Source organism: Tamandua tetradactyla, chromosome 22 (assembly GCF_023851605.1).
Source record: "Tamandua tetradactyla isolate mTamTet1 chromosome 22, mTamTet1.pri, whole genome shotgun sequence".
Taxonomy (NCBI): Eukaryota; Metazoa; Chordata; class Mammalia; order Pilosa; family Myrmecophagidae; genus Tamandua; species Tamandua tetradactyla.
This window is the reverse complement of record NC_135348.1, coordinates 1,104,450-2,257,882: the sequence shown is the minus strand read 5'-3', so window position 1 is coordinate 2,257,882 and position 1,153,433 is coordinate 1,104,450. Positions and strand designations below refer to the sequence as shown.

The 1,153,433-nt window shown below is 37.1% G+C and overlaps 3 protein-coding genes, 4 long non-coding RNA genes, 2 other non-coding genes and 8 pseudogenes across 13 annotated transcripts; 10 read left to right on the top strand and 7 right to left on the bottom strand.

Annotated features, from left to right (window-relative positions):
* Nucleotides 1-62,940: 62,940 nt before the first annotated feature.
* Nucleotides 62,941-75,518, bottom strand: LOC143665956 (uncharacterized; annotated as a pseudogene).
* An 82,463-nt stretch (nt 75,519-157,981) lies between these two features.
* Nucleotides 157,982-162,896, bottom strand: LOC143666012 (putative ATP-dependent RNA helicase Pl10; annotated as a pseudogene).
* A 23,101-nt stretch (nt 162,897-185,997) lies between these two features.
* Nucleotides 185,998-188,761, bottom strand: TKTL2 (transketolase like 2). The gene is given in 8 exon segments (XM_077139553.1): nt 185,998-186,086; nt 186,708-187,822; nt 187,824-187,998; nt 188,001-188,047; nt 188,049-188,265; nt 188,268-188,414; nt 188,417-188,532; nt 188,649-188,761. Coding segments are annotated over 8 exon segments (2,019 nt in total).
* Nucleotides 188,762-203,954: 15,193 nt separating this feature from the next.
* On the top strand, nt 203,955-238,134 carry TMA16 (translation machinery associated 16 homolog). 2 transcript variants are annotated; one of them, XM_077139617.1, is made up of 8 exons: nt 203,968-204,069; nt 210,798-210,959; nt 217,649-217,761; nt 228,575-228,612; nt 229,760-229,844; nt 231,096-231,244; nt 234,608-234,650; nt 236,131-238,134. In XM_077139617.1, the coding sequence occupies exons 2-8, from the start codon at nt 210,954-210,956 to the stop codon at nt 236,306-236,308; spliced, it is 612 nt and encodes a 203-aa protein (XP_076995732.1). In that variant the 5' UTR covers nt 203,968-204,069; nt 210,798-210,953; the 3' UTR covers nt 236,309-238,134. The 2 variants fall into 2 exon arrangements, with proteins under 2 accessions (XP_076995733.1, XP_076995732.1); XM_077139618.1 differs by lacking the exon at nt 210,798-210,959 and having other exon boundaries at nt 203,955-204,069.
* A 3,680-nt stretch (nt 238,135-241,814) lies between these two features.
* Nucleotides 241,815-1,136,792, bottom strand: MARCHF1 (membrane associated ring-CH-type finger 1). 4 transcript variants are annotated; one of them, XM_077139613.1, is made up of 10 exons: nt 1,136,615-1,136,792; nt 840,816-840,892; nt 737,232-737,440; nt 588,306-588,454; nt 428,746-428,796; nt 341,299-341,378; nt 340,257-341,018; nt 310,798-310,978; nt 262,093-262,240; nt 241,815-246,163 (listed from the first exon to the last, which is right to left on the bottom strand). In XM_077139613.1, exons 4-10 carry the CDS (start codon nt 588,414-588,416, stop codon nt 245,865-245,867), a joined length of 1,632 nt encoding a protein of 543 aa, XP_076995728.1. In that variant the 5' UTR covers nt 588,417-588,454; nt 737,232-737,440; nt 840,816-840,892; nt 1,136,615-1,136,792; the 3' UTR covers nt 241,815-245,864. The 4 variants fall into 4 exon arrangements, with proteins under 4 accessions (XP_076995728.1, XP_076995729.1, XP_076995730.1 ...); XM_077139614.1 differs by lacking the exon at nt 1,136,615-1,136,792 and adding an exon at nt 1,136,398-1,136,471; XM_077139615.1 differs by lacking the exon at nt 1,136,615-1,136,792 and adding an exon at nt 864,710-864,782.
* Nucleotides 248,959-249,367, top strand: LOC143666183 (calmodulin pseudogene; annotated as a pseudogene).
* Nucleotides 274,181-299,368, top strand: LOC143666184 (uncharacterized). The gene is made up of 4 exons (XR_013167448.1): nt 274,181-274,466; nt 291,553-291,883; nt 293,049-293,214; nt 298,803-299,368. It is a non-coding gene; the product is annotated as an uncharacterized LOC143666184 (long non-coding RNA).
* LOC143666185 (uncharacterized) lies at nt 341,616-381,937 on the top strand. Its single transcript, XR_013167449.1, has 3 exons — nt 341,616-341,651; nt 381,454-381,564; nt 381,664-381,937. It is a non-coding gene; the product is annotated as an uncharacterized LOC143666185 (long non-coding RNA).
* TRNAN-GUU (transfer RNA asparagine (anticodon GUU)) lies at nt 358,764-358,834 on the top strand. The gene has a single exon. It is a non-coding gene; the product is annotated as a tRNA-Asn (tRNA).
* On the bottom strand, nt 501,073-501,810 carry LOC143665911 (thiopurine S-methyltransferase pseudogene; annotated as a pseudogene).
* LOC143665954 (F-box only protein 38-like) lies at nt 624,013-633,393 on the bottom strand (annotated as a pseudogene).
* On the bottom strand, nt 697,993-698,069 carry TRNAS-GCU (transfer RNA serine (anticodon GCU)). The gene has a single exon. It is a non-coding gene; the product is annotated as a tRNA-Ser (tRNA).
* On the top strand, nt 756,355-757,325 carry LOC143665953 (small ribosomal subunit protein eS25 pseudogene; annotated as a pseudogene).
* On the top strand, nt 954,657-961,463 carry LOC143665952 (etoposide-induced protein 2.4 homolog pseudogene; annotated as a pseudogene).
* LOC143666180 (uncharacterized) lies at nt 1,031,990-1,036,305 on the top strand. The gene is made up of 3 exons (XR_013167447.1): nt 1,031,990-1,032,220; nt 1,035,388-1,035,701; nt 1,036,110-1,036,305. It is a non-coding gene; the product is annotated as an uncharacterized LOC143666180 (long non-coding RNA).
* LOC143666179 (uncharacterized) lies at nt 1,052,636-1,062,866 on the top strand. The gene is made up of 3 exons (XR_013167446.1): nt 1,052,636-1,052,741; nt 1,054,234-1,054,373; nt 1,062,675-1,062,866. It is a non-coding gene; the product is annotated as an uncharacterized LOC143666179 (long non-coding RNA).
* Nucleotides 1,136,793-1,139,522: 2,730 nt separating the features above from the next.
* Nucleotides 1,139,523-1,140,097, top strand: LOC143666011 (large ribosomal subunit protein uL6 pseudogene; annotated as a pseudogene).
* Nucleotides 1,140,098-1,153,433: the final 13,336 nt, after the last annotated feature.

Genomic DNA, 1,153,433 nt, shown 5'->3' with positions numbered 1-1,153,433 from the left:
CTAGGGAGAGGAGGGAGGAAGAGAGGAAGAGACAGAGGGTGAGGGAGAGGGAAACAATTGGTTCTGTATCTCAGTAGAACCCTGACTAGTGCACTCCCCCAGTAACAATCCTGCTGATGAACATACTGAGAAGAGTGCAGTGAATGATTGGAATTCAAAAGTAGAGTAGAAAAAAATGGACCTGGAATTTAGTAGAGCATGTTTCTCTAACTACTCTTAATTTTCAAAGAAGTCTTTTCTATTCTTATACTTTAAGTTTCCTGATGAATTTATAATTGTTTTTGCATAATTAAAAATCCTGGTTGGGATTTTGACAGGAATTGCTTCAAATGCAAAAGTAATTCAGGTAAATTACTAAAAGGAATATTGCAGTTTTTACATTAATTTAATCTTCAGCAACCTTTCTCTCTCCAAACAGATATCACCAGGTGAGGCTGCAGCATGGCTCTGGAAGAAGCCCCATGGTTTGATTTGGTGATTGGGTGTTCTCCCTGCTCAGTTCATTCCAGTCAGTTGCTGCAAAGTTGGTTGAAGCTCCCTTCTGTCCGCTAGCTCATCTCACTTTCATTCATTTCTACTTTAGGGGGTTAAAAGTTTAGTAAAAAGAGGGTGGGCCATGGTGGCTCAGCAGGTGGAATTCTCGCCTGCCATGCTGGAGACCCAGGTTCAATTTCCAGTGCCTGCCCATGCAAGAAAAAAAAAGTTTAGTAGAAAGGAAAGATGGCATGTCTATGCGGTGTTGTTTGGCGTCGCTCAGCCCTACCAGTCTTTGATGGGAATGACGCAGGATCTCATTCCTTGTTGTTTCAAATAAAGGGTGGTTTATTAGAATCTCACAGGATCTAATCATTTACTTTCAGAAAATTCTTTAAGAAGTTTGATATTAAGAGATTTACATACACCAATTCTTGAAGATTTCCCTCAATGTGATCCAAATTTCACAGTATTTGGGGAAAAAACTCTCCACAGTCTATATAATTGGGGTTGTGCAAGTTTCCTGATTTCATCTTAGCTTAGGCCTGTGTTTACCATGTTTTACTGATATTGCTGAACTTGATTGCTAATATTTCATTCTTCGGATTTGTCATACTTATATTCATAAATTCTGTTTTAATTTTGTTTCATTTTTCTTTCAACACTGTTATGTAAAATTATTATATTATGTAATAAAAGCATTTTATTTTAAGTCACAATGTTCTTTTGTAACATATGAATTATATTATTAACATACTGATTAATTAATTTGTGGTAACACTTTCCATCTTTTCTATAATGGGTCCCTTTAGGTTGTATAAAACCATACAAGCTAAGAAGCTAAAAATTGCTAGTACCAACACTGTTCCTTGGACCTGTGTGAGCCAGCAGGATAGAACGGCTCAGATCCTTTATGAAGATTACTTCTAAGGCCCTAGAAAAACTGTCTGTTCACAGATTAAGAATTCTAGTCATACAGATCCCAAACAGCCAATCATAAATGCAAGTAAGTTGAAGAAAAATCAGTCACTTCAGCAAAGACTTGGTTGGAATTACCCAAGGCACATCAGTCAGCGGGTAAGCATCAAGTAAACAAGACTGACAGCCACTTGGCTGACCTTGAAAGGTTTTACGTGTAGTTTTGGCATGATGTGCACCCCATAGCTACTCCAAACTGGAATTTCCCAGATCACCATGAACAAGATCTTTAGTTACTGGTCTCTCTGGTCCTAATGAGAGGCTGGTACCTGGGAATACATGTCCTGTGTTTACCTGCAGCATTTTGGGAGTGTATGGTATTGCTGTAATCTCGGCACTGATACTGATGTCAAGCAGATGCATTGTTTGCAGGCCAAATTTTTTCTTTTTTTGTTTCTTTGTTAAAAATAGAGATTTTTTTCTTTGTCTCTATATCACAAAGGTGATACTTATTTCTCATTGGACTTTTAACAGATCTTTATGATTGAGATTAGCTCCTTTGATTTCTGGGCTTTAGTCTCATCTCGGGTTCATTTTAGCAAATTGGTGGCAAAAAAAGTGTACTCAAGTCAAACTTTCTTCCTCAGTCATAGAAAAATAAGTGAAAAAAGAGGCCCTTTTAAAGTGCTCTTGTTATTTCTCCAGTTTTGACTTGCATTGATTTACTTTTGTCCATACAAACTGTTAGCAGGAAGGTCACAAAGAACCCTTGACTTCTTTAAGTGTGGTAATAGCCTCTCGATAGAAACATGGGGCTAATACAGATATTTCATCATTTGGGGATTTTTGACTAATAGGAGGAATCAAGTGCTGTGTTTCAAGAAAGATCTCTCGTTGAGTTGATTGGTTTCTTGAAATAAGATGTTAATCATGAAATTGATAGATTTACACATGATTTTACTCCCATTAGTTTATTGTAAAATAACAGAAACGGAAAATGTCCAGTTCAATCAACATAATCCCCCATCTATTCCTAAGCATCATGACTGAAAGGAGATGCATGTATGTCACAAAATCCCTTTACTGTTTTCTGTGCCTGGAGGGAAGAGGAGACTAGATGCCTTGACCTCTCTTCAGAAAATGGAGACCAGCCACAATGTTAGCATAAAAAAGGGAAAAAATGAAGTGGGCCAGAAGAAAATGTAGGGAAGCATTTTCAAGGCCTTGTGTTAGGCAATGGTTTCTTAGACTTTACACAAAAGCACAAGGAACAAAAGAAAAAATAGATAAATGAAACCTCATCAAAATTAAAAACTTTTGTCCTTCAAAGAATTTTATCATGGAAGTAAAACAATAACCTACACAGTGGGAGAAAATATTTGGAAACCATATAGCTGATAAAGGATTAATATCCAGAATATGTAAAGAAGTCTTTCAGCTTAACAAAAAAAAAGACAAACAATTTTTAAAAATGAGCAAAATAGTTGAACAGACATTTCTCCAAAAACAATATACAAATGGCCAAAAAGCATGTGCAAAGATGTTCAACATTATTAGTCATTATGGAAATGCAAATCAAAACCACAGTGAGATACCATTTCACACCCATAAAAATGGCTGATATTAGAAACATGGTGTGCTGGTCTGAAAGGCTTATGTACCCTAGAAAAGCCATCGGTTAATCCTAATCAATCTTGTGGTAGCAATCATTTCTTTTAATCCCTATTCAATAATGTAGGTTGGGAACTTGATTAGGTGAAAACTAAGAAAAATGACTCACCCACTTGTGGGTATTAACCTTTCATTAGAGGGAAGTGTGATTCCATCCATTCCAGGTGGGTCTTGATTAGTTTACTGAAATCCTTTAAAAGAGGAGGCATTTTGGAGAAAGCTTGTGAATGTCCGGAGAGCAAGAGCAGAGTCATGAAAACTACATAGTCCACTGAGCCAGCCACCTTTGGAGATGAAGAACACCCCCTTTTCATGAAGCAAGAGGCCTGGAGAGGAAGCTAAAAGACATCACCATGTTCCCCATGTGCTTTTCCAGTTGAGAGAAACCCTGAACTTCATCACCCTTTCTTGAGTGAAGGTAACTTCTTGTTGGGGCCTTAATTTAGACATTTTTATAGACTTGCTTTAATTGGGACATTTTCTTGGCCTTAGAACTCTAAACCAGCAACTCATTAAATTCCTCTTTTTAAAAGCAATTCTGTTTCTGGTATATCACATTTTGGCAACTAGCAAACTAGAACACATGCAAAATAACAAGTGTTGAAGAAGGTGCAGAGAAATAGGCACATAATAGACACATTCATTGCATGACGTGATGTAAACTGGTGCTGCTGTTGTGGAAGATGGTTTGGTGGCTTCTCAGAAAACAAAGTATAGAAATGCCATATGACCAGGCAATCCCACTCTTAGGAACATACCCAAAAGAATAGAAAGCTTGGACTTGAACAGACATTTACACACAGAAATCCATTTCAGCATTGTTTACAATGGCCAAAAGATGGAAGTAATCCAAGTGTCCATCGACTGATGAATGGATAAATAAAATGTGGTATATACAATACAATGGAATATTATTCAGCCATCTAAAGGAATGAAACCCTGATTCATGCAACAACATGGATGAATCTTGAAGACATCATGTTGAGTGAAATAAACCAGACACGAATATTGTACGATCACTGATTTGAAACTATTAGAATAAGCAAACACATAGAGTGAGAATCTAGAAGATAAGTTACCAGGGGGTAGGGTAAGGATAGGGAATGGGAAGTGAAGGCTGAAAATGTACAGGGTTCCTATTTGGAGTGATGGGAATGTTTTGGCAATGGATGACGGTGGTGGTAACACAGCACTGTGAATGTAGTTATCAGCACTGAAATGTATAACTGAATGTGGGGAAAAGGACTGCTAGATTTTATATATGGTAACAGAAGAATTTTTTCTAAAAATCCACGCAATTACACTACACAAAGAGTTAAAAGTCCTAAGTTAAACCATGGACTTTAATTAATAGTACAAATATAAAAATGTGCTATCATTAATTATAACAAATGTTCCACACCAATGTGAGGTATCGAGGGTGGGGTGGTGTATGGGAATCCATGTTTTATGCATGGCTGTTCTGTAAACTCACAACTTCTCTAATAAAAAAAAGGAAGTGGGTCCATTTTTCTATTAAAAAAAAAAACAAAACACAAAAAACATCCAGACTGAGAGGTATGAGTAAGGGCCAGTGGAAAAAGGAAGCCAGGAAGGTGGCTAATTAGAGTAGCTCAACGTTAGCCTTACTCCACGGAAAAGTTAGAGAAGGGACAGGAAGGCAAATGAGGTGGCAATTTGGGAGTGCAGCTGACCTGGAAGAGCCTTCGGCACCACATGCAGCAGCCTTGGTTGCAGAGACCAAAGAACTGAGAGGCAGAAAGCTGGAGCTTGGTGTGGAGGCACAGAGCCACGGAGCCCACGGGAATGCACAGACAGGAGTTCAGGATTAGGAAATAAGTCAGGTCACGTTCCTTGGGCACACTACTTTCACCAGCACAGCCCCATGACTGGCAACTCACTCCACACCCCGTGCACCTGAATCCCGTCACTCACTCCCATTCCTCGTGCTCCAAGTGCTCCCACCCCACCAGCCCCCAATGTATGTACGTACCTGACCCAAATCCCCACCCCAAGTGCAGCCCAACCCAACTCTCCTGCACACCTCTTGAGCACTACCTTCCCCTCCCTTTCCCTTCAGGCCATTGCCAGTGCATAAAGGTTGTGGGCACTAGCCTCCACACCTAGGCTACCCCTGCCCCCCAACTGTAGTGTGCACAGCCTCACCCTGAGCTCTGCACATCCATTTACAGCACTCCCAGGCCAACTCATGTGCATGGTTCCCCAGTCATGCCATTCAGTTCTGGGAACCACACTTTATAGCAGTCCTAGAATCACGCATGCACATAGCTCTCAGCCTCACTTCGGAGCTCTGAGAAAGTGCCAATCTATGCAGCTGGGTCACATCTGCCCCCAATCCATGAAGGCATAATGCTGACCTGATGCCACAGCTCTCCACATGTGCACAAAGGGCCCCTTGCCTTAGACCAGCACACACCAGGCCAGTGTACCTTCCCTGGCTGCTGGGCACCCGTGTTCACAAGCACCAGCATAACATCCCCAACTGCACCCATACCTGACCTGAAACAAATCACCGTACTGAGTGCTCCACCCCGTGCCCTGCTCCCTGCTGTACAACCATCCCACAAGCACAAGACCTTAGACTACTGAAAGAAATCAACTCCCAAAGCAAATCAATCAAGATATTTACATGCGAAGAACACGGCAGAAGATCATTAAGCATATCACAATGCAGACAGATATAGCCCTGCGTAATGACCAAATTGAAACACCAGAGGAGACACAGATGTTGGAACAACAAATCAAAGATGTTCATATAATGCTACTTAATAAAATAAGTGGGATAGCAAATAACATAAAAGCGATCAGGAAGACAGTAGAAGAACATAAAGAGGAAATTGAAAGAATAAATAGAAAAATAGTGGAAATTTCAAAGATTAAAGATTCTGTTGACCAAACAAAAAACATACTAAAGCCACACAGCATCAGATTTGAAGAGACAGAAGAAAGAATAAGTGATATAGGGGACAGGATAATTGACTTCAAAGACTCAAAGCAGCAAATGGCAAAAAAAAAAAAAAAAAAAATGGAAAAAATTGAACTGGATCTCAGGGAAACGATAGGCAAAACAAAGCATACAAATATAAGAATCATTGGTGTCCCAGAAGGAGAAGAGAAGAAAGAGTAAAGGGCTAGGAAGAGTAATTGAGGATATAATGAGGGAAAACTTCCCAACTCTCATATAGGACACAAATACATGTGTCAAAGAAGCCTAACAGACTACAAACAGAATAAATTGAAATAGGCCTTCCCCAAGGCATGTACTAATCAGTCTGTCAAATGTTGAAGAAAAGCAGAAAATCCTGAAACAGCAAGAGAAAACAATCTACTACATACAAGGGAAATCAAATAAGACTGAGTTCAGACTACTTAACTAGCACCCTGTAAGAGGGAAGCCAGTGGTATGATATATTAAAGATCCTGAAAGAGAAAGACTTCCAGCCAAGAATTCTGTATCCAGTCAAATTAACCTTCAAAATTGAGGTACAGATTAAAACTTTGACAGACAAAGAAGTACTGAAAGAATTTGTCAACAAGAGACCAGACCTACAAGAAATACTAAAAGGAGATCTGCCAGCTGAAAAAAAAAGACAGGAGAGGGACGTCTGGAGGAGGGCACAGAATTGAAGAATACCACTAAGGGTAATTTAAAGAGTACAAAGAGAAAGAGGGAAAGGAATATATGGATCTGACAAATAAAATTAAAAAGATGAGACGGTTGAATTAAGAAATGCTTTTTTAGTAATAACTTTGAAAGTTAACAGACTGAACTTACCAATTAAAAGATACCGATTGGCAAAATGGATTAAGAAACATAATCCAGCTGTATGCTGCTTATAAGAGACTCGTCTTCAACACAAGGATACAAATAGATTGAAAGTCCAAGGATGGAAAAAGATTTTCCATGCAAGCTATAACCAAAAGAAAGCAGGAGTAGTCATACTAATACCAGACAAAATAGACTTCAAATGTAAAGACATCATAAGAGACAAAGAGGAATACTATATACTAATTAAAGGGTCAATTCACCAAGAATATATAAGTTATAAATGTTTATGCTCCCAATCAAGGAACTCCAAAGTACATGAGATAGACATTGGCAAAACTGAAGGGACTAATGTTTCGACAATAATAGTAAAAGACGTCAATACACCACTCTCCTCTACAGATAGAACAACCAGACAGAAGATCAACAGGGAAATAGAGAAGTTTAATAACTTGATAAATGAATTAGACCTAACAGACATATACAGTCATTGCACCCCAAACCACAAGGTTATACATTTTTCTCTAGTGCTCATGGAACATTCTCCAGAATAGATTATATGCTGGGGCACAAAACAGGTCCTTATAAATTTAAAAATATTGAAATTATTCAAAGCACTTTCTCTGATCACAATGGGATGAAGCTGGATCTCAATAACCACCAAAGAGTGAGAAAATTCACAAATCACATGGAGATTAAATACACACTCTTAAACAACCAGTCAATCAAAGAAGAAATTGGCAGAGAAATCAGTGGCTATGTGGAGAAGAATGAAAATGAGAATAAAACTTATCAGAACATATGGAATATGGCAAAGGCTGTGCTGAGAGAGAAATTTACTGCCCTAAATGCCTATATTAACAAACAAGAAAGAGCAAAATTCAAGGACTTAATAACAAACCTGGAGGACCTTGAGAAAGAACAGCAAACTAACTCCAAAGCAAATAGAAGAGAAGTAACAAAGATTAAAGCAGAGATGAATGAATGGAAGAAAAAAGAACAATAGAAAGAATCAATAAAAGCAAAAGTTGGTTCTTTGAGAAAAGCAATAAAATCGATGGGCCACTAGCAAGACTGACAAAGAAAAAAAGAGAGAGGATGCAAATAAATCAGAAATGAAAAGGGGTACATTACCGCAGACCCTGAAGAAATAAAAGAAATCATAAGAGAAAACTATGAACAACTATACGCCAACAAACTAGACAACTTAGATGAAATGGACAAGTTCCTGGGGACACGCAAACAAGCTACACAGACTCAGGAAGAAATAGAAGATCTCAACAAACCAATCACAAGTAAAGAGATTCAATCAGTCATCAAAAATCTTCCTACAAAGAAAAGCCCAGGGCCAGATGGTGTTACAGGGGAATTTTATCAAACATTCCAGAAAGAACTAACACCAATCCTGCTTAAACATTTCCAAAAAAATAGAGGAAAAAGGAACTCTACCTAACTCATTTTATAAACCTAGTATTTTAATATCAAAACTGGGCAAAGATGCAATAAAAAAGGCCAATTTCCCTAATGAACATAGATGCAAAAATTCTCAATAAAATGTTAGCAAATCGAATCCAACAACACATTAAAAGAATTATGCACCATGACCAAGTGGAGTTCATACCAGGAATGCCAGGGTTCAGTGCAATAAAATCAATTAATGTAATATAGCACATTAACAAATCAAAAGGGAAAAATCACGTGAACATCTTGATTGAGGCTGAAAAAGCATTCAGCATCCTTTTCTGATAAAAACACTCCAAAAGATAGGAATCAAAGATAACTACCTCCATATGATAAGGGGAATATATGAAAACCAATAGCCAGCATCGTACTCAATGGAGAGAGACTGAAATCTTTCCCCCTAAGATCAGAAACAAGACAAGGATGTCCACTGCCACCACTGTTACTCAACATTGTGCTAGAAGTTCCAGCTGGAGCAATCAGGCAGGGCAAAGGGATAAAAGGCATCCAAATTGGAAAAGAAGAAGTAAAACCCTCATTATTTGCAGATGATATGATAGTATACTTGGAAGATTCTAGGAAATCTACAGCAAAGTTAACTGAGCTAATAAATTCAGCAATATGGTGGGACATAAAATTAATGTGCAAAAATTTGTAACATTTCTATACACAAGCAATGACCTAACTGAGGAGTCAGTTAAGGAAAAAATTCCATTCAAAATAGCAGCTAAGAGAATCAAATACTTAGGAATGAACTTAACTAGGGATGTAAAGGACTTGCACACAGAAAACTACATAACATTGCTAAAAGAAATCAAAGGAGATCTAAATAGGTGGAAAGACATTCCCTGCTCATGGATAGGAAGGCTAAATATAGGTAAGATGTCAATTCTCCCCAAATTGATCGACAGATTCAACATTGTACCAATCAAAATTCCAACAACCTACTTTGGAGATTTGGAAAAGCTGACTACCAAATGCATCTGGAAGGGAGAGAGGCCCCAAATAGTTAAAAAGCATCTTAAAAAAGAAGAATGAAGTGGGAAGATTAGCACTCCCTGACTTTCAAACCTATTATAAAGCCACAGTGGTCAAAGCATCATGGTACTGGCACAAAGATAAAAGCACTGACCAATGGAATCAAATTGAGAGTGCAGAAATAGACCACCAAATCTATGGTCAACTGATTTTGACAAGGCCCCTAAATCCTCTGAACTGAGACAAAATAGTCTTTTCAATAATTGGGCATGGAAGCACTGGATATCAATAGCCAAGAAAATGAAAGAGGACCCTATCTTACACCCTACACAAAAATGAGCTCAAAGTGGGTCAAACCCCTAAATATAAGAACTAACACCATAAAGCTTCTGTAAGACAATGTAAGGAAACATCTTCAACATCCAGTAATAGGAGATAGCTCACTAAACTTTACAGCCAAAGCACAAGAAACAAAAGGAAAAATATATAAATGGGAACTTGTCAAAATCAAATGCTTCTGCACCTCAAAAGACTGTCAAAAAGGTGAAGCGGCAGCCAACTCAATGGGAGAAAATATTTGGAAATCACATATCAGACAAAGGTTTGAGTTCCTGTATATACAAAGAAATCATACAACTCAACAACAAAAGAATAAACAATCCAATTATAAAATGGGCTAAAGATATGAATAGGCATTTTTCTGAAGAGTAAATACATATGGCTCTAAAGCACATGAAGAGATGCTCATTTTCACTGGCTATAAGGGAAATGCAGATTAAGACTACAATGAGATACCACCTCACACCTATAAAGATGGCTGCTATTAAACAGTCAGGAAACTATAAATGTTGGAGAAGATGTGGAGAAACTGGGACACTTACGCACTGCTGATGGGAATGTATAATGGTGCAGCCACTATGGAAGACTGTTTGATGGTTCCTTAGGAAACTAAATATGAAGTTGCCCTATGACCCAGCAATAGCACTACTTGGTATATACCCAGAAGAGCTGAAAGCAACGATGCAAACAGACATTTGCACATCAGTGTTCGTGGCAGCATTATTCACAATTCCCAAAAGATGGAAACAAACCAAATGCCTATCAACAGACGAGTGGATCAACAAAATGCGGTATATACATACAATGGAATATTATGCAGCAGTAAGACAAAATGAAATCCTGAAGCACATAACAAGATGGATGAGCCTTGAGGACATAATGCTGAGTGAAGTTAGCCAGACACAAAAGGATAGATACTGTATGATTCCACTTTTATGACCGGCATAAAGGTATATTCATAGGCTTATAATACAGAATATAGGGGACTTAGCGATACATAGAAGCTAGAGATGGGTGAACCGTTAGCTAATGAGGTTGAACTCCAGTGTAAGGGAATAGATAAGAGTGAAGGTGAGTCTATAAATAATATTACCATATTTCAGAGGAACAAGATTGAAAGGGGTTGTATAGACCTATGTGTCCCACTGATTCACACTAGAAATATGAATGAGTTCTCATAAGCATTACTTCAAAGATATGATTCTTGTATAAAGAGTGTTTAAGTTCACGGTATGGGGGAAAACTGCCATTGCATGTTGTGAGTTCTGTTCAAAAGGAAACCATCAGCACTACCACAGCAACAGCAGAGGTAAATAATGGGAGAGGGACAAGAATTAAGAGGAGGTTTAGATTTCCTATCTGGTTTTCTGTCTCTTGGGAACAATGAAATTATCTAAAATAGAGAATGTTGATGGACTGTGGACTTTGGACCTTCTACATGATGCCCGATGATTTGAGGTAGCTGAAGGATGCACTGACAGAGAAGTAGATTCGTGAACGATGGTGTATACTTATGAATGAACGTTGTGCTGGTACAAAAAGTAACAATGTCATGAGGCATGCAACAATGTGAATGAACATGTGGGACATTTGGTGAGACAAAATAAGACAGAAACAAAAAAATAATGATATGGTAACCTTTAGAAAATGCTTATAAGAAAACAGGAGCCTAGATTGTAAGCTTTTAAAGCAGACACATTGTCTGGAGTGGTGATTATTATTTCTGGATTTTGAGAGGCTGTTTTATATCTATAACCTGATATTCAGAGATAAGAACAAAGGTGAACAGGTTGGGGTTAAAGTAACTTAGAACATAGGGGTAAGGAAGACAGTGTCTATATTTCAGAACCACACATACTCTTTGAGACCAATGGAAGAAAGGTTTATTTGGTCTGGAACTGAAATTTTCTGTAGCGCATAATCTAATTCAACCTATTAATATAGATCATTTGAACAACTGAAACACAGGGAGCCCAGAATAAGAAACAAGCCCTTAAATCCTATATAGACTATTGTAACACCTGGAAAAATCCTAGAATATATTAAACAGATAATCAAAAAGTAATGGCAAAGTCCCATGAGGGAGTGGAGAATCAAAATGGAACTATTAAACCTTACCATCAGGGAATCCCCTGATATTCTGTCAGACTTTAGGGACACCCAAATCAATAAGCCATGCCCTCAATCATGAGGCTTACTTTTGTGAAATTTATGTAGGTTACAGAGAAGCTTAGACTACTTATAGGCATGCCTAAGAGTTACTTCTGGAGGACCTCTGTTGTTGCTCACATATGGCCTCGGTCTCTCTAAGCCCAACTCTGCCAGTGAAATCATGTCCTCCCCCCCTACACGGGACATGGCATCCAGGGGTGAAAATCTCCCTGATGACATGGGAGATGACTCCCAGGAATGAACCCAGACCTGGCACCGTGGGATCAAAAATTCCATCCTGACCAAAAGGGGAAAAACAAGTTTAACTAATAAAGTATCAGTGACAGAGAGAGTTCAAATAGAGTCGAGAGGCTGCTCTGGAGGTTGCTCTTACACAAGCTTCAGGTAGACCTTGCTACCTATCATAACCTGCCAACCCCCAACCAGGACCATTCCAGCCAATCCTAAAGAACACCTAGGGTAATATGTAAGATTCCACAAGGGTTCGGGGCACTAGAGTAACTTTCCAGAAACCAACAGCCTGCAGATGGGTCTCTGATCCAGATTAGTCCTGAAATATACCTAGCCCAGACTCTCCAGAATATCAGATAGTTCCATCTCTCTACTCTGTATTAGTGATAGGCCCTTCCAATACCAAAAATTTAGAATTGCCATACCCCAAACAACCCTAAAGAGAGGGATGGAAAGATCAAAGGTGATGGTGGAATTATACAGAGAAGATAGGATTTAACAAATGAATATGAATGTTGAATCATTAAATTGATATCTATTTTAGTCTCCAGTTTTTTAGAGCAGCTAGAAGCAAAAACTTAAAATTGTGAAATTGTAACCCATGTCAAAGTCTGAAACATGTTCTACAACTAATTGTGGTGCTGTACTTCGAAAGTTATAGCTTTTTTTTTAAATGTTCTTTTTCACAAAAAAAAGAAGGAAAAAAAGTTGATTGTGATGATAAAAAAGTATTTAAGCCCTCTAGCCTCCTATATTCTGGAGCAGCTAGAAGGAAAAATATGAGAGGTTCGCATGGCAGCCCATGACAAACTCTGGGATCTGTCCTGTAACCACTTGTCAAAGAGTGTTTTGAAAACTATTGCTTTTTTTATTTCTTTGCTTTGTAAATGGTTTAAAAAAAACCATACAAGCCATCTAGATCAATACCCTTAAAGGGGGTGTTCATTTGTTTTTTACAAGTTTTCATACTTGTCTAGCTTTATGCTATTTAAATTTTATAACTCTATCCCAGTCACATTTTTAAAAATAACTACTTTTTAAAAATACATTCATGCAAATATATATATATATATATATATATATATATATATATATACATGTGTATGTGTGTTCTTACAATTTAAAAATTCTCTCTATCTGTTATATCATCCCCCTACCTAATGTTGAATGTGTTTTGTATCTTCTTTATTCTATACCAACCACTAGAAAGGACTTTTTCCATCTCAAAGGACCAAAATCTTAGCTTTGTTTGCATGAATTGACTTTTTTGCTGTTAAAGTATAAAATATTTCATAATATGGACATACAACTGAATGAATTTTCATGACATGAACACGTAATCACATCTGAGAGCAAGCTGACCTCATTTTAGTTACTTCATCCACCTTTTACTGTAATCACTATTTTGTCTTCTACCATAATAGATTAATTTTATGTATGTTTTAACTTTTTATAAATAGAGTAACAAGTTTCACTCTTTATGTCTGCCTCTATATCCACATTAGATTTGTGAGATTCATCTACCTCAGAAGATATAGTAGGGCTTTATTCATTTTCATTGATATTGTATTCCATTGAGTGAATAAAGAGCAATTTATTTATTCTATGGAGAGGGCACTCCCAAATCTGGGTTTGTCACTCAGGTCAGTCAAAGAGTCACACCAAATGGAGCTGAGGAGGAAAAAAGTCTTATTTACACTGATGAGCGGGCAGAGGAGATTTCTTTTCCAAATCTGCCCCCCCCCAAGTGATTTTTCAATTGGCTTTTACACCTGTCAGAGATAGAGAGAGATCATCACATCTTAGTTAAAAGGTAACAGAGGTCTAGATACCTTCAGTAGTTTTTTTTTTAATCTTAGTTATTTTGTGTTTCCTTTAGGATTTTCATCCTCTGTAACACCTGTGAAAGACGCCTCCAGGTTGGATAGATGGAGGCTTATTCATATCTGGGGGATCTGGGATATTAGATGAAAGCCCACTGAAATCTGGGTGCAGACTGCATTTACATATTGCTCCTTTGTAAGACTAACAACTCTCTTCACAGCATGCTTCCAGCTTTAAAGTGACATTCAAAATCTGTTTTAAAGTATACATTTCAAGGCTACTGTATTAGTCAGGGTTCTCTAGAGAAACAGAACCAACAGGACATATCTGTAAATATGAGATTTATAAAAGTGTCTCATGCAAATGTGGAAATGAAAGAGTCCAAAATCCATACAGCAGGCTGTGAAGCTGGCGGCTCCAACGAAGGGTCTGGATGAACTCCACAGGAGAGGCTCGCTGGTTGAAGAAGCAGTGAAAGAATTTCTCTCTCTCCTAAAAAGTCTTTGCTGATTGGATGATCTCGTTGCAGGAGACACACCTTAGTTGATTACAAATAGAATCAGCCACAGATGCAATCAACTGACTGATGATTTAATACACTAGTGTAACCAAGAAATAAGGATCTAAGGGATGATTTTGATTACTGAACCATTATACAGATGTTCTTTTTTGCTTTCTGGGATATTGAAGTAGACAGAGGGGAATACCTGGAAGCCCTAAACTACAATTAAGATGCCCTGATTTCTGAAATGATTGCAAAGGCCCTTACCTTGTGCCTTTATGGCTATAAAGGCTGTTACAGGTCATTCTCTTGGAGGGCAAAGACCCTAGTGCTAATGAAATCAGCCGTTAACTAGCTTCAGCCCCAGACGTGTAGATGACATCAGCTGGACTCTGCTATTGAAAGATACCTTGTCCTCCCTTTTAGCTCACACATTTAGTACTGAAGTGCTAGCTCTACCTCCCCTCCTTTCAATTTATGTTCTCCAATTGAAATGATAATGATAACACTGTCTCTTTTTCTGCTTTGAACTAACTATCCAAAATGACCCCTTCTCCCCTTGCTAAAATCCTTAAAAACATTGAATCCCCTAAGCTCAGGGAGACAAATTTTGGGCCTCTAGGCCATTTGCTCTCCTACTACGTGCTGAGTAATAAACTGTTTCTCTCTTCGAAACCCTGGTGTCTCAAAATTGGTTATTGAGCATGTCAGGCAGAAGAATCCATGCCCTTTGTCCAGTAATACCAGCCTTCTGGCTTATCGACCAGCCATGAGATATCCTTGCAGCAATGGTTAGGCCAGTGTTTGCCTGACCAGACAACTGGGCATCATCACTTCGCCAGGTTGACGCCAAAACCCAACCATCACAGCTACTATTACAATTTCGAGCTTGCTTACAGTTTTAAGCTTACATTTAAAAATTTACTTCTAGAAACCTACAACCTCCAGATGGCCCAGATAAGACCTGAAACCTAGAGGGTCCAGCCTCTCCAGAACACCAGCTAGTTCCATCTCCCTACCCCATATTAAGTGATAGACCCTTCCAATATCAAAAATTTAAAATGGCCACAGCCCAAACACCCCTAAAAAGAAGGATGGAAAGATCAAAGGTGATGGTGGCGTTATACAGTGAAGATAGGATTTAACAAATGAATATGAATGCTGAATCATTAAATTGATATCTCTTTTAGTCTCCAGTATCTGAGAGCAACTAGAAGTAAAAACCTAAATTGTGGAATTGTAACCCATGGCAAACTCTGAAATATGTTCTGTAACTAATTGTGGTGCTATGCTTTGAAATTTATTGCTTTTTTGTATATATGTTATTTTTCACAAAAAAAAAGAAGGAAAAAATGTCAATTGTGATCATTAAAATACATTTATTCCTTCTAGCCTCCTATATTCCGGAGCAGGTAGAAGGAAAAATCTGAGAGGATCGTATGGTAGCCCATGACAAACTCTGGGTCTGTCCTGTAACTACTTGTTGAAGAGTGCTTTGAAAACTATTGCTTTTTTATTTATTTTCTTTATATATATGTTACATTATACAACAAAAATCTTAAAAAAAAAAGTGATGTAGGTAGAAAGAAGTGTTTTATTCTGAAGATGCTGATAATAACAAAGGTTATTACCCAAAAGGTTTTGGGTAAACAAAAGGTTTTGGGTAAGACTGTGGCAAAGTAGTGATCACAAAATAATTACATTTCTGGAACCAAGAAGGGTGGATGAAATAAGCAACCTTACAAAACCAGTAAGAACATGTTTAGAGAAGCTAGAGGTCTTGAAAGTCAAGGCAAAAGGGAATGAGATAGTGAAAGAATAACTGGTCATACTAAATGTACAGAAGTCCTGTGGATTTAAAAATATATTTGACCATGTATGGACTATCTGTGTGTGAAGATTTCACAATAAAAATACTTTAAAAAAATAAAGTTACTGTTACAATTCCCCCCTTAAAACAATCTCTATTTCCAATCTTGGGAATTCAGCTGTCACTCATTCTGGCTACTTCCGGCGAAATTGGGGCGACATAGCTAGAGAGGGTCATTTGGTGAAATCTCTGACTCATGACTTCCAGGTATTGTTGATTTCCTTCCTGGGAGAATGAATTGCTCTTGCCAAGGATTTCTGTAAGATGAAAAGGGTTTCTTACATGTTTGAGTTATAACTGGAGTACATAGAGACAAAGGCATTTTACAAAAATAGGAATAGATGCAATATTCAAGAGATTTCAAGCAGTTTGAAGAGTCATACCCATGGCCCTATTTCTGAAGGTAGCCAACGGAACAGATCAGGGAAATTAAAATTATTACACAAGTTCCCCTTTGTGAGGCAATGAGGATCTCTAAGGCCATTCTATTTTTGTAATACTGCCTTGTGCATTAAAGCCATTTCTGCATTTACTGGAGTCACACTGTGATAACTACCATTTAATGCATTCCCTTTGGAAATTACTTTTTAACTCTTATAGGTGGGCTAAATATTGCAGCTACGTGATTATCAGATTTATTGTGTTCCACTAGGGGTGACTTAATATATTTCAGGTTTCAGATTGTAGTCAGTCCTATACCAATCACTAGCTAATAAATGATGATTTGCTTATAATTTGAAAGGGGTAATTGTCTTATTTTCAGATCAAGGAAGGGATGTGTGGCAGGAATGATTTTTCTGTCCCCAACAAGGTGGAACCTTCTGGCTCAGTGTCCCCTATCTTGGATAAGCTAAACTATTTTATTCTAGAGTTGGACATGTACACTATTATTCTTTCAGTAATTTTTTTTCCTACATGTGCACTATTATTCTTTCAGTAATTTTTTTCCTTTTTTTTTATCTAACTGATAGGAATAACAGTGCCATTTCACTAGGGATTTTGGCAGGGAAAGCAAGACGAGACAATGTTCTGGCTGGGTTAAGTTTCCTAGCCAGTGACAAGATTGTCTCTGGTGCTGTTATTGGTGCTTAACATGCTGTATTTCTCCTGCATTTCAATTATTAATGACTTAAGAGCTATCTAGTCTGTCCCCTGTAATGGGGATATCCACCACAGCAAGCTAGAGATGTTAGAGATAAGCTGCCCACAAACCCAGCAGTTAGACTGGTTCGTAGATGCAGCATACCAATGGGCCTCTTGCAAGAAGAGATTACTTTCCCGGATTGCTACTAAAGGGCACATTAAAGTAAAAAAAAAAGATGACAAGGAACATCACAACCAATTTGGCTATGAAGATTTCTTTTTAGACAAATAATTTAGGCTGTCCAGAGGCTCACAAGCATACTTACGTCCTGGACTATAAGGAGGATTTACTGCCACCACAGCTTGCCAGCTGACAGAAGGGTATTTTCTCTCCTGGAATGGGGTTGCAGCTTGGCTTTGGTATGGTGAGTTCCAGGGCTGTATTCCCTGCAACTTAAGAAAAATATAGGTAACAAGTAGCATTAAATGAGACCTAACCCATTTAGGACGTTGATGAACCTGGGATGCTGGTCCTTTCAGGTGCAGAGCCGGACTTAACCTTCAGGCTGATAATGGTATAAGGAGGTCCCCATGGGGAATTTAAGGTGATTGTAAGCATAGCTATTAATTTCAGTTAAAGTAGCTCTCAAGGACTTTTGCATATTGAATTGTAGCCAATTCTGACCTGGGAGGCTTGTTACCTACATATTCAATATTTAGAAATGGCCTTCTACATATAATTTTAAAAGGTTCAAACTTAACCCACTTCGACATGCTATTCTTATTCTCAGGAAGGCAACAGGTAGAGCATTATTCTATTTTAAATGATTTTAGCGAGGCTGTCTTTTAGAGTTCAGTTAATCACTCTGTTTCTCCTGCAGACTGTGGCTTGTAAGCAGAATGCAGGCACCAGTCGAGGCTGAAGAGTCTTGAAACACCTTTAATAATCTTGCTATGAAAGCTGGTCCATTATTGCTTTGAATAGAAGCAGAAGTCCAAATTTTAGGAATAATTTCTTGAAATAACCATTTTGCAACTTCTCGGGCCTCTTCAGTCTGACAAGGAAAAAGCTTTTAACTATTTAGTAAAAGTGTCCAAAAATACGAGCAAAGTTTCCAGGGACTTCTAGTTTTTCTGTAAAACCTATTTGCCAGTCATTTTCACCGGCTCAGCCTTTTTATTATCCATGGATAGATGGCCTTAGCAGTGGATGGCTAATTCCTTGGGATGCATTATTGCATTTAACAATTATAAGATTAGACCTATATGCTTCATGTCTCTGTTGGCTGCAGTGAACAGGCCATGCTCCTTTTAAACTGTTCTGTGTACATGCAAAATGGCAAAAGCATATCTTAAGTCTGTGTGGGCAGGTGACTCTGCCTTGTGCTCAGCTGGAGGGCTCTTAAGAGGGCACTTCGCCTCCACTCTTTGAGCTGAAGTTCCAGGCAGGGAAGGCAGTTTTTGCAACTGATTATCTTGCTTTCTGTATACCTCAGTCATGGAACTACTGCCATCAGTGAATACTCCAGGTCTGGGTCTGCTCGTGGCACACCCGTTAGCCCTGGTCTACTTGGATAGACTTTGTCGAACAGCTAAACACAGTCAGGTTTGGGGCAAGTCCACTCAGACCCCTTTTTAATTTCTGGAAGAAGGGTGGGAGGATTGAGCCCATTTATAGTTTTTAGGATGACACTCAGACTGTCCGGGAGCACTGCCTGATAGAGGCTTAGCCTCTCCATTGTGAGCCACTCTCCCCTTGTGTTTTAATACAGTAAGGACATAATGGGGAGCTCAGAGTAAACTCTTATGCTTCTTGTAAGGATTCACAAGTGGCCACCAAGCTCCTCAGACAAGCAGGCCATCCTTGGGCTACAGTGTCAAGCTGTTTTCCCAAATAAGCCACTGGTCATGGACTTCCTCCAAATGCTGCCCAAGCACCCTGAAGACCCTGTCCTGCTTCTCATGGAAAGACAGGTCAAATTCTTTCATGGGGCCAGGGAGCCCAAGGCCAGAGCTGACATCACTTTGCCTTTAAACTTTGAGAGGTGATTGTGCATTCCTGTGTCCATTCTAAGGGATCTTTGTCATTTCCTTTCAGAGGCACTAGATATAGGGATTTGGCTATTAATTCAAAATTTGGTATTGACAATCGACAGTGACCGCCATGCCTAATAATTCTGAGTTCCTTTTTGTTCTTTGACGTGGCTAATTACCAAAGGGTCTAGCCTCTAAAAAGCCATTGGTGGAGCTTTACTCCCTGAAGATTTCAGAACAAGACTTGTCCACAAAGAGTTAGAACATTTTTTAAAACTTGTGGTAATACAGTCCAACAATATTGTTGTTTTAGTCCTGGTGTCAGGTTCTTCTTATTTGAATGCCAAGAGTTTTTATGAGTTTTTATGTAACGGTATGCAATAAAAGGTGTCCTTTAAATCTAAACCATAAATATTGGTGAAGAGACTATATGGCATAGATACTATAGGGTGTATATCTTCTGCTATTTGATTTATACCTCTTAGATCTTGCACAAATCCATAATCTTGAGTTCCTGGCTTTAGCACTTGGTAACATGGGGCTGTTTTTAATTTTAATTAAGTTAAAATAAAAATAATTAAAATTAAATAAATAAATAAAAATTTTTTTTAAATAAAATAAAAAGCCCTGATTGACAGGACTTTCTTAGTCCCTATTCTAAAATCCTTCTAATTAGCAGCAAGATACTGACCCTGGCTTCCCCGCTTGACTGGGTATTGCTTTAAATGTGGTGAAACAAAGTTGAGAGCTGTCTTACCTTGATTTGCAAATCTCTGGCTCACCCTGGGGGTCTTATGGCCCACACCTCATTAGGGACTTGTTTCTCGGTGTTTTCGGGCACTTCAAATCTCCTGGTGCTGTCTTGTTAAGCCCAATATCACTGCTTGCAAAACAAGTGCTGTAACCTGTAAGTTCACTCTGCCAGGCAAGAGAGAGAGAGAGAGAATTTAGATAGTAAATTCCAGAGAAGAAGGGGGCATCTGGCATGTAAAGGAATTTGTGGATTAATTGATTTACCCTAATTTGACATTGCATGGCTGCAGGAAGCACAGATCATTAGTGAGTCCAGACACACCCACAACAGGAACAGAGTCCTTTGAAATGCAGTTAACTTTCTGGTTTAAAACTGAATGAATTGCATCTGTATCAACCAGGAAATTCACTACCTTCCTACCCCCTTGGAATGAGGCTCCAGGGTCTTTGTGCACGACGGGGATGGTTTTCTGATGGGTGGAAAGTGCCCCCAGCCCTTGAATTGCTAGAGTCCCTTTGGTTTCCTTTTGCATTAAGCTGGGACATTCCCATTTCCAATGTCCTTTCCCCTTGCAACATGCACACTGCTGGGGGCCCAGTGGTTTTCTTGGGATCCCAGCAGTTTTGCCTTCATAGATTCCTTTTGCTGCTGAAAGGTTTACCCAGAACTGCTCCTAAGAGATTAGCATTCAGGTTTGCTTTATATGCAATGGCTTTCTTTTTTGTCCTTTTCTTGAGCTGCATCACAATTACAGAACAATTTAAACACAATTTTTCACTAGCACTGAAATTGGTAACCTAAGTACACCTTCAACTTTCTGCAATTTCCGACAAATGTCAGGACCACTCTGGCAGATAAAGGACTGATTTACCCTGCACCAGTTTATTAAGTATTCTGGGCTTGTATTAGTAAACTTATGGTAAGCCTTGAATAATTGCTTTTAAAACTGATTTTCATCTGGCTTTTGCCCAAAAGCTTTGTCTTTGCTTATTTTTTTTAGGCACACCATTTCTTGGTTCCACAATTATGCATTCTTTATAGTGATCTAATTTTGTCCTTGTTCATTTGGGTTCCAACAGGGGTTTTACTTGTCAAACAGATTTCCAGGGGCATGTACTGGACTTTCTGGTTTATTATTGCTTAAACAATCAGTATAATCATGAGCTTTTTCAATTACAATTCTCCTTTCTTCTGAGGTTAATAGCATGTTGAATAAAATGTGTATATCAGCCCAATTAGGATTATGCATTGCAAAAATGAAATTAAATAAGTTTTCTATTTTCCTGGGATCCTCTTGACAGATGGGAACTCAGCTTCTCCAATTGTAGAGATCTGAGGTAGGAAAAGGAGAATACACGTACATATATCCCCCGTCACCTATTCCAGCTGGCACTTGTCAGAGAGGGAAGGAACTGTCCCTGCCTTTGTGCTCCAGAGGTAGAGATACTTTGCCTGAAATGCTCATCACTGTGGATGTGAAGTGGGAAGGCCATTTCAGGGGAATTCAGAGGTGTGAGGGGCCCATCCTCAGCCTTCTGAAAGGTGCCAGAGAGTGAAGAAGAGGGAAGTGGTGAAGTCATAGACTCTGGGGGGAAGGGAAAGGGGAGAGCAAAAATGGCAGACTCTAGCAGGAAGGGGAGCCTGCAAGCCAGAAGCCTGGACCTAGAAATCTTAGCTACTAATTTCTTCACCTACAGTTCAAGAGCCTCACTCACCTGTGGGCTGGGAATCTTAGGCAGCCCTTTCCTGCTACAGGTGCTAGGGTCCTCCTATATTTCCTCTGAAGTTGTAAGTCCTAGAGCTTTCAAGGAGGGGATTGGGGCTTTGGCTGGTGGGTAAAATGCCATGCCCAAAATATGCTCTCTATAGCATCTCATTCTGAGCTGGGACCATAAAACACTGCAATATTGAATTTCATTCCATTTATTCATTATCTGACAAAATAAATCTAGCTGCAAAACATTATATTCTATTGATCTCTGGCTTGGCCACTTGTTGCCATCCCTTAATTCATACTGAAACAAAATGCATCCACAAATTTTTCATGATTTTTTTTGTCATGGGCTTGTACATGAATTGCTTCCAGTGCTTAAGAATGCAATTTAAAGGATTATAACCAATAAATTAGGATTTAACAGATGATTTTGATTACTGAGTCATTACATGGATATTCCTTTCTGCTTTCTGACAAATTGGAGTAGATAAATGGAAATACCTCAACTCTCTAAATTGTAATCCAGCTGCCTTGATCTCTGATACTGATTGTATAGCCCATGTCTTCTGCCCCTGTCATTGTAAAAGCCTTGTGACTAACCTTCCTTTGTACCCAGTTACCCAGGTTTTCAACTTTATGGTCTTGTAATCACTAAAGACAGTCCCTAATATTAATTAATGAAGGATCTTGGGTCAGCCCAGAAATAAACTACCCCAAGTCCAAAGTTCTCTTGATAACCAAGAGTAGATCTAACCAAACTGGGCCTGTCTGACATGCATAGCAGCTTAGACTGTAGCCTACAAGTCATCTCTACCTGATTTTAATACTAAAAATCATACCCGTCATCATATAAAGGCTGCCATTTTCTTATATAGGTTCTGTGATATTTAATCAATCTGTGCATGTTCAGTTACTAGCTCCCCTCTAATTACATCATCTGAGGTCACTTTTTCTCTAATAAATGGGCCCATCTTTTTCTCTAAAAAATCCATGAAAACTACCGTAGTTCAGAGATTTGGGGCCAATAGGCCATCTGCTTTCCTGTTGTGCACCTAGTAATAAACTCTTTGTCTCTTTGAAACCCTGAGTCTCAGGAATTGGTTACTGAGCACATCAGGCAAAAAAATCCACTGCCTTTGTTTGATAATGGATAATCTTTCTTAATTTCCTTAGATTCTCACTCATGAGAAAATTTCTTTCCCAACTTTGTCGCTTTTTAAATACTCTTTAGATAACTTTTGAGACAAAACAGGACAAGACAATACACAATTCAAAGACTAACAAGACCGAGAAGCAAACCTAGGTCACCAAGTCTCAAATTGGCTTTTCTTTATGCTCGGGGCTGCACCCTCCAAAAAACAGTTTTAGCAAAAAGTTATGTGCCACTGAGCACCCAAATCCAAATCTAAACCTAGGTGACAAACCCAGTAAGCTCCCTTTTTGCCAAGGGCCACTGCCTTCCAAAAACAAATTTCCAAGAGCAGTCTTCTGCTACCACTTTGGCAGGAGTTTACGTGTAATTTAACACCAAATCATATTTGGCCCATACAAACACATGGGTATACGTGCTATCAGCATAGAGGACATCAGCACTCATTCACCAAACCTGTTTTCCCCCTTGGCCAACCACAATTGAGGTCCTAGCTAGCCAGGGCAAGAAACTTTCTCATCCAGCTCTTGGAGAAAGATTTCTCAGTCAGCCATAGAGCTAAGACTCCTAAGTGTCTTACCTCAGGGGTCCAGGAATCCACCAGGCAGCACATCATTCAGGCATTATGCCTCACACTGGGTGCCGAACTGTGGGTGGGGCACTCCCAGATCTGGGTTCTCACTGGAAGTAGCCAATGAATGTCATACCAAATGGGGCTGAGGAGGGAAAAAAAGGTTTATTTACATAGACAGAAAGGCAGGGGGCAGATTTCTTTCCCAAATCTACCTCCCTGGAGTGATTTTTCAATTGACTCTTACACATGTCAGAGACAAAGAGAGAGAATCAGTTAACAGAGATCTGGAGAACTTCAGTAGTGTTTTTTTTTTTCCTACTTCCTTTAGGATTTATATCCTCTGTAACACCTGGGAAAGCTGCCCCCCAAGTCCGGGGTAAGGGTGGAGGTTTATTCAAATCTGGGAGGTCTTGAAATAGATGAAAGTGCATTTGCATTCTGGGTACAGACTCTACATTTTCATGTGCTCTTTTGGGAGACTAAGAGCTCTCATTCACAGCAGGCTTCCAGCTTTAGAGTTACATTTAAAGGTGCTTTAAAGGTTACATTTAAAGACTACTATCACACTTTCCAGCTTGCTTGCAGTTTTAAAATTGCATTTTAAAAGTTGCTGCTACAATTCAGTTAATGGCTATTTGGGTTTTGGTTATTCCAAACTGTGTTGCTATTAATAGCTTTAGTTGGTCTTTTGATGACTATAAGTATACATTTCTATTGCATACGTAACTAGTGATAGATTTGTTGGATCATAGGATATACTCATGATTAGCTTTCATTGGCATTGCCATAGAATTTCCTAAAGTGTTTTTACAATTTTGCACTCCCACCAGCAGTGTAGAGTTCCAGTCGGCCCAGTTGCTTGTCTTCAACTGATACTGTCAGGCTTTGCATTTTTTGTTTGCTTGTTTTTATTTTTTATTTTTAATTTTAAACACTGCTAGAGTATTCAGTGTTTAAAGAGATACTACATTGTGCTTTTAATTTATCTTTTCCTGATGGCTTAATGGGGTTGCGTAACTTTTCATATAGTTTTTGATCATTTACATGTCTTTCTCTGTAAGAAGTTTATTCAAGTTTTTCTTTCCATTCTTCTATTCGGTGGTCTGCCTTTTGTTATAAATTAGTTGTTCTTTATATATTCCTGATGTGAATATTTTCGGAGAGATATATATCATATTACTTATATATCACATAAATCTCTTATTTGTGGTATGTCTTTTCATTCTTATTTAATGGAAGTTCTTACTTTAAATTAAGTTGAATTTATTATTCTTCTTTATGAATATTTTTGACCTTGCCTTAAGGTCACAAGATTTTACATTTTCATCTACAGCCTTTCTTTTTCTAAAAATTTTAATCTAGATACAGGAAATTTATTTTAAAATATTTAGATTAATTGCATTTTATTACATTGTAAAGAAGGATTTTATAAAGCTTAACAGTAGCTAACTTTTCTTAGGTAAAGAAGGATTTTATAAAGCTTAACAGTAGCTAACTTTTCTTATGTAAAGAAGGATTTTATAAAACTTAACAGTAGCTAACTTTTCTTATGTAAAGAAGGATTTTATAAAACTTAGCAGTAGCTAACTTTTCTTGCCTAATTTAGCTATTTACATGTATTTTAGCTTCTGAATGATAGAAATATCTAGCAAAAGGATTTGTGTCATTTTATATTCACTACTATGCATTTGGTATGAGTTAAGGATTGTAAAGGAAAGAGTTATGGGCCCCATCAGGCTAAGAAAAACAACTCGGGACCTTCCAGGGTGGTTATCTGCCTCTCCCAACCCCCATGACTCCTTGCACCAGAAATGCTTGTTGTGAAAATGATCATTACCTGCTTCTTACATGAAGCAGCACCTGTGACCCATGCTCGACCCCCACCCCCTTCCTCCTCCCCCTTAAAAAGCTTCCCCAAACCCAGGCTAGGGGCTCTCTGTTCCTGCATGTTCAGTGAGCCCCACGCATGTGTGGTAAATAAACCCCTTGCGTGTTGCATGAGAGAATGTCTCTTGGAGTCCTCCTTTGTATGGCAAAACTCTCGAATTCTTACAACATCAGATGAAGGGTTACAGCAGTCTGAATACATCCTTTACTTTTGTGTCTTTAGAGAAAGATTTAAATTATGTATTTTAAACACAGAAGCTGAGCTGAGCTGAGTGCATGTTGCTGAAGTTTACCCATCCTGCTTCAAATCACTTCTTAACTCCAAGCCTCTGAACTTTAAACTCAACTAATTATCAGTCAACAGAGGTTAAGAACTTGGTAAAAGCCAGGTTTGTGGTCTAAAGAAATCAGATTATTTCTCTTGCCATCCAATGCTCTTTCAGTGGCCAAACCACGTAGTGCAAAGAAATAGCTTACTTTGTATGGGCAAAAACATTGAGACACCATCCCACTTTTACTTTACAAAACAATTAAGAATGTATTGTCACAAAAACGACTAAGACCCACTGTAACTAACTTTGGGAACCGTGATTTTCCACCTACACAAGAAGCCAAGGTCTTTTGCTTGTGATTGCCGCCTTATCCTTACATCCCACTGGCTGGTTTGTTCTCCTTTTGTAAGGCTCTTCACCTTCCAGCAGGTCGTGGCCCCTGGGCAAATCCCTTGTGACGCAACAGCGTAACCAGAGCAAATCACTACAAGTCTTTAACAGAATATACCAATCTACTTCAGGAATCTTGTTTTTTTAAAAATGTAAACAAGGACGAAAATATAGATGAGTCCTCTAATTAACCAAATCCTGTTTTCTGCGCATTCCAGTTTTGGCTTTTCTTTAACTTTGACTACACAATACTCTGGCATTACTATGTTGTGTACAGCCCCGAAGGATGTAATTTTACTTTTGTGTCTTTAGAGAAAGGTTTAAATTATGTATTTTAAACACAGAAGCTGAGCTGAGTGCATGTTGCTGAAGTTTACCCATCCTACTTCAAATCACTTCTTAATTCCAAGCCTCTGAACTTTAAACTCAACTAGTTATCAGTCAACAGAGGTGAAGAACTTGGTAAAAGCCAGGTTTGTGGTCTAAAGAAATCAGATTATTTCTCTTGCCATCCAATGCTCTTTCAGTGGCCAAACCACCTAGTGCAAAGAAATAGCTTACTTTGTATGGGCAAAAACATTGAGACACCATCCCACTTTTACTTTACAAAATGATTTATGCCAACATGACATAAAATGGTCCCTCAGACAATGAACAAAAGGGACATCTTAAATTATTTCAGTGTAGTTTTAAAAGTCACCATTTAAAGTCCCTTAACAGCAGACCTGTGGTTCTGGCTGCCTGGTTTATAATCTAATTGTTACAGAAGGATAAAGCTATAAAATAAAGCCCTAAAGTCCTTCCTTGATTTGTCTTTTACATGAAGATCTAAGATTCTCCTGGAATTGTTTTTAATGTATTGTGCATCACATAAATATACACATCCATGAAAACGAATCTTTCCCCCATCTGAATATTTCATTGACCTAGCACTATTTATCTGAAAACCATACTTTCCCGCAGTTCTACAGTACTGTCATTGCCATGATCAAATTGAACAGATATGCGTTCATCTGATTCTAGACTGTCCATTCCGTTCCATCGAGCTATTTATCCATCATTACACCAATACCATATTGAAGCTTTAAGTTCTTCACCTTTGTCTTCACTTTACTTAGTCTTATCTCTTGGCATTTCTATATAAAATCTTACAGTTTCCACACCAGAATATCATAAGAAGATATTTTGTTACGTTATTATAAATGATGAATAGGGTTGCATAAAATCTATGGTTCCATTTTGGTATAAGTGATCTCATTACAATATTACAATTTCAAATTCATAAATATTTACTTCAGGTGTCTCTAATTTCTCTCAGCAATGGTTTGTAATTTTCAATGTAGCAGTTTTTACATCTTCTTTTTGATATATTCCTAAGTATTTGGTTCTTTTGGATATTACTGAATTTACTAATTGTAAAATTATAAGCATTATATTTTTATTGCTTCTGCTGGTATATAAAGATATATTTTAATATTGACCTTCTAACCAGTAAACACACTAATTTCCCTTATAAATTCTAATGATTTACATGTCACTGCTTTGGACTTTCTATAGATACCATCAGGTAATCCGCAAATATTGATGATTTTATTTCTTCCTGCTCATTTCTCATACATTTTTTGACATAAATATAGTTTGTATTAGAGATGTTATAGGGCTGCAGGAAAATCAGGCAGAAAGTACAAAGTTTACATATATTCCCAAATTATTAATATTTTGCATAAGTGTGGTTACATTGTTAGGATTGCTGAAAGAATATTATTATGATTGTACTATTAAGTATAGTCTATTTTACATTAGGCTTTACTCTTTGTGTTGTACAGTACAATGTTTTTTTTAAGTTTTATTCTAGTAACATTTATGCAACCTAAATTTCTCCCTTTTAAGCACATTCAAATATAAAATTCAGTGCTGTTATCTTCACAATGTGCTACCATCATAACTATCTATTACTAACATTTTTTCATCTCCCTAAATGAAACTTCTGTGTCAGTTAGCATTAACTCCACATTCCTTACCACATACCTCATGCCCTGGTAACCTATATTCTAAATTCTTACTTTAAGAATTTGCTTATTTTGCAAATGCTAAATTTTAGATGCAAATGTTCAAAAAAATGCTCATGGTGATGCTTATACAATTATGTGATAATATTGTGAGCCATTGATTATATACCATGTATAGAATGTTTCTATGTTTGTGTGTAAAGGTTTACAATAAAAATATTTTTTTAAATTTTCCTTATTTTAATTATTTCATATCATACAGTATTTGTCCTTTTGTGTCTGGCTTATTTCACTCGACATGATGTCTTCAAGTTTCATCCATGTTGTAGCATGTATCAGAATTTCATTCTTTTTGGCAGCTAAATAATATTTCAGCGTATGCATATACCACATTTTGTTTATCCATTCATTGGTTGATGGATACGTGGGTTATTTCCATCTTTTGGCAATTGTGAGTAATGCCATTATAGATATCATTGTGGAAACAACCATTCAAACCCCTGCTTTCAAATCTTTTGGTTATATATCTAGAAGAGGGATTGCCAGATCATATGATAATTCAGTATTGAACTTTCTGAGAAACTGTCAAACCACCTTCTGCAATGGCTGCATTATTTTAATTTCTATTAACAATGGATGAGAGTCCCTATTTCTCCACATCCTCTCCAATGCTTGTTATCTTCCACTTTTTAATAGTAGCCACTCAAGTGGGGATGAAATAGTATTTCATTGTGGTTTTGATTCGCATTTCCCTAATGGCCAATGATGTGGAGCAATTTTTTCATGCTTTTTGGTCATTTGCATATCTTCTTTGGAGAAATATCTATTCACATATTTTGCCCACTTTTAAATTGGGTTGTTTGCCTTTTTGTTGTTGTATTGTAGTATTTCTTTCTAGATTCTGACATCAAACCCTTATAAAATATGTGGTTACCAAATATTTTCTCCCATTCTACAGGCGGTCTTTGTAATTTCATGAGGAAGTCCTTTGATGCAGAAAAGTTTTTAATTTTGATGTTGTCCCATTTGTTTATTTTTTCTTTGGTTGCCCTTTTGATATAAGGGCTGAGAAACCATTGCCTGACACACATTTCTGAAGAAGCTTAGCTGCATTTTCTTCTTGGAGTTTTATAGCTTTGGTTCTTATTTAGGTCTTTGAGCCATTTGAATTGACTTTTGTAAATGGTGTGAAGTAGGGGTCCACTCTCATTCTTTGGCATGTAGAGATCTAGTTTTCCCAGTATCATTTGTTGCCAAGAACATTCTTTCTCAATTGAGTGAATAAGGCACACTTGACACAAATCAGTAGGCCATAAACATGAAGCTTGATTTCTTAACTCTCAATTCAATTCCATTGGTCTATATATCCATCCTTGGTCCAGTACCATGCTGTTTTGATTATTGCAGCTCTATAATAAGTTTTAAAGTTGGTAAATATGAGTTTTCCAGGTTTGTTCTTCTTTTTAAAGATGGTTTTGAAAATTTGGGGCCCTTACCTTCCATATAAATTTGAGGATTGTCTTTTCCATTTCTGGAAAGTAGACTATGAAAAGTTTGATTGTGATTGTATTGTATCTGTAAATAGCTTTGGGTAGAATTGTCATTCTAACAATATTTAGTCTTCTAGTCCATGGACACAGAATGTCTTTCCATTTATTTAGATCGTCTTTGATTTCTTTTAGCAATCTTTTGTAGTTTTTTGAGTACAAGTGTTTTACATCCTTTGTTAGATTTAGCCCTAGATATTTGATTCTTTTAGTTACCACTGTAAATGGAATTTTTCTTGATTTCTTCTTCAAATTGTTCATTACTAGTGTACAGAAACACTACTGATTTTGAGGTGTTAACATGTACCCCCCCCACTTCGTTGAATTTATTTATTAGCTCTAATATAAATTAATTAATGAAAATTAATTGAGATTGTGTATATAAGGAACCTAACACATTCTATGACACATGTGAAACCTGTGATCAATGGTGGCAACTATTATATTATCGTTGTTGCTAAAAGCTGTAAAGATTAAGTGAGATACAGTGTGGAGAGCTAATTGGGCACCTTAGCTTCGAAGTGCTAAAACTAGAGTTACCACTTTATTACCAAGATAGAATTAGCACCCTTACCACATCCACTATTAAGATTGCCTCAGCACTTCCAAACTTCTAATGGTCAGAACTGAACAGGTTATTCTAATGAGTGGGGTGTGTATACGTGTGTTCTAGTTTGCTAGCTGCCAGAATGCAATATACCAGAAATGGAATGGCTTTTTAAAAGGGGAATTTAATAAGTTGCTAGTGTATAGTTCTAAGGCCAAAAAAATGCCCCAGTTAAAGCAAGTCTATAGAAATGTCCAATCTAAGGCATCCAGGGAAAGATATCTTGGTTCCAGAAGGCCAATGAAGTTCAGGGCCTTTCTCTCTTTCAAGTGAGAAGGCTCATGGTGAACACAGTCAGGGTTTCTCTCTCATCTGGAAGGGCACATGGCAAGCACAGCATCATCTGCTAGCTTTAGCTCCTGGCTTCCTGTTTCATGAAGCTCCTCAGGAGGCATTTTCCTTCTTCATCTCCAAAGGTTGCTGGCTCGTGGACTCTCTGCTTCGTGGTCCTACAGCATTCTCTGCTCTCTCCGCATCTCCTATTCTCCAAAATGCTTCCTCTTTTATAGGACTCCAATAAACCAATCAAGACCCATCCAAATGGGTGGAGACATGTCATCACCTAATCCAGTTTAACAACCACTCTTGACTAAATCACATCATCCAGGGAGATGATCTGATCACAGTTTCAAACATACAGTATTGAATAGGGATTATGCTACCTTTATGAAATGGGATTTTGATTAAAACGTGGCTTTTCTAGGGAGCATACGTCCTTTCAAACCAGCACAATGGGACAACAGAATTGCTGAATATTTCCACACTGCCCTTCTCATTTATAAACGTACCTTCTCGAAATGCATTTTACTTTATTTGCTTTTAAGTCCAGATACGAAAACAAAATCTCATGTGCTTACCATCTCAAAAATACTACCTGGACTTTTCTCCAAAAGAAAAAAACTGTTCTAAACTGACTAAGCATATGTTCTCACCAAAAAATAACAAAACTACAACTATTATTCAGTAATGTGAAAGCCCCTGCATTTTCTGCTCTTTAGCATCTTCAACCTGTTGGTGGTAATATTGCCTGAACTCCAGTGCTTTCCATGCCTTTTATTTAATGACCTAGGTTCTTCATTTCCTGAACAGGAATAAACTCTCATGAATGAATTTTACCCATTAAGACACACTGAATTATTTCCCACAAAACAGCTAGAGTCAGTATCAGAGAGAAACACAAAAGACTTCTTTGTCTTTCATGCTGTGAAAATGAATGTGGTATTTGTTTCCCACATGTTACAAAGGGATTAACTCTTCAATGCCCCAGAAGGCACAGAAATGGACTGCAAGATGGGAGAAATAGTTTGTTTTTCTGTATTCCATCTACCCATCTTGGTAATCTGATTTAAGTTACTCCTTGGTAATATGTCATATGATTTTCTTACCAGTATAATGAGATTAATCAGAAATATGAATAATGGGGGAAATTAAGATGAACTAAGCATTTTAAAAATTGTTGCTCTAATTAATTGTCGAAAAAACTTAATGTGGTGTTAAATACCTTTTAGAGATGAGAAAACTGAGGCTGATAAAACTGAATTATTTATGCATGTCAACAGCTGGCTAGTAGCATTTGAAACTGAGTTGTCTGAGATCAAAGTCACTGTTCTCCCTTCATTCCACCCAAATGTTGTTTTGTTTTGTTTTGTTTTTTAATCTGGCATTTCTTTGGCCTAAATAAACTAGCTGCCTTATCCACTTCTGCCTCTCCAGGGAGTAACTAGATTCCCTGAGTATTACAGGCAGACAGTGAATAATCTTTAAGACTACCCCAATGGTGTGCTCATTGGAGCAAGTGTAACTTCCAAGCCAAAGAAGCAAACTAAGCTCCATTTCGTAAGGAATGATATTCAGCTGATTTGCTGGTTCCTGGGCATGTGAATCTTGATTTCTAGTAAGTTGGGGCCTAATACCTATCTTAATATCTGAGGGGATTCCTTATTTTACACGTTTAAAAATGACAACATAAAAGATTCATCAATGCCATGCCAGAGACCCAGGTTCGATTCCCGGAGCCTGCCCATGCCAAAAAAAATCAATCAATAAATAATTTATCAAGTAGAATTCTCGCCTGCCATGGGGGAGACCTGGGTTTGATTCCCAGCCATGCACTTTCCAAAGCAAACAAACAAAAGAAACCAGCAACTACATGGTGATGAGTATTAAATACAGACTGCAGGCACCCATGGAACTCTTGTGGATTACAAGAGTTTGTGCATTTTTAATTCACAGACACCATTCATTGTTGACTAGGTTAAATGACTTTACACAATCCCACTGAATCATAGAAAAAGTTATTCATAAATAAGAAAGAACAGTTTATGATGGAACACTATTAAAGAAGTTCTAAAATAAAATATAAAAAAAAACAAAGAACAACAACAAAAAAATTCAATAAACGGTGCTGCAGTAATGGAATATTCACATGGGAAAAACATAAAATGTGACCCCGCCATAAGCAAAAAAAAAAAAAAAAAAGATTTATCATGATGAGCAGGGTGCCAGGCTATAAATTTAGGTCCCATCATTCTAGTTTTATTTGACACTCACAGATAAGGAGCAACTCCCCTTAAGAATGATAATCTGCGATGGAAGTTTCTTACCTTGTGGGCTAGGAAAGATGCACTAGGATATGTCTAGTCTAGATACCTATTTTTAATATATGAGGTTGCTCTTTTAAAAAATATTTTTACGATGAATGAAATATAAAGTTATATGGAACAAATAGAAGAGGTACGCAATGGTGTTCAACTAATATTCATGTTGATTGCATATAGGTGAAAAAGATTTGAGGTGCTTTTCTGTATTATTTGAATTCTTTATAACAGATATGTATTCTATAACAAATAATTATTTTATAATAATGGCTAATAATTATTTTATAATTACAACAAATAATTAGTTTATAATTATTATTTTATAATAATAATTGTTTTATAGCAAATAATTATTTTTACATAACCAGTATAAGGTAAACCCTATCACAACAATATAAATGAGGTCCACAGTATTCAATATGATAAAATGTGTGTCCTGTTATGAAATAGTAAGTAAAGAAAAATTTATCAGTTAGACTGCATAAATAGATAAACATGAAGACATAGAATATGCACAAATGGCCTTACCTTGGACAGAGAAAGTTCTGTCTCAAATACTCACTAAGCAGTCACTTCCAAATAACCCCCCCCACACCCAAAAGGACATTAGCGTATTCCCATTTCAGAATGGAAGCTGGATAAATGCTGGGGGCCAGGTGACAGCCACAGAATATTCAACCTTATAGCAGGACAGGTTACTGAAGTATTTTGCTGTATTTATAAAGCTTAAATAATAATTCCTTTTAGATGACTGAGGATAATTGATAAATGCCAATTTAATTTGCAGACCTCCTCCACCTCCCTGCTCCTCTGAAGAGTGTCTCTATTAACTCATGTTGTGCATTCCCTCTCCCTAAGAGATGGTTAAGAAGCAAGCCAGACAGACTAAGTTGTCCTACACAACAAAGGGCTGACATAGACAGGGGAGGAGAAGGAGAGATGGAACATCATACACGTGGGTTTAGATGTATGTTTGGTAGGGGTGAGGGTGCTGAGTAGCTAACACCTACGAGTTCCCAAGTACCACCATGTGAGAGTGTATGTCTATGTCTGTATGTGTGTGCAGGGAAGAAACAAATGAGTTTTGAGGAAAAATGTTGTTGGTTAGAAATTGATTGCCTTTAACCTTCTTGAATGAGCTCAACTAAATGCTATTTCCTTCTAATTACCTTTGGATTTGCTGGACTGTATCTCTTTGAATATCTCTCCGGGCAGAGCCCATGTCCTTTGGGTTTCAAGCTTATACACAGTTTAGAATTTAATAAAAATAAAAGACAACACTATTCTGGTGTTTCTTGTATTTAAAAGTAAATAGTGATATGTAGCTATAGGAAACAGCTCTCTCTATTCTGGCTTTCTTTGGATTCTCTTCTTTAGTCGTCTTTTTTTACTGATAGTCTATGATGACTGCAATTCATGAGAACAGTCGTTTCCACATTTTAGGACTTTTGGCTAATTCCAGAGGCTCTGTTCTTCTCTTGTAGTAGAATACACTTATTAGCCCCCTTCCTGTAGCATTGGTTATGGCTCATAGTTTGCTGCTGCAATCATCAATGCAAGACCAAGGAGGCCAGTCAGCTTTAAAGAGACAGTGATATCCATGAGGGCTAAGAAAGCATGACACTGTCAAAGCGTAAGGGCTGTTCCTTGCAGAGGACAGAGATGCCAGAAGAGGGCACTTCAATGACACTTCTTATTGAAAACCAATAAACTATTTACTGTTTTTTAAAATACTTTTAATGTTGTGTTTCTCTAGAAGCATGAACTTCACTCTCCAATTTAACTTCAGTTGATGGTCATGTGGGAATCTTTAGTTGAAAATCTGCATTTGGGTTTGGACTCTCATTTACAACAATAGAATTAACATAACGACTCTAATAGATGGTTCTGTTCATAAGAAACATGTAAGGTACAGATATATTGAGTTCCATTGCTTTTAAAAAGATTTGACTTGGAGAATTTGTACTGTCCATAGAAGAACAAAAATACATTTCTCAGTTCCTATATTAACGAATTGTTCTCAGGTGGTTTTCCTAGAAATGAATTTTTTGGCATTTCATAAAATAAACATTAAATCTCCGTTATTGCATTACCTTATTTGTTTTTCTTTTGAGGCAAATGAGTTACCAATAGGGTTTTGAAAGTGCATACTCACAAATGAGTAACATGTCTAACATTTCAATTATATATTTAATGACTGAAAGTAAAGCATCTAGTTCAAAAGTTCAACAGGACATAAATAAATCATTTGCTTACCACAAGTTTTCTGGTTCACTGTGAATGATTTTTGTCTGTTTGAAAAAAGGGAGCATCAGCTATTACTCTATTACAGTTTTCTTACACCTTTCATCTTGAATTGGTCTTGTGAATTCACTCTTTCTCTTAAAAACAGTCCTGCTGGCTTTAGTTCTCTTCTTTGGCTTAACAGTTTAAAGGAGGTTTTTAAATAAGGAGGTCACTTATCACCCTAGCGACCTGGTTTGAAGGAAGTGATATGTCCTGTACTATAATAAAGCAAAGCCATCATCTGGAAGATTTATTATAGCTGGCCACTTTTTATTTACCGGTCAAGTTGTCCTTGGAAAAAATGAATAATTTCAGGTCTTGAAGAAGGTATCATAAGTATTTCCTAAAAGCACGATATGTAATTGCAACCTAAGTTAATTCTTCTCAGAAGAGCACAGTACCAAGTAACTATTAGGTTACATGAGGTATCTATTTTTTGGCAAAATTGAGTAACTCAAGATACTCAGGTTAATGTGAAAAGGCATAACTTGACAACTTATAGAAGTTGCAAATGGAACGATAGTGTTGCAATCTCCTTGTAGACATGTCTAAAGAAAACAAGAGCTCACATAAGCTTTCCAAACACGTTCACAAATAACCCAAAGACAAATGTTCTTCTCTGCCCTGTGCCTCATTGCGATATCGTGTCCAGGTATGTGTGGTGTTTGCCTTGCAATGAGGTCTCCAACTGAGGTATTAATAATTCTTCCGTTTATCTCTTCTCTGCAATTTCCAGATCAAGATTGGAACCAAAAATTTTATACACTTCTGCACCCCACAGTTACCAAAAATTAGGAAGACCAAACAAATGTATTAATTAAAAGACAGAAACATTTCTCAGCATTGTACATTGCTTCTATTATTACTGTTTTTCCATCACACTCTCTTTTGGGGGGGAGTCTCTGTGATGACAGGCGATAACTCTGCCTGCTGAGCCACCATGGCCCAGCCATTCTCTCTCTCTTTTTTTTAACACTGCAAAATATTTTTTCTGAAACTTTTGAGAATAAATTGCAGGCATGACGCTCTTTTACCTCAAAATACCTCAGATACATTTCTTAAAAACAGTGACATTCTCCAACATAACTGCAATAATGATCAAAATCAATAAAGAACATTGATACAGTTAAATTATTCAATCCATAAACTTTATACAGATTTTTCCAATTGACCTGCTATATATTTTTTCTGATATAGGATTCAAGGATTACATTGCATTTAGATGTTGCTTTAGTCACCTTTACTCTATTACAGTTTCTCAGGTTTTTTTTTTTTTTTTGCTTGTTTGTTTTTGATCTTGACATTTTGTTAAGTATAGGTCAATGGCCTGCAGTTTGGTTTTAGATGGAGACACCTCTTGATTAGAATCATGTTACACTGTTTGGGGCAGGTATGTCACAGAAGTGATGCGGTATCTTAATGCTTTATATCAGGAAGCATGAGAGTGTCAGTTTATCCCATTTCCGGCCACTTAACTATGATGGGGTCTACCAGATTTCTCTTCTATAAACTTCTGTTTCCAACTGCAGTTGGTGAGTGACTTATGGGGGCACCCTCTGAGTCTCCCCTGTTTTTTTTTTGCCACTAATTTTCATATCCAGTAATGATACTTTCCTAAAACAATTATTATTGTGAATGGACACTTAGGTTGTTCACACTGCATTAGTTTTGGTTATTTGCTGTGATGAACAGGGCTGCTGTGAACATTTTCTCTGATAAATCTCCTGGTGCACAAGTGCAGGGATTTTTCAAGGGTACACCATTTTTCAACTTTAGAAAAGCTGCCACATTGCTTTCAAGAAAGACTTGACTGCTTTCCACGATCAACCAGTGTAAAAGAATTTATTTTCTACCACTTCCTTGAAAGCAAATTTATTGTCAGACTTTTTATTTTTGCCAATTTGATGGTTATAAGATGGTATCACGTTTTCATTTGCATGTCCTTGTTTGCTAACAAGTTAGAACTTTTTGTTTTTAGCTTTGTTTCCTTGTGTGAGTGTGCTTTTGTGCTCATGTGTATTTATTTTTTCAAAAACAAACCTGATTACTGAATTCTCTTCTCAGGTCTATAGTTTTTTGTTTGTTTATTTGTTTGTTTTTTAGGTCTATAGTTTTTAAATCTTCCTTTATTGTAGGATTTCAGGCTGAAAAAATGAAAAAAAGAAAAAAGAAAATTTCAGGTAGAAGAAAGAGGTATTTTGGTCTTGTGACAGTCATATTATTGCAATGCTAGCAGATAACAGCTCTCCGGTGTTCTTATATGTAAATCATCCCAAAATGATAATTGTCCAATTTCCTCTACTCTAAGGAAAGCATTATGTTACAGCAGAATCTTCACTGAATTTCAACAGTGTTTCATTTTTGGCCAAATGTTACATGGACTCTAAACCATAATTTTACCTAAATAGGTTCATTACTGATAGAATAAATTGGAAAAAGTAACTATGGTAGACTCTTAAGGTTTAAGTTTATTAGCGTGAAGTTTAAGAGTGAGTGCTCATGTTCTAGCTTCCTGACAACGACATTTTGATTGTTTTTATGTCATAAAGTAAGAATGTCAGGAGAAAAGATTCAGAAGAATCCAAGAACACATTAAACTCACATATGGCATAGCCAGCATTCTCTCCAATTGGAAGCTCAATTATGCAAGCTCTGAATGTAAGGCTTGTGTGCTCGTTTGAAAGGATTATGTACCCTAGAAAAGCCATGTTTTAATCCTGATCCAGTCTTGTGGAATCAGCTGTTTCTTTTAATCCCTATCCAGCACTGCAGGTTGGGAACTTGATTAGATTATCTCCACAGAGATGTGACATGTCCAAGGTATTAACCTTGGATTAGAGGGAGATGTGCTGCACCCACTACAGGTGAGTCTTGGTTGGTTTAATGGAGTCCTTTAAAAGAGGAAACATTTTGGGGAAAGATTCAGAGCCGCTAGAACCATGAGAGCCCACGCAGCCAGAAACCTTTAGAGATGAAGAAGGAATATGCCTCTGGAGGCTCTTCATGAAAAAAGAAGCCTGGAGAAAAGCCAGCAGAAGTCACCATGTTTGCCATTTGCCTTTCCAGTTGAGAGAGAAACCCTGAACTCCATCGGCCTTTCTTGAGTGATGGTAACTTCTTGTTGGTGCCTTAATTTGGACATTTTTATAGACTTGCTTTAATTGGAACATTTTCTCGGCCTTGGAACTGTAAACTACCAACTTAATAAATTCCCCAGTTCTGTTTCCAGCATATTGCATTCCAGCAGCTAGCAAACTAGACCAGCCTAATACTCACTTTCTACCCCCACTTCCACCTCCCTCTTCCACCTGCTCAGTTTTCTTTTCTTCCATGTGATGATGTCTTTCCAATGTATGACCCTCCCAGTCTCTTGGTTAAAATTTAAAATATTGTCTGATGACCCTCAAGTACTTCTCCAAGGACTATAAATCCATATAGTTTTCCAGGAGCTTGATTTGATGATTTATTTATCTATATATGTATCTATATCTACAATCTATCTATCTATCTATACCAAAGTATGAAATCTGTTACTTATTGACCCAGGAATTTTGTTTCAAGGAATTTTCTAGTAAAGAAACAATCATGAATGTCCACACAATTAGCTATAGACTATTAATGGAAAATTATACATAATAACAAAAAAGTGGAAATTATCAAAATATCCAGTAATAGGGATTTTTAAAGTTAAGTTTGATACATCAATATAGTAGAATATTATGCAGACAATTAAAGGATATTGAAATGACAATAAAATATTCTGTGATATTACTACATGAACAGTGTCACAAAAAGAATATAGCCTGATATTTTGAATTAATAATGAAAAAAAACTCTGTACACATAAATGCAAAGCAAAACAGCAATAACTAGATGGATATATGCCCAAAGGCAAACAGTGACAAAATATTTGGTACAATTTGTATATACTCATGTACTAGTCTTTCATTTTCTAGCATTACTTAAGTAATTAAAAAGAACACTGCTATTTTAAATTAGTTTGTAAATATAAGTAACAGAAGATACAACTGTCATGGATATTTACATTTTACAAGAGTCAACACCAAAAAAAATTTCTACACTTTATTTAGAAAGCAATTGTTAAGAGAAAGCTTCCATCCCATTCAACCTTTCCTTCAATAAATAAAGAAAACAAGATTTGACATACTAGACTACTTCAGAAAAAATGCCAGGTCTTATTATAGGGCATATAGATGGGATTGCTGCATGCTAAGCTAAGAATATTTGATACATTTTTATCAATATACCAGGGTCACAGTAGTCATTTGTTTTTTTGTTTGTTTGTTAATTTGAGGTTCAAAGAGTTATACGTAGAGGGGGAAATAAAATTTTCAAATAGAATAAAAAAGAGATCAAGTTAAGCAATTAAATTTTAGGCAAGCACAGAAAGCCAGACAATCAAATTATAAAAATACAATAGAAGAATATAATAAAATTATCAAAATGTTATAGAATGTTGAGAATAAGATATTAAGTTGTCAAATTAAAAGGAAACACCAACATGATGAGAGAAGAAAAGGCTTCAGATGCAGAGAGAAGAGAAGTAAAGAAAAGAGCAGGAATTCTCCCTCTAAAGTTAGATTTGATAACTGGTTGTTATCAAATATTTGCCTTCTGAGGCCATAAGCTTATTTGTCCAATGGATTTTATGTCATTGAATCTCTTTTTAACCTATTGCCCCATCTTCTTTCAGTTCTCTTGTAGTTTTCCATATGTTCATTGTACTTTTTAGCATGGCTTGTCTGATTTTTATGTACTTTCATTGCCTATGTTTCCCAAGACAAAAAGAAATGGTAAACATAAACTCTGAGACCTGAAAACTTGGGAAATGTGGCCCCTCAGAATAAATGTCTCATTATAAAATACTCATAAATGTCTTAAGTCCAAAATTAATTACAGTTCTGGGTTTTTGAACCTGCTGAAAATTATAGGAGAGCAACATTACCTTTGAAGGCAAAAGTACAATTATTAGTTATACTGGCAGGAGAATTTACCACTGAGTTTGTCTTAGTGGACAAAGGTCAATTAATTTTAAAAGTCTATCCTTTTTGCATAACACTGAAATACCCGCTAAATAACAAACAAGATAGAATGCTATTCATTACACACATAGGAAAACTGACTTATTTTATCCATTGCCTCAGGAAATAAAGAAAATGAAATTTGACATACTAGACCACTGCAGAAAAATTGTCAAATCCTATTATAAGATATGTAGATGGAATATGCTGCAAGCATGGCTAAGAATTATATTTATCACACCCTCATCAAAGCGCTCCCTGTGCAGTTGACACTTGTAGGAGATTCAGTGTAATGGCTCACCCTTCATTCCCACTGGCCACCTCTGACTGCCCTGAGGCAGCAAGTACAAAAAGTTAGCAGGTGTGTTAAAACAAAAAGATGGCCAGCAGCACTGGGCTGAAGCAGCGTTGGTATAAGACCCTTCTAATACTTTGGAGGTCAGCAGAACAACTTAAATAAACCCCTGTGCCAGGCAGTTAATTCTAGACTAAGAGAGGAATTGGAGACAGTAAAAACTATTCAATGGAGAATCTTTGATCTGAAGGAGAGTGGATGAGAGATGGCATGACTGAAAGGGCATATAGAATCAAAAGATAAGTTTTTTAATTGAGAGAAATTATAACAAGTTGCCATGATGATTGATATTTTTAATAGAGACGGGGAAGTCATGCAGGAGAAAGAGGGAAGAATTATTGAGAAAATTTCCTTGAGTAGATGAGAGAAAATGGGCTGCAATGCATAAGTGGGGGGTTGGTCTTAGACAGAAACTCATCTATAGGAACAGAAGGGAAAGCAAATCATATATGAACCAGATCAGGACTGACTGCATAATTTGTGGTCCAAGTATAAGCTGAAAATCTAGAGCCTATGCCAGGAACACAGAAGTCAGTCTCGGGTTCCCATGGGGTTGCCACCCCAAACCATGGTGGATGGGAGACCCTCAAGACTTCTGACCTTCTCTCAGGGATGTGGTCAGTTCTTGGATCAGGGGGTGAGCTAGAGGTTTCCCTGCCTAATTGCCTGCCAGATGAGCTGTGGTGCTGCCAGCTCCCAAGATGCCATAGAGCATGAGACCAACCCTAACCAACCCCGCACTGACACCCAGGTCCCCTGCCTGGGGAAGAGAGCAGCCTGGAACAGGACAAACCCAACACAACTCATAGCCCCAGGTGGAGGTGGAGGGGTGTGTGTGTGTGTGTGTGTGTGTGTGTGTATGTGTATGTAGGGATGAGTGATAGAGAACCTGTTGAGACAGGTAGGAAAGCTGTGGGAGGCAGAAACCACAAGCCAAAGTTCAAGCCCCCGGGACATGGTCCATTGCTCTGCTGGACTTCACTTACAGGGCACAAATTCAAAGATAAAGCTACTGTAAAATGAGGACCACAGAGCATTAAAGCACACATGCAGGTCTTTCTGGGTGGGACCCTCAGTGACGGCATGGTTTCACAACTATGGAGCAAGTTCTGGCCCAAATGGAGAGGTGAGTGGATGGATTAGTAGGAGATTTTGTTTGTTTTTTTTTTTCCTCTCTCAGTGGAATAAGGTCATCAAGAGAAACAGAAGTGGAGAAAAGACGGTTTCAGAAGAGAGAAGAAAACCAAAAATTCACTTAGGAAGAGGAGAAGAGAGAGGAAATGAACAGGGAAATGTTTTTAGATTGCTGGGCATCCCTCAGGGTTCATGAAAGTTTAGCAGTCATGAATTTAAAGAGAGACCACGCAGAAGATTGGTGTAAGTGTGTGTGTGTGTGTATGTATTTTCCCACATTCAGCAGTACTGATATAGCAGGGAGTATGTGCAGAGTTGGCTTTTTCCCCTCCAGGTCAAGTGTGATGAAGCAAAAGAAGGCACAAGAGTCAACCTTGTACATAAAGGAGCAATCACAATGTTCAACCATGGCAAAAATTATAAATAGCCTTGTAAGTTCCAGAATCTTTGTGCCAGGTAGTTTACGTTCATTTTCTCATCTAATCTTCAAAACGTTATTTGCTTTTATTTTAATTTATTATACCCAACCAGTATTTACTGAGAACCTATTTTGTGCCAGGCACTTTTCTTTAGCTGTGGCATATTCACAGAGAAGGTTTATTCTCTCATGGAGCAGGAAAAACACAATAATCATAAATAAATGAGCAGGATAATTTCAGGTAGTGGAAAGTACTTTGAAAACTATTATTGGGTAAGAAAGTGGAGATGGGCTGAGGTGGGAGAGGACATTAACTTGAATGATTAGAGTCTTTCCGAGAGGACAACTGAGCTGAAAGTACACGTGCGTGAAGGTAACTGTGAGCAGAGGATCAAGAGGTGTCCTATTCACAGAGGCAGCTGGAATGCAGCTAATCAGATGGGCACCATACACAGCTATTCTTTGTCTAAAATAGTCTATGTGAATGGCTCTCCTACAGATGGGCAGTGCACAATCTGTGCACACATGCGTTAGGATTCTACAGGAAAATAGAACCCACAGGAAATATCTGTAAATATCACGAGATTTTTTATAAAAATTGTCTCAGGCTAAATGTGGGCATGCAGAAGTCCAAATCCCATAAGGCAGGCTGCAAGCTGGGAACTCTGGTGAAGCTTTTTGATGAATTCCCGAGGAGAAGATGGCTGGCTGAAGTAGAGATGGAAATTCCCCCTTTCGACTGCTAAAATCATCACTTCTTCTTTCTTTTTTTTCCACTTTTTTTTTTTTTTTTTTTTTGGCATAGGTCTCCGGCATGGCAGGCAAGAACTCTGCCTGCTGAGCCACTGCGGACACTGCCCACTGCTTCTTTTTTTAAAGCCTTCAACTGATTGAATGAGCCATCTCTCATTGCCCAAGGCAAGATCCTTAACTGATTGCAGATGCAACCGGCATGAAAACAATCAACCTACCAATTATTTAAGTCCATGAAATGTCTTCACAGTAAAAATCAGACCAGTGCTTGCTTGAGTGAACAATTAGACACCATCACCTGGCCAAGGTGACACATGAATCTAACCATCACCACACAATACTAAATTAAAGCAATAGGTGTTATTCCTGAATTCTCACCATTTGCAAACACGTGCATAATTACTATATGATATATTTTAAAAATCACCACAAAATATATATAAGCATCATTGGATGCTAATTTCCATTTCTGCAAGTATGGGAGAAAGCTTTTCACCTAATGAGTTTAAGATAATCGTTTCTGTTTCTGACTGGTACCTATTTTTCTCTTCTTTTGATGTGGAGCTGGGCTGATTCTTTTGTGTGCACTCCACTGTTCTTCTTCCACACCTGTCTGCTTGAATGCCATTTACTTCTAGCAGAGATCTTGTTAAATTCTCTTTAGAAAATGACTGATATAAACTCTAGTCATTACCTATTGCATTGCTGTGATGCTTTGACTCCACTACATCCTGTGACATGTTTTCAGTGTGACATATGAACTGTCTATGTGCAAGTTCCTTGGCTGGCTGGTGGTCTCTGCTCTGAGTACCCTCTGCTCTTTGGGCAGATTCCCCAGATTCCGCTCTCTTCTTTCTAAGTTGTTGCCATGAGAAGACATTTTATTCTCTCCTCCATCATGTTGAAATGCAGCATAAAGAATAATTTTCTTTTTGTATCAGCACTGAAAAATAATCTCTATTGGGTAAAAACAAAAGTAGCTTAATACTTAAAATCCAATAGTCTATACTCTAAATAATATCTTCTCAAGGATTTTCCTGGCTGATCATTCATTGGTCCTTGTGTCACTAAGTGATATATCTATGAAAATGGTGCTGATGAATAACCATTGGAGATCAAATGTGGGATAGATAGATTCTAGTTTGTGGGAAGGATTAATGAAAAGAGTGGTAGGAAGGTTAGATCGTCAAGGATGAGGCATTAGAGTTGCGCTGTGAATGAAAATCCTGTTACCCACAGAAGGCAGCGGCACACTTCAGAGGAAACTAGTTCTGACCTCTTTCTTCCTCCACATCCACCGTCCCCTTTGAGCAGAGACGCCACAGTGTAGTGATGTGATGCACAATTTCTTTCCACCGTCCCCTTTGAGCAGAGACGCCATAGTGTAGTGATGTGATGCACAATTTCTTCCCTCCCTGCCATTTTGGATCCATCTGATTTAATTTCCACTCATGTGTTTTCATAGCCAATCTAAGCAGGACTCAGAGGATTAGAAAGTCAGCATAGATTCTACGCTGGTTTGAAAGGATGTTTGTACCCTAGAGAAGCCATGTTTAATCTTAATCCCATTTTGTAAGGGCAGCCGTTTCTTCTAATCCCTATTCAGTACTATATATTTGAAACTGTAATTGCATCATCTCCCTGGAGACATGACTCAGTCAAGAGTGGTTGTTAAGATGGATTGGGTGGAGATGTTGGGTGGGTCTTGATTAGTTTATGGGACTCTTATAAAAGAGGAAACATTTTGGAGAAAATGAGAGATTTGGAGAGAGCAGAACGGTATAGCCACAAGAAGCAGAGAGTCCATAGCCAGCAACCTTTGGAGATGAAGAAGGAAAATGCCTCCCTGGGAGCTTATGAAGGGAAGCCAGGAGAGAAAGCTAGCAGATGACGCCATGTTCGCCATGTGCCCTTCCAGCTGAGAGAGAAGCCCTGACTGTGTTCACCATGCGACTTCTCACTTGAGAGAGAAACCCTGAACTTCATCGGCCTTCTTGAACCAAGGTATCTTTTTCTGGATGCCTTAGGTTGGACATTTTTATACACTTGCTTTAATTGGGACATTCTCTTGGCCTTAGAACTGTAAACTAGCAACTCATTAAATTCTCCTTTTTAGAAGCCATTCTGTTTCTGGTACATTGCATTGTGGCAGCTAGCAAACTAGAACAGATTTACCAAAACCTACACATGGCAAAGTGAAAAGAACAATGGACTAGGCTAGGAGTCAGAAGATCTGAGTTCTAGTTCTGTTGCCAATACTTACAAGCAAATTAGTAAACATTGTTGACTTTCACTACCGCCTTCTGGGCAGGGAATTCTGCACCTACCCCTCTAGGGTTCTGAAGACCAAAGAAGAATGTAAGTGAAAATGGTTTGTACACCAGAAAAAAATACTTTATAGGCCTAAAAAAATTGTTATAAAGGTAGTTTTTCTGGTTGTTTCTCTGTAATACATTTATTTTAAGTTTATGGTTTGTAAGAATTCGAGAGTTTTGCCATGCAAAGGAGGACTCCAAGAGACATTCTCTCATGCAACACGCAAGGGGTTTATTTACCACACATGCGTGGGGCTCACTGAACATGCAGGAACAGAGAGCCCCTAGCCTGGGTTTGGGGAAGCTTTTTAAGGGGGAGGAGGAGGGGGGTGGGGGTCGAGCATGGGTCACAGGTGCTGCTTCATGCAAGAAGCAGGTAATGATCATTTTCACAACAAGCATTTCTGGTGCAAGGAGTCATGGGGGTTGGGAGAGGCAGATAACCACCCCGGAAGGTCCCGAGTTGTTTTTCTTAGCCTGATGGGGCCCATAACTCTTTCCTTTACAATCCTTAACTCACACCAAATGCATAGTAGTGAATATAAAATGACACAAATCCTTTTGCTAGATATTTCTATCATTCAGAAGCTAAAATACATGTAAATAGCTAAATTAGGCAAGAAAAGTTAGCTACTGCTAAGTTTTATAAAATCCTTCTTTACATAAGAAAAGTTAGCTACTGTTAAGCTTTATAAAATCCTTCTTTACCTAAGAAAAGTTAGCTACTGTTAAGCTTTATAAAATCCTTCTTTACCTAAGAAAAGTTAGCTACTGTTAAGCTTTATAAAATCCTTCTTTACAGGTTAAGAAAGGTCAGAAATGGAAACAAGTGAAATAATATCTCCAGTTGAAGATAGCATTATGGAACATTCAAATGTAATACTGTTCTACGCCAGCAAAAAGAGTTTGCCATACACAATTTATGACTCCTTAGGAGACAAGATTAAAGATATTCAAATAATTGATCTTTTTATGAATGTGAGTTATAAGAAATTGAACTGCCCTAATGACTTAAAGCCTACCTCCTGACCAGACTACACACACATGGGAAAGGACATTATGGTCTTGTAAACTACTGAGGTCATGTACCTACTCTGAAAAAAACACCAAAGTGGAAGAAATCTTATTGTCTTTTTATATATATATATATTGGAAGATAGGAGGTTTCACTTTTAAAATGACTGAAATTGAAAAGTTCAACAAAAAAAATTGATATGGAGAAAGGGCTTTAGAATGATGAGGATGTTAACAGTCTTTAAAAACAAAAAGAAAGAAAGAAAGAATTCATTTTAGAAGTGAAATGGCCCCATTCAGTACAGTGAAGGTCAGAACTTCCAAACTGCAAGCACTGTTGGAGAATCAGCAGACAGAGGGAGCAGAGAACCAAGTGTCATCCTTAGGTTCCCCTAAGTTTCACCTCTCTTTTGTTCTGTACTATTCCCACCACCATTAATAGGTTGGACCCCAAGGTTTTCTTCTTAGCACACAAGTACCTTGATTCTTCTCACCCTAAATTAAGTCTAAGCTGACATCTGAGTTAAATGTGGGGTTTCAGAAGCAGCTATCCCCACCGTGCTGTGCATCCTTGCATTGGTGGTCATTTCTCCCCTGACCCACCTATCATTACTGCTTTGCCCAACAGGTCGTCATGTGTTTATATCTTAAACCTCTTCAGAGAATACATGCTGCATCCTAACCATCTTCACAGAATACTTCCTTCACTTTCTTGATGTAGTAAAATATCTTCCCTTCCCCAAAGCATCCCTTTCCCTATAGCCACCTGAAGCCGAAGCTCTCTGAGTTGCATATCAAATACGCTAAAATATCAAAGAATGTGGTATTTTTATTCTCAGCAAGATTAAAAGCCAGAAAGGGTTTTGGACAGAGAAGTAACATGTTTTGGTGAAACCTTTGGGCAAGACATCTGGGTGTTGTAGGGGAAAAGAGAGAAAGCAAAAAGGCTATTTAGGAAGCTATTGAAAAACCCAGTTGATTGAGAACGGTGTCTTAGACTAGAATGTCAGTGATAAAGGCGGTGAGAAGTGGGGAAACACTGACCATTTTTCAAACATAGACCTGTCAGGATCTGCTTTGGTTGGGTGGGGATGTGAGAGAAGAAGAAGAATCAAATATGACTTCAAGTTTTGTTGTTATGTGTGTATGTGTGTCTTCCCCTGAGTAGCTGGGGGAACGACAGTCCCATTTATTGAAAAGGAAAAGATTATTGGAAAGGGTTGAGTAGGATGGTGAGTAGTGCCCTACTTTGGACACTGAAATTTAAGTGCCAATTACATGTGTCAGGAATCAGAAAATAAAACTTGACATACAAAATGGATTCTGTGACATGGGGGCCTCTTCAGCTTCTCTCTCTCAGCAACTCTTCTAATAGGACCTGATGTGACAGCAAGATAATGAGCGCAAACGTGCTGACACCCCACCCACCAGAGGCCAGACCGGATAACCATGAGTGTGAAGTCATGATCTGCACCAGCCTGATATCTCCTGGTGATATCTGCAGCCTCATGCCACCCCCGCCCCTCTTGGTGTGGTTTTTCCTCTAAAACCACAAGCTGCCAGAAAGAGAGCTGGAGCCATTTTCCTTTCTCTTTCCCTTGCAGGTTTCACTGGCTCCCATCTGCCTGCTCGCCCTTTGCTTTCTCTCTGTTTCTTTCTCTTTAGCAATAAACGATTAAGCTTTAACTTGCAGTCTCATATGGAATCCTTTAGCAACCCCGTGCCTAACAATACATCCAGGTGGGGGTGTCAGAAGGTATCTGAAGTTTCAAGTCTGGAGACAAGGGGATAGGTTGGATCTGAATAAATAAATTTAGGAATTTCCTACACATAGGTGGTATTTAAAGCTTTGAGATTAGCGATCACTCAGAGAATTAAGATTAGCAATTGAAGGACCACACACATAGAGAAGATCTGGTGGAACACAAAGCAGCCAAAGAAGGAGAAGCAAATGAAGCTGAAGGGGATTCAGGAGAATAGTATTTTGAGGACAAGAGAAGAAAGAACTTCAAGAAACAGAAAAATCATCAAATAATCCTGATAAAGCAAGATAGAGATGAAGTAATAGATATTTCAAGGAAATATTTTAGTTTTGAAGAGTTTTCAGTGTGGACAGATCCTATATTTAATTCAGAACTCTTGCATTCAAATTAAATTTTCACACTTAATTCATACGTTTAGGAGACAGTAATTGAGAAGTCAGTATTTTCCCAGTTACCAAAGAACTCACTATTGGGGATTGAATCATGTCCCCGTACAAAAGGCATGTTTGGGTCCCAACCTTTGGTCCTGTAATGTAAACCCATTTGTAAATAGGACTTTTGAAAAGTCTTATTAACTCTGGGGGAGTTAATAAGGAAGCTTTCTGCCACCCCCACCTCCTATTATGTGCCATTCCACATCCTGGAGGAGGTGTCAAGTTTAATGAGAAGGGTCTTCCAGGTCTTAAAGCTGGAACCCGCGAACAAGCAGTCCCAAATGCCTCTCAGAACAGGAATTTCCAGTGGTAGAGCCCCTCCCCCTAAGGTGGATAAAATCCACATTCAAACAGGATAATTTTGTCTCTCTTTTCCAGCTCACCATGGGGCTGCCATCTATCAATCCCGATGGAACAATCTTTGGCCACCCAGGAGACCAGCGGTGATGGGACTTCTCCTGCTCTTTTGGACTAGGTAGGTGAAAGAGATGTGTCTTTTCTGCACTGTTTATTCTGTATAATAAAAGGATCATTTGCTGAAAGTTTCTATTGTGCCCTGAACTACTACTGTAATAATTTGACCCACATCAAAGAAATCCACAGATTTACCAGTGAGCCAGAAGATAAGAACTCGGGAGGAAGCAAACCGTCTACCCTCTGAAACTGTGAGCCAAATTCTTGTTAAGCTAGCTCATGGTACATACAGTGTTTGGTTAGTAGGTGAAAACTAAAACACACATGTTAGATAAGAACGTATCTAACAATAGTCAACAATAACCAGAAGATAACATAATTAGGAATAAACAAAATAAGAGCATTACAGGACCTGAATGAAAACAACTTGCAAACTTTACCAAAGGATATTGTGGTAGGAAAAATAACAGGTTCCTCCCGCAAGATGTCCACATTTAACTCTTGAAACCTGTGAATAAATGAACTTAAATGGTAAAGGGGATTTTGCGGATATGATTAAGTTAAGGATCTTGAGAGAGGGAGATGATTCTGGATTGTTGGAGTGACCCAACATAATCACAAGTGCCCCTACAGGAAGGAGCAGTAGAGCAGGAGGGTCAGAGCCAGAGAAGGACATGTGATGACAGAAGCAGCGGCTGCGGGATGTGGGGACACTACAGAATTCAGGCAGCTTCAGGAAGCCGGAAAAGCTGAGGAAGCAGATTCTCCCCTAGAGGCTCCAGGAAGAGCATGGTCCACTCAATCCATTGTTTTTTTCAGACCCATTTTTTATTTCTGACCTCAAGAAATGTGACAAGATAAATGTGTGACGTCTTAGGTCACTACGATTATGGTAATTTTTAATGGCAGCAATAGGAAATTAACAAGGGTTTTTACAGACGTGAATCTCTGGGAAGAAATCCTTTATCACACAGAGAAATTTATCTGTTAGGCATGGAAACATTTCTAGAAAGATTCCTAAATGGGTTGACTTTAGAACAGCATTAGGGAACAATTTACTTCACATTTTACTCTCCTGTGGTGTTGGAATCTTCTGTTTTTTTAATTAACCACATGCCTGTATTTCTTTCAGTAATTTTTTTTAACATGCCCTGGATGGAGTGAAATTGAATCACTTTATTGCCAATCATTGCCTAAGGCAGCTTCTTCCAGCACTAGTAGGTCAGATTCTCTCTACTATGGGGATGGACAAACAGGCTTCAGCCAGAAGTGCGTGAGCAGATTGTTTTGTGCTGACGCTCTTAAAGATAAACAGTTCTGCCTTACATCCTAGTAAGAAAACACACAGAACAGAGCACAGAATCACAGAGAAAATATAAGGACTTTTTCCAAGATTTTGCCAGATACCCTGAAATTCATAAAATAAGTCATCATCAAATAATAGTGTTCTCTTACGTGTAGAAATTCTAATGACTTTGAGGCAAATTTCCTGGCCAGCCTCATAGAAAAAGAATTGAAATAAGACAAAAAAAGAGTTATATAAATGTTCAGAAGTGATAGCTCAAAGGAACTGGCATTTTGAGAAACCTGCTGTTATTCCGTGTGTCGTATTTTGCCAGAATGATAAATAGGTGATGTGTGAAAGGGCATAAATGTGATTGTTTAACAAGCAACATGTTTTGCTTGATGCAAATCACTGAGACGCAAATCCTTTTGGTAAACCTTCAGCATGTCCACTTTATTATAAAATGACGCCACTGGCAAAATTCATAACCAATAAATGATCTGAGAAGAAGAGGGTGCAGTCCACAGGGTTTTCCTATTTTGGAACGCTAAAAGACTTTGCAAAATTGACAATATTTGCTTATTCTAATAGATGGCTGTTTTTGCCTTTCTCAACCATGCACTATTCTGATTGTGTCCCACCCCCCCACCCCCCAGCCCACCCCCCCATTCCCATCCCCCCCAGCCCACCCCCCACCCCTCCCCCCACACCATTAGGCTAAAAGGTGCCTACTTTCTCAGAAGGCTTCCCGAATAGGATTTCCTTTGCAACTGAACTTTAATGTTTTCTTCTGGTCACCTCACTTTGCTCCATACAACAAATTTTATAATTTGGTATAAGGTTTCAGTCTTATTTGGAGACATTACATATCGATACCAATTCAGCCACTACCATCAGTATTTCCAAATCACCACTTAAAAAAAAAAATTCCAAAGTCTGAACAATATTTCTAATAGACAAACATAATTTTGACATTTTACCCTTACAAATTAAAATAACCTTCTTCCTTGACCGAGAAGTTTTTTCGTATTTTATGAATTTGGACTAAAGAGCTAGATACATTTATTTTTTTAAATTTGAAGAAATCATTTGAATAAAAGTAATGCATACTTCTCTACTTTTTCCCAGAACTTAAATGTGGAAAGTACACTCTTCGGAAACTTAAAGGGACTATTATAACCAAAAATATCTTTATTTTTTCCGTTTTAATGTTAATCTTGTCTATTTTCCAAAAAGTGTTCATTTAAGGCCAAGAATTTAAAAAGTTTTGAAATAGCATTTAAATATTGATAGGTATTAACAAAACCTGAATATGTAATTCAGAAAATAGATATTGCATAATGATAGTGCTTTGTCCCTTAAAGGATTATAGTTTATTCTATTTTTACTCCTTAATTCCAAGAGGAATTAGTTAGGAAATAAAATAAATAAATAAATAAAATAAATTTTATTTATTTTAAATAAATAAAAAAAACTGACATCATGTTTACTCGGCAGAGTTTTTCTTTTTCTTTTTTTTTTTAAGTGTAACAACAAATAAATGCAAACATTCTTAACTTCTGATCATTCCATTGTTCATATATAATCAGTAATTCACGATATTATCACATAGTTCATATTCATCCTCATGATCATTTCTTAGAAAATTTGCATCTATTCAGAAAAAATAAAAAGAAAACAGAAAAAAATTCATACATACCATACCCTCCTTTTCACTGATCACTAGCATTTCAATCTAAATTTATTTTAACATTTCCCCCTATTATTTTTTTTTAATTCCATATGTTTTACTCGTCTGTTGATAAGGTAGATATAAGGAGCATCAGACACCAAGTTTTCACAATCACGCAGTCACATTGTGAAAGCTATATCATTGGAACACAGCTCTACGTTTTCAGGCAGTTCCCTCCAGCTTTTCCATTATATCTTAACTAACAAGGTGAATCTATTTAATGCGTAAGAATAACCTCCAGGATAACCTCTCCACTCTGTTTGGAATCTCTCAACCATTGACACTTTGTTTTGTCTCATTTCGCTCTTTCCCCTTTTGATCAAGAAGGTTTTCTCAATCCCTTGATTCTGAGTCTCAGCTCATTCTAGGATTTCTGTCCCACGTGGCCAGGACAGTCCACACCCCTGGGAGTCATGTCCCATGTAGACAGGGGGAGGTGGTAAGTTTGCTTGTTGTGTTGGCTGGAGAGAGAGGCCACATCTGAGCAACAAAAGAGGTTCTCTTGGGGGTGGCTCTTAGGCCTAATTTTAAGTAGGTTTGACCTAACCTTCATGGGGTTGAGTTTCATATGAACAAACCCCAAATTGGGGGCTCAGCCTACAGCTTTGGTTGTCTGCACAACTTGTGAGAATATCAAGAATTAAACTTGGGGAAGTTGAATTTTTCCCCTTTCTCACCATTCCCCAAAGGGGAGTTTGCAAATACTTTTTTTATTTTTATTAATTAAAGAAAAAAAAGAAATTAACACAACATTTATAAATCATTCCATTCTACATATGCAATCAGTAATTCTTAACATCATCACATAGATGCATGATCGTCATTTCTTAGTACATTTGCATCGATTTAGGAAAAGAACTAGCACAACAACAGAAAAGATATAGAATGTTAATATAGAGAAAAAAATAAAAATAATAAAAAAAGACACAAACAAACAAACAAACAAAAAAACTATAGCTCAGATGCAGCTTCAGTGTTTTAACATAATTACATTACAATTAGGTATTATTGTGCTGTCCATTTTTGAGTTTTTGTATCTAGTCCTGTTGCACAGTCTGTATCCCTTCAGCTCCAATTACCCACTATCTTACAAAAATACTTTTATATCCACTGTTCAGATAACTCTGGGATTTATTGGGGCATCACTCTGGACAAACCAACAAAATCTCATGCCCTACTCAGGGTTCCATGTACTTATAGTGTTCAATTAAGCTGTCTATATAAGTTATATTAAGAAATCAATTTGGCAGAGTTTTTTTTTTTTTTTTTTTAAAGAGAGAGGGAGGAAGGGAAGGAAAGACAGAGAGAAGGAAGGAAGGATGGAAGGAAGGAAGGGAGGAAGAAAGGGAAACATCTTTAAACATTTTCTTGTTTTATTATATTTTGTTTGTTTGTTTGTTTCTTACATGGGCTGGGGCCGGGAATCGAACCGGGGTCCTCCGGCATAGCAGGCAAGCACTTTTGCCCGCTGAGCCACCGTGGCCCGCCCAATTTGGCAGAGTTTTTCAATGCCATTTGTTTCACTTTATGGATTTGCCTTTGCAAAACTGGCATCTGTACTTTGCATGTAATTAAAATGTGCTATCTCCAAGAAGGTTGAGGCTGTGCCGTCCATACAATTCACCCACAACACTTAACTCTCAGAATTCCACACTTTCCTACTCAACAATATTAATAAACAGAAACACAGAACATTAAAAAATAGCCAATATATCACTTGTCATAAAATAATACTAAGCATGGATTAAAATATAAATATATATATATATATATATTTTAGCATGGGCAGTTCCCAGGAATTGAACCTGGTTCTCCAGCATGGCAGGTGAGAATTTTCCCACTGAGCCACCATTGCACTGTCCTTAAAAATATTTATTATTAATAAATCTTCATACACATATTTTTATACATAGTGTACAATCAGTGGCTCACAATATCATCACGTAGTTGGGTATTCATCACCAAGATCATTTTTGGAACATTTGCATCACTCCAAAAAAAGAAAGGAAAAGAAAAAGAAAAACTCATACATTCACGCCACCTACCCCTTCCTCTCATTGACCACTAATGTTTCCATCTACCCAATTTACTTCATCTAATGATGGATGCTTTAAAATAGATGAACATGGTTTTAAATTTAGCATTTTCCTCGACGTTATCATGCTAATGTGATCTTTAATTCTTCCAGGCTAAAGTTTAACTAATAAATCTAATTACTACAGCGTTGTGTAAGATGTGCTACTTTCTTGCTGTGCTCATTTTAAATAGTGGGATCTGTTATTGCAGTGTGGTTTGAAATTTATTGCTTTTTTGTATATATGCTATTTTTCACAAAAAAAGAAAAAAGTCAGTTGTGATGATGCACAGCTATATGATGTTACTGAGAACCATCGATTGTACACTTTGGCTGATTACATGGTATGTGAATATATAATACATGAAATAACAGAATATTAACTACAGTAGCCATTTGAGCTTCTTCTACTCCGTGTCTTTATGGAATGAGAGTGCTATGCTGTGTAAAGTTTATCTCACTAAGCATAATTCATCCCGTAAACAAAACAGAGTGGGACTGACAGCTTCGAGTTCTTCACACTAAGAAAATGGTGAAAAACTCTAAGTTAGCTATAATCACTTCCATTTTGGCCCACCTTCATTTTCTGTGTTTTGTGCTCAATCCTGCCTGTCCCCATGATGCAGCATGGGGTGGGGTTCAATCTAGTCTTTATGACAGCTCCAAATAGGCATGGGGTGACCAATCTAAAGTGAGAGCAGGCATTATTGTGTCCAAGGTTCATTCAATATACTTTCTGCAGCTGAGAGCTGTCTTTCAATGTGAAAAAGAGAGAGAAATAAGCCTGGCGAAAAAAGCTCCAATATGTTGTCTTGAATGAAACATATTGTCTCTCTTCAACCAGAGAGCAGCATTGAAGCTACTTGACCATTTACTTTAACCTTCGATGTTTTCCTTTGAAGGTTTTGAAAAATATTGTTTCTAATCTACTGCATTAAATCCTTCATTTTATTAAGCACAAAAATTTGTTAAGCTTAAGATTCTTTATCAAAATCTTAATCATATTGACCTTTATTAATTAATTTACTCACTCAAAATATAACAAAGATTGTCTTAATGCCCACTGCATGGAAAACATTGTGCTAGCCAGCAGGGACTCAGAGTTAAATTTTCTCTACTAGAGGGTGACTTGAGCTGAACCTTTGCAACTGGTGTGGGAGCTTCTTTTCTGCAATTTGGTTGAGCAGACATTTCAGTATGGACAAGTCTCACTTTGCATGGCTCTGATATGTATGAATTTTATTTACTACGATTTAGCTAAAATAGCCCTAATTTCTCAGCAATACAGTTCAAATTTCAGTTACCATGATATATTAACTATGAGTAATTGCATCAAGTACAAATTCTGCAGCTAGCTCTTCAGCCCACAATCTACTATGTAAGTAACAGATATGCATCATGGTTAGTAATGGATCATATCACTTCTTTTAAAGTCTGTTGGTGATTGGTCACTGAGCACCTGTTACTCAGCTTATGCCCAGACAACAAAAAGTGTGGTTGTGTTTTCTCCCTGTCTCCAAGCATTATTCCATCTAAAAATTTGCAAATAGGTAATTGAGAGAGGGAATTGGCCAACAAAAATAAAAATGCAGCAAAGAAACCAGAAGTGATTGTATTGGGAATGAAATTCAAATCAAACGAAAATGGAGTTAAACAGCACAGTTCCTTCTGATTGTGGAATATTGAAATGGCCACAGTTTAAGAGACTCTTGATGTGTAGCCAGAGGAACTTAGTAAAGGTGAATTTATTGACATAAAAATAAAGAAAGTGGTTGTGATGAAATGGATGAAATGTCCCAGAAGGATTTTGGAGTTGACAATGAACTTCTCAAAAGAAACTTTCAAAGATACTTTATGATATTGAAAGCACAAATGATAAAATGTTGGAAACTTGATCCAAATTTACAAGGGAGTATGACAATTTGTGAAGGTGTAGAAAGATGCTCACTCTTCATCATCACACAATATATTTTGTGAGGTCAAGGCATGCACTGTGCAAATTAATACTTGATAAGTTTTTTCCCAAAGAAATGATGTACTTTGATTCTCAATGTTCCTAATGTTTTTCAATTACAATGTACTAAATAAATGAATAAATATTAGTTTAGGTACTTTTTTTTCATTTTCCTAGACATTTATAATGAATGCGAAGAGAGTTTGTAATGTTTTGACAAATATTTTTAAAGACCACAGAACAGCTGTACTTTTCCCATTGATTATTTTTTTGTTTTGTTTTGTTTTAAGATTTTATTGTGGCAACATATACAAAACAAAATTTCCCATTTTAATCACTTTCATGTGTATACACAATTCAGAGATACTAATTATGTCTACACTTTTATGCTACTATTACCACCATCTATTACCAAAACGTTTTCATCATCCCAAATGGAAACTTTGCACCCATTCAGGAAAGCTCCCCATTCCCAAACACGACCACCAACTCCAGCCCCTGGTAATCTATCTGCATTCTACTTTCTGAGTTTGCTTATTCTAGGTGTTCTACTTTGCTAGCTACTGGAATGCGATATACCGGAAATGGAATGGCTTTTAAAAAGGGGAATTTAGTAAGTTGCATGTTTATAATTCTAAGGCCATGAAAATGTCCCAATTAAAGCAGTATATAAAAGTGTCCAAATTAAGGCACCAACAAGGGGTTACCTTCCCTCAAGAAAGGCTAATGATATTCAGGGTTTCTTTCTCAACTGGAAAGGCACATGGTGAACATGGCTACATCTGCCGGCTTTCTCTCCAGTCTTCTTCTTTCATGAATCTTCCCCAGGGACGTTCTCCTTCTTCATCTCCAAAGGTCTCTGGTTGTGTCGGCTTTCATGGTTTTTGTGGTTCTTTCGTGGCCCTTGGCTTCTGGTGGCCTTCTCTAAAATGTTTCCTCTTTAAAAGGATTCCAGTAAACTAATCAAGACCCACCTGGAATGGGTGGAGTCACATCTCCTTCTAATCCAAAATTAATACTCACAATTGGGCGAATCACAGCTCTGTGGAGATAATTGAATCAAATTTCCAATTTACAAGGCTGGATGGGGATTAAAAGAAATGGCTGTTCCCACAAGATTGGATTATGATTAAGGCATGGCTTTTCTAGGGTGCATAAATCCTTTCAAACCAGCACACTAGGAATTTAATATATATGCAATCATATAATATCTGTCTTTTGTGTCTGGCTTATTTCACTACAAATGATATCTTCAAGATTCATCCATGTTGTACCATGTACCAGCACTTTGTTTCTTTTTTACAGCTGAATTATATTCCATAATATGTAATAGACCACATTTTATTTATCCAATTATGTGTTGATGGACATTGGGTTGTTTCTGCTTTTTGGCTAGTACAAATAATGCTGCTGTTTACATCAGTGTACAAACATCTATTTGAATCCCTCTTTTCTTTTCTTTTTTTTTAATATTTTGACTGAGATATCTTTAGGCACCACACAATCCATCCAAAGTATACAGTCAGTGACTCACAATATTATCACATAGTTGTGCATTTGTCACAATGATCTCCTTTAGAATGTTTGCATCACTCCAGAAAAAGAAATAGAAAGACAAAAGACAAAATCCCTTACATCCCATACCCCTTACCCTTCCCTCTCATTGACCACTAGTTTGCAATCTACTCAAATTTTTTACCCCTTATCCCCCCACCACATTATTTTTTTATTTTGCCCCTATTTATCATTTCCATCGATTACTGAGATTGCTTTGCATGGTTTCGTGGAGCTGGCGCCATCATTGTTACAACCCTGCACTATAGTGCACTGTGAGACCACGTACATCTCTCACTTCCTTCCTGGACCCAGGGGACTGGCCCAGGACAGGTTTAAGTACTGACCATCAAACTCAGAAATCACACTTTTTTTTCAGTGACTAAGTTTTGTTCTTTCACAAGATGCTTTTTAGCCTTTCTACAAAAACAGCTTAATTGGGTGGGCTCACCATTTTGGTAGTCATGGCAGAACATGTCCAAACTTTAGTAGAATAGAGCTTAATTATTTTTTCCAGGTGATTCTTCAGTTCCTATGTATATAATGATACTGAGGGTACACATTTTAGCCACTCTCTATCATTCCCAGTCACAACTAAATCTTTAGTAGTGGACATTCCTCTAGGTGAGAGCCTTATTTCATAAAATATCTAATATAAGAAAGTGATGAAATGATATTAAGATGTCCTGGAAACCCAGCTATCATTACAGAAGACTTCCAGTATCAATTATAAATTGATTCAAGGTCCCAGGGCAAAATGATCATGATTCTAAAATGTGGTATTAATGTAACAGAATATATCATCTGTTAGAAAGAATGCTGTTGTGATTTCTCATGACTTGAATGCACATTGGTATCAAACTCTAAGCATTTTTGAAACTTTTTGGTCACCACTTAAATATACCTTCTCATTTACCAATGCCAAAAGACCAAAAATAAATTCATTCCCATGTAATTTATTTATCTACATACTTTTTGAGTTACCCTTCATAAAAAGGAACAGGAGCAGTGCATTTCTTTTCTCTAGCTGAAAGATATTCACAGAATTCAACTACTGGCATTTCCAGAGATGTGCCACTCATCACTATTTTACTGAGACAGTCACATTTATTTGTTTGATTTTGAATGTGTGTTTGGCTGTGTAGCCTTGGGGAAGATTACATAAAAACAATTTCCAATTGTGTGTTAATGACAGAGGTCACATATTTTAACTTGTGTGGTCTTGCAGCTCGTTGCTATAGTTTGAAGGCCAGGAAATGAGTTGTACCAGATGACAGTTGCATAAATGGATAAACAAGGCCAGAGCAGTTCAGCAAAGCACTGAATTACCAGTGAAAGGATAATAAAGAAAGCCTCAACCATCCAGCTTCAATTTTTCAAAATTAGCAGCTTAAAAGAATACAAGGTCTCAGGTTTTCTCTCATTTAATATGTAGTTAGGAAGTCCTTTCCCCCCATATCCTTACCATGCATTGTAGATAATAAAATATAGAACACAAATAAATGAACTGTACTTTAGATAATCCTTCTGATGCTAATACTTTCCCAGTATTGAAGAGCATAGAAACATTTTGGATGAGGTTACTGAACACCAGCTGAAGTACACAATGAAAAGAACGAAAAATCTGTCTAAAATTTGTTTTCATAGGCAATGTATATTGAATAAGCATTCTAATTTTTTAATTAAGCAAAAAATAATTGAAAGCCTTTGTTTGGGGCAAGCCACACAGTGGCTCAGTGGAAGAGTTCTCACCTGCCCTGCTGGAGACCCGGGTTTGATTCCCAGTGCTTGCCCATGCAAAAAAAAAAAAAAGGAAAGAAAGAAAAAGAAAAAGACTTTGCCAAATTCTTAAAATTTTACAGATCCTTTTGTTAACAACAGTTTATGGCATAAATAAAGGAAAGACTCTGTGGTAAAGGGAGGAACGAATAAGAGAAGCTAAAATCTAGGCCCACCTCTGCCACTAATTAGAATTCTTGGGAAAGAAATGGAATTATACTTAATTGAGGATCTACTCTATGCCAGGAATTTTCTGGCCCTTTGCTCAAACATCTCCACTTAGTCCTCACAATAATCCTGTGAGATTGTTATCTTTATGTTTCTGTACAATTTCAATTAGAAACTCAAGGCCTCCTTACTCACCCAGCTAATAAGAAGCAAACCTGGAATTTAAAAACTCAAGATGCTTGTTATCCTCTAAAATCTGTGTGCCCCTCTTCCCCAATCTGTTAATTGGCATTCCCTCTCAAATAATCCAGAATGGAATGGTTTCCTTTTCCTTGCAATCAAATTTAACATAGAAATCCAGAATTTCTTCCTTTGGCATTGAAGAAGCTCCTAAATCCCACTCTTGCTCATTCTGACACATTAGGCTGTCACCCATATTGCATTAGTTAGGGTTCTCTAAAGAAACAGAATCAGCAGGAAATATTCATAAATATAACATTTATAAAAGTGTCTCATGTAACCATGGGAAAATACAGTCCAAAATCTGCAGGGCAGGCTGTGAAGCCGACGACTCCGATGGAGGGTCTGGACGAGCTCCACAGGAGAGGCTCACCCGCCAAAGTAGGAAGAGAACCTGTCTCTTCTGAATCCTCCTTAAAAGGCTTCCGGTGATTAGACTAAGCATCACTCATTGCAGAAGACACTTCCCTTGGCTGATTACAAATGGAATCAGCTGTGGATGCAGCCAACCTGATCATGATCTAATTCTATGAAATGTCCTCATCGCAACAGACAGGACAGCACTTGCCCAACCAGACAAACAAGTACCACCACCTGGCCAAGTTGACACATGAACCTGACCATGAAACATATTTTATGGTTAAACATTAAAATAACTGTTTTTTGTGTTTTTATTTTACAATAAGAAAAAAAGGTATCTTAATATCTGCTCCAGGGTGTTAATAAGAGGGTCATTTAAGATAATCAACAGAAAAAAAAAGGGTTTTGAAGATACAAATGCAGTAGAAAAACTGAGGTCATAAGAACAACAAAAAATTAGCTTTCCAAACTTAGAAACTACTTCAGAAGAATGTGCAACTATGTATTTATCCCATTCAAAGGAAAAAAAACATAATGAAAAAGCAGGAAATCATCTGCTGAGAGAAAATACGTCTTCAAAGAATCGCAGTCTTCTGCCTGGTCAGAAAAAAGGAAATACAAGGACACCAGGCAATGGACATTTTGTGAGCGGACATTTGAAAAGATGTTCGTGTCAGAGGAATCCATACTGAATTATTCTTTTTTGGTATTTAAGAGACATACTTCATGTCCTTTTAGAAGAATGCCTGTTAGTTCGATTTACCTCTAAAAGGTTTGAATTGTATTAATTCATGGGAATCATGAGGGGTTACACATTTAAGTGCCAAACCGGGTAGAAAAGTGGTGGCTGAAAAGATAGATTAAACTAAGGCACAGTTTGCCAATGCTCATTCTCTACAACCCTGGGGAAAAAGGCAGGAGTATAAACAAAGACATTTTGGAGATACAGCAAACTATCCCCTGTCTTAAAGATTCACAATATCTGTTAGCATATTAAATGGGTATCCTGCAATCAAGAAATTTGTCTTGTTTTGATCTAACTTTCTCTAACTCGATTTGACCATTGGGAACATTTTATAAACCATTTCTTAATATCCCCAGCTATGCTAGTGCTTTTCACAGAGCACAGTTCACAGGCTCTGAGGGTTCACCGAAGATTTTTGAAAAACAGTGACACTCGCTACCTCAAAGGACCATATTTTGGGAAGTATAGATTTAAAGTCAGCACTGAAGATTCAAATTCTCCCAAGTCCCATTTAAGAGTTTGTAGAGAGGCAACAGAGACATGCATTAAATCAGTCGTGAAGCAATGCTCTCTATAAAGCAGCTTGCTTCAGAGTTTAGTGTATGGCAACAGCCACAATTCAAGGTTTTGGTTAATGGGGATTAACAAACACAGCTGGAAGCTTATGTTAATCATTCAAAAAGGGTAATCTGTGAAAATAGCTTTAAAATTGCTTTTCATTCCCTGCATTTTGGGATTGTGCCTACTTGGAGGGAAATGGATTACACGTTCATCCTGGGGGGAGTAAAATTGACATAATCCTTTTTTTTATATAAGAAAATTGTTCTTTTTTCTTATGAAATCTCCACCATTATTGCACATTACTCTAAGCCTTTTAGCATACTTACATGGGTCAGCGTTCAATGTGGACAGCGACTATCTCACAAGAAACATACTGTAATGCACAAATACATTCAGCTGGTTAAATCCCAACAGCTTGGTAGCAAAGTGCAGCAAAAATGTCCTTATATTAAATAAGAACTCCAGTAACTCTGAATGTCTTTAATAAATGTAAAGAAATCTACTACAGTCCAGAGATAGGCATTTTTAGACTTCAAAGACTGGCTGCCAGACACGCAGTGAAATATCAGACCTGGAGCCAATGAAAAGCACGAGCCTGAAAAAGAATGGATTTTTCCAAATGTGCAAAATTATTTCATGCAGATGTTTAGCATAGTATGATTTGACAGGTTTATAGTGATAGACAAAATAGCACAGATAAACTATAAGATTATTTATACCTTTAGCATGTAAAGAACACAAATTTTGTGACTGGCAGCAAGAAATGCTATGAGAGTTCCTGAGTTAAGTTATCCTATGCTTTTCGTTCCCCCAGTGTCAATCACTGCCAGCGCAAATAGTAACACAGAGTAAAAACAGTGATCAATTGTTTGGGACTCAGAAAATACTTGACAGGTAATAAAACTAAATGCTATTAAATGACAAAACATTTAGAGGCTTCATTTAAACTCACTGTTCATTATAAAATTACAAGAATGTTTGCATACCAATATGTACGCATACAGACTGTAAACACAGAAACCTTTCATTAAGGAAAGGAGAGTTTACTATAATTTAGTCTTTCAAAAAAATACTACAAGTTATTGATAACAGAATTTCTCTTTTACTTTCTTAAGTCTAATTCTCTTGGAAATTAAACCAATGTTTCCACTCTCTAGAGCTAAAGTTCAGCCGTGGTCACCCTAAGAAATATACCTGTTTCTCTGTTAATCAGAAATATAAATCAAGGGGCACATACTGCCATTTTCTTCCCAGGCTGAAGGTTTCAGCTGCATTATATTTTACAAGAAAACCAAAGACTTGCAGTTGGACCTGCATGTCGTAGCTGAAGTTTAATGCGGGCAGTGAAGGGAAGCAATGTTGATGCAAACGAAGACCAGCCCAGTTGTCCTTACCCGACCTAAAATCGTTTTCCTCTCGGGTTTTCAGTAGTGTTTCTGGTCAGATTACCTCCGCCAAACCTGGATGAAGCAGAATGTGACTGGAACCACTGTTGAAGAGTGAATCCACTTGGGCAAATGGTTTTGACCCTTCAACCTGTTGTGTATGGGATGATACTAACGTGAAGAAAATTATCCAGCACAGATGTCCACTCAGTCACTGCAGAGGTATTTTCATCACTGACCCCATCCCATGACTCATCACTTCATTCTTTCACCCCACCCCCACCCCAACTCCAAGAACAATTGCAGAAGGACAAACTTCTTTGAGATCGCCTAGTTGTATGTCCATCTGCTGCCACAGGATGAAACAGCTTCTGAATGAAGGGGGTGTTCAGTTCTCTGATGCAACAGGGATGTAACACAATCCATTTTCTTCTGCAGGATATTGCATGAGTTTCCTATTGATAGTCCAAAATTGGTCAAATCTGTCCTTTTGTCCATCCCATACAGAGGTGCTTCTGATCTGTTTTCTCCCATTTCATTGATGACGTGACTTTTACACTTTAAAGCATCAACTTTTTCATACAAGACATGAAATGAGTTTCAATTGTATCCTGAGATGGACAGTGCAGAAATTTCTTTTCTGGAAAACTCTTAAAATGTACTGTGATGTCCCAAGGAAGAGGAGAATTTGGTGCAGATTGGATATGGCCATCTAAGTGGTTGGTGTGCCTTCATAGTCGAACCATATCTCACTAACGTCTTCTTGTCTCATAACCTTCTCAAAGCGCTGTTTTCACTTTGTTAGTTACCAATGTCAGATAACTTACTCTTGGTAAAAGCAAATAATAGGGTTCTACTTCTCTTCCTGTTATCTTAACCTGGTACAATGCAAAGTAAGTTGGAATTCATCCAAACCACACATCTTGAAGAACGTTTATGTCATTTGTCACTTTTCTGATGGTTAAAGCAATACATATAAGCTAAATTCTTTATTTAACAAAAGTAAAACCAAAGTGCCAATTGCTTTTCAGGCTTCCACAAGTATTGGAAACAACCGGGTCCCAGGCACTGGAGGACAGGTTTGCTAACACCCTCGACATAATACTTTTTTTATTTAATTAAATGAATTATGTTCAATCAAATCTACTGCTTGTGCAATCATTTCCCCAAACTAAATATTAAAAGCATAAATTCCCATGGATGTGAGGGTTGTTCAGTGGCAAAATTCTCACCTGCCATGCGGGAAACCCAGGTTTGATTCTCAGCCCATGCAGTTCCCAAACAAACAAACAAAAGTAACCAACAAAAACAAATTGAACAATAGTGCTGCCATAATGGGATACTCAGATGGAAAAAAGAATGAAATGTGACCCTGCCAAAAAAAAAAAGAGCATAAATTCCCTTTGTGTTGGTGAGTGCTGTTTTCCTAATGGTTTAGTTTTCAGAATGAGAACTGGAACCATCTTTGTTAGGGTTCTCTAGAGAAGCAGAACCAACAGGAGAGATCTGTAAATATGAGGTTTAATATAAAGGCATCCCACACAACCGTGGGAATGAAAAGGGTCCAAAATCCGTAGGATAAATAGGCTGTGAAGCTGGTGGCTCTGATGAAGGGTCAAGATGAATTCCACATGAGAGACATGCTGGCTGAAGAAGCAGTGGAAAAGTCTCTCTCTCCTTAAAAGCCTTCAACTGATTGGATTATCTCATTGTGGGAGACACGCCTTAGATGATGGCAAATGTAACAAGCCACAGATGCAATTAATCAACTAATTAACACACCAGTCTTCCAGATTATCAGCCAGCCATAAAATATCCTTGCAGCAATGGTCAGGCCAGTGCTTGCCTGACCAGACAACTGGGCATCATCACTTGGCCAAGTTGACACCAGAACCTACCCATCACACCATCCATTCCTACATTCAACCTGGACACCAAAGTCTGAAATGACTACCACCCAAACAGCTATAATAAGTAACTTTGTTATTCTGCTGCCTTCATTAGCATTACTTTATTTTTCCTGTAGCCTTTTAACCAGGCAAAGGGTCTTCTTGTTCCTTAGGGGAACTTCCTGTTCATTGTGGGAACTCCCATCAACTTTTCAGTGGAAAGCATCAGCAGTTATTAGAGCCTTAAGAGTATTTGAAACCCTTGCTTCAGCATCCTTGCTTTGCTCTTTCCACCACCCAATCCCAGTCTAATCTTGTGCACTGAGAGACGGGCTTTAAGCCCAATTTCCAATTCTCAATAAATTCTGACTTTTCTTTCCCCACTCCTAGACACTGCCAAAGCTCTGTGTAGACAGTGCTTTTCCTTACTGCTGTAAGCAAGACACTCAGCTTTGCCTCACCTATATGTTGTTCTGGTTATATTTGAGAACTGATGATTAACAAGAGCTGGCTACAGTATCACCCATTCAAGTTGTCTTGGATTGAGGTTTCTTCAAGCCCAAAGAGAATGTTTTTACTTGGATGTTCTGATGTAAATTATTAGTGATCAAAAGTGTGTCCATGGTTCTTGGGGATACCCACAAGCTACAGCCAGGTTGTGGCAGGAGCTGAGGCCAGAGAAGTGGTCAGCAGCCAATATCAGATGGGCCTGATTCACATTATGGAGTTTGAAATGCATCCTAAAAGCAAAGAGAAATTGATTAAAGGGTTTAAACTGAAGGAGGAAACAAAAATTCCACACACCCCATCAACCCATAGACAATTAATTTCAGTTTGAAATTTCACTTCAGTATGCCATTCATGCCTGCATGTCTGGAGAAAAACCTTTCCCTAAACCTTGCTCTCAGGAAAATTGAATTATTATATTTGTCCTTTATAACATGGACAAAGTGAAAATAAGCCTCCACAGATGTTAAATGTGGCTCTGGTAGTTTTAGTGAAAATGAAGCCACCAGTATGAAAAGATGCATGTAAACATTTTGGGGAAAAAATGTCTTGTGAAATGCGAGAAAAATAAATATTTAGAAATTAATATTGTCTTACATAAAATGTAATTTATACACACATATATGAATAAGTGAATACATTATATAGGATAATAACATATGTGAGTGTTTTACCTCCATCAGCAAAAGATTACATATCCATGTACTCCAGAAACGTATGTGGAGGGATCTTGTGTTTGGGAAAATAGGGGAGCAGGGAATCTACATAAATTCAGGTAAAACTGTTGATGGGCAGGTAGATGGAAGGTCCCTTATGTCATTATACTTCATATGATCTTCCTCATGAAGCTTTCTCCCAAATCTAGAGTTGTGAGGAAAACAATTCAACTGAGTCTAATACAGCTTAAGTCAGTCTGTTTAGGTTTACCTTAGTTTCTTCTTAGTAACCGCCAAGCTCTCCTGATTGTCCTGCCCCTCCCCTCCCCCACTGCCCTCATCCCTAAATTGAATCTGGACAGTTGTTTTGAATGCCTGGAATGACACCATGACACTGAGGGAGGAGTCCTGGCTTGTGCCAGCCCTCCGGGTGCTGTGGTGCTGCCTGTGGAAGCCCGAGTGGCCCAGTCTTGTCCCCGGCGGTTCTGCTAGAATTGCCAAGTGGAATGAGAGCTCCACACTTCCTGAGTTTAATTAGTGACCTCGGGTCCCTCCCTAATATTTAGCCTCAGGACACCGCAGGCCTGTAGGCGTTGGGATGTGCATTTTCTCAGGGGCAGTCCCAGTTGGGAATTAGACAACAATCTAATGTATGCCTTTGCTCTGAACCAAAGATTTAAGAATTGCTGCTTGTCTACAAGCAATGAAATAGCCAAAAGATGGACATCAAGAGGAGAGGCCCAGACTAAACATACACTTAGTTAATTATATCTTTAATTTCATAATAATAAAAAAATTACCCTCAGTAAATTTAAAAATACTTTTATTAAATGGAATCATAGATATGCTATGATTACCAGGGTCAATCTATTCATGAAAGGAAATTCTCATTACCAAGATAGATGCCAGTAAGGGTCATACTGTTGAAAGAAGCAGCATCAGAAAACAAGTAGGTAATAATCTCCTGAAGGCAGGGAACAAATTTTGAATATTAGTTTTCAAAATACTGCTGGGATGCAGTGGCAGCCCCAGAACATCTAGTGATGCTGCTCTCATTTATTCAACATGCAGTTTAGCTGCAAAGAGATTTACAGAGACATGTAACTAGGTGTGAATCCTCTTGACCTACTGATGACTTTGACGTCAATTAGAACCGAGGAGATTCTTGAGATTCTCTTTGGCTTAAGCTACAGAGAATCGTGTTGGTGGTTTCAATTGAAAGAATAAATTTATATGCAATGTCATATAAATCAGTATGCTCACAAATATGCTTCAAAGGAACGTGATGAGGGCTTCACCTCCACTCCAGAAGGTTTAAGAATGTATCCATGTTCTACTGTCAGGTCTTCTGGAATGGAAGAACATTCGGTGTTGGTCTAAAGTAGAATACTTCCATGGATAGCTTTCGTAAAGTGATCTACTTTGGTTTCCAAGAAAGCCTCAGTATTTCAGCATATGAAATGCTATTAAATTTATATTCCAGGAAACTCAAGTGTTTCTGACAATTTTTAATGTGATTGAATATTATTTCCTGATGATATAAAATTTCCTGATGATTTTGTGACTTAAAAGCATTAAATTAGGTTCAAAATCAGAGTGACTCTTTAAATTTGGTTACTCTTAGAGTAGATGGGGTTCTAGTTTCAAAGACGGTTCCAACTCAAGGGATGAGGCTCTAAAGATGAAGTTCAACGTTACTCTGTCCTGACATACATATCCAATCTAATTGTCTTCAAAATTTCATCTTTTTGCTTTCCCCCAAATCCCCAAGTTTATTTCTTCACTTTCAATAATGTAAGCCTAGAATATAGAGAAACGGGTGTCTTAGGTTAATGTAATTAGGAAGGTGAGAAGTTCACCGATGTGTTAAGATTGAAAGTTATCTTTACCCCATAAATTTCAAATGAACACTTGGCAAGAAACAAGTGAGAATATGCACTTCATACACAAACTTTTGGGTATAAAATATATCTTTCATGGAAAAAAATAGTGCCTGGCACATAATAAGTGTGCAATAAATGTTTGTTGAATAAATGAATGCAAAAATTATCTATGTAGATTGATCCTAACTTGTGGAAGGCATAGTCTAATGAATTTTAGCCTTTCTTGACATGTTTATCTTTGACTGTCGACTCTTGGTAAAATTCTAATGGAACCTACACTATAATTTATTAAAATGATCAAGCTTTAAGTGGATCACTCTTGTAATCTAGCAGTAATGACATCCCATAATTAACAAGATCTTTTCTATGATTTTTTTTGTTTTTGTTTTTGTTTTTTTTTGCATGGCCAGGCACCAGGAATCGAACCCAGGTTTCTGGCATGGCAGTCAAGAACTCTGCCTGCTGAGCCACCGTGGCCTGTCCATTTTTGTTTTTATTCCTAAACAACATAATAATCATTTGATGAGGAATTGATCCTTAATCAAACAGAAAGATAAAACAGATTTGATAATTTAAAAATTAAGCTCATTGAACCCTTAATGGAAATATGGACTCAGTGAATGGTGGAAGCTGAAATCCAGTTTCCAAAGAGTTTCTTTGATCTCTTCACTTTAGTAGAAGCAACAAAACAGGCAAAGTAAATATTAAACTTGTTACAGAATCAAAAAATTACTATACAAGGAGTGCAAGGAGTCTACAGCAATGTTTCTGGACAGAAGCTTCTCTTACATCAAGTTTCAATGAAGACAGAGTCAGCCTAATTCAGGAGTGTATTGAATCAGCATGACTCTATGCCTTATTCAGGTCACTGAAGAGACTGGATTTGTATGCTTTTGGGGAAGATCAACTGGAAATTAACTATTGAGTGTTGAAAATGGCTTACATTACAAGCTTCTGTTTAAAATGTAGAAGAAAATAAGGATCCATAAAGTAAGGCATAAGTAGGTAAAATAAGGGGTACATGAGACCAGAAGTGATCAACAGTAAATTTCAGTTGAAGCAAAAGAAAAAAAATACTTTTTCTGAGATAGATATATTCTGTATAAAAAATGAAGAGCTTAAGTTTGGAACTCATTTAGGGAGCAAAATGAATTAAAAACAATACAAACAAAAAACTAGTATCCAGAAGAACTACAGTTGTGAATTTGACCATTGGTCTTTGAATTTCTCCATTCCTGATAACTGAACTAATGATAAGTTATCCATTTCCTCACAAGTAGACAAAAAGATATGGAAATAAAGGATTTATGGACCTTGGCTAGTTATGAGCAAAACAAACTCTGGTCTACATTTAACTCTATCAGAGTCTTAACAACCATCTGAACTGATACAACTTTGCATAACATTTCTATCTCCTGATTTGATAAGTCAGCTTTGTGAATGTTGGCAAATTTGGTTTGAGATTAGTATTTTAGAAATATTCTTTTAATAATCCTTTTTCTCTTTTTTATGATAGCAAAAAGGAAATTAGTGAAAAAGCAGTGAATTTAAAGATAATACAAATCTGTAAGGAACCTGAATATTTGAAATAGTTTGGAGTTAATTTCACATCAGAAAGGAAACTCAAAGAACTATCCTTAAAATTGAAACTACATTAAAGCACACACTTTAGAATTGTAGAAATACTTTCACATCCTTGCTCTATTACTTAAAAGTTGGGCAAATTTGTACAAGTGATTCATTCGCACTGAGCCTCATTATAAAATGGAATGTTGATACCTAGCTTGTCTGGAGATAATATGGAGAGAATGCATTTAATATCATCATTATAAAAATAGTCCCTCATAAACTCTGTATTATATGCAGTAGCTTTTATGTTTTCGACGTTCTGATAAAGAGAAAGCTTTAGTTATTTGAAAAATATAACTAAACCCCAACAAACTTAAAAAATAACCAAAGGCAGTGTGTTATACATCTCACAATAGAAGATTATTTAGACCCACGTTGTATAAATTTCTATCTCGTGTGCTAATAATGTTTTGTACAACTCCATAAATGATTCTGCCTTTTTAAAACCTTACAAGACTTATCAGTGTTTAATGGAACTTTAGTGGACCAAGGCAAACAGTCTAGAAAATGAATAAGACACACAAAAAATGCTGTTGTCACCTGAGTCTTGAAGGGGTGAGGGGAGGGAGAAGAAATGGGAATGAATGCCTTTATGAACAGAGCTCCCTAACAGGAGACCTTGGTAGGGGAACACAACCAACCTGCAGCGACCCTACAGGGAACATTCCAGAGCAATAAGCACCCCAATTCAAATTTTCCTAAGTCCTCCTTTCTCCTGCAGTGTGTCCCATGGACTGAACTCAACAGGAATCTGAAGGCAAGGGACCCCATGGCACAGTCCAAACCAGTCAGTGCCCTGGGCATTACACAAAACAAAGGAAGTTAAGGAGAGGATCTAGAAAGACATGAACCATATTCACTGCAATTGTAACATTTCATTATTTTATCCTCTAAATCCCAACTTTTCAGTAATAAAACATCTTAACTTTTAGACTTAGCAAAATTTACCTTGTGCTTCCCTGAAATAATGTGTTCTCCTAAAAGGTCCTATATGTACATACTTATTTTCATAAGCAAAATAAACAGTCTTTAAAAGTATTATCCATTTGAACAATGTTATTGGTTATACATAGGTAATTATTCCAAAGGGGTGATCAGTTTCTCAGAATGAAGACAATTTGTGTATGCTTGTGGCACCTTTCCTCCCAAATTACTTAAAAGAAAAGCAAAATAAAATATGTGTTCTTTTATTCTTGACTTAAAGATTTGTACATCATACTTTTTAATATTTTTAGGTGATTTAATTATTCATATCCAAATTTATCTAAAAAAATGCATTGCTATAAAATAGACCATGAATGAGAAAATGAACATTTTTTGATCATTTATAAATTTACATGTACAATTTTAAAAGAAATGGAATCACACTATGGAATTTTTTATAAACTGTCTCATTAATATATTATGAGCATTTTTTTTCTGTAGCATTATATAGAATTCAAAAAAACCTCTTTAATGGGTGAACATATTACTTAATCTGACTTTTTTGTAGTTTATTTAATCATCTATGATTGAACACTTAGGTTTTTTTCCTTCCATCCTTCCTTCTTTGTTTTTTTGGTCTCTCTCTCTCTTTCTCTCTCTCTATCTCACCTATTAATATATGCCATGCTAATGCTCCTTATATGTGATTCTGTTTAAACATTTCTTTTTTCCTTAAAAGTTACCATTTCTGATGCTCTTCATTCATTTCAGTACTATTTCCACTTGAAGTAATTTTTTTTCTGCCTGCAGGATTTCCTTTGACATTTCTTGTTGTGTACATTTGGTGGACTGGATTCTTTTACCTTTTGTATGTTCCTAAAATTCTTTATTTCACCGTCGTTTATGAACGATATTTTGTCTAGGCATAGATTTCTAATTTGGTAGGTTTTTTTGTTTTCAGAACACCTGAAATGTTGCTCCATTGTTTTCTCACTTGTGATGTTTCTAATGAGAAATCTGCTGTCACCCTTTATCTTTGTTCCTCCAATATAGCATGTTGTTTTCCTCTGGCTGCTTTTAACACTTTTTCTTTATCATTAGTTTTGAACAATTTGTTTATGATGACTCCTTGATGGGCTTTTTTTCATGTTTGTGTGTGTGTGTGTGTATGTGTGTGTAATGGAGCTCATTGTTCTTGGATCTGTGAGTGTTTAGTTTTCATCAAATTTGGAAAATTTTCAGTTATTATTTCTTTACATATATATATATGATTTTTTTTCTATTTTGCTCCTGCATTCTCCTTCAAGGACACCAATTACAAGAATATTAGTTTGCCTGAAGCTTTTCCTTGGTTCACTGATGTGGTTATTTTTTTTTTAATTATTAACATTTTTTTCTATTTTTTATTGTGCATCAATTCTAAATATTATGTTTTCAATTTAAACTTTTACCATATCATTAATCATTAATTTGATACCATATTTTCTTTTTCTTCTAACGCAGTGTAATTCTCATTTCTATCAGTTCAGTTTGGGTCTATTTTACATCCCCCATACCTCGTTTTAACTTTTTGAATGTCTAGAGTTATGGTCATAATAAATACTTTAATATCTTTGACAGCTAATTCTAACATCTTTGCCAGCTCTGTATTAACTTTAATTAGTTAATTTCCTACTCATTATGGATCATATTTTCCTTCTTTGTATGCCCAATAATCTTTGGGTACCAGAAATTGTGTATTTCACCTTCTTGGTTCTTAATATTACTTATTCCTATAAGTATTTTTGAACTTTATTTGGGAATACAGTGAAATTGCTTGGAAACATATTAATTGGGTCTTGAAGCTTTTATGATATGTTAGGAAGGATCAAAGCAGCATTTAGTCTAGGGCTAATTATTCCCCACTACTAAGACAAGACTTTTCTGAATACTCCACTCAATGTACCATGAATGATTGTTACCCGACAAAGGCTGTGGATTCATTTGCCCGATGTGCTCAATAACAAACTCCTGAGACACAGGGGTTTCAGAAAGAGTTTATTACTAGGTGCATAATAGGAGAGCAGATGGCCTAGGGGCCCAAAACCTGTCTCCCCAAGTTTACAGGGTTCAAGGTTTTTAAGGATTTAGTAAGGGGAGGTGAGGTCATTTTGAACAGCAAGTTCTAAGCAGAAAAAGAGGCAGTGTTATTATTGTCATTTCAATAAGAGAAGATGAGCTGGAAGGAGAGGAGGCAGAGCTGTCACTTCAATCTGAAAGGTGTGAGCCAAAAGGAAGGGAGACACGGTATCTTTCAATAGCAGTGTCTAGCTGATATAATTTTCAAATGTCTGGGGCTGAGGCTACTTAATGGCTAACTTCAAATTCTTCATTAGCGTTAGGGCATTTGCCTTATGAGAAAATGACCAGATTGTGGGTAACAGCTCTTATACTCCCAAAGGCACAAGATAAGGGCTGTTGCAATCTCAGATATCAGGGCAGCTGAATTATAGTTTAGGGCTTTCAAGTACTGTCTACTCCAATATCCCAGAAAGCAAGAAGGAATTTGATTCAGTCGTCAAAATCATCCCTCAAATCCTCATTTCTCAATTACGTTATAAGGTTTTCCAGGCTGGCTGGTAAGAGCAAGCCTATTTCCAGCTCTGTATGAGCACTGATCATTGTACCCGCTAATCCTCTAATAGTTCTTTCCTCAATCTTGGAGAGTTTCCCCACGTGCCTGCACTGATCAATATTGTGCAGAGCTCTAGAATTCATCCCTATGCGGCTCTCTCCTTTCCCACACTCCGTCCTGAAAATTCTAGCCTCCCTCATCATCCTGGACTCTCAGCTTTGTCTCCCCAACTACAGAGGGTCTGCCAGTCCCCATCTGGGTTTATTACCCCTGGGGCCCAGCCTGGAAACTTTCTCAAGACAGTAAGCTGGAGCTATTAATGGGTTTGCTTCACTTGTTTCTTGTTTCTTAGGGATCACTATCTTTCTTTGCCTTATGTCCAAAGTTATGAAAACCATTATATCATATATTTTGCCAATTTTTTTTATTGTTATTTCAATTGGGAGGGGAAATCTGGTCACTGCTCTTCCATTATGGCAAAAAGCTAAAGTCTGATGGTTTTTTTAAAACTAGGATCTTGTTGCTTACCTTTTCCATTGTTACAGTGGGTGATTTTGTTTTGCACTCTCCTCTTCTTTGCTGACAGAGGCACTGGGACTTCTTGGTTTCTCTTTATTGTTTTCTATCCCACTTTTCTGTTAACTCTCAACTCTTTTTTTTTTTCCCATGGGCAGGCACCGGGAATCGAACCCGGGTCCTCTGGCACGGCAGGCAAGTGTTCTTGCCTGCTGAGCCACCGTGGCCCACCCAACTCTCAACTTTTTATCCCTGTTTTTTCTCTTGAGAGTGTCCAATCTCGATTGGGTACTGTGGTATTGTCTTGTGTTTTTGGAATTTCCATTTGTATAATTTTATTTTCTTTCTCTGTATTTCTGTTCTTTTGTTGTGTTTTCATTAAGCAGTCTGATTGGGCATTCTATGCTACTTATTAAATACCACACATTGAAATGTGCAGAAATCATAGTCTACTAACAAATAAATCAAACTTCAGGAAATGTTAGCATATTTGATCAAATATCACATTTCTTGTTCACCCCCTCCTCCATAAAATACAAAAAGTACAAAAGTACAAGGAAAATAACTTTGGCCTAAGTATGAAAATGGGCCTGGCTGGGATTGAAAGTGAGGATTTACAATGCACTTGATTATTCTTAAATGGGCACAGGGAGTAGGCAGGCCACTAGCTGGGAACACAGGACAGTTTCCGAGAATCAGAGCACAACTCCTCAGAGCCATTCAAATTTGATTCTGCTGATGGAAAACCTTCCTTTTAATTTTACAGTTATCTTGTTCTTATAATTAAGCCAGTAGGTGTCAAGGAGGGAAGAATAAGATCAGTTCTTTTATGCTCCAGAAACAGGGTTCCCATTGTGACATTTTCTCCAGATTAAGATGAGGCTGCAGGAGCAATGCACTTGAGATGTATGCACATGGGTGCTTGTGGGGTGGGTTATTATCAGTATGCATATGGCAATTATTTTTGAAAGAAAATTTTCCGATGTGAAAAAAACATTAATTCTATTTTATAGCCACCAAAACATTGAATTTGGTAATTATTGTCAATGGCATTTTAGGTAATTCTCAAGCACATTTTTAAGATTTAAACTTAGGTTTTTACCTGAGCTTCAAGCTTTCTTGTTTTCTACTCTAAGCAGCTGCTAGTTATTTTGTGGTTAATGTAAAACTTATAAAAGCATTCTTTTCCCAGTATTTCTTCACTTTGGACGGCATTACTCAGAGTAATCAGAAAATAATTACTTTAAAAGCTGTATTTCTGGATTCCAGTCCACACCACAGTACAGGACTATGAACACTTATCCTTAAGAAAAACCCACAAGTTATTCTTATTCAACTTAAATTTTCTTATTCTATTCAACTTAAATTTTGAGAATTAGTCTCCAAAGTTATGAGAAAACACAAATATTAATTTTGCAGGCCAAATATAACTTTTAAATGGTAAAACTGCAGAAAGCAAGCAATATTTCTTATAGCAAAATAAACAACAGTAAATTCAGCACTATTTGCTCAACTCTGATAAAGACATACTTGTTTCCAGTTTTGAGATCTACTCTCAGAAGTTAGCTTATTCATTCTTTAAAGCTCAGCCATCAGCACTGGCTGTATTCACTAACGATGATAAGTACAATTCACTGGATTAATTTAGTCATTCTCTATATTGAGCCGTCTCACCTACAGCTGTTTCTTCCTTTTAGAAAACCATCGCTGTCAGCCTGAGGCTCTCTCTGTAACCTCCATCACATTAAACCACTTTGGCTAATAAAATAGCCTTAAATAAAGACTCTCAAAAAGCTATGAATACATATTTTTTCCTCATTAAAATACACAACATAATAATTTTCAGTAGCACAGATTTTCATTTAAAATATAAAATAAATTGGTTCTGTCAAGAATAAGTCACTTTCTTAGATGTGGAAAGAGTGATTTTTAAAAGTTAACTTGATGGATTTTCATTATATTAATTTGAAAGTCTCAACTTAAAATAAGTATATACATACATATTATATATATATATATATATTTTAATAAGTATATTCTTAACAAACCTTTCAAAAATGAGCTCTGGGGTGCATGAGTGGGTTCAGTGGTAGAATGCTCACCTTCCATGCAGGAGACTGAGGTTTTGTTTCCTAACATGCACCCCCAAAAACAGAGCTCTGCTCCTAATAACTTTATCACAGTCAAGACAGCTGTCTCAGGGCAATTTACTCAAGCTGTCTGGCTGACTTCACTCACCTTTATACTGGGAATAGAAGAACTTGACGTCGTAGTGGACTTTGTGATGCATACACCAACCCCTCCACCCCACTATAGATCTTGTCTTTAGGTCCAAAGCACTCATTTCCCAGCTGCTGGAGATGTTAGCTGCAGTATGATTACACCTGAGTCTCTCTGCAGAAAATGCTCTTGGCTAATCCAAGCTTATACCTTTTCCTAAGTACAACCCGATGCAATGACTGCTGCAGTGTGGCACAAAGTCTCCAACCTCTTTCCTCAATGGAAACAAATCTGAAGACTCACTGCAATCCCACAGCTGTCTATGAGATTTGTGAGGTCTTTATGGCAACTACATTGCAGTTTAACTTCTCCGTCCTCTGACTCACCCTTCTGTCTTCATTCACATGCAGGTATTCTTTCTAAGAGTACTTCCTGCTGCACATGGATCTTCATCTGTTTTCTGGGAATCCTGATCTAAGACAGATATCTTGTAATAGCTGTGAAGATTTACAGAGATACTCTGGCCTTTCAATGGTTGCTCATTTAAAATACTAAAATATTTATAACTTAAGATGGATCATAGACCTAAAAGTAAGTTCTAAACCTAAAAGAAAACCTTTGTGACCATGGATTACATAAATATTTCTTGGATATAATACTAAAAGCAAATCCATAAAAGAAAAAATTAATAAATAGGGCTCCATAAAATTTTTAATTTGACTCTTCAAGGCACTGTTTAGAGAATGAAAAGACAAGTCACACACTGGAAGACAATCTTTGCAAAGCACATATGTGATAAAAATCTTGTCTCCAGAATCTATAAAGAACTTTAAAACTCAATAACAAGGAAACCAACAACTAAAAATGGGCAGAAAATTTGAAGAGATATTTCATCAATGAAGATATATAGTAGGGAAACAAAAATTAAAACCCCAATGAGGTATGATTGCATAATTATTAAAATGGCTAAATTGAAAAGACTGATCTCACTAAGTGGAGCTCAAACACACTGTAACCATTTTGGAAAACAGTTTGGAGTTTTTTTAAAAGTCGAGCATATAGGGACAGGCCACGGTGGCTCAGCAGGCAGAGTTCTCATCTGCCATGCCACAGACCCATTCCCGGAGCCTGCCCATGCAAAAAAAAAAAAAAGAAGTCAAGCATATATTATGATGCCTCAATAAATTCCAGAGTGATTTGGGCAGTGAATAAAGAAGCATTTGAAAGTCCCCTTGGGGAAGTGGGGAGAAAGGAAGAAACATTCAACTTTCCAATTTGGAAACGTGAACAAGGCTGAACTTCTTTAAATCACGGTTTTCTCACTTAAAAAATGAAATTAATAATGCCTAACTCAAAGTTTGCTGAGTGAACATATAGTTTTATATAAATGGAGATTCTGTCTCATAGTAGGCACAAAATAGACATTGTTGATAATCCAAGTGCAAGCTTTTTCTCTGGAAAGTCAATATGGTCTATGATTTGTTGTATTAGTTAGGGTTCTCTAGAGAAACAGAATCAACAGGGAACACTTGCAAATATAAAATTTATAAAAGTGTCTCATGTGACAGCAGAAACAGAGTCCAAGATCCACAGCGCAGGCTGTGAAGCTGATGACTCTGATGGAGGGTCTGGATGAACTCCACAGGAGAGGCTCACCAGCCAAAGCAGGAATGGAAATCTGTCTCCTCTGAGTCCTCCTTAAAAGGCTTCCCGTGATTAGATTTAGCATCACTAATTGTAGAAGACACTCCCATTTGGTTGATTACAAATGGAATCAGCTGTGGATGCAGCTGACGTGATCATGACCTAATCCTATGAAATGTCCTCATTGCAACGGACAGGCCAGTACTTGCCCAATCAGATAAAAAGGTACCACAACTTGGCCAAGTTGACATATGTCCCTAACCATGACATTTGTGTATGTTGATTTCTTCTGACTGTATCTATTAGTCAAGATAATAAATGCTAGATAAAATATGCAAGATAATAAATGCTAGATAATGCTATGGTAGCCAGTGAAACTTAAGACTCAATAGCTTAGAACAACGAAAGTTAACTTTCAAAGTCTCATGCAAAAACTTTGAGAGATCCATCTTAGGATGTCTCTGGCATCTTCACACATATCCTATCAGGTCTCTGCAGAAATGGAAGGGAAAAGATTCAAGTAGAAGACTATATTTAAATGCTCAGCTCAAAAGTAATTCACATTAGTTTCCTTCATATTTCACTGGCCAGAATTAGTCACATGGCCTGACTAACTGCAAGAGCTGGAAAGTGTTTTCCTCCATGTACTTAAGGAGAGGGGAGCTGGGTAGAGCTGAGCCCTAATAGCATACCACCAGATTTATTTTAAAGTGCCTGAAATGTCATTTTAAATACTTAGAACTATACTTAGCAGCATAAACTAAAGTCTACATGACTTACATCCTCTAGCACTTAATAAACACTGGAAACCTAAAAAGAAATTGTTTCTTGATTAAAATATGAGTTTAAAACAATCTGTACCTGGTAGATAGAGATGCTGCTTTCCTTTGCCACTATTTACCTATTTCTGGTCATCTTTCAGAGAACATATGGATCCATCTGCTTCTATTTCCATTGCTAATACTTGAGACCATCCTTACCATCTCTTATTAGGAATTCTGTAAGCATACCTAATGGATCACCTTGCTTCCACTTTTGCCCCTAAAACTCCTATACATTGCAGCCATGGTGAATTTTTAAAAATCCAAATCAGATCGTTTCCCCTCCTTGGTTGAAATCTTCCTTCCCATTCCATCACACTCAGATTAAAATACAGATTCTTTACTTTGGTCTATAGAATGCTTCATGTATTTTCAAGCACATCCTCTTGTACTCTTGCCTGGTCCTTCCTCCAGCTCCCCACCTGGTATACTTGAGCACGCACTTGCACACGCGTGGGCACACACATACAAGTGTGCCTCTCAAATGACTGGCTTCTAGCCACAGTTTAAGCTACAGAAATTAATAAATTGAAGTTGAAGTTACAGAAATCAATTAAGTACATTGATTTACATATCTAAAATAGATAATATTGTGGCATTAGGATCTTTACTTCCACTGAGGTTTAACACGGAGAAAAGGCTTATGTATACGTAATTAATTCATTGAGTTGAAATTTGAAAAAGACTGGTAACATCGCTTTCCTATTGCTACTTATAAATAAAGGAATGTTATGTCAATGTAGGTTTATATTCGGCAATTCTTGCAATATGCCTCCCTGGAAACTTTATCGATAACACTAGAATATCGATGGCTTTAATTGTGTCACTTACCTTGTCTTACAAAGTAGCATTTTTATTTTATTGGTAATTTCTAAAGAGTTCCTTTATCACATGTAAAATCTCTGGTTAAAATATATCTGTGCTGTTTGGTTTCTGTTTTACCTATTATAATCCGAAGCATATTTCCTTGCTGGCAAATTTATTGGGCAAGACTATTAAAAAGAATTCTCAGGAGAACTCTTTGATGCATTTGGAAATTTTCTCTAAGAATGCTGCAGACTTTGCAAACAAAATCTGTTTTGGCATAATCGGCTATCTTTTTCTAAAACAGAACGTAAAATAGTTTTTCCAAATCACATATAGTTTAATAATCATGGGGCATAAATACATTATAGATCTCAGTAAACTCACTTCTTCCAGGAAGTTTTCCCTAACTTCCCCAATTCTGATTAACAGGGAGCATGTTTATATCATAACATTTGTCACACTGCCTATTTATTAATTGTCTCTCCCACTACATTGTAAGTATCCTGAGGTCAGAAAATATGTCTTCTTCATTACTGTATAATGCTTATCTAAATAGTTACTCATAGTAGATGCACCAGTAGAATGGTTTATGTAACAGGATATACATAACAGGTTAGCTGCCACTTTATACGACATTGAGTAAAGGTGACATCAACAATGTACGGTCTAAGTAATTTCCTTTTGTCACATATAGCCATGATATTTCCTTTCTTCAATATCTGATAAGCAATTTCTCTCTCTATTCATTTACAAATGTATTTTTAGTTAACATTTTGTTGTCTAGGCTTCTCTATGGTTTGTAAGTTCTTGGAACCTAGAAACTGGTCTTGTCTTATGCACTTTGTATCCATAAAGCACATACATTTACTGAATGGTATATATAATTGCTTCTTAATAAATATCAGGTTATTACTAGGCTGGATGGACACTAACCATGCACAACAGACTTAGGACGAAGTATACTCTTGGATAGAGTTTAGAGGGGAACAAGAAAGCAAACTGACAAGCTATCACAGCTTTTATCTAAAACTTCACCTGAAAATAGAGAAGCGAGGCCATTTTCTATACATGCAAGGTCCAAACTCCATGGCCATTGAATTAGCAAGAAAGCTTAGACCTAAATTTAATTCAGCTTTTTCTTTCATGTACCTATTTATTTTTATTGTAGGCTTGGATTTATCCAGAGCAAAAGAAGGAGCTCTTTTATGTGAATTTTTGGCAAACACAAGTGTGAATGGTGAAAATGACTGATCTACTATCTATGGCATAGAATTGCAAGAACCATTCGGTAAAAACACAACCAAATGCTGCAGAAAAGGAGCTAATCTCAGGAGAACATTCATTTTATAAAAATGAATATGAAAACTGAAGAAAATGATTCCCAATATGAATCACAGTTTTGAAGTACAGATTTTGTCCCATGAAAAGCTGATTCATTTCCATTACCATGGTGACCTAAAGAGAACATAAAATTGCCATGGACTAATGGTTTCACTTAGGGGTCAATTTTCAAAATAATAGGCTTGTGTTCCTCTTTGTCCCTTACACTTGGTGCATTTACCAATGGTATGACGTCACATTTTAGGATGTGTTGGGTCATTTTTCATCAGGAGGTGCCATGTCCAGGAAAGTGAAACAAATTGTATACCTCTGACAACTGCAAATTGTATACCTCTGACAACTGTCCACAAAGTGACCAGTGAATACAAAAACCATTTCAACTAAGTGCTTTTGCCTTGACTTTGAAAAAACGTACCATAGGTTGCTAGAGGTTCATCAAAATCTATTGTCTTCTTTCTGGCAGAAGGATAGCAGAAGGGAGGGCGATGGTGGCTCAGTGGCAGAGTTCTCACCTGCCATGCCGGAGACCTGGGTTCGATTCCCGGTGCCTGCCCATGCACAAAAAAAAAAAAAAAGGATAGCACAAAAGAAAGTCATACTGCTGACTTCAACATGTGCCTTGTGCTACTCTAGAAGGAAGAAATAATCTTGTTCTTTAAACCACACTGAATTTGGGAGGTCTATTTGTTACTGTAGCTTGGTACAAATATCGATCTCAGACTTGGCATAGAGATAAATGTGTGTGTGTGTGAATGTAAGTGTGTATATTCTCATATCATATATAAGCATAAATTGGGAAAGATATAATTATTAAGACCGTGAATTGTAAGATCAAAAAAAAAATAGAGGAAACAATTCATCTTCACAATGATGCATAAACATCAGGGATAACAAAAAGTATGTTACACTTTTACCTTCTGCTTAGCAAAACTAATACACTATTAAATTAAGAAATTTGTGAATTCAACTGTAAATTCTCTACTATGTCATGCATCTTTCTCAAATTTAGTGCTTTTGCCATTCTTTGGAGCTCTCGATTTTCTTACTTATGTAGATCCATCATATTATGGCAACTGGCCAATATGAGATTACTAAACTTTACCTTACAAGGCTCAAATCACACCATTTTGATATATTAACAGCTCCAAATGAGCACATTTGTCATGAGGTGCTCATAATAACAATAATGATATTGATAATGTTAAGAACAGCTGTCATTTATTGAGTGCTTGCTATTTACATGCATATTACATTGAATTAAATCCTCACACCAAGTTTGAGGTTGAATCTTAGTATCTGCAGTTTACAGATGGGAAAGTAAGACTGAGAAAGAGTCACATAGTTTCCCAAAGCCACACCAAAAGGGACTCAGGCTTTAACTCCAGTGTTTATGTTTTAGTCTCACCACTGCATCATCTCAGAGAGCTGAATACCCAAATTCAAGCACTTGGCAAATTTTCCTTGGGTGTTCCTAATATGCAGACAATTACATGCATTAGCAAAAGACTGAGACAACTCTGTGCTGCTAAGCCAGAGCTAGGAACTGAAGTCTTTATCTTTCCATAAATATCTTCTGAATCAATCGTACAATCTCATACATTTAAAGTGAGGCAAAAATTGCTTTCAAGGCTAAAAATGTGAGAAATGTCACATTTTTCTTGGTTCTTGATTCCTCTATATCTACAATGGAACCCATGTCTGATATTATATTCAGTCTTGTTTATGCAGTAATCCAAAACTTTATCTTCAGCCCCTGCTTCCAACCTGGATTTCATAACACAATTTCAAATGTGTGCAGGACAATTACATTTGGAATTTATATTAAAATCTCAAACTCAATAAGTTTTAAAGCACACGCACAATTTTCCTTCAGAAATTGAGTGCTGATCCTGACATTGATATCCCCAGTGGAGGGATTGATTCCTCACTGCTTTGTATTCCTATGCAACTTGGTTGGCACCATGTGTATATTACCTTATAAATAATTTCGTGAATTGTAACAATTTTATGCATAATCTTCCCCCAATTACTTGCATACTATTTATGTATGAGTCCTTTGTTTAGAAGAAGTTGATTTTGAAAATTCAAAGTTAAGTGATCTGTTTATTTAACCACAAATTTGCTCTAAGAGATGGTGACCCACGAACTGGGTAGTAACTGTAGCTTCATATTCATCCTTGTGACTCTTAAAAGATCTGGTGCAGTGCAATGAACTTAAATGTGTCAAGGCAAATATCTACAGAGCAATGAATCACATATAAATACATTAACCAAGAACTCTAGTCAATAGATAAAATAAATTCTGAAGCAACAAAGGACTATAATCTGAAGCTAAAGTTCACAAAATTTGATACCCAGTGGCAGTGAATAAGTGAAATGTATCATATGTTAGGATTCAGAGGAACTTTCACCTACAATATTAAGATGATGAGTAAGCATCTGCCCACAACATAATCTACAAAAAGAACCTGTAATCTTGGAAACTGTGACATTTTAAAAGCATGATACTTCGTAAGGACAGGAGTTTTTGGAGATTGATAAGAAATAGTGAAAATGAGAACAATTCAATAAGTATTAGTCAGTGTTAGCTCAGAATATGCAGATGTTAGACATTTGACAGAAATGAGTATTTAAATCATTTATAGAAAAATGTTCTCTGACAAAGAGGACCAAGGACAATTCTCGAGGCTCAATCAGGTAAGATATTCCTTTCTTTTTGTTCAACTTTCTGATTTCTCCTGTAGTTTACCACATATGTTAATGTTGAGAATCAGGTAGTGTAGCTATCAGGTTTGAGTATTACAATCTTGAGCATTGAAGTATTACAATTGCAGTCCTCTATTGTAATAAATACATTAACATACACAGAGGAAGCCTGGTGCAGCTTGGACTGTGGAGTCAGAATTTATGTGGAATAGTAATTTCATCACTAAAATAACAGTACTTGAGCAAATCATTTGATCTCTCTGGTTGTCACTTTCATCCTACAAAATTAAGACACGAAGTTAATGACATATATTGATTTTAAAAAATGAAATCTAAATGCTCTGAAATCTGGGACAAGAAAAGACAATGTTCTCAAGTTGGACTATTTCCACCCACCAGTCAGGATGTTTTCTGGCAGCCACATCTGGAGTGTGACGAGGATATTCAAAGGGAAAACTAAAATTCCTCTGAAGAATTGTTCTTAAAAGGTTCGACCCATTTATTTCCTGTTTACATGTACTTAATTTGAGCCTATATTCAGAGAATGTATTTATTCAAATTATATCTAAAATATTAATCTATCCAGTGGTTACTAGACAGACACCATTTCTAACAACACAGCAAATATCCACCTGATTCTCAAACACAAAAAGAGATAGCACATGCCAAATGATAACTGCCAAAATTATGGTCTCGTTCTCCTTCCATACACTTCTCTTGAAAACAAGAATGGAAGATCCCATTTGCTTTGAATACAGTCAAGAAATCTAGTTCTGGATGTGACTTAATATGGAACCCAGGTCTATTTTAGGATTCTCGTTAGGTTTAGGTATATTCCTTGAATCTATTGTACTCTAGAAAAAAATCTAAATTTCCATGGATTTCAAAAATAATGACTATATGAAATTGAGGTATACCGCATTGATTTTCTCTATTTTACAACACTTTTCAACTAATTGAATGATTTAGATATCTCACATGATTAGTTCATTTCCCTAGGCTATAGCCCACAGATAGCAGCAATGACTGGGCTAAAATAAGGAACAGAAAGAGGTAGGAAGATAAACTATAAATTAAGGGGAAGTCGTGGAATTTATAAACAACTCCCTAAAAAAATCTACTAAAGAAAAGATTCCCTAAGCAAATGCTTTCTTTTTGATGAGCAAGGGCAATTTGACTATATTTATAGCTATTGCAAGTGGCAAAAGGATACCTCTACTCAATTTTTAAAAAATATTTTTATTGAGAAATCTTCACACACACACACACACACACAGCCCATACATGGCATACAATCAATGACTCACAGTATCATCATATAGTTGTGTATTCATCACTGTGATCAGTTTTAGAAAATTTGTACTCCAGAAAAAGAAATAAAAAAAAAAAAGAAAGAACTCATACATCCCGTACCTCTTATCCCTCCCTCTCATTGTTCCCTACTATTTCAGTTTACCCATTTTTCACTCTTTATTCCTCTCCCCTATAATTTATTTATTTTTTACTCTTTTTTTTTAATTCATCTGTCCATACCCTGGATAAAAGGAGCATCAGACACACGTTTCCACAATCACACAGTCACATTGTAAAAGCTTTATCATTATACAGTCATCTTTAAGAATCAAGGCTACTGGAACACAGCCCAACAGTTTCAGATACTTCCAACAGCCACTCCAATATGCCATAAATTAAAAAGGGATATCTGTATAATGTATAAGAATACCTCTATGATAACTTAGTTTCCCCTTTGCAGGAATAAATTTCATAGAAATGAACCCCAAGGTTGAGGGCTCAACCTAATGATTTGGTTGTCCCCACGGCTTGGAGAATATCAGGAATTCTCCAAATAAGGAAGTTGAATATTTCCTCCTTTCTCCCCATTCCCCCAAGGGGATTTTGCAAATACTTCTAATCCCCTGCCCAGATTACTCTGCATTTATCAGGACAATCCTATACAAACCAACAAGATCTCACTCCCTATTCAAAGTTCCATGTAATTATGTTGTTGGAATAAACTGACCATACAAGGTAGATTAGATAGTGTGCTACCAAAAATATAAATTTTACACCAAATATAGATCTCTTCCTTTGATCGCACACAGAAGTTAAAGTTTTAAAATGCACTCAATATCATCCTTTACCTTTTAGTCTGCTTTACCTTAGTCCTACCCAGATCAGCTTCATTCATATCTCTAGTTGAAGTCTGATCACTGTTTTAGTGTTTGTAACACTTGCTCTAGGGGGTAATGTTGGCTTTCACAGCTACAGAACTCTAGCTCTGAGTTTCAGCTATCACAAAAATACTTCAAATTCCAGGGAATTACTAGGTTATACACAAACAGCTCAGCATCTCTGACTTTAAAAATAACAGCTACAACTCCAGAATGGATGTGACTGCTGTAAGAGTTTACAATCTAGGAATGTTTACAATAGGCCTGCACCTGGTCACCTACTCTCTCGAATTCAATTCTCAGAGCTTGCATGTTATTTTAAGTCCACGTTAGTAAGGCATAATAATATCTGTCTCTCTGTTTCTGGCTTTTTTCATTCAACGTTTTTCATTCAAGCTCCATTCACCTAGTTGCATGTGCCAAGACTTCATTTCTTCTTGTAGCCAATCAATAGTCCATTGTATGTATACACCACAATCTCCCTTCCATTCTTCAGTCCCCCTTCAATTGCAAATCATGAGCACTGCCTCCATAAACACCAGTGTCAAATGTCCATTCCTGTCTCTGCTCTCAGTTCCTCCAAGTATACACCTAGCTACAGGGTTGTAGGATCATATGGTAACCCTATCCCTAGCTGCCTGTGGAGCCATTACATCATCCTCCAAAGAGGCTACACCTCTCTATTTCCCAGCCAACAGTAAATAGGTACATCTCTCTCCATATTTTTTCCAGCACTCATATCTCTCTGTTCATTTTAAAACAGTTTTATTCATACAGCGTACAGTCCAACCTAAGTAAAAAATAAATGGTCCCTGGTATAATCACATAACCATGCCTTTATCACCACAATTTATAAGGACATTTCCATTTCTTCTTCAAAAATCCCATGCCCCTCCCCTAAGCCCCTGTTTATTTGGCTTTGGCATATTGTCTTTGTTACATTCAATGGAAGCATATTAAAATGTTACTGATAATTATAGACCCCAGAATGCATTGATTATATTTTTCCCATAGACCTTCCCATTTTCAATGCCTTAAAATGGTGACATTCATTTGTTTTCCCTCACACAAAAACATTCTTATATTTGTACATTTAATCACCATCAATGTTCACTCTAAGCATTGCTAAGTTATACCATCTCAGCCTTTCTCCTCTATCTTTCCTTCTAGTGTCATACTTGCCTCCAGCCCTCCTCTCTCAACCATACACACACAGTAGCTTCATTCAGTGTACTTATATTATTGTGCTACCCTCAGATAGTATTGTGCTGTTTATTTCTGGAGCTTTACAACTAGTCCTGTTGAACATTCTGTACTCATTCAACATCAAATGACCAATATCTACCCTCTTTCTATCTCCTGATAACCTGTGTTCTCAATTTTAACTCACTAAATTCACTCATTAATGTCAGCTCATATTAGCAAGATCATACAGTATCTGTCCTTCTGTTTCTGGTTAATTTTACTCACCATAATGTCCTCAAGGTTTATCCACATTGTTACATGCTTCATGACTTTATTCTGTCTTACAGCTGTGCAACATTCCATCTATATGTGTATACCACCAATTTTGCTAGCCACTTGTCCTTGATGGACACTTGAGCTGTTTCCATCTCTTGGCAATTATGAATACTGTTCTATAAACATTGGTGTACAAATTTGTGTCCTTGCCTTCATTTCCTCCAAATATACACCTAGTAATGAGATTTCTGGATCATATAGCAATTCTATATTTAGCTTCTTGGGGAATCATCAAACTGCCTTCCAGAGCAGTTGTACCATTCTACGTTCCCACCAACAGTGGATAAATGTGCCTTTTGTAGGTGTGAGATGATATCTCATTGCAGTTTTGATATGTATTTCTCCAATAGCCAGTGAAATTGAGCATCTTTTCATGTTTTTGAGCCATTTGTAGTTCCTCTTCTGACAAGTGTCTGTCTATGTCTTTTGTCCATTTTTTAAATTGGGTTGTTTTTGTCTTTTTGTAGGTGAGTTGTGAGATCACTTTGTATATTCTAGATATTAAACCCTTACCTGAAATGTGATTTCCAAATATTGTCTCCCATTGCATAGGCTGCCTTTTTGCTTTCCTGACAAAGTTCTTTGATGCACAAAAGTGTTCAGTTTTAAAGAGGTCCTATTTATCTGGCTCTTCTTTTATTGCTGGCACTTTCAGTATGAGGTCTAGGAAACCACTGCCTTTCACAAGATCTTTAAGATATTTTCCCACATTTTCTTCTAAATGTTTAATAGTCTTAGTGACTGATGTATAGATCTTTGATCCATTTTGAGTTCATTTTGTATAAGGTGTGAAATATGGATACACTTTCATTCTTTTGGATGTGGATATCCAGTTCTCCAAGCAACATTTGTTGAAGAGGCTACTTTGTCCCAGTTGAGTTGACTTGACAGCCTTATCAAAGATCAGTTGGCTGTAGACGTGAGTATTTTTGACAGATTAATAATATCTTTCATGAAGACTCTTTTATGGGACATTAAATTTAGAATTCCATATAGTGAGTCACAAGGAGTGTTTGAACAAAAATGTCCATGCTTTAATACTTTTAATATTTTAATATTTATATATGTATTAAATCAACACTAGCAAATGCTGTTAGAAAACATTTAACGAAAATCAATATTGAATTATTACTTCCCTTCCTTTAGGAAGAAAGTTTTTAAAAAATGTTCAACAAGGAAATGTTAATAAATTTCTGTACATATACTTAGGAAAAAATTATGCATGTTTGTCCTAACCTTTGTCCAGAAAGAGTTTAAGACAACTTCATCAACTTCGTTAGGCATTTCTGTCAACAGAGTAAGTTTGGAATTTTGGGTCTCTGTGATAACTCAAGTACCCATCTTTATTATAAAAAAAGAAAATTGAAAACCAAATAAGGTTTCAACCAAATTATTTCTGTATTTGAAGATGTCCACCTGCTCACAATCTCTTGTTCTCATATGTGTGGGTGGTATCAGTGGGACACTGATGAGAATAATGCCAACAGCAAACTAAGTAAAGACAGAGTGTCCTTTCAGATAAAAGGATGGAAGGATGCCAGAAAAGACATGAACAAAGAAAAGAAGGTACTCAAATAAAACCACAGAAGAAAGAAGCTTATGAACATTTTGATTTAACATTTGTAATTGGTAGATACTATTTAGGGGTTATTTGTTCACTGATTCATTCATTCAACATTATTGACTATTAAGCAATGCTCTGGCTTCTGATTATATTGTTAGATGAAAGATAATGAGTTTTGAACTGCATGTCCCTTTCGTCCACGTATCCCTGGGCAGAAGGAATGGGACATGCTTGGAGAGCAGTCTATGGATGTGGTGGTAGGGAGGAGGGAATTAGATGGTGTGCTTTCTGTCCACAGCAACTAGGCTTTCCCTGCCTCACTGGAAGCAATGTGGCACATCAACCCATCTTCAACACTCTGAGTAGTTTCCTCTTTGCTCATATTTCATCCTTCTATAATTTTACTTTAGCTTCCTTTCTGTTTTAGGATCCTTTATATACCACATAGATTCAAGTATATTCTAAACTTGAATAATACAAGTTTTAATAGGCTTGGATTTTTCACTATGGACCAGAATTTTAAATGTGAGCAGATGCCACAGTCTTTGCCGAAAAACATTCTGTAAGATTTCTGCAGTTATTATTGAGCTAAGTGTCTTTTGAAACTAGATTGCAGAGCCTTCAATATACGGGAACTGCTTATGCACAATACCAAATGTGATTCAGCTATTGATTGAGGAGTAAACAATATCGGTGATATTTATTCATAGTCACTAAATCTAAAATAAGAATTTCTTAAAACAAAAGAACACATGAATAAAAGTTATAGTGTTGTCTGATCCTATTTAACACTTCAAAGGCATGGAAATAAGCATTCTCAAATGGCAGTATATGGCTGTCTGAAAACCAGAATTCTAGATGTATCACTTGTGGTAGGAAACTTATTGGATTCTCAGCAATGTCCACATCCTGACCCCTGGAACCGGTGCCCATGTTACCTTACCTGCAGATGTGATTGTGTTACAGACTTTGAGATGGGAAGAGTATTCTGGATTATCTGGTGGGCCCAATCTAATCATTATGGCTTCTTAAAAGTGAGAATCTTTTCTGGCTGTGGTCAAAGTGAGAGATGCAACAAGAGAGAAGGATCAGAGAGGTGCCATATGAGGACTGACCTGCAGTTTCTGACTGCAAAGATGTGGGAAGGGGAGTCCAGTTTCAAAACGGAGGTAAACCACCACCAGGTCATCCCAGTGACCAGTCATCACCACCACCGAGGTGGGGGAGGGGAGCACCATGGGCTAAAGGAACCAGCACAGTCAAGAAAACTGTTTGTTTGCTTTGAGTTTTGAAACTACAGGTGATAGTTTAAGAGAACATTTTGAGACATGGAGCACATTTTGTGATGATGGGAAACTCCCAAACAAAACATCCCGGAGGATTTGGTTCTGTGACTTACTCAGGTGTGGAAGAGGTGGATGCAGCAATGTGTGCTCAACCACACAAGGTTGGCGGGTGTGTGGTAGGACCAGAGAAAGCTGTTTCTACAGAGGATTCTGTAAGGCCTGGTGTCTTACATCTCACAGTGAAGAAAATTTCTGTTGGGTATTAAAGAAAATACAGAAGAATATGATTTGAGAGACTACTTTGAAAAGTATGACAGGATTGAAACAATAGACGTTATGGAAGACATGCAGAGTAGATAAAAGAGAGGATACTTTGGATGATCATGATGCAGTTGATAAAATTGTTGTTTGGAAATGCCGCACTATTAATGGGAACACTTGTGAAGAGATGCAGTCTGCTGAGTCCCAAAGAAGTGGTGGAGGTGGGCCTGGCAGCTTTCTGGAACATGGAGGGAACTTGGAGGTGGTGGAGGGAACTTTGGCTGTGGCAGAACTTGGAGGAACGAGGAGGCTAGGGTGGTGGAGGTTGTGGCAGCAGAGGTAGTTATGGAGGAGGTGATGGTGGATATAATGGATTTTGAGGTGATGGTGGATATAATGGATTTGGAGGTCATGGTGTATATTTTGGATTTGGAGGTCATGGTGAATATAATGGATTTGGAGGTCATGGTGGATACAGTGGATTTGGAGGTCATGGTGGATATTATGGATTTGGAGTTATGGTGGATGTTATGGATTTGGAGGTCATGGTGGATATAATGGATTTCGAGGTTATGGTGGATATAACGGATTTGGAGGTCATGGTGTATATTATGGATTTGGAGGTCATGGTGTATATTATGGATTTGGAGGTCATGGTGTATATTATGGATTTGGAGGTCATGGTGTATATTATGGATTTGGAGGTCATGGTGTATATTATGGATTTGGAGGTCATGGTGTATATTATGGATTTGGAGGTCATGGTGTATATTATGGATTTGGAGGTCATGGTGGATATAATGGATTTGGAGGTGATGGTGGATATAATGGATTTGGAGGTGATGGTGGATATAATGGATTTCGAGGTCATGGTGGATATAACAGATTTGGAGGTCATGGTGGATATAACAGATTTGGAGGTCATGGTGGATATAATGGATTTGGAGGTGATGGTGGATATAACGGATTTGGAGGTCATGGTGTATATTATGGATTTGGAGGTGATGGTGGATATAATGGATTTGGAGGTGATGGTGGATATAATGGATTTGGAGGTGATGGTGGCAGCTATGGGAGGGGTCCTGGTTATAGTAGTCGAGGGGGCTATGGTGGTGGTGGACCAGGATATGGAAACTGAGGTGGTGGTTATGGTGGTGGTGGTGGAGGAAATGATGGTTACCACGGAGGAGGAAATTTTGGTGGTGGTAACTATGATGATGGTGGGAATCATCATAGTTTTGGAAATTGTAGTGGACAACAGCAATCAGATGATGGACCGAGGAAAGAGGGCCGTTTTGTGGGAAGAAGCTCGGGCAGTCCCTATGGTGGTGGTTATGGATCTGCTGGTGGAGGTGGTGGATATGGTAGCAGAAGGTTCTAAAAGCTCAACAGAAAATGGCTACAGTTCTCAGCAGGAGAGAAAGTGAGGAGTTGTCCGGAAAGCTGCAGGTTACTTTGAGACAGTCATCCCAAATGCATTCGAGGAATTGTGAAAATCCACTACAGAAGAAACGATGATCCATCATCAGAAAAGTTACTGCAGCTAAAACAGGAAACCCTTCTTGTTCAGGACTGTCACAGCCACATTTTCACAAAGCGCAGCTGTTGATGAACGCAATGCAGTGTCAACAAGATGGACATTCCTGAGGTCTTTTATCTATTGTAGCTCTTTCTTTTTCTTTTTCGTTACATCAGGTATATTGCCCTGTGAACTGTGGTAGAGGTACCAGGAATAAAAAATTAAGAATTTTTTAATTTTTGAAAAAAGAAAGAAAGGGCGGGCCACGGTGGCTCATCAGGCAGAGTTCTCACGTGCCATGCCGGAGACTCGGTTCAATTCCCGGTGCCTGCCCATGCAAAAAAAAAGAAAGAAAGAAAGGGAGGGAAGGAGGAAAGAAAGAAGGGAGAAGTAGGAAAGTAGGAAGGGGATCAGGAGCCAAGGAATGCAGGTGGTCCTATAAATGGAAGAGGCAAGGTAAGGAACTCTTCCCATAGAACCTACAGAAAGGAATGCACCCCTGACAAACTCTTAATTTTAGCCCAGCAAGACCTGTGTCAGAATTCCAACTTACAGAACTATAAGAGAAATCTGAGTTAAGTCACAGAATTTGGGGGAATTTGTTGCATCAACAACAGAAAGCTAATGCATCATTTGCACCATAAAGCATGTTCTTTTCTTTTTTGCTTTTTGATACATTGCACAGAGAATAATCCATGTTGATTTCATATTAGAATTATGTGAATCATTGCAAAAAGAGGCCTAATTATAAGAAAATAACTTTTTTTTATTTCGATTTTGAAGTAGATGTTCACAGGAAGTTGGAAAGAAATATAAAAGGAGGTTCCAGGCACCATTCAACCCTCATCCCACAGAGCTGACTTCTCGCATAAGTGTAGTACAATATCAAAACCAGGAAATTCATATTGTGGCAATCCACAGTTTATTCAGCTTTCATGAGTTATGCCTGCGCTTACTTGTGTGAATGTGTTCGTATACAGTTCTATGAAATTTTATCACACGTAACTATTGCCACAGTCAAGATACAGAACTATTCCATCACCACAAGGACCCCTCCGTCCCCTTTTGCAGCAATCTCTCACCCCAAGCCACATCCTTTTCCTCTGAAATTGAATGATGGCATTATGATCACACTACAGTCATTTCTTCTACAACTGGCTGATATTTATTTCAGCATATCTGTTTACTTTGGACCAGACGTTATTCTTTTGCAAAAAAACGCAATGCTACTCTGGAGGTTGCTCTTATGCAAGTTTCATTTAGACTTTGCTACCTATCATAACCTGCCAACCCCCAACCAGGACCATTCCAGCTAATCCTAAAGAACACCTAGGGCAATACGTAAGATTCCACAAGGGTTCCAGGCACTAGAGTAACTTCCCAGAAACCTACAACCTCCAGATGGGTCCCTGGTCCAGATAAGTCCTGAAACCAAGCCCAGCCTCTTCAGAACATCAGATAGTTCCCTCTCCCTACCCCATATTAGTGACAGACCCTTCCAATATCAAAAATTTAGGATTGCCATAGCCCAAACAACCCCAAAGAGAGGTATGGAAAGATCAAAGGTGATGGTGGAATTATACAAAGAAGATAGGACTTAACAAATAAATATGAATGCTGAATCATTAAACTGATATCTCTTTTAATCTCCAGTATTTTAGAGCAGCTAGAAGTAAAAACCTAAAATAGTGCATTTGTAAGCTATGTCAAAATCTGAAATATGTTCTACAACTAATTGTGGTTCTGTGCTTTGAAATTCATAGCTTTTTTGTATATATGATATTGTTCACAAAAAAAAAAGAAGGAAAAAAAGTCAATTGTGATGATGAAAAAAAAAGTATTTAAGCCCTCTAGCCTCCTTTATTCTGGAGCAACTAGAAGGAAAAATATGAAAGGATTGTGTGGTAGCCCATGACAAACTCTGGGATCTATCCCGTAACACTTTTGAAGAGTGCTTTGAAAACTATTGCTTTTTTATTTCTTTGCTTTGTATATATGTTATACTATATAATAAAAGAGTTAAAAAAAAGTTAGAATGGGCATAGCCCAAATACACCTATACAGTGTGAGAAAGATCAGAGTTGATGGTGGAGTTATACAGAGAACATTGGGTTTAACAAATGAGTACTGAATCATTTTACTGTTATTTCTTTTACCCTCCAGTATCTTTGAGCAGCTAGAAATAAAAACCTAATATGTGAAATTGTAACTCATATCAAACTGTGAAATCTGTTCAACAATTATTTGTTGCAATGTACTTTGAAGTGTATTGCTTTTAGGTATATATGTTATTTAAAGAGAAGGAGTATAACAGAGAAGATAGAACTTAACAAATGAGTATGACTGCTGAATCAATATACTGACATTTCCGTTGGTCGCCAGTGTCTTGGGGGCACTAGAAGGAAAAACCTGAAATTGTGGAACAGTAACCCATACCAAACTGTGAAATTTGTTCCATAACTACTTGTTAAAATGTACGTTGAAATTTATTGCTTTTTAATATATATTTCACAACAAAAAAGTTAAAGAAAAATGTAACCCCACTTCTCATTTATCATAGGTGCTCAAATGCAAATGCATAAAAAGTAGTAAGTGAATGGTTTTTTGAACATACAATGTACAGAGATATAATTTGTACCAAGTACAAGAAAAAGGTGGGGGATGAAGGGGATAGAAACAGTGAAGTGTATGCTATTGAAGACAAGTTGGGATCAAATAAAATGTGTTTCTTGTAGATTTAGGATGTTAAATTTTAACCCTGTGGTAACTACAAAAAAAATACATGGAAAATGTATTCAGAAAGAAATGAGAAAAGATTTTAAATGGTACAATATAACAAAATAAGTAAATATGGAAGTAGGCATTAATGGGAGAATTGAAGGTCATTCCTTTCTATAACAGCGTGACATTCAATCATAGGTGCACACCACCATTTGCTGTTCTACTTCTTAGTGCATCCCTTGGCCACCTCCAACCATTGGGCCTCGTGTATAATGCCCAAAGTCAACCGCCCATCAGTGCTCTCCGTTTTAGACAAGTTCATTGTTCCCAAGGGAAAAACAACCAATAAACACATCCTCACTAAATAGAAAATCCAAACCTCTCTCCAACTCTTGGCCCTCCCCCAATTATTTACCCTTGGTGTTGCTGTGGCATAGTTGATGTTTTCCTATTAAACAAAGGTCACAACATGCAACAGGATCTACCCCCATGTCCCAATGTTATACACTCTTTGTACAAGATTCACACCTTTGAAGTAGTTCGTGTAAGAACTTATTTATTTGTAATGTTAATCGATGGGACACATGGGTCTATACCACCCCTTTCAATCACGTTCACCTTCAATATGGTATTATTATTTATAGGCCCACTAATGAATTGCCTTCACTTCTACTATTTCCTTACATTTAATTTCAACTTCATTAGCTAACATTCACCAATTTCTAGCTTCTGTGTATCTCTAGATCCCCTTATTAGATATTAAAAGCCTCTAATGTTACCTTTACCATGGTCATAAAAGCGAAATCATACAGTATCTATTTTTTGTGTCTGACTTATTTCATTCATCATTATGTCCTCAAGGCTCATCCATCTCGTCATGGCTTCAGTATGTCACTTCATCTTACTGCTGCATAATATTCCATCATATGTATCTATTAGTTTGTTAATCCACTTATCTATTGATGAGTACTTGGATTGTTGCCATCTTTTGGCAATTGTGAATAGTGCTGCTATGAACATCTGTATGCAAATGCCTGTTTGTGTCACTGCTTTCAGCTCTTCTGGGTATATATTGAATAGTGGCATTGCCAGGTCATAGGGCAACTTGATATTTAGTTTTCAGAGGAACTGCCAGACTGTCTTTTTTAGTGGCTGTACCATTAAACATCCCATCAGCAGTGCATAAGTGTCCCAGTTTCTCCACATCCTCTCAACGTTTGTAGTTTCCTGTTTAGTTAATAGCACCATTCTTATAGGTGTGAGTTGGTATTTCACTGTAGCCTTGATCTGCATTTCCCTTATAACCAATGAAAATGAGCATCTCTTCATGTGCTTTTTAGCCATCTGGATTTGCCCCTCTGAAAAAGGGTGTTTGCATCTTTAGCTTATTTTGTAATTGGGATCTTTGTTCTTTTGTTGACGAGTTGTATGATTTTTTATGTATATAGGATATCAAATGTTTATCTGATATGTGATTTCCAAATACTTTCTCCCATTGAGATAGCTACCTCTTCACCTTTTTGACAAAGTGTTTTGAGGCTCAAAAGCATTTGATTTTGAGGAGTCCCCATTCATCTATTTTTTCTTTCATTGCTTGTGCTTTGGGTGTAAAGGAAAGGAAGCTTTCCTCCTTTCCTTTAGGAAGCTAAAGGAAGCTACCTTCTATGAATAGGTTTTGAAGATATTTCCCTATTTCCCTTCGAGGAGTTTTATGACACTGATTTTTATATTTTTAGGTGATTAATCCACTTTGAGTTTTTGCATAGTTTGTAAGGTAAGGGTCCGCTTTTTTTCTTTTGGTTATTGATATCCAATTCTACCATGCCCATTTATTGAAGACCATTTTGTCCTAGTTCAGTGAATTTGGGGGCCTTGTCGAAGATCAATTGACCATAGATTTGGTGGTCTATTTCTGTGCTCTCAGTCTGATTCCATTGGTCAATACTTCTGTCTTTGTGCCAGTACCATGCTGTTTTGACCACTGTGGCTTTAAAATAAGCTTTGAAATCAGGAAGTGTTAATCCTCCCACTTCCTTCTTCTTTTCTGGATATTTTTAGCTATTCAGGGTCTCTCTCTTCCAAATGGATTTGGTAATTAGCTTTTCCAAGTCTTCAAAACAGTTGTTGGAATTCTGATTCGTACTGTGTTGAATCTGTAGATCAATTTGGATAGAATTGACATCTAAACTACATTTAACCTTCCTATCCATGATCAGGGTTTATCTTTCCACCTATTTAGATCTTCTTTGATTTCTTTTAGCAATGTTATGTAGTTTTTTCTGTGTATAAGTCCTTTGCATCCCTAATTCAGTTCTTTTCTAGAGTCTTGATTCTTTTGGTTGCTATTTTGAATGGAATTTTTTCTTTAATTGACTCCTCAGTTAGGTCATTGCTTGTGTATAGAAACATTACTAATTTTTGCACATTAATTTTATATTCTGCTGACTTGCTGTATTTATTTATTAGCTCAAGTAACTTTGTTGTAGGTTTTTCAGAATTTTTCTAAGTATGGTATCATGTCACCTGCAAATAATGAAAGTTTTTACTTCTTCCTTTCTGATATGAATAACTTTTATTTATTTTTCTTATTTGATTAATATAGCTAGAACTTCTACTACAATGATGAAAAATAGTGGTGACAGAGGACATCCTTATCTTGTTTCCAATTTTAGGGGAGAACTTTCAGGTTCTCACCATTGAGTATGATGCAGTCTATGGGTTTCTCATATGTGGCCTTTATCATATTGAGGAAGTTACCTTTTATTCCTACCTTTTGAATTGCTTTTATCAGAAAAAGGGTTTTGAATTTTGTCAAATGCTTTTTCAGCATCAATCAGGATGGTCATGTGATATTTCCCTTTTGATTTGTTAATGTGCTGTATTATGTTAATTGATTTTCTTGTATTGAACCATCCTTGCATTCCTGGTATAAACCCCACTTGGTCATGGTGTATAACTCTTTTAATTTGTCATTGGATTCAATCTGCTAGCATTTTGTTGAGAATTTTTGCATCTCTGTTCATTAGGGAGATTGGCCTGTAGCTTTCCTTTCTCATAGCATCTTTACCCAGTTTTTGGTATTAGAGTGATGTTAGCTTCATAAAATGAATTAGGTAGTCTTCCTTTTTTCTTAATTTTTTGGAAGAGTTTGAGCAGGGTTGATGTTCTTTCTGGAATGTTTGATAAAATTCCCCTGTGAAGTCATCTGGCCCAGGCCTTTTTTTATTTAGGAAGATTTTTCAGGACTGATTGAATCTCTTTACCTGTGATTGGTTTGTTAAGATCTTCTATTTCTTCTTGAGTCAGTGTAGCTTTTTCATGTATTTATAGGAATGTTTCCATTTCATCTAAGTTGTCTAGTTTGTTGGTCTATAGTTGTTCATAATATCCTCCTATGATTTTTCATTTCTTCAGGGTCTGTGGTAATGACCCCCCTCTCATTTCTGATTTTGTTTATTTGTATCATCTCTCTTTTTCTCTTAGTCAGCCTTACTAAGGGTCTATCAATTTTGTTGATTTTCTCAAAGAACCAACTTTTGGTTTTATTGATTCTTTCTATTGTTCTTTTGTTCTCCCATTTAATTCTGTTTTAATCTTTGTTGTTTCTCTTCTGCTGTTTGCTTTGGGTTAGTTTGCTGTTCTGTCTCTAGTTCCTCCAGGTGAACAGTTAAGTCCTCAATTTTTGTTCTTTCTTATTTTTAAATATAGGCATTTAGGGCAATAAATTTCTCTCTCACCACTGCCTTTGCTGCATCCCATATGTACTAATATGTCATATTCTCAGTTTCATTAGTCTCCAGATAATTACTGATTTTTTTCTTTGACTCACTGGTTATTTAAGAGTGTGTTATTTAATCTCCATATATTTGTGAATATTTTTGTTCTTTGGTGTTTATTGAGATCCAGCTTCATTCCATTGTGATCAGAGAAAGTGTTTTGAATAACGCTTATCTTTTTAAATTTATAAAGACCTGTTTTGTGTCCTAGCATATGAACTATCCTGGAGAATTTTCCATAAGCACTAGAGAAGAATGTATATCCTGGTATATTCAAGTGTAATGACCCATATATGTCTGTCAGGTCTAATTCATTTACCAAATTGTTTAAGTTCTCTATTTCCTTGTTGATCTTCTACCCAGTTGTTTTATCTATAGAGATACAACCAGGGAGTAGTGTATTGAAGTCTCCTGCTATTACCATTGAAATGTCTATCCCTCCATTCACATTTGCCAATGTTTGCCTCATGTACTGTGGAGCACCTTGATTGGGAGCATAAACATTTATGACTATTATTTCTTCTCAGTGCAGTGCTCTTTTTATTAGTATGTAGTGTCCTTCTTTGCCTTTATGATATCTTTACACTTAAAGTCTATTTTGTCTTATATTAATATAGCTATGCTTGCTTTCTTTTGGCTACAGTTTGCATGAAACATCTTTTTCCATTCTTCCCCTTTCAATCTATTTGCATCCTTGTATCTAAGATGAGCCTCTTATAAACAGCTTATAACTAGGTGATATTTCTTAATCTATTCTGCCAATCTGTATCTTTTAATTGATACGTTTAGTCCATTAACATTCAACATTATTACTGTAAAGGCATTTCTTTGATCCACCATTTTATCCTTTGGATTTTATTTGTCAGATCTATACATTCTTTTCCCTCTTTATCTTTGTATCCTTTAAGTTACCCTTACTGATATTCTTCAATTCTGTGCCCTCCTCCATAACTCCCTCTCTTGTTTTGTTTTTGTCAGCCAACAGAATTCTCTTTATTATTTCTTGTAGGGCCAGTCTCTTTTTGATGAATTCTCTCAGCATTTGTTTGTCTGTGAAATTTTAGTCTCTCCCTCACTTCCTTACTTTTTCTTTCTTTCTTTTTCTTTTTCTTTTTTTTGCATGGGCAGGCACCAAGAATCGAACCCAGGTCTCTAGTCTGGCAGGTGAAAACCCTGCCTGCTGAGCCACCATGGCCCACCTTCTCCCTCACTTTTGAAAGACAATTTGGCTGGGTACAGAATTCTTGGCTGGAAGTCTTTCTCTTTTAAGATCTTGAATATATCATACCACTGCCTTCTTGCCTCCATGGTGTCTGCTGAGTGGTCTGAACTCAGTTTTATGTGGTTTCCCTTGTATGTAGTAGATCATTTTTCTCTTGCCATGTTCAGAATTTTCTGCTTCTCTTCAATATTTGACAGACTGATTAGTATGTGTCTTGGAGTAGGCCTATTTAGATTTATTCTATTTAGGATTTGTTGGGTTTCTTTGATTTGCGTATTTATGTCTTTTATAAGGGTTGAGAAGTTTCCCCAATTATCTCTTCAATTAATCTCCTTCTCCTTCTGGAGCACCAATGATTCTTACATTTGTGTGCTTTGTTTTGGCCATCATTTCCTTGAGATCCAATTCAAAATTTTCCTTTTTTTTTTTGCCATGTGCTCTTTTGGGTGTTTGAAATCAATTGTCCTGTCCTCTAGTTCATTTATTCTTTCTTCTGCCTCTTCAAATCTGCTGTTGTGTGTCTCTAGTATATTTTTGATTTGGTCTACAGAATTTTTAATCTCTGATATTTGCTATTTTTTAATTTATTCTTTCAAATTCTTCTTTATGCTCTTCTACTGTCTTCTTGATATCCTTTGTCATTAGCCAAACCACTGATTTTATTTAGTAGAGTTATATGAACATCTTTGATTAGTTGTTCCAAAGTTTGTATCCCCTCTGGTGTTTTAATTTGGTCATTAGGCTGGGCTATATCTGTCTTCATCATCATATGCTTTGTGATTTTCTATTGCCTTTGAAGCATGTAATTAACTTGATACGGTTACTTTAGAATTTGATCTCCTTCAGTATTTTAAAGCTTTGTATATGTGGGATGGTGTGGAGTAGGACATGAGGGACAGGGCACAGTGGTGCAGTGATGGGTTGCAACACAGGGACAGGCACAGGTCAGGGGTGCTACACTGGTATCCAAGAAAGTGGGATATGGGCTTGTGGGAGGGTACTGTGGGAACCACGGGTGTGGAGTGCAGCTTGGGCAAGCCTTGGAGTGAAGAAGCAGAGTGCAACATGAGAGAGACAGAGGCAGGGCATGGTGAGAGGTGGATCAGGAGTGTTGTATAGATGCATTGGGGTTGGTGCACAGATAGGTTGCGGGTCAGTGCACAGAGTACGGGGGTCATGGGTATCAGGTTACAGGGTTTGGGACAAAGAGGTTGGTGTGCAAGGCAGGTAGGGTGTGGGTGCATACCTGTACAAGAGGAAGGGGTCCAAGGGAACCAGGATGCAAATGTCTGCATGTGCAGTGGGCAGGACACAGGTCATGGGGGTTGTAGGGCATGTATGCATGTACATGGGGCATGTCGGTGGCCAGGGCAGAGGTGCATGTGTGCACAAAGCAAGGGCTGTGTGTCATGGATGCACGTGTGAGCATCTACTGGGTGGGGGCTAGGGTGCTTATGCTGGGGGTCTGAGAAAGGGTGCACTTGTGCACAGGGAAGGGGACCAGGGTGTTGTAGTGTGCATGCACAGGCCAGGGGGGCATGGTGCAGGGGTCGAGGGGTCAGTGCAGGCAGTATGCAGGTATGCACATGTGCATGTCTGGGGGGTTGGGGTGCTGGTCTGTTGGTCTGTGTGTCAGCACAGCCAGGAGGGTGGCATGGGTGCGCATGTATACAAGTGGTGGGTGGGGTGTAGCAGTCACAGGGTTGGGGCACAGATGCATGGGTTTTGGGGTAGGCAGAATGCAGATATGCACATGTGTGGATCTGGGGGCGGGCCCCTGGTGTGCAGGTCTGCAGAACTCAGGGCAGGTAAGAGTGGGGTTGAGTGGTTGCATGGGCTAGGGTGGATGTGGCCCTGATGTATGGGTGAGCACTTGTGCAGAGTTGGGGTATGGGGTGGGGGTGTGTGCATGTATGGGGTGGGGCAGGGTGCAGGGATCAAGGGATCAGGGTGTGGATGAGTGGGTGTCAGGGTAGGCAGAACGGAGCATGTGCTCATGAGGATCTAGATGGTGAGGCCCTGGGGTGTGTATGCGCAGAGCTCATGGGATGTAGGGCAAGTGTAGCACAGTTGCTTGGGTGAGTGCCTGCAGGGGGCAGGGTGGGAGTGAGGTACTGGGCACAGGGTCACGGGTCCTGGAGTGGGGTGCATTTAAGCAGTGAGACTTGGCTGACTTCCTAGTCCTTGTCTCCCTGTCCATGCACTCCTGAGCACTCTGGTACAACCTGAGGATTCTGGGCCTCCTTTTGGAAAGGGGCGCATTGGCCTGTTTGCACCAGCTGTTAGTCTTCAGTTCTCTGAGTCTCAATTTCCAGCTTTTCAACCAGTGTTCCCTTGTGTGCTGTAGAAGACCCTCTCAGATAATTTGCACTCTGGAATCGCTGTCCCAGTCCTTTTTCTGTCACTTCTCTAGCTGTTTCTTGCAGCAGGGGTGAACTCGAACAATCCTAGTCCATCAACTTAAAAGAAAGTACTCTTAAAACCACCAGTGGGTCAAAGAAGAAATCACAAGGGAAAATAGGAAATATCTTGAAGCAAATGAAAGCAAAAATACATTTGTAAACATATAGGCTGCAGCAAAGGCATTGCTGAGTGGGAAATTTATAACTCTAAATACTTACATTAAAAAAAGAAAAGACCTAGCCTCAAAACCAGAGGATCTAGAAAAAGAAAAACAAACTAAACCCAAAGTGAGTAGAAGGAAATAATTAAAGGATGGTATGAAGATATATGAGATAGAGAATTTAAAAGCTGTTACACTAATATAGCTTTAAAGTTGAAAAATACCTAGATGATGGAAGTCTGGTATAGAGGAAATATCACAGGCTTTGAAATCAGGCCCTACAGGCAGAAGTCAGGATAGAACTAGCTTCTATCTCTATCGGGAGACTTGGGAAAATCACTATATATCCTTGCTCCCAGGCTTCTGTATTTATAAGTAGAGGCTGCCTTGATAAGTTACTATGGACCTGTGGATGATGTATATAAAGAGATGAAATATTTTCCATTTCTTTGCGCTTTTATGAGATTAAATGTAATAATGTTTAGCATATTATTGATGTTTAATGGCTAATATAGGTCATTATTACCAAATAAGGCCTACTGTGAAAGGCTGCAGACATGCAGTTCTTATTGAAAGCCTTCGGTCAACAGTAAAGACCATGATTATGCTTTGGGAAAAACAATTGAACACTAAATAAATAAATGAAAAATTCTCATTGGACAGAGAGTAATGGAGTCACTGAAATTTGGAAACGAAGATAGCTTATGCCTGTGTCAAGTTTCTAACTTCTCAAATAATTTTCAGATCAGTTTTTAAAGGGAACTTAACCAGTAGGAATTAAGCTTTCACTTTGTGCCCAGCATCAATATAATAGATGGGATGCAGTTAAAAACACCTATATACTATTATTATTTCCCTTAAGTTACTCTCAGATGCATTCACAGAAGATATAATAAAGACATGTTAAACTCTAAAAAACAATACGATAAAGAAGTAGCATGATGAGGTATATTCAGATGTGAAAGGAAGCCAGGAAAGCAGGAGACCAGTTCAGGCTTAGGTAGTCAGTGAAAAGGGTGAAGAGATGAGCCCTGAAGTTGGGTGAGACATGGGGATATGGATGTAGATAAAGGAGGTAAAGAAAGGTAAACCACGAGCAAAGCTGGTGTGGAAAGAAGGAGCGCTGTGGGTGTAGGGAAGGTGAGAAGAGGAAGGGAGGTGTGAGCAGGTCAGAGGGGAATATCAGGGACAGGGCTACTGGTTGGGGTAGGGTCAGATGGCGAGCGTTTCAGTGTTGACGTTACCTGTCTGTTTTAGATCTGGTTAGTAGTTAGAAACAACTATTTTGAAATCAGATATGAATTTCAATTCTTGTTCTGACATTAATTGGCCCCATGACTTTTGGAGTGTAGGTTCACCTCTCTGACCTTCTGTTTCCTCATCTGTAACATGTGAAAAATAATTTCTTACGTTATTTGAATAAAAGGGTGCTGTACATAACAGTGCCCACTTTATTCCCAGAACAGTTCATTTAAAAGGTGCTTATGATGAAACTTTCTTAGTTTTCCAGAGTGCTATGAGAAATGCTGCTCAGTGGGTTGGCTTAAAAGAATTTATGGTCTCACTGTTTCGGAGGTTAGATGGTGTCCTTCCTACTCAGCTGGCTAGCAGGCTTTGTGGTTCCTTGGCTTTCCCATCATGTAGCCAAGACCTCTTCTTTCTCTTCCTGCTTCTGGCACCTCCTCATGGCACTTCTCTGTGTGAACCTCCTCTGCCCATAAAGGACTTCAGGAATTCAGATTAAAGCCCACCTTCATTAGTTAAGCCACACCTTCACTAAAATAGCATCTTCAAGAGATCCTTTTAACCCCAGAGATGTGGCTAAGACCAAGATCATGTCCAAACACAATTCAATCCACCACTGAAGCTAAGGACCACAAAGGATAAATCGCATGTATCATTTCACAGCACAAGCTTGGAAAGCAATAAAGCAAATGACATAAGAAAATCCTTAGAGTTGGGTAACTGGCCTTCAGTCTCCTGACTCTCAGCCCTGTGTTCTTCTATTAAATCACATTCACTGTTCCAATTGTATAACATCCTTAATGCACAGCAAGTAATTTGGAAACCACTAAGCAAATAGGAAATTATTGAAATTTCTATAGAACAGGTGGCTAGAACTATGTGATGCTATGTATCATCTTCATATAATATAATTCCATATTATTAATGGCATAAGTAAAGAATCAAAAGCAAAATAAGAACGTGAGCCGGAAAGATTACAAAATAGTTTGATTTATGCAACTTTGTCCTAACGATAGATAAGCAACATAATTAGATAACCCAATTTATGATAGAGAATGGATATTTGAGAGAGAACTTTCAAGCCATTTGAGCTGAAATAAGAATTTCAAGGTTAAGGGTTGCATTTGTGATGTCAGCATCCAGGCCATGTCTACGGGAACTGAGGAAGTCATTTGTTTCACAGTGACAAATTGCAAGACCTTGAAAGATAGGCTTTATTGTATTGAGACTTACGTGGCTTAGAGAAAAATTTCTTTCATTCAAGGATTAAATCCTTTTCATGTTCATGGGACGTCAAATTTTAAAAACCAAGTTATACATACATCAGCACTAACAGGATGATTACTATATAGGATAAATAAACACAAAAACAGCATGATTTCTAACTTAAACCATATAGACAGAAGTCTTGAACTGAAATAACTGTGTAATGAAGTAGAACATGAAATGGCATAAAATAATAAAGTACAAAGGCCTTCTTAGGAGGAAAAAGTCTTTTGGGGGGTTCTGAAAAAATTCAGGGGATCAAGACATTGTTAAGAAAGTTCCTAATGAGTAGGCTTTGAAAGATGGATGAAATTGCCACAGGTACATATTATAGGAAGAAGCACAGCTGCAGGAAATGCATGCAAAGCCCAGCTGGGTTTGCACAAAAAAGATGAAGTTGGAAACACACTGTGCTGCCCAGACTGAGGTCGAGTTACCCAGACTGACCTCAGAGTTAGGAGAAATGAGGGAGCCTTTAGAGCCAAGACTGGATGGGAGAGTCAGAGCTGGATTGTGATGAGCACTGTGACAGGTTGAGCTGTGTGTACCCCAGAAAGGTCATGTTCTTAAAACTAATCCATTTCCTTGGATGTGGAGCCATTGTAAGTAGGATGCAGCCCACCTCTTTCAGGATGGGTTTTTATCCTCTTATGAGTCCTTTATCAGAGACCACATAGCAAAGAGCCCCAGAGGAGCTCAGAGAGAGAAACCCACAGAAGCTCAGAGAGAAAAGCCACAGCTGGAGCAGCCAGAAAGGGAAAGCAACGACACCCAGGAGAGAAAGGCCAGCAGACACCACCATCAGCTTCCCATGTGACAGAGCAGTCCCGGATTGTCAGCAACCTTTCTTCAGGAAAAAGGTGTCCTCCTGTTATGTCTTAACTAGGGCATTTGCACTGCCTCAGAACTATAAACTTGTAAGTTAATAAATTCCCATTGCTAAAGCCAACCCATTTCTGGTAGATCGCATTTCATCAGCTTTAGAAAACTAAAACAAGCATTATCCAAACGTGGAAGGAACATTCACCAGTAGGATAAGCAAAAGTCTAAAAAGTGTGATGGCAGGTGCACTCTTTCTGCCCAGCCATCTGCCCTGCTCTTGTCCATGGCCAAACCATGTCCATAACCTTTACCTTTTTAGCACAGGACTGTCAGTAAGACCTTCCCAAACTTTCTCGTATCTAGTACACTGCACTGGACTCAGCCACAGAAATGTGCATCAGATCTCCAAATCCTTCTCTCCATCTACCCCTAATTGTTCTGTACGCAGCAAGCATTCTTAAAGATTTTTGTGTGAAATCGTCTGTTTATTCCTTTGATTCAGTGTCCCAAAAGTTTTTTCTCCGCTTTTTAGTTTAATTCTTTGGTTGTTTTTTGTTTTTGTTATATTTTATTTATTTGGTTGTGTGCTCTTTTTTCTTCCCCTTAAAGTTCAGGAAGAAGGTTAAAAAGAATAATAACACCTTACTCTGCCGTCTTTCCTGCAAGTCACATATCTTCTTTTTTGATTAAACTCCATAGAGGTCTCAGAAACATTCTCAGTATGCCTGTGGCTAATATTTAATTTTATCAGCTTCAGAGCATAAAAGAAAATTTCCTTCTCAGAGTATTATGGGTTATAGAATGAAGGGCTCCTAGAGTTTCTAAATTAAATTCTATCAAACTTTCCTTTCTCCCTCTTCATCAGGTTATAGCTTTTTAATAGATTGTCTAATTAGTCCAGGAATAAATTATACTAACAGATAACAAAGATCAGTTTAACAGCCTTAAGTTCTCCTGTTCTGATCACATCACAATTTAAAATACCCTAATTTCCATAGGAAATAAAGGTCTTAACAAAACTTCTCACCTTAGGGTGGCATTCTCTCCTCGAAATAAACAAAACCCCTTGAAATAAAAACTAATTCTGTTTCATTCAATCCGGTAGCATTTTCCAACGTTTTTATGATTTCCCAAATAGTGGGGAAATCTCTTGGTAACAACCTCAGCAACTGCGTATAAGAAAAATATTTTGACTAATCTAAATTCCTTGAGGTAAAATTCTCAGTGGAAAGACTGAGAAATTCTACAGCTGCCATTGCTAACACTGTTGTGTTGTATGAGGAATTATAATATGGTACTGCTAAGAGACTCCATACAGAAAAGCACCCAGTTTAGCTTTTTTATTGTGTTGCTGAAATCAAAAGAAATCTTATACCTTTCAATAGTTGACCACAGCTAATTATTAAAGAGACAAAACTAAAACCCAGACTTCCTGATTGTGTACTTTTTACTTCATCATTCAAAACTCATAAAAGTATGCACAGCCTCTTCCCTGGTGAATTTCTCCAAAAGACTAAACACGACCAACTTTTTTAAAAGCCAAAAATTTAAAAATAATATATACAACAAACCACGGCAACTGGTTTGCTGAAGTGGGAAGGGAGAAGAGGGGGATTTATTTTTATTGTATATTTGTTTTGCACCATTTGAGTTGTGTGTTAGATGATTTTAATTATTTTCTTAAGCAGCCTTTCACTAAGATAGATATATTTAAACTACAAAACAGAGACAGAATGTGTGTGTATAAATACATGTGTATAAATAGATGGAGGGTGAAATCATATACTGCATGCTTATTATGTGCTGAGATCACTATATGCCTTATCTTACTCAGTTCTCCGAGGAACACTGGGAGATTTATGTATGTTTAGTGGTGGTAGAATTAGATCAGCTGACCTGCGATTCTTTCATCCCTAATTAACTGTGGGACACCACTGGGGAAATAAAAAAAAAGCCAGGTGACCCCATGCAGTCTAGTTGTCAACATGTTGGTTGAAACTCTGAGTAAGTAGATTAATAGTATTTGCCAGGAGGAGGATCTTTATGCAGTGTTTTTAACAGAATGTCTCTCAGCTAAGTGTAACATGTAGTAAATAAAAGCCCCTGTGTTCATTTACCAAGTGCTTTTTTAATGGGGATAATATTAATATTAATAATACTTAGCTTCTACGGTTGTTGTAAGAATATGTATATATTAGAACAATACCTCAAATTAATTCTAAGTGCTACAATATTAGCTATTACTATTCTCAGTGTTACGTTTAAGGGCCAAAAAGAGGAGCGTTTTGCAGAAGCTCAAATAGCCAGTGACAGAGCCCAAATTCCAATTCTGCTCTTTCCAAAATAATATGCTGCAATAATAAAAAAAAAACAGCTCTATCTTGAAAAATTTTGTAGACTTTTTAAATTAAAATCACGCTTTACACTCTGATCCCAGAGTAAAAACATTTCTATGAGTCAATAGCAGTGCTTTATGTAATGTATTGAGGATTTTATTTCCGTTTTTTTTTTACCAAATTCTGATTTCAGAACTGAATTCTGGCACATTCACCTTTATATTACTATTTCCTAATATAGAGAGTATTAAGCAATGGTTTTGAAAAAGGTTTAAAAAACATTTGGTAAGTGAACACTAATAAGAAAACAGATCCTATAACGTGTAAAGTGTGTAACTTTTTCTAATTCTTCAATACGTGACTTTTATCTATTTGATTATGTGCAGTCATATTTGAGCATATCTTTGGTAGAAAATTGGCAAAAGTCTTAATGATATTTAGTGGCAAATAAAAAGAAAAGACCTTACTCAATTTGCACTTCCTTTAACCATTACATTCTACTTTGCAAATGCCACTTGCAGCTCCCAGGGTAGTTGCTCGGGTTTATCACATTACTTGATTAAAGAACATGTTATCTAAGGTCCAATAAGCATACTGTGGAGTGAGTTCCTTCATAGTGCTTGTGAGAACACAGCTCAGGCACAACAGAAATTTTCGGCAAACGACCGCATTATGACCTACACAACACAAAGTGTCCAAGTGACCAAGGAAAGAGACCCCATCATAAACAGTTTCTCAGGGAGGCCAACCTCATGGATCAAAGTCAATGGACGGCAGCTCTGCAAGCCTCACTTCATGTCAGAGCAGAGAGATGCCTGAACTCTCTGAGGGCAGGGTATTTAAACAATTCTGGGCGAAGAAACCCGACAGCTGAGAATTTCCGTCCTCATATGCAGCGGGGGCTACTGGGGCTGGGTTCCTAGGTTTGGTCAGGCCTTTTCATTAGACCTTACAATTCTCCAGGGCTGTGAAATGGAAACACACTGAAACATTTGCCCATAACAGTAAAGGAGGTAGGGGTAGGGGAGGGCTGGGAAAAGGTCACTTGGTTTGTCTACCACTTCCCTAGCATGTAGCTGCCCAGAAATAAAAGTTCTAGAACCCCTTAGCTATATCACTATGGTTTGACCAAGGCTGTGACTCTCCTCTAAGACAACGAAATGAAAATAAGCCTGCAGATTCCTTTCTTTATAGAAAACATTCTCAGCAAGAGGAAAGTAAAACGGGACAAATAATTACATCATCTCACTGATTTGAAACAATTAGAAAAAGCAAACTCACAGAAGCAGAATCTAAAATATAGATGACCAGGAGATGGGGCAGGGGGTGGGGATAAGGAATAGGGAGTTAAGGCTTAAAATGTACAATGTTCCTATTTGGAGATGTTTTGGTGATGGTAGCACAGCATTGTGAATGCAAACAGCATTGAAATATATGTATCTGAACATGATTAAAGGGGAAATGTTAGATTGTATATACAGTAACAGAATAAAAATTTTATAAAAATTCATGGAACTACACTACACAACAGTGAGTCCTAAATTAGATTAAATCAGGGACTTTGATTAATAGTAAATTAATCTTAAAAATGCACGATCCGTGTAGTTGGTATATGGGAATTCTGTATTTTGTGCATGATTGTTCTGTAAGCTCACGGCTTCTCTAATGAAAAAAAGTGCTAAAAAAGAGAGAGAGAGAGAATATCAAGACATTGATAAAGCAGGTCTTATTAACATTATTCAAGTATTCTAAAACTTGCTTACAGCAACTTTCTGTTTTATGTTAAACTGTACAGACACCAAACACACAAGATACCCCAAATATTATAGACTTTTAAACATTAAAAATATGAGACTGCTGACTTTTTATTATCAATGCAGGAAAAGCTGGAGGAAGGAGGTGGTGAGGATGTCAGTGAAGTCAAGCTAATATGAGATATTTCACGGCTGTAGTCAGGATTGCTGTCACTATTGCAGAACATTTCTCTTTTGCAAATTATTCACCAGGTCCTCAAATCCAGTAAGCTGTGAGAGTGCTCAGGGGCTTTGACATGCAAAAATCCATTTTTACATTACCCTTATATCTAGGATTCTGCTTTTTTGGTTTAACTATTGCACTTAGCCTACAGTTTCCCATTTAGAAAGATGTGCTTAGTGGATAATCAAAATATAAACTAACTCCATGATTAGCAAGTATAAGCAGACTCCCATAAGTAGCATAACACGTCAACTACTTTAAAGAAACAAGGTTTAAAAAAACTGTTAGAAACTCCACTAGTCCAGTTCTCAAATGTCCCAATATTGAACCATAACCTGAGTATCAAAGAGAACACTTTGGTTTAAATTTCTGAGTTTTCAGGGACTGGAAATATTTTTTAAATATCCCCAACTCTCTTTAGTTTATTAATCATGTCTGGTTAGTGTACGTATCTGGTTGTGTAATTAATTACATTTTACCTGCTTATTAGGGCTTATGGAAGATGGGCTATTACAGAAAAAAGTCAAGTAAAAAATGAAGAACTTTGATTTATTGGGTCAATCTTTTGGTGATAGAATCTTTTTTGAAAGGTAAACTTTCAGCCGCCCATAAGCCTTCATAGCACATAACTAATATTTTTTTGGATTACAGTGACATAAGCTCACTTATTGTATGAACATGAAAAGGAAGATTTTCTCTAACAAAACCCATCATAACATATCCAGAAAATATTTGGATAGCTATTTGTAGTAGGATATGCACATCTTGTTTTGCTAATTTGAGCGCAAGTTCATGTACAAGTGCTATATCAAGTATTTATAGAAGACACTGTTTTATAAATATTAAAATTAATGAGAAAAATATTCTGAAATTTGGATATGCACAGGATTTGTCACAGGTCTGTGAAAATTCCAGTATTAAATGTTGAGTGGACAGAGAATCTCATGATATAGATTTCTGATAATGTTCACAGTCAAGTTTATTTTACTTTTCAGTTAGTAGTTGGATGATAGGAAGACAAACAGTATTGAAAAATTATAGAATGATAGCAGGTTCTTTGACACACACACATAAACATACTCAAACCCCATAAATCTTTCCTGTCTGCCACATGTAAAAAGCAGGCGTTCTTAACCTGAAGTCCAATATCATGAATGGAAAACATTTTTATATTTACTTTGCCTTAGATTCTAATTAAAGTTTAGCATGAATCCCAATTATTAATGTAGGGTGTAAAGAGAAAACAAAATCAAAATAAAAAGACAAAACCAAAATCAAAATAGAAACACCATAGTAATGTTAGCACCTATTAACTATAGATACCTTCATATCATGTTATAGCTGTTACAAATACTGTTTATGCTTTTACCACTTTTGCAATATTATAGTTATTATTACTACTATGATTATTATTTGATCCAATAATTAAAAAGCACACACATTACTGCATCACACATTTATTTTTAAATATTTTGATTACTGTATCTCAATATGATTCATTCCCATTGTGAACCTTATGTATTTTATTTTGTGCATTTAAAAACATTATTCTGAGGGCGGGCAATGGTGGCTCAGTGGCAGAGTTCCTGCCTGCCATGCCGGAGACCCAGATTCAATTCCTGAAAGTTGCCCATGCAAAAGAAAAAGAAAGCAACCTTATTCTGAGATGGAATCCATAGGCATCTACAGATTGCAAAGGGGTCCATATATAGTAGACTGAAAAATGCCCCCCCTAAAGATGACCATGCTCTGATTCTGACAACCAGTGAGTGTTTTATCACCTTACAAGGCAAAAGGAACTTTGCAGATGTGTTAAATCAATGATTTCCACGAAGGGAGGTTATCCTGGATTACCCAGATGGCAGCAATATAATCACAAGGGTCTGTGGAAGAGCGAGGTAAAAGTGCCAGTTATAAAAAGGAGACGTGATGACAGAAGCAAAGGTTGGAGTGATGCTCCTTGAAGATGAAGAGGCCACAAGCCAAGGAACACAGGCAACATGGAGGGTCTGGGAAAGGCAAGGAAATAAATTATTCCTTGGAGCTTCCAGAAAAGAGCACAACATTGTGACACCTTGTTCTTAGGCCAGGGAGCCTCATTTCAGAATTCTGACCTCCAGAACTACAAGATAAGTTTGCACTGTTTTAAGTCACTCAATTTGAGGTAATTTCTAGCAGTAGCAGTAGGAAACTAATGCACAATTGGGTCAAAAAGTGAAGAACACCCGTGGGTATTACTGGCAGCTTGCACACTGGCAATGTCAATCCTCCTATGACTTTCAAGAAGCGACATCAGTGTTCTCACCCAGGAACATGGGCTTGATTAAACGTACTATTACTAAGAAGGAGTGTTTTTCTTTATTTGTTTTCCTCAAAACATTGAATACTAAAACCTTTTTAAGGTTTCAGTGCATTTATATTGGCTTTATATTAAAAAAAAAAAGAATAGAAGTGTTTGTTATTTGACGAATAATGACTTTTCAAATCTCAAACACTGTATCTAAGACCAAACATTTATACAAATGGCATTCTCTATCCAAAGGTGATATCTTGTATTTCTTTTACAAAAAGTAATTTAGAACATCTTTTTTTTTATTTTTTTATTTTTTATTTTTTATTTTTTTATTAATTAACGGAAAAAAAAGAAATTAACCCAACATTTAGAAATCATACCATTCTACATATGCAATCAGTAATTCTTAACATCATCACATAGATGCATGATCATCGTTTCTTAGTATATTTGCATCAGTTCAGAAGAACTAGCAACACAACAGAAAAAGATATAGAATGTTAATATAGAGAAAAAAAATAAAAGTAATAATAATAGTAAAAAAAAAAGACAAACAAACAACCATACAAGCAAAACAAAAAAAAAAACCCAAACACCAAAAAACAAACAAACAAAAAAAAAGCCTATAGCTCAGATGCAGCTTCATTCAGTGTTTTAACATGATTACATTACAATTAGGTATTATCGTGCTGTCCATTTTTGAGTTTTTGTATCTAGTCCTGTTGCACAGTCTGTATCCCTTCAGCTCCAATTACCCATTATCTTACCCTGTTTCTAACTCCTGCTGGACTCTGTTATCAAGGACATATTCCAAGTTTATTCTCAAATGCCGGTTCACATGAGTGGGACCACACAGTATTTGTCCTTTAGTTTTTGGCTAGACTCACTCAGCATAATGTTCTCTAGGTCCATCCATGTTATTACATGTTTCATAAGTTTATCCTGTCTTAAAGCTGCATAATATTCCATCGTATGTATATACCACAGTTTGTTTAGCCACTCTTCTGTTGATGGACATTTTGGCTGTTTCCATCTCTTTGCAATTGTAAATAATGCTGCTATAAACATTGGTGTGCAAATGTCCATTTATGTCTTTGTCCTTAAGTCCTTTGAGTAGATACCTAGCAATGGTATTGCTGGGTCGTATGGCAATTCTATATTCAGCTTTTTGAGGAACCACCAAACTGCCTTCCACAGTGGTTGCACCATTTGACATTCCCACCAACAGTGGATAAGTGTGCCTCTTTCTCCGCATCCTCTCCAGCACTTGTCATTTTCTGTTTTGTTGATAATGGCCATTCTGATGGGTGTGAGATGATATCTCATTGTGGTTTTGATTTGCATTTCTCTAATGGCCAGGGACATTGAGCATCTCTTCATGTGCCTTTTGGCCATTTGTATTTCCTCTTCTGAGAGGTGTCTGTTCAAGTCTTTTTCCCATTTTGTAATTGGGTTGACTGTCTTTTTGTTGTTGAGTTGAACAATCTCTTTATAAATTCTGGATACTAGATCTTTATCTGATATGTCATCTCCAAATATTGTCTCCCATTGTGTAGGCTGTCTTTCTACTTTCTTGATGAAGTTCTTTGATGCACAAAAGTGTTTAATTTTGAGGAGCTCCCATTTATTTATTTCCTTCTTCAGTGTTCTTGCTTTAGGTTTAAGGTACGTAAAACCACCTCCAATTGTAAGTTTCATAAGATATCTCCCTACATTTTCCTCTAACTGTTTTATGGTCTTAGACCTAATGTTTAGATCTTTGATCCATTTTGAGTTAACTTTTGTATAGGGTGTGAGATATGGGTCTTCTTTCATTCTTTTGCATATGGATATCCAGTTCTCTAGGCACCATTTATTGAAGAGACTGTTCTGTCCCAGGTGAATTGGCTTGACTGGCTTATCAAAGATCAAATGTCCATAGATGAGAGGGTCTATATCTGAGCACTCTATTCGATTCCATTGGTCGATATATCTATCTTTATGCCAATACCATGCTGTTTTGACCACTGTGGCTTCATAATATGCCTTAAAGTCAGGCAGCACGAGACATCCAGCTTCGTTTTTTTCCCTCAAGATACTTTTTAGCAATTTGGGGCACCTTGCCCTTCCAGATAAATTTGCTTATTGGTTTTTCTATTTCTGAAAACTAAGTTGTTGGGATTTTGATTGGTATTGCATTGAATCCGTAAATCAATTTAGGTAGGATTGACATCTTAACTATATTTAGTCTTCCAATCCATGAACACGGTATGCCCTTCCATCTATTTAGGTCTTCTGTGCTTTCTTTTAACAGTTTTTTTGTAGTTTTCTTTATGTAGGTTTTTTGTCTCTTTAGTTAAATTTATTCCTAGGTATTTTATTCTTTTAGTTGCAAATGTAAATGGGATTCGTTTCTTGATTTCCCCCTCAGCTTGTTCATTACTAGTGTATAGAAATGCTACCGATTTTTGAATGTTGATCTTGTAACCTGCTACTTTGCTGTACTCATTTATTAGCTCTAGTAGTTTTGTTGTGGATTTTTCCGGGTTTTCGACATATAGTATCATAGCATCTGCAAACACTGATAGTTTTACTTCTTCCTTTCCAATTTTGATGCCTTGTATTTCTTTTTCTTGTCTAGAAACCTCCAACACAATGTTGAATAATAGTGGTGATAGTGGACATCCTTGTCTTGTTCCTGATCTTAGGGGGAATTTTTTCAATTTTCCCCATTGAGGATGATATTAGCTGTGGGTTTTTCATATATTCCCTCTATCATTTTAAGGAAGTTCCCTTGTATTCCTATCTTTTGAAGTGTTTTCAACAGGAAAGGATGTTGAATCTTGTCAAATGCCTTCTCTGCATCAATTGAGATGATCATGTGATTTTTCTGCTTTGATTTGTTGATGTGGTGTATTACATTAATTGATTTTCTTATGTTGAACCACCCTTGCATACCTGGGATGAATCCTACTTGGTCATGATGTATAATTCTTTTAATGTGTTGTTGGATACGATTTGCTAGAATTTTATTGAGGATTTTTGCATCTGTATTCATTAGAGAGATTGGTCTGTAGTTTTCTTTTTTAGTAATATCTTTGCCTGGTTTTGGTATGAGGGTGATGTTGGCTTCATAGAATGAATTAGGTAGTTTTCCTTTCTACTTCGATTTTTTTGAAGAGTTTGAGGAGAGTTGGTACTAATTCTTTTTGGAATGTTTGATAGAATTCACATGTGAAGCCGTCTGGTCCTGGACTTTTCTTTTGAGGAAGCTTTTGAATGATTAATTCAATTTCTTTACTTGTGATTGGTTTGTTGAGGTCATCTATTTCTTCTTGAGTTAAAGTTGGTTGTTCATGTCTTTTCAGGAACCCATCCATTTCATCTAAATTGTTGTATTTATTAGCATAAAGTTGTTCATAGTATCCTGTGATTACCTTCTTTATTTCTGTGAGGTCAGTAGTTATGTCTCCTCTTCCATTTCTGATCTTATTTATTTGCATCCTCTCTCTTCTTCTTTTTGTCAGTCTTGCTAAGGGCCCATCAATCTTATTGATTTTCTCATAGAACCAACTTCTGGTCTTATTGATTTTCTCTATTGTTTTCATGTTTTCAATTTCATTTATTTCTGCTCTAATCTTTGTTATTTCTTTCCTTTTGCTTGCTTTGGGATTAGTTTGCTGTTCTTTCTCCAGTTCTTCCAAGTGGACAGTTAATTCCTGCATTTTTGCCTTTTCTTCTTTTTTGATATAGGCATTTAGGGCAATAAATTTCCCTCTTAGCACTGCCTTTGCTGCATCCCATAAGTTTTGATATGTTGTGTTTTCATTTTCTTTCGCCTCAAGGTATTTACTAATTTCTCTTGCAATTTCTTCTTTGACCCACTCGTTGTTTAAGAATGTGTTGTTGAGCCTCCATGTATTTGTGAATTTTCTGACACTCCGCCTATTATTGATTTCCAGCTTCATTCCTTTATGATCCGAGAAAGTGTTGTGTATGATTTCAATCTTTTTAAATTTGTTAAGACTTGCTTTGTGACCCAGCATATGGTCTATCTTTGAGAATGATCCATGAGCACTTGAGAAAAAGGTGTATCCTGCTGTTGTGGGATGTAATGTACTATAAATGTCTGTTAAGTCTAGCTCATTTATAGTAATATTCAGATTCTCTATTTCTTTATTGATCCTCTGTCTAGATGTTCTGTCCATTGATGAGAGTGGGGAATTGAAGTCTCCAACTATTATGGTATTTGTGTCTATTTCCCTTTTCAGTGTTTGCAGTGTATTCCTCACGTATTTTGAGGCATTCTGGTTCAGTGCGTAAATATTTATGATTGTTATGTCTTCTTGTTTAATTGTTCCTTTTATTAGTAGATAGTGTCCTTCTTTGTCTCTTTTAACTGTTTTACATTTGAAGTCTAATTTGTTGCATATTAGTATAGCCACTCCTGCTCTTTTCTGGTTGTTATTTGCACGAAATATCTTTTCCCAACCTTTCACTTTCAACCTATGTTTATCTTTGGGTCTAAGATGTGTTTCCTGTAGACAGCATATAGAAGGATCCTGTTTTTTAATTCATTCTGCCAGTCTATGTCTTTTGATTGGGGAATTCAGTCCATTAACATTTAGTGTTATTACTGTTTCGATAATATTTTCCTCTACCATTTTTCCTTTTGTATTATATATATCATATCTGACTTTCCTTCTTTCTACACTCTTCTCCATACCTCTCTCTTCTGTCTTTTCATATCTGACTCTAGTGCTCCCTTTAGTATTTCTTGCAGAGTTGGTCTCTTGGTCACAAATTCTCTCAGTGACTTTTTGTCTATAAATGTTTTAATTTCTCCCTCATTTTTGAAGGACAATTTTGCTGGATATAGGAGTCTTGGTTGGCAGTTTTTCTCTTTTAGTAATTTAAATATATCATCCCACCATCTTCTGGCTTCCATGGTTTCTACTGAGAAATCTACACATAGTCTTATTGGGTTTCCCTTGTATGTGATGGATTGTTTTTCTCTTGCTGCTTTCAAGATCCTCTCTTTCTCTTTGACCTCTGACATTCTAACTAGTAAGTGTCTTGGAGAATGCCTATTTGGGTCTAATCTCTTTGGGGTGCGCTGCACTTCTTGGATCTGTAATTTTAGGTCTTTCATAAGAGTTGGGAAATTTTCAGTGATAATTTCTTCCATTAGTTTTTCTCCTCCTTTTCCCTTCTCTTCTCCTTCTGGGACACCCACAACACGTATATTTGTGCAGTTCATATTGTCCTTGAGTTCCCTGATACCCTGTTCAAATTTTTCCATTCTTTTCCCGATAGTTTCTGTTTCTTTTTGGAATTCAGATGTTCCATCCTCCAAATCACTAATTCTATCTTCTGTCTGTTTAAATCTATCCTTGTAGGTATCCATTGTTTTTTCCATCTTTTCTAGTTTATCCTTCACTTCCATAAGTTCTGTGATTTGTTTTTTCAGTTTTTCTATTTCTTCTTTTTGTTTAGCCCATGTCTTCTTCATGTCCTCCCTCAATTTATCGATTTCATTTTTGAAGAGGTTTTCCATTTCTGTTCGTATATTCAGCATTAGTTTTCTCAGCTCCTGTATCTCATTTGAACTATTGGTTTGATCCTTTGACTGGGCCATATTCTCAATTTTCTGAGCATGATCTGTTATGTTCTGCTGGCGTCTGGGCATTTAGTCAGATTTCCCTGGGTGTTGGACCCAACAGGTTGAAAGATTTTTCTGTGAAATCTCTGGGTTCTGTTTTTCTTATACTGCCCAGTAGGTGGCTCTCGTGGCACACGTTTGTCTGCGGGTCCCACCAGTAAAAGGTGCTGTGGGTCCTTTAACTTTGGAAAACTCTAGCCGTGGGGGAGGTTCGCCAGCCGAAAGCGACTTGGAAGAGTGCCAGCTGGCCCGGGGGTCTGAACGTGGGGAAGGTAGCTGGCCGCTGCAGCCTGGAAGAGCGCCGGTCCGAATTTCCTAGTTGGCCCGGGGCACCAAGCGTGGCGGGAGGGCGCCAGCCGCCACGGCCCGGGAGAGTGCACGTTCCCAGCCGGACCGGGGAGTCACGTGTTTGGAAGAGACCCCCCCGGTCACCATTATCTGCGACCTGGGGATTTCCGATCCAATTCTCTCAGTTGGTCCAGGGAGCCATGCATGGTGGGGACGCCAGCTGCCGCGGCTTGAGGGGACCACCTGCCCAGTTCTGCCAGCTGGTCCAGGAAGGAGGAGGGAGGGACTCCGGCCGCTTGCCGCCCCGCCCGGGGAAGCCTACGCCCCTCGGCGATCTCACCGGAGCGGGTTCTCCCAGCCAGTCAGCCGTTCTAGGATGGGGTACACTGTCTTCTTGATCTCTGTCGTGGCTCCGGGAGCTGTTCTGTATCGTTTCTACTCCCCTAGTAGCTGTTATTGACTAATCCAAAATCGTGTTCATTGACTGGAAACTGTTCTGGACCAATCTCTTTCTCTAATGCCGAGGCATTGGCGCCCATGGTACAGATGGAGGCGAATTTGGGGACTGTCATTAGGATTTCCATTCACCCAGCACCATCTTCCACCCAATCACAGCGGCGGACGCGGGAGGAGGGAGCCCCGCCGCTCGCTCTCGCCGCAGGCCCGGCGGGCCCGAGCCGTCGCCGCGCGCCCCCGGACCGAGCCCTCTCTGCCGCCGAAGGGTCACCGCCGCCGCCGCCGCATGCACTCGGGCTCTCCCGGCCTTGGCCTCCGGCCCCGGCTTCTCACCCGCGCAGGGTGCAGCCGCTGTCTCGGGGCCCACGCCGGCCCAAGAAGCCGCCGCCGCACACCCCACCCTCAATTTTGAACATCTTGATAGTCATTTGAATATACTCATGCGGCATATTGGTCTGAGTCATGGAGTATGAACACTGAAAGTGGCATCGGAGATCAAGCAATGCCTTTATTTTTACAGATTAAAAAACAAATATTCCTGCTAGCCTCCAATGTCCTGGAGCAGCTAGAAGGAAAAATCTGAGAGGATGGTATGGTAGCCCATGACAAACTCTGGGATCTGTCCTGTAGCTACTTGTTGAAGCGTTCTTTGAAAATTATTGCTTTTCCTTTCTTTGTTTGTTATATTATACAATTTAAAAAATGGAAAAGAAAACAACAATGCAAGGAGGTTAGGAGGCTTGCATAACTTTGTTAGCACAAGCAAAGCTGGAAAGATGTGTTTTCTGCCTTTGAATCCCATATTCATTCCATTATATCACCTTGGTTTATCTTCAAATCAATTCTGTCCTATTTATTCAGACAGTTATGTGTCAGATATTGTGCTGTGTATTGGAGACAGAAGAATAAAAGATAATAAGTACTTTAACGGAGAAAGAAATAAGTAAATAAATAAATGGCATTCGAGATCAATATGTAATAGAAATAGTGAGATACAAAGAGAGAAAAAGTCAGCTCAATTCAGGAGGACCACTGGAGTAAAAAGTTTTTACTCCCTAACTCAGAACCATGTCAGCTCTGGCTCTGTGTTGTCATTTAATCAACAAGAATTTGGATCATGTCATCGTCATAAAGAACATCTTTCTAAATTGGTGAAATCATGCTAACCGAATGTGGATAAGAGGAAATGCAAATGTTAAAGATGCTTTGGTCAGGCACATAAATGCTAGAAGATGAAATATATATCCATGGGGAACACAATGTTCTGTTTCTTCATTGAAATTTCTGGGGGTAGGAGAGGCAAAGTGGTTTTCAACATACCATGATGTCATTTCTTTAATGAAATACATGTGACTGGACTGTATCTTACAATCTTTACTGCTGAAAGATGATAATGCTTAGTATTTAGAATTGTTATACCCCAAAACTATAGAAAAATACACTCTTTTCATATGTATGTGTGACAATTCATCTGGTTACACCATATTGTCAGCTATTTAAATATACATAATATTTACTGAGTGATCTAAAAGCTTGTCAGCTTTTAATGGAACCTAGAAAGAAAATGACTCTCTAGGTGATAGAAACTGAAATTTAAGCAGTTCTGCCATTTTCATTCCTAAGATAAAGCAGATCGGGTGTTGCTGAAGTGCTTGATACAGGCCACAGTGGGCTTTGATAGAACACATCAAAAAAAAATCTCTTAGAATTCTGGAGCAAATTTAAGTTAATTTGGGAAAACAATTCTCCTTTTGAGACAGAGTTTTTGCTTGAGACAGTGGGAGACACTAAGAACTGAGATGCTCATTATGAGCTAAGCATTATGAGATCAACAAATTCAAACTGTAAATTGCACATGGTAGCACTCCACATTGAACTGGAATATAGCTATTTGGAGTATCTTCTGAAGGCACAATGAAGGTACGTAAACACGTTGTTCACACTTCTACTGATCCTATTATTTTCCTCAACTCACACCTTTGTGAGATAGCTTCATGAGACGTTCCTATGACCAACTGGTTGGGGAAAAAATAATTGGAGTCAGATTAATCCAATGTGCATTTATAGAATGTTATACCCCAAAACTATAGAAAAATACACTCTTTTCATATGTACATGTGACAATTCATCTGGTTACACCATATTGTCAGCTGTTTAAAACATCTCAAAAATACAGAATCAAAGAATAAAAACCAAATACAGGGTGGTGCGACGGTGGCTCAGTGGCAGAATTTTCGCCTGCCATGCCGAAGACTCGGATTTAATTTCCGGTGCTTGCCCATGCAAAAAACCAAAACAAAACAAAACAAAAAAATCAAATCAAATATGGCATAATTTTGACTAATATGGTATTAAGTTAAAAATAAATAACAGAACATATCTGGAAAAATATTTGGAAATTAAAAATTACATGATATCAAAATTTTAGCTAAGGCAATGCTCAGAGAGAAATTTATAGTTTTAAATGCTTATATGAGACAAGCATTTAATATAAAAAACATTACACATTTAATATAAAAGATACAAAATCAATGATCTAAGCTTCCATCTTAAGAAGCTAATTAAAATAATACCAAGTTAAAAAATACAGCATAAGAACAGAAATTAAAAAACAAAAGCAGGAAATCAATGGAAGATATAAGCAATAGGAAAAAAAATGAAATGAAAAGTCAGTTCTTTGAAAAGATTTAAAAAATTGATAAATCTCTAGTAACCTTGATTAACAAAAGAGAGATGATACAAATACAAATATCTAAAATGAAAGAAGAGACATAATTACAAATCCTAGAGATATTAAAAGGAAAATAATGGTATATTATAGGAAGGTAATAATTTAATGCCAATAAATTTGACAATTCAGAGGAAATGAAAAACTTCCTTGAAAACAATAACAAAATGGATACCAAAAAAGTGGAAAATTAAGTATATAAATTAAAGAAATTTAATTTATAATTTGATATGCTTCTACAAAGGAAATCTCAGGCCCAGACTGATTTGTTGATGAATCATATCAGATATTTAAGCAATAAACAATACAAGTCTTGAACAACTTATTTTATGGGGCCAGCATAACCACAATATGGAAACAGACAAATGTATTTTTAAAAATGTATAGATTAATATTCCTAATGAACACAGATGCACATATCCTTTGAAAGTAGCAAATTGAATCCAGCAATACATAAAAAGGATAATATTTAATAACCAGTTTGAGTTTATCCCAAGAATACAAGGTTGATTTAACATTAGAAACTCAATCCATGTAATTCTCTACATTATCAGAATAAAAGAAAAAATATGATCATTGTATTAGTTCATTTACCTACTGGAATGCAATATACCAGAAATGGAATGGCTTTTAAAAAGAGACTTTAATAAGTTGCAAAGTTTGCAGCTACAGCCTATAAAAATGCTCAAACTAAGGCATCCAGTAAAAGATACCCTAATTCAAGGAGGGCTGATGGACCACCTCTGTCAATTGGGAAGGCATGTAGCTGGCACTTGCTGGTCCCTTGCTCCTGGGCTCCACTGCTTTCAGCCTCTGTTCCTGTGGGGGTTCCTCACTTCGCTTCTCTGGGGCTGGCTTTCATCTCTTGGCTTCCCTTGGCTCTCTCCAGGTTCTGGCTTGCTTACCATCTCATGGTGACATCTGCTGGGTTCCAAGCATCTCCAAACATCCGTGTCTCTGTTCCCTGCCTATCAGCTCTGCTTTGAAGTTTCTATTGGCTCTCTGTTAGCTCTGGCTCTCTCCAAATGTTTCCTCTTTTAAGGGATTCCAGTAAACTAATCAAGACCCACCTGGAATGGGTGGAGTCACATCTCCATCTAATTAAAGGGTCCCACCCACAATTGGGCATGTCACATCTCTGTGAAGTAATCTAATAAAAAGTTTCAACCCTACAATATTGAATCAGGATTAAAAGAAACAGCTGCTACCACAAGATTCGTTCAAAATTAAAACTTGGCTTTTCTTGGGTACATAAATTGATTCAAACTGGCACAATCATCTTCCCCAAATTCAAGGGAGACACTGACAAAATTCATCATCCACTAATAATAAAAGCTCCCATGGAGTAGAAAAAAGCTCCCTGATATCATAAAAATGATCTACAAAGAACTTGCAGCTAACATCATATTAACAGTAAAATGTTAACTTTTTCTTTTCCCCTAAATTTCAGATCAAGGCTAGGATGTTCAGTCTCACCACTTCTGTTCATTATTGTTCTGGAGTTCACAGGCTGTACAATACAATAAGAAATAACAAATAAAACATATAAATATCAGAAGAAGAAGATGTGAAACTCTCAAATAGCATGATGTGTAGATAGAAAATGCTTTGGAATCTACAAAAAAAATATTATCTTAACTGTATTAGTTTGTTAAGTTGCCAGAATGCAATAAGCCAGAAATGAAATGACTTTTAAAAAGGGAGTTTAATAAGTTATATGTTTACAGTTCTAAGGCTGTGGAAATGTTCAAATTAAGGCACCAACAAGATTACCTTCATTCAAGAAAGGATGATGCTATCCAGAACATCTCTATCAGCTGGGAAGGCACATGTTTGTCCTTATTCCTGGTTCCATTGCTTACAGCTTCTGATGTCAGTGGTTTCCTCTCTAAGAGTCAGTGGGCCTTCACTTAGCTGCTCTGGAACAAAACCCTGGGTTTCATCTCTTATCTTAGCATCTTCCAGAGCCAGAAATTTCTTCTCTTCAGGTTCTGGTTATTTCTTTGAGTCCTTGCTTACCTCTGGGCTATTTCTGTCTCGATCTCCAGATGTCTACATCAGCTCTCTCTGTCTGTCAGTAGTCCAAGCATCTGTGTTTCTTAAAAATGTTTCCCCTTTTAAAGTACTCTAGTAAACTAATCAAGACAAACCTTAAATGGGTGGAGTCACATCTCCATCTACTCAAAAGGTCACACCCACAGTTGGGCATGCCACATCTCTCTGGTGATAGTCTAATCAAAAGTTTCTGCTCTACAATATTGAATCAGTACTAAAAGAAACAGCTGCCCCCACATGATTGAGTCAAGATTAAAACGTGGCTTTTCTGGGGTACATAATATTTTCAAACTGGCACAGAATTTATTAGCAAATTTAGCAAGACTTCATGGTCTTAGTCTGCCAGAGCTGCTATGACAAATACTACATAACTTGGCTTATACAAACAACAATTTATTATCTCATAGTTTCAGAGACTAGGAAGTCCAAAATCAAGGTATTGGAAAGGCCATGCTTTCACTGCGAAGTTTGTATCATTCTGGTGCTGGTTTGCCACAATCCTTGGGGCTCTTTGGCTTGCCTTTCTCTCTGCTTTCACTTGGAGATCTCTCTCTCTTCTCAGTCAGAAGTTGTCTGACCTCCAACTTCTCCCTATGGCCTTCTCTGACTTCTAGATTCTCTTTATAAAGTCTCCAATAATATATCTTAAGGCCTACCCTGATTTTAGAAGACCCTATGGACAAATGAGTCCTTAGCTAGCAATGCAACTTGAAAGGGTTCTGTTTACAAATGGGTTTACACACCCAGGAACATGGATTCAGATTAAGAGCTTGCCTTAATCTAAGGGTAGTACATAATCCAATCTACCACACAAGGTAATCATAAGTAACTGGAAATGAAATGTTAAAATCTATACCACTTATATTAGCATCACGAAAGTGTCAAATGACTAGGAGTGAATCTAGCATAGTGGTTCTCAACTGGAAATGATTTGGCCATTACAGGGGCATTTGACAATATCTAGAGATCTCTTTAGTGTCACAAATAAGGGGTGCTTCTGGCATCTATTGGGTAGAGACTAGGAACACTGCTAAATGTTCTACCATGGATAGATAGTACCTGTGCCAGTTTGAAACTGTTGTGTATCCCAGAAAACACATGTTCTTTCATTCTGATTCAATATTGTTTATGGTGGGAACTTTTGCTTAGGTGATTTCCACGGAGATGTGAATGACTCAATTGTGGGTGGGACCTGTTGATTAAGTGGCTTCCATGGAAATGTGTCTCCACCCATTCAAAGTGGGGTCACTTACTGGAGTCCTTTAAGAGGGAGCCATTTTGGAAAAAGCTTTAGAGCTGACACAGGCAGAGACAATGGGAGATGAAAAAAGAAAATGCCCCTGGGGAAGCTGTTTGAAATGAGAAGCCAAAAACTTGCGCAGATGCCAGCCACAGGTCTTCCCAGCTGACAGAGGGGTTCCAGATCCACTGCCCTTTATTGAGTCAAGATATCTTTCCCTGGGTGTCTTAGTTTGAATATTTTTATAGCCATAGAAGTGTAAACCTGCAACTGAATAGATTCCCTTTATAAACGCCATCCCATTTCTGGTATACTGCATTTCAGCAACATTAAAAAACCAAAACAGCACCCAACGGCAATGATTTGTCCAGTCTAAAATGTCAGTAATGCCAAGGTTGAGAAACTCTGATGCAGCATAAGATGTGCAACATCTCTACACAAAAAAACTTAAATGACACAGCTGAAAGAAACTTACAAAAAAAGAAATAAGTGGAAAGATAATGATTCATGGATTATTATGACGCACACTCTCTCTAAACTGATTATAGATTCACCATAATTCCTGTTTAAATTACATCAAGCTTAGAGGGAATCTCATTCGAAAATTTGTATTGGTCATAGAGGACTTAATATAACTAAAATCATTTTGAAAAAAGAGAATACAATTAGAGACATACTGCTTGATTTCAAGACTTACTTCAAAGCTATAGTATTAGTGTTATTGAATAGATATTAATCACTAGAACCAAATATAGCATCGAGAAATAGACCCTTGTATATATGTTCAACAAAGATTCCAAATTCATTCAATAAACAAAGGAAACTCTTTTTTAAAAATATTGCTGTATCAAAGCTGAATGTATGGGGAAACAATAAAACAAAACAAAGCAAAAAATAAAAACCTCACTTTTCTTTTATCCCACACCAAGCACAAAAATAACTTTGATACGTAAAATACACTTAAGGATTAAATCCAGAAACATAAATCTTCCAGGTAGAAGCAGGAGGATATCTCTGAGAACTCAAAATAGGCAAAATCGTTGCACAGGACACAAACAGGACCAACCACAAACTTAAAAATGAATCAAATTCCATAAAGACTAAACATTTCTCTTCTTCAAAAGATACTATTAATAAAATGAATAGACAAAGCCACAGACAGGAAAAAATTATTTGTAACACATTTATCTGACAAAGGACTTGTTACTGATAATATATACAGAACTCCTACAGCTCAACAGTGAAAAGAGGAATAACCCAATTTTTAAAAGGAGACAAAGATTTGAGCAGACATTTAACAGAAGATATGCTAATGGACGTTAAAAATATGAAGAGTTACTAACTTCTTTAGCCATCAGGGATCAGCAAATTAAATGCACAATGAGATAGCATTTCATACTCACTAAAATGACTAAAATCAAAAGGACTAATTGCACTGCCTATTGGCAAAGATAGGGAGCAATTAGTCATGCCACCTCAGATTTCCTTGGAGAACTATCCCCTCATTCTCAGTCTGTGTATGTCAGGTGGAGTGGAATACACCCACAGACTTCAGTGACAGGCAGAAGACTTGACATGGACAAGTAGAACCCCAGTACCTGATTAAGAAATGTTATCTTACCTACATTGGCCCAATTAAAATCAGCCCTGAGACTTTGTAGTTCTTGGGAAAGAAATGTTTTCTTTTATGCTTTGGCACCTAAACTGGTAAAATATAAACCTGGAACATTTGTTGGATTGTGATCTTTGCCCTGAGAGAGTCTTTATGAAAAGAAAGCTACTTTAGAGGTATGAGGAGTCAAGAGATAGAAAGACAAAACACTATGGTACTGAATCCAGTCATGTCTAAAACTTGCTTTAACCCTGGACTTGTTAGTTAAGAGAGTCAATACATTTTCCTTTTCTTCAAGCTGGTTTGAGTTCTATTTTTCATTTGCAACTGAAAGCATCTTGATTGAAACAGAGCTAAACCAGATTCCATTCCTTTTTTGCCAGTAAATAAAAACAATCTGGAATATATGATAGAATCCATTCATTTGAATGCAAGTCTTGGCAGGGAAACAAGGAGGTGGAGTTAATTTTGTCCTCTGCTATGTAAGTATAATATTTCAAAAATTTTCTTCTAAAAAGATCTGACACACTATCATAGGCTGTACCAATTTTAGCTGATACTTCACCTCTGGAGAAAAATCAATGATGATAATGAGCTTCCTCCCTTCATTAAACTACGAAGTCACCAGCAGGACCACGAGAGATAAAAATCCATTGTCTAAAGTAAATGAGAAGGAGAATGGTGGTGTATATTACTTTTTGTTTTCAGACAGTAAAATAAAAATATAATGAAGTGACTCTTGCAACTGGCCAAATGAAATTGCTGGATTTAGAAAAGGCCAATTCAGCAAAAGTCTGAAAATGTTTGTGGATGGCAAACAGATAGGGGCTACTCACAATTTAAAAGGGAATAATTATCAATAAAATAGTTACTAAATGAATATGAATTTTGTGTTTACTGTCTATCATACAGGCATTTTGAAAATGAGGAATACATGAGACAATCAGAATATTTAAATTAGCCTGTCAACAACTTTCACAACTTTCAGAACAAAAATACAATAAAAATAAACAATGATGCTATCTTTGGAATAAATTTTAAAAGGAAAAAGCAAAGTAGGCCAAAATTTTAATACTAAGACCTAATAACTGTCTTCAGTTCTTTATATTTCATCACTGTTAAAATCTGAAATTTCCTTTATTCTGTTCTCAAAGCAAGTATGATGGATTTTAATAATAGCTGCATTTCTTGAAAACCTGTATCAGTCACTATACAATACTCTTCAAATGTATGATTATATTAATCCTTACAATAACTCCATGCTGGTTTGAGAGTGTTGTGGACCCCAGAAAAGCCATGTCCTTTAATCCTGATTCACTATCACAGACCAGAAACCCTTTCGGTTAGATTATCTCCACAGAGACGTGCCCAATTGCAGGTGTGGCCTTTTGATTAGATGGAGATGTGATTCCTCCTATTCAAGTGGGTCTTGAATAGTTTACAAGAGTCCTTTAAAAGGGAAAACATTTTGAAGAAAACTCAGATACAGACTCTTGGAAAACAGTTGCTTCAGAGCTGACAGAGATGCTTGGAGTGTGGGCTGAGAAATCAGATGCCTAAACAAGGATGTTTGGAGCCCAGCAGACGCTGCCATGTGCCTTCCATGAGATGCTCAGCAAGCCAGAACCCAGAGCTGTGTCCTGGAGAAACTGAGTGAGGGCCCACAGATGTTTAGAGCAGAAACCACTGGCATCAGAAGCTGGAAGCAATGGAATGGAGACCAAGGACCAGCAGATGCCAGTAACATGCCTTTTCATGTGACAGACATCAGCCCTTCTTGAGTCAAGTTATCTTTCTCTAGGTGCCTTAGTTTGAGCATTTTCATAGCCTTAGAACTGTAAACTGGCAACTTAATAAATTCCCTTTTTAAAAGCCATTCCATTTCTGCTATATTGTATTCTGGCAGCTTTAACAAACTAATACACCATGTTATAGATTTTAGCATGGTCACTGTAAAAAGAGGAAACTGAGAATTAGAAAAGTCAAATAAATACCTTGTCACAGGCTACACAGCATAAATGGGATTTGGTCTGTCTGATATCAGGCCCTGGACTCTTAATCAATATCCCATAAACAATTCAAAAGAGCAGGAAAAAATTTTGAACTAATTCTAGGCTCAAAGAGTGAAGTAAAAGATCCCTAAAGTTATAAACTACAGAAATAAAATACAGGGTTAGAGAAAGCCTAAAGGGTTAGTGTTCACATTTCTGTAACTGGTTTTAGCTCAGTTTTGCCAGATCGCTCTCTCTCAGGAAATATAACCTGCATACATAAAATTTTTAAAATTCAAATGCTGATGTGTTTTACAAACCCATTGGAAGAAAGAAAGTTCAAATTCTACTTTAAACAGTTTTTAAAATCCAAATTCCTCAAAGTCTGAAACAAAAAATAAACCTATTGAATTATTGAATGATAATCTTGGAGAATGTTTGGTACAGCCATAGATTAGGCAATGTAAGTGGGGAATATTGACCTTCTTAATAAGATGGCACACCCCAAAGCCACAGACTTAAAAATAAACATATTTGATTGCATTTTTAAATTCAAAAACATGTATTTTTTTCTGTGTGCCCAGCGCTGTACTCCTTTTAACATCATATATACTGTAAGCATTTTTAATGTAGAATCACTCCTCTTAATTCATAAAAAGAGGTCAACTCTAGAAAATGAGAAGTAAAATATATAAAGAAGCAATTCACAGAAGATAAGATTCAAATTGTCTACAAACACATAAAAATATCTTCAATGTCTCTAGTAGTAAGGGAAATAAAAAATACAACCACAATGGACGAGCTTAATTAATCAGATGGGCAACACCTAAAAGAGTGGTGACAACAACTGCTGGCAATGTTTCAGAGAAACAAGCAGAGACGGTGCCTTATTAAAATAATTTTAGAAAGCAACCTGTTCACAGCTACTACTAATACAAGACACATACCTTTTGACTTGGCAGCTTCATTTATTCTAATCCTGCCTACAGAAATAAAAAAACACCTTTACATGAAAGTGCATATACAAAGCTGTTTTTGTAGCATGGAAGCATCTGTTTGTCCTTCACTTGAGGGTTGCTGAATAAACTATGGCTAAACGTGCTTTAGACTATCATGAAAATACAAAAAGTTATTTTATATCCACTGACCTGAACCTATGCTCCTACTATACTGTTAATGAATAGAGCAAGTTTGAATATAATGGAAGAGAATGGTTTCATCTCAGTTAAGACAAAACCAAATTTTTAAAAATTTGGTTATATATCCAAATAAAAAGACTCAAGAGAAGGCCATTTGTTTGAGAACAGGGAAAGGAGTGAAAGAGGGAAAGGATATAAAACCAGGCTGTGAACATGGTTACCACAGGGACATGAGTCAAGAAATGGCTTGGAAAGTGTGAGGTCATTAATTTTTTACTAATAAAGCTTTGTATTCTTTTTCTTATTAAAATAAGCATGCATTACCTTTTGTAATTTTAAAATCTAAAATAGAAAGACAAAAAAACAAAACAAAACTGAAGCTGCCTAAATGGAATAAGGACCACTGTAATGTTGAAAAATCCCACATGATATGAAGCTACAGTAGAGTAAGTAAAATCTATGTGGCTACAGAGTGAGTCATAGAAATGGCTACAGGGAACTTGCAGATTCAAAAATTATGGAATTAAAAAATATATATGGAATTCTACATCAGCTCACCTCCAGCTTAATTCAGTCGGAGGCCTCCTCAATAAAGCAAAGAGTTTTGACATCCTTAGGAAGAGACAGATAGCACAAGGAAGAGGAAAACTAATGAAGCAAAGTTGTGAAGCAATATCAAGGGAGCAAAAGCTTTAGAAAGGGGGAGGGACAGTTCTTCAATGGCAGTTAAGAAGATGGGCTCTTCAGCCTTTATGCTTCAACAGTAATAACTACTTGACACATGGTGCTTATTGTTTGCTAGACACCATTCTGCTAGACACCAATTTAATTCTTTTAGTCCTCCAACAACTGTCTGAAGTAGGACCCCTTATTTTCATTTGGCAGATGAAGTAACTACAGGGCAGAGACCTTAGTTGCCTGTGGTCTGAAAGCTTGTCAGAGGTGGAATGAAATTTGAACCCAGGCAGCCTAGTCAGTTAAGATCTCTCAATGAATTTCTTCTTTCTACACTTGAAGTGTATGATACCTTCAAGTCTAAAAGGTTTTCTTTGTGTGTGGAACATGCTCTTCTCAGCTTATATTACCCTGCCCCTTCTCATTCTTTTCCTGCCTTGACCAACCCCGAACCTCTATTATTTTTCACAATACCTTAAGCAACATTTCCAAAACACTTTTGCACATAAACATGCTATCGTATTAGGTTAAATTTCATGAAACTGCTAATATTTGACCAATTTTTAACATATAAAATGGTAACTTCAATCTAACATTTGTCTGTGTTCGTGAACATTATTTCTGGATATATCTCCCTCAGTGTCCAGATATTTTTATTTATCTCTGAATCTCTAAAATATAGCAGGGCATCTTGTGCATAGTGTATACCTATTTGATGATTACCAAATGATAGAAATAAGTGATGATGCCGAGAAGTTCTGAAGTAGAGAAGCAGATCAGTTAATTAAAAAAAAAAAAGAAAAAGCATTGCTCTAGTTTGCTAGCTCCCAGAATGCAACACACCAGAGACGGATTGGCTTTTAATAAAAGGGGAATTTATTTTGTTGGTTCTTCAGAAGAAAGGCAGCTAACATTAAACTGAGGTACTTTCTTACGTGGGACAGCACAGGGTAATCTCTGCTGGCCTTCTCTCCAGGCCTCTGGGTTCCAACAACTTTCCCCAGGGTGATTTCTTTCTGCATCTCCAAAGGTCTGGGCTGAGCTGCGAGTGCTGAGATGAGGTATGCTGAGCTGCTTGGGTTGTACTATGCTGAGTCTCTCATTTAAGCACCAACCAATTAAATCAATCATTCACTGCAGCAGGCACATCTCTTAGCCAACTGCAGATGTAATCAACAACAGATGAGGTTCACATACCATTGGCTCATATCCACAGCAATAGAACTAGGCACCTTCACCTAGCCCAGTTGATACCTGAACCTAACTACCACAAGCAAAATCCTTTGAGGGAATGAAAATTGAGGGTACAGGAATCAGTGTATAATTTAGCCAATCTCTGAAGAACAGGCCTCAATATTGCTTATAAAATATATCTTTTATTGCAGTCAGCATTAGAGGCACCCCTGAGTCTGTTCATTAACTGCTAACTGCTACATTTCCCTATTCATTCTAAAATATATACTCAAGCTGAAGGACATAAATTCAGAAGAAGCAGAAATTCTAAGTGATTGGGAAATATGTAATTGTGCAATTTGGTTAAAGTTGCTCTTTAAAAATGAAAAATGAGAGATTGCCGAAGATCGCCGAGCTGCTGCAGACGAGCACTTCCAGCTCTGCAAGAAATTTGGCTTCCTAAAAGATATATTGCAGACAATGACTTTTTGCAAGATTCCCAGTGAGGATGGACCAGACACTCTCACTGGGGCAAAATCCGGAAGAATATGACATCAGCAGAAATTACCTCCAAGGCTAGCAGTGGTGGAAATCCTTCACTAGTATATGGAACCCATGGCATTCTCAGAATTCCAGTCAACCAGAATTCTCACTTCACCCTGTGGCCCCAATGCCTCATCAAAAAATAATAAATGACACACAGAAAACCCAGAGAAGGTAAGAGGAAGTCATTGAAGTGGGAAGCTGGAAGAAATGTGAAATCCAGAAAAGAAGGATCAGCAGCAGCTCCGTGTGCCTTGTTATCTGTCAGAAGAGCCCAAGCTCTCTGCTAACCAGTCTTCAGAGAAGGTAACATCCTGTTGATGCCTTAATTGAGACATTTTCATGGCCTTACAATTGTAAACTTGTAAACTAATTAATCCTCATTGTCAAAAGCATTTCCATTAATGGTATATCTCATTTTGTCAGCTTTATTAAACCAAAACAATCACAAACATTAGAAATCCAATAGAAAAATGGGCAAAAATCATCAATGGGAAAATAACCAATGAAAAAAATTTAAAAGATTAACAGATTTTGAATCAAATAAATGAAAATTAAAACCATAATGTGCTCACTGACATTTTACATCCAGCAGATTAACAAAAAATTTAGAAAGTTGTATTGAGAATGTGGAATAATATAAATTCTTATATACTGTTGATGCTAATGTAAATTGATAGAATCACATTGGAAGACAATTTGGAAGAATCTAGAAAAGTTGGAGGTATGCATAAATTAATGCCTAGCAATACTACTCAATGACCATAATAGCCGTAAATACATAAAAGTAATAAGGACAAAAAATAAATCTGTAAATATTTGAAATTGTTATCAAGAGGAAATTGAATAAATAAATTGTTGGATAATAAATTTACAATGGAATTAATGTATAATGAAAGTGAGCACAAACACCCATGCTAATGAAAAAAAAAGTGAGTCAAGAAAGCATATATAAACTCAACAGGAAACTTTAACCCACACACATTATAAAGCTAATACAAAAAGCAAAGGAATCATAAAGGCAGAAGATAGTTACCTATGCTCTGGGAAAGATCAGGAAAGACGTGTGAATATTGTGATTGCTGTATCTTAAGATGAGTGTTGGGCAGGCATTTGTTCATTTTATTGTACTTTATACACAATGTACTTATGTATACCTCCTTTTTCAATGATAAAGTATTTTATTTAAAAAAGAAAAATGATGTGGGTCTTGGTCTTATGAATGCTTGAAAAGAGCACTTAAGATCAAAGAGAGTTGCTAATGAAAGGAAAGCTTTCAGTAGAAGGCTTTGAGGATGAAGGCAATGCCATAGAGCAGTGTTTCATCATTTACTGAATTCAATATGGTAGCGCAATAGTCTTAAAAAATAATGGATGAAGCTAAATTAAGGCATTTTAAAGATAAATGTAAAACAACACCAACTACTATAATTCATTAGTTTTATGGGGAGAGAAATGCATTTTTTTTGTATTATACTAAATATACTAAAAATAAGTGCAAAGCTGGGAAGAGTCAAGAATGAAAAGGACTATTATGGACTTGGAGGCATTTTGAGTTCTTAGATTTGTGAATAAATCCTACATCATTATGTCACAGGCTCTCCTGGATTATCTGGACTCATATATCTGAGTTCAAAACTATTTTGTACCTTCTTCTTTAACTTTCTTTTTTTAATTTCAATTATAACTTCATTCTTCTCTTTATATCTCAAAGTTTTTAAAAAGTCCATTCTTCCTTTCTGAAACCCACTCCAACTTTCAGTGCTCTTGACTTACTTTCATCTCTAACGTTTTTCTAGCATTCTTTCTCCATTAATTTCTATGTCGAAGGTCTGCCTCTGTCTCCACTAATATTTAAATCCTTTTTCTGAGGCTGTTACCTTTTCAACCCACTGATTTATTAGTTGTAAAAATTCTCAAAACAATTTCATTCTCAGTCTTTTATTCTCTGATTTCATTTTCTTGCCACTCATTCCATCTGTACTGACTCTAATCTGCTTCCTCCTTCATCTTGTAACTGCATATGTTTTTAGAAGTTTCCAGAAAAAGGAGGGATAGCTAATACAGTCAGACCCCAGAGAATATGTGAAATGATGGAATCAATGACATGAGGTACACTTAGGCTTTCCAAGCGAAGCATAGTGGAAACTGTGGGACATCACTGGGAGGACGGAATGAGAAAAGGACATGGCCAAGGCATGTTCTTGAAAAAATATTGACAGTCAACCTCTGAAGACATATTGGGAAACAATGTTGTAGAATGACCTAATTTTTGTGGCACTCAGCAAACTGAAGACTAAAGAGTTCAATGTCGTAACTGAAAATTCACAGACTACTTTACATCAAACAACAAAGGGAGGGCAGGCCACGGTGACTCAGTGGCAGTCACCATGCCAAGCCAGAGACCTAGGTTTGATTCCCAGTGCCTGCCCATGCAAAAAAAAAAAAAAAAAAAAACAAAGGGAAGTCATTATCACGGTAACTGACATGACAGTGTGGTATCTCCTATAATAAAATATCCATGTGTGGTGGCCATGCCCTTACTGCATAATCTTAGATAGTCTGGTTCGGTGGGTGTAAGGGAAAGTAGAAAAGAGAAAGGAGAATAAGAGCCACGTGGAGCACATGAACAGTGGCTATTAGCCTAAAGTTTCCTGAAGCTAAGAATCCACATCTAAAAACTATTTTCTTTGCCAATTTTCACTGTAGTACCTCTAAATCAGGGTGAATTTTTTTCTCAAGATCCCTGAATTTCTTAAGTTTCCTGGCCTACCAAGTGGTAATCTTCCTTACCGTCAGTTTTCCTGAGAAGGCTTTAATATTAGCCACCAATATTACTTTCATAACAACTGAAATTATGACTCACAGCATTATACTGTTATTCCTTAACATCATCAGGCAAAGCTCAGCCAGGAAACTGATAAATATTTGAAAACACAACAGAATTCTCAAAAGAGTTTGATCAGTGATTTTCCTGAGGTTATAACATATTATAGGATGGGCCACAGTGACTCAGCAGGCAGAGTTCTTGCCTGCCATGCTGGAGACCTGGGTTTGATTCCCAGTGCCTGTCCATGTCAAAAAACAACAACAACAACAAAAAACCCACATATTATGGACACTGAGGGCATTGATAAATCTCTAGGAACTTCTTTAGAGCATGCAATTTCTGAAATATTGATTTTAATAACATTTTACCTGTTCAAATTTGGCTTAGTGAAGACTGAGCATCTCTTCTGATTTAATAACTCTTTCCATGTAACTCTTAGACTAGAAATACATCAAACAGGCATATTTCTAGCATCTTTTTCTTTTTGTATGCTGTATGGCAGGGTCACATTTCATTATTTTTCCATGTGAGTATCCCGTTATTGCAGCACCATTTGTTGAAATTTTGGCTTTTGTTTGTTTTGCTTGTTTGTTTGACCCAATTGAATCTGGGTCTCCTGCATAACAGGCGAGACTTCTACCACTGAACTACCCTTGCACCACCACCCCCAGCATCTCTTTTTTTTAAGATGAAATATATGTGTACATTATTTTCTAGAGGTTATCTCAAAATAGTTTTAGGCTTAAAAGACATCCTGACAAAGAGTTCAAGGTTTTTTTTTAATTACAGATCCACAGACACAAATACGTATAAATAAGTTATAGCTTCAGTTGCACATTTAAAAAACATTTTACTGTATTTTATATATATATAAATATATATATACATATACATACAAAGCAAAGAAAGAAAAAAGCAATCGTTTTCAAAACACTTTTCAACAAGTAGTTATAGGGCAGAACCCAGAGTTTGTCATGGGCTACCTTACCATCCTCCCTTTCCTTGTAGCTGCTCCAGAATGTAGAAGACTAGAAGCAATAAATATTTTTTATCACTACAATCAATTTTTTTTTTGAATGGGCAGACACTGAGACTCAGACCCATGTCTCCAGCATGGCAGGTGAGAACTCTGCCACTGAGCCACCATGGCCTGCCCCACAATTGATTTTTTTTCTTTTTTATGAAAAATAACATATATACAAAAAAGCAATAAATTTCAAAGCATAGCACAACAGTTAGTTGTAGATCAGATTTCAGAGTTTGGTATAGGTTACAATTCCACTATCTTAGGTTTTACTTCTAGCTGCTCTAACACACTGGAGACTAAAAGAAATTTCAATTTAATGATTCAGCAATTATATTCATTTGTTAAAACCTATCTTCTCTGTATAACTCCACCATCACCTTTGATCTTTCTATCCCTCTCTTTAGGGGTATTTGAGCTATTCCATTCTAACTTTTTCATGTTGGAAGGGGCTATCAATAAAATGGGATAAGGAGATAGAACTATGCTGATGTTCTGGAGAGGCTGGGCCCTCTAGATTTCAGGACTTATCTGGACCAAGGGCCCATCTGGATGTTGTAGGATTCTGGAAGGTTACCCTAGTGTATGGAAACTCCATAGAATCTTATATATTGCCCTGGGTGCTCTTTAGGATTGGGTAGAATGGTTTTCATTGGGATTTGGCAAGTTATGATAGGTAGCAATGTCTATCAATTGTACAATTTTAGCCACATGTCAAGCCACACAAGACACAAAGAAACAAGAAGCTCACTGGTTCAGATATGAAAGAGATGTTCTGTTTGCTGGTGGGCACCAAATTCTTGATTAGATCACAAAATAGACAAACACACGAAAGACTAGCACACCAGGTTCACTATAATCTTGACTTAAGAGAGAATATATCACATATAATCAGTTCTAAAGCCAATTTTATCAGAGTGCAACCAATCCAGTATCACAGAGGTCTAGAGTTCATTTAACGCTGTACTGTTATGGTCTTGAAATTCTCAATACTTATTTAACCTGGGAGTCCACATTTTTATTGTGCAGTGAGACTCTCAAAATATGAACTCAGTCCCCACTATTTTTTTTTCATGATGTTTTGGCAATGTTCAGGCATTTATTCTAGTATATAAACTGGAGAATCAATCTGTTTTATTCTCTTCCCCCATAGTCCCACAAACTCTTTCCATCCTGGAACATAGTGTGTTTTGATGTCTATTCAAGTATGTTTTATCAGCTTCAAAGAAGTTTTATAGTTTTCCTACATATAGAGTGTATATCTTTATTTTTAAAGAAGCTATTTATTCTTTATCCATATAATCTCTTTACAAATTGCCACTTGAATAACAAACAAAATGCTTCCAAGAGCTTGGTATAAAAAAGTTTCCAAAACTAAGATTTAATATAGTAGAAAGGGTGGAAAGAAAGCAGAAAGAATGCAATTGCTTACAGTCTTTCAAATTCAAGTTTAATGTGAACAGAAAAGCAAGCAAACAAACAGAATACTGGGTTGGAACAGGATGATCTTTGTGGGATGTCTTCATACCTTTGGACAACAATTTGTTATCTCTCCCTAAGATCCTGGCACAAATGGGCCCCTGGTTAAAAAAACAGTTGTCTTGAAATTTTTTTCTTCACAAATGCTAGAATACTTACATTTATATCTTTCTTTTTTTAGAATGTAACTTCTGTCACCATATTAACGTTGCCTTTTTAAATAAATTGTTATATCACACTTTTAAATATCCAACGGACTTAAAATGATATGTCAAAGTTGATGAGAGAGAGAAATTAATTCTGACTAAATGAAGCTGGTTGTTTAAAGTACCAGACACCATGCCCTCAATTGTAATTGGAGGACATTGTGCCCTGCAACTGTACATATAATTTTTCTGCATTAAGAGAGCAGTTTTTACCTACTTTGTTGAAATTAGCATCTAAAAGAAGAGAAGGTATTGGGTCAAAAGGAAATGTAAGGTTTAAAACAGGTATATTAATGATGTCTCCTAAATGCACTATTTATAGAGTAGAATCCACAACATGCTAATCTAAATCTAGTAAGTACATAGTAGTAATGTGCACCATCAGAGATAACAACACATATCACAGATAAACAAAGCAGTGGTCTAACAGTGACTGTGAGCAGAAGTCTAAAACCCAAATGATAAAATGCATTTGGTGTGCATTATCCAGAAATGTTGACACAAGGCAAGAAAAACGTGTCCTGTACATCTAAACAAATAGAATAAGTATTAACCAATCTATTGTTCTGACAAAAATAAACACAGAACTTTTAACTTATTCTGCCTTGAAATCAAAGAAAGTATAATTCATACTAAAGACAGAAATGAATGAGAGCCTTCATCAGTTTCCTTCTTCTTAATGAAGAGGCTGAAAATGCAGAGGGTTTTCCAAAGCTGAAGGATATTTCTCTGTATGCTTTTCATAAATCTTGAATATTCCATTTCAAAAACGTATAGATAGGTAAAGCATAGAGACTTGTTAGGACTTAATGACTAAATCTATTGCCATCTTCAGTATTTCTTAATGTTATTTACTTTGCTAGTCTCAGTAAAGTCTTTTCTTTGATTGTCTCAGCAATAAAGCTTTGACAATAGTGTGAGGGGATGAAAGGAAGAATTTGTTAAATAAATTTGTCATACTCCCAATCCATAAAATATCTTGAATTCAGAACATACCCATAGAGTACAAAGTAACTTTCTAATTTTAAGCTTTACCTTTACCAAAAAAACATGCGTAAGGCAAGGTAAAACACAATGATTTACCACTAGTTCATGGTGACTTCATTGAAGGAAATAAAGCCAGAATTGGTATTTTGAAATATTCCTTTGTTTGGCACTTTGAAAGTTTCATAACTGTCAAAACATGGTAATAACATTAAGGATGGGTGAAAAGTATGCCTTTCATTTGAAAAGTAGAAGAGAGGGTAATTATGAAAGAGAATATTGAGAAGGATGACAGAGGTATTCTCAGGCAGATCAATTTTAGGAAGAAAAGCAAGGATCTGAAGATCTGGAAATAGATGTGCTTAACATCTTCCATGCCTACATTTCCCTTGGAAAGTCTTCAGGATGCCCCAGGATATATTTACTCACTTTCAAGATTGTGAATTTAACTTGCTAAAATTACTTTAATAAGAACTCTTTAGTTTAATTTCCTAAAGAACTGTTAGTAATGTGATTTCTCTAAAATAGAAGATTTAAAAGGTAATATAGTCCAGATGTTATTGGATCAGGATGTAGTTGAATTTTATGCTAAGCTATAGAATTAAGTTATAAAATTGAGTCATATTCATATACTTAAATATTAGCAGAGGTGTCCAGTAATGTTGATTCAGGCAATGAGAATCACCCTTCCGAACAGAAGATAGAGACAGAAAATATTTTTAAAATCTATTTAAAAGCACCAGAAAGCTTACAAATAATTATCAATTTCTTAGCCATTATATAGGAAAACATACAAATCCAAAGAGATGAGTGCAGCATTTGGGGTCATTTTCCTGCTGGGAGCATTTGGAGGTTCTAGATTAGGATTCCTGTGGGACTAGGTGCCAGTGTGTGAATGCGGGGTTCAGTCAATACACCCTCCAAGCTTTTTCTTGAAAATCTGAATACCTACATCTTAGAAGTGGGTAGCATTGCTGATATGCATTAAACAGGGTCCAAATAGGAGGAATACACTAGGTTCATGGAATGGAAGATTCAATTTTGTAAAAATATTGGTCCTCCTCAATTTGTTTTTTAGTATCAATGTAATCAAAATCAAAATCCCAGAAATTTTTCTGGAAATTGCCAATCATTATCTAAAATATATATGGAAAGTCAAAGGACCAAGAATGGCCAAGACAATCTTAAAGAGAACAAAAAGTGGAAAAAATGGAGAACTTAAACTACTGAATATTAAGACTTATAAAATAATGGTTATTAGGACAATGTAGCATATATGCAAGAACAGACAAATAGACCAATGAGAAATAAATAAGAAATAAGTACACACATATACAGTCAACAGATTTATGAGAAGGGTAATACTCTGTGAGGGAACAGATGGTATTTTTTGTAAATGGTGCTATGCCAATTGTGTCAGTAAGGAGTAAAAACTGTGTTTTGACTCCGACCTAACACCACAGAAAAGGATCAATTCCAGATGAATTGTAGATCTATATGTGAAAGATTAAAAATATAAAGTTTGCAGAAGAAAACAAAGGAGAATATCTTCAGTAATCCTGGCAAAAGCAAAGACTTTTTTAACATGACATAAAAAGTGCTAACCAGAGAGGGAAAAAATGATAAATAGAGCTACACTAAAATGAACACTTCTCTACATCAAGACACTCTTATGGAAGAGGAAATGGTAGTATACAAAGTAGAATAAGGTATTTGAAGTACATATCTCCAACAAAGTGTGTATATCCAGAATATATAAAGTACTCATAAAAATCAGTAATATAAAGCCAAACAACCTAATAGAAAAAGTAGAGAAACTTAAACACTTGAACATGCACTTTCACATGACCAATAAACATATGAAGATGCCCACCTTCATTAGTAATTCAAGAAATGCAAATTTAAGCCATAGCAATACCATTTAATGCCCAAAAAAAAAAAAACTAAAATAAAAAAGATAGATGAAACCAAGCATTGATGGGAATGTATTGTAACTTGTACTCTCATACTGTGATGGTAGGAACATAATTAGTATAACCACGATGGAGAGGGTTACAAGTTTTAGCAAATAAAAACGCGGGATGCCTAACCCATGTATCTATGGCCAGCTGATATTTGATAAGAGTGTCAAGTACATAATTTGGAAAAAGAATGGACTCTTCCACAAATGGTGCTGGCAAAATTGGATATCCACTTGAAAAAGAATGAAGTTGGAATCCTACTCACATTATAGGCAAAAATGAATTCTAAATAGATCACAGAAATAAACATGAGTCAAAACCATAAAAGTCTGAGAAGAAAACAGAGAGGGAACATTGAAAACCTTGAATCTGGTAGTGATTTCATATATATAACACCAAAATCATGTAAACAATAGACAAAATGGATTTAGTCTAAATTTAGCCTTTTGTATACATCAAAGGACACTATGAATAAAGTGAAAAGACAATCTACAGAATGATAAAAAATAATTATGAACCATATATTTGATAAGGATTTAATATACACAATATATAAAGAACAGCTACAATGCAACAACATAAAGACAAATACCTTTTTAAAAGCAGGCAAAGGAACTTGAATAGATGTTTCTCTGAAGAAGATACACAAATGGCCAATAAGCATGTGAAAAGATACTCAACATCATTGCTCATTAAAGGGCTGCAAATCAAAACCACAGTGACATATTACTTCATATCCATTAGGATGATTATTATTAAAAACAAACAACAACTTGTTCATAGCAGCATCACATGTAATAACCTCAAAATGGAAACCATCCATGTATCAAAAACAATTTAATGGACAATACTCTCAAACTGGAAGCAATCCAAATTGTACCAACAATTTAATGGATAAATGCATTTTAGAATATTCTTGATCTGAAATACTATGTAGCAGTGAAAATTAATGAACATTAAGTACCTATAACAATATGAAAAATTCTATAAACACTGTGTTGAGCAAACGAAGTATATATTCTTTATTCTATTTATATAAAGTTAAAAAAAAAGGTACACTATCATGTTTGAAGTTAAAATAGGAGGAGGTAAAGGCACAACTGCTTCTGTATGAAACTGTGCTTTGCACAGGTACCATGATTCAGCTCCTTCATTGAAACTGACCAGGAGAAACCTGACCATTATCCAATTCCTAGGCTTTTAGGTCAGCTGCAGGTCAGAGTTCCTGCAGCTGTCTTTGGGACAGTAGTCTTTGGGAACTGGTTAGCACTGGTTGGGGCTGGGATAAATGGTTGTAAGGGGTTTGTTTGCAAGCAGATCATAGGGAGGTCAAGTAGTATCTGGTTACAACAGAGTCTGGTTGCAATGGCTTCAACCCTCCCACCCCTTATTTTTGTTCACTCCTCAATATTGGGGGATATGGGGTGATGACCATTCTGTCTTCTTCCAGATGGGAAGGGAAACAGATATTATGGGGCAGAGGAATGGAATTGTTCTGCTTCTAGCTGAAGATATTCATGAGTTCCTGGTTTTCATTCTTGAGGAACTGGTATCCCCGAATTCAGGGCTCAATCAGCTTAGGCACAATTCAGAGGCTTTAAATATCTGAGAAATAAACTTTCTTCTCATTCAAAGTCCTTCCCCACCCCCACCCCCGAAGATGGAACTCTGACCTGCAGCTGGCTGCATGCACTTGCAGAGAAGCATCAAAGTAAACAATGTAACTGTTGATGTCCATCTTTGCTAGTTGAAGCTCCTTTGCTTCTGTGTCCTGATGAGCCGTGGCTGATAGCTGCATCCAGCCAGGCAGTCAGGCATCTCATGTGTTCTCCTCTTGGTCCTGCTCTTGGTTGTAGGAGGCCTTGTAGACAATCTGAACCAGCCAGGAAACATCTGCTCCTGGACCTTTCGTCACTTGAAATTAAATTGAAGGGTATCAACTAGATTTGACTACCCTGTATTCCTCCCTCGAGACAGCTTTAAGACAACAGTTTCTCACCCAGAGATATTGGGGGATATCTTGGAAACTCATGCCCAACTGCGTTCTCAGGATCCAAGGAAGCAAAGCTGGTCACAGAATAGATTGCCCGTAAGAGAAGCACCAAAATGGGAATGAACTGCTCACATTTTCACGCCTGTTACATTTTCTTATTCTAAAATTAGTATTTATGCTAAATAAAAATCTATCTAAATCAGAAACACAACTCAGGGGAAAAATCAAGTATTAATGAGACAGAGGTATAATGGAATTTAGAAACAAATTTAAATAAATAGACAAGTAACATTTTCTCTTTGAGAGTAAATTCCTTACCTGTAAAAATGGAGATAGTGAGAAAATGTATATTTCAAGATTATTAAAATAAATATTTCAAGATTATTCAGAAAATTATATGAGATGCATAATTTTAAATTCAAGCTTCTCAAAATACTATGGGACTCTGCATAAGTTATGAATGCATAAACTTTCTGCATTTTAGCATTCTCATCTCTAAATGCTAGTAGAGTAAGAGTGATCATTTGTGTAAATTTCTTTAAAAACACTTAAATATGAATACCGTGATATATACACATGTGTAGATTTATGCTTGTTTATGTGTGTGCTTATCAGTTAGTTTTTGTCTACATGCTTGAGATGCTTAGTTAGCTTCTGAAGTACACTAATCAGGAATCCACACAGGATTTGTTAATCAATACATGATTGTTAAAATAATTTTTCATTGGTGAAGTATGTTGTGTTCACAGTGAATAAAAAAGTATTTGCAAAATCTCCTTGGGGGAATAGTGATAAAGAGGGAAAATTCAACTTCCCTATTTGGAGAAGGCCTAGTATTCTTACAAGCAGTGGAGACAGCAAAATCAATAGGCCAAACCCTCAATCTTAGGGTTTGTTCCTATGAAACTTATCCCTGCAAAGGATAGGCTAAGCCTGCTTAAAAATTAGGTCTAAGAGTGACGCCCAGAGAACCTCTTTTGTTGCTCAGATGTGGCCTCTCTCTTTCAGGCAACACAGCAATCAAACTCACTGCCCTCCCTCTCTCTACATGGGATATGACTCTCAGGGGTATATACCTCCCTGGCAATGTGGGACAGAAATCCTAGAAGGAGCTGGCATTTAGCATCAAGGGATTGAGAAAACCTTCTCAACTAAAAGGGCGAAGAGAGAAATGAGACAAAATAAAGCGTCAGTGGCTGAGAGATTTCAAATAGAGTTGAGAGGTTATCCTGGAGGTTATACTTACATATCATATAGATAACTCCTTTTTAGTTTAAAGTGTATTAGAGAGACTGGAGGGAAGTGCCTGAAACTGTAGAGCTGTGTCCCAGCAGCCATGCTACTTTTGGATGATTGTATAAATGACACAGTTTTCGTAAACTGACTGTGTGATTGTGAAAACCTTGTTCTGATGCTCCTTTTATCTATGGTATGGAAAGATGAGTAAAAAATATGGATTAAAAAGTGAATAATGGACTTCTTTCCGGAGGGGGCCAAGATGGTGGCTTAGTAAGGTATGCGTGTCTTTGTTCCTCCTCCAGAGCAATTACTAGGTGACCAGAAACAGGGCAGAACAGCTCCCGGGGCCACGGCAGGGAACGGACACACAGCGTACCACAGTCTGGACTGACTACACTGACTGCGAGACTCTGCTGTGATGAGATCCCCGAGCAGCGCGCGCTTCCCTGGGCTGTGGCGGCTGGCAGCCTGAGCTCCTCCCTTCCTCCTTCCTGGACTGGCTGAGAGTCTCGGAGAGGCAAGTTTCCCAAGCCGCAGCAGCGGGTGTCCCTCTTTCGCAGGCGGCTTCCCAGACTGGCTATGAGTCTCGGATCAGTGGGCTCCCCAAGCCATGGCGGCCGGCAACCGGCGCCCCTCCCCCATGGGCGGCTTCCCGGTCTGGCGGCGGGTCGCTGATCGGAGAGCTCCCCAGGTCGCGGCGGCCGGCGACCGGTGCCCCTCACCCATGGGCGGCTTCCCGGTCTGGCGGCGGGTCGCCGATCGGAGAGCTCCCCAGGTCGCGGCGGCCGGCGACCGGTGCCCCTCACCCACAGGTGGCTTCCTGGTCCGGTGGTGAGTTCCCTGGGCCCCAGCGGCCAGCGACCAGCACCCCTCCCTCATAGGTGGCTGCCTGGAGGGAGAGGAGGGAGTTTCCGACAGTGGCAGGGACTGGGTCCAACCAAACACCAACAGTGGCATTAATAAAGGAGCCACAGCATCTTTTGCTGGTGGGACCCGCAGACAGACAAGCGCCACCTACTGGGGAGGATAAAAAAACAGAGTCCAGAGACTTCACAGGAAAATCTTTCAACCTGCTGGGACTCACACTCAGGGAACTCTGATTAAATGTCCAGATGCTAGCAAAAAAATAACAAATCACAACAGGAAAATTGAAGATATGGCTCAGTCAAAGGAACAAAGCAATAGTTCAAATGAGATACAGGAGCTGAGACAACTAATTCTGAATATACGAACAGAAATGGAAAACCTCTTCAAAAACCAAATCAATAATTGAGGGAGGACATGAAGAAGGCAAGGGATGAACAAAAAGAAGAAATGGAAAGTCTGAAAAAACAAATCACAGAACTTATGGGAATGAAAGATACAGTAGAAGAGATGAAAAAAACAATGGAAACCTACAATGGTAGATTTCAAGAGACAGAGGTTAGAATTAGTGAACTGGAGGATGGAACATCTGAAATCCAAAAAGAAACAGAAACTATAGGGAAAAGAAAGGAAAAATTTGAGCAGGGGCTCAGGGAACTCAATGATAATATGAAGCGCACAAATATACATGTTGTGGGTGTCCCAGAAGGAGAAGAGAAGGGAAAAGGAGGAGAAAAACTAATGGAAGAAATTATCACTGAAAATTTCCCAACTCTTATGAAAGACCTGAAATTACAGATCAAAGAAGTGCAGCACACCCCAAAGAGAATAGATCCAAATAGGTGTTCTCCAAGACACTTACTAGTTAGAATGTCAGAGGTCAAAGAGAAAGAGAGGATCTTGAAAGCAGCAAGAGAAAAACAATCCATCACATACAAGGGAAACCCAATAAGACTATGTGTAGATTTCTCAGCAGAAACCATGGAGGCAAGAAGACAGTGGGATGATATATTTAAATTACTAAAAGAGAAAAACTGCCAAACAAGAATTCTATATCCAGCAAAATTGTTCTTCAAAATGGGGGAGAAATTAAAACATTTTCAGACAACAAGTCACTGAGAGAATTTGTGACCAAGGGACCAGCTCTGCAAGAAACACTCAAGGGAGCACTAGAGTCAGATATGAAAAGACAGAAGAGAGAGGTGTGGAGAAGAGTGTAGAAAGAAGGAAAATTAGATATGATATATACAATACAAAAGGCAAAATGGTAGAGGAAAGTATTACCCAAACAGTAATAACACTGAATGTTAATGGACTGAATTCCCCAATCAAAAGACATAGACTGGCAGAATGGATTAAAAAGCAGGATCCTTCTATATGCTGTCTATAGGAAACACATCTTAGACCCAAAGACAAACATAGGTTGAAAGTGAAAGGTTGGGAAAAGGTATTTCATGCAAATAATAACCAGAAAAGAGCAGGAGTAGCTATACTAATATCCAACAAATTAGACTTCAAATGTAAAACAGTTAAAAGAGACAAAGAAGGCTACTATCTACTAATAAAATGAACAATTAAACAAGAAAATATAACAATCATAAATATTTACACACCGAATCAGAATGCCCCAAAATACGTGAGGAATACACTGCAATTACTGAAAAGGGAAATAGACACATCTACCATAATAGTTGGAGACTTCAATTCCCCACTCTCATCAATGGACAGAACATCTAGATAGAGGATCAATAAAGAAACAGATAATTTGAATATTACAATAAATTAGCTAGACTTAACAGACATTTATAGGACATTACATCCCACAACAGCAGGATGCAACTTTTTCTCAAGTGCTCATGGATCATTCTCAAAGATAGACCATATGCTGGGTCCCAAAGCAAGTCTCAACAAATTTAAAAAGATTGAAATCATACACAACACTTTCTCAGATCATAAAGGAATGAAGTTGGAAATCAACAATAGGCAGAGTGCCAGAAAATTCACAAATACATGGAGGCACAACAACACACTCTTAAACAACCAGTGGGTCAAGGAAGAAATATACAAGAGAAATTAGTAAATATCTCGAGGCGAATGAGAATGAAAGCACAACATATCAAAACCTATGGGATGCAGCAAAGGCAGTGCTAAGAGGGAAATTTATTGCCCTAAATGCCTATATCAGAAAAGAAGAAAGGGCAAAAATTCGGGAATTAACTGTCCACTTGGAAGAACTGGAGAAAGAACAGCAAACTAATCCCAAAGCAAGCAAAAGGAAAGAAATAACAAAGATTAGAGCAGAAATAAATGAAATTGCAAACATGAAAACAATAGAGAAAATCAATAAGACCAGAAGTTGGTTCTATGAGAAAATCAACAAGATTGATGGGCCCTTAGCAAGATTGACAAAAAGAAGAAGAGAGAGGATGCAAATAAATAAGATCAGAAATGGAAGAGGAGACATAACCACTGACCTCACAGAAATAAAGGAGGTAATAACAGGATACTATGAACAACTCTATGCTAATAAATACAACAATGTAGATGAAATGGACAAGTTCCTAGAAAGGCATGAACAACCAACTTTGACTCAAGAAGAAATAGATGACTTCAACAAATCAATCACAAGTAAAGAAATTGAATCAGTCATTCAAAAGCTTCTCAGAAAGAAAAGTCCAGGACCAGACGGCTTCACATGTGAATTCTACCAAACATTTCAGAAAGAATTAGTACCAACCCTGCTCAAACTCTTCAAAAAAATTGAAGTGGAGGGAAAGCTACCTAATTCATTCTATGAAGCCAACATCACCCTCATACCAAAACCAGGCAAAGATATTACAAAAAAAGAAAACTACAGACCAATCTCTCTAATGAATATAGATGCAAAACTCCTCAACAAAATTCTAGCAAATTGAATCCAGCAACACATTAAAAGAATTATACATCATGACCAAGTAGGATTCATCCCAGGTATGCAAGGATGGTTCAACATAAGAAAATCAATTAATGTAATACACCATATCAACAAATCAAAGCAGAAAAATCACATGATCATCTCAATTGATGCAAAGAAGGCATTTGACAAGATTCAACATCCTTTCCTGTTGAAAACACTTCAAAGGATAGGAATACAAGGGAACTTCCTTAAAACGATAGAGGGAATATATGAAAAACCCACAGCTAATATCATCCTCAATGGGGAAAATTTGAAAACTTTCCCCCTAAGATCAGGAACAAGACAAGGATGTCCATTATCACCACTATTATTCAACATCGTGTTGGAGGTTCTAGCCAGAGCAATTAGACAAGAAAAAGAAATACAAGGCATCAAAATTGGAAAGGAAGAAGTAAAACTATCACTGTTTGCAGATGATATGATACTATACGTTGAAAACCCTGAAAAATCCACAGCAAAAGTACTAGAGCTAATAAATGAGTACAGCAAAGTAGCAGGTTACAAGATCAACATTCAAAAATCGGTAGTGTTTCTATACACTAGCAATGAACAAGCTGAGGGGGAAATCAAGAAAGGAATTCCATTTACAATTGCAACTAAAAGAATAAAATACTTAGGAATAAATTTAACTAAAGAGACAAAAGACCTATACAAAGAAAACTACAAAAAACTGTTAAAAAGAAATCACAGAAGACCTAAATAGATGGAAGGGTGTTGGGGACCAGAGGCTAACCTAAGATAGTGATTGAGCCAACATGGCCACCCTGGCTAATGCAATGGCATCTATATAGTACAACAAGGTTCTTCACGGAAATAGGTTCCCGCCAGGACCTTCCCGCCAGCGCGAACTCCCCACCAATTATCTAACCAGCCCTTCCCGCCGGCGCGAACTCCCTCCTATCATAGTGCCCCACATACCCTACTCCCTCCCCAAGCCGGTATATATACACCCGGCTTGCTTAATAAAATTTGCAGCTTGATCAGAATCCTGTCTTGCTGTCCTTCTTGCGTCTCTCTGTCCCATAGCCATTCTTCCCTCAGCAGGTGGTGGACCCCGTTGACTGTCCTGCGGGTCAGGACAATTGGCGCCCAGCGTGAGGCTCGACCGCTAGCTGAGAGATAGAAGCGTCGCGCACCGAAAAATGAGGAGGGCCCTCCCATAACCCCGGACTGCCACAGAAGTAACTCACCTGTGAACGCAGCCCAGGCGCCACTGCCTCGCGCCGACGGACGAACGAAGAGAAGAGCGAAGGATCACGCAGTAAGTCACTTTCATTTTCATTTAAAAAATTCACTATGGGACAGGAATCTAGTACACATGAGCTTTACGTGAGACAATTAAAAGAAACCCTCAAGACGCAAGGAGCGAGAGTTAAGAAAAAGGACCTTAGAAATTTCTTTCAGTTTGTCTATCAAACCTGTCCATGGTTCCCTGCTGACGGGACCATAGACCAAAAATGCTGATCGAGAGTAGGAGATTGTTTAAAGGACTATTATAAAATTTTCGGGCCGGAAAAGGTACCAGTTACAGCCTTCAATTATTGGAACTTAATCAATGAGGCCATAAAAACTTCCCCTTCAGACCCTAAAATACTAGAGCTTTGTAGAGAGGGAGAAAATGCCTTAAAAGATGCATGTCCCCTCTCCAGACCCCACTCAGAATGTAATTCTGTAACTGCAAAATAATCACCTCCTTAACTCCCTGCAAACCGCCAGTCAGGCGCTCTCTTCTCTCTCTAATGACTAACCAAAATAAGCCCTCTAACCCCCACTGTGCCCACTACACTTTTCCGGTCCTCCGTAGCCAGCAAAAGGCAAGGTCAGAAACTTCCGAGCCTCAGTCTGAACAGGAAAGCAGTGAGGGGGAAGGGAGCGAGAAAGCTAATGATGAGGATGAAATAAAATCCAAATGTAGCCGCGAGCGTAGCTGCGAGCGGGAGGAAGCACCCCAAATCAATAAATACAAAAGGATTAATCTAAAATATTTAAAAGAACTAAGAAAAGCCGTGCATGATTATGGAGCAACTGCCCCTTTTATTCTGGCTTTGCTAGACAATATTAGCGAAAAGGAACTTACTCCAAATGATTGGTCACAGCTCGCCAGAGCCACCCTATCAGGTGGCGATTTCCTGCTATGGAAAGCGGATTATGAGGAGCAGTGTAAAAGGTATGCTGAAAGCAACATCTCAAAAGACAGCACAAAATCTTGGTCATTAAAAAAGCTTCTAGGGTCAAGTCCTTATCATCTTAATTCTACCCAAGCAAAATACCCCCGAGGACTTGGTCTCCAGGTGCAGTCCGCCGCCATTAAAGCATGGAGGCTACTTCCCCAAAAGGGGGCTCTCACCTCCTCTTTATCGAAAATAGTTCAGGGCCCCAATAAGCCGTATACTGACTTCCTCAGTCGGCTACAGACCGCAGCCCAGTGTATTCTTGGTGATCAGGAAAGCGAAAGCGATTTTATCAAACATCTCGCTTATGAAAATGCTAACACCGCCTGTCAAGCGGCAATCTGCCCTTTTCGTAATACTGACCTCTCCAATTATATTAAACTTTGTGACGGAATAAATCCTAATACTCTAGCAACATTAACTGTCTTACAAAATAGCCCTGAAAACAACGGCCCCATCTGTTTTAATTGTAACAAATCGGGTCATTATTCAAAAAATTGCCCCCTACGCATTATTTTTGAATAATGGAATATGGAATAAAGCCTAAACTAAGTGCTGAGGGTTTGTAAAAATAGAAATTATGGTTAAAATCAAGAAAGATTTAATGAGTCTAAAATGATAATGTTTTCTTGAACTTTTAGCCTGTTCTAATGAAAAGATATAAAATTTCTAAATAATTAGTTAGAAAGCAGAGTCTGTGTTTTATCAAAATAACTTATGTTAACTTTTATCATGTTGTTATCTGTATAAAAAGTACTGATTTTCTCCTGGGTATCATTATACTGGCAAAAAGTGCTTCTTTTCTTGCCCTAAACCAGGTGGCTTAATCTATTAATCTAAGTACTATTACTATAAATGAATCTATTACTGGCTAAATCATATTCAAATCATATAAATACCTATATTCCTTTAAGCCAAAATATCTTAAGACTTTGTCCAATCTTTATATAAACTACATATGTATAAGCTAAATTTATCCTAAAATAACCATGGCTTATATTGGAAGCAGATCAGATTTGAGGGTTGAATGCAAGGAAAAAATATACTTGTGGAGTCTTTTTTGTTCACCTGATGTTGCCATTACATGCAACTGATATTGCTATCACATGACCTTGGTAAGAAATAGTTAAAATGTACACTCTAGCTGGGAGGACTGGCTATCCCCCCAGAAGGAGGTGTACTTTAATAAAAATATCTAGGTCCAGGAAGCTCCTCTTGGTCCCTAGCCAGTTCCCAGAGGACCCAACTGGGCCCGGTCATGTAAGCAAATCAGAATTTGGCTACTATTGTGATAAAATACCATAAAAACTGCATGCAATAAATTTAAAATTAGCAAAAATGCACAACCAATTATAAAAAATCCACATTCCTGCATTCCTTTTAAATCAATCCAATGAATTCAACTAAAAAAAAAATCTGGTCATTTGCTATGGGTACACGTCGCTATTGACACTCTGCATTCATTTTTGCTACCTGCCACTTTAGGGATTCCTAATTATATATTACAAAACTTGTTTGATATTTTACAAGGAGATTCTGATTTATTAAGCAAAAGGCAGTTAACAGCTGCAGCTGAACGAGAGTTACAATTAATTGAACAATGCATTCAAAAAGGACAGCTTGTTCAAATAAATCTAAAAAATCCTGTTGATTTTATTATTTTCTTTACCTTGCAATCTCCCACAGGCCTATTTTAGATCTATTTGAACACAATTCACCACAGTCCTCTGGAAAGATCCATTGGATAACACTTGGTGAGGACCAGATCCGGTCCTGATATGGGGCAGAGAATCAGTGTATATATATATTCTAGGGAATTTGATTCAGACAAATGGTTACCAGAGCGATTAACAAAACAAATAGACAATAACAATCTGTCCAGGGCAAAAAGGTTGCCCTGAGAAAAGGCATTTTTCTCTCGTTCTTTCTCCAGCACAGCTGAAGCTACTAATAAACCAGCAAGCCCTGCTATAACCTATTCAACGACGGCTAAGCTGACAGATGACTGAAGTCTAAGAATCCATCTACTGGTGTTGCTGGTCTAGGCACCGGTATCGCCTCAATCACCCTCCAACAACAAAGCCTCTCCAGCCTAAGAGCTGCAATAGACGAGGACTTAACCCGTATTGAAACTTCCATCACCCACCTTGAAAAGTCCCTTACGTCCCTATCAGAAATAGTTCTCCAAAATAGAAGAGGGCTAGACCTGCTCTTCCTTAAACAAGGAGGGCTTTGTGCAGCATTAGGCGAGGAATGTTGCTTTTATGCTGGTCATTCTGGCTTAATTAGAGATTCAATGACCAAACTTAGGGAAGGAATTGCAAACCGCAAACATGAGCGGGAAGCCCAAGGAGGCTCCTCCTGGGGACTCAACGGAATCCTCCCTTACCTTCTCCCTATATTAGGCCCCTTAATAACCCTACTCCTTATAATATCTATTGCACCTGCTATTATAAGAAAAATACTGCAGCTTGTAAAGGATCAAGTTAATTCAGCCCTAGGGAGGCCCATTCAGGTGCATTACCAAAGGCTCCATCTCCAGGACCAGGGCGTAACCCTGGAAGGCCAAGAAAACATCTACCCTCTGTAAATCCCCCCCCTCCTACGGGAGCAGCATACCACTCGAAAGTATGCTTCTAGCTTATGCTATGATTGGTATCGCTGGGTGCAAGGCAAAGCACTGCAAAGAAGGGCCAGTACAATCAAAGGCCGTTTTCGAGCTCCTTGAGAAGTATGCCTCATTTGCATAGGGGTTCGCTCTGCAAAAATTCCCCTCCCCAGAAAAACAGAGCCACAAACAACTTGGGGAATAAGGCCTCTACTTCCCCCAGCAAAGGTTAATGCCAAAAGAATGCTTAATCAGCATCCTTCCTCCACCCTTTTGAAAAACAACGGGAGGAGATGTTGGGGACCAGAGGCTAACCTAAGATAGCGATTGAGCCAACATGGCCACCCCGGCTAATGCAATGGCATCTATATAGTACAACAAGGTTCTTCACGGAAATAGGTTCCCGCCGGGACCTTCCCGCTGGCACGAACTCCCCACCAATTATCTAACCAGCCCTTCCCGCCGGCGCAAACTCCCTCCTATCACAATGCCCCACATACCCTACTCCCTCCCCAAGCCGGTATATATACACCCGGCTTGCTTAATAAAATTTGCAGCTTGATCAGAATCCTGTCTTGCTGTCCTTCTTGCGTCTCGCTGTCCCATAGCCATTCTTCCCTCAGCAGGTGGCGGACCCCGTTGACTGTCCTGCGGGTCAGGACAGAAGGGCATACCGTGTTCATGGATTAGAAGACTAAATATAGTTAAGATGTCAATTCTACCTAAATTGATTTACAGATTCAACACAATACCAATCAAAATCCCAACAACTTAAGAAAAACCAATAAGCAAATTCATCTGGAAGGGCAGGGTGCCCCGAATCACTAAAAGTATCTTGAGGAAAAAAAACGAAGCTGGAGGTCTCACGCTGCCTGACTTTAAGGCATATTATGAAGCCATTGTGGTCAAAACAACATGGTACTGGCATAAAGATAGATATATCGACCAATGGAATCGAATAGAGTGCTCAGATATAGACCCTCTCATCTATGGACATTTGATCTTTGATAAGGCAGTCAAGCCAATTCACCTGGGACAGAACAGTCTCTTCAATAAATGGTGCCTAGAGAACTGGATATCCATATGCAAAAGAAGGAAAAAGGACCCGTATCTCACACCCTATACAAAAGTTAACTCAAAATGGATCAAAGATCTAAACATTAGGTCTAAGACCATAAAACATTTAGAGGAAAATGTAGGGAGATATCTTATGAATCTTACAATTAGAGGCGGTTTTATGGACCTTAAACCTAAAGCAAGAGCACTGAAGAAAGAAAGAAATAAATGGGAGCTCCTCAAAATTAAACACTTTTGTGCATCAAAGAACTTCATCAAGAAAGTAGAAAGACAGCCTACACAATGGGAGACAATATTTGGAAACGACATATCAGATAAAGGTCTAGTATCCAGAATTTGTAAAGAGATTGTTCAACTCAACAACAAAAAGACAGCCAACCCAATTACAAAATGGGAAAAAGACTTGAACAGACACCTCTCAGAAGAGGAAATACAAATGGCCAAAAGGCACATGAAGAGATGCTCAATGTCCCTGGCCATTAGAGAAATGCAAATCAAAACCACAATGAGATATCATCTCACACCCACCAGAATGGCCATTATCAACAAAACAGAAAATGACAAGTGCTGGAGAGGATGTGGAGAAAGAGGCACACTTATCCACTGTTGGTGGGAATGTCAAATGGTGCAACCACTGTGGAAGGCAGTTTGGTGATTCCTCAAAAAGCTGAATATAGAATTGCCATATGACCCAGCAATGCCATCGCTAGGTATCTACTCAGAGGACTTAAGGGCAAAGACACAAACGGGCATTTGCAGACCAATGTTTATAGCAGCATTATTTACAATTGCAAAGAGATGGAAACAGCCAAAACGTCCATCAACAGACGAGTGGCTAAACAAACTGTGGTATATACATACGATGGAATATTATGCAGCTTTAAGACAGAATAAACTTATGAAGCATGTAATAACATGGATGGATCTAGAGAACATTATGCTGAGTGAGACTAGCCAAAAACTAAAGGACAAATACTGTATGGTCCCACTGATGTGAACCGACAGTAGAGAATAAACTTGGAATATGTCATTGGTAACAGAGACCATCAGGAGACAGAAATAGGGTAAGATAATGGGTAATTGGAGCTGAAGGGATACAGACTGTGCAACAAGACTGGATAAAAAAACTCAGAAATGGACAGCACAATACTACCTAATTGTAATGTAATTATGTAAAATACTGAATGAAGCTGAATCTGAGGTATAGTTTTTTTTTTGTTTTTTTTCTTTTTTTCTCTCTATTATCGTTTCATTTTTTTTCTGTTGTCTTTCTATTTCTTTTTCTAAATCGATGCAAATGTACTAAGAAACGATGAATATGCATCTATGTGCTGATATCAAGAATTACTCATTGTATATGTGGAATGGAATGATTTCTAAATGTTGTTAGTTAATTTTTTTAATTAATAAAAAAAGTGAATAATGGGGGAACAAATGTTAAAATAAATTGGGTAGAGGGAAATACTAGTGGTCAATGAGAAGGAGGTGTAAGAGGTATGGTAAGTATGAGTTTTTTCTTTTTTCTTTTTATTTCTTTTTCTGGAGTGATGTAAATGTTCTGAAAAATGATCTTGGTGATGAATATACAACTGTATGATGATATCATTAGCCATTGATTGTACACCATGTATGGAATGTTCATATGTTAAGAATGTTTGTATTGTATGTTGATTGGTTTTATTAATAAAAATTTTTAAAATATTTAGATATGGGCATTTGTATCAAAAAATACTCCAAAATGGTTAACAGTGATTACATGTAGGAAGTGCTTACATAGGGGTGGGGAGATTTTACAATTCTATTCAACCCATCCTTGAGATTGTATGTCTATATGTGCGCATGAATGGATGTATTCCTTTCACTCAAACACTATAATTTTATTTTTAATATATAAATAAAAGCCAAATCAGTATGACAGAAAAAAAGTAATATGTTGTATTCAAGATATTTGTTTGACTAGATATAATATGCATCCTTCTCTCCCTTTGAAGTCATAAGATTTAAGAACGAATTTAGAAAAACCAGAATTCTATTATTTTTTGTGTGGACAGCTGCACTTTTTATTTTAATAAAATCAGAACATGTACAGCACATGCAGTGCTAGCATCTGAACTAAAACAATAAACAATTACTACAGCTGCAGTGACTTGAGGTTCATTCCTTACATTCAGCAAGCTTAAATACATTCTTACATGATTTTTTAAAATCTTATTTATTAACTGAAAATATTGCTTGCTGATAAAACTTGCTCAGATGCTACTGCTGAAGGTACAAGCCACTGATTATGCCAATACAACAAAGATAACCATGCATTTGAGGATTGCAATGTGCCAGACATTTGCTGAAAAAAAATGCACACGATTAAATAAAGCTCAAGCAATAAACATCTAGATATTTCATATCAGAGTTTTGAAATGTTTCATTAGTATCTTAAGACAAGTGTATCAAAACCTTGGCATGTTTTCATTTCAAGTCACTAATTTTGTTTTTACCAACATCAGAAAGTTATAGCTATACTGCCAATGCTGATTCTGTTTAATTTGACTTAGGGGTTTTTTTTGTTTTTTTTTTACATATACAATCAGTAATTCTTAATATCATCACATAGTTGCATATTTATCATTTCTTAGTACATTTGCATCGATTTAGAAAAAGAAATAAAAAGACAACAGAAAAAGAAATAGAACGATAATAGAGAGAAAAATCAAAACAAAACTATATGTCACATGCAGCTTCATTCAATATTTTAACATAATTACATTACAATTAGGTAGTATTGTGCTGTCCATTTCTGAGTTTTTGTATCCAGTCCTGTTGCACAGGCTGTATCCCTTCAGCTCCAATTACCCATTATCTTACCCTATTTCTGTCTCCTGATGGTCTCTGTTACCAATGACATATTCCAAGTTTATTCTTGAATGTCGGTTCACATCAGTGGGACCATACAGTATTTGTCCTTTAGTTTTTGGCTAGTCTCACTCAGCATAATGTTCTCAAGGTCCATCCATGTTGTTACATAGTTCATAAGTTTATTCTGTCTTAAAGCTGCATAATATTCCATCGTATGTATATACCACAGTTTGTTTAGCCACTCATCTGTTGTTGGACATTTTGGCTGTTTCCATCTCTTTGCAATTGTAAATAATGCTGCTATAAACATTGGTGTGCAAATGTCCATTTGTGTCTTTGCCCTTAATTGACTTAAGGTTTTAATATGACTTAGCATTAAAAGCTCATACTACCCTGAAATATATAATTTCATGAATACAATGACATTCAACATTAAAGTGCCAGTGTTTTTACACTGTCTTGTGGTCAAGTTTATTTAAATTTTCAAAGAATCACTTTTAGGCTTACAAAAATAAATATCTGTCAAAATGTTCAACAAATATTACATAAACTAGCAGCAAAATCATCTAGAAGCAATCATGTACAAATAGTTTTCTTCTCAACTATCATTCCCAAATAAACTTATCTGAAATAAATTTTAGAATCTAGTCCCATTTCCTTCCTAGACAAGCTGCATTCTGCAATCTCCAAGAGACAAAATAAGACTGGAAGTTTAAGGACACACACACAAGATACATACGTATAATTGTCCAAATTCTCTGAATGTGCAATAAAAGAAATACTCTGTAAAAAGTTAAGGGCATTTACTTTGCATAGAATTTATGCTATATGAATGTCTCAACAAAATCTGCTGATTCTAAATAAATAAACAGAAAGATTTAATTTCTTTAAGAGAAAATGTGAAGAGAGAGGTATAGCTATTCAAAGTTGGTAGGGTAGCAAAATGGGGCAGCTCCTCCAAAGGGTAATGTAGTGGATCTACAGGAGGCTAGTTTATAGGGTCACACATGATTAGGCAATCCCATTGCTGGAAATATTCTTGAAAGAACTGAAAACAAGGACTTGAATAGACATTTGCACACTGATGTTTATGGCAACATTATTCATGATACCTAACGGCTGGAGGTGGCTGTTGCACCTTGACTGAGCAGAAGAAGGGTGAGCTGTGGTGCATACATAGGATGGAACACGTGTGGCTACAGAAAGGAACAAAGTCAGCAGTCATGCAATGAAGTGAATGAACCTTAAGGACATTAGGTTGACCAAACAAGTCAGAAATAAAACAACAAATATTGTGCAGCATGTTTTAGAAAATACTTATAAGAAAACAGGGGACTAGATAGTAACTTCTTACAGAAGTCACATATATTCCTGAGCTTTAAGTGTTATTTCTAAATTCTGAGATGCTCTGCTATGTGTATAACCTGTTTTTTTTCCTGGAACTTTGAGTACCTGTGTGAAACCTAAGACTCAGAATTAGAGTTCTGAAAGTAAGCATTCCTACATGCAGCAATTGTTAAAAAAAAAAAAAAAAAAAAAAAGCCACAAGAGAGATCAGGCTTCAATTAAAGATAAGAATGAAGACGATCTGGTTGAGACTAAGGTAAATCAGAATATAGGTCAAAGGAGATATTGTCTGTATATCAGAACTTCATGTAATATATGACACAAAAGGAAGACATTTATTTTGTCCAACACCTAAATTTTCTGTAGCACACAATCTAACTTAACCTGTCTGGCCAGTTCAGTTAAATAACCTAAATACTTGAAGCCTAAAATTGGAAACAAGGCCTTGAAATTCTGTGTAGTGTAATGTAATACCTGGATACATTCCAGAGTATGTTGGGCAGATAATACAAAAGTACCAACAAAGTTATTTGAGGGGACTGGAGAAAAAATATGGGACTATTAAACTCCCTTACCTGGGAAATCCCTAATACTCTCTCAAACATTAGGGACTCTGAAGTTAATAGGCCAAACCCCTGATCTTGAGGCTTGCTCTTATAAAACTTTGTTCTGTAACAGAGAAGCTAAGCCTACCTATAATTATGCCTAAGAGTTACTTCCAGAGAACCTCCTCTTTTGCTCAGATGTGGCCTCTCTCTCTTTAAGCCCAACTCTGTAAAGAAAATCATTACCCTTACTTCCTGCATGGGACATTAAGTCCACAGATGTAAGTCTCCATGGCAACGTGGGACATGACTCCCAGGGATGAGCCTGGTTCTGGCACTGTGGAATCAACAAAATGTGGGAAATAAATGCAACAAAATAAGGTATCAGTGGCTAAGTTTTCAAATAGAGTCAAGAGGCTATTCTGGAGGTTATTCTTATGTGAGCTTCAGTGAGATATCACTAATTGCCATGGTACGCCAAGCCCCAACCAATAATATACCTGTAAACCTTAAAGAATACCCAGAGCTCTCTCTGAGACTCTATGAGTGTTTCACTCACTAAATTTATTTCTCAGAAACCTGAATCCTCCATATGGCTCCTATGCCAGATAAACCCTGAAACCCAGAGTTAAAGTCTCTCCAAGAGCATCAACCAGTTGCATCCCTCTATCCCATAGATATTCCAACACCCTTTTACAACATCAAGAAGTGAAAATGCTCAATGCTCAAATATCCCTAAAGACTGGGAGAATGATTAAAGAAGAAGGAGAAGTTGCAATAGAGAAGATAGGATTTAACAAATGAGTATGCCTTCATTACATTGATATTTCTTTTAGTCTCCAGTGTCTTACAGCAGCTAGAAGAAATTACCTGAAATTGAGGATCTGTAATCCATACCATATGTTGAAATTTGTTCTATAACTACTTGTCAAAATGTACTCTGAAATGTATTGCTATTTTTAATTTTAAAATGTTAAAGAAAAAGTTATGGCCCAATGTACAAAAACATAAATCTAGACTAATTGAAATAGCACATAATAAAGGACCTCAATACTGTCAAGTGCGCCTACTTAATAAAAGTTTTAGAGCAAGGCACAAGGCATCAGTACACTTCAAAATCGATAGCACTTTAGGAAATTTCTGCCATCTTCCTATGCCACCGTAAAAAGATTGAGTGTTTTGATTACCACATTGTGGCCACAAAATCAGTACAGAATTCAAAGTGGCAGAGGCATTTTAATGGTCAAAAGTACTCACCTTTGGCCAGATTTAACATAAGCAGACTAAAAATACAATGGAAACTTATGCAACTAAAACTGCACTGTATAGCAGAATTGACACTTGGTGCAGTTATGTACATATTTCCAACGTGCATGATCTCAAAGGTTTCAGTTTCTATTCTTCCAGAGCCACTTTCACAAAGTCTACAGTAAGCCGGCTAAGTACCTGAACAGAGTAACGTGAATCAGCATTTAAAATAAAGCCTGCTGCATAATTCATCCTATTCACATCCTCATGACCAAAAACTTAAAGACTAGCGTGCATTATTAGACAAAAATATCCAGGGTCTTAATAAGTTATCAGACCTTTAAACTTTCCCTGTCACTTAGCTAGTTCATAATTAATGATCTGCCTTACTAAACACTGAAAGAGGAATTACTGTATTTACTTGCAATGAACTTTGAAAACAGTGCTTTGAATACATACATGTATTCAAACATCACCTCATCATGACTGGAATGACTTGTTTAAACTATCAGGAAAGAAAAAAAAAACTATCAGGTTCTAAATATCTATCCACGATAGAGTGAGCAAATAGAACTTTAACTTAATACAGTTTGCCATATTAGAAACTAATTCCATTAATATGCTTCAAGGCATTTGTTGTTTTCCCCCAATCTACAAGTACAAAAAAGCCTTAATGCTGCCTAACACTTAAGTTTTCTCCTTATAGTATTTATGGATGAATCAGTTATTCCTACTAAGCTGTATCACACCTGTGTGCCAAGGTTTGATTTTAGTCCAAGTTCAGTGAATTGATCTTGTCAAAACAACTGATACCTTGAGCATTACTGAGCCAACAGGACATTAAAACAAAAAGTAGTCTAAAGTTAAAGGCACAACATATCCACAAATGATCCTCAGTCACAAAATTATAAACGCCATTTGGGATGGGGATAGGCAGGAGAGAAGCTAATCCAAACTACAATAATGAAATCTTCAAACTACCTTCTGAACAGGGCTTCTGATTGTTTCTTTCTTATTGTGACTTTGAGATCCCTTAAAAAAAAATTCAGTGGAGACTCAAAGCTGGTAATATACTGTGAATTTTTGAAGCTATACTGCATGTAGGATGGCTAAATTACATGTGGTTTCCATATTAGATTGTTTAGCAGGGTAACCCACTGTAAAGCAGGTTGACTTGCTCCACCAGTTAAACCCCTGGGAATTATAATTTCCTCCATATCCATCACTGTTGTAAAAGTCTCCATAGCCTCATCCACCAAACCCTCTGCTGCTTCCATATCCGCCCCCATCACTGTGCTTGTTGCTTGCATGGCTGCTAATAAAGCTAGAACTGCTGGCACCATTTCTTTGTCAACAGTCTCTGGCACCAAATCCTCCATTGAATCTTCTACTCTAGAACGTCCATGATTACCACCTTTGTAGTGGCATTCATAAGCCATATTCTCTAACGAGGATAGCACTTCTTATTTAGTGCTAACAAGAAGATCCAACAAATTCTTGGTGATATTTATGCTCTTTTCATTAAAGAATGAGGTGGCAAGGTCAAGGTTTCCTACAAGGTTGCAGTATAACCAATGTAATGTACATATTCTTCAATATCACCTGGCAAGTCAAAATTAACTCAATTTGACATTGTTACCTATCCTAACCTGCCAAATCCCAACCAGGACCATTCCAGCCAATCCTGAAGAATACCCAGGGCAATATAAGATTCCACAAGGATTCCATTCACTAGTGTAACTTTCCAGAAACCTAAAAACTCCAGATGGGTCCCTGGACCAGATAAGTCCTGAAACCTAGAGGACCCAACCTCTCCGGAACATTAGATAGTTCCATCTCCCTACCCTGTATTAGTGACAGACCCTTCCAATGTGAAAAAGTTAGAAATGCCATAGCCCAAGCACCCCTAAACGGAGGGATAGAAAGATCAAAGGTGGTGGTGGAGTTATACAGAGAAGGTAGGATTTAAGAAATGAATATGAATGCTGAATCATTAAATTGATATCTCTTTTGGTCTCCAGTATCTTAGAGCAGCTACAAGTAAAAACTTAAAATTGTGGAATTATCACACTCTGAAATATGGCCTACAACTAATTGTGGTGCTGTGCTTTCAAGTTTATTGCTTTTTTGTATTATGTTATTTTTCACATAAAAAAAGTCAATTGTGGTGATAAAAAAATATTTTAAGCTTTCTAGCCTCCTATATTCTAGAGCAGCTAGAAGGAAAAATCTGGAAGGATCATATGGTAGCCCATTGCAAACTCTAGGATGTGTCCTATAACTACTTGTTGAAGAGTGCTTTGAAAACCACTGCTTTTTTATTTCTTTGCCTTATATATATGTTATATCATACAATAAAAAAGTTACAAAAATTGATAACATGTTTCACATGTGAGATGTTCTCTTGTTGCTACTGCTATAGCCACTAGAATTGGGCTTTTTTCTAAGTGGCAGTGGCAAAGGGCCTCTTCTCTATTTCTCTGACATTGTTCTCCATGGATATTGGTACAAACATATCCTTCATAGTACAAGAAATCCTCAAGAGATCTGTACATTTCGTGGTCTCCACAAACACAAAGGTCCGTGAATCCTTGCCTGTTGCATTTAAAGGGTCAAGTAGAAATGGCTGTCTGTCTGATTTTTTTCACCCACACTACCATGTGATGTTCTCAGAGGTAGAGCCCACTTTTCCTCAGCCAGAAAGATATATTCATCTGCACTGGTTTGAAGCTGCTGTGTACCAAAAACGCTATGTTCTTTTAATCCAATCTTGTGGAGACAGACAAATTTTGGGGTAGGTGATCTTGATTAGGTCCTTCATATGGAGATGTGACCCCACCCATTCCAGGTGGGTCTTAATCTTTTCCTGGAGCTCTATATGAAAGAGAACTCAGAGCCAACACAGACAGCAGAGATGAAACCAGACACACGATTGGAGAATCAGAAAGGAAATGCCTCAGCAGAAACCAGAAGGATACACAGGAGCTAAGAGAGCCATTTGAAACCAGAAGCCAGGAGAGAAGGCCAGCAGATGTTGCCCTGTGCCTTTCCATGTGACAGAGAAACCCCAGATGCAACCAGCCTTTCCTGAGTGATGGTATCCTCTCGATGCTTTAATCTGGACATTTTCAGGGCCTCAGAACTGTAAATTTTTAATCTAATAAATCCTTTTTGTAAAATCCAATCCATTTCTGGTACATTGCATTCCAGCAGCATTAGCAAACTGAATCATTATCCAAGAAGTCATGAGCAAGCATCTGTATTTCCTTAGCAAAAGCAGCACTAAATATCCTAGTGCAGCAAACCCTTATGGTGACAGGGTATCTTATTCAACCATTCACCATTCCTGAGGTTCAAACCTCATATCCAACATCCAATTAGCTTCATCCAAGACCAAGCACTTGTAGCAATCTAATCCAATCTTTTCTTCTTCCATCATATCCACTAGATATCCGGTAATGGCTACCTAAGAGTGGCATCCACATTCAAAATCTTGAATTTGTTGTACGATATTAGCAGCATAACCATAAACTACACAAGGGGAAACTCAAGGTTGGTATGAAAATTTTCTGGCTTCTTTATAGATCTGTACTGCTAATTCTCTTGTTGGTGTCAACACCAACGAGACAGGCTATTTATTGCAGTGCCCATATTTTCCATTTTCCTTCATGGCTCTCAAAGCATCTCCTGGATCATCTAAGTAAATTTGGCTCAGGATGGGCAAGGGAAATGCTGCAGTTTTTCCAGACTGTGTTTGGCACAAGCCATCAAGTGTATTTTTTCTTTGATAATAGGAATAGCATACTTTTGCACAGGAGTTGGGCAAGTATAAGAAGTAAGCTCAATGTTTCCCATGATGATTTTTCCCATCTGGACACTGCTGAAACTTTCAACATGTAGAGGACAGCTGTTGTCTGTTGGCTCAACTGGAATGTCCTGTAGAAGTTAACTCCAGGGTTGTGTCCAGAAGAGTTCCTACTTCAAGCATTCGCTTGGTAGGAATGGTTTTAACCAATACCTTCATCAGATGTTCACACCAGAGGCCCAATGTGTTCAAATATGCCAAAGCCAATTCTGTCCTTATGGCTGCCAATACTATCGTAATCACTCCAATCACAATCACCAAACCTTCCCTGAGACCCACTCCCACGATCACTTAAGAAACTAGACTTCCCTCTTGTACCCCTACAAGACCCAAAACTGCTGTATGCATCCTTCGCTTTGCTAGAACTACATCCAGAACCGTCTTCACGGCAGAATCCTCAGGCAGCCTCTCTTCTCCTTAAGGAAGGAGGGCCATAGCGTCCTTCGCTGGCTGTCCTTCCTCCACTCTGATCATGTGAAATGTTCAGGTCCAGGCTAGCAAACTGCTGGCCCAGCCGGAGGGCATTTTCCAACCCCCTGAAAGGCTCCGGATCTCGGCCTCTTCCACCACTGACCGAGCGTGTCTGAAGGCCGCCCTCTCACACGAGGACCATGGCCTGGAGGGCGGGGCGCTGCCACAGCCTTTTTCGTCAGTGCTGAGACGTGAGCGCTCCCCTCCCACCTGCTAGGACTTCTGCCCCGACGCCTGTCCCTTCGCTTAGTCCTAACCAGACCAGATTTCCTGGTAGGGCCCGCCCCCAGCCTGCTGCGCACGCAGGGCGCCAAGCGCAGCCATGTTCTACTGGGCGTCCCTCCGTCAGCTTCCGGTCGCCCCCCTGCGGCGTTGTGTTCTGGGAATCTCGCGAGATCTGACTGGTTTCCCGCGCTCTCCGCTGGGAACGCCCCGAATGAACGTCAACGTCGGCGTCCTCGCGCCTCTCCTCCTTTCTCTCTAGGGCTCTCCCTGCCCCTGCTTTCTCCTTCCAGCGCCCTGTGTCGGGTGTTTCGTTGTTCTCATCAGCCCTCGCTCTCCCGGCTGTAGCTTTCCCAAGTCAGAGGTAGGCCACGCGAGGCCCAGGCCGACGGGACGGGGCCAGGCAGAGGCAGGGTCAAGCGTGGCCCATGTGTGGCCGGGACCCGCGCTGGGACGGAGCGCGGCGTTTGGAGGGGCAGGGAAGGAAAAGGGGGGAAGACGTAGGAGGAGGGTGCCTGGGTGACTGATGTGGGTAGAGGTGAGCAGAGGCCTGTCCTTTTGGAGGAGCAGCCCTCCCAGTCCAGAGGCTATGTGGTTCTCTCCACCTTCCCGGAGTAGTCCTGAGCCACGTGGTTGGGTTCTTCCTTTCAGGGTGTCATCGCCTCCAGAACTGGTCTTTGGGGTACATTGTAGGACAGTGTTCCTGGTTCTTTCATCAGGCAGTGTGCTCATTTCCCGGTGAGCAGAGATGTCAATAGGATGACACCGGGATTTCGAGGAAAGAAAGAGCGTTTTGGGAGGTAGCCACTGAAGTCCACAAGAGATAAAGCTCAACTCTGTCTCCTTGAGCTGGAAGTGTAGAGGATTTTTATATGAATTTGAAGGGGTTGGTATGAGGATAGGATGAGATGATGTAGGTCTAGAGGCAGGGCTCAGTGGAGAGTACACAGTCAAAGACCGTGCCTGCTCATATATGGAATGATCACAAATGGCAGCCTTAGCGTGATGAGGGCTGGATGGATATTTTCGTATTATAATTAGGTATAGGTGACTTTAGGTCAGAATTTTGTTGCTTTCTGCATGTGTGGGTAGAAGTAGCCAGAATTTCCTGGGTTTTTTTTCCATTTTGAACTGGCCAATAAGGTAGAATTAAAAATAAACAGAAAATGGGTAGGATGCAGTCCTACTGACGGAGGGTGACTCTTAGGCACACTACCAGGGCATGGCCATCGTGGGGACTGGTTTAGGAGGCAGGACAAGGGGGTTTTAGGCAGTTAGATTTCTAAGCAGGGTACCTTCTGATTATGTCATCAGCCAGCCTTAGTGGTAGGTATGAATGTTGTACTGGCTGTTAAATATTTTGAACTTTGTTTCACTTATGCCCATCTTAGAGTAAACTTTTTTCCATAATTTTTGGCAAAGTGGTTGATGATATGGAGTGCAGAGTTCTCTGAGCAAAAATCTTACTTTTTAAGCATTGATCAATATTATAGCATTGATTAAAATATTAAGCTGAACGCATTTTAATCACTGAAAGCGGATTGGGTTTTCATGATTTAAAGTATCTATAGGCCTCTTTTACCTAAAATGAAACGGGGAATTCTGAGATCTGTCCAATTTTCTGTTCAGAGACATGCTAAGGTTATGCACATTGAATGCTGTTTAAAGAGATAGAAATAAAGTTCTGTTTTAATCTCATTACAAATCATTTTTATTTAAAGCACTTGTTACAAAAATATTATTTCAATGCATATTGTACAGCATATTATTTCTTCTCAGTAGGGCTGGTTTGATTAAGGTGTCTCGATTTGTGTATAATCACAAAATGGTTTTTTTGTCCATTGAATGCTAACATCTGTACTCTGTTGAATCCTTTTGATAACTTTTTATTATATTTAAGCTCCTTAATGTTGTCTCCAATTTCTTAATATTTTCAGTCAGTAAAAAACTTTCATTTTTGTATTAAAACATAGCAACACGTTCTTTAAAGTTATAATCTCAAAGTTCTCCCTCTGACCCTAGTGGTTTAGTTGAGAATGCTTTCATTCATCCCCTTCTCTCACATCCTTCCTTTATCCCTCTTCCCGATCAGTGGTTTCTCCAAATAGGAGATTACTCATCCTTCCGTGTTGAACATCATTGCTGATCTAACTTATTTCCATGAACTCAGCAAGGTGTTAAGCTCATTTGATTATATATTTAATAGGAAGTAGCTCTAGCAGTTGGCGATTCATTTCTAGGTTAGATTACACCTTTTTGCTGTCCCCCGATAACAGGCATCACACAGAATTTCTCCGATGCATGTACATTTTTACTCCTCCTTTAGTTTGTCAGGCCTGCAGCTGCCAATCTTGTTACCACTTTTACCTTAGTTCCCCAGCTGCTAAAATAAATACCATACAATTGGTTGACTTAAACAATGGGAGAATTTATCGGCTCATAGTTTGAGGATCAAAGAAGTCCAAACTCAATGAGTCAGCAAGGAAATGATTTCTCCTCAAAGACTTTATGGTGTTCTGGAACTGAATGCTAGAGATCCACGGTCCTTAGCTTTTCTTACTTATAGTGACATCTTTTTCTTTTGGGTTTCCTTGACTTTAAGCTTCTAACTGTTCTCCACAACTTCTCCTTCTGGGCACAATTTCCTTTGCATATAAGGATTTCAGTAATATTGATTTAAGGTTCATTCTCGTTCAGTTTGGACATACCTTAACTAGTAGCATCTTCAAAGTCCTATTTTCAAATGGGTTCACATCCACAGCACCAAGAATTTTGTGGTAACATAATTAATCCCCCTACAACTTTATAGTCATATATAGAGGTGTTCTTAGGGCTTGGATCTCCAGGGGACAGTCCTTATACCCTCCATCTGGCTATACCATCACCCTCGTCACTCCCCAATGCTCTACCCAGTGTTTGTAAACTTTTTTCTTAACAGCTACATAGTAAGTATTTTAGGCTTTGTAGATCATATAGTGTCTGTCACGACTAATCAGCTCTACCACTGTAGCTCCAAAACAATCACAGACATTATATAAATATACAAGCATGGCTGTGTGTATTACTGTGTGCCAACTGTGTAAGCAATTCTTTTAGGGATCCCCTACCTCACCAGGGTCAGAAGAGAATTAGTTCAGTGCCCCTCCCTTCTTCTATGAGAAAGCAGGAAGAGGTAGTTTTTCCTCTAGTAACAGTACACTCTTCCCACCTTTCACAGAGTGCCCCAGCACATCCTTGAATTTCATGATACTAAAGGCCACCAAAAAAGCTCAGTATTTCTCAGTTCTCCAAAGCAGACCTTCCTGAGTTGGCCACAGAGAATTTAATGATTCCTTCACAGTGCAGTAAGGTTTGGGATAATTAAATCTCATCAGCATCTCGTATTATTCTATTTATATAATTTAAATACAGAATCATTCAGCCTTTTATTTTTTCTTAAAAAAAAAATTTCTCCCCACTGTGTCCCTCAATTGAACTTCCAAGTAGCTTAGAAGCAATGATGTGTTTAAATGAAGTCAAATAAAGCAAAAGTTCACTGTTTTAATTTCTTCTTTTATCATCTTTAATAGTCATAGAAATAAGGAAATGACCTGGGAGCCATACACCTTCTAAATGCCCAGTGCCACTCTAAGTCAACTGCCTGCAGCCTTTACTGGTGCAGCCACAGGCATGGCAGCTGCTAATGTCACAGCTGTCCTTGTAATATCATCAGACTCCTTTGAAAGTCTAAAAGATCTTCTAAGCAAACTAATGAAAATAACACCAGAGTTAAACCAGTGATCATGGTGTTTATTAAAATTTTAGCAGCCAGGGGTTAGAATCAGCCAGGACAAGGTTCACCTAAGATTCCATGGACAATAAGAGTTAAGACGAGGTTTAGAGTTCCTATTTGGCGAGGGTGTGTTTATTGGTTTTCTGTTTCTTGGGAACAATGAAATTATCTAAAATTGAGAATGTTGATGGACTGTAGACTTTGGGCCTCTACATGATGCCCAATGAATGCAGGTGGCTGAAGGATGCACTGAAAGAGAAGTAGACTGGCGAACGATGGTGTATACTTATGAATGAAGATTGTGCTGCTACAAAAAGGAACCATGTCATGAGACGCACAACGATGTGAAGGAACATGTGGGACATTTGGTAGACAAAAAAAAGCCAGAAACAAAAAAGCATCAATGGTATGGTCACTTTTAGAAAATGCTTCTAAGAAAACAGGGGCCTAGATCATAAGCTTTTAGAGCAGACATATTAAGCCTGGAGTAGTGATTATTATTTCTGGATTTTGAGAGGCTGTTATATATATATATATATATATATAAGCTGATATTTAGAGATAAGAATGAAGCCAAACAGGTTGGGGTTAAAGTAATTCAGAACATAGGAATAAGGAAGACATTGGCTATATTTTAGAATCACATACTCTTTGAGACCAATGTAAGAAAGGTTTATTTGATGTGAAACTGAAATTTTCTGTAGTGCATAATCTAATTCAACCTATCTGTATAGCCTATCTGAACAATTGAAATACAGGAAGTACAGAAAAAGAAAGAGGTCCTTTAATCCTGTATAGATTATTGTAATGCCTGAAAGACATCCTAAGGTATATTAAGCAGATAATCAAAAAGTACTGGCAAAGTCCTGTGAGGGAGGGGAGGAACAATATGGAACTATTAAACCTTACCATCAGGGAATCCCCTGATACTGTGTCAAACTTTAGGGATATCCAAATCAATAGGCCATGTCCTTGATCATGAGGCTTACTCTTATGAAGCTTATGTAGGTAGTAGAGAAGCTTAGACTACCTATAGGCATGCCTAGGAGTTACTTCTAGAGGACCTCTTTTGTTGCTCATATGTGGCTTCAGTCTCTCTGAGCCCAGCTCTGCAAGTGAAATCATTGCCTTCCCCGCTACATGGGACATGACATTCAGGGGTGAAAGTCTCCCTGGTGATGTGGGAGATGACTCCCAGGGATGAATCCAGACCTGGCACTGTGGGATCAACAATTACATCCTGAACAAAAGGGGGAAAAGAAGTGTAATTAATAAAGTACCACTGGCAGAGAGAGTTCAAATTGGGTTGAGAGGCTACTCTGGAGGTTGCTCTTACACAAGCTTCAGGTAGACCTTGCTACCTATCATAACCTGCCAACCCCCATCCAGGACCATTCCAGCCAATCCTAAAGAACATCTAAGGCAATATGTACGATTCCACAAGGGTTCCAGGCACTAGAGTAACTTTCCAGAAACCTACAACCTCCAGATGGGTCCCTGGTCCAGATAAGTCCTGAAACCAAGCCCAGCCTCTCCAGAACATCAGATAGTTCCATCTCCCTACCCCATATTAGTGACAGATCCTTCCAGTAGCAAATATTTAGAATTGCCATAGCCCAAACAACCCTAAAGAGAGGTATGGAAAGATCAAAGGTGATGGCGGAATTACACATAGAAGATAGGACTTAACAAATGAATATGAATGCTTAATCATTAAATTGATATCTCTTTAATTTCCAGTATTTTAGAGCAGCTAGAAGTAAAAACCTAAAATTCTGAAATTGTAACCCGTGTGAAAGTCTGAACTATGTTCTACAACTAATTGTGGTGCTGTGCTTTGAAATTTATAGCTGTTTTGTATATATGTTGTTTTTCACACAAAAAAAGAAGGACAAAAAGTTGATTGTGATGACAAAAATTTATTTAAGCCTTCTAGCCTCCTATATTCTGGAGCAGCTGGAAGGAAAAATATGAGAGGGTTGTATGGTAGCCCTTGACAAACTCTGAGATCTGTCCTGTAACCACTTGTTGAAGAGTGCTTTGAAAACTATTTCTTTTTTATTTCTTTTCTATGTATATATGTTATACTATACAATAAAAAATGTTAAAAAAAAAGATTCCATGGACAATTAAAAGATCTTGGTATAGACTCTCAAGGCTAGAGAACATTCAATATAACAGAATTGAATTCGATTCCATCTTCACGGAAGAATTGTAGACATGAAATAAGAAGTTACCTCCTATTTCTTCTCTCTAGAGTTGATGTCCACTGCTTGATGCCCCAAGGGCTAGAACCTTATAAGAGAGATTCTAAAGGGCCTCCTCATCCTCCTTCAAACAAGGATATTGTAATAGTCAGAATTCTCTAGAGAAAGAGAACCAACAGGAAATACCTTGTAAATTTAAGATTTATAAAAGTGTCTCATGTAACTGTGGGAATGCAAGAGTCTAAAATCTGTAGGGCAGGCTGTGAGACTGACAAATCTAATGAGAGGTCTCAACTAACTCCTCAGGAAAGACTTACTGGCTGAAGAAGCAGTGAAAATGCTTTCTTCTCCCTTAAAAGTCTTCAACTAACTGGATCAAATCCACCTGATTGGATTATCTCATTTGCGGAAGACATGCCCTTAACTGATCATAGATATAATCAGCTACAGATAAAATCAACTGACTATGATTTAATAAACTAGCCTTCTGGTTATCAACCAGCCATGAAATATTCCTGCAGTAAGTTAGGCCAGTGCGTGCCTGACCAGACAACTAAGCAACATCACCTGGCCAAGTTGACACTAGAGCCTAAACAATCACAGATATATTCTAATGATCTCTGAAGATACCATTTATGTAAAATGAGATAATATGAAAATAAAACCCTGATCTACTGCAAAGGTGCTATGCATGTGTGTTTGCATACATACCATTTTGCATTCTGTGCTGGTCTGAAAGGATGTATGGACGCTAGAAAAGCTATGTTTTAGTCAAAATCCCATTTCATAAAGGCAGAATAATCCCTATTCAATACTGTATGTTTGAATCTGTAATTAATCATCTCCCTGGAGATGTAACCTAATCAAGAGTGGTTGTTAAACTGGATTAGGTGATGACATGTCTTCACCCTTTGGGTGGGTCTTGATTGGTTTATTAGAATCCTATGAAAGAGGAAACATTGGAAAATGGGAGGTTTAGAGAGAGCAAAGAATGACATAGCCACAAGAAGCAGAGTTCACCAGCCAGCGAACTTTGGAGATGAAGAAGGAAAATGCCTCCTGGGGAGCTTCATGAAACAGGAAGCGAGGAGAGAAAGCTAGTAGGTGATGCCGTGTTCACCATGTGCCCTTCCAGCTGAGAGAGGAACTCTGAACTTCATCAGCCTTCTTGAACCAAGGTATCTTTACCTGGATGCCTTAGATTGGACATTTCTATAGACTTGCTTTAATTGCAACATTTTCTCAGCCTTAGAACTGTAAACTAGCTACTCATTAAATTCCCCTTTTTAAAAGCCAGTCTGCTTTTGGTGTATTGCATTCAGGCAGCTAGCAAACTAGAACAGATTCCAAATTCAACAATAAAAGTTGAAGCCCTTCCCCAGTGGGCACACCCCAGACAAGTAGGGTGAAAACTTTTTTCTAAATGTTCTACAATTGTCCTATATCAACTTTTTATTTAAAAAAACAACAATTCTTGGAAAAGAGGAGGAGTGACATCATCAACATAGTGACATATTCAGCTACTGATAACCTCTCCTTAGAGATGCAGTGGGAGAAAAGTACTATTCCCACTTGTACAGAATTCTAGAGAAATGAGTAGACTGGAGAATGACTCTACAAAAGCTGACTCAAAGAGAAAGAAAACTATCAGGTAGGAAACTTCCACTCTGAACTGGCTGGTCCTCCTTCCTCTCCCTCACTCAGTCTCACACATCTGAAGCTCACAGAGATGGCAGCTGGGACCCTTCCTGCCACCCACCAGGGACATATGAAACCTCTTACAGTAGTGAGACAGTTCCCCACCTACATCCAGACACAGACCCATGCCCATGGAGGCCATGGCAGGACTTACGTCATAGGGGAGGGCAGAACACAAAAGAACAGCAAGGAGGAATTTTACAAAATAGGGGGCTAGAGAGGGGACCAGAAAATCTTCCTAAAACCAGCAAGCAGCCTGGCTGAGGCTACCCAAATCAAGTATTTGGGGTTCCAGGGGACAGGGAAAGACATTTCAAGGCGCAGGTCAGTGAGAGACAAAGAGTCTGGGAAAACATGTACAGAAACTGTTTCCAGACCTGGGTCCTGGTGTTGCTCACTCACCTGTAAGGGAAATAGCAGTGGGAGGACGGATCCTTGCCTGAGAGAAGGCAGCAGACTGGGCAACTGGAAGAATCCTCAGCCGCAAGTAAAGTGGGGAAGGCAGCCCCACATTCAGCCAGATACTGGCTGGCAAACTGAGGGCATAAGAACTTCATAGCTCAGCCCTGCCTGGCCAGCCTGGGCTTGGAGGCATCTCAGCCTCACCTTGTCCCGCACTGCCTAGGCTTGGAGGCAGCCTCTGAAGATGATTCAGTCCCTGAGCATCGCCATCTGCTGGGCAGACCAGAAAGTGCAGGAGAATTACGGGGCTTACAGAGTCCAGCTTCTAACGCAGGTGCACTCAGAGCTGGTCTACACACCTTGCACAGGTACTCAGCCCTGCCTTGGCTGGGAAACACAGACAATACAATTGTCAAATTCACACCCCGATACAAACATAGGGTTTCCTGGATGGCAAAAAAAAAAACAAACCCAAACAAACAAAACAGATCATTCCTGGGCTGGCTGTGACAGGTAGAGCAGAAATTCTCAGTCCTGTGCAATCGGAGGCCTTTCCACATGCCTGGGACATATCAGACACATTTTGCATACGGGCGAGGTCTCAGGGGTATAGTGCCCACTCACTACCCCGTGGAGCAAGCAGCTAACAGCACGCGTGGAAAGCAGTGACCATGGCTGGACTGTAGCCTGTTTGGGGCCCAGGCCAGCACGCTGCTGCAGTCAGGAAGAGCCAGTGCTCTAGGGAAGAGGTGACCCAAGAGCACCATCTGCTGAGAAAACAGAGAAAGTGCACACTGGCAAACTGCTTTTCCTGACCATCACAAACCCAAGAAAATACAAAATCTTAGGTGAGCGAGGAAAATCAACTTTCAAAATAATCTTACCAAAATAACCAAATGCCTATAAATCATCAGAAAATCACAAGCATACGAAAATGCAAGAGGAGCTGGTCAAGCCAAATGACAAATCAAAAAGCCAGAAGAGACACTGAATTTGGAACTATTCAAAGAAGAACATAAAAATCTCCAAAATAATTTCAATATGTTGGATAAATGTGTAAAGGTATCAAGAAGACACTAGAAAAGCATAAAGCAGAATTTGAAACAGTAAATAGAAAAATAGCAGATCTTATGGAAGATTAAAAATAAACTAAAGACACACAACAGCAGATTTGAAGAAGCAGAAGAAAGAATAAGTGAATAGAGGACTGGACAATTGAATGCAAATGCACAAAAAAGATGGAAAAATTGTAATTGGATCTTAGAGAAATGATGGACAATGCAAAGAACGCAAATGTAACAATCATTGGTGTCTCAGAAGGAGAAGGGAGGTGTAAAGGGGTAGGAAGAGTATTTGAAAAGAAAATTGTGGAAAACTTCCTAACCCTTACAAAAGACAAATATGCAAGTTGAAGAAACCCAACGAACTCCAAATAGAAAAAATCCAAATAGATTCACACCAAGACACATATTAGATTGGCAAATACTGAAGAGAAGGAGAAAATCCTGATAGCAGCAAATGGAAAACGATTCATCACATACAAGGGAGGCCACATAAGACCAAGTACTGACTATCAACGGCCACCACGGAAGTGAGAAGGCGGTGAAAAGAGAAAAATTGTCAGCCAAAAATTCTTTATCCAGCATAGCTGCCCTTCAAGAGTGAGGGAGAGTGTAAAATCTTCACAGACAAATAAATCAAGAGAGAATTTTTAGTAAGAGACCTGTCCTTCAAGAAGTACTAAAGGGAGTTGTGTCAGCTGAAAAAAAAAAAAAAGACAGGAGAGAGAGTTTTGGAGAAGGGCACAGAATTGAAGAACTCTGCTGGTTTGAAATTGTTATGTACCCCAGAAAAGCCATATTTTCTATCCTGATCTAATCTTTGGGGATAGCCATTTTCTATAATCTTGATTCAGTATTATAAGATGGAATCTTTGATTAGATTGTCCCATGTAGATGGACCCACTCAATTGTAGGTGTAACATTTGACTAGATTACTTCCATGGAGATGTGACATGCCCAATTGCTGTTGTGACCTTTTTATTAGATGTAGATTTGGTTTCACCCATTCAAGGTGGTTCTTCATTGGTTTACTGAAGTCCTTTAAAAGGGGAGAGATTTTAGATGATGCTTAGATGCTTAGAGAACAGTTGCCAGAGAGCCAACATAGGCATAGATAATTGGGGATGCTTAAAGTGCCAACAGAGAGAGCAGATGTCTAGATATGGATGTTTAGAGATGCGGGGCTCAGCAGATATGCCATGTGCCTTCCTATGAGATGCTAAACAAGCCAGAACCAGAGTTTTGTCCTAGAGGAGCTAAGTGAAGTCCCCCAGATGCTTAGAGAGGAAACCACTGGCTTCAGAAACTGGAAGCAATGGAACTGGAAACAAAGACTAGCAGACAAAAGCCATGTGCTTTCCCATGTGACAAACATCAGCTTTTCTTGAGTCAAGGCATCTTTTCCTGGATGCCTTAGTTTGGACATTTTTATGGTTTGTATTAACTAGAGTTCTTGAGAGAAACAGAATCAGCAGGAGATATCTGAAATAGAAAATTTATAAAAGTGTCTCACATAACCATGGGGGTGTAAAGTACAAGGTCTGAAGGGCAGGCCCTGAGCTGGTAGCTCCAATGAAGCTCCACCACCTGGCCAAGTTGACATATGAACCTGACCATGGCATGGCCTTAGAACTGTAAACTTGTAATTTAATAAATTCTTTTTTGAAAGCCATTCCATTTCTGACATCTTGCATTCTGGCAGCATTTAGCAAACTAAGAAGGGTATGAGTAAGGTAATTTAAAAGATATAAAGAGAGAGGGGGAAAAATAGATCATCTTAGACCCAAGGATACAAATAGATTGAAAGTGAAAGGATAGAAAAATATATTCCATGCAATCTTTAACCAAAAGAAAGCAAGAGAAGCTATACTAATATCAGACAAAATAGACTTTAAATGCAAAGGTGTCATAAGACACCAGGAAATACACTATAGGTTAATAAAAGGGAAACTTTACCAAGAAGAAATAACAGTCATTCAAGGAGCTCCAAAGTACATGAGGCAAACATTAGCAAAACTGAAGGGAGCACAAGATGTTTCTGCAATCACAGTGGGAGACTTCAATACACCACTCTCATGTATAGGTTGAAGAACAAGACAGTTGATCAATAAGGAAATAGGTAACCAAAACAATGTGATAAATGAATTAATACTAACAGGGATATATAGATTGCTGTATCCCAAAATGTCATCATATACATTCTATTCTATTGCTCATGAAACATTGTCCAGATAGATCATATGCTGGAGCAAAAAAGAGGTTGTATTAAATTTTAAAAGATTGAAATTATTGAAAGCACATCCTCTGACCATAATGAAATGGAGCTGGAAATCAATAACCACCAAAGAAATAGATCTTTCACATATATATGGAGGTTAAACAACGTACTCTTAAACAATCAATTGGGCAAAGAATAAATTGCAATAGAAATCGGTTAATGAAGACAAGAATACAATATGTCAAAACTTGTGGGATGCAATGAAGGCAGTGCCGAGAGGGAAATTTATAGCTCTGAACACATGCATTAAAAAGGAAGAAAGAGCTAAAAACCAAAGACCTAACTGAACAACTGATGAAGTTGGAGGAAAAATAGCAATCTAGCCCTAAGAAAAGTAGAGGAAAAGAAATAACAAAGATTGAAGCAGAAATAAAAGATCTGGAGGAAAAAAGAACAATAGAGAGAATCGATAAAACCAAAAATGGTTCTTTGAGAAGATTGACAAGATTGACAAATCCTTAGCTAGACTGACAAAAAGAGACTAACAAAGGCTAGCTAGACTAGCAAAGAAAGACGATGCAAATAAGCAAAGTCAGAACAAGTAGGAGATCATTACTATGGATCCTGAAGATACAAAAAAAATCCTAAGAGGATACTATGAACCACAGTATGCCAAACAAACTAGATAACTTAGAAGAAATGGATAGTTTCCTAGCAACACATGAACATCCCACACTGACTCAAGAAGAAATAGAAGACCTCAACAAACCAATCACAAGTGAGAGATTGAATTAGTCAATAAAAACCTTTCTACAAGGGAAAACCCAGAGCCAGATGGCTTTACAGCAAAATTTTACCTAAAAATTTCAGAAAGAATTAATATCATTCCTGCTCAAACTCTTCCAGAAATCTGAAGAAAAGGGAACACTACTTAACTCTTTTTTTCATTTTTTAATATTTTTTATTAATTTTTAAATTAAAAAAAAATAAAACAACAAAAGCGAACGTTCTTATCATCATTCCATTCTACATATACAATCAGTAATTCACAATATCATCACATAATTGCATATTCATTATCATGATCATTTCTTAGAACATTTGCATCAATTCAGAAAAAGAAATAAAAAAACAGAAAAAAATTCATACATACCATATCCCCTACATTGATCCTTTCATTGATCACTAGCACTTCAATCTAAATTTATTTTAACATCTGTTTCCCCTATTATTTATTTTTATTCCATATGTTTTACTCATCTGTTGATAAGGTAGACAAAAGGAGCATCAGACACAAGGTTTTCACAATCACACAGTCACACTGTGAAAGACATATCATTATACAAACATCTTCAAGAAGCAGGGACACCGGAACACAGCTCCACACATTCAGGCAGTTCCCTCCAGCATCTCCATTACATCTTGACTAACAAGATGATATCTATTTAATGAATAAGAATAACCTCCAGGACAACCTCCTGACTCTGTTTGGAATCTCTCAACCATTGATACTATATATTGTTTCATTTCGCTCTTCCCCCTTTTGGTCAAGAAGGTTTTCTCAATCCCTTGATGCCGAGTCTCAGCTCATTCTAGGGGTTTTCTCAATCCCTTGATGTTGAGTCCCAGTTCATTCTAGGATTTCTGTCCCACGTTGCCAGGAAGGTCCACATCCCTGGGAGACATGTCGTACGTAGACAGGGGGAAGGCAGTGAGTTTGCTTGTTGTGTTGGCTGGAGAGAGACGCCACATCTGAGCAACAAAAGAGTTTCTCTTGGGGATGACTCTTAGGCTGAATTTTAAGTAGGCTTGACCTATCCTTTGTGGGCTTAAGTTTCATATAAACAAACCCCAAGACTGGGGGCTCAGCCTGTAGCTTTGATTGTCCACACTGCTTGTGAGAATATCAAGAATTCAACCTGGGGAAGTTGAATTTTCCCCCTTTCTCACCATTCCCCCAAGGGGACTTTGTATATACTTTTTTATTCACTTACTTAACTCTTTTTTATAAGGCTAACATCACTCGAATACCAAAACCAGATAATGTTACTACAAGAAAGGGAAACTACAGTCCAATCTTCCTATTGAATATAGATGCAAAAATTCTCAACAAAAGGCCTGCAAATGGAATCTAAGACATATTAAAAGAAATATACACCATGACCAAGTGGGGCTCATTCTAGGCATACAAGTGTACTTCAACACACACAAAAAAATCAATGTACTATAACACATTAACAAATTGAAAGGGAAAAATCAGATAATCATCTTGATTGATGCTGAAAAAACATTTGACAAAATTCAGCATTCTTTTCTGATGAAAACACTTCAAAAGGCAGGAATCATAGGAAATGTCCTCAGTATGATAAAGGGCATATAAGAAAAACCCACAGCCAGCATCATAATCAATGGCAAGAGACTGAAAGTCTTCCCCCTAAGATAGGGAACAAGACAAGGATGCTCTCGTAGTTAGATTCAGTTGTCAACTTAGCCAGGTGAAGGTACCTAGTTCTGTTGCTGTGAACATGAGCCAATGGTATGTCAACCTCATCTGTTGCTGATTACATCTGCAGTGGGTTAGGAGGCATGCCTGCTGTAATGAATGATGTTTAATTGGCTGGTGCTTAAATGAGAGACTCAATGTAGCACAGCCCAAGCAGCTCAGCATATCTGAGCTCAGCACTCGCAGCTCAGCCCAGGCCTTTCGAGGTACAGAAAGAAATCACCTTGGGGAAAGTTGTTGGAACCCAGAGGCCTGGAGAGAAGGCCAGCAGAGATCGCACTGTGTCTTCCCATGTAAGAAAGAACCTTGGCTGAAAGTTAGCGGCCTTTCCTCTGAAGAACTAATGAAATAAATCCCCTTTTATTAAAAGTCAATCTGTCTCTGATGTGTTGCATTCTGGTAGCTAGCAAACTAGAACAGATGCTCATTGTCACCACTATTATTCAACTTTGTGCTAGTAATTCTAGCTAGACCAATCAGGCAAGAAAAAGAAATAAACGGCATCCAAATTAGGAAGGAAGTATTAAAACTTCTGTTATTTGCAGATGACATGAGCCTATATTTGGAAAATCCTGAGAAATCCTCAACAAGGCTACTTGAGCTAATAAAGAACTTCAGCAAAGCGGTGGGATATAAGATTAATACACAAAAATCAGTAGTGTTTCTATACACTAGTAATGACATAACTGAGGAGGCAATTAAGAAAAAAGATCATTCACAATAGCAACTAAAAGAATCAAGTATCTTGAAATAATCAAGGATGTAAAGGACCTCTACACAGAAAACTAGCAAACATTGCTAAAAGAGACCAAAGAAAACTTAAATAGGTGGAAAGACATTCTGTGTTCATGGATAGAAGGGTAAATGCCATGAAGATGTGAATACTACCCAAGTTGTTCTACAGATTCAGTGCAATACCAATAAAAAATTCAACAACCTACTTTACAGGCTACATAAAGTTAGTCACTAAATGTATTTGGAAGGAAAAGAGGCCTCAAATTGTCAAAAACATCCTTAAAAAGAAGAATGAAGTGGAAGGACTTACATTTTCTGAATTCAAAGCTTACTATAAGGCCACAGTGTTCAAATCAGCATGGTATTGGTACAAAGATAGGGGCTGGTAGACCTGGATATCCATTGCCAAAGGAGTGGAAGTGGACTACTACCTCACTCTCTACAAAAACTAACTTAAAATGAATCAAAGACCTAAACTGAAGACCCAGTACCATAAAAGTCCTAGAAGAAAATATAGGGAAACATCTTCAAGACATAATAGTACTAGGTAACTTCATAGACCTTACTTCCAAAGCACAAGCGATGACAGAAAAAAATAGATAAGTGGGAACTCCTCAAAATCAAATGCATCTGTGCCCCAAAGGACTTTGTCAAAAAGTTGAAGAGGCAGACAACTGGATGGGAGAAAATATTTGGAAACCATATCAGATAAGGTTTAATATCTAGAATGTATAAAGAAAGCCTACGACTTAACAACAAAAGAACAAAGAACCCAATTATAAAATGGGTAAAATATATGAATTAACATTTTTCCAAAGAGGAAATACAAATGGCTAAAATACACATAAAAAGATGTTCATCTTCATTAGCTATTAGGAAATGCAAATCATAACCACAATTAGAAATCATCTCACACCCTTAAGAACGGCTGCCATTGAACAAACAGTAAACTACAAATGTTGGAGAGGATGTGGAAAACTTGGAACACTTATTCACTGCTGGTGGAGATACATAATGGTACAGCCATTGTGGAAGACAAGCTGGAGAATTCTCAGAAAACTATCAAGTTCTCTTAGGACCCAGCAATTCCACTACTCAGTATAAATACAGAAGATCTGAAAGCAGTGACTTGAACATAATATGCACATTGATGTTCATAGCAGCATTATTCACAGTTGCCAAAAGATGAAAACAATCCATGTATCCATCAACAGATGAGTGGTGATGAATATACACACAATGTGGTATATTCCTATGAAGGAATAAAAAGAAGGGAGGTCCTGAAACATATGACAACATGGATGAACCTTGTGTGACATATGCCAAGATAGATGCTAAATGACTTAATTAATATGAACCCCCTAACAAATGTAAACTCAGACTCCTACAAAGTATAATATAAGGGACTAGAGTTAGACAGAAGCTAGAGAAGAGGGAGTGGTTACCTAATATGTAAACTTTACTTGTGCCTTTCCAGCTGAGAGAGAAACCCCAAACAATATCAGCCTTCTTGAGCCAAGGTATCTTTCCCTGGATGTCTTAGTTTGGACATTTTATAGTTTTGCCTTAATTTAGACATTTTCACAACTTTAGAACTGTAAACTTGCAACTTAATAAACTCCCCTCCTTTTTTTTGGTTTCCAGAGCAATTTTTTCATTACATTCTATTCAATATGCCATCAACAATTCTCCTGTGTGTATAGACATTGAGAGGATTTAACAAGGTCTTCATTTAATAGGTCTGAATTCATTTTTGCCACATGGTGTTGCACACTGTCATCTGGTGAACCAGATTTCTTTTTAACAGATCTTAGTTTTTAAAAAGTCATAGAAAAAATTAGAAAAAGAAGAAAAATCAGAACAAGAAGTCCTAGATACTGTGCGTTTTGTGTAAACTGGTGGATAGCAAGTTAGTTCTCTCTTTTGATTTATAAGCCTCGACTTCACCGCAGAATAAAGGATGTAGACCAAAGAAAGCATAATTGGTCACTCATACACAACAGTATTGTTTCTATAATTTGAAGCTTTCTGAATGATCAGTTCAGGCCTGACGCAACTGTAGAAAGATTACTTAATGAATAGACTATAGATGGAAATTGTACAAAGTGTGTTTAGCTTTGATCATTAATATCTTAAACCAGTACATTACTAGTTGTTATTTGAAGTCAAAAACCTGTTTTGAATTCTCTAGAAGATGGCCTGTGTACATGACCATGCCCTGTAGTGTCAGATATCAACAGAAACTGGCTTTAGGAAAGATTCACAAACATTAAAAACAATGGCTTTGATCTTCATTTGAAGTATATGGTAGGGGAAAAGTGTGCTGTAATTAAATATACATGCTTTAATTAGATATAGATATGCAGTGATGCTGGCAAGGTTGAAAGCTACTCCTAATGTTGATAGCTATAAAAACTAGTTTGTACATGATGAGACAATGAGGGAAAAGAACAATTCCTTTGAAACAAATTTAAAAAAATGTTCACAGTGGTTCGTTTTGACAGCATTCATTTTACAGATTTGGAGCACCCTAGGGCCCTCTTTATAGTCTAAAGAAAACAAACATTTACATTATTCATGACTTGTACTAAATTTAAAAGGATTAATGGTACACTTACCCCTTAGACAGGTTAAACTGTCCTGGGGTATACAGTTTTAACAGCATCATTGAAGTTGTTTGCAAAAGGAATAGAGAATTGAAAAAATAGATACTATTCTTAGGAATGGAAAAGTTTTCATTTGGACTTTATTTAACAGGAATATATTATTGGGACCACAATTAAACTAGGTTAATAACTAGAGGATAAACTAGGTGAATAACTAGAGGAGGATAAGGGTTAGGGGGGTGTTTTGGGTTTCCTCTTTGGTGCGGATATGTCACTTTTCTCTTTGGAGCAATAAAAATTGTCTGAAATTGAGAGTGATAATGATATACAACTAAGTGAAGATTCTTAGTGAAATATACCATTCAAATATACGTTTGAAATATTCCAGCAAATGCCATTCATTAAATCAAAATTGGCAGGGGGAGGGGAGTGCCCCACAAACACAGATCTATTTGAGCAAGCTGACCGGTACACATCACAGCTTTAAAAATGAAGGATATATACTATATGTTACAATACAAGGACATCTATTTTTTTGCTTGCTTAGTGATCATGCTCCTTGGTGGTGTTAACAGGTCTGGTGGCACTTGCTTTCTTTTTCTGCGCAGGTTTTAAAATCTGAAAAGAACACCTCAGCGTTTCATCCACACTCATCAAAGCACCGGCAGTCGTCAAACTCTCCACAATAATTGGTGCAGAAAACAGAGTGACCAACTGCCTCTTAGCAAAAAAAGTTCATATCCATCTTCAATCACCTGATGGATGGGCTCTAAATATAAGATCCAAATCATGATTATTGGAGAAATTTTGCAACCACTTTTGCACCAAATGTGAAGGACATTCCTTGATTATTTTCTCCCCAGCCTAAGACATCTTAATCTTTTTTACATTCATCATAAAATCCATAAAGTCTACTGATGCTGGCATTACCTGTGATTTCCTCAGAGAGGACAAAAAGTCTCAGAATATTTGATTTTGTAGGCTAACAGGAGGCAGATAATCTCCAATGACTGCTTCTTCAAAACCCCCGTACTCACAAAGTCAAAGCAAATCATAGTATTGCCCATGGATATCACCACATATTTTGAGTGGTGCTGCAAGTTCTAATAGGGTAGGCTAACTGAGAAAGATCTCAGGAGACGTGAAGCTGAATCCTCTGATTTCATTCTCCTGTAGCTGGGCATTCTTTCCAGCAGCCGTGGATGGTGCTGTGGGTGCTGAGTTTATCTATATCCTTCCCTCCTGCAGCAGCGCCCAGGGACCCTTCCCCACACCAGGAACACAGAGGCAGCTGTGGCAGTAGCCCTGCTCCCTGCTTCCTCCTTCTCTCCCTGCTGGAAACATCAAATTCACTTTTTAAAAGCTGTTCCATTTTTGGTATATTGCATTGCAGCAGCTTAGAAACTAAAACAAGTGGTATATGTGAAATATACCATATCCAATATCCATAGTATATATATATGCCATGGACTTTATTTAACAGGAATATATCGCTAGGACCACAATTAAACTAGGTTAATAACTAGAGGATAAACTAGGTGAATAACTAGAGGAGGATAAGGGTTAGGGGGGTGTTTTGGGTTTCCTCTTTGGTGTGGATTTGTCACTTTTCTCTTTGGAGCAATAAAAATTGTCTGAAATTGAGAGTGATAATGATATACAACTAAGTGAGGATTCTGTGAGACATTGACTGTTTATTTGGGATAGAATTTATGCTATATGAACATGTCTCAACAAAATCTGCAGATTCTAAATAACTAAACAGGAAGATTTAAGTGCTAGAGAAACTGTGAAGAGAGAAGCATACCTATTCAATGTTGGTAGGGTAGCAAAATGGGGCAGCCCCTCCAGAGGTTAATGTAGTAGATCTACAGGAGGCTAAATATAGGGTTGCCAAATGATTAGGCAATTCCATTACTGAGAATAGTCTTGAAAGAACTGAAAGCAAGGACTCAGACATTTCTGCACTGATGTTTTATGGCAACATTATTCAAGATACCTAATGGCTGGAGGTGGCTGTTGCATGTTGACTGAGCAGAAGATGGGTGAGCTATGGTGCATCCATATGATGGAATATTGTGCAGCTACAGGAAGGAACAAAGTCAGGAGACAAACAATGAGGCGAATGAACCTTGAAAACATTATGTTGAGCAAAATGAGCCAGAAACAAAAGGACAAATATTGCATAGTCTCTTTTAGAAAATACTTATAAGAAAGTTGGGGCCTAAATTGCAAGCTCTTACAGCAGCCACATTTGTCCCAGAGCTTTAAGTGTTACTTCTAAATTCTGAAATGCTCTGCTATGTGTGCATAAGCTGGTCTTTTCCTGGAACTTTGGGTACCCGGGTGAAACCTAAGACTCAGAATCAGAGCTCTGTAGCTCTGAAAGTCAGCACATCTACATGAAGCAACTGTTAAAGAAGCCAAAAAAAAAAAAAAAAAAAAAAGACATCAGGCTTCAACTAGAGATAAGAACCAAGCTGATCTGGTTGGGGCTAAGGTAAATCAGAAAACAGGGTAAAAGATGATCTTGTATTTTAGAACTTCACGTACTGTATGAGACCAAAGAAAAAGGTGTTTATTTTGTCCCAAACTTAAATTTTCTATAGCACGTAATCTAACTTCACCTGTCTGGCCAGTTCATATAAACAACTTAAATACATGAAGCCTAGAATTGGGAATGAGATCTTAAAACTTTGATTAGCATAATGTAAAACCTGGCTTCGTTCCAGAGTATGTTGGGCAGATAATTAAAAAGTATTGGCAAAGTCCCTCGGGGAATTGGAGGAAAAATAGGGATCTATTAAATCCCCACACACACCTGAGAACTCCCTGATACTCTCTCAAACTTTAGGGGCTCCCAAGTTAATAGGTCAAACCCTTGATCCTGAGGCTTGCTCTTAGAAAACTTAGTTCTGTAATGGGGAAACTAAGCCTAGCTATAATTATTCCTAAAAATCACTTCCAGAGAACCTCTTTCTTTTGTTACTCAGATGTGGCTTCTCTCTGTCTCTAAGCCGAAAACCACATTACCCTCCCCTTCTACTTGGGACATGATTTCCAGGGGTGTGAGTCTCCCTGGCAATGTGGGACATGACTCCCAGGGATGAGCCTAATGCTAGCAACATGGGATCAACCATGCCTACCTGACTAAAAAGGGGAAAAGGAACATAACAAAATAAGGTATCAGTGGCTGAGAGATTTCAAATAGAGTTGAGAGGCTATTCTGGAGGTAATTTTTTTTTTTTAGATAGACACAATTTTATGATTTTTGTAATCTTAAGCAATTTACAGGAAGAGTGTTAACTCATTTGTCCCATAAAACCAATGCAGGACATTTAGAAAGCATCAGCTCTGGGAAATTTAATTGTAGTCTTAAAAATCTAGAATGCACTAGCATTATTTTCATTCAGTAAAATCATGGACAAGATACAGGGCTATTTTTAGACCAATATTAACTCATCTAAAGTTTATCAGAAATAATTGCTGTATTTTGTCATATAAATTATTAACTTCTGTTTATGCATGCTTCAGCTTGAAACTGCTAATTTCCATGGTATGCCAAGACCAACCATCAGTATTCCCAAACACCCTAAAAAATGCCCAGGGCTCTATCTGAAGATCTATAAAATTCACTCACTATGTTTATTTTCCAAAAACTTAAAACTTCCAGATTGTTCCTATGCCAGATAAACCCTGAAACCCAGTTACCAAACTTTCCAAGAACATTAACTAGTTGTAACCCCCTACCCCATAATATTGATACTCCTTTTCATCACGAAGAAGTTAGAACAGTCATTATCCAAATATCCCTGAAGATTGGGAGAAGGATCAGGTGAGACAGAGGAGTTGTAACAGAGAAGATAGGATTTAACAAATGATTGTGACTACTGAATTATTATATTGATATTTCTTGTTAGTCTCTATTGCGTTACAAAAGCTAGAAGGAAATACCTGAAATTGTGGATCTGCAACCTGTACCATACATTGTAATTTGCTCTATAACTACTTGTTAAACTATATTTTGAAATTTATCATTTTTCTGCATATATGTTATATTTCACAATAAAAATGCTAAAATTAAATAAATAATTCTTAAATCTTTTAAAAGCATTTCGCAAAAAAGGAAACCAGCTCACAGAAAGAGGGCTGTAATAGAATGGGCATGTCCCAATTTCTCCTGATTTCTAGGTTAGTATTCTTTGGTCTCTTCCATACCTTGTAGAACAACAATTCCTGAGATAAACTGGTTATGGCTCCATAGAATCCTGATGACAACTTAATGAGAGCAATGAAAATAAGGAATTCATCATGTGACATAACAGACATAGGGTAATTGTAAATTTGGTTTTGAATTTGGGCCTATCTTTAATTTATATGACTGATCCTTTTTTCTTGTACTTCAGCCACATGATTTATATACTCATAACTGCAAGTAAGGAATCTGCTTAAGGAATGACTTTCCAGGACATACGTTGTTTTCTAGGTATTCCCAGGCCTTTTTCTACGTTTTCTGTCTGGGGACATGTCTCTCTTTGCTTCTGGATTACATAGAACCATCTTCTTCATTTAGAATTATATCAGGGAGAAACCAAATCACACATATACAGCAGAAACTGAATAAAGCAACTGATTTTTAAATGCTTTATTAATACTGACTTTAACTGGTATCCTTAATAAATGAATACAGTCAACTTAACAGTCTGATCTGAAAAGGTCAGAGCAGGATGTTCATTAAAACTACATCATCACAAACTTTGGTACCCAGGGCTTAGGATCAATTAGGACAAGTCATCTAAGACTTGAAAAAAATGAAACATTTCTGAAACCTTATAAAAGTTAGTGTGCAGACTAGAACTCGTTATATTTTCATCTTTTTATACAGCAGTCACTGCAAGCAGTGCAGTATATCATAAGGGATTTTGCTGCTGCTCTCTCTGAAGTCTTTAAACTGTAGAGAAGAAATGAAAGCAAACATTAGAGGAAATTCCAAAATAACTGTAACCAAACTTAGGTGGGAAGTTGATGGTGGAGTGAGTTGCTACACAGTGTGACATGGGAACACAGCCTCAGGCACGACAAAAAACGTTCAGCAAATGACTGCTTTATTTACACGGCACGAAGGGTCCAAAAGAGCAGGGGCAGAGATCCTATTGTGGCCAGAATAAGCCAAAAGTGCTCGGGTCATGGTCGATGATGGGTGGCAAGTCCATATACCCCACTTTGCATTGGAGCCGAAAGCCCCTGTGCTGCTTGAGTGTGGGGGATCTATCCATTCTGGGGTGCGGGAGGGGAAACCCAGCTACTGAGAATTCCTTCCCCAATAAAAGCATCTGGGCTGCTTGTTCCTGGTTTCCGGTTTTAAGTTCTGGTCAGGCCTTTTCATCACAACCAACATCTCCACCAGGCTGTGGAATGGAAACAGCCTGAAGCATCCTCCAACAATAGAAAGGAGGTGGAAAGTGGGGTAGGGGAGGGCTGGGAGATGGCACCTGAGCGTGTGCCCGTGACTTCCCCAGCAGCTGATGGAAGGATGGCATTATATGAAAGCTTGGACTGAGAGAAATAGTATGCATCATAGTGGTAGTGCTTCGAAATCTGGATATTGAAGCCTACAGTTACATTTACATTTTCTTTGCTTACAAGGAAATTACATGCATTTAATAAATTGTTACCTCTATGCTGAATTCCAACTCAGTCAGTTATTTGTAGTCTTAACCGAAAACTGTATTAGGTAGTTGTTCTGTTTGCTATTCTGATACTTAAAATTTTGCATCTTACTTTAATGATTCAAAAATGAGAGTGACATTTGTATGCGCAGTCAACAGAAAGGTAGTTAATTTGAATTTCTGAATTAGGATGAAGAAGGTGTTAACTGGCTTTCTTTTTGAAAATAAAAAAGCAAATATAGATTTAAAAGATAGTTTTCTAACACCAAGCACGGATGTAATGTAAAGATACCAGTGTTTTCAGACTAAAGGCAACCGAAAGACTTTTTAAGAAATCAGCCATCTTTGTTCATTAAAGTACCTTTCACGGCTGCTATGATATGTCTGGGACTAATTCCAAACATATCCAGCAATTCACTTGGTGCTCTAGTTTGCTAGCTGCCGGAATGCAACATACCAGAAACAGAATGGCTTTTAAAAAGGGGAATTTAATAAATTGCTAATTTACAGTTCTAAAGCCGAGAAAAACGTCCCAATTAAACAAGTCTATAGAAATGTCCAATCAAGGGCATCCAGGGAAAAATACCTTGCTTCAAGAAGGCCAAAAAAGTTCAGGGTTTCTCTCTCATCTGGAAAGGCACATGGTGAACACAGTATCATCTGCTAGCTTCTCCTGGCTTCCTGTTTCATGAAGCGCCCCGGCAGGCATTTTCTTTCTTTATCTCCAAAGGTTGCTGGCTGGCAAACTCTGCTTCTCGTGGCTATGTCATTCTGCGCTGCTCTCTCTGAATCTCTCTCATTCTCCAAAATGTTTCATCTTTTATAGGACTCCAGAAACTTATCAAGACCCACCCAAATGAGTGGAGACATGCTTCTCCTGATGCAGCTTAACCACCACACCTGATGAAATCACATCTCCAGGGAGATTATCTGATTACAGATTCAAACATACAGTATTGAATAGGGATTATTCTGCCTTTATAAATGGGATTTAGATTAAAACATGGCTTTTCTAGGGGACATACATCCTTTCAAACCAGCACACTTGGTTTCCCACTTCGAGGCACACCTGACACTGCCAACTGATGAACAAGGATGCCTGGCTCCCCAGAGACAGCTGCACATACAGCTTCTCGGCAGCGATGCTCTACTGTGATAACCCAGCTATCTGTGGTTCTTGCATTGGGGATGATGGTAGCAGCATCCTGGGGTTTAATGGTAAATGGGTTGATGACACAGACAGAAGTACCTTGCCTAGAAAGATCACCAGCGGCTGCCAAGGCTTCGTACAGAGTAACTCCAGCTCTGATAACTGTGACTTCATCATAGACACTGTGACAGACAGCCTCGGCCTGTCCAATCTCAAAGTTTTCTCGTGGTGTGTAAAGAACTGCAGTTTCTGGTTTGCTCATCCGAATGAAACACATTCCCTTAGTATTGGCAGCCAGATAAACAGCTTGCTCTGTTAAGACTGCATCACTTGGATAGAAAACCATATGATTGGGAATGCTTCAGAATATGGCCAGATCCTCTAGGGCCATTTGGGAGGGCCCATCTTCACCAATGGATACCCCACAGTGGGAACCAATGAGGTTGATGTTGATTTGAGAGATGGATCCCATCCTGATCTGATCAAACGCTCGGGTCAAAAAGGCAGCGAAGGTACTAGCAAAAGCAATGGTAAGACCACGAGTGGCACAGCCCAGTGCCACACTTACCATGTTTTGCTCAGCAATAAAACACTCAATGAACCGCTCAGGGTGTCCTTTCTTGAATATCTCAGAAAAGGTAGAATTCTTTGGATCACCACCCAGGATAATAACTCTTTCATTTGTGTGGCCCAGTTTAGCCAGCGCTAAACCACAAGCTTTCTGAGTAGCTATTTTCTCACAAACTTTGTAAGCAGGTGGTGAGGTCATTTTTATATTCATGATGCTGATTTGTGGTGAGTCTTCAACAGTCGGTATGAGACTCCTGCTGGTCTGGATGTGGCTTTTCCTTAATTTGATAATTGCATCAGCCCTTTCTTGCGGCATTGGCTTTCCATGCCAATTTTCCACAGCCTCAATGTTTGGAATACCCCGGCCCTTGAAGGTCTTGGCAACTACAGCAGTAGGCTTGTTCTTCACGAAAGTTGCTTGCCAAAGCGCTTGGCACAAGTTCCACGTCATGGCCACCCACTACGTAAGTGTTCCCTCCAGAGGCTTCCAAGCACTTCTGGTAGATGTCTGTGCAATGCCCAAGTGGTGCAGCACCACTTTGCCCCAAGCGGTTCACATCAAAGATCGCCACAATACTGTCCAAACTGTAGGGGGACCCAAACGCCAAAGCCTCCGGACAGAACCTTCTGAGGATTCCCCATCTCCCATGAGGCAGAACACCCGGCATGGCTTTGTGGAAGTACTTGCCAGTACAAGCCATTCCACACGCAGCTCCTCGTCCTTGCCCAAGAGATCCTGTGGCCACATCAACAAACGACAATCTAGGGGTGGGACGTCCCTCCAAGGCACAGTCAGTTCTCCTCAAGCTTGGCAGGTCTGATTCGCGGATGTCGCCCGCCTCTGTCCACGCGGCAGAGAGGACTGGGGCAGCATGGCCTCGGAGAGAATGAATCTGTCGTGGTCTGGGTGTCCTGGCTCTGTCTGCTTAGACTTCATCATGTGGAAAACCAGAACAGACATGATCTGGGCCGCGCAGCAGCAAGAGGTGGGGTGACCGGAGTTGGAGGCACATGTGGCCCTGGCAGAATGGATCGCAGGCGGTCGGCCACGTCTCTCAGCATCTGTAGGGTCACCGGAGCAGGCCTGGCGTCTTCGGCCAGAGCTGCACTCCTGTCGGTACTCGCGGAGCAGATGCCCGCGAAGCAGCCACTTCACGTCACCACGTCTGCCCCTGCCCACCTTTTGGTGCTCAGCAACCGCACAGGGTAAGAGAAACCACGCGACCCCGGCCCCACCGCGCGCCACCGCGCCAGCTCTGTGCCCACCGCCCCCTCCACGCCCTGCCAAGTTTGCGCACCACCTCACCCCTATGTGTCCCGCCCCCTGCGCGTCCTGCCCCCTCTGTGCTCCGCCCCTCTGTGCCCCGCCCCGCCCCCATGTTCCCAGCCCCCCGCGCGCCTGGCCCCCTCCGCTTGCCGCCCCTCCCCTATGTGCCCCGCCCCATGTGTCCCGCCCCCTCTGTGCTCCGCCCCTCTGTGCCCCGCCCCCTGCGCGCCCCAGCCCCTCTGTGCACCGCTCCTCTGTGCCACTCCCCCTGCACCGCCCTCTGCACGCCCCGCCCCCATGTTCCCAGCCCCCCGCGCGCCCCGCCCCCTCCGCTTGCCGCCCCTCCCCTATGTGCCCCGCACTCATGTGCCCCGCCCCTGCGCGCCCCGCCCCCTGTGCGTTCGGCCCCTCTGCAACATCGAGTGGGTTTTATTGTAGATTTTGCCACTTACATGTTAAATATTTGGATAAAGTCGATAAAGTTCTGAAATAGAAAGAATTCAACTTATTTATATCTCTCCTCATGCTATACATTTAAAAGAGGACATTTTTTATATCCTTGTGTTATATAGGAAGCTGTTCTGTGAAGTTGTTTCTTTTTCATGCTCTACGTCAGAGAATACTCACTCTTTATGGCAGACCATAAATAGACAGGATCCAGAGTCACTTTCAATCTAACCAGTACAACAAAGCCATCCCAAGAGATGGTCTCAGAGCAGCTGAAAATTCTGAATATCAGACTATATGCAATGACTTATTTATTCAAAAGTTAAAGGAAGAACGAATCTAAGAGCATTAAATGGCAGAATATCTGAACTTAAAATTTCCCAATATATCTTAAAATATTGTGACTACAAGTGGTTGTTAAAACAAAAGTAGTTTAATTAAATTTGTGCCATTGAGCTCTTCTGGTGGGTAAGGGTTATATGTCTTTAAAACAAAAGAGCAAGCAAAAAAAAAAAAAATTAATGCCTGAGTCCCACTCCAGATAAACTGAATCTATATCTCTGGGCGTAGTGTCTGGGAAGCTATATCATGCATAAAATAAAGGATTACTATACACCACGCTATCACCAACACCTAGCATTGGTGTAGAGCATTTGTTACAATTGATGATAGCACATTTTTGTGATTGTACAATTAAGCAACTAATTAATCTTTGGGGCACAGATGCAACCCCTTCAGAACCGTGGGGTGGTTCAGACTCTCCCCAATCCCTGGGGAATACGCTCCACCCTCTCTGAAGACTGGGTGGCAATACTCTTCCTGAACAATGGGGCAGCCAAGCTCTCTGCTTGGTCAAACTTATTCTAGAACTTTAGAATAGCTCATGTTTAAGTGATCACATTTTCTCAGCGTTCCTTCGTCTGCTTCCTGCCCTGGATATGTGGCATTGCTCTTAAGCTTGCGCTGCTGATGTAATTGTTTCATGTCCAGAAGAAAACTTCCTTTCCAAGGTTTCCAGAATCTTGATCTGTTCTGTTTGTATTTATGCTGATTTTTCTCCGCAGCTGCTACGAATTTTAAAGTTCTCTCCCTTTCTGAGTATCCTGTTTTCCTTACTTTTTCAGTTCTGGAACCCTCCTCTCTTACAGCAGTTCAGTTTGACCTCCTTTTTTATTTTTAATTTTCAGTTTCTCCCCATTTAGGCTATCTCACCCCGGGGAGCCAGATTGGGTCAATCCAAAAAGGTGGGTCACTCCAGAAAAGTCTGTTTGCATTTAGGAGGTCCAACCAACAGGAACTGGATCGGGCAAGCACAGCACTTTCCAACAGCTGTTTAACCACAGTCTCTCTCTCGGTGTCTCTTTTCCTCCTGGGAGCCCTTTTGTATGCAGCACTCCTCAATGGCTTGTCTTCTGCCCCAGATCTCTTTCGACTTGGGTCCCTGTACCTGCATGTGCATGGGGGTCTATCGCTGCTGTCCCCAGTGGGAGGTAGGAGGGATGTGGGCCGCTACCTCTGAGCAACAGCCCAAGCTGCAAAGTACCAAGTGAGGGAGATGGGTTGGACTTGCAGCCCCGGGCAGCAGAAGTTTCCTACTTGATATTTTCTTCTTTCTTCAATTCAGTATTTGTGCAGTACTTCCTCCAGTCTCTACTACTGTCCAGAATCCTAAGCTTGTTTTTTTTTTTTTCGTTGAATCTCTGGGAAGGTTTTTTTTCAGAGGAATTCTTACATCACTATGTTGATGACACATTTATAGGTAAAATATTTTATAAACTATTTTCTCATAAGTACCACTATTATATCTATTAGGTTTTAGTGGATGATTGTGAAAACTTTGTGGCAGACACATCTTTTAACCAGGGTATAAACAGATGAGTTAAAAAATAAGGACAATAAATAAATAAATAAATAATGGGGAAGGGAATGAAGGGTAAAAAATATTGTGTAGACTGCAATACTAGTGGTCAGTAAGAGGGAGGGGTAACGTATGGGATGTATAGGGTTTTTCTTTTTTCTTTTTATTTCTTTTTCTGGAGTGATACAGATGTCTTAAAAATTATCATGGTGTTGAATACACAACTATGTGATGATATTGTGAGTCATTAATTATATACTTTGGATGGATTGTATGTGCATGAAGAGATCTCAAAAAAATTTTCTTTAAGGAGAACACATAATGAAGTGTGACCCCTGCCATACACCGTACGAAAAAAAGAGAGAGAGAGAGAGCACATTAAACACAAACAGACAGACAGACACTTTAATGGAGTATTATGTCCTTCCCTACCCAGCCAAATTCAATCTCATCTGAGATTTTATTTGGGGGAGCGCAAGATTTTATCAGCTTCGTTGAATTAAAAATAATGAACACTAAAGGCAGCCATTTTAAGTGTACATCACCACCACAATCAAGATATGAACAAGTTTCTTATTTCCGTCACTTCAAAGCATTGCATCACACTCTTTGCCATTCAGTTGCTCCTACCCCATGTCCCAGGCCATCACTGACTAAATCACTTTCTGTCTCTGAGGCTCTGTTTTTTGTTTGTTTTTTAGGCTTCTTTTCCTGTGTTTCAATTTGAATAGTTTCTATTGCTTTGTCTGCAAGTTCACTAATCTTATTGTTTTTTCAGTGTCTAATCTGCTCTGTGCCCATTCTTTGAATTTTTCATTTCAAATATTATACTTGTCATATCTAGAAATTTGATTTAGCTCTTTTTAATATCTTTTTCTACTCATAATATTCATTTTTATTTTAAATACTCCTAAATATATATAAAACCTGTTCTAAGTCTTTGCGTGCTAAGTCAGTGTTCTTAATCTTTCAGAGTATGCCTCTATCGATTGACTTTTCTTCTGGTTATGAGTAACATTGTCCTGCTTTTTCAAATATCTAGTAATTTTTTATTAAATGCTGGACATTATTTTGAGCTTGTTGGATTTTATTTTGTTGTGTGCTTCTAAAGAGTGCTAGAATTTGTTCTTTCAGACAGTTGAGTTACCTATGAATTGGTTTGGTCCTTTAAAGGCTTTTAAGTTTGTTAAGGAAAATCTGGTATATGTTTTATTCTAATGTTTAAATCCACTACAAAAGGCAAAACTTCTTTGGGGTCAGGCCCCTTCATTCTGGCTGGTCAGAAATTAAATGTTTATCACCTTGTGGGAGATCTGGGAACTCTTTTATTTTCTGCTCCCCACTTAATCCTTTTCCTGGCTTCATAGAAGTTGCTTTTACACTTACCCCTTTGCAGATTTCTGGAGGTCCCCGCAAAATTCCAGCCAACTCAGTCCCCTTGAATTCTAGTCTTTCCCCCTTATCTCAGTGAGACTGGCCAGCTCTGCATAAGATGCTCTTCCCAGAGGTCCTATTTGGAAAGTGTCTCCAGACAGAAAACCAAGATTGTCACAGGGCTCACCTTATTGTTTTTCTACTCTCAAGGACCTCAGTCCTGCAAGCCTGTTTTTAATGTATGAACACTGTTGCCTTCTATAGTTTGTCTAGTTTTGTAGTTGTTATAGCTGGAGGGTAAGTTTCATTCCAGTTTTCCCAGCATAGCTGCAGAATGGTATTTTAAAATGCTTTAAAGATCATAATATTATACAGGGCAAATATTCCCAAATAATTACAGCCCAAACTGCACTCTGTATTGTCCATACCTCTCTGGTTCATATCTTTAAATTATCTCTCTGATCCCAGAGCACTTTGGAATTTGGGATTCCTAGCTATGCCAATTATTGCTAATCTTGTTGGTATCATTAAAAAAATATGTTCTCCAAAGCATGGTCTAATGAAATCTTAGTTGTTAAGAAGTATTAAAAACCACCGTTATTGGTTAGTTGAATTTTTCAGAGAGACTTTATACTATTCTGTTAACCACAAAAACCTTTTGCACTTGAATGATTCTAAACTAAACTCTCTAAAACATATCAAATACCCATTTTTCTTCTTATAAAGTGTGCATTGAGCATTGACATTCTTTTTGATGACTCATGGTCATCATTTAAATACTGGATATTATATCTGTTGAAATTTAATAAAATAAATCAAAATAACTATTGAGAATGGTGACTGAGGAAGGTTATTCTAGCATCTTTGAACAGAACAAATTTTCCATTTTTACTACTATAATATAGTATTTTAAAAATATATATGTATGTGTTAACAAAGAGACACAAAAAAGTGTCCCAGGCAAGATTTTAGTTCATTTTTTTCCTTCACATAAAAGTTCATAAGATGGGGTGGGCCACAGTGGCTCAGCAGGCAAGAATGCTTGCCTGCCATGCCAGAGGACCTAGGTTCCATTCCTGGTGCCTGCCCATGTAAAAAAAAAAAAAAAAAATTAAAAAAAAAAAAGTTCATAAGATGGTGGGAGGCCCAGGCTTCTCAGGCAGCTCCTGCTCACATGGTTTTATAGGGTTCCAGATCTCTTCCACCTTGTTGCCCTGCCATCACTTTAAGGTATTGCCTTCATCTGCAAGATTGAAGCTGGAGATCATCCTGTCCACATTCACCCCACCACAGGAACAAATAAATAAAGGATACAAAGGGAATATCAATTTCTTTATCAGGAAGTGACATAGACACTGTCATTTTTACTTCTCATTCCATTCATGAGAATTTACGTACCAATCTACCAAGGAAGATTGGGAAACACAGCAATGTGGCATTGCTGTGCTAAAACTTAAGGGGATTAAAACTAAAATAAAAAGAAATGTCAAGACTGGTGGACAATTCACAATCTCTACACATATCATTTTAATGTTGCTTTAACTTGTTTTGACTGTGCTGTGTAGACACATAACCTTTTAACACTGTTTATTTATAGTATTTTCAAGTTTGAAATGGTTCATCTTCAGAGCAATGCTTTGCATGCTTAGGAACCAAAGTAGATTTTTCATTAAATAGTAATAATGTATTCATTTCTTTATTGTATACTTATTAGGTAACGCCCTGGTGCAATGCTGTACCAGAGAATCAAAGATGGCTCTTGTCCTCAGGATACTTGACTTAAATCTCATAGGAAAGACAAGATAGGCCCGTACAAGGATGCAGTAAATGCCCATGGGTGCTGACTGCAGTACAAGGTCAAAGGGTCATGAGATGACCCTCCATGCTAGTGAGTAGCCTTTGACCTAAGCTTTGTAGAATGGGCAGAATTTTGGCTAGTATAAATATGAGAAAAAGTCAATAAACAAAAGGGAGCAGAAAAGAATAATTTCTCATCTGATAGCACGTGACTATTCACACTGAGAAATAGTGACAGCCGAAACAGGAAGCTGGGTTTTGAAAAAGCTTTGAACCAGAGCCAAAGGGGTTATTTTGGGGTTTTGTTTTGTTCCCTTGCTCTTTGGTTGAGGCTGAAGTGCAGCAGAAAGATTTATCATTGCCCAAGTGTCTTGCTTATAGTAGTGTTTTCTAAAATTGTCTTGGTAGTTTTAAGAAAGATAGGTGGAATTGGGGGAGAAATAAAGGGAAGATTGCAATACTGCAGAAATCAGATAATGAAGGATTGACCCTGGGAGATCTCTGTCTGTTAGTGCCATGAAAATGACAACACGGTGTACTGAACGTTAAAACTAATGCAAGGTAGGCCATGGTGGCTCAGTGGCAGAGCTCTTGCCTGCCATGCTGGAAATCCGGGTTTAATTTCCAGTGCCTGGCCATACAAACAAAAAAACAACTAATGCAAGTGCAACTACTTGAAAAAATACAGAAAAAGAAGTAGGGAAAAGCAAGCTGTGGATATACTTTGGCAAGGGTTGTAGATTGTGCCTCAAACCCAGTTTGGACATCGTCTTGGTCTTGGTTTTCACTTTGGTCAGTATGAGCCCGTTGTAAACAAGACCTCTTTAAGATGTTACTTCAGTTAAAGTGTGGCCCAATCAGGTTAGACTCTCATCTTTATAAGGCAGGTTGGACTGGAGTCTTTATAAGCAGAGTAAAAGTCAGATGAAGAGAAAAGCCATGGGGAGCAGCAAGAGGCTGGAAGCCAGTGGAACCTGAAAGAGAAAGAAGGAGATGTGGTCATGTGCACTGGCATGTGACAGGAGGCCAAGATGAAATATCCCCAGCAGTCAGGCCAGACGCCACCGTCTTCAGAGAGAAAGCATCACCTTGCGAATGCCCTGATTTTGAACGTCTTCTTGGCTTAAAACGGTGTATCAATAAATTCCTATTATTTAAGACAACCTATTGTATAATATTTGTTTTAGTAACTAGCAAACTAAGACATGTGGATTAGGACATGTTATCCTAAAACAAAACAAGAAAAAGAATCTTGGGCAGGCCAAGGTGGCTCAGCAGGCAAGAATGCTTGCCTGCAATGCCAGAGGACCTGGGTTCGATTCCTGGTGCCTGCCCATGTAAAAAAAAAAAAAAAAAAGAATCTTCACAAAAAACCCACAAATTTCCTATTTCAAAGCTTCCTCTTTTTGACAGCATTCTTCAAAGAGAAATACACTCTTGCAGCCCAAACTTGCTGACCAACACTCACAATTTGGCTTGCCTTAACATATCTCTAATGACGCTACAATCTTTGATGAATTTAATCATAATTTTTTGTAAATCTTCTTTTTTTTATCGGAAAAAAATTATCAAAGTAATATATTATGTTGAGAAATTCAAATGCCATAGAAGAATGGCATGAGAAGTCTTTTCCTGAGCTGCACTCACCCCAGTCCTAACCTCCTAAGTTGTAGTCACTGTTAACAATTCATGGGTATACTTCTGGATATTTTAATGAACAAATAAGCATACAAACATGTATCCCTTCTACAATGTTTTATTATAAGTGGGATTTATTATGTACACAGTTTTGTAACTCACAGTTTGACTTAACAGGCCTATAACATTTTCTACATAGGTATATATAGATCTAACTCATTTTGTTAAAACAGTAGCAAATAATTTTTTTCAATATATTTAAACAGTTCCGTACTAAAAGAGATTTTAATTTTTTTCTCAGCAAAAAATGTCACATATAGGTAAAAAAAAAAATCACCAACTTACATCAGATGTAACGTAAAGCTAATTTTATTAATATACCTAGAGCTCCTTAAAATAATTAGGGCAAAATGATAAAGTAGCACAAGCTGCTCCAGAATCAATTCTGAAAAACTACAGAAACAAGAAGGAATTGGCTGTTGGAAGCAAACTTTCCATTGTGAGAAAACCCTGGGGAGGGTGATGAGAGTACTGAGAGTGGGAGGCAGGAAAAGAACAGTGGTTGTCTGGGGAGGAGGATGTCTGTGGCAGCTGGGGATGCTCTGGAGAGGCTTTAATTTCAGCTCTTGTCTCTGTAACTTCACTTTAGAAGTAGAAACACCAATGCTAGGAAACATCAGAGAAGATTGAAACCCACTTAAAGTAAAGAGCTGATGAAAGCAGGTGCAGGGTGATGGATGCCCTCGGACATTCACCCCTCAAGCTTTCCTATCAGCTGAAGTTCTTGGGTGCTAGAGCCCTCTCGTCTGCAGCTTAACCTTTCCATTCTCCTTAAGCCCTCCAAGAAGGGTTCAGCTGAGGGTGTGGCTTTCCAGTATACACTGCAGGACAAGATAGGTGATCCCATTAGTAAGATATGATACTACAGTCTCAAAGAAAAAATACACGTGAGCAGCCGAACTACTACAAAATAAACCAAATAAAAAACTTGAACAACACGTCAGGCAAAGCAGATTTAGGGAACATATGGACAGTAATTTAAAATAAGCATAATATGTACTCCAAAGAATTGAGAGAGGATAAGAGTTGGTAATGAAGCAAAAGGATAGGAAGTTATTAAAAAGTGTGAAATACTATATATTAACAATAAAAGAGTTGAAATAAAGACCATAATAGATGGAAAATATATCAGGATGACTACATTGAAGAACAAAATAATAACCTGGAGGACCAAATTAGGACCTTCCCCTAGAAGATAGCAGAAATGAATAAATAGATCATAGATATAAAGAAAGAGTAAAAGTTAGGGGGATAAGATTATCGATATTCACATAATACAAATCCTAGAAGTTAACAGGAAAGGACCATTGAGTACCAAAGATATTTAAGGAAGACACATTACAGTGAAACTGGGGAACAGCAAAGATAAATAGAAATTATTAAAAGCATCTGGAAAGAAAGTAAACCACATAGTAATGGAAAAAAAATCAGATCTATATAGGACTTCTTAACAGTAATACTGGATTCAAGAAGACAATAGGCTTATATATTTGTGCTTTTTTAATTTTTAAGACTTTTTTCTATGCAATATAACTGTCTTAGTTTGCCAGAGCTGCTATGACAAATACTACACACCTTGTTGGCTTAACCAACAAGAATTTATTGTCTTATATTTTTGGAAGCTGGAAGTCTAACATCAAGGAATTGGCAGGACTTGCTTTCTCCTGGAATCCATAGCGTTCCCCAATTCTCCTTCACACAGTGATGTTTCCCTCCTTGTATTTGCTCCTTTGGTTCCCACTGACTTCGGCTTCTACTTCCGTGTCCGATTTCCTTTGTTTTTCAAGACTTCAGCCATTTTGGATGAAGGTCCATCCTCATTTAGTATGACCACACCTTAACTAACAGTAGTATTTATTTTTTTATTCGTTCTATTTTCAAAGGTACTATTTACAAATGGGTTTACCCAGCTATGAAAACAGATGAAGGCTTGAATATCTTTTGTGGGGAACATGAGTCAATCCTCAACAATAACATACAAACATAGAGGTGCATAAAACATAAATGTGAAGCATAATGAATTTGAATTTTAAAAATGGACTTATACTGCATTTTTCCTTTGTGGAGTGATTCTTTTATATTACCCATATTGTTTAGTATAGCTGCGGTTTGTTCATTTCATTCTATATAGAATTTACCATGACGTATTTTTCTATTTTACCATTAATGAACCAATTGGGTTTTTTCTCCAGTGTAGGGTATTATGAACAACACTCCTGTGAATGCTCCCGAATATTTATGCAATCTGAGGAACATGTGCTGGAGTTCCTCGAGGGTACATACACACCATGGGCTACAGGATGTTTACATTTCAAGTTTCTAAATAATACCAACCTGTTTTTTGAAGTGGTCAAGTAAAAGCTTTCTTTCTGAGATCAGGAGTAAGACAATGACATTACCACTACTTATAATCCATATTTTTATAGAAAGTGCTGTTCTATCCCTATTTATGTGTATGTATAAAATTTAAAAGAATGTGGGGCTCTCCCTGCTACATGGGGCATGACTCCCAGGGGTGTAAATCTCCCTGGCAACATGGAACAGAACCCCAGGGGATGAGCCCAGACCAGCATCAAGGACTGAAAAAGACTTTTTGACCATAAGAGGGAAGAGAGAAATAAGACAAAATAAATTCTCAGTGGCTGAGAGATTTCAAACCAAGTCGAGAGTTACCCTGGAGGTTATTCTTATGCATTATATAGCCATCCCTTTTTAGTTTATGATATATTGGAGTAGCTAGACGGAAGTTTCTGAAATTTTTAAACTGTGTTCCAGTAGCCTTGAATCTTGAAGAGGATTGATTGTTTAACTATATAGTTTTCACAATGTGCCTGTGTGATTGTGAAAACCTTGTGTCTAATGCTCCTTTTATCCAGGTTTGGACAGAAAAGTGAAAAATAAGGACAAAAATATATAAATAATTGGGGGGGGGATAAAGGGTAAAAAAAATGAGTAGATTGAAATACTAGGGGTCAATGAGAGGGAGGTGTTAGGGGTATAGAATGTATGAGTTTTTTCTTTTTATCTCTTTATCTGGAGTGATGCAAGTGTTCTAAAAAATGATCATGGTGTTAAATACACAACCCTGATGATAATGTGAGCCATTGATTGTATACTTTGGATGGACTGTGTATGTGTGAAGATATCTCAAAAAATATATTTAAAAATTCCCCACAATTATTAATGGCAAAAAAAAAAACAAAGCAAAACAAACAAACAAACGGGAATGTGGGCCTATAGCTTTCTTAAGAGAAGATATTTGATTAACCTTTTAAAATATTAATTATGAGACTCTTTGGGCTTTCTGTTCCTTCCTGTGTTGGCTTTGGTAGTTGTTTTTTTTTTTTTTAAATGGGCAGGCACCGGGAATCGAACCCGGGTCCTCTGGCATCGCAGGCAAGCATTCCTGCCTGCTGAGCCACCATGGCCCGCCCGGTTTTGGTAGTTTTTATAAATATTTCTACTCTTTGTTCTTTTCTACCTTCTTCTTTACATGAATTTCTTTCGCTGTTCTTTCTCTAAGCTCTTGATATAAATAATTAGCTCATTAACTTTCAGCCTACTTTCTATTTCTAATATTAAGATCTAAGGCACTAACGTTTATACTTAACGGTGCTATTTACTATTTTATATGCATCACATAAATTTGGACATATATTCTTTTGGTTATTGTTTGGTTGTAAATATTTTTTTATTTCAATTATGGTTTTTCTTTAACCCATTTACAAGTGTAATTCATAAATTCTAAGTATATGGGTACTGTTTACTATCTCCTTGTTTTCGATTGTTGTTAATTTAATTGCATTGTGGTCATAGAACATATTCTGTAGGATTTCAGTCATTTCAAATTTGTGAGAATTGCTGTCTGGCCAAATACATTATCAATATTTATAACTATTCCATATATGTTTGAAAATATAGGTATTATTCCAAGACTGGAATATATAGAGCTCTATGTAGAGCTGCCAAATTCTGTTTTGGTCAAGACTTCTAAATCATTGATGATGTTTTGTCTGCTTGTCTTTCAATTACTGAAAAAAGCTCTTCTACTTCTTGAATTACGATCAGTTTTTCTTTATTTTAGAATTTTGATTATATATATAAATTTAAAGTGGAAACTTTTAGCATTATGAAGCAATAACTTTTTCTATCTCCAGTAATACTTTTTGACTTGTCTGTTTTGTATAAGATTAATATATTGATATCAGCATTCTTTGGGTATTTGCTTACCCTACCTGGTTCCATCTTTTTATGTTCAATTTTTCAGTTTCTTTATAGTTCAGATGTGTGTCTCTTAATGATTACCATTGGATTTTTTAAAAATCCAGTCTGACATATTTGTTTTTAAATTGGGGCACTTAACCTATTATCATCATTTTATTTGGGATCAAATCTACCATTTTATATTTATACAAATATAAACATATTTATATAAATATATTTATATAAATATATATTATTTATATGTTTGTAAAAATATATATTATATTTATATATATTTGTATAAATCTACCAATTTATATTAATGCCTTATTTTTCTGTCATGGCAAATGCCACACAATGAGTTGGCCTAAAAACAGGAATTTACTGGCTCGCAGTTTCAGAGGCTAGAAGGCCTGCTTGCTCCAAGGACTGGTAGAATCTGGCTGTCTGGCCATTCTTGGGCTCCTTGGCTTTCCCACCATAAGGTAAGGTTTTCTTTTCTTTCTCTTCCAAGTTCTTTTGATTTTTCAGTTTCTGCAACTCAATGTGCCTCTCTTTCCATGAAGTCTCCTGGAAAAGGATTAAAGCCAATCTTACTCACTTGGGCCACAATTTAGCTAAAAATAACATCTTCAAAAGGTTCTATTGATACGAATGAAGCTGATATGGATAGGACTAAGGTATACTAGAAGACTGGGTAAAGGATGATATCATCCATATTTTAAAGCCTCAATTTTGGGTGAGACTAAAGGTTGATTTGTTTATTCTGTACAAAGTTTACTTTTGGTTAGTGCATTTCCTAATTTAACTTTTAAGTCAGTTTAGTTGAACAGCATAAGTACATGGAATTTCAAATAGGGCATGAGATTTTCTTGGTTTGTCCAGGTTAGTTTGATGCCCTGATAAATCCCAGAGAATCAGAGCAGTGAATAAAGGCATATTTGCAAAGTCCCCTTGGGAGACCAGGGATGAGGGAGGAAATATTCAACTTCCCCAGTTGGAGTATTTCTAATACTTTTGCAAGCAGTGGGGACAACCAAAGCAATAGGCCAAGCCCTCGAGCTTGGGTTCCTCTCCCATGAAACTTATTCCTGTAAAGGACAGGGTAAGTCTACTTAAAATTATGCCTAGGAGTCACCCCAAGAGAACCTTTTTGTTGCTCAGATGTGGCCTCTCTCGCTAAGCCAACTCAGCACATGAACTCACTGCCCTCCCTTCTAATTGGGACATGATTCCCAAGGGTGTAAATTTCCCTGGCAACCTGGGACAGAACTCCCGGATTAAGCCAGGACAGGCATGAAGAGTCTGAGAAAGCCTTCTTGACCAAAAGGAGGAAGAGAGAAATGAAGCAATGTAAAGTTTCAGAGGCCGAGAGATTTCAGAGTCCTGAGGTTATGCTGGAGGTTATTCTTATGGATATCCCTTTTTAGTTTATGGTGTATTGGCGTGGCTAGAGGGAAGTACTTGAAACTGTTGAGCTGTTTTCCAGTAGCCTAGAATCTTGAAGACGATTATATAAAGCTATAACGTTTACAATGTGACTGTATGATTGTGCTAACTTTGTGTCTGATGCTCCTTATATTCAGGATATGGACAGATGAGTGAAATATACGATTAAAAATAAATAAACAAATAACAGAGGAAAAGGGGTAAAATATTACGTAGATGGAAACACTAGTAGTAAGTGGGAGGGTGGGGTAAGGTGTTTGGTATGTGTGAGTTATTTTTTTTTTTCTTTTTCTGTAGTGACGCACATGTTCTAAAAAGTGATCATGGTGATGAATACAAAACTATGTGACGATATTGTGAGCCACTGATTGTGCACCATGCACAGAAAGAATGTGTGAAGGTTTTTCTCAATAAAAACATTTTAAAAAAAGAGTCAATAAAAAAAGTTCTGTTTCCAATGTGTGATCACCCACAGGAAAGGATTAAGAACATGTTTTTTTCCTGTGGTACATAAGTCAACCTACCACAACTACTATCCTATGTTTCTTTTTTCCTTTGCTTTGGATTAACTGGAGTATTTCTTTTTTTTTTAATAACTCTATACTTTTTTGTACTGTTTTCTATTTTTAGTGGTCACCCTCAAAATCACATGTATGATTTTGTCAATATCCAATGTTAATCAATACTTAACATACAACACACATGTATAACAGTGTGCACATGTTGAAGCATAGGAAAACATCGTTAAAAGGATACAGAACAAACGCACGGGGTCACTTGGGGACAGCGGTTGAATTGAAGGAGTGGGGACATTAACTCTGCTTATCACCGTGGTACATGTACATATTAAATGATGCTCAAGTATCTTTCATATTATTGCTGTTTCAGGATATAAGTGTTTCAGGATATATAACTTGTTGACATTGGCAGTCTTAAATTTAGGAACAGGGTAGGTGCAGGTAGAGATTTGCGATGAGTAGAGCAATTAGGAACAGCTATAATGAGAAATGCAATGCTCCTGGAGCTGCAGAACAACTCAGGAGGCTGATGTGCACCGGGCCAGACCCGAGAGATGGGTCGGGAGAGCGAAAGGTGGCTTCCCGGGAAGCGACGGGTCCCTGGCTCCGGAGCTGGGGCGCAAATACGCCGGCCACAGGGCGCGGCGCTCCTTCGCAGGTCCACGCGGCGCGCCCAGGCCGCTCCTCTTCCGCCGGGCCCGCCAGCACGCGAGCCGAACCAGAGCAGGGCTCGGCGGACGCAGCGCCCCCGAGGCTCCGACCGCTGCCCTAAGGCCTCTGCCCCGTGCGAGCGCAAAGGCGCGTCCCGCGGTGAGAAGAAGCCAGAAAATCGGGATTGACAGGCGGCTTCACGGGGGAGGAGAGCAAGACCGAGGCGGGGCCGCCCGGGCCGCGGGGACCGGGGCAGGACGGCGGAGCTGGGGGTCACCGGCCGCCCGGGGCAGGACGGCGGAGCTGGGGGTCACCGGCCGCCCGGGGCAGGACGGCGGAGCTGGGGGTCACCGGCAGCCCGGGGCAGGACGGCGGAGCTGGGGGTCACCGGCCGCCCGGGGCAGGACGGCGGAGCTGGGGGTCACCGGCCGCCCGGGGCAGGACGGCGGAGCTGGGGGTCACCGGCCGCCCGGGGCAGGACGGCGGAGCTGGGGGTCACCGGCCGCCCGGGGCAGGACGGCGGAGCTGGGGGTCACCGGCCGCCCGGGGCAGGACGGCCGAGCTGAGGGTCACCGGCCGCCCGCGGCAGGACGGCGGAGCTGGGGGTCACCGGCCGCCCGGGGCAGGACGGCGGAGCTGGGGGTCACCGGCCGCCCGGGGCAGGACGGCGGAGCTGGGGGTCACCGGCCGCCCGGGGCAGGACGGCGGAGCTGGGGGTCACCGGCCGCCCGGGGCAGGACGGCGGAGCTGGGGGTCACCGGCCGCACGGGGCAGGACGGCCGAGCTGAGGGTCACCGGCCGCCCGCGGCAGGACGGCGGAGCTGAGGGTCACCGGCCGCCCGGGGCAGGACGGCGGAGCTGGGGGTCACCGGCCGCACGGGGCAGGACGGCGGAGCTGAGGGTCACCGGCCGCCCGGGGCAGGACGGCGGAGTTGAGGGTCACCGGCCTCCCGGGGCAGGACGGCGGAGCTGGGGGTCACCGGCCGCACGGGGCTGCCCGCAGGCACAACGCCGGCACCGCGGCGCGGGAGCTCGTCTCAGGCCGCCCCTCTTCGGGCTCTTCTGTGGAGCCGCGGACCCCCGCGGACGCCACAGCTCCTTCCCGGCCCGGCGCGAGCAGCTGGAGAGGCCGCCCAAAGTTCGGCCTCGCGCTCAGCGTCGGCCACGCCCCCTCCCGCCCCGCGCCCCGACACTGCGGCTCGGCGCGCCAGGACGTGATGCGGAAGAAAAAGACAAGGTCTCGGTTTCCCGGGACATTTCAGAGCCGCGCACCAGCCCCTCCTTTTCCGGTGGGCCGCACGCCTTTTCCGGTGGGCCGCACGTGTCTTTGGACCGGAGCTTCTCCCGGAGAAGTACCCGCTGTAGTCGCTGCGGCCGCCCCCGCTGGAGCGCGGAGGCCCACCAGGACGCGGGGACGTCACCATGGTGGGTGCCCTTTCTGCCCCCTCGAGCCCGCCCGGCTCCCGGGAAGGCCTCTGTCGGGCAGGTAGGGATGGAGGGCGCGGTTCCGGGAAGCTGGCGTCGGCTGGCTCGGAAGAGGCCCCGCGTGGGTGAGGGGAGATGCGAATGCCTTTGGGGGCCTGGCGGCGGCTTCGGCCGGGCCGGGCCGGGCGTCCCGGAGGTGAGGCCAGGCCCTCGGGCCGCACCGCAAAGCTCCGCGACGGAACCGTGACGTGCTGGCTCCGTGCTGAGCCTCCTAGGCCGCCTCCTGACTCTCCTCCCTCGGGGGACCCCGCGCTCGGCCTGCTCGTACCCACCGCGGTCGCTCTGCGATGTTGGGGGAGGCTGGAGAGCGAGCCCTTCACCGCGGCGCGTGCAGGCCGGGCGCCGCCTCCTCGCCCCCGCCACCCCCCGGCCTCACTGGGTCCGGCCGCCGAGCTCCCGTCCCCGCCGTGCTCTGAAACGGGTCTGGTTTTATTAAAAACTGAGTAGACGCAACCGAGATTTAGAAAACATATTTAAGTTGTAAGAGGAGCTATTGTAGGAGCTTTCGTCATGATCGTTTTAAAGAAGTAGAACATAACGTAGCTTTTGAGAACGTTTGCGTGTCCCTCCTTGATTTTGTGACCTTCGGTAGCCCCTGAGAGGTGCACAGCATCAGAATCTTGGGTTTACAATTCTCTGGGTTTTCCTTGTAGGTCTACCACAAATTTGTATCCTAAAACAGTACATCGATTTTTTGCTTTTTTTCACTTGTTCCTTAGAATTGCACTTCTTGTATAGGAACATGTTTTGCAAGTATCCAGTTTTCTTATCAATTTTCGGTCAGCACAACAAGAAAATAAAAACAAGGTTTAAAGTTTGGTGGAAAGTTGTATTTTGACCATGTTTTTTATACTTTTTCTCTTTCTTTTCTTCCCTTTTCATTGCATGCCGGTCATTGTCTTTTGTATTTATCTACGGTCTGCTTTTTTTGCTTTAAGATTATACACACTTTTGTAAAGTCAGTGTGTTTGTTTTATCACCATGCTTGTGTGATTTACACCCCTTTAAAATACAGTTTTCTCTCTCAACCTTTTCATTTTCAGAGTAGAACGTTGGAATAGTTACATGGGATTGTCTGTGGGGGGTCAGTTGGCATTTAGCTGTAGTCCTAGATTATCAGAACTTCACTTTTTTTCAGGCTGCTTGTTAGTAATACAGTGCTTTAGCATAAGACTGAAAAGAATGGTTTAAAAACCTCTTCTTATTGGCACATTTCTTGCCCTGTCGTTATTCCGGTATAGCATCACCAGTGCTTCTTCCACATCTTCCCTCTGATTTGGCGCTGGCGGTTTTTATTTTGTCTCAGCTACTCTAAACTTACTACAGTATGGCTCAGAATGTGAGCTGTGGAGTCCCAGAGGACTGTTTGGCACCTGTGTTTGCTAAACTGTGATTTTGGAGAAATTACTTCACCTAATTCTCAGTTGCCCCATCTGTTAAATTGAGATAAGGATAGTACCTGCTTCTTAGAATTGTTGTGGAAGTTAAATGTGAAGTGTCTAGTCCCTTGTCTGGCACTTAGTGTTACTTGTTGTTCTGAACCTTAGTAATAGTAGTAAGTAGTAACAGGGCACAGCTTGTACTTGTTTGCTTTTGTTACTTTGTTCATTTATTTTCTCTTTAAATCTTTCCTGGAATTTCGCAAGTTCATATATATATATATTTATCTTAATATCACAACTATGTGAAATCTTTTAAAATCTTTTTAAAATAATCCATCCCACTGACCGTTTCTTTATTTTGCGTTTAACATTTTTTTTGTAGTGCTTTTAAGTTGGTGTGTACTCATGGCTGTACACCTTTTTACTTAAGCCTCTTGTTGTAGAGTCTAAGTGTTGTGCTTTTTTTCTCCTTAGCTGGATTATAAACCATTAGAAAGCGGGCTGGCATCCTCCTTAGACCTATCCTTCCACATCACTGAGCATTATCTGCATCGGACTGCCTACATATTCTTTAATGTCAGGGATTGTGTTCTCTTGGGCTCACATCTATAAATGTGAACTAAAACAACGAATGAGTTTAAAGAGATTACATATTAGTAAAAATTTGCACTTGAAAGGTGTAAGGCCTGGTCTCGTAGCCTTTGGCTGGAAGGCCCCCACCCGAACTAAAACCGTGAACATCTGGGCATACAGCTGTTCAAACTCAGCCAATTAGGACCTGCCCTGACAGAGACCCCCCCTACACACGGCCCGTGACTATACCCACTGCACATGGCCTGTGGCTATACCCACTGCACACGCCCCCTGGCCATGGGCCATAGCTATGCCCACTGCACACGGCTGTAGTTATGCCCCCCTGCCAAGGCCCATAGCTATGCCCATGGCCCTAAAGCGAGTGAAACTCCTAACCTACCACAGGAGGCCCCGTAGGCATTGTCAGCACCCCCCTAGCTAGCCTATATCTAACCCTGCCGCTCCTGGGCGGGGTCGCGACTTCCCCGGCCCGCACCCTGAGTACCCAGACCCGGGACCTCGCCCTGGGACAATAAAATTTTAAACTCGGACTCAGTTTCTCTGATTTTTCAGTTGGCTACCATCTAAAACCTGACAAAAAGTAGTAAATACAAGGAAAAACATTAATGAAACTACCTAGTGTACCAACCTTTTTAAGAGTAATGTTAATATGTGCAGGGTCTTTTAAAAAATTGAGTAAAAGATAATATTCCTGAAGAGTATATTAGTTTCCTGCTGTTGCCACAGATTTAATTCCTTAAAGTAATATATATTTATTATCTTAACATTTCTGAATGTCAAATGTCTGAAATTGGGCCTTGCTAAAATAAAATCAGGGTGTTGACAGATTTGTGTTCATTAAGAGGATTTAGTGGGGTATGTTTTCTATGTCTTTTCCAATTTGTAGTGTCAGCTGCTTTCCTTGGCTCGAGGCCTCTTCCTGCTTCTCAAAACCAGCAGTGTCACATCTTCAGATCTCTCAGTGACTCCGCCTCTGTCATCACATTTCCTTCTGTCAAAATGACTCATGTCTTTCTTACGAGGACACTTGTGATTACATTGGGTTAACGCAGATAATCCAGGATGAACATCCGATCTTTAATTTAATTATAACCACAAAGTCCCTTTTGCCATGTAAGATAGCATGTTCTTAGGTTCCAGTAAATCTCTGACATCTTTGGGAAGGCTTTAATTCTGCCTACCACGTAAAGTAAGACTTCTTCCAAATTTGTTATCTATCTCCCAATTCACCTTCTCAGAAATAACCGTCATTAGTTTCTTAGCTGTCCATTCAGAGGTATGCATGGCCTCTACCCAGCTATTTTGTATTGTTAGCACACTACATTAGTTTCTTAGCTGTCCATTCAGAGGTATGCATGTCCTCTACCCAGCTTTTTTGTATTGTTAGCACACTATACACACACTACTGTGCCCCTTCCTTTTTTCTTTTACTTGATCTTAAAGAGGAACCCATATAAATATGTACAGATTTACCTTCTACTTTTTTAACGGCTGATATTCCATTGTTTGCTTTTACTTTAATCTATTTAGCCAGACCCTTGATGGATATTTAAGCTATTTCCATTCTTGTGCTGCTTATGAACACTGCTGCATTGGGGAATTTCATGTATTTTTTGTATATATATACACATATGTCTGTAGAATAAATTACTAGTAGAGTTCTTTGGTCAGAAGAATGTATAGTTTTTATCTTGTTAGGAACTATCAAATTGTCCAGTAGAAAGATTATCATAATTTGTATCCCACTGATAAATGAGACTTCTAATTCACCCACACTTTCACTAATGTATTAATAATTCTTTATTCTTTCACAGTAACATTCTGTTTTATTGAAGTTTTAATTTGCATTTCTTTTGAGTTAGACCACATATATCTTTTTAATCTTAAAAATGATTTGTGTTTACTATTCCTGTGACCTGGTTCTCTTTTTCATGTTTTTAATACTACATTGTTGAGCTCTTATTTTCATTGATTTTACAAGAACTTTTTTTACATTAAGGAATTTACTCTTTTTTTATGTGTTGCAAAGATTTTTTTCTGTTTTTCTCTTTTGTCTTGATCTATGATATGTTTGGCATTCCGGAAATTAAACATTTTTATGTAACTAGGTATATTTTATATCTTCTGGGTTTTATGTAGTGCTTAGAAAGAGGTTTCTCACTTTGAGATTCATATACAAAATAAAAAAACTGGATTTTTTTAAGACTGGAATGATACACCAACTTTTAAAAAGACTAATATGCTTTTAATTTTATTTACAAATCTTTGAATGCTTGGAATATTTTACTTAATGCTAATCTAAAACTTCTTGGTAGGGAAGTATTTAATTGGGAGACTGGCATTTTGGGAACAGCGTTGTATTTTGCCTAATTCATGTGCTTGTTCTCCCTTTTCCGTGTTTTGAGTGTGGGGAAGGTATATAGGATTGTGGAGTTACTGAGATTGTCCTGGGTCACTATAATTGATTTTGCATTTTATGTATATCTGTGAGCTGGGCTTTCTTTTCCTTCATCTTTTGAGTTCAAGGCAGCAGGTAGGTACAGTTTAGCTTTATCTTTGCTTACTTGAGTTACAGTTCAGGTATGCTTTTGTTATCTAAAGAGTGAATTATCAAATACCATTCTTTATCTTATTTTCCTACTTAACTGTGTGTGCATTTTAATATTTTTTTGCTAATATCTGCTATGTGTTCAACTCTCTGAACGCCTAAATGTATCTTTGGGGAGCAAATGCTTAAAGAGGGGGATTCTGAAAAGGAAGTAGAAGAATGTTAAATACAGATTTTTTTTTTCTGATTCGCCCTTCAAGTTGGTTCTCTGCCCAGATAATGGGGAAGAGACTCACTCCCGCTTGCTTTATCACATGGCTCCTTTGTTTGGACTAGTGCTATTATATTCTGTTACTAATACATGTTGGGTTGCATCTTTTTAACCTAGTCTAGGACCTAATTACCATTTGAGGCAAAATATTTAAGTGAGAAAAAGCATTGGATTTCTAGAGGATCCAAGTTAGGTTTGAATTCTGGGTCTGTCACTTAAAAGGTATGTGGGTTGTAAGTTACTGAACCCCTTTGAACTTTTTCTTTCATCTGCAGGAGGAGAATAACTGCTAGTTCTGGGTATTTGTCTTAACAAAATCTTGACCTAAACCTGATCCTAGTAGTTTAAGCAGATGTTAGTCTTCATCCTTCCATTGCCCCATTCCTGTTTCTGATTATTGCTTTTTGCAGAGCAGCGCAGTGCTGTCTTAGTTTTCTAGGGCTGCTGTAACAAAGTACCACAACTGGTTGTCTTAAAACAATTTATTATCTGATGGCTCTGCTGACCGGAAGTCCAAAATTAGGGTGATAGCAGGCCATGCTCCCTCTGAAATCTCTAGGGAAGAACCTCTTCCATGCCCCATTGGTTTATTGATGCATTTGCCTACATCTTCTCATGGGTGTCTATTCTGTTTTTTCCCTGTTTGGATTTTTTCCTTATGACCACACTAGTCATATTGGGGCCCTCTCTCATACAGTTTGGCCTCATTTGAGCTAATCATTGTTCAAAGATCCTATTTCCAAATAGGACCACATTTGTGGGATTGGGACTTGTTCTCAAACATGTTTTTCTCAAACGTGTCTTTTTGAGGCACACATTTCAACCCATAGCAAGTGCAACGTATAAGCGTTAACTTTGGAGTAAGAACTGGGCTTAATTTTTGTGCAAACAGAATAATGAAGCTGATGGCCCAATTTAAAAGTTACTTAATCCTTTTTGGCCTCAGTATGTTCCCATTTTAGAGTTTCCTTATTTTGTAGGGTTGGAGTGGGAAATACATGACCCTTCTTTGGTAAATACTTGGTAAGTAGCTAATGTTTTCTATGATAAAGTTCATTTGGATTTCTAGAAACTGACAAATGTTATTCCTAATTTAAATACTTAAGAAATTTGGGATTTATTTATTCATTTATTTTAATAGTTTTTAAAAACTTTCGGTAGGTATGTGTTTGTCAGGGGTAGTGATGATTGTTGGTGAATTGCCTCACACACAACAGTGCATTCTTTCTTGCTTTATAATTGTTTGTTAACATAAAGATTGCCTATTGCAGGGACCGGGGGGCACAGTGTTTGTTCATCTAACTGTTTATTTAGGTAATTTATCAACTTGCTCCTTTTCAGTGGCAGGCCAACAGAGTAGAAGATTGGTTTCTCCAAGCACAATTAATTTGAATAGAAATAAGCTTGTCTTGTCAAACTGATATGAGCTACAGTTTTTTGTTTTGTTTTGTTTTAGTTCTTACAAAAGCATGAGCAAGGAGAGGGATAAACAGTAATATGTGCTAGAATTCTAGTGGCGAGCTGTCAGTAACATGGTACAAATCGGGGACAGAAATCAATTATTGAGTACAAGTTGGAAAAAATATAGACTGTTTTGTGAGTGAACAAGCAACAGTCTTTCAAAGTGTCTTTTTCAAAGCTTTTTTCAATTGAAAATGAAGTTTTATTTTATAAAAATGAGATAAATGTGTAGATTTTTTTATCATGGAATGTTAGCACAGATATTGATCAGACAACCAACCTCTTTATTTCATTATCACCTCCCATCGAAGGTGTATCACAACAGAGGCATGTTCTTAATCTTAAACCGCGTCCCTGCGGGTGTGAACCTGTTGTAAATAAGACCTTTAAAAGATATTGTTTTTAATTAAAGTGTGGCCAACTGAATCAAGGTGGACATTAATCTGTATTCCTGGAGGCCTAATAAAGAAAACCTGAAAGTCACAGAAGCAGAAAGGAGAGAACATCATCATGTGATGGGCAAACTAAGATACATCCTTTCAAGGATATCCAATTGTTATCATAATTAATGGCTGTAAGTTAATTAGTTTTTATAACTTGGCTTGTGAAAATGTGTTGGAAATTAGGACCTAAAAAACTTAGCATTGTCCTAAAGAACCCTCCCATGACATTACGTGTAGTTCTTATCAAGGCAGTGTGTTCACTACCACGGGTTTAGAATTCTTCCTAAAATGAAGTTATTAGTACTTTCAGAATTGAGATTGTTTTAACACAATATGTTCTTTGCTTATGAGTATCCCATAATCTAAGCTTGGTGAGGCAAACATGAATAACATGAGAATGTCAATTTCATTAGGTTAAAAATTAGCTGTTCCTTCCCTTACCCCCTACCTGGTGTATCTGCATTTCCTAGAAAAGTGCCTTTTATATAGTACGTGCTCATTAAGTATCTGTACTTCATCTGAGCTTAGTCCTAAGCCCTTTTCTTTTCTTACTCTTATATAGTAGGGAGTTTTATCATCTCTGGAGGGTTTAAAGTTCCATTTATATTTATAACCCAGACATATCCAAAATTCTCATCTTTAGGTCATACTTTTTCCTAAGTGCCATAACCATGTATTACTTTACTTACCTCATATCTCTACCTGCCTCTTAAGGTCGAGACTGACATCTTAAACTAATGTCTTAAAGTCAATTCTTGGTGCTTCTTGCCCCATGTTTTTTGATGTAATCCCTAAAGATTGTAAGCAAGAGATATCTTTAATGCTAGTTTTCTGACTGCAATATTTTTGTGGTGTTAGTTACTTTTCAGACTACCAGGCATCGTTATTCTAAGCAGTCTGTTTGTTATGCCTATGAAAGGAAATGCTATTTTCACTACATTTTTGAAAATTAGATTTAGTGCTTTTTAAAACATAGATCTTAGTAGAAAAAGTGCGCTTTATATCCTGCCTCCACCCAGTTACATTATATGTGTACACTCTGCGCTGTTTCCATTGGTGCACTGCAGTGTAGACTTGGGGGAATCCCTGACTGATGGAGATGGACTGCTGTTTTTAGTTAGGAAATACTTAACTTGCCCAGACTGCTTAGTAGATTAATATTTTTATTCATAAGAATTTTACTTCAGTTTTCCCTTGTCGAAGCATTTGTTTTTATTTTGTTTTAATATGTTGAAAAGCATGAAAGGTATTTTGAAATTTAATAAATTTTGTTATACATATTTCAGCCTCATGGTAGATTTATATCCTCCCTTGAGGTAACCATTTCTTGAATAAATTATTATGAGGAATCATAAGCCACAGTTGAGTCAGAATTTAAGTACAATTTGTTTGTGTATTTTCTTTGTACTAAGTCTTAGTGGCTCTTTTACTGAGATTTTTCATACTCAAAGGGTATCAAACTATTTCTTTTTTTAAAGAAAATTTTTAAAGAAAAATTCAGACCCTTGGGCATACTGCTGAAACATCACAGCTATGCAATTTCAGTTGTTAAGTTTTAGCAGCTTCGGAGAGCATCCTTTTTCTTGGGAATTTTGTGTCCTTTGTTTTATTTCTTTAAAATGAAACATTTTAAAAATAAAAGCATTTTAGTTGTTATATGATATATAGACTCATGCTATGTTTGCAAAGAACACATCTTTGCTTTTTTTCTTGGTCCTGCATTAGTAATTATCTATTCCTGCATAGTAAGTTATCTCAAAACTTGCACCTTAAAGTAACGACATTTATTTTCACACAGTTTGTTACTCAGGAATCAGGTGTGTCTTTTCTGAGTCCTCTACTGTAGAGTTTATCACAAGTGTGCAGTCAAGGTTTTGAATAGGGCTATGGTCTTATTTCATCAATCAACCTGGGGAAGATTGGGGTAGGGGAGTTGATAGAAGGATCCACTCCCAAGCGTATTCACATGGTCACATCATTTTTGGTGGGATTCAGTTCCTTGTAGACTGTTGGGCTGAGGGTCTCAGTTCTTTACTAGCTGTTGGAGGGCCTCCCTCAGTTATTTGCCACATGGGCCTCTCCATAGGCAGTTAACAACAGTGGCAGCTGATTTCCACTGAAGTCAGCCAAGTAAGAGAAGAAAGGGTAAGCAAAATGGAAATCAAGCACCTTTCATAACCTGATTTTAGAAGTGACATCTCATCACATTTGCCAAATGCTATTCTTTAAAAGGAAATCATAGGTCCAGCCACATTATAAAGGAGGCGATTCCACAAGGGTATGACTATCAGGAGGTGGAGTTCTTTGGGGCCATCCATCTTGTCAGGCTGCTGTGACAGGTATGAAATAGTGGGTTGACTTAAACAATAGGGATTTATTGGCTCCCAGTTTTGAGGCTAGAAGTCCAAAATCAAGATATTGGCAAGGTTTGTTTTTCTTGCTTGGTTCTGGCTGCCGATAATCTTTGACATACCTTGGCTTGTGTGCTGGTTTGAAAGGTTGTTTGTCCCCTAGAAAAGCCATGTTTTAATCAAAATCTCATTTGTAAAGGCAGAATAATCACTATTCGATACTGGGTGTTTGAATCTGTTATCACATAATCTTCCTGGAGATGTGATTTAATCAAGAGTGGTTGTTAAACTGGATTAGGTAGAGGCATGTCTCCACCCATTTGGGTGAGTCTTGATTAGTTTCTGGAGTCCTATAAAAGAGGAAACATTTTGGAGAATGAAGGAGATTTGGAGAGAGCAGAGAGCGCTGTAGCACCATGAAGTAGAGAGTCCACGAGCCAGTGACCTTTGGAGATGAAGAAGGAAAATGCCTCCCAGGGAGCTTCATGAAGCCAGAAGCCAGAAGAGAAAGCGAGCAGATGACGCCGCGTCCGCCATATGCCCTTCCAGATGAGAGAGGAACCCTGACTGTGTTTGCCACGTGCCCTTCCACTTGAGAAAGAAACCTTGAACTTCTTCAGCCTTCATGAATCAAGGTAGCTTTCCCTGGATGCCTTAGATTGGACATTTCTGTTGACTTGTTGTAATGGACATTTTCTCGGCCTTAGAACTGTAAACTAGCAACTTATTAAATTCTCCTTTTTGAGAACCATTCTGTTTCTGGTATATTGCATTCCAGCAGCTAGCAAGCTAGGACAGCTTGTATTTCTACCTTTCATCACATAGTATTATACTCTGCTTTCATCTGTTCTTCTGGTTTTCACTGACTTCTGGCTTATTGCTTCTTTGTGATTTTCTCTAATTTCTGGCTTCTGTTTTCCTCTCTATGTAAGTCCTCCATTATGATGGATTAAGACATCTTCATGAGGTCTTATTTACAATGGGCTCATGACTATAGGAATGTAGATTAAAATTTAGAACATGGTTTTGTTGGGGTACATAATTCAGTCTACACACCATCTTATTACCTTTTTATCGTGGTAGCATATACAACTCAATATTTTCCATTTTTACCACCGTTTTTAATTACATTCACAGTGTGTGCTACCATGGGAACTTTTTGTTTTGTTCTTATATTCATGTATTTTTGCTAATAATATGCAATTATGGAATTTTTATATAATAATAGCTAACATTTCATAAGTTTATTTCATTTAATTGCTACAACTATAGTGATTATCCTCATTTTCTGGATGAGGATACTAATGAATAGATTGATTAAAAAACTTGTCTATCCTAATATGCAAGATTGGGTCAACATAAGAAAATAATGTAATACACCACATTAACAGAAGGGATAGAACCACATGATCCTTTCAGTTAATGCAGAAAAGGCATTTAGCACAACATCCACTCTTTTTTTTCAGTGGTTAAATTTGTCTACTATACAAACTTGATTCATATTTGCTAAGTAGAATTTATACTCACAAAAAATCCTTATCGTACTTTGCCTTTCCCCCCAACCACACACGCTTGCATGCACACACATACACACATATTCACGTGAAGAGATGTATAAAAGAATACACATGGTATGTTTTATGATAGTTTTGCTTTTTATTCCCCTATCTATACCTGTAACCACCTTGTAGTAGCATCTGGAATTTCAGATATCTCTCATTAAGTTTTTAAGACATCAGAAGAGGATTCAGTGAATGCTTGTTGAGAAATGAGTTTGTTGATAAATGAGGAGTTGATGGTCATTTTCATTAATTCTACCTGGAGAGTTTTACAGTGGATGTGACTTTGAATAGTTTTGTATCAAAGGACAAATAAAAAGATGCATTTTGTACGCATAGTAACAAGTGAAGGTCAAGAAGTTAAGAAACAGCAAGAGGTATCTGGGAATTGTGAGAAGTTCAGTGAGGATGGGATGAAGGATCTTTTAATGCTGGAGAAGTAGGTTGGGGATAGATTTTTTTCCCATGCTGAGGTCTTAGGACCTAGCTGTGAACCAGCAGAGTTCGGTTTGTGTAGTAAAAGAACTGGCAGGGAGAACCTAAACACCATCCTAATCATGGTGGCCTTTTTGAGGATTAGGTTTGTTGGAGAAATAGCTGTCTCCTGATATTTTCCATCTGTTTCTTCTGTAGAAATGGATCTTTTTCAATAGAAATTATATTTCCTAGTCTTACTTGCATAGCTATATGGCTAAATTTTGGTCAGTGGGATATGAGAAGTAATATGTACAACTTTCCGATCATGCTCTTAAAGGAGAGGGGCATATTTTCCAATATCTCTTACCTGTTTCTCACTGGCTGGAGTGTAGACCTCATACTAAGCCCTCTTGGATTATGTGAATAAAGTTTGTATCTAAGGATAATAGACCACAGGATGCAAGTAACCTGGGACCCTAAAAGCTTTGCGGAGCAGAAACTCCAGCTCCAACTTTTTACTTGAAATAGAGCTTAACTTTGTCTTGTTTCAGCCACTCTTATTTGGGTTTTTGTTACAGGAACCAGATTTGATTCCTAAATAATAGAGATCAGATAAGATTTAGAAAATAATTTTGTAGGATAAAGAGCAAGCAAAGTTTCTGGTTTAGAGAACTGAGTGAATTGTGACCTAGTTAACTGACGTAAAGCTTGAGTGGGGGAATAATTTGTTCCCTTTTCGATATGCTAATTTTGAGGGGTCTACTGTTACCTCCTCTATTCCAAATTTGCACAGGCTATGAGACTACTTTTAATTTTGTGTGATTGGCTACTTACTCTGCTCCACACGTAACCTCTACAATCAGGCTCCCAGTGACATCCTGTATTCTTTCTACCCTCTTAATCTTCTTAATTGTAATACAGATTTCCAGTCCTGAGTCTCCTTTCATCTGCACTCTCTGTACCAACTTTGAAGATGGACCAGATGAAAAACTGATGTTATTGACTCCTTCTGTGCCTTTCTTTGCTGTTTGATATCATTGGAGGGTAGTTCTGAATTTATATTTCCTGCTATGACCGTAGAAATGAAGCCTGTTAGAATTATTTAGCAAGTCTGGCTCATTTGTCCTGATTCATATATAGTGTTTTAGGCACAGTGTATTTCTGTTATTATTGTTTTAAAATTTTATTTGTAAAAATATTTTTATTGACAAATCTTCACACATATAGTCCATTCATGGTATCAATCAGTGACTCACAATATTGTCACATAGTTGTGTATTCATCACCATGATCATTTTTAGAACATTTGTATCACTCCAAGAAAAAAAAAAAGAAAAAATTCATACATCTCATACCCCTTACCCCCTCCTTTGACCACTAGTATTTCAATCTACCCAATTTATTTTACCCTCTATCCCCTCTATTATTTTTTTACTCATCGGTCCATACTCTGGATAAAAAGAGCACCAGACACAAAGTTTTCATAATCACAAGGGCACAGTGTAAACAGTGTAAAAGCTATATCATTACACAACCTCTTTAAGACTCAGGGCTACCAGAACACTGCTCAACCATTACAAGTACTTCCCTCCAGCCACTCCGATACACTGTAAAGTAAAAAGAGATGCATAAAAGTAACCTCCAGGATAACCTCTTCACTCTGAAACCTCCCAGCCATTGAAACTTTATTTGGTCTCGTTTATCTCTTCCCCCCTTTGGTCAAGAAGGTTTTCTCAATCCCATGATGCGGGGTCCCGTCTCTTCATGGGAGTTCTGACCTATGTTGCTAGGAAGATATATACCCCTGAAAGCCATGTTCCATGTAGTGGGGAGGGCAGTGAGTTCACCTCCCAAGTTAGCTTAGAGAGAGAGGCCACATCTGAGCAATAGAAGAGGTTCTCTGGGGAATGACTCTTAGGCATAATTATAAATAGGCTTGGCCTATCCTTTGCAGGAATAAGTTTCATAGGGGCAAACCCCAAGATTGAGGGCTCAGCCTATTGATTTTATTGTTCCCACCGCTTGTAAGAATATCAGGAATTCTCCAAATGAGAAGGTTGAATATTTCCTTCTTTCTCCCCAGTCCTCCAAAGAAATTTTGCAAATACTTCTTTATCACTGCCCAGATTACTCTGGGATCTGTTGGTGCATCACACTAACCTGGACAAACCCGCAAGATCTCACTGTTTAAGATTTCATGTACTTATGGTGTTCAACTAAACTGACCATACAAGTTAAATCAGGTAATGCACTACCCAAAATAAATTTTTCACCAAATAAACATCTTTCCCTTTGGTCTTACACAGAAGTAGAAGTTTTAAGGTCTGGATGGTATCATCCTTAACCCTGTGTTCTGATGTACCCTAGTCTGTGCAGGTCTGCTTCATTCATTCATGGCTCTAGTTGAAGTCTGATCCCTTTCTGAAAGTAATTTTGTAACAGGAATCACTTTTGAATCTGATTGTATGTTTCATGTGTTTTTCTAAATTTTAGCCTAAAGCATCAAAGGGAAAAGGTACAGGACGGGAAAAAAAAGTCATTCACCCATACAGTAGAAAAGCAGCTCAAATTACAAGAGAGGCCCATAAACAAGAAAAAAAGGAAAAGTAAGTATATTTTCATCATGCATTAATGAAAAGCCCATTTATACACTTATCCTTCAAACAGATATCCTTTATCAATTTAATATTTCCTTCCTTTGTCCTTAATATTTTTGAGTATTCTTTAAGCACTGAGGATAAGACAGTAAACAAAGATTCTGCTTTTGAAGAATTTACATAAAACAGATAAATTTAAATAACAGATTGTGATAAGTATGATGGGATGGAGAGTGAGAGAGAGGTGCTGGATTATAAAGGATGTTCATAAAGGGCCTCTCTGAGGAAGTTATATTTTAGTACAGAGGTGAAAGATGTGAGGGAGAATTAGCTGTGCAGATACATATATAAGCTAAAATGCCTATTAGACATATAGGAGGAGATAATGAATGGACATTTGAATATGTTGAGTCTAGCATTAGGGATGTAGACACAAATTTGGGAGGTATCTGGGATTATAAGCCATGAGAGTTTGTGAGATCACCTAAGGGGTATATGTAGATAGAAAAAAGAAGGAACCAAGGATTGAGTCTGGTGACCCTCCAGCATTTAGAGGTTGAGGAAAAGAGGAGAATCCAACAGGTAAAACTCAGAAAGAATGGCCAATATGTTGGAAGAAATAGAAGATAGTATTTCAAAAGGTAGGGATCAACCTATGTCTGTTGATTGATAATAAGCACTAAAAGTTCATTATTTGATTTATTAAAATGGAAATCATTAGTGACCATGAGGGAGTTTTACTGGAGTGATAAAAAGTGAATACAGCCATAAGATTGCCTTCATGTGTACCAGTTTAATTCCCTTATTTCCTTTATGGTATATATTGTTATTTTCTTAGTGTTTGGGGATTACAGTTAACATCTTAAACCCAAACAGTATAATTTGGAATAATGTCAATTTTATTTCAATAGTGTACAAAAATTTTGCTACATTATAGCTTCATTCCCACCCTCTCTTTTGTAATATTGTCATACAGATTATATCTACATTATGAGTGCATCAACACTTTTATATTTATTGCCTTATGCAGTTGTCTTTTAAATTAGGAGAAGAAAAGTTTTACAAACAAAAATACATTTATACTCTTTTACATTTATCTATGTAGTTATCTTTACTGGTACTCTTTATTTCATGTACTCTTGAGTTAACTGTTCAGCGTCCTTTCATTTCAGCCTGAAGGATTCCCTTTTGTATTTCTTGTAGAACTGGTCTGAAATTCATATTAGTTTTATTTATCTTGCTTCTTCATTTTTGAAGGTTAATTTTGCTGAATATGTAATTCTTAGTTGAAGGTCTTTTTCTGTACTTCCTTGTTTCTGTTGTTGAAGGGTTTCTTATATGTGATGAGTCACTTTACTTTTGATTCCTTCTTTGTCTTTCTCTTTTGACAGTTTGACTGTGATTTGCTAGATATGGATCTCTTTGAGTTTATCCTGCCTATAGTTTGTTGATTCCTTGATTTCTTAGATGTATTCATCAGATTGGGAAGTTTTTGGTCATTATTTCTTCAAATAGCCTTTCTGCTTTTTTTTCTCTCTTCTGTCCTTCATATACTCCCATTTTGCTTGTGTTGGTGTGCTTGATGGTATCCCAGAGGTTTTTTTCACGTTCTTTGCATTTTTCTTCATTCTTTTTTTTGTTTTTGCTTATACTGGGTAATTTCAGTTGATCTGTGTTCTAGTTTGCTAGTTGCCGAAATACGATATACCAGAAATGGAATGACTTAAAAGAGGGAATTTATTAAGTTGCAAGTTACAGTTGTAAGGCCATGAAAATGTACCCATTAAAGCAGGTCTATAAAAATGTCCAAATTAAGGCACCAACAAGAAGTTACTGTCACTCAAGAAAGGCTGATGAAGTTCAGGATTACTCTGTCATCTGGAAAGGCACATAGCAAGCATGTAGGTGTCTGCTAGCTTTTTCTCCAGGCTTCTTGCTTGATGGGCTCCCCCAGGGGCATTTTCTTTTTTCATGTGCAGAGGTCTCTGGCTACATGAGCTCTTGTGGTTCTTGTTGCTTTGATGGATCTCCTCTCTCCAAAAACATTTCCTATTTTAAAGGATTCCAGTAAACTGATCAAGACCTACCTGGAATGAGTGGAGTTATATCTCCCTCTAATCTGAGATTAATACTCACAATTGGGCGAGTCACATCTCCGTGGAGATAATCTAATAAAAATTTCAACCTACGTTATTGAATAGGGATTAAAAGAAACAGTGCTCGTAGAAGATTGGATTAGGATTAAAATGGGACTGTTCTAGGGTACATAATCTTCTTGAACCAGCACAATCTGTTACCAAATTTGCGGTTCATTCTTCTGCTAGTTAAAAATCTGCTGTTGAAGCTCTAGTGAATTTTTCATTTCTGTTATTTTACTTCTCAACTTCAGAATTCCTATTTGGTTCAATTTTGTAATTTCTGTTTCTTTATAGATATTCTGTGTTGGGTGAAATATCATTTTCATACTGAATTTTAACTCTTTTGATTTTCTTTAGTTCTTTGAGCGTATTTACAATAGCTAATTTAAAGTTTGTTCAGTAAATCCAGCATCTGGTCTTCTTCAGAAATAGTTTCTATTGTATGCTATTTTTTCCCAAGGATGGGATTTCTTTGCTTGTCACATAACTTTTTGTTGAAAACTGGGCATTTTGAATACTTAAGTGTGCAGTTCCTCCCAGGGCTTGTTTTTTGTTGCTATTTGTTAGCTTAGTGATTTTTAGTCTGTATTCTTTGTTGATATGTGGCCTTTGAAGTTTCTTCTTCATTAATGGTTAGCAAATGATTGGATACAGATTTCCTTAAATGCTTTTAATGAATAAGTCTCCCAGGCTCTGCTGAGGGGCTTTGTGTGTTAATGGCATGCTATACTGCTACAGTATGCAATTTAAATCTGCCTTCACCTCATTGGAGCTTCAGGATCAGCCAGAGGTGAGAAATTAGGGTCATCTCAGGTCTTTCTTTGGTGGGAATACAGCCCTAGATGTGCACATGGCATTCTAGATTTCCAAGAATATGTTGGACTTTTCAAAGTCTTTTATATACTGTCTGTTGCTCAGATTTCTCTTTTAAGTACTTCGGTTAGTCCCTTTTTAGCCCCAAATAGTAATGTCACCTTAGGCAGCAGCCTTATGTTAAGTAGTTGCCATTGATGGTTTATAAGAAATGCCCTGGGATATGGCTGTTTGCATAGAATGAGCTGTGAGTCTGGTAGAATTAAATATAAGATCTGAGAATGGAGCTTTTCAGCAAGCTGTAATTACCAGACAAGTCAAATAGTGACAGTTCCCTAGAGATTAGACTTTTCAGGAGCTCAAAATTTGTTCATCCATAGTGGCTGCTAGGATGATGGTGTTTTACAGCTCCCTTGAGGAGCAAGTTTTCAAGCCTGCCTCAAAGGGGTGTGGGATTGAAGCAAATTAAAACACCACAGAGCTCACTGTTCTTACTGAGTTTCAGCCATTTTTCTTGAGTAAATGCTGTTTGGATTGCTGTAAGCCTTTGATTAATTTCCAGAATTCTGGAAAAGTTCATCATGACAATTTTTTTTAGTTTTTTATTGCTTTTATGGAAAGATTTTTTTTTTTTTTTTTTTTTTTTAAAGGAAAGACAGAGAGAAGGAAGGAAGGATAGAAGGAAGGAAGGAAGGAAGAAAGGGAAACATCTTTAAACATTTTCTTGTTTTATTGTTTCTCCGTTTTTGTTACATGGGCTGGGGCCGGGAATCGAACCGAGGTCCTCCGGCATAGCAGGCAAGCACTTTGCCCGCTGAGCCACCGCGGCCCACCCTATGGAAAGATTTTTAATGCTGTTATGTAAGGTGGGGTTTTTTTGAGGTCCTTGTTGTGCCATTCCAGAAGTGTGCCTGCATTCCCGAAGTGAAGAGTCATGGGAAAATATTCTTTTCAAGAATGTGAAGATACATAACATCCCGTCTTTTCTTCTCTTCCTGCCTCTTGGTCTCCTTTCTCTGTTCAGCCGCCCAGATTTTGCGGTTTGCTGATTCTCCCTTCCATCTTTGGCCTATGCAAATTCCCAGGAACTAGTGCAGAAACTCATAAAAATTACTTAAAATGAAGTTATGAAGACAAAATAATCATTTTGACTATTTTAGAAGTCTTACCATTTCAGTGAATCACTTAGGTTAGATGCATTTTCATTGCAGTTGCTAGAACCTAGCACTTTCATTGTTATATATTGATTCCTTATCTAAGACTTAAAACCATAATCTGGTCAAGTTCAGTTGTTTCATAATGAATTGACCTAAAGTTTTTCATAAGAGAATAGTTAAATGCTGTGACTGCATAGTTATATTTCTCCCTCCCTTCCTCTCTTTTTATTATAGATTTATTGTAATGATAGCAGTACTCCTGTAAAACAGTATTTTTCAAACTTCAGGCATTTTTGTATAACTTTTATGATTTTTGGTGTATATTTTTAACATAATATATTACTTCAGTGACTTTGCAGTTTCTATTGTCACTTATACGAGTATTTCACAAGCTTTAGTTGTACATGACATATACCTGTAAATTTTGTTAAAACACCTTTTGAACCTTACCCCTAGAGGTTTCAACCATTTATTGGGTCTGGGGCCGGTCCCAATTTTTTACATTTCTTTCATGTTTCTAGGTAGTGCTGATGTGTTACTGTTGGTACAAGGCCCATACTTTGAGAACCACTGATATATACAGTTATTTACTGAATATTGTTCTTTTAAAAAAAATTCCTCCTTAAATATTTTTTAAAAGGAGACATTTTATCTTTGCTAAAACCAGGTAAGTGCTATTGCCTGCCCTGAAGGCCCTGAGTTTGGGGGCATGCTTACTTTATCTTGGGTGAAAAGATTTGGCAAGGTTTTGAAGATTTCTAAAATAAACTAACACTAAACTGGGTTTTCTCCTTAGTGAAATCAGAAAGGATAGAAAAAAAAGTTGGAAAAAAGTATCATTTGATTAAAGATTATTTAATTATGTGCTCATAAAATACTTAAAAATCGTCTTACTACTACCAGTGGTACATTGTAAGTATTTGTGAACATGAGCCTCGAATATGTTGTCAAGTATATTTGAAATTTTATGCATTATTTTACAGAATCAGCTTTATAAAAAAAGAATTGTAGAAGGATAAAACAGAATAACATGCTAGTTTCATATATAACTTGTGCAAAGAAACGTCTACTGGTCAAAGCTCTATTTTAACATTACGAGGTTGCAAGTTATCTTTTTCAACTTAATGATTTTTTTGCTTGGGCACTGTTCTAAATAGATAGAGCTTTCTCCTTTTTTATTCTTTATTTTTAAGAAGTCACCACCCCAAAAAGTACATGAGAAGATGCTCAATATCATTAATCATTATGGAAATACAAATCAAGATATACCCATTATTGGGAGGCTACTATTAAAAAAATAAAAATTAACAAAGGTTAGAATGTAGAGAAACAGGAACATTCGTTGTTGATAGGAATGTAAAATGGTTCAACTGCTATGGAAAACTGGTGATTCTCAGAAAGTTAAGTATAGAATTACCTTATGACCTGGCAGTTCCACTTCTAGGTATATACTCCCCAAATTTGAAAACAGGGCCTCAAACAGATACTTGCACACTGATGTTTGTGGCAGTATTATTCATAATTGCCAAAAGATGGAAGCAACTCAAGTGTCTATCAACAGACAAATGGATTAACAAAATATGGCATATACATACAATGGAATATTTTTCAGCCATAAAAAGAAATGACATTCTGATACATGCAACAACATGTAGGTATTGTTGAATATTAAATACTGAATACTGAAAATATCATATTGAGTGAAATAGAAAAGAACAAATGTTGTATGATCTCATTGCTGTGAAACAATTATAATAAACAAGCTCATAGAGTCAGAAACTAGAGTATAGGTTACGGGGGCCTGGGGTAGGAGAGGGAGATGAGTTAGTTTTTAATTGTTACAGAGTTTCTGTTTGGGGTGACAGAAGAAATTTGGTAATGGATAGTGGTTATGGTAACACAACATTATGAACGCAAGTAACACTGCTGATTTATATATCTGAATGTGATTAAAAGGGGGAAATTTTAGGTGGTATTTATGTTGCTAGAACAACAAATTAAAAAAAAATAATAAAACAGCATTCATAGGACTATAGAACCCAAACAGTGAACCCTAATGTAAACTATGTACTGTAGCTAATAGTACATTCTAATAATATTCTGTCATTAGTTGTAACAAAGATACAATGTAAAATGTTAAAAATAGGAGGGAGGGCGGGCAACAGTGGCTCAGTGGCAGTGTTCTCACCTGCCGTGCCAGAGACCTGGGCTTACTTCCTGGATCCTGCCCATGTCAAAAAAAAAAAAAAAAAACCGGCGGGTAATAGGAACTCTATTTTGAGCATGATATTTTTGTAAATCTATACCTTCTTTAATAAAAATAGATTTAAGAAAAGTTATTTTCATAAGTCATAGCCCCAGAACCAAACAAAGATAACAGTTTTAGTATTGTCTGCCATATTTTATGGCTGTGAAACATAGGCTTAAGCTTGCATACATGTTGTTTTGTGTAGTAGCATCAATGTCTATGACTTGATTTTACATTTAAGTGGGAGCGTAGTCAAATATCCTCTTGAAATGTTCTTGATCTCCCTATGCTAAAGCCATGCTTTCAGTAAGACAGAAATGCTTAGTCACATATTTTCAACATATGATTGTTAACAAGATACCCAGGCAGTTGGTACAACTATAGGCAAAGTGATAGAAAAGGGCCATGAAAATGTCCAAATTAAGGCGTCAACAAGAGGTTACCTTCATTCAAGAAAACCTGATGCCTTCCAGAGCACCTCTGTCAGCCGGGAAGGCACATGGCTGGCATTTGCTGGTCCCTTACTCCTGGGCTCCATTGCTTTCAGCCTCTCTTTCCTGTGGTTTCCTCTCTAGACATCTGTGGGCCCTCACTTAGTTCCTGTAGGACACACCTTTGGATTCGTGCTTGCTTTGCATCTCATGGGAAGGTACATGCAACGTCTTCCGGCTTCTGCTCGTATCTGGGCATCTGCTCTCTCTTTTGGCATTCTAAGCATCTCCAAACATCCGTGTGTCTGTTAGCTCTGAAGCAGCAGTTCTCTGAGCTTTTGCATCTGAGGTTTCTTCAAAAAGTTCCCCCTATTAAAGGACTCCAGTATATAATCAAGGCCACACCCAAAATTAAATACACCACATTTTCCTGGAGATAATCTATTCAAAAGGGTTTCCACCCTACAATACTGAATCAGGATTAAAGGACATGGGTTTTCGGGTTACACAATTCACAATACTAGCACAGGGACTTAATGTTAACTTGAAATACCTCTGATTTCTTAGAAATTGCTGTGCAATTTATTATTTAGCAGCTAAGTAATAAATATTCATATATTATCTGACAGTTTTTGTGGCTCAGGAATCTGGGTGCCACTTAGCTGGGTACTTTTAGCTTAGGGTGATTACAAACTGCTTCTGAATGCACTCATATAGTTGTTGGTAGACTTCAGGTCGTGGCAGGTTGTTGGCTGAAGACATTAGTTCCTTGCTATGTGACCTCTCTGTTGAGCTATTCAAAACATGATAGCTTGCTTTCCTCAAATAAGGAATCTGAGACAGAGGGAGAGAGAGTGGGTAAGACAAAAGACAGTCTTTTTGTAACTTAATTTTGGAAAGACATCTATCACTGTTTCCCTATTTAATTTGTTAGAAGTAAGTCACTAGGTCCAGCCATGCTCAAGGAAGACAAAGACATGAATATCAAGCTACCATCTTTTGGTAGTGTCTGCCTGCCAAAGATACATTATCTGCAGTCCTCAAAAACAGGGTGATTGTCTAAGGAACAAAAGTAACTGGGCAATATGGACTGCCCAGTCTCCAAACTTTCCTACAGAACCCAGGATTCTTTGTACTACTTCTTAGGGTTCCTTTTTGGGGGGAAGAACTGGGGAAAAGGTCAGAGAGAATGTTTGTTAGGGAACTGTACCTCTGATATGTGGTAGAGGATACAAAACCTGACCTGCTGGATTAATCAGGTAACTCATAGGGATGGACTCCACTTATTCTACTTAAAGGCGCTGCAAGAGTTAACAGTAGCTACACTAAAAGATGAATTCAAACATGCTCATCATCAGCATTTGAAAACTCTGAAATACTGTTTCTGTTAATGTTAAAAGAAACTAATACACCGATGATTAGCACATTCCATGTAATGTACAATTTGCAGGGAGAAAATGGGTATTTTATATGAATGACTTAACTGATGTTATGATTTTTTTGTTACCATGGCAGCATATTATTGCTATGCAGTGTCATCTCTCGTCCTGAGTATGTGGCAAAGAACTCTAGATGCCAAATGAAAATGACTTATTACAAAAAATTAACAAAGAGAAACTGAACATAATGGGTAAATATCTAGAAAACCCTACCTCTGAGAATTAATCTCATTGATATTACCTCACTTAAACATTATCTGTAAAAATCACGTTTACCCATTATCTATCTTAGTAAGAATTTTACATTTTTATATTTAGTTACAGTTTAAAGTGATTCTCAAATTTATCTACTTTTCTTCATCCCAGCTATCGATACTGTTTTTGGTTAGGCTCCCATTGAAGCCATTCAGAGTTACTGTTAGTGACTTTGAACTATATGCTTTCTAGAAATGGGTTCTTCTCAAAGCCATTCTCCACCTTGTATGAAATGTTCTTTGTTTTTTTAAAATCAACTTTGAAGTGCAATTAACATAAAAAAAGATCCATTTTTAAATGTACAGTTTTTGAGTCTTGATGATTATATACATTGGTATAGCCATCATAATCAATATATAGAACATTTCTCTTTCTCAATAGATTCTCTTGTGCATCTTCCCACACCTAGCCTCAGGCGGCCACTGATTTGGTCTTTATTTTGGTAGATAAAATATATCTTTCCTAATGTTCATATGATTCCATCATATGTATATAGTCTTTTGGGCTAACTTCTTCCACTTAAAATGTTTTTGAAATTTATGCTATTTCATGTTTTGTTCCTCCTTTTGATTGCTGAATAGCATTCCATTGTATTGCTATGCACTTTGTTTATCCATTTACCTGCTGATGGTTATTTGGATTATTTCCAATTTGGGCTATTTTCAGGAAATGGCAAACTAAGGGGCCAGCCATTTGTTTTTATGTAAAAAGAAAGTTTTATAAAATTTTACATTGCCAAAAAGATAGTGCCATTTTATATTTCCATCACCAGTATGTGAAAGTTGTTTTCCATCCTCCAACATGTGCTATTGTCAGTCTTTTTAATTTCAGCCACTGTGGTAGGTGTAGTGATGTCTCAGTATGGTTTGAATTTGCATATCCTGATGAGTAATGAGATTGAGCATCTTTTTATGTGTTTATTGGCCATTTGTATGTTTGTGAATCTGTTCTGATCTTTTGCCCTTTTGGTATTGGGTTTTTTGTCTGTTATTGACTAGTATGAGCTGTTTGTATGTTCTGGATACAAGTCCTTTGTTATTTATATTGCAATATTTTCTCCCATTCTGTGACCAAAAACTTGATAACAAAAACCTCATTTTATTAGTTTTGTTTTCTGATTGTTTAAAGTGGGCATAAACCTTGTCAGCTTACTCCTTTATGGTTAGAAGCCATGTGCATTTCCCCTTTATACAAAACCTTGTTCTTAGTTAAAATATTTTTCTTTTCCTGTTCCCGTGGGTCCTGTCCTATTTTTGTCTTGAATGACTTTTCTACATGTTCAGGTTGCAGCTTTCTGAGTGCATCCTCTGGAAAACCTTCCTGAATCCTAAGAAGTCCTGTAGTTACCTTTTTTTAAATATACTCATTTGTCTCTGTATACTTCCTGTGTTCTTAACCACCGTCCAGCTCATAACCTTTGTTAGGGAAAAGACAGTGGGTCTCTTGTTTACCGCCTTTGTTAGGGAAAAGACAGTGGGTCTCTTGTTTACCGCCTTTGTTAGGGAAAAGACAGTGGATCTCTTGTTTACCGCCTTTGTTAGGGAAAAGGCAGTGGGTCTCTTGTTTACCGCCTTTGTTAGGGAAAAGGCAGTGGGTCTCTTGTTTACCGCCTTTGTTAGGGAAAAGGCAGTGGATCTCTTGTTTACCGCCTTTGTTAGGGAAAAGGCAGTGGGTCTCTTGTTTACCGCTTTTGTTAGGGAAAAGACAGTGGATCTCTTGTTTACCGCTTTATCTCTGAGAACTAGCATCAAGTCTGACAGAAATGAGATATCCAGAGGTGTCTTCTGAATGAGTTAGTATATAGAATTTAAAATATCAACAATTGGAAGCATATCTTAACCAGTCTATTATCTGAGAATAAATGAGTTTTTTCTTATGTTACACCATTCGTTTCAATCCTGAAAAGGAATCGTTCTATTTTGTTTCTTGTTGAAGTTTAAAAAAATAACAGTAATGCATTTTGGTCTTGGTGATAGCATTCAGTCTTTTAAAAGGTATTCATTACTCTTTTTGCCTATTATATATATTTCATCATTACATAAAACACCTGAATGTTCATTTTAATCCCATCAGTATTTCATTTGTGCTCTCAAAATTTTTTTCCTATAGGCTTTGTTTAATCGTAAAAGAGCCTAAAAAAAGTTTATAATAACATTTTCTTTCAGTGATTTAAAATAGAAGCATGATTTTAAATGTTTCCATGTTAACAAAGTTAATTTTCTATATGCATTTTGGGTCTTTGAATTATAATTCTTTGGGCAGTTTTTCCTTTCATTGTTATGACTGATTTTTAAAAATTGTTTTAGAAATTTTCTAATACTTATATACTTTATCTTTTAAGATTAAAGAATGAAAAGGCCTTGCGTCTCAACATTATTGGTAAGTAGGTGAGAGTAGAGTGAATCTCAGTGAATTTTCTTTGCCTGATTTGACTAAGACAAAACCAAAACAAGAAAAGCAATTGTTAACTTTTAGAATAGACAGTGTTAATAATTTCTAGCTCATTTTTCTAGAAACTGTTCAGTTTATATTTTCATATGTGTGTGTGTAAATATATATACATTATACATATATATATATATATATATATATATATATATATAAAGCTTAATATCTAGCTCCCTAACTGTAGTATGTCTAAGCATTTATGGAAACAATAATTCATGCTTAATGATGTGTGTACACACATCCTCAATCTGGGTCTCTGTGTCATGAGCCCCTTCTTTTTGTTTTTAAACTTATTGTTAATTTTTATTGATGGTCATCTCAAAAGGACTGAGATATTTGAAATAATGACTGTTAGGCATTGTTACTAAAATTAAAGGTATTTGGACTCATATTTCTGATGCTTTGCCAGATAATAGAAAAGTATTTCTTAATGAAATATCAGCATGCTGGGTAGGGCTATTTCTTGATCTCAATATTGGAGAATATAATTGGAAGAGATCCTAATGACCTGATTATTCATAAGGATGGGATTTATAAGCTGTTTGGTAATATATCCCGATACTCCTTATATAATGTCTATCAGTATCTACCAACTTCTTGGCCCTGGGCAGTCTGTTTAAACTGCCTCATCTGTAAAACGGTGATAGTAATAGAACTGATCTCCATAGGATTGTAAAACTCTTAATGTAATGTCTGCTGCTTAGTAAGTGTTTAGCAAATATCATTTTTATCATTAGCAATCAAGTTTTTTATTTTATACAGGTCCTGTTTTTTGCTTTTTAAATACTTTGTATTCTGTTAAAGTGTTCTTTAATTTTTTTTCTGCATATTGGATAAGAGATATATTTACAGAAGAGCATCCCTCCCACCCCAGTTTCTTCCTTAAATTAAGATGTGACAATTTAATTTCTGCCAGAATGGTTTTATTAGCTTTGAGTATACACAAGGCTTTATATTAAACATTGAAATAAATTTTATTGCTGTTTTAAACATATTAATGTTGAAAATTATAATGAATACTTCTTTACTTAAATGATGACTCATGGTGTTTTAAAACTGTCTTGGTACTTGTTTATAGGTGAAAAACTACAGTGGTTTCACAGTCACCTTGATCCCCAAAAAGTAGAATATTCAAAGAAAGATGCTTGTGAATTAATTGAAAGGTAAATACTGAACATACTATAAAGAATCAGAAAGGGGAATGCTTCAACATAATTTTTTTGGGGGGTGGGGGGGTGGGGCATGGTCTGGGAATGGAACCCATGTTCTTGCATGTAAGGCAGACGTTCTACCACTGAACCACCCGTGCCCCCTCAGTGTGATTTCTTTTAAGAGGTGGAGTCCTGCTCTAGATTTATAGAAGAGCAAATGGGCTTTGTTACCAGATAAACTTTATATTTATATCCTGGCTTAGCACTTTGGTATATTTGTTAATTTTCTGGGTTTCAGAGTGGTTGTTAGCCTAGTTTTATGGGATCAGGAAAGGCTTTCTGGAGGAAATATCATTTAAAGTGATACCTGAAGGGTAAGAATTAACAGAGGGAAAAAAATCATTAAATAGGCCCAGAGGTAAGAAAAGAAGATGACAAATTTAGTGAAGTACTAGACACTTACTATCACAAATAACAAGTTCCAGGAGGAAAATGTGGCAAGTGCAGTTAGCAGCAACCGGCTCATGAAAGATCCCAGTTTTCAGGTTACAAGTTGGGACTTTATCCTGTAGGAGATGGGAACCATGGGAGGCTTTTACAGCAAGCACCTGAAGTGATCATATTTGAAGTTTAGAAGGGTCACAGGAGTGAGATTGAGGAGAGTATGCTGAAGCAGCGATGCCCTTGGCTAGGAGACTGTTGAGAATTGATAACAATCCAGGCAGGGGGTGATGATGGCCTCTGCTTGGTTATGTATGGTGAAGAGAAATGGACATGTTCCAGAGATATTAAAAAGGTGAAAGTCTCAAACTTTAGTGATGATTTATATGTGGAAGAAAAGGGAGAGAGAGGTGTCAAGGAAAACACCTACATTTCTGGCTTGGGCAACCAGGTCATACCATTTCCTGACATGGGGAGTTCAAGAGATAGAGAAGGTTTGGTGGGTAACGGGTGGGAGCAGGGGTTTTAACAAGTTCTGTTTTCATGTGGTAAGGATGAACACTAAGGAACACCCAGATAGAGATGTCCAGTAGGTAACTGAAGTGAGAGTCTGGGACTTAACAGATACTTTGTTAGCAGGTTGTGATTTGGTCCTTGAGGTTATAGAAATGGTTGAATTATCTAGGGCAGGGGTAAAGAGGTCTGAGGACTTGGGAAACTCAGAGGAATATAAAATTTAGAGTAGCAAGCATGTCTTAAATGAAGTAATACAGGCCAAATGTACAGACATCCTAACTAAAATAATTTTCTTTACTTTTTCAGGTATTTAAATCGATTCAGCAATGAACTAGAGCAGATTGAGTTACATAACAGCATCAGAGACAGGCAGGGAAGGCGGCACCATGCCCGGGAGACAGTCATCACACAGACGATGGCGCGTGAACGGCAGCAGTATGAAGGATACGGTTTTGGTGTGTTCACTGGGAGTTTCTTTTTTTCTTTCTAGAATGTGTAGCACCTTCTGTTTCAAATTTGTAATTCATTTCAAAGGTTTAGTTTCATTTCTTCTATTGTTTTAGCTTGATTTTCTTCCTTTGATTTCATTTCCTTTGTATTTGGGATAATTTTTGAATTCATTGTTCTTTTACCTATGTTCCCCAATTGTGTGACAGTGACATCTTATTTTTCTACTGGGAGAGTAAATTTTCCCTCTCCCTTAAAGTCCATACCTAATTTGCTTCATTATAGGGTTATAATTTGCCCATTTCCAACTACGCGTAAGTTTCTTTAGAATGGGTGCTGTATCCCTCTCATCTTTGTAGTTTTTGTAGTACCTAGCTATACTTGTAGTCGTTTTTGAGAAACTATAGAAGTGGAATTCTCATTTACCTTAGATTACCCTCCAAGTGCCAGCTGTTTCTTAATATTGTAGCATGTCTTACACATAATTTCTAAAGACAGAGATGTTATTAGCTTGCTAACACTGAAGAAAAGCACTTAGGAGGAGGAGGTATTTAAGACTTATAGAGACCACAACTGGTAACCACCCAAAGACTACATATAGTGTGCAAATAGTATTTGATTAGCTTACCAATGATTGTAAAATTTTTAAATCAGTTGTTAGTATAAAAATTATCTGTTGATTTCACACAAAAAAAATGCAGACTTCTGGCTCCTCTTAAAAAATCAGACAGTGTAACCACATAATCTGATAGAGTAGAGTAGCAGCTGCCTGAGTTTCCAAATTTCGGTAATACTGAATTGTACAATGCTATGTTTCATGAAAGGAAATATCCTGTGGGTAACACTAGGAACCCTGAAGTAGATGCCAGTGTCTTTTAATCTTGCCTAAGAAGTGGACTTCTTAGATGAAAAATCTGTAGAGAATAAATAGCTTTAGAAGTGAATCTGGACTCAAATCCTTATGGTTTACAGCTTAACAGAGGGCAAGTTACTTAACACCTCTGGACCTTGTTTTTATTCATTTTTAAAATAGTGATAAACTGTATACCTATTTCTCTGCATTGTTTAAAAGTTAAATGAGATTACATTTATGAAAGTGCCTAGCATAATTCCTAGTTTAGGAGGATGTGGGAAGGGGTAGATAAATTCAACCAGTGCTGTGCTCTTTTTTTTTATGATTATGTTTTTATTGTGTACTAATAAAAATGTGTAATTATAACAAAGTACAGAAGAATTTTTTGTTACCTACAATTAAAAATTAAAGTAAAATAAATTTTTGAAAGGGAGTGAGTCATAGCCTTGTCTTGTATTTTTCCTACTCCAGCACCGGGGGGTGCAAAATTTGTCTGTGTTTCTTGTCTCCATTTTCTTGGAATCCACTTCAGTTAGGCACTTAACTAAAAGTACTTGTCACTGGTAATCTTCAAGTTGCTAAGACAAGTAGTTGCTATACTGGATATTTAGTCTCTTTTTCTCAACCAGTCTGTAGCCATTTGATATTGATGATCACTCTTTTTCTTGTCACAGTTTTTATTTTTGAATGAAGGCCTCTCCTAGTGACCTCTCCTAGTTTTCTTCCTAGTCACTGGCCATGACTTTTTGTTTCCTGTGTTTAATCCTCCTTGTCTTTACAAACTAAATGTTGGCCAAGTCTCTGTCCTTTGGTTGTTCTCTTTTATATTTATACTCATTCCTGAGGTAACCTCATCCAATCTCATAAAGTTTTAAATACCATCAAAATCTCATAACTTGTCCCCAGAACCCCAGACTTGCATTGTCAAACTTGGGTTTCTCAAAATCTCTGCTTGGCAATGTTAATAGGTTTCTCAAACTCAGCATGTCTCAGAGTCCTGCTTTTTTCCTAAAACTTGTTCTTCCTACAAGTTCCTTGTTTTTTTTTTTTTTTTTTTTTTTTTTTTTTTTTTTTTTTTAAGGAAAGACAGAGAGAAGGAAGGAAGGATAGAAGGAAGGAAGGAAGGAAGAAAGGGAAACATTTTTAAACATTTTCTTGTTTTATTGTATTCTGTTTCTCCGTTTTTGTTACATGGGCTGGGGCCGGGAATCGAACCGAGGTCCTCCGGCATAGCAGGCAAGCACTTTGCCCGCTGAGCCACCGCGGCCCGCCCAAGTTCCTTGTTTTTAGTCAGTGGTGTCATCACTTGCCTAGTGAATTATGCCAGGCTCCACCGTTTCACACTCCACATCTAATTCATCCGCAAAATATATTTAGAATTTGATGACTTCTCCCGTAACCACCACTTCCAGTCCTTCTCTTGTTGAAGCCACCATATCTCAGCTGTACCAAGGTAACAGCAACTGTGCTTCTAGTCTTTCCTCTTAAAGTTGCTTAAACATGTAGCAGACAAGAAATTGGTAGTAATTAACAGATCATATCCAAGATCAAGCATTTTTTGGTGACAGAACCACTATACTACAGTGCTTCTTGCAGAGTCAGAGTTGTGGTAAAATGTTTGAGAACTGTGACAGGTTCCCCAGCATATAAAAAATGTAAGTAAGTTGTTTGTCACCTGAATATCAACCTTGCCTCCCCACTGGTGATATAATTATTTATTTTCTTAGGATTCCTTTTAAAAATTTTTGTTTAATTTGTACCTTTTAAACACCTGGCCTCTCATATTCTTATTTTCTAAAACTGTTGTAAAACTTAGTTTACAGTTGTATCACATTTTTCTCTATCTTTTTCATTAATTGATACTTCATTTTATTTAATATTTTATTGCATTGACCAGAATTTTTGCAACAGTGTTCCAATTTTTATTAAAAATGCCTTTTGTTCCACCAGTAATTATGATAGTTTCTAATCATGGTAAAGAACTATCATACACCTTATTAAGAATGGGCTTAAATTTTATTGAGCTCTTTTTGGCATCTATTGATTATAGCTTTTAATTTTTCTTTTTAATCTTTTGAATTATGTGATTTTCTAATATTAAATCCTCCTGACATTCTTCAGTTAAATTTTACCTTGCCACGGTGGTGTATATGTTTGAAAAATTTGTATTTTTCAACAAGGAAAATATAAAACATCCTGGCATATTTGAAGGGATTGATGGTTAAAAATTTGCCAGATGCTTTTTATAGTTTGAAAGGACAGGGCTTATTTTATTGATAGGATTGTTTTATTTTTAGATTCAATACTAGATTCACTACTAGAATTCCTCTTAAGTCACCATTTTATGCTGAGTTATTTATGCTTACAAAACTTGCTTTTACTTTGAAATTTTGTTTGCTTTGAGTATTCTTGCTGTCTATTATTTGTTGTATCTGAGATAATGAATGAGAATAATTACTATGCAATGACGTAATTTAGAAAGCATTGCCTAATGGATATAAATTATTTTCTTTCCCAGAGATCCCAGACATTGTAGATGCAAGTAATTTGAAAACTTTTAGGTGAGTCTCTCACTTTTGTTATTCCCTGCATATAAAAATGCATGAAACGTAAACTTTCTACCCTTTTGAATTTAAGCATTAGAGCTAAAAGAAAAAATGAGGCTTCTTTCAATATTTTCTCTTTTTTTTCAGAGAAAGTAAGAATTTCCACAACTTTTTATTTGAAACAACGAAGGGACACTGAAATGATAGTGACACAGTACACCTTTCATGTATTTTTCGAAATATTTTAAAACACTTTAAAATATCTTACTAATATTATTCTAAATAACTTGATTGTACTTATTCCTCCCCGATTCCTACTTTTAAAAGGATAAAATGTTAACGGATTGGTTGATTTTAGAGTCATGTCTCCTGAATTGTTTCACAGCACCCTCTTGTGGGGAACAGGATGTTTAGTAGTGAGTGATACCAGAGAAGGGGTTCGTTCCTTCAGTGGCCTCTCTGATTCTGTTCTTTGCTGACCAGGGAGACTGCTGAGCAGAATTTCAGTTTTTGCGTTTTTCAGGCATAGATTCTCTGTCTTTAGAAAATAATCTTTATTAATGTGAGTAATTGGTCTGCAGCAATTAATGGGTCTGACTATTACGTTAATTGAATTTAGATAAATTTAGAACTAGAGTCATATTCTTTGGAACCCTTAAGCTTATTTTATAGTATTTTTAAACTTCTGAATTCAGAGAAACAATTTATATAACTATAATAGAACTTATCTATCATGTTTAAAATGCAGTTTTAGCTCGTGTACAACTTGGGCTTAAAATTTTTTTTATACCTTAAATACTTTTTGCCCGTAACATTGTTAAATCATATATATATGAATGTCCCTTATTCAATGTAATTGAATGTAAGTTCTGCCTCCCTCAAAGCCAGAAGCCAGAGAAGAGATTAAAATAAACTCTGTTAGTATTGCTGATTAGAGTTCAGTTCTTTGAACAATCTTCGCATTGCTTCCAAAGTATTTAAACATAAAGACTGGCACAGAAAATACAGAGGTTGAAAAACAGGAAGATTTTATTATAAGAATAAAATTGTTCGATAACTGAAACTTAGCTGTGATGGGGAAAAAAATAACCTTTTCTGAGCATATATTCCTCCTTTGGAGTTTCTCGATTCCTTATGGCCTGATAGAGGCAGATACTCATATAGAGGGCGTAACAGAGTCGAGTAGAGCCACCCTGTGGCTTCTGCCTAATACCTTTTTGTGTTGCTTTTAAAGTTTTGGCTATGTTTTATTCTCTGTGTGGTTACTGCTAGTGTAGATTAAGGAGAATGTACTGTATGGAATATGGAAAAAGCAAGCCTCGGTTCTTGGGAAGTAATTTTTTTAAGTATGTTATTTCTTTCTAGTGCTCTTGAATCCACTATCAATGTATCAACTTTCTTCTACATTCAGAGATTTGAACATTGATAGTTTCCTGCTTCTCCGTCTAACTCCCCACTTTCTTCCTGAACACTCTGTACTCTTTCTTTTATCTAGGGAATGGGATATTGATCTGAAGAAACTGCCAAACATTAAAATGAGAAAAATCTGTGCTAAAGATGCAGCTCCCAAGAAGTGCAAGAGGAAAAATGTTACAACTGTAGATAAACATTTAGAGGAATTGCAGCTAAACGGTGAAACAGACTCGGATGAGGAAATGACTGCAGTGGCCTAATTGTCTTTGAGTTTAAAATTAATAATCTAAGAGCTTCAGGTTATACTCACTGAAGATTTTAAACATTGCCTAGCTACAGGAATTTGCTTTAGATCATTCTCTTACATGAAGAGAATCCCGTTTGTAGTTTCAAAAGTGATGTTATGGGGCAGTCCACAGTGGTTCATTGGTAGAGTTCTCACCTGCCATGCTGGAGACCCAGGTTTGATTCCCGGTGCCTGCCTGCCCATGTATTTAAAAACACACAAACAAACAAATAAACAAAAAACAGCTCCCAGAACAAAGATCTGGAGCCATTAAAAATGATGCTGTGGTTTTCTCTTAAAAAACAAGATTGCTTTATCATTTATACTATCATGCTAAGGTGGATATGAAGTGATCTGCAAAACACATTTAACCTGAATTTCCAGGACGATGTGATATGAATAAGGACAAAACGTTCTAATTCTTTACCTCATGTTTACTGACAACTGCCTAATCTCACAGTTTGGGGCATGGAAGGCATTCTCTTTCTAAAAGGGTCCTGTGGATACTTCTCCAGCTGTTTTGATGGCAAAGCTGTCTTTCAGAATAGAGTCACACTAATCCTATTGAATATCAAACCCATTTTCTTTTGCTATAATATAGGGAAGAATTTGACGTGAAATTCTTAAAGGCTGTTGGATTTTACATTAATCATATTTGCCATCTTCTGAGCCAGAGTTTATTGGTTAAAAAAAATCATTTGTATCCCATACATAATCTCTTACCTTCTGTGCCCGTTCAAAGGATGTATGCACCTTAGAAAAGCCATGTTTTAATCCTAATCCCATTTTGTGGGAGCAGTGGTTTCTTCTAATCCCTGTTCAGCACTATCTGTTGGAAACTTATTAAGTTATCTCCACAGAGATGTGACTCAATGAACTGGGTAGATAGAGACATCTACACCCATTCTATGTGGATCTTGATTGGTTTACTGGAACCCTATAAAAGAGAAACATTTTGGAGAAAATAAGAGCTGAGAGAGCAGAATGATGTAGCCATGAGAAGCAGAGGGTCCACCAGTCAGTGACCTTTGGAGATGAAGAAGGAACATGTCTCCCGGAGAGCTTCATGCAACAGGAAGCCAGGAGAAGAAGCCAGCAGATGACTCTGTGTTCACCATGTGCGCTTCCAGATGAGAGAGGAACCCTGACTCTGTTTGCCATGTGCCTTCTCACTTGAGAGGAAAACGCTGAACTTCGTTGGCCTTCTTGAACCAAGCTGTCCTTACCTGAATGCCTTAGATTGGACATTTCTATAGACTTGTTTTAATTGGGACATTTTCTCAGCCTTAGAACTGTAAACTAGCAACTTATTAAATTCCCCTTGTTAAAAGCCATTCCATTTCTGATATATTGCATTTTGGCAGCTAGTAAACTAGAACATCTTCTAAGGAGATAATTTCAGGATAGATCCTTTTGATTATGTATTGTTTTCTGCTTCCTCATTGTGAAAAATAGGTTTTGTTTGTGGAAACATAGCAAAATTGGTTAACATAAATGACCTATATCTTTAATGGTAGAGTTTTGTTTTTTCCTCCAAGAGGTAGGTTAAGTTGACATACAAGTCAGTGTTTCAAGTGTCAGAAAAAACATGAATGGAATAGAATGTTCTTCCTGGAGCTCATTAAATGCAACATATCTTTTAGTCTATTTTCTAAAAGAACAATGGAATCATATTTGAGTATTTTCAAGAGAAGAAAAAAGTGTTGTATGAAGTTAACTAGATGTCAACTGTCTTTATTAATAGTCTAAAGTGTTAAAACTTATTTATGAAAAATTAAATTTATTTACACATTTTCAGTTCCTAAGGTTCCAATTATTTAATTCTCAGTGATGTAGCTGATGCTGATTTGCCTCTAGTAATTTGTGTAAAAGTATGATCTTGTTATTATGCGAGTTCAGCTCTCTTTAATCATTGGAAATTTTCCTTTTTTGTTGGTTCATATTTAGTCTCAAAATGACTGTAAAAACTAAGTCATAAGTTACGGTAAAGTGAATAAGTACTGTTTTATCTGGTCTGATATTAAAAAGCCATCCTGTTAAATGAATAATTTATGGAAAAGGGAAATAGTCTTCCCCCTCAAGCTGGTTTTCTCTGTATTTCGAAGCAGAAAACCTAATAAGCTATACTCTGGACACCAGAATAGTTCAATATTTGCTGAGTGAATGAATTTACATTTTCCATTTAGGGTTATACTAATCAATGTCATGTCACTCCTGGCTGGCACCTCTGGGTTTCAGTACTTACCTTTCCTAGGAACCCATCTGGAGGTTGTAGGCTTCTGGAAAGTAGTCATTGCATGGAATCTTTGTAGAATCTCAGATAAAGCCCTAGATGTTCTTTAGGGTTGGCAGGAATGGTCTTGATTGGGGTTTAGCACAGCACGATAAATAACAGTATCTAGCTGAAGTACCTACGAGTAGCCTCCACAGCAGCCTTTCTACTGTTACTTGAACTCAGCCACTGATAACCTTTTTTGTTACAATTCTTTTCCCCTCCTCAGTCTTTTTTGTTTCCATCCTATCTGGCACTCTCATGGTCTTACTAGGATCCTTATTAGCACCTGAAACTCCTATTGTAAACTTGGTATTGAACATTCCATTTTCCTTGCAATATCACTTACCTTTTTCCACTGCTTGCTGAAGTTCTACAATTCTTTGACCTTCCTTTTTTGCTATGCATCGTCTCTTAAGATTGTTAGCCCACAGTTGCTTCCTTCCATATGTAACCGAGAAATCAGGATTTAAGGGATGATTTTGATTACTGAATCATCATATAGATACTCCTTTTTGCTTTCTGGTATATTGGGGTAGACAAAGGGAAATACCTGAAATCTCTAAATTGTGATCCAGTTGCCTTGATCTCTGATAATGATTGGATAGCCTTTATCTTCTGCCCCTGTGGCTGTAAAAACTTTGTGACTAACCTTCATTTGTACCCAGTTATCCAGTTTTTCAGCTTTAGAGTCTTGTAATCACTAAAGGCAGCCCCAAATGTCTATTAATTAAGGGTTTTGAGTCAACGTAGAACTAACCCACCCCAAGTCCAAAGTTATTTATAATCGAGACTGGATCTAACCAAAATGACTGGATTTGCCTGACGTGCACAGTAGCTTAGATTTAAACCTGCAAATCACCTGTACCTCATTCTGCCATTTTCTTTCATCCATTCTGTGACTAAGCATGTCATCAGTCTGCACATGCTCAGTAATCAGATCACCTCTGATTGCATCATCTGGGGCCACTGTGTTCATAACCTAAACCCTGCCCATCTTTTTCTTTAATAAATCTATCAGAATTACTGCAGTTCAGGGAGACAGATTTTGGGCTGATAGGAAGTCTGCTCGACTGTTTCGCCAAGTAATAAAACTCTTTGAAGCCCTGCTCTCTCAGGAGTTGGTTATTGAAGGCATCGGGCAAAAGAATCCACAGCCTTTGCCTGGAAACACATGCCCTCAGTTCCTTTTCCTGCTGACATGTAGGATTCCTCTTTCAAAACCCAGATCAGTTAAAACTCAGTTGTCTACTGTTTTCATGCCTGTTTCCAAGCAGCTAAACATAACTGGAGAATGTCAAACAGACTTTAAAATTCCTATTTACAGATATCAAGTGGATTCCCAATACTGCTTAGCTGCCTTACTATATTGCCTTTCTAACTTCGTTTCAAGCTTTGAGGTGGTTATTAGACTCCTTTTTCTTACTTGATAGCTCCACTTAAATATTAGCTTTTGAACCCTCAACTTTCAGCTGTTGACCTTTTATGTATAATTGAGACAGAAACTCGTAATGGATGTCATATCTTTTCTCCTTTCAAAGGTAAATCCAGAACCTGTGTTCTGGATCCTACTGTCTTGTTTTATCAGTGACTTTCATTGTTTCCAGGTTTTCCCCACAACTTTTCAGGCCAGAAACCTGCTATCATCCTTGATCTCTCTTCCATGCCATTCCCCCAATCTAATTAGATAATATTTCTGGTTCTATTTCCAAGATAAGCTACAGATCAGACCATGTCAGGCCATCTCCACTTTTTACTCTCCTAAGCCAGCGTGTTTTGCCTGTTCAAACAGTAAAGGTAGTTGCTTCCTAACAGGACTTCCTGCCACCAATTTTGTTGCTCTTTAATAAATTCTCAGAGTAGCACATGAATTTTAAAAATGTACATAGAAATATGTCACTACTTTGCTCAAATCCTTACAATATCTTCCCATCACATTTTGAATGTGATTCATTTTCTATGTCATGTCCAAAGAGGCTTTAAATGATCCGATTCCTGACTACCTCTCCAACCTCAGCTTGTGCCCACTCGCCCTCCAGACTCATTGGCTGGCTGCGTGTTCCTGCAAGGAGCCAAACTACTATTTGTAATGGAGCAATTCTGTGTTGGCACCTTCATGACCTTGCATGTATCCACCCTCAGACCAGGCTTGGTTGCACAGTGCTGTACCTCTGCTCTTCCTGGAACACGAGACCATGGGAGACTTGTGAGGAACCGCCTCAAGGACTCTCCTCATTTGCTTCTATACTCTCCAGGGAGGATGTAGTGAGACAGTTTCTCATCACTCTGAAACTTTTTTGAGTGTGAAGCTTTCCATCTTGCTTCCCTTAAGAGTACGGCTATAGGCTATGAAACTGTCTAGCTACAGCTTGAAATCGGCTCCTCAGAACAGGGTGCCTACCACTTGTGTTGCATCAACCTGTCATCTGGTTCCTTCTGGTGTCATTTTGTGAGAAAAGACATGCATGGAGCTAGCATATTGGTTCATCATTCTTTTGTGTCTAAATAAGAAACTGGCTGAATCTTGCTAGGCATTTCCCACTCAGGACTTTGGAGCTTGCCGTTCCCTCTGCCTGCATTGCTAGTCCCCTGAGTTTTGCAAGACTGACATTTTTTCTCATCCTTCAGGTCTCAGCTTTAAAATAGTCTCTTTATCTAAAGCATCTCTACCCCTACATCCTTTCTATGTTCTGTGGTAATCTCTATTACAGTACCCAGTGTATGACCATGATTAGTGATTTTGGAGTGTTTGCTGTAATTTCAGGAGATGGGATAAGGTTATAAGAATTCAGACATCCAGTTTGGGCAGGAGAATGAATTTATACAATTAGTGGTCTAATAGAAAGTCTAATAGGAACTATGGGCCAGGCAGTCTATTCAACCCTGCATTTTGGATTAGAAATTGGGGCTTTGATAAGAGACATTTTTTTTTATTCTTATCACCAAAACTCTTAGATTAAAACTGAATTCCACTGTCTTTTAATTTTATTATCCATGAAATTATCTAAATCTAGTCTTTTATTACCTCCCAGTAGGAAAAATGCCTTTCTATCCTTACTTTTCTATATCCAAATGTATTGATGAGAAAATCTTCCTCTGGATCCCACTGTGATTTTTCTTAATTTTTTAAAACAGGTTTTGAAAATCTGTATAGATTATTTCCATTTGTTAATTCATTTATTTATTCCTTTCCACAATATCAAGGGTTAGTCAACATATATTTGCCTTAAAATAATTATGCATATGTTCAAACCCTGCTTAAAAATGCAGATCATTATAAAATCTTTAATCAATTGATTCAACAATACTCAATTCTGTTCAAATCCTACATATAGAAATCTGCAGAAATCCCAGTAATTTAGGCAAAAAGTATAGAAACAACAACAAAGGCTTGGATCACTTTTTTTAATATACAAAGTTTCACAGATGAATATTTTCCTTAATTTGTCTTAGTACACGTTATCCACAAAACATTGTTAATGCAAGAGAATCAGGTAAAACCAGAACAGTTACAAATGCCCAATCTCAAAAATTGTACAGTCAAAATAATTTTTCCTTGTTTGTTTTAATGTAATGTTCACTTTCAAAATGGGCTTTCTTCAGTTGTAGAGGAAACACTGCAGCCCAAAATAACAGTACTTCCTTTCAGCTGTATTGATATGTAAAATAGCACCATTGGGCTGACTTAAGAAAAAAGGTTTTCATCTTTCTTAATTAAGATGTAAGCTTTACACAATTATTATATAACGACTATGATAACAATAATAATGACAAATTTTAAGAACTCCACTTTGTTCCAAAATATAAACTGGCAAGGAAAGGTAAACTATGTTTTTGTGGATAGAATAATCTTCCCTGCCTCCATTATAATTTCTCATAGTGATGTCATTGCTCTAATGAGCTAATTTTCTAGCCAAAGAATAGCTGTTTTGGGGGTATTTAAGGACCTTTTGCAAAAGAAGATAAAACAAAACTGAGGCCATCTCCCTGGGACCATCACATATAACATGCAGCTCAAGCTCAGAGTGAGATTTAACTAGGTGGGATATTTTGAAAGACTCCCTTAATATATACCTGCAGCTTCTCTAGGCCTCTTGGGTTGATGGGATCATTTTTGTTTTGTACTTAAGCTTAATTTTCTTTTGGACGAAACTTTAAAAAATACTGGAATTTTCATTCCTTTCCAATTTAACCATTGACAGTAAAAGTGACAGCTTTTAGTTAAAAAATTTGAAGCCTAAATGTCTGTGGTATGTGGTATTGGTAATATCACAGGTTCATGATTGTAAAAAGCCAAGGTTTTTAATAACTGGAAGTTCATTCTTCAATCCAGTTCTTTGTTTCAATTACATTTTATTTCTTAGAAGAGCAGGTAAACCTGCCCCCAGCAAGTTATTCCTGAGAGCAATTTTTCTTTTTTGAGGGTTATATCCAATCCATAAAAGCACTGCTAAAAAACCACATTATTTCATTGTTTAAAAGGGCAAAATGTACTATTGCCACACAAAATGTAAAATCCTAATGAAACACCAGGTTTTAAATGTATGCAGTGCTTTCAGATTGTTTGAACCACAAAAAAACCATGGCAGGACATTAAAAAAGAAAAAGAAAAGATTTAAATTCAGGAGTTTAGCAGGGATTTTAAAAGGTCAGAAGAATAGCAGAAGCAAATTGACTTTTAATCTGTTAGGGAGCTTGTGCTAATTTTCTCATTTTGGTAAAGTCAAAACCCATTAAAGTTGATTTTCAGAATTTAGGTGTAGTTTTAAAACCCCTGTTATCTGTTATTAATATAGTAATGATACCTTGCCTTTCTTTCTAGAGATGTTTTCTTAGTGTTAAGAAATAACACTGTTACAAATGAAGCCTTGTTTTAGCCAGTCATCCCCCACTGCTATACACTTGGCCATCCTGCTTAGATTCATACACAATTGAAACAGTATTTTGGTGGTAATTAGGTATATAATCCTTTTCCCTCCATCAAACAAAAAAGTCAACATTTCCTTGCTGGTGTCGAGATTTTTTTTCCCAATAAACTCTGTAAACGACCTGTGGACATTGCTAATGCACAGGAAGAATAGATTAGTAAAAAGCTTTCTTATTCATGAATGTTACTTACCTAAAACCTTGGAAACAGAAACTTAAGAGAAAGAGAGTACAAAGTTTAGTTTTCTAAAGCTTCATCTATTTTTTAAAACACCACTTATTGTGTCTTTATTTGTGCAGAAAGTTTGGTCCAGTTTAATTACATCTGTTTTGTTCTGCCTCTGCCTTTATCCCACACCCCTTCAGCAAGTTTTAAGAAAGATATCTTTTAAACCTTTTGTTTCCTGACTGACTGAAAACGTTAAGATTTTTCTTGTGTATATACATGAGTACACAAGCACACCACACACACAAAATTAACATTGTTTACCTTTTCTTTATTTCTAGAAATTGGGACCATTTGGACTCAGTGTCAGCCACTACCAATATTAACACTGTCTTTCTCTTCACTAAAAGGCTTTTTTTTTCTTTTTTCCTATGATAATCTGTGAAGAACAAACACACTGTTAATTACAAAGTGCATCAATGTGATACCCAGACTTGTACAATGCGATGCCCATGCTTTGGTTTTCATGGCCGTCATGTTGCCTTCTCACAATAATAAATATGGTAGCTAACAAAAATAAATCACATTATCTTGTTGATGTACAGCATCTTTCTTGGACAGGCTACTCTATCTGTGATCATTAATCTAGCTCACTGCAATAACATTCTCACTTCAGTTTTACATGAATATGCAAAAAACACTCATCAACTGAACTGGAAAAACTCAAACAACTCAATTCATCACTTATTGTAGAGTTAGTGAAATGTTTTTGCTTTCCAACTGAGAAAGAGAAATTCTGTCAGCTTTTAACAGGGAACGCATAGATGCTTGGTCGGAACCACCAAGCTGATACTTCTTCAAGTGGGGAAAAAATAGCTCATGACCTTATACATTTGATTTAATAACAAAAATATTTATTTTGTCTCTAAGTGCTTGACAGTAGCAAAAAAATTAATATCAGATCTTTGCCACAGGCAGACAGCTTTACCTTTCTATACTTCCTACTTTTGTTTTTTACCCTTCGGAGGAGTTGTAACTCTGTTTAAACCTTCACACTGGGTAGTTGATTAGTGCTTTGTGAAATCATAACATTTGTGAGACTTTGAATAAAATAATGAATTAAACTGCTTTTTAGAAACATTCAGTTGTTAAATGAAGCAGAGACTTAGTCTTTAATTTTGGGGCTGTACTGTCCAGTATGTTAGTTCAAGTTGAGATGTACTGTATGGATAAAATACTGGATTTTGAAGATAGTTCAAATAAAAAAGACAGAAAATGTCTCAATAGTTTTTATCTTGACAACAGGTTTATAGGATAATTTGAGTTTATAGGGTTCAATCAAATATCAAAATTAATTTCACCTGTTTATTTTCATTTTTTCTTTATGGGAATACCGGAAAACTTAAGAGTACATATATGAGCCACCTTTGTTGCATATTACATTTCTATTAGACCAGATAAAATGTAATCCCCAATAGTTGCTTTTAGCTTCTGTGGATATTTAACAGGGCTAATTAAATCCCTAAATTCTCTGAAAATCTTTTCTTCATAATTTAAACATAATTCCAAGTATTAATGTCGTCAAACATGTATTGTAACTATTTTAAAAACATGCATCTTTCAAAACATGTAGACCCAACTATAGCCATAAGAATCTGTTCGTGGTCAAAGTATGAATACCAAAATCTGCATCCTCCAAGTTTGCTTCTACTGTGACTTAGAGATAATGCAGAAGACTTTAAGCTTTAAACCAAATGTGTTTGTTATTTGCAGATGAGACAGTTAACATATAAGGCCTTACATTGCAGCTCAGGTCTGTATTCTTCAACTCTGCCACCCCACCCCACCCCCACATGAAGAGCATCTCATGTCCTCTTACTCTAGTCACTGCCTAAAAGATTTCTCGCCCCAGTGATTCTTAATTGTGTTAGAAGTCATTCTCCAGCAAACACTTCACATTTCCACATCACACTTCAGACTCTGCTTCATGGGATCCTGGTCATTTGGTGTTCCTTCTCCTTCCCTTTTTGAGCAAAGTAAGGAAGATGAGTCAGTAGGAGAAAGAAGAGGAGATGAGGGCAGTGAAAACTTCAGGATCACTTCTGTCCTCTGTAGTGGCTGAAGGCTACAAACATTCTTCCGTGTAGAAACTCCCATCTGATTCCATCAAACTGGCATAACCTCAGGAGGGCTGCCCTCCGCAGATAGCAGCGAATCTGTGCCTGTTTGTGATACGGGCACCACAACAGAATCCTTGATGTCCGTGCTCACATTACATGAGAAATTCTTCTCCAGTTTTTTGGCAGTATCTGGGCAATTTTGTACAAAGATCACTCGGTTGTAGGCCTTTAACCTGCGCCACAACTGCACGTAGACTTTACACTGCACGTACATGAAGACGAGACCTCCTGTGAAGCCGATGGCCACCACAACCAGTTTTGTCCAAAATGGCCATTCAAGGACACCTTTCAAATGAAAAAGAGAGAATGTTATCACCAACTTATCATCAATGGGTTTGGTAGTTCCTTCTGGGCTCCTTCAAAAGGCTGCTTCAACCTTCGAGTTGGAGTAAATTTTTCTTAAATTTCCTAAATGCTGTACTCTAAAGATCAAATTCTTCAGTGTGTTTGTGCAGCTCTAAAATAAAATATGAAGGAAAAACAAAGCACTGGTCTAGATGCAAGACACACTTAAAGCAAGTTTTACTTTTGGTTGTATTTTCTTTGTGTATTATAAACATTTATTTAACTTACTGCAGTTTGAAGTAAAAAAGTGTCCAAGATATGTGTTCAGTAATAATCATTAAAATGTTTGCAATGTAGACCTTGCTTGCCTGTTTTAATAGAGAAGGAATATATTATTAATAACTAGTACAAATTATAATCTGGATATATTTAGAATGTATGAGGAAATTCTCTCACTTCTGTAATGATTTATTCCCACTCCCTCAGCCCCCAGGGTGAAGTACCTACTATGATGATCAGATACTACATTAAACTCTAATTTACTTTCCCATTTATTTCTCTAGCTGAATCTTAAATTTAGTATATACATGCTTCTCAAGAATGTCTGGACTCTAAACTGTTCTAGAAGTGAGATCTCAACCCCAGAACAACACAATATTTGAAAATAATAATTATTCCTTTTTTTCTTTTTACTATTTACTGTGTGGCAGGTGCTGGTCTAAACTATATATATAATGTGTGTGTGTGTGTGTATTCACTTCAGCCTCACAACAACTCGGTGAGTTTAACAAATAAGACCCGCATTTAACAAATAAAATATATTGACACATTGTTGAAGGAGGATGCCTGGTAGGAGATGGGGGATTTGCGGCAGGCATTCTGGAGCCCACTGTTTTAACGAGGCTTTATGGCATCACACACACGCAAACACACACAGTTTTATTTGCCCAGTTGCAGTTCAGTATTTTACAATACCGTTACCCTCAAATGCATTTCCTATTTTCCTATGTTTTTATATGAATGGCAATAATTACTGTAATTCCAAAGTAAAGTGTTAGAGTTATGAAATAATGTTAAAAGTTTGTTTAAAAAAAATCAAATCCAAATCCAAATAATTTCTTGGACAAAAGTAGCACTCAAGATAATCCCATCTTTGTGAATTCTAAATTAAAACAGAAACCATCTTTCATCACTGAGCTAAGAAAAATTCAGTAGAGCTCCTGGAATATAACATTTTAGAATGACACTTTCCCATGATCCAGTCATGAACCTAATCAGGCAGAAAATAAGCAATCATTTCATCAGATGGAATTAGAGTTGTGTTGCATTTATACTGAGTGTAGTTGAAATTGTGTAATATGTGTAGGAACATCTGCCGGTAGGTGTGCTAGTCTTTATAACAGCATCTGATTTGGATAGGGTATTGGGTGTGTCTACATATTAATACAACCTGCTGTAATCAAGAAATTAGAATTATAAGCACATATTCTAAATTTTAAATAAGGGCAGTAGCACTATATTTGTATATTTGAATATGAATATATTTATAGTTTAGAAAGTACATTCACTTACATAAGCTTATTTGATCTCGTGAAGTTTATTTTGAGTAGCGTTAGGTAAAGAGATAAGTTTTCAGTGAACCTGATTTTTGCATGGCACTTAGGGTTGACAATCAGTATATGAACTCAATACGTTCTAAGTTTGATTATTGTGTAACCACTGCTTATTTGGCAGTGTCTTGATATTCCTGTGATAAGACGGAGAAATGGGAGCTGGTGTCAAGGTCAAATTTATATACAGTAAAGGGTTTATTTTCCAAAAATTAGGAAAGATAGTGAGCATACAATACAGAGTGAAAGAGTCATGATTTAAAATCCTTTTAAGATGGTGAAGTAATGGGTACATATATGGGTTTGAGGCTTCCCACTAATCTTAAAAAAAGTGATCTAAATAAAAGTCTTTATTTCTTTGTATAATCAAATCTGAAATTTAATCGTCCATCTTGGTCATCTAACCTCTTGTAAATTTTATCCCGAAAGGCCTGTCATCCCAGGCTCTAATACATGTTCAGATTTTGGAATTTGCTTTTCCCTCTGCTTAGAGTGCCACCCTCTTTACTGTATAATAAACTGTTCATCCTTTAGGATAACTCTAGGGCGAGAGAGAAATGCCAGCGTCTGGCATAAGGTGGATAAGCCATAGCATTATTCATGTCCTAATTGTTGGCAGCACTCCTGCTAACCGCTGCCTTAGCTTTGTACTCTTGAACACCACAGTCTCCATCAACCTTGGAAGTTGGCACATGAGACAATCTCTTTGTTATCTGGGCCCAGAGGAAGCAAATGCTTTTTCGAAATACTGCAAATTGCCTGCATAGTAGTCCAGGGGAAATGCTATTCAATGAACTAATTAAATGCTATTGTTGGGAGTAAAACAGAATAACTATGTACATGCAAACTTAGTGACCAAATCAGGAGAGATACTGGAAAACTTAACCTATAAGGTTTCATACCTCTTCCAGCCTAAGTCACTATTCTAGTGACTCTATAATCAATCAATATATTATGTTCCTTTATATCATACAGAACAAAGATCAAATATATATTTACTTAACAGAAGATGCTATTTTTAGAAAACAGATTGACAAGAAAAATGAAGAACTTTTGATTTTAGAAATTCTAGAGTATAACAATGGATAATATCAGAGTAGGGAGTCGAGCGGCTGTGTAACTGCGGGCAGACTGGTTACACTTGCACATTTTGACAAGGATGGTGATGGAACTTTAACAACAAAGGAACTGGGAAGTGTCATGAAGTCTGTTGGTAAGAATCCCACGTAAGCACAGTTACAGGTGATGACTATTGAAATGGATGCTGATGCTAATAGCACGTATTGACTTTCCGGAATTCCTGACAATGACATGAAGAAAAGGGAAAGACAGACAGTGAAGGAGAAATTCGACAGGCATTCTGTGTGTTGGATACGGATGGCAGTGATGACATTAGTGCGTCAGAGCTTCACCATGTGATGACAAACCTTGGAGAGAAGTTAACATGAAGGGATCAGGGAAGGAGACAGGATAGTGATGGTCCAGTAAACTATGAGGAGTGTGAACAGATGATGACAGCAAGGTGAAGACTCTAAAGAATGTGTTAAATTTCTTAGATGAATTGTTCATTTGCCTTTCTTTGTTTGTAACTTATCTGCAAAAGTCAAAAGAATATGCATGTATAGTAATTAGGACTTCATTCCTCCATGTTTTCTTCCCTTATCTTACTCTCATTGTCTTGGAAACTTATTTTAGGAAATTGATCAAGTAACATGTTGCATGTGGCTTACTCTGGATTTATCTAAACCCTTCTGCATACCTAAACTTACATGGAGTTGGTCAAAAGAGAGGACATCTGGGTTATGCCTTTTTTGAAAGTAGTTTTCTTTAGGAACTGTCATGTTATTGCTGAAGTGTGGAGTTGTAACTGTGTGGGCTCTGAACAATCAGCAATCTGTACATAAAATTGCACTACTGCAAAATGCATGTGTTATCCAGGTACTCATACACTATTTCTGTACCGTTGGCCCTGAACCAGAAACATTTTTTTATAAATTACTTGCTTTTTAAACTTTGGTTAGCCACCTAAAGAAAATCTTCTTATGGCACAATTGCCTCAAATCCTTTCCAAGTTGTAATGTTTGTTTTCCAGTTTAAAAATTAGTTAAAAAAAAAAAGTGGACTATATCAGATATTTATCTTCCTTCAGTTTTCTTTTCTTGCTAATTAGTCATACAGATCTTTCGTTGGCCCCTTTCTCCTACAAATGCCTTTGATTCTAAGGATAGGGACTTAACAATGAATGCTACCTGGGATTGATTTCTTTGAACAGATGTATTTGTGACCATCAGTTAATAATGGTACGCTAGTCTGTATTCCAGTACTCTACAGAAACATTTTCACTTAAGGACAGAAAAATACAGGAATGATTACAGAAAATTGTGGTATAAAAATGCTTTGTATTTATTCACAAGTTTTCTAAATCACTTATGATAGGCAATCAATCAAAAAGTAATACCTTGAAAATAGTAATGGAAATTTTTACACACGAGTGCAGCTTCCTTTTACTTCTGTCCCGCTCTAGCAGTACCTGTTCCTCCTCTAAATGTTTCATTGTATTTTTCATAATGGGCCAAATATTCCATAGCAGATTAAATTTAACATATTCTAGGTATCCCTACATTTATTTTTTTTTTATTTTGGAACAATATTTTGGGGTATTTCTTAAGATCCATGTTTTATGGGAAAAAATCTTATTAGAAAATGTAACATGGATAAACTAAATATTTGATTAATTCTTATTTTTTCTGGTTTCCAGCAAAAGAGCAGAATTCAAAATTCAGAGTTCAAAGAGCTTTGGAGACTATCTAGTTCAATTCTCTTCTCTCCTCCCCGTTTTGGTCCACATAGCTATTTAATACCAAAGCTGAAACTATTTTCCAATAATCTTGACCTAGTAACATTTGATAAGTATTGAAGTCTGATATTGTGTATTGCATAGAAATAGCAATTAACAGTCTTTCTATTAAAAAACACTTTTGATAAAAGTCCTAATAAATGATTTTAGGAGGCGTCTTGAAGAATAACCAGGAACAGAAAATGATTCTAATATCCACAGAGAAGTAGTGGCATACATTTATAAATGGCTGGGCTGTTTTAGGACATTCTTCTGTAACATAGTGACATCAAAAGGTAATCTAAAAAAGAAAAATTGATTTCTTCTTGTGGAGTCCTTGCATTTGGAACCAATACGGGCTTTTTGAAGCTCCTACATTGGTTCTGTCTGATCTATGCAAGGAGAACACTCATCTGCCACACTGACTCAGAGTAGACCAGAGGTCCTCAAGAGGGGGTGGTTTTGTCCTCCAGGGGACAAATGATAATGTCTGGAGACACTGCTTGTTGTCATAACTGAGGGATAGTAACTACATTGTGAAATACAGCCTCCTCGCTACAAATAATTATCCATTAAAAAAAAGGTCAATAGTATTAAGGTTGAAAACTTCTGTTATAGAAGAAATCTATAAGTCTCTTTAATATGGAAATTTATCAGGGAGGATGCAATATAAAATTAGATATCTTGGAGTTCTTCAAACTGGGAAGAATTTTCCCCATCACCTATTATATTAGTGTTATTTCTATGTTTTTTAGAAAGCTTTTAACCATGGACAAGCTGTAAATAAAGTATGCTTCAGCTCCCATTTTGAGAGAAAGCCCATGGATTCCATCCAAGCTTCCCTTCCCTTTGGTAAACCAAACTACCAGCTATTCCTCATAAGCGCCCAGAGACTTTATTTCTGAGCCTTTGTTCATAATATTACTTCTCTCTGGATTTTCTTTCCCTACTTCTGTGTTCTCATACCCTATCTGTCCCACAAAATCTGAGATGTAACCTACAGCTGAAAATAAACTTTCCCACTCTTCTGCTTTTTTAAAAAAAAAAAAGTTATTTTTATTTTACCATGCCATAATTTTGACAACACAGAATTTGTGTCTGACTGATCTTTATGTTCCACAGCGCCTTGCTCTGATATTTCAAGGATGAATGAAAGCTTTTGAAGTGCCAGCTTTGATTATTTTGCATGCCTTTTAGATATGATCTCAGGTGACAGCCTTATTTCACTTTGTCAGCCAAGCTTGTCTTTTCTTGGTGAACGGTTTGAAGCAGACTCCACTTTTTCCCCAACTCTCTTTCAGCAATAGTGACCAGAACCCATAATATACCTTGGAGTCTGGGTCAGGAGAGGCCAGCTGCCATTTTCTCTGCCAATTCTGAAGACTCAGTCCAATCTCTTTACTTTCTTTTACAAGGTATCTCTGAATTCATTTCATCTTCCCAAGTCAACCCTTCCCTCATAGGTTCCTGGGACGTCAAAGCTTCCACTAAATACCTGGACAAAGCTGGAGTGCAGAGTATCCTCTGACCCCACATCCAAAAGTCATTTGTGAACAAACCTATTGCTCACATGACCATCTTCTAAGAGACAGCCTGCTACTTCTCTTGTCCTTTAAGTGGATACGATTTTTGTTTTTTATAAAATAAATTATTATAGATGGATTATAAGATTTTATCTTGGAAATCTCACTATAAGGACCTCGAGATGAGATGCTAAAATGGGACTAGATTTTTCAAGAATATTTTCAGTGGTAAGGTGTACTTGCCTCCTCTAATCAAGACTTAGCAAATTTGTTTCTCCTCATTTTTATTGGGCTAGGCAGTCTCTAAACTGTCTTCTATAAAGAGGAAAGAATGTACACAATAAAGGGTGGAGGTAAAAAAGAGAAGGTACAAAATCTTGCTTACCTGGGGATGATGCATTTAACCTAAGGAATTTTAAACCATCACTGATGCATTTTTGAAGTTGTAGCCTGCACTTAGAAATGCCATGAGCACAAACTGACTTTCCTTGCCAGTTCAGAACAGGAATTTAGAAAGTTCACTTTGAGCCACATCAAATATCTGTTCATTTCTCTGAAGCATAAGGATCCATCGCTACCTCTATCTTTATGTTCAGAATATCTCTGCAGGTGTTTCTGTGGTTAAGGAATATACTGTCCGCTCATTTTTTACTCCTCAAGCATTAACAGGAATTGGAGGAGCAGATATTCTGTTCATCACTGTTTTCTAAGGAAATGGGAACCTTTTCTCATCCCCCAAATAATGTGATAATTCAGTCCCTTTCCATATTATGATGCCAGTCCCACAAAAATGGCAAGAAATTCTCAAACAATCTCAATGTTTGATTACTAGAACAAATTTTCCCAGGCCTTCATTTTATTACTGCATGGAGGCGATGTGGCACTTAAGGCCTGCAGTAATGGTTCATGTCCTTCCAAAGCAGTTAGCATGCTAATAGTTTTTCCAGGAAGGACTTCAGATGGTCTGTACATTTGTCCTGTGATATAATATTGAAGACTTCATACATTAGAATTAGAAGAATTAAAATGCTATGTTACATCTGCTCAAAATCCTAGTGATCCATAACCACGGAAATCAGCCGACAATTTGTAGGTAAATTTATATTTAAAGAGGGAGGGAAAGCACTTTAGACAAAGACAAGCAGAAGGACCTCGCCACTCATCCTAGACAGAGACCTGGGAGTCTGAGTCTGGGCAAAGACTTTTCTAGCAAGCCAGGGAGGAAAACTGAGGTGTCCAAGTCAAAGCAGCTATTTATAGACAAATGAAAAGGGCAAAGGAAAGTAAAAAGTAAGTGACCTTATCACATGAAGAAGAAACTACGCCAGTCATTACTTTCCACATTGGGCTGGTCAGAAGGCAGGGGTTGGGGCTATCGGCATTTGCCCCTCAGGAACCTGAGACAGAAGCATTGTCTGTGAACAGGACCACTGCAGTGGACTGTCCCATCTCCTTGACAGTCATGATTTCCTCATGAAAATCCTCTCCTTTCTGGTTAAGAAATTTCTTTGCAGTACACACCTCCAATCGGTTTTCCCTTATTATGGCTAATGATCTTACAAGGGCCATTTTCCTGGGCAAAATCCCCACTTACTTTTGAGGTTATGGATTTTATTTGTAAGAATCAGCTTCTTTAGTCTCCATATCTTTATCCATCCTAACTCAGATAGTTACTTCATTTCCTTAAAGCATCAGGCCATTGTCTGTGCCTCTTAGATCTTAGTTTCCCTGTCCCTGGTAGCTTGTTGCAGTAATGGCCCCCAGTTGACTTGTATCTCCCTGTTACCATGCTCTTGGCCGGTCCCCTCCTACACTGAGTCCGGCCTTGGCTGTGCATCTTACTTTGGCCAATGGGACAATTGCAAATATGACACAAGCAGAGACTTTTGCCTGTTGTGGTTTGCTCTTTCTTGGCTGGTCTCTTAAACACTGTGCCTACCATCTGAAGAAGTCAGGGTCAGCCCCAATGACCCAACCCCTATGTGGAGAGTAATGAATGGCTGAGTTTCTTCTTTATGTGAAAAAGTCACTTGCCATTATTACTTTCATTTGCCCTTTTCATTTATTCCATAAATAACTGCTTTGACTTGGACACCTCAGTTTTCCTCCCTGGCTTGCTAGAAAAGTCATTGCTCAGATTCAGACTCCCAGGGTTCTATCTAGGATGAGCTGTGAAGTTCATCTGCTTTTCATTCCTATCTTCATTATACTAGATAGTGAAAATCACACAGCTCAGTCTCTCAACATCCTAGCCATGCCCACTGCCAGACATGTGAAGGAGGCCATGCTTGATCCTCCACCTGCCAGCCGATGTGCCAGCGGTCTTCAGACGCATGAGTGATGTCTGCAGAGATCAGCTAAACTGGCCCAGAACAGATGACATGCCCAACTGACTGGCAGAATTGGGAGCTAAAATGAATGGTTGTAGTTTTAAGTCACTACATTTTGGGATATTTGGGATATTTTTTGTACAGCAAAAGCTGATACATCACCTTAAAATGGAGGTAATAATAGTATCTACCCCATAGAGTTGCTAGGGTGGATTAAATGAACTCATAGTGCCTGACACAGAAGATGCTGTATATAAATAAGTGTAAGCCATTGTTGTTGTTTCCTGAGTGACCTGATGTTGCATATCTTTGGTGATTGAGTAGTAGATTAACAGCAAAACTTCCACTGACACCTACCACCAGGAGCTTTCTAACTTCACTGGGCTTCAACCCTTGGGTGTTCCACTTTTACTCCAAGCAATGAAAACATCCAGGATCCAGGAGGGGAGAAATCCAGTGAACTGTGAGGCTAGCCACCAGCATTCAGCATTGCACTTCTTCACCCTTTAGCCCTAGGCATCTCTTGTGGTTTTAGTTCTCTTCATCATCAGAGAACCTCAGAAGCCCCACCAAAAAAATAAGTTGAGTTGTCCATAGATACCTAAGTAGCAACTGTATGTACTGTGTCTGTTAGAAAACATTGATGCCAAACTTTCAGACTATGATGACAAAGGTTTTCTTGTGTGCTGGCTTGCATCCACTGCCCCCTTTCACCTCATTTCCTTTCTGGCTATATTGTTTCCCGGAAAATGTATTTCCTTTGGTTATAGAATAGGTGCCTCTACACTGGAGGTGCACCGGCTGGGTCACCTGTAACATCTCACTTTTCTGTTTACTCCTTTAATTGAACTGGGTGAACTACAAAGTCCCAAGTGGGTATTTGCAGTTCAGCTGGCGATCAGGTAAATGACTCATTTCTTATTTATCTATTTGATATCTAAGATTCTTTCCAGCTTTTAAATGTGAATTCTGGGAGCATTCTGCATTTCTTACATAGAAGATCATGTGAGGGGAAACACCCAGAGTGTGTCTAAAAGTCTTTTAAATTAGCAAACATAAAAGATGATATCATCCATATCTTAAAAACTTCAACTTCTGTGAGAGACTAAAGGGAGAGATGTTTATTTGGTACAGAATTTAAATTTTGGATAGTGCATTTCTTAATTTAACTTGTTGTCAGTTTAACTGAACACCATAAGTACAGGGAATCTTGAATAGGGCATGAGATTGTGTTGGTTTGTCCAGGTTAGTGTGATGCCCCAATAAATCCTAGAGTGAATTGGATAGTGAACAAAGAAGTATTTGCAGGGTCCCCTTAGGGGACTGGGGAGAAAGGGGGAAAGATTCAACTTCTCCATCTGGAAAATTTCTGATACTCTCGCAAGCAGTGGGGAAACCAAGTCAATACGTCAAGCCCCCGATCTTGGGGTTCACCCCTATGAAACTTACTCCTGCAAAGGATAGGCTAAGCCTTCTTAAAATTAGGCCCAAGAGTCACCCCTTGAGAACCTCTTTTGTTGCTCAGATGTGGCCTCTCTTTCTAAGCTGACATGGCAAGTGAACCCACTGCCCTCCTCCTCCACGTGGGACTCTCAGGGGTGTAAACCTCCCTGGCAATATGGGACAGAAATCCTAGGATGAGTTGGGAACCAGCATCAAGGGATTGAGAAAACCTTCTTGACCAAAAGAGGGAAGAGAGAAATGAGACAAACTAAAGTGTCAGTGGCTGAGAGATTTCAAAATAGGGTCAAGAGGCTATCCTGGAGGACATTCTTATGCATTAGATAGATATCCCTTTTCAGTTTACGGTGTATTTGAGTGGCTAAAGGGAAGTACCTGAAACTGTAGAGCTGTGTTCCAGTAGGCTTGTTTCTTGAAGATGATTGCATGAAGAAATAATGTTTACAATGTGACTGTGTGATTGTGAAAACCTTGTGTCTGATGGTCCCTTTATCCTGGGGTATGGACAGATAAGTAAAAAATATGGATAAAAATAAATAATAGGGGGAACAAAGGTCAAAATATATTAGGTAGATGGAAATACTAGTGGTCAATGAGAGGGAGGGGTAAGGGGTATGTTATGTATTAGTTTTTTCTTTTTTGTTTTTATTTCTTTTTCTGGAGTGATGCAAATGTTCTAACAAATGATCATGGTGATGAATACACAACTATGTGATGATATTGTGAGCCACTGATTGTACACCAAGTATAGAATGTTTGTATGTTAAGAATGTTTGTGTTTGTAGGTTGTTTCATCAATAAAAATATTTAGAAAAATAATAATAAATTACCAGACAGAAGAAGAGAACCTGCCACATTTAATAGCTGCAAGGACCATATGTATATAGGAATAGCCTCTCATTGGTAGGTTGGAATGATTTTGGCTGGGTTAAGAACCCAGATTATGCAGAGTTATAAAATGCATCTACAAAACGGTGTATATGTAAGGGATGGGATGTTTTCCCCCTTTATTTTTATCCAGGTCACCTCTCCAGTTGGATAAATGATTAAATAAAACTTCACATATTTATGATCTTTTCCTCAACCTGTTTTAATGATAATATTAACAATGAGTAAGCATGTATGATGTGTGTGCATTTTTTATATAAATGCATTATTTCAATGTATCTGATACAAAGTCAAGGTTGTGGTGTCTTTGAAAACTGAATGAGAGCGAGAACCTTAAGAGGACACTCAATCCAGCTTTCTTAGTTTTACAAAGGACGAAACCGAGCTTCAGAATGATTAAATATTTTATTCAGGAAACTAACTGGCAACCAAGCAGAACTAGAACCCTGGCCTTCCAAACCACTGTTCATTATATTTGGGTTGTTACTACTAACAGCCCATGTAATTCCTTTCTAAAGAAATGTTTAAATAATATTGCTGAAAAGGCAAATATTATTTGGATTGCAAGGGAGTGATCTGTAACACCTATCCCAAGCAGAGGTTAACAGCTAACAAGTACTGCACGGCCGTAGTTCTGATCTGCTGAAGAGTCAGCCACAGCTAGCAAAAATTTCTGAACATCTATTAATACCAGGTGCTTTCCAAAAATTGAGGCACAGCCCCTGCTCTGAAGGAGCTGACACAGTCACAAGGGAGTCAGGCATGAAAACAAAATCAATTTGCTATGCTTGTGGTGTATGCATTTAAATAATCCTGGGGCAACTTTAGCATTTGCAGCTATAGTCTCTTTATAGGTAGTATAAATGGTTATTTTTTGTTTTGTTTTTAATACCTAAGTCTTACACTTATAGAATACGTGAAGATAAGGCAGGAAGAAGAATTCTTTTCTCCAAATTAGAGTTGGCAATGAGGATACTTTTCGGAGCTAAAATTTCAAGATACACACACACACACACACACACACACACACACACACACACACACACATATATATATGGGTTTTTTTTCTTTCACCACAGGGGACAGAGAGAAAGCGAATAAGGTGTGAGAGCTATTCTGGGGCATCATGCATATTTAATTTAAAAGAGCAACCATTTTAACACATATGAAGGATATTTTCCCCTTTCTATATTGTCATTACAGTTCAACTGATTTTGAGCTGTAATATATTCAGTCTTTATATCCAACCTCAATGCAGGTTGAAGCAGTACGATTTGTTCCTCCTCAAAGATTTTTGAAGGTTTTTAAGATCTTAAAATTTTAAGATTTTCAAATATCCTGGCTTCAATTATACAGTCTTTTCAGCAACTTCAGTAAGTACATGATCAGGGCTCATAGTCCCCCAGGGTCAAAAGGAGATTAAAATAATAACAATTCATACAAATGCTCACACCCACCTTAAATGTGTACTTTGGGAAATAAGGTTTTAAATACAATTTGAACATAAACCTTAGCAAGTAAGTACTGATTATACCCTTTACGAAAGACACTGTGGAAGGGGCGGTTTCCATTTGAAATCAGGAGCTGGCCTCCTGCAAGTGGCTCTTCTCTGTAGCCCCAGCCACTGGGTCTTCATAAATATCTTGCTTCCTAATTTAAAGGCTCTGAACACCAAAGATAAGACAACTCATTTTCAGTTGTCCGTAAGGAGTTGAAAATACATATTTTTAAATTATACAGATTTCAAAAAATCTGTTCCTGGAATATCATTCATGCTTTTCTACCGAGAAATCTGACTGAAGGAGAAGCCAGGGGGACGCTGTGACCTGGAATCCTTCACCCACCCAGAACTCAGAAGGAAACATTGTGAAGAACGATCCTAAAAGAAAAACAAAAAGGTGGGGAAGCTTGAGGATGAGGTGCTCACACTTCATCGTTCCTTCTTTTACATCGGCTGGACTACTTGCCATCGCCCAGGGTTATGCTGGTGAGAAAGTTGGGGTCCCAGCCTGCTCTGAGCTCACAGTCTCTTGGGAGAGATGGACAATCAAATATGCAATTGCAATAATGTCTGGTAAGTCACGCTAGAGCAGAGCTTTTCAACGTGGCTGCGTGCTAGAATAACCTAAGGGGCTCCAATCCAGCTAATTAAATCTAAGTCTCTGGAGGGATAAAGAAACTCCATAAGTAATTCTAAAATGTGATTAAAGCTGAGAATCGCTGTCAGAGGATAAGCTGGATGCCATGGGAGCATCCGTTAGGGCGTGGTTTGCACGCTTCTGTGGGCATCACAATCAGCCAGAGACTTATTAAAGCACAGGTCGTTGGGCCCCACTCCCAGAGTCTCTGATTCAGTAGGTGGGCATTGGGAGGTAGGGGAGGCTGAGAATTTGCATTTCTCACAGGTTTCCAGGTGATGCACTCACACTTTGAGAAACAGTAGTGGGAACAATTATTGCAGTTCAGGTGGCTGCACTAATTTTCCCAGAAGGATCGAAACTTAAGATAAATGCTAAAGGTGTGTGAGAATATATGAGTGTGTAAGTGTGCATGTGGCAGTGGCGGATGGAAGAAGCTGGCAGGAAGTGTTTCACATGGAGGGAAAAGCTGAGCAAGTTAGGCTTGGGGAGCTGAATTCAGCATGTTTGGCTATGCCAGGTTATGGAGGGCAGCAGGGTTCTATTAAAGAGTTTGGGTCACATTCTAATTGCAATGAATAAATGGGGACAGGATGTGATCAGATTTTTGTTTTTGTACATTTTATATGATTATGGTATTACACGTGTTGACGAAGGGCAAAACTGGAGAAAGATCCATTAGGTGGCTGTTGCAGGTCTCAAGTGAAAGAAGAGATAGCTTTGTGGGTGGATGTTGACAGTGGGGAAGGAGAGAAGGCGACAGAACCCAGACAGGAGACAAATGCAATAGGACTTAGAGTTCAGGTGAGAGCGGGAAAGGGAGGAGATCAAGGATGAGGGCTGGATTTCTTGACTGGTTTACTGGATGCAAAATGGCATTCCCATGGGTGTATCACAGGAGTGGGAGCGGGGATGGGTGATGAGTTTGGACAAAATGGCGTTCCCATGGGTGTATCACAGGAGTGGGAGCAGGGATGGGTGATGAGTTTGGACAAAATGGCATTCCCATGGGCATATCACAGAGTGGGAGCGGGAATGGATGATGAGTTTGGACACACTAAGAATTGGGGTGCTTGAAAGACCTTCACATGGAGAAGTTAAGGAGGCAGCGGGATGCATGGTTGGAATGTGGCATGAACTGGAGATAAATTGCAGAGAGACGGCAGCAAAGGTATGAGAATACCCAGGGGAACCAGAGAATTAGTAGGGAGAATGGGGGGGAAATGGAGGGAAGCATGGGGCCATGTGTCTTATGGGTTCTGGAGAAGTTATGCTGGCTAAAGTTGAGATAGTCATGTCCATTGTAGGATGAATGATCACTATTCACTCATATCCCTCACAAGTGAGGTTAAGAAAAACCAATGTGAGGGAATTCAGACCTAAGATGGGACCTTGCTGTTTCTAATTTCGTCTAGTGGAGGTGCTCTTAATCTTCCCCTCCCACATGGCAAGAGGAAAGCAGCAACCCTCCATTCTCCAGGAGCCAAACCAGGTCCAGATGACCACTGGGAGAGGGTGAGGTTACATCACGTCAGGGCAAATTTTTGGTTCTCAAACTCTGAATTCTAAGTTAGTTAAAAATCTGAAGTCTCTGGCTATCAGGTGTGCCCTTGATTGTTAGATACACCTGAGTATCTAACTTTGGGTGTAGTGAGGTGTGTGTGGTGGAGGAGATGCATCCTTGGCTTTCCATATACGTGATTGCAGCAGTGGTGGTACACTTTCTCTTACTTGACTTGGGCCATTACCTATACCGATAGGGAAATGCCTTTTTTTTTTTTTTTTTGGTTAAAGGTCCTACTCTCAGGGAACTTCTTAAATAGAGATATAATAAGACATTTTCAAATCAACCATCTGAGGAGAAATGCAGAGTGTAGTTAGCATAATGCAGTTAGAGATAAATGGTATATAAATGAGTTAATACTGAATCAAAACCAACCAACCAACCCCAACTCTTTATGTACTGTTCTAGCATTTAGATGTCAAGCAGCAGTACTTTCACTCTCTTTCAGAAGAAGATCAGCAGCTCTGTGGCCATAAACCACAGTGCATCTGGTGAGTCCCTACAGACCCTTTAGTCATCTGGCCCCACTCTACTTCTGCAGTGCCGAGTGAGCACCTGCAAGAGTGTGCTGCTGCCCCTGCCAGGGCAGGCAGGAGGGTGGAACATCCTCCCCTTTACATTTAGGAAATAAGGCAAATAAGGCAGTCACAAAAAACGTTTTCCCTCTTCTTTCCCTCCTTCACGACGTCCTTCCATCTCTCTCTTTCTCTCTGTTTATGGGGGACATTTCTCAACACTACACATTTACAGTATAGTCCTTTGAACAATTTCTCCTTTCAAATAGACTAATGGTTTCAATTTTCTTCCTTCCTTCCGTCATCCTTCCTTCCTCCCCCATCTCCTTTTCTCTTTCCCTCTCCTGCTCCCCTTTCTTTCTTTCCTATTTCTCACAGTTTTACCAGCTCATAAAGCCTGTGAGAAATAGAACTGGGTACCTTCAGAAATGGAAATAAATACTATTTTACGGCTGTTGTGCTTCCCATTTTTGCTTCAGGTTTACATGATCTATCCATTTTCAGTGTTAGAATATGCCCTAATGATTTTTTAACCGTCTTCCTTGGTAAGCTTGACACCATCCTTAACAATCAAACTTAGCAAGGCTAAAATTTTAAACCATAGTATTTATCTGCTTTATCCAATTATATAGTACCAATTGGTAACTTATAAGACATTCTCTACTAGAGTGCCTTCTTATTCACGGTTTCAAGGAAGCAAAGACTAGCGTGAGTCAGCTAAAATAAAGCACACTCCATGTCACAAATATTTGCCTTTTCACAATAGGCAGAACCTGATACTTACACAGAAAACCTGAAGTGGTGTGTGACATCTATCTATCTGTCCCCACCCCGTTTTACCTCACCTTGATAAACCTGCATCTCAGCTTGGGGACCCCACATCACATTCAGTGCCCTGTCGTCAGAATATTAATCAATCACACAATTGGAGGAGATGCAAGTGCCAGTACTGGGAATGACTTTGCCAGCGTACATGAAGACCTCAACTGGCGAAAGGGCTTCCCTGTCCACCTCCAGATTAGACTCCAAGAGAGAACAAGAGGAAAAGTCAGACGGGTAGTTACCATTGTCATTGCCTTGTTTGATCTCCTCGGCCGTCCGATCTATTAACACATACAAAGACCAGACCACGCAGGTGATGGCAATCACGTGGAAAGTGACAGAGCAGAATATCTTCCTCCTTTCGCTTGTGGTCATCTGTAGCTTTTCCCACTGCAATCAGAAAAGAGCCACACAGAACCGAATGGTTAATGCGGAACTTTCTGTCCCCTTCGATTCTCAGGCACAGGACATGAATGAAAGGGAAACCTATGTTTACAATTTGCAAACATTCAGATAAATCTTCATGTCTGGAAAGATATGACATTTTAGCCAACAGCATTGCATGTAACTGAAATATACCAAAAAGAATTTAAAAAAAATCTCCTTCTTTCCGAACAACGTAAAGTCATTTCTGCCTTGCCAGGCCATAGTTTCCTTATTTGTAATGAGAAGCTTTAAACTGTTTAACTTTTAGAAATGATTTCCTTTCATGTTTCTGCTTTGTGGTACTAGTTAATAAGTAATAAAAGGTAACATTTTCTTCTTGGGTTAATGCATAACCTGACACAGTACTGCATTCCTAAAAGTATACTTTAACCAGTATTTGAATGGCTAACTGATATTTGGAAGAGAAAGTCAACATTTTCTGTTCACAACTCTTCCAGAAAAACACGTTATCAATGCAGCTATGGGAGAAAACTCTGAAAGCTCCTTTTAGAGAAATCCTGCCTTGCTGCTGCCACCAGGATTGTAAGTACTGTCACATTTATTGTCCGTTAATCACACTTATCAAGGAGTTGAGAGCGTGGGAGAGGAAGAGGGACACAGGTTTTATAGTCATAGTTTAAGGTTATGTAAGAAAATCCATTATTGGCTTTGAAGAAAGAGCCTCTCATGAGAAATATTAATGCCCTTGCAACTACCACATCAATTTATTTCTGCATTAAGTCACGTTAGGAATTGTGACTTTATTTTTCTTTGTATTACTTCCACTGGGAAATGAAATAATAATTACCCTACTAGAGGTAAATGATGTGCCAAGCTTTTAGTAATCCACAATTTTTTTTTATTATTATGCTTTTGCTAAAGATAGATCTTTACAACTTCAGAAGCACTCTCTCTTTGCCCCCCCTCCCCCAACATGCACACAACTCAGTACACAGCTCAGTTAAAGAGAAATTCTGGTGCTGCCACCAGCTTGGAGACATGGTGAAGTTGCTGAATGTCTCTGGCCTCACGTGCCTCATCTTGATAAGGAAACACATTACGGCAGAGGCCCTGACAGAGAGGTTTTAGAAAGAAGACAGCCATTCTTCACTTTCTCCTGTATTCACAGACTGATTCCATCGCGCCGGGACTGTGCCCCGCCTTCCTTATACTCCTGTGAGCCGACATCTACTGGGATATTGAGATTTTGCATTCCTGATACAGGAAATGCTCCTTCTTCCTTCCCTTCATGTTCTCGTCTCTACTGCCTGGAATTCATAATTAGCAGTTGGAGTGTCAACAGCCATATTGTAATCATGAGGAAAAACTAGAGAACTGGAGGGACCTCAGGCCTGCCAGAAACTGACCACATTTGTTGTGTGTGTGGAAAATACAGCCCTGTCTGATTCAGCCATCGCTTCTCACGTCTCTGCCACTGCTGTCAAATGAAATTTCTGACAAAAGAATCAAATGGATAGTTCCTAATTTCTCTTCCCTATCATTTTATTTGTCAGAGAACAGAATACCTGAAGTCTGATTTTGATGCTGCAGAGAGCTTCTTAAAAAAATTTAGATTAAAAAATATTTTATTTACAACATTTTCAGTTCTTCTCCTCCTAAAAGCCAGTTGGCACATGGTTTTGCTTATAGCAGTCTGTTTAAACTACTTAATTCGAAGTTCACGTTGAACTTTTTTTCCCATCAAATTATATTTTATATATTATTCCAAGTAAATGATGGAGAAGCTTAGCAGTGTGGTTAGGTAATAAATAGATGCTCCCATTTAGACTTTATTTTGAATTAATCAATATTGAATTGAGAAGAGTTTACTATATGTTATCTTGGCTTTTGCCAAAACTTCATATCATGCCTGTGGAAGATGGATTTTTTTAAAAAAAAATCAGTTTTGATAATGAGTTATTGTGATGTTAATCTGAGTAATCTATATAATTAAATAATATCATACGGAATGGCATTCGTGATTTAATAAAATTTCCTCAGTATTCAATATGGTCAAATAAAAAATGCAGATGGTGTAGAGAAGCTGTTGGTTTTACATGTTCAAATTCCCCAAATGCCCCAAAGTGGATGAATGGAAGGTTCATACCAAATCAACCCTCATTCGTCAATCTGGCTTGAACAAAACAACTTAAAACGTGGAACCTTTTACATCGAAGGTGGAATCTGATGAAATGGCTGGAAACCCTTTTTCAAAACTAATGAGCCTCAAAGAGAAAAATATCAGTGGGGCTGAAAGCGGTTGTACCAAATCATGTGTGAAGATTTCTTCCAGCTCCAGACAGTAGAAGGTCTAACGCAGTCACCTCTAAATATCAGAGGCATTTTAAGGAGCCGTGAAGGGAAGGGGCCATCGAGCGTTTGCACTCCCTTTATAAATCCTCACAATTCCGAAATCCACGGCAGCGCACAAATCAACTCGACGCAGCAGCGCCCTCTTCCGCGAGCTGGCAGTACAGCATTCAGTACGTGGCGCCAGCAAGCTGTCTTTTAAATTGTTCATTCATATCCTTATATTTTCAGCTTTATTTACAAAGTTTGGATAGATTTTGCGAGCCTCAATAGCGACGAAAAGAGGGCGAGGGCAAGGATAGACATTTTAAACAGTGACTCCCACTCTGATGAACAAAGCTGTGACAGAAGTGCCTTAATACGTGCACTGGTAAAATTCAATACCAGTTCCGCAAAGATTTTGTGGTAGAAAAGTGGTAATCTGCACGAATGCGTGGAACATTTACGTTTCCTTGCCAAGTTTTGTAAAATGATATTTGGCTATTGAACATTATGTGGAGAATCGAAAAGTATCTAAACAGCAATTCTTTTTTTAATTAAAAAAAATTTTTTTTAAATGCCAACATACAAACCCGAACATTCTTACCATATGATCATTCCATTCTTGGTATATAATCATTAACTCACAATATCATCACATAGTTATATAGTCATCACCATGATCATTTCTTAGAACATTTGGATCAATTCAGAAAAAAAAATAAAAAGAAAAAAACTCATACATACCATACCCCTTACCACTCCCTTTCATTGATCACTAGTATTTCAATCTACTAAATTTATTTTGACATTTGTTCCCCCTATTATTTATTTTTAATCCATATGTTCTACTCATCTGTTGACAAGGTAGATAAAAGAAGCATCAGACACAAGGTTTTCACAATCACACAGTTACATTGGAAAAGCTATATCATACAATCATCTTCAAGAAACCCGGCTACTGGAACACAGCTCCACATTTTCAGGCAGTTCCCTCCAGCCTCTCCATTATACCTTAACTAAAAAGAGGATATCTATATAGTGTGTAAGAATAACCTCCAGGATAACCTCTTGATTCTGTTTGGAATCTCTCAGCCGTTGACATTTTATTTTGTCTCATTTCTCTCTTCCCACTTTCGGTCGAGGTTTTCTCAATCCCTTGATGCTGAGTCCCAGCTCATTCTGATTTCTGTCCCACATTGCAAGAGAGGTTTACATCCCTGGAAGTCATGTCCCAGGTAGACAGGGGGAAAGCAGTGAGTTTACCTGTTGTGTTGGCTGAGAGAGAGAGGCCACATCTGAGCAACAAAAAAGGTTCTCTGGGGGTGACTCTTAGGCCTAGTTTTAAGTAGCCTTAGCCTATCCTTCGTATCTAAACAGCAATTTTGAAGTAGGTCAAAACCACAGGCTATGGGATCTCTGGGTGCGTAGCCTCTAGAAGGGGCTGTGAGAAAACAGAGCCTCAGTGGGGCTGCTTTTCTGGCTGAGTTGATCTAATGCAGTACTTTTCTAAGCGTTCTGCCTGACCAAGCAGTGTCAGTATCGCTTGAGCGATTGTTAGAGACGCAAAATTCTAGGGCTCCAACGTTAACGTGACTTTATCTTGGCTTCTTTTCACAGGGCACTCAGAGAACACAAATGCTTGCCCATTCGTTCCCTGTCACTGGGGCAGCCTCGCTTTTTTTTTTTTTTTCAGGCAGTGGGTTAGATTTTTTCTTTAAACTTTTTTTATTGTATAGTATAACATATATACAAAACAAAGAAATAAAAAAACAATAGTTTTCAAAGCACTCTTCAACAAGTAGCTTCAGATCAGATCCCAGAGTGTGTCATGGGCTGTTATATGATCCTCTCAGATTCTTCCTTCTAGTTGCTCTGGAATATAGGAGGCTGGAAGGCTTAAATGTTTTTTTTATCATCACAATTGACTTTTTCCTTTTTTGTGTGTGTGAAAAATAACATATATACAAAAAAAGCAATAAATTTCAAAGCACAGCACCACAATTAGTTGTAGAACATATTTCAGACTTTGACCTAGGTTACAATTCCACAATTTTTTTTACTTCTAGCTGCTTGGGGCAGCCTCGCTTTTGCCTTGCTACCAGCAGGAGCCGCTGCCTTTCCTGTTAGATTGTGCACACCTGAGTCAAACAGACCGCAAGTCCTGCAGTTTCAAGGAGATACTCTGCAGCTGGTGGAAGCGACAAGAAAGCAGCTTTTCCCCCTCTTCCCCAAAGAAAGGGGGAGGGGATCCACTGCAGAACATCACTAAGTTTCTTTTTACGACTCTTTCCACTGCTGACCTCTCTCGTCTGCCTGCCCCAGATGGGTCTTCAAGTTCTTTTACAGTGAATGTGCGCTAAAAGCGGCAAGAGCAGAGACACAGAATCTCAGAGGCTTGCTTCCCGCTTGATGATCTGCAGGTCTTTGGTGACATTTTAATGTTTTTTTTGGCCTTTGATCGCTTGCTGAAAACCCTTAACCATAAAAAGAATTGAACATAATGCCATTGTTCACTCAAAATTATAAAAATAAATTATTCTGAAAGAGACTTTTAAATTGCAGTATACATTGATGAAAGCACTTCTTTTCTGTGAATTTTTGTTTGTTCCAGCCAAATCAAACTGTGTATTACAGTAATTTAACCTATTTGCATTTGTAGTCTTCCTAAGATACAATTTAAACATATTGCATAATAAGAATTAAAAAAAAAACTTTGTGCCAGCATGAACAAAGGACGTTTATTTGCACAGTATCAAAGTGCCTGAGGTAGGGCTACTTTACCCAATCCAGTTCGTCCTCTGCTTGGCACTGACCACCCCGAGTGACAGCTAACAGCCACCACAAGGGGCGCCAGTCCCCAAGGTAACCAGTACGGCCGGTGGCTCTGTGGACTGGCCGGCTGCCAGGCTCCCGCCGCTCCCGTCACTAACCAGGCCTAAATGCAAAGCATCGTTGCAACGGTGACAATTTTTCTGACCCTGCTTACCCTATTATGGTGGGGTTTCACCGCATCCAAGTGAAAATAGTACCTGGGAAAGCAGGTGGAACGTTGATTACTTTATCTATATGCCTTGGTAAGATATATTCTGCCAATAAGCCCTGCAAAAGTTCTTGAGCTTGCCATATGGGTGCATTGTTTATTGGTCTGGTGCAGTGGTTTTCAAACAGTGTCCTCCAGCAGGATCATCATCACCCACACTAGAAATGCAAGATTTGGGGCCCTATTGCAAACTTTCTATATCAACACCTCGGTGGGGCGGCCCAGAAGTGTGCGTTTTAACAAGCGCTCAGGGGATTGCAATGTGAGCTAAAGCTGGAGAGCCACTATTTAACAGAGTGGTGCTATTTAACAGAGTAGAGTCATGAACTAATGAGTAACTGTGGGAAGGGTAATCAACAAACCATTTGGTGATCTGGCTGTGATGGAAGTGTTTCAGGGTGAATGAGAAGATCACAAATCAGTGAATTTGTTCAAAATTAAATCAGCTGGTTTGGAGTTAGCATAATAATCACTGAATCAAACTGTTACATTTTCATTTCACTTTTGAAATTTGTTGTTTGCTGACATGAATGTTTAGTATAATCTAACTATATTAGCTACAACCTCAAATACTCTGGGAGAGAAACAAACAATAGCCTTTTAACAGGGACCTTACTGAATACCTAACTGCATAAATACTCCTAGGATAAATAACTTCCCTCTTACAACCCACTGAAGATCACCAGAAGAAAAGAGTGACCGCATCAGACCTTTAGTGAAATTTACCACAAATCTGATGATGAGATTAGAAAACCATAAAACCCTATACTGATGTGTAGATGCTGAGCAGTTAGTTAAGTTCACTGATTAGTTAATGCACTCACTATGGGACCCAAATCAGAGGCATGAATGATGCAAACTTGCCCTTCAACAGAATTACAAATAATCATGCACATGGACCTGCAAGCTTTCTTAGAAAGAACGAGTTAAATTTCAAATATTATGTCTTTAAATATTGAATCTATAGTATTTCCTGGAAAATCTTTTTCCCTCCTGTTCTCTCTTCCACTTTTTGTACACAGTGATCTAATTATTTGGCATCGTTTATGCATGGCCCAATGCTAAAGGACCATATATATATATATATATATATTTTTTTTTTTTTTTTACATGGGCAGGCACCGGGAATCGAACCTGGGTCCTCTGGCATGGCAGGCAAGCATTCTTGCCTGCTGAGCCACTGTGGCCCACCCTGACCTTTATATATTTTTGTTTGAGTGCAACTCCTCTGTTTCTCCTGATAACGGGACAAGAGAAAATGATCTTGCACTGAGGCAGGGGCTAGAGTCTACATCCAATGAAACTGCAAACAGAAAGGGTAAGAAAATGAGCCATGTTTCCTAAAGAGCCTGCTAGATCTTCTACTGAAGTATAAACATAAGATTAATTAATACCTACCGTCTTGGGACGGTGTGGTACATGCTGATTTAGTCAGAGGAAGTTGTCACTGATGTGTAGACTCTGATATCCAGGTTAGGGTAAAGATAATACTGCATGCAATCAGCAGTCTTACTGAAAATGATTTATAAACTTTCCCACAAAGGATGTTTAGGAACCTGAAGTATATGGCTTAATTTAGCTGCCATTCAGTTTGTATTCAAAACTACTGATGAAAGGGGCACTCTCTGAATAGAGATGAATCATAAAAATAATTCACTTGTGGGATTCCTTTGTAGTTAGTAGTTTTCATCCTTGGCTGTCTAACAGAATCGCCTGGGGAGTGAAATACATTCCCATCGTACACGCCTTGCTGAATCAACTACTGAGGGTGAACATGTAGTTTCACGGTGTACTCTGCGCCAAATGAGATAGTGTAATTTTAAAAAATGGGAGATCTGGGTTCAAATTCTGGCTCTGCTGCTGATTACTGTGAGTCCTGGACTGAGTTATGTTAGTTCTCTGTGTTTAAGTTTCCTTATCTATAAACTGGTGATCGGAATAGGATCTACTTCTTAGGGTGGCGTTTAAGTGGGTTGATACATGTCAGTTCAGAACAAGTACTGGGCACTTAGTAAATAGCGAGTGACCATTATTGATGATCCTAACTTGGAGATTGCAGCACCACCTCCGTTTGGCTTTGGGTGCTCTTACCGTCTACATTAATGCCCCATGCTGATACCATCACTGAGGGGGTGAGGAAGGGATGTGCTGAGATTCGTCCACATAGAATTAAACCAACTGAAGCCTCCCGTCTATTTTCTAAACACAAACAGCAGCAAACTGCATCTCAAAGCAAGCAAATGCAGTCTCTTAAAACTGTCTGAACACATAGGAAGGGTAAGGGGATGAGCTGTGTACACAGACAAGGTGGAATCATTTAAAAGTCTACATGTGATGAGAGCTTCCTTACTGCTAAGATTTTTTTTTTTTTTTGCAATCACAGCTTGCAATATATGGCCCTGTAACTTTTCACTCTTTCTGTCTAAAAATTCAGTTCAAAATGTTATGTTAAGGCCTCATGTTTCCCAGAGAAATGTTGCTCTGGGTCACAGGCTTCATACAAGGTTAAAAAGAACCGAAGCTTTCAAAAAAACTGAGAACATTAATATGAGTACAAAGGCTATAAGCATGTCTTCTCTGAGCAATGTAAAAGGGACGGGCAGTCTGATCCCTGGCAGATATCCCCCGAAACGTGCCCCACGGTTCCCATTCTGATCATCTTATTGATTACAAAATCCCAGAAGGTCCCTGAGTGTGGATAAGGGAAAGAAATGTGTCTTTACACGCAAAAGGTCATTAATTTGGATTTTATATTCTGTGACTTTTAAAGTTTGCCCTTCTAAAAAAATCTGAGGCCAGCTGATGCTCTAATACTTTACCAAGAAGAGTTTACATTGCTTTACAGTATTCCGAATAGCATGTGCAATGGTACAGCATGCCCAGTAGGGGAACGGCCAGTGAGTAGAAAAGGAGAGGATTTATAGCAGGGTTAATGCAACTTCTAACAAAAATCCAAGCATTATTAAAACATTTTCAAGCTAAAAGAAAAGGTGTACTTATTCAAGCAGTAGTAGTAAAAGTACATTACTTGTGTGTAATGTGCGAACACAAAGTGCTTTGAAGTTTATTGCTTCCCTTCATCTTAATAATTGTCCTAAGAAATCATTATATTCTCTTCTCAATTCCTCTTCCTCCTTTCTCCATACCTTCCTGCCCTGCCAGATTGCCTTGCCTCCAATTTAACAGCAGCAGCGTGTGTGTGTGTGTGTGTGTGTGTGTGTGTGTGTGTGTGTGTGTGTGTGTGGCTATAAAGGGAATTCCATGTCTTTTTCCAAACCAGAAACCTCACCGGCCCTTCCCTTCATCTTTCCTTATTTCTTTTCCTGACCAAGTATAACATTTCCCTAACCTCTGGCATCTGGTCCTTCCTTTCTCCTTGGAGATCTAGATTTATCACTGATCTCCACACCCTCCTTTATGGGCCCTCCTTCCCTCTCCATAATTTCTGTTTCATCTTTTTTACACACTCCAGTTTCTCCCAAATATTTTGTTTTCTCAAAACATCACTCTAGGTCCAGTTATGCTGCCCAGTAATAGCCCATTTTATTGCTATTCTTTTCATTTTCAAAATGAGTGTCTCCACTTCGTAAAGTCTACTTTTCTTCTGAAACCCACTGCATCCTAATTTCTGCCTCTACCATCTGTCTCAGGCTCTGCTGTCATCACCAATGATTTCACATTTAGCCAATGAAATTAGTCCGTGTTCTCTATTCTCTGTGACATCAGTGGACCGTTCGAAACTCTGTTCTCCTTGGCTTTCGCTTCTCATTTCTCTTCCTCTCTCTCCTCCCTCGTCTTCTCTGTGGGCTCCCCTCCTTATCATGCCTTGCTTTTCTTTTCTCCCTCTGCCATGCCCAGATCCACGCATGAACTGAGACATGATCTTATTCTTTCATTCCCTCCACATTTTAATAGTGTTTCTTTCTCCTTGACCATGCGGGGAGGCCACCTATGTAAGGTAAAAGAGAAAACCACACAGCTCATGTCATACGTGAAAGAAAAAAGAAACCATTTTGTTAAATCATCTTGCAAGTGGTTAGTACAGACTTGTGCATTGCCTTAGCTTTAACTTCTAGCTTTGTTGAATGATAAATCAAACCTTGATTTCTCTGCTTTCCTTCGGGCCCCTTTGCACTGGTCTCTAGTTTGTTCATAAGAGCCATGCACTTCTCTTTTAGTTAACATGGCAACCCAGAACTACCCCGAGTCCTTTCTCAACAAATGTTCTCAGCCATCTCAGACCGTAAGTCACAAATCACACCTCAGCATAATCGGAAAGAGCCTTAAGACATGAGAGGGCCTCATTTTTGTTTTCTTTTATATTCTTTCGAATGAGGATGCTAAAACTTTGGCAGGGATCTTACCAGTATCCTACCCCTAAATGTGGCAAATTCTGGTCTGAAATCTATCGTTCTCTTCACGACATCTTTGGGAGAGTAAGATGATTACTTGCAAACGTTTCTAATGATTTATAAGTGAGAACAGAGAGAGGTAGAAGCATTTAATAAATTTTCTCATTTCCTAAAATTGTAAGCTCGGTAAGTGACAGAGGCAGGGCTAACAGTCACTGGAGGCTCTGCTTCCCTTCCATGTCCACCCCTCTGCTCTGGCAGGACGGATGCTCACGTCCACCGGCGTCCACAGGCAGCTTCATTTCTCACTGGCTCTGTGATCCCTGCCATATTGGCTGGTGAATCTTCTTTAATCAAAAAAGCACACCACTCCTGCTTTCCAGTTTTGGATCGATTATAAATTTTCACTTTTGATATTTTAATTATTTACAGCTAACATGACAGGCGTTATCTTGTAACTAAACTTTCATGACTTCCAAGGGTTTTTGGAATGCATTGGTCATCACCACAAAGACTCATGGGTGCCATGAGCAGGTCTAAGAACCAGAAAGAAAAACGGAAATAAGAGAGGGAGGGTGAAAAGGCAAGGGACAGAGAGATAGAAAGTGGTTTATCTGGCGAGGTTGACCAGAAAGGACCCTGCCACTGGAGGGCAGCACTGTCTACCCTGTGCTACTCATTATTTGGTATATGCTAAAAGTTTTGAGAAAAATATACTGTGAAAACATGTTTCAATGAGCTCATCACCTTGGTTTACAGGGCGAGGGACAAGTTATGGAGGACTGTGACTCGGTGGTCCTGTCGGAGACAAACTGCTGCGGGGATTGGTGGGCATGGCCTGCTGGAAATCGTTTGAGTGAAAAGAATCTGGATGCCAAGAGAATGTAGAAGCTGTTGGAGAAAGCCAGGGAGACAGTAGAGCTGGGACAGGAGCAAGGGGCTTGGGTGCTCAGTAGGCTGGGTCAGGCTGCAAGAAGCCCCCTGGTCAGAGAGCAATGGAGGGAAATGACTGAGAACTGAGACTCCTGAGACAGCATAATCTGGATTTGTCTCTCTTCAGGAGAGCACAGCTGTATGCTGTGAGGCAAGTAACCCAACCTCCTTCATCCTCCACTGCCTCCCTGGTAAAATGGGATAGCCATGCCATCCCATATCCACTGGGGGCTGAATAAGATGCTCAGGAAACTGCAAATAGGATGATCCAAATTGTTGTGTTGATGGGCTGGGAAGAATTTATTAGAAACAGCATGTGAGAATATCAGCTTTACAGACAGCAATATCTAAAAAATATTGTGGACAATAACTCCAAGTTTGCTAAAATATTTGTATAAAACAGATTAGTTATATTTTATTCAGTCAGGATTAAAAATCAGGATTAAAAATGTCCCTCTCTATAACCATATGTACACCACATTAAATGCATATGATTCCGATGCTAGATTATTGCAATAGTTTTTCTTATAAACTTTTTTTCTTGGTCTGCCTCTGTTTTCCTTAAAGAATTCATGAAAGATGGAATTTCCTACAAGTTTTGAACAAGGTATTTGCAATATAGGAAAACATTTGCTGAGAAAACTTACCCACTAGAGGGTGCAATGATATCACACATGAACAAGATAAGTGCGAAAGAAAAAGGAAAAAAAGGAAAAATATCTAACCTTATAGTTTTGCCTTGAGTGGAGATTAAAAAATTGAGACCTGAGGCCATCCGTGTTGCAATCACTTGGGTAGCGGTCGGAATCACAGATCCTTAGGCTCGTTCCCAGGTTCACAGAAACAGAATATGTGTAGGAACCTAGGGACATGCATTTCTAACAAGCACCCTGCTGACTTCTATGGACTGTGACGTTTGAGAATGACTTCTCTAAGAAAGTAAAAGTTTAGGGAAACATTTTAGAGAGGCCCTGTAATGTCTAAGACTTTTTCACAGGACTGAAAACATTTCCACTCTCCCCACCCTGCCAAACACACACATCCACTGAACTCTAGGACGGTTAATACTGTGCTAAAAGAAAACAAATTACTTCAAGACTTAAAATTAATAGATGCATTTAATCCAAGTTTCTTGAAACATTTAATGAAAATTTGTTTATCCATTTTCTCTTGCAGGTGATCATGAAAAATATTTTTTTCACAATGGAAAAAGAAGTCAGTCTGTTACTGCTTCAGGCCTGTGGAACCAACAGAAAGCACACAGCGCTGTGTCTATGGAGAGTGGGCTATGATTTCATACATAAAGAATCTGGATATTTCATAAGGCAGCACAGTCCGTCTTCCCTACAGATGCACGCCTTGCCAGGACTTCTGGAATCATCCCTGCCACGCTCGGTTCTTCCCAGAACCCCGTTTTCCACTCTCTACCTGCTGCCCATGCAGGCTTAGCAAAACCACAGACACTGCAAAGGTTAGAACTGAGAGACTTGAAAAGATCTGATTTTAACACCTCATTTTCTAGATGAAGAAACTGAAGCTCAGCGAGCGGAACTGCTCTGCCGAGGGTAATGCAGTAAGTTATTATTAGATTCATTCAGAAGCTACTTATTGAAGCATTGCAATGTGTCAGATAATTGTTCCAGGTACCGGGGAATAAGATGGCCAAGATTCCTGCTTATGAGTTTACATGAGGGCCACAGTTGTGTACTTTACTGTGTTTGTTAGAATAGGGGTTATATGGTTGCCCATCAGTAAGAGATAATGGGCTTTGACTTGAGAAATGCTTCTATCCCTTTCCCAATTGCCTTTTATTATTTGGACATGTATATGTTGAGTTGTGTGTATAAATAGGAATATATATATATATATAACATATATTTCTAGAATAGTCATCTTTTCAGAATATTCTGTTGGGTGTAGAGATGGTGTTTTAGTCATCTTTGCAACCCTGCAGAGTGTCTTACACTTTGTAGGCATTAAACAAATGTTAGTTAAATAAAAATTTTTTTGGCCTAGCATTTTGTGGTAAGGCTGAACATTAATGGATCTTTTTATTGAAGGTTCTCAGGAAGATACAGAGAGTATGAAAGCTAAAAAGAACAACAAATTGATGTCGATCAGTAAATTTTCTTACAGTTATACTCTGTTTGCTAGCATTTACCCAAACTTATCAGTATAGAAAAATCTGACCTTTATTAATTTAACCAATCGTTGATTTAATAAAAAGTATTCTAGGTTCAGAGCACATATAAAAATAAATAGTTTATGTGGGGGAGATAACTTACAAATTTTGAAATACAAAACAAAGAGTACTTTAGAAAGAAGAATGATTAATTCTCACAAAAATGGGAGAAAGAGCTTCGTGGAGGGGGTGTAACTAAAGGGGCACTTTCACAGAAGAAGAAATCTGCAGGTCAGAGAAGGGGAGTGGGTTGCAAATCTGCCAGAGGGAACAACATGAGAAAGGTCATGAGGCGTCCATGACAAATCAGCTAACATTCACCAAGCACCAGGCACCGTGTTACGGCTTTGATGTGTATCAATCCCCTGAATGCTCAAAGCCACCCTCTAATAAAGAGTCTGAGCCGTTTTTCATGTTTGACTTCTGACAGTTTTCAAGTTCCACCGTTCCCCCTATGCCCCACATCGGAGCAAGCTGATAAGAAAGCTCTGGCACTCGTTTATTTTGGGGCTCTGGCTGGACGTGCTAACCACACAGTTCCTCACCCTGGGGGCGAACCCTCACCCAAGCCAGCACGACACCGAGCTGGCTGCTTTCCAGGCCAGCATCAGACCTGCGTAGGGAGCTGCCCTGCCCTCCCCAGAGCACCTCATTAGGGGAATAATAAACATTTCCAGTGCCTATGGGTCATCACTCTCAACAGCAGAGACAAATTTTGGGTGGTGTGAACACCAGCAGCACACCCAAAAGACAAGGCAATTTTCATCCCATCGTGCGGGTGAGGTCGCTGAGTTACACGGAGCTGGTGAGTGGCGGATTTGGGATTCAAACACAGGGAAAATGCAAAAGGTGCATGGGGAATGCAAAACCTCTTGCAGCTCTCACAAATGGCGTGTAATATGTATATAAAATAGTACCCATTTGAAAAGCAGGGAATTTTGTCATGCAGGTGGCAGCAAAGGCAAAGAGAAGTTTCTCCATGACACCTATTATTCTACATGTCGGCAGCAAGCCCTGGTCTTCTGTAGCCTACTGTCAGTGCTTATTTGCAAATAAACTCTCACATCCTATTTCCAACCCTCCTAAAAGTTCACATCTAGACACTGCATGTGATATTACTGAACTGAGATTTTTTTACTTGCAGAAACTTGAGCCACATAAAAATTTGAAATAAATCTGATAAAATAAATGTATAATCTACTCCAGCTTAAATGCAGACAGTGAATTTTTAATCTCCTTAAATATTGATTCAGGTTGTGGCTATATAATCCTTTAAAACAAGTAGTGTTTTCATTTATTTTAATATAATTTTAATCAGTAGTTTTGTATCAAGCTTGATCAATTGACTCAATACATTACATTTACATTTGTTTTTGGCATGTTACACATTCAGTCTTTGTTAAGAGTTTTGTCCTAAAACTGAGCATTTTCTCTCTTTTAAAAGCAGAGTTCTTTGAAGTTTCTAGGAGCATATAAATTATGAGCAAAATGTTGTATAAATGTTTCTGAAGAGAAGTTTATAATTATCACTGGATTCTCAGTGGTTTGATACTCTTTCCAGATAAAAAGCACTTGCTTTAAATTGCTCTCTCTTGAATTGATTTAATAGCAACTGTTTTAGTTTGCAAGCTGCCGGAATGTGATATACCTTCACTCAAGAAAGGCCAATGAAGTTCAGGGTTTCTCTCTCAGCTGGAAGGGTACATGGTGAAGTCCGCTAGCTTTCTCTCCTGGCTTCTTGTTTCATGAAGCTCCCCTGGGGGCATTTTCCTTTGGTGTCTCCAAAGGTCTCTGGCTGCATGGGCTCTGTGTCTTTTTCCAAAATGGTTCCCTCTTAAAGGAGTCCAGTAAGCAACCCCACCTTGAGTGGGTGGAGACACATCTCCATGGAAACCATCTCATCAAAAGTTACCACTCACAGGGCCTCTTTTGTTGCTCAGATGTGGCCTCTCTCTCCAGCCAACACAATGAGCAGTCTCACCACCCTACCCCTCTCTACATGGGACATGACTCCCAAGGGTGTGGACCTTCCTGGCAACGTGGGCCAGAGATCTTGGAATGAGCTGAGACTCAGCATCAAGGAATTGAGAAAAACCCTAGAATGAGCTGAGACTTAGCATCAAGGGATTGAGAGAACCTTCTAGACCAAAAGGGGGAAGAGGGAAATGAGACAAAGTGTCAATGGCTGAGAGATTCCAAACAGAGTTGAGAGGTTATCCTGGAGGTTATTCTTATGCATCAAGTAGATATCATCTTGTTATTCAAGATGTAATGGAGAGGTTGGAGGGAACTGCCTGAAAATGTGGAGCTGTGTTCCAGTAGCCATGTTTCTTGAGGATGATTGAATAATGATACAGCTGTCACAATGTGACTGTGTGATTGTGAAAACCTTGTGTCTGATGCTCCTTTTATCTACGTTGTCAACAAAGGAGTAGAACATATGGAATAAAAATAAATAATAGGGGGAACAAATGCTAAAATAAATTTAGTTTGAAATGCTAGTGATCAGTGAAAGCGAGGGGTAAGGGGTATGATAGGTATAATCTTTTTTTTTCTTTCCTGTGTTCATTTTATTTCTTTTTCTATTGTATTTTTATTTCTTTTTCTGAATTAATGCAAATGTTCTAAGACATAATGAATATGCAACTAAGTGATGATATTGTGAATTACTGATTATGTATGTTGATGTTTTATTTTGTTTCTTAATTTTTTAATAAATAAATAAATAAAAAAAAAAGTTACCGCTCACAATTGGGTGGGTCACATCTCCAAGGAAACAATCAAAGAGATTCCACCCAACAATATTGAATGAGGGTTAAAGGATATGGCTTTTCTGGGGTACATAATACTTTCAAACCAGCACAGCAACATATCAACTTCTTGCAAAATAAGGAAGCACTGGTGCAGGACAAGGTTGGAGGTAGATGTACTCTCCACTGGTTGGGATGAAACTTATTCATGGTCTTGCCATGTTTGGAAACAAAGAACAACTCCGCGACCACAACTGGCCACATTTCCTTAATTGTAGTACTTAGGAAGGATTCCAAATCCCAAATGCTGATTCTCAGCTTACTGGGTGGTAGGAGAGAATGTATAAAATGTGTAAACTCAGTCATGTTTACATAGAAATGTCCAACCTTGTTCCGATTTTGCTAAGGAAGGCAACTGTGTCCCTTCCTACCACCTCCAAGAATAGCTTTCCTTCCATTAGGGAGAAGCTGGTTGGGACGAAGAAAAGTTTCAGGGGAGTTAAGAATCTCTTTCCATTTCAGAGGGCACGAGAAAGATTTATCCTTGGCCTTTAGGAGCCCTTGCAAGGGAGCCTGTTTTGTGCAATGATACCTTAGATCTGATTGCTGCTTTTCTGTGAGGAATTTCTTGAGAAACCTTGAGATACTTGTTCACATTCCAGAAGAGATTTCACTAAAAATGGATCAGGAAGGTTTAACATTCCCATTTGTGTATCTATATTATATCAGAGATCAGAAAAGATTTCTTGTACTTGAACTACATGTATGATAAAAGGTGGAAAGAGGAGAGGAAGAACTTTGGGTTATATGAAAATACATGGACTTCTATGGGGCACTGAAGAAATTTCAGTCTCAGCACCTGCCCTTCATTCTCAGTGGAAGGGGAGGAGGTGGTAAAGAGTGGGCATGACTAGGTGATGACAAGGGTTGGTTATCATCCTAAGGGGTGGAGATTTGGAACATGGTTTTGACCCAAAGGGCTTAAAGTTTCGGAAGAAGTAGAAAATGTTTTTTCCAGTTTTTCTTTAGAGAATTTGTTCAAATGAAACTTATCGGGGCCTAATTAGCATAGAAAGCAAGGCCAAAAGGGATATGAATCTAAGTTGCCTTCTTAGTGAAAAAATGGGAAATGTTTGTGTTCCCTTGAGGTAGATGAGTTGGGGAGGAGGTGGGGAGGAGCTGGAGAGAAGATGGACAGTTCTGGCCTTCATGATGGGATTCTTTTCCTGCTACTGAACTCACGAAACCCTTGAGGTGAGTGGATTTAGGGACAAAATCTATAAAGTGACTGATCTTTGAGATCAGATTTAAATAGACAGAAGAGGGACAACCTGTCCCAATAGAATGTGGAAACAGAGAGACAGAAAAAGTTATAGGTACTCGTACAAAGCAGGTGAGGAATGTGGATTTCCCAGGCAATTGAATTGGAGTTTGGATCAAGTTTAAGCAAATCTCCAAGGAGTAAGTTAGAAATGCATCTGGGTATCTGCAGTTTGAGAAAGGCCTTTCTTGCAGCTGTGTGAAGAATGAAATGGAGAGAAGGTGACCAGCTAGTAGCCCCTGCATTAGTCCAGAAGGGGAGATAACTGAGGTGGTGGCAGTGGGTCTTACTAAATATGACATCTACTTGAGAGAACATGGGTGTTCTCATGGGCAAACTTGCTTTACTTCCTGTCTTCAGCCTAAGCATGTATTTTTAACTGCATCACACCCCATTTACTTCCTTCTTTCTTATCTATGAGGACAAAATGTTCCTCTGAAGTTCAGATTAATCCTATGACCCTTGATTGCATCTTTTCCTTTATTTTAACCTCTCCCTGTCTATAATCCTCTTCCATGAAAACCTGTTTCTGTGTCTCTCACAGCTTTTATTTTCCAATCTTATTCTTTTTATGAAATACATGTTCATTGTAGAAAATCTATAAAATCTAGAAAAATAAAGCTAGCAAAATCATTCATAATCCCACCTGCGATACATATCTTTAATCTTCTTAATATTATACATACAAATACATTAGGATGCTAACATGTAGACTATTTTCAAATGGAAATTTAATTCTTGTGTGTCATTATTTCTTTGGAGCACCAAAGGGATGGGGGGGGGAGTTGAAAACAAGGAGAGTAGGAAGGAAGGTTCCCTTTGAACTGGGACGAGGCCAGAGGATGGACCGAGGAGATGAAAATCCCCATTTGGAGAAAGGATGATGATAATGAGAAGCTGTCCTGGCAGAAAGAGGCCCCACTACTCAGGAAGAGTATGGAAAATGGATCTAACAAAGCATCTGAAATGAATCTAACAAATGACCACTGTGAAGGACATTGTTTGAAAGACAGGAGCTGCACAGGGTCTGAGTCGCTGCTCAAAGACCATTCAGGCTTTTCCCAAGAACCTCTGTCTGCACTTGGATCCTTTTCCTTTCATTCCTCCCATCAGTGGCGCCCAAGGGACTTCAATTCATGTGCAACCATCAATTCGCCCATTGGTTACCGAGCGAGAATGTCCCTGTCTGTGACACAATGCTTTTCTTAGTACCTATCTCCGTAATCAGTGCGGACACTCCTGTTTTTTGAATGCCCAGGATGTTTCATGTGCACAGGAGGTAGGACAGCCTTGGACATCTTGTGGAATGGTGGTGGAGAAGCCGTCTGCTCTACAATCAGTGAGGACAGGCAAGAAGGCAGAATCGGGCACTTGTGACACTCTGCCCCAAACCGATTGCTGTTTACGTAGTTGTTAAGAGCAACTTTGTTGAAGTAATGACATATAATAAAAGGTGTAACGTTTGATAAACTTCAATATATGTTCTATGCCTGTGAAACCATTGCCACAATCAAGAAAACAAACATATCACCTTCTCCTCCCCCCAATTTCCACATGCCCTGTTGTCACCTTTCCCTGCCAGCCTTTGCCATTCCTCATCCACAGGTATTTTCTAGACTTCTGTATAAATGGAATCGCACAGTATGTACTCTTTTTTTTTTTTTTTTTGGTCTAAATTCTTTCACTCAGCAGAATTATCTTGAGATTCATCCATGTTGTAGCACATAACAATATTCATTCTTTCACTGTCTAGTGTTCCATTGTATGGCTATGCCACAGTTTATCTGTTCACCTGCTGTTGAACATTTGGGTTGTTTCTAGTTTGGGCTATCAAAAATAAAGCTACTATGAACATTCATGTACAAGTCTTTGTATGGACATATGTTTTCACTAGTGTTGGCATAAATACCTAGGAGTGGGGTGGCTGGGTTATGTGGTAGGAGCACGTTTAACATTTTAAGAAACTGCCAAACTGTTTTCCCAAAGTGGCTGTAATATTTAATATTCCCACCAGCGTATGAGACTTCTAGTTCCTCCATAACTGCCCCAACTCTTGCAATGATCCATCTTCTGAATTTTAGCCACTCTAATAGTTGTGTAGTGGTAGCTCTCTGTGGTTTTAATTTACATTTTTCTAATGACTAATGGTAATGATCTTTTTTTTTTACAGTCCTATGTTTTATCTTTTAATTTTTGTTATTGTAGCATATATACAGCTGAAATGCCCTTCCTAAACACATTCATATATGTAATCCAGTGCTGTTAATTACAATCACAATGTTGTGCCACCATCATTACCATACATTTTCAAAACCTTACATCAACCTAAATAAAAATCTTGTACAAATTAAGCATTAACTCCACATTCCTTACCCATAAACCAGCCTCTGGTAACCTATACTTTGGATTTTCATTCTATGGGTTTGCTTATATAATTAGTTCATATCAATGAGATCATACTATATCTGTTATTTTGTGTTTGGCTTATTTCACTCAGCATAATGTCTTCAGAGTTCATCCATGTTGTCACATGAACCAGAACGTCATTCCTTTTTATTGATGAATAATATTCCATTGTATGTATACACCATATTTTGTTCATCCATTAATCAGTGATGGACACAAAGGCTGCTTCCATCTTTTGGAAATTGTGAATAATGCCATTATGAAGGTCAGTGTGCAAATATCTGTTTGGCTGCCTGCTTTCAATTCTTCTGGACACATACCTAGTGGCAAGATTACTGGGTCATATGGCAATTCTACATTTAGCTTTCTGAGGAACTGCCAAAGTGTCTTTCATGACAGCTGCACTACTTTACACTTCTAATTTTCTATTTTCTTAATAGCAGCCTGTCTAAAGAGAGTGAAATTGTATCTCAGGTTGGTTTTGATTTGCATGTCCATAATATCTAATGCTGTTGAGCATCTTTCCATGTAGTTTTTTAGCCATCCATATATCTTCTTTGGAGAAATGGCTATATAAGTATTTTTCCCATTTTTAAATTGGGTTGTTTGTCCTTTTATTTTTGAGTTGTAGGATTTCTTTATGTATTCTGGATATTAAACCCTTATCATACATGTGGTTTCCAAATATTTTCTCCCTTTGGTTAAGTTATCTTTTCACTTTTGTGGCAAAGTCCTTTGATGCACAAACATTTTTGGTGTTGGGGAAGTCCCATTTATCTATTTTTCTTTTCATTGCTTGTGTTTTGTATGTAGTTTAAGAAAGCAGAGCCTAACGGAAGATCCTGACAATACTTCCCTACATTTTCTTCAAGGAATTTTGTATTCCTCATTCTTCTATTTAAGTCTTTGAGTCATTTTGAGTTAATTTTTGTATATGCTGTAAGATAGGTCCTCCTTCAGTTTTTTGCATATAGATATCCAATTCTCCAAGCATCATTTGTTGAAGCGAATACTCTTTCTCAATTTAGTAGACTTGGTAGCCTTGTCAAAAAACAATTGGCAATTTATTACTTTTTTGTATATATGTTATTTTGCATATATTTTGCAATATAAAAATCAATTGACCATAGATGTGATAGTATATTTCCGAACTCTCAAATCTATTCCATTGTTCTATATAACTATCCTTGAGCCAATACCACACTTTTTTTATTAATTAAAAAAATTAACTAACACAACATTTAGAAATCATTCCATTCTATATATACAATCAGTAATTCTTAATATCATCACATAGATGCATATTCATCATTTCTTAGTACATTTTCATCGATTTAGAAAAAGAAATAGAAAGACAACAGAAAAAGAAATAAAACGATAATAGAGAGAAAAAATAAAAAAATATACATATAAAAAAAAAACTATACCTCAGATGTAGCTTCATTCAGTGTTTCAACATAATTACATTACAATTAGGTAGTATTGTGCCGTCCATTTCTGAGTTTTTGTATCCAGTCTTGTTGCACAGTCTGTATCCCTTCAGCTCCAATTACCCATTATCTTACTCTATTTCTATCTCCTGATGGTCTCTGTTACCAATGACATATTCCAAGTTTATTCTCTACTGTCGGTTCACATCAGTGGGACCATACAGTATTTGTCCTTTAGTTTTTGGCTAGTCTCACTCAGCATAGTGCTCTCTAGGTCCATCCATGTTATTACATGCTTCATAAGTTTATTCTGTCTTAAAGCTGCACAATATTCCACCATATGTATATACCACAGTTTGTTTAGCCACTCATCTATTGATGGACATTTTGGCTGTTTCCATCTCTTTGCAATTGTAAATAATGCTGCTATAAACACTGGTCTGCAAATGCCCGTTTGTGTCTTTGCCCTTAAGTCCTCTGAGTAGATACCTAGCAATGGTATTTCTGGGTCGTATGGCAATTCTATATTCAGCTTTTTGAGGAACCGCCAAACTGCCTTCCACAGTGGTTGCACCATTTGACATTCCCCCCAACAGTGGATAAGTGTGCCTCTTTCTCCGCATCCTCTCCAGCACTTGTCATTTTCTGTTTTGTTGATAATGGCCATTCTGGTGGGTGTGAGATGATATCTCATTGTGGTTTTGATTTGCATTTCTCTAATGGCCAGGGACATTGAGCATCTCTTCATGTGCCTTTTGGCCATTTGTATTTCCTCTTCTGAGAGGTGTCTGTTCAAGTCTTTTTCCCATTTTGTAATTGGGTTGGCTGTCTTTTTGTTGTTGAGTTGAACAATCGCTTTATAAATTCTGGATACTAGACCTTTATCTGATATGTCGTTTCCAAATATTGTCTCCCATTGTGTAGGCTGTCTTTCTACTTTCTTGATGAAGTTCTTTGATGCACAAAAGTGTTTAATTTTGAGGAGCTCCCATTTATTTCTTTCTTTCTTCAGTGCTCTTGCTTTAGGTTTAAGGTCCATAAAACTGCCTCCAATTTTAAGATTCATAAGATATCTCCCTACGTTTTCCTCTACCTGTTTTATGGTCTTAGACCTAATGTTTAGATCTTTGATCCATTTTGAGTTAACTTTTGTATAGGGTGTGAGATACGGGTCCTCTTTCATTCTTTTGCATATGGATATCCAGTTCTCTAGGCACCATTTATTGAAGAGACTGTTCTGTCCCAGGTGAGTTGGCTTGACTGCCTTATCAAATATCAAATGTCCATAGATGAGAGGGTCTATATCTGAGCACTCTATTCGATTCCATTGGTCGATATATCTATCTGTATGCCAGTACCATGCTGTTTTGACCACTGTGGCTTCATAATATGCCTTAAAATCAGGCAGCATGAGACCTCCAGCTTCGTTTTTTTTCCTCAAGATACTTTTATCAATTCGGGGCACCCTGCCCTTCCAGATGAATTTGCTTATTGGTTTTTCTATTTCTGAAAAATAAGTTGTTGGGATTTTGATTGGTATTGCGTTGAATCTGTAAATCAACTTAGGTAGAACTGACATCTTAACTATATTTAATCTTCCAATCCATGAACACGGTATGCCCTTCCATCTATTTAGGTCTTCTGTGATTTCTTTTAACAGTTTTTTGTAGTTTTCTTTGTATAGCTCTTTTGTCTCTTTAGTTAAATTTGTTCCTAAGTATTTTATTCTTTTAGTTGCAATTGTAAATGGAATTTGTTTCTTGATCTCCCCCTCAGCTTGTTCATTGCTAGTGTATAGAAACACTACCGATTTTTGAATGTTGATCTTGTAACCTGCTACTTTGCTGTACTCATTTATTAGCTCTAGTAGTTTTGCTGTGGATTTTTCAGGGTTTTCGACGTATAGTATCATATCGTCTGTAAACAGTGATAGTTTTACTTCTTCCTTTCCAATTTTGATGGCTTGTATTTCTTTTTCTTGTCTAATTGCTCTGGTTAGAACCTCCAACATGATGTTGAATAATAGTGGTGATAATGGACATCCTTGTCTTGTTCCTGATCTTAGGGGGAAAGTTTTCAATTTTTCCCCATTGAGGATGATATTAGCTGTGGGTTTTTCATATATTCCCTCTATCATTTTAAGGAGGTTCCCTTGTATTCCTATTCTTTGAAGTGTTTTCAACAGGAAAGGATGTTGAATCTTGTCAAATGCCTTCTCTGCATCAATTGAGATGATCATGTGATTTTTCTGCTTTGATTTGTTGATATGGTGTATTACATTAATTGATTTTCTTATGTTGAACCATCCTTGCATACCTGGGATGAATCCTACTTGGTCATGATGTATAATTCTTTTAATGTGTTGCTGGATTCAATTTGCTAGAATTTTGTTGAGGATTTTTGCATCTATATTCATTAGAGAGATTGGTCTGTGGTTTTCTTTTTTGGTAATATCTTTGCCTGGTTTTGGTATGAGGGTGATGTTGGCTTCATAGAATGAATTAGGTAGCTTTCCCTCCACTTCAATTTTTTTGAAAAGTTTGAGCAGGGTTGGTACTAATTCTTCTGGAATGTTTGGTAGAATTCACATGTGAAGCCGTCTGGTCCTGGACTTTTATTTTTAGGAAGCTTTTGAATGACTGATTCAATTTCTTTACTTGTGATTGGTTTGTTGAGGTCATCTATTTCTTCTTGAGTCAAAGTTGGTTGTTCATGCCTTTCTAGGAACTTGTCCATTTCATCTACATTGTTGTATTTATTAGCATAAAGTTGTTCATAGTATCCTGTTATTACCTCCTTTATTTCTGTGAGGTCAGTGGTTATGTCTCCTCTTCCATTTCTGATCTTATTTATTTGCATCCTCTCTCTTCTTCTTTTTGTCAATCTTGCTAAGGGCCCATCAATCTTGTTGATTTTCTCATAGAACCAACTTCTGGTCTTATTGATTTTCTCTATTGTTTTCATGTTCTCAATTTCATTTATTTCTGCTCTAATCTTTGTTATTTCTTTCCTTTTGCTTGCTTTGGGGTTAGTTTGCTGTTCTTTCTCCAGTTCTTCCAAGTGGACAATTAATTCCTGAATTTTTGCCCTTTCTTCTTTTTTGATATAGGCATTTAGGGCAATAAATTTCCCTCTTAGCACTGCCTTTGCTGTGTCCCACAGGTTTTGATATGTTGTGCTTTCATTCTCATTCGCCTCGAGATATTTACTAATTTCTCTTGTAATTTCTTCCTTGACCAACTCGTTGTTTAAGAGTGTGTTGTTGAGCCTCCACGTATTTGTGGATTTTCTGGCACTCTGCCTATTATTGATTTCCAACTTCATTCCTTTATGATCTGAGAAAGTGTTTTGTATGATTTCAATCTTTTTCAATTTGTTGAGACTTTCTTTGTGACCCAGCATATGGTCTATCTTTGAGAATGATCCATGAGCACTTGAGAAAACGGTGTATCCTGCTGTTGTGGGTGTCATGTCCTATAAATGTAGGTTAAGTCTAGCTCATTTATTGTAATATTCGAATTCTCTGTTTCTTTATTGATCCTCTGTCTAGATGTTCTGTCCATTGATGAGAGTGGGGAATTGAAGTCTCCAACTATTATGGTAGATGTGTCTATTTCCCTTTTCAGTAATTGCAGTGTATTCCTCACGTATTTTGGGGCATTCTGATTTGGTGCGTAAATATTTATGATTGTTATGTCTTCTTGTTTAATTGTTCCTTTTATTAGTAGATAGTGTCCTTCTTTGTCTCTTTTAACTGTTTTACATTTGAAGTCTAATTTGTTGGATATTAGTATAGCTACTCCTGCTCTTTTCTGGTTGTTATTTGCATGAAATATCTTTTCCCAACCTTTCACTTTCAACCTATGTTTGTCTTTGGGTCTAAGATGTGTTTCCTATAGACAGCATATAGAAGGATCCTGTTTTTTAATCCATTCTACCAGTCTATGTCTTTTGATTGGAGAATTCAGTCCATTAACATTTAGTGTTATTACTGCTTGGGTAATACTTTCCTCTACCATTTTGCCTTTTGTATTATATATATCATATCTGATTTTCCTTCTTTCTACACTCTTCTCCACACCTCTCTCTTCTGTCTTTTCGTATCTGACTTTAGTGCTCCCTTTAGTATTTCTTTCAGAGCTGGTCTCTTGGTCACAAATTCTCTCAGTGACTTTTTGTCTGAAAATGTTTTAATTTCCCCCTCATTTTTGAAGGACAATTTTGCTGGATATAGAATTCTTGGTTGGTAGTTTTTCTCTTTTAGTAATTTAAATATACCATCCACTGTCTTCTTGCCTCCATGGTTTCTGCTGAGAAATCTACACATAGTCTTATTGGGTTTCCCTTGTATGTGATGGATTGTTTTTCTCTTGCTGCTTTCAAGATCCTCTCTTTCTCTTTGACCTCTGACATTTAACTAGTAAGTGTCTTGGAGAACGCCTATTTGGATCTATTCTCTTTGGGGTGCGCTGCACTTCTTGGATCTGTAGTTTTAGGTCTTTCATAAGAGTTGGGAAATTTTCAGTGATAATTTCTTCCATTAGTTTTTCTCCTCCTTTTCCCTTCTCTTCTCCTTCTGGGACACCCACAACACGTATATTTGTGTGCTTCATATTATCATTCAATTCCATGAGCCCCTGCTCAAAATTTTCCATTCTTTTCCGTATAGTTCCTGTTTCTTTTTGGATTTCAGATGTTCCATCCTCCAGTTCACTAATTCTAACCTCTGTCTCTTGAAATCTACCATTGTAGGTTTCCATTGTTTTTTTCTTCTCTTCTACTGTATCTTTCATTCCCATAAGTTCTGTGATTTGTTTTTTCAGACTTTCCATTTCTTCTTTTTGTTCATCCCTTGCGTTCTTCATGTCATCCCTCAATTTATTGATTTGGTTTTTGAAGAGGTTTTCCATTCTGTTCGTATATTCAGAATTAGTTGTCTCTGCTCCTGTATCTCATTTGAACTATTGGTTTGTTCCTTTGACTGGGCCATATCTTCAATTTTCCTGGTGTGATTTGTTATTTTTTGCTGGCGTCTGGACATTTAATCAGATTTCCCTGGTGTGAGACCCAGCAGGTTGAAAGACTTTCCTGTGATGTCTCTAGGCTCTGTTTTTTTTATCCTGCCCAGTATGTGATGCTTGTCTGTGTGCAGGTCCCACCAGCAAAAGATGTTGTGGCTCCTTTATTAATGCCACTATTGGTGTTTGGTTGAACCCAGTCCCTGGCACTGTCGGAAGCTCCCTCCTCTCTCTCCGGGCAGCCACGTGTGGGGGAGGGGCACCGGCTGCCCGCCGCTGTGGCTTGGGGAGCTCGCTGATCCGAGACTTGCCGCCAGACTGGGAAGCCGCCTGTGTGGGAGGGGCGCCGGTCACCGGCTGCCGCGGCTTGGGGAACTTGCTGATCTGAGACTCTCAGCCGTTCGGGAAGGAGGGAGGGAGGGGTGTCGGCCACCAGCCGCCGTGGCCCGGGGAAGCGCACGCCGCTCGGGGAGCTCACCACAGCGGAGTCTCGCAGTCGGTCCAGCCAGTCCAGACTGGGGTATGCTGTGTGTCCGGTCCCTGCCGTGTCCCCGTGAGCTGTTCTGCACTGTTTCTGGTCACCTAGTAGTTGCTCTGGAGGAGGAACTACGACGTGCGTACCTTACTAAGCCGCCATCTTGGCCCTCTCAATAATCTTCTTTTTAAAGTTTTTTTTTATTGTATAATATAACATATATACAAAGCAAAGAAAGAAAAAAGCAATAGTTTTCAGACACTCTTCAACAAATAGAGAACAGATCCCAGAGTTTCTCATAGGCTACCATACAATCGTTTCAGATTTTTCCCTCTAGCTGCTCCAGAATATAAGCAACTAGAAGGAATAAATAATTTTTTAACATCGCTATTAGCTTTTTTTGTGAAAAATAACATGTATACAAAAAAGCAATAAATTTCAAAACACAGCGCAACAATTAGCTGTAGAGCAGATTGCAGAGTTTGGTGTGGGTTATAATTCCACACTTTTAGGTTTTTCATTCTAGCGGCTCTAGGATATTGGAAACTAAAAGAAATATCAACTTAATGATCCAGCAATCATATTCATTTGTTATAATTCCACCAGGTTTTAATGCAATTCTTTTAATGCAATTCTTTTCTATCCATATATCTTTTTAGTGAAGTACTTGTTAAAATTTCTTGTCCATTTTTATTTATTGGGCTGTTTATTTTCTTATTATTGAGTTTTCAGAGTTCTTTATATATTCTGAATAAAAGTCCTTTATCAGATACATGATATTTTTTCCCATTTTGTCGGTTGTCATTTCATTATCTTAACAGTAATTTTGGAAGAGCAGATGCTTTTAATCTTGACAAAGTTCTATATATAAATTTGTTCTTGATCTTGATTTTGGAGTCACATCTAAATAACTTTACATAATGCAAAGTCATAAAGACTTGCTCCTATGTTTTCTTCTAGAAGTGCTACTGTTTCAGGTTTAAGATTTAGAGGACCCATTCTGAGATCCTTTTTGTATAGGAGTGATTTATGGATAGAAGTTTATTTTTCATATTTATTAAAATGGCTTTCCTTTTTCTAGTGATTTGCTTTTGTACCTTTATTAAAATTTATTTTCTGTATATGTGCAGGTCTATTTCTGGACACTCTATTCTAGTCCATTGATTTATTTGTCAGTCTTGACCCAAAACTGTACTACCTTATTATTGTTGTATAGTAACTCTTTAAGTCAGGTAGCATTATTCCTTAAATTCTAAACTTTTTTTCAATGTTGATTTGGCTAGTCTAGTTCCTTTGAATTTCCAAATGAATTTTATAATTAGCTTGGCAATTTCTAAAATAAAAAATGCGTGCTAGGATTTTGATTGGGATTGTGTTGAATCTATATATCAATCTGGGGGAAAACTGACCTCTTCACAGTATTGAGTCTTCCCATGAACACAGTAGATCTCTCCATTTACTTAGGCCTTCCTTTATCTCTAATCAATATTTCGTAGGTTTCAATGTTTAGGTTTTGCACACCTTTTGTCAGATTTATCCTAAAGCATTTAATACTTTCTCTTTAAGGTAAGTTATTAGAAATGAAATATAAGGGAGAAATTGTATGACATATTTAAGGCTTTTACTATACATAGTCAAATTGTCCTTTACGAAAATTATATCAGATTATCTCACTGCTAGCATATTTTAAATGCCTATTAAAAAGGGTAAAATTGGTGCTAGACTGTTCATTGAATATTCATTTTTTTGATTACTTATAATGCAGAATTTTGCATATATGTACTTATTGATCATTTTGTATTTCTTTGTGAATTACATTTATTCTCATCTCAATTGATTTTTTTAAACTTTTTTTTTGTGTAATATAACATGTATACAAAGCAAAAAAATACAAAAGCAATAGTTTTCAAAGCACTCTTCAAGAAGTAGTTTACAGGACAGATCCCAGAGTTTGTCATGTCATCACAATTGCTTTTTTTTTTCACATCTCAATTGATTTTTAAGAACTCTTTTATGTGTATCTCCAATAAATAAACTCCATCCCTTGGTTCTGCACTCCACCTGTTGCTAATGGTTTGCTTACTACTTTGTAGGCAACATTTTGGAAAGCATATTCTACTTCTTCCCAAATATCAACTCTTTCTCACTTTACATTGAAATTTATCTGAAATTCAGCTCTCAGGAGCATTACTCTACTGAAACTGCTCTTGCCAAAATTACCGATGACCTCCTAATCTTGTATTTATGTCTCAGCCCTGTCAATCTTCTTTCAACCTTTGGTTAAGAGGGTCACTCCTGCTGGGGCTTTGCCCCTTTCTGGTTGCTGCTGCTCCGTATCATTCTCCACTGGCTCCTCTTCTCCACCTGTCCTTTCATTCTGGTCCCCAGCACTCCGTCTTCATCCCCATTCCCATCTTACTCGTCAGCTGATTCATCTGAGCCTAAGGCTTTCACCACCAGTGACATCCTTATGACTTCTTCTCACACTTCTCTCTGGGTCCACACCCAACCCATCTCAGACCTTCTATACCTGATGGGCCCACAGACATCTCAAATTTAATGTCTCCCAACTGAACTGCATGCCATAGCTCCCCAGACTTGCTCATCTGCACAGATATTCTTCCCCAGTTGGTAATTAAACTGTTCACCTACTCACTCAAGCCAGATAGCTGAGAGCCATTGTGGAGGGCTCCCCCTATCTCATCCCTCACCGTCAGCTCTTGCAGAAGCTCAGTAAAGAGAACCTGCCAAGCCTTCCTCTCTGTCCCTTCCGCTGCTCCTTTAATTGAGGTCGGTCAGTTTCTAGCTTGAATTTTGTGCCCAGATCTCTCACCTGGATAATTTATTTTCCACGTATTCTTGTAGATTGATCTTTCAAAAACACACATATGTTAATTCCTTATTTATTACCCTTAAGCATTTTCCCATTTTCTTCTGGATGAAGCACTTGCTATCTATTGACCCTCATCTCTTGGCTATTTTAATATTAATACTTACAGCTGCCAAATTAGTACTGTTATTAATTTAACTCTCACAACCTTTATTTGATGTAAGTTCTACTATTACTTCCATTTTAGATGAGGCGCAGGTGATTCAGAACCTCACCTGAGGACAAGGACAAGCCACAAAGACAGCCGTTTTCATGGTCATGAACTGCTCAGACCTCTGTGCATTTAAACCAGCCAGTTCCTTACCTAGGATGTCCTCGGTTCTCCACATCTCAATGGAAAACATCTACTCACCATTCACAATCAACTTCAACTGCCTCCTCCCCTGAGAAGCCTTTCCTAATCCACCCAGGCAACAGGGCCACCCTCTACTTCGAACCACAGAGGCAGCACAGGGCAGCGGTTAAAACCATGGACTTGAACATGACTTTGATTTTTGACCCAGTGCCAGCTCCACCAGGTAAAAACTGTGAGACCTCAGTTAAATTATTTAACCACTTTACCTCTCCGTTTTCTCATTTGTGACACAGTGATAAGAACATCTATTTCTAATTTCTTCTGAAGATTAACTGGCATTATGTACATAACAAAGCACTCGGCACACGAAAGCACTCAGTAAATTCTGGACGATTATTATCACCATTAATATTGTGTTAGTTGTTTGTGTAAAGATCTAAACCTACACCAAATTCACTTTACGAATACCCAAGAGGAAAATTTCTCTAAGAACTTAGTGACTCTATCTCATGTGCATATGCTGGAATGTTTTTATTTAAATTCTATAATTCATTTAATTAACCATGCTTCCCTCTTTGTTTTGGCCATAAAAGGTCTTGGAAGCAAACTGCTGTTCCCACCTAACTACTGTCTGGGACCCATGGAGCTCTTCTTCCTTACATTTGCCTTTCGATTTTATTTCACTCACTCACGTTCACCACAACCCTTTATGCATTTGACTCACTTTGGGGATGTACACCTGTCAACAGGTTCACATCCTTTCCACATTATATGCAGTGCTAGTGATTTTTGAAGGGTATAACAGAAAAGGGCTGAGCTACGCAAACCTAATAGAATCTGGAGCCTGACTGACATCTGAATGCCTGATCTGTCAAATCACGATAATGGAAAGAAAATCATGTCAATTCTTCAATAGTGGTTGTGGTAATTTGCACTGTTTTATGTGGATAAAATTCTTTAGTTTATTGAAATATACTTGGAAGCTGAAGGGAGCTGAGGTGTGTTTTATCTAACAAATATGCAACAAGAAAATGCTCTGAGCCATGAATATACAAAAACTTCATTTATAGCCACGGGATTGTATTTTCTAACTTCTGGGAATCAAGAAACATAAGAGTAAGGAAGCCTTTTTTTTTGGGTGTAAATACCTGAATCTCTAACTGGAAACCCAGACCAACCATACTGAATGAGTGAATAAAAATTATTTTATTGTGTAAATTAAATGTAGCCTGTAAGTGTGTGGCCAAGATTAGGTTCTAAAATGAAGTCTTTAAATCCTCAAACCTCAGTAAATAGCATAACCTAACCCAATTTTCTTGTTAATAGTGAGCTAATAAGAAGAAAAGTCAAACAATCTTCATGATCTTGTCCCTGGAATTTCTCTTTAGACCAGCCCCCAGCAGCCGGGTCTCTGGGGAGTCCCTGACCCCAGTGTGCCAGCATCTGAGTGAACCCATGCCCGACACTGACAGAGCTTTGTTGTAGAGTGAGCCCCTGATGGAGAAAGCTCTCAGATCTAGACTTTGACTCTTCAGAAGGGGAAAAATACAACAGGTAGGTGAAATTTAAGCCCAGGAAATTCTCTCTTTTAAGTGATTTAATTCCACTAAAACCACAAGAAAGCTGTTGATTACAATCAACTGACACAGAAATTAGTCAAAGTATGCCAACATTGTTATCAGAGCTTCAAAAATGTAACAGCCTGTAGTAAACAGGCTCATGTTTCCTGGGAATGCAGAGGCAGAACATAAGTGCTACAACACTATTGTAACTTTGATGCCTTAATATACCCCTTATCCCTCAAGTCAAATTCTTTCCTTATAATACCACAATATCTAACAGAAAAAAAAAAAGTAATAACTTTGAGCATACAGGGGGCATATTTTGCCCTGTATATTAGAAGAGATGATTGTGATTTAAGGTTTGCAACGTTCGAAATGGTTTTCTAGCCGGGAGGAAACAGTGAAGTGGGTTGCCTTGACAACATGGGTTAGTTGCATGAAGAAATCCATGGCAAGGCAGGATGTTATCGTAGGTGAGGATTGCAAGCCATCCACCAAATTAGGTTAACAGAAAACTAATCCCACGGCAAGGCAGTGTTCTTGACCTGTGACATGATAGCTCCCACTTCTTTATCATAACCTTGTTCAAAAAACAAATGAAACATCTAAGTGGGCGAGACACTCGGTCAAGAAAGAGGATAAGCAGCAAGTGTGATGCTCTCCCCTGAGTCTCCTGCCCATACCTCCAACCCGCCGTATGACGGGATTCCAGGAGTTCCTGTATAGTCTATGAAAGTCGGTCCCACCGAGAAAGCTGTATCTTACCCTGATTCTGCTGATTTCTCCAGTAGTTTCCCACAAAGCTTCTCTGTGGGGGAATATTGCATGCCCAGATTGTATGTTCTTAAACCATGAGTGTAAATAAGGATGAGTATGGCAAAGGTAGTTATTAATTGACTAAAAACAAAACCTGTTAATAAATGTACCCTCTAGTCTGATTATCCTGATAGGGCTGAGGAGAGATTCATCAGTGAAAAACATCAGGCCTCAAAAACAAAGTCTGCTATTGAAAACCTATGCTACTGAACAGCTTATTTTCTTTCTCTTGCAAGTGCCTCTTTGTGGCACGGAGTACACAGTCGTGGAGCTCTGCTTCTAAAAATCAGCATAAAATAACTTACAATGAGAGCTTGGAGTCTCCTCTCACGGATGGTGCTTTTTTAAAAAGTAAGCAGAGCTGTGCTTTTCCTTGGCTTAAGGAGCAATAGGGGTTTCTTTTTTGACATAGTCTCACGTGATTTATCTGATATTATCAGAGACGGCCCCTGAGAGAAGGAGGCATACTGCATGGCAGAACTGTCCGACACTTTTGTATGTCCTGGCTTCAAGACTGTGGAAATGGATCGGGACTGGAGGGACATTTGTTGGGGGCACAGGACCGCCTCTGTATTCAAGTTGAGAAACAGCTGTCCACACCTCTGTGGGTTCAGATGGGAGTAATGGGCAGAAAATGGCACGGCCAACACGTACAGGGCCAAGGAAACCTAGCAGAGTGTGCCACTGAGTGTGCAGGCTCCGGGCAAAGAAAACTGCTGCTCCCAGTGGCATTTATTTTCTTTCTCCTGGGCAGTAGACAGGATGCCTAACAGATGGACCCAACAACTGCGTTAACGTCCAGTGTTATCCATCTGGCTCTGTGCCTGGTGGAGACCTAAGCCATCAGTCCTAGCTTCTCTGAAACAGTCTAAAGTGTGCCAGTGGATGAACGGAAACTTTGGTTTCAGAAGTGACAGACAGACACACATGGCATCCACCATGACTCACTGACTATTTAACAGAAAAAAAGGCAAGCCATTTGGGGAAGTATGCCAAAGACGTTGTCATGGACAGCTTCTGAGTCAATTCTAAAGATTAGGATTTCTTATTTTAACTAGGATAAGACTACAGAAAATCCAAGCAAATATAAAAGCCATACTTGACGGTCTTAGTTAAGACCTTTGACCTTGTTAATTGACAAGAGTAACCAACATCCTTTTCATGGACCGCAGGAATCAAATTTAATCCAAGAAGACAGAATTCTTTATCCCAACGACTTCTTTTCTCACCTAACTGGTCCACGTACTGCAACTGCTCTTAGGGCAATCTCATGTGGGAGTTATAATAGGGTGAATTACATGCATCTGTCTTGTGGTCACATAGAAGAAAACCTGCAATTTCAGAGAAAAAGTAGGCGTATTTGAAATAGTCTGCAGCTGGGGAAAAGCTAAGAACATGACACAGGAGGAAACCCCGCATTCTGTTCCTCATTTTGCCACAAACGTGTAATTTTGGCAAGAAGCTGAATAATCTTTGGGTCTCTGTTTTTTTCCCCTTTACAAAATAAGAAGGTTGGATTTAGTGGTTTCTAACATTTATTCTTCAGGAGTCTAGAATTATGAGAACAGAAAGTACATTAGGTCCTCCTTTCATTACATCTCTCACCAGTCCAACCAGAGTATTTCAACTTTTACCTCTTTCTTTCTTTACTTAATATTTTATAAATAATATTTCTATTTTGGAAAAATTTCAGATTTAAGGAACCAATGATACCAAAGATTATCAAAGATAATAAAGGATTTCATCAGTTTTCCATTCATGACCTTTGAAACTTTAGCTAGATTCTATTCTCTGATGAAAGATTATTTCAGTACCTTTCAAAGAATTTAGCAAGTGTGGGAGAGATGTAAAAGGCAATCTAGTACCAAATTTGGACTTTCTTTTTAATTTCATTGAAATGATTGAAAGATCTGAATAAGGAGCGATTTTCTCCCCACCTGAGCCAGTGCTCTGCAAGGTGTAGTCCGGCATTGGCATTGCACGGGAGCTCGTTAGAGATGCACACCTTTACGCGACAACGCTTCCTGATGCCAAACTTGAGTTGTAACACCCTCCCCAGACATTGCACGTCAAAGTGTTTCTTTAAATAATTTTATTATGTGTATGAATCCATATCCTGTAGAGAATGTGGGGTTTTTTGTAATTTTAAAATATTACAAAAATGGTATCCCACAGCTTGCTTGTGACTCAATAGTCCATTTTCTGAGATGTCTTCCCATCGTCCCTGTAGGGAAAGTTCATTTTAACAGCCATATAGAATTTCACCCTATGACAATCTCCTGCTTTACTTCTCTGCAATCTTTCGTACCATTACCCAGAGGCAATTGCTTTCAAATGTGTTAGATGATGTTTCTGATCTTTGCCTCCCTATTTATATAATATGCTTCTACAACTATTGAAAACTCATTGATATTGCTCATCATCTATTGATCTCCTATTATTGTTGATGATAGTTTAATGTTTAGCTTCATTCTTTCACAACCACATTCCCTCCCAATATAAATATATAGCTATTTTAGTTATATCAATATAAACAATTATATTATAAACTATATAAAATTATATTCATTCAAGAAATCAAATGTTACTCTGGAGCAGCATTTTTCACAATGTAATATAGGGATTGTTGGATGTCTCTAAATCCCTTTCATTTATGGTCATTTCAATGTGGTCAAACTTTAATAATAGCTCCAAAAGATTCTTGGACAGTGGGATTTACCAGAGGCTACATAATGCATGATGTCATAACAGACCGAATGCCAAAGCAGATAGGAAATTTCAGCTGTTTTCTGTTAAGCCAAATATTAAAGAGACTTGCCAAAACGAAAAACAGTGTAATTCTTCTCATTACGCATTTTTTGTCTTGGCAAGTATAATTTTTCACGAAAAGTGTTACTTAGGTTAAGAAGAAAAAGGTTTATTGTTGTTACTCTTAAAGAATTAATAACCACATATTTAAAACTTTCTCAATTTGGAAAGGAATGTCATCAATGATGATAGATTCAACCCGCAAACCAAAGCTCATTTAGGTCCTCAGTAAATTTTAAGACTGTAAAAAGGCTCTTGGGGCTAAAAAGTTTCAGAATTGCTGCTCCAGAGTAATACTTCACTTTATAAATAAATTTGTTGCATTTTAAAGATAATTCTAGATTAATGATTTACTTAGGTTGTTCCTATCTTAATTTTTTCTACATTCTTCACTGCATCTATTCAAAGCCCCTCAATTCAAATTGCTTTTTCCCTCCAGAAACCTCTCACCCTGAGGCCTCCATTTTATTCCGCAATTTGAGTTGGTTAGTCTCTACGTCTACATATTTTTTCTCCAGCTCTAGTCCTCTATACTCTTCTTTACTGTTACCCAGGGGCAATCATTTTCAAAAAGTTTAGAAATATCTGGCACACAGCTCTCATCCTGGAGGTTCCTTTTGATTCTGCTATGTGGTCTTTTTTGCTTCTCCAATCCAAAATTTTTTCTTTGTTGTGTCCCTTATTTTTCTCATATACTCCCTTAAATATTTTCCTAAGAGTACATGAGAGGTAAGTTTTCAGAATCCCTGCATTGTCTGAAAATCGTTATTCTACCATTACATTTTGTAGGTATATTTTCTGAGTTTTAAATTTGTGGTTTAATATTCTCTCAGCATATTCATGTTATGTCATGGTCTCTTAAACCTTGACAGCATTACTGTTGAGAAGACCAGTATAATTTTGATTAGAATTAAACTCATCAAAGTCCTTCAAAAACTTTTAGAATTCACTGGTTGTTTTTATTTATTCTTGGTATTCTGAACTGTTACCATAATATACCTTATCTAAGTATTTATTTGCACTGGATATTCATGCCCTTCATTTTTCAGAATTGCTTTGGGGATAATTTTTTGTGCCGTTTTCTCTATTCTCTGTATCTGGATATTTTGAGACTTTATTTTTAGTATTGTTTCATTGATTTTGTCTTCTTACCCTATTTTCTGGAATATTTGGCTCAACCCTCTTTTCACGTCTTCCACTGAATGCTTTTTATTAGTTACTTGATTTCTAAGAGACTTAAAAAACAAAGCTACTTTCTACTTTTTCTTAACTGATGAATATACAATATAAATATGTAGCCAATTAAGTTCTCTTTATCTGATATCAGCATCCTGGTAGCTTCCTAAAATACGCTGGAGAGTTATTCTTTTCCTCTGCAACGTAAAGAGCACTGGGTTGTATATTGTAAGATACAAGTCCTGACACCCCACAGCCTAAACAATACCTACATCGTTTTTTTGAAAGATAAAGATGACCTGTGTGGCAGGAATTCTTAAGTTGTATTGACTCTGGTTGGAACGCATCCACTGAGCTAAGGTCAACTTGGGCTAAGCTGACAGCTTAGTTTCTGCTATTTCCCCAGAGTCACCTGATAACTATCTTTGACTCAGAAATTTGAGTGAGGAGGCACCTGAGGAAAAGACAAAATGTGGTCAACGAGGAAAGGTGGGCAGATTTTTTTTCTTACAAAGTAGAGATAAATCCTTGTGCCTGATCTGTTTAGGCTTGAGTCTGCCCATTAATGGTCTTTGGGAACACCTTTCTGGTGACCGGGTTTTGGACCACAGACCTTCTTCAGGGGCTCTGTGGCTGGGTCAGAGGTCATACTGAGGACAGTCGCCAGCCAGCCCCTCTCTGCTGGGGTGACTCGGGGTAGAGATCCTTATCCAGGAGGCTGAGATCATCTTTCCTAGGTAAGGCATATGTTTGCACATACTAATCTATGCTTGTCAACAGGCATGGTGGTCCAGAGAGGGCCAGAGGCTCCCAGACATGCCTGCCGGACATCACAAAGCTGCGAATGCCATGGTGAATTCCAAACACAGGCAGCAGCCAGTCAAAGTCGTCTGGTACCAGAAGGCCCAAGTGTATCAAGAGCATCCCATCTGATTTCCAAGGCTGCATCTGCAGCAGCTGCAGGGTCGTCTCCTCCGCTGAAACCATCTGGCTTGGTACTCCTGGTGATAGCTGCTCCTGAGGTATTTTGCTGCTCCCAGTCGAGGCAATGATTCTTAAAGCAGATTCACTGCTGGCTCCTCAAGGTTGAGAACTGTAGAGACTGTGCGGCTCTGACCAGCACGTCTTGCTTTGATGACATGAAATCCATTGGAAGTGCAACAGTCCAACCGCCTGGGCACTCCTGAGTCGCTCCGCAATGCCTCCACTCACTCTATGCTTTTTATACCTTTTCTATTTTGGAATCCTAAACAAAATCGAATTTTAAAAGTGTATGTGGTTGTTGTTGGTAGTTATACTGTTATAACAGATTTGGAAAAGAGTTGTAATTTCCATAGACACTTCTTTTTTTTTTTAAATTGGCCAAACATAACAACATACAAATATGAACATTCTTAACATATGAACATTCCGTTCTTGGTATATAATCAATAAGTCACAATGTCATCACATAGTTGTATATTCATCACCATGAGCATAACTTAGAATATTTGTATCACTCCAGAAAAAGAAATAAAAAGAGAAAAGAAAAAAACTCATACATACCATACCCCTTACCCCACCCTCTCACTGACTACTAATATTTCCATCTACCCAACACATTTTAACCTTTGTTTGACTATTTTTTTCTAACACCCCTTACCACTCCCTTTCATTGATCACATAGACATTTCTTAACTTAAAAATTCATGGACCATAAAAAAAATACTGGAAAGTTGAAATGAAAGCCACTTAAGATTTATATATAATAGTTAATATTTATTTGCATTATGTTCCAGGCATGATGCTAAGTGCTTTTAATGCATTATTTCAGTCACTCCTACTAACAAACTATGAGGAGGTACATATTTTTATTATCTCCATTTCACACATGGAGAAACAGAGGCACAGAGTAATGATGTAAATTTCCCAGGTCCATAAAGCTATGCCATGAGACTACTTTAAAGGGCCTAAAGCCTGGCAGGGCTCTAGAGTTCAAGCTCTTAATCATTATACCAGTCAAATATAGAAAAGAAAACAAAAACAAGAAACACTACACTATTGAATCACATTGTATTATAAGTCTCTGCAAATATTTCAGTGAATCTGTACAAATTATTTATTACTATATAACATGTTCCTATGCAAATTACTGCTTGGCACACTTAGCACACTCCATTAGGAAGTAAGCACAAAATAAATTTTATTCAAATCTGCCAGACAAGGCTAATTGTTTTCTTAACATTGTTTATGAACTCTCGAAATGTTTCAGTATGTTAAACATTTTCCTTTCTTAATGTTGCTTAATTATTAATTTGCTGAGGAGTTTCTTAAGGATAAATTAGGGTGCAAATTTAAACAGCACAACCGCCATGTGCAAGACCATAATGCTGAATCACTGGCCTACAAATTAATCAATGCACTGCACCCCTGCAATCATCCAATGCTCCAGAAATAGTCAGCTCTTTGAATATGTGCATGTTACTCGCTTGTTGGCTTTACAGTGGATTCAATGCTAAATATGGTTTAGTAAAAACAGAAGAGCTAACTTGCTATAGTGTTGACCGTGGAGAGTTGGGAGACACAATATATCACCACTTCATAAGACTTCAAAGTTTACAAAGTACTTTTCCTTCCCTAATTTTATTCCTCAATACAATCCTGAAAAGTTGGCAAAGTAGGTATCATTATCAACTCCCAACCTCCTCCCCCCCCACTTTTTTTTATGGATAAGAAACTGTCTCAGGTCACAGGCTCACCTAAAGCTACAGACCAAATAAATATATTGAGGTTTTGAAACGAGTTTTTCTGGACCCTGAGTCTTGGTTCTTACCAGTGCCTTATACTGTATCTCAAGAGGCAAACACTTGGATACACGGATATTCCTACCCTGCAGAGAGCTTACACTCTTGGCCTGTGGGCTGAATCTAGTCTACAGACCTGTTTTATTTTGCCAGAATCGTTCTTGAATTTGAATTAGTTTACTACTATTCAAAAAAGTGGGAGACATCAAATTAAATTTAGAATTTTGGTTTTACTTGAAAAATTAGTTGATTTGGCAAAAGTCAACTACAGTTGAGTAGCTGGTTCTCCCTTTAGATCAAGCATGCATTTCAGAATGCCATGCTCCCCACCACTCCTTATCATACTTTCAGTACTACTAATTATCATAGAACATAGAGTTCTATTAATTAAATGGTTCAAAAATGAAACAACAATTAAGGGGGAAACATCTTATATTTGATGTCAATATTTGAATCATCATAGATGTTTCTTCACTTAATATTTATGGGACATTCAGCTCTTTGCAGATGAGATTAGTAATTTTCTTCAGCCAACTTGGACAGGCTTATCTTTTTGCATTTTCCCATCCCTGCTTCCCTATACTTATCCAACAACCTTCTCACCTTAACTTTATTAAATTGTTCCCACAATGGAACAGAAAGGCAGCTGTAAAACTGAGGATCTCTTCACTTAATATTCCCACAATTTTTCTTGAGTTGTAATTTTTTTTTTGCATGGGCAGGCACCGGGAATTGAACCCGGGTCTCCAGCATGGCAGGTGAGAACTCTGCCTGTTGAGCCACTGTGGCCCACCTTTGAGTTATGATTTAATAGTTGGAATTATATTAACTCCGTGTGGAGTTACTAGAAATTGCATCCCATCATGTTTTCAAGTCTATTCCAAAATATTGACTAACTCATTGTTTTCAAATGCTCCACCTCCAACCCTAACCCACAATTCTCTGAAGTCAGGGGGATCCTCCTTCTTCCCCACTATAACCACAGTGCCTGGGACAGTGCCTGCAACATAGCAGGTGCTCAATAAATACTTGTTGAGTGAATGAATAAAGTGGGACTACTGAATCATGACATGGATATTACAAGAACCTTCTCCACATGATCTTCTGCTCCATATTCTATACTTGAATAGAGTCCAAAAGGAGACAACCACCATCTCTTACAGAATAAGCCATTTCCTAGATTCAAGAAAAAGATCTAGCTCTAAAATTTGTTACTTTTTTTCTGATAAAAATATTTAATCAAATATCAACTTTTGTATTAAATTAGCTCTCAATAGTATTTTATACATGGACTACATAATGAAGAGTAGTATGTACAGAAAACCGAGCCTTAAAGTAATGGAAAATCCTCAGGCACAATAAAGGGAATTGCTCCACCTTAATCCTATACTTGTTTTCTGCACTGTGCCAAATTAAGAAATGATATGAGGCCATAAGTGGTGGATCACAGGGGAGGCAAGAAGAAAAGAATCTTTTGATGAATCCCTCAAGAAACATAGGAAATTTGGGAGAAGCTGGCTGGTGGAAGATTAGTTCTTTTTGAAGGAAAATCTTCCAGCCATCTAATTTAATATATTGCTGATGATCTCTCACTCCATGTTGGTGCATGCATAATGTACACAAATACCATCAGTCCAGGTGGACCGTATCAGAAGTCTTCCCCATTTCTCCCTTACCTGTCAATCCAATGAAAAAAGAAATTTATTTGGGCTAAAATAATCTGCTTTAAGAAAAGCCATGTTGATTTTCAATGCTTTATGGTCATACGGTTCAAAAATGAAACAACAATTAAGGGGGAAACTTATCTAATATTTGAGGCCAATTTATCTGAGCAATCAGAATAATGAATTAAAATACCCAGCTGAAGTGAGAATGTAGAAATGGAATAGACATTTGGCAGCTCCTCAGGAAGCTAAGTGTAGAACTGCCACGTGATCCAGCAATCCTAACACTAGGTTTATACTCAGAAGAGTTGAAAGCAGGGAAGCAAACAGAACCTTGCACATCGATATTCATAGCAGCATTTTTCAGTTGCCAAAAAACAGAAACAACCCATGGGTGCATTAGCCAATGAATGGATACACAAAATGTGGCACATTCATATGATGGACTGTTATTCACTGTAAGAAAGTATGAAGTCTTGGTACATGTGTGAACATGGATGGACCTTGAGGACATTATGTTGAGTCAAATAAACAGACACAAAAGGAGAAATATTGTATGGTCTTACTCACATGACCTAATTATAATGAGCAAATCATGGTGTTAAAGGTGTAGTACAGGTTACCAGTAGGTAGAATGAGGGCAGAGAATGCGGAGCTGATGCTTCATTTGTGCAGAATGTTTAATAAGGTTGATTGTAATATTAAAGGTTGGGAAATGGATAGAAGCAGCACATTATGGGGAGTGTAATTAACAGCGCTGAATTATGGGTATGATTGTGGTTGAAAGTGGAAGTTTAGGGTTGTGTATGTCACTAGAAGTAAAGCTAGAGGATAAAACATGGTACTATATAACATAGTGAGCCCTGTGGTGGGTGATGACTTTCGTTAATAGTACAAATATGAGAATGTTCTTCCATGAACTAGAACAAATGTGTAAGAGGGTAGCTTAAGGAAAAAGTACAACTAATGCAAACTATGGAATATGGTTAACAGTAACATTGTAATTATATTGTAATATTCTTTGTTACCTATTGCAAAAAAGTTATCATACCAATGCCCAAGTGTCAATGATAACGGAATAAAACCAGCATGGGTTATTTTCTTTCTGGAGTAATGAAAATGTTCTCAAATTGATTGTGGTGGTGAACACATAACTCTGTGATTATACCAAGAGGCATTGATGGTCCACTTTGGATGGATTGCATAACGTGTGAATAAAACTGTTTTTAAAAAACAAAAAAAAAACCGAAACAAAACAAAACAAAACAAAACATACCAGCTGAGAGAAAAACATCTTTAGCTAGGGGAAAATTTAAATATGAAAGCAGTTTAAAACCCTATCATAAGATGGTGTTTGGGGAAAATCTTCATTACAATCTGTGTGTGTATGTTTCTGCACATAATGTTTTGATGTTTTTATGCTTTCCATATGCACCACTGTAATGTTGATTCAATAGTTGTTAACCATAGTTGGTGTTTCAAATATCAGAATACACGTTACATAAAAGAAAGTTCCAATTTGCTTGCCCCTACTCCTTGATCAAATAAAAGTGAATTTGCTCAAGGATGGAAATGTATCTTGATAAAGACCTCAATAGCAAATGTAATGTAAGGTAAGTGTTTCTTTTCATGTCTAGAATAGTTACACAATGACATTTTTACCAAGCTAGTGAGGTTATGCTCTTCAAGCAACAACTTTCCAAGAGAGAAACAAAGCTAAAGTAGTGCATAATGAAATCTACTGATAAGAAAGTATAGAGATATGTTCTGTCTCTATTACAGCCAACACTGATCATTCAGGCATTGCTGATTTAAATCTCCTTGGTGACACCCTTAAATCCTGCTCCTTATTCCCAATTCTCTCCCCGCAGTATCCTGCATGTCCAAGTGGTAAGTCATATTTTCTCAATTAGCCTAGGTTAAGTGAAGCATGGAGAACAAACGGGAAAAGACAGTCATTTTGCTGTGTATTTGCAGTTCTTCAGACGTACGTTTAGATATGGTGGGTCTCACAGTTAGAGGCTAAACGTCTCTTTGAACTCCCTGTACCATTTCTTCTGGAGTCAAAGGAACGGAAATGGAGTCACATATGCTTTCTGAAGGCAGGTGTTTTGTTCTATCTTGCTCACTACTGTACATGGCTGGCTGTACAAGCTTAGCAATGCTTAGTGCAGGATGTAAAGTGAATGGATGAACTGAATGGCATTGGACCCTTCCATGCATAACAATTCAGAACGCAGGCTGCTGACTCTGTGCACTCAAATCTGCTAAGAGAGAGGGCTCTGTGGATGGAAACTTCACAAAAGAATAATCTCTTCTACTGCTACCCAGAGAAGAATATTTTTGGACCTAATTTGAACAAACTATTCCATAATACTCATCCCAGATGGCTACACATGAAGATTTAAAAAACTAATTGACCTAATATTGTTTCCTTTAAAGAGAAAAAGATGAAAACCATGTGATAAATCCTAAGTATCTATTAGAATAAAGCAGGAGACACTTGTATTTTCTGTCTCATAATTATTTGACACAGGGCATGTTGAAATTGTTATCTACTCACTCTGAAATATTATGTTAATTGAAATATTAGTTTCACTTCCAAGGGCATGAATGTATTATGGCAACAAAACAAATTAAAAACAACAACCAACAAAAAGCAAAACAAGAAAAATATTTTAGAGGAAAGGGTAATCTTCCAGTCAAATCGAAATACTTTTCTTTTAATGATCCTTTGTAAACTTTTGCAGTTTACTCATTGTGTCCTTCAGCTAAACAGCCTGTTAGAACTCCTCCTTCCCAATGAATGAAGTAGTGAGAAGGTAAAAGGACAGAGGAATTTGCTGTGGAAAACGTACATGGCTCCTTTGGACAATGAGTTTGAAAACCTTTCATTTCCTGAGAATGTCCTTGTTTCAGTTTGCTAAAGCTGTAAGAATGCAATATACAAGAAATGGATGAGCTTTTATGGATGTAGTAAAATTACAATGTAGTAAGTTACAATTCTAAGGCCATGAAATTGTCCAAATAAAGGCATCAGCAAGAGGCTACCTTCTCAGAGGAAAGGCAGCAGGCATCTGTCAGTTAGGAAGGCAAGTGGCTGGAGTCAGCTGCTCCTTGCTCCCAGTTCATTGCTTTCGGCTTCTGATTCCAGTGGCTTTCTCTGTGTCTGTGGGTCCTCACTTAGCTTCTCTGAAACAAACTCTGGATTTCATTCCTTAGCTTAGCATATCCAAATGTCTGCATCTTGGTTTCATTTCTCTGCTCTCCATGTCGGTTCTGAGCTCTGTCTATGTTTTCTGCCTTTAATTCTCTTCATATAGGGCCCCGGTAAAGGGATTAAGGCCCACTGTGAATGGGCGGGTCACATCTCCATCTAATCAAAAGGTCCCACCCACAACTGGGTGGGCTGCATCTCCATGGAAACAACCTAATCAAAAGGTCCCACCCAAAGAACAGGCCTACCCCCTCAAGATTGGATTAGGATGATAAGAACGCGGCTTTTCTGGGGAACATAATTTCAACCAGCACAGTCTTAAGTCACTTAAACTGCCTGTAGGGTTCATATAATAATGGAACTGAAACTGAATTCAAGAAGATGAGAGAACCAGTGTGCACTGTGAATGATAGCAAAATACACAGTTTTTGAAAGAACTATGGATAAAGCCTTGTCTGGCTCACACTAGGGCAGAGATTGTCCTTACTTCCAGGCTGTTATTTTTATGAAGAAATAAACAGCAAACCTACTTCCCAGAACTGGGTTCTGATTATAGAGGAATAGCCTGCAGACATCAAAATTTCATTTGTAGAGTATCCTGAATAAAACTGAGAACTGGGAAGAATGCCAATGAGGACTCCAGGAACCCTAGATACGTGCTACAATGTACATGCCCACTAAAGCTCTTGCCAAGAATGAAAAAAGAATCTAACAGAAGCTTGTTCAAAACTGATTTTGTTTTTTGTAAATCCATTTCTAAGACTTCTAATTTGTTGTTGTGGTTTGAAGCAGTAAGGAACAAAATGATATAAAATGTGAAATAAGGGATATAAGAGCAGCAGAAATGCTTCTCTGCCCTGAGAGACAACTGGAATTAGATACACAGCCTTATATATGCATTTGAAGCCATTGACACTGCTAATGTATTTCAGCCAGAAAAATAATTGATGTGTATATAATGATGCAACTTACTTATTAGGAAAAGACATTGGGTAACATATCTATGTTTAAGAAGGAAGGTTTTAGAAAAGAACTTGTTTTGACAGATTTTCATCAGAAGTGGTTTAAATGAAACTAAAACGTTGATATTTAAAAGAAAAGCTGTTTAGGCTCTGGCACAGGGTGATGAGCCTAAGCTTTAGAATCAGGTAGCTTTGGGGGTATGTGAAACTGAGAAGGTTTGAAATTGAATCTTATTTTCCTCATCTATAGAATGGGCTTTAAATACCTACCTATAATGGGGTTATAATAAGGATTAAATGAATTAAGTGATATGTTCAAAGATGTGGCATGTAAAAAAATCCAGTCTGTGCTGGTTGCATTAATGAAATAGAAAACTGTCCATAAGGATCTGGGATCCAGTTTGAATTTTTCCTTAAGTGTAGTTAGTGTGCCTTAAGTTAGTGCTTTAAGGGTGCAGGAAGATGCTATGCAGGAATCTGACCTCATTCCCTGCCCTGTCCAGTTTTAGGGCTACAACTGACAAGACCTGATTAGGAGACAGTCTCTATAACTTTCGGGTAGTTAGTCTTTGGTAACCTTGACTTTTCTGAGTAATGGATGCTACATCAAATTAAGGAGAGGAAGGAATTAGCATGGTATGCCCCAATACAGCTCTTTATTCTTTAAAAACAGGTATTTTAATTAAAGCATTATAAGTCATTATGGTAGAAATGTGGAAATACCAAAATGATTAGGCCTGCTTATCTGACATTTGTGTACATAGAGATTATATTTCATGAACTCTTCATTATTCATTGATTTTGGTCCACAAAATGACAAGTGCACATTTCAACCTTATAATTCCTAAAGTGAAGTTAATTGATAGGCTGCCTAATTTTATTTGTAGAAATATGAGCGATGCATAGAATTGATATTTTGAATTTTATATTTGTTCTGCAGTTTGTTTTTTTTGGGGAGGGGGTGCATGGCCTGGGAATAGAACCCGAGTCTCCCACATGGAAGGCGAATGTTCTCCCACTGAACCACCCTGCACCCTGTTAAATAGTTTTTGTGTGGAAAGTTATATAAATAAATATTTAAGATGAGGACATAAATACAATTATAAGTAGTATTTGCTGTCCTCCTAGGCGTGGCTTCATATCCATCAGCTGTTTTCTCCCATTCAGGAGTGATTCAAGTCTGAAGCCCAAGAAATTCTTCAGCTTCAGAACAGGAGATTGGTTGTTTTCCTCACCAGTATCATTTGCATTACTGAGGGGTCCTCTGCTTTCGTGACTGTTTGGCTTTCCTGGCTCTTGAGGATTATTTCTGACTCTAGGGACTTCAACAGATTAATGGAGATTTTATTGCATATTTACTGAGCTTGGAGATGATGAAGTTTGCTTTTACTTGACTTTATTTTAACTTTAAATATTTTCTTTTTGAAATATTAGGATTCCTTGATGAAATTACTAACTGTAGATTTTGGTGTAGTAATAGTAGCAATTAATGAAATAAGGTTTTACTGATATCTTTAGAGACTATTAAACCCCAAGTTTTGTCAGACTGAGAAAAGTTGTACTCTTTTTCTTTGAGAAGCCATTTTATCTAAACAGAGTCTGTGGTCTCCATTGGCTAATGGTAAAAACACAGACTCATTAGCTAAATTAATCGTTTCATGTCTTTGGTCTTTAGAGCATAATAAACTGTGATGGAATTACTGAATTGAGAGCAATTAGTAGGATGCACTTCTATATATTCTGACCAAATGCTATACCTGGCATTCTTATTAACCACTAAAGAACTACCAAAAGAAAACTGTTAATGAATCTTAGTGCTATCAAAAGAAACCATCTAGAGCACTTTAAAAATGCTTTCGAACCTGAAAAGTCATTATGGATACTGCTGTTTGAATGTTATTCTAGGGCACCTCGCTTTTAAAGGGGAAACTGAGAATTTGAAATACTTTTCCAAGGTTTTAAGCCCATGAATCATTATACCATAGACTCATGTGTTAGACCAGAGTTGAAAATTTAGATTCCTGCTCCAAGACCATCCTCTTCAGAGATGACACAAGTTCTCAGTATCAGAAAGAGACGGACGGGTTAGGGATGTGGGAAATTTGGAAGCAAATGACCTTTGAATGTGGGCCAGAAAAGCCAGATTTGGCTTTTCAAACAAATTCAGCTGTGTGGTGTTTTATGTGAAATTATCAGATGTTTAAGTGTTGGTAACTAATTCAAATTTTAAGCCCTGTGGGTCGAATAAAAATGCATCTGTGGGCTATCAGTAAGCAACCTCGGGAATTAGATTCTAACACCTCCCACAGATATATAAGTGCTATTAAAAATGAAAGATGTTGACATCCTGTCCTTCATCAACATTTATGATCAATCAAAGGAAATGTCTTTAAAAAGAAACTAGCATGCTTCGTTAACAGTTAGTAGTGGTTACTAGGTTGTAGCAACAGATTCATTATTATGATTAAGAAGAGATTATTTACTGACTTTCTCTGGTTCACAAATAAGTTAATCAAGAAAAAAAGCATTTCCTTATAGAGTTGTAAATTGTTAGGAATGGATTATAAAGGAGAGGTCAAAGTTGTATGTCAGGAATGCTTCTACGTTAGCTGAAGGTAGAAGAGAATGATCTTTCAAAACCCTTCCCAGCATCAAATTTTGTCTATTATACAAAAAAAAGAGGACGGTGAAAAAAAATGAGTATTTTTCTATCACAGATTATTACTATTGAATTGCAATATTATGCAAGGCAATGTTGAAGTGAAAATTTTATATGGCTGTAGGGGGAAAAACATGGAGAAATATACAGAAGCTTTGAAATAATTTGTAGTTTCCTGAGGGATTAGAAGAGAAATTTACGGAATCTTGGAGCACAATGTGTCATTTAGCCACTTTAGACAGCACACAGCATCTGTTCAGTGGATAAAACAAAGGGCGAGGAACAAGGGTCCATCTCTATTCCTGGCTCTGGTTACTCTGGGACCCAGAGGAACAGAAAGTGTCACCTTTTGGTGCTCAGCTTACTCCATTGTAAAAAAAAGACAATGCATATTTCAGAGGCACTCTGTGCATAATTTTTTTTATCTATAAAATATCTGTAGAATTTTAAGATCAAGGTTACTACAAAAGCAGCTCAATTCTCCCTCTTCATAATTTACAGAATTCATGAAGAATTACAATAGCTAACCACCAACCAGATGCCTTTTAGAAAAATCTTGTTTGTTTTTCATTTCTGCTTACCCTGTAACCTATCCAAGCAACGTTCTCTTTATCCACTTCTGTGCTGTATTAAATTTCCATGAAAAAGCAGCTTTAGGCAGATTCATTATTTAAATACCTGTGTCCATACTCTCCCTTGGAAATTGAGGGACCCATATTGGTAAGGCTGCAGTTGTGCAAAAAGATAAGTTACATGCAAAAATCTTTGGGTCCAGCTGTCAGGTATGAAATAAATAAAGCTCATTGTCTGTGTTTGAATTGTTTACAACTTATCCTTTGTTAGCTTTCAGTGGGATATGAATTCTAGATTTGCCTTACATTCTTACAGTTATTTTAAAAACATATACCATAAAAGGCGAATTTGAGGTAAAGTTACAAATAAAAATACTTACCTTTCTCTTACAGCTTATGGGGACAAAAGTACTACTTCTTTCCACCTATCCTAATTATACATGAGTCATCAAACCAAATAGCCAAATAAAAGCAAACATAGAAATAGTCCACATCTTCTAGAACAAATAATTTTGATACCTAAAGCCTGGCCTTCAAGAAATCTGGAGCTCATTTGGTTTAGTGCAACCTATCAGCTTCGTGGGACCTGACCTCAGCAATTAAAATGTTCTATCAATGCAGAACCAACTCAATTGCATAGAATTACAAGTATATTTTACATCCCTGATATGTATATTTGTGTGTGTGTAATTGCGGAAAGTGATATAAAAATCAGAGAGGCTAGAATATAAAGCAGAGAAGAAAGGAAGGGTTATCTGCAAAGACTTGGCTATATTTTACACCTTGAACTTGACAAAGGGCATACACCTTTTGTGGGTATTAGCACATTAGCAGAAATGCTGGGGAAAGAAATGGAATTTTAAAACAAGCCTGTCTTGCAAGTTCTCTCTTCAAGACCGATCCCAGCAGCTACTGTACCTTGCGGAGGGGTTTGAGCTTGGTCTCCATTATGAAGTCATACTTGCAGAGTTCACAGCAGCGTGTGTCCGAACTCTTGATCCACTGGTGGAGGCAGGACTGGTGGACAAAGCGCAGGGTCCCCGTGCAGCGACACGGTGTGATGAGGGGGCTCTCCTCATCCCCTTCGCAGTGGCAGATCCTGGGAAAGAACACAGCAGCCAGTATGAGACCTTAAAGAGAGCATTTCTCACTGGTGGATTTCCACCATCTCCTACACACGCTGTGTTAGAAACTGCAGCCTAAGATTTAGAATGCACGGCCACTGCACTCCAACTTTGATCCTAGAACCAAACTTAGGATCAGTATTAATACGCTTTCACTTGTGGGGTTGATTGCCAGACTCTAGGCATGTGATAAGGCATTGGATGCTGGCACATCAAAAATGTACTGTCAGTTCACTCCTTCACAGAAATCAGTTTTAACGACATGACTCTTGAGCTATGCTTTCAGTTGAATCTACCTGTTGGGTCAATGTCTATGGGCATAAGCTTGCTTCCATATACAAAAGTTATGATTTATAAGAATTCTAGGGAATGTTGTATCTTGATACCTTCATTGTGCTATTTTTTGATGCTATACGGTTATGGTATACAACCTAGTAAATATGATATCATAGCAATGTGGAAGAGTTCTGAAAATGTTTAAGGTGCTATGCAAACAGTCAAGTGAATGCAGAAATTCTCAGCCTTAAAATATTACAAAGATGTTCCTAGGTAGATTTACACATAGTTGCTCCCAATGAATGGCCCTAAACTGCCAATAATTATCATAGTTAAAAAGTAAAAAATGACTGATTAAGCAAAGTTCAGATATAGTAAATCCTACTGTTTGAAAATATTAATTGCACTGGCTCCCAATGAATTCAGAGTTCAACTAGTTTCTGAATTACTATGAATCCTAGTTTCATAGACTTATAATCTATGATGGCTTCATTATTCTTATATTCAAGTTATTTGAAATAATTATTTTTCTTCTTTAGATGAGGTAAGCCTTTCTTACTTCTAAGTCATTAATTCAAATTTTAGCCCTTCAATAGTTCTTTTAATTTAACCAGCTGTTAGTAGTTGGTAATAAATTTAATGAGAAAAATTGTTTTAAACCTGTTAGAAATAAGAATGTATTATTATTTCAAGCAATTAAAAAACTGTATGTTTACTTTTTCCTTGAGCTAAATCATAATGACAGGTAGGAGAATGTATAAATTGTTATTACTATTTCCTTTTAGCTCTATATGCCCTATTCTCCAGAAGCATGAGTTTTATTTATCTATATGTCTATCTATATCTAATCTATAGCTATATATCTATATATCTATATCTATATCTATATCTATATCTAATCTATATCTATATCTATATCTATATCTATATCTATATCTATATATCAGCTGTCTCTCCAGGGGACATGATATGGCTTGCCAGGCTGTGACTGCAATAAGATACAGGAATTGAAACTTAATGCTCCCCACCCTCAAAATAAAGAAGTAGTATGACATAGTATACTAGTATTTTGAATGTCGTCTCTTAAGTAAAAATAAAATAAGTAAAAAGAAACACTGACTTCTAAAATTCTTGGGGTTGGGAGTGAGGGGGTGGAAGCATAGGAAAGTTCAAAAATCAGTGCCGCCCATTTTCCTGGATTGAGTTAGAAGGTAGCAGTGTTGGATATAGCAGCATATATAGGAGTTCACCGTGGTGGGAAAAAACTAAAAATGATCTGAGCACCTATTCATTTAATATAAAAGCTTTAAACATCTCCTCTCCACAAATCTGTAGGTTGTAAGGCTCTTACTTACTTTTTGTAAGTATATACTTTTTGTAAGGTTGGGGCTCACTATACTTTGTATGACACACAATTGCCAATACAGAGTTGGTCATGTGATAGTTGCACAGTAGATGCTTATTAAATAAATGAATTATTCAGTCAACAAACTATGACTTAGCATAAAAGCATTCAGTGGAGAAGCTGATCTACTCTTCTATAGCATTTCATTTTCTTATGATATTTACTTTTGCAATCACTAAAATCTAATGAACTATAGAAAATAAGAGGTTGACTTTGCTTAAGCCTTGAACCTCTTGTCTCACTGCCTTCACCCAAAAATTGTCTCTTAGACTGAGGAGTCAGTAAACTATGGCTCAATTCTGCTTGCTGTATGTTTTATAAATAAAGTTTTATTGGAACATAGCCACACCCATTATTTGCATATTATCTAGGGAGGTTTTTCGATAGAACAGCAGAACTGAGTGATTGCTGCAACAGCCTTCAGACACTAAAATATTCTCTATCTGGTCCTTTACGGAGGAAGGTTGCAGATTCTTGCCTTAAAGAATACATGGTGACTCCAAAATGAAAAACAACAAATTTTACAAAATAAATCAAGTACCAACAATTTGAAGTAAGGGTTATATAGAGAAGCGCAGAATTAAAATGAAAGTCCCTGCTGACCTCATGTTGAAGCATGCTGCTTCAGTGAAGATTCTGCAGAGTCTAGGGGCAACATTTTTCATTCAAAAAAGAAAAATTTGCACAGTTTATGTTATCTGATAATTTATCACTAAAAAAATGATCATGTCAAATGCTGAACAGCTGCCAAAAAAGATTCTAAGACTGATTTTTTTTTTGCTCACATGAAAAAAAATAACTTATTCATAAGCAGCTGTAAACAAAGACCTAGCTGTTTACCAATTTTAGTCCAAACTGACCCACTTACTGATTTCAGTACAAATTCTTATGACTTACAAGTTCCTTTCAAAAATTTTCTGCTAGTACTTTACCTGAAGCAACAGCAGCAATATCGTTTCCTCTTAAAATTAAGGCTATTTCCCATAGGGAAAATAAAAAATTTAGCTCATTTTCATTTCCATTGCACACGATTTATTTTTACGTTTTTAGCATTTTGAACTTTTTCTATATTATACAACTTATGATGCACCCCAAGAGTCTTTTTCAAGCCTCGTCGAGATAGTTCTAAATGATGTTAAAAGCTGCATATTGACTTCAAAAATCTATTAGAAATAAAAATGTGGAAGTGCCATTACAGAATTAATTCCTAAATTGATAAGACTTTCATGCAAACCACAATTGCTGAATTATAAATGATAACACAGTAATGAGAACATAACCATGTTTTTTTTTTCCAACAGAATAATTGTCTAGGCAAAATGATTTTAACAACAAAATAAAATTGTATCGTAAAATGTTCATAATTTTGTATTTTTATCTGGTGGGAAATTAAGGCTTGAGAATTGAGTGATTTTGTAAAATCCTGGGTAGTTCACACTGGTGTCACCCAGTGACAGGAACAAGCTGAAATTACATCTTACCGGAATCTTAATATTTAACAGGCTGCTTGAAGTAATCAGAATAGGTTGAGAGGTCCATGATCTATGACTTGAATGAAGGGGCCCTTCCCCATAATTTCTGGCTTTCTGTCCATAGCAGATCACAAAATGCTATGTAGCAAATTAGATTTTGGACTTTTGTGCCTGTGTGTGTGTGTGTGTGTGTGTGTGTGTGTGTGTGCATGTGTTTAAAATCCCTTCCTTTCCTTAAGTTTCCATTTTAATAAAAGTAAGATTTTTTTTTGGCCTTATGAATCCTAAAATATCCATCACTACGCCCTTCGTGTCAAAGCTTCTTATATTTGGCAGAATAATGTCTTTGTTAAGTTTCTTATAATTAATCATTAATAACCCTCTTTGTGGGGGCCAAAGTGACTACGTAACTTTGGAATTTTTTTTCCCATTCATAATTCATCACATTTTCTTAGCTTCTGTTACATGCAAAGATCTGACAGCAACAGCATCCGCATGTAGGGTGAATTAATTGGCAAGGAGAGAAAAGAACCTGCAGGCAAGAACCCTATTTGGGCAACTATTGTAAATATCCAGGTGAACTGAGTAATGGCCTCCACAAGGATTCGTCCATTTGCAAACAGGGTCTTTGAAGATGTTCTTAGTTCAGGGGAGGCCAAAGTAAATCAGAGTGGGCCTTCATCCAATACGACTGGAATCCATATAAGCAGAGAATATCTGGACCCAAGTGGAGACAGATGGAAGAGAGATGTCCACGGCTGGCCAGCAAGCCACCACCCCAACGCTACTGATTTCAGAGAATGCATGACCCCGCTGATACCTTGGTTAGGACGTCTAGCCTCCAAAACTGTAAGATGGTAAATTCCTGTCTTCAAGCCAGCCAGTATGTGGTAACTGTTAGAGCAGCTGGTAGTATAATAAGATGCCAGGTAATAAGAGTTTGTGCCACTGTGGTGACAACGGAATTGACGGGGAGACTCTCGGCTGGCAGAGCCTGCACATCCCTCTAGACCCTTGCCTGCCTTCTGGGACTAGCTGGGGCAAGAAGGCACATTTACAACAAGATGTGACTCCAAAATGCAGGCATCCCTGCAGTCCTCAGACAGCATCTCAAGTGCAAGTCTGCCTGCTCTCTTCTCCCACATTCCATGCCATTTGCTCTTTCTCTTTTGGCAATCTTTCTAATATCATCCCCTCCTTTCCCTAGCTACCTTCTTCTTCATGGCCCTCTCTAACTAAATACTCTTTTTTTTAAAAAAATATTTTTACTGACAAAACAACATACAAACACAGACATTCTTAACAGAACATTCCATACTTGGTGTACAAGCAATGGCTCACAATATCATCACATAGTTGTGGATTCGTTACCATGATTATTTCTTAGAACATTTGCATCACTCCAGAAAAAGAAATAAAAAAGAAAAAACCCATACATACCATACCCCTTACCCCTCCCTGTCAGTGACCACTTACATTTCCATTTACCCAATATCTTAACTAAATACTCTGTAAGCACAACAATTATGGCTACTCTTATGGTTTGGTTGACTTAATTTGAATTTTAATCTTTACTCAAAACTAATCAGTGTGTTTCAGATGTTCCTAGGATTCACTTTACTAAGCTGAAAAATGATAGAAAATATTTTTTGGCAGGATCCATATCAAAAGGTATTAAGCAGGAGGTGAGAAATTAGTGCTTGAATGAAGTACTGAAGAGATATAATTTTCTTTTTTTGGATAAATATAGTGTAATAGTGAAAGGATAGCAGGGTACAGAAAGTTTTATTTTTATTGTTTTTAATTTTTTTTGCATGGGCAGGCACCGGGAATTGCATGGCAGGCAAGAAGTTTGCCTGCTGAGCCAGAAAGTTTTATTTTTAATGTCATTTTTATTTAAACCAGAAAATGCACTTGATCATGAGCAGAAGCAAAGATGCCACAGAGGAGTAGACATTTAAAAAAAAAATTAAAAAAACTTCAGCAAGAGAATGCCCAGCTGTTAAATGAAGATCTTCAAGAAAGCAATCGAATATGGAGAAAGAAAGCACATTAGAGGAACGGCTTTGGACAAGTAGAAGAACCAGAGGAGAGGAATAGACACCTTTTTTTTGTGGGCAAGCAGGCAGAGGAAAAATGATAAGTGAAGATTTAAAAAAAAGGTGGTAAAAGCAGAGGAAAGTACAATAGCTGGGATCTGGGTGTCTTAATCCGCTTAATTAAGGAGACAAAATATCTGCTAAACAGGATGGAGGAAGGCAAAGGGTGAAGGTCTTATAGAGAGTGTAAACAATGAGGAAAAGCCACTTGGAGAATGTGATGGGACGTTAACCAAGAATATAAGAGCAGCCATCAGATGAGCACCCTGGAGATGGCACAGCACAGACTTACAGTAGACACTGCACCACTGCTTTGTGCTGGGCAGGGCCCAGTGGTTGGAGAGTGGCCCTACGTCTGACAGCACAAAGAACAGTCTGGAGATTGCTATGCCAGAAACAGGAAGGGCAAAGGAGGGAAGGATTTTGTTGCAGTGGATAATGCAGCACGAAAACAGCTGTTCGTAGGGTTTAGACTAGCTAGCGGGGAGGAAAAGTGAAACCCTGAAGTGGTTTATGCATTGGGAGAAAAGGGTGAGCTTGGGAAACCAGAAGCCGCAGTTATGGTGAAAACTGATGCTGAAGATTAGGGGAAGTGGGACAAGCACTGTCTCTGGGTAAAATATCCATATCCTTCATGGGTGAGTTCATACTCCTTCTGGTATTCCGCCTTTCTTCAAGCCAAAGTTATAGAAAAAATACTATATAGAATTATTTGGTGTGGGGGATTAAGAAGGGAATCAAATCTTGATTACATCCTTGCTTTCTGTCACTTACCAGGGGTGTGCCCTAGGAGAAGTTCTCAGCTTACTTATTTGAATAATGTGGTTAAAAATGCCTCTTGGGGCATCATGAAGATTAACTGAAATAAAGGAGTGCTATGTCTGGCATATGGTAGGCAATCAAATATTTATTAATTTTATTATGGCTATTCCTGGGACCATGGGCTTACTACAACTTTCACTGCTAGTAAAACTAATTAGGTTTACCTGTGGCATTGCTTTCAGTGTACCTCGCTGAATGGTTTTACCTATTTATTTTTGCATGAGCAGGCACCAGGAAATGAACCTGGGTCTCCAGCATGGGAGGCAAGAATTCTGCCACTGAGTCACCATCGCACCACCCTTGCTGAATGGTTTTAGCAGCCAGTTTGCTAGTTGGTTAGAGCAAATGCTTATAAGGCTAAGGTCATGAATTTCAATTCCATACAGGGGAATTAGCTGCTGAAATACTTGAAGTCCCAAGTCAGTTATGTCACAGAAATGTCTCAAAGAAAGCAAGGCGAGGCAGATTATATTGCATGGAGTAGAAATGGGATTGAATTCAGCTTCATTCCTCTCTATGCTGGATAACCTCAGACAAGTTTTAGTGCATTGGTTTTCTCATGCATAAAAACTTATATGGCTCTTGTGAAGCTCAGAAAAGAAAAGATACAGGAAAAAATATTGTGAACTACAACCATTAAGTAAAAGTAAGACATCATTGCCAATGGGTAAATACTAGATAACATCAGTAAAAATTGCTCCTAGGTATTATGCACTCAGTTAGGACCTGCTTTTATAAAAGCTACTCAGTTTTTCACATCTGCTTTACAGTTTACAGATTCTGTCATGCTTTACACCAAAGGACTGTGATGTAAAAAAGGAAGCTATTTTCTCCATCTGCCTTACTACCGTGATTGCTTTTTAAACTAAGCTTTTAAGAACCATCTTTATATTAAAATTAAAGGATTTCTTTTCTAGTTCTTTATGATTCTTGATGCCGTTTTACATTGTCTACTAACCCCTGCCTCTTGAAACTTCTCCCTTCTGGCTTATGTTACACAGCTCTTACTAACATCCTTAAGTTGCACAAATGGAATCAGAAGGGAATATAAAATGATTGTAGAGATTGGAATAGTTGTGAGTACTTATGGAGGAGAGATATGTTAGGATTCTGGAGCCTGGGAAGGTAAGACATGATAAGGGAATAAGATAGAATTCAGTATATCTAAATTTATGGCAAAGCCTCTTCTGCCATATTGGAACATTCTAGGTCAAGAAGCTATGTTTTAAAATACGAGGATAGTAACTTTGGGACAAATACCAAGCAATACAGCTTTCTACATTTAACAGACTGGAGGGAAGAAAGGTAGGGCAGGGTAAATGAAGTGACAGCAGTCTTCAAGTATGTGAAAGTTTATTGGGTAGAAGAGCCACTGGTCTTGTTTTCTTCCACAGCTAGATCCAATGAGTGGAAATTATGGGAAACAGATTTCCATGTAATATAAAGCAAAAATAAGAATTTTCCAAATGGAGCTTCATCATTGAAAGTATGCAGCATAGGTAGAGTGATTATTTTGGCAGGCATAGTGTAAAAGGAACTCAAGCAAGGGTAATTAAAATCCATGGCCTCGAATTTCTTTTCCCATGTTGAAAATCTGTTAATCTTCCATTCTGATGGGTTGATTATCGCCCCTCTAATATCTTGGTCAGCATTTCCTCTGGCTTATACTGGGAGTTTTGTGCTTGACTTTTGAGTTTTCCTCTCTCTGCCACTACCTTGGTGATGTAATCTAGGCCTACAGCTTTAAGTATTACTTCTAGACTTGTGATTTAAAATATTCATCTGCAGAACCAATCTCTGCCTCTCCAAGAGCAAAAAATTTGGGCCGATCCTTTAAATGGGGTATTTCCAATGGGACACTCACAACTTCCTTCATCTCACCATCTACACAACAGCTTTCCTTCCCAAGACCTCATCCCGTAAGTGGTAGTGTCACTGTTCCATTCTCTCAGCTGAACAGCGTGCCTTTTTCTTCGAACCTTCCATGTACTTCAAGCTCAATGTAAAAACTGTCATCAGTATGACAGTATTTTTCTTACCTCAACGTTTTTCATATCTTCCTCCTTTTTATCACATTGCCATCTCTCTAGTAGTTTTGAATTGCCAACAGATACATAATTCTGCTTTACGATCTTCCTCTTTCTAAATCATTCTTAAACATACAGCTATTCAGATTCTCCTAAAATGCTGTCCCACTTACAGAGAACTCTTATCACCCATTAAATAAAGGCTAAATTGCTTAACCTGTTTTTTTCATATGACCTTCCATAGTTTGAATATACCTTAGTTGTTCTGCTTTATATTTCTTACTAATCCCCAACATAGCAAGTCACAGAATTGAACCAGCTGATAAGCTGTGGATTTTGCCACAACAAAATTACTGCTATGCCAGGACATTAATTTGCCTTGGCCGAGAGCGCAGCTTAGAGTTCTTAGGTGTGTGCTGCCCTGTGACCACAGGAGACACATAAATGTGATGTTCTGTGTGTCCCACGACATGAAAAATGTTGTGAAACACTGATGCGTGCAGTTAGCATCAGAATCATAGTTCTGATTATGACTCATTGATAAATAATCTCTCATGTTTCAAGTTCCTCATCAAGGAGATGGGAAAATAGCAATGTCTACATTATAAGATTGTTAATGAGGAATCGATGAATTAAGCACTTGATAAAGGTTGGTATTTTTTGGGGGTGGTGATGGATGGTCCGGGAATCAAACCCAGGTCTCCTGCATGAAAGGGGAGCATTCTCCTACTGAGCCACCCGTGCACCCGATAAAAGTTAGTATTTTGGGGGGGGCAGGGGGTGCATGGTCTGGGAATGGAACCCGAGTCTCCTGCATGAAAGGCGAGCTTTTTACCACTGAACCACCCGTGCACCTGATAAAGGTTAGTATTTTTCAAATTATTCAGATGGTTATTTACACAGTCATTCACCATTTTACTGTTTGCCTTTAGGGATTTCCTCATACTGGCAGTATACTCCCTCACTTGATAACTCATTTAACTTTAAGTAATCCTAAGCATCCCACTATTAATGAAACAGGTTCCAGTTCTTTCTCAACTGCAACACTCTTTCCCTTTTCTGGCTCTGTTGCTTCACGGTGGCTCAGCAGGTAAGAGTGCTTGCCTGCCATACCCGAGGACCCAGGTTCGATTCCCGGTGCCTGCCCATGAAAAAACAAACAAACAAAAACTATAGAACACAAAGCCGGTCTTTGCTGTTTGTTAATTGTTCCATCAATGCCGGTTTTGATATCATGAGCTGAATACATTCCTATTGATTAATTTTAGTGAGCAGGATCTTCATTGCACATAAAGAAGAGCCCTGACGGTAGGAGTAATTTAAGCAATGAGAGTGTTAAAAAGACAGGGTAAAAATGGTTACTAGGTTGGGAAGGCTAAACTGTCAGCGTTTATCTAAGCATGTAAGGAGCGTAGATAAAAGAAGCTGGTTTAGTGAGTTGATTTAGCAATTCTCAGAACCGCTACCAATTAACAGTGTTTTGTTTATGTTTTGGGAAAATTCACTTATAGTGAAAGTGAAAAATGTGTTACTGTTTCATATATGATGCTCTCGTTACTTTGAATTTGAGGAACTATGCTGAGGTGTACCAATTTTATACAGAGGAAGCCAGGCAAACTGCTATGCAGTAGAAAGGAGAAGTAACTCTTAATAAGCAGAGAAGAAGCTAGGCAGTATTGATACGATTTTTACTAACAGCTGTTCCCACTAACTCTTACTGGTTTGGAGCCAGTACACATTTTTGGAATTAAAGTGAAACAGCCTCATACACCAGAGTGCTAAGATTTCCTTAACAGCAATGAAGATAAGAATTATAAGCTACCATTCAGCCTAAGATTAAAACTGTCTTGAAAGTGCTACATAAAAATACAAATAGGATTTCAGGACTTCAGAATAAAAACCATTTTCTAAAAAGCTAATGCAATTTTTGTAATCACAAGATTGGTCATTCTGAATCTACCTACAAACTCCTTAACATTTCCAGACGGAGGACAGTTTTCATGCATGAATACTATTTTTAAAGTGTTTTGTTTTCTGCAAGGAATATTTTCAACCCCAAAAGCCTGGTCCATAGCATGGCTTCCTGAGTTTAATTTCACGCCCTAATTTGTCACCACAGACTTGCTCTAAACCCCAGACCATCTGCACAGAGTTGCTAGGATCAAGCATAGGTACTGTCCATGGCTCCTCACTCGATTCCTCGGGCTGAGCCAGTCGCACCTAAACAGCTGGTTTTCTCCCCATCAGATACCACACCGATGGAAAGCAGTGGAAAAGAAGATAATGTTCCTCTGGCTGTGTAATCACATGCCGAGAAAGGAAGCCAAAGAGGCCAAGCCTTATTTCAATGTATGGACATTTTGTTGTGTGAGCTACAATGAATTGGACAGTTTTTATTTGGATTGCTCCACTTGGGGTCCTCCTGGCAGGAGTTCAAAGGCTGATCAGTGTTGGGGGATAACAAAGGGGTTCTCTAGCCTTGTCCAACCTAATGTTCGGTCTCCCAATGGGCTGGGCCCTCTCTGAGGACTTTCTTCAATATCTTCATTGTTTTGTGGAACACATTTGATTTTTCCCCCACTCCGTGTTGGCATGAATAGTCCCCAGGCGACCCAACCCAGAGTGAACCCTGCAATAGAATCGATCTTCCTCATTAATCTTAGAATGAGTTCAAACTGTCCAAATCTAGGTCAGGAGAGATCAAGACCTGGTTTGTATCTTTTAGCTTAACTCTACTCCTGGTAGCCATCATGTTGCTGCACCATCAACTCTCCATGACAGAACACAAACTCTGTTTGGCTAAAGGAATAGATTTTCCACAACGACATTTACCTTTCTAGATCTCACTTTATAACTTGGGTGATGTTTAGATGAGTGAATAGATAATAAATATGAATGATTAACCCCAATGTAATGAGGTTCTTTATATTTTCACATATGCCTTAGACACTTATTATATACCAGCTTTGAGATCTTTTTCAGTTTGTTTGTATGATTGACTTAAAAGTATACAAGGGCTGTTTCTAAATAGGTATTCTTAAAATTATTGGGCCCGATTTTTATTAGTTGCATACAAACTCACTTGTCTTGACTATGTATATTTAACTAAAGAAATCTATTTGGTCATGTACAGGCTTGGGCTTTTGTAGATACCTGATAACAGAACTATCTGAAAAATAATCCAGTTATGACTACTCAGTCTTTTTTTCTTGCATGTGACAGAGTACTTAATTCGAATTGATTTTGTGATGGCTCTTTCTTTGTGGCTGCTAAATGTCTGATTCCTTGTAACCTCATTCTCAGTCATAACTTCTTTCCATTTTGGTCCATTCATTAATCTTGCCAGAGTAAGCATTGCATCAAAAGAAATCTCAGGTTGCCACAGATAATTGACAAAGCAGATAATTTATTTATAGATAGCCAGGAATGCACTGAAATACAAATATGCTTTTGCATATGAAGTCTTCTGCACATATAAGTAAATGTGCTGACAAAACATTGATGTTTTGCATCAGTTCTAGCAACTTCCAATGAAGAACGGCCAATCTGTTATTCAATATTCACTCAATTACATTCACTCTTTCATTTGTTTACTTACATAATTCATTGTTTATGTACTATTTGCCTGACTATACAAGCTGTAGTGATAATATAAAGATGAATAAGTCCCAGTCTTTGCCCTTTAAGGAGCATATACTGTGGCAGTTTATACATTGGACAAATGCACAGATAATTGGAATACAAGGCAAAATGTGGTATGTGCCATATCACGTGCTGCTATGTACATGGGAAGGAAAAAAATCTAATACATACAGGAAGATTAAGGCGTAATGAAAGATGTGGTATATGAACTGGGATTGAAGCAAGGGAAGATTTTGATACAGGGAGGTGGGAATTGGTAAGATACTCCAGGTATAGAAAATATTGTCAGCGATTGCTTAGAATTAGGATTGACCAGGTAATCAGGTAACAGTATGTGGTCAAGTCTAACAGGAACATGAAAGTTTGGATAGGATTGACAATGGCCATGCTGAACAACAAATTAAGTTTACTGGGGGCTTTAAACACCCTCTTTTCCCCAAAGCAACACACACACACACACACACACACACACACACACAGCCTTAACTGCATTTGGTCAGCATGGGAACCCACTAAAGAATTTGAGTAGGTAAGATTATTAGAAAGCTTAATCTGGACATTTCTCAGATGGATTAGAGAGAAAAAGACAAAAGAGAATATTATAATAGCCAATAGCAATAAGAATAAAACTAGTGCAATCTTTGTGAGAATTGAAAAAAGAGAAAGCAAGTGATTCTGCAAAAGTAGAGTTGGTAGAATTTAGGCATCAATTTTGGAAGAGGGAAGGTGGATACACTGCAGGAGATTGGAGTGAAGGGTTTTACTTAAAATTTTATTTAAAGCCCATCAGGACAGCTGTTAAAGAACTAATCCGTTTACAGGGCATCTGGGCATTTGTTTGTCATCACAACCACCACCTGGAAACTATAATGTTCATAAATTATTTTTTAACATGGTTACACTGTATGAGGACAGCTATTTTAAAAGCAGCAGGAAGTAGTTTCAGCTTTTTCAGAGATGCTACTATACTGCATTTAAGATATTTCAATTACTTATTGTATTTGAAAGATATTTTTTCCAACTAGCAGAATTACAAATAAAAATAATAGTGGGGTTCCTTACTTCCTTCTTCTAATTTACCTTTTCCTAATGTATAGGGAATCCAGAATGGTTCTTATGCCATTTGATTAGCCCAATCATTTGTTTCATTCATAGGGACAGGAAGAGTAATTTTGTGTGACCAAATGAAATGCCTTATTAAAATAAAATTGCATGGGCGGGCCGCGGTGGCTCAGCGGGCAAAGTGCTTGCCTGCTATGCCGGAGGACCTCGGTTCGATTCCCGGCCCCAGCCCATGTAACAAAAACGGAGAAACAGAATACAATAAAAACAAGAAAATGTTTAAAAATGTTTCCCTTCCTTCCTTCCTTCCTTCCTTCTATCCTTCCTTCCTTCTCTCTGTCTTTCCTTTAAAAAAAAAAAAAAAAAAAAAAAAAAAAAAAAAAAAAATTGCAAAACTTTAATATTTTGTTCAGAATCCTGATAGAATAAGATTTCTACTTAGAAAACAATACTAATTTTTTTTTTCTGACAGGTTCCATTCTTTATAAACTATGTATATGAACTTTAGGTCTTGTCATTAAGAGACATAACTGAAAACATGATATGATTGTAATCTAAAAATTAGATGCATAGGAAAAGATTAGAAAGATTTATGTGAAAATCTAAAATAGTGATGATCTCTACAAGTAATTAAATTTATATTGAGAGTATTTTTCTCTATTTTTAATATTCTTTACGATAATCACAAATTACTGTAATAATCTCTAAAGGAAATGTTAAACTTAAAATTATATAATGATTTAAAATTAGTTTTCCAATTCTACTTCATGTTCTTTTCCCTTTTTCTTCAGTGAGTTAATAAATTCATGAATAAATCTGATACGTTGCTATATATGAAGAATTTGGACAAGGGCTACGAAATGTCACCAGCAAGTGATTTGCTTTCCCTTTCTTCCTGTCCAGTTTTAAGAGCAACTGTTGTTACAAATTCAGAAATCCATAGCTGTTCTTAGAAGATTTCTACTTACCTTGCAGGTGGTAACCCTATTAGTGGGAGTCTCCATTGTATATCCCAATCTATTTATTCTTTGGAAGGTCAGAAAAGTATTAGGAAGAGTTTGGTCCTCCCCACCTCCACATACACCAAGGTCAGGAATACATTTTTTATTTGAATCCTGTGTATAAAACAAGGTGTTTCATGTCAACTATGATATGCGTTTATGATCTATGCAACTGTGCTTATTACAACATTCTATTTAAATACATCTGGGATTTTGCTGCAGCTTCTTAGAAGATAAAAATGATTACCCTGTTATCTTCTAGGTAAAGGATATCTCTTCGACTGTATCACTAGTATTTCAACTTCCTGGACTTGTGGGTGTGGTTGAATTTTCTCAGCATTTGCCACTGTCTATGGAGCCTTCCTCAATAGCTGTCCTTCATTTCGTCTCCGCCTTTTCATCACTTTTTGATCTGATCTTTTTCCTTTTTTGGCCAGAATTTTTCACTATGAAATCATTCTAAGTGATAAATTGGTATCTTTTCCCCTCCACACCCAATATGCATGAGATGCATTAATTATGCATGCCAGATATAATCATGGGCTCTATCTCTTCCCTGTCATCTTTGCCTTTCTGTTATGTCTCTGAAACAGCTGTCTTTATTTGAAGATAGAAGCAATAAAAATTTAAAAACATATAACCTTACCATGGTGCTTAACGAGAGGTAGAATATTTTTGATGTTTTTTTTTTTTCATGCACACAAAGTACAAAAGTAAAAGATGCACTAGGAAACATGGCTTGCAAATATTATATTTTATCTCAAGTATATTACACTAGTCATGCTATAAGATAAAATAAGGAGTATCTTGCTGCGATGACAAATTCCTATTTTGTTTTAGTTCTTGGATGATTTATGGCTGATCTATAATATGAAACCATAGAAATATTGCTTAACTTTTTTGATATTGATAGAGAATGCGTCTTTTATTTTTTTATGCCTAGATAAAAAGAGATGATAAAATTCTGGGTTTAATGTTTAGAAATTGCTTGAGTGTTACTATATAACAAAAGTTACTTTCATTTTCATGTTACATTTTAATTCCACAGAGCATCTTTTGTGTGGATGCTATCTAAAGAAATGCAGAGTGAATATAAACTGCAAAAAGCTTTAGTTTCATTCATAGGCCCAAAGAACATTGCCTTTTGTTTAATTATAACAGCTTTAAGTTGTATATAAGATTATATATCAATCACATATATATGCACACACATAGAATAATAAATATAATACATGGTTTTCAAACTATCGTTTATCTGTATCTCTATCTAATCTAGTTCATATCTCAATGAGCTGGTCCCATAGATGCAGACTCTGCTGATTCCTGCATTTGGCCTCTTAATGGCATTTGATGAAAGTAGGGAATAGTTGCAAATGGAACTGAAGAAATTTGTCTTCATGGCTACAGCATGTTGTGAGAATTATATTAAAAATTAATCTGCATGTTAACTCATCACTGGCTTACTTATGAAGAAGCTACAGAACGAAACATACTTGGGAGCCCAATTTTTTCCCAGAGTAGAATTTGGACTGTGATGCTTCCCCAGGGATTTTGGTGGGTATGTCTGGGAGAGCAAGTGAGGAACTGGCGTGAGTGCCTCCAGACCTGGGGTATCAAACTGTGGGTGAATTTTGTCACACAACTTCTGCGCTTGGGACTGTGGATCAGGTGGTGGAGAGAAAGAAGCATGATCTCTTCTACCCTTTTTTGAGGTTCTTTCTGAGTAACATTAAGATAACTTTACCCCTCTCTTTTCTCTTCTTCACAAATGACATTATATTGCATGTAGTAGATTGTGGGAAATGATTTTAAAATATGTAAGCCAAGTTAACTTTCCTAGTGAAAAATCTGTGTATTGCTTATAAAGTCAATAAGTTCTGGAATAGTACCTTTCATTTGATTAAAATGGAAAATGAAACAAAACAAAATAAAATGAAGCATGATATAATTTTAAAAATCATCCTTTTAACAATGCACAAATTATTATTGTCATCATCAAAGAAAATTATGTGGTTACACAAGAGAGGACTGGTCTTGAACCATTAACTGTTAAGAGAAAATTCAGGCTGCCTGTGGATACAGGTCCTTGCTTCCTGGACACTTGGTTGTCTTGGAGTTGGAGAAGCCATCCTTCCAAGCCAATCTTGATGTACCCCTTAGCTTCATTATAGGACCCTTATCCTGCCCTCTGCCCATCCTCAGTTGCAAAGCACTTGTACTACCACTGAAGGAACATATGAAATGCAGGCAGCCAAGGATGTCTGTCATCCACTGCATTTTACAATGTCCTCGTTGTAAGGACCCATGAAAGAAATTTTTTTCAGTCAGTCTTCATTACCAGGAAAAGCTGTATTTCCTCTAAACAATTGGTTTGCTGTGATTTCTGTTAGTCTTTTTGCTTTCATCACTGTGCATTTGAGAATTAAACTTGGAGTATGCCTCTGTATATGCATTTTCATGGATTTAGTATTTTTTAACCCTTATGTGGTAGTTAGATTCAGTTGTCAACTTGGCCAGGTGAAGCCACCTAGTTCTGTTGCTGTGGACATGAGCCCATGGTACGTGAACCTCATCTGTTGCTAATTACATCTACAGTCAGCTAGGAGGCGTGCCTGCTGCAATGAACGATGTTTGACTTAATTGGCTGGTGCTTAAATGAGAGAGCTCAACGTAGCACAGCCCAAGTAGCTCAGCATACCTCATCTCAGCCCTCACAGCTCAGCCCAGGCCTTTGGAGATACAGAAAGAAATCACCCCTGGGAAAGTTGTTAGAACCCAGGGGCCTGGAGAGAAGGCCAGCAGAGATCACCCTGTGCCTTCCCATTTAAGAAAGAGCCTCAGTGGAAAGTTAGCTGCCTTTCCTCTGAAGAACTAATGAAATAAATCCCCTTTTATTAAAAGCCAATCTGTCTCTGGTGTGTTGCATTCTGGCAGCTAGCAAACTAGAACACCTTATTTTCATGTGCCCTGATTTCCTTAATAACTTATTTTGTCCTTTCAGATTACATATCTAAAACAACTTAAAAAACGAATGGGAAGGCAGCAAGTACAAATGTGTGTCAGAGTTTAATTTGCTTTATGTTTTACTGTCCCTCACACAGACTTGCACTAGGCTCCCTTTCCTTGTACTTGACATCATCTGGTCTCTATTGCACTGCGGCACAAATACACCATTACAACTGCCTGTTTTCCTACTGTAGTTTCTGCTTCGGTCATTTGCAAACTTAGTGTGCATCAGACTCACCTAGGAGGCCAGTCGAAACCCAGATGGGAAGTGTCTCTCACCCCACCCCCACCCCCAGATTTTCTGATTCAATAGGACTAGGTTGGGACCCAATCATTTGCATATTTAGCAAATTCTCAGCTGATGCAGATGCTACTGGCGCAGGCACTGCCGTTTAATAACCATAGGCTTTTAAAATTATTATTATTATTTTAATTTTTAAATTCTTAATAGTGTCATTTTAAAGTGAACTATATTCTCCATACCAACTAGATGAGAAATTTTGAGGTTTAATCCAAAATAAAAGCTTCTAAAAACAATTCTCCACCCGTAAGTTCCTCACGTTTGACAACAGCTGTCCCAAATTTAGTCTCAGGAGCTGAGAGGAACTATTTGCACCACCAAGTTCCATTCAAGTGTGTCCAGATGACAGAAGTGCTGCCAAGTTGGACCTGCTGCCCTAGTATGGCTTTTAATACATACATAGCTTCTGGAAGTCAATTTGTTCACCTGAGATTGGGCTAAGTGTCAGTGCTTCTCAACCCTGACCGCTCATTAACATCATCTGAGAGGCTTTTAAAGTGTCCTTATGCTTGGGCCACAGTGGCGCAGTGGCAGAGTTCTCGCCTGCCATGCCGGAGACCTGGGTTTGGTTCCTGGTGCCCGCCCATGCAAAGGGGGAAAAAAGTCTCCGTTCTTCCACTTCCAGCAGCAGTGCACGGGCCCTGACAGCAGTCTTTGTTTGTTTTTTAACTTGCCAGGTGAGTCTCAGATGCAGCCAATGCCAAGAACCACTGAGTAAGGTGACCTCTCAGATCCTTTTTACCGCTTTTGTGGTAGCATTTTAAGGCTTTGGAATGCTGATTGGAGCCAGGATTCCTAAGATGCTTGGGGCATTTTGTAGGACAGAGCTTTGATTTTCAATCCTGTCATTTTTTTTCCCCTTCAATTAACCTTTATTTTCTATACTGTTACCATCTTAAACTATGGCAAAATACTTTAATTTTGCTATTCCCTCGCAGAGTTGTGATCTAGCTCAGCTCAAACAGTCTCCAAAATAAAGACATGAGCATTTGTTAAGTGGGACTCAGAAGGGCCAAACGAGAACAAGGTCATGCACATTAGGCAGAATATAGAGAGGTTTGGATTATTATTTGTTGGGCAAACTTGAGGGAAAGAAGAAATGTAAAGTGTAATGTCTAAAGTAAAATGCATCTCCAAGAAACTTCCCCAAACACAGGAACTTCTGTCTTAAGGCGTGTTCAGTTCTGCCTAAACCTGGAAGTGAAGGAAGGGGAACTAGTAAACTCCTGGAGTCTTCCTCATATCTGACAGCGGTGGTGATGAGAAAATGAGGCTGCACAGAAGACTTTCACAGTGCTGCCCCAGACAAAAGACAATCCACTGAGCCTGCTGCTGGGGCATTTTAATTTCTGAACCAAATTAGATACTGGTATTTAAATTTACCCATGTCTGGGGACCATTGCAGAAGATTGTAAATGAATCTAAAACTACTCTGCAATGGTTATAAGGAAACTGAGAACCTAAATGGAGGAAATGTTCAAGCTATTAATCAATGCTCAGATGTAAATCATAATTTAGTAGCAACAAGCACTGTACCCAATATTTTTCAGTTTATAAACGCATGCCAGTTTTCTGTTTGCATAAATATATAGGGACCTGAATTTAATACACACACATGGCTTTCAAAATGAATTCCTATGAGAGAAAAGACAGGTGTTTCATTGTTTTGTTTTGCTTGAGACAGAAAAGGGAATTGCATGTTGACAATCACATATAAGTTCATTAAAGGTAGCATGTAATTAAAATAACGGTAATCCTGTACACATATTGTTCTTAAATTAAGAAGTAGCTGAACTCTATATAATTAATATTCCTTCTTATCCAGCATTTTGCACTTCATTATGATTGAATACATATATTATATATATATTATGATTGAATATATATAGGCAGGCACTAGAAATCAAACCCAGGTCTCCGGCTTGGCAGGTGAGAATTCTGCCACTGAGCCACCGTCGTACTGCCCTGATTGAATATTTTTAAAACTTAGAAATTACCAAAGAACAGATAACAGTAGTACAATATAAGCAAACTTAGAATATGCAAACACTGATATAGAGCTGAAGGAGCATCATATTTAAATCTACTTTTGCCTGAAATTTTCTGAAGTTGGGAGATTTCCTGACTGATATTCAAATCTACTTTAGTATGAGTTTGTAAGCAGGAAAATGTCTCTGTGCTTTTTTGAAAGCATGGCTTGTTAAATAACCAGCCTATAGGACACATGCTACTTCAAAAATCAGAGCAGCTTGTTTAGCCAAATTAAAACATAATTAATCTATCCACTTGGGCTGATCATGTAAGATAATTTACCAGTTAAGATAATCAGTATTATTGATGACACTGTCATTCCATTCTTGGAAAGATTCTCTCTCAAATTAAAGAGAGGGGAAACAATGCAAAACACCTATTAAGAACAGGGCAGCATACTTTTAATAGATATAAATAAAAGACAATAAAAATGCCAAGTCTACAAGCATTTCAAGTTATTTTTTTCCTGTTTCATGTATATATTTATATATCAGTGTCAATTCATTATTTTTGTTCATTCAAACAAAATGAAAATATAAACCACTGAGATAAATGCTGATAGACTGTGAAATAATATCAAATAACATTACACATTAAAATGTAGTGTGATAAATGCTTTTCTTTGTTGCAGAAACTCTTATTTTGTGAAATAAAGTAGCATACTATCTGAATTTTTACTGACGACTGAAATGAAGAAATTTGTTCACTTCAAGGAAAGAAATTAGTTCTTAATCATATCACAATAGGAATGCATCCATAGCGCATCCCATTTTCCCCATTTTATGATCATATAAATGAACAGAGGGCCATTTTACCTTTCCGCGTCTGACCACTACAAGTACAGAGAAATCAAAAGCTGAAAGGCAGACCTTGTGGTTTTGAGTAATCCCAGGCATTTTACTTCCTCCAGGTTCCCAAATATGTACCTCCCGATATTTCCCACCAACTCAACTGTTATTAAAGTGAACAGGAGAAAGAGGGCTATTAATTCCCACAAGACTCAGCCAAATAAGGGCAGAGCATGAGGAAGAGAACAGATTTGCAAACTTTGATAAGAATCTGCTACCTGGGGCTTGCAGAAACAAGAACGCTTGCCTGCCGTGCCAGAGGACCCGGGTTCGATTCCCGGTGCCTGTCCATGTTAAAAAAAAAAAAGATCTGCTCTCTGGTGGGAATGAATGCTTCCAATTAGGTCATTTAGAGTGACCTTTCTCAATTGTATATTGAAGACTGAACAGTTCGTCTGTTACCCATGGAATGGATTTTGACAGTCCTTTTTTTGTAAAGAAAAAAGTAATAAAGAGAAGTAAAGGAATAAGTAACAAAAGCCATAAAATATTTACTAGTGAGTGGACATAAATCTAGGATAGATAGATAGAAAATAAAGAACCTTCTGATAACCAGAGACTCTGAAAGGAAAGAGCTGCCGCAGGAAATAATATGTCCGAGGAAGATGTGGATAATGTGTGCCCATATTCTAAGGTTGTTCATAGAGCAGAAGGGATGATGACCGAGACGGTACATGAATATCTATGAATCCAGTTTCCCCAATGATTAAAATAATTGCCTGAAAGCATAAGGCAAGGAGAAGCATAAGGGTTTTCCTCTAATTAAGTATTGAGGGCATACTATGCTCTGAAATGTTACATTACTTTGAAAATCTGATTTATAAAAGATGTTTTCCTTAGTTTTTAAATTTCAAGTTTACCTGGGGATTCCTACATAAAAATGTGAAACAGGTATTTCATGATGACAATCACTTAGATCCGTGTTCACCTGCTTCCCTTGGTTGTTTCTTCATCTGTAAATTACATCTCCTGCAGTGTGCAATCACCAAGACTTATGGTTATGAACCTCAGCAGAACTGCCAGCAATGTTTGGCTATCTTGCTATGTGTAGCACTGCCTTAGCAAAAGTAAATACAGGACGCCCAGTTAAATTTGATTTTCAGATAAACAATGAGTACTTTTTTAGAGTAAGTATGCCTCAATGAAAATAATATGGTGTTTACCCGAAATTCAAATTTAACTGGGTATTTGACCCTGCAACCAAACACTCACTCTGAGAAAGATGATCTTGCATTTATTATAACCTACAAGCCTACATACATCCACACCTATCATTTCCTCTTTTACTTGTATTGCAAAGAAAGACATACCTATTTTCCCTGCCATGAGCAACCCTTCCACATTGTGCTTTGGATTACATCCTTTTTTATCTTTTTTGTGAGACTTTAAAGAATAAACTATCTTCTTAATTTTCTGCATCTTCACCTTCTCTCTCTAAGCTCAAAGGTCCTCTAAATTAAACAACAAAAAAACCTTGAATTCATCTCTCCCTCCACTTTTAAGCTCACTCTTTCCTTCACACACACTCCTGCGTTTTCATCTTGCCTCTTAGATGAGTCTGCTTTTTCTTGTTGTGAGCTTCTTTTCTCTTTTAGGCCATGAAATGTTGGTACCTGCAGGGTTCTTTGGACCTTATCTTCTCAGTAGAGCCTACCCATAATCTCAACAACCTCTACGCTCAAAACTATCTAACCCTTATCTAAAATCTAGATAACTCTTCTAAATTCTAGATCCTTCTATAACTGTCTCCTGGATATTTGACTTGCCCCTCAAACTATCAGGTCTAAGACTAAACTCATATTCTTCTTCTAAATCTGTCTCTCAAGCAATGTTTTCAATCATAAATAGGATTGTAAATCTACCTAGTTTTCTAAATCAAAAGCCTGAGAGCAGATACATATATAATATATCAAATCTTGTGTGGTTTACTTTCAAAGTAGTTTAAAAGTCCATCCACTTGTTTTATTTTTACAGCCACCAACACCTCTTCCTTGGGACACAGTGATGGCTTCCTGTTGGTTTCCTTTTGCTTTGATCTTGCCCCCTCCCATCTATTTTCCATCAGACCCTGAGTAATCTCCTAAAACACAAACCGATTATGTTATTTTCCTGCTTAAAAGCTTGCAGACCCCCTTGTCATCAGGACAGAAGTTCAAATTCCTAGCTCTGGTTGATAAGGAGCTCCATGATTGGCCGTCATTCCCCTTCATTCTCTCTGCTCTGGCCTCACTGAAATCCTTTGATACCTATCTCACTCATCTCTGGGTGTTCACACAGGCCATTTCCTTTGCCCGGTACAGATTATCTCATCACTGTGCTTGACCTATTCCTACTTCTCCTTTGAACTTCTATATAATTATCACTTCCTCAGAAGTAAAAATAAGCCGGCTCTGTTCTATAAGATGCAAGGTGTTCCTTTAGCTTCATTCAGGGATTTATTTTATTTTTATTACAACTGACTTTAATTACTGCTGTTACCTATGGAAATACAGGCTCATGAGGGATAGGACCATTACTGTCATTTCTACTCTATTTTCATCTTCTAGGACTGCCTCGTACGAATGAGTACGCAGGTATGATAATAGGAGTTGGAAGAGCCCGTTTTAAACACAATTCTCCTAGGAGCTCAGGGGTATCACCTAGAAATGATCTAAATTAATATTCCAAAGGCTAACACTTTGTAAAAAGTGTGATTATACTGCTTTTGAAAAGTAGTTTCTGGCTATGAACTTTTTGAGCTTTGGGAAATTTTATCTTCCCATTTACAGTTATTGCAACTTGCAAGAGTAAAATAGCTGAAATATAGATTATCTTTGCCATTTTATCATCCAATTTCTCCTCAAAAATATTTCTTAATGAAGAAATGAGAATATGCCTAGTGGTATGAATAATAGAATATAAAATATATCCTCAAACTCATCACTTAACTCAAGCTAGAATTAGAATATTACTAAGAGCCATCATTCACCTTTAGGCCCTCCCCTTTTAAAGGCATCATGAGGGGATTTAATGTCCCTTATTATTTTTTTTTAACCCTGCACCACCCAATACCCAATATTGTCCTTATGGTTTTTGCAAGTCTCTCTATGTAGCATTCAGTGATCAGGATAGGCATTCCTAAAATGCTGTCTGAACACTTGTTAAATGCAAGAATTATTCTGAGAACCATATAAGAGGCCACAAAACAGGTGTAAGAAATGATTTCTGTCTGCAAGGAGCTTACTCTGTAGGGAAAAGAGAATTAACACACACCCAACCATTAGAAAGTAATTGAACACTAAAAATATCTGGTATTGTCTATAAAGGTGATAAGAATTCCAAGCAACAGAGGATCACTGTGCACCAGAAGAGTTTCAAAAACTTCTTGGAGGAGAAAAATTGAGGTGAGTATTGGAACCTACGTAAATATGGAAAGCTGGTGATTGGGAGAAAGTCACCCGGGGAGCGACAATAGTAGCCACTGGTGGTGTAGTTGAGAGCTACCGATATGTTTTGTTTTGCTCCCCTGCTCACAATGCTTGTCTTACTTCTTCTTGTGTTGGTACTGCTCTTTACACTGTTGTAATGTCCCTTTCCCAGTTCAGATGATTCTGGTGGGGTTTCCAGTGGTTGCATTTTAAACCTAACCTTCCCTCCCGAGGAGCTGGTCCAAGCACAGTGCCCCACTGCCCCAGGGAGAGCAGCTGGCCCAAAGATGGGTATGTGACCTTAGGCAGCCTACTTATAATCCTTCCCAATCCCATGTATAAACGCATGGGGTGAAAAAGAGTAAAATACTCTTTTCTATTAGAGCACTGCTGGGTAAAATACAACCTGAAGCTACTTCAGTCCACACTGTCTCTTCCCTCTACCATAGAAAGTACGATTGTCTGTGGTTGAGAGAATGAAGACAACACAAACAGGAGAGAGAGAGAGAGAGAGAGAGAGAGGGAGGGAGGGAGAGAGGGAGGGAGGGAGGGAGAGAGAGAGAGAGAGAGAGAGAGAGAGAGAGAGAGAGATCCACACTGAGACTCTGCAATCCCTCAGGCCATCTGTATTCCTGGATTTCCTATTTCTGAGGTTAGTACATCTTTTTATTGCTTGAACTCATGTCTGTCATCTATAGCCTGGAAGAGTTTTGACCAAACAGGTGGTAGGCTGCAGGGTGGGTGTGGGAGGAGAAACGAAGAGGGGAGAAGTCCCGAAATGGGACAGTGGCAACAAGAAAGAAAGGACACATGGGAAGCAATGTCTGGCAGAAGGAATGACTGGATTTGGTTGGAGACTGGTTACCTATAACGGAAAAGAAAAAGATTCAAAGATGTGGAAATCAGGGGAATTTGTGGAGCTGCTGACAAGAAATGAGGGTAGTTGGGTTGAGGAAGTGGTATCAGAGGAAAGCAAGAGCTAAACCGTGGCATCCAAGTTCCTGATAAAGTTGGGATTTTGTCAGCCGATGGTTTTAGTTACATGACTGTCAATCCACTGGTCTGACTGTTCAAATGCAGAAAAGTCATCTAGTTATACTTTAGGTCAGCATTCAAGTGAATATAACAGAAAACTAGACACATCCATAATAATCAGCTTCCCAAACTCATCCTTTCCCCTTTCTCTCCTGCCTCAAGCACAAGGAGAATTGTGGATAGGGCTGTGGTTCTCAAAGCGTCGTGTCCACATCTGCAGCATCAGCATCACCTGGGAACATTTTAGAAATGCAGGTTCATGGGCACTACCCTAGTCTAAGGAAATCAGAAACTCTGGGGGTGGGGCCCAGCGATCTCTGCTTCAAGAGGCCCTGCAGTTGGTGGTGGAGCCCACTGGGGTTCGACAACCACTGGTGCTGAGCCTTTTTTACATGTTGGCTCTAAAGCAGATGATATAACCCACCACTTAGTGCCGTCGTTTCACGTGAGAAAGTGGCTCCCTGAGAAAATACACTTTCCTACAGTCTGTCTATTCCGACACTGTGTGTTCCAAAGCACTGTTCCAGGCACTCTGGGTACTTCAGCAAACAAATCTGACACAGTCATTCACACAAATAACCAAAGGCCAGCAAGGAAAAACTGTATGGAAGTGATAGCCAGGGGACCTGGGTACTGGTTAGGGGAAGAAGGTGTCCCTAAATAAACGACCTTCATGCCAAGATACGAAGAATAACCTTGAGTTTGTCTAGTGAAAAGCAGATGGGGGCAGGGTGAAGGCTGCCGGGTCTGGAGGAGGGGTGGGTCTGGCCACTTTTAGGGAACTGAAAACAGACCAGCATGAGAACGTCATTGTCAAGCATGGGTCCTGAAGCTGGAGACACAGAGCTGATAGGGCGCGTCACACAGGGACTCGTACATCATATTCAAGAGTTTGAACTTTCCACGAAGGGCGATTAAGAACTGCTTGAAGAGTTTTGATGAAGGGCTAATATGATAAGATTCATTTTTTAAATGTAATTTTTATAAGTACTGGCCAAGCCTTTCCCAAAATACACAACTGTGGGTATAATAGCACACTGATTTAAATTCCTTCTAAGCTATAGTTGGTAAGGGAGAAGCTTTCCGTGAATAAAGCTTTGAATGGGGTGGGAAAGAAGGAATAGAGCCCATCAGGGGACAAATGCCAGGAACAGAAAAGGGGAAAGGGCTTAGGAGCTTCTGCTTTTGTGGTTGTGGCTGAGTCTGGTCCTGCCGATGCACGTCTGAAGCAACAGGCGGGTGAACTAACAGGCAACTGCTAAGTCTCTCATGGGTCATTTTCCTTTCTGACACAGGGGACCCTGGTGCACAAACTCTGTCCGTTCAGAAGCTTTTCCCCCATATATGATCTCATTTGGAGATTCACTTTCCAAGCAATCACTGTCACCTCTCTGAGAATGATTCCCAAGTCCATGTGTCTTCCCCTGGCCCAGAGAAGATTTTACATTTCTAATGTCTTAGTTCTGCTTCCCTGTGTGTTTCCAAAGCATATGAACTGCAATGTCAGGTTGCATATAATTCAGTAATGATTGAAAAATTATCCAGATGCAGCCCTGGCTGTTCTCCTGTGTTTCTATTTCATGACTCATATCGTCTACCTGACCGGTAACCCTTGCATGTCACTTTGACCACAAATAGTCTGCCTGCAACTGAACTCACCATCTCTCCCCCAAACCAACTTGCCTCCAACCTCTCCTGCTTCTTTCAGTAACATTGGCATTTACTGTCTCCTTAGTTCCATGTTCTGGAGTCAGTCTTGACTCCCCTGTCTTATGCTCTTACTGCATCCAAGCACTAAGATAGCTCCTATTCACCTGATGGAATGCCAATGCAATGTGTTCCCCTCTTTCCTTGCTCACTGTCATACTTGCCCAACATACCTCAGTGTAGAATATTTCCACCTTAGCACAACTTATTCTCTTAAATTCAGGTTCTTTTCCTGGTATAACCTCAGAGACACAGGTGACTACTCTGCTTATGCCATCTTTCATCAAGCCTATTTCACTATTTCATTTAGCAATGGTTTTTCCACCTTATTTTTTTTTTGCAGTGGATTTTTAAAAGACATACTGTGTAGAACCTCATAATATTAGCGTGCAGAAAAAGTTCATAATCTGACCACTATATAAAAGAGATACTCATCAAACTTTTCCAGTTGAAGATGGACTGGACATTGGAACAGTTTGAAAACACTGATGTACAGAATAGAGTTCAATTCCTTACATATCTTGGAATGATATGTAAGTTTTCTTCACAGTGTTTAAAAACAAACAAACAAACTTTGTTCTTATTAACCTATAAAAATCTTCCAACCTAGTCCCCCAAGTCCATGCAAAGCTCTCAAATGCACCATTCTCATTCTCTTATGAGATAACAGAATTATCTCTGATAACAGAAATTCTCCAGCCTCGAATGCCTACAGTTGCATCTCTGTCAATCTAAATTCTCCTTTTCTCAACCCGATTCTCACCTCTTCTTCACTGACTTATGGACAGTGCCTGCTCTCGGCAACTTTTCTTTCTTCAAATTCCTGTAGTATTTCTGGTTATTTACCACTGCTCTCACACTCAACGTGCACTGTTTTGAACTTCTGTCTTCTCAGGAGTGAGCACAAGCTCTCCCACTTGTGAATAAGCCACTGAAGGGGAGAATCAAGTCTTTCCCCACTTTTTATGCCAAGTATCTAGTGTAATGTGCTGCACATAGTATTAGCTTAGTTCATATATTTTGATAATACCCCACAGCAGGAAATAACACCTGTAGGCCCATTTATTTAATTTTCATTGATAGAAGCCTTAGGTTAAGTATCCTTTCCTTAAAAGCGTTCCTCCAGGGAAGAGCTTTTAAATTAGGAGAAACAGTCCACTATGACTTTAATTGCAAACATTGCTTTTTCTACAATAACCATTAAACCCCTTACTAGCTTCTTTGACTTCCATTAACTTATGTTGGGATTAAATTTGGGGAATGACAACAGATGGCTGCAAATGGGGAATTCTTAGTCTAGACCAGGAGCAGTGCTTTAGGCCATCCCCTTTTATGCAGAGACATACTTAAATCATGTTCAAAAGATTACAAGAAATATCCATTAAAATATGAATCCAATGGTGTCACTTTCCTTTTAAATTCTTTTTAAATCCCAATGCCTTCCGGATAGAGTTCAAATTCTTTCCCACAGTTAACATGGCCCTGTGTGGTTTGATCACCTCTTCATCCTCCACTCATCCCCTCACTCATTTCACTGGCCACAATACTAACTTTTAGTTCCCTGGATTGCCAAGCCCCTTCTCTCTTCCTGGTTTTACATTGAACACTTTCTTGCTTCTTTCCTTGATCAAGTCCTGTCATCTTTGAGTCTTTGTCTGTTTGTCATTTCCTCAGAGAGTTGTTCTCTGTTCTCCTAGAATAGGTCAGGCCACCTTGTTACATGCTCTGATATTCCTATTACAATTGTAATTATATATTAAATGTGAAATAATTTGTTTTGTGCCTGAACTCCCCATTACACTATAAGCTCCACAGTGTCAGATTATACAAGGCTTATGCGTTACAGTATTTTCAATGCCTGGGATAATTCCTGATACATATTAGATACTCAATGAATAGCAGTTTTTGAGTGACTAAATGAACATTTTATGAATGACCATTTTATAAAACTTTCAGAGATATAATCCATTCTAAATTATTCACATCCAGAGCTTATTTCTCCTACCTGTCCTGCCCCCAGCAGACGTGGATCACCTTCTCTGAGTCACATGATTCACATGAAACATGCACAGATGTTTTATAAAGAATCTTCGACATTCATAAAGACAAACCAAAATAACTAAGCATCGTGCAACAAAACACTTCACTTGCTTGCAAACATAATCCAACCAAATGAAATGATTGTGTGTAATATGATATAACATGAAGATTTAAAAGTATTTGTTTTGCTTGCAAAGTTTCACTTATGCATATTAGCATGGCTATGGCTATAATTCTTTTAAACATTAAGTTCCTTTGAAAATGTATGCTGTCAGGTAAAGAGTGCAAGAAAGCAGGTCTGAAATTTCTAAATGTTGAAACCATTTAGTATATGATTATCAGTAAAGTTAATCCGGTCTTCTTCCCTAAAAGCTCCAGAAATCCCACTGATACGTTCATGACCTGTTTCTGGGCCCTTTCAGGCTTGACTCACCTGCTGAGTCAGACAAATGGAGAACAAATTAGCACCAACTGCAGAGGACACTTACATGACATAAAAACCTGACCTTGAATAACCCAAACCTTGAATATCTCTCTGTCAGGGTGAAGACCAGTTGACAAAATTTACATGGAAGGATCTGAGGTTTCATACATGCCCGCTCAGAGTTCCTCCATATTCTTTTTAAAAATATGCTATGCAGTGGAGGGAAGGCCACATTTCATTCTTTTCCATGTGAATATCCTGTGATCACAGCAGCATTTATTGACTCTTTTTTTTTTTTTTTTTGGTGTGCATGGGCTGGGAATTGAACCTGGGACTCTACCCTTGCACACATACTCTTCCACTATTCTTGTCTTAACTCGAATGCATACAAAACCCAACTGGTGTGTCAGTCCATTTGCCGGGATAAATCATTATTCCCATTAAAAGGAAGAGAAGGGGGAATCTAGCTCTATTCTGTAACAGTATTCAAAACCCAGGGGTACCTTAGCATTGCTCTTTCCATACCCACTTTGTTCTATCAATAAATACTATGTTTGGGGGGGGGTTGTTCATGTCAAACACACACCTAGCTCACAGTAGGAAGAAATATATTTGGATTGCACAAAGTCTTTTTCAACAGTAACTGACCTGCATGCTTCTAAATTATGAGGCCCTTCATCGTGGGTGGTCAGAGGCTTTTGAACAGAGTTATTCACCTGGGTCCTTGCATCATCCACAAGCTTTCCAACCTCCGGAACTGCCAGGATTTCAGCGCTGGAATCTCTCTGTGAAAATTTTTTCTCGATAGTTTCGTTTTGCCTAAGACTAGGCAAGAATTGAGGGTTTCTGCGGCGGTATCTGCTTGTGTTTTCCTCATGATTCCTTGAGGGTCTCTGGATCTCAAAGGATCCTCTAGGGAGGGGAAGTCTGCATTCTTGGTACCTTGTGCCTTTTCCTCTTTGGTGAGTTAAAGAGCAATTCTCACATCCAATCAGCTCTTGCTGCTTATTACCCTGGGCTTCCAAATCAACAAGTTCAATTCCATTAGGAGTGGAAGACCCATCCATGTTTCCACATGGTTTATTGTTTCTCCTCCTTCTTCGTGAGAGTCTGAATTTAACTTGAGCTCTTCTTCTAGCCTGAATCCAATGACTCTCATCTGTGGATGATGAATCTGAAGAGTCTGTGCAAAGCTCATTCCATGTGGGGCTTGAGACTTGGAGATGAAAATCATTTTTTCTTCCTTTTATTTGCTCTTCTGCATGTTCATATCTCTCAGAAGTCCTTTTCCTCCTCCTAGGCCTCTGCTTTAGTGGTTTCTTACCAGACTCCTTCCTAGCAGTGCTCAGCACCACGACAGGGGTACAAGGTTCACCTGCTTCTTCTGACATGTCATGCAAGATGGCAGATCTAGACACAGCAGTAGGCAAAGGATGGGAAATGGGAATGGAGAGGAAAGCCAAATAAAAAACAGAAAGAGAGAGAGATGAAAATGATAGCATGGATCAGAAGTTGGTAAACAAAGATTGACTGAAGAAAACACAATAAAGGAAAAAAATGAAGCCAGTAAAAATTGCCTAGGGACAATGTAAAGCAGAAGCAAGCGCTATACCTTCTCACAATACAAACCAAGAACACAAAGCACTGGTCTAAAGGCAAGATTGAATAGGATCATTTGCTTAGCACTTACCTGCAGATGTCCTGAGTAGATGGACAGACAGACAACCTTGACTGGCTCCTGGGAGCTGTCCCTGTTGTTGGACTGCTTGCCTGGAGAAACAAGTTAGATAATTTGGCATCTTGGTTAAGGTAATACATGGTTGATATCTTGCTTTTTTTCCACATATTTAAAAAATTACAGCAAATGTGGCTGCCGGTCATGTTGCTTGTAACGCAGCTCACAGAATACAGGAAGTTAGAGGGTTTGGTTCGCAAAAGTAAAACCTATTTGAGGAACTTGAACAGCTGAGATGCTGTGTTACTTTGCTGTTGCTTCATTTATGAGAGAGGAAGATGATTCCACAAGTTTCTATTCTACTTACTGTAAGTATTTGAATGGAATGGCTCAATTTGTAGACATAAAAGTTACTATGACATAAAAGATTAAAGTGCTATTAAATGACAAGTATGATAATTATGTGAGAAGCCTAAATAATCAAATAGCCATTAGATTGCTAGATATTGCCTGGAGTTAATGTCAAGTCAGGTCAAGATCACATGAGGTAATATATTTGAAAATATTTTATAATATTTAAAACCCATGGTTATTACTATTATTATTTAGTCATTCGAATTAATCAAATCTATCCATCACAACACTATTGACCTTTTCTATCTTTGATGAAAGGTCAGAGCTGAAAATAAGAGCACTGGAAATAATTCATACTATTAACACAAATTTTAATACAATTCACCAGCCTCTACCTTGGAAACAGCTCTTTTTCCCTCTATTGACTTCTCTCACCTTTTGCGTTTAAGTTTGGATGATGATGTTAATAATAACCTAAAACCTAAAAGGTGTTGGGAATTTACCGAGTCAGACTTCTTCCTGTGCCTTACTGTCACTTTAATCCTTACAATATCTCACAAGTGGTAAATGGTAGGTAACCAACACTTTTGAGTGAATATTATGTGTCAATCATTGTTTTAAGCACTTTTTTATTCATTCATTAATATTTACAAGAAACTTATATGGTAATGTTATAATTATTTCTGTGTTATTGAGGTTACTGAGCAATCAAAGCTGCTTAATGGTAAGTGGCAGAGAGGAAATTTGAGCCAGGAATCTGGCTCCACTGTCTGTTTTCTTCTTGACCCGATAATACAACTTCTTCTTAAGTCGAGGACTTGACATAAAGAGAGCATCTGGAATTATTCAGGTGGGGTGAAAGCAACTGCAAGTGCTGTTAGGAAGGCAGTTGAGCTCAGGCAGAGAAAAGACGCAAGGACAAGAGCGGAGGTCGGAGAGGAAAGAAGATTCTACACTTTGGCTTTGAAGATGGAGGAAAGGGCCTGAATATAGCTGGGAAAAAGTTCTCCCCTACTTCCTTAGGAATGCAACCCTGCCAAAACTCTGATTTTAGGACTTTTGACCTCCAGAACTGGAAGATAATAAAAACAGCCACCAAATTTGTGGAATTTGTTACAGAAGCTGTAGGAGATACATGCTGGAGGTGACACTTCAGCTAATACTAAGAGGCAAATAGGAGCTATTAAAGAAGTGATTTAAAATATTTCAGGTAGAGCAAACAGTTGGCCGAGTAGGAAGGATGGCGCTCTTGATATGCTCCCATACACTCACATATACCTGCACAATGGGGTTTCTACTTTTGTGTTTAACATTTGTATCAAAACTCACTTTCTTTAAGAATTTGTTTTTAGAGATGAACTTCATTGAACTCGGCATCCTTTGATCGTATATGTAGCCAATTTTTATGAAGTCCAAATTTTTTTGTCTCTGAGCATCAAGCCGTAAGTTTTGTAACACTGTGCACTTCTTATTCCGTGTGTACTCATAGTGGTGTGCAGGGGATTTCACACGGAGTAGAAACAGAGTAAAGGTTACCTAAATCCACTAATCACCTTCTGTTTTATTTTGCTAAGACTGCAGGAATGCAATGCAGCAGAGACGGATTGGCTTTTACAAAGGGGATTTATTTAGTTACAAATTTACAGTCCCTCAGAGGAAAGGAAACAGGATTTCATCTAGGTTTTCCAGTCACATGGAAAGGCACATGACAACGTTTGCTGGCCCTCTCTCCTGGCTTCTGGGTTCAAATGGTTTTCTCCAGGGCATTTCCTCTCTGCATCTCCAACCATCTGGGTCTGAGCCAGCTCTGAGCTCTAAGCTATGTTGTGCTGGGCTGTGCTGAGCTCCTTCTCTCTCTTTTGACTCTCCTTTTACTCCTCCAGCTAATCAATTTAAATGTCACTCATGGTGGAAGGCACTCTCCTTAGCTGAGCCTAGATGTGATCAGCTAGATGAGTTTTATAGGCTGATGATTTAAGTCCACAGCAACAGACAACTGGGCCAAGTTGACACCTGAATCTAACTACTACACCCTCTTCTTTTTTGGCATGGGCAGGCACTGGAAATCGAACCCAGGTCTCTGGCATGGCAGGTGAGAACTCTGCCACTGCGCCACCATTGCCCACCCCACACCCTCTTTTTGTTCTCCTTTTATTTTCTTTAATTTTTTATTTGTAACTTTATACAATTAATAACAGCTGTATTTATGCTCTTTTTTTTCGCATGGGCAGGTACCAGGAATCGAATCTGGGTCTCCAGCATGGCAGGTGAGAACTCTGCCACTGCACCACCATTGCCTGCCCCCATCCTCTTTTCTATTTTTTAAAAAAGCAAATGTTGTTTCCCCAAAGTGGCTTCAAATCATGGAGAATATTATTATGAATGCAAATCATGCTATGTTGAGCATCTTAATGGATAGCCGTGTCTACTTAATTTTATGTCAAAGCCACTTCTAAGAGGTCGCACAGAAGAGATGCTGAAAATGGACATAATAATAGAACAAATTCTCTAAATGTACAGGTCAAAATGGGAAAATGACTTATCAGTGGATGAAATCACAGAACTTTCAAAACATGCAGCTTTCCTTTGAGGCCTGTTTTGCCTGAATCAAAAAGTGTGTATGCCTATAACCCTTAAGGATTTTGAAGGGGACAGAAATCATTCCTTGTTACCTATTAAGACATTTTAATTGGCTTATGTCCAATGTTAGTTCATATGTGTGCAGTTTGCCGATGAGTTATTGTGGCAGATGCTGTGAGCCCTATCCCTACCTCGGTCCTTCTCTGGCCCTTCTCTAAGTTTGCTTGCAGTCCTACTGCACCCTCTCAGGTCTGCGTCTCTTTGCTTCTCTCGCCTAGGACTTTTCTGGTACCATGTTGTGCTATGTTTGAAATTGTTATGTACCCCAGAAAAGCCGGTTCTTCTAATCCAATCTTGTGGGGCAGATCTATTGTTGGGTGAGATCTTTTGATCAGGTTGTTTCCATGGAAATGTGACCCCACCCATTCAAAGTGAGTCTTAATCCACTCACTGGAGTCCTTTGAGAGAGGGACATTTTGGAAAGAACACAGACATTTGGTGATGTGAACAGAAATACCCCAGAATACGCCAGAAGCTAAGAATCATTTGAACCAGAAGCCAGGAGAGAAGGACAGCAGAGATTGCCATGTGACTTCTCATGTGACACAGAAACCCTGGACTCGATTGGCCTTTCTTGCTGAAGTCTTAATTTGAACATTTTCATGGCCTTAGAACTGTACATTTGTAACCTAAAAAAATCCCCATTGAACATGAAAAATTTAGAACAGCCATAGTCCAAATACCCCTAAGGGGTAGGATAGAAAGATCGAAGGTGATGGTGGAGTTATACAGAGAAGGTGGGGTTTAACAAACAAGTATGCTGGCTGAATCATTGTATTGATATTTCCTTTAGCCTCCAGTATCTTAGAGCAACTAGGAGTAAAAACCTTAAATTGTGGAATTGTAACCCATCCAAACTCTGAAATCTGTTCTACAAGTAATCGTTGTGCTGTGCTTTGAAATTTATTGTTTTTTAGTATATACATTATTTTCACACACACACACAAAGTGATGATAAGAAATATATGTATTCCTTCTTGCCTCCAATGTTCTGGAGCAGTTAAAAGGAAAAGCCTGAGATGATGGTATAGTAGCCTATGGCAAACTTTGGGATCTGTCCTGTAACTACTTGTTGAAAAGTGCTTTGAAAACTATTGCTTTTTTCTTTCTTTGCTTTGTATATAAGTTATATTATACAATAAAAAAATTCCCCATTGAAAAGTCAGCCCCTTTCTGGTATATTGCATTCCGACAACTTCAGCAAACTGAAACATGTGCTTTTATTTGCCTGTACATTGGCACAAATCTGGAAGTCTGGAGTAAGTAAATAACCTTTGGGGACAGTCATGGGACTGCAGTCATGGATAATTGCCCCAGCTTCTCCAGTACCCAGAGGGACAATTTTTAAAAAAATATTTTTATTAATAAAACAACATAAAAACATACAAACATTATTAACATACAAACATTCTGTACATGACATACAATCAATAGCTCACAATATCATCACCTAGCTGTGTATTCATCACCATGACCATTTTTTTAAACACTTGCATCACTCCAGAAAAAGAAAGAAAAAAGAAAAAACTCATACATACCATACCTCTTACCCCTCCCTCTCATTGACCACTAGTATTTCCATCTAGCCAATTTATTTTAACCTTTGTTCCGCTATTATTTGTTTATTTTTTAATTCATAATTTTTACTCATCTGTCCATACCCTAGTTGAAAGGACCATCACACACAAGGTTTTCACAATCACACAGTCACACTGTAAAAGCTATATCATCACACAATCATCTCAAGAAACAAGGCTATTGGAACACAGTTCTACAGTTCAGGTACTTCCCTCCAGCCTCTCCAATATACCACAAACTGTAAAAGGGATATCTATAGAATGCATAAGAATAACATCCAGGATAACCTCTCCACTCTGTTTGAAATCTCTAGCTATTGACACTTTATTTTGTCTCATTTCTCTCTTCCCCCTTTTCGTCAAGACAGTTTTCTCAATCTCTTGATGCTGGGCCCTGCCTCATCCTGGGATTTCTGTCCCATGTTGCCAGGGAGGTTTACACCCCTTGGAGTCATGTCCCACGTAGAAGAGGACCAGAGGGAGAATTCTGAGGTGACTTCAGGGGGCTTCCCAGAGGGTCCCAAGAAGCATCAAGGCCCAGTTGTCCCTGACTCATTAACACATCCTGTCTTGGCTTTTCCCTTTTCTCTGCCTTATTTTTCCCACTCCCTCTTTGTGCTTCCTGAGCTCACCTCCCCAAATAAACTACCTATGCCAGTTTAATTCTGTTGTGCACCCCCGAACAGCCATGTCCTTTAATCCTCATTCAGTATTGCTGAGTGGGATCTTTTTTATTGTTTCCATGAGATGTGACCCACCCAGTTGAGGGTAGTAACTTTTGGTTAGATGGTTTCCATGGAAACCTGTCTCCACCCATCCAAGGTGGGGTTGCTTACAGGAGTCCTTTAAGGGGAACCATTTTGGAAAATACTTAAGAACCAACAGAGTCCACACAGCCAGAGACCTTTGGAGATGGGGAAGGAAGGCGCCTCTTATGAAATGAGAAGAGTTAGGTAGCAGATATCTCCATGTACCCTCCCAGCTGAGAGATGTGTCCAGAAGCCAGAAAGCCCAGCAAATGCCATCCAGGTAACTTCTCTGCTGACAGAGGGGGTCCAGACAGCATCAGCCTTTCTGGAGTGAAGGTAACCTTTTGTTAGTGCCTTAATTTGGGCATTTCCACTGCCTCAGAACAGTAAACTTGCAACTTAAGAAATTCCCCTTTCAAAAGCCTTTCCATTTCTGGAAAGGCTATTGGAACACAGTTCTACAGTTCAGGTACTTCCCTCCAGCCTCTCCAATACACCATAAACTGTAAAAGGGGTATCTATAGAATGCATAAGAATAACATCCAGGATAACAGAGTGGAGAGGTTTTGACAAACTAAAATACTACCTATGCCCATGGAAAATGGCAACTATGTTATGACTGGGTTTAATTTGACCAACTGTGTCTTGTTTAGGAAAACACACTGGAAAAAACTGAACCCTGGCTTGTGTCATATTTGATTCACTTTCTAAGTAAATGTGAATTAAGGGTCTATGATGTAACAGATATCATGCAGGGTGCTGGGAATGAACAGGCATCCTGAAGGAGAGTCCTGTTTTGTGTAAGAGAGTCAGAAATAAACAGGCAAGTTTGATACAACTCAGTATATCCTGAAAGAGTCCAGTAAGGGAGCTCTGATGAAGGAAGGACACCTAACTTTAGAGTAAAGCAAGGATTTCAGGTGTGTTAGAAGAAATGACATGTGACTTAGAAGGGAAGTCCTAGTAAAGTAGGGCAGGGCAGCCAAGATATGGAGAGGAAAAAGTGCACAAAGGAAAGAGAACATGCCTTGGGAACTACAGACCATTTTGTGATGATTGGAGGGAAGGGTATGAGAGAGAGAGAGGAAGTAGTTGGAAAATCAGGTTAAAGTAGACAGAATGGTCTTTTATGCTATATTGAAAAGTATAGATTGTGACAAATGAAGATAAAGTCATTGATAGATATTCAGCAGCAAATGGAAATGATTATACTTGGGCTCTAGAAAGCCCACTTTGGCAGTAGAGAACTGGAAGATCTAGGACTGACTAAGTAGGGAAAAGAATTAAGATTCAATATATCTAGGATGCACTGGAGATGGAGAAAAAGGTAGACACAATCCCAGCTGGGTGTTTTATTTTTAAATGTGAAAAATATATATTTTTTAATCAGCTGAAAGAACTAACATGGGAAATATCCAGGAGAATTTAATAAATCTTTAATAAAGATAAGTGGATGCAGTGTGAGTTGAAATGCATTGCTTTTTCATATATATGTTATTTTTCACAAAAAAAATAAAAAATAAATAAGTGGGAGAAGGGGCACATGTACCCTAAACAGATATTGAAACACAGTAAATCTTCACAAAGTAAAAGAATATGAAGGGGGTGCAAATAAAGAAACACATCATTGGAATAGAACTGAGAGTCTAGAAATAGATAATCCAGCTATATTACAGATCAGTTGAAAAAGGCTAAATTGTTAAATAAACGGTGTATGGAAATGTGACTACTCATTTGGAAGAACATAAAGCTGGATTTTTACCTTGCTGCTTAAATTAAAGTAAATTTTAGCCGATGAAATGCTTAAATATAGTAAATTAAACCATAACAATATGAGAAGGAAAGATAATTAATTATGTTTATAATATTGTAGAAGGGGAGCTCTTTCTTATGATGACCTATAACCCTCCCCAAATTTAATACAGTAAAAGACTAATAAATATGAATTTGAAAACTTTTAATTTATAAATAAGAAACACATACACTCACACAAAAACATGCTCCCCAAACAAAAACTCAAAGCCATAGATAATGTCATATTTTGTAATACAAATGATAGTCAAACAGCTAATTTCTCTAGTATTCAGAACTCTCTCACAGATGAAGAAAAAAAAGTTGATTGATCTTATAGAAAAAAGAGTAAAACATACAGACAACTAGGTTACATAAAAGGAATTACACATTGCCATAAGCCATGTTTAAGCAGATGTTCAATCTCAATAAGCAAACAAACACAAATTCACTTGAGGATGGTATCTACTTTCACTTATCAGATAATGCACATTAAAAAAAGATTGGTAGCAAACAATATAGTCGAAGTACGGGAACCAAGTTCAGCTGTATTTTGTGGACATAAATGTAAACTAGTAAAACACATTTGGAGGGCAATATGGTAAATTCTATTAAAGTAGAAAGTGCCTATGCTATTTAAGTCAGAAAGTCCATTCATAGGAATTAAATTTGCTAAAACTATTGCATTTTCCAAAAGACATACTTACAAGAAGGCTTATTATAGAATTGTTTGTAGTAGCAGGAAAGTAGAAACAATCCAAGTGTTCATTAATATGTACAATAAAACATGAAAGGCATTAAAAGGAATGAGCTACATCAAACACCCTCACACACACACATTTACTGACACAAACATTTATATGATATATTTTAAAAATGTATCACTTTTCAAAACCACTGTGATAAAAATATCACTTTCCAAAACCACTATTATCTCATTGGGTAAATAATATTTTTATGATGCATTTTAGTGCATGCACAGGAAAACTCTAGAGGGGTATTCATCTAGCAGTCATTATCTTTGTGAGATGGGATCTTGCATCTTAAACACAGAAAAATATTTTTAATCATATTGAGGATTATGTCATAAATCACAGTTGCTCATATCAAGAATCTAGATTTGCACTTTTTCTTCTCAGTATTTAAGTGATAGCATTTGCTTCTTTAACCACTTTGAATCATACTCCCTCCTTCAATTAAATGCAGTCAATAATAAAACTTACATAGAACTTTTAAGAGCATAACATGAACTCTTTCATTTATAACAGCTTTGTAGAAAGTTAATAGGACAGTAATGTTGACATATTAAAATACTTCTTATGCATTCATGTTGTCTCAATAGTTTCAATGATATTCGCTCTTTCAGGGGAAAAATACATAATAGTTTAGGTCAGTGATTCCCAGTCTTGGCAAAAGGTTACCTCTGACACTAAATTCACTGAAGACTAGGGTCCAGGGTGGAAGTAATCTTTAAAAGCTGCCCAAAGGACTCTAATGTGGATCCAGAGTTAAGAATCACTGGCTTTGACAAAGGAGAGACTCTCTATTGAAGCTGTTTATTCCCCAGAAAAATATGCTTTTGAATCTACTCCATTCCTGTGGCTGTAAACCCACTGCAGATAAGATTTTTTGATGAGGCTACTTCAGTTAAGATAGCCTCATTCAGGATAAGACTTAATCTTCTTACTGGAGTATGCCGGTTTGAAAGGATGTATGGACCCTAGAAAAGCCATGTTTTAATCAAAATCCCATTCTGTAAAGGCAGAATAATCCCTACTCAATACTGTATGCTTGAAACTGTAATCAGATCATCTCCCTGGAGGTGTGATTTAATCAAGAGTGGTTGTTAAGCTGGATGAGGTGATGACATGTCTCCACCCATTTGGGTGGGTATTGATAAGTTTCTGGAGTCCTATAAAAGAGGAACATTTTGGAGAATGATGGAGATTCGAGAGAGCAGAGTATGCTGCAGCATCACAAAACAGAGAGTCCACCAGCCAGTTACCTTTGGAGATGAAGAAAGAAAATGCCTCCTAGGGAGCTTCATGAAACAGGAAGCCAGGAGAAGAAGCTAGCAGATGATGCTGTGTTTGCCCTGTGCCCTTTCAGATAAGAGAGGAACCCTGATCGTGTTCACCATGTGCCTTTCCACTCGAGAGAGAAACCCTGAACTTCATCGGCCTTCTTGAACCAAGGTATCTTTCCCTGGATGCCTTTGATTGGACATTTCTATAGACTTGTTTTAATTGGGACATTTTCTCAGCCTTAGAACTGTAAACTAGCAACTTATTCAATTCCCCTTTTTAAAAGCCATTCTGTTTCTGGTATACTGCATTCCGGCAGCTAGCAAACTAGAACATGGAGTCCTTCATAAATGGAATGAATACAGAGTGAGAGAGACAGAGAGACAGAGAGAGACAGAGAGAGAGAGAGGGAGAAGCCATGGCAGCCAGAACCTGAAAATCAAAAACATGGAGGGGAAGGAAGAGGCCAGCAGATCCCAGCATACGCCTTGCCATGTGGCAGAGGAGCCAGGGATTGCCAGCAGCTGGTTTGGGGAAGAAAGCATCTCCTTGATGATGATGCCTTGATTTGGACATTCTCATGGCTTCCAACTGTAAGCTAGTAAATTCCCATTTTTTAAAGCCAATGCATTTCAGATATTTTAGTTTCCTACTTTGCTTAAAGTGGATAACATGAAAGATTGGCTGCTGATGACCCTTGGCTCCTCTGTCACACGGTGTGCTGGTTTGAAAGGATGATGTGCCCTAGAAAAGCCATGTTTTAATCCTGACCCATCCTGTGGAGGCAGTCCTTTCTTCTAACCTCTATTCAGCACTGTAAGTTGCAACCTTGATTAGATTATCTCCACAGAGATGTGACTCTCCCAATTGTGTGTATTAACCTTTATTAGAGGGAGATGTGACTCCACCATTCCAGGTTGGTCTTGATTAGTTTACTGGAATCCTTTAAAAAAGGAAACATTTTGGAAAAAAACAAAAGAGCCATGCAAACCATGAGAGCTCAAGCGGCCAGAGACCTTTGGAGATAAAGAAGGAAAACACCCCTGGGGGAGCTTCATGAAACAAGAAGCCTAGAGAGAAAGCTAGCAGATGTTACCATGTTCGCCATGTGCCTTTCCAGTTGAGAGAGTAACCCTGACCTTCATTGGCCTTTCTTGAGTGAAGGTCGCCTCTTATTGGACCCTTAATTTGGACATTTGTATACACTTGCTTTAATTGGGACATTTTCACAGCCTTATAGAACTGTAAACTTGCTTCTTAGTAAATTACCCCCTTTAAAAGCCGTTCTTTTTCTGGTGTATCACATCTCAGCAGCTAGCAAACAAGAACACATGGCAAGGCATATGGTCTTTCTCTTCTCTTTGGCCCTGAAAACCAAAAATGGGTCATAAGGGTAGAGACTTGGGTGACTGAAAGAAGAGAGCTGGTTGTCAGATCCACCAGCCACGGACAGTTTAGCAACAGGTCTGTTTAAAACCTGGAGGACTGAACTCCAGAGGTCCCTGGCCCAGTGTCTTCAGAAAATTGAAAGGAAATGGGAAGAAACCTTGAAAGACTGAATTTGATTCGGTTCTGAACTGATACAGACTAGGCTCCTTTTTAGGAAAGATCAAACATTTCTCTCCATCAGCTGTAATGGCGGCTCAAGGGGAAGGGGAGGACTGAAATTACTTTTAGAAAATCATGTGTTTCCCCTCCTCTATTGTGCAAAATTTACCCCATTACGTTGTGAGACTCGTGGGATTCCTATGAAACGGTGTAGCAAGAATCTGCATCATAGGCTGGTTGCAAAATCTAGATGAAGCAGCAAGTGCTCTTGAAGCAGAGAGCACTCTGTGGGATAAAAATTGTGCCCAAAGGAACACGTAGGCCAGAGAACGTGGAAGTCTTCCACAAAAAAGTGGAAGAGAATGGCATGGCCGGTTGTCTTAATGCCCTTTTAGGCACACCAAGTTTTGGAAGAAATTAAACATCTTTTCAAAAAGGGAAAGACAAATCTATCTTTGGTAATTTACATCATTAAGGGAGTAACTTAGAGCAAGGCTGCACTCACTGAGCAGAACAGAAAGAGCAACTACAGCTAGTGGTGCAAAATCTAGTCTGACTTAAGAGGTCCTAGAAAGTCAATGAGTGAAGCCCTACTGGTCTGCAGTGAGGGAAAGCTCGGAGAACACAGTTTCCTATCAAAACTGACAGTTGAGAACAGAGATGGAACAATGATTGTCAGCAAGGAGGACATGGCAGGGAATTTGGTTTGAGGTACTAGCCCATTTCATCTGCTGCTTTTCAATGGAAACAGTCATCCACTCTTATTGATACAGACCATATCCAAGATAAGCTTTGTGTGTACTCAAGATTGAGCCACAGGGATCAGTGGAAGCTAGGAGTAGTGCTGAGAGCAGGAACTATTTTCTGGGGGAATGAACAGGAACCGTTCCGTGAAGGACTTGAGAACTCCTCATAGTACCCATTTATTTAGCAAAGTGTAGGCATTCTAGGAGCCAGAGAGAGAAACAGATTCAGCAAGTTGTATCTACTACCCTCTGTCCCATTTCCTCAGTCCACTTCTAATTGCAGCAGCAGCTGTAGCAAACTGTTCCTTGTGGGAGGTGACTAACCTCATGGTAACAATGTCCCAACTCAACTGGGGACCACATAGTTTCCACTTTCTACTCCTGAACCCACGGAAACTCATATTCTTGCACATGTGAAGCTGGAATGTGAGGGTGTCCACACCTCTAGAGGCAACTCTCAATAAAAATGGGGGCCAGGACCTTGTGGACGAAGTGTCCATCCTCCTATCCCTATCAAGCACAACTTTGAAAAATATTCTTGATAATTCTCAGGAGTCCTATCAAATTCAAGTCCTTCTTTGCTGATCTCAGAAAGTACCCTTAAATTGACTTTTCCACCTTGCCTGCCTCATTCTCCCTATTCTCTCATTTCTGACTCCTTGGACAACTCCCCCAACATACCACCTGCACTAAAATTCTTGTGTCAGGTTCAACTTTAGTGGGAAAACAAGCATCATTGGTGCCAGAAATGATGATAGAACACAGACCCACAAGATAGGATTAAGAACTGGGTCACTTACGGTTGGGCGTAACAAGTAACCCTTTGTTGGTAGTGAGCTGGGGCAGTGATTAAGCCTAGCAAGCTGGAGTATCACAGTTACTGGCTTGGATGAGGTATAGGTAGATGGAGAAGCATGCAGTAGACCTAAAAATTGTACAGTATGGGGCCATAGTAATTATGAAGTGAAGTTAACCAGACTTTAACTTGGAAAGCTTCTCTGAAAGAGAATGCTTAGCCAACTATCAACTGAGGCCACTCTGTGAAAGACTGGGTGCAAAGTGTACCCTGAATTATAGTAGTATTATCCACAGGCAACCCTTAATCAAAAGGGGGTAAGGCTGAAGAAAACTGTGCCTGGTTCCAGGTAGTCAATTCTTCATGCTTCTTGGGAAATCCTGGAGTCAAGGTCGAGTTGCACAGCAGTTGACCTCTACTTCACCCTTCTATTGGATTCTCTTCCTTTTCTGTCTCACTTTCCCTTTTCCCTCATGCCTGCTGCCCAGGGATCATTTCCAAAGCAAATCTCCTGCACAAACTTTCATCTCAGGCTCTGTTGCTGTGAGAAAATAAATGCAGACACAGGTTTAAGGTGAGCTGTGCAGGCAGGAGGCCAGGGCTGGAGCTGCACATCTGAAGAGAAAATGATTGGCTGTTGTTGCTAATGCACCTGCTGGCTCAGCCACCTCCCACAACCCTCAGGGTGCGTGATATCCCCGTCGCTTGTGCACCCTAGTTTCGGGTTCTGCCCTATCTAACTTCTCTGCAAGCAGATCTTTCTTCCAGGCCCTGGCCTTTCCCTCCATCAGATGCAATCTTCTCTCTGTCCGCCTTGTCCCCCATCGATCTCTTTTTCAATCTGATTCCCACAGAGGTTTGAGATTTAACTTGCCAAGGTGCGAGCCCCAATCATTTCCTTCTCTTTTCAAACAGAAATAAAGGCATCAATGGTTCTTCCCTGCTTAATGAATCAAGTACAAAGGAACCAGCTTGGGGCTTTAGGGTCTCTGTGTTCTAGATCCCACCTGCTTTTCTGATACAAATTTCAGTCCCTCTTCCTAGTAACTCTTGGAATCCAGCAAAATCTAACTTCTTTGCTAGTTTCAAACATGCCCCATACTTTTGGTTTCTATGCCTCGGCTCTATAGAGGAACCATAAGAGCAAAGTCTTGGAATTTCCCTCAAGGCTTAGTCAATTTCTCAAGCTCTATGCACATGTATGTATGTATTTATTTATTTAACTCCAAGACCTCTTTTTTCAGTTTCGTTTGCGGTATCGACCTTGCTGTAGCATGTATTTTGTCCTCGGTGTGATTGTGTAATCCCATGTAGGCTGCTGCAGTGCCCTACAGTTAATCTTCTTTTTACCTCCCTACCAGACTGAGGAAAGAGGCCATGCCTAACTCTGTTTGGAAATCCTCAAACATTTTCGCAGCGTGTCTTTCATGTAGCAGGTTGCTGAGAAAGAGTGGTGGGGTTGAATTGAGCTTGTTGATAGTTGAACTGACACTGGTAAATTGAGCTTGTTGGTAGTGAATTGACGCTGGTAAATCCCATCCTGATCACAGCAGAGATAGAGATGACAACAATCACAGTGAAATAAAGAAGAAAGAGCTCCATTCTGTTCTGTCCTGGGACAGAATAAATGAACGTGAGGCCAAAATTGTATATTACCTTCAAGACCCTTTCCTTGGAATATCTAGGAATCAAAAAGTCTATCAAATGACAGATGCATCTTTTGTTTTCTTTTAGACATAAAAGAGTTGGTGCTATTTAGGAAATGATATAACTATATTTGGCAGAGCAGAGTATGTCTTTCGATGGTTTTGAAGCTGGCAGGGATTATTTAAAATGAAAACAGTAATTGAGGATAAAAACGAATTCAAATATTTTAAATGCATGGCCTTATTCAGCAGCAATGTATTGTTTTAATTAGTTAGTTGGTACATTATGAGAGCTTGGTAATTTGTTCATCTCTTTAATAGGTGCAAGATTGAAATGGGGGTTGGGCAGGGAAAATTAACAATTGGCTGGATGAGCAGAATAATATGTTCTTTGAAATGAAGCATTCTTTGTAATGGATGTTTATTTCAAATGGTTACATTGTACAGTGCATTCAAATGGGAAAAACAAACAGGAGGCCAGCTGCACTAATTTTATCAAAGTTATTTATATCAGCAGCATAATTAACGGCAGTAATTTTAAATTAGGTTTTCTGAGAATCCATTTTTGGCAACACAAGGCAACTTGTCTCTATGGCAGCTAGGCCATGATTGTATTCTGGGGGTAATGCTAACTATTGCCAATTGGCCTTGGCATTCTGAAAATTAATTATTGCTTCAAAAAACTCTGAGACAAACAACAAAGCTGTTGTTTCCTGCTGCCTTGATCAGTTTAGATCTGCTCCACTAAAAGAGCCTGGTGGATAATTTCCATGCATAACAAAGAATAACCACTCATAATCATTCACAAATGGCTTCTCTTATTTAGTAATACATTAATAATACACTATGAAGAATGGTTCAAAAATTCAGATAGCACATGACATCATGTAAGCTTTTTTTTTTTTTTTGGCAGAGCTCCCATTCATTTCAGCAGCAGTTCATAAATAACATAATATATTGAAGAAATAAGTATTAAATGAAATATTGAACATAAATAGGCCAAAAAACAGATTTAAAAAAATGACTCTTTTAAATGAAAAAACTATATTTAGATGTTACATTTACATAGTTTCAGGGCTACAAGAGACCATAGAAAGGTGACCTGGTCTAACTCCCATTTGACTCTATTGTGCCATTTCCAATATTTCCAAAATGCCCCTGCTAGGATATTTACTAACCAAGGAAATTTATTAAATTCTGAAGCTACCTTTGAATTTTTAGAGTGCTCTAACTGTATCATATTAGTATTATATTGAAATCTGTTTCTCTGTGGTTTCCAGCACTAGTGGTAGATTTATATCCTGAAGCCACACGTTTACTTAATATCTGGGTCTTTCATCTACATTATAACCCTTTAATATTTATTGATCTTCACATATATTCCAATATTTTTCTCTATCCTTGATCCTCTTCCTACCTTGTGCAAGTTTGGAGTATACATTTGGAGCAATGAGTGTTTCATTTTACAAGATACATAAGAAATAAGTAATAAGTCTGTAAAGGAAAGTTCAGAAAGTGATGGGCTTTCAATTTCAGGATAAGTAGCGCTCTATCTTATTTGAAACAATCACTGAAGGGTTCTAATTAGGAGATAGAATGATGACAAGTCCTTTGAAATGATTCATCTATTTAAATATGCAATTAAAGAAAATCTCATTTACAACACACAAAGAAGTATAAAATAAATATTAGTTCATTTTACAAAGGCTCTCCACTGAAAACTACTGAACACTGCTGAGAGAAATTTAAAAAGACTGAAATGACTTGGGAGATGTACCACGTTCATGTATTGAAGACTCCATGTGGCTAAGATGTCAGTTCTTACGCGGTTTTGTCTACAAATTCAATGCAATCCTAGTTTTACAATTCCAGATTTCTTTTGTAGATATTGACAAGTTGAATCAAGAAATGATATGGAAATGCAATTGACCTAGAATAAACAGGAAATATTGAAAAAGAAGAACAAAGTTGGAAGATTTACACTACCTGATTTAAAGACTTACTATAAATATCCACACTATTAATATAGATATCAAGATAAGTTTTCTAGGTGAAAAGATTGACATATGGGTCAATGGGACATTACAGATGTCCAGAAAAAGACATTCACAAAAATGATCAATTGACATATGACAAAGATGTCAGGTCAAGGCAATTCAGTGAGGGAAAGACTTTCCAACAGCTGATGCTGGAAGAACGGGCTATCCACATGGAAGAAAACGAACCTCAACACCCTTACCTTAAAAAAATATTTAAGAAAGGGCTCATATATCTAAACACAAAACTAAAATTATAAAACTTCTAGAAGAAAACTTAGGAGAAAACTTTTGTGATCTTGGAACAGCAAAGATTTTCTAGAGACCACACAAAAAAGCACAAACCAAAAAGTAAAATGTTGGCAAATTCGACTTTGTGAAAATTTTTAAAATTGTTCTAAGAAATGCACTACAAAAAGAAGAAAATGCAAGGTACAATTAGATAAAAAATCTGTACCCAGAATATGTAAAAAAAACACTTATGTTGTTAAACTCAATAACAGATAAACCAACAACAATGGGGAAAAGGTTTGAGCAGCCATTTTACAAAAAAAATCAGGAAGTTCATATTAAACCACAATGACAGACCACTAAATATCCATTAGATTGGCTACAATTAAAAAAGACTGACAGTATCAAGTGTTGGCAAGAATGTGGAACATTTTTAAAAATGTTTATGTGGCAATAGCATGCAAAATGGACTGTGGTGGGTGGAGACAGACTGGAGTCATACAAGCAAAGACAACTGCTACGTTCCAGGTGAGAGATAGTTAATGTCTGATAGAGTATGATCAAGGGAATGCAGATCAAAGTAGGAAGGACAAAAAAGAGGGAAAGGAGAGAAAAAGAAAAAGACAAAAGAAGGAAAAACAGCGAAGTGGGGAACGGAAAAGTAGTTGGAAAGGGAAAACTGAGAGGAGGTCAAAAAGAAGAAAGACATACATAAAAGCTTAGGAAGGACAGAAGGAAAGGGAAAAAAGGAAGGAATTTTATATTCAAATACACCTTTTGTTGTAGAGAGCAATCTGGGTATCTACAGTTTTGAAAACTTGATGCATTCTATTCATGATTCCATAGTTTTGTAGAAAATCGAATTATTTAATTCAGCTACTTTGCAAGTTACTGTTGAAAGCTGGGCCTTCTGAGACGTGAGGCATTTTAGTACTAGAAAATAGGTTAAAGAGCTTGAGATTGTCTCCCTGAAGATACAAAAACTGATACTCATGCCTAATTTCAACTCTGAAAAATAGCAAAAAATCATGAGAAAGAAGTTTTTTTCTGAATGCACCAAAAAAGGGCACATTTTAAATATAGAGCAAAAGAGACATGCATGAAAATTCAAACACATAACACAATGAATTTCAGGGCTTTCTTACATATGTGGCCAGGATGCCTACTGGTTTTAGAAGGTTAAAGGGACAGTAACAAAAAAAAAAAAGAAGTTAAATAATTTAAAAATCAAAGTCTCTCTGTATGTCTCTTCTGCATCTGGCTCAAGAAAGAACTTAAGGTAACTTCCAAAAATACAAGCAATACAAGGTAAATATTATTAAAAATGTATGCAAGAAGGAGTGCAAGGGTAACTCAGTGGTAGAGTTCTCGCCTGTTATGTGGGAGACCTGGGTTTGATTCCCAGCCTATGCACTTCCCAAAACAAAAAAGCAAAGAAAGAAAGAAAAAATAAACAAACAAAAATTCAACAAATGGTGCTGCAATAACAGGATACTCACATGGTAAAAGAATGAGATATGACCCCCACTATACAGCACACAAAAAAAGAACGAAGGAAAAAGAAAAAATGAATGCAAAAAGAAAATAGGACAAAGAGAAAAAAAACAGAAAAGATGATGTACCTTAGGTAAATTCGCCAGAAGAGTAACCCACATTTGGTCCTAAGTCTTCCAGTTCCTGATACAAAGAATTATATGATTCATACTGTCCATGATTAAAGACCAACTAAATGATTAGGAGAAGCACACCTGATGATACTGAGGCCAAACAGAAATGTCACCCTGGGTCATCACTTAAGAGAAACGGCAATGAAAAATATGTTCAGCAAGGCCTTCAAAATGATACAGCAGCGAGCTTCAAACGCATGACCATTATTATTTCCCAATGGTATAAAGTCAAAGTAAAATTCAGTGTGGCAGGAGAAAGATTTAATTGCATATAAGTATTTTCAGCCCTCCTTTTTTTTTTTTATTCTGCACTGCCTGTGTACTGGCTGTTGTCATGCTATTTGGATTGGTAGACAGTGATACCTAAGGGAGAAAAAGAGGTAGGATAGATTTCTCTACAGAGGAAAAGTGTGGAAAGGAAATAAAATCTACTAAAGAAGAGGAGTAGGGACAAAATGATAAGAGGCCGAGAGCAGTTTTAAGAGTTTTGTGTATGCAATAAAGATGAACAACTGTTACAGTGAGAGAAGACTTAGGGGACAGAGATCAGGAAAGGATAACTTGAGGAATTTTTACTGCGTGTTCTGTGACATAATTCCAACATCAATCCCACCACCTGACCCCAATCCATGCACTTCCCCAAGAAAACCTTCAGAAAGAGCCATATTGTTCATCAGTGCTTTTGGAAAGTGGAGTTGTATTTCTTTTTTTTGGTATGCTGGGGTCACATTTCATTCTTTTTCCGTGTAAGTATACCGTTATTGCAGCACCATTCATTAAGCTTTTTGTTTGTTTTTGTTGGTTTCTTTTGGTTGGTTTTTGTTTTGGGAAGTGGATGGGCCAAGAATTGAACCTGGGTCTCCCGTGTGGCAGGTGAGAATTCCACCACTGTACTACCCTTGCACCCCAGAGTTGTATTTCTTTTGAATGAAAATACACTTTCCTAATTTTGTAATCAGATATGACTTAAGTTGGGACCAAGAAAGCCTGGTTTTATTTAGGTCATCTCAATGAAAAGAGGCCCTATTAAGAATGCAAAATATGGAATCTAAAATACAAAATTCTTTGCTATTTGACTTCACTCAAGAATCAATTTAGAGTACCTGAAAGGAAACCTAGAGACCAGATAATTTGTAAATACTGTATCTTCCAACAGGGTGGTTGATCTTTAAATGAGTTGAGAATTCTATTTTCAGTCATATGTTTCCATTGAAGCTATTCCACATTGCTAGCTAAGGATGAAGTCAGATGAGATTAGGCAAGGAAAGGCATTTTCTTGTGAATATTGAGGATCCTTTCAAGGGTATGTCAGAATAAAAAACAGCAAACAATTGCAAGGAAACAGGTCACAGATGTACATATAGGTAGGACCTTGAGCTGCCAGAAGAAAGTTTTGAGGCATGCTCAAGTGCCCAGGTAAAAGGACAGTTACTATCTCAAATTTCAACACTGTGGACCATAGTGAAAATGCTAACCTAATAAAATTTTAAAGCATGTCCAATTATATTTTTAATCTGTTCACCCAAAAAATCTCAGCAAACCATTCACAGACTATTTAACCATCCTGAGCTGTCACCTTCCATTATATCCACCAATTTAAACATAACCAAGTTCATAGCACAAGTAACTGCCAACCAAATAAACAAGATTCCTATATAAGATTATTGATGCTTTATGATGTCATAGCAAAAGTATTCTTGATTTTAGAATTGTTTACTTGTAGATCTTTAGGGTAATAATTTAATAATAGGGTCTGTTGTCTGTTATGGCAACCTTTGTTTATTAAAATCATATTAGCTATATCAAGGAGAATTTTTTTTTTCTATTTAAAATGCCAGAGGAGTACAAATGGGCAATAAGACAGGAGAATGTAAAAAAGACTTCAATATTCATCTGTTTTTGTAACCAGTAAATCAGCGATATAGGGGATGATTTTGATTGCTGAATCATTATGTAAATGTTCCTTTTCGCCTGCTGGCAAACTGGAGTAGACAGGGAAATACCTGAAATCTCTGAACTGTAATCCAGCTGCCTTGATCTCTGATAATGGTTGGACAGTCCTTGTCTTCTGCTTCTGGGATTGTAAAAACCTTGTGACTAAGCTTCATCTGTGCCGAGTTATCCAGTTTTTCAACTTTAGAGTCTTGTAATCACTAAAGACAGCCCCTCATGTGTGCTGATGAACGGTCTTGGGTCCGTCCAGAACTAACCCACTCCAAGTGCAAACTTATCTTGATGACCAAGACTGGATCTAACCAAAGTGGGCGCACGTGACACATACAGTAGCTTAGACTTTAATCCACAAGTCACCTGTACCCCAATCCGCCATTTTCTCTCCTACACTTGGTAACTAAAAGCATGTGATCAATCAGTGCATGCTCAATAATGAGATTACCTCTACATCATCGGGGCCACTGTGCTCATTATCCTAACCCCTGCCACCTTTTTCCTAATAATACTACCCAAATCACTGCAGTTCGGGGAGACAGACTTTGGGCTGTGAGGTCATCTGCTCTCCTACTATGTGCCTAGTAATAAACTCTCTCTCTGAAATCCTGGTGTCTCAGTAATTCGTTATTGAGCACGTCAGGCAGAAGACTCCATGGCTTTTATCCTGGAACTTTTCACATCTCCTTCTTTGATAATTTCTGCTCTTATAGTTTTAATGTAAAATTTCATTATATGTCAACCTATAAGTATAATCTCTGTTGTCCCTTATGTCATTTTTAACACCTGGCAAGTATAATGCCACATCCTAATGTTATACTATGTTATTTTGGCGTTTCCTACATGCTAATTTCTAAAGAGTATTTCTGAATACCTAAACTGTTTTATCATCAAATCTGTCAATGATAGTTTAGCTATCAGAGGGTATAAGGAAGCCAGATAATAAGCCTATTTAGGGGGGATGAAAGAAAATAACTGAAGTTATTAAAATTTCTGTAATTTAGTTGGCATAAATGATAAAGTGTAAGAAAATGATGATTGTTTAGAATGTTGCTAAAGGAAATTAACCATTGTGATATTAATAAATTAGGGGTCTTGGGATGTATTCCTTCTGGAAACTAATGGTCTACTCTGTATAATTACTCTACAATTAAACTAGATCAGAGGCTCCTAAGAAAATATTAATTCCTTAAACTAATCTGGAATTGATAATAAATTTGGGTAATTTCGTTAAGTGCAAAGCAAATATTTACTTGCTAGAAATAGGGTGTTCTATTCGTGGGTCCCAAGAGAAGTAGGACTGTTGTTAAGAAACAACATTGTATGGTCAGATGGATAGTTTTAGGACTCCAAAGGAATTCCAGAAGGCAGTTTTCTAGTCTAGGCCGTTTCTCTCTCTTTGATTCCCATCTATTCTCCTTTCTTCCATGTTGACAGCTTTCTCCTCTGCATGTTGGTGTTAGGGATTAGTTGGGGATCATGTTGCTATATTTCTGTGGGTCTGAGCTCTGCTCTCCCCCAAAACCCCTGTGTATCCATGGAGTGCTATATAAGTATTTATTGCCTTACAATTGGTATCATTATTAAACAGTCTACTGAGAGAAACTGGATTAAGAATAAGAAAAAAAATCCTTAACTCAGGGCTAAGAACTCATTGAAATACTGTATTATTCCCACATTTCCTTAAAAAATGGTTTATTGTTAAAAATGACAGCATCAGAGGACAAGAAAGTTTTATGTGAGTAAATGTTCCCAAATATTGACATCGAAACAGTCAATCAAAAGGGAAAACAGCCAGTTTCTCTTCCTGTAACTCCCCAGGGGAGGTTCTGAATAATTAGCAATGATTTACACTTCTTTAAGCACTCTTCCTTTTTTTGGTATGCAAATATTTTGACTTTTGAACCTAAGCTTTTCATTACTTTGAATAACAGAAAGCAATGGTCTGAGGAAATTATATATATTTTTAGCAAATAGGTTGGGGTAGAGATGGGACTAACGAAGAGGAGAAAAGTGTAAGAGTAGAAATGACCAGGTTATTGTGCAGTGGTTTTCCTATACTCTCAAAATTCAAACGTGTTTTTCTCACAAAGAGTCAAAAGCACTCTCACAAGTAATACCACTCATACTTCAAAAAGTTTTCAAAATTACAAAGTTTTTAATGTAGCAGGCAGCCCCTGTTTGCCCAAGCCATTTTCTCTCACAGCAGCAGGCCCCTGTTTACTCCGGCTATTTCCCCTTTGAGAAGTCTCCCAGGCCCCAGGAATAGGTGAAACTGCATAAACAGGATACTCGCCCTGGGAACATTTGAAACTGCACGTAGGCAGGCTAAGAAAAATTTCTGCAGAGACCCCACCCCTTCTGTACATAGGTATATAGCCAAGCGCTTCCCTTAAAACCCAGCGATAACCCCTGTTAGGGGCTCAGACTTTCAGAGGCTACTCAGCTGAGCCCTCTGGCCATAGACGAATAAAACCTACTTCCTGAAACTTTGGAGCCTGGACCCCAGTTCTGTTTCCTCGTCAAGTTCCTGGAAGCTTGCAGCCTTGTTCCTGGTTTTGCACAACTATTGCATTCACAAGGCTAATTTCCATATGATCTTCAATACCATGTTATCATAAGTATGTTTTAACGATTTTTAGGTAAAATTTTACTTTCTGAGAAATATCCTGCAAACTTACGCTCTCCCCCAAAACTGAAGCAAATTCAGGAAGCTGTTTGATAGGCCTGGACCAACAGGAAAGAATATTACTTCGTGAAGTTTTGCTATTAACAAGAAATAAAAGTTGGGATTTCCCACTTTACATTAAGGATCCTTATTTCTTTATTAATCATTTAATTAATGAAAGTATTTTCCAATTGCCTTGAAAGGAAAATTGTTTTTCTAAGTCTGCAACACAGGAAATTGAGACGAAGTCAGGTTTTACCTGCATAGAGATGCTAGTTTCTAAATATTAGTTATAATAATTAGAAAAACAGAATTTCAATTCTGGACATCGACTCTATTGTCCCTTATGCACAGGATCTTCTAAGAATTAGGAGCACTGTGTTCAGCTGATCGACATTATAGATTTTGTTAAGTCAGCAATTTTAAGGCAACGCTAATGTGTCTAAAACATTTGAAGAAGTTTGGTACATGAAACTAGGCAGGTTAGACATTTTTGTATCTCTTTTGGTTAATTATGAAGATTTTATTTGCTGTGTTGTTCTGTAGTCTATAGCAGGGATCATGCAGACTACACTCTGTGAGCCAAATCCATCCTGCTCCCTGTTTCTATAAATAACAGCTGATTGAAACACCATCAAGTTCATTCATTTCCACATTGTCTGAGGCTCCTTTCCCACTGTAATGTTATAGTTAAATAGTTGTGGCATAGTATGTATGTGGCCCACAAAACTCAAAAGAGTCACTATTTCGCCCTCTACAGAAAAGGTTTCCTGAACGCTGATCAATAGTAAAGGTAAAAATTCATGGATAAAGGCAACATGGCCTTGCCCAATGCCAGGGATCAATACAAACTGGGGGAAAGAAAATATGTAATGTTACAGGGAAAAACAAGAAGACTAAAGAGATTTAACTCATCACAAAGAAGAAGAAAGGGAAGAAATACATAAAAAGAATATACATTAAAACTACAATTCTAGCATTAAATACAACTCAAAGAAGAATAGATGAGAGAGGCAAAAAGAATATCAGAGTTCAGATGTTTGGACAAAGCAAAGGAAACTTGCAAGTTATAAAAAACTTGCACCAAACTTGTACAATTATAACAATTAAAAGAATCCCTTTCCACCCTCTTTTGCAGTTACGCCTCTGGAGTATTGTTTCAGCTACTGCTTTTGGGGAAAATTATAAAAGGACAGGGAGCTGCTGGCTGCCTAATTTCCCAATGTGACTATATTTTCAGCTTTCCTCAAATCATCAAGGTTGTAGAAGACAAACAGTGCTGTTTAAGTTGAATGCATAGCACAAGATCCAAACCTCATGTGATTCATTTTTCTAGAATATGCTGAACTTAGCCTCATTTCTGGTAAATTATGTACCTGGTTCAGCACATTCTCAAGAATGAGTTTTTCTTTGAGCACAGTATGTTCCATTAGACTGGATATTCCATTAAAATGGATAATTCTTTCCAATGAAATACGCTTATGAGACCTCACATTGACTTGCATCATACAAAAAATAAAAAACTTTCCTGGAGTATTTTTGGAATTTAACTACTCTAAGCATAATTTCCTTTAAACCCACAACTGTGCCTAATGCTACAATGAAAGAGAAATTTATGGGCAGAGGGTTATAAATCAAAACACATGGCACAAAGGAAAGGGATGCTGGGGAAAAAATGGTGATAATCTGTTTTTTTTTGTCTCCAAATCTACCCATCGGGGAGACAGATCTGGTGAAATTTTAAATAGATTTCTCAGGATGGAAATAGCAGCTACGACGCTGAATCTAAGCCTCCCTGGTCCCTGCACCTGAGACTGGCCAGGTCTCATCGCTGCTTAGTTTCATGTCAGTTTAAAGTACATGATGGAAAAAGAACATGGTGTTTTCCTTCAAGCACATCCAAGTGGAGTCCCCTGTGACACAGTGTGCTTCTGTCCCTGAACTGCCTAATGGCAATACTTTAGATTCTACCTTGAGAAACCAGAGGGCAGATGTGAAGATAAGGGGGAAATGGGTAACTGATTAAGTATAAGCCACTTTCGATTATTAGAGATAAAGAATGCACTCCAGTTCACCTTTACTTCTTCCTCCTCCTCTTCTTTTTCTCCGTCTCCTTCTCTTTCTTCTCTGTTCTATGCTGTAGGGCAGGGGTCACATTTCATTCTTTTTCCATGTGAGTATCCCCTTACTGCAGCACCATTTGCTGAATTTTTGTTTGGTTGATTTTTCGTTTGTTTGCTTGTTTGTTTGGAAAGTGCATGGACTGGGAATCAAACTTGAGTCTCCCGCATGGCAGGGGAGAATTCTACCACTGAACTACCCTCGCACCCCCAATTCACTTTTACTTACTGTGAGAAGATTTGAACAAGTACGCAAGCCAGGAGGCTTTCATAAAGCAGAGGAATTAACAGTCCTTTGGTAGATCTTTAGGGTGAGTGATCTGATTAGTGGAAGACATGGGTAGGGATTAAGGCTTGCATGCTAGAGTGAAAAGAATGAGTAAGTGTAGAAGGAAAAAGCCATGACGTGATTTTATAAATATATTGGGTATCATCTTTTGATACCTAATGAAGTTAAAAAACATACATGCTGAAATGTCCATTTTAAGATAACTAAACATAATTATTTAAATCCTTTCAAGTGTATTAAACCAAGAAAACTGATCAAAAAAGGGGAAAACGGAGAACAAAGCCATTTACTAAATTTAATGTTAGAAATAGCAATTATCTGTACAATGGGAATGATTAAAATATTCCGAAAATACGAGAACTATACGGCACAAGCTTTGGAGTCAGACAAATGGGTATCTGAGTTTCTGCTCTGTCATCCCCCCCCACATGGTTCTCAAGACCCCCAGAAGTTACTGAATTTCACTGAGTCTTAGTTTTTACATCTGTAAAATAAATGTAATACTGCCTGCACCATATGTGGCTTGATAGCTTAAATGAACTCAGATGTAAAATGTCTAGCGCACTTACAATGCTAGCTCCCATCTTTCTTAAAATGTTGATGGATTCCAAATTCCGTAAAGGTATAATCTAATGCCAACTGCATGTTTTATTCACTTATCATTTAATCTGAAAACAGGTATAGCCACTAATTTCACAGCAAATCATTCATTTTCTTCAGAGCACTTATCGCTTCTGAAATTGCACTATTTGGGTGTCCTGTTTGTCTTCCACCCTAGAATGTCCATGAGACTCTGCCCCTGGGCCTGGAACAGTGTGACATACTGTAGTAATAGAAGTAGACATGAATGCTAGACTTATTAGTGTACCAGGCATTTAAAAGTAGTTATGAATTTAATCTTCACAATGACCTTGAGGTGGAGCTTCTATATCCCTACTGTATCAAGGGGAAACTGAGGCAGACAGACATGATGGGACTTCTCTAAGGTCATACAGATAACCTGGGATTTGAACCCAGTGTAGTTCCAGACCCAGTGATAATGCCACACTGCCTTAATACATATCTACTGAATAAATGGATAAATGAAAGAATGGCTTATATTAGAGTTGATAATTTTTACGTCTGTATACTTATCACATCTCCTTATTGTACATTTATCATTTTTTTTTCTTCAATACACCCAAACACAATAGGATCTAAGGGTTCAACAGCTTCTTAAACAGACGTTCAAACAATTCTCATACTTTCAGCCACATCCTTGTTCCTTCATCCAAAGGTCACAGTTTACCTTTTGGGGATTCCTAGTTGTAAACTGAGTGGTTTTCCCCTGCAACCTTAGGTGTCAACTTTCTTGACTCTCCCTTTTCAATTCCCACATTTCCATCTGCTTTTCAAATACTACAAGATTTTTAGTGCCCTTTCCTATTCTTTTGTTTTTATATCTTTATGCCTTTAAAAATCCCCTTTAGTTTTATTGTAGTTGTATTTATTTTTTTTATTGACAAAACATAACTACATACAAACACAAACATTCTTAACATATGAACATTCCATTTTTGGTGACTCACAATATTGTCACATAGTTGTATATTCATCACCATGATCATTTCTTATGTAGTTGTATTTCAAAGGAAAATAGAGGTTAGTAGATGGGATTTGCCCTATCATCAACATAAAATCTGAAATCCATCTTTGACTCCTTTCTCTTTATATTTTCTTCTACATCCAAGCAGACATCAAGTTCTACTACTTTTTTCTCCTTAATATCTCCAAATTCTACTCTCAGTTCTGTGTTCCTAGTTCTTTCAACTTAGTTTAAGGCGTTAAAGTAAAAAACATCATCAGTCTCCTAATTGAATTTTCTTTCATTGATACCCTACTTCTCTAAAGACTAAGTCATGGCTTTTTATTATGGCCAATCATGCTTTATGATCTGCCTCTGGCCATTTTTATAGCACCTCCCCTTCTCTCCCCTTTTATTCTTTATTCATTCTGAACTATTTGTCAACTCATGAATCCTGGCTTCTAGGCTTTTATACATGTTGTTCCCTCTTTTTAGAATGTTCTATAGCCATCTGCAGATGGAGAATGCTACTCAGCCTCAGGCACTTGCTCATCTAGAAACTTACCCCTAATATACACTTTTTACTTGTAACTGACATTATCTGAAATAGCAATTCTCCCCTAATTTAAAGATTTTAATTGCTTCTCATTGTATTTAGAATAAAACCCAAAGTCTTTCCTATGGCTGACAAAGTCGCTCATAAAGTATATCTTTGTGACATCATGTCCTACAGGTCTCCCATTACTCACCATAAGCCAATCACACTCATTTCCTTTCTATTTCTCTAACACACTAACTTCTTTCCCGGAAAAGTGAATTTGCATTTCCTCTTCCATCTTTCTGGGACACTTATTCTACTCTTGGCAGGGTAGGTACCTTCTACTCAACATTTGGTTTCATCTCATGGACCTCCTTAATTGCTCTATTTAAATTAGCTCCGTTCTCCTGTTACTCTCTGGCATATAACCTTGCTTATTTCCTGTATAGTACTCATCACAAATTTTACCCATGAGGGCAGAAACCTTGCTTGTCCCTAAGTATTCCAGAAGCGTCTAGAAATGTTGCACTCTCTAATCAGAGGGGGAGGACCTAGATAACCACACATGTGTACACGTTTCTAAGTAGTCTTTTCTTGCCCAAATTTTACTCTGCAACTTATCTGAAATCCAAATTTGTTAATTTAACAAACATTCAACAAATATTTATTGAGCTCTGATTATGTTCAAGAACTGTTCTAGAAACTAGGATATAACAGCAAAATATAGTACCCTTGTAGAGTTTATGTATTAGTGGGAAGAAGGAGGAAAAGAAAATATATTATATGACTATCAGGTAGTAATAAGAATTCTTTAAAAAATTTTTCTTATTGTGAAGTGTAACATTTATACAAAGAAAAGAAAGAAAAAGCAATAATTTTCAAAGTAAACTTCAACAAATACAGAACAGATTTCAGAGTTTGTTATGGGTTATCATTCCACCTATTTCAGATTTTTCCTTCTAGCTACTCCAAAACATGGAGGTTAGGAAAAATATCAGTATAGTGATTCAGCAGTCATACTGGTCTGTTAAACCCTATTTTCTCTGTTATAACTCTTCCTTCTCCCTTGATCCTTCTTAGGGGTCTTTAGCAATGCCCATTCTGACTTTTTCATGTTGAGAAGGGTATGAACACTGAAGGATTGGGGAATGTACTTAGTTGGTAATCTCAGAGAGGTTGGTCCCTCTGGGTTATCTGGTTTAGGAACCCTCAGGAAATTATAGGCTCCAGGAAAGCAAATTTATGCATGAAACTTTTATAGAGTCTCAGTTCAAGCCTAGGTGTTTTTTTTTTTCTTTTTTTTCCTTCACTTTTTAAATATTTTTATTGAGAAATCTTCACACATATATAGTCAATAAATGGTATACAATCAGTGGCTCACAATATCATCAAATAATTGTGTATTCATCAATATGTTCATTTTTAGAACATTTGCATCACTCTAGAAAAAAGAAATAAAAAGAAAAAAACTCATACATCCCATACCCCCTACGCCTCCCTCTCATTGACCACTAGTATTTCAGTCTACCCAATTTTTTTATCCTTTATCCCCCCTATTATTTATTTATTTTTTTATCTATATATTTTTTACTCATCTGTCCATACCCTGGATAAAAAGAACATCAGACACAAGGTTTTCACAATTGTAAAGACTATTTGGTTATATGATCATCTTCAGGAATTAAAGCTATTGGAATATAACTCAACAGTTTCAGGTACTTCCCTCCTGCCACTCCAAATTCAGCATAAACTAAAAAGGGATATCTATATAATGCATAAGAACAACTCCAGAATAACCTCTCAACTCTGTCTGAAATCTCTCAGCCAATGATATTTTATGTTGTCTCACTTCTCTCTTCCCTCTTTTGGTTAAGAAGACTTTCTCAATCCCATGATACTGGATCCCAGCTCACACTGGAAGTCATGTCCCACATTGCCAAAGAGATTTTACAGTCCTGAAAGTCATGTCCCATGTAGGGGGGAGAGCAAGTTGGCTTAGAGAGAGAGGCCACATCTGAGCAACGAAAGAGGTTCTCTGGGGATGACTCTTAGGCATATTTATAAGTAGATTTAGCTCCTCCTTTGCAGGAATAAGTTTCATAGGGGCAAACTCCAAGATCAAGGGCTCAGCCTGTTGAATTGGTTATCTCCACTGCTTGCAAGAATATCAGGAAGTTGGATATTTCATCCTTTCTTTCCAGACCCTCAAGGGAACTTTGCAATTACTTTTTTATTCTCTAACCAAATTACTCTGGGATATATCATGGCATCACACTAACCTGTCAAAACCACCAGGATCTCATGCCCTATTCAAGATTCCACGTACTTAGGGTGTTCAAATAAACCCATCATACAAATTAAATTAGATAATGCACTACTCAAAATATAAATTTTAAATATACCTTCCTTTGGGCTCACACAGACGTTGAAGTTTTAAAATATGGCCTATTTCATCTTTTACCCTGTGTTCTGAATACTATAGTCTTATTCAAATCAGTGTCATTGAAGTCTGATGACTTTTTCAACTTTTTAAACAATTGCTGTATGGGGTAATGCTAACTTACATAGTTTCAGTGCTGAAACTCAGAGTCTCAGGTGTCACATAATTACCTGAAGTTTCAGGGACAACCAGGTTATACTCAAGTAGGTCAGTATCTCAGAATTTATAAATAACAGTTACAATTCCTGAATATATGTGACTTCTGTAAGAGCTTACACTCTAGAATCCTTTATAATAGGACCCAACCTGATAACCCATTATAGTTTACAATATAGTTAGTCCATATGACTGAGGCATAATAATATTTGTCTTTTTGTTTCTGCTATTTCATTCAACATACTCTCCTTAAGTTTCATTCACCTAGTTGCATGCCTCACAACTTCATTCCTTCTTGTGGCCACTCAGGAGTCCATTGTATGTATACACTATAGTACCACCTTCCCTTTCTCAGTCATCGTACCCTCAGGTCCTCCGACCATAATGAGTATTCTTAAGAAAAATTAATAGGGCAACTGGATGGAGAGTCATTGGGCAGGGGAGTTTCCATTAGACAAAGTGTTCAGGGAAGGTCTCTGTAGGGGTAAACTAAATGAGGGGGTGAGCCATGCACTGGAAAGGAGCAGCTTGGCAGAGAGAATGGTAAATGCTGTTATAAAGGACCTGAATCATTTGAGGATCAGCAAAGAGATGAGTGTAACCGAAGCAGAGTAAGTGAGAGGCAAGTGACAAGAGCAAGTAATAGGGAATGTGGTCAGAGGAACAACTGGCAGCCAGATTATATAGAACTTGAAGGTTATGTTAAAAACATTGATACTTTCCCCCTTGAATTTGATGGGAACCCACTGGAAGGTTTTGTGCATCGCCATGACACAGTCAGGTTTATACTTGAAAGTTCAGCTCTGTTGGGGGCAGAATAGTGTTTAGGGAGATAGAAGTGGAAATACGGAGACTTGGCATGAGGTTATTGCATTTGTAGTAAGAGACATGGAAACCGTGTCTTGGGTGGCAGTGAGAGAGGAAGTGAAAAGAAGTTGGATTAGGATATATGTTGAAGATGTAATTTAGTCACATAATTTTCTGATGAATGGATTATTGGATAGTTTGGACATTGGATAGGAGAAAATAAGAGGAGAGATGGTAGACATCATGATTTTGGTTCTGAGGAACTAGATGAGTAGAGTAAATTGCTTTTTTTTTTTAAAGATAAAGAACATTGAGAGATACATCAGGATTTGCTTTGGATATGTGGGAGTGGATTTTAGAGTTTGATCTCGGAAATATTAAGTTTGAGATGCCTATTGGATATCCAAGTGCAGATGATAAAATAAACAGTTGGCTACATGGGCTGGAGTTATAAATTTGGGAGTCACATTATTTGAAATCATGTTTTCATGAGCTGGAGTGAGATAACGTAGGAATAAAATATTTAGAGAGAAGAGAGGCAGGGATTTAGCCCTGGGACTCTCTGATATTTGGAGCTTAGTAAAATGAAGAGGACAAGTCAAAGAGATGTAGAAAAAGTGGCCGGATGGGTGGGAGAAGTGTAAACAGAGTGTGAGTGCTTCAATTTCCTTGGTTGCTCAAGCAAATACCATGCAATGGACTGGTTTAAACAATGGAAATTTAATGGCTCTTTGAGTTTAGGGGAAAAGTCCAAATCAAGGCATCATTAGGGTGATGTTTCCTCCCCAAAGTCTGTGGTATTCTGGGGCTGGTGGCTGGTGATCATTAATCCTGGGCTCTTGGTCATATGGCAGTGTAGTGATGGCCTCTCCTGACCTTTCCCTTCTCTTCAATTCTGTTAAATGTTCAGCTCAGGTTCTTCCTCTGAGGCTTTCTCTCTCTCATCTGAATTTCATTCTGCTTATAAAGGACTCCAGTAATAAGATTCAGAGCCATCGTATTTGAGTTGGGCTGCATCTTTATTAAAAGTAACATCTTTAAGAGATCCTACTTACAGTGGGTTCACCCCCACAGGAATGGGTTAAGTCTGAGAATATGTTTTCCTGGGGTACACAGAAGTCCAAATCACCATAGCAGGGCTTTAGAAATCAAGTGTAAAGGACATTTCAAGAATGATGGGGAAAACATCTTGTTAAATACTCCTGGAACTCTGATTATTTGGATGTTGGAGTTACTGAACTGATTCTCAAAGTTTCTGATTTTTAAAATTTTCTCTCTGTTTTTTGGAGGTTATTTCTGCAAGTTTTCCTTAATTTTTTCTGAAGTTTTAAATCAATTTTTATTTCTGCTCTCATATTTGTAATCTGAGGACTCTTTTCTACTCATGAAATCTTCCATTTTGAAAGTTACTTTTTTTTTGGCTTCAGAGATGCAATATCTTTCTCTCTATGGAGTATTATACTTCAAACAAAATTGCCCTTTCTGCTCCTTTAAATTGTCTCTGCTTTCTTTAAGTCTATTTGTTTTAGTCTCTCTCTCTTTCTCTCCCCTCAAACACCTGGCAATCCCTGGACATTGGTTCATATTTAAGAATGAGTCACTATATAGCTGATTAGAAATTCTGTGTATATATCTGGTGCTTATTAACAAGTGGCTTTCACACTTGAGACCATAGGGTGTTCATGCTGGACTATTTTTGGGGGGGAATTTTCTACTCTCAGTATCAGCAACTCTTTTCTTTATGTGGTCTGTTTCCTGGAAAAATATTCCTCCAATCTCTTGCTTTGGGGTATATAGTGACACCAACTTTCTGGGACAAAAAAGGGGGAAAAGGAATTGGTGACTCCTTACCACACATCATGCAGGCTTTCATTTAATCTGATTTCAGTCCAGTAACCCTGCCTTCAGCTAAGTTTCTGTTCCTAAATCCAGAATCCTTGTGTATCACCCTTTCAGTGAATACACAGTTTGCATTCTGCCAAGGTTGGTGTGGGTCAGTCATCCAGACACATGGGGTTTGGGAGAAGATTTGGCAGAACTTTCTTTTCTTACACATAGTTTCAATCTGGTTTCCTTTTTTCCCTAGCCCAATCTGAATGCTATTTTCAGAGTACCGCTCACATCTCATTTCCTGAGCTTCCTGGCCTTCTGTGGCATGTATAAATCAGCTTCCTCTTGCTTCCTAACAACTAGCACAGTTTTCGGTTTTCTCTGTTGCACTGCTGAGTTACCACTCACCTATATGCCAAGTTACTCCTCACTTTTCCAACTTCCAATATTTTGTTGCTATTGTCTCCTCTCCACATTTCTTTGTCTTTTTGTGTTTACACTTACAAATTTCTTTTGGATATCATTTTTGTGGGCTTTCAAGAAAGGACATGTGCAAACACATGAATCTTCCAAGTTTAAGCAGAAATCCAGTTTTCTCTTCAGGTGTGTTTGGGCTTCTATTAAATTACTTCATTGAGTTTAAAAAACACATTTACTATACTTTTTGTGTCTAGAATTTTTAACTTTTCCCAAATCCATTTGTACATTTTGCATGGTGTCATGATATTGTCTTACTTTTGGATCCAGTTTTATGCCCTTAATTATTTTAAACATACTTATTTAAAAATCTGTGTAGGTTTGTTCAAATCCTTGAAGTTCTTCGGGACTTAATTTTGCTGTTTGTTGGTACTGTCTATCCTTCCTTAAGTGAATTTTACTCTGGGTCCTTTTTTAAATTAAGTTTGAATGCTAAGCTTATCTTCATCAGGATGTAATTTGTGGGGAGCCTGCACATTCTTTAATGGAAGAATGTCCACTCAAAGGAGATCGTATTTGTTTTGCCAGAGGCTACTGACCTGGAAAAAATGTTTCTCAATGTGGGGATTTCTAGGACATGTATTAGATACAAATTTGAGTCCCTAACCTGAATATAGTACAGACAAGTGATTAAATTTCCCAAAGAAATTGTTTCTCTTGTATACACAGAATTCAGATGGAAAAGATAAGCTTCCTTGTCCTCTCCTTGTGTGGGTGCTTGGACTTTTGTTCCTCATGGGCACTTCCACAGAGACTGCAGCCTGTGAAGGAGTCTAGCTTTATGCAGGGTATTTAACTATCCCTTTGTCTTGTCTTCTGTTTTGAGTAGGCACCATAACCCACACCACTAGATGATCACCATTGACTAACCCAACGGAGGCAGCTACACTGTCAACTCAGTCTAATTTCTCTGGTTTTATGGCTCCCTTTTCATTTATGACTCCTAGAGATTTCCCTAAAAATATTGTAATGCAGCTAAGTATTTGTAAGTTTGTGATGTTTATGCGGAATTTCTAAACTTTTTAATTAGGTGTGATTTCAGACCATCTAGTCTGCAGCATTGCCTGTCCCTGTTTCAGTAATGCTGAAAAGAGAGGTGATTATTCCCACTTTACAGGGAAGGAAGCCAAAACTTGTGGAGGCTAGGTGACTATCCTGAGAGCAAGCTGAAACTGGCAGAAGCAGGATCATCTCTCTCCCAGCCTAGAGCTCTCTCCAAAAACACGGTGTCCCTAACTAGCTCCTACCTCTAAAACCTGATGATTTCAACATACACAGACTCGTGCTGACATTGATGAGTTTGTGTTCAGAAATAAGGAGCAGTACATAAACATTAAGAGAAACTGAAATTCCTGAGGTTTTCGTATTTAGTGACTTGGTTTATCTTCCACTCATTTTTTATCTCTTCTAACCTCTTGTTACTAGATTGCTCATCAGAACTTTGGACTAGGAACACAGCAAGGTCACAACTTCACTGTGTTTGTCAAAAAAGGGTAGTAAAAAAAGAGAAAAAAAAAGGACAAAAATACTAAGCAGCTGGCAAATGCAATCAGCTGTGATAGATGAATTTGCATTAGCTAACTGGGTTGGACAATGCAAAATAAATCAACAGAATAGTCTCACTACCTTATTTTTAATAGAGAAGAAAATCCAAAGGCACTTATGATGCTGTAAAAATCTGACAAAAATTAAAAAAAATAAATCTGACAAAAGTATTTGTTTAATAAACTAAACAATAAGGGGTTGAAAGCAGTGAACTTGTGCTATGCCATTTCATTTGCGTCTTCCTGGGAGGAAAGTAAATGATTCCCTGTATTTAAATCTCACAGCATATGCGGAAATTTTAATGCACACGTATATAATTCAGTAATTTCCAGATGTATATATATGATGAAGGTAATTAAAATAGATGTTTTGAATATATTGACTGATTCATATTTGTTAATAATATATACATTCTATAACAATGACTTTCAAAAATTCTTTTAAGACAAGTGAAGCACGTTTTCCAAATGCAATATTGCGAAGGACCCTCTGCCTCCACCTGCCCCTATATTTAACACGGAGGAAGGTAAACATGTTCTCTTCAAAGAGGGTGGGGGGATTTCCTCACCGTCCTGGTTGGTCTGTGCAGCATCCCCAAGGACCTGAGACATAGCTATGAACAAACAAAATTCCGCATGAGATCATTTGAACCTAAAAATCTTTTAAATTCCTCACGTGATGGAATAAAGGCATGTTCTACCTGCAGGGGCGACTTATCTTTAGACAAAGTGGGTGCAGGGCCCAGGGCTTATGATACTTTTAGGGACCCTCAAAACTATTCTGATTTTAATTTCTTTTAAAATCAGAAAAAAAGAATGAAATAAGAGTGACTGCATAAAAGCAAATCAAGAGTACATTGTATTTGTCTTTACACCAACAGTCATAAAATATCATTTTAAACATTATTGTTTTGAAGGTGCCTAAGGCCTACAAAATTCTTAATGTGGCTCTATTTGTTTCATTATTTATTGGACACAATGCTCTGGCATTGACCCCAACAATTGCAGAAAATTCAGCAGAATTAAAAAGGACGGATTCTGCCTATATGTTTCAGAAAACAGAAAAACTTCCATCATAGTATTTAGGGATTATGGATTGAAAGAACAATATGGATACAAATAACGATTATTAAAAATTGCTTAGAAAGATCATGGAGGAAACAATTGTGGAGAGAAGCCCAAGATGCTGCCAAAAAGTGGAATATTATTCTGGGTGAGGACTTCATTGGTTGGAGTATCTTGTTAAGACAAGAAGATGCTGTGTCACAAGGTGACTAAAAGGAAACACCCAGTCTCTCTATCTCAAAGAAATCTTCTGCAAAGGACTTTGGCAGGCAATAAGATGACATGATGTTCTTTATTCTTCCATAAACACTATAATTTACATGCATTAGGACAATTTTGAACATTTGTGATAAAAACATTCAGTGTTCCCTTGAAGTTACTCCTTGAGAGTGTGCAAAATTTAAAGAAAAATCCCTATTAAATGAGCCAGGCTTGTGCTTGGTTATTATTATGCTGGAATGTGAATTCCTGACCTTTCTCCATTCCTTTTACCCTTTGTCATGATGTTTTTGGTGCCATGAAAAAAGTAGAAAACTGACAATTGTCCAGCCCTGCCTGAGCCAGAATAAATCTGTTACAAACTTGCAACAATACTTCTTCATTTTATTATAAATTCATCTAAAATATATTAAACCACTTTTTAACAAGTAAAGGTTGCCAGTTTGGCTACTCCATTGAGCGTACCATGAACTCTCTCAGAGGTGAGGGGTTTTCGGTGCAAACTGAGGAGGTCTCTCTCTGACCAGTGGGTGTGACACGGGCAGCTGCTCTCACGCCCACTCAGGCAAACTTCTCATGCTTATGCTGCCTGCACACGGGATCACTAAAATGGCACATAGTAATTTAAAAATATCTCATTGATTTTACTATTAAGCACTTATACACATCATCATTACAAAATTTGAAAACAAGTATCAATAAAAGGCCCAAATCATTAATATCTCTGCTTTTACCTAGTTTGAAAGAAAAGAACTAGGTTAACCAGAGTATCTGAACAATTTGTTCATGTGTCCTCTAAGAACCATAAAATGGGTCATTCTATATTGTCAGTTTGATAAAGTTTTAGCCATTATAACACACAAATTTATGGTATTTTTTTCTATCATGTGAGCTTCATCTTGTGATTCCGAAATTGATTTTGGAGAAAGAGTTGAGCATCAAAAATTGTGTTTACTGTTTGGGTTCTTCATTTTGTTGCTCTCTTTTAATCTTTTCTCTTTTCAGTCGCAAAAAAAAAAAAAATTCTCAGAATTTGTGTTGGTGTCTTTTTTTTTTGTATGCTGTGTGCTGGAGCCACATTTCATTATTTTTCCATGTGAGTGTCCCATTATTGCAGCATCATTTGTTGAGGTTTTTTTGTTTGCTTTTTGCTTTTTGTTTGTTTATGGGAAGTGCATGGGCTCATAAGCAAACCCACGTCTCCTGCATGGCAGACGAGAATTCTGCCACTGAACTACCCGTGCACCCCTGCTGCTGTTTTTAAATTTTGCAGCAACAGCTATAATTTCAGGATTTTATTATTCCATAATTTGTCAAGGAACACATGTTCAGATTTTAGACCATTGGCACCGCTATAAAAGGCAACATATTTTAAATAGCAACAGTCCATTCTTCCCATCTTCTCGCTATACTCTCAATGAATGGATTGCACATCTATCATGTCTTCATTGTAAAGTTTATTCGCAGGAAACAGTCGGATCAGAGGGAAGATGTTGCAAGAGAAAAGTTTCAGAATCTTCATTTTTGGGCTGGGCCCATAGACTGTAAGGTTCTGCTTTATACTTCCTCTTTCTAATCACCATTTCATGTTCCTATTTAAAAACACAACCTAAAATCATTTAAAATTCAGGGGTGCAAAGGGTAGTTCAGTGGTAGAATTCTCGCTTGCCATGCAGGAGACCCCGGTTCAATTCCTGGCCCATGTACTTCCCAAAAACAAACAAGCAAGCAAAACAAAGAAAGAAAAAAACAAACAAAAATTCAACAAATAGTGTTGCCCTAACTCATATGGAAAAATAATGAAATGTGACCTCGGGCAGACAGCATAAAAAAAAAAAACATTTAAAATTTAACTCTTAAATAGGTAGAATGAAATGACAGTAAACCCACAAACTCTGAATTTTTGATGTTTTTGTACTATACAACTAGACCTTAAGTTTTTTGAGAGAAAGGACCATTTTTAGCTTGTATCTTAACACTACTTTGAACATCGTCTTTGTTTAATTGACATTTGATGGCTGAAATAATACAGGGAAAGTTTTATAAAGAAAATATTTGTTGGAGACGATCTTTTAGTTTTCCAAAACCAAAAGTCTGCTAGGTGCAAAATACTTTTAAGAAAATCATTGTGTTCGTTTTATTTCTTTTTCTATTGTCTTTTTATTTCTTTTTCTGAATTAATGCAAATGTTCTAAGAAATGATGAAGATGCAACTAAGTGATGATATTGTGAATTACTGATTATGTAGGTTGTTTTATTTTGTTTCTTTATTTTTTAATTAATAAATAAACTTAAAAAAAAGAAAATCATGCAGCTTGGATACCTGCAGACATTCTGACGAAAAGCACCTGGTGACGTTCCTAAACGCTAGGGGGCGAGTTGAAGCTGCACTGGAGAGCGAGGTATCTCATAAACTGTTCGCCCTGCTTACTGGGATGAGACTGCAGGGCTAGGAACATCGAACTTATCAACAAGAGAAAAGTATTACATTTTCCAATCATTAGACACATATAACTTCTTTCCTGTGCTCTAGGATTTGACAACCAAAAACACACAAAAACAAATTAGAAGATGCTGAAAATAGTTCTACTGATCGAACATGTGAGTCAGTCATAGAAACTTTTAGGGACATCACAATACACACAATCTTCAAACAAGATTGGCATTATGTGAGAAGCCCCTGCAACAGTGAAATATTCCTGAGGATATCTCTGTCAGTTTCAGAATATTTTCATGCAATTTCACTATTGTATGAGATTCCTTACTATAAACTTTGTTATATTTGATGGAAAAGTATAACATTTGATGTCCCTGCTTTCTCAAAACTTATTTTGAAAAGTCTTATATTGCTAGAAATGTATACACAATCTCTACTCCAATCCAGTGGAATATTTCTAGTTATAAACAATTTTGCACTGTAGAGATTGAACTATGCTATTTATTTGATACAAAAATATGACCAGCTGATTATGATATTTTTATATCAGATGGTCTATCAGTCATGTGTAAACAATGTAAAAAACATGTGTAAAACAATCATGATTGGCGAAATTTTACCATTTTATGGGTGTATTCAAAACACTCAGATTTCACAACTTCATTGCCAGCTTGGCAATGAACTATTGAAATACATTTACAAAATTGCTAAGATCCTAATTTCACTGAGGCATTGTTATAAGTGCTAGCAACAGAAAACAGAAGAGGTATGTAGAAAGGACCTACCCTCAAGAAGGATTACAGTCTTGTAAGTGAAGGAGATACGCAAATAATAGATTAAAACGCTGTTTGATAACATATGCGATGATGGAAAGTAGAACAGTGGAGCAAATAATTCTAAGAAGGATGAAGAGGGGATACAGTGGAAGGGGCAATGAAAGGGCACAGCAGGTGACCACTGAGGTTGTCTTTAAAATGACCAGGACCTCACTGAGTATACGTGCATGGAAGTGGAACTGGAGGCGGGCAAAGAGCAGAACAGGCTTATTGCTGTTGAAAATGGTGTCAGCAAGTGGCTGGTTGGGGAAGCTAGAGTAAGCAGAATCATAAAATAAGTTGAAAGCATAAATATAGCCTGCGGCTATGCAAGGCAAAACCCAAACATATCAGAAGCAAGATTTCTTTATATCACTTCTCTCTAATCATGTCCCCACAGTTGACAGTACACTGCAGGAATTATATATGATACTGGGAGAACCCTGAAGGTGACTTCTTTGTACTAGTGTGAAATACAGAAAAATCTACAAAATAACTACAAAGCTCAATGAATTATCACAAAATGAGGCAAGACACGAAATAGAATCTTGTCCCCATTCCAGAAAGCAACCTTGAGACCCCATCTTAATCACTGCTCCCTTTCTGCCTTCAAACAGAACCACATTCTGTCTTCTATGGTACTTAATTCTCTTTCTTTTTAAAAATAGTTTACATGTCCATACATGCAGTTCTTATAGGTGATACAGCTTTTCCTGTTTTTAAACTTTACATAAATGGAATCTCACAGTATGTATTACTTAATAATTTGCTTCTGTCTCCCAATAACATGTTTGAGATTCATTTAAATTTTTGGATGAATAAATAGTTCATTCATTTTTCATTGCTGTATAATGTTCCATTGCATGAACATGTCATAATTTATTTCTCTATTTTATTTTTAATGGATACTTGGGTTGTTTTAAGTTGTGCTATTACAAGTTATGGACCTCTGAAGATTGTTGTATGTATCTTGGCACAAATGTGCACACAGTTCTATTGAATATAAAAATGAGTAGAAATGCTGGGTGATAAGATATGTATATCTCTGACTTTAGGAGGTAATGCCAACATTGGTAGTTTCAGTCATCCTTCTCACCCCTCCTGTTCATATCCTCTCCAGTACTTAATATTTTCAATCATTGAAGTTTTACCTATTCTAGTATTTGTATAATAGCATCTCATTATGCTTTAAATTTCCATTTGTCTAATTACTAATGAGACTTAACATCTTTCACATGTTCATTGACTGTTCATGCCTTTGCTTACCATTTTACTATTAGTTTGTCAGGCTTTTTTTTTCCTTATTGAGTCATAGTTCATTAAACCTCCTGGATATAAACCCCTGCTATGTCTGCTGAAAATATCTTCTATTATGTACGTTGTCTTTTCACTGTTTTGATGGTTATTGATGGTGTCTTTTTTCTTTTTTCTTTTTTTTCGCATGGGCAGGCACCGGATTCGAACCCAGGTCTCTGGCATGGCAGATGAGAACCCTACCACTGAGTCACTGTGGCCCGCCCAGATGGTGTCTTTTGATGAGAAGAATTTCTTGATTTTAATGTAGTTCAAGTAATCTTTTCTTTTAAGGTTAGTGCTTTCTGTGTCGTACGTAACAGTCCTAAGTTACTAAAGAAGTTCTCTCATGTTTCTACATTCTAGAAGTGAAGAAAAGGAATGAAGGGCCACATTTCTCAAAATCCTCTCCCCTCCTCACCTCCGCGAGGTGAGAGACCCTTGGAAGGAATTTGGAACGTAGGAAAGGAAAAGAAGTCATTGCTCCCCAGAGGCATTTGCATCTGGATGTGTGGGACACCTGAGATTCACAGTGGCTTCCTGGTGCACTCTTAAGATCCTCTATGTCAGGGGTGCCACGGTGGCGCAGTGGCAGAGTTCTCACTTGCCGTGCCGGAGACCTGGGTTCGATTTCCAGAGCCTGCCCATGCAAAAAAAAAATTTTAATAAAAATTCCTCTATTTCACTTCTGCAGCCTGTGAGAGTTTGTGGGAGTTTCTGAGAATTTCTTGAGAATTATAGCTGCTATTGGCAAGCCTTTGAGACACTCTACTTTGGCACTTCAGGGTGAGTACAGTGCTCTTCAGTGGTAACTTCTCAGTTCTCAGACCTGCCTGGGGTGAGATATGCCTCCAATTCCTGTATTAAAATACTCTACATCAGGAATACATAAAATTGCTTTCTCTTTTTCTGATGGAGCCCTGATTTGACTCTAGTGTTATTGTCATTTCTCTTTGTATGCCTAGTTATACTGTAGGACACTACTTGAAAGATTGTTTTCTAGTAATAGTTTGGGGCTCAGTGCTCAGGCCAGCACCTGGTGTGTCTAGCAATCTAAGACCTCTTTAATCCTGTTCCAGGGACTAAAATGATTCTAAATGAGTTGCAGGCACTGTGAGAGGGTCTACGTTCATCTGACACTTACTCCTCAGTGGCAGCCCTGAAAGGTCCCCAAAGCACTGGAGTGCTACCAGGCCCATAACTGGACAAGTCCTGGACTCCTGCTTTGGCTGCTCAGGCTCTCAACTGCTTGGCCCCTTCTGCAATTGGCGAACAACTAGTGCAAAGTCATTCTGGATGCCAGGCTTCCTTCTTTAGATTTTCACCCCCTCACGGATCTTAGCCTGCTCATTTGTCACCGTCATGTTAATTCTCCAGAGCTTTCAAGGAGATGATTTTTGTAATATTTTCAGCTTGTCTAATTATCATTAGTGAAAATAATGATCCAAATTACTTAGTCTGCTATGACAAGAGACAGAATTCACCATAAATAACTTCTTTTAAAGTTTTTTGTTTAATGTCATTCATTAACCGCAAATCTCTCAACATACATAAGAATAAATCTTAATTGGGGGAAAGAGATTTACATTAAAAAATAAAGTTTAAAAGAAATGGGACAGCCCATGCACTTCCCCAAAAAACAAACAAACAAGCAAAACAAACAAACAAAAAATTCAACAAATAGTGCTGTAATAATGGGCTATTCGCATGGAAAAAAATTGAAATGTGACCCCACCATACAAAAAAAAAAGAAGAAATGGGGCAAGTATTTTATTATTTTAGTGTGCTGAGGACTTTGCTAAGTCAGACATAAAAACTAGAAAGCAGAAAGGAAAAAAGAGAAATTCTATTACATAAAATCTTAATATTTTTGTACATTAAAAAAATAACAAAGTTAAAGCACTGAGAACAACTATTTTGTATGTGTGGTAAATTGAATTACGTACCCTGATTTAGACATGTTCTTAATCTTAATCCATTTTCCCATGGGTGTGAACGCATTGTAACTACAACCTCCTAAATGTGCTATTTTTAGTTGAGGTGTGGCAGTCAAATGAGAGTAGGTTTTAATCTGGATTACTCGAGGTCTTTTAAAAAGAACGCAGAAATCACAGAAGCCATAAAGGAGAGGACATCTCCAAGTGCTTGGAAGCAGAGATACAAGCTGAGGAACCTCAAAAATTGCTGGCAGCCAGCTCCAGATGCTACAGAGTCCTGTACAAAGCAAGCCTTGCTAATGTCTGATTTTGGACTTTTTAGCCTCAAAACTGTGAGGCATTAAATTTCTACTGTTTAAGCTAGTCCATTGTGTGCTATTTGTTACAGCAGGCTGGCAAACTAAGATTGTCTGTATATAAGGGAAAAGTTATTTATATCTGTCATCTTTTATTCCTTAATTACACTTTTACTTTTGTTTCTTTTACATTGTTTTACTTTACCTATTTCCCTTTCAGTTTTTTTGGCCTTACCTTATTGTCTCTATAGTGTTACACTTATATGTTATAGAGTCAAAGACTACTTGCCTACCACTGAGAATGTGGAATAATTTTCTAAAAAACATATTCATTAATTCAATGAATATTTATCGAATATCCACCATCAGTCATACAATGTATTAGAAGCTGGGAATACACTGGTTAACAAGGAAGACAGACATTCTTTTTCTGGTAGTAAATCACTAAAGAGGTTCTTTTTTCCTTTTGAATCTCCAGGAATTTCCCTTTTGTGTTGTCTAGTACCTGGAAATTATGAGTTTGTGTTTATTTCTGTTTACTAATCTTTGCATTACAGGAGAACTAGGCAGACCTAGTATAAACCAAAGGAAAAGCTCTGGGATTATCCTTGGCTTCATCCCTTCTGGGTTTACTTGTTTGCTGGTTCAGTCCTTTTCCCTTGCATGTCCCTGGATAGTTTGTAGAAGGTGCAGCTCCTTGCCCAGTTCCCTGCTTAGCCGTGGATGGATAAGGACCTTCTCCTAGATCTACAGCCGTTTCAGTCTGCTAGCTGCCAGAGTGCAATACACCTAAACGGAATGCCTCTTAAAAGGGGGGATTTAATAAATTGTTAGTGTACAGTTCTAAGGCCGAGAAAATATCTGAACTAGAGCAAGTCTATAGAAATGTCCAATCTAAGGCATCCAGGGAAAGATACCTCGGTTCAAGAAGGCCGATGAAGTTCTCTCAAGTGAGAAGGCACATGGCAGACACAGTCACAGCTTCTCTCTTGGCTGGAAGGGCACATGGCAAGCGAAGTGTCATCTGCTAGCTTTCTCTCCTGGCTTTCTGTTTTATGAAGCTCCCTGGGAGGCATTTTCCTTCTTCATCTCCAAAGCACTGACTGATGGACTCTCTGCTTCATGGTGCTGCAGCATTCTCTGCTCTCTGTGAATCTCCAGCTTTCTCCAAAATGTTTCCTCTTTTATAGATTCCAGAAAACTAATAAAGACCCATCTGAATGGGTGGAGACACGCCTCCCCTAATCCAGTTTAACCACCACTCTTGATTGGGTTACATCTCCAGGGAGATGATCTAATTACATACAGTATTGAATACGGGATTATTCTGCCTTTACAAAATGGGGTTTTTATTAAAACATGGCTTTTCAAGGGTACATACATCCTTTCAAACCACCACAACAGCCTAGCCTTTTAAAGGGATGATGTCAGTGAGAAAGCATAACCATCATTTCTTATTGTTACAAAATTCCAAGGACTGAAATGATTGGAAATGAGACGTAGACCCTGTGAGGCAATTCTTTTCTCTATCTAGTGCTATGCCTGTTTCTCGATGACCTGCCTTTTTATTTTCTGGGAAATACAATTTATCAACAAGATGTATAGTGGCTAGAAGTGATTGAGGGTGTGTGAATCAGCCCTCTGACTACTTCAAAAAGCAGAATACAGTAGAGGGATAGCTGGCGAGAGGTACTTTAGAAGAGACTTCATATATTGATGGAGGGATCTGGTAGAAGCAGAATCTGTGAGTCATCTTATCTCCTTTCAGCAAGAGCATCGTGCAAGTGTGCCACCAATTGCATTTTCTTTTAGCATGGCTCTATTATGTTGATGATACTGGTTTTTGGTTTTACTTTTTTCTGTCTTTGTAGGTATTCACTTGTAAGTGGTGACAGGCTGGGTGATAGTGGAGCCTAACTCAATGTCATTATTTCTTTATGGTTAAGTTTCAGTTCTTTTTAAATCTGATTTTCTCATATGCATTTTATTGGTATTATAAGTAAGTGTATTGGGATTTAAGTATATATATGTAGATATGTAAAACTCAGAATGGTACTAATCAGGTAGGTCATGACACACTTTCATTCTCTAGATAATTACATATTTATACGAAATCCTTATAGCTATTTAGTTTGAAAGAACACAGGTGCTATTTTCTTCTAAAAATAAAATGAGAGCAGGAAATACTCTTCTAAAAATCATCTCAACAGATATTTAAAACTTTTATTTTCTATCCTTTTAAAAATTACTTTTTCCTGTATTTCAAAAGGAATTAAAGTTTATTGTTCAGATAAAGAAAAGAAGAAAATAACTCATCAGTTTTCTACCACATAGTATTACAATGGCTCTATAGACATTGATTTGTTTAGTCCACCATTATTTATTCAAAATTAAAAGGACAACTCAAGGTCTAATAACCTAACTTCAAATCCTGACCTTGCCATTTATTAGACATGTGGTATTGGGCAAGTTTTTTTTTTTTTTTAAATATTTTTATTGACAAAACAACATACAAACAAAAACATTCTTAACATACGAACATTCCATACTTGGTGTATAACCAGTGGCTCACAATATCATCACATAGTTGTATATTCATCGTCATGATCATTTCTTAGAACATTTTGTATCACTCAAGAAAAAGAAGTAAAAAGAAAAAATTCATACATACCATACCCCCACGTACCCCTCCCTCTCATTGACCACTAGTATTTCCATTTACCCAATTTATTTTAACCTTTGTTCCCCCTATTTTTTTTCTATACCCCTTACTACTCCCTTTCATTGATCACTAGTATTTCAATCTACTCAATTTATTTTAGCATTTGTTCCCCCTATTATTTATTTATTTTTTTGTCCATATTTTTTACTTATCTATCCATACCATAGATAAAAGGAGCATCAGACACAAGGTTTTGACAATCACACAGTCACATTGCAAAAGCTATATCATTATACAATCATTTTCAAGAAACATGGCTACTGGAACACAGCTCTACAGTTTCAGGCACTTCCCTCTAACCACTCTAATACACCTTAAACTAAAAAGAGGGTATCTATATAATGCATAAGGATAACCTCTCAACTCTGTTTGAAATCTCTTAGCCACTGACACTTTATTTTGTCTCATTTCTTTCTTCCCCCTTTTGGTCGAGAAGGTTTTCCCAATCCTTTGATGCTGAGTCCCAGCTCATTCTAGAATTTCTGTCCCACATTGCCAGGGAGGTTCACATCCCTGGGAGTTATGTCCCATGCAGAGAGGAAAGGCAGTGAGTTTGCATGCTGTGTTGGCTGTGAGAGAGAGAGAGAGAGAGAGAGAGGCCTAATTTAAAGTAGGCTTAGCCTATCCTTTGCTGGGATAAGTTTCATAGGAACAAACCCCAAGACTGAGAGCTCGGCCTATTGATTTGGTTGTTCCCAATGCTTGCAAGAATTTCAGGAATTCTCCAAATGGGGAAGTTGAATTTTCCCCATTTCTTCCTATTCCCCCAAGGGGACTTTTGGGCAAGTTTCTTAGCTTCTTGGTGCCTTTATTACTTCATCTTTAAAATGGAGATAATATTACCTACTTCATAGGGGTAGTAATTGAGATACTACATCTTCAGTTGTTTAAAAGTGCCAGGTACATGCACACAAAAGTACTTAGTAAATGCTTGCTATTGTTATTTGTAATTTCCTTTTTAAAATTGAGCTACTTAACATCCTGTTTAATAACACTTTTTTAAATTTAATAATATAACATAGTCAGTTTAAGTAATTAAATATTTCCTACAACATAATATAATGGCTCCAAAATACATATTTTATTTTTTTAATTCGTAATTTATTTAACTTTTCTGTACTTTGTTTTTAATGTTTCACTATTAATACTATTATATTAGATTCCTATTGCTGCTGTAACAAATTTCACAGACTTAGTAGCTCAAAAACCAAATTTATTTCCTTATAGTTCTGAAGGTTAGAAATAAAAAAATCAAGGTATTGACAGAGCTGCATTCCTCCTGGAAACTCCAGGGGGGAATATTTCCTTCTTTTTTCAGCTTCTAGAGGCCACTTGCATTCCTTGGTTTATGACCTTTTCCCCATTTGCATCTTTAAAGTACATCCCTCCAAACTCTGGTTCCATTGTCTGCTGACCTTTCCTGACATTGACCCTCTCGAATCTCTCTTATAAGTAACCTTGTGATTACATTGGATAATCCAGGTCAATCTCATCATCTCAACATTCTTAATTTAATCCCACCTGCGATGTCCCTTTTGCTACGTAAAGTAATACAATCATAGGTTCCAAGAATGAGGACATTAACATCTTTGGGGGACCATAATTCAGCCCACAACAAACCCTTAACACAAAAACAACATGTAAACAAAAGTGACAGGAAGAGCTGTAGATGAAAAGCCATGGGGCTGATCAACTGCCCTTGGACAGGCATGCTTCTCCGGACTTCCCCTTTCCAAACATCTAGAACTGTTCCAGCAGAACCTAAATGAACAGTCTCTGACCATCTAGAACTGTTCCAGCAGAACCTAAGTGAACGGTCTCTGGCCTAGGGGGACCTGACCAATGGGGTCACTTGGAGGAGAGTCAGCAAATGGGGGCCATCAACAGTCGCTTCAGTGCTTGGAGCTTCCTGCCTTGGTGCTCGTCTCCTTCTGACTTTCAGCTTTTCTCTAGTAACCCTGACCAAACAGAGTAACTGATATCCCCAGGAACTCAAATCAAATACCAGACCTCTGAGTAGGACAACTATTGTAAAAGAGAGTTTTAAATTGAACAACTTAAACCATTGGAAGCAGAATATTAAAGTAGACTGTTCCAGTTTTTCAGCTGCTAAAACAAATACCATCTAGCTGGTTGGCTTAAACAATGGGGATTTATCTGATCATGGGTTTGAAGCTATGAGAATTCCAAAACCGAAGTATAGTGCTGGAGAATGAATTAGTAATTTGAAAAGTAATAAAGACAAAAGATCTAGAAAAATACACGTAAAATGTGATAATAAATATAAAAGTCACAAGATTCAAGAGAGACGGAAGACCTCAAGTTGAAAGAGACCCTAGAGTACTTAACAGGAGGGAGAAGGTGACAATAATACCTAATACATTTAGTGAAATTTAAGAATATTAAAGACAACAGTGAGAATCTTCTAAAAGCCTTCAGAGAGAAATAGCCAATCACTTGTATAGAAACAAGAATCAAATTGTCACATATGTCAATAAGAATATGGAGTAATAATTTTCAAGTATTATCCAGCTAAATAATTCTTCAAATGTGAGGGCATAAAATATTCTCAGGCATACAAGATTTTAGAACTTCTGCTGAGGTCATGCAATGAAATACTCTTGCAGGGAATATTCAAATGATAAAAGAAAAAAAAAAATCCAGAGATGCTGAAAGTATCAGGGGGAAAGGGATAGTTAAATTCCTCAATAACATTTTGTAAGATAAAGAGAGAGAATTGCTAGGATTGTTTTAAAATAAAGCAGAAAGTTTATCCATAACAACTAACAATTAAGTTCTAGAAAATATTAATATATTATAAAGGATACTCAAGGCATATATTTTTGTGCTAAAGTAGTGGTTTTATTAAAGGAAAGATGTGGCTATTAATATGTTTAAGAATTAGAAGATTAAATAAAGTTAGTATAGTTCTTCAGCAGAGAACCATAAAAGCAAAAAAAACTAATGTAGAACTTTAAAATTAGAATAATTAAACTAGGTCTAAAAAGGAAAGAAGAAAAAGAGATAGAAACAATAAGGAATATATAACTAAAAATAAAGACTGAATTGAAAAATATTCAATAACATTTTCTGCATCATGTGAGAAAAGAGGGATGTTTTATACCAGTAATAAGAAAGCATACTATCATAAATTTTCATGCATTTATAACCCAAGCTCAAAATATATGTCAAAATCTTTCCGTTAGAAATAGGTAAAGTAAAAATTGTCATTTGAGATTTTAGACTCCCCTCTCAGAAACTGGCACTAAGTAGACAAGACTCAGCAAGCCAATTGCCACATAGAACTATTCTCTGCAGCAAACTTTTAAAGATATAAATCAGAGCATGTCATTCCCCTACCGAAATTCTTCTACAGCTTCCCCTTGTTGTTAGAATAAACGGCAGAGGGTTCCAAGGTCTGTCCATGATTTGGCTCATGATGGTACCTTGTTCTTTTCCTTAGTCGTTAATGTTACAGCCAAACTGGCCTCCTACTGCTACTTACTAAGGGGATGCTGTTCTAGTTTGCTAGCTGCCGGAATGCAACATACCAGGAATGGAGTGGCTTTTCAAAAGGGGAATTGAATAAGTTGCAAGTTTCCAATTCTAAGGCTGAGAAAATGTCCCAATTAAACAAGTCTATAGAAATGTCCAACCAAAGGCATCCAGGGAAAGATACCTTGGTTCAAGAAGGTCGATGAAGTTCAGGGTTTCTCTCTGAAGTGAGAAGGCACATGGCGAACACAGAGTTCCTCTCTCATCTGGAAGGGCATATGGTGAACATGGCATCATCTGCTAGCTTTCTCTCCTGGCTTCCTATTTCATGAAGCTCCCGGGAGGCATTTTCCTTCTTCATCTCCAAGGGTCGCTGGCTGGTGAACTCTGCTTCTCATGGCTATGTCATTATTCTCTGCTCTCTCTGAATCTCTTTCATTCTCCAAAATGTTTCCTCTTTTATAGGACTCCAGAAATTTATCAAGACTCACCCAAATGGGTGGAGACATGTTGTCACCTAATCCAGTTTAACAAGCACTCTTGATTAAATCACATTTCCAGGGAGATGATTTAATTACCGATTCAAACATAAAGTATTGAATAGGGATTATTCTCCCTTTACAAAAGGGATTTAGATTAAAACGTGGCTTTTCTAGGGGACATACATCCTTTCAAACCAGCACAGATGCCAAACTCCTTCTTGTCTTAGAATCTTTGAGTTTACTGTTGCTTGATACATCAGTCTTTCACTGATGGTTGGTTGGTGCCTTTGTATCATGCAGATCTCTCCTTAAAGATCTCTTCCCCAGAAAGGTCTTTTCTAGTCAAGCTATATATAAACAAAGAAACAAAAAAAAATTCCCTATGATTCTCCCTCTAATCTTCCATGCCAACACTTTATTTCCTCAGCACCACTTAACATGATCTGATACTATTTTGTTTATATCTTTCCTTGTCTATTGCCTGATTTTCCCACTAATGTGAAAGTTCGATCAGGGACTGACTCTCACCCACTGCACACAGCCAACATCTAGCAGAGCGCCTGATGCACACCGGGCCAACATACAATCTTCTTGAGAGGGTAACCTGATGGGGGGGAATCATGCCCTTTGGTGTCAATGGTGTCTAGGTTTGAATCCCAACTCTCCAACTTGCCAACAGTGTAACTGTGAACAGGCCACTGAAATTCTCCTGGCTAAGGACGCTTGTATGTTAAGATTTATTAATAAAAAAAAAAAAAAATTCTCCTGGCCTCAGTTTCCTCATCTTTAATGTTGTGTGTGTGTGTCGTTTAATAACTTACTTAAGTGGTAAGATTGAACTGATTTTTGAATTAATTCATGTGAAAAATGCCAGAAGGGTGCTAGCATTTAACAGAGAAATTGGTAATGGTAATGAATTAGACTGGGTTCTCGATTCTTTTTCCCAAGCCTAGCTGCCCTTGATACAGAATTACTAGTACAACTCTAAACTGAAAATACCACAGATGAAATTCCATGGTTCCCTGCCCTTCTTTATTTCTTACAGTAAAACATGGGTGTTACATTCAGGTCAGAAAACCACTTGAATTTTATTTTGATTATTATGACAATGTTATCAAGCTTGCCAGATTAAAGCAATCACCATTTCATATTGTTTCTGCACTCAGGAAAAGCGGATGGTGTGCATTATGATTAAATAACACAGAATCTGCTCTGCCACTTGCATAGAATTAATTTTGGTATAGCTTCCATTTCATTAAAGGAGCACTTTAAAACAGGTCAAGTATAACCAAGACTAAATTGAAAATGCATTATTCTATTTTGGTAAGCCCTCAAAGCTGATACATATTTAATGCAATTTTACAAGGAAGTTCAAATGTCAGGCAGACTCCTTTAAGGAAACAAATGTCTTAAGTCTCACACTAGGCAATTCTAGAATAAACACTCAATATATTTCCTCCACTATCCTGAAAACATTTCCTGGGCAGAATATAAGCCATTTGTGTGAGTTATGTGAAATAAAACTGACAGCAGTACATTGAGTACTGTTCTCTTCATTGTCTCTGTTTCTTAGGGACTTACAGTATGTTTTCAAGAATACCTGGTATTATTCCATGTTTTCTTGCTAGGTATTGAATTCTTGGGATTATGAGGGTTTAACGAATATAGGTTCTTGTGTTACTGTTTATTCATATATTAGTGATGCATTTTACCAAGTTGTTCAGTCAGTTAGACAACCATGGTAATTTTAAACATTTTCTAGTGTAAAGGCAGCTCTTTGTAGGGAAAACCACTTTCTCCTGTAGTAAACAGTGCTTAAAAATGAACATTTTATTTATATAAATGTCCTGATGTTTCAAAAAAAGAGTGCATGGACTTATATAAGTCATGAACTTTGGGCATCTGCGTTTGGCATAATGGTCAAAGGCCTGGGCAGGAGAACGAAGGGTTCTGTGGACTTGGAAGTTGTGACCATCGATGCACTTTATGCATCGGATCAACTGAAGGAGAGAGAGTTGAAATCGCTTCCTTTTTGCCAGAGTGCTTTGGGAGAATCTGAAATGAGAATTTGTAGGCTCCATGTTTGAACTTGTACCAAGAGTTTCAAGAGATCAACTAGATTTTCTAGAATATTTTGCTAGACTTGAAGATGCCCCAATCTCATCCTTTTCCAGAAGAAAATCTCTGGAGGTATATTCTGATATGCTCATTTTTTCTGCAGTCTTAATCGCTCTGCCTGTAGCCTACTACACTCAGAAAATCCAAGGACACTGCAAACCCATTTCCCCTGCTCCTGTATTCTCTTTAGCAGCAAATGACAGTACATGGATGACCATACACAGTTATCCTGCTAATAAACACAGAACCCTGGAAGTAGTCTTAGGATCCTCCCTGATTTAGCCCCCAAACTCCAGCATCTTCAAACCCTAACATTTTTACCTTTTAAAATATATCTCATATTAATCTCCACTTCTTAATATGAAATTCCTCATTTCACTTGGATCAATAGAAATTGGCTTTTAGCTGTTCTCTAACTTCTAGCCAGCAGTTTTCTAAACTGCTCATCTTACTTCTTCTGAGTATTTTCTAAGACTCAGATCTTCTTATGTTACTTTCCTTCAGTGTGTTCCATAACTTGCATAATAAAAGTCTAATTATTACTTAGTCCAAGGATCTTAAGTGATCTGGCTCCCCTTACTCACTGGTTTCAGGTTTGTCAAACTACTAGAAGTTCCAGAACATACCAAGCTCTCTTATTTTTTTCTATAGCGTTGCACACACTGTCTTTATCTTCTTTCTTTACCTATTATTTTCTCTTTAAAAGCTCACCTCAGGCTGAAAGCCTTTCTGGATGCCACAGCCTAACCTGGACTTCTCTTGTTTGTGTCACTATTATATCCTCCTTATGTCACTGACATAAAATTCAGGACCCTTCCTCAGAAAGTCGAAACTGCTCGAACATTTGTTAAATCTAACAATCTTTTCTCAATTGCAATCCTCCCTAAACTCTGAAAATTTGGCTTTCCAGAATACCTGCTCTTTTTGAGACTATCCTTTTTAGTATTCTGTGGCTCAGCATTCTCCAAGTTCGCGCCTATCTCTCCTGTCACTTTTTGTGTTCTTCTGGGGTCCTCATCATCCGCCCTCTGTGTAACTAGTAGTGTTTCTTGTGACTCTGTCTTTAGGACTCTTTCTTTCTTTTTTTGCATATATTAACTCCCATTTCTTTGGGTTACATCTTGAACCTCCATTCTCAGTCTAAAACTGTGCTACAAATTGTCCCACGACTTACAAAAGCTTACCATTACATATTGATGGCCAGAATGACTCATTATAGTGTAAATTTCATGGCTCACAGTTGTATTCCTAATATCTGGCACTCTATGTGATATATATTAAGTGCTCAGTATATATTTGCTAAATAATTAAAGAAAACGGGCTGTTAAATGGGACTATTTCCATCTCTACACTGCACCTATTAAAGGGACATCCTCATGTTTTAAAGCATCACCATATTTTAAAGGACTATGCAAAGCCTGTCTATGTGAAAACTTGCTAAGGAATGGCTATAAAATTGGTTTTGTGGTTTCTCTAGACCATTAATCATCTTCAGGCTATGTAAAGGAGGCAAGATTGAAGGAAGTGTTATTAGGTGTGGCTAGGGGATGATACTTTTACCCATCTCAAGTCACACAAGGAAGGCTTTAGGAAAACCACTGGAGAAGTTTGTCAAACTGTCAGATACAGTTGTGTAGGCTATACACTGAACATCCTGGGTATTCCATTCACATTACAAACACTGCACATTGTTCTATTAAAATAATTTTCAGTCAAGTGGGGGTAAAATATTTTCTTTTAATAAAATCAGTATATTTTGACAATTATGGCAGATGGAAATATAGTGTCTTAAGTGTGTCTTAAGTGGTACCTTTTTTTTTTTTGACTTTGCAAATGTACCATACGAACTGGTGGTAGGCATATGTTTGATATTTTAGCAGCTGCACGGATTACTACTGTTTGTTTTACATCTAGAAAAAGTTTACGGCAAGAGACTGAATCTGGGTGGTAGAACTGAATGAGGAGAGAAAACCAGAGTGGGGACAAAATGTACGACTACTTACATGGAGCAAGGGTGGTCTCCTGCAAAGAAGCCGTCCTGCCAGGGCAAAGTGGACTCAGTGGAAAATGTCTGTATGCATGAGCTCTATTTATGAGGGCTGTGCAGCAAAGTACTCCAAAACTAGTGGCTTAAAACAATGACTGTATTTATTTTGCTCACAAATCTGCAATCTGGACAGGGCTCAGCAAGGATAGCTCATCTTGGCTCCATTTAGCATCAGCTGGGGAGTATTGCAGCCTGGAGGCAGGAATCATGTATGGCTCACTCACTCACATTATCTATGCATGGGCTAGAACGACTAACAGTAGGAGGGAAGGGGCTGGTATAGCTGAGCCTCCTTGGGCTTCTATCTCTACTTCTACATGTCCTTTCCATGGGATCTTCAGGGAAGCCAGTATTCTTACATAACTCAAGACTCTCAAAGTGTGAGAACGGACAGAGAGATAACAAGACAGGGGTTGTATCACCTTTGATGACCTACCCTCTAGGGTTCATGGACTTCTTTTCTGGATAGAGGAGTGTCGATGCCACATTGTAAAAGAGCATGTGGTATGGGGCAGTGCAGCTGGTAAAGGAGCTCCGGAAGAATCATGAGCTGTCAGACGGAAAGCACATTGCCCATGTAAAGGAGCATTTCAGTGTGGGCATTCTTTAAAAAACCTGCTAGAGAGGCTGGCATTTGGGGATCTGTCAACACCAGATATAAGAGCATCACCATTTATTCTCTTTACCAGGCCAGAAATCTCTTAATAAGATTCATTTCTTCTTTTTATGTCATCCATCATTTCTCATCTTTTAACCAAGAACTCTTCTTTACTCCCACTCTTTATCAAGTACTTTTGTATTTGCTCAACAAAAGGAAAAACAACCCAATTAAAAAAGGGCAAAAGACTTCTTCTCTCCAAAGAAGATACATAAATGGCCAGAAAGCAGGTGAAATGATGCTGAACATCATTAGCCACCACAGAAATGTAGATCAACTGCTTTTCCTAACACACTGGCACCAATTGTTGAATTAAAACTGAACTATGACAAACTCCATTTGTATAACTGCTTCTAGGAAGGCAATTCCATAAGAACAGATGTCAGAAAATTATTTCGATTAAGCTATGTTCCAATGGTGTTACAAATATTTTGTATCCAAAGGCAAAAGTTATATACAATTAATTGCTATAGTTGAAATAACTAATAATAAACCAGAATTGGTCTTTTCTATAACTAAAAGTGGAGTGCAAAATAATGATAATATTCCGTTATGATAAAGTATTTCTTAAAATTATTTAAAAAACGTAATATCACTCCATACATATTAGAATGGATGCTACTATTAACAACTTGAAAATAACAAGTGTTGAAGAGAATGTGGAGAAATAGGGACACACACTCAATTGCTGATGGCAATGTAAAATGGTACAGCCACTGTGGAAGACATGTTTTAAGTTTCCTCAGAAAGTTAAGTATAGACACACCACATGACCTAGCAATCCCACTACTAGGTACATACGCAAAAGAATTGAAAGCAGGGATTCAAACAGATATTTGCACACCAATGTTTTGCACAGCTTTATTCACAATTGCCAAAAGATGCTATTGGCTTTTCAGCTTATAGATTTTGTCTAAATGTTTAGATGGCAGGCACAAAAGTAACTTTAGTATTTTGTTTCCTTCTTACTTTAACAAAATTATCTTTAAATATTGACATGTTACCAGTCAGGACATCAAGAAAACTCTTATGGAACTGAAATAGTTTGGTTGTTTTTCTAGCTGTGCTGGTTTGAAAGGAAGTATGCCCCCTAGAAAAGCCATGTTTAATCCAAACATTTCATAAACGTAGAATAATCTCTATTCAATATTGTATGTTTGAAACTGTAATCAGATCATCTCCCTGGATGATGTGATTTAGTCAAGAATGGTTGTTAAACTGGATTAGGGGATGACATGTCTCCACTTATTTGGGTGGGTCTTGATTGGTTTATTGGAGTCCTATAAAAAGAGGAAATATTTTGGAGAATAAGAGATTCAGAGAGAGCAACACTACGAAGCAGAAAGTCCACCAGCCAGTGACCTTTGGAGATGAAGAAGGAAAATGTCTCCTGGGGAGCTTCATGAAACAGGAAGCCAGGAGAGAAAGTAGCAGATGATGCCTTGGTTGCCATGTGCCCTTCCAATCAAGAGAGAAACTGTGAATGTGTTCGCCATGTGCCCTTCAAGCTGAGAGAAAAACATTGAACGTCGCTGGCCTTCTTGAACCAAGGTATCTTTCCCCGGATGCCTTAAATTGGACATATCTATAGACTTGTCTAATTGGGACATCTCCTCAGCCTTAGAACTATAAACTAGCAACTCATTAAACTAGCAACTCATTAAATTACCCCTTTTAAAAGCCATTCCATTTCTGGTGTTTTGCATTCCGGCAGCTAGCAAACTAGAACACAAGCCCTTCAAATTCAATGCGTGTTTCAAGAGATAAGAAGCAGTATTCATTTCATCCTGGCACAGAAGACAGATAGAACAAGTACAAAAGATAAACCTGATAAGTAAATTTTTTAAAAGTGTAGTTTATTGTACTTACATCAGAAAAAATTTTCCTTCTAACAAACTGAAGACCTGTGCTGAGCAAAATGTAATTTTATTATTCTAGTTTCATTTTTTGAAGGTAAAAATAAAGACTCATTAACTTTGATTGAGAATTTAAGTACGTTGTTGTGGGAAAATATTATGTTTATGGATTTTAGTTATAGTGAATGTAGAGTTCCTTTCTATGGTGGCAAGAAAAGTGTATTACTATAATTTCCCCCTTTCCTCATTTTAGCAGAAAAATGAGAAGGAAAATAATGTAAGTGGTTATTGAATTTCAACTTCAATTGGTGCTGTTTACATATTTCTATTTCTTCATAGAGCTTTGGTTGTAAATTTCAATGAAATGAGAATTAAATGAGGGAATACATGATGTGTCTCTGTAGTAATTAGTGGGATAGAGAGTTGACAATTATCCAGTTAATCTGATCAATAAAGGCAGCCAAATTGGGTAGTTTAAGTTGCAAAGTGGATTTATTTTTGCCTAGTCAATCCAAGTTGATTCTGCACATTAATTACATTAACAACACAGCTGCCAGCATTTTCCTCATCACAGGATACATGGAAAGAACTAAAAAAGGGGTGATAAAAGACATAGAAAGGAAAGAAATGTTAGATGATAGCAGTAAGCTAATAACAAGCAAATGTAGCTCTAAGAAGCAAAAAGCAAGACTTAATTGTAACATGCAAAAAAGGAGGAAAAAAGACAAGGCCATGGAAAAATATTCAAATAGATAATTAATGTCTAATAATGTAAGAAACAAAAGAAAATGAGAGGCAGTGATAGGAGAGGTTTGTGTAATTCTATAGAAACCATGTCAACATATCTTTTGTTTAAATTAGGTAAAGATGATCAAAAACTCTGATTTCATTGGCTTTTAATGACTCAAAAAATGCTTTTTATTTACTTGAACCATTTGAATTAAAGTGTGTCCAAGTCTCTAACTGACCATTCTTTACAGCTCATGGAACTAAATGCAGACTATTGTCATAAGATGGGAAATCTGCAAAATAAAATTATTTCCTAAAACAAAATCATAGGTGAAAAATGTAAGGGCAAACTTTCAGCAAAAAATCAGCAAGCTTTCATGTTAGAAAATATGAATTTGAATAAATTTTGTTTAGCTTGTTGAACTCAAAGATATACAAAGAAAAGATACACCAATTTCATTTCAGATCAAATTTCCTTGCATTTTTGGTTGAAGAAATGCAGAGGGAAAAAATTTATGTTTGCTGTGTATTAACAAAAAACACCATTCATCCCTCTTACTTTGAGCAACACCCTCTGTTTCCCTGCTCCTTAACCCTGCCGAATCCCCTAAATACTATTCTTCAATGGATGGTTAGGATTTGAATGCATGCTCATATTTCATCAGAGATTCATTATACCGAAATATGTTGATAAATCTGAAAATATATGCAACATCTGCAAAAAATGAGAAAATAGGTTGAATGAAATCAGTCTCATTAAAAACAAATTCCTTCCTCTGGAAAAAAACATCTGCGTTTTCCTTGTTTTTTTTTTTTTTGTTTCTGTTCTGTATCATATGGTCAGGGGCAAGGAGTGCTTTATAACCCCGGCACTGCAAAATCACCTGTTACTCGTTTGCTTTTAGAGTTATTGTGGGAACCCAACACTGGCCTACTTCAGCTTTATGATTCGGCTTGGCAAAACAACTCCCAACATTCCCATGCAACAACAAGCACAATTAAAACTATGCCACTGATCCTGGAGCGCCCATTCACGGTCAACAATCCCTACTCTTCACTATTTCATCTTCTTTCTTTCTTTTTTTTTTTTAAATCTCTGAAGCCTTGTGTTGTTGAACACATTGAGCTTAAAAGACCAAATTCAGAAGCACATCACATTTGTTCTAGAAATGGTCATGCAACCTTTGTGTCAGCATTCCATCAGGGCCTCCTTCTCTCGCAATTAGAATTATCTTCCTAGATCACCAGGAGACATGGTGGCCACCGTTCCTCTTACAGGGATGGCAACTAACCGTGGGAGCGAACCTTCCAATGCTAACTCACGTGGTTCTGCATTTAATGAGATTCTTCAAAACAAAGCAAAGCCATCTCCAAAATACAGTGCTATACAACTGGATCATTTGAAAACAAGTCGTTTTTCTTTGTTTCAGATATTCAAACTAACAGGACAAAATATCCTGCATCTGATTATTGTCTTTAATGACTGCCCAATGTATGATTTTCAACACTTCTATCTTAAAAGAAATAAAACACTTCAATGGTATTAACATTCTAACACTCCATTAAGGAAATTCAGAGTCTTAAAGAAGGATAGCAAAGAATTGTGATACAGGAAATCTTAAGATTGTAGGTCACATGGTATTTTCCTCAATTAGCTCACGATGGTGTAAAAATGTCAACAATTAAGCTGAATTTCAAGCCAGATACCCCATCCTCTCCAAGTCAATGTCTTAAAGGGCAGAAAATTCCAAGGATCTACTGCCAGAGGGAGATGTTAGCACAATACAATTTTGTTAAGGGCAGTGGGGAGGTGGGAGGGTCAGTTTTATTGTCAGCATGGCTCCTGAGCTTTTTCTGCCATGAAGCTCTGGACTCTCCCTGCTGGCAGTAACCTGTCCCCAGCTTTGTGATCCCAAGCTTAGAACTCAATTCTGCCTTGACCTAATAAGACCATGCTAACTTGGCAGTGTTCTTATATGCATGCCATTTGTGCTTGGTTGCTAGAATACAAAACAGGACCTGGAAGGGAGGAGGAGCTGCCTTGGGCACTCTGGGGCAATTTAAGTGCTGTACAATGAAACCTGTTCTAGGCGCACTTGTATGAATTAATTTAATCACAAAATTTTTTGTTGAATGTAGTAATTAGGTATTTATGACTATATTGTCATTTCTGACAACATCTAAAAATAGAAAATCTTTCTAAACTACATCAAAAGGAAAATCGTTTTTTATGCCATAATAAAATCTGAAAAAAAAATGCTTAGGACTGCTATCTCTTCACAGGTCTTACAGGAAGTCTGAGATTCAACTGTAGCCCAGCCAGGTTTTGAGAGAAGAAGAGTAAAGGACAAGATCTGAGACAGGACACCAGACTTCCCACAATTGCATGTAGCTCCATTCCAAAAGACCCCCACATTGAAGCTGGCAAACTCCCAGTGAGGGTGAAATGAAAGCAGGCCCTGGCACAGCTGCCTCTGATTCTTGAGGCGTATCTGCTGGTCCTCCTGAACCATCACTTACCAACCCACTTTTCAGAGTAACCCCTGCCTAACTGATGTGGAGAAGTTTCTAGACACTTCTGTGTCCCTTTCGTTCAGCTGCTCGCCTCCTTATACTTATTCATAGGAGGCTTGCGGCATCTACATTTCTGCTTCCTTTCTCTTTGCAGCACTTGCTAAAGCCAGATCTGATTGGTTCAGGTAACCCAGGATGCTAAGCCTCCATTTTTAGACCAAGCATGATTTGCAACAGAGTGTGTTTTCTTTAATCAGACCCTTTAGCCAGTTTTCCCCAAACTAGATTGGCCCATGTCATCTCACCCCAACCTCAGTCACTCTATTAAGCCCACCTTCCCCAGATGGTTTCCAATCCCAGACCCCATTTCGCTTGGGGAGACTGATTTGAGGCATGCCTCTAGACTCGTTGGTTGATTATGCAATAAACTCTTTTCCCAAAATCCTGATGATTCAGTATTGGTTTCTGGGCACATTGGGTATATGAGTCCGCTTGGGTGGTAACACCCTTAACCCTGATGTCTGGCTCTCAGGTTCTTGCTGGATGTACATCTGGGAAAGAAATTGAAAGAGAAATAGCACTCAAATAATTTGAACTGAATTTGGCCTTTAAACACCAAAGGGCAAACAGCAGAACTTCTGATTGGGTGCTGCAGTCAAGAGCCAGCTGGTCACAGAACTTTCTACTCAGTGGGGCCTGGGACAGTTACTTCCACTCTCAAAAATAATGTTATTCCTCAAAAGAGCCTTGCAATGCCAAAATGCTAAGATTCTGAGCTAACTGTCCCTATTACCCATATTTGAGTACTGCTTATGACAGGATCCTTCCCCTAAATCTATCAAGAACAGTTACAGATCTGACTTTCCTTCCTAGCATTGTCTTAAGTTTCACTCACATGATCAATATACTGGATTAATTTTCCTTTACATTTCCTCTTGAAAAGCAAACCATTTAACCCTAAAGAACACCTAGGGTTCTATCAGGAACTCTACAGAAATTCGAAGCACTATGATTCATAGGTTATTTTCCAGAAACCTACAACCTCCAGATGAGCTCCTGGACCAGATAAGTCCTGAAACCCAGAGGGACCAGCCTCTCCAGAACATCCACTAGTTCTATCTCCCTATCCATATTATCGACAACCTCTTCCAATATGAAAAAGCTAGAATGAGCACAGCCCAAACACCCCTAAAGAGTTGGAGAAAGATCAAAGGAGAAGGTGGGGTTATAACAGAGAAGATAGGATTTAACAAACAAATATGATTGCTGAATCATTATATTGATATTTCTCTTAGTCTCCAGTGTCTTAGAGCAGCTAGAAGGAAAAACGTAAAGTTGTAGAATTGTAACACATACCAAACTCTGAAATCTGTTCCATAATTAATTGTTGCAATGGGCTTTTAAATTTATTGTGTTTTGGATATGTGTTCTTTTTCACAATAAAAATAAAGTAAAAGGGAAAAAAAGAAAGGAAGGAAGGAAGGAAAAAAAGCAACCCACTAAACTGTAGCCAAAGAACAACAGACACTCAGAGCATTGGTTGAAGTTTAGAATTGACTGCTACATACCTCTCAGTTTTGCTCTCTTAAGTCCTGGTAACCATGTAGTTCACTCTTTTTAAGTAATAATTATACAGGTCAAAACTCCCACAGTCAGATTTGGGTTGATTTTTACTGTCTGTTGGGGTTTAGATTATAAATCGCTGGTTACCATCACTAGCGCTTTATCTGCCAGCGTCTTTGAGCAACCTCTATAAGACATTCTAAATTTAGCTCAAGAAGAAGAAGAAGACGAGAAAAGGCCTAAGCTACATAGACATCTCCCGTACCTTGTGAAAGCAGCACCTCACTTTCCCCACACACTCATCCATGCATGATGGGTCTTGTGCAGAACTGAGGCTCTGCTTGAGAGAAGAACTTACAGTCCCAAAGCCTTTACTCTCCCCCACAAAAGAAAGCTGGCTTTCGGAAATAGATGTGGAACCAAAGAATTTCCAGGGAGCTGAGTTCTGAAGACCAACCACAAACCTCTTGCTTCTCCAAGTCTTAAGAATCCATTCCACCTGTATTTCAGACATTGAAAAATATTTCTCGAACTCCAGAACTGTGAGTTCCTCTATCACTTCCCGAAGCACTTACACATCACTCAGCAAGCCTTCTACTACCAGATGGAAAATCTTCACAAAGTCAGGGTCTTTCTCTAGAAGTTCTAAGACTGGGCACTTTCAGAAGGTTGGAACATGTGTGGACTTGGTGGGTGATTGGGGCTGCATGTGAGGAAAGCCCTCCCTCCCGCTGTTGAGCTGCATGAAGGTCAAGTTAACCAGGGTGGCATGTGCCTCCTGGTCCTCACAAAGCTGTCAGCAGTGACCTGGTATCTAGCTCTGCACGTGTCCTACTTGTCCTTGACCAATGTCCCATTCTCTTCTGCTTCTGGGATGTGTCTCAAGCATGCTCCAGCAGGAGGTTGGTCAATTCTGTGTAATACAGGCTGGGCATTGGGGTAAAAGTGTTTTTCTTTAGTTATTGGTCTCGATTTTCCTTCAACTTCTTCTAATAAAATAGATCTTGTCCAGGCTGAAGTTAGGGGTGCTGGTGACCAGCTCCTTCTTGGCCAGAAACTACCTCGGCTGCCTCCCTAGTGGTGAGTGTAGCTGGTGTGGGGCTCGTGGCCTCTGTGGAATCCTCAGCTTCCCCGGGGAAGAGGCCTGGGCCTCCGCTTTCCTGCCCTTCAGTACTTCTTGTCATGAGAAAATTCTCTCAAGTTAAGTAAAGCTGAATGGGGGGTATTGGGACTTAAGAATTTGCCGATTGACTTTAAAAATACTATCTATTGTACAGATTGGAATTATTTTTCTAGCTGTGAAATTTAGACTCCATTCAATATTTCTTCTGTATATTTTCTAGATTAGCAATATGTGATAGAATTTTCTGTGATGATAGAAATGTCCTCAGCTATGCTGTCCAATATGACAACCACTAAGCACTTACAACTATTGAACATTTGAAATATGACAGCGCAACTGAAGACTGATTTTTATATTTTATTTAATTTCAATTAACTTAAAATTTAAATTTAAATAGCTACCTATAGCTAACGGCTACCATACTGGATAGTGTAGTTCTACAATTAGTAACTAGCCACTCAATACTGTAAATTCACCTTACAAAACCTTCCCCCCATTTATCTCTCAGAGCAAATCTTTTTCATCTTGATATGAGGGACCTAGGTTCTTGGAGAATGATTTGCCCCATTACCTATGGATGGGTAAAAACTCTCCACATTATTGGACAGGTGTAAAAGAATGTGGTCTCAAACTCATTTCACAAGTCTATTAATTTATGGTTAACTTCAAAAAAAGAAAGTTAACTTGGAATGTTCCATTTGTTATGTGTCGAGTTAGCCACTCTCAGGGTTTCCTAGGATCTACGCTCTCTCCATCGGCTGGTTGGCTTAACCTGCTTCCTAAGCTTTCTGGGAGCCTGTCCCTGGCTGGGCAATGGGTCAGGAGATCTGAGCTGCCCACAGTGCTGGTGATAAACCATAGTTCTTCAAGAAAGGAGGCCCAGAGCACTGGACCTTAATGTCCAAAGTAATCTCAGGTTCCTAGTGTCTAATTCATAAGCTAACCTGCAGCCTTGCTTCTGAATCTCAGCCCTTAAAATACAGACTTTCTTGGTAACTAACTCTATTTTCAGCTGAAATACTTTGTCCCTGGCCTGAAAGTTATCTTCTTTTTAAGGGATGATCAGAGTGACAACAGAATTATGCCACTGATTGGCATGTGATTAAACATTGAAAGAAGACTGTATCTGCCTATTGTTGAAGGAGATAAAGTAGTATTCTGAGCTTCTTAATGGGCTTTCTGTTCAGAGTTTTAGGCACTGAAAAGAGTTAAGGGAGATGTTAAAAGCAGCCCTTAGAAATCCAAAAGCCAAATTTCCTTGCTTTAGAGATGAAGCCCTTTCCTCAAATGGGAAGGCTGAACAAACTGAATATGCTACTAAGGTTCAGAGAAACCATGAAATAAAGACTAAGTAATTTAAGGATCATATAACAGAAAGAAAAGGGGGAATACATGTTTCACAGACTTCCATATCTTTATTTATTTTTATTACTTGCCAGAATAAGCATAAAACCTCAGACAATTTAGTTACTACAAAAGCTAGCATTACAGTATCTGGAGCATGGTCTCAGCAGGGAGTTCTCCTTATTACGTCAGGTGTGGTTATAGAATTCATCTCCGACCAACAGCAAGAGACTCTTCTGGGCCTCAAAATGCTTTGGCTGTAGCCAAGGCTGACCATGCTGCTATACCCCCAGCTTCCAAATACATGTTTTACCCTTGTTCTGGAGACAACATGGGGGAGTTACCAGAGCCTGTCCTCCATAGAATTTTTTTAAAAAACTGGCAGTTGTCTAGAGATGATAAAATCCAGAGGAATGCGTAACAATCTTAGAATATACATTTCATAATGGTCTTATGTTAGTAGCTCCAGTAGCTTTGAATCTGAAGCATCTATAGTAATGCCTTACATATAATAAAAAGGTCTTCTATTTTATTCAGTGTGTGAATGAATAAATCATAGACACTTTTAAAAACTTTTTTTGTATAATATAACACATATACAAAGCAAAAAAAGAAAAAAGCAACAATTTTCAAAGCACTTTTCAATAAGTAGTTATAGGACAGATCCCAAAGTTTGTCATGAGGTATACCATACCATCCTCTCAGATTTTTCCTTCTAGCTGCTCCAGAATATAGGAGGTTAGAAGGAATAAGTATGTTTTTATCATCACAATGTTTTTTCCTTTTTTGTGAAAAATAATGTATATACAAAAAAAGCAATAAATTTCAAAGCACAGCACAATTCGTTGTAGAACTCATTTCAGTTTGGCAAGGGTAGCAATTCCACAATTTTAATCTTAGCTGCTCTAAGATACTGGAGACTAGAAGAAATATCAATTTAATTATTCAGCAATCATATTCATTTGTTAAACCCTGACTTCTCTATAACGCCACCATCACCTTTGATCTTTCTATATCACTCTTTAGGGGTATTTGGGCTGTGGCCACTCTAAACTTTTCATGTTGGAAGGGACTGTCAATAATATGGGGTGGGGAGCTGGAACTATCTGACGTTCTTGAGGCTGGGCTCTTTAGGTTTCAGGATTTATCTGGCCCAGGGACCCATCTGGAGGTTGTAGGTTTCTTGAAAGTTACCCTAGTGCATGCAGCCTTTGCAGAATCTTATATATTGACCTAGGTGTTCTTTAGGATTGGCTGGGATGGCTTTGGTTGGGGTTTGGAAAGTTATAAAGGTAGCAATGTCTAGCTGTAGCTTGAGTACTTGTGTAAGAGTGACCTCCAGAGCAGCTTCTCAACTCTATTTGAGCTCTTTTAGCCATTGATACTATATTAGTTACATTTCTTTCCCCACTTTTGGTCAGGATGGCATTGTCAATCCCACAGTGCCAGGGCTGGACTCCTCCCTGGGCATCATCTCCCATGCCACCAGGGAGACATTCACCCCTGGATGTCATGTCCCACGTAAGGGGGAGGGCAATGATTTCACTTGCAGAGTTGGGCTTAGAGAGTGAGGCCACATCTGAGCAACAAAAATGGTCCTCCAGAAGTAACTCTTAGGCATACCTACAAGTAAGCTAAGCTTCTCTGCTACATACATAAGCTTCATAAAAGTAAGTTTCAAGATCAAGGGCTTGTCCTATTGATTTGCGTGTCCCTAATGTTTGACACAGTATCAGGGGTTTCCCCAGTGGTAAAGTTTAAGAGTTCCATATTTTTTCTTCCCACTATCAAGGGATTCTGCTAATATTTTTTTATTATCTGCTTAATATATTCTAGGATGTATCCAGGCATTACATTAAGCCATTCAGGATTAAAGGCCCTCATTCTTATTCTGGGCTCCCTGTGTTTCAATGGTTCAAATGAGCTATCCAGAGAGGTTGAGTTAGATTATGTCCTACAGAAAATTTAAGTTCCAGACAAAATAAACCTTTCTTCCTTTGGTCTCAAAGAGCAGGTATGGTTTTAAAATACAGACAATGTCTTCCTTATCCCTCTGTTCTGGATTACCTTAATCCAGACCTGACTAGCTTCATTCTTGTCTCTAAATTCAGGTTATACATATATAAAATACCCTCTCAAAATCCAGAAATAATAATTACTACCCCAGACTAAATGTGTTTGCTGTAAGAGCTTAAAAATCTAGGCCCCTGTTTTCTTGTAAGCATTTTCTAAAGGAGACCATCCAATAATTGTTCTTTTGTTTCTGGCTTATTTTGTCTCACCAAATGTCCTCCAGGTTCATTCACATTATTGCATGCCTCACGACTTTGTTCCTTTTTGTAGCTGGACAATACTGATCATACACCATTGTTTACCAATCTACTACTTGGTCAGTGCATACTTCAGCCAGCTGCACTCATTAAGCAACATGTATAATGCCCAAAGTCCACAGGCCATCAACACTCTATTTTAGATAATTTCATTGTTCTCAAGAGAAACACACCTTCACCAAATAGGAGATCTAAACCTCCCTTTAACTCTTGTCCTTTCCCCCACTATTTACCCCTTATGTGTCTGTAATACTACTGATGTGTTCCTGTTAAACACAGCCCATAGCATGCAATACCAGTTTACCCACCGTACCCTGTACTTAAATACTCTTTGTACATGAATCATACCTTTGAAGTAGTTCTTGCAAGAAATTATTTATATTTCTGGTGTTAATCAGTGGGACACATAGGTCTATATAACCCCTTTCGATCATGTTCACCTTCAATATGGTAATATTACTTATAGACCTACAAGAGAACTGCCTTCACTTCTATCTATTTCCTTACATTTAAGTTCAACCTCATTAGCTAATTGTTCACCCATCTCTACTTCTGTTTATCTCTAAGACCCTTATATTCTGTATTTGAAGGCTCCAATTTTACCTTTACCATGGTCATAAAAGTGGAGTCATACAGTATCTATCCTTTTGTGTCTGGCTTATTTCACTCAGCATTATGTCCTCAAGGCTTATCCATCTTGTCATGTGTTTCAGGACATCATTTCATCTTACTGCTGCATAATATTCCAGAATATGTATACATCACCTTTTGTTAATCCACTCATCGGTTGATGGGCATTTGGAGTTTTTCCATCTTTTGGCAATTGTAAATAATGCTGCTATGAACATTGGTGTGCAAATGTCTGTGTCACTACTTTCAGCTCTTCTGGATATATACCAAGTAGTGCTATTGCTGGGTCATAGGGCAACTCGATATTTAGTTTCCTAAGGAACCATCAAACTATCTTCCATAGAGGTGCACCATTATACATTCTCAACAGAATGCATAAGTGTACCGGTTTCTCCACATCCTGTCCAATTTGTGGCTTCCTGTTTGTTTAGCAGCAGCCATTCTTATAGGTGTGAGGTGGTATCTCATTGAAGTCTTGATCTGCATTTCCCTTATAGCAATGAAAATGAGCATCTCTTCATGTGCTTTAGAGCCATGTGTATTCACTCTTCAGAAAAATGCCTATTCACATCTTAAGCCCATTTTATAATTGGATTGTTTTTTCTTTTGTTGTTGAGTTGTATAATTTCTTTGTATATATAGGAAATCAAGCCTCTGTCTGATATGTGATTTCCAAATATTTTCTCCCATTGAGTTGGCTGTCTTGTCACCTTTTTGACAAAGTCTTTTGAGGTGCAGGAGCATTTGATTTTGAGGAGTATCTATTTTTTCTTTTGTTGCTTGTGCTTTGGGTGTCAAATTTAGGAAGCTACCTCATATTACTAGGTCTTGAAGATGTTTCCCTACATTTTCTTCTAGAAGTTTGTGGTACTAGTTCTTATATTTAGATTTTGATCCACTTTGAGCTAATTTTTGTATAGGGTGTAAGGTAAGGGTCCTCTTTCATTCTTTTGGTTATTGGCATCCAGTTCTTCCACGCCCATTTATTGAAAAGACTATTTTGTCATTTCTGCACTCTTGATTTGATTCCATTGGTCAATCTTCTATCTTTGTGCCAGTACCATGCTGTTTTGACCACTGCGGCTTTATAGTAAGTTTTAAAGTTGGGAAGTGTTAATCCTCCCACTTCATTTTTCTTTTTGGGGATGCTTTTAGCTATTGGGGTCTCTTTCCCTTCCAGATGAATTTGGTAATGAGTATTTCCAAGTCTTCAAAGTACGCAGTTGGAATTTTGATTGGTACTGTGTTGAATCTGTAGATCAATTTGGGTAGAATTGACATCTTAACTATATTTAACCTTCTTATCCATGAGCAGGGAATGTCTTTTCACCTATTTAGTATCTTCTTTGATTTCTCTTAGCAATGCTATTTAGTTTTCTCGGTACAAGTTCTTAATGTCCCTAGTTAAGTTCATTCCTAGGTACTTGATTCTTTTAGTTGCTATTTTGAATGGACTTTTTTCCTTAACTGACTTCTCAGTTAGGTCATTGTTTGGGTGTAGAAATGTTCCTTATTCTTGCACATTAATTTTACATCCCGCCACCTTGCTGAATTTATTAGCTCGAGTAACTTTGTTGTAGATTTCTCAGGATTTTCATGTCATCTGCAGATAATGAGAGTTTTACTTCTTCCTTTCCAGTTTGGATGCCTTTCATTTCTTTGTCCTGTCTGACTGCTTTAGACAGAACTTCTAGTACAGTGTTGAATAATAGCAGTGATAAAGGGCATCCTTGTCTCATTTCTGATCTTAGGGGGAAAGCTTTCAGTGTCTTTCTGCTGAGTACAATACTGCCTATCTGTTTTTCATATATGCCCTTTATCATATTGAGGAATTTATCTTTGATGCTTATCTCTTGAAGTATTTTTATCAAAAAGGATGTTGGATTTTGTCCAATGCTTTTTCAGCACCAGGTTGAGATGATCATGTGATTTTTCCTTTTCAGTTTGTTAATGTGCTATATTTCATTAATTGATTTTCTTGTGTTGAACCATTCTTGCATTCCTGGTATAAACCCCCTTTGTTGTGGTGTATAATCCCTTTAATGTGTCGTTGGATTTAACGTGCTAGTATTTTGTTGAGAATTTTTGCATCTATGTTCATTAGGAAGATTGGCCTGTAGTTTTCCTTTCTTATAGCATCTTTCCCTGGTTTTGGTATTAAAATGATATTAGCCTCATAAAATGAGTTAGATAGTGTTTCTTTTAAAGATCCTCAATTTTTTTTGGAAAAGTTTAAGCAGGATTGGTGTCAGTTCTTTTTGGAATGTTTGATAAAATTCCTCTGTGAAGCCATCTGGCCCCTGGCTTTTCTTTGTAGGAAGACTTTTGACGATTGATTAAATCTCTTTACTTGTGATTGGTTTGTTGAGATCTTCTATTTCTTCTTGAGTCAGTGTAGCTTGTCTGTGTGGTTCCAAGAATTTGTCCATTTCATCTAAGTTGTCTAGTGCATTGGCATATTTCATAGTATTGTCTTAGGATTTCTTTTCTTTCTTCAGGGTCTGTGGTAATGCTCCACTTCTCATTTCTGATTTTGTTTATTTGCATCCTCTCTTTTTCATCTTTGTCAGTCTTGTTGGTCCATCTATTTTATTGATTTTCTCAAAGAACCAACTTTTGGTTTTACTGATTCTTTCTATTTCTCTTTTGTTTCCCACTCACTCAACTCTGCTTTAATCTTTGTTATTTCTCTTCTTCTATTTGTTTGCGGTTAGTTTGCTGTTCTTTCACAAGTTCCTCTAGGTGAGCAGTTAAGAACCTCAATTTTTGCTCCTTCATGTTTTAACATAGGCATTTAGAGTAATAAATTTCTCTCTCAACACAACCTTTGCTGCATCCCATATGTTCTGATAGATTGCATTCTCATTTTCATCATCTGCAGGTAGCTTCTGATTTCTCTAGCAATTTCTTCTTTGACCCACTGGTGGTTTCAGAGTGTGTTATTTAATCTCCATATATTTGTGAAAATATTGATCACAATAAGCTTCTTTCCATCGTGATCAGAGAAAGTGTTTTGAGTGATTTCAATGTTTTTAAATTTATAAAGACCTGTTTTGTGCCCCAGCATATATCTATCCTGGAGAATGTTCCATGAGCACTAGAGAAGAATGTATATTCTTGTTGTTTTGGGGTGTAATGATTTATATATGTTTGATAGGTCTAACTCATTTTTCAAGTTTTTAACTTCCCTATTTCCTTGTTGATCTGCTGTCTGATTGTTCTATCTATAGAGAAGAGTGGTGTACTGAAGTCTCTTACTATTATTATTGAAACATCTATCACTCCCTTCAGTTTTGCCAATGTCTGTCTCATGTACTTTGGAGTCCCTTGCTTGGGAGCATAAACATTTATGATTGTTATTTCTTCTTGGTGAATTGTCCTTTTTATTAATATATAGTATCCTTCTTTGTCTCTAATGATATCTTTACATTTAAACTCTATTTTGTCTGTTATTAGTATAGCTACTCCTGCTTTCTTTTGGTTACAACTTGTATGGAACATCTTTTACCATCCTTTCACTTTCACTCTATTTGTTTCCTTGTGTCTAAAAGGAGTCTCCCATAAGCGGCATATAGCTGGGTTACTTTTCTTAATCCATTATGCCAATCTGTATCTTTTAATTGGTAAGTTAGTCTGTTAGCATTCAAAGTTATTACTGAAAAGGCGTTTCTTGAATCCACCATCTTATCTTTTGGATTATATTAATCAAATCTATATATTCTTTTCCCTTTTTATCCCTTAAGTTATCCTTACTAGTACTCTTGAATTTTGTGCCATCCTCCAGACCTCCCTCTCCTGTCTTCTTTTGTCAACTGGCCGAACTCCCTTTAGTATTTCTTGTAGGGCCAGTCTCTTGTTGACAAATTCCTTCAGTATTTGTTTATCTGTGAAAATTTTAATCTCTCTCTCAGTTTTGAATGACAATTTGTCTGGGTACAGAATTCTTGGCTGGAAGTCTTTCTCCTTCAGGATCTTAAATATATCATACCACTCACTGCCTTCTCACCTCCATGGTGCCAGTTGAGTAGTCTCAACTCAGTCTTATGGGGTTACCCTTGCATGTAGCAGATTGTTTTTCTCTTGCTGCTTTCAGGATTTTCTGCTTCTTGTCAACATTTGAAAGACTGATTAGTATGTGTCTTGGGGAAGGCCTACTTGGATTTATTCTATTTGAAGTTCATTGAGTTCTGACATGCACATTTATGTCCTTTGTAAGGGTTGGGAAGTTTTCCCCCATTATATCCTCAACTACTCTTCCTAGCCCTTTACTCTTCTTTTCTCCTCTGGGACACCAATGATTCTTATATTGTTGTGCTTTGTTTTGTCCATCATTTCCCTGAGATCCAATTCAAGTTTTCCATCTTTTTTCTCATTTACTGTTTTGAGTGTTGAAATCAGTTGTCCTGTCCTCTAGTGTACTTATTCTTTCTTCTGCCTTTTCAGATCTGCTGTTGTGTGTCTCCAGTATGTCTTTTATTTGGTCTATAATATCTTTAATCTCTGTGATATCTGATATTTTTCTATTTATTCTTTCAGATTCCTCTTTATGCTCTTCTAGTATCTTCTTGATCTCCTGATGTCATTAGACATCCCTTACTTATTTAGTAGAGTTATATGAACATCTTTGATTAGTTGTTCCAATGTCTGCATCCCCTCTGGTGTTTTAATTTGGTCATTAGGCAGGGCTATATCTGTCTGCATTGTGATATGCTTAGTGATCTTCTGCTGTCTTCCTGGTATGTAAATATCTTGATTGGTTTACTTTGGAAGTTGATTTCCTTCAATAGTCTAAAGCCTTGTACTTGCAGGATGGATGTGGAGCAGGATGCAGGGCACCATGTGGGGAACACAGTAGTATGGTGACGCGTTGCAACACAGATATAGGTGCAAGTTGGGGATGTTATGCTGGTGCCAGTGGGAGTGGGAGCCCAGTAGCGGGGAGATGTGGATGTGCGGGTGCACAGTTTTGGGGGGCGGGGTCCTGGTGTGGATTAGTCTAGGGTCCGGGGCCTTTTGTACACATGTGCAGAGCTCAGGGCAGTGGGTCGGTGTTGTGCTTGCATGGACTGGGGGCAGATGTGGACTGGCTGCACAGGCCACGCTTGCCCAGAGCTGGGGGGCATGACTGTGGGCCATGCACATGTGCAGATCCGGGAGGGCCGTAAATGGATATACCCGTGCACAGAGCTCAGGGAGGGCAGGGTGGGGTTGCATGACTGTATGGACTGGGGGCAGGTGTAGCCTGGGTATGGAGGTAAGCGCCTCAGCCTTTATGCACTGGTGACCACCCACAGGGACAGGGACACAGAGGTGGGGCTCAGGAGGGGTGAGGCGAGATGGCAGTTGTGCAGGAGAGGTGGGCTGGGCTGGGCCAGGTGTATCCGCACTTGGAGCAGGGGTATGGGGTAGGTACGTGAGCAAGGGGTGGCGGGGCGGGGGCGTTTGGAGTGTGAGGGGGCAGGTGACTGGGTTTAGGTATGTGGGGTTAGGAGTGAGCCATGGGTCCTGGGGCTGTGCTGGTGAGGGTAGCACATTAAAGGAAAGGGACTTGGATTACTTCCTGCTCCCTGTCTCCCAATACGCGCACTCCTGAGGGTTCTGCGCTTCCACACTAGGCTGTGTGCACCAGGTGAATGGTCTCCAGTTCTCCCAATCACAGACACTTTTAAATCTTGTTTTGCTAAGATAGAGTATCAGGCCGACTTACCAAAAGAAACATACAAGCAAAATTCATCATCATGCTAAAGACAGATTCTTTTTGCATATCTCTCTATAGATTTGTAAAGATACGATTCTTGTCTTTGTAAACTTTTCATTTGAGGAAAACCACGTATTTTTCCCTACTGGTGTGAACACACACACACACTTACAAGAACCTGAAAAAAGGTCAGGTTTTTTTCTGGACTTGTTGAAGTACTCTAGACAATCTAGAAATCTGGACCTTCTAAAGACAAAAATAGCATTCCGCTTCTCAAAATAGCTGTAGTGAAGAGCCTTCACTACAGTGTTCTTTCTTTCTTCGTTTTTTCTCCTTCCTGCCTTCCTTTCTCTCTCCCCATTTCCAATTTTCGATCCTTTATGGGCTTATACTTTTGAAACGTACAATACAAATGATCATTTAATGAGATATTGCATAATATCAAATCGCTATTAAAGCTTCTAAATACTATTTTAGGCCAGATTCTCTAGATACAGGCTGAGACAAGAATTCTTGTCCACATGATCGATTAGGGCAATGATGTTTTTTGGGGGGAGGTGCATGGTCCGGGAATCGAACCTGTGTCTCCCGCACGAAAGGCCAACGTCCTACCACTGAACCACCCAGGGGCCCAGGACAGTGCTTTCAGCAGAACAGCAAAGAGGACAGAGAAGTGCAGGGCAGGAGGTACAAAGCTAGGCAGAATGTTGGCTCAGCTGATCCAAGAGAAGTCCTGGCACACAAATTGCACCAAGTAGTAATTCTGTTTTGAAGCAAGGGGTCAGGCTTTCATATCCCCCAATCAAGCAGCAACTGCTGACCTGCTAGAGTAGGGGAATGTAGTCTCTTGGATGAGAAAGTTTCTGCTTTGCCAAAGGCAATCGCCTGGAGAAAGGAGCAGCTGTGAATTGTCAGCCAACACTCACAGCATCTGAGTGATGGGATCATCATCCTGTAACAGGGATCTGGAAGGGGAAACTGCAGCATCCACTACAGCTGATGTCTTGGATTCTCGAGATCCACTTATGATCACAGTAAGTTCAATCGACCCCAACATAGCTTCTCAAGGATTCTGATTGGCACATTTTCTGGCAAAATGTACAAGAGGAGATTAAGTGGGATGAAGTATAGCCTGCATTGCCCCATATCTGTCCAGAGGTCATAGCAGACACTCATCATCTCCCTCGTCCACCAATCATTCTAGACTCCGCCCACTTCTGTCATAGCAGACACTCATCATCTCCCCCGCCCACCAATCATTCTAGATTCCGTCCACTTTTGTCATAGCAGACACTCATCATCTCCCCCGCCCACCAATCATTCTAGACTCCGCCCACTTCTGTCATAGCAGACACTCATCATCTCCCCTGCCCACCAATCATTCTAGACTCCGCCCACTTCTGTTAACACTTCTGCTGGTCTAAATGGCTTACCAGAGACACCCGGGTCCCTGGTTCTCATACCCTAAGCAGGTGACTGCTGCTATAGTTCTCCACTTACCAGCATGATTGTGCCAGGGAAAGGGACGCCCTACGCTATCTTTTGAGGGCCAAACATATATCTCCCCATCATCATTATGTAGCACTAACTCATGTGTTCAGAGTCAGTTACCTCTGGTAGAATCATAACCACTTTCTTCATTTGCTAAACTACTAGCATGAGGAGCTCAAAGTGGCCAGGCAGCAGCTGTAGTGTTCAGTTTAGTGGGACTCTTTTTCTGTAAGTGCCATCTCTGTCAGCCAGAACTTCTAGACCCACATGGCCTAAAGTCATGGGACTGGGAAGCACAAATTCCCCAAGAGGGTTACTGGGAGTGACGGTGAGCATGGTCACTATTTGTTCATCCCTTATTTCCAGGCTTATGTTTTCTATTTATAAGCTGCGCAGCACTATTTAATGGCTTTTGATGTTAAAAATCTACTGCGTGCTGTTGGATAGTGCTTCATTCTCCCAGGAAGTCTTTCCTAGCCAGCACCTCTAATGCACCTTCAAAACGCAATTGCTGTGACCGGCTGGAACATCTGACTGATAGTGTGTCAAGACCAGTGCATCTCATGGTCATATATCAAGGGATACACCTTTTTCTGTTACAAAGTTAAGTCTCTGGATTTAAGCAGAACCCTGTGTTACTAGAGCAGATGTTCTGTGATTCTTCAGATGTTGGTGCTTGCAGAGGTTTGTGGCATGAGGGCAGGGGGGTGAAACTCTCATCCTAGACACATAAATGTAAATGGGTACCAAAAAATTCAGTAATCAAGACCACTAATATTTTAAAATAATATTAAAAAAATTGAAATTAATGCAAAAATCCATGATGATGAGAATATCAACCACATAAATACATTGCAGAATCATTATTATAGATTCCTCCTTTCGCCCCAGGCTCCAGTATGGCTGACATTGCAGTGGTCCCCTCTAATCTACTTGAATTCTGTTATGCTGGGGACACAACATCAGTCTCTGCTGCTGACAGATCAGGTACTCAGTGGTGGAGTTAGCTACAGCAGCCTTGGTAAGAGGGAGACCACAGTACTGACATCCATGAAAAGCCCCCTTTTCTGCCACCTTGGCTACTTCATTTGTGGTCCCTCATACAAGGAATGAGAGGTGGCGCTCGAACAGGGACTTCTTCGTCTCCTCCTCTTCAGCCGTCGCTCGACAAGGTAAGGGCCCCCGCTCTCTTCGGCTAAGAGCCCCTCTAACCTTTTGCTTGCCGTAACGTTTCTCTGCGCTGTACGGTGTCTTACCCTGCTAGTTTTTTTCCCTTAACCGGAAGAACTCAACCCCCACCCTCCTTCGGCTCGCTGCTATAACTCACCTCCTATTGGATTCGCTTAGCCCTACCAATTACCACTGCTAAGCTACAGCCTTTATTCAAATTATTGCAGGTCAAAGGGCAACTCCCAAACATACTTGCACTTTCCATTCGACTTGACTCAGGAGCAAAACAAGCCATCATGACTGTAAATGAGCTACTTGGGGAATGTCAGCTCCACGGATTTCAGCCTAATCTCCCTTTAAAAGCTCTAGTGCTAGACACATATCTCACTCCTACCGGAGTGCTTTGGCAGGAAGGCCCCTTGCTATGGGCTCACCGAGCCAAAAGCAAACTCAGAAAAATCTGCCCACACATTCGTATGTGGATCAGCCTTGCTATGGACCTAATCAACCTGGCCATCCATACCTTCGGCCGCCAACCTAATACAATCATCTGGCCACTAGGGGTGAAACAAACTAATTTCCTCATCCAACACAATGCAGACATGCAAATTTTATTAGAAATGTTCTCTGGGGACTTTGATAATCACCTCCCCAACCACCGACTCTTACAAGGCATTGCACACATACCATTGCAGTGCCCATATCACCCATTCCCCTCAACTGCTCCATTCTCAAACGCCACCACCGTTTTCACAGATGCATCCAAAACAAAATTTGCACTCATTGTTTTCCATTGCAAACGGGAGGAGCCCGAACATTTCATACATTTTCACCAGCACTCAGTACAAGTGGGCGAAATTCTCGCAGTAGAACAAGCGCTTAGGCTATATCAGCACCAACCACTAAACATCTTCACGGATAGTTTATACACCTTTCAAGTTTGCCGCGTAATTGCGCTAGCAACCTTCTTCCCTAATAACGATTTGCCCATCAACCGTGCTCTAGTCAGACTAAAATGCCTGTTAGAGCGCCGCCAAGCGCCTTGGTTCATTGCACACATTCGCAGCCACTCCGGCCTCCTCGGACCGCTTGTGGCTGGCAATGAAGCAGCTGATAGAGCAGTCTCTGTCTCAGCTGCCAACACACTCGGTGATTCCATTAATACAGCCAAACAACTCCACTCCAGCTTCCACTTTTCAGCCAACTCCCTACATCATCTTTGTGGTCTGCCCAAGGAAACCTGTAAACATATAGTTCACAGCTGCGCCACTTGCGCACCTTTTGTGCCACTCGGGCCTCTGCAGCCACAAGGAGTCAATCCCCGTGGCCTCAAACCCAATGCTAGATGGCAAATGGATGTTACCCACATCTCTTCCTTCGGGCGTCTTAAGTATCTGCATGTCATTATAGACACCTATTCGAGCATGTGCTATGCTGTCCCCCTACCGGGAGAAACTGCCAAACATTGCATCAAGGCACTTCGCCAAGGAATTCTCTTTATGGGAATTCCCTGGGACATAAAGACAGACAGTGGCCCTGCCTACCGCAGTGCCTCCTTCTCAGCCTTCCTGCGCCTTTATAACATCACCTACCACTTTGGAATCCCTTATAACCTGCAGGGACAGGCTATGGTAGAATCTTTAAATCGCAGGTTAAAAATCCAAATTGAAAAGGAAAGGGATAATCTCCCCCAGGCCTCACCAGGCGACCTGATCACAGCTGCCCTAATACACCTCAACCTACTCACATTTGATAAGGAAGGACTATCTCCCCTGCATAAACACTGGGGACCTTCGTACAGGCCTTCCCTGGTCCCTTCAGTTCACTGGCGTGACCCAGCCACCAATACGTGGCAAGGGCCCGCCCCTCTCCTTGCCCAGGGGCGCGGTTTTGCTTGTGTCTTTCCAGAGAATGGACCGCAGCCGATCTGGATCCCCGGAAGGAACATCCGTCCGGTCACGGCGACCAAGCAGACGCCACCGATGCAGAATGTGAGCCCTGAAGAAGAAGTTGGAGAAAATGCACCTTAAACAGCCCTCAGAAAAGAGAAACTCACAACCGTCACTGCCGTCATCGACCCCCAGACGCCTGCGCCCGCGGGCAAGGTGCCTGGTTTGGCAAATGACGCAAGCAGTCCTTGAAGAAGACGACCGGAAAATAGCCCTCAAGCTCAAAAAAGGCAACTCCTCCGCCTATATGACGGAGCTCGAGAGCGTTGCGGTAACCCCTCCCCTAGCTTAAAGCAAATTCTTCTAATAATGCTTATGCTTCTCCCCACAGCATCCGCAGCAGCACCCAGAGAACTTTGGGTGGCAGTGCAGAACCCCCCTGGAGTCCTTTTCATCACCCCCGATAGCCCCCTTTTTCCCTCATTACAGCTTAACGACTGCTCACTCCGCCTCCCTTGTAACCCCTATCTTCTGCCCAGTCCAGCCCCACTTAATGTCTCTCTTTCTCCGCCCCACTCAGCGCTCCTTTTCATTCTCAAGGACGAGGACTCCCAGGTGGATATCTGCCCTCCTTCCTTCCCTAATTGCCTTTTTTTACAGGGAATTACCATTGTGGACTACGTCAAAAACAAAACGTGTGATTCCAAAACGTGTCGAACGTGTACTTATAAAACGTGTCCTTACTCCTGCTATTTAGCCTACACCCTTGATGCTACTTGGTGGTACCCGGAAAACCTCACGGCTAAACACCCACCCCTGCTACACCACGATTTTGCCACGTGCAAGCACGCTGTTCCGCCAACTAATCCCTGTCCTATACCCCACTGGACTAAAACGACCACTTTCGATTCCCTCCCACTTAGCCATTTCACCTGGTATCGCTGTCACTACCCTCTCCCTTATAATCAAAATCCTTCCTTCTCCCTCTATTCTTCATATGCTGCTAACGAATCGGATCTTGCAGGTTTCGGCTTACCCGCATTTGTTGACAACTACTTATGTGGCAAATATGCCTGCCTCGACCTCCGCCCCCTCTCCGGCGTCAAGCCGCTCAGATTAGGTACCGCCTATGCCACCCCTACTTGCGCCCGGAAAAACAGGCAGCAACCGAGCGGCCCAATCTATAGCCCCTTGCTTATATCTGCTATCAACATCTCCGCTGCAGTTCATCTCGCCCCGCCCTTCTTCTTCTATCTTTGCCCCAACATAACTCTCCTTCAAAACTGTGTTCTCGCTAACTTTTGGAACGTTTCCTATCCTTATGCGTTTATTGTGTTGCAGCCCCGTCTGATATGGATCCCCCTGAACGCCTCCACCTGGGTAGCCCCGCAACTCCCCTATCCTTTCAGAACCGAAGAGCTGTCCTCATTCTTCCGCCGCAAGCGAGACTTGGGAATTTCTGCCGCGATCGCTGCCGCTGTCGTCGTATCTCTAGCCGCCGCTACTACAGCTGCTGTCGCCCTCACCCGAACCTCCACCACCGCGGAAGTCATCAACAACCTCACTCGTACCGCTGCCGGTGCACTTGGCAGTCAAGAGGACCTAAACCTTCTAATGCACCACTCCGTCTTCAATCTACAGCAGCAGATGGACCTAATTGCCCAAGACATCGAAGCCCTCTACGACATAGCTTCTTCCACGTGTGATGGACGGTACCCCTTTTCCAGCCTCTGTGTTACCCCTGTCCTCGTTAATCACTCCCAACCCCGCCTCACTTTGCGTGACTGGATATTTACAGCTTATAATGAATCTTTTTGGAATCATACCCACCAACTCCAAGCTCACATACTTGCTCTAGAAAAAACAATTATCCCTAAAGTCTCTGCCTCCATTCTCTCTGACCTAACGAAAAAATTCTCTCCTTTCTTCAAACCCTCTAACCTCATCTTCTATGGAATCCTATTACTTGCCCTAACTGTCGTTCTTATTATATTCAAATGCATATATAAACAACTCTCCCATCATAGACAACAAACTAAACTTCTTGCTCTAGCAGCTCTCGAACTTCAAAACCCCTTCGCAGACGCAGGCCATCGCCAACAGGCACGGGTATGGTTAGCGAGTGTTGCCCACCCTGAGGACTGATCACCCTTTGGGAGCGTGGCTCATGCATATGCTGGCTCATCCGCATGAGCCCCACGGGCGCCCGCGGGCCGCCTGCACCTGCAGCCGGCCTCGCCTCTCCCCTTTTTCTTTTTTGCTCTCTCTTCCTCTCCTATTAAACAAAAGGGAGGAATTGCTGCATATATTCAAAAACTGTCTCCTCTTATTTGCCTTGACATGCCCTGACATGTCCAAACATCTCTCGATCTTGCAAGCCCTGCTAATCTAACCCTCCACCTAGCAACTGCTGACCTCACATCGCACCACTGTCTTCTCACTCTCCGATTGGCCCAACCTTCATCCTCTCGCTCTCTGCCTAGCAACATCTTCAAGCTATTTCATTGGACCATGTTCACACCCCCTTAACTAATCCACATACTCCATACTAGCCGTCCGTCAAAGTTTCCCCGCCTATGTTACCGCCCCTTCACCAACCCTATATATACCCTGTGCTTCCCCCTCTCGGAGCCTAGCCTGTAAGCCTTGCCAGCCAGCTAGGTTCCGCGAGCCACCCCTGCAATAAACTGCTGCAAGTATTTCTTTGCTCTCGGTTTATTGTGCTCGCGCGCCCTCCAGACCTTCGAGCCCCGTGGTTTCGGCTGACGCCGCTCTCCAGCAGAACCGCATCTGAGGACGAGACCCCAGTGCGGTCGGGCAAGGCAAGCCCCACGCCGCAACAAGAGGGCTTAGGACAGAGGCTGGCTAAAATTCGTTAGATGATTCATCCTTTCCAATGGATTGTTGAGAGCCTCTTCTGCAATGGATGCTCTCTGGTGTGCATTACAGGGCAATTCAAATATCTTCACATGTTACTCATCCATGGTGAAAAGGCCACCATTTGATTTAGGGAAATTCTCTGTAGAGGGAAGCAACTGTTGAGTTATCTGACAAAATTCAGAGAATATGGGAGATGGCTGCATGTGATGACATAGAGGCTTCTGGGTCGGGCATCAACCACATCTATTACAACCACTTTCAATTTCTGATTTTTACCTTGTATTGGTAACAATGAGTTCATAGACTGGCATGGTCCATGGATCACTGCTCCAAAAGTCCATAGATCCCATGTTAACAACATATATTCTATAGCCTAATAAAATAAAATAGGCTCTATTCATTCATTCAACAAATATTTATTGAGTGCATACTACTGACCAGTCACTTTTCTAGGGGCTGAGGAATTTCCCTGAACAATGAAAGTTATTGCCCTCATAGAGCTCGAATTAAACAAACAAGAAAATATATACCTGCTTATATTATAAAATCCTTGAAGAAACATAAATCAGGAAAGGAGATGAGTCTTCACCAATAAGGAAATATTTGAGTAGAAATGTAAAAGAAGCAAGGACGTCAATCATGCACATATCTGGGGAATGAGCATTCTGGGCAGCAGATACACGGAGGGCAGATGCCTTGAAGCAAAAGCCCATGTTGGGGGAACAGTGAAGACAAGGGTGATAAGAAATACAATTAGAGAGATAGTGCAGGGCCCGAATATGGCTTATTGGCCAATGCAAGGATTTATGTTTACTCTCAGTGATATAGGAAACCACTGGAGAGTTTAAACAGCAATAAGACACTATCTGACTTACATTTGCAAAGGATCCTTTTGGTTATTTTGTGAAAAACAGACTTAAAAGGATATAAGCATGGTAGTTTCCATCTTATCACCATTTAATTTTTCAGTCTGTTGCCTACAGAAACCTGATGGCTCAGATAAATGACAGTAGACCACAACAAATAAAACCAAGCAGCTCTATTCGCAGCTACTGTTCTGGATATGCATCTTTACTAGGACAGATCAACACAATTTCTGATACATGGTATGAGGCTATTGATCTAGTAATGTATTCTTTTCAATACTCATCTAAATGAGTATCAAAGCAGTTTCATTCATCTACCATGAACATCAGTACACATTCACGGTCCTGCTCCAGGTATGGTCTGGAGGTGACCATTGTCTGGCCACTGTCAAACATCAGATTAGTTTGACGCTATTATGTTAATCAGATCTAAGGGTCATATTCTGAGTGACTTATTAGTACATGAGTGCTTCAGAGGGTAGGAGAAAACTACAAACATTCAAGGGCTGAACACATCAGTGAAATTTTTAAAGGTCTTGTCTGGTACATGCCATATACATTCCCTCCAAAGGGAAGGACACATTTTGCCTCTTATCTTACTATGAAGAAAGACCCAGAGTACTTGGTAGTACTCTTTGGGTTTTAAACTACACTTTGGGATGATACTCAGACCCATTTATCAGATGGCTCAGAAAGCGGCCAATTTTGAGTGGCGTCTAGAATAAGAGAAGCCTCTGCAGTAGTTTCAGGCTGCATTACAAGTGGTCCTGATGTCCGAGTCATAAGAAATGGCAAATTCCATCGTACTAGAGATATGATAGTGGATAAGAATGCAAAATAAATTCTCTGGTAAGCCCCAAATAGATCAAGGGCATGGTTTCACTGCAAAACTCATTCACAGCTTGGAAAGAAGTTCCTGGAGTGTTACTTGGCCCTAGGAAGACGGAAGGCCTGCCTGGACTTGGATAGAGGCGGCCCATGGCTGGAGCGTTTCCTGAAGATCTTAGCATATCACATATCGTGTGTCTGGTAGGCTGAGCAGCAATTCATCGAACAACGTGACTTGCCCATCATGAGAAGTTGGGGTTGCTGTTCCACAATGAGGGCAGCAAGAAATATTTTAAAACTTGAGCGACCCAATGTAGCATCTTTTCATTTACCCACACCAAGGTTTGAGTTCAAACAGGTGATTACAGCAATCACATCTCATTAAGGGCATGGTAATCAGTAACGATGGTCAGAGACACCTTCCCAGCTAGCCAGTCCATCAAGAGGGAGGGGAGTTTAGAATGTGCGGTAGGAGCAGGAGATGATGAAACAGTCATTGCTTTGGCAGCTGCAGTTGTAAGTACTCGTTCTACTACCTTATGTCTTTCAAGTTTTCTACAGAAATTGTGACTGATCATCATGTTTAAGAAAGCACGACAGGACAGAATGAGTTCATATGAGAGATGAGAGGATCTGAGTGTTTAGAAGATGCTATCAGTGTTGCATGAAAATTCTTTCTGGTCCCTTTTACTATTTCAGGGCATGCCTCCCTCAGCTCCTGAATGCCTTTATTCATAAATTCTTGGAATGGTGATTCTCTTGGGAAAACTGCCTTTTGGCTTGTTGGACAGCTTTACCTGTAGGTAAGAAGAAGCTTTCTCCCTGACAGCTCCTGAACCAGTGAATGGCTGGTACGGGGGCATGAGAGCCTTAAACTTTGCTTTAAGTTGGTATAATTTGAAGTACATTTTATATTACAGAGTTCCTCTATAGGATCAGGGGAACTCCCCCCCACCCCAAACACACTCTTTTCTTGGCTTTTTCCCCTTCTTTGTCCTGCTTCTCCCACTCCTTTAATGATGTCTCGTGGGAGAACCTTCATGGCAAAATCATTGCAAAAGATCACAGAATCTGCTTCAGGGGAACCTGACCTAACACAGAGTCCTATTATACATTTCTCTGGAAAATAAGAGTAAGATATTTGAGTGTGGAATTCCTGGGAGAGGCCTGGGCTGGAGAGATCTATTTGAGAATTGTTAGCTTATTAATTATATATAAAGCCATGAGACTAGATAAGATCATGTAAGGAGTGAATGTATATAAAGATAAAGGCTCAGAACTTAAGGAAGGCTCAGAAATTCTCAATCTTCTATCACCACATTTAATAATTCATCTAAATTTGTGCCCATCTACTCAGCTTTGTCTCAGGACAGACTTTGCCTTGTTTCTGTAAAGATTCTCAAATTCATTCATCTTATTTCCAGCTCTTTCCTAATTATACATCCCACTTTACTTTATCAACCTATCAAATGTGCCTTGGAGGGGTGTATAGTCTGAGGGTATGACTGATTTATTGTTCCTTGTTTAAGTAAACCGAGATGGAGCTCTCAATAAACCAGGACATTAAACACCTGTTCAGAGATGCAGATGTCTGGCTCAGTTCACTTAAAAGCAATATCAATACATTATACATTTTTGGGAATACTTTCACCTTGACCTTGCCAGAAAATACTTTGGAATCTTAAAAAAATACATGGTAAAATAAGAAGAGATGCAGATTTATGGAAGTGAAATTAAAGTTGATCAAAAGAAAACAACTCATTAAAATGCCATGATATTTATATCTTTTCATGATACATGTCAAAGGTAATAGTGCATCCTCAAAAAGTATTCAAATTATATTATTTATATCATGCAACTCCATTTTTGCAGAATTTACTAGGGTACACAGAAAAGAAAAAATATTTGGTAAACTATATACCATCTCTCCCTTAACATTATATATATTTCGAGGTAGAGGTCAATTGAACAATTTAGAACAATTTAGCTGAAACTTTGTCAAATAAATGAAGTCTAGGAAATATAATAGGAAAAAATGGAAATGGACTGAAGTATTTTTCTGCTAGGGTAATGGTTTTAGAATTTTTTCATAAATAGATTATATCTTGTGAGCTGCTTCCTACATAGACCAAAAAACAGAAAGTGTTTTATTGAAAGAAAACCCGAAATATTGATTTGAATTGAAAGTACAAGGCTTTCCTTCCTCTTGACAAGATGCTTTTGGAAAGCTTTCTTGTGAAATATGTAATATATACTGTTTTTTGTTGAATGTAACAATACCCGACCCTAGAAGAAATAAAAGAAAGATCAAGTTTGGCCAACTTTGCATCTTGGAGAATTTATTTGTGAGCCACAGGCATTTTAAAAAGCACCAAAAAGCCACCAAAATAAAAAGTAGTTTGCCCAGAAATATTAAGTGGTAGATAATTGAATGCTGCCTTATACATGATCAAGGTATTTTGAGAATCCTAAGTAAATTGTTTTAAACCTGTATAACTTCTCTGTAGCTTTCATATCAACTTTAATATGGTCAAAGCACAGCAACCTTATCAGAATAAGACACAGTAAAGGAAATCATATGTCTAACTGCCTCATATTGACTAAAACAAACTAGAAATATAAAACATTGAAAACTTTCTAAAGTTGTAATGACCAAAATATTCAAAATATATGAAAATTGAATAACATAAGGTACAACAATTTAAATTAAAAGTGAAAACCAAGGGGGACAAGTTTTATTGTTCACTGATAGTTTAACATTTGTATTTCTTCCATGTTTGGATATTTCATATTCACAATAGTAAGATCTTATTATTAATTATCATCCTGAATAGTAAAAATAATACTGTTCTGTTTCATACATGTTCACTAAGCAAAAGTCTTAAGGATATTTGATGGGTTCTTAATTTATCTTTTTGTTTCCAAGCCAGATCACATTAGGCTATAGAGAATGTATTATTCAAAGTATCCCAACTCAAAGCCCCCTAAGAAACTATGTTATATGCCTTCCTCCTTAAAATCTATGTTTTCTAGCTTCCATGTCTTATACTGATATTTTTCAAAACATACTTATCCAACAGTTGATCAAGTCATATCCATTTTTCAAACCAAGGTTTACAAACCGCTGTTCCAAAAAAACCTTCTCTGATGCTGTCCTGTCCTCACCAAACTGGCATTTTGTCTATACTGCTTTTTTTTGAGTAATCTGTCATGGGTCCCCCAAACCCCCAGATTCAGTGATTCACTAGGAGTAAGAATTACAGGACTCAGCATATAGTCACACTCATGGCTGTGATTTCTTACAGTGAAAGAATACAAAACAACATCAGCAAAAGGAAAAGGTGTAAGGATGAAGTCCAGGAGAAACTGGGTATAAGCTTCCAAGAGTTCACTTCCAGGAGCCACACATGATGTGTTCAACTCTTGCAAAACGAGCTGAACAAAACACAGGAGGCATCGTCTACTAGGGAAGCTTATTAGACGTTATGTAGGCACCCTCTGCCTAGCATGTACCAGAATTCCAGACTCCCAGAAGGACAGCAGGTGTTTAGGATAAGCCATATTGTTTGCACACATGGTTCAGACACAGGGAGACATGCTTATCAGTTAAAGTGGTGAGACTGGAATCTATGTTCCCAGATTCCAGCAGCCAATGGCCAACCTTGCAAGCAGGCTTTTCTAAGGATAAGAATCTTAGCCTACTATGATAACTCTTTTCTGCACAGATGATTATACAATTCCATTTTGTTTGTATATCCACCTTTTCTCAACACCTTGATTGGAAGCTTGCTAAGGGCTGGCTAGGAATGTTTTCCTCACTTCATCATTACCAATGTAGGACAAGATATCTGATATATAGGAGACATTCCACAGATACTGATGACTAGGAAGCCTGCTGATACACTAAGGAACTGGAAGAAGGATGAAGGAAAGCAGACTTTACAGTACGGAGGACCATTCTGCCATTGCATCCTGGGTAGAGTCCTTTATGCTACCTGCAGTTATCCTGTATTGTGAGACAGGGGATGAAACAAACTAGAAAAATGACACAAATATCCACAATGAGCAACACTGCTCTTGTGCTACTACGGTTTATCATTGCTAAATGTAAATGATACTTTTCAAGGAAACAGGAATATGCAGTAATTTTTTTCCCAGTAACTTACATCACATCACTAGCATTTTACTTAATCCTGTCAGCTCTTATCTATTTTTATTCCATTAATAAATTTATTCTTATTACACTAATAAGATAATTCACGTATGTTTCAGATTCATTTGTTTCCAAGAATATTTACTGACCACAGACTTGGTGTTGTCAGTATGATATAAATATTAAGAGACCCCATAGCAGAATAGCTAATGCTTACAAAGTGCTTGACACTGTTCTAAGCACCATCCCAGAGTTAGGCAGTGTTATAATTCCCCTATTACACATGGGGATACTCAGGAAGTTAAATAACTTGCCTTAGCAGTTATCTATGCTCTTAACCTCTCTGCTACTGTTCTCCAGCCTTGAAAAGCTCTCAAACTTCTTTTGACATAAAAACAATTTGTTTTGGCAAAATTAAAGAAAAAAGCATCCATGTTCCATTTTTAATATTTTTCTTCTCCAATACGTTGAAAGTTTAAAAACTCAGCATTTACTAGACTTTGCCATTTCAGACTTGGTATGTTATATTAGTGTAGAATTAATCACCTACGGATTCATGAAAAAGTAATGAGGACTCAACAAGGTATTTAGCATTTGTGATTGTCATTCTAGACAGAAATAAAAAAGAAGTTATGTTGGTTTAAAGAAAATAGACTTAAACCCACTGGAATCTGTTTATCCCTAAGGGTGCTTATCAGTTGGATTTTTGCCATTGTACAATTAGCATAACTTTTTAAGGGGAATACTTTTTATTTCTTTCTAAATAGAATGCATTTTTATAATTAGTTTTCTCTCTCACAGGGATAAAATTAATACATATCAGAAACTGGAAGAAGAATTCATAGAAGAAAAACGACACCCCTGATTTTCTTAGTTTATAGAGAATTAATTAAGTAGGCTGCATTATGATATCAAACTCAAACTGCAGAAATGTTGAAATAATTTCACCCGTGGAACATACTGGTAATACTGGCATGACCAAAGAAAGATCAGGACTATTTATAAGTTTCCAGGTTGCTATTTATTCAACATTAATGTTCCAGTTCAGAATGAGAACATTGTTGGGCTGTTGGCAGGGCTCTTCATTGTGCAGCTGAGATGACAGGCATTTGAAAAGCATTGTTTAATTTTCAACTACTTAAGAAAATATCCTTAAGGGGGCTGCCAGCATCGTCATCCCTAGATCACAGAAGGAGGCAACCATGTCTCAACCTGGTTAGGTGAATGTTCACATAAATAGGAAGTGAAAGCAGCAACTTAAACTCAGATACACACTCTCAGAGTACATATGGTGGGTGGGGGAGGTCACATTTCATCATTTTTCTCATGTGAGTATCCCATTATTGCAGCACTATTTGTTGAATTTTTGTTTGTTTGTTGGGAAGTGCATGGACCAGGAATCGAACCCGGGTCTCCTGCAAATAATGTAGCAAATATTGACACACGTCTGGCCATGCCTTGCAAATAGAAGCACTGAATCCTTTTGTTCTGTACTATCATTTCGAGGATGCTCAGCCTAGAAAGGTAGAGACATGGTCTCTCCCTGGAGCAGCAGGAAGACACACTTTCTGTTCACTATAAAATGTTAGAGTTCCTTAGGCTCAGGGTTTGCACCTGTAAACCAAACACCTGCGTGTGCAGACGTCACTTGGCCATCTTGGCATTGCCCTTGGTACTAGGCTTGGGAAATCAGCATAAGAAAATGCTGATTCTCTGGCTATGCCTGTTTAGCTACGAGTAACAAAGTCTTTCATTTCTAAAAACAGAGCCAACAAAACAAAACAAACCCTCCCTAAATTGGAGGTAGACGCAGGTACTGTAGTGCCTTATATTACTCTTTTGTATTATTTCAAGGAAAATAATACAAAAATACAAATACAAAATTAAGTCCAGGGTCTTGAACGGGTCCTGGTAAGTAGGGGACCCTGAAATTACGATTTTATTGATGGCAAATCCATGTTGGTCCTAACTATATGTATATATGTATGTTTCATATATGTATATGCATATATATATGTCAAATATGTTTCTTATTAGAGAAACACCTCTTAATTTTTGGCAATGAGGCCATTTTTTGTTTTCTAGGTAAAATTAAAATCCATAGGGTATCATTTCCAAGGGAAAATTCTTTATAACTCTAGTGATTTACTTAGATTTATAGATAGTCTGGGGGTTATTTTTTTACTCATCCACTGACAGTGTAACTTAAATATAACCAAACTCAAGTCTTGGTGATGTGAACTATTAAATTCCAGTAGATTTAGGCCTAAACTCCTGAAAAATTGAATTCATGGGAATTGTATGACTGCTGACGTAGTTCCAACTCTGATATACGATGGCTTTATGATATTTGAAATGAGAGCAAAAGTCATACTTCGCATTGTACTCTGAGAGTAGCAAATTATCTTCTGTACAGCATTGGAAAGGAAAAACATAGCTTAAACCTTTCTGTTGTATAAAATAGTGTCTTTTTAACACAGGATATGCTTCAAAGAGGTAAAACTCTTACCAAACCACATTTGTATATTGCTTACACGTAATAATAGGCTAAACATTATAAAACATTTACTTGAACTCATTATATATGGAATTCAAAAAACAGTTAAGAAAATGAATATATTTTACCTACTTTTGAAATGTTACTTGATCGACTTGCAGATCGTCCGGGGGATTTCTCATTCTGGAAAAACAAAATCAGAAGCACCAATTAAAAATATGACAATATGGTTTACTTCTGGGAAAAGAAAGCACTGCAAAGACAGAACTCATGAATGCTCTCTACACCGTTTTTGTTGCTAGACATACTAATTGCTTATACAGGATGGGCTTTATCATACCAAACTGTTCTCTAATATCTATCAGCGTCCTTTTGAAAATATTTCCATTAACATCAGGGTTTTGTCAGTATCCTAATACATATGTCATGGAAATGCTTGTTTCTCTACAAGAATGGGTACAATTCCTTTGAAAATAAAATTATCCAGGGAGAAGACAGCCCATTATTTCCCTTTTGCTTCTGCTGCCAGGAAATTATGAGCAAATTTTGGTTCTAAATGGCAGTAAATATTCCAACCCAGGTATCTGGTACATACATCTAACTTATTATCTTCTAATATACATTTTATTTGTCTTGTCTATTCTTTTCCATACTTTTAAAATGATATATTTTAGCAATTTGTAAACTTAATTCTTGCCTCTTAAAGAATTTCCAATATAGTAGGAGAGAAATGAGTAAAAAGCTTCGGAGTTGATAACTTTAAAAAGGTCATGGAATTTTAGATTAAAAAGGGACCTTAAACAGCTGAGCTCAGTCTATTGAAGGTCAGAGACATTCTTTGTTTCTGGCAATCAGAGGGTTAACGTCCAAGTCAGAGCCAGCCCTGGGGCCTTTTGATTACTAGTTCACTCACTCTGCACCCTCCACACTGACAGTTATCTGCTGGTGGCCACCTGACTGGTAAATCAGAATTTACTGGCATTGGGTTTCTCATATGTAGGAATTGCTCAGAGTGCACTTCTCATTTTTTGCAGATAAATGTTGGGAGAAATCCTTTCTGGAAAATCCCAAAGCTATTGCGAACGATGTGAATTACAAGCTGATGAAACTCAAGTAGAAAGATTCTCTCTTCCTGGATATTTGAACTCAGTCCCCAAAATGGACCTGAGGAGAAAATTGCAGTGCATCTTGACAAGAGATCATTTTTGAGAAATAAGTTGTTATAAAAACCTGTGGGTCTGAAATGGCTCCCTGAGGACAGCTGGAGATGCTTTCAGTCACAGGATATGGCAAATGTGTTCTTGCGGAAAAACAATAGTTCCATTCACTGCTCACGGCCACTGTGTCCTGCGCGAACAGGCTCATATTGCAGCTGAGAGGAGCTTTCCCTTTATGTGCAGCACGCATCCCACACATCCTCTGATGTCAGGGTGGAGCATGTTATTACAGCCCAACATCAGTCACAACTATGCGATTGGTCACACCGCATCACTGTCCTGGAATCCAGCTGCAGATTAATGTGTGTGCCACCGAAAGGCATCCTTCCCTGATTACCTTCCTCTGGTGTCGGAGAGAGGTGCTTTTCTGTCGACATCTCAACTCCTCTTCTAGACACTAGCAAACAAATCAATCTTCCCTTCTCAGTGGAATCCAGGATTTTGACACATTATTTGTGTAGAACAGAGTTAAATAAGTACATGATGTAATAAGCTCTGGGGGGAGATATTTGCATCGTGGTTGTTCTATTATGTTTTCTTTATTTACATGGTATTTGAGAACATGATTAAAGAACTAGTTTTGAAAGATGCTGCTGAAGGAAACAAGAGGCACTGCAGGGAATTTAATTTGGCACCAGATTATTTCTTTTTACTTCGACCCAAATAAGATTTTGTGGTGATTTTAGGTAAAATAAGCAGGGTCAGGTACCTTCCACAATTGTGAATGAGTTCAACATAAGGGTTCAATAAACAGATATTCCCCATTGCCTTTAACAGTATCCTCCACTCTGATAGGAAGGAGGCATCTGCCTGGTATATTTACTCCCTTCTAACGTGAAATCTATGGGCTCCATTTCTTCCTAATACAAAGTCAGGCATTAAAAGAAATAAATTAACTTAGGCTGAGGTGACGTTTATTGCCATGACCAAGTCCTCTATTGTTTCTATTCCAGAGCATGGGAAAGGCAGGTAGATCAGATAAAGAGATAACATGTGGAGGCCAAGTGGCATTTACTTTTGCTGTACTGACTGTGCTGGGCTGCAGAGTGACTTGCTATCAGACACACGAACTCTGGCAGGAATATGTTGTTTGACATTCCTGAACTTCAAGTTCCTCATTGTAAAATGAGGGAGAATAATATTTTGGGGGTTGTTATAAGAATCAGATGAGTTATATGTGCAAACTTCTGTGGTTTGCAGTGTTGTAATATTTCCATTATTATTCACTGGTAGAGGAATCACCCAGGGGCTTCCTCAAAAATCATGATGACCATCAACACAGGTTACTAGACTCATAATTTTGACATGAGCATCTTAGCTTTTCTATCCTGAAATTGTGCCTCTATAGCAGATTAGATTTGGGCATATGAAATCTAAGAATGAAAAATCAAGTTTTTCTCTACCCAGGGGAAATTAATGAACTTTAGTCTGCCTTGACTTTGAAGCAAAGCACCAAAATGTTCTTCCATCCTGGAAACCTCCAAAGCAATCTGTCCACCAATTTACAACTAATTAATTGGGTGGCTTGTCCCATTACTATTGCTATGACATATTCTTCTTTGCAGATTAGTAAAACATGGTTGTCATACCTTATTAAAATCAATTTATAATTTTTCACCTTAAAGTAACTAGCAGCTGTCTCAAGAATCTAGCATCACTTATTGCTACCCAAATTACAGTGCCTTGTAGGTCAATAAAAGTTGAAATGAACTAGAGTTCCTGGCATTCTGCATGGAGTATGGCAGCATCAAACAACAAAGTCAAATCTCAGCAGAAAATTCACAATATGCAGGGGAGAAACTTCTAGTTTCCTAAATGTAGTTTAGTATTATCAGGAAGTCTCTAATACATGGTTTGATATGAATATCTTTCATATTATTATTACTATATATTATATTATTATGATTATTATTATTGTTTTCCTGATTTGATTTTATTAAACAAGCCTGGATTTTGATTATCAGCAGGTAAAAAAATGACTGCCGAACAAGAAAATCATTTCCATATCTGTTTTAACATATAACGTTCTACTTTAAGAAAAGAGACATCTTTTTTTATAACAGAATGGTTTGTGCTGAAGAATACACAATTACATCTGGATAACTAGGTATCTGCATGTAAAATTCTGTTTATTACACTATTGATCAGAACAGGGCAGTAAAGAAACTTGAAGGGTTCTCTTTTTAGGTAAATGGAAGGGAAACCAAATATTCTTGAGTATGGCAGCCAGAATAAGAAAATCTCACACAGACCACTAATGGGATGCTACTCTGTAATTTTTTTTCTTAAATTTTTCTAAGTTATAAGGCAAGAGTATTTGAAGGGAGAAAAAAGGAGGTCATGTGGAGGGTGTCTGAAGACTTTTGAATATAAGATAGAACTATTTTGCTAGGGTAATTAAACTTGAGGATAAATAAAAGTCTCTTTAAAATGTGACAATTTTTAAAACAAAAATAGGAAAACGGGGAAAGAAATTGAATAATACCATAAAATCCTGATTTAACATATAAAAAAATTCCCATGTCCATTAAATACATATCACTCATTTCCAGCATCAATGGAACATTTAAAAATTGTTTGAACTCAAATTTCACTGAAATTTTCAAGTAGAGACTTCTACAAGGCATTTTTTTCTGATATTGAGCCAACCAAAATATTTATAATTATAAATTCCTTTGTTATTAAATAATAATAAAGCAAAATAAAAGAGCCTAATAAAAGAAAATAATAAAATATGAAAGCTGAAACTAACTAAATGAATGTGAATAAGAAGGATAAAAAATACTTTCTTAAAGCAGGTGAATTATGAAATCATTATGAGACTACTTAGGGAAAAGAAAGAGCACAACATACAAGAAATTAGAAAGGAGACAACCAAAAACAAAGAAATGATTCAACATTATAAAAGAATGCTACGTGCAACATGATTGCAACAAATTTGAAAACCCAAAAGAAATGAATGGTATCCTAGCACAATGAAAATTCCCAGAAATCATTCAAGAAAAAGAGGAAAAGTTGTAAAGACAATTATCATAGAAAAGAGTGGAAAAGTGAATAAAGTTCATATGCCCCTAACACGGCATAAAGACATGATGGCTTCAAACTGAGTTGTACTAACTTTTATAGAACACCTAATTCTGATTTTATTTATGCTTTTCTTAACTATAGAAACATCAATTTCCCTAATTCATATAATAAAGCCTGCAAAAATGAAATTTGAAACGTTAAGGTAGTACAAGAAGAAGAAAAGAGGAGGAGGAAGGAAAGGAGGAGGATGGGGAAGGAAGAGAGGAAAAAAAGAAGACAACAAAGAAAGAAGGAAAGAAGCAATGAAAGGCAAACTGTGCTCTAGCCTCATTTAGGATTATAAAAATTCTTCAAAAAATTAACATATAACAAAATAGCATGCACAAAGAATAAATAGAATTTATTCCAGGTATATCCTTGTTAGGAAGTCTATTAAATTAATTCATTAGATTAATACATTGAAAAAGAGGTATATTATGATCACAAAATCAATTGCTGAAAAATTATTTGTCCAATCTCAGAAGTCTTATTCTAATGTAAGCTTTAAGTAAATTAAGTGATAACAACATATCAAAATTTATGGGATGTATCAAAGGCAGTGTTAAGAGGGAAACTTATTGCCTTAAATGACTATATATAAAAAAAAAAAGCAAAAATCGAGGAATTAACTGTCCACTTGGAAGAAGGAGAGAAAGAATGGCAAACTAACCCCAAAGAAAGCAAAAGGAAAGAAATAATGAAGATTAGAGCAGAAATAAATGAAATTGAGAATATGAAAACAATCGAGAAAATCAACAAAACCAGAAGTTGGTTCTATGAGAAAATCAGTAAGATTGATGGACCCTTAGCAAGGTTGACAAAAAGCAGAAGAGAGAGGATGCAAATAAAATCAGAAATGGACAAGGAGACATAACCAGCAGAAATAAAGGAGGTAATGAGGGGATACTATGAACAACTTGATGCTAATAAACTAGACAATGTAGATGAAATGGACAACTTCCCAGAAATGCATGAACAACCAATATTGAGTAGAGAAGAAATGGACAACCTCAACAAACCAATCACAAGTACAGAAATTGAATTAGTCACTAAGAAGCTCCCACCCCAAAAAAGTCCAGGACCAGATGGCTTCACGTATGAATTCTACCAAACATTCAAGAAAGAATTAGTACCAATCCTGCTTAAACCCTTCAAAAAAACTGAAGAGGAGGGAAGGCTACCTAAATCATTCTGTGAAGGCAACATCACTCTCATACCAAAGCCAGACAAAGAAATTACAAGAAAAGGAAACTACAGACCAATCTCTCTAATGAATATAGAAGCAAAAATCCTCAACAAAATTCTTGCAAATTGAATTCAGCAGCACATTAAAAGAATTATACATCACAACTAAGTAGGATTCATCCCAGGTAGGCAAGGATGGTTCAACATGAGAAAAATCAATTAATGTAATACATTATATCAACAAATCAAAGCAGAAAAATCACATGACCATCTCAATTGATGCAGAAAAGGTATCTGACAAAATTCAACATCCTTTCCTGTTGAAAACACTTCAAAGGATAGGAATAGAAGGGAACTTCCTCAATATGATAAAGGGAATATATGAAAAACCCATAGCTAACAGCTTCCTCAATGGGGAAAAACTGAAAACTTTCCTCCTAAGATCAGTACAAGACAAGGATGTCCACTATCACCATTGTTATTCAACACTATGTTGGAAGTTCTGGCCAGAGCAATTAGACAAGAAAAAGAAATATAAGACATCAAAATTGGAAAGGAAGAAGTAAAACTCTCACTGTTTGCAGATGGCATGATGCTATATGTCGAAAACCCCGAAAAATTCACAGCAAAACTACTAGAGCTAATAAATGAGTAAGCAAAGTGGCAGGTTACAAAATCAACACTCAAAAATCTGTAGTGTTTCCATACACTAGTAATGAAAAAACTGAGGGGGAAATCAAGAAAACAATTCCATTTACAATTGCAACCAAAAAAATAAAATATCTAGGAATAACTTTAACTAAGGATACAAAAGACCTATACAAAGAAAATTATAAGAAACTGCTAAAAGAAATCACAGAAGATCTAAATAAATGGAAGGGCATACTGTGTTCATGGATTGGAAGACTAAATATAGTGAAGAAGTCAATTCTACCCAAATTGATTTATAGATTCAATGTAATACCAATTAAAATCCCAAAAACTTACTTTTCAGAAAGAGGAAAACTAATAACCAAATTTATCTGGAAGGGCAGGATGCCCTGAACAGCTGTAAATATCCTGCGAAAGAAAGATGAAGTTGGAGGTCTCACACTATCTGACTTTAAGGTGTATTACTAAGCTACAGTGGTCAAAACAGCATGATACTGACACAAAGTTAGATATACTGACCAATGGAATTGAATAGAGTGTTCAGATATAGACCTTCTCATCTATTGGACAATTGATCTTTGATAAGGCAGTCAAGCCAACTCACCTGGGATAGAACAGTTTCTTCAATAAATGGTGCCTACAGAACTGGATATCCACATGCAAAAGAATGAAAGAGGATCCATTTCTCACACCCTATACAAAAATTAACTCAAAATGGATCAAAGACTTAAACATCAGATCTAAGACCATAAAACTTTTAGAAGAACATGTAGGGAAATATCTTATAAATCCTACAATAAGAGGTGTTTCCTAGATCTTACACTCAAAGCACAAGCATTGAAGAAATACATAAATAAATGGGAACTTCCCAAAATTAAACACTTTCGTGCATCAAAGAACTTTGTCAAGAAAGTAAAAAGACAACTTACACAATGGGAGACAATATTTGGAAATGATATATCAGATAAAGGTTTAGTATCCAGAATATATAAAGAGATTGTTCAACTCAACAACAAAAAAACAAACAGCCCAATTACAAAATGGGCAAAAGACATGAACAGACACTTCTCAGAAGAGGAAATACAAATGGCTAAAAGGCACATGAAAAGATGCTCAACTTGCGTGGCTATTAGGGAAATGCAAATTGAAACCACAATAAGATATCATTTCACACCCACCAGAATGGCCATTATCAATAAAACAGAAAACAACAAGTGCTGGAGAGGATGTGGAGAAAGAGGCACACTCATCCACTGTTGGTGGGAATGTCAAATGGTACAACCGCAGTGGAAGGCAGTTTGGCAGTTCCTCAGGAAGCTAAATATAGAATTGCCATATGACCCTGCAATATCATTGCTAGGTATCTACTCAGGGGACATGAGGGCAAGGACACAAATGGACATTTGCACACCAATGTTTATAGCAGCATTATTTACAATTGTCAAGAGACAGAAACAGCCAAGAACATCAACAGACAAGTGGCTAAACATGTGGTGCATACATATGATAGAATGTTATGCAGCTGTAAGACAGAATAAAGTTTTGAAGTATATAACAACATGGATAGACCTTGAGGACATTATGCTGTGTGAGATTAGCCAGAAACAAAAGGAAAATACTGTATGGTCTCATTGATATGAACTAACATTAGGAATGAACTTGGAGAATTTCAGTTAAGAACCGAGACCATCAGGAGATAGAAATAGGGTAGCAATTAGGTAATTGGAGCTGAAGGGATACAGACTGTGCAACAGGATTGAATATAAAAATTCAGAAACGTATAGCATAACCCTATCTAATTGTAATACATTAATGTTAGAACACTGAATGAAGCTGAATGTGAGAACGATAAAGGGAGGAGGCTGGGGGCACAAATGAAATCAGAAGGAAAGATAAATGATAAACACTGAGATGGTATAATCTAGGAATGCCTAATGTACAATGATAATGACTAAATGTACAAATTAAAAAATGTTTTTGCATGAGGAAGAAAAAAGGAATGTCAATATTGCAGGGTGTAGAAAATAGATGGTAATTCATATTTTAAAACTTTAACTTATATGTGAGAGTAAAGCAAAAAAATGTTTATTTGGTACAAAATTTATATCTTGACTAATACATTTCCTAATATAACTTATGTGGACAGTTTAATTGAACACCATAAGTACATGGAACCTTGAGTACGGCATGAGATTTTGTAGGTTTGTCCAGACTGATGCTTTAATAAATTTCTGAGTGATTTGACAGTGAATAAAAAAAAGTATTTGCAAAGTTCCCTAAGGGGAATGGTGAGAAAGCTTCAATCCCCATTTGGAGAAGGCCTAATATTCTTGCAAGCAATGAGGACAACAACATCAGTAGGCTGAGCCCCCAATCTTGGGGTTTGTTCATATGAAAATTATCCCCACAAAGGATGGGCTAAGCCTACTTAAAATTAGGCCGAAGAGTCACCCCCAGAAAACCTCTTGTTGCTCAGATGTGGTCTCTCTCTCTCAGCCAACACGACAAGCAAACTCACCGCTTTCCCCCTCTCTACCTGGGACAGGACTCCCAGGGGTGTAAACCTTCTTGGCAACGTGGGACAGAAATCCTAGAATGAGCTGGGACTCAGTGTCAAGGGATTGAGAAAAATTTCTCAACCAGAAGGGGGAAGACAGAAATGAGACAAAATAAAGTGTCAGTGGCTGAGAGATTTCAAACAGAGTTGAGAGGTTATCCTGGAGGTTACTCTTACACATTAAACAGATATCACCTTTTTAGTTAAAGTTTGTTGGAGAGGCTGGAGGGAAGTGCCTGAAAATGTAGAGCTGTGTTCCAGTAGCCATGTTTCTTGAAGATGATTGTATAATGATATAGCTTTCACAGTGTGACTGTGTGATTGTGAAAACCTATGTCTGATGCTTCTTTTATCTGGGGTATGGCCAGATGAATAAAACATATGGTTTAAAAATAAACAAATAATAGGGGGAACAAATGTTAAAATAAATTTAGTAGATTGAAATGCTCATGATTAATGAAAGGGAGTGGTAAGTGGTATAGAAAAAATAGGGGAAACAAAGTCTAAAATGTAGATGGAAATACTAGCAGTCAATGAGAGGGAGGGATAAGGGGTATGGTATGTATGAGGTTTTTTCTTTTTATTTCTTTTTCTGAATTGATGCAAATGTTCTAAGAAATGATCATGGTGATGAATATACAACTACATGATAAAACAAACAAACAAACTATAATGCAGCACTGCTGCACACCTACCAGAATGGCTCAAATTAAGAAGAGAATATCATTTCCTTTTTTCTTATTATTTCTTTTTCTGGAGTGATGCAAGTGTTCTAAAAATGATCTAGGAATGCCTAGGGTGTATACTGATAGTGACTAAAAGTACAAATTTAAAAAATGTCTTTTGTATGAGGAAGAACAAAAGAATGTCATTACTACAGGGTGCTGAAAATAGATGCTAATTAATATTTTAAAATTTCAACTTATGTGTGAGACTAAAGCAAAAAATGTTTATTTGGTACAAAATTAAAAATAAATAAATAAAAATGATCATGGTGATGAATATACAACTATGTGATGATATTGTGAGCCATCGATTGTACACTGTGGATGGACTGTATATGTGTGAAGACGTAAAAAAATACAGTGATAAAGACAATATTCTAAAAACCAATACCAAATATTATTCTAAATGGTAAAATACTGAAATTATTTTAATTTAAAAAAATCTGTCAGTGATCCTTGCTCTTGCTATTATTATTCAACTTGCCTAAAAGTTTCTAATAAATATAATAACAAGAAAATAAAATATTTGGTGGGGAAAGGCCACTGAAAAACAAACAGTAAAGCAATTTTCTCTTTGATGATATGCTATTAGAGAAATTCCAAGTGTGTCACTGTTAAAAAACAAAAACAAAGAAATCCCCAAACTCTTACAATTAATGAGATATCAGTAAGGCAGCCAGACACAGGATCATGACACCATGACAGAGTCTATCAGATGTCCTAATCTATTCATCGCGTCTGTATTAATAGAAGAGTACCTGCGTATGCATCATCTGAGTCACGTTGTACCTTCCAGTATCACTTGCAGTTAGAAGTTGCCTTATGTCCAAATTCTATTCAATGAAATATGCCCAGAACTAATGAGTGTCAATGTTTTGCCTCTTCCATAAATTCTCCCACAAAATTCCTTCTACTCCCTTTCTCTATCGTTCTGTGAGGGAACAGTGACTCCCAGAGCAAGGGTATGGGAGTCCTTGAATTGCCACCTGATAAAGACGACTTTGCCAACTTGGAACATAGACCTGAACTGTTAAGTACAAATACTGCACAGTTAATAACTCTTTCTCCTTTAGCAGTAAGTATCTAGCAATGTAATAATAGCATTAAAAAACCCCTACAAAATGGGAAAAACTTTTAATAAGAAAACATAAAATCTTGCTCAAAAATACAAACTATAAAATCTTATTGAGGAGTATAAATCATGATCTGAACAGATGAAAATATAATGTTTTGATGGGGAGATTGTTTCATAAAATGTCTTTCACAAACTGAAATATAAATAGAATGTAGAGCCAGTTAAGTCTTCAATGGGATTTATTGCTTCTTTTCCAGTGAAGTAAAAAAGATGGACAATATGATCTTAAAGAGCACATATAGAAAAAGAAATGCCTGAAAACAGCCAAGAAAATAATGAAAGAAAAAAAAAGGGAGATCTATTATGCTGGGCAATACACAGATTTACAGTTGCTGTGATTTCATAAATATGGCATTGGCATTGGAATTGACTGAAGGATCAGTGACATCTAGAATAGAAAATCCAGAAATACTCCATGAATTTCATATATAACATAATTGGGATTTCAATTCATGATTGAAAGGATAGTTGGCATAATATCATTGCCAGACAATTGACTATCCATTTGAAAGGAAAAGCAGGGCCCCTATCACACAGCATATACAAAAATAGACTCTAGATGGAATGAAGTCTTAAGTGCTTAAAGATACATATTTATTTTAAATAAATCTAAATGATAAATTCAATCTTTGGGTAAGAAAGATCTACATAACCTAGACAAGACCCAGAAGCCATGAGTCATTGTTATATTTGACTATATTTTGTTTGGAAAAAAATACAAAAAAAAAAAATTAAGTGAACAAGAACAGATTTAGGAAAAAATGCAGTAAAAAGACAAAATAATTTAATTTCCCTAATATACAAAGAGGCTGTGTGTATTCAAACACAAACACAAAAATAAATAAGCAAACGATAGGGAAGGAATTCATGAAGAAGAGGAATTGCAGACTGCCAATAAATACATGACAAGATGATTAAAATCAAAGGTAATCAGGAAAATGCAAATTAAAGTAACAATGAGACATTCAATTATTCCCCAAACCCCGGAAAAATTTAAGAGTGATAACTTCTGCTGTTGGTGGGAAAATGAAGAAAAAGTGCATTGCTAGTGCAAGTGTGAATTTTTGCAGTATCTTTTGAATAAACATCTGGCAGCATCTGTTAAAATTAAAAATACCATTTTATGCAGTAATCTCACTCTTGGGAATCTATCCCAGCAAAATAAAAGCAGTCGTTGAAGGATATGTGAATAAGTTTACCTAATACAGCTCTGTTTTTAATTGGAAAAAATAAACCAGACCCTGACAATAAAGATGTGCCAGTTGTTAAGTCAATGTCTCAGCTTCAAATGCACCCTTTGAAGCTCTGCTCTGGGTTTAGTACTCTGCAAATCAGGCTACATGTCTGTTTTGTCACCTGGCTCCCTATTAAGCTCTGCTAGGCAGAGCACTACAGGGAGACTGGAAAACTGAAAAAGGAAAAAAGGATTTGCTCCTCTCTGTTTGCTTCCTCTTGGCTTCTTATCTGCTTTTTGAGCCTGCATCTTCCAATAAATACTTCTTCTCCCTCATAGCTCAGTTCCTTCTTGTAGCAGCATCCGAGTACACTGTGCAGTTTTTCTCACCCGAAAAACAGATTCATTGCAATTCTTAGAGACTTTAGCACTAATTGGCCAGTCTCTTGCTCAGTGGTCTGAGTCTCAGGCCCAAAGACCACTTCTCTAAGTTCACAGACAGAGAAATCACTCCTCCCATGAGGCCCTCCCACCAAACTTTTAATAATTTCAAGCTCTTTCCTTTGTTCATCCAGACTTGGGAGGAAGGCTGCTTCCTTCAAGTCCAACATCCACAATAGCTTAGGGTTCTGTTTTTTTTGCCTTTTCTGTTACATAGTTAATTATCTTTTATAGCCAGGTAAAAAGTCTTTTTATTCTCTAGGTTTAATACAGTATGGTTGCTGTCTCTTGACTAATAAAAAATGCCCATTAATAGAGAAATGGTAAAATAATTTTTAGTAGGGGCACAGTTTGGAATATTACGCTGTCATGAAAAAGTAATGAATTGGACCTCTGCCATTTGATTTAAAGGGATTTCCACAATAAAAGGGAAATAGGGAGAAATTCTTTAATATGACTCTTTGTGTATGAAACATGCAATTCCAAAACTTTTATAAATGTATATGTGTGCATATAAGCTTGGAGAAGGCATGGAAAGATACACATAAATATGTAACATGAGTTTCCGGAGGAGCCAGCAAGCAGGAGGATGTTCCAGTGAATGGGGGTGGGGGGGGTGGGGAAGGAGAGGAAATAAGGGAAAAAGAATTAAAAAAAAAAACAAACTTCTTTGAACAGCCTGTTGGGTACTTGCCTGTCTAAATTATATATGGGAGTGATGAGTGTGGTAGTTTGAAGCTTTGCATCCCAGAAAAGATCGTGTTCTTTCAACCCATTCCTGTGGGTAGAGGCCTATTGTCAGGGGGAAGCTTCGATTAGGTTATTTCAATTGAGTCATCACCCACCTCTTCCAAAGTGGGTCTTTATCCTTCTTACTGGAGTCCTTTATAAGAGGAAAAAACAGGCAAAGAAACTAAGAGATGAAATTCAGAGATGTACCCAGGGAACCTGAGAGATGGAATAACCAGAAGCTGAAAGTAACAAAACCCAGGAGAGGAGGACAAGCAATTGCTGGCTAACAGCCTTCCCATGTGACAGAGGGGTCCTTCGGAGAAGGCATTGTCCTATTGATGCCTTAACGGGCATTTTCATGGCCTTTGAACTGTAAATTTGTAAGCTAATAAATCCCTATTGTAAAAACCAATCCTTTCCCGGTATATGCATTCTGGCAGTTTTAGCAAACAGAAACAATGAGCATATGAAAAAATGAGAATACATATATGAAGTTATGGTAATGTCTATGATATATTTATTTAGGGAGAAAAGAACTCTGTAGAATAAAGTATAATTTCATTTCTGTAAAAACAAATGAGCAAAGCCCCTATATATATATATATATATGCTTGGGTATTTACTTACATATTAATGAGTGATCCCCCAAATATGCTTCTCCAATATTCTTATTGAATATTCAGCAATCTATTCACACTGGTTACCTTTAGTCCCTCAGTGTGGTTGGACTGAAAGGGAGCTGGCACCTTTGTGGGGAGATTCTAGATTTTTCTTTAAGCATCTTTGTGTTGTGTGGTTTTACTTGTTGTAACAACTATGTCTTTTTAGTTGTTAAGATATCAACTTAAGAAACTTAAAGGACATCTAATTAAGAAAATTAAAGAAACATAAACAGCAAAGTTAGTCTTACACCGAAAGCATATGTATCAAAAGGGTGCAGGTGTGGGTATGTAATTAATAAGAACTGCAAGAAAATACAGTTTTTATAGTCCCCAAGGCAATACAGTGTCTGGACATAAAGGCACCGAATGCTTCATTAATTAGGATGGGTGGAAAAATCACAGTAATTGGTGTTAGAACACTTGGATTCAAATCCCAGCTTCTAATGCAACCATAAGAAAACCATATACCTTTTATGGAACTGGCTAGCTGAATTTACAAAATGGGTAAAAGAACATCTGCATGGTTACCTTACAGAGCTGCTGTAAGAAGCAACCACAGTAACTGTTGTAATAGTATATTCCAAACAGTAAAGCATCATCTAGGCATGAACTAGTATTACTAGGATTGTTAAACTTGGACTTGCTGGAATTAAATAAAGAAGAAGAGTAGTGAGGACACCTACTTATAAAGCAATCACATTAATTTAATCCACAATACAATATTTTCTGAAAACTTCTAATTTTATTGAAAAGTTATCTAAGAAAACAAATTTAATGGAAGAACTTGCTGATCTTTTTGTTTAATTCCACTATCACTATGGAAAGTCTAGTATTTGAAAAAAGAAAACAAATAAGGTACATCTGTACAACTCTTAGGATTTTCTCAAAGTGCAAGTCTAATAGCTTCACAAGTGTTACCATTGGGCGGGCCACGGTGGCTCAACAGGCAGAGTTCTTACCTGAGAAGCTGGAGGCCTGGGTTCTATTCCCAGTGCCTGTTCATGCAAAAAAAAAAAAAAGAAAAAAGTGCTAGCATTATGAAGACTAACCTGTAAAATGAAGAAAGTCGTCACAACCAGCCATCAGAATTTGGAAACTGAAAGCGATTAATTATGATAATGAATAAAAGCTTTATTTGTATATAGATAGCCCAAACAATTGCTATTTGGAAATAAAGAATATAAAAATCATCTGATAGAAATCTCCCACACCTCCCTAAATATCTTGCGCAAAAACATGCCCTTGCTCTACACACATCTAAAAGAAGGACTGTTTACTGATAAATAACATGCCATTCTGTAAAAAGGTAACAATTGTGAACTAAACACAAACACTGAGGAAAAGAGTTCTGTTCACATAACTTTATATGCACAAAGGGACAGGATCCACGGCACATTGCATGGTTGCTAAAATGCAAAAGGTGACTTTCACTTCATTGCTTGTGTGGAAAGGTAATTATTGCTATTTTTCCTTTTTACAGTATATAAAGCCAGGTCAGCATAAGTTTTAGTGTACAACTGGTGGAACCTTTGTAAGAGCGCTATAGAAACAATTTTATTCGTTCCCACAATACAGCTCTATATGACTTTCTTTGAATAGAAACAAGAAGCTAGCCATGCCTTTTATATGCTAAGACTATGCATGTGATTTACAAAAGTTCTTGTTTTTGTTATTGATCTGCATATAAAATTATTCTTTGGTCATTAACTTTTTAAAATGCCATTTTATTAAGATATATTCACACACCATAGAAATCATCTGCAGTATACAATCAATGGCTCATGATTTCATTACACACTCCTGCATTCATTACTGTGATCAATTTTAGAACATTTTCATTACTCCAGAGAAAGAAATAAAAAGAAAAGAGAAAATCCCAAACAACCCATATATCTTATTTTCATTATTACTATTATTATTTTTATTTTGCATGGGCAGGCACCTATTATTATTTTTTTAACAGTTTTATCACACATCACACAATCCATCCTAAGTTTACAATCAGTGGTTCTTGGTATAAACACATAGCTAGGCATTCACCACTAAGTTCATATGAGAACACTGTTACCACTTATATCCCTCTATTATTGGGATTTAGCTTTAGTATAATGCTTTTGTTACCATTAATGCAAGAATTTTACAATGTTACTGTTAACTATAGACCTTAGTTTACATTAATTGTACTTTTTCCTCATATACTGCTCTATAGTTAACATCTTGTAATAGTGACATACATTTCTTGTAGTTTTTCAATATTTATACAATGAACCACCATTGTTGTGCACTCTAGGTTTTGCTAGGTTATACAGTCCCAGTTTTTACCCTCCACCTTTCCTTCTGGTGACATACACAACTCTAGCCCTTCTCTTTCAACCATACTCATACAAAGCTTTGCTAATTACACTTACAAGTATTGTGCTACCATCACACAGTATGGTACTACCCATTTCCAAACCTTTACAAACAACCTTATTGAACTCTCCTTAAATATCAATTGCCCAATCTCTACCCTCTTTCTATCTCCTGATGACCTGTGCTTTCATCATTTAACTCTGAGAGCTTGCTAATTACAGTTAATTCATATTAGTGAGACCATACAATATCTGTCCTTTCATTTCTGGCTTATTTTACTCAACATGATGTCCTCAAGGTTCATTTACATCGCTGCATGCCTCATGACTTCATTCCTTTCTGCAGCCATATAATATTCCATTACTTTGGTCATATACTTTTTCCTACAATAATCGTTCTTAAGATCACCAAAATAAAAATCTGTCTGAGTTTCCTTTCTTTAAGTGTGTTTTTTTTTTTTCAAAATCCAAAATATAAAGTTAGGTCTTCCTTTTTCAAAATTCAAAGTATAAAGACCCATTTCTTAAAAATTTACTGTTTCTCATACAGTTCTGGAACTTTCACTGATTTTTAGACTTTTTTTTTTCTGTTTTGGAGTCTCAGAGTTTAAGTAATAATTAAAGATATCACAAGTTCACTTGAGAGTCCAATGTTATTTTCATAGGCATGCTAGACATTTCTATTCGCCCTTCGAGGTCCATGTTTCTCTCTTCTCCACATTGTTCTATGCCCAGACGACACATCTCATCCCAGCTCCTTTGCTCTCTGACTTCCACTTCATTCCATCAGTGCAGAATGAGAGTAAGAGATTATAGGAAAGAAGGAACATGACCTCAGAGTAATTATCCCTTTTTGGAAGCATCCCTACAGGTTGATGGTGTCTCTCAACTGGAGGCCTCAGCACTTGTTAGGTAGCCCTTTCCACAGAGCCCTCTGTCTCTGGGTCCTGGAAAATGTTCCTCCTCTTTGCCTCTTCAGAACTGTGGGTGGTAACTATTCTCTGCCTTTTGCAGCCATCACTGAGCTCATCCCTTGTGTTGTCTATATACTCCATTCACACTCTTTGTAAATAGACCCTTTATTAAACACCCCCAATTTCTATAATTTGGAAGTACCATCTGTTTCTTTCTAGACGCTGATGGATAAAAGTTATCTTTAGTATGCTGCCGGTATCCTTATTTTATTATTATTTGTTTTTGCTACTGCTTATCAAATTAAGAGCTTAGAAGGTTATTTCTTCGAGACATGGTCATAATTATCAACAACAGACTAGAGCTGTTTGAAAGTCTACCAAATAGTTTTCAAAATACATTTTTGCATAAGAGTTATGCTGTTTCTTTTATGGGCTTAATTTGTCTGGATATACATGTTATTAAAACCACTTTCATGACTACATTTTTTAAAGACATTGTCAGGAAATATTTAGCCCACATTTTTTTAAAACAAATTGTGGAATAGGAGTTAAGAAATCTAAAACTTTCATAGCATATATGCAACAACACATGAAAAAATAGTGCATGTGTTTCTGTGCATGTGTGTGTGCAATGGCTTTTGTATGAGAAAACAGAAAGTTGGTGATCTGTGACAAACTGAATAATCCATCCTTTACCTAAAGGCATATATTTAAATATATCAAACATTATAGAACCCAAACAAAATGTATATTTATGCAAATTTATGGTTCCTGCAAAGGTCAGTAATTCTTCCTTCTGTGTTTTGGAAGAACCACACTTCTATATGATGTAGCTACTTCAAAGCTTGTTTGCCACGTTCTCATGCCTGATACCTCCTAGTCTTGTCCTTCAAGACATTACTCAACTCTTCTCCATCTTCCCTTCTGTCAATAATGTAAAGAAACACAATAAAATGTTATCCTTCAATGTATAATTTTTGGCTTTGTAACATAACTGAAAATACGAAAATTTCCTAGTTGTATAAGTAGACACAATGACCTAGATATACATCAAACTGTCATCCAAAGAAAATCCACATTACTCAAGTTTCAGACCTTTCCCTCATTGTCATTTACTTATGGTCCATGTTTTACAATCTCTCTTATGTTTTAATATTGGCCTACCAGGGAGTCTGGAGCTATGAACCTTAAGGCAGCATTTCATGGAGCTTTTTCTTAGGAAGACAGACTGAAAGTCAATGCACCAAAGTAATGAATTATGAAAAAATCACAGCAGGATTGTTTCTAAATTATTAATCCTATTGCTTCTACAGTATCTTTAATATACTCATTCTCCATCCTTTTTTTCCTATCTCACTCTATTGTCACAGAGTAACTATCTTTTTTTAAACAAACATAAATGTGAACCCACATTTCAGTAAAGAACTTCAGGATTCTTGTCTAATATTATTAAATTTAATTATTGGACAAACATAGAGGTAGAAAAATGAATGAGCTTAAGAACCCATAGAAAAATCACCTTTAATTCTTACACTCGTACTGTCTCTTAAATGAGTAAATGAATAAGAATGGCACTGGCAATAATTAAATTTAATAATATTAGACAAGAATTCTGAAGTTCTTGCCTGAAATGTGGGTTCACATTTATGTTTGTTAAAAAAAAGGTATGTAAAAAAATGTTTAACATATAGTAACATTTATTACTATATGTTAAATAAATGTAGTATTGCCCTTAATAAATAGTAAATTATCCAAATTGCTTGGATTCAAATTCAAGCTACAACCCTTCTAGTACAACTTTGGTCAAATTATCCTCTTTCAATTTCTGTTTATGCATCTAAAGAATACTGATAATATAGTCATCTCAAAGCTTTGTGAGAATTAAATAAGATAATGGAGCTAAAGTGTTTAGCACGGAACATAAGAGCTAAACAGATGGTTTTATAATTAATCTTATGTTTTATACGGTAACTTTAAATCTTATCTACATACAACCTGTATTTCATTATCTTAGAGGAAAATTCTGATAGAAGCGCTGGATGCATTTATTAGAAATGTGGGAAAATTAGTTTCAGAAATATATTATGAAGCATATCTTCATAAAATTAAAACATTGCCTTCAAAAGATTTTGAATCAGAGACCTAATCTCAAAACTGAAAGAACTAGGGCAGTGCAACAGTGGCTTAGTGGCAGAATTCTTGCCTGCCATGCCAGAGACCTGGGTTTGATTCCTAGTGCTTGCCCATGCAAAAAAAAAAACCCAGAAAGAACTAGAGAAAGAAGAGCAAATTAAACCCAAAGCAAGCAGAAGAAAGGAAATAGCAAAAATTGTGGTGGAGATAAGTGAAATAGAGAACAACAACAAAAAATAATACAACTAAGAGAACTGCCAAAACCAAAAGTTGATTTCTTTGAAAGGATCAATAAAACTGATAATTTTTTTTTAGTTAGATTAATGAAGAAAAAAAGACGCAGGATATGAATAACTAAAATCAGAAATGAAAATGGGGCCATTACTCACAGCCCCACTGAAATAAAAGGACTATAAGACAATACTCTGAGCAACTGTATAGAAAAAAATTAGATAACAGATGAAAAGACAAATTCTGTGAAATACACAAATTACCTACACTGACTAAAGAAGAAATCAACAAACAAATAACTAGTAAGCAGATAGATCAGTAATCAAAAACCTCCCAACAAAGAAAAGCTCAGGACCAGATGTCTCAGGAAAATTTTACCAAACATTCCAAGAATTAATACCAATCTCTCAAACTGTTCCATAAAATTAAGAGGAGGGAACATTCCCTATCTCATTCTATGAGGCCAATAACATCCTCATATCAAAGCCAGATAAAGAGACCACAAGGAAAAGAAATTACAGACCAATATCTCATGAATATAGATGCAAAATATTTCATGAATATAGATGCAAAATTTCTCAACAAAATACTACCAAACAGAATCTAGCAATACACTAAAAGAATTACACACCATGATCAAGTGTAATTCATTCTGGGCATGCAAGGGTTGTTTAACATAAGAAGATCAATTAATGTTATGCATCACATTAATAAGGTGAGGGGGGAAAAGCCACACGATCATCTTAATTGATGAAGAAAAGGCAATTGACAAAATCCAGTACCCCATCTGGATAAAGACACTGAGAAAACTAGGAAGAGAATGAAATTTCCTCAACATGATAAAGTGCATCTGTGGTGGTTTCAAGCTCCATGCACCGCAGATAACAGCATGTACTTATATTTAACCCTTTTTTGTGGGTATAAATCCATTGTAAGTAGGACTTTTTGATGAAGTTATGTTAGTTAAGTTGTGACCCACCTCAATCAGAATGGATCATAACCCCTTTACTGGAGTCCTTTATAAGAGTTAAAGAAAAAATGCCCCCAGAAGTAAGAAACTGAAATCAATGAAACCCAGAAGAATGAAGAGACCAGCAGATGCCACCATGTGTCTTGCCATGTCACAGAGGAGTCAAGGATTGCCAGCAGCCAGCTGCAGAATGCCACTATTTTTGTGAAGATAGTATTGCCTTGAGGGTGCATTGCTTTGTCCTTTCTTTTAGCCTCAAAAAATCATAAGCTAATAAATTCCCATTGTTCAAGCCAACCCATTTCATGATATTTCCTTAATTAGCCTAGGAAACTAAAACAGATTTTGGTACCAGAAGAGTGGTATGACTTTGTAGAAATGGCTTTGGAATTGGGTAAAAGATAGAGGCTGAAAGAATTTTGAGGTGCTGGATAGAAAAGGCCTAGATTTCTTTAAAGTGACTGTTGGTAGAGATATGGATGTTAAAGGTGCTTCCAATGAGGCCTTAGAAGAAAATGATGAATGTGTTACTGGAAACTGGAGGAAAGAGGATCCTTGTTTTAAAACAGCAGAAAATTTGGTGAAATTGAGTTCTGATGTCCAATGGAGAGCAGAACTTGGAAGCAATGAAATTGGATATTTAGTTGAGGAGATTTAAAACTAAATGGAAACTGCAGCCTCATTTCTCCTTGTAGCTTGTAGTGACATGTGAGAGGAAAGCGTTAAGCTGAGAACTGAACTCCTGGGTACAGAGAAACCAGAAATCGATGGGTCTGGAAATTCTGAGCTTCTGGAAAGTGAGTTCCCAGAGAATAGTGTTCCATGTGAGGGTTTATTTGAACAAAGATCCAGTCAGCTATTTCAGTGTAATTCAGGATTAGAGGTGTAGTTATTTTGGAAAGATCCACTGAGAGTTCTTCTGTTTGACGGTTTGGAATCCTGTGTGTTACATGCAAAACTAACAAGGCTTTTTTTTGCATAATTTATATGAAACAAAACAAAACAAAACACTACCAGCCTGGACGAAAAGAAACAGAGAAGGCACAAGTTGAAGGAAGGTATCACTTTGAGGGTAGAAGCAAGGAAACTGAGGTCTGGACCAAAAAGTTTTCATGGGCCAGGAGAGTGGGCCCACCCATGTATGTGGGAAGGATGGATCTGCCTCAGCACTTCGAGAGGATGAACCTTCTGCTCTATTGTTCAGGAAGTGTACTGCCATCCCAGTTCTCAGAGAGGGCAGAAGCTGTGTCCCAGGATTGTGGAGAGTCTGGCTGCCACCCCTGGGCTCTGAGAGGGTGGAGTCTGTACCCCTGAATTCCCAGAGTACCTAGCTGCCACCTTATTGTAGAGATGGTGGACCTTCACCCAGGTGTCCAGTGGGAGCACAGCCCCTGGACAAACACTCGGAGGGGACAGGGCTGTTGCTTCATCAGGCCTGGAGGGCAAAATACCCTTCCACTGATGACACTCAGAGCATGAAATCAAATGACGTATTCCCTGGAGGATTTCAGAATTGTTTGGGGCCCACGACCCTTTTTTTCCTTCCAATTTCTCCCTTCTGGAATGGAAATGTTTATCCTTTGCCCTTTCCTTCATTGTATAGCCCAGAAGCAGACTATTTGTTCTCTAGATTTCACAGGTTCAGAGACAGAGGTTAATATTGCTCCAGGGTAGACCTCATTCACGAAGCAATTCTGATGGGCATTATTTCCAAAAGGACTTAGGACCTTGGGATATTGTGCTGGAATGAATCTATTTTGCATAAAGAAAGAAGATGTCTTTTCGGGTCTTGAAGGAGAGGTGTGGTGATTTGGAGCTCTACATATTCTAGAAAAAACATGTCCTTAATCTTAATCTATTCCTGTGAGTATAAACTCATTGTAAGTAGGACATTTTATGAGATTATTTCAGTTAATTTGTGTCCCACAACAATCGGAATGGGTCACAATCCTATTACTGTAGTCCTTTATAGGAAAATGAAATTCAGACAGAGAAAAAAAAACCATCAGAAGGAAGAAACTGATATCACTGAAACCTGGAAGAAATGGTAGAGACCAGGAGATGCCACCATGTTCCTTGCCAAATGGCAAAGAAAGCCAAGGATTGCCAGCAGTAAGTCTCAGAACCCCATAGGAACTTTCCTTTAACTTCAAAACTTTAAGTTAATAAATTTCCATTCTTTAAGACAACCCATCTCATGGTATTTGCATAAGTAGCCTGGGAAACTAAAACAGCATCTATGAAAAAGCCACTGCTAACATCACATTTAATGCTGAAAGATAATTTTCCCTCAAGACCAGGAGCAAGATTGTTCCTGATTGTTATTCAACACTGTCCTGGAAGTTCTACCCAGAGAAATCATGCAAGAAAGATAAAATCCATGCACACTGGAAAGGAAGAAGTAAAACTTTCCCTAATCCAGATGATATGATCGCATATACAGAAAATCCTTAAAAATCCACAACAAAGCTCCTAGAGCTAATAAGTGAATTCACAAAAGTAGCAGGGCACAAGATCAACACTCAGAAATCTGCAGTATTTCTATATGCTAGCAATGAACAATTGGAAGAAGAAATCAAGGGAAAAACCTCTATTTACAATAGCCACTACAATAATCAAATATCTAGGAATAAATCTAACCAAACACGTAAAGCACTTGTACACAGAAAACTCAAAGCTTTAGTGAAAGAAATCAAAGAAGAGATAAGTGAATGGAAGGGTATTCCACGTTCATGGATTAGAAGATTCAGTATCATCAAGATGTCACTTTTACCCAAAACAATTTGCAGATTTAGTGAAATCCCAATGAAATTTCTAACAACCTTCTTTTCAGAAATGCAAAAGTCCATCCTCAAATTTTATGGAAGAATCAGAAGCCCCAACTTGAAAAAGAAGAACAAAGTTAGGAGACCCACACTTCCCAATCTTAAATCTTATTACAAAGCCACAAGAATCAAAATGACATGGAAATGGCACAATGAAAAGCCTACAGAATAATGAAATGAAATTGAGAGCTCAGAAATCAATCCTCACATTTGGGGTTAATTTGTTTTTGACAGCAGGACTAAGAGTACTTAATTGGGAAAGAATAATATCTTCACAAATGGTGCTGGTAAAACTGGCTGTCCATTCACAAAAGATGAAGGAAGACCCCTAATGCACACCATACTGAAAAAACAACTCAAAATGGATCGAAAGCCTAAATATAAGAATTAGAACTATCAAACTTCTAGAAGGAAACAGAGGAGTATATCTTCAGGATATTTTGCTAGGGAATGGTTTCTTAGACTTTACACCCAAAGCACAAGCAACAAAAGAAGAAAATAGATAAATAGGACCTCATAAAAATAAAAAGAAATTTGTTCCTCAAAGGAATTTATCATGAAAGTAAAAAGACAAGGCAGTGCAATGGTGGCTGGGTGGTGCAATGGTGGCTCAATGACAGAATTCTCACCTGCCATGCTGGTGACCCAGGTTTGATTCCCAGAGCCTGCCCATGCCACAAAAAAGGGCACTAAAATGTACATCAAATGTTTTGTTATCAACAGCTCAATAATAATAATAAATAAAGACTACAAAAACTTAAAAAACAAAAAGACAACCTGCAGATTGGAGAATCACATATCTCATAAAGTATTGTGCTGGTTGAATCTGTGACGTACCTCAGAAAAGCCTCTGCTCTTTTAATCAATCCCTATGGGAGCAGACTTACTGTCAGTGGGATATTTTGCTTAGGTTGTTTCCATGAAGATGTGACCCAGCCCATTCACAGTAGGTCTTAATTCTCTTGCTAGAATGGCTGATGAGAGGATAAAAGGTAGAGATATTTTGGAGAAAGAGCTCAGAGCTGAAAGAAGCTAAGAGAGGAAGAGAAGTCCGGAGACATTTTGGAGAGAAAGACCAGCAGACAGGTGCCTTCCCATGTGACAGAGGAACCCTAGATGTCAGCAACCCTTCCTCTAGGAAGGTATCTTCCTCTTGATGCCTTAATTTGGACATAAGAACTGTAAATTTGTAACCCACAAACCCCCATTGAAAAGGCCAAACCATTTCTGGTATGTCACTTTCCAACAGCTTTAGCAACTGAAACAGATTTTGGTACCAGAGAAGTGGGGTGCTGCAATTTGCAAATACCAAAAATCCTGAAATGGCTTTATAAATGGATAAGGGGAAGATTCTGGAAGGTGAGGAGCTTGATAGGAAAGGCTTTGAAGAGACTGTAGGTAGAAATATGGACTCTAAAGACAGTTCCAATGAGGCTTTAGACAGAAATAATGAATGCGTGATTGAAAACTGGAAGGAAGGTGACCATTGTTTTAAAGTGCAGAAAAATGTGGCAAAATTGAGACAGGTATTGGATGGAAGGGAGAATGTGAAAGCAATGAGCTAAGATGATTAGCTGAAGAGATTTCCAAATTAAAGGTGAAAATTCAGCCTGGCTTCTCCTTGTAGCTTATAGCAAAATGCACGAGGAAAGGGACAAGCTGAGAACTGAACTCTTGGTTTCAAAGAAACAAGAAACTAATGTCTTCGAAAACTCTGAGTTTCGAGAATGTGAGTCCCCAGAGACTAGAGCCCCATGTGAGAATGTAACCAGTTAGCCATGTCAAAACAAGCTACGATTGGAAATGGAGGTATCCAGAAAGGATTTGTGGAAAGTCCTGTTGTCTGGTAATTGAGACCCCTGTATCCTACGTGCTAAATCGACAAGTTTTTGTGAGAGCTGAAATAATGGAACCACTGCCAGTTGGACTAAAAGGGACAGAAAAGGTACAGATTGAATGAAAGATTAGTTTAAAGGGAGAACCACTGAAGCTAAGGCCTGAAGCGAAGGTACCTTAGGCCAGGAGTGCGGACCCGCCATGCACATGGAAAGAGTAAATTTTCCCTGGAGTATGAAGAAGGTGGACTTCTGCTTCATTGTTCAGGAAGACTGTTGTGGCCTCAGGCCTCAGAGAGGGTGGAGCACATTTACTGGGTATAGGGAGAGCCTGGCCTTGACCCCACTGTTCAAATAGGGGTGAGCCTATGCCCTGGAGATGGCAGATAGTTCAGGTGCCACCCAGATGCTTGATGATAGTTGAATGGAGAACGAGATGGTCTCCCCAATGCTCCCTAATCTTGCAACCCTCACCTGAGTGTTTGGAGGTAGCAGGGCCACTGTGTAAGCCCTTGGAGAGGGTGGGACTGCTGCTCTCTCTCAAGCTCTGAGGATGAAACATCATTTTATAACCGATTCTCAGACCTCAAAATCTACTAGAGTTTGCTCTGCAGGTTTTTTGGAACTATTTAAGTTCAAAAACAGTCCCCTGTTTTCCCTTCAATTTCTCCCTTTGGCAATGGGAACATTTGTTATATGACTGTCCCTCTTATGAATATTGGCAGCGGATCACTTGTTCTAAGTTTTACAGGTCCACAGCTGTGACTGATTTTGATAAAATTTTGTACTTATTCATTGTTACTGACATGATTTAAGCTTTTGTGATATTGTGATGAAATAAATGTATTTTGCATACATAGAAAACATGCCTTTTTGGGGTCCAGAGGGTGAAGCGTACTGGTTTGAATTTGTTATGTACCTCAGAAAAGCCTATGTTTTCTTAGTAGGTGTCTGTGCAGATCTATTTTGTTGGGACCTTTTACTTAGGTTGTTTCCATGGAGAAGAGACCCAACCCATTTAAGTTGGGTCTTAATTCTCTTGCTAGAGTCTTTTATGAGAGGACTTAGAACTATAAATTTGTAACCTGGTAAAACCCCTTTGAAATAGTCAACCCATTTCTGGTATATTGCATTCCAGCAGCTTTAGCAAATCAAAACAAAGATTAGTACCTAGTATATATAAAGAAATCCTTCAGCTTAGCAACAAAAAGACAAACAACCCAATTAGGAAATGGGCAAAAGACTTGAACAGTCATCTCTCCAAAGAAGATACACACATGACCCAAAGGCACATGAAAAGATGCTCAACATCATTAGCCATCAGGGAAATCAAATTAAAATGACAATGAGATACCGTTTTCACACCCATTAGAATGGTTGCTATTAAAAAAACAATAACCAACAAGTGTTGGAGAGGAAGTGGAGAAATAGGAATAGTCATTCATTGCTGGTGGGAATGTAAAATGGTGCCGCCACTGTGGAAGACCATTTGACAGTTCCTCAGAAAGCTAAATATAGAACTACCATATGACCTGGCAATTCCAATACTAGGTATGAACCCAAAAGAATATTTGCACACCAATGGTCATAATGGCATTATTCACAGTTGCCAAAAGATGGAAGCAACCCAAGTGTCCATCACACCATGAATGGATAAACAAAATGTGCTATATACGTTCAATGGAATATTATTCAGCCATAAACAGGAAGGAAGCCTTGAGACATGCAACGGCATGGATGAGCTCTGAAGACATTATGTTAAGTGAAATAATCCAGGCACAAAAGGATGAATATTGTATGATCTCGCTGATTTGAAACAATTAGATTAAGCAAACTCATAGAGTCAGAATCTAGAATATAGGTTACAAGGAGATGGGATGGGTGCTGGGAATAAGAAAGTTAAGGCTTCAAATGTACAGAATTATTATTAAGAATGATGGAGATGTTTTGGTGTGGAGGATAGCAGCACAACACTATAAACATAATTAACAGCACTGAAATGTTTATTTGAATGTGGTTTAAGGGCAAATGTTGGGTTTATATAGGGTAAAAGGGTAAAGCTTTTTAAAAATGTCATGGAATTGCACAACACAAGCAGTGTACCCTAAGTTAAACCTAGGTCACTTCTAGAAAAATTTTAATAAGTTGGCAATATCATAATAACAACTAGGAGGAAATGTATGCATCATAAAGAGGTGGGAATAACTGACTTTTGATTACTAAATATGAATCTAATAATAAATATATAATCAGCACAATAATAATAGTAATAATAATAATAATAATAATAATAATAATAATAATAATAAATATAAGAAAGAATTTGCAGCCAGATAGTACCATTTCAATCCTAGATCAGTTGATCACTCACTTTGTTTGTATCTTTGGGCCATTCTCTTTACAATGTTTCATTTTATTCTTTCATTCAGTGTTTAAAGATTAGAAACGATATAGGTACAGGGCTCAGTAGGGTTTCTGGCACATATTTCAGTGAAGAGTGATAGTGCCAAGAAGTGGCTTGAAAGGAGGAAGCTTTAGTCACTTAGCTTCAGTGAGCTCTCTGAATTCCCACTGCACATGGCGTAGAAGCCATCCAAACAAACACACAATCTAAGTGAACACACTCTTCCTGCTATGCGAAATTCAGCTTTTAGAGAGAATTCCTTAGTCCACAGTTCCAACTATATTGTTGTCCTCAAACTTCTTTTATACAGAAATTCTGAAGACTCACTGTCCATAAATTGCTGTTCCTTCTAATGAAATTGACTGTAATTTTACCCTTAGCTGACAAAGTCTTTTTCAAGGGAAGGGACTGTATTTTAATTATATTTTTATTCTCTTTAAATCCAACACAAAACCTGTCTGGTACATCATCAGTGTTTAATAAACTACCTAGAATGATTTAATAATTCTATTTTCTCATTTCAGAGATATATAAGCATAAAGATTCTCGAGAACAAGAGGCAACCAGTAGAATATGTTGTGTTTCAATCATGGCTAATAAAATATGCCTTTATTTTAATGGTATTTATAATTGAAAAATAGAAGGCCACCTGCTCTTAAAATGTGGCTAAATTATGAAGTCTCAAATACAGAGCAACACTGGATTTACTTTAAATTTAGTACATTATATTTGGGATTTCATATATAATGTTATCAGGGCTTCCATATGGTAACTGCTGTTTATGTGATGTTGGTAATAGCATTGGATCAATCAGGAAAGTAATCATTATCAGAACTAGGATAATAAGCTGAACTTTAAAAAGGGGTAGAAAGTACATTGGCCTAATACCAGCTTGAAAGACTGCCTGTTCTAGTTTTATAAGCTACGTATACTGTGTCTACTATAGCTGACCCTTCCCCAGCAAAAGCATTATCTTTAATATATCTGAGCTTCCTTAGGTTTATAAAGAGTTTTTTATGATTTCAGTCATAAGATATGCAAATTTTAAGGAGCTGAACTTTAACCTCAGTGGAAATCACAAATATCGAAGATATGCATGCATAACTGAACAAAAAGAACAGTAATTAATGACCATTAATTAAAGATGTTTGAATTTCTCATAATATAAATACTCTCTGAAAATCAAAAAGGTAATATAATAGGGACTGGCTTATCTGTTGGAAGTTCTCTACTTCAAGATCAAAAGTTCCAAAGCACTTTATGGTATGCATAAAAAATAAAACTTAGAAGTCTCCATTTATAATAAGATAGTCTGAGAAACAATTTTGTTTCTAAAATTTTTGACATATAAAAAATGCAAAATACAGACTTTTCATGAAGGCATATAAGAAGATGAATATTTATTGTCATCAAAATATTGGTTTTTGGGCGGGCCATGGTGGCTCAGCAGGCAGGAATGCTTGCCTGCGATGCCAGAGGACCCGGGTTCGATTCGCGGTGCCTGCCCATGTAAAAAAAATATATACATATATTGGTTTTCAAAATAAAGCACTGTTAGTAAGCTATTTTTATCACCAGGGTTTATGTAACTGGTTTTCTGAATGTCTTTATGAAAAGACAAAATTGAACTTTTTTGATGGCTTTGTACTTGAAGGCAGTTCTAAGAGTCTTCTCAAATCTGTTAAATGTGACTCAATTTATGTAAAAACCTAACATCCAATATACGTAATAATTTGGCTTTAATCTTAAATTTTTTATTTGTCTCAAAGTTCAAGATGCTCAATTTTATAATGTTTATTTGCACAGAGTAAATTGCAATTTGCTTTCATAGTAATAACAGGGAGTCATTTCATGGTACTTCCAGATGATAATATTGATTCTTCTAAGATGTTAGTGCTAGACAGAATCCTATATTAAAATCGAATTAAAATTAGACAAACTCCAAACCATAAAAATCTGTTATTTCTAAGTAAATGCAAACAGAAAGCGCTCTTAAACACGTATACGGAATTTATCATGATAAAGGATTATTTATAGATTCTCTTTGCATATGGAATCCAAATGCTCTTTCATTTGCTTTTACAGTGTTGTTGATTGTCCTGTGCTAGGGCAGCTCCACTTCCAAAGTCAGTTCCTAGAGGACCTGGGGGCAGCTGGAAAATGTGAGGTGCAGTCATGTACAGGAGAGCACCCCCTAACATTCGGAAAGTGCACAGACCTGCCTAAGTTTGAGTTGGTTGTTTAGCAGTAACTCTAGGTTTAGAAGCTTTTACAAATCTAGGAGGAGTTTATCCAGAGTTATTTCAAATGGACAAATTAGAAAATCTTTTCATAGAAGTTAATAGTCACATAAGCATAAATTTTGTAAATTAAAAACATAAGTTGTGTTTTTAGAAATATTATGTGTCCTATGGTGGTGTAACATTGGTATAAATAAATATATTGCTATTATTTATTTATTTTAAATATCTTAAAAAATGGATAACAATTATAGTGGCACAAAAGAAGAAAACACAGACAGGTAAAAGTATGATAAGAAGAAAGAACTAAAGAGAATTTTCACTTGTAAGAGATAATCCAGTTCCATCAATAAGTGATTTATAAACTTAATTTAAAAATAAATTCTCTAACTTTGCTATGGTCTTTGTTGTGAGTTAGTATAGAACAGCATGGAAGAGCACAGTATCCTTGCTCTATCATTTATTGATTAATTGTGTAATCCTGGGTAACTTAATCTCTCTGTTCCTGCTTCTTCAATTTTAAAAGGAAAATAATAATGGTACTTATTACGTACTTGTGAGAATGAAATTACATATTTTATGACAAAATTTTAACCTTTAGCTAATAACTGCTTTATTATTATTATTAAACTATGAAGTTTTAGAATGGACTCATTTTAATTTTCATAGTATCCATCTGATCTTCTAACCTTGTTGTTATATAAAATACATGATGGGAAATATCAACTACCACTTCTCTTTAACTTTTAAGATATCACAGATTTTTCTTGTGTAGAATTTTATATTTTATGAAATCATAATTTTAAAAGTAATACTTTTTGTAGAACTATGTTGGCATAAGAAAGTAAAGCATCCTCAAATGCCATATCTTAGAGTTACCTTTTGCTTTCTAGCCCTTTACTTTTACAGATAAAACTGCGATTTGCATAGGTGAAGTGATTCATTCAAGGTCCCAGTTAATTTTTGACATGCCCCAGTTTCTGTCCCATTCATTCAGCTGAACTTCCCCAACATTCGCTGTCATTCATTTACTGATTCTTTCAACAAATAAGTATTGAGCATCTTTTATGTGCCAGATTTTCAGCTATATCTCTCTGTTGCTTGTTGTTGACAATGTAGTGAGTGACAAAACAAATTTAAAAGATATAAAATAATAAAAATATATAATACATACAAATTCTGTAGAGGCTGAAGCATATTTAAAAAATGATCAGTACTATTAGTCAACTTGAAATTTACAAAAGCAGTAAATCATGATAAGTGTTTTCAAGATAATGTACACTATTTCTCATTTACCTTCTCAAAGAAAATAGAGTACCAAGTAAAACAATGTCCACATTTCAACGAGTTGTAATCACTTTATTACTTTTCTATGCAACAATAGTAATGCTCTATTTTTGAATCTAGCACATGATTTCCCTATACTTTAGCTTTCACCTGGGTAAGCCATGGGAGACTGTCTTATAGACTGTTTGCTAGGGAAAAGTTGTTCAGGAGAACTAATATATGTTCACGGGCTGAGTCATAAGCATTTCCTGCCAACCCAAACAAAAAATTGGTACGCTGGTTCTCATTTCAAGTTTGATATTAAGAAAGCTGATTGTTATTCAGGATTTGCATCCACATTGGCTTAAGAAAACCTACCCATAGCATACAGAAAACAGCCTTATCACTCTTCCATTGTAATAGTATGCCCTTTAAGTCATTTTGCTATTTGTTAAATGCTCTGTTTTCTTTCTTACTCATCCATAGTGTCTGTGTTGTATCTGCTAATTGTGCCTCAAAGAGTTCTTAGCATCACTCACCAATACAAATCAATTTTTAAAATTGCTTCTTTCTCTCCCGATTGTCCCTATCACATTAACCATTATAATGAGACTTCTTTGCTGATTCCTTCTTTTTTCCAACCTCTAAATGTTTGAGTCCCCTAGCCTTGGCCCTTAGATTTCTTTTCTGTCTATCCTCGCTCCTTGAATCAACTGTAGCAGCTCCATTGCTTTAAGAATACTCAGTATGATAATGTCTTCTGAATTCTTAACTCCTGGTTTTATCTCTCCCTTTGAATTCCAGACTCATCTTTTGAATTGCCTTCTCATCATCTCCAACTGCCTACATACTTCAACATAGATATCAAGTAGGAAAGTCAAATTTACCTTTTCAAATCTAAAATGATTCCTATAATGGTGAGGAGGACAATAGAAACTAAATTAACATAGGACCTGTCCTAGATAACTGCACTTGAAAGGAGAGAGCACTGTTCACACCTTTCATACAGCACTTAGTTTTTTATTAAAGGAAGAAATTTCAACATTGAATTTAATTATGTTGAGAAAAAAAAACATGAGGTGTAGTTCTCTATGATCCAACACACCAATCCATGAAAGTAATCCATTTTCTTCATGAAAACTAGGATTATTATTGAAAAGGTAAATCATGCCATTCAGCATTCAGGGTCCTGTGAGCATTAACCATTGCAATGCTGCACAATCATAATGTGAAAAGACAGCCGTTTCTGGCCAACATGGACAAGATTTACTCTCTTGCTTGAAATTACTAAAAAAAAAAAAAGAAAAAAAGAAAAAAAAAAGAAACAACAGACAAAAAAACACACGTAATGGTTTTCCAGACTTAGATGGTGAGCGTCAAAGGACAGTGATTCTGAACAAGATAAACGAGGTTCCAGGCTATAGCACAAGGAAAGAGAAGCCAAGTTGAGACTGGGGGGCCTGACTTGAGGGGATGGTACAGGGAGTCCAAGGAAACTAAGGAGGCTAGAATTTACAGAGTGAATATCAGAGAGGAGAGAGTAGTACAACCAAGAACTCTCTAAAATCAGTAAGAGGTTCCCCTCAAATATTCAGCACAGTACTGATCAACCCATTCATTTAAGGAAACCATATGAGAAAGTCACACAAGTGAATTAGTGCAAACAGTGCCTAGATATTACCCGGATCCAGGAACGCTATTTGTTACCAATAGCCACATTGGATTACCTTTTAATTCACTGAGCACTGATTAGAGTACTAAAACATCTAGCCTAATAAGGGAAAAAATAACCCTTGAATAAATTCTGCTCTGCTCTAGCTTAATAAAACCTATAAGCAAGACCCAAAAGGGTAAAACGGTTTCCATGGAACTTAACCATATTTCAGAGCAAAGCCCAACAACAATTTTAGGAATAACAAAATAACTAGTATCCAATAAGATAAAATTTATAATGCCTGACAGCCAATAAAAAACTGCTAGGTAGACAAAGAAGCAGGAAAATACAACCTATACTGAAGAAAAGAATCAACTGGTTAAAACTGACACAGAAATTACACAAATGATATAATTGGTAGACAAGAACATTGAGACTGTTGTTATAACTTTTTCCATATGTTCAAGAAGCTAGAGGTATGGCTAAACTTAAATGTCATGAAGGTGGTAAAAAGAAAGACTCAAACTTCAAAACATGCAAATACAAAGTTTGAGATAAAAATTATACTGAATGGAATAAGCAGCAGATTCAATTTGCAGAAGAAAAAATTAAGAACTTGAAGATTAAGCAACAGAAACTCTCCAAAATGAAATACAGACAGAAGAAGGATGAACAAAAATGAAAAGAACATCAGTGAATTGTGGGACAACTTCAAGCAGGCAAACCTAAAATATAACTGGAATTCCCAGAGAATGAGGAGAGAGAGGGATAGTAGAAAAGTATTCTACAAATTTGAAAAAATGATAAACACTGATCCAAAAAGCACAACTAACTTTAAGGATGAAAAATATGAATAAACAACACCAAGGAATATCATAATGCAATTGTTTAAAACTATTGATAAAGAGAAAGTTTTAAAAGTAGCCAAGGGAAACCATGCATGTTAAATACAAAGAAACAAAGATAAGAATGACAGCAGATTTCTTGTGGGAAACAATGCAAGCTAGAATAAAATAGATGCTTACATAATACAGACTTTCTATTAGGGTTGCCTGTAGTTTTGAAAATGGATAATGGTGATTGTAATTAACAATACCCAATTACATATTTCAATTGCGGTCAAAAGGGGAAATTTTAAGTTGTATATATATATATTACTAGAATAAAAATTTAAAACAAAAATTAATGAAGGAAATGTTCTAAGAAATGATGAATATGCAACTATGTGATGATATTGAGAATTACTGATTATATATGTAGAACGGAATGATATGTTAATGTTTTTGTTTGTTCTTAATTTTTTAAATTAATAAATAAATAAATTTAAAAATTAAAAAAAATTAATGAAGGAAAAAAAATCTCAACATAAAATTTTTACCCAGTGACTATATTGTTCATAAATAAAGGTAATAAAGACTTTTTCATATAGACACAAGCTGAAATAATTCATCAACAGTAGAATTGCACTATAAGAAATGTTAAAGGAAGTCTTCCAAACAGAAGGAAAATGATTCCATATTAAAACCTGGATCTACACAAAAGAATAAGAAAACCAGAAATGGTGACTAGTCTTAAGAACTTAATCCATCCCTCAAACCATGTTAAAAATGCATTCAAAATGGATCATAGATATTAATGTTAAACAACAACCATAAAGCTTCTAGAAAAAAACTAGGAGATGCTGTAGTCTTAGGAAATATTTCTTAGATCTGATAAAAGGCATGACCCATAAAAGAAAATACATTGAATAAATTCAGTTCATCAAAATTGAGAACTTCTGTTTTTCAAAAGACACTATTAAAAAAAAGGAAAACACTGGATGAAAATATTTGCAAATCACATATCAGATCAATAACTTATATCCAGGATATATAAGGCCTTACAATTTTCATAGTACCTTGTTTATAATAGCCAAAAAACCTGGAAACATCCTAAATAGTCTCCAAAGGGTAAACTGATAAACAACTGTGGACTATCCACTGATGGTAATAAATAATTTCTATTTATTACCAAGTAGTAATCCACTGAATGAATTACTACTTGGTAATAAATAGAAATGAACTACTGATGCATATAACAACATGGATGGATCTCAAATTATTATGCTGAATAAAGAAGGCAGACCAAAAAAAGAGTACAATTGATACGACTCCATTTATATGAAATCCTACAGCATTCAAACTAATCTATAGGTATAGAAAGCAATTTCGTAGTTGCCGGGTGGTGGGCGGCATGAGGAGAGAAGTTACAAAGGGATTTGAGAAAGTCCTTTGAGTGAAGGATATGTTCATTTTCTTGGTTGCAGGGATGATTTCACAGTGGTGTGTGTATATATATATATATACATATATATAAATTTATTAAAGTATATGTACTTAAACATTTGCAATTTATAGTCTGTTAACTATGTCTCAATAAAGCCCAAAAATAAATTGTCATATCACATTATTCCTCTTATCAAAACCTTCCCAATACTTTCAGAACAAAGTTTAAAGTTCCTTTTATGAATTAAAAAGTCCTACATATTGTCTGACCCCTATTGCTGTTTCACCTCTGTTATCGTCATTCTTTGCATCTTAGTTAACTCCATCTATTGTGCCAAACATGTTCCTAATCAGGAGCAGCTTCTATTCTCTCAGTTGCATGAATCTTCTCGACAAACCTTGCTCTCTCAAAAGCCATCCCATCAGAAAAGCCTTCCCTAACCATGTTTTTTATAATCGCTCTGCCCCCATCACTTGTCACTCTTGATCCGGATTCATTCATTCCCATGTCTCCTATAACCCTCTGGGATTGTAAGAGATTACTTGTTTATCATTGATTTTCCCCTTAAGAACGTAAGAGCTATGACAGTGGAGAACTTGCTTGTTTTGTTCAGCTCTATTTCCACATCACTTGGCACAAGTACCCAACACATATTCTGCATTTGATAAAGATGTAGTGATAGATTAACCAGATAAATGCCAAACTATTATTTTCCTACAGGGTATTGCACAGGAACAGCTTTTATCACTTTAAAATTTTCCCTCCATTTATTGTCTTTTGTTGATAGGTTGCAGTGATATATTTGGAAGCATTTAAATCTTACAAAAATTAGATACTTACTTCCCCCAACTGACCCTTTTCCAGAGTGCAAAGTAGCTTGCTGAAGTGGGTACCTATGCCTAAAACTTATAGGGTTAAAAAAAAACAATATAGGATACTTGTAAAAAAAATAAGAGCTGTAAACATATCAAGAGTAAATGATACTAAATTATATCACATCTAAGAAGTATAATAAAAAATTCCAAAGTACTTATCCAGCATGCTTTTATTCTACTATAGTCAATAAATAGCTATTATGTACCTATGAGTCAGAAACTACTTTTTTAATTAAAAATAAAAGTCTTACACAAAACATTATGTATTTTGTCTAAACTTGATAAAACCCCACAGACTTTTTCAATTTTCTCCCTTAGTGTACAAAAGTGAAAGTCCTAATAAATTCATGCTGGATCTAAAAGTTGAGGTGCCTATGACAGACAGACACATCACACCTAATGTGTGTGAAGTTAGAGGTAGAAAGGAGCTGCGTGAAACCACACCCTGGGAGCTGGAGCACGAGACAGAGCATCTGTGTTCACGCAGAGCAGGAGCTGCGTGAAGCCACACCCTGGGAGCTGGAGCACAAGACAGAGCATCTGTGTTCACGCAGAGCAGGAGCTGCGTGAAACCACACCCTGGGAGCTGGAGCACGAGACAGAGCATCTGTGTTCACGCAGAGCAAAGTCCAATGTGCAATGTCACGTTCGTTTGTTTGCCAGGACCAATGCAGAGTCCTGGTGTCTAAGTGTCCTCTAATCAGACGCCTCCTGTGCTTAATGCTCATTCTTTCAAGTCACTCTCAGCATTCACAGCTTTCTTCACCTGCTTTTGGAAGCAGTTTAGACTTCCTGGTGCTCTGAATGTTGGATGCATGGAAAACGACACAGTAGGGATATACGCGCATCTGAAATCAGCAGGCTGATCTGCTCCATAGACCTGATTGTGAACATTTAAAAATGCTAACAAAAGTTCAGTTCTACCTAGGCAATATATAAAATTCCACAAGGGTTCCAGGCACTAGAGTAACTTTCCAGAAACCTACAACCTCCAGATGGGTCCCTGGTCCGGATATGTCCTGAAACCTAGAGGGCGCAGCCTCTCCAGAACATCAGATAGTTCCATCTTCCTACCCCATGTTAGTGTCAGCCCCTTCCAACATGAAAAAGTTAGAATGGCCATAGCCAAAATACCCCTAAAGAGAGGGATGGAAAGATCAAAGATGATGGTGGAGTTATACAGAGAAGACAGGATTTAACAAATGAATATGAATGATGAATCATTAAATTGATATCTCTTTTAGTCTCCAGTATCTTAGAGCAGCTAGAAGTAAAAACCTAAAATTGTGGAATTGTAACCCATGTCAAAGTCTGAAATATGCTCTAGAACTAATTGTGGTGCGGTGCTTTGAAATTTATAGCTTTTTTGCATATATTTATTGTTCACAAAAAGAGAAGGAAAAGAAGTCAATTGTGATGATAAAAATAATTTAAGCCCCCTAACCTCCTATATTTGGAGCAGCTAGAAGGAAAAATATGGAAGGATCATATAGGAGCCCATGATAAGCTCTGGGATCTGCCCTGTAACCACTTGTTGAAGAGTGTTTTGAAAAGTATTGCTCTTTTTATTTCTTTGCTTTGTTTATATGTTATACTATACAAAAAAAAAAGTTACAAAAAAAAAAAGAAAGCTCAGTCCTGCTTCTTGTTGCTTCACAAAAGGCTTGAGGAGAACTGAGTCTCTCTTAAAATTGGCCTTAATTAGTACCATCCACAGAAAAATGCTGAGGACACACTGCCATCTGCTTTTAGGCTCTTGAGGCAAAAGTGAGTCTTTCTCAGTTGATGATAAATTTTTGCTACAAAGAACCAAGCCTTCTTTGGGATAATTTAAACTACTTGGCAAAACAAAACTGGACACTTATGAGCGTGGGATTGTGTTTTACTCATGACTTATCAGATCCCCAAAGAAATTCAGCATCAGGGAGCTTTTGCATACTTTTCGTAAGAATATTTCCATCCTTTTTATTGCCTCTTAGGCAATAAGACTTTGAGAGTTTACATTTTTAGGTAGTAAAGCTTCTTTAACTTGAGTACTATTGCATTATTAGCCACCTAGTGCATCAGTATTAGATATCAAAACATACCCAGATGCAGGAGACCCGGGTTTGACTCCCGGATCATGCACGCCCCCCCGAAAAAAAACAAAAACAAAACCATACCCAGAATGTCTTTACATAACCTTTTATAAGGGGCTATTTTTTTTTTATTGAAAATGATGTTTTAAGAGATGCTTTATGCCAGGTGGCTGACACTCTCCTGAACAGCAGTTCTCACAAACGTAAATCAGTACAGAGGTTTCTTCATTCATTTCTGTTCAGAATTTAGCCTGAGTAAAAACACTTCACTGCCATAAAGACAAAAACCAAAGCCGACGGATGGCTCCCCACAAAAAACTTCATTAAAATTGTAAAAACTGAAGCATATTTTAAAGTACAAATTACTTCCGACCTCATAAATATTCTGATTACCTAATCTGTGCCTTCTCCCTACTTGGTTTCTAATTGAAGTTTCAATAACTGCTGACAAAACCATGAATGATAAAAAGGAGATCTATTTTCCATGAGTCCATTGGTTGAAGTTTCAGAAGACTTTTTACTTTCTGGCAAATGCTTTTCAGGCTAGTAATATTTGCCCCATGGAAGAAAAAATGTGTATGTCACAGAAATCAAGAATCCTTCATGCAATACTAGCCCAGATACAATCTTATGGCATTTGGGTTTTCATTTCTTCACCCTAACATGTTTACACTTAGAATAAAAATGTGTTCATATCTCTGAAATATCTCATAACTTTACAACAGAGTGAATGTCAATAGATTTTATACTCCTTCTCCACGTAATACATTTTAGAAACATACTCGTAGCACTGCTATTGAATCAGACCCTATCCCACTGAAATACAGGGCAACCTGTCAAGTCATAAATTGACACCACAGACTAGTTCAATGTCATTGTTGGATAAGTGATCATTCACAAATTGTGGAGGCAGATTCTTATATAGGAGAATATTCAATGATTAAAAGGGCATTTCTATTCCTGACATTTATGTCAGGCAGAGTTGCAAAATTGTATGTGTGGTAAAGAAGATGGAAGGGTGATTTCAAAGTACATCATACTTTAGTTACAGAGCACTAAACTTAAATGTCATGCACTAAAAAAATCATCAAAATCTTTTTAAAGAGCATTATTCAGTATTTAACAACTAAAATGGTGCAAGAGATAATCATGCAAAATTAGCTAACATGAAATTCATAATAAATTCTCAGGAGGAATTAATTTTCTCTTAGGAAAAATTTTCAGTATATTTAATCACTCAAACTTCTTTTATGTGCTAATTTCCACAGATAATTTTTCCTTCATACTTTCCTGTTAAGATTAAAGTACATTTTCTCTAAAATATGGCCACAATCATCACATAAGGACTATTTCACAAAACTTATTCTATGGCAAAAAACTTGTGCTCATGATGCATCTTGCAGTGGAGTTAAATTCCCTCTGAGATGGCATTATTCAGAGTACCTGACTAACGAGCAACAACAAAACGAACAAAACAACACCTTTTCTCTTGTCACAACCACATTTTACCATTTACATGCTGATATCTACATTTTCTGACCTTTATAGGCAGGCTGCATCAGTGAACTAAACTTTATGCAGTTATCTAAATCGAGAGACTCACTGATAAGATTAGACATCAATTAGGGGCTAAGAACACTCAAACAGTTTTAGCCCCTAATAAAGACAGACCACATAGTAAAAGTCACTAACTTGACTGCCCACCTTCCTCTCACTGCCTGCTAGGCTACTGTTTTCTCACCTAAGTGCTATGATTGACCGGGACATAAACTGGTCATGGAACAGAAACCCTGAAAATAATATTAGCACTCTGGGACTTAAAATTTGGTCTCAAATTTGTCCCCAGACTTTAGCTTCTATTTTTCATAGTAGAGAGTTTGTTGTGATGTCTTGCTCCAAAAGCTCTGATATATTGGGGGCAGGGGTGGTGTTCCAGATTTGAATTGAACTATATCAGGGGTATATAGTTGATGTATGTCCCCTAGAAAAGCCAAGTTTTAATTAAATCCCGTATCACAAAGGCAGAATAATCCCTATTCAATACTGTATGTTTGAAACTGTAATCAGATCATCTCCCTGGAGATATGATTGAATCAAGAGTGATTGTTCAGCTAGATTAGGTGACGACATGTCTCCACCCATTTGGGCAGTCTTCATAAGTTTCTGGAGTCCTATAGAAGAGGAAACATTTTGGAGAATGAGAGATCTGAGAGAGGGCAGAGCAGAATGACATAGCCACAAGAAGCAGAGTCCACCAGCCAGCGACCTTTGGAGATGAAGAAGGAAAATACCTCCCGGGGAGCTTCATGAAACAGGAGAAGAAGCTAGCAGATGATGCCACGTTTGCCATGTGCCTTTCCAGATGAGAGAGGAACTCTGACCGTGTTCACCATGTGCCTTCTCACTTGAGAGAGAAACCCTGAACTTCATCGGCCTTCTTGAACCAAGGTATCTTTCCCTGGATGCCTTTGATTGGACATTTCTATAGACTTGTTTTAATTGGGACATTTTCTCAGCCTTGGAACTGTAAACTAGCAACTCATTAAATTTCCCCTTTTAAAAGCCATTCTTTTTCTGGTATATTGCATTCTGGCAGCTAGCAAAGCAGAAGAGGGGGTGATTTAGGTATGACCCAGAAGGTCTGTCCAACTGGTAAAAACACAATCGCTAAAGCTCTATTAGCGTGAAGGGGGATAGAGGATCCTGGGAAATAGGCAGCATTTTTTTTTTCACAAATGACAAACCAGCATCCGAGTCTCAAAGGCATGAGTGCTGACAAACAAAAAAAGCTGTCTGGTACTCAGGTACGTACCCTTTCTATATCCCATACCTCATGTCTAAGCCCAAGAAAATTAAAAGTATAAAATACATTAGTATCAAGAGAATCTTAAACTTTTGACACTGAAAGTGACTATCATTCTTTCAATCGATTCTTTCAATTACAGGAGCCCAACCAAATGACAATTTGTTATCTGTACTGTCCATATCTATCAGTGACTCAATTTTCTCTCCTTTCGAGCTTCATGGGCTTTATGCATCTCTCAAGTTACAGCTCTCAGTTTATTCCATTAAAGTTATTTATGTTTCCATTTCCTCTGTTCATATGAAATGTCCTTTGAGGCAGGGCATGTTTATCATCCACCATTACATGCTTTAGTGCCAGTAAAGGTTTTGGCACACATAATCCCTTATATCCATATTAATTGTCGAAAGCCATGGCAGTTGCTGAGATTTATTTTACTTGTAAACTCCCAAATTAACCTGCCACAGTTTCATTTATACGGGCCAAAGAAATAAGACTCATGGGTCAGAAAAGGGACAGTTTATTATTCATATCAATAATAGGATGCAGTGGATCAGTATTTTCACCCACTGTCTGGGGCCCAGTTCCCACTGGGCAGTGCAGAGAGCCAGGTGGTGCATGCACATTCAGTGGGTTGTGTCGCAGGAGAGAGACTGTGAAGTTAGGGAACCCCATTCTTTTATAATGGGCACTAAGCATTTAGTGCCTTCTCTTTGTTCTAGACGGAGGCACTATCTCTATCTTCCAAGGCATTTCTCCATACAAACATCTTTTAAAGACAGTATGGGGGGGCGGTAAAGTGGTGGCTCAGTGGCAGAATTCTCACCTGCCATGCCAGAGACCCAGGTTCATGTCCAGAGCCTACCCATGTTAAAAAATAAAAGAAAGATAGTACAGGGGGTGCAAGGGTAGTTCAGTGGTAGAATTCTCACCTGCCATGCAGGAGACCTGGGTTTGATTCCCGGCCCATGCACTTCCCAAACAAAGAAGCCAACAAAAACAGACAAACAAACAAACAATTCAACTAATGGTGCCTAAATAACTGTATACTCACAAGGAAAAAGAATGAAATGTGACCCCATCATATGGCATACAAAAAAAAAAAGAAAGAAAGAAAAAGCGATAGTAAAAAATACAGGCAAACAGTGCCTCTTCTAGCAAGATGTGCATCAGTGTGAGAAACTCATGGAGAATTGTCCTAACAAAACTTCTTGTAATGCATTTCAGTTGTCTTCACTGGGTAGATGAAGAGTAGAATGAAGAAAGCTCTAAGGCAGAGGGTTCACACGAAGTCATGCACATTGCTATTTAGAGACACCAGAGGATACACGGTGACATGTCCTCTTTCCATGCCACCTGCTGCAAAGAAGAGGCCTTGTGCTTTCTACGAACAGCTGTCAGTGTGGACCTCTTTTCTCTTCACCCTTGAACCTTTCATGCTGCATGTTGGCTTGTGAACTTAATTCTCTATTGGCTGCTTCTTGTCTCTGTTGCTCTTTTATCCAACACTCCTCACAGGAAATAGAGTGTGATGCAAAATGCACTGTCCTAGGGCTCAGCGGATCTGGGTTCCCAACTCAATTCTTGCACATATTCATTATATGACACGGGCAACTCATTCAACATCTTTGATTCTCAGTTTTCTGGTATGTAAAATGAGGAGGTCAGATCTCCAGTCCAGTTCTGTGACTTTATTATTCTTTTACTTGGGTTTCATGGTTGACTTGCTCATGATTGGCAGTTGCGTGTGTGTGTGTGTGTGTGTGTGTGTGAGTATACTCTCCAGTATACTATATTTCTTCTCATTCTTCTTCCTTACGCTTGCTAAGTCAAACAAACATGGCAGTCAACTGACCAATACCGAACGGGATTAGCATTCTACATCAGAGGGATTAAGTACTGTGACCTTAAATAGGAACGGTGGATACAGAGAAAACCAGGGCTATAATTTCAGCCACAGTTCAACTGCACCGATTCCTGCCTTCCATGTAAACTATTTCAGTTCTTTCAGGTGGGATAAAAAGAGAGGAAAAGAAGTATAAAAGAGAATCTGCAGTAATTACAACCCCTTCTAATTATACGGAACTACATAGCTTACTAAACATTTTGCTTGCATTATCCCATTCAATCCTGAAAACAGCCTAAGTTAAATAGGATTACATTAAAGTCAAGGAGGAGATATAATTTGCTGATCGCATCCAATTACTAAGTGCCAGAGGAGGGACTGGAATCACAATTATACACAACTTTCCTGCTAGGAATCTAGTTATTTTCTAGGTGCATCAAAAGGATGGGATGTAGGGGAAGAGTCTGATTCTCTCTGTGGCAAGCAGGGAAATAATGCAGTGATTCTTAAACTTTACTAAAAATCAAAATCAGTTGGAAATAACTATTAAAAATTCAGATTCCCAGGACTGTAATGCCAAAGATTCTGAATCCATAGCTCTAAGGTATCTAGAAACCTGTACTAAAAGAAAAAAAAAATCCCAGGTGGTTTTGCTATAGGTCAGCTCCGAACTGGCTTTTAGAAAAATACTATGTAGCTGCGTGGGTGCTTCTAACAAGCCTAAGATGGGGAAGAAGGAAAGAAGGGCAGAGAAAAGAAAAGGGGAAACAAAAGAAGACGAAAGGACCACATGTGTGCTCTCGGGAGGTGAAGAGTGTAGCTGAGAAGATATGCAGGGTGGTAACTACCTGAAGAGTAAATTTCTGGCACTTCTGGAATCTCTCAATGCTGACAGTGCTATTGGTTCAGTGTTTTTCATTGCTTCAACAGTTCGTACCTATTGGCTAGAATTAGAGTCTTCAAATGGATGAAAATATAAAACTGGCATTTGGAGGACCAAAGCATTTTCTTTTTTTTTTTCTTACAGGCAGGCTCTGGGAATCGAACCCGGGTCTCCAGCATGGCAGGTGAGAACTCTGCCACTGAGCCACGGTTGCCTGCCCTATTTTCTTGATTTTTAGGGTGGAATGTGATGAAATTTTCCAAGTGAAGCTAATATAAGAAAAGTGCATACTCGTAAAATAAATGATTTCTGTACTCATGAAATTAAAGAAACACATGTGCTTTAGACATTTGCTATGCACTCTGTTTAGAACTATAAAGTATATATTTACTCCAGAACGAGTCCTCAAATAATCAGAGTTATGTTTAGTCTAATATAGATGCTTCTGGACTCCCATACCCCATTTTCTAAACTGAAGTACATGTATCGCTGATCCTAGTGACTTCTTTTCCTGGAATGTAGAGAGAATCAGAACTCGCCATACATGCAGGAATGAGTGCTGGGGAGGGAGCAGGCTTTCCCGAGTCGCTCTGGGCCAGGATTGACGGAGTCTTAACCTGGAGGAGGGAAAACTCTCTCCACAGTTTGGGTAAAGGAAGCAGTGGGGCTCGGCCTAGAAAAGAGACAATAGGATTAAGGAGGAGCCTCATTAATGGGGAGAAAAATCGAGTCTTGCAAAAAGACAGTAGGCAGGGGACAATGGAGAAAGGTGGCCCCCCCTTTGGGAATATTTACGGCCAATGCACTCTTTGAAAAATATACAATCATCCAATTTAAAGTTGTACATTTCTTCCCTAACAATACCTAATCCCAAACGCTCCATAATATACGCTAATGCCTGATATTCGCTCTGCTTTTGGAACTAAGAAAAGGGCCTATTTCTTCCTTTGTATTGAAGCAGATTAAGGAGAATTTCAGCTGGTCGTGAGTTAGCAAATGATCTCCCCTTTCATTCTTTTCCAGTCAGCTTTCCACTGCCTGATTATGCTACTGACATTTCCAGTAATGTCTTTGGGACTGTTAATGTAGCATTAGCTCCTTGGGAACCCCTTGTGAGAAATGCTCATTTACTCCATTATGCCTGGTGAACATTGCACTGTACTCAGAAAAACAGATGGGAATAGTTTGGATTGGATAGCTCCGCTAGTGAAAATTCAGGACTAATAAAGTCAAGGTCAGAAGAGTGTTCTTTATGGTAATCAGGGAGCAGTTAACTTAAAAAGAGACATAATTTTTCAGAGGAAGTGATTAAAAATGCACCCTGGTGAATGATCACTGTCATCAGGAAACCCAGGTAAGCAAAGGGAGATGTTTAATTTGTCCACTAGCAGTCCCTTTAGTCCACAATGACAGGTAATGCCCGTGGGTGCTTCTAACAAGCCTAAGATGGGGAAGGAAAGAAGGGCAGAGAAAAGAAAAGGGGAAACAAAAGAAGAAGATGAAAGGACCACATGTGTGCTCTCGGGAGGTGAAGAGTGTAGCTGAGAAGACATGCAGGGTGGTAACTGTCTGAAGAGTGAATTTCTGGCACTTCTGGAATCTCTCAATGCTGACAGTGCTATGGTGACTTATTATTACTCAGAAAGGAACAGAGGAACTCCTCAGGGTTTATCCAGATGTCACAATGTCATCACTCACGGGTCAGTAGGGGCATACGCTCTGTTCCAGCTAAAAATGGCTTTCTGAAAGATATGGGCTCTGATCAGTATCCAGAAAATGAGAGTTAAACATGTGAACCAAAGATAAAATTATCTTCTTGTGCATAATTAAACACATGCTTACAATGAAGAAGGTAAGTGAAAGGATGCAATTGTTGAAATTCAGTGTTCAGCTCATTAGAGTGTAAAGTCAGAAGGACTGGTTCCCCTACCTGACCTGCGTGGGACAGCATGAGCTATTCCTGGAAGATGAATCAGACGGGTGAGCCCTGTTCCTCACTTAAAGATTTCTTATTTACATATCTCTAGTGTACTTATTTTTCATTGTACTTCTTTTGATAAGATTTCAGTGTGAAGAAGTCCAGTAACATAAAGGAGGTGTTATGGGTGATAAACTGTATGTTCAATTGGTTTTGTCCTTGACTCTCTTTTCTTTTACCTAACTGTTTACACTCATGACAGACACATCCCTAGCCACTTAACATGTATGACATATATAGTCATTCTTAACATATATGACTAAACCAGACATTATATCAAAGATAATCTGGCACTTTAACCTAAAGAGGAAAGGTAGATTTTAAGAAATAACTATTTGAATTCTCACTATATTGCTATTCTACGTGCATTTTAAAAGCACATGCTCATGCAGATTCTTCTGTTCTTAATACTGGAAAATAAAGCATTTGCTTTAAACATTAATCTGGATTCCATTTAGAAGGACCATTGTGGAACAGGACATAGGAGGGCAATCTTGAGTCTAGAAGGAAAGAAGGTCAGAAATAGACTCCGAATATTACAACACTGAGCATTCACTAGGGTCAAAACAAACATTTTATGTGGTCAAAGCAGCCAGAACGATCTATTTCACCGCTCCCAACCATCCCACTGGTTCTCACCCACTGTCCAATTCGCAAATGAGAAGAGCAGTGTGGAACAGAATTGCCAAGCATCTGTATGGGTATCTGAGCCAAACGAACAAATGACGGTACATGAAAGAGATGTAATATTGAGCCTCTTAATACTGTGGCTGATGGTGGTAATGTATAAAGAAATGGGGCAGTAATTACCTAAACCTAATGCTTCCCTGTTTAAATAGATTCAAATACAATAAGGAACAATGGAAAGATGTTATTCCATCTTCCACATAGTGATGCTAAATTATTTGCTGAAATTGGTAGTTTCTCAAACTTTAAAAAGTAAAACAAACAAGCACCCAAAACTTGGTACTGAAATACACATTTGTGACTCAACCTAGATTCTCAATGACACACACTATGGTTCTACCTGCCGCTTTGGCTGAGTGTGTGCAATAAATCACCTTAATGTTGGTGAGAAGAAAAGTATTCCAAAATGAATTGTTCCATAAATATCAATCTAAATTTGAAAAACTACTCTCATTTTCACATCAGTTTCAATTTCAAGAGCAGGCACTGCAGCAGTTCTCAAAGTCATTGCACTTAGCTTATTTATAGGAAGCAGTGGTCAATTTATTAGTATGAATTTTTTTTTCAAGGCAAGAAGTTTTCAGAGATCCATTAGCTGACTTTTTACAGCAATTTTATTTGCATTATCAAACCAGAGTCTTTTTTTCCTAGCCTATTTAGTCACTATGAAATCCAAAATAAATCTTCCTGATGCTTCCCTTATAAACTCAGAGGAAATAGACTATGTTCTGTAGTGTTTAGGGTAAGAGTTTTCATATTTTAGGTGTAGAGTTATAATATAAACCCACACATTCCATGGATGACAGGGAGTAATAACGTGCTGTTCATCAGATTACAATGGATTTCTTGTATAATGGACGTTTTCTCAGGTCTCTGTCCAGACAACAGCCAGCACCATGTGTTGATATGTACCTGTTTTGTGGAATCAGAATTTTCAGTTACTTAAGCTCTCTGACACTCATGTGATGCATCTGTAAAGTGGAAAGAAAAATACCTAATTTGCTGGTGATATTATCATGAGATCCAAATGAATAAGATGTGAAAGTGCTTAGAATAACACCTGGCAAAAAAAGAGCATTTCTTTCCTCCTTTGAATGGGCATTGTTTACATTATCGTTGAAAGAACAGAGCGAGCCATAAATTGGCACTGGATATTTATTTTGCACTAAAAGTAAGTCATATTTATCACTTTGTGTATGTGTATATATATTTATGCTGCCTCATTTCACAAAGGATTGAGATAACTTATAGAAAACATAAAAAACATAATAAAATTGAAGCAGTATTAATAAACCAAAGATATAAAACTGCAAAGATAACGTGCACATTATGAATGATAGAGTTTAAACTCCAATACTTTTATTTTTGTACTAAATAGAACTGTAAAGTTGCCTCTGAGTTCTCAAGTGACCAAATCAAAAGAAAATCAAAACCAGTCTCAAACTGTAGGGTACCTGTTTTAAAAACACAGCTGTCTCATAACAGAAAAGAAAATTTTCATAATAGTACCAAAAAGTGTCTCACGGCTTGTTCTTAAAGGGACGCAGTAATGAATTTCGTTAGTGTTGGTGACAATGTAGTGGGCATGTACTCAATGCACAATGCACTCAACCACATTTTTACGAAAACAAGAAGCAGAGGTCTTGATGAAGCTACGATGCAAACACCAGGAACCCACTCCTGCTACAGGCAGAGACACTGCCTCCTGATTCGCGGCTCTCAAACAGCGTCACGCTGACCCTTTTCATTTCACCTCTTCTGCTCACACTGTACAAGGATCTCAGCAAAATTTACACTTTCAAATTGCTCATCCCAGCGACACCCCATAAGAAAAATTCCAGAAGCTAGTAATGTAAAAGTGAGCGAGCGTCCTGCATGGGTAATACTGTCTTTTTTTGTCCTAGGCATTCTAGGGGGTTCTTTTCATCTTATAGAAGCTGAGTGGTTGTGAGGCTGGAGAAGTTCGGTAACGTACCTTCTTGTTTCTTCCCCTTCTTTTTCTTTACTTTTGTTTTGTTTTGAAACATATCCCTCGATGATATACTATTTGACTGAGGCTCTGGGCCCTAAGAAGCATGAGCTAAGACAACTGGCCTCCATCTCATGCACTGACCCACTAGAAATGTCACTAGACCTCACGGGCCTCCATCTTCATCGTTGCACATCAGCAGTTGGTGGGCTTGGGGACTGAGGCCACTTACTCAGAGACCAAAAATTAATTGAAAGCACAAATCCAGAGAGGAAATAAAACAATGGAGCTGGTCTCTGACCTTGAGGACATTTACATAGCTGGGAGAACTTATCAACACTTTCCAACACTGCAGCTTGCTGTGCTAAAGAACACAAAATGCAGGGCCTGCCAATATTTTGAAACCCAATAGCATAACATAAAATTCTCAACATTAAAGGATTGCTTTCTCAGCATCAGGATGAAACAGAAATATTTCCCTCACCTCCTTTCAGGGACTATAAAAAAAATTGTCTTTCATGAAGCGTGGCACTTAGAAGAAGGAAAAATACTCTTCCCCGAGAGTTTGCAACAATCGTCAACTTGAATTCACATTATCTGGCTGGACCAAAATACCTCAAGCTGAGAATTTATTTTAAAGTGATCTCAAAGCTGGTAGTGCCCTGAGGTACTGGCAGAAGCAAATATAAATTTTCTGTGATGGAACCTACTTTTAAGTCTCAAAACAATTCCTACAGGTAAAGTTCCAAGATTTATGAGCTCACAGCCAAATTTCAAAACACATATATAAAAAAAGTATTGTATGTGACAGCCAGCAAAATAACTAACAGCTGAATTTGAAATGTAAAGGCTCCAAATTCTGGAAATCTAAGAAAAGAATACATTTAAAGTATTTAATGAAATAAATGAAAGTAGTAATATATGAGTCGAGAAGAAAGGGCCATTAAAATTATCATGCAGATTATTTTTTTGTATGCTGTATGGCAGGAGTCACATTACATTCTTTTTTCCATGTGAGTAAGAGGCAGCACCATCTGCTGAATTTTTGTTTGTTTGGTTTATTGTTCGTTGTTTGGGAAGTGCATGGGCCGGGAATCGAACCCAGGTCTCCTGCATAGCAGGCGAGAATTCTACCACCGAACTAACTTTGCAGTATCATGCAGATTTTAAGAGGAAGCAAATTGAATTTGTAGAAATAAAATAATATAATAATTGAAATTACAAACTTGAGGTTAGGTGTAACAATAAATGAGATGCTGCTGGTAAGAGAATTAGTGGGCTAAAAGATAACGTAGAAGGATTTATGCAGAGAAGCAAATATATAGAAAATACAACAGAAAGGTTAAAGATTTTGATGACTGCACGAGAAGGTCTAACATATATCTAAACAGATTTTCAAAGCGAAGAGAAGTGAGAATGGGGCAAAGGCTATATTTGTCTATTAAGGTCCTTTACATTTACATATATGCTTTAGAATCATTTTGTCAACCTCTACAAAAGAACTTGCTAGCATTACTAATATTTTTGCTTTGAATCTATAAATCACATTGGGCAGAATTGATGTATTTGTAATTTTGTGTCTTTAACCTATGAATGTGGTATATCTCCTGATGTATTTAAACCTTTTTTTTTTCTGTGTCATCGTAGTTTTCAGTGTACTGATCTTGTACATTATTTTGCTTAATTTATTCAAGTATTTTATGTCTTTTGATATTATTATAAATGATAGTGGTGGTTTAATTTCACTTTTCAATTACCTATGAGAATAAAGAAATAGAATATTTTTGTGTGTGCATATTGAGTTTGTAGTGATCCTTTTAAATTCACTTATTAGTTCTAACTTTCTATTTGGGGATTCCTTAGAATTCTCTATGCAAATGACCAGACATCTTTGAGTAAAATCAGTTTTGCTTGTTCTTTTCCAATGTGTGTGGTTTTTATTCCTTTTTCCTGCCTTCCTCCTCTGACAGGGATCTCGAGAAAAATGCTGAGTAGAAGTGGTCATCCTCGCTTTTTACTACATCTTAGGGGGGAGTTCAGTCTTTCAGAATTACATACAATGGTAGCCATAGGTATTTGTAGGCTGCTTTTATTTAATTGGAGGCTCTGTTTTTTATTCTTAGTTGGCTGAGAATTTTTACCGTGAATAATAATTACATTTTTTGGAGTGCTTTCTCTGAATCTGTAAGTTGATGAAATGCAGTAGTTATGCAGTTTCTCCAGCCAAGCAGGAACACTTAAAAGTAACTAACTCCAAATATTGTCTGTTCTTCCTCCATTTCATTCCTCTTGTCCCCTTTCCTGCTTCTTGTGATTGAATTGTCTCAGGCTCTTCTGCTTTCTAGGGATCCTACACCAAAACACCTTATACCATTAAAGACACCGAATCAAGGGTTAAAAGTATATCTAGAATGCAAACTTAATATACAGATAGCTTTACTGTTTAGTTCTCTCAAACTATTTTAGGAAGAAATAGTTTCAAGCAAGTTCTTCCAGAGAATACAAAGGACCATTCTGTATCTCATTTTATGAAGTTAAACATAACCTTTATACTCAAGCTAAAATATTTGAGAGAAAATTAAAAGACAGTAGAAATTTATGAATATAATGCAAAATTATAAACAAGATATTACTAACCCAAATCCATTAATATAGAAGAAGATAATAAAATTGGCAATTAGCATTTATCTCTGGTATATAAGAGGAAGTTAAATTTAGAAAGACAATTCACGTATTTCATAAAATTCAAGGAGAAAATAATATATTTATCCAAACAGATGTAGAAAACTTGGTAAAAATTTCTTTGCAAAATAGGCAGGCAGTGAAGGTGATTTCCTTTATCTGATACAAGAAGAGCCACAAAAAAAGACACAGAGAATACTTATCTCATGTTAATAATGTAACACTAAGAACATTCTCTTCAAGATTAAGAACAAATGCAGGTGTCAGCAGTCACAAATCCCATGTAACGTTGTCTTAGAGTCTGAGCTATGCAATAAGGCATGAAATAAAAAAGCAAAGCGCTTAAGGACTAGAGAGAAAAAAAATCAAGCAGTCATTTTTTGCAGGGGATGCAATTTTATGAGAAAAAATCAAAAGGATCTACTAACAAATTATTACAATTAATAAAAATCTTTAGAAAGTGCCTGGATATAAAATCAGTATACAATAACAAAATACAATTTTATGTTCTAGCAAAAAAGAAAAATAATACATAATCCCAGAATTGTTCTAACATCAGATAAGCAAGAGATTAGAAAAATTAGAAAGCTTTATCGAAAGACATTTAAATAAACAGAGAAATATTCTTAATATTCATATTTGAAAGGCACAATATTGACAGATGTCATTTCTTCTCAAGTTGACTTGTTTAACATAATTCCAACAAATGTTTCTAACACAAGTGTGTGTGTCTGTGTGTGTGTGTGTTTGCATGCACATATGCATGTAAGTTGAGAAACTGATTCTAAGATATGGATGGAAGGGAAAGGACATTAAATAACCAAAGCAGTCTCAAAGTAGGAAAACTAGATGGGAGGATTTATATTCATAGATACCAAGAATTGTTATCAAACAATAGTAATTAGAATTAGGCGAGAGCCAAAGGAATTGAAATCAGGGACTTGAACAAATTTTTGCACACCAACGTTTATAGGGGCATTATTCACAATTGCCAAAAAATAAAAGCAACCCAAGTATCCATCAACTGTGGAATGGATAAACTCTGGTACATACACACAATGGAATATTATTCAGCCATAAAAAGGAGTGAAGTCTTGAATTGTGGAGCCACATGGATGAGCCTTGAGGACATTATGCTGAGTGCAAGAAGCCAGGCACAAAAGGACAAATATTGTATGAACTCACTGATATAAAATAATGTGTTTGAATAAGCAAATTCATAGAGTTAGAATCTAGAATATTGATTACCAGGGATTGGATTGGGGGTAGAGAATAAGGAGTTAATGCTTAATTTGTACAGAATTTCTCTTTAGGGTGATTGTAAAGTTTTGGATATGTAGGTGGTGATGAGAGCACATTATTGTGAATATAATTAACAGTGCTGTATTATATATGTGAAGGGGGTTAAAAGAGGAAATTTTTATATACGTTACTAGAATAAAAATTAAAAGATCAAACATAGGGCTATGTAACACAGTGACTCTTATTGTGAATGATGGACTATAGTTAATAGTATAAGTATAAAAATGTCCTTTCATGGGGGTACACAGGTGGTTCAGTGGTAGAATGCTCACCTTCCATTCAGGAGACCCAGGTTCGATTCCCAGACCATGAACCCCCCCCAAAAAAAGTTCTCTTATGAATTATAACAAATATACCACGCTAATAAGGTGATGCTAATACGGTGCTATATTTTAAAAATTAGGTGAGATTAGTAAACTGATAGGAGGAATTATCTTTGGTAGTAAATAGGCAGCCCATACATATATACAGACACATAGGGAGAAATAATCCATGCCAGAGACTGTGGATCCTGGGATTAATATTTTCAGTAAATGGGGCTGCAATAATTTGTCATCCATTTCGAAAAACTACAATATTGGACTCACTCAAAAATCAATCCAAAGTAGATTGGGCAAAGTGGATTATACATCTAAACGTGGAAGAAAAAAAAATAATAAAATGTTAGAAGTCAATATGGGAAAGTAATTTCATGATTCTGAATAGGGAAAGGTTGCCTAAATGATACTCCCAAATAGAAAATGTGAAAAAAGATTCGATCCTGGTTTATATTAAGTTAAAGATTTCTGTCCAATGGGAGAGACCATAAAGACATCATAAGAATGCTGGGTGATACAGAATATAACATAAATTCTGCAGTCAAACTATTTGGATTTGATATTTGGCTCCACCTTTTAGTAACTATGAGAACTTTCTTTATCCTCAAATATTTTTTTGGTCATCTCAATTTCTTCATCTTCAAATATTTGTTGGATCAAGATAAGTGCTATGTAAATGTTAAGCATTATTATTTCAGAAGGGAGACAAATCACAAGTGTGGACACAATGTTTTCAGAACATGTAACTTGTGACATATGATTAATATACAGAATATAGACAGCATTCCTAAAATAAATGAAAGACAAAATACTGCCTATAAAATACGGCAAAAAAAAAATAGCCTAAATAGGCACTTCAAAGAAGAAAAAATCACAAAACTGTTCAATAAACATGTGAAAACTGTTCAACTTCATTTATAATCATAAACTATAAATGAAATCTGCAAGATAATCTCATACTCCTACTAAATTGGCAGCAATTAAAGTGTGTGACAATATAAAATCTTGGCAAGAATGGACTGCAATCCCAAGTCGTCTGCTAATCGGAATTTAAATTGCTACACCCATTTTGCAAAATGAGTTTGCATTACCAATAAAGCTGAAGAATGGAGTACTTCATGGCAGGGTTCTTTCACAAGGATGGTGAGTATGTGAGCTCTAATCCAGTCATTCTTTTAAATATGTACACATATATACATATATATGTAAATGTATGCATACACATGTGCATACATATGACATAAATATTCTTTTGCATCGATTTACTATTTAATAAAAGCAAATAAAATAAAATAAAGTGACTCATTTGAACTAGATGTCCTCTCAGATTTCTTCCTGTATAAGAATACTACGATTTTTATTTTTAAAATTTAGCATTTCATGTATTTAATGTCTGGGGAAATGCCTTTTCACTGAGTCAGCTGTTGTTTTCTTCTCTGCTTTTAATTATCACAGTTCCATTTTCACAGAAGGTTGTTGATGTAGAAAGAAAGAAGAAGTTGCTATAAATGCCTTGGAAAGACCTGGGAATGGGGTGGGGGGTGGAGGGACGCCTAGACAGGATCTGTTGGGGCTTGACTCATGTACCTCACAAAAGATATGCTCAAACCTTAAACTGCATTCCAGTTGGTCTGAACCAATTTATCAACAGGACCTTTGAAGATGTCATTATTTGTTAAGGCATGGGCAAATGAATGAGGTTGGGCCTTCACCCAGAATGGCTGAAGTCCTTATCAGCAAAGGAAATTGAAGATGAAGGTAGAAACTAGAAGTCAGTAGACACCAGAGGAGTGAACACAAAAAGAGAGAGATCACCAAGGAGGGAGGCAGAGACACGGACCAAGGAACCCAAGAGGATTGTGGCAAGCCAGCACCAGGACATTATAACCCCCAGGAGAAAGTACAGCCTGTCAAAACTTATTTTGGATTTCTAGTCTCCCAAACTGCGAGACTCTTAACTATTGTTTAAGCCAACCAGTGTGTGGGATTTGTCATAGTAGTCATGGAAAGCTAGGACAGGATCTTACCCTTTAACTCTGAGCCTTACCAGCTCATGCTGGAATGCCATGACTGGAAGGTTTACACTCAAGAGCTGCAAGACTGTTTTGCTAGGGCCTCTGTAAGACACAGGGAACAGTGCTTTCATGCTCAGAGATGAAGGGTGTTCTAGTTTGCTAGCTGCTGGGATGCATCACACCAGAGATGGATTGGCTTTTAATAAAGGGGGATTTATTTTGTTAATTCTTCAGAGGAAAGGCAGCTAACTTTCAACTGAGGTTCTTTCTTATAGAACAGGGTGATCTCTGTTGGCCTTCTCTACAGGCCTATGGGTTCCAACAACTTTCCCCAGGGTGATTTCTTTCTGCATCTCCAAAGGCCTGGGCTGAGCTGCGAGTGCTGTGCTATGTTGAGCTCTCTTATTTAAGCACCAGCCAATTAAATCAAACAGCATTCATTGCAGCAGGCATGCCTCCTAGCTGGCTGCAGATGTAATCAGCAATAGATGAGGTTCACATGCCATCAGCTCATGTCCACAGCAACAGAACTAGGTACCTTCACCTGGCCAAGTTGACCCCTGAATCTAACTACCACAAAGGGTGTCAAAGACAGAGTGATCAAGACAGTCTTCTCATTCTATTATGTTTGTGATACAGCAAGGACTCTAGGGAAGGCAATACTATTAGGATTTATGTTTAGGAGTTATGTTTGCTGTTTTGGGAACATTGAGCAATATCACCTCGGCATGAATAATGATGATGCTGTGTCAGTGCCAGTTCTAATGGCAGTGGTGTCAGAACAGCAGACATCTCCAAGGGGGTCTGGCGCAGAAGAAGGTAAGATCATATGTGAGCAAACAAAAGACATGTCCAAGGACTTCCAGAAATAACCAGATGTCTCAGTTAAGACTTTTTCAGTTGTAACAGATTTTAAAAACCCAGTCCAAACTAGCTTAAGCAAAGAGGGAATTCACTGACTCATAACAGGAAGAGCCAGATGTCAGGCTGCTTTCAGGTAGAACTGCATTCATAAGATCAAAATTCTCATCAGGACCAGGTTGCTCCCCTTTATTTGCTGAGCTCTGCTTTTCTCCAGGTGTGGTTTCTTGGGTTCTATATAACAATTGCTATATAGAACAATTGTTTCAGATTGCTCCAGCCTTACACTCTTCTTGGTTTAAATCCAGCACAAAAAGGAGCCTCCCTCCCTCCCTGTAAACCAGTATCGTTTCCCACATTACACAGGGTTTGGGTTGTGGGCATCAGTCCTATAGCCAGAGGTGGAACCCCTTTCAGATGACCTGGATCAAGAGTGTAAGAAAGGTTTATCAAAAAAATAGTATCAGTGGTGCTTCTGGAAGAAAACAGAATAGGAAGTTTGGAGGGAAGTAATAAATATCTATTTTACAGGGTGAGATATTTTTTTGGAGGGGGGGAGTTAGAAGGGATCATATATAAGTGAAAAAACTAGTTATTATTGATAATACATCACCAATAAGACTCAGAAGTTGACAAGGTCTGGATCACTCAGATTACTGGTTGCAATCTGGTCATAATTTGGGGGAAAGTTAAATCAACCCTTTACCCACCATTTGACCACCACCCAAACCCAGGTCATCTCAAGAACTCAATACATAAAATTCCACAGAGTTTTATTGCTGTTATTTAAACCTATATTACTTTGCTCCCAGATGAAATGTAAATGTGCCATTTTCTATATTCATAGGAACAAAAATTAGATTTTAAGATGCATTGAAATTACTTTTCTATACAAGAAGGACAGAGAAAGTGAGATAAGACACTGGGTCCTCAGAGAAACCTAAAAAGGAAGCACCATTAAAGAGGGGTGGGAGGGAGGAAAGGATGCACAAAAGGGAAGCAAAGATCCCCAGGGTTATGGCTACAATTTTGCCTCTAATCTCACAATCTCTTTTAGTTTTAGACGAGTGGTTCTCAACCAGCATGATGTCCCCCCTAGGGACATTTGGGAATGGCTGAAGACATTTTTGGTTTTCCCAGCTGAGGTGGGGGCAGGTGTTGTAGCCTTACTACTGGTGTACAGTGGGAAGAAGCCAGAGATGCTGCTAAGTATATTACAATGCACAGAAAAACTCCTCACAACAAAGAATTATTTGACCTAATATATCAACAGTGTTGCTGTTGAGAAACCCTGGGTTTAGACTTATAACCACATTTTTGGCTCAACAAAGTAGACTGAGATGGCTGCTCTCTCCTGTCCAGCTGGTAGCAGTCAGGAAGTCAGATATTACAGCTAACGGAGTTTTTCTTCCTTCACATATGCTACTACATAGACTCACGGTCAGTGTGATTTAGATTTCTCACAGCTCACAAAGCCAGCTACACAAGACTACTTAAAAAGTGTCGGTTGGCAGGCATCACTTAAAGTAGATGCTGCATGTTGAGACCTGACAATGATGGGGCTTATATTTTTCTCTGTATATTTAATTTCCCAATTTAACACCAGCAATGAGGACAACTGTCTTGCCATGTCTGACATTATTATTTTGGGCAGATAATGCAGAAAGAAATAAAAAGTGAACCACAGTGCAAAGATCCAATTTTCCTCCTGAAAGGGAAGGACTCAAGAGGTGAATCAATTTGTTCAACTAAGCCATGTACTCTTGGACTATTAGGCCTTCTGAGAGAGAAAATAAAATTACTGAAAGAAGCAGGGAGGCAACGCTATATTTCTGTTATAACAAGGGAACTAGCAGAGAGTTTAGAACCTTGATTGAGAAGCAAGCAAGCTTCAAAATTTTGTTATTGAATGAGAGGTTCCCTGGAGCACAGGAAACTGCACGAAGGTGCTCATGGGCTTTGCCTTCTAGAAAAGTAAAATGTGATTATCAGCGGTGCATTCTCAGTTGATTCCAAATTACTGGGCCTTTGTACCTACTATCCACAGATATATTGGTGGCAACCTTAGACCTACTTCCAGCAAAAGCAGTGGAAAAAGTTATATTCTATGTGTAATCTGACCTTGCCCTGTGTATATAACAATTGCCTAAGTGATTCGGGTTGTTTTTCATTTTAAGGCCTCTTGTGATTATTTTATATAGGCTTAAATATTACTTAACACATATAGTTTTTCATATTGAGTTTACAAAATACCTTCCCATATTTTATGCTTAGACTATCAAACAATCGTATTCAAGATGGAATAGTGAGGCACAGAACCGAAAAGTGCCTCATCCAAAAGCTGGTAAAGCCAACCCTCAGCCTTCTTTCCACTACACCAATATTGCTTCTGCTCTTAGAAAAATAATTGATGTAAAAGAAAGTTAACGAAAAAGTGAGCAGGGAAAATTAGTCTGGAGTCTACTACTAATTTTCAGGTGTTCTAAGAAAAAGAAAGTGAAATTTCAATAAAATGCTTTGTGTTCAGATGTCTAAAATAAAAGAACTGCTTATATTCTAATTCCTAAGTTATATTTGTTTAGGATTCTGATATTTTGTGATACGTCTGAAGACAAAGTTATCAGAAATACCTCAAATGAAAAAAACCCACTAATTCCAGTATCTGACAAGAAAAAGAAATGGAGATGATTTTCTAATAAGCTTTAAATTCCTTTCATCAGAGACTAAAAGACAATAGCTAAGATAATGGAGAGGAAATGGGCTGCCTACCTTTGATGTGCTGGGGGCTTATATCGATTTAAGATCATACTTAAGATAAAAATGGAAATTTATAGTTGTCACAATACCTTTTCCTTAAGTTCAAACCTCCCTAAAATCCAAATTTTGTCTTGTTCTATGAGGACTTTGTTAAATCAGAAACACTTACAAATTTAACTTGTTGGGAGTGGAGAATTCCTGATATTCTCACAAGCAGTGGGGACAACCAAAACAATAGGCTGACCCCTCAATCTTGGGGTTTGTTCATATGAAACTCAACCCCACAGAGGATAGATTGAACCTACTTAAAGTTAAGCCTAAGAGTCACCACCAGAGAACCTCTTTTGTTGCTCAGATGTGGCCTCTCTCTCTCAGCCAACAAGACAAGTAAATTCACTGCCATCCCCCTCTCTACACGGGACATGACTCCCAGGGGTGTGGACCTTCCTGGCAACGTGGGACAGAAATCCTAGAATGAGCGGGGACTCAACACCAAAGGACTGAGAAAACCTTCCTGACCAAAAGGAGGAGAGAGAAATGAGACAGAAACGAAGTGTCAATGGCTGAGAGATGCCCAACAGAGTCGAGAGGTTATTCTTATGCATTATATAGATATCACCTTTTTAGTTAAGGTATAATGGAGAGGCTGAAGGGAACTGCCTGAAACTGTAAAGCTGCATTCCAGTAGCCATGTTTCTTGAAGATGATTGTATAATGATATAGCTTTTGCAGTGTGACTGTGTGATTGTGAAAACCTTGTGTCTGTTGCTCCTTTTATCTACCTTATCGACAGATGAGTAAAACATATGGATTAAAAATAAATAAATAATAGGGGGAACAAATGCTAAAATAAATTTAGTAGATTGAAATGCTGGTGACCGTGAGTGGGAGGGGCAAGGGGTATAGTATGTATGAATTTTTTTTTTCTTTTTATTTCTTTTCCTGAATTGATGCAAATGTTCTGAGAGGTGATCGTGGTGATGAAGATACAGTTATGTGATGCTATTATGAGCTATTGATTATATACCAAGAATGGAATGATCATATGGTAAGAATGTTTGTGCTTGTATATTGTTATGCTTAAAAAAAAAAGCATATAGATAGTTCACACAATTCTGCATGGTGTGAGAATGTCCAAATGCCCCTGAACTGCACACTTCAAATTGGTTAGTTGTTTTATATGTGAATTTTACAACAAGCTGAGTGGCCTCCAAATCATGGTAAGTTTGCACCTAGTAAAATTCATGCATGGAAATAAATCAGTTATTGATGTTCAAAAAAAAATTTTTTTTTAACTTGTAGGGCATTGGGGGGGGTATCATCATATCAACTGTCAAACACACAATCATTAACCCACTTCCTGGAACTAAGATCACGTGTGCAACCTTCAGTTTCCACGGTTGCTTCTCTCAGCCCTGTCCTTCTAGATTCTTAGTGGCTGACTCTATTTACCTGGTTTATTTCTCAACATTACCAAGTACAAACCTGCTCTCATTGTGGTGATTGCCTACCACACTAAAGGCACACATTTAACCCTTAGGGAATTCTCACACTGCTCTTCTCTCAACATCCACTCGCCTGCCCCTCAACCCGTGAAAAACCCTTCCCTTCCATCACTCCATATTCTATACCTCGAGTCATGTTCCCATCCTCCCTCTTTCTTAGAGAGTTCTCTGCTTTACTTCTACTAACTTCCTTACCTGTTCTGCACAAGTGTATTAAATTGTGTCGCACGCAATTTATTATCAACTAGTATCTATCTAATTGCTCTCTGGGTATTTGTTGTTTCCTTAAAGCCATAGTGAACTATTTAAAAATAAAAGCCACGAGCTTTAGTTCTGTAAGATTTTCCACAAATTCTAATAGTGCATTTCAAATATTTATTCACTCTATCTACCTGTTTTTGTTTCTCAGAATTGCCAAATATAAACCTGTTCTCATTGTAGCGTTCACTTTCCATACCAAAGAAATTACCCTAGGTAATTACCACACTGCTCTTCTCTCAACATCTGCTCCCCTGTCCCCCAAGGTGTGAAAAACTTTTCTCTTCCATCCCTCCATACTCTATGCCTCCAAGTCATAATCCCATCCTGTCTCTTCCTTATACGGTTCTCTGCTTCATTATGTTATTAACTGCTAATAGTGGAGACCTCTAAGGAATAAGATAGAATTGTGGGGATATACACTCTTAGCAATTCTAAACTATTTTAAGTGTTAACTACAAACATATAAGATGCTCTTTTCTTTTTTTTGCATGGGCAGGCACCGGGGATCAAACCTGGGTCTCCGGCATGGCAGGTGAGAACTCTGCCTGCTGAGCCACTGTGGCTGGCCCCATAAGATGCTTTTAATGAAGAAAATAACTAAAACTAAATGAATAAACACTTGCTAGCCTGACATGAAGCACTAGGAAGCTAGGACAAAACCAAGAACTTTTTGGTTTGAACATTTTTAATTCAAACACTAAAGAATATTAGCATATAGTTACTGCCAGTGTATTTCTGAATAAACTGCAGAGAAAATGGAGACATAATGAACATTATCATGCTGACTGGGCTGAATCCAGCAGGTCATTGGACTTCCCTGCCTATCCCTATTTGGAGTCTCATAACAACGACGTTTATTTTGCCTCCTAGGAAAGGCAGTGTAGACAAAGCTGAAGAGAATATTACTTAAGAAGATAAATGCTATTGTGTCTGTTAATAAATTCAGAAACAGCAAAGCACTGAAAAGGGAAAGTGAAACAGAAACATCACCTCATTCAGCTCTGCCTGCACGGCTGTAGCAACAGCTATTTTAAAGGAATTAAAAGTTTTGCTGACCAACGTGATTGTGGATTGTCTGCATTTAATTTTACATCTGAATCTAGGATCCTTTTGGCTTCAGGATAAGAGAAGAGGTGAGTAGATGCTAGATGGGGGAACTGGAATGCAGTACCTCCTCGTGCTCTCAGAAAAGGAGCTCCTTCACAGTGAAAAAGGTAGAGTCCGGGGTCTTAAAAGGATTAGAGTTTTCGTGAAATAAGCCAGACCCCAAAGGACAAATAGGGTATGATGTCACTGACTTGAAACAATTAGAGTATGCACGCTCATAACATACGAATCTAGAATCTAGATTCCTAGGGGACAGGCGGGGATTGGAAATGGGAAGTTCAGACTTAAAACGTGCAGGGTTCCTATCCGGAAGATGGAAATGCTTGATGGATGGTGGTGATGGTACACAGTAACATGAACGTAATTAACAGGACTGATGGATTTGTCTGGATGTGATTAACAGGGGACATGTCAGATTGTATGGATGGTAATCAGGATAGATTTTTATTTTAAATCCGTGAAAATACACTAAACAGTGAACCATAAGTTAAACGATGGAGTTTAAATAATATTGCAATTATAAAAATGTGTTACCAACTGTAACAAATGTTCCACACCAACGCAAGCTGTTGATGGTGGGGTGTTATACAGGCATCCTGTATGTTTTGCATGATTTTTCTGTAAACCCATAACTTCTCTAATTAAAAAAAAGAGAAGAGAATTAAGAGACTAAACAAAACAATAAAAAAAGTGTTAGAGTGCTATTTCAGAATAATCACTCCTATACTAAAACTTATTATTTGGCTGGTGACTTTTTTTTTCCGTTTAGTTATAGTGAAAAAGGTATGATGAAATTCTAGAGATGTTTAAATAAAGAATCAATAAAGTTAGAGTTATATTCATGTCCTTATTCAGTATTTTTATCTTCCTATTCATTTTCTTTTATTTTCGCATTTTCTCTTTTTAGAAAACACATATATATTCAGGGCCAGTTTTCCTGGGCTAGCCACCTGGCTAGGGGATGAAGGATGTTTTTTCCATGGTCACCCAGTAAACTGGGAGAAGAATGCCAATTACCTTTAGTAGATAAATTGTTACACTTGAAGGACAGAGGTCTAAGTTGCAATTTAATTCATTCAGTGACCATTTTATACCTAGGCTAATAGGCATGCTGTGAGTTTTATGAGCTAAGACTGAATGAATGATGGAATGCTTTCCACCTGGGCACCTTAGAAGACATATCACATGATCTGAGCTAGGATTTGACCTTCTCAATTTCCTTTTTTTCACCACTCACAACCTGAAATTTTCTAAAGATGGATACCTCTTGTTTTTCCTTCCAACATTAAGCATATTAAATAGCATTATAACTGATAACTGATGATAATAGAAACATTTCACACACTGCCTTTCTCTTATAAATTTTAGAAGAAGCAAATAAAAGATTTTGAAATGTTAGGAAAGGCTTCCTATATACATTTACTAGTTATAGCTTTAAAATAACTAAAGTAAAATTAAATCAAGTAATAAGTTATGTAAAATGCTATTTTCTTTGTTTTATATATTTTTAAAGTTATCTTGTATGTGTCATAGTCATTTAATTTGTTCCTACTAAGTAAAACTATTCATGCAGACTGTTCAAAGTGTAAAGTTATGCAAGGGTAAGGGGTTTACTTATTATTCTTAAAATATTAAAAATGAATTGGGGGGGTGCAAGGGTAGCTCAGTGGTAGAATTCTCACCTGCCATGTGGGAGATGTGGGTTTGATTTCTGGTACATACACCACAAAAAGTGGTAACCAGGTAAGTTCTTTTTATCACTGGAGCATGCTGTCATTACTTTATGGAAGCTTAATTTCTGAAGCTATGTGACTTTTTTGAAATTAATAATATACATATATAAATCAGTATTTAATCAAGCAAATATTTCCTTTAATTTAATCTCCCTAGAGTTTAATCTAAATTTGCTCTAGATACATTTAATACTAGTTTATAAGCTTTTTCTCAGTCTGGTCAATAAATGATTAAAAGAATTTTAAGGTTAATGATCTCATGAAATGATCAATCATTCTCAGTTACAATCTGCCAACAGGGTTTCTCATTTTGCTGAAAGCAAATGATTTCTTGATAATGATCACAAGAAGCACATCTGTGTGCTGGCTGAAAAGTTAATTAAAATGTGATTCCAGCTGGTAGTCCAGTTGGGAATGTCACTATTCGATTTAATCTACAATGAGCTGAAATGAACTTTGCATAATCAAAGGATATAATGCAGTGGCACCATGGAGATGCAAGTTACTCAGTATTGCACATGTTACTTTAAATTATTTTTTTCCCTTTTCTCTCCCTTTCCTTTAAGTTTTCTTCTTGTTTTTTTTTTCTTTCGTAAAAGCTAGAAACCTAGGGAAAAAGAATTTCCTTATGATTTTCTCAATGAGGGTACATTTCTCTTACATGAGTTTTGCCTGGCTGCACATATATCCCTATTTTCCACCTTCACTTTCAGAATGCTTGGCAGAACTGACAGGAGCACAAATATGTTCTTTTACATTGAAAGAACATTGAAGCTGCCGGTTTCCATTTCCATTTTTCTGATACCATGTGTATTATATTCCTACTGCTGTGGCAGTAAGTCATCACACATATGGTGGCTTAGAACAACACAAATTTATTATCTCACCGTTCTAGAGGTCAGAAGTTGAAAATGAATCTTCTTGGGGTACAATCAGCATGCCAGGAAAGCTACATTCCTTTTGGAAGCTCGAGAGTATAATCCATTTCCTTGCTTATTCCAGCTGCTGAGGCTGTCCACATCCCTTGGTTTGTGGCTCCCTTCAACGTTAGCGATGGATGGTCCAGTCTTTCTCCCAGTGCCACTCCTTTGATTCTGATTCTTCTGCCTCCTCCTTCTCCATGTAAAGACGCTGATGAGTCCATTGGCCCCACCGAGACAACCAAAGATAATCTCTGTATTTTAAGGTCAACCGATTAGCAATTTTAATTCCGTCTATAACCTTAATCCCCTTTTGCTACATAACATACTATAGTCACAGGTTTCAGGGATTAGAACATGGATATCTTTGAGTGGTGGGGTGCATGATTATGCATATCACACCAAGTCACTTTATTCTAGCCTTATGCCTGAGTAGAGAATAATGTACTCTTACCTTCCCCTCATAGTGGGTTGTGCAATTATTTTTTCTGTTTGGCTTGGCTGATGTTTTCCAGTTTTTAACATGTTTTACATATGCTGACCAGTGCTACTGGTTACAGTTCAAAAATGCTACGTTTGTTTGTTTACCCTGGGGATAAACAACTAGAGATACAACCTGCATTAAAAGGTGTTTCCCCTAGGTATTATTGCAAAGTAGAACTGAGTACAGATTAAATTCCATTTCTTTGCATGGAAGAGCAAAAGTCTTTTTTAAACCTAACTCTAGAAATTCAATTTTGGTCTTTTATGGCACACTCAATTTTTCAAGCTTCTAATTTAGTTATTATGGGTTGGCCAATATTCGGTCTTATAAATTTACTTTCCTTATTCTATTTCTTTTGAAAGTGGAAAACTATTTGGTCTTCATCAAGCATACATCCATGAAACTTAAGTAGGCAGGAAGTTATATCAGGCTTCTTGAGATGGTAGCGTCACAATTACTAACCCACAGAAAATGTCTAAAAATGTGTCTGTGTATACTTTACAAATAAAGTGTCAATGCAAGCTGAAATCATTTGCATTTATGACACAGTCATTTTAAAAATACGAAGATATAAAAAAGTTCTAATGCTGGTAAGATGTTTATCCATCAGAATTTAATCACAGACGCAGAACCACTAGGACATACATTTATATCTGAAGGGATTTGTTACAGGAATTTGACCTTACACAATTGTGTGACCTGGTTAAACTGTCTCTGTTTTCTGTGTTTGATGCTGGAGGTTGAAGTCTGTAGGGCAGGAAGAGGAGAAACAAAGATGAAGGTAAAGTGGATAGAGGAAGGATAACCTGTAAGCCCCAAGCATGAGACAAGGTCCAAGAGAACAGACTGGCATCCACATCAGTGTTTGCTGTTTCTGATCTTGAAGATACTGGTGTCTTGCAGAAGCCCCTTTCCACGGAGCAGAGCATACACCTGGCCCAGGTGTCAGAGATAACAAAGGATGATCCCATGAGATGAGCCAGGAGGTAAATGAGAACTTGTGTGAATGATAGAATGGCTGCTGCTTCACTTCTGCCCTCCAGGACTCATATTATCATCTCACGCCCTAACTGGAAACACACTGTGCAAGGACTTCGGGGACCTGTTGAGCTTTCTGGGAAATTTCGGAGAAAGTAGCCGAGTTGACATATTCCAAAGCTGCCACATATAGTTGGGGAACATTTAGAGCTAATAAAATATGTATCTCCGGCAATTCTCCAACCATCAAAAACCACACCTTGTAACCTTGTTCATCCCCTTTCCCTTTCTCCACACCCAACTGGGGTATTGAGATTGTCTAGTCACATTTTGGGGTACTGAGTTTGCCTGTTTTTTGAAATATACAGAATATTTTTTCTTTGGAATAAAAAAAACACTTCTTAATAAAGCCTTGATGTTTTTCTTGTTTCTTTCTCAAAGTACTGTCAGATGTCTTTTCAAGTAAAAGAATAATTTATTCTGTTTTGGCAATGGGAAATGAGGGATCAGGACAAGAATTGAGGTTTTCTATGTTTACGAAAATGTCATACTTTTAACTAACTAAATGGACTAGAAAATTGAGGTGTCTATCTGTATAATGCCATGTTTTTACTTAAAAAGCTTCTCTTGCTGAATTTTATTACTCCAAAAAAGGATTTCTTCTTTGCATTATTCAGATATTTCCATTTACTCATTATTTCATTTCACATTTGTTTGTTAGATCTATATGATAAATGCACAAGCATTTTATGAATCTAACCACCATAAAAATCTGCTCTAAGAGTTGGTGAATAGAAGTATTGCTTATACTACAGCTTAAGGAAATTGACATATGGTGAAGAGGAGAATTTCAGCAATTATCTATACCATGCATTTAAGGCAAAAATTGCATTATTTGGGGTACTTTATCCTCACAATTGCCCTAATTTTCCAAATTACTTTATGTGCACAGGAAGTCGAAAAGAAGTGTACATAAAATTCAATCTAAATAGAAATATGAAAATTTATATATTCCAAATTCTTTAGAAAAAAGTTCATCCTTTAAGTTCTACCATTGTAAATATATACATAATGACTTAAAATTATTCAAAGAACACATTCACTCTATTTCATCATTTCAAAATTTAAATAATTTTTCTAAGACTTGGTGAACATGTGAAATCTTGATGCAGTTTAATCTTTGTGCATTTGAGTGTGTGTGTGTGTGTGTGTGTATGATTTTACTGTTTTGGATTTACATTTATTGCTGTACTCTTCCCTGATGTTCATTATGAATATGATAGTAAGAGTAGGGCCATATGGTAGTATAAATGGCCATTTTCTAAGCTTATTCTCCTCTTCTCTTCATTATCAAGTCATCACACATCTCCCTGCTGCACATAAAAAGGCTCTAATCACATTGAAGCATTCTGGGGACAGCACAAATGCAGAGGCAAAATACAAGTAGTATGCTCATGTCACTGGGATCGTAAAATGGGTTTATGTCATTCTGAGAACAATTTTAGCATTTATTCTTTTCTATATGTAGTAAAAGAGAAACCTTAAATGAGAAAACTTTATAGTTCCTGTTTCACTATAAATCAGCCAGGACGTAGATCTCCTCTGGGATCTGCACTGCAGATCTTTACAGTATATTCCACCCATGATGAGCTTGAGAACAGAATTCAAGGGAGGCCCTGCCCTGGAGAGGAATATGTGCTCGTGACCTGTTCTGTTTGCTTACTTCCATACCTGTTAAGATGCTGTTCTCCATTCATTGTTCAGGAACATATTCATTGTCAAGACTGAAGCATTCTTATCTTGTCCAGGGGTTGAATCACCCCTACTCATCCCCATTTAATATAATTAGTTCTATTTGCCATGACTTGCCCAAAATGAGTTTCTTTGGAGCATGAATTTATAATCTACAATATTCCCTGCAATTCCATGCAAGATTGTGTAGCTATGTATAGATGCTCATTTCTGTGGGGATAAGGAAAATCTTCATAGGATTCTCACTAGGGACGATAACCAGACCAGGTGTTCTGGTTTGCTAGCTGCTAGAATGCAACATACCAGATGTGGATTGGCTTTCAATAAAAGGGAACTTACTTAGTTAATGCATAGTTCTTCAGAGGAAAGGCAGCTAACTTTCAACTGAGGTTCTTCCTTATGTGGGAAGGCACAGGATGGTCTCTGCTGGCCTTCTCTCCAGGCCTCTGGGTTCCAACAACTTTCCCCAGGGTGATTTCTTTCTGCATCTCCAAAAGCCTGGCCTGAGCTGTGAGTGCTGAGAAGAGGTATGCTGAGCTACTTGGGCTGTGCTACGTTGAGCTCTCTCATTTAAGCACCAGCCAATTAAATCAAATATAATTCATTGCAGCAGGCACGCCTCCTAGCTGACTGCAGATGTAATCAACAACAGATGAGCTTCACATGCCATTGACTAATGTCCACAGCAATAGAACTAGGCACCCTCCCCTGGCCAAGTTGACAACTGAATCTGACTACCACACCAGGTTTAAGCATCACTGTTTTAGAGGGTTTTGGAATGACTTTTACCCTCTAGCATTCTATTCTCCCCTCAAAATAACAGTAAAAAAGAGGAGTATTTCATCAACAACCTTGCATTTGACAGTGGAAACTTTTAGGGGGCATATTGTACTAGGGAGTAAGGGAAACTATGATTTCAAAGGTTCTGATGGCTCAAGATTTGTATTTAATGAGTCACACTGTCACACTGACAGTGAATTATTTAGTTCCAAACATTTCTCTCTCTATTCCACTGTGTATTAACTTAGGAAGTAAATTAAATAAAAGAAAAACACTAAAATCTGTTAGTAACCATCATTTTCTGATGATACAGCTAAAAGACTGAAAAGTCTTATATTGATTTCTCCATCTTCTTTGAAATTTCTTGATTTTCATTTCTTATGAGGAACTGAACACCATCCCAGGTCTACACCAGTTCAGGCAGGTAAAGATCAAATGCCAGTCAGTGTCCAGATCCTCCCCTCCCCTGCCCCCTCTCCACCCCTTTCCCCTTCCTTTACCTATATATGTTTATAAATACACATATGTATATTTTTTGCTCGTGCATGATTCAACCCACTGAAACTTACATTCATTCACAAAGTTATTAAGGGCTTCCACTCTGCAAGTTGCCCTCCCAGCTACATGGGACATGACATCCAGGGGTGAAAGTCTTTCCGGCGGCATGGGAGATGAGTATGGCCCGGGTACCATGGGGTCAGCAATTCCATCCTGACCAAAAGGGGGAAAAAGTGTAACTAATAAAGTATCAGTGGCTGGTAGAGTTCAAACAGAGTTGAGAGGCTACTCTGGATGTCACTCTTATGCAAGCTTCAGTTGACGTTGCTACCTATCATAACTGGTCAAACCCCAACCAAAACTGTTCCAGCCAACTCCAAGGAACACCTAGGGCATTATATATGATTCCACAGGGGTTCCATGCACTAGGGTAACTTTCCAGTAGCCTACAACCTCCAGATGGGTCCCTGTACCAGATAAGTCCTGAAACCTAGAGGGCCCAGCCTCTCCAGAGCATCAGCTAGTCCTGTCTTCCTACCCCATATTAGTGACAGGCCCTTCCAACATGAAAAAGTTAGAATGGGCTTAGTCCAAATACCCCTAAAGAGTGGGTAGAAAGTTCAAAGGTGATGGTGGAGTTATACACAGAAGATAGTGTTTAATAAACGAGTATGATGGCTGAATTGTATTGATACTTCCTTTAGTCTCCAGTATCTTAGAGAAGCTAGGAGTAAAAACCTAAAATTAGGGAACTGTAACCCATCCAAACTCTGAAATCTGTTCTACAACAAATTGTGCTGTGCTTTGAAATTTATTGTTTTTTAAGTATATATATGCTATTTTCCACAAAAAAAGGAAAAAAAAGTGATGATAAAAAATATACATATTCCTTCTAGCCTCCTGAATTCTGGAGTAGCTAGAAGGAAAAATCTGAGAGGATGGTATAGTGGCCCATGACAAACTCTGGGATCTGTCCTGTAACTACTTGTTGAAAAGTACTTTGAAGTGTATTGCTTTTTTCTTTTTTTGCTTTGTATGTATGTTATATTATACAATAAAAAAAAATTTTTTTTAAGTTATTAAGGGCTTATGAAGAACTCTGTATTTTTCCAGCACTTTAAATGCAATAAAGGTTAGGAAGAAGACTCATTAATTATAGCTAATTTACCATATATGAAGACTTAGGGAAAGAGAGAAACATAGTATAACATTCAAGTTATTTGATAGTAGATAGAAGTGCGATTCAATAAGGTAATAACATAGGAAAATATGTTGAGGAGTAGAAAGCACACATGCAAATTCCTGAAAATATCTGCAGGGGCTGAAATGTTTATATCACTGCACTAAATTAAGAGTTGAAGTTATTTGGATTTGCTAATCCTTTGGAGAAGAGGCACACATGTCCTTAGAAGAATGTAATAAAACACTACAGCCATTTTTTTATTTATTATTTTGAGAAAATTTGTCTTACAATTCACCCATTGGTATTAGAGAAATACCCTTCTCTGAATATCACGTTTGTCAAGGTCTCAAGTTCCCTGGTAATAACTGTAGTGACATAATACATTAAATGTTATGAGTCCAAGTCCATTGCCTTATCATTATATTTCATGCATTTGTCCTTTAGATGCCATAGGAAGTAAAAAGTGGAGTTACCAGTAAGAATACAACAATACTGATATTTATACATACCCAAGTCAGTATCTTTACTAGAGATCTTTATTTCTTCATGTGGCTTCAGTCACTTGTCTAGTGTCATCTACTTTTAACTTGAAGAACTCCCTTTGGCATTTCTTGTACGGCTGCTCTACAGTAACAACATCTCTCAGCTTTTGTTTATCTGGGAATGTCTTAATATCCTTCTCTCATTTTTGGAAAGCAGTCTTGCTGGATGTAGAATTCTTGGTCGGAAATTTTTTGCCATTAGGACTTAAAATATGTTGGCCCACTGCCTTCTTGCCTCCGTGGTTTCTGATGAGAAATGGGCACTTAATCTTACTGAGATGCCCTTGCATATGGTATGTTGCTCCTCTCTTGTGGCTTTCAAAACTCTCCCTTTATCTTTGGAATGAGACAGTTTGATTAGAACATGGTGTGGGTCTATTTGTGTTTGTCCTATTTAGAGTACACTGAGCATATTGGATGTATATATTCCCACTTTTCATTAAATTTGGGAATGTTTTCAGCCATTGAATATTCACTGGGAATATTCATTCATTGGGAATGTTTTCAGCCACTGAATATTCTTGCTGCCTTCTCTCTTTATCTTCATCTCGTTTCTCACAAGGTATACGTTGGTATACTTGATGGTATCCCAGAGCTTTCTCAAGCACTGTTTACTTTTCTTCATTCTTTCTTTGTTCTGCTCCTTAGACTGGATGAGTTCAACAGTCTTTTCTTCAAGTTAATTGATTCTTTCTTCTTCCAGCTTCAATCTGCTGTTGAACTTTTCTACGGAATTTTAAATTTCTGTTATTACTGTTGTTATTAGCTCTGTTTGATTTCTTTTCACAATTTCCATCTCTCTATGGATGAGAATATCATTGTACTGTTTTCCTTTAGTTGTCTATTTTTGTTTGTTTGTTTAGGTCTTTAAACATATTTAAGACACTTTTTAAAAATTCTTATCTTTTGTATGCTTATATGTTGTTTTATCAATAAAAATATTTTTTAAAGATCTTGTCTGGAATGTCCCAGGTCTGATCCTAGTCAGTGATGCTTTCTAATGCTTTTATCTTTTCCTTCGCCTGGGCCATCATCTCCCATTTTTTGTGTTTTGTAATCTTTTGTTGAAACCTGGACACTTGATATTTTAACATGCTATCTCTGGAATTTATGCTATGAAATGTCTATTTCTTAAGCTTGCACCCAGTTTTAGTGTCAGACAGAGCTTTCCTTGGATTCCAGGAGCTAATAATAATAATAATGAAGTAAAAAGAAACTACCTTTCACAGTCTTTGCAGATTTACACGTGCAAGTGCTGTCCTTCAGAGCTTACCCATAAAATGAGTTTAGAGAATAGCTCCAGACCAAAGCACAGGGGTTTCTGGGTTCCTTTCTGTACAGTGTTTTGTCTTGGGCAGGCATTTTTGTCCCTAGGAATTCCCCCATTTTCATGATTCCCAATGTCTCCTCTTCCTTACAAAACAGTTTCCTTATGGTTCTGGGCACACTATATGTCCTATAGCCAGTAATTTCTTGACCCAAACAGCCGCTTGACTCTTCCCCCCCAGTCTTGTATAGAATAGCTCTGAAAGTAGCCTTCTACATGCAGGACAAGTTCTGGAACAGCAAGTTCCTTAAGCCACAGTCAATCAGACTGGATCAGACATCCATGCCCTCAGTATGTGCAGGAGGGTTCCCCTGCTCTTCAAAAACTGACCAGGGAGCACAGGTTGTGTGCTGAGATGGTAAGGGAGGGGTCAGCCAAGACACTGTGGAGTCCACTGCCTTTTTCTTGATTTGACGTTCACGCTATTATTTCTGTCTTTAACTGTATTCTGAAGCTTTGAGAAACATGCTTCTGCCGGTTCTCATTGTTTGTTCAAAGCTTCTCTCAGGGGATAGAGCCTGAAACTTTTTATTCTGTGGTCTTGATCAAGGTTTTCCAGAATGAAAATACTCTTTAATGGTGTACTACTGTATATTGCTTCCCAAACCCTGTGTTCAGTGAGGTCTATAGTCACCGTATTGTGAGTAGCACAAAACATTGTGGGAGTATTCTTCCAGTATTCAAAAGCTGTTCTACAATTAACCAAGAAGACTCTTATTTCATTGACTATTGATGAATGAGTGAAGTTCCAACATATATCTTCAATGTATCACTTTCATCTTACTTTTACTTAAATGAAAATATCAACCAATGATCATGTCAAAACAACCCTTGTCAATTGCAGTCATAGGTTGGTATGAATATAATATAGTGTATAAATTAATAAATGTGGTTTTTTTCTCACACAAATTACGAATTTTTAATAAAACACACCATTTTTTATAACATGAACTAAATCATCAAAACCTATTAAATATTAGGAAGTGCCATTAAAGAGTAGTATTTGATTTCATGTCAGTGTTAATGAAAAACAGATTTTTATCTAAGCTTTCATAGTAAATAATTATGAGTCTAGATTCACCATATTTCTCAAGACTATCATTTAAACAAGATCAACCTAGAGGAAACAAAAACCTTCCAAACTCAGGAAAAAGCTCAACTGTAAAATTTGTAAAATTTTTACAGTTTAGGAAAAACATATGGTTCCATATAAGTTAATTCACTTAACTAAACTTTTAAAGTTATTTCTTAATGATCTTACATATAAAATTATTACATAAAGAGAGAAAATGTGAAAAGGGGTGCATAAGGAGTATTTACAGTAAAAATTATTATTTGGTATAATTTCTTGATTACTTTCTTTTTACCTTGCACCATATTAAAATATAAATACTCAGTGTCAATTTTTCTCTCATATTCCTTTGTTATATGCCTTGTATTTCTGTATCCCCAAAATACATGCTCATGGTAAAATTTTTTATAATTTGTAAGTAAAGCAGACAAATATAGTCTGCTTATATCCCTAATTACACTCTCCTAAAAGACAGTCACTTTAAACATTTTATGTGTTTTTCTCTAAAACATATATATATGCACTTTTTGGACAAGTGTCTGTGATGTGATTGGCAAATGATTTTTTTAGTCTTTCATTATATTTTCATGCCTAGGCATGATTTTCAATTGCTCAAAAACACGTTGATGTGCTAGACTTTATGTGCAAACAGATATAACTTTTCAAATATGTAGTCAATTCCCCAATTTTTATGACATTCTTCAAAAGCGTCAACCTTCTCAAGACAATGAATATTGTGTTTTGTACCAAACAGCCTTTTACTTTCAGTGTCTGGAATATGAAATGGTGGGTCTCTGTGTTTAGTTGGAGCATAAGAAACGACAAACGCAAGGTACTGGAATCCTTTTCTTGTTAAGGACAACATTACATCAACGTGGCATTCTCGATCACCTGGATTAATAGCAACTAAGGCTCCCCCACTCCAAATCCTGTCAAGTTTGCCAACATTAACTCTGGAAATACAAAAAGTGCTGCAACAGTACAATGAAATGTTCCCTGAAAGACTCAAATATTTTGGCTCCAGGAATTTTGGCAATTAGTTCTACTGAGTAGGAAAGATTCTGCTCTGTAAAAAATTCTCAAATCCCAAGTTCACTGCTCTCCACACCAAGTATGCTGTGCCCCCTGTCTGCAAACCATCTCATCGCAACTGCTTTTCCCCAAAGAAGAAAAATTATCCTGAGTCCACTCTTGCCATTAAGAAAAGTATCCAAATGCTTCTTTAATAGCAATGTCCTTGTTCTTGGTGAAATGGAAAGTTGCGGCTCACCCACTTTTCTTACGATTTTTCCAGAGTTAGTACTCGGTTTTTCTGTACTTCTTTATTAGGGCACTCATTAATTTCAAATAAAGTTCTCGTATCATTCATAGTTTTGTTGACACGTTCGCCTGGCAAGCATTTATCTTCAAGCCTCTGTAGCCACCCAGTGCCTGCCCAACAAATGTGTTTTGTGAAAATCAACTAGCTGCATGGAATTAACAATAGAGTATTGCATACTTTATTATTACTTGTAAATTGTGTGTTATACACAACTGCTTCAGACTTGGAAGCAATGGCTTTGCCACTAATGCCATCCAAGTGGCAACATGTTGTGGCTAGTTGGCTGTATCTAGAAATGACAATAAATAAACAGGGACTATTCCATAGTTCTGCAATCATACTCTTACACTGATAAATTGGGAGCAAATAAGATGAGTAAATAACACTAAGAAAATGATATTATTCATAAGGCAGTTTATTGATTTTACTTAATTCTATTGTGTTGCACAAAGCTTGTCTCAAGTCTAATTAAATGGATTAGTTACTTCTCAGAACAGGGACCAAAGGGCATACTTCATGTTTATACAGAATTTCCAGTTGTCGTACATTTTTACATATCATCTCACTCATCCATATAAACATTTATGAATTGATAGGACAGGTATTATTATCCTGGAGACACAGCTGAGGAAACTGAGGCTCAGAGGACTGAGTTCTGTTCAGTGTTGCACAGCTCTTCCACAGCAGAATTTCCAGTGGACTTACCATTGAAGACAGGCTCAGCCTTTCCAAAAAGATTCTCCTTTTCAGTAAAACCGCTGACTCTCTTGAGTGAAGCCTTCTTTCACTCTCCCAGCTATGAGAAATACAGTGACTAAAATGGTAATAGCAAATGAGATTGGCGAAGTGAGGTCTGCAGTGTATTTCAGGGAAAGACTTTTTTTTCTTTTCTGTGTTCTGAATTTTGAATGACAGGTTGAAGATTGCTTTCTGTCTTAATGTATGCTGTGAGTTTCTTTTTACGATTATCAATGAGTTCTCACATGAGTATGCAATCATAATAAGAGTCAAACTCCAACAATTTCCTGACAAGTTATAAAACAATAAATATCCTTAAATGGATATCACAGAATATATATTTTTATACCAGAAGCATGACATCCATAAATCATCTAAGTATTACTCTTAAGATCTTTATTCACTTGGAGAAACTAGAGGAAAAATGCATAAAGTGTTACCTAGAGTAAACAACTGTAAATTTGGAGAAAGTGAAAGACTCAGAATTCTTATAATGCTTATGTAAATTAGAGAATAGGATATTCATATACCCCAATTCCTTTCCTCTCACATTTGGCCTTTCCCTGTACTTCAAAAAGTCTGAGAACTTAGCCCATGGTATTAAAAATAAAATATTAGTGGCTTCCCAGGAAATATAATTTTCAAGTATACAATCTTATTGCAAGTCTGTTCTAGTTTGCTAGCTGCCAGAATGTGATAAACCAGAAATGGAATGGTTTTTAAAAAGAGGAATTTACTAAGTTGCTAGTTTACAGTTCTAAGGCCAAGAAAATGTCTCAATTAAAACAAGTCTAGGGCAGGCCACGGTGGCTCAGCAGGTAAGAATGCTTGCCTGCCAAGCCCGAGGACCCGGGTTCAATTCCAGGTGCCTGCCCATGTAAAAAAAAAAAAAAAAAAAAAATTAAAACAGGTCTATAGAAATGTCCAATCAAAGGCATTCAGGGAAAGATACTTTGGTTCAAGAAGGCCAATGAAGTTCAGAATTTCTCTCTCAAGTGAGAAGGCACATGGTAAACACGGCCAGGGTTCCTCTCTCATCTGGAAGGGTGCATGGCAAACACAGCCTCATCTACGAGCTTTCTCTCCTGGTTTTCTGTTTCATGAAGCTCCCCAGGAGGCATTTTCCTTCTTCATCTCCAAGGGTCGCTGGCTGGTGGACTCTGCTTCTCTTGGCTATGTCATTCTTCTCTGCTCTTTCTGAATCTCTCATTCTCTAAAATGTTTCCTCTTTTATATGACTCCAGAAACTAATCAAGACCCACCCAAATGGATGGAGACACGCCTCTACCTAATCCAGTTTAACAACCACTCTTGACTAAATCACATCTCCAGGGAGATGATCTGATTACAGTTTCAAGCATACAGTATTGAATAGGGATTAAAGGAAACAGCTGCCTTTACAAAATGGGATTAGGATTAAAACATGGCTTTTCTACGGTACAAACATCATTTCAGACCAGCACAAGGTCCATTATATTTGCTGTTATATTTCAAAATGAGCCCTGGAGAGAAGGTATTGGGTCTAAATTTTAGAAATGCAATCTGATCAAACAAGTTAGAGTTCAAGGAAGAAGGAGTCAGATGGAACCTGTCTCTTCCCTTTTTTTTTCTTCATTGGAGAAGTGATGGGTTTATAGAACAATCATGCGTAGAATACAGGTTTCCCATATACCCCCTGTTATTAAGACCTTGTAGTGGTGTGGAGCATCTGTGACAATTGATGATGACGTTTTTTAATACTATTAACTACAGTCCATGGGTTAATTTAGGGTTCACTTTCTGTAGTATAGTTCCACGGATTTTTTTTTTTCTTCCTGGGCAGGCATCACCATGGATTTTTTAATTTAATTTTATTTTTGTATGCTATATGCCCAGGGTCACATTTCATTTTTTTTCCATGTGAGTATCCCATTATTACAGCACCATTTGTTGAATTTTTGTTTATTTGTTTTTTCTTTCTTTCTTTGCTTGTTTTTGGGAAGTGCTTGGGCTGGAAATCGAACCAGGATCTCACGTATGGCAGGTGAGAATTCTGCCACTGAGCCACTGTTGCACCACCCTCAAACACAAGTTTTTATTCCTAATGATTAACATTGATTTTAAGAGGCCAGTTTAAATGCACCAGACTCTCGGGTTGCTTCTGACCTTCCTATGGCCCTATGTGTCCCCATTTCAGGAGGAATTAGCTTGCTTGTGAGCACATCGTGTATCACTGAATAAGTCGCGCTCCTAAGAAGTGTCACATTAGTTCTACTCATGTAGACTGAGGATATTTCGCATTCGAAGCTGAGGGCAAACAGTTTCCCTGGGGGCAGATGAAATTGCCCTCCCACAATTTCATGCGTTTTCTTTGCACAACACAGTCCTTCAGAACACAATAGAAATTACACACGTTGTTCTGGTTTGCTAGCTGCCGGAATGCAACACACCAGAGACGGATTGGCTTTTAATAAAAGGGGATTTATTTTGTTGGTTCTTCAGAGGAAAGGCAGCTAACTTTCCACTGAGGTTCTTTCTTACGTGGAAGGCACAGGATGGTCTCTGCTGGTCTTCACTCCAAGCCCCTGGGTTCCAACAACCTTCCCTGGGGTGATTTCTTTCTGCATCTCCAAAGGCCTGGGCTGAGCTGCCAGTGCCAGATGAGGAATGCTGAGATGCTAGGCTGTGCTACATTGTGTTCTCTCTTTTAAGCACCAGCCAATTAAGTCAAACGTCACTCATTGCAGCAGACACGCCTCCTAGCTGACTGCAGATGTAATTAGCAATAGATGAGATTCACGTACCATTGGTTTGTGTCTGCAGCAACAGAAATAGGTATGCTCACCTGGCCAAGTTGACAACTGGATCTAACTAACACACACGTAATGGTAAAAAAGGCCCTCACAGAAACAATGAAACATTTGCTTCATTTTCCAGAACTAGTGGATGACTTACCTTTTGTTAACAAAAGGAAACTCCTTTGATGTTACAGAATCTTTGCTTTCAAGCATTGATTTTATGAAACATCAGAGCTTTCTCTCTCTCTTTGCACCTACCATAAAATTGTTGCAGCTTTTATCCTATGTAAAAAATGTAGTGTTTCTCAGAAATTTTCCTAACTTTGCACAGTTCTAGTCAATGTGTACATTGTTATCATTAGCATAAAAACAATAATTACCGTATGCCGGGAATTATCATATGCAATTGTTCACTATCTCATTTAATCCTCAAGACAAATAAATCTTCAGGGTACACGCTGTTGTGTATTTTTCAGACAAGGACACAGTTGTGGAGAAATCAAATATCTTGCCCAAGGGTGCAGAGCCTGCCGGGGTGCAATACTGCTTGATTCTACAGTGTCCTTCGAAATTTCACTCATTGCATCAGGGGAGGAAAGGCGAACTTTCAAAAGTTCAAACAGAACTTTTGAAAAATAACTTATGAAAATGGAATTAATTTGTGTTCTGCCTTGTTATCAACAGATAACATACATTTCAACTGACTTCAGCCGCAATGCTGCCATTTTTGACCTAAGCTGTTTTGGGGGGGCCTGTATATTCTGATCTCAGCTTTTTAACAGAAGGTCACCATGGGCTAGTGGAAACATGTAAGTGCAAAATTGGGAGATTTTATCTGTTCCCTCAAGTTCACATTATACAATTTTCTTGTACTTCTTTTTATTTCACGCTGCTATACCTGAAGCACTCTTTTCGTTAAAAAAAAAAAAAGAAATGTAATTTTCTGGAAGGTTTAAGTGATACTTTCATTGACTATGACTGTACAAGTGCCAAATCATCTCCATTTAACAGGAAGACAATTTGGGATCTTTTTCTTGTTTGGTTCAGTTTCAGTTTGGGTATGGCTGGCCAGATTTACTTAGAAAGAGTACATTTATTTAAAGAAATAACCTGCTTTATTAAACCAGCTTAAAATGAGCTATGACATTTATTAAAAGATTTAAATCTTAAGGCAAATTTTAAAAATCAAATGCTAAAGTTTGAATTCTTTGATAAGTGAAAATTGAACTAAAATTTATTCTTCTAATATATCTAGGAGTTTGAAAGATCCACGAAAATTTTGCAATGAGTCATTTTGGACTACATTTTTTCCCCTTAATTTCACTATTTTTATTTTCAATTTAAGGTCTACCTTCCTAGATCTGAGATCCTTGCTCAGACTGTTAAGTCACAATAAACTGTCAGAAACTCAAACCTACTCCTTTCCAGAAAGAATCATGCTGTCTTTTAAAATATTCACCTTATTATTTTAAAAGAGTGGACCATTTTTTTTGTTTGAGATAGTCCAAATGTTTCAAATAAACAGAAACATGATTTAGGTCTCTGAGTTTTAATATCAATTCTCCAGAAGCCCTAATTTCTTTCTCCACTTGAAACAAAAGAAGAGAATTCCCATACAGTTTCTCTCACTGCAAAGAAAGGAAGCACCTGACTGCTCTGATTTCCTCTCCCACAGGTTTATTAGCTTAATGAATTCCCTTAAAAATTATAATATATGGAATAAAATTTCATTAGATTTGTTTTAAAAAACTCTTTAAAATAGTTTCACTGGTTACATTTTCTCATATTAAAAAAAATCATTATTGTCATTACAAAGAGTTTATATTCCCCCCTGTTGAAAACACTGAGTACAACCTTAATAAGTTACATGCAGAGATACTTAAAAATTGGTTTATTACAAGGTTTTAAACATATTGCAAATATAATTCAAATTAGGTGAGAAGTACAGGTGATTTTTACTCAAATTTTAAATGGAAAGACAAAAAAGAAAAGTGCTGCCAAACAGGAAAGGTCAATCGGTTGCCCTAAATTCAAAACTTCAGGGAAAAAAACTTTGAAATATTAACACAATGTGTTGCATTAACACAATGCAACAGCAGACAGCCTTTTCTCTTAGGAAATGGATGGGCAATTAGTGTTTTGCAGGAGCTTGAATAGACTTCAAAGACTGAATGAGTCATCTGCAATTCGTGCTTTAGAATTTTACTGAGCGTAGCCTTTTGCACTTTGTAGTATTGTTCTGAAAACTCATCTTTCTGTAAAAACAAATTGAATCTCATTTCTTTGGTTTGAGTTCTGGCAGACAGGTAACAAAGCGAGGACTTCAAATCAATAATCATTCTTCCTACAGGAATGGAATTGTATTTCCTTTACTTTCTATTTCTTTAAGTCATTGGCTCTTCAATTATTATTAGAGCATTATCTCTTAAATAATCTAGACTCCTCAGTGACTAACAAAATGCTGAGACTATTTAGTGTGTTATGCCCAATCACATGCCACGTGAATAAATGCAGCCAACAATAATGCTTATTCTTCTTCACTTACCAAAAACACTTAATAGAGACAAGTCCTCTGTGTTCTTTAAAAAGCAGGCCAAAGTATTTCAACAAGTGACTTCTATAGTTATATGTAAATTTATATGTTAAATGTACTTATTTAATTTTTTTACAATTAAAATGAGTAAGAAAACACATTTCTGATCTAGGCATGCTTATATGTCTACCCAAGATTAAGGAAAACAAATAACCAGAAAGGCAAGGTAATCAGAAAGTTATCCCTTAGATTAGGAAAAGCAGAATAATAACATAATAGATTCCTTACATTGAATATTTGCCATGGGTCTGAGCCTATGCTAAAACGTCTTATATATATTATCTCAGTTAATCTTCACAATAAGTCTATGAGGTTGTTTCATCCTTTTTTTCTTTTTCTTTTTTTGTTTTTTTGCTGCATGGTCTGGGAATCACACCCAGGTCTCCCACATGGAAGGTGAGCATCCTACCACTGAACCAGTCGTGCACCACACCTTCTTTTCAAAACGAGGAAACTAAGAATTAGAGAATGTAAGTTATTTGCCAAAGTGGTGCCATATGGCCAGTTAGGTCTAAGCTAAAGTTCAACCTGGTCTGTCTGATTCTAAAGATCATGTTCTTATATCACTTTTGACACGACCTGCCCCAGTGAAGGCAACGTGGCTGCCGTGAGCATGTACAGTAAGCCATTTCTTCTAGTATGGCCTCTGGATTTGAGATGTTAGCAAGAGCTGGAACAGACGTAATTTTAGACGTATAATAGCACCACAACAGCCTGAAATTGCATATGCAGTACAACACAGACTGCCTTAAGCATAAACTTCAGCAAAAATCTGAGTTCAAAGGAAGCAGTGATATTGGTACATAATACAGCATACCTTACACAATAAATTTTTCCTCACTGAAAACACACACGCATGCACACACACACACACAATAGTAATGGGGTTTTGTAGACATCTTGAGAAAGTTCCAGAATTAGATCTTTATTTATCTGTCTTATTTGTGGAGCAAAAGGAACGACATTCCATTCGGCAGAGATACTTTCTAGGAGCAAAGAACTAATAAACCACCTGGACAAAATCCATGGAGAAGGACTGGAGAGAAAGCACACTCCAATATCCATACGAGATATTAAGAAGGCAAAAAGTTTTCTTGATTGCTTCTATCAGGTAGTTATGGTCTTTTGCAGAAGGAAATGAAACTTCTCAGCCTTAAAGAGTGATTGAAAAAAGTTGCACTAAGAAATAAGGTAGTTTCCACTTAGATATTTTTTAATTAAGTGAATTAAATGATGCTATAATATTTGCATATTATATTGCAAAACATATTTTATAGATATGCATTTATTCTGTTATATTTTAATAGTTAAAAGTGACTGAATCTTATACTAATCTCTGTCTTTTCAGTCATTTCTTTCCTAGGTAAAGCCTAAATCAGTACTCCTCTAAATTTAGTGCAGTGGTTCCCAACTAAGGAATATTTCGAGTAAGTAGAGGCATGGATGCCACGAAACATCATAGTGCATAGGACAGCATTCCGCAACAGGAATTATCTGGTTCAAAATGTCAAAAGTGCTGACACTATTACTATAACTATTAAATTATTATTACTACAGTACTACCCTAATTTCTAGTAACAGAAGATTCTCCTGGGAGCTTATTACAAATACAAGTCCTGGGTACTGCCTGCAGCAATTCTGATCAGAAGGGTGCAAATGGAATTCAGGAATCAGCATCTAGGTTATTTTTCTAAGCTCACACTCTGAAAAACATTGAATCAAGTACTCAGCCAATTCAATCAAAGACAAAAAAATACCACTTGATGGCCATTACCTCACTTATAAGAATCCGGGGCACCGTGGGATTGCCAATGCCTTCCTGACCAAATAAGGGAAAAGAAATGTACCAAAATAAGGTATCAGGGGCTAAGGGAGTCCAGATAGAGTCAAGAGGCTATTCTAGAGGCTACTCTTCTGCAAGTTTCAGCTAGATAATTGCTAATTGCCATGATTTGCCAACCCCCAACCAACATTATTCCTGCTAGCCCTAAAGAACACCTAGGGCTTTATCTGAGATCCTACAAAAGTTATACGCACTAAGTTTACTTTTCAGAAACCTAAAACCTTCAGGTGGTTCCTAGACCAGATAAGTCCTGAAACCCAGAGGGGCAGCTCCAAGAATATTAACTGGTTCCATATCCTTATCCCATATTGTTGACACCCCTTTTCAACATGAAGAAAGTTTGAATGGGTATGCTCAAATATCCCTAAAGATTGGGGAAGGATCAAAGGAGAAGGAGGAGTTATAACAGAGAAGTTAGGATTTCACAAATGAACGTGATTACCAAATCATTATATTGATATTTTTTTTTAGTCTCCTATGTCTTGGAGCAGGAAGAAAAAAAATTGTGGAACTTTGAAACCTGTTCTATAATTACTTGTTAAAATGTACTTTGAAATTTATTGCTTTTTTTGTATATATGTTACATTTCACAATAAAATCGTTAAAAAAAAAGAATGTTGCTTAAAGACAGTTAACCATTTCACTAGGGCTAGTCATGCAACTAGAAATTAAAGTCAGATTTCTTGTATTACATCTGAAAATGAAGCTGTCAGTCAGGAAAAGAGGCACGTCCGTGAGTTAGTCAGAACTGGAGAATCCTAGTTTCCACCCTAGACCAACGAACCCACAATCCGCATTTTCACACGATCCGTGGCTTTTATGGTTGCTCAGCTTTAGATGAAATAACAGACGTAAAACATGTAAATACAGCGTCTCTGACATTCAATCGCTGTTATAGGTGGTGACAGTAGGGATGGCAAGGGTGACAGTATAACCCAGACAGTAGAGAGAAACTGAAGATGGGAAATAATTTGATGAGAAACTTCCTAAGGAGAGAGAGGTGGGAATGGATTCCGAGGTTATTCGTTTTCTGTTTTTGTGCTTCAAATGACTCAAAGCCTATTGAACTCAAAACACCCACTTATTATTTTACAGTTCTGTAGGTACGGGTAGTTTTTCTGCTCGATGTATCCATCACAAGACTGAAAAGTAGGTGCTAGCCAGCCTGGGTTCTCATTTGGAGGCGCTGAGGACTCCTTAGTTCATTCTTCTTGTTGGTAGAATTAGGTTCTTTGTAGCTGTGGGACTCAGGTCCCTGTTGACTATCAGCAGGGGCCACTTGCCACATGGTCCCATAATTTCCCATCAGCAACAGTTCACTGAATTCTCATGCTGTGCATCTCTGAATTTCTGCTCTGCCATTAGCTGAAGAACAGAAGAAGTCCCTGCTTTTGAAGGGTTCCTGTGATCAGGTTAGGACACCCTTTCTTTAAGTCAACTGTGTTGTATAATATAACCCGTGAGTAGAAGCCATCACGTCCACAACTGTGCGGATTGTACTGGGACATCTTAGGAACCCCAGAGGACATCTTAGCATCCGTCCTCCCACCCAGAGCTGCCGAAGCGGTCAGCCTAAAATGGAAGGGTAATTCCTGTGGTATAAGGGCAGAGAGAGGAAGGGAGGAGTGCTGGGGCATTTGTAAACCTGGAGGCAGAGGACGTCTAAACACAACTACTTTCTTTGCCAAGTAAGTATTTGTTTTGCTAAAACTGAATGGGAAAGTTTCCATTTCAAAGCTGGAAGGAGAGTGGAACGGTTTTGAAACAGCTGCTATCACGAGGGAGAGTCTAACAATGGAGAAATGTCGCTGATGGCAGGGAGGTCCCAGCAGAGGACGGGATGCGTCTTAAAAGAGCAGAGGTGTTTTACACAGGGTGGGGCAGCATGGACTGGAAGCCCTCTGATAGACAGGAGGAGGTGGGGGAAGGAGCAGCTTCCGCTTGAGAGAAATGCAAAGACATAGAAGGGAGCCTGTTTTCTCTCCACTCAGGTAAATACCTGGAGGAGAGATTTGCTGACATTTTTTAATGTGGAATGAATATGAAGTAAAGAGCACTGCATATCCTTTGAGCTCCAGGATTTTAAATAGGTGGATGGTACCACTGAATCAATTTTTTGCAAGGATTTTAAAAGCCCATAAATTCATCATTTCTCATGGGACTATAAGATGAATGCTGTGGTTACTTTACTAATAATGAAGGTTCTCTTCAAAGAGACATGATAACGATGGCCAAATGATATAGAATAGAGGGGCAATTCTTTTATCATCCCTCATATTTTATTACAGAAAGGAGATTGTGAAGCATTAGACTGACAGAAACCCTGGGTGATGCCTCGTTTGTCTTACTTCTCACAGGTTCCTCGGCCTTGGGAGAATGCTCTTTGTCCTTGACAGTCCACGCTCAGATGCACTTGGCTTCATCTTGGAGAGAGAAGGAAAGTTAATTTCCTGTCCACCCCACCCTCCTTTACTATCAGGGACTCCACATTAATGGTGTGCTGGCTCAGTTTAGTTGATGCTCGGCTTTTGTTTATGCATAATAATTTTAGAAAACATTAAACAGGATCCCTTTATACAATTTTTTTAAAAATCTTTAAAGCCGTCTTGAGGAAAACCAGGTTTTCTGAAGAACATGCTCATCATTTCCAAAAAGAGATGTCTTTAGTTAAAAATAATAAAAACCCCATGTTGCACAAGAGTTAGATAGTTCTAGTTACTTGGTCAATGGGCAAGACAGTCACAGCACTTAAGGTCTTCAGTTCCAATTTTTTGGTAAACTGGCATTTACTCTCAATTTACTCAGCACTCAAGTGCTGAGTAACCTTCCCCCAAGGTTGACACATTCTCTGCTGGCAGACTGGCTGTTCATCCTCTTTGCCATCTTGTGGCTCGGGGTTTTCTGGGTCTGTCAGTGCTGACACTGAGGTGGCCTTGGGTCTCCTTGATTTTTCTCGTGTGTCCTCTCTAGCCTGTCTTTTGGACACAGGGCACCTGTGCAATCGTGCTGCATAACTCCTATCCACATTCTGCCTCACTGGCCCACCTTGTTCTCCTGCTCCCCAGCTGGAGGCACCTCCACCACTTCTTGCACAGAAGGGTGGAGACACCAAGGCTGATGCCTATAAGGTCTCCACAGGGAGTGAAGTGGGAACCGTGGCCTGGAGTCAGGCCAGCTCCACTAGGCCTGGCTTTCGGAGCATTCCCCATCTAATAATTCTGCTGGTTATTGCGCAGAGGACCCCAACTGTATCCTCTAAAAGGGTTACAGACTGCAGTGTATTTACAGCACTGCATGGAAGTCCCATCACGACCTAAACCATTTGCTGCTTCTGCCCTTTCTCCTCCTACAGCAAACTGCAGTTTCTCTTTCTCCTAATCTGCAAGGTACTTCCTGGGGTTATTCTTCTTTGTGGCAGTCTGGTATACAAATACCTCTTCCCTGGTGCCATTTCTGTTGATAAAACATATTGGTTTCTTACACTGAAATTTTACTGTTCCCAGAACTGTCCTTCTGATGACTGGCATGTTTTGTCCCTGCCAGGTTTAGAGTCTGCCCACGGCAGCAGTGAACGGGCTTAGAGCTCTCAGGGGTCCACTCTCAGTTCTACATGGCATTCTTTTAATGTAATCTTTAAAAAGCTATACTTGAGTATCAGTAAAAAATGAAGGTGGGTTTAAACTATGCAGGTCTATTATGGTTTCATGCAGAATGATATTCTCCCATAGGTTTGAATTTCTGGCAAGATACTCTTAAAAGAGGTTGTAAGATGTTTAGCATAGATTTTTTTTTTTTTAGCATAGATTTTTAAGAAAATGCCATCATTTGAGGATGCGTTAGAAAGGAATAGCAAGACAAAGATTCTATATATCTGTTTCCCTTGAGATATGAGCATGAATGTATTTACAATAAAACCATGCTTAATGCCATGGCTGGTACATCTCTAGACATAGAAAACAGGCCAGCTATGATGGCATGATGCTTTTCACAAAAGCGTCATACCTGGTTTTGCTGCCTTGCCTTAAAGCCAAATATTTTTTGAGTTCTGTTAAAGTTGGCTTAAGCTTGCAAATACACAGCAAAATGAAATGAATGTTTTCGGATCCTCCTACAATTTACATGTTTGTTTAGATGTGAGCCAAGAAAAACACTGTTATGGAGGAAGATAAAGCTGACCGGCAAATACGAATAAAACAATGTTTATTGTTTTCCATAAATGTTCGCCATATGCTAGGCATTCTGGCAGCCGTCACTGAATTTTCTCCATTTGATGAGACAGTTATTATTATCCCTATTTACGGAAGAGCAAACCGAGACTCAGAAATTTGGGGCCACCTTTCGTAGTCTAGAAGGAGATTTGGGATTTGAATCCAGAGTCAGCGTCTTTACTTTCCCCTTAAAAAAGAAAAATCACATGCCACTCCTTTGCTGAAGTCGTTCATGGTTTCTCCTGTCACTAAATCCACCTGAAGTTGTCACTACCTCTTATCTGGAAGGTTCCCAGCTAGCTCTTACTTCATTTCTACCACTTGTCCCTTACTCGCTCAGTTTTAACTCCTGCTTTTCAGCTTTTGCATTGCTTTTCTCTCTTCCTACATTCTATCCCCATAAATAGCAACATGGTGCACTTCCTTACTCTTTTATATTTTTGCTGAAGTGTTAACTTTTCAGATGGGTCTTAACCCTCTCTTTTCTTGCCTTGATTCACATTTCCTCAAAGCACGTGTTACCTTATTATATTATTGAAGCACGTATTGCTGCTTATGTATTAGTTCATTTGCTCATTATCTGTAGCCGCATTTTCTGCATGAACAGAATTTTGTTTGTTCGGTGTTGTGTCTTCTGTGGCTAGGACAGAGCCCCATCATGGAATACTCGTTCCAATATTATGGAGACAACATATAAACTATTAACATTTTGCATCAAAGGAAAACCTTGTGGTATAGCTGATAGTTCCAGTGCAGAAAGATTCCACAGAAATTTGTTGCCAACACAGTTCAGAAGGGTTTTATTGAGCATATATTATTTTCAGAGAGGAATTAAAGGGCTCAGTTTCCTGATTTTAATACAATAACAGGAAGGGCAAGAGTCAGATCAATATCAAGAAAAATGCTTAATTTTAGACAAGCCAGAATATTTCCAAGGGGAAAATTTATCTGAGATGAATGGAGAGGAAAAAAGGTAAAAAAAAAAAAAAAAAGAAAAAAGGAGACTAGAAACATGAGGTTCTTTTGAGCAGCCTGTGCTAACTGACAAGAAGAGGGAGGAAATTTTCAGATGACCTAAGGCACTGTAAGCATCTGCAGGTGTCCAGAGAATGTCAGGTAGAAGCTCAGTAAGAAGATCATGTGAGGAAATGACCAGGCCACAGTGCTAAGAATTTCCTGTAAAGGATGCGATTTGGGGTTGCAGTTCCAGTTAAGAAGAGTCTGACAGGCCATGGACTTGAAGTGATAATGGGGTAGAACGAGAAAAAAGGAAACAAAAATTTATTTAGATCCAACTACTAGTCAGATGCTTCTTTCAACCTCACATACACGTCTTTAAATTATTACAGACACCACCAGAAGATATTAGTTGATACCACTATTTAACTTTTATAAAGAAGGAAGTTGATCAGAAAAAGCTGAGGAACTTGCTCAAGTTATTAACTTGCTTAGTTCTCTGTGCTCAAGTCCAAGTCTGCCTCTCTCCAGTGTCCATTTACTCTCTCTTAGACACACACACATAATCTCTCTCTCTTATTCGTTTTTTCTGATAGTTTAGATAATTAGGATTTAATGCAGTTCCATATGCCCAACAAAGACAATTTTTTTAAACCATGTATAAAAGAAAAAGCACAAATGCTCCAGTAGTGTTTAGCTTTTCCTTTTATTGAAATATTTGGTGTGTTTTCCTTCTGTAATAATTGTTCTCATGTCTTTTCCTCTATGAGGGTTATCTGTCTGTTAGAGTTGACAGAGTTCCTTATCTACCACCATATCACTTAGCGCATTGTTTTATGCACAGCAGATACTCAAATTATTTTCTGTGAAAAATAGAGTTAAAATTTTATGAACAACATAATATATGGCGGTATCTTGCAAGTTGTCACCATTGCTGTAAAGATGATTATTCTTGGTCATGGGATTTAGAATACCTAAAATAGACTTGAATTGAAAATATATGTCCTCTATTAACATACAGATCAGATGAGTAATTTTGAGAAGATAAAACAATTCATGCCTATTTTTCTACTCCCAAAATAGAATGGCTTTGTGCTTTCTTTACAAGTTCTTTCAAACTCCTTTGCTTTTTAATTCAAAATCTTTCAAATGAAATAATTTATAATTCATACTTAAGGAGAAAGGACATAGACTTTCAATCCAAGTGATTCAAGTCAGAAAGCATTTTGTGATTATCTGCATCTGGGTCAAGGCACTGCCTTGTCAGAAGCTTTGGTCAATGAATCAGGTCTGTAAGTTGCATGCTAATCTCCAGGAAGATAAGGTTGTGCCTTCCCTGAAGATGAATGGGTCTTTCAAATGCTAGCTCTGCAGTTGGAGAATATAAACTCCACAAAAAGATATTTTCATTTGCTAATGACAGACCATTTCACTCATTTTTTTTTTTCTGTGATGAATGGGCTAGCTCCATAAATTTAAAAATTGTGTGAAATTACATTTCTCTTTATAGCTCAGATGTCCACCTTGCAACATTTTAAAGTCTTTTGCGGCTTTTAAGGATGTTTCTGGGTTATACTTTGTGACTTCTGTAGTAATGCTGTACATGCTCATTGTAGAAAAACTACCATATGGGAAATCATAAACTAATTCTTTAAGAAATCAATTTTCTTAGGCCAAAGTGACCATCACCAAGAAATCAAAAATATGGAATTAACAGAAGAGCCCTAAGATTTATTTGGGGAGCTCCTGTTTATTTGTTTTGTGAGTTTTTATTTTCATTTTCTAAAAAACTTTCAGGGGTATGAAGATACCAGTGAAAGAAGCAAGGCTATGCAAACAGTCTTGTTTCCTGTATTCCTGTCAGTTTTATTGAGACATAATTTAAACACAATAAAATTCACCAATTTTAAATAAGAACACTTTGAAGACTTTTGAGAAATGTATACAGTTGGGTAACCACGAGCACAGTCTTAATTCTGAATGTTTCCATCAACCCATAAAGTTTCCGAATGTCCCTTTGCAGTCAACCCTCTCCCTCTAACCTAGCAAGGTAGGTAACCACTGAGCCTCATTTAGTTACCATAGTTTTGCTTTCACCAGACTGTCCATATTAGTGGAATCACAAGTGTTCTTTTGTATATGGCTCCTTTCCCTTAGCATCAAGTACCACTGAGATTTATCCATGTGTGCTGCATAGTGGTTTGAAGTGGTATGTCCCCCCAGAAGATGTTCTTAAATATTCTCCTTTATTGTGGGTGTGCACCCATTGTAAGTAGGAGCTTTTGATGAGGCTACTTCAGTCAGGGTGTAAACTACATTATTCAGGAGGGGGTCTCGATCCTATCATTGTATTCTTTTATAAATGGAATGAATAGAGAGAGAGAGAGAGAGAGAGAGAGAGAGAGAGAGAGAGAGAGAGAGAGAGAGAGAGAGAGAGAGAGAGAAGCTGAAACCAACGAAACCCAGAAGAGAAGGGAAAGTATACCAGGCGCCATGATGTGCCTTGTCTTGTGGCAGAGGAGCCAAAGATCACCTGCAACCAGTTTTCACAAATAAAATAACACCTTGATGATGCCTCGATTTGGACATTTTCTCGGCCTCAAACTGTAAGCTAATACACTTTCATTATTTAAGCCAACCCATTTCATGGTATCTGCTTTCAGCAGCCTAGGAAACTAAAACACTGAATTCATCAGTAGTTCACTCTTTTTTTTTTGGTAAACAGGATGCCCTTGTATGGATATACGAGGATTTGCTTATGCATTTATCATCTGATGGAAATTTTGGTTGTTATAGTATTTAGTCATTATAAATAAAGGTACTATGAGTATATTAACTGCTTTGTGTGCACACATATTTTTATTTCATTTGGGTAAATACTTGGGAGTGGAATGGCTGTATTATATGGGAAATGTATGTTTGACTTCATAAGAACTGCCGAACTGTTTAACATGTTCACTAATGTTTAGTATTATCAGCCTTTATTTAAGTCATTTTGGTAGGTGTGAAATGGTAGCTTACTGCAGTTTTCATTTGTTTTGCCCTAAAGAGTGATGATGTTGAGCATCTTTTCATGCATTTATTTACCATCTATATCTTTTCTTTATTTAAGGGACTGCTCAATCTTTTGCTATTTGGGGAGTTGTTTGTCTTCTTACATCAGTTATTTTTACGGCAGAGAAAGCAACATTAGTTTTGCCTGGGAAGACTGACTTTTACATGTCTGCAGCCCACCGTAGTCTGTGACTGAAGCAATGACATCTGGTCAGTGAGCTCCAAAGAACTAGTGTAGTTCTGAGAATTAGAGTCTTGAACAGATAAAATAATAGAATTCCTTCATATGGCTCTTTAAATATATATCTAATTATCTCCTTAAACCTACTATTTTCTCTACGGAACTAGAACCCAGGAACCCAGAAACAGTGTTTTTCTCTGTTTTGTGCCATGTCACATGTGGTACTGGGGTGTAGTTTTCAATGCAAAATGCTCTTGGTCTACTGGTGGTACTTCAGCAGCTCATTCTGTGGCTTGTAGCTTTGTCCACCTTAAAATGGTGATTTCTGACTATCTTAATGATTTCTTATAAGCAAAAGCAGTTATCCATTTCACAGAACTAAAGACTAGGCAACTATAAATGTAGTAGAGTACTACATATATGATGCAATAACCTTTGACTACTTTGTTCACTGTGCAATTTTAAGAGCCTACACAATATGTGACATATATAAGATGCTCAAATAGTCATTGAATGAATATTGAAAGGAGAAAAAAATCACATCAAATCAAGAATACAGAAATTTAGCTGTCCTGAGTGTTAATTCTGCTTCAAATACTTCCTTACCATGCAAAAGGGATTTGGTATTTATCAACGCGTCCCATTATTTACAAAAATTTTATTTAAAATACACTGCCTGACAGGGTCTTAAGGTCTTAGACGAGATTCAAGTCGTAACATAATGAAATATATGTAGTACTCTACTACATTTATAGTTGCCTAGTCTTTAGTTCTGTGAAATGGATAACTGCTTTTGCTTATAAGAAATCATTAAGATAGTCAGAAATCACCATTTTAAGGTGGACAAAGCTACAAGCCACAGAATGAGCTGCTGAAGTACCACCAGTAGACCAAGAGCATTTTGCATTGAAAACTACACCCCAGTACCACATGTGACATGGCACAAAACAGAGAAAAACACTGTTTCTGGGTTCCTGGGTTCTAGTTCCGTAGAGAAAATAGTAGGTTTAAGGAGATAATTAGATATATATTTAAAGAGCCATATGAAGGAATTCTATGAACTTCAGAGCCAGATATGTCTGGGTCTAAATTCACCCAGCTATATCCACCATCAAAGCAATGCCTCCAGCCTCAGCGCTCTCTGCAATAAAATAGGCGTGATCCTGCATTATTAAGTGGAATAATGTGCAAAAATCACAGAGACAAACTCCTGGCACATTGTGGATACTGAGTATTCCTGATAAACAGTAGCTCTAATACTGATAAAAGCCTTTCACAAATTCTCTAGAGCACTTCAGTGATCCTGGAATTGGGCTCCAGGTGTTTATAACTAAGAATGCTCCTCTTCCCCCCTTAAAAGTATCTTATAAATGAACAGTATGCTTACATGCTAGCTTAAATTAGTAAACTTAACCCATAATGGAAGTGAAAGTCTGTATAAATGTTAGAAAATATTATAAAGTCACTGTCTTTTTAAAATTTGAAATTATTTTAAGAAATAATTTTCATCAGTCATGTAATCTTCATTCTCTTGGCAAACACTGGATGTCATATTGGATGGTCAACATAGTTCATGCCCCAGTGCTTTATTGCAACTTATATATAGTTGTTCTCAAAGAGAGAAGCGCTGCTGAAAGGGGAAAATGATGACACAGCCCTCAGTGCAAGCTTCTGATCCACACTATCTCACCTTTGCAGAAACTGAGCACCAACCCTTGTTCTCCTAGCCTTGGGTGAGGGGGTTAAATATAGGTAGGGAAATAGATTATGGTTGATAGCTGCAGTTCTACCTGAACAGTGTTCCTTTCCCAGTATTTTGATAAACAATTCTTTTCCTAAAGGAAATAATACATTTTAGGGGAGCTGACATCACTCTTCCATCCCTGAAATAAGGACCCATAACCCTAGCTTGGCCAGTCAGAGTTTCCCACTCATCAGACATACAGATTAGTTTGGGTGGGACATATACCCCAAGCTGGACCAGACAGAGCGATCCATGGATTGACCTGTGTTACCTTTCTTCAGAAATAGGTTCTCTTCCTATTGGAACTGGTTGGCTGATGTGAGTTTTCATCTACCAGCACATGAAGTAAGTTTATCTGAGAGCTGTAAACAGACATGGATTTGGCTATCCCTGTACTTTTAGGTAACGAGTAAATAAAATCTCCTTTTCCCCTGTTTTTCCCCTTCAGCTAGTTTTTTATCTTAGGCTTGGTTGAGCTATATTTCAGTCACTTGGAACCATAAGGAATTAGAGGGCTGCATGTAATAAATTGGGTATATGTTACTTAAGTCAAGATGGAGGGGAGCCATGGTAAACTGTCAGTTTTTAGCTGGGAAACTGTCAGTCTTACATTGTGTAGCAAAGTATGTGTTAAATTGTTGCCTGTTTACTTATGGTTCAGAATGTGTACCTACAGAGGCTTGAGGTTTGGGGAAAGTTGAAGAAAAATACTAGGACTTCAGAATGATTTAGCTACTTCTTGTAGTTTTCCATTAATGTTAGACAAAAGGAACAAACAAATTTAAGCGAGCTTAACTAAGAATGAGAGAGGAAAGAGAACTGTCTAAGAGGATGTTTCTGCCTAGAGGCCTGCCTTCTATGATGGTTGCCACCCCCCTCACCCTGAAAAATTAACAGCCTCATTGGATTTGAGAGCCTGATTTCTTCTCCCCCAAACTGAAGTTATTATGAGCAAGGAAGGGTAATAGGAAACACAGTGGAAGAATGAGGCTGAAGCAAAAGCCATGGAATTGAGAGGAAAGTTCTATTTCTAAACTTCACCATAATGTCTTCTGTCATTCACTCCCTACCTGACAAAAACAAAAATTATGGCTATTGTACAGCTCCATCCCCTGACCGAAACCTCCAAGTGAGAAGCCAGTTAATGCTGCATAATTAACACAGCACTTCGTGTAGGTGGTACAGGCTTTAGTGAAAGCAGTGGAGGCGAGGGTTACAGGTTGAGCAGAGCATCAAGATGCTGCTAAGCAGGGGGGACACCCAGGTCTTGGGATGGACTCAAAGATCATGCTTGGAAAATGGGTCTGAATTTGCTTACCAGCTCATGGAGTGAACAGAACTGAGAGCAGCCAGTAACCTACTGATAATATTTTTCGACTAAAGCCTAGCAAATAAAGGTCTGGGTCTGCTTAATACTTAAGGCAAACTTCAGAAGTCCAACCTGCATCTTCACAAAATGGAATGCATAGCCCAAGAGGGGAAATATCCCCTAATGCCCTAATTATATGTGGCCAGGACAACGGTCAAGAAAGACGTTCCTGGGGCCCAGCATAAGAAACTGTCAAATTAGCTTACCAAGGAAATCCTCTGCCACCAGGAGTCCTTATTAATTCTCTCTACATGTATTTATGCTACATTTTATTTCCCGTTCTGTTTTTAAAATGCAATTAAAATTTTTTAAGTTTCTTTTTTTAAATATCCTATCACTATATGTGGATGTCTCATTACCCTTTTTGGGGTATCAGTTATTTCTGATCATGGGTGGCATTTTGGGACTTGACATAGAAAGGTGCTTGTTCCAGCTTACTTGGGATTGTGATTTTGATTTTGCATAGAATAGTTGCTTTTATGTTAATGTGACCTTTAAGAAGATCATGTTCGTAAAAAGTATGCACGGATGTAGGGCAGCCAAGGAGCAGACTGTGTTTCTGCTTTCCAAGCAAGCCTTCCTCCTTCTGATGACAAAGTCCTCTTTCCCGTGAAGAAATCACTCTATGTCATTTTGGTTGGGTTGTGCACATGACCCCCCGTAGCTCCTGTCCAGGCCTGTCCAGTCAATGTCCAACACCCCTTTCCTTCTGCCCCTAGTGCTTGTTAGAGAAAAAGCCATGTGACTAAAGCAGGTTAAATCAGAGTCCTGCATGGAAAATGTCCATCAAAGCTATCTGAGAAGATCCCCTGTGGCAGGCAGGCTGGCTTTGCAGCAGGCAGACCTCTCCCCTCCTTCTTCTGGTTCAGCTGACTCCTCTACAGAAAATCCCCAAACCCCACCCTTAGCCTCCAGATTGGGTGACACTGTAAGTAGGCAAGATAAGACACATTCCTGGGATGGGGACCCCTCCCTTAATGGCTCATGTGCTTCTGTAAGCCAGCCTTGTGCCCTTCTCAACTTACACCAGCCAATCGTTTACCTTGTCTTTAACATGCCATCCTGTCTATAAAAACTGATGCTAACCTTTTGTTCGGGACTCAGACTTTCAGAGGCTATTTGGCTGAGCCCTATGGCCATGGATGAATAAAAATCCTCCTTCCTCAAACTTCGGAGCCTCGGCCCGGTTTGTTCTATTTCTGTGTAACATTGCAGGAGGCTTAAAAGCCTGGTCCCTTTTTTTGTGCAACATCCTTTTCCTACTAAGATCAGTGTGCTGGTAGGATATGAGTCTTAACTGTTACAAGACACATGGAGATCCAATTTAAAAGGCCAAATTAAAAAAAGCGAGATAAACTCTTGACCTGCAAAAGGCATGTCACTGAAGCAGGTTAAATCAGAGCCCTGCATGGAAAACGTCCATCAGAGCTAGTTGAGAAGATCCCTTTCTATTACTAGGATCAATATGCTGGCAGGATACGAGTCTTAACTGTTACAAGACACATGGAAAGGCCAACTTAAAAGCAGCGAGAAAAACTCTTGACCTGGTCGCTGTTAGACTTGGAGCCAGACAGAGCCTTGGCCTGTTCTGTATGTAAGCCCCAGTGTGCGGAGAATGAACATTTAGCAACATTCATTTGGAATCTAGTATTCAGAACTAAAGGAGTCCTGATTGATATGGTGGAGAAAGGTGGGGGGGGGGGGGGAGCACTAATGCCCAAAGAGAGAATCTGAAAAGCAGGGTTCAGGATTGGCAAGGGTCCCGTGGGAAAAGAAGGAAAGATGAGTTAAGCAGGGTTGAGCAAAATCCGTTCCGATAGGCTACCTTGTATGGTTCTGTGTTTTCTGCAGCAGAGATGATGGAGTGAAATGGAAAGAAGGAGTCATAATAGAAACAGGGAAAACATTCATGTAATAGGGTCTGGGGCAAAATGGTCCAAGTTTGGAGCAGTCATATATAAATCATCCCTACATGTGGGTGAATTCAAGTCAGCGACTGCCGTCACAAAGCAAAGATATTAACATTATAAATCTAAGAGAACTGCCTGCAGCATTCCAGAGAGTTCTTTTTTAGTTCTCACATGGGTGAAATCAGTTAGGGTCTGTGCTTTTTTTCCAGAGTTAGAAATGATACATTTTTTCTTCCGCGTTACTAGGTGTGACGTTCACTTTCATGTCAAACCACTATCAGATTAGGCTTCCTCACATCAAACTACAGTTTCTTGGTACACAGGTTCTACCCCCTAGAAAAAATATATAGTAATAATTTAGTGAAAGCCTTTTTCCATGGTTACTTTCAAGAAACTACTGATATTTACTTACATAAAGGAGAAAAATCAATTTGCTCTAAATGAGAACAAAATAGCTTTCGTGTTAGGGACCATTCGTCCCCAAGTGGGAACTGGGTGGGAAGTAGCACAGGGAAAACTGATTTTCTCTGGTAAGCCCTCTGGGGTGATGCAGGTACATACCTAGCAGTGAGCGTTACCTTAGGTCCACATAACCAGCGATATGGAGAAAGGTATACAGTGATAAGTATAAGACCACTGGGACAAAGGAACAAGAGGATTTATATTGATCACTGCAATTTGGAAATAAAGGAAGATCTAAAGCATGGATAACATAAATTCCTCAATTGATTAATATAAATGAAATATAGCTAATATCTATCAGGTTATCTGATTTGTGTCTTGCATCGATAATGTGTACTTTTCAAAATAACCCTATAGTAAGTAAAATTATCATTACCCTTTGACTAATGATAAAATTGGACTTTGAGTGAATTACCTCTAGGATCACCCAGCTAGGAAACGACAGAATCAAAATTCGTGACCAGCAGAGTTCTAGATTTTCGATAACAGGACCAACTCCAGCTAGCTTCAACAGGAAGATGTTCAATATAGGACATAACACACATCACAGGACCCTTGGGCGGGATGGGGTGCTCGGCTGCCAGTCAAGCTTTCTGGGCATTTCCCTGAAGCATGTCACAGCGTTGGCCTGACAAGCGAGTGGCAGCATGCTCTGGACAGGAATCGTATTACACTGGCTAGGATGCGAAGTCTGACCCACTGCTGTCCCCAGAAACATAGTGTCCCTGCCACCACCTCACCAGCTTGTCATCTCACAATTCACTCCCTGAATAGTCTCTAGGGGACATCTAAGGGATGGCACCAGTGCAGACATTAGGGTGAAGCTAGGGAGGAGTCTAGGGTGCAAAATGTAAAGAGATGGCACTGTCAGGGTCAAGCAAGTGCACAGCCAGTGCTTGCAAGTGAGTGCCTCCTGAAATTCTGCACCTTTCTAGCCTCATCTTAATGCCTGCCCTGGACCTAAGTCATCCGTCTCCATCCTAGCAGAAAGAGAGGCTGGAAAATGTAGATCGTTAATTTTTTTTTTACGGTCTTGAAAAGTTAGAATATTATAGCAGGAAAATAAATTGTGAAGAGGGCATTAGAAAGAATTCTTTTTAGAAGAACAACTTTTCTTAATGTCCAAGGTACAAGAGTTAATGCTTTCTCTTGCATGGTCAGTTTAGTTAACACCATAAATACAGGGAATCTTGAATAGGGCATGAGATTTGTTGGTTTGTCCAGGTTAGTGTGATGCCCTGATAAATCCCAGAGAGATTTGGACAGTGAATAAAGAAGTATTTACAAAGTCCCCTTGGGGGAATGGGGAGAAAGGGGGCAATATTCAACTTTCCCTTTTAGAGAATTTCTGATATTCTAGCAAGCAGTGGGGGCAACCAAATCAATAGGCTGAGCCCTCGAACGTGGGGGTTGCCCCTATGAAAAATATTCCTGCAAAAGATAGGCTAAGCCTACTTAAAATTAGGCTCACTGCCAGAGAACCTCTTTAGCTGCTCAGAGGTGGCCTCTCTCTCTAAGCCACAAGTAAACTCACTGCCTTCCCCCTCAACACAGGACATGACTCCCAGAGGTGTAAACTCCCCTGCAATGTAGGACAGAAATCCTGGGATGAGACGGGACCTAGCATCAAGGGATTGAGAAAACCTTCTTGACCAAAAGAGGGAAGAGAGAAATGAGACAAAATAAAGTATCAATGTCTGAGAGGTTTCAAACAGAGTTAAGAGGTTATCCTGGAGATTATTCTCACGCATTATACAGGTATTTCCTTTATAGTTTATGGTGTATTGGAGTGGCTGGAGGGAAGTATCTGAAACTGTAGAGCTGTGTTCCGGTAGCCCTGATTCTTGAAGATGATTGTATCTTCAAGCTTTTCCAACGTGTATACAGCTTTTCCAATGTGATTGTGTGATTGTGAAAACCTGTGGCTGATGCTCCTTTAACTAGGGTATGGACAGATGGGTAAAAAATATGGATAAATGGGGGAACAAAGGTTAAAATAAATTGGATAGAAGGAAATACTAGTGGTCAATGAGAGGGAATGGTAAAGTTATGGTATGTGTGAGTTTTTTCTTTTTTCTTTCTTTTTCTGGAGTGATGCAAATGTTCACAAAAATTATCAGGGCGATGAATGTACAATCATGTGATGATATTGTAAGCCACTGATTATATACCATGTATGGAATGTTTGTATGTTAAGAATGTGTGTTTGTATGTTGTTCTGTTAATAAAAATATTTTTTAAAATAAGAGTTAATTGTTTCTGTAAAACTTCTTGATTTCATGTTTGTCAATTCTCTCTAATACCTTTCTTTGCTTGAAAATAAGTTAATTATAGCTGGAGTGCTTTTCTCTTTCTTGTAATATCTTGCTAAAAGCAGCGAGCAGCAGCCAATACAAAACAATATTGTGGCTCTTTCCAACAATTTTTCCTAGAGCTATAAGTTTGTCAGCGCTATACAGTGTGTGATACCGCATGTCAAAATTTCAACAAATATTTTACCCTGGCAAAACATAGGTGTATAGCTATTATGATGGAAGGTCTAAAAATTAAGGTTTAATATGCATACCTCAGTATCTGGGAAAACTGGGAGGGTTGCAAATGTCCTAACTGCAAGTTCCCCTCCCACTCTACTCCCATAGATAAGGTCCCGAAGCCAACTTACTCTCAGGGACCACGCATAGTGCCTACTTATCCTTGAGTAGTGGACTTCAGTTCCCTGCCAACCCATGGAATTAGTCAAATGAGCCAATCATATCTTCCTGTGGGAACGAACCAGAGGTTACCCATCCCACTTGCCTGCCCACCATAGTCTCAGATTTTTCACTTGGTTCTTAATGCAACCCCCATATGGCCCTGCTGTGTGATGTCTTGGGTCCTCCTTCCCAGAGCTGTGACTGTATGTGACCAATAAACTACCGTTAGTCTCATCCGTCCAGTGTCAACCTTGTTCAGCCGTTCCTATAACTTTAGGGTGGGAATCCCTCCTTCCCAATGGGGTAAAGAGGAGTCAATAAAAACAGCTCTCTTGCTTGCAGTGTTCATTTGCTTGCTGCCTGCAGCCTGCTGCAAGATCATTAATCCAATGCTAAATATTTTAAGTTTCTGTTAGCACAACATCCCAATTTAAGATACTTATTTCTGAACTATGGTTGACCAAAATGTAATAGTTCAAAAACAGAGTTTATTTCTCATGTTCCAAGGTGAATATCCCAGATTGAAATGAAGTACTCCTTCATTTGGTAGCTTAGGGATCCTGGCAAAGGGAAGCTATACAGTTTTTAATATGTAGCTTCTGAAGTTGCTTTGGTCAAAGTCATACCAGTCTTCCAGAAGTGGAGAAGGGCATGGAGCCCATGGGAAGTTTCACGGGCCAGGTCAGGAAGTAACCAATGCATTTGGTTAGATGGCCATCCCTAACTGCAAAGGAGGTTTAGAAATACAGTCTTGCATGTATAAGAAAAAGAGGAGTGATTTAAGTGGGCAGATAGCTGTCTCTAGGGTAGTATTACTTACATAATTTAATTAAATAGTATGCAAACTTACGGACTATAATTATTAAAAGAGCTGCTTTCATGAAAATTACACTTATTTTGGAAAGATCAAAAACTGTTAGTTGATGCTTACAAAATATGGTTAAATAAAGGGTTGAAGAAAATTGAAAGTTTGAACTGTAAAATGTTAATGTTTAGAAGAATCTAGACCTTGGGTTGTTTCATTTACATAAATTTCTTTAACGTTTTTATTCAATTTAAAGAAATTAAAGTTCCAAAATTGCAAATCATAAGTGGTCTAAGCAAGATGGTGAAGAGCTCCAATTAGATGATTTACTAATTCAAAGGAAATGTATATCACCTAAAGCTTAGTGAATGAACATACATTTATACAATTTAGGTTTTAAACTATACATATATATATATATATACACATACATATATATACACATATATATACACACATATACATACATATACATATATACATATACATATATATATATATATATAATGTGTGTGTGTGTGTATGTGTGTGTGCATCAACCTGCACCGGGAAATGAACCTGGGTCTCTGGCATGCTACCACTGTGCCACCATCACCCACCCTAAACAATGCATATTTAAAAATATATATATATACTCTTTATCATTACGGTTTTAACCACCTTTTGCAATGAATCCACCAAACACTGGTCTTGAGTGAGTTGACAAAGAAGATTTCTACTCTAATCATCATTAATGTTTTTCTGCATTTTCTTAAAAGAAGTATGTACGGCTAAAATTTCAGAGTATCCTGAAATTGTTTTCCTTACAATAACTGGAAACAGTGAAAGTTTTAATCAGTATTTACCATAATGCTTGTTAAAATATACTCTTAAAAGGGTATATTTTACCCTTTTATTTTATTTTATAATATATTATTATATATATAATTATTATGTAAATATATTATTTACATTATATATAATTATTTTTTAAATATATTATTATATTTACAGTTCTTCACATGGGGTACACTAGTCAGGGTTCTCAAGGGAAACAGAACCAGCATAAGTGTGGCGATTGGTCAACCCGAATCCTGCAGGCCACAGGTTGGGAACTCTGATGAAGGCTTTGATGAGTTCCTCAGGAGAAGTTGGCTGCTTAAAGTAGAGGAATTCTTTCTGAGCGCTGGAATCATCAGTTCTCCTTTAGGCTTTCAGCTGATCGAATGGGACCTCCCTCACTGCTGAACGTAGTCTCCTTTGTTGACCATTGATGTCGTCAGCTATAGATGCTCAACTGAATGAGGCTTTAGATGCCTGGAGTACTCTCACGACAGCAATTACCCTGATGAAACATTTGGATACCATAACCTAGCCAAGCTGCCAAATGAATTTCAGCATCACATGGGATGATTCTCTCATCCTGGTGTTGTCTGATACTCTCAGGAGCCAGAATGAATGATCTAGCAGATGAATGGGTGACTATTTCTATGCCTTGAGGAATTCTAAGTTCATTGAACTGTTTGGAACATTTTTTTTCTCTTGAAACACCAGGACCATCAGTCAAATTGCAGACTGAAAATTCAGATGGAAGTTCTGTTTTCACCTATGCATTAACATATATGATCTTGGGTAAGTTGCTTCCTATATCTTGGATCTCCATTCATGGAAAAATTAAAATGGCAGAGAGTGCTATTTCATAGGGACTGCTGAGATTAGTGATCCTTAAACTGTAATAACTAATCAATAGACATGTTTTCTTCATAATTAATTTTCAAATGAGGTTTTCTCCCTACCAGTTACTTTAGAGAGAAAACTTGTATTTACCACAAATATATATTTCATTTAGGTATTCTTGATTCATTTTTCTCCCAAGTTCTCTCTAATAAATCATGCAAAGATTTCTATCTGATTTGTAAGTTTCTCAAACTTACTTGCAAGATACTGCCTGCTATCAATCAAAAGCCTTTTGTAGCAGCCAAGATATAAACTGTAAAATGGAAAAATATGTCCATGGCCACATTATGAAAAGGGAAATACTAGAGACAGTCTTAAAAAACACTAAGATTGTTCCTTTAATTACAATGACTATGTATATCTAGTGCTGTTAGAAATAAGAATCACAAATTTGAGAACTTAACATGATTCAAAACGAAGTATTCCAAACTGAAGTTCCCCAGAGTGACAGCATATAGTACTATAAATGGTCTCAGACCTCCAACTATATTAATTTCCAAATTGAAGTTTTCCCTATAATTTCCCAAACAGATCTTCACAGTTGCCCATTTCTACAGCTCACTCTGAATCAATGTGTGTCACAGGCGTTTTGCCTAAATGAGCTGGTATTTCACACCCTAACACTTGAGCATAAAGAGTCTTTCTATCACTGGTGCTCAAAAGTCGATCTAAAATTATGCTTCTTTATTCAATTTTAGCTAGAAAGAAAACAAAATCAAGACCATAGGTTTCTTTTCCCTTCACTTTCTAAAAATTTTTTACATATAAAACACACTGTGAGATTATGTGAGAGAAAAATGCCACATTGTTACTAGCGGCTATTAATGAAGACTAAAAATAAATTTTGCTTTGTTACATATATTTTTTTAGAAAAGGCAAATAATAGCTAATATATCGCCAAAAAATCTGCTAAATGTTTAAAAGTAGCAAATTTATATCCAATTTAATGAATGCCAGAAAAAAGAAAGTCATTGTGACTTTTGCAAAGATGTCATGTAATAGCATGGTTCTTATAAGAGAGAGGCAGGAGAGTCAGAGTGAGGGAAGGAGATAGTGATGATGGAAGTGGAGGTGAGAGAGAGAGGGAGAGAGAGAGAGGAAGGGAAAGAGGGAGGGAGAGAAAGAGAGGTTGATTTGAAGATGCCGAGCTGCTGATTTTGAAGATGGAGGAAGGGCCAGGAACCAAGAAATGCAGGTGGCTTCTATAAACTGGAAAAGGCAAGGCAAGGGACCCTCTCTTAGAGCATCTGGAAGACACTAAGCCCTGCCCACACCTTGATTTTAGGATTTCTAACCCCCAGAACTGTATAATAATAAGTTTGTAATGTAGCCATCCATAAAGAGTGTGGGAATTTGTAACAGCAGCAACAGGAAAATAAATATACTAACTCTACCACTCTTTGAATTTTGAATTTTAGAAAATCATTAATGGAAATTAAATTTTATAAAGTTTTTTGAAAATCATATTAGATTTGGATAAATCTGTTGTGGCTATTCAGACATTGAAAATTATTTTTGAAAGGGCACCTCAAACTACTTATAGAAAATAAATGGAAGTCATATATATACCCATATGCATATTTATATATATATATACAATAAGAATAATATGAAAACTATTGAATTTGTTTTTAAGACTTTCATAATAATAAGGCATTATAGCTAATATATAAAAAACAAAATAATAAAATGACAAGCTTTACCAGTATTCCTAGAAAACTACATATTCAACTAATTCTATACTAAAAAAATTTTGGGGGGGTTTGAAATAATTTTAGATTTGCCAAAGAGTTAACACTTTAGATAAGAGTTAACACCTTATCAAAACTTGAAATAACATTGGTACAGAGATATTAACTAAACAACAGACAGTATTCGGTTTTCACCGAATTTTCTTTTTTTTGGCTCCAGGACCCAGCCAAGAATAGACACCACATTGCATTTATTCAGCATATTTCCTTCATCTCCTCTGATCTCAGTTTTCCCTAACTTTCCACTTTGGAAGAGTGCTGGCCAGGTATTTTGTAGAATGCGAGGCTGTCCATCAATCTTGTTTTGCTCATTGTTTTCTCCTTATTAGACTGGATTTACTGGAGTTTGGGAAATCACAACAGAAAGGTGAAGGGTCCTTCTCGTTGCATCCCGTCAGGAGCTACATGGTATTAGAAGACTTGTTGCTGTGGGTCTTAGCTGTGACCACTCACTTGGTCGTGTCTGCCATGTTTCTCCACGGAATATTTTTCCTTTTCCATACTCTGCTTGTGAGAAGCAAGTCATAAAATCCAGCCTGCAATCTGGTAAAAATAAACTAAGCTCCACCTTCTGGAGGGAGAAGAATCAAAGAATTTGTGGAAATATGTTTAAATCAGTAGAGGGATTAATAAATATTTGGAGGGAGGTCTCTCAAGGTTATGCAATATTTGTTTCTCTGTAAGTTTTGCACACAAATTCTAACATTCATCAATGAATACTGCTGGCAGCAATTCTAATAGTGATTTTTTATTTCTCACATTACATCTACATTTCTATATTTCTTTATTTGGAATTCTTCTGCAAGGAAGATTTGTCCCTTCTCCCCCATTTACTTATTTATTTAAAATTTGTTAATATCAGTATATACTTATGGATAATTATTTTAGTCTTTGGGTTGTAATTTAAAGCTATCATTTATTTTGTTGCTCATTAAAAATATGCAAATGCTGGGATAGAAAGCTAAATGACTTAAACTAATTTTTGTACAATACTGAAAGTAAATAGAAAATTTTACAATGAAAAATAGAAAAATTTGAAAAAAATCTTCCATTAAGCAGAAGTGATTAATGAATGATCATATATTTAAAATTTTACCTAACATGCAAGTATACATAAGAATACCATGTGAGTTTTTAATTTAAAAACTTTAAAAATAGACACTTACTTTCTTGATAATTCAGAAGGTATCTGAGGATATTCTATGGATTTGTGAATGGTTGTCAAATTTAATGCAGTATCACCTAAGGGAGTTGATAATCTGGATCACTCCTCCCCATATTAAGATTTAGCATGTCTGTGGGAGGGTATAAAATTGGCATTTTAACAAATATGTCAGGGAATTTTGATACATGTATATGAAAAAAGTTTGAGAAATACTATGTATAGTAAATATCAATACTATCCATCACCATTAATTAATACATGGCAAAAATAGAATACTTGAGCCTCCTGACTTTAAAAAAAATTTTGTGTAAATATTTTTGTAGAAACTTCCTTGGAGAACTTTAAGGAAAAATGTTAAAAAATAATCATGTATTAAGTAGAAATTTAAGAATGACATAAAATCCAATGCTAGAGCTGCTAATATTTAATATAGTCGTTAATTTTGTAAGCAAGTGCAAAAGCAAGATATTTATCAAATATGAAGATGACATAACATGGAAATGTTCCAGGAGCACTACTTCAGTAAGAATAACCACTCAGAAAGGCTACATGAAAAGTATATAGGATGAGCTGACTTTTCATCCTTTCAAATGTTTTATTATTGATCTCTATTTTATTGCACTTGGTAGGTAAATGATAGCTTAGAATGGCTTTACACTTTTCCTTCTAGAAGCATCCAAAGGATGGCTATAAGAGCAGTCAGTTCACTCACAAGGAGTTTTGATAAGAATGGTAAATGGGGTTGAGTTTTAGCTCTGCCATTTGTTAGCTGTTACAGTGGAAAAGTAATTTAAACTATGAAAACCCTGAGAATAAAATAAGACAATGGATTTAAAGTTCGTCCTACAGAGCCTGGAAAAAAACAAGTATTTGTTAAACTATTACTCTTATTAATTTATTTTCCCTTTGACTCATATGAATACTTAGGTGTCTCAGTTCTACTTTGTTTTGTAGGGGAGCATCTAATTAAAGACACATTTGTTAACACATTATCAGAAGTATTATAGGCAGGCTTTGGCTCTCAAAGTTCAGTTAAAAGAAAAAAACTACATGAAGTTAGAGGCTTGTCATCCACAAGCAAATGTTAAAATTTAACTCATATTAAGGTTTTAGACTATATCCACACATTAATCAATTAAAAATGTTCATTAATATAATGCTCAGATGCTTTTCTCTTAGTTGGTACTGAAACGGAAACATAGTAATAGCTTCTAAAATGTATTTTCCTGTGGATTGACACATGTAGACTTACATAAAACAGGGTAAAAATCCTTGTTCTAGTCTGCTAGCTGCCAGAGTGCAATATACCAGAAACGGAATGGCTTTTAAAAGGGGGGAATTTAGTAAGTTGCTAGTTTACAGTTCTAAGGCCGAGAAAATGTCCCAATTAAAACAAGTCTATAGAAATGTCCAATCAAAGGCATCCAGGGAAAGATACGTTGATTCAAGAAGGCCGATGACGTTCAGGGTTTCTCTCTAAAGTGAGAAGGCACGTGGCGAACAGAGTCAGGGTTTCTCTCTCATCTGGAAGGGCACATGGTGAACACGGCATCATCTGCTAGCTTTCTCTCCTGGCTTCCCTTCACAAAGCTCCCGGGGAGGCATTTTTCTTCTTCATCTCCAAAGGTCACTGGCTGGTGGACTCTGCTTCTTGTGGCTATGCCATTCTGCTCTGCTCTCTCTGAATCGCTCTCATTCTCCAAAATGTTTCCTCTTTTGTAGGACTCCAGTAAACCAATCGAGACCCACCCAAATGGGTGGAGACATGTGGTCACCTAATCCAGTTTAACAACCACTCTTGATTAAATCACACCTCCAGGGAGATGATCTAATTACAGATTCAAACATACAGTATTGAATAGGGATTATTTTGCCTTTATGAAATGGGATTTTGATTAAAACATGGCTATTCTAGGAGCCATCCATCCTTTCAAACCAGCACAATCCTTATCATGTGAGTATCCATAATCTTCCCACTTCCCATAATCTATAAGGGACAAAGAAATCTGCTTTTTGGGTCAGCTCTTGCTTTCAATAATGGGTAAAACCAAGAGAAAAACCAAAAGAAGATAGAGATGCTAATCTGATCTAAAGAAAAGGATGGAAAAAGCACAGGTGGCAGGGGCTGGCAGAGATAGAGAAATGCAACATGGCTTGAGTGGAATCATTTTGACGGAGGTAAAAGTGATCATGAAGGGAAAGAAACTTCGGGGTAGCTTTGGGTTGTTTGAGATGTGAAGGAATGAAAAATGAGAAGATACTGTGGAATGGTGATGGAGTTTACATTAAATCTCCATTATTTTTCCTTGAGATCATCACATAAGAATGGAATTACTTTTACATTTGGTTATTATTCTTTGAATGAGAAACAACTGAATAATAAGCCATGTGGAACCTAAGAATTTATTCAGGGCAACAAAATGTAAAGTATACATTCAGAGACCTTCATTTTAGCATATCAGTAATGGAGATTATAGTTGCTTTTGTATTTGGGCCTTGTTAGACCTTGGCGGTCAATCAGAATGTGAGAAAGAAATGTCAGGTAATTTTTTCACTCACTGTTTTTAATAAATAAATTAAAAGAAGCACACGGCTTTACATGCTTTAATATCCTATTATTTTAATCTCCCTATAAAGGGCAGATGAGCCTTTAATGTTGTTATTCAGGAAATCAAACGTCCTATGCACTGAAAAGAAAGATGGCAGTGACTCTTTTAAATTCCTCAGTGATGTGGATGGAAACTAACCACTCAGAGACTCATTGAGGAAAGATGCTGAAATGACAACAATCTTTGACTTCCATTTAACGGAGCCGTTAATAGATAGGGTGGATTTTATGTGGGCTCAGAAGGCAGAAGATCACATCTGTCTATGCAAATTTCACTTAGGATCTAATAATGTTTCTTCAGCTATGCAAAGACCTGAGATAAAAGCCACCAGCATTTCAGAGTAAAATCAGATTCAACTTATCCTAGAAACTAAGAGATTGAATACACAGTTTTTGGAAAATGGACTCAGAGAAATGAAGAGTCTGGACTTTATAAATGTAGCACATGATTTTCACCCCCTAATAGCACAGATGACTCTCTCCTAAATCAAAAGTGCCTGGGCTGGAGGGGTGGGTGCTTTCCTAGGCAGCAGCAGATTTAGAAATAAGGGAATGAAAGAGGGAAGCTTCATTATTGGCAGTGTCATGAGGGATGTAAAAAGAAACTTCTACGGTCACCTAGCTGAAGGGCCTGTCACCATGCCAAGAAAGGAATTAGGAGGTGGAATATTTATGTCAGGAAGAGCCTCTCATTAAACAGCCCCCAGGAATGAATGTACACAACATGTTTTCAGTTTCCTTGAAGATATTTTTGCAAAAGAGGTAGGAAAATTACTCATTTATAAGTTCTTTCTTGATTTAGCACAGGGAGGCTATTCCAACAATGAATTTGGAATAAGAACGTAAAAACCACTGCAACTGAAGAGGCACAATGAAGAAAATAATATGGTAGGGGCATATGGACTCACTACCAGAACTGAGGCATGTTGAAAACGTGCCCCCTCTGATTTCGAGACTTGTGGCAGGTATGTGAACATCTAGCCATCATTATACAATCATTACACATTTTACATACTACTTCTATATTTATTCCATTGCAGATGGGTTTCTATCATAATGTCTCCCATAAGGAAGCCACATGCATATAGTATCTTCTAAATCCAAAATAATACACTGAAATTTATTTGAGGACATAGTTTCATCTAAAGATAAAACTTTGTTATACAAAGACATAACAACTTAGTTGTTTTTTTTCTTGGCTCTGGATATCATACATGTTCATATTAACTTTTTAGAATAATTTGTCAATCAAAATGTTTTTATGCTAGGATGTGATGTCATATTGGCTCAAAACATCAATTGCAACAAATATTCCATACCAGTCAAGATGGTATTGGTGAGGTGGGGTTTGGGAATCCTGTATTTTATGTAGGTATGCTCTGTAAATCTAATTCTCTAACAAAAAATAATTCAAAAAATTAATTCAAAAAAGAGAAAGGAAAAAAACACACACACACCCCCACATGACCTATGATTGACAAAGGTGAGCATTAAAGGGACTGCTGAATGAGAACTGAGAGCCTGGCTCCCGTGTCTGGGAAGAAAACTCATCCTCTCTCCAGAAACAAATGTATTCACCCAAGCATCTCTCCCGGCCTCTTTGAGTCATCCTAAATTTTCTACTGAAGTCATGCGTCTTCAGTTTGCGTCTTCTGATTTCTTTCTGATTGCCTGTGAACAAGGCAGCTTCCAGGGCCGGAATGACCACTCTTCACTCTGCCACGCTTGTTCTTCGTCCTGTGATTCCTAAACTTCTGGAAAACATTCAACGCATCCTCCTTTCATGGCCAATTGTTGCATCATAGCTTCCTATTTTTCTTTTCGCTTGTATTGCTCTGATAAAAATGTCCTAGCTTTCAAATGCAATGTCCCTCAAACTGCCCAAACAATAACTTCTGAGACCTTTTCTTGCCAGAATAAAAGGAGAAAAAGAAATGGATGTCATACACCAAAATGTCACCTTTTTTCATGTTTATTGTCACCAACACTTTTAGTTTAACGATATGTCATTGCAAAGAAACTATTTAAATGTCGCAAAAAGTCGGTTACCAAGGAATTTTCTGTTTGCCTTAGTTCCCATACTCTTTTTTTTGAGAGAAAATGCCTACAACAAAATATAAAAAAATGAAATACAATTTTTGATAAGCAGAATATTTAGATTCTACTAACAATCGAATGAATAGCTTAATTTTAACTGTCTTAAAAATAAAATTCATGTTTGTTCCTTTGCTCTTTTGATTAACATATCCAAGATACATATTCACTATAGATATTTCCTTATGTTCAACAGATAATTGCATATCTTTACAATCTAATATTTGCAATGAATATTTCACATTCCATATTTGTAAATTTGCATTAAAATACAGATATGATTCTTTCACAGTGACAACTAAATCCCCACTATATATAGCTAAATCCTAACTACTTAATTGGTATCATCTTCTAAAGCACATGGCACGCAATTAAAGCATTTGAATAACTACTTTAACTGAAGAGTGAAACATAATCAGTCAATCCTGATTTAGATGCAATTTTCTACATACAGGATTTAGAATTAAACATTAACAACCACAACACTTAAAAAAACACATGTTGCAATATGCTCACTGCTACTTCATAAGATGGTGATTGTCAGTTTTAGGGAGAAGTGAACCTAAGGGAGGAAATAATAACTGCAGGAGGAAGTGTGGAAAGTGAAAAGCACAGGTTTGGAAATTAGGGGCATCGGGTACTTAGAGCCCCTGGCTCTTTCACTTCATAACTCTTTGTCCTTCAATGAAGTAAGGTACTGAAATTTCTTTTCTAGAATGACACCTCCATCCCAGGGCTGTTGGAGAACTGAACACAATCATAAATAAAGAACACAGTGCCTGACATACAGCAGAGAGTAAGTAAATTTGAGTTTTTCACTCTTTCTATGCACATCCAACATTTTTTGCCCTCACTTAAAAAGCAGTAAAGAAAATGTTATTCCTAAATGAAAAGTAAAAATAAACAGATAAAAAAATGTCATTTCAATCTAGAAATACAAGTTGCCATGGCAATGTAAATACCATCCTACTGTTTTCTCTAGTTACATAGTAACAGGAATATATTTCACCTACTGAAAACAGCATTTAGAAAAGTCTCAGGGGTTATACTGGCATTGGTCGATTTAGAAATCATTTGCTGGAGACCAGTTCTACCTCAAGGCCTTGCATTCTCCCCTGCTGGCTCTGCTGGACAATTTAGGGACCTCAAGGGAAGAATTTCACAATCTGCAAGACATTTTCCCTTACTTTCCCTTGAGACCCTACTCAGGATGTGGCCTGGCTTTGAAGATAAATCTGATTTTAATGATAGAGCTGTAAGAACAGTGTATAAACGGTTTCGTGACACTATTAACTTTAGTATTTTATCTTCTTTCTCATTTCTGACATTTATGCAAACTTTTGGAAAGAGTCTCTGTGAAGGAATTGTTCAAAAAAAAAAAAAAACCCTAGGAGTTCATTTTCCTAACTAACAAATAAACTGAGTAGCAGCTGGGGCTCAGAGTACTGATGATTCAGACTGTTACCAGTATATGAGATGTGTAGTTCCTCTGTCATCCCTTTTGGGATTACTGAAAAATATATGTTCCATAGACATTACATACTTTCAGGATTTATAATATCTCTTTACTGAAATTTTAATTATTTTTTCCTAAAATATTGTTATTTTCCATAAGAACTGCTTGACAAGTATATCTGTTTCAACAGTAACTTGAACAGTAAAAATTCAGTGGCTTTGCAAGATTACAAAAGCATTAAATAATACATTTATAATGGCAAAGAAAAAAAGCAGAACGCAAACTGAATACATCAGAGCTCATTAATTCCATAAAAGTTTCACAAGTTCTGAAACACATGCACACATTGGCTCAGAGGAAAAGACCAGAGGAAATGTAACACCATGGACAGTGTTTATGTCAGATGGTCAGAGTCTTGAATTTATTCACATCTGTATATATTCCAAAATTGTAAGGTACACAGATTTTTAATTAAAAACAAAAGCAAACCTTTAAAAATGTACCACTACATTAAGAGCTATAATATTTTCTATCTCTTCTTTAAATGCCACCTCCAATTTAATTCTTACTTTTCCAATCTGTCTTAACTATTCTGGACGGATTCCCCTTTCATATAAACTTCAGGCTGAGAGATTTGGAGGAAAATATCTATCAACTGGAATTGAATTGTATCTACAAATCAAGTTCATCAAAATGCCAATTTGCAGTTTTTCCTACCCAATCACATTATTTAGTCTGATTTCAGAGTGTTTAAAGCAAAGTCTATAATTGTCTACACAGACACTTGTATGTCTATGGTTGGGTTAATTCTCAAATACTTTAATGATCTATTTTGACCAATTTTCACTCACACAGAAATGCAATCTTGATAAAGTATTCACATTATGTTGTTTAGGTCTTTTGCAACTTTATTGATTCTGTTCCTTGAGGTATTAAAAATTCCCTTTATGATGGGGGTTTATCAATGGCGCCATGTAGTTGTCATTTTTTATTCTTTTTGCTTTACATATTTTGAACTCTGTTCAGTGCATGTGACTTTGTATTATCATATTCTCCTAGTAAATAAGAACTTTTATCTGTATGTAGTCAAGTTATGTCAAGCAATAAATTATGGCTTAAAGTCTAATTTGTCTCATATTAATATAGCCACATCAATCTACTTGTCAGGAACAGAGTAAGCATAGAAGGGTAGTATTTGTTTAATATATTTCTTTTTAACCCACGTCTTCTGACTTTTCTGTGTCCTTATATTTTAGGTGTAGCTATTAAAATAGTTCATCACTATACTTATGGTTTTTTTAATCCAGTCTGACCATCTTTCTCTGTTAATTGGCTAGTGTATTTCACTTACATTTATTGTGATATTTGGACTTACCATCATAATTCTGGGCTCAATTTGAATTACTCACTTCCCCTTGTATTCTTTTCCCTCCACTGTTTTGGTAATTATGTTCTTAATTTTTATTGATTTTAGTAGTTATATTTTAATGCACACATTTAATAAAGTATGAAGAATATCCATATAATTTATTTTCCTCCTGAATAATAAATGAATTGAAAATGCTTTAATTCTCTCATTACATTTCCTGAATTTTATGATAGTTTTATGTAGTATTTAGATCTACTTCTTATTCTTTACCCCACAAATGATGTTAAACCTCACTTCCACCTCAGAGTCCTTCTCTTTTTTCACCCCAGCACCTCCTCTTTTCCTGTAATTGCAGCCCCTCCTTTTATGGAACTCCCCCCCTCCACACCCGTCATGCTTTTCATCTTATTACCACTCTCCCGTATTTCACACATTCTCTTTGGGATTATTTTAGAAATGTCAGATGTATATATTAGAATTTCCTTTTAAACTGGCCTGTTGTCTACTGGTAGTAAACAGTAGTTAATTTTCTCTTCTACTCTCCTTTATTTTATTAAAACACCCAACGGATGACTCTTGAAGATCTTCTCTCCTTCCTCTAGTGTGTAAAATACCAGTTATTAGGCCTTCAAGGTTACGTAAAACAGTTCTTTCTTGCTTTTTCTGTATTATTACACAAAGAGAAGTTTCATGGCAGTAAAAAAATATTATGAACAAATAATTCTAAGCTATGTCAAACATTAAAATGTATTTGACTTCCTTTTACTGTTAAGAAAGAAATAATAAAATATCATCCGATACAGATTTAAAATTTTACTATATATTTTACTTTTTAAATTGATATTTAAGAGAGAAAGTGTTCATTCTACAAAACACCAAGAATCACTGCAGGAAGAAACTGCTGTCATTTCAAATGAAAATCCCATCATGGTGTTCCATCGGGGAAACAGGGTGGCCCGATGTTGCCAACCTCTCTGAATCCCGGGGAATGAGACCAACTGTCCCATCAGCAGGTAAACAGATAACAACAGAGAAGCTCACGGTGTTTCTGAAATCCATTATTTTCCTCGTAAATCCTTTAAACTATCTCTTTACCGTGAAGTGAAACACTCACGGGGAAGAATACTAGGCAGGAAACCGCTCGTGTCTATAGATGCCATGCACAAGAGAGTGTCTCTAAATTCCACATTCTTTCCACTGTTGGTTCTAAAGAAATTGTAATATCAGCACCTCAGCAGTTAGGAATTAATGAGAGAACAAAGATTGTGTTCGTTGTTGTTGTTTTTTGGCATGGGCAGGCACCGGGAACTGAACCCGGGTCTCCGGCATGGCAGGGGAGAACTCTGTCTGCTGAGCCGCTGCTGCACCGCCCAAGACTGTGGTTTGTAGTACAAGGAATGTTAAAAACAAACAAACAAAAAACCCACAAAACTCCCTATATTTTAGCTGGTCCTCTATCCAGAATTTGTAAAAGATGAACTCTAATTTTCCTTTTTTAGTCACTGAAACCTATGAATTAATGATCTTGAAAGGATTTCAAATGGATTATTAAGAATTGTCTAAAAATCAAAATAAGGGCAGACTATAATATTTTATGTATGAAGTTCCAGAAAAAAAGTTATCCCATTGAGTCCTACCGATATGTTTTCTAATTTATTTAAGTAATCTCTGATTTCTGGTTTATTTAGAAGATACCATATCTAAGTATTTTGCATTGTGCCATTGAAATAACTTGGATTATAGCAGAGATTTGTTTTGACTTTATTTTTTATTAATTTATGACAGAGGATAAGTTATTCAATCATTTTTAATTGCTGTATGTGTTAGTTAGATTCAGTTGTCAACTTGGCCAGGTGAGCATACCTAGTCTTGTTGCTGCGGACATAAGCCAACCGTACGTGAACTTCATCTGTTGCCAATTATATCTGCAGTCAGCTAGGAGGCGTGTCTGCTGCAGTGAGTGATGTTTGACTTAATTGGCTGGTGCTTAAATGAGAGATTGCAACGTAGCACTGCTAGCAGCTTGGCATTCCTCATCTCAGCACTCGCAGCTCAGCCCAGGCCTTTGGAGATGCAGAAAGAAGTCACCCCGGGGAAAGTTGTTGGAACCCAGGGGCCTGGAGAGAAGACCAGCAGAGACCATCCTGTGCCTTCCACGTAAGAAAGAACCTCAGTGGAAAGTTAGCTGCCTTTCCTCTGAAGAACCAACAAAATAAATCCCCTTTTATTAAAAGCCAATCCATCTCTGGTGTGTTGCATTCCGGCAGCTAGCAAACTAGAACACTGTATAATTATAGTGTGTATCTATTTATTGTTGGCAGTGCTCTTATTTATTTATTTTTTGCATGGGCAGGCACTGGGCATCAAACCCAGGTCTCTGGCATGGCAGGAGAGAAATCTGCCTGCTGAGCCACCGTGGCCCGCCCCATTTGCATGTTTTTAATAGAAGTATTTTTAAAAATATTTCTTTGTATTGGAAAGAAGATATTTGAAATTGGAAAGTGAAGGTAATTTTGAACATACATTACACATATTCTTGAGAGAAAACCACTGGCCAAAATTTCATTTGATTTTTCCATGGCAAACTATAACTGTAACCCTATATATATCACTACTGCATGCTTTTTTAATTTGTCAAAGAAGGAAAAATGGCAAAACATAATTCTTTCCTCTGGTAAGGGTGATAAGCATGGATCAATTAAAGTATATAGGTGCTTTGTGCCAATCACAGTGAGTGATTTCATAGAAAGTTAGGATAAGGAAATACTGAGTTAGAACTTCTATTTCACATGGTAGAGTTGATAAAGGATTCAAGTGATAAAGGCAGCATTCATTTATTCCGACTCACCCCTATTAAGCCTCAGCTTCAAGAGTTTCCTCTCAAATGTTATACCTTTAAGCCTGTTGAATTCTTGTTAAAATAACACAGTTGGTGTCCAGAAACCTACAACTTCCAGATGGATCTCTGGACCAGATAAGTCCTGAAACCTAGAGGGTTCAGCCTCTCCAGAATATCAGCTAGTTTCATCTCCCTATCCCGTATTAGTGACAATGTGAAAATGTTAGAATGACCATACAGGTTGTTTCCTGTAGCCACAGACTTGAGATCTCCAAAAATTACACGAAGAATCTAATTGTTGGAGTAGCAACTTTACGGCAAAACCGAAATCTCAAGAGTGAGATAGAAAGATCAAAGATGATGGTGGAGTTATACAAAAAAGGTAGGGTTTAACAAATGAATATGATTGCTGAATCAGTAAATTGATATCTCTTTTAATCTCCAGTATCTTAGAGCAGCTAGAAGTAAAAACCTAGAAGTGTGGAACTGTAACCCATACCAAACTCTGAAATCTGTTCTACAACTAAATGTTTTGCTGTGTTTTGAAATTTATTGTTTGTATATATGTTATATTTCACAAAAAAGGAACAAAAAATCAATTGGGATGATAAAAAAATATTTATTCTTTGTAGCCTCCTATATTCTGGAGCAGTTGGAAGGAAAAACCTGAGATGATGATATGGTGGTCCATGACAAACTCAGAACTGTCCTGTAACTATTTGTTGAAGAGTGCTTTGAAAACTATCACTTTTTTTATTTCTATGCTTTGGATATATGTTATATTATACAATAAAAAAAGTGAAAAAATACAGTTGGAAATTTTGGAAGGAGGAGTCTATAATAACTATACACCACTGGGAAGCAAAGTTATTTCTGAATATTTTCAAATAATATTTTTTTCATGTAAATCATATATTTAAAAAATATACCCATTCCCTCTCCTGAATTTAGAGAGGTCTTTAAACTTTGCATCTTCATTTACAACTAATGAGTATTAAACAGCCTTTAGCTTTGCAAGCACACACTCCTGCATGTAATACTTTGTACACAGCACAAACACAATTCCCGTTAAGGTAATTACGTTAATAAAAGTTGGTAGGCATTTTTACTTGAGGTTGAAGTCAGTTATACTTCAATGCAACGGGACCTTTGTGTCCTCCCATTTTAATTCCATGTGGGTTAGGGGAAAAACAAAACCAGGCAAATTCAGTCTTTGATCCTAATTGCAGAGTCAAGAGTGTATTTTAGCAAATTGTTTCTATATTGGTACATTCTTAACCTTATCAAAATATAAGAGATCATCTTGGAAGAATTTTTTGAAATCGCTTTGTAAACCAAGCATAGAATTTTTTTATTTTCGTAGCTGAATCAATAACTGACTCACGAACCATTCTTCTTAAAACATATAGTATTGCAGACGTTCTTTTATTTTTTCCAGCACATCCTTCCTTTTTTAGACAAGTTAATGCTTAAAGTGCACTCTTGACTGAGAAAAGAAATGATCATTCAGAAGCAGCTCTTGACTCAAATTGATAGCATCGTGAAATGATCTGTTTAAAGAACTGTCACTGTACAACTACATCAGAACGACACACAGATATCTCCACTCGCTAATAAAATTGTATTTCCACAGGTCTTGCAAATTTCCAAAATAAAGCAGTCAACTTCCAGAGACTTGAGTCACCTGAGAACCAAGAACTGAAACTTTGGAAAAGCAAGCATAATAATGTACCTCTGTTTTAGAGTCACAACCAATTTTTGGAGGCACTGTTTCTCAGACCAGCAGCCTCAGCCTCACCAGGGCTTTGAAAGAAATGCACATTCTCAGGCCCCACTCCAGGTCTACAGGGTCAAACAGCTGGGAGTGGGGACAAGCAATCTGTGTTTTCACAAGCTCTCCAGGGTATTCTGATGCACACTAAAATTTGAAAAACACTAACCGATAGGAATATAATCTTTCTTTAAGAACTGAAGTTACAAGGTAGTCAATTATTCTAATTTCTAAGAAGAGACTTTCTTTGACCCCCAAAGAAAGAATAGTCAAGCTATCACAACGTAGTAATGACACAACCAAATCCAAACCTCCATTTGCACTTCACCATTTTCCTTGGATGCCTTCCCTCTCACCCTGCCCTGTCTTCAGCTTCAGTGGCATGACAATAGTCACTGACTTTGAGTGTCCTGTTTTCCAGATTGCTCACCCAGTTTAAAGCCAGAACTCTTTCAGTGATTCAAATTTAGAACACGAGACTGTAATAAAGTTTGACCCTGATAAGAAGCCTTTGAATTGCCTATATTTTCACCTTTTGATAATGGCCTAGACAGATTAGCATAATTCATGAAGGCAAGATGAATCCTGCAAATATATGCACATGTAGACTTATAGATCCCTCTTGAAGATTCAACACAGTTTTAATTAATAGAAGCTCAGAGATATGGTTTCTAAAGAGCATAAATTTCAATGTTCCTAAATTCAAAAGCAAAGTTATTGCAAGGCAAAAAATTTGGCAAAGCTTTTTTTACTACACAGCAGCAGCAGTGTGAGAAAGAACAAATGTCAAATGTAAAATTTCAATTAGGTTTTCCTAAGTAGAAAATGAAAATGTGTGGACATCAGGCTAGAGAGTCAACAGGCTTCAAATGAAGAATTCAGACATTAGAGTATTCTGTGCCAGCATGTCTGCTGCTATGGAGATCTAACGCAATGAAGGCCAGCAAGGGAGACTGAAATAGCCACAATTCCATCACAAATGTGGGGCTGAGCTGCAGACGCCTTCCTTACCCTGTTCTTCCCTTAGAAAATGCTCTACCCAGATTTCCTGGAGGATGCTTTTCATCAAACCTTTACATATGGTGATTCTCCAGGTATCCTCATAATTCTATGAGGTGCCTGGACTTTCTACTTATCCATGTACTGGGTTTACCAGTAAGAGCCTTGCCCATTCTAGATGCTGGCCTACAGCTTGAAGGAACTTGTCCAATATAGGGATGACACCTTAAGAATCCATTTGTTGTGCAATAGGCACACTGCTTTCTCCCATCAGCTTTATAAGCAATACAATCAAGGTGTTGATCACCGTCTGTCTGATTTCCTCCTTTTACTTCTCAGTGGCTCCACATTAGGAAGGAGGAGAGCTCAAAGTACCACTAACCTTGCAGTTCCCAAACAGGGAATAAATCTGAACAGAACATAGAAGTGACGCCTCATGCCCATCTCAGGACCCCTCTTTTTTCACCTTAGTACTTCCTCTTTCCCTGTAATTGCAGCTCCTCCCTTTTCGTCACTTCTTCCTTCCCGTACCTGCCAGGCTGCTAGTCCTACCACAAAACCCAACTCGGCCGCTGGGACAGACATGTGATCCGTGCGCTGGCCCGTGCAGCCTTCCTGAGAATGCGTTAACAGGGCAGGGCTTCATCTCTGGTGGCAGAGCTGGGGGGTGTGACTTGCCGCCTACCATCTCCCCACCACCAGGAGAAAATGAAACAAGCACGCAAACAGGAAGAAGAGATGGGAAAACATCCCTTGATGGCATCCAGTCTCTATTCCTCTTACTCCAGGTTTAATGTTTCCCTTCCCAGTTTTACAGCCTAATAAACCCATTTCCCTTCCACCAAAACAGTGTGATCACTCGCAATAAAAACTTCTGACTAATCAAACACTGCAACCAAGTAAGCTCCACATGGTAGGTAGGCAGATATCTATCTACCTATGCATCTGCCTACTACTTATCTACCTAAAGAATCATACCATAAAATGTAGAAGAAAGTAAAATATATATATATATTAAAAACCTCAAGGTGGAAGGAAATTTTCTAAGCTTAAAAATGAGAGATGAGGTTGGTGCAATGGTGGCTTAGCAGCAGAATTCTCGTCTGCCATTCCGGAGACCCGGGTTCTTTTCCTGGTGCCTGCCCATGTGAAAGAAAATAAAATAAAATTTAAAAATGAGAGATGCAAAGAAAATTTCAGATAAAGGGACAACATAAACAATAAGAACTTCAACTTACCAAAAATATTAAGCAGAAAAGTAACTGAGAAAATGAATACAGCAAAGTATTTGCTGAATTTTTCAAAAAGGGGATAATCTGTAAAATGTTCATATAAATTAGAATAGGATAGTGTTAATGACCCAGTAGTAATATTGGCCAAATATGTACAGAGGCATTTCACAAAGAGAAAATATAAGAGAAAAATATAAATGGGTAATAACGATCTTTGAAAAATCATGCAAAACACAATATGCATTACAGCTTTGATCCTTTAAATTAACAATTACTTAATCATATATTTAATTTAATTTAAATATAAAAATAAATTATATTAATTATTATATATATGTGTCTAATAACACACTCCCATAAACATACCCACATGGAAATGGGTGGTGGTTCATACACATTTTATGGGGATGTAAATTGTCATGCTAGAAGCAATTTAGTGGGTTTTCCCAGCAGCTTTTACAGTCTTCATTCCATTTATCATCTTATAACTTACATCTAGGAACATTTTCCAAGAAAATAATTCAAACTATGAAAAGAATTCTTATGCCCAAAGAGGTTTATTGAAATGTGAAATTAGAAATAATCTAAATGTATTACAGTTTTGATATATCCATTTTATGTAGTATTATTCAGCTATCAAAATAATGCTAATGAAGGATCCATAGTAAATTAAGAAAACGCTTCTGCTCCAATGTAAAGAAGAAAGCACAGAATTTTATAACTGGAATTATCTCAGTAAAAAAAAAAATAGGTATAGAACAAATCGTGGGAAAAATGCACACACAATTTAACTGTGCCTAATTTTAGGAGTGAAATCATCAACAATACCACAAGCATTGTTTTTTTTGCTTTTATTGTAAAATTGTTATATGCAAAGGTTTAATACTTTCCTAACAATACATATTTTTTAACTTCTGCTTCTGAATGACACAGAATCAAGACTGAAGTGATTCATCACAGACTAGCTGGGTAATCACAGTAGAAATCAGGTTCTTCCTTGGATGCTCAAAACTCGGCTCTACGCATATTTCTTGCACTGCCAGCTTGTCATGTGCTATTTTGAGACAACAGTTTGAGAGAAGAAACACTCACACACCAATATTGAGTGACATTAGTTTATCTACAACTAGGCAGTGTGATTGCCACAAAATTCACAGCTAGCCCAAACCAAGTAATAACTCCTGCTCACATAAAATAAAATGTCCATTTCACTAATCACACGCTGCCTGCAATGTCCCTTCTCCATGGAAACTACCTGGCTTTCCTAGATAAGCACTTCTGATTCAAGTATACAACTGATAGTCCTTCCCTAGCTTGATTGACCTAGTTTAGTGCAGGTTCTGTACCCTGAATTTGAAATGCTATTGCTGAGAGGAAATTCTGAATTTAAGTATCAATTAAAATGTCTTTACAATGTTTGTTTGGGGCTTTGAAGGGAATCTTATTGGTTAACAGAAATGTTCTTCAGAGTCAAAGAAAGATAGGAGTGGTAAAATGAGTGCAGATGAAGGCTAGATCTGGAAATGGTGATGAGAAGGGCAGGAAATGCATTTCAAATCCACTTCAGGATTTAGTGGCACCAAATGAGATATTTGCTTGGATGGAGGTCAGATTAGACTCCCTCACCTATTTCATATGAAACTGGGATTTCAAAACCCAGAACCGTCTCTACCATATCTTAACCCAAACATAACCATCCCAAACCATAACCAAACATATCCCAAACCATCCCCAACATATCTTCAAGTCCTTGCTTTTTTTTTTTTCTTTCTGTTCCCTCCCTTTTTGCAACATTGCAATCAGTTCCCAGCTCTCAGTTTACATTTCCATTTCTCTCTCTTACTTTATCTAATTCTATCCTACAAATGACAATTAAGAAATGATTTTAAATTTAAAAGAATTGAACCAATTGATAAATAGTTTCTAGGAAACTTTATAAAGGGATCACGATTTATGTAAGGTTAGAAAAGCCATGGCTTATGCAAAATGGCATATTAATAGTAAAGATAAAAACATTTTTCCACTGTTTATTTTCAAGTTATAGACTCAGGAAAAACCCAGCTGAGGCCTCAATGTCTACTGTACTCTGCTGCAATCTTTGCATTTTATAATGGTATCTATAATATCTGACACTTTTTCTATTTATTCTAAAATGGCATTTTTTTCATATATACCATTTCTGCCCATCCCTTTGGTAAGAGAAAATCTCCATAAGAACTGACACACTAGTGAGCTGTTGATTGGCTCACTCTTTCCTATTATGATATCTTCCATGATTTCAGAATAAACCACAGCAAAAGGTCACAATTTATACTGAACATAAGGACTACATGAGGCTAATGCATACACTATACTATTATGTGCAAAGACATAATTTCTTTTGCATTTTTAAAAAAAAATTTATATAACTTACATATATTGCTTACAGAAAAATCAAATACACACACATGTATATGTTAGGTCAGATTTTAGTGAAATAAAATATTTCAAAATAAAAATATAATTTAAAAATATTAAGGACTGTTTTGTATTGTGTGAATAATGAAATGACAGGAAGAAGGAATGCTACAGATTTTTTGGAGATTTGTCCTCTTATAACTGACAATAACCTTTTCAGCGTCAATAATTTCTACTAAACCTCATTTTACTTTCCTGCCTTTGAATCTTCTTTTTAAGGTTTCTTGTACATGGTGATACTTGAAAAGCTCTAAGCAAAAATCTGATTGTCAGATTGGGAGACACCTCCAGTCTCCTGACAATCAAGTTAAAAAAGGGGCCTTGGCAAGTAAGAATGAAAACTTTTGGAGTCAGCCTGTCTGATGGCCCTCAGTTTGAACCCCATCTTTGAAGCAAGCAAGTCAGGTCCTGAGGTTGCATAAAATGAAGGAAAAGGGAGACTGTAAAGGGAAAATTAAATATATAAGTCTGAGGAAGCTTCCATCCTGGGCTGATTTAAGATCTTTTAGCGACATTAAGTTTCAAAATGATAATGATGCTTCCTCTAAACTAAAACTCAGCAGTTTTTTCTTTACAATATTAATAACAACTGAAGAATGCCCCAAAATATTTTGAATTTTCCTATTATATCTTTTCGCCTGCAGTGCTTTGTTTTTTTTATAGAGTAACAAATACAAACTTCTAAATAATCAGGTTCTACTGCTTCTTAGGGGTTTGAGGATGAAAGTCTGCATGTTTACCCTATCTCTGTCTTTTTGGCCCATGATTTCCTGGCTTTACAATGGCACATGGTTCCTCAAATTCTTCAGCACATCATTCCTAGGACAGTAATTTCCATGATACTATTCCATAGACTAAAATAGTATTTTAATTTAAAATACTAAATGCACACTGGTAAAATCACTAAATCACTAAATGCATACTGGTAAAATTTTAATTCTTTTATTTTCTTTACAAAATTTAAATGCTAATATTTTTAAGAAATGTCTTTGATCCGAGTCTTTCGGCAGAATATAATAATGTAATAATGGCATGGTAACAATGACAGAGTCCTTTCACCCATGCTTAGGAAGTTACTTTGAAGTCATTATTCATTCCACCAATACTCGCACACCCTCGCCAACCCTCTCCCCCCAAGGAAAAAAAAAACTCATAAAACACATTGATTTGCTTGAGTAAACTTTTTTGGGGGGAGAGGGCGTGGAGTGGGTGCATGGTCTGGGAATCGAACCCAGGTCTCTTGCATGGAATGCAAGCATTCTGCCACTGAACCACCCGTGCACTTTGATTTGCTTGAGTCAACTTTTAAGTAATAATGACCCAGCACTGCTGTCAGTGCCAAAAGGGTGATTGTTGTTGGTTGGTAAACTTCACTGCTCCTGAAATGCCTTGAGGTTTCCTTTGTCATAACTGGGTTAACACAAGGAAATTTCATTGAAGCAAAACGGTCCACATCATTTTTTTAAAACTAAGCTGTTATGAAATGGCAATAATTGTTAATTTCAGACATTCTTACGAGTAAAGAAAATGGGCTAGTTTTGTTTGTCCGGAAAGTAAAGTATTGATGGTAGCACTATTAAATGAGTACTTGCATTCTACCTTTAATTACACATGAATGTATTTTAATAATTTTAACAACAAAGAATAAGGTAAGTTTAAATATCTCACTTTTATCATGATCTCCTCACAGTGAGCTTTCCTCTCAAAGAAGAAAAGACTTTCAAAGATCATAATGATAATTAGTGTACACATTTATAAATAAATAGTCTCAGTTTTTATTCCTTTATTACTTGAGGGGGAGTATTGCAAATTTGAAAGTGGCTTTTGTCACAAACAAAAGAAAATCGTCTGCTAGGGTAAAGGAGTGTGCTGCATTTTCCTATCAACACAGGAGGAAAAAATGTTATGTGGGATGCATTGTACTGGGTATATAAACCACATGACTGCATTGAATCTTCACCACGCACACTGACAGGTATTGTCTGGGCTACTTCACAGAGGCTCAGATAAGGGAAGTTCTTCGATGCAGATTACACAGCCTGCCAGTGGAGGGAATGCGATTCCAAACCTGAAGCACTCGCCTCCAAACCCTGTTTCTTTGCACTCAGACAATTTGCTTTTGCACTTTTATTGTTCCATAGAGTAAAACCTTTTTCTTCAAAGATGTCACAAGGTTTAGGGAATTCAAATTATTCCAAGGGTTTTAATAATTTTATGTCAAGTCTATGCCCGTAGTATAAGATACCAGAATATCATAAATGATATTCCAGAAAACGACCCATTATAGTTTAGGAAATTCAAAATATTCGAAGCTGGGAATGATATGCTTATTAATACAGAAATGTAGGAATGTAGAAAGATGTGTTAACCAAAAGAAATTGAAATAGTATATATACTTTCAGCGAGTCTTCATTTCTTCTTTTTAAGTAATAATGACCCAGCACTGCTGTCAGTAAAAGAGTAAATACTATGTCCAAGCAACATGTTCAAAGGAAATGTACATGTATTTACCAAGAATAAAGCAGGAAGCATTGTCTCTACTTGCTTACTTCACAGCAGAAATTACTTATTTCACAGCAATCATACTGCACTCAGAGTTGCCTCATTTCCACTAAATGAACAATAAAATGGATCTTCTAAAAAGAGTGTCTGGAGCTTGAGAAATAACACTGTAAAACTAAGGAGAAGTCGGTGAAACCAGATGTTCATAATTACATCTGAACTGCTGCAAAGACATTGGAAAAATTGGCTGAGAAAAGGGAATAAAACCTGAGGCTGATCAATAGTCAGGAGACTGCTTCTCCTACAGTCCTGTGTGAGCTTTCTGGCAGCTTAGCATCATAAATTACATTGATTTTCAAGAAAACGTAAAGACCACCATATCACATGAAGGAAATGATCGTTTAGTGCGGTTGTTAAGAACTCCACATGGTTTAACTAAACTCTCTTTTCCTGCATCTATGTTCTCTTTTTTGAGTGGGTTCCCAAGCAAAAGATACTTAATAATGTCTTATATGATTTTATTTAAATTTATGAATAACATTTTAATAATTCATTAATAATTTAAATATTATTTTTACAAATAAATATTTGTGAGATACTTACTACGTTTCAAGCTGTGTTCTAAGAGCCATAAACAGATTAAGTTCTGACATCACCCCTTTGAGATCAGTACTGTTATTATCTCCATGCACGGTTGGGACACAAGAAATGCAGGAAGTGTAAGGAACTTGCCCAAAGTTGCACCAATACTAATGAGCAGAGTTGGATCAGAACCCAGTAGTCAACACTCGTTCTGCTCAACCACCACGAGAGAGGCTAATACTGTGCAATTGCTGGGTGCCAGGAACTGCATCCCTGCAGTATCCACATAATTTCACTGAATCCTCCCGGCAACCCTTTCCAGCAGCTAGGATGATCTTTATCATACAGATGAGGAAACTAAGGTTGAGAGACCACGTGGGTAACCCCCATAGTAAGTTGCAAAGGTAGATTATGACCCAGGTCTTCTGACTCCAAACCTATTCACTGTCCGCCAGATTTTGGCTTTATCTGTTTTTCTTTCTCCCTTCAGCAATTTCACATCAGTTGCATGATTTCATGCCACAGTACTCTGGAAGCATGCAAAATGATGCTAGATGTACCTTTGATAACAATCAAGCAGTGTTTACCTCGATACCCTCAGATTTGGTTGCCACCCTGACCAGTTCATATTATACATCCACATGCTTTAAAAAGCACATCATCTTTGTTCTGGTGTAAAATTATGTCTACGCAGCCTCTTTCCTCTTAATAGGAGTTAGTTTTACCAATCACAAACTGTATTTCCTGACCAATTCCATTCAACAGTAAATCTAATAGGACAGCATCCTAACAGCATGCTTACTGAATTGAATTAAGTGTGACATTTACACACAGATCAAGATTTCTTGGCATTTCTGTCAAGTGTTTGCACACTTTGGGAAACCACATGGAGAGATGCGTGTAACGGAATAGTCACAACTATGTTAGCTGGCTCTAGGTTGCTTCATTTAGTAACATTTCAATTGCTTCTTATTTCACTATTGAGCATGTTTAATTTTCTTCCTTTTAAAAGTAAAGATAATAAAAGGCTTTGTAACTTTTTGATCCTGAGTAATTTTGTGCAGATATCTGTTTTATCCAAGTTCCTCAAATCCTGACAGCTAGAAGGCATGCACTACATAATAAGTAGTTTTAAAATCAAAGTGACTTAAAAAGGCAAGGATGTCATGTTATTCAATACTGTATTGGAAGTTTTAACCAGTGCAGTTAGGCAACACAAATAAAAAACATCCAAATTGAAAAGGAAGAAGTAAAACTTTCCTTATATATAAAAAGTCCCAAAACATCTACCACAAAGCTCCTAGAACTAATGAATGAATGAAAGCAAAGTGGTGTAAGTCAGATCAATATCCCCAACTCAGTAGTGTTTCTATACACTAGTATTGAGCAATTCGAGGAAGAAATTTTTTAAAAATTCCATTTACAACACAACTAAAAGAATCAAAAGTCTAGGGATAAATTTAACCAAGGATGCAAGGGAGTTACACATGGAAAACTACAAAAGTCGGCTAAAACATTTCAAAGAAGATCTAAATAAATGGAAAGACATTCCGTGCTCATGGATTAGAAGACTAAATACTACTAAGATGTCAATCCTATCCAAAATGATTTACAGATCCAACACAATCCAAATAAAATTTCCAACAGCCTTCTCTGCAGAAAGGGAAAAACCAATCATCTGATTTATTTGGAAGGGTAACAGGCCCCAAATAGCCAAAAAAATCTTGAAAAAGAGGAACAAAGTTGGAGGACTCAGACTTTTTGACTATAAAATTCATTACAAAGCTAGAGTGGTCAAAACAGCATGGACCTGGTACCAGGATGTATATACAGACAGTGTAATCAAAATGACCCTCACATCCACGGCCAATAGATTTTAACAAGGCCACTAAGTCCACTCAATTGGCAAAGAATAGTCTCTTCAATAAATGATGTCAGGAAAACTGGATATCTACATGCAAAAGAACAAAAAGAAAAAAACGTTTATCTCACATCATATATGAAAATTAACTAAAATGGATCAAAGACATAAATATAAGAGCTAGGACAATAAAACTCTCAGAAGAAAATAAAGAGAAGCATCTTCAGGATCTTGTGCAAGGCAATGATTTCTTAGACTTTACAACCAAAGCACAAGCAACAAAAGAAAAAAAATGATAAACGGGATCTCCTCAAAATTAAAACATTTTGTGGATCAAAGGACATTAACATGAAGGTGGAAAAAAAACCTTAATCAATGAGAGAAAATATTTGGAAAATATTTGGAAACATATCCAATAAAGTTTAATATCCAGAATACATGAAGAAATCCTACAACTCTGCATTAGAATGTCCTCTCTCAACTTGTGTGTGTGCGTTTTTCTCTGTCTTTCATCCTCTTATAACAGACTTCACCTGGGGCAGGCCTCAACTGAAATAATCTAACCCGAAGGTCCCACCCACAATAGGTCTACACCCACAGGAATGAATCGCAGATATCATTTCACACCTGCTAGAATGGCTACTATTAAAAAATCATAAAATTACAAGTGTTGAAGAAAATATGGGAGGATATGGAGAAATAGGATCACTCATTCACTGCTGCTGGTAATGTAAGATGGTGCAGCCACTGTAGAAGACAGTGTAGCAATTCCTCAGAAAGTTAAATACAGAATTACTATATGACCTAGCAATCTCACTTTTGGGTATATGCACAAAAGAACTGAAAGCAGAGACTTGAACAGATATTTGGACACTGATATTGGCAGTGGCATATTCACAAGGGCCAAAAGATGAAAGCAACTTAAGTGTCCACTGCCTGATCGATAACGAAAATGTTATATGTATATACATATCATGGAATACTAGTCGGCCATAAAAAGGAATAAAGTTCTGATATATATGACAGTGTAGATTAACCTTGAAGACATCACGTTGAGCGCAATAAGCCAGACACAAAAGGACAGCTATTTTAAGATCTCACTGATATGAAATAATCAGAATAAGCAAACTCATAGAGTTAAAATATGCAGTATAGGTTACCAGGGGCCCCGTTAGGGCTACCAAATGGGGAGCTGGTGCTTGAGTTTCACAGAGCTTCTATTTGAGTTGACCGTAAAGTTTTGGTAATGGATTTCAGTCATGGTGGCACAACCGTGTTGATAAAATTGATGGCACTAAATTATATATGTGAAATGTGGTTAAAAAGGAAACTTTTGGTAGTATATATGCTATTAGAATAAAAATTAAAAACGACAGCATATACAGTACGACACAAACAGTGAGCCTTATTGTAAATCATGGACTATAGTCAATAGTGCAATTATAAAAATGCTCTTGAATGAATTGTTAAAAACGTAACACATTAAGGAGAAGTGTTAATAATTAGATGGCATATGGAAACACTTATTTTATGCATGATTTTTCTGCAAACCTACAACTTCTCTAATAAAATAAGCAAACATATAAATAATCAAAGTGATTTAATATTTAGTTTGTTAGAAAACATTTTTCAGAAATCTCCTAAGACTGAAATATTTCCCATCAAGCATATCGTTCTCATGCTCCTCAGTCTTTTCTTGGCACAAGCACAGGCCTCGATGTCTCCCCATCTCCCCAACCTTTCCATATCGTCCTCTGGCACTGGCACTGGCAGTCCAGAACCTGCAAAGCCCCACCTATCCTCTACTTCTCAGAACATTCCTTTGCTTCTGCTCTTTTTCTTTTTTTATTGGTAAGTCTTCACACACATACACTCCATACATGGTGTACAATCAATGGCCCACAATTTCATCACATAGTTGTGTATTCATCACCTTGATGATTTTTTAGAAGATTTGCATCACTTCAGAAGAAGAAATAAAAAGAAAAATCATACATACCATACACATTACCCTTTCCTCTCATTGACCACTAGATATTTCTATCTATCCAATTTATTTGTACCTCCAATTATTTATTTATTTTTTAATCCATATGTTTTACTTATCTGTCCATACCTTGGATAAAAAGGGCATCAGACACAAGGTTCTCACAGTCACACAGCCACAATGTAAACGTTATATCATTATACAATCATCTTCAAGAATCAAGGCTTCTGGAACACAGCTCAACAGTTTCAGGTACTTCCCTCCAGCCACTCCAATACACCATAAACTAAATAGGGTTACCTATATAATGCATAAGAGTAATTTCCAGGATAAACTCTCAACTCTGTTTGAAATCTCTCAGCCTACCGAAACTTTATTCTGTCTTACTTCTCTCTTCCCCGTTTTCGTCAAGAAGGTTTTCTCAATCTCCTGATGCTGGGAGTTCTGTCACACATTGTCAAGGAGATTTACACTCCTAGGAGTCGTGTTGCATGCAGAGGGAGGGACATGAGTTCACCTGCCAAGTTGGTTTAGAGAGAGATCCTTTGCCTTCATTCGTAAATGAGATCACCTTTGCCTCTGTATTAGTTAGGGTTCTCTAGAGAAACAGAATCAACAGGAACACTCGCAAATATAAAATTTATAAAAGTGTCTCACGTGACCTCAGGAACACAGGGTTCAAAATCCGCAGGGCAGGCTGTGAAGCCTGATTCTGATGGAGGGTCTGGACGAACTCCACAGGAGAGGCTCGCCAGCCAAAGCAGGAAGAGAGAGCCTGTCTCTTCTGAATCCTCCTTAAAAGGCTTCCAGTGATTAGACTGAGCATCACTCATTGCAGAAGGCACTCCCCTTGGCTGATTACAAATGGAATCAGCTGTGGATGCAGCTGACGCGATCGTGATCTAATTCTATGAAATGTCCTCATTGCAACAGTTAGGTCAGCACTTGCCCAACTAGACACACAGGTACCACCACTTGGCCAAGTTGACACATGAACCTGACCATGACAGCCTCTGAAGACACTTCTCTCTCATGTGTTGACTACTTTATCACCACACCCTGAACGTCATGGTTAAGAAGAGAAATTGGCATTCATCTTGCTTCCTGTTTGGGCTTCCATGTAATTGCTTCTTTTGAAGCTTATAATATCACATCTACTACTTTCTCATTGTTAACATCTGCAAAAATTCTGTTTACTTTACCCTTTTCATTGAAGATTTTGACAGCAGGCTCACAGTTTTCTCTGGCTCAGACCCAGATATTTACCTGCCTAGTGACAATATTCATCTTAATGATCCATCATCACCACAGCCTTCTGTGCCAGTTTGAGAAGGTGTATGTACCCTAGAAAAGCCATGTTTTTACCCTAATCAACCTGTGGGAGCAACCATTTCTTCTAATCCCTACCCGTCACTGCAGGCTGGAAACTTGATTAGTTATCTCCATGGAGGTATGACTCAATCAAATGTGGGTATTAAACTTGATTAGGTAGAAACATGTCTCCACCCATTCCAGGTGGGTCTTAATAACTTTACTAGAATCCTTTAAAAGAGGAAGCACTTTTGAAAAAGGCTGGAGATTCGAGAAGAATAACAGAATGCCACAGAACCATGAAACAGAGAGTCCACCAGCCAGTGACTTTTGGAGATGAAGAAGGAAAATGTCTCCTGGGAAGCAGGAGAGGAAGCTAGCAGATGACACTGTGTTCACCATGTGCCTTTTCAGATGAGAGAAACCCTGACCGTGTTGGCTATGGGCCTTTCTAGTTGAGAGAGAAACCCTGAACTTCATTGGCCTTCTTGAATCCAAGTATCTTTCCCTTCATGCCTTAGACTAGACATTTCTATAGACTTGCTTTAACTGGGACATTTCCATGGCCTAAACACTGTTAACTTGCAACTTATTAAATTCCTTATTTTAAAATCCATTCTGTTTCTGGTATATTGCATCCCGGCAGCTGGCAAACTAGAACACCCTCTCATCTCCACTGCACTTCAGCCATCCACCCTGCAGTCACAGCTTGGATTGCCATGATCTCAAATGACTATATTCCTTTTTGGTTTGCTAATGTTGCGAGAATGCAATAGACCCAAAATGGGTTGGGTTTTCAATGGAGATTTATTGTTTACAAATCTACCATTCTAAGACCATAAAAATGTCCAAACTAAAGCATCAACAAGGGGATATCTTCACTGAAAAAAGGCTGATGGCATCCGTGGTTCCTCTATCACACGGTGAGGCACATGGCGATGTCTGCTGGTCCTTTTCTCCCGGTTTCTGGCTTCAATAACTGTCTCCAAAGTGTCTCTGGGCATTTCTTTCTCTCTTATCTTCTCCCAGGCATTTTCTTTCTCTGTCTTCAAACATCTTTGATCTCTGGGTCCTCTCATAATGGACTACAGTAAAGGATTAAGACCTACCTTGAAGCGGGTTGGGTCACAACTCCATGGAAACTATCTAATCAAAAGGTCCTGCCTGTAATAGGTCTGTACACACAAAAATAGAGAAGAACATGGCTTTTCTGGAAGTACATAACAGTTTCAAACTAGCACAGCTACCAAATCCATCGTTATTATTCAACTAGACCCACTACAACCACTTCTCAAACATACTTGGACTTCCTAGTTCTGTGCCTTATCTAATATCTTCCACTTCCTTTCTCATTCACCTGAAGTTACATAGCTCCTCATTTTAATAAGGTGCCAGAAAAGAGAGGTATATATAAGGTGATTTGTTTTGCCACTGCCCTGGAAGGGAGAACATGGGCCAGCATGCACGTCTGACTTCCCTGGGCCTTCTCTAGAGCAGCAAAGCATCACCCACGTAAGTTCCATGACAGTTCATCTTTGTTCCATGATAAGCTCATGATTGCTGATCTCCAAATGGCCCTGAAATACCTTCTGCAAATCCTCTTATGCCTCTCTGGACAACCTCTCTTCAATAGGCCACAACCATTTCAAAACTCTGCTAGTCCTATCAAAACTTTCACAGCCTTCTCTTGTGGAGGGCCAGGAGCAATCAATCAGGCCCAAGCAGGGAAAGTCCCCACAACATCGGGGCGGACTGTCCCGAAGAGTTAAACAATAACCAATCTTAGGAAACTATGGGAACGGATGTGTTTTAGCAACAGCTAACGGCATTTTTCTGCTTCTATGATACACCTGCTTGCTAGCAACTGCAAAATCACAACATGATTTTAGCCTTTATAAGCACACCTTGAAAAGCAGAGCTGCTCTCTGAATCTTCCTTCTTGAAGTTTCTGAGGCAGTCGCTGGGCAGCTAATAAAGACTCCAAATTGGCTTGCAGTTTTAAATTATGTGGTCTCTTTCGGTGTGCCCCACAACACTACCTCTCCTAATCTGGCATCTTCAGCAGATGACCTTATCTCCTTTAAAAAGAAAACTGAAGATCTCAGATAGGAATTTCTTTATCTTTTTAATGCCATCATTGATTTTCATGACACCGATCATGCAAACCACCTCTCCTTTCTGGCACCTCTCCTATTACAATGAAAAAGCTGTTCCTTTGCCTACACAAACCTGTTTGCTCCACCTGTGCTTTCAACTGCTCCTACCTTCTGGGAAACCATAAACTAGATGATCCCCTTGCTGAATTATACCTTCAGGCTCTTCCTCTCACCTGGATCCTTCCCATCATATTTTAAACATGCATATATCTCTATAAATAAAAAAGAAAACAAACCAAAATAACCAAATTAAAAATCTCATTCTATGTTCCTCTACAATTAATGCCCTCTCTCTTTCACAAACCATTTTCTCAAAGGAGTTATCTGAACCCACTGCCTCTATTTTCTCAACTCTCATTCACCCTCCAGACTACTCCAATCTGGTTTCCACCCCTAACACTCCATCAAAACAGACTTTGGGGCAGGCCATGGTGGCTCAGCAGGCAGAGTTCTCTCCAGCCATGCTGGAGACCCCGGTTCAATTCCCGGTGCCATGCAAAAAATAATAATAATAATAATAGATTTTGGTAAAATCAGTGCTGATATTTACATTTCTGAATCCCATAGATACTTTTCATTCTTCTCACCTGAACTCTCAGTAGCTGTGATGGTTAGGCTCTTGTATCAACTTGGCCAAATGATTATGTCCAGTGGTCTGGTCAAGCATACACTGGCCTGGCCATTGCTGCAAGGATACTTTGTGGCTGTTGATAAACCAGAATCCTGGCATATGAAATCATCAGTCAGTTGATTGCATCAGTGGCTGATTACATTCTCAATCAATTATGGCCTGTCTCCTACAACTAGATTATACAATCAGTTGAAGGCTTTTAAGGAGGAAGAGAGACTCTTTCGTTGCTTCTTTAGCTAGTGAGCCACTCCTGCGGAGTTCATCCAGACCCTTCATAGGAGCCGCCAGCTTCACAGGCTACCCTATGGATTTTTGGTCTCTTCCATTCCCACAGTTGCATGAGACACCTTTATAAATCTCATATTTACAGATATGTCCTGTTGGTTCTGTTTCTCCAGAGAACCCTAACTAACACAGTAGCACTCATAATACTGACCTCAATTGTCTTTTTGAAACACTCTCTTTTTTAACCTTCTATGTCACAACCCTTTCCTAGTTGTTCTAACTCTCTCAATCTGCTCTTTCTATGGTTCTATAGAGATCCATCCTTCTCAACCTGGCCATTAAAATTTGGAATTACCTCAGCTTCTATTCTAGACCTTTCATTTTTACATTTTATCCTTTCTCATTAAGAAATCTCCTTCATGATCACAGCTTTAGTGGCATACAAATATATATAACTGCAAGCCATACCTTCTTCTAAGCTCCAGATTTATTTACTCAAAGTTAAGTGACATTATATATTGAATATTCAAAAAGCCCTCAAATTCATAATTCTAATGTGGATCTTACCACCTTTCTCACATCCCAACCCAAACTTGCTTCTCTTTCAGTGTTCTTTACTTTCAAGAATGATCACTCATTCATTCCAAATGCATCCATTTCTTCCTATCTCCACACATCAACCCCATTTTAGACCATGGAAACATCACCTCTGCCCTGAGATAGTGAAATAGCCTCTGACCTGAGATAGTGAAATAGCCTCCTAAGGATTCTACCCGCATTTATTCTTGTCCCACTTTATTCTCTATTCTGCAGGGTGCACTTTTAAAAATGAAAACGTAATGCAATCATGCCACCTATCTGGTTAAAATTTTTTATTGCTTTTAAGGTAAAAAGAAAGCTTGTTAACCTAGTCTACACGGCCCAGCACACTCCTGCCCTACCTCTCCAGCTTTATCTTGTGCCACACTTGACCAGTTCTCTCTGTTCTGATTTCATTGATCCTTTAGGTCTTCATACACGTTATAATCTTTCCAACCAACAGTGCTTACACCTTATTTCCTTGTGCAGGGGAACAATTCCGTCCCTTTGTTCAACTAACTCTTACCCTTCACGTCTCAACACAAGTGTCACTTCTTCAAGATAGCCTTATTAGCTAATTATATGAACTTTTAGTACAATTAGCTCTGCTCTCTAGCATCCATTACAATTTCAATTTTAAATTTGTATGTGTTTGGTTATATGATTAATAGCTGCTTCTCCAATTAGGATGTTCAGAACCAGGGAGGGTCAATGCCTAGCATGGGGTTGGTAGCAGTAGGGATTTATGAAATATTTGTTGAATTAATGAAGATATATTTTCAGTAATTCTGGTTGATAAATTTTGAAGCAAACTAACTTATAAGCACTAGGGGATAAAGCACAATATGCAAATAGAACAAAAATTTAAAAGTTCAAAGAACGTAAGCCAAAAATTAATCATGAAAATCTTGTTAAACAGATGAGAAAGTGACTGTCTTAATTAGTATTTAGCTGCTCTCTAATTTTTCATTTCATTCCCAATTTCCTTTAGAAGTTATTAACTCCACAAATTCAGGAAAAGCTGCCCTTTGTAGAATGAAGACCACGAAGGTAAAAAATTGGAGCTTACAGTTCTAAGTCTCTTGCTCATTCCTAAGGCCCTAGGAAAAGAATTTCTCTTTCAGTAATTCAGAAAACAGGGCTACGCTGTTAAAGCCTTACTTTGGAAAAGCACCATCTTTGGCTTTGATATCACAAAACACTGCCCTTTGGGAAAAAGAAATCACAAAGCAAGTTTCCCTGTAATACCTCACCACCCCATACCACAATTACCAAGACACACAAGGAAATTTGTGGGGTAATGAACAGTGTCATTAGATACAATTAATAAAAGCATACCTTAGCATAATCCTTTATGCTTTGCAGAGTCTTTTAATTATGTTTCATTTATCTTGTTTTTTAAACCATGACCTCAACTTTGGATTTAGAGTATATATAAATTATTTTTCTCTGAATTCGAAGTTGTGAATTTAAGACGAATAATGTAACTGCAGAACAAATTGTATTCTTTTTTCTGAGCATTCACTCGCTGGATCACAAGTTATTTACTATAAAGAAGTCTCACTCCTTCTCCCATTGAACTTCCATTGTAAAAGTCATCTGTCCTACAATTATTTCTACTCTGCAATATGCATATCCAATTGAAAAAAATACATGAGTAATTCTTCAAAACACACTGTAATCAGTATTGCCAAATACCGAGGTGCTATGAGCAAATCAGGTGCTAAAGAACAGAATATCAGGGGAGGACTTTCTTTTCAAGGATACCAGGTTGCCATAAGAATATAATACTTATGCTTAGCTCTATGTGTCCACAGGTAATCCTGGGAGGGGCTAGGAAGTATTGGGGGAGTTCCTGGCTGAGGTAACAACATGTTCAAATGAAGTACAGCAGAGAAATTATACTGCACTAGCAAAGATAACTTATAATATTGAGGTATTTCCACAGCTCCCACAAAGGAAAACATAGTAAAATTTAGGGTTCTCTCACACACATCTCTGCAGAATTAAAGACTCTAAGAATTTATACTATAGCCTAAGATTATGTAAACTTGTGTTTCTTTTGCATATAGTACATAAGAACATTGTCATTCTTAGCAGTAAAAGCATCTTTTTTTTTTTTCTGCCATTCCCAGTGGAAACTAAAAGCATTTACTGCTACAACTCTTTTTCCTACTGAAAGGCAGATAGTAATGTCACTGTTTATCTTAGGCTGAAAAGAAGATACGTGTTTTGGCATGGAACTGCTTACAGATCAACTTTTCCCAAGCGTATTAATGCTTTATGGAATTTTAGTTTTCTTTGAATAGTCATTTCTGACCAACATATCAACCTTTTCTCCACTGGAAAGTGTTGGGGAAAATCGCTAGCTATTTCAGGAAATAAAGACAAGCTGAAGACTATAAGACATGACACTTATGTAGGTGATTTAATTCTAATCAATCAAATTATGAAAGTAATAACATAGATTAAATAATGCCTTTGTAAAAGTTGGATTAAATTTCTATTTTATTTGATGTGATTTATAAATTTGATGGAGAGTTAAGTTTGTCAAAATAGTGATACATGAATTATTTCTGACATTGAATTAAATGTTTCCTTTTAGATTGTAAGTTGCTTTAAGGAAGGGGGCTTCGGAAAATCAAAGCATGTGCCTTATTTTAGCCCAGTGCCTGTCATATTACACCTAATAAGTCATGCTGAACAGAAAAACTTCTTTTCTCTCCCTACAGCCAATGAAAGTAACCTTGGGTATACTCCAGAGATGCTTTGCACATTACAGATAGTATGGCTAATTCTCTATACACTATACATCATTTGAACCTTATTTTACGATTTAGAAAATTGGAATAGAATGGAGTGTGTGATTAGACATATTGCCCAGTGTGATGCTTAATTTTACGTGTCAGCTTGACTTGATTATGATGTCCAGTTGTTTGGTCAGACACTGGCATATATGCTGCTGAGGAGGTATTTTGTAGATACCACTACAATCAATTGACTTTAAGTAATGTGGATAATGTCGGTGGGTCTCTTTCAATCACTTGGAGGCATTAATAGCAAAGAACTGAGGTCTCTAAAGGAAAAAAGACATTCTGTTTCAAGACTAATCACATCAACTCCTATCTGACTTTCCAGCCTGCTAGCCTCCCCTCCAGATTTCTGACTTACAACTGCAACAACATCACTCTTACCAAAAATTTCAACCTGCTGACCTGCCTATTGATTTTGGATTTTCCAGCCTCCACAATCAAGTGAGCCAATTCTGTAAAATACATCTGTTCATACATAGATGCACATACACATATCCTGTTGGCCCTGTTTCTCTCAAGATCCCTGCCTACTAATATATCAATAAAAATAAGACCTTTTTTTTATTAATTAAAAAAAGAATTAACAAAACACTTAGAAATCATTCCAATCTTCATGTACAATCAGTAATTCTTAATAACGTCACATAGTTGCATATTCATCATTTCTTAGTACATTTGCATCAATTTAGAAAAAGAAATAAAAAGACAACAGAATAAGAATTAAAACAATAATAGAAAGAAAAACAAAAACAAAAACAAAAACAAAAAACCTATACCTCACATGCAGCTTCATTCAGTGTTTTAACATAATTGCATTACAATTGGGTAGTATTGTGCTGTCCATTTCTGAGTTTTTATATCCAGTAGACCTTTTTTCTTGAATGGAGACATTTAAACTAATACAAGTGAGCTAATACAAATCTACACTAAATTCAGGCTCCTGTTTAAGTGTGTTTGTAGAATGAATGCCTTGGGTTTTGATTCAGCAGATCTGAAATGAGGCATAAATATGTGTATCGTATCCCCTAACACACGCATGCACAAACACATACACACACAATCCTCGGTTGGTCCTGGTGCACATATTGGTTAAAAAGTTTTGCTCTAGGTTTACTTTTTAATTTTTCCTGTTTCTTTATGTTTGCTCTTAACTTCATGGAAATACCTTGAATGAAACTGAAAAGGTGAAATGAAATATGAGAAATAATTAGACATTGACAGTAAACTAGATTTCATACCTAGTTTTGTAGCATTCTTTCTTTTCTCATTTTTAAATGAAATCTAATGTTTCATAATTATGGCTCTTTTGTTCTATGGTTATCTTTTTTATATAAACATGGTTTGTAAATAATGTAGCTGAATAAAAGCAAATTTCAGGGAACTTACAAGGGTATTTTTTAAAAGCTAAAGTAAAAATACATTCAATGATGTACTTATAGTTCTTCAGTGAAGGGCAAAGAAAGTTAATATCAGAAGAGAGACAAGATGTATTGGAATTAATAAAGGAAAAAAGTACAGATTCAGTTTAAACACATACGCATAAAACCTCAAAATCATAACTTGAAAAACAAGGTTGGTAAAATCATTTTCACTGTGGACAATAATTTCTCCTTTAGCCTTCAACATCGAATATTCTGGTTAAGTGAATCTGTGTTATGTATTAGGAGAAAATGGGTCAAAACCCTGTGCTTTGGGATCCACATATTTCCTGAAGATAAATTGATTAGAAATATATGTATTTTGAATCTTCTGTTAAACAAAAGCAGAAGACTGTAGGTTCCCGGCAGGGAATACAAAGCTTGAAGGGAGAAGCCCAAGCCTCCCGCCAGTCCTGGCAAGGTCAGTCTCTTCAAATGAGCAAGAGGAGGCATATGCAACAGGAGCCAGAGAGGGGGTCAGTGAGCCAGCCAGGGCGAGCCGCTGAATCAACCCTGGGGAGCAAGAGGGTGACGGGGCTCAGAGCCACAGCTTCTTCACATACAAAAGGGCAAGAGGAAAGATCACTCAAAGATAATTAAAGATACATTATTTTCAGCATGACTCCTGACCATTCGGTGCATACTTTCTCACTCAAGGCCTATTAGTTGTTCAGTTCCTAAGAACTTATTTTACTCAGAGAAGCTCAAAAGTTGATGAAACACCATGCCTTGAAAATGGTTAGATAAGAATTTTCCCTTCCTTACTGTAGGCTTTAGAGGCAGTGGTGACTGGAGCACCTCTTTTTCTTTTTAACATAGGCAGGCACCAAGAATCAATCCGGGTCTCCAGCATGGCAGGCGAGAACTCTGCCACTGAGCCATTGTGGCCCGCCCTAGAGCACCTCTTTTAAATAATTTAAAAACCAAAATTCCAACCACCCGAGTATCATCTCACAGAGCCCGTGATAGAGATCATGTGTCAGTAGCATGCTTAGGACTCCTTTTATGACTTGTACACTTTCATACATGCAGAGTTAAGACACACACAAAGCAAGAAACTTCAATATTCAGGAGTGCCCAAATCTCTTTACTGGTCTTTCAGCACCACATGATGGACTGTTCCCTGGATTGCTAGGAAAGTGCACACAACCCGAGTGAAGGAAAAGTGAATGGAGACCACTCTTTGCTCTGGACTAAAAATCTAAACTTTTTTTTCCAGTATAAGTTCGGTGGTACAAATTCTTCCTTACAATCTCTGTAGAGGTGAACGTGGACAGACAAGTTTATGTATAAATTAATTGAGCAAACAATTGGAAGGGAGTCCCCACAGCACAAAAGAGATAACCTTCTCACCTTTTCTGGGAGATGGGTTAATAATTTGGCCCTGCCTGACTTCCTAATTTTCTGAAACGATTTTTTTTTTTCCCAAATAGTAGATAGGTTGTATCTGGCCAGTCCAGTGTTTGGTTTAGTCTTTAATACATATTGCACATATCCTGAAGCAATGTTGAAATGTCAGGACTTTATGAATAAGTTCAAATTGTGAACAATATTATTAAAGCTCCTAAAGTTTAATTCACAATGTCTGCACGTTCCTGGAATGGGATTCAGGTCATATTCAGTTTTGGTTGTCTGTTTTGTTGTTCAGAGGACAAATGTGGAAAACATAAAACCATGCCCAGTATACTCTATTTTTTTTCATAGATATTTAGGAAAATTTCCCCCCTCTTATTTGCTGCTTGTCTTTAAATATGTTTTAATAAGTAAATCATGAGATAATGATGGGATGAGTTGGACTAAAGGAAGAAACTATCTGAGAAAAAAGAAAGAGCAAAGGAAAAAATGATGGGGCTATAAGGGAGCAGCAAGGGAGCCAGAGCTTGGAAGTTGAGAGTTCTGGATTGACTCATTTAACCTCCACACCTTCACCTTCCAGACTGGGAAACCACATTTCCTAGACTCCCTTGTATCTAGGGTTCTAGATGCAAACTGGGTCACTTCTATTCCTTGCTCTCTAGACATTAAGAAACATTAAAATGAGGCCCTCTTTTTGTTGCTTGTCTGGCAGTTGTTGCTCACAATCATAATTGTGAAAATGTTAGGTTCCCTGCGGCAATATCAAACTAGTAGATAATGAAGCATTATTTTGATGTTGAGATGCCATTATAATTATATAGGTGGGGCCTTTTGCTCCAAGTGTGGTCTTAGTGGGGAGCTGAGCAAGTACTTCCCGTGGTGGATTTGTAGGGTACAGTTTGGTGAGTCTTTCTAAGATGATTAGCCCCACATTTGCTTCTTCTGCCCTTCCAATGACTTAATTTCTTGCTTATCCTCTTTGTATAGTGGTTTCTGTTTCCTGTGTAAAGAAAGCAAGAGTCAGATGCCTCTCCACTGAAGTTTTAGTTCTTAGAACCAAAGAAGATGCCCATGTACAAACCTCAAAGGAGTTGCCATGTTGGAAACAAGACTAAAGTCCAAAGTCAGGCTATTTACTAAAATCCAAATCCAAACAGAAGTAAAAATCCAAAAAGAAAATGAGCCAACGTCAAATCCGAGGCTTCAGGGAAAAGGAAACCTAATGCATGAAGAATAGAAAAGGGTCCTGATGAATTTGTCAGCTGATATTCTGTGCTTCTGTGTCCTTTTTACAGTGTCTGTGTTCATATTTGGGTATGGCAGAGCACCAACCACTTAAGGGTTTCATGACTAATAGATATCAAGATTGAGCGAGACTATAAGATTGAGAGCGTAAACAGGTCCTCAGTCATTCACCACTAATGACTGTGGAGTCTGTGTTGAGTCATTGATTGTTTTGGGGTAGTGGGTTCTACTTATGTTTTGGGGAAAAAAAACTTGCAAGCAAAATGCAAAACAGATTAGAAACAGCAAGAACTGGAAGCGAAATGACAACTTGAAGGCTACTAAAAAATTACAGGATAGATATAATGAAGGCATGACTTACAGGGAGGACAAACTGAAAAGATACGTCTGAGGCAGATTTGATAAGACTATGATTAAGGGGTTAAATGTACAGGACAGGAAGGGATGCACTTTCTAAATATGGAAAATGGATAAATTGTCTTTCATAGAGATATAGAATAGGTGAAGAGGCGCAGGATTCCTGGGAAGATAGAACAAAACTACGACTTAATAAGGTAAGAAGTCAGGATTTCATGATTGTAGTATTGGGATCTTCTCTGATTAGTTGCGTGACCTTGAATAAACCTCTTAATCTTTAACGTCTCTTTTTTGAATAATGAAGGCAATAATGTCTGTCCCCCATATTGCACTGACTTTATGAGTATAAAATGACTTAATGTGACAGTAACATGACAAATTAAGTTGATTTTCTAATTTTTACTATAAATCATTTGGTATATCTTGAAAACTCTAGAAAAAGTTCCTGAAACTTGAAAAATTATATTTAATTTTCTCTACTTGGCTTCATTTAAAGTTTGATTCAAAATATTATTTACTGTTTTCACCACACATCCAGTGCTCTGGGCTACTTTTGTATGAAAAACAGAGTAATTTGGTGTCGGAATATGTTATTTTATTTAGAAAGACAGCTGAATAAAACGGTCATAATTTAGAGATTTCAGTGGCAGTGGGGACAATTACTTTGGACTAATGTGTTTCAATTTATTGTGCACACCCACGTGTAGCATCCATCAAACTTTCCCGAAGCCATTAGAGGAGAACACAATAAACTCCAATTTCATCACCAGTTCCATGTCAACAGGTGAGCAGTAGGGACAATTGACAATTATGTCTTTTTTTTCAGTCATGCTAACAAGCAAAAAACTATGAGCATAAGTCATTTTATGTGTTGTCTTGTTATATTTTTAAAAACACAGTTGTAACATGCTTTTGTACTTCACTCCTTCGTTTTCAGAGAGAAAAAGACATTGTTCTTTACCAAGAAAAACAAAACAAAAAATTATACTTGTAAATCATCACCTGTGTTAATTTCACATTTGGAACAGAAATAAAAGCATGTGGAAAACAACCTTATTTAAGGTACATCAAAGATGAAACTGTAAGAGAATAGTAGTAGCAAGGGGAACTGATAAAAATCTGCCAAATCACCTTACTAATTAAGAAAGTATAAACTGCCTTCTGTGCTTTCAAATAATTTTGGTGACATTTATAACTAAAATAGAAAATATATGATTTATTATGTTGATCAATAAGTGTATAATATATAATAAAATGAAAACAGTTTTCATATTTTGAATCTGGAGTCAATTTTTTTGCTTTATAGTTACAACATATTCATCGATGTACACTCAGATCAGTCTACTTCTGGACAGATAGACGTGCTATTATTGTAGATGCACAGAAATATTTATGTTAATTATATTTCCAGGAAATAAAGTTTGTTACGATAGCTAGGATAGCATTATGATTATTATTTATAATAAATCTATAGGATTTATTATAATCCTATAGGAGCAAGTAATTCCAGATTCTTAAAAGTCCAACATCAGAAGTTTTTCTAGACAGTAAAGATAGCTAGGATAGCATTATGATAAATCTATAGGATTTATTATAATCCTATAGGAGCAAGTAATTCCAAATTCTTAAAAGTCCAACATCAGAAGTTTTTCTAGACAGTAAAGAAGGTGAGTAATGCAACTCATCTATCAATTTTGGCTATACATCTAGCCTCAGTATTTCACAAATATTTTATAAAGGTTTATAGAATCAGTTTTTCTTTTCTTCCTTTATTATCACCTGGCTGAGTGACAAGGGAAATTCCACTTGAAATTTCTTTGTATCAGTATCCCAGCTATAAAACGGGGAAAATAATATAACAAAATGTACTTTGGAAGAAAAAGAAAAAGGAACTGGATATAGCTTGGCACAGTTCCTCCTGAGCTCGCAGGTGATGAACAACATATGATGGTCTAGAGAAGACTGAATGAAGTGTTGCTTTCTGTATCTAGAGTCAGAAATCAGCATGAAGTTCTCTAGAATGTTTTGGTGATGAGCTTCCATGGACTGAGAAGGAGTTGGCTTTTTAGGGGTCTGTCTTAACATCCATACCTATCTAGTAGTTGTCACTTGCTCCTTACCCTGAGCTTCTAGATTTGTTAAAAGATGTACCCTGGTCTCTCTGCTATGAGGAATAAAGCAAAAGAGCATGAGCTGCACCACTGGAATAGGAGAGAAAGACAAGGAAACAGAGCCCCCTTGGCCAAGCTACCAGAGCGGCAGACACAGCAATCATCAACAGAGGAAAGTGGTCCCCCCAAAATAGTGCCATGCGAACCACGTACAGCAAAGAGCACTGAGACCCCATGGTGACAAGGCTGCAGCGAAAGAATCTGAGGGAACTATTTCCAGGCTCATGTGAACTAGCCCCCTGAAAACCTCAGAGTAACCGAGAAAGAAAAAGAGAAAGACTAATTTTAGAAAAGTAAATGGTAGCAAAAGGATTTTAATAATGACCCTACATATCTCACAGGATGGTATTGAAAAGATGAGTATGCACTTTTTTTTGAAAATTAAAAAGACCTTAAATATAAATTTGAAGCAATTATAGCATGCTTAGAATTGCAGGGAAGTTAAGTATCTAGTTTAGACACACCTCTAGTTAGTGGCTGATTCCAAATTGAAAATACCATCTTCATGGATCACAATTAAAGGCAGCGTTAGGAGCCTGAATTCTAGATCCAATGGTAAGACTTAGTCGAAGCATGTACACATTCTGAGCCTTACTTGTCCACGGTTAAGCAAGTAGAAATTTGCAGAGCTATGGTTCAAATTGAAGAAACAGGAACAAAGGAACGGTTGGCACAAATGAAAAAAAAAAAGATGATAGGTCTAAACATAGATATTAAAAATCACCAGATTACACACTCAAATTAAGAGGCAACTATCTTTGGTGTGGGCCTAAGAAGCACAACTTTAATAAGCTGTGTGTATGTTAAACAAACAGGCCAAAGATGGCCCGTGTCCATTGTCCCAGTGGAGCTTACCTCTTTGCATCAGGCTAGGACAGTTGGCCCCAAAGTCTATGCTAGCACCAAATTCAAATTTTTACAATCCTATTGTATAAAATAAAGCCCAAATAAGCATGCTTTTATTTTTAGCATTTAGAGCCTGCCTGCTTTGCATATCCTCTGAAACTGTATCCAACCAACAGCTGCCATAAGTCTGTAAAAGACCCCAAACTTCTGTTGCCTTCTATATCTCTTTAACTCAAAGACTCCTGGCTGTGCTGCTAAGCCACATCACCCAGACACATAAACTCCCTTTCTGATTTCTTCTCCACTGGTGGTTCCCTGGCCTTGCTCCCTTCGGGGCATGGCCTCTGGACACTGCTTTTGTAAGAGCCCTTGCTGAGAGGGACTTCCCCTCTCATGCAAACCTGTTAAGCACCTTCTAAGCCAAAGTTCATGGTATCCTACTGCCATCTCGTGGTTATATCTTTGTCTGGCTCAGTCCCGAAATCCACAAACTCACCTCAATTCAAGAGACACAACTCAAATGTAATGACAGAAAAATGAAAGTGTTAATAATGCAGAAAGAAATATTGCACAAAAATTAACCAAAAGAAAGTTGGTAGCAAAAACTAACATAAAAGTAGATTTTAAGGGAAGAAACATTCAATTAATAAGGAAGAACATTTTATGACAAAATTATCAATATATGAAGCTATATAAATAAAATTTCATACAACAGTTTAACCTCAAAATATATAAAGACAAACTGATAAAATTAAAAGATAAACCTACAATAATAGTGGACGACATTCATATACCCTTCTACCTCTCTCTATAACTAGAACAAGCAAATAAAAACAAACCAGTAAGATAGAAAAGATTTGGAAAATATGATTAATAAACACAAGATAACTGATTTATATAAAATACTGTACACAATAACCATAAAATGCACAGGATTTTCAAGTACAGGTATAATATTTATCGTAATACCATTTAGGGAGCCATAAAGCAATCTCAGAAAATGTCAAAGGGTTGAAATCAATAATAAAAAGATAACTAGAAAAATCCCTCTAAGTTTGAAAGCTAAGAAATGCACTTCTAATATCCCATGGGTTCAAAAATTCTCATGAAGTTCAAAAATATTTTGAACTTAAACGATAAAAACCAATATATTTCCTGAATCATGTGGGTGGTACTGGAAACCCTAACCTTAGAAGGAAATTTATAGCATTAAAATGTATATATCAAAAGAAGAACATTGACTTTAATGATAAAAGTATCCATCTCAAGAAATTAGAAAATAAGCAAATTAAACCTGAATGAAATAAATAATTAAATTAAAAACAAATGTCCAGGGGCAGGACAACTCACTGAGAAAACAACAGTCTTTTCAGCAAATCATTGGAACAACTGGATTCCATGGATACCCACATGCAAAAGGATCAATTTGGATCACCACCTCGCACCATCAGAAAGATTAACTTAAAGTAGGAATAGTAGACCTAAATGTAAGAGCTAAAACTATATAATTCTTCAAATAAAACACAGCAGTCAACACACTTCGGAATCTTCTATTAGGGGTGATTTCTTTGATAAAACACTAATAGCACAAGATTAGTAAACTGGTCTTCATTAAAATTAAAAACCTTTGTGCTTCAAAGGATACCACCAAGAAAGTGAAAAGACAATTCACAAACTCGGAGAAAACATTTGAGAATCATATATCTAATTGAGGATTTGTAAACAGAATATACATTTTAAAAACTCCGACAACTCAATAATATAAAGCCAGTTGAATAGACCTTTCTCTAAAGAAGATACATGAATGGCTAGCAAACACATGAAAAGATGCATCACTATCATTAATCATCATTAGTCATTAGGAAAAGCAAATCAAATCACAAGATATCACTTCATACCCACCAAGATAGCTATAACCAAACAAATAGACAATAACAAATGTTGGAGAGAACGTACAGAAATTGAAACCCTCATGCACGGGAATGTAAAATGGTACAGATGATTTAGAAAATATTTTGGCAGTTCCTCGAGTTGTTAAATATAAAGTTACCACATAACTGAACAATTCCACTCTAAGCATCTACCCAAGAAAATGAAAACATACGTCCACGCAAAAACTTATACACGAATGGTCACAGCAGCATAATTCATATTAGCAAAAAGTGGAAACAAGTCAAATGAACTGATGAGTGGATAACAAAATACAGTACGGCCATACCATGGAACATTATTTGGCAATAAAAGGACTGAGTACTGACTGACACATGCTAAGACATGGATAAACTTCAAAAACATTAAGTGAAAGATTCCAGTCACAAAGACCACCTATTGCATAATTTCATGTCTATGAAATGCCCCGAATAGGCAAACCACAGAAACAGAAAGTAAATGAGTAAATTGCCTAGCTCTGGGGGGTTGGAGGGAGAGGAGGGATGAAACTGTTAATAGACACAAGGTTTCTTTTTGTTTGGCTGAAAAACATTCTAAAATTAGATTATGGGGATGTTTGCACAGCTCTGTAAATATACAAAAAAAAAACAACTGAAAAGTACTCTTCAAATGTGTGGACTATGTGCTATGCAAATTATATCTCGAAAAAGTTGTTGCAAAAATCAAATATACAGTAGGTTAAATTGGCCAAGCATAAAATTTACAGTTTGAGAAATATTGATCATCACTACCAAGACATAGCCCATAAAAAAGAGACAAAGCAAAAAAATCAGTATTGCAAAGGAAAATATGACCTCGTTGATCCTGTAGGCGTTAAAACATAACATAACCAACCTAATGCCGGTAAATCTGCCAATTTATCATTTGGAAGAATTGGACATATTACTAAAAAACACAACTTATTAATTACTGATGCAAAAATGAAATGAATTCAGCCTTTCACATTGCGGAAATTGACTGAAATCTCTTTTCACTATGGGCTTACTCTTTTTTATACTCGTATATAATCCTTTCTGTGGGATCTCAGGAAGAAAGGAGGTGAATGCAGGACAGTCCATCTCCCTAATAGGGAAGCAAACACTTTCTTTGTGTAAAAAGAAGAGTATTTAGAGAAAAACAGATGATTTGATGGATACAGTTTTAGTCTAAGGAGAAGAAAGAGAAGAGAGAACAAAAGCATTTTAAAATGAAGAACTAGAACTTCTTATTTTTCTAATATGTGCCCTGCATTTGCTTTTGTGCAGCAAAATCAATGTGTTATAGTAATCCAAAGATTAGCAAGCATAAGGCTAGGTAAAAGAACATGTTTCCTTACTGTGTTTTACTAAGTTTATGCCTCTGTAAAAGAATTAATACATGCCCGTGGCAGTGGAGCCTAGTCATAAGACATTTCCGAAAATACAATTAATGCTGTGGATCTAGACTTTGCTAACACAGCTCTGCGCATAGTTGCAATAATTGCCGAATTGTTTCCTGCATAGTGAGAGGCAATAGCACCAGTGATGTTATGCCCGCTTAATAGTGCCGGTTTGTCTAATTTCCATAGGTGAAATAATTCAACCCAGGAAAACCAGATAACCAATTTTTGTTTGCAATCTCATCGCAGAATGTGTAATAAAATTTGGTTCATGTGACAATGTGTCTGTGGGAGCTGACAAGTTGGTAACTGCAGTGTGAATGCTCTTTCATTTTTTATCTTTAAAGAATTTACTGGATCGTTAAATTAAATTTTATTCCTGTGGGACTCATCTGACACTTAGAAACCAGGTATCTACGTTCCCGTATCTGCATTTTGAGTTGCTGGTTTCCTAAGGTGGAATCACAAAGCTGTGCTCTTGGGATATTTCACCTAATAATTACATTCGACAATGGCTTTTGGCTTTTAACCTAAGAAAGGATTTGCTTCGTGTTGAACAGGCATTTTACTGGATGATATTGGGCTAAACAGCTAAAACAAATTAAGCCTAGACTAGAGATTCTATTAACTACCTCATCCCTTCCTCCAGAAGTATAGTGAATAATTATTAGTATCTAGGTGGATGATCAATTAGTCAATTATTTCAAATGCCATATTTCAAAGACATATGCTTTTCATCTCGAAATTCATTTTACAAAACCTAAGTTTTCCTATCTGTGAAATGGAAAAAAATATCTACACTAGAGAGCCGTTTGAGCTGCTTTTAGAATTTACACACATGCACACTGCTTAGAGAACACTTAAAATATATGTGTCCAATAAAGATTAAATTGAAGATGAATTATTTTTTTCTCTAATAAAGTCAATGTGTTTTTCTTTCCACCAAGTATATTCTTTCCAGTATGAAAGAATGTCTGAGAGCTGTTAGAGCAGGCACATTAAGTCCAGGGTGGTGACTATTATTTCTGGATTTTGAGAGGCTGTTTTATATATATAATCTGATTTTTAGAGATAAGAACAAAGCCGAATAGGTTGGGGTTAAAGCAATTCAGGACATAGGGGTAAGGAAGACAGTGTCTAATTTTAGAACCACATGTACTGTTTGAGACCAATGGAAGAAAGGTTTATTTGGTCTGGAACTGAAATTTTCTGTAGTGCATAATGTAATTCAACCTATCTATCTGTATAGCTCATGTGAACAATTGAAATACAGGGAGTCCAGAATAAGAAAGAGGTTCTCTAATCCTGTATAGATTACTGTAATGCCTGGATGCATCCTGAAGTATATTAAGCAGATGATCAAACGGTATTGACAAAGTCCCCTGTGGGATGGGAGAAAGAATATGAAACCATTAAATTTTACCATCAGGGGATCTTCTGATACCATGTCAAACTTTAGGGATACCCAAATCAATAGGCCATGCCTTCAATCATAAGGCTTACTCTTGTGAAGCTTATGTAGGTAGTGGAGAAATTTAGACTACCTATAGATATGCCTAAGAGTTACTTCTGGAGGACGTCTGTTGTTGCTCAGATGTGGCCTCACTCTCTCTAAGCCCAACTCTGCAAGTGAAATCACTGCCCTCCCCCTTATGCAGGACATGGCATCCAGGGGTGAAAGTCTCCCTGGCAATGTGGGACATGACTCCCAGGGATGAATCCAGACCTGGTACTGTGGGATCAATAATTACATTCTCACCAAATGGGGGAAAAGAAGTGTAATGAATAAAGTATCGGTGGCAGAGAGAGTTAAAATAGAGTTGAGAGGCTACTCTGGAGGTTGCTCTTATGCAAGCTTCAGTTAGACCTTGCTACCTATCATAACCTGCCAACCCCCAACCAGGACCATTCCAGCCAATCCTAAAGAACACCTCGGGCAATATATGATATTCCACAAGGGTTCCATGCACTAGAGTAACTTTCCAGAAACTTACAATCTCCAGATGGGTCCCTCATCCAGATAAGTCCTGAAATCTAGCCCAGCCTCTCCAGAACATCAGATAGTTCCATCTCCCTACCCCATATTAGTGACAGACGCTTCCAATATCAAAAAGTTAAATTGCCATAGCCCAAACATCCTTGAAGAGGTAGATGGAAAGATCAAAGGTGATGGTGGAGTTATACATAGAAGATAGGACTTAAATGAATATGAAGGCTGAATCATTAAATTGATATCTCTTTTAGTCTCCAGTATTATAGAGCAGCTAGAAATAAAATCCTAAAATTGTAAAATTATAACCCATATCGAAGTCTGAAATATGTTCTACAACTAATTGTGGTGCTATGCTGTGAAATTTATAGCTTGTTTGTATATGTTGTTTTTCACAAGAAAAGAAGGAAAAAAAGTCGATTGTGACGATAAAAAAATATTTAAGCCTTCTAGCCTTCTATATTCTGGAGCAGCTAGAACGAAAAATCTGAGAGGATCATTTGGTAGCCCACGACAAACTCTGGGGATCTGTCCTGTAACTATTTGTTGAAGACTGCCTTGAAAACTAGTGCCTTTTTATTTCTTTGCTTTGTATATATGTTATATTACACAATAAAAGAGTCAAAAATTTTTTTTTAAAAGTATGTCTTAGACATTCTAGAATCAGATTATCAGTGGGGTAAACTTGGTCAAGTAGTAATTTGTAAAGTGGGGATTTTGAGCATTTTTGATAGCACCGTAATGAAAATTAATTGTTACATGCAGATGCTTAGAAAAGTGACTAGGATGAGTATTTGGAAACGTTAGCTTTTACTGTATTATATTCCCACTGTGCATTTTTGCAAGTGAACAAATATTATCTCCACTTACGTGGACTTGCTTCCTTCCCAAAGAATGTGTTTTGGCACGCAGCCCCTTTTCACTGTCCTCTCAGTCAAGCCCACCTTTACGTGGCCATTAACTTAACAGACACTACGGGGTATATATGTTAGACTGTAGGTTGGATATTAAAAATGCATAAATTGCATTAAAATATCTAGTTAATTTCACTATCTATAGAAAGTAAAATCTTGTATTAGCTTAACTGTATTTCTGAAACTCAATTCCTGAAGATGGTTCTGGTTTACTTAACACATAAAATGATAATATGTCTTTAAAAGTAAAGAGACTACACAAGACTGTAATTCACAAGATTGATAACATATGTAGAGTCACAGAATGCCCCTCCCTCTTCCCTCTTTACCGCTGTCCCTTTCATAAGCTGACTCTCACTGGCCTCTGGGGAAAGCTTGAACTCCTGTTTGATGCCCTTCTGAAGAGCTCTCCTAATACCCTTTGCTTATTCCACCCCATTGTTGAGCCATTTATTTATTAGTTTTCTTTACTATATTCTCAAGGAGAGGGACTATACTTTTTTTTGAAAAAAAATGTGTATTTGGTGTTTAGTATAGTGCTTCGTACATAGCTGAATGTCAATAAATACTAGTTAAATGAATAAAAGAAGCTACTTTTTAATCTGGGTCATTACTGTGATTCAAATAGTTCGGCAGTGAGAATATTTTCAACCATTCATTTCCTTTGTCCATCACTGATCTCCATTTTGCTCCATGATACCATACTTCTCTGGAGTCCCATATTGCAAGTCACCAAAATATAAATCTGGGTAACAAACAATTTGCTGTTTAGGCAGTGCAGTCCCTCTAAGCGTGGCTGACAACAGACTCAAAAAGCTCATGTGAGGCAGATGGTCAAAACAGCACAGTAATTGTTCTAAGTTAAGGACGGTCATGTTATATCAGGTAACTGTCAGATAACTGCATGAACAAAATACTCTCTCTGAGGCAGCATAGCAAGCACTGGAAATATTTAGGGTTCTGGACTCGTGCTCTACCTCTTTTTAAATCTTTCTGAATTTTAGTTTCTCCATTAGTATGAGAACAGCAAACCTGCTTTCAGAATAATCACAAGGTTTTGAGATACATGTCTATTCCATAAAGTAAGTATTATTGTATCATTAATTATTGTGCATGGAGATATAAATTTCATGTAAGGAACTCTTTTTTTTTTTATCCCACTTGTGTTTTGAAGAAAGAATATAGTTATGCAGAAATAGCTCTGGATGCTTCAGTCTTATTCTAACATGTCCCACATATTTCTGAGTATAATTTTTATTCGGCAGTAAAACAAGCTGATTTAAAACATATCAAGTCAGTTTGCCCTGCTGCTCCTTTCCTGCAAAGCATACCAACATTTGCAGAAAAGCAAGGAAGAAATCTGTGCCATCTATGCTACCCAGGAGTGAGGAGACAATGCCCCCCAACTGCACATACACACGCATGGCCTCTCCTATTCGTATCCATACAACCCTGCCCATTGGTCCTTGGATAATGAAATTAGGATATATAAAAACCAATTTCTCCTGTGTACTATAGAGATACTAGAATTAAGCATTTACTAAGAATTGGACATCTTTCTGAGGAGCTCAAATTTAATTTATGTCTAAATTACACAGAAAAACATGACACATTTTAATAAAGACATGCTGTGAATATGACCCCATGACTTTACCTCTTAGAGGAAAAGATCTCTTAATATGAGGAACATTTTTAGATCAATTGTTACTATTGTGAATAATCATGTTTTGACATTGTTCAGTAACTATACAATTAAAGTTAATACACGTCTTTCAGTTGCACAGAGAATGTAATTTTTTCTTATGGTGTGATGTTTGAAGCATCAGTCTTCCCTTTGCATTCTTCAGTTCAATCCGTTACCATAACAACCACTGGGATATACTATTAATGGTTTTACTTTCTTACTCATACTAAGGCTTCTGAAAGGCATCAAGTCTTTTACTTAATTTCCCTCATTTGTTCTTGATAGCTATTCTAATAAAAATTTAGATTTCATTCAATATTGTCTTCGGTAGTACTTAATAAGGACTCAAATAGTTATTGCAAACAATAACTGATAAATGATCAAATAAGTAGAATTAAAAGGCAGAAGAAAAATGAGGTAGGAAAAATACCTGCAAGCTCTACTTTCTCTGATGTAATTTATTTTCAGAATGCACAAAGGCCATTGCACAATAAACAACTGGCATGCTTGCTCAAGAATAAAAGAAACAAGACGAAGCTTTTTGAAAATATCGACAAGTTTAATGAGAAATTCAATATACTCAAACTCCTCTCTCTATTTACATTTTACTTGATTTCCTAAGGAGGTTATGTTTGTGGGGCAATACTGGCCCATTGCAATAGCAGATAAATGATTTCCTTTAGCCTGGAAATAGAAGACATAGAAGATGGAAATAATTGGAGGGGAACAGGGAGAATGTCTTTGGTAAATATGAGTTGCTAAATGTGATTTATTAGAAGGGTAAATTTACATTTCTTGTCTAATATATTTGGAAAACTATCTACAATATTTTAAATTCTTACTGGAGGCAGAATATTCTCTTAATAGAATCCCATTTTCATTATTCTGGCCTAGAAGTTGTCAGAATTATTTCATCTTTAAGATTAGTTCTTCCATTTTTTTAAAGGACTATGACATTTCCAATAAGCAGGAAGGATTTACTATGTTAGATATTGCATTTAATAGAGCTTTATAAACAAAAAAAATCTCACTTTCACTGAGAGCTAATACATTCCACACATTTTATTAAGTTCCTATTATGTTCCAAGCACAAAGATAGAAAAATAAATATCACAGATTTTCCCTCTTTCATCTTATATAATAGTTTAGAGAAACAGACAATAAACCAATATGCATTCATACTTATATAAATATTTTCAGATAAAGATGAATCAGTCAAAAGAAAAAGAAAATAGTCAAAAAGTGAGTGGGTGGGTGGGCCACGGTGGCTCAGTGGCAGAGTTCTCACCTGCCATGACGGAGACCCGGGTTCGATTTCCGGAGCCTGCCCATGCTAAAAAAAAAAAAAAGGTGAGTGGGTGAGTATGGTGGGGATGCAATGCAGGGAGCAACTGCAGCCAAGGCTGTCAGAGTAGGCTTGGGAAATGATAAACATGTCAAGTCTTGAATGAGGAGAAGGAGTTAGCTATGAAAAGATTAGGGTAAGAAATCTTTAGACATCAAGAGCAGCTGGTTCAAGGGCTCTGAGTGTGGAATGTACTTGCTGAGCTAGCAGATGGCTGTGTCTAAGCCAAGTGAGAAAAGGGAAGAGGGGCCTTCCCTCACCTTCTGAGGGGGTTTACAAGTCACCTCTGCATCTGCAGCATGCTTCTCTATCTCCTTCACAAATCACATTGCTATCTTCTCTAAACAAGCATAAAATGCATCTTCTTGATGAAGCGTCATCATTGTCATAGAATCTCGTCTGGATCCCTTAAGGGCTCATTATGGCCCTCATATTCACTCCTTAATTTAACACATATCATTTCCATACTTGTCTCTGAAGCAGATCATTTTCTTCCTCAGTCGTCTTTAACAGATGCACATAAAGAAGGATCACATGGATCAAAATTTATGGGCATTGATCAAAAAGATATACTTTTTTCCTTTTTTGCACGGGCAGGCACTAGGCATTGAAGCCGGCTCTCCAGCATGGCAGGTGAGAACTCTGCCTGCAGAGCCATCGTGGCCCACCCTAAAAAATAAACATTTTCACTCTAATTTGAAGACTAAATATTTGATATGGGCTTCAATAAACCAGACTCTGATCGATTCAACCGACTTCTATTGTGGAAAATTATGAAAAGAACCTAAATAATTTGAAACACTTTTGTTTATTTTTAATACCTTATATTTCAACCTACCAGACTCGAGGATGGCTGCTTTCATTAGCATATAATATCCACTTCACCTAATTTTTAAGTTTTGTTATAGACCAAAGAAAAATAATGTTATAGTCAGCTGTCAATAGCCATGTCTTTCTCTGAACTTACTTTCCTTTAGGTTTTCATAAAATTTTGCTATTTTATTGATATTTTCATTCCCTCAAATGGTATGATCATTTGTAGCTTATTAAAGCAGTACAAACCCTGTGCATTTATTCATTTTATATATAGTACACAGGGGATATCAGGGCACCATAGGGCAAGATTCTGGATAAAAAATCTCAAGTTCAGAGGCTACTTTCTTCCAATTTACACAAATACCCAAGTTAACTGGTTTGACATAAAAGAAAAGAAACAGCATAACCCATGGAGCAGTAAGAACAGCAACGACAAATCGATAAGGTAAGATTTCTCAATGAAAATTTGCAATCTATCGGCATGCTTCAAAAAAAAAAGTCAAGATAAAACCTCCATTATCATTCCTGATTTTAACAACTTAATAAACATGGAACTTTACTTCACTTACATTTTGAAAATAAAAACAATATTTATGAAAAAATTAGTTGTGAGTCTTTTCAGCCTCTTCTTTTATTAATAAAATATCTATCAGACCATGTAAAGTGGTAGTTGGTCCAGCTGCTGAAAATTTGTAAAACGTTTAATTATGAAGGAAATATGCCTTATTTCTGAATAAAGCATACAGCAAAAGTGGAAAATCCTGGAATACGAAGTTAGATACAATTTAGGTGCACTAATTTCCCCTATTTACATTTTACTGAGGCTACAAAGGAAAGCATCAAGTTCTCATGATTGGTGTGGTGTATAAATGACATTGGTATTAAAAGCCCTGGGATCTTATGATTTAGAGTGATTTACCTAAACTCTCAATGCCTCCATTTTCTCACCTATTTTGGATAATTAAATTTGTATTGCGTACCTCTCAGGGTGGTAGTTTTAGTATGCTAGCTGTCGGAATGGCTTTTAAAACAGGGATTTATTAAGTTGCAAGTCCACAATTCTAAGGCCGTGAAAATGTCCCAATTAGAGCAAGGCTATAGAAATGTCCAATCTAAGGCACCCAGGGGAAGACACCTTCATGCAAGAAGGCTGATGACCCCAGGCATCATCTGCACCAAGGGAGATGATGCCTGGGGTTAGCAGTACAAATATAAGAATGTTCTTTCATGAACGAGAACAAATGTGCATCACTATCATGGGTGTTAACAACGGGGTGACATGTGGGAGAAATACACCTGATGAAAACTATGGACTATAGTTAACAGCACTATTTTAATATCTTTTCATCATTTGTAGCAAAGGTACCACACCAATGGTAAGTGTTAATAATAAGGGGGTATAAGGATTATAGGGTTTTTCTTCTTGAAGTGATGAAAGTGTTCTAAAATTGTGGTCATGAATATACAACTCTGAGAATATTCTAAAAGCCCTTGATGGTACACTTCAGTGGACTCTGTGGTGTGAACATATGTCTCAATCTACTGCTTTAAATATGTATATAATATCTCGTGTGATATGAATAACATCTTTTGTCATATTTTGGAAAAGAAGCTCTAGTATTTTTTTTTGTTCATTTTAAATAAATTCATTACTGATCTACTTACAAATTTCAAAAAATAAAAAAAATAAAGCCAATGATGTTCAAGGTTTCTCTCTTTTCAACTGGAAAGGCACATGAGGAACATAGCAGAGTCTACTAGCTTTGTCTCCTGGCTTCCTGTTTCATGAAGCTCCCCAGGGGGCATTTTCCTTCTTTATCTCCAAAGGTCTCTGTAGCTCTTTCCAAAGTTGTTCCCTCTTAAAGGGCTCCAATGAGCAACCCCACCCTAATTGGGTGGAGACACACTTCCATTTGATCAGAAGTTACCACCCACAACTGGGTGAGTCACATCTCCATGGATAATTAAAAAATTCTCACCCAGCAATATTTAATGAGGATTAAAAGACATGACTTTTCTGGGTCCACAAATTCAAACCAGCATGATGGTTGTATGCTGCATGAAACAATGGATTAAAGACTGGTTTGAAAGTTCTAAACTTTTATTAATGAATATCTTAGCATAAATATTTCTCATTTGAGTTTCTGATATATATATGTGGGTGTGTATATAAATGTATATCTATTCCTTACCTGGAACTGAATGCACAGAAGACTGGAAAATGTGTGCTGAGCTGATGTACATACACATATCTGGAAGTGGCATATCACCTCCATAAATCACACTGTGTGACACCTTCCTCTTCTCTACGTAACTACAGTCTATTGATAATCTCAGAGAATCACTACTGATTACAGGAAAATAATTTTCTTGGGAATCCTTTCTGACCACCTAAAATGGCAACTTTAAAAATCTCCCTATTTTAACTTCTGTAGATTTTTTTCAATTCGAAACCTCATAAAAATCTTTCACTTTCTTATTTCTCACTCTTATGAGTTCTTTTAAAAATTAATATTGCTCACCTATCATGCCAGAGACCTGGGTTTAATTCCTGAAGCCTGCCTATGCCAAAAAAACAAAAAATAAAAAAAATCATACTGGAGCTCCAATTTGATTCAGTAAACCGAGTAAAGTTATAGTTTATGATGCTTTTCTGTAACAAGTAAAATTGTGTTACAACAAATTTAAAAGAGAGGCATCTTCATTGTCTGGCATAGCAGGAGGGATGACCCACACTCCTGCACCTTTGTCCTTCCCACCTGAAGTTACAGCTATGAGAATATTTGCTTAACAGGCATAATACCTCAAACCCTTAAAGTTCTATTTCATCCTGAAAATTTTCAAGTTCAATAAATACTTTTGAAAATAAAATCAAGCCTGCTAAACTGCCTTTATAGATCTAAAAAAAAATGCAAAATACAAAACTTACTTTCAATCAGGTCTGTTATTGAGAGTGCAATAATGAAAATGGCTACGAAATTGGCCCCATTTCTATGTCAGTGAATGCAGAGCAGAGAATAATCTAACAGACATACAATCACAGAACTATAAAGAAAAGACCCCATTGGTCTTTATGTAACATGATGATGTATTATTACCACACATATAATCTTCACATTCAGCCAAATATTTCCCATTCAAATAATGAAGGCCTTTTCTCCCCAGTGTGTTTCCGCCCAAACTATAGAGTGAGCCTCTGGGTTTGGACAGCTTGAATTTTGGAATCCAAATTTCACCAATATCGCCTATGATGTTCTGGGCAAACTTCTCTATTTCTCAATACCTCAACTTCCTAATCCATAAAGTGGAAAACTATCATCACACCTACCTGGTAGGATTGTGTGGGGACTGAAAATGGAAGATGTGCAAAATGCTTAGAAAAATAGCCCATACTATCATCAGCCATCAACAGCATCACCGTCATCATTTGATGGAAGATGATTTGCAAAGGAAAGTTTTAAATACTGTGGATGACAGCAGAGAAGCGCTGATAAAAGCCCAGGTATATTCTTATCCCCCCAAAGGATAGGGTAAACCCACTTAAAATCAGGCCTAAGAGTCACCCCCGGAGAACCTCTTTTGTTGTTTAGATGTGGCCTCTCTCTCTCAGCCAACACAACAAGCAAACTCACTGCCCTCTTCCTCTCTACATGTGGCACGACTCCCAGGGTTATGAACCTTCCTGGCAATGTGAGACAGAAATCCTAGAACGAGCTAGGACTCAGTATCAGGGTATTGAGGAAACCTTCTCGACCAAAAGGGGGAAGAGGGAAATGAGACAAAATAAAGTGATAGTGGCCGAGATTTCAAACAGAGTCGAGAGGCTATCCTGGAGGTTATTCTTATGCATTATATAGATATCAGTTTTTTAGTTAAGGTATAATGGAGAGGCTGGAGGGAAGTGCCTGAAAATGTGGAGCTGTGTTCCAGTAGCCATGTTTCTTGGAGATGATTGTATAATGATACAGCTTTCACAGTGTGACTGTGTGATTGTGAAAACCTTGTGTCTGATGCTCCTTTTGTCTATGGTATGGACAGATGAATAAAACATATGGATTAAAAATAAATAAATAATAGGGGGAACAAATGTTAAAATAAATTTAGTAGATTGAAATGTTAGTAATCAATGAAAGGGAGTGATAAGGGGTATAAAAAAATAGGGGAAACAAAGACTAAAATATATTGGGTAGATGGAAATACTAGCAATCAATGAGAGGGGTATGTTAGTACGAATTTTTTTCTGTTGTCTTTCTATTTCTTTTTCTGAATTGATGTAAATGTTCTAAGAAATGATCATGGTGATGAATATACAGGTATGTGATGATATTGTGAGTTATTGATTATACACCAGGAATAGAATGATCATATGGTAAGAATGTTCGTGTTTGTACATTATGTTTAAAAAAATTGTAAAATCATTAAAAAAAAAAAAAAAAGAAAGCACCAGTATAAAAAACAGAAGTATAGTCCAAAAGGTTACCTCTCCAAACAAACATGCCTCTGTGGCAGCGGTTGGCTAAATGCTCTCCACTTCTTTCTTCCAGGCACACAGGAAGATCACAGTGCCCATCTTCCCCATAGATACTTTGGGGTATGTCCAAAAGTATACAGGGTAGGAGTGATGCATATTACTTCCAAGCCTGACAACTCATTCACAATCTTCGCCTTCTTTGATAAGCTCCTAGGCCATATGCTTAAGAAGGCAGCAGTGTGAGATCAGAGAACAAAAAACACCTGCATCATCCTTTGGTGGAGAGTCACATACCTGCATCAGACTGAGGTGTGAGCAAAACCAAGCCTTTATCTCATTAAGTTTTGGAAATCTCTGCGTTCATTTCTTAAAACTGCTGCCCTTAACTACCAACACTGATTATGAAGCTATTCCCTCTTAGTCTCAAACCAATTCATCTATATTCTGCCTCAGGATGCTGGGGCTGGGGGCGGGCCACGATGGCTCAGCAGGCAGAGTTCTCACCTGCCATGCCGGAGACCCAGGTTTGACTCCCAAAAAGAAAGATGCTGGGGCTGCGAGTCTTCAAATGAGATTCTTCCCTTGCCATTTAGTTCTCTGTAAGGTTCTGCCAATGCTAGTGCTAAAGGAAACTGGGAGTCAGGAACAGAGAGAAAAAGGACTCACTCCTTCTTGTTTGACCTCTGTTTCTGTTAGTTCCATCCCAGCAGTGCTTTTTCAATTTAGCAATGGAAGCTGGATCCAGCTCCTAACTTTTTTCATAAAGACAGACTCCGTGAACTGTCTTTATTGTATACCCCTCTCTCCCCACCTGAAGTTGTAAGGACCAGGGGTCTGGATCCCAGCTCCACAGGGTCCCTTCTGTGAACTCCTGAAGTACCGGCATCATCTGGATAGCACTCCCTCCCCAGAGACCCAGGGACCCAGGTGGGGGCCCCCTCTCCCAACCTTCTAGGTTCTAACAACCCCAGCCTCCTTCCTTTGTTAAAACTCCATACATGTGGTTGCTGCTTCTTGCAGTTCCTTAACTTGCCTATCTTTCTGCTTTTTCAGTCTTCCACTGAGTTATTACATAATATCCAAAACTATATTCTTTATATTAAAATTTTTGGCATGGCAGAGATGGACTAGCTGCTCAGTAAGCCCGTTCCAACTCCTGGTCACATAGGAAGAGAACTTTTACCAGCCTTCCCTGCCGCTCAACGGCAATGATAAAACTAAGCTTTGGTCAATGTCTTGTAGGAGGAAGGGATATTTGCCCAGTCTAGCCTGCTCCACAATAGCCAATGAGAAATGGCCTACAAGTCTTCCTTTTCCTCAGTTTCTTAAGAAGTCATGATTAAGGCAGCAGTATGAAAAGATGGTAGAAACCTGTATATCTGAATCACCATTTGGCAGCGTACCTCCAAGGAGAGCTGCCCATCACATACCAGACCATGGCATGAGAAAGAAATATTTTAATTTTACTATGCTAAAAACTGAGATTTGAGAATTCTGTGTTACAGGAGCTAGAGGTTATCTCCTTAATACAGCACTGGATTTAAAAAGTATAACCGCTGAATTTAATTGAAATTGATATATTTTTCTTTCTCCTTAAATTATCTGAATAAGAAGAAAATGTCATCAAGAAAGTGCAACTGTGTGGTGTAGTGGAAAAAGTCTGCCCTGAGAAGGCTGAGTCCTAAGAACTCCTTTATCATTTATTAGCTAAGTGACATGGGGAAAGTCAGTTAATACTGCTGAGCCTCAATGCACATCTGGAAAAATGAAGCTAATATTTGGTTACCTGATTATAAGCCAGGCCAAATGCTTGCTCAGAATTCTTCAGTTTTGGATCTATGATTCTATGAAGTAGGCATTAAGCACTAAAGCCACTCTAATGAAAGCACAGGGGAAGTACATTTTTAATTGAAATTCCTTTAGGCTATTGCATGCTACCTGACAAAGCACAGCTTTATGTATAACTATTGTATAATACATGTGCTTAAACGGTAGGCTGACTTGAGCAGAGTCATGCCAAGCAGTTTTACTGAAAACTGAAAATCATGATAGAATTTGATGAAACAGTGCAGGTGACAATTTCAGAGAATCTTTTCCCTAGAGCCTGAATATCCAGTTTTGTCGGAATTCTTGCCTGTCTCTCTCTTCTCTCATTCATCGCCCCAAAAGTTAAGACAGTGGGACTTAAGCAAGAGTCCCGCTTCTGTGTTTTCACAACTGGAAATTTATTTCTTCAATGGCTGGTCTTGATAGCCACTATTATTATTTATGCAGAATTGTTATTTTCCTGAAATATGAAGCAAATGGTCAAGTAACTCAAAAGGTAAAAGATTTAAAAACTGATTCTTCACTCATATTTGTTTAATTAGGTGTTCATCAATTAATAAATGAAGCTGAAAAAACATTTGCATTCTTACAAAATGGTAAAACAATAATTAAAATAGGTAATTTTTTTTATATATTAAAAAATATATAACTATATATAAATTAGCCAATTTGAAACTTAAGGGCTGAATGGAGTTTTCCTTTATAAACTGAAGGTGAAGAACATTGCAGCCAAAATCCAAAGAAAGAAAATTTGAAACTCCTGTGGCTAAGAAATTCTCTTTTGCATTCACTGGAAAATAATGACTAGCCAAAGCTAAACATTTAAATTTAAAGCAGAAAATAAAACATGAAAGAGCATAATATTTATTTTCCCATCAAATTATTTTTCCAATTATTTAATTCACAATCTGATATGGAAATTGGAATTTTTAAATCCTTTCTCTTGAATGCTTTTAGAAAAAAACAGAAAAATACAGAAGATATGGTCCTCATTTTTCACCATCTTTGGATAACTCTGCATTTTTCCTCCAGCGAATCCGCTACACAAGAACAGACTCCAAGAAAATGAGTTCATTCAAAGAATTCTTTAATATCATTCACGTAATGAGAGGATAACATTCCAAAGTAACTGAAGGAAAAGTCAGTAGTTCTTTAGTTGGAATTAAACTCCAATATTATATGGCATTAAGATATTTTAAATTAATAGCTGATGTACTACTAATTAAACTGAATGTATATGAAAAATACAATACGAATGCACAGTTAGGGAGAATAACGTTCACTTAGAAAGTCACCCCACTCCCGATTTCCTGCTCATTCCATTTACACAGACATTTTTAAGGAAAAATTTCACTCACCAATGCGGAGGTTTGTGAGGCATCAGCCAAATCCCCTGAGATCTCAGGTGTTCGCGTGTTGTTTGGGATTCTGTGAGGGTTACGGGTTATCGCTTCACACCAGCCCAGCATTTTCTCTTCCTCTTATCCCTTTGTCAATCTCTGGAATTCTGAAAATAATTTACATTCCCTGAAATAGGTCACTTATTTTAGTTTCCGTTTTTGGAAAATGCACATAATTGAAACCAGCAATGTTATAAAATATCAATGTACACATCTGAATTTAACTGGGGGGTAATGGGGAAGAACAAAAAGAATATGCTAATTATTAAGAATATCCTAGAGCCACAGGGAAATGAACATAGATGCAGCTTTTCAAATGTCTAACATCCTTTCTAACCCTCTTTATGGCACCTCTGGGCAATAGGGGCTCCTTGCACCAAGTTCTAAGTGTCCAATTCTAAGTGTGATTTTCTAGGATCATTTTATAACAAGTTCTCAGGATCTGAGAACAGACTCAGTACCCAATATATCCACACATTTCAATAACGTGGAATTTGGCATAGCTTTTCAGCCAAATGGCCTACAGGTACACAGAAGAATGAGTGCAGGTTAATGATAAAGGCTGCTCATTCTGGCAGGGACATGAAGATCTTCTTTATAAAGTTATGCCAAATAAAGAAGGAAATTTTTTAGTGCAAGTGTAGTAAATTTGGCATATGACAATCATTACCCAGTACAATATATTCAAAAGTAATCATTTAAAAATTTCCTTCGTATGTCAGAAGTAGAAATTTTCCACAGCTCTTTCCCCTTTCAGAACTTCCCATCTGGGAGCAGTCTTTGTCTTGGAGAAAGTTATATCAACAATGACTTTTAATGTAATGGAGAAAACACCATAAACACTTTCACGTGTAAAGTTTTACAGCCTGCTTTTCCACTCCACCACCCTCAGTAATTAGAAGTAGCTTATTGTAGGTCTTTAGTTAAATGCATTACACTGTCAATTAAATATCAAAAATAGTGTGTGGTAATTATTTTTCACAGCATCCAAAGCAATTAGCAATCTGCTGGTTTATAACATTTCAGGGATTCAAAATAGCTCATTTCATAGCACTCAGAAAGGTAACATAAAGACTGCACTAACAGATTGATGAGTTATTACTCTAAATGACAGAATACTCAACTTAAATGGATCTGAACAATGTAAATAAGGAAGTGATAAAACAAATTTTCATAAAAATTAAGTCTAAGTCAGTTGAATGGATTTTCTAATAAGACAAGCAATTTAATATGAGTGACTCATTCATTTGAAGTGCTAAGATATGGTGAGCAACATTTGGAAACAGTTGTTTGAATGAGCCACAAATTATTAGTTCCTGTCTTTCAAACACATTTCTTGAAATGTTATGGGAAGTTCTTATCTATGCAATACAAAATCTGCATATCCAAATAATTTACCTTCAACAGAAAGCAAATATTTCCACATTCCAAATACATAGTATCTTGGACGCTCATCAACTTTTAATTACATTTTTTGAAGTGTGCTAAGAGTAAATGAAAACGAATATTGCTATTCAAAGGCAAGAAGTGAGATGATACACAATGACCAAAAAAGTTTCATCCTGTAGAAACAAATGTTCTACTTGTAAGTCATTTGCCATTTTGTTTTTCAAACATTTTAACTCTCATTAAATATCACTTTAGTACTTACAATAAAAAAAGTTGAATTCATGCATGAATTAAAAAATATAATAAAGTGGCCCACAAAATTACCGTATCATCAGATGTACTCTGGGATATGATTGAAAAGATAGCCAATTTCTTATTTTCCATTCAGTTTCCGAGATTAAACGAAATAGCTTAATTTTATTTGCATCATACTTTCGTTGTGGTGATGATGATAGTAGCTGTTTCCTTCCTTATTCAGTCAATATTAATCCAAAAATAGTTATTGAGCCCCAATCACACTGTAGGTTCCAAAGTTGGAATGGAAGAGCCATAGATTTTGACTACTTTAGTTTTGATTTGAGTTGGATTCAGTGCAATAATCAATTCCACTGTTTTGAAGCCTGAGGACCAATGTTCCTGTTGACTCTCCAGTTTGTGGAGTTGGATACTTATTTGCTCAGCTCCAAGGTAGCTGCCTGCTCCTCCTGATCTTAATGTCTTCCCTGAGGTCAACTCCTACAAATCATTTGTTTAAACTCAACATGGCAAGAGCTGATTATTTTGGGGCTAAACTTGCTGAAGCATTATAGGTTTCTGTTAAGCATAATATTTATTACCTTAATTCTAGAATGATTGGTTAGACTAGATAAGTCAACAAATTAAAGTATATACTCTATTAACCTAAATAATGAATTAATAAAAATCACTGAAAAATTACTATGGACACTGTACTGACTGTTGTGGGAAGGCAGAAAAGAAAAGATACATGGAGAGCTTAAATTTTAACTTAGGCATATTTATAGGAATATTTACAAAGAAAGCTAAATGTGTGAAACAATACAGAGAACTCTATGTAGCTCTTTTCAGCTTTTTATTGCATTAATGAAGAATACATAATAATATTTTAAAAGGTTTAGTATGGTTATATTACCATAAATGGCTATTCATAGTGCATAGTAACAGAGGAATTTGCCTAATGATTTGCTCTATGTAATATGCATCTGCTAACTTTACCAGTCACTGTGGAATCACAGAATCATCCTGTGGTGAAGGCAAATGTAATGCTCTTGAAAGAAGCAGCAGCATAGGGGTAGACAGGATTGGAAGGGAGAGACAAGAGAAAAAAGGAGATAGCCATTGCCTTGCTGTTTAAATTCCTGTGTGTAAGGGACTGTTATAAATGCTCAATGACTATCTTCTTTGTTTTACCATAGAATAGTCAGACTGGTCACATTTCAAAGAAATACTTTTGGCATCATCAATGCTTAAGCAGAGATTCTAAAAATGGTCTAGGTCATTTGACAGGACTGAAGAGATCATATTGATGGCCGAGCCTCTGCAGACCAGCCTTTTTCCTACTTACGCTGTCATCCATCATTTTCTTAGGTATAAGAATGCACTGCCAGTCAGAAGAGTAGGCAAATTATGAGCATATATAATTAAACCTAAAGCACTTTAAACTGTACGTATCATTAGTAAGATAACAGAATAAGAGAGTGGTCATTAAGCATTCATGTTAATTGCTATCTACCCATTGAACCAAGCTAATATGAGATGCGGTAATGAGCAACTTATATAATGATCACAGGAAATTGAGATTTAACTATGGTTAATTTTTAATATGTTACATCAAAAAGACATTTAATTTAATAAATAGGAGCACAGTGCATTTTCTATGAGCTAAATGGACAACAAATTAAAATTAGAAAGAAAAATGCATGACAATTGGGTATATCTCATAGAGAATGATTTATTTTTAATTTAGGAAACATTTACTGAACACTTCCTTTGGCCAGATACTGTACTTGAAATCATTGCTACAGAGATAAAAGAGTGCCACAGCAACCCTCAAAGAACTGAGAGCTAACAGGGAAAACAGCCAACTAGATGAATTTTCACAAGATGGTGTGATGAGAGCTATGATAGTTGTGCAGTGAGTTCTATGAAAGCTTTGAGAAAAGACATTTAACTTACTGTCAGGTGAAAGGGAAGGCTGATTTTGAAAGACTCAACAGAGAAAATAAAATTACAAATATTTAACTTGAAAATCTGACACTGCTCATAGTCCAAAACTGACACCACTAACAGCTGTGTTGCACATTTCCAGGGAGCCCCTTGTATCCATGTAAATGGCTCTGTGTTCTAGGAGCTGCCCTTCTTACAAAACACAGTGTGAAACGTGGGCCTGGAGTTGTGCAACACAGCTCCCAACTTTGGGCTAATTTTTCCAAATGCAGCTTATTATACTAACTTTACCTTATTCCAATTCTAATGTAATTTCATCTTAAAATAAGAACTTTTTCCCACCAAAAAGTGCAGCAGTCCAGCTCTACCTTGATTCTCTGCTACCTCTGCTATTCCCCGCCTCAAATTTTCCACTCCTTATGACATCCAGTAAAAAGTGGTCATGCCCTAACTATATGTGCCTCCCTTTAATACATTCATGTAAATGAGAAAAGCATCCCCCTATTTCCATATATACACACATCCACCCTCAAATTTGAGACTCAAGAACGCCCTTGTCTAAAAATTTTAAAGGGGTTCCCAGTTGGAAATTGCCGAGATTAAGCTGTATATTTGTTTAGCTAAAGTAAGTATTATTAAGAACAAAAAGGTTCAATACTGGACACTGGACACTCCCTCCCCCTCCAGAATACTAATGAAATTCACATTCCATTATGAAAGAAGCAACTTGCAAATAAAAGAAGGAAAGAATAGTTAGGGATATGCTTTCTTTCTTCATTGGACTATAATATCTCTGAGAATCTCTATTTGTTCCCTGGAGGTGAGTGTGTGTGTGTGTGTATCTGCGTGTGTGTCTTCCAAGAGTTACTCCCCAGATATTCAGAAAACAACTACACTCATACCTACAGTTCATGCTAGCCAGTGGGGAACACTGAGTGAACGTTTTGTAGGGCTCACACACTGCTATGAGTTGTTCTTAAGAACCTAGCGTGCTAAGGACCACGAAACGCTGCCTGCTGGGGATTCGAGCAGATAACTACACTTGTCATATTTCCTGCTGTATAACGGAAATGTGTGCTGGGACCTTCCTGATTTCTATGTGTAGGCTGTGAGGTTTCTCAAATGAAGACGAGAAGGTCATAGCTGTATTATAGGATGTGCAACAGTAAGTGGCATAGAACCCCCAAAATATTTATTTAAGATAAGATGAATGAGGAGATATGGAAGAGTTCTTTTTTGGTAGCAATAAAAGATTAAGGAATGTGAGGAACCATGAGGGGACGTATAATGAAGGCTGGAAATTTTAGGTGCTGAGGAGCCAAGACTATGGAAAGTTATATTTATTACAAAGTTAATTTAAAAAACTCCCCCTCTAACTTATAATTCCTTTTAAAAGCACCAACCTTTCTGTGAAGTCTGATAAGCTACTCCAGCCTTGTGAAGTGGCATGGTAGTGAATAAAGAAATAATTCAATAAAGGGAGTTCCCCACTCCTTCCTCCATTGAGACAAGGACAGAGGGGGTACCTTTTGGAGAGATGGTTATGATAGAATACAAACCATAGCACTAGACAAAGTTAGAAACAGGAGGATGGAGAAACTCCACAGAGACAACTTCGGAAAGAATGTGAGAATGACTCCTTCCAGTTTTAACACACTAAAGAAAGTGATGCATCAAAGGAAAGAAAATTCACATGTGAACACCCACACCCAGAGATGAGGTAGTTGGTGCAATTTAGTGATGGTTAAAAGCTTCTTCACGGGATTGGCTGTGCTAGTTCAACACTGAGTCTGTATGTTGGGTCAGCCTTATAAATATAAAAAATGAAACGTGAGAGACTTTCAGTTTAAGTGCTCAACATGTAAAGAGTTTGGTAGTCATCATTCCTATTCCTACAAGATAAAGATGAATGAACTGAAAATCAACAACTTTTTCTTAGACGAATTAGAGAACTGAGGTTGCAAAACAAGCCATAACCCTCCAAAATCTGGTAGGACAGGTACATACTGAGAATCATAGTTAATTTCACATTACCTGGAGCATAAGTCCTTGGCACCATAAACTGGTAGGAACATTTGCATAGAAACTTGGTTGAATTACCAGTTGCAAAGTATGGCTAGCAGAAGGTAGAAAAACCCCTGGGGGCTACAGTCTTAGAGGATCCCCACACTTCAGTATGCTTAACCCTAGGAATCTTCCCCAGTTCTCATAGTGAATAGCTAAGAAAGATCCCAAAATCGCACTGGTAGGGGGAGGGGAGACATAAATAATAAACCCAGAACACTCTCCATTACAAAGACCTGTTCTCCAGGGCTAAATATTTCACCAGTGCCTTGTCATACCTGAGGGAAGAACATTTCTCCTACACCAGTACCCTTCCTTTCTTCTCTCACCAAGGGTGGAGAGGGAAGCTAAGAAGCACTTGTGAAGCTCAGAGTCCCAGGACACAGACCCACTACAGGACTGAGATTTATTCTTAAATTAGGTTGCTTCTCTTCTTTGACACCTTGCCATTATGTAATAGAGCTCCGAAATAATTACATGGATTACAGCTATAAGAGCTATAAAACGTAGACTTCCTTGAAGAGGAATGTTCAAGAAAACTCAAAATCATCAGAATAGAAAAAAAAAAAAAAGGACATTAGAAGAATTTGACAGCTACAGCAAAACATTAAATACAGCCCAATTTCTAGCTCAGTTCTTCACACGAAAGGCCTAAGTTTCTATAGCCTGACACATCATGAGTGACTTTCAACAAAATATTACAAGGCATGCTAAAAAGCAACAAAAAGTACAATCTGAAGACACACAAAAATGCATCAGGGAAGGATCGCTATGAACTTTGGTTTGTGGACCTGGTTTGTCAGCATGTCCTTTATTAAGAAACGATTCAATGGCCCTTTTGGTTGGGCCCCATCTCCAGGTGCTTATGATGTTAAAACTTCAGAAGCATGAGAAGGGCTTGTATCTATTTAGACATCTCAAAGATTTCAAAAACTAAAAGAATCTCAACAAAACTTTGATTTTGACAAAGAAACCACTTGCCTGCTTCGGCAAGAAAAGTTAAGACTTTGGGATTAAAAGAAGAAAACTCAAAGAAGGATAAAGATTTGAAGATATTGGAAAAAGAGATTCATGTTTTTGTGCAAGAATGTGGTGCTCAGAACAAAGCAGATCCAGTATCTACAAGCTGAGTGTGAGAAGGTAGAAGCATAGCAAAATGCTGCAGTCAAGGAAAAAAAATGTATCTTCCCTAAAAATGCGTCATGGAAAACATGACTGAATTAACCAGAAACAGTGAACTACTACTATAACTTTTCTGAAGATGGTAACCAGAAGAATATGAAAATTCTAAGCCTCAAATTGATGAAACTTAGAAACAAAAGACAAACAAAGATGAAGTGTATGATGGCTAAACAAGAAGGCTAGAGATGAAGCTGCAGGTTGCCCAGAAGAATCTCAGAGGAAAATAGCTCAACTTGAGAGGAAACTGGATTTTAGAAAGAAAGAAAAAAAATGATGAAAAGTCTGAAGTTTTCTCAAACAGAAAAACTCTTATAATACATTGAAGAAATTAGTTGTGCATTATAGCAAATGAAAAATACAAGTTAGGTATTGCCCAGTTAGAAAAAAATTTGGAAGAGAAGAATCTTGAAACCTTAAACATTAAGCATTCTCTTGAGGAAAATGCTATTATGTTGTCTAAATAAGCAGAAGACCTGAGTGCTAACTCAAAACTGATCATGGACTTCAATGTTTTGAACAGAGGATTATAAAACTTCCAGAAGAAAAAGAGTATAAAGTCTAGGTGACTTTGGTTTTGGTGATAAGTTTTGAGATACAGAAATAAAAGTTCAATCCATGAGAGAAAAAAAATGATGCTTTACTTTTAAAATAAGACATTTCTGCTCTGTGAAAGACACTGTTAAGAGGATGAAAAGGCAAGCCACAGACTGAGAAAATATTTGCAAAATACACAAATAATAAAGGACTTGGATTGAAAACATATAAGCTGTTAAAAGTTAACAAAAAAACAACTCAATTTTAAAAACTGGACAAAATATCTGAGCAGATACTTCATGAAGGAGGAATACACCAGTGACAAATACATGAAAAGATGCTCAGCGTCATATGTCCTTAGGCAACTGCTAATTAAAACAATCAAGACATAACACTATCAACATATCAGGATGGTTAAAACCCCCAAATATCTGACATTACAAGATGCTGGCAAAAGTACAGAATAACAGGAACTCTCATCCACTAATGGTGGAAATACAAACATTACAATCACTTTGGAAGAGAAAATTTCTTACAAAAGCAAATATATAGCTGTTTCAGTTTATTAATGCTTCCAAAAGGCAATATACCAGAAATGGAGCAGCTTTATAAAGGGTATTTATTAAGTTACAAGTTTACAGTTCTAAAGCCAAAAAAACAAACAAAAAAAATGTCCAAAACAAGGCATCCAGATAAAGATATCTTGACACAAGAAAGGCCAGAGTCTGTCACATGGGAAGGCATGTGGCTGGTGTCAGTTCTTGTTCCAAGTTCCATCGCTTCTAGCTTCTGATGCCAGTGACTTCCTCTCTCTGTGTCTGTGGACCTTCTCTTAGCTTCTCTGGGACAAACTCTGGGTTCTGGCTTGCTTAGCATCTCATGGGAAGGCATGTCACAATGTCTGCTGTCTCTGCATCTCCAAATCACCTTGTCTAGGCACCTGCCCTCTCTGTCAGCACGCCAAGCATCTCCAAATAGCTGCGTCTGTCATTCTCAGTTCCTGTCTAACTTCTATAGGCTATCTCTGCTCCTGGCGTCTCCTGGGCTTCTACATTTCCAAACTTCTGTGTCTCTTTTGGCTTTGAGCTTCTTTTAACATGGTTCCCTCTTAAAGGACTCCAGTAAGTGGATTAAGACCCTATTGATAAATCTCGGAAATACATCTCCATGGAAACCACCTAATCAAAAGTTCCCACTCACAACTGAGTGAGTCACATCTCCATGGAAACAATGTAATAAAAATATCTCACCCTACAATATTAAATCAGGATTAAAGAACACGGCTTTTCTGGGATGCACAACAGTTTCAAACCAGCACAACAGCTTTATCACATAATCTAGCACGTGCATTCTTAAGTATTTAGCCAACTGATTTGGAATCTTATGGTCCCACAAAAACCTATATGCAAATGTTTAATAGCAGTTTTATTCATAACTGACAGAAATTGGAAGCAACAAGATGTCCTTTTATAAATGAAAAAATTAAAAATTGTGGTCTACTCATATTATGGTATATTTTTCAGAAATTAAAATATATGAACTGTCAAGCCATGAAAAGACATGGTTGAATCTTAAATGCATATTGTTAAATATTAGGAGCCAGTCTGAAAAAGTTACTTTCTGTATAATTCCAATTATATGACATTCCGGAAAAGGCAAAACCATACCAACAATAAAAAGGTCAAATGGTAGCACAGTGAAACTGTTCTGTATGATACAGTAATAGTGGGTACATGACACTATGCATTTGTGAAAGCCATAGAACTTCACAGAATCAAGGTCTAATCTTAATGAATGAAAATTTTAAAAATCATTTTGGAGGTTGGAGGATCCTGAGATGGAATGCGAAACGTGAAGAACCACTACAAATTCATGAAATAACCTCACTGACGAGGTTGGAGGGAACAGTAAATCTGAAAATGAAAGAAACGTGTAAAACTAAGAGCAAGAGAAACAGTATGAACTCTGTACTTTAGTTGACAAAATTGTCCCCCATTGAGGCACAGTTTAATAGTTTTGATGCTGTTACACATGTCTGCTGGAATTGAACAGCTACATAAATGAATGGCAGATGGTGGCAGCCAGATTTCTTACTGATGGAGTGGAAGGTGGCAGCGAAGCAAGAAGAGAAGGCTAGAGTGATCCAGGTCATAACAGATTAGAGCTGGAGGCATCAGCATGAGCTCACGCTTAGATACAGATGACTACATTTGAAATATTCATAAATATGTGCACATACCTAGGTTAGTATACATGCATATATTTTCTTGCTTTGTCGGTTGAGAGGGCCCAGAAACAATGGTACCCTAGTGCAATGAATGCATCTCACCTCCAGTTTTTGGTTTTTAAAGTTGTCCTCTGACAAAAGGAGTCAGGGTTTCCTGAAGAAATGGCCATTTCTAGGCCTGGGGCAGGGAAGATACAAAATGAGCTTGAAGCAAATTGTAGTTGTTTCAGAAAGAACAGAAATGTTGAAAGTGAAAACAAAACACACACACAAAAACAAATACAGGTCATGGGATTTGTCAAAGGGGCAAAGGAGCCACTTGAAACAGCAGCAAATAGCCAGAGTTGGAGTCATTTGAGCCACAAAATAAAGTATCACTGGATTATAACACAAAATGTAAAATAAACGCCCATGAGTCCATATTGATACCAAATAATTTGTGTATATCTTCTGCTTTCGAAAGCAGATGTAGAACATTATCTTCCCACCTCTTAAGAATAGACTGAATGGTAACTTCCTTCCAAAGACCACCATATGGAAAGGTAGAAAAGAAGTAACTTTGAAGTAGATAAACCTGACAAACATTGCCTCAGCCAAGAAGTCAAGTTAACAGTGACAGGTCATATTGATAGTATATTCTCCTGATTAAGAAGTGATGAAAATGGCACTTTACCTCTGTGGTTTTCCTCACCCAAACCCATATGTGACATCTAACCATCATAAAAACATCAGACAAATCCAAGCAAGGGACATTTTACAGAATTTCTGACCAATAGTCCTGAAAACTTTCAAAATCATTTAAAACAAGAGAAGTCTAAGAAACTGTCACAGCCAAGAGGAGCCTAAGGAGACGTGACAACTAAATGTAGTAGATTCTGAATGGGATGCTATAAAACAAGGTGTTAGGTAAAAGCTAAGGAAATCTAAATAAAGTGTACACATTAGCTAAAAATAATGTATCAGCATTGGAGTATAATTGTAACAAAGGTACCACAGTAATGTAAAGAATTAATAATAGGGGAACCTGGGTGTGGGATGCATGTGAACTCCATGGATTATGTTCTCAATTTTTCTCTAAATCTAAACTGGTTCTAAAATAAAATGGTTAAAAAATGAATGTGGAGTCTATTTCAGTCCTGTGAAAGCTATACTGCAATACACAGCTCTAACCAATAACCAGTTCATAAATTATATGATTCATACTTCTATTATAGAGAAAAGTCGAAGGCGAAGTTAAGAATTTCAAGTGGAGTTACTTAAAAAAAAAGTCTTTTATTGTATAATATAACATATATACAAGACAAAGAAAGAAAAAAGCAATAGTTTTCAAAGCACTCTTCAACAAGTAGTTACAGGGCAGATCCCAGAGTTTGTCATGGGCTACCATACCATCATCTCAGATTTTTCCTTCTAGCGGCTCCAGAACACAGGAGGCTAGAAGGAATAAATACATTTTTTTATCATCACAATAGATTTTTTTTCCTTTTTCTGAAACATAACATATAAACAAAAAAGCAATAAATTTCAAAGTACAGCACAATTAGCTATAGAACAGATTTCAGAGTTCGGTATGGGTTACAATTCCACAATCTTAAGTTTTTACTTCTAGCTGCTCCAAGGTACTGGAGACTAAAAGAGATATCAATTTAATGATGCAGCAATCATATTTGTTTGTTAAACCCTACCTTCTCTGTATAATTCCACCATTACCTTTGATCTTTCTATCCCACTCATTAGGGGTATTTGGGCTATGGCCATTCTGACATTTTCATGTTGGAAGAGGGTGTCACTAATATGGGGTTGGGAGATGGGAATATCTGATGTTCTGGAGAGGCTGGGCCTTCTAGGTTTCAGGACTTATCTGGACCAGGGACCCATCTGGAGGTTGTAGGTTTCTGGAAAGATACCCTAGAGCATGGTCCTTTGTAGAATCTTATATATTGCCCTGGGTGTTCTTTAGGATTGGCTGGGATGTTTTCATTTGGGGTTTGGCAAGTTACGATAGGCAGCAATGTCTAACCTAAGCTTGCGTAAGAGTGACCTCCAGAGTAGCCTCCCAGCTCTTGGACTCTCTCAGCCCAAGTGGAGCTGCTTTTTATCTCCTTGGGATAAATGATTACAGGAGACTGATAGAAAAGTAGATGGTACGGGTTTGGAACACAAAAGTAACCAAATTGATTTTACACAAATGTCCCAACAAAATAATCACCTCTGGGGTGACACACCTGTCTTTCTTAGAAATGAAAGAATTTGGTGAGACTGTGTAATGGTTAAATTCATGTGTCAACTTGGCGAGGTTATGGGGCCCAGTTGTTTGATCAAGCAAGCACTGGCCTGATTATTATTATGAGGATATTTTGTGGACTCTAGTCATCAGCAAGTTGCTTGCATCTATGGTTGATTACATCCACAATCAACTGAGGAGATTGCCCGCAAAATGAGAGAAGTCTCATCCAATCAGTTGAAAACTTTAAAAAGAAAAGTGATGATTTCAGCAGCCAGAAGAGAAAATTTCCATCTCTTTTCGGCAGCTTATCTTGGGGAATTCATCAAAACCTCATCGGAGTTCCCAGCTTGTGGCCTGCCCTAAGAAATTTGAACTTATGCATCCCCATGGTCATGTGAGATAATTCTTATAAAAATCGTAATATATTTACAGATATCTCCTGTCAGTTCTGTTTCCCTAGATACAGAGTGGGAGCCACAGAATTTAATACTATGCTTTGGAAGGGTCCACGTTTTTATGTGCACCAGAAATGTTCATTTCCTCAGTAATTCTATTTATCAAGGGCATGAAAGCATGAATGCAAGAAAAAAAACCCTGGGGTTTCCTGAGTAGCTCTTTATGAAAACACATGAAATATATTTCAATTATTTGGATAGCATGTGTATGAATAAAATAATGGGTTTCATCCTTTTCCCAGTATGAAAATACTTTTTTAATATAAAAGTTTTAAGAAACACTCAACTTAAGAGTAAGTGTATTTTAAATACAGGTTTATTGAGGGCATGATTGTAACAATTTTGTAATCCACCCTAGAGATCCATATGCCACATCTTGAAAGCTATTGGAATGGCAAGATCTTTTGTTTTAAAATTTCAAATATAATGCTTTGACCAGTCACACTGAGCCTGAAAATATGGTTTCCAAGAAGACTGGTTTCATTTCTAACTTTTACTGTTTGAACGGATTTCAATATGACTGCTCATTATTCATGGAAAGTTTCTGAAGGGCATACATGCCTTTATAAGATAGATGTGATAGAACATTTCAAATAAATTTTTTAAATACTTTTCATTGTCCCACTAAAACCATAAGAGCTAAGTTGTTTCATTATTTAATATCAATGTGAAATTCTACTTATTTAGCTAATACAAGAAAATAAACTTATGAGAATATAAATTCAGACATTCCTAAATTTTTAGGTTTATTTGAGGATTTATACGACTTTTATATAAATGTACTTTTTTTTGACAAGTTTTGAAAAACACTGAAGATTCGAAACGCTAATATTCCCAAAACTTGATCTATTTTGTCCATGCTAAGAGACTGTGGTCTCCAATTTCTCCTTTTCTCACATTACCAGCTGAAATTTCTACTAAAATTCTTATAGAGATGTATCTTTATTTTTTTGACTTTGTAAGTCTTTTTAAAAAAGTGTATATTTCCCTCTTTACTTTGGCCTCTAGGACACCCAGGAATCAATAAACAATATTATTAAATATATGAAGTTGTGTGCAGGATATATGAAAACTTCTTGTACTATGTTATCAACTTTTCCCTAAATCTAAAAGATTACCAAAATAAAAATATATAAAACTCAAAATATAATAAATATTTTTACATAGTTAGTGCAACCCTGAACATTTGTTTTAATGCCATCAACAATTGGTATTAATCTTTTTTTACCTTTTTAACCTGATGTTCCAAATAAAACCGAATAGTTCCCTCAAACTTCTTTTGCAAGTTTTAAAAATGCATTGAAATAAATATATTTCTAGTCCTGACAATATATATGGCAGAGTCAGGAAAGTTTTAATACTCACTCATAATGAGTCTCCTTCTCTGTTCTTCATCTAGTCTCCCACATTATTATTTATATAAAATCAATAAAAGAAAGAAGCTTCGGTTCTAATGTTCTATCATTTAGACTTGCTGTCTGATTTCTTTATGTCTGTAGGTAACGACTAATCATCATGGTGACCATAAATTTCTTAAACAAGATTTTTACGGCTCTAAATATATAGAAGCCTATTTGTAGATTTCCTCCCATTTGTGAGGTTAGTCAAACACAAGATAGCATCCATAGCACAGTAGAATCCACTTCCTTTTGACATTAGAGTTACTGTGTATAACCTAATCAAAATGACTTTCTAGTGACAAACATATGCTGAGCATGTCATTGCATACGCAGTCTCCTTTCGTGGTGGACATATGGCTTGGAATGATTCCACTACTGACTATCAAAACTTTTCTTTTTGCAACAGGTTTATTTGCCACAAAATATTCATTACCATTTCCAGAATTTACTCTGTCCAAATCCCCAAAAATAATGGCATTGACATGCATTAATAATTAGGTTTGAAATAATTACTCTCACTGATCATAAACCAACATCCCAAATCCAAAGTGATAAAACTAGATTAACTTCCAAGGACGAAGTTTCGTTTGGTTTGTTTTTTCCCTCAGAAGTTAATTTGTCTAGTTAGTCTCTTCCTACTTTCCTTTCCTGTGTTCACCCTGTGCCTTCCCTTCCCTGCTCTCACAGTCTGGCTGTACTTGTTTGTATTAAGTACTTCTTCAATAGCTCTGCAGCGTTTTGCCTGGTTCTGCACCTGCTTCCCTGTCCATGTTAACTTGGTAGCTTCTTTATCTACCATCAGAGGGCCTTTTGCATTGCATTATTTGTTCTTACTGTTTGTCTCTGCAACTACATTGACAGTAGAAAAAGAAAGGGCTGACAGTGTTTTCAGGTGGGTCTCCTACGTTCCTAGGACCAAGCACAGATCATAACACCTAACAGATGCTCAATAAATGTTCAGGGAATTGCAAAATATGAAGAAGTGTAAAAAAATATTTTATGTATATTAATGGAAAGCAAAAACTCTGATCCAATGTGAATTTACTTAACACTATCTACACATAAATGTATAAGAATGCTATGAAGACATAATTAAAATTAAAATTATACAGAGAGGTCGTTCTAGGAGGATATGACAAAAAACAGCAAACTGCTTTAATAACACATGGATTGTGGGCAGCAAACCAGAAAATGTAAGAAGTGTGGTGGAATAGCATTCAGTAGTTGAGTCTAGAAGTGAAAAAGTTTAATTTGAATATATCAAAATTATGAGCTTTGGGAGAGTTCTAAGGTCACTGTCTAATTTCACTGTAAAAGAGAAGACCGTATAAGTAAATAAATACGCACTATGGAACTGACCCCATGAGAGTTAAATTTGGATTCAAGAATAGTAACTTTGAAAATAGCATCTGTGAAGATCCATCTGAAGGTAAGTTTGACATTTAAAAAGTGGATTGTTTCATTGTGGAGGAAAAAATCTGAACTGGTGATAAAAGAGGAAAATAAAACTTTGTTTCTTCATATATTAAAATAAAAAGAGAATTTAATGTACTACATCTCTCCACAGACTTCCTGTGTCATGACAAGCAAGTAGTGCAACCTCAGAGGGGATTAGTGTGTGTGTGCGTGCGTGGTTTTTTTGTTTTTCAGAAAGATAAGTAAATTTATGTGAAATAGACTGGGAGCTCAAATACAGCTCTATGCTTGACTGCCATATTCCTGGCTGTGGATTCTCTGGAACATTAAGCACACCCATTACAATATACTAAACAGCTTCCTAAAATTTGATTCATAAGGCACATGAAAAAATGTTTTTGAAGCTTTGTACAATAGCCCAGAGGGAGCAAGGTTACTATACATAACAACAACAGAAAGATTTCCAGAGAGGAAAACTGCGAATGAAAGGCGTAGTTTGGAGATTACGTGAATGAGTTGTTAACATTTGGGTTCGAGTTTATTTCCCCAACCACAGACCAGATCTGTACTGACTTGGGGATTCACCCAAGCTTGACCTGGGCTTCTTAGCTACCCAGCTTAAACAGCTGACTGTTCCTTAGGAGATTTACTATAAAGATGTTCCATGACCTTTGGCAATTAAAAATTACCAATAAAGAGCAATGCAACAGTTTTGCTCGGATGAATGGCAAATAGACACATCCAGCAGCTGCAGAAATGTAGCCCTGACTTGACAGATTGCAAGTGCTTTCTTTGACCCCAGATTGTACTATCAAGTAAAAACACAAATTACATATTATATGTTGCTGCCGAATTCCCTCTATATAGTGTCCGTCAGAGAGCCCAAGCAAGATAGAAAGATGCTGAGATAAGAAAGACTTTTTAAGCAGTTTACCTATTAACAGATTTCATAAGATACCTCTTGATTTTAGATAAGAAAACAGGAGGGCCTGTAAATTATATTGAACTTTAAATTACACAAATATATGTGTAATACAACTACTTTATATTACAAAAAAATATTTAGCTATTTTTATGAATCACTCCATGTACTTGGGTAGGTTTACAAAATATCTTGCCCAAACGTTATACTGCTAAAAATCAAAACTTTTTTAGCATTGATATATTGTCCATCATTAAGTGTCCACCAAAATCTCAAGCTGATTTTCTCCTCAACATGTCAGTGGACTTAGTAGAAGCAATTTTAGAGACTGGAATCCTGTGAAATAGTGAACTCCCCCCAGATTGTCTTTGAATATGAGAGAAACATAAAGTCTATAGATTTAATTATTGGTCTTGTTTAGAAATTTCAGACTCAATTAGCTATAGAGTCCAAGCTATAATACATTGTACTCATATTGTTTAACAGTCAATTTTCTGGCTAAATAGGATTTCCTTGTGGTTCAAGCACATATTGTAAGGAAAAAAAGTAATGGCTCAGAATGGAAATAATTCCCTTCAATTCTATATTAACTTTTTCTAATTATTTGCATTTTATCTGAAATATCTATTTCCTCAGATGATTGTTTTAATTAAGATGTGCCAGAAATATTTTCCATCTGAAAAGCTTTATCATTCAAACCAACCCCATTTTCCATTATTTTTCATCATTATCACAAAGACATTTAGGATAAGGACAAAATAAAGCAGAACTAGTGTATATATGCTTAGAATCTGAGATATTTTTGCTTTTTTTTCTTTGTTGGCATATTACAGTAGTTTTTTTTTTAACTGCAGAGGACAAATTTTATTTAAAATCATCAAATTTTATGAAAAGGAATTTGGGATGCACATTTCTTCCCTGATTACATTCTTGTCTACCTACATTCACAGACTCAGGAGAAACTCTGTGAATTTTGTCTTCTCTGCTGGTGCTCAGAGAGAGATAAAAATGGGTTGAAACCAAAAAGAACAATCAATGAAACATAAATTGTGGGCTTTCATTTGTGAGAGACAAAATAACATTTTTTTTTTGGTATCAGGTAAAGTTTTCATTCACAATCATATTCAAAGGGTCTGTACAAAAGGACATTAAAAAATATAATGTCTGGCACAATTAGAAATGTTTACATGAAAGATCTAATTGGGAAAAATGGTCTGGGTTGATATATTAATGGAGCTTCTGTGTTAACGGTGGAAATAATATTTTGCTGCTCTTATGCTTTATATCTATTCCAGCATAAAAGATGTACTTATTAAATCCCTGTGGCTCATGGCACTGGGTGGAGCTCAGAGAATGTTAAATACAAGGCTTTGCCCTCTAGGGGACTTCAATAAAAGACAGGAGAGTAAGAGGCAGAATAGAATAAGTTTGGACTCCCAAAATGAAGTGACATATTTAATTTCTTATGTTAAAGTGTATCTTTATGACCCTGTGAAAACAGAGATAGAAGACAATGGTCATTACATTACCTAGTACATTATATGGAAATCGTATGCTTATTACTTTATTACATAGTTCTGTACATTACATTGTTATTTGCTAATATTTGAAGCCAGGGTTTCTTAAAATTCCAAATGTCTGCACAAGTTTTTTTCAGACAGTTGATTAAAATGATTAATTTCCTCACCTGTCACCTCCAAAACAATTGACTTTTATTATTCCAGAAATGATGATTGATTCTATAATTTGTAATTAATTAATATAACCAAGTAGCTTAATGTAATTGCAACTAAGATGTTTGAAAGAAAAAAAATTAAGAAAGGTAGCACAATAAAATCAACCATTATCCAGAGTTGAATATTTTACCAGACACAGTCAGTGAAACTGCATTCTAAGTATGCCAGTGAAGTGGCACCTAATTCTAATTCAAAATAACTTTAGGCATCTTTGCATCCCTTTGGCCAATCCTTTTGTCATATGTAATGTGAACTGTTTTCTGGTGCTCTGTGAGCAAGTGTGTTTCACCGTGAAGTGAAAGTAAGTAGATTTCCTGCCCAAAGGCAACAAGAAGACAGCACTCCATTAGAATGAAAGTACACTTACATTTTATTTAAATCTGCACAATTGGGGTGCACGGGTGGTTCAGTGGTAGAACGCTCGCCTTATATGCGGGAGACCCGTGCTCAATTCCCGGACCATGCACTCCCCCCAAAAAAGATAAATCTGCACAAGTGGACACTTAAAAAATGGTAAAATCTCTACCAATAACAGAGAATGAGAATAGATTATTTGAAGAGTTGATAGGAAGCTAAATGCTCTTTAGCAAAACTCATCTGATTTCAGAAATATTTCAAAGTCATGCTTCTCTATAATAAATATGAAGTGTGGTAGGTAGCACGTCTGATATTACTTCAGAACGGATTGCTGCACTAATGTTATATCTTTAAGGATAAATTTGGTCAAATACAAGTTACCTGCATACAAGGAGGCATGTTTTTGCCAAGACAAAGAATCCATATTTTTTCTTTCTAATATATTCTGTGTATGTATGTTTAAATATATCATGGTCATATGTTCTGATACTTCTCAGAAATTTATTTTTAAAATAATAAAGTTATCATGGGAAGGCTAGACTCACAAGGAATTGAAAAAACTACCAACTTCTTAAGGTTCCTCTCCAGCTAACAAACAATATTCTATCAGAATGACAAAATGGAGTCTAAGTAAAGCTGTCCTTTTGGCTTCCTTTAGTTGGTTCACAACTCACTGTAGTGTGGTGGCTGGGATTTGGGGAGAGGGAACCAAGTTTAAGTGTTCAAAATGAAAAGTCTCCTGGGTACTTCAGTGGTAGAATCCCTGCCTGCCATGCACGGGAGACGGAGGTTCGATTCCCAGTCCATGCACTAACCAAAAAAAAAAATTCAGCCAATGCTGCTGCAACAATGGGATAATAACATGGAAAAAGAAAAGTCTCTCACACATACACACACATACACACACAAAGCTCTTAGAAACTGTACAAACCGTTAATCCTATGCCAATGCATACTTTCTCGGATCCCAGCCTTTTGGCTTTTGCCCACATCAGAAACCTGGGAGGCTTCAGCAGCTATTGCCCCATTTCCTATTACTCCTGGTTCTCTCAGATTCCTTCCAAGAGTGGGGCTTTCAACAGGACGGGGCTCTGACGTGGCCTCTGTCACACTCCTCAGGGCACGAACAACAGCTGCTCTGCCAGCCTGGTGTCACCTCCGCATAAACTTACGGCCACCGTGGCCTGGTCACACAACCCAGAAGTGTTTGGAGGCTAACGCCCAGGGGAGAAAACTGAGATCAATGAAAGATCAAATGGAAAATTCTGATAAATTCCTTGCCCTTACGAGTTATACTGAGTTACAGTGGTTCTATGTGGTCTCACCAGACTGATCCTCTTTTCATAGAACTAACTGGCCATATTTTCTCGTGACATTGTGGGCAGGAAGGTCACACAGAATCTTTTATGCATTTTCTGTCCTTTCTGCTGCAGTGCACTTGCAGCCCAGTAAAGCCGTGTCCTGTGTGCCTTGCCACAGACTCACTTTATGAAGCTTTCTGAGCAAGACAGTAACTGGAAAACTGAATATTGGTTAAATTCTTATTTTTAAAGAACTCAGAGGAATTAACTTTCATTTAATAAGCATCCCCTTCTATGTCCCAGAACCTGGAAGGCTGGAACTATGAATATGGTCTAAACTGAGACTTTACGATGCCCTCAGTCTAGCAAGGGAAATAGAGTATGCACCAAAGAGCAATAGTTACCAACAGGTGAAACTCAAAATATTTAACAACCTGTACAGCATAAGTACTAACCCATTACAGTAGATATTGCCCTTTTGTTACTGGATTGTTGGAAATGCTCAGGCACTTAGGTTGCAGGAGAATACTCTTTACAGAGTAATGAGGGCCCCCCCCCCTTTTTTTAAGAGTTCTAGGTATATTTTATTTAGTAACAAACATAGATATTTCCCTTATAGGAGATACAAAAAAAAGATTCAATGAAGGCAGACATATACCATGTTCACAGATGATGGATGGAAACACTAAATTTTATAAGGATATCAATTCTCCTTCAGCTGGTATTTTTTAGCACCACGTTCCAGGATAAAAGTAACTCTGGAGATGCAGAGAACCTAGGTTGTTTTTCTTAAACTTTTTTTTATTGTATAGTATAATATGTATACAAAGCAAAGAAATAAAAAAGCAATAGTTTTCAAAGCACTCTTCAACAAGTGATTACCGGACAGATTCCAGAGTTTGTCATGGGTTACCATATGATCTCAGATTTTTTTCTTCTAGCTGCTCCAGAATATAGGAGGTTAGAAGGCTTAAATACTTTTTTATCATTACAATCGCCTTTTTCTCCTTTTTTAGTGAAAAATAACATATATACAAAAAAGCTATAAATTTCAAAGCACAGTACTGAAATTGGTTGTAGAACACTGAGGGCCCTTTTAAAAATGTGAATTGAATAAGATCTGCGGAAAATACTCCAATTACACAGTTACACTTAAAATGAAGCCAATCTTTTCCATGGCCTCCAAGACCTTTTGAGATCTGCACCTGCCTGACCTTAAGTTTTCTCTTTTTCACTTATGTAACCACCTCAAAAAAAAAAAGAAAAGAATTTGCTTTCTTACCTGTTCATCCACTGTCACTAAACATTCTTTTTTTTTTTTGGTGGGGTCACATTTCATTATTTTTTTCCGTGTGAGTATCCCGTTATTTGCAGTACCATTTGTTGAATTTTTGCTTGGTTATTTTGCTTATTTGCTTGTATTTTGAGAAGTGCATGGACCAGGAATTGAACCTGGGTCTCCCACATGGCAGGTGAGAATTCTACCACTGAACTACACTAGCACCCCCTTGTAAACATTCTTTTAATCATAATTCCTACCTTACCCTACTTTTGATTTATCAGTTATTTTGTAGTCCAGAAAGTCACATACCATAAATTCTCACCAATATTTAATCTGAGATGCACATTGTTATGTTAAGGATATTAAGGAACTTATAATTATCCCCCAAATAATCAGGAAATATAAGCCTCATTTGCATGCATGTCTGGGAATACTTAACAGAGTTCAGGCAATACAGTTTGAATCTTCTGACTATAAGACCTATGAGTGTCCTTGTGTGCTTATGCGTGTGTCTGTACACATTTGTGCACGTGTACCTGTGCATATGTGAAAAGACACAGAAGTGGAACCGAGGGAGCAGAGAAAGAACATCTACTTTCTGAAGTCGAGTCATAAGAGGCTGTTCAAGGTATCTGAACACTCATTTTTCTATTCCTGCTCCTTTGCTTGTCCTCCTGCTCCCTGCCCTCATTTGGTAAGCATTTGTGGGAATTCTGCCAGGTGAACTGTGTTAACTACAGCCACCCACATTGCTGGCAGACCCTGTCCAAGTACCAGTTTGTTGCTGCATAAGATGAGATCCTTTCATCTGGTAAGCACAAAAAAAGGAGAAGGGAAATTTCTCAAGTGGAGGCAAGCAGCAGGAGTGGGCGAGTACTAAAAAAAAAAAAAAGTCTGCTCACTCACAGGAACCTGTAGTTGTTACGATTTTGATCTGGGATCAGACAGTAAGTAGACTGATTTTGTTCCCCACTAATCAATTAAGGAGGCACTGCTATTGGGTTTGCCTGGGTTATGGGGATTTGGAAAGCTCTGTGGCTCATCATTGGCTTAAAAGAATAAATTATGAGTACCATTATCTGTGCACTTTCTAAAGTCAGCTTTTTCTACTAGCAACTTCAGGGTGATTAGATGTTAGGAAGCCCCTTCACCCACCCGTGGAATGTTCAGGACTACACTTGGTTGGAGTGTGAGAGCTTCGTTTGTGTGACATTGTATCTTATAAAAACATGCAAAATATATGTCTTCTGAGAAACTACAACTAACAAAGGCAACCCGCTCCCACAGTAAAATAATATTAAGCATTCAATCATGAACAGTAAATAATTTTAAGATTTCCACCAAGGAAAATTTTTAGAGGGAAAATTCATTCTTCAGGAGCGGATAAAAGAGTTATTATGAAGTGAAAATTTCGTACGGTTTTGTGAAGCTTGGATACACTGGAGCAGGGTCCTATGGGCCAGGCGACCTCCGTATTTGCTCTTTTGGTGGCGTGTGTGTGCTGCAGGGTTCTGGGTTTGAGACAGGGGCACGGGGAGTCGGGGGATCCCTGTTACATGGTGCTGGCGTCACCAGCATGGTTACGATCTGGCACAACTGCACCCCTATATTGCAGCCATACTTATATTACCAGCCTAAACATCCTTCATGGGATGCAAATTAAAGCAACTGCACTTTATAAACAAAGACTCAGACTTGTATGCACGCCTCTGAAACAATGTCCATGATGCACTGTTTAATGTGAAAACAAAGTGGAAGTCTAATATATAGTCTCATCTTCCACATTCTGAAAATGTAGAAAGTTTTATATTTTATATTAAATATAAATATATATATTTAATGAATATTGGTTAAATTCTTATTTTTAAAGAACTCAGAGGAATTAACTTTCATTTAATTAGCATCCCCTTCTATGTCCCAGAACCTGGAAGGGCGTAACCATGAATATGGTCTAAACTGAGACTTTACGATGCCCTCAGTCTACCAAGGGAAATAGAGTATGCACCAAAGAGCAATAGTTACCAACAGGTGAAACTCAAAACATTTAACAACCTGTACAGCATAAGTACTAACCCATTACAGTAGATATTGCCGTTTTGTTACTAGATTGTTGGAAATGCTCAGGCACTTAGGTTGTATTAAGTGTTACTGGAAAAGTGGACTATGGAACGGGTAGGGTTATTGAAAGGAACGTCATGTTTTATGCTATATACTGCGCCTTGTTTGAATTTTTACGACTGTTTATAATTTTGGTAACTCAAAATAATCCGCTAGTGAAGAGTCTGTGTGTGTGTGTTGTGTGCACATAATTTTTAAAATCAAAAGTCGACAGCGGGTGCACGGGTGGTTCAGTGGTAGAATACCTGCCTTCCACGCAGGAGACCCGGCTTCGATTCCCAGACCACGCCCACCTCCCACCGCTCTCCACAAAAAAGTGATGGTAAAATGTCCTGGATTTAGTACGGGGCTCTGGAGATTTTGCTTCTCTTTATATTCCAATTCACGGTGCCTGAGGTAATGACCAATTAGAAGGTATATGCAACAGCTGTACACTCTGGCTAAGTAAAATTTTGTAGGATTACTCTGCATTACTCTTAAGAATATACATACATGTATCTTGAGATCTATATCTATATCATCTATAGCTATATCTATATATTCCTTGAGATGTAACATTCATGAAACTTAATGCTGGTTCAACACACTAGCAACCAGATGGACATACAATTGCAAGTAATCTTATTATTATCAAAATATTTAATTGGTGCTAATTAACTTTTCATAAAATAAATTCAAAATTTTCACCTTTGAGATTATTTTGTTTTCACACTTCGATGTTCATTAAGTATAATTTATATTTTACCTTTTAATTATGATAAAGTAACTGTATATTTTTGTAGTAATTTTTGCAGTGTAATATAAAATAATTTTATTTTTTAATATCTTACTTTGGCTTTAGTTGACATTTATTTTATAATATACTTAAATTTTCTATACTTTGACTACAATTACATTTTTCTTCTATTTCTGTTACTGGCACCAAAATTACGTAAAATATATTGATTATAACAATTAGTTATTTTTTGAAATGAAAGTAAGAAAAATAACTTTTCTTGAATAAACACATAACTTACAAATTGGAAGCTCTTGTTGCATTATTCAGCCAATCATCATAGGCTATTAATGACACATTAACATAACAAAAATAATAATTTTCTATGAAATTTCAATTTGTCATCACATAAAAAAAGAGCTTTACTACTTTCTAAAAAAAATTTATTTCATAAAGTTTTATTTTTCCAAATAGGAGGACAGAACATATTTATTTAAAATGTATTAGTTTAATTTTAAACTTTTAAATATTCAATATGTATACCGTGGGCTTCTATTTGAACTGCTTTAGGCAACCTATTCATACCCAGGTCAGTGAATCCGCATTGTTCCACAGTGACAGATTCACTTGAAGAAGACAGAAGTATCTTTAAAAAGAATAAATTAGGAATGAAATAGATAGAGATAAATGTTTTCAGAGGGTGACAAACCAACATCATTACAGCAACGGTACAGAATAAAAGGAAGGCTGGAAATCACTGCCACTTCACACACTCATTAATCTATTACATCCAAACAGACATCTAAGCTCAGAAAATGTTTCCAACTCACACTGTCATGTACGGGCAGAACATAATCCAACAAGTACACACTTGGAACCCACCCCCTGCCAGACCCAGTAGAAAGCATTTGGGGGAGAAATAATTACGACATATTTCCTGCCCTTGATGTGTCTCATCTACAGAATAATTCAATGCATAATAGGAACAAGGGGAAGAGAATAAAACAAACAAAACCAGAAAGAAAAAAGATAAGAAATTTATGGAATATAGGGATCTTCTACAGGAATTTATGGAAAGATTTAATAACAGAAAAACATCTGTGAACTTTACTTGGGCCCATAACCCCAATAAAAACAAGGGCAGGTGGTTGGGTGCCATTTATGAAATCTGACAGAAGTCTGAACTCTGTGGGTACACATGGGGAAACATAAGAGTCTAATGTTTCTGACTGTTATACCCTCAAGGGAAGATCATGAAATGAAATATCTTGCCCATGAGGCTATCCCTGTGAAAACATGTAGAAATAAAATAATAGAGTTGCCACTTTATGAAGAAAGTGATTTAAATAGTGATTTGTGGGTAGTGTCTGGAGCATCAGCTCCTATTTACCAATCTTTTTGTTTGTTTGCTTGTTTTTCTGTGGGGCACGGGGCTTGTTTCTCATTTTAACTTGCAGAAATATCGTGCCTCACAGAGCAGACATGAGAGAGGAGATTTTGTATGCCTGGTTTTGAAAGTGCCTTTAAAAGAGTCCTCAATTATGGGGAACATTTGTCATTGCCATAAGCAAAGGATTATATCTTGGACTCAGCAATAATTGAGACACTGAGTTCACCAAATAGCTTCTTGCCAAAGCTAAGATGACACACTAATACTAACCTACATTATGGAGTGTATGAATCATAAAGTCCTCAGACCACCTGGCATGCTTGGGTGTTTTCCCATGAGAGATGGTACTTTAGAAACTTTAATCTAGGTGTCTGCCTTCAGGCAAAATCATGGCATTTTAAACATCTAAATAGCTATGGTATTATTAAAGGAACTATAAAAATATTAACAATTTTTCCTATATTTAGGATTCATCATTCTTTAGAAGTTGTTACCTAATCTAAATTATTGTCCCTTTATTTTTATTTGTCCTTCTTGGATTTTATTTTGCATCATGATGTTAGATGCCCAATATAGATACCACATTATGGTGTTAGATGCCCTATGTTGATAACTACATTATATTAGGTATCTTGTTATGATACTAGATGCACGAGAGATGATCCGTTTGCTACCATTTGTTCTTGCATGTACAGCTTCCCATGATTGGAAGAAAATGATGGTTAGAAAGTATGGATGATTCACGCTATTTGCAGTAATGTTATATAAAGTTGCTGTGAACACCAGTTAGTGAGTATTAAACCACCGCTCCTAGGGAATACACAAAGTTAGATTCCTACAAGCCTCTGTTCACAGCATTTTCATGAATCAATATATAAACTTCTTTCAGACATGCTTCTGTTTAAAAATACCTTATTAAAAATGACATTTAATATATTATTGATTAATTAATATTGAACTCATGGCCAACAGGCACTATAACCTATGCCTGAACAAAGCTTACCTAAGCTATATATATACATATATATATATATATATATATATTTTTTTTTTTTTTTTTGTAATAAGGCACATCACAGACTTCTTGTGCTCAGGAATACTAGACAGCATTTCATCGCTACTAACTGAAGGGGGCATTTAAAACTGTGAAATCGGGAACAAAAGGCACAAAAATGCAAGAAAAAATAATGTGGCACTAAATACATCACAAAAAGACACTAGTTTACAAACAGAGCTGAAACAAGAAGGGGAGAGTGTCACTATGTTTGGCGTCATCTAGGTATGCATATGTTGAAGAAGTTAAATTGTTTTGCTTCTCTGTATATATCTATCTGTGAATGACAGAGAAACCACCACAAATGTTGATTTCTGGGGTTACAAATAAGTTTTAGCCTGCAGATGAATTTGAAAATATGGAATCTGCAAGTAATGAATATCTACCATAACTTTAATGAAAGGTGTCACAGTCAACCACGCATCATTCAAACAAATCAAGAAGCCATAGGTGCAGCTAGCGATGGATAAGCGATGACTGCATCTACTTTGAATTTATTCTGCTGCGTCCACTGGCTTCCATCGTAATGGACCCTCTTTCTGACACCTCGACCACATAGGGCTATGCTTTGGAGAAATCGGAAGGGTCAGATCAACTCTTGTCTTCCAACCAACCCATTCTCCTCTCTTTCAAGAGGCATTATGCGATAATTTATCTATTCACCTCTGGGATGCATTTTGATATTTATGTTTGAACACACACGTGCTTGACCTTTTGGGAATTCATGGTATTGTAATACAACAAAAGTAAAAAATAAAGCACATTCTTTGGAAAGATAAACAGATGGAAACAAGTGATGTCATGTAGCATGATATGACCAAGAGTAGGAAAGCCAATTAAGCATTTCTGTATTTCTGTGATTTTTTAAAAATGTTAAGCCTTGTTTTGGAACTGAGTTAGGAAAAGGGAAGCAGATGTTAGTCTCCATTTCATTCCATATTCCGTCAGAATACACAATGCTAATACTTTCTATTGCATTTACAAATACAAGTAAATTCCATTTAACTAAATTTATGATTAATCCTTATTAAAGAACTCCTAATTATATAGAACAGAAAATTTTCCCACTTTACATATGAAGAAACAGAGGCTTATAATCATCCCATTGTTAGAGGTTCTTCACTGTTTTTTTTATTGTCTCTAGACTTACTGGAAGTTTCCAGAAGGTGATACACTCTTAATTAAGGAGTCTAAAGACTTGCTATGAAAAGTGATCAGATATTGTACTGTACGATAACAGAGTATTGAGTTTCAATACTAGAAATTTTAGAATATTGCAGTGGGGTGCATTTTCCCTGAAATTTACAGATAAAGTCGCCAGGTGTTCATGTGTCACCTTGACTAGACTATAATGTACAGTTGTTTGGTCAAACAAGCAGTGGTCTGACTGTTACCATGAAGTTATTTAGCAGATTTTAAATCAATAGTCAGTTGACTGCACCTATTCATTACCTCTACAATTAACAAAGGAACAAAAGAGCTTGTTTTCAGCTGTGAGAAGTCTCATCCAATCAGACTAAAGCCTTAAAGGGAAAACTAAGTCTCATCCAATCAGATTAAGACCTTAAAGGGAAAACTAAGTCTCATCCAATCAGACGAAGGCCTTAAAGGGAAAACTAAGTCTCATCCAATCAGACGAAGGCCTTAAAGGGTAAACTAAGTCTCATCCAATCAGACTAAGACCTTAAAGGGAAAACTCATGATCTCAGCAGTCAGAAAGAAGAATTTCTATCTCTGCTTCAGCCAAGTCAGCTTCTCCTGGGGAATTCATTGACACCTTCATCGGAGTTCCCAACTTGCAGTGGCCTACTGAATTTGGACTTTGCAATCCTCATGGAGTTATTCCTACAATAAATCTCTTAGTATTTATATACATACTTATCTGCTTGTTCTGTTCCTCTAGAGAATCCTATTACACCAGACAAAACAAAAGCTGCCCAATTCAATTTAAATTTAAGAAAAACAATGAATCATATTTTAAAAATACAAGGGTGTCTGAAACTTTGTCATATAAAATTGAGATACACTTATAACAAAATTATTTGCTGTTTTTCTGAAATTCATATTTAACTGGCCAGCACAAAATTTTTTTTGGATGTATGGTCGGGGAATCGAACCTGGGACTCCCACATGGAAGGTGGGCATTCTAACCTCTGAACTACCCGTGCACTCTAACTGGGTGGCATGAATTTTTATTTTCTAAATCTAGTTACCATATTTACAGAACACTGCTGGTGAAATTCAGTCTATATATCACCACATTGAGCTCTTTGCCCGCCCCAGCCTGTATAAAATCCAGGGACCTCCAATAATCTGTCATAAAATGGAAACTTGAAACTCACAAATTGCCCTGTAGTGGTTGAAAGTATAAACCAGTCATTGAATTCCATATACAGGATTATTGACCATCTCCGCTGACAATTACAATGGTGGGATAAGAAAATAGCTTTCATAAATTCTACGATGAAATTCTTGATTTTCCAAGGCTTCATAAATCATGTCTGAAAACTGGCTTCCTGTAAGAGTATTTGATGTGTATGACTGTCAGATATATCCACATCTCTTGGTGGAGAAGCCCAGGGAACTATAACATTGTAGAATGGTCTAGTTTAAGTGGTTTCCTGAGAGAACTTCATAGGAATAACTCATCTTTCAGGACCTGGGAACCAAATCCTTTTAATAATATTTCTAGAAAGAAAAGAGGAAGGGAGTTTCATATTAAGTAAAAATAATAATTCTAGTGTCCTTGAATATAGGGCATTTCCTGTTCTTTTTCTTTTCTTCGCGCGGCCTCCTCCTGTTTTTTCTTAAAATATACTGTAGTTTTGAAACCATATTTGGACATTCATTTTTGTTAGTATCCCATGGATGTAAATAAGTCACATTTTAAAAACGGAAGTGTTCCTATTGGTCTTACCTCTGAGAGGTCCGGGGAACAAAGACAAAAAAAAAAAAAAATTAGCATTGCCTCTGGCACCTCTATTCTCCTTGTCTCTCGTGAGATTAATGAGAAGCCTCCAGTCTTGAGTTCCAAGATCTCGTGGTCACTGGGTCACAGTTGTTGCTGGAACTGCCAGGACTTCAAAACATAATCATCATGGGCTGATGAGTTTCAAAATACCTTGGACCCATTTAATGAGGTCTGTTTTGTCATTGGTCCAAAATTGGAATCCTTAAACTTGCATCTCAAATTTACATTAAAAGTAGTTATATGCCAGGAGGTAGTTCAACCCAGGGGAGGAACATGGCATATGTTTTATAAAATGGTTAGGAATTGAAAACATTACTTTATCAAAAGCAAATGTGATGACATGAATGCTAAAGCTATGTTAGTTTTAAGAATAAAACAAGAAAATTTCAAAGAAATTTAATGACTGTCACTGACACTTTAAATCCTCCGATGGATGTGAATTACTATCCTCAGCAGTTGGTGACATTTGGGGAGAAATTTTGAAAGGTATTCCATTTTAATCAGTGGACTCCAAAGTAGAACAAGCAAACCAGGGAACACGCAGGCTTTGGAGGAAAATATTTATTTACATGCATATTCTACCGATTTGAAGTTATTATGTACCCCCAGAAAAGCTACTTTTCTAATCCTGATCCTATTTTGTGGAGGCAGCCTTTTCTTTTAATCCTGATTCAGCATTGCAGGTGGAAACTTTTGATTAGGTTATCTTCACGGAGGTGTGGTACACCCACCTGTGGGTGTGACCTTTTGATTTGATAGAGATGTGACTCCACCCATTCCAAGTAGGTCTTGTTAGTCTACTGGAGTCCTTTAAACGAGGAAACATTTTGGAGAGAGCACAGCTGACACAGATGCGACATTTGGAGAACAGAGACAGGGATGTTTGGAGATGCTTGGAGACCAGCAGATGTCACCATGTGCCTTCCCATGAGATGTTAAGCAAGCCAGAACCTGGGGAGAGCCAAGGGAAGCCAAACGATGAAAGCCAGCCCTGGAGAAGCAAAGTGAGGAGCCCCCACAGGAACAGAGGCTGAAAGCAATGGAGCCCAGGAGCAAGGGACCAACAGATGCCAGCCATGTGCCTTCCCAGCTGACAGAGGTGTTCAGAAAAGCCAACAGCCTTTCTTGAGTGAAGTCAACCTCTTATTAGTGCCTTAATTTGGACACTTTCACTTCCTTAGACCTGCAAACTTGTAACTTATTAAATTCCCTTTTTAAAAGGTGCTCCATTTCTGGTATATTGCATTCCAACAGCCTAACAAACTAATATACACATATAAATAAAAATAAAAATAAAAATATCACAGTAAACTTTATGTGCATTGATGGCACTAGCATCCTCACTCAGTTTATATATGATGTGGTCTTATGTCAAACATATTATGCAATTTTCCCTGAGGGGAAATTGTAAGTCCCAAGTACGGATGAATGGATAGTGACTGCCTCACCTGTTCATTTACTTTCAGCATATTTTGGCTCCTTTAGTTTATACAAGCCCTGTTAAATGAATTTACGGTTTATATAACCTAGTTTAATAAAAAATTAACCCTCAAACACTGGACCAGTGGCTTACAGCTGCTTTAAAAGAAACTATAGAATAAAGGTAAAAATAAAGTTATACAAGTCAACAAATAATAGGAAAAAAAGAATAACAAGTTCTTCATCAGACACAGTCCAGATACAAAAATAAAACTGAGCTATCAGCACAGAAAAGCAGTCACAGGAAAATTCCTAAATTTATCAAGAATACTATTTGAAAGATGCTCATGCCTTCTGTCATCAATGGTGGACTTCACCGTGAGTGATGGTATTAGCTAAGGATTATATCTGAGATTTTAACTAGAGATTATGATAAGCCATCATTAGTAAATGGCATTTAAATATATATTTTTCAGTGCTATCTCACATTTTCAAATTTCTATTTGTATATATGTTTTAGTCAGTATAATACAGTTACCCAGTACATGCCCATAACTTAATAATAAAGATGGCAATATTTACTGACATGGTTGTCACTACAACACCCTCCCTTTCAGTGGCTAGTATACTTTTTCCATTTACCTCATTTTTTTTTCCTCTCTCATTTTTCCATTTACTTTTGTCTTTTTTCTCTCTCCTCAATATGTTTTCTTAATGGACTAACTAGACTGGTACTTACATTTTCCATCAGATTGGTATTTTCACTTTTGGGATTTTATTTTGTATGTTCTTAAATTTACTTCCTAAAAGTTAGGCTTTAGAGAAGACTGTGGTTAAAACTGCATTCTGGTTCAACTGAAAGAACAGGATTCAGTTTCCTAATTTGCAAATTTACCACTCAAGGTTGCATTTGAGATAGATGACTAGCTTATTAACCTGACACCAAAAATATTGTTTCACCAATTGGTATGTAAATACTCATATTTATACAGAACATTTCTGGATATTGTACTAAGACTCTGCCATAATTTCAGATCTTTAGACTGTAAATCATCATTCGTAAGGAGAATAAATAATCTGTATACAGTAAATTAAATATATGAGTACTTAATATGTACAAAGCAATATGCAAAGTCTGATAGTAAATTAAAATGGGATATAAAGCCTCTCTTTCCTAAACTCCCAAAGTCTTTATGCAATACTCATTACAGGCCATCTGGTCTTGGAGTTTCTGCCTCTTAAAGGAAACAAAAAACGTATGATTACCTCTCTTTTAAATGCAATTTTATTGAGATATATTCAAATACCATATAATTATCCAAAGTGTGTAATCAATGGTTCACAGTATCATCATGGAGTTGTGCATTCTTCACCACAATCAATTTTTGAAACTTTTCAATTTTTTGTCCTTATTTTTTTACTCATCTGTTCATACACTGGATAAAGTGAGTGTCAGCCACAAAGCTCTCACAATCACAATGGTCACACTGTAAAAGCTATATAGTTATACAATCATCTTCAAGAATCAAGGCGACTGGAACATGGCTCAACAATTTCAGGCATGTCTTCCTAGCCTAAAACACTAAAACTAAAAAGGGATATCTATATAATGCATGAAAATAACCTGCAGAATGATCTCTGACTCCACTTGAACTCTTCTAGCCACTGAAACTTTATTTTGCCTCATTTCTCTTTCCCCTTTTGGTCAAGAATCCTTTCTCAATCCCAGGATGCTGAGTCCAGCTCATCCCTGTGAGTCCTGTCCCATGTTGCCAGGGAGATTTACACCCCTGGGAATCATGTCCCACATAGCGGGGAGGGCAGTGAGTTCACTTGCTGAACTGGATTCAAGAGACAGTAACAAAATAGGTTATCTGGTGGTGACTCTTAGGCATCTTTATGCAGGCTTAGTTTCTCCTTTGCAGTAATGTTTTTAAAAGACAAGCTACAAGATTGAGGGCTTGGCCTATTAAATTGGTAGTCCCCAATACTTGACAGAATATCAGGAATTCTCCAGGTGGGGACAAAAATTTCCACATTTGTCCCTAGTCCCCCAAAGGGACTTTGCAAATACTTTTTCATTCTCTGCCCAAATTACTCCGGGATGTATTGGAGCATCACACTAGCCTGTACAAATCAACAAGATCTCACTCCCTATTCAAGGTTCCATGCTATTACAGTGTTCAAAGAAACTGACCATTCAAGTTAAATTAGGTAGTGTGTTACAGAAAATATAAATTTTGCACCAAAAATATCTCTTCCATTGGTCTCATACAGAACTTGAAGTTTTAAAATACAGTCAATAATATCCTTTACCCTTTAGTCTGGTGAGGTAACTAACTAGATCTGCTTCATTCATATCTGATTGAAATCTGATCTTTTCTCAGCTTTTTAAACAGTTGCTATCTGGGGTAATGCTGAGAAGAAACATATAAGTATCTCTTATTCAGCTTTTTATCCAATGAAGTACCAGGCACAGTGCTAGGAATATTATTGATCTTCAATTAGCATTTGCTTGGTTGCATTTGACTGATTAAACGTGATACAGTATCATTCTTTCTTTCCTTCACCACACACTCACCTTTTTCTGAATATTGTTTCCAGCACCCTGCTAGGGAAAAATTCCCTCCCTACTCCTTGACCATAAAAACATAAACATATCGGGGATGTGCAGTAATTGTTTTAACTAATCAATTCTTCCCATCTGAAAAATTAAAGAGACTCCTGATTTTAAACTATTGTGACACAGCTTATAAAAAAAAAAATTGTTCGGGAGGCACTACAAAATCTCACCCAGATCCAGCGACCAGGAAACTTCCACACAGTAATCAAGGAAGAGGATGGGATGGAAAGCCTTGTTCATTTAGGGGAAAAATACAGAAAATACAGATAGAATTGAGAGATGAAAGACCTTTAGTGATTGGAGAGACAATGCATCTGATTTCTCCCTTGCAATATATTCTTTTTTTTGTTTTGCATGGGCAGGCCTGGGGAACTGAACCCTGGTCTCCAGCATGGCAGGCGAGAACTCGTGGGCTGCCCTTCCTGCCAATATAAAGAGGCTTATTGCATCCTCCTTGCGGAGGGGTTAGAGAAAGAAATAGCCGTTGACCAGAGAATACGTGGATATCAGCAAGGCCAAAGTTATAGTACTGTAGATACATTGTGGGGTTAACCTCAGGCTTCAGGCACAACACTGTGGGAGAATGACAAGAATCCTCCTTCTGTAAGATAAGGAAATATTCTGAAAAGGTAAGTTGACAAATTCAGAGATTCTTCAAACTTTTGCCCTTAATTCTCTTCTCTACGCCCCCACTTCAAATTCCTACCAAAAAAAAGTTTAACATTTCTGCACTTTCAAATACCACACCTTATACTCTCACTTGAATTCTGACTCCCACTTCCAAACTGCCTGCTATTTATTTTTGCACTGATTATCATTTTTTCAACTTACATTTATTGTATTAGAACCCTGTCTAGCAAATCAGCACTATTTAAGTGTTGGTGTTATATTTCATTTGCAAGAACACCTAGATTTATTACTTAATACTTGAATAAGAAGGTATTACTGATTTACTCTGTTGTGGACACAATGAAAATATAGTGAATGAAAGAGAAAATATCACTGGTCTAAAGAAGCATACATTCTATTGCAAAGACACACAGACACTGAACAGGTAAGCAAATAAATATAAAGGATGTCAGATGGTAATAAGTGCTGTGGAGAAAAATAAGTGTCCTATAAAGCAGGAAAGGGAGGTAGGAAGTGAGGGGCAGAGGAGTCATTTTATACAGGGCAGGGAGTAGCTATCTGAAGGAAATAAAAAGGGAGAGGTATAGTTCCAAGAGGAAGGTTGTTTCTCTGCAAAGCATGCATGTCCGATCTCATTCAGGAAAACAGAAGTCATTCTTTGCATTCCAATGTGAAAGTTTCATGTAGTGTATCTGAAACTTATATAGCCTTTGGAAGGACCAGGGAATGGGAGACCAGGGACTCTGTCACCCAATATCTCAACCATCTATACCGAAGAACTTCTTAAAAACTGAAGTTCTTAATAGTTAACCAAAACCACTATGACTCTCAAGGACTTCCAGGAAGCTTCTGCTGACCACCTGCTGACCATCTCAATCTCCAGTACTTATGTGAGTAATTTTCAGGAAGCTCATCTGGAAGCTGCTTTGAACCACAGTTGTCCATGTACCCACCAGCCAGCTGGCACTTACCTCCTGAGAACAAGGACTTTTCTGTGTCTCTTTCCTTCTCAGTCTCATATGAGTGCGTCTACTGGTGGATGCCAATCCAGAATTACATTGGGAAGGACCTTTTAAGAACTGTGATGCAGAAGAGAACTTAGGAGAAGATAGCAGATATGTGGCGTTAACAGAAAGACACAGAAGGAATGGCAAATGTAAAAGTGGTAAAGGGGAACATGTCTGATACTCTTCCAGGAAAAGCTATGATGCAAATGTGGCTGAAACAGAGGGACAATCTGAGCATGAAACGTGATGCAGCTTGCGAGTTAGTGAGTGTTGAGCAAAGGAGTGACATGATTTAATCTTTGTTCTAAAAGTACTATAGTATTGGGTGGGCCACAGTGGCTCGGCAGGCAAGAATGCTCGCCTGCCATGCCAGAAGACCTGGGTTCGATTCCCGGTGCCTGCCCATGTTAAAAAAAAAAGTACTCTAGTATTACTTTAGCTGCTTTGTTATGATGAGACTCCAGGGGGGCAAGTTTAGAATCAGTAAGACCATTAAGAGGGTCTTGAGGTAAACTTATAGAAAGATAATGGTGACTTGGGCTGGAATGGTAGAAGCTGAAGTGATAAGAGGCACCAAATTCTGCATTTATGTATGTATGTATGTATGTATGTTTGTATGTATGTATTTATTTTTCACTCTTCAACAGATTTACAAAAACAGCTTCACTGAAGAAGAAAAGGGCACAAATTCAAAAGGATGGCAGTGGTTATTAAGAATATAGTAAGTGTAGGCTCAGCCAAAAAATTATACTTTATGAACTAAGTCAAGAAAAATGAACAGAATGATTTCTTAAATTATCTGCCTTCGTTACAATGAGTTTTTAAATTAAATTGTATAAACATGTGATATTAGGTTGGTACTTTAGGATGCATCTTTTTTTGCATATTTCCTCTATGTACAAATCACAAATCTTTGTAAACAATTTCAATGTTCCTTATATATTTCCTATATATTAACCAAGCCAGGGCCTCTAAACGGTGCCCCAAGTCCCTGTGTGCACTCTTGACAGCTGGAAGGCTCCAACTGCTCTCTGCCATAATAGCTGGGAAGTAGGAGGAAAACTCAAATGTAGCCATCATGAACTGGCTCTTTCCTGATGTCACAATGATGGACACAAATTGCTACTACTCACTGAAACACACCGTTTTTCATCTGGTGCATCTCTGAAATCTCCTCTCCTGCTGTTTCCAGACAGATGTCTGCAGAAGCTGACCCTTCCTTTGAGGAGCATATATGGTGCTTTTCTCATCATCTTCAAAGTCACATTGGGCAAAGCTGTTGGGTTCTGCTGCTTGTAGTGACCTCAGTCGTGGGAAGTCAGAAATCGTGGAATGTGGCACTCCACCTACACCTCTTCTAATGTATATATTTGTCTCCCCCAGAGGTACTTGGGGTACTTCATTAAGTCTTCACTTTGTATGGCTACAAGGAAGAATTCATACTTAATGAGCTTGGTTGATGGTTGCTGTTGTATCCATCCATCTGGGAATGTCCACCTTGTTCTGGACACTGGGAAAATTATTGAATTTATAGGTATTACAGATGTGATGGGGTAAGGACCACTACGTAGCTTCTACTCCAATATTAGTGTGTCTACCTCTTGCACTGGACAAAGGTACATGCTGCAGTTTCTCTCAGGAGTCATCCTTAGTATCTGATGATCCATATTCAATTTCTTGCATTGTTCGTGGTCTAATTGGTCTGCAATTGGTGCATTTTCTACTTTTAAATGGTTCAGAACCCTACATCTAGTAGTATGGGTGAACATCATCTTGGGGCAATTGTTTAGCACTAGATCTGCAATGTCACAGTTGGTCACAGGGATTCCGACAAGATTTCTGGATATTAATGCAAAGACCTTTACATGGTCATTCTCAATCACAGAGTCACTGGTACTGGTGGACTCATCTGCTGTTCACTCTGCTTCATGGCATGATGTGGTTTTGTTTTGCCAACCTCCGACCCAGATCCCAGCAGTACCTGGGTGAGTCTCCTGGGCTCCTGGGGTTTGTTAAGGCCTCCAAGGGACTTCATTAGACTGTAAATCACAGCTCTCAGGCTGGGAGCTCCCGCTCCTGTTCTTACCTATAGCCCCAGAGTCACTCCCAGTCCTTTCATCATGTGCTGAGCCTGAAGACCCCCTTTGTGGTAGAGTCCTAAAGGAAAAGCCGAATCTGGTACCATCTGGGCCATTCACAACATAGGCTTGACTGGTTGAAGGATGCTCCCTACCAGATCATTTGCCAGTTTTCCTTTGGGATTCCTGGGTCCTGTGACAGTAACAGGTGGGGCAGACAGAACTCTCTGCACCTCCCTCCCCCATGGCCTCAGAGTCCTCTAATCCCAGGGGGAACAGATACACTGCCTGCACACATCTACATCTGAAGGGTTAGGCTCAGAAGAGCCGCCGGTGGTGTTCACTGTCCTTATAAAGTTGGGAGTTTGAGAAGCAGTGCTGTGTGAGCTGAAGTTTCCCACTGTGCAGGCAGTGCTGCTGCTGCTGGGATAAATATGTTTTTTTAATCTTTTCAGGAATATCCCTAGCTGCTTTCATGTTGGCTTTGATTTGCTCACTGGTCACCTGACAGTCTTTCTCACGGCTGCTTTCCTTGAGGAGATACTGCTTCAACTGGCCCATCTAATGGGAGTCGTACCTCTTTCAAAGTGGAATCTTGCCTTTTCCACTTACTGATAATTTCCTGGACTGCCCTGATTCTCTGGAACTACCTTCCTCATCATCACTCTCTGAATCACGAATAGTGTTTGGGGCTTGTTTAATTACACATTGAAGACCACAGGGTCCTGCTTGTTCTTCCTCAACATCTGCAGGAGAAACTGCCTGACTCTGAGCTGGTGTCTCATTTTCGCACTCAGCCACCAACTCTCCACATCCTTGCACTATCCCTTCCATCTCATACAATGAGTCGGCTGCAAACTGATGCTCTCTTGGCTGTAATCTGATCGAAAATCATTCTCCTCATTTGAGTCATCTGGAGGATGGTGATGATTGTGGGGAATCTTGGCATTGCTATTTTGGGAATTATCACTGTCATTGCTGGAGTTCTGGTTGCTAACAAGGGTGGAGGAAACTCCATTCCCTGTGCCTGCACTCGGACCAGCTCAGCCATAGCTCTTGGGTGGTTCATGAAACGTGTGATCCAGTGAGTAACTCCAAACTGGACAATAATTCAATAAACTGACCAAAGGAGTCAAGCTTTACTGCCAGGATGATATCAGGATGATATCAGCCGATCGAGTCCATCTTGAGTAGTCTGAGATCCAACTGCATGGTTACATGGGGGCATTGTAATGAGGGCAGTTGTAAATTGCCAAATATTTGATTCAGGAAAAAACCTCATTGACTGCCTTCATTCTCATATTAGTGATGATACCAGGATTTTTTACCAACATCAGCCAAACCATATTTCACCAGATCTGCATTAGCCATTCTGCTTTGCAGCAAAAATTCATCTACATATCCTAAATGAAGGGTTTTAAACTGGGGGAACTCCAACTCTGCCAGTTGTTAGGGCAGAAAAGACACCATCTTTGCTTAAGGAAGGCTTGATCCAATGCAACCTATCGGCAGCAGTGATAATGAGGCAACCAAGATCTACTTCCAGAGCATTTTTGCAAGCTCCCAAAACAGTACTGTGCGAAATTCTAAAACAACTGATTTCCAGCTGTCTTCGGCAACATGTTGCATAAGACCTCCAAGAAAATGAACTCAAATCATTTCCAAATGTTCCAAGTTTCAGGCAGAGTCTAAGCCTATTACTAATTGGGACATATTCCAAGGACTTAGTGAGTCCTGCACAGTTCCTCATGATGGAGGTTCCAAGAGCTAATACAAAGAAGAACTTTAAACGGTTGTGGTTTAGTGAGTTGTACATATAAAGGTGCCTTAGCATTTGCAATCCAAGGTATTTCAGGAACATTCAACCCCAATAAATATAAAGTTTGAATTTTGGCTCCTACAGGAATTGTCTGTTTATTTCCAGGAGGAATTGGAAATGCTCCATTAAATTATGAAACTTGCCCAAAATATGAATGTGCAGCATACATGTCCAGATGGATACTACCAATTTCAAATGAGAAGTCTCCACACCCACTACATTTGGGCATGCCTGCAAAGCTTCTAAGACTCCTAGAATGCTTAAGGCCTCATGACCAGGCACTCATCGCCTGTCCAGGTATTTAGAGTGAAGGCCATACAGTGTTCAACATCTGGCACATTCTTTAACAATGTTAGAAAACTGGAATCTGTGATATCACTTGGCATGTGAGCCACCACCCAAAACTGCAGCAAGGAGTTTCTCATCACTGGACAACTGTGGAAGGGAAATTTGTACATCACTACCTGCAGCTTCATGGATTTCTGGAGGAGTTTGAGCTTTGCTCAGTGCCGGGACTTCACCAAGTGAAGTGCCGGGACATCCCCTACTGGCTGTGAGGTATTGTTTCTTTGTTCATCCATCCTCTGCAAGCTGGAGAGTGATACTCATTACCTGTGGACTGAGCAGGAGAAGGATCTCCTGCACAGAAATCCACAACCCTCACAACTCTCGGAAATAGCATCACTGTTTCCTTTAGTTTTCAGGAAAGACATTCCATACACACGCGATCCTGCAGAGGGAGGTACGTAAAAATGTGGCAAAGCACTTCATGTGAAAAGTTGATTCATATAGTCCTTTGTTTCACCTGGTAATTCCTCAGGAATTTCATTATTCATGAGACATGTTTTAACAATTTTCCATTGCTGTGCTGTCTCCAGTGCCAAACAGCAAATCTCCTCTTGGTTAACTTAGTTCAAAGTACCTATGCCAGTTCCTCCATCTGTAATTGTGTTTGGGAGGGAGGATTCATTGATTTTAATGGCTTGGATATGGCATATGTGGGAGAAGGAGAGAGTAGGGAGTGACGAAAGGATGACCCTGAAGTTTAGGACTGGAGCAATTAGAAACAAATGAAATTTATTGAGATTGGAACAGTTAAAGTGTTAGGTTTCAAGAAGAAGAGAATGAAAATTTGGTTTTTGACATATTAAATTTGCAATGCCGTTTAGACTCCGAGTGGAACATCAAATAGAAATTTTACGTGAATATAGGTTCCAGACGCAGAATATAGGCTTCAGGAATAAATCTGAACGTAATTGGCATGTAGGCAAGAAGAAATCACTTGAGGAATGGATGAAAATAAAGATAAGGGTTCAAGGATTCACCCCCTGAGGTCCTCTAAAGTGTATAAATAGACAACTAAGCAGAACCAGCAAATAAATCTGAGGTAAAAGCAACTAAAGAAGTAAGAATAAAACCATGAGCGTGTACAGTATCTTGCAAGTCAGTTGAAGGGAATGTTGTAAGGAAGAAGTATTCATCTAAGGCAAATGTTCAGTCAGAAGGGACTGGGAATTCACTGTTAAATTTATAAAGGCAGGGGTCATGGATGCATTTTGATGAAGAGGGAGGAAGGAAAAATTGTTTGCATGGGATCAAGAGGAAGAGGGGAAGACATTCATTGAAAGTAGGAAGTATGGACAAGTTTTTGAGGACTTATGCTGTAAACAGGATTATAAAAATAGCGCAATAGCTAGAAGTTTAAGTGGGATGAGGGTTTTCTGGTTTGTTTATTTGTTTAAGATTGGAGTAATGACAACATGCTTGTATGCTGATTGGAATGATGAACTAGAAGGGAAAACCCTCAGGGTTCCTTGTGGCCTCTGCTGTGTCTAAATCTCTGCTTTGTCTCACTGGTCCACATTTGACTTCTCAGTTCTTCCATCATCTAGAGAACCAATTTCTTGTATTATACTCTGTCTAAAACACTCAGAGCATGTACCATTTTCCTGAGTGAACCCAGTCACAGTCTCATTTAACTATTTATTACTAATTTATTATTTAGTTTTTAAGTTTTTACTACACTTTATGGTCTGTGTTATATGATATAATAGCTTTGATTTTAACAATAATTTTGTATTTAGGAATTTACGATGCCTAAATTCTGAAAGCCTCATTAACCTGGCACAGGACAGGTCTCGGTTGTCACTGGAAGATTTATGTTGGAATTCAAATGAAATTATTGTTTTTTGCTTCCTAGTACAACACCACCTATACACTGGTGCCTATTAAATGCATGGATGTTCAGGAAATTGTGTCCGGTAAGTTTCAAAAACATTACTGTTATTTTCAGTTTATTATTCTGATTTCACACCACTTAGTGTAATTAACTTCTATTTCAAGTGCCAGAGAAAAAGCAAGCTTCAAAACCCATGAGACACCATGTGAAGAGAGGAAAAAGTCACCAAAAACTTCATCAGGTCACAATTTTGAGAGTTTTGTTGTACATGTTTTAAAAGTTATTATTTCAGTGCTTTTATCTTGACAGCACATTAACAGTAATTAAATTTTCACACTGTCTACCTAATTTCTTACTTAGGGCCCATGGAAATAAATGACTTTACAGCTCATATGGTAAATAATTTGTAAGGAGGAAACCTAGAATAAAAGGTGTTAACTAAAGAACACAAAACTGAGATTCCCAATTAGGTTATTTGCATATCGCTCTTACTCTGTGTTCTATTTTCTCATTTTTAAAGGTTAACACAAATTTCCAGTGGATAAAGATCCACAGCACTTATTCTGAAATATGTTTCACAAAGGAGTACTTCTGCTTATGAAAATTTATGAATGCTTTCAACTCACGAAAATGAAAGAAAACAAAAAGCTAAAAGTGGTCATCATTGCACACGGGAAGCGGGGGCTCTCCAGTGCGTCCCCCGTACTGTGCTTCACTGTGTTCTAAGCATCTGGGTCTCTTTCCCCCTGAATTGCACACAATTGAGACTTACTGGAATCTTGATTTCTTTCCTTATTTAAGGGTTATTCCAAACACAGCTAAGTCAGGTAACTGCAGAAAGCATAACAGCCAAAAAAAAAAAAAAGAAAATTACCTGGACTTTTCTCTTGCCTTCCACAGTATGTATTACTTAATTACTGGCCCACCTAGAGATGATTAATAACTTATATGGAGGCATTTTCTTTTATTAGCAAATGATTGGTACAAGATTGCAACTATTTGTATTTCAAAATCACCAAACAATACTATATGACATTAACTAGGACCTTTTCAATGAAGCAATAAAGGGTTTCACTGATTAAAAAAAAAAGTAAGAAAGATTTCCCTCATCCAGGGACACTGTAACAATTTAATTTTAAATATGCAGAAAATAAAAATAAAACTCTCATAGCACTTCATCTACTTAAAAAGGGTTTATATTTTAAGTTAGCGGAGAGGGAAACATGAAGCAAGAACACCACCTCCTAACCAGTTAGAACAACGTTTAAAAACATGTATTTGTATATTAATGTATTCATTCATTCATCATTTATTGCCTCAAACCTTAGGCAGATCCATTTATATAAAATATACAAGAGCGGAGCTGCTACATCTGAAATGAGGATGCCCACAATCCACACAGACTTGCATAGCTTAGTCTGAAATCCCCTCTTAGGAAGCTCACTGTTCGAGTTGGAGAAATACAAGGAGCTGGAGTTGTCATCCTGTAGTAATTACTTTATCATAAAGAATACAGGTATAAGGGGAAAAATAATTATAGTAGGTGAGGTTTGCAAAAGAGTTTGTTTGTGCCATAAGGAAAGAAGGTAATGATAGAAGAGAAGCAATTTTAAAGAACATTATGTCAAGAACATTGAAGGGTCTGAGATTTCACCCTACTTGCACGCAAGCTGATTAGTTAGCCTGCTGCCATTTCGTGGATGCTGTTACAAGGGGCGACCCCTGGTCACAGGCAGACGACTTTATTACTCACATAAAGAGCAGTCATCAGAGGATTAACATTGATGTTAGTTTCTCAAACTCAACTCCCCATAAGATAAGGAAAAGATGGCCAAGCAATGCCTGCCCAAAAGGTTGGCTGCTTTATAAGAGAGGAACCTTGGGCTGAGGAAACCCAAATCTGTTATAAAGCGCAGTAAGCATGCTTGACCTATGCCCTAGAAGAAGACACTATCTTTATTACACTGAGCAATAAACAAATCTCCCTTTTCCACAAAGAAAGACACAGTCATTATATTCCAAAGCTGTCTGCAATGTAAGTATCCTGGAAAAAAGACTTAGGCACAAAGGCAGTCAGTGCTTCTGCTTGCAAAAGGTACAGAAATGCAAGAATCCTAAGGATGGGTTTCTCTCAACATATCAAACATACAAATGGAGAAGGGGGGCCCTGGGTAAATGACTCTTTAAAATTTAGATAATATTCTTTCAAAAATCTTTGAGTAGCTAATTACTATTTCTAAAATTCATGCGAGAAAACATTAGGGAATTGTACCGAGCCTTTGATACATAGTCGAAGTCGAATGTATCTTTTAAATTATGTATATATTAATAGTAATGAGTTTTCTTTAAAGCCAAGTGGAAGCAACATTTAGTAGCTGTCCTAAAACACTAACTGAAGCCTAATTATAGCATGTAGGAGTTGAGTCACAAAGCCACCACGTGTCAGCCTGGAAGACGCACTCACCGGCCGCGGGAAGGACTCAGCCAGGTAAGAAACTGTTTATCTACACAAAATTCAATCACTGGTGAAACAGAATAGAAACACTCTGTGCTGATTTGAAACTGTTATGTACCCCAGATTAGTTTTTTTCCACTGAGATGTGACATTGGTTAGATGGAGATGTGACTCTGCCCATTCAAAGTGGGTATCAATTTGTTTACTGGAGCCCTTAAAAGAGCTGACACAGAGAGCAGGGAGTTCAGATGCTTGGAGATAGAAGAAGCTCAGAGAAGAGACCACTGGGACCAGTAGCTGAAAGGAACAAAACCTGGGAGCACAGGGCTAGCAGATGTTGCCACATGCCTCTCAAGTGACAGATTGGCTTGTCTTGAGTGAAGGCATCTTCTTGGGGATGCCTTAATTTGGACATTTTCATGGCCTTAGAACTGTAAATTTATAACTGAATACATTCTTTTATAAAAGCCAATCCATTCCTGGTATTTCACATTCTGGCAGCTTTAGCAAACTGAAACACACTCGTTCATAACTTGGATGAATACCAGCTTCTGACACTTGCATACGTTGTTTCACCATCTCTTTATTGTCCTTGCATAATTCTAGAAAAGGAAGAAATGTGAAATGGTGACAGAATTACAAGCCTCCTGAAGGCTTAGGTACAAAGTCATGCTATTTCCTATTAGGGACAGTGAGCTAACTCGTCATTCCCCAGGACAAATGTAACCACGGGAAGAATCCTTCCTTCAAGGCAGGACCGGCTTGGCAATTTTCCTCTTATGTTTTCATAACATCTTGATCATACCATTCAGCATCCTAAAATATAATTGTCTATATCCCTGCATTACTACAATAAGCACATTTAAAGCAAGAACTGACCACAGTCATGGCTAAATACCCAATATGCTCATTGCAAAGCTACAGAGATTTATAATAAATGTATGCTGAAGCAATGAAAGAACGATCCATTAATGAAAACAGATAAGTTCCATTGCCAACGTCTGTGAAAATGGAGATCATATTTACATGCTGACACTCACTCAAAACTACCTTGTTGAAAACTAAGAAATACACTGTTGCATGCAAGCACACATATATACATCTCTACCTACATACATGCATACACATGACATATATGTACATATCAAGGCGTTTACAATGGTTAGAAGGTTTATATGCACCGATTTCAGCAATTTAAATTATTAAGATGTCTACCTATACAAACAGATGGAACTATTTAGCCTCATTATTGCCACCACTACTTTAACCTCTTTCAAAATGCTAATTAAGCCCTCCTACAAACAGGAATAAATCATTTTAGGACAAGCTGCTTTCTTTAGATAGCTGTACTTCCTGGGTGCTTGATGAGCTGGCTCAAACAGTGATGCCTCGCAAGTGATAAGCACAGTACTTTGCATAGAAAAGGCAACAACCTAAATCTCAACATAACAACCTGCTATCTGAGCCACAAATGAGGCTGAACATATTTCTCCAAAGGTACTATTCATACGGGGTTAGCCACAGCTTTTAAGTGTGAGATACAAAATGTCATGGTGAAGGCAAGCAGGGCAGATGATATATTCGAGCACATCTGTCTCTGAACCTACTGTCCTACAAAATTGGCGAAGTCTCCAATTTTAGGGTGTGATGGAGGATGCTCAGTTATGAACACGTTCTATATGGGGTAGCTAACTTTTGCTCTTCATCTTCTATGTTTGCCGATTTATAAGTAGAGGCTTTACCTACAGACATTGCCACTTGGTGTGCTGAGTGTCTGGATTAACATTTAGATGTAGGCAAAGCACAGGCAATGCTCCTTTACCATTGGTGTGCTGAATGTCTGGATTAACATTTAGATGTAGGCAAAGCACAGGCAATGCTCCTTTACCACTGTTAGGACTCACTTGCGCCATCGATTTGGCATCAGCGTTCATGGATGCAGCAAGCACAGCTCCCACCACGTGCAAGAAACACACACTCAACAGTAAACAGCAATAGAAACACATGCACAGCTGAAAACGGCGGGAAAAAAGTCCTCAGCAAAATTGGTTGAATCATTTCATTGTGAGCAGCACTGATGGGCACTTTTAAATTTTGGTTTTGTCAAATAAAAATGCTCTTCTAAAACCAATCATCAAATATAGTGTGCAGACATATATTCTGATGGTCCTTTCATGTTTTTTCTTTGATTGTGTTTTTCTTATCTATCTTCTGTTAAATTTATGTTCAATGTATACTCTGCTGAAAATGAATCAAGAATCATTTCCCATTCTGTTCAAATCTGGCCCTATTATCATGCAATCAATTAACACAATAGTAGTTATGGTACAACCAGGAAGAACTTCAGAAATTGAAGGCTTCAAGTGGGGTTTGGTTTCTGTTTGACCTCTATAGCACTTCGGGAAGCAGTGAAGGCTGCATTTTGGTTCCAGTTCCACTATGCTGGAGTTCACGTAAGTGATTTGGAGTAAACGTTTTGTTTCTCTGTGCTCCCATTTTCTGGTCTGTAAATGGTCAAAATAAGGAATTCTATTATTTTGGAGGGAATTGTCTGAAAATCTAAGGATGTCCACTTTCTTCTTAGAAATCCTTCCTTACCAGTGTTTTTCCTCTAGGGTACCTCTTCTGAAATCTTCATACCTTCTCACAGGGACTTTTATAATAGCCTTTTAAATTAGTTTCTGCCCTCTCTTCTCTCTTTGCTTCTTATATGTTTTACCCATAGTTGTCATTTCATTTTCCCGAAGTCTACCTGGAACTTTCCAATAAAAAATAATTAACAGATTTTCAAACTTCCAAAAAAAAGGAATCAAACAAAATGGGTAATTACTATTTTATTAAGGCAGTGCTGGTTCTGTTCTTGCCTATACTCCCTGTATCACAATCTTGGGAAGTGGGAATGATCCAAGTACTTGACAGCTCTTGTCTAGATGATTCTCCTCTCCTCTTCCCTAAAACTCCTCGGCTTTGAAATGCTTGTCACCAGACCAAACTATCTATATGAAATAATTGCTGCCAACTCACCCCTATTCCACTCCCTTTCAGTTTTTGAAAGTTTTAGCTATTATCTCATTGCTCATCACTCAATTACTCTTACATAAATCTTGGTGATTTCAGCCTTCTAACTCTTGGCCTCTTGGTGTCCTCTCAGTTCCTTGATCTTGTTTCCTTCATCTTCCCTTGGTCAGTCCCTTTTAATACACACTGTAGACCTTTACTGCCAACTGCATTGTACCCTTAATATCAAACTCGAGCATCCTACTAATTAACCAGCACTTCTTAACTTTCCAGCTCTGTACCTCAAGTACTGAACTGCAACAATTCTTTAACCCTAATGGGAATATAATCTACCATCTTTTTATGTCCCTCACCTAACTTATGTTTTTACAGCTCTCCTTACTAAACGTCAACTGCATAGCCCACCATTATAATCCCTGCTTTCTACCCACCCTCAAATTCTTTGCATTCTCTCTCATGTTTTATGACCCCTGGAAAAATTCCAACATTCATTAATTCCATTTTGAAGTCCACTTAGTATCTGCATCTGCCCGGCTGAATATCCTGGGGAAAAAATGCACAGACATGCCAACTAGTCTCCATTTAAATCAAGACCACTAACTTAAAGCAGGCCCTTATGCTGCTGGCACGCACAGTGAATTTGTATTACACCCTCTGTGTTGGTTTGAGTGTATTGTGTGCTCCAGAAAAGCCAAGTTCTTTCCTCCTCATCAATATTGCTGGATGGGAGCTTTTTGATGGTTTCCATGGAGTTGTGACTCACCCAATTGGGGGTGGTTAATTTTTGATCAGATGGTTTCCATGGAGATGTGCCTCCACCCATTCAAGGTGAAGTTGCTGGAACCCTTTAAGGGGGAACCATTTTGGAAAAAACTTTGGTGCCCCGAGAGCCACCAGAACCTACAGAGCTACCAAAACAGAACCCCAGGGAAGCTGAAGATTGCTGAAGAGAAAGCTAGCAGACATCATCATGTGCCCTTCTAGCTGAAAGAGAAACCCCAAACTTCATTGGACCTTTCTTTGGAGGTAAGTCATTCTATTTCAGGTATATTGCATTCTGGCAGCTTTCGAACGAGAATACCTTCTTTCCTCATATTTCTGGCACAGCATCGCACATTCTCACACTCAGGTGATGACAACATGGCTTTCTACTCACTGGGAAAATAGAAGTGATCAGAAAAGAACTTACAAACCTTCCCACCATCCCACCTATGTAATGAATTGCTTATGTGTCCATATACTCTATCTTCCTCCTTTTACTATGGACACAAGCTCCTGCGCCTATGTAAGCCCAACACCTCCACCTGAGAGCACTAGAAACCATCCTTGTTTGCCTGAGACACACTTTCAGCATTTTTCTGCTCCTTCCTGCATCAGTCCTATTTTCCTCTCTACGGTCTCTTTCCATCAGTGTATATATACATATATGTATATAAACTTTAATTTCTCCCATATTACATAAACTCTTTTATCCTCAAACAGCTGTTCCATTTCTCTGATTCCAACTCTTCAAAAATTGTCCAAATTCCCTTTTCTTAAATTACCTTCTCATCCCCCACTCCAATTAGACGATTACTTGCACCAACTCCACTAAAACTTCTCTTGTCAAAGTCACTAATGGCTTCACATTGTTAAATCTAACGGTTGGTTGTCAGTTTTCACTTTATCAGCAACACTACATATGATTTATTACTCCTTTCTCCTTGAAACACATATTTTCACTTGGATTCTAGGACACGATACTGTCTTCATTTGTCTTCTATTTCCATGTTCCCCCAATTTTCCTCCTGTTTCTCATTTCCCTCATTTCTATTCCCTTCGCTAACTTTGCAGCATTTTGCATCTGAAACATAGACATTTTTCTTTCTTATCTAGATTCAGTTTCCAGCTGATATCAACCACCTCGTGGCTCTGAACATCACATACATGTTGAAGACCCCACACGTCTGCATCTGTCTTGGTCCTTTCTTCTGTACTCTCGACTTCTGTTGCCCATTGAATGCCTGACAGCTCCATTAGGACGTCTAATAAATTGATCAGACTTAAAATATTCCAGTACAGGTTTCCAAATTTGTCCACCTCACACACACACACACACACTTGTTTTTCCCAATTTGCTCCTTCTTAGTAAATAACGACAGGATGGGTTTGTAGTAATTCAGGTAGTACCATTTTTCTAACACACGAGGTAGGCTGCTACCTCAGAGCCTTTGCAATGATCTTTCAAAGTCTGATTCCCACTGTCAACAGGGTGCTCCTCATGTCCTTTGTTTGGGCTTATGCCACCTTCTCAGTGCGACCCTTCGCTGGTGCCCTTCCCCAGCAGTCCTTATTCTTCTTCCCTGCTTTATTTCTCTTTACTTCTTGACCAAGCTTTTACTTATTATAAATTTTTGATTCTAGAATATGAGCTCCATGAGGTTTTGTTCACTTCAAAACCCCATGCTCAGAAATAGTGATTGGCATGTAGCAGGCTTGCAATACATTTTTTGTTGTATTAATGAATTCTGACTGGTATTTTATTAAAATTAAAGATTTATTTAGGTGGAACTGTCAAACTGACATCACTGCTTCTACATGATGATCTTTCTTATCTGACAACTGCTCTTTCTTCAGTAACCTCTGTCCCGGAAAGTTCTACGCCCATTTATAAGTTCAACGTTAAATAGCCCTTAGGGACTTGTCCTGTTGACAGGTACTGGATGGTAAGTTTAATAAGGTGAATGAGAGAGGGAGAGTTAAAGACCTTTTGTCAATCCAGCCTAATTATAACCATTCTAATTCTATTCACTAAACGTACTTTTGATACCCTAATTGTCACCCATTTTTTAAGAGAGTTAACCAAGGATTTATGTGTGATAGCAAAACCAACTTTGCTGCTGATATTATGGGCTAAAGATTTATCCATTTTTAGGCATTCTGTCTCTAATTCAATTTAGTTTAATAAACCTATGTTAGGAAGCTTTCTTGTCCTCAGTATTGCAGTAGGCACTAAGGGAATATAGACATATTGGTTCTTAAGGAACCTTCAACAGAACGGCTAGACATATCATAAACATGTGTATTCAGGGAGCAATGTCATCATAAATAGCAATATTGTGGTTTATACGCTAACATTGATTGTTAAGAATACTTCGGAAATGACACTAATATAACTATTTAAATAATGACACTTATTTATGGCAGATCCCTGTCTGTCTATTATAAAACACACTAGGTACCACTTTTCCGTCCTTCAGCTCAGGCCAGGATATCAGGCCGAATTGGTGAGAACCTCCCCAATGTGTGCCTTATGCTTATTGATTGGAAATGATGCATTCTGTGGATGCAACAAAGAGTAATAGACAGACAATCTGTGACTTTCACAATAAACTAGTTCGGTGAACTTCATTAAGTAAATTTGCCCCTATAATTTTAGCTTTCTCCTCTGTCAACTCATAATTATACTTCCTTATGGGATAACGGTAAATATTTAATAAAAGAAGGTAAATATAAGTGCCTAGCATATGGAGTCTTATTCTTGGTATAGTACAGCTGCCTAACCTGATGGCAATCTTTCCATTCAGCATATTTTATAGGTGCAGGTGTCTTTATTAATATTTGGTCACCTGTCACATATGAGAACCCTTTTTATTAGCTTGTGGCTCTCATTAGATTTACTGCCTGGAGGGATAGGACCAGTCTTCTCTCTTTTTGCAGCTCTGTAGTACACCCAAGGCAGCAGACTTACTTCACACAAAGAGTTTTAATATGTTTTCAGCCCTGTGGATCCTTTTTCACAGTTAAAATTGTTATAGAAAAGCACGAACTGGTAAATGGGTTGTGAAGGCATGGGCAGTCAAGATTTACAGCAGGGATAGCATTCCTCTTCTCAGCAGAGCAATTGCTCTGTTCTATTTTAGATATTTTGATGTTTTGCAGAATTTGTGGGAACAACTAAAGGCATTTATAATCTCTCCTATATGCCATCCGCTGAAGCACTCATTTCAGGAACTCCAGCTTCAACAGCAGTGTAAGCATAGCTCTGCCTCGAGTATTGGGCTTCCGTTGTCTTCATGTGTAAAGCCTCAAGCTCTGTAAGCATAATATCTTATAAGTTCCACCTCTTGTGAAAAAGTGGTATTACCCCACATCGCTTAAGTGAGAAATTCTGCTGCAAAACTACTGGATGAGCAGAATAATGTTGCCAGGGGAACAAACCTTGATCATTACTGTTTTCCCTATTGGCAGATACCTCCTCAAAGGAGAGGTAATGACAAGTCTGTGGGAATGAATAGTTAACAGGAGTCAGAAGAATTGCAAGAAATTCTTGACAGGATTCTAAAATAAGAGATTAGCAAATGAACATCAGTACAGTCCATCATAGCTAATGTCAAGCAAACCTTTTGACACCATGGTGGGGTCTCTCAATTCACTTAAGCAGCTGTAATATGCCTACATTAACATCAGAGGATGCTGATTTTTAAAATCTAATTAAATATTAAGAAGGCAGAACACATCCCTTCTAATGATTTGATACCATAATTAGAGACAGTTGATCACACAGATCAAGAGAATGCTATCTTATGCTCACAGAGTATGGTAAGTGGCTCTGAGACAGTGAATATTTTAACTGCAGACCTGAAGTGTTTTATACTTACTGATTGTTGGCCCTTCTTTTAATGAGAAAATCTTTGAGATGCAATTTCCATCATAATGTAATTTGCATACATTTGTTAAAACCAGCCACTGCATCTTAAAAGCCTTCTTCACCATTAAACAAAGAGTTTGAGGTAGGAAATGCTCAGTGGACTGTCTTAGAAAAGCTGAAACTAGTCCAATTCCAGAGTCCTTTACAGAGAAAGAGTAACTATAGCTTGGTCTTTCTAACAAAAGGAAATAATCAAAACTGAATCTCTTTGCTTCTACAAAACTTCCAAAGGAAATCACAATAAACAAACATGTCGTTATTACCTATGCAAATACTTTTTCTAGTCTCCAACCACGGTGTGTTTTACCAGCTACAGTCTCCAAAACTGTTGCCAACTCCAGGATCATTCCAGCCTCAGGGCTGCAGTAAAGGCCATCTGCAGTATGGGCTCTCATCTCCCTTCCTGCCTTCCCTACTCCCTTCTGCCGAGAGAGCTGCCATCCTCTCCCATCAATGAACTTCAAACCTGGATTTCCAATGCATCCCTCTGCTTCACAGATAACAATGGCCCCCATTTAAAAAAATAATTACTAGTGAATTACTACTAGTCCTTCAAAATAGATTGGAGAACCAAGAGTCTCCGCTTATTGCCATTTTAGGCAAATCACATAATCTAGTAATACTTACTTGATACCTCTGAAAAAATGCCCCAAATATTTTACTTTTCTGGCTTTTAATTTATCCTTTATCAATCTCTTTTCTCATCATCCTTCCTTTGTTTGTACATATACATATACATATATACAAACAGGGCGGGCAACAGTGGCTCAGTGGCAGAGTTCTCGCCTGCCATGCTGGAGACCTGGGTTCGATTCCCGGAGCCTACCCATGAAAAAAAAAAAGAGGAAACATATATATAAATAATATAACAAATAATATAAATATATGTTATAAATAAAAATAAATAAATATACTATATAAATACATATTTATAAATATAAATAAATAAACTATATAATACATATTTATAATATAAATAAGTATACTATATAAATACATATTTTTTCCTCTGGGAAATTGAAATATAAGTTTATTTAGGGATGAAACCTAAAGACTGGAACCTGTTCACCTAAATGTTAAATAAATATTTGCTACTTCGGAGCAAGGACTTGCTATCCAATAACAAGCTTCCCTAAAATCTAGTGTGTGAAGGGCTGGATCTCTAAATATGAATTTCCTATGATTGTTCTCAGTATCCGCAGCAAATATGTCTTTTCTCTGTTACACCTTCCTGATGCCAACCCCTCATCTAGATGAACAGAATTTGTCTATTTAACATAAGTTTTGGCTATACTTCCCTTTTAGTTGAATTTTCTTTAACAGTCAGTGCTTGCCGCATTTTAAGAGGTTTCTCTTTCTGAGGTCCCTCTGTCCACTCCCCTCCTAAGTACTTTAGAATTTAAAGTTTAACTGCGTCCTGACAAAAATCCAGATAAAAGTTTGGTTCTCAGAAACTAAGAAGCAGGGTGCATTCTGATTTATCTGAACTTTCTAGCAATTAAGTTAATTGAAAGTTAACTTGAAATTGTTCACTACATCTTTTGGCGGTTCTGTGATTCAAAGCTCTTTGTTTTATCAGATCTTAGGGCTGGATTCTAAATTGTTACATATATAAGGATTTACTTAAAGTGGAATTTTTCATATAATTTTTTAATAGAAAATAGTATTAGTCAAATGAAAACTGTTTCAGAAATCCTTACAAGCTGGACAAACTTTAAATGAAAAAATAAGCACATCTGGACTTATGCCCTTCAAATTGTCTACACTTGTGTTTTGTTTTGTTTTTTTTTCAAATACTTGATTTACAAGCAATTAGTTTCAACCACTAGTTAGGCAGATTTTATTTAAGTCATTACACAGTAAGAATACATTTTAAATGTAAAATAAAAATGTTTATGGAGAACAAAAGATCGGTTATTCTATATAAACCTTATGTTCATTAATTGTTGGTAGCTGTAAGTTTAAAAGGTACACTCTACGTATTTTAGTTTTTTTTAAACCACAACAGCAAACTGAACGATTCTATGCTTAGATCTTTCATATAAATGAATCACATAGGTATTTCTGAAATCACCACCAAATAAACCATTTCTAATTCAGACTAAATAAATATCTTGAGAATACGTTACATTAGATCTCCCAGGGCTGACCCAGAACTTTGAGAAGCAAAGCCAAAACTGAGTAAATCTCAATCAACTACCTGGACTAAAAGCCTTCAGAACTCAGAGGCCTCACCAAGCAGGAATGTCTGCACCCACTAAGGCTTTCCTTGCTGGTTTAAAACTGCTGACCCTGCATCCGGAACCAGCTCTAACATCTGGAAGAGACAGACAACAGCTTACCTGGTCCGTCCCGCCAACGGTTATGGACCAAATAGTCGAGCACACCATCCCCAGTGGAGCAAACCAAACGCATCTCCTGGATACTAAAGTTAAAATTAAAAAGTGTGTCCATGTGCGTGTACATACGCACTGGAAATCATTTTGGATCCCTCAGCTCTAATTCTTTTGGCTCAGGATTAATAGATACCTGTAGTTATGCAATGGGTCATTACATAATGTTCCTAAATTGTATGCTGCATTGTTTACGGAAATCAAATAACAAAAACCTGCTCTGCCTCAAAAGCAGAGAAACTGTTAATATTATGCTTGACAAGCTTTTTCTATATTTTACTTGAATGTCTTTAAATATTTCAAATTCGCTGGCTTAAGTATTCCTAAATTTTTGCGCAGTCACAACCATCCTTTGTGGTGGGGGCAGGTGTCACATGTTACAGGTGAAGACTCTGGGGCATAATGAACATTACTGAACCTTTCTTTGGAACCAAGAAAGTGATAAAAACGAGAAAGCAATTGTAAAGAGTACAGCTACTATAATTTCCAATTCCATCCCACAAATATTTTTTGAGTGCTCAATATAAGCATTCATGAATATAGCTAATGGTACATTTGAGCCACCGACAGAATCTATAACAAACACGAAATATTCTTTTAATGGTTCTCCACAGCTTCCATCTAAAGCTTAAAGATTTAAACTTCTGAAATAAAACATGAATATCCCAAATGTTGAACTAATATCAATCTCATTTATTTTGCATGTATTTTCAAGGCTATATATACTGGGGTTGGCTATATCACAGATATATCTAACGGATTGCTATCCAGCATGGATACATCTAAATTTCCAATTCTGCTTGATTTTTATTTGATATAGTGATCAAAGCCCCATTTTCTCCAATTTTAAAGTCTTGTATTAAATTTTAAAATGTATTAAAACATTTCAGCTATACTATGTGTCACTTTAAAACTGGGAATAATCAAGGTAAAATGAAATTTGAGAAAAGGGAGAGAAATGAGAAGAATTGATATAGTTAGAAAAGTCTGTAAAAAGAAGCTTCACAAGCTGAGCATATAGTCTGCCTTCCTATCCCAAGGAGATGGTGTGTATATTATCTCATGCATTAGTCATTCAGAAGTAGTCAGTATATTATAAAACTAATTTTAATTCAACAAATTAATAATTCAAATTCCATAGATTAGAAAGGAGGTGAAGCAAAGAAAGGGGGAATATAAAAGTATATAAAGGAGGAATTTCTGCTGAAAGTAGTGAAAGAGACCTTTCTGCCATGTAAATGATGACCAATCCAAATTCCCTAAAATCATTTGGCACTGCACACAGATGTAGGCACCCTAAACTTGCTATACCTCTGAGCAGCTTCTGACGCTAGCGTTAGGTGTGGATAAGCTAAGGTGATTATCAGACTTTTAAGATAATCTTTTCAGGTCAGAAGGTCCTCCACCACCAATGCCTCCTTCTTTTTCTGATATCTGGAACAGCACCCTGATAATAGCACAGTAGAATATGCTTCCTATCTTGATGATGTATTCCAGTCATAGAGTCAATTTAACTAGGTACCCTCAAAACTCTATTACTGGATCTTCTAAATTACCTGGAAAGTGCAAAAACTTCTTACATTCTTTCCTCTATTAGCATATGCTGTTTAATAATTCAGACTACCTCCATGCCTCTTAGAAAAAAATAGATAAATCTCCGTGGTTTTCTATGGAAATCTTACAATTTAACCAATGGATATTAGGAGTACCATCATTATATTTTCTGTGAAACACTAAAATGTTGAATAATTTATTTAGTACAAAGAGTTAATGGATGAGTAGTTACAGCTTTGTCTCCTCTCCCAGAGGGGAATTTCCTGTTGACCACTTGTTCTTTATCATCTCCCTTCAACCTCTACTCACAGAGACTTAAATGTTCCCCCAGAGCCTTAATATGTAACTGGGGAAATAAACAGGGTATGGAGGGAGAATATGAGAAATTTCGAGGCTGGTTGACATTTACCTTGGAGAGGCTGCAATGCTACTCTGGTTGAAGGAAAAAAATACAAAATAAAACGCTAGAATAGAGAGAATGAGAAAAGAGAGACTAGCATGCTTGTTATATACCTGGCTAAAATGCAAATTATATGCTCTACCTTTTATCAGCAACACAGAATGTTTGCATTTTCTTTGCACCTAAGTCCATGGACAGAAAATTTAACTTTGAATGGATGGTTCTCCAGATCCAGTCAAAGCATAAGGCAAAAAAACTGGTACTTGATAAGGACATGTCTAATAGACACACTCTTCTGTTTAGAGACCAATATACCAGACTTGATCTTGATATCAGGTGCAGCACACATGCACACACCCACACACACAACAAATCACCAACATACTTTTATTCAGTTTTAATTTAATCAGATGCTTTTGACTTTTATAAAACATCAATAGGCAAAATACTTACAAAATGAATATTTGTGCATCTTTCACAAATCTATTGTTGAGATATTATTTACAGTGGTTAACATTTTTTAGGATCCACATGAAAGATTCCTTTTTGGATGATAGTGTGGCAAATACTGACCTGTCTTCAATAACTTATGAATTTTATGTCATCTGATAAGAATTATACAGCAGTCCTTTATCCATACTTATCTTGTCTTTGAAGCTTAGGGTTAAATTTTATGTTCCGTTCCATAAACTACAGTTTCTTATGGTTTTTTCATTTCCTCTTTGATATAACTTTATAATATATTTCTATCAAAACACCTTTGTTTTATATCCGTCTTAACAAAATGAATGACATGAATGAAATATTTTTAAATATGTCATTATAAGCTTGTTGGTTTTGCATTTGTGTGCTTTGTTTTGTTTTAAAGAAAGATTGGGGAATATATAGTGACAAAGATATTTTAAATGTAATAATCGGTTTCAATATAAAAATCAGTATGTTTTGAAGGGAAAAAATATAAATTGTTAGATATTGCATACCTCATTTGTCTGCTGATGGTCCTATCTAAACCACACAGTCAGATCAGAATAAAATAAAACATTTAATTCTAAACTAATCTGCCACAAGTTTGCACATAGTGTTTAGATCAGAGCATTCTGCATTAAACTTGACTTATAGATTATATATGTAATCAAATAAGATAATAATAGTTTATAAGGAAATGAAAGTTCAGATGGGTTGAAAGGTTAAAATGAACTAGAACTGTAAATTCTTATTTGTTCTGGTCAGTCTGTCCTGTCTATTTTGATTCCTATCTCCTATTTAGACACTAAATCAAACTAAACTGTCAGTTACTAAAAAATGCCCATCTCCAGGAAAACTTCACTAAATTTTGTTAATTCAGGATGACACACTGTGGTAGTTAGATTCAGTTGTCAACTTGGCCAGGTGAAAGCACCTAGTTCTGTTGCTGTGGACATGAGCCAATGGTAGGTGAATCTCATCTGTTGCTAATTACATCCTCAGTCGGCTAGGAGGCGTGTCTGCTGCAATGAGTGACGTTTAACTTAATTGGCTTGTGCTTAAATGAGAGAACGCAATGTAGCACAGTCTAGCAGCTTGGCATTCCTCATCTCAGCACTTGCAGCTCAGCCCGGGCCCTTGGAGATGGAGAAAGAAATTACCCCGGGGAAAGTTGTTGGAACCCAGGGGCCTGGAGAGAAGACCAGCAGAGACCATCTTGTGCCTTCCACGTAAGAAAGAACCTCAGTGGAAAGTAAGCTGCCTTTCCTCTGAAGAACCAACAAAATAAATCCCCTTTTATTAAAAGCCAATCCGTCTCTGGTGTGTTGCATTCCGGCAGCTAGCAAACTAGAACACACACGTTGAAGTTCATGCAAGAATCCCTAGTACCTAGCTCACCCATTATATTCCTACTGCAAATATTATAACTGAAGTAGTTTTCAAATGAAACGAGGACCTGAAGACTGGTGTTAGAATTCATTTGTTGCACCTTTCTGAAAAAAACTCAACTTGATAAACTATAAATATCAAAAAATAATGCTTCATTTGCAGGACAATGATCCAATTCTACTAGAAGCTGATACCTTCACTTGACAAGCATGTGAGAGGGCGTGCAGTGTGATAGCCCATCCAACAGGACAGATTCACCAGAATAGACTGGTACAATCCAGTTAACAAAGCTTACAATTCACCCTACATCCTACCTTCAACAACAACAACAAAGCTGATAAGTAGCTAGTAAGAAAATATGCAACCAACTACTGCATTAATCAATATGAAACTCTATCATGGCATATTATACTGGGTTTCAGTCAAGAAGTATTAATCATGGACCTATCACATGTAAAATGTTTGCCGCATGCATTATATAAAAATACCCCAGTGCCACAATAAAAAAAAAGAGTGCAGATATAATGTTGATACATTATTTTCACAGCTAGAAATAAATAAGGTGGTTAAACAGCTACATTTGACCCTGAAAAATACTTTCATAGAAAATATGTCAGTAAAATTTTGAGTTGAATAAATGGTGAGTAGTGAAATCCATTGTGGTTTGTGTAGCTATATCCTGTACGTGAGCAGTGTTTGTGCTGGATTTTGAAGAGGGTAAGTTAAGCGATGGGAATTATGGGAAGACAGAGTGCTATACGCTAAATCACAAGGGTCAAAACCAAGAAGTCCTAAGAAGGAGAAGGCAATGAATTTCACTTACTCAAATGGAGAAATCTTCCAATATGGCAGCCAGACCTGAGATTAGTGGGGTCGAGGATTAATGGTGACTCTGATCTAGGCTGAGGAATGTACACAAGGGCCACAGAGTAATCTTGTGAGTACCTCCCCACAAGTACACTTAAATATTAGAAGTTAAGATTTGATCACCAATGGTAAGGACAAATGAGTAAAAAAAAATATGGATTAAAAATAAATAATAGGGGAAACAAAAGTTAAAATAAATCGGGTAGCGGGAAACACTGGTGGTCAACGAGAGGGAAGGGTAAGGGGTATGATATGAATGAGTTTGTTCTTTGTTCTTTTTATTTCTTTTTTCTGGAGTGATATAAATGTTCTGAGAAATGATCATGGTGATGAATACACAATTATGTGATGATATTGCGAGCCACTGATTGCACACCAAGTAGGGAATGTTCATATGTTAAGAATGTTTGTATTGCATGTTGACAGATTTTATTAATAAAAATTAAAAACAAAGATCTGATCACTGACCAGAAATGCTTGGATTAGAGGCAGATGCATTTAAGACAGCTCCCTAGTGCACACTGGCAAGGTTAGACACATGGATGATGAATGACCTGTTGCAACACTACCTACAGGTGATCAACTGGGCCCCCAGGTTGTGGGACTCGAACTGAAAGTCCTACAACCAAGCAAGTCTCAAACAAACCAAGATAGCTACCCTAGGCTAAAGCAAAAACAATCATTTGCAATTCATAAAAAAGACACAGATCAACAACCTCATATATATAGTGTAACATGCATAGCAGTAGAATTCTGGGAAATGAGAGCTGCAAACTGGTTATGAGTTATTGCAGACCTTTTGAACAAAGATAAAGCCACCCAAGGCCTCAGTTTCCACAGAGCAAAGCAGATGATTAAAAAGATCATTTCCAGATCTCAATGAACCAAGTTCTTTGATTCTATTAGCATTTTTTTCCCTGAGGTGACAAAACACATTGCTTTAAAACATTTCAAGGTCTATAAATAGTTAAACAGTTGATACGCCAGAGAAATGTTCATGATAAGCTTAATGTATCTTTTCTGTCACATCTGAATGGAGATAGCAATCACTGGTTCAAAGGGAAAGAACAGTCATAAATTCATGACTAAGGAGTGTGTTCACACATCTCTGAAAGTAAGAACTATCTACATACATAATAAATCCTGTCCTACAGAAAACCAGTATTCCTAGAATTCACCACTAACCAAGACTTGTAAAATTTAAATGTTTTTGGAAAATTAGAAAATGTAACAAAGAACTAAAAAGAAAATCAAAATCCCACAACCCATGAATAACTATTTAGCATTCACATGCACACACGCGCATATATACATATGTTTATGGACATTTATTGCATATATTCATACAGATATGCAGGATCATGTTTATGGATTTTATATATATATATTTTTATGGACATTTTAAAATTTTTATTTCACTAAATTTTGTATTCAACCTCTTTTAAAATTACTGTGTAATATTTGATCATAGGGCTGGATCACAATTGATTTAACATATTACCAAAGAGTGAATATTTTCTTTCTTACTATCATAAATGATGTATCATGGGCACTCTTCTAAGTAATTTTTGCATTTACATTAAAAAAGAGGGACTGATGGATTTAAAGGTGTGTATATATATATATATTTTTTCTTAAATAGCTTTATTAACCCATGTTAAGTAAATCTAACAGTCTAAAGGAAAATAGAGAATATAAAACCTGTGAATCAGTAAGGTTTACCTCATTCTGCTGGAATATAACAGTAGGACAAGAAAATATACTTCAGGGGATCAATAAAGAAATGGAGACTTTGAATAATACAATAAATGAGCGAGACTTAACAGACATTTATAGAATATTACACCCCACAACAACAGGCTATGCCTTTTCTCAAGTGCTCATGGATCATTCTCAAGGATAGACCATATGCTGGGTCACAAAGCCAGTCTCAATAAGTTTAAGCAGATTGAAATCATACAAAACACTTTCTCAGATCATAAAGGAATGAAGTTGGAAATCAATAACAGGCAGAGTGCCAGAAAATTCACAAATATATGGAGGCTCAACAACACACTCTTAAACAATCATTGGTTCAAGGAAGAAATTACAAGAGAAATCAGTAAATATCTTGAGGCAAATGAAAACAAAAACAAAAACACGACATATCAAAATTTATGGGATGCAGCAAAGGCAGTGCTAAGAGGGAAATTTATTGCCCTAAATGCCTATATCAAAAAAAGAAGAAAGAGTAAAAAACTGAGGAATTAACTGTCCATTTGGAGAACTAGAGAAAGAACAGCAAACTAAACTCAAAGCAAGCAAAAGGACAGAAATAATGAAGATTAGAGCAGAAATAAATGAAATTGAGAATGTGAAAATCAACAAAACCAGAAGTTGGTTCTATGAGAAAATCAGTAAGATTGATGGACCCTTAGTGAAGTTGACAAAAAGAATAAGAGAGAGGATGCAAAAAATAAAATCAGAAATGGAAGAGGAGACATAACCACTGACCCCACAGAAATAAAGGAAGTAATGAGAGGATACTTTGAACAACTTTATGCTAATAAACTCAACAATGTAGATAAATTAGACAACTTCTTAGAAAGACATGAACAACCAATATTGACTCAAGAAGAAATAGATGACCTCAACAAACCAACCACAAGTAAAGAAATTGAATCAGTCATTAAGAAGCTCCCCAAAAAGAAAAGTCCAGGACCAGATGGCTTCACGTGTGAATTCTACCAAACATTCAAGAAAGTATTAGTACCAATCCTACTCAAACTCTTCAAAAAAATCGAAGAGGAGGGAAAGCTACCTAACTCATTCTACAAAGCCAATATCACCCTCATACCAAAGCCAGACAAAGATATTACAAAAGAAAATTACAGACCAATCTCTCTTATGAATATAGACACAAAAATCCTCAATAAAATTCTTACAAATTGAATCCAGCAGCATATTAAAAGAATTATACACCATGACCAAGTAGGATTCATCCCAGGTATGCAAGGATGGTTCAACATAAGAAAATCAATTAATATAATACACCATATCAAGAAATCAAAGCAGAAAAACCACATGATCATCTCGATCGATGCAGAAAAGGCATTTGACAAAATTCAACACCCTTTCTTGTTGAAAACACTTCAAAGGTTAGGAATAGAAAGAAACTTCCTCAACATGATAAAGGGAACATATGAAAAACCCTCAGCTAACATCATCCTCAGTGGGGAAAAACTGAAAACCTTCCCCCTAAGATCAGGAACAAGACAAAGATGTCCATTATCACCACTGTTATTCAACATTGTGTTGGAAGTTCTAGCCAGAGCAATTAGACAAGAAAAAGAAATACAAGGCATCAAAATTGAAAAGGAAGAAGTAAAACTCTTACTGTTTGCAGATGATATGATACTATATGTCTAAAACCCTGAAAAATCCACAGCAAAACTACTAGAGCTAATAAACAAGTACAGCAAAGTGGCAGGTTAAAAGATCAACATTCAAAAATCTGTAATGTTTCTATACACTAGTAATGAACAATCTGAGGGGGAAATCATGAAAAAAATTCCATTTACAATTGCAACCAAAAGAATAAGATATTTAGGAATAAATTTAACTAAAGAGACAAAAGACCTATACAGAGAAAACTATAATAAATTGTTAAAAGAAATCAGAGAAGACCTAAATAAATGGAAGGTGTTCTAGCTTGCCAGTCCACGGAATGCAACACACCAGAAACAGACTGGCTTCCAACAATTCCTATCATTGTGAAGCAGAATTCACCAAGTGTTGGATTATTCACACACTAATTGTCAAAGTGAAGAAATTCAATGAAGCACAGGTAAATGGCAGGAGTAACTATGACTCTCTAAAGGTAGCCAAATGCCTTGTCATCTAATTAGTGATGTGCAGGAATGGATGAACGAGATTCCTACTGTTCCTACCTACTATCCAGCAAAACCACAGCCAAGGGAATGGGCTGGTAGAATCAACAGGGAAAGAAGACCCTTTTGAGCCTGACCCTAGTCTGGAAGGGTGAAGAGAGATGAGAGGTGTAGAATAAATGGGAAGCCCCCAGCACCCACCTCCCGGTCCCTGCGAGGGGGCCGGGTGGGGTCCACTGGCCTTGTGGGCCACCGGTGAAGTACCACTATTCTTATAGTTTTTGCAGTGACCCGGTGAGGTGGCAGGGGGGAGAAGGGAGGTGGGGGCAAGCTCCAAGTGACTCTCGTTTCTGGCACAACCAGCTCCAGGGACAGTGCCAGGTGGGGAGTTTGACTGGGGTGGTACACCTGTCAAACAGTAACGCAGGTGTCCTAAGGCGAGCTCAGGGAGGACAGAAACCTCCCGTGGAGCAGAAGGGCAAAAGCTCACTTGATCTTGATTTTCAGCACGAATACAGACCGTGAAAGTGGGGCCTCACGATCCTTCTGACCTTTAGGGTTTTAAGCAGGAGGTGTCAGAAAAGTTACCACAGGGATAACTGGCTTGTGGTGGACAAGTGTTCATAGTGACGTTGCTTTTTGATTCTTCCATGTCAGCTTTTCCTGCTTTGGCTGACGAGCCTCTCCTGTGGAGTTCGTCCAGACCCTCCATTGGAATAGTCAGCTTCATAGCCTGCCCTGCAGATTTCGGACTCTGCGTTCCCACAGCCACATAAGATACTTTTATAAATTTTATATTTGTGAGTGTTCCCTGTTGATTCTGTTTCTCTAGAGAACCCTAACTAATACAGAAGGGCATACCGTGTTCATGGATTGGAAGACTAAATATAGTTAAGATGTCAATTCTACCTAAATTAATTTACAGATTCAAAGCAGTACCAATTAAAATCCTAAAAGCTTACTTTTCAGAACTAGAAAAACCAATAACCAAATTTATCTGGAAGGGCAGGGTGTCCCGAATAGCTAAAAGTACCCTGAGAAAGAAAAATGAAGTCGGAGGTCTCACACTACCTGAGTTTAAGGTGTATTATGAAGCTACAGTGCTTAAAACAGCATGGTACTGGAATAAAGATAGATATACTGATCAATGGAATTGAATAGAATGTTCAGGCCTTCTCATCTATGGACATCTGATCTTTGGTAAAGCAGTCAAGCCAGCTCACCTGGGACAGAACAGTCTCTTCGATAAATGGTGCCTAGAGAACTGGATATCCACATGCAAAAGAATGAAAGAGGGTTCATATCTCACACCCTATACAAAAATTAACTCAAAATGGATCAAAGACCTAAACATGAGATCTAAGACCATAAAACTGTTAGAAGAAAATGTAGGGACCTATCTTATAAATATTATAGTAGGAGGTGGTTTCTTAGACCTTATACCCAAAGCATGAGCATTGGAAATAGAAATAAATAAATGGGAACTTCTCAAAATTAAACACTTTTGTGCATTAAAGAACTTCGTCAAGAAAGTAAAAAGATAGCCTACACAATGGGAGACAGTATTTGGAAACAATATATCAGATAAAGGTCTAGTATCCAGAATATATAAACAGATTGTTCAACTCAACAACAAAAAGACAGACAACCCAAAATGGGCAAAAGATTTGAACACACACTTCTCAGAAGAGGAAATACAAATGGCCAAGAGGCACATGAAAAGATGCTCAACTTTCCTGAATATTAGGGAAACGCAAATCAAAACACAATGAGATATCACCTCACACCCACTAGAATGGCCATTATCAATAAAACAGAAAATGACAAGTGCTGGAAAGGATGTGGAGAAAGAGGCACACTTATCCACTGTTGGTGGGAATGTTAAATGGTACAACCGCTGTGGAAGGCAGTTTGGTGGTTCCTCAGGAAGCTAAGTATAGAACTGCCATATGACCTGGCAATACCATTGCTAGGTATCTACTCAGAGGACATGAGGGCAAAGACACAGACATTTGCACACCAATATTTATAGCAGTATTATTTACAATTGCCAAGAGATGGAAACAGCCAAAATGTCCATCACAGATGAATAGCTAAACATGCTGCAGTATATACATATGATAGAATATTATGCAGCTGTTTGACAGAATAAAGTTATGAAGTACGTAACAACATGGATGGACCTTAAGGACATTATGCTGAATGAGATTAGCCAGAAACAAAAGGACAAATACTGTATGGTCTCACTGATGTGAACTAACATTAGGAATGAACTTGGAGAATTTCAGTTAAGAACAGATGTCATCAGGAGATAGAAATAGGGTAGATATTGGGTAATTAGCACTGAAGGGATACAGATTGTGCAACAGGACTGATTGTAAAAATTCAGAAATGGATAGCACAATATTATCTAACTGTAATACAATAATGTTAGAACACTGAATGAAGCTGAATGTGAGAATGATAGAGGGAGGAGGCCTGGGGGCACAAAGGAAATCAGAAGGAAAGGTAGACAATAAAGACTGAAATGGTATAATCTAGGAATGCCTAGAGTGTATAAGGATAGTGACTAAATGTACAAATTTAAAAATGTTTTGCATGAGGAAGAACAAAGGAATGTCAATAATGCAGGATGTTGATAATAGATGGTAATTAACATTTTAAAACTTTAAATTATGTGTGAGACTAAAGCAAAAAATGTTTATTTGGTACAGAATTTATATTTTGACTAGTGCATTTCCTAATATAACTTATGTGGACAGCTTAACTGAACACCATAAGTACACGGAACCTTGAGTAGGGCATGAGATTTTGTAAATTTGTCCAGAGTGATGCCCAGATAAATCCCAGAGGGATTTGAACAGTGATTAAAAAAGTATTTGCAAAGTCCCCTTGGGGGAATGGTGAGAAAGGGAGAAAATTCAACTTCCCCCAGTGGAGAATCCTGATATTCTTACAAGCAGTGGGGACAACCAAAGCAATAGGCTGAGCCCCCAATCTTGGGGTTTGTTCATATGAAACTTAACCCCCAAAGGATTGGCTAAGCCTACTTAAAATTAGGCCTAAGAGTCACCCCCAAGAGAACCTCTTTTGTTGCTCAGATGTGGCCTCTCTCTCTCAGCCAACACGACAAGCAAACTCACTGCCCTCCCCCTCTCTGCGTGGGACATGACTCCCAGGGGTGTGGACCTTCCTGGCAATGTGGGGCAGAAATCCTAGAATGACCTGGGACTCAGCATCAAGGGATTGAGGAAACCTTTTCAACCAAAAGGGGGAAGAGAGAAATGAGACAAAATAAAGTGTTAATGGCTGAGAGATTCCAAACAGAGTCAAGAGGTTATCCTGGAGGTTATTCTTATGCATTAAATAGATATCACCTTTTTAGTTACGGTGAAACAGAGAAGCTGGAGGGAACTGCCTGAAAATGTAGAGCTGTGTTCCCGTAGCCATGTTTCTTGAAGATGATTGTATAATGATATAGCTTTTGCAGTGTGACTGTGTGATTGTGAAAACCTTGCATCTGATGCTTCTTTTATCTACCTTGTGGCTATATGAGTAAAACACAAGGATTAAAAATAAATAAATAATAGGAGAACACATGTTAAAATAAATTCAGTATATTGAAATGCTAGTGATCAATGAAAGAGAGGAGTAAGGGGTATTGGTAGGTATGAGTTTTTTCTGTTTTCTTTTTATGTCTTTTTCTGAATTGATGCAAATGTTCTAAGAAATGATAATGATGATGAATATGCAACTCTGTGATGAATAAATAAATAAAAAGAAAATACACTTCATTATTTTCGTTGTTACAATTTTCCCAGTAATATTCTTATGGACTTTCAGGCTTAAAAAGTACTTTAATAAGTGTTAACTGATACATGCAGCATAATATCCTTCTATAAACAGCCCATTCTGGATCAATTTAACTTAATTTAAATCGCTGAATAATGTAATTATGTTTTGCTCAGGTAGTGGTTACTGGGGAAAAGCACTGAAAATAATAGAAATAGTGAATGTGTGGATGTGAGGCGATAATAAACTCTTGTAGCACTCCAGGATTCTGATTTCAGAGGCTTAACATTATCTTCCATATGCATAGACATTAGGATTTCTGTCACCACAAGCCCATAAATTACATCCTACTGCCGTAAATATAAATGACACTTACAATCACGTTTAATCCTTACTTGTGCTATAATTACCATGAAATGCTATGAAAAATTTTCAGGGCGAAGAGAAAGAGTTCCACGTCTCTAATTTAGAATGTTTTCACTCTATGAAAGAATGAGTTCAGATTTTTGGTGGTAGGGGCAAGCTTTGTAGCACAACACTAAATCTCATTTTTCTTTCACTAAGAAGCCTTCCGTCAGATATATTATTCCGATTTCCTAAGGTGAAAGTTTAGGCTTATCTTTTCCATAATCCAACATATTATACTTCTGACTAAACGGAATAGTTTTTGAAGAATTAAAAAGCTTTAATTTTGTATAAAATAGAATTGGGTAGTCCAGATTAAATTACTTCAGAGATTTTAACTGTATACTGGAAAGCAAGCAGTCTATTTGCGTAAACAGATTTTAAAGAGAACCATTTGAGAGTTTGTTTTTGGTTGATACTAATGAAGCAGACATGGCAATGAATAATTACCCTAAATCAGTAATATAAAGAAAAATGTGTTTCACTAGCTACCTTGTTAAAACCATGAAAAAGAAAATTACTAACCCTTTTTTTCAATAGGGTGTACTAAAATAAAGTTACCTTAATGCATCTAAACTAGAACAGTTGGCCTAGATTAGGAGACATTTTAAAATTTTCACAACAGAAAAACATTTCACATTTAAGGAGCTAATCTTCCATTTGTGTAGAGATAGAGTATCTATCAGTTCATATCTGAATTAATTCATCAAAAATTTTAATGAATAATGAAAATTATACATATCCAATTACACACCAGAGGTCAGCATTTAAAAGAGGCAAACTAACGGCTAAACATCAAATGACGGTTGATCATTGTGTTTCTTTACACTCACAACTAATAATGCAGATTAGCACATTCTCACTTAAATTTAATAAATATTATTGTTAGGGATTGTCTTGGGTCCAACACATGGATTTAACACATCTAGGAGACTTGTGAAAATCCTAACCCCCCATTCTTATGAATGTGATCCTATTTGGAATCCTAAATGGAAAAAAAGATCTTCAAAGATGTTATTTGTTAAGATGAGGACAATTTGGATTAAGGTGGGCCCTAATCTAATATGATTGGGGTCCTTATGAGGAAAGGACACTTGGACACAGACAGACAGAGGGAGAGAAGAGACATGTGACAGAAGCAGAAACTGAATTCTTCCACCAGCCGAATAGTGCTAAGCATCGCTGGCACTGCGGGACCTTACAGATGTCAGAGGACGTGTGGCCCCGTTGATGCCTCAATTTCTGACCTTTAGACTCCAGGACTGTGAGACAATACATTTCTGTTCTTTCAAGCCGCCCTCTTTGTGGTACTTTACTATATCAGCCCTAGGATTATTTATTATTTGAAATGCATCATGGTGGTTTTCAGATATTTAAACTACTTTTTCCCTTCTCTTTGCAGTTGCTACCAGAGGTTCTGGATTAGGTATTTGGAAGGACAAAATATCTACATCTCATCTTACCCTCATCTTCCTGGCCTTAAATTAACTCATAGATACTTTTAGTATCAAGATTTAATATTAAAACCATGAGGAATATGGAAAATATTTATAAAATTTGCAGGAATAACACAAATTATCCTCTAACTAAAATGAAATAGACTATCCCTTTTATTATCAAGACAGGCCACTGTATGGAGGCTTCTTTCACATACTCCTTTTATCTTCTTTCTGAGGATGGATTTGTCTCCTCGCGTACCACCCTCTTCCACCACCTTCTCCTTTTCCTTAAATAATTACTCATTACTAATCACAAATAGAAATGGAATCTATAAAATTTATTATAGGAGATTTTTAGTAACTCACTTCAATTTTCTCCTTCCTCATCCCTTTACAGAAAAGGCAAAATTGGGCTTCATCCTAATGTTACTCAAAAAATCAATAAAATTAGGCTTTCCTCTGAATTTTCCTGACTTGATTTACCAGTTCTCAAGTCAGTAAGCAAAAAGTTCTTAATGGCAATGTAGAAAGGACAGACAACAGAGGGTCTAAGTAATTGGTTAAATTCAAGTATAACTTTTATTCCCTTAATGACTTTATTTCTGCAACTTTGAAGGAATTATTTGCCCCTGTCCCCAGTCTGGTTAAACAGGGAACAAGCTGCGTTACCCTTCAGTGAGGTCTCTGTTCACCAAGCACCGTAATAGGACATAGATCTCTTGTGTTTCTGAGAATAAATTTTTTATTGAGAAAAGCTCAGATGGATTTCCCATCCTAGGTCCCTTCTGCATCCGATCAGCAAGAAAAATCTCACATCATGACCCAGAGTAGCCACAATTGCAGGTCTCGTCAATTTGCTTCTTTTTTTATTTAATTGAGCAAATTCCTATTTAGTACTCAGGTATGGAAATGCGTCACATTCCTCTCTTCAATGTCAGGGATCACAAACTATTTTTTTAAAGGCCATTTAATAAATATATATATTTTTGCTTTACAGGCCATATTGTCTCTGTTGCAATGATTCAAACTTTGCTGTGCAAAAGCAGCCATAGACCATATGCGAACAAATGGGTGTGGCTGTGTTGTAATAATATTATTTGTGAAAAAAGGAAGATGTTGGGATATGGCCCATGGGCCACAGTTTGCTCTTTGCCAACTTTAGGCCTTTGCCCACAAATCACCGAAATCCTGGGAGCATCATTTCCAGGTGTCTTCAACATTTTCTCACATTGCACTCACATCCCTATGGGTTGTGACCCATCTACCTTAACATACCATCACAGGTGTTCCAAATTTACTGCATTTCCCAAGTAGTAATCTTTCTAAAGTGCTCTGTGAAGCATCTCTCCTACAAGACACAGTTAGAGTGATCAGTCATAACTTCGGCAAATTTCTATTTATTTACCTGCTTAAGATCTCTGGTTTGCCATGAATTATCAGCTCTAATAGAAAATTGAATGTAAAATAACATCTAAAATACGAGTAGCAGCAAGAACACAAAGGGCAGTTTATCAGCATGACCACTGGGGGGAAAATCCTCCACCCCACCTTTCATTTCCATGTGGAGAATCTCTCATTAGAGAAAGAGCCCAGGTCTTTCCCTCCCTCCTCATCACTCGTCTTCAGAGGATGGCAGTGCTTGAGTTAACTGATTGGTGGGTTTGGTCAAAGAAACTACATGCACATCGCTTAGCGCCTTGTAGGTCCTACCTCGTTCTTGGGGCAGAATGAACACAGGAAGTATGCTTGCTGCTCTGTCTTTGCCAGGCAATCATAAGCTTAGTAAGATAGGGTTTCTCTGTCAAAAGAGAAATATGTGTCTGAACCTGGGTGGAAAGTTAGTATTACTCAGGAAGGAAGTTCTAGGAACCCTATTGTGCTCACGAACCTCAGACAGGTCTTCTAAATGATCCACCAGTCAGCAGTCATTATGTCCATTTGAACACTGTCTGTGTTGTATCAGTTAGGAATAGGATTGACTGCAAGTAAAAAAAAAAAAAAAAAAAAATTAAGTGTGGGCTTACACAAAATGGATATTTCTTCCCCTCTCAGAAAAAAAAAAAATTCTTAGTCTAGAGCTAATAGACCAGCCTGATGAAATTCCCAAGAATGCAGATTCCTTCCACATTTTTGCTTCACAACCATCACATTTTCATTCCAACCAGGAAGAAAAAAATGGGGAAGAAATGTGGGCTCCCTTTGCTTAAGTACGTGTGGGCTTACACACCATGCAATGGATTTAGATATACTGTCACACCTGTGTGAGGGAGGCTGGAAAATATAGTCTTTATTTTAGGCAGCCATGTATCCAACTAATAACTGGAGGTTTCCTTATTTAAGGAGAAGGGGAGAAGGGACATTGGTGGACAAAGAAACTATCCATATCTTAATTACATCTGAATGAAGGAAAGGAAGAAAGAAGTGCTATATGCCGACCTTTTAAAGTGCCAGCAATTTTTTTTTGTATGCTGTATGGTAGGGTCACATTTCATTCCTTTTTCATGTGAGTACCCTGTTATTGCAGCACCATTTGTTGAATTTTTGTTTGTTTTTGTTTGTTTGCATGCTTATTTAATTGTTTTTGGAAAGTGCATGAGCCAGGAATCAAAACCTGGTCTCCCACATGGCAGGTGAGAATTCTACCACTGAACTACCCTTGCACCCCCAAGCAATTTTAAATGTAGATTTATCTGGAGTAATGTATAGGGAGGCTTGTGGAATGGTGGCAGAGGGGAAGGGGAGGCATTTGGGATTACCTTCAAAGATATGAATTGAAAAAGATATTCACATCTAAGAGATTATCCTTAATAGCCATAAGAACTGGCTTTTGAATTGGATTTCAGCATGGCTGATTTGATTTCCTACCATTTTCCTGATTATTACCATTTGCTAGCTTCAATTCAATTACATAGAGGTTCACACTGATCAGAGACAGTTAACATTCATTCTTCTTATCTGTTATGGTAGAATAAGCAAAGCAAAACAAAACTGATATATGGCCTGTCAATTAAAAGTGGTATTTTCAATATTGCCTAGTGACCCCTAACTTAGTCTAAAACCTATTTTAAAAGCCATGTGTATTAGTCAAGGTTCTCTAGAGAAATAAAACCAACAGGAGGTATCTGTAAATATGAGATTTTATAAAAGTGTCTTATGCAACTATGGCGATTCAGGGTCCAAAAGCCAGGCTACTGGCTGGCAGCTCCTGTGAAGGTCATCGATGAACTCTTCAGGAGAGGCTGGCTGAAGAAAAAATGAAAGTTCTCTCTTCCCCCTTAAAAGTCTTCAACAGGTAGGATTAAATCCAAATGATTGAAGTCTCTCATTGTGGAAGATACTCCCTTATCTGACCATAGATATCATTAGCCACAGATGAAATAAACTGACTGCTGATTTAATACACCAGCCTTCTAGTTTATTAACCAGCCATGAAATGTACTTGCAGGGATGGCTAGGCCAGTGTTTGCTGGACCAGATAACTGGGCACCATCCCCTGGCCACACTGACACATGAACCTAACCACCCCTTTGTACCCTTTGTCAACTTGGCAGCTATACACATCACCTTAAACCACACTTAATCTCTAAATAGAACACAAACACAGACATATGTTTCACCTAACAAAATTCAACTGTCCTGCAGACAACCAGAAATGCACTGAATCTTTCCAGAACAGGGTGCAAAGTCGTTGAGTAACATTCACTCAAACTTGATATCCTATAGCTTAAATAGTATAAAATAAACAATACAACTTATGTCATATGATAAGAAGAAAACAAGATATTTACTTTTTGTACAAATACAAGTGCACTCATAACTACACAAGGAGAAATATTCACACCATCACAGTCCTCCTTTCTATAACTGGTTACATGGTCGAAGTTCATATTTCTCACTACCTTCTTCCACTATGCATTCCATGTTCCCTTTATTCTCAGGAAGCACTTCAGCTGGCTGTGGTTTTTTGCCTGGTGGGGAGACACAATCTTACTTTCTTGAAGTTTCTGGGTGATTCATAGTCCTGCCTGGATTGGATTGCTGCAGTCTTCCACTGACTTTAATCACAGAGCATGGTAGCATTAAGAGATGCCCTAGAGGATCTCCTGTATTCCAGGAAAACACTTCTTTACCTCCATTGTGTAGTTGCAGTCCTATTTCCCCTTAACAGTCAGGATCAAACACCCCAGCCAGTACAGTAATTCCCTTCTTTACCTGTTGATTCAGAGGCATGAGAAGCCCAAAGTGACCAGGTGGCAATCTTAACTTCCTGTTCAATGGAATCAAGGTTGTATCTCCCGGTAGGAGCACTCTTCCTTTTGGAACTAACACCTGTAGACCAGCCGAGCTTAAGGTTTCAGGGACAGGAAGCAAAACTTTTGTAGCAAATCACTAGGGATGATAGTGAGTGGCAACACTCCTATTACTGCCACTTGATTACTGGACCCATGAATTCTGGCTAATGGAGAAATGGTACCATAGAGAGGAGGCTGATTCAGAGCATACACAGCCGCCTGGAAAACACTACCCCACCCCTGCAAGTTACTGCTATCTAGTTGGAACCATAATTGGGTCTTCAAAAGGCCATTCCACCATTCAATCAACCCAATTGCCTCTGGATAATAGGGAACATGGTAAGACCAGAGAATTCCAAGAGCATGTGACAATTCACACACTTCATTCGCTGTGAAGTGGGTTCCTTGATCAGAAGCAATGCTGTGTGGAATACCATGACAAGGGATAAGGCATTCTGTGAGTCCACGGATGGCAGTTTTGGCAGAAGCATTGCATGCAAGGAAAGCAAACCAATATCCAGAGTATGTGTCTATCCAGTTAGAACAAATTGCTGTCCCTCCCATGACGGAAGTGGTCCAATGTAATCAACCTGCCACCACATAGCCAGCTGGTCACCTTGGGGAATGGTGCCATATCAGGGGTGAGTGTGGGTCTCTGCTGCTGGCAGATTGGGCTCTCAGCAGTGGCTGTAGCCACATTGGCTTTGATGAGTAGAACTTCAGGTTGCTGAGCCCATGCATACCCTCCATCCCTACCACCACAACCACTGTGTTCACGAGCCCACTGGGCAATGACAGGAGTTGCTGGGAAAAGAGGTACCCAAAGAATGGGTCATCTTATCCATTTAACTATCAAAACCTTCTTCTGCTGAAGTCACCCTCTGGTTAGCATTCATGTGGGACACAGATATCTTCATGTTTTTGGTCCACTCAGAAAGGTCTATCCACATACCTCTTCTCCAGACCTCTTTGTTGCCAACTTGCCAATCATGTTCTCTCAAGTCCCTGACCATCCAGCCAAACCATTAGCAATAGCCCATGAGTCAGTATACAGATGTGCCTCTGGTCAGTTCTCCTTCTAAGCAAAATGAATAACCAGGTGCACTGCTCAAAATTCTGCCTCTGGTAGGATTTCCCCTCACCACTGCCCTTCAGGGACATCCTAGAAAGAGGCTATAGTGCTGTAACTTAGATGAAATGGAAAAATTCCTGGAGACACACAACCAAGCTGCACTGACTCAGGAAGAAATAGAAGATCTCAACAAACCAATCATAAGTAAAGAGATTCAATCAGCCATTAAAAATCTTTCTACAAAGAAAAGCCCAGGGCCAGATGGCTTCACAGAGGAATTTTATCAAACATTCCAGAAAAAACTAACACCAATCCTGCTCAAATTTGTCCAAAAAATTGAGGAAAAAGGAACTACCTAACTCATTTTATGAAGCTAATATAATGTTAATACTAAAACCAGGTAAAGATGCTATAAGAAAGGAAAACTACAGGCCAATTTCCCTAATGAGCATAGATGCAAAAATTCTCAATAAAATATTAACAAACCGAATCCAAGAACACATTGAAAGAATTATACACCATGACCAAGTGGGTGTATACCAGGAATGTAAGGATGGATCAACACAAGAAAATCAATTAATGTAATTCAGTACATTAACACAACAAAAGAGAAAAATCACCTGATTATTTCAGTTATGCTGAAAAAGCATTCAACAAAATTTAGCATCCTTTTCTGATAGAAACATTCCAAAAGATAGAAATCAAAGATAACTACCTCAATTATGATAAAGGGAATATATAAAAACCAACAGCCAGCATCATACTCAATGGAGAGAGATTGAAAGCCTTCCCCCTAAGATCAGGTATAAGACAAGGATGCCCACTGTCACCACTATTATTCAACATTGTGCTAGAAGTACTAGCTTGAACAATCAGGCAGAACAAAGAAATAAAAAGCATCCAAATTGGAAAGGAAGAAGTAAAACTCTCATTATTTGCAGTTGATATGATACCATACTTGGAAGATTCTGAAAAATCTACAACAAAGTTTCCTGAGCTAATAAACAAATTCAGCCAGGTGGCAGGATATAAAATTAATGTGCAAAAATCAGTAACATTTGTATACACAAGCAATGAGCTAGCTGAGGAGTCAGTTAAGGAAAAAATTCCATTCAAAATAGCAACTAAAAATCAAATACTTAGGAATGAACTTAACTAGGGACATAAAGGATTTGTACACAGAAAACTACATATCTAAAATAAGTCGAAGGAGATCCAAATAGGTGGAAAGACATTCCCTGCTCATGGATAGAAAGGCTAAATACACTTAAGATGTCAATTCTCCCCAAATTGATCTATATATTCAACACAGTACCAATCAAAATTCCAACAACCTATTTTGAAGATTTGGGAAAGCTAACTATCAAATTCATCCAGAATGGAAAGAGACCCTGAATAGCTAAAAGCATTCTGAAAAAGAAGAATGAAGTGGGAGAATTAACACTCCCTGATTTTAAAACTTATTATAAAGCCACAGTGCAGCATGGTATTGGCACAAAGACAGAAGCATTGACCAATGGAATCGAACTGAGAGTACAGCAATAGACCACACCAAATCTATGGTCAACTGATTTTTGACAAGGTCCCCAAATCCTCTGACCTGGGACAAAATAGTCTTTTCAATAATTGAGCATGGAAGAACTGGATATCAATAGCCAAGAGAATGAAAGACGACCCCTATCTTACACCGTACACAAAAATTAACTCAAAGTGGATCAAACACTTAAATATAAGAACTAGCACCATAAAGCTTCTAGAAGAAAATGTAGGGAAACACTTTCAAGACTTAGTAATAGGAGGTAGCTTCCTAAACTTTACACTCAAAGCACATGGAACAAAATAAATATTGATAAATGGGAACTCCTCAAAATCCAATGCTTCTGCACCTCAAAAGACTTTGTCAAAAAAGTGAAGAGGTAGTCAACTCAATGGGAGAAAATATTTGGAAATCAAATACTAGACAAAGGTTTAACTTCCTATACATATATAAAGAAATCATACAACTCAACAACAAAAGAACAAACAAGCCAATTATAAAATGGGCTAAAGATATGAATAGGCATTTTTCTGAAGAGCAAATACAGATGGCTTAAAAGCCATTTGAAGAGATGCCCATTTTCACTGGCTATAAGGGAAATGCAGATCAAGACTGCAATGAGATATGAACTCACATCTGTAAGAATGGCTGCTATTAAACAAACAGGAAACTAAAATGTTGGAGAGGACATGGAGAAACTGGGACACTTATGCACTGCTGGTGGGAATGTATAATGGTGCAGCCACTATGGAAGACTGTTTGGCAGTTTCTTAAGAAATTAAATATCGAGTTGTCCTATGACCCAGCAATAGATCTTCTTGGTATATACCCAGAAGAGCTGAAAGCAACAACACAAACAGATATTCACACACCAATGTTAATAGCAGCACTATTCACAATCACCAAAAGATGGAACAAACCAAATGCCCATCAGCAGATGAGTGGATCAACAACATGTGGTATATACATACAATGGAATACTATGCAGCAGTAAGACAAAATGACATTCTAAAGCACATGACAAAATGGATGAGTGCTGGGCGGGCCGCGGTGGCTCAGCGGGCAAAGTGCTTGCCTGCTATGCCGGAGGACCTCGGTTCGATTCCCGGCCCCAGCCCATGTAACAAAAACGGAGAAACAGAATACAATAAAACAAGAAAATGTTTAAAGATGTTTCCCTTTCTTCCTTCCTTCCTTCCTTCTATCCTTCCTTCCTTCTCTCTGTCTTTCCTTTTAAAAAAAAAAAAAAAAAAAAAAAAAAAAAAAAAAATGGATGAGTGCTGAGGACACAATGCTGAGTGAACTTAGCCTGATACAAAAGGACAGATACTGTATGATTCCATTTTTATGACCAGCATAGTACAATCAGAGACTTATAATACAGAATATAGGGGACTTAGAGATACATAGAAGCTAGAGATGGGTGAATCATTACCTAATGAGGTTGAAGTCCAATGTAAGGGAATAGGTAGTAGTGTAGGTGATTCTCTAGTGGGTTTATAAGTAATATTACCATATTGAAGATGAACAAGATTGAAACGGGTTGTATAGACCTCTGTGTCCCACATACTTACACTAGAAAAATGAATGAGTTCTTATAAAAATTACTTCAAAGATATTATTCTTGTACAAAGAGCGTTTAAGTCCAGGGTACCAGGGGAAAACTGCTATTGGATGCTATGAGCTATGTTCAAAAGGAAAGCATCAGCACTATCACAGCAACAGCAGAGGTAAATAATGGGGGGAGGGGCAAGAGTTAAGAGGAGGTTTAGATCACTTATTTGGTGAGGGCTTATTTATTGGTTTTTCTGTCTCTTGGGAACAATGAAATTATATAAAATTGAGAATGTTGATGAACTGTGGACTTTGGGCCCTCTCCATGATGCCAGATGAATGCGGTGGCTGAAGGATGCACTGATGGAAAAGTAAAGTGGTGAACGATGGTGTATACTTATGAACAAGGCTGTGCAGCTACAAAAAGGAACATTGTTGTGAGGCATGCAATGATGTGAATGAACATGTGGGATATTTGGTGAGACAAATTAAGCCATAAACAAAAAGGCAATAATGGTATGGTCACCTTTAGAAAATGCTTATAAGAAAATAAGGGCCTAGATTGTAAGCTTTTAGAGCAGACACATTAAGTCTGGAGTGGTGATTATTATTTCTGGATTTTGAGAGGCTGTTTTATATATATAACCTGGGATTCAGAGATAAGAATGAAGCCGAACAGGTTGGGGTTAAATTAATTCAGAACACAGGGGTAAGGAAGACAGTGTCTATATTTTAGAACCACACGGACTCTTTGAGATCAGTGGAAGAAAAGTTTATTTGATCTGGAACTGAAATTTTCTGTAGTGTATAATCTAATTCAACTATCTGTATAGCTCATTCGAACAACTGAAACACAGGGAGCACAGAATGAGAAAAAGGTCCTTTAATCCTGTATAGATTTTTGTAATGACTGGAAACATCCTAGTATTTGCAAAGTTCCTTGAGGGAGAGGAGAAAGACCATGGAACTGTTAAACCTTACCATCAGGGAATCCCATGACACTGTGTCAAACTTTAGGGATACCCAAATCAATAGGCCGTGCCCTGGATCATGAGGCTTACTCTTGTGATGCAGAGAAGCTTACACTATCTATAGGATGCCTAAGAGTTACTTCTGGAGGACCTCTGTTGCTGCTCAGATGTGGCTTCAGTCTCTCTAAGCCCAACTCTGCAAGTGAAACCATTGCCCTCCTCCCTACATGGGACATGATATCCAGGGTTGAAAGTCTCGCTGACAACATGAGAGAGAACTCCCAGGATGAATCCAGACCTGGCACTATGGGACCAACAATTCCATCCTGACCAAATGGGGGAAAAGAAGTGTAATGAATAAAGTTTCAGTGGCAGAGAGAGTTCAAATAGTGTTGAGAGGCTACTCTGGAGTTTGCTCTTACACAAGCTTCAGTTAGACCTTGCTACCTATCACAGGCTGCCAACCCTCAACCACGACCATTCCAGCCAATCCTGAATAGATGAATATGAATGCTGAATCATTAAATTTATATCTCTTTAGTCTTCAGTATTTTAGAGTAGCTAGAAATAAAAACCTAAAATTGTGAAATTGTATCCCATGTCAAAGTCTGAAATATGTTCTACAACTAATTGTGGTGCTGTGTTTGGAACTTTATAGCTTTTTTGTATATGTGTATTGTTCACAAAAAAAAAAAAGAAGGGAAAAAGTCGATTGTGATGATAAAAAAAGTATTTAAGCCTGCTAGCCTCCTATATCGTGGAGCAGCTAGAAGGAAAAGTAAGAGAGGATCGTACGGTGACCCATGACAAACTCTGGGATCTATCCTGTAACCCCTTTTTGAAGATTGCTTTGAGAATTATTGCTTTTTTATTTCTTTGCTTTGTATATGTGCTATACTATACAATAAAAACGTTTTAAAAAATCCAAAGAGGTCAACTAGGCGTTGTGCCTCTTTTTTGGTCATAGGATGGGCTATATGCAACAGCTTATCCTTCCCACTAGAAGGGATATCTCAACATGCCCTACACACCAACGGACACCTAGAAATTTCACTGAGGTGGAAGTCCCCTGTATTTTTGTTGGCTATATCTCCCATCCTCTGACACACAAATGTTTTACCAATAAGTCTAGAGTCGTTGCTACTTCTTGTTCACCAGATACAATCAACATGATATCATCAATAAACGGACCAGTGTGATGTTTTGTGGGAGGGAAAACTGATCACGGTCCAGGCGGACAAGATTGTGATATAGGTCTGGAGAATTTATATACTCCTAAGGTATATATTGCTGGTTGAAAGCAACTGTTTTGGTGGTCCTTACTGACAGCTATTGAGTAAAAAGCACTTGCCAGATTAATATTACATACCAGAAACCAGGAGATGTGTTGATCTGCTCAAGCAATAATACCACAACTGGAATAGCAGGTGCAACTGAAGTTATCCCCTGGTTAAGTTTATGATAAATCCATTGTCATCCTCCAAGACCCATCTGTTTTCTGCACTGGCCAAGTAGGAGAATTGTATGGGAATGTGGTGGGAATCTATATCCCTGCATCCTTCAAGTCCTTAAGAGTGGCACTAATCTCTGCAATTCCTCCAGGAATGCAGCACTGCTTCTGATATACTATTTTACTAGGTAGATACATTTCTGGTAGCTTCCCCTTTGCCTTTCCTACCATAATAGCTCTCATCCACTCCCAGTACCAAGCTGTATTAGTCAGGATTCCCTAGAGAAATAGAGCCAATGGGAGGTATCTGTAAATATGAGATTTTATAAAAGTGTCTCATGCAACTATGCGGATGCATAAATCCAAATTCCATAGGGCAGGCCATTAGCTGGCAGGTCCAATGAAGGCCATCAATGAACTCTGTAGGAGAGGCCAGTTGGCGGAAAAAGAAAAAAAATGCAGAAGTTCCCTCTTCTCCCTTAAAAGTCTTCAATGGATTGGATTAAATCCAAATGACTGGATTCTCTCATTGTGGAAGATACTTCCTTAGCTCATCATAGATGTAATCAGCCACAGATGAAATCAACTCACTAATGATTTAATAAACCAGCCTTTTGGCTAATTATTAACCAGCCGCAAAATGTCCTTGCAGTAATGGTGTGTTGATTTGAAAGTGAGGTGTACCTCAGAAAAGCCATGCCCTTTAACCTGATTCAATACTGTAGGGTGGAAATTTTGAGTACATTCTTCCATGGAGACTGACCCATTCAATTACAGTGTAACCTTTTTGTTTAGATTATTTTCATGGAGAGGTTGCACACCCAATTGTGGTTGTGTCCTTTTGATTAAGATGGAGATGAGACTCTGCCCATTCAAAGTGGGTCTTGATTAGTTTACTGGAGTCCTTTAAAAGGGGAAATATTTTGGAGGTGTTAGAGAGCTGACAGAGATGCTTGAACACCAGTCGCCTCAGAGCCTATAGGGACACAGACATTTGGAGATGCTTCGAGTGCCAACAGAGAGAGCAGATTAGACATGGATGTTTGGAGATGTAGAGCCCAGCAGACGTTTCCATGTGTCTTCCCATGTGAGGCTAAGCAAGCCAGAACCCAGAGTGTGTCCCAGGGGAGCACAGGGAAGACCCCAGTGCTTAGGGAGGAAACCACTGGCATCAGAAGCTGGAAGCAAAAGAACCAGGAGTAAGGACCAGCAGATAGCAGCCATGTGTCTTCCCACGTGACTGACAAACCTTCCTTGAGTCAAGGTATCTTTTTCTGGATGCCTTAGTTTGTACATTTTTATGGCCTTAGAACTATAAACTTGTAATTTAATAAATTCCCTTTTTAAAAGCCATTCCATTTTTGCTATATTGCATTCTGGCAACTTTAGTAAACCAAAACCAAATGGTTAGGCCAGTGTTTGCTTGACCAGACAACTGGGCACCATCACCTGGTCAAGTTGACACATGAACCTAACCATCACAACGTGGACCAAAATGTAATATTGCAAGAATTAGAGAAATTAATTTGGGTAGTTACTATGGACAATCTCACATGAAATAAAGCAGGTGAAATGCTTAAGCTGATGTTAAACCTTGGTCTTTTGCTGAATATCATTATGTATGTATGTTCTTCTAACAAAGCACAGAAACATAAAGGAACCAGCACTATGATACACTATGATAAGAACTAAAAGAAGTATTAAAACCTGCAATCTTTTTATGGTTTTGTAATAACCAAAAACTAAAGTCAGTAGTAAATGCTTCAAAAATCTCTTCAAGTACAATTTGTCAAAAAGTTGAGTTTCACAAAGAAAAATCACAGCTTGAGAGCTCAGTAGCCAATTCTATATATTTGATGACTCTAAAGTTCTTGATTATTTACCCTGCCCTTGAAGAGGGATTTGTTGTTTTCATTTGCAATGAAAATAAATGTCACTGGTCTTTAATGATAACTGTTACTGGTAATATATTTTTTCTCAAGGACCCTATCAAAGTCATTTAAGAGCTTTTATCAAGGCTATATTTCTATATCTCAAACCCTCTTCTCTTATCAAGTACACTTTCTATGTTCCCTATAAATAGGACTTGAAACAGAAAAGTATCGAGGAATGCCCCAAGTCCACAATTTGCACTAAAATCTGCATTTGTAACCCATGCAAGTTGCCAGTGTTCAATATGTTTTTTGATAAAGAGAAAGATAAAATAATCCAGGAGAAAATGAACTGTATCCCATAATAACCACACTGGCAAATAGGCATGTGAAACTGTCATGACACAATTCTACTGCTTTCTGGACACTGATGATTTGATCTGCCATGTCTTGCTGCCCCGAACTCTAAACGTCACTACAGTCCAAGTGCACAAACCCAGAATATCTCGGAAGGTAATAAATGTCAATTGATTAAACTTTTCCCTTTCATTTCTTCCTGAACGATATGTTTCTTTAACACAGGTATGACAGATGATGGCAGGCTGTTACAGCAGACATGAAGTTGGCGATATCTGGGACCTAACAGTGCAATGATCTCCATTCTTAGATCTGTTCTTCATGTATTCATAGAAATGAATAATTCCTCTTTGACAGTTATTATTCAAGATTCACATAATTTAGATACTCTGCGGAGGAATTTTGATTCTCTTTCCATTTAGGAGAGAGTAGATATCAACACTTACGAAAAAGTCAGTTTAAAAGTGACTTTTAACAGCTTCCTTAAACATCATCTAATTTGTTCCTTAACCGTGCATTAATTTTCTTTTCTTTTACAGACATTCTGATAAATTCCTCAGTAAAATACATCTCATGAAAGTGACAATCACCTTTTTGCTATCACTATAATCATGACAAACCTTTGAAAAATAGAAACTTTCTAACGTAATTCTGGTCTGCTAAGTGAAGGGTTTTTAAACACTGTTTAAGAAATTGCTTCACTTTTACAATTTTTCCAAGAAGCGATGTGTGTGACAAAAGAGGAATATTTGTAAATAGTCATAAAGATTTAATCCTCTCTGTCTATATTTTCAAATACATTTACACAATAAAAGTATCAGACATAAAAAAGCTATTTACAAAAGCACAATTGCTAGGGAAGGGAATTTAAAGCCGGACTTCTTATCCAACATTGGGGCAACAAAAAAACAGAAAATTTTTAAAAAGAATAAAGTATTGAATACTTTGATTTTTAAGATTAAATTAAAATGAAAATTGAGCTTTGAACCAAATAGAGTATATTTCAAGCAGAGAGGCAGTATTAATAAAAGATCACTTAGATATTAAGTTATTAAGAATACCTGAAAATGTTCCAAAAATCAGAAACAAAGTGGCAGAAGTTTTTGACAATATAATAAAAATAGAAGTCAATTTTACATTTAAAAAATTTTTCTTAAAAAAAGTTTTGGTTAAAGAGGAAACAAAACATATAAATATAGATTACTCTGAAAATTATGATATTGAGAAATTATTAAAAGAAAACTAAAAGGAGTGATCAAATTATATTTACAAGCGAATTTATCTTCTTATATGTCCTCATTTTTAAGTATATAAGAATGAAAATAAGCATTCAACTCCAGAAACTAGGATCATATCTAAGGGAGATAGGACAAAGGAAAAACTAAAGAGTGAAATTAAAACTAACACACTTAAAGAGAAAAACAAATATTATCTAAATTACGTTTTAATAAAATAAAGATAAAAGTAAAATTGGGAAATAAATCAGAAGGCTAGTTTATTGAATAAGGAAATTAAATAGACAAAATTCTGTGAAGTATAATCAATAAAATATCAAATATTTACAAATTATTGTATAAATATAATGCAATTCCAAAGTACCAAAATGTTTTCTGTTGTTGTTGTTTTGGTTTGGTTTGTTTGAGAAACTGGCATGTCTCTAAAATATATATGAAAAGCTAGATAAGAGCACCCAAAAACTTTGGAGAGGCAAAAAAGAATAATCAAGATGAAGCTGGTCAATAATAAATGTGTCAACGGGCAGATGTCAGTGTGCTTTATTCAGCCTGCAGCCGGCTTCATCGCTTCTCTCCTTGTTGTTATTCTGTGTGGAGACTAAGTACACACTTGGCACCACTAGTGACTCCTTCAGCTAATTTTAAGTAATTATTATGTCGAATACTTTGGCCTATTGTGTTCTAAGGCCATGGCATAGTGGGCAGGGAGTGAGCAGAAGGTAGAGATGTAGCCAGGTCATGGCAGGGCATTCATTTTACATCTAGGTGAAATGATTTGGGTAGAGTTTATTCTAAAATCAATATTCTTTTTAAATGAAGATTAGAGTGTGGGAAGGAAAGATTGAAAGCAGGGACCAGCTCAGAGGATAATAGCATCAGAACCAGTGACTGATGATGCTTCAGAGAAATAGTGGTACACCTTAGTTTGCCAGAGCTGATATGATGACTAATACCTCACAGTTTTGAGCCTACAAGTCCAAAATCAAGATAGAGTTGCTCTTTCCTGTAGCCTATATGCTCTGGGGTGGACTGCTGACAATCCTTGGAATTCCTTGGCTTTTATATCTGCTCTTGTCATATGGCAATGTCCTCTCTTTTCTGGCTTCTGTGACTTTGGGGTCTCTTTATAAGGCTTCCAGTAATCTGGATTAAGACCCATCTTCACTCATTTGGGCCACACCTTATATAAAAATAAAATCTTCAAAAGATCCTATTTATAGCGGGCTCACACCCACAGGAATGCAGATTAAGAACACGTGTTTGTCAGGGTACATAATTCAAGCTACCACATGGTGTAAAGGAGATTTGTAGATGGATTCAAAACATGTTTTGGAAATAGCCTTGACAATATTTCTAGGTGAGGGGATTAAGACAAATCCTAGATGACTTTGAAATAATAAAAAATGAATAAACACCTTTGATGCGATGAATGATCTCCCCAAACTCCAAAACCCCACCCTAATCGTGAGGAAAAACATCGGACAGATCCCAATAGAAGAGTGCCCTACTATGTAACAGTACTCCTCAAAACCATCAATATCATCAAAAACAAGGAAAGTCTAAGAGCCGTCACAGCCGAGAGGAGCCCTAAAAGACATGACAGCTAAATGTAATGTAATGTTCTGGACTGGACCCTGGAACAGAGAAAGGGCATTGGGGAATGTGGTGTATATACCATAGAAAAGTATGTTCTTAAATCTAATCCATTCCTGTGGGTGTGAACCCATTGCAAGCAGGACCTTTCCATGAGGTTACTTCAGTTGAGGCACAGCCCAGAATGGGGCTTAATCCTATTACTGAACCCTTTATAATAGAATAAAATTAAGAGAAACAGGGAGAAAGCCACAGAAGTAAGAAGCTGAAATCAATGAAACCCAGAAAAGTAGGGAGAGACCAGTAGTTGTCCCCATGTGCCTTGCCATGTGTCAGAGGAGCCAAGGGTCACTGACAGCAGATCTTTCAGAAGAAAGCTTCACCTTGATGATGCCATGCTTTGTGTATTTTTCCTGCCTCAAAACTGTGAGCTAATAAATTCTCACTGTCTAATGTGACCCATTTCATGGTATTTGCTGTGAGCAGCATAAGGAAACTAAAACAGGTAAAAACTAGGGAAATCTGAATAAAATATGGACTTTCATTAATAATCATCAATATACGTTCATTCATTATAACAAATGCACCGTAGTAATGTGTACCGTTAATAATAACAAAATTGTGGGGGGTGGGAGTGGAGGGGGCACTATCTAGGAAATCTATATTATCTGGTTAGTATTCCCATAAGCCTAAAACTGCTCTGGAACATTAATTATATAAATAATCTTTAAAAAGAATAACTGGTGATACGGTATATTGCATTGGAGTTGCTGCTAGAACAGTTGTGGAACCCTAAACAGTCAGTCTTAGGATTAGCTAATGTCCTGACTTTAATAGCTAGCCACACTCTAGCATATGAAAGCTTTAGTTTATTTCTTACTTAACCAGGAGCTTGATCAAAAAAATCTTCCACTTTAAAAACCTGGGTATTAAGAGTATTTAATTCTGATACCACGCTGGGTGATGTATGGAGGAAGGAAATTAACTGTCCCTACTGCTGTGGCAGTTAGGGTTCCCCATTGAATTCTATGAGAATCTGAGTTGAATCTGATACAAATTGTCATGAAGGGGCCAGAGCACAGAGCTGCACTGCCTGAAGGCCGGTGGTCTACCAGAGTGACCTGCGTCTCTAGAAAATTTATGTATCCATAAATGCAATTGTGAGCTAGACCAGGGTAGAAAGCAGAGGTCATTTTCTTGATTCAATATGGTTTTCCCACAGACTTCAAAAGAGGGACCCCATAATGTGTTCCACTTCCTAATACTTGCACCAGAGCCAAAGGCCTTTCTTGATTCCATCCCTAGCTGCCAGGGAGCGGGGGTACCTGGTGCAAAAATTGAGAGGGGATCCTACTATACCACAATAAAACTCATCATAAGAATCACAGCAGGCCAGGTGTGGAGGCAAGAGAAGTGCCCAATGCAGAGGTGTGTGAGAGCATCAGAGGGAGAGGGATGCAGGGAGAAGGGATTAAAGCAAAGGTGGTTCTGAAGATCTGGCACTAAAGAGCCACAAATATGATCATTACCTTCCTAATGGTCCCACAGATAGCAGAGATTATCTCACGAGGCCCAGAGGGACATATACTAAACTGACCAATTTCCTATGGCACTATCAGCAAGTGCTGCCCCAGGTGACTTCCCTGTGTGATATATTTTTTACTGTATCTACCTTAAGGGCATAAAAGTTTAGGTGGAGAAATATGTAGGGGCACTATCATTGACTTGTAGGGTGTTAAGAAACAGGATCAAAATGTGAGAAGGAATGCTGCCTGGGGATATCCAGTGGGTTTGAGATTGGGAAGGTATGGTCGTAAAGATGAGTTGGTAAGAAAATAGTTGCATCCTCAAAAATAAACACTACCTCATGATTTGGGGTGTTATTGTTCATTAAAATGTCTGTTATTTTTTTCCTTTATACCCGGAATCATTCTATTGGCTGTTCATTTATTTATTTTGTGTTTATTTTTGGCCATGTATGCTATAACTGAGAATTGACTGAAAAACATCAACATTGAGGAACAAAAAGTAAATGCATTCTTTGTTAAGATAAGTTCTTTGAGAAAAATAAAACTGTTTCGGTATAAACTTATATGTGTTCTTCACCAGTGTGGAATGTCTGTATGGATTTATATAACAGTTTTGTCTTAATAGATGAACTCATGAAATATTTAAGTTTTTTCTGACATGTTTGTTTTAATGTCTTTTGCTCTAGGGAGACATGTTTTTCCACGGCCATAAATATTTCTAAAGCAAATGGCTGTTTACTTTTTATTTAAGAATGTATTGACACACAGTTCATTATTATGACATTGATTTCTTCTTAGGATAATGAGCAGCATTCAGAGAGGTAACACTGACTGTTAAGAGTTATATTTCATTTTAAGAACAAATTTTACAGCAGTTTTTGTTTGCTTAAACAATATTAGAAAAAGATGTTAAGGCTACAAGATCCAGGGACTAGAGTAACTTTCCAGAAACCTACAACCTCCACATGGGTCCCTAGTCCCGATAAGTCCTAAAACCTAGCCCAGCCTCTCCAGAATATCAGATAGTTTCATCTCCCTACCCCATATTAGTGACAGACCTTTCCAATATCAAAAAGTTAGAATTGCCATAGCCCAAACAACCCCAATGAGAGGTATGGAAAGATCAAAGGTGATGGTGGAATTATATATAGAAGATAGGACTTAACAAATGAATATGAATGCTGAATTATTAAATTGATATCTCTTTTAGCCTCTGGTATTTTAGAGCAGCTAGAAGTAAAAACCTAAAATTGTGAAATTGTAACCCATGTCAAAGTCTGAAAAATGTTCTACAACTAATTGTGGTGCTATGCTTGGAAATTTATAGCTTGTTTGTATATATGTTATTGTTCACAAAAGGAAAAAAATTAATTGTGATGATAAAAAAGTATTTAAGCCAGCTAGCCTCCTATATTCTGGAGCAGCTAGAAGGAAAAATATGAGAGGATCGTATGGTAGCCCATGACAAACTCTGGGATCTATCTTGTAACCACTTTTTTTCTTTTAACTTTTTTTATTATATAGTATAACATATATACAAAGTAAAGAAATTTAAAAAAGCAATAGCTTTCAAAGCACTCTCCAAATCTGACACAGTATCGGGATTCCCTGATGGTAAGATTTAATAGTTTCATAGTCTTTCTCCCCTTCCTCAGGGGACTTTATCAATACTTTTTATTATCTGATTAATACACTCTAGGATGTTTCCAGGCATTACAATAATCTATTCAGGATTAAAGGACCTCTTTCTCATTCTGTGCTCCCTGTGTTTCAGTTGTTCAAATGAGCTATACAGATAGCTGAATTAGATTATGCACTACAGAAAATTTCAGTTCCAGACCAAATAAACTTTTCTTTCATTGCTCTCAAAGAGTATGTATGGTTCTAAAATATAGACACTGTCTTCCTTACCCCTACGTTCTGAATTACTTTAACTCCAACCTGTTCGGCTTCATTCTTATCTCCAAATATCAGGTTATAGATATAAAACAGCCTCTCAAAATCCAGAAATAATAATCACCACTCCAGACTTAATGTCTGCTCTAAAAGCTTACAATCTAGGCCTCCGTTTTCTTATAAGCATTTTCTAAAGGTGACCATACCAATATTGGTTTTTTTTTTATTTCTGGCTTATTTTGTCTCACCAAATATTCCACATATTCATTCACATCATTGCATGCCTCACGACAATGTTTCTTTTTGTAGCAGGACAGCCTTGTTCATAAGTATACACTATCATTCGCCAATCTACTTCTCGGTCAATGCATCCTTCAGCCACCTGCATTCATTGGGCATCACGTAGAGTCCCAAAGTCCACAGTCCATCAACATTCTAAATTTTATATAATTTCATTGTTCTCAAGAGACAGAAGGCCAATAAACACACCCTTGCCAAATAGGCAATCTAAGCCTCCTCTTAACTCTTGTCCCTCCCCACATTATTTACCTCTGCTGTTGCTGTGGTAGTGCTGATGGTTTCCTTTTGAACATAGCTCACAGCACGCAATAGCAGTTTTCTCTCTGTATCCTGGACTTAAACAATCTTTGTACAAGAATCACATCTTTGAAGTAACTCTTAAGAGAATTCATTCATTTCTAGTGGAGTCAGTGGGACATAAAGATCTATACAGCCCCTTTCAATCTTGTTCATCTTCAATATGGTAATATTACTTCTAGACCCACTAGAGAACCACCTTTACTCCTATCTATGCCCTTACATTGGAGCTCAACCTCATTAGCTAACAGTTCACCCATCTCTAGCTTCCATGTATCTCTAAGTCCCCTATATTCTGTATGATAAGCTTCTAATTATACCTTTACCATGGTCATAAAAGTGGAATCATACAGTATCTGTCTTTTTGTGTAGGGCTAACTTCACTCAGCATTATGTCCTCAAGGCTCATCCATCTTGTCATGTGCTATAGGACGTCATTTTGTCTTACTACTGCATAATATTCCATTATATGTGTATACCACATTTTGTTGATCCACTAGTCTGCTAATGGGCATTTGGTTTGTTTCCATCTTTTGGCGATTGTGAATAATGCTGCTATGAACATCGGTGTGCAAATGCCTGTTTGTGTTGTTGCTTTCAGTTCTTCTGGGTACATACCCAGTAGTGCTATTGCTGGGTCATAGGACAGCTCAATATTTAGTTTCCTAAGGAACCACCAAACAGTCTTCCATAGTGGCTGCACCATTGTACATTCCCACAATGATGACAAACTCTGCGATCCATCTTGTAACCACTTCTTGGAGAGCGCTTTGAAAACTCTTGCGTATTTATTTCTTTGCTTTGCATATATGTTATACTATACAATAAAAATAAAGTTAAGAAAAAAGAGTTTACAAGAGTTGCCAAGAGAGGAGAAAATGAATTTTAAAAAGACTGAGAGATGATCTTGGGGTTTGCTCCTATAAAACTTGTCCCCACAAAGGATAGGTCAAGCCTATTTAAAATTAGGCCTAACAGTTACCCCTGAGAACCTCTTTTGTTGATCAGATGTGGCCTCTCTCTCAGTCAACACAACAAGCAAACTCACTGCCCTCCCCCTCTCTACTAGGAGACAGACCCACAGGGGTGTGGACCTTCCTGGTAACATGGGGCAGAAATCCTAGAATGATCTGGGACCCAGCATCAAGGGACTGAGAAAACTTTGACCAAAAGGAGGAAGAGAGAAATGAGACAAAATTAAGTGTCAGTGGCTGAGAGATTTCAAACAGAGCCGAGAGGTTATCTCGGAGGTTATTCTTAAAGCATTATATAGATATCTCTTTTCAGTTTAAGGTGTTTTTGAGTGGCTAAAGGGAAGTACCTTAGACTGTAGAGCTGTGTTCCAGTATGCTTGTTTCTTGAAGATGATTTCATAAAGATATAACATTTACACTGTGCCTGCATGATTGTGAAAACCTGAGTCTGATGTCCCCTTTATCTAGGTTATGGACAGATGAGTAAAAAAATATATGAAGAAAACAAATGATAGGGGAAACATAGGTTAAAATATATTGGGTAATTAGAAATACTAGTGGTCAATGAGAGGGAGGGGTCAGGGTATGGTATGTAAGAGTTTTTTCTTTTTATTTCTTTTTCTAGAGTGATGCAAATGTTCTAAAAAATGATCATATGCAAATGTACTAAGAAACGATGATCATGCATCTATGTGATGTTAAGAATTACTGATTGCATATGTAGAATGGTATGATTTCTAAATGTTATGTTAATTTTTTTTTCCGTTAATAAAAAAAATAAAAATAAAAATAAAATGATCATAGTAATGAACACACAACTATGTGATGATATTGTGAACCATTGATTGTACACCATGTAGGGAATGTTTGTACTTTAAGAATGTTTGTGTTTGTGTGCTGTTTTTTCAATTAAAAAAAGAGTGAGAGAAACTTTTCACTAGGAAAAAGATGAACAATGCAATAGTAAAAATAGATAAAAACAAGCAATTCACCCACAGAAAAAGAAAAAAGCATGACACTCTTCAATATTATGCTGAAAAATATAAATTAACCTGTATGATCAATAGTTTATCTACCTAGTTGGGAAGGCTATAAAACTAATGATGCCTTGAATTGGAAACTGTGTGTGCGTTTAGCTGTCATGGATTGAACTGCATATCCCAGCTTGGACATGGTCTCGGTCTTCTACATTCTATTGGTGTGAACCCATTGTAAATAAGATCTCTTTAAGGCGTTAGTTACTTCAGTTCATGTGTGGCCCAACTAAATGAGATTGAGCTTTAATTCAGATTATTGGAGTCCTTTATAATCAGAGTGAAAGTCAGAAAGACAGAGAAGCCACAAGGAGCAGCCAGAACTGGAATAAATGGAACCAGGAAGAGAAAGGAGAAGACACCATCACGTGAACTCCCAAATGATGCAAAAACCACAGACTAAGAATCACCAGCAAGCAGCCCCAAAATGCCACACTCTTCTGGGAGAAAGCACTGCCTTTCTGACACCTTAATATGGGGACTTTCCTGGCTACAAATCCTTGAGCTAATAAATTCCTGTGGTTTGAGCCAACCCATTGTATGGTATTTGTTTTAGCACCTGGGAAGCCAAAACAGCATTTTTTCTTTCTTTATATTTCATTATATTCCCCCCAATTTTGTACAATGAATAGATATTATTTATAATTAGAAATAAATTGGGCAGCATAATTGTTTGAAATTTTAAATAGATACATTTTAAAGGACTTTCCTTTTTCCTGTCATTACACCCAATTATGTAGCACAGTCTTAATGAATTGTGCATAAAAAGGACATGAACCTATTATATCTATGTATTTACTTTCAAAAGAGTTTACTTTTTAACTAGTCTTCTGGACTAGCAAATTAAAGCCTTATGCCTTAAAGACCTTCTGGGAGGTTGAATTATATACCCAATCCTTTCCTGTGAGTGTGAACCCATGGTAAACCCATGGTAAGTGACCTTTTGAAGATGTTATTTTTAGTTCATGTGTAACCTAAATGAAGGACTTCGGGCACACTATTTATTATATTGTTATATATTATATTACATTTATTATATTATATATTTCCATTACTTTATATTTACATTACTGGAGGTATTATGAAGAGAAAGCCAAGGAAGGAGAAGCTGGAAGTCAATGGGACCCAGAAGAGCAAGGAGAGGATGTCACCATGTGATAGGAAGGTCAAGGAACCCCAGGATTGCTGGCCAGGCAGAGCACTACCACCCCCAGCCTCTGAGAGTCTTCACAGTCTTCCAGCCTTTGAAACAAGAGTCAATAATTTCCTGTAGTAAAGCGTGAACCCATTGTGTGGTACTTGTCACAGCAGCTGGGAAAGTAAGGCAGGCCCCTGATGTATTGTGTTTACTAAAGACACAACATTAAATCTACAAATCTATAGATAAACCTGTAGTGTCCTAATCACTAACAAAAAGAGAACATCCTGATTTGAATCCAGCTTCTCCTCCTCACTTACTCTATGTCCTTGGGAATTGCATTTCTTTGACTTTAAAATGAGGATAATAATTAGTGGACTTATTAGAAGGATAATTAGATGAATAAATTAAAATGAAATACTCACATCTAAAACATCGAATGAAGGATCTGGTATAGGGACAAGGTACTTAAGAGGTAGAAGCAATTAGAGACTCCTGACCAGGTAAGAAATGGTAGGTGGTTTCATTAGAAAGTCTGAGGAGGTAGTAAGATCTGATTTCTTTCCCCGCCATAAAACCCTATTCCAGCACACTGTTCATGTGAAGGTAGCAGGTAACTCAGGGGGTTGTTCTCCTTCTTGTAGGAATCTTCTAGGAACTCTTCCGGTTGAACAAAGATGCTAAGCTTGGCATTAGCATCTTTTACTCCAGGTTTCTCCGTCTGTTTTCATGTCAGTTTTGCCCTTCACTTTCACCTCCACTGATGGACTTTGCCAGGTTTTCAGATTCCTAAAGAATGGGATCATTGCCAGTTCCCTGGAGCCAGATGGTGGGGCCCTGTTATCATGTCCATGTGTGCCTTATGATCCCTGAAGCTCATCCTGCTGCTGCCTGTGCCTGCTGCCCACAAGATGGGCTGTCCGAGTTAAAAGGGCCAGAAGCAGGAAAGCATTTTTGCCATAATTCTACATTTTAATTGAAATTGTGGAATATGGTCAGTGGAATTAATTTTAGATCTTCTTGCTAAAATAAGTCTTGAATAAAACACAGCTACTACCATGTTTTAGGGTTGCATTTCCAGCACTTATAAGACTCTTCACTGGTATATTCTGAAGAATGGAAGAACCCCTTATAAATAAAGACATAAAGAAGTATAAAGAATTCAACTGAAAGTACCAAATTAGCTAAAATTAGCCAAAATACAACATATGAAAAGAAAAATGGGTTGAAAAGGTTTAGCGTTTAAAATTTTGAATTATATCAAAGCATTTTTCTCTAAAGAAACTAATAGCAAGCATTTTTGTCTCTATAGACAGTAAACTATGGCTAAATCAGTTTAAAATACAAGATAAGAAGCTTAAATGGAAAGAAACATGAAAATCTTTACTATGAATTCTCATATTCCAATTTCCCTATAGGTGTTCGGAAATGGAGGAGGTGCCCATTCATTTGGAGTACTTAAAATTTAATCTTGCCTAACAATAAAACTAAAACTCCTGTCAGCCTCACAGACAAGAGTTTTATGACCCTTTCTAGGGCTGAATTAAATCATCAGCTCAAAAGAGAGTAGGTCAATCTAGAAGTTTATATTCATGTTTTATAGTTTTGCCCTCATCCCCAAGGCAATCTCAGATGGGTTCCAAGAGAAAGGAAAACCTTCACGGATGCTGATGCTCTTAAATAATGTGACCATTCCTAGAACTCTCTCATGATGCTGCAGAACTGTAAAAGAGCAAAGCAAGACTCAGACCCTGTAATTGCTTTGAATAAGGTAAGAAATAGCAGAAATATACTTCAGGGATTCCTCAGTGTTTTTTTTTTGTTGTTGTTGGTTTATTTGTTTTGTTTTTATCAGAATATCACAGCCGAGTGGGATGAGAAATGATAAAAGGTGACACCATGATAAAGGAAAAACATACTCAGGAAATTTAGGATTCATTTTCGGAGGAAAAGTGTTTTTTTAATTTTTTTTGTTGTTGTTGAAATACTTTAAACATGGGGGAAATTCTCAGGTATCTTGAAAACTTTGAAAGATACTTAGTACCTCTCATAGCATAAAAAATGAGCAATAATGATGACACGGGGTTTGTCACGCCAATCTTCTGCATTAAACAAAAAATGCATTTTCTTTGGCTGTTGGATGATGGGTCACACAGGTGTGTTGTACTTTTCCAAATATTTCTGGCAATCAGACTTCCCATAATATATAGAAAGAATGCCAAACACTTTTAATTCATCCATCTGTTACTCACCTACAGCTATTGTAATTTACAATTCTGTGAACAATAGATGACTTGGTGTTTGATTTCTATCATTTGAATTTCAAAGGTCTCTCTAATGCATTTTCATAGCTACTTCAGCTAGACATTTCAGCTAAACAAAGCAAGTTCATGAAAAGCAATTAACTCTCCTTTTCTTTAAGAGGAAATAAATACATCAACAGATCTTCCTCATTGGGCAAACAACTCTTTTGTTTTCACTTTATTACTATGGAAATATTTCTTTCAACAGATAGATAAGTGCACTCTCTTTAAGAAATCATTGTTTTAAAGAGGCTGTTTTAGAGAAGAATCACTACCCAGTAGTAATATTCAACTCAACCAAGTAAAGAAAATTCTATCCTAAGAAAAACTTCTTCAAAGAATCAGAGAATCTTTAAGTAAACAAATGCCAGCCATGTGTGCCCCTCACAGGGCTTGAATAAAGTCCTACTGAGAAAACGCATTAAAATACGTATTTGAAGAGCTTACTAATGGTAATCCAGGGTTGCTTAACCTCACAAGATGATTATACTTAATCTAAACCCTTGGAAATAAATTTTCGAAGATCATTGGAACTTACTTCTAACTGGTTTCTGGAAATGGCACTTTCCCTTCATATCAACAAAATATTTATTCATTATTTCTTTTTATATGGCACCCCTGCGAAATCCATTTTCAAAATCAATCATTCAAAAAATATCCTAAAGATATATCTCAACAGTTTCAGTTCCCTATAGGTATTTCTTAATTCTCTACCTGCTTTTTGGCTTTCTGAATGTTTAGAAAAGCCTAAAAATAGATTTGCTTTCAATAATTAAAAACTCCATAGGAAAACTATTCAGTGAACCATTTAATGTTTCTTATTGAAAACTGTCTTTGAGTTCTCTAAACTTTGAGTTCTGGTTTTTCTTAAACACGAGTGATTGCACTTGGAATAAGCAAGGAAGAGGGAAACTATCTTACCTACTCCATGACCTAGGTAAGTCTAAAAGCAATATGATGAACGCCAGGAAATGAATCCAACTATTCAAGACTAGTAGTGCATTTTTAAATACTTCTAGGCTAAAGTTATTTTGTTTTTATATATGCATTTTTTAAGGATTTTTAGATTATAAAGGAAATGCACAGGAACTGGAGAATATTTTCTGACCACAGTAAATTTTTAAAAAAGTGAAATAATCTATATCTTAAAATACAGACATAAACAATATCAACATCTGGGAAGTTTCCAGTCTTTTTCAACTGATTGATCAAAAAATAGAGTTAAACAGATAAGCAGATAGATATTTTAGAAAATTGGGGTCCTGCTGCTTATAGAATTGTATATCATTTAACATTATGTCTGAGTATTTATCATATCAATAAATACTTAGAAAATCTGATTTTTAAACAATATGTTTTTTGTGTTAACAGTTATTTGAATAAAGCATTCATTAATCTGTTCAAAAAAGTATTTGTTGAGCTCCTATTACGTACAAAGAATTGTGCTTGATGCAGACTACTGGATGATTTGCACAGCATCTCCACAGATTTATAGCCTAGGAGATGAAGTGCTATACTGAAGAAGCCACAGCACCAAATAGAAAATACTTAAATGTTACAAAAGAACAACATGCTTTAAGATTTCAGAGGAGGAAGAAATTAGCGCTCTTCTTCAGAGCATATTCAAAGAAGGAATCATTATCTGAGCTAAGTCTTTAAGGCTGGCTGGATTTTGTACATGGAAGATGAGAATGACAGGCATTACAAATGAAGAGAGAACATAAGTTAAGGAAAAGAAGCAGGATGCAAATGGAACACGTGGACAAAACACCAATATCCCAGAAATGTGGCATAATACATTCACGTTCACAGGAACAGAAGTCTTGTCAAACAGGTCCGGCCACAGAAAGGAACAGAGCAATAAAATTAAAGGCCGTGCCACCGATGGGGCTAAGGATGACTTTCCCTTTTATTTACTTCCTATGTTTTAATTATTCTACTTAAAAAATAACAAACAGTTTTAGGAATTTTTCATCACTTTATAAACACAAATTCATTTGACCATTTTTTTGCAGCTCAGAAAACTGAGGGACAAAGAGGATAAGAAAACTGATCAAGGGTAAACTACCAGTTGGTGTCAAACCTGGGAATTTCACTCCGGACCGCAAGCTTTTACCAGTTTGCTCTGTTGACCCTCTTTCTTTTCCACCTTTTATACTTCACAGTTGCAATAATCTTGAGGAAAGATAAATTTCAGCATGACACACATCTACTCAAGATTTATTTATTTATTTATCTATTTCCATAGACTCTACTCCATTCCCATAAGGCAATTTCTTTCTTTAGAATACAAGTGCAAAATAACTTGACAATGACTTATACTCATGAGCAAATCTCTTCAGAATCCTAAGTCTCAAAGACTTTTCTAAGGTCCCAAAAGATGAGTTTACTTCCCCCGGTCCTGCTCTCCAATGGATTTGTATCTGACTTCCCCAAGCAGGACTGCGGTCACTGATAAACTTCTTAAAGATGTGGTCATAAGGTGGGCCACAGTGGCTCAGCAGGCAGAGTTCTCGCCTGCCATGCCAGATGACCCGCGTTCGATTCCCGGTTCCTGCCCATGTGAAAAAAAGAAAAACACTTGGTCATAGGAAGTGACTGAGGTTTGCCAAAGATGGCAGCTTTTGATATGTGCTTGTGTTTATCTGACAGTATTTTCTGCCAAACTCATTCCATTCAAGATAGGGAAAGAAAAGAGTATGTGAAATAAACAAAAAGTACAAAGCTTTATTCATACATGAAACTATTCAGAGCAGAAATGCAGAAATGTGTCATTTGTTTGGGACTCAGGGGTCCTTGATCAATGAAATATCAACTCAGTTCAATAACTAAAAGTTCTTTACAAACCCAAATAAAAATGCTCTCTAGTCAATACCTTATCTTTAATTACTGTTAAGAAATAGCATCTGGAAATGGAAATAAGCTTTTTAAATCACACCATTGCTGAAGTATTTCTTGGAATCAACACAAATAAAAGATGCTTAAAAAAATGAGGTCAAATGACATATATCCAGAACGTTCTTCAAAAGAAATACGTTTATGAAAATACACATCTGCTACCAATTCAAAGAAGCTAAGACACTGAACTTTAAGAAACAGCTAATAATTTTTGTACAAAAATATATGATAAGTACTTACTGGGGTAAACATATGAATGAGACGGTCAAAACTGAAGTTTAAGTAAGACTGACCTTTATTAAACTGAATCTCTCCAAGTAACTGCTTATTTTTAAGGTTATAATTTAACCATTATTGAGTAATACATTACTCACTTGCTATTTAAAACATGTAAAAATAAAATTCTGGGATGGAACACATGTATCTTAGCAATGGACATAAAATACCTATTAAATAGAAGAAAATTAATGATTAAAATTTATAAATACTTTCACAATTTAGTTTCAAAGTATTCTGAGTTCTTTTATTTTGCTGCAAGTGCAGAATGCAAGTTATAACTCAGTCACTTATAAATATATTTTTGCAAATGTTTCATTAAAGTATCAAATACACAAGTGCAAAATTCTTAACTGTACACCTTGCTGAACTGTAGGTCAAGATATAGAACATTTTAAAGGACCAAAAACACCCTCATACTACTTCCCAGTTAATAACCCTACAAAAGTCACTACTATTCTGACTTCAAACAGCCATAGGTTTTGTCTGTTTTTAAACTTCATATAAATGGAATCATACATTACGTACATTTTAAGTGCCTGGCTTTCTTTGATTAACATTGTGTGAGATCCACATCTTTGCAAGCAGTTCAGAGTTTTCTTTACATTGCAGCCTTGTATGAATATATTATCGTATATTTATCCATCACCTGTAAAGGAATATTTGGATTATTTCCAATTTGGGACTATGTTGAATAGAGCTGCTATAAGCATTATTGCATGTCTTTTGCTGAACATATGCACATATAGAGAAATGGAATTTCTAGACAATGTATATGCATATGCTCACCTATAGTAAATTTGCCCAACGATTTTTCAAAATGTTTTTTTAATCTTTTTTTTTTTTTTTTTACCAATTTATACTTCCATTGTAATGTAAGTTGTACATCCTCACAAATATTTGTAGTTGTCAGGATTTTTTTTCATGATCAATTCTGGTATGTGTAATAGTAGTAGAATCTCAATCTGGATTTTATTTGCATTTCACTGATACTAAGATATTTATATTTTAAGGAAATTTAAAAGAGGGAGGAAAAGTTTGCGTCTTAAAAACTGGAATGTGGGCAAGTATCACGGCAAACTCCTGTCAATACAGGAACATGTCTCCTGACGTAGTTAGCTAAATTCATTATTATTAAGAGAATTCTAAAAATTAGAATGAACAAAATTCTAGAATAGAATGTGAATTGCAAAGATATAACCAAAAGTAAAAATCCTGTCTGGGCATAACTAAAGCTAATTTTAAGCTCCCATAATGCTTTATTGCCTATCACCCCCTCTTCAGATAAAATGATATACTGGGAAAGAAAAGGTTTCATTTTCATATCATTACAATTACATTTTACTTAAGATCGACTAAAATATTGGCCTTTCACTTTTTATAATGAGGCTTCACAGTTTTAAAACAAAAATGGGAAAGTGCAACTTGATGTGATTAGCGTTCTGTGCTTAGATTATGTAAATTCCGACTGCCAGATATATTTCATGTTTCAAATGACTCCAAATAAGACAGGCCTAACCAGATTCATAACTCAGACCCTGCAGCTGGGAGAATTTCAAATTTAAATAAACCACAGAGACCGTCCTTGTAAAAAACTGGCAAAAGCATTTAATGAAGCTGAAATTTAGTGTGGGAAATTTGCATAGCATATTCAGGCAACAAAAACTAATATGAGAAAGAAAAGGGAAGGGATTGTTTCATGCCAATGAAACCACTCAAATTTTAGGTCCTAGAGGTGCCTTCTTTGTGTTTTTAAAGTGAATCTCTAGAAGATTTTTATACATGAGTTCATCATTTCTGATGCATCATTTAAGTGATCCTAACAAGTTCAAGAAATGATGTTTCCACAACTGAAATGAAACAAGTTGCTTAGTTAGTGTAATTTTAGAGTGGACTCTATCACAAAGTTAAAAAAATAATAGGACAGAATTTGCCCTCAAGAAAGATGGAACTTACATGGACTCTGAGTAAAATCTAAAATGTGGTCTGCAATTAATGTATATTCATTTTATAAAGATTCTAAAAGGAAAGATGAGATCAAGCAGACTTTTTAGATTGGCATTCTGTGTGAATATGGAACATGTGCATTTGTGCAAGGAGAGACTAAGGAGCAAAGAGGAATTGTACCAAGACCAAGATTTACATTTTTTTCCTCTCTCTGACAAATGAGAAATTAACATGTGCTCATTTTCTTTCTCTTAAATGTTGTATGAGTTCTCCTTCTTTCTATGGTTGCTCACTTCAGAATTAGGCATTTAAATGTTAGAATCTGGTTAGAGTCATGATTAGATTTTTAAGCCCTTGAGACATCAGATGTCCAAATCTTTCAAGTAATTTTCTACAATTGAGAAAATAGAAGCAAAATATCTATATCAGCCTCATCCATTTATTCTTTTTTCATTAATTTTCTCATTCCCTCTATGTACATGTGTTTAGTGTTATCTCTGTCAATCATTCTGCTGGCAATAAAGTATTAAAAACAATACAAAACAAAACCCACCAAGATAGGTCTTTCCCTTAAAATGCTAACATCCCAGTGGCTAAGACAAAACACAAGTGTAATAAGCAATAATCAGCTTGCAGCATGAGAAGTATTATAAGACTGGTAACGAGAGGATGAATAGGACAGAAGAGCACAGTATGGCAGGAGAGATATCTTCTTACAGTTTATCTGGACTTTATAATTTTTATAATATGGTGATTACATTATGAGTACATTTTACAGATAAGGGAACTAGGACAGAGAGAATTTAAGGGACTTGGGGGAATCCAGATGGCTTTATCAGAACTTTAGAAAAGTGAATTACTTTATTCTTTTTGATAGAAAACTCTAGATAGAAATCATATCAATCATGTTCATAGCACTGTGTGAACAAAAGCATTAAAATATCTGATTTAATTTATAGTTCAATATTATAAAGATTGAACATAAAAATAATGTGTAAAGTAATAGTATCAAGAAAATTTGCATCTTATATCTACTGTAAGGGTTCTAATTTTCTTTTACTTGGTGTTTTAATCGTCAGCTGCAATACAATTAAAATATATTAGTTTCTTAATATCACTTTTGAAATTTCACTGTTCTAATCTGGAAATTACCCTCAAGATTCCAATGAGGCAGAGGAAGAAAATGAGATATATATATATATGCTTCTATTTAAGAAATTTGTAGTCTTTATATACAAGAAGACCATAAAATTTGCTGTCCAAATTAAAATACTTTTGAAATTAAAAATAGACACTTAATAAAAATTTTTCATGTGTAAACTGACATTTTCCTGAACAAATTGGGATGTATGACCCACCTTCCTTTCTGATGCTTCATTGCTTTCTTGATATTCAAAGAGCTGTAAAGTAGTTGCCTCAAACTTTAGGATATAAAATATACCACCTGGAAGGTAATTAAAATACAGATTTCCAAGCCTCATGCTAGCCCATTAAATCAGAATATCTGAGATTGGGGCTAAGGAATCTGAATTCTTTGCTAATTTTATTTCAAACAGTCCAGGGACCATCAGTCTGAGAAACATTGATCTATATAAACAAGAAAGTTTTTTATATAATCCTGAAAAAAAAACTATCCAAACATTTTCAGTCAAGCTAATGTAGATTTTCTGTAATCAAATTTGTGTTGCAATTATAGTATAGAAGTTTTTGAAGCTAGACTCCAAGATACACTTTCCAGTATAACGACTCCCTTGTATAACTTCAAACAAGTTACTGATCTTCCTGACTTTTTTATTATAATGGGGATAATAATAATGCCTGCCTCATTGAATTATTATAGTTAGATATTATATGCCCAGCACTTAAAAGAGTACCTGTACAGAGAAAAATCAGTTAATATTAGCTTTTAATTTCTACCTATAATTGAACATATATTTCAATTATAGGGGGTTGCAAGGGTAGTTTTGTGGTAGAATTCTCACCTGCCATGTGGGAGACCTGGGTTCAATTCCCAGTCCATGCACTTCCCCAAAAATAAACAAACAAGCAAATCAAACAAACAAAACAAAACAAAATTCAACAAATTGTGTTGCAATAATAGGATACTCAAGTGGAAAAATAGCGTAATGTGATCCTGCCCTACAGCATACAAAAAAATTATCAAATATATTTATCCTTTTCTGCTGCAATAATTTTGATGTTATAGTGATGTAATTGATAAAAAATCATTTTATAGAAAAGCCTTCGTATTCATCTCTGCCAGCCAAGTTTTTCCTTCTTGAGAACACTGCTCAAAATACCTGTCATCTATGGCACTTTCCGATGCTACCTCATATGTCAATAGTTCGGTGACAACATGTTTATGTTGCACATACAATTTATGTAAATTGTACTATAGCATCATAGATAATAAAATCAAAATGCTTAGGAGATAAAAGAATTGGTAGAAACTGACATCTACCCTCAAGTTAAGTATTTGTTCAAGGTCACGTCTTATTTTTTTAGCGATCCAGGAGTAGATCCCGAGGGTCTTGTTTTCTAGCACAGAATTTTTAAATTTTAGCATAATTCTGCAATTTAATGTCCAAATTACGACACTTTTGAGCATTAAATGGGGTACGTTAAAGCGCCCTGGGAAAAGAGACATGATCAGGATTGTGCCAAGCAAACCAAGATCATGGTTTCTCAGCATGGCCTAACAGGAAAACAGAAATCACATTTGGCCTTGGAGAATTAGAGTCGGATAACCGAAAAAGCCAAAAGAGACACTGAGTTAGACAAAAACTGCAGAAATTATTTCTGATTTACTAGTCTTGGGAACTAAAAGGAAGAGACTGAGGTTTCCAAACCTTAGGCGTTCAGAAGAAAGGCCTCGCAGACCTAGGATTCAAACCTTTGCAGAAAGGGTACTAGCTGACTGCTGCTGATACTTCAGAGGTTCAAAGGAGCATCCTGGCTGAGCTGAGACTCAGACCTCCGAGGAGGAAATGATGGTATCTCAGAGATTTGGAGAAGAGGTCCTGTAGAGCTGTAGCTCCTATCTAAGAAAGATGTGATATCTGACTAGTAGTTGGCACCTAAAGAGCTTGGAGGGGAATGTATGATCTGGAGTCAGACATCTGAGGAACAGATGCTACCTACCTGCTCCCAGAACCTCTGAATGAACTTAAGGCTGGTTCGGGAAGTGACTTAGGAAACTGAAGATGTTAAACAACTGTTGATGACTAAGTGAAATTACATCTGTCATGGTAATGTTGATAGAAGTAACATTCTTTTTCCTGCCTTCCCTTCTGTCTCCAGTATCCTTTATTGGCTCAGACTAACAGGAAGCCAGCTGACAAAGGAGAGAATAGTTTCCAGTTTTCAGAGCCTCAAGTTCAGCATCACAGAGCTGAGTAGAGAAGAGTGGGTTTGGAGCTGAGAGACAAGAGCTAATAAACCAACAGTCCATCCTTTTAGCATTTCAGCAGCCATATATACATTTTTATGTATATTTGACCTTCCATTAAGAAACAATACCAATTCTTTGCTTCCATGCTTCCATATAAGAAGCTGCAAATATATTTCTACAAATGAAATCATTCTTGCCTTCTCCCTAAATTGGGAGGCACAAATCCAAACCATCATATATTCTTTTATAGTGCAGTTTATCTGGTGATGTGCTTTACGCTTCTATTTTCATCACAGTCCTAAGCAAATATTCTATAACCTAACGACTATTCTATAGCCTAAACACTAAAAAAATTTTTTCATAATCACACAGTCACATTGTAAAAGCTATATCCTTATACAATCATCTTCAAGAAACATGGCTACTGGAACACAGTTCCACAGTTTCTGGTACTTCCTTCTAGCCACATAAACACTAAATTTTAAAGTCAACTGCAACCACTGTGCCTGTTTGAATCTGTGGTGGACCCCAGAAAAGCCATGTCTTTTAATCCTCATTCAATATTGCTGGCTAGGAGCATTTGGAGATGTGACCCACTCAATTGTGGGTGGTAACTTTGATCAGATAGCTTCCATGAAATTGTGATTCCACCTGTTAATCCTTTAAAAGAGGAAACATTTTGAAAAGAGTCCCTTTTTTACAGCCATAGAAAGCCACAAAACACCACAGAGCCATGAAGCAAGGAGCCCACCAGCCAGTGATGTTTGGCAAAGAAGGAGAATGCCTCCTGGGGAGTTTCAGGAAACAAGTAGATGGGAGAGAAAGCTGAAAGACTTCATTACATGCCATTCCAGTTGAGAGAAAAAGCCTGAATTTCATTGACCTTTCTTGAATGAAGGTAACCTCTTTGGTTGGTACCTTAATTTGGACATTTCTATAGACTTGCTTTAATTGGGACATTTTCATGACCTTAAAGCTGTAAACTTGTAACTTTTTAAATTCCCCTTTTAAAGCAACCATTCCATTTCTTGTATATTGCATTCTGGCAGCTAGCAAACTAGAACCACCACCAATTCTTAAATAAAATAATGAAGGAAATGAAGGAGGAAAATATTATTGAATATAAGTATATATATGAAGATACACACACATGAATATATACTCACACACCCAAACTTGTAGCAAAAACATGCGCAGCTGATGGAGCCCACACGTTATAACTAGTCACAAAGCAGAATCAGTTCCATTTTCCTTTTGTTCTTGGCAGCATGTTGGGTAACCTGAATCTTCATTCCAAAAGAATTTAAATCTAACTTTTCGTTCTTTCCTTTTCTTTTTTATTGCTAAAATCTTCCATTAACTTTTGCAGTTGGACTTGGAATCATACCAGATAGTCTGCGTTTTCAATCCTCCCTTCCCCATTGATAGCAGTAATCCAATTTCTCCTCTTTAATCAACCTCAATAATTCCACCAATTATGTGTTTATTGATATGAAGGTAGGAGAAGAACAAAATGGCCAGGTAATATTCTCAGCTTCTAATTCAATACCATCATGGTGTCCGCCGGTGGAAGCATCCCTAAGAAATAAGAACTTCAAGCCAGCAGAATCCAAGTTGTGGGAAAGGAATGCAAAAATTCTGCAGTGGGTTACTAAGTGCAATTGTGAGTGCTGCCATTTAATCCTTCATTCTTCAATTCCCAGACCCATATATTCTGGCTATAGGATACACAGCATGATATACCGAGCACTGATTTAAAAGATATTCTATATTCTATAAGATATAATTTCATCTCATTTAGGATATAAGCTCCCAATTGTCACTCTCATTCAGTGGTTCTATCAGATCACCTAATTTATAGTGATGGGGTATATGAATAAGACCAGATAATTCTATAGGCAGAATCCTATTGGTGTACTTCTTTTGAGGTGAAATGAATATCTTGGTCCTAGGCAATGCTGCAGGGATTAAAAAGACGTTGGTTCTAGAAGCAGCATTTTGGGTAGGAAAGGCAGAAGTATATCTAGAATTCAAGCCTATTCTTTTTTTTTTTTTTTTTTTTTTTTTTTTAAAGGAAAGACAGAGAGAAGGAAGGAAGGATAGAAGGAAGGAAGGAAGGAAGAAAGGGAAACATCTTTAAACATTTTCTTGTTTTATTGTATTCTGTTTCTCCGTATTTGTTACATGGGCTGGGGCCGGGAATCGAACCGAGGTCCTCCGGCATAGCAGGCAAGCACTTTGCCCGCTGAGCCACCGCGGCCCACCCCAAGCCTATTCTTGTGAATGAAAATTCATGGCTTCTTCATGTTGGAGGCAACCAAACGACTGGCTGGACTTTTGGGAAAGCTGACATCTGGCGGATTTGTATTGGTTGATCTTTGCTGTTAAAAGGGTCAGGCAAAAAAAAAATTGTTTTTTAAATGGGTGGGGCACGGTGGCTCACCAGGCAGATTTCTCGCCTGCCATGCCGGAGACCGGGGTTCAATTCCTGGTGCCTGCCCACGCAAAATAACAAACAAAAGATTCAGGAACTCTGCAGTACTGATAAACAGACTGTCCTTGGTAAGAGTTGGTGCATATTGTGGGGCCAAAATAGCCTCCATCTCTGACTATGGTCGTATTGTACCTTGGCACACTGAGCCAGTACCTAAGTGGCTGGTTGGAAAGAAGGATCTATCCACTCCTTTAATCCCGGAGATGCTCCCAAAATAAAGAAGGGATAGCAGAGAAACCCATCTAATCTTCCTCACTGAACCTCTGGGTACATAGACTAAATGACTATTCTTAGTAGGAAGATATTTTTCAACTGAGATTCTCTTAGCAGGGTTTTACTGGCTAAAGATCACATAGAGTACAAAGAACTCACATTTCTGAGGTATAGCTCCTTAGAAACTGCTGTATAGGCAAAGCAACTCTCTGGGATAAAAAATGGAGATGTGCAACGATTTAGGTATTTCCCGCCATTCGAGGTGATCCCGAAAAACCTCATGTAGAGATCCCACTCATTATTCAGGGGAAAGCGGCACATCCAGCATGGGAAGGCAGGACCTGTAGATCCTTCCTTCTGATGTCTCTCTGTCCCCACTTTGCCTGAGCTTTAGGACTGCTTGTACCTATGAAATTATTCAATAAAACTTGATATTAGGTAAGGTCTCTGGTTGACAACTGATCCTAGGTGTTATTCCACGGGGAAAAAGTCTGACTGGCATCCAGAGGACACATCTTCTTGTTCACCGATTACTGAAATTCTCCTCTATAGTCCATGCTCTTTGATAATAATTATTCCCACTCTATACTCACTGTTCATCTCCATTCTCCCTTTTCCCCTATATGTCAATCCTGCTCTTTCCAAGTCCTTGACCATCAAGTCAAACTGCTAGCAAATATTCATGAATTGGTATACATCTATCATTTTGAGTATCTCTCAATCCAGGCAAAACCTACAACATACACCACTCGAAGTTCTGCTCGGTGGAAGGATTTCCCTTTACCACTGTTTTTCAGGGATATTCCAGACTGGGGTTATAATGATGCAGCAGTTCCTTTCTAGTCAATGTCAACATAACACACAGAAGCATTAATCGCAATCTAAACTTCCATGACAGCCACATGAGAAAACAACATTGTAGAGAAAGGTGTTGCAGGAGTTGGAACCTCCTGTTCATGCAAATCACTTTGTGCCTTCTGTCTTATTTATTTATATGTTCCCATGTTGATTTTTTTTTGTATGGGGGCAGGCACCGGGAATTGAACCCGGGTCTCCAGCCTGGCAGGCAAGAATTCTGCCACTGAGCCACAATCACATCGCCCCCCATGTTGATTTTTATATGCTGATGTTTGTATGTATATGTTTGTATGTATCTATTTCTATAAATATCTCTAAATAAGCTAGAGAGAGGCTGGAAAGATATATATTTACACATATATTTACATATATATGTGAGAATTGAATACATGCATAATTTAAACTGTACATGCATACATGTTTCCCATGTGTTTTCATGCCCAACACTGGATCTCCAGGGCAGTGCAAGACATGAATCAGGCATGACTCCAAAGATTCAATATAGTATTTTGTTCATAGAGAGCACAAATCCTACAGTTGTTTACTGGGATCTTTTTTTAGTTATGAAATATTTATGTGTTCTACTTACGAAAAGTCTAAAATAAAAATTGAACTTATAAAAGATTCATTAAAGCATGACACTACATTGAAGAAACAATTCCAAAGTTAAAAAGAAACAGACAGTGTATATTTATTTGGTAATTTTCTCTTAGAGGCAGTTTCCTCATCTGAAAACCAGGTTAATAGTGTTATTAAGGGGATTACATGACATGCAAATGTAAAGTTTGGCATAAACACTCAGCAGATGCTTGCTTTCATGATGGCTTTATTTATTTTGCCAAACATTATAGTAGGAAATTTGAGTAGACACAGATGTGTAAGGCATGATTTTTGGTCTCTAGGAGTTTCCAATCTAGCTAAAAACAAAGTGGATATGATGAGTAAAGAACAAGCTATGGTTGAGATTTAGAAGCCATAGATTTAAATATTATTTTGTAAAACCAGCTACATAAACTTGAGAACGCAACTTAATCTCTCCGAATGACTTCTATCCATTGAACAGGAATAATAATGTATATTTCAAAGACTTTTGAGAAGGAACTGCGATACCATCTATGAAAGAATTTTGAAGGTTCCAAAGAAATCATTCAGATGAAAAGCTCTACAATGGCAGTAATTAGAAAAAACAGCATAAAACTTAAGTAACGAACTGTGAGATACAAACCATGAGCTTTGAGTGTGCAAAGGGAGAAAATCTGAGCTGGGGTGTGGAGTAAGGTTCTGTGGAGGAATTGAGATTGATTGAATTAAATCCCAATTAAGTCGAAGGGAGGAAAAGAACATTCCAAGGAACCACAGACGTTAAAGAATCTGAGCAGAGGTAGAGGCAGAAATAAACATTGCAGATGTAGCTCTAGTTAGGAGAAATCTCTATCTGATTTGCAGGGTATACATTAAACAGCAAAGGATAAATGCCTGGATTCTGGAATGACCCTCCCTAATTTCAAAACCTGGCCCTGCTACTTACTACCTGTTTGACCTTGAAAACCTTATTTAACTACTAGCTATCTCAGTTTTCTCATTTGTGAAAAAAATATAATCTGCATATATTTATATGTTCCCATGTTGATTTATATGTACTGATGTTGATAAATGTGTGTACAGAATACATATAGCTCTACAATACAGAGCTGTTGCAGTGATTAAAGTGTTTAATATATTTAAAGTACTTAGAATTGTGTTTGACATATAGTAAGTGCTATAAAATTGTTTTTAAAGTAGTATTTAAATATATGATTCCATTTTTTAAATTGTTAACTTATACTCAGAAACATTTCATTTAAAGAAAATAAAGCAAACCTGTCTGCTTCTTATGTGATGTTTGCCAAGTCAAAAGGAACTTTCTTCTCTGTGCTTACTTTTCTTGTCAAAGTCAAATATATAAAACATGATGTTTAGTGTGAAGGAATGATTAAACTAGGGACAGTTTCTCAATAAAAACTCTTGTATTTGGCGTCATGAATAATAAAATAATCTGGTAAAAGATTTGTTTTTTATTGCTTTATATTATATCTTTCATAAGTCACAGTCTAATTTTGTGTAATACCTGTGAACCTATAATATCCCATATTATCATTTCCCTAAAAAAGTAGCCAAATCTACCATAGCCAATTTGGAAGTTATTCTCAAAGTGTGGTAGTATAAAGTAGTGAAGCGAAACAACTAGTCATTAATCCCTATTCACATCCAGGGATTCTTCTAGCAAGATGCTAGAAGGCGTAAGAAGGCAGCATGCTGCTTCTAATTGTAGCTCATGTAAGACTTACATCAAGACGATAAGGAGACCATGTGTTCACGAGCCAGTGCTCCTGAGAAAGAGAGCTAACAGAGTAGGTTAATTAGTATATGGACACAGAGTATCCTAAAATTTCAGGTTTTAAAAGGGTATTAATGGTTTTCTACTTTGAATGCCCATCTGCTTAATTCCCCTATAGCCTGCCCCCTTACAAGGAATTGTGTAATGATGGTGGAATAAACAGGACGGGAGAATTGAAGGGAAATTTGTCCTCTTAACAGTACTGCAAGCCAGGCATTTTTCTCTTCCCAGTTTTCCTTTCCATACGGACTCCCAGGGAAGAAATCATTACTTTCCCAGATCTATGTTTTGGATAGTTCTGTTGGATCAAAAGTTCTCCCTAATTGATCTCCGCTCAATTTAGCTGTTTCTCTCATTCTTTAGTTCCTCTGAAGCCTGCATCACTCATATTACCCTCCTTTGTGGGGACCGTGTTTATCGGAGAAGAGCCATTCTCCAAAAAGAACAAAATGGATATATTGGTTTGTTCAGCACTCTTGTCTCAGAAATCAGCTTGCAGTACATTATTATTTTTGTGTTGCTGTACTGAATTATTCTGCCTTGTAACTGTAGAGGTTAAGAATGGAGGTTACCCAACTAACTAAAGGAAAAAAAAGAACTTCTTAAAATAATATTATATAACTTACAGAAGAAAGGAAAAGTTTACTAATCAGATCTTAAACAGGGCAGCAACCAGGGAAGCACTGAAGATTCAGGACAATCTCTTTAGAGAGCTGCCATCTTGACAAGTCATTTCCACCAGTTTCTCCCTACTCTTATCCAGTCCTCTCACAATTCAAATTCTAGGTAAAAGGCATCCCACTGGCTGAGCTTGGTTTAGGTGTCTATCACTTGGTCAGGAAAGACCCAAAGCACTTGACTAGTTACAGCAGGACAGAGGTTTTTCAAAGAAAAATCAAAGCGCTGTTCATCAGGTCAAAGGTAGATGGATTACAGAACAAAGAAACCCGGAGAGGCCCACTAAAGCATGCACTGGCATTTGTATTCTTTAGGTACTTAATTGGGCTCCTAAAAGAATTGGGCTTCAAATCTTTGAGTGGTTCTAGAGACTTTAAGTATGGATACAGGATGGCCTCGATGTTATGTTAAATCTTACATATCATCTTACAATTAATGAATTGCCATTTACACAAAATCCCCACTCCAACTCTTCACTACAATCCTCAATTCCTTCAATATGATAGACCCAGAAATGTGTTGTCCTTAAGGAGGGATTGCCCAACTGCAGTGAGTGTGGTCATCTTATAATCTCTAGTTGTCACTTCCTTTATGGCTTGCGTCAGCTGCAGAAAGCTGCCCTGTCCAAGCTCATGCCCATCCTGGGGTTATTCACATGCAATGACCAAGAGAGGCAGGGGTATAAAGGCCTGCCCCTTCCAATCAAATGTGGGACAACTATGAGCCATATTCCTTGCCAAGCTTCTTGCCTGGTTGTCCAAGGTTGTGTTGGCTCTGCATTACAGTTCTTCCTCTTCTCAATCCTGCCCCCTTGCACTTATTTTCACAAGGGTTCACCTGTAATAAATATCTTGCACCCCAATTCATCTTAAAACAGGCTTTCAAAAACCCAACTGAGGATACCTGGGAATTGAGGCAGTACCAGTAATGTAACTTGCTCAAAGTCACATTAATTGAAGGCAGAGATTTAATTAGAACATGTATCTCTTGACCAGAAACCCAGTCTTATTTCTGATCTGTCATTCAGCCTCGTGTCTACAGATGTCCATGACAAGCTGGTTGACTCAGGTCTTGCAACCATTAGCATCACTCTAATGTGATAATATACAGCTGCAGATGAAAATCATGAAGTCACCTGTGTCGATCGATTATTCCTATCTTTGGGACCTAAGAATTCCACAAGGCAAGCTGTTGGTTCACTCCAACATTTTCACAGGTCAGCTCATTTTTAGTACAGCCCTAAGTGCACTGGTAAAATATAAAGTGATATTAGCTTACAACATGAGCAACAACCCACAAAAGTCCAGGCGCAGGTGTATGAGATGCCCCTTTAATTCCTACACTGCCTCACCCTCAAGATTTCAAGAAAATAACAAGTGGCACTTGTTTTCTTTATCTTTACAAAAATTTCTGGCTTCCTCCTCATTTTCACTGAAATCACAGCTGGAGACCAGATAATTTTTTTCCTGGCATTCTTTGTCATGAAAGCTGATAGATTATTATAGGATATTTTAATTGAAGAGTAAAACAGGAGCTACTGCAAGGAGAAAATAAGGTAACCAAAAATTCCTGTTCCCCTATAAAAAAAATACTCCCAAGTGTTTTTTCTACTGCATGCATGTGGAGTTGGGAGGTCTCGCATTCTAGGTTTTCTGTTTGTTTGTTTGCTTTTTTAAAATTATTAAAAAATTATTTTTGCATGTGCAGGCTCTGGGAATCGAACCCAGGTCTCTAGCACAGCAGGCAAGAACTCTACCACTGAGCTACTGTTGCCCGCCCTGTTAGCTTGCTTTTAATGACATAAATTTTTTCAAGCCTAAATTCTTCTACTTGACCTTAAAGGGCTTTTTAATCTGACCCCAGCCTATTCAGAAAAAGCCCCATAATATCAGCCTACTCTGGCATTGGTTTTCTCTTCACACCATTCTTTTTTCCCAATGTCATATTTTGTCATGGTTCCATCCTTTCCTACCCAAAGCATCTATCTGTGTGGCCCCATTTAAGAATAATATCCTCCAGAAAATTTTCCTGACTTCTACTGTTCAAGCCAATTATGTCCACCTACCAATTTCTATTGAAATTTAGTTTGCACAAATATATACCTAATCTCTCCAAAGTGATTGGTAGAACAGATCATGATTACATTTATTTTCTGTACCCCAAAAAACTCAACTTATGCTGCACCCAAGTGAGCAATCAATGTTGACTGATCTGTTTTAGATTTTCTTGCTAACTGATTGTGACCAATCTTTTAAAGTCGTAGCGACACCTCAATAGTCCTTCTCAGTAATTAAAGTATGTTTCAATTTTCCAAAATTTATTTTTCCATGAGATTGATTTGTATCATCTACAAAAGCACCCCTTACATATGACTGCAAAACTATGTTGACATGTTACCTTTGGAGCATAAGAAAATTCTACTAAATTCTACAAATATAAAGAAATTTATATTTGTGTTTAAGTACAGGACACCAATTTACAGACATTTTTCTAAATATAGGAAGCATTTGATTTATATACAAGCTTGTGCAATATAAATGAAAATGGTGCATTCAGCAAACAATGAATACTTATTTGAATATTTTGACTCAGCAGGTAAACAAAGAAATGGTGTTATTAGAAGACAGACCTGTGAAAATACTCATTTAATTTCATTTGGAGAAAGGCTTTCCATTTTATAACGTAACACTTTAACTAACAACTATAGTCTAGAAGTCCTTGATTTTTCTATTTTTCATGTTACTATTTTCCATAATCAGCTGTGGTTCAAATACTTAGTAGCTTATAGTATGTAGAAGCCATTTGCCTTTTAGGCAATGTTTTCCTTTTATATATGCTACAAGTTACTTTGTAATTATTTACCTTATTATTCTATTTCATATTTGAGAACTGAAGCTTTCTAGTTATTATAGATTCCTAGAAGAAAAAACGTATATGATTTAACATTTTCCACTTCTATCTGTTAAGTAGTAAGGGTCTAAACGTGAGGAGTAATACCAGAGCTGTTTTCTCTCCCTTCATCCCAGCCAAATCGGGAAGGCACTAAATTCTGGATTTCATGTTTGGTTTTTTCACCACCCTACTTCATGCCTTTGCCACATTGTGGCCTCATCCATTATACATTGCAAATCTAGGTATGACACACATCTGAGATCTAACTGATAAAATTAAAGGCATAAAAGACAAAACAGCATTTAAAACTAAATTACCAACGTCTGAAAATAGCATCACATGGTGCATTTTACGTTCAATGTTCATTAACGTCACTGTCAATTCAGACAGTATCATCAGCTATGTTTTTTAATAAGAAGAAGGAAGTTCTTGCAGGTTAAGCTAATTGTAGATGTCGTAATAAAGTACAGAAAGCACATTTATTTTCATTAGGAATGGTAGTCTTGTAAGAATTTACTACTTCTCTAGTATTTTAGGACTTATGCAATGCAAGAAACAGTTTAATTCCCTGTCTATAGGAAACTTACAATAAAGTTGGGGGAGCAGCAAGCTAATGAGACAAAAGTAGCATGTGATTAATTTCCAGATAGTCTGGTCAAGATGATATGCATAAAGCAAAATAAAAACTGATCAAGGAAAACTTTTTCCTCAGGAAAGCCTTTGTGTAGATAGGATCTAAACGGGGCTTCAAATTAGGTGTGGAATGTAGCTAACTGCAGAAGAAGAGAGAAAACACTGTTAGTGGAATAAAAAACAAGAGTAAAGAACAAAGAGAGCATAACAGAGATATAATATTTGGATAATACCAAGGAAAAATGGAAAATAAGAACAGACAAGAAGTCCACATTTAATAGGGGAGTTAGCAGCACCTTGGAAATAATGTGGAAACTTGATCAAGCAAGTGAGGCAATGAAAGCATTAGAAAGGCAGTGGTTAGCGTAATGGGTTGAGAGTGAGAAAACCTAAACTCAGAAACACCAAGTCTGAGAAAGCGTGAACAGAGAAAAGTTTTAATCCAGGAGAAATCTAACCCTCTCAAGGACCTTATCACATGAAGTTCCCACAATACATGTTACCACGTCACAATGCTTAATACTATAAATGTTTCTTCAGGATGATTTATCTAGGTATGTAAGTTTATTAACATCACATTTTCAAGAAGCTGATCTGGAGAAATCTATTTCTCCTTGATGTTAGAGTGGACCTCACTTTCATGTCAGCTCACAGAACACTGTACAAGAGAAGTAATGAACCAAATGATTTTTAATAATTAAAAAAATCACTCTGGATATTGCAAAAGCCTGTCCTAGACAGCTAAGTCATGTAGACTGAATGTATTAGCTATCAAAAAATGAAGGCACACAAAAATAACACTTCATTCATTTTGGTATTATGCATCAACTGAATCAACATTAGATGAAATGAGAAAAAATGATCTTAACAGAGGTTGGAAAAATAAAAAGGTTCTTACTCTGGAAATTGCCAACTGTATTTGCATTTGTCCTTAACCATTCCTGAAATTTTGTCCCTGAAGCCATTTATCACCACCTCACACTTTTCCTATGCTGCCTTTAAATGAACTGGTTTCCTGCACTCTCACCTGTGCAGTAGATTGTTGGTGCCATTTGATGAGCCATGAACATATCTGCAAACCTGCGGTAAGGTGAGGACTAGCAGAGTGGAAATATACTTCTGTTGAGGTGCCCAGGAGGATCCTGGTGGAGGATTCAGTGGCCAAACAACTAAAACCAAAGTTCAAAGTCAGGAAGATCAAAGCCCAGATAATTAAGGGAGCGTAAACGGGAAAGACCGCCTCAGTGACTGACGGTGACCCTGAAATGAAGGCTTCAGAGGAGCAAGGGCTGAAATCTGGGAACTAAGGAAGAAAGATCAAGAGTAAGCATGATGAGGTAAATCAGAAAGAGGATCAAGGTAATCCTCAAAAGCAAGTACTGCTGAAGTCAGCCAGTCTAGGTCATGCAGATAAGTCCAGTGAGTAAAGATTAAGGGACAGGTTATGCCAGTCCAAGCACCATTCATGAAATAAGACTTGGACTCACAATTGTAGCTCCCCAAGTATATGCTGCTTCAACAAACTATAGCTAATTGTGCCTTAGAATGGTATTTCAAAAGCAGTCAGTTCCCAGTTACCTGGGAATTATGTAGCAAATAGTGCTACATAATGTGAATTATAGAAGTTAACACTCTTATAAAATCATCTGCTACCTGAGCTTCCTCATTTTTTTCATTTCATCACGCAATTTAACATTATAAATGATAGTATATTTTCTAAAACTTAGGGAAATAGTCATTAGTATCAACAAAAGTTCTATTGATCTCTTACCTCCTAAGACTTTGTGCAAATTGCTTGCTTTTTCCTGAATAAATATTGGACCATTAGATACATGTAGTTGAATGTTAATGTCCAAATATGAATTTTTATTTTCCCTCCTTAATCAAAGTTGAAGCTACTAAATATTGTAAGTTGCATTTATAGGCAATTCCTTCACATATTCTTTTATGCTTTCTTTATTCTAGAGAATGATGTGAATTTTTTGAAAATGCCAACCAAAAAGATCAGAAATCTCTGTTAGGATATAACTTCTCGTATCATTTTTAATAACATTTACTCTAGACTCTGGTCTAAAGGTTCTGTACTAGCTGCTTCTTCATTTTCTTGTTACAGCTCTTTTGGCTCTGAGGGATTTCTGAACAAAGAACAATTAAAAAGTTATTTGTCTCAATATCCCTTGTGTGTGAAATGACAACAATGCGAGTGTATTAGTTTCCTGGGTCTTCATAACAAAATACTACAAACTGGGTGGTTCACAACAACAGAAATTCATCCTCTCACAATTCTGAAGTCTAGAAGCCCAAAATCAAAATCAAGGTATTCACAGGATCTCTTTCCTCTAAAGCCTCTCTAGAGGAGGGTCAGTCCTTACCGCTTCCAGCTTCCAGAGACCTGAGGGCTGAACGGCTGGGGCAATAGGCTCCAATCTCTGCCTTCGCCGTCACAGGGCCATCTTTCCTCTGTATGTGTGTCTTCACATAGCATTCTCCTCTCCGCCTCTGCATGTCTAAATTTTCCTCCTCTTATAGGGTCATCAGTCATGCCGGATTAGGGTTTACCCTAATTCAGAATGACCTTGTTTTAACTTGCTTGCATCTGAAAAGAACCTATTTCTAAATGAGGTCACTTTCACAGGTACCAGCGTTTAGGATTTCAAAATATCTTTTGAGGGAGCACAATTCAATCTGTAACACAATTTATTTCATTGAGTTATAGCAGGGACTAAACAAGATGAATTACATAACACACTGAACACAGCATTTAGTGTAGTAGGACCACAATAAATTTAGTTCTCTTCACTTCTATCTCTTTCTCTTTCAGCCACTGTTTTTCTTCTCAAATCAACAGCAACAAAAAAACTATAGTGTCAGGTTATAGTTTAGATACCAGGTTCCAACTCCATCAATAGTCAATAATGAGCCATTATCAATATACAGCCTCATATTCAATGTCTTATATTAGGTATCAGCAAACCACAGCACACATGCCAAATCCATCCCAGCTATTTTTGTATAGCACACAAGCTAAGAATGGTCTTTATATTTTTTAAATGGTTAAAAAATATCAAAAGAAGAATAAAATGACATGAATTTGGAGTTTCTGTGCTCATCCATAAAGTTTTATGAAACTTAATATTGCTTGCTTACATATTGGCTATGGCTACTTTTGTGTGACAACGGCTAACTTTATAGTAAAAATAGAAACTGTAGGGCTCACAAAACCTAAAATATATACTACCAGATCCTTTATGGAAAAAGTTTGCAGACCCTGTGTTAGATTAATGACAGTAGAGAACTGTTACTATTCATCAACAAACTAGTCTCCCGGACTTCGGTGCTAATTTATTGATGGCAAAAATCACTGTAGCCCTGGGTATGCCGTGGTGGCACAGTGGCAGAGTACTCGCTTGCCATGCTGGAGACCTGGGTTCAATTCCTGGTGCCTGCCCATGCAAAAAAAAAAAAACCCACAAAAATCACCATACCCCTACCAACAGTTTAGATATAATAAGCCCTGCCTGAACAGACATTTTTAAATAAATAGGGAAATAATAAATTTAACTGGAAGATGAAGTTCCTATAAATGGTAAATCATTTCTAACTTTCATTCATTAAGATGCCACTCAAAACAACGCATGGAATTATAGTTTTTGCAGAAATTGCATAGAATAATAAGATATTATTATTAAATTATTTCATTTTTTTAAAAAAGCAAGTTTCAAGTTAACATAGACCCCGATATGAAAGCATTACGTTAAAGAGCTTGGCTTTGAAATTCCATCCTAAAATTTTTTTGAAGATTAATATAATAAGTTTCTTCAGTAATTAAAAATACATGATCAGAATGAATGAGATTTAATGAGATGACATTTAGAGATGCTTAAAAATAATTTTCCCGTTTGTCCCCTGCATGCTCTTAGGTAAAAATAAAATGCATATTTAAAAAGATTGATAATCATATGCAATGTTCGTTCTAGAAGAGTTTGAACAACCACATTTTCCTGGCAAGTTTTCTTCTGTTAAAAACAAACTGTAACCATGATTTTATTTATGGCTATCACTACTTATAAAAAATTTAAAATCTAGTAAACAGTGTCTTACATTAGTGCCTCAGAACCGGAATGTGCGTGTGACTCGCCAGGGGATCCAGGTACAAATGCAGATGCTCACTCGGTAGCTCCCCTGTGATGGGACCACACACGGAGCTGCAAGGTCTAAATAACATGGCTCCAGACAAAAATTTCTAAAGCCGTGCTCAAAAAATTAAAAATTTGTTCCCTGCCCATTGCATTCTTTCAGAATAAAATTGCTTCTTTTTGGTTCTTGATCAAGAGACGTCACCAAACTATTTGTTTGGAATTTAGAAATGCAAATCTTTTACAAAATTAATGCTTATTTCTGCATTCAGAAAACCAATTCTAGATTTCAGCAAAATTCTCTGTTTGTCTACAGTTCTCATTCTACCCATGTCTATCCCATTTCCGATTCATAGGAAACAGGGGAATTTGGACAATGGAGATGGAACTGAGATCTGTTTTCGTTGGGTATACTAAATTTAGGAAGCGATAACTTCTAAATGTTTATGAACAATTGCTTTGGTTCTAAAGACCCTCCAAATCCTCAGTAAATATGAAGAAAAATGAAGCTTTGAGAAAAACATAGTTCTCTGAACACAATTCTAAGAGTCAGAAATAATTTCCCAAGATGATCTTATATCAAAATCTGGCACAGAAGGACATAGGGCAAGAGCTTTACTGGCTCCAAAACAAAAGAGAACAAACTCTTCAGTGGCTTCCATAAAATGAAGACCATACATTTTACAGAACACATAAGGCCTTCAGGATCTGGCTTGTCCTATTCTTTTCAGCCCCTCACCACTCATTCACTCACACCACATGTCAGTCATATGAGGAATTGCACACTACCTCTCGGCTCTGTGCCTTTGTGCACACATGCTTTGCTGTTTCGAATGCGTCTCTCTGCCTGTAGAAGTCTCACTCGTTCTATACGTGACGACCACCTCTAATGTTTCCAGGCACTGTCAGGAGCGTTCCTTCTAACCCTCCAATTCCTCTACTATAGTACCTATTATCAGTGGAATTATCTGCTTCTGATAGACTGTAATATTTTCTAGGATAAGCATCTTTCTGTTTATGTTTGTATCTCAGTGCCAAGAACGGTGCCTTACAATAGACACGATAAATCTTCAATCACCTGATGAAAGAAACAACTTTCATTTCTCTACATAGTATATTAGGAACTGTAAAAAGTCAACTATTTTGGACAAACAAAGATGCCAAAAGTTTGCTCAACAACTCTCATAAATGGGAAGAGACAAATTAAACATGAAGACAATGTTATATGGCATTCTACATGGATTCTGGAATAGAAAATGGATAGGAGTGGAAAAACAGGAGAAAACAAAAAAGTCCGTACTTAATACTGTTGTACTACAATGCTAATTGCTTAATTCCAACGAAGGTACTTTGTAAAAATTATGGTTCTGTAAGACGTGAACATTAGGGGAAGCCTATGCTAGTGAGGGATGGATGGGAATAGTTTGTACTATTGTTATAATTTTTCTCTAAACCTAAAATTATTCCAAAAGAAGAAGTTAAAAATAAAAGTCCACTCAAAATCATTGTCCCAAGTCTAACTTACTCATGGTCTGAAACCCAACTTCCTCAGCTCTTTCATAATCATTCAACAAATATTAACTGAAAATACCTACCACATAGTAGGGACTCTACAGTATTTGCGGATTGAACCACTAACATGACTAACAAAGCACATGCTCACTTCCTACCTTAGAAATACATCAGTAAAGACAAAGAAGGGGAAGTGCTGCCAGAATGCCACCGTTTACATCAACAGGACACGCTGCAGCTCTTCAGCCCATTAGTACATCACTTCTAAGGTTTTCGGGTTAATTGTTCCTTTAAGCAACGAATACATTACAGAAAATTTTTATAAGGACAACAAAATTGAACAGACATCGTTGAAATAGACCACACATGTAAGATATTTTACTTTGCAATAAACAAATTATTTTAAATAAATAGTATAACATAAGTGTTGAGAGAACTGATAAGTAATTTTGGAAAAAAATGTGTAAATAGGTATAGAATGGCAAATTGACTTTTAATAATATATTTCTACACAAGCATTTAAATAGCATGCTTATCATTCAGTTGGAAATAATGATTTCTATAAAGTTGCATCTTCATCAAAGGACTGCAAAATAGCACATACCATGGTGGCTATATATTTAGCCAAAAGAAACTAAAAATTCAACAAGAATCCCTACTGCTAATCCACTCTCATTTAACTCAGCAGATTCATCCATATTACATTTACAGTATAGGAAACCTTCACAAAAATTTTTATTGTTCCTCCAAAGATAGAAAGTTGTTGTGGCTTCCATTACTCAAATAATTATTTTCAAAGGTTAAAGAATTATATAAAGGCAAATAATAGAATTCGTACATATTTTAGTGCACGTAAAATTTTTGAACTTAAAAATTTCACAGTTATAACTGAGAATAACTTTTTCTTTGAAAGAAAATTATAACTGCTTAAATCAAGATGCCAAATTTTAATACAGTAATATGAAAAATTTCTTTCAGAAATTCTGGATACATGTCTAACAACTGTGATGACAAATTTATTCATAAAAGTGGTTTCTTCTTGATTAATGTCATGCAATAGAAACCAAACCATTACGAAACCTTGCAGATGGCAGTATGTTGCCAAGGGGATCATACTGTCCATTAATTTTTTTTAAAAAATGCTTTGGATATATTAAAATTCCTAACCACAGCATTCATTTGTTGTCAAGAGGTTGACATTTTCTGTCCCCCCCTACACTCCCTTCCCCACTTTTTTGAAAGGATATCCTTTCATGTGTTGTGGGGAAAAAAGTTGTGAAGGCAAGAAAAAAGATATTCGATTTACCAGGCATTTGCTTTACAATGTGCTAGATTCATCAAACTTGATTTTCCTCTATACCAAGTCGTCCTCCTTTACTTTGTTGCCTAATAAGGAAATAGTTCTAGTCTTCTTTGAGCTTCTCAGACCAAAAATATTTAGTCTTTTTTGACTGGGGAATAAGGTGGACAAGAGCTACTGTCATTGTGTTTCATGAATCTGACCAGCTTTCTGTACATCTGCATCTACCACCCAAGTGCAGGTCTGCATTATCTCTTCCCCAGACTCCTGCAATATCTTCTCAACAGGCTCCCTGTTCATTTAATGCTTCTCTACAGCTCAGTCTCTATACTGCATTCACAGAGCTGTTCTAAAACTCGAGTCATTTTTCACCCTACTTAGAATAAAATGAAGAGCCTTACAAGAGCCTGAAAGAGCCTGGATGATCTGGTCCCTGGATGCTTCTCAACTTCATCTTCTTCCTCACTGTGCTTCAACCACTTGTGCTAAAACACACCAAGGGCATTCCTGATGCAGGACCATTGTAAAGGAAACTCTTTCCTCAGATACTTGTGCTTCTAGCTCCCTCGTTACCTACAGATATTCAAATTTCAGCTTCTCAAAAAGATTTAGCCTGACCACTTTACTAAAAACAGACTTTCCTTCGCCTTGCCCCCAAGCTATTCCTTTCTCTGTTTTTTAAAAATAATTATTTGTTTAATATCTGTCTCTCCCTACTAGAAAGTTAAATTTACTTTAATATTGAATCTCCAGTGCCCAGAATAAAACCTGCTACACGTAGGCTTTGACAACATAATTATTTGTTAAATGAATAAATGAATGAATGGATGAATGGATATGTGCTTTTGAGTCTCATAACATATTTGTAAGTTGTTTCCTTATATATATAGGGTGTAAACTATTCTACATATTAAGAAAAAACTGGGAATCACACAATGTATAACAGATAAGATTTAGTCTATGAATACTGTTTGTCAATTTTAAGAACACTGTCTTCAGTTTGTTTTCTTATACCTTGTTTTATATATATACGTATATATATATATATATATATGGGTAGTTTCTTAGACTAGGCTTTAAAAGTCTACTGCAATGTATAATATAACTGATATTATGCAAAAAACAAAAGAGATCATTCTCAGTAACATTTGGCTTTATTTCACCATGCACACAATTTTACAGTAGTTTCGGAGTATTTGGGATAAGATCAGTTTGATTCACCAAAGCCTGAATTATTAAATGTTTAAAGCATTATTTCCGAGCACGTAGATTACCTGGAATTAGATGTAACAGTGCTATCTACTAAACAGGCATCACAGGTGCATTTTAATAAATAAATGAAGACATTTAATTAACATATCAGTTGCATGTATAAATATCAAAATGCCTGAAAATTCTCCTTATTTATATATTTTCTCTTAAAATGTCACTTAATGTATTAGTGTGCATTGCTCATTGTTCAAGATGAAAAGTTTTGGTAAGGAAAGGTAAACATACTCTATTAGTTACTCGAATTATCACAGATTCGGTATTAGAGAATTTGCCTTAAATGTTTCTAAAAATTATCTAATTAAACTTTATTCTTATTGACCTCAGATAAAAATATATTCATACAGATTGAAGGGATATATACAGAAATACAATAAGCTTAAGTCTATCCCATCACTGGAGAATGCGAACTATGTACAAAGAAAAAGGCCGTGTGCAGATAGAATCAGGTACTTTTATGAAAGTCATGCTCTTAATTTTAATCAGCATCCACGTGGGTGTGGGGCCATTTGTAACAGGACCGTGAGGATGTGATTTTTAGTTTAGGTGTGGCCAACTGAATCAGGGTGAGCCTTTCCCCACATTACTGGAGGTCTTATAAAGGGAAGTTAGAGAAAGTCACAGGGAAGAGCCAACAACCAAACCCAGGAGAAACCGAAGAGCAGACGCAGGAGGCCAAGGAACCCCAAGGAGTATGTGAGCCATCACCAGAGCACTACAGACTTCAGTGAGAAGGGATAACCTGGCCAAAGCCTTGACTTTCCACCCTTGCCTCTAAAACCATGAGACAACAAATTCCCACTGTTCAAGCCAAATCAATGCCTGGCATTTGTCATAAGAACCCGACAAACTAAAGTAGACCTCGTGGAGGAAAACTAAGGCTCCCCACTCAACAGCCAGAATGAATAGACTCGAGTGAGGCTCCACCCAGCTCCACATGGGCCAGAGAAGAGCAGTCCCTGCCGGACTGCCCACGAATTCCTGACCTTCGGATTCATGAGCACATAAAATGATAGCTGTTGTAATCCACTAAGATTTGGTTCACTGGGCAGCAATAAATAACTTTTACATTCATCTGTAGTATAGTTATAATAACAATCATTCAGTCTTACATTGATCCTCCATGTAATAAAGATGCTTATGATATCTACTGAGCATTTGATCATTTAAAAATGATAAATGTCCAATATGCTTCTTCCGCTGCTAATCTGTGAGACTAGCTGAGGACCTTTTTTTTTTAAATCATTAGTTCCCTTGAATGGTAGTAAAAAATAATAAAGAAAAGTTATGTGGTATGGCATAACTATGCCGCTCTTTTAAAACTTCTTAGGTCATGTCCTTCCCCACAATTGGTCTCCTCTTCGAGCAGTTTGCCCTTTGCTGAAGCAGCATTATTTAGTGGAGAGATTTGGCTATCTTTGCTTAGCATAACATATGCTCCAATGTGACCTAAAAATTCATGTAACTTCCTTCCGACTCCTTTTCCCCCAAATTAAAAATAAGAGGGAAAATACTTTCCTCTGAAATTTAATGAACCTAAAGGTACTAATCCACTGAGTATGATTATATTAATTTTCATTAGTATATTTGGAACTCTATGATGATAGACTAGAACCAGTAAAACATATCATTTTGCAGAAGAGAGTACTCATTGCTTCATTATGTTTCAGTTTTTTTTTTCTCTTGATTTCTTCATTTTACTGTATCAAACAGGTTTCTTCAGACAAAGTAGAAAAATCTTATGCCCACTTTTACTTTGAAATTAAGAAATCACTTGTCTTTTTTTTTTTTTTACATGGGCAGGCACCAGGAATCGAACCTGGGTCCTCGGGCATGGCAGGAAAGCACTCTTACCTGCTGAGCCACCGTGGCCCACCCCACTTGTCTTTTAAAATGTTGAAAATATGACTTTTCCCAATCTGCAAATACATGACATTTTAAAGTTAGTATTAAATATAAATTGCCGACACCTCTATTCATTTTTATCTTCTAAGATGTTCTCATTTTCCCCTTGCCCCAAGCCCAATAGAGTATGCTTGGAGAAGTTTTCACTGAGAGCAGCTGCAATTGAAAATGAAGACCCCTTCTTAATCCAGGTGCTCTTAAGAACAATGGTACAAGTTGAAGTTAGTTTGGGACCAGCAATACTTTACATTTGATTGAGACAATTACAAAAGATTCATTCACCAAATAGCCATTGCACATCTTCATGACGACAGACCTACTCTAGGTGCTGGAAAGCAGTAAGATAAGCGTGAGTTGAGAGTGGTGGCAAGACCAACGACTTAAATCGGGTGATCAGGGTGTCTGGATGAGAAAATTCAGCAAAATATCTCTGTGGGAATTAACAGGTCCACAGCCCCTTTACTGGTGTAGGGAGTTATTTTTTTTTAAATATGCTACGACTGTGACCTATATTTGAGTAACAAGTAGTTTATTGTACACATATCGGGTACTATGTATAACTGGAGAAAAATGTTCTGCTTAGGCATTCCAAGGTAAATGGTATAAAAGAAAAAAATGTCTAGGCTATAAAATAATATGCTTTTCCATTTTCTTTAATTTTAAAACTTTAGGTACTGTAGTAATATATTTAGGGAAAGATGTTTTGCCAATCTAGTGAAGAATAGTTTTTAAAAGATCTTAGAATAAACTCAAACAATCTAAAAGTCCTTTGCTTCTTTATAGAGAAAAAACAATTTTAAAATAAAAATGAACTTTAGTTCACTTCTTTGGTAAAATTTCAATGACTTTCATACAGGGAAATAGCATCTGGCCTGAACAATAGAAGCGATATTTAAGAAATTCTGAGAAAATCCATATCTCCACTCAACAGGATTTCTAGAGGGTTTTGCATTTCTCTGTACAACATCTGGTCAGCCAAGAACCATTATGCTCTATGCAGTAATGATTTTAATGGGATAAAAGTAAAAAGAAAGAACACACTAAAATGAATTGCTAAGGTATTGCCTACTTTAAAAACTTACACACAGAATGTTTTAGTTATGTAACAGCCCTTTGAGCTTGGGGTATGGCCTGGGGCCACATGTAGAACTGAAATCCAAGACGCTTCCGCAACATATGAGTTGCATTTTTTGGGGGGGGAGATTGTTATTGGCTTTATAACCCAAAGAAAGATTTGTTTTTTTTCTTTTTCAACAGTCCTTATTGGTAGCCAACTGAAAACAAATGCCATTCAAATATTAAAACTACCTCTATTCACTCCAGCTATATATTACTACTCTCCTTGGTGACTCACAGTGTATGTAGGGAAGTTTTGTAGATCATAACCACAGGGTAGAATGCTCTAGAGATCGACCAGGCCAAACCCAACATTTTCCAGACTGTCAATGCCTTGTTGGGGCAGCCAGTCACCAAAAGTAGCCCCCAAGGAAATCACGCCTCTAAGTATTCACACCGTGTGTCCTCCCTTTAGTCAATCCAGGGCCTGTGATTGTTCTGACCAATTGGACAAGGTGGCGCTAGTGCTGCACCACTGTCAGGTCTTCCAAAGTTCTGGGAGCTTCTCCTTCCTCCTTCAGAAGCCAGCTGCATCGTACAATGCATGGAAACCCTGAGACCACCATTCTCTGAGAAGACCAAGTCATGTGGAGGGGCCCCGGAGGATAAGACACACAAGTGTCTGAAGGCACCAGCCAGGAAAGCGAAGAAACTCTCGTGGACATCCAACCTGGTTTCACCTTTGGAGGGTGCCACCCGCATCCAGCTCCTAACACACATTAACTACAAAACAGACACAAGCAAGAACCGCCCAGCTAAGCCCAGGTAACTATCAGAACTGTAAGAGACAATGAAAAAGTTGCTGTTTTAGGCCACCAAGTTCAGAGATGGATTGTTGCTCATTAATAAGCAGGTGACTCCCCGGAACACAGAGTTATCACAGGCCAAAACTCCATCCCTCCTATCTCTCAGTTCCTGACCATCTTCAAGTCACCAGCCCCTGTGGTCATCACCACTTTCTCTAAATCTCATAACACTTATTAAAACAAATATTTGGCATTTAGTAAACGGTGCCTTGCATTCCTAGTTGTCTATTTTTTTTTTTTTTTTTTTTTTTTTTTTTTTTTTTTTTTTTTTTAAACATTTTCTTGTTTTATTGTATTCTGTTTCTCCGTTTTTGTTACATGGGCTGGGGCCGGGAATCGAACCGAGGTCCTCCGGCATAGCAGGCAAGCACTTTGCCCGCTGAGCCACCGCGGCCCGCCCCCTAGTTGTCTATTTTTGCTTATAATGAATTCAAGAACAAAAAATAGGTGTTCTTTTTTAAATCTTCAGACTAGGAGGAACACATGGTGTACACACTTAATAATTATTGATCTCAGTGATAATGTTTTAAAAAGTAAAGTTCATTGCCATTGTCTTCAGAAGCAGTGAGTGTGAATATCTACCTATTTATGATCTGAGATGGGACAGTGGCAGTGGTTCTCAAACTTCAGATTGGAAGGAAAACCAAACTGCTTAGCTCCAGAATCCCATGGAAAGGACACTTTTTGTTCTACACACTGTGTAGAGTCCCTTTTCTGTAACCTCTTTCATGGGCAGAGTTTCCACATCATCTTTGTCTTCCTACAGCCTCCTGTGACATCCCTCCCAGCTCCCACCTTCTCCAAGCAACATGGAAATCACCAACATTTTCAATTGCCTCTGTACTTCTGACTCAGAAATACTGCATAAAAGGATCAACCTGGAGCTCCTCCTGGGCTCGGATTAAGCTGGCATTATTTTGGTGCTGGCTGACATTTATGGTTGGTGACTAAACGATTTCAGGTAAAATTACAGACAGACTCAGCCAAGAGTTTGAATTAGTGATAGTTCTGTTAGAGTGTTACATGGCAATGATTATGTTCAAGTTTTAAACTCATGTCGGTGAACTGAAGAGGAGTCAAACACTTAGATTTCAAGTGGTCCAGAAAACACAGGTCTCACCAGACATATGAAACACCCTGTGACCTGGTGCTGGGGGCAGGAAGCAATGATGAGGAAGACACGGCAGCACCTCAGTGCTCATGCGCTAGTGGAAGACAAATGGGAAGGGTGAGCGTTTGGGTTTTTTTTTTTTTTTCGCATGGGTAGGCACCGGGAAATGAATGAGGGCAAGATTTTGTTTCAACATATGGAGGCCTGTTTTAAGCACTCCATTCAAAGGTGGGAAGAGTCTCTCTTGTTAGTGAGTGAGATATTCAGGCCCAGGTTTGCCACTGGGTCAGGCACTGCCTACAGTAAGCATTTTGCATGTATCAACTCACTGAGTCCTCACAATGATCCTATGCCAAAGGGACTATTACTTTCAGCATCCCCGTTTCATAGACGACAAAACTGAGCCACCCAGAGAAGTGTGTTGCTGACATTGGGCAACTGACTAGGGCAGTCCTGTTCCTGGGTGTGGAGTCTTTGTCAGGAAGCTGCATTGCCCTCTTTTCAGGCAGCGAGATGGCAAAGTTCTAAAAGGACCCAAACAGCAGCATCAAGGACCTTGCTGCTTTTTCTTGTCTCTAGCACTACCATATATGATATTTTTATCAGAATGGTTAACATGTTCTCTTCTCATTAGCATTGAATTTACATATGCACTACTAGCCTAAATAAACCATAAAACTGCACAATTTTTAAAAGCTCATCTTTGTCAATTATCCCCATATGAATGGATTTCTGTATCAGACTACCACATAATCGGAGCAGATGAAGTTAAGTCCATTCTGTTAGCAAAGCTGCCTATTGCACCCAACCGACCCTACATTCAGACCTAAGAATGTGTGCACTATTACTACGAGGGAAAGAACATATTTTGATATTTGAGTGTCTCATGATTTTCATCGAAATGTACCATGTCAGAGAATAAGAAATGATAGACAATAAGATGAAAATGATAAGATTTAAGTATATTTGGCATTTGAGAGTGTGTAATATTACTAATAGCTAATGTATATACGCAGAAAGCTATATTTATTTGATTTAAATGTTGTGGTTATAAATATTTCACAGGTTAAATTTATATCTAATTATACTAAAATTTGCTACATTACACTAAAGCAAAAATACATAATCTTACCATTTATAAATCAGTGCTTCCAATGTAATTTCATAATGTGTTGACTTTATAAACACAGTTATTTTGCATACAAGGGAGATATTATTTCAATTTAATTAGGTCATTTAAATTCCCAGCCATTAAGAAAAACAGCTTTAGGGTGAAAAGCATGTTTTTCATAGCTATAGGCTGCATATTTTTACCTAATGAATGGGATGAACACTGAGTTTCCAATTTCCCAGTGTTTAAGCCTAATGACCCAAGCAATTCTTACATAGGTAAACATACAATGAACATCTACATGGCATTTATTGGGTTAGATGCTAAGGATTCAAAAATGGTAAGCATGCTAATTCAAGAATGGTAAAAATGATGATGGTAAGTCTGGCAAAAAATAGGCACTGAATAACTGTTTTTTAAAGAAGCAGAAGATAAATGAAATGAAGCTAACATTTTACAGTTCTTTGTGAACGCCAACCACTGTTCTAAACACTTTCATGCATTAAATCATTTAATTTTCCTATCATCCTTAGTATTGTCACAATTTTACAGATGAGAAAGTTGGGCCTTAGTGAGAAAGAAATTTAGCTGGTGTCACACAGCTATTCAGTAGTAAAGATGAATTTCAAAGACAGGTGTATTTATTTTAGAGCTCCAGAAGGAGAGCCAGCAAATTCACACAGCAAATTCTCCTACAAACTGGTGTGATGGTGTGACCACAGACATGTGAAGAAAGTGCCCTGACAGCACAAAGGAGGGAAATTTATACTTATTTTGTGGAATGGAAAATATTTTACAGTTGAGGTCTCTTTTTTAGTTGGGCCTTGAAAAAACAACAGTCAGAGAAGAAGAAAAGGACATTCCAGACAGAGGGGGGAGAATTCCAATATAAACAGTATAATCAGGCAATGGTGATAAGGTCATGACAATCAGAGAGTGAAGGACCCAGTGAAATCTAGGAGAAATGCTTTTGGTATCAGATCACTTTAAGGGACCCTGTATTTCATGACAAGGAAATTAGATATACCAATAGCCCTGTAGGAAGCAATCAGAATCAATTAAACAGAGGAGTGATGACAAATTGTATCTTACTGAGTTAATCTGTCGACTCTCAAGCCTGTTGGGTTAAGGGGAGACACAGAGATCAGTGAGGAGCAATAGGCATCGAGAACACACGAAAATTGAAACAATGATTGATACTTGATCTCATTGTGCTGCTGTTTTCTGTGTGACCCATAACTGAAGAAATTCTCTGAGAAAGGCAGGCCACTTTTGCAGTTTGGATAACTCAGGCGGACCACACAAGAGCATCCTTTCAATCCACACGTGTCTATGCCTTTCCTGCACTTTCCCTTTCTTCCCGACAACCCAGTTAGTTTTCCAGGTGCCCATTTCTTCTGCTAGTGCAGGACAGAGGAGCATTTAAAGGGAGCTGGGGGCCATTCCTGGGTAGGTCTCAGAGTAGGTTTAAGCTGGAGTGAACGAAATTGAGCAATAATAAGAATCTTTTTCCCCATTCCATGGTTGGCAGTCTTTGGTTGCAGTGGCAAGGAGAACCCTTTCAGTTGCTGCAGGTACTTCCCTACTTACAGGGACAAATTCAGGACTTCTTGTATCCATCGCCATGAGAAGTCTTTATTTAGCGATAGCCTCTTGTATGTCAACAGGACCCTATTCACTGCACCCTTAGGCACTCCTCAAAAATGGTTTTCAGAAAACATTTTTAACACTCACTTAAAGACTGTATAGACATGGCAGAAAAAAAAAGAAAAGGAAAATTTAGGCTTGAATTTCTATACAGGAAATTTCTAAATTCAGCATTTGATGGCATGTTTTACTACTTGTTGCAAAGATGATCATCACTGTCATGTATTATATTTTTCTCCAACATACCAAAAAAAAAAACCTCAATCATTTTCCATATATAAATGTTATCAAATAATATTTATAGCATTTAATGCATTCAAGAACATTAATCAAAAACACCGAGCACCCCTTCAGCATTTGCTGTACTCTCACTACAAGCCGACACTGAATAAATGTTTTTTGCTTTCCTACAGCTCTGGGGCTTCCTTCCCAGTTGGACATGCTAAGACAAGAACGGGATTGTAGATGCAGAGACGTATATCCTAATACCTGGCAACCATTTCCTCTCTCACTCAGCACCATTCCTCTTCTATCTGCCCCTAATCTAACAAACCGCTCTGAAGTGAAATCAGCCCTGGAAAATCAAATGCATCCAATTAAGAGTGCATTTCCTGGCTCAAGAATTGTTGATCCAAAATCTACTGTGTCCAGCCACAGTGCATTAATTAGGAGGGCTAAGATTAATTTCTCTTGGCCTGTGTATTCGGCTGGGGAGTTAGCACCATTTGAGAGCAGGGAGCAAAATGGGGTTGTAACTGTCTGCTTCATAGGACTTGGAGGTCTTAGAACTCTTAACTTCAGAGCTCACAAAACAGAAGCAGCTAGGCGTTGAAACAAAAGTCCAGCAGTCGGCACAGGGTTGGGACTTACAGCTGGCATGCAGTGCGGCTGGTTTGGTTAGGTCTTTCCTATAGTTGTCATCTGCTTCTCATGCGAGTTTGGCAAGAAAGCAATGGAAAGGCAGTCTTAGGAGAGGATGTGCTCACACACTGCCAGAGAAACAAGATTATGTCTCCTCGCCTTCATATGCACAGCTGGTAAACTCTTTTTGCATTTTCATATTTTGTGCTAAGCTCAATATTTAAGAGTACCATTTCAAGGAAAATGTAAGAGCAGCATCATAAAATTTTGTATGTTCCCTATGGCATTATTTACAAGGTAAAGCAAATTTTGCAATGGAATGCGGATATTTTAAAATGTGTTCAAAGAGATTGCTGTCAGGGTGGTGATATACTGTAAGGGAGGAAATAATCCTTCCTAGGATATTGATTCTTGACAATAAAGTGAGTACATTACAGGACAGCAGGAATATTTATTTTAGCATGGGCTCCTGCTTTTACAGAAAACTAAATTAGATTTAACGTAAAAGTAAAAACGATTTTCCTTAGACTTTAAGTTCACTCTTCCATTATTTATCTCTAGTGATAAAAGTGGCATATGTTTTAGTCCATCTGGATGGGAAAAAGATCAAAGTAAGTGACACGAAACAGAAATAAATGCTACATGCAACATGCTGCTATGATCTATTTTTTTCTTAAACTTGATGCAACGTAGCTTATTAATCAATACATTTGTCATTCTCCAAAAATATGTAGATTAGAGTAGAAATACAGAACAATAGAGGAAATGGTTGCTGTTCAATACTCAGAAATTATTAACATTATAACACATGCTTGGAGGGTGAATTAGGAGAACGGCAGCAAAACAATCTCACAGTGAACCGAAATGTGGAAGGAAACCTCTATTTAAATCAACACAATTTATATTCAAAGAAACATTTTATTTTCATTAAGTCACTTCATCAAAATGCCACTTGGCAAGGAAGAAGGAACAGGGGTGATAATTAGAACAGAACAAGAGCTGAAGCCAATAGAAATCTCGCATTCGAGGGTCCTGAGAGAGGCAGTCTCCAGCCTGAGGCACATTCATGGAGATTCCTCTCATGGCATGGCCCCCATCCCACATTTTTAATTTCAGCTCATGGCATCGCTTCATGGTTAGGCTCATGGTAGCTATTTAAAAAGGTTTATTTGGGGATAGCCTACTGGTTTGAAAAGTTATAGTCTGTTGCAAACCTCTACATTTACTATCTTCAAATAATCCTCTTGGTAACAGCAACCCAGCAGTGGTCCACATTTACAGCAAGCAACCAGAAACGTAGAATCTTTATCCAGTTCTCTTGTGAGTCCTGGAGGATCCAGGAAGGCCACCAGGGAACATAAAGAAATATCCAGTAAGTCCTTCATCACAGATTAATCATGTATATGATGCATATGAGCATACCTCAAAACAAATAAAGTAGGCTCTGAAGGACAAGAAATCTGCCTTTCCTCTCATCTGGAAGTTGAGTTTTCTCTAGGTTATTCCCTCCAAATGTCCCCTTATTTGTTTGAACATCTCCAAACACAGAGAAGCTCTTCTGCTTCTGCAGAATGAAAGAAATAGCAAGGTTTAGAGTGGAAATAAATGAAATAGAAAAAAAAAAAACAAAAAACAAAAAGCAATAGAATCCACAAAACCAAAGTTAGTTCACAGAGGCTACTATGAACTGTATAATAATAAGGTAGATAATTTCAATGAAATGGACAAATGCTTAGAAACATACAAACTACCTACATTGACTCAAAAAATTTAGAAGATATCTACAAACCAATTACTAGCTAAGAGATCAAATCAGTTATCAAAAACCTCCCAACAAAGAAAAGCTGAGGAACACATGGCTTCACAGGGAAATTCTACCAAACATTCCAAGAAGAGTTAACTCCACTTCTGCTCAAACTCTTCTAAAAAACTGAAAAGGAGAGAAGACTCCTTAACTTATTCTATGAGGCCAACACCCTCATATCAAAGCTGGATAAAGAGAACACATGAACCGAAAACGACAGATTGATACCTCCTATGATTATAAATGCAAAAATCCTCAACAAAATACTAGCAAACTGAATTCAACAGCTTATTTAAAAGAATTATACATCAGGATCAAGCAGAGTTTATCACTGGCATGCAGAGTTGGTTCAACATAAGAAATTCAGTCAATGTAATACAACACATTAACAGAATGAAGGAAAAATAAAAAAAAAAACCACAAGACCACCTCAATTGATGTAGAAAAAGCCTTTGACAAAATACAGCATCATTTCTTGATAAAAACATTAGGAATAGAAGGAAACTTCCTCAACATGATAAGAGCATTGATGGAAAGTCCCAGCTAACATCTTACTTAATGGTGAAAGACTGAAAGCTCTCCCACTGAGATCAGGAAGAAGATAAGGATGCCCAATGTCAGCCCTAATTTTCAATATTGTTCTAAAATTTCTTGCCAGAGTAATTAGGCAAGAAAAAGAAATAAAAGATAACCAAATTGGAAAGAACAAGCAAAACCCTATTTACAGATGATACAACATATATATAGAACATCCTGAAAAATCCACAACAAAGTTCCTAGTTCTAATAAATACATTCAGCAAAGTGGTGGGGTACAAGATGAACAACCCAAATTCAGTAGCATTTCTATACTCAAACAATGAATAACTGGAAGAAGAAATTAAGAAAAATATTCTATGCCCAGTAGCATCTAAACATATCAACCCCCTAGGAATAAATATAATCAAGGATGTACAGGACTTGTACATAGAAAACTGCAAAGCATTGCTAAAGGAAATCAAAGAAGACCGAAATAAATGGAAGGATGTTCCATGTTCATGGGTGAAAGATAAGATATCATTAAGATGCCAATGCTGTCCAAAGCAACTTACAGAGTCAATGCAATCCCAATCAAAATTCTAACAACCTTTTTTGCAGAAATGGAAAAGCCAATTATCAAATTTATACAGAAGAGTAAAGGGCCCTGACTAGATAAAGCTATCTGGAAACAGAAAAATGAAGTTGTAGGACTCACACTACTCAATGTTAAAACTTACTTCAAAGCCACAGCACGGTGCTGCACAAGAAAAGATAAATTGACCAATTTATTTAGAGCTCAGAAATCAACCCTCACATTTATGACCAAATGGTTCTGAACACGGGAGCAAATCACTCATTTGGGGAAGAATAGTCTCTTCAATAAATAGTGCTGGAAAAACTGGATCTCCATTTGCAAAAAAGAAAAAAGAACCCTAATTTACACCATATACAAAAATCAACTCAAAATCGATCGAAGTCTTAAATATAAGAGATAGAACTATCATACTCCTAGAAGAAAATGTAGGAAAGCATCTTCAGGACCTTGTGTTAGGCAGTGATTTCTTTAGACCTTGCACATAGCACAAACAACAAAAGAAAAAATAGATGAATGGGACCTCATCAAAATTAAAAAAAATTTTTTTCATCAGAGGACATTTTCATTAAAATAAAATAACAACTTACACAACTGGAGAAAATATTTGGAAACCACATATCCAATAAAGTATATGATGAGAAATCCTTCAACCTACCAACAAAAAGACAAACAATCCAATTAAAAATGGGCAAAAAATTTGAACAGACATCTGTCCAAAGAAGATATACACATGGCCAGAAAGCACATGAAAAGACGCTCAGCAATTTTAGTCAGAAAAGAAATGCAAATCGAAACCAAAATGAGATGCCATTTCACACCCATTATATTGGCTGCTGTAAAAAAAAAAAAGACTGCCATACCATAAACAAAAACTGCCCATGCCAAAAAAAAAAGGAAACTAACAAGTGTTGAGAGGATGTAGAGAAACTCTCCTGTATTGCTGATGACAACATAAAATGGGGTAGCTGCTGTGGAAGAGAGTTTGGCAGTTACTCAGAAAGTCAAGTATAGACTTATCACATGAACCTGCAATCTCACTACTCTGGCTTTACCCAGAATAATCAAAAACAGGGACTGGAACAGATATTTCAACACTGATGTTCACAGTAGCATTATTCACAATTACAAAAGATGGAAGCAGCCCAAGTGTCCATCAACTAATGAATGGATTAATATAATATGGTCTATATATGTATATATATATATATAGTAGATTACTATTTAGCCATAAAAAAGGGTAAAAGTCTGGATACGTGTAATAACATGGGTAAACCTTGAGGGAGATGTTGAGTGAAATAAGCTAGACACCAAAGGACAAATACTGTATGTTCTCATGGTTTGAAAGCAATTTGAATAAGCAAACTCACAGAATCAAAATCTAGAATATAGATTTACTGGGGATGGGGGTGGGACAGGGAACGGGAAGAAGTTAAGGCTTAAAATGACCAGTGTCCCTGTTTGGAATGATGGAAATGTTTTGGTGATAGATGTGATGCTAGCACAACATTGTAAATTCAACAGCACTGAAATATATATTTGAATGTGATTAAAAGGGGAAATGTTAAATTGTATGCAGCGTGACAGAATAAAAATCTTAAAAAAAAACCATGGACCTACACTACACAGACAGTGAACTCTAAGTTTAATCATGGACTTCAACTAATAGTAAAATTATACAAGTCTGTTATCATCAGTTGTAACAAATGTTACACAAAAATGCAACAGGTTAGTGGTGGGATGCTGTAAGGGAATCCTGTATTTTATGCATGAATGTTCTGTAAACCCATAACATCTTTAATTAAACAAAATAACAAAGATAAAGATATAATCTAACATTCTTGAGACTGCCAAAGAAGTATTATATATTCAAGAATTATGTAAGTAAGTGAAATTTGTTGTGAACAATGACTGTGATTAATTGTACAAATACAAGAAAGCTCCTACATGAGTTATAAAAAAGTATGTCATCATAAGGTATTAAGAATAGGGTGAAATTGGGGAAAAATACAATTAATGCAAAGTAAGGACTATAGTATAATAGTAATGTTGTAATATTTTTTCATCAGTTTTAACAAAGGTACTGTTTAGTTGGCTAAATGCTGCCAAATGCAATATACCAGAAATGGAATGTCTTTTAAAAAAGGGAATTTATTAAGTTACAAGTTTATAGTTCTAAGGCCATGAAATGTCCAAACTAAGGCATCCAGAGAAAGATATCTTGATTCAAGAAAGGCCAGTGTCTATCACAAGGGAGAGCACATGGCTGGAGTCTGTTGATCCTTGTTCCCAGTTCCATCGCTTCTAGCATCTCATGCCAGAGTTTTCCTCTCTCAGCATCTGTGGGCCCTCACTTAGCTCCTCTTGGACACAACTCTGGATTTTGGCTTGCTTAGCATCTCATGGGAAGGCATGTGGCAACCTCTGCTTGTCTTTGCATCTCCAAATGTCAGTGTCTAGATGTCTGCTCTCTCTGTTAGCACTCCAAGCATCTCCAAATATCTGCACCTCTATCAGCTCTGAAACAACTGTGTTTTTTTCTCAAAATGTCTCCTCTTTTAAAGAACTGCAGTAAACTATTCATGACATACTTTAAATGGGCAGAGTCACATCTAATATCTAGTCAAAAGGCCACACCTACAATTGAGTGGATTATATCTCCATGAAAACAATCTTATCAAAGGGTCCCATCCTACAATATTGAATCAGGATTAGAACAAGGCTTTTCTGGGGTGCGTAACAATTTCAAGCCAGCACAGGTACTGTCAATAATAGTGGGACATAAGGGGCACAGGAAGTTTTCCTTTTTTTGGACCAATGAGAATGTTTGAAAATTGCCTGTGATGATGGATGCATATTTCTGATTACACCAAGAGACTTGATTGTGGACTTGATGGTCTGTATGGTGTGAGAACAAAACCAATTTTTAAAAAAAACCAAAACCTGTTTTTCTGATCGTAAAAACCCATGCCATCATAGGATTATGCTTATTTAATTGCCTACCTCCTTCACAAATTTATGAGCTCCTTATGGCCACACCATGCACCATAATGCCTGAATTACTGAATATTCAGGCATGGATGTTGAATACATATAGATACCTCCCAACTCCTCTTACCCCAATTTTATTCTCGTTTTTACTCTCCCCATGTATTCAGGCACTTAATGAGAGGCTGATCCCACTCCTAGCTCCACGGATGGGGCTGATGGGCTAAAGGCAATCCTTGTTCCCTTGCCAGTGAACTCACACCTAAACCGACTAGCACGTAATGACTGTCCAGATGAAGGCAAGAGCCCTAAGATAGGCCAGTCAGACTGACTGGTGGGAGCCAATTTTCTCTGTTGAGTTGTCCCACTGTTGCTGGGAGCCATTATACAACCACAAGAACAAATATCCTAAGGATTGAGGGCACACCCAGAGGTTTTCTGTTGCCTTAAGCCAAAATCATCCTAAGTGTTAGAGAAAGTATAGGCACTTAGTAAATGTCCATTAAAATTATCTATTTTGCGTCAGGAATAAGGTTAGTCACTGCACATACAACCCTTGCAAGGTGGGGGTATAAAGTACACCCACTTTATATGTAAGGAAACTAAACCTCCAAAGGTTAAACGGTTTGCTTAAGGTCACTGTGTTACTTTGTAAACTGCCAGAATGCGGTATACCAGAAATGGAACAACCTTTAAAAAGGGAAATTCAATAAGTTACAAGCTTATAGTATTAAGTCTATAAAAATGTCCAAACTGAAGCATTCAGGGAAGATACATTAATTCAAAGAAGGTCGATGGGTCAGGAACACCTCTGTTAGCTGGGCAGTCATGTAGTGGGCATCTGCTGGTCCCTTGCTCCTGGGCTCCGTTGCTTTCAGCCTCTGTTCCTGTGGGGATTCCTCACTTTGTTTCTCCAGGGCTGGCTTTCATTTCTTCGCTTCCCTGGGTTCTCTCCAGTTCTGGCTTCTTAACATCTCCTCGTGCCATCTGCTGTGCTCCAAATATCTCCAAACATCCGTGTCTCTGTTCTCCAAGTGTTGGCATCTGTGTCAGCTCTGCTCTGAAGTTTCTGTCGGCTCTGTCATTTCTAACTCTCTCCAAAATGTCTCCTCTTTTAAAGGATTCTAGTAAACTAATGAAGACCCACCGTCACATCTCCACCTAATCAAAGGGTCATACCCACAATTGGCTGCACCATATCTCTGTGGAGATAATCTAAGCAAAAGTTTCCAATGTACATTATTGAATCAGGATTAAAAGAAATGGCTGCCTTCACAAGATTGAATCAGGATTTAAACGTAGCTTCTCTGGGGAACCTAATATTTTCAAACTGGCACAGTCACAGTGGTAGGAAAAACTGAATTTGGAAATCAAGCAAAGATCTTTTGACTCCATATCTCCCTAACCTGTCATGCTCATAAAAGGATGTGACACTATTTTGCTTAAGGTAGAACTCACAAGGAATAATAAAACCATTATTTAGCAAGAAAAAGTGTGTAAGACTTTTATATCGCCAGCACAAAAATGGATAAAATTACTGAAATATGAATTATTCAAGGGGCAGAACCCTATGAAGAAAATTTTGCAGTTTGCTTTTCAAAAGCATTCAATTTTTAAAAATTAAATACATTCTCTTTTAAAGACAAGATTTATTTATATGACAAGGTATATTTATACAAAAAAGTCTTAATATTTTAAGAGCTCTGTTAGTCATATAAATCTAAGGTGCTCAATTTAGAAGAATCAGAATTAGCCACTATCAGTATAATCATCATGGTTGTAAAGTTAATTTACCAGCTGAAATCAACCAATCTAGCAATGGGGAAGATGATTTCTGCATATAAATGCGATATTAAAATAGATTGTCATAGCCTTTCAAAAAATAATGTTGCAAGCATAAAATCTACATTTCCCTCTTCAGAGATAATCAGAACAAGATGCACAAATTTATACAGTGTAAAGCCAGGCTTTAGAACAGACACCATATCCATATATTTTGGAGAATACCATTGTATCAGTCTGTTATTTCTGCATATCAAACTAAGCAAAAACTTAGTGGCTTAAAACAATATCCATTCATTTCGCTCATTATTTTACTGGACAAGTATAATCAGTTATTCTATTTCTTATGAACACTGGACAGTTATTCAGGTTTACTAGGCTCAAATGATCTCAGCTACACCGTCCATACATACGGAGTCGGCTGGGGCCATGTGGTCTTGGACAGCCCCTCTCACGTCTCTGGAGGCAATAAGAATGAGTGGGCTCATCGTCTCTCATCATCCACTAGTTTTAACATTGAGTACTGTGAGTCCTCCAACTTCAGGAGGAGGATGATGCATTAGGGTTGCACAGGTCTTTTTAAAGCCTCAGTTTACATCATTTTTCCTAACCCAAATGTCATGAAAACAAACTGGAGCCATAATGCAATTAACACAGCACAGCCACAAAGAAAAAATCCCATGATGAAAATCCTTACATTAAGAATTGATGAGGACTTATTGCATGAAATAGCAAATAAGAGTTCTGTGATAGTTATGTTCTGGTGTCAACTTGTTCAAGTGATGATGCCCAGTGGTCTGGTCAGGCAAGCACCAGCCTGACCATTGCTGGAAGGATATTTCGTGGCTTGTTGATAAATTGGAAGGCTGGTGTATTAAGTCATCAGTCAGTGGATTGCATCTGTGGCTAATTACATCTGTGATCAACTAAGGCATGCCTCTCATAATGAGATAATCCAGTCAGTTGAAAGCTTTTAAGGAAGAAGAGAGACTCTCACTGCTTGCTCCACCAGTGAGCCTCTTCTGTGGAGTTTGTTCAGAGCCTTCATCAGAGCTGCCAGCTTCACAGCCTGCCCTATGGATTTTGGACTCTTCCATTTCCACAGCTGCATGAGACATCTTTATAAATCCCATATATACGGATCCCTCCTATGGTTCTGCTTCTCTAGCATACCCTGTCTACCTCAAGTCCTGAGAAAGATTACGAGAACCTAGATTTTATGCTTCATTAAGAAAGGAGCTATGTTTCTTTTGTTCACCACTATATCCTTTCTACCCAATCCAATGTTTGGCTTTTGTTGGCATTACTAAAGTGTGGTGGTTTGGAACTGTGTGTATCCAGAAACACAAGTGCTTAGACTTCATTCATTCCTGCGGTCATGAACCCATCATTACTAGGAATTTTTTATGAGGTTACTTCAGTTAAGGTGTGTCCCACCACAATCAGGATGGGACTGAATCCTATTACTGGAGTCCTTTATAAACGGAATAAAATTCAGGCACAGAGACAGAAAGTCACAGGAAGCAAGAAGGTGAAATTCACAAGAACCCAGAAGATAGGGGAGAGATCAGAAGATGATGCCAGGCACCTTGCCAAGTGGCAAGCTAAGGACCCAGGATCACCATCAACCTCAGAACTCTATGGCCTTCGGGGAGAAAACGTCATCTTGATGATGCCTTGATTTTAAGTTTTTCCTAACTTCAAATACAAGAGTTTCTAAAATTCCTATACTTTAAAACAGCTCCCTGTGTGATGTTTGCTTGAGTAGCCAAGGAAACTAAAATGACAGGTTTACTGAGTAAATCAAACTGATTTATTCAACTTTCAGTGGAAGGGAACATTCCTCTTTAACATCTAGGATGTTAAAACATACTTTGTGTAATGCATAGCGGGAAAAAGCAACAAAACATAGCACTTATGAACACTACCTTGAAAATCAGATGCTCTGGGTCTACCTTCTGCCTTTGACTGTTATTAAATATATGTCCTTGGAAACAGTGTGTCCTTGGGCACCTCTGGTGGGCCCCATTTCCTCAACTGTAATATGAAGATAATAAGAGTAATCATCTGTGATTAAAAATTTTAAACATGCTCCAAAATTACCTGGCATCACTGGTTTCAAGAGATGGGGTCTCTGACACCTCCCCTTGAATTTAGTCAGCATGTCACTGCTTCAAGAGTAGAGTCTGGTGAAAAGGATGCTGCATGACTTCTAACACTTGGTAATAAGAGACCATGCAGTTTCTTGGAACATTCTTAATGCCCTGAGCCTCTGAGAAACTTGAGTAGTTCTGGGATCACCATACCGTGAGAAGCCAAGCCAAATGGAAGAGCCATGTGCAGGTGCTCCAGTAGTCATATTCTTCAAGTATCTCAAAAGAGGTATCAGAATTGTAAGTGAACAAACCTCAAGATGATTCCACCTCCCAACTCAGTTATTCTTCCACCTTGGAAGCATTCCAGCTAAAACCTTAAACATTGTGGGGCAAGAAGCAACCATATCTGTTATGCCCTTTCCGAATTCCCTGTCTGAAGCCACTAAGTTGTGGGATAATTTTTTATGTAGAAATATTAACTATAATAGAAATGTGGCACCTGGAAGAAAGTTGATGCCACAGTGAAAGCCTACACATATGGCATTACTTTGGGAGCAGGTGGCAGACATAAGTTTGATGGACCTTGATGAGACTGTTAGCAAGTTTTGGAAAGACATCCAGGAGACTGTTGATGAAGGATGGGAAGAAATTATTACTGGAGGATGATAAATGGGTGACCACTCTCACTTGTTGAGTATATGTCTAAAATACGCCTAATAACCTAATATACCTAATACATATACCTAATAAACCAGATGACCTAATTAACTAGGAGATTTGGCTAGGGGGAGTTCTAGGTTGCATATGATAAGATGCAAATAAAGAGACAAATTGGAAGAAGATATCTGTTTTCCAGCAAAATTTAGTGGAAATACAAAGGATCCATGTCTTGTTAGGTTAGAAAATAAAATATTTCTCATTCTCAGTCTCAGCAGATTAGGAAAATGTCTCAGGGAAAATATCAAATCCAGGTCCCTCTCAGGTAAACATCTCAGGGTTAAAGTGAAGTGAAAGAATTACTATAAAACCCTTTGGTAAGAGTTTAGAAAGATCTGAAATGGGGCTTCATTGTCCCATTTAAACAGACAAAAATCTTCTAATCTTAAGAGCATTCTTCATAGGACTTCTGAGAATTATAGGAACTTTACCTTCAGCAACTGTACAAGCTTAAGAAAATTGGTCACCTTAGAGTATAAGAGATAGAGAAATACAAAATGAAAAGAGACCTATGGGCCTGCGACTCTTAGTGGGCAGAAACCAGGATTTGGAGAGTTTCCCATCTGCAAAGACAGGCCATATTTTATGGAAAAGAACAAATAAAGGGAGCAACCGAGAGTCAGAAGGCAGAATCAAGCACCTCCTAAAACTACTCTTGGGAAGTGGGACTAAACCCTAACCAAAAAATACCCAAATGGATTTCAGAACTGCTACTGATCAGTGACTGCTATATGTTTTCTAAATTCCTCCTTCTTGAATAGAGTGCCTATGAAAGTTGCCCAACGCCTGTATGCTAACTGTAGAATGGACAGATAATGTGTCTCTATTTCAGAGCTCTTAAAATGGAAGGGAAACATCCTGGAAAAAACACATCCAAGAATCTTCATCTTCACCTAGTAAGTTTATATGACAAGATCCTAGGTTTGTAGTTGATGGTAAAACAGGGTAAGATTTGAGGAGTCTTGGGGGAGAGGATATTTTGCATCTTGGAACATAAAGAAAGAATGCGAGTAACTGTGGCCTCTCAGTAGGCTGTGGTGGTTTTAAAACAAGAGGCCCTAAATATTTGACACTACTTCCATCAAAAGGTGGGATTTATATCCACTCCTCTTGAATCTGGGTAGGCAGATAAGTGACAGCTTCAACCAATATGAAGCTGCAAAAGTGACAGTGGGTAATTCTGAGGCTGAGTCATAAAAAGTAATGCAGAATATAGTATTTTGCTGAAAAACTCTTAGAGCCCTGAGCCACCATTTATGAAGTCTAACTCCTCTGAAGTACCAAGCTGTGAAGAATCAAATCAGAGGAAGAAGCCACATGCTAGGTGCTCCAGTTGGCAGCCAAAGTTTTCAAATCATCCCAAATCAGATGCCCAGTTGGCAGCCCAAGTTTTCAAATCATCCCAAATCAGATGCCCAACAGAATGAGAGAATGAGCTTTCTGATAATCCCAACCCCCAGTATTTGTGTCACTCCCAGGCTTGGAGACAAACCCAGAGCCAGGAACATGGAATCAAAGCCACACAGAGAGATGCACCTCATAATTAACTGCTCAAATTTTTGACTCACAGAATTCATGAGTTCTATAAATGGCTGTTTGAACTCACTAAGTTCTGGGGTAATTCATTATACAGCGATGGTAACTGGAGAACCGTCTCATGGAGAAGTTGTGAGTTATCATAAAAAGCATGTTAAATAGTTCCTGATTCACAGTAAATGTTCAATAACTGTTGGAATAATGATGTTGATAATGACATATTGTGACACACATACACAAACACATATATAAAATCATTATTTTTATCACTGGTGTCAGAATTAGAGAATCTGCCTTTCACCTTCATAACACATTCACTTAGTAGGTCATGCAGGGACATTATCTATTAATGCTTATTGCCAGTAATGTATAAGTGAAAATGTCAGGGAAAGGGAAAACCTGATTAACAGTCAATACTTAGTCATCTACTTTCAGGGTTAATGAGTCCATAATGTCTATAACTTGAGGCACCAGTGTGGGAAATGGTCCCATCCCTTGGTGACGTCATACACAGGGAGTGCAACTGTCCCTGTAGGGTTGCCTACAGTGTCCACACAAATAAACCCCAACCATCTCATACTCTCTTCTCCCAACTCAATTCCACTGCAGTGGGTTTTTCCTTAGGCATTTCTACTCTTTACATCATTGATGTTACTTGATATCCCCAGAAAAAATCAAAAGAAAAAAACAGTCACAGAAAAATTGAATGAACTATTGAACAAGGTCAGTATCTTGGGTAATTGTTTTAAGTTCAATAATATTTTAAAGTTATCATTGTGTAGTTGGCCATTTTAAATGTTGTACAACACAATGTTATTTTGTTATGAAACTGGTTATTGTGATTTAGGAAAATGAAAAAATATTTTACCATTTCCCCTAATACACAGATATTCACAAAAATAATCCTACTTGCATATACACTTAAAACAAACTTTTCCATTCGTACCATTAGTTATTTTAGTCTTTCATAGAATGGCCTGTTCTTTATAAAACCTAAAGAATTGGGAAAATAACAGAAAATTAAAAGCATTGCCATCATAATTAAAGATGAAATTAAATAAAAAGAATGATTCTGACATTAGACATATGAAATACTCAAATTTAAAAGTGTAGGAAACGTTGAAAATGTTAGCATAAGTGAAGAGAACTTGGAAATAAGTACATGGAATAGAGATCAAAGAAAACATATGTTTTCTACAAATTCTTAACTCTTTTTTTTTTTTACATGGGTAGGCACCAGGAATCGAACCTGGGTCCTCTGGCATGGCAGGCGAGCATTCTTGCCTGCTGAGCCACTGTGGCCTGCCCTATTTTCTACAAATTCTTGACTCTGGAATAATCTTGGTTCAGCAGCTATGAGGTTGAAAACATGACAGCGAAGGAAAGGCATGAAGTTAGGTTTCACTTAAGGTAAACAAACAGACTATTCAAAAGGTTAGAGTGTTCACAACTACAAATAGCAGAGTCAGTCTTTTTATTATTATTTTTACTATCATATTTATTTACGTATTTATTGTTAGTTAAAGAAGTAGTAGGTTTCGGAAAAATTATGCAAAATTACAGTGTCCCCATATACCTCCTATTGCTAACACTTTGCAATACTGTTATAACTTTGTTACCATTGGTGAAAGAATATTAAAATTGTACTATTAATTATAGCCCATGGTTGACTTTAGGTGTATTTTTTACCCTTATACCACCCTATTATAAACGCCTGTATTAGGGTGGTAAATTTGTTATAATTCATAAAGGAACGTTTTTATATTCATTCTATTAACTGTTGTCCCTCATTTGCAATAGGGTTCACTGTGCTTTATAATTTCATATTTTATCTTTTAATTTTTATTCTAGTAACATATATATAACCTTAAATTCCTCTTTTTACCACATTCATCTATATAATCCAGTGCTGTTAATTATGCTCACAATAATGTGCTACCATCACCGCCTTTATATCCAAAATCTACAATCAACCTAAATAGAAAGTCTGTGCCAATTATGCACATTTCCTACCTCCAACCTAACCTCCTGGTGATGCTCGGACTGATGGACCTTCAGCAGTGCCCCGAACTGAGGGATTCTAAATGCATGTTTGCACAGTCATCGCTTCCTCTGCACTGCAGATAGCTGAGTTAAATGTTGGCTAATCAGAAAGTTCTAAGAATACGGATTAATAAACCGTGGGTAACGACACCTGCTCTTCCCGTGCTCCAAGTCTCTTCCACACCAAGATTTTGGTTCAACAATCTTTCAATGTTCACATTAAGCCTCCTTAAAACAAACAAGAATTTGTAATAATTTTTAAAAATCTTGACACCAGGGGGACGTTTCTACAATCCACCTGCCTTATTGAGCCTACAATTTAAAAAGTACTGACCAGGAGTGTGGCAGTCATTATCAACTGTTACATTTAATTGTCCATAAACTGTGTTATTCAGTCCTACTCATTAAAGCCATTTACCACAACATCTGTTTTAAACCAGAAAAATGAGTGTGAATTATGCTAATTTTATTTCTGAAAGCAAATAATAATATGGAAATCTCCTGGATTCCATTATATACAAATATTTTAACACTATTAGCATACTCAGTAGAATTCACTCTAATCACATGGGACTCTATACTCAATTTAGACTCAGGAGAGTAGCTGGAAAATGTTCTTCCAGAGAAATGAAAAAGAGAATTAGCCTTTTTACCCCTGGCACTATCCCTGGAGACTCAGACTTGCACCAGCTAAAGATGCATTTCGTTTGGTTAATACAGAGCATTCTGGGCAAATGTGCTCTCAGTACAGATTGTTCAAAAAATAATCATTGCAATTGTTTAACCAAGACCTCAGCTATTTCTAATCTCAGAAGTCAGTTGCCACACAGGTTACAAAGCAGGAAAATATTGTAACTACACTTTAACATAACATCAGTTAGGATCCTTTATGTTACCTGACAGAACACACGACCAAAAAACCGCTTAAAAATAGAGGACAAATAATGAATCACTTCATTAGAAAGTCATTTGGTTTCAGGCAATAATTGATTCAGTGACTCAACCAATGTCACCCAGAACCTGATTTTTCTTTCTCTCTTTGTTCTGCCTAGCTCAATTTTTAGCATCCAGAGCACCTGTGGTCCCTTGAAGTTCTAACCTCTTTCCCAACAATACCCAGATTTAGATGTCATGGCCTCACACAAACCATTCAGAGGAAGACAGCATATATTCTGGCAGCTCCTCTCCCAGAAGACTCCATCCATGCCAGTGGTTCTGATGGGGCTCTGTGTCAGTCCTGAGGCAATTACTAAGACAGGGTTTTGAGACGGGCTGACTGTTTAAGCCAATCAAGGCCCATCTCAAATCACATAGCCGAGAGTGGAAAAGTTTCATTCTCTGAGCACTGTCAGAAGAAAGGGTGATGTACAAAAACAACAGATGTCCAATAGAGGTGGAGTTCTCATGACTCAGTCCTCTCCTGCCTGAGTCAAATGTGCCTTGGAAGGCAAACTTGACCTTTGGTGCTTAGAGGAGTGCATGCTCATGATAGTGTTAAATAGAGAATCTAAAATGCTCCTATATTTTATATCAACTTGATTCTTCAAAGAAATGACGAAAGGGATAAAATAAGGTAACACACAGAACCGTGGAATTTTGGAGCTAAGAAATCAGACATTTTAAATCTTGCCCCTGCATAAGCATTTCTGTGAAACATCTCTGAAAAGAGATCTAGTATAAATGTACTTTATTCTTAAAGAGCAAATTGAGAGGGTAAGAAACTAACTGATTCATGATTAAAAAGCCTGGGTAAAGCCAGAACTCTTCAGGTATCCTGAATCTCATCCCAGAATTCTACTCAACTATTTTGTCTATTACTATGTAATTTTAAAATTGGGTAGATTTTCATGAAATAAATTCTGGTTGTATTCTGTAACGTATTTTATAACCTATCTGACTTTACGAGTGATAGATGGTCACTATAACATCAAGAAACCCAATCTCCCCCATTTCAGAAGGCAGAGGCTTTGGGGGTTACAGCAACTCCTATAAGTGTGGGGATTCCTACTTGGTGTCTTGAAATAAAAATATGATAAATGACTATACAAAGGGCATTAGACCAAAGAAGCCAGTGTTGTGGTTTCAACTTCACCACTATCTGCTTGTGTCATGTTGACAAGTTATTTATTTTCTATGGACTTTAATTATGGGATTATGATGAAGAATTTTTAAGGAACTTTCTGATTCTGGGATCTTTGATTCTACGAGTGCTGATTAAGGAATATAAAAAAGGTTAAGGTTTCTTGATTGTAAAGGAAGGATATAGAGTTCAAAATCAGACTCGCCTAGACAAATTCATACCAACTCTAGCCCTCGGACTACATATGTCATTTTATCTTTTAGAATTTCAACTAAATAATGACAGTTAATGAATCTATTATTTATCTATTATGTTAAAAATGATTATATATTTAAAAGGTCATATTTCTCTCTGTTCATGAAAGGATTCCCAAGTACCAGATCAATAGCTCCTTAGAGGAAGGAAGGATGGCCTTTGGAGATAACTTTGGAAATGCTAGTAGACAATCTTGGAAGGGATATCCAAGGGGAAGGGAATGGAAGCTAAATATTCTAAGAAAAAAAAAGAGAAATACTGCTGTAGAATATAAATATTGAAACATCATAAAATCTTGAAATCAATAAAGGGAAATATACATATGAACAAAGGTTTTTTCCTGCTCTCCCTCAAAAAAAAATCCTTCTAAAGCAGGGTTGCCATATAGCCAGTTTGGGACTGAGAAAGTGTTAGAAAGGAAGTGCTCGTGGCCTCTTCTTTCTTCTTATGCCACGCCCACTATCTGAGACTCAGTGTGCGATGGAGTGTGTGACAAATTGTGGTGCAGGGGGTAGCAGCAGCCTTGGGATGATTCCTGGAATATCACTACATTTGAAACACAGTGGGCTTTAGAGACATTTATTTACAAATCCCAGAGAATTATAAGGAATACGAGTTAGAAGTTGACCAAATACTGAAATTTATGCAATAATTATAATTTAGTGATATAAATTACCCTTGGAAGTCTATGAATTTATTAATAAAATATACTACTCTTGTAAGAGATAAGTGTCCTGTAGGCTAAAGTGACTTAATTGCAGCCTAGTAAGTCGTGTTTCCATATCTAAAAGAAAAACACAAAAGAAAGAAAGAGTCCACTAATAGAAGCAAGGTGATCCACTTAGAAGAGCATGCAAATGAGATTTAAAGAAGCTAAACCTGTGAGCAGCTGAAGAAAACCAGAGAAAGAGATTTCTGGACTAGTTACCTCTTAAGTCAGGTATCTTTTCCTGTGGGCAAACTGGCTTTCCCCAGTATCTCCCTGCCACTACACCCACCTACCCAAACCATTCATTTCTCAGATTCCAAGCTATTAAAGAAAGTCTGATTACTTGTTTCCTTTCCAGTGCTTTCCTGGAGCTTATGCTCAAGAATTTCACCATTAAAAATATATTATCTCTGGGGCAGGCAATGGTGGCTCATGGCAGAGTTCTCACCTGCCATGCCAGAGACCCAGGTTTGGTTTCTGGAGCCTGCCCATGCAAAAAAAAAAAAAAAAAAAGTATATATATAAATAAAATCTCTGGATATAAATTAATAAGTTTGACCAATTACATTATGCAGAAATCTTCTATCCACTCCATGAAAGATGAATCTTATCTGGCTGTGCTAATAAAACTTTGTCCCTGTAATGCAAGTCTGAGGCATTATCCTTTAACTGCCCAAACAGCCTTCAGATTGTTGCCTCTGGAAGATAAACTTGCATCCCACTCCTAAAATTAACACCAACTGTACCCAAACTGGATATAACATGTTATTTTGTCTCTAATTCTTCTTGGGTCATTAAGCAAATAGATAATTATAATATTATGCTATGCAAGAATATGTCAAAGTGTATTCATTATAAAGCTTGGAGTTAGAATCATTTCTTAATCTTCATCTGTTAACAGCCTAGGTATTCTGGATTGTAGTAACAGTTGATAATAGTTTTTTTTCTGAATTTGCCTTAATAATAAAAACTAGATGGAAAGGTAACAGATTAGTATATTCAAAAATATACTGAGTTTCTAAGGAGCAAAAATTAAATTGGGTCATATTAAAATTTGCAAATTCTTAACACTGACATTAGATCACTTGCCCAATGTACATATGTTTTCTTTGGATAACTTGAAGATGAGCAAACACCTTAAGGAAACATCAAAGGAGGATGTTAATACATGTACAAGATGGTTTACTTTACTGTAGAGAGTACCAACCCTTGGGTTTACAGAAATCATTGCACTAAATAATTTTGCTTTCTGACACACAGGATGTGTGTTTTTTAATTTATCCACCTTAAATGGCATTTATAACTCTTTCAGACTGTTACTTAATTCATCAAAATAAGTGACTTAATGGCCTATATGATTTAATATGTTTCAAAAATATTCCTAAATTCCATAAATAAAATGTATTTGAAATATTAAAAATTGCTTCCCTTTCTATATTCAGACAATGTCTCTTTTTAAAAAATAATAGGTAGGCTGAGAGTTTATTTTATTTTCATAATTAATCTAAGTTTTCTTGTCAGAATGTCCACTGACTCTCACTGTGACATATTAAAGTGTTTTTGCTCCTGAAAGAAACAGCTATTCATATGTGAATATAGGTGCTTCTTTTAGAGATGTGTGAAGTTATCTGAAGATGTGCTTTAACACCATTACCTGGATAAAGATTGTGACTTTTAAAATTTGAGATAGAATAATTTCATTCTCATTTCTAACATGGATTAAAAACAAATATGCTTTTTTTCTTCAAAAGTCGTGTAAAGCATTCCAGTTTTATCTGACTCATCCCCAATCAGAAATCAACAACAGGAGATTTTGGGTGGTAAAAAAACATCAAAGAAAACGTAGATTTGAAATAATATTTTAAATGCCAAATATCTTTCACATGCTGAAAATTCCAAGTAACCAACGAAATTGCCACCCCATATTTTCATGTGAAGTTTCCTTCAAAATTTAATATACCTTAAATTCACACAAAGAATCTTTGTAAATAATGCATAACTTATTTTTAATCTTGCTTTTGGCATATCTATACCTATTTTCAGAATTGATCAGTACCCCCCACCTCCATGCCAATGCATTTAAAGAAATGTTCTAATAATCATATAACCAAATCAAAGGAAAGAGGCATATTACAGAGAATGTTTCCAATTAACACTGGGCTGATGTTTCCTCAATTCAAAAGCTGCCTCATTCTCAGAAACTCACAAAAACACCTGATGCACCAATCATAAGGTAATTACTAAAGTATTTTCGACAGTAAATTAATCAAAAATCTCCCAAAGTTTTCCACAAATCCTAGCCACATGAAAAACTTGTTGCTTTTGAATGGCATTTTCAAAATCAGTTCAAATAAAGTATAAAGGGGCTGTGAATGTTTTTCCGAGTTTGAAGATCTGTTCGATTTTATTATTCTCTTCCTCTCAGGTACTTCTGACATTCCACTTCTATTTGCTTTGTTAGTTTAATTTGCTTTGCATTGTCACCCTCTCCTTTCCTTATTCTCTGCAGGCACCCCCCTCCCTACTGCACCCCCTCCGCTGTCCTAAACAACTCTTCTTGAGCAAAAGATTAACATACATAACTGGAGGTGGGGAAAAGCTCATCTTCCACAAAACTAATGAGACCTGAGGATTAGACAATAGTTGTATTAAGAGCAAAGAGGATTACAGTTTCTGGCATGTTATCTCAAGCTCCCTTTAAGGGCAACACAAAAGCATTTATAGCATTTTTCACCCACTTTCCTGACGCTCTTCAATCCGTTCTTACAAACCTTTGAAATAAATTCAAAGCATCTGCTATTTCAGGCAGTTTAACTTAGAATAATAACAGCTGCTAAATTTCACTGTAAAATACAGCCTCAATGTACTGAATTGAATATTATATTTCTTTAGCCCATGTAAGGTTCAAGTAATATTTTTTTCCACGAAGAAGAAAAACACAAATGTAGCAAGCATCAAACAAGAGTAATACATGTGTGCACTGTGAATGCGCATGGGGAGAAACAGATCTCCTGAATTAGTGAAACGTCATCCTAATTCATGTTGTATATTCAGCGCCTTTCTCATCTCTGTTTTCTCTGACTCATTGGTAAGAAAATTATTTTCAAAGCACGCTAGCTTGATGGACAGTGACCGAAATTAACAAACATCAGCAGTTCCACTTGCTGAAAATGAACTATGGCAATACCCCCAGCCAATCCACGACAGCCAGGTTGTATCCCACACGCCAGAAGAGTCCACTTGTCTCCGCAGACTGTTTAGAAAAAGAGGCAGAAGTTTTTATCTGTCAAGCAGCAAGTGTCCCTATGGATGTGCTTCTTTTCCTCCCTTAGAACAGAGAGGTTATGTTTCACAGGTTCCTGTCAGTTACAAATGATTCTCTTCCAATCTACTGCTACACACTGAAAGCTGGAAAACAGCTGCTCTTTAATCCTCAGCCACATCCTATTGTGCAAAGAGCAGGTTGGCTTCAGCGGCTTGGCTAGCCCTATTTTATCAAATCAAACCTCCTCTTACCTCGACTTCCTTGTTCTTCTCTTTGTTTCTGCCCATTGAACTTCTCCCATTGCTGGCAGTCTCCCGTGCTGGGATTACAGAAATCGGGTGGAGGGGCATATTGGCAGGGCTGCAGGTTGCCAGTCCCTGATTGGATGCCTTATCTCTTCACTCGCCCTGAGTAGCCCACCTGCACAATTGTTCAAATCCTTGCTCTGCCAAGCTCAGTTCTAAACAAAAAGGGGAAAAATAGTGTTTGAGACACTGTGCAGCAGAAGCCAGGGTCTTCTGACCAACATGTCAAACACACTGAAAGGGAGTTTAAAAGAAATGCAAGAAGCAAATAATCCAGGGTCTACTGCATCCTCAAAAGGACGATTTACTGCAAGTCATAACTGCACTGCTCTGTCACTGGAGCACCCCCTCTTCCTCAAGAGCATTGTGGGAGACAATTCAATTTCTATGGTACCTAATAACTGTCATGGAAACCAGGAAACCTAGGTCTCACAGGCCCTTATTAGCAACTGCTTCCTTTAATGGCACAGACTCCCACATTTGCAGCGGCTGCCACTTCTGCTTTTGTTTCTCCCCTGATTCCCCAGGAGTCCACTAAGCACCCAGAGACGGTGCATCCTGCTGACGAGGTAAATAAGCAGAAGGCTGAAAAGCTTAGTGTCCTATTTGGAGCCAATCTCTTCCTTGGAAAGCTCGGCTAGCTGGCTGTGTCCTTCATGCCTCTACAATAATCTGCTTAAGTCAAAGCTTCTGCCTTCAAGGGAAGAGCAGCCATAGGGTGTTAAAAGGAGAGAGAGAGAGAGAAGGAAGAATGGAAGAAACTGCAGATGTCTTTCTCTGGCTGGTTGTAAAGGGAGTTAACCATTCACTGCGCCGTCCTTAATAAGATATCAGCCACAGGGGCCAGAAGGCATCAGTGCTTTTGGGACCTAAGAGCACCACACAACTCATACCAGCTTTTTAGTAACCATGCTGTGCTTCCTGAAATCTGTTAAAACCAGTAGTAGCGTCTCCTTGTTTTTCTAGGAAATTGACTCCTGCTAAGACTTCAGTATTCTCTCCAAAGTTATCCAAACTGAAGAAAACCAATGGTTAATCAGTTTCCACACTGTAAATTAAAAGAAAAAAGCCCGTTTAAAACAGTGTAATTCCCATATTAACTTTTTAAAGATCCTTTTTCCCCTGTGATCATTTCCTCTTTGTTAGGTTGTTTTGTGTTCTGTCTTTAAAAAGGCAGAATTTTCTTTTCTTCATTTGCACTTATATTTCCTTGAAATTATCAATAGATCAGAGTTCAGTCTTTTTGTGATTTTTTACCCCAAAAGAAACAAAATTCAGAACATGTGTTGTTTTTCACACATTCTCCGGAATTGCTTATAAATTACAATCTGCCCGCAATGACAAAAGAGGTCTTCAAGGCAGTTTCTAATTGCAAATCACATGATCTCTAACTAACTGCATGTATTCCACAGGGGTAATGCCATTTCTATATGGCATTTCAACTTGTTTAAATTCAGCTTAGAGATAAAAATGGAAAAAGTTTGGTATTCTCATTGACAATTAAGTCAACAATAATCAATGTAAAGACATTAAAAGATCTTTAATACTCACTAAAATAAGTGCTTCAATAAATGTTTAAATTTAGTCTAATTGTGTTCCTTTTAGCTCTAAATTAGCCACCTTCAAATGAGCTCTGGCAATGGTTCTCACCCCTTACAATCCATCAGGCTCATCTGGGGAAGTTTACATGAAATCACTATCTGAGACTCATTCTGCCATACATTTGGAGTCAGTAGGGTTGGGACCAAGGGTAGGCATTTTAAAAACTATCAGAGGTGATTCTTATATAAATCAATTTCATGAACAACCAAAGCATATCACTAAAATAATCTTAGCACAATAAACTAATCAAGATTTGTAAAGGAACAAATATCTTGTTCTGGAATAGTAACACACAAAAATAGATTTAGGTAGTTCTAATCTGGCATTTATTCATCAATACTCTTAGTTTACAGAGTATTTGTGACATATAGCTTAAATAAAGGGACTAAAAATTGAACCTCTTCTAAAAGCGCTATGTCCAAAGTTAAGTTAATAATGCTAAAAAGGTGTTGTAGCTTGAGAATCAGAACTGTGGCTTGTTGTTGTGATGGGGGCATTTTTTAACTTTAAGAAAGAATGGTTAATTCCTCTACTTAGAAGGACTGTCTTAATTAGAAGGTTGAAAATAGAAGACTATGAAGCTAATATTGTGGGACAAATACTAAAATGTAAATTATGAACCTGTTTAGAAAAGTAATATTATCAACATTTATATCCACGACAAGTTCCATGAATAGCTAAGGCAGCTTTCCAGATAATTTAGACTTGAATACTTTTGCCTAAAATATTCACTACAGTTACAGGGAAGTAGAATTTTAGCTTGAATTAGCTAAATGGCTCTCTTAATCCTTTACCTCATTATGCATGTGAGGTTATCCTTTGTTTACGCTGAGATTTTAGAAAATCAGATTTGAATATCAATTTAATTTGATTTATGTGGTTGAGTTATTTCAATTAGCTTGTTTTTATCCTAAAATTTAGAATATAAATTGAATTTCAGGAAAAGGGTATCTATTTCTTACAGCATTTTACACATTAAAGAGGCAGTTTATTATACCATTTTCAAGTAAACACTTGAGAAATAAAGGAAATTAATAACGGGGATGCATTGCGTGTCAGTGTGTGTGTGTTGTGGGTGTATCATAGGTATTGCTACAAACTGGGCTTTTATCATTTTCAAATTGTATACAGAAAAAACAAACAATCATGCTTTTAAAGCTTTCTGTATTTTAATACCCAACTGCCTGGAACCCTGCAGCAATGATCATCTAACGCCTGTGACTTGCAATTTACCTAATGCCTTCCATCAAGCAAGTACCAAAGAGCTCTGCCAACTGGAAGCACACATTTTCTCAGGAGTGTCTCATTATGTAACAATTCAAGGCTAAGAAAACTGTTGTGGAACGCATTTCTCCTATGGGGGTAAATTTCCATCTTGAACAGTAATTAAACCCTGTGGAATCAACGAGGAGCAAAGTCATTTGGCAACTAAGCACTAACAGGTTCTGACCATACCACCAGAGAAAATCCATAGATTCAGGAATCATTCAGCTAATGTGTAGCCACATACGCCATCACAGTGTATGACCTAAATTTCCAAACTTGACTCCCATAGAAACCATCACTTGTAATTATGGATGAAACCATCCTAGAATATTCCATCTTCATCCGGATGCTATTACATTCCATACACACCTGAATTATGTTTGTTTTGCTTCCACCTTCTGGTTTCCAATATTCCAGATACTACCTCTGGCCCCTGAATTTGACAATTGCACTTGGCAATTCTAATAGTAGGAACAGAACCTACTGCTTCAGGGTTTATTTATTTTGGTTGTAATGAAGCAAGAAATGAAAGACAGACAAAGATTACTTCTAATGCATTAAGTGGATAGATACATTTATTGAGTATCTTCTATGCTCTGTGAAACATGCTAAGAATTAAAGGGCAGGAGGTAAGGTATAAACTATGTGGAACAATCTGTGCAATGAAGGAGTTTGTTGTGTCATTAACGAGATATGACGTACATAGGTAAATCAGTTTGAAAAATATGTGGCACTATGTAATCGATATTGAAAACATAATTCAGAATATTGCATGCAAGTAGGTTTGAGCAGCAAGAGATCATCTAGCTCTAAAGAGCTGAAGAAAACTTTAAAGGAGAACTGGGGCCTATGTTGGAGCTTGGCAGAGATAAGTCAAGTGTTATAGGTTGAATAATGTCCTCCAAAAAGATATGTTGAAATCCTAATCCTTGGACCTGTGAATTTGACCTTATTAGGAAATAGGGTTGTTAAATGAGGTCATATTGGAGCAGGGTGGGTTGTTAATCCAATATGACTACTGTCCTTGAATAAAGGGGAGAAAAGGCAAAGAGAGACACAGAAAGAAGACAGCCAAGGTGGAATCAGGGACTGTGCGATACATCTACAAGGCAGGGTACATTAAGGATTGATGGATTCCACCAGAAGATAGGAAGAGGCGAGAAATAATTCTCCCCTAAAGGTTCCCAAGAGAGCACAGCCCCACTCACATCTTGAGTTTGGATGTTTACCCTCTAGAACTACAAAAGAATGAATTTCTTTTGTTTTAAACCACTTGGTTTATGGTACTTTGTTATGGCAGCCCTAGGAAGCTAAGGCTATTGTTTCAAGGCAAGCAATGAGCATGACTCACATGTAAGAGTATAGGAGACTATTTTAAATAAAAAGGAGATTTGTTTACAGTTATGGATTGATTTAGGCCATTAGAATGTGACAATGACATTTGGGAAAGGAGAGGGAAGAAAGAAAGCCAGAGCCTAGAAGAAAGGGAAAGCGTATGCAAAGCAGTACCAAATTTATGATGCATAGGTAGAGGGCACAGAAATAATAAAGTTAAGAATTTTAAGTGATTTTTGAAAACGGAAGCAGGCATACTGAGTTGGGAAAATAATATTTCATGACAAATCCCTCATGAAAAGGAGAAAACCTGGATAAAATGGGTTCTTAATGTGTCACGGCAGTGACATTTCAAGGCCACTGTCAGAGGTTATTGGGGAAAATATATGGGCAAGCCTTTGCTGCACAAAGACTTTATGATAATTCGTAAAAGAAAAGGAGAAAGGAACATGGATTTAAAAGTTATTTTTACTGGATAAATGCTGAAGTATATATTTATGTAGCATATTCAGGAAAATACTCAAAGGAACAAAACAAACTCAGGAATAATGAGAGGGGGAAAATAAAACAGAAACCTAAAATATCTAGGTTTGGGTTTTTAAAAATTCGGTGGTGCAATGAAGCATTCTTAAAATGGCATGTTTTGTTTGTGTGTGTCTGATTGTTGGAATGCAATTGTGAATATATTTGGTATGTGGAAGCATTTATTTAATTAGAAGAATATTCATTTAATGTGGAAATTCTGTCTCTGAAGAACTTTCAGAAACAACTGGGTGATCCTCCTCCAATGGTGAAACTAGGGAGATGGATCAGATGAGCTTTCAAGGTCCTTGATTCCATTCTTCAAAACTAGTTGGTCCTAATTTTGGCCACATCTATTTCCTGAAGGTTGAAGTAGATTATGACACAAGTGAGCATTCATTTCAGCTGTCTGGAGAATCAGTAACAATCACCAGTCACAAAATGTGTGAAAATTACAGCAGGCACTGAACAGTCAGTGGTACTAATTTGTATTCTCTATATTTATGCTCACAACAAAAGAATATCATTTGTAACATAATATCTATTAACATCACCAGGCTAATATTTATTTGTTTCTAATTTGGTGGGGGAAAAAAAATACCTGCTTCATTCAGTTCTCTAAAAACCATATGCACATAAGAATTTTAAAAATCTAAACTAAATAACATATATTGATAATTAACAAACTTTGTGGAAATAATTTATGATTAAATAAAGTCAAAATATTTTATGTTCTGTTTTACTTTCTTGGCAAAACAAATGGAGTTAAAATGTTGTTTAAAAATAAGATTTATTTGGACAAAGTTAAGCTCATGGCCTTTCTCTTCATATATGTAAATACACAAGTCAATCTTTGTTAATATTCACCATGATTTTCCAAATCTTAGGTAGAGGTATCAGAACAAGGAGCTGTTGAAAATAAAAATTCATTTAGGGAAAATATTTACTTTTTCACAAAAATGATGGATTGGCATCTATGGGGAATTTGGAATCATGGTAGAAGGTCTTCAGGTCCCTTGCTACTCCAGAACCTTTCCATTGAGGGTGGGCCACGATGGCTCAGTGGCAGAGTTCTCGCCTGTCATGCCAGAGACCTGGGTTCAATTCTGGTGCCTGCCCATGCCAAAAAACAAATCTCATTCCAGAACCTTTCCACTTAGCTTTGAGGAAGTGGAGTAAGGGGGGGGGGGGTGTTTTCCTATATGATGGTGATGTTCTCTCTCCTTCCATGTTCTGGAACGTCATTGCCTCAGAAAATTTAATTAAGGGCTTCTTGTGTGGGTTTAACGTCTTGGGTAAAGGAGCATTTGCCCTGACATTTCCAACAAAGAAAGTAATTAAACATTCACAGATACACACATATACCTACATAAGAGATATCAGTATTTTGGATCCCTAACTAAGAAAACTCCACATTTAGAGAAAGAGATATCTGCCCAAATAGCATTTCTTTGTATAACTTATAAAGAGATTTCTCCAATAAGTCTTTATTCAGAGTAAATGGAAAATAGAATCACAGAATGTGCTATTTGGAAGGGCAATTAGAAGTCACCACACCATTTTACAGATGATCAAATTAAGTCTCAGGAGGCTGAATATTTAGGTTAGTGAAGACTGGTTGGCAGCGATCAGTGCAGAACAGAGAATCCTGTCCTCACTCACGAGCATAAAGCTTAGGCAGGCTTTAAGTAAAAATAAGCTAGGTGAGTCACTGAATATACATATAATTATACAATGAATTTATTTATGAAGACTATGCATTTAGTATTTCACTGCTGGCTATTCTGAGAGGAATATATTTAATGGTATAATTGCAGAACTATGTGCATCTCCTCTTTGGAAATTTCATTTTACTACTGATTTTTATATATACCTAAAAGATCCAACTCTTTATTAGTCAAGAAATAATTATTAAGTTTGGGGATCACGTAGGTTTTTCCCCCTAATTTTTACTGTCTTTCCTACTGATTATGAAAAATGGCATGTATCATTAAATATAAATCAAGAAAATAAATTACTGTTACAAAATAAAAATACAAAGATTTCAGAATAAATGATATTTATGACCAATGACTTTTTGAAAATATAATCAGTACTTTGTGCATTGTTATAAGAAATGATGGTACAAATTGAGAGAGTAAAACAATATACTCTCTGTCAGTTACAAACTAAATAATATTCAGAATAATTATATAATGACAAAATTACTAAGTTACATTTTGTATTTTGTGCTGTTGAATAGGCTGTATCTCTAACATTTCGAAACAATCAGCAGACTTAGACAATTTGGTTAAAATGTTTGTTTTGATAGCCATGTATGGACATAGTCAAAATGTCATTTCTAATATCATTGACTAAATTAAGATGTGGTTTGACTTTTCAAAAATATTGGTTTTCATCAATTGTTTATGTATATACTCTCATGCATTTTTTTTTTTTTTTTTAAAGGAAAGACAGAGAGAAGGAAGGAAGGATAGAAGGAAGGAAGAGAGGAAGAAAGGGAAACATCTTTTAAACATTTTCTTGTTTTTATTGTATTTTGTTTCTCCGTTTTCGTTACATGGGCTGGGGCCGGGAATCGAACCGAGGTCCTCCGGCATAGCAGGCAAGCACTTTGCCCGCTGAGCCACCGCGGCCCTACTCTCATGCATTTTTAGTCAAACCTGATACAACCCAAAAATAAAATGAACTTTTCTCACCAATTCCTACAGAGAATACTTTAATTCAGAATAGTCTTATCAGGTGTTCATATATCCATTTTATTTACCCAGAACTTTTCTCAGCCACATGTAAAATTTATAAGAGAAAGTTTCAAATCGAAAATAGAACTTCGGAAATACAGCCATACTTTAAAAAAACTAGTCCATAATCTATTCTGCAACATGCAAAAATGAAAATTATATTTACCTATTTTATTAAATGGTTTTATAACACTAAATTAAGATGTTATATAACTGAAAATATGCTATATTTCAGAGCAGATGACTACAATTTTTAGCTTAAGGGTTTCTTTTATATATCCAAAATAATAGAATCTGAGAAACAACTGGGTAAAACCCCAATTGAACAATGAATTTAAAAGACCATCGAGTATACAAAACTGTCTCTTCACACTTGAGAACAAAACAATTTTCTCCTATTTCCTCTAACCAGTACATATATTTCTTCAAGGTTTTCAGAAATAGAACAAGGGAGAAATCTTATAATTATAAGATTATCCAAATCTTATAATTCTTTTCAATAAGGCACACGAGTCCTATAGGTAGGCCCACTGAGTCACTGTTACTATTAACCCTTGCCCTAAAAGTACATGAAACTCAATTTTGGCTAAACAATATAATAGTCTCACAGAAAACAGTGTGTTACATTCTCCAAATATTCTCTTTGCATATACTGTTTCTTTAAAGTAGGCACTCTATTTTACTTTCTGATATGGGATTATGGGATGATCTATTTTGCCAGCTATTTATTTACCATTTTAAAAAATAATATCATCAATGGAAAGCAAGGAACAACTGAATCCTTACCTCCTTAATTAGTTATTTACTTTCTTTCACTTTTACTAGGAATTTTAAACAAATTTAGTTAAACACTATCTATTCTAATATTCAGACAGCTAAGAGAGGTTATTTTGGTTTGTTTGTCTTTGTTTTTATTTTAGAAAAGAGGAAAACCATTGTCCAAAAGGGTTAGTTGATGTGTCTACATTTCAGATGGTGACTAAGCAAGAGTTCCTGGTTTTTAGTTCTAAACGATGGACTCTATTCTTCACCAAATAAAGTGATGTTCTCTTCAGATTAGAAACACTTTCTGGCAAGAGGAAAGAAATAGGTGTACAAAAATTAGAAGACAGTTCACTGAAAACTGAGCAGTAAGGAAGATGCTACTTGGATAGCCAGGAAAAGAAAACTGTACTCCAGCGAATGTCTCTGAGAGGTAAAAAGAAGGAAAAGCTATAAGGCAGCACACCCAGGGTGCGCGTACTGACAAGGGGCCCCAAGAAGGCAGAAGGGTCCTGGGATGGAGCCCCAGCAGGAAGGGAAACACGTATTGGGCCCTGAGACGCCATATCCTTCTAGGAAATCAAAGTCATCATCAACAAGAGCCAAGACATCGGTCAGATGATAACGTGGGCATCAAATCCAAGGGGAGAAGGAAAAGATCAAAGTCAGAATAGTGAGAATGAAGAACAGCAAGCAAGCAGAGAGGAGCTAGGTAAAAACGGTTTGAGAATGAAGACTAAATGCCAGTGCCTGCGTTTCGCGTGTTTCCCTAAGTGATTACAGAGGTCTGAAGGAGCCTTGTAAGGCTGGAAGGATGGGGTGTTGGTAAATGGTCGGACTCAAGTGGCAAGCCAGATGTATTTTGAAATAACGGGACACATACTCTCTAAATCTTGAAAATAATCAAAGGTTTAGAGGTCCATCTTTGTCAGTATAATGAATAAAAATCTGGCAACAGGAGTTTTTGAAAATGTAAATAAGCTACTATTTTAGCTCCAAAATTTAATGTTCGAATAGAGGGGTAAGCAGTCACCCACTGGAATCATTGTGGAGTGAATTAAAACATCTTTATAAAGACCGGATTCAATAACTTCTGAAGTACACTTTAACTTGGGAATTCTGTGATAATGGACTTTGTGTTCTTCCTTTTACCTAACAGGATTCCTTGTTTAGAACTGGTAACTTTGTGAGGCCATAGAGCTTAGTGAAATAGGAAGCAATACCAATAGACACGGACATGCCAATCTTGATGACTGTGAAAGGTTGAAGTATTTACCCCAGAAACAAATGTTCTCAATCTTAATTCATTCCTGTGATGTGAATCTGGTATAAATAGGACCTTCTGAAGATGTTATTTTTTAGTTAAGGTATGGACCAACTGAATCAGATGGATCTTTTTTTTAAATATTTTTACACACACACACTCCATACATGGTGCACAATCAATGGCTCACAATATCATTACACAGTGTGCATAGGTACATACACACATACAGACATCTATATATACATATCCAAATATATATGGGTTCTATGTCTTCAAGATTTAAAGAGGAGCAAAACTAGAAAGAGATTCTTAATATAGTTATGTTAAAAGTAATAACATTTTAAAAGATATTACCATCAGAAAACCATTATGGGTAAAAAGACATCAAAAATATGAAAGAGGGTTAAATCAAGTTCTAAAATTCTATAAAATTGAAAAATGGGCTATAGAATCTTCAAATTAACTACTAACAAATACTTCCTAAGAAGAATGGATCAATGAATAAATTCTGAAGACATCATGTGGAGTGAAATGAGCCAGACAAAAAAGGGGACATATATTGTATGATTTCCCTCATATGAAATACCTACAATTACCAAACTTAATAGAGATAGATAGTACAGTAAAGGTTGTTAGGGTGAGATGGGGGAAGTAATTGGGGAACATAATGCCTGATAGGTGCAAAGATTCTGATTGAAGTGATGAAAATGTTGGGGTAATGAATGTTGATGATGGTTGCACAATATTTTAAATGTAATATCATTAAATTGTACATTTGAAAGTGGATAAAATGGATATTTTAGGTGTCTGATTAATAATTATAATAATTGTACCAAAATACTGCAAATTTCTTCAGGAAAAATTACATTATACTAACAATAGTTTGGTGCAAATGATATGCTGTTTTCTTAAAGATCTTATTTTTTAAAAGTCTTATTAAATAACGGATCTGTATTTATATTTCATCGATAAGTAAAAATAACCTCCTCTACATATAAGACATTGATTGACTTGCTCTGTGTTTGAATACTCCTTTTTTAGGTTACTGCTTCAAGGAATATACCTGGTTATCAAAAATAATGCTTATATTTCATCCTCATTATTTTTTTAAACATAAGTATATTTTCTGTCAAATAATGTATCAGGTACTTGGCATGCATATTAATCAATTTGGAACTCATAGTAATTTTTCTAGGTAGGATTAGCTCAATTTAACAGAGAAGAGAACTGAGGCTCTGAGAGTTAAATGACTCGCCCAAAGTCCCATATATAGTCAATTTAAAATTATACTTAATGGTGTGACAGCAAATATCCTCAACAAGATGTTAATAGAGAGTCCTGACTGATAGAATGCAAATCAAGTACAGTATTGCTTTTATAAGATGATTGTGAAATGTGTCCTCCCAAAAGACTGTGAAGTCCTAACCCTTAGTGTAGAAATGCAACACACCAAAGATGGATTGGCTTTTAATAAAAGGGAATTTGTTTCATTAGTTCTTCAGAGGAAAGGCAGCTAACTTTCAACTGAGGTTCTTTCTCATGTGGGAAGGCACAGGGTGATCTCTGCTGGCCTTCTCTCCAGGCCTCTGGGTTCCAACAACTTTCCCCAGGGTGATTCCTTTCTGCATCTCCAAAGGCCTGGGCTGAGCTGCGAGTGCTGAGATGAGGTATGCTGAGCTGCTTGGGCTGTGCTACCTTGAGCTCTCTCATTTAAGCGCCAGCCAATTAAGTCAAACGTCATTCATTGCAGCAGGCATGCCTTCTAGCCAACTGCAGATGTAATGAGCAACAGATGAGGTTCACGTACCATTGGCTCATGTCTACAGCAACAGAACTAGGTGCCTTCACCTGGCCAAGTTGACAACTGAATCTAACCACCACAGGAGTTATTATAGATGGTATTAGCTAAGTAAGAATGAGGTCATAGTGGAGTAGGCTAGGCCTTTAATCAGTATTACTGATGCCCTTATGAAAAGAGGAGAAGAGACACAGAAGACACAAGGCCATGTGAAGACAGAGGCAGGCAGAGGTTGTAGTGATGCAACCACAAGCCAAGGAATGCCAAGGACAGCCAATCACGCCCAGCAGGGAAGGGTTCTCCCCAGAGACATCGGGGAGAGCACGGCCTTGAAGACAACCTGGTTTTGGAGTTCCAGCCTCCAGACCTGAGGGAGAATACATTTCCATTGTTCTAGATCACATTTGTGATAATTCTTTTATGGCAGACTTAGGAAACTAATATATTGCTAATCGGATTCATCATCTTTTTCTGGTTATGTTGTCCTTGTAATCCATGTCACAAAGACAGCAGTCAATGAACACTGAATTATTTAAATTTGCTATTGTTCTAGTAACAATAACACCAACATCAATGCACTTTAAAATAACATCTTTACTTACATGGTTGTGTGCAAAATGGGCATACTTATTACAAGTTCCTTTTCTGTTTGGTCATTGCCCCAAGAATGTGGAGTCAACTGAGTACTAACAGGTCAAAAGTCTAGAAGATTAGCTTAAAAGTGGGAGAAAAACCAACTGAAATAGAGAGGTTCTAAACACTACATTTTTATGCAGATTATGATTTAAGGAACTGAAAAGGTAAGTGTTTGGCAAGGCATTACTTCCTGAAATTTTTCACAGATGGCAGTTACCATGGATACCAAATGATCATAAGAAGAAATTAAATATTAGGCAAGAAACTTAATTTACTACTTTCAAATCTCTGCAGTCACTGCTGGTAAATTAAATAAAACATTCAGTTGAACATAATCGTATAAAGAAAGGAAAAGGGAAGAGAGGGAGAGAGAGAGAATAACCATCTTAAATCCCCTATTTAAAATTCCTCTACATAAAATGAATGAATTGGGCTGTGTGGTAGAGTGAGTCATGTACCCCAAGAAAAGGTATGTTCATAACCCTAATCAACATTCCTGTGAGTGTGAACCCACTGTAAATAAGATATTTGGAAGATGTTATTTTTAGTTAACGTGTAGCCTAAGCAAATGAGAGTGGGTTTTCGCCTGGATGACTGAAGGTCTTATAAAGAGAAAGCCACAGGAGCCAGAAGCCACATGCAACAGAAACTAGAAGAGAAGAGAGAAAGGAGAAGAGATCTTGTAGTGGGAGGCAGAGATAAGCCAAGGAACCCCAAGGATTCCAGCAAAACAGCCCCAGAACGAATTGGAACCCAGGAGGAAGCAAATCTTCTAACCTCTGAAACCATGAGATAATAAATTCTCTTTATTTAAAAGAAAACCAGTCTGTGGTATTTGTGATAGAAGCTCAGGAAAATGATGACAATTTGCTTGGGCTGGGATATTTGCTGATACAATTACTGAGCTGGAGAGAATATAATAATTATTTTAAGTCTCTGTGGAGGCTGTGCTGAGGAAGAAAGAACACTTGAGTAGAATATTAATAGGTATAGATTCCCAGACCACAAATGGATAAATATCGATAGTTAGTTTGAAAATAAAATTCAATCTGTATTATGATTCTATTCTGAACATTTTATGTAATTTTAAATTCAATATATTTTCCTTCATAGAAGATTACGAATAAAATGCTTATTGCATGTAGAACAGCATCCACATAATAAAGGAATAAAAAATTGATCTATGTTCAGAATGTTTTTAATTAAAAAATTAAAATTGTGATTCTTCATCTGTTGTTAAAAGAGGTTGCAATTATCCAAGGATCATTTTTCTAAAAATAGCTACAATTAGCAAGGAATAAGAAATAAAAAGAAAGTAGTGAATATTCAGGCCATATTAAAATCGCCCTGTAAACCTTTTTACTTAAGAACAGAGAGTTCAATGTATCAGCAATCATATTGTTCAATCATCTAATCTTCCTTTTTATAAAAAAGGCTAATATATAATTTATCCTTTAAACTATTTTGAAATACATTAATTTGCTATTAAAAGGTCCTGATGTTAGAAGAATAACTAGAAAACCATGTAATTACTTCACCTGAAGCTTATATATTGAAAGTTATAAGACATGTGTAGTTTAGAACATTTTTGTAAAGTGCATAGCATGGATCATGACACACACTAGGTGTGCCAGTTTGAAAGGATTATGTGCCCGAGAAAACCCATGTTTTAATCCTGATTCATCTGTGGAGGCAGCCATTCCTTTCAATTCCTATTCAGCACTGTAGGTTGGAAATAATTAGATTATCTCCACAGAGATGTGACACATCCAATTGTGGGTATCAACCTTTGATTAGAGGGAGATATGACTCCACCCATTCCAGGTGGGTCTTGATTAGTTTGCTGGAATTCTTTAAAAGAGAAAACATTTTGGAGAGAAAAAGAGAGCCATGAGATCCATGAGAGTCCAAGTAGCCAGAGACCTTTGTGGATGAAGAAGGAAAATACCTTCAGGGGAGTTTCATGACACAAGAAGCTTGGAGAGAAACCTAGCAGATGTCGCCATGTTTGCCATGTGCCTCTCCAGTTGAGAGAGAAACCATGAACGTCATTGGCCTTTCTTGAATGAAGGTAGCCTCTTATGGGTGCCTTAATTTGGACATTTCTATATTCTTGCTTTTAATCGGACATTTTCACAGCTTTAGAACTTTAAAGTTAAAATTTAATAAATCCCCCTTTTGAAAAGCCATTCTGTTTCTGGTATATCATATTCCAGCAGCTAGCAAATTAGAACACTAGGCATTCAGAAAAGTTAGGTTCCAAATACCTAGGTACTTAATGGAAATCATAAAATCGGATAGTAATATAAGATTGGAGACAATTATAAATAGTACAAAAAAGGAAGCAAAAGGAAGCTAGAAATGAAGGGGAGGAGACTTGGTTCTCCACTGTTCTAGGGTGTTCCCTTCCACTGCAAACAACTATAAAACTGTATCATGCACATTAAACAAATGCTTTCAGACACTGGATGAAAGCTGCACAGAAACATGATTCCCCCTCAAAAAAGAGAAACAAATGAGGTGATAACAAAAATTGCATAGCTTGCTGCCTGGAGGCAATTTATCAGCTCTAGAACAAGGAAGGAGAGCAAAAGGAGAGCCACGTTGTTTGCCTGAATGGATGATACAGAGGTGAGATGCAAGGACATGGAGACAGCTGGAATTCACGGAACAAAGAACCAGAGAAAGAGCTCTAGAATCTAAAAATGAGTTTCCTTGATACTTTGGCTACAAACTAATCTGTGTATTCACAGGGTGAAATCTCACAAGACTCTGAAAAGGAAAAAAAAACAAAAAAACTCTGAGAATTATAAGCCAAGCAAATACCAGGGTTCACATAGGGCTGGAAGTTGTTTAAATTTTAGCAAGTGACAGAGGAGAGAGTTTGTTGAATGATGGGATATTTAGTAGACATACCAGAGGAGTTACAGCTCAGAGTAAAGTGTAATCTAGACATTCATTAAAATTAAAAAGCCAACTTCTAAAGAAACTAACTGAACCACAAGCAAATTAACTATTTGCCCAAATAATATTTCAATACTCTTTAAAGAAAGAATAAAAATTCTAAATTCTCAGAAACAAAGTATTCTGATATCTAGCACACAATAAAACATTACTAGATAAGTGAAGAAATGGTAAAATATGATCCAAAATTAGGATTAAAGTCAGCCACTAGATACATTCAGAAATAATAGAGATGAAGGAATAAGTGTGGTTATTCCACTTATTTATCAGCTATTATAAATTGGTGCAAATGAAAATATGAAGATAAGGAGAAAGGAATAAAAGCTATAACAAAGAACAAAATGGAACTTCCAAAAATAATATATATATATAATCTGAAATGAAAAATTTACTAAGTGCATCTAAAACCAAAATAGACAATGCAGAAAATGATACATAAACTTATAACAATAGAAACGATTCAAACTGTAGCTCAGATTAAAAAATGACTGAACAAAAAAATGAAAAGGTAATGAGTGGCATGTGGGAAAAAAAATCAAACAGTTTAATACAAATGTAATTAGAGTGTCAGAAAGAGAAAAAAGATAACTGAGGGGCAGAACATACATTGAAAAATGTAATGGTTAAAAATTTCCAACTTCTGTTTTAGATTCCTTGGCTGCTCGAGCAAATGACGTACAATGCTTGGTTTAGACGAATGAAAGATGTTAGCTCATGGTTTTGAGGCAGTAGAAGGTCCAAATTAAGGTGCCATCAAGGTGACATTTCTTCCCCAAAACTGGCATTCTTGTGCTGGCTCACACAACCTTTAGTTTCTGGCATCTCTGTCACATAACAATGCACATGGAAGCCTCTCTTGGTCTTCCCTCTTCTGGATTCCACTGAATTTCAGCTATTTACTTCCCATGGCTTTTTCTCTCTCTCTGTCCGAATTTCTCTTTCTCTGTCTGACTCTATGTTTATAAAGGGCTCTAGTAACAGGATTAAGCCACATCCTAGTGGAGGTGAGCCTTATCTTAAATGAAGTAATTCCATCAAACAGGTCCTGCTTAAAATATGTTCACACCTACAGGAATGGACTAAGTTTAAGAGCATGCTTTCCTGGGGCTGCATGCAACTCCAAACCACCACAACTTCCCAAGTAAAACTGTGGAGTACGCAGCTCCAAATATTAGTCTCTCCATAGAAATACTGAAATAAAAGCAGAAACTGTCACAATCAACTGATTCAGAACTCTGAGAAATAATCAAAGGTTTATAATAGCAAGCAAAAGCTGAACCAAGAAAAAGTTAATTTAAAAATGGCAGGGGAGCTTTTTGAAATTTTCACTTGCCCTTGCCCCAGCCTCTCCTTGGCTAGTGAACAGATTTGAAGACAACAGCACACATTCATAACAGAGAGTATTGGTCCCTAATTCTGGAGTTGATGAAGCAATTCATTAATTATTGTGTTTGTCTATTATAATCAGTGGGGGGGACTATATAAAGGATTGACACAAGGCACTCAAATCTCTTCTGTCTCATTCAAAACCTACAGGGCTGAAAAATAGTGCGTATTGCTTGAAAATATTATTAAGTCAAATGAAAAAACCTGAAGCCACCTGGGAAAAATATTACAGATGAGACATACAATAGGCTGCCAAGGCTGGGAAGGAAAAGCCTGGAAGGGAATTTTTTGAAAATCAGGTCAATTAAAAGTGCTGGTGTATAGTAGAGAAATTTAGAAAACCACATGCCCAAGACAGGACAAATACTCAGAAAATACCTCAGAATCTAAGTTTTCATCATTGAATGGCTGCTATGTGCAAGTAGGAAGTGAAGGCCAAGGCAGAAATATAAATGGCTTGGCTAAGTGTTAAAGAAGTGTTCCAGCATAGAAACAATTCACCAAGACTGAGTGAGGTGATTTTCATGTTTCTTAAAGATCTGGACATTCAAGAAATCATTCAGTTGGATCTCTCAAGCTAAATCATCGATAATCAGGTATGACAAACCCTGGGAAAGGGAGGAAATCTGAGTTCCAGTGTTACCAAATACAATATCTGAATGTCCAGTTTTCAACCAAAAAGTCACAAGGCAAACAAAGAAAAGGAAAAGGATAGTGTAATATATTTAAAGAAAAAAGAAAAGGAAGAAACTACTCCTAAGGAAGCATACACATTAAATTTACTATATAAAGATGTTGAAACAACTGTCCTAAATACACTTTAAAAACCAAAGGAAATCAAGGGCAAAGGACTAAAGTACACCAAGGACAGGATTTATGTACAAAATTGTTTTCTATAAAAAAGGAACCAGGGCGGGCCGCGGTGGCTCAGCGGGCAAAGTGCTTGCCTGCTATGCCGGAGGACCTCGGTTCGATTCCCGGCCCCAGCCCATGTAACAAAAACGGAGAAACAGAATACAATAAAACAAGAAAATGTTTAAAGATGTTTCCCTTTCTTCCTTCCTTCCTTCCTTCTATCCTTCCTTCCTTCTCTCTGTCTTTCCTTTAAAAAAAAAAAAAAAAAAAAAAAAAAAAAAAGGAACCAAATAGAAATTCTGTAGTTAAACAATAAGATAACTGAAATGAAAATTAACAAGAGGACTTCAACAGCAGAGGTGAGTAGGAGAAGAAGCACACTAGAGGGTTGGGCAATTGGAATTATTCAGTCTGAATATCAAGGAAAAAAAAGAATGAAGACAAGTGAACAGAGCCTAAGTGACACGTGGATCACCAACAGGGAGATCAACATTATTGGAATTCTCAGAATTTCCAAAATATCTGAAAAACTGAGAGAGAAAAAAGAACAGAAAAACATTTGAAGAGGTTGTGGCAGAAAACTTCTGAAAGCCAATGAAATATATAAATATGTACAGCCAAGAGGTCAATGGACTCCAATTTGAATAAATCCAAAGACATCTACACTGAGACACTTGATGTCAAACTGTCTAACGCAAAAGACAAAGAATCTTGAAAGCAACAAGATAGAGGCAACTTATCAAGAACAAGGGTTTCCCCAAGGGAATCTGATTCTCATCAGAAACCATGCAGGTCAGAAGGCAGTGGGATGACATATTAAAGTACTGAAAGAAAAAAATGGCCAACCCAGAATTCGATATCTAGCACAAATGTTCTTCATTATCTAGTACAACCGCTCTTCAAATAAGAAATGAAGACATTCCCAGATAAACAAACGCTGAAGCAGTTTAAGAGACTTGTCTTATGAGAATTGCTAAAATGAGTGCTTCTTGCTGAAATGAAAGGACACTAGACAGTACCTAGAAGCCATATGAAGAAAAAAAGAATACTGGTAGAAGCAACTACATAGGTAAAAGTCAGTATTATTGTAACTTTCGGTTTGCAACATCTGTTTTATTCTTGTATGATTTAAAAGACAAATGACTAAGACAATCATTATAAATATATGTTAATAGATACATAATGAACTTAATCTGTGACAAATAATCATATAAAGGGGTCAGAGCAAAGACGTATAGGAGCAGAGTATTTATGTATTTTGGAAACAAAGTTGGTATTATTCAACCTATGTTGCTGTAAGTTTAATGTATTAGTAGTAAAACTCAAGGTAACAACTGAGAATATTACTAAAAATAAATAGAAAATAAAGATGTGAAGAGAATTAAAATGGTACAAAAATTACTACAAAAATTCAATAAATACAAAAAAAGACAGTAATGGAAGAGCTGAGAAACAAAAACACAGTAATTACAGACAACAAATAGCTATGTTGCTGAAGTCCCTCCTTCTCAGTAATCATCTTAAATGTAAATTGATTAAATAATCTAGTTAAAAGGCAAATATTAGAAGACAGGATGAAAACCATGACTTATCTATAAGCTGTTTACAAGAGACTCACTTTAGATGCAAAGGCACAATGAAGTTGCCAATATAAGGAGAAAAAATAAATTTCATGCAAAAGTAACCAAAAGAGAACTCAGAATATCTACATTATTATCAGACAAAATAGATTTTAAGTAAAAAATTTATTGGAGACAAAGAAAGATATTATATATACGATATATTGATATTATATCCATCAAGAAGCTGTAGTGATTATAAACATACATGCATTTAACACAGAGCACTAAAAATATAAGAAGCAAAAATTTACAGAATTGAAGGGAAGAATATTTCTACTATAATAACTGGAGATTTCGATACCCCATATCAATTATGGATGGAAGAGCCAGACATAATCAACACGATCAGGTATGTAGAAAATTCTAAGGAGTTTAACAAAAATTAAAACAAACTGAATTAAGAAAAATTACCAAAGGCAAGACCAATATAAAAAAATCAATTATATTTCTATATAGAAGTTACAATCATAAAATACAATTTTCAAGAACACCATTTAAAACAGCATCCAAAACCAAGAATATTTAGGGATTAAATAAAATGTAAGCAAGGTCTCAACACTGGAATATACAAAGCATTACTGAGAAGAAATAAAGATCCACACAAATGGGGAAATGTATTATGTTTATATATTTGAATATCAATATTATTATGGTGTCAATTCTCCACAAATTTATTTACAGATTCAATGTAATATCAATTGCTATTCCACGTGGCTTTGTATAGAAAATCATAATCTAATTCTAAAGTTTATATGGGCATGCAAATACACAAAATTTAAAAACGAATTTGGAAAAAGAACAAGTTGGACTAACATTTCCAGATTTTAAGATTTAAAACTAAAGTAATCACTTCCTTCTTGTCTGACATCGTAGCAAGGCTGCAGCGGCAGCTGCTGCTCTCCGAGCTTTGCAACGCCACCAAAGGATGACAAGAAGAAAGATCTGGAGAGACAGTCAAGAAAGCAGAGACCCCGCAGACAAATCTGGGGGCAAAGCCAAAAAGAAGAAGTGGTCCAAAGGCGAAGTTCAGGACAAGCTCAATAACCTCGTCTTGTCTGACAAAGCCACTCGTGACAAACTGGGTGAGGAAGTTCCCCACTACGAGTTTATAACTCCAGCTGTCGTCTCTGAGAGGCTGCAGAGTCGAGGTTCCCTGGACAGGGCAGCCCTCAGGAGCTGCTTAGTAAACGACTTATCAAGCTGGTTTCACAACTCAGTGCTCAAGTAATTTACACCAGAAACAATAAGGGTGGCGATGCCTCAGCTACGGGTGAAGACGCATGAACAGGTCCAACCAACTGTACATTTTGAAAATGAAAAAATGAAAAAAAAATTAAATGAAAAAAAACTACAGCAATCACAACTCTGGTATTGATACAGTGATAAGCAAATGGATCAATCGAAACAAATAGGGAATCTTCAAATAGACCCACACGCATACAGTAAACTGATGTGTCCACAGACATGCCAGGTCTATTGAATGAGGAAACTGAAATTGTTTTCAGCACATGATATAATACCTGTATATTCATTTGGACATAAATGAATATGATACTCATCTACCACCATTGATAAAATTTCACTAAAATCAGACAAAGACCTACATGTTAGAGCTAAGACTATACAATTTCCAGGAGAAAATGTTTGCATCTTAGTTTAAAGAAATATTTTAAGGAGAAGAACTATCAACCTTAAAAAAAATAAAATAAAAGATAGATTTCATTCTATTTAAAACCCATCTTTGAAAGCACTGGTAAAGAAATGAAAAGGCAAAGCATGGAGTGGGGTAAAATATTTGCAATGAATGTATCTGATTATAAACACCTACATCTATTTTTACATATCTATAGCAATACCTACATTTATACCTCTAGTACAGCCATGTCTACCTCTCTCTTTCTGTTTCTCTCTCTAAACATGATCATGCTGGCTGCATCCACAAAGGGGAGTGTCTTCTGCAATGAGTGATGCTTCATCTAATCACCAGAAGGCTTTTTTTTCCTTTTTTTTTTTGCTTTTTTTTATTTTTAAGCACAACAACGTATGAACACAAACATTCTTAGCATTCTTAGCATTCCATTCTTGGTATATAATCAACAGTAACTCACAATATCATCACATAAATTGTGTATTCATCACCACGATAATTTCTTAGAACATTTGCATCACTTCAGAAAAAGAAATAAAAAGAAAAAAAAAAACCTCATACATACCATACCCCTTATCCCTCCCTCTCATTGATGCTAGTTTTTCCATCTACCCAATATATTTTAGCGTTTGTTTCCCCTATTTTTCCTATACCCCTTACCACACCCTTTCATTGATCACTAGTATTTCAATCTATTCAATTTTAACATTTGTCCCCCCATTACAATCACACAGTCACATTGTGAAAGCCATATCATTATACAATCACCTTCAAGAAACATGGCTACTGGAACACAGCTCTGCATTTTCAGGCACTTCCCTCCAGCCTCTCTAATATACCTTAACTAAAAAGGTGATGTCTATATAATGCATAAGAATAACCTCCAGGATAACCTCTTGACTCTGTTTGAAATCTCTCAGCCATTGACACTTTGTCTCATTTCTCTCTTCCCCTTTTTGGTCCAGAAAGTTTTCTCAATCCCTTGGGGTTGAGTCCCAGCTCATTCTAGGATTTCTGTCCCATGTTGTCAGGAAGGTTCACAGCCCTGGGAGTCATGTCCCACATAGAGAGGGGGAGGGCAGTGAGTTTGCTTGTTGTGTTGGCTGAGAGAGAGAGAGAGGCTGCAACTGAGCAACAGAAGAGGTTCTCTGGGTCACCAGAAGGCTTTTAAGGAGGATAGAGAAGAGACATTCACTCTTCCTGCTTCAAACAGCCAGCCTCTCCTGAGAGCTCACTGAGGGCCTTCACTGGCGCTGCAGCTTGTGGTCAGCCCCACAGACCTTGGACTCTTACATCCCCATGGCTACGTGAGACACTTTTGTAAACTTTATATTTACAGACATCTCCTGCTGATTCTGGTTCTCTAGAGAACCCCAGCTAATAAAGAAGGGTAGATCGAAAATTATCAGAAAACAATGCAAGGGGGAAGAACTTTAGGAGATGGGAAAAATGATGGCTTTGAGGATATAAAGGTGCATATGCTATTCTTTTGTGCACAAGAAAGAAACGGAGACAAGTTAAAGAGGCAGACACCTTCCATGACAAATTTGTAAAACAACCTTATGGGAGGTTGAATGGAATAAGTGATGGAGGGCAGGGTGGAGGATATAAAACTATCATATTTATCAGTAAACAGACAAGAGTTAATGTCTTATGTTGGTGGAACAAGCAACAGAAATTGGTGTATGTATTTTAAGTTACAAAAGTATTAATAGAATCACAAAAATCTGACCTATAAAATTAAAGAGGGTGAGATGTGGGAAAAGTGGGGGAGGGGGTCATAAAAGTGAACTAATGTCATCTATCCTTGTGAAAGGATACTGGCAGGAATCAGAAATATAAGAAATAAATATTAATGAATGCAGCCAGTAAGAAAAATAAAAGTAATAATGGTTTCCAATGATTGCCTCTGGAACAAGGGGCAGTACCAAAGTGAAATATTGTAATTTTAGATATGTGGAATATTATATTAATGAAACTTTCAGTTAGATATGTGGAATATTATGTTAATGAAAATTTCAGTTATGTATATTTCTTGAAAATAGGTTGCTACATTCAAAAGATACTCAAATTCAAGCTTTTTAAAATAAAGGTATCTTTTTCTTTTTAAAAAAGAAACAATTGAAATGTGTTTTTAAATATGAAAACAGTTCATATGAGGAATCAAAATATGCCTTTTAACTTCACATTAATCTTTTCCTTATGTTTCAATTTTCATTTTTGTCTCCAGTTTTGACATATTAAAATATGACTCATTTTGCATAAGCTGCATCAAAAAATGACTTTTGAAAATATTCAAAATGCCAAATAATAGATAAAGACACTTAGAAGTTAAAATATTCAGGATAATTTTACAATAATAAAATAATTTTGCATGCCCGGAATTATTATATATACATATATTTGGTTTACAGGATGCTAAAAACATCACAATTAAAAAAATAATCATAATAGTTAACTTTATTGAGCCTTTAGTATATAGAAAGCATCATGTGGCAATCATCACTTGCAATATTCCATTTAATCTTCACACAAACTCTATGAAAAAGGCCATAATAGTACCTCTGTTATACAGAGGAATAAGCAAAGGTTTAGAGAGATTGCACAATTTTCCCATGATTCCATAGCTAGTGTGGGTTAAAGCTGAGCTACCATCTCTAGCTGTCTGATTAAAACCTGTGTACTTTCATTACTTTAATGAGTCTGCTCTTTCAGGCTCCAGTAATCACTATTAGGGAACTTTACCTTGTTATGGATCTTTCCTTGGGCATCCTGCTACATTTGTGGTGACTACATGTGTCATAGATATATTTGCTACTATATAATTCACAGACGTATTTGATACTATATAATTCACAGATAATTTAGCTTAATTTTTTAGTCCTGGTAATAATCACAAATTATGTTATTACAATAAAATTTCAAATTTCATAAAAATGAAGTGGTAACCTTCATTACCACTTCAGCTCTTGGTAGTAAAGTTGATATAAAATCTCCAGAGGGAAACAATCTGAAACTTTCACAAATGTACCTCCTCTTTCATCCTGCAATTCTACTTCTGGTAATTTTTCATCAGTTACAAGCAGATTAATCAGAGTTTGGTTATAATAGAAAAATATAAACATTGTTCAACAATATTTAACAATGGGAGGACTGATTCAAAAATTATGATGTTTCAATTCAATGATAGCATACGCAATTAGAAGAGATGAAGTTGAATACACTATCTGATGGCATGGGAAACACTAAAGAAAAAGTAAGTATCTCTGGCTGGGACAACAGGAATTTTCCTGATTTCATTTTTGTTTAAGTGTTTTCAATTGTATCCAAATGTGTAAGTATCTACTTTGTAAAATAAAAATTAACTACCAACACAAGATTCCCTAATGCAGGTTCCACAGATCCATGGACTTCAAAAGGGACTCAGGAGTCTCCTGGAACCTTAAAAAAATTTTCTGATCTCTGGGGATTTGTATATTCTTCTGTGAAGAAAGGCCATAAATTATACTAGATCACCAAGGGTGTACAATAACAATACGTTTCAGAACTATTAACACAGATACTACAAATAAAAAATAATAATTTATTCTGAAATTCTTTATTTTTTATTTTCATTGTTTCTAATATTATTATTTTACTTCTGGTAGTTTATTTCTACCAAAACATATATATAATCATTCGGGTCAGGCAAAAATTATTTTATTATTGTAAAATTATCCTAAATATTTTAACTTCTAAGTTATTTTCCTTTCTAAAGGGTTTACAGATAAATTTCTAGTTAGTGGTGAATGAAAGAAGGAAGTCTATGTGCTTTCCATGGAAATGTACATCTAGTTCTTTTTTTATTCCTACAAGCTGTAAAGAGATTGGCAATTCCTGGAAACAGTCCCAAGAACTGGCTTTTTTTTATCTCGTATTAAGGGTGAAGTTAGTGAATATTATTCTTCTGGATCTATGTGCCCAAAACATCTAAGTATTTTTATGTCAATAAACCACCAGAAGTAAAAAAAAAAAAAAGTAGGAACAGTGACACTGGCAAAAACGATGAAACAGTTTAATTGGGACACTTAAATAGAACACAGTAGATTCCTCAGATCCAAGTAAGCTTTTTTATGCATGAAAAACTTCATGAAATCAGATCCAACTTATTAGGGTGTTTTTACTGACAAAAGAAGCATTGTTAAAAATGGTTTAAGGCTACTGATCTATCTTACCTGTAGAATAGAGCTGTTGCATACATTTTAAAGAAGACATGACCCCCTTATTCTACGGTTTTTAAACCATTTTACAAGTACCACAGTTGGAGAAGGTGAATGAAAGACTGAAGCAAGCTGCTGTGAAGATCTGTGTTTCCAGATATTAACAGTTAAAGAAAAATCACTATCGTGATTGTATTATGAAACTATAAAATTAAGCTAGAGGACTAACTTCTAATGATTCAAACGCTGTCTGAAAATATGTAGAATATAAATAAGTAGAGTGCATATAAATTAATATTTAACTTATAAAATAAAGCGAAGGTCTGCAAGAATAGAAATATACATAATCTCATCCCTGTTGCATTTTTGAATTTTGTTTAAAAATTAAAAGAACACATGAAAAGTATTTATTTTATCATTTTCAACAAGTGATGCAATTACAGGTAATTCACAAGAAAGGCTAGACAAATGGTGAATAAATATATGAAAAAATGTTTGTCTTCAGCAATCAGGGGATACAAATTGAAATTACGAGATGCCACTACACACACAACAAATAGGCTAAAATTTAAAAGGCTATTGGTGAGAATATGGAGCAAGGCGAGTTTACATACATTGCTGATGGAAATGCAACTTCATAAAACAGTTGGCATTATCTAGAAGAATGAATATGTGCATAATCAATGACCCAGTAAACTCACCTTTAGATACTCAGACCAGAGCGGTAACAATGGAGTGGGTGATAAATGATTAGATTTTGGATGCAGATAAAGGTGTGGATAATAGGATTTCATGATTAATTTAATATGAGGAAAAGAGAAAAGAGTTAAAAACAAACCCACTGTTTTGGGCTTGAGCAAGTGAATGAACAGTTTTGCCCTGAGTTGAGATGTAAAGACTGCAGACTGAGCGGGTCTGAGAGTGGAGAAGACATGACAAATTTAATTAGAGATGTCAAGTAGGCAGCTGGATGTGTGAGTCTGAAATTCAGGAGAGAGAACTGAGGGAAAGACGTGGATTTTGGATATTCAAAGCCATGCTACTAAATTAGATCATCAAAAAAGTGAATGTAATTAGAGAGGAGTATGGGAACCAAAGTCTGATTAAAATTACAGTTAAGCTAAGAAGAGAGGATATATTACAAAAAAAAAATAAATGCCAAAGCGAACTGGTAAACATCATATCCAGGCTTCTTCACACGACAGTCTTGCAGCTGTTTCCCAGGTCTCCTACTCCATTATTCTGTTTTCTGGGTACTGCCACAGCGCTCTTGGCCTGTCTAAGCACTCCATCACTATTTCTTATTCTTCACCCTTTCCCTTACTTCTTGCCTGACTTGAAATGTCCCCAATTTTCTGTCCAAATTGCTCTCCAACATTTACAAAATCTCATTTGTTTAACAGGCATTAGTTCAGGGCATGAAAGCTGAAGCCCATCAGTGTATCCCTGAACACACACACACACACACACACACCCCAAATATGCAAGTTTATATTTTCATACATAAAAGTTTCCTACATAAGTTTATAGTTTGTATAATGAAACACGAATGAGGTAATACAAAAAGGATAATAATATTTTGTTACTGATCTTAAAATTAAGGCCCATAGCTTTCATAGGAGTCTCAATGCTTAATAACCACAGTATTTATTCTATCCGAAGGAATTTGTCCCATAAAATTGTGAATAATAAGTAGAACCACACACTTAACGTATATTATCTGTTTTGCAGTTGACATGATCCATTTTATAGAAAACTCCAAAGCATCTGCAAAATTCTACTAGAACTAATAAATGAACTCAGCAACATTGCAGGCTACAAAATTAACATGCAAAAATCAGTTTTGCTTCTATATACTACCAAAAAATAATGAAAGAGAAGCTTAAAATAATATTTCTTGAAAGAATAAAATACCTAGGAATAAATTTAACCAAGGAAGTGAAGTATTAGTACATAGAAAACTAAAAAAAATATGAAAAAATTAAAGATGACCTAAATAAATGGCAAGACATCCTCTGTTCATGGATAGGACAACTGAATAGTATTAAGATATTGGTACTACCCACAGCTATCTACACAATCAATGCCATACCACCCAGCTTTTTTTTGAAGAAATGGAAAAGGCAAGCCTCAAATTCATATGATTTATGAACAGTCTCAGAGAGACAATATTGCAAATGGGAGAGCAAGGTTGGATGCCTCACACTTCCCAACTGAAACCATCTGGTGCATAAAGAAAGATACGGAGACCAATGGGATAGGATGGAGGGTTCAGAAATAAACTCATACATCTACGGCCAACCGATTTTTGACAAAGGTTCCATGCCATGTACATTAATTAGGAAAAACTGTCTTCAATAAATGGTGCTGAGAAAACTGGATATCCACTTACAAAAGAATGATTGGAGGGCTACCTCATACTATAAAGAAAGATTAACTCAAAATGGATCAAGGACCAATATAAGAGCTAAAACCATAAAACTCCTATAAGAACACATAGGAGGCAAACCTCATAACCTTGGAGTTAGTAGTAATTTCTTAGTGATGACACTAAAAGTGCATACAATAATAGAAAAAATAGGTAAAACCGACTTCATCAAAATTAAATACCTTTGTACATCTAAAGACACTATCAAGGAAGTGAAAAGACAATTCACAGAATAGGAGAAAATAGCTGCTAACCATACATCTGATAAAGGGTTAATTTCTAGAATATATAAAGAACTGCTACAAATCAACAACAGACAAATAAACTGACTAAAAGTCGGCAAAACCTTGAATAGATATTTCTCTAAATAATATATATTATATGGCCAATAAGTGCATGAAAAGATTTTCAACATCGTTGATCATCAGGGAAAGGTAAATCAAAACAAAACCATAATGATACACCACTTCACACCCAATATAAGGCAATTATTAAAAACAAAAAACAGAAAATAATATGTTTTGTAAGTATGTGGAGAAATAGGGATGCTTAAAATCGCTGGTGGCAATGCAAAATGGTGCAGCCACCGTGAGAATTACTTTGGTGGTTCTCAAAAAGTTGAAGATGGAATTACCATAGGACCCAGTATGATGATTTGGACCTATGAACCCTCGCCCCCCACAAAAAAAATCATGTTCTTAAGCTTAATCAATTCCTGTGGATGTGGACCCTTGTAAATAGGACCTTTTGATGAAGTTACTTTAGATCATGTCGCCCAAGATGGGTTTTCATCTTATTACTGAAAATCTCATAGGGAAGTTTACAGAAAGAGGGGGAAAAAGCCCAAAGGGGGCAGCTAGAAGTTGAGAGTCAACAGAACTGAGAAGAGAAGGGAAGGGAGTGAAGTGGCTGCCACATGATAAAGGACCCAAAGACCAAGGATCACCAGCAGTCATCCAGCCCGAGAATGTCAGTCTTCAGGCAGATACCATCACCTTAATGATTATACCTTGATTTGGAGATCTCCTAGTCTCAAAACTATGAGCCAAAAATTCCCATTATTTAAGCTCTGGCATTTGCTTTAGCAATGAGGAAATGAAAACACCTGGCAATCCTACTTCTTGGTATATAGCCAAGAGAACTGAAAGCAGGGACTCAAAGAGATATTTGTACACCAGTGTTAATAACTGTATTATTCACAATAGCCAAGTGTCCAACAACAGATGAATGAGAAACAAAATGTGGTGCATGCACACAACGGAATACTATTCAATGTAAAAGGGAATGAAGTTTTGACACATGCTACAGCATAGAGGAACTTTGAGGACACATTGAGTCAAATAAGCCAGGCACCAAAAGAGCTGGATTATATGATATATCATCTTGCTTGCTTATATGGAGTGCTTAGAGCGAGCAAGTTTCATAGGGTCAGAAAGTAGATTAAAGGTTGGCAGGGGCCAGGGTGGAGAAAAGGAAGAGGGATTATTTACTTATTTTTATTAGAAAAGTTGTGGTTTTACAGAACAATCATGCATAAAATACATGATTTCCATATACCACCAATCACCAACACATTGCGTTGGTGTGGAACATTTGTTACAATTGATGATAGCACTTTTTTTTTGACAATTGTTGAAAGACCATTAAAATAGTATTATTAACTATATTCTCTAGTTTACATTAGGTAAAAGTTTCCCAGATAACACCCTATCTTTTCTTTCTTTTTTTTTTTTCTTTGGCATTGGCAGGCTCCAGGAATTGAACCTAGGTCTTCAGCATGCCAGGCAAGAATTCTGCCACTGAGCCACCATTGCACCGCCCCTATTCTTAACATTTGTTATTAGTGTCATACATTCATTATAATTCATGAAAGGACATTCTTATACTTGCATTATTAACTTTAGCACATCATTTAAAATAGGATTCACTGTATTATACAGTCCTACGATTCATCATTTAATTTTTATTCTAGTAAACATTTATGACCTAAAGCTTCTCCTTTTAACCACATTCATTGATCTAATTCACTGTCATTGATTATACTCAATAATGTGCTACTGTGTTCACCAGCCATTTCCAAACCTTTACAATCAACTTAAGTAGAAATTCTTTACACGCCCATCCTCTAAGCCCAACCCAGTACCTGGTAACCTGTATTCTAGACTCTAACTCTGTGAGTTTGTTTATTATAATTAGTTCATATCAGTGAATTTACAGAATATTTGTTGTTTTATATCTAGCTTATTTCATTCAGCATAACGCGCTCAAATTTCATCCACATTGCCTCATGCATCAGAATTTCCTTCTTTATTTTACATCTGAATACTATCCCATTGTATGTACATGCCACATTTTGTTTATCCATTCATTGGTCCATGGACACTTGGGTTGCTTCCATCTTTTAGCAATTGTGAACAATGCCACTATAAAAACTGGTATGCAATTGAAGTGAAAGGGAAAAAGGCACATGATCATCTCCATTGATGCAGAAAGGACATTTGACAAAATCCAGCATCTGTTCTTGAATAAAGCACTCAGAAAACTGGAATAGGCAGGGTTTTAGTTTGGTAAAGCTGCCAAAATGCAATATACCAGAAATGGAATATGCCTTTTATAAAGGGAATTAAGTTGCAAGTTTACAGTTGGAATAAAGCCATGGAAATCTGCAAACTAAGGCATCCAGAGAAAGATACCTGAACTTCAAAGAAAGGCTGGTGGGTCCAGAACTCATCTATCAGCTAGGAAGGTGTGTGGCTGGTGTCTCCTGGAGTCTTTGGCCTTTTGTTTCAGCTTCCCCAGGAGTGTTTTCCTTCTGCATCTCCATACGTTTCAGTCTCATGTTGGCTCTGTCAGCACTGAAGGTTTTTCCAAAATAGTTCTCTCTTAAGAGGCTCCAGTAAGCGACCTACCTTGAATGAGTGGAGACACATCTCCATGGAAACCGCCTAATCAAAAGGTTCTACTCACAATTGGGTGGGTCAAATACCCATGGAAACAACTTAATAAAAAAAGATGCAACCCAGCAATACTGAATCAGGATTAAAGAGCATGGCTTTTCTGGGGTAAACCACAGTTTCAAACTGGCACAGAAGGAAAAACTTCCTCAACATGATAAAGGGCTGATATGAAAAAAACAATAGCTAACATCATACTCAATGGTGAAAGGCTGGACTCTATCCTATCCTTTAAGATCTGGAGCAAGACAAGGATGTCAGCATTGTTATTCAACATGGTGCTGGAAGTTCTAGCCAAAGAAGTTAGACAAGAAAAAGAAACAACGGGCGGTTTTTTATTCCAATCCAAATTGGAAAGAAAGAAGTAAAACTTTACTATTTGCAGGGGACATGGTCCTATACAGAGATAATCCTGAAACATCTACAACAAAGCTACTAAAGCTAAACAAATTCAGCAAAGTGATGTGATTGAAGATCAACAATGAAAAATCAGTAGTGTTTCTACATACAGATGATGTGCAATCTGAGGAGGAAATCAAGAAAAAATTCCATTTACAATAGCAACTAAAGGAATTATATGTCTTGGAACAAATTTAACCAATGATGTAAAAGACTTGTGCACAGAAAACTCCAAAACAGAAAATTAAATGTATTGGAGAGGATGTGGAGGAAAAGGAACACTCACGCATTGCTGGTGGGAATGTAAAATGGTGTAGTTGCTGTGGAAGACAGTTTGGCAGTTACTCAAGAAGCTAAATATAGAACTACCATATTAATCAGTCATCCTACTAGTAGGTATAAACCCAGAGGAACTGAAAATAGGGAGTTATTTCTTAGTGTGTGTAGAGTTTCTATCTGAGGGGATGAAAAGGTCAGGGTAATGAATATTGTGATGAAAGCACAACATTTTGAATGTAATTAATACTACTGAATTGTACAATTGAAAGTGGTCAAAGTGAGAAATTTTGAGCTATAGATACATTTCTTCAATAAAATGTTATAAAAAAGGTTACATCTAAACAATTTGTGTGGGAAGCAAGGCTTCTGCCATTTCTCTATCCCAGATATTCTCTCCTTCCACAGTACATGCAGCACAATGATTGACTAATCTTGCTTTGTGAACTTTATAAAAATCACAGGGCAAGAAGACTAGTGGGAGCTGAATTTCACTCTGTGTTTACGCACCAAACTCTGCATCCAAAAGTATGCCTGGGTGAAAGGAAGAGACATGCCTTTTTATTAGTACAAAATATTCTTTTCCACCAAACCAAGAATTGGAAAGGCTGTGCCTAACTAGAGAAAGGGTACAGCAGTCAGAGTTCCAACCAGAAAAGTATATTTAGACTTTAATTGAAGATAGGCATGAACAACATGCAGAAAACCTACGAGGGATGGTGAAGCACCCAGGGCTCCATAACAATTCCTAGGTACAAAGGGTTAAGGCAAATGTAATCAATGTTCGGTAGAAGTTGGAATGGTGAGAGAAGCACTAACTATTAGAGGTTTAATTGATGGTAGGAGAATTTAGGGGGAGATCAGAAGAATATAAATATCCAGACCTATTCTTTTCACCTTCCAGTCACTGGAAGTTATGTCCCATGGATGAAGCCAAGTGCAAGTCAGGTAGGAAAAAAGCTGGAGTGATTGAATATAGTTAGGTCGACCTCCCAGGGCCAAGGGCAAGGGCAGAGAAAGACAGACCATGGGTCTGGAAAGGGTAAAGTAGCTAGCACAAGATGTATCTTTCCAAATCATCTAACCTGACAAGACACCTTTTGAAATTTTGTAAAAGTGCTGTATAGGCTAGAGGCCAACCTACATGCACTTTTTTTTCTTCTTAGACTACTTTGTTGACTTAGTAGCCTCCTATATTTCCACCCAGAAATCACATGGAAGGATAGACCAACAAAGCCTTTTTTGGCTTATGAAGCCAAAGAAAGATTTTTCAATACTTAAGAAAGATTAATTAATTCAATGCATATTTTCAAGTTTGCAGGCACTATGAATGAGCTTCAAAACATATAGAACTTGAAGATGTAGAACAAATGCAAGCAAATGTGTGCATATTTATTATAGGGAGTGTTCTAGTTTGCTAGCTGCTGGAACACAATATGCCAGAAATGGAGCAGATTTTAAAAAGAGGAAGTTAATAAGTTGCTAGTTTAAAGTTCTAAGGCTGTGGAAATATCCAAACTAAAGAAGGTCTATAGAAATGTCTGAACTAAGGCATCCAGGGAAAGGATACATTGGTTCAAGAAGGCCTATAAGGTTCAGGGTTTCTCTCTCAACTGGAAAGGCACATAGCAAATATGGCAATGTCTGCTAGCTTTCACTCCAGACTTCTAGTTTCTCGAAGCTCTCCTGGGGGCATGTTCCTTCATCATCTCCAAAAGTCTCTGGTTGCATGGGCACTGGCTCTCGTAATTCTCATGACTCTGTTCCGTTGGTCTCCTGTTGTTCTGAAGCTTTCTCCAAGATGCTTCTTCTTTTAAAGGATCCCAGGAAACTGATCAAGACCCACCTGGAACAGATGGAGTCACACCTTCCTCTAATGAAAGGTTAATACCCATACTCGGATGAGTCACATCTCCATGGAGATAACCTAATCAAGTTTCCAGCCTAAATTATTGAATAGGGATTAAAAGAAATGGTTGCTCCCAAAAAATTCATTAGGATTAAAACACGGCTTTTCTAGAGTACTTAAACCTTTCAAACGGGCATGGGAAGTAAAATAATCTTTTCATCTTTAGCTATTAATTTGGAAAAAGGGGGAAAAGCTCTATATATTTGATTCACTTTTTAAATTCAACATATATAGTCTTTAAAATTAACTCAAAATGGATCAAAGACCTAGACATTAGAGTTAAAACCATAAAACTTTTAGAAGAAAATGTAGGGAAATATCTTATAAAACTTGTAATAGGAGGCAGTTTCCTAGATCTTACAAAGCATAAGCATTGAAGAAATAAACAAATGGGAACTCCTCAAAATTAAACACTTTTGTGCATCAAAGAATTTTGTCAAGAAAGTAAACAAAGGCAGCCTATACAGTGGAAGACAATACTTGGAAGCCACTTATGAGATAAGGGTCTAGTATTCAGAATATATAAAGAGATTCTTCAACTCAACAACAAAAAAGACAAACAACCCAATTATAAAATGGGCAAAAGACATGAACAAACACTTTTCAGAAGAGGAAATACAAATGGCTAAAAGGTACATGAAAAGATGTTCAACTTCACTGGTTGTTAGGGAAATGCAAATCAAAACCACAATGAGATATCATCTCACACCCACTAGAATGGCCATTATAAAAAAAAAAAAAACAGAAAACGACAAGTGCTAGAGAGGATGTGGAGAAAGAGGAACAATTATCCACTGTTGGTGGGAATGTCAAATGGTACAACTGCTGTGGAAGGCAGTTTGGTGGTTCCCCAGGAAGCTGAGTGTAATATGAGCCAGCAATCTCATTACTAGGTATCTATTCAGAGGACACGAGGGCATGGACACAAATGGACATTTGCACACCAATGTTTATTTACAATTATTTACAATTGCCAAGAGATGGAAACAGCCCAAATGCTCATAAATGGATGAATGGCTAAATAAGCTGTGGTAAATAATATGATGGAGTATTACACAACTGTAAGACAGAATAAAGTCATGAAGCATGTAACAACATGGATGGATCTTGAAAAAATTATGCTGAGTGAAATTAGCCAGAAACAAAAGGACAAATACCATATGGTCTCACTGATATGAACTAACATTAATGAGTGAACTTGAAGAATTTCAGTTAAGAACACTGGTTATCAGGAGATAGAAATAGGGTAGAGATTGAGTAATTGGTGCTGAAGGAATACAAGTTGTGCAACAGGACTGACTGTAAAAACTCAGGAATAGGTTGCACAATACCACCTGATTGTAGCACATCAATATAAGTACACTGAATGAAGCTGAATGTGAGCATCATAGACAGAGAAAGGCTGGGGGCAAATATGAACTCAGAAGGAAAGACACAGGATAAAGATTGAGATGGTATTATTTAGGAATGCCTAGAAATGTACAATGATGTTGATTAAATGTAAAAATTTTTAAAATGTTTTTGCATGAGGAAGAACAAAGGAATGTCAGTATTGCAGGGTGTTGAAAATAGACAGCATATGGGAAAATGTACAATTAACACAAGTTAGAGTATATAGTCAACGGTAACATTGTAATATGCTTGCAATGAATGTAACAAAGGCATGATGCCGTAACTAAACGTAAACAGGTGGGGGGATTGGGAAAGGGTATAGATTCTTTGTGAAAGAAAATGAAATGTTTTCAGATAGAGCACGGTGGCAAAGGCATGTATATACCATTAGGTTGGATTGTATGATGTGTGAATAAAATTATTTAAAAATGATCAGAGAGAGACAACTTCTAGAGAAAATGTGTAGAAAGAGATGTACCTACTCACTACCAGTAGGGAAATAAGAGGTGCAGCCCCTTGGAGGGCAGTGTGGTGGTTCCTCAGGAGGCTAGGGGTGGGGTTGCCATATGATCCTGAAACCCCGTTGCTCAGTATATACCTGGAGGAGCTGAATGTGGGACACAAATGGACATTTGCACATTGGTGTCTCTGGCAGCAGCGTTCCCCATCCACAATGAATGGAGATGGCCTAAGTATACAATGACTGAGGAAAGGAAGGGGGAACGATGGTGTATACATACAATGGACTACTGAGTGGCCGCAAGAAGGGATGAAGTTGGGAGGCATGCAACTACATGAATGAAACTTAAGAGCTGTATGTTGAATGAAACATCAGGAACAGAAAGACAAATATTATCATGCCTCAATCATACGGACTAGCAATAATATAAAAATTCAGACAACTAAAGTTGAGAGCATGTGTGCTGGTTTGAAAGGATATATGTCCCCTAAGAAAGCCATGTTTTAATATAAATCCCATTTCGTAAAGGTAGAATAATCTCTATTCAATACTGTATGTTTGAAACTGTAATGAGATCATCTCCCTGGTTGATGTGATTTAGTTAAGAATGGTTGTTAAACTGGATTAGGGGATGACATGTCTCCACCCATTTGAGTGGGTCTTGATTAGTTTCTGAAGTCCTATAAAAGAGGAAACATTTTGGAGAATGAGAGACTCAGAGAGGGCAGAGAATGCTGCAGCACCATGAAGCAGAGAGTCCACCAGCCAGTGACCTTTGGAGATGAAGAAGGAAAACGCCTCCCAGGGAGCTTCATGAAATAGGAAGCCAGGAGAGAAAGCTAGCCAATGACGCCTGTTCTGGTTTGCTAGCTGCCGGAATGCAACACACCAGAGACGGATTGGCTTTTAATAAAAGGGGATTTATTTTGTTGGTTCTTCAGAGGAAAGGCAGCTAACTTTCCACTGAGGTTCTTTCTTACGTGGAAGGCACAGGATGGTCTCTGCCGGTCTTCTCTCCAGGCCCCTGGGTTCCAACAACTTTCCCCGGGGTGACTTCCTTCTGCATCTCCAAAGGCCTGGGCTGAGCTTGCTGAGATGAGGAATGCCGAGCTGCTAGGCTTGCAACATTGCGTTCTCTCATTTAAGCACCAGCCAATTAAGTCAAACGTCGCTCATTGCAGCAGACACGCCTCCTAGCCGACTGCAGATGTAATTAGCAACAGATGAGATTCACGTACCATTGGTTTGTGTCCACAGCAACAGAACTAGGTATGTTCACCTGACCAAGTTGACAACTGAATCTAACTAACAACGCCGTATTTGCCATGTGCCCTTCCAGCTGAGAGAGAAGCCCTGACTGTTTGCCATGTGCCATCTCACTTGAGAGAGAAACCCTGAACTTCATCGGCCTTCTTGAACCAAGGTATCTTTCCCTGGATACCTTTAATTGGACATTACTATAGACTTGTTGTAATGGGGACATTTTCTCCGCCTTAGAACTGTAAACTAGCAACTCATTAAATCACCCCTTTTAAAAGCCATTCCGTTTCTGGTATACTGCATTCCAGTAGCTAGCAAACTAGAACAGCATGGGATATCATGTTGGGACATATTGCAAAGGGTCCAAATAGTAAGATTTTACAGCAGTCATACATATTTAGGAGGTGTAACTGTTAATTCTAAATTTTCAGATACCATATATAAGCTGGTCTTTCCCAGAAACTTCGGGTATTTTATGTGACACCTGAGACTCAGAGTTAGAGCTCTGAAGCTATGAAAGTCAGCACCATCCCATACAGGAACTGTTTAAAAAGTGATCAACCATCAAGCAGGGATATGAGTGAAGCTGATTGGATAGGACTAAGGTAAATCAGAAGACTAGGTAAAGGATGATATCATCTATATTGTAAAACTTCAACTTCTATATGAGACTAAAGGCAGAGATTTTTACATAGGTTGGATTGTATGATGTTCACACAATCATACAATCCAACCTAAGTGTATGTACAATTACTATCGTGGGTAGTGAATTTCCTAATTTAACTTGTATGGTCAGTTTAATCGAATACCATAAGTACAGGGAATCTTGAATAAAGCATGAGATTCTGTTGGGTTTTCCAGGTTATTGTGATGCTCCAATAAATCCAAGAGAGATCTGGGCAGTGAATAAAGAAGTATTTGCAAAGTCCCCTTGGGGGAATGGGAAGAAAGGGGGAAATATTCAACTTCCTCATTTGGAGAATTTCTGATATCCTAGCAAGCAGTGGGGACAACCAAATCAATCACAAGCCCTCATTCTTGGAGTTTGCCCCTATGAAATTTATCCCTGCAAAGGATAGGCTAAACTTACTTAAAATTAGGCCAAAGAGTCACCCCCAAGAACAATTTCTTTTGTTGCTCAGATGTGGCCTCTCTCTCTTTCTTTCTTTCTCTCTCTCTCTCTCTCTGACAACACATCAAGTGAACTCACTATCCTCCCTGCCCTACGTGGGACATGACTCCCAGGTATAAACCTTCCTGGCAACATGGGACAAAAATTCTGGGATGAGCTGGGACCCAGCATTAAGGGATTGAAAACCTTCTAAACCAAAAGATGGTAGAGATAAATGAGAAAGAATAAAGCATGGCTAGAAGGAAGTACCTGAAACTGTAGAGCTGTGTTCCAATAGCCTTGTTTCTTGAAGATGATCGTATAATGACATGGTTTTTAAAATGTGACTGTGTGGTTGTGAGAATCTTGTGTCTGATACTCCTTTTATTTAGAGTATATATAGATAAGTAAAAAATATGGATAAAAAATAAATAATAAGGGGAACAAAGCTTAAAATAAATAGAATGAAATACTAGTGGCTAATGAGAGGGAAGGGGTGAGGAGTATGGTGTGTATGAACTTTTCCCTTTTTATTTCTTTTGTTGGAGAGATGCAAATGTTCAAAAAAATGATCATGGTGATGAATGCACAGCTGTGATGATATTGTGAGCCACTTATTGTACACCATGATTGTTTACACTGATTGTACACCATGTATGGCCTGTTTGTATGTCAAGAATGTTTGTATGCTCGGATATCAAGGTTTTACAACAAAAATATTAAAATCAGAAAAAAACAGAAAACATATAGTGTCTTTGGAAAATCCAGTTTTCCATGATGTTTCAATGTACCGTAATAGGAGCCATCACAGACTTGAACAGAATTGGACTCTCACTGTAGAACTTCTTGCTTCAGTTGTTGTAAACACATATTTATTTTGACATGCTAATAAAGTTATAAGAAATAAATGAAATTTATTTATTCTTTATTTATTTATTCAATTTTTAATTTTTATATATTTATTTATTTATTCAAATTGCATTTGCCAGGTAATAGTATAAACATCACAACAAATTGGGTGGAGGTTGGAGAGGTCATTAATATAAGTTCTTTCTGTCTGCTTTTATCACCAAAGACTCAAGGGATATGTAATCACAGTTTTAAAAAAATATATATCACCCTTCCCACTTGACATGCTCAAAGACAGCCAGTTGCTAGAAGTTACATTAACAAGAAGAACTTGTGATGAGAAAGCACCTTGAAGTAAGAATTTTCACATATTATTCACTAACAGCTTAAGCTAATCTTATGTACAACAGATTGCTTCTCTCCAGATCCTTACACCATATAATAATGAATACAAGCATGAACATGTTGATTCCCTACTAGGGTACAATGCCACTTGACAGTGGAGTTTCAAAGAATTTTAAATAAGTACTTTAGAAGTCTTGACCTCTGATTCAAGGAAATGGAAGCTGTCTTTACTGGGAAGCATTTGAATAGTGGGTTTTCCCTGAACTGATGTACTTGTCAACCTCAGATTTGCTTTATGACGCTTAATACTTCCAGAAAACAACTAAGAAAACCAGGCTGGGAATAGGCATTTCTTTCTTGGACATTAAAATAAAACCTACTTCCTGAAATCATATATGTTTACATCTTACTCAACACCAGAAAATGTTTATTGTTTTTTATTTCCCTCTTGCAGTGATTAGAGTGGATTGTACTTGGTGAGATCCCCATATAAAAAATGAATTCAGAAAGTAGCATTGATCATGTTTTAAGATAAAGATCATGAAATGTAACTTTAAAGTGTGAAATGCTTAATCCAGTATCACGCCAATGAAAACCGTTATACTGAAAGCCTAAACCAGCTAAAATTATGTACATTTTGTATCAAATATATGTTCATTGCCAAGTTTCATGAAAGTGGATGACTATATTGGTTCATAGATAACAGACTCAATTTGAAATCGCATAAGCAATTACAATGACAATTTTAAAAGGATCTTAATATAATAAAATTATTATCACACATTATTTTTGGAGCTCCAGTTCTCAGTATGTGGCAAATATATCTGAATATTTATAATTTAATATAGAAAGAGAATTGTATGTCTATATGTCTATGTACATCTATATGCTCAGACAAACCATTTTTATGTGACAAAACGATAACTTATGCCTGGATATTAGTGAGGCTTATCCAATCAACGGTATGTCCAAAATCCTTCAACATCTGTCAGAAAAGCCTTCTTCCTTGGAACCCGTGCATCTGCGACTGTTTTATGGCATTAACTGTTCTGTTGGAAGTTGAAATAGGGTCTTCTATATATCTTCTCTCCTATTCTAGCCCGGAAGTTCTTTTTATAAAAATGCAATTTTGTTGCATTATATGCACACACCATATAACCATCAAAGCATACAATCAGTGCTTTACAGTGCCATCGGGTAGTGGTGCATTCATTATCACAATTGATCCTTGAACATTTTCATTACTCAAAAAACAAAAAACAAGAATAAAATAAACCTAAAAGAAAAAAAGAACACCCAAAACTTCCTTTATCCCTTACTCCTCTATTATTTATTTAATTTTTTTAATTGTCCTACTCATTTGTCCATACACTGAATAAAGGGAGTGTCAATCATAAGGTTTTTGCAACCACATGGTCACTCCATAAAAGCAATATAGTCATGCAATCATCTTCAAGAAGCAAACTTACTGGATTACAGTTCAAAGGTTTCAGGCATTTCCCTCTAGTTACTCCAATACACCAAAAACTGAAAAGAGGTATCCATATAATGCATAAGAATAACCTCCAGAATGACTTTTTGATACTATTTGAAATCTCTCAGCCAGTGAAACTATATTTTATTTCATTTCTCTTCCCCCTCCCTCTAGGTCAAGAAGTTTCTCTCAATTCCATGATGCCAGGGCCAGGCTCATCCGCAGGAGTCAGGTCATATGTCATCAAGGAGATTGACACCCCTGGGAGTCATGTCCCATGCAGGGGGAGGGCAGTGAGTTTATCTGCAGAGTTGGCTTAGAGAGAGAGGCCACATCTGAGCAACAAAAGGGGTGATTCTTAGGCATAATTATAAGTCGTTTAAGCTTCTACTTAGCAGAAGTAAGTTTCATAAGGGATCGAGGGCTTGGCCTATTAATTTGGTAGTCCCCAATTCTTGTGAAAATATCAGGAATTCCTCAGGTGGGGAAGCTTAATATTTCCACATTTTCCCCCTGTTCCTCTAGGTGACTTTGCTAATACTTTTTCATCTTTTGCCCAGATTACTCTGGGATGTATCAGGGCATCACACCCAACCTGTACAAACCCACAAGATCTCACTCTTCATTCAAAATTCCATGTAATTATGGTGTTTGAATAAAGTGACCACAAAAGTTAAATTAAACAGTGTGCTACAGAAAATATAAAGTTGGTACCAAATAAGCATATATTCCTTTGGTCTCACATAGAAGCTGAAGTTTTAAAATATAGTCAATATCATCCTTTACCCTTTAGTCTGATTTAGCTTAGAACTAACCAGATCAGCTTCACTCATATCTCTAATTGAAGTTGGATCTCTTTTCCAGCCTTTTAAATAGTTGCTGTATGGGTTAATGTTGACTGTCATAGCTGCAGAACTAGAGCTCTGAGTCTCAGTTGTCACACTGATACCCAAAGGTCCAGGGAATGACCAGGTTATACACAAAGAACTAAGCATCTCATTATTCATAAATAACAAAACTCAGGAATAGATGTGAATGCTGTTGGAGCTTGCAACCTAGGAAGCTCTACAATAAACTTTCCCCTGATTATGTTCTCAAATTCAATTCTTAGAGTTTGCATATTATAGTTAGTCCATATTAGTGAGGCATTAATATCTATCTTTTCATTTCTAGCTCATTTCACTAAACACACCATCCTCAAGTTTCCTTCTCCTAGTTGCATGCCTCACAATGTTATTCTTTCTTGCAGCCATTCAATATTCCATTATATGTTTACACCACAATTTGCCTTTACGTTCACCAGATATACCCTTAGGCCACCTCCATCCATTGCAAATTGTGAATGCTGTCACCATAAACACCACTGTGCAAATGTCCATTTGTGTCCCTGCTTTCAGTTCTTACAAGTATTTACTTAATAACAGGGTTTCGGGATCATATGGCAGCCCGATACTCAGCCTCATGTGAAACCGCAGCACTGCCTTCTGGAGGAACTGCACCATTCTATTTCCCTACTAACAGTAAATAGGTGCATCTCTCTCGCCACATTTTCTACAGCACTTATACTTACATTTATTTTTAAACAGTTTTATTCACAGACCATACAATCCATCTGTGAAGGCTTGAAAGGATGTTTGTACCCTAGAAAAGCCATGTTTTAATCTTAATCCCACTTTGTAAAGGCAGCTGCTTCTTCTAATCCCTAGTCAGCATTGTATGTCTGAAACTGTAATTAGATCATCTCCCTGGAGACGTGACTCAATCAAGAGTAGTTGTTAAACTGGATTAGGTGGAGATGTGTCTCCACCCATTCAGGTGTGTCTTGATTAGTTTGCTGGAATTCTATAAAAGAGGAAAGATTTTGGAGAATGAGAAAGATTCTGAGAGAGCAGAATGACATAGTCACAAGAAGCAGAGTCCATCAGCCAGTGACCTTTGGAAATGAAGAAGAAAACAAAAAATGCCTCCTGGGAGCTTCATGGAAGGAAGCCAGGAGAGAAAGCTAGCAGGTGATGCCATGTTTGCCACATGCCTTTCCAGATGAGAGAGAAACCCTGACCCCATTCACCATGTGCCTTCTCACTTTAGAGAGAAATCCTGAAAGTCATCAGTCAGCCTTCTTGAATCAAGGTATCTTTTCGTGGATGCCTTAGATTGGACATTTCCATAGACTTGCTTTAATTGGGACATTTTCTCTGTCTTAGAACTGTAAACTTGCAACTTATTAAATTTCCCCTTTAAAAGCCATTCTGTCTCTGGTACATTGCATTCTGGCAGCTAGCAAACTAGAACACCATCCTAAGTAAACAATTAATAGTTCCTGATATAATCACATAGGCAATCACCACCAGCTCTGTGAGGACATTTCCATTTCTCCCACAAAGAAAGAAGATGAAATAAAGAATAAAAATAAATAAAATAAAAAAGAAACAGAAACAACAAGAATATTATACCCATCCCTTATATCCTCCTTGTATTGGCATTTAACTTTGGTATGTTGTCTTTGTTACATTTAATTAGATGTATATTACCATGTTTCTGTTAACTACATATTACAATGTTTCTGTTTGTATTGCTAATTTGCATTGAGTAGGTTTTCTCTGTAGACCATCACTTTTTTCAACACCTTGCACTGTTGTATTCATTTGTTCTCCTTCATGTAAAAACATTCTTACATCTGTTCATTTAATCACCATCATTGTTTATTCTAGGTTTTACTAAGTCATACAGTTCCAGGCTTTATCCTCTATGTTTCTTTCTGATGTCATATACGTATGTACAAAAAAGCATTACCTCTTTCAACCACACTCACGTTAAGCTTTGTTCAGTGTACTTGCAACATTGTGCTACCATCAGATAACATTGTGCTGTCCATTCTGAGAACTTTACAATCAATCCTGTTGAACATTCTGTATTCCTTCAGCATCCAATGCCTAATCTCTGCCCTCTTTCTACCGTCTGATAACCTGTGTCCTCAATTTTAACTCTTAAAATTCACTCGTTGCTGTTAGTTAATATTAGTGAGACCATGCAGTATTTATCTTTTGGTTTTTGGTGAATTTAATTCAACATAATGTACTCAAGGTTCCAAGTTGTTGCATGCATCATGAGTTTATTCTGATAGATCATATCTCATTTTTCTCCCTTTTTGCCCTTACTGATAGTCTTCATTTCAACACTCTTCTCCAGACATCTCTTTCCTATCTCTTCTTATCCACCTGTAGTGCACCATTTAGTGTTTCTTGTAGAGGTGGACTCCTATTCACAAACTATTTTAGTGCCTGTGTGTTTGAAAATATTTTCAGTGATTATTTCCTCCATTATTCTTTCTGCCCCTTTTCCCTTCTCTTCTCCTTCTGGGACACCCACACCACATATATTCCCATGCCTCATGGTGTCATTCAGTTACCTGAGAACCTGCTCATGCTGTTCCATTCTTTTCCTTATCTGTTATTGTGTATGCAGGATTTCAAATATCCTGTCCTCTAGTTCACTAATCCTTTCTTCTGCCTTTTCAAATCTGCTGTTCTAAGTATTGGCAAAGTTCCTTGAGGGATGGGAGAAAAACATATGAAACTATTAAACCTTACTATTGGGGAAACTCCTGATACTGTGTCAAACATTAGGGGTACCCAAATCAATAGGCCAAGCCCTTGATCTTGAGGCTTGCTCTTGTGAAGCTTATGTATATAATGGAGAAGCTTAGACTACCTATAGATATGCCTAAAAGTTACTTCTGGAAGACTTCTTTTGTTGCTCAGATGTGGCCTCACTCTCTCTCTAAGTCCAACTCTGCAAGTCAAATCATTGCCCTCCCCACTATGTGGGACATGACATCCAGGGGTGAAAATCTCCCTGGCAGCACGGGAGATAACTCCCAGGGATGAGTCCAGACCTGGCACCATGGGATCAACAATGCCATTTTGATGAAAAGAGGGGAAAGACGTGTAACAAATAAGGTATCAGTGACTGAGAGAGTTCAAATAGAGTCAAGAGGCAACTCTGGAGGTCACTTTTATGCAAGCTTCAGTTAGAAATTGCTACCTATCATAACTTCCCAAATCCCAACCAAAACCATTCCAGCCAATCCTAAAGAACACCCAGGGCAATATATAAGATTTTACAAAGGTTCAATGTGCTAGAGTAAATTTCCAGAAACCTAAGACCTCCAGATGGGTCCCTGGACCAGATAGGTCTTGAAACCTAGAGGGCCCAGCCTCTCCAGAACATCAGACAGTTCCTCCTCCAGCATGAGAAAGTTGAATGGGTATAACCCAAATACCCCTAAAAAGTGGGAGTAGGGCCAAAGATGATGGTAGAGTTATACAGAGAAGGTAGGGTTTAAGAAATGAATATGACTGCTGAATCATTATATTGATATTTCTTTTAATCTCAAATATCTTAGAGCAGCTACAAAAAAAACCTAAAATGTGGAGCTGTAACTCATACTAAACTCTATAATCTGTTCTTTAACTAAGTGTTGCACTGTGTTTTGAAATTTATTACTATTTTGTATATATGCTATTTTTCACAAAAAAGAAAAAAAAAGTCGATTATGATGATTAAAAAATTTATTCCTTCTAGCCCCCAATGTTTTGGAGCAGCTTGAATGAAAAATCTGAGATGATGGCATGGTAGCCCATGGCAAACTCTGGGATCAGTCCTATAACTACTTATCAAAGAGTGCTTTGAAAACTACTGCTTTTTTCTTTCTTCACTTTGATTATATGATATATTATACAAAAATAATAGGAAAAAAAAAACTGCCGTTGAAGGTCTCCATTGTGTTTTTCATCTCTTCAATTGTGCCTTTCATTCCCATAAGTCCAGAAGTTCTTGAGGCATAGGATTCATGCCTACCTCATCAATATATCTGCCATAGCAACTAGTATAGTAATTGTTTGGTCATGATGTACTCTGAGTGTATTAGTAAGTTGCTGGAATGTGATATACCAAAATTGGAATGATATAGGTCAATATAAATAACCAGTATTTTGTACTTTTCATTTGCAATTCCACTTTTTACTTCCTACAAGATCTAAAAGACAAGTGTATAAAATGCAATGATAAATCAGTGGTTGCGGCTTCATAGTATGTAAACAAGTTATTTGTGGCAAGAAATAACTTGTTTTTCTTGTCACAAATAACAAGGTGGAGAGCTACGGAATATAGTCTGTGTATACTATTGCACTTAAAAAAAAGGCAGGGGGAATTTAATAAGTTACAAGTTACAGTTCTAAGCTTACAAAATTGTCCAAACTAAGACATCCAGATAAAGATACCTTAATTCAAGGAAGGTCAATGGGTCAGGAACATCTTAGTCAGCTGGGCAGTCCCAAGGCTGGCACCTGCTGGTCCCTTGCTCCTGGGCTCCGCTGCTTTCAGCTTCTATTCCTGGGGGGATTCCTCATTTTACTTCTCCAGGGCTGGCTTTCATCATTTGGCTTCCCTTGGCTCTCTCCAGGTTCGGGCTTGCTTAACACCTCATGATGACATCTGCTAGGCTCCAAGTATCTGTGTTCTGTTCTCCAAGTGTTGGCATCTGTTTCAGCTCTGCTCTGAAGTTCCATCAGCACTGTCCTTTCTGTCATTTCTGACTCTCTCCAAAACACTTCATCTTTTAAAGGATTCTAGCTGACTAATGAAGACCCACATGGAATGGGTGGAGTCACCAAACCATCTAATCAAGAGATCACAGCCACAATTGAGCGTGTCACATCTCTGTGGAGATAATCTAATCAAAAGATTTTCCAACCACAGAGTGAATCATGGTTAAAAGAAATCGCTGCCACCACAAGATTGGGTCAGGATTAAAACATTGCTTTTCAGGGGTATATGATACTTTCAAACCAGCACCCAGCAGAAATTGTTGACAGGATAAAGAAATAATTACAGAGAGAATCCATTCCCAGGCTCATTCGAGTTTTTGGAAGAATACAGTTACATGCGGTTCTAAAACTAAGGGCATTGCTTTCTTGCTGCTGGTCAGCTGAAGGTCATTCCTAGCTTCTAGGGGCACTCGCTAACTCAGATTTATTTGAAGGAATATCACTGCGGTTAGGAGCAGAATAATCAAACTAGTGTTTTAGCAAAAATCTCATCCTAGTCCTCTGATGCTTAGAATAAAAGATAAGAAAGATGAGTAAAAACATAAATATATAGGGTTCTCAATATATGAATGCCTTATTAGTGCATGCCTTATAAAAAGATGGTTTTACATATCTGTATCTATCTACCTATCTATCTATCTATCTATCTATTTTATTTTATTTGTTTATTTTTTTTTGCATGGGCAGGCACCAGTAAATGAACCCAGGTCTCAGGCATGGCAGGCAAGAACTCTGCCACTGAGCCATCGTGGCCCTCCCAAGATGGTTATACTTTGATTAGAATTTTTAAATAGGATTTTAACCTTCCATTCTGCCAGCGGTTTAAAACTGTGCTTCTCAAAGTATTATCCCAAGAAGAGCAGCATCAGCATCACTTGGGAATTTGTTATAAATGTAAATTTTTGTGTCATACCACTGATCTATTGAATCAGAAACCCTGGAAGTGAAGGCCCAGCAATCTGTCTTCACAAGCCTTTTTAGTAATTTTGATGTGGGCTTAGGTTGGAGAATCACTGTTCTAATGGTTCCTGACAGGTTTATGCTCTTTTATTTGCTTCTTTTTGCAGTACCCATAGGTGGGGCACTGAATGATTTTACTTTTTGGAATGAACATGGGAATTGTGAACAAAAAAAAAGTTTCCATCAGCATATTTAAATTATCAAACTTGGCTTAGAAAAGTTGACACTCCTCCCCACTTTCATAATTTATCATGTCATTTTTTGTCTGTTTCCTATGGATACTGATGTTTTTTAAAATGGCACTACAACCAGTTCTTAATTCATTCCTTTGAATATTATTTTTTAAAAGAATGAATTTTGTTTATCACTTTCTTGTCTCCTTTGTCCTCAGAAACAGTTCATCCTTGGCCAGGGTTCAGGAATGAGACTCCTCTGTTCTTACAGCTTAAGACTTCCCATGCAGAATGAGTAGGGATTAATGTCTTGATTAAAACAAATCATTCTCTGAAAGGAGAGGTTAGACCCAGAGGGAACAGATGGGAGATGACTAGAATTGAGCCTAAAAACCTCTCTAATTGATTTCTTTTTGTTTCTCCTCAAATCACCCTATGACATTCTTTTCTTTCCCATTAATATTAAAATAAGTTCCATGTTTCTCTGGAAGTTCATAGGGGATATAACAGAGGCACAAATTCCAAGTAAATATTAAGGAGAGGTAAGCCTCTGGTAAGGCAGGAAGATGGAAATTAAAAATGAGAATCTTCTAGGAGTTTTGGGGATGGTGGAACTGGTTTGGTTCTTGATGTGGCTATGATTACATTTGTTAAAATTGATAGAAATATACATAAAATGAAAAATCCATTATTACTGCATGATAACTAAAATAATAAAGTACTAGTAAAATTTTTAAAAATTGACTAAACAAGCAAAAGTAACAGCAGAAGACAAGGATGCTTTAGGGATTTCAAACTTTCTAAATAAGTACAACTTTAACTTGCAGTTAATATCCTCCTTGTAAAGTTTTAAGAGTTTCATGATTCCTATTTACTTCAGACATTTTTGGTAAGGCAAAACTAATGGCATTACACTGATGAAAATATTATGGTTAAGTGAAATATATATTATATATATATAGTCTCACAATATATTGGAATAATAGAAAATACTTAGTAGTGTAATATATTTCTCACTCCTGATTATCTTCTCTGTCATTCTTGTTGCAAATAAAAATATCTCAAGATTGATTATTAGCTATAAGGAGGCAAACACAGTTTATTTTATTTTATAAGTAGATCAAGGCACCTGAATTGAAAAACAATGCCAAGAGCTGTCAAAGGTCTGAAAATTTCCTGAAAAGATAATCCAAAATAAAACTTGCCAGTGCCTCTGTTCACAAGATATGCAGAAACACAATGGAAAATTATCTTCCAAAATATACTAGATGCTTAGTTCCTGTTCCTGATTAAATGATTAACATAGTGAAAATTATACCAACTATAAGCATAATTTCATAGTATTTTCTACCACTAATTGTTGGTATATTCTTAAATAAACAATGTAAATAAAATCATCTTCAATACCAAATTAACTCATTAAATGCTTAATACGACAGTGCCTTAGCAAAAATCTCATCCTAGTCTCCCTATCTTTAGAATGCAAGACAAGAAAGATTAATAAAAACACAAATATATATGGCTTCCAATATACGAATGAATAGTGTTTTCAGGATGCCACTGCTGCATTCTATGAAAGAGGAGAAAATTTAACTACATAATTAGTGCGAGGGTTAGTGAAAGTAACTGTATAAAATATTATTTAGGGCATGGTGAAGGAAAACAGTCAGACATATTAATGTGAACCCACAGAAAAAGTCTTCTGGGAGAGGAAATAATTCTAGACATGTTTAAATTAAAAGAAAAGAATAACTTAAATGAGAGAAGAGAAGACCACTTGTATTAGCTAGGGTACTCTAGAGAAACAGAATCAGTAGGAGATGACTATAGATATAAAATTTATAAAAGTGTTACATGTAACTGTGGGAATGTAGAGTCCGAGGTCTGTTAGGGCAGGCTACAAGCTGGTAACCAATGAGTTCCTCAATGAACTCTCAGGAGAGGTTGGCTGGACAACCTTGGGAATGGAAGAGTCCAAAATCCACAGGGCAGGCTGTGAAGCTGGCAACATTGATGAAGGGTCTAGACAAACTCCACAGGAGAGGCTCACCAGCTGAAGCAGGAAGAGTGACTGCCTCTTCTGAATCCTTAAAAGCCTTCCAGTGATTGGATTAAGCATCACTCATTGCAGAAGACAGTCCCCTTAACTGATTACAAATGCAATCAGCTGTGGTGGCAGCCAACATAATCGTGATTTACTACCATGAAATGTCCTCATAGTAACAGGCCAGCACTTGCTGGACCAGACGACTGGGTACCACCACCTAGCCAAGTTGACAAATGAATATGACCATGACAGTCCAGTCTTCTCAACTTGGCAACTATATCACCTTAAACCATACCTAATCTCTAAATAGAAAACAATAACAGACACAGTTTTTCCTCACCTGATAATAAACTGTCCTGCATATAACTGGAAATGCATTGTATTTCCCCAGAATAGGATGCAAGTCCTTGTGCAATATTCACTCTTAAACTTGATATCTTACAACTGAAACACTATAACATGAACAAAACAGCACTATAGTCCACGTTTCTGTAACTGATCACATGGTCGTAGTTCATATTTATCACTACCTTCTTCCACTACCCATTCCATGTTTCCTTTACCCTCAGGAAGCACTTCAGCTAGCCATGATTCTTTGCATGGTGGGGGGACCCAAACCTTCATTCCTGAAGATTCAGTGCCATTTTTAGTCCTGCCTGGATTGGGTTGTTTCAGTTTTCCATTAATTTAAATCACAAGGTAGTACTAAAAGATGCCCTGGGGGATCTCCTATATTCCAGGAAAACTTTTCTTTACCTCCATTGTGTAGTTGCAGTCTTATTTCCTCCTGATAGTCAGGGTCAATCACCTGGCCAGTAAAGTAATTCCCTTCTTGGCTTGTTGATCCAGGGGCATGAGTAGCCCAAAGTGACAAGGTGGCAGTCTTAGATTCTAGTTCAATGGAATCATTGTTGTTTCTCTTGGTGGAAGTATTCCCTCTTCTGCAACTAAAACTTGTAGACCAGCAGAGCTCAAGGTTGCAGTGACAGGAAGCAAAAACTTTCCTAGTGGATCGCTAGGGGTAATAGTGAGTGGTGCCACTACCATTTCCACCCCTTGATTTCTGGGCCCATGGATCCTGGCTATGGGAGAAATAGTATCCCCAGCCATGCAAGGTATTGCCACCTAGTTAGCACCATAACTGAGTTTTCAAAAGGCCATTCCACTGTTCTATTAATCCAGCTGCCTCTGGGTGATGGGGAACACGGTAAGACCAGAGAATTCCATGAGCATGTGCCCATTCCTGCACTTCATTTGCTGTGAAGAGAGTTCCTTGACTAGAAGCAATGTTGTGTGGAATACCATGATGATGGCATTCTGTAAGACTATGGATGGTAGTTTTGGCAGAAGCATTGCATGCAGGGAAAGAAAATCCATATCCAGAGTATGTGTCTATTCCAATTAGAACAAATTGCTGCCCCTTCCATGAAGGGAGTGGTTCAATGTAATCAATCTGCCACCATGTAGCTTGCTGGTCACCTCAGGGAATGGTGCCATGTCAGGGGCAGAGTGTGGGTCTTTGCTGCCTGCAGACTGGGCACTCAGTAGTGACCACAGCCAGGTCATCTTTGGTGGATGGAATCCATGTTGCTGAGCCCATGCATAACCTCCATCCTTATCACCATGACCATTTTGTTCATGAGCCCATTGGGCAATGACACGAGTTGCTGGAGAAAGAGGCTGACTGGTATCCACAGAATGGGTAAGCTTATCCACTTATTAAAATCTTCCTTTGCTGAAGTCCCCCTATGGTGCACATTCACACAGGGGACAAATATTTCCATGTTTTTAGCCTACTCAGAAAGATCTATCCACATACTTCTTCCCTAGACCTCTTTGTCACCAATTTTCCAATTATGATCTTTCTAAGTCCCTGACCACCCAGACAAACTATTGGTAACAGCCCATGAGTCAGTACACAAATGCACCTCTGGCCAGTTCTCCTTCCAAGCAAAATGAACAACCAGGTGCACTGCTCGAAGTTCTGCCCACTGGGAAGATGTCCCCTCGTCACTGCCCTTCAGGGACACCCCAGAAAGGGGTTGCAGTGATGCAGCTGTCCACTTTCGGGTGGTAACTGAATATCATGCTGAACCATCTGTAAACTAGGCCCGAGTTTTCTCTTCCTCAGTCAGTTCACTGTAGGGAACTCCCCAAGGGACCATAGCTCTGGTCTTTGGAAAGAGAAGGTAATGTGGAAGGAGTGGAAACCATGGGCATTTGGGCCACTTCCTCATGTAACTTACCTGTGCCTTCAGGACCTGCTCTGGCTCTATCTCGTATATACCATTTCCATTTTACAATAGAGTCCTGCTGCACATGCCCAACTTTATGGTTTGGTGGGTCAGACAACACCCAGCTCATGATAGGCAACTCAGATCTCAGGGTAACTTGGTGGCCCATGGTTAAGCATTCAGTCTCTACTAAGGCCCAGTAGCAGGCCAAAAGCTGTTTCTCAAAAGAAGAGTAGTTATCTGCAGCAGATGGTAAGGCTTTGCTCCAAAATCCTAAGGGTCTGCATTGTGATTCTCCTATAGGGACCTGCCAAAGGCTTCAGACAGCATCTCTATTTGCCACTGACACTTCCAGCACCGTTGGATCTGCTGGATCATATGGCCCAAGTGGCAGAGCAGCTTGCACAGCAGCCTGGACCTGTTGCAGAGCCTCCTCTTGTTCAGGTCCCCACTCAAAATTAGCTGCTTTTCTGTCCTCTCGATAAATGGGCCAGAATAGCATAGCCACATGAGGAACATATTGTTGCCAAAATCCAAAGAGACCAACTAGGTATTGTGCCTCTTTTTTTGGTCATAGGAGGAGCTAGATGCAGCAACATATGCTTCACCTTAGAAGGGATATCTTCACATGCCCCATACCCTGGACACAGAAATTTCACTGAGGTGGAAAGCCCCCTATTTTTGTTGGATTTATCACCTACCCTCTGATATGCAAATGCATTACCAATAAGTATACAGTAGTTGCTATTTTTTGCTTACTAGTCCCAATCAACATGATATCATCAATATAATGGACCAGTGTGATGTCTTGTGGGAGGCAGAAACGATTAAGTTCCCTGCAGACAAGATTATGATATAGGGCCGGAAAGTTGATATACCCTGAGGTAGAACAGTGAAAGTATATTGCTGAGCTTGCCAACTTAAAGCAAACTGTTTCTGGTGGTCCTTACTAACAGCTATTGAGAAAAAAGCATTTGCCAGATCAATAGCAGCATACCAAGTAACAGGGGATGTACTGATTTTCTCAATAATACTACATCTGGAACAATAATACTACATCTGGAACAGCAGCTGCAATTGGAGTTATCACCTGGTTGAGCTCATGATAATCCACTTCTCTGCACAGGCCAAATAGGAGAGTTGAATGGGGATGTGGTGGGAATCACCAGTTCTGCATCCTTCAAGTCCTTAAGATTGGCAGTAATCTCTGCAATCCCTCCAGGAATCCGGTATTGCTTCTGATTTACTATTTTGCTAGGTAGGGGCAGTTCTAGTGGTTTCCACTTGGCCTTTCCCACCACAATAACCCTAATTCCATGAGTTAGAGAGCCATTGTGGGGATTCTGCCAGTTGCTTAGTAAATCTATTCCGATTATGCATTCTGGAACTGGGGAAAGAACTACAGAATGGGTCTGGGGTCCCACTGGGCCCATTATGAGATGGACCTGAACTAAAACTCCATTGATCACCTGACTTCCGTAAGTACCCACTCTGTTTGGTGGACTAAGTGACGTTTGGGTCCCCTGGAATTAACGTCACTTCTGAACCAGTGTCTAATATTCCCTGAAATGTCTGATCATTTCCTTTTCCCCAATGCACAGTTACCCTGGTAAAAGGCCGTCGGTCTCCTTGGGGAAGACTTAGAGGAAGACTACCAGTATAAATTTGTGGCAGTGTAGCAGGTTTCTCCCCCAAAGGGACCTGGTCTCCCCTTCATTCAAGGGGCTCTGGGTCTGTAAACTGTCTCAAGTCTGGAAATTAATTAAGGGGCCATTACACTCTGTTTTTGTAATTCAAGTTAGACTTCTGTTCACTTGACCTAGAACTCTTTTGTTTATACAGCTCCAACAAGAATTTAGTAGACTGCCCATCTATTGTACTTCTGTGTACTCTGTGATCTACTATCTAATGCCACAAGTCTCTGGGAGTCAGATTATCTTGATTTCTTCTTTGAGTCTGCTGTCCATTATGATAGCCATGTCCACTTTGTCTTTGGCAATTAAGTGCTGCCACCTGGCTTCTGCCAATTTGGGGTCATCCCCATTGTGTTTAAGTGATGGCAGTTCCCACAATAATATCTGACCTACAGAGAAGTGCAACTATAGAGCTCTTCAGGGATAATGGCGCTAGTCTCACAAATTTATTTCTCACTGTTCTGGTAAAAGGTGCATCCTCCGGACATTCCTGGGGTGTAAGAGCAGGCTTTCCTTGATAAATCCACTCACATTCCAATCTCTCTAAGCCTCTGGATCCCCTCATCTACATTATACCAGGGCAGTGCTGGCATATCAATCTCAGGCCACCTTTTGATCCATGTTTCAGCCAAACATTCAAACAAACTTATAATGCCTTTTCTATAACATTGAATGCCGAATCTCTGCTTAGTGGGCCCATATCTATAAATTCAGCCTAGTCCAGCCTTATAGTCCTCCCACCATTATCCCACACCCTTAAATCCATTCCCACACATAGTCCCCTGATTTCTGTCTATATAAATTGGAAAATCCATGCAGTTCTTTTGGAGTATAATGTACCTCCTCATGTGTGATACTTTGTACCTCACCTTTTGGGGCCTGTTGGGACTTTAGTCTAGCTATAGGTCTGGAAGAAATGAGGGGTGGGGGTGGGGTCATGAAAAGAATTAGAAGTATTTTCCAAGCCAATTGCCTCACAGCATTCATTTGCAGTTTCATCTGTTGAAACATGATTACTCACTCTAAGGTTAATCCCTTCAGGTGAACTTTGGTTGGTCAACTCCTCAAGGCGAGAGGTAGGGTGGCTATGTCCTCAAGACAGCCTATTACAGGGTTATCTAGTAAAGACTCAGCATGACCTAGGGTTCCAATTTCTCTCCTGACATCACTAGCAATCCTTACGTTGCCATCCCATTTTTCAGGGTCCCACTCTGTTCCAATCAATGCCCTTACTTTAACGGCAGACACCATGCAAGAATGAGATTTCAGTTTACATTGTAAAGATGTTACTCTAGCAATAAGATTCTGAGTCTGTTTTTTGGAGATCTCAAGTCTGTGGCTACAGGAAATAAGATTTTCCCTCAGGATACTCACAGAAAGGGTTACATCTGTCATATGGCACATAAGCTTCTTATTTGAAGCCTTCAGCTCATTCTTTTTCCTCATTAATGTATACAGCATACCTAACAACAACCCACCAACATCTCTATACCTCCTATTTCCACAAAACTCTGTAAAGGTGTCAAAAACATCATCGCCCAGAGCCTGGGCTCATACAAGCGAAGCATTAGAAGAATCCAATGGTGATATTTTAACTATCTTTTTTGCCAGCTCACCACATGGATTGGCAGTGTCATTCTGGTTATGGGAAACAGAGTCCTTAGTGCTGCTGAGTCAGAGAAGAAAACCAATCATAAAAACCCATTTTTAGCATGCTGTTTCTTAAGAACCACTCCTGGGACCAAGCTGTACTAGCTAGGGTTCTCTAGAGAAACAGAATCAGCAGGAGATGTCTGCAGATATAAAATTTATAGAAGTGTCGTATGTAGAGTCCAAGGTCTGTTAAGGAAGGCTACAAGCTGGGGACCAATGAAGGCCCTCAACGAACTCTCAGGAGAGCCTGGCTGAACAGCTGCGGGAATGGAAGCATCCCAAATCCATAGGGCAGGCTGTCAAGCTGGCAACGCCAATAAAGGACTCCTTTATTGGACAAACTCCACAGGAGAGGCTTGTGGCTGAAGCTGGAAGAGAGCTGTCTCTTCTGAATCCTCCTTAAAAGCTTTCCAGTGATTAGATTAAGTGTTGCTCATTGCAGAAGACACTCTCCTTAGCTGATTACAAATGCAATCATCTGTGGCTACAGCTGATGTGATCATGATTTAAATCCATGAAACATCCTCATAGCAGCAGACTTGCCTGACCAGACGACCAGGCACCACCACCTGGCCAAGTTGACACACGAACCTGACCATGATATCGCCCCTTCCAAATCAAGCTTTTCACAGCCAGATAGCTTCTTTTCTTTCAGTGACTATCTCACACAATTTCTTCACCTTTCTATTTTTAAAATTCTCCCAAAATTGATAATAATTAATTCTGATTTGATATTCAAAAAATAACATTAAATTCAACAAAATAATAAATTACCATAATAAAAGCATATTGACTTAGCGTACATTTTGTGATACATAACACATAGAATTCCACCAAAAACCTTTTTAGCATTACTCTGAGCAAAGTCTATTTGAATGCACAAGAAAGATTAGCTGTCACTTGATATTTCTTTCAAAGTTATCAGTGAATGGTTCTCATGGTTTTAAATTAAACAGTATGACATTGTTGATGTTTCATCATTTGTACCTACAAAGTTATTTCATATGGTTAGATACCACACAAATGATGTGAGAAAGGAAAAGTAGGAATCTAATAATATTTTTCATTCAGTGTTGCCTTGTTTGAATACAGCAAAATCTCTTGCACCGTATGCGATGCTGGCAGATATGACAGTGATGGCAATGCTCAGCACGGCGACATGTACAAGTGACTGGGCAGATCCAAGCTCAACAGATTCCTGGTTTTCTGGTTTGTCTGCAGTCAATTAATGTTGGCATAGCAATACTAGGATCTCAGCTTTTTAGACCAAGGCCACTTTTCTTCTAGAAAAGACTGTTTCCTAACTCTGCCTAGCCATTCTCAAGCATTTAATGCAGTGATTTACTGTGTTTTCTGCATTTTTCCCAACACTCCTGAAATAGCCCTGTTTCCACCCATAAAAACACAGATGAATAAGTACTTCAACATTTTTCTTCTATCTAATATTTGTCCTTTTTTAAAAAAAATGATTTCCCTATTTTGTTCTAAACTCTTGAGGATGAAAATGGTCTTAAAGTACATCACATTCAGGAATCATCTCTTCTACAAGTTAAACAAGCAGTAACGCAGACTCTGTTTGAACAAATGGAGAACCTTCTATGTGAGTTCACAATGTCACGAAGAAGGTCATCTTGATTTGAAAGAGCTCAAATTGTTAAAAATAATTATTCTTTATAGCATCATGGGATATGAGAGTTGCAAGTGATTTGGGGAATTATTTAATTCAATTATCTGTTCAATCTCTGGGGGTTATGTAAGTGGAAGGGGCAGAAAATACAGTCACATTCTGAAAACTACAGTAAAGGAAGTACATCTGGGTAATGCAGTAAGTAATTAGGAATGGGGAAGTTCAAGGATTGGATGGTCCAAGATGTCCTCACTAAGCCCCTCTCTCCCAGTACACAGGTACTAGGTACTGGGTAAATGCTTATCGGATGGCTTAGCAAAGCAAAAAGACAGCAGTCACAAATAATGTACATTAATATTGAACTTGTAGTCAATGTAAACCCTCTTTTTTTTTTGGCTTAAAATATTTTACCTAGAACCCATTAGGCAAAATAATACAGTCCCCAAGTAGTGGTTCTCAGGAATCATGTGAAATTTTATTAAATTTAAAGTCACACAGAGAATGCCCGCAACCTTCTCCATCCTCTTTATTATACATCCCCATTGTCAACTTTGCCAGCTGACATGTAGCTTGTAACAAGAAATGCGTGATTTCTTGAAATCCAGTTAGATCATTGCCTCTTACTCAGTCTATTTTTTTCTTCTTTGCTTGAGTCTACATTTCTGATACTGCTCATCTGTGTCACCAAGAAAAGGTCCAAAAACGCACTTTGCAAAAGTAACTTTCAAAGAATTTTCCAGTGTTTCCAATTGTCTATAAATATCTGAAGCAGGAAAAAAGAGAAGCACAGAACTACCGCCTGCAGAAGCAGTCCTTCAGTTGTGGGTAGTTAACGAAGCACACACTATTGGTGTTTGGGCCCACCATTTTGGTTCCTTTACCATGCCTTAGTGCAAAGGCTTTTGGTATGCTTTTCCTCACAGCTGGCACCTGCCTCTATTTGTTGAAAGGCTGCCTTCAGGCTGCCAGAGTCCATTTAGGCTGCTTGCTGCTTGAAAAGCAAAAAGTGCCTGCGAATTCATGCCCCCAAGGGTATCTATCCCTTAATTGAACACTGACAGGCATGGATATATAAATACTTCAACTCTCCTGCTGCCTGATAAGGAAAACCCAGAGGTGTGATCTACACTGATTCAAGGGATCTCTTGAGAATGAGACAGTATTTCCATGAGAATTTTCAGAATTTCACTTGACTTCCTTCACTGTTCACCCCACTTTTCCATTCTCCTATAATGCGTTTCTAGAAAGACTTCCTAATGAATCACTTTCACAGGAAAATTTATTCCAGGGTTTGCTTTTGTGGAACTCAACCTAAAATGTTGATTGTGTTCTCTATTTCTTGCCTGTTCCTTTAGATTAACATATTGCGATTGAACAAAAGAGCTCAGATACGCAGGGTAGACATTATGGACATGTGGCCAGTGTAGCTGCATGAAACACTGTACTATGAATGGGGCCCTGTTCTAGGCACCTGGGGTTTAATGCACAGAGGTTGCCATCTTGAAATTCTTAATAATTTAATTATCGAATGTATGTTTTGTAAGTGAATTCTGATGAGACGAGGGAGCATGCATCAAGGGCTTAGAGCCTCAGCTCACATGTGGTCTCAAATCTTGCCACCTCCACACTTCCCCAGGACAGGTTTTCTGCCTCCCCTTTTCCAGCCCCACTCTGCCCCAGGGCAAAGGCTCTGGAGAGTTGCACAAAATTGCAGGGCGAGGTCCCAGACCTTGTGTAAGAGTCTGCACTCACCTGTTGAATATCTTCATGCCTGAGGGAACGTGACATTAAATAGGAAATACAAAACACCAAGACAGTTGAAGAAACAGAGTGTGTGGAAAAAAACTTTCTCCTAATTTTCAATGAGGAGTCCTGCATTTTTATTTTAAACTGGGCCCCAGAAATTATGAAGCTGGTCCTGCTCATACCTTTCTCTTTATAATAATTATAACACTGATCTTGAAGAAAAGTATTATCTCATTTGTATCACAAGATTATCCATCAATTAAACTAAGTTAAGAAGAAATACAACCAACTAAATTGTTCTGAGTCAACTGCAGGTACTACTGGTTGTTTAACCCAACATCCATTTACTCCCTAATCCTTAGTAAAACATCATCATTATTTCTATGCTTTGTTTCATACAATATTGAACAGATTATCTAGACTCCCTTATATTTAAATATGATGAATAAGTTCTGGCATATGACATATAAAGGCATAAGTGTTGTGTAGGATTTATATGAAGGTTTCCTTAAGAGAGCTAAAGGAACTGTGAGGAGACTCCTTTCTTCTTTTGGCCATTCATCTTTCATCTTTTAGAGGCTGCAACTCATATAAGCAGCAGCTACCTTGACTCATGAAGTAACCTTGACAATGAAAATCATGAGCTCAAGCAATGAAGTAGAAAGTCAGAAGCCTGGATTCTAATGGAGACACTATACCACCCACAGATTGCATATATCTGGGCTTCCTTTACATAAGAAGAAAATATAAACCTCTGTCTTAATAAGCTTTTTTTCCCCCCGTGAATAGGAAAGCCTAATCTTCACTGATAAAAATGTTGATCATTTCCCTTAAAAATAATGTATCCGCTGAAAGCCTGTGTTCATTGAGATAGGAAAAAGGAACTTCTCATTTTGTTCCACTCTTTGACTGAAAAATGTACTTTTTGAAAAGGTGGTTACTCAACCCCTTTCTCTAATGAAACTGACAACTTTCAGGGAAATGAGAAACACTTGATCGGGGATGGTTGTTAAAGTCTTTGATGTAAATATTCGCATATGTAAGAAGCAATAAGTCACAGCAATGCTTGTTGGACTTTGTGCCCAAAATTCTAAATTTCAGATTTGTTGCCAGAAACTGCAGATGCTTCATCTATGGAGAGTAACAAGATTTTCTTTCCAGTTGAAATTTGACTTCGTAAAGAAAATCTGCACCATGTGAAGATACTGATAGTTTTAACAGTTTGTAACAGGGCCTTACAGAAAAGGAGTACTTTGACATTTGATTTTTACACATAAGAGCTGGTTGCACTGAAAGAACAAGATCAGTTTGATTCAGTTGTGCACTGAAAGAGAATAAAAGCTGCCAATTCCTCTATGACCTGCTTCAAAATTAAAAGAAATGTGAATGATTCTGGAGTAAATGATATCATGTTATAGAGGCATTGATTGAATTGCTTTCTCATAAATCAACTTGATATTTTCAAGGCATATATGTCTTCACCAAGAGCTTTTCAATAAGTATGGATCTTTCTCTTGGTAATGCGATTACAGATGCTGTAGAATACTCGAGGACGAGGCTTTTTTTTGTTGAGACATATCCAAGTTTTGATAAAGTTCTAGCCCTTTTGAACTGAGACTTTTCATAAAAATTCCACTTACCCAATAAATTTTCAAGATAGATAAAATATGCTTCTTCAGCTTTCTTGGCATTATATGAATTCATTGGCAAAACCTCTGGCTACAAAAGGAGGATCACAGCTTTTGTGCACCATCAAGCTTAGCAAAAAAGTAATATCAAATAAAAATTTATAAAGTAAAATCAGACATGTAAACTTTGTTGTATTACTTTTATGTTTTCGGATCAAGATTAATCTGTTGTAAGTAAATACAGATGTCCATTATCATGATAGTAGATATATTTTTCTTAATTCTTATCAAGAAAACCTTTTCTGAATATCAAAATATGTGAATCTCACAAATCTGCATTATCTGGGAATTAACAATATTCAATGTCATTGTATACTTGTTTTGAAATTATGAAAATTGATGATAAAAGTTTACCTTAATACTCATTATAATTTTGAAGAGAACTGAGAAAACAATTATTTTGAAACTAGTTCACAGATTGGTGTTAAGTAAATAACCCATTGATTTGATTCTCAGTTGTGAATATTGTAAAGCTATATATTACCTTGACAATTTGTTTTTTTAAACCTGTAGAATGACTATTTTTTCTTAAATTACATAATTTAGCATATAAATAGATCTGCAAATTAAACTGATTTTAGTGTTATTTCTGGGTCTTGTTCCACCTATATTAAAGTTTTTGTTCAAACAAAATAAAGGATTTTCAAATTGAATATAGTCCCTTTTTTCAAAAATGTACCTATTTTATCAAATGCTCATTCTAGAGTGATAAGTCTAATATAAAATTATATTATATGATAAGAATTTAGCTGAGGATTTACAACTTTGATCTTAGTACATTATACAACAGTGGTTGAACATCAACATTTATTTTTAAAAAGATACTGGAGAGCGGGTGGTGTGAAGGTGGCTCAGCGGCAGAGTTCTCCCCTGCCATGCCAGAAACATGGGTTCAATTCTTGATGCCTGCCCATGCCAAAAAAAGAATATATTGAGGAATTAAATAGATAGCAATTTCATTGGAAAACAAAATTTTTGATGTGTTCTTAAGACATATTTATTAAAAGTAGCTCCTAAAATAAAATAATCACCATTATTCTAATTTCATCAGATAATTTTAATATTTTATTTTCAGCTCTACCATGGAATTTGATGAAATGTATTTAAAAAATATTTTATGGTCAATGGGTGTCTTAGTTTTCTAGCTGCTAGAGCAAATACTATATAACGGGTTGGCTTAAACAACGGGAATTTATTGGCTCATGGTTTAGAGACTCGGAGAAGTACAAAGTTGAAGATCAGCAAGGTGATGCTTCCTCTCAAAAGACAGTGGCATTTTGTGGTTGGCTGCCTGCAATCCTTGGTCATTAGCTTTTCTGTTTCATGGCAATACACATAGTGACTTCTCCTACATTCTCTCCTCTAATCCAGGAAAAGGAGGCATTAATGGAAAAAATAAGTGGCAAAAAAAGTATAAGACTTACAAAGACCAAATAGCAAAATGGCAGAAAAAGTCTTGCATTGTCAAAAGTATTTAATTTACTAGGTTGCCCAGGCAAATACCATGAAATGGGCCAGGTTAAACTATGGGAATTTAGTTGCTTATGGTTTTGAGGCTAAAAGAAAGCATAAATCAAGGCCTCATTAAGATGATGTTTTTTCCCTGAAGACCATGGCATTCTGGGGTGGCTGCTGGCAATTCTCGGTTTTTAGCTTTCCAAATGGCAGGGCACATGGAGAGCACTCCTGGCCTCTGTTTTCTTCTGCATTTGGTTGACATCATTTACTTCCTGTGCCTGTTCTCTCACCTGAATTTCATTCTGCTTATAAAGGACTCCAGTACTATGATTAGGACACATCCTGACTGCAGGGGGCCACAATCCTCTACTGAAGTAATCTCACTGAATGGCCCTGCTTACAACTGGTTCACACCCACAGGAATACTTATATTAAGGACATGTTTTCTGGAGTACATACAGCTTCAAACCACCACAAGTAGTTTCTTTAAATGTAAATGGATAAACTCTCTAGTCAAAAGGCACATATTGGTAAAATGATGAAAAAGCAGGACCCAACTATGTACTGTCCACAAGAGATTTACCTAAATTTCAAAGACACAAGTACACTGAAAGTGAAAAGATGGCAAAAATATGTATACCATGCAAATGGTACCCAAAAAAGAAAAAATTGGGGTAGTTATTTTAACAACAGATAAAGTAGACATTAAGTAAAGAACTATTAAATGGGGAAAGGAAGGGTACTATACACTGATAAAGAGGTCAATTTAAGAAGAAGATAAAACAATTGCAAATATACAGCCTTCTAACTCTAAATTATACGAAGCAAATATTGGCAGATTTGAAGGTAGAAATAGATGATTCTATATTAACAATGAGAGACTTCAATATACACCACTTTTAATAATATATAGAACATCTAGAAGATTAAAAAAGAAATAAAATACTTGAAAAATATTCTAAACCATATAGACCTGACAGACATGTATAGAACACTTTACTCAACAACAGCAGAAAATAAATACAGTCTTCTCTAGAGCACGTGAGTCATTCTCCAGGGTAGAACATTTGTTAGATCAAAAAACAAATATCAAGAAATTTTAAACTATGGAAATTATATAATGTATATCTTCCAATAACAACGGAAGGATGTTAGAAATCAGTAACAGAGGGAGAACTGGAACATCACAAATATATGGAAATTTAAACGCACACTCTTAAATAACCAATGGGTCAAATAAAAAAAAAAAACAAGCAGTTAGTAAATATCTTGGGGCCAATGAAAGTGAAATACAAGATATTAAAACTTGTGGAGGCAGCAAAGTCAGAGTAAAGAGAGAAATGAAAGTTCTCAATGCTTATATGAAAATAGTGAATAATTTCAAATCTACTCACAACTGGAAGAACTAGAAAAAGAAAAGCAAACTAAACCCAAATCAAGCAAAGGAGGGAAATAAAGATTAGAACCGAGATCAGTGAAATAGAGGAAAAAGAGACTCAACAAAACCATATGTTGGTCCTTCAATAAGATCAATAGCATCAACACATATTTAGATAGACTTACAAAGAAAAAGAGAGTGCACAAATAACTGAACTCAGAAACGAAAGGGGGAACATTATTACCTGAATCACAAAAATAAAAAGAATTGTAAGAGGATACTGTTCTAGTTTGCTAGCTGCCGGATTGCAGTATGCCAGAATCAGAATAGCTTTTAAAAAGGGGAATTTAATAAGTTGCTAGTTTACAGTTCTAAGGCTGAGAAAATGTCCAATTAAAACAAGTCTATAGAAATGTCCAATCAAAGGCACCCAGGGAAAGATACCTTGGTTCAAGAAGGCTGATGAAGTTCAGGGTTTCTCTCTCAAGTGAGAAGGCACATGGTGAACACAGTCATAGTTTCTCTCTTGGCTGGAAGGGCACATGGCAAGCACGGCATCATCTGCTAGCTTTCTCTCCTGGCTTCCTATTTCATGAAGCTCTCTGGGAGGTGTTTTTCTTCTTCATCTCCAAACTGCTGGCTGGTGAACACTCTGATTTGTGGTACTCCAGCATTCTCTGCTCTCTCTGAATCTCTTTCTTTCTCCAAAATGTTTCCCCTTTTATAGGACTCCAGTATATTATCCAAGACCCACCCAAATGGGTGGAGACACATCTCCCCTAATCCAGCTTAACAACCACTCTTGATTGAGTTACATCTCCAGGGAGATGATCTAATTACATACAGTATCGAATAAGGATTGTTCTGCTTTTATGAAATGGGATTTAGATTAAAACATGGCTTTTCTATGGGACATACATCCTTTCAAACCAGCACAGATACTACACATACTATAAGCTAGCAAATTAGATAACCTATATGAAATGGACAAATTCCTAGAAAGACACAAACTTCGTATAGCAACTTAAGAAGAAGTAGAAGATCTCAACAGACCAACAAAAAATTGAATTAGTAATTTAAAACCTCACAATAGAGAAAATCCCAGGATGAGATGGTGTTTTGGTTTGCTAAAGCCACTGAAATGTTGTGAGCAGAAATGCAACCCAGAGATGGGTTGGCTTTAACAATGGGGATTTGTTAACTTACAATTTACAGTTCTTAGGTCATAAAAATGTCCAAATCAAAGCATTAGCAGGACAACACCTGGACTCTGAAGACAGGCTGCCAGCATGTGGGACTCCTCTTTTTCACAGGGCAGGAACAGGGCAACATGTGCTGGTCGTTCTCTTTCAGGTTTCGCTGCTTTCAGCTTCTGGCTTCAGTGGCTCCCTCTCTCAGCTTCTCTGGTTCTCTTCTCTGTAAGCATCTCTTAATTTCATCTCTTACCTTCTGTATGTTTTTTTAGCGTCTTATAAAGGACTCCAGTAAGGGTTAAAGATTAGACCCACCTTGAATGGGTTAGGTCACATCTGAATTGAAATGACCTAATCAAAAGGTCCTAGGCACAATAAGTCTGCACCCACAGGAATGGGCCAAAAATGTATGGCTTTTTCTTAGGTAAATAATAGCATCAAACCATGACAGATGGGTTTTCTGAAGAATTTTATCACATATTCCAGAATTAATATTAATCCTCAACTCACCCAAAAAATTGAAGATGAGGGAACACTTCTTAACTCATTCTATGAAGCCAGCATCACCCTAATATCAAAGCCAGATAAGCATACTACAGGAAAAGATATTTACAGGCCTATATCCCTTGTTGTATATACATAAAAAATTCTCAATAAAATACAAGCAAGCCAATCTAAAAGCACTTTAAAAGAACTATATACCATGATCAAGTGGGATTTATCTCAGGTATCAAGGGGGTTCAACATAAGAATTGATATAATACAACCACATTAACAGAATGAAAGGGAAAAAAAGCACGTGATCACTAATTGACACAGTAACGGCATTTGACAAAATTCAGCACCCTAACACTTAGAAAACAGGGAATAGAAGGAAACTTCCTCAACATGATAAAAGCCTTCTATGCAGAAATGAAAAAAATAATCACCACATTTATACCGAAGGATAAGTGGCAGCCAAAACCAGCTTGAATAAGAAGAACAAAATTGCAGGACTCATACTTCTGATTTTAAAACTTATTACACAGCTGCAGTAGTCAAGAGTGTATTACTCACACAGAGAAAGATATATGATGATGGAATCAAAATAATAGTTCAGAAAAAAACCTTCACATCTATTATTAATTGATATTTAATGAGTGGCAAACTGTTAGGTGGAGAAAGAACAGTCTCTGCAAACAATGGTGTTGGGAAAACTGGTCATCTATCTCTAAAAAAAAGAAGGTAGGCCCCTACATCACAGCACATACAAAAATTAATTCCACACAGGTTAAAATGTAAATATAGAAACCAAAACCATAAAACTCCTAGAAGAAAATACAGGGAAATAACTTCAGGACACTTGCTTACACCAAAAGCATGAACAACAAAATTAAAAAAAAAAACAGATTCATGAGGCTGCATCAAAATTGAACTTTTGCTTCAAAGGACATCATTATGAAAGTAAAAGGCTAGAAAAATGGGATAAAGCATTTGTAAAACACGTTATTTGATAAGGGTTTAATATCCAGAATATATAAAGAACTCCTACAACTCAATAAAAAAATGACAAACAACCTGATTTTAAAAATGAACAAAAGACTTTAATAGACATTTCTCCAAAGAAGGTAGGCAAATAACCAATAATCACATAAAAAGATGCTTTAGTCAATAGTCATAAGGGAAATGTAAATCAAAGTACAATGAGATACCATTTCAAGCTCACCAGAATGGGCTACTAATAAAAGTAGGAAAATAAATGTTGGTGAAGAAGTGGAGAAATATGAACAGTTCATCATTTGGGGAAATGTAACATTCATTGTTTTGGTGTAGCTGCAGTGAAAAACCATTTCATGGCTCTTCAGAATGTTAAGTGTAGAATTCACGTATGACCTAGCAATCCCACTTCTAGGTATAAGCCCAAAAGAATTGAAAACAGAGTCTCTAACACATTCTTGCCCACAAATAGTCCTATCAACATTATTCACAACTGCCAATAGAATGAAGCAATCCAAGTACCCTTCAAGAGACGAATGGGTGAATAAAATGTGGTATATACATACAATGGAATTCTATTCAGTGTAAAAAGGAATGAAAGTTGTATAATACATGCTACAACACAAATGCACCTTGAAGATAACATGTTGAGTGAAATAAGCCAGACACAAAAGGACAAATATTCTGTGATTTCTCTTATATGAAATATTAGAATATGCAATTTCATAATGTGAAATACAGGTTAGCAGGGCTGGAGAGGGTGCAGTGAATGGGGAGTTGTGCTAATTGGTATGGAGTTTCTGTTTGGGGAATTGGAAAAGTTTTGGTAATGAATGGCAGCGATGATAGCACAAAATTGCGAATGTAATTAACACCATTGAATTGTACATTTGAAAGTGGTTAAAATGGATAATTTTAGGTTATATATATATACATATATATATATATATTACCAGTACAAAAACTTTGAAAAACCATAGAAGGTGTCATGGTCAGGTTCATGTGTCAACTTGGTCTGGGCAAGAGGAATTTGGATAGACCTTTCTGAGTGGGCTAAAAATATGAAGATATTTGTCTCCCATGTGAATCTCCAGCAGAGGGTGACTTCAGCAGAGGAAGGTTTTAATAATCAAGTGGATAAGATGACCCATTCTGTGGATACCAGTCAGCCTCTCTCCCCAGCAACTCCTGTCATTGTTCATTGGGCTCATGAACAAAGTGGTCATGGTGGTAGGGATGGAGGTTATGCATGGGCTCAGCAACATGGACTTCCACTCACCAAGGCTGACTTGGCTGCAGCCACTACTGAGTGCCCAATGTGCCAGCAGCAGAGACCCACACTCAGCCCCCAATATGGCACCATTCCCTGAGGTGACCAGCCGGCTACACGGTGGCAGATTGATTACATTGAACCACTCCCTTCATGGAAGGGGCAGTGATTTGTTCTAACTGGAATAGACACATACTCTGGATATGGGTTTGCTTTCCCTGCATGCAATGCTTCTGCCAAAACTACCGTCCATGGACTTACAGAATGCCTTATCCACCATCATGGTATTCCACACAGCGTTGTTTCTGATCAAGAAACATGCTTCACAGCAAATGAAGTGTGGGAATGGGAGCACGTTCACTGAGTTCTCTGGCCTTACCATGTTTCCCATCATCCAGAAGCAGCTAGATGGATAGAATGGTAGAACGGTCTTTTGAAAACTCACTTACCATGCCACCTAGGTGGCAATACCTTGCAAGGCTGGTGTAATGTTCTCCAGGAAGCTGTGTATGTTCTGAATCAGCATCCACCCTATGTGGTATTTCTCCCATAGCCAGGATCCATGGGTCCAGGAACCAAGGGGGGGAAATGGGAGTGGCATCACTCACTATTATCCCTAGTGATCCACTAGGAAAATTTTTGCTTCCTGTCACTGCGACCCTGAGCTCTGCTGGTCTACAGGTTTTAGTTCCAGAAGGGGGAGTTCTTCCACTAGGAGAAACAATAATGATTCCATTGAACTGGAATCACTGGAACCTGGTCACTTTGGGCTACTCATGCCCCTGAGTCAACAAGCCAAGAACGGGATTACTTTACTGGCTGGGGTGATTAACCCTGACTATCAGGGGGAAATAGGACTGCACCTACACAATGGAGGTAAAGAAGAGTTTTCCTGGAATACAGGAGATCCCCTAGGGTGTCTTTTAGTACTACCATGCCCTGTTATTAAAATCAATGGGAAACTTCAACAACCCAATCCAGGCAGGATTACCAAAGGCTCTGAAACTTCAGGAATGAAGTTTTGGGTGACATCAACAGGCAAAGAACCACCACCAGCTGAAGTGCTCACTGAGGGTAAAGGAAACATGGAAAGGGGAGTGGAAGAAGGCAGTGATAAATATGAAGTACGATCATGTAATCAGTTGCAGAAACAGGGACTGTAATGCTGTTTTGTTCATGTTACACTATTTAAGTTGTAAGATATCAAGTTGAGGTTAATAATGGCTATTATCCAAGGACTTGCACCCCATTCTGAGGAGATTTAACATGTTTCTGATTGTACATGGGACAGCTGAGTATCGTTAGGTGAAGAAAAAAAAATGTCTTTTATTGTTTTCTATGTAGAGATTAAGTATGGTTAAAGGTGATGGGTATAGATGCCAAGTTGACAAGTGGTGGACTATTATGGTCAGGTTCATGTGTCAATTTTGCCAGGTGGCGGATCCCATTTTTCTCGTTGGGCAAGTGCTGGCCTATCTGTTGCTATCAGGACATTTCATAGAATTAAATCATGATCACATCGGCTGTATTCAGAGCTGATTGCATCTGTAATCAGCCAAGGGGAGTGTCTTCTGCAATGAGTGATGCCTAATCGAATCACTGGAAGGCTTTTAAGGAGGATTCAGAAGAGAGACCGGTGGGTCTCTTCTGTGGAGTTCATCCAGACCCTTTATCGGAGTTGTCAGCTTCCCAGCCTGCCCTATGGATTTTGGACTCCATATTTTCATGGCTTCAAACTGTAACAGAATGTTTATAGGTATACATAACAAGAGGGAGTTCATTTAAAAACTGATTTATTGTGGCTGTTGGGAAAGACTCAACGTGTATTCATTACAGAGTGACCAAATATTCTGATTTTCCCAAGGTAGTCCACATTTCACCAGTTGACTGCATCTCATCTGGCTACTACCACTTTCCTTCTCCAAAGTGTCCTGATTTAGATGATAAATTATATCTTCAGGCTAATTCTATAGCATAGAATTATCAATTTGGAAGGAATTTTTGATGTGCACAGTGAATTCTATTGCTTTTAACTAATAGATAATTGAATACCTGCATTGCAGGCAGAACTACTGCACTCTATTTAGAATAGGCTAAATGCTCTAACCCATAAAATATTCTTATACTGTGCAATATAACAGTTTGTTTTGACCTTGATTTTGCACAAAAATCATTTTTCAAATTTAAGAAGTAAAAATAAATACGCAGCATTTTATCTCCCTTTCTGAGTTAAATATCTCCATTTTTTTATATGTGCTAATGTTCATTTAAGAATAACCCATAATTAGCATCCTTGAAAGTAACATAGTTTTACAAATATAATAAATCAAAACAAAAAGCTTAATTTTCTCTCTTTTAGAGTAATTCAGTAGATTTATTTTTTAACGGACTATATTCTTTTTCACTAATAAAAACCAAAAGTGAAAATTTATGTTTCCTCTGTGATTAATTTCAAAGCAAAAATTAAGTGGTTACAAGTATAATAGCTTTAAATATTAAGAAACTATAAGTATTTTTCCATCAGAGAATAAAGCTATATTTATTAATCTCACCTGAATTTGTATAGATTTATATTTTACTTAATATACAAATATATTTAAATATATATAAATTAAAAATATATATATTTTTAAATTAACATTAATAAGTAAAATATAGACAATGACATCTTCAGAATTAATCCAACATTTTATAATGAATATTTAAAGCTTTGTTTTATTCTTTTTTGAGATTATTTTCTGCTCTTATTTCTTTCTATAAGACATCTATTCAGGTCGCTACTGACAACCCATAGCTTCCTAGTGGTAAACTTTGCTTTTAAAATTTCTCACCTGCTGTGTATTTCTGGCTCCTACTGCAGGTACACCCTATAAGCAATAAAAAATTATACCTACTTCTCCCCAAATGCTGCACTCTGATCTGAAAGACAAATGTTCCATTGTATCTTATATGAATTTTTTAAGACAGCAAGAAATTGGAAATCATAATACAACCATGCATCTTTAGGTTTTTCAGAAAGATACTGAAATCAGAATGGAAGTAATAAACACATCTCTTCACTATAAGCTAGCCAAAATCTAGGAAAGAAAATCATTCTAGGATACATAACAGGAGGTACCTATTAATAGAAATACAGAAACTATTGATAATAGTTTTCTGGAAATAAACATAAAAACTATCATTTTCCAATGTTTACTGTGTTGTCTTAACAACATTGTTATTCACTACATAAAGCTATCTCTAACAAAATAAACTTTAAATGTTCATATTATTCTCAGCATTCTTAAGTAGTTATCTTTTGTTCAGAAACTGAAGTTATATAATTTTCTCTAGAAATAAATTTTACTAGTGCTCTAGATGCTAGATTCATAAGAAAATATGAATTAACCAAGAAATGTCTAATGAATACTGTGATGATTAGGTTCATGTGTCAACTTGGCCAGATGACAGTGCCCAGCTGTCCAGTCAAGCAGAAGGCTGGTTTATTAAATCATCCATCAACTGATGGCATCTACAGCTGATTACATCTACAATCAACTAAGGAAGTGTCCTCCACAATGGGAGAATTTAATCAGTTGGATTTAATCCAACCAGTTAAAGACTGAAGGACCGAGTTTTAGCTCAGAGCCATCTCATAATGGACCCAGTCTGTGTTTATTTCCCCAGTTCTGGAATGTCTAATTGGACTCAACATACTCAGCAAGTGGCAGATTGGTTCCCTGATTTGTGGAATGAGGTCTACTGTGGTTGGAAAGGCCAAGTGGAAGCCTCTAGTACCGCCCCTACTTAGCAAAATAATAAATCAGAAGCAGTACTGGATTCCTAGAGGGACTGCAGAGATTACTGTCACTCTTAAGGACTTGAAGGATGCAGAGGTGGTGATTCCCAACATATCCCCATTCAACTGTCCTATCTGACCTGTAGAGAAAACACATGGATCTTGGAGGATGCTAGTGGATTATCATAAACTTAACCAGGTGGTAACTCCAATTGAGGCCAGGCCACTGTTCTAGATGTGCTATCACTGCTTGAGCAAATCAGCACATCCCCTGATACCCAGTATGCAGCTATTGATCTGGCAAATGCTTTTCTCCAAGTAGTTGTTAGTAAGAACCTCCAGAAACAGTTTGCTTTAGCTAGCAAGACCAGCAGTATACCTTCACAGTCCTACCTCAGGGGAATATCAACTCTCCAGTCCTATGTCACAATCTTGTCTGCAGGGATCCTGATTATTTCTCCTTCCCACAAGACTTCAAACTGGTACTGGTCCATTATGTTGACAATATCAAGTTGATTGGAGCTAGTGATCAAGAAGTAGCAACTACTCTAGACTTATTGGTAAGACATTTCTGTGCCAGAGAATGTAAGATAAATCCAACAAAAATATGGGAGCCTTCCACCTCAGTGAAATTTGTTGGTGTCCAATGTTGTGGGCCATATCAAGATATCCTTTTAAGGTGAAAGATAAGCTGTTTCATATGGCCCCTCCTATGGCCAAAAAGGAGGCACAGTGCCTAGTTGGCCTCTTCGGATTTTGGAGACAACATATTCCTCATGTGGATTGCTCATACTCTGGCCCATTTACTGAGTAAAAGAAAAGCTGCTAGTTTTGAGTGGGGGCTGGAAAAACAGGAGGTTCTGCAACGGATCCAAGCTGCTGTGCAAGCTGTTCTGCTCCTTGGGCCATATGATTCAGCAGATTTAATGGTGCTGGAAGTGTCAGCAAATGAAGATGCTCTAGAGCCTTTGGCAGGGCCCTATAGGAGAATCATAATGCTAACACTTAGGATTTGGGTGTGAAGCTTTCCTCTGCAAATAACTACTCTCCTTTGGAGAAACAGTTTTTGGCCTCCTACTGGGCCTCAGTAGAGGCTGAATGCTTAACCATGGACCACCAAGTTATCATGAGACCTGAGTTGCCTATCATGAGCTGGATGTTGTCTGCCCCACCAAGCCATAAAGTTGGACATGGACAGCAGCACTCCATCATAAAGTGGAAATGGCATATTAGAGGTAGTGCTTGAGTGGGTCCTGAAAGCACAAGTAAGTTATATGAGGAAGTGGCCAAATGCCCATGGACCCCACTCCTGCCACATCACCTTCTCTTTCCCAGCCCAGGGGCATGGGCTCATGGAGAGCTCATTACAAACAGTTAACTGAGGAAGAGAAAACTCAGGCCTGGTTCACAGATGATTCAGCATGATATGTAGGTATCACCCAAAAGTGGAAAGCTGCAGCACTGCAGCCCCTTTTTGGGATGTCATTAAAGAACAGTGGTGAGGGGAAATTCTCCCAGTGGGTAGAACTTTGAGCAGTGCACCTGGTTGTTCATTTTGCTTGTTGCATTTGTATACTGACTCATGGGCTGCTGCTAACAGCTTGGTTGTTTGGTCAGGGAGGTGGAAGGAGCATGACTGGAAAACTGACGACAAAGAGGTCTGGAGAAGAGATATGTGGATAGACCTTTCTGAGGGGAAAAAAAATGAAGATATTTGTGCTGCATATGAATGCTCACCAGAGGGTGACTTTAGCAGAGGAAGGTTTTAATAATTAAGTGGATAAGATGACCCATTCTGTGGATACTAGTGTTCCTCAGTCCCCAGTCACTCCTGTTACTGCATGATGGCCTCATGAACAGAGTGGGCATGGTGGTGGTGATGGAGGCTATGCATGGCTCAGCAATATTAACTTCCATTCACCAAGGCCAACCTGACTACAGCCAATGCTGAGAACCTTTTCTGACAGCAGCAGAGACCCACACTCAGACCCTCATATGACACCATTCCCAAAAGTGATCAGATTGCATGACTCCCATCACAGAAGGGGTAGTGATTTGTTCTAGGTGGGATAGGCACATACTCCAGATATGGGTTTGCCTTCCCTGAATGCAATGGTTCAGCCAAAACCACGATCCTTAGAATTATCCACCATCATGACATTCCACACAAAATTACTTCTGATCAATGAACCCACATCACAACAAATGAAGTAGGGAATGTGTACATGCTCATGGAATTCTCTGGTTTTACCATGTTCCCCATCTTTCAGAGACACCTGAGTTTACTGAACAGTAGAATGGCTTTTTGAAGACCAAATTATGGTGCCAACTATACGGCAATTCCTTGCAGGGTTGGGGTGATATTTCTCAGGCGACTGTGCATGCTCTGAATCAGTGCCTACTCTATGGTGCTATTCCTCCCATAGCCTGGATCTATAGGTCCAAGAACAAAGGGGTGGAAATGGAAGTGGCACCATTCACTATTACCCTTAGTGATCCACTAGAAAAAAATTTGCTTTCTGCCCTGAAACCATAAGTGCTGCTCTCTGCTGGTCTACAGGTGTTAGTTCCAAAATTGGAGTGGACCATCCAGATGATACAACAATGATTCCCTTGAACTGAAACTTAAGACTGCCATCCTGGAATACATGAGATTCCCCTAGGATATATCTTATTACTACCATGTCCTATGATTAAAGTTAATGGAAAACTGCAATAATCCAATCCAGGAAGAACTATGAATTGCTCAGAAATTTAGGAAAGCAGGTTGGGTCACCCTAACAGGCAAAGAACCATAGCTAGCTGCAATGCTTGCTGAGGGTAAAGGGAATATGAAATGGGTAGTGGAAGAATGTAGTGATAAAGATGAACTATTAGGACTGTGACAGTATGAATATTTCCTCTAATTTTGTTATGAGAATGTTTGTGCTTATATGTAATTCAAATATTTTGTTTTTTTTGTTATATGACATAAGTTGTATTGTTCATGTTATAGTATTAAAGTTGCAGGATATCAAGTTTAAGAGTGAATGTTACACAAGGACTTGCACCCTATTCTGTAGAGATTTAGTGTGTTTCCAGTTGTATGCAGGGCATTTCAGTGTTGTTAAGTGAAGCATATGTCTGTTATTGTGATCTATTTAGAGATGAAGTATGGTTTAAGGCAATCTGTGTAGATGCCAAGTTGACAAGGGGTGGACTGTAATGGTTCAGTTCTGGTGTCAACTTGGCCAGATGATGGTGCTCAGCTGTGTGGTCAAAAAGCACTGACCTCACCATTACTGCAAGGACATTTCATGGCTGGTTAATAAACCAGAAGGCTGGTTTATTAAATCATCAGTCAGTTGATTGTATCTGTGGCTGATTATATCCACAATCAACCAAGAGAGTGTCTTCTTCAATGTGAGAATTTAATCAGCTGGATTTAATGCAATCTGCTGAAAACTTTTAAGAGAGGAGAGAGAATTTTTTTCCTTCATTTAACCAGCCTCTCCTAAAGAGCTCATCAAAGACCTTCATTAGAGTTGCCAGCTACCAGCCTGCCCTAAGAAATTTGGACTCATACATCCCTATAGTTGCATGAGACACTTTTATAAAATCTCATATCTACAGATATCGTCTGTTGGTTTTGTTTTTCTAGAGAACCCTAGAGAATATTTTAGTATATGTCTATTAATATAAATACCTATTAGTAGAAGTTATTACAGGCAATTTAGAAAATATGAAGTCGTCAAAGAAGAAGAAATAAAAAATGGGTTGACAATGTTTGAACCTGCATGTAATTGAACTGATCAGGTAAGACGGACATAGGAAACAATTAGCAAACAATATCTAATTCATAGTAATGAAATCAAGTGCAAGAGATCAGAGGAGGGAGGCTGATGGTAACTGGAATTAGCATAGATGATAGAAGTGAATGAGATGTGAAGAACTGTACAACCCACATAAATAAGAAAGAAAAAAGGAATTGAGGAAGTGGAAAAAATAACGAAAACAAAGTCAAGAATAAAGTTTCCTCCTCTGAAACAATGAAGATGCTGACGTTATGAGCATGTGAGTTGGCAGTTTATGAAGAAGCAGATGAGTCTGTGAAATACACATTAGGAAAAGAGTATGAGGGCCTCTGGAGTCAGCTAAAGAGTTTCACACGATCTTCTGAGAAATTAAGACCCACTCAATTTTGATCAAGGGGAATATGCTAAATTCAGCAATTTAAAAAAGCAAAATTAAATAAGTAAAAAAACAATAGATGGTATTTGCTGACATTTTGCTATGGATCAGTTATTTTATTAAGAAATTTCAATAAATATTTCACCTTAAAAGATTTTTTTTGAATAAATAAAATCACAGTGCAAATTAAATATTTAGTTCTTCTATGCTTTTTTTTTTTCAGTGTTGAGAGGCTGAATATGCAAACAAGAAATGACTAGACTTTAAGGACAAGGACTTCTGACATAAATAAGAAACCCAGGACGCCAAACCATAACTTCTGCAGCAATTAGCCCAGAACAGTTTCATTGGTCAACTAACATCAACTTCTCTATTTCCACCTTAACCTTCAACTTAAGGATGAACCAGATAAAGCCAAATATGCTCCCCAAAGCAATCACATAAGATGCTCCACTTCAACTTAGCCAAATTCCATCTTTCTTGTGACAATAACTTTCAGTCGGAACATACCTGAAGTCTTTCCTTTTATTTACTATAAAGTTATCCCACTCCCCTGACTGCCTTTAGGTGTTTGCTAAACAAATTGAGTGGTGGCCCTAACAGTCTCTGAATAAATAGCCTCTGTTTGTTCTCTTCCTTTTAAAAATATTTTATACTGACTAATCACACATATATATTCCATACATGGTGTACAATCAATGGTTCATAATATCATCACATAGGTGTGTATTCATCACCATCACCATGTTTATTTCTTAGAACATTGGTATCACCCCAGAAAGCAAAACAGAAAGAAAAAATGTGTATATACCATACCCATTACCCTTGCCTCCCTGTCATGGTTAGGGACAGGTGTCAACTTGGCCAAGTTGTGGTACCTGTTTATCTGATTGGGCAAGCGCTGGCCTGTCTGTTGCAATGAGGACATTTCATAGGATTAGGTCATGAGCACGTCAGCTGCATCCACAGCTGATTCCATTTGTAATCAGCCAAAGGGGAGTGTCTTCTGCAATTAGTGATGCTAAATCTAATCATGGGGAGCCTTTTAAGGAGGACTCAGAGGAGACAGGTTCCATTCCTGCTTTGGCTGGTGACCTTCTCCTGTGGAGTTCATTCAGGCCATCCATCGGAGTCATCGGCTTTGCAGCCTGCCCTGTGGATTTTGGACTCTGCGTTCCTACGGTCACGTGAGACACTTTCATAAATTTTATATTTGCAAGTGTTCCCTGTTGATTCTGTTTCTCTAGAGAACCCTAACTAATACACTCCCACTGACCACTAGTATTTACATCTACTGAATTTCTATTGCCCCTTGCCCTCCCTATTATTTATTTACTTTTTATGATATTTTTTTTTATTCATCTGTCCATACCCTGTATAAAAGGAGCATGAGACACAAGGTTTTCAGAATCACACAGTCACACCATAAAAGCTGCAATCTTTATGCAATCACTTTCAAGAATCAAAGCATTGATTCTGGAACAAAGCTCAACAGTTTAAGCTACTCCCCTCCAGCTACTCCCAATACAGGATAAACTAAAAAGGGATATTGAAGCAATGTATAAGAATCATCTCCAGGATAACCTCTTGACTGTTTGCAATCTCTCAGTGATTGACGCTTTACTTTGTTTCATTTTTCTTTTCCTCGATTTGGTTAAGAAAGCTTTCTCAATCACATGATATCAAGTCCAGGCTCATCTTGAGTTCAGCCCGAGGTTGCCAGGGAGATATACACCCTGGGAGTCATGTCCCATTATGGAAGAGGGCAGTGAGTTCACTTGTCATGTTGACTTAAAGAGAAAGGCCACATCTGAGCAACAAAAGAGGTTCTCTGGGGGCACTGTCACCTAATTTTAAGTAGGCTTAGCCTATCCTTTGCAGGAATAAGTTTCACAGGTGAAATCCCAAGATTGAGGGTTCGGCCTATTGATTTGATTGTCCCCACTGTTTTTATCAGGAAGAACAGAAGGAATTCTCCAAATGGGGAAGTTGAATATTTCCTCCTTTCTCTCCAGTCCCCCAAGGGGAGTTTGCAAATACGTCCATATTCACAACCCAAATTACTTTGGGATATATCAGGGCACCACACTAACTTGGACAAACCCACAAAATCTCTAGGTCTAGTCAAGATTCCATGTACTTACAGTGTTCAGGTAAACTGACCATATGAGTTGAATTAGGAAATACACTACCCAAATATAAATTTTGCACCATATAAACATTTCTCCCTCTGGTCTTACACAGAAATTGAAGTTTTAAAATATAGAGAATATCATCCTGTATTCTAATTTACCTTAGTCCTATCCAGATCAGCTTCATTCATATCTCTACTCGAAGTCTGATTACTTTTTCCACTTTTTAGACAATTCCCGTATGAGGTACTGCTGACTTTCATAGCTTTAGAGGTCTAACTCTGAGTCACAGGTGTCACATAAATACCCAAAGTTTCTGGGAACCACTAGGTTATAAACCAGCAGCTCAGGATCTCAGAATTTAGAAATAATAGTTACAAACCCTTGATATATGTGACTATGTTTAAGAGCTTACAATCTAGGATCCTTTACAACAGACCCCAACCTGTTAACCCATGTTCTTGAATTCATTTCACTGAGTTTTTACATCATGGTCAGTCCATATGATTGAGGCATAATATTTGTCTTTTTTGTTCCTGAAATTCCTTTCAATATGCAGTCCTTAAGGTTCATACACACAGTTGCATGCCTCATAACTTCATTCCTTCTTGTAGCCGCTCAGTAGTCCATTGCACAAATACACCACACAGTTCTCCCTTCCATTCTTCAATCATTGTACTCTTAGGCTACCTCCATCCTTTGTGAATCAGGAACACTGCTGCCATAAACACCAGTATGCAAATGTCCATTCATGTCCCCACACTCAGTTCCTCCAAGTATATACTGATCAGCAGGGTTTCAGGATCATATGGCAACCACCCCTAGCCTCCTGTGGGACCACCACACCGCCCTCCAAGAGGCTGCACCTCTCAAGTTCCCTCCCAACAGTGAATAAGTACATCTCTTTCTCCACATTTTCTCTACCATTTGTTTCTCTCTCTTCATTTTTAAATTGTTTTATTCCTACATCATACGATGCAGCCAAAGTGTATAGACATGGCTTCATCACCATAATCTATGTGAAGACATTTCCTTTTCTTCCACAAAGAAGCCATACCTTTTTTCCCATGCTACCACCCCACCTGTCTGTTAACATTTAGTTTCGGCACAGTGCCTCTGTTACATTCTGTGGAACTATATTTGTTCGTTCTCATTTTAATGTTCTTCTTTTATTTACTGAGTTTGCAACTTGTAGGCAACCTTTCTGCAGGCAAATGTAGAAATGTATCTTATCCTTGAAAATGGGTATAAAGTATAATTGAATCATTCTAATTCAGGAATTTATCCTAAGGAAATGAATACAGAGCACATAAAAAATCTACATGAGTGCTCCTTGCTGCATTATTGATAATATTAAAAAATTAGAGTCAGCCTAACCTAAAAGCAGATGTTTGGTTGAATAATTTGTGGAAAATAATTAAGAGAAGTAGCACACAGTCACTAAAAAGCACGCAAAATAAATGGCACTATCATATATATATATATAATTTTAAATCCCTTTGAAGTTCTTTCTTCTAGATGCTTTAGGCTAGGTTTATGATTTCTTCATTTAAAAAATCCATATATTCTATTGTTTTATATGACAAAATAATTCTTTTTTTCTCATCATAAGAACAAAATAAATGCTCCTACACTTCATTAGTGTTTGGTCCAACCAATTCACTCATTTGTAATAGTAACATTTTGTAAGCATTATATTTTATGACATCTGCCTCAAAATGCAAAATAGTGATCACAGATTTTTTTTAAAATAAGATCAACTAAATCAGTCTCTCTTTTCTTAGGCTATTCTCTCTGAACCATTTATACCAAAAAAAGCAGCAAAAATGTTAGGTAAAATAACAACATTAAATTAAGAAGTTAAACTTCTTAATATCATCACAGAACTGATCAGGCAGTAAGAACTGACAAGACAGTAAGAAATTACAGAGCTGTTTTAAATTGCAAAAAAAAATGCTCCCAATTCTTCACCCCAAACTGTATCCACAGCCTTGTCCTGTAGTGTCCTCCCCACCCTGACTCTAGTTTCATCATGAGGTTTGCTTTGGGACAATAGGATATTGCTAAATATGTGGCAAGAAACAGCTAGAAAGGTGCCTGCATGGCTGAGTGCTCCCTCACGTGTTTTGTCACTGTCAGGAGAAGGATATCATCAGGCTTTCCTTGCAGTTCCAGAAAGGGAAAGCACCATGAGAAGCAGAGCCACACGCCCCAGTCATTCCAGCTGAGCTCACCATGTAGCTAAGGTGGACTTAGGGAAGAAGGAAAAAAAGAAAACTAGAGGAAACAGACCTTGGGTCCATCGCTCTCCTCATGAGGCTTTAGGATATTTGCTCACTATTCCTTCACCTACTAAGATATTTTACCTTTGATTCCCAGTATTTTATCCATTGCTCCACTCAAGTTAGGCCACCTCAACTAAGACTAATGGAAACGTCAACTAAAGACACTGTGTTAATAAACTGTCTTGCACCATCTGGCTGGCAAATGTAATAGGCCCGTTCATTTTACTCTGTGTATGTGTATGTTTTCTTGTCTACGTTGCCAAACGAACAAGGCAAGTTATTCATGTGTTAGTGTTTTCTGAAATGTGAAAAAAGCCCCTGGAGGCTACTTTCCCCAAAGCCTTCTCCTGCCCACACATGCATATGCATATTTCCTTGAAATGTCAAATCCTCCAAAGAACACAGAAATTTTGTTTTTCTTCAGTGAAGCCTGTCTTCTCATTTCACCTTCAGCAATCACAAGTTCTTTTCTTTCCAACGAGGCATGAAATTATGTATTAGTGAAGCAAATTATCCACAAAAACACTAGGGACAGATGCTGCAATTCTTAATGCCATTAGCTCATACACAGTAATTTATAGATTACATTTTTTTTTGCTAAGATATATACCTAATAAGAAATGAAACAACAGATGAAACATCTTTGCAGTAACTGTTGTCTGCCCCCTCCCAACATGTGATCTGCAACACGGCTTTGTGCGTATGATGTGGGAGAAGTCAACTCCACCAGAAATAAAAAGATAAAGGAAGAAGGAAGAAAAAGACAGTCAACATTTTAACTTCATTAACAATATTCACATATTTCTTAGAAGGCATCCATACAAACATCCTGAGAAGGCACCCTATTTTAATTTAACACATTCTTTTGAGGCCACTCTACAATAGTGCTTTGTGTTACTGCTTTCATTTGTTCAGCGATGGCAAAGAAATGTCTGTTAAAATTAGACCAACTCATAAATTGCCTCTCATTTTCAAATCCATGAACAAGCTATGTGATCGTTCCTGAAATTAACCACATTTGGTGCCTTCGTCTCCACTTTGCAATCCTTTTTAAGCAAGGAGCAACAGGATTTTAATGAAGCACAGCCTCACAAATCACTGCTACAAATCAGCACTGTGGATGTGGAATACTTAAATTTGAACTGACATTAAAAACTCATGTTGCCATTATTCTGCCCTCTATCTCAAATCTCTAAGCTCTTCTCACATACTGAGCTTCTTTTTCCTAAAATATTAGTTAAAATCTGTGGCATCCCATTTCTCTAGAAAAGATAAGTAAATGCGAGCTGTGACTGAGATCTATGTAACACTCTTCATTTTTTTTACCTCGCTTGCAGCAGATGCATTTAACTCTACCACGTGGCAACAAAAGATGTAGCCGAGGTGAAGCTCACACTGCCTCTTCTCAGAAAACCCAAGGAAAAGGTGAACAAGCTTTGGCTGGAGTCTCTAAGGGTGGTGACAAAAATCAGAAGAGGAAATCTAAAAGTTGTCAAACATTTGTTTTCTTTGTTTTTAACAGCCAGTTAGCTTTCTCTTGGACCAAGTACCATAAACAATTTAAGGAAGATACTGAGTATTCAGCTGGTCACATGCTTTCTAAAGAAGCATTTTAACAGTTTTCTGTATGATGGCTCCATGCCTGGCATTAAAAGGGTGCAAAATGCAATTTTCCCAAGGGCATGAGGAGAGAAATATTTTAGCAATGCTTTACTGGGGAGACATAACGTTTATATTTCATGGCTCCTTACTTACTTTAATGCTCAGTTTCTTTAGCCATGCGGCTTCCACAATTAATGTCAAAGGAACAGAACACATTAATGATCACATCACAGCATAAAAAAGTGCTGATACATGAGTTGAAAAGTTTATGAATCTTTTAAGTAAGTAAATGAAATAAGATAATGCTCGGATTTATAAAATTCTTTGATGGACTTCACTTATTAAGCCTCAAAAGTCTTTCTTTGAACTCTCACCATCTTCTATGGCTTGATTTCATACTCTTAAATCACCATTTACTAAGATTTCTCTCTACTTTTCATTTTAATATATTTCTTTAATCTACGTAATCTAATTTGACAAAGTCAGAAATACAGGTCTAGTTTAAAGGATTTCCACATAATGGATCTGTTATTAGAACTGTGGAAAAAGTTGTACTTTATGACTCCATAGGCCTTCATATAAGTCTAAACTATACTTTGCTTTCTAATCTATTTAAAACCCTAAGATAAACCGAAAAATATTAATTTTAAAAGTTTTGTAAAGTCAATAATTTGCAAAACTTAGCCGAAGTTAAGCTTTCTCTTACCTAAAAAGAGGTTTTCAGCACTTTCAAAACCATCTATTTTAGGAGGATCTCTTATTTATCTCAATATGCACAGTGCCACAACAGAGGTAAAGATAAAAGTTTAGATTCTGCATAGCCAGGTAATGCAGGAGGATCGTGTTATATCACCTAGTAGCACAAATAGTAATAATAACCTCATACCGAAATTCCAACAATAACATCTTCCCATTTAGACATACTTTAACATCATTCCATTTGCCAAATTCCTATTGACACTGACGGCCATACTAGAAAAAGAATATCGAAATTTAAGAGTTCTTGTGCATTAAAAATAACTAAAAATAGTTACCAAGAATAAAAGCCTTGGGCACCTCATGGGAAGCACAGTTATTATGAATTGCTCAGACAAATGCCAATTGAGTTTGTTTTTTTCCCAAATGCATCTACAATTCTGCAGTACAATTCTAAACCCTGCCTTGGTGTCTGAACACCATTCATTTCTATTACTAAAGGTAATTATGATGATGTGTTCTTTACCAGTTCTCTAAATAGAAATAAAGCAAGTCAGGGTACAATCAGAGCAAGATAGAGCTTGAACTATGAAACAAAAATCTTTCTAAATGTCCTGGTTCTAAAGGTTACGAAAAAAAATTTGTTTGGTAATGTGTTATTTAATGACTACAAGGAATTGATTATTTCTTTTAATAAATATTACTAAAAAGAAGAAAAAGGCAATTAAAAACTATTGATATGCCTGCTGAAGATAAAATCTTTCAAAATAATGTTTTGCTGGTTTATTTTAAATCTTATAACTTATGACATTATGAAAGGTTAAAGATCATTGTCCCAAAGAAGAAATATGACCAGTTTTTCCTAAATATGCCTTTGGTTTTCAAGTGCTGAATCAGTTCAACACACCAGGGGACACTTTTATTTTCCATTTTTAAGACTGCTTAACCAACTTCATGAACACTGGCTAAGGACATGGATTGCTAAAGAGGAATATCACGAATCTTACCAAATGTTTATCAGTAGGAAAACTTACTATACATGATTTCTTTGAACTAAACTTTTGTTTCAAACTATAAATCCAACTCTTTAATGAATAGGTAAATGACCAACAGAAATCTTAGAGCCTTTATTAATTCAATACAGTTCATATTGCCAGGAAAATTTCCATATATTTACCTACTGTATATGCAAGTTATTAACACTGATATTTATTGAATGTTTATTACGCATTACATAGGATCTCACTGACCTCTTTGATCTATACCTTTTATAGATTAAGAACCCAAGGATTCAGGCTGGCGACCATACCTATAAAGTGGCAGAGTTGATATTCAAGTTTCAATTTGTGTTCTCAATCACTAAACCACACTGCATTTAGGTTCAATTAATATCTTTCAAGTGAAAATACCAATTAGATAGGTCACTTCCTATTGAGAACTCACACATTATCACTGATAATTATTTCTCATTCAGGACATAAGCTAATATCATTTGATATAATTTTTTTTAATTCTTTTTTTGCATAGACAGGCACCAGCATAGCAGGCAAGAACTCTGCCACTGAGCCACTGTGGCCTGCCCTTTTTGATATAATTTTGAGAAGACTGAAGATGACTTAAGAGGAGGAAAGAATATCTGTGGAGAAATGAAAGGTGATAATTACTGTAAATTACTATAAAAGGGAAGATGTTAAAACCAAAATCCTAGGGGATATATATATAAAATTGTTTAAAGGTTTCATAGGTTTTGTTTTAATGAAGCACCTAACATAAATTGAAATAAAGTGTGTGTTCAGTAAATACTTGTTTAATATTTATTTAATGAAGGAATTAAGTGAATAAATTTTATTAATTCTAGATAGGCCAGCGCACTGTGAGTGCTGCCACATGATTTTCCCTGAGAAATGTGGCACAATTAGTTCTGCCAACTGGATTTTGGTGGTTTGGAAAATATATGTAAGTTTTTTTATCTTGCTAGAGAGTCAAGGATGCTATAAAAGAAACAATGACAACCAAAGCAAAGAGTAGAAAATAATTTCCACAATTATGTGAAAAGGCAAATAGTAGAAAATAATTTCCATGATTAGTTGAAATATTTTTCCTCCCCTCTTTATCAGAGATGGCCAGAATTGTTCTCTATATTATGTAAAACATACCTCATGAAAATTTCAAGGTGATATTATGTAAGTAAATTATCATACTCAGAATCTTAAGAAAAAGAAGCTTCTGGTTATAAGTGTTAGGAGTAAGAAAGTGCAAAAATAGAAAAACATGCAAAGAACAATTTGCATAATCAGGGAGAATAGTAATATATATGGAAGGGGAAAGGTGGTGTTTGATCATTTAATATCTCAGAGAGAGGATATCATTGTACTTGTTTCTCTGGGTTTAAATACAAAGAAACACAATGAATAAATGAATATTATATAGAGATAAACATTCTCTGCTCACAAAGAATTTACTCCCTTGCTAATTCTCTTTTCATCCCAACTCCCTATCTAGATGTATATCACCCTAGAGAAATGTAATTGTTAAATCTAGCATAAATCCAAGAGATTTTAGACAAAACAATCTAGTGTTTCATCAAATAACTGAATAAATCTTCATTACATCCCATAACTGAGAGTTTCCTCAGGTCATCCAAGCCAAAACACAGGGATCTAGGACAAACGTAAGTCACATTTTCAGCTCATCATTGCAGTAAATTCAGAGTTGGTAATACATTTGAAGGAGAGGATAACAGACATCAGAATGCTCCAGAAAGTAAAATGAACATGTTTAAATGGGAAATGACCTAAAAGTGGTCTACTAACACATGAAAGGTATGGTGTAAAACCTAAAATTAAATCTTAATATTATGTGCTGCTTTGACATCCAAAATTGGGAAAGTTTTGACAAGCTTAACCTCAACTTTCCCTTGCCACTCTGCTTCTGTAGCTAGGATCCTTTAGCCACTCAACCTTCCTTAACAAATGATGCAGTTCCTGCTTATCCATGAGTAGGGGGTTGAGCTCCCTGTCAGCCTGCAGAATTATTCTAACAAGCCAATCACACGCTCCCTTGGAAATCAGGGACCACCCCATGGGGACCCTGCACAGCAGCCTGCATCCCAGTGCAACCCTCAGGAATACCCTGAAGAAGGCGTCACGTCCTCCCGCCCCATAAACTTCTATCCAGTGTCTACATCAGGTGACCGAGGGCTTGTCCTTCTCCCGTAATCCCAGTCAGGGAATCCCTCCCTCACCAGCAGAACAGATGGCAAATAATGCAGAAGGAACGAAGGAGTCCTCCTCCCTGAGAGCAGTAAATCAGGGATCAGTTCAACAGCTAATTTCAACATCAGAAAAATTAAAATATGGGAAAGACTTCTAGGACAGTGGCAGAGTAGGGAACTCCAGGACTCGGTCCAACTGAAAAACCGCCAGTGGACAGGCGAGGACTGTTGGGAATAAGTACTCTGGGGCTCTGGGAGCCTTACAGCATCCAGGGAAGAATGGGGGGGAAGAGGCTGAGAAACTGCAGGAAAGAACTGTGAGTCACTCACTCTGTGGAATAAGTGACTCTGTGCTGGCTGCTGGCGCCCATCTCCCACTCTGAGGCAGGCCACCTTGGAGCCAGTCCCTGGCTGGCTGTTGCAGATGGACAGGGACTCAGAAGTCTTTTTTTCCCAGGAATGGGGGGAGGGGAGGCATGGCTGAGGTGAATTCAGCTCCTGGGTCCTCGCTCTGAAGCAGAAATGCTATTTCTAAACATCTTCCAGAGCTCTATGGATCTCATCCTTGCCTCACCAGGAAATACTGATCGGGGAAAGGAATCTCTAAGGTAATCCTGCTCTCAGAATTTGCCCTCTAGACAAAAGCAGCTAGAGGCAACGAAAGGAGTATGAATACAAATATAGAGGCGAAACGAAACAAACAGAACAATCAATAGTCCCTGAGAAGGAACAGAGGAAAGAGAACTTTCTTCTGGCAGTGAAATAATTGCACAAATAATGTGATCTTAAAAATTGTGCACATATCTAGGAGCAAAAATAGATGAAGAAGAGCTGAAAAAATTGAGGTAATTCTAAAGGTCCAGAATAAGTTGAAACAACTGTCAAAGAGCAGCCTTAACACAAAGCCTACCCACAAAAAACCCTAAGGAAGACAAGGAAACTGACCTTCAGAGTAAACTCATCAAGATAATCAGATGCCTAGACATAAAAAAAAATTTTACAGAGCATATTAAGAATCAGGAAGGAATGGCCCAGTCTAAGGAACAAATTAAAACTCCAGAGGGGATGCGGAATTTGGAATTAACCAAATACATTCAAATAAATCTCCTAAATCAGTGAAAGAAGATGAAGGAAAATCTACTAAAGACATACAGGATATGAAGACACTGTATAAGCACAAAGAGGAATTTAACAGTATAAAAAGAAACATAATAGACATTATGGGAATGAAAGGCAAAACAGAAGAGATTAAAAATACACTAGAGGCATATAACAGCAGATTTGAAAAAAAAAGAAGAAAGAATCAGTGAACAAGGTAACAAGACAATTGAAATCTTATAGACAGAAGAACAGATAGAGAAATTAATGGAAAAGATTGAGCAAGGACTCAAGATTTGAATACCAGAAAGAATTGCACAAACATACACACTGTGGATATCTGAGAAGGAGAAGAGAAGGATAACGGGGCAGAAGATTATTTGAGGAAATAATGGCTGATAATTTCCCAACTCTTATGAATGACATAAATATACACGTCTAAGAAGCACAACATACTCCAAGCAGAATAAGTTCTAATAGACCTACTCTGAGACATGTTAATCAGAAGGCCAACTTCCAAAGATAAAGAGAGACTCCTGAAAGCATCAAGAGCAAAGTGATTCATCGCATAGAAAGGAACTGCAATAAGACTGAGTGTGAATTTCTCAGCAGAAACCATGGGGACAAGAAGGCAGTGGTATGATATATTGAAAGTACTGAAGGAGAAAACCTGCCAACCATGTTTGTTTATTCAGCAAAAAGGGCCTTGAAAAATGATGGGAAGTTTAAAATATTCACAGATAAAGAGAAACTGAGAGAGTTCATCAACAAGAGACCTATTCTACAAGAAATACAAAAGGAGTTCTATAAACAAAAGGGAAAAAACAGGAGAAAGAATCTTGAGGTAGAGTGTAGTAATCAAGTTTATCAGTAAGATTAACAGAAAAGATTTTAAAAAGAGACAAAAGTAAGATATGCTGTGTTAAAACCAAAGGATAAAATGACTTAGGTATTACAGTCTTTACAGTAATAACACTGAATGTTAATGGATGAAACTCCCCACTCAAAGGGTACAGATTGGAAAAGTGGGTAAAAAAGTACAATCCAAGAGAGTCACCTGACACCCAAAGACACAAATAGGTTGAAATTGAAAGGCTGGAAAAATACATTCTAGAAATAGTAACCAAAAAAGGAACTGTAGAGTGTGTGAATTTAAATTGCATTAAAAAAACAGACCTGGGGCAGTTGTATTAATATTAGAAAAATGGACTTTAAATGTAAAACTATTATAAGAGAGAAGAAAGCCTCTATATATTAATGAAAGGGGCAATCCACAAAAAAGAAGTAACAATCATAAATACTTATGAACCTAACCATGGTGCCCCCAAATACATGAAGCAAATACTGGAAAAACTGAAGGGAGAAATAAATGATTCTACAATAATAGCTGGAGACTTCAATACACCACCTACATCAATATATGAACATCTGGGCAGAGGATCGATAAGTAAACAAGAGGACATAAGAATAATATGATACACGTCTTACACCTGACCGGCATTTACAGAACACTGCACCCCACAGCAGTAGGATATAGTCTTCTCAAGGGCTCCTGGGTCATTTTCTGGTATAGACCACATTTTGGATCATAAAAGAAGCCCTGAAAATGTTAAAACAATTGAAATTATACAAAGCTCTTTCTCTGGCAATAATGGAAAGAAGCTGGAAATCAGTAAGAGATGGAGAATTGGAAAATCACAAACGTATGGAAGTTAAACAATACATTTTTTTAAATCAGTGGTTCAAAGAAGAAAATGCAAGAGAATTCAGTTAATATCTCGAGACGAGTGAAAATGAGAACATAGCATATCAAAACATCTACAACAAACACAGTACTGAAAGGGAATTTTAGATTCCTAACACCTATATTAAAAAAGAAGAAAGAGCTAAAATCAAAGACCTAATTGTGCTCTTAGAAAACAAAAAAGAAAAGAAAAGCAAGAAGAAAAGAAAGAACAAGATTGGAGCAGAAGTAAATACAATTGAGAATTAAAAAATAGAATCAACAAAACCAAAAGTTGGTTCTTTGAGATCAATAAAATTGATAAACAGTTACACTGACAAAGATAAAAAGAGAGAAGATGCAATGTAAAATTTAGAGATGAGAAAGGGACCTCACTATACACTCACAGACCCCCAAAAGTAATAACTGTATGCCTACAAATTAGAAAACTTAGATGAAATGGACAAAATACTAAAAACACATGAAAACCTACACTGACTCCAGAAGAAACACAAGACCTCAAAAGATTAATTTCAAGTAAAGAGATTGAATCAGTTATCAAAAGCCTCCCAAGAAAGGAAAGTTCAGGACCAGATGGTTTCACAGGTGAATTATACCAATCATTATAAGAATCTATACCAATTCTGTTCAAATTCATAGAAATACAAGGAGGAAGGAACACTACCTAGCTCATTCTACAAAATCAACATCACCCAAATATGAAAGCCAGATAAAGATATTATAATAGAAACAATAGCAACAAAAATCCCCAACAAAATACTTGCAAATCAAATCCAACAGAAAATTAAAGGAATTATATGTCATGATAAGGTGGATTTTATCCATGATAAGGTAGGCAAGGGTGGTTCAAAATAAGAAAATCAATTAATTTAATACACCACCTTAAATTTAAAGGGGGAAATGATCATCTTGATGCAGAAAATGTATTTGACAAAATCCTGCATTTGTTCTTGATATAAACACTTAGGATACTAGAAACAGAAGGAAACGTCCTCAATATAATAAAGGGAGCATACGAAAAACTCACAGCTAACAATGTAGTCAATGGTGAAAGACTGAAAACTTTCCCTCTAAGATTGGGAACAAGAAAAGAATGCCCACTGTCACCACTGCTATTCAACACTGTGCTAAAAGTTCTAGCTAGATAACTTAGGCAAGGAAAAGAAATAGCAGGCATCTGAATTGTAAAGGAAGAAGGAAAACTTTCACTATTTGCAGATAACATGATCCTGTATAAAGAAAATTCCAAAATATCTAGAACAAAGCAACAGCTAATGAACAAGTTAAAGTAGGGGGATAACCAAATCAGTAGTTTTTCCATTAACTAATAATGAACAATATGAAGAGGAAATTAAGGAAAATTTTTTCATTAAAAATAACAACTAAAATAATAAAATATCTATGAATAAATATAGCCAAGGATGTAAAGGAATTTTACACAGAAAACTATAAAACATTACTATAAAAAATCAAAGAAGATCTAGATAAGTGGAAGGATGTCTCATGCACATGGATTAGAAGACTAAAATCTTTAAGATGCAATTCTACCCAAAGTGATTTACAGACACAACAAATCACAATAATATTTTCATCAGCTTACTTCGTATAAAAAGTAAAGCCAACTATAAAATTTATTTGGAACAAACAATATTAAAAACATATTTGTAAGGGTAAGTGGCCTTGAATAGCCAAAACACCTTGAAAAAGTAGTACAAAGTTGGGGGACTCACACTTTCTGACTTTGAAGCATATTACAATACTACTATGGTCAAAACAGCATGGTTCTGTCATAAAGAATAGATTTACTGACTAATGGAATTGAATTCAGAGTCAAGAAATAGAATCTCACATCTACAGCCAACTGATATTTGACAAGGCTGCTAGGTCCATTCAATTGGGAAAGAATAGTCTCCCAATACTGGGAGAATAGTATATCTATTTGCAAAAGAGTGAAAAAGGACCCCTATCTTATACCATATGCAAAAACTAACTCAAAATCAATCCAAGACTTAAATATAATAACCAAGATCATAAAACTTCTAGAAAAAATCTAGGTAAGCATCTTCAAGATCTTTTGGTAGGCACTGGTTTCTTACACTTTATATCCAAAGCACAAGCAATGAATGAAAAAAAATAGATAAATGGGACCTCCTCAAAATTAAAAACTTTTGTGTTTCAAATGACTTTGTCAAGAAGGCAAAAAGGCAACCTGCTCAACAGGAGAAAATATTTGGAACCCACATAGTCACTAATGGTTTAATAATCATAATGTATGAAGAAATCACAGAATTTAACAATAAACACACACACACAAAATTAATGAGCAAAATGCGTGATTAGGCATTTTTTCAAAGAGGAAATACAAATGGCTAAAACACACATGAAAAGGTGCTCAACATCACTAGCTATTAGGGAAATGCACATCAAATCCATAAGGGGATATCATTTCACATCTACTAGGATGGCCACTATTAAAAAACCAGAAAATTACAAGTATTGGAGAGAATGTGGAGGAAAAAAAGAGAACTCATTCATTGCTGGTGGGACTGTACAATGGTGGAGAACAGTTTGGCAGTTCCTCAGGAAGCCAAGAATAGAATTTCCATGTGATCCAGCAAACATGCACCTAGCTACCCAGAAGAACTGAAAACTGGGACTCAAGTAGACATTTGCACACTGGTGTTCATAGCAGCATTATTCACGATTGCCAAAAGATTGAAAGAACCCCCGAGTCCATCAATCAATGGAGAGACAAACAAAATGTGATATGCATATGATGGAATATTATTTAGCTATAGGAAGGAATGAAGTCCTGATGCATGCAAAAACATGGGTGAACCCTGAGGCCATTATGTTGAGTGAAATAAGCCAGATACAAAAGGACAAATACAGTATGAACTCACTGAAGTGAAAAACTTACAAGAACCCTCATACAGTCAGAACCTAGAATATAGGTTACCAGGGAATAGAATGGGGAGCCAATGCTTAATTTGTACAGAACTTCAATTAAGGTTGATTGTAAATGTTTGCAAATGGATAGTGGTAATGATAGTACGTTTTTGTGAGTATAATTAACAGCATTAAATTATGTTTGTGAACATGGCCAAAAGTGGAAGTTTTGGGTCATGGTATGTTCCTAGAAGGCAACTTGGAAGATTAAACACGGGACAGTTTAACACAGTGAACCCTGTTGTGGATGAAGCACTGTGGTTAACAAATATAAGAATGTTCTTCATGATTTATAACAAATGTAATGCACTATTGTAACCAAGAAATTAGGATTTAAGGGATGATTTGGATTACGGAATCATATACCTTCTTGCTTTCTGGTATAATGAGGCAGACAAAGGGGAATACCTGAGAGCCCTAAACTATAACTCAGCTGCCCTGATATCTGGAAATATTTTTAAAGCCCTTAACTTGTGCCTTTGTGACTGTAAGAGCTGTTAATCCCTTTATTCTGGTCATTTTCTTGAAGGGCAAACACCCTAATGCTAATGAAGAATTTAAAGTTGGTCACTAACTAGCTTTAGCCCAGACATGTATAACTCATATCAGCTAGACTCTGCTATTGAAAGATACCTTGTCTCCCTTCCTTTAGCTTACACTTCTAGTACCGAAGTGATAGCTCTGCCTGTCTGCTTTTCAGTTTATGTTCTCCTACTGAAATTATAATGATAACAATGTCTCTTTTTCTGCTTTGAAATTGCTGTTTGATAGGACCTCATCTCCCCTTGCAAAAATCCTTAAAATCCTTGAACCTCTCCACTCCCCCCACCAATGTAAACTCAGGGAGACAGATTTTGGGCCTCCAGACCCTCTGCTCTCTTACTACCTGCCTATAAAAAAGTCTTTCTCACTTTGAAACCCCAGAGTCTCAGGAATTGGTTATTGAACATGTCAAGCAAAATAATCCACAGCCACTGTCTAGCAACACTATCACAAGGCATTAATAATGGTGTGGTATATAGGAAAAATATACCTAATGTAAATGATGGACTATAGTTAACAGTAATATTTTAATATTCTTTCATCAGTTGGATCAAACACACCACACTAATCAAGGTGCCAACAGCTGGGGGGGTATACGGGAATCTTGTATTTTTTTGCATGACTTTTTTGTGAACTTCTTTAATTAAAAAAATAACAATTAAAATATACTAAGCAAAAGAAATCAGACTCTAATGATTCCATTTACAGAAAATACAGATGTAAATAAACCAGTAGAAACAGAATTAGATGGGTGGTTACATAGGGCTGAGGAAAGATGGAGGGATTGAGAGGTGACTGCTTAAGGAGTATGGAGTTTTCCTTTTTGGAATAATGAAAATGTTCTAAAATGGATTGTGGTGATGATTGCACAACTCTGTGATTATATGAAAAGCCACTGATTGTATACTTTGGATGGATTGTATGGTATATGAATATATCTCAATAAAACTGTTTTATAAAATAAACAAATAATTAACAGTATGTCTAACATCTGTGTGCATTCCATGCATTTGCTCTTTAAGATAGATACTGGAGTCCCTTTAGAATTCTTTATTTACATATTGATTTCAACCATGTATTATTCTTCTTTGAGATAAGGAAATAGATTCTTATTAATATAGCTTGATAATTCTACAAATAGATTGAGAAGCAAACACCAAATTGATTTCAGTGATCTGATATTTTTCATAACCAAGGTTATTCTTTACTTGCAAATGTTTAAAATAAAAGATTCTTTACAATTTGGAGATGTAAAGGCTCATAAGTAATCTGTTTAAAATCTATAAACCTAAAAGAAGTTGATAGGCTATTCATAGTCTAGAATGAGAGCTGTATAACAAAAGTATATTTTCTATCATAAGGATTGTTTTTAATTAAATATAAGAAATGTCATATGCCAAAATGGAAACAGGCAATTTATAATTGTATGGATGATTCTGTTTTAGAATCAACATCAAACTTGGAGCTTTAACCTGTATGAAAGTATGCATCTGACTAGGATGACCATTCTCAAGCTCCTAGAACTTAGCTTGGCGCATTCCTTTCCCTAAAGTCATTTACATTGCACTGAACCATAGAACTCATTCTCCAGGCAAAACTGTTCTCTTGTCGTATTATAACGACAGAAAAGCAGAATAACACTCATTTCAAAGTATTTTGTTTTCTTTCTCTTTGTTTTAGTTTGCTAGCTGCCAGAATGCAATATACCGGAGATCAAATTGCTTTTTAAAAGGGGAATTTAATAAGTTGCTAGTTTACAGTTTTAAGGCTGAGATGATGTCCCAATTAAAACAAGTGTATAGAAATGTCCAATTAAAGGTATCCAGGGAAAGATACGTTGGTTCAAGAAGGCTCATGAAGTTCAAGGTGGCTCATGAAGTTCAAGGTTTCTTTCTCAAATGAGAAGGCGCATTGTGAACATGGTCAGGGTTCCTCTCTCATCTGGAAGGGCACATGGTGAACATGGCATTCTGCTAGCTTTCTCTCCTGGCTTCCTGTTTCATGAAGCTCCCCAGGAGGCATTTTCTTTCTTCATCTCTCAAGGTCACTGGTTGGTGGACTCGGCTTCTTGTGGCTATGTTGTTCTGCTCTGCTCTCTCTGAATCTCTCATTCTCCAAAATGTTTCCTCTTTTATAGGACTTCAGAAACTAAATAAGACCCACCCGAATGGGTGGAGACATGTCGTCACCTAATGCAGTTTAACAACCACTCTCGATTACATCACATCTCCAGGGAGATGATCTAACTACAGTTTCAAACATAGAGTATTGAATAGGGATTATCCTGCTTTTATGAAATGGGATTTAGATTAAAACATGGCTTTTCTAGGGGACATACTTCCTTTCAAACCAGCACACTCTTCTTGAGGACGAATCAAGTAAATATGAAAAATAACATTTACTATTGTCCCTGCAATGAAATGTTAGAGACCAGTTTTTCAGATGTACATCTCCAACAATATGAAGGCGTCTTAGGAACAAAATATAAATTATATTTGTCTTCATAGTTGTATTCATGAAAGAGGAACAGACATTGATTCAATATAATCTATGCAAAATTTTCCTAATAGAAGATATATTTCTGTACAAATGCAATAAAAGGATGCTGAGGAATTCACACTGAACTGGAGTATTTCCCGTTAAGTTTCAAACAAGATTCTAAAATTTCAGCAAGCAAATAAGTAAAGCATGTGATTACATAATTCACCAAAGTGGAAGCAACAGAAGCTAACTTTTTATTACTAACAAATCACCAAACAAGTAAATACAAATTATATCAATGAAATATAATTTTGCCATACAATTTAAGATAAAAATCAAAAGTCAATAAAAATTCTAGTGTATGTGAGAATGGCTGAAACAAGAATTCTCATGTGATGTTGATATAAGCCATTCAAATGCATTTGTACAGAAATCTGTCTTCTCGTAGGAAAATTTTAGGTTAAAATAAATCCAATGAGAATATTATTCACTTTTCAATTGTCTTGGTGTGAGGCTCATGGGCTTCCACTACCACAGGTCTTGTAATTCCTGACTTCTCAAAACCAATTTTCAGCTAAGAGAGTAAAGGACTGGAAATAAGAGAAGATAGACAAGTATCCCCAGAGATTGGGGACTATCCAATATGACCTTGATATAAAACCCACCAAAGATTACACAAAATAAAGAAGCTACTTTAATAATATGAATGCAAAATGCTGGCAAACTGAATTCAGAATCATGATTAGGTGCTATATACCCTAGATTGAAATATATATATATATATAACTATTAAATTATTTAGAAATTTATCAATAAAATGGAGCCTCTTTGTTTCAAGGGAAAGAGCATCCATGATTATCTTGCTGCTGAAAGTCACTTAATAGTTTTCAAAACACATTTCTGGGAAACATTCTGAGTTAAAAGGAAATATAACTGTACATTTTTTTTTTGAAATTATGAAAGACATCTTTATTCTAACAAGAATAGCAACGAGAAAAATAAGCCATTTATAGTAAACAAACTCAAAGAAATCTCATTGAAGTCCAGAACATAGCCAAGGCTACCCATTTGCATCACTATTAACAGCAAAACAATAGCCAGAAACAGGGCTGCCATGGTTGGAAAGGAGAAAACAAAATTATTAACAGCCTCATAGCATAGAAGGTGAGAGCACAAGTCTCACCTTCTATGTTCATTTGGGCTGAGGTTAGGTAACTACTTTGCCAAAGTCCCAAGGCCACTAGTGAAAAAAGTAGCAGAGTCAAGATTTGAATTTAAGTTTCGTTTCAAAGTTTGAGTTATTATCATGGGCCATCTGGGGTTAGAAGGGTTCACATTACAGACACATCCTATGTAGCACAGAAGCAGGATGGTGCTGGAGCTCCTAGTTTAGACCGCCTGGTTTCCAATCCAAACAGTCTTGGATAGCAGCTGCATTACTTCAGCCAAGTCTTCAAACTTTTCTCCTCTCAGTGTCCTATCTTGTCATATGAAGGCACAACCAATAATAATTTTCACCTTAAAGGGTCACGTTAAGGATTAAATGAACTGAAGCAAAAACAATTTAGAACATTGGCTGATGCTTATCTTTCCCTTGTAATGCTGAAAACATTTCTGTCTCCCAATGAAGGTGGGAAAAGCATCACTGGGGCCTCAGAATCAACTTGCTACAGACTTGGAGGTGGCAGACAACAGGCGCTAGAGAAGGCCAGCGGCCAACAGTGCAGGTGGAGGAGAGGAAAGTAGCAATGGCAGGGTGCTGTCAGCGTCAACCAGGAGCCATGAAAGACTGGAGAGCTGGGTGAGAAGGAAGGGGTGAGGCTCAGGGTGAGTTTAATATGTAGGAGGAAAGCGTGCTCCTTTGTTCAGAGAACCAACTTTCTAGGCCACACAGACAGCATAAATCTTGATGCCCCATTCACCAATGGTACAACAAAGATAATAAAATACAACTGCACAAAACACAGCAGTTAATCCAACAGAGACTCTCTGCCCTATGATGAACACCCAATCAAGAATCAGTCTCCAACCACTAAAAAAGTCAAACCAAGAAAGATAAATAGCAATATCAAATAAAGAAAGAACTTACACCCGAAACACAGAACTGCTAATTAGTGACCTGAGCTGCTCTAAATTTACTATAATTCATTGACAATGGGCTAATTGATTTTTTCCTTTAATTCCCAAAACAGGATTTACAAATTATGAAACTCTGCAAGTTCTTCTTCACCTGCAAAATCCTTTACAACTGCAAAGTTAATTATTCAAGTGTTATTATTATCAATCACTATTATTATTATTACTAGAGAAAGGCAATATAAAGTTTGAGGCCCTGAGTCCTAGAACCAGCTCTTTCTGTTTCTTCTATGTTAATTTTGACAAGTCATTTTTCTCCTCACTTCGTTAGAACTTTTATAACCACAAAATGAAGAAAACAAAATTGGCCTCTCAGCCTTAAAGTGTCAGGATAATCAATCGAAAAATATTTTAACATGATTATAGATTTTAATTACTGACTGCTAGTCATGTTATTTGTTCTGTAAACAAATCACCAAACTTTCATAGCTCAGAAATCATTCTAGAAATAAAGGAGCAATAGAAATTCAGCAACAGAAAATTCAAACATCTTCTTTACAAAAAAGAAGTGTCTCTAGAACCCTCCTCTACTTAAGGAATATGAAAAAACAAAGTTGAGCACAAAATGAAAAAGGTCCAAGTTAGAGAAATCATAATTAAAAAGCAGAACGTGTTACAAATTTGATACTCTCTAGTGATATTTAATATTATTTCATTCTGTATCCATACAGCAACATCTATTTAACAAGGTCTGCATTGTTCTCCAATCTTATTACATGTGGAAAGACAATTTTTTCCTATAAGTACAATACACATGTAAAGACATTTATTTGAAAACATTTAGTGGCTGCCAAATTCAGAAGCCTAAATGGTGCTGCTTTACTATGTCTGAATTATGAAGAAATAATTGAAGCCTTTACAGCAAGAAAGAAAGCCCTGGGGAGCTACTAACAATTTAGCATTGCCAATTCTTGTGGTAATGTAATTTACTTTTCATAGAGAAGTACTAAAATGCTATTCATTATGATTAAGACTTTGCAACTATAGAAATGTAAGGAAAATAATGTGAGGCTCATTATACCAGAGATATCACTTAGCATATAATTTGAATCTCATGGCAAAGCATCCAGAACTCATAAAGGTTTCTTCGAATTTACTACCTTAAAAAGTAAGTATAGGTTGAGATATTTCACTAAGGGAATTTGAGACTCTATCAAAGAAAGATTCTGCTTAGAGTCACAGATTTTATCTATAGTTCATAGAATTCAGACAATTTGAGCATGTGGATAGAAAAAAAAGTCACATCTTTATTTTCACTAACCTCTAACTGAAATTCACCATTTTCTTGAATCACGCTTTTAGTCAAAAGATCACAATAGTGTTAGCAATATCTATGAATTTTTAGTCATAGAAATTATTTTCATACCTCATTCTGATTACTATATACCTTAAAGTATTATTTACATTCATCACTACTCAAAAATTACTATTGCTACTAAACACAAGCCTAGATCTTGTTATTTAATGCATTACAAGGCCCATTACTACATCACACATTTGAATTCTTATGTTTTGATAGCTGTATTTCAATATAATAGACTTCTCTATAATCTCCTGCTTTTGAATATATGCATTGAAATTACTGTTTGGAGAAGGGATGTATAAACTTCACCAGACTGCATGAGTCCACTGCATTGCTGAGGCTTTCAAATGTGTCAGCCTGGCTAGGATAAATGGTCGTCAGAATACCCTTTCTTCTACGATTCCAGATAGGATGAACCACAAGAGACATTTTAGAGAGATTCAAGGGTGCCCTAGAGGCAGCAATCATATTGCTTTCTATTTGGAAGAAGAAGTGTCTTTGTTGATGATGTACACTGGCACTTATCTTCCAAGCTCACTCCAATGGTGTGAGGCAGAGGCTGGATGTGGAACTATTTCATCCTCCCCTGCATCCTCCTCCTGCTTCTCCTGGACCCGCTGTGCCTTTCGCTCTGTGATGAGGCACATGCTCTTTCACTGAGTTTGAGAACAGTGAGAAGAGAGAACTTAGATAAGTTTTTGTCCATTTTCATGGGTTCCAGCTTATGTTTGTGGGTTCCAGTTTCTCCTTGTTCTTTCCTACTTTATATCCATCTTTGCTTTCTAACTGCCTGCCCTGCAGATTTCAAGCATCAGATGCAAAGATAATGACCTTACAGACATTACTTAACCATCTTCCACAATTATTTAAACTTTTATAACAAAGATATATAAGAATTGTTCAGCTCTCTGATCGAAATACTAATCAATGCAGCACAATAATATTAAGAACCCCTGCATCAAAAATAAATTTTCAGACTAAGTAAGATACTGTTCAAGACCATTAAATTAATTATATGACATTTATTCTAATTTCAAAAGCAATTGCTGGCTGGTGTTTTCTGGTTATAAGAATGTATCCAGGCTTATTTCACAATAAGACAATTTGACCACACTTTTTTTTTGTTTAGCATATTACATATATAATATCCCAGGTCAGGCATATTAGGGAGCCAAACTTGAAACTGAGACATAAAAAGGAAAAAAAAAAAAAGGTTTCCAGGAAGTGCTCATTTCAAAGTGTGAGAAAGAATTGCTGAAGAGTGAAGTGCAGCCCTAAAATTTTATGACTCAAACCAAAGAGACAGTTTAATTCCTCTTCTACTTTAGTTCATACTACACTTCAATTTTATGCAGTAGTGTCATATTTATTCAGTCTTACACTTCACTCCAGGATTGGTATTTTAAGAATTTTACGTAATTAATTGAAACCTCATAAGAAAAGCAACAGTATGGCATCACCATTATAAAGGATATATTCCCAGATATTTTAAGAAAGAACAAAGATCTTTCCATGGTCTGCTCAATCGCAGAAGAGAAATTATTCAAATCAAGCACGATTGGGGTTGCGTATCTATGTACTGATGTCTCATCTGGTAAGAATATGACTAGTAATGTGCTCAGACCCATGAATAATTTGCCAGCTATTTTTAAACACTCTAAAATGGCTAAAAACTTCTCCAACTATCAAAAAGAGAAGTCCATATAAATGGCTCAACTGTCCCCCTTCAGACCAACGGACATGGAATTTTCTGTACAATGGCAAAATAGAAAATACTCCTTTAGGCAGATTCAGCAACTGAAATATGTTTTGATGTGGATTTCTGTGGGTGATCATCAAGCCACAGCCAAATATCTGCATTTGTCATCAGCAACACTTTTACTCATTGCCTTCTCCAAATACAATAGAGAGTTTGAAATCACTATTCTTAGCAGCATAAATAAAAGGTCTGATTTGTGCAGGGTACTCAATCCACAGGAGCATAACAGGTAGCAAAAAATGGAAAAATAGTCAGGAAAAGTCAGTTAGGATATTTCAGCAGATTGAAATTTATGTACTTTTCTGCTTCCACTTAATGTTGCAAGGAGTTTATTTTCCCATATATTTAATAACATCAAGTTGGACTATTAGAGCATTTAATAGTTCAGGAGATTTGACTATATAAGGAAAAATATAATGTCTATTTCTATAATTTTATAGATTTCTTTGTCAAAACACATTTTTAATATTTTAACATTAAACTATTTTCCATATTGAAAGTGACCTCCCTGAAACACATTCATTTTGAAATTAACTTTTTCTTGGTAAAGTCGATCTCATTGTTTCCTATAGTATTATATAGCCCACTATAACAGGACTAATTACCTGAGGTATATTGAGAAGCAATGGTGCATGAAACCTTTCCAATATAAAGTTCAGAGCAGGACAAAGGGTGAACTCATTAATGCAGATGTTAAGATAAATGAAATATCAAGTCACAGCTGTTAATTATACTGTGAAAACAAATTAGAATTTGTCAGACTTCAGAAAAAAACATTTTTAAAAATAAAGAAACTGTTCAAAGGGAAATTTTGTTAATATTTTCCTCTTAGGTATAATATCAAGAATATATATACAAGATAGGTTTTTAAAATTTCTAAAAATGGATAGATAGCCTGATCTACATTTTGTCATATTCTATCATGCATGCCCAAGGAGACAATTGATAGTATTTATGAACAAAGAATAAGAAACATCTCCCTGACTATCAGTATGGAAAACTGCTGTGGATCGAGAGAAGGAATTATGGGTAAAATATTATTTTGGAAACCGATGCTCACTATGCTTATCTTATTCTATACGTGACTTTCTAATGGAGGAAAAGCTGGGAATTATTCTTTTAGAGACTAAACTAATTTTATACTTACTCATTTGCATTTATGTTATATAGCAATTTTCTTTCCATTTAGAAGTAAGAGCTTTACTATAAATAACAAACTTGCCAGAACTCTCTAGGTAGAACCAAATTAGCAGTTTCCATGAATCTACCTGGAAACCACGTTCACCTGGCAAATTCAACCCAATGGGGCACCAATCAAATTAGACTCATTAAGAGACAACATGAAGGATTTACTCTTGTGGTATATCTCAAAGATCTTCTGCCGAATTCTTAAAGACAAAGGCATAACAAAACATTTAGATACACCTTACACGCTCTTTTAAGGAATTAGAGTTCTCTTCTCATAAAAATTATCCTACCGATCACAGGTACCTCAACTTTTTGTGATAAATAGAATGGCCCATAAGATATGCTCTATAAGTATATGTGTTGACTAAATAAATGAATTCATAAACTTTACCTTCCATATTGAAATATCTTCATTTTCAACGATAGCATATAGGTAGTTTTTTTGGTCAGGAATGAAAAATACCTGCCCTTCAAATACTCACTAAAACCTCACTTATCAGTTATCTACCACAAAACTCCACTCCTAAGCCTGCAAGACAATGAATATTCAAGATAATTGTCTAAGAAATAAGCTGCCAACCATTCATTCGTCAAGACTCAACAGGCTTCTTCTGTGTTTCCAGATAATTAGAAGATTGTCATTATCACATGTATCCCCTGTTAAACTTCATTTAAATTTTGTTCAAGGTGTCTACTAAAGGCTGATACAAGAAACAAACACATGTGCAGGATTTTTGCCAAATTTTACAAAGTTACCATTGGGAATAGATAGTATTAAGCTGTCCAAATGTATAAGCATCCTCAACACATGAGGAAGAAAATGTTTCCCTTGTGAACTACTATCATTTCTTCCAGACAAAGAGGGTCTAGCAAACTTAGAGTAATATAGCCAAATGCTATAACTTTCCCCTAAACATGTTTGCTTGTTTTGTCTTTACTTTGATGTAAACCATCTCCCTGCCCTATGTATTAGACTCCTGCCTTTCACCATATAATTATGATTTGTGACTCACAGTCTATAGTTTTCTCCTCTATTTGATAATATTTAACAACATTTTAAGAAAGACATTGTGATACGTGTTCAATACAGTGGAGTAAAATATACCTAAAATAAATTATGATATATAGTTCCTATTGCTGAAATCATTGTTGATTCCAGTCTATCATATAAAGAATCTTTGTGCACAAATCTCACTTACGTTCATAACCCTCTTTAAAAGTTACTGACAAATGGTGTTTTGTTCTAAGTCATTCTTCATTGATACACAAAAAGGATTGTTTTCTTTTTTTGTCAACTTTCTTTAGTAGGCATCTATGTCTCTTTCATATATCTTATGTATGGGTGTATATATATATGTATATATATTTTCACATGACACAAATTTGTTTAGTTGTATTTGTGTCATGTGAGATGAATATTCTCTAATATATATATGACAAACTCTCTAGTTTGTCATATATATAACAAATATATATAAATATATATAAAAGTATAATAAATATATACATATAACAAATTTTCCTTAAGTAGTTAAATACATTATTAATTTCAGAACAGTCATCATTTTATCTTCCTTGGAGAAAGCCCAAGTCACTTCTGGCTATATCAGAAATAGGCATTTGGTGAATGGGCAAATCAGCTGAAACTTTTAAGCTACTATTTTATAGTTTTTTTCTTTCTGATCAAGTGATTTTCTGTCTTTTGAGAAAGTAGTATATTTTTATACGAAACAGAGTCAAATCTATTTTCTTGCTGCAAATGTCCATGGCTATAAAATAAATTCTTTGATATTTTTAATAAAGCAAATAACTACTCTTGAACGTCAATTCTTGCCTTCATGTGACCAGAATGAACATTTTTCTTGATATTTCAGGAACTCCAAAATTACATTCACATAAAAATTCACTTTTAGATGAACCACAGTTGCAGTGGCAGTATAAAATAAATACAAATGAATCATTAGCTTAATGATAAAAAATACCAATCATAATTTTTTTAAAAAAAGAATATAATTCAAATAAAAATAGAAGGAAGAGATGAGGGGAGAGTTTGAAAATAAGCTGTTTCAAAAATTAGGAAATCTCATGGCATGAATTTCTCCTATGATGCTCATTCCCTCACCCCACCTCTCAATTTTCATATTTCCAATAATTGCATATTTCCCCAGTTATTTACAGTCAGAGGTTTGTTATCATCTTTGATTTATCATCTCTTTTTTATATCAATTGTTCAGGAAATGTGTAGATATACTGAAAAGCCTCTTGAGACTATCCCTCCCAGTGAATACAGTTTAAGCTGCCTGGCACAAAAGTAATACTTTTCATGGTGTACTCCAACCTTACTTATATATCTTTGCTTCCCATCACTTAATTCATGAAATTCTCTCCCTGATATCTGTAATGGGATTGATCATCATACACTAAGCAAATTCCTAAATCAAACCAATACTCTTATTTTGTACTATCTGGAACGCACCTTGGTGTTGTGTTAACTTTTACCTATATCTGATTTCCCTATTTTAATTACACTGATTCTATGAAAGACTGCAACATTTCATTCATTCATTGTTTTTTCCCACATATGTTTGAATAAACAATAACATACAGGATAGACTTAATGGTTGTGGGAGGGGGCACAGAAAGTTTTAACATAGTCTGTATTTTTTTCACTGATGTTAACCCTATGTTTAATTTTTGTGCAATTGATGTTTACCCACATGAGGTTTTAGCAATATGTCATATTAGCAATAGTGGTCTTATTCTAGTCTTTATTTTATTCCATTCCATTATGAGAGAATACCATTCTCTCATAAGGGAATAGCAGTAATGGACAGAAAAAAGGAAAGTTGTGAATATTTTTTTAAAAGTCCTCATTAAAACATTTGTTCAGATGAATTCCAGTCAGACGTAATTAGCGTATTTCCCAGAGCAGTTCCATTCCAAAGGCAAAGGATCTTCTTTGATTCACCTTTAAACCCTTCGAGAAAACGGTATTAATTTTCCATTGGGGACTGCGCAATTATTCAAGCAGGACCACAGTTAAGCAGATGTTTTGCTAAACGAGTTTACTTCTTCCTCTGGTGTCAGAAAAGCAAAGGAGCTAATGACCTGTTTAAAGAACCTAAAACAGAAGCTAATTCACAATCCTATACTCCTAGCTTGGGAAGATTTAATGTTGGATCAGTTAGCTCTTTTTGCCCAGATAGTCCCTTCCGGGATCTGTTTCGCTTTAAGTGTCTTTCAAAAGAAGGGATTTTGTAAATTCTATCTACAGTTTTCGTAGTGCTGAAAAATTCTCACTGCTTGGAAATCTACACTGATAACAATCCAGGTTTATTACATTTCAGTTACTGATTTTTCTTTTTTACATCACTACAAAATGAAGACTCGATCACCTTTTCTATAAAAATTCTTCCTGTGGGAGACCCGGGTTTGATTTCTGGTCCATGCACTTCCCCATCCTTACCCCCCAAAAATCAACAAATGGTGCTGCAATAACAGGACAGTCACAAGGAAAAAGAATGACCAGTACATCATACAGCATACAAAATTTAAAAAGTTCTTATACATTAATAAAATGCAGGTTTCTTTATGTTTTCTTTTTTGAAAGGAAATAATTCTATTACCTTAAAAACTCCATCAGACACTATGACTGAGGCTTCTTAATCATAATTGTTATTTACAGGTGTCCTTCAAATTACTGGATAGACTACTAAAATCTGCTCTAACCTACAAGTGGATTCCTTATACTACCATATCCAGCACGAATTACCCAGTTACTATTGGGGTAACAAAGCATAACGAGCACGTGCAATGACTATTGTGCCACCAATTACACATCTTTAGATAATTTTTTCACCTAGTTGATCCTCCCCATCCATTTATTATCAGGGATACAGCATATTTTCCCCTCTAGTTTCATGAAAGCAATGTCCCTACATCAAAAGTAAAAGAAGTTGTAAATGTAAAAAAAAAAAAAATGAGCTAACATCCTTTCAATTAACTGGGCCTTTCATAGACTAATCAGGGGTAAAGAGATTATTTTATCTCAATCATAGAAGGTAAGTATGCAAGAGGAGAATAACTGCTTTATATAATGTTTCAGATATTGTGAAATGGCAGAATTTCACAACCTGGAGAGAATCAAAAAGACAGCAAATTTGAAGATTTGGGATATGTTTGATTCAATCAGTCATTCAGAACTGTCCACACAAAAGATTTCATTAATTTGTATTTGTGTCATGTGAGATGTGTATTCTTAGATTCTTATATGTAAGAGGCATCTAATACACATCTCATCATGATGAATATTATAATCATTGAAGGTAAAATCTAAGTATTAGTAGTAAGATAAAATCACTATTTCCTAAAGATGGTCAGTATTCATTTACCTTCATGACACCACGGAGTGCTGTTTGACCGTTTCTCCAGATATAATTTGACGTATTTGCTCACTGACATGGAGAACATTAAAATCACCAATATATCCTTTCAGGTGAAATCAGCATTACTGATAGCACTGATTAAACTAGCTCCCCTACTGATAAGGTTCTTATCACAAGTCATTTAAACATTGGCTAATAGAAACCAGGCAACAGAGTTAATTTAAAGAAGAAATGCATTCTTGCTATTCATTGCAATTGAATAAAATGTAGGTAAAATAAAGCTTTGAAGAGATAAAATCAAGTATGTCTTCCGTTAAAGCAAAATTCAACCCTAATTCCAAATGAAAAAAGGGCTCTTTGCAATGCAGTCTTTTCATTAAGATAAAAACAGATGAACTTACAAAATACAGCAGGGTCTTGTTTAATCACAGCAGGAAAACTGGGTGTATTCTCTTAGAACTCTTCTTAGGTACATTTCCTGAAAAGGAAAATTAAAATGAATTAAACTTAAAGGCTTTCCTTAAAAATAACTATAAAGAAACTGTGCTGGTTTGAAAGGATGTATGTACCCTTGAAAAGCCACGTTTTAATCAAAATCCCATTTCATAAAGGCAGAATAATCCCTATTCAATACCGTATGTAATTAGATCATCTCCCTGGAGACTTAACCCAATCAAGAGTGGTTGTTAAACTGGATTAGGGGAGATGTGTCTCCACCCATTCAGGTGGGTCTTGATTGGTTTACTGGAGTCCTATAAAAGAGGAAACATTTTGGAGATTGAGAGATTTCTGAAAGAGCAGAGAATGACATAGCCACGAGAAGCAGAGAGTCTCTGCTAGCAACCTTTGGAGATGAAGAAGGAAAATGCCTCCTGGGGAGCTTCGTAAAAGGAAGCCAGAAGAGAAAGCTAGCAGATGACTCCGTGCTCACCATGTACCTTTCCAGATGAAAGAGAAACCCTGACCCTGTTCGCCATGTGCCTTCTCACTTGAGAGAAAGACCCTGAACTTCATCGGTCTTCTTGAACCAAGGTACCTCTGCCTGGATAACTTAGATTGGACATTTCTATAGACTTGTTTTAACTGGGACATTTTCTCAGCCTTACAACTTTAAACTAGCAACTTATTAAATTCCCCCTTTTAAAAACCATTCCGTTTCTGGTATATTGCGTTCTGGCAGCTAGCAAACTAGAACAGAAACTAAGTTCACATAATGGAGAGACTACACAAATATTGCACATAACACAGACTTGTCTAAATAGTCTTGTAACTATAATATGATAAGGAGTGTTCCTGACTTTGTTTTTGTGAATATTCAGTTATGACAAATAATTTTATTCAAATTATATAAAGTTTCAAGATATCTAAGTACTTCAGTATATTAAGAATGAGTTGCTTAAAGTTCTACCTTCTAATGGAGACGTTCCAAATTGTATCTTCTGATCTAAGCCTTTTATGCACTGCTGAATATTGCAAGATACCCAAGAATGTCCTCGAAGCCAGAAGACAAACTGAAAAACCAAGCTAAAATATCTGGCCCCAGTTTAATCCAGTTGTTCCATGAAGCGACAGTCTAAAATAAATAGGACGTCTCACCATAATGAGGATGAGTAAAAACATGAAGGATAATCAAAAGAACTGAGTGTGAAGCTAAGTGACAGCTTCCACGTTAGATCCCTATGCATTAGTCTCAACAGCAAGAGAAAATAGTCACAAGCCACATACTTACACCTCTGATGTCTTCACATATAAGACAACACTAACCATTCTACCTTACTTGTTTTAGGGTGCACTCTGATTGGAGGCACACATGAATACAATGTTAATTACTATGTTTGTTTGAAAGGGCTAAAAATGCCAATTGTCTTAATAAGAGCCAGCATCAATATCTCAGAAACTCTCTATTCTTTTTTTCACATGAAGAATGATCACAAGATAGTATTTAACAAACAAGTCAAATAATAGACATTACTGATAATTTTCAAAGAATGTATACAACACAGAGGAAATATGACATTTTCCTATCAGAATTATATCTAATTATAGAATCAATGTTCATAGAGTTACATTAAGAGGGATGAGAGGCATTTAAAATAAGTTTTCCTTTAGGATTAATAAAGCAACTTTATAAAGTCACTGCTGACACTGGGGCCAACTCTAGCCATACTGAGCAGGTAAATGAAACTCAATCTACCTATAGCAAATTGGAAATCAGACACGTCAATTAGAGTAACAAAAAGAACGACAATAAAAATGTTTCCTCAGGAGAAGGATACATTATATAGAAGGATGAGAAATCCCATTTAATTTCTAATGATTATCAATGCAATTAAAAAGTAACTCATAGTTATTGATTATTTCTGCTTATAAATAAAAAATATTTAAAAACCATGCACTGGGGTGGGCCACAGTGACTCAGTGGCAGAGTTCTCGCCTGCCATGCCGGAGACCCAGGTTCAATTCATTCCCGGTGCTTGCCCAGGTAAAAGAAAAGAAAAGAAAACAAAACAAAAAGCACTCATTGTCAAACATCCTAAACAATTAGAGTAGTAGCAATGAAATATTTATCAAACAATTGTATATGGCTTATTTTCCAAATTAAAGAACGGTATCTCACTTCGGCTCAGGCTAGCCTAATTATTGTCATCCAGATTTGACTTCAGCCACTCATTTCACTTACATTCAGTTATATTTTCCATGAGTCAAGGGGTTTTACAGACTATAGGACTTAATGGAATTTTGATATCAAAACCTGAGCTCCACACACAAAGCACTGTGAATTATCACTGGGTTTTTTGGCATAATGAACACAAATACCCTGAATAACTGTGCAAAAATCACGCTGCCATTAATGATCAAAGAGAAGTTTCATATCATGCTATATTCTGCCTCGTCAAGTGAGGTTTTCCAGCTGGCCTGAGAAAGCTTAATAAAGCAGATGTTTTCCCTCTTCTTCATGGAGCTGCGTGAAGAAAAGAAGGGAGGAAGGGAAGGTGGAGGAAGGGAGAAAAGGAGGGGGGAGAAAATTGCATAATAGATATGTATCTGAGGAAAGAAGGGAGTTTGATCCTAAGATGTGGCCATCAGTGTTTTTCTTACGTATTTGGGCTTTTGTTGAGATTGGTGTCCAATATCTCTTTGAATGAGTGACTGAAGAGAATTTAACAGAGAACTACGCAAAAAGAGAATTGCATAAATAAACTTTCCATAGAAATAACGTGATTTGGGTCGGGGCTAGAGGATGTCATGATATGAGTAACAGGTGGTGTATAACGATTTATACATAGGATTTATGTTCCAACTCAGTCCCCTATGATTCATCGTAGATTACTTGGAAAATTGGGAGAATGTTAAGCAAAAAGATAAATTTTTTTTTCACTGAAAATGCTTTATAGCTATGAATATGTAGATTAAGCACAGCATGAGGATAACACATCTAACGATGCTCCACTCATCTTAAACCTCATTTTATGTATATTTTCATTATGATTTAAGTCCCAAAATAGTTGACTTACAAATTTATAATTTTAAGTTTCCAGTAGATGGATAAAATGTTATATTCTAATAGCATTTGATATATCTCATTCCTCTTGGACTCACAAAGGAAGGGCAGGTTTGATAAACTGATGATTTGATAACCAAAAGACAGTATTGATTTAATAACATCTATCATAATTAGCTGTGTTCTAAACTAAGAGCTAAGCTCGAGACTGATATAATCATCTATCTATCCATCCATCCATGCATCTATCATCAATCTACATCTGTATTTACTTAGCTACTTAATCACCCTACCGTTGTGTATATATAATCAGTATTAATATATTCTATTGCAATTCACATCATCTAGCTTTTGTTGTGCCATGAATGTACTGCTGAATTTATTTAAATCTAAAAGATGTTTTCAGTATGATATATAACATTATATAAATGCTATTATTACCTTATCAATAACAGTCCAAAAGTTTAACATAGATTTATATTAAAGATTACTGTTAAATGATCCACTCATGATATTATAGCAAGGACTTCTTTTTGGTGTGGGAATTTGGTCAATAAAAAATTAAATGTTATTAAAATGCTGCTTTTTCCAGAATGTGTTTTATATATCACATTTTCTGTTATTTTCCCCTTAAATGTTGGAAATGTAATAGCATTATCAGAAAACAATTATTAGAAAAACTTATTTTATTAGAATAAAATTAAGACAAGAAAACCAAAAATGGAAAATCTTACATAAGAAGTTTTTTAAAATTGGGATATATAATAAATTTTGGAAGAATACAGGTAGATTGACAGAAAAAAGGAAAGACCTCAGAGATGTTAGTTTGAGAAGAAAAGAACTTATATCATCACTGATAGAACAGGATGTGAAATTATCTCCCACCTCCATGTAAACAACAACTATTGATTTTCAAGAAATATTAGTAAAGAACAAACCATCCCAAAGAATCCACCAAACCAAATGTGCTGTCTTATACTCCCTGAACATGGACATTGTTTTTAATAGTCAGCAATGAACCACTCTTGTTCAAATTGTTTATCTTTCAAAAGCAGTTTGATGTTACAAAATGCAAAGCAGGTAGGAAATTTGAGGATGTTCAGTATATTCAAATGCTGTTAAATGAAAACAAAATCACTGCATTCAGGCTCCTTTATGCAAAGGGTCTTGTATTTAGACTGAATTTCTTCACGAGTAAAAATTATCAACCAGCACTAGAGAATGAGCAATAATCATTATGGGCAGTGATTAAACATGAAAAAGTGAGCTGGACAGCAATAGGAGAACTGGATATTTAAAATTAAAATCAACTTGAAGAAATCAGTAACTATTTTCTGTTTAAGAATGGAAACTAAATGAAAATGAGAGACAGCATGCTGTTGTTGAATGTATATATAGGTTTTGGCAAGGCAAATGTATTCACAAGATCATCCAAGAAATGGATGAGCAAGTGATAATGGAAATATTCTGTAGTTGGCAGAGACCATAATAAAACTTGATAATATTATGAAAGAACATTTATTCTGACTACAAATATTGGCATCAAATAATATTGCACATCATTAAAAAATGTAAAAACTTATTGTACATAAATTTTTACATGTAAAAAATGCTAAAAAATTTATAACAAATTTTTTACAAAAATTAAATAATTTATTATAAAAAATAAGTGTTTACATGTCAAAAATTAAATAACTAGATTTATTGCAGAAGCAGAAAATAAAATCATGTTGAAGGAAGGAAATATTAAGTATTGTGAATTTGAGGAGTTCTAATTTAAAATATTGTTTTAAGTATCTTTGAAGAATTTTGTCCAGGAAATGAAATGATAAGACAAAACTTTTGTAGATTCTTAAAATTCAGAATCTAGGAATTAAATAACTTAAAGGCTTGGAGGATGTAACTGCCTTCAGAAATACATACAGAAAACAACAGATTCTAGGAGAAAGTACTAAAAAGAAAATTTTAAGGAATTGTTTATTTTTTGTTTTGCTATCTACTCTCTAAGCCTGAACATTTAATCATACAACAAAACTGGGGAGAGGAACAGCTGATTTTGTTTCATGGAATGGAAGTTCTATACAACTTTTACTGGCTTCAATTAAATTTTGGGTGATATTGAAAGTTTATGTGTCAACCATAAACTTGAAAACATTATAAATACGCAATATAATTCATACAATTATACCCCTAAAAAACTCCAAGCTGTCATTCATTCTTTTTTACAAATTTCTCAACGGTATCTATATATTGAATAAATACATATTTTCAAAATATCTGCTTTTAAATTTTCATAATTCTGTATTCTCGTCTTAGTAAAATTAATGGTTGGTAGTAGGAGTCTGCAAAATTTTTCTGTAAGGAGCCAAAGAGTAAATACTTTAGGCTTTGCAGGCCTAAACACAGTCTCTGTTTCATGTTCTTCTTTGTGTATACGTGCATTGTGTGTTCTTTGCCCACTTATTGTCCAGGAAAACAGAGTCACAAGAGCTGCAGGATTCTCCCCAAACTTTCTAACCTTCTCTACGTCACCTCAGCTCTGAAAGCATTCGGAAAAATCAAAGCAATAATGGCTGAATATCTTGACCTTGATATACATTCTTACCAAGTGGAATATATCAGAATTAAGAAGATGGCTTAAGTTGACTATGAATTCCATGGTAGTCCATCTTTTATCAAAAATAAAAGTTATTATGGCAAATCAATGTCTTTTTAAAACTAATACATAGGATAACTTCTCCCTTCACTATCTTACAATAATAAAAATACCTTTCCCATTAATTTAGGTTAATACTTCTCACATATTAATGAGCATACATGTCATCTAGGACCTTTTTAAATTGCAGATTCTGATTCAGCAAGTCTACTTTGGGTTGTAACACTCTGAATTTCTGACAAGTTCCTAGTTGATGCAGAAACTGCTGATCCATGGACCACACTGTGCCTAGCAAGTTTCAAGATGATACACGCAATTTGGTGAATTATGATGAGCATGAGATAATTAGTATGCACCACCTCCAATTAATGTTAACTAAACCAAGTGATAATATGGTTTTATGAAGAATCAGCATGCTAGGAACTAAAACCCTTACACTGTTCTTTAAAATCAAGGTAACTTCACTGAAGTATTGCAAAATGCTTTCAGTAATAGTTTAGTAAACATTTTTAAAATATACTCTCTCAGTATATACTCATCATTGTCAGTATCATTTACCAATAAAAAGGTAACTTTTCAAAAGTAAAATATCAAATGTTACTTGCCTGCAAAAATACCATCAAATATAGCCGGATTTTAACATGGAAAATTGGATATCAGAGTAAATAAGCATTGAAACTGTCATAAAAAGTTGAGTTGTGGATTTTTTGTTTCTGTAAGAAAATGTCATATGTCTAAATCTGCATCTCTTTATGACTCCTCCAAAAATAGGGGTCAATAAGGACAGGAAATAAAATTACCCCCATCCTACAGCATAATTAGGAGACAGTTATTATACCATCTTCAATAACACAGAAATCAACATATAAGTGAACATATGAAACCAACACTGATAGCTCTAAGCCCATTCCTCAGCAAACAGGTTAAGAATGCAGAAGAGAGGTAAGTGAAGTGGGGTTCTAATGATGACCAAAATTTAAGAACAGCTTTGAGATCTTACAGATTAGAAAATTAGTTACTAGAAATGGAAAGAAGGCAGTTAGAAATTGCAAGGGCCAGAGATGGTATTCTCTGAATGCAGAACTGTTGAGAGAGAGAAGTAGCATGGAAATAGGAGTTCTCTCGGAAGCTCGATGATGATGGAAAAGAAGGAAACAAGGGGTGGAAGTCAACGGCTAACAGTCTGAAAACAGTATTACAGAATCAGAATTCAAATTGAACCCCTCTTCTCTTAAAAGATGGCATTTAATTTTAAAATTGTATCTTTCTCTGCATCAATAGAAAAGGGATCTTCTGGACTACGAATCAGCAGAGAAAAAAGCTTAAATGAACCAATTTCCACCAAAGAAATAGAGAAAATTATCACAATACCACAGCCAAAGATTGAGGCCCAGATTTTTTCATACATGAAATCAACCAAATCTTCAAAGACCTGATAATGCCAATGCTATTTAAATTGTTCCTGAACATGACAAAGAAGAGATCTTTCTAGATTACTTTTATGAAACAAATATAATATTAACACCTAAACCTGATAAAACATAAAAAGAAAACTACAGAGCAATCTGATGTGGATCTATCTATACAGAGATCCTAAATAAGATGTTAGTAAATGGAATTCAACTGAATGTTAATAAAACATAATGCACATTGCAAACTGGAGTTTATTCCAGGAATGTAAGAGTGGTTCAATATTAGAAAATTCATTAACAAAACCCAATAAATAATTAGACTTAAGGAGAAAAATCATATGATTATCTATAAAAGCACTGAAAATGTTCTTATAATTCAACATCTACTCTTGACAAAATATATACACTTCACCCAAAAGACACTGCAGCACCACTCTTCACTTTTACCAAAAGTACAGTAGAGTCAGAATGATAACCGAGCTCATAACACAACAGGCTTCACCCATTATGAATTTTAAGTTAAAAATATAGAAAATAAGCAACACAGCAGGCACATCAAGTGAGCTTGTGAGTTCCAGGCACAGCCTTTGACATCCACAGTCACTTCATGCTAGGATGTACATGACTCAGAGATGAAGGTGAGTGGCTATGGATGGGTCTGAAGAGGTGTAGAGCACCTCAGCTTAGGGAAGCCATCTATTTTGTTCACTCTTCAGCTTTTACATTTTGTTCTACTTCTCTGGTGCTGCTTCATCTCATGAATTACCAATTATCAAAAGACAATTCTCACTACGGTTGAGTGTGCTCAACTCAGTACATAGTAACCTTAGTAGCAGCTGTCATTTATGTTGTATACTTCTATATATCCTCTGGGTTAATGTTATAAAGAATTTGAGGTCAAAGGAATAAGAAGGGTTCTGTCCTTAACCTTTGCATTCTAGGTAACATCTTATTTAACCCAGAATTATTAGGCTTTCTAATTAAAGCTAAGAACAAGGCAATGCTGCTCACTATGTCCATTAATACTAGATTTAGTAGCTAAAGCAATCAGATAAGAGGAAAAAGAGACATAAGCGTTGAAAGAAAGAGGTAAACTATTTGCAGATGATATAATAGCTTTCATGGAAAATCCCAAAACTGAAACAATGCTAAACCCAATGTGAAAACAACAAATCTAGTAAAATAGAAAAATATAAAATTAACATACAAATTTAATAGTCTTCACCTATATTTCCAGACAGAATAAATAATACTATAGAAGGGAATACGCCATTTACTAGAGAAGCAACAACAATGACGAAGATCGTACGATTAGGGATAAATTTAATAAGAAATAAACTCAAACAATATGAAGAAAACATTAAACCCCCCACGAAAGGTTCAATAGACTTGAACAAATAGAATTACACCCTTTGTTGTTAGGCAGGACAACACAAAGTATAAAACTATAATTTTACCCATGATATTTTAAATTATTTCCCCAAAATGTTGTTTTTTCCCCTTCTATAGCTGGACAGGATTATTCTCAATTACAAGTGAAAAAATCAACAACAGAGGAAAGCTAGCAAACACTGAAGAAGAGAAACAGGGAATCCTAGGCCTAGCAGATAACAAAACATACCATAACGCTGCTATAATTAAAACATGATAGGGTGGTGAAACAGTGGCTCAGTGGCAGAATTCTGGCCTGCCAAGCTGGAGATCCAGGTTTGATTCCCAGAGCCTGCCCATGGCAAAAAAAATAAAAAATAAAAATAAAACAAAACACGATAGTACTGGCCCATGAATAGAAATACAATAGAAATTCAAGAAAGAGACTCATCAAAATAGTTCCAGGGGAAAATGGATTTGTTCAGCAAAACTGTGAGGAAAACTGGGTAGTCATTTGGAAATAGATAAAACTGGATCCATATCTGTGCTGTTTTGAAAGTGTTGTGTACCCCACAAAAGCCAAGTCCTTTAATACTGACTCAATATTCTAGGATGGAAACCTTGGATTAGATCGTTTCCGTGGAGACCTGCACACTCAGTTGTGGATGTGGCGTTTTGATAAGATGGAGCTTTGACTTTGCCCATTCAAGGTGGATCTTGATTACTTTATTGGAGTACTTTAAAAGTGAAATATTTTGAAGAAAACAGTTGTTTCAGAGCCCAAAGAGACACAGTCATTTGGAGACGCTTGGAGTGCCCTCAGAGAGGTGACAGAGGCAGAGACATTTGGAGCTGTAGAAAGAAAATGCTCCCAGGGAAGCTGTTTGAAATGAGAAGCCAAAGGACCAGCAGACACCAGCCACTTGCCTTCCCAGATTGGCCTTTCTTGAGTCAAGATATCTGTCTCTGAATACCTTAGTTTGGACATTTCTATGGCCTTAGAAACATAAACTTGTAGCTTAATAAATTTCTTTATAAAGCCAACCCATTTCTGGTATATTAGCAGCATTAAAAAACTAATACAATATCTAACACCAAAAATCAAAATTACTGTAAATAGATGAGATACCCAAATGTGAAAAAAAGAGAAAATACAGGTAGTAAAGAAAACAGTGGTGCATTCTTTATAATCTGGGAGTAGGAAACATTTTCTAAAAATGACCCAAGGTGCAGAAGCAATAAAAGGAAGTGTAGATATGGTCACTTATATTTAAAGTAAAACAAAACAAAACCATTGTATGCCAAAATACATGGTAAGTAGATTCAACAGTTAAATTATAAGTTGTCAGACAAACAGCCCTGCTGTTGGCAGCATTCTTACCCATTAAGGAAATAACAAAACAAAACATAAAAATGGCCAAAAAAGAGGAACAGAAAATTCACAAGAAAAGCAAAACAAATGACACTTAAACATATGAGTGCTATTCATGTATTTATAATTAGAAGTACATCATAAAATACAAGCAGTGCTAGAGACATCTTAAACTACTAGAAAGCAAGGGAACTTCAGGACTAATGTGTTATGCTAAAAGGACCAAGAACCCATCTTAAAGAGCTTCCTACCGTATAAATTTGTGACATAATAGGCATCCAAAATGAATAATGCCTACAATTAATTATAATATGCGGTATAAAATGTATGAGCCTTAATGATCAAATAAATAATACATAAATAAATAAGAATGGGGGAGAAAAGAAAAACAGTTACTTACAAAAGATATGCTTAATTTAAATGTGCATGGAATGACAGAATTGGAAATTGAACATTTTGTGATCTACTACACACTAACTAACTGATGCAGGTGAGGGTACTCGATGAATGCTAAAACCATTGGATTAACAGTCACTGGGTACAGGATATCCAAATATTGCAAAGTATTCCACCCCAGGTTGTAAAGGTGAAAATGTACATTTACAATGCACAGAACTGGCCATCACCATCTTAGTCAAGTGTGAGATTTAAAGTTTATTGTTACCAATAATAACACAATGTGATAATTCTGTACTGTTTCATACTATTCAAAGTGAAGAACATTAACTATAATATATTCTTGCTAATAACATTAACCAGAATCTTATAAAACCTCTACACCTAACTCCCAGTTTATAGAAAACAAAAAAGATGGGAAAGGATGGGGTAAATGATCTCATGTGAAAACAGTGAGACAAACTCAGAATGAGAGATATTATACAAGAAAACGGAACTAGACTCTTAAAGAAAAGTCATTATCACTTTTTAAAAATGGGGTAAATTCTTCTAGTTTAAATGAGACCAGAGTGCCTTAGCAAACATAGCGCAGTAAATAAACCTTGATGGGATCCTAAAAAAAGGAGAGAGGGGAGGGGGAGGAAGGAAGGGAGGGACAGAAGGGGAAGCAGAAAACTGTCAATCATTTTTCGAGATTTGGGAACTCAACTTGAATGACACACAGATGACATTGCACAATTATTTTTAATTTCTTAGAATGTAATAATGATCTTATAATTTATAACAGGGCTTCTCAAAGAGTGGGCCCTGTACAGCATTATCCGAGGACTGGTTAGAAATGAAAACTTTTAGAACCCATTCAGATCTACTGGAGGAAAAAAAAAACTCCAGGGTTGGGGCCAGCAATTTCTATTTTAACACACAATCTAGGTAATTTTGATGCACGCCAAAGTTTGGGAACCACTGATCTAAGAGAATGTCATGCTTAACGTATGCATGCTGAAATATTTCAGGATGAAGTGACATCCTGAAGTGACTTACTTTCAAAAGTTTCAACATGTATTTGACAGATGCAGCAAATATGGCTAAACATATATGATAGTTAAATAAATAGAAAGATAAAGCAAGCATGCTAAAAATCTTTAAGCCAAATGAATCAGGGTGGAGCGCATTCAGTTATCCATTACATGATTCTTTCCAATTTTCTATATTTAAATTTTTTTCTAAATAATCATGAACAAAAATTGAGTTTTTATTAAATCAAGTAGACCTTCAGGCTGTACTAATCTGGAGCAGCTTTCCCACCAGGCTGTATTTTAGGGAGTGCCTTTTACATCCCTAAAGCATGAATGGCTCCCTTGGAGATCTGCAACATGGTAGCCTGAGAGTGAGACATGCAGCTACATTGTGACACATCATTCTATCTAAACGGTTTTGACCATTCAAATGCTTAAATACAGGGTGATCATAAAATCGTCAGACATCAAGAAACTAAAAAGAAGAATTAATTTGAGGATAAAAATGCTTTAATTTTTTAGCTACTGCATCAGAAGGCATGACTGGGCATCACATGATGATGTCCTGTAGATAAGTGTGAATATGAGACTGGAGAGCACAAGCAGAGGTAGAGATAGAGATTAGAAGGTTATAAATTTAAAAGATAATTGAAACGAAAATTAACGGGCTCTTTCTGAAGAACTGATGTTCCAAAATACTGTCCACAAGTAGAACGTGGAAGTGATAAAAACAGCTCCAACTTTTCCAAGGACTGCAGAGCTGAATCAGATTAATCAATAACTATAGCTGCCATTAACATTAATTTATCATTCTATTTCTTCATCACCGCAATTTTTTTGAAGTATGAGTCATTTGCATTATTAGTCCACAGGCAGAGACAGGTTTCTTTTTTTTTTTTTTTTGCCTTAATCAATTTATTGATTGTTGTTAAGGCTTATTTCTGTAGGAATTTAATACATTTCAGATAGTAATTTAAAATTTTTTATACAGATTCATAAATAAATATTCATTTAAATAAGTTTGACTAGTGAGTCAAGACATTTCTGTAAAATGCATTTGTTTTTTTAAAATAGAAATTTACATGGCATTCAATACACGGACTTCATGTAAGAAACTGCATTTTTACGTAAAGCTAGTTAATTCACCGAAGGCCCTTCAGGAGTCATCCTAATTAAAATGGTGCTAGTTTATAGGTGTTTTGCTCTATTTGTAGTATATTTTGTAGTATATCCAAAAGCTACTCAGAGTAGCAGGCACAGAAAACAAGTTTGCAAATAAGATCGTCGTCAGAGGAATATTAAATGGTTTGCCATTTCCTATGATAATTCATTCTCACAGTTTCCAGCTTCAGATCTTAGGAGGAGAACTGCATATAGTTCTCAATTTCAGTTTACCTATAATCATATAAAAGAGGAAAATACAAATTCACACTAGTAGAATATATCCATTTGTTTTTTTCAATTAGTTCATAGAAAACTGTTTCCTCGACAACATTGTGATGCCATTATAAAAGTTGCTCTCTCAAGTTTTAAAACAAATTAGGTTTATAATTATAAGATTGTATCTCCAAATGCCAAATGTAATTTGCTCTGACAAGAGGAATTTTTTTCCCACAGACAAATGTTCAGGTTCTTCCATTGTTTAATGTCAAATTAAACAGAAAACTTCTCATTCCGTACCTGCATATACTTTATTTAGCTACCTTCCATCTGCTCTGCAAATGCTGTTATAAAGCTGTATCCCATGGCAACCCTCAATGGCATTTAAGTTCCATGTCTCCCAACTGAGCTCATTTTTCTCAGGGAAACCACCTCAAGGACAGTATTTTTCATTTATTTGGAAGGATCTTGGTTTCTTAGAAACTCCTCCACAACTTCCATTAAAGGGTGTATGTGCTGCATACGAATTCCTTTATCCTGACAAGAAAATACTTGTTTGTCAAATGGCTATTGTAAACTGTGTTTAAATCCCAAAGTGAAAAAGGAGTCAGGTTATTTTACAAAATCACTTCCATCTTGTCTCTAGGCAAAACAATGGCAGATTTTATATATATATATATATATATATATAATATATATATAAAAATATAAAATATATTAAATCAACATTAACAGACATCTTTTATCATAGAAATAAAAGCTTATAAACTCAGATTTTTAAAAGGAAGAAAAAAATTCAAGTCCATTTACTTCATATTTATGATATATAACTACATCAATTAACTTATTAATTTATGCTGAGGGAATTGTGGTACACTCAAAAGACCAGAGAATACAAAAGCAGCAGACTTGTGATCTGTTCCCAAATGGGCCACTGAAAGGCTGTGGGACTTAGAGCAGTCATTTAGTCTCTCTAAACCTCAATTTTCCAGTTCAGAAAATGAATGAAACTTCATAGGGTACTGTGAAGATAATATGAGATTCTTATAACAACTCTTTGTTAATTAAGAAGCATCATTTAATGCAGGATTTAATATTACCTTAACTCAACATTGTATTATTGTGAGCATAATTTACACACAATTATAACATGACAAATATATTGTAGCTTTAAGCACATTTGTGCAAAACAGTGAAATGAAATACTAAATGAAATCCTCGCTAATATTTGGAATCATGAGGATTGAGAAAGGAACAGTAAACTACTTTCTGCATAATCTATCTTTTCCTCTGAAATCAAAGCACTCTGCTTCATAATAGTCAGTATCTGAATTTAAAATTGTTTTTGTGCCTTCAAATATACATGTACATTTTAATAATAGTCTTAAAGCATAATAACTTTGAAAAATGCTTTTTCTAGGCCACTATGAAGAAACTAAACTCCATACGTGCTTTAAAAGATATGCTTATTTTTGAAATATTTTATTTCATTTCTCTTCCCAGATGTCCTCATCAGTGCTTAAATTCAGAATAACAATGTTTATAAAATTAGTGTGTGCTTTTTGCAATTCTAATGATTCATTCAAAGCATTATTCTGATTTATTGCATATGCTTTTACAAAACCCTGGATTATAATTACAAATACACTTGAAAAAATTCAGAAACATGGGATTTAATTTCTAGAAGTAAATATAATAGTTTCAGAAAAAATTTCAAACTAGAAATTTATTTAGAAGAATAATGTCATTTAAAAAATTCAGCACTTGTTTTGTTCAGTGCTGATGGCAGAATACATGGCAGAATACAAGGGAATAAAACCAACACTGAGCCAATATCTTCTGTTGAGCTGACTGATGTACATAGTAAAAGCATATAATCAACTGTTTCAAAAAAAAGGTAATATCTGTAGTCAGAAGTGTTTATCAGTGCACGTTTTAATGTTCAGTTCTCTGGGACTGTGGCCCCGTGTGGCAGGCCTGTAACTGTCCAGCCAAATCAATAAGGGGATGGGAAATCTGCCTAGTTTACAGAGCTGGGGGTAGAGGCAGGGATTTCAGCTCTGTACTCTAACCCAGTGTGCATCAAGAAGGAAGCTGATTATTTTGATCTCCAGTCATTGTGACTCCTCTCTTTATCTTTTAATTGACTGTGGACTTGGGCAAGGAATATAAATATCATTGTTTTGGATTCAAAATCATCATTGAGCAATAGTTAAATAAACATCGCATCACGTTGAAATACAAAACATTCACGTGCAAAGACATACATGCACGTGCACAATAGGGAATACATTTTTACCTAAAGAGAGTTGAGAGAGTTGTGACCTACATGAATTCCAATATCCAAAGACGGTTCAATTATTGATAAGTTTATCAAAAACAAATTACTTAGGTCATTTTCAAAGGGTGGTAGAAGAATAGATGAAAAGAGAGCTAAAATTCTGAAATGTCATGTGTGCTAGGGAAGGACCTGTTTTCCCTGATAGCCTAGCAGTGGGGACCTCACATCTGTCCATCTGCTAGTTGCTGGTGATTTGGCTCCCTCGTTAACCTGATGACCTAGTGCACTTTTCAAAGCAGACATAGCTTAGCCTAGGTGTGAAAAGACTACGACCCAGAGTCCACCTTAGCCCTGCTCAGCTTCAAAACTGATACTATATTAGGCAGTTTTTTCATAAATACGTCATTTTCAAACTATATTGAAAATTCCTTGAGGGCAAATTGGTCTTTATCCATAGCACAGTATCTTATAAATAGTAGGTATTCAATTAAAGTGATTCTTATTCAACAATCAGCTTCAATATTTGCCCTTTTTTGGTCATTATATATTTTTTATTATTTCTTTTTTTTTGGGGGGGGGGTGCATGGTCCAGGAACCGAGCCCACGTCTCCCACATGGAAAACAAGCATTCTACCACCGAACCACCCTTGCACCCTTATATATTTTTTAATCTTACCAAAACCTTTTTAGTTAGATATCCCAAAGAAATTACACGAATAGGTTAAGGGAAGCCATTTCTCCATTTATTTCCAAATTGCTTTCCAAACTTGTTTATTTAAATAGGGTATTCACAGACTTTACTGTGCCAAGCCACTGATGGGTTACCAGTGTTTCCGCAAACTCAAGGAATATCTTTATACTCAGGTAATTGTCATTATGCTAAAATGCATCCTCTTTAAATTTCTGTTGGTTGCTGAAAGCAGCAATTGTTAAAAAGTTATATTTTCCCTGAGAGTATATGCTTATTTGAAGAATGTTATATAGTCATTCTCTAGAAGTAAATAACTGCTCAGGAACATTAACTCATTCAGGCCACTAAGTTTCTCTTTAGTTGGCTCCTATTAATTTGAAATAAGTAGAATTTCCTGACTTGCATTTACTCAAATTCCTCCTTCTCACTCACACGCAGAATAATTTCCAATATGCTATGGAAAGAAACCTGAGAAACCCCTAATGGTTATTATTTCTAGGGAGAAGAGTTAGAAGACTGAGAACACAGGTGGAAGAGAGAAATATGTTTGTCTCCATTCTTTTGAACTTTTTAAGTCTCTTGTAGTGTGTGCATGTATTACCAACTGGAAAGATTCAGAGAATATCCATATTATAAATATGGATAAAAATATTCAGAGAATATAGAAGATTCAGAGCAAAAAAAAAAGCAAGCATTACAGAGCCTGTCATATCATCAGTCTTAAAAAAAAAATGAATTGCCCAAATTTAAAGGAACAATTATTTTCCTAAGCAACTAAGGTATGGAGCAAATTGGCCGGCATCTAGATAATCTCAGTCAGGGTTAGACAGGGCAATGAATTCCCTTGATTTTCCCTATTCATTTTTTTACCTATCTTTTGAGGTTAATACTATACAGAATTTACTTTGGTCATTGTTTTTAAGATCCTTTTATTCAAATAAAAGAGAGAAAAATCCCTCTGATTAGTTACAATGCATCTTACATCTTCTTTCCTCTATACATCCTCTGACTTACAGCCTCATGTAAATCAGAAACAGTGGGAAGGAATTCTGCTGAAGTTAAAATTATAGATTTCCATCTGGAAACACAACCTTTAGCAATGAAGTTCATTATATATGGAAATATGCAACACTAGAATCAGTCAACTATTAGGTAAAGGATTTGTTTAAATATTATTAAAGACATCAACAAAGATAAGCTACGTAAAGCATAATTGCATTTGATATTGAGCCAGGTGGTATCATTATTTGTGATCTAAGACTATCTGCAATGCACTCACTGAGATTGTTTGTTAAAAACACAGATATTGGAACCTTTTTCAGTCTTGTCTTAGTTTCCCTGCCCTGCTATGACAAATATCACAAACTGGTTTTGGTTTAAACGACGGGAATATATTGGCTCTTGGTTTTGAGGCTAGGAGATTTCTAAAATCCACAGGGCAGCAAGGTGATACTGACAACATTCCAGTTTTCCAGTTTCTTTCATTTTATAAAAGTTCCAGTAATTCAGATTCAGATCCAACCGTTTTAGTTGGACCACACTTTCAAGAGACCCTATTTACAATGGGTTTACGTCCGCAGCAATGTATATTAAAATTAAGAGCATGCCTGAATCGGGGTGCATAACTCAATCCATCAGAACCCACCCTCTGGACCCCAAGAAGACATGTTCTTCATGCATGCAAAATATGTATTTGCACATCATAACATTTCAAAAGCCTTAAGTTAATTCCGTAACAACTTTTAAGTCTCATCAAAATCAGTTATGTGTGTGAATAATCCTGGGTAAAATTCCTCTCCATCTCCAGGTCCTGTGAAACCTAGGAAACAGGTTACCTGCTTCCCAAACACATGGTGGGGAAGATTTAGAATAGAGGTTCCCATTCCAGAAGGGAGAAATTGGAAGGAAGACAGCGGTCATAGGTCCCAAGCAAGTCCAAAACCCTGCAGGGTGAAGTCCATCAGATTGCAAGTCCGAGACCCATCTGCGGAGCGTGAGCTCCAGCTTTACCAAGCCTATGGGGCCCTGCTCTTCTGGAATGCGGGGGCCAAGGCCCCACCTTATCTGAGCACTGAAGCGGCAGTCTTGCTCTATCCAAAAAGTGGGTTGTAGGAGCTCTGAACATTGTGGAAGCGGTCAAATTCAATCAGAATGTCAATTTGTCCCTTTGCTGTCCCTTTCAGTCCAGATGGGCACTGCTTCCATTCACATAAATTTTCCATGCATCTTGTCAGCTTTATGCCCAGTTCAAGGAAGTCCAAATCATCAGGTAAAGGATATCCCACAGGTCTTCCCTAAGTAACATTTTCCTCTGAGATGGCTGACGGGACCCATGTTCAACCACGCCCTCTTTGGCACAGGGTTATTTAGCCACACCCTCACCAGGAGCCCCATTTTCTGAGAATTTACGTCTTGGGAACCCAGAAAGAGCCAATTCTGGCCTAAGGCTCAGAGCACATCATATGGATTAGCTCAGAAATTTTCAAATCATCCATTGCCGAATCTTTTGTGTCTAAGAACTCAGATCTCAGTGTATCCCTTTCCTCTTTCACTTTACTGTAAACAACAAGGATAAACCAAGCTGCACTTTTCACCCTTAGCTTGGAAATCTCCTCAGTTAAATATTTAAGTTCATTGCTTGCAAGTGCTGCCTTCCATGAGACACCAGAACATACTTTTGCCAATTTTTCTGCTACTTAATTACAAGGATTGAGCTTCCAATAATAAATTCACCATTTTCTTCTAAGGACTCATTAGAAGTATGTTTAATACCCATATTGCTACCAAAATCTCTTTAAAGTGACCTAGGCTTTTTCAATCAAACACCTCACAATTCTTCTAGCCTCTACCCATTAGCCAATTTCAAAGCCAGCTCAACATTTTTAGGCATTTGCAATAGCAGTATCCCACTTACCAGACCAGCACCAAAAATTATCTTTGTTACCAGGTTGCTATGCTAAATACCATACAGTGGGTTGACTTTAAAAAGTTCTAACAAATTGGAGTGTTTAGGGATCCATCCAAGGCATCGAGATTCTTTCAAAAGCCCATGAGTCAAAAGGTCTATATATTAACCAGTAGAATCCTGATTCTATAAACTTTCAGAAAAGATAGACCACATTGGTACACATTTGTAGAGTGAAGAAACAAACACTCAATGTACATGTATAAGGTTATAATATCCTTTTATGTAGTGCAAAATTATTCTAAAGGAAATTCAGGGGAGAATGTTCTCTATCATTAGAATGATTGCATTATATTTACATACATATATGTATCATGAATGCACATATGAGTGCATATAACATATGTAAATATATTAAATGTTTACAAATGTTATCATACTTATATATCTATACAAAATGTAACAGATATGTAACTTTATATAAAGTAATATATCTCCAAATGACTGGAGATTATTTGGACACTTGAAAAATAAATCATGGCATTTTCTTAAGGTGAATTGGATAAGTGCATTGTTATTTGGTAAATATGTTCTTTGAAGGAAGATTCATTTCAGTATTTATTGCTTTAATGGAGGGGATTTCTGAGAAAGTTTAAACTGCCTGGTAAACCACTCAGCTAATGCTACTTTTCAGATGGTATGATGGCAGGCAGTATTTATAATAAAGTCAGAAGAGAAAGAAGTGGCACTAAAAAGATGTTTTGAACCAGATGGGCTTAAGATATGAGAAGTACAGTTGTAGGACAGAGTCACAATTACCAAGTTGAATATGTCATTTATCTACTTTGCTTTCCTTATAAGGTCTTAATTACTTACCATATACAGTAAAATCTCCACAGCACTTAATCAGATGCTATTGAATTAAAAGATAAGAGGGAAAACAATTTGTTTACAGTGAAACAAGGTCATAATCACTTAGCAATCTCTAGAACATGAAGCAATTCTAAGTTACTTATTTTTCTCAAAACATTTTTTTTAAATATTGAAGATTAAAAAATCAATGTGTTAATTGTATCTATAATAGTAAAGTAGATCAGAAGTGACACATCTAACATAGATAAAAGTGATGATTCCGGTAATTATACACAACATCTATTTAAAGACTATACGTCTTGGGTCATAATTCTATTATCTCATTACAAATTCAAATAAGTATCTCTCCTTTTGCAATATTTCATTCAAGCATCTCTCCTTTTACCTGTGTCTTTCTAAGGATTTTATTTTTTCAAAAATTAAAAAAAAACCTGTCTCTAAATATGAAAATGGGGAAAACAGTATCACCCAGTGCTTTCACAATAATTTCCCTATAATTTTTAACGAAAACAAATAATATAAACTCAGGGATAACTAATGTTTCCAAAGCTGGGTATCTCTACCTTTCACAGTCCCTTGTGTTGCAAGTAAAGCCCTTGTATAAGTGGGTTTCACATCTTTTCAAGTGATTGTCTACGTTATCCTGTTACCACTGATGGAAAACTATTCCCCACTGACAAGATTCTACATTGTCTTTGGAGATTTCTAGAGGAGTTGCTGGACCCTCTCAGCCACAAGAAGCACAGGGGTAGCCTAAATTTCGTCTTATTGTTAGTAGAGAATTTGTCACTTCCCACCACCCATCTAGATTCTTCAAATTCAATTACCAAATTTACATTTCTTCTTCCTGTGCAGGTTAGGGTAAGCTTAAAGATATCTTGACTAGGGATGATGCTCTGTAATGAAAAGATATGATGGTGAAAGAGAAAGGACAACTTGAGCTACCACTGAAAGAGAAGGAGGAGGAGGAAGAGGAGGAGGATCAGATGCAGCAACAGCAGCAGCAGCAGCATGATGTAAAAAAAGTAACACCCTAACTTTTTATTTTATTAAAAAAGCTTAACCTGGGGCAGGGGTATGAGAATGTGTTTTAGAGCATGTTTTATTTTTTCAAAAACTTAGCGAATCACTTTCTCATTTTCTTTTTCAAATGAATTGGTTTAAGCTTCATAAAAGATGTTTCTGGACATGGAAATATCTCTCTAAAAAAATTAGAAACCCAGAATCAACAACGCATTTAGAAGTAATCAAAGCCACAGATGTCAACCAAAATATATTTCTGAAAGTTTAGGTCCAATTTTAATCCCATATATAGTCAAAGAATAGACTACACATATCAAATGTATTTACCTTGAAAAACTATACTAAACCTAAATATTGGCCCAGAAGAGGGATTATAGAAAAATGGTGGAGTAGGGTTGTTGAGGACTCAGTCTTGCCACCAGAAAAACTATTAAACATGCAGTAGTTCTCTGAAACAACTATTTGAAACTCCAAAAACAATAAGAACACTGTGTAACATTCAGGGAAGACCAAGAGGAAGAAAGTGATAATTTATGGTATAAAAGAGTAAATTCCTCTCTCTGTACAGGAAGCCAACGCACCCATTCCCAACTCTCATGGCAGGTCACTATGGCATCTAACCACTGGCTACCTTGCTGATGACAGGAAAGAACATAAAAATCCTCTTCTCCAAGCCCTAGGTAGGCATGGGCTGATCACAGCTTTAGATTAGTCATTTCAGATCACTGGTGGCCCAGCTCTGAGGGTGATCATTGCTTCAACCAAACTGGGCAACATCAGGGGTCAAGGAGACTTAAGGAGCTTCTGTTTCCTCAGGGCTGCAAAGGACACTCAGTCGAAGGGCTGCATTTGCTGGGCCAGTCAAGAAAGCTCAGCTTTGGGGTCCATGGGAAAAGTTCCTGACACCCATCCTGACGCCCCCACAGGGAACTCTGTGGCTGGTCTACACTCCCTTCATTGGTCCCTTGGGAAAGACTGACTTGGGAATGTCTCTCCAGGCTGCCCTGCCTCCCAGAATTTGCCCTCCAGGGAAAAGGAGCTTGACACGATGACAGGGTGGTTAACCATAGAGGCAGACAATCCAGGGTAAAGCTTGTTGCCTTCAAGCGCCTGGACATCAGGAAAATCAGAAGGAAGATTCAAAGAAATAATGGCAGAAAACTACCAAGACTTAGCAAAAGGTATGACTAGGCATATCCAAGAAACTCAGAGAAACCAAACAGGATAAACATAAGGGAAAAACCCCTGTCATATATTTATTACTTTATCAAATGCAAAGGACATGGAGAGAGTTCTGAAAGCTACAAGGAAAAAAATTATGTTATGTACAAGGTAGTCCTAATTAGAAATTTTATATCCAGTAAGACCTTCTTTCGAAAATTATGGAGCAATCAAGACATTTTCAGAAGAACAAAGCTGAGAAACTGAGGGAGTTCATCAACGACTAGGCCTTCCCAACAAGCAATGCAAGGGAGATCTTCAGACTGAAAGGAAAGGGCACTGGACAGTGGTTCTAAGCAGCGTAAAGAAATAAAGACCTGCAATAAAGGTAACTATTTGGGTAAGTATAAATGTCAATATTATTGTAATGTGTTGTTTGGTATATAACTCAACTTCTTACATCCAACGGGTGAGAAAATGCAAATGCACAAAAAACAATGACAAATCTATGGTTCTGAACATACCACGGACAAAGATATAAATGGTAATAAGTACAAAAGAGAAAGAGGAGAACAAAGGAATATAGGGAAGGTATATTTGTATGCTATTGAAGTTAAGTTGGTATCAAAATCAGTTGGTCTGTCATTTATTTAGGATGTTAAATTTTAACCCCATTGTAACCAGAAGGAAAATAGTTAAAAAAATATATATCAAGATAGAACAGAGAAGGCACTCAATATGTTACAACATGCATAAGCAGCAAATAAATATAAAATTAGGCATTACTGGAAAAACTGAAGGACAGAAAAGGTATAAGACATGCAAAGGCTAAAGAGCAAAATGGCAAAAGAAAGTCCCAAATTATCAGTAGTGACTTGAAATGTAAATGGATTTAACTCTCTAGTCAAAAGGCAGAGACTGGCAGATTAGATAAAAAACTGTGACCAAACTATTTGATGTCTGCAAGAGATTCACCTTAAATTCAAAGATACAAGTAGGCTGAAAGTAAAAGGATGGAAAATATATAGCATGCAAATAGTAACCACAAGAGAGCAGGGTAGCTATACTACTATAAGATAAAACAGATTTTAAATCAAAACAGGAGGGAAAAAAGATGGATATTATATACTGATAAAAGAGATAATTCAAGAAGAAGTTATAACAACTGTATATATATAATTATTATTATTATTAGCACAGCCCCAAAATATGTGAAGCAAATACTGACAAATTTGAAGGGATAAATAGATGGTTCTATATTAATGGTAGGATACCTTAAAGTACCTTTTCCAATAATGGATGGAACATCTAGTCAGAAGATAAATAAGGAAATACAAGACTTGAATGATATTTTAAACCAACTCGTCCTAAGATAATACTTTACCTAACATAAACAGGGTGCATACTCTTCAAAAGTGCACATGGACCATTCTCCAGGAAAGACCGTATCTTAGGTCACAAGATGAGTCTCAATAAATCAAAAAATATATATAAATCATACAATGTATACTCTCTGACAACAATGGAATAAAGCCACAAATGAATAACAGTGAGAGAAGTGAAAAATTCACCACTATGTGTAAATTAAACAACATATTCTTAACCAACCAATTGATTAAATAGAAAATCGCAAACAAATTAGAAAATATCTAGAGGCAAATGAAAATGAAAACACGACATATCAAAACTCTGGAATGCAGCTAAGACATTGCTGAGAAGAAAATTTATAGTCCTAAATACCTACAATAAAAAGAAAGAAGACCCCAAATCAGAGTCTTTACCTCAAAACTGGAAGAAAAAAACTAGGAAAAGAAGAGCAAACTAAGCCTCAATTGAGGAGAAGAAAGGAAATGACAAAGACTAGTGTGGAAATAAATTCAGAAGAAATCAAGAAATAAATTCTATACACAGCAGCATCTAAAAGATCAAATGTATAATAATAAATCTGATGTGAAGAACTCGTACATCGTAAATTTCAAAACATTGCTGAAAGAAATCAAAAAAGTCCTAAATAAATAGGAGGACCTTCCATGTCCATGGATTGGAAGACTAAATATTATTAGATGTCAGTCCTGTCCAAAGAAATTTATAGATTCCATGTGATCCCAAACAAAATTCCAACAATCTTCTTTGCAGAAATGGAAAAACAAATCATCAAACGTACATGGTAGGGTAAGCAGACCAGGCTAGTTAAAGCCAACTTTGAAAAAGAAGAATGAAGTTGGAGGATTCACATTTCTTGATTTTAAAACTTACTGCAGGGTGGGCCATGGTGGCTCAGCAGGCAGCATTCTCACCTGCCATGCCAGAGACCTGGCTTTGCTTCCTGGTTCCTGCCCATGCAAAAAACAAGACAAAATAAAATCAATCAAACAAACAAAAAACAACTACTGCAAATCTGTATAATCAAAACTGCATGCTACTGGCATGTGGACAGAAATACAGAACACTGGAATCGAATTGAGAACTCAGAGATCAATTCTCACATTTATGGTCAATGGATTTCTCACAAAGGGGCAAATACTACTTAATTGCCAAAGAATAATCCCTGGTGCTGGGAAAAGTAGATCTCCACTTGCAAATAAATAAATAAATAAATAAAAAAAAGGAGGATCCCTACCTCATACCTTATATAGAAATCAACTTAAAATGGGTCAAAGACATAAATATAAGAGATAGAATTATCAAAGTCCTAGAAGAAAACATAGGGAAGCCTCCTCAGGACCCGCATTAGTTGATGGTTTCTTAGTCTCTACACCCCCATGCACAAGCAACCAAAAAAAGAAAAAAACAGATAAATGGGACTTCATTAAAATTAAAAAAAAAAAACTTTTATACTTTAAAGAATTTTATCATGAAAGTAAAATGGTAATTTACACAATGGGAGAAAATATTTGGAAACCACATATACAGTAAAGGTTTAATATCCAGAATATATAAAGAAAACCTTCAACTCAACAACGTAAAGAAAAACAACCAAATTTTTAAAAGGGCCAAAGACTTGAATAGACATCTCTCCAAAGAAGATAAGTTGATGGCAGAAGACACATAACAGGATGCTCAACATTATCAGCCATCAGGAAAATGAAAATCAAAATCACAAGGAGATAATATTTCACACCCATTAGAATAAATGGTATATATAAAAAAGAAAACGTGTTGGAGAGGATGTGGAGAGATAGGAATATTCATTCATTGCTGGCGGCAACATAAAATAGTGCAGCCACTGTGGAAGATAGTTTAATGCTTCCTCAAAGAGCAAAATATAGAATGACCTTATGATGCAGCAATTCCATTACTTGGTATCAACCCCAAAAGATTGAAAGCAAGGATTCAACTAGGTCTCTGCATACCAATGTTCAAAGTGGCATTTTATACAATTGCCAAATGATGGAAATAATTGAGTATCCATCAGCCAATGAATGGATAAACAAAATGTGGTATATTATACAATGGAATTTTATTCTGCTTTACAAATGAATGACATCCTGATACCTGCTACAACGTGAATGAGCCTTGAAGATATCATGGTGAGTGAAATGAAGCAGGCACAAAAGAACAAATACTGTGTGATCTCACTGAGCTCAAACAATTCGAATCAGCAAACTCATAAAGTCAGAATCTAAAATATAGGTTACCAGGGTACGGGGGTGGGGGGTGATAGGGAGTGGGAAGTTAAAGCGCCAAGTGTCCAGGGTTCTTATTTGGAATGGTGGAATTGCTTTGGCAATGGAAGGTGGTGATGGAAGTACTACATTGTGAACTTAATTAACAGCACTGAAATATACATCTGGATGTTGTTAAAAGGGGAATTACAGATTGTATATATGGTAACAGAATAAAAATTAAAACAACTTCATGCAACTATACTAAACAAATAGTGTGCCCTAAGTTAAATCATGGGTTATAGTTAATAGCACCATTATAAAAATATGCTATCATAAACTGTAACAGATAGTCCATACCTAGGTGTTAATACCAGGGCATTAGATGGAAATTCTGTATTTTATGCATGATTGCTCTGTAAACCCACAACTTCTCTAATAAATGAAAAGATATCTAAAAATCATTTCTTGTTCAATAACAATGACTGGACTAGAATGGGCTAAAATGCCTGCAGGTTTGGTTTTTTTTATTCTTTTATTGCAAAATATATATACAAAATGTAATAAATTTCCAAGTACAGTTAACAAATAGTTATAGAACCAATCTTAAAGTTTGGTTTGGGTTACAATTTCACGATTTTTTGTTTTTTCTTTAGCTGCTTCAAGACCCTGGGGACCAACAAAACTATCGGTAGAATGATTCAGCATCATACTCATTTGATAAATCGTATGTTTTCTGTCATACTCCTTCTTGTCTTTAAATAACAAATATAAATAAAAATAATACATTTCGAAGTACATCCAACAATTGGTTGTAGAATAGATTTCAGAGTTTGGTATGGGTCACAATTCCATAATTTTAAGTTTTTATTCCTAGCTGCTCTAGGTACTGGAGGCTAAAAGAAATATCAATATAATGATTCAGCACTAACACTCATCTGTTAAACCCAAACCTCTCTGTATAACTTCACCATCACCTCTGACCTTTTTCACACTCTTAAGGGGTATTTGGGCTATACCCATCCTTATCTGGTTTCATCCAGGGACCCATATAGAGGTTTTAGGTTTTGGAGAATTACCTTAGTGCCTGTAATCTTTGCAGAATCTTATATAATGCCCTAGGTATTCTTTAGGATTGGCAGGAATGGTTTTGGTTGGAGTTTGACAAGTTATGATAGGAAGCTAATGGAGCCTCTCAACTCTATTTGGACTCTCTCAGCCACTGATTCCTCATTTGTTACACTTCTTTTCCCGCCCTTTGGTCTGGATGGCATTGTTGATCCCATGGTGTCAGGGCCAGCCTCATCTCTGGGGGTCATCTCCCTTGCCACCCGGGAGACTTTCGCCCCTGCTTTCATGCCCCACATAAGCGGAAGGGCAATGGTTTCACTTGCGGAGTTGGATTTAGAGAGAGTGAGGCCACATCTGAACAACAAAAGAATCCTCTGGAGGTAACTTTAGGCATACTTATAGGTAGGATAAGCTTCTTCTCTACCTACATAAGCTTCACAAAAACAAGCCTCAAGATCAAGGGCTTGGTCTATTGATTTGGGTGTCCCTAATGTTTGGTACAGTACCAGGGGTCTCCCGGTGGTAAAATTTAATAGTTCCATAATTTTTCTCCCATCCCTCAAGGGACTTTGCCAAATACTTTTTGATTATGTGCTTAATGTACTCTGGGATGTATCCAGGCATTATTACATTATGATATATAGAATTAAAGACTCTCATTCTTATTCTGGGCTCCCTGTGTTTGGATTGTTTAAATCAGCTATCCAAACAGGCTGAGTTAGACTATGTGCTACAGAAAGTTTAGGTTGTGGACATAATAAACTTTTCTTCTTTTGGTCTCAAAGAGTAAGTGAGGTTCTAAAATATAGGAAGTGTCTTCCTCACCCCTGAAATCTGAATTACCTTTATCCCAACTCAAACAGTGTCATTCTTATCTCTAAATACTAGGTTATACATACATAAAACAGCCCCTCAAAATCCAGAAGTAACAATTACCACTCCAGCCTAAACATGACTGTGTGGAGGGTTTTTGTTGTTCCAATAAATTACCCACATATTTAAAAGGCAAAATGTCATTTCCATCACTGTCATTCAAACTAAATCAAGTTTGAAAAATTAAAATTTTCTATTAATAAAGTCAGAAGAAAGTCATTCTGGATTTCCTTGGAAATTGATGAAAATATTCTGGACTCAGATAGTGGTGATGGTTCTACCACTTTGTGAATATACTAAACTATAAAATTTGAAAGGGTGATTTTTATACTATGTGAATTATATTTCAATAAAAAGCTAGGTATAGAAATTAAAATCATACTGCTCATGGCCCAGCGTATTATCTCAAACTCAATGGTGAATGTTGCATAAGATCGTGTTACACTGGAATGTACAGGAATGGCTACAAGAAGTAGAGAGAGAAGCATTTATTTGGACAGTTAACTATAGCAAATACTGAAATAAATGCATGAAATCAATCTCTGTTCTAAGGAAAATCATTCGATCAAGATTTTGGATACTAGTAGAATTATTAACTACCATAAATCGTGAAGGAAGTGAAATAATCTACTCTGAGTATATTCTGCCTAATTTTTATTTACCATGATAGAATCATTAGCAATTAGCATCAGAATAGGTTATAATCAGTTATTAAACATTTAAAGTGAAAAACCTCAAGCTATTTTCCTGCTTAATATGATATTTGAATACCTACATCCATAGCATGTTAGAGATATATAGGAGAAGTAGATAAAGATACAGCTTCTTGGTTTTCCAGATGAAAGAAAACGAGGTTCAAAGATGTCACTCAAGTAGCTGAAAGCCATGTATAGGTAATGTCGGAGCCCAGACTCAAACTAAGTTCTTCAAACCTGGTTTATGCTTCCTCTCACCACTACACTCCTCTCAATCGTCGACAGCAAACACTAGGTAACATTTAGATTTATACTAGACTTGATAAATACTAATAGCCGTTTTCACTCTGCAAGTCAGTATCTTTTGGACATGCTTTTAATGCTTTCCAAAAGTCTTAGAAAGAACATTTTGTCAATCAAGAGAGAGAGATTTAGTAATGAAAGTGTAGATGGTTTATAATCAGGTCACTTTGAGTTTCTATTTATATATGAGATCACTTAAGAATAAGCCTGTTCGAGCATCACTGTGTAAGGACCATATTTCACCATATGTACTCACTGTGTCCATCAGATATTTGAATCAACCTAATCAAGATTTAAGAACGTACCCCTTTTTAAAGGCATCTGTTTAATTTGGCACTTTATGATAAGGTAAAGGATAACTTTTAATTCCTGTGAAGTTTAAAGCATTTTATTTTTACTTTCTCCTAGATACTCAGAATTTTTAATTTGTCAAATTTAGTTGTGTGCATTTCTCTTCTTTAGGTTTTAAGTCGCTCCAGAATTTCCTAAGCAGTATTCTCAAGTTGCATTAGGAATATTCTAGGAAATGGAGAAAAGGAGTAGTGTTTAACATGGGATGATGTGGTGATTTGAAATGTCACCAGTATCTACAGAAACCCACAGTATATGGTGGGCGGCCAAGTGCTAGAGATGTCGGCTGCAACAGACTGCCTCCACCAAAAGCTGGACAAATCTGTCCTTCCTTTCAGTGCTGAAAACAAATCAGGTGTATGTTGTGTATGGCATTTATACCTGATAAAAAAAAATTACTTGGCACTAAGAAATCCAACCCATTTATCTGGGTATAATCATTACCAAAGCAGGCAATCCAGGTAACATGTTAGAGGAATCTAGAGAATGCAGTTTTGCGATATGGGCTAGTTATTTTTAAAATGTGCCCTTCTGCAATTGGGAACAGGAATGCAGACACCTTACTCTCTCCCAATCACCCAGATCTATCTCTGGAAAAGAGAGGTAGTAGAAAACTTATATTAAAGCTTTCTTGGGACTTAAAAGAATAATTGTCTAAATAGTCTGTTCATATCTAAAGAAAAAGAGATATGGTATTTGAAGATTTAAACCATAAAAAGTATTGCTATTTTAATGCTATATTTCCATTCAATCTGAATTTGCCTAAGTGTTATTGTAATAGTTAACACTGGCATCTACTTTCTATTAATTCCAGTACATTTTCTAACTTGAAGATTGTCAGGAACTCATTCTTTGTAAAAGATAACCTTGTTTCATACTAGATTAAAGCTTCATAATTTATCAAAAGGAGAACTATTCTTAGTAAAATAATTATGTTATGATATCTCCATCATATTATAATAGAACATGACAGACAAAACTTGGTGATAAAAATACATGTTAAGATATTCCATGTAACATCAACATACAAATTAATTTTAATAACAGCAAGGAAAATTTCTGCTATCAATATGCTTTCACACTATTAATGGTGAGTAATTTTCAAATTTTTCAGCCAAATGCTATGTATTAGGCCAATATCTAATCATAATAGCTCTATGTTCTTTTACAGAATGAATCAAAATATGTGTTCATGTGTCACACAAAAGGGAATGAGATATCTTAATTTCGAGAACCACATTTAACAAAATGCATCATTAACAGTGAAAGGTTAAATTCTAACTTCCTATTTCCAGATCTCTGGGTAAAATGTTCTCTCTGGAAGAATCAAAAATCTTTAGGTCACAATTTAAAAACAACGTTCTTAAAAAGTTGGTAAGAAGAACCGAGAGCAGTGGATTTACTATTGAGCAGTTTTGAGGAAGTTGGCAGGAAGTAAGTACAAAGTAAAGACCATAAAAACACACTTATCCCTCTTGACATTCTCTTAAATTTGTAGTCATTGCTTTGTGCGTTGGTTACTAGGCTTTTCTTACTGTGGATGACAAAGCCAAAAATACTGCTGTGGGTCAAATCACCACGGGTGCCCTGCGGAAGCACGGCGAGTGAAGTGTGGGGAAGAATGGAGGTGTTCTTATGTTTATTAAAAGCAGTACTTACTAGACCAAGAAATAAGCTTTCTTTTATTGTTTTCCATCTAGTTTATTTTTTATTGATCTCTGACATGATCTAGTTTATTCCTGTATTTATAATCTTTAATTACATTTATCCAGGAAAAGAGAAACCCCTAAACATCAGCGGAGGCTGTCAAAGTCCATCATAAATCTGGCAGTACACACACCACGAAACTGTTAACATATCTGAATTTCACCTACTAAACCCAATGACAAGTTGTTGACAGAGGAGTAAAGGCTAGGTATTACCTATTTTTAGTATATTTGGCCCTTTCTCTTTATCATGACCGTAAAGAGATATTGATTTTTCAGACTGCCGAGGTGATGTACATAATAGTTGTTGACTTTTCTTGAATATGAACCATGTGTCAGACACTGTCTAAAAGCTTTACATGAATTAATTTCAAATGGGCTTTACAAGACATGATTAGGAAGGCACCACTAGCATCCTCCTTTCAGAGAGGAGTAAAGTAACTTGCTGAAAATCTGGCCTTAACCTTTTACGCACACGACAACCTTGCCTCAGCATCTCTCTATCAGTGAACATGAACCTTACATGCCATAACCCAGTCGTTTTAAGAGTCTGCTATTATTTGTTCCAAAGCAGCCATTCACAATTAAATTTTATTGTGTAATGTTAGATCCCATATGTTTAAGGAGTAGTTACACAAAAAGATATCAAGATACCAAAAATAGCAGTGCACTCACCAAGCAATCGCAGCATACAGTGGTGACAACGGGATAAAAGTGACTTTGACCCTCATAACAGAGCTCATGAGATAGTAGAAAGCCAGCATGTACACAAAGGATTAAAGAGCCAGGGGCACAAGCAGGGGCAAAGGGCTGTATGGAATACATACAGGAGAAGCAACTATTTCTATATAGAGAAGTACTTATTTCAATTATTTCTAGCAAAAGAGATCACGATCAGAAAGGCTCTGTATCCCTACTAACAGCTAAATTATGAAGATAAATAAAAATATAACAGGGCATAGTAAGCTTTTGTGTTATTGCTATTCATTTGATTGTTTGCCAACCTTGAGGGGCAGAAACTACGAAAGAACGATCATTTTAAAATTGTGACTAATTTGGGCTGCCCTTTTGTTGGGTGGTGAAATGAGTTTTTTCTTTGACTCAGGAAAAAAATAATGTGAGAAGGCTCTTTATTATCTAAATATAAAGAGATTCATCTCCCATTGTTCCTGGGGAAAGAATCTTCACAGCTCCTTTGGGAGAAATCCTTCTTAGTTCTGTATTAATTTAATATTTGAACTGTTGCTTGCTCTTATGCATGTTTGTCTGTTGAAAAGTTACTCTCTGAAAAACCTAAGCTAAGATCTCTAAGACTTCAAGCTAGATCATTAGAAAGACATTTGGTAAGACAAAGGACACTAAAAGAAAATGGTCTTTGGGGTGCAAGGGTAGTTCAGTGGTAAAATTCTTGCCTGCCATGGGGGAGACCTGGCTTTGATTCCCGGCCCATGCAATAGCTCTGTAAAAAAAATAAATAATGGACAAATTGTGCTGCAATAATGGGATAGCCACATGGAAAAGAAATGAAATGTGACCTCACCATACAGCATAAAATAAAAAGAAAGAAAAGAAAATGGCCTGGACTTGGGCAAGCCCAATCAACACTATAAAATTAATATCTTACGTGTGGTGTTGAGACTGGCCAACCTTATTTTGGGAAATGTACTGATAATACTGTCTTACTACAGAGAGGATGTTCTTATAGGAGAAATATAGGCTCTCAAGTGTCAGTGAGACAAAGAAGAGTCGGCTAGAAGTGGGAATGTAGGAGCAATGCCTGGCAGTGGAGACTGCGGTCATTTCTGGCAAGCAGGGCCTGGACTTTAAAAAGTAGCTACTCTTGGAGGCATTTCAGCAGCAGGAAGTTTGCGGCACTTTCTATATGGTAAGTCACAACTAGACATACCCTTGCAATGGACCCTGATGCTGGAAGACCTGTGTTTTCTGTGAGAATCAGTTCTACTGCAGCAACGTGCTATCATAAACTTCTAAGGCTTACTGCAATTTTGCAGTTGCAGCCTCCTCCTGTTGGGGTAAATTAAGGAGGAGACATGGTCACACAGTAGATGAGGAGACAGGCTGAGCAGCGCAGTGCTGGTGGCAGTGGAGAGAAGTGGTAGAAAACTGTCAGCACCGATACCTACTTACCTGGGTAATGTCCTGAGTGCTAGGAACTGAAGAGGCACCACCCCCATGTGAGTCAGCAAGGAGAAAGCGCTCTCCTTCAGAAGCTTTCAGGGATAAGAGAGAACACTTGAGGGGACTGACTTCTGCTATAGCCAAAGGGGGTTCAATGGTTATCTTGTTGGGCTGATTTTTTAAAAAATGAACTTATTTTGAAATCTTGGATTTAATCACCATATAAATTATTACAGAAAGAAGTATGAATTTTATTCTGGATTCTCACACTGAACTTCTCACTTGGTTTCTCTAATAATTAAATGATTAGTGATTATTTAATTATTATTATTTAATCATCAAATTATTAGTCTGTGAAGTCAGTTTTTAAGCAATGATTTCTTTCTCTGGTCTAGAAAATGAAAATATATCTAAGACTTCTATGGAAGTATGAAGTTCTATGACAAAGTTAGCATGCTATTTTACAAAATTAGAACACATGGCTAATCAATAACACATAAATAGTCTCAGATAATCTGACAATATGCAACCACACGTCATGTGCCAGAGCTAGCACTATTGTCTTAACATTTTAACATGTCTTGACAAGAAGAGGTAATGCAATCTCAGAAAACTGGTATTAAACCATATAAATGCATTATATTTAAAATGTTTCCAAATAGTTCATGTTCATTAACCCAGTCCTTTTCATGTCAGAAATGTTGACAGGCTGACAGGTAGTGACTTCCCTAAATAATTTCTCAAATACTGTTAAGCAGCGGCCGAGCTCCCTAATGCCAAAAATAAGAAAAGGAATATGTAAGATGATGTCTACTTTCTCCTGTCAGCACGGTGCTGGAAATGCAAAGTGGAAGAATTGGCATGACAGAAATGACATATGGTATTTGTATAAAAGAAAAACAACTGAAATGAGAAGCTGTTTGTCCTTGTTCTGGAGGCTGATTATTCGGAGCAGGAGTAGAGAATGTCTTTCATATTTAAACTCAAAGATGCCTTATAATCAGGATGGAAATCCCATATTCTAGAATTAGGTAAGATAAAGAACACTATACACCATATTTCCCAAATATGTGTATTTAATGTCTATTATAAATGCTGAAAATAATGTATTTGTGTAATATATCATGAACTCCATCAACCATTAAAAACTAAGGAGATAGTAAGTTAGCTTTAGACTCACTGGAATTTCTGGGCAACTGGCAACATTTTTCATTTCATCTTTCTTCTTCTCACCCCCTCATAACAAAGTATTGCTTATTATCTGATTTTCCCAATTTATAACCCATGTCACAAATCTAAGGGCCAGTTAACAAATCAAGGTTTCCATTTCTCGATTAAGCCTTTCACCAGGTTTATGGAATTCTAATGATACCAACAGTTTCTCATAATGGGGTAAAATATAATCCTAGATGTTCAGAATGTATATTTATTTGCTGAACTCTAGTTGTAGAAAGTGACTTATACTACACTTAGATCCTAACACCTTCATCCAGAAAAGACATCTTTAAATAATCATAATACTCCTATTCAACAAACCTGAACACAAACTCCTAAATTATCCCAAGACAGTGCTCCAGGCGTATGTAACAAGAATAGAAACCTATTTGCTATCCCAAGTGTCAAGGAGTCCTCTGAGTAATAGGTTCCCATAAACTAACTTTATTATGCTCAATGACAGCTTCTGAAATTGGCTTCTAGCAGCCGTTCCCTTGGTGAGTTCATCTTTAAGTGAAAAGGGAAAATGGGAGACAACTTATCACCACCTTCTGGAGGTAGCAGATAAATTTGGTTTCCTGACCCTTTCCTTTAAAAACTACAAAAAACTTTTTATTTTGAAATATTTCAAACTTACATAATTGTCCCAAGAAGGGAAACAGAGGATTCACGTACTTCCTTATCCAAGTTTCATATATTCTAAACATCAACTTGCCACACTCGCCATATTGTTATTATCTTTTTCTATATATATTAATTTTTCTCTCTTTAAGAATAGGTAGCATGACCCTTTACCTCCTTAATAATTCAACTTTATTTCCTAAGAACCAGGATATTCTATTACAGTAGAGTTATTGAAAATTCAGGAAATTCAATATTTCTACAGTAGTAACCTGCCATCTATATTCCAATCTCACCAATTGCTCCAATAATGTCCTTTATGGCAAATTTCCCTGGTTCAAATTCAGTCCAGGGTCACCCACTACATTTAATTATATCTTTGCTTTCATGACATTTACATCTTTGAAAAAGTAGAGATCAATTTTTTAATAGAATGTCTATTATCTTAAGTCATCAAGTTCCTTTTTAATATTTTTAATTAGAGAAGTGGTAGGGTTAAAGAAAACTTATATAGAACATATAGGATACCTTATACTCCCCATTATAAAATTTTGCATTAGTATGGTGCCTTTCTTACAATTCATGAAAGACTGTTATAATTGTATTATTATAGTCCATCGTTTACATTAGGGTATATTTTTCCAATATATCATAACTATTATGAATACCTTACGTTAGTGTGCTGCATTTTTTTAATAATTTATGAAAGAATATTTTTATACTTTATAGTCCATCATTTAAAATAGGGTTCACTGTTTTGTGAAGTCCTATGTTTCATCTTTTAATTTTTATTCTAGTAACATATATATGACCTAAGGTTTCCCGTTTTAACCACATCCACAGATATAATTCAGTGCTTCAGAATTTGTTTTTAAAATATTTTTATTGAGAAATCTTCACATGCATATAACCCATACATGGTGTACAATCAAGGCTCACAACATCATCACATAATTGTGTATTCATCACCACAATCATTTTAAGAACATGTGCATCACTTCAGAATAAGAAATAAAAAGAAAAAAGAAAAAAACTCATACATCCCATACCCCTTACCCCTCCCTCTCACTGACCACCAGAATTTCCATCTACCCAATTTATTTTACCCCTTATCCCCCCTATTATTTATTTATTTTTAACCATATTTTTTTACTCATTAAGTCCATACCCTGGATAAAAGGAGCACTGTCTTCACAATCACACAGTCACATTGTAAACATTATATCTTTATACAATTGCCTTCAAGAATCAAGTCTACTGGAACATAGCTCAACAGTTTTAGGTACTTCCCTCCAGCCAATCTAATACACCATAAACTAAATAGGGATACCTATATAATGCATAAGAATAACCTCCAGGATAACCTCTTAACTCTGAAATGTCTCAGCCCCTGAAACTTCAGTTTGTCTCGTATTTCTCTTCCCCCTTTTGTCAAGAAGGTTTTCTCAGTTCCTTGATGCCGGGTCCCAGGATTTCTGTCCCATGTTGCCAGGGAGATTTACACTCTTGGGAGACATGTCCCATGTAGGAGGGAGGGCAGTGAGTTCACCTGTTGAGTTGGCTTAGAGAGAGAGAGGCCACATCTGAGCAACAAAAGAGGCTCTCTGGAGGTGACTCTTAGACATAATTTTAAGTGGGCTTAGCCTAGCCTTTGCAGGAATAAGTTTCATAGAGGCAAATAACAAGATCAAGGGCTCAGCCTATTGATTTGGTTGTCCACACTGCCTGTGAGAATATCAGAAATTCTTCAAATGGGGAAGTTGAATATTTCCTCCTTTCTCCCCAGTCCCCCAAGAGGACTTTGCAAATACTTCTTTATTCACTGCCCAAATTACTCTGGGATTTATTGGGGTATCACACTAACCTGTACAAACCAACAAGATCTCACACTCCAATCAAGATTCCATGTACTTAAGTTGTTCAACTAAACCGACCATACAAGTTAAATTAGGAAATGCACTACCCAAAATATAAATTTTGCAGCCTATAAACACCTCTCCCTTTAGTCTCATACAGAAGATGAAGTTTTAAAATACTGATAATATCATCCTTTACCCTATATTCTGCTCTACCTCAGTCCTATCAAGATCAGCTTCCTTCATATCTCCACTCGAAGTCTGATCCCTTTTTCCACTTTTAAACAGTGACTGTATGGGGTACTGTTGACTTTCATATTTACAGAGCTCTAACTGTGAGTCTGAGGGATCACATAAAAATCCAAAGTTTCTGGGAACTACCATGTTATATACACACAGCTCAGTAACTCAGAATTTAGAATTAACAGTTACAACTCCTGTAATTCAATGTTCTTAATTACACTTACAATGTTGTTCTACCATTACCACAATCCATTACCCAAACTTACAGTCAATCTAAATAGAAATTCTATGCAAATCAAGCATTAACTCCCCATTTCTACCCCCAACCTAGTCTCTGGAAATTTATATTCTAGATTCTTACTCTCTGATTTTCCTTATTCTAATTATTCCACATCAGTGAGGTCATAAATATTTCCCCGTATGTGTCAGGCTTATTTCACTCAACCTAATATAGTCAAGGTTCATCCATGTTGTCAAAGGAACCAGAACTCCATTCATTTTTTCTCTTTTTTTAGAACTTCATTCATTTTTAATGCTAAATAAAATTCCATTGTATTTATATACCATAATTTGTTTATTGATTTATCTGTTAATAGACTGTTGGGTTACTTTCATCTTTTGACAATTATGAATAATGCCACTATGAACATATCTGTTCGAATCCCTGCGTTCAATTCCTTTGGTAGCAGGATTGCCAAGTCATATGGTAATTCAATACTCAGCCTTCTGAAGAACTAAAAAAAATTTTTCTTCCACAGTTGCTGCACCCTTTTGCATTCCTATCATCAAGGAATAAGTGTTTCTATGCTCCACATCCTCTCCAACACTTGTAATTTTCTTTTTTATTTTTTTTAAGAGTAGCCATTCTACTGGGGGTAAAATGGTATCTTACTGTGGTTTTGACTTACATTTCCATAATAGCTAAAGATGTAGATCATTACTCATTTTTTTTTTTTTAACAATTTCTATATCCCCTTTGGAGAAATGTCTAGTCAAGCATTTTGCCCATATTTAAGTTGTGTTATAGGAGTTATTTATATATGTTCTGGATGTTAAATCTGTATTGGATATGTGGTTTCTAAATATTTTCTCTTATTGAGCAGATCATCTTTTTGTCTTTTCACTTTCATGATAAAGAAAGTGTTGAGGCCTAATTTTGATGAGATTGAACTGATTTATTTTTTCTTTTATTGCTTGTGCTTTGGGTGTAAAGTCTAAGAAAACATTACCTACCACAAGATCTTGAAAATGCTTCCCTAATTTTCCTTCTAATAGTTTATAGTCCTGTTTCTTATTTTTAGGTCTTAGGTCCATACAGTTAATTTTTGTATATAGTGTGAGTTTCCATCTGTTCCTATCTTCTGAAGTGTTTTTATCAGGAAAAGATGATGGATTTTGTCAATCTAGATGATCATGTAGCTTTTTCCCCCCTTTGAATTGTTAATGTGGTATATTACATCAATTGATTGTCTTGGCTTGAACCACCCTTGGATACCTAGGATAAAACCCACTCAATCACGGTGTATAATTATTTAATGTGCTGTTAGATTTGATTTGCTAGTATTTTGTTGAGGGTTTATGCAGTTATATTCATAAGTGAAATTGGTCTGTAATTTTCTCTCGTAGAACATTTATCTGGCTTTATTATGAGGGTGATGTTGGCCTTATAAAATGAATTAGGTACTATTTCCTCTTATCCAATTTTGTGGAAGAGTCTGAGCAGGGCAGGTATCAATACTGCTTGGAATGTTTGGTGGATTCACTTGTCAAGCCATCTGGTCCTGTGCTTTTCTTTGTTGAGAGGTTTTTGATGACTGATTTAATCTCTACTTGCAATTGGTCGGTTGATGTTTTTCATTTCTTCTAGAGTAAGTGTAGGTGGTTCGTGTGTTTCTAGGTAATTATACATTTTGTCTAATTTGTTGGGATTCTGTTGTTCATAATTTCCTCTTATGATCATTTTTATGTATGTGCGGTCTGTGGTAATGCCCCCCCATTCTGATTTTATTTAGTTGCATCTTCTTCTTTACATTGTCAGTCTAGCTATGGGTTTGTCAATTTTATTGATCTTTTCAAAGAGCCAACTTTTGCTCTTCTTATGCTCTCTATTTTTTCTTATTCTTAATTTCATTTATTTCTACTCCAGTCCTTGTTATTTCCTTCCTTCTGACTGCTTTGGATTTAGTTTGCTGTTCTTTTCTGCTTCTTCGAGGTGTACAATTAGGACTTTGACTTCAGCTCTTTCTTCTTTTTTGAATGTAAGCACTTAGGACAATATCCTTTTTAGCTCTGCACTTGCTGTATTCATGTTTTGATATGATGTGTACTTCTTTTCATTCATCTCAAATTATTTACTCATTTCCCTTGCAATTTCTTCTTTGATCCTCTGATTGCTTAACAGTGTGCTATTTAATTTCATATATTTCTGGATTTTCCAGTTCTCCATCTGTTATTGATTTCTAGCTTCATTTCATTAGATAAGAGAATATACATTGTATAACTTCAATCTTTTAAATTTATTAAGACTTGTTTTGTTAGAAAGCACATTGTCTATCTTGGAGAAAGAGCCATGTGCACTTGAGAAGAGCATATACCGCTGTTTGGGGTTGCATATTCTGTATATGTCTGTTTGATCTGGTTCATTTATCATGGTATTCAAGTTCTCTATCTCCTTATTGATCTTCTTTATAGATGTTTTATCTATTGATGAGAGTGGTGTATTAAAATCTCCAATTATTATTGTAGAGATGACTATTTCTCCCTTCAGTGTTTTTTTTTCTTTGTATGCTGTATGGTGGAGTCACATTTCATTATTTTTCCATGTGAATATCCCATTATTGCAGTACCATTTGTTGAATTTTTGTTTGTTTGTTTGCTTTTGTTTGCTCATTTGTTTGTTTTTGGGAAGTGCATGGACCAGCAATTAAACCCAGATCTCCTTGGCAGGAGAGAAATCTACTACTGAACTACCCTCACACCCTTTCCACCTTCAGTTTTGATAGTGTTTGCCTCACATATTTGAGGGCCCATGATTAGTTGCATAAATATTTATGCGTTATTTCTTCTTGATGAATTTCCTCTTTTGTTAATATACAGAGTCCTTCTTTGTCTCTTGTAACAGCTTTTGACTTAAAGTCTATTTTGTCTGATATTGGGATAACTACCCCAGCTCATTTATCATTACTATTTGCATGGAAAATATTTTCCCAACCCTTCATTTCAACCTTTTTGTGTCTTTGGGTTGAGATGATTCTCTTGTAAGCAACATAAAGTTGGACCATGCTTTTTTTATCCATTCAACCAATCTGTGACTTTTGATTGGGGATTTTAATCCATTAATATTCATTGTTATTACTCTAAAGACAGTGCTTACTTCAGCCATTTTGCCGTTTGGTTTATATATGTCGTTTCTTTCTGTTGTCTTTTTTCATTTCTTCATATAATCTCTTTTTCTGCATAGTTTATCTTTTGTGATGAATCTGACTGATTCCTCTCTTATTTCTGTTTCTGTATATTTTTAAATACTTTGTGGTTACCGTGGGGTTTGTACCAGACAATCTTCCTTTATAACCTACTAATTTAGAAAGATACCAACGTGGTTTCAACAGCATCCTCTTTATGTTGTTTTGTCCCACATTACTTCTTCATATTTTGTATATCCATTATTAGGAAATATGCCTTTTTCTTCTTCAACTATCTTCTGACTCTTACAGAATTTAAAGAGTAGAGTTGTATATTGAGGACACAGTACTATTGGACTTTGCATTTACCCTTTTAATTACCTTTACTGAGAATGTTCATTTCTTCACACTCTAAGCCACTCTCTCCTGTCTTTTCCTCTCAATCTGCAGAACTTTTAAAATAATTCTTTTTAATAATTCCAGTCTTTTGCTGATGAACTCTCTTAGTCTCTGCTTATCTATTAATATGCTAAACTCTTCCTCATTTTTGAAGGACTGTTTTGCCAGTAAAGAATTCTTGGCCAGCAGTTTTTCTCTTTCAGTACCTTAAACATATCATACCACCGCCTTCTTACCTCCATGGTTTCTAATGAGAAATTGGCAGTTATTTTTATTGAGGACCTCTTGTATGTGACAAATTGCTTTTCTCTTTCCACTGTCAGGATTATCTCTTTATGTTTGGCATTTAAAATATGATTAACATGTGTTTGGAGTAGACCTATTAGGCCTTACTTTGCTTGGAGTATATTACTCTTCTTGGACATGTGCACTTATGTCTTTCTTAAGAGTTGGAAAACTTTAAATCATTATTTCCTCAAATATTTTTCTAACACTTTTCCCTTTTATTTTCGTGCTGGGATACCCATGATGCATATGTTTGTGTGCCTTTTGCTAGCATCCAAATCTCGGTGTCACTGCTCAGTTGTTTGGGTTTTTTTCCTATTCTTTTCTCTTTCTTTTTTCTGACTGTATGATTTCAACTGCCTTGTTATCCAGTTGATTGATTCTGTTCAAATCTGTTGTTGTATCCCTGTAGTATATTTTTAATCTCCACTACTGTGCCTTTCATCCCCAGAATTTGTTTTGTTTCTTTTTTATTTGGTCAAATTCATCTTTGTGTTTACACATCGTCTTCTTAATATCTTTTAGCTCTTTATGCTTATTTTCCTTCATCTTCTTGAATTCCTTTAGGAGGTTTGATTGAAGATCTTTGATGAGTTGCTACAAATTCTATATCTCCTCTGAAGTTTTAATTTGTGCCTTATCTTTCTGTTTCTTAGTATGGCTTGTAAATTTTTGCTGATGTCTAGGCATCTGACCATCTTAATAAGATAACTCTGAAGGTTAACTTTTTCTCTTGTCTAGAGTTATTTGTTGATTAGTTTTGTGTTAAAATTTTTATGACATTTGGTCCAACTTATTCTGGATGTTTAGAATAACCTGAGTTGAACTGATCAGATTTTCTCAGCCCCTCTTCATCTGATTCTTGTCCTGGATGTGTGGTACAATGTTTAAGATTGCACTTTTTTGTGTAAAGTAAGAGCTTTCTTTCTTCTGTTTTATCCTGGGGAACCTTGATCTGTTCTGTCTGTTTTCATGCAACATTTTCTCCTCAGCTCCTGTAATTTGTTTAAATTCTCTCCATCATACTGTGCTTTGTTTTCCTTACATTTTTTTTAGTTCTGGGACCCATCCTGTCTTACAGTTGTGCAATGCCCTCCATTTTATTTTTATCTGTGAGATTTTCCTGCCACTGGTTTATTCCCCTTTAGTGTATCCCACCCTGGGGACCCAGATGCAGTCAATCCAGAAAAGTCCATTTTGCAATTAGGAGAAAGTTCATTTTGCACTAAACAGAGACTGTATTGAGTGTACACACCTCCGGCCAGCAGTTCTGTGACAGTCTCATTTTGTTTTCCCATTCCTCAGCAACCTGTGTTTCCCCCCTGGGTTTCTATGGATGTGGATTCCTGGGCCTGGATATGCATGGGGCTCTTACTCATTGCTGGAATTGACTCTGTGATCTGCATCCCCAGCAGGAGGGCCCAGGCTGGGCTGTCTTTGTGCAACTTCCAAGCTGCAAGAAAATCTATGTAGAAGAAGACCAAGAAAATATTAAAACTACAATTATCAACAAGGGATACTGATGTGATGACAGTTCACTAGATTTTACTCAATTCTTAAATATAATTCCAAGATGAGTGAGTGTGAAAATAAACAGCATTTGACTAACGACAGCAGATAACTCAGAATTCTTCAGGAAAATGCCATATTTCACAGATTGTGGTTAAGTAATCTATTACTGCTAATCATAGCCATACTTCTCTTCAACAAATCACTGCCACATTCTACCATTTCTTCATCCTTCTCCTAGTTCCATTGTTCATACTTTGCTTCCCCAATAAGTTTTCAGTGGCAGAAATCTTTGACTGAGCAGGGTTTGTTCTATTTAAGCCATTGCCTGAAGCTGGGGTCCCTACAGCATTTCATGAAAAAAGTAAAATTTCTAAGTTGAGTGTTGGTGAGTATATTTTAGGTCTTCAGAAAACTCTGGCTAACTGAACCACTATGCCATTGTGAGCAGAACTCTTTAAAAGAAGAGCAATCCTTATCTTTAAGTCCAGGAAATTTATGCTAATGTTGGTTTTTCTTCCTTCTGGTCATCCATAATAATTAATATAGAAAAATACATTAATGAGATTGTCTCCTGTATATAAATCTCATATCCTAACATGATATTTAATTTTCTGTGACAAGAATCATGCATATGATGTTTTTAGTATGGCCTGTGAACTCTGAACATGCTTCAACAACTTTGATTTTTTTAAAAGTGAATTTTTATGAGCTCCCAACAGATGACATTTCGAGGAGTAGCCAAACATGGAATATAGGGATTGGAGAATAGAACAGGAAAATCTTTTCATGGCATAACATCTAGGGAATAAGCCAGCCCTGGAAAAGTTTATCACTATATATACAGCTTTCCTGAGAAATGGCTGCTTTTCAGTGTTTTTTTCTCCATTTCAACAAAGAGATTTTGACTGTACTTTGCTTTGGTTTAATAAAGCTGGTTCCTTGGCAATAGTGTCAAGGACTCCTAAAAGCAACAGTCATTTCTGTGTTTGGGTCAGTGGTAATAATCCATGTTTCTGGTCAGGAACACCATGACTTCATTTGGACATACATCAAGTCAGATAAATCAGAAGATTCTCATGTACAGTAGGTGTTGGATATGTGATATAAAGAAATTCAGGCAGCTTACCTCAGGTGTCTATTGGCTAATGGATTTCTAAATATTTAATACATTTATGTGTACATTTTAAAACTCTTATATTCACACATCGTTAGTCATGACTTTTATTACAGCTGTAAGCACTTCAACTGGGCTTGGCCCACAGGAAAAATAACCTGATTTCCTGAAATATTGATGGAAATCTCTTTGTTGTTCAACAGAATAAATCATTTGTACCTAGAGTTTTTCTATCTGGGCAATGTATTATTGCCCATTAAATAATGTGATGGAACAGTTACCCCCCAAAACAGTAAATAATAAGCAACTGGTGGTTTTAGCTGCTCACAAAAAGAAAGTGAAATTCTATTGCAAATTAATTACAGAATACATTTTTATTAAGAATCCGTCACAGAGGTTCTAAAAATTGCATAAACTTTACTATTAAAATTTACCAGGCAAATACTAATTAATTTTGCACAATGTGCCATTGCTCTATTTTGCAAATATTTTGTGAGTCCTTCAGGTGTTATGTCTCCATTCTTTCCCACAGGTTGACTGCTCCCCCTAAGTGCAGAGTGTGTAACAAAAAACACAGAATAGAAAGCCTTACTGGAGACTTGCATGCCTACAAATAGGTACTTACAAGTAATAAGGAATATCACAACTCCCTTTGCAAGAAGAACAAGCATTTACTCTAAAGAGCAGCAAAGCTGCAAGAGTGGCTTCTTTGAGCTCCCCCTATTCTATTCCAGGAATGCCTTGAACCTGATCCTCTTTGAAGAGTGCACTGACCAGTAAAGAAAAAGAGTGTGGCTTCTTCTCCTAGACTTAGCCCATTACAACCAGACCTAAAAGTAGAATTGCACTTTTCTAGAGATGTGTTCATTTTCAGAAAATCCCCAATATTAATAAAGACAGTGTATGATCCTGTAGGCAAAATAATGACCTTCCAAAGATGCTACTTGGAATTTCAGAATATGTTAGGTAGCATGGCAAAAAGGAATTAAGGTAGCAGATGGGATTATGGTTGCTAATCAACTGACCTGAAAATGCAGAGACTAAACTGGATTATCCAGGTGGGCTTATGTAACAAGTATCTTTCAATGGGGAGAGGGATGCAGATGAGTCACTATAGAAGGGGGTCAGGAACCACAGAACATGGGCAGCCTCTAGATGCTGGACAAGGAAAGTAACAGTTCTTATCTAGAGTCTCCAAAAAGGAAAACCCTGTGGACAACTTGATTTTGGCCTAGTGAGACACATTTTGGACTCCTGACCTCCAAAACTATAAGATAAATTGAGTTATTTTAAGACACTAAGATGTGGTAGTGTGTTACAGTAGCAAAGAGGAAAGAAATGAAAGGATGACTAGGAGAGCTAAATGAGGAAAACCATTTCAGAAGCCTTTCCACTAGAGTTTTGAAAGATTGTTTGCAAGTCCATCTGCTCATAAATTTTAAAATGACAACGTGAAAACTACCACCAGTACCATATGTTAGTGGTGACAGAGCTGACATCCTGTTACTCTTACACAGAGCTTTTTCTTACCTATAAAAACGTTGTAGACTAACAGACCAGAATAGAGTTACCTTTCCATGCTGTGAAAACAGCTCTTTACCTGGGTAATACTTCTTTCAGGGTACCTGCCAGGGATTGAAGAACTTGAACTCAAGAGAACTGGTGCAACTGAGAGTCAGAAGTTCCTCATCTCAATTCCTGAGCTTTGCTATGCTCACCGAATTTGACTCTGAAAACTCAGTTCCAACATCTTCTTAAGGTTTCATCTGAATAACAATTACAGGTCTCTGCTTTTCCACTCAGAACCAAGGCAAATAAGACACTGGGCGTTGACATAAACTGCCTTACATAATTTCACATCTTGATTTTATTGAAAAAAGAAAAATGAAACCAGAAGTATTTCTTTCTAACTCACCCAAGCTTTTATTTGCCAGCATTATTAATACCTTAAGCAATAACTACAATCAACATTTATTTCACTTGTCTATAAAATTGTATCTTCCCTGACTTCCCCAATTCTTCCAGTGTTATTGGCTCTTGCCCTTCACAACACTGAGAAAGTTTTGATTGGGCTGTTGTTAGACCATCTAATTCTAACCATACCCATTCAAGAAATATTCATTCACTAAGTACTGAATGCCTACTGTTTGCCAAAAATTGTTGAGTCCTGAGGTTGCAATGATGAATAAAAATGACAAAATTCTTCTTCTTGTGGAGATTTTATATTCTAATGGGGGAAGAAGAAAGCATATTCTAAACACAGATATGTAATTGGACTCCAGATAGTGATAAGAACTATTAAAAAAATTATAGACAAGAGAGCGGCAGACTCTTCTGATTGGGGAGAAATTGTTTTAGCCAATATTGTATTGAAGTTGTTTCCAGATTTTCTAAAGATGTTTTATTTTGTCATAAATGTTTCCAAATTTTTTTCTCCCTCATCTCTCCAGAGAAATACAAAGGGTATGTATGATCTAACATTTCCGGTAAAAATTATGATTGTATTAAATATGCAAATACACACACAGTGACACACAAATATGCACTAACTCCCGATCATCAAAACAATTCAAACCATTAATCTTAGATTTACAAACCTAATCTGTTAATATGTAATCAACTAGTTCTCTTTCTCATCTGCTTAGAAACCGTTCTCATCCTTTTAACTAGAAGACAACTTTCTAAAGCATTTTGCAGAAGGATAACTCTATCCCAAATACCTCACATTTGGGGTAAAAATAACCCATTGAGAAAAAAATACAAATATGTAAACATGGCATGCTAAACTAAAAGTTTAAAATTGTGGAGAACAGCCAAGCACTAACATTATACATCACTTTTATGCAAATACAAAATAGGTATAGTGTTCCTTATAAAAAAGAAAGCATGTCTAGGTAGGAATAGAAATAACTGTCAGTTTTGAGAAGAAATGGCTTGACTTTTTACAGACAAGCACTTCTGATTTTTTGGGACTTTTATGCAAAAGGGTTTTCCATAGAGAAAATGTACTGACTTTAAGAATATACATCATACATATTTCCACAATTAAAAAATCCATCACAGATTGCTGTAAATAGTTACCTCAACTCTTTTTTTTAATATCTTTATTGATGAAACAACATAAAACACAAGCATTCATAACATACAAACATTGCATACATGGTGTACAATCAGTGGCTCACTAATATCATCAATAGTTGTGTATTCATCACCATGATCATTTTTTAGAACATCTGCATCACTCTAGAAAAAGGAATAAAAAGAAAAAAGAAAAAACTCATCCATACCATACCCCTTACCCCACTTCTCATTGACCACTACTATTGCCATCTCCCAATACATTCTGTCCTTTATTCCCCCTATTATTTATTTTTAATCCATATTTTTTACTCATTTGTCCATACCCTAGCTAAAAGGAGCATCAGACACAAAGTTTTCATGATCATAAAGTCACATTGTAAAAATGATATCATTATTCAATAATCTTCAAGAAACAAGGCTACTAGAACTCAGTTCTACAGTTTGAGGTACTTCCCTTTAGCCACTCAAATATACCTAAACTGAAAAGGGATATCTATAGAATCCATAAGATAATCTCCAGGATAACCTCGACTCTGAAATCTCTTAGCCACTGACACTTTATTTTGTCTCATTTCTCTCTTCCCCTATTTAATCAAGAAGGTTTCCTCAATCTCGATACCAGGTTCTAGCTCATCCTGGGATTTCTGTCCCATGTTGCCAGAGAGATTTACACCTTTGGGAGTCATGTCCCACATGAAGGGGAGGTCAGTGGGATCACTCGCTGCGTCGCCTTAGAGAGAGAGGCCACATCTGAGCAACAAAAGAGGTTCTCTGGAGGTGACTTTCAGACATAATTTTAAGTAGACTTAGCCTATCTTTCACAGGAATAAGTTTCATAGGGGCAGATCCCAAGATAGAGAGAGAACTCAGGCTATTGATTTGGTTGGTCCCATTGCTCGTGACAGTATCAGAAATTTTCCAAATGGGGAAGTTGAATATTTCCTCCTTCCTCTCAATTCCCCTAAGGGAACTTTGCAAATACTTTCTTATTCACTGTCTAAATCACTCTGGGATTTATTGGGACATCACACTAACCTGTACAAACCAACAAGACCTCACACTCCACTCAAGATTCCACGTACTTACTGTATTCTACTAAACTGACCAGACAAGTTAAATTAGGATATACACTACCCAAAATATAAATTTTGCACAATTAAACATCTCTCCCTTTAGTCTCACACAGAAGTTGAAGTTTTAAGATTTGGACAATATCCTCCTTCACCCTGTATTCTAATTTACCTTAGTCCTATCCAGATCAGCTTCATTCATATCTCTACCCAATGTCTGATCACTTTTTCAACTTTTTAAACAGTTCCTGAATGGGGCACTGCTGACTTTCATAGCTTCAGAGCTCTGATTCTCAGATATAACATAAATACCTAAAGTTTCTGCAAAAGAGCATGTTATATACAAACAGCTCAGTATCTCAGAATGTAGAATTAACAGTTACACCTCCTGAATATATGTGACTATTGTAAGAGCTTATAATCTAGGGCCCTTTACAATAACCCCCCACCTGATAACCCATGCTCCGACTGTAGCCCACTGAATTTTTATATTATAGTTAGTCCATGTGATTGAGGCATGATAATATTTGTCATTTTGTTCCTGATGTTTCATTCAACATACAGCCCTTAAGGTTCATTTATCTAGTTGTATGCCTCCCAAATTCATTCCTTCTTGCAGAGGCTCAGTAGTCCATTGTATGTGTACACCCTAGTTACCCCCCCCCCATTCTTCATTCATTGTACCCTTAGGCCACCTTCATTCATTGCAGATCATGGACACTGCCACCATAAACACCAGTGTGCAAATGTCCATTCAAGTTCCCACAACTCAGTTCCTCCAGGTATATATTGAGCAAAGGGGTTTCAGGATCATATGGCAACCACCCCTAGCCTCTGGAGTCACCACACTGCCCTCCAAGGAACTGTGCCTCTCATTTCCCTACTGACAATGAATAGGTACATCTTCTTCTCCACATTTTCTCTAGCACTTGTTCTCTCTGAACACTTTTAAATATTTTTATTCACACAGCATACAATCCATCCTAAGTATACAAATATGCCTTTGCCACCTTATTCTATCTAAAGACATTTCCTTTTCTTCCACAGAGAATCCATGGCCCTTTCCCAATCCCCCAGCCTGCTGACATTTAGCTTTGTCATAATGCCTTTCTTACATTCAGTGGAAGCATACGACAATGTTACTGTTGACTATAGACCCTAGCTTGCATTGATTGTACTTTTTTCCATATGCCATCTATTTTCAACACCCTGCAATTCCTTTGTTCTTTCTCGTGCAAAAACATTTTTTCAATTTGCACATTTACTCCCCATCATCATACCCTCTAGGCATTCTTAAATTATATTGTTACAGACTTTATCCTCTGTCTTACCTTCTGATTTCACACATGCCCTCAGCCCTTCTCCCTCAACCATACTCACATTCAGCTTCATTCAGTGTACTTGTGTATGTAAAACATTATTTGACTTCTAAAATCTTAATTTAGGCTCTTTAAACAAACATGCTCATAAAAATCATATAAGACAACATGTACAACATGTATTATATATGATACATTAATTTTCAAACTTTTTTTGAAGTTGTAAGTTTGCCCTAAATGAGATGACACTTGCATAACTTATTTTAACTAAAAAAGCTAGAGCACAGTGATACTCTTATTTGCCCATTCTGTACTGCGTCTTGTGCCACTTAAGAGCTAACATAAACGTGGGCTGGATACAATCACACTTTGCAGGTTAAATGTAAGAATATTTTTTTGTAAACACTTTAAGAAATTCCAAATCATCGCTAAGTATGAAAAGAATCTTTTTTATCACTAAACCATTTGTGCCAGTTTGAAAGCATTATGTGCCCCAGAAAAGCCAAGTTTTAATCCTGATCCGTATAGTGGAGGTGCTGTTTCTTTTAATCCCTATTCAGCACTGTAGGTTGGAAAACTGATTAGATTATCTCAACGGAGATGTGACTCACCCAATTGTGGGAATTAACCTTTGATTAGAGGGAGATGTGACTTCACCCATTCCAGGTAAGTCTTGATTAGTTTACTGGAATCCTTATAAAAGAGGAAACATTTTCAAACAAGCTTCAGAGCAAGCGAGTCACAAGAACCACGAAAGCTCACTCAATCAGAGACCTTTGGAGATGAAGGAAAACCCCCCCAGGGGAGCTTGATGAAACAAGAAGCCTGGAGAGAAAGCTAGCAGATGTCACTATGTTCACCATGTGCTGTTCTACGTGAGAGAGAGACCCTGAAGTTCATCAGCCTTCTTGAGCCAAGGTATCTTTCTCTGGATGTCTCAGAGTGGACATTTTTATAGCCTTGCTTTAATTTGGACATTTTCACAGCCTTAGAACTGTAAAGTTGCAACTTAAATAAATCCCTCTTTTAAAGAACCATTCTGTTTCTGATATACCACATTCTGGCACCTAGCTAACTAGAACACTGTTTTTAAGAAAAATTAAAATTTCCAGTCATGCCATAAAATTTGCAAACAGATGTCCCAAAAATCAATGATACTGCATTCCATCTTTTAGAAGTGGAACGAAGTCTGAAAACCATATAGCCTCCATTCCTCACATTACAGATACAGAACAAGGCTCCCAATATACTAAAGGTCTTGATAATCTCATTCAGATAGTCAGGTGCTATATTGGTTCAAGTACTGCAATGGTTTCCTAGTACCACATACCATGTGATTTGAAACCACTAGAATTTCATTCAATCACAGTTCTGGAGACTAAAGTCCAAAACCAAGGCCTCAACAGGGTAATGCTCCCGCCAAAGGCTCTAGGGAAGAAAGCGTCCCTGTCTCTTCTTACCTGCTGATGGCTGTTAGGAACCCTTGGTGTCTCTTGGCTTGTGGCAGCAAACTCTCACCTCTACCTCCATTGTCACATGGTACTTACTCTGTGTGTGTCTGTGTCTTCACAAGAATTCTCCACTCTGAGTGTCTGGGTGCAATTTCTTTCTTCATAAAGACAGCAGTCATTGAATTTAGAGTCCACCCTAAGCTAGTATGACCTCATCACAACTTGATTACATCCGTAAAGAGCTTACTTCCAAATAAGGTTACATTTGCGGGTTCTGGGTGGACACGAATTTGGGGGAACATTACCCATTCCTGTACAGCGATAGAAGTGAGTTGAACTTCACAGCCCACATATCCCGTCTGCATCTTTTTAACCTCACAATGTTCTACCTTCCTACCTAAAATCTCTCACTGTTTCATTATAAATAATCAGGACAAAATTTTCTACAAACAAAAGAAAGGCACATTCATGACTTTTATAAAATTGACATTACTCAATATTTCAAGAACATTTTACTAATTTTACTGAAGACCTCATAATACACCATGCATCTTTTGAATTTTTAAGATTTTCATGCACCAAAATATATGTTATCTATCCTTAGTTTTCTGCACACTTAATAGGCTGTGATTTTAAAGGATTTCTACTGAAAAATACATCTTCATGCAAAACAAATCTTAGTATTATGATTTCTTTTCTTCATTTTACTTTCTCCCTTGAAAGAATTTTCATTCTTCAATTGTGAATCAAAATAAGATATATTAGTTGTGGTAAATCACACTTTTTTGGAAATGTCCATGTAAGTAATGAAGAACCATTAAAAGTCTTAAAGGACTATTTCAATCAGCTCTGGGTCATTAAGGGCAGTGCTTCTCAGGAGCAGCTCACAGACAACTTGCTGCAGAATTACCAAGGGTTCTTGTTAAAATGCACAATCTGGGTCCTTTCACAAGCTTACAGAACTAAAACCTTTAGAGGTGAAACCCTCAATTCTATGCTTTTAACAGGAACTCCATTTTATTCGCATCAAACTTTGAGAATCACAGTACGTAACTTGATTCATTGAAGACAGTGTTAACTTCAAATCTGTCTGGATCTTCAGTGACCATTAAATGATGTCCAGTACATAACTCAAAACAATCGTGGCATTAAATTGAAAATTAGCTCTCACTTTAGTAGGAAAAGGAAGGAGGAGTAAGGTTGGTGAAAAATATCCTTTCCTAATTCTTGAATTCCACATAATTCCACATATCTGATTACGGCCAGTTGCCAGAGTGAGAAGAAGCTGACATTTACTGAGTTCCTACAATATAACAAGAACCCTATCAGCTAAAGGGTTCTCTCTCATTTTGTCTTCTCAGCATCTTAGCATTACCCAGTTTCACAGAAGAAAAACTGAGGCCTGTTCAGAGATTAAGGATATTATGCATTAAGAAGCAATGCTAAGACTAGCAATCAGTTACTCTGATTTTTAATGTGTTTTTCTTTAATTTTGCTGCTTCTGTCACTCCTGTCAGATGCTTCTGATGTCCATGATTTATTTTCACATGTAAATTGTTTCATCCCACAAATGGAAAATTTTCACAACTAGAATACAGTATACAATACTAGAATATTAGTGGATGTGTCAATGAAACTTAATTATATCATATCATATCTATTACATAGATTTTTCTCAACAAATTTAAAATTAGTATATTGGAAAGCATTATGCCTTTAACTGATGCTAAGATTTTTTTTTATAAATGACAGCCTCCTGGCATACAATTATTCCAGATAAAACAAACTATTTCCCTTCAAACTTTGTGAAATCAGTGCATATTGCTCTATGTTGAAAAGCTTCTCTTTATGCAAAATTTATTCCATTGTACATGAAAAATACACCTTCAGTGGCAATTCCATAAGGTTTCAAAAACTGTTTATGGTGATTCTTCAGAAGCATGTTTTGGTTAGTACTGTTCCTAGTAGTTGCTTCTTAATTAACTTTGCTAAATTGATCCCACACAGGCAAAGTATTTTTATGTTTTTGGTGTCATATTCGAAACTCAAAAGAGGAGACAAATTCATTGCTTTAAAACTTATCCTTAAATCAGCGGCATGCTTAGAAAGCTCAATGTATGTTGTAATTGATTAGAATACACTATTCCTGTACACTTCAACACCTAATCAGATAAGTGCTTTATTTGTGACCAAGAGCTACACTTTTGATGAGGACAAATCCACTTTAAAATGATATTGTCTGTCTGTCTGTCTGTCTGTCTGTCTGTCTGTCTGTCTGTCTATCTATCTATCTATCTATCTATCTATCTATCTATCTATCTATCTATCTTATCTATCTATCTATCTATCTATCTATCTATCTATCTAATATATATATATATAATTTTTCTTTTTTTTTTCTTTTGCATGGGCAGGCACCAGGAATCAAACCCAGGTCTCTGGCATGGCAGGTGAGAATTCTGCCACTGAGCCACTGTTGCACTGCCCTATGTATTTTTCACTCACATTTTTGCCTGAGACAGAATTTAAAAAGTGAAAAAGGGCTTAACTCCAAAATTATCTTCCTTGTCTCACATGCAGCCTCTCCCCAGCCAAGCTGACCTATTTGGTTCTTTACTTATTCTTCCTGTTCCCACCTTAGTTTGCAATCATTCTTCACCAGGAATTCCCTTCTTTTCTTCTATTCTTTCTGTCTTCTACTATTTCCTTCAAGGATCAGTTTAAATGACACCTTCTCCATCAACATTTTTGGCCCTGAAATCATTCCCCTTTCACAAAGATCCTGTAATAGTTACTGAGCCACTCATCTGGCCTCAGCATGCTTGAACACCAAGATATTTTGATTAGTATTATCTCCAGGGATGGACGTTAGTTTTATAGGTCAAGAGATGTAAAGATGTGCACTGTTTTAGGTTATTCTCCATTCTTGATTTCCATAACAGTGTTCAGCCAAATAAAAAAATCATGTATTACATGTTTTTAACAATACTAGTTGTGCTGGTTTGAAGCTGTTATGTACCCCAGGAAAACCATGCTCATTTAATCCAATCTTGTTGCTGCAGATGTAGTGTGGGTGGGGTATACTGATTAGATTGTTTCCATGGAGACGCGACCTACTCAATTAAAAGTGGGTCTTAATCCCTTTACTGGACCCTGTAAAAAGAGAATAAAAGGCAGAAAACATAAAGAGAGCTCAGAGCCAACACAGAGATGAAACCAACACACAGAAGTCTGGAGATGCAGAAGGAGCTGAAGAGCCCTTTGAACCCAGACGCCAGGAGAGAAGACCAGCAGATATCACCGTGTGCCTTCCCATGTGATGGAGAAACCTCAGATGCAATCAACCTTTCCTGAGTGAAGGTATTCTCTTGTTGGTACCTTAATTTGGGTATTTCCTTAGAATTGTATCTTGTAAGTTAATAAAATCCCCTTTGAAAAAGCCAACCTATTCCTGGTATATTGCATTCCAGCAACTTTAGCAATCCGAGACACTAATGTTAAGCCTAGACTTTAAAACATTACTTAAATGTGACATTTCTCTATATGATACAGAATAAGACCATGAAGATACCTTTAAATCTCATGGCAATGCAAGATCCATGAGAGCAGCACCTTTAACTCTCTAGTTCACAGAGGGATGGACCCCTAGATGCTATGGACATCACTGGGCTCAGGTTGGCTCTCAGCACATGTTGACCAAATGAATACATGAAGAATCTTCTCTTCACTATTTTCAGTGCCTAATTTAAGTTCTTGTCATATCTTGCCCAATCTGTACCATCATTCTAATGTATGCCAGGGTGGCCACAAAACCACTTCCAACTTTCTCCTGTGCACATGGCGAGACTTTCCCTTGCTGTTAGATGTAGTTTTTTGACTGTGTTGGGCCAAAAGAATTTGAGCAGAAGCAATTTGAGCAGGTACCGCCTGGTTCATAATGTATGCTGCTTCCCACAAATGCCTCCTCACTTCCTTTCTTTCATTATTTTCTGGACAGATGCACATGATTCAGCAGTCTGGGGTCTGCAAGGAGCTTGAGAATCTAAATGATTGCATGGAATTATGCTTGGTCCCAGTACTTTTGTCTGTTGGACTGTAATTTGAATGAAAAATAAATCTTAGTGTGTTAGGCCCCTGAGATCATGGGTTGTTAGTTACAGCAGTGAGCTCATTGTAACAAAGACCAAAACTGGTACCTTCAAAATGAGTTCTGCTTTAACAAAGAAAAGCAACATTGACTTATCTGTCAAGTGGCAAGGACAGGTAGATTGTTACTAGAAGCTGCAAACATGGTGATCCATGTTAATGACATGGTAAGTCATTTGTCCAAGCTGTTGCCTGAAATCATTTGAAAGAAAGGACACATGGTATGGAATCTGGAGTTTTGGGGATATTGGTTGGAAAGGATCAGAGTGTTGTGCATTTGAATTGCATCGATTATCTTTGTAAAGGTATTTTTTTTAATGAGCTCAGCAATGAACTGGCTAGTGTGCAGGGTGAAAAGAAAATGAATAGGAGTCCATAAATTTGGAAGGATTTAAGGCTGGAAAGTTCAACTGCTTCTAGACACCAAACAGTAAAAGATAGAATTTGAAAAGTCTTAAGCAACAACTGCACAGCATAACTTCACTGGAGAACAAGATTGAGACTGGCAAATATTGAATACTGTCTTTCTGTTATTGTGACCTTAAAATAGACTACTTTAAGTTGAAGACAGACACCTGAGGGCAAACTTTTAAATTATATCTAGGAAAATATTAACACACGTAGCTGCCTCTAACTTGCTTCTAAGTTTTATGGGCACTATATTGCCAAAGAAACAAGAAGCCCAAACTGCAAGAACCTTCTACTGTTTTGAGGTATAAAACAACCATCAGAGCCCCAAACTTCTTCTGGTAAAATGCAAGCTGTGAGTGGCTAAGCAGCTCTAAAAGTGCATTCTCCCCAGATCAGATACAGCTAACGATAACCAACAAGAAACTTTCCAGGAGACAGCGACAGAGGCCATAGAGAAAAATTTAATAAAGGAATTCATCTTAGAAAGTACAATCAAAATCAAATTTTCTGCTACCTGCAGGGTAGACAGTCTATCTAACGTTTTCCCAGCAAAGATTTTAGTATTATACTGTGTGTCTTCCATTCTTCCATTTCCTGATGGCAGTTTTTATTGATGTTGTACTGTCCTGCATCACTATTGCACAATAGTAAGGAGGTGAGAGAAAGAAGTGGATGACAAGTAACTTACATTTTTATTTTAGTAGTAATTTCCCAGAACAGATAAAAAGGACTGCATAGGATTCCGAGAGTTTAGATTCAGAACTGTTGCTACACCTGAATGGGACTTTGTACTTTATTCCTTGTGGGAACGTGCATCTGTGTTCCAAGTGTGGGAAGGTAAAAAGAAAAAAATATTTGGCGATCAAGAGGACCAAATAGGGCAGAGACTGGGCAATTATTCACCAATTCATTTGCCTTTTTCTCCTGGCTGCACAGTAGTACAAATTTCCCAGACTCCTTTGCACTTAGGTTTACCATATGGTAGTGTCCCCAGCAAAGGGATGTAGAAGGAAGGGACGTGTGACACCTCTGGTTCAGGCTCAAACTCTCCACGCAAGGAATTCCTGGCTTAATGTTCTGGCTGGTTGCAGAGGCTCCAGCACTGACTATAAGGTCTGAGCCTTGGAGGATGTGTGTACGTGTTTGTGTGCATGTGATCGTGCTTATTGGATGCGAGTGTTCCCAAGTGATGCTGCGGAACAAAGACCTTGGTTGCACCTCATCGGATTTTGATGTGAATGAGAAAAAATCAAAACAATAGAATACAAACAAGCCAACAAACAACAACAAAACGCTATTGTTAATTTAAGGCACCAAAATTTGGAGTTTTCTAACAAGGTCTAACAAAGCTTGTCCCTCCTCAAAAGCCCACCCCCTTTATTCAATCTATACTAGTTTGATTAGACTTAATCTTTTTAAAGCAATAGTCTGATTCTGTCATTCTTCAAAAATTTCAGGCTCCCCAATACTATCAGGGTTAAACTCCAAAATCAAAGCATAATTTAGTAATTCAAAAATACTTTTTAAGTGGGTACTGTGTGTCAGGAACTCTGTTAGGCCTGGGAAAAAGAACAGCAAAGAAAAAACCAGGCCCCTCAAAGAGCTTATATAGCTTACACTGTAAAAAGCATTAATAACACTAATAAAATAATCACACATATAGATGCATAAGTACATGCTGAGATGAAGTGCTATGGAGGAAAAGTAGTTGGATGTAATGGGAGAAGATAAAATGGATCAAGGTTGCAAATTACCTGTATGAAGTTGTTCCCCTTTACTTCACCCCATCTATCATTGCACTCATGGCAGACAGTGAGTCACACCTAAAGTAACCCCCAATGAAGTAAGCCTGCACGCTGGCAGAATGCGTGACTTTCTTCTATGCAATCGAAAATAGCCAAAGTGATGGGATGTCAATCCTTTTATCAAGTTACATTATACGGCAAACATTACAGGATTTTACAGATATACTCAAAGGAGCAATTATCCTGGGTGGGCCTGATCTAATCAGGCTAGCTGTTTGACAGAGGGTCAAAAATTCAGAGACTGTAAGTAGCAAAGATTCTATATCTATTTCTGGTTTTGCAAAAGCAAGATACTGTGCGGGCTTAGCTTAGGTAAATGAACTTTCCCAAGAACCTAATGAGGATCCTGGCTCCTAGCTAAAACCCTACATGTAAGTTTTCTGTCCTGATCATAGGCAATTGCAAAGGCTTTCCCTGACAGGCCTCCCAGGGAAAAACCGCCCTCCCCAAACCTCAGACTTGGTGCCCAGCCAATGCGCTGCAGTGTCTGACCAGAACTGCAGTCAAGGACTCAGTGGCCCTGGCCAGTCACGCTCCTGTGTATGTCTGTATTGTGTGTATGTCTGTATTGCCCACTCAGGCCCCTCTACTCAGAGGTCTCCCTGCAGGCTCAAAACCAAGTCCTTCCTCAGGTGCTTCTGCTGAGCACACCTTAGCAGGAGGAGGGGACCCTGAGGACACTTCACTCTAAATCAGCAATCAGTGCTTTTCCTGTTCTATTCCCCCTTCTTCCTTCCCCTAGCCCCAGGGCCATAAAACTGAAGGAACCTTTTGTCCGGGGCTCCGTCAGCAGTGGGATGGCTGGAGGTCGCTATTGATCCATCTGACTCATGACCCGGGCCATCGTTCCATGGGGAAACAGAACAGGAGTTGTTGGCATCTGTGTTGGTTTATCCACCTTCCTGTACAATCACAGTAAGTGATTAAATCCTTCACTGTTCCTTCCACTTTGGCTTTGACTCATCATCAGCCATTCTCAACACGAGGCTGTTCACTTAGCCCTTTCTCAACCCAGCTTAGCTTTACAATCTCGGGATAAGAACTCAGCCTGGATGACAGCTTGACCTAAGCCTGTGGGACCCTGAGCAGAGAACCCAACTAAGCTGTTGGGCCACAGAAACTATGAAACAGAAGCCGGTGTTGCATTTAGCCACCAAATGTATGGTAATGTCTTATGTAGCAACAGAAACCTAACCTACGCTTCATCCATCAATGAAAATCTTTTGTCCCCGACTCACTGCTCCCTGACACATGCAATATTCCTTCTGTGCCTTCTGCTTGCTTTCGATTTCAAATGCCCTTCCCATCTTCACCTGCTGAAATGCTGCCATGCTTAAAGGACCAGCTAAGATACCAACTTCCGTCTCAAACTTGCCCAGATACTCCTCTGCCCCCTTCCCATCCTCTGACCGGCCCCTTCTCTTCCGTGCACTCCACACAGTGGGTTTAATCACTCCTCTGTTACCCTGGAATTGTGTTAGTCCTTTTATTGCCCTACATTATTGTTAGTCGTTTATGAGTTTATACAAGAAGTTGTGAATTCCTTCCGAGAACTGAACAAATGTATTGATTTACCTGTTCCCCCACCCTAGCTCTGTGCCTAACATATCTAAGGTATAAATAGATATTTGTTTCTGAGACTCCTACACTTTAATAAATTTCATTGGTTTTACTTTGCATAGAGTCTTGAATTTTTTTTTCCAAATTTCCCAATAGTTTTTCCTTTATTGTTTCAACTGTTTGTTTAAATTTTCATATACTATCCTGTCAATATTTTCTTTCATCATGGCTCTTATTTTTTAAAAGTAATTGTATTAATACCATCTGTTTTTTTGGTTCATATGTGTTTATGACTTTGAAGTCTGAAAATATTCACCTAAGCAGCCAACTTATGTAACTATTATAGATAATAAACATAAACCTAATATTCAACGATAATTACGATTCTCAGAAATGTTACGTGTAGATTTCTAGAAATATTTCTGAATCTTCACTCCCACTTTTATTATGATTTAAGTTCCATACAGCATTATGGTTGAGAACTCAGACTTTATAACGCACACTCTAAGAATCCATTTCATCATTGACTTGTATAACAATGGCCAAATTACTTAGTTCTTTAAGCCTCAGTTTACTCATTGTGCTGTTTGAGGCTGTTATGTATCCCAGAAAAGGCCATGTTCTTTAGATCCGTCACTGTGGACGCAGACCTACTGCGGGAACTTTTCAATCCGTCACTGTGGACGCAGACCTACTGCGGGAACCTTTCAATCCGTCACTGTGGACGCAGACCTACTGCGGGAACCTTTCAATCCGTCACTGTGGACGCAGACCTACTGCGGGAACCTTTCAATCCGTCACTGTGGACGCAGACCTACTGCGGGAACCTTTCAATCCGTCACTGTGGACGCAGACCTACTGCGGGAACCTTTCAATCCGTCACTGTGGACGCAGACCTACTGCGGGAACCTTTCAATCCGTCACTGTGGACGCAGACCTACTGCGGGAACCTTTCAATCCGTCACTGTGGACGCAGACCTACTGTGCGAACTTTTCAATCCGTCACTGTGGACGCAGACCTACTGTGCGAACTTTTCAATCCGTCACTGTGGACGCAGACCTACTGCGGGAACTTTTCAATCCGTCACTGTGGACGCAGACCTACTGTGGGAACTTTTCAATAGGTTGCTGCAAATTGACATGTGACCCACCCGATCCAAGGTGGGTCTTAATCCTTTACTGGAGTCCTTTATGAGAGGATAAAGGACACAGAAAGTCCAGAGAGAAGTATCCAGAGAGCTAAGAGAGAAAAGCTATGAAGATGCTAAGAGAGGATCCACAGAAGCTGAAAGAGCCATTGAAACCTGAACCTGAAAGCAACAAAACCTAGGAAAAAAGGACCAGCAGATGCCAGCCACGTGCCTTCCCATGTGACAGACGTGTCCCAGGTGCCAGCAGTCTTTCTTCAGAGAAGGCATCCTCTTGTTGATGCTTTAATGGGGCTATTTTCATGGTCTTAGAAGTGTAATTTTGTAACCTATTAAGTCTCCATTGTTAAAAGCCAACCCATTTCTGGTATATTACATTCCAGCACCTTGAGCAAACTGAAAAATTCAGTTAAATGAGGATAATAACTTAATTAACCTAATAGGATTGATATAAGGATTAAACACTGCACACATGATTAGTGCTAAAAATGTTAACTTGAAAATGTCGGGATTAGAACATCTGGCAAGATAAATTTTATTGCATTTCTCTTATTGAATGATTTCTCTAAATTGACACAGAATGCTTTCCCACTATGAAATTATTTTGCAAGGAAAAACTTGATTATAAATTTGATTTGTTTTCATTTTTCTCTGAGTAGAAGAGAAGCTCTGGGTCAAATTCACAAACAAAGAATTGAAAAATGAGTTCATTTATCCAGAGTTTATTTTTTGAACTTTATTCTGAATGACACCTTTTAAAAAAGACATGATAAGTAAAGTAATTGATAAGGACTTTCTTCAGTCAAGTAATATTTGAGCACAGATCATTACAGCATCTTTTCAACATGAACCTGTACATTAGGCCAGATGATTCCAGTAAAAGTGTGACTTCAGACAAACTCTGTAATAATGATGTAAAGGAGCTCTAAATGAAATATTTATAAAAACAATCTCTGGAGAAAATTATTAGAGTTAGAATGTGAACTAGTAGGAAATTTAGTACTGTAGAAAGAGAATTGAATTTAAAGTCAAATAGTTGGTCTAAGCCCAATATCTGTAACTCAGGAGTGACCTGACTCTTAGTAAATCATGTCTCTTTATGGCTCTCAATTCGTCATCTGTAACATGAGTACATGGAATTAAATCACTACCAGTGAAAACATGATGATAAGTATTTGGACCACTGTTAACCTCTGCAAATGCCTTGGAAAACACTATTTATCCTTCAAGAGCCCTTCTTACTGAGCCAGGACCTAGCCTTATCTTTCTCCTTAATATGATACTCACGACAGCCTATTTTTATTATTGTTGGTTGGTACAAAATACGAATTTTATTAGCCCTCTTAAATATAGCTGAATTTTAAAAACTTCGTTGCTTTTCAAATTCCAAATTTTACTTATAAATATACATTAAAATTCACTATCATAATGGGCTTTATATTCTGATATGAATATTGAAAGTAGAAATGTTTTAATTAAGAATATAAGGTAGGCCAATGTGGTTCAGTAGGTAGAGTTCTCGCCTGCTATGCTGGAGACCCAGGTTTGATTCCCAAGCAAAAAAAAAAAAGCATATATATATATATATATATATATACACACACACACACACACACACAAACACATATATACATGTATATGTATATGTATATGTATATCCAGTATCAGAAGACTACTTTGCTTAGAAAGGCAACTAAAGTGATGAGAAAAGAAAAAAAAAATCACATAAAGTTTTTTATATACAACTTTTTTACTGCTCTCACCTTCTTCTGTCATTACAAACCCCAAGTAACTTTCATCCAAATCCAGTTAAAGTATTATCTTGTCTAAGAAACATTTAAAGAACAATTCCATTTGCAAAAAAATAGAGGACCAATACCTCACATTTTATGCAAAAATTAACACTAAATGGATCAAAGACCTAAATATAATAGCTAGAACTGTCAAAATCCTAGAAGAAAACATAAGGAAGGTTTTCAGGACCTTGTTTTACACAATGGTTTCTTAGGCTTTACACCTAAAGCACAAGCAACAAAGGAAAACATGGATAAATGGAACTTCATCAAAATTAAAAACTTTTGGTCTTCAAAAGTGCTTACTATGAAAGTAAAATGACAATCTACACAACTGGAGAAAATATTCGGAAAACACATATCTGATAAATGACTAATATTCAGTATATATAAAGAAATCCTTCAACTTTACAAGAAAAAGACAAACAGCTCAATTAAAAAATGGGCAAACAACTTGAATAAACATCTCTCCAAAGAAGATAAACAGATGGCCAGAAAACACAAGATGCTCAATATCATTAGCCATCAGGGAAATGCAAATCAAAACGATAATGAGATACCATTTCACAACCATGAGAATGACTGCTATTAAAAAATAATTTAAAAATTATTAAAGAATAAATAAATAAATAACAAGTGTTGGAGACAACGGGGAGAAATAGAAACACTCATTCATTGCTGGTAGCAATGTAAAATGGTGCAGCTACTGTGGAAGACAATTTGACATTTCCTCAGAAACCTAAGTATAGAACTACCATATGACCCAGCAATCTCACTATTAGGTGTATGTCCCAAAGGATTGAAAACAGGGGCTCAAACAGATATTTGCACACTGATGTTCATAGCAGTGTTATTCACAGTTGCCGAAAGATGGAAGCAACTCAAGCATCCATCAATAAATGAATGGACATATAAATGTGGCATGCACATACAATGGATTATTATTCAGCTATAAATACATGTGACAATGTTATGCTTCCATCACCACCATCCATTACCTTTCCGTCATTCCATATGGGAGCCCTGCATATTTTGATGCATGTCTTGATACATGTGACAAAATGGATGGACCCCAAAGACATGTTGAGTAAAGTAAGCCAGACACAAAAGGACACATATTGCATGATTTCACTGATCTGAAACAATTAGAATAAGCAAACTCACAGGATCAGAATCGAGAATACATGTTACCAGGGCACAGGGTAAGGAAAGGGAATGGGAAGGTAAGGCTTAAAATATGCAGGGCTCCCATAAGGAATGGTGGAAAGAATGGATGGTGGTGATGGAAGCATAACATTGTGAACACAATTACCAACACTGAAATATATGTCTGAATGTGATTAAAAGGGGATATGTTAGATCGCATATATGGTAACAGAACACATTTTAAAAATACAGCCACGAACTACACTATACAAACAGTGAACTGCAAGTTGAACCATGGACTTTAATTAATAGAATAAGTATTAAAATGTGCTATTATCGATTTTAACAAATGTTCATCACAATGCAAGGTGTTGATAGTGAGTTGGTATACCCGAATCCTGTGTTTTATGCGTGATTATTCTGTAAACCTACAGCTTCTCCAATAAAGAGGGAAAAAGAATTTGCAAATAAAAAAAGAGTAACTTGGTGGATAGTTTAAAATATCATAGGGTTGGGGGGGTGCAACGGTAGTTCAATGGTAGAATTCTTGCCTGCCACGTGGGAGACTTGGGATTGATTCCCAGTCCATGCACTTCCCCCAAAACAATAAACAGGCAAAGCAAATGTTGCTGCAATAACGGGATTCTCACATGGAAAAATAATGAAATGTGACCCCTTCCCCCCATATAGCATACCAAAAAAAAAAAAAACATAGAGCTGGTAACAAGAAAACAGAAGACAGACTAAGTAACTAAAAGTCAACAATTCTCATACAATTAAATCTCACAAGTCTCTTAAAATTTTACTCTGTGATCTTTGTAAAAGACATACTTGAAACAAAATGACAAAAAAAAAGTAATGAAATAGTAACTTCTGTTTTCAGCATTTTGGATCACACTAAGTGACCTACCAACTAAAAACAACAAATGTTGGATAAAATTTAGGAAACCATAATCTTAAATATCTCCAAGAAATGTAGAAGAATATAATGATAATATTTTCATTTGTTAATGCTGCTGGAAATGCAATACACCAGAAGTGAAATAGCTTTTATAAAGGGAATTTATTGATTACAAGTTTATAGTTCTAAGTCCATAAAAATGTCCAAACTGAGGCGTCCAGGAAATGACACCTTGACTCAAGAAAGACTGATGGGTCCGGAACACCTCTGTCACCTGGGAAGGCATGTGGCAACAACGGCTAGATTTTTCCTCAAGAAATGAAAAAATCAAGAGCAAATTAAACCCAAAATAAAGAGAAAAAAGGAAATAATAAATACTAACGGAGAAATCAATGAAATGGAAAACAGAAAAAAAGGATAAAAGAAAAACTTTAGAAATAAAAGCCGGCACTTTGAAAGCATCAATAAAATAGATAAAACTTTACCCAGATTAATGAGGAAGGAGAGAGAGAAGACACAAATGACCAATATCAGGAATGATAAAAGTGATATAACAACAGACTCCACATATATTACAAATATAATAAGAGAAGTTTATGAACAGCATTTTGTCCACAAATTCAACAATTGGATGAAATGGACAAATGACTTGAAAAATGCAAACTAACAATGTTTAATAAAGAAGAAATAGAAAACCTGAAGAGCAACACATCTACTTAACCCTGAAATTGGAGTCAAATACAGTTCCACAAAGGAAACTAAAGACCAAAAAGAAAAAAGATTGTGCTGGTGAATTTTACCAAATATTTAAAGAAGAAATAATTAAAATTTTCTACATAAACTCTTCAACTCTTCCAGAAAATTGAATAAGAAGCTATAATTCCCAACTCAATCAGTGAAGCTAGCATTATTATATTGTGACAGTTTGAAGCTGTATCTTCCCCAGAAAAGTATGTTCTTAAGCTAATCCTTTCCTGTGGGCATGGACCCACTGTAAGTAGGATCTTTTGGTTAGCAGGATCTTACATTAAAATGTGACCTCCCTTATTCAGGGTGGGTCTTAATACTCTTATTGGAGTGCTTTATAAGGGGATGAAAGTCAGAGAAATTGCAGAGAAAGATACAAAAGCTGAGACAGAAAGCCACAGAAACAGAAAGGAAGCTACTGAAGCCAGAAGTGGGAAGGAACGAAACTCAGAAGAGAAGAGAGAGACCAGCAGATGCCATCATGTGCTTTCCCATGTGACAGAGGAATCCAGGATGGCCAGTAACCTGTCTTCAGAAGAAGCCACTGCCTTGATGATGCCTTGATTTGGACATTTTCATGGCCTCAGAACTGTAAGCTTGTAAAATAATAAATCCCCAGGGTTAAAAGCCAGTCCATTTCTTGTATATTGAATTTCATTTAGCCTGGCAGACTAAAACAAGATTTCAAAACCATAGACCCGTATTTCACATGAAGACAGGTACAAAAATTCTTTGTAAAAAGTTAATAATTAAATCTAACAATATAAAAAGGAAAATATATCATGGCCATGTATGTTTTACACCAGGATGAAAGCTTGGTTTTACATTTAAAATCAGTCAAATGTAATTTGCCATAAAACTTTAAAAGAAATATATATATATATATCACTACTTCAAAAGATGTTGGTAGAAGAAGGACTGCTGTTACTAGAACTGATCAAACTAAGAGTGGAGCTTGGTATTAGTTTCAAAAGCGGGGTTAAGTTTCATATGAACAAACCCCAAAACTGGGGGCTCAGCCTATAGCTGTGGTTGTCCACACTGCTTGTGAGAATATCAAGAATTCAACTGGGGAAGTTGAATTTTCCCCCTTCTCACCATTCCCTGAAGGGGAATTTGCAAATACTTTTCCATTCACTGATCAAATTCACTCTGGGATTCATCAGGGCATCACTCTGGACAAACCAACAGAATCTCATGTCCTACCCAAGGTTCCATGTACTTATGGTGTTCAATTAAGCTGTCTACATAAGCTATATTGGGAAATGCACTAGTCAAAATAAAAATTTTGTACCAAATAAACATTTTTCGCTTTAGTCTCACACATAAATTGAAATTTTAAAATATTAATTACCTTCTATTTTCAGCACCCTGCAGTAATGACATTCCTTTGCTCTTCCTCATGCAAAAACATTTTTAAAATTTGTGCATTTCGTCACTATCGTTATACACTCCAGGCATTCCTAGATTACACCATCTCAATCTCATGTATTCATATTATGTATTCTTATATGAGGAATACTTGTGAATCAATAAAATAATCTAATGACTCAATAGAAGAGTACATAGACCACATATAATCGTACTGGTAATCAAACCATACAAAAGACATTTACTGAGAGCTTTCTCTCAGTAAAGATGGAATTTTTTCTGTGGATGGAATTTTTTCAACAATTTACATGTACTGTTTATTGACTCTCCAGGGTTCCTCCTCCTTGGAACTTTTACCAGATTTGCCCGACACTTCCCTGGCTGCTTCTCTTCAGTCTCCAATGCTGAATATTTCTATTGTCACCACTCTCCAAACTTTGGGATGTCTAGAGTTCAGTTCTCAGACCCCTTATCTTCTCTACCACACATCACTCCTTAAGAGACCTCATCTGTTCTCATGAATTTATGTACACTCTAAATGCAGGCCACTCCAGCCTAGAACCTTCCCCTTTGCTCCAGATTCTGAAGCTTCCCTTGGACGATGGATGCATACCTTAAAATATTCAGATCTAAACATCTATTCTTCTACCACAAACTTACTGCTGCAACAGCCTTCCCCAGCTCAGAAGCTCCATTCTCTAATTCCCCAGGCCAACATGCTGGAGTCGTCCCTGACTCCTCCCCTATCCGTAAAATTGTGTTTAAGGCTGTTCTTGCTCCATCTCCCACTGGCACGTCTCTGAGCCCATTTCCATCTACTCTTCCCTTTCACACACCAGGCTCACTGGCTGCCTTGCCGCTATTCACAGACGCCAAGTGTGTGTGCTCAACTGTTCTCTCCGCCTATGATTCTTTCCCTAACGTAACAGTGTAATAGAGAACACGGAATAAACGTTCGTAGATAATATTTTATCCAGACGTGGCTATCTAATATAGTACCCCCTGAATTTCCAATCATAGCTACACCTGACCTTGCTTTATTTTCCTTCAGAGCTTTATATAACGCAGTCTATTATAAGATGAATTCATTTATTATTTATGATTTTGTTGTTTAGCTCTCCCAATTAATATATAAGGGGTCTGAGAACAAGATCTTTTGTTTTCTGTTGTATCCCCCTTGCTTATAAGAGTACCTGTCCCATGGTAAATGTTCAATAAATATTTGTTAAATGAATGAATAAAAACAGTAACAAAAATGTGGCTTGTGACATTTAGATAAAGCAAAATCAGTGCTTAGAGAAATACACAGGTCTTAGACAATACACTAATTTGGTGCCGAAAATTTCAGTTCGCAATAACATACTCCTATAGCTCCAAAGAAAGCCGAGCTAAACAAGGGAAAAGTGAATTGAATAATTTTCTTTTTCATGAAAATTTCTTTCCCTTCTGGAATATCTTAATCACTTAATATATTTGTAACTAGACAAATGAGATATTCATTCAATAGAAAATATCTATTACTGATATGACACAGTGCTTTCACTTATGTAATTTAACCTTACAAAAAGCTCTTTACGGACACTAAATTCCACAAGTGCTCCAGCAGTGCTTTAAGTGTTCTTATTAGAACCCAAATCATCTGATCCTAAACCCACTACTCTTTCAACTCAACCATAAATTGCTGTGGAGTAAGGGAAATCGTAGATTTGAAATCTGACTTCACCATTTACTAGTTGACTGATCTTGACTAGTCTATTTAACTTCTCAGTGATTCTGCTTGCTCTCCTGTAAAAATGAGGGTAAAAATACTTTCTACATTTGTGTTTTACAACGTTTCCACTTTCAGTCATTACAAATAGCTCTTCTCAGACCAACTCTTCCACACATAACGGTTATAAATTCTAGATGAATTATACAAAACAACGAAGTAAAAATCCTGACGAATAACCAGAGGCAGGTAAACACTGGAGGAGATTTAACATTTGGAAGAAAGGAATGAAGGAATGGTACTGGGGGAGTTTCCTAATTTTCAAGGCTTTTAAAGTGGACAGGCTGCAGCCATCATTGCGTGGGGGCAGCTGAAACTCAGAAACTTGCAGCGTTATGACTGGAGAGCCAAAGGAGGAGAGTCAGGGAAACGTCAGTAGATGAACATCAAAAGGAAATTACAAATTGGAGAAAGCCAGAGAGAGGGGCCTCCTAATTCTGTGTACAAACTCTGCCCAAGTCTCTGGCTGACCCCGGAAACATGCTAAAGGAAGACTCAAAGCAGCCCAGCTAAGGCAGAAAAGAAATTGGGTGAGATGGTTATTTTACAGCAGCATAGAGCATCTCCATATTTATCTCCAGGGACATCTGGAAAGTCAGGTATTGACTTTTGATCAAGATAAGTGTAGTGGGCTAATGACTGCTTCATGACACAATGTTTTAAGTTTGAAAATTCTTGCTAACTTTAACCCTAACCCTAACTCAGTTAGACAAACTGGCTTGGCAATGTTATCAAGGGTGCATACAATACACACAAGAAATTTTTCAGAGCTAAAAGCATCCTAGTAAAAATATTGGCAGTTCAATCAGGAAATGAAGGGTGTTCTTGCATTAATAAGAAAGGTAGTTAAGGGGTGGGAGTGGGGAGGGCTAAACCTGAAAGTCTTTTAGACTACAATGCTCCCTGTACTTTCTTTCTCCTGCTGTAGCATATCCTTCGACTTGATTACAAGTCTTACATGAGAAAGTTCTGTGGAGCCACGTAGGTCCTTTCAATTTTCGGACCTGTTTTCTTTGCAGAACTGAAATGACATGTCAACCGATGTTAATAGCAGGGGAGACAAAGTTTGCAGTTTTTGTTCTGTCAAATTAATTCTCCAATAAAACAAGCAAAAACCAAGCAACAAGCGATACTATTTGGAAGCTCATCATAGAATCTAGAACCCTCACAATGTTTTATTGGCCATGTCTAATATACATCCCAAAGTTACTCAGAGAAAATGAAACAGGAAAGTATGATCCACATCCAAGCAGAAAAGCAGTCAGTGAGACTCTTCATTGATCTAGACGTTGGAATTAGTAGGTGTCTTAGATTTGAAAGGCCACTTTCACAAGTATCACAGACTGGTTCTGGCTAATAACAGGAACTTACTGGCTCACATTTTTGGAGACGAGAAGGCTTGCTTCTTTACAGGGTCAGGAGCATTCTGGCTGGCCGGGCAGTGCTTGGGTCCTTTGGTTTCCCTGGTTTTGCCCTTATGAGGTTATATCTCCTCCTTTCTTTTCTGGGTTCCCACTGAGTTCTGGCTTTTGGCTTCTCCCTGCAGCTTTCTTTCTCATTGTTTGAATTTCTTCAGTAATCCAGTAATCCGGAGTAAGATCCAACCTCATTGAATTGGGCTGTATCTTAAATAAAATAATGTCTTCAAGAGATCCTGTTTGTAAAGGGCTCACATCAGAATCAAGATTTAAAAAACATGAAAATTGGGAGCACATAATCTGACCTAACATAGCAGACAAGGATTGGATTTCAAAGACTCTATTATAAGTATGTTCAAAACTATAAAGGGAAATACATTTGTGAATCATAAAATGTTAGGAAATACCACTTGAGAAATAGGAACTATAAATAACTATTCCAATAATGTGAAATATCATGAAGTGCTAATGACCACAAATTACATCTTCAGATCCAGCCTTTTCCTTAAAAATCCAAACTTGCATATCAAGTTGCTCACATAAGAGCCTCAGCTGTGTATCTAATAGGCACTTCAAACATAATCTGACTTTTAACGTTCTTTTCCCCAAAATTTTTATATTCCTTGACTGATATTTTTCTTGATAAATGACACCATCATTTTACTTGACTGCTCAAGAGGTAAGCATAGAAACTGGAGATAATAGAAAAAAATCAACTATATCCAATCTACCAGCAAGTCATGCCAAGTTGATTTAAAAACATCCATCTCATAACCAGCTATTTCTCACCTACTTCTAAAACCCTAGCTCCAGGCACTAACACTTCTCAGCAGAACCATGACGATAACTTTGGGCTTTGGTCTATTTCATGTGTTTTGGCTTGAGTCCTTAAGGTCTATTCTCCAGCAGCAAAGGTGGTCATATCAAACATGGAAATTTTATCTTCCTCTCTTGCTTCCTTTTATACCTGAAGGAATATCCAAAATCTTCACCATTACCTATAAGGCATTACATGTTTTATCACTTCTGCTCACTTTCTTCATATCTGAAAATTTTCTCCTACCTTATTCTTCCTTGCTCTGACTTTGTGGCAAGGCAATTCATCAAATATTCCAAGCACACGGTTAATTCAAGATCTGTGTTCACACAGGTCCCTCTACCACAGGTCTTTGTAAGGCTGGCTCCCTATCTTCATTAGTCATTGCTCAGATGTTGTGTTGTTAAAGAGAAGCTTATCCAAGGTATTCCTATGTCTCTGTGTTTGGATGAAATTTGAAGAATCCTTTAATCAGGATGAGTGGAATGTTTTCATTTATTTAGGAAATCATATATTCTTTAGGAATAAACAAACATTCAGACCCTAGCCCCCATCTCTCTCTTTCTGCTCTACTTTTCTTCACAGTATTCATAGCTTGTACGTTACACATAATGCATTTACTTGTCCTTTTTTTTTCTAGCTGCCTTAAAATAAAACTCCATCATCTCTTTCCATTGCTTCTTGTTTTCGTTTGTTAAAGCTGCTGGCATGCAATATACCAGAAGTGGAACGGCTTTTAAAAAGTCATTTTTTAATTTAAAACTTTTATTTTTAATAAAAAACTTGTGTTAAGTTACAAGTTTACAATTACAAGGCTATACAAATGTCCAGACTAAGGCATTCAGATACAGATACCTCAGTTCAAGAAAATCCAATGGGTCTGGAACAACTCTGTGAGCTGGGACGGCATGTAGCTGGCATCTGCTGGGGCCTCTGGCTTCTCCTTTCTAACATCTTCCCCAAGGGCATTTTCTTTCTTCATCTCCAAAGGTCTCTGGCTGTGCAGGCTCTATCAACACTGAAGCTTCCAAAATGGTTCCGTCTTTAAGGCTCCAGTAAGCAACCCTCCCTTGAACGGGTGGAGACATAGCTCCATGGAAACCACTTAATCAAAAGTGACCACCCACAACTGGGTAGGTTACATCTCCATGGAAACAATAAAAAAGATCACCCAGGAATACTGAATGAGAATTCAAGAACATAGCTTTTTTTGGGGTCCACAACAGTTTCAGATCAGCACACTCCTATATCTCCCATACCATAATATGGTAAAATATTACACACTACATTTCAAATAAAATATATAAAAATAAAGAAAAGTAGTATTTCTTTTGTTTTTAGGTAATAAATTCTTATTTCAGTATTTTATTACATTGCCTGTAAACTTAAAACCAAATGTAAAGAATAAGCTCAAGTACAAACTTACAGGTATCATTCATGGAATACAAAATGAATTTGCGACTAAGATTTTAATTTAGGGTACATTCCATTTGATTTGCTTCTGAGTCTAAGATTCTGCATTTTGGTGAAATTTGCAGACTCCTTGAATCAGGAGGGAGTGCAATATTTCATTTATTTAGAAAATCATATATTGAAGACATTACTACAGCAGGCAGCCCTTGTTTGTCCAAGCCGCTCCCTGCTGCCACAGACAGGTGTCTGTTTACTCAGGCCATTTCCTCTTTGAAAAGTCTCCCAGGCCCCAAGGGCAGTCAAAACTGCCCGTAGGCAGGATAAGAGAAGTCCCTGTAAAACCCCTTCCCTGAGACCACTCATCTGCTTCTCCAGACTCAGCTTTGCAATCTTTCCTCATTGGTACGCAGTCAGTCACATCCCTCGAGCACCACTAGTTACCATGTTAGGAAAACCCTGTCCCAAACGAGCCATTCTGCCTACAAACCCTGGGTCAGCCCCTGCCTGGGGCTCAGACTTTCAGAGGGGACTCGGCTGAGCCCTGGGCGCACATACTAAAAAAGTTTGCTTCCTGAAACTTCGGAGCCTCAATCCTGGTTCTTCTGGTGTTTCACAGAACTTCCTGGAGGCTTGCAGGCTCAACCCTGGTTTCACGCTACATTAGGAATAAACATTCAGATCCAACAAATGAAGAAAAACCATGATAAATTTTAACCATATTCAGGGAAAAGAAAAAATGGTTATCTCACAAAGAAGAAATTCTTAATGTTCAGGTCAAACTAGTGACAGAAATGGAAGGGTTGTTTACGTTAAATTATATATGCAAATACTTTGTACTTTCAGTGGGTGTCACCATGGTGTTGTAAGAACAGAATGCTTCAATAATTCTCTAGTTTAATTACAAAGAAAACTCTGCAGATTGTGAGATCAATCAAGGATTTAAAATCATAACAATATAGGTATCACCTGGTAGAAGTCATTAACCTCATTTGTTAATGAGGGATAACTCTATCACACAATGCTTTATAAAAATGAAATGAAAAAATATATGGGGTGACGATTAGATTTATGCTTTTAATAAAATTACTCCTTTTATTATAATAAGAAAATGCCAATAGGTTAAGTAGGACCTTCCTCAATTTCTACCTTCTTTAACCAACTGAACCTTAGAGAAAAGCAGCTAGGATCATAATAATGTAAACCTAAGGGAAGGAGGCAACAATAACGGCTAGCACTGAATTCACCCATGTCAGCACAACGTAAATAAGGCAACACATAGCCAGCAAGATGGGACCAGATGCCAGGAAATGCAAAGAGCACATGTCAAATGACCCAAGGATTCTGTGAATAAGAGAGAGAGAATCTGAGAGCTGTGGCTCTGACAATTTTTCTGGTAAAGACTTTGAACTAGAGACAATTACTACCATAATCTATAGTTTTTATGTTAGCCCCATTAAGCAAATGGTGCCTAGTGAAAATGGGCTACACATCTGCAGAACAAAAACACAAAACGTGCATAAGTTGAGAGGCACTGGGTCGGCTCAACGAAAGCATGGCAGTGAAGTGGGTGGGGGTGCATTTGAGTTCTGATTTACCTGACGACCTTAAATTCCACTTCTGTCATCCTTTGAGGTGATCAGCTTAACTGGAGTGCCCCGTCCTCTCAATGCTGCTATTTTTCTTTCCCCACCTGCTCCAATACACTAAGTATCCGGCGGGGCCAATGGAATCGTCCTGGACAATGGAGAGCAGAAGACTAGGGGAGTGAAACACCACTGCAGTTTCTTTTTCCTTTCACGTTTCATTGAATCATGTGTGGAAATATGAAGGCTGACTACACTTGGCTAATAATGCAGCAGCTCACAAGCAAAGGATTTTTAAAAAATTAATTCACATAAGTAACAGATTGATAAGCTCAGTTCTTAGCAACACACTCTCACTAGAATTTGGGATAAGAAATTCAAAGAATTTTATGCCTATCAAAAATGAACCTGGGGATAGAATTCCATCAGCCTAATCAAGATTCTTGCCTTTGAAGTGCTCCTTTTGTCTCTTCACGCCTTTTCCTCTGGCATTCTTATTTCATGCACAAGCTGATAAATACATAGGAATGTTGGGTGAGCTTGTTCAGTCTCATAAAATTCCATCAAAGGCAAAATGAAGTGTAAAGCTAGTTAAAGGTTTATACTTATTTCCCTACTACATAATCAAGTCATTCAAAAAAATCTTATAGGAAAATGTTGTGTTTAAAGACAATCCCTAGATTGCAAAGGAAATAGTTAGTCTCTAAACTTGTTCCAAGTTTTAAAATGTGTTTTCTTGGGATAACAATTGATAAAGTTTTGTTTCTTAATGTATGTAATATTTAAAAAGTTATAAAAGCAAAGACATTTCAACCTATTTAGAAGATGCTATTGAAAAGATGACAACCATACAAATCATGACACTTTAAGACTGTTGGTCATAGGCTGCTACATGGGTATGCCAGGAGAACTTGGTTCAGTAACCAAACTTCTGCGTAATACCATTTTACTTGAGTGAATGACTCACTTGATCACCCATATATCAGTTTCAGTCAAAGAGCATGCCCAACAATTTAAAAACACGTGTGTTTACCCTTCTTAGCAATAGCGACTCATATGCCATTTCCTAGCCAGTTTTTCTTCCTTTTGCTGCTCCCTGTATTTTCAGCCTACTTAACTGGTCTCAGGTATATTTTGAAAGTCAAAATTCTCAGATATCTTCCCATAAAGGCAGTTTTCCAGGAGAAACAAACAAAAGAAAAAGTGAAAGGATAGTACTTTAGGTCCTATGAATATGTGTTAGTTCATATCATTAAAAATTCAAATTTTCATATTTTAATGAAAGTATGAAATATCTTTTGGAAGATATTCAATGGGCCATTCTAGGAACACAATGAACTGAACCACTTTGTGATGGCCACAAAAAACCTTAGCATATGTTCTAGGTTGCTAGCTGCCGGAATGCAATATACCAGAAACAGAGTGGCTTTTAAAAAGGGTAATTTAATAAGTTGCAAGTTTACAGTTCTAAGGCCGAGAAAATATCCTAATTAAAGCAAGTCTATAGAAATGTCCAATCTAAGGCATCCAGGAAAAGATACCTTGATTCAAGAAGGCTGATGATCAGGGTTTCTCTCTCAAGTGAGAAGGCACATGGCGAACACAGTCAGAGGTTCTCTCTCATCTGAAGGGCACATGGCGAATACGGTCAGGGTTTCTCTCTCATCTGGAAGGGCACATGGTGAACACGGCATCATCTGCTAGCCTCTTTTTCCGGCTTCCTGGTTCTTGAAGCTCCCCAGGAGGCATTTTCCTTCTTCATCTCCAAAGGTCATTGGCTGGTAAACTCTCTTCTTCACAGAATTCTTAAAATTGAAATCTAATGGAGTAAAGACTTAAAGTGCAGAGCACAAATTATAAGTAAGAATGAAATGAAGTATTTCCAAAAATTTAGATTTTGCATTTAAATCTCCATTAGACTTTTTGAAGCAACTGAAATTAAAGTTACAGCACAAACAAAATTTTAACATGAACATACTTTTTCATAAGTCTGCACTGAGAAAATTGATGGCAAACATAACTGAATTTAAATGACAATAAATAAAATGAACAATTAGCTAGAATATGGGCTACTCAATTTCACTTGGTCCAAAACATATTTTATCATGAATGGTCCTTCTATTATTATCTTCAGGTCAAAGCTATATAACGTTTCCTTTTTGAGCTCAATGTCATCAGTATGCATTACTTTTACAAAAGGCACAGAAGACAAATTGTGAAATTAAAATAATGATTATTCTTCTCTTTCTAATACTTAAAATGAGTTTCTAATAAGTGACATTCTACAGTTAAGGAGAATTGCTAGGATGGAAACTGTCTTACAATGTAATGTTAACTAACCTTCTAAAAGTGTCTATTAGAAAAGTTTGGTCAGTATTTCGGCATGAAAATAAGAAAGTTTGTAGTGATAAGTGTTTTTCACTATGACTTACACATGCTGAGATTCAAATGTGCCATCTTGGACCTTAAAATGTGTGACAAACCCATAGCAAGAGATGCACAAAAGCAGTAGAAGAAAAGAGCTGAAATGACTACATAGTAATCCGCATCAACTTTGGTAAATTTTCCATAAGTTCTAACTTTTAGCCTCTTGGTTGCCAATTATACAATTAAAATTGTGTCATATAAGTAAAAGAATAGACTGAAGAGGAGTAAATATAGAGCTGAAAATTGAATATTTCATGTCCTTATCAAAGTACTAAGATGATGTTTCATGCTTGTTCATCTTTAGAAATTACACATTTTTTTATCCAGTTATAACTTGAGAAATCTAACATTTTATACTTTCCACTATTATTTATTTATATCTCAGTTCATTCCAAGCTGGATATGAACAATTCAGTTCAGAGAAAAAGATATAACAAAATAAAAGAAATTAAAAAAATGAAAGAACTAGAGAAAAAGGAAAATAAGCTTAAGGTAACAAAATATTTCCAAACGTAAGCGAACATTTAAAAAACCATTTCCATAAGAGTCAAAAGTTAGGGTGAAGATGCAGCCTTGAGCTCTGTAGCAAACAATGTTAAAAAGGGAAATAAATCCACCATGACATTCATGCATGAGATGAAAAACAAGAATGCTGAAGAGATTTCGCTGGTTTTGAGGCCTGAGTGAAATTTCTCCCACGTGTATAGTATTTGTGGTAATCACAAATGTCTTAAAATAATCACACTTACACTAAAAAAGCAAATTTCATATAGCTATTTCTTAACACGTTCTTCAGTACTATTCAGTACTATTTCACCAAATCAGCTATAGCAATTTTACAGATATCAACGTAATACAATCCAGGCAATGGCTTGAACTAAGGGAAAAAACTAGAATTTCTAAGAGTGCTTATATTTCAAACCCTTAGGCAATGTGTCAAATTATTTTTTGTAAACAATTTTTTTTACTAATAATTAGCAGAAAGTTCAATGTTATATGCTAGATAATGTATGTTGTCTATTAATAGAAGAGCTATAAGTTTTTCACTCATTCAGTCTAAAGACTAACTTGTGTTCTTATTCTCTTATGATAATTAGGAAATTTACCTAACTGATATGTCCCACCTTGCCACAATAAATTACATGCACAAGGCCAAAATTTCCTTCAGAAAACAATTCTTTCTTTTCCTATATACGGACAGATAGCAACTGTGATAAATATGCTAATTCGTGATCACAATAATCACAACTTTGAAAATTTTCAAAGCATCCTTAATAGTTATATATTTCAAATCACGCAGAAAAATTCCGAGAAAAACTAATTGGAAAGCATCCTACTCCATGACTAACAGATTGTCTACCAAATAATGTACTTAGATATAAACTAATCAGTGTCCATTCATTCTAAAATATGAGATCATAGGACAAACTGTGTGTGTTCTTAATCCACTCATTGGAGTCCTTTAAGGGAAATATTTTTTGGAGAAAGCTCAGAGTCGAGAGAAGCTAAGAGAGAAAGAAAACGCCCACAAAAACATTTTGGAGACAAGGACCAGCAGACGTCACCATGTGCCTTCCATGTGACAGAAGAACCTTGGATGCAGGCAGCCTTTCCTCCGAGAAGGTATCCTCTTGTTGATGCCTTAATTTGGACATTTTCATGGCCATAGAATTGTAATTGTAACAATAAATTTGTAAAAGCCAATCCATTCCAGTATATTGCATTCCAGCAGCTTTAGCAAACCAAAACATCTCACTCACCTGCATCTCTGAAGTGCTTAAGCCAAACTTGACTAACTACAGTTATTGAGACAGCAATGCCAAAGATTAAGTAAGAAAGACAGAGACATAATGGTCTTGACTAATTTAAAGTGGTAACCATAATATGCTCATTGGTGCTTACTACATGCACAGAAATAGAAGCAAAACAGCCTCAAATCTTTAGCATCATTGAGCACTACCTGAATGTACCAATATATTTGGTACAGATATTTTTCTTTAGATTTATGCATATCCCAAGGGGAAAAAATAAGTCATTTTCCTCTATTTTTAAATTCATTTATACACATACATTATATATATGTGTATTTTGGATATATATACAATGTATATTTTGCAAAGGATATAACAGAATTCAAGCATGTTTCTTATCCTTATGGAATCAACAATTTATTCAAGTAACTGCATAAATGTTCACCTAAATAATATGTAATAAAGTTAGAAAGCTTTTTGTACAGCATTTAATAGAGTAAAGCATATTGCAGTGAGGCTCGAGAGGAGAAGGGCCTTTGACTTGCTCAGTGTTGTATCTACAGAATCTGGAACATGCCTGCCCATAGAAGCTACTTATAAATCTTGAACAAATGATTAAATTAATGAATAATTTCACATGCATTATTGCACTTAAGCAATTTCCCTATGGCCACAGCCGAAACCATTTTGTGGATAAGAAAACCAAGACTTAGGAATGTAAAGCTATCTGACAAAATCTCACAGTTAATAAGAATCAGAACAGAATATAGAATTCAGAGTCTCTGACTTTCAATCTAGTACAATTTCCATGCACCAAGAGTTGTATGATTTGTAAATGTCAAAGGAGATTATTGTGGAGAAAACGTGGTCCATGGTTTCAGACTCAACCCAGAAATTTCTTGATTTTAAGGTATTATTAAGAATAGGTTATTTTCTGTCCAACAAGGTAGGCCCTTTAGTAGAGATCTTGATGTAGAAAAGTAAGGGCTTCAACTTTCCCGATTCCAGGTGAGATATCACACTACCATGCATGCAGATATCTCTTTCTCTCTCTCTGTGTGTGTGTGTGTGTGTGTGTGTGTGCACTCAAAAAGAAGATGTGGCTATACATGTACTCCTGGGACCCCTCATATAGCAAATTGCTGGGTCAGGAAAGGGGCAGTGGTTACATTACCAGAGTCCCTCAGATGTGACAACCTGCCCCGTAGAGACTGTCAGAGAACTCACTCCTTTATCAGGCTAAAACAAGGCATTTATACGTAGTGATGCATGCACAAATTAGCCATGCATCATCTGAAAATAAATCCCTAAACCCAATCACACTCAGAATTTAAATATATTCAAAAAACTCAACTCTAGTAAGTGGCATCATCGATCTTGCTTGTAACTTTGGTCCTGCCGGCTTCTACTATTTCGGTCAGCAAAGGGTTACAGCTTCTTTACAAGTAACTTTAGCTTAGAACTCCCTAGTCCCTGTGTAAATGAAGCCAGAGCAGATAAGAAAGCTTCTGAGAAACGGGGGCACAAACTGAGTCCAGAATGACAGGCAGATTTGGAGAGAGGGAAAGGGGCAGAATAGGTGCAAAGTTATGGTGTCACTGGAAAGCAGAGTTTTCTGGAGAGTCAGCTTGACTGCAGGTAAGAGCTCAGGATGGATATAATGGGAAGGAGATTTCTTCACCTTTTCTGATTGAACAATTTTTAACTAATGAGGCAATTACAATCATTATAAAAGTTATAATTGTTATATAGCCCACACAGTTCTAATGAGCTCAAGCAGTGAATGATATGTATGCCTCACGGAATTAATCATTGAGTATTTATGATGCTTCCTTGTATCTGAAAATTTAACCATCCCTGTAATTTAAATTACTATGGCATATTTGAAGGGGTTACAGCTTTAAATTTTTAAATTAAGCCTCTTGTGAAATAATACAATTTTCATATATTTCAAAATGAGTTGTACATTTTGCTATAAGAGTTAAAGAAAGAAATACAGCTCAAGGTGAAAAAGTAAAAGTATGATGAGAAGATATTGACATTATAGTTCAACAGAAAGTGGACATCACACAAAAAAGGGAAATCATTTCTCCAGCAAATTAAAAAACTTTGCATCCTAATTTTCTGTTATTGTTGTTTTACTTTGTACTTGAGGTGAGAAGATCCCTGAGAATAATTCAGGTCCTGAGTTTACACAGAAGGAAATTACACAGTACAAACTGTTAGGGGCTGGCTGGCAGAGTGGCAGAGGAGAAAAAGATTATATTCGTCCCTAATATCCCTCTCATGAGTCTTAGGCTCTACACGTGGTTTCTCATCCATTTGTACTGCCAGGTGTGTAAACCCATGGAGAGAAAGGACCAGGAGATGGTAAGCAAGAAACCACAGCCTCTTCTTCATAGGATTCCATTTAAATAGCTTTAATAAAATTACTTAGCACACAGCCCTGTATATAGTAAGCTCTTATTAAATCTAAACCAATGTTAGCAAAAATCAATAATTATCACTTGTTCCAAGACCTATTTTGTGATTTCTTTTAGCATTAATTTCTTTTAGCTATGTTCTCATGGCAAAATACATAACATATGAACAAATGAAAGAAAAAAGTAGGAAGTTGATCTTAATTATTAAATAATACAGTAGTATAATATTGAGTCATTGTAAAGTCACTAGATGCCCCTAAAGTGCAGAAAAAAATTTTGAAAAATGCAGCTTTCCTAATTAGAGTGAGGTGATGACATAAAAGTCAACTTTAAAAATCAATTTACCTAGAATTAACACACACACACATAAGATTCTGTGAAGTATACTTTTAATGAGAAAACTTTGAATATTCATTCTGTCTTACAGGCTAATAAGACAAATGTCCTTTTTATAAGATATTACTAATTTGTCTTCTCATTTGGAGTTAATTGGTCTCCACCTAGAGAAATCACTGAGTGATTTTTCTCTCAAAAGAAAATTTATATTTGTATAAAACAATTAGATGGTTTATAACCTTTGAAAAAGACTAAGCAAAATGTAATAATACCAAGAAGAAAGTTTTGCTCAGTCTATTTCAGTACTTTCCAGAAAGAGGAGGATTCTAATAGTGGCTAGTTATAGCAAAGATACACTAGTATAAATAAATCCACACTAGATAATAAATAAAACTCTTGAGGTTGAGCATCAAGCCTCATTCACCTCTGAACCTTCAAGAGTGACTAATACTAATATTTTATATATAAGAAGTGCTAAATAACTGTTTTTTGATCAAAGACATAGGGCACTGATAAAGATCAACATCCTTTAGCAGTGAGAGCACTGAATTTAAGTTAAATACCATTTTTCCAAAGGTTAGTTGTCAAAAATGCTATTATTAGACACACGCTTGTACTTTTTTAAGTTAGGAATTTATTCCATTATAGTTTCTGCTCCAATAAAAATTTTATTAGAACCACATGCCTTAAATTTAAGGGAAAGGTAATTTTTATATAAGTTTATAAAACACTCTAAAATAGAAGATTTATTAGTGCAACTAACATTTCAAAAAGGTCAATTATATGAAATTGTGATCTAATGTATTCAAGCTGTCCATTTAAGGTCTATCTAATAATTGTTAAATCATAATTCAGAGCTGCAGTAACTGAAAGTTATATAGGACTTGGAAAAAAACCAGTTTGAAGTTTAAGTATTATTAAAATATTATAGCTGGCATAGTGGTTGCATTAGAATTGCCTAGAGAAACAGAACTGACAGAATATAGGGGCTTTATATGTGTAAACACTGTGAGATTTTTTTAATAATAATTGGTTCATGGAATCATGGGGCAGAGAAGTCCAAATTCCATTGGTCAGGCTGCACGCTGGGAACTCCCATGGGGGTTTTCAGTGAGTTTCCCCCAAGCTGGCTGGCTGACGGAGAGGTGTAAATTCTCCCTTGTGACTGCTGAGACCATCACTTCTTTCAAACTCTTCAGCTGATCGAATGAGAAGTCTCTCCTTGCTGAAGGCAGTATCCTCAGTGGATTGTAGATGTACTCAGCCTTAGATGATCACGTCAGTGATGATCAGTCCAGGAAATCTACCTCACAACAATCAGGTCAGGACTTGCTTAACAAACAATAGGACACCATCATCTCGCCAAACTGACACATGGATTTACCATCAACGTGCTCCTTTCATTATAGGGGGTTATGGAGCACAAGAGAGTGAGTCTTTCTAAGTAGATACCAAAGTTTTATTTCCAGTAAAGTTCAAAAATATGAGTGCAGGCATCCTAAATCTACCCTACTCCTCAGGGACAAGTTATATTGAATAAATGAATTCAATGACTTACACAGCAGTCTAAATCTTACTATTTAGTAAGGTATCAGCCAGCATTCTCTGGAGAAATCAAATCAACAGGATATGTGCATGTGTATGAATATGTGTGTGTGTGTGTGTGTGTGTGTGTGTGTGTGTGTGTGTGTGTGTGTGTATACACACACACATATATCTGGGGGTGATTGGATATGGGTGCATGTGTTTTACGGCAGGACCTCCGTTCTTCAAGTTTGTTAATCAAGAGCTTGTTGGTATGTTGCTCTATGTATCTCCATGTTCTATGTGCCCCCACCCCCCCTTTTTTTTTAGGGTCCAGCCCTTTTCAAGTATTTTGTGCTGTCCAATCCAAAAAAACCTCTGTTTTGTTTTGGTTGGTTTTGGTTTTTTCTCTCATCTGCCCTGCCCCCTCTGTGCAGCAAAAACTTATAGTACCTTTAGCTCTTATTCAAGGTTTATCTGAATAAAAAATTTCAGTAGTTAGAATTTGTTAACTAATTCCACAATTGGAAGTTGGTTGTGCTCACGCCCCTTGCTGTTAGTAAAGTCTCTTTCCTTTCCCCTCTGAGAAACCTGTGGAGGAGGGGTGCCAATCGCTGTGGCTTGGGGGACTCACAGTTCTGTGTGGGGTCTCAGCTGGTCCAGCTTGTCCAGACTGGTGTATGCTGTGTGTCTGGTCACTGGTGTGATCCCAGCAGTTGTTCTGTACTGTTCCTGGTTATTTACTAGCTGCTCTAGAGGACAAACTAAATTCCACATCTCACTAAGCTGCCATCTTGGAACCCTTCTGGTGCATGCTGTAAAGTTCAAACAAATAGCATACAATCGGTTGGTGTAAACAACGGGAATTTATTACCTCATGATTTTGAGGCTAGAGAAATTCCAAATCTAGGTATTATTGAGTTGATGAGTTGATGCTTTTTTACCAAAGACTGGCATTCTAGAGCTGGCAGCCGGCAATCCTTGGTTCTTAACTTTCCTGTCCCATGGCAATGCACATGGTGACCTCTCCTGGACTCTTGATTCGCTTCTAGGTTCCAATGAATCTGAGCTCCTTGCTTCTGGTGGTTTTGAATTCTATTGTTTGAATTTCGTTCCACTTCAAAAGCACCCAGTGATAAGATGAAGACCCATCCTGAGCCATACCTTAACTGAAGTAATCTTATCAAAAGTTCCTACTTAAAATGGGTTCACAACCACAGGAATGGATGAAATTTAAAACATGTGTTTCTGGGGGCACATATAGCTCCAAACCATCACTATAAATATATATATAGTAACTGAAATTGTCATTTTTGAAGACATTTATTTTAAGGAATTGGTTCACACAATTGTGGGGATGGCAAGTGTTAAATCTATAGGTCAGGCCAGCAAGCTGGAAATTCCAGTAAGAATGATACTGCAGTCTTGAGTCCTAAATCCAAAGAGGAGACCATAGCTCTAAATTCTGTGTTAAAGTCATGACACAGAATCTCCTCTTCCTCTGGGAACCTCAGTTTCTGCACTTTAGAACTTCAACCGTTTGGATGAAATCCACCTACATTTTCAAAGGAAATCTCTTTTACTTAAAATCCACTAATTGCAGATTCTAATCACATTACAAAATACCTGTACAGCAACATCTAGGCTAGTGCTTGAACAGACAACTGTATACTATAGCCAAGCAAAGGTGACACATAAAATTACACATTACATCAAGTAAAGCAGTATAAAAAGTAGACTAACATGAAATTTAATGTTTAAAGGGAAAATGCCACCAGATCTGCAATATCGACTCTATCACCACTATTTTTGTCCAACCTGCTATCTCCTACCTGAACCATGCTGACAGCCTTCTCACTGGACGAACTGTACCCATTATAGGCCCATTTTTCTTTCTATACCTTGTTTCAGTTCTGGAGCTAGAGACATCTCAAAATAAAATTATTATAATCTTATTCCCTTACTTAAAAGCCTCTACTAGACTCTCGTTTCCCTTGCATAAGAGCAAAATTCCTTAGCTTCTCCTGCAAACTCTTTGTGAGGCTGGGTTCCCATTGCATCTCTCCATGTCAGCCACCTGAGCTGTCCTTAGACCCTACAACCCACAAGCATTTGGGGGAGCATTTCCTCAACCTGGAATATGCTAACCTTGTGTACCTCCATTCTTCCTACTCAGTTTTCAATTTTAACTCCAGAGTCTCTTCCCCCTTTCCCAAGTGAGGTAAAATTCTCCTTTTTAAGGCTTTCACACTCCCAGGTATCTAACTTGTGCTGATCTCATACACACATACACATACAATGTTATGTGATTATTAGTGTAAATCTATTCTAGTAGATTTTCACGGACTGCAAATTCCGTGAAAACAGGACTTGAATCTATTTTTGTTCACCATTTTGTCTCTAGCTCCAGCCTCATTCGGCACATATCAAGGCACAATAAATATGCTATATCAATAATGTGAAAAAGTTAAAATTAATTCCATTTTTAAAATCTGGGTCAAGTTAATGTATTTAGTAAAGCTCTATGTGCAGTTTCTTAAAATTCCATTTTTAGTATAACATAAATTTCCTGAATGTAAACAGTATTAAATCATATACAAGTACCAGGTTTCTCTTATAGAGCTCATAATGTACAGACAATATGCTTTCTATAATTAGGCCTTCAGGTAAATGTTTTTTCTTCTTTTTCTCTGAAATGCTAAACACATCACTGAACAACAAGCCAAAATCTAAGAAGTATCTCATAAAAACATTAATATTTATACCAATTTAGTGCTTCTCTAGATTTCTGTGCACTTTCTAGAGTACATTGTGCAGTGGGAGATTGGCAAAGATCAATTAGATGGGAAAAACAAAAAACAGGATAATGAAGATAATTTTAAAACAATATCAATAAAGTGGACTAATAGCTATATAGTGAAGTTTTATTCTATTCAAATTCTTATAGAATATTTGCAAAGATAAACTCGATCATATTAAAGTTGAAGAATACATCAATAAATTTCAAAAAACAAAACTAATGCAGGACATATTTTATGAGGTAGATTTATACATATTAGAGAAATTTAAAAATACATATATTTGTAAGTAAAAAAATAACTTACACAGCAATACGTATAGGTGAATTGCTTTTGCTTTATTTTTTTGCATGGGCAGGCACCGGCAATTGAACCCGGGTCTCTGGCAAGCAGGAGAGAACTTGGCCTGTTGAGCCACTGTGGCCTGCCCGGTTATTTGCTTTTTAAAGAAAAGTTTACCCTTTTACTTTTCTTCCTTTCCTCCCTCCCTTCCTTCCTTCCTTTCAACTCTATCATCTACCCAGCTATCACAGATAATATACAGACATTTTTGTATATGTATGTTGATATTTATAAAATGTCTGAAATACGTGTAAGTAAAGCAGTTAAAATACAATCACTTTAGCAGAGTAAGTTGAAGAAGGTAAAATTAGTTTTTTTTTTTAACTTTTTTTATTATATAATGTAATATATATACAAAGCAAAGAAATAAAAAAAAGCAACAGTTTTTCTACAAGACAGATCCCAGAGTTTGTTGTGGGCTACCATATGATCCTCTCATAATTTGCCTCCTAGCTGCTCCAGAATATAGGAGGCTAGAAGGCTTAAATACTTTTTTATCATCATACTTGACAATTTTTCCTTCTTTTATGTGAACAATAACATATATACAAAAAAGCTATAAATATCAAAGCAGAGCACAATTAGTTGTAGAACATATTTTAGACTTTGACATGGGTTACAATTTCGCAATTTTAGATTTTTACTTCTAGCTGCTCTAAAATACTGGAAACTAAAAGAGATATCAATTTAATGATTCAGCATTCATATTCATTTGTTAAGTCCTATCTTCTATGTACAATTTCACCATCACTTTTGATCTTTTCATACCTCTCTTTGGGGTTGTTTGGGCTATGGCAATTCTAAATTTTTGATATTGGAAGGGTTTATCACTAATATGGGATAGGGAGATGGAATTAGCTGATGTTCTGGAGAGGCTGGGCTAGGTTTCAGGACTTACCTGGACTAAGGACCCATCTGGAGGTTGAAGAGTTACTCTAGTGCCTGGAACCCTTGTGGAATCTTATATATTGCCCTAGGTGTTCTTCAGGATTGGCTGGAATGGTCCTGGTTGGGGGTTGGCAGGTTATGATAAGCAGCAAGGTCTACCTGAAGCTTGCGTAAGAGCAACCTCCAGAGTAGCCTCTTGACTCTAGTTGGACTCTCTCTACCAGTGATACTTTATTAATTACGCTGCTTTTCTCCCCCTTCTGGTCAGGATGGAATTGCTGCTCCCACAATGCCATGTCTAGATTTATCCCTGGGAGTCATCTCCCACGTCACCAGGGAAACTTTCACCCCTGGATGTCATGTCCCACATAGGCAGGAGGGCAATGAGTTCACCTGCAGAGTTGGGCTTAGAGAGAGTGAGGCCACATCTAGAAATAGTTTTCAACTTTAATTTTATGCTTCTAGTTTTTGCAACAATTATGTCTTTTATTTAAAATTAAATAATTTTTTAAACAACAAAAGATAAAACTCCTAAAGCCAACTACATGGGAACGCACAATATGTGCAAGTCAAGACTATTACTATCAGAAACGAATAATTTGAAATTCTCCCAAATCCAACATCATCTTTTCCTTTGAAAGCTGAAGCCTACATTCCTTTGTGCCATTCTGAATGGCAATAGGGAACCTCTGGACAAGAACTTCTTATAAAAAACCTTCATCTCAATTGATAGTCTCAGAATTTGAAGTGACCAAGAGATCAAGGTCTAAATCCCTCATTTTTGAGCCAAAGCATTTAAGCTTGAAGACTATTACCAATTTATTTTAAACTTCCTTCTACCTAGTCTAAAACATCCTATTTCCTATAATTTTCTCATTTTTATATCTTTAAAATTTTTAACATTTTCCTTTCTCTAATTCTTTCATTATTGAATATTAACAGGTAATATATTTCCAGGGAATGAAGAAGTTATAAAGCAACATACAATGAAAAACTCGCATCCCTGTTCCTGTCAATCAGTTCCCCTCATCCACCTTACATAAGCACATTTATTATTTGTATATATTCTTTTAGAGAGGCTTTATGCCAAATAATTAAGTATGAATGCATAGACTTATAGTCCTCCTTTTTTACAGTGAAGTTACATACAATTTTGTATATACAATTTTGCAGCTTTTTAAAAATGATAAATTTTGGAAACCATTCCGTTTTAAAACCCAGAAAGCGTCTTCATTTTCTCATGCAGAGCATTCCTGTAAATGGATGCACCATAATTCATTTAACCAGTGCCATAATGACGGGCATTTTATTTCTAATCATTCGCTTCTACATATGTTACAATGAATAACTTAGTGCATATATCATTCTTCAGTTGTATAATCTGACTGTAAGTTAAATTCCCTAAAGTGGGATTACTGAATCAAATTACAATTTAAAAAGTTATTTAAAATTTATACACTAAGGGAATGTTCTAACATATGGTTTCCCCACAGCTTTGCCAATAGAGTACATTATCCACCTTGATAATTATATATTGTATATATAATTACATCTGAGAAGTCTTTCTCTATATACTTTACTCTGTGATCTACTGAATTTTTGCTCTATTTGAAGGAGCTCTTTGATGATTAGTGCTTGTTATATAAATGAGCTAGAGATGGTCCCTGTAATCTGTTAGAAAAACCCATTAGCACTAAACGCAAATTCTTAGACATTCAACTGATTTTAAAGCAGCCCAAAGAAGCAATTCTTAGCCATTCAGAGTTAACTTTCATGAAACCAGCCCAACGTCTGTTCTCAGTTGGTACGACCTGCCCTCATAAAGCTCTGACTGGGCGCTCTCTGGTCCAGGGGTCCTTGCTGGGCTGACTCTGTGATGTCACCCTGACACAGAAGTGTCTCTCCCCCTTCCCGTACTCCTTCCCCCAGGGAAGTCCCACCTTGCCCAGCGTCCCCTCTGGTGGCGGCTTCTTGCCTTCAGGAAGGTTTCCTACTGCAATGACTTTCCCTCTCTTGCAAGTATTGGAAAGCATCAACGCCAATAGTTTGTGTTACTGTCATCTAGGGGTCAAATCCCTTTCTTGGTCAACTCTGAAATCCTGGATTCAGATTTACTACAGTGCTTTTGCTTTCTCTGTAATGAGTAGAAAATATTTCCCCAGTTTGTCATTTCCCATTTGCTTTTTTGGCATTGTGAATGGGATTTCTTGCTATATAAAAATGTATAATGTAATGTGGTCAAAATCATCAATCTTGTCTTTCAATATTCTCAATTTTGAAAGAGTTAGAAAAGCCTTCACACTCCAATGTTATAAAATAAATATTTTATGTTTTCTTCCAGTATTTTATAGTTCACTTTTTTACATATACATTAGGTTTTAGAATAAAAAATATTTCGGATCTAATCCCATATGCCAGGCATTGTGCTGGGTGATGCAGTATTGAGGAGATAAGCCTGGTAACTGCCATCATGGATTATAAAACATAAAGAAAATCAGTTGTACCCTTGATTAAACGAACTCCCTGAAGAAGTTCAGGATCTTATGGTAACATATAGCAGGGGGATCTAATCAATTCTAGAGAAAGGTTTAAAATAAAGTCTTCATGAGAAACTGACATTTAAGCAGAGGCAGGAAAGAAAGAGGGAAACCAAGGAAGAGAAGAGTGTTCCAGGAGGAGGTTCCGGTGCCGAAGGTTCCAGCCAATTAAAGGAAAATTTTAAAAGTCAGGTACAAATTTAGAACTTCTTACTGAGAATAACTGAAAATGCTTAGGAATGGAAAGACTTAGGCTTGGATTTAATTGTTTGTTCAGCACAATAGGGGCAGAGAGAAAAAGTATAATAAACCCAGTTTGCTCAACAAGAGAGTACTTTCTCTCTGGAAACAAATTTTTGTATTACTTGTGGAAAATCATTTTGACTTCACAATTTCCATTTAAACTGCTTTTTAGTTTGCTGTTAACAGTTCCCATCCCTTTCACTTCCCACCCCCAACTTCCTACACAGTAAAGGGTATACATTTGCTATAGGTATAAACTTGCAAGATTAGATTTGTAATAAGCTGAGAAAATAACATTTCCAGTGACTATTACCTATATTCTTTTTCTATACCCTCATTTAAACCTATTCATGTTACATATTTGGTGAATGGGGATCTGCTTTTAGCTTCCACCCAATAGAGAAAGGATTTAGACATCCAATGTTACAATGTACATTCTGCACTGATGAACACCAATTCTGCCAGATATAAAAGGGTGATACCAATGTCAAGTAGCAGCCAGAAGTATGCCTAGCCTATTGCAGAAAGGAAACCCTTCTATATAAATTAGTTCGTAAAAATTTAATATAGAATAATATAAGCAAGCAAGCACATAATCAAATATTAATCCCTTTGGCAGCATGGCCCCTGGAGCAACAATGGGCTTCCAATGTTGGGCAAACTTTTTGGGACATACAGAAGAGAACTGAGCTGAACCAGACCTAGTTTTAGCAAACCACAATGTGTCAGTTATCCCAAGGCTCTTGGAGATTATGATGTGGATACCAACATTGAAGACTGTATAATTATAACATTACATTATTAAACAGTGTAAAATTGGTCACTTTAAACATTTTATTTTCTTGCCTTTATAAAATTACATGAGAATAATATTTAGGTATCGAGGGAGGGTATTTTGAATGAGCAAAATTATCAGATAAGCACCTATTCTTGTTTGGATTCACTTTACATGGTGTTAACATGCCTCATTAATCCTGACTGAGGGTCTAATGCTGATACTGAGTGATAAAGGTGGTAAACAGAATGGCACACATAAGGCATTTGGGTGAAAGGTTATTTTTGTTCATTCTAGTCTTTACTCAAACAACAAAGATACTGGAATTACTACATCCAATAATTTCATTAGGAAACATTTTTTACACAGTAAACCAGTCACTAAGTTCTGCACATAGCAAAAAGGTCTTATCTAAAATGATACCATGTACTATTATAACAAGTTTTAATACAGAATCATCTATACTTTCAAACATTAGGTCCTTGGGAATATAAGGTATGGTGAAAAGCAGTATGTTCTAGCAATTAAATTTAATGCATGTTATCACATCATATGACACAGTTCATCTAAAGGAAAAGCTATTTACACAAATCTTTGCTGCAAAATCTCGGTAGTTTCAAAAATAAAACATTTTTTTTCCACTGAGGTGAGAATATACCCAGATGACTTGTAAAAATAAGTCAATTATTTTCAGGAAAAAAATGAACAGTAAAATACCTTAAATATTGCAAGAGATATTAGAAGTAGGCACAAATAATGGTTCGGGACAAAACCTAATGTTCCTTCCAACCCTACCAGTTAGCAATTGTAGCTGAACGTTTATCAGGACAAATGCGGTTTCCAGTTTCAGTGGTGTTTCAAAACAAGCAGCAATCCTGCAAACCCACAATCACCAAGGTGAATAATGTGGGGGATTTGTCTTAGGACAGTGAAATTGCCTCTACTGATTGCTACATTTTTATATGGCTCTCCCTTTAAAAACCTGTCATACCAAAATAATTTATAGCATTTTAGGCCAAGCGTCAGGTGCCCCAATTGAGTGAAATTCTGAGAACAGATATTTTGTTCACTCTAAACTTCCTGCTGCCAATTTTCATTCAAGCAGTAGGCCAGATTATCTCTTTGTCCAGTTTGGAAGACAACGTTTTGTGTTACTGTCCCTGCTCTTACGTCCTTAGAAGAGAAGGTCATATGATCTGAGGAGAAGTGAAAGAGCTTACCCACTTTTAATAAAAAATAATGATTAGCTCAGATCTATGTTTTTGTACACTTTCATAAAGAAGGAGTCTCACATGAGTAAAATCCTCAAGGCCATTTGAGCTATGTAGGGACTCTTTAAGTTTTAGCTAAATTAAATTAAAGGTCTCAGAAGAACTCGTTTTTTTATTGTCTACCATTGTAATTACTTAAGGAATTATCAGTTTCTTGATAATATAAGGGTTATTCTCAAATCTGTTACCTCTGGGCAAGTTCTAGTCAAGAACTTGTAAATCCAAAGGCTTTAAACATGATTAAGTGTGTCTGTGCCAATATTAGCTTCTATTTTTGCCCATCGATATGTATAAAGATTTTATTCACCAAATAACTGACTTGAGAAGGTGTTTTAGTTTCCTGAGCTGTCCAAGTAAACAACACAAAACAGGTAGGGTTAAACAATGGGAATCTATCAGCTCACTGTTTTGAGGGCTCCTTATCTGTGACACACCGCCAGTGATCAAAAGAAAGTCCTAATCAAGGCATCATCAAGCTGATACTTTCTCCCCAAAACTGGGGCATTCTGGGGAGGGCTGCCCATCATCCTTGGGCATCAGCTTGTCACATCACAAGGTACATGGCAGCGTCTCCTGGTCTCTCCTTTCTCTTCCCGGTACCACTGATAGTCAGCCTCTTGATGCCTGGGGCTTTCTCTCCCCACATCTGAATTTCAGTCTATCTGAATTTCAGTCTGCTTATAAACGACTATAAGACCCATCCTGATTAAGGTGAAACAGCCTCACCAAAAGGTCCTATGCACAATGGATTCACCCCCACAGGAATGCAGTAAGTCTAAGAACATGTTTTTCTAGAGTACATATAGCTTCAAACCAGCAGAGACAATGTCAAATTGTCTTCAGCTATTACTGAAACAGCATAATTTGAATTCACATGGATGTTATTTTCTGATCTTGTTCAAACTTTCAGCCTCTTCACACCATTTATGGGCACTGGATACATATGTGTGTTGGAGATTACCCTCCGTGGATCTGGCAGTTCTGCATTTACTCTGAGCAAAGATAAGTGAAAACTTCATTCAAGGACACATGCAAAGTTGCCCTGGGGCAGGAAGGAGATTTAAAGCAGGGTAAGAAAGCTATGTTATCCTTCCTCTCCTCAAGACATTCCAGGTCCAGGGTAATAAAGAAAATGTCATCTTCTGGGTCAGAGAACAGCCTGATTTCTTGACCAGTATTGTATGTGTAATGTCTTTCTCCAAAGTGGAAGATGGGCACATCTGCTGGCAGTCCCTCATAAATTGGAGATTTCCTAGGCTCAGCATTTCTTCTCTGTGACACACAGTCAGTGAGTGCCCAGTCCCTACCTGGCCCTCTCTCTGCATCATTCCCACCAAACTTGGAGATGAGGTGAACTGACAAGAACCTGAGGCTCATGATGAGTATTACTCTCTGCAAAAACATTACTGAATTTTGTTTATGGACCTTGTACCCAGCCACTCTGCAGAATTCATTTATTAACTCTAACAATTTTCTTTTGGATTTTTCAGGGGTTTCTGTGTATAGTTGTGCCAGTTTGAATCTGTTTTGTACCTCAGAAAAGCCGAGTCCTTTAATCCTCATTCAGTATCGCTGGGTGGAAGCTTTTTGATTGCTTCCATGGAGATGTGCCTCCACCCATTCAAGGTGAGGTTGCTTGCTGGAGCCCTGTAAGAGGGAGCCATTTTGGGAAAAGCTTCAGAGCCCACACAGCCAGAGACCTTTGGAGATGAGGAAGGAAAATGCCTCTGGGGAAGCTTCATGAAACAAGAAGCCTGGAGAGAAAATTAGCAGATATTGCCATGTTCACCATGTGCCTTACCAGTTGAGAAATAAACCCTAAATATCATTGGCCTTCTAAAACCAAGGTATCTTTCCCTGGATGCCTTAGATTGGACATTTTCATAGCTTTGCCTTAATTTGGACATTTTCACAGCCTTAGAACTATAAACTTGTAACTTAATAAATTCTCCTTTTTACAAGCTATTCCGTTTCTGGTATATCACATTCCAGCAGCTAACAAACTAGAACAATAGGGTCTGGAAATAGGGTTAAGTCTTACTTTTTATTTTCAAATTTGGATGCCTTTTGTTTCTTTTTCTTGACTAATTGCTCCGGTTATAACTTCAAGAACAATGTAAAATAATAGGTGGCAGCTGACATACTTGTTTCTATCTTATGTTGAAAGTTTCAGTCACTCAACATTGAGTGTGATGTTAGCTGTGGGTGTTTGTATTTGTCCTTTGTCATGTTGAGAAAAGTTTCTTCTATTTCTAGTTTTCTGAGAGTTTTTATCAAGAAGGGGTGCTGAAAGTTTTCAAATGCCTTATCTGTATTAATTAAGATGGTCATGTTTTTTCTTCCCTTTTTTGTGTTAATGTGTCATATTAAATTATCTGATTTTCTTATGTTGAATCTCACCTTTCCATACCTGGGTAAATCCACTTGGTCATGGTGCATAATTTTTTTGCTGCACTGTTTGTTTCAGTATTGAGGATTTTTGCATCTATATTCATAAAGGATATTGGTCCATAATTTTTTTCTCTTAGAGTATCTTTATTTAACTTTGGAATTAGGGTCATGCTGGTTTCACAGAAGGGGTTAAGAAGTGCTCTCTCCTTGTGCTGCTTTGAAATTGTTATGTACCCAAGAAAAGCCATGTTATTCAAATCCAACCTTGAGTGGCAGCAGACTTATTGTTGGGTGGAGCCTTCTGATTAGGCTGTTTCCATGGAGATGTGACCCCACCCATTCAAGGTGAGTCTTCATCCACTTACTGGAGTCCTTTAAAAGAGAGACATTTTAAGCACAGATGTTTGGAGAAAGAAAGTGCCCTAGCAGAAGTCAGAACAACCCACAGGAACTGAGAGAGCCACTCTGGAACCAACCCAGAAGAAAAGAGCCAGCAGACATCACCATGCGGCTTCCCATGTGACAGAGGGACAGATACAGTCTTCAGTGACACTATCTTCTTACAGATGCTTTAATTTGAACATTCCCACGGCCTTAGAATTGTAACTTGTAACTTAGCAAATTCCCTTTGTAAAAGCCAATACATTTCTGGTATATCGCATTCCAGTAGGTTTAGCAAACCAAAACACTCCTGTTCTAGTTTGCTAGCTGCCGGAATGCAACACACAAGGAACGGAATGGCTTTTTAAAAGGGGAATTTAATATGTTGCTAGTTTATAGTTCTAAGGCCGAGAAAATGTCCCAATTAAAACAAGTCTATAGAAATGTCCAATCAAAGGCATCCGGAGAAAGATACCTTGGTTCAAGAAGGCCGATGACGTACACGGTTTCCCTCTCAAGTGAGAAAGCACATGGTGAATACGGTCAGGGTTCCTCTCTCAGCTGGAAGGACACATGGTGAACACGGCGTCATCTGCTGGCTTTCTCTCCTGCCTTCTTGTTTCATGACGCTCCCTGGGAGGCATTTTCCTTCTTCATCTCCAAAAGTCACTGGCTGGTAGACTTTCTGCTCCTCATGGGTATGTCATTCTCTGCTCTCTCAGAAATCTCTCTCGTTCTCCAAAATGTTTTCTCTTTTATAGGACTTCAGAAACTAATCAAGACCCACCCAAATGGGTGGAGACATGCCTCTACCTAATCCAGTTTAACAACCACTCTTGATTAAATCACATCTCCAGGGATGCTTTAAACATAAAATGCTGAATAAGGATTAAAAGAAAGGCTGCCTTTACAAAATGGGATTAGGATTAAAATATGGCTTTTCTAGGTACAAACATCTTTTCAAACCAACACAACTCCCCTCCAATTTTTTGGAAGAATTTAAGCAGTATTGGTTTTAATTCTTCTTGAAGTGTTTGGTAAAATTCACTACTGAAAACATCTGGTTCTGGGCTTTTCTTATTTGAAAGGTTTTTAAAATTACTGATTCAATCTCTTGTTGGTCTATTGAGATCTTCTATTTTCTCTTGAGTCAATGTAGGAAGTTTTTGAGATTGCAGGAATTTGTCACCATCTAAATATTTGATTGGCTGCTGTACAGTTGTTCATAGTATACTCTTTTAATCCTTTTTATTTCTATGGGGCTAAAGGTTCGTTAATTTTATTGATCCTTTCAAGGAACAAACCTTTGTTTTCATTAATTCTCCCTATTCTTTCATATTCTTTACTTTGTTTATCTCCACTTTAATCTTTGTTATTCCTTTCCCTCTACTCAATAGTTTCATTTGTTCTTCCTTTTCTGGATCCTCCTGTTGTGATATAAATTCTCTGATTTGAAATATTACTTCTTTTGTAATGCAGGCATTCAGAGCTATAAATTTCCTTCTCAGTCCTGCCTTAATTGTATCCCATAAGTTTTGGTATGTCATTTACCATGAGATATTTCCTAATTTCCTTTTTGATTTCCTGTTTGGCCAATAGGTTGTTAAAGAGGGAGTTATTTAAATTCCACATATTTGTGAATTTTCCAGTACTCCCAATGTTACTGATTTCTAGTTTCAATCCATTGTGGTTAGAGAGGAGCTGTTGTAAGGTTTCAATATTTCTTTTAACTTCTGAAACTTTTTTGGGAACCTAACTATGGTGTATCCTGAAGAATGACTTGTGCAGTAGAATGTGTGTGCTGCTGTTGGTTGAACTGTTCTATATATGTGTGTGCATAGATAGATAGATAGATAGATAGATAGATAGATAGATAGATATAATGTCCAGGTGGTTTATAGTATCATTCAAATTTTACATTTCCTTACTGATCTTCTCTCTAAATGTCCTATCCATTAGTGAAAGTGAAATACTGAAGTCTCCTACTATTAATGTAGAACCATTGTTTTCTCCCTTCAAATCTGTCAATATTTGCTTCACATATTCTGAAGCTCTGATTTAGGTGCATATACGGCTATAATTGTTAGGTCTGTTGTTTAATTGACTGTTTTATTATGTGGAGGGCCAGGAACAATCAATCAGGCTCAAGCAGGGGAAGTCCCCAAGAGTTAAACAATAACCAATGTTAGGAAACTGAGGGAATGGGATGTGTTTTGGCAACAGCTAACAGCATTTTTCTGCTTCTATGATATGCTTGCTTGCTAGCAACTGCAAAACCACAACATGATTTTAGCCTTTATAAGCTCACCTTGAAAACCTCTGGGGGCTGATCTCTGAATCTTCCTTCTTGGAAGTTTCTGAGGCAGTCGCCGGCTGGCTAATAAAGACTCCAAATTGGCTTGCAGTTTTGAATTATGTGGTCTCTCTTTCGGTGTGTACCACAACAATCAGTGTATAGCAGTTTGTGATGTAAAGTCTATTTAATCTTATTTAGTATAGCTACTCCAGCTCTCTTTTGCTTACTATTTGGATGGTATATTTTGTTCCACGTGTTCACTTTCAACCTACATGTGTCTTTGAATTTAAGGTGACTCTCTTGTCATCAGCATATAGTTGGGTAATTTTTTTTATCCATTCTGCCAATTCTGGTTTTTGACTGGAGAGTTTAAGACACTTAAAGTAACTACTGATAATGCAGTGCTTTCTTCTGACATTTTACTATTGGTCCTTCATAAGTTTTAAATCATTTTGTCCCTCAAGTCTTCTGTTAGTGCCTATTTTTTATTTATTTGATTTTTTTAGTAGTGTACCATTTACAGTCCTTTCTTATTTCCTCCTGTATACATTTTTCAGATACTTTCTTCATGGTTACCATGGAGCTTAAATTTAATATCCTAAATAGCTAACAATCACATCTGATATGATGTTAAGTGTTTTCAATAGCTTACACAAAAACTTTTCATAAACTCCTCTGTGCCCCACCTTTTTGGTGTAGTTGTTACAAATGAAATATTTATACACAGTATGTCCATAATCATAGACTTACCATGACTTTTTATGCATTTGCATTTTAGAAACGGTAATGAATAAGGGTACAGTTACATACTGAAAGCTGCAATACAGTAGCACTGGCATTTATAATTACCCACATTACTACCATTACTGAAATCTCTATCTCCTCTTGCAGCTTCAGCCCAGTGTCTGGCGTCCTTTCGCTTCATTCTGAAGGACTCCCTATGGCGTGGCTTACAGAGCAAGTCTGGGGTGATAAACTCCCTCATATTTTGTTTATTTGGAACCTCTTGGTCTCCCTCATTTTTGAGAGACAGTCTTGCCAGATATAATGTTCTGTGCTGGCAACTGTTTTCTTTTTGTCATGTAAAATTTTTCCTTCCACCTTCTTACCTCCATGGCTTCTGATGAGAAATCAGAATTAACCTTATTGACACTTCCTTTCACATCACACATTGCTTTTCTCTTGGAACCTTCAGAATTCTTTCCTTTTCCTTGGCCTTTGACAGTATGCCAACTGGGTGTGATGCTCTTGAGTTTATTCTTTTTGGGTTTTATAGGGCTTCTTGAGTATGTATATTCATGTCTTTCATTAAATTAAATTATGGAAGTGTTCTGCTATGATCCCCTTATTTCTTCTCCCCCTCTCTCTTTCTTCTGCTTTTGTGACTCCCTTAACATGTGTATTCAGATGCGTGATGGTGTGCGACAGATCTCTCAGGCTCTGTTTGCTGATGCCCATTCTTTTTTTTTTTTTTTTTGGTTCCTCAGCTTGAAACATTTCAATTGTCTTGTCTTTCAGTTCACTGCTTCTTTCTACTGCCACCTCCAATCGTCTGCAGAGAACATCTCCTTTCAGTTATTGTGGTCTTCTACTCCACTAATTATCTTTAGTTCTTTTTAAAAATATCTTTCTCTTTATTGAGATCTCATATTGCTCATTCATTGTTTTACGTTATCCTTTAGTTCTTCTCCATGATTTCCTTTATCTCCTCAAGTACACTCAGGATCACTTTTAACAAATCTTTGTTCTGTATTCAAGTCTGGTTTTCTTCACTGAAGCTTTCTGAACTTTATTTTAATCTTAGGGTTGGGTCACATCTCCTGTTTCTTTGCTTGTACTGTAATCTCTGTTCCACACTGTACATTTTAATACTTTAATGTGTTTATTCTGCGATTTAGTCTCTGAGATGTCTATTCCTTAAGTTTGTAACAAACTAATGATATGCAAGTGTTCCTTGCATGCCAGGAGCTAACAAAAACAAATAAACCTGTGTGCACACACACAGAAAAACACCTTCCATGGGTCCTTACAAATTGACTTTTTGTTGGCTGGTGCTGTTCTCATAGTTTATCTCTAATATCAAGAAGACCAGCCCGAGGCAAAGTCAAGTGCAGGGCTCTCTCTGTCTTTTCTAGCCTGTGTCTTTTTTCTGGACTTTTGCTCATTTGTGGCCTTAGAAGTCCCGTTTATCTGGATCTGAATGCCCCCACTAAGCCCTATAAAAGAGACTTTCAGAAAGCTTTATTTTATATTCTAAAGTCAGCAATTCTTTGCTTCAGGCACATTTGACTTAATTGTGTCTTTTGTTGCTTTAGCTGTCCATAAGCTGCTTCTGATCGCATGGCAAGTTGTGATCATGAGCCAGCGATAAGTTTCCTGATTCCGTCCCTCAAGCTGCCACCCACCTGACCGGCACTACATTCCGGCATCCCATTATGCACACAGGAGTTATGCTTCTCCCCCAGAACAGAGCCAGGGACCCACAATGGGGGTGCATGCTGCCTCCACACCACGCTGAGAGTGGGAGGGGCCAGGACAGGTACCCTAGCTTTCCCTGCCATTTTTAAAGTTGTGTTTCCTTGATTTAGTATTCATGCAGTTGCCGCAATATTTTAACTTTCTGTTTGTTTGTTTGCTTGTTTGTAATTTTGAAGAAGACATCTCTGTCAATTTTTGCTAGTATTCAAATATTCTGTGGGGGAATAACAACCTAGAGTGTCTTACACTGCCATTTTGGTCAACAAGCAAGCATAGTCTTTTTTTTTTTAAATATACTTTAGTTTTTAGAGCAGTTTTAGGTTTTAAAAATATTGCACAGAAGGTACGGTGAATCCCAAAATGTCCCCTCCCCAACACCACAGGTTTTCCATTTACTAACATCTTTCATTAATGTGGAATATTTGTTACAATTGATGAATCAATATATTGGTCTTTTCAGACTATCTTCTTTCACTTGGCAATTTTGCTTTCCATTCACCGATTAAAAGACATCGTTTTTTGTTTCCAGTTTTGAGAATTATGAATGAAGCTGCTACAAACATGCATAAATATAACTTTCAGTGGACATATGTTTTCAACTCATTTGAGTAAATATGAAGGAGCATGACTAGTGGTTCATATGGTAAGATTGTATTTAGCTTTGTAATAAGTTTCCTGACTGTTTTCTAAAGTGACTGCACCGTGTTTCATTTCCACCAGCAATGAATGAGAGTTTTTGTTGCTCCACATCCCTCACCATCATTTGGTATTGTCAGTGTTTTAGATTTTAGCAATTCTAATATGTAATTTTAAAACATTCATTTATCTATTAATTCCCTAATAACAGTAACATTAAGCAGATATTTGTATATATGTATATCTTTTTGATGAGGTATCTGTTCAGATCTTTTGACTAATTCTTACTTGAGCTGTTTGTATTTTTATTGTTGCATTTTAAGATTTCTTCAGATAGTTTGGATGCAAGTCTTTTATAAGATATGTTTTTTTTTCAAATGTTTTCTCTCATCCTCTGACTTGTCTTTTCACACTCTTAACCATATCTCTTGCAGAGCAGAAGTTTTAAATTTTAGTGAAGTCCAACTTATTGGACTTTCAGTCCAGCTTAAGAAGTCCAAATTAAAATTGCATGGATTATACTTTCATGTTGTATCTAAAAAAGTCACCACCAGATCCAAAGTCATCTAGATTTTTCCTAAGTTATCTTCTATAAGTTTTATAGTTTTGCATTTTACATTTAGCTCCGCAATCTATTTTGAGGTAATATGTTCAACTTGCATAAGGTCTGCATCTAGATTCTTTTTTTGGCATGGAGATGCCCAGTTGTTTCAGCACCATTTTTAATAAAGACCATCCTTTTTCCATTGAATTCCTTCTACTCCTTTGTCAAAGGTCAGTTGATTAGATTTGCATGGGTCACTGTCTAATCTCTACTCTGTTCCACTGATCTACTTATCTGTTCTTTCACCAGTACCACACTATAGCTTTACAGTAGTTCCTCAAGTTGGTCAGTCTTTCAAGTCAGCATTGAGCTGGCTATTCTAGGTCTTTCACTTTTCCATAAAGACTTTGCAATCAGATTGTCAATATCCAGAAAAATAAATGCTGGGATTTTGATTGCTTTGAATATACAGAATAAGTTGGGGGAAATGGCATAATAATGTCTTCCTATCCCTGAACATGGAATTTCTCTCCATTTACTTAGATCTTTTATCCCAGCTCTGTAATTCTTCCAAAGACTGAATGTTTTATTTTGGGGGACAAAGTTCATGTTATTCAAACATACTTTTTGATTGCCTACATCTCTGGGAATTATTTCCTCCTGCCTTTGCTACATTAGTTATGATCTTACATGTGTCCAAGTGTATGTGTCTGCATGTGTGTGGGTACTTTCGCAAAAGATGACTTCTGATAAAAATATTGAGAGTGTCAAACAATTATTACATTTTACCTTCTTATGAAATCCTAAGATCATAGCCATATGATAAGAAGTCTCTCCTTTTCAGCCTTGAAGTAATAGGGTCAGGCTTTTTAGGTTATGAAATATATTACTGAGAACCATTTGGCAATTCCCACTGTATTTATTCCCAATATCAAGATGAAATTGATTTTTGTTGTTGTTTGCATTTTGTTTACATATTTTTCTATCCATCACTTCCAACACTTGGGAAAGTGCCTTTCCACTTACCGGTCAGCTGAGCTCAGTAGAGGCAGACAGGGTGTTGCGTTTCTCTTAAAACAGAGAAAAGATTAATATTTTGTGGCAGTGACTGGACCATAATAATAATTTTCAATACTTCCTTTAATGAGCAATATAGTACAGACTCAAAAGGACAGATTGAAATTCAGTGCAAAAATCTTTTTAATTCAAGGTAGTATGTCCTTTATTATATCCTCATATAGCTGGGATACTGAACCCTTCTCCTTCATACTGTGTCTGCACATATGCCAAGAGCTTATTCATACTTTGCACATCTGTTGATTAATCCAGCTATAAAGTTAAAATCTGTTAAAATACATAGTAGAAAGTCATTGTTTTCCTACCAGGTGTGTCGTTAATGTAGTGTAGCACTGAGTGTCATTTAACAAATCCATTTAACAATAGCTTGTTCTAACTTTCCTCTAGGCTTAAATGTTTAAAATTACCTCTGCAATTATTTCTTCAAACTTTTGGGCAATAGTATCCTTTATACTTATTTCTGCCTTCAGAAGTACAACATTCAAGAATGACTCTGAAGTTTTGACCCTACTTTACATATAATTACATAATTAGTAATGTTTGTTTAAGAAAGTATAGTTTTTATTTTTTCTGCAAATCACTATTTGGAAAATTGTATCTTGAGTTATATAATAGCTATTTGAGGCAAATGGATCGCTGTAATCCAATATAGTCCAATTTTCCAGTAGTCATGACTGTATTTCTTATCTGCCCCATTTAAAAATCTATTTTTAGGGGGTGCAAGGGTAATTCAGTGGTTGAATTTTCGCCTACCATGCGGGAGACCCAGGTTCAATTCCAGCCCATGCACTTCCCAAAATAAACAGAACAAACAAACAAAAATTCAGCAAATGGTGCTGCAATAACGGGATTCTTACATTGAAAAAGAATGAAATGTGACCCCTGCCATACAGTATACAAAAAAAATCTATTTTTTATAAAACACTATGTTCACATTTTCCAAAGATACAGATGATAGTTTGTACTGGAATTCTCTTCACAATGGATATTTAGGACATACTTTGTGTTTTAACACTATGTTTTCATTCTTATTTATGACTCAAGGAACTGTTTGTTTTTTTTTTTTTACCTTGTTTCTAGTGGAGAAACTGGTAATAGAACATAACCTAATAGTAAGATATGAAAAATAAAAACTTTACAAACCTAAACAAAAACAAACCAACATTAAGAAAATATGGTCTTCCAAGCTGGAAGCCTTATAAATGAAACCCTTGTTCATACACCCCAACCAATTGAACTTCTGTGTTGAGAAATTCTAAATTAGTGGTTTCAGTAGCCTAAGGCTTACAAAATGCCCTTTAATGATCCTTATGGTCAGGGTCCCTAATTCAGAGATGAGTACTTTTCTCAAAAAATGGGTAGGGCCAAACAGAATCACCCACAAAATGAAAAAAAAACCTCATAAAGCACAGGGAGAGATATAACAACATGCAATTAATACTCTTGAGGGATTCCGCTTCCTTTGAGAAAAGAGGAAGAGGAAGAAACAACTTTAGTTTCAAATCTGTGGGGTTTTATTTAGCAGTTTCTGCCTATAGTGCCAAAAAATATTAAAATTGAATGCCACAGCAGTATCCTAATTTCTGAAATTACTTTCAGACACAGATTAAGCACACCGCGGGTGGGCAGCACATTGTGATTTCTCTGGAAGCGGAACGTGAGAATTACCCTGATGGACGAACACATCTAGTTAATGGAAAACATCCCTTTCACATTTCTTAGCATCACAAAATGAAATAAAACATATCTAAATTAAGAAAACAAAACTATTTTCACTTCATTTTTAATTACACAGTGTCAGTCAAATCTTGCAGTTAATTAACTTTTCACACTCACAGACTACATGTCTTGATTATATGCTGGCATCCTACAATAAAATTAAGCAGGATATTACAGACTAACATCAAAATGTTAAGGCCATGTTCCCCGATGCAATTAATGGATTTTCATTAGGAGGGAGAAAAGCATGATTTAGCCACTTGATATCAAATAATGGAATTCAGAAATTTAAGATTTTAAGAATTTTAAAATGAATCGTCTTATACTAAGCTGAATTTCGTTGACTATGAAAAGAAATTGTATTTTCCTTAGTCACTCCATTAAACTCTGTGTTCGTTAAGGACATGATACATCTTTATGAGTCTTTGTACTCTCACTATGACACACAGCAAATCCATTTTCATACAGCAAGCATTCATGTATTTACTGAATGAATAAAAGGGGAATGTTTTTCCAAATATAATTTTATAAAGAAGTAATAAAAAGAAATAGACATTTTGCATTAACATTTTCAGGGGAAAATGTGATAGATTAGGATATCAGAAATACTTTAACCATAGCTGCAAGGTAATATACAGTTAAACTAAATAAGATACGTACCTCAGGACCACCAAATGTTTTTATCCCAAGAATTTCCATGAAAACAGAAACAGAAAGTTCCTCTCCTGCTGTGCCTAGACTGGGATCTGTTCCCTCATCTTGGCGCCTCAGCTATCTGGATCTGGAACTCAACCCCTCAGGGTCTTGTTTTCCTCATTTATAAAATGAGAGAACTCCAGAGCTAAAAGGACCCACCAGCCACCAAGATCAGCAATAAAATTCAGTCCCTATAACTCCAGTGACAGTTCAGATATGTTCCCTAACTTGATGGTCACCTTAGATTGAGTCGAGTTAATTCAAAATTACAAATCGTTTTTGAGTTTTTACTGAAATTTTCTAGGCTTTCATTTTACACATGGTGTAAGCTCACTGAGTTATTGAGGAGTGCCAAAATTTGATGCTTATACCTAAAACAAGCTTATTTCTTAGAATTTATTGAGGACTCTCACTCTGCATTATGCTAAGAAAAAAGACTCAAGCAATGCTGAGAATCCAACATGAATATCACTGCAATGACAATTTTCTAGAAAATGTACTTATTAATACATTGATAAATGCTTTGATTGATAGAAGCATTATAATGGTCAATTTCATATGTCAACTTGGTGAGGTTGTGGTGCCCAGTTTAGTCAAACATTAGCCTGCTTAATACTGTGAGTTTACTACGGAGATGAGATTTGCATCTATAATCAGTTGACTGCATCTACAATCAATAATGGAGGCTGTCCTCAGTAATCTGGAGAGTTTCTTCATGCATTTGTTGGAGGTCTTAAAAGCCAGAACTGAAGATTTCAGAAGTCAGAAGAAGAATTTCTGCCTCAACTTTAGCAACTTTATTTTGGCTATTGTCAAAATTTCTAGCAAACCAGCTTCACCTGGGATATCTGGACTAAGTACTTCAGCATCTCCTTTATCAGGTTTTCAGCTCAAAGCCTGCCCTACAGAATTCAGACTTTCCAGTCCCCAGAGTTGCATGAACCAATTCCTTATAATAAGTCTCCTAATGTGCATACAGAGTATGCGCTCATACACATGTCGTGTGTGTTGTTCTGATTCTCTGGAGAATCCTGACTTACACAGACCTCATTACCATTGACAACGTCACTGCTAATCTTACTTTTTAATTATAAAACATTACTTGTTTCATGCTATCTGGTTGCCTTTCTGTGCATAATGCTGGTTATTTTTTTCAAGTGCATTTAATAAAAACCTATAAGACGCACAACTGCTGAGGTTTCATATATGGGTTTTCATACTCCTTTTGTTAAAATAGATAAATGCCTATGTCCCCAAGTTTGCTTCATTGTTCTATGCAATGGTTCTGCATGATTTCAATAATTTACAACACACTATGAAAATAAAAAAAAATTAAGGAGCTTCTTTAAGTTTCCAAATCATTTATTTGGAAAATATTTGTATTTGTTTAAAATACAAAGTCAAGTATAGAGGAAAATATTCTCTTCTAAAAAATTACCTAATATTAGGGCGGGCCACGGTGGCTCAGCAGGTAAGAATGCTTGCCTGTCATGCCCGAGGACCCGGGTTCGATTCCCGGTGCCTGCCCATGTATAAGAAAAAAATAATAAATAAAAATTACCTAATATTAGTTCAGCAACAATTTCCCTGTAATTTGTTTTCTCTTTTAGCACAAATTTCATTGTAATTTTTTCTTTACATTTTGTAAATTACAGAGTTTTTCTTGAAAATGGGAACAAGTATTATTAACAGGTTGCAGTATATTTTGAGGGGGGTATTAAAAAAAGATAATAGAATGTCAGGGGAGAATAATTGATGGAGAATTGTTCTAGAAAGCTGGTCTCCTAGTTAATACCCACCACTCTATGTGAGAAGGAACTGGCAGGCAACTCAAGGGCAAGCAGTAAAATTATTCTAACGTACATATCTTCTAAATAACAAAGCTGTTTGTAACTTCTTGTGACTACAGTGGGAGAAGAAATCTTATCTGATGCCCAGATGGATAATAATTCGTGAATTCACAAGACTTTCCTCTGCTCTCTTATCAGTGAATCATTCCTCCCAAGGAACCACTTAATTTTTTGAGTTTTAAGAGACCTGAAAATGAATGAATTTCCACTCTAGGTTTAAAGTACCAAGAATATGCAAAGCAGACAATAAATAACAGTGAAGATTTCTCCTCAAAGGATAGAACAAATAAAATGCTAAAATCACCATCTAAAAGTCTAAATCTAGTCTTTATTTGAAAATATTTTACACTGTAAACAGGCATTAAGCTGAAGATCTTTCAAAAAGTTTATAAATAAAAAACTCTATTCGCAATGGTACTTAAAAGTTTTGTAAAACATCCTGATTTTTTTATCCTGACATAACATAATCGCAATTGTATCTGTTCACTCAAAATGTAACTAAAATAAAAATATTTAACCAGTTTTAGATATAGCAAATAGTTAGAATAAAATTAAAATGCCATACATGTATCTATTTAGAGATAAATAACTTTTTCCTTTCTGATTTCTATGTTTCTAGTCAGCAAAGAAAATAATATTATTGGTTTTAATTAGTTCTTCCACAAGGATTGGGAGATCTGTTCTAGTAGGTGGTAGGAATGTGCCTTATGTTCTATATTTTATATATGTGTGTGTATATGTGTGTATATACATACATACACACACACACACACACAGATATATCAACTAAGGGCACTTCCTTAAAAGAATGCTTTCTCAGATGTATGGGAGTAGAGAAAACACTCAGGAAAAAGATAAGTTAATATTGGTGTATTGAGAATAAGCAGAACGGTTTTTGAGTCTAAGCAATCATTCTACTACCAGTAACCAGCCCAAAAGACTTAGGTAAATAACATTTTTGTGGTCTGTTTCTCCATCAGTGAATTGAGAAAAAGACTATCATTTCTTCCCATCTCATAAAACATACAATCACCAAAGGAAAAGCACAAAGCTAAAAGGTTAAACACTAGGCAAACAGAAGATGTAGCGATACATTTCCAGAAACCCCTACTATAAGTATATGAGCAACAGATTCAAAGAAAATGAGAAACAGCAGCAAGAGACTATCACAGATCAGTAGTAAAATGTTTATAGATTTTAACAATCCTATTCAGATTACTGCCTTACGTGTGCTTAGATTGCATATGTAGCAAATCCTACTGCCCAAACAAAACATAAGACCATTGAGCAAATTCATGAGGTTAAGTAAACTGTTAAAAAATAAACACTTGCACGATTTCCCTAGTTTACTTCTCAAGCATGTCATTCTTTTCAACCCACTGCCACAACAATGGTTTCAGACCATTTTCTCCCTGGAATTATACAATAAGCTTCTAATGCTGACATCCAACTTCTGCTTCGTTTCCCAAAAATCCATCTACCATGCTGAAACCAAAGATGATACTTCTAACATAGATTTGGCATGTTCTCCTGCTTACAAATGTCAGTGCTTCCCGATGTCTTCCCAGAGATCTCAGCATGTTATATCCACTGTGCTCTGGGGCTTGGGCATGTCTGCAGCCTCCCCTTCCATCACACAGGACCCCCAGCTTTCTGTTCTTGCTGAAAACGTTCTGAAAAGCACTGTACTTCTGCATCCACTAGCCACCGCTCTTGTGCTTTTGACCTGGAACCCCTGGCAACCCCCGCTGCTTTTGTTAACTACTTCTTTAATAAGTAGTTCTTCAATACATAGTTAAGACATCAACTTCTACAGAGCCTTCCTGGTGATTCTGAATTCAGAGAATTTCAGAGAATCCAGAATTCTTCTCTTTGCTACCATACGTGGTACTTATATTTGCATCGCTGTATTTACCAGATTTTATTAAAATATTGTCTCTCCCTATGCAATGACTTATTGAATATTATTATTCTTGGTTTTGTTCTCATACTTGTCATATAGACTAAACGTCTATAAGGTGTCACCAGGAACATTTAGTAGTCATTTTGAGATGTTCTCCAAAATTATTAAGGACAGCAGCCATCCTGATATGATTAAAATAACTAAGGCAGTAAGGTGTTCTTCACCTTTCCAACCTCCAGTCCACTATAAGTACAATTTACTCATTTACTAAATGTATCTTGTACCTTTTCCTGAACATTTGCATCTTCCCTACCTAGTTCAATCCTATTTATCTTTCAAGGAGCAGCTCTATCAAATATTTATTGTATCCATGCCTCCTTTTTTCTACAAGACCTGGAGTCAGACATACGAATACTGAGTTTACAAATGTTTGTAAACTAAATTGCTTCCACAATTATCTTACTACAAAAATAGTATCCATTCCTTCAATAATTCATTCTACAAAAGCCATGTCTTTTACATCTCAAGTACTAAATCTGTAGCAGCAATCAAGCAAAAAAAGAAGATACCTGCTTTAGTAAATCTTACATCTCAGTAAGGATAAACAAAAAGTAAATGAGCAACCAAAATATCTAATTTCAGATAATAAGTGTTCTCTTATACTTTTTGTACCTAGGTAAGTCAATAGGTGTTAAATAAAAGCTTGTTGCATTGTCTCATTAAAAGTCAACAGATTTCCAGAAACTTCATCATTCTCCCAAAGCAAAAGATGATACACCTGGGCAATTCACGATTTTGAACATGGTTAAAAATAAAACAAACATCAGAAATCAACATATAACAGCAGTGAAATCAAGGAAACCTGGTTTTTTCTAACAAAAGTAGTTTAAGATGAGCAATATTTTCCTACAGACTTTAGATAAGTACCTCCATCAAGGAACCCATTCTTAAAAAAATCAATATTTTATTTTTTATGCTTGGTAAAAGTCAGGCAAACGGAAAATATTATGAGCCTTTCACTTACTGTGAGTCACATTTGATTCTAAGTACAGAGCAGATTTTTGCCAGTGAAAAATCTCATTAAAGTTGTCATTCACTATTCAGTAGCAATGACCCAGTTATAGCTAACCATTTTGTGTTAAAAACTTTTGTACCTAATAAAACATGCAAGAAGGTTGTGTGATTCCGAAGCCCTGGAAACCTGAAAATGCACACTACGACAGGCATCAGAAACCGGTAATGATGGAGGTTGTGAAGTTGAAGGTGCCAAAAGACAATCAGATAAAAGCACTGTGGATCTTCTCTGCAGGGACCCTTTCAGCCTCATGGCTTCATCAGAACGCAATTTCTTGAAAAACTTGTAAACTTAAATGGGAGCACTAAATATTTAATTTTACATTTACAACATACAACTCTCTCCTACCACATGAGTTTGACCTCTGAGTACAATCAAGGACTTTTAATTTCTTTTACTATAAACAAAGGCAAATAGAACAGAATTCAATTATTTTAAAACTAAAATGATCTGAAAGCAGTAAACATTTTCCCTGAGGACATATTTTAACTTTCATCTTGTATTTCACTTATTTTGTTGTATTCCTTTCTTCCATTTAATGATCTCAAATCCAGTATTCTTATTTCTCCTCTTTAAAAAAACTCTTCCTAATCCTGTATTTAAAAAACCTGATATCTAAGAATTAATTTCATTTTTAGTCATTGCAGAAAAATAATCTGCATATAAAAGCTGGTCACATTTTCACACTTAGTAATGCTAAGAGCTTATATATATTGAGCATTCAATATGTTCCAAACCGTGCAAAGAACTTCATTTCATTGTTTTATTTACTTTTTATAACAGCTCAATGATATGGGCACTATTACCATGTGCATTTGAGAAATTAAAAGTTACATAGAGCAAGTTGCCCTAACTAAGGGGTAGAACTTGGCCTTCAACCCTGGTCTCTGTAATTGCAGCCCTGTATGTCTAGGTAGCTGTACTTCCCTTTCTGTACAAATGAATGGATATGAAGCAGGCAGGCACGGGACATCTTCTCTGGATCAAAATTATTTAATGAAAAGAAAGATTTTGGGTTTCCCGTTTAGTTTAAAGTAGTCAAAATTATACTAAATGAGAAATCACTTGAGTTCCATCCACTTTCCCCTTTGGGATTTGGTGATCATAGGAAGGGATGATTCCTATTTGTTTGTTTTCCTTAAAGTCCTTGCTAGGACGGATGCACGGGTGGTTCAGTGGTAGAATGCTCACCTTCCATGCAGGAGACCTGGGTTTGACTCCCGGACCATGCCCCACTCCCCGCACCCCCCCAAAAAATACTTGCTAGGATTTTGAAACACTTCTGCCGTCTCTCTTCTCTAACTTTTCAGTTAATATGGTGAAACAGAATCATGTATTACAAAAAGAACCATTCCAATTCTTACAGAAATGTATTTAACACAAAGAACTGTAAAATATCTCTATAGCTAGAACAAGTTTATGGAGAACAAAGGGTATCCAATCTAACTATACAATTCAAAAACTTTTTTAGAATGATGTACTTCACAAAACTGTCTTCTAAGAAGACTACAACTAAATTCAAACTTCAGTAACAGTGACCATTAGTCCAAGGCTCAGTTTAAATAATGCAAAAATTAGGTGCAAGACTTAAAATTGTAAATGACCCATTCTTTTCTCTTCTTGTATTCTTGGATTTCTGCTAGTAAAAACTGAAAGTAGCGATATCACTGCCTTTCTAAATAAAAACCTCTGACAAAAGTGAAAATGAAAAATAATAAATTTGTGTTTCATAATACATGAATCATGCTAAAGCTTTACATCATTTATTCTTTTTCTGTTGAATGGTGCCTAAGTTGCTCCAGAAATCTTTCTCATTAAAACTAAAATTGAAAAATGCTTCGATTTCTAAAAAAGTTTAAAGCACATTGTTTTGTCATCAAACTAAGAATTTAAAGGTGAAAGAAGGAAAAATGTCTTCCAGTTGATGCACTATAATGCAGACTTTATTTATGCCTTTATTTCGAATAAAGAAGGGAAAATATTTAGTTTTCAAAGATCATGAGACTAACTTTAAATTGGAACCATATTCCTTTGAAAACTAATAGTCATTACTGAAACTTAGGTTAAGTTCATTTTATATAAATAACCATAGGACTTTCATGTATTTAAAAGTGGAATACAGTCAATGCATATTATGATGAATTACAATAAATGTTCAAGCTAGGAGTATAAATAATAAAGCAAAAATGTGTGCATGCAGGGATAACTGTAAACTACATTAGAGAAAAACAAAATTAAAATGGTAATTAACAAGCATGATTTTAAAATCTATAAAATAAAAATTACACTATCGATGATGTAATAATAATAAACACATACTGAGAATCTACTATAGGCAAGCATTATTGCAAACACTTATTATATAAAGTCACTGTGCTGGGGTGCGCGCCCCAGAAAACGCCTGCTTTTCTCATCCACCCCTGTGGGTGCAGAACTATTGTGGGTGAAACCTCTTGGTAAGATTATTTCAACAGATGCTCCCAGAAAGAGTTCAGAGAGAACCACCGAGAGAAAGCTGAGCCCCAGAGATGCTGAGAGGACCCAAGGAAGCTAAGAGAGAAAGCCACTGCAACCAGGAGCTGAAAGCAACAAATCCTGGGAGCAAAGGACCAGCAGACACCTGCCATGCGCCATGCTAGCTGATAGAAGAACCCCAGACGCCAGCAGCCTTTCTTCAGAGAAGCTATCATCCTGTTGATGCCTTACATGGGACATATTCATGGTCTTAGAACTGTAAATTTATAAACTGATAAATCCCCATTGTAAACGCCAACCCATTTTTGATATATTGCATTTGACAGCCTTAACAAACAAACACTCACCTAAAAATAAAAAGCTCTACTCCTTGATGTGTGTATGCTGTGGGGTTGGGGAGAGGAGACAATCTAACTAAAACTGTAGAACAGTAACATATGCCAAAACAAATCATCATTATGTCTGCACTGGAGAATGCATAAAAGCATCATTTCCTTCTGTATCTGTATAACATGGCTGTACTGGTTACAATACTGACAATTTATAAATGTTCAGTCTGTGGTGGACCAATATGTAATAGATTTTTCAATTTTAAACTCCATTTATTTGTCAAATATTTGTTGGGTGTCTACTATGTTCTATGCACTGGGAATGTATTTGAGACTAAAACAGGCAGCCACTAGACAAATTACTAGAAAAGTAAATATATAATTACAAATTGTGATCACTTCAGTAAAGGAAAAACATACCTTATTAAGAGAGTTTATAAAAATTATAAAGAGGCGGGCCACTGTGGCTCAGTGGCAGAGTTCTCAACTGCCATGCCGTAGACCCAGGTTTGATTCCTGGTGCCTGCCCAGGTGAAAAAAAAAGAAAAAAGAAAAGACCTTAAAAAAATTCAAAAGAAACCGATTTTGACTGGGATGTAAATAGGTAAAACTTCACGGAGTAAGTGATGTTTAAGCAAAGTCAGGCAAAACCTTGATGTCAGGGAGTGATATAATCAGTGATTGCAAAAAAAATTAATGAAGGAGAGGCTAGAGAAGTTATTTAAGCAGTTTTAAAGAAAAAAATGAAAGAATTTAAATTAGATCTTTAAGAGACAACTTCTTCTGATACTCTGGGCTAGATTCCTTCTTTCCATCTCGCCCTGCCTTCCCCGAAAACAAACTGAAAAATACAAGCTTCACGCAGTGCCCAACCCTAAGGATCCAGAAAAGGTCTAACATGAAGCTTCTTCGTCATGGACTTAACTTTTTCCTGAGTCCTCTCAGATGCCATCTATAGATAGAAGAAATCAGAGTATTCTTCACTTCCTCATTTGCATTTGCCCACACAGCATCTCTCTGGGGATGGCTCCCCCCTCTTTTCTAGCTGAATGAAAAATCAAGCAAGACAGAAAAGATAAGACTCTTTAGATATGGAGTCCAATAAGAACAGCATTATTTCAGGAGACGAAAATAAATAAGACTTAGGTAAATGAAAATTGGCCATCTGAAAGCTCTCCTGCTTTATCAAGGATAACTTCTCAGGTTCTAGCATGAGCAACTGGGTGGACAGAGATTCCATGAAATAAACTGTAGAAATCAGAAGAACAATAAATATGGGAGAAAGATCAAGAATACAGTTTGGGACACATACCAAGTTTGAGACATGTGTATGTCATCAATGGAGAAGTCAGGGAGAAAGCTGCAGATACGGAGTAGAGCTCTGAATACTGGAATCATCTGGAGGTGTAAATATTTGAGTTCCTCAGCATAGAGATGTATGTAACATTATGAGAGTAGAAGAATAAACTTAATAAATGAGTGGGTAACTCCAGGACAGAGCCTTATTAATTAAGGCTTATGTTAAGAAGCAGGAACCAGCAGAGGTGACTGAAAAGCAGTCAGTAAGGCAGGAGGAAAAATCAAACACGGTACCGTAGAAATCAAAGGTCAAATTAAGAGAGTGTTTCAAAAAGGAGTGAATGAAGTTGAAAGTTCTTTTAAGAAAAGGATGGAAAAAAGAATTCATTCAACAAATTTTATATGGTGTCTTCTACGTAAAAGGCATATACGTGGTGCTGAATTTATAAAGGGAAGCAAACAAACTCTGCCTTCATTTTAAAAACTTACAAATGGTTAAAGCCATTGGGAGAACAGTATGGATAAAGTAATAGGTATGTCTGACATCCTTTGAGACCAACTAATTTGCCTAATAGTGACAACAACAAGAAATAGAAACAATAAAAGCAGAAGCAAGAGGGAAGGCAAGCATCACCATCAGCATTCACTGAACATTTACAGTGCTCCAGGCACTGCGCAAAGCTCCTTGCACACATCCTCTCATTTAATGTTTACAACAGCCATATTGAGTGCCATTAGTTTTCACAGTTTATGGGGAGGAAAAATGAGGTAGCTCAAAGTTAAGTATAATGCATAAGATCATACAGCCAGTATGCAGTGAGTCAAACTTTTGATGTAATAATCTGTCTCTAGGACCTGTCCTCTGAACTATTTAATTAGAGATATTTTTCTATGTCCAGGGATTTTAAAAAGATTTATTATCTTTAAATGTCTTCTCTGCTATTTCATGAGTTTGGGGCCAGCAAGGAGAAGCAGATACCCATGTGTCTGATTCATTATCTTATTTCACACTTCTATGTATTTTCTTTTAATTAGATACAAAAACATATCACACACATACACATACATATATTCCAGTGCCTTCAGAGATAGTACAGAATAGTATAAGACAGAATGTAACTGCAAGCAACTAGCAAATATGCAAGTAAGCCTGTGCATATAAATGTGAGTATACGTATATCAAATGTGCATGTGTTTTTGACATAAAAATTCCTATTGTAATTCATTTACTGACTCTCATACATTTTCAACAATGTCTTAATCATTTTTCTCTGTAGTTTTATTTTTGAAACCTGTACATAAGATATTGACCACAGTCAAAAAAAAAGGGATATTAATAAATATAAATAAATGCTGATAAAATTATATCATGGTACTAATGTTTTTTAAATATTGACTAGCAGCTAATTTCACAAAACTTACAGGACACATATTACATATGTAATGACACTGGGCCCACTAAATTATATTTTCTTAAAATGTTATTCTTTGTTCTATGAAAGCATATCTTGGAATTCAAAGACATTAATGATAAACAAAAGAATCATACTTATTGAAATGTTACTTGGGGTTTTGATGCTTGAATCAAAGGTAAAATAGATCTTCATCCTAATAAGAAATTGAATATTTTATAATATCAGTACTAATAACAGGATATGATTACTCCAACAGGATATTCACATAAAAATATATGACCAAGCTTGAGAATGATATTCATCAGTTAGCATAGTTTCATGACATTCTATTACTTTTTAAAATGCATGAATTCAAACTAAATTTAAAAAGGCACAAAATACCTAAAGGGTTAGTGACATACATGAGAAAAATCTGATGTGTGTATTAAAGATCAATCCATTAACAGAAATATTGAGATTTAACAGGATTTAAGCAATGCAGAGTGATTCTGCATATTAAATTTAGGGCTCTCCTTTTCACTCTTCTGCATATGATGAGGGAGATAGAGTCAGCTGTGAATAACAGTCAGCACTCTGATGAGTCAGGAGAGTTACGGGGAGACGTTAACATTTTGTCACTAACAGTGGATACACTTCAAAGTGTCTAACATAAGTACCTGGACTTTTTTTCCACTATAATAACTGAAATTCTTGATAAAAACAGAAATGAATGTTCTGTGTCATTTACAAATGACATCTTATTTTGCTCATCCAATTGAATAACCTGTGGTATATAAAAGTTCAGACCTTAAGCAGAGTTTTTTGAAAATAAATTTACAGCTTAAAGGTAAAGGAGCTTATTCAGGAGCAAAGTACTGCTGTTATGGAGAATATATTAAATATGCTATTTGATTTTCCAGGATGGAAAAAAGTAAACCAGAAACAGAAATGTAAAAGAAAAAATTGCTTGAAAACTTATAAAAATAAAGCCAAACATCCATGCCTAAAAGTATATCAAAAATAAAAAATGGAATACTTCAAATACCATGCTCAATAACTGGGGAAAAGAATATATTTTCAATAAACATGCTATAATAAAAGAAAACCCTGTTGGAAAGGAAATGAACCTTGGTCCCTTTCTCATATAAGACACAAACATTAATTTGAGGTGGATCATAGACCTAAATGTGAAAGTCAAAACGCTAAAGTTGCTAGGGAAATTGGGAGGGAATTTAACTCTCTTCCCTCCCAACCCAAAACGAGATATAATAGTATAGGGTAGATACCGTCAGTGGACCAGACATGGTGACCGAATTGTATGAGGACGGAGACATACTCCAGCAAATGCATGAACGATTGAAATTCAACACAGGCAAAGAAAAGGACTCTTGGAAAATATACAGATATTTTTTTCTATCAAAACCTCCATCACAGAGCAGCAGGGCCCAGGGATGGTCAAGAAGAGAGCTGAATGGATGAAAAGAGGGAACAATTAAAGAACTTCAAGAACGACACCAATTTCCTCTTCTTTGTCCCCAGTGTCCTGGTCGTTTATTTATTTACCTGTAGCTACCGACATTTCTGCCCTTTTCCGTTTGGCTGGATATCTCAAGGCACAGAAAATCTACAAATTACATCTCTACATTTTCCTGCGTCCTTGATTAGCCTGGATTCTGCCAATGGGAGGCACGAGAAGAGAGCAGACGTGAGAGAGAAGCCGCTCTTTTTCCTGCTTGCAGCAGTGCTTTTGTCAGCAGTGGGTGGCCACGGACTTCAGTGACCTGCGAAGATTCCACCAAGAATCTGTGCTTCAGGGCAGCAGAGATCGCAGCTCTAGCTGTGCCAGAGGCGCATGCATTCTTGGGCTCTGGGGCACCACCTTTTCCTTTTTATCCCATGGCAATAAGGGTTTCTGACAGCTAATATTGGTGATGTATCAGCCTCCTCCTGCCTCCGACCATTCCAAAACTTTTCAACAAATTCCCTATATTTGTGAGAAATGCCTATAATGGTTTTGTTTTCCTTTTCCTGCCTGGACAGTGGCTGCTGCACTGAGGGATTCTCCATGAAAGGTTACTCTTCAGCATTTAGCAGAGGGAGAAAGGACACAAGTACTTTGCTAATTTAAAGTGACACCAATAATAAAGCTGGTGGACAACAGGGGTTACCTCAGCACAGCAAGGATGCGCTGTGCACTTTTCTGCATCCTGGGGAACTCTTTACTTTCTGCTTTGACGGCAGGTGGAAGAAATACTCAATTGCTTACGGAATAAATTCCAATAACCTGCACTGTTCAGTTCCCTCATCTGTAAAATGGCCATAATAATAACTCACCTCACTGAGTAAGAGAATTAAATGAGCTAATGTGAATAAGGTACTTAAGACAGGACAAAGTACAGAGAGAAGAGGTCACATTAGGAACGGTCATTGCAGCAGCAGTTCTGGGTGGGGATGGCCCAGACTTCTGACCGACAGAACTGTGAGATAACAAACGCATGCCATTTTAAACCACCACATTTATAAGTTGTTACGTGGTGACCAGAAAACTAATAAACCACTACCAGTGATCTGAATGATGGAAAAGATACTCATCTGTGCTCACATATTTCTGTACTTATAAATCCACAATCCGTTTTTTATTACAAATGAGGGATCTTTCTATAATGCTCCTGGTTCATGTCATTTCACTTAACTGAACCTCCACTCTCCCCAAGAAAATGTCCCTATACTTTAAAATGCCTAATATGATATGATAATCTGGCATCAGGTTAAGATCAAAGATTTTGAAAATGACAGATTTGTTGCAAGCCTTGGCTCCACCACATTACTTTTCCATTCAAGGAGGTATTAAAATTTGTTTCCTCATTTATCACAAAGATGGGTTCACAAATTGGTAGACCATTCATTGAATAAATTCTGGGGAAGGACTTGTAGGGAAAAAGCGTATCATCTCTGTATTTAAGTTGGTTCTCACCGTAAGGCCCAATTTTGCTGAGGGTCCGTAACATAGAACATGTTTCCTAACGATAGAACAAGTTTCCTAATGATAAAACAAACCTAAACTGCATAGAAAGTAGAAAGTCTTTGGGGAAAAAAATGTGCTTATGACAATGCCAGCATTACATGAAAGTATTTCCCTTCATGGTTTAACCACTGTTTCACCCTTGACCTTTACCCAAGAATACATCATAAGTATCAAAACAGATGATTCATTTGTTTAGAAATAAATATATGTCTTTCAGGAGAAACTTTCAGGTAACCAAAGAAAAATCATATACAATTATAGTTTTTTTATGTCTTGGAAAATAACATTGTTAAACGTATTTTTGAATTTGAAAGTCTCATTAGTACTTCATTACATTTCCCAGTTTAAGGTGAAAGGGCATGCGATGCTAACAAGGAAAAAAGAATAAAAATGTGCTTTACAAAGAACGGCAGCTGACTGAAAAAATAATTATGTGAAAATTTAATTAGTTGGAGCCCAAGTGCTAACAAAGGAATGATCGAGTTCAGTTAATTTTTCTATTAATAAAGCAAAGTCATTTCTTAGATTAGATTAATTACTGATCAAGAAAAATATTTAAATTTTTATTATTCTGAGCTTCATGATAGAACACAGAGCTCATATGCTCACATTTTTACCAGTCTGAAAAATAAAAAGGTTCTCTATGTCCTGTTTCTTTCCTTGAGAAAAATCAGGCAGGAGCCAGACTCTACAAGAATCTCTGTTACTATAGGGGAAACATCTGACCTTAAAAGGTAAACAGTTCCACCCTTCTCTGTGATCTATAAATTTTAGTAACTACTGCAACTCAAGAATATTTTTAACATATATAATTACAAATTACCAAATTTATTTAAACAAATATTCCAGAAGAGTTCTTAAGTACATTGTTACATTAACCAAGAATACAAAAATAAATATAGCTGAAATACAAATGCAGAATTAGAACTATTTTAAATAAATGAATACTTTCATAGCAAGCACCTTTACATTTTCACATATTAGAGCATATAATTTATCAATGTTTTAACTGCTTGACAATGATTCTATTCTATGTTGAAGAGAATTCAGCTATCCCATGCTAAGCATTATTACTAATTATAATTTCCTTATGATTAGCCTGTCTTGTCTTGATATCCTCACTCAATTAGTCCAGATAATGTTCTAAAACAATTCCAGAACAAGTAGCATTTGCCCATATCAACTAGCTAGGATTTTTATGTAGGATTTGTTCATTTTTTGTTTGTTTGTTCTCTTTTAATTTCTTATTTTTATATTTTTGGATGGGCAGGCATCCAAAATCAGACCCGGACCTCCAACATGGCAACAAATGTGTTCTTTTCTATACCATAAGAATAAAAGATAAAAAATGATTGCATTTTCAATAAATGGACAATAACATATATTTACCATTTTACCCCACAGCTGTTTTAATTTTCATTTTCTGTGCCCTAATATATCCAGAAGATATCTAAGTTGCCCTAACATCCTGCAAAATAACACATTGATACAGTGAATCATTGATATCATACTGATTGACCAAAATAAGCAAGAGATGGCTAGCACAGAAAAACTCTTTGAAGACATAAATGCTACAGAAGGGAGTAGATAAATATAATGAAGATTTAGAGACATGCCACATTAAGAAAATATTTTAGGGGGCCAAAGGTCAGGGACGTACCTGAGCATTTTCTTAAAGGAAAAGACAAATTGTGCATATTGCTTCCCTCACCACAAAGAAATATAATTCCTGATTTGTTCATTTTTAATCTAGAATAAAATATGACTTCTCCCAAACACAAAGTTTTGAAATATTTGTTAAAAAAATAGATTTGTGCATTCAATAGTACATCCATTGACAAAAGCTAAAGACTTTAAGTATCAGAGAACGTACACGCTAATATTATTAAGGATCGAGATGACCTATTGGTAGGACAGAGGCCAGCGCTGATGGGCTATTCCTGTCTCCAGTAGCACATTCTGCCTGGGACCTTTAACAATCCTATTAAAATAGTTACAGTACAAGGGGGAAGAGGAGACACATCAACTTCAGAACCATACCCATTCTCCAGGAAGATAAACTGAGGTCCAAAATGTGCCACCCACACATCAGTGTCCCTGCTCCCTTTGCATCTATGATGAGAAAATGGCCACTGTCTTTGGTGAAGATATCATGTTATATAATGTATGTTTATAACAGGAAAAGCAAAAAACAACTATTTTCAATAAAGATGGCATAGCATTTGCTACCTAGGGGAGGGTAAGTATTTTCATCATAGAGGTCCGTGACTTATGACTATAAGAAAATGTTTGGGGAGCTTTTTTTATGGTACAGGCACGGCTCCTATGATGGTTTAAAGGTACGTACCCCAGAAAAGATCATGTTCTTACAGCTAATCCATTCCTGTAGGTGTGAACCAGCTGTGGGTGGTACCTTGAGATGACATTATTTCAGATGAGGACTGCCCCAGGTGGCTCTTAATTGTCTTGCCGGAGTCCTATATAAGAGATGAAATTCAGAGAAGCACACAGAGAGCTAAGAGAAACAGGAGCTAAAAGAGAGAACCTATAGGCGAGGAAGCCACTGAAGCCACAAGCTGGAAGCAACACATCCTTGGAGAGAAGGGAGAGACCAATAGGCTCGCCATGTGCTTGGACATGTGACAGAGGAGCTGAAGGTCACCTGCAGTAAGTTTTCAGGGAGAAAGCATCACCTTTCCTGACTTGGACATTTTCACGGCCTCAGAACTGTGAGTTGCAAATTAATAAATCTCCATTGTCAAAACCAACCCATTTCTGGTATTCATCAACTTCAGCAGACTAAGATAGCTCCCTACACAAAGCCTTTTTGAGAACCTTTAGACAAAGTATTAAATTTCTCTGGCTGATAAGGTAAGCAAAACTGTAACTTTTGGGAGGTCATAAAGAGGGAACTCGGTACTTGGCATGCAAATAAGAGTAGATTAGTAATAATGATGGGAACTTATTGACTGGAAACACTAGTGAGAAATTATTCTCCTAGGTGAGGAAGGGCCAGGAAAGTCTAAGAACTGTGATGTAGCATATTCACAGTTAAGTGATGTTTCTGCCCTTTTCTATACTGTCATCTCTGCCTTACTCTCAAACCCTCAGGAAAAGGCTTTTAAGTTCAGTGTTGTACTAAAAGGGTTGGCGAATAAAGGCAGGGGGTGAAAGAGCAGCAGCCACTGGAGATGAAATGGTGAGCCAGAAACAGGATTAGAAAAGGAGACAACTATAGACAAGCCTCGAGGGAATCCTTGCAAGAAAATAAAGCTTGAGCCATTTTATTTAGCACCTGACATAAAAGATATCCACAGAAGGCTGGAATGCTTCGGAATATGCAACGGTAGCAAATTTAAGCTACTACAGCTATTACTATAACTCATATGTTCCTACCGCTTAGTTCCTTCTTGAGACTATTAACATGGAATATTTAGTTATATATTTATCACTATTACTGGCCAAAGAACATTAACTTTAGACTATTAAAGTTTAATATTTAGTTACATATTTATCACTATTAGTGGTTAAAGAACAGTAATAAGATCATTCAAAAACCAAGATCCATTAAGGGGTAAGTGATCCCAGCCTTCCTACACGGGCTGCTTCTTACAGCATATGAAAACCAGTTTTGAAATTCAGAAGGTACATTTTATCCCTAGTCCGAAACCAATGATCTTCTAATAAGTTTTTTCTTCAAAGCATTATGGCAATTTATAATATTAAGAACCTACATCATGTGTATCATAATACTGAGAAACAATTACAATATAAAACTTATAACTCAAAGGGACTTACATTTATGTTGTGCCAGTTTTTCACCTTATGAATTTCAGAGGGACAAATCTTCCGGTGTCTCAACCCTGTCTTATTGATGAAATGTTAATTCAAGGTAGAAGGTGTGTCTGGGCTACACCCATCCTAACACTGAAATGATTCAGGAAGCAAGGAGAGCTGTCAAGTCTCAAAGGTGACTACTTTAAAATTCGGTATTCTCCATACATATCTAAAGGTTATTAACTCTACAGTGTCTTCAATTAACCCCTTCAATATTTAATTAAAACTTGGAAAAGAGACAAAAAGTTTGCTGGGTAACATCTCCTTTCAATGTTACACAAGGACACAGTTTAAGAAATCCACACAAGCATTACTTAAATCTCTAAGAGAAAATATCCGAATCTGAATTTATCATTAACTTTTACCATTTACTCAGCCCCCAGACGCTGTGATGTTGCATGTTAACTTGCAGATTTCTGTCCAGTAGAGAAGACAATCCTAACGGTTTTGATTTTATTTCCTTGTAAGAAATTAACCAGAGGGTAAGGGGTTAGCTTACTTCCGAAGGGGCCTCGAAATTGGGCCGTAGGCTAGGGGTCAAAAAAAATACCCTAGCCCCCCCTGAGCTGGAGGAAAGTCAGGAGGCCTGGACATTAGTTCAGCCACCGGCCTTGAGTCACTGCATTCCCCTAAAGGATGAGGCTGCACTATACAGCTAGTTGTAAAACGCCCACTCTAGAGGGGCCCTGGCAGCTCTAGGCACAGCTAGAGGTGAACGGCAATAGGACGTAAAAAGACACAGGGACTGAGAGATTTAGAAGGTTGGGAACAGACGGGAAGAAGGCTATAGCATCCTCCGTTATTAAGCTTCATAGATTTCAGAACGACAGCAGCTGGAGAAGCAAACCTGGGTTTCACAACTGCACTTCTGGCATTAATTCCAGCTATACCACTTCACCGTCTTTGAGGCAATAAGACTCCTCTGGGGCGTGGGCACCACCTCCAAGCTAGACGCTTCATTCCAGCAAAAGAGAGGAGCAGCGGCCAAGAGCAAATAGTGCCTGGGCCCAGCCGAGAACCCAGAGCTCAGAGCCCAGATCGGAAGCAGGAGAGCAAACCGCACATGGTTAGCAGAACGTTCCAGGGCTGCGCTTGGAATGGCAGAGTGTTCTGGTCCAGTCTCCTCTTGTTTTATTGAGTGCTTATTTCCAGGCTTCAGTCAGTAACAGCACAAATTACTGACGATCCATCGCTACATGGAGATTGGTCATGGCCAGAATTCTTCCTTAACATCGACTTTCAGTGCTCTTTGGGTGCTCCCCCTTCTGTGTTTAGCAAAGTTGCAGGTGCCATTTGGTTTCAGGAAATAACTGACCTGGGATCTGCGGGATCAGGGAGGAAGGCTTATCCATTCCCTCGTGTCAGCAAAATAACTGCTGAAGTACCCTTCAACTTTTTGCTGCAGGTTCTCTTCCTCTTCGGGGGATGTTTGTTGAGTCTCTTTCTGTCCATCTCACTGACCAACTGGCTAGTCTCTTGCAGATGTCCCTTCTCTACTCTCTTTACTGCTACAAGCATTGTTGGTTCAATAAAGGAGTTGAAATGCACCAGCAGTTGTTAAACGTAGAAAGGAACTGGCCTTACTACCTTGGATTTGGTTCACCCCTGGCCTTTCTCACAGCAATGCGACCTCAGCCATCTTCATGGTTGTGTCTTCTCTTTCTTCTTTCCTTTATTCATTATCAGCACCAGTGAGGCAAAGCCCCCCGCAATGCATACCTTTTCCACTTGTGCCTCTTTTCCTTCGTGGTCTTCTTAAGGAATGGGCTCTTCCACTAAACATTCTGTCTGCAGCCTGCCCTGAGTAGCTCAGCCTCTGCAGACAAGTTCTCTTCGCCACATCCATCACCTGCCAAAAGCCCTGGAGTCTCCTGCCATCCGAAGGGAGTGGGTGGGATCAGAAGGGGCTGTGCAGGTCTCTCCCTGTTTGCCTCCCCTGCCCAGGGACGGTAGATCCCACCTGCCCAGGGCCCTCTGCACATTCTCTTCTCTCTTAGGATTTGGCATTATTGTCTCTGGTGCATGTAAGCCAGACTCTATTGACACCAGCATATGGATTTTTAAAACCACCATGAATCTGAAAGGACCACACAACTTTCTGCAGCCATTTTCTAGCATTTGCCAGCTGTTGGCCGCAGCTACGACCCTAAGGAATCCTAAAGTAAAACAAGAGAGAAAAGGATCAGGGGATCTGGAGACATCAGTCTTCAGACAAGTTTATTACAGCTGACTGCACAATTTGTATACTAAAAGAAGTATGTGGAAGGTTGTTTGCACGCAAAAGTTTTAAAAACAAGCGGTACAATAACAACTTTAAGGGAACAAACATATCTGAGATTAAAGTATTCTTTTCCTTCAAGCGAGTCTCTTCCGCACGTCATTATGCTTTATCTGCACATCTAAGTTTCTATTGAAGTTTCATGTTCTCAAAACGTTTGCCTTCACTTTCTCATACTTTATGAACTGAGTCTGAAATTTCAAGTTAAGCATCAACCTTTTAACTCCTCCAGCCAGCCCCTGTGTCTGGACTGATTTGAATACTTTGTTTTTCTTCCTGTGCCATTTACCCTCCTACCTCCCCTTTCCTACCTTCCATCACCCTTGGGTGAACGGATTTTGTAAATCAAGCTGTTGTGATTTGTGGATTTGTTATTTTTGTTTTTTTCTGTGAAGCAAGTACATCAGATGTGGAGATGGAGGCATTGTTCCCCGGCACTCCCTTTATAGCCATCACTGTCTTGTTTCTTGTAACTCAGGTTAGGTTTTGGTCTCTAGATCCACTGCAAAAAAAAAAAAAAAAAAAGAAAAGAAACGAGCCTGAAGATATGGGGCAGGAGGAAAGACCTCCCAGCCAGATTTGCTGGCTTTTGAGGAGGAGTGATTTTCTTTCTTCCCATGAAGGGAAAAAAGCTTTTTTCACTGTGACATTTAAAGTTCCCCAAGTGAGGAGGAAGTACCACTTCTGGAGGAGTGCCCTTGCAATCCAGAATCATCAGGGAACACAAACTTTTAAATCCTGAAAGGTCTGAAATGTACTTTGGCCACTGCCATGTCTGGCTGATATTTCCGAGGGATATTGGGTGCTGAGAATAGGAACTGAAGGGGTAAACTTATTAAGCACATTATACCTGTGATTGTTCGGCTTTTTCTTGTATTTTAAGAGACTAAATATGGGAATACAGTGGACAGGGTGTCAAAATAATTGTATAATTTTAAAATATCACAATTAAACATGAGCTGGTTTCCCACACACACACAAACAAAAGAGAAATTAACCCGCTTTGTGTGTACTTAAGTTAGCAATCTTATTCTAACATTTTTAATACCTTTCCTAATAGACAATTTAAATCTGTTTCTCAAATGTACCTGAAACCAGGTGTAAAATAACTCTGTTCCTTTCTAAATAAGGATTTGAATAAAACAGTGTTCTACTTATATTTATATGATAATTATATTTCAAGTTTTTGGAAATTATACCCTATGAAAAGTTTTTAATATTTTTTTAAAAATGATACTTTGTCATCTCTACATAGAGTAAAAATCAGTAGGAAAAAAATCCATATTGTATCAAAATTTTAATCAGTGGATCTTGAATAATATTTTTTTCTTTTTTAAGCAATTACCTTCGCCTGCCTCAAAGAATTTTTATTTGTTTTTTTGCTGCTCCTCTTAGTAAAGTATGAAAGAACAGATACAAATAAATAAAAGGGAGAACCTCCCATTCCTTTCAAAATGTACACAAAGATGCATTCCATAATTAGATAAACACACTACCAGGCATACTGTCAGGCATATTGTCAGGGTGCGTGCAACCAGCTGAGTCTACGGATTTGCTGATGAAAGGCTGATAATGATGGCATCACCTCTACACTAGAACCATCCCTCAGAATACATGGGAATGATTTGCATACTATTGTGTCAAATTTATTAATTTAGATTAAACATTATGGGATATGCATTGTGTTCCGTTGTTCAAAACATTAGAGTGAGTAGATATCTAGTGAATAAAGCAGATATTAAGTAAAGAATTCCTCAAATAAAATTAAAATTATAATTCTGTTAAGGAAAAAAATGCATGATGCCATGAGGCTATTTATAGGAGAACACAATCATAGATAAAAACTGATTTGAGGGAAGAAGAGAAAACAAAATTCAAGGAAAATACAGGATTAATATTCCATTGATACAAAAATTCCTAAGTAAAACTGAAAATATAGCACCAAAACTTTATCCATTAGATATTATTTTAGTTGAAAATAGAAGAAAACTAACCTACCTGCAGTATATTAAACAAATAATGACTTATGCTTCTTACATTAATAGGCATTCACGAGATAGCAACCCAGGGACTGTACAAATGCTTAATGATGCTTTCAGGAACACAGGATCCTTCTCTTTTCCCCTGCCATCAATTTATTGCATTGATTTTCATCCCAGGCAATGCACTTCATGGTTACTAGACAGCTGCTGTCAAACTTCTAAATAGCCATGTTCATAGAAAGTATGAGGACAGGGTGAATGGACTATGCCAACCTGCAGGTTCTGTTTACAACACATTGACCAGCACTAATGACCAAGCACTGGCCAAAGAGATTAGCTGGTTTGGATAAATTATGATCACTCCCTGAGCTGAAGAGATATCTGCCAGCCCAGCACCTAAAGAAACTTGGGTTCAGACAGCAAAGAGAAAGTTGAGCTTGATGGGGTAAGATGATGGGAAGGCAAAAAAAGAGAACCTACTGCAAACATCCCTCAAGAAATTTACTCTTTCTAGTTTAATAAGCTAGAAATACTGAAATTTTGTGTAGGTGCCCTTTAAATTAATGCAATCTGTTTGGCAGGTTTCAATTTATTACCATACCCTTTTTAGAAAGATAAATGTGAACTATTTTATTGTCATTTTTGTCAAAACATGTATTTAAATACCACCTGTTAATACTTTTATTTTCTTTAGAGTAGCAGTTATTTTTAGCATTTCGATTTTAAATCAGCATGTTTATTTTTATTTTCTCCCACCATTCTGTTCATTTGGATTATTTTCCTTACACTTGAATATGAAGAAATCAATTTATGGGGAGCATTTCAGAAAGAACACAAACAGATGGCTTTTAAGTATTTGAGAGAAATATGTGCCTTATACATATTATAAAGGAAGAAAAGCTGGATTTTAAGTAAAAATTTTTGTGAGAAGAAGAATGGGTTACAGGCTTGGTAGGCTAATAGAAATGACAAGGTCCATTAGCATATACAGGAAGGCTAGATTTCAACAAACTTTCAGAGGTAATGCTTTCCACAGAGAGTTCTACAGAGACTTCTAAATGGCAAAAATGGAGAAAGAGAGATGGTAAAAGACGAGAAGATACAGAAAGAGTAAGAAAGGAAGGGAAGCACTGGGTACAGGAGAGAGCAAGATACATCATTTATAACAAATGTCTTAAGACTAATCAAAAATAGGAAGGATAGATTGTTGATTTTGACATTTGTTTTACAAATGATGCTGTTCAGTGTTTATATTAAGGGCTGCACTACTTTAGATGTAGTATTTGATAGGTGGCAGGATCTATACAGAAGTTAGGACAGTGAGACTAGCAAAGTAGGTGACAAAATATGAGGAAAGACCTAAAAAGAATTCTGCAGAATTGAATCAATATGGAAGTTTTAGAAATGCAAAATGATAATAACAAATATATAAGAAAAAATAGGACTTTATTATTTCATTCTGAACTAGATGGAATCAGAAAGGGAGAAGCTGCATTCTGACAAGCAAATAAATATATATGTTGAAAATTTGGCTGATAATACGAAAACTGGGGGACTTGAGCATTTCTTGAAAAGGTACCAGGAAGCGGAAAGGTTGAACGTTGAGTGCAATAACCAAAAACATATTGGAAAAGTAGGTGAAAACTAGTGATTGCTTCATTCTTAAATCAACAAATATTTACGTTTGCTAGGTTGGATGCTGTGAGCAGAAGATGCAATGAAAAAAATCTCGCCATCTACTGTAAACATGGGAAGATAGTTTTCATTTCACAATGCTTTCATGCACTATTAGGTATGAGCTACGAATGTTTTCCCCAGTGAATTTCACTGCCCATCAAACTGAGGTCAAATTCCTTAGCAGTCAAATCCCTTCTGCTATAGCCTAGCGTTTTCCAAAATGTGTTTTGGGAAAACCAAACCTGTTCTTTAAAAAAATGTTCTATAGTAAATACATAGGAATGTATTTATAGTAAGTAAATAAATACACAGGAAACCCTACTTATTATATTCTCTTCTTAGAGAATAGTGATTCATACTAAAATCCTAAAAGGTTTTGAAAACTCCTACTTAATTTGATTTTGTTTGTTAACTCTCTGACTGTATTTGCATCCACAGCCCTTTCTTTCTACTGTTACCTTCTAGTATCTGAAAGAACTAATAATATTCCAGCTTAGAAAATTCTGGTTTTGTCTAGGACATTTCCAGCATTCTGTTTTAGAGCATCTTTTCTTATATTCTATTCTCTTGTCAAAGCTGAGGTGTAACTTCTCACCATATATGCCATAGATTTATTACCTCTCTTGCTACTCTAATTTTATGCTTCTTTCTTTATTGAATTTCTCTAACTCCACATAGCATTAAAAAGCATTTACAACTTTTGACCTAGAAATATGAGAATTTATCCTACAAAAAATCTGAAATGAAGAAAGAAGTTTTACACGAAAAGATGCATGACATGTGTCTAATATTAGCAAAACCTAAGACAAAGCATAAATTTCTGACAGAAAGAGGTGGCTCAGTATTTAGAATGTGTAAAATGCTGGGGAAAACTACCACTCACCTTACAGTTAGTTAGGAGGAATTTTTAAAACCTAGTGCAACTTTTTAATCTACTTGTTCATTTAGATTAATGTAATATTAACTTTAAAAAGTAGCAAATGCAAAATTGTACAGACACTATTTCCTCAAAGAGATGCAATAAATACAGAGGAAAGGTTGAAGGGAAATATTCCCAAATGATAACTTTGATTTTCTTTGGATAGATACATTTTAGGTAATTTTTTTTTCCTTTTTCCAAGTATCTGGATTTTCAAAAATTTCTACTATGAAACTTATTAATTTTATAACTACAAAATAAAACAAACAAACCCCTATGCATTCATCAGGGCCAATTCAGTTTTCTTTCTTGTCATGAAGACTTCCCTAATTCCCCCTAGCAGATGTCAGTGCTTCTGTTCCCAACTTCAGGACTTTGGTGTGTGTCTCAGAGTACATCTCACGTTCTGCGTTGGAACAGGGGTATCTGGATAATTGCCTCACTCTTCCTGTACCAACACTATGGCTGCTATAGTGCCTAACACAGAGCATTTTATAATGTGGACATTAAAAAGACATTTGCTTAATGAATAGATTATTTTCTCTCACATTTACTCATATTTGTCAATACTTTGGAAAGAAATTTCATTAAAATCAAGTGATATATAATCATAGGCATTCAAGTCCCTTAACCAACTGCCTTTCTTCTCTTTATATCTAGTATCCAAATACCTGTCACCCTGTGATAAGACTGATATCTTCTTTCTTCAATTTTTTTAATTAATCAATTAACTTATTTTTTATTACCCAAGTTGTAGGCTTACAAAAATATCAGGCAGAAAATACAGGGTTCCTAGAAACCACCCTATAAACACACATGTTCTTATTATTAACAGTTTATATCAATGTGGTACCCATATACAAGTGATAAAACAAAACCATTATAATTATACAATTAACTGTAGTCCCTACTTTACTTTAGGGTTCACTGCTTGTGTTGTACAGACATATGGTTTTTTAAAGATTTTTATTCTACTAACATATACAACATAACATGTCCCCTTTTAACCACATTCAAATGTATAATTTACTAGTGTTAACTGCAAAAAAAAGTTGTGCTACTATCACCACTATCCATTATGAAAACACTCCTATCATCCCGAACAGGAACTCTGACCAATGAAGACTTAACTCCCCATTCACTACACCTACTCCAGGCCCTGATAGAGCATATTCTACTTTCTTATTCTTTGAATTTGCTTATTCTAATTATTTCATATCAGTGAGATCATGCAATATTTGTCCTTTTCTGTCTAACTACTTCATTCAACATGATGTTTTCAGGTTCATCTATGTGGTCCCAAGAATCAGAAGTTTGTTTCTTTCATGGCTGAATAATAGTCCATTGTTTATGTATATCACACATTTTATTTATTCACTCATCTGTGGATGGGCAATTGAGTCGCCTCCATCTTTTAGCAATTGCAAAAAATACTATGACCATTGGGTGTGAATACCTCTTTCATCTCCTTGTTTCAATTCTTTAGAGAATATACCTTGAAGGGGGATTTCCACGTCATTGGGTAATGACGTTCTTTGCTTTCTGAGGAAATCCAAAATTGTTTGCCACAGTGGCAACACCATTTTACAATATCACCAATAGGGAACAAGTGTCCCAATTTCTTTACATTCTCCCTGACAGCTGTTACATTCTGATTTTTGAATAGTCGTGCTAGTGGATATGAGATGGAATCTCATTGTGGTTTTGATGTGCATTTCCCTAATGGGTAATGATGCTAATCATCTTTCTCATGTGCACTTTTGGCCATTTATTTATCTTCTTTGGAGAAATATCTATTCAGGTCTTTTGACCATTTTTTTAAATTGAGTTGTTTGTCTTCTGGTTGTTGAATTGTAGGGCTTCATTATATAATCTGGGTATTAAATATAGTCAGATATGTGCTTTCCACTTATTTTTCTCCCATTGAGGAAGACTTCATGGTAAACTCCCTGGATGCATAAAAGTTTTTAATTTTGATGAAGTCCCATTATTTATTTTTTTCTTTTGTTGCTTGTAATTTTGTGGTAAAATCTAAGAAACTACTGCCTAACATGAAATCCTAAAGATGCTTCCCTTTGTTTGCTATAGGCGTTTTATAGGTTTGTTACTGTATTCAGTTCTGATCCATTTTGAGTTAATTTTTGCATATGGTGTGGCACAGGGATCCCTTTCATTCTTTTGCATATGGAGATTCAGTTTTCCCAGTACCATTTGTTGAAGAGACTATTCATTTCCCTTTGGTTGGATTTTGCAACTTGTCAGAAAACAACTGACCATACATGTGAGGGATTATTTCTGAACTCTTAGTTCAATTCAATTGATCTATATGTCTGTCCTTGTGTCACTACAGCGATGACTGATTATAAGATTATAAGTTTTGAGATTGGGAAGTACGTGTCCTTCAATCTGCTTCTTCTTTTATAAGATGGTTTTGGCTATTCAGGACCCCTTACACTTCCATATAAATTTGATGATTGGCTTTTCATTTCTGCAAAGAGGCTTCTGGAATCATAATTGGGATTGTGTTGAATCCGTAAATCACTTTGAGTAGAAATGGCATCTTAGCAACATTTAGTGTTCCAACCCATGAAGACAAAATGCCTTTCCATTTATTTAGAGCTTCTTTGATTTCTTTCAGCAGCTGTAGTTTTTCATGTATAAATTCTTCACCAGCCTGGTTAAATTTATTCCTAAATATTTGATTATTTTAGTTGCTACTGTAAATGGAATTCTTTTCTTGATTTCTTCCCTCATATTATTCATTACCAGTGTATAGAACACTACTGATTTTTGTGTGTTAACTCCATACCTGGCTTACTGGGTACTGAACCATGTCCCCCACAAAAGTAGATTCAGGTCTCCAAGCCCTGATCCTGTGGGTGTGAAACAGGACCTATGAAGACATTATTAGGGAAGGTGTGCCCAAACTGAATGATGGGGTCATAATCCAATATGACTGAAGCCATTACAAGCACAGGAAGCTGGACAAAGAAAGCCAGGGAAGAGACAGGAAGCCAGAAGTCAATGGAACCTGGCAGAGAAAGGAGAAACCATTACCATGAGCTAGTAATACCAGGTGACAGACAAGCCAAGGGCCAAGGATCAGTCAACCTCAAACACCACAGTCTTGAGGGAGAAAGCATTGCCTTCCCTTAACCTCAAAACCATGAGCTAATAAATGATCAAGCCAACTTGTATGGTATTTGTTTTAGCAGCTGTGAAACTAATACACCGCCACATTGTGGAATTAGTAGTCGATTCCCTGATAGTTTTGTTGTGGCTATTTCAGGGTTTCTGTAAATAGGATCACATCATCTTCAACTAAGAAAAATTGTACTTCTTAATTTCCAATTTGGATGTCTTTTATTATTTTTGCTTACCTGATCGCTCCGGCTAGAAATTGCAGTACAATGTTGAATAACTGTACTGACAGTGGGCATCTGTGTTTTATTCTGATCTTATAGGGAAAGGTTTCAGTCTTCTGCACTGAGTATGATGCTAGCTGTTGTAGCTGTTATGTGCCCTTTTGAGTCCATCCTGATTTCCTTTGTGTATACTTTTCCAATATTTTCTTTGTGGTTACCATGGGTCTTAAATGTAACATACAAAATGAATAACAATGACATTTGATTTCTTCCCAACTTAACTTTATTAGCATTTACATACACTGTTCTTACGCCTTTCTGTCACTCCATATTTTTGTTGTACTTTTTACAAACTATATATGTACACATTGTAAGGCCAAATATATATATCACTTTTTATTATTTTAATGTTTAGAACCTAAAATAAGTAAAAAGGGGAGTTACATACCAAAAAATACAATTAATAGTAATGGTATTTACAACTTATAGTTGTATAGCAAGCAGGTATTTATTTCTCTATGCCGCTTTAATTTGTCCTTACCATCACCAGAATTCCCTTTAGCTTTGCGTGAAAGGAGAGTCTAGTGTTGATGAATTCTTTCAGCTTTTATTCATCCGGGAATGGTTTAATCTCACCCTCATTTTTGAAAGACAGTCTCACTGGATATAAGTTCTTGATTGGAAATTGTTTTATTCCTGCACATTAAATATTTTGTCCCACTTCTTTCTTGCCTCCAGGGTTTATGATGAAAAACTGGAAATTAATCTTATTGGGACTCCCTTGTACATAACACAAAGCTTTTGTCTTGAAACTTTCAGAACTCTTCTTATACTTGGTATTTGACAGGATGACATTTCACTTGGTTCTTTCAAGTTTATTCTGTTACATTTGATTGTGAATATTCATGTCTTTTGTCAAATTTGGTAAAGTTTCTATTTTTTTTTAAACATCCCTGCTGCTCCTCTCTCTCTCTCTTCTCCTTTTGGAACTCACATGCTTGTTATATGGGTAGGGCTTGATGATGTCAGAGAGGTCTCTTAAGTTCTGTTTATTTTTTTCATTCATTTTTCCTTTCTGCTCCTCATTCTGAAACTTTTCAGTTGTATTGTCTTTGAGTTCACTGCTTCTTTCTTCTGCCAGCCCCAATCTGGTATTGAAATGCTCTAGGGAATTTTTCATTTCAGTTATTGTACTCTTCAACTAAAATATTTCTGCTTGGTTCATTTTTCATATCTTCTATTTCTTGAGATCCTTATATTGTTCCTTCATTGTTTTCCTGGTATTTTTTAATCTTTTCGTGTTTTCTTTTATTTCCTTGAGCATATGGAGGATGTTTTTTTTTTTTTTTTAAGTCTTTATCTTCAAAATCTAGTCCTCTTTATTTTGGTCTTAGTTTTTAACCTATTCCTTTGGATGGGTCACTGTAGCTCGTTTGTTGCTTGATTTGCAATCTTTCATTGCAAACTGTACATTTTGATACTATAATGCATTAACTCGGGGATTTAGTCCCTGAGCTTTGTGTTCCTTAAACTGTATTCAACTCGTGATATGACAGAGATTTACAGTACCAGGAGCAACAAAAACAAGGAAACATATTCAAAAATGACTTTTCAATCTTCGCAAATTTGTTCTGTGTTGGCTGGTGCTCTCCTTGAGACATGAGACCTCCTATCAAGAATATCAGCCCAAGTCAAAAGTGAAGTCTCCCCTCCGTCATTCTGAACATGCATCTTGTCCTGGCCATGTGCTTATTTGTGGCCTTAGGAATTCCCCTGTTTACAGGAATTTGGATGCCCCAAATACTCCTTATAATAAAGAATTTGCATCCCTCCTGGGTGTTCTTATATGTTAATGCCAAGAATCTTTTGCCTTGGCCACTTTACTTGTTTCTTTCATTGCTTTAGCTATCTGTAGGATGATTTCGTCTGCATGGCAAGTTCTAGGAAAATGAGCCAGAGACAAATTTCCAGGTTCAGTCATTCAGTCTGCAATCTAATTGATGGCACCCACATACGGATGCCTCTGCGTACATAGGAGTTTCTCTGCTCCTTCCAAAACAGGATCAGAGACCCACAGTGGAATCGCAGATGCGCTGCATACAATGTTAGAGAGGGAAACAAACAGCACGGGAACCAACAGTCTCATCCACATTTTTATAGCTGTGTTTTCATGATATAGCATTTGCCCAGTAACTGGAACTCTTTCGCTCTTTTCTGGAGTTTTAAGGAAAATGGCTCTGACTAGTTTTGCTAGTTGTTCAAAGATTCTGTGGGGTAATAGCAAGCTAGAGCATCTTAACATCATTAACCTAATTCTGATATCCTCTTAAGGAAGTTTTTTTTTTACATGGGCAGGCACTGGGGATCAAACCTGGGTCTCCAGCATGGCAAGAGAGAATTCTGCCATAGAGCTGCCACTGCACCACCCAAGGAAGCTTTTTGATAACTGAAACTGAAGGTGGTGAGAATGGAGAAATGTACTCTGGCTAATGTATCAGTCATAAGTGTATGTTCTTTCCACATTGTTCACTTCACTGACTGATATTTATAGACTGGTCTTTGACTTCATTATTATTCCTAGGCCACTTTTCTTGGTACTAAACATCAAATGAAAGGGTGTGCCTTTTTTAACAATGAAGAACTGCTACCTTTGCACTGTTTAAGTTATTTATATGTTTTAATTTCCACTAAATACATTCTAGAATGGCTATTTTTTTTAGAACACAATATCAAATGCTGATGAGAACATGAAGCAAACAGAGCTCTCATACAGATGGGAATGCAAAATGGTACACCCATGTTGAAAAACTGTTTAGCAGTTTCTTATAAATTAAATATACATCTAAATTCTTCACCAAATTTACCAATGCTTAAGCAATCACTTGATAATAGTCACACTGGTTTTCATACATCTTATGACTTTAAGTATAACTATTGTGTTCCACTTTCTATGCCTCCTTATTCTGAACGAATTTCAAAGTCATTTCATTCAGAGGGGTGGCAACTGATGGCAATAGTGCTGATACAAGAGGTTGGTGCACACTGCTCTTTGGAAAACTGCTGAGTTCGAGCTGCTTATGTGAGTTCACCACCAAAAACTACTCGGTGCTACAGATGTTGAACCCTCTGCTGCAGGAACACAAATCCTGCCGTGAGCATGACAGGTACATCCTTTACAATCCCTTTAAGTAAACATTCACACACTTATGTTAGGAAAGTGTACACAGAAAACAAGATAACACTATGAGATACTCTTCCACTTAATACAATTTATTAAAGCCTGTTCTTCACTCACATATTTATTTTCTCCTTAGGACTCATTCCTATCTTCCCTTTTAGTTACCTTTCTATCTTAATATTTAGGACATTATCAGGGACCAAGTAGATACTCAATAATTCTTTTGTTTCTGCTTGCCTAAATGCATTTACCCTTATTTTACATTTACCTTTGGTATTGTTTTAATTTAACAACTTAAATATAATCTAATATAATTTTTTAGAACCTCTCCAAACTATGCACATTCAGGCAAAGCTGAAAGTGTAGTTCTGGTTTCCATACAAAAAAGTTAGTTCTGGACAAAGCCATTTTCCCACTTAACTTTGGTCAGCAGAAGACGTGGGGACACCCCACCACCACTGAGAAAGCATACCTACTGTATATCCTGCTACCAGTCATCACGTAATACCCTTCCGACCAGTTGGCAACCAGATAATTTTATATAACCTACACGTGGACTTTGAAAACGCACTTCAAACATCAATACAATTCAACCTAATTTTTCAAACACAAATTTGAATAGATATCGTCAAAGTACCAAAGAGTTGAAGAAAATTAACATGAACAATAAAAGAAGTCTGACTAAGCTATTTACACATTTCACAAACAGAGGGGCTAACCCCTAAAATAACCAAAGCTGTAAAAGATGCAGGAAAACTTAAACAAATGTATTGATATCCTCAGAGATATTCAAGAGATTATCATCTCCATAAATCAATAGCAACAGATTGTCATGAAAAAAAGAAGTTATTAGAAAACAAAGCTGGAGAAAATAAAAATACATAAGGAAATAAACAAATGACAAAAAATAGACTGAGGAGTAGACTAGACTAAATACAACTGAAAATCATACTAGTGAGATAAAAATTGACCTGAGATTTCAAACAAAAGAAAATAGCTAAGGATATAAAGAGGACAGAAAGGAAAATTGTAGAAATCTGTCCAGTAACACACACACAAACACATATACAGAACCTTGTACTTAATATAAAGAAAATACAAACAAGTACATTTCAAGTCACCATGGACCATTTCAAATGGTTATTCATTATATGTCCTTCCCCCACTGTGCCCTCATCCCCATCTCTCCTGCTTTCTGATGAACAGGTCTGGTCCATATTGGCTAACAAAAGTGTAGTCAAAAGTTCTAAGAAAAAAAATAATAATAATTTAAAAGTTTTAATAATTAATTAATTAAAAACTTGCAGGAACGTTTACTAATAACTATTAAATATTAATATATATTAATATATTAATAAACAACAATTTTTATTGCTTATTAATACATCATTATCCTCATCCCTTAAGAAATTGTCACTTGACCAAGTTGACAACTGAACCTAACTACCACATGTCCACCCCTTGTCAACTTAACAACTATATGCATCACCTTAAATGATTATTAAAGTGGCACAAATTCTCTTCTGGCTGTGGACCTATGAATCTCAAAACAAGTTATCTGGTGCCAATAGGCAATGGAGGGACATTAACAGAAAGTAAGTATCAGTCAACAGAGATGGGGGAAGTATTTTTTCCTTTCTCCACACTGGAAGAATTTTTTAAATATCACTGCACCCAAGAAGCACCGACTAACAAATTTGTTAACAGTGACCCAAAAACTATGCTAAGGATATCATGACACAAAGGACTTCAAGAGAGTCGGGATGGTGGGGTAAAAAACTCCAGGGTTCCATGACCCTACAAAGCTATGAAAACAAGGACAACTGGCAGAAATGGAAACATTGTTCTCAAACTACAGAAAACAGCTAAAGGACAGCAAAACAGGGCAACAGCCAAAGCAATAAAAAGGCAACTTAAAAACCATAGTAGAAGCTTTTAAAAACCATGGTAGAGGCTCATGGCATTCTTACTGGTATTTCCTCCTGCCTCTCACTAGCTTGGTAAAGAGCTGGTTCCCCCTTCCAATGTGGGTCTCTAGTCCCAGATCTGAAGGAAGCAGAGTAGCCTTTGTGTCCATACTAGGGTGCCTACATACGTCTGTGCCAATGTGTCTGGGGCAGCCAGAAGAACCGAAGCAGGGCACACACTGTAGGTTCACAATCCCAGACCTTGCCCTACACCTAGAACTTCCTTCCAGAATGCTGTAGGGAAACAAACGGGAGGGCAGGCCATGGTGGCTCAGCAGGCAGAGTCCTCGCCTGCCATGCCGGAGACCTGGGTTCAATTCCTGGTCCACACACGTCCAAAAAACAAATAAGCAAAACAAACACAAAGAAAACAAAAGAAATTCAACAAATGGTGCCACAATAAAGTTACACTCACATGGAAAAATAATGAAATGTGACCCCATCATATAGCACATGTTCTAGTTTGCTAGCTGCCAGAATGCAACACACCAGAGACGGATTGGCTTTTAATAAAAGGGGATTTATTTCATTAGTTCTTCAGAGGAAAGGCAGCTAACTTTCAGCTGAGGTTCTATCTTACACGGGAAGGCTCAGGGTGATCTCTGCTGGCCTTCTCTCCAGGCCTCTGGGTTCCAACAACTTTACCTGGGGTGATTCTTTTCTCCATCTCCAAGGGCCTGGGCTGAGCTGCGAGTGCTGAGATGGGGTATACTAAGCTGATTGGGCTGTGCTACGTTGAGCTCTCTCATTTAAGCACCAGCCAATTAAATCAAACATCATTCACTGCAGCAGGCACGTCTCCTAGCCGACTGCAGGTGTAATCAGCAACAGATGAGGTTCACATGCCATTGGCTCATGTCCACAGCAACAGAACTAGGTGCCTTCATCTGGCCAAGTTGACAACTGAGCCTAACTACCACAGCACACAAATATAAATATTATAGTAAATGAAATTAAAAATTTCCTAGAGCATTTCAATGTCAGATTGGAGCTGGAAGAAGGAAAAAAAATCATTGAACTAGATGATTTAAATGATTCCAGCTGAGGAACAGAAAGGAAACAGAATGAAAAAAAATAAAAGTGAGCAGATCCTAAAAGACTTTTACAGCATCAAGTATACGATATACGAATTATGGGAGTCCCAGAAGAAACGGAGAAAGGGGCAGAAGGAATACTCAAAGAAATAACAGCAGAAAAATTAATGAATATAAGAAGAGATATGAAGATAAAATTCAAGACAACCAATGAATGAATCCTAAAAGGGTATACTCAAAGAGAACCGAGCCCAAATATGCGGCAGGCAAACTGTCAAACATCTGGGACAAGGAGAACATTCTGAAAGCAGCAAGAGAAAAGCAACGTGTCATGTTCAAGGAAGTATTTTTCATTAAGTTTAAGTGCTGATTTCTCATCAGAAACCATGGGAGAGTAGTGGGAAGACATACTTAGAGCACTGAGAGGAAACAATTTCCAGCTGAGACTTTATATGTGATAACACTGTCTTTCAAAAATGAGAAAGGGATTATGACCTTCCCAGATAAATAAAAGCTGTGCGAGTTCATCACCACTAGACCAGCCCTACAAGAAAATATTAAAGGGAGTTCTTCAGATTGAAAGGAAAGGCACTAGACAATAACAGATCAAAGCTGCAAAAAGAAGTAAAGGTATCTGGTCAAGATAACAACACAGGTAAATATAAATGCCGCTGTTATTGTATTTTTGGTTTTAACGCCGCTTTTATTTCCTACATAATCTAAAAAGCAAATACATTAAAGTAATGACAAATCAACCAAAAAGGCATGCAAATTTTGTGTATTTAAATAATTCATTTAATTACTTTATCAGAGAATACAGGTTCTGTTCAAACATCAAATACCCACAGAAAAGGAAATACTATCTCTAAAATCTTCCATGCTGGCAATAGAAATTATAAAATATACTTCAAAATAACTTTGGAAAATGAGTAGACTTAATCAAGGATATGATAAGTCTTTACTTTGGAAAACAAAAACACAATCCCCAATAAATGAAAAGATGTGCATCTTTTTAGTTTTCTATTTTTTATACTATATATTCATATACCACATAATAATTCAATGTGTACAATCAGTGCTTCATAATATCATCATATAACTGTGCATTCGTCATCGCAACCGATTCCTGGATATTTTCATTGCTACGAAAGAAGTAAGAACAAAAATAAAAGTTAAAAAAGAATGCTCCAAACATCCCATACCTCCCATAAATCCCTATTGTTTATTTATTTTGTCTTTTTTTTCTTACTCATTTGTCCATATATTGGACAAAGGGAGTGTAAGTCACAAGGTTTTTACAATCACATGGACACACCTTAAAAGCTCCACAGTTATCCAATAGTCTTCAGGAGTCAAGGCTGTAGGATTACAGTTCAGTAGTTTCAGGTTATTTTCCTACAAAAAAATTTTGCCAACTCATGATATAGGCTGTAACAGTAAATGTGGCTTCTAGCCTAATACACCAAAAATGGGGTATCTGATACCGCATAAAAATAACCTCCAGAAAGACCTCCCAACTCTATCTGAAATCTCTCAGACAATGAAACTTTGTTTTGTTTCATTTCTCTTCCCTCTTTTGGTCCAGAATTCTTTCTTCTCTGATGATGCCAGTGCTAGGCTTATCCCGGGAGCCCTAGCCCACATTTTCAGGGAGACTTACACCCTTGGGAGTCATGTCCCATGTACGGAGAAGGGCAGTGGGTTCACCTGAGGAGTTGCCAGCCTCAATTTTTGACCCTTAGAATCATAAGCAAATAAATGGTTGTTGCTTTAAGCTTTATGTTTTGGATGATTTTTTGTTTGTTTGTTTGATAAAAGGTATATAAAACAGATTGCAAATACCAAGCAGGAAAAAGATAATGTACTTTTGATCTGCTTGTGGGCCAACTATGGCCTGCCACCTGCTTTTTGTTTGTTTGTTTGCTTGTTTTAACTTTTGTTATTGTATAGTATAACATATACACAAAGCAAAGAAATAAAAAAGCAATAGTTTCCAAAGCACTCTTCAACAAGTGGCTACAGGACAGATTCCAGAGTCTGTCATGGGCTACCATACAATCCTCTATTTTCCTTCTAGCTACTCCAGAATACAGGAAGCTAGAAGGCTTAAATATTTTTTTATCATCACAACTGACTTTTTTTTTCCTTCTTTTTTTGTGAAAAATAACATATATACAAAAAAGCTATAAATTTCAAAGCACAGCACCACAATTAGTTGTAGAACATATTTCAGACTAGACATGGGTTACAATTTCACAATCTTAGGTTTTACTTCTAGCTGCTTTAAAATACTGGAGACTAAAAGAGCTGTCAATTTAATGATTCAACCTTCATATTCATTTGCTAAGTCTTATCTTCTCTGTATAACTCCACCATCACCTTTGATCTTTCCTTTCCTCTCTTTAGGGGTGTTTGGCCTGTGGTATCACTGAATTTGACCAAAAAAAAAAAAGTAATGTTAAATCAATGGAATTGGACTGATAATGTATATATTAAATATTTGAGAAAACTACACAAAGGTGGGGATTCAGAGGGATACAAGAAAATAGATTGTGTGTGCCCCTTTTTTTTTTCAAAGAGAGAAAGTTTATTACTAGGTATGTAGTAGGAAAGCAGATGGCCTAGCAACCCAAAATCTGTCTCCACAAGTTTAGGGTTTTCATGGTTTTTAAGGATTTTAGTGTGGGAGATGAGGTCATTTCAAACAACAAGGTCAAAGCAGAGAAGAAGACAATGTTATCATTATATCAATAGGAGAACATAAGTTTTTAAGGAAGGAAGGCAGAGCTATCACTTTTATAATGAAGTGTAAGCCAGAAGGAAGGGAAACAAATTATCTTTCAATAGCAGAGTCTAGCTGGTATGACTTACAAATGTCTGGGGTGAAGCTAGTTAATGGCTTCAATTTCTTCATTAGCATTAGGGCATTTGCCCTACAAAGAAATGGCCAGGTAAAGGGAGTAATAGCTCTTACAGTCACAAAGGCACAAGATTAGGGATTTTACAATCATTTCAGATATCAGGGCAGCTGAACTATATAGTTTAGGGATTTCAGGTATTCCCCTCTGTCTACTCCAGTATCCCTCCCGGAAAGCAAATATGTTTCAGTAATGAAAATCATCCCTTAAATACTAATTTCTCAGTTACAATTCATTCCTGTCATTTAGTAATTATCTCTCAATCTTGACGGATATCTGGGTGACAACTCTTCTAACTGCTTCAAGGCTGAAAAGGGGCATTGTCATTAAGGGGCAGAGAAATGAAACAATGAAATTAGTTATTGTTCTTTAAGAGTCCAGTATTTTGGAGTTTCAAAACCTCTCTGGCACCAGAATAATCTGAAGGTTTTAATGTCTCTGAAAAACAAACTTAATAAGCAAAATCTTATACAGCCCAGGATACCTTCCAGAAGTTCCATGAACACTGTTGGTTGGGGTTTGCCATACTGTGGCAGTTTGTAATATCTGGCTGAAACTTGTTTAAGAGTAACCTCCAGAATAATCTTTAGACTAGATTTGAAATCTCTTAGCATTGAAACTCTATTTCTTTTTCCTTCTTTCAGTCAACATGATGCCAGGGCCAGTTATACCCACGATGCTAGGGCCAGTTGTGTCCTGCGATGCCAGGGCCAGGCTTAGAACCCTAGAAATTATGTCCCATGTAGTGAGGAAGATCAGAGTTTGGCTTAGAGAGAAACCACATTTGAGCAACAGCAGAGATTTTCTGGAGATGACTCTTGGCGCTTCTCCTAAGTAGGTTCAGTTTGCTATTACAGAACTAAGTTTCATAAGGGCAAGTCTCAAGATTGAGGCCTTGGCCTATTAAACTGAGAGCCCCTCTTGCTTAAGAAATGTCAGGAATTCTCCAGGTGGGGAAGTTCTATTTTCCCCAATCCTTCAAGGAGATCGCAAACACTCCTCCATTTTCAATCTGAAATGCATTATGGTATAACATTAACTTGTACAGAATATTAAGATTCGATTCTTTATTTCAGGTTCTTTATCAAATAAAGCTAAATTATGTTGTTTAAATTAACTGACTAGACAATTAGATAGGTGCTAAAGAAAATTCAAATCTTGGACAAAGTAAGCATTTTTCTTTTTGTCTCACACAAAAGAAAAATCTTTAAATATACACAATATTATTTTTTTACCTTGTATATTGAATCACCTTAGTTTTAAACAGATTGGTTTTATCACATCTTTAATCAAAGTTTGACCTTTTTCAGCTTTTTTTAACAGCTGCTGTATGGACCCATGCTGACTGGCAGAGCTGGAGAACCAAATCTGAGTTTCAGGTGTCACACAGACTCTTCAAGTTGCAGAGAACTACTGGGCTATACGAAGAGTAAAGCACCTCAGAATTTAATGATGACAGTTAAAGCTCACATTCTAAGCTCTAATTTTTATAAGCATTTTTAAATGAAGCTACTTTCAGAAGCCACAGTAAAGGTGTTGTTCGGTTTCACTTTTACACATTTAGCAGAGTTATGTTAATTAAAAGATAAAAATATAAATTATGTAATTGTCCTGCCTTTCTTTTAAAGGCTTTCCTTGTTACAGATGGAGCTCTGATCCGTAGTTGACTACAACACTTTTAGAGGAGTATTAGAGCATAGCAGTGCAACTGGCAATCTGGCTACTTCTATGATCTACAGCTTTATAAAGAATAACTAAAACTATGACTGATAACACCTTACCATTGTTTAGCATCATACAGATTAATATGAGGACATAACATGGACAGTGGGAACATTGTCAAATTTTTAGGAATTTAACACAATCTTTAAATATATGAATAATATTTTACCTATACAAATGTAACCAGCAACAGTATAGAAAATCCCTTTTAACCACTATAATAGTTCCCAAACACCTCCTATGCAATATGTTAAACTATGTTAGTACCTTACTTATACAAGGTGAAAGAACAAACTATTTGTAACAGTTTTTCCCTTAACAGTGAGAAGACTTGTTTCTGATATAAAGGATCATAAGGCCAACATAAATATTAATAAGACTATTATTCTTATGTCAAGTCTTTGTTTTCTAGACAGAGTACTCAGACGATTAAGAAAACACAAACAAAAGCAACTTTAAGAGCAGACTAACAATTATGTTACTTTAATGTGATTAAACTGAACTTTATTTTCATAAGAATCTGGTTTGACACAAAAGATTTCTTTTTTAAAATATGTGATAAACAAGCTTATTAAATTTTGGTCAGCACTGACTACGACAGGTATAATTCACTTTCATAAACTCCTTTGTACAACTCTCTATATTCATTCAGAGCTTACAGTCAACAGTGCCGGTAACGAAAACTACCTCCAACTCGAGTGTTTCTGTATCCGTTCAGGGCTTGTAGCAAACATGACCATTACAAACAAAACCCATCCCGTCAAACTTTCTATCGCCTTCCACACCCACTCCGTACAGTTCTTATTTCTCTAGACTGCACATAACCAGAAATAAATTTGATAATAAATTTTCAAAGCTTTTTTAACCTGCATACTTTATTCCAATAACAGTATTCAGGAAAAGGAGGAAACAGAAATACTATAAAATGATGGAAGAAGGAAGAAATCGATGCTTGGGTTTGGAACACAGCCAGGCATCTATATACTTTATACTCAAAACACACAGACGATTACTTTACAATATGCTTAAAACTTCAGTCCAATTCAGCATTACCTTCAAAGGTCAGAAAAGCCCCAAGTTTGAAATAAAATCAGCTTTTTGATATTTAAGGGATTTATATGCAGGAAAAAGCTCACATTTTCCACGACATTATTCCCAGGTGCTAAATAATACCAGGAACATGGTGGTTCACAAAATAAAACAGCTTCTAAAAAAACCAGTTAGAGTTCTATCTGTTTAAACGTTACTTTCTTATTTTAAAGGTCTTACAAGTGCCCTCCTTCTGGGAGGTCTTCGTAGTCATTCTTTATCTGTATGCTTTTCAAATTCTTGCAGCACTCTTATTTCTTCATTGCTACTGTCTTACATTATGTCCTTGTGCTAGTATATTCTAACTAGAATACTAACTCTGTGGAGGTAAGACCAGGTTTTCTTTGTTAATGACCCATTCACTGATAGAAACAAACTGACAGTGACAAAGCCACTGCAAATTCAAATTCTTCCACATGCTGAGGTAACTAATGGCCAAGTAACTAAAAGCCAGATTCTTTGAAATCCAGGTAATCAAGGTTATAAAAAAATCCATTTATATTTCTTTTTTTATTAATTAAAAAATTTTTTTTAAATACCAAAAAAACACCAAACAAACATTCGTAACATCTGATCATTCTGTTCTACATACATAATCAGTAATTCACACTATCATCACATAGTTGCATAGTCATCATCATGATCATTTCTTGGAACATTTGCATCTATTCAGACAAAGAAAACAGAAAAAAATTCATGCATATTATTACCCCTCACCCTCATTTATATTTCTTACTAAACCTAACTGATTTCTTAAATAAAATATGTTTGAAGCATTAGCATATTCTTATTTTATTAATACTTTGCATAATTGTTACTATTACCAGATTTATTGCTCAGTTCATGTACCCTAACCTGTCTAGTTAGGCTATTATTAACAGGAATACTGAGAATGAACTCATAATACTAACTTATTTTATTAGTAAGCTTGTGCAAATTTAGGGAGAACATACCCAAGTAGAACAAAATTTCATCTGTTCAATTCAAAATTTATTGGAAAATTCCTTTTATCAGAGACTGAAAAATTTGTTTTCTTAATATCTTAACATACAAACAATTTTAAAAAGTACTTTGACTATCAAGTTCTGGAAAATATAGCACAGTTGTTTAATTCGTTCCAAGCCTAAATTCAAGAAAACCTTTCCATATCTCTCAAAGATCTTTTGTTTTACTTACTGAAGTTTGATAATTAGATTTTATTCAGTTACTCCTATCCCAAGGCTATTCATATTTTAATAATGACGTGATTACTACTTACCATTGCAAAGGTATTGGAAAAATAATACTAATAAACATAGCCTATTCTGCAGTTTTTTTATGCTACCATTTCTAATCTCTAAGCCTTGTAAAAAAAATAATTCTAAATCACACCTCTCCATATTTTTCTGTGTCTAGCCCTCCCACCAAAAGTGCTTTAGGTGGTCAGGGCTTAGGGCAGAATGAAACCTGGCTTATTGAAAGTTTTAGATGAGGGCAGAGGAATTGAGAGTTCCTATGACTTCTTTAACTATTTCCAATTGCTAGACTTATTTTACTAAAAGTTGCGATCAGGACCATTGGAAAAGGAATTTGTTTTTTCCAGAGGCACCCCCCTTTGACAGAATGTGCTAAAATTATCCCAAACCACTACATATACCTCAGTGTTATTTCATTTAAATTTAAAAAGAAATTGGGAAGGAATACAAGAGAAGTGTTTTTGCAGCCTTGGGTATTTCCCATCATGTATGCACTTCAAGTGTGTGTTGGTGTTTCTACTCAAGATTGCTAATAAAAATAAAATCTATGCCTGCATAGTTAACCAATTAAAGAACTCCTTTGCCGAGGGTTCAGAAGAAGATAAATACATTATTACAAAATAATCGTTTTGGTGGAAGATAGAGGAGTATAGCTTAGAATTTGAATGGAGTGACACACATGGGAGAAGCACTACACATAGTTGGAAGACAACATAGCATGGTGATTCATAACTTAGGAAGCCTGGGAGGAAAACTTGCATTTCTTCCTAGATGTAGAGCCTGGAAAAGTTATTTAAAGGGACATATTAAGAGGACGTAATTTGTATGCATGTTTTGATTTTTAAATGGCAGAATGTACTCCAAATACGATTCACGTAAGTTCTCAGTAAAGGTTAAATGATGATGGTGATGATGATGATGATGAAGATGGGGAGGACAACATAGCCAAGTGATGGGACGCAACCTGCTCAGCCCACCGAACCAGGCTGTCTAGACACCCCAGACATTCCAGCTTGGCGGCACCGACGCCCCCACCATGACAGAGAGTTGGATTGGCTTTGTTATGACTATACTTAATTTATTTTGCCCTATTAATTTATAAGTTCTGAACTTATTAGAGAACAGCTATAGTTTGGATAAAAAGTGTGAGGTGCCCTAATTGGAGTAAATTAAATGTTATAACAAGTAGCTACATACGTGACTAATTGTCCCGGTTGGTAGTCTTTACTTTAAAAAGTTGCACCTGCTTATCTGCATACAGAACACTTTGGTTTACCATGGAGATTACTCCAAAAACCAACAACATTGAGTGATGATTACATCCATAAGGTTTAGGAAACAAATGTAACAACTGTTCTCCTTAATCTTAACATACCCCCCACAAATAAGCTTGATGTCTATTTATGACTTTTTCTTATTTATTCTGAAACAAGAACATCCAAAAGAATACATGACCTTTAGTGTTTATCTTGCCTCCCAATACTAAATGTAACACACTTTTATCTAACTCCCCCTATGTCCAGATCGCTTGTGAATTTTTAGCTCATCTACTCAAATGGGTGAGAATCTATTGGCTTTCTTGACCAGTGAAAACAGATGTTTCTGGGGGTTAGTGAACCAAATCCCAGTCTTAGATAAAAGGAGGAGAAGAGAACAGAGTGATACATGAAAGAAGATTACAGCATTGGCCCATATTAAAATCAGTGGAGAAAGAAAATTCAGTACTTAAATCAGTAGTAACAGAGGAACAACTGGAAGCTTGGTGAGTAAATGCGAGCACAGGGCCTCTGGATGCCTGGCACAAATGTGAGTCCCAGCTCACTGCTTAAGACAACAGTGCCTATAATCAGCTTTCCCCAAATAGTAGCTACTATTAACAGTGGTGGTAGGTGGTAGTTTCTAAATGTCCACAAATTATTTGATACTTCTCCCTTCAAAAGGTGGAACCTGCTAGTCCTGTTGCACAGTCTGTATCCCTTCAAAAAAAAAAAACAACAAAAAAAGGTGGAACCTGAATATTCTCCCGATGAGCTGGACTCAGGGTATAGCTGCTGATGAACAGAATACGTTGGGAGTGTAGGCGGGCCCTTTCATTGGGGCTTCCTTTTGCTCTCTCCCTTTGGACCACCCCCTCTGGGGGAGTTCACTGCACTCTGGGCAGGCCCACATGCCAAGGAACTGAGACCTGCTAAAAGTCAGTGTGAAACTGAGGCTTTGGGGGAACAGTCATGTGCTTTCCTGTTTGAAAGGAGAACCGACAACCCCAATCCAGGCTTCAGATGGTTGTAGCCCCGGCTAACAAAGGGACTGCAACTGACACTCTTAGCCAGAACCACCCGAGTAAGCCACTCTAAAATTGCTTTAAGCTGCTCAATTTCAGAGTAATTTTCTACGCAGCAATAAATAACTAATACACACTATTGTTATTACCACTTTGGGTAAGCCGTTTAAATGTATATTTGCTTCCATTGCTCAGTGTACTTGCTGATTTGTGAGGCAATAGTTAAAGAGTAATTCAAACAAGGCTAGTACTGAAATTCCAAAATCCCCAGTGTATCAGAAAGAACCTATTCCTGAAGACACTGCTGCTTAGAAATCCAAGGACAATTGGTACCCAAAAGTTGAAAACAAATGCTTAAGTAATGCTACTTTCTCCTTATACCTAATTAAATCATCCCTTAGTGAATAGGTCATGGATGGATATAAAAGTCCAGGGCTTGAAAGGAGGAGACGAAAAAAAAAGAAATGATGTATTTTGTTCAGATTGTCAAATTCTGTATCTTTACTGCTAGTTCCATGTGGCTTTCATGGAGGAAAGAACAGCAGGAAAGAGATTTCTTTAAAAAGAGTAAAAAAATTATAAAATGTTTTGAGGAGGGTTGATACACATCACCTAATCCAATCTCCTACAGGAATTTCTTCCACAGTATTATTGACATGTCATCTATGGCTTCTTCTTTCATAACCCCAGTGATAGGGAACTGACCAATTTATTTTTTTAAAACCCTGCTAAAATTTGGAAACTCAATTGTTAGATTCTTGGCAGGTCAGAGTCTCCTCTTCCACGTGAATGTACTTCTGCAATCTGGAGCGAAGTAGAACACATCTACTGTGTAATTCCTGCAAATTTTGGAACAGTTAACATGTCATCTTGTAATTTTAGCAGAGAAATGTGAAAAGGACACTGTGACTCTCTTGACACATACATTTCTAAGTGGGAGAACAGAACTGAAGAGTCATAAATGAGTGTGGGCATTTTTATTCGCAGTTTGGGACTAAGAGTGGGGATCAAAATTCTTAACATTAGACCAAAATGCCCTATCTTTTGCTCCCTACTCCCGGTCCAAATTACACATAAATGCTCAACATTTAACTATCAAAAAGAAATCTTCTTCCCTTTTTCTATAAATTCCCAATATTAAAATATTTAAAAATTAAAAATGAAATAATGTGTTCACTTCTTATATAGACTCTTTCCTTGAAACTGTAATGTTATAGGTCAGACTCATAAAGGTAAGTGAGAGCAACATATTTTTTAAACAATTGTTTTTTTAGATGCATGGTCCAGGAGTCAAACCCGGGCCTCCTGCATGGAAGGTGAGCATTCTGCCACTGAACCACCCGTGCACCCAAGAGTAATATATTTTGTCAGGACAGTATGTTCTAAAATGTTTAACAACTCTATTTTCACTTCTTTATAACTGATTCTCGACAACTTATATTCTTTAATAGTATAATTACACTGAAAATGATTGAATGACCCCTTATAATACCATCAATAAAATTCCTAAGTTAAGGTATACGAAGATAACGTTAATACTTAGAGAGATGACTGACCAGTGAGGAATTTTGGAACTGACCATATCATTTCATTCACATAGAATCTACTTAAAGAAGAGAAGGCAACCACTAACATGACAAGCTTGATCGGCTCACAAAGAGTAAAGTCAGTACTAATTTTAGTAAAGCCTAATTTTAATCAAGAAACATCATTTTCTTTCATCATTTTTTGGTTCTCATCACGGCTTTCAACTGTGTGCTGCACAAAAATGACTGCTCAACTTTGAAGGTTACTGTAGAGATCTACCACACTGCATTTATGCCCATTGCTGTAAAACACCACAAATTCCTTACAATGCTTAAGTATCATTCCTGGAACTATGGCCAAATCGACTTATATGTCCATTGTGTTCAAAGAGCCCTTTCTTAAACAACCACACACGATGAAAAACGAGTATCTAAGGTCTCATGCGATGACAAGGAACAACACAATGGCAACAGAGTTCTTACTACCTAATCCGACAGAAAACAGAACATATAAACGCTAATACCAATAAAGAATAACAAATAATCAAAAATAAAACTCTCATCTTTCAGATCATGAAGCTTATATATACTTTTCCTTTATCACAAAATCACTCGTCACATATATGAAACCACCAACTGATTACTACCGTCTTTAGGAATAACGATTATTTAGTATGTGGTGATGCCTCTAATCCATGAATAATCCATATTCTCAATGTATGTAGTAAAAAATACAGACCTTGATGGTGTCATATTGAAAATATTTTCTATTGTATTATATTCGACTGTGACAACAAATTAAATTATCTATTACTTGGCTGATCAAAAAGAATTTATATTTGAGAAGCCTTATATACATGGAACTCTAGCTCTGTCTTCAATTTCAGTACAAGACGCAGCAGTAATTACACAATCACATGCATATACATACACACACAGAAACACATACACACTTTTTCTGCAGTGTGGTCCATTTTAGAAAACTTATTCGATAGTTAACATGAATTTTACTCAGCACCATGAATAACTGCATTTGTCAGGCCCTTCTCATCCTCCATCTCTGCAAAACTGCTCTTTGAGCCCTATCACAAGTTCAGCTTGATTTAGAACTTCCAAGCATTATACAGGAGGTTTATAAGTACCTAAAAATAATCTTCTTGGACTCAGAATCATAACACAGAAATTGGTACTTAACATTATCCTTGAAAGTGCTCAATGAATAAATGAACAGGCTACTCATTATATCTTCCTTTGGGGTGCAATTCTCCTAACACCACCCATCTGAAATTACTATAAAGTGCAATGATCACCTTCTGGATGCTGCAGAATGGTAGAAAAAACTAGAGCTATAAAGGTCTGGGTAAACAATAGAAAAAATATTTCATTTGATAGCATTTTAATCATTTTTTGTATAGTCTTATGATGAGTGCACACACTGCATAGTTATTATACTATACAATAATTATTTGTGACATGCGTGCAAAGATACAAAACAGCTGACAATGTTGAATTTTATCTGGATCCCTAAGATTTTGAAAACAGCGAAATCCCCCACCACTTTGTGTTCTGGGAAACAGCTCTGCAAAGAACCACCCTCATCCTGTGCCCACATGCAATGCCTCCATAAAGACCCTTTTCAGAGAACAGGCTGGACTTCAGCATAAAACACTCTCTGATTTTATAGCTGACTTGCCACGCTTCCATCTGATCTTCCTTTTTCCGTCTCTCTTGGCCCCTGATCTCTCTTCCTGGCCTACACAGACTCTAGATGGAACATGTTCTACTTGGCCTCAACAGTAAACTCAGGACATAACCCCTTGTAAACACACATCATTGGCTGACCTCCCCCTAATATTCTCCAGAATTTTTCTACTCGCTCGGTGCAGTCCTTAAAAGACTAGTTGCCCTCTGTTTCAGGGTAGATGGGCCCCACTAGGTTCTCCTCTCTCCCCCACTGCAATACTCTTTCTGCTCCCCCTTTCCAATAGCTTTCTGGTCTTTCTCCCTTATTGCAGGAACTCTGAATAAGGTCTTGTCTGAATAACATTATTGGTGCAATTTTTTCCTTGACACAATGCATATGTATCTTTTCTACGGTTTATTTTGCCAGATACTTCAAATGTGCTGAACAGGAGATGACTGTTCAACATGATAGATTTTTAATCTATTACTTTGTTCTATTCAGTGAAATACTTTACTGACACTTCTATGATAGAATAAATGGCCAATACAAACTTTCAGCCCAATTGTCCTTTTTTCCTTGACAACATTTAATATACTTCTAAGGGGAGCAGTAAAAGATAAAGGTTATGAGGTTTTGTAATGGGTTTACTTGGAATAGACATTTCAAGTTATGTCCTGGCATCAGAACAAATTCTCCTAAATCACTTAAATCCACAGAAATATACAATGGAAATGACATATTAAGACACCACTAGGTCTTAAAATCAAAGACAGATATATATGTGTGTGTGTGTTTGTTTTAATGATTTTCAACAAAAGCAAATAAAATGAGAAAGCTTTCCACTTAAACTACCTTTAACCATAATTCATATTTATTCCAAACTGAATTTCCTATTCAGTGGTAGTGATGAGTCAAACAGATTGTGATAGCCTGTGCTAGGATCTGATGAAGAGAAAAAGTGTAGTTTTATAACAACAACAAATCTTAAAGCTTAAATCAAGATGAGGCATCCATACTTTATTCTCTGCTCTTCCTGCTATAATTTAACTCTCATTTTCCCTTCTCCACATCTCTTTCTCTTGGCATACCTTAAACAGGGGCAATCTCTAAAACTTTTCCCTAGGGCCCCTCTTTTCTTACTCCCAAATCACTCTCTTCTCATATGTAAACTGTAAGATTTTCAAGAAAATCTTCCTGATTACATCCAGATTATTTCTTATCCTCTCCACACAGAAGGACTATGGAATATCCTTGTGCCCCTGTATCACAAACTTCAAATTCTGGATATTGCTATAGGACAACAATATACAAAATCATCTACCCACACTTCAGAATATTTTGCAGCTTATTTCATACCAATTCTAACTATTTAGATATATTACAAGAGTACACACATTACAGGAAAATTGTCAAACCTAACTTAGAATTTAGCCCTAATGTTTTCTCCCCTTTCTAGGTTAAGTACCGAGGTCCAGAGTTTCTTCACATAAACTTCAAGGCATAATTTATGTCTTTAGCTTTAGTTTAATTTAGTTCCTGCTCCTCTTCATCAAAGCTATAGGGAACTATTAGTGGAGAGGCCTGTTTATATGTAGAATTTGGCAAATAAAGAAAAGATATCACTTCTTTTTGCATAAGGCAAGCAGCACTGCTTAAGTGCTTGAGTTATATTTTTAGGTGTTTATTGTCCCCTGATATGTAGGCAGTAATGCCCTCAGGAATCGTAACTTTTTGACTGGGGTTCTGGAATTTCAACACTACACTTGTGACAATTATTGGTTCTCACAAATCACAATGAGCAATATAAGCAAAGGCATTTATTTTTTTATCCAAAGTAATAATAATCCTAATAGCACGTGCCAGTTATTTATTGCAACATAACAAATTGCTCCCAGTTTTACTGGCTTAAAGCAACTTACATTTTTTATCTTACAGTTTCTGGAAGTCAAGAATTTGGAGTGGCCTAACTAAGGGCTCCTAGCTCAGAGTTTAACAAGGTCACAGCCTTCATGTGATTTCTCTTCCATTCTTCAGTCATTTCTACCTAAGATCACAGATATATTCCATTTAACCTTCCTGGTTTATTAAATGCCTACTAAACTGATGAATAATCTGTATCAGCCTATGAGTATTTAGCAGGGTCTATATTAAATATCAGGAATGCTACCATGTTGAGCCTTGTGACACAAATAAGGACAACTGACTCATACAATACGTGATCTCTCTTTGCAGAGCAGCAGCTATTCTCGAGCATTTTTGGCCCCATAGTTCCTACAAAAGCTACTATAAAGCTCATTACACAAAGTACTCTTCTTTCCATACCAGTCTTCTAAGCTGATTGAAAAAAAAACAGTGACGTTGTTCCAGAAGCATTTATATGAAAGGCAGACGGTTGGACCAAGAAAAGGGAAGGCTTAGGAAACATGAAGGAAATGTTCATAATATTGATAGAATTTTAGGAATGAATTTGTGATAAAGATACATATCCAGATGGAGAAAATGTACATACCAATATGCTATAATTATGGCATGTAAGATGGAAGAAACAGTTAAAATAATTTTGAAAATATTGTTTAAAAATAATTTTAACACACAAGCCATTTTAACGGCTCATTATCTGAAAGATCCATAGGCATTGAATGAATTACTATGAAAATTCCTCCAAATAGTTTGGGTTTTTATAAAAAGATGAAGAATATCCTTTCTTTGCTTCAATATAGAAGTTATGGAGAGAACATTTTTTTTAAAATCACTTATCACGTCCCCAGGTTAAAAAGTAAATAAGTCCTGCCCCACTTGCAAACCTCACATTTTGTTCTTCAAATTTCCAAGTCCAAGATTTTTAATATTTTTAAATACCTGGTGCACACTTCAAGACACTGTATGTGATTCCAACCTTCTACCAAACATATTTAGAATGTAAGTTCAGATTTATCCAATATATAGTTTCATTAAAAACAATTTTTTCTATAAACCTACAAATTCCTTAATTAAAAATAAATCAGTAAATACTAAATTAAGTTTTTTGAGATTTGGGGACATAAAAATACTTTTCCTTGTAGATGAACCAGTGAAAGATATTAAATTGAGACAGACACAGATTCTATGAAGTTAGGGTATTTAAAAAATACACAAATATTTCTACTTTCAGCTATGACAAACTGGCTTGTAAAGACCAACCAACCCTCCACCAAAAAAACAACAAGCACAGATTTAAAAAATATTTTTAAAATAATGTGTTTAAAGGCAGTGGGAAACTGTCAGGTAAGATGAGGGGCAAAATCGTGGAGAAAAGAGAAGCACATAAAGGTGATCCTAACACTCAGCCTTGCACTCCTTCTCAGAATTTTACGTAATAGCATTGGCTGAATGATATACAGAGAGAATAAGCAGAGGTGTAGCAGTATTCATGGCTGGGCAGGCAAAATTTGATTTTTAAAGCTTCTTATGAGCAGGACCCTGATAAATACCCAAGACTTTCAGCTACCTGGGACTCCTAGCTGTGTCCTAATAGTAAAAACAATCAGGAAATAACCCATACTTCCAAAAAAGTTGCACATAATCTAAATCCAGAGTAGTTGTATGTCACAAAGTTATAATCTAATTTGACTCTATCATAGCTATCAAACAAAAGCTCAAGTAAATCTTTTCTGGAGCTAATATTACTCAGAGCCTCAAGTTAGCTCAAGTAAATCTTTTCTGGAGCTAATATTACTCAGAGCCTCAAGTTATCTCAAAGTTTTCACATAAAATTGCAGCAATCAGAAATCACCATGTACATCAAGAGAGGGCTGTAAATCAAGAGGGAAAAGCAGTGGAAACAGAATCGCAGGAGTCGAATTGGTATTACTGAATTGAATTTTAAATTTAATTGTGATTGATCCAATTAAAACAAAGATGAAGAAGAGAAGATGAAGGCTATCAGCACAGAGCTGGGATCAATAAAAAAGAATCAAAGAGAATTTCTAGGATTAAAAAGAAGCAATAATTAAAATTAAGAATTTAATACCTGGGTTAACAGTAGATTGGACACAGCTGAAGAGAGGGTAAATAAATTAGGATATAAGTAGCAGAAAATATTTTGACTAAGGCACAGAGAAAAAGCTGCTTAAAATTACAGAAGAAAGCATATGAGACATATAATTTAAGATAAAAACATCTAACTATATGAGACAAGAGCCCCAGAAGAACAAAACAGAGAGAATGGGGCAAAAGCAATATTTGATTACAGACTAGGTGAGATTTTTTTCCAAAACTATAAAAGACATAATGCCACAGATGCAAGAAACACTCCATACCTAGAGTACACTTTAAAACATAAATAAAAACCTAAGTCATATAATAAGCAAAACTGCCATAAACCAAATACTCTTGAAAGTGACTAGAGGAAAAAGACTTTAGGTGACCAAAAATAGGACAGGTGGCTTCCTCCTCAACAGAAATAAAAGAAACGAAAAGATCTTGGATTGTCATTTTCAAGCTGCTAAAAGATAAAAGACATTGCATTAGTTAGGGTTCTCTAGAGAAACAGAATCAACAGGAAACATTCACAAATATAAAATTAACAAAAGTGTCTCACGTAACCATGGGAACAGAGTTCAAAATCCACAGGGCAGGTTGTGAAGCTGACAATTCCTATGGAGGGTCTGGACAAACTCCACAGGAGAAGCTTGCCATCTGAAGCAGTAAGAGAGCTTGTTTCTTCTGAGTCCTCCTTAAAAGTCTTCCAGTGATTGGACTGAGCATCGTTCATTGCAGAAGACACTCCCCTTTGGCTGATTACAAATGGAATCAGCTGTGGATGCAGCTGATGTGATCATGATTTAATTCTATGGAATGTCCTCATCACAACAGACAGGCCAGCACTTGGCCAACCAGACAAACAGGGACCACCAGTTGGCCAAGTTGACATATGAACCTGACCATGACAGACACAAACTCAGAATTCTATAAACAGAGAATCATTGTTGAATTAAATTCTATAATAACTTCATAAATGATGATAAATTAAAGATGCTTTTAGGTAAAGGAATATTCAGAGGACTAACCAAACCAAACGTATACCAAAGTAAATACCCACAGGTTTCTTCAGGTAGAAGGAAAATGAATATATGCAGAAAAGAATGAAAAGCAATGAAAAATATAAAACTATGGGCAAATTTAAATGAGTGTGGATAGTAAAAAATCATAAAACAAGTTTATGTACTTACTGGCTGATGAAAGTGTTATGAGGAGAGACTAACAAGAATCTACCCCTGTATTTGCTCTGGGAACCGTGGTTTAGTATTCGGTGTTCTTGGCGAGTGTTCAGATACCACTACTGTGAATAACGAGAATTGACTGTTTTTCAGTCAATTCCACTTTTCCATGGTTTAAGAATGCAGATGGAATTTTCAATCTTGTCTTGGTAATCTGGGAACTCTGATAAGGAAGCTTCTTTTATTCTGTTCTAAAGGGTTAGAGTCTCAGGGATTAATTACATGGGACTTTTCACTTTTATATCAAATGGCTCTGAACTATGCATTTGTTGATTATAGGGTTTTTTTTTTCCTGCTCAGCTTTCTCATGGCCTGTCATTCATCTATTAATTCTCATTTCTTTAATATGTATGACTATAGCTTTTCCTCTAGCCTTTCATAATTTATGCCTTAAGTAAACTATGTGCAGAGAAATCAAATAACAAGGTTCTATTTAAGCTGTGTGTGTTTCAAGTAAAAGTGAATAGCTCCATGTTAGCAGAAGGTAGCTACATCGTGATCAAAGCATACTAGCTTTGTAAGAACTTCAGAGGTTGCGGTGTAATGTAAGAACTTCAGAGCATCTATTTTGTTTGGATGAGGACCTAATTTTATTTATGTACTAGTCATTGCCTATATACAGATATGTGAGACACTTTTGTAGCCTCAAAATACATTATTTCAAATTAACCAATACTTCATATTTTTTATTTTGAGGCTTTCAATATTTGAGAACATTTTTAAACTCCATTTGGATGTCAAAAAATGCATCCCTAGATATATTCTTAATCACTTGTTTTGACATTACTATAGTTAGTTCTTGACATCTTTGATTTCCTCCAGGATTACACAGTGTTCACATGACATTGTCAGAAGCAATACATTGCAAATAAAACAAACATGCTTTGAACATGAGATGTGTTTTGACAAAATTTTAAAATGCACTGTACTTAGAGTCTAATCATGAGCCTGTCAACATTTCTAGTGATAAATCTATGACAATCTTAAGTAGACATTAATGCTAAAAATAGACAATCTCTTAAAAATCTGACTCCTCACAGAATTAAAGACAGAAAATATACATGGATCTCATGTTCTTTCTTCCATTTCTTCGACCTCTTCAGCAATGTGACAGAACTCAACATTTATTTTATATTACTAGAAATTGTTCTCACAGCAAGAAAGCATCCTTAATTGAATATTATTATCTTAAGGAAAGCATTTTCTTCCTTCATTTCTTGCACTGATAAGTACATTTATATATAGGAAGAGAGCATCGTCACTTTAAACATTCACAAATGTGGTCACAATTATTCATTCATTCAGTACGTATTCACTGAGCACTTCCTAGATTCGAGGCAATGGAAAGACACTCGATTTATAGAGGAAACAAGAACATATGACTCAAGGGACATGGGACCTTGAAAAGATGAATAAGAACCAGGAGACCTGTATTTCAGCCCTAGCTCTGCCACTACGCAGCCATGTGGTTGGCCTCACCTTCAAGCTCATTTTAAGCTCAAAATTCCTAGAATTCCCCCACTATCATTAGTAAAAAATTCATTAAAAGTGATCACCAGGTCACAGCATATAGGGAAGCTTGAACATGACTTATTTAGTTTTAAATTGAAAGAATTTTTACCATCTTTTACAGATGGTTTTCCTTAGCATGTGCTGGTGTCTGGATAAGTTTCCGAGCCCATTTCCAATGGAGATTTCTCGTTCTTTATCTTGCTTTACATATCTGCATCATTAGAACTTTGCTTCCAGTCAGCACTGTCTCCTAGATTTCTTTCTTCAGTCTATCTGTTTATGTTTACTCAGAGCTGTCTCCTTTTCTTCTTCCTACCCTTAATTCTTTAGTAAATGAGTGACCACTGGTCATTCTTATCTCCACCACTCCATTAAGAAATGACTTCCACTATAACAGAATTCAAAATCTTCCTCATGTGTTTTTGAGTGTCTGTTTATACAAAAGTTTTCATTTGTTACTTTGGCTCAGGGATCACTTAGCACACATTGATTTCCCAAGTGTGAGCCCTGTATTGATATATATGGGACCACAACCTTAGTTTAGAGTGACAATAGTTTGTCTTCTCAAAGAGAAGATTTGGTCAAGAGACCTATGTTTGAGAAATTCCTCCTTAATATTTAAATTATACTGTGTTTTTCCAGAAAGCAGAGTCTGAGACACACATTCATCTGGTACTACTTTATAAAGAAGCCCGATCCCAGGCTGCAGGAGTGAGGAACGAAAGGAGAGACAAGGGGACAAGAAGGTGGCATGTGAACACTTTATCAAATTGGCCATGGCTAAATATGACTGACTGGTCAATCTTATATACAAATATACCCATTGTTACAAAAACAGAATTTTGTTATACATATTGGTCAATGACATGCTGCTCCTCCTTCAGAGTTTAGTTAACCACTTTTGTTATCATTTGAACAGGAGGGGGGATGGTAATGAAAGAAACAACTAGATGCATATGGAACCCTAAAGGATTCCCCAGGTAAGGGCTCAGGGGCTCCTCTGTCCTTGCCTTAGGTCAGTGAGCACAAGGATACATTGTTCGCCCAGAGAAATGGACCCCAACCTCTGAGGTTTCTACAAGGATCTTCACTCCTATAGGTGCATCCCAAATTCAAAGACCTTAATCACTTGGTGACTGTTTTCCTTCCCTAGTGTCAAGAATAGGGAGCAGTTTAGTATTATTTTACTCCAATTACTTCCAACATCAAACTATCCCTTGCTGTGAGGACCACCACCTATCAACTCGCTGTAGGGATCAGGGCTTGCAGTTTCAGTTTGCTTGTTTGTTATTCAAGTGGTCAGAATTGGTGGGTAGAGATATGGCACATCTCAATGAAATGGAGGTATGGCTGATCAGGCCGTTAACAAGGACAGGAAGCCCTGTGTATCCGAGTCCTAAAACACATTTGTCTCATGCCCCGATGACAGCGGCACAGTTACTTATCTATACAATCTCATTTTCTAAGCTTCTCTGCCCTAGCAGAGATATCAAGAAATACATAATATAACAATTTCTATTTTCGCAAGGAAATGTATTGTTGACTCAAATTATCTATTGATGTACAACAAACTACTCCAAGCTTAGTGGCATAACTAAAAACCAGTTTATTTTGCCTACGTATTTTGTGCGTCCAGAACTTGGACAGTGTACCATGCAGATGTCCTGTCTTTAGTCAAGGGGATCTAGAGCCTGAGACAGGAGGACTTGAGGGACTGATAGTGACTCAAAGAGCTGGGTGTCTAGAACCATCTGGAAGGGACTTCTCTTATAGGTCTAGCATCAAACTGGGATGACATGGAGGCTGGGCTCACTGGGGACAGCAATGCTACCTGTGGACTCTCAGAATTATCGGTATAACTTTGGATTCCCAGAAGGAGAATTTTACTGAGAGAAAGAATCCAGAGAGGAAGGCATCTAAAAGAAAGAATATTCTAAGAAACTTAGGCAGAATCTGCAAGGTTCCTTCTGACTTAATCTGTAAATTCAAGCAGCATCTTAATAAAAATAAAATGCAACTTTTGGTGCATTTTATTGATTAAAGGAGAATTACTTAGGCCAGCTAAGATTTAAGGCAAGAAGAATTAGACTCTTCTCAAACAGGGAATGGCAATGTCCCACTTCAGAAGAGCACATGGAATATGAGATGCTGTGGCCATGTTTACAAAATATAATCTGTCACACCACACCATCGTAATCCACATTTAGCAAACACGGCATCTCTGTTTACCAGGCTGCTAAGACAAGAATCACAAAATGGGTTGGCTTAACGACCATAAAATTTATTGGCTCCCAGTTTCAGGGTCTGGAACGCTTGTTTCCTCCCAAGGTCAGCAGCATTCCAGCTGCCCAAAATCCTCAGGTTCCTTGGCTTTCTCATCACACGACTTTGCATGTCCTCTCCTTTCTCTCTGGGTTCCACTGACTTCTAGCTTCCAGCTCCCCTCACCTCCCCTGCCATGGCTTCCTCTCTCTATGTCTGAATTTCTTCTGCTTAGAAAGGTCTCCAGTACTCCAGACGAAGGCCCAACTTCATTCAGTTGGGCCACACCTTCACTAAAATATCTTCAAAACCATCCTATTTACAATGGGTTCACACCCACAGGATTGCAGCTCAAGACCCAGAACACATCTAAATGGGGATACATAATTCAATCTACAATACATGGAAAACCATTAGCAGAGAATATGCATTCTTAAAGATCAAGTCATTGGGGTGATTTTCTTATAGCTTCACAAACGTCAGAACCTAGAAGGAATTAGTCATTGCCCTACATACTATGGCTGAAACACTGCTCCAGAGATCAAATTGTGGCATGATAATTCTGTTATTAAACAGTCGTGTGAGACTAAGGTTATTTAGCGACCAATATCCTTAACCTTGTAATTTAGTTTCATGAGTTCTTTCTCTAACTGTGTTATTAATTCATTTGTGCACTTTGATAAGTCAAATTACCAGCTGGGAGCTTCAGCAGCTTCATTTAAAAAAAAAAGAAACAGAACACATACACAGCTCACAAGTTTTTAAACTATTTCTATGACTAAATGGTCTACTGTAAAAGACTTTCACATGTGTAGCTAGTAAGTGCTGCATGCTGCTTACAATGCTAATGGTGACAGTAAATGTTGGTGTTAAAAGGTTCTCTTAGAAACTGATTTCTGTACCTCTCACAAATTTTGCTCCATGTTATTAAAAGTTCCACAAATTCTCAAGCAGCTTCTGAAACTCAGCCTACATTTCCATAAGCTATAAAATAATTCTTTTATATGTCAAGAGAAAAACAAACAGAACAAGAATAAATGGATTAAGTGTTTTAAGCAATTCAATAATGTTTTCTGCATTATTTTCTGCACACAATGAATCATCCAATATGTAGCATTGGCCATGTAAATCCAGAGAAATATTTGTCAAAAAAGTGGAAATATTAGTGGTAAAGTCTGACTTTTAAAGCAATCCTTTATTATTTCTTTATATTTATTTCTTCCTGCAATAGGAGGATTAAAAACACACAAAATATTATACTGCTTTATATGGAAGGACTAGGAAATTTTACATTCTCTAATAAATTCACAGGAATATGTAAATAAACAGAATCTGACCCCCTAATGAGATGCCTCATATTTTTCAAAGGCTAAACCATATATACCAGGTGTTGATGCATTCTGTTCAGATATTTTCTTATTGAGATTAGTGAAAAAGGAAATGGAACTTAACTTTAACAGTTCCAAGCATAGGATTTATCTTTCCAATTGAAATTAGTACTGTCTTCTCTATCATTATTCCCAATTAACTAGCAACAATATTAACAACAAAAGCCAAAACTATAAGTGTAATCACAAAGCTTTTTTTGTTTTGTTTCTCAAGTACATGTATTATATACGGGTAATACATCTTCTGTATTCCGTGCTGTTCTTTCACATTTATATAAGACACCAGAACAATTTATAAAATAAGGAGTTATTAGAACACACACTACTATTAGAATTTTCAATGACTTAGAGGGAATGATGATGAATTCATAACATTTACCACTACTACATGATAGTATCTTACAATCTCATGGCATCTTTCTTTATAGGAACACAAAATACCTTCAATTACATAAGCACAGTTCACACTACTACAGACCATGGATAGAGAAGGTCCAGGATATGTCCTTCATCTACCATGTGGCATAAGAGAATGTATGACTTCACTGCAGTGGGTCATGGTGCAATGGCAGGCCAGGGTCATCAGCTGGGTCTGAATGCAGTGTGGGTTCTGCCCCTTTCTGTTGAACAAGTAATCTAAGCTCTCGAAGCTTTATTTCAAAATAAATGTAAAATATCTACATACCTATCAGCATTGTTGTGAAACTTCAGTGAGAAATAGGATGTAAAGGGTACCTACTGCCTAGCCCCAAGTAGGAATGCAATCAATGAGTTCTCTTTTTTGGGTTGAGCCCTTCTCCCCCTTTGATTCTAATTTGGGCATGGGGTGCAGTTCCAGTGTTCGACATGCCTCAGTAGCTCCATTCCCTCTCTAGGGCCTAAAATGGGCACTCGATAAATACATTTTGAATATACGAATGCATGAATTAACAGACGAGTAAGTACATGAAAACACTGAGACCAAAATTCAGTGTGTTTAACTTTTAGACCTGCCCACTGCCCCTTAGCCTCTATAATCACTGTGAAAAATATCATCATGATAGGAAAAACTACACTATTAATATTATAATAAAATCAAGTACTAATTAAATTTAGAATATTCAATAATTACTTCAAAGTAAATTTAAAGTAAAGGTAAAAGGGGGAGTACTTTTAAGAATTCCACACACCCCAAAAAATTGACTAACATAAGTTTTGGTAATTAAATAACCAAGAATTTGCAATATTTATGTTATGATGAAAATGTAATGCAAGGTTTATGTGGTAAAGCTCCTGATCAGAAACTTAAATTATAGAACACATTGAGAAAATCGACAGAGATGTTCCTTTTTAAAGGGCAGAATATGTTGTGAATTAATGAATCACTAAAAAGCATGTTTTTAAAGACATTCTCAAAAATTCATGAGTTCATCTGTTAGACAACAAATGCTAAGTATACTGGTTACTATAACCTTTTCCATATCTCATAAAAACGTCTTGGGAACAGTTCGTTCTAATTTGTTCATTCTGAACAGTTTGTTGTCTCAAAAATTGCATAACCTACTTTAGTTGAAAATATAAAGAATGTTTCACAAAAATTGTTCAGAACATTAAACCATTATTAAAGTTGCATTGAATATATATGGCACTAAAGTAAAAAAATATTACTCAGAAATAAATAATTTCAATGAATCAAATATCATTAATTAAAAACTTTATTGTCAAAAATGTTTTAGTGAATGTGGCACTCTACTATACTTAATTGATTAATAAATATTTCAGTTTTAAAAAGATTTTGAAAAAGAAACAAAAAGAATGATTCTAAAATCTTTAACTTGAACCTAAAGCTTACAAGATGCAGTTGGCTTAGTACTTTAGAACATAAATTCAACCACAGTAATCATGATTTCATCCAGTCTCAAAGTGTTTTACATGCCATGAAGGCCAGAGTTGATGTTATTCTCATTTTACAGAAAAACTACAATATCAAGGACCGCACAAATGTCACAGCTATATTTATTAATTCTACCATAATAAACTTCCTTCAATTCTCTTGGGAATCAGGTAAGTAATAACTCAATCAACACATAGCCATTAATTTATCTAACTAATAGTGATGGAGTACTCTACGAAAAGTTTTATTACAACTTCCAGGCTGATACCAAGACAATGACAGGAATTCTACCATCTAGAAACTTAAAGACTAATGGGGAAAGAAAGAGGTGTCACTAATATAAGGCAAAACGTAGTGAGGCGTCCAGATGAAGTGGGGTTTAGATGAAGAAATGACTGGATTACTTGAAGTCTTTGGGAAAATGGAAGATTCTAAGCAGTACCGTTGAAAATGGGACTGAATCTGGTGACAGGGACATAAGGAGAAAGACATTCTGAGCACAAGCAGGGATCTGGGCAAGAAAAATACATTTGGTACACACAGCCAATCTAACAGGTTAGTGTGACGGGAGGAAAAGGTCTACACAAAGAATAACAAAGAGACAGAGAGAGAGAGAGAGAAGGAGGAAAGGCAGGAGACAGAGAAGAGAGAGTTCCCAGAGAGCCCATTATTGTTGATGCCGCACCTAATTCAAGGTGAGTTGAACTTTACTCTGTACATATTGGAAAATACCTTAAAAATTTACTAGCAGGGGATGTTCACAACAGAGCTATGTCTCAGGAAGGTTTTCCTAGCAAGAAGTAAGAACGGATCAAGGAAGGAAATACCAGGAGGCAGGAAAAGCCAGAAATGAAGTGACTCAAGCAGATAAAATGTGGCCTATAGCAGAGACAGTGGGGATCAAAGGAAAAAACTGATGGAAATTCAGTTCATGGATTTGGTGAGGGAGGCAAGGAAAACAGCAAACTGAAAACGATGATGCGGTGAATGGATAGAGGTTCCATTGCCGGAAAGAGAAAACTCAGAGAGATGAGGTCAGGGAGAAGAGTCGCCCATAAAAACAAATAATTGTTGAGCCTGGTTCTAAGCACATTATGTTTTCCCTCATGATACATGGTGACACTTAAAACAGTCAACATTATAAACATTATAAAAACATTTTGATCAAGGTCACTCAGTTATTGAGTGGCAGATCCAGGAAAATAGACAGCTTAGACTACATTATGTTGCATTAGATAAAGAGGTACAAAATTCGGTGATTGTATTTAGGGATATGTTTGGAGTTCCAGAGAGACAGCAGATCTGAGACAGGTTTGGGGAAGTCACAAACATAGTTAAAGCCATTAAGATATATAATCTCAATGAGAGAATATAGAATTAAAAGAAGAGAAGAAAAATAGCCAAAGGCAAGTATTTTTGAGTAGTTATGCAAATCAACCATTACATCTTATAGCCCTTCATTTTTTATCAGATTTTAGAATTTTCCTGTTAGAAAGCCAAGAGAGAAGATGCTCCAGATTTGGAAATAACAAATGATAAACCCTGTATGCTATGAGTGAGTTTTTGAATTGTTTTGATTAATTTGAGAAATTGGAGGTTTATGGAAAACTATGCAGAGAACAGAGTTCCCTCCCATACAATTTTCCCTATTATTAACGCCTTCCATTAGGGTGGTACCTTTGTTACAATTGATGACACAACATTATTATAACTGCAGTCTTAACTATAGTCCTTAGTTTACATTAGGGTTCACTGTTTGTTTGTGTAGTCCTATGTTGTTGTGTTTTTTTATTCTAGTAACATATAAACAACCTAAAGTTTCCCCTTTTTAAACATATTCACATATAGAATTCAGTGCTATTAATTATATTCACAATATTGTACCACCATCACCCATCATCCATTTTACTTTGAGGGTGTAATCCTGGAAATAAATCTAAAGGAAAAACGGTAACTCTTTCCCCTTCAGGATTTCTTAATTAATAAAACTAACATCACATACATTATATGAATAAATTATGAGGCATATTAAATTATATTTTGAAATCTTATTTCTTGTCCCAGGGTCATCCCAGGTTGATTCAATAAATAATTCAGTAATTTCTCACAAACTTCACATGACATGATAAACTGGAGTTTGGTTTTTAATTACTTAATAACCAACAGCAGTATATGCTAACACTAAAGCAATGTAAATCTTTAAAAATTACTGGAATCTAGAGAAACAGGATGATAAAGCATTTTACTAACATTGACCAGAAAGGAAAGTGGAGAATATAATATAAAAGGGAATTAGAGAAAGAGGCAATCAAACCCCTCTAATTTATTAACCATGAGTATCTGAATGTGTGCTCTGGTTCTTTATTTTTGAATTAAGCTAATTTACATCCTAATAATTCTTATTTTTTGTTTGTTTGCTTTTAATTTTATAGGGGGACATCAAAATGACTTGAATGATGTCTTCTCTTACTGGAGTTTAGGAGACCCACAATGATGAAGAAATATATTACCCTGCACAGTATTATTATTAGTATAATGATTTAACATATATGAATAGCCAACAATGTCATTGTAAACATTAATTAAATACTTAGTATAAACTTTAGTTTATTTTATTCATCTGCAAAATGTATTTCCATAACCAAATCTATCTGAATTTGTTCTTTGCTTAACACTGCATTTTATGCCATTTTTTTCTGTAGTTCTAAGACATAAGACCATTTCAAACAGAGCACATAGTTATATCTGCCAATTTCAAATCCAAGATCCAATGTTACACTTCCTTTTTATGAGATGATAAATACAGAATAAATACAGCATAAGCCATGAGGCTGAAGACATTTGAGGATTGCTTATATGTAATAAAATATAATGTTTGACCTGGCAGTCTTTCTTCCTTGGCTTTTCTCCTAGTCAAATTCTGCATATCCCTAAAGATACCAAATGTTAGCTTCAAGCCAAAAAGAATTTCACATAGAAACAATGAGCCCTTTAGTTCTTTAAACTGTTGTTTTACTGAGTATGTAAACACATGTAATTTTGCACTTCATGTATGTATGGTGTAGGCAAATTACTTCATGTACATAATTGATAAAACAAAAAAATTTGTTATTGCCTCCTTTATAATTTACAGTGATTTTGAAAAATTCAGGACCTGGTTTTAATGGAATCATTTCTACGTTGCTTTCCAGCAGAATTCTCTAAACAGCCAATAGCACAGCATATTACATCTGCACGATGGTAAATTAAAATCATAACACAATGGTTATCACTTTGAAATATATAAATATATATATAAATATAGTTCAAAACTGACAAAATAATAAATGGATAACTATTTTAAGGAAGGCTGCAAAAGGTGCAAAAATAACCCCAAAAAAGCACACAACGCTAATGGTTTTTTAAAATGATTTTATTTACTTGTTTAGAACTCAGTAACTCTCATCATAGATAAAAGCAATGCAAAATAAAGGGGGAAAAGAACAACTCTCAAATTATTTTCAGAAGTAAAATGATTTCTAACACGGAAATATATTCGATTATTTTTTTAATCTGTCTTCATATATAAGAAAAGCAACCCTAAGAGATGATTAGCTTCTATAGCTTTAAGCAATTCAATAAAAAAGAAATTACTGTATAACTAAGCATGGTTTTAGCCAGTGCTGCCACAAATGTATTTAAATCTCAAACTCAGAAGACAGCTGAGCTCATGTCAGGTTCTCTCTCCTCCTGCATTAAAACTATAAATTAGAACAGGATATGTCTAATTTAATAAGCATATACATCTTTAAAAAAGGAGGGAGGGAGGGAGGAAGGGAAGAAAGAAAAACACTAGAGGTAATCCAGCCGAAAGTAAGGAGAGACAGGGAAGCTTCAGACAACGTAGCACACACTGGGAGCTCCGTCTGCCAGGGTAGCCTCGTCCTGGAGCACCTCACTCCCTACAGCGCTACACTGAGCATCCACATCAATACTGAAAAACAGCCTCAGCACATGCAATAACCCAAGGCCAATGCCATTTGGGAAGCCAAACATCTGAGAAAGACCAAAACTATGAAAAAGAAACAGTAACTTGATTATGTAAAAATATCTTAGACATGACAAGATGAATCAATCACTATTAACTTATTAAAATAATAAGTTAATGTCCTCAGAGAAAGGAAGAAAATTAAATAAGGAAATAAGAACAGAATGGAAGGCAGCAAAAATCGAACAGTAGTAAAACAGATTAAAAGTAAAAAAATATATAACTGTTGTCATATAAAGTCAATAAATGAGCTGGATAGCTCACAGCTGAAGAACATTTTCAAGTATTTAGAAAATTAAACTGAGAAAACCTCTCAGAATGAAGTGCAAAGAAATAAGAAGTGAAAGAAAGGAGACATGGACTGTACATGCAGAAGTTCCAAAATACAACTCTTAGGAATTGCAGAAGGGGAAAAGGGGAGAATATAATGCAAATAATTTATATTTGAAGGAATAATTTCTGAGAGTTTTCAAAGTGGGAAGTGAGGTAAAGAGGGCCTATTCTCCAAGCAAAAGATTCCACTGTATCATGAAAAGTATTGAAAAAAAATAGGGACATTGTTCTAGTTTGCTAGCTGCCAGAATGCAATATATCAGAAACAAAATGGCTTTTAAAAAGAGGAATTCAATAAATTGCTAGTTTAACAGTTCTAAGGCCGAGAAAATGCCCCAATTAAAACAAGTCTATAGAAATGTCCAATCAGAGGCATCCAGGAAAAGATACCTTGGTACAAGGAGAGTTCAGGGTTTCTCTCTCAAATGGAAAGGCACATGGCGAACACAGTCAGAGTTTCTCTCTCATCTGGAAAGGCACATGGTGAACACAGTCAGGGCTTCTCTCTCATCTGGAAGGGTGCATGGCAAATACGGCATCATCTGCTAGCTTTCTCCCCTGGCTTCCTGTTTCATGAAGCTCCCCAGGAGGCATTTTCCTTCTTCATCGCCAAAGTCCTTGGCTGGGGAACTCTGCTTCTCATGGCTATGTCATCCTGCTCTGCTCTCTCTGAACTTCTCTCAATCTCCAAAATGTTTCCTCTTTTATAGGACTCCAGCAAACTAATCAAGACCTACTTAAATGCGTGGAGACACATCTCCCCTAATGCAGCTTAACCATCACTCTTGATTGGGTTAGATCTCCAGGGAGATAATCTAATCACGCACAGTATCGAATAGGGATTATTCTGCTTCTACAAAATTGGATTTTGATTAAAACATGGCATTTCTAGGGTACGTACATTCTTTCAAACCAGCACAGACAGAACAACAATTTCAAAAAGAAACGTGAAAACACTGAGGATAGAGAAGAAAATTCTAAAAGCTTTCAAACAGAAATTATCCCAAAATGAAGACACAACATCAGTCTTCTGATTCACAAAATTACATTCAAGAATGATTGAAAAAGCATATTGAAAATTCTATGGGAAAATAATTTAAATCTAAAAATGTCTAATAGTGGAATTTTCATTCAAGAGAGATGGCGCAATAAAGAAATTTTCAGATATTTGTTGTCCTGGAAAGCCAAGTATCTAAAGAATGTTTTTGAAACAGAACTATAGCAGGGAAAAAAGACTCCAGAAAGAAATAATTAAGATGCCAAAAAAAAAAAAAGCAAAACAAATCAATTAGTAAAGTTAATGTCATAGTTATATAGGTATTTATTACAAAAAAAATGTTTTTATTAACAAGTCGGAACTAAATTCTAGACAACAAAAGGATATAGTGAGTTACAGCAAAAATATAGTTTAGTATATTCAGTACATTGATTTGTTTGAGGGAGGAAATAAATACCGATTAAAGCTGGTCTTTATTAGAAAAATATAAGTTTAATTTTGCATGAAGAATTTATACATATTCCTGGGCATTTATCCTACAGATATGAAAATTTAGGTTCACATAAAATGTCTGTACGCAGTGTCTATAGCAGTCTTACATGTAATAACCAAATCCTGGAAACAACTCAAATAACCTCCAAGGGTGAATATATATACAAACTCTGGTACATTCATACAATGAAATATTTCTCAGCATTAAGAAGGAATCAACTATTGAAATACAAAAAGAAAATGTGAATAGATCTCAAGGTTGTTATGCTGAGTGAGAAAAAAAGCCAATCTCAAAAGTTTACATATTATATGATTCCACTTATAAAACATTTCTGAAATAGCCTAACTATAGAGATGTAGAGTAATATATGGGGCCAAAGGGTAGGATGTGCTCTTGCTGTAAAGGCATGATATAAAACAGTTCCTTTGTGGACAGAGAAGTTCTGCATCTTAATAGCAAACTTGATTATGCAAATCTGTATAAGTGATAAATGTAATGGTACTATATACAAATTCCAAGAAAAAGTAATCATGCAGAGACTAGTGAAATCTCTAGTTAATTTTATTGTGCCAATTATCAATCTCCGGGATTTTTATTATGTGCTATAATTATGTAACATGTTACTCTATTAAGGAAACTAGGTCATGGGTAAATAGAACCTGTCTATATTTAATTTATGGCTTATGAGAGTCTATAATTATTTTAAATCATAAAGTAAAAAAAGTTTAAAAATTCACTCCCTCCCAAAGAATAGAAAATATAACTGCCAAACCAATAAAGAACAAAACACAAAATCCAACAAAATGCAAGACAAAATAATAATGCAGATATAAACTCCAAATTCTTCAATACAACTGTATGTGAAAATGAGATGTATAATTATGAGCTCTGTGCTTGAAATGGCCTTATGTCTTAGAACTATGAAAGAATGGCATAAAATACAGTATTAAGCAAAGAACAAATTCAGATAGGTTTGGCTATGGAAATACATTTTGCAAATGAATAACAGAATAAAAGAACACAAGTATTATACTACACTAAGTAGTTTATACTGTACTAAGTAATTTATATCTACAGTGACATTGTTGGCCATTTATATACATAACCCATCATGCTGGTTATAGCATTGTTCATGGTAATACATTTCTTAATCATTGTGGGTCTATGAAACTCCAGTAAGACAAGACATCATCAAGTCTTTTTGATGCTCCCCTGACAAATTAAAAACAAACAAATGAAAATTTTAGGGAGTAATGAAATTAGCTTACTTCAAAAAGAAAGAAACTTTCTTTTTGAAATAAAACTTTCTTTTTGAAATAAAACTGTGGTGGTATGAAGCTGCATGCAGTCCAGAAAAACGTTCTTAAATTCAATCCATTCCTGTGGAGTGAACCCACCGTCCATAGGACCATTTGATGAGGCTGCTTTAGTTAAGGTGTGACCCACCTCAATCAGGAGGGTCTGATTCCTGTTACTGGAATCCTTACAAACACAATGAAATTCAGACAGAGAAAGAGAAAGCCACAGGAAACGAGAAGCTGAAAAGGACCCAGAAGGGAAAGAAGAGATGAAGAGACATCTCCCTGTGCCAGACCAGGTGACAGGAGCCAAAGACTGTGTCGCCAGCCCAGATCACCAGGCTTTGGGGACAAAGTACTATCTTGATGATTCCTTGATTTGAGGAAAAAGCCTCAAAGCCATAAGTTAAATTCCCATGGTTTAAGCCAACCCACTTCATGGTATTTTTTCAAGCAGCCCAGGAAATGAAAACATCACCTATTAAAAAGATGGAGAATATCACAGAAAACAAGGTCCAGTTTACACTGGCTATAACAAAACCACCTAAAATCAAATGACAACAGAAGTTTGAAAAGAAAGGAATGGAAAAAGTAATATCAGGCAAAATAACATTGTTACCAAAATATTAAGTTTATTCTAGAATGTCCGTTCACATCAGTGGGACCATACAGTATTTGTCCTTTAGTTTTTGGCTGGACTCACTCAGCATAATATTCTCTAGGTCCATCCATGTTATTACATGCTTCATAAGTTTATCTTGTCTTAAAGCTGCATAATATTCCATCGTATGTATATACCACAGTTTGTTTAGCCATTCTTTTGTTGATGGACATTTTGGCTGTTTCCATCTTACCAAAATATTAAAACCAAAGAGGAAAAGTTTTCAAATGAATAAGGAAAGTTGACAAAAAAGACAATAATCATGAATTTTCATGTATCTTGTAACAGGCTTAAAATATGTAAAGAAAATAGAATTGGATATATTTCAGTGAAAAAGTAACAAATTATAAGTCATAATTATATTTTATACTTAGTAATATATCTCTAAGAAGCTAACAAACCAAACCTTAAAAATGAGAAGCACTTTGAAGTTATGAATGATGTAATTAATAATTAATAATTGCTTTAGGACCCCATCGCATAGAGAATACACCTTCTAATCGCATACAAAAAGAATATTTATAAAATCTGACCATCTAGTAGGCCACTGACGAACTCTCAAGAAACAAAATTTAATTATGTTATACAAGCTATTGTTAATCACTATAAACAATCCAATAGAATTAGAAAGCAAACAAGAAAAGTCAAGTAAAAATCCAAGTATCTGAAAATTTGATTATTTAGACATAAGGTAAAAGTGAATTACAGCCACTTATAATTGAATGATAACTCATACCACTATTTGCCAACACTATAGGATACATCCAAAGTGGTGATGAAAAAAAAATTTATTGCCTTAAATGCATTTTGGAGAAAACAAAAAGCCCATTAAGGTACTTGCATATAACACAAGAAGATAGAAAAAAGAAGAAGAAACATAAAAAGAATATAATGAAAATAAAATTAAAAATAAAATTGATTAACAAAATAAAAAGCATTTGTCATTTCAAAGAACTAATTGTAGAGACAAGACTCATCAGGAAAAAAAAAAGAATTGGCAAATATAAGTAATATTAGCAATGAGAAAGGGACATGTCTACAGATGGAGGAAAAAATTGTAGTAAGACAGTACTATAAACATATTATACAAATAATTTTGTAAAGGTAGTGTCTATGGACCTGTAAAGAAAAATATAAAAATATAAATTACCAAAATAAGCTCAAATGTCATAAAATAAATTTAAAGAGGACTTTAAGTGCTACTCACAAAAGGCATACTTAAACATAGGGATATAAACTGATGCATCAATTTGGAGTGCAATTTGGTCAGATTCATTAAACAAACAAAAAATGCATGTACTATCACCCAGTAATTCTATTTCTAAGTGTATTTTATCAGAAAAGGAAATTGTAACAATGACCTAACATGGTGAACCTGTAGTGAAGCTCATGAATTCATAAATTAATATAATTAGAGTGATTGTCGCAACGCCTATGGAAAATAATCTGATAGCACATTTCAAGGATCAAACATCTCCACAGTCATGGGAATTTATCCTCACGAAGCAATCTAAAAGAAGGATAAGCTACAAAATACTGTTCTTTATGTAACATTTACAAATAGTGTAAACATAACAGATATCACTCAGAATTAAGAATTAATTGAATTCTTAATTACAATGCAGTTACTCAGTGAAACTCTAAACTGTGATGAGTCAGAAGACATGGGTGTAGCCAGTTGCTCTGCAAGTAGAAGTGAAAGGTTGCTTATTCAGAATGGAACTCTATGTATCTACTTCTGGTCCATCCAGGTATCTGTTTATACTTTTAATTGTATACCAGTATACAATTGTATATTAGTATTAAAAGGAGGGGTGGAGGACAGTGCAACAGTGGCTCAGTGGCAGAATTCTCACCCGCCATGCTGGGGACCCAGGTTCAATTCCAAGAGCCTGTCCATGCCCCACCCCCAAAAAACCAAAAAACTAAAAGGAGGGGAGGAAAGGAAGTGTCTCTTGAATACTGATGATGCACACTGATACATATAAAGCTGGAAAGAGTGTGATCAGCCTCTTTACCATGGAAAATTAGACTCAATCTAATTTAACACAAATTTTATGTTCATTGCTAAAATTGGATGGCTGAATTTTCTTGTTTTTCTTAAACAAGAAAACCTTACATTCTGATATTCTCTTGTTTTCTTTGTGTTTTATAAGACACAACAAAGTTTCTGTATCAGATTTTTCAAGTGTGGTGACTACTTAAAATACTTACAGTTAAATCTGGGGTGTCACCATTTGAAATATAAAATTTTTGATTTAATAAATTACCAGTTCCTTATACATTTTTTCTTTTTTCCTTCTAACACATTTATTTTATATTTTATTAGGTTAAATTTTGTGGCCTATAATTCTTTGTAAAATAAATATGTTTAGAAAAACGTTGGATAGAAATAAATAATATACCAATATAAATATATAATTATTAAGTTGTATGTTTAAAATCAAGGAGAAATAAAAAACTGTAATAAATTTAATTACAAATAAGGAGAAGTTCTAAAGGGATATGCAGAAAAGTTAAAATTCTTAATTTCTCAAGACAGTAACTTTGGTATGTTTTAAACTTCTATTTTATTATATTTTGAATAATATAAGCCAAAGCAAAAGTGAGAGCAAGAAATAGAGACAGAGAGTAAGAGGGAGAAAGGTTTTTTAAAGAAAGAAGCCTGGACTTAAGAAAGGAAGCACCAAATCAGTGGGTATGAGAAGGTCTAAGTACTTGTTTCTGAACTACACTTAATTAGGGGTATGACGCCTCTTCTTAATTCAGAGCCTTAGTTATCTTCTATCTCAGAGATAGTATGCAATGTACTTTTCAGTCTTAAAGTTCTTATCCACAAACTATGCTTGAAAATGAGTTTCTGCAATGCGTTAAGAATTATTATAACAAGAAACTGTACTTCAGGGCTTATGTTTTGATCATTTAATGTGAATAGCTTGTAACAGATTTCCACTTGAGCATGAAAATAGAGTGCAGCCCTTTATTACAAATATTTATTCAAAGAATACCTGAATTTATTTCTCATTTATTCTTGTTGCTCTCCTCAGGAGCTCTGGTTTGATTATTCTGATGAATTACTATCTTTAGAATCTACGACTTGTTTTAATGACACAATGTAATAATATTTCAGAAATTTAGAGGCAAATACCTTTAGGACTCAAACACGGTATTTATGCGCTAATATAAATGAGATGATAAAAGCAAGTATAAAGTTGATGAAAGTCATTTATGTCACCTTGGTTCACTCATTATAAAAAATGAAACAGACAAACTAATGAGTACCTTCTATATGACAGGCATCATGTTTATAGCTTTTTTTTATTAGAGAAGTTGTAACTTTACAGAAAAATCATGCATAAAATACAGAGCTTCCATACACTCCCATCAGTAATTAGTATGATACATTTGTTATGACCGATGAAAGAACACTTCGTATTTGAATTATTAACTGTAGTCCATAGTTTACATTAGGGTTCACTGTTTCATTATTCAGTCCTATGGTTTCTCTTGTTTAACTTTTATTTAGTATCATATATAAAACCTAAAATTGCCCCTTTGACCACAATGAAATATATAATTCATGCTATTAATTATGTTCACCAGATCTGCAACCATCACCACCATCCATTACCGAACTTTTCAATTTTAAAGACAAAACCTACGTATTTTTTCCAGCAAAAGATTTAGCAATAAACACTGTATCTGTGTTAAATTGAATCCACAAGACCTAATATTCCATGAAAAGGAGGTTGATCACACTCTTCCCAGCTTTATATCCATCCCTATTCATCAACATTTACTGTTCTATACTGATCAATTCACATGCATAGCTGCGATAAATACTCCACAGATAATAGTTCAGCAATATGCACTATTAAAGCATTCTGCTTTCTTGGGGAAGGGTGAATCTTTGTGACCTTCGAGGTAGGTATATATGCTTAAATTCTATGTGACCCTTTATCTCAGTTTCCTAGGGCAGTTAAGACAAATACCACACACTGGTTGGCTTAACAACATTAATTACCGTCTCACAGATTTGAAAGCTACAAGCCCAAAATCAAGAGGTTGGCAAGACCATGCCTCTTCTGGAGTTCGCAGCATTCTGGAGATGGCAGTACTCATCTCATGATGTTCTCTCACCTCTATGGCTTCTTTTGACTTCTGGCTTCTTCCTGTGGTTCTGTGTGACTGACTGGAACCCAACTTCCTCTCTTTATAAAGTCTCTAGTCATGCATATTAACACCCACCCTGATTCAATCTGGCCACACCTTAACTAACAATAACATCTTCAAAACATTCTATTTACAAATGGCTTCACATCATAGCAGCATAGATTAAGATTTGAACGTGCCTTTTGTGGAGGCCATGATTCAATTCCAAACACCCTTGAGATAGGTGTATGGATGTAACATCTGGCATCTACTTGGATTTGGGTCTCTATAGAGTAACCAACAGGTAGGCAAAGTTCATTTGGAGACAGAGGTTAAGCCATTGTCATTTCTCTTTCTGTAATTCACATAACCTACAGTTATAGTATCAACACTGACTGCCACAGAGAAAACTCTGGTCAGTGGATCCAACCCTGGCTGCGTGGGTACCACACCAGAGATGTTTTCATCGACCTGCAGTGGGGACTGAGCGTTGATGTTTAGTTCGTTTGTTCATTTGTTTTTTAACTCTCTCCAGGTGATTTTAACATATAACCAGGAATGAGAATCAGTGACCTAGCTGAATAAGATAATGTGCAAGAAACGTGGAGGTAAGTTTTTACCTCCTGGCATTAATACAAATTCTAATAAAACATTTTTTATTCTCTTCTAACTCAGGTTCATCAGGCTTCAATCTTAATTGTCTCTTAGGTGTCCATAGGGGCTGTAAAGATGCACAACTCTATTAATATCCCACTTGATGCTATCGCTGCTCACACGTCTCCAGGTACTTCTAATCTTATAAACCTCCAGAATAATGAGACTACTGGGTTCAATAAGTGACTTTGTTTTGAAGCAGTGTCAAACAAGGAAGGAAACTATAAAATAAATCTGTCACTGACATGTCCTATAAGACTATTTAAATTTGGTGAATTTGTGACTCATTCGTCACTTGAGCAGATAGTAAATTAACTTTATACTTCTTTTCTGTCCCTCTTTCCAGTAATGGTTCCATTTGATGTGCTTTAGGGGCCTCATATTAGATGGCCAAGCAAACTTGACGCACAGCTGAGATTAGGAAAACTGGGTTGATAATTCCACTCACACTACTTTCTTTCATTCCATTGATTTACTAGAGTAGACACTTAAGACTTGAGTTCAAACACTGAAACCCATAGACACACCAACTTTCTTGGCCCTACAGAATCTTTACTGCTTAATGCTATATATATGAGTAAACAGCATTTATCAGATATTCATTATCTAGGGTCTATAAAGCCCCAAGGAATGCTGATGTTGAAGGAATGGAGACACAAAAATGAGTAACTCTACTATTGAAGAGCCTACAAATATAACCAATAATAAAAAGGTGTTAAATAATGATGATGTAACACAATTGTTTTCTACTTGGCAGCTATTTTGTTAAATTATTTACATATATAGTTTCATGCAATCTTCATAACCCAATACTGTAGGGACTATGATTATCCCCATTTTGCAGATAAGGAAAATAAGATTCAGAGGGTTTGTGAATTGTCCAAAAATCATATATTTTTGACCCACTCCAATTCATTCTCCATTCTTCAGAGTGACTTTTTAAAAAATGAACTACAAATCATATTAGGTCCTTGTTGCAAACCTTTAAATGGTTTCCATTTCCACAGAACAAAACCCAAATTCTTTATCATAGCTTCACAAGATCTCTTTCACAGAAATCTTTTTGACACCCCTCGTATTACTCTCACCCTTCATCATCATGGACTCCCCAAACTGGCTGAGCTCACCATCTTAGATCTTTTGCTCTTGCTATTTCCTCTACTTGGAACACGTTTCTACCAACTTTTCAAACATTTGTGTGCTTAAAGTGTTTGATCTAAGCTCGCAAATTATTTCCACCATGAAAGCTTCTTAACCATCAAGTCTTTTTATTTCCTTCCTGGGCTTATTACAACCTAATATTGCATTTTCAACTGAAAACATTTTTGTTAACTGCTCCTTTCCAATAGAATAAGAAGAATACTGCATGATAGAAAAGTCTGAATTTATCTTGTGTCATATCTTTGAAGCCTGGAATAGAACTGGTACATAAATGTGCTTGTTAATATTAAATACATGAACAAGTGGCAGACAAGGGAGGAAAATATTCCTCAACCCATCAAAACTGCACCCCCAACAAGTAAAGCTTACATAACACAAGTAATAACTGGAGCTCTCAGTTTCATCAAGTACATTTCCCTGATGCCATTCAGGCCTGGCTTAGTTTAGTTTTTAAACTAATTTTGAAGTCAGTCACTTTGCATTTCTTAGGCCCAGGACGGGAAAACCACTAGACTCCACTGAACTTTGGGCACTGGGGAATGCCAGCACTCACTTGGGTGTGAAACAGGAACACCCAGTGTTCAATTCTATGCAAAAATGAAGCCTGAGTGCTACCAACTGTCTTTTACAGGGAGGAAAGATGCTCAAGTGATGTGCTACAGAGAAGAAAAAAACTTTTCCTTCAAGGTACGGAATCTAGAAAGTGTTGGGGCTGGTCGCAACAGTGAGAGAAGCATTGGAGACCATGACTGGAGTCCCTGTCCACTTTAAATCATGTTTGCTGCAGGGACAGTTATAAAACTCCCAACATCAAAGCAGAAGGAAGAGTAAGCACATAATCATTGTGGGTGGGATGAATTTTGAAGTGAATCAAATAAAATAGTGTGTTCTTCATGGAAGAGAATCACAAAAAATAGGAACGGTAAGGATCTAGCAGGAAAAATATGAGTATTTACCTCCTCTTTCCTCATGTAATGGAGAAAGTTAAAATGGTGGCAGGAGGAGAAGGGAAATATAAGAGTGAGTAAGGAAGGCAAGAGCTGTTGAAGGCTGATTTTGTCAATGAGCTTTTGAGAAGTTTTAAGAAAAAGGCTGTTTTTCAACTGATGTGTATATTATGAGTGAGATACAGAAAGAGGCACCCAGAAAGGCAGGGAGAGACTTTAAGAGTCAGAGAAAATTTGAAGCAGAAGAGAGACTCTTAGAAAAAAAACAGAAAGCAATGGTATGCAGGGCAGGTTTGACCATGTGACATGAATGGAAACCACACTTGATATTTCTCAGAAAATTTTAACTTTGAAGGTTTACATTGCCTTTTAGTTTTTTGTAATTTTTTTGTACTTTTTAAAATTTAAGTGACCATGCCATGATTAGAATGAGGCAGCTTAACTAAATAACAAATATAATATTTACTGAAAATTAAAATGTCCTTACCATGTACCAGATAATATGCAAACCTTTTACTTTCATTAATTCATTTCTACCAATGAGGAAACTGAGGTAGGGAGATTTAGTAAGTGTTAGAGATGAGACAGAAGATCCACCAGCACTATTGTGAAAATTTACCATCGTCGTGGAGTTCAGAGAATTGTAGAATTGTTCTTAGTTATGATATATTATTTCATAGCTTTGTATTTTAAAAATTACTGATTGATGCTCTAATCTTTATTATTATTTTAGACATAACTACAACAAAATATGTTATCAAGCGTCTTTTGAAAATCTCTTTTTTAATAAGGAGGTTAAGTTTTTTATTTTGTTTTAATTTGAAATACGTGATTTAGGATTCTAAAAAACTGTTGAAGATAAATGTACATATTAAATAATGTTCTAGTCAGCAATTTTAAGTTTTGTAAATAGTAGGACAGAAAACTATTAGCATTACTATTTCAAAATCAGTTAAAAAACTATTAGCATGACTATTTCAAAGTCAGTTAAAATTTGCAAAGTACTGTACATAAATATATTTCCAAGTTATTTATAATATTTCTATGAGATGCTGTCATGGACATCCTCTTTGGATTCTTAGATGCAGTAATTCTGCAAATTTAGAACATATGCTTCATTCAGCATAGCTAAGGATTGTACCTGGCTAATAGAAAGTACTTAGTATTTGTTGAAAATTATTATTCTGTATTATAAAATATTTTTATTGTGAAATGACATATATACAAATAAATGTTTTAACAAGCAGTTTTAAAACAAATTTCAAAGTCTGGTATGAGTTACAGTTTACCATTTCAGGTGTTTCTTTCTAGCTGCTTTAAGACCCTGTAGACTAAAAAGAAATGCCAGTATAATTATCCAGTAGTCACACTCATTTATTAAATCCTATCTTCTCTGATACAACTCCTCCTTTCCTTGATCCTTCTTCCAGTCTTCAGGGATATTTGGAAAATGACCACTCAAGTTCTTCATGTTGAAAAGGGGTGTCGATATTATGGGATAGGGGGATGCAACCAGTTGATGCTCTTGGAGAAACTAGTAACTCTGGGTTTCAGGATTTATCTGGCCAAGGAACCATCTGGAAAATATAGGTTTCTGAAAAATCATCATAGTGAGTGAAACTTTTATGGGGTCTCAGACGGAGCCCTGAGTATTTTAGGGTTTACAAGAACACTGTTAGTGGGGCTTGGCATGCCATCGCAATTAGCAATTATCTAGCTGAAGCTTATTGCCTAAGAGAAACCTCCAGAATAGCCTCTTGACTCTGTTTGAAATCATTTAGCCCCTGATACCTTATTTCGTTACATTTCTTTTCCCCCATTTCCTCAGGTAGGCATTGTTGATCCCAAGGTGCCAGGGCCAGGCTCATTCCTGGGAGTCATGTCCCTCACTGCTAGGGAGACAACAAAGATGGATGTCATGTTTCATGCAGTGGTAGGGTAATGATTTTCCTTGCAGAGCTGGGCTTAAAGAGAGAATGAAGCTGCATCTAAGCAACAAAAGTAGTTCTTAGGAAGCAACTCATAGGCATTATTTTAGCTTCTCCAATACAGACATAAGTTTTGTAAGAGCAATCCTCAAGACCAAGGGCTTGGCCATTGGGAGTCCCTAAAGTTTGAGAGAGTATCAGAGATTTCTGAGGTGGGGAAATTTAATAGCTCCATATTTTTATTCCAGTCCTTCAAGGGACTTTGCCAATACTTTTAAATTATCTGCCCAACGTACTCTGGAATGTAACTGGGTATTACATTACGCTATACAGAATGGCAAAACCTCGTTCCCAATTTTAGACTCCATGTATTTAGGTTGTTTAACTGAACTGGACAGACAGGCTGAATTAGATTGTGTGTTGCATAAAATTTAGGTTTTGGACAAAACAAACCTCTCTTTCTTTGGTCTCATACAGTAGGTGAAGTTCTAAAATACAGACACTGTCACCCTTTGCCCTGTATTCTGATTTACCTTGGTCTCAACCAGATGGGCTCCATTCTTATCTTTAATTGAAGCCTGATCTCTTTTTCGGCTTCTTTAACAGTTGCTGCATGTAGGAATGCCGACTTTCAGAGCTGCAGAACTCCAGCTCTGAATCTTAGGTATCACAGAGGTAACCAAAGTTCCAGAAAAATACCAAGTTACTCAGTTACAGTACAGCATCTCAGAATTTAGAAATAACACTTAAGCTCAGGAATAAATCTGACTGCTGTAAAAGCTACAATCCAGGCCCCAATGTCCTTATAAGTATTTTCTAAAAGAGACAATACAATATTTTTCCTTTTGCTTCAGGCTTATTTTGCTCAACATAATATCTTTATGGTTGATTCTCCTTGTTGCATGCTTCGTGACTTTGTCCCTTTCTGTAGATGCACAATATTCCATCATGTGTATATACCCCAGCTCACCCTTCTGCTTCTCAGTCACTGTACCCTTTGGCTACCTCCAGCCATTAGGTATCACAAATAATGTTGCTATAAACATCAGTGTGCAAATGTCTATTCAAGTTCCTGGTTTCAGTTCTTTAGATATATTCCCAGTAATGGGGTTGCCTAATCATGTGGTGACCCTATATTTAGCCTCCCATGGACCCACTGCATTTTACTAGAGAAGAGCTACCCCATTTTGCTATCCTACCAAAACTGAATAGGTATACATCTCTCTCTACATTTTCTCTAGCACTTGAATCTTTGGGTCTATTTATTTATTTTGAATCTGCAGATTTTGTTGACATATACACATATAGCATATATGTTATCCAAAATAAACACTGTTTCATAGCATCCTCAGTTATATAATCATCATCACTCTCAATTTTAAATAATTTTCATTGCTCCAAAGAGAAAAATAACAGATAGACACACTGACACCAAATAGAAAACCCAAAACCCTATTTGATTCTTGTCCTTCCCTCCCCCAAATTATTTACCTGCAGTATTGTTGTGGTACTAGTGATGTATTCCTGCTAAACATAGACCATAGTGTGCAGTAAGTAGTTTTTCCCATATACCTTCTATTATTAACTCTTTGTACAAGGGTCATACTTTTGAAATCTTTTCACGCAAGAACCTACCTATTTATATTTGTAGTGCTAGTTGGTGAAGTGCATGGCTCTAAATAACCTCTTTCAGTCATAATCACCTTCAATATGGCACTATTACTCATAACCCCCTAATGAATCCTATCACCTCTATTCATTCCCATACTTTTGAGTTCAACCTCGTTAACCAGTCTGTACATATTAGGTAATTGCAGCCCGCCCTAGGTGCAGATAAATTCACCTCATCCTCTCAATCGTAATTTCTCTGCTTTTTCACCCAGGCCCTTCTTATGTAATGTAGAAGTTTCTCTCTGGTCACACGTACCCTGGAACTGCTGTCCTGACTGTTTTTCTGTCACTTCTCTAGTCGTCCCATGGAGCAGGTGTGAACAGCATATCCTATTTTGCCATTTCTTAGCAGTCAATTATTGTATATTAGAATTGCATTTTAAAAAATGTATTTAGTGATTTTTTGGAATAATGATTTTGATTGAAAATTCTTCAATTCTTTGTATTTACATTAACATCCCAAATCTGTAATGTGGTGATGTGGCACCTGCTGCAGCCTCTTCCCCAGTTAATACCATTTTCCTCTCCCGCATTCTGATCCAGTCACCCTGACAGTTTTTAGTTCCTAGACAAAGACAAGCTCTGCTCATACTTACGTCTCTGTACCTGCCCTTCCTTATGCCTGGACTATTTTTCCCCTGACAAATTTCTAATCGTCTATCATAATTCAGCTTAAATGGTACTGATTCAAGGAAGGCTTTCCTAACTGCCTCTGTACCCCCACCCCCAACTGCATAGGACCACTACACAGCCTTACAGTACCTTATCACATTTATAGCTTTAAAATAATTGGGAGATTTAATCGTTCAACATCTGTCCCTGCTATAAGATGTGATTTCCATGAAGGCAGGGACAACAGCTGCTTTGTGCTCCCCTGCGTAAAGTGAGAACAGTGCCTGGGATGTGCAGTGAATGCTGAATAAATAGAAAATAACTGAGTACTTGTGTGAATGAATGGCTTCCTCATTTTTAGAATAGTGCTAAAGGGATCATGAAAGCTCTTTGGTAAATCACACAGGCTATCCGTAAGAGACACAAATTTGGCCCAAATCTATCTCTTCCTGGATCTTTGGAGCAGATAAATCTCTTTTAATCTCATTTATCTTCAGATTCTTCATAAGAACATTTGGATAAGAGCATTCAATGCTTATGCTTACTCAAATTGTTACTAAGGCTCAATTGAGACGTCTAAAATGGCACTGGAAAATATAAAGTACTTTGCAATAATAGAAGCAAATATAATTATTATAATTAGCAGCCAGTTATATTGCCAACAAAAATATTGGTAGGTATTACAGTCTTAAAGGCACTCATTATTTAGGCTCATTCTCAGAACAAAAAATAAAATGTCTACATATTGAATCCAAGAGTCCAATGCACAAGGTTCTTTGGGTCCACATTCATCAGTATCGTTCTCTATGTTAACAATAGGCCTTATAACCTGCCTAGCCCTAAGACTTCAGGTTCATTTCTATAAATTTGAAAATGAAAATATTTATTTTCATACTTCAGAAAAGGAAACAAGATTAGTGAATTTGCTCTGATGGCTGCTCATTTCAGGAAGGTCCATTCACAAGAAAACAAGGGTTAGATATACAAACTGAGAGCTGGAGAATTTATTTCAGCCTAACAAAATGTAAAAGCAATTAATAGAATCCTTCCACAAAGTAAGTGACAACTTCAGCCTGTTACCTGAGCAAAAAATGGAAGTAAAGGTACTAATACACTTCAGCCATTCAAAAAACATTCACAAAGAGCCAAGTATGTGCTTAACACTAAATAAGCTGCTAATATTTGGGGATTAAAGAGGAAAGATGAGATGATATGTAGGTCACAATCCAAAATTCACAATCCAATATTTAAAAGTCTATGAATGTAGATTTTGGCTATAATAAACAGTCCCTCTATGGAAATATATGTATTTATATTTATATTATAAAGTCAAATTTCTGAGTTATAAGGATCTTATGTTTAACTTTAGAATATACATTTAAACATTTTTCAAAAGAAAGTGTGTCAGTTTTCTCACTTGTAAGCAATGTAGGTGACTGGATTTTCCATCTCCTTGCCAACATTAGCAATCACTTATTGTTGATATTTTTATTATATAATCTTCAGCTATCCTTTAGAGTATGTAGTGCAGTAGGAATGCACTATAGATCTAATTTGGATTTCTGTGTGGAGTAAATAAAGCCAATAAGCACATTAACATGTTTAAATGAGCCTATGAAGAATACAAGATAAACACTTCTTTATCTAACATAGTAGCCCATATGTGTAAGACAATTTGCATAAAATTTGAGAGATGAAAGTATACAGAAGGAAGAATAATCCTATTCTAAGAACCAAAAAAGGAAACATATTTAAATCCTGTAGTAAGATATATTCTGAATAAGACAATGTGACTGCTTCTCAAACGGCTCCCAGTGATGCCCACTAGTTGATACTCATTCCCGTATGCAATTCTCTCCCCTTGAGTAAGGGCTGAACCTATGACTTACGTCTAATGAATAGAACATAGGAAAAGTGATGAGATGTCACTTTGAGAAGAGGTTATAAAAGACCAAGGCTTCCAGTCTTACTCACACTTTTTCTTTCTTTGCATTGGGGTGGATCTCCCAAATGAAGCCAGCTGCCACACTCTGAACTGCCTTGTAGAGAAGCCCATTGGCATGAAATTGAGGGATGTCTCTGGCTAATATCCAGCAAGGAATTGAGGTCCTCAGTCCAATAACATGGGAGAAATTAAGCTACCAATAGCCACGTGGGTGAGCTTGGAAGACAATCCACCTGTTCTAGTTTGCTAGCTGCCGGAATGCAATAACCAGAAATGGAACGGCTTTTAAAAAAGGAAATTTAATTAGTTGCTAGTTTACAGTTCTAAGGCTGAGATAATGTCCCAATTAAAACAAGTCTATAGAAATTTCCAATCAAAGGCATCCAGAGAAAGATACCTTGGTTCAAGAAGGCTGATGAAGTTCAAGGTTTCTCTTTCAAGTGGAAGGGCACATGGTGAACACAGTCAGAGTTTCTCTCTCATCTGGAAGGGCACATGGCAAACACAGCATCATCTGCTAGCTTCTTCTCCTGGCTTCCTGTTTCATGAAGCTCCCCCGGGAGGTATTTTTCTTCTTCATCTCCAAAGGTTACTGGTTGGTAAACTCTCTGCTTCTTGTGGTTATGTTGTTCTCTGCTCTCTCAGAAATCTCCTTCATTCTCCAAAATGTTTCCTCTTTTATAAGACTCCAGAAACTTATCAAGACCCACCCAAGTGGGTGGAGAGATGTCATCACCTAATCCAGTTTAACAACTCTTGACTGGGTTACATCTTCAGGGAGAATATCTAATTACAGATTCAAACATATAGTATTGACTAGGGATTATTCTGCCTTTACAAAATGGGATTTAGATTAAAACATGGCTTTTCTAGGGGACATACATCCTTTCAAACCAGCACTGCGAAGTTTTGGGATGACTGTAAAATTAGCTGACACCTTGAGCCAGACAGGAAGTAAGAGAGCAGGGTAGGAAAAAAGCCATGGTTCACGCAAAATGAAGAACAGGTTTTAAGATTCTCATAAAAGTGCCACAAACTCATTAAAAGTGTGAATCAGAAATAAACAACAAACTCTGAAAAGGGAGCTGGTAAATAAATTTACCTATGAACTCGGCTCTGTGTAAAGGGAGAATATGCATCCTGTGGAGCTGGTAATTAGAATCCAGCTTTCAGACAGGTTTTAGCCTGAACTCATATTATCTGTATAGTTCTTAAACTTGTAAATTGAGATTTGTATTTCCGTGTGGATTAATAAAGTCAATATTTTGAACATTTAAAGTGGTCTCAGGTAGCTAATAATCCAAGGTTCCCAGAAGAAATAAACATAATCTTCTCTAGAAGAACAAACCCTCAAAGTAAATATTTAAGAAATCCCACAGATCATATTTCAAAGAACGTGAACTTCTAAGACAAAATCATAAAATATACGATTAAACACAGAAACATGGGTAGCAGATTCAGGCCTGAAAATATTTCAAAGGTTGGTTTTCTTAGGTACAGATTATAAAAGATATATGTTATTGAGATTAAGAAATAAAAGAGGAAATTTAAAGTATGAGTGAAGAACAAGAAATTGTGTTGAACTGTCAACCTGGCATCACCACGGCCGCTCTCACGCACTATGGGAGCTGTGTTTCCCCAAATCACTACGTAGGTTTGAGTCCACCAAAGAAAGAAATTCATTTGAGAGCTGGGTGGAGAAAATGAAGGGTGGCTCTTTATATTCAAGAGGTCTGGGGATCATAAGCTGCAGGCGTGGCGGGCAGAACTTTGTACTCCCGTTTGGACATGTGCTTGGTCTTTGTCTGCATATTCTGGAGGATGTCAGCCCACTGTAAATAAAACCTCCTCAAGATGTTACTTCAGTTAAGGTTGGCCCAACTGAATAAGGTTGGGCTTTCCTCTGGATTACTGGAGTCCCTTATGAGTAGAATGAAAATCAGACAGAGAGGGAGACCAGGAGCAGTTACCATGTGCTAAGGTCCAAGGATCCGTGGTCAGCCCCAGAATGCCACAGTCTTCGGGAACAAAGCATCACCTCGCTGACCCCTCAATTTTAGACTTTTCCTAGCTGAAAACCATGGGCTAATACATTCCCATTGTTTAAACCAACGCATTGCATGGTATTTGTTCTAGCAGCTAGGAATCTAAAACAAGTGTGTCCAATGTAAACGCGTTTTGCATCCCCAGGTCTGTCAATAAAGGTGGGATTTACAGACTCTTCAGGAATCTCCACAAGCTCTGGTTTTATCCACCCATGCTCTGTATTTCAGGCGGAGACCTCATACCTTCAGCAAAGCTCTTCCGATCCCTGAGCATCTTTGCTGCTGCTTATGCCCTAACTCTTTCACTAGCAGTGTAAGATCCTAATTAACATTGAATTTTATTATTGGAATACGTAGAGCAGATTCTGCTTTCCTGATCAAACATTTACTCATATTAGAATATAAAGAAGTACTCAAAAATATATGATAAAAATCACTTTTTGAAGTGAAAAACACGACAGGCAGACTAGGATAGTCATGATAGAGGTAGTACTACGCGGTCCAATTCTGAATATTACCTGAAGAAAAAGACAACAGAAAGCTAAACAACTTGAAAGCGGTTACCATTTACTGAGAGAAAAGATGGGAGGTGACAGTGTAGTGAAGGTCAGAAGTTTTGTTAAGCTTGAGATATACAGTATGATGCACTATCTTTTTTAATTGCTAATATTTTTAATGACTTTTGGTTTTTATTCTTGAAAGTGTTGTCTTTAATTATCATTTCTTACATTATTCTTATCTGACTTTGTTGTGCACATTATATTATTCTCATAAAATTGAGTTGTGTAACCATTTTCTAATCTCTGGGTGAGTTTCTTTAAGAGTAAAGTTAAATGGCTTCTTGTCTGTTTGTTTAGAACTCTCTTGTAAAAGTGTCTGAACTGTTTGGTTCTGGTTTTTGTCTATAGTTTTCCACTTTGGTAGTGGTGGGGAGTAGATAAATCTACCAAGATTTTGTTTCTTTCCTTGAGTCAGTCTGGACATGTTATATTTTATTATTAATTTGTTCATTTCATAAATTTTGTAATAGCCTCCTAATTGTCTCTGTTTCTTCTCTGAATCCTTATAGCCTATTCTCAGTATAGTAGCTAGAGTGTTCATTTAAAACATATAACAGATATGCTACTTCATTACACCAGATCCTCCAATGGTTTCCCCTAGTATTTACAGTTAAAGCAAAACCTTTAAAATGGTCCAAAAGACTTGCCCCCTCTATACGTATATACTCCTGACCTAATCTCACCCTTGGCCAACTCTGTCGCAGTTATGCTCTTCCTTGTTTTTCCATTAAAACACCAGGTATCTTCCAACTTCAAGATGTTTGCACTTACTGTTGTTTCTGACTTGTCGTTTTTCTCTGAGATAACTTTGTTCTCTTATGTTCTTACTCTTAGATGTCACACTCTAGGTGAATCCTTCCTGACAACTCTATTTAGAATTATACTGTGACACTCTCAGTCTCTTTTCTAACTTAATTTTCTCCACTACACTTATCATCCTTGATAAACTCTAAATATACTTGTTCATTTCCTACATTGTCTGTTTCCAAACACTGGAAGGTAGATTCCAAAATGAAAAACATTTCTGTCTGTTTAGTTCATGAGTATTATTCCTAAAGTATCTATTTATAACTAAATATTCAGTGAATTTGTTGAATAAATAATTCAAATTTATTTCTATGTTAGGAAAATTCATAAATTTAATTCATTAGACAAGTCCATGAATTTAATTCGTTACATTTACTAATCAAAGGAGTGAAACCATATTAACACAACAACAGAGGCAGAAAATCATTTTATAAAATTTAACATTCAGCATATGATTGCTGAATCAGTATATTAATATTTCTTTTGGTCTCCAGTGTCTTGGAGCAGCTAGAAGTAAAAATGAATAATCGTGGAACTATAACCCATACTAAACTTTAAAATCTGTTGTATAACTACTTATTTAAAATGTACTTGGAAATTTACTGCTTTTTTGGCAAATATGTTTTTTTCACAATAAAAAATGTTTAAAAATTTAACATTCGTGTATGTAAAACAAAAATTTTATCAAACTAGGAATAGAGGAGGTGATACACTATATTCATGTACGAAAACACTAAAAATGGTAGTCAATTTTTTTCCCAAATTTACCCAAAGATTCAATACAATTCCTGTCAAAATCTTAGCATGATTTTTCTTGGAACTTGGCAAAATTATCCTAAAATGTATATGGAAGATTAACTGGATAAAACAGACAAATAACTTATAAAGAAGAAGAAAAGAAAGGTTAAGGAAATTTTAACTTTCACATTTTGAGACCTATTTTAAAGCTACAATAATAAATACATGTGCCATGAAGTATGAATAGAAAAGAAAATGGCCAAAGGAATAAAATCGAGAAAGAAACCACACTTTGTAATTGATGGGGATGTCATCACTAAAAGTCAGTAAGTAAATTATAAACTATTTAATAAATGATGATAGAACAGGTGGCACGGCAGGTGAAATAACGGCCCTCAAATTTGTCCATGCCCTAGTCCTAGAACCTGTGATGATTTAACGTTATGGGGCAAAAGGGACTTTTCATATATGATTAGGACACAATTTTTTTCTTTTCTTTTTTCTTCCCATATTTTCTAAGATACACATTTTGAGATGAGGATATTTTCCCAGATTTTCCATACGGGCTCAATCTAATTGCATGAATTCTTAAAAACCAAGACTCTTCTGTGTTCAGACCAAGAGATGTGACAATGAAAGAAGAGCCAAAGAACGTGACACTGGTGGCTCTGAAGATGGAACAGAAGTTCCAGACATAAGGAAAGCCGGCCATCTCTACAAACTGAAAAAGGCCAGGAGATGGATTCTCCCTTACAGCAACCAGGAAGGAATGCAGCTGTGCTGACACTCTGATATTGGCCCGGCTATATCCATGTCTGACATCTGACTCACAAAACTGTAGGTTGACAAATTTGCATTGTTTAAGCCATTAATTGTGTGGTAATTTGTTATAGCTACAACAGAAAGCTAAGTCATTATAGACAGGAGAAAAAATTAAAGTGGAACTCTATCTCACATCATAAATAGAAACAGATTCCATGTGGATTCTAGACAAATACTTAAAACTGTTAGATGAAAATAAATGATGATTTTTAGTGACTACTGGTAGGTCAAAGACCAAGAATCATAACATTAGAGAGAACAATGCATAAGTGTTTACATTCAACCTTTTGAAGATACCATAAAGAAAGTGACAAAAAAGTCTGATATATGCAACATATATAATAAGTAAATATATACAGAATTTATAATATAATGGGTTACCAAAAATTACTAGGAAAAAGGAAACATCATATGGAAGGATAAGCAAAATACATGAACAAAGAAGGGAAAGAGAATGGCTAGTACACATATGAAAAGCCTAATCTCATTAACAAATAGGGAAATACAAATTAAAACCACCCAGAGAGTATTTGGATATATATGTACAATTCAGATGCAATACATACGGAGGGCATTTTAGTAGGGGGGGGGAGTGTTGGATTTTGTATTCCATATAAGTGTTGATTCATATCCCTCATGTTCCTATAAGAGGCATGCATTCTTATACTGGAAGAACCCTATCAGTAGTCAATTACTCCAAATGGGATATATTTGAAAATAAGAATATACAGTAAAATCTCCTTTAAATGTTAAAGAAAAAATCATCCAGTGATAATTTTCTACATCTACCAACTTGGCAAAAGTTAAATACTCTAAAGATAGATAATGTTACACAAGGATGTGAATAGAAATTCTTATCCATTGATGACAATGGTGTAAATTAACTATTGCTGCTATATAAAATATTGCATTATAAAATGAAATGGTAAACATGTTGTGATGGTTTGAAGCTGTCTGTAGCCCAGAAAAACATATTTGTAAGTCTGATCCCTTGCTGAGCATGTAAATCCATTATACAAAGGGCCTTTTGATGAGGCTATTTCAGTTAAGGCTCGTCCCACTTCAATCAAAATGGGTCTTAATCCTATTACAGGAGTCCCTTACTGTCAGAATGAATACAGAAAGGTGGTTACAGGAGACAAGAACTCAGAGCACCAGCAAGAGATCAGGAGCCTTGCCATGAAGCAGAGAAGCCAAAGACGGTCAGCAGGTGGTCTTCAGGAAGAAAGCATTGTTTTGATGGTCCCTTAACTTGGACATTTTCGGGGCCTCAACACTGTAAGCTAACCAATTTCCATTGTTTAAGCCAACCTATTTCATGGTATTTGCTTGGAGCACCCTATAGCATTTATCCCAGAGAAATCTGCACATGAGCAAAAGGAGACAGATACAAAAACACTTACAAGGTTGTTTGCAATAGCAAGAAAAGAAAAGAAGAGAATTCTCCAACAAAAGAATTAAGGAAAAATAAATTCTGGTCTCCTCAAACAATCAAACAAAATGTATAATGAAGTAAGTATACTATATCCCCATATATGGATATGGATGCATCTCCCAAATTTACTGTTTAGTGAAAAAAACAAGCAGCAGGAGAAGACAGACAATATAATTGCATTTATATAAACCTCAAAAACATGTTATACAGAAATTAATTATGTGATAAAACTGTATGGAAATCACAGAATGGATAAAAATTAAGGGTTGAAATTATTCTGAGTGGCTGAGGGGATCACAGTTGGAAAGAAATTAGAATTGTTTTACTTTCTAACCAAGTGATAGATATATTAGTATTCGTTTTAACACTATTATTTACTCTTATGTCTCTATTTTATATCATCTTTTGCATGTACTAAATATCACATGATAAACATGAGAAAATAAAAATGTTGGAAAATCCTAACTAGTCAACAATGAAGAAATGGAGAAGTAAATTACAAACCAGTGAGTGATGGTATAACATATAGCTGTTCTTAAGCGTAGGAGTATGATTCAAAGTTGTATATACATGTTCTTAGTTACATATAAATATGTAAGTACAAATATTTTTGTATAAAATCCTAGAAAAATATGCCAAAATTCTAGTTCCTATATTAGTAGGATTATGTAGGTGTTTTCATTTTTTATATTTTAAGTTTTCAATAAGTAAGCATGTGTTGAATTTTTAATTCAGGGAAAAAGGCAAGTTAATATTTTTTATAGGATTCTTACTAAAGAACAACTCAAAAGTATTAAACCATCTGTGCTAAGACATGACATTTACTTGTTTAGCTACAAGGTAGAACATGGCCTCCCAAGAAAGTAAATTAGCTTCCAACAGACACAAATCCTTAGAAAAGATTTAAGTGACTGAATTTAAATAGAGCTATGATTATAACTCTAACTACAACAGAATATCCTCAGTAAACAGATGTGTTTGTTTCACTAGTAATAGCAATTAAAATTTAATGAAACTTCTTTGGTGGTGTTTTTAATCAGACAATGTCTGAAGATGTGCCAGCTTATTCATAGAATCAAGTCAACCCCTAGCACAGTAACATGGTAAGTAAACAAACAAGTGAGAGTTATTCAAACTTTTTCAAAAGGGACTAACAAGTTCTTAAAAGAGGTAAAGAGAAATCAATATTCAGCTCAAATTGCCAGAATCGCAGGCTATTTATCAAAGGACCCCAACTCTCCAAATGGCTTTTTTTTTTTTTTGACAGAGAATTTTCAGGAAAGAAGAAAATGTCTTAGGCAATAAATCACAGAGCTAGATTTACCTAGTTTACAACTAACTGGACAATGGTGATAAATCATTTTCTGCTGAAAGAAAGAACTGTTTTGTTCGTTCAGGTTCTACTTTTATTGCAGCTTTTCCTCATTGGTAAGCAAGTGGTTAGCAAATCATAGTTTATGAGCATCTGCAGCTTAGCTGTCCTTTGAGCTCATGAAGACAGCTCACAGGGCCTTAGCTGGACTTTAAAGTTTGCTTACAGCAAGTAGTATGTTCACTCTCTACATCTAAATTGGCTTAAACCTGCAACTTGCCCGGAATGATTTCAAAAAATGTTATCTGGTTCTTCAATGAGTCCTGGAAAGTGTATTTTTTTAATAAGAGGGATTCATATGGATCGGCCAGGAAAAAAACTAGTAACAACATTTTGGAAGTTATGTTAGATGTGAGAAAACCATTAACAAATCCTCCAGCATATGTGGCCGTTTGCGCAAGTAAAGGACCTTCCTGTTGATGAGCTTTGAAATATCACTCTTTTGCCAGGATTTATTAACTTTCTACATAATGTATAGTGTGTGCTACTTAACAGTCTGCTGTTAGGAGTAGAGACTATTCTGAAAGTTGTAAAACTATGATAGGATATAAGGCCAATTTGTACTTGATCTAAATATAGTAGCTGCATATAAACAAAAAACTGCAAGAAAAGAAATGGAGAGGAAACAGAAACGGGTCATTAGGTCAAAATTTAAAAAGTATAAAAAGAGTAATTGAGAATGATTTCCCAGGAAGTCGTGCTCTTCTGTTGCTGTTTCTGGTCGCTGCCACACAGACTCCCACAGTGAGCTCCCCGCCCCTAGTCTGCTGCTCCCAGTACAGAGCTAATTGGCTAATGATAAATGTTGAGTTTGGAAGAGTTTAACAGTCGCTACGGATATTTTCTTCTTCTACTTTGGCATTAGAATAATCCTTGGAGGGAAAAGTGTTAAAAAGAAAAACCCTCTGAATTAAGTGTTACTAATTAATTAGAGTGTGCTAAACAATATTTGAATCTTTCCTTGTCCCTTGACATAAAGTTGATAAATAACCGGGCAGTGAGTAGATTGATGGTGGATTAAATCGCATGCAGGTGCTAAAAATTGCCTTCAAAATTTGGCTGTTTTTAAATTGTCATGTACTTCTAAAGGTATGTAATACATAGATTCCACTTATCCTTGCTGATGAGATTGAGACTGTGAATCACTGAAGGCAAATACTAAACTAAGAAAAATAACGGCATTTTCTTTTTTCTTAAGGAGCAGCATTGTTAGTGAAGCAGAGATTAATTGATACTGGAAAACTGCATTTAAAGTGACAGCAATAAACACATTCATTATTCTGATAATGCTGGGAGACATATTCCCTCTGTAGGGCCACCACAAAAATTCACTTTTGCCAAGTTCCAGCTATCCGTTACACTTCCATTAATTCCCTCCTTCTCTCATTTGTATATTCAACATCGCCATCTCAACGGGATGCCTCAACAGTTTCCAAACATTCCTCAGTCTCTCCATTAAAAAAGAAAACAAAAATACTTCCCCCCAAATAAACAAGCTGACTTCAGATACTATTTTATTCTCTTCTTTCCATATTTTTGAAGTTTTTTAAAACTTTTGCAACATTTACCTATTCTTATGCTTCATTTCTTATTTATTCAATTCTAATGGATGTGGCTTCCATTACACTACCAAGACAGAATTTACTAACTCTAAAGTCACTAAATCCAACATAATACATCACAGGCTTTATCTTCACCTCTAAGCCACCATACCTCCTTCTTTTTGCACAGTTTTTCCCTGAATTCATCACACAACATGCATCTAGATATTTTTCTATTTTCATGGCTGTTTCATCATTCTGCATCTAGCCATAAAATCTTGCCTTTTCTCAAAGCTTAGTCTATTTCTCCTGTCATTCTATACCATATACCATATCAACTGCCTATTTTATCCATGTCCATAGCTTAAATTACGTACAATACACACACAAACACATACATACATATGGAGAGAGAGAGGAAAGGAGAAGGAGGTAGAGAGAAAGAGCCTACCAACATACTCTGAGCTCTTGCATCCAGACTCCGGACAACTATGAGATCCTCTCATTTCATAAACTTGCATTCACAGGGGTTTTGCACTTGTTGATCCCTCTCTGCCTAGAACAATGTCAGTTGTTCCGTGAATTCTTGTTAAATGAAGCAATAAGTTCAATCTGATCACATCACCCATTTGAAGTGTTTCGTTGGCCTCACATTGCACTTCGGATAGAAAACAAATCTTCTCATGACTATACGATTCTGCAAAATGCAGACACCATCTCCAGACTTTTTTTTCATTTCCTGTCCTACTGACTTCAACTATCTAAACTGCATTATAGGATGTATTTTTTCCAGTTCTTTATATACACCTTGTTTCATTCCATCTCAACACCTCTGCACATGTTCTTCCTATTGCAGAGGATCTTCCATTCAATTTTTCAGATAATTCCTGCTCAGCTTTCAGTCTTAGCAGAAGATCCATTCCCCCTAGCAATCTTTCCCTAGCCTTACAGCCCATTTATTGTAAGTATCTGTGCTAGTTTGACACTATTGTGTACCCCCAGAAAAGCCATATCCTTTCATCCTCATTCAATATTGCTGGGTGAAACCACTGTTTCCATGGAGATGTGGCCCACCCAATTATGGGGTGTACCTTTCAATTAGGTAGTTTCCATGGAGATGTGTCTCCACCCATTTAAGATGAAGTTGCTTAACTGGAGCCCTTTAAGAGGGAACAATTTTAGAAAGAGTTCCAACAGAGCCAACACAGCCAGACCTTTGGAGATGTAGATGAGAGCCACTCCACTCCCCACCCCAGGGAATCCTTATGACGTAGAAAGCAGGAGAGAAAGCTAGCAGATAAGTCCATGAGCCTTCCCAGCTGAAAGAGAAGCTTTGGACGGCATCAGACTTTCCTGAGTGAAGGTAATCTATTGTTGGTGCCTTAATTTGGACATTTTTTCACAGCCTTAGAAATGCAAGTAAACCTGCAACTTAAGAAATTCCCTTTTTAAAAGCCATTCTGTTTATGGTATATTGCATTCCAGCAGCTTTAAGAAACTAAAACAACTGTCTTCTCACCTTCATGGTTTCTGATAAAAAGTTGGCACTTAGTTTTATTGCAGTTCTCTTGTATGGGCTGAATCACTTTTCTCTTGCTGCTTTCAGGATTCTCTTTTTCTTTTGCATTTGACATATTGATCAGTCTGTGCCTTAAAGCAGGTCTGTTAGGATTTGTTCTGATTGGAGTGAACTGTGCTTTCTTGACATGTATATTTTTGTCTTTCATAAGAGTTGGGCAATTTTTGGCCATCATTTCCCCAAATATTCTTTCTGTCCCTTTTTCCTTCACTTCTCCTTCATGTATGTTGGTGCACTTTACGCTGTCATTCAATTCCCCGAGACCATGCTCAACTTTTTCCATTCTTTTCTTTATTTGTTCTTCTGTCTCTAAGATTTTCATTATCCTGTTCACCGATTTTTCTTCCTTGTTATTGTATGCCTCTACTGTTTCTTTCCAGTGTATTTTTAACCTCTTCTGTTGTGCCTTTCATTCCCATAATTTCTGTTATGTTTCTTTTTATACTTCCAAATTCTTCTTTATGTGCACACAGTGCCTTCTAAATATCCTTTTCCTTTTTACCCATATTTTCCTTCAGCTCCTTAAAATAGTTTAGGAAATTGCTTGGAACATCTTTGACTCATTGTTCTAAATTATGAATCTAATCCAAAGTTTTAATTTGTTCCTTTGGGCCATAGCTTACTGTTTCTTAATATGGCTTATAATTTTTTGCTGATGTCTGGGCATCCAGCTAACTTGACAAGTTTCCTCTGAAGTGTCTCTCTCTTGCCTAAGGTTTTGCTGTTGATTGGCTTTGTGTTAAGGCTCTTCTTTGACATGGTACATATTATATTAGACCTTTAGGATTTTCCATATTTAACTGACCAGATTTTTTTCAGCTCTTCGTTGATTCTTTCCTGGATATGTGGTACAATTTTTGTGGGGTTTTTTTTTTCAGATTTTTTTATTTCAGGAATTTATTTTATCTAATATTACTGTAGTTGCCTATAGTCTTTTTTACGATTTTTTTTGTTGCAAAATATAGCATATATACATTCAAAGAAAAGAAAACACAGCAGTAATTTTCAAAGCACACTTCAACAAGCAGCTACAGAGCATGCTCCAGAGTTTGTCATGGGCTACCATTCCCTCATCTCAGATTTCTCCTTCTAGCTGCTCCAAAACACTGGATGCCAATTTTTACGATTGCAGTATTTGTGCAATTTTTTCACCCCAAGGAGAAAGCTACCTTTCCTCAGTTCCTTCTCTGGGAATAATGATCCATTTGTTTGTTTTTGCTTTGTTTCCATAGTTTTATATATATATATATATTAAATAACTTGCATTACCTCTAGCTGCATTTGCCTGGAGAGCAAATTCTGGCAGGAGGGTCATCTGGAGAGGATTTTCCCAAGTCAGTAGTTCCCAGCCAAAACAGAGCCAGCGAACCATGAAGGGGGATGCAGACTAGCTCCAAAAATCTCAGGGGAGAAGGTAAGGAAAGGGGCCAAAGACCTTTCTGATGAGTCCTTGAAGCTGGGCATGTGTCCTATATCCAGTCACTCCCCACAGCCCTAAGAAGGTACTGTGACTTTAAACACACACGTACGCCCCTGTCCAGGGCAGGCTTGAAACAGCAGCTCAGGACCAGGACCCAGAAATCTAAATCTGCATTTCAAAAGTCATAATCAATACTTGGGCATGCCCCTCCCTGTTCTTGGGGGAAAGGATTTCCATGTCCCATTCCCTCTGCAGCAGCCAGCCAGGGACTGGACCATGAGGCAGCCTGCCTCAAGAGTCGGGGAGTGGGCACCAGAAGCTGCTGCAGAGTGAGCTCTTCACGGTTCTTTATCAGTTTCTCAGCCTCTTCCGCTTGCCCCACACTGGACGTTGCAAAAAGCTCCCATGGCCTCCAGAGCCCTAGAACATCTGCTTCAGACAGTTCTTGCCTGTCCACTAGCTGTCTTGCAGGAGCAGTGAGTCCTGGCACTCCATAATCTGCATTCTTCCCCAGAAGTTTTATCAGACAACAGATACTTTTTATTTCATATTCAACTGAACTTCATTCTCTTTCTCTTTGAATTTCATTCACCTTCTCTTTCTGTTGCTGATGCAATTTAAAAATTTTCTTTGTTCTTTGAAAAGACACAAAAAATTTCTTCCTTGTTTCTCCTAGAGAAATAATTTGTCCCCCAAACCATATTCATTTTTAAGTAATGCTAATTTTAAGTACAGCTCTTTATTATCCTGACTTCACTGATATTAAGAATATTCATCTCATAATATGAACCGAGAACATAGACTTTATGAGTTCACATGCACATTTGTTCACTGTGTCGATTTAATTAATATGTGTAAGAAACAGCTGATATATAATAAAATTAATGCATTGGATACCGGAAAATACAAAGCATAATTTTTTTTACAAAATGTGTAAGCTTTCATTGGATGATTTTGTTTTTTACTATTCCCTCTCCCTCCCCAAATGTGGGATTCCTCAAAATCTCTGTAAAATTATTCTCAAAAGGAGCAATCATCAACATGGCATAGGTCTAAGAATGCTGTTGTTTAAACTCCAGATTTCAGTCATTAGACAATAATGACGAATATTACAAAGTTTCTCAAAATGATAGTAACAAAATAAGCTATGTGGAAATGATGATGAAGGGAATGCTTGCTTAAATTAAGTAAAATATTAAGAGACAGGATGAGGAAGTCAGATTGTACCTTCCAACCAGTGTACAAGCATACCTTGTTTTACTGTGCTTCACTTTATTTTGCTTCACAAATACTATTTTTACCAAATGAAAGTTTGCGGGACCTCTTGCTAAGTCTATTGCAGCCATTTGTTCTACAGCATGTGCTTACTCTGTGTCTGTGTCATATTTTCATTAAGGTATGTGCATTGATTTTTTTTTTGACATCATGCTATTGCACACGTAAGAGATTATAGTATAGCGTAAACATGACTCTTATATGCACCAAAAAACTTCACATGACTCACTGTATTGCCATATTCACTTTATTGCAGTGGTCTGGAACTGAACTTGAAGTTTCTCTAAGGTATGCCTGTACTTTGCTTATGAATGGGATATAGTTCCACAGACCACATGGCTTGAAGGAAGCAAAACGTGATAGCATCCCTTCTGGTGCCCAGGTCTAAAGCTTGTGACAGGAGGAACTGCGGAAACAGGACTGGAAGATCGGTGCTGGACAGCTGCGGATGACCGGGCACCTCCTCTAAGGCAGTGAGCACGCAAGCCTGATCATGAGAACTGGTTCAGGCACTTGCTAAGAATGCATATTCATATAGGGGACCTGGGGACACACAGACACTAGAGATGGGTGAGTGGTGAGCTAATGAGCTTGAACTCTGATGTAAGGGAATGGATAGAAGTGATGGTGTTTCATTGTGGCAACTTCAATATTGCCATAATGAAGGTGAACATGACTGAAAGGGGTTGTATAGACCCATGTGTCCCACTGATTAACACCAGAAATACAAACAAGTTCTTGCATGAATGACTACAAAGGTATGAGTCTAGTACAAAGAGTGTGTAAGTTCAGGGTATAGAGGGAAAACTGCTACTGTATGCGGCGGGCTAAATTTAACAGGAAAACACCAACAATATCACAGAGGTAAATAACGGGGGGAGGGACAAGAGGTAAGGGGAGGTGTAGATTTTCTGTTTGGTAAGGGTGTGTTTATTGGTTATCTTTCTTTGGGGAACAATGAAATTACCTAAAATTGAGAATGATGATGGACTGCTGAATTTGGACATGATGCCCAGTTATGGAGGTGGCTGAAGGATGCACTGAGAAGTAGATTGGCGAATGATGGTGTATACACATGATCGAATACCCTGCTGCTACAAAAAGGAACAGACTTGAGGCACGCACCATTGTGAATGAACCTGTGGGACATTTGGCGAAGTAAAATAAACCAGAAACAAGCAAATATTGTATGGTTTCATTTATAAAATGCTTGTAAGAAAACAGGGGTCTACATTGTAAGCTCTTATAGCGGTCACATTTAGTCAGGAGTGGTAATTGCTATTTTTGGAGTTTGAGAGGCTGCTTTATATATGTACAGCCTGGTATTTAGGGATAAGAATGAAGCTGCTCAGGTTGGGATTAAAGTAATTCAGAATACAGGGGTAAGGAAGACATTGTTTTTATTTACTCTTTGAGACCAAAGGAAGAAAAGTTTATTATGTCCGGAACATATATTTTCTGTAGTACACAACCTAACTCAACCTGTCTGAACAGATCATTTAAACAATCCAAACACAGGGAGTCCAGAATAAGAATGAGGGCTTTTAATTCTGTATAGCTTAATGTAATGCCTGGATAAATCCCAGAGTATATTAAGCAGATAATAAAAAAGTATTGGCAAAGTTCCCTACGAAATGGGAGTAAAAGTATGGAACTATTAAACTTTACCACCAGGGAAACCCCTGATACTGTGTCAAACATTAGGGACCCCCAAATGAATAGCCATAACCTTGATCTTGAGGCTTACTCTTGTGAAGCTTATGTATGTAGCTGAGGAGCTTAGCGTACCTATAGGCATGCCTAAGAATTACTTCTGGTGCTGAGATGTGGCCTTTTTCTCTCTAAGCCCAACTCTGCAAGTGAAATCACTCCTCTTCCCCATTACATGACACATGACACCCAGGGGGGAAAGTCTCCCCAGTGGATGGGAGAGGACTATGAGGCTGACCCTGATCCCATGGGATCAACAATGCCATCCTGACCGAAAGGAGGAAAATAAGTGCAACAAATAAGGTATCAGTGGTTGAAAGAGTTCAAATAGAGAGGCTACTCTGGAGGTCATTCTTATGCAAGCTTCAATTACACATGTTGCCTGTCTAGCTTGCCAAACCCCAACAAAAACCATCCCTGCCAATCCTAAAGAACACCTAGGGCATTATATAAGATTCTACAAAGATTCCATGCACTAGGGTAACTTTCCAGAAATTCACAACCTCCAGATTGGGTCCACGGCCAGATTAGTCCTGAAATGCAGAGGGGTCACAGCCACCCTCTCCAGAACATGAACTCATTCCATCCCCTATCCCATGTTATCAACAGCCCCTTTCAACATGAAAAAGCTAGAATGGGCATAGCCCAAATACCCCTAAAGAGTGGGGGAAAGATCAAAGGTGATGGGGGGATTATACAGAGAAGGTAGGATTTAACAAATGAGTGTGATTGCTGAATCTTTGCATTGACATTTCTCTTAGTCTCCTGTATCTTAGAGCAACTAGAAGTAAAAAACCTAATATTGTGGAATTGTAACCTATACCAAACTCTGAAATCTGTTCTACAACTAATGGTTGCAATGTGCTTTGAAATTTATTGCTGTTTTGTATTTATGTTATTTTTCACAAAAAAAGAAAAAAAATTCGATTATGATGATAAATGCACAGCTATATAATGATATTTTTAACCATTGATTGTACACTTTGGATGATTACATGGTACGTGAATACATAATATATAGCCATACAAAATTTTTAAAAATTTAAGATTAAATAGTTCTAAAATAAATATATAAATAAAGATTCTCGGGCTTCACTCTAACTAACTGAATCAAAATGTCTTTTTCCTGAGAATGGTCAAGTAGTAGTGGTCAAGAACAAGTGATATCTATGATAGATATAATTGGGAAACATAGCTCTCAAGGGGCAAGTAATTTTGTAGCAAAGGAATCAGAAAGTAATGCTTAACTGTTGAATAAATATGTACAGGGGTAAGATCGCTATATTTAACAAATAAAAACACAGGAGCCCTAGTTAAAACTTGAATTTCAGAAAAAGAAGGAACACCTTTTAGTATAATAAATTTCAAATGACTGTCTTACATTAAAACAGTACTTATTGCTTATCTGAAGTTGGTTGTTCTGCATTTTATCTGGCAACCCTACATAGGAGATTGGTATATACTACACTTTTTAAAAGGCAAAAGTTTCTCCCTCCAAAATAGCATTTCTGTATTTTAAAAGTGAATCCAATGATTAACGAAATGCGTGATTATTTTTCTTTTAACAATCTTTCAACATTATTGAAACTAGGTACTACCTAAAATCCACTCATGTATTTTCCATTGTTTTCTGCCAATTAATTTACAATTATTGGTTCATTTATTCCAACTATTTCCCCAAAATAATATATTTCCTTAGAAATATATAAAATTCTAAGGGCAAGGAAATTTGATGCAGTTTGTTTCCTTGGAATGATGAAAGCACACCCTTCCTTAAAGGAAATGAAAATAAACGCTAGATGATAAAATAAAGTAAAAATTTACAAAGTAAAATCTATGAACGCTACATTAAAAGTCATTTATTCCTCTGCTCAACAGTTCTGCAAAGTCCACTGTTATTAACAATTAAGTCTGTGGCAGGGATTTCACTGGAATGAAAGAAGGGGTGAACAATCCACCCTCCGAGAAAACAAACTCATTTTAAGGCAAGGAGGTCAAGGACTGCCTCTCATCATTTTTAGTCTTAGGCTCCTTGCCTGTCACTCTTAAGGACAGCCTCAAGATAAGCCAAATGACAATATGGTCTGAGTCAGAGTTGGCATGTATAACAGAGCTCTCAGACCCAAAGCAGTGAAGAGACACTGGGCGTACATAAGAATCAGTAAGCCTAATTTTAAAAATTCATTGAGACCTTATCACTCTTCCTGATCATTTTGTGCAGACATCTGAGTAGGATTTGAATGAGAAGTAGACTTTAATTCAAACTTTTGGAATCTTGACAATATCTCTTAATTCAGAATGTGAGGATGAAAACATCTTTTTCATCATTTTGGTGGAAGTGGTGCTGGCATACAAACTAAACTAACATTTTTGTGTCTTCATAAGAGATTTCAGATGGCCACTTGAGAAGAGTTCATTCCCAGCAGAATTACATAAGGTTTTGCATGTGGAAATAAGATCTCTTAGAAATGTGTTATCTAAATCATGAGATTAGAGTGAAATATTTCTCAGAGAAACTGAAAAGCAGGGCAAATTGACGTGAATTCTACAACCGCTGCTATACTGGGCCCAATACAATTTAAACTAAGGCTGGATGCGAAGTCTATGAATACCTAAAAAAGAAATGTTGCGTAGGTGTAGGAAGGAAACAGAAATGTCACGGGCAAAGCCTATTTCCACGCTGCACATGGCTGTAATGCTCACAGAAAGACTGGATGTTGTCACCGGAAGTATTCCTGGAATTCAGAAGCAGCCAGTGTTACTATGCAAAACGTGAAGAGAGAAGTGAAAAACTCGTACCACAAAAGACAGACTACTTAGATACACCATTAAAGTCCGGATGTTTTTACTTTGAAAATTAGTATGTTTAGGATGGATTGGAGAGGGAACTCCACTGAAATAACGGAAACGAAGGGAAAAAGGAAAACGAGTGGTGAATGGGGTTATTAATGACAGCCATGCGGATCACAAAGTTTTCTCCAAATGATGGCGATTAGACTGTTATTATATAGTATTAGGAAAGGAGGGGCCACATGAGCCTGAAATAAAAATAAATCAGCAGAACAAAAATCTCTAGATGTGAGAGCAGAATTAATGAGAACTAATTATAAGAGGAGATGGATAAAAAAGCTCAGGAGACTCATCAGGCCAGGGAGAATGTCACAGTAAAACATAAAAAGTACAGAGATTCTCCCCCATGCGACAACTGGAGTGATTCTCTTCCTGCGATTATATCATTAGGTAGTACCAGAGCCAATTCTTCATCATTTAGCACATCTCTAGAGATCTACTCTATTCACAAAATGCCCAATGTATCTCAGCTTCAGTTTGAGTAACTTTCAACATCCAGATATCAAAAATCTAAATCCATCTATAAAATCACAAGACAGTAAGTTGCACCAAAAGTCCCACCTTAGGGTTCGACAGAGACCAAGGTCACAATTGGATGTTCATGGACCTCCTTGCAGTGATGTTATCAGACTTTAATGCATAAGGTTGTACTTCACAGTTCGGGTTTACAATAAATAATGATATATGTTCAGCCCAAAAGTATCTATGGGAAACAACTGGGGACGTTAAACTCTTTGGGGTAAACTGAAATTTACTGAATTTGTTGAAAAATAGAGTAAAACAAATACTAAAAAATAGAAAACACTTTATATGGGATTTCCAAATCTCAATCATTCAAGATTTAAGTACTTTTGATCTACCAAATTCCAGCAATTGCAATGGAATAATTTGAGCAAAGAAGCTATGAAAGAAAAAGAATCTGTTTAGAAAAAGAATTTGTTTATAAGATTTCATTACTAATTGAGAACTAAACTGGCATGATATGATTTCTGAGAGTTTAAAGGTAGAAAATTTTCATCTTTATCCTGATTTTTCCCCAAGATTTTCAAAAGGATTTTTGCAAAGAATAAGTTATTAAACATAGGCAAACCTATTCAAAATGAACCTGAGGTACTTTGGGCATTTTGTAGGATATTTTTTAATCATTTTAAAACAGGTTTTTTAAAAGTAAGATTTAATTTGTAAATATATTTTTGTTTATAGGTCAACCACTTCTGTGTGAATGGAAGTAGGCATGCTGTTGCTGAAGGTAGGGGTTTAAGGAGCTGCTGGGAGCAGCTAGAGAAAAAAATCCTTGTTCGATCCATCATTCCTCAGGTTTAAGCAATAAGAGAGTCATCCTTGGTTAGTCATTCTTCCTTCCTCCCCATCTGATTGGACTCTCACAGGCTCTTCATCTTCTGTTAGTCTCTGAGATACCTTCTTCAATTTTGCCCTTAAAAGGATCTTTCAAAAATATGGTCATATCATGCCACAAATTACAGCTTTTGGTGGTTTGTCATCACTACAAATACAAAGATCAAAATGTTCAGTTCTTTATGATCTAATCTAAGCCTATATCTTTCTAGCCTCATCCTCTACCATTTCGGTCAATACTTCAACCACACTTCAGGTCCTGTTGTTTCTTAACAATTCTGTGCCTTCATGGAATGCCCTTATGTCTTTTTCTCTACTCACACTTTAAAACTTTAATCTCCTAGTTAACATCTCTCTCTCTAAAATTGCTCCCAAGTTCTCCACTGAAAAGAAGCACCTTCACTTCCCTATACCCCAAAACACTTCATATATGTCTCTATAATAGTATAACTGTAATGCATTAGAATTTTGCATTTGAATGACCTATTTTCCCACTAACAAGTATACTCTTTCAATTAAGAGACTGCATCTTATTCACCTTGTATCCTCAGCACTTTGACTAGTTCTACGGCTTGGTAGCCATTCTGTAGAAGTTTCCTGAATGAATTGGTAATAATGTGTCTATAATTATATTAAAAATCAGGGAGTCCTACCCATTACTTCTTTCATTATTTGAAGTTGTAGCAATTGAAAAAAAAAACATTGTATTTGAAGACTGTTATACAGATCATTGAAGTTTATTAACTTCTTGCCTTGCCAAAGGCAGGCACTTGGAGTCACAATAATTCCTAAACTTTTGAGCATTAGGAATCCCCTCCATTTGACAACTCTTATAATATCAGTAAAGTAGAACCTTGATTGTGCCAACAAAAAACGTTTCTTTCAAAGAAATAAAGAAAACCAGAACTCCCCACCCTAACTTAAATACATACATATACACAATATTCTTATTTACTTACCTAATTCATTTCTTACTAATAATATATTAAATACGAACTACAATTATGTTGTTTAAAGGTAAAATTACTAGACATATGAATATTCAATCTTTTATTCAACAAGAGCAGTGTTTTCATAACGAAAATAACTTGAAAAGTAGTCACGCTTCCATTTTATGAAACCTAAAAATTGATTTTATACTGAATGCTTCAAATGCTATAAAATAGTCCATGAAGGAAGAGTCATAATAAAATTATCTTCATAATCTATTTCCATTTTATATTCTAGGAATATACAAGGTTTTCAACCAAGGGTCCAAACAACTTTATTTACAAACATGCAACCATTATCTTTCTAAAAATCTTTCATCTATTAATCTTTCCTGATTCATGCATTTTAAAAAATTTTTATTAATAAAACCAATCACCATACAACACAAACATTCTTAATGTATGAACATTCCATACTTGGTGTGCATTCAATGGCTCACAATACCATCACACAGTTCATCACTATGGTAATTTCTCAGAACATTTACATCACTCCAGAAAAAGAAATAAAAAGAAAAAAGAAAAATCCCCGACATACCTTACCCTTTACCCCTCCCTCTCATTGACCACTAGTATTCCCTCTACCCAATTTATTTTAACATTTGTTCCCCCTATTATTTATTTATTTTTAGTGTATATCTTTTACTCATCTGTCCATACCGTAGATAAAAGGAGCATCAGAACAAGGTTTTCACAATCACACAGCCAACTTTGAGAAAGCTATATCATCATACAATCATCTTAAAGAAACATGGCTACTAGAAAACAGCTCTACAGTTTCAGGCAGTTCTCTCTAGCCTCTCTAATACACCTAAACTAAAAAGGGGATATCTATATAATGCATACGAATAACCTCCAGGATCACCTCTCAACTCAATTTGAAATCTCTCAGCCACTGGCACTTTATTTTGTCTCATTTCTCTCTTCCGGCTTTCAGCTGAGAAGGTTTTCTCAATCCCTTGATGCTGAGTCCCAGCTGATTCTAGGATTTCTGACCCACCTTGCCAGGGAAGTTTACCCCGGGGAGTCAAGTCCCATGTAGAGAAGGGGAGGGCGGTGAGTTTGCTTGTCGTGTTGGTTGAGAGATAAGTCACATCTGAGCAACAAAAGAGGTTCTCTGGGGGTGACTCTTAGGCTTAATTTAAGTAGACTTGGCCTATCTTTTGCGGGGATAATTTTCATATGAACAAACCCCAAGATTGAGGGTTCAGCCTATTAATTTTGTTGTCCTCGCTGCTTGTGAGAATATCAGGCCTTCTCCAAGTAGGGAACTTGAATTTTCTCTCTTTCTCACCATTGGCAAATACTTCTCTATTCACGTTCAAATCACTCTGGGATTTATCGGGGCATCACTCTGGACAAATCTACAAAATCTCATGCCCTACTCAAGGTTCCCTGTACTTATGGTGCTCAATTAAACTGTCCATTTAAGTTGTACTAGGAAACGCACTAGTCAAAATATAAATTTTGTACCAAATAAACATTTTTTGCTTTAGTCTCACACATAAGTTAAAGTTTTAAAATATGAATTACCATCTATTTTCAACACCCTGCAATACTGACACTTCTTTGGTTCTTCCTGACGCAAAAACATTCTTAATTTGTACATTTAATCACTATCATTGTACACTAGGCATTCCTAGATTATACCATCTCAGTCTTTATCGTCTATCTTTCCTTATGATTTCATTTGTGCCCCCAGGCCTCCTCCCTCTATCATTCTCATATTCATCTTCATTCAGTGTTCTAACATTACTGTATTACAGTTCGATAGTATTGTGCTATTCATTTCTGAATTTTTACATTCAATCCTGTTGCACAATCTATATCCCTTCAGTTCCAATTACCCAATATCTATCCTATTCTATCTCCTGTTGGTCTCTGTTCTTAACTGAAATTCTCCAAGTTCATTCCTAATGTTAGTTCACATCAGTGAGACCATACTGTATTTGTCCTTTCGTTTCTGGCTAATCTCACTTAGCATAATGTCTTCAAGGTCCATTCATGTTGTTGCATACTTCATAACTTTATTCTATCTTACAGCTGCATAATATTCCATCATATGTATACACTGCAGCTTGTTTAGCCACTCGTCTGTTGATGGACATTTGGGCTGTTTCCATCTCTTGGTGTATTAGTTAGGGTTCTCTAGAGAAACAATCAACAGGGAACACTCATAAATATAAAATTTATAAAAGTGTCTCACGTGATTGCAGGAATACAGAGTCCAAATCTGCAGGGCAAGCTGTGAAGCCAAAGATTCCGATGGAGGGTCTGGATGAACTCCACAGGAGAGGCTCACTGCCGAAACAGGAAGAGTCTGTCTCTTCTGAATCCTCCTTAAAAGCCTTCCAGTGGTCAGATTAAGCATCATTCATTGCAGAAGACACTCCCCTTTGGCTGATTACAAATGGAATCAGCTGTGGATGTAGCTGACGTGATCATGATTTAATTCTATGAAATGTCCTCATTGCAACAGACAGGCCAGCACTTGCCCAAGCAGACAAACAGGTACCACCACTTGGCCAAGTTGACACGTGAACCTAATCACGACACGTGGCAATTGTAAATAATGCTGCTATAAACATGGGTGTGCAAATGTCTGTGTCCTTGCCCTCATGTCCTCTGAGTAGATACCTGGCAATGGTATTGCTGGATCATATGGTAGTTCTATGATTAGCTTCCTGAGGAACTGCCACACTGCCTTCCATAGTGGTTGTAACATTTGACATTCATACCAACAGTGGATAAGTGTGCCTCTTTCTCCACATCCTCTCCAGCACTTGTCGTTTTCTGTTTTATTGATGATGGCTATTCTGGTGGATGTGAGATGGTATCTCATTGTAGTTTTGATTTTTATTTCCCTAATAGCCAAGGAAGTTGAGCATCTTTTCATGTGCCTTTTGGCCATTTGTATTTCCTCTTCTGAGAAGTGTCTGTTCATATCTTTTGCCCATTTTGTAATTGGGTTGTTTGTCTTTTTGTTGTTGAGTTGAACAATCTCTTTATATATTTTGGGTAGTAGACTCTTATCTGATAAATCATTCCAAATATTGAGTCCCATTGTGTAGGTTGTTTTTTATTTTTACTTTCTTGACAAAGTTCTTTGACACACAAAAGTGTTTCATTTTGAGGAGTTTCCATTTATCTATTTCTTTCTTCAATGCTCATGCTTTGGATGTAAGATCTAGGAAACTGCCCCCTATTATAAGATTTATAAGACATTTCCCTACATTTTCTTCCAAAATTTTTATGGTCTTAGAGCTACTGTTTAGGTCTTTGATCCATTTTGAGTTGATCTGTGTATAGGGTGTGAGAGATGGATCCTCTTTCATTCTTTTGCATGCGGATATCTGGCTCTCTAGGCACCATTTGTTAAAGAGACGTTTCTGTTCCAAGTGAGTTGGCTTGACTGCCTTATCAAAGATCAACTGTCCACAGATGAGAGGGTCTGAACACTCTATTCGATTCCATTGGTCAGTATATCTATCCTATGCCAGTACCATGCTGTTCTGAACACTGTAGCTTAGTAATACGCCGTAAAGTCAGGTAGTGTGAGACCTCTGACTTCATTTTTCTTTCTCGGGATATTTTCAGTTATTTGGGGCACCTGCCCTTCCAGATAAATTTGATTATTGGTTTTCCTATTTTTGAAAAGCAATTTTGGGGGATTTTAATTGGTATTGCATTGAACTTATAAATCAATTTAGGGAGAAGTCACATCTTAACTGTATTTAGTCTTCCAATCCATGAACATGGTAAGTCCTTCCATTTACTTAGGTCTTCTGTGATTTCTTTTAGCAATTTGATTCATGCGTTTTTTAGCAAAGATTTAAATTAAAATATAGGATGATTGTCCATAGTATTACAATTGTTAATTTATTTAATTTTCAAACTAAAATTTATAAAATAACTCAGTAGCTTAGAGAACATGATTAAAGACCAGAGAATTCAAAATTCGTTGGTGACAAGGCATGTCATTAGATTACAATTTTTATATGCTTAAAAATCTGTAAAAGATTGGTTATATTTTCCATTCTAATTTTATAATTCAACACCATAAAATGAAATTTTTGATTGCTTAAATAAATCTGAACTACAGCAATAGAAGAGGAAGTCCCTTTGGGAACAGATTAAATGGAATAGATTTTCACATTCATATAATTAAAATCATCTATTGCATGTCATTTCTGGTGCTATGAATTTAAATGAAATAAACTTTCCTTAAGTTACTGGCTTGCAGAGTGGCTGTTTTAGTAACAAAATTATCTGATTTGTAGAGTGATGCCTAGATTACCATTTTAAATGCAATAAAAACAATTAACATTTACTTAAACTTAATTCAATATTTCTTGATGATTCAGAAATGCCGTAGGTATATTTCTCTCTTGGGAATTTTAATGTTATTTACACTTAATATAATTTATTCATTCACTCATTCAACAAATATAATTGATGCTATCTCACAGATTTTGCTAAAGTGCCAATTAACAGTGAATTCTGACTTACATATTGCCAAAAGAGATTTTCCATATTTGATTGAATTTAAGATGCCATCAATTATAAGTTTCCATTATTTTACATGTCACCAAACATGAAAGAAAAATCTTCTACTTAACCTGATTTCTTATCACTTAGACTATTTATTTTGTACTTAGTGAAAGGGCTCTTTCAGACTTATTTATACATCCATTTTTATCAACTCTTATTAAAACATATGCAAAATAAGTTGCTTATGGGTATTCAAAAACTTTTTCATATTCAGACTTTAAATTCGCTGAAATATTTTTCAATACTAAGTGATCTATGCTTTTTGCTTTTTCCACACAGAATTCTCTTCTATGCTCCCAAGCAAACTGGTGACACTGCATTTCTTAAAAGAGATTGCCTCCAATCTTCTGACACCCAAACTGAAGGTTTTAACGCTGAGGCTTTTTCTCAATCTTACAGGATGTCAATGAAGAGTTCTTAGATAACAGGCAGGCATCATATTTTCCTCTTAAACTGTGATTAAAAATAAAATAGCTCATGATTCTTGATCACGGAAATTTATAGACTAAAAAGGAAGGCAGACATACTTACAAATAGTTACAATGCATCGAAAAGTTGCCACAATGTAAACACCTCCCATTCTGATTATATAGAGAACACTCAACATAAACTAGATTCAAAAAATGAATAATCGTTCTCTAAACCAACCACACATACACTCCAACACACACACATACACACATGCATAATTAGAAGACTACGCTATTTCCCAAAAGGGAATCATATATGAAATCATCACAGAACAATAAAACAATATGATCTTACTTGAACTACTGTAGGTTCAATGTTGTGGGAATATAACTTTTCAAGGGGGCAACTCGTGTGATTAAGGTATAACCACTGGATAGATTCTAAATTTTAAGCAGTTTGGGCACATATCTTTGGATATTAATTTTTCATATGAGAGGGAAGGACTGACATTTTTAAGCAGAAAAGTCACATGATCAAGATATTTCTCACAGGAGAAAAGAAAAGAAAAAGAGAGTTGAAGTAGAAATACCAGATGACTAGTTACTAAACCAATGCAAAATCAGTGGAGGAGAGAGGATATATTTGAGAGTTAATAATAATCATTAGAACTTCATAACTGATTAAACAGAGTACTATGAAATGAAGAAGAGTAAGGATGAATCTTGCCGCAAAACAACCACAAAACACATACACACACATACTCATAAACCATCAATTCAAGGAGAGAATTCTCGCATTTCTGTATATTTAGATTTACCTATAACCGCCTCAAGAAGAATTTTGAAATTCTCAAAACATAACTACACGTCAACTTAAAAATTAATTAGTAATAATGCTAATTTTTCTATCATTCAAGTGTCATATCTCATGATTCTTGGTCACGGAAATTTATAGACTAAAAGGGAAGGCAGACATACTTACAAATAGTTACAATGCACTGAAAAGGTGCCACAATGTAAACACATCCCATTGTGATCATATAGAGAACACTCAACATAAGCTAGATTCAAAAAATGAATAATCATTCTCTAAACCAACCTCACATAACACACCAACACACACACAGAAGCACATGCACAATTTTCACTAAATCATTCAAACAGGGATAGGTAAGTTTCCCCAATTGACCAAGGATAACTTGGCCAACTGGGGAACATAAGTCACATTTCTTTACTATCTGTTGATTTTTTTTTAACCCATAGCACAAATACTCCACTAATGATTTAAAAAGTTCTACCTGCTAAAAAAGCTTCAACATCATTAACGAACATCTACACACATGCATATAAATAGCGATGCTGTCATCCTAAGATTCCCCACTTATGCATGAATGCACAGCACTTGTCAGGAAATACAATATCTAGAAAAGGCAACTTTTCAAGATACATAATGAAGAGTCTGGTTCCAGGCCCAGGGCCTATGCGTGATTTTTCAGGCCCACCCACAGGCAATTACGAAGGCTTTACCAGGTGGGACTCGGGGGTGGGGGGGGTGGGGGGGAGCCACCCCCTAGCAGACTTGTGGCACAGCTGGTTTCAGCAGTCTGGGAAGCCGAAGTTAAAGATTTGGCCCCCCTGGCTGGACGTGCTCTTTGAAACACATGCATTTCCAGCCCAGGTTCCTTCCTCCAGAGACCACCCTACCGGCATCATAACAGAGGCCTTGCTCTGCGAAGGAGGGGGGGGGGCTTGAATGCACTTTTCTCCCCTCTGGCTCTGCACTTTTCCTCTCCTAGCACTGTCCCCTCCATGCTGGTTTGAAAGTGTTGTGGACCCCAGAAAAGCCATGTCCTTTAATCCTGATTCAGAATTGTAGGGTGGAAACCCTTGTGATTAGATGTAGCTCTCGGCTGTGGGCAGGAACTTTTAATGAGGTCATGGCCACACAGATGTGGCACACCCAGCACTGGGGATGGCCACCTGTTTAGAGGGAGACAGGACTCCGTCCATGCCAGGTGGGTCTCAGTTTACAGAGTCCTTTAAAAGAAGAAACATTTTGGAGAAAGGTCAGAATTCACACAGCCAGAGAGCTTTGGAGATGAAACAAGAAAACAACCTTGGGGAAGCTGTTTGAAACAAGACGCCAGTTTAGTGCCTTCCCAGCTGATCAGGTGTTAGGAACCCATGAGCCTTTCTTGAGTTAAAATATCTTTCCCTGAAGCCTTAGCTTGGACGTTTTTTATAGCTTCTTTATAGCCTCAGAACTGTGAACTTGTAACTTACTAAATTCCCTTTTTAAAAGCTGTTCTATTTCCGGTATATTGCTTTCCAGCCATTAGCAAACTAATATACCCTCCCACACTCCACCCCCATCCTGGAGTCCAGGAAACTCCAGGAGCCTTTTGTTCTGGGTTCCTTTGGCATTAACAGGACTTCCCGTTTGCAGTCATCCATTTGACCTTCACCCAGCATTTTTCCATGGGGAAAAAACCCAATGTAGAGGGACTCAATGTTTCTTCCGTGTTAGTCTCTTACTTATACCATTGTAGTAGGTGATTAAAGTCTTGACTGTTACCTCTGTTTTGGCTGTTCTCTTAACAGGTTACTTTTGACACCTGGCAGCTCAGCTCAGCATTCTCAGGTCAGCTCAGTTCAGCTCATCTCCTGACACGTAATACTTTAAAAAAAAAAAAATACTTGCCCTGGTTGTTTGCTGGAGCCTGCCCATGTTAAAAAAAAGAAAAAAAAAGAATACTTGCCCCAAACATGCATCTTTTAACTTAGGTGGAACTAAACAAAGCACAAAAAAGATCATTTAAAAATTGCCCTAATCTATCAAAGATATGATACAGCCCAATGATTTAAAAGCAAGTGCTCTAGGACCTACTGCTCTGTGCAATCTTAGTAAAGTTGCTCAAACTCTCTGAGCCTCAGTTCCCACATCCGTAAAATGAAAAAGCCCCCATCGCACTGTTCATGTTAAAAGAAATGATTGATAGTTCATGTTTAGCACAGTGGGATAAATCTAGACAACAAACAAGTAACAAGTGTTATTAAAAGTCTCTTCAAGGCAAACAAGAAAATGTCCTCCATATATTCACTGACTTATGCTTCCTTCTGACAGGCATTAACTATGGGAGGCGTCCTTGAGCTTGGACTGGACTCAGTGACTTCTTTCCCAAGAACAAGTGTGGGAAGTGCAGGGAAAGGCAATTTTACAGTGGAGAAACCTGGCAAACACCCTCTGTGAGGGTGATCAAAATTACCATCACCATAGTAAGTCAGGTGACAGCACGCGCCCCAATGTGATAAAAGAAAAGGCGCTTTGCCTCTGTAGTCTTCTTCCCAGTTAACCATGAGAAAAACATCAGATAAACCCAAACGAAGAGGTATTATATAAAATAATTTATCAGTTCTCCCCAAAACTCTTAAGGTTATTAAAAAAAAAAAAAAACTAGGAAAAATTCAGAAACGGTCACACGCCAGAGGAAACTAAGGAGACACACCTCAATGCAGTGTGGTATTCTCGATGGGATTATGGATGAGTAAAAGGACATTAGGGGAAAAGCTAGCGAAATCCAAGTAAAGTCTGGAGTTTAGTTAATACTAATGCACTAAAAGGTTGGCTTTTTAATTTTAACAAATATACCATGGTTATGTAAGATGTCAAAATTGGGGAAAATGGGTGTGAGGTATACAGTAACTCTCTTTACTATCTTTTCAACTTTTTTGTAAATCTTTAATTATTCCAAAATAAAAACTGTATTAAAAAGTGAGTTGAGGGGCTGCAAGGGTGTTTCAGTCTCCCTGCCTGCCGCGCAGAAAGACCCAGGTTCGATTCCAAGTCCATGCACTTCCCAAAAAACAAACTAGCAAAGCAAACAAACAAACAATTCAGCAAATAGTGCTGCAATAATGGGATACTCACATGGAAAAATAAGGAAACGTGACCCTGTCATACAGCATGCAAAAAAAAGGCAGGTCGAGAGAGGTCAAATGTAGAAGTCATAAAATTCAATTTACCTAAAAGCATGTTTACTTAAATCTAAAATAGATACCATGAATCTCAATTTGCGATTTTATGATTTTATATCCTAATATTAACTTCCCAAGACAAGTCAGGAATCCACACCTATCCAGGCTAGTAAAATATCTTAATGGAATACTCAGTGGTAGGGGTAAAACACACAAAGCCCAAACAGAGATTTAAAAGACCCAGAATATATTGAAAACGTTTACTCATATACGTGAAAGAACGTGGATGATTCAGCTGAAACATATTTTTTTCTTTGTTAACATCCCACTACAGAGTAGGATTTTTATAGCAAGCTTGAATGTGTAAGAAGAATATAAAAAGATCTAAAAATGCTACGTAAAACAAACTAAAATTAAAAGTTTGATTACTAAAGAGAGGATGAATAAAGGTGAACAAATTAATTAACCTGAAGGAGCACTTCTCTTCCTGAATGTGGGTTATAACAAGAACAAAAGCTCTGTGATCCTGAACTCTGTTTACAACAGATGCTTACTTCAGCAGCTGAGCTATGAATATTCATTAAAAGTAACCCATTATAACCAGAATATAGACAATTTCTTTTTGTATATCTTTAACAACTTTCCTAAATTACTTTATATGAGATGTGGTACTAGTCCTTTGCATTGCTTCGCAGTTCCCCCTCTCTAAAGGTCTTTCAGATTTTCTACAAAGTGAGACTCATCTCCCACCGAGGTTGGAGACAGGCTTTGCTCCCAGGATACTTAAAGAGGTATTAACTTTGTAAGGTTTGGAGCAATATATTATTGCTTCTGTGGACAAATCACACCTTGTTTACTGGAAAGAATTGCTGTTTTGAGACTATCTCTAGAAAGACGATTAGACTTGAGTATCATTCAAGTGAACCAATACAAAGATTGAAGCAAAGCAAAGAATTCTAGTTTGATTAGGGGAAATAATGATAGATGGAAGCTAATTCACTCTATTTTTAGGTATACTCTATTGAGTAAAGTGAGAGTTTATATTTTTCCACTTTAAAAAAAAGAGTTGAAGATCCTAGCTCATAGTTAAAATTCACATTCAAACCACATTTATTGATAGTCTATTTAAAATGGGAGACAAAAATATGGTGTAAGATCATACCAAATACAATAAACACAAAGTCCCCAAGATAAGAGGGAGCTTCAGCGTATTTAAGGAGCAGAAAGATCCAAGTAGCTTAAATGAAGTAAGCCAAGGTGATTTAGGCAAGGCTGGACTAGGTAAGGCAAAAAAGGCAATGGTACAAGTTTTGGATGTTATACTAACTGTAACAGGAAATCTTTTATTAATGATTTATGTTTTAAACAGAGGAGTGATAGGATCTGACTTATTTCTTTTTAATCAGTTTGCTGTGTGGAGGTGGGCTACAAAGAGTTAAGAGTGCAAGAGGGGTGCAACAACGTGGACGAACCCTCAAGACATCATGTTGAGTGAAATATGCCAGACATAAGAGGAGAGATATTGTATGATCTGATCTGAAACAATCAGAATAAGCAAACTCAGAGTCAGAATCTAGAACGCAGATAACCAGGAGATGGAGTGGGACAGGAAATGGAAGTTAAGGCTTAACATGTACAGGGTTCTTATTTAGAATGCCGGTGACGTTTTGGTAATGAATGGTGGTGATGATAGCACAACACTGCACAATTAACAGCACTGAAATATATCTGAATCTGGGTAAAAGGGGAACTATTAGGTTGCATATATGGTAAGAGAATAACTTTTTTTTTTTAATCATGAAACTACAATACACAAACAGTGAGCACTAAGTGAAACCATGGACTTTAATTAATATTATAATTTTAAGAATGTGCTATCTAGTATGATTGCTGAATCATTATACTGATATTTCTTTTAGTCTCAGGTCTTGGCAGCAGCTAGAAGGAAAAACCATTGCGGAACTGTAACCCATATCAAACTCTGAAATCTGTTCTATAACTACCTGTTACAACACACTTTGAAATTTACTGCTTTTCTGTTAACAAGTGATATTTCACAATGAAAAATGTAAAAAAAAGAGTTGAAGAAAAAAATGCAAGTCAGGTATATTTTCTCTAAAAACCTCAACATTTTAAACAAAGTATATCTTAATGTATATACTCATAGCCAGTCCCAACCTATTCTTCCTGACACACAGACACTAATCAAATACCTGCTCAAAATTATCTATAAAGCAATATTAATTAAGCACACATTAATCAAGGTGGACTGAGTGCCCACTTTGTGCCAAGCTTTCTGTAAAGAGATATCACTACATGCCTAATCCCTTAACTGCCCACAATAATGTATGGTTTTAAACTCTTTGTACTAATGACAGAAAAAAAATTATGATTAGATTTAAAGTCTTGACAACTTAACTTAATGGAAATCTTAGATATATTATAATAGACAGAAATCATAGCACCTGAAAACAGCAGGCCTTTAAATAATAACAGGGAAATTTAGAAATCACCTCTATTATTTAAATGGGGGATTAATTTAGGGAAAAAAATCAAGTAAACAAAAGTATATAGTGTACAATTTGCTGTAGGTTAAGGACATTGTACATCTGCTTACTAAATTAAATCTTAAAAACAGCTGAAACATTCTAACTGAGGTTGCACAGACTGCAGTGCTACGAAAGAGAAATGATTTCATGTTTGATGCAACTGAAAAAATTGATCTAAACCACAAATAGTGCTCCACCCTACTTTCCATGATGTTCTACAGTCAGACAGGAGTTGAGTTGTTTGGATACTGGGCTATGACTATGCAATGCCATGACCAACTCTTACAGAGAAAAAGGATGTAGAAAAAGGAGGTGGCACCAATATCCAGACAAATGATTTTGCCTTTTTAAACCTCTCAGTTTTCTGAAACTAAGAATTATGCGTTCTTTCCTACAAATTAAATTAAGTTTAAAAAAAGACAATACACACTTATTTAAATTAAATATTTCAGTGTTTCAACAGAATCCATTATTCATCTAATTACCAGGCATCTATTAGCAAATGCGTCTGGTAAATTAAAATTACATAAATTAAAAAGAATTAACTTCTACCTGTAATCTTGGATCCATAAATAACAGAAACTCAAGGCAAAACATAAGCCATCTAAACAGTACTGAAAGTACAGGCACTAATTGAGTCCTAACTGACTGTTTCTTTTCTTCCGCCTTCCCTTCTCCCTCTGTGGAATATCAAAATCATTATTATCCTTAGCATTATTGCTAAGAGCGTACTTTAAGGACAACTCTAAATTCTCAGGAGATGTCTCAGGTAATCGATTCCATATGAGGATGACAGGAGCCAACTGGTGTGTATCTATGGGAGTTGACTGCTGGTCATCATAAGCTGCCGCAGTAAGTGCAGATCCTAAACCCTACGCCTAGCCTTGTCATCTGTCCATGGCTGTCTCAGTGTAACCTAAAATTCCAAAAATTTTTTTAGTCCCATCTTAAGCCTCTCAAGCCTCCAACACTACATAATGTCCCCTCTAAGGATGTCCCAATGTCCTCAATAATTTCTGCTCCTTGACCCTAAGGATTTTGCAATCCATAGGTGGATAAAGATATGGATGAAATTAACTGTAATGCTAGTCTGAATGAAATGAGAGCACTAAGGCATCAGATATTTCCTTGTCAAGTGGTAAGGAGGGAGAATTCACTCATTTGTCTGGTCTCAGGGTAGCAACAAGACAGTGGTCAAGACACTGAGCCTTGAAGGTAGAGGAGAAAATTTAACGTAAAACCACAACCACATAAGCATGGAACACACAACACGTGCAGATTGACTAGTGCAGCATCTTTGGAGGGATGTTACGGAAAAAAGGCATTTTAAATTAAGATGGGACCAGATATTAAAATGCCATGACAAACAATTAAGCATTGACTCTGTCAGAAATGGAGGCATTTAAGTTTTACAAGGGACTAATAATGCCCATGACAATGTAAGAAAATGATAAAGGAAAAGAAGGCATTAGAGACCAGAGAACTAGATATGAAAAACTATGCCAATGGCAGTGAAATCTTAAAGATAAATATGAAAAAGAGAGATATGTAGACATAATTTCCAGAATTTAACAAGAAAAAGAATGTGGAATCCCACCTATTTGTCTTCTAGCTGGGCAAAAGGAAGGGCTCTATCTGCACGAGAAATGGAGTGATGAGAAGATTATCCTAAGAAGAAAGGTGTTTGGATCTACCAACACTGAGTTTAATAGAACAGGGAGGTGGCAATGCCCACCTACCGTTCAGAGAGTTGGCTCTGAGCTCAGGACAGTACCAAGGCTAAATTTAAATAACAGCGAGTCATGAGTACAAACAGGATAACTAAGTTTTTAGAATGAGTACCATTACCCAAGGAGAAAATGCTGAGCCAATAAAGGCCAAAGTCAGAGTCTGATGAACTCATGTATTTAACAAGTGAATAGTGAGAAAAGAAGCCCTAGGGGGAAGAAATCAGAGAGTAAAAGAAGAACATCAAAGGTTCAACTTCACAGAAGGCAAAAGGAATGAAAATGTCCCAAAGTGAATGGAAAAACATTTTTAAAGAATGAAGGAAAGCAGAAACCATGAATCTGGAAAAGAAAGCTTAATGGCAAGATAAATGGCATGAAGGAAAGGGAAAGACGGCAGATGCTTTAAGGGAGAAATAAGACAAGTGATGGGCTAAGATTATAGAAGAGGCAAGGGGGGCTGAGAACCGGTTAGCCTAGAGGAGGAGGAGAAATTCACTGTTTTTGAATTAAGAGGTGGGTCCTACTGATGTTCACAGTATCAAAACATGTTTCACTGATGGAGCATGGAGAATTCATAGGGCTCTTTTGGAAAGTGGTGATGGCAAATACAGCCTTTGGCCTCTTACATAAGCCATTAGTGATGATTTTCACACTGGACGCTTCGTAAAGAGCTTATAAAAAGCCCTCTGGGAAGCACAGTAAGTTGGGACATGCCTTTCATACCTCTTTCACTGAACACCTCCTGCAAAAGTGCATCGTTCCACAACCATGCAGTTAAAAATTACAATCTCCGTTCCATCGGGGCACAGTTACACTTTAATGCATCTTGAATTAAAATTACTTCATGATCTCAAAGTTAAAATTTTTCAACCCAATTTCAATTTTCCAAAGCTCTTTGAGGAAAGGCAAATCTTTATGACATTAGGTTTCACAAACTCCTAAAAGGTTGAGAATTTCAGTTCAGAAGATAAGTCTGGGATACAGAGCAATAACGGATTTCTGAGTTTTATTATAAGAATATTATCATCAGTACACTGTGAAAGCCTGGAGAAACAATGGACAATACCTTCAGTGCAAGGCAATTCAGACATAAGTACAAGCACATTTTCATGCTTACAAATATAAGTTTCTAAAAGAGAACTCAGAAACCACTAAAAGAAGTTTATCTTTCTGGAGTGGTTGGACAGCATTACTTCCACAGACCTTCAACAGAGTTCGTGACTTTAACACTTGTATTGAGTTTATGCCTCTAGTTTAGAGTAAATTATGCCAATGTTTGTACACACACACATTTCTGCTGCCCAAATCATTTTTTTCCTCTTCTTTCGACAAGGGGTCCTTAGAACTCAACAGGCTCCTCTCTGTTTTATGATTTGTGACCAAATTATGATCTGTTTCTGTACAATGGAATTAAGAAAACTGGTCTTTTATTTACTGCCTTAAATAAGAGTATACATTTCTCTTACAAGACATAAAGAAGGTATCCTTTGTTCTTACATGGAATGGCAGTCACGCCTTTCCATGCTTTTTCTACCTTGGGGGAAGTACTAGCAGCTAGCCATATGGCTCATGGGGTTTTCCTTCATTCCACTACGCCTTCATTCCACAGCCTCCCAACTGTACAAACATTCGTGCACACACAAACATGCACACACCTCTCAGATATGGGATCATAAATGAGAAGCAGGAGAGACCAGAAAAGGAGACATTTTAGATCCTATTACAGAAAAAAGAAAGCTGTGGCCCAATTGAGCATTATTGGGATAATTAGTACAATGAGTGACCAATGTTCTGAGTAAAAGCTCCCCTATCCCCATCCTGCTGGCCTTTAAGATATCAGGCTGACACACTCTCTATTCAATTCCATACAAATGGACTACTGCAAGCCATTTTATTCTAAAATACATTCTTGAAAACAATCAACTTACGAATTTTCCCCCAAAGACTGGAAGACTGCAAGGCATTAAATAGTGCAGAAGTTTGCAATTAGGATCATAATAGGAGCTTACGGAAGAGACAGCAAAAACTATCATATACGTGATTAGCTATAGCCAAAAGGAGAAAAACAAGTATTAGATGTCCCTGAAGATAATCCATGAACACAGAACAAATTACAAGAAAAAAAAATTGCAAACTGTGAGCCTCTAGCAACATTCTATTAAATTCCAAAGAAGCAAATCAAGGCAATGATGTAAAGTGAGTATTACTAACTAGTAAGCTAAGAGCTTTTATATTTACTGCGAGCCAAATTTGGGAATAAATAAGAAGTCATGTGAGGCCTCCGATGTAGCTCCCTCCCACTCCTTCTTCACATCTTTACTCACCTGGAACTATTTAGAGTCAGAATATAACATCATACCAGTGGTCAAACTGGGCTCAGAATTCTAGTGATAATTTCCAAGAATTCATAGAAATTAGCTACCTATACACTGATAGAAATGCATTGTATGGAAGTGGGTTGTAAAAGGACACAGCACAAGATAAATTACTTCCCAAAAATACACTGAAAACATCATGATCCTATAATTTATGATTGCTTCCTGATAACTTAAGTGGTTGCATTAAAATTTTGCCTTCTTGATATATCCTTTACGCTCACATGCTACATTTCTATAAATCCCCATAAATATCCAAGATGTGACTATGAATGACCACAGGCCCTATAGGTTTTGTTTTGCTTCTAAGAATGATGCTAAATTTAGTTAACAAATGATTTTTAACTTTGTTTTGTTAAACAGTTGGTTTTTAGATTTTTCAGATGTTTAGTAAATCTGTATGTTTTTTCATCAAATGGATTTAATGATATAGATAGTCTGAGCTTCCTACATCATTCGTAAAACACGAAGCACACTGCTTTGGTCATAGTGCACTCATTGCTTCATCCTTTTACAACTTAATTTACTCACTGTAAATTTATTGGGCAATGTGTGCCAGGTACTCTACTAAATACTGGGCAACAATGGAGGCCAAAAAAAGGCAAGATCCCTAGTCCTCAAAGAGGTTGTACACAAGTAGGGAAGACAGACATTTAGCAAGTAAATGCAACATAAAAATAGATATAAAGTCACAAATCATACTCATTCTTAAGAAGGAAAAGAATGGAATATTTTAAGAAAGACAAGCAATGGTGAGTATTGGGTTCAGAATAAAGGGCATTTATCTTAGCTTGCTAGGGCTATTGTAACAAAGCACCACAAATTGGATGGCTTAAAACAACAGAAATTATTTTCTCACAGCTCTGGAGGCTTGAAGTCTTAAATGAAGGTACTGGGAGGGACATGCTCTCTTTGAAGTTTGTAGCAAGACTCGGTTCCAAGTCTGTATTCCAGCTTCTGACTGATGCAATCCTCAGAATTCTTTGGTTTGTGGCTTAAACTCAGTCTCTGTCTCCAACATCACACAACCATCTTCTCTCTCTGTCTGTGTCTCCTCTCCTTTTCTTCTAAGGACACTAAACATATTGGATTAAGGGCTCACCCTTCTCTAGTATGACCTCATTTTAACTTGCCTAATACCATCGGTAACAACCCTATGCCCAATAAATTCATATTTGGAAGTGTTGGGGATTAGGGCTCCAATTTACCTTTTGGGGGATACAATTCCACCCGAAACAGCATTTAATCTGAGTGCAAGCAGCCAACACTGGGGGTGGAGGTGGGGAGAACATTTCATCCAGAAAAAGGATCAGAGGCAGGAAAGACAGAAGGAAGACAAGAGAGTGAACTTTTTTATTGGAAGAAGACTGGATCTGAAATCAGAACATCTGGGTCCTATTCTAGTGTTATCACTAACTACCATTGTGACCAAATGAGGCGGCTGTAAACAGCATGTTTTCCAACTCTAAAACCCCATGCTTTCATGAGTAAATTTCACCACAGATTGGTAAAATGGTTATTTTATTCTTTAATTTTATGCGTGTATTTATATTGTGAAAACTACATTTAGTGTTTTATACAGGAGGAATTAGTAATGAAAACCTAAGCATATTTTCCACATGTAACTATAATACTAAAATAACACAAAATATTACCTCAGCATATTAAATACTAAACTCATGTCAAATATTCAATAATACAATGAACCTTGAAGACATTCCTAGTAGCATAACTGCTACTAAGGTGCAATATCTCTTCACAATTATATTGAAATGAAAGCATGTTTGGTTTTGTAAATGAAATAACAAATGGATTAAAAATGGGAAAATAAGCAGAGCTAAGGGCTTTAATTCCCTTGAATTTCTCACTGTCAAAAAATTCATTAAAAAGTCATTGTCAAGTGTATAGTCTCCAAATTTGTTCACCTTTCCTTACCATATGAGGGAAATTATACTCACTAAAGAAAAAAATTTCAATTAACTCATCAATATCCTTAGCACTTTTTACTCAGCTGAAACTCTACCTTTTATCTGGATTACAGAACTCCATGCGATATTGAGAAACCACTGACTAAAACCCACTAAACTAATTTTTTAAGGAGGAAACTAGTCTTAGACTAGATGACTAGTCCCCGGCCACAATCCCAAATTAGAAAGAAGTCAGGATTTGTGATTATTGTTTAAATTATTTCCCCAGGGTGGGCAAAGGTGGCTCAGTGTCAGAGTTCTCACCTGCCATGCTGGAGACCCAGGGTCCCTTCCTGGTGCCTGCTCATGGGGAAAAAATAAAAGAATTATTGCCCCATTATTTTGTCATCTTATACTCATCTTCCTCTTGCACATAATTCAGCTTCAAATAGTACACTTCCTAACTGCATTAAAGTTTCTTGTTTCAGGAAATCATCAGCTGTCACCTAAGTTCAGACTAACTCCTAGGCCTTTCTCTGATTTTTTTTAACCTCAGATCATAGCCAATACCTACTGTAACAAAGGGTAAAAAGTATTCCACCCCAAACTCGGATGAACAACCATGACAGTTACAAGATAAAAGAACGTCCTCGGTAACTCAGTGCACATCTACAAAGTTTCATAAATTAAAACAACTAATCCATTTGGTCCATTTGTTGCCCAGTTAGAAAAAGGAACCATATTTAATAAGAGATAATATTAATTTATCCTCTTAATACAAAAAGTACTTTGGTACTCAATGTGGTATGAATTAACCATAATCAATGATAACATCTACTCATTAAGTGTTTAATTTTTTATGTTTTTTTTAAGTATTTAATGTTAAATGTTGGGGAGGGTAATACTTGGTGATGTTCCTCAAAGTCCCCTCACATACATATTTTCTATAGTTCCATATATTATGGTTCTTTAATGTTTCATGATTTCCTTCCAACCTTCTAATTTAGGCTCAGAGGAATACGGAGAATTTATGCTTGAACAAAAAATCTGAAAGATTTAGTTGAACACAGAAAAAGTAGAAACTAAACTTATTTCTTATTCAACTAGATACAGTCTTTCTACACTGGGGAAAGAACCCCCAGATGAGTTTCTAAATCTAGATAAAAGGGAAGAACCGAGCTTTGCTTCACAGAGATTTGGAAAAACCTAGTTCCAACACAGTAAGGGAATAGCCATATTACTCCGAGGCAACAAAGAGGACATACCTGAAGGAAATTTGAGCACAAGAATGAAGGACAAAACATCAGCAACCTGTTCACTACTCTAAAACTGAGATGAAACGATAGATGTGTTGATAGATGGATATTTGGCCAGTGAAGCCCAGAGCCAGCTCACTTCCCAACTCTACATAAACCTCTGCCCTACCTCACTGTCTCTTATTTCCCATCCTACTAGACACTGAACTAAGAGTAGATTTTCAATGTCATTTCACTTTTGCCACTCAAAAACGGAAACCCTAATTAGAATATGAACAAAAACATCAAAATTTTTCTGTGCATGGATTAAGATTGCCACCCTTCACAAAAAGGACTGTGCTAAATGCCAAAGGCACAGATCAATTTAAGAAATAGTTTCTGCTCTTACATTTGTGTTACAATGAGGTACAACATAAGTACAAACCAAAATATAAGGTAATTTGAACACTGTAACAAAGCGAAGTAACTGTAAGATGGTTGTAACCCCTTAATGTGCCTCTTTTCAGAAAGAACTTATGAGCTTAATGTTCAAGTCTTCAAAACTATTGTGCAGTAAATGCTTTCAGATCATGTGTCCTCATTCACATTATTGGCCCCTTGAGCCTACTAACATTTCAAATCTTAAAGTTGTTTTATAGCTACACTGACTCTTTATATCTGCCAGATGGGGTAACCAGGCTTTAAAGAATATAGAGCAAGTGAGCGAAAAGCTGCAGTGACAGGAGTAGAGAATCTGCCTTTCTACCTAGAGTAGTTACATCATGCAGCCTTTCAAAAACACTAACCTTAATCTGACATCTTTAATCCTCAGTAGAAATAAAATTGTTGAAATGATGTTTATAATTGGCACATAATTCATGAACATCCCATTGAAACCTAGCCTTGAACACGAAAGATATTAATGAACATTAACTCAGAAATCAGACTTATATTAAACTAAACAAAGCAATGTCGGGAATAACCTATCAGGTATTTTCTTTTCTGGATTCCAAAACAAAGAAATCAGTAAATGAATTAAAACAATTTCATTGGCACAATCTACTGATTCACTAGAAACACTGAGCTATGAGCATGGTCATTTTCCTAGAAAAATCAGCTCACTCTGCGCTTCTGCATTTTCTACTTACACAGGTCCCTCCAGAAGAACTCAACTAATTATGTAAGATCATTCCAAATCCTTCTGTTTCAAAAAAATGTATTAAATAAGAAAACTTATGACCTCATAAAATGATCCTGAGGGATAATAAATACTGGAAATACTGGTAGAAAAAAAGTGTGTAGCTCTGGGTTACATTTAAACTTGGTATCAGTAAAAATAAATATACAAAGGATTAGACAGATGACAGATAAATCAGTGATGATGGTAGATTATATAGATATAGATAGATTATAGATAGATGCAGATAAACAAAAAATTTATATTGTGAAAACAGAGGGTCATTTAGACATGAAGACAAATAGAAACATGAAAACAGAACAGAAAAATAATTACAGAATCACTTGGCCTGGAATTTTAAAGGAAGAGCCACTTTAATTCGTGTAGGTGGTCAAAATTTCTAATTTGTAAAATCCTTTTCAGCTCTGTAATTCTGGGGAACTCCAGTTAATTCATAACCAATGATTAGCATGTGTGTGTACAAACATGCACACTCAAATATATTATATAGATACAGGGCACATATATATATGTCTCTTGAACATATACACATAGACAAAAATAGATACCTATATATTCTATGTATGTGTGCTCTAGATACATTTATATATACTCTACAGAGATAGATCTATGTATGTACATATATGCATGTATAGAACTTTGTGTGTGTGTGTGTGCGCGCGCGCTAGCTTCCCTGCTTATCACCTCTACTCTGCTCCCATATTTCAGAAAGAGGCAATGTGGATGACACCCTATTGTGAGAACCTTCCTGCTTTCCAATGGAACCCTTAAGAGTGACTGGCAAGAATACAAATGGAACACTGTTTTGTCAAATGTTCACCTTTGGAGCAAGAAGACCACATAATTTAGAAGTGTCTGTGGTGGCATTATGACTACTACAATAAAATGTGACTTGTGCTCTTAACACAATTAGAAATTCCTTAAAGAGAGGGGCAATTTTTGTCTTTCTGTTCTCTTCTATTTCTGTATTCTACTCTATTGCTTACCACAGTTCAAGGACTTAATAGCTAATCAATAACTACTTGTGGGATTTAATCAATGTCAACAGTAAGATATCTTCTATGGTATTCCCAAAGACATTAACTGGGGGAAAAAAAGAAACAAACTTGAAAATTGGACATGTAATAGGGAATCTCTGGGCAGGTCAGAGAACACTAACTGTGTGCTCTGTTTAATAACAATGGAAAATCAGTGTCTTAATTTTGCCTCGTAAATACCACATAATGGGTTGGTTTAAATAATGGAAATTTATTGACTCAAGGTTTTGGGACTAGAAGTCCAAAATCAAGCAATTAGGAAGGCAATACTTTCTCCCGAAAGCCTGTAACCTTTCGTGCTGGTGCTGGCAATGCTCGGGTTTTGTGGTTTACATCTCTGCCCCATGACACCCGGCAACATCCTCTCCTTTCTCTCCCGGGTTCCGTGACTCCCAGATTCTGGTTCCTCCCAAGAAGGAGGATCAAGAACATGTCTAAACCAGGGTACATTATTCAAACTACCACTATCGGTAATAGCAAGTATACTGCTTGTTCTTCAGATTGCTTGTTCTTCAGAGGTTCCTTATCAAGAACAGTGTGCATATAACAAAAACCAAATTCATGTAATGCAGTGAGTCTCTTTCACAACAAATTATTTTTGTTATCCGAAGACACAGAATCATAAAATGATGTCTCTTTTAAATCATTTTCCAAATCAATAGGAAAAATGCAATGTGTTTTATGACACTAGCAGGAGAAGAAAAGCATATTTATAAAGAATATTTTGTTTCAATAAACCATTAAAAGCCTTCAACTTATGAAAATTTGTTTTTATCTTCATAAGAAAATTGAAATGTATTTACCACAGTGGATAACATATTTATTATTCATGGTATTCATGGTATGCAACAATTTGTTCTGGAAGAAATTATACAGCTGAGTAAAGGTACTACTCATAACTTCTTAATTTTAAATCAATAACATAAATATATTTTCATAAGGAAACTTGGAGAAGAAATCAAATGAGATCATTGGAAAAGTATAAAAATACAATTTATCAGATGAAATTTATAAATTTTTCTAATAATGACATTGGAGGAGTAAATATTGACTTTCTTTTTTTGTAATAGTGACTTTTCTTTTTTGTTTACAAATCTGTAGGTCCATATTGAAAACTGAAATTATTCAATTTTGAAACCTAAGTTTGTTCAAACTTTCTAAAAGAATGCTCTCCTTCTTACAGTGATTTGCCACAGAATTTATTTTTAAAAATCCAGGGTAAAAGGAAAAAAAATGAAACAGAAACAATTCCAAAAACTTTCTAAATAGCACATGAAGAGATGCTCATTTTCACTGGCTATAAGGGAAATGCAGATCAAGACTACAATGAAATATCACCTCACACCTATAAGAATGGATACTATTAAATGTTGGAGGGGATGTGGAGAAACTGGGACACTTATGCACTGCTGGTGGGAATGCATAATGGTACAGCTGCTGTGGAAGATAGTCTGGCGGTTCTTCAGAAAACTAAATATCTAATTATCTTATGACCCAGTGATACCACTACTTGGTTTATACCCAGAAGAACTGAAGGCAGTGACACAGACACACATTTGCACACTGATGTTCACAGCAGCGTTATTCACAAACACTAAAAGATGGAAACAGTCCAAATGCCAATCAAAAGATGAGTGGAACAAAAATGTGGTAAATACAAATGCAGCAGTAAGACAGAAGGAAGTTCTGAAGCACATGACAAGATGGATAAGCCTTGAGGACATAGTGTTGAATGACATAAACCAGACACGGTAGGATAAAAGCTGCATGGTTCCACTTTTATAACCATGGTAAAGTAGAATCAGGGGCTATAATACAGAATATAGGGGGCCTAGATATACACAGAAGCTAAAGATGGGTGAATGGTTAACTAATGAGGTTGAACTTAAATGTAAGGGAATAGGTAGAAGTGAGGGTGGTTAATTAGTGCATCTACAAGTAACATTACCATATGGAAGGTGAACATGACTGCTGTACAGAACCATGTGTCCCTCTGATTAACACTACAAATATAAATAAGTTCTTTTTCTTTTCGTTTCTTGGGATTTTTTTAAATTTTTAAAGTTTTGTTTACACATCATATAATCCAGTCTAAGTGTATAGACACGCCTTCACCACCATACTCTATCTGAAGACATTTCCTTTTCTTCCACAAAGAATTCATACCCCTTTCCCAATCCCTCCACCTGTTGACATTTAGTTTTGGCAAAATGTCTTTGTGACATTCAGTGGAAGAATATTACAATGCTACTGTTGACTACAGACTCTCTCTTACATTGACTGTACTTTTTTCCATATACCATCTATTTTTTTAATTAAATAAGTTCTTGCATGAACACTGAAAAAGTGAAAGAAAAAAAAACCTTTCTAAATGTTGCATTAACCCTCAGAGCAAAGAGGCTGTTCTTTATCATTTATTTAATATGCTACATGTAAGAGTTCTTAAAACATTCATTCTTTTTGGTTGACCATGCTATATACCGACTTTTAGACAGACATGCCCTGAGCTATTATGACGAGGCTGACTGCCCATTACACCCAGGCCTTTCACATAAATCCTCAGTCCTTAGTCTTCAGGGCAATCCCAGGGCTGGAAACAACTATGAGTCTCTGTGGTTAAGAATATCTTTGGTTAAATCATTTAGTAAGAAAGTAACTAACGTTAAACATGTGGAGTTCAGTTCAAAAAATAGAATATATACAATTAACTGAAGCCTCTGCTATGCTCTCTTTTAAAGAAAAAAATACATTTTCTTAAAGATTACTATTCATTGAACAATTCTACAAGAAACCTTTCCGCTGGCCATCTGTTGAAACGGTGTGTTCAAGTCCTGAGAAGGAAGAAGACATTTAAAACAAGATCCCTGTAGTTATGTTCCCAGTTGTTATGAAACAAAGAGAAAAAAAGTATGGCTCCAAACATCATCTTGAATCTCATTAATTTTGGTGACTATTAGTTTTGCATGAAAAATTTTCATAATCTGATTAGACAGAATTGGCTATGAACTTTTATTTCTGACTGATTTTTGCTTCCATTTTGCTTCCCTTCAATCCCCAAGTTTCAAAGAAGACCCATAACCATTACATACCATCCAGTCTCTGTACACAAGTCAAAAAGTCCATTTCTATCTATAGCACCACTTTTGCTAAAATAAAAGATGATATTAAACTTCTTGTTATCCCAGACACAGCTGTACCAGCTCTCTCATATTCTAAGAATCCTGATGAACTCTTAATGGAACTTCTAGAAAAGGTAAATTCAGTGTAGGATACAGATATCCAGAAGCTTCACGGCAGTGATATCACAGGTCATCCTTGGGATGTTCTACCAAGACAGTAAATACAGCACTTTCCTCAGGCATTCGTCCTTTACATACTAGAAACAAATGAGGCACTTGTAAATTATTCTCTTTACAGTGACCATAACTGTTGAAGGTTGAGAAAAGAAATGTATGTGTTGTTTAGATAAAAAACATTTGAGTTTTATTCTCACACTGCCCACAGCCGTTTTCAAGGCCGGTGTGCGTTAATGATTTAGATACTGTATAGTAGAAAAGATGAATTTATATACTTTACAACAGAAAAGATGATTCTGGGGCCAGGCCAGCACGAGCCTTTGGTCTCACTGCAGATCCACAAGCTCACTGACTATACGTCAGAGCAATGAAGCCGCTGGCTGCCAACCCAGGACTTCTGTGAATATTGGTAATTACAAATTCGATGGCTGAGGATGTCGGCACCAAGGATATCTTTTCCTCATGTGGGAAACCAAAGGAACCTACTAAAGTGTACTTTCTAAAAGGCCACAGGTGGCTGGGCAGTGACACCGCACCCCCAATCAGCTGGCTCCCTAAGTATCAGGGTCTTTCCACAAAGTTCACACTCTCCTCTCGCCATGATCTAAGTTCAGAACTGGGTCAACCGTCTAGATCCGCGACAAAGACTTCCCAATGTGAGAAAAAGGTTGGCCTATGCCGGGCAATACAGTGAAGTGGGTGAAGCCCTATGCAGGGTCCAGCTACCTCTTTCTCTTCTCCTTTCTTTCTCCCTGATAGCAATAATATCACCAGCTTTAAATGGCTACCAAAGCTTAATGCCTTCCCTCTCCAAAATCATGTGCATTTTTAAAGAAAACAAAACCTCTGAATACCTGAATGCATCGTCTTTCCAAAATACCCCTCTTTACCATGACATATTTTTCTCATAAATTCTCAAATCCACCACTTTTCTATATCCTATATCTGTCCTGGTTCAGATCTCCATCTTTTGTCTAAAAGAGAACAGCCTGCAGCTTCACTCACACCCCTTGTAGTCAGCTCTCTATTCAGATGCCAGAACAGTGCTCCAATAGATTAACCAGATCTTGACCCCCCTGCTTAAAATCCTATGTTACTTCATTCTTCAGACCCTTCTACTAAGGTCTTTTTTTTTCATTTTTTTAATTTAGTAATTAAAAAAATTAACAACAGACAAACAAAACATTAAGATATCATTCCATTCTACATATATAATCAGTAATTCTTAATATCATCACATAGTTGCATATTCATCATTTCTTAGAATATTTGCATCGATCCAGAAAAGGAAATAAAAAGACAACAGAAAAAGAAATAAAACCATAACAGAGGAAAAAAAGATTATACATACCATACCCCCATCCCTTGCCCCCATCTATCACTAGTATTTCAAACTAAATTTATTTTAACATTTGTTCCCCCTATTATTTATTTTTATTCCACATGTTCTACTCATCTGTTGATATGGTAGATAAAAGGAGCATCAGACACAAGGTTTTCACAATCACAGAGTCACACTGTGAAAGCTATATCATTGTTCAATCATCATCAAGAAATATGGCTACTGGAACACAGCTCTACATTTTAAGGCAGTTCCCTCCAGCCTCTCCACTACGCCTTGAACAACAAAGTGATATCTACTTAATGCGTAAGAATAACCTCCAGGATAACCTCTCGACTCTGTTTGGAATCTCTCAGCCATTGACACTTAGTCTCATTTCACTATTCCGCCTTTTGGTCGAGAAGGTTCTCTCAATCTCTTGATGTTAATTCTCAGCTCATTCTAGGGTTTTTCTCAGTCCCTTGATGCTGAGTCTCAGCTTTTACTTATACTCATTCAGCGTGTTAGGTTCTATCCCCAGTTGCTCCATGGCATTCTCTGATCTGTATCAGAATGGATAATTCCTTTCTTCATGACTTAACATAATATTAGGAAAAAACCACTTTCTTTCAATATTTATGTATTCAAGTTCAGACTTTGAGATGGAGTGTTCATTACAACTCTTCTGTAGGGAATTCAATTATCTTTGATCTTAATCACTAGCACAACAGAGCTATACAATGCTGGAACCAACAGTATTCATCATGCATCATTCTTTGCTGAGGGAAAATCATCTGCAAACATTTCCTTTCTCTCCAAGGGACAGAGTGAAGGGTTTCACTAGCTGTTTTACCTTCAACATTTTCTCAACCAAGCAGGAGCCATGGACTCTACATAACTCCTCTGCTATACTTACAAACACCATCTTTACTGTAGGCAACAAGAATTTTAACAGTCAATTTCTGTATGAACTCACTTGGGATAAGCCACAGTGTAACTCTGGGGAAATCTAACCAGATGTACTACATCGATAATAACATAAGTTTAAAAATTACTTTTATTATAAAGAATACACTGTTATATTTCTAAGCCATGCAAGAATTTAAAGAAATATTGGTCAACCCTCGGTTAGTAATTTATTAATGTGGCGCTTGCCAGCATGCCTTGTCTTTACCCCCATGTCCTATTACTTTTAATTCATACGTTCAACATGTATGAAATTTCATCTGTGTGTCAGATGCTATGTACACTATACTTGTAACACAATAGATTTTATTCTACTGCACCAACTGAAGTGAAAGCTCCCAGTTTCTTTCCTCTTTGCTCAGTCAAGAAAATGTTACAAAATGTATATCTTTTGGATATTCTCACTAAAAAACTTATTTGTAATAGTGACATTTCAACAACTTTCAGAAATTACTTTAAAACTCACTTGCCTAGGAGGGGTGCAAGGGTAGGGAAGTAGAATTCTCGCCTTCCATGCAGGAGACTGGGGTTTGATTCCCGGCCCATGCACTTCCCCAAAAAACAAACAAAAACCAAAACAAGCAAAAATTCAACAAATGGTGCTGCAATTATGGGGTACTCACATGGAAAAAGAATGAAATGTGATCCCACCATACAGCATGCAAAAAAAAAGAAAGAATTCACTTGCCTAGGGCAATTGTGTGTAGATGGCAGAGAACAAATCTCAAGCAATCAGTTCCTCTACCAGAACAACTCTTAAACAGGAAGGAACTGTCTGAACTGGTTGAAAATGTAGAGTACCGTAGAACACTGTCCTGCATCTAGGAGAGAGGAAGAGGAAGAGACTGGTAAGTTATGGAAATAGCAGGGAACTGCTCACTCTTGGAAGCAGCTGCTATTGCCCAGTCCCCACACTCACAGCAGGCAGATGTAGGGTCCAGCCTCTGGTATAGCTTGCTGGTGCCAGAAAAAGACATTAAAAATCCAGTCACGGAGATCCAAGCGGGTGAGTGGAAGGGTTCACATGCAGTCTGGTCATGGGACACTGTTTGGAGTAGCTACTTCACATCACTGGGGGCCAGACGTTAAGGGCAGCCACTGTCCCAAGTCACTCCAAATAAAGGCAGAGAAGGAGATCAAAGACAGGATTCCTCAGAGCTGTGGTGGACAGCTGAACGGCTGCATCTGCTGGGCAAATGACAAATCAAGAGAGTACAGCATTGGCGAGCCCTGAGTTAGCTGGTGTCAGCACGGAGTTAGCTGGTGCTTCCTTTGAACATCTCTGGTCTTGTTCCAGCTGGAAAAGACTAACTTGGGAAACTCATCTCTGGTACACCCTCCCTCCCAGAATTTGTCTTCCAGGCAAAAGCAGCTTGAGACACAGAAAGCCCTTTAAGAAACAACTGCAGAGAATGACCCTGGCCAAAGGTTTATCTGCTCTAAGTCTGGCAGTGAAATACTGAGGAGAGGGAGAATTTCTTTTTTCCTGGGGAGTAGAGAGGGCATTCGAATGCCAGTAAACAGGGGAGCTCTGAAGGCCACTCACAAGTGTAAGCCCAGGAAAGAACAGCAAACTCTGCACTTGGAGTTTGCCTTGGGCTGCCCATCCTGACAGAAGGGCTGACTTCAGACCGAGAGCAGCAGCCAAAGCAAAGCCAGTTTGCAATGACAGGGAAAGGTGTTTTGTGCTTAGGTCTGCTTGGTTTTGTTGCTCCTGACACTCAAGAAAATATCTATTCATACCACCTGCTGGATTTAAACTCAAGAAACAAACATCTCAGGAAACAAATCCCGAGTTAATTTTTTTTAATATTATAATTTTTAAATTTTTTTTAATATACAGCGTGCAACAAAAAAATTACAAGGTAAATAGAAACATTAAATGATAGCCCATCTGAAGGACAGGATAAAAATCCAGAAAATGGCAACAAAGAAGACCAGATTGTGGTCTTGCTGGAAAAAGACTTTTAAAATGACAAAATTCAGCACCCTTTCTTGATTAAAAAAAGTTAGAACCCTAGGAATAGAAGGAAACATCCTCAATATGATAAAGCCCATATATGAAAACCGCACACTTATAATTAACATGAAAGACTGAAAGCTTTTCCTATAAGATCAAGAACAAGAAAAGGATTCCCACAGTCACCACTGCTATTTGACATTTTACTGGAAGTTCTAGTCAGAATAATTAGACAAGAAAAAGAAATAACAGGCATTCACTGGGAAGGAAGAAGTAAAACTCTCTCTATTCACAGATGACATGATCCTATATACAGAAAATCCTGAAAAATTCACAACAAAGTTCCTAGAGCTAACACATCAATTCAGCAAAGTGCTAGAGTACAAGATCAACACCCAAAACCACTACCATTTCTAGACACCAGTAATGAACACTCAGAAAGAAAAAAAAATCCCATTTACAATAGCAACCAAGAGAATCAAATATCTAGGAATACCTGATTTAGGAATACATTTATTCTAGGAATAAATTTAACCAAGGTTGTAAAGGACTCAGAAAACTACAAAACATTGCTACAAGAAATCAAAGAAAACCTAAATAAATGGAAGGACATTCTATGTTCATGGATTGGAAGATTAAATATCATTAAGACATCAACTCAGCCCAAAGCAATTTATAGATTCAGTACAATCCCAATCAAAATTCCAACAACATTCTTTGCAAAAATAGAAAGGTTACTCTTTATATGGAAGAGTAAGGGGCCCTAAAAAGCCAAAGCCATCTTGAAAAAGAAGAACAAAGTTGAAGGACTCACAGTTCCTGAACTTAGACTTATTACGGTACTAGCAGAAAGACAGACATACAGCCCAAAAGAATCAAACAGTGTCATAAATCAACCCTCAAAGTTACAGCCAACTGATTTCTGACAAGGGAAAGTCTCTTCCACAAACGGTGCTGGGAAAATTGGACCTCCACATGCCAAAAAGGAGGTGGACCCCTCCTCACACCATACACAAAATCAACTCAAAATGGATCAAAGACCGAAACAGAAGAAGAAAAACTGTGAAATCCCTAGAAGAAAATGTAAGGAAGCAATGTGTTAGGCAATGGTTTCTTAGACTTGACCCCAAAGCACAAGCAACAAATGAAAAAACAGATAATGGAACCTCATGAAAATTAAAAACTTCTGTGCATCAAAGAAATTTATCATGAAAGTAAAAGGACAACCTATGCAGTAGGAGAAAATATTTGGAAATCATCTATCCATAAAGGTTTATTATCTAGAATATATAAGGAAATTCTTCAACTCAACAAAAAAAAGACGAACAGCCCAATTTAAAAAGGGAAAGAAAGATTTAAACAGACATATATAAACTGCAGAAAAGCACATGAAAATATGTTCAACATGAAATGCAAATCAAAACTACAAGACACCATTTCACACTCAATGGAATGGCCACAATTAAAATATATATATATATATGTGGAAAATTACAAATGTTGGAAAGGATGTGAAGAAACAGGAACACTCATTCATTACTGGTAGGAATGTGAAATGGTGCAGTCACTGTGAAAAACAGTTTGGTACTTGCTCAGAAAGTTAAGTATACAATTACCATGTGACCCAGTAATCCCACTTTCTAGGTAGAAGAGAAAGTCGAGTAGAAAAGAAAGTAGTAGAAGAGAAAGCAGAGACTCAAACAGAAATTGCACACTGATATTCAAAACGGCACTATTCACAATTTCCAAAATATGGAAGCAACCAAAATGTCCATAAAACTGATGAGTGGATAAGCAAAATGTGGGATATACACATAAAGGTATATTATTCACTGCGAAAAAGGAATGAAGTTCTAATACATACAACAACACAAATGGACCTTGAAGACATCATGTTGAGTAATATAAGCCAGACAAAAAGTTCAAATATTGTATGATCTCACTGACATGAAATAATTACACAAAATCATTGGGTCAGAATCTAAAATAAGTTACCAGGGCCATATAGGGGTAAGGAATGTGTAGTTAATGCTTGAATAATACACAGTTTCTATACAGGTTGACTGTAAAATTTTGGTAATGAATGGTGCTGACTGTAATACAACATTGTGAATGTAATTAACAACACAATAATATATTTGAATGGGGTTAAAAGGAGAAATTGTAGGTTGTATATATGTTACAAAGTTAAAAAATTAGAAGCAATACTTAAACCACACAAACAGTGAACTCTTATTCAAACTGTGGACTACATTTAATAGTACAATTATAAAGACGTGCTTACATCATTTTTAACAAATATACCACACCAATGTGAGGTGTTAATAACAGGATAATTTATGGGAACCTTGTATTTTATGCATGATTTTTCTGTAAACCCAAAAATTCACTTGCCGAGTAAATAGCAAATAGGGTACGTGCATAAAACAGGGAAAAGCTATTCTACAATTTATCCGAGTATGGCAGAATGCTGAGGGAGAGACAGCCTTGCTACATTTTATGCACTAAACTTGTCTATACTCCATAAACAACTTCAGATTGCATTAAAACCAAGTGAACTATGCCAAACAACGCAGCCTCGGCCACCTTCAGCTTTCTTCCATATCAGATTAACTTAAATTTAAAATTTGGACAGTCTTTAATTTTCAATTACGATGCATTTTGTGGAAAATTTAGAAGTAATGCAAAGGATTCATGAGCATCTTGATACAATAATTACCAAACACTGTGGAAATATGGTAGGTATGTGAGAATTTAATATGCCAATTGACAAGGTTCAGATCAAAGTATTCTAATTGTAAAAGGTAAAAATCACCCAGCCTCGTCAACTGTGTTCTATAACACGGAGATCAAGCTAACTACTTTGTCATGGGAAGCAAAGTAGACGTAGTAACGTGTCATCGTCAGATTGCAGTGAGGAAAAAAAACATACAGAGGCAAATTTCTCTAGTGCCTAAATTAAAAGTCCCTAAAAAAAGCCACTGGGTAGATGACTTAGAACTTGCCCTAACTGTCTCTAGCCAGTTGCTGACCTGCATCAGAAACTGAAAACCTTCAGTAGCTTTCATCTTCCTCGATGTCCCTGGTTGGTGCATCGGGAGGTATTAGGAGACTATTAGTTTTACGAGATCTCTATGAATCATAACCAGTCCATAACCAATAATATTCCATTCATGTTAGTAAGAGACGCTTTGAAATATAAGCTAGCAAAGAGGATCAGCTAAGCAGTATCCTAAGTTTGGAGATGAATAAATGGTATTATGGTAGTTATATAACTCAAGCTATTGAGTAAGGATTAAAAAGTCAGAATCTTGAGCTAGATGGGGAGAGTTTAAATCCAGCTCCTTTACTTTCTAGTTGTGTGGTTTGAGCAAGTTATTTCATCTGCCAGTTTCCTAATCTGTAAAGTGGAGGTGATAATAAGAATAGTCATCTCAGTGGGTTACTGTGTGGACCAAATGAGCTAATACATGCAAAGTGGCAAGATAAGTACATGGCATAGAGTGAAAGATCAGTTATGTTAGTTACTATTATTTCAAGGTCATTCAAAACTGGAAGTGTTGTCTACTGACACCCAGGAAAAGTGATATATCATCCCTCACATGTCACGCTGAAGGTAGCAGACTTCAGCATTTTGTTGGTAAAAATATGCATGAGCAGGACACACTAGCAATTATTTTTAAAGCACTGAAAGACTTTTACTCACTAGTTAATAATCAGATCTCCGTTGTTTTACTTTTAGGAAGACAACAAATTAGTATGGGAAATAGGAACACATGAGGAGGGAAAGGGCAGAAAAATGAAAAAGTTTTGATTAAATATTAGTACCAACATTGTGCTTTAAAATAAAACTAGGGGAAAATTAAAAAGACGAAGACAGTAACAAAACCTGTCTAAAATATTTTTGAGTACTCAAATTCCACACTTATTTATTTGTTAAAACAGCAACAAAAAAAATTCCTAAGTGAAGTGTAAGAGAACCAAAAGTACATTTTTTTTGCTGGAAAAAAATATTTCTTTTTTGCTAAGAGTTTTTCTAATATTGCCCTAGTCACAGTATTTTCCTCTTAATCGATAATGCCCTGAGGACATTTTTCTCATAAATACAATTTTCTGTGGAAAGCAATGAGAGCAAATAAATTTTGATTCTGGGATAGCAAGTTACTCTACTCTAAACCACACCATGTGCCGATTATTATTATCTGATACCTGCATTTTTATTGTCCTTGTCTTCCTTTGTTCAACTCTTCTTTCAACTTAGATAATGCCAATTATGTTCAGCTATTTGATACAATGAAACCTAAAATAATGTCTGCTTCAACAAGCCCAAAGTTTATTTCTCTCATATTTAAAAGACTTCTAGAAGCAGAAAGCCCATACCTGGGCGAGTATCTCCTTAAAGTTTCCTCAGATCCAGGACCCATGCAGCTCACCTCCCAGACATTCATGGAGAACGGCCCTCTCCTACACACTCCATAATGGCTGCTGGACTGCAGCCATAACATCCATTAACTAGGCAACAGGATGAGAAAGGAGGATGGCTTCTTCTTTTAAAGAGAGCCCCTAAATGGCCTCACATATACTCACTTTAATATCTTTGACAAGAACCTCATCAGTTGGTCACTCCTAAGAACAAGCAAGGTTGGATATTGCCATCTTGCCTAAGCTGCACTTTTACTCAAGAGGAGGGGGACAACAGGCAGTATTGTCTCAGGAAGGAAATGGAGTAGAACAGAAGAGTCTGCTGAAAGTGGGTGGCTCTTTGGTTGTATTAACAGTTGCTAGGTGGGAAAACTGTAGACCAAAGGAGGAGTGGCTCTGAACAGGCGTGAGTGGGTGAGATGAAGACGGGGCAGGCTGTGTGTCCACGCTGCTCCTCACTGTACCTTACTGGGACACACGTCCAGTATAACTGAAAAGCAATTCTCAGGGTCTGGTAACCAACGATAACACTCAGGTCCTAGGACAACCAGATCTAGCTCTGCACAGGGACTCTGTACACCTAGAATTGAGGTTCCAACCTGATTTCGTGTTCTATATAGTTATCATTGATAAGAATTAGCACGTTATTTTTTACTCCAGAAAGAGTGAAAATTCAAGGTCTTGAAAGACAGCAATGGTGTGCTGGTTTGAAAGGATGTATGTCCCCTAGAAAAGCCAAGTTTTAATCAAAATCCCATTTCATAAAGACAGAATAATCCCTATTCAGTACTGTACTGTACGCTTGAAATCATACATCATAATCAGATCATCTTCCTGGAGACGTGATTTAATCAAGAGTGGTTGTTAAGCTGGCTTAGGTGACGACATGTCTCCACCCATTTGGGTGGGTCTTGATAAGTTTCTGGAGTCCTATAAAAGAGAAAACGCTTTGGAGATTGAAGGAGACTCAGAGAGAGCAGAGAACACTGCAGCACCACGAAGCAAAGAGTCCATCAGCCAGCGTTTGGAGATGAAGAAGGAAAACACTTCCTGGGGAGCTTTATGAAACAGGAAGCCAGGAGAGAAAGCTAGCAGATGATGCCGTATTCGCCATGCGCCCTTCCAGCCGAAGGAGAAACCATGACTGTGTTCACCATGTGCCTTCTCACTTGAGAGAAAAACCCTGAACTACATCAGCCTTCTTGAATCAGGGTATCTTTCCCTGGATACCTTTGATTGGACACTTCTATAGACTTGCTTTAATTGGGACATTCTCTCTGCCTCAGAACTGTAAACTAGTAACTTGTTAAATTCCCCTTTTTAAAATCATTCGTTTCTGGTCTATTGCATTCAGGCAGCTAGCAAACTGGAACAAATGGTTTCAAGTAAAACAGCGTAATGTTTGCAGGTGCAGACTCAGGAGCCTGAGCTTGGGTTTCAATCCTGGTTCCTGTTCTTACTAAGGGGGAATGACTTGGACAAGTTATTTAATCCCTCGTGACCCCAGAGTTCTCATCTACCAAATGGAGATGATAGCCAAATCTGTCTCGCAGAGATGATTTAAGGATTGAGTGAGTTGATATATTAAAGCATTGATAACAGGTCCTTACACACAGTGTTTGTTCCAGAATGATAGTTCTTATTGCCTATAAACACGTAGTTTGGAAAAAGAAAGTGCACTACAGGCTGCAAGCATGAGGGTAGCAGCTCAACAGTACAAACTTCAGCTCAAGGAAGCGTGTGATGTTGTTGGGGAGATTTGGATTTTGTCATACTCAACCTGGAACTGATTCTCCCTTCTAAAGACTGAGCGCCACCATAAAATCAACCCACTGCCACAACGTAATTTTGGAAATAGTTAAGTGAAAATGACATAGAAAGACACGGAGACAGAAGTCAGAGAGTAACAGCACCTCACAAAGACAGAGAAGCATGACAGGACAAAAGAGGTGGGAGGTGTTTTTAAAATGTGGTAAATACAGAAAGAACTGTCTCAAATTCTATGTAAGAACAGCTGGTCTGAAGAAATGCATTTTCATGGTGTCATCCAAAGTACAACCCATGAGTACTCTCCCTGACTGAAGAGTCTCTACAGCTACTTTTGAATGAACAGCATGGGATGTGTACAAGGTGGGACAAAGGCAATTATTAAACCCAGGAGAACTTAGATTAAAAAGAACTATCCTTACATTCAATTAGTAATGAAATTCTTTTTATGGGAGGAACCAATTTAATACCAGAACTACAATCTGCATATTTCGTAGTATAATTACATAGGAAAAGACATGTTTTTCTACTTAGGTTAAATATAATTTTTTTGTTCATGGTTTTATATCCATAATGTTCAATGTACCTTTAGGTTGTCATTATAAATACAGAGTTAAAAAGCCTCTCCACGTTCTGTTCTGGACACCAGAAGACAACTGCACTCTCCTGGTGTCTACAGCAAGCAAATAAAATAAGCAGAACCCTAAAAAGAATGCGCCATCACCTAACTCACGCCTAACTGTGCAACATGTACCTGTTCTTTCCTGGAAAGGTGAGAAAAACATAGCTTTAATTAGAAAGTTATATTTCAATAAAGCCATGTGTGATAGAAATGCCTTTAAAATTTCCATTGATAAGGCTCTTTGATGTCAAAAAACACATATGAGAAATGTCATATTCTTACACCTTTGCCTTGAGTTTTAAAGCATTATTTTCCCCTTTAGTTCAGATAATTTATTTGAAAAGGAAAACAGAAAACATAGATAATTGGCTTTGTGACTTTCTCATAGCTCAAGAATATTTATACCACCAGATGAGAAGAGCAAAGCAATAAACAAAAAAAAGTACGCACTTTGTAAAGCCATCACTAGGAAATACAGAGGTGTGGGATGAGCAGTATGGAAAAACCCTTAGTCCTAAGTAGTTCGTGTCACATTTCTCTAGATAACCTCAGATTACACTGTGCACAATTTCTTACACTATAAGAAGGAAAATGTAAACAAAATTTTATGCTTTAGGCAGGCCTGGGGAATCCCTCTCCTATGTTCCTCACGTAGTTATGTGTCTGTGAATTATAGAATCTAAATTCTTATTTGACGATATTTATTGGCATCCGCTATGTGCCAGGCACTATTTTAGGTGCTGGAGAAATAACGGAAACCAAACAATTTCCCCATCTTTATGGCATTTGCATGCTAGTTAATGTATCTAGGATTCATGAACATTTTCTGATGACTGTTAGAATCTTCTCATTAATTCCAGAATTCTCTGTTAGATGACGTTGCTCAAGGCAAGCATTACTACCCAAAACTACTAATAAGAGGAAAAGCCTAGCAGAACACTAGAACAAGGAGAACTAAGAATTTACTGCTCCACAAATAATGAGACAACAGTGGGAATAAAGAATTTCCTCTTATAAGAAAGAAGCCAAAGAAAGGACACAGCTCTGGAAAGAAAGGGATAAGACTGGCTCACTTCCCAGTCTCTGCCCACAAGCTGAAAAGCACCCATCAACATGTAAATATAGAATTCTTCTCTAGCATGCATTGCTTTCATCAAACCAACAAAATATGTATTATTTACTACCCTAGATGTATATGAATATTATATTCACAATAGTTATCCAGGTATACATGAACATTACATGCAAAAGCAAAACCAAAGAAAACCCTGATGGGCGGTGCAAGGTAGTTCACTGGTAGAATTCTTGCCTGCCATGCGGGAGACCTGGGTTCCATTACCATTCCACGTACTTCCCAAAACACAAACAAGCCAGCCAAAAAAAAAAACTCCCTTGAACATTGCGAGAATCTAGAGACTAGAATCACAGAGTGCTGGGGTGGGGACCCAGCAAGGTGAGACAACAGGCACTTGAGCTACTTCCAACAACCAGAGGTAATTTACAAGTAAAAGCATATCTAAGAGGACCCAGGAACTGAGAAAGGGAGAGGAGTCAAAACCTGATACACAGGCTGATAACAGAGACTTCTGCAGAGAAGAGCTAATGACTAAACCAAAAATATGTAATCAGAGCACTCGAGACACAAGTACAACAGAAAAAAAAATTTTCTGGGGATAAATACTATAAAAAAATAATTTTTAAAATTAGGATTCCCAAACTAAATGATTCAGTCGATGAATTTAAAGGATCAAGAAGAAATATTCTTGATAATACAGAAAAGATTAAAATGATAGAAAATCTGATACTTCCTGGTAAAATACCTGAACACGAAGGATAGAAAGAAAACTATTACACTATTCCATATGCAACAAATAATTTGTCTGCCAAGGAAAATTTTTAGACATGCATTTGATTTCTCATTTGAGAGCAGACGGCACATGTCATTCTCCTAAGCACATCATATTTCCATGTGCATTCCCCACGAACTTACGTAACCACTGCGAATGCAGTTATCAAGTTCAATATTTAATGTTTCTATAAAGCTCACGTTCCATACTCCACTTTTCCCTATGTCCCAATAATATTCTTTGAGCCTTGTCTCCTTCCTTCTCAGATCCCATCCAGCATCACATACTGCATTTAATTTGTCATTTTCTCTTTAGTTTCTTTTTTTTTAATTTTGTAAACATTTATACAACATAAATCTTCCCATCCCAACCCGTTCCGAGCACACCATTCAGAGGGATTAAGCACATTCACGGTGTGCAGTGGTCTCACCACCATACGTTGCCGGAACTTTTCTTTCGTCTTGAACAGACACCCTACCTCATTTTGCATTAATTTCCTATTTCCACGGGCACCCAACCCTGGGAACCTCTACTTTCTGTCTCTATAAATTTGTATATTCTGTTACATTTTCTTTGTGGTTATATAGGCTTAAACTTAACATCCAAAATCTATAACAAATTTTGGTGTCAAGCTAACGTCAATAGTAAGCACCCTTTGTTCCTATACTCTTCTTTCTCCCAACTTTTTGTAGTTCTGATCACAAATCACATATTTATAGTCATGAATCCAAAACCACTGACTTATAATTACATTTTGGACATTTTCCTTTTATGTTCTATAAGTAGTAAAAGTGGAATTACAAACCAAAAGTACAATAACTCTGATATTTTATTTGCCCTGTCATGAACTTTACTTGAGGCTTTTATTTCTTCATGCGGTTTAAGTCAAATCTCTAGCATTTCTTTCCTTCAGCATTTCTTGTAGGGCTGATCAAGTGGTGAAATAACTCCTTAGCTTTCGTTTATCTGAAAATTTTTGAATCTCTCCATTTGGAAGACAGCGTTGTCAGATACAGAATTCCTGGATGGCAATTTTTTGCTGTCAGCTCTTTAAATATGTCATTACACAGCCTTTTGCCCCCATAGGTTCTGGAGGAGAAATCAGCACTTAATCATATCAAGGTTCCTTGTGTGTGGCACATTGCTTTTCTCTTAGGAATAGCAGAACTTTCTCTTTGGCATTTGATAGTTTGAAGGTAACATGATGTGGTTTGGGTCTACGTGGGTTTATTCTGTTTGGACTTTGTTGAGCATCTTGGATGTGCAAATTGGAAGGGGACTTCCAGGAGATCAGGAGGGCAACACAAGATTCTCAAGGAGACTGTCCCCCACAGAGTCTTCTCAACAATTAGCCAAAAGTGACAGAGCAATCTTCCTCAAAGTTCTGGGAAAGAGTTAAAACGCTGTAACAGCTGGACTAGTGATGAATTAAGACAACCAGCTTTAAAAAGTGGCAGAAGAAACTCAAGGCCCTTTCCTGGCCCCTCTCCACTCACTTTCAGGTCCAGTGTGGAGCAGCCTGCACTCCCATTGTCAGTCTGTGGCCCTTCCTGGGACAGCAGAGTAAACCGTTTCTATGTGCATCCTGGGGTGCCTGTATGTGGATGCTAATGAAACAAAACACAGATGACGCACCTAGGCTCACCGCCCCAGAAGCAGCTTACAGACAGCTAAAGCAGTGTAAGAAACAATTAAGTCAAAGTGGCCTGGAACAAAGGAGTACCAATTTAAAGTCACATAGTAGGGTCATCTAGTAGAGCAGGGATGGACCAAGTCTATGTTATACAGAGCAGAGGAGACGCTAGAATTCATGTAAATGGGAAGCACAAGCAAAGACAAGCCCAAAACAAGACTTAGGCTCAAAAAGCACAGAGAGGACCCTCATTTCCCTTTAGCATCAGGCTGATCTTCTTGACAGGTGGCTAAATTCTGAAGGAGAACACCAGCCAAGGCAGACAGAATTTGCAAAGACTGTCAAAGTGTATTTTTCTTTGGTTTATATGTTTTTGGTAGCTTCTGGTATTCAAAAAATCTTTGTCATATCATTAAATAGATATGAAATTTAAAATGGACATTAAAGAGACTCAATCCAAGGTAATATTTTTAAATACTAAGACATTTGGAATGCAACTAAAGATAACAAAACAAACAAACAAATCAAACATAAAACAGGAAATTACGGCCTGGTCAGAAGAATAGTATAAAATGCATAAACCGTCAGCAAAGAACTCCAGGCTGGGACCCACGGGAAAAATATTTCTAAAGAATGATTTTCACTATTCTCAAGAAAATAAAGGAAAACAGAGGGAAAAAAGGATATCAGGAAAATAATGAATGAACAATATAGGAATCTCAATGAAGTGAGAAAAAAAATTTAAAGGAACCAAACAGAAAAACTAGGTTTAAGAACACAATAACTGAGATGAACAATTCCCTAGCAGAGTCAAGAGGATACTGGAGCTGACAGAAGAAAGAATCAGTGAATTCAAAGACAGGAGAAGTGAAATGACTTAGGTGGAGGAGCAGAACAAAACAGAATAAAAATAAAAGTGAACAGAGCTTAAGAGATCGATGTGACCTCATCAGCTATACCAATATACCACAGTATAGGAATCCAAGAAAGAGAAGAAAGAGAAAAGGGGGTATTTTAGTTTGTGAAAACTTCCAGAATGTAACACACCAGTGATCGGTCAGCTTTAAATTAAGGAATTTATTAAATTTATTTACAAATTTACAGTTCCTACGTGGAAAGGCAGCTAACTTTCATCTGAGTTTCTCTGTCACATGGGCAGGAACATGGTGAGGGATGCTGGCCTTCTCTCCTGGCTTCTGTATTTAAACAGCTTTCCCTGGGGTAAGTCTTTTCTGCATCTCCAAACTACTAGATCTATGTTGGCGCTAAGCCCTGAGCTAAGTTGAGTGGGGCTGCTGAGCTCTACTGAGCTCTCCTCTGGACTCTCTCTTTTAAGTCTCCAGCTAATTAAATTAAATGTCACTCATGCAGAAGGCACCCGCCTTAGGCAAATGCAGGTATAATCAGATACAGATGATTTTCGTATGCTGATGATTTAAGTCCACAACAACAGAACAACTGGGCACCAACACCTGTCCAAGCTGACAACTGAGCCTAACTACTAAAGAGGAGGAATATTCAAAGAAATAATACCAGATAACTTTCCAAAATTTATGAAATGAATGAATACGCACATTCAAGAATACCAAAGCACCCCGAATAATAAAAACTCAAAGAAAACAATGCCCAGACACATAATAGTCAAACTACTGAATGTTCAGAACAAGGAGGAAAAGTTCTGAAATTTAGACGAGAAAAGCAACATGTTATGTACTAGGAAGTCCCAATAAAATTAAGTGCTGATTTCTCATCAGAAACCATGGAGACAAAAAGGCAGATAAAGGACAAATTACTTAAAGTACTGAAAGAAAAAACTGCAAATCAAGTATCTTATAACCAGTGACGCTGTCTTTCAAAAATGAGTAAGAGATGAAGGCATTACAAGATAAAGAAAAACAATGTATTCACAACCACTATACCTGCTCTTCAAGCAATATTAAAGGAATTCTCCATATGGAAAAGAAAGGACACTAGGCAGTAGATTGAAGATGTATGAAGAAATAAGGGAACCAGATGGGTAGTAATAAATGCAAGTGTTGTATTGTATTTGGTATGTATCTCCATTTTTTAAATTTCTTACAGGTTATAAAATATAAATGAAGAAAGCATAATGTCTGAATTAATAAAAAATGTATAAAGATACTTTGTGAAAAAGACACCAGAAGGTGGGGGGAAGGAGTATATAGAAATAGTGTATGTATAAGCTATTGACAAGCTGGTATCAAATCAATGTGATTATTATACACTTAAGATATTAAATTTAAGTCCCATAGAAACAAAAGAGAAATATCCAAACAATATAAACACAGACAAAGGAAAGGAAACTCAAAATGGTACAATACCAAAAATTAAATAAATGTGAAGGTAGGTTTTAATGAAAGAATTGCATGACAAAAACAAAGGTATAAGACTTTCAAAGACCAAGTAGAAAAATGGTACAAGAACGTCCTCCATTATTAGTAGATAGCTGAACTATAAATGGATTACACTCACCAGGCAAAAGCAGAGACTGGCAGAACAGATAAAAAAGCATGACCTAACTATATGCCATTTACAAAAGGCTCACCTTAAAAGACACAAGTAGGTTGAAGGCAAAAGGATGGAAAAAAATATTCCATGCAAATAGGAACCAAAAAGACCTAAAGAAGCTATACTAACATGACTTAAAATAGGTGTGAAGTCAAACCTGTTACAAAAGACAAAGAAGGCCACTATATGCTGATAAAGTAGTTAGTTCAACTGAAGACATAATTATAAAGATACATAGATCTAACAATAAAGTCCCAAATAAAGCAACTATTGATAGACTTAAAGGGAGAAATAAACATTTCTACCTTAAGAATAGGAGATTTCAATATATCATTTTCAATAATTGCTAAGCTATCTCAACATAAGATCAACAAAGAAAAAGAAGACATGAATGATTTTATAAACCAACTAGACCTAAGAGACATATATAGAAAACTTTACTCAACAGCAGCAGAATACACATTCTTCTCTAGTACAAATGGATCATTCTCCAGTAAGACCAAATGTTAGGTCGAACAATAATAATAAATTCAAAAATGTTGAAATCATACAATGCATCTTATCTGACCACAACGGAACAAAGCTAGGATTCAAAACAGTCTGAAAACTGGAAAATTCACACATATGTGTGGAAATAGACAACAAACTGTTAAATAACCAATGGTTCAAAGAAGAAATCAAAAGGGGAATTAGGAAACATTTTGAGGCAAATGAAAATTTGAAAACACAACTTCTCAAAACATATGGGATACAGCATAATCATGCTGACAAAGAAATTTATATTTATAAAGTTACATCAAAAAAGAACTAAATTCAAAGACTGAATGGAACCAGAGGAGCTAGAAAAAGAAGAGCAAACTAAAACTGAAGCACACAGAAGATGTGAAACAACAAATATTAGAGTATAGATCATTGAAATAGAGAAAAAAAATACAGAGAATCAAGAAAACCAAATGTTGGTTTTTTGAAAAGATTGATATAGAAAAGCTTTTAGCTAGACTGACAAAATAAAAAAACAAATACTGCCTATCTATAAAAATGAAAAGGGTTATACAGGCTTCTCTGAAACACTGTAGGCCAACAAACTAGATAAACTAAGATGAAATGGACAAATTCATAGAAACACCCAAACTACCTCCATTAACATAAGAAAAAAATAGAATATCTCAAAAGTCCATAACAAGTAAAGAGATTGAATCAGTTATCAAAATTTCCCAAGAAAAAAATATCCCAGGACCAGACAGCTTCACTGGTGAATTCTGCCAAGCGTTCCCAGGAGAATTAACACCAATTCTGCTCAAACTCTCCTAAAAAATTAAAAGGACTGAACATTTCATAACTCATTCTGTGAGGCCAACATTACCCTCATACCAAAGCCAGATAAAGACACCACAAGAAAAGAAAACTACGAACAAAATCCCTAATGAATATAAATGCAAAAATCCTCAAGAAAATAATAGTAAACCAAATCCAACAGCACATATAGAAAATTATACACATGATACAACATATGAAAATCAATTAATGTAACACACGACCACTAGTAGAATGAAGTGGGGGAGAAGGGATCGTCTCAGCTGACACAGAAAAGGCGTCTGACAAGACCCAGCATCCTTTCTTGATAAAATCATTTAGAAAACTAAGAATAGAAGGAAACTACCTCAAGATAATAAAGGACAATGTGAAGAACCCACAGCTCACATCACACTCAGTGGTGAAAGGCTAAAGCTTTCTCTGTTAGATCAGGAACAAAGCAAGGTTGCCCACTGTCAGTACTATTAGTCAAGACTCTACAGGAAGTTCTAGCCAGAGCAATTAGGCAAGAAAAAGAAATAAAAAGCATAAAAACTGGAAAAAAAAATGAAATGTCCCCTATTTGCAAAAGACATGAGACTATATGTAGAAACACTTGAATGCTACTAGAATTATTAAATAAATTCAGCAAAAATGGTGGAGTACACAGTCAACAAGCATAATTGCTTGTTGTATATAATTGTATATATTAGTATTGAGCAATTTAAAGAGTAACTCATTAAAAATGATTTTTTAATCATCTAACTAATCATAAACTAAGAGTCAATTAACGAAGAATCAATTAACCAAGGATACAAAAGATTTGTACATAGAAAATTACAAATGTATGTTGAAAGAAATCAAAGAAGACCTAAATAAGTCGAAGGACATTCTGTAATCACGTACCAGAAGATTAAATGTTAACATGTTATTGCTATCCAAAGCAATTCACATAATCAATGAAATCCTAATTCAAATTTCAAAAGCCAGGCATTGCAACGGTGGTTCAGTGACAAGGATTTTTGCCTGCTGAGCTGGAGACCTGGGTTCGATTTCCAGAGCCTGCCCATGCCAGAAAAAAAGAATTTCAAAAGCCGTGGTTCATGGTAGAATGCTTGCCTTCCATGCAGGAGACCTTAGTTCAATTTCCAGACCACCTCCATCCTAACCACCCCCCAAAAAATTCCAAAAGCCTTCTCTGAGAAATGGAAATGCTAAAAGGCCCTTAATAACCAAAACCATCTTAAAATTTGAAGTTGGAAGACACATACTTTCTCAATTTAAAACTTACTACAAAGCCACAGTAGTCAAAACAGCATGGTACTAGCACAAGGACAGACATATGATCAATGTAATCAAATCATACTGACAATTGATATTTAACAAGGGTGCTAAGTCGACTCAACTGGCAAATAATATTCTCCTCAATAAATGGTGCTAGGATAACTGGATATCCATAAGAGAAAGAAGAGAAAGAGATAAGGACATCCTTATCTCACTTCATATACAAAAACGAACTCAAAATGGATCAAAGACCTAATTACAAGAACCAAAAACTATAAAGCTCCTAGAAGAGGCATAGGGAAGCACCTTCAGGACACTGAATCAGGCAACTGTTTCTTAGACTTTTATACTAATACCACAACAAAAAATAGATAATGGGAGCTCCTGAAATTTACAAATTTTTGCACATGAAAAGACTCCATCAACCTAAACAACTGGACAAAATATTTGGGAATTACACATGCAATACAGTTTTAATACCCAGAATATATAAAGAAATCCTACAACTGAACAATAAAAAGATAAACAACTCAGTGAAAAATTGGGTAAAAGACTTGCATACACATTACTCTAAAGAATATTTACAAATGGCCAGAAAGCACATGAAAAACTAGTCACCATCATTAGCACTAGAGAAACACAAATCAAAACTACAAATGGTGGCTCAGCAGGCAGAGTTCTCACCTGCCATGCTGGAGACCCAGGTTCAATTTCTGGTGCCTGCCCACGCAAAAAAAAAAACAAACAAAGAAAAACTACAAATGGTATCATTTCACACCCACCAGAATTGGAAATGATGTGGAGAATAAGTATGTTTATTCATTATTGCTTAGAATATAAAATAGTGCAGATAATGTAGAAAACAATGTAGGAGTTCCTCAGAAAGTTAAGTATTGAATTAATCATATGACCCGTCAATCCCACTTATAGTTATATACCCTAAAGAACTGCAAGTAGGGACTCAAACATATATTTGCACACCCATGTTCATCAGTGGCATTTTTCTTAATTACCAAAAGATGGGAATAATCCAAGCACGGATCAACAGATGAAAGGATAAACAAACTGTAGTATATACACACTATCAAATATCATTCATCCTTAAAAAGGAACAAAGTGCTGATACATGTAACAATATGAATAAACCTTGAAGTCATCATGGTGTGAAATAAGCCAAATACAAAAGGATAAATATTGCATGATCTCAACAGATATAATTAGAATAACCAAATAATTACCATAAGCAAATTCATAGAGTCAGATACTAAAATATGGGTTATCAGGGCCTGTATTAGCAAGGGTTCTCTAATAAAATAGAATCAGTAGAAGATTTCTGCAAATAAAAAATTTATGAAAGTGTCTCACATAACCATGGGGATGTAGAGTGCAAGGTCTGTAGGGCAGGTCATGAGCTGGCAGCTCCAATAAAGGTCCTCGATGAACTTTCAGTAGAGGCTGGGTGGATGAAGCAGGAAGAGTGACTGTCTCTTCTGAATCCTCCTTAAAAGCCACCCAGTGATTATATTAAGCATCACTCATTGGCAAAGGCATTTCTCTGAGGTGGATGTAGCCAGTGTGATCATGATTTAAGTCCATGAAATGTCCTCATAGCAACAGACCGGCCAGTGTTTTCCTGACCACACAATCGGGCACCACCACCTGACAAAGTTGACACACGAACTTAACCATGAGAGGGCCCAAGGTAGAAGAGTATGGAGAGTTAATATGTATTTGGTACAGAATTTCAGTTTGAAGTGATAGAAATATTTTGGCAATGACTGGTGGTGACAGTAGCACAACATTTTAAAAATGTAATTAATATCACTGGATTATGTAGTTTAATATGGATAGAAGGGGACATTTTAGGTTCTATATATATTACTAGATTTAAAAAATTAAATATATATAGGACTTTGCAACACAGTAATCCTTAAAGTAAAATAAACACTATTACACTATTCTTTCATCCATTATAACAAAGATACCACGCCAATGTAAAGCATTAATAATAGAATGCAATATACTGGAAATGGGTTGGTTTTTTCAAAGAGAATTTATTAGGTTACAAATTTACAGTTATAAATCCATAAAACTGTCCAAACTTAAGCATCAACCAGAGGATACCTTCACTGAAGAAAGGCCGATGGTATCTGGGATACCTCTGGAACACGGGAATGCGCATGATGATGCCTGCTGGCCTGTCTTTTCTGGCTTCTAGTTTCAATGGCTGTCTCCAAATGTCTCTGGGCATTTCTTTCTCTCAACTTTTCCCAGGTCATTTTTTCCTCTTTCTCCAAACATTTCTAGTTCTCTCTCATAAAGAGTTCCAGGAAAGGATTAAGAACCATCTTGAAGTGTGTGGGTCACACCTCCACAGAAACAACCTAATCAGAGAGGTTTCACCCACAATGGGTTGACACCCACAAGAATGGATTATAAGAACATAGACTTTTCTGGGGTGCGTAACACTTATCAACAAGAAAAATTGTGTGTAGGGGGAGTATAAGAACGCTGTATTTTCTGCATGATTCCTCTATAAACCCAGAACTCCTCTATCAAAAAGAAAATATTTTAATCAATTGTATACTTGACTACAGGGAAAATCTCATGTTTTTTTGTGTGTGCATGGTGATTTTATAAGTTAAACTCTCCCAGCATATTTGAATACTCTTAGAAAATATTACATAACATTAGCCTATTTCAAATTAAGAAATATACCACTAAGAGAATCTCCGGATCAAAAAGGAAAGCAAAACTGAACTATAAACTGTTTGAAAAGCATGTAACTGGAAAACACAGAAAATACATGGAACATAGTAAAAACTGTACTTAGGAAAACGTACAGCTATTAGTGCCTTTATTATTAAAAGGAAAAGAATATAAATAAACATAGTATTCATTATAAAAAACAGGTGAGTTCAACAAAATCTACTAAAAATGATAGAAGAGGAAATTAATAGAAATCAAAGTAGAAATTAATGAAAACTAGAGATACTAAACAAATTCAAAACTGCTATGAAGATTCCAATGAAGTAGAAAACCCCCTGAAAAAAGATGACGTAGACAGTAAAAAAGAAAAAAGGATTAAGAATAAAAAAAAGAGACAATAGCCTGTTATTGAAGATATTAAGAGGATTTTAAAAAATGAATCTATGGCAGGACCTTTAAAAGATAAGATAAAATAAAACATTTCTTAGCAAAATCTAAACTTCTAAGTTAGACTTAATAAGAAGTGCAAACTTCAGAATATATCAATTACTTACGAAATACCTGAAAAGGTGATAAAAGACCTATTATTTAAAAAGGAACCAGGTTTGGAAGAACTAAGCAAATTAATTATCATTTCTAACTTCTAAGGAACAAATACTTTAAAAAATATTTAAATATTCACAACAATGTTAAGCTACATGGAAAAGTCTTCAGTTGATTTTATGAAAACCACGTAATTTTAATGTCAAAAATCTAATGAAGATCAAACAAAAAATCAGACCAATTTTATTATTCTACACAAAAACAAAATTTTAATATACAGAATCTAGTTCTGTAAAAAAAAAGAACCATACATCCCATGACTCTAGAAAAATTTATGCAAAGCATATAAATTATTCAAGAAATATGCAAATGTCTTATTTGGAAATCTATTAACATAATCAATGACATCAATAAACAGGAGGATAAAAATCATATATTATCTGAGAGAGAAAAGCATTTGACACATTTGATCTATTTCTAATATAAATTCCAAATATAATAAGAATAGAAAAATAGTATTAATGCATAATGATGATGACTTAATTGACATCAACAGGTAATATTACCTCAAATCTTGAAACACTAAAAAATTCCAATTAAAACTGAGAATTACATAGGGAATTACAGTATTATTAAACATTGATTTGAAGTTTCTAGTAAATATAATTAGATAAGAAAATGAAAACCCAAGAGATACTAAGTAAAGAAATTACTAGACTTCATGAATTAATTAATGAACACTTGCATGCAAACATAATATGAAGTCCATTTTTATTTTTATTTTAGCAATATGCTAATTTCAAGAGAAAAATATTTGCAAGAGCAATAAAATTTAAAAATCTTTAGAAACAAATTAAACAAGAAAGTCACAGATTCTATAAGAAGGAAACAAAAAATGATTTTGAAGGGCACAAAAGAAGCTGTAATGATACTGAAAGACACATCAAAAAATAAATAGGGGGCGGGCCGCGGTGGCTCAGCGGGCAAAGTGCTTGCCTGCCATGCCGGAGGACCTCGGTTCGATTCCCGGCCCCAGCCCATGTAAAAAACAAACAAACAAACAAAATACAATAAAACAAGAAGATGTTTCCTTTCCTTCCTTCTATCCTTCCTTCCTTCTCTCTGTCTTTCCTTCCCTTCCTCCCTCTCTCTTTAAAAAAAAAAATAAAAATAAAAAAATAAATAGTCAAGAATATCCAAACTACTCCCAAAAAGATACTATTGGAAGGGGGCAGAGACATGCCTTATAAAATACTTTACAAGGGCCAGCAACAGTGACTCGGTGGTAGAGTTCTCGCCTGCCATGCCAGAGACTTGGGTTTGATTCCCGGAGCCTGCCCATGCCAAAAAAAGATACTTTACAAGATATTTAAGAGTACTGATATGTTCATAGTACCAGAACAAGAACAGACAGATCAGTGGAACTAAATATAGAATCATAAAATATTAAATATTTAAATAAAATCCATTATACATAAAAATCTACATATATACGTATATAAACGTTTACACAAACATTAAATTTATGACAAAAGCTAGAGTTTAATAAAGTTTTTTTTAAATGATGGATTGATTATAAACATTATTGGTATAACTGGCTCCACCAATACATATACCAGTTATATTGGTAAAACTGGCTAAAAAATGTTAAATCTCATGTCATAAATAAAAATCAGTTTCCAATGACATTTTTTTTTAAAGGAAAAGAACACTCACAAAACAAATATAGAAAGAACTGTACCAAAAAGCTAAGGGATATCATATAGAAATAAGAGCTTCTTGACAAACTTAGAAAATCTAAAATGTACGAAAATGAGATAGAAACATTCCATTCTATAGAAATTTTATAATGTAATAAGGCAGAAGATACCACACACAAAGCCAGTCAAAATGCTAACAGCAGATTCAGAAGGGGAAAAAACAGATTATATTTAAAATGTTATAAACTAAAATGCTGCTTTATAAATTTGTACAAGGAGGTGAACTACCCACAGGAAAAATAAGTAAATGATATGAAACAGAAATTCACAAAATCCAAATGTTGAGCAAACATTTGAAAAGATGCTTAAAGTCACTAATAGTCATAAAAGTGCAGATTAACACTGAGAAATCACACCAATCAAACGGGCAAAACTTAAGAAGAATGATATGTACGAAAGCCAGACCGCAGAAAAGGGACCCTCTCCTTACTGGTGTATATGTTCACTGTCAGTGCCTTTTTAGAAGGCACTCTGTCTATACTTACTTTAAAAAAAAAAAACTGAACTCAAAACAATAAACACATTTCTCCAACTCAGAATTCCTGTTTCTGAGAACCCATCCTATCGCAATGATATGTAATATTAAACACAGTATGTTAGCAGGGGGAGGGGGACAAAGTAAGGGATGAAGGGAGAGAGAGAAGGGAAGTAAGGAGACAAAGAAGTGCTCGTCAGTATGCAAACAGATGAAAAACTTATCCACAGCAAGGACTATTATATAACTAACAGTAAGAATGAATTCAAGCTAGGGCAGTTGACTTTGAAGGACTGATACAATGAAATGCCAGTTTAAAAAAAAAACATATCAAGAAGGAGAAAACAGTAAATACCATTTCATTTTTGGAAAAGTGATAACGATGATTAAAGATGACTAAATTGTTTATACATGATGTGCTTATATAATGTACATATATATCCAGTATGTCTTGTTATACATTTGTTCCAATGTTTATTCTACAAAAATGCCTTTACAATGCTGTGCCAAGTACTATGCTTGGTTTAGTGCACAAAAATGAAAAATCTTGGCCCTTATATTACTTACATTGTACCTGAAAATAGAAATAAAAGTATACATAATTACTACCTAGAAGGGAGGGGACAGAGACAAGTGAAAATTAAAATAAATAAATAAAACATTTTTCACCAAAATTTAAGAACATATTATCTGGTACAGTGACCGTGGCAGGTCATAAAAGTACTTGACTACTTCTCTTAAAGCCAAGACTCTTTATTTTGTTCTTCATTCCAAACACCAAAACTAGCACTCTGTCCCATAAGGTAGAAAAATAAAGGTTGCTATTACTTTAATTTTCCTACTACAGATTTCTCTTCTCCTTTTTTTATTCTCACTTTCTCTAGGATGTTGGGTGAGGGTGAGGATGGGGCAGAGGTGGGGGTGGAAGTTAGACACCGCCCGGACACACTGCGTGGCTAGACAGAGTCAATTCAACACAATGCAAACAGCACAGTGGAGAGGAGCCGGGGTTGGATTTTATGCTCCAGACCATCTCTAGGCCAGACATTTAGTGGGTCCACATCACATTAAGAGGAAATTAAATTTTAATCAAAGGAAAGCTGCTGTAACAAAGATGTCATTTTAAGCAGTAAAAATCTATTGGATGCCTAGAGATGTAACAGGACTGATCAAAGTAATAAAACCCATGACTTAATAGGTAACTCCAGGAGAAACCACGACTGGAACCAAATAGCTGGAGAGGAAATGGGACCAGAGAAATGCCGCAGCCAGACCATGAGTTGGGAGGTAGAAGAGAAAGTGGCGATAGGAAAAGTGAAACAGAAAGAAAGTGTTTGGCAATATAAAGATCAGAACAAGACATACCGACAAATTCAAGTGCTGTTTCTACAGTTTTACTTATATAAACTAAATTTGACTTTTCTGAGTGAACTAGTACCTAAATTTTCCATCACACCCACAGTATTCTTACACAAAGATGGGAAGCCCAAATAGAGCCCATAGTCTAATTTCAGATTTTCCACTTATATGCTGTTACCCTAGATATTTTACTTAATTTCTTTTTGCCTCAACAGTAAAATAGAGTTAATGAAACCTTGTAGGTTTGTTGTGAGGATTAAATGTTTCAGTGTGTTTATAGGATTTAGAACAATCCCTTGAACATACAGTGTTTAGCTCTTCTTCTGATCTATTTAAACAGTCAATATATACATTTCTTGTGTAGCTGCCAATTCAGCAATGGAGATTCAACCAAGAATAAGAATATACCCTTAACTTCAAGTAATTTTGCAAGGTAAACAAGTAAGCCAGCTACTGAAAGGCATATCGCCAGAGCCTCTGTTAGGCAGGCGCAGAGGAAGCAGCAGAGCTCACGGAAACCAGAAGTCAACGAAAACCTCCCCAGAGATGGCACTACTGAAAATGGAGGGGGGTGGAGAGCTCAGTTTGTGCAAGAGATGAAAGAAGGAAATGTCAGTGCTAAAGAGGGAATCTCAAATACATCTGCAACAGCTGGAGCTAACATGAGGAGTGGCGAAGGCGGGGGGGGGGTGGAATGTAGGGGCACTGTTGGATCAAAACCAATGGAAAAGGTCAAAATAAGCAGTGGCAAGACACTAAGGGATTTCTGTGCTCAGGAACTTAAACATGACCCTGAAAGGCTTTCGGGTCCAGTAGTGCTCACGCATGCCCTGCACTGAGTGCAGGGTGGAGTGCAGAGGGCGGGAAGGCATCTTCATGGCCACGACAGCACCTCAGGAAGAGCTGATGACAGCTTGTGCTAAGTCAGCCGAGACAGGGAAAAGAAAACAGACTCTTTCATACTTGGTTTCTGATTTGATGCAGGAGTTGGGGGAAGCGGAAGCATCTGCAACGAGTTGCTGCCTACTTGCGGAGGAGGGCAGCGGATGCTACGTTCTTTCAGTTGGGTGGACTATGACATCCAGGACGAAGTTGACGGGGCACCTTCAGAGCTGAGCCGTCTGTGGGACAGCCAAGAAGACAGGTTTAGTTTGCTGTTAGGCATCGGGTCCATGACACAGGAGAGATGTTTGGGCCATTGTAACACAGGCTACCTATTATCCTGTATGCTCAGGACAACTATGGGTTTTTAAGGGGTTTTAAAAATACATTTGGGGGAAAAAATTGTCAAGTTAGGTTTAGACCAAAATGTAAATAAATGCTATATTTCTTCATATCTAATTTAATAAAGGGAAAATGGGCCCAACAATTATACGTGTTCTGAAAGATAATGAAATGCTAACAACGTAAATATGTATTTCTTATTTTTGAAAGCATGAGAAATCTTTACATTTATGAATTCTACAATTTAATATCAAATGCACAGAGATACTTTAAAACCTTAAAAACCGAAGAGAATGTCAGGCATGAAAAAATTATTTCAGTGTCAGTCTTTATCAACTTCTTAAAACACCTAAATACTAAAAAGCATCTGGCAAATAAGTAAAAAACAAGTATATAGTGGAATCAGTCTATCAACTCACATGTACTATTTTTAAACACGCAAAACATGTATCTTTAAAATTAAACAAGAGTTCACATAATTCACCAGGTAACGCTCAGATGGAGGCCCAATAAATCACAAACCATGTCTAGTCTAAGCATTCTTGTTGTGGATGAGTTGCTGTATACCGCATTGTGAGAACACAGGCTGAAACACAACAGGAGCTTTCAGCAAATGACCTCATTACTACATACGCAGCAGAGGGTCCAAGGGAACAAATGAGGAGCTCTCATCGCAGCCCACCTCCCAGGGAAGCAAACTGCTCCCAAAAGTGCTTTGTTGTAGGAGAGGAGCAACAAATCTGCCTGCCTAAGGGTGAGTGTTTATACAGTCCTATGGGAGGGGACACTGCCACTGAGTATTTCCACCGCTTTACAGCTCAGGCTGTCTGTTCTAGTTTTCATGCTTAGGTGGGGATATGCCTTTTGTTAGACCTCATGGCTCCTCTGGGCTGCAGAAAAGAAACATATTAAAACATCTACCCATAACAGGGAAGGAAGCAAAGGAGGCAGGTGGGCAGAGGGCCCCAGGTATGTCTCTAACTTCCCCAGGACTCCTCACAGAATAAGCTTCCAATTAAGATTATGTCCTAGATATATCGCAAATAGATTGCAAATACCTTACCTGCCTAAGCACATGTAATGCACTGTATGTTTAGACTTTAAATATGATTTCCTCAACATTCTATACATTTACCTAACTATGGAGGAAAAGAGACTTTCCAAACCAAACAAAGTCCTGTCCTTTGATAGCTGGAAAACTAAAATTGCAACATCTAATTCTTTTTGTATTTTAACTCTCTTAGGCCCAAAGTCTAAAAATAGTATGTATTTAAATTAAAATACAAAGAGAAGAACTCCCTGTGTCCCAGATTTCATCAGCATGTGATTGAGAAAAGAAAAAGGAAAATATTTTAAGGGGTTCTGCTCACTTCCTCCGTCCTAGAACATTTTCTGTGCTCCTTAGAGTCCCTCAGTGGTTCTGGGGTTTCTAACAGGGATGCTCACATTTGCTCATGGGTCTGCCAGCTCTAGTTACCAGGCAGCATCTGTGCGTTTTCCTTTTGTGTTCCAGGACCCCCACTCGGCTGATCTCAGCTAACGCTTCTTAGTGAGACTGCCAAGTCTATGCCAAGGGCACTCTCTCCCTCTGCTTACAAAGCCACCTGACTGGTTCCAGGTCCACTGAGAGAAGGTAGGTAGAAATGGCCATTTTCCTAGGAAACCTTATTTAATCAACTGTATAACACAGCAGTTAGGTGTCTGCTCAGAGCCCACAGTCTTCAGATCAAAATCAACCTAACTGGCTGCTCTGCAACACCTCTACCGCAAGGAAACGAACCACATTTGGGGATGAAATTAGGAATAGATGTTTTGCTGTCCCCTCCATCACCTGAACTCTCACCCAAAGCTGCTATGAAGTGCTCTTTCGAGCCCACGCAAAAACAGGTCCATGAGTTCCAACCCTAACCACAGAGTGAAAGCCCTGCATATTTTAAACTGTGCACGTTGTGAAATTCAGGGCTTTTGAGCCTGTCATTTAGAAAATAAAGCAGATATTAGGGTTTCCCTTACAAATACAGGAACCAATGTTTAAATATTAAGATACAGCTAAAACTACTGCAAAACCACAGGGCAGGGAAATGCACAAGGTAGGTCTGCTGCAGGGAAGCATAGAGAACGTCCCTGAAAATGCAGGAGTGACTAAGAAAGGAGGGCATCATAGTATGCAAAATGCCCCACACTTAGTAACAAGGGCTTGTCTCAAGGGTCATATAAGTAACAAGGCCCTTGTTTCAAATCACTAGGATATGCCTCATATTTTGGAATGTGAAGCTGTTGCCAACAAATCTCTACCGGTGCTTGTTGAAAAACATAAATTTTTCAGTGGTAGCTTGAAATATAGTGATGAACCAGTCCTAAAGAAGCAACTGTGAATGTTGCTTACAGACATGTGAAACACATTCACTCTGAAATTGGAGCTGTACCTCACTTTTCCTCACCCATAGTTAAGTTTCTTGAAAGACTGAGCTACGTAACCATTAGCACCCAAAAAGTGAAAACACTTTTCAAATAATTTTATTAATCCGCTTTATATCATTAGTTATTTTTTGTCCTTTTATTAAAAAAATAATACAGTATATACATGCGATGACGATGGAATATTGTGCAGCAGTATGACGCGTGATCCGAGTGGCGGTCCTGAACCTCCTGACAAGACGGAGGACATTATGCTGAGTGAAATAAGCCAGACATAAATGGATAGATAGTGTGTGACTCCACTTTTATGATCGGCATCAAGGTATAATCAGAGGCTTATCATACAGAATATAGGGGACTTAGAGATACATAAAAGCTACAGATGGGTGAACCATTAGCTAATGAGGTTGCACTCCAATGTAAGGGCATAGATAGGAGTGAAGGTGATTCTCTAGTGGGTCTAGAAGTAATATCACCATATTGAAGATGCACAAGATTGAAAGGGGTTGTATCTACGTGCTCCACTGATTCACACTGGAAATATATATTAGTTCTTGCAAGAACTACCTCAAAGGTATGATCCATATACAAAGAGTGTTTAAGTCCAGGGTGTGGGGGAAAACTTCTATTGCATGCTATGGGCTATGTTCAAAAGGAAACCATCAGCACTACCACAGCAACAGCAGAGGTAAATAATGGGGAGGGACAAGAGTTAAGAGGAGGTTTAGCATTCCTATTTGGTGAGGGTGTGTTTATTGGTTTTCTGTCTCTTGGGAACAATAAAATTGTCTACAATTGAGAGTGTGGATGGACTGTGGACTCTGGGCCTCTACATGATGCCCCATGAATGCAGGTGCCTGAAGAATGCACTGATGGAGAAGTAGATGGGCGAACAATGGTATATACTTATGAATGAAGGTTGTGCTGCTACAAAAAAGGAACAAGGTTGTGAGGCAAGCAGTGATGTGAATGAATGTGTGGGACGTTTGGTGAGACAAAATAAGCCAGAAACAAAACAGCAGCAATGGTATGGTCTCCTTTAGAAAATGCTTACAAGAAAACAGGGGCCTAGACTGTAAGCTTTGATAGCAGACACATTAAGTCTTGAGTGGTAATAATTATTACTGGGTTTTGAGAGTCATTTGAACAACTGAAACCACAGGGAGCCCAGAATAAGAAAGAGGTCCCTTAATCCTGCATAGCCTAATGTAATGCCTGAATACATCCTAGAGTATACTAAGCAGATAATCAAAAAGTACTGGTAAAGTTCCTTGAGGGAATGGGAGAAAAAACATGGAAGTATCAAACTTTACCATCAGGAAATCCCCTGATACTGTGCCAAACTTTAGGGACACCCAAATCAATAGGCCATGCCTTTGATCTTGAAGCTTACTCTTGTGAGACTTACGTAGGTGGCGGAGAAGCTTAGACTACCTATAGGCATGCCTAAGAGTTACTTCTGGAGGACCTCTTTTCTTGCTCAGATGCGGCCTCACTTTCTCTAAGCCCAACTCTGCAAATGAAATCATTGCCCTTCTCCCCTACATGGGACATGATATCCAGGGGTGAAAGTCCCCCTGGCAATGTGGGAGATGACTCCCAGGGATGAATCCAGACCTGGCACCATGGGACCAACACTTCCTTCCTGACCAAAAGGGGGGAAAGAAGTAAAACTAATAAAGTATCCATGGCAGAGAGAGTTCAACAGAGTCAAGAGGCTACTCCGGACATTGCTATCATGCAAGCTTCAGTTAGACCTTGCTTTCTGTCATAACTTGCCAAACCCCAACCAAGGCCATTCCAGCCAAAACTAAAGAACACCGAGATCAATATATAAGATTCCACAAGGATTCCAGGCACTTGTGTAACTTTCCAGAAACCTACAACCTCCAGTGGGGCCCTGGACCAGGTAAGTCCTGAAACCTAGAGGGGCCAGCCTCTCCAGAACATCAGATAGTTCTATCTCCGTACCTCATATTGGTGACAGACTCTTTCAACATGAAAACGTTAGAATGGCCACGGTCCAAACACCCCTAAAGAGAGGAACAGAAAGCTCAAAGGTGATGGTGGAGTTATACAGAGAAGATAGGATTTAACAAATGAATATGACTGCTGAATCATTAAGTTGATATCTCTCTTAGTCTCCACTATCTTAGAGCAGCTGGAAGTAAAAACTTAAAATTGTGAAATTGTAGCCCACGTCAAAGTCTGAAATATGTTCTACAATTAATTGTGGTGCTGTGCTTGGAAATTTATTGGGGTTTTTTATATGTTATTTTTCACAAATAAAAAGAGAGGAAAAAGTCGATTGTAGTGATAAAAAATATTTAAGCCTTCTAGCCTCCTATATTCCGGAGCACTTAGAAGGAAATATCTGAGAGGATCATATGGTAGCCCATGACATACTCTGGGATCTGTCCTATAACTACTTATTGAAGAGTGCTTTGAAAATTATTGCTGTTTTATTTCTTTGCTTTGTATATATATTGTACTATACAATTAAAAAGTAAAAAATAATAACTCAGATATTTGCACACTGATGTTCACAGCAGTTCATAATAATCTATTCATAATTGCCTAAAGATGGAAGAAACCCAAGTATCCATCAAGAAGTGAAAGGATAAAAATATGTGGTAAATACACACAATGTAACATTACTCAACCATAACAAGGAATTAAATTCTGCTACATGTGACAGCATGGATGAATCTTGAAGACATCATGTTGTGAAATAAGCCAGACACAGAAGGACAAATACTGTATGATCTCACTGACATGAAATAATTGGAATAAGCAAACACAGAATCAGAATCTAACATTCATTAGGGGATGGAGACGGAGTAGGGAATAGGGAACAAAGGCTTAAAATGTACAGTTTTTATTTTGGATGATGGAAAATTTTGTTAATGGATGCTGGTGATGGTAGCACAACATTGCATAAGTAATTAATGGCACTGAATGAGATACTGAATATGGTTAAAAGGGAGAAATTTTAGGCTGTATATATGTTACTACAATAAAATTTTTTAAAAAAACCAAGGAACTGCTCAACACAAACAATGAAACCTAAGTTAAATCATGGCCTATAGTTCCTAGTAGAATTACAAAAATGTTCCTTCATCATTTATGACAAATGTACTAAATCAAAGCAAGGTCTTAATAATGGGTGGTATATGGGGACTCTATACTTTATGTATGATTGTTCTGTAAGCCCATAACTTCTCTAGTAAAATAACAGTAATAGTAATAATCATAAAACGCAAAAGAAGAAAAAAAAGACTTTCTCTACCAAGTGAACAGCATTACCTGTTATTATAATACTAAAGACCTTTCTGATGGTAAAGAAATAGGAAAGTAAAGAGTGGTTATTTACAATAAATAACAAAATATAAGAATTAATTATAATGGTGAATAACTGAGGACCTGTGATACAAAGAGAAGGAAAAATGAGATGAGTTAAAGCCATTCATTCAAACGCTCTACAAAGCAATCTGTCGAAATGCAGGATTTTGAAGAGAAGTAATAAAAGTGTGTATCTCTACTTCTAGACTCCTCATCTGTACAACTGGATTTTGGTGCTTTAATCCCATTTGTTCAACCTTATGTGGATTACAGACATACGTACCTGTAATACATACCTAATACTTTTTAGGCATTAATTCTACACTATTAGAATGCCAGAGGTGTGCATGTCTGTTCTTTCTCATTAAAGCTGTGGGTTTCAATGGGTTGCTTTGTAGCAAGCAGGCCCCTTACAGCAGTGGGGTCCCTGACCCCTCCTTGCACATTTAAACTACCTCCTCTTTAAAAATTCCACAAATTCCTCTGAGCAGTCAGAACTACACGTAAACAGGATGCTTGCCCTGAAAACAGGTAAAACTGCACATAGGCAAGATAAGACGCATTCCTGGAAAGAAACTCCTCCCCTAACTGCTCATTTGCTTCTATAAATCCAGCTTTGTGCCCTTCCCGATTTAAACCAGCCAATCGTTTCCGCCCAACACCACCAGTTATCATATTAAGCATACCTTGTCTTTAACATGTCATTCTGTTTATAAAAACTGATGTTAACCTTTTGTTCGGGGCTCAGACTTTCATAGGTTACTCAGCTGAGCCTCATGGCCATAGATGAATAAAAACCTATAGATGAATAAAAACCTACTTTCTGAATCTTCGGAGCCTCGGCCCCGGTTTGTTCTGTTTCCGTGCAATATTCCTGGAGGCTTGCAGCCTTGTCCCTGTTTCAAGCAACAGCTTTATAAAGCATTTGAAAGAATGCTTTAATTCCCTCCCTTTTCCTATCACAAGAATACACAAACACACACAGACACACACATATATTTAAATATATGTAGATGTGCAACCAAGCAATCAGGATCTAAGGGATGATTTTGATTACTGAATCATTATATAGATACTCCTTTTTGTTTTCTGGTATACTGGAGTAGACAGAGGGAAATTCCTGAAATCTTTGAATTGTAATCCAGCTGCCTTGATCTCTGATAATGGTTGCATAGCCTTTATCTTCTGCCCGTGATTATAAAAATCTTGTGACTAACCTTCATCTGTATCCAGTTTCTTACATTTTCTTACACACGTTCTGTGACTAAGCATGTAATTAATATTTACATGCTCAAGAATTAGATCACATCTAATGACATCCTCTGGAGGCACTGTCCTCATTACCCTAAACCCTGCCCACCTTTCTCTCTAAGCTGTCAGAATCACTGCAGCTCGTGAGACAGACTTTGGGCCACTAGGCCATCTGCTCTCCTACTCTGCACCTAGTAATAAGCTCTTTCTCTCTTTGAAACCTTGGTATCTCAGGAATTGGTTATTGAGTGCATCAGGCAAAAGAATCCACAACCTCTGTCCAGTAACATATGGATATATTTATATACAGTTATATGTATGTATACATTTTATATATACAAATTATATTTGGGGACAAATTTTGTGCATACTAATGAAAGAAAAATCTTCTCTGAATACTTCCTTCCGTCTTCTCAACCTTATCATCTCTTTAATAATATTGAAACTCTGGCTTATCATCATCTTTATTATGCTAAATTTCAAAAAAAATGCAATAGTAGAAAACACAAAATTTTCTCTCATGTTCCTATCATTAAAAGATAAATTTAATAAATGCATGGTGTCTTTGTTTGCCAGAGTACTGACAAATACCACACAATGGGTTGGCTTAAACAACAAGAATTAAATGTTCATGGTATTAGAGGCCAGAAGTCCCAAATCAAGGGGGCTTCACTATTTCTTGGAGTCTGCAGAAGTCTCGTGATGGTTTACCCTTTAAGCACCCTGACTTGCATCTCTGTCTTCTTCACAAGGTAATGTCCTTGATATCCTCCTGTGGCTTTCTCTGACTCTCTCTTAATTTCCTTTCTTATATGGCCTCCAGTCATACAGATTAAGTCCCACCCTGATTGAATGTATCCACACCTTATTATTAACAAATACCATCTTCAGCAGGTCCTATTTATGAATGGGTTCACATCCACAGGAAGATGCATTAAAATTAAGAACATGTCTTTTGTTGGGGTACATGATTCTACCCCACACAGGGAGACCTAGTCTCGATATTTTCGTTCATTAGAAATATGTTAGGATTCCATGTACTTCAATGTCCACTGAGTCCTCAGCTCTTTTCTAGATCGCCCCCAGCCCCTTATCTCTGTTTTAACTTTTCTACTTTTTGTTCTTCACTTTCTAAATTATTCTATCTCATATTCTGTTAGTTCCTATAGAAGTCAAGACAAGGAAAAATGATGGGCATGCAAATAGAAAATTCAGAGTAAGATGCAAGAATATGCCTTGGGCATATCTTCTTTACATGTCACTTTTAGGGTGCCCAGAGCTTACATAATATCCAGACATACAAATAACTGTGTCATTCTAGTTTCCATTTTCTCTGATGTCCCTATTTGACATGCCAAAGACTGTTATTAAAATAATAATTGGAAGGATGTTTTAGAAAAAGGATTATTTGTAATTCATCCATCTTGGTGTAAACTAATACAGGTTACCTTTCTACTAAACTCTGGCTAAGGAAATGGGGCTCCAAGAGACTAGGACACTGTATTGGAAGTAGAAGTGAAGAGCAAAGAAAGCTAGAGATCTGGTAGCTGGGAACACTGAAGAGGGTAGGAAGAGGCTAGGATCTGTGTAGTATTGTAATTCCTTGGGGTAAAATGCATGCAACAGCTAAGCTCCTGAGTTCAGATTCACTTCACTGCATTTTGGAGTTTATTTTAGGACTAGTCTTAGGAACAAGAAAGAACACCCTGATTTCAGGACCTGGAACTCAGTGCAATTACTGCCACACATTAACTGCACCATGACTCTGTGGCATAGTCTGTATGCCAAATCACCACTGTAATTGTTGGTGAGTGGTTCTGCAAATTGACTTAGAAAGGAAACATTTCAGCATGGCTATGAGTTGTCTACATTACATCTAATTCCATTATTTCTAATTTTTAGGTGCCACTGTGATATTGTGGTTATAGTTTTTAAATATTCCTTGTTTTAAAATGTATATACATTTATTGAAATATTTTCAGGTGAAATGCTATGTCTGGAATTTGCTTCAAAACAATGTAAAGGAGTGTGGAAGACAGAATAAACAGGATTGCCTACGAGGTAATCATTGATCAAACTGGGTGATAGGAACTTAGGGGTTCATTTTATTGTACCCTGGACCATTGCATATGTTTGAAATTTTACATAACACAGGTGAGGATAAGATACAATAAATATTATATTATAGAAGTTTGCATATACACACAGACACATACATATATACATTTTTCCTCTTCCAATCAGGAAAATTTAGCATGCTAAATAGTATTTTCAACAGAAATCTTTTACTTTTTCCACCTAAAATAAGAAGTTGTGGAAAGAAGAGTTACTTGCACAATGGGAGTTAACAAACTTGCATTCTGTTGAAGGGTCGACATTCGTATCAGAGTCATGAATATAAAAACATTGAGGCAGAAGGTTCACGGCTGTGAAATGGAAGATTTTCTAGCCAGACCACTAAAAGGAAAAAATACACTTGTCTTCTTGATAGATGAGAGACTAAACAACCAATTTGACTCTTCTGGGAACTGCCAATGTGCCTGAAGAAGAGCCCATGTCAGGCAGGCGTGTTTAGGAAATGGATATAACAGTAAGGTATGTGGATGATGGAAAAGGAGGAAGAAAGAAAATATTAACCAGAAAGGATTTTGCTTTTCAGACTCTATACAGAATATGCAGTCTCTACTATAAAAGAATTTACCAGCCTTCAAACATTCAGAAGTCCCTACCAGCATTTTCTCATGCAAATCAGTTTCCTTGCACCATTTATTTTATAATACATAGCAATATCTATATGACAAGTTATTTTCTATTTCTTTCCTTTTAAAGCAGGTATTCACATTTTAAAATAATACATCTTGGAAATAGTAAACAAACTGCTGAACACTTTCACAGTAGGAGTTCTTATACTTGTATTAAGGATGAAATTTGTGAATGTTATTGATATCAGATCACCTTCCTTCTCATCTTTATTCTTTTGGTAGGTGTAGCAGGCAACCTTCAACCTTCAGCGTCGATGGCCAAGTCCCTGACTCTCGTTCTTCTCTTTTTATTGGGGTTAAAGGCAGAGAAAGAAGGAGCAATAGGACCGGTCAATACCAAAATCTTTCCCTCCTACAAGTTAGTGATGTACTCATTTATGTTAACAGGCTTTTTAATGGTTTGGAGAATTCTGTTCATCAATCTTTCACATCGTAGTGAGAATCTAACCTCACAATCCCCAGCAGGACTTATCTATATCTTTAAAAGTAAAAAGCTCTGAGAGTATTCTTTTTGGAGTACTTAGTTCTAATGAGGTTTCCTCAGTAATGGTCTGCTATTGACCAATATTTCCACCAGAAAACCAGGGTGTTTGAGTGTGTTGCTTTTTTGATGCTCAGCACCTTTGAAGATTAAAATGAAGAACTTATCTTAACTAATAAAATTTGAATTATTTGTATATTTCATTTTCTACATTGACACTCTCCTCCATTACTTGCATAAAAGAGTAAAACAAAGTGATGAGAGGTTGGCTTACTTATAGTCTAGAAAGGCAAATTGTTTTAACGGATTAGCATACAGAAATGAATCTGGAGGCTGAGAAGCATCTTCCCTCCTGGTTCTGATAGTTAAGTATGAATTCCCACGCAGAATTAATAACTTCTCTACCCATCCCTTAGCACACCCTCGGTATAGGTCTAATGATTCGAAAGGAACTCACCTCTGCTGAACCACACACCCAGGCACTACAAATTGGGGACTCCAAAGATTCAACTGAAGAAGGCTTATGTTCTCTGTACTTAAAGTTTTGTTCTTCATAAGCAGAGTCAATTAGGTAATTTTCCCCCTAGCAAACACTAAATTAAACAGTTTTCATATGCCAAGCACTAAGTCAGGCATTAAATCTATTATCAATAGGCTGCAATTTTAAATTGCTTCTGTAATTCATATATCATACTGATGTGACTTTGCTTACTACTCTACTTTGAATTACTGTCAACTGCAAATATTAACTTCAAGTCTTGGCTTCTCTGTAAAGTACGGTTTTGTAATTTTATCATCTGCTGTCAAATAGTTCTAAGTTATTTATGTTTTCCTCAGTTTTTGACAACATTCGAGTATTCCTGAGTCCTAGAACCTGATAGTGCATTTCAAATATTGGAAACTCTCTCAAGAATTTAATAGGAGGTATACTGAAACCTGCTCATATGATTCTCTGAGTAATAAAATCATTGAGTTTGCCATTATCAGCAATTAATAAGATCAGGTATTTATATAAAATACATTTTAAATAATGGCATTTATTTTATCAGACAAATGGTTTGATTGCTATGGAGACAAATTCACTTCCATGGATAGGAGCTGAGATGTCAAATGTGCAGTACATGACCACCCCTTCACTTCAACATCAGAGCTGAGACCTTGTTCTCATTAGCTCTGAGAAAACGAGCTAAGAAGACCTAAACGGGTAATGCCCTAGTGCATGGAAAATATGCCTCTTAGGAGTTGAGTACAAGTAACGAAGAGACAAAAAATACTGGGAAAACCAAATCTTAATATTCTACATATGCACAGAAGTCAAATATTTTTTGAACAGGTAGGATCACTGAAAGGAAAATAAAATTCCTTATACTCTTAAAAAGAAAATACAATCCGTTATTTCATGAAGAGAAAATATAACTGAATTGCACTGTTCAGCTACATACAGTCTTTGAGGAAAACACCGAAGGCTAGGTCATAGAAAATAGGTAAGTTATTTTCTCTGCCAGAAACGTCACTTCTAGACTTCATCCACATCTGGACTTCATCTTTCCTCTCTCAGCATCTCTAACAGCAAACTCTGTCACGTACGTTCCTGACAAAAACTGCCAATATCCCCAGACCTGTATGTATATGTACATTTGAATTTATGAATATGTTTAAATATATATATATACAACCACGCATGTAAAATGTTTTGTCTTTTCACTTGAGAGATGATGCTGGATTATTTTAGAAGACTGCCTCACTGTGCAGCACTCAGCATCTGTGCTTGGCGCTGGGGTTAAGAATTTGTAGAATCAATGAGCAAGTGAATGCAGCTGATAAAGATCTACACGTATTATAGTGATTTTCATTATGTATAAAGTATCTCAGCTCTCTCTCTTTAAATGTCTTCAGGTAAAAATGAAAATTTAAAGAAGACAAACTTGAATACTTTAATTTTTTAAAAAAGTTTCCCAGCTTCTACTTCTACCAACATTCACCCACACTTCCATATGAGATTTTTATTTTAAGTTCATTCTGTCCTGGCGTCGGCAACTGGAATGTCCCCTTCAAGTGAGTGTACGTGGCGAGGGGTGGGCCTTTGTTTACTGATATACTGATTCTGGCACACAATATGAGGTCAACATCTGTTGAAGGAATAAATGAAGAACATTCAATTGTAACAGCTTGACTTTGTACTACTCTGAATGTGGAAGTGACATGCTTTTCCAGAAAACCTCTTTCAGATAAATTTATCTTTATGTAATCCATCTCTTTCCGCTCTCAGAGGTGCCAAATCATGTTTCTCAGTGCCCTTCCAACCATTTTGAAGTAGGACTGAACTGGTCGCTTACATGTCTGAAGAATAATCTACTGAAGTGGAACAGTCAGGTAAGTTATTTTCTCTGCCAGAAACGTCACTTTTAGGCAAAGGGCCAAGTGTTGTTCTCGAGTACTTCACTTTCCAAGGGGCATGCTGCACCTCTGTGCCACATTATGAATGATGTTGAATTTATTTCCTTTTCTTGTTAATAATTATTCTATTATCTTTTAATTTACCATACTGTTAAAAAGATGCTGTCCCATTTCTCAAGGTGAGCTCATTATTTGAGGAAAACTGTTATCTATGGGTTCTATAGTCACTAAGAAGTTTCTACATTTCATGAACATTAAATTAGAAGTAGTGTGGTAAAGTAGAAATAATAATATCAAAGATACTCAAAAAAACAAAAAATGAAAAATTCCATTTGATAGCTAATTAAAATGAATAGGAAGGTTTGTGGTCATGATATTAAATATAATTTACTGGTATATTGTCATTTCATCATTACCTAGCTGTTTTAGTTTGGAAAAGCTGCCAGAATGCAATATACCAGAAATGGAATGGGGATTTATGAACTTACAAGTTTACAGTTTTACAGCCATAAAAACATCCAAACTAAGGCATCCAGAGAAAGACACCTTGATTCTGAAAAAGGGTCAGATGGTGTCCAGTTTTCCTGTACATCAGAAGGCACATGGCTGGCATCGGCGTCCTCTCTCAGCTTCTGATTTCAAATGGCTCTCTCAGGACCTGTGGATTCTCCTGGGTTCTGGCTTGCTTGGCATCTCATGGGAAGGCACGTGGCGATGTCTGCTGGTCTCTATATCTCCAATAATCCATGTCTAGGCATCTTCTCTGTTAGCTCTCCACGCATCTTCCTTGGCACTCTCAGCATCTCAAAATGTTTATGTCTGTGTCTCTGTCACTTCTGATTCCAATGGTGTCTCCTCTAAGCATCTGCAGGTCTTCACTTAGCTGTTTAAGGGCAAAGCCTTGGGTTTCATCTCTTAGCTTAGCATTTCTCAAGGGTGGAGATTTATTCTCTTCAGGTTCTGGTCATTTTCTGTGAGTCCTTGCTTAACACCAAGGTTATTTCTGTCTCGATCTCCAAATGTCTGAGTCTATGCTGCTTCTGAACTTTCTCCAAAATGTTTCCCCTTTTAAAGAACTCCAGTAAGCTAATCTTTCCCTGGATACCTTTGATTGGACATTTCTACAGACTTGTTGTAATTGGGACATTATCTTGACTTTAGAATTGTAAACTTGCAGCTTATTAAATTCCCCTTTTTAAAAGCCATTCCAATTCTGGTATATTGTATTCCGACAGCTAGCAAACTAGAGCACACACTGAATGGGAGGCATCACATCACACTGATGTCAGAAAGTCACACCCACAATTGGGAGCATCACATCTCCATGGAAACAGTTCAATGTTTCCACCCTAAACAATAGGTCTGCCCCCAACAAGACTGGATTAGGAGAAAGAACATGGCTTCTCTTGGGCACATAACAGTTTCAAAGAAGCACAACAGCATTGAAGAAGATAGCAAAATTCCTGATCTCAATAAACTTTTAAACATTTTTTTTGAAAAGGGAGGACAGGTAGAATTAAATAATAAGCATATATTAAATGAAAGGCAACTTGACTACTTGCTTGGGGGCAGAGGGGGAGGGAGGTGTAGCAATCTAATATTTCTGCAATTTTCTAGGAACAGGTGAGAAAGGAAGAAATAAAAATCAAGACAGTATGTGCTATACTGAAATATACATAGAAATGTCCAATCACAGGTATCCAGGGAAAGATACCTTGGTTCAAGAAGGTCGATGAAGTTCAGGGTTTCTCTCTCAAGTAAGAAGGCACATGGTGAACACAGTCACGGTTTCTCTCTTGGCAGGAAGGACTCATGGCGAACAAGGTGTCATCTGCTAGCTTTCTCTCCTGGCTTCCTGTTTCATAAAGCTCCCCAGGAGGTGTTTTCCTTCTTCATCTCCAAAGGTCATTGGCTTGTGGGCTCTTGTGGCTATGTCATTCTTCTCTGCTCTCTCTGAATCGCTCTCATTCTCCAAAATGTTTCCTCTTTTATAGGACTCAAGAAACTTCTCAAGACCCACCCAAATGGGTGGAGACATGTCATCATCTAATCCAATTTAACAACCACTCTTGATTAAATCACATCTCCAGGGAGATGATCTGATTATAGTTTCAAACATACAGTATTGAATAAGGATTATTCTACCTTTAAGAAATGGAATTTTGATTAAAACATGGCTTTTCTAGGGGCCATCCATCCTTTCAAACAAGCACAGTATGTCCATTAATTGGCATCAAGAGAATTTTCCTGACTTTCTTTGTAGAAGATTGGTGTTACTGAACCTACATATATGAGCAAGGGGCTTGCTCAGCAGCTTGGAGCATATTTCATTCAGTGCTGATTTAACTTCCACTGCCTTTATTTCAGAGGATTCTGAAATAAAGGGTCAGATGGGGGGATGAAAAGGGAAAGAGTAGTCCACCCTGATTTACTACAATAAGAAATGAGGGACAGGACAACCTTAATGAACTGAAAAGTTTACCTATGAAAACAAGATTCTTTCATTACCTGTGGTGATGTCTGGTATTCTCTAAACCTCACTCTTTTTTAAAAATATCCCTTCTCTTTTGAGTTTCATTGTTTGTTCTCGTGATCTGGGAAGAGATAAAGACCCAGATAATTTACAGCTCTTTTAGAAGTCGACACAGTTCACTTTGTGTCCATGCAAAGAATCCTAATGGGAGAGAACTAATTGATACTCTTTCTGAAAGGGCAAAGAGCTTCCTCTTGTTGCCCAAAGACCTCTTCACCCGAAGAAATAAAACTATGGGCAGAGAATGAATAAATAACAACAAGCAAACATTGTGAACGGAAACAGAAGATCTGATTCTTGCCTAAACAAATACATACTCTCCTGTAATGGGCAGTTTGGCTAAATCATTCATTCATTCAAAGATTATCTACTGAGCCACTACTATATTGCATGCACTCTTCCAAACACTGGAGATACCACAAAGGATAAGCCAGAAAAAGTCCCTCTGACTTAGAGTGCCTTACATTTTAGCAAAGGCAGTTTATGATGCAAAACACCTGCTTTTAGATTCTGTCAGTAAAAATTTTCTCCACTTAAAGATTCTCTTCTATCTGGAGAGGTTTCCCTCTTCCAGACATTCAGGGATCATGCTGACACATAAAACAGAGTAAACTAATGGGGGGGAGGGGGAGGAGAAAACCTCTCTCCTTTCAGAGCTTCTGAGTCAATTCTGGAAATGAATCTAATGTCAGCTACCAAAATCGATTTTTCCCTAACCCACAAATTCATGTTTAAGTAAATAGTATGTAATTATGTCTGTCTTCTAAAAACTGTATTAGTGGCTTGAAAAAATTCTAATCCTTAAAAATGTCAGACTATAAATTTTAAGTACATTTTCTGGTTCAAATCCTCAATGGAGGTTAAGTCTGAAGAAAGTTACAACGCATATGCATTTTCATTTCCCTCATACCCAACAGGTTTATAAAATAAAGCATAAAGTTAATGACACCAAACCAATCAACCATTCAACATCTCCCATTTTTCAAGTTCCCTTTTTCCATTAACATTTTCATCCAAACCTAACAATCTTTATATATGAAATCTGATGATATTTTATCTAGTATATCCTTTTTTAAAGTACCGCACTTATTTTCCAGTGTTTGTCCAATATTATAGTTTTCATGTACTTTTATGGGAACGTTTCTGGAATTAATGCAATTTTAGAGAATAAGGTTTTCCAATACTATATATTTATAGGATGCAAATATCATAATCAAACTCACTATACTTATTCTGAGCACATAGCAGTTATCTGGAAAATAATACAATATAAAGGGAGAAACAAAGAGGAAGAAGGGAAAAATATTTGTTCAGCATCTGAGGTAAAACAGAAAGGTCGCATGCAATGATGGCATTTGAAATATGATCCTATATTGTTCAAAAGTCTCCAAGAAATTTCAAACATACAAAAGACAGTAACTTGATGGTTAACCAAAATTTGAAGTCAGACACACCAAAGCTGGAATTTCAACTCCATGACATAGTAAGTGACTGATTTTGGACAACTAAATCTCAGTTTCTTCATTTATAAAATTGGGATGATAGCAGATATTTCACTGAGCTTGAAGATTAAATTATAATCTTTATAATGTATTTAAAACAATTTACGTACATAACAAGCACACAAATACTTAAACATACATGTATTTTCATTAATCTCAGAAAGGAAAAAGGCACTATTACTTTTATTCTTATCATTATAGATACATATACTGATTCACTGTGCACAAAGCGCATATGGAAAAATCATGCGTGCCAATCTAGGTTTATATTATACTAAATGTAGTAGCATTATCTGTCATCATTAGGGAAAGGCTTATCAAATGCTCTATACTTACACCCACTCTCTTACTTTCCTAATGCTGCTGTCACCAATTACCACAAATGTAGTGGCTTAAAACAATACAGTCTTACTCTCTTGCATTTCTAGACATCAGAAATCCATAATCAGTTTTACTGGACTAGAGTTAAAGTTTTGGCAAGGCTGATTCCTTCCAGAGGCTCTAAGGATGGGTGAATCTGTTTCTTTGCCTTTTTCAGCTTCTAGTGACCCCTTCCTCAATCTTACATCACTTCGACTTCACAGCTCCTGTCTTTTACTCTGATTTCTCCTGCCACCCTTTGATTACACTAGGTTTAATCCCAATAATTCAGAATAATTTCTCCATCTCAAAATCCTTAACTTAATCACATCTGAAGAGCCCCTTTTGCCATGTAAGGGAACATTCACAGATTTCTGGGAATGAGGATGTGGACATTTTGACAGGATATTTTTCAGGCTACCACACTCATCTAAGGCATATAAGAAATATTAATTATTAAAAATATATAATGTAATAAAATACACTTAAAAGAATACTGAGCATAGTTCAATCAAGTTTCAATACAACATAAATCTGAATCCTACAGTGACTAAGGCATTATAAAAATGAATGAGGTAGTAGAGAAGCTTAGCCTACTTATAGTCACCTCTAGAAGACCTCTTTTGTTGCTCAGATGTGGCCTCATTTTCTCCAAGCCCAACTCTGCAAATGAAACCATTGCCCTCCTCTCTGTATGGGACACAACATCCAAGGATGAAAGTCTCCCTGACAGTGAGAGATGACTCCCAGGGAGGAGCCTGACCCTGACACCATGGGATCAACAATTCCATCCTGACCAAAAGGGGGAAAAGATGTGTAACTAATAAAGTATCAGTGGCTGAGACAGTTCAGATAGAGTCAAGAGGCTACACTGGAGGTCACTCTTACACAAGCTTCAGTTAGACATTGCTACCTATCATAACTTGCCAAACCCCAACCAAAACCATTCCTGACAATCCTAAAGAATACCTAAGGCATTAAATAAGATTCTACAAAGATTCTGCGCACTGAGGTAACTCTCCAAACCTACAACCTCCAGATGGGTCCCCTACTTCAGATAAGTCCTGAAATGCAGAGGAAAAGCTCTTCTAGAACTTCAGCTAGTTCCACCTCCCTACCCCTTGTTATTGACAGTCCCTTCCAACACGAAAAAGATAGAATGGGCATAGCCGAAATACCCCTAAAGTGTGGGAGAAAGAAAAGGTGATGGTGGAGTTATACAGAGAAGGTTGGGTTTAACAAATGAGGATGACTGCTGAATCATTATACTGATATTTCTTTTGTTCTCCAGCGTCTTGCAGCAGCTAGAAGAAAGAACGAAAAATTGTGGAATGTAACCCATGCCAAACTTTAAAATCTATTCGTTAACTACCTGTTAAAAAGTAATTGGAAAGTGGGCGGGCCGCGGTGGCTCAGCGGGCAAAGTGCTTGCCTGCTATGCCGGAGGACCTCGGTTCGATTCCCGGCCCCAGCCCATGTAACAAAAACGGAGAAACAGAATACAATAAAAAACAAGAAAATGTTTAAAAATGTTTCCCTTCCTTCCTTCTCTCTGTCTTTCCTTTAAAAAAAAAAAAAAAAAAAAAGTAATTGGAAAGTTATTGCTATTTTGTATATGTTATATTTCACAATTAATAAAACATTCAAAAAATTTTTAAATAAAATTTAAAAATGAATGAGTTATTTTATCATAAGTACCAGTATCAGCTGGTAAAAACTTACGATTAATAAAACTAAAATGGCTTTTTTTCTGCCTGTCTCTGTACTGACACAATCAAACTTCAGTTTGGCTTTGAATGCATTCAAAATTTATTTTTGAGAGATCAGATATCCTTCTAAAAACTCAGAAAAAGGAAACACATCTTTTTTCCATAAAGGAACATGGCATCAGGAAGAATTACAGATTTTCCCACTAATCTGTGGATCCTCAGAACTCAGAGGACAGCTGGCAAGGAGAATTGTAAGAAAGAGAGAAAGACTGCAGAAATCACACACATGGTGGCTATTTTTTTCTAACAAACAGCAAATGGATCATTCCCCAGAGAGGTGCAAACATTTCTCTCTCAAAAGCTCTGAGCTGATGATAGTCAGTCCACCTTATACACGTAGAGCCCAAGGTCAAGAAGAGCCCTGACCTTCTCGACTCTTCTCTCCTAGATAAGGTGACCCTGAATTTGTGAGCTCAGGGGGCTGGGTAAGATTAGATGAAGGGCAGAGCTTGCAGGGTCCTCTTGGAATGACCAGAGGTCGTAAGGCTGCAGTCCCACAACAGCCAGCGTGACGGAGGGGCATAAGCGCCACAAGGAAAGTCACTGCCCAACTTGTATTGGCAAAGCATCCAAGAAAGTTCCCTTATATTAAAGAAAGAATTAGGAGCTAATAGAAATTTTGGACCCATTTAAGAAAAAAAAACTGAGGTAAGAAACAGTAGCAAGAATTCAAAATGGACTTATTAAATAGGATGTCCAAGAAGTTTACAATTTCAGTCGTCAAACATTAAAGAAAGATGTCAGTGCACACACTCGCCAGATTGTAAAGCATGTAAATGGGATGAGTGTTTCAAGAAAACACAGCATGGTTTCTGGCTATCAGACCAGGTTCAGCTTAGTTCATGAAACAGGAAACACTACTGAGAAATATCTGTTATTTTAAGAACTGCTTATTTGTAACTATTGAAAATAGGAGATATATGTATAAGACAGAAAGAGAGCAGTAATAGCAGCCCCAAAGGTCAGTTTTTTCCACTTATTTTTTTTATAACAGTGGAAATTTTTTTCCTTAAAATACCAGGAGAAAGGTATGATAATATATTCTGATATATCCATCCTTTTAAGAAAGAAGCTTCTCTAATTAGTTCAGAAAACCTTGCATTCAATTACAAAAACAAAGAGTTTCCTTTTCCTCTGGAGATGCGGAGAAAACATTTCTAGCGCAAGAGGTGTGTTTAATCGAAAACGTTTCTATTCTTTCGCACACTGCTGCAACAGGATGTCTGGAAGATGTGGACATTCGCAATGTGCCTTTAAGCACTCTATTAACGCCAGTGATGTGTGTCATTGCAAGTGTGTGGTGGTTCGGAGAGAGAGGACTCTGTTCATGAAGCGATGTTTTGGGAAAAATTTGCTGGCTCGCTCTCTTTCATTTGCCTCTGTTTTCAGCATTGTTGTCTGATGCATTTAAAAGCAGTGAGTAAATTTCAGTAGTTCTGTCTGAAGGGAGACCATTTAATCAGGCTATTACTTCTGTTGCACACGAAAAGGTTCCTCAGCTGCATCCTCTGCTGAGAAGAAACAAACACTTTTTAAAGTGTATGATTCCCAGTGCAGCACATCCGAAGTCTTTGGTCCTGATATGCTGGAAGTAAGTCATGTAAGTCCATAAATCATATTCAATACACAATAAGGTGACTATTAACCAACTGGAACTGACTATCCAGAGTATTTTATGTGCAATTTCAGTGTACCAGCTAAAGTAAAGAAATAGCCAAGGCATCCTCTAGAGATTGGCTTTTTAAAGTGTAGTTTTATTTGCTGTAATGTTTATTTTTTTAAATGTCCTTAGAAGTTTTGATAATGCCCGAACATATGTGTTTACATTTTAGCTGACACTTCCATCTCTTTCTTTGGATGACACAAACTACTAGGAAAATGACAACCTGTTTGTTCCCTTGAAACTGCCAGAATCTCTGGGGATAGGGCCCGGAAATCTTTATTTTTAGCAGTTTTACAAGTGACTCAGTTATGCACACCAAAGCCTGAAAACCACTGGAATAGTTTTTTTTTTTTCAATTAAAATGGCATTATTTCAGAAAGTGTCATATATTTCGGTAGGTAACAGGAGCTCAGCCTCCAGAACCACTCCATGCCATCAACCTGCTAGGCAGGTTTTAGGCAGCTATTGCGGCAATATTCGCCCCAGCTCATCTCATTAGCTGTACTAGCACAATCATTAACGTGAGAATCATAATGAAGACGCTGCAACCCAGCAGAGCCTCTGCTTTCCTTCTACTGGTTTGTTCTGCAAGATAAAAGCTTTCAACTTTATTCACTGGGGGAAAAAAAGCCTCTATTTTTCCTCCATGGCTTTGCAGTATATTTAACAAAGTAGGTAACACCTTGGGATATTTCCGGGGCAGGGTGACCTCCCAGACATCTGGTCCTTGGTTGAGTGAGGAGGGAGAATTCTTAGCCTCTACGGAATCTATCTAAACATACATTCCCAGCATTTGTAGCTCTCATATTCCTATTATTCACTTTGAAATGCTTTGAGGAAGGTGTCCTTGAAAGAAAAATAAGATGAAATTAAATGTTTTTGTATGGCATGACATGAGTTCATATTCGAATAGAAATAAGCTTTATTCAGGGACTTTCTATAAAGTTGTAGCTCAGTGTGGATTCATATCACCCAGAAAGCTGCTCAGATCACAAATTTCTCAATCCTACCTCAAAAATAGGTCTGGGGATGGGCTTTGCATTTTAATAGCCCCACCAGTAGACTGATTCATGTAATCCACAGATGTGCTTTGAGAAACACTGCGGCAAAGGGCACTTGCCACTGTTTGCCCTGCTGTGAGCCCAAAAATTCCAAACGCAATTGTCATTTTCATGCATCTATTTATAAAAACAGATGAAAAGTCCTGCAGCATGTAACAGCATGGATGAACCTTGGGGATATAATGCTGAGTGAAAAAAGTCAGACACAAAAGGACAGATGTATGATTTCCTACTAATACGAACTAACTAGAATATGTAAACTCAAAGTCTTAAAACATGGAATTTAGGGTATCTAGAAATATACAGAAGCTAGAGAAGGGGGAACAGTTATCTAATATGTAAAAAACTGTTAATGAAATTGAGCTTAAATGTTTGGGAATGGATAAGGGGAGATGGTAGCTCATTACGGGGATTATAAGTAGTCGTGTCGTAGTGCAGCTGAATTTGGTTTGAAGGCGTTGTTTAACATCATGTATGTCACCGATTAACACTACAAATATAAATAAGTTCTTAATATGAACTACTACAAAGCTACAAAGAGTTAATAACAGAGTGATCTAGGAGAAAAATACCTATTGCAAACTATGGTCCATAGACAACAGTAAAACTTTCACAGTCTTTCATCTACAGTAACGGAGAACCACACCAACACTAGGGGTCAAGAGCTGGGGGAGGATAAGGAAGATGGGGTGTTTGGGGTTTTCCTTCTGTGTGTCTGTTCTTTTTCTCTTTGGAGCAATGAAAATGGTCTAAGAGCTGATACCGTGAGACACTGATTATAAACTTTGGATGGAATAGACGGCATAGAAATATATCCAAATAAAACCTGCAAAAAAAAGTTACAGTAAAAATTAGCTGAAAGGATTTTCTAACTCTAAACTGTATACAAACAACAGAAAAAATAGCGGAGAATATCTGAACCCACCACTGATTAGTACACCACGCACGGTGATTCAGTAGTTGACTTAAGCTAATTCACACACCGAATGAACCTACTAACATGCATTGGATTCGGTCCTAATAACATTTCACCCACACAAGGGACTCGTGAAACACTTGGCTACACATGACTCAGACGTATTCCATTTTGGTCCTGACTCCATCCTCTTCCTCCTTTGCTGTTTCATTAGCTGATTCTCTTTTCTAATCTGCTATGTTCCATGTTCCACACTCACTTTTCACACAGGCACTCCATTATAACAAACCTTCAATATTAATTACAAGAATTCTTAGTCTTTTTGTCTACAGTTATGCAAAGTTCAAATTAAATTAGATCCTTCATGAACCACCATCTTCTTATTCTTCCAATTTTTGTCTCACTTCCTGATTTGCTAAAATGTGGATCAGTACAACGCACATCAGGAAGACTGGTCCTTCACGAAGTACACTCCGAACCATCTGCAGTTTCTGCTACAACCACTACTCACCTGGAAAGAGAGTCTCTCTCTCCGCACCCCCCGCCCTGCTCCACATCTGCTTGTCCCACTTCATTCTGCTCTGCCTCTGTAGTCCTTCTCTCATTTTCGTACACATTCATGCAGCTATGAACTTCTGTGTTTCACTACAACTGTAGGAAGTGCTATGGAGGAAACAATTTTTGGTGGGAAAAGAATCCGATGATCAACACAGGTTTTGCTATTGCCGGTGTCCAAGGCACACATGGTTTACGACATGAAAGTTAAAAGTCAGATGAGGAGTTACAGGAGGCTTTTACCTTGTGCCAAGTTTACTGACAGACACCCAAGACTCACTGCATTGGGAAACGATCATATTTTACTATCCAAGGGAGATCAGAACTTTTTTATTTTTATAAAACAAAGTAATAAGCAAAAACAGCAGAAATTTAAATAGTGCACTTTTGTTACTAGGTAAAATTTAATGAGTTAATTAAGGCAAATGAAGAAAATATCTTAGACCTAAAATCGCAAGGAATTTTCACAACAAATTCTTTAGCATTGCTTAGTGAGAGACAGAGATATAAACTTTTTCTACAGCTAGAAACTCATCTATGAATATTATCTAGAGAAGAGAACAATTAACATATCTATCACCTTCACTTCTATTTATCCTCCAGGTTACTTCTTTAAATGTTAGTATTTCATTTAAATTTTTTACCTAATCCTCACTTCCTATAAATTGATAGCATCTAATTTTTCCTCATTACATCTATTAGCTTGGTAATTTTGTATTTTAAATAGTTTGCTTCTCTGCTTATACTCCCTAAGGTTAGGTTTCTGCTTTACTCAAAAGGAAAAATAGAATCTGGAGACAAATTATGGAATCATAACATGCATACAATATTTACATCTAGAGAAATTTATTGGGGAAATTTGTTTGTATATCACTTCTTCTCATGTAAATACTTAGGAAATTGCTTCAAGAATGTCATTCACACCCCATGCACTATTTATGAATTAATATTTAATTTTTCTCCTTAAACTATTTTGGAACAAACGGAAACAAAAGTTCTTCACTGGCAATTATGTACTGAAAGTACATGAATTTATTCAAAGTTCCCTTTTTCATACATCTTCCACATAATAACAAAACCCAAATTTCAGGTAAATTTAGAGCTCTATTCACAAAAGTTTTTTTCTTTAATTTCTAAGCCTAACATGGTTTCAAATTTACCTAAGACAATTAAATTCTGTATATATTTTGCTTCTGTAAAATACATTTTATTTTTTCACCTTTTCAATTTGTTTTTCAGAATTTTCAATTTCCTTTTCAGAATTTCTTAACAAAAATATGGCCTATTTTTAAATATCTTGTCTCATACTTAAAATGTGTATTCTTTTCAATCACTACAATAGATGAAATTTCTTAAGAAAAAGCTATCAATTTTAATTATATCTTTGGGGGGCTGTATGGAAGGTGTTTGATTTTAGCATGACAAGAAGAATTATTTTACAGTTGCTCATTTGTTCCAAAATCTTATTTTGATACTTTATTTTCTTTGACCTGATTCTCTCACATCGCCCTATTATTACTGTATCTGTCTTCCTGGGAAAGCATTCCTCTGTAATATAATACTTGTTAAAATAATTTCTTGCACCATCTCAAAAAACTACACTATTGGTTGCATATACAATTGCCATAGATGGAACAATCCAACAATCCAGGAGGTAAGAGGCTTATTAACAGTGAAGACCCCAAGAAAACAATTTTGTATTCATAAAAATGTATGTGTTCTATACTGCTTCAAATTCATAATAAAACGGTACAAGAAAAGATTTCCAGATGATGAAAAATAAAAACTAATTTAAATAGACAGTTTCACAGGCATGTAGAGCCCTTTCGATCTGAGAAGAAATGAGGGCAGGTGCTACCTATATTTGATTCAGGTGAATTTTCTCTCTTGGGGAGAAAAATTTAATATTGGACACACAGTTTAAACAAAAGTATACACTATATTCTGTCTTTGAGAGTGGGTTCCATGTCTAAATTTTCCCTGAATGGCTGGAGATGGAACAGAAGACCCACAGATAAAATCTGAGGATAAAATCAAAGGGATCCACAGGAACTCACTCATCAGGAAGCTTCTAACTTTCACCCTGAGTTCCTCTTCCAGGCATGAGGCTTTGGGGAAAAAAAGGATAAAAGCAGACTCACAGCTCCTGGAAAGGTAGAGGAGGTTAAGTGTTTCAGGTGATCACTTCTGAATTGGCCACTCTGTTGTAAACAAAACTGGCAGTCAATGTAAGTGTTTACAGTATATTATCATCACAGGGCCATGCCGGGTGTGTGTTTCCTTCCGTGCTCGGGGCCCACGTCACAGGCCGTCTGATTGATTCTCCTTGGAAGGAGAGATTTTGGGAACTTCTTGTGCTGTCCGTGATGTATAACCCAGCAAGCACAGGAATAGGGTTCCTAACACAAACGGACACTTCCTGCCAACTAGACTTTGTAAAACTATACAGAAATGAAGGGGTGCAAGGGCTGTTCAGTGGTACAATTCTCGCCTGCCATGTGGGAGACCTGGGGTTCAATTCCCGCCTGCACACTTTCCAAAAACAAAATCAACAAATCGTGTTGCAATAACAGGATAGTCACATGGAAAAAGGATGAAATGTGGCCCCCACCTTACAGCATACAAAATAAATATACGTAGAGAAACGGCGAATATTTTCCTTTTACAATGCCATTTCTGCCATTCTTGTCTAGATTTCATCATATTTTACCTCATAGTCCTCTAGAAAAATAATAATATCTAAAAGCTTTATTTTGGGGAGTAGGGGGATTGCCTAACCACCTTAAATCAAGCATTCTAAATTTTATTCAAGAATAATATTCTTTAATAATCTTTAGTCAGTCAGAGAAAAGTATCGACATTTCTTGAAAAAAAAAAAAACAAGTTTTGGGATAAGCCTGTTCCATTTGGATTGCAACAGAGTTATTTACAAGTCCAAATAGTCAATACACGTATGTGTAAGGCACCAACGGCTGACACAGGAGCCTTCAGGTATCTGATCTCTTTTTAAGATTCAGAGATCAGTTTTGAGCTTGGCAAATCTTAAGGCACCATTGACGATGCTCTTCCAAGAATAGAACAAACATGCCCTTGTTTCCTTTTTCAGGAATACTCTTCCCCTACATATGTACAAGGCTCATTCTCTCATCCCCTCACTACCAAAAGGTCTTCCTCTGACACACCTATCACAATAACAGGAACACTCTCTCTCCTCCATCGCTTACTCTCTAGATCCTTTCCTGCCTTTCTTTTTCCTTTCATCACTTGCCACCTGATATATTATTTGTATTTGTTCTGTTTATGACCCATCTCTGCACATTAAGAACTAAGCTTAACGAGACCAAGGTCTGTCTCTGTTGGGTCCACTTCGGAACCGATGGCACCGTGAACGTGTTAGACATATAGTAATTTCTTGGCAAATATTTGTTGACTATAGAAAAGGAGTAATAGAGTAATTTAGATTTGTTTATTTCCACCTTAGAAGAGCTCACTCTTTAACACTTATTCATTATTTATTATTTTCCCATTTTCCAGTGTCTACTAACACATCTCAATTTTCACAAGAGAACCACCTTATCCCCATTATCTGACCATGTTGCTTGGGTGGTCTTGCCCCAGCCCCCCAAGTGGACACAATTCTGGGCCTTGTGTTGGAATTTCTGAGGAGCAGAAGTCATTTTTACGTGGAGCTGCTGGGCTGGTAGGACTGAAGTCCATCAGGCCACAATGGCTTTGCCTACCTATCACTGTTCTCCCTCCATTCACTGGTTAAGTGTTTTCTAAGTGCACAAATGCTAAGCTCAAAATCCAGCCTATAGTTATTTCTAATGAATATATGATGAGTGAATGCACACTTAAATGGATAAATGGTTTATCAATTAATGTTATTTGACCCAAATTGTTCAAAGCATTATCACAAACAAATTCAGAATTAAAAAGTCATGTTACTAAATCATATGCAAAGCCATAAGTAAAGACAGTCTATATATTCTATGCAATATGTTTAGGTATGTGTTTCCATTTTATAACATCTACTACAGCATGGCATTAATATTTCAATGTACAGTTTTAAGCACAGGTCTGCTTATTTAATTTAATATCTATTCTGCAATAAATTTTAATTTACCTAATATTGTTACTATTAGGTAAATTTTGTGCATAAAATCAAGCTACAGAATACAACATACCTTGTTTTATTTTAATGCATAAAAACCCATATTAAATATAATTATAAATAATCTTTATCAAAGTCTCCCATTTTGTGAATTATAACAATAAATAAAGTAAGCATTTGAGTGAAAACAGTAATAAAAGGTTTGATCTTTCACAGAGGACTAAATTTTTTATTTTATATTTCATTGGTGTGCAAATCTACTTATTTATTTGTGGTTATATATTTTACTTTACACACACCTTTCACAATTATTCGTAGTTAGTTTGCCTGTCCCTTGTTTCAATTTTATTTTAGTGTTTTTCTGAAAGGTCTGCTTTTAATTCTAATATGCCTTTAATTCTTAGAGTTAAAATTTTCAAATTCTGTTTAATCTCCAGTTCCTCTTTAATTCGTCTATAGCCTTTCCTTGTACCATTTTCCCTTTTTTAAGATACTTTCCCCTTTTCTTCTAATCCATTTATTCACCATTTTATGTTGTGAATGGTGAATTTGGCTAGGTTATGGTCTATTCGGTCAGGTTACAGTGCCTAGTTGTTTGCTCAAGCAAGTACTAGCCTGATTGTTACTGTGAGAGTGTTTCGTAGATGGATTTAGATCAGTCAGTTGATTGTATCTATGGCTGACTGCATCTACAATCAACAAAGGAGATTGCCCTCAGTTGGGAGGCTTAGAGCCAGAACTGAGGATTTGAGAAGTCAGAAAAGGAGAATTTTTGCCTCTTTTTCAGACAGCCAGATTCTCCTGAGGAAAACAACTTCATTTCCATTAGAGTTTCCAGCTTGCAGCCTGCCCTATTAGAATTCGGACTTGCCAATTCGCACAGTGATGGGAGCCAATTTTATAATAACATATATGTGTGTATGTGCATATATAAATTTATAGTCTGTTCTTTTTCTCTGGGGAACCCTGAGTAATACAGACATAGTTTTACCCTTCTTAATTTTTTTTCACATTTCCCTCACCATTCTTTTCATCTTTTCCAGCAATCTTTCATTTTTATAAGTCTTTAATCTCTGGCCTCCCTGATTCTTTCTAGCTATTCACTTCTTTCCAGCTTTCCTCAGTATAGGACACCATAAAAATGCCTTAATAAAGCATGTCGTTAATGAAGCACAATACAATTAAAAATTAATGCCATAAAATTTAGGTTATAAAGCGAGGTTTTTCCATAACTCCAATCTAATATCTCAGGATAAATAAAGGAAGTGGACATTCAGTGGCCCAGGTCGCTTGCCTTGGTCACTACCTTCTACTGGTGGAAAAATGGACTCATGTACCAAGAGCAATCAGTGATGCTTCTTCAATGCACAAAATAAGTGCACAGAGAAGTGCCCTGGAATCACTAGCATAAGAAACAGCACACTTACAAAGTGAGTTAGAGAAAAGTACTATTCTTTAGGGAGAATAGCTTAATTCAGGTTGGTTTTTACAGTGTATCATTTCCATTCTAAATTTCCTTTTCCAAATTTCAGATTCCCTGGACACAATGGTTTTAAAAATTTTCATCCAGAATTGACAAAATGTTTCTGTCTCTCTGCTGCTTCTGCTTTATTACTTAGAAATCAATGTGTGCTGGCTAGAAACTTTCATTTCTGTTTGTTAAGACAGAAAAAACTCACAAGGAAGCAGAAAATAAACATACATGGAAGTTGAGGTAGTAAGTCACCTCTGTGACAATCTCTAAAAGGTCAAATGTGGTACAGGTATAAAAGAAAGGCAAGGAAATTTGTACATCTAAAGACCTGCTTGTAAGATCTTATAGACATATATATATAGACATATATGTTTTTATATATACACACACACATATATATTTGTTTATTTAATATGAACAGCAATGACATTCTTTAGTTATTACTATTCACATTGTATTTATGAGAGAACTAAGGATCAAAGAGGTTAAGCTATTTACCTAAGAATGTGACCTAGTGAATGACTAAGCTAGATTTGAACCCCAGTTTGCAGATTTCAGAGTCTGAGCACCTAACCATCACATTTTTACTGGTCTCATTAACTACAGAATAGCTCTTTCTACTACAAGTAAATATATAAGGTTATTTTGATAACTAGAGGGTTTGAGAAGGGAACACAAGGTTTACAATCTTAAACCCCTTCTTCCTACTCTCTGTCCATCATGGAGCCTACCCGGACCCCGCACCCTCTGATATCTCTCCTCTCTGAAAGGCACACATGGCACATACTTGTTTTGGACAAGTGGTCACAAGCTTCTCTATATATCTTTGTTATTCATATTTTCATTTAATTAATTCTCACAACAAAACAAAATGATGCAGTAAATAGTATTATGAATGTATCTTTAAAAAGACAAAGTCCAACTCCTGGATTATCACTTATTAAGTAAGGCAAGGCCATTAACCTGTCTTTAAAAGTTTATCATCCGCAGAAAGACTGAATAATACTGTAATTATTAATAATAATAATCCATAGCAGTCGTCCATCCCAATGAGCAATCCAACAGACCTCTCAATTAACTGCGGCCAGGCTGCACACAAACATAATCTCTGTTCCCCAAAACTTACACTCCAGTGGACAGGCCAGCATGTAAAAAAAAATGTAGTGATAACCAAACTGAATAATGTATGTGAATATAATGTTTTAAAAAATTAAATAATTACATAAATGTAAGGTAATAAAATATAATTTCTTTTTCCTGTGTGGCATGTATTCAAGTTGCTATAGGGCAGGTGACTTATTTGCACAGGGCAGGTGACTTATTTCCACAGTGCTGGTCTCAGATCTCTCTACAAAGACAAAAAACAACTACTGCAATTTTTTAACATCATACTGAAAGGACAATTTAGCTATAGTAAGCAAACTTTTTCAAAAGAAAAATATCAATCACAATCTTGTCACTAGAACCAAAACACTTTCATTATTCCTAATATCTTCCAGTTATCTATATACTTTCATCTATGGTAAACACATTCAATTATACTTTTTAACATACTAAGTTTTTACATTGTACCTTGGTATATCAGAAATATTTCATCTGCTCATATACAGTCTAAATAATAGCCATCTTCAAAGGCTATGTAATTCAAATTGCTTATCCATCACTTACATCTTTACTAAGTACCAACCATGCAACATTTGTACCTAAATCCAAGCCACTGCACTAGAGCAAAGTTGCATCATTTAGAGATAAGTTGTATAACATAAATCTTCAGTTCTTTTGGTATAGATTAGTTACCAACAGGAGAAAACGTTATTGCAAAGTGGCATCTGTTCAGAGGGCCCAAGCATCATGGAGAGGGAAATTTTTCACAGGAACCACTAAGATACACTGGTTCAATGATACATTTGCCTACTCCTGCCCAAATTTATGATTACTAAAGCCCCAACCACAGACAGAACTGTAAACTTTCAACTTAACAAATTCCCTTTTTAAGAGCTGTTCCATTTCTGGTATATTGCATTTTGGCAGCTTTAGCAAACTAAAACCGATCTATAAAGTAAACAGGTCAGGTAACAGTGTACCTACACCTAAGTGAAAACAATATTTCCCAATTTATTATGTTCAGTTATTATGAGCTTGAATATAATATCTATTTGAGTCACTGAAGTTCACTATTAGTTCAAAAAAATAAACTGCTTCGAAAATACATGGTACATAATACAACTACTTAGTACAATCTCTCTTTTTTCATAACAACATTTTATAAGAATCAAAGGGAACTGAGTTAGCTGTATGGTTAGAAGCCTTTGATTTGAACTTCTAACTCCAGCTTTAACACGAAGAAGTAATTCTGGATCTCTGGACATCTATTTTTGTAATTGGTGAAAAAATAAAGACTCACTTCATCTGACAGTTAAAGTGGAGAAACCCATAGTAAAAAACACAAAGAGCAACTAGAATATCCAGAAAAAAACGTAACAACAACAACAAAAAAAAACCAACCTGTTAAGCAACAGAGAGCTTCTGAACTAGCCCAGACTAGAGGTGTCAATAATCCAGATGGATGGAGAAACAAAAGAGGTAAGTTGGATTTTGAGGCTGCTTCCTGACACACCATAAAGGACTGAGAACATGGGCTTTGCCTGATAAGAGGACACTACTACGAAACAGAGGATTCAATAAAGTTTTTGCAGTAACACGGGGTTAGAGAGACAAAATGAGGGATATGCTGAGCCAAGGTCTCAGTGAGGAAATAAAGGATGGAACATCAGCCCTGACTTGTCAGGTTTTAGTTTCGTGACATTTGCTGAACTCTCAAGTTTCACACCTAAATGGATGCTAAGACACAAAAGAGGAAGCGTCTGAAAAGACCGTGGAATCCACCACATGGAGACACTGAACACAGATGGTTTGAGAACTGATGGTCCAGAAGGCAATGGAAACTATGAACATCAGCTCAGTCACTGAATGGGTATAATGATGAGATGCCTCCCCTAGCTTATCGTTCTAAATGAAGCACGGTTGACACCTCTTTCATGATAATTAAATCATCTGCACCCCCTATATTTTTTCTTACACATTGGCTGTAATCAATAATAAAAGATATACCTTTCAGTATATCTTCAGTATATCAGGCCGAGAAATCCATTTATTGGCATTAGCAGACAAGAACTTTAAAATAATTTTGATTAATATATTCAAAGTAATAGATGAAAGATGGGGAAAATAGTGTAGGAGCTATAGAAAAGAATCAAACGCACACTTGAAGATTGAAAATGCAACAATTAGAGTAGTAATCCAATTTATGAATTTAACAGCATAAACAGGCATAGTGTAGGAGAAAGCTATGAAACAAAAGAAAGGATCAAAAGAATATATCCAAAGAAGCAAAGAGAAAAAAGAATAAGAAATAGTGAAATAAATACACGACATATATTCAGCACAGCGAAATGATCTAACAAATACATAATTTCAGAAAAAGAGGAGAGGCAGAACGGAGTACAGCTATAAATGAATATCAGAGATAAGCAGCCAAAACTGATGTACTGGTCAAGGCTCTCTAGAGAAAGAGAACCAACAGGAGATATCAGTAAATGTAAGATTTATAAAAGTGTTTCACACAATCATGTGAATACAAGAGTCCAAAATCTGTAGGATGGGCTGTGAAGCTGACAACTCTGATGAAGGGTCTCAATGAACTCCACAGGGGAGGCTTACAGGCTTAAAAAGCACTGAAAATTCTCTCTTCTCCCTTAAACGTCTTCAACCAATTACAACAGAAACACCTGTTTGGATTATCTCACCTGTGGAAGACATGCCCATAGTTGGTTGTAGGTGTAATCAACCACAACAGCAATTAATTGATGGTAGATTTAATAAACTAGCCTTCTGGTTTATCTTTAGACCAGTGCTTGCCTGACCAGACAACTGGGCATCAACATCTGGCCGAGTTGACATCTGAATCTAACCATCACAACTGATGAAAGACATTAATCCACAAATTCAAGAGGTTCTTCAAACTCAAAGTCAGATAAATACCAAAACAAAACAAAAAAAACTAAGCCTAAGAACATTATAGTAAGCTATAATGTTAATAGCAAAACTAAAAAAGAGAAATTTAAAAACCTTAAATGAAATAGGGATAAGGATACATTTCCTGCAAAGCAACAAGACTGACGAATCTGAGGGAAGCCAAAAGTTAAAAGAATAACAAGTGAAAGTGTTGAAAGAAAATAACTGCCAAATGAAAATTCAATACCCAGCTTAAAAGTCCTTTAAATATGAAAGCCATATAAAAATATTTTCAGACACACAAGAAATAAGACAATCTGTTGGATGCAAATGTAATAAAAGGACTCGAGACTACCTAAGTCACAATACTTACGAATAAATTATAACAAAGGAATGGTCAAGAATGCCAAAATTTAAAAGATCAGATGTTTAAAACAGGAATCACAAATTACATTCACTTCTATATAAATTTGCTTCTTAAAACTGAAAATATCTAGAGGTTTAAAATTTTCCAAAACAAAATAAAAAGTTACTCAGGAGAGAGAAGTGTAAGAAGGCACGGTAGGAAGCTCCAGGAACCAGACCCTCCACCAAAACAGCTACTGAATGGGAAAGAACTGTCGGAACTTTGGAATCTATAGTCCTGTGTAACACCCAGGGAGGAGCAGGAGTAAAAGAATGATAAACTGTAATAAATACCAGTATTACCCTCCCTGAAGAGGCTGGCAACCTCCACACCTCAGCTTGTGGGGAGCAGGTGTGGGAACAGCTCAGGCTGCTAATGCAGCATATTGTCCAAGGGTATGTGGACTGATTGCTGACATGCGTCTTCAAAATTACAGAAAAATGTTAAAGGCTACATAAACTGGGCAAACGGTGAATCAAGAAAACACAGCTTCAAAAGCCATTGGAGAAGCTCCTTACGCCCTTGCTAGCCTCCCCATTTCCTCCACAACGCAGAGTATAGCCGGTTTGTGCTTTCATTGTAGGTCCTAGACTGTATTCCAAACAGAGAAAAGTGGCCCCTGTGCACGTGCTGGGGTTCAGGTATGTGGTCCCCTATTTATTGTGGAAGTCTGAGGGGCTCAGCTTACCAAGACACATTTTATGGAAGTCCAAGAAGGAGAAGAAAGAGAGGAAGGAAGGGTAGAAGTATTCAAAGAAATAATGAAAGAAAACTTTCCAAATTTAACAGAAGACATGTATATACAAATTCAAGAATACCAACAAACCCCAAACAAGATAAACTCAAAGAGAACCACACCCAGACACATAGTAATCAAACTTTCCAATGTCAATGAGATAGTTCTATAAGTTGAAAGAGAAAAGCAACATATGCAAGGAAATCCCAATAAAATTGTCAATTTCTCTACAGTAACCATGGGGACAAGAAGTCAAGAGTATAAAATATTTAAAGTGTTGTAAGAAAACTATTTCCAGCCAGGAATCCTATATCTTTCAAGACTTTTGTTCAAAAATGAGGGTTAGATAAAGACATTCCCAGATAAATAAAAGCTAAGAAAGTTCATTATCACTAGACTTGCCCTATAAGCAATGTTGAAGGGCATTCTTCAGACTGAAAGGAAAGGAAACCAGATAGTAGATCAAAGTGGTATAAAAAATAAAGACCTCTGGTAAAGATTACGATATGAGCAACTATAAATGCCAGTATTATCGTATTGTATTTTTTTTTAATTTAACTCCACTTCTTCCTTCTTATTGGTGCTAACCTGCAAATGCATAAAAGTACTAATAAGTCTATTGTTTGGAACACAGAATGTACAAAGTTACAATGAGTAAAAAGTACAAAAAAAGAGGGAGAAGAAGAGTTTCGGGGCAGTTTATGTGTATGCTATTGAAGTAAAGTTGGTATCAAATCAAATACGATTGTTATAGTTTTACAGTTTCATTTTAACCCCGAAGTAAAAGAAAGGAAAAATATATCAAAATATACATTCAGAAAGAAATGAGAAGGGACTCAAAATCGTACAAAAATTAAATAAATTACAAATAGGAATGGACAGAATTGAGAATTGAAGAAAGGTATAAGACTTACAGATACAAAACAAAAGAACATCAGAAGAAAGCCCTGCAGTATAAGCAGTGACTTTAAATGTCCATGGATTAAATTCTCCAGTCAAAAGTCAGAGATTAGCAGGATGGATAAAAAAGCATGACCCAACTATTGCCGTGTTCAAGAGACACCTCTTACATGCAAAGACATAAGTTGACTGATAGTGAAAGGATGGAAAAAGTATACCAAGAAAATACTTACAAAAAGAGGGAGAAAATCAGATAAGATAGACTTCAAGTCAAAACCTAATATGAGGGACAAAGAGATTCATTAAATATTGATAAAAGGTTCAATTCAATAAAAGACAAAATAATTATAAATATGTACACTAAAAGCAGAGCCACATAATATATGAAGCAATTATTTACAGATTTGAAGGGAAAAATAGGTGGTTTCACTTTAATAGTAACAGATTTTAATATACCACTTTCAATAATGGATAGAGCATCTAGACAGAAGCTCAACAAAGAAATAGAAGACTTCAATGATACTCTAAACCAACTAGACTTAACAAACACATCACCCATTAGTAACAAAACCTACATTCTTCACTAGTGTACATGAATCATTCTCCAGAATAGAACACATATTAGGTCAAAATTTGTCTCAATATTTAAAAATAAATACATCAAACAATATATCTTCTCTAAGCACAATGGAATGAAACTAGAAATCAGTAACAGGTGGAGAAATGGAAAATTCACAAATGTGTGGAAATTAAACATTATACTCTTTAATTTTTTTTTGGCATGGGCAGGCACCGGGAATTGAACCCAGGTCTCCAGCATGGCAGGTGAGAACTCTGCCTGCTGCGCCACCAGGGCCCACCCTAAACAATATACTCTTAAATAACCAAGGGGTCAAAGAAGAAATCAAAAGAGAAGTTAGAAAAATCTTGAGATAAATGAAATTGAAAACACAACCTACAAAACTTAGCGATGAAGAAAAGGCAGTGTTTAGAAGGAAATTTATAGGTCTAAATACTTGTATTAAAAAGGAAGAAAGAACTCAAGTCAGAGAATGAAGCTCAAAACTGGAGGATATAATTTTAAAAAGGACAAATATACCCAAAATTGCAAAAGGAACTAAATAACAAAGAGTAAAAATGAGATAAATGAAAGAGAAAATTTTAAAAGACAGAATGAACAAAACCAAAAGCTGGTGCTTTGAAAAGTTCAAAAATTAACATACTTTAAGTGGCCTGACAGTAAAAAAAAGGAGAGAGGAAACATGTAACTAAAATCAGAAATGAAAAGAAAGGTGTTACTACTGACTAATAAAAAGGATTATAAGGAGCTACTATGAACAACTGTATTCCATCAAATTAGATAATGTAGAAAACGAATAAATTTCTAGAAACACACAACTACCGACAATGACTCAAAAGGGAATAGAAGATCTCTACAAACCAATAACTGGTAAAATGATTGAATTTTTAAATAAAAACTGCCCAACAAACAAAAGCCCAGGACCAGGTGACTTCACAAGTGAACTTAACCAAACATTCCAGGAAAAACTAACATCAATCTGCTCAAACTCTTTCAAAAAAATTGAACTCATACTATGAGGTCAATATTGTTTTCATATTAAAGCCAGATAAAGTTCCAGAAGAAAAGAAAATTATGGAACAGTATCTCTTATGACTACAGATACAAAAGACCTAAACAAAATACTAGCAAACCAAATATAACTGCAAATTAAAAGAATTAAACACCATGGTCAAGTGGGATTTAGCCCATGTATGCAATGGGGGGTTAGCATATCATAAATACAGAACATAAAAGAAAGAAAGAAAGAAAAAAAGATGATCGCCTCAACTGATGCACAAAAGGCATTTGACAAAGTCTAGCAACTTTCTTGAAAAAACACTTAGTAAATGAGGAATAGAAGGAACCTTTCTCAATATGATAAAGAGCACATACGAAAAACCCACAGCTAAGATCACATTCAATGGTAAAAGACTGAATGCTCTCCCTCTAAGATCAGAAACAAGACAAGGATGCCTGCTGCTGCCACTGTTATTCAGCCTGGTACTGGAAATTCGAGCCACAGCAATCAAGTAAATAAAAGAAATACAAACCATTTAAATTGGAAAAAAGGATTTGAAACTCTCCCTAATTGCAGATGACATGATATTATATACAGAAAATCTTACAAAATCTGTAACAAAGTTACTACAACCAGTAAATTCAGTAAAATGATGGGATAAAAGATCAACATGAAAAAACCATTAGAATTTCTATACACTAGCAATGAACAATTGGAAGAAGAAATCAAGAAAAAAATTCCATTACAACTAAGAGAATTAAATAATGAAGAATAATTAGGCAAGGACTTGTAAAGGACTTGTACATTGAAAACTACAAAAACATTGCATTAAAAAAAATCAAAAAAGACCTAAATAAGTAGAAGGACATCCCATGTTCATGAACTGGAACATTAAATATTATCACCATGTCAATTTCACCCAACCAACTTACAGATTCAATGAAACCTCAACCAAAATTCCAACAGCCTTACTGAAGAAAGAAAAAGTCATTCATCAAATTTATATGGAATGGTAAGGGGCTATTCAGGGCGCTTGGAGGAATCATGATTCCTGATCTTAAAACTTATGACAAAGCCATAGTAATCAAAATGGCATGTTACTGGCACAAGGACAGATATACAGTACAATGAAATCAACCTGATAGCTCAGAAGTCAAACCTCACATTCATAGTCAACTGATTTTTGACAACTATGCCAAGTCCAATCAATGGGGGAAGAAGAGTCTCTTCAACAAATGGTGCTGGAAAAACTGGAAATACATATGCCAAATAATGAAGATGGGACCCTATAACACACTATATATAAAAAAATCAACTCTAAATGGATCAAAGGCCTAAATATAAGAACCACAACTATAAATCAGCTAGAAGAAGGGAACCATCTTCAGGACTTCATATTCGGCAATGGTTTCTTAGACTTTACACAAAAGCACCAGCAACAAAAAGAAAAAAACAGATAAATGGAATTTCATTAAAATTAAAAACGTTTGCACATCAAAGGACTACATGATGATACAAAAAGGACAATCTACCCAAAGGGAGAAAATATTTGAAAACCCCATATCTGATAAAGGCTTAATATCCAGAATATATAAAGAAATCTAAAAATACAAAAGACAAATAATTCAACCTTAAAATGGGAAAAGTACTTGAACAGACATTTGTTCAAATAAAATGTACAAATGGCCAAAAAGCCCATGAAGAGACACCATCATTAGCTATTAGAGAAATGCAAATCAGAACCCAGTGAAATACCCACTAGAATGGCTACTCTTAAAAAAATGGAAAATTACAAGTATTGGAGATGATGCAGAGAAATAGGAATATCATTTATTGCTGTAAAATGGTGTAGCTGCTGTGGAAGACAGTTTGGCAGTTTCACAGAAAATTAAGTATAGACTTACTATACAACCCAGTACTATATACCTGAAAGAAATGAAAGCAGGGACTCAAACAGATATTTGTATCCCTATTTCCACAGTGGCATTATTCAAGATTGCCAAAAAGTGGAAGCAACCCAAGTGTACATCAACAAATAAATGGAAAAAGAAAATGTGGCACACACATACAAAGGAAAATTATTCATCTGTAAAAAGGAATGAGGTCCTGATATATGCCACAATATGGATGGGCCTTGAAGACACCATGTTAAGTAAAAGAAACCAAACAAATCAGGATAGAAATAATAAGAATTACAAATTCATACAGTCAGAAACTAGAATATAGGTTACCAGGGGGAGGGAAGGGCTAGGGAATTGTTTAAGGAATGTACTTAAATTGTACAGTGTTTCTATTTTGGTTGTTGGAAAAGTTTTCGTAATGAATGGTGGTGATAAATGCAGAAAATTATTAATTAACTAATAGCACCGAATTATATATTTAAATGTGCCAACAAGGAAAAATAATGTTAGGATGCATACATGTTCCTAAAATAAAAATTAAAAATAAAAGCAACCATAGGACTGTACAACACAAATAGGGAACTCTACTGGAATCATGGACTATAGTTAATAGCTCATTTATGAAGACATCCTTTTATCAATTATAACAAATATACAACACTAATGCAAGGTGTTAACAATAATAGTGTAGTACATGGGAACTCATATTTTATGCATGATATTCCTGTAAACATTCTTCTCTAATAAAAAATATTATTTAAAAGTTACTAAGATCACTAATTTATAATATTTGTTAGATGGCTCCTATATTTTCCAAATCACTTTTGCACATTAGCTCATTTTCTATACACCATTCCCTATGATAAAGGCAGAAAAGGTACTACCAGCTTCAGTTTATGGGAAATGTAACTAATGTTCAAAGAAGTGCAGAGACTTGTCCTAGGTTAGATGACAAAGTCAAAACTAAAACCCCTATTTCCTACCTGAGCTCATCATTCTGACACTACAAGACAGAAAATGTATTAAGGGTGTCAAAGAAGAGTTCATTAGGTTTAAATATATGTCCAATATATAAAAACAAAAGGATAATTGATAATTTAGTCTTCCTGAGAATTTGCCTCAAAATCCCCTTATTTTGATTTTTTAAAAAACTCGAAACATTTTTTAACATTATGAATAAAACACCGTGATATCCTTGAATATTTTCAACAATATCATAACTGCTGCTTTTCATTCTTTACTTGCAAATCCAAAGGAGCCTGAGATGCCAAATCCTTTAAGCTAAGATCATTTTATGGACCGATTTCCATAAAGGGGTCTACACAAAAGTTAAAAATCCCAATACTTTGTGATCCATAAGGCACTCTGAAGCTAGAATTTAAATTACACCACGGAAAAGTCCATAAAACAACATTCTCATTGAGTCTGTGATACAATTTGGCCTCGAGGAAGACACTATATCCTAGAAATCGCAAGGTTCCTGTTATGGGAAAAATGAAAGTAAGAGGCCCTCAAACAGTATAGACTTATTTCTGCTGTACTGTCCTTAGAAATACCTCCAGGATTCCGTCCCTGAAATGTCACTGTTGCCTGCTCAGGACAAGACAGAAGAGCTTTGTTTTGTAGTATCAGGCAGCTCCCTCCTCCTCCTCCTCTTCCCCAATAAAGAGTCCATGTTACAGCAACATAGCCAAAGGATTCATGAAATACATTAAAAGAACATTATGAGAATATTCCTTAGATCAAGGACACATTGTACTCCACATGTTTCAAAAAATAATACTGTACTGCCTACCAAATATATCAAGTCATATATAGCTATAAGATGCTTATGCTTTCTGAAGAATTTCCCCACACCCTCTAGTGTATGTACAGAGAAAGTGACAGAGTACTTTTGACATTCTTGGATAAAACAGTTTTAAAATGAAAATAAAAGAGTTCAGACACAAAATATGACTGATTATCCTTAATGCATATTTCTGTTTACCTCGTAAAAGGGGAAGGAGATTGGGGGAACACTGCTAATGGTACTACTTTGCCAGAAAACGTGAGCCAAATACCACTGTAAATCTTGCTTATAATTGCTGGCTGATTGTCTGATGAGAATTGTATGCTTTTTGGGAAACATGTATTTTTAGGTTGGGTAAGCACAACAGGCAAACACGTGTGTTCACGGGGCTCGGTTCAAAAAGGGCTTTTGTTACTACAGTATTTGCAGGTAGCAGCTGACATGAGCGACAGGTTCCTTTAAGAACCGCGATGTGAAGCTTCATAAGCTTTACTATGAAGGGATGAGTACAATGAATTTAGGAAGAAACAAAACTTCAGGGGAAACAGGTTGAGTCATTTGGGACAAGCAGGCAAGTAACAAAGAATGAATAGAAATTACTTCTGAATCACAGGAGAAAATACTGCTGCTAACCCTGGAAGTGCTGGATAAAGACAAACTCTCTCTGTTTATATCTCAACATAGCATAACATAATCACACATAAATTATACACTTCCAAGAGGCAGTTAAAAGCTACAATGGGTTTTTCCAAAGGCAAAGCTGATGTAAAAGCCTCTGAGAACCATCTCAGTCCCACCACTGTCACTCACATTTAATAAAGTTTCCCTTCAATATCTCACCGAGTTCCTTATTAATTTCCACCACATTTCTTATTTCAGTAATTTTCTATCAGGTCTATTCTGAGAAGGCCTCAAACTTTATCAGAAGAACAACTGACCAAAATGTTTTCATTTGATCTTTCTGGTTTAGAAAAAGCCTCATTAGGACCACCTAATTTCCAAGAAAAAGAAACAATCTAAACAGAAACCAGTAATCCATTTGAATTAACAGACTAACCCTTAGAATTATAACTGTGATTGTTATCACGTTGGATGCTGAGATATCAAACTTTATACCAAGAATCTCCTTAGTATTCAGGGTTCGTTTACCATACACTAAAGTTAAGAAGACTGCCTAAAATATTTAACTATATATTTTAAATTACAGGGGATCAAACTTAAAAAAAAAAAGGAACTGACCCCTAAAGTAGCAAATGTTCATTTCCTTTCATCTTCTCCACAAGTGAACACTTTTGGGAAATAGACTGACATTAAAATAGCGTCTCCACTTCCTTGCGATCTGAAAATTGTACTTTTCCCAAACACGGTACTCATAGATACAAAAATAAATAAATAAAGCGTGTCCCAAGCTCAGAAAGGGGCATGCTGCTGGTGCGCCTGCTATCTAGCACTTACACTTGGCACAACTCTAAACGGTGGCAAAACTGTAGGAATCTTTTCTCTTTAAACCCACAACGCTCCATCAACAGAACAGACTTTTGATTTCGAAGAAATTGTTTCGCAAGCAAGCAAGCCTCTTCCGGAACGACTGAACAACAAAAGGAATTGCCAGGAAAAATGTGGGTCTTTCTCAGAACGTACTGGACACGCCTCTGACTCCACGCACTCGCCACGAATAATTCCCGAGATAAAACGCTTCCGAAACCCCAAAAACCGAAAGCGAGGAGTCTCGCTAAGTTTGCTCTTACACTGTCACACGTGGGGGAGGACTGGGGCGTCTGGGTCTCCACCGGCCTTTCACTCCGGAGTTCCGCGCGCGCTCTCCGCACCTGGGCAGCTGCGACCCGCAGCCACGGGCGCGGGACCCTGCTGGCGTCTTAAGTCCCGGCCCTCGGGCCCGCCGGCTCAAGGAACACGGCGGCAGCTCCCGCCGAGCCCGGAGAGTTCCGGGGACCCGGACCCGACCCAAGCGTTGCAGGGAGGCCGGCTCGGGTCTGAGCGCATCAGCCCTTAATCCGAGACAAAGACCGTCCCGGGTCTTCCCGGGTGCGCGCCCTCCCTGGTAAGCGCTGTCCGCTCTCCTCAGCCCCGCCGCGCGAGCGCCCGAGCCTGGGCAGCGGCTGTCGACGCTTCTCGGCTTTCGGAGGGGTGCGGCCGCGCGCCTCGTACCACACGGGTGCAAGCCGCCTGCTGCGCGCTAGGTGTCCGCGAGAAACGGCCTGCGGGCCGGCTGGCCGCGGGGAGAAGGCAGCCCGCTGGGGGACCCTCCGCCCCCAACCGCCGCCGGGGCGTCCGGCTCAGCGCGGACCCGCCGGGCGCAGCACCCGCCTGCGCTGGGGGGTGTGGTGCCGTGCCAAGCCGCGCGGCTTCCCGGACGCGGCCGCTCCGGGACGGCGAGCCGGGGAACGGAGGGCGTGGGCTGGCGGGGAGGCTGACGGAATGATCCTCGCAATCACTCACCGACCGAGGGGCGAGGCGGCCGCTGGGCTGCGCGACTCAGGCATCCCGGGGCGCAGGCATCCTCGCGCCCTTTGTCGGCGGCGAGCAGGGCGCGCCTCCCGAGCTCGCGGGCTTGCAGCCGGCGGCAGCTAGCCCGGCTCCGGCTCGGTTTCCCCAGCCCTCTCCTCTCCTCCGCTCCCCCTCCCCTTCCACGTCCCCCCTCGGTGCCGGCACTCACTCAGCTCCCATGATGTCATCCGGGGGAAATCTGCCATGCTCAAAGACCGGAAGAATCCAGCGCTCACGCGGGGAACGCGTCGCGGGTGGAGGCGGCGGCAGGGCCACTAGGAGTTTCCCGCACTGCCGTGGGCGGCCAATGCAGCAGTCAAGGGGAGGACAGAAAGGTCCTCTGCAGAAGGATGGCTCGGAGAGTGGGTGGGCTCGGTGGGAAAGGGCCCGGGACAAAGCGCGCTGCGCCTTCGCGGCTGAAGAGATCCGAAGTCGGGGGCAACGCTGAGGTCTGACGCCGAGGGTAAGGAGAAAGTTTTGGGGCTTATCCATCAAAGTTATGGACCCGGGCAGGAGAATGAGCAGAACCTCTAGGACTCCAGGCACCACGATCTCAGCAAGAAAGTTTAGGGGCTTGGGCCGGTGGCAGCCCCAAAATGAGCGAAAAGAGTCGGAGGCAAAACATTAGGAAACAAGGAATGGGGGGCAACTGAGGCTAGGACACTTCACTAGGACAATTCACATGTGGCCTGATTCTTTTCCTCCTTCCTTCCCATCAAATGTATATTCTATAGGTGGGTTAATCATGGCCTTAACCAAGTGTTGCCATCGCTGATGAAACGACTTAATTAAATCTAGAGAGGTTTATTGAGAGTCATAAACGATGTGCTGTCCATTCTTTTTGTTTAAGATTCTGCATGCTATAAATAGAAGTTTTACAACAGGAATAGAGGCATGCAGCCTCAACATTTTGCAGATTCCCATGTATTACTGGAAACACATACGCACAACCCAGATCCGAGATCCAGCCCTATTAAACATCCTTGTGTTTAAAACCCCGTAGAGTTCTGCAGCCAGGTCTAACCCCAGGATTCCCTACTACGCATAACCCCTGGAGGAAACTAGGCTCGCAGTAGAGGGCAGTGACGGTCACCTAACTGAAGCTGCCCAGGGTCAGAGCATGTGGATACTCCTGCTGAGTTCATCCACCACTGTCTTACAGAAGTATAGAGACCAGGAATATCATTTACAAAACGTAGGAACTCCTTAATCCTTATAAATACAAAGATGACCCATTTCATGGCAGTAGCAATAATAATAAGGCTAGTCACTGTATTAGATAGCCTTCTTAATGCATTGTGAAATTGTGAAATCCACTGGAATTTTTCTAAGGAAAAATTAATAAATTAAATGTGAGAAAGGAAGAACAGAAATTATTTTTAAGTATAAAATGTCAAAAAACACCATGATAGGGCGTGCCACAGTGCCTCAGCAGGCAGAGTTCTCACCTGCCATGCCAGAGACCCGGGTTTGATTCCTGGTGTCTGCCTATGCAAAAAAACTAGAAAAAAAAAAAATACAAAACAGAAAGACCGTGATACATATGGTTTAGAAATAATGAAGAAAGTCTTGAAATTTTATCTTGTATTTATTTTCAAATTAAAATATTTAGGTATTATCAATATATATATATATTAGAATACATTACTACATATAAAATATATTGCTCTATATAAAATATTAATATATTTATAAATGTATATATTTAGCATCTTTGCTAATTTCCTTACATTTTGTAAAGTTTTAAAAATGTTGAAGATAATCACTTATCCTTCTACTCAAACTGCCAGAGAACATATAAAACTCATGAACAATTTTAGAAATAAGTCATTTCAAGTATAAAAATAATGAAGATTTTAAAAATTAGGGCAACTGGGAAATAAACCACATGAAAAACTAAGCAAAGGCAAGAATTTGAGAATGCAAACAATGGCCATTTTTGAGGATAAGTAAACAATCTAATTGCTTGTAAAGAAGTAATTAGAACAGCTAATGATGCTGTTCCAAGTATATCAGAAGGTCAAACTGTGACCTTCCTTCCTAGTTTGATTCTCTGATGCCCTGTCTTCATTGTCTCTGTTTTCTTCAGAAATGACTGAACTGATGAACAAGCATGGCCAAAAGAAGGAAGTCATAGGAAGTTAGCGCACCTGGGGTATTTGGATAAATAACTGCAAAGGTCAGAAAACACACCCCTTGCCTTTTTTTTTTTTTTTAAATCATTGCTGGATAGGGCTAAAACACAATCTATATATCTTACCATAAAGAAAATGAGACAGTCATTTAAGCTAATATTCCTGGCTCCATGGAAAAGTCTTCAGCTTTATTACTCTGGCTTTCTTTGAAAATTGAATACACTGGTGTTGGACTATGCCAAGGCCCTAGACAAGGACTTCTTCCCCAGTATGTGTTAACCTAGTGTTGTAGTTTGCAAGCTGCTGAAATGCATTATACCATAAATGGAATGGCTTTTAAAAAGGGGTAATGTACTAATTTGGAAGTTCACTGTTCTAAGGCTCTGAAAATGTCCAAACTAAGGCACCAATAAGAGGTTACCTTCACTCAAGAAAAGCCAATGAAGTTCAGGGTTTCTCACACAGCTGGAAAGACATATGGCGAACATAGTGATGTCTGCTAGCTTTCTCTCCAGGCTTCTTGTTTCATGACGCTCCCCCAGGGGCGTTTTCCTTCTTCGTCTCCAAAGGTTTCTGGCTGTGTGAGCTCTCATGGCTTTCATGGCTCTGAAGCTTTTTCCAAAAGGGCTCCAGTAAAGCAACCCCACATTGTATGGGTGGAGACACATCTCCATGGAAACCATCTAATAAAAAACTACCACCCACAATTGGGTGGGTCACATCTCCATGGGAACAGTCAAAAAGCTCCCACCCAGAAATATTGAATGAGGATTAAAAGACATGGCTTTTCCGGGGTCCACCACAGATTCAAACTGGCACACCTACCAAGAAGAGCTTTGCCTGTGTCCATGACACTTCCCCGTTCTAACATATGTTGTTGTTGTTTATTTATAATTTTTAAAAGTCAATTGTTTGACTTTTTTTGCTGTATCGACTGTGAGAATGAAGACCATTCTCGGTAACCAGACTGTCAACATTCCAGAAAATTTCGACATCACACTGAAGGGATGCACAGTTATTGTGAAAGGCCCCCGGGGAACCCTGCCAAGGGACTTCAATCATGTCAAAGTAGAACTCAGTCTATTTGGGAAGAAAAAGAAGAGGCTTCGGGTTGGCAAATGGTGGGGAAATAGAAAGGAGCCGGCTACAGTTGGCACTCTCTGTATTCACATACAGAACAAGATCGGGGTGTTATCTTGGGCTTCTGTTACAAGATGAAGTCTGCGTATGCTCTGTTCTCCATCCTGCTATTCTTCAGGGGAGTAGGTCTCTGGTTGAAATCCGAAATTTCTTGGGTGAAAAATACATCTTCAGGGTTCGGATGAGGCCAGGTGTTACCTGTTCAGGATCTCAAGCCCAGAAAGATGAGTTCATTCTTGAAGGAAATGACATTGAACTTGTTTCAAATTCAGCTGCTTTGATTCAGCAAGCCACAAAAGCCACACAAGGATATAAGAAAAATTTTGGATTGTGTCTATGTCTCTGAAAAAGGAACAGCTCAGCAGGTTGATGACTAAGAGCTAAGGAGTTATGCGACAATGGAAACAACAAAATACCAGACCTATTTGATTTGAAAGATGCAATAAACTTCATCTGCTAATCAAAAAAAAGTCAACTGTTTAAATATTTTAAGTTTTTATCAAATGATGACTATAAATAACTATAATAAAACATTCAATTGTTACATTAAAATATTTAAAATACCATAATTCTTAGGAAAATTTACATCTGAACTCATATCTTACAAGTCTAACTTGCATCTTAATCTTGTTTTAATGGTGACTATATTAAACTTTGAAATTGAGAATTTAGAGTGGAAATATTAACTCTGCCCCAGTTAATGATACACTACTGCACCGTTTCATATTGATGCATGATTCTCTTCATGAAAATAATGATTGTTTTGATGGAGGAAAATAGACACATCTTCTTACTTTCTCTTGTGGATTCTACCAAATATAAATTTTCAATACTTTAGTATAATCTGAATTAATAGACTCGTTTCTAGCAAGTGATTTTTTAAAATGATTTTTTCTTAGATATGAATTTATTAACTATAGATATAAATAATAAGCAGCACTAATATTGTTAAGCCCTCATTACGTGCCAAATACTGTGCTAGAGGCTTACATGCATTCATCCATTTGATCCTCATGATTGCCTGGTCGTAAGGGTCTTATTAACCTCTCTTGGCAATGAAGAGACAGAGACCTAGAGAGGTTACAAAAACTGTTCAGGCAACTAAGCTAGAATGAATCAAGTTTAAGATTTCACGCTATGGGGCTAACCACATAAAGTCTGTCCTCATAATGGCATAATTGCAACTTTAGACCATCCTTCCTCTGTCAAATGGAAGTATAATGATGATATAAACGCACACACATGACACATGCATGTTCTCTTTTGTGAGGTGGACAATATGTTTTTGTGAGTTTGCTGTCACTTGCTAAATTCACCAAGTTGATTTCATTTTATTTTCATTACCATTGTTAATGAAATAATCCAAGTTATTTGTTAAGAAGGAGAATATCAGGCTACTAAATACATTTTAGCTTCTAGTCTATCTTTAAACAGTTTCAGACATAAAAGAAATTATGCTGATTTTGTACCTGGAGACAGGCCACTGTAAAATAAAAGAAAAAAGAAAAATATTCATAAAGCATTAATTTAAATAAAGACAAAGACTACCTCAGCAACTATTTTCTTTGTACAGTTAATCCATTAGTGGGTCTGGGAAGACAGACTACATCAGACACCCAAATGAAGGCTTTATTCCCTACGAGAATATTAACAAGGGAAATAGATAATTTATATATTGTATCTCAAAGACCCCATATGATTTTATCATAGCAAGTAATACCCCCTGAGCACACATGTATAACCAAGCTTCTTTAAATAGAATGGTTTAGTATAGATTTTCTCAAAATCTTTTTATCTTATCTTTCGCTAATTGAATGATGTTCAGCAACTCTGTTAACAAGGGTTATTTGAATGGATTTTTGAAAAGGTTAAAAGGTGCATATAACAGATGATCATTTTTTCAAGGTATGCTGCTAACCAAGTTTTTAAAGTTAAATTCTCATCTATGAGATAATTTTAAAAATTAAAAATCCTTATATTCATAATATATACTAGCAGATATAGATTTAATTTTTACATATATGTGATCTTAATATTAATGTTGACTTTGGTTCCAGTATAGTCTTCAGTCATTAAACATCTTATTTTACAGAAGAGGTGGCTCTTTCCATAGATTTATGCTCGTTTTCCAACTTCATGTCAGCAGAGTTGGTCATTGGTGCTAACATGACATAGAGGTGGTTATAGAAGAATTACTTGTGTTTAAAGGTAGAGAAAAGGTTCTCTTGACAAAAAAGAATTCATATTTCAATGTGGACACACTGTTTGTGGAACACAAAAGAAAGTTCTATGTATAACAATAGCAGGCTCTGAAAAAAACATTTGTATACAATTTTCTTCTAAAAAATAAAAGCACTGGAAAAATAAGGATGCTGATTTATTTAAACATTTGAAATTTCCTCATCATCTCAAGATGCAATTTTTCCTAAACAAATGTTCATAGTATTTAGTTGAAAACAACTAACCAAAGTCAGTTACTTTGGTTAACCCCATTTACAAGATGGAATTGACAGCACAGAATGAAGTACTCACACCAAGAACATAATTTTTTAATTTTTGAAAAATACTTGGTCTTTTCACAGACTAGTTTTAATACTGAAGTACACTGAGTCTTATGGAAAGAGTTCTTATGCCACAACCTTTCTTCTGGATCTGACTCTCTTGATAATGTCTTTTATGAATTAGGTAATTCATTTAACCTAGTCACCTAACGTTCACAACTTTAAAAGGATGTTAATGGCATCTGCTTCACATAACTCTCACTTGTGAAGTTTGATGAGAAAAGAAAATAGAGTGCAAAGTGTGACATAAAGGTGACATAATAGTTATAGCAGATCTAAATAGGGTCTCAAGCTGCATCCTGAATAGTCATAGTAGGCAATCAGTGATTGCAAATGGGATGAGACAGGAAGGAAGACGATGTATGTTTTTGGTGATCTTTCCCACTCCTTCAGCTATAAAAATAGAGCAGTGGAAAAACGGAGCTTTGGCCTTCAGAGATTCTAATCCCAGTTTAGCAGTTGATTGAGTTAGCAACTCAATCTCTCTGAATCACACTTTCTCCTGTAAAATATGATTAAGGTTATTTTTCCTCAACTTATTCTAATGTTTTTGAAATCAGGATATATGTGCAGTTATGTATGTAATATTTCAATATACTATTATTTCTCACCTCCCCCCCAAAAAAGTTTGTATTAATTATAATAAGCAGTGGTATTGCAGTCTCAAAGAAATATACTATCTCAAAGAAGGAAGGATATATTAATCTATTTTGTCAATGTGTTCCAAACACCCTGAACAGGTTGAATAAATGAATATATAATTGGATCATTATGAGATTAAAATAACCTACAGGTACCAATTGCATTCTAAAACTCTTTATTTGATTTTTAGACAGAAAATATCAAGCATACATTGTATTTTATGTAACATCCCCAATCAGGTTTTGGTTAAAATCTTGAAATCAAGCACATCAATATGCCTGCACTGAAACATATAAAAATTCACACCCAATGTGACAAAAAGAGTGACAAAACCTCGCATGAGTTCAGGTCATATTTTCCACAAAATGGGGGGGTATGAAAAAATTTTTCAATGTTCGGAAATTTATGGATTTCAGAATTATCTGTAAATGATTGTGAATAATAATAGTTCAGGCTAATCGAGTATCCATTATATGCCAGGCATTGTTCTACACACTTAACATGTATTAACTCAAACCTCACACCAACCTTCTGAGGTAGGTACTATTATTATGCCTACTACTATTATTATATAAAGAAATGAGATATGCAAAGGAGTTAAATAAATTGCTTTATTTGGTTTAAGAACCAAACTGAGTTCAGTATGAATTAGTTTCAAACATTAGAAAACAAAACTAAATTTTAAAATAAAATTACAAATAAATTATAGATAGGCATTTACCTCGGAAAGAAATTTCTATTTTTTCTAGCAGTGAAATATATCACAAAGAAAAATAGCAATATATTTTCATGAATAACAAAATTTCTGAACACCAGAACTATTATACATAAAATTAAAAGTTTAATGAACTAGATTAAACATTTGCGACAGATATGGCTGGCATATTCAATATTTAAATAGCTCTCACAAATCACTAAAAAGTTCAAAGACTTCAGTAGGAAAGAAAGTAAAGGACAAAAATAAACCACAATAAATAGATATCACTGGCAAAAAAGTGAAAATTGAAACTTAAAATTTAAGTTAAAATAATTGAGATACAGTTTTTGAGGTATCAATAATTTTTAAAATTTATAATACTTCAGACAAAGGAAGAGTCTTATATATTACGGATATAAATACATGTTTGTTCTAGAAAGCCTTGGCAGCACATGCCAAGTGCCTTAAGAATTCCTGTAACCTGCCAGGTAGTGATTTGATTTTGGGGATGTACCATGAAGAAATGACCAGATGGGCAGGCCACGGTGGCTCGGTGGCAAGAACGCTTGCCTGCCTTACCAGAGGACCCAGGTTCAATTCTCTGTGCCTGCCCATGTAAAAAAAAAAAAAAAAAAGAAATAACCAGAGACCCAGAAAAAAAAAGGTTTATCCACAAAGATATTCATTAAAGAGTAACTGATAATAGCAAAATTTGGAGGAAAAAGTGGTTTTAAGGTCTAGCCTTATAATGTCAATCAAACAACTTCGAAAATGAAGTGGAAAAAAATTTTTGAACCAAACGCACCACTTTTCAACACACTGCCAAGCTTAACAGAGCTGGTTAATGTTATAAAATCCTAGATGAGTTTTGTAATTTCACCTACCCCACTCTCTAGCATTGTCACCAGGGAACGTGACCCTGAAGCCATATATCCAGACAGGGGTTTTTTTATGCAGTTGCGGTGATCCCAGTGGGAGGGGAATTTTCACAGCAAAGATATTTTTTTCTACAGAACATGATAACTAGCTGTGAAATTATTATAGTCCACTGTGGACTGTATGCGGTCCCTTTTTCCAAATATGCTGTTAATACTGCAACTTTTGGGCAGTACTAGCTTTGAAGCTTTGGGAACAAGATTAACCCAACAATATTCTAATAAAGTAGCAATTTGAACCATGAAGAAGAGCCTCAGTTATCTTATTGCCTTCATTTTCTCAGCTCTAATCCCAGTCTTCCTAGTTCTTCTCTCTTGTAACCCCTGTCCTGGTAAACAGTCCTACCATTCATCCGGTTTTCAAGCACGACATCTGAATATCACTGGGGGATCTTTCCTCTCACACCCATTGGAATAACCAATGTCTAATATGTACACATACTTCTAATTTTTGAAAAAAGAATGCTACCGTGATTAATTAAATGGCAGTTCATTTAAAAGATGTTTCATATCATAGTGACTCTGTCATTATGTGTTTTCCCAGGTTATCATGTATACTAGTAGAGTCCTATTGAATATAAATGACATAGTCACCAAGTCCCACAGATCCTACTCCCTAAAATTTTCCTGTATTTGTTCCTTCTTTCTATGGCTATTGTTCTTATATAGACCCATTTCATCTTGTGCTGATTATTCTGTGCTTGCCCTCTAGATCTATTCTCTTTCCTTCTTTATCTTTTTCAGTGCTCCAGAGGGCTGATCTCTATGGAGGTTTCTTTGTCCTCTAGCTTCTGGTTGGATTTGACTGGGAAGCATCAGAAGGATTTGGAGAACAGGAGGACAGAGAGCTAGAGATTTTATTTCTCCCATTCTCTCCCTGTTTCAATGTGGTTCTGAGGGATTTTATTTAGCTTCATCGCTTCAGCTTCATCATCTGTTGATGACTTTAATTGCCTACATCGTAATAAATACTTCCTTTAGTAAGGACTCTTAATAAATCCCAGCTGCTCTCTGCTTCATTTCAGAATGCAGCTAACACCACAAACCTTCTCCAAACCATTGAGCTACCCTCTAATTGATTTCATGGCTACAGCCTTTGCCCCCCCATCCTCATTATTGCAATACATCTTTAAACTGAAGACAGAGTACCCTTAAAATACCATTGCCCTGTACAAAATCATCAGTGTTCTCCCATCATCTTTGGCAGTAGTTACCAATAAGATAGTTGTGCAAGTGATGTACAAATCTTTAAGCACCCAAAAATTTTCTGTGGAATACCCAAAGTCCCACATACATATGTACTGCTATTTTTCAGCAAACATTATTCTATTGAGATTAATTAAATACAGTTCATTAAAAACATGACTGACGCCATAGTGAATTTGTCCTTGTGTTTCCCAGGTAATCAAATCATCCATCATGTATAGTAGAATTCTTATATTCGAAACAGAAAGTTCACATTATTCTAATTTTTCAGTTTATTCTTCTATTGCTCACCCACATGCACTTACACTTTACTTGGTGCTTAGTGTCACACTCTGCATTTTGCCTCCCCATAGTTCCCATCTTACTCCTAAAGGTGCACACCCCACTCATCAACCCTTTCCTAGCAAAATCTCTCCTCCTTCATTAGGAATACATTCTACTGAGCCCAAAATGCTAAAATTTTACTTCAACACTTTATATACATTATCTCATTGAATATTTGTGACAACAGCTTTAGTGATTTGTGCAAGCTTACACAACCATGTAATGTATAAGTCAGAATTGAATTCAAACATAAATTAAAAAGCTACATGTTAAAATTAAACTGTGCTTTTCTAATGAGGTTCTAGTTCATAAGATTAAAAAGTTACATATTCTTTGAAAGTTTCCCTCACATTCCTAGTCTCCTCATTTTTATTTCCATGCCATTTTACTTCCTTGTACTGTATTGCCATGATTCATTACTTGCTTAACTCTCCCCTCATACTCTGAAATCTTTGAAGGTGGACATTCTATCTTGTGTTTTTGTTTGTTTGTTTATACATTCTTTGCATAACAGCACTTAGCAGGATGTCGATTAATCTATAAAACAGGTATTTTTAAGCATACTAAATAGAGAATAATTTATTAATGCTTTAAAATAAATGACATCATTATTTTTCTATTTTTTTTTTTTTTTTGCATGTACAGGCACCAGGAATCAAACCCGGGTCACTTGCATAGCAGGAGAGAACTCTGCCACTGAGCCACCATGGCTTGCCCAATGACATTGCTTTTAATATCAAAATGAAAGTAGTATCTATTAGGAATTGTTGCACTGCAGTATTCCTAAATGTGCTCATTTTGTTTATATCCCTAATTCAATGCTGGCTAGATATTTATACAGTGTATATTCATATGACCAGTTCATTATGACATCTGCCCAATTTTTATTGGCATATTTATTGCCTTAGTTGCACAAAAATGATTAAGTAACCACAAGTGCAGGAAAGCATGAATTGTTCTGTTAACCTTAATTGACTTGTTTCATATATGAGTCCTGATAGTGGTTATTTTTATTTTTTACCAATATCATATATTATACATATATTAACAGTAAAGAACATTTTATTCGGTGCTTTCATTTGGAATTTATGTTGCTTCTAACAGTCATGGAAGTCAAATTTAGGTGGCACATATAGGAGATGGTAAAGCAGCCAAATAGTTCATACTTTAAACTATAAAATCAATATATAAGAAAGAAAATTAAGGATGTACATAGAGTTCTTTGGCCACAAAATATTTTGTGACCAAGAATCAGGTTTATAAAAAATCTGGTTGCAAGTTAATTAATGCTACAAACGTGTAAAAATGTTAGCCAATGTTCATTGAGTGTCTTTAATGTGCCTGGCACTGCTGTGAGTGCTTTAAAATCTTTATTGAACAAGTATTACCATTTTACCCCTTTCATAGATGAGAAAAGTGAGATACAAATAAACAAATCAACTTGCAAAGGTCATACAACTGTGGACATCCCGGGTGAGATTTATAACTCAGGTAGTCTAGTCTTTGAGTCTGTTTAATCACTATTCAACATTGCCTCAGTTTAAAGAAATAGCAAAAAAAAATTGAGTTATTATTAAACAAAACAAAGACATTAGGAAGAGGGGAGTAACCTGGCCAAATTCCTGAGCTGATTGGTTTCTGTGGTAAGTATACTTCTACTGTATGGAGATAGATTCAATGGACCATTATAATCTGTTTCCATTAAGCAATCAATTGTATCGATAAATTTCCTCTATTCTTCCTCACAAAGCAGCCTTCTGCATATAATTTAATTTTCCATATAGAGGCAGTACATCAGCATTTAAAAGCACAATTACTAAAACCAATTTGCCTGAGTTTGAATTCTGGTTCCACTAGTCTCTAATTGTGTACTTCAATTCCCTCATTGAAAGGAACCACCCCAGGGAAAGTTGTTGGAACCCAGAGGCCTGGAGAGAAGGCCATGTATAAAATGAAAGTAGTAAGAGTATCCACTTCATAGGGTTTTTGTGATGATTGCACTTTTATATATATTTAGAACAGTGCCTAATACAGGCTAAATGCAAGTTATAAGTATTTTCTAACCAAAAGGAGATTATCCTTTTGGTAAGCATTTATTAGGTACTATTTATGTGAAAATTAATGTTATTATTGCCATTTATACATCAGTCTATTGTGTGCTTTATTAACATGAGTTTTCTTCCATTAGTTCTAAAGTCCATGCAAAGCTAAAACATTGCACTAGCCTAGAGCATACAGCAGAAATTCCTGAGGCCATGTGCTTTGCAGGATTAATGGTTAGCCTGTGAGTTTTGGGCGAGGAGTCTCTTTCAGAACCTTGGACAGCACTTGCCAGAGCCTGATAATCATCCTTGCGGTCTGATTACTTGGGGACTTCTTGGGCAAGAAGGCAAGATGATACCTGGAATTTTACAGAAATTTGAGCAAGAATACACACACATATGTATATGATTCCATTGATTTCGTATGTAGACAGCAATACATATTCCATTCACAAAAAATCAAAATTACTATTATGGCTAAATATGTCAGGCAAAAGTTAAATAACAAAGATAGAAAAGAATAGCTAAAATTAAAGCAATCCCATACTGTTTACATATTTAATAATATATGTTGGTGTTTTCTTAGATTTACAAAAAACATTAATTCATTATTCTTACCCACTGAAGCTTTTATTATTTAAAGTGGCAGAATTCATGAGATTAAGTGATGGTGATAATGTTCACAAGTCTTATTTTATTTAATGGTGTGGTAGTTTAGAACTGTATATGCCCCAGAAAAAGACCATGTTCTTTTAGTCCATTCCTGTGGGTGTAGACCTATTATAGGTGGGAACTTATGAACAGCATTCTAGTTTGCTAGCTGCCGGAATGCAACACACCAAAGATGGATTGGTTTTTAATCAAAGGGGATTTATTTCATTAGTTCTTCAGAGGAAAGGCAGCTAACTTTCAACTGAAGTTCTTTCTTACATGGGAAGGCACAGGGTGATCTCTGCTGGCCTTCTCTCCAGGCTTCTGGGTTCCAACAACTTTCCCTGGGGTGGTTTCCTTTCTGCATCTCCAAAGACCTGGGCTGAGCTGCGAGTGCTGAGATGGGGTGTGCTGAGCTGCTTGGGCTGTTGCTATGTTGAGCTCTCTCATTTAAGCACCAAGCAATTAAATCAAACATCATTCATTGCAGCAGGCATGCCTCCTAGCTGACTGCAGATGTAATCAGCAACAGATGAGATTCACATACCACTGGCTCATTTTCACAGCAACAGAACTAGGCACCTTCACCTGGCCAAGGTGACACCTGAACCTAACTACCACAAATAGTTTATTTCAATTGAAATGGGACCCACCTTATTCAAGATGGATCATAATACTCTTATTGAAGTCCTTTATAAAATGATAAAAATAAGCTCCCCCCACTCCCAGGAGGAGCTGAGAGAGGATATATGGAAAACAGAGAGGAACCAATACAATCCAGAAGCTGAAGGCAAGGAAACCTGGGAGAGGACTAGCAGACATGAGCCTGGTTATGTGACAAAGGAGCTGAGGATTGCTAGTAGTCAGTCTTTGAGGAGAAGGTATCATCCTGTTGATGACTTAGTTTGAATATTTTTCACAGCCTCACAATTGCAAACTTGTAAGTTACAGCCAAGCTATTTCAGGTATACTGCATTTCATCAGCTTTACCAATGTATGTTCTATGTAAATTTATATTTAAACAGTATTTTAATAACAGTGATCTGGTCTTGGTCTTTGGAGAACAATTCCGCCATCAATACAAGCTTTACGTCCCAAAGATGTTTGCACAGATATTTTTCAATCTTTTACGATACAATTATAAATTATAACTGTGCTTCTACTAAAAGCTTACTTAGGTTTCATATTTTAAAATTAGGCAAATTAATTTCTGAATTGACTTTTAGCACTTGGCAAGTGCTCTCCAAGGTAATGGCATTCTGTAAGTTTCCATAAGGAATTTTGCCATTTCCTTGGCAAAATCTCTATCTTCATAAATGCATTTCCATTCCTAAATTCATAAAGGCTGTCTAGAGTCCCATGTCCTGCATTCCATCTTATGTCTTCTGGATCCTTCCTCAAATCCCTGTAGCATATATTGTTACCTCCTTTTACATTTTACATGCCATCTCACTATTTTACCTCATATGAACATTCTTTGCCTGAATAGATATCAGCTCCTTAAGAGAGAGATTGTATCTGCTCCACATTTTTAATTTCCAGATAACATAACACAAATGAATTAAAAAAAAATAATAGGTCCTTAAACAAAGTTTATGAAAGACAAATCAAATTTTTTACTAACAATTTATTTAAAGGACCATGGGCTGGAGAATGCTTTTGTGTATTCAAAACATTCTCCTTAGAGTAACTTTTCATAAAAGTAAAATAAATAAGAATTTCTACAAATAAATGCAAAAAGCTCAAGAGTCAGAAGAGAAGGACTTTTATCTGCTTTGAAAAAATGGAATGTCTAGCATTAAGGAGATATTTGGTATATGGTTCTGTGAGTTATACTTTGAAGAATAATAGTCACTACTCTCAGTTGCCATAAAGCCTCTCTTTAGTATGTGTCCTTTCAGTAGGTGTTTGCCCTCTCTGATGAATTAAAGAGCAGTGGTCAAAGACTATTTCAAAACAGTAATGATTAGAACTCAAGTTCATCTCTCAGGTGAGTGAGTGCACTATGAACATAATGCTACAGAGCAATAATTTTCCTAGATCTGATAGCACTGATAATAGCAAAAAAGTACCAGTTTTTGTATCTCTAAATTCTCTGTACTAAGATTTTATGTAGTTTAACTGTGGATTTTCACAGGGTAGTATTGACTGATCAGTGGAGCCAAATTAGTATTTTTATGATTAAATGGTCTCTTTTCTATGTTAACTTTTTTTCTGCATACCTTTGCAGAACGTTTTATTTTGAAATACTTTCAACCTTACAAGACAGTTACAAAAATAATACAAACTTCCACACAGAAAACTCCAACGTACCCTTAACCTCTCAGACACCCTACCCAGATCCATCAATTTTAACATTTTACCACAGTTGTCATCTCATTCCAATTATCTATCATAATCATTCTATCCATGCATCAATGCATTTTCTGAACATCTAAGTGCGCAGTATCCATGCTCCTTGAATACTGAACACTGTCAATCGCATTTCCAAAGAACAAAGATATTCACTTATCTAATCACCTTAAGTGCTGTTATCAAATTCAAGAAATTTTAAATTGATAAAACTTGCAGTCTGTATTCCAACTTTTTGTATGTCCCAGTAATGTACCTTTGACTCTTTTCTCCTCCATTACTAGGTACCATTTAGGATCATGTATTACTTTTGTCATTGTTTTAGTCGTTCTTCTTGTGTTTTTAAATTGTGGGGCTACACACACACACACACACACACACACACACACACACAGACACAATATAAGCATTTCCATTGCAACAACTCCCAAGAATAACATTCAATGATCACAATATTGAGGTACATTCACCACCTTCAATTACTAAAATTTTCCCATCTCCCCAAATGTGAACCTTGTACTCATTATTCATTAAATCTTCATTCTTCCTGACCTCTGCCCTGATGACATGTACTCTATTTTTTGTTGCTATGAGCTTGCATATTCTGACATTTTCTTTGTAGTTATCATGGGGCTTAAATTTAGCATCTTAAATCTATAACAATCTTCTTTGCTTTGATATTAACTTAACTTCAATAATACACACAAATATATCCCTATACCCTCTGTGTCCCTACGTTTATGTAGTTCTTGTCACAAATTGCACGTTGATATACTATGAGTCCAAAACCACTGATTTATCATTACATTGCATGCATTTCTCTTTTAGATCCATAGGAAGTAAAATGTGGCATTATATTGGGGTGGCTCCACTCAGAGACATTCACAGCTGATTATTCATTCCAAGGTAGGACAGCCTAAATCATGTGAAAAGTATCAATGCGATCTCCTCATATGACATTGCACAGAAGAAAATTAACATCCATCTCCATGAGGTGTCATGGCTTTTAGGAAACTTGTGAAGAATGCAGCATTAACACCTGCTGGAGGCGTGAGGGTGACTGAACTAAAATGAGAATGCCCAATGACTCTTGAGATGAGAACCCACCCTGCTCCCTTCAAGTCAGGAATGAGTGAGCATAAAGAACTCCCCAGGCTCTAGGCTTGAATTAACAAAAGTGTGAAATGGGAAGAGTGGATAGGTGGGAGAACTCTGGACTGAGACTGAAGAGGGCCCTTGGAAGGAGGAAAGGGGAGAAGCAGTGGAAGAGAGGGCATGTCCTACTTCTAATAATGAAAACTTCTTCCCTTATATAAGCCAAAGAAAACATTATCAGTAAAGTCAACACTCTTGGTTTAATTTTATATTTTTGTATGATATACATCTGCCCCTTTAAGAGAAGAACCATGCATTTTATTCTGGGGCAAGCAGTCCTCAAAGAAGGTGAAACTTGATCGTTGGTTGTCTTGCAGGTTTCCAAGCAAGATGAGATTGAGAAATCTCCAAAGCCTCTATACCCACCTTTGAGGATGAGTGACTGAAACCACCATCATCTTCCAGGAATCACAAGACAAATACAGATTCACATATGACTCCCTCAGCTTGAGACCCTAAGATTGAATTGCATGTTAAACCTACATTGACCCTCAAATGCACAAGGAGATCATAAAATACTGTGAGATTAGAAAGGAAGAGGAAGATTGATACATCGGCATTACTCGTAGTTACTTAGAAATGCTCTTAACCCTTCTCACTCTGTTCTAGTTTGCTAGCTGCCAGAATGCAACACACCAGAAATGGATTGGCTTTCAATAAAAGGGGATTTATTTAGTTAATGTATAGTTCTTCAGAGGAAAGGCAGCTAACTTTCAACTGAGGTTCTTTCTTACATGGGAAGGCACAGCGTGATCTCTGCTGACCTTCTCTCTAGGCCTCTGGGTTCCAACAATTTTCCCCAGGGTGATTCTGCATCTCCAAAGGCCTGGGCTGAGCTGCAAGTGCTGAGATGAGTGAGGTATGCTGAGCTTCTTTCCCTGTGCTACATTGAGCTCTCTCATTTAAGTGCCAGGCAATTAAATCAAACATCATTCATTGCAGCAGGCACGCCTCCTAGCCAACTGCAAATGTAATCAGCAACAGATGAGGTTCACGTACCATTGGCTCATGTCCACAGCAATATAATAGGCACCTTCACCTGGCCAAATTGATGCCTGAATCTAACTACTGCTCTTTATTTTCCTCATTTGCAAAATAGAAATGCTAATACCTGCATTGTTTTGCTCACTAATTGTAAAGAAAAAATG

What these genes read in the sequence shown, in the direction of transcription:
- TMA16 (XM_077139617.1), top strand. An exon ending in CTTGCGTCTCAACATTATTG is followed by an intron (nt 228,613 to 229,759) that starts GTAAGTAGGTGA and finishes ACTTGTTTATAG; the next exon opens with GTGAAAAACTACAGTGGTTT. An exon ending in AGTAATTTGAAAACTTTTAG is followed by an intron (nt 234,651 to 236,130) that starts GTGAGTCTCTCA and finishes TCTTTTATCTAG; the next exon opens with GGAATGGGATATTGATCTGA.
- MARCHF1 (XM_077139613.1), bottom strand. Translation starts at nt 588,416, where the DNA reads ATGCTGGGCTGGTGTGAAGCGATAACCCGTAACCCTCACAGAATCCCA. An exon ending in GATCAAGTAACATTTCAAAA is followed by an intron (nt 341,379 to 428,745) that starts GTAGGTAAAATA and finishes TTGTTTCTCCAG; the next exon opens with GCAAGCAGTCCAACAACAGG. An exon ending in CAAACAAGGCAATGACAATG is followed by an intron (nt 246,164 to 262,092) that starts GTAACTACCCGT and finishes TTCATTTGAAAG; the next exon opens with GTGTCCTTGAATGGCCATTT.